At 50.8% G+C, this 1,065,434-nt stretch overlaps 385 protein-coding genes and 4 non-coding genes across 389 annotated transcripts; 192 read left to right on the top strand and 197 right to left on the bottom strand.

The window, feature by feature from the left end:
• Positions 1–931: 931 nt before the first annotated feature.
• PC9H_010239 (uncharacterized protein) lies at positions 932–2,127 on the top strand (the record flags this gene model as incomplete). The annotated part of the gene is made up of 5 exons (XM_036779733.1): positions 932–1,047; positions 1,102–1,202; positions 1,305–1,458; positions 1,554–1,806; positions 1,855–2,127. 5 exons carry the CDS (start codon positions 932–934, stop codon positions 2,125–2,127), a joined length of 897 nt encoding a protein of 298 aa, XP_036629122.1.
• Positions 2,128–2,765: 638 nt separating this feature from the next.
• Positions 2,766–3,232, top strand: PC9H_010238 (uncharacterized protein; the record flags this gene model as incomplete). Its single annotated transcript, XM_036779732.1, has 3 exons — positions 2,766–2,836; positions 2,883–2,979; positions 3,041–3,232. 3 exons carry the CDS (start codon positions 2,766–2,768, stop codon positions 3,230–3,232), a joined length of 360 nt encoding a protein of 119 aa, XP_036629121.1.
• A 577-nt stretch (positions 3,233–3,809) lies between these two features.
• PC9H_010237 (uncharacterized protein) lies at positions 3,810–7,270 on the bottom strand (the record flags this gene model as incomplete). Its single annotated transcript, XM_036779731.1, has 4 exons — positions 3,810–4,873; positions 4,921–6,511; positions 6,564–7,141; positions 7,192–7,270. The coding sequence occupies 4 exons, from the start codon at positions 7,268–7,270 to the stop codon at positions 3,810–3,812; spliced, it is 3,312 nt and encodes a 1,103-aa protein (XP_036629120.1).
• Positions 7,271–8,740: 1,470 nt separating this feature from the next.
• Positions 8,741–13,473, top strand: PC9H_010236 (uncharacterized protein; the record flags this gene model as incomplete). The annotated part of the gene is made up of 3 exons (XM_036779730.1): positions 8,741–9,716; positions 9,766–11,640; positions 11,696–13,473. The coding sequence occupies 3 exons, from the start codon at positions 8,741–8,743 to the stop codon at positions 13,471–13,473; spliced, it is 4,629 nt and encodes a 1,542-aa protein (XP_036629119.1).
• Positions 13,474–13,973: 500 nt separating this feature from the next.
• On the bottom strand, positions 13,974–14,713 carry PC9H_010235 (uncharacterized protein; the record flags this gene model as incomplete). Its single annotated transcript, XM_036779729.1, has 3 exons — positions 13,974–14,295; positions 14,348–14,552; positions 14,611–14,713. 3 exons carry the CDS (start codon positions 14,711–14,713, stop codon positions 13,974–13,976), a joined length of 630 nt encoding a protein of 209 aa, XP_036629118.1.
• An 816-nt stretch (positions 14,714–15,529) lies between these two features.
• Positions 15,530–16,109, bottom strand: PC9H_010234 (uncharacterized protein; the record flags this gene model as incomplete). The annotated part of the gene is made up of 2 exons (XM_036779728.1): positions 15,530–15,976; positions 16,032–16,109. 2 exons carry the CDS (start codon positions 16,107–16,109, stop codon positions 15,530–15,532), a joined length of 525 nt encoding a protein of 174 aa, XP_036629117.1.
• Positions 16,110–19,116: 3,007 nt separating this feature from the next.
• On the top strand, positions 19,117–22,354 carry PC9H_010233 (uncharacterized protein; the record flags this gene model as incomplete). Its single annotated transcript, XM_036779727.1, has 11 exons — positions 19,117–19,347; positions 19,404–19,531; positions 19,587–19,666; positions 19,718–19,770; positions 19,831–19,871; positions 19,920–20,087; positions 20,146–20,352; positions 20,411–20,623; positions 20,676–21,082; positions 21,136–21,393; positions 21,450–22,354. 11 exons carry the CDS (start codon positions 19,117–19,119, stop codon positions 22,352–22,354), a joined length of 2,691 nt encoding a protein of 896 aa, XP_036629116.1.
• Positions 22,355–22,868: 514 nt separating this feature from the next.
• PC9H_010232 (uncharacterized protein) lies at positions 22,869–23,601 on the bottom strand (the record flags this gene model as incomplete). The annotated part of the gene is made up of 3 exons (XM_036779726.1): positions 22,869–23,141; positions 23,190–23,398; positions 23,538–23,601. 3 exons carry the CDS (start codon positions 23,599–23,601, stop codon positions 22,869–22,871), a joined length of 546 nt encoding a protein of 181 aa, XP_036629115.1.
• An 831-nt stretch (positions 23,602–24,432) lies between these two features.
• Positions 24,433–25,471, top strand: PC9H_010231 (uncharacterized protein; the record flags this gene model as incomplete). Its single annotated transcript, XM_036779725.1, has 5 exons — positions 24,433–24,461; positions 24,546–24,740; positions 24,796–24,988; positions 25,049–25,159; positions 25,217–25,471. 5 exons carry the CDS (start codon positions 24,433–24,435, stop codon positions 25,469–25,471), a joined length of 783 nt encoding a protein of 260 aa, XP_036629114.1.
• Positions 25,472–25,540: 69 nt separating this feature from the next.
• PC9H_010230 (uncharacterized protein) lies at positions 25,541–26,128 on the bottom strand (the record flags this gene model as incomplete). The annotated part of the gene is made up of 1 exon (XM_036779724.1): positions 25,541–26,128. One exon carries the CDS (start codon positions 26,126–26,128, stop codon positions 25,541–25,543), a length of 588 nt encoding a protein of 195 aa, XP_036629113.1.
• Positions 26,129–26,732: 604 nt separating this feature from the next.
• PC9H_010229 (uncharacterized protein) lies at positions 26,733–27,072 on the top strand (the record flags this gene model as incomplete). Its single annotated transcript, XM_036779723.1, has 2 exons — positions 26,733–26,829; positions 26,876–27,072. The coding sequence occupies 2 exons, from the start codon at positions 26,733–26,735 to the stop codon at positions 27,070–27,072; spliced, it is 294 nt and encodes a 97-aa protein (XP_036629112.1).
• A 1,081-nt stretch (positions 27,073–28,153) lies between these two features.
• Positions 28,154–29,154, top strand: PC9H_010228 (uncharacterized protein; the record flags this gene model as incomplete). Its single annotated transcript, XM_036779722.1, has 4 exons — positions 28,154–28,418; positions 28,474–28,599; positions 28,660–28,781; positions 28,843–29,154. The coding sequence occupies 4 exons, from the start codon at positions 28,154–28,156 to the stop codon at positions 29,152–29,154; spliced, it is 825 nt and encodes a 274-aa protein (XP_036629111.1).
• Positions 29,155–29,732: 578 nt separating this feature from the next.
• Positions 29,733–30,832, top strand: PC9H_010227 (uncharacterized protein; the record flags this gene model as incomplete). The annotated part of the gene is made up of 4 exons (XM_036779721.1): positions 29,733–29,836; positions 29,894–29,964; positions 30,036–30,088; positions 30,524–30,832. 4 exons carry the CDS (start codon positions 29,733–29,735, stop codon positions 30,830–30,832), a joined length of 537 nt encoding a protein of 178 aa, XP_036629110.1.
• Positions 30,833–33,919: 3,087 nt separating this feature from the next.
• On the top strand, positions 33,920–35,234 carry PC9H_010226 (uncharacterized protein; the record flags this gene model as incomplete). Its single annotated transcript, XM_036779720.1, has 4 exons — positions 33,920–34,089; positions 34,305–34,415; positions 34,572–34,697; positions 34,811–35,234. The coding sequence occupies 4 exons, from the start codon at positions 33,920–33,922 to the stop codon at positions 35,232–35,234; spliced, it is 831 nt and encodes a 276-aa protein (XP_036629109.1).
• Positions 35,235–36,145: 911 nt separating this feature from the next.
• On the bottom strand, positions 36,146–37,833 carry PC9H_010225 (uncharacterized protein; the record flags this gene model as incomplete). The annotated part of the gene is made up of 2 exons (XM_036779719.1): positions 36,146–37,629; positions 37,827–37,833. 2 exons carry the CDS (start codon positions 37,831–37,833, stop codon positions 36,146–36,148), a joined length of 1,491 nt encoding a protein of 496 aa, XP_036629108.1.
• Positions 37,834–45,317: 7,484 nt separating this feature from the next.
• PC9H_010224 (uncharacterized protein) lies at positions 45,318–46,633 on the top strand (the record flags this gene model as incomplete). Its single annotated transcript, XM_036779718.1, has 2 exons — positions 45,318–46,283; positions 46,343–46,633. 2 exons carry the CDS (start codon positions 45,318–45,320, stop codon positions 46,631–46,633), a joined length of 1,257 nt encoding a protein of 418 aa, XP_036629107.1.
• A 5,032-nt stretch (positions 46,634–51,665) lies between these two features.
• On the bottom strand, positions 51,666–53,245 carry PC9H_010223 (uncharacterized protein; the record flags this gene model as incomplete). Its single annotated transcript, XM_036779717.1, has 8 exons — positions 51,666–51,703; positions 51,753–51,863; positions 51,920–51,956; positions 52,005–52,732; positions 52,790–52,818; positions 52,873–52,943; positions 52,989–53,163; positions 53,214–53,245. The coding sequence occupies 8 exons, from the start codon at positions 53,243–53,245 to the stop codon at positions 51,666–51,668; spliced, it is 1,221 nt and encodes a 406-aa protein (XP_036629106.1).
• Positions 53,246–61,552: 8,307 nt separating this feature from the next.
• PC9H_010222 (uncharacterized protein) lies at positions 61,553–62,619 on the bottom strand (the record flags this gene model as incomplete). The annotated part of the gene is made up of 2 exons (XM_036779716.1): positions 61,553–62,442; positions 62,499–62,619. The coding sequence occupies 2 exons, from the start codon at positions 62,617–62,619 to the stop codon at positions 61,553–61,555; spliced, it is 1,011 nt and encodes a 336-aa protein (XP_036629105.1).
• A 938-nt stretch (positions 62,620–63,557) lies between these two features.
• Positions 63,558–64,800, top strand: PC9H_010221 (uncharacterized protein; the record flags this gene model as incomplete). Its single annotated transcript, XM_036779715.1, has 7 exons — positions 63,558–63,677; positions 63,728–63,848; positions 63,905–64,052; positions 64,106–64,156; positions 64,211–64,455; positions 64,508–64,533; positions 64,588–64,800. 7 exons carry the CDS (start codon positions 63,558–63,560, stop codon positions 64,798–64,800), a joined length of 924 nt encoding a protein of 307 aa, XP_036629104.1.
• Positions 64,801–66,722: 1,922 nt separating this feature from the next.
• PC9H_010220 (uncharacterized protein) lies at positions 66,723–67,415 on the top strand (the record flags this gene model as incomplete). Its single annotated transcript, XM_036779714.1, has 3 exons — positions 66,723–66,738; positions 66,826–67,322; positions 67,371–67,415. The coding sequence occupies 3 exons, from the start codon at positions 66,723–66,725 to the stop codon at positions 67,413–67,415; spliced, it is 558 nt and encodes a 185-aa protein (XP_036629103.1).
• A 652-nt stretch (positions 67,416–68,067) lies between these two features.
• On the bottom strand, positions 68,068–69,030 carry PC9H_010219 (uncharacterized protein; the record flags this gene model as incomplete). Its single annotated transcript, XM_036779713.1, has 1 exon — positions 68,068–69,030. The coding sequence occupies one exon, from the start codon at positions 69,028–69,030 to the stop codon at positions 68,068–68,070; it is 963 nt and encodes a 320-aa protein (XP_036629102.1).
• A 377-nt stretch (positions 69,031–69,407) lies between these two features.
• On the top strand, positions 69,408–70,835 carry PC9H_010218 (uncharacterized protein; the record flags this gene model as incomplete). The annotated part of the gene is made up of 6 exons (XM_036779712.1): positions 69,408–69,415; positions 69,466–69,640; positions 69,688–69,758; positions 69,808–69,836; positions 69,898–70,742; positions 70,791–70,835. The coding sequence occupies 6 exons, from the start codon at positions 69,408–69,410 to the stop codon at positions 70,833–70,835; spliced, it is 1,173 nt and encodes a 390-aa protein (XP_036629101.1).
• Positions 70,836–71,440: 605 nt separating this feature from the next.
• PC9H_010217 (uncharacterized protein) lies at positions 71,441–75,202 on the top strand (the record flags this gene model as incomplete). The annotated part of the gene is made up of 6 exons (XM_036779711.1): positions 71,441–71,554; positions 71,608–72,273; positions 72,956–73,010; positions 73,065–73,136; positions 73,189–74,175; positions 74,229–75,202. 6 exons carry the CDS (start codon positions 71,441–71,443, stop codon positions 75,200–75,202), a joined length of 2,868 nt encoding a protein of 955 aa, XP_036629100.1.
• A 1,509-nt stretch (positions 75,203–76,711) lies between these two features.
• Positions 76,712–77,421, top strand: PC9H_010216 (uncharacterized protein; the record flags this gene model as incomplete). Its single annotated transcript, XM_036779710.1, has 2 exons — positions 76,712–77,044; positions 77,092–77,421. 2 exons carry the CDS (start codon positions 76,712–76,714, stop codon positions 77,419–77,421), a joined length of 663 nt encoding a protein of 220 aa, XP_036629099.1.
• Positions 77,422–78,775: 1,354 nt separating this feature from the next.
• Positions 78,776–79,370, top strand: PC9H_010215 (uncharacterized protein; the record flags this gene model as incomplete). Its single annotated transcript, XM_036779709.1, has 5 exons — positions 78,776–78,804; positions 78,856–79,030; positions 79,079–79,149; positions 79,202–79,230; positions 79,291–79,370. 5 exons carry the CDS (start codon positions 78,776–78,778, stop codon positions 79,368–79,370), a joined length of 384 nt encoding a protein of 127 aa, XP_036629098.1.
• A 706-nt stretch (positions 79,371–80,076) lies between these two features.
• Positions 80,077–81,556, top strand: PC9H_010214 (uncharacterized protein; the record flags this gene model as incomplete). Its single annotated transcript, XM_036779708.1, has 3 exons — positions 80,077–81,000; positions 81,055–81,101; positions 81,232–81,556. 3 exons carry the CDS (start codon positions 80,077–80,079, stop codon positions 81,554–81,556), a joined length of 1,296 nt encoding a protein of 431 aa, XP_036629097.1.
• A 354-nt stretch (positions 81,557–81,910) lies between these two features.
• Positions 81,911–83,925, bottom strand: PC9H_010213 (uncharacterized protein; the record flags this gene model as incomplete). The annotated part of the gene is made up of 3 exons (XM_036779707.1): positions 81,911–82,530; positions 82,588–83,490; positions 83,538–83,925. 3 exons carry the CDS (start codon positions 83,923–83,925, stop codon positions 81,911–81,913), a joined length of 1,911 nt encoding a protein of 636 aa, XP_036629096.1.
• A 3,607-nt stretch (positions 83,926–87,532) lies between these two features.
• On the bottom strand, positions 87,533–87,989 carry PC9H_010212 (uncharacterized protein; the record flags this gene model as incomplete). The annotated part of the gene is made up of 3 exons (XM_036779706.1): positions 87,533–87,685; positions 87,744–87,782; positions 87,834–87,989. 3 exons carry the CDS (start codon positions 87,987–87,989, stop codon positions 87,533–87,535), a joined length of 348 nt encoding a protein of 115 aa, XP_036629095.1.
• Positions 87,990–89,082: 1,093 nt separating this feature from the next.
• PC9H_010211 (uncharacterized protein) lies at positions 89,083–89,721 on the top strand (the record flags this gene model as incomplete). The annotated part of the gene is made up of 4 exons (XM_036779705.1): positions 89,083–89,121; positions 89,171–89,365; positions 89,418–89,479; positions 89,541–89,721. The coding sequence occupies 4 exons, from the start codon at positions 89,083–89,085 to the stop codon at positions 89,719–89,721; spliced, it is 477 nt and encodes a 158-aa protein (XP_036629094.1).
• A 1,338-nt stretch (positions 89,722–91,059) lies between these two features.
• PC9H_010210 (uncharacterized protein) lies at positions 91,060–94,275 on the top strand (the record flags this gene model as incomplete). The annotated part of the gene is made up of 13 exons (XM_036779704.1): positions 91,060–91,088; positions 91,140–91,314; positions 91,363–91,433; positions 91,486–91,514; positions 91,575–91,807; positions 91,856–92,130; positions 92,185–92,689; positions 92,738–93,427; positions 93,481–93,636; positions 93,682–93,756; positions 93,809–93,848; positions 93,902–94,113; positions 94,165–94,275. 13 exons carry the CDS (start codon positions 91,060–91,062, stop codon positions 94,273–94,275), a joined length of 2,601 nt encoding a protein of 866 aa, XP_036629093.1.
• A 782-nt stretch (positions 94,276–95,057) lies between these two features.
• On the top strand, positions 95,058–95,396 carry PC9H_010209 (uncharacterized protein; the record flags this gene model as incomplete). Its single annotated transcript, XM_036779703.1, has 2 exons — positions 95,058–95,109; positions 95,170–95,396. The coding sequence occupies 2 exons, from the start codon at positions 95,058–95,060 to the stop codon at positions 95,394–95,396; spliced, it is 279 nt and encodes a 92-aa protein (XP_036629092.1).
• A 502-nt stretch (positions 95,397–95,898) lies between these two features.
• On the top strand, positions 95,899–102,031 carry PC9H_010208 (uncharacterized protein; the record flags this gene model as incomplete). The annotated part of the gene is made up of 7 exons (XM_036779702.1): positions 95,899–95,962; positions 96,027–96,347; positions 96,404–99,369; positions 99,423–99,653; positions 99,705–100,055; positions 100,107–100,570; positions 101,125–102,031. The coding sequence occupies 7 exons, from the start codon at positions 95,899–95,901 to the stop codon at positions 102,029–102,031; spliced, it is 5,304 nt and encodes a 1,767-aa protein (XP_036629091.1).
• Positions 102,032–107,991: 5,960 nt separating this feature from the next.
• On the top strand, positions 107,992–108,768 carry PC9H_010207 (uncharacterized protein; the record flags this gene model as incomplete). The annotated part of the gene is made up of 1 exon (XM_036779701.1): positions 107,992–108,768. The coding sequence occupies one exon, from the start codon at positions 107,992–107,994 to the stop codon at positions 108,766–108,768; it is 777 nt and encodes a 258-aa protein (XP_036629090.1).
• A 92-nt stretch (positions 108,769–108,860) lies between these two features.
• Positions 108,861–109,550, top strand: PC9H_010206 (uncharacterized protein; the record flags this gene model as incomplete). The annotated part of the gene is made up of 1 exon (XM_036779700.1): positions 108,861–109,550. One exon carries the CDS (start codon positions 108,861–108,863, stop codon positions 109,548–109,550), a length of 690 nt encoding a protein of 229 aa, XP_036629089.1.
• Positions 109,551–109,717: 167 nt separating this feature from the next.
• On the bottom strand, positions 109,718–111,690 carry RAM1 (CAAX farnesyltransferase (FTase) subunit beta; the record flags this gene model as incomplete). Its single annotated transcript, XM_036779699.1, has 8 exons — positions 109,718–109,822; positions 109,904–110,007; positions 110,085–110,209; positions 110,259–110,346; positions 110,405–110,976; positions 111,036–111,119; positions 111,177–111,332; positions 111,386–111,690. The coding sequence occupies 8 exons, from the start codon at positions 111,688–111,690 to the stop codon at positions 109,718–109,720; spliced, it is 1,539 nt and encodes a 512-aa protein (XP_036629088.1).
• A 698-nt stretch (positions 111,691–112,388) lies between these two features.
• PC9H_010204 (uncharacterized protein) lies at positions 112,389–112,877 on the top strand (the record flags this gene model as incomplete). Its single annotated transcript, XM_036779698.1, has 1 exon — positions 112,389–112,877. The coding sequence occupies one exon, from the start codon at positions 112,389–112,391 to the stop codon at positions 112,875–112,877; it is 489 nt and encodes a 162-aa protein (XP_036629087.1).
• Positions 112,878–113,851: 974 nt separating this feature from the next.
• PC9H_010203 (uncharacterized protein) lies at positions 113,852–115,033 on the top strand (the record flags this gene model as incomplete). The annotated part of the gene is made up of 2 exons (XM_036779697.1): positions 113,852–114,652; positions 114,707–115,033. The coding sequence occupies 2 exons, from the start codon at positions 113,852–113,854 to the stop codon at positions 115,031–115,033; spliced, it is 1,128 nt and encodes a 375-aa protein (XP_036629086.1).
• A 1,087-nt stretch (positions 115,034–116,120) lies between these two features.
• On the top strand, positions 116,121–117,525 carry PC9H_010202 (uncharacterized protein; the record flags this gene model as incomplete). The annotated part of the gene is made up of 16 exons (XM_036779696.1): positions 116,121–116,164; positions 116,219–116,228; positions 116,284–116,301; positions 116,351–116,376; positions 116,433–116,458; positions 116,513–116,547; positions 116,605–116,629; positions 116,681–116,692; positions 116,749–116,764; positions 116,824–116,869; positions 116,924–117,024; positions 117,080–117,139; positions 117,192–117,219; positions 117,276–117,330; positions 117,384–117,408; positions 117,462–117,525. 16 exons carry the CDS (start codon positions 116,121–116,123, stop codon positions 117,523–117,525), a joined length of 591 nt encoding a protein of 196 aa, XP_036629085.1.
• Positions 117,526–119,012: 1,487 nt separating this feature from the next.
• On the bottom strand, positions 119,013–121,020 carry PC9H_010201 (uncharacterized protein; the record flags this gene model as incomplete). The annotated part of the gene is made up of 4 exons (XM_036779695.1): positions 119,013–119,267; positions 119,323–120,752; positions 120,802–120,897; positions 120,951–121,020. The coding sequence occupies 4 exons, from the start codon at positions 121,018–121,020 to the stop codon at positions 119,013–119,015; spliced, it is 1,851 nt and encodes a 616-aa protein (XP_036629084.1).
• Positions 121,021–124,096: 3,076 nt separating this feature from the next.
• Positions 124,097–125,526, top strand: PC9H_010200 (uncharacterized protein; the record flags this gene model as incomplete). The annotated part of the gene is made up of 3 exons (XM_036779694.1): positions 124,097–124,121; positions 124,188–124,368; positions 124,425–125,526. The coding sequence occupies 3 exons, from the start codon at positions 124,097–124,099 to the stop codon at positions 125,524–125,526; spliced, it is 1,308 nt and encodes a 435-aa protein (XP_036629083.1).
• Positions 125,527–126,134: 608 nt separating this feature from the next.
• On the bottom strand, positions 126,135–126,780 carry PC9H_010199 (uncharacterized protein; the record flags this gene model as incomplete). The annotated part of the gene is made up of 3 exons (XM_036779693.1): positions 126,135–126,254; positions 126,331–126,642; positions 126,712–126,780. The coding sequence occupies 3 exons, from the start codon at positions 126,778–126,780 to the stop codon at positions 126,135–126,137; spliced, it is 501 nt and encodes a 166-aa protein (XP_036629082.1).
• Positions 126,781–127,950: 1,170 nt separating this feature from the next.
• Positions 127,951–128,572, top strand: PC9H_010198 (uncharacterized protein; the record flags this gene model as incomplete). Its single annotated transcript, XM_036779692.1, has 2 exons — positions 127,951–128,049; positions 128,108–128,572. The coding sequence occupies 2 exons, from the start codon at positions 127,951–127,953 to the stop codon at positions 128,570–128,572; spliced, it is 564 nt and encodes a 187-aa protein (XP_036629081.1).
• A 694-nt stretch (positions 128,573–129,266) lies between these two features.
• On the top strand, positions 129,267–129,724 carry PC9H_010197 (uncharacterized protein; the record flags this gene model as incomplete). Its single annotated transcript, XM_036779691.1, has 2 exons — positions 129,267–129,396; positions 129,456–129,724. 2 exons carry the CDS (start codon positions 129,267–129,269, stop codon positions 129,722–129,724), a joined length of 399 nt encoding a protein of 132 aa, XP_036629080.1.
• Positions 129,725–131,926: 2,202 nt separating this feature from the next.
• PC9H_010196 (uncharacterized protein) lies at positions 131,927–133,770 on the top strand (the record flags this gene model as incomplete). The annotated part of the gene is made up of 20 exons (XM_036779690.1): positions 131,927–131,984; positions 132,038–132,056; positions 132,109–132,187; positions 132,236–132,249; positions 132,294–132,383; positions 132,437–132,446; positions 132,500–132,517; positions 132,565–132,590; positions 132,646–132,671; positions 132,731–132,765; positions 132,815–132,839; positions 132,891–132,918; positions 132,970–133,015; positions 133,065–133,165; positions 133,220–133,279; positions 133,332–133,359; positions 133,416–133,473; positions 133,535–133,559; positions 133,621–133,661; positions 133,712–133,770. The coding sequence occupies 20 exons, from the start codon at positions 131,927–131,929 to the stop codon at positions 133,768–133,770; spliced, it is 846 nt and encodes a 281-aa protein (XP_036629079.1).
• A 1,645-nt stretch (positions 133,771–135,415) lies between these two features.
• Positions 135,416–136,314, top strand: PC9H_010195 (uncharacterized protein; the record flags this gene model as incomplete). Its single annotated transcript, XM_036779689.1, has 9 exons — positions 135,416–135,445; positions 135,494–135,519; positions 135,578–135,689; positions 135,750–135,774; positions 135,837–135,848; positions 135,901–135,916; positions 135,972–136,017; positions 136,066–136,166; positions 136,221–136,314. 9 exons carry the CDS (start codon positions 135,416–135,418, stop codon positions 136,312–136,314), a joined length of 462 nt encoding a protein of 153 aa, XP_036629078.1.
• A 575-nt stretch (positions 136,315–136,889) lies between these two features.
• PC9H_010194 (uncharacterized protein) lies at positions 136,890–138,512 on the bottom strand (the record flags this gene model as incomplete). Its single annotated transcript, XM_036779688.1, has 8 exons — positions 136,890–137,052; positions 137,100–137,269; positions 137,320–137,454; positions 137,505–137,640; positions 137,690–137,843; positions 137,931–138,058; positions 138,117–138,314; positions 138,364–138,512. The coding sequence occupies 8 exons, from the start codon at positions 138,510–138,512 to the stop codon at positions 136,890–136,892; spliced, it is 1,233 nt and encodes a 410-aa protein (XP_036629077.1).
• A 454-nt stretch (positions 138,513–138,966) lies between these two features.
• PC9H_010193 (uncharacterized protein) lies at positions 138,967–139,601 on the top strand (the record flags this gene model as incomplete). The annotated part of the gene is made up of 3 exons (XM_036779687.1): positions 138,967–139,383; positions 139,435–139,471; positions 139,522–139,601. The coding sequence occupies 3 exons, from the start codon at positions 138,967–138,969 to the stop codon at positions 139,599–139,601; spliced, it is 534 nt and encodes a 177-aa protein (XP_036629076.1).
• Positions 139,602–140,193: 592 nt separating this feature from the next.
• PC9H_010192 (uncharacterized protein) lies at positions 140,194–142,375 on the top strand (the record flags this gene model as incomplete). Its single annotated transcript, XM_036779686.1, has 4 exons — positions 140,194–140,448; positions 140,509–141,609; positions 141,663–142,139; positions 142,193–142,375. 4 exons carry the CDS (start codon positions 140,194–140,196, stop codon positions 142,373–142,375), a joined length of 2,016 nt encoding a protein of 671 aa, XP_036629075.1.
• A 96-nt stretch (positions 142,376–142,471) lies between these two features.
• PC9H_010191 (uncharacterized protein) lies at positions 142,472–144,363 on the top strand (the record flags this gene model as incomplete). Its single annotated transcript, XM_036779685.1, has 5 exons — positions 142,472–142,513; positions 142,568–142,978; positions 143,032–143,346; positions 143,397–144,016; positions 144,072–144,363. 5 exons carry the CDS (start codon positions 142,472–142,474, stop codon positions 144,361–144,363), a joined length of 1,680 nt encoding a protein of 559 aa, XP_036629074.1.
• Positions 144,364–144,524: 161 nt separating this feature from the next.
• On the top strand, positions 144,525–145,049 carry PC9H_010190 (uncharacterized protein; the record flags this gene model as incomplete). Its single annotated transcript, XM_036779684.1, has 3 exons — positions 144,525–144,624; positions 144,674–144,721; positions 144,793–145,049. The coding sequence occupies 3 exons, from the start codon at positions 144,525–144,527 to the stop codon at positions 145,047–145,049; spliced, it is 405 nt and encodes a 134-aa protein (XP_036629073.1).
• A 1,130-nt stretch (positions 145,050–146,179) lies between these two features.
• PC9H_010189 (uncharacterized protein) lies at positions 146,180–146,730 on the top strand (the record flags this gene model as incomplete). The annotated part of the gene is made up of 3 exons (XM_036779683.1): positions 146,180–146,341; positions 146,393–146,573; positions 146,633–146,730. 3 exons carry the CDS (start codon positions 146,180–146,182, stop codon positions 146,728–146,730), a joined length of 441 nt encoding a protein of 146 aa, XP_036629072.1.
• Positions 146,731–146,880: 150 nt separating this feature from the next.
• PC9H_010188 (uncharacterized protein) lies at positions 146,881–147,476 on the bottom strand (the record flags this gene model as incomplete). Its single annotated transcript, XM_036779682.1, has 2 exons — positions 146,881–147,270; positions 147,330–147,476. 2 exons carry the CDS (start codon positions 147,474–147,476, stop codon positions 146,881–146,883), a joined length of 537 nt encoding a protein of 178 aa, XP_036629071.1.
• A 941-nt stretch (positions 147,477–148,417) lies between these two features.
• PC9H_010187 (uncharacterized protein) lies at positions 148,418–148,843 on the bottom strand (the record flags this gene model as incomplete). Its single annotated transcript, XM_036779681.1, has 1 exon — positions 148,418–148,843. One exon carries the CDS (start codon positions 148,841–148,843, stop codon positions 148,418–148,420), a length of 426 nt encoding a protein of 141 aa, XP_036629070.1.
• Positions 148,844–149,031: 188 nt separating this feature from the next.
• On the bottom strand, positions 149,032–150,729 carry PC9H_010186 (uncharacterized protein; the record flags this gene model as incomplete). Its single annotated transcript, XM_036779680.1, has 4 exons — positions 149,032–149,406; positions 149,468–150,267; positions 150,509–150,602; positions 150,667–150,729. 4 exons carry the CDS (start codon positions 150,727–150,729, stop codon positions 149,032–149,034), a joined length of 1,332 nt encoding a protein of 443 aa, XP_036629069.1.
• A 1,644-nt stretch (positions 150,730–152,373) lies between these two features.
• PC9H_010185 (uncharacterized protein) lies at positions 152,374–154,344 on the top strand (the record flags this gene model as incomplete). The annotated part of the gene is made up of 10 exons (XM_036779679.1): positions 152,374–152,646; positions 152,719–152,887; positions 152,971–153,107; positions 153,167–153,342; positions 153,399–153,447; positions 153,505–153,516; positions 153,596–153,706; positions 153,763–153,812; positions 153,866–154,128; positions 154,199–154,344. 10 exons carry the CDS (start codon positions 152,374–152,376, stop codon positions 154,342–154,344), a joined length of 1,386 nt encoding a protein of 461 aa, XP_036629068.1.
• Positions 154,345–154,982: 638 nt separating this feature from the next.
• On the bottom strand, positions 154,983–156,968 carry PC9H_010184 (uncharacterized protein; the record flags this gene model as incomplete). The annotated part of the gene is made up of 1 exon (XM_036779678.1): positions 154,983–156,968. The coding sequence occupies one exon, from the start codon at positions 156,966–156,968 to the stop codon at positions 154,983–154,985; it is 1,986 nt and encodes a 661-aa protein (XP_036629067.1).
• A 1,990-nt stretch (positions 156,969–158,958) lies between these two features.
• On the bottom strand, positions 158,959–162,900 carry PC9H_010183 (uncharacterized protein; the record flags this gene model as incomplete). Its single annotated transcript, XM_036779677.1, is given in 6 exon segments — positions 158,959–159,490; positions 159,502–160,726; positions 160,786–161,548; positions 161,600–161,893; positions 161,946–162,796; positions 162,849–162,900. The coding sequence occupies 6 exon segments, from the start codon at positions 162,898–162,900 to the stop codon at positions 158,959–158,961; spliced, it is 3,717 nt and encodes a 1,238-aa protein (XP_036629066.1).
• A 647-nt stretch (positions 162,901–163,547) lies between these two features.
• On the top strand, positions 163,548–165,216 carry PC9H_010182 (uncharacterized protein; the record flags this gene model as incomplete). Its single annotated transcript, XM_036779676.1, has 6 exons — positions 163,548–163,570; positions 163,621–163,655; positions 163,710–163,870; positions 163,922–163,973; positions 164,413–164,572; positions 164,895–165,216. 6 exons carry the CDS (start codon positions 163,548–163,550, stop codon positions 165,214–165,216), a joined length of 753 nt encoding a protein of 250 aa, XP_036629065.1.
• A 494-nt stretch (positions 165,217–165,710) lies between these two features.
• On the top strand, positions 165,711–167,964 carry PC9H_010181 (uncharacterized protein; the record flags this gene model as incomplete). Its single annotated transcript, XM_036779675.1, has 11 exons — positions 165,711–165,842; positions 165,895–166,002; positions 166,077–166,191; positions 166,257–166,324; positions 166,386–166,516; positions 166,569–166,780; positions 166,834–167,072; positions 167,151–167,286; positions 167,349–167,557; positions 167,609–167,789; positions 167,855–167,964. The coding sequence occupies 11 exons, from the start codon at positions 165,711–165,713 to the stop codon at positions 167,962–167,964; spliced, it is 1,641 nt and encodes a 546-aa protein (XP_036629064.1).
• Positions 167,965–168,903: 939 nt separating this feature from the next.
• On the top strand, positions 168,904–169,777 carry PC9H_010180 (uncharacterized protein; the record flags this gene model as incomplete). The annotated part of the gene is made up of 2 exons (XM_036779674.1): positions 168,904–169,242; positions 169,304–169,777. 2 exons carry the CDS (start codon positions 168,904–168,906, stop codon positions 169,775–169,777), a joined length of 813 nt encoding a protein of 270 aa, XP_036629063.1.
• A 240-nt stretch (positions 169,778–170,017) lies between these two features.
• On the bottom strand, positions 170,018–171,926 carry PC9H_010179 (uncharacterized protein; the record flags this gene model as incomplete). The annotated part of the gene is made up of 20 exons (XM_036779673.1): positions 170,018–170,177; positions 170,226–170,250; positions 170,304–170,361; positions 170,419–170,446; positions 170,499–170,558; positions 170,616–170,716; positions 170,769–170,814; positions 170,866–170,881; positions 170,931–170,942; positions 170,995–171,049; positions 171,081–171,115; positions 171,171–171,196; positions 171,251–171,276; positions 171,326–171,343; positions 171,392–171,401; positions 171,457–171,543; positions 171,605–171,618; positions 171,667–171,745; positions 171,804–171,822; positions 171,869–171,926. The coding sequence occupies 20 exons, from the start codon at positions 171,924–171,926 to the stop codon at positions 170,018–170,020; spliced, it is 933 nt and encodes a 310-aa protein (XP_036629062.1).
• Positions 171,927–172,969: 1,043 nt separating this feature from the next.
• PC9H_010178 (uncharacterized protein) lies at positions 172,970–173,924 on the top strand (the record flags this gene model as incomplete). Its single annotated transcript, XM_036779672.1, has 7 exons — positions 172,970–173,018; positions 173,077–173,186; positions 173,249–173,285; positions 173,343–173,362; positions 173,414–173,482; positions 173,539–173,737; positions 173,845–173,924. The coding sequence occupies 7 exons, from the start codon at positions 172,970–172,972 to the stop codon at positions 173,922–173,924; spliced, it is 564 nt and encodes a 187-aa protein (XP_036629061.1).
• Positions 173,925–174,313: 389 nt separating this feature from the next.
• On the bottom strand, positions 174,314–175,411 carry PC9H_010177 (uncharacterized protein; the record flags this gene model as incomplete). The annotated part of the gene is made up of 7 exons (XM_036779671.1): positions 174,314–174,457; positions 174,512–174,562; positions 174,648–174,794; positions 174,874–174,951; positions 175,013–175,200; positions 175,272–175,322; positions 175,375–175,411. 7 exons carry the CDS (start codon positions 175,409–175,411, stop codon positions 174,314–174,316), a joined length of 696 nt encoding a protein of 231 aa, XP_036629060.1.
• Positions 175,412–176,252: 841 nt separating this feature from the next.
• PC9H_010176 (uncharacterized protein) lies at positions 176,253–177,102 on the bottom strand (the record flags this gene model as incomplete). Its single annotated transcript, XM_036779670.1, has 3 exons — positions 176,253–176,303; positions 176,362–176,588; positions 176,865–177,102. 3 exons carry the CDS (start codon positions 177,100–177,102, stop codon positions 176,253–176,255), a joined length of 516 nt encoding a protein of 171 aa, XP_036629059.1.
• A 953-nt stretch (positions 177,103–178,055) lies between these two features.
• On the top strand, positions 178,056–178,535 carry PC9H_010175 (uncharacterized protein; the record flags this gene model as incomplete). Its single annotated transcript, XM_036779669.1, has 2 exons — positions 178,056–178,094; positions 178,155–178,535. The coding sequence occupies 2 exons, from the start codon at positions 178,056–178,058 to the stop codon at positions 178,533–178,535; spliced, it is 420 nt and encodes a 139-aa protein (XP_036629058.1).
• Positions 178,536–178,985: 450 nt separating this feature from the next.
• On the bottom strand, positions 178,986–180,088 carry PC9H_010174 (uncharacterized protein; the record flags this gene model as incomplete). Its single annotated transcript, XM_036779668.1, has 2 exons — positions 178,986–179,264; positions 179,321–180,088. The coding sequence occupies 2 exons, from the start codon at positions 180,086–180,088 to the stop codon at positions 178,986–178,988; spliced, it is 1,047 nt and encodes a 348-aa protein (XP_036629057.1).
• Positions 180,089–180,552: 464 nt separating this feature from the next.
• PC9H_010173 (uncharacterized protein) lies at positions 180,553–183,192 on the bottom strand (the record flags this gene model as incomplete). The annotated part of the gene is made up of 10 exons (XM_036779667.1): positions 180,553–180,688; positions 180,761–180,957; positions 181,025–181,998; positions 182,046–182,152; positions 182,231–182,319; positions 182,377–182,552; positions 182,612–182,697; positions 182,756–182,835; positions 182,898–183,092; positions 183,145–183,192. The coding sequence occupies 10 exons, from the start codon at positions 183,190–183,192 to the stop codon at positions 180,553–180,555; spliced, it is 2,088 nt and encodes a 695-aa protein (XP_036629056.1).
• A 125-nt stretch (positions 183,193–183,317) lies between these two features.
• PC9H_010172 (uncharacterized protein) lies at positions 183,318–184,944 on the top strand (the record flags this gene model as incomplete). The annotated part of the gene is made up of 6 exons (XM_036779666.1): positions 183,318–183,382; positions 183,452–183,530; positions 183,593–183,806; positions 183,877–184,189; positions 184,241–184,433; positions 184,492–184,944. The coding sequence occupies 6 exons, from the start codon at positions 183,318–183,320 to the stop codon at positions 184,942–184,944; spliced, it is 1,317 nt and encodes a 438-aa protein (XP_036629055.1).
• A 124-nt stretch (positions 184,945–185,068) lies between these two features.
• On the bottom strand, positions 185,069–187,208 carry PC9H_010171 (uncharacterized protein; the record flags this gene model as incomplete). The annotated part of the gene is made up of 9 exons (XM_036779665.1): positions 185,069–185,276; positions 185,329–185,420; positions 185,488–185,538; positions 185,594–185,707; positions 185,791–185,946; positions 186,002–186,275; positions 186,329–186,589; positions 186,655–186,898; positions 186,986–187,208. The coding sequence occupies 9 exons, from the start codon at positions 187,206–187,208 to the stop codon at positions 185,069–185,071; spliced, it is 1,623 nt and encodes a 540-aa protein (XP_036629054.1).
• A 3,055-nt stretch (positions 187,209–190,263) lies between these two features.
• Positions 190,264–190,940, bottom strand: PC9H_010170 (uncharacterized protein; the record flags this gene model as incomplete). Its single annotated transcript, XM_036779664.1, has 4 exons — positions 190,264–190,357; positions 190,406–190,685; positions 190,741–190,836; positions 190,889–190,940. The coding sequence occupies 4 exons, from the start codon at positions 190,938–190,940 to the stop codon at positions 190,264–190,266; spliced, it is 522 nt and encodes a 173-aa protein (XP_036629053.1).
• A 917-nt stretch (positions 190,941–191,857) lies between these two features.
• ACT1_2 (actin) lies at positions 191,858–193,352 on the top strand (the record flags this gene model as incomplete). The annotated part of the gene is made up of 8 exons (XM_036779663.1): positions 191,858–191,887; positions 191,945–191,981; positions 192,085–192,112; positions 192,167–192,235; positions 192,290–192,886; positions 192,938–193,009; positions 193,062–193,149; positions 193,170–193,352. The coding sequence occupies 8 exons, from the start codon at positions 191,858–191,860 to the stop codon at positions 193,350–193,352; spliced, it is 1,104 nt and encodes a 367-aa protein (XP_036629052.1).
• A 425-nt stretch (positions 193,353–193,777) lies between these two features.
• On the bottom strand, positions 193,778–194,275 carry PC9H_010168 (uncharacterized protein; the record flags this gene model as incomplete). The annotated part of the gene is made up of 3 exons (XM_036779662.1): positions 193,778–194,040; positions 194,094–194,168; positions 194,224–194,275. 3 exons carry the CDS (start codon positions 194,273–194,275, stop codon positions 193,778–193,780), a joined length of 390 nt encoding a protein of 129 aa, XP_036629051.1.
• Positions 194,276–195,205: 930 nt separating this feature from the next.
• Positions 195,206–196,117, bottom strand: PC9H_010167 (uncharacterized protein; the record flags this gene model as incomplete). The annotated part of the gene is made up of 2 exons (XM_036779661.1): positions 195,206–195,961; positions 196,022–196,117. 2 exons carry the CDS (start codon positions 196,115–196,117, stop codon positions 195,206–195,208), a joined length of 852 nt encoding a protein of 283 aa, XP_036629050.1.
• Positions 196,118–197,447: 1,330 nt separating this feature from the next.
• Positions 197,448–197,958, bottom strand: PC9H_010166 (uncharacterized protein; the record flags this gene model as incomplete). Its single annotated transcript, XM_036779660.1, has 3 exons — positions 197,448–197,564; positions 197,613–197,729; positions 197,788–197,958. 3 exons carry the CDS (start codon positions 197,956–197,958, stop codon positions 197,448–197,450), a joined length of 405 nt encoding a protein of 134 aa, XP_036629049.1.
• A 1,381-nt stretch (positions 197,959–199,339) lies between these two features.
• On the bottom strand, positions 199,340–199,975 carry PC9H_010165 (uncharacterized protein; the record flags this gene model as incomplete). Its single annotated transcript, XM_036779659.1, has 3 exons — positions 199,340–199,530; positions 199,693–199,800; positions 199,855–199,975. 3 exons carry the CDS (start codon positions 199,973–199,975, stop codon positions 199,340–199,342), a joined length of 420 nt encoding a protein of 139 aa, XP_036629048.1.
• A 1,940-nt stretch (positions 199,976–201,915) lies between these two features.
• On the top strand, positions 201,916–202,340 carry PC9H_010164 (uncharacterized protein; the record flags this gene model as incomplete). Its single annotated transcript, XM_036779658.1, has 2 exons — positions 201,916–202,028; positions 202,079–202,340. The coding sequence occupies 2 exons, from the start codon at positions 201,916–201,918 to the stop codon at positions 202,338–202,340; spliced, it is 375 nt and encodes a 124-aa protein (XP_036629047.1).
• A 73-nt stretch (positions 202,341–202,413) lies between these two features.
• Positions 202,414–206,340, bottom strand: PC9H_010163 (uncharacterized protein; the record flags this gene model as incomplete). Its single annotated transcript, XM_036779657.1, has 10 exons — positions 202,414–202,461; positions 202,517–202,756; positions 202,952–203,559; positions 203,808–203,935; positions 204,413–204,516; positions 204,708–204,764; positions 205,035–205,337; positions 205,387–205,558; positions 205,777–205,971; positions 206,150–206,340. The coding sequence occupies 10 exons, from the start codon at positions 206,338–206,340 to the stop codon at positions 202,414–202,416; spliced, it is 2,046 nt and encodes a 681-aa protein (XP_036629046.1).
• A 100-nt stretch (positions 206,341–206,440) lies between these two features.
• Positions 206,441–207,917, bottom strand: PC9H_010162 (uncharacterized protein; the record flags this gene model as incomplete). Its single annotated transcript, XM_036779656.1, has 2 exons — positions 206,441–206,970; positions 207,032–207,917. The coding sequence occupies 2 exons, from the start codon at positions 207,915–207,917 to the stop codon at positions 206,441–206,443; spliced, it is 1,416 nt and encodes a 471-aa protein (XP_036629045.1).
• Positions 207,918–208,138: 221 nt separating this feature from the next.
• PC9H_010161 (uncharacterized protein) lies at positions 208,139–209,912 on the bottom strand (the record flags this gene model as incomplete). The annotated part of the gene is made up of 4 exons (XM_036779655.1): positions 208,139–208,759; positions 208,812–208,835; positions 209,467–209,777; positions 209,834–209,912. The coding sequence occupies 4 exons, from the start codon at positions 209,910–209,912 to the stop codon at positions 208,139–208,141; spliced, it is 1,035 nt and encodes a 344-aa protein (XP_036629044.1).
• A 4,713-nt stretch (positions 209,913–214,625) lies between these two features.
• PC9H_010160 (uncharacterized protein) lies at positions 214,626–216,537 on the bottom strand (the record flags this gene model as incomplete). The annotated part of the gene is made up of 5 exons (XM_036779654.1): positions 214,626–214,679; positions 214,720–215,550; positions 215,605–215,948; positions 216,008–216,161; positions 216,211–216,537. The coding sequence occupies 5 exons, from the start codon at positions 216,535–216,537 to the stop codon at positions 214,626–214,628; spliced, it is 1,710 nt and encodes a 569-aa protein (XP_036629043.1).
• An 833-nt stretch (positions 216,538–217,370) lies between these two features.
• Positions 217,371–218,284, bottom strand: PC9H_010159 (uncharacterized protein; the record flags this gene model as incomplete). Its single annotated transcript, XM_036779653.1, has 4 exons — positions 217,371–217,773; positions 217,826–217,893; positions 217,945–217,998; positions 218,081–218,284. 4 exons carry the CDS (start codon positions 218,282–218,284, stop codon positions 217,371–217,373), a joined length of 729 nt encoding a protein of 242 aa, XP_036629042.1.
• Positions 218,285–218,736: 452 nt separating this feature from the next.
• Positions 218,737–219,889, top strand: FPR4_2 (peptidylprolyl isomerase fpr4; the record flags this gene model as incomplete). Its single annotated transcript, XM_036779652.1, has 6 exons — positions 218,737–218,753; positions 218,807–219,041; positions 219,098–219,212; positions 219,268–219,459; positions 219,666–219,755; positions 219,873–219,889. 6 exons carry the CDS (start codon positions 218,737–218,739, stop codon positions 219,887–219,889), a joined length of 666 nt encoding a protein of 221 aa, XP_036629041.1.
• A 618-nt stretch (positions 219,890–220,507) lies between these two features.
• Positions 220,508–220,999, bottom strand: PC9H_010157 (uncharacterized protein; the record flags this gene model as incomplete). The annotated part of the gene is made up of 1 exon (XM_036779651.1): positions 220,508–220,999. One exon carries the CDS (start codon positions 220,997–220,999, stop codon positions 220,508–220,510), a length of 492 nt encoding a protein of 163 aa, XP_036629040.1.
• A 594-nt stretch (positions 221,000–221,593) lies between these two features.
• Positions 221,594–222,368, top strand: PC9H_010156 (uncharacterized protein; the record flags this gene model as incomplete). The annotated part of the gene is made up of 4 exons (XM_036779650.1): positions 221,594–221,628; positions 221,682–221,824; positions 221,884–221,972; positions 222,021–222,368. The coding sequence occupies 4 exons, from the start codon at positions 221,594–221,596 to the stop codon at positions 222,366–222,368; spliced, it is 615 nt and encodes a 204-aa protein (XP_036629039.1).
• Positions 222,369–224,999: 2,631 nt separating this feature from the next.
• On the top strand, positions 225,000–226,694 carry PC9H_010155 (uncharacterized protein; the record flags this gene model as incomplete). The annotated part of the gene is made up of 2 exons (XM_036779649.1): positions 225,000–226,134; positions 226,192–226,694. The coding sequence occupies 2 exons, from the start codon at positions 225,000–225,002 to the stop codon at positions 226,692–226,694; spliced, it is 1,638 nt and encodes a 545-aa protein (XP_036629038.1).
• A 359-nt stretch (positions 226,695–227,053) lies between these two features.
• PC9H_010154 (uncharacterized protein) lies at positions 227,054–228,506 on the bottom strand (the record flags this gene model as incomplete). Its single annotated transcript, XM_036779648.1, has 6 exons — positions 227,054–227,305; positions 227,365–227,411; positions 227,465–227,715; positions 227,769–227,834; positions 227,891–228,144; positions 228,213–228,506. 6 exons carry the CDS (start codon positions 228,504–228,506, stop codon positions 227,054–227,056), a joined length of 1,164 nt encoding a protein of 387 aa, XP_036629037.1.
• Positions 228,507–230,625: 2,119 nt separating this feature from the next.
• On the bottom strand, positions 230,626–234,903 carry PC9H_010153 (uncharacterized protein; the record flags this gene model as incomplete). Its single annotated transcript, XM_036779647.1, has 8 exons — positions 230,626–231,057; positions 231,108–231,497; positions 231,553–232,200; positions 232,259–232,351; positions 232,404–232,469; positions 232,520–233,874; positions 234,324–234,386; positions 234,438–234,903. 8 exons carry the CDS (start codon positions 234,901–234,903, stop codon positions 230,626–230,628), a joined length of 3,513 nt encoding a protein of 1,170 aa, XP_036629036.1.
• Positions 234,904–236,056: 1,153 nt separating this feature from the next.
• Positions 236,057–237,117, top strand: PC9H_010152 (uncharacterized protein; the record flags this gene model as incomplete). The annotated part of the gene is made up of 6 exons (XM_036779646.1): positions 236,057–236,182; positions 236,240–236,347; positions 236,406–236,543; positions 236,595–236,741; positions 236,801–236,889; positions 236,946–237,117. 6 exons carry the CDS (start codon positions 236,057–236,059, stop codon positions 237,115–237,117), a joined length of 780 nt encoding a protein of 259 aa, XP_036629035.1.
• Positions 237,118–237,290: 173 nt separating this feature from the next.
• PC9H_010151 (uncharacterized protein) lies at positions 237,291–239,111 on the bottom strand (the record flags this gene model as incomplete). The annotated part of the gene is made up of 4 exons (XM_036779645.1): positions 237,291–238,131; positions 238,185–238,843; positions 238,901–238,926; positions 239,087–239,111. The coding sequence occupies 4 exons, from the start codon at positions 239,109–239,111 to the stop codon at positions 237,291–237,293; spliced, it is 1,551 nt and encodes a 516-aa protein (XP_036629034.1).
• Positions 239,112–243,232: 4,121 nt separating this feature from the next.
• PC9H_010150 (uncharacterized protein) lies at positions 243,233–244,443 on the bottom strand (the record flags this gene model as incomplete). The annotated part of the gene is made up of 7 exons (XM_036779644.1): positions 243,233–243,503; positions 243,560–243,619; positions 243,669–243,777; positions 243,827–243,974; positions 244,099–244,235; positions 244,282–244,363; positions 244,423–244,443. 7 exons carry the CDS (start codon positions 244,441–244,443, stop codon positions 243,233–243,235), a joined length of 828 nt encoding a protein of 275 aa, XP_036629033.1.
• Positions 244,444–244,819: 376 nt separating this feature from the next.
• PC9H_010149 (uncharacterized protein) lies at positions 244,820–245,478 on the top strand (the record flags this gene model as incomplete). Its single annotated transcript, XM_036779643.1, has 3 exons — positions 244,820–245,137; positions 245,190–245,282; positions 245,332–245,478. The coding sequence occupies 3 exons, from the start codon at positions 244,820–244,822 to the stop codon at positions 245,476–245,478; spliced, it is 558 nt and encodes a 185-aa protein (XP_036629032.1).
• A 6,451-nt stretch (positions 245,479–251,929) lies between these two features.
• PC9H_010148 (uncharacterized protein) lies at positions 251,930–260,405 on the top strand (the record flags this gene model as incomplete). The annotated part of the gene is made up of 2 exons (XM_036779642.1): positions 251,930–260,288; positions 260,350–260,405. The coding sequence occupies 2 exons, from the start codon at positions 251,930–251,932 to the stop codon at positions 260,403–260,405; spliced, it is 8,415 nt and encodes a 2,804-aa protein (XP_036629031.1).
• A 5,227-nt stretch (positions 260,406–265,632) lies between these two features.
• On the top strand, positions 265,633–266,251 carry PC9H_010147 (uncharacterized protein; the record flags this gene model as incomplete). The annotated part of the gene is made up of 2 exons (XM_036779641.1): positions 265,633–265,762; positions 265,821–266,251. 2 exons carry the CDS (start codon positions 265,633–265,635, stop codon positions 266,249–266,251), a joined length of 561 nt encoding a protein of 186 aa, XP_036629030.1.
• Positions 266,252–269,988: 3,737 nt separating this feature from the next.
• PC9H_010146 (uncharacterized protein) lies at positions 269,989–275,247 on the top strand (the record flags this gene model as incomplete). Its single annotated transcript, XM_036779640.1, has 10 exons — positions 269,989–270,157; positions 270,208–271,134; positions 271,426–272,258; positions 272,320–272,352; positions 272,401–272,601; positions 272,653–273,045; positions 273,103–273,557; positions 273,607–273,767; positions 274,234–274,630; positions 274,683–275,247. 10 exons carry the CDS (start codon positions 269,989–269,991, stop codon positions 275,245–275,247), a joined length of 4,134 nt encoding a protein of 1,377 aa, XP_036629029.1.
• A 3,437-nt stretch (positions 275,248–278,684) lies between these two features.
• Positions 278,685–279,174, bottom strand: PC9H_010145 (uncharacterized protein; the record flags this gene model as incomplete). Its single annotated transcript, XM_036779639.1, has 3 exons — positions 278,685–278,805; positions 278,868–279,012; positions 279,060–279,174. 3 exons carry the CDS (start codon positions 279,172–279,174, stop codon positions 278,685–278,687), a joined length of 381 nt encoding a protein of 126 aa, XP_036629028.1.
• A 952-nt stretch (positions 279,175–280,126) lies between these two features.
• PC9H_010144 (uncharacterized protein) lies at positions 280,127–280,690 on the bottom strand (the record flags this gene model as incomplete). The annotated part of the gene is made up of 1 exon (XM_036779638.1): positions 280,127–280,690. The coding sequence occupies one exon, from the start codon at positions 280,688–280,690 to the stop codon at positions 280,127–280,129; it is 564 nt and encodes a 187-aa protein (XP_036629027.1).
• Positions 280,691–281,272: 582 nt separating this feature from the next.
• Positions 281,273–281,754, top strand: PC9H_010143 (uncharacterized protein; the record flags this gene model as incomplete). The annotated part of the gene is made up of 2 exons (XM_036779637.1): positions 281,273–281,482; positions 281,533–281,754. 2 exons carry the CDS (start codon positions 281,273–281,275, stop codon positions 281,752–281,754), a joined length of 432 nt encoding a protein of 143 aa, XP_036629026.1.
• A 121-nt stretch (positions 281,755–281,875) lies between these two features.
• Positions 281,876–282,300, bottom strand: PC9H_010142 (uncharacterized protein; the record flags this gene model as incomplete). The annotated part of the gene is made up of 2 exons (XM_036779636.1): positions 281,876–282,137; positions 282,188–282,300. 2 exons carry the CDS (start codon positions 282,298–282,300, stop codon positions 281,876–281,878), a joined length of 375 nt encoding a protein of 124 aa, XP_036629025.1.
• A 238-nt stretch (positions 282,301–282,538) lies between these two features.
• PC9H_010141 (uncharacterized protein) lies at positions 282,539–283,018 on the bottom strand (the record flags this gene model as incomplete). The annotated part of the gene is made up of 1 exon (XM_036779635.1): positions 282,539–283,018. The coding sequence occupies one exon, from the start codon at positions 283,016–283,018 to the stop codon at positions 282,539–282,541; it is 480 nt and encodes a 159-aa protein (XP_036629024.1).
• Positions 283,019–283,976: 958 nt separating this feature from the next.
• On the bottom strand, positions 283,977–284,373 carry PC9H_010140 (uncharacterized protein; the record flags this gene model as incomplete). Its single annotated transcript, XM_036779634.1, has 3 exons — positions 283,977–284,042; positions 284,092–284,151; positions 284,206–284,373. 3 exons carry the CDS (start codon positions 284,371–284,373, stop codon positions 283,977–283,979), a joined length of 294 nt encoding a protein of 97 aa, XP_036629023.1.
• A 107-nt stretch (positions 284,374–284,480) lies between these two features.
• PC9H_010139 (uncharacterized protein) lies at positions 284,481–286,185 on the bottom strand (the record flags this gene model as incomplete). Its single annotated transcript, XM_036779633.1, has 8 exons — positions 284,481–284,859; positions 284,911–285,007; positions 285,058–285,316; positions 285,366–285,487; positions 285,544–285,796; positions 285,845–285,945; positions 285,998–286,055; positions 286,108–286,185. 8 exons carry the CDS (start codon positions 286,183–286,185, stop codon positions 284,481–284,483), a joined length of 1,347 nt encoding a protein of 448 aa, XP_036629022.1.
• A 507-nt stretch (positions 286,186–286,692) lies between these two features.
• PC9H_010138 (uncharacterized protein) lies at positions 286,693–288,753 on the bottom strand (the record flags this gene model as incomplete). The annotated part of the gene is made up of 4 exons (XM_036779632.1): positions 286,693–287,241; positions 287,295–287,535; positions 287,587–287,771; positions 287,824–288,753. The coding sequence occupies 4 exons, from the start codon at positions 288,751–288,753 to the stop codon at positions 286,693–286,695; spliced, it is 1,905 nt and encodes a 634-aa protein (XP_036629021.1).
• Positions 288,754–289,357: 604 nt separating this feature from the next.
• On the top strand, positions 289,358–290,393 carry PC9H_010137 (uncharacterized protein; the record flags this gene model as incomplete). Its single annotated transcript, XM_036779631.1, has 3 exons — positions 289,358–289,450; positions 289,508–289,695; positions 289,754–290,393. 3 exons carry the CDS (start codon positions 289,358–289,360, stop codon positions 290,391–290,393), a joined length of 921 nt encoding a protein of 306 aa, XP_036629020.1.
• A 1,419-nt stretch (positions 290,394–291,812) lies between these two features.
• Positions 291,813–292,848, bottom strand: PC9H_010136 (uncharacterized protein; the record flags this gene model as incomplete). Its single annotated transcript, XM_036779630.1, has 3 exons — positions 291,813–292,452; positions 292,511–292,698; positions 292,756–292,848. 3 exons carry the CDS (start codon positions 292,846–292,848, stop codon positions 291,813–291,815), a joined length of 921 nt encoding a protein of 306 aa, XP_036629019.1.
• Positions 292,849–293,452: 604 nt separating this feature from the next.
• PC9H_010135 (uncharacterized protein) lies at positions 293,453–295,513 on the top strand (the record flags this gene model as incomplete). Its single annotated transcript, XM_036779629.1, has 4 exons — positions 293,453–294,382; positions 294,435–294,619; positions 294,671–294,911; positions 294,965–295,513. 4 exons carry the CDS (start codon positions 293,453–293,455, stop codon positions 295,511–295,513), a joined length of 1,905 nt encoding a protein of 634 aa, XP_036629018.1.
• A 363-nt stretch (positions 295,514–295,876) lies between these two features.
• PC9H_010134 (uncharacterized protein) lies at positions 295,877–297,725 on the top strand (the record flags this gene model as incomplete). Its single annotated transcript, XM_036779628.1, has 9 exons — positions 295,877–295,916; positions 295,971–296,098; positions 296,151–296,208; positions 296,261–296,361; positions 296,536–296,662; positions 296,719–296,840; positions 296,890–297,148; positions 297,199–297,295; positions 297,347–297,725. 9 exons carry the CDS (start codon positions 295,877–295,879, stop codon positions 297,723–297,725), a joined length of 1,311 nt encoding a protein of 436 aa, XP_036629017.1.
• Positions 297,726–297,832: 107 nt separating this feature from the next.
• Positions 297,833–299,018, top strand: PC9H_010133 (uncharacterized protein; the record flags this gene model as incomplete). The annotated part of the gene is made up of 5 exons (XM_036779627.1): positions 297,833–298,000; positions 298,055–298,114; positions 298,164–298,503; positions 298,558–298,665; positions 298,828–299,018. 5 exons carry the CDS (start codon positions 297,833–297,835, stop codon positions 299,016–299,018), a joined length of 867 nt encoding a protein of 288 aa, XP_036629016.1.
• A 1,933-nt stretch (positions 299,019–300,951) lies between these two features.
• On the top strand, positions 300,952–301,988 carry PC9H_010132 (uncharacterized protein; the record flags this gene model as incomplete). Its single annotated transcript, XM_036779626.1, has 6 exons — positions 300,952–301,008; positions 301,060–301,091; positions 301,149–301,332; positions 301,391–301,693; positions 301,748–301,817; positions 301,873–301,988. The coding sequence occupies 6 exons, from the start codon at positions 300,952–300,954 to the stop codon at positions 301,986–301,988; spliced, it is 762 nt and encodes a 253-aa protein (XP_036629015.1).
• A 252-nt stretch (positions 301,989–302,240) lies between these two features.
• PC9H_010131 (uncharacterized protein) lies at positions 302,241–303,023 on the bottom strand (the record flags this gene model as incomplete). Its single annotated transcript, XM_036779625.1, has 2 exons — positions 302,241–302,864; positions 302,928–303,023. 2 exons carry the CDS (start codon positions 303,021–303,023, stop codon positions 302,241–302,243), a joined length of 720 nt encoding a protein of 239 aa, XP_036629014.1.
• A 1,034-nt stretch (positions 303,024–304,057) lies between these two features.
• On the top strand, positions 304,058–306,287 carry PC9H_010130 (uncharacterized protein; the record flags this gene model as incomplete). Its single annotated transcript, XM_036779624.1, has 7 exons — positions 304,058–304,315; positions 304,368–304,478; positions 304,529–304,660; positions 304,710–304,849; positions 304,900–305,860; positions 305,916–306,087; positions 306,160–306,287. The coding sequence occupies 7 exons, from the start codon at positions 304,058–304,060 to the stop codon at positions 306,285–306,287; spliced, it is 1,902 nt and encodes a 633-aa protein (XP_036629013.1).
• A 545-nt stretch (positions 306,288–306,832) lies between these two features.
• On the bottom strand, positions 306,833–309,677 carry PC9H_010129 (uncharacterized protein; the record flags this gene model as incomplete). The annotated part of the gene is made up of 7 exons (XM_036779623.1): positions 306,833–308,653; positions 308,709–308,942; positions 308,995–309,131; positions 309,193–309,323; positions 309,380–309,436; positions 309,489–309,551; positions 309,610–309,677. 7 exons carry the CDS (start codon positions 309,675–309,677, stop codon positions 306,833–306,835), a joined length of 2,511 nt encoding a protein of 836 aa, XP_036629012.1.
• Positions 309,678–310,785: 1,108 nt separating this feature from the next.
• PC9H_010128 (uncharacterized protein) lies at positions 310,786–313,547 on the bottom strand (the record flags this gene model as incomplete). Its single annotated transcript, XM_036779622.1, has 7 exons — positions 310,786–312,570; positions 312,626–312,859; positions 312,912–313,048; positions 313,098–313,228; positions 313,285–313,314; positions 313,370–313,423; positions 313,447–313,547. 7 exons carry the CDS (start codon positions 313,545–313,547, stop codon positions 310,786–310,788), a joined length of 2,472 nt encoding a protein of 823 aa, XP_036629011.1.
• A 351-nt stretch (positions 313,548–313,898) lies between these two features.
• On the bottom strand, positions 313,899–316,707 carry PC9H_010127 (uncharacterized protein; the record flags this gene model as incomplete). Its single annotated transcript, XM_036779621.1, has 3 exons — positions 313,899–315,697; positions 315,762–316,138; positions 316,190–316,707. 3 exons carry the CDS (start codon positions 316,705–316,707, stop codon positions 313,899–313,901), a joined length of 2,694 nt encoding a protein of 897 aa, XP_036629010.1.
• A 196-nt stretch (positions 316,708–316,903) lies between these two features.
• Positions 316,904–317,775, bottom strand: PC9H_010126 (uncharacterized protein; the record flags this gene model as incomplete). The annotated part of the gene is made up of 5 exons (XM_036779620.1): positions 316,904–317,116; positions 317,178–317,264; positions 317,317–317,459; positions 317,516–317,620; positions 317,682–317,775. The coding sequence occupies 5 exons, from the start codon at positions 317,773–317,775 to the stop codon at positions 316,904–316,906; spliced, it is 642 nt and encodes a 213-aa protein (XP_036629009.1).
• Positions 317,776–318,229: 454 nt separating this feature from the next.
• On the bottom strand, positions 318,230–319,096 carry YUH1_2 (ubiquitinyl hydrolase 1; the record flags this gene model as incomplete). Its single annotated transcript, XM_036779619.1, has 5 exons — positions 318,230–318,316; positions 318,366–318,679; positions 318,739–318,796; positions 318,848–318,895; positions 318,950–319,096. The coding sequence occupies 5 exons, from the start codon at positions 319,094–319,096 to the stop codon at positions 318,230–318,232; spliced, it is 654 nt and encodes a 217-aa protein (XP_036629008.1).
• Positions 319,097–320,242: 1,146 nt separating this feature from the next.
• On the bottom strand, positions 320,243–322,901 carry PC9H_010124 (uncharacterized protein; the record flags this gene model as incomplete). The annotated part of the gene is made up of 11 exons (XM_036779618.1): positions 320,243–320,298; positions 320,464–320,507; positions 320,560–320,602; positions 320,656–321,285; positions 321,343–321,502; positions 321,552–321,629; positions 321,684–321,749; positions 321,803–322,168; positions 322,240–322,574; positions 322,625–322,690; positions 322,739–322,901. 11 exons carry the CDS (start codon positions 322,899–322,901, stop codon positions 320,243–320,245), a joined length of 2,007 nt encoding a protein of 668 aa, XP_036629007.1.
• Positions 322,902–323,158: 257 nt separating this feature from the next.
• On the bottom strand, positions 323,159–325,002 carry PC9H_010123 (uncharacterized protein; the record flags this gene model as incomplete). Its single annotated transcript, XM_036779617.1, has 7 exons — positions 323,159–323,647; positions 323,709–323,877; positions 323,939–324,191; positions 324,268–324,539; positions 324,593–324,769; positions 324,818–324,932; positions 324,978–325,002. The coding sequence occupies 7 exons, from the start codon at positions 325,000–325,002 to the stop codon at positions 323,159–323,161; spliced, it is 1,500 nt and encodes a 499-aa protein (XP_036629006.1).
• A 1,228-nt stretch (positions 325,003–326,230) lies between these two features.
• On the bottom strand, positions 326,231–327,621 carry PC9H_010122 (uncharacterized protein; the record flags this gene model as incomplete). Its single annotated transcript, XM_036779616.1, has 4 exons — positions 326,231–326,381; positions 326,439–326,562; positions 327,243–327,363; positions 327,430–327,621. The coding sequence occupies 4 exons, from the start codon at positions 327,619–327,621 to the stop codon at positions 326,231–326,233; spliced, it is 588 nt and encodes a 195-aa protein (XP_036629005.1).
• Positions 327,622–328,075: 454 nt separating this feature from the next.
• Positions 328,076–331,269, top strand: PC9H_010121 (uncharacterized protein; the record flags this gene model as incomplete). Its single annotated transcript, XM_036779615.1, has 11 exons — positions 328,076–328,219; positions 328,920–329,240; positions 329,298–329,378; positions 329,433–329,513; positions 329,563–329,776; positions 329,833–329,941; positions 329,993–330,143; positions 330,192–330,357; positions 330,414–330,576; positions 330,628–330,777; positions 330,828–331,269. 11 exons carry the CDS (start codon positions 328,076–328,078, stop codon positions 331,267–331,269), a joined length of 2,022 nt encoding a protein of 673 aa, XP_036629004.1.
• Positions 331,270–332,616: 1,347 nt separating this feature from the next.
• Positions 332,617–335,378, bottom strand: PC9H_010120 (uncharacterized protein; the record flags this gene model as incomplete). The annotated part of the gene is made up of 7 exons (XM_036779614.1): positions 332,617–334,401; positions 334,457–334,690; positions 334,743–334,879; positions 334,929–335,059; positions 335,116–335,145; positions 335,201–335,254; positions 335,311–335,378. 7 exons carry the CDS (start codon positions 335,376–335,378, stop codon positions 332,617–332,619), a joined length of 2,439 nt encoding a protein of 812 aa, XP_036629003.1.
• Positions 335,379–335,729: 351 nt separating this feature from the next.
• Positions 335,730–338,538, bottom strand: PC9H_010119 (uncharacterized protein; the record flags this gene model as incomplete). The annotated part of the gene is made up of 3 exons (XM_036779613.1): positions 335,730–337,528; positions 337,593–337,969; positions 338,021–338,538. The coding sequence occupies 3 exons, from the start codon at positions 338,536–338,538 to the stop codon at positions 335,730–335,732; spliced, it is 2,694 nt and encodes an 897-aa protein (XP_036629002.1).
• A 196-nt stretch (positions 338,539–338,734) lies between these two features.
• On the bottom strand, positions 338,735–339,606 carry PC9H_010118 (uncharacterized protein; the record flags this gene model as incomplete). The annotated part of the gene is made up of 5 exons (XM_036779612.1): positions 338,735–338,947; positions 339,009–339,095; positions 339,148–339,290; positions 339,347–339,451; positions 339,513–339,606. 5 exons carry the CDS (start codon positions 339,604–339,606, stop codon positions 338,735–338,737), a joined length of 642 nt encoding a protein of 213 aa, XP_036629001.1.
• Positions 339,607–340,060: 454 nt separating this feature from the next.
• YUH1_1 (ubiquitinyl hydrolase 1) lies at positions 340,061–340,927 on the bottom strand (the record flags this gene model as incomplete). The annotated part of the gene is made up of 5 exons (XM_036779611.1): positions 340,061–340,147; positions 340,197–340,510; positions 340,570–340,627; positions 340,679–340,726; positions 340,781–340,927. The coding sequence occupies 5 exons, from the start codon at positions 340,925–340,927 to the stop codon at positions 340,061–340,063; spliced, it is 654 nt and encodes a 217-aa protein (XP_036629000.1).
• Positions 340,928–341,380: 453 nt separating this feature from the next.
• On the top strand, positions 341,381–343,088 carry ZPR1_2 (nucleolar zinc-finger protein; the record flags this gene model as incomplete). The annotated part of the gene is made up of 5 exons (XM_036779610.1): positions 341,381–341,530; positions 341,596–341,716; positions 341,768–342,555; positions 342,610–342,804; positions 342,855–343,088. 5 exons carry the CDS (start codon positions 341,381–341,383, stop codon positions 343,086–343,088), a joined length of 1,488 nt encoding a protein of 495 aa, XP_036628999.1.
• A 414-nt stretch (positions 343,089–343,502) lies between these two features.
• On the top strand, positions 343,503–344,240 carry PC9H_010115 (uncharacterized protein; the record flags this gene model as incomplete). Its single annotated transcript, XM_036779609.1, has 3 exons — positions 343,503–343,553; positions 343,609–343,710; positions 344,073–344,240. The coding sequence occupies 3 exons, from the start codon at positions 343,503–343,505 to the stop codon at positions 344,238–344,240; spliced, it is 321 nt and encodes a 106-aa protein (XP_036628998.1).
• A 2,142-nt stretch (positions 344,241–346,382) lies between these two features.
• On the top strand, positions 346,383–347,480 carry PC9H_010114 (uncharacterized protein; the record flags this gene model as incomplete). The annotated part of the gene is made up of 2 exons (XM_036779608.1): positions 346,383–346,478; positions 346,539–347,480. 2 exons carry the CDS (start codon positions 346,383–346,385, stop codon positions 347,478–347,480), a joined length of 1,038 nt encoding a protein of 345 aa, XP_036628997.1.
• Positions 347,481–348,417: 937 nt separating this feature from the next.
• Positions 348,418–351,120, bottom strand: PC9H_010113 (uncharacterized protein; the record flags this gene model as incomplete). Its single annotated transcript, XM_036779607.1, has 12 exons — positions 348,418–348,454; positions 348,509–348,687; positions 348,744–348,848; positions 348,907–348,962; positions 349,009–349,110; positions 349,160–349,205; positions 349,264–349,438; positions 349,494–349,525; positions 349,577–349,691; positions 350,376–350,475; positions 350,531–350,990; positions 351,043–351,120. The coding sequence occupies 12 exons, from the start codon at positions 351,118–351,120 to the stop codon at positions 348,418–348,420; spliced, it is 1,485 nt and encodes a 494-aa protein (XP_036628996.1).
• Positions 351,121–359,373: 8,253 nt separating this feature from the next.
• Positions 359,374–360,227, top strand: PC9H_010112 (uncharacterized protein; the record flags this gene model as incomplete). The annotated part of the gene is made up of 2 exons (XM_036779606.1): positions 359,374–359,482; positions 359,536–360,227. 2 exons carry the CDS (start codon positions 359,374–359,376, stop codon positions 360,225–360,227), a joined length of 801 nt encoding a protein of 266 aa, XP_036628995.1.
• Positions 360,228–368,732: 8,505 nt separating this feature from the next.
• Positions 368,733–370,954, bottom strand: PC9H_010111 (uncharacterized protein; the record flags this gene model as incomplete). Its single annotated transcript, XM_036779605.1, has 12 exons — positions 368,733–368,769; positions 368,823–369,053; positions 369,113–369,174; positions 369,233–369,288; positions 369,339–369,534; positions 369,592–369,775; positions 369,912–370,093; positions 370,146–370,183; positions 370,236–370,289; positions 370,351–370,454; positions 370,513–370,581; positions 370,632–370,954. The coding sequence occupies 12 exons, from the start codon at positions 370,952–370,954 to the stop codon at positions 368,733–368,735; spliced, it is 1,536 nt and encodes a 511-aa protein (XP_036628994.1).
• Positions 370,955–371,723: 769 nt separating this feature from the next.
• Positions 371,724–374,079, bottom strand: PC9H_010110 (uncharacterized protein; the record flags this gene model as incomplete). Its single annotated transcript, XM_036779604.1, is given in 14 exon segments — positions 371,724–371,760; positions 371,811–372,041; positions 372,093–372,151; positions 372,201–372,259; positions 372,320–372,515; positions 372,566–372,749; positions 372,810–372,841; positions 372,900–373,027; positions 373,077–373,131; positions 373,194–373,231; positions 373,290–373,498; positions 373,555–373,623; positions 373,677–374,010; positions 374,028–374,079. 14 exon segments carry the CDS (start codon positions 374,077–374,079, stop codon positions 371,724–371,726), a joined length of 1,683 nt encoding a protein of 560 aa, XP_036628993.1.
• Positions 374,080–375,612: 1,533 nt separating this feature from the next.
• PC9H_010109 (uncharacterized protein) lies at positions 375,613–377,894 on the bottom strand (the record flags this gene model as incomplete). Its single annotated transcript, XM_036779603.1, has 14 exons — positions 375,613–375,649; positions 375,711–375,941; positions 375,995–376,053; positions 376,105–376,160; positions 376,212–376,407; positions 376,458–376,641; positions 376,699–376,730; positions 376,795–376,922; positions 376,980–377,034; positions 377,082–377,119; positions 377,177–377,230; positions 377,288–377,391; positions 377,445–377,513; positions 377,560–377,894. The coding sequence occupies 14 exons, from the start codon at positions 377,892–377,894 to the stop codon at positions 375,613–375,615; spliced, it is 1,578 nt and encodes a 525-aa protein (XP_036628992.1).
• A 732-nt stretch (positions 377,895–378,626) lies between these two features.
• PC9H_010108 (uncharacterized protein) lies at positions 378,627–381,029 on the bottom strand (the record flags this gene model as incomplete). Its single annotated transcript, XM_036779602.1, has 14 exons — positions 378,627–378,663; positions 378,719–378,958; positions 379,047–379,105; positions 379,169–379,224; positions 379,280–379,475; positions 379,557–379,740; positions 379,805–379,836; positions 379,896–380,023; positions 380,097–380,151; positions 380,201–380,238; positions 380,297–380,350; positions 380,404–380,507; positions 380,564–380,635; positions 380,692–381,029. The coding sequence occupies 14 exons, from the start codon at positions 381,027–381,029 to the stop codon at positions 378,627–378,629; spliced, it is 1,593 nt and encodes a 530-aa protein (XP_036628991.1).
• A 3,020-nt stretch (positions 381,030–384,049) lies between these two features.
• Positions 384,050–388,518, top strand: PC9H_010107 (uncharacterized protein; the record flags this gene model as incomplete). The annotated part of the gene is made up of 11 exons (XM_036779601.1): positions 384,050–384,159; positions 384,219–384,291; positions 384,352–384,403; positions 384,655–384,686; positions 384,887–385,071; positions 385,236–385,473; positions 386,715–386,835; positions 387,646–387,776; positions 387,827–387,953; positions 388,010–388,088; positions 388,146–388,518. 11 exons carry the CDS (start codon positions 384,050–384,052, stop codon positions 388,516–388,518), a joined length of 1,521 nt encoding a protein of 506 aa, XP_036628990.1.
• A 2,298-nt stretch (positions 388,519–390,816) lies between these two features.
• Positions 390,817–391,284, bottom strand: PC9H_010106 (uncharacterized protein; the record flags this gene model as incomplete). The annotated part of the gene is made up of 3 exons (XM_036779600.1): positions 390,817–390,959; positions 391,017–391,142; positions 391,194–391,284. 3 exons carry the CDS (start codon positions 391,282–391,284, stop codon positions 390,817–390,819), a joined length of 360 nt encoding a protein of 119 aa, XP_036628989.1.
• Positions 391,285–392,129: 845 nt separating this feature from the next.
• PC9H_010105 (uncharacterized protein) lies at positions 392,130–392,948 on the top strand (the record flags this gene model as incomplete). Its single annotated transcript, XM_036779599.1, has 1 exon — positions 392,130–392,948. One exon carries the CDS (start codon positions 392,130–392,132, stop codon positions 392,946–392,948), a length of 819 nt encoding a protein of 272 aa, XP_036628988.1.
• Positions 392,949–393,088: 140 nt separating this feature from the next.
• Positions 393,089–394,058, bottom strand: PC9H_010104 (uncharacterized protein; the record flags this gene model as incomplete). The annotated part of the gene is made up of 2 exons (XM_036779598.1): positions 393,089–393,901; positions 393,969–394,058. The coding sequence occupies 2 exons, from the start codon at positions 394,056–394,058 to the stop codon at positions 393,089–393,091; spliced, it is 903 nt and encodes a 300-aa protein (XP_036628987.1).
• Positions 394,059–394,579: 521 nt separating this feature from the next.
• On the bottom strand, positions 394,580–395,420 carry CYN1 (Cyanate hydratase; the record flags this gene model as incomplete). Its single annotated transcript, XM_036779597.1, has 8 exons — positions 394,580–394,610; positions 394,662–394,753; positions 394,804–394,821; positions 394,883–394,912; positions 394,965–395,117; positions 395,167–395,240; positions 395,290–395,356; positions 395,406–395,420. The coding sequence occupies 8 exons, from the start codon at positions 395,418–395,420 to the stop codon at positions 394,580–394,582; spliced, it is 480 nt and encodes a 159-aa protein (XP_036628986.1).
• Positions 395,421–395,845: 425 nt separating this feature from the next.
• Positions 395,846–400,585, bottom strand: PC9H_010102 (uncharacterized protein; the record flags this gene model as incomplete). The annotated part of the gene is made up of 31 exons (XM_036779596.1): positions 395,846–396,048; positions 396,103–396,309; positions 396,367–396,509; positions 396,564–396,747; positions 396,808–397,004; positions 397,057–397,093; positions 397,157–397,325; positions 397,380–397,556; positions 397,945–398,056; positions 398,119–398,184; positions 398,239–398,339; positions 398,405–398,465; positions 398,520–398,566; positions 398,624–398,629; positions 398,680–398,731; positions 398,791–398,838; positions 398,908–398,996; positions 399,165–399,226; positions 399,272–399,336; positions 399,386–399,462; positions 399,511–399,531; positions 399,579–399,629; positions 399,681–399,800; positions 399,853–399,878; positions 399,928–399,939; positions 399,996–400,083; positions 400,139–400,234; positions 400,290–400,325; positions 400,379–400,447; positions 400,502–400,510; positions 400,556–400,585. 31 exons carry the CDS (start codon positions 400,583–400,585, stop codon positions 395,846–395,848), a joined length of 2,661 nt encoding a protein of 886 aa, XP_036628985.1.
• A 443-nt stretch (positions 400,586–401,028) lies between these two features.
• PC9H_010101 (uncharacterized protein) lies at positions 401,029–401,987 on the top strand (the record flags this gene model as incomplete). Its single annotated transcript, XM_036779595.1, has 3 exons — positions 401,029–401,449; positions 401,507–401,697; positions 401,748–401,987. The coding sequence occupies 3 exons, from the start codon at positions 401,029–401,031 to the stop codon at positions 401,985–401,987; spliced, it is 852 nt and encodes a 283-aa protein (XP_036628984.1).
• Positions 401,988–406,659: 4,672 nt separating this feature from the next.
• On the top strand, positions 406,660–408,496 carry PC9H_010100 (uncharacterized protein; the record flags this gene model as incomplete). The annotated part of the gene is made up of 7 exons (XM_036779594.1): positions 406,660–406,857; positions 406,916–407,111; positions 407,169–407,194; positions 407,252–407,325; positions 407,390–407,552; positions 407,661–408,265; positions 408,328–408,496. 7 exons carry the CDS (start codon positions 406,660–406,662, stop codon positions 408,494–408,496), a joined length of 1,431 nt encoding a protein of 476 aa, XP_036628983.1.
• A 1,783-nt stretch (positions 408,497–410,279) lies between these two features.
• On the bottom strand, positions 410,280–411,108 carry PC9H_010099 (uncharacterized protein; the record flags this gene model as incomplete). The annotated part of the gene is made up of 2 exons (XM_036779593.1): positions 410,280–410,983; positions 411,030–411,108. The coding sequence occupies 2 exons, from the start codon at positions 411,106–411,108 to the stop codon at positions 410,280–410,282; spliced, it is 783 nt and encodes a 260-aa protein (XP_036628982.1).
• A 212-nt stretch (positions 411,109–411,320) lies between these two features.
• On the top strand, positions 411,321–411,902 carry PC9H_010098 (uncharacterized protein; the record flags this gene model as incomplete). Its single annotated transcript, XM_036779592.1, has 2 exons — positions 411,321–411,337; positions 411,575–411,902. The coding sequence occupies 2 exons, from the start codon at positions 411,321–411,323 to the stop codon at positions 411,900–411,902; spliced, it is 345 nt and encodes a 114-aa protein (XP_036628981.1).
• A 2,307-nt stretch (positions 411,903–414,209) lies between these two features.
• PC9H_010097 (uncharacterized protein) lies at positions 414,210–415,140 on the bottom strand (the record flags this gene model as incomplete). The annotated part of the gene is made up of 3 exons (XM_036779591.1): positions 414,210–414,455; positions 414,507–414,544; positions 414,954–415,140. The coding sequence occupies 3 exons, from the start codon at positions 415,138–415,140 to the stop codon at positions 414,210–414,212; spliced, it is 471 nt and encodes a 156-aa protein (XP_036628980.1).
• A 1,110-nt stretch (positions 415,141–416,250) lies between these two features.
• PC9H_010096 (uncharacterized protein) lies at positions 416,251–416,841 on the top strand (the record flags this gene model as incomplete). The annotated part of the gene is made up of 3 exons (XM_036779590.1): positions 416,251–416,331; positions 416,383–416,400; positions 416,461–416,841. The coding sequence occupies 3 exons, from the start codon at positions 416,251–416,253 to the stop codon at positions 416,839–416,841; spliced, it is 480 nt and encodes a 159-aa protein (XP_036628979.1).
• A 461-nt stretch (positions 416,842–417,302) lies between these two features.
• On the bottom strand, positions 417,303–419,373 carry PC9H_010095 (uncharacterized protein; the record flags this gene model as incomplete). Its single annotated transcript, XM_036779589.1, has 7 exons — positions 417,303–417,649; positions 417,710–418,283; positions 418,446–418,608; positions 418,673–418,746; positions 418,826–418,851; positions 418,925–419,120; positions 419,176–419,373. 7 exons carry the CDS (start codon positions 419,371–419,373, stop codon positions 417,303–417,305), a joined length of 1,578 nt encoding a protein of 525 aa, XP_036628978.1.
• A 2,537-nt stretch (positions 419,374–421,910) lies between these two features.
• On the top strand, positions 421,911–423,036 carry PC9H_010094 (uncharacterized protein; the record flags this gene model as incomplete). The annotated part of the gene is made up of 2 exons (XM_036779588.1): positions 421,911–422,717; positions 422,770–423,036. The coding sequence occupies 2 exons, from the start codon at positions 421,911–421,913 to the stop codon at positions 423,034–423,036; spliced, it is 1,074 nt and encodes a 357-aa protein (XP_036628977.1).
• Positions 423,037–427,017: 3,981 nt separating this feature from the next.
• Positions 427,018–427,984, top strand: PC9H_010093 (uncharacterized protein; the record flags this gene model as incomplete). The annotated part of the gene is made up of 3 exons (XM_036779587.1): positions 427,018–427,447; positions 427,503–427,693; positions 427,745–427,984. The coding sequence occupies 3 exons, from the start codon at positions 427,018–427,020 to the stop codon at positions 427,982–427,984; spliced, it is 861 nt and encodes a 286-aa protein (XP_036628976.1).
• A 1,453-nt stretch (positions 427,985–429,437) lies between these two features.
• Positions 429,438–431,865, bottom strand: PC9H_010092 (uncharacterized protein; the record flags this gene model as incomplete). The annotated part of the gene is made up of 13 exons (XM_036779586.1): positions 429,438–429,474; positions 429,541–429,771; positions 429,853–429,911; positions 429,963–430,021; positions 430,082–430,277; positions 430,329–430,512; positions 430,578–430,609; positions 430,682–430,809; positions 430,873–430,927; positions 430,998–431,035; positions 431,100–431,153; positions 431,189–431,307; positions 431,507–431,865. 13 exons carry the CDS (start codon positions 431,863–431,865, stop codon positions 429,438–429,440), a joined length of 1,551 nt encoding a protein of 516 aa, XP_036628975.1.
• Positions 431,866–433,063: 1,198 nt separating this feature from the next.
• On the top strand, positions 433,064–435,314 carry PC9H_010091 (uncharacterized protein; the record flags this gene model as incomplete). The annotated part of the gene is made up of 4 exons (XM_036779585.1): positions 433,064–433,547; positions 433,601–433,700; positions 433,757–433,962; positions 434,875–435,314. 4 exons carry the CDS (start codon positions 433,064–433,066, stop codon positions 435,312–435,314), a joined length of 1,230 nt encoding a protein of 409 aa, XP_036628974.1.
• Positions 435,315–436,254: 940 nt separating this feature from the next.
• Positions 436,255–438,580, bottom strand: PC9H_010090 (uncharacterized protein; the record flags this gene model as incomplete). Its single annotated transcript, XM_036779584.1, has 14 exons — positions 436,255–436,291; positions 436,354–436,584; positions 436,638–436,696; positions 436,743–436,801; positions 436,860–437,055; positions 437,107–437,290; positions 437,350–437,381; positions 437,441–437,568; positions 437,640–437,694; positions 437,754–437,791; positions 437,852–437,905; positions 437,957–438,060; positions 438,120–438,188; positions 438,243–438,580. 14 exons carry the CDS (start codon positions 438,578–438,580, stop codon positions 436,255–436,257), a joined length of 1,584 nt encoding a protein of 527 aa, XP_036628973.1.
• Positions 438,581–439,984: 1,404 nt separating this feature from the next.
• On the top strand, positions 439,985–440,563 carry PC9H_010089 (uncharacterized protein; the record flags this gene model as incomplete). Its single annotated transcript, XM_036779583.1, has 2 exons — positions 439,985–440,152; positions 440,213–440,563. The coding sequence occupies 2 exons, from the start codon at positions 439,985–439,987 to the stop codon at positions 440,561–440,563; spliced, it is 519 nt and encodes a 172-aa protein (XP_036628972.1).
• Positions 440,564–440,837: 274 nt separating this feature from the next.
• Positions 440,838–441,973, bottom strand: PC9H_010088 (uncharacterized protein; the record flags this gene model as incomplete). The annotated part of the gene is made up of 2 exons (XM_036779582.1): positions 440,838–441,107; positions 441,161–441,973. The coding sequence occupies 2 exons, from the start codon at positions 441,971–441,973 to the stop codon at positions 440,838–440,840; spliced, it is 1,083 nt and encodes a 360-aa protein (XP_036628971.1).
• Positions 441,974–442,887: 914 nt separating this feature from the next.
• On the bottom strand, positions 442,888–443,846 carry PC9H_010087 (uncharacterized protein; the record flags this gene model as incomplete). Its single annotated transcript, XM_036779581.1, has 6 exons — positions 442,888–442,971; positions 443,024–443,169; positions 443,203–443,366; positions 443,495–443,620; positions 443,670–443,760; positions 443,810–443,846. 6 exons carry the CDS (start codon positions 443,844–443,846, stop codon positions 442,888–442,890), a joined length of 648 nt encoding a protein of 215 aa, XP_036628970.1.
• An 854-nt stretch (positions 443,847–444,700) lies between these two features.
• PC9H_010086 (uncharacterized protein) lies at positions 444,701–446,091 on the bottom strand (the record flags this gene model as incomplete). The annotated part of the gene is made up of 2 exons (XM_036779580.1): positions 444,701–445,759; positions 445,894–446,091. The coding sequence occupies 2 exons, from the start codon at positions 446,089–446,091 to the stop codon at positions 444,701–444,703; spliced, it is 1,257 nt and encodes a 418-aa protein (XP_036628969.1).
• A 665-nt stretch (positions 446,092–446,756) lies between these two features.
• Positions 446,757–447,254, top strand: PC9H_010085 (uncharacterized protein; the record flags this gene model as incomplete). Its single annotated transcript, XM_036779579.1, has 1 exon — positions 446,757–447,254. One exon carries the CDS (start codon positions 446,757–446,759, stop codon positions 447,252–447,254), a length of 498 nt encoding a protein of 165 aa, XP_036628968.1.
• Positions 447,255–447,314: 60 nt separating this feature from the next.
• Positions 447,315–448,141, top strand: PC9H_010084 (uncharacterized protein; the record flags this gene model as incomplete). Its single annotated transcript, XM_036779578.1, has 3 exons — positions 447,315–447,425; positions 447,461–447,593; positions 447,654–448,141. The coding sequence occupies 3 exons, from the start codon at positions 447,315–447,317 to the stop codon at positions 448,139–448,141; spliced, it is 732 nt and encodes a 243-aa protein (XP_036628967.1).
• Positions 448,142–448,929: 788 nt separating this feature from the next.
• PC9H_010083 (uncharacterized protein) lies at positions 448,930–449,448 on the bottom strand (the record flags this gene model as incomplete). Its single annotated transcript, XM_036779577.1, has 1 exon — positions 448,930–449,448. The coding sequence occupies one exon, from the start codon at positions 449,446–449,448 to the stop codon at positions 448,930–448,932; it is 519 nt and encodes a 172-aa protein (XP_036628966.1).
• Positions 449,449–449,680: 232 nt separating this feature from the next.
• On the top strand, positions 449,681–451,027 carry PC9H_010082 (uncharacterized protein; the record flags this gene model as incomplete). The annotated part of the gene is made up of 3 exons (XM_036779576.1): positions 449,681–450,083; positions 450,142–450,282; positions 450,339–451,027. 3 exons carry the CDS (start codon positions 449,681–449,683, stop codon positions 451,025–451,027), a joined length of 1,233 nt encoding a protein of 410 aa, XP_036628965.1.
• A 73-nt stretch (positions 451,028–451,100) lies between these two features.
• On the bottom strand, positions 451,101–454,476 carry PC9H_010081 (uncharacterized protein; the record flags this gene model as incomplete). The annotated part of the gene is made up of 7 exons (XM_036779575.1): positions 451,101–451,414; positions 451,469–451,878; positions 451,916–452,092; positions 452,162–452,502; positions 452,558–452,780; positions 452,837–452,885; positions 453,639–454,476. The coding sequence occupies 7 exons, from the start codon at positions 454,474–454,476 to the stop codon at positions 451,101–451,103; spliced, it is 2,352 nt and encodes a 783-aa protein (XP_036628964.1).
• Positions 454,477–456,832: 2,356 nt separating this feature from the next.
• Positions 456,833–457,351, top strand: PC9H_010080 (uncharacterized protein; the record flags this gene model as incomplete). Its single annotated transcript, XM_036779574.1, has 1 exon — positions 456,833–457,351. The coding sequence occupies one exon, from the start codon at positions 456,833–456,835 to the stop codon at positions 457,349–457,351; it is 519 nt and encodes a 172-aa protein (XP_036628963.1).
• A 4,951-nt stretch (positions 457,352–462,302) lies between these two features.
• On the bottom strand, positions 462,303–468,241 carry PC9H_010079 (uncharacterized protein; the record flags this gene model as incomplete). The annotated part of the gene is made up of 11 exons (XM_036779573.1): positions 462,303–462,403; positions 462,681–462,750; positions 462,812–463,250; positions 463,305–464,701; positions 464,771–465,041; positions 465,091–465,344; positions 465,691–465,785; positions 465,882–465,926; positions 466,224–467,249; positions 467,326–467,612; positions 467,700–468,241. 11 exons carry the CDS (start codon positions 468,239–468,241, stop codon positions 462,303–462,305), a joined length of 4,527 nt encoding a protein of 1,508 aa, XP_036628962.1.
• A 1,433-nt stretch (positions 468,242–469,674) lies between these two features.
• On the top strand, positions 469,675–471,021 carry PC9H_010078 (uncharacterized protein; the record flags this gene model as incomplete). The annotated part of the gene is made up of 3 exons (XM_036779572.1): positions 469,675–470,277; positions 470,344–470,455; positions 470,510–471,021. The coding sequence occupies 3 exons, from the start codon at positions 469,675–469,677 to the stop codon at positions 471,019–471,021; spliced, it is 1,227 nt and encodes a 408-aa protein (XP_036628961.1).
• A 527-nt stretch (positions 471,022–471,548) lies between these two features.
• Positions 471,549–474,553, bottom strand: URE1 (Urease; the record flags this gene model as incomplete). The annotated part of the gene is made up of 10 exons (XM_036779571.1): positions 471,549–471,881; positions 471,934–472,072; positions 472,131–472,539; positions 472,595–472,651; positions 472,703–473,231; positions 473,289–473,398; positions 473,453–473,486; positions 473,538–474,174; positions 474,227–474,450; positions 474,509–474,553. 10 exons carry the CDS (start codon positions 474,551–474,553, stop codon positions 471,549–471,551), a joined length of 2,517 nt encoding a protein of 838 aa, XP_036628960.1.
• A 439-nt stretch (positions 474,554–474,992) lies between these two features.
• On the top strand, positions 474,993–476,336 carry PC9H_010076 (uncharacterized protein; the record flags this gene model as incomplete). The annotated part of the gene is made up of 8 exons (XM_036779570.1): positions 474,993–475,147; positions 475,211–475,323; positions 475,370–475,504; positions 475,558–475,586; positions 475,656–475,891; positions 475,953–475,968; positions 476,024–476,198; positions 476,248–476,336. 8 exons carry the CDS (start codon positions 474,993–474,995, stop codon positions 476,334–476,336), a joined length of 948 nt encoding a protein of 315 aa, XP_036628959.1.
• A 713-nt stretch (positions 476,337–477,049) lies between these two features.
• On the top strand, positions 477,050–478,136 carry PC9H_010075 (uncharacterized protein; the record flags this gene model as incomplete). Its single annotated transcript, XM_036779569.1, has 6 exons — positions 477,050–477,201; positions 477,257–477,555; positions 477,624–477,784; positions 477,839–477,920; positions 477,987–478,027; positions 478,089–478,136. 6 exons carry the CDS (start codon positions 477,050–477,052, stop codon positions 478,134–478,136), a joined length of 783 nt encoding a protein of 260 aa, XP_036628958.1.
• A 222-nt stretch (positions 478,137–478,358) lies between these two features.
• PC9H_010074 (uncharacterized protein) lies at positions 478,359–479,387 on the top strand (the record flags this gene model as incomplete). The annotated part of the gene is made up of 3 exons (XM_036779568.1): positions 478,359–478,466; positions 478,516–478,797; positions 478,851–479,387. The coding sequence occupies 3 exons, from the start codon at positions 478,359–478,361 to the stop codon at positions 479,385–479,387; spliced, it is 927 nt and encodes a 308-aa protein (XP_036628957.1).
• Positions 479,388–479,582: 195 nt separating this feature from the next.
• PC9H_010073 (uncharacterized protein) lies at positions 479,583–481,162 on the bottom strand (the record flags this gene model as incomplete). The annotated part of the gene is made up of 2 exons (XM_036779567.1): positions 479,583–480,274; positions 480,328–481,162. 2 exons carry the CDS (start codon positions 481,160–481,162, stop codon positions 479,583–479,585), a joined length of 1,527 nt encoding a protein of 508 aa, XP_036628956.1.
• A 949-nt stretch (positions 481,163–482,111) lies between these two features.
• On the top strand, positions 482,112–483,583 carry PC9H_010072 (uncharacterized protein; the record flags this gene model as incomplete). Its single annotated transcript, XM_036779566.1, has 2 exons — positions 482,112–483,179; positions 483,233–483,583. 2 exons carry the CDS (start codon positions 482,112–482,114, stop codon positions 483,581–483,583), a joined length of 1,419 nt encoding a protein of 472 aa, XP_036628955.1.
• A 2,284-nt stretch (positions 483,584–485,867) lies between these two features.
• On the top strand, positions 485,868–486,738 carry PC9H_010071 (uncharacterized protein; the record flags this gene model as incomplete). Its single annotated transcript, XM_036779565.1, has 3 exons — positions 485,868–486,113; positions 486,179–486,576; positions 486,621–486,738. The coding sequence occupies 3 exons, from the start codon at positions 485,868–485,870 to the stop codon at positions 486,736–486,738; spliced, it is 762 nt and encodes a 253-aa protein (XP_036628954.1).
• Positions 486,739–498,457: 11,719 nt separating this feature from the next.
• PC9H_010070 (uncharacterized protein) lies at positions 498,458–499,625 on the bottom strand (the record flags this gene model as incomplete). The annotated part of the gene is made up of 2 exons (XM_036779564.1): positions 498,458–498,463; positions 498,531–499,625. The coding sequence occupies 2 exons, from the start codon at positions 499,623–499,625 to the stop codon at positions 498,458–498,460; spliced, it is 1,101 nt and encodes a 366-aa protein (XP_036628953.1).
• Positions 499,626–501,647: 2,022 nt separating this feature from the next.
• On the bottom strand, positions 501,648–503,030 carry PC9H_010069 (uncharacterized protein; the record flags this gene model as incomplete). The annotated part of the gene is made up of 7 exons (XM_036779563.1): positions 501,648–501,896; positions 501,951–502,253; positions 502,309–502,346; positions 502,399–502,429; positions 502,488–502,676; positions 502,723–502,785; positions 502,839–503,030. The coding sequence occupies 7 exons, from the start codon at positions 503,028–503,030 to the stop codon at positions 501,648–501,650; spliced, it is 1,065 nt and encodes a 354-aa protein (XP_036628952.1).
• A 1,157-nt stretch (positions 503,031–504,187) lies between these two features.
• Positions 504,188–507,040, top strand: PC9H_010068 (uncharacterized protein; the record flags this gene model as incomplete). Its single annotated transcript, XM_036779562.1, has 10 exons — positions 504,188–504,680; positions 504,732–504,813; positions 504,867–504,950; positions 505,029–505,134; positions 505,202–505,356; positions 505,409–505,544; positions 505,610–505,858; positions 505,945–506,150; positions 506,216–506,490; positions 506,577–507,040. 10 exons carry the CDS (start codon positions 504,188–504,190, stop codon positions 507,038–507,040), a joined length of 2,250 nt encoding a protein of 749 aa, XP_036628951.1.
• A 1,879-nt stretch (positions 507,041–508,919) lies between these two features.
• Positions 508,920–510,260, top strand: PC9H_010067 (uncharacterized protein; the record flags this gene model as incomplete). Its single annotated transcript, XM_036779561.1, has 7 exons — positions 508,920–509,079; positions 509,139–509,245; positions 509,307–509,476; positions 509,539–509,593; positions 509,644–509,673; positions 509,736–509,876; positions 509,934–510,260. 7 exons carry the CDS (start codon positions 508,920–508,922, stop codon positions 510,258–510,260), a joined length of 990 nt encoding a protein of 329 aa, XP_036628950.1.
• A 546-nt stretch (positions 510,261–510,806) lies between these two features.
• On the bottom strand, positions 510,807–514,761 carry PC9H_010066 (uncharacterized protein; the record flags this gene model as incomplete). Its single annotated transcript, XM_036779560.1, is given in 5 exon segments — positions 510,807–513,648; positions 513,704–513,797; positions 513,809–513,992; positions 514,042–514,520; positions 514,572–514,761. The coding sequence occupies 5 exon segments, from the start codon at positions 514,759–514,761 to the stop codon at positions 510,807–510,809; spliced, it is 3,789 nt and encodes a 1,262-aa protein (XP_036628949.1).
• Positions 514,762–517,595: 2,834 nt separating this feature from the next.
• Positions 517,596–518,357, bottom strand: PC9H_010065 (uncharacterized protein; the record flags this gene model as incomplete). Its single annotated transcript, XM_036779559.1, has 2 exons — positions 517,596–518,019; positions 518,083–518,357. 2 exons carry the CDS (start codon positions 518,355–518,357, stop codon positions 517,596–517,598), a joined length of 699 nt encoding a protein of 232 aa, XP_036628948.1.
• A 1,233-nt stretch (positions 518,358–519,590) lies between these two features.
• Positions 519,591–519,924, bottom strand: PC9H_010064 (uncharacterized protein; the record flags this gene model as incomplete). Its single annotated transcript, XM_036779558.1, has 2 exons — positions 519,591–519,686; positions 519,739–519,924. 2 exons carry the CDS (start codon positions 519,922–519,924, stop codon positions 519,591–519,593), a joined length of 282 nt encoding a protein of 93 aa, XP_036628947.1.
• A 194-nt stretch (positions 519,925–520,118) lies between these two features.
• PC9H_010063 (uncharacterized protein) lies at positions 520,119–523,894 on the top strand (the record flags this gene model as incomplete). Its single annotated transcript, XM_036779557.1, has 4 exons — positions 520,119–523,168; positions 523,218–523,518; positions 523,572–523,751; positions 523,802–523,894. The coding sequence occupies 4 exons, from the start codon at positions 520,119–520,121 to the stop codon at positions 523,892–523,894; spliced, it is 3,624 nt and encodes a 1,207-aa protein (XP_036628946.1).
• Positions 523,895–524,274: 380 nt separating this feature from the next.
• PC9H_010062 (uncharacterized protein) lies at positions 524,275–526,426 on the bottom strand (the record flags this gene model as incomplete). The annotated part of the gene is made up of 13 exons (XM_036779556.1): positions 524,275–524,317; positions 524,367–524,474; positions 524,542–524,602; positions 524,667–524,721; positions 524,790–524,922; positions 524,994–525,204; positions 525,258–525,474; positions 525,637–525,755; positions 525,802–525,872; positions 525,936–526,016; positions 526,071–526,185; positions 526,233–526,269; positions 526,316–526,426. 13 exons carry the CDS (start codon positions 526,424–526,426, stop codon positions 524,275–524,277), a joined length of 1,362 nt encoding a protein of 453 aa, XP_036628945.1.
• A 707-nt stretch (positions 526,427–527,133) lies between these two features.
• Positions 527,134–527,875, top strand: PC9H_010061 (uncharacterized protein; the record flags this gene model as incomplete). Its single annotated transcript, XM_036779555.1, has 2 exons — positions 527,134–527,548; positions 527,601–527,875. The coding sequence occupies 2 exons, from the start codon at positions 527,134–527,136 to the stop codon at positions 527,873–527,875; spliced, it is 690 nt and encodes a 229-aa protein (XP_036628944.1).
• Positions 527,876–528,736: 861 nt separating this feature from the next.
• EFT1_2 (Elongation factor 2) lies at positions 528,737–531,640 on the bottom strand (the record flags this gene model as incomplete). The annotated part of the gene is made up of 8 exons (XM_036779554.1): positions 528,737–528,778; positions 528,833–528,900; positions 528,973–529,200; positions 529,252–529,366; positions 529,421–529,867; positions 529,923–531,268; positions 531,329–531,529; positions 531,595–531,640. 8 exons carry the CDS (start codon positions 531,638–531,640, stop codon positions 528,737–528,739), a joined length of 2,493 nt encoding a protein of 830 aa, XP_036628943.1.
• A 927-nt stretch (positions 531,641–532,567) lies between these two features.
• On the bottom strand, positions 532,568–533,944 carry PC9H_010059 (uncharacterized protein; the record flags this gene model as incomplete). The annotated part of the gene is made up of 6 exons (XM_036779553.1): positions 532,568–532,724; positions 532,776–533,139; positions 533,195–533,494; positions 533,544–533,702; positions 533,755–533,777; positions 533,826–533,944. 6 exons carry the CDS (start codon positions 533,942–533,944, stop codon positions 532,568–532,570), a joined length of 1,122 nt encoding a protein of 373 aa, XP_036628942.1.
• Positions 533,945–534,489: 545 nt separating this feature from the next.
• Positions 534,490–535,868, top strand: PC9H_010058 (uncharacterized protein; the record flags this gene model as incomplete). Its single annotated transcript, XM_036779552.1, has 6 exons — positions 534,490–534,605; positions 534,656–534,678; positions 534,734–534,892; positions 534,942–535,253; positions 535,305–535,665; positions 535,715–535,868. The coding sequence occupies 6 exons, from the start codon at positions 534,490–534,492 to the stop codon at positions 535,866–535,868; spliced, it is 1,125 nt and encodes a 374-aa protein (XP_036628941.1).
• A 2,955-nt stretch (positions 535,869–538,823) lies between these two features.
• Positions 538,824–542,227, top strand: PHO91 (low-affinity phosphate transporter; the record flags this gene model as incomplete). The annotated part of the gene is made up of 14 exons (XM_036779551.1): positions 538,824–538,888; positions 538,949–539,394; positions 539,445–539,793; positions 539,849–539,873; positions 539,923–540,384; positions 540,432–540,565; positions 540,614–540,805; positions 540,859–540,898; positions 540,954–541,004; positions 541,060–541,461; positions 541,512–541,685; positions 541,736–541,908; positions 541,973–542,063; positions 542,117–542,227. 14 exons carry the CDS (start codon positions 538,824–538,826, stop codon positions 542,225–542,227), a joined length of 2,715 nt encoding a protein of 904 aa, XP_036628940.1.
• An 804-nt stretch (positions 542,228–543,031) lies between these two features.
• On the bottom strand, positions 543,032–545,063 carry PC9H_010056 (uncharacterized protein; the record flags this gene model as incomplete). The annotated part of the gene is made up of 9 exons (XM_036779550.1): positions 543,032–543,437; positions 543,509–544,276; positions 544,335–544,376; positions 544,426–544,448; positions 544,502–544,605; positions 544,658–544,675; positions 544,731–544,816; positions 544,871–544,986; positions 545,040–545,063. 9 exons carry the CDS (start codon positions 545,061–545,063, stop codon positions 543,032–543,034), a joined length of 1,587 nt encoding a protein of 528 aa, XP_036628939.1.
• A 1,224-nt stretch (positions 545,064–546,287) lies between these two features.
• PC9H_010055 (uncharacterized protein) lies at positions 546,288–547,873 on the bottom strand (the record flags this gene model as incomplete). The annotated part of the gene is made up of 3 exons (XM_036779549.1): positions 546,288–546,658; positions 546,715–547,443; positions 547,498–547,873. 3 exons carry the CDS (start codon positions 547,871–547,873, stop codon positions 546,288–546,290), a joined length of 1,476 nt encoding a protein of 491 aa, XP_036628938.1.
• A 1,981-nt stretch (positions 547,874–549,854) lies between these two features.
• Positions 549,855–551,229, bottom strand: RRD1 (Serine/threonine-protein phosphatase 2A activator 1; the record flags this gene model as incomplete). The annotated part of the gene is made up of 5 exons (XM_036779548.1): positions 549,855–550,145; positions 550,200–550,393; positions 550,447–550,795; positions 550,846–550,971; positions 551,026–551,229. 5 exons carry the CDS (start codon positions 551,227–551,229, stop codon positions 549,855–549,857), a joined length of 1,164 nt encoding a protein of 387 aa, XP_036628937.1.
• Positions 551,230–551,532: 303 nt separating this feature from the next.
• On the top strand, positions 551,533–554,522 carry KU70 (ATP-dependent DNA helicase II subunit 1; the record flags this gene model as incomplete). The annotated part of the gene is made up of 19 exons (XM_036779547.1): positions 551,533–551,595; positions 551,653–551,856; positions 551,903–552,023; positions 552,069–552,180; positions 552,229–552,337; positions 552,385–552,468; positions 552,518–552,702; positions 552,755–552,857; positions 552,920–553,042; positions 553,107–553,161; positions 553,229–553,317; positions 553,388–553,516; positions 553,582–553,690; positions 553,758–553,850; positions 553,910–554,016; positions 554,077–554,172; positions 554,233–554,292; positions 554,347–554,367; positions 554,436–554,522. 19 exons carry the CDS (start codon positions 551,533–551,535, stop codon positions 554,520–554,522), a joined length of 1,950 nt encoding a protein of 649 aa, XP_036628936.1.
• Positions 554,523–555,027: 505 nt separating this feature from the next.
• Positions 555,028–556,021, top strand: GRX4 (monothiol glutaredoxin grx4; the record flags this gene model as incomplete). Its single annotated transcript, XM_036779546.1, has 4 exons — positions 555,028–555,219; positions 555,352–555,426; positions 555,483–555,831; positions 555,894–556,021. 4 exons carry the CDS (start codon positions 555,028–555,030, stop codon positions 556,019–556,021), a joined length of 744 nt encoding a protein of 247 aa, XP_036628935.1.
• A 3,189-nt stretch (positions 556,022–559,210) lies between these two features.
• On the top strand, positions 559,211–560,020 carry PC9H_010051 (uncharacterized protein; the record flags this gene model as incomplete). The annotated part of the gene is made up of 1 exon (XM_036779545.1): positions 559,211–560,020. One exon carries the CDS (start codon positions 559,211–559,213, stop codon positions 560,018–560,020), a length of 810 nt encoding a protein of 269 aa, XP_036628934.1.
• Positions 560,021–560,820: 800 nt separating this feature from the next.
• Positions 560,821–563,257, bottom strand: PC9H_010050 (uncharacterized protein; the record flags this gene model as incomplete). The annotated part of the gene is made up of 13 exons (XM_036779544.1): positions 560,821–560,904; positions 560,967–561,319; positions 561,373–561,457; positions 561,513–561,757; positions 561,817–561,897; positions 561,950–562,033; positions 562,088–562,273; positions 562,327–562,503; positions 562,553–562,580; positions 562,637–562,743; positions 562,797–562,957; positions 563,044–563,095; positions 563,149–563,257. The coding sequence occupies 13 exons, from the start codon at positions 563,255–563,257 to the stop codon at positions 560,821–560,823; spliced, it is 1,752 nt and encodes a 583-aa protein (XP_036628933.1).
• Positions 563,258–564,897: 1,640 nt separating this feature from the next.
• Positions 564,898–565,828, top strand: PC9H_010049 (uncharacterized protein; the record flags this gene model as incomplete). Its single annotated transcript, XM_036779543.1, has 3 exons — positions 564,898–565,004; positions 565,070–565,210; positions 565,261–565,828. 3 exons carry the CDS (start codon positions 564,898–564,900, stop codon positions 565,826–565,828), a joined length of 816 nt encoding a protein of 271 aa, XP_036628932.1.
• Positions 565,829–568,043: 2,215 nt separating this feature from the next.
• On the top strand, positions 568,044–569,991 carry PC9H_010048 (uncharacterized protein; the record flags this gene model as incomplete). The annotated part of the gene is made up of 10 exons (XM_036779542.1): positions 568,044–568,298; positions 568,353–568,536; positions 568,601–568,839; positions 568,968–569,028; positions 569,079–569,227; positions 569,296–569,400; positions 569,458–569,554; positions 569,613–569,677; positions 569,734–569,855; positions 569,916–569,991. The coding sequence occupies 10 exons, from the start codon at positions 568,044–568,046 to the stop codon at positions 569,989–569,991; spliced, it is 1,353 nt and encodes a 450-aa protein (XP_036628931.1).
• Positions 569,992–570,205: 214 nt separating this feature from the next.
• Positions 570,206–570,964, bottom strand: PC9H_010047 (uncharacterized protein; the record flags this gene model as incomplete). The annotated part of the gene is made up of 2 exons (XM_036779541.1): positions 570,206–570,545; positions 570,594–570,964. 2 exons carry the CDS (start codon positions 570,962–570,964, stop codon positions 570,206–570,208), a joined length of 711 nt encoding a protein of 236 aa, XP_036628930.1.
• Positions 570,965–571,629: 665 nt separating this feature from the next.
• On the bottom strand, positions 571,630–572,636 carry PC9H_010046 (uncharacterized protein; the record flags this gene model as incomplete). Its single annotated transcript, XM_036779540.1, has 6 exons — positions 571,630–571,758; positions 571,816–571,927; positions 571,983–572,193; positions 572,252–572,291; positions 572,343–572,471; positions 572,517–572,636. The coding sequence occupies 6 exons, from the start codon at positions 572,634–572,636 to the stop codon at positions 571,630–571,632; spliced, it is 741 nt and encodes a 246-aa protein (XP_036628929.1).
• A 741-nt stretch (positions 572,637–573,377) lies between these two features.
• Positions 573,378–574,736, top strand: PC9H_010045 (uncharacterized protein; the record flags this gene model as incomplete). The annotated part of the gene is made up of 7 exons (XM_036779539.1): positions 573,378–573,588; positions 573,644–573,827; positions 573,889–574,092; positions 574,145–574,176; positions 574,233–574,549; positions 574,602–574,619; positions 574,674–574,736. 7 exons carry the CDS (start codon positions 573,378–573,380, stop codon positions 574,734–574,736), a joined length of 1,029 nt encoding a protein of 342 aa, XP_036628928.1.
• A 2,226-nt stretch (positions 574,737–576,962) lies between these two features.
• PC9H_010044 (uncharacterized protein) lies at positions 576,963–580,023 on the bottom strand (the record flags this gene model as incomplete). Its single annotated transcript, XM_036779538.1, has 2 exons — positions 576,963–578,856; positions 578,912–580,023. 2 exons carry the CDS (start codon positions 580,021–580,023, stop codon positions 576,963–576,965), a joined length of 3,006 nt encoding a protein of 1,001 aa, XP_036628927.1.
• A 1,833-nt stretch (positions 580,024–581,856) lies between these two features.
• PC9H_010043 (uncharacterized protein) lies at positions 581,857–583,398 on the bottom strand (the record flags this gene model as incomplete). Its single annotated transcript, XM_036779537.1, has 1 exon — positions 581,857–583,398. The coding sequence occupies one exon, from the start codon at positions 583,396–583,398 to the stop codon at positions 581,857–581,859; it is 1,542 nt and encodes a 513-aa protein (XP_036628926.1).
• Positions 583,399–583,641: 243 nt separating this feature from the next.
• Positions 583,642–584,783, top strand: PC9H_010042 (uncharacterized protein; the record flags this gene model as incomplete). Its single annotated transcript, XM_036779536.1, has 6 exons — positions 583,642–583,684; positions 583,733–583,847; positions 583,897–584,209; positions 584,264–584,438; positions 584,490–584,618; positions 584,674–584,783. The coding sequence occupies 6 exons, from the start codon at positions 583,642–583,644 to the stop codon at positions 584,781–584,783; spliced, it is 885 nt and encodes a 294-aa protein (XP_036628925.1).
• A 2,208-nt stretch (positions 584,784–586,991) lies between these two features.
• Positions 586,992–589,007, bottom strand: PC9H_010041 (uncharacterized protein; the record flags this gene model as incomplete). Its single annotated transcript, XM_036779535.1, has 8 exons — positions 586,992–587,646; positions 587,704–587,920; positions 587,981–588,079; positions 588,162–588,224; positions 588,282–588,457; positions 588,508–588,542; positions 588,594–588,664; positions 588,716–589,007. 8 exons carry the CDS (start codon positions 589,005–589,007, stop codon positions 586,992–586,994), a joined length of 1,608 nt encoding a protein of 535 aa, XP_036628924.1.
• Positions 589,008–590,998: 1,991 nt separating this feature from the next.
• PC9H_010040 (uncharacterized protein) lies at positions 590,999–591,559 on the bottom strand (the record flags this gene model as incomplete). The annotated part of the gene is made up of 1 exon (XM_036779534.1): positions 590,999–591,559. The coding sequence occupies one exon, from the start codon at positions 591,557–591,559 to the stop codon at positions 590,999–591,001; it is 561 nt and encodes a 186-aa protein (XP_036628923.1).
• Positions 591,560–596,117: 4,558 nt separating this feature from the next.
• PC9H_010039 (uncharacterized protein) lies at positions 596,118–597,059 on the bottom strand (the record flags this gene model as incomplete). The annotated part of the gene is made up of 1 exon (XM_036779533.1): positions 596,118–597,059. The coding sequence occupies one exon, from the start codon at positions 597,057–597,059 to the stop codon at positions 596,118–596,120; it is 942 nt and encodes a 313-aa protein (XP_036628922.1).
• Positions 597,060–603,124: 6,065 nt separating this feature from the next.
• On the top strand, positions 603,125–604,556 carry PC9H_010038 (uncharacterized protein; the record flags this gene model as incomplete). Its single annotated transcript, XM_036779532.1, has 2 exons — positions 603,125–603,144; positions 603,218–604,556. 2 exons carry the CDS (start codon positions 603,125–603,127, stop codon positions 604,554–604,556), a joined length of 1,359 nt encoding a protein of 452 aa, XP_036628921.1.
• Positions 604,557–604,911: 355 nt separating this feature from the next.
• PC9H_010037 (uncharacterized protein) lies at positions 604,912–606,828 on the bottom strand (the record flags this gene model as incomplete). The annotated part of the gene is made up of 7 exons (XM_036779531.1): positions 604,912–605,079; positions 605,140–605,257; positions 605,305–605,900; positions 605,957–606,130; positions 606,181–606,376; positions 606,436–606,636; positions 606,689–606,828. The coding sequence occupies 7 exons, from the start codon at positions 606,826–606,828 to the stop codon at positions 604,912–604,914; spliced, it is 1,593 nt and encodes a 530-aa protein (XP_036628920.1).
• Positions 606,829–607,627: 799 nt separating this feature from the next.
• Positions 607,628–609,671, bottom strand: PC9H_010036 (uncharacterized protein; the record flags this gene model as incomplete). The annotated part of the gene is made up of 7 exons (XM_036779530.1): positions 607,628–607,795; positions 607,859–607,979; positions 608,038–608,633; positions 608,684–608,857; positions 608,910–609,105; positions 609,162–609,362; positions 609,415–609,671. 7 exons carry the CDS (start codon positions 609,669–609,671, stop codon positions 607,628–607,630), a joined length of 1,713 nt encoding a protein of 570 aa, XP_036628919.1.
• Positions 609,672–612,668: 2,997 nt separating this feature from the next.
• PC9H_010035 (uncharacterized protein) lies at positions 612,669–613,526 on the top strand (the record flags this gene model as incomplete). The annotated part of the gene is made up of 2 exons (XM_036779529.1): positions 612,669–613,381; positions 613,436–613,526. The coding sequence occupies 2 exons, from the start codon at positions 612,669–612,671 to the stop codon at positions 613,524–613,526; spliced, it is 804 nt and encodes a 267-aa protein (XP_036628918.1).
• Positions 613,527–613,997: 471 nt separating this feature from the next.
• Positions 613,998–615,425, bottom strand: PC9H_010034 (uncharacterized protein; the record flags this gene model as incomplete). Its single annotated transcript, XM_036779528.1, has 1 exon — positions 613,998–615,425. One exon carries the CDS (start codon positions 615,423–615,425, stop codon positions 613,998–614,000), a length of 1,428 nt encoding a protein of 475 aa, XP_036628917.1.
• Positions 615,426–616,506: 1,081 nt separating this feature from the next.
• PC9H_010033 (uncharacterized protein) lies at positions 616,507–617,181 on the top strand (the record flags this gene model as incomplete). Its single annotated transcript, XM_036779527.1, has 1 exon — positions 616,507–617,181. One exon carries the CDS (start codon positions 616,507–616,509, stop codon positions 617,179–617,181), a length of 675 nt encoding a protein of 224 aa, XP_036628916.1.
• Positions 617,182–618,090: 909 nt separating this feature from the next.
• On the top strand, positions 618,091–619,477 carry PC9H_010032 (uncharacterized protein; the record flags this gene model as incomplete). Its single annotated transcript, XM_036779526.1, has 2 exons — positions 618,091–619,397; positions 619,450–619,477. The coding sequence occupies 2 exons, from the start codon at positions 618,091–618,093 to the stop codon at positions 619,475–619,477; spliced, it is 1,335 nt and encodes a 444-aa protein (XP_036628915.1).
• A 27-nt stretch (positions 619,478–619,504) lies between these two features.
• On the bottom strand, positions 619,505–621,319 carry PC9H_010031 (uncharacterized protein; the record flags this gene model as incomplete). The annotated part of the gene is made up of 2 exons (XM_036779525.1): positions 619,505–620,284; positions 620,339–621,319. The coding sequence occupies 2 exons, from the start codon at positions 621,317–621,319 to the stop codon at positions 619,505–619,507; spliced, it is 1,761 nt and encodes a 586-aa protein (XP_036628914.1).
• A 1,005-nt stretch (positions 621,320–622,324) lies between these two features.
• On the top strand, positions 622,325–623,067 carry PC9H_010030 (uncharacterized protein; the record flags this gene model as incomplete). The annotated part of the gene is made up of 4 exons (XM_036779524.1): positions 622,325–622,503; positions 622,563–622,633; positions 622,710–622,933; positions 623,017–623,067. 4 exons carry the CDS (start codon positions 622,325–622,327, stop codon positions 623,065–623,067), a joined length of 525 nt encoding a protein of 174 aa, XP_036628913.1.
• Positions 623,068–623,213: 146 nt separating this feature from the next.
• Positions 623,214–623,969, bottom strand: PC9H_010029 (uncharacterized protein; the record flags this gene model as incomplete). The annotated part of the gene is made up of 4 exons (XM_036779523.1): positions 623,214–623,367; positions 623,436–623,806; positions 623,861–623,871; positions 623,930–623,969. 4 exons carry the CDS (start codon positions 623,967–623,969, stop codon positions 623,214–623,216), a joined length of 576 nt encoding a protein of 191 aa, XP_036628912.1.
• A 1,617-nt stretch (positions 623,970–625,586) lies between these two features.
• PC9H_010028 (uncharacterized protein) lies at positions 625,587–626,409 on the bottom strand (the record flags this gene model as incomplete). Its single annotated transcript, XM_036779522.1, has 3 exons — positions 625,587–626,027; positions 626,062–626,268; positions 626,320–626,409. The coding sequence occupies 3 exons, from the start codon at positions 626,407–626,409 to the stop codon at positions 625,587–625,589; spliced, it is 738 nt and encodes a 245-aa protein (XP_036628911.1).
• A 1,512-nt stretch (positions 626,410–627,921) lies between these two features.
• Positions 627,922–628,586, bottom strand: PC9H_010027 (uncharacterized protein; the record flags this gene model as incomplete). Its single annotated transcript, XM_036779521.1, has 2 exons — positions 627,922–628,226; positions 628,277–628,586. 2 exons carry the CDS (start codon positions 628,584–628,586, stop codon positions 627,922–627,924), a joined length of 615 nt encoding a protein of 204 aa, XP_036628910.1.
• A 1,259-nt stretch (positions 628,587–629,845) lies between these two features.
• On the bottom strand, positions 629,846–631,616 carry PC9H_010026 (uncharacterized protein; the record flags this gene model as incomplete). Its single annotated transcript, XM_036779520.1, has 8 exons — positions 629,846–630,170; positions 630,225–630,322; positions 630,376–630,453; positions 630,503–630,850; positions 630,901–630,983; positions 631,037–631,211; positions 631,282–631,346; positions 631,394–631,616. The coding sequence occupies 8 exons, from the start codon at positions 631,614–631,616 to the stop codon at positions 629,846–629,848; spliced, it is 1,395 nt and encodes a 464-aa protein (XP_036628909.1).
• Positions 631,617–631,944: 328 nt separating this feature from the next.
• PC9H_010025 (uncharacterized protein) lies at positions 631,945–633,739 on the top strand (the record flags this gene model as incomplete). The annotated part of the gene is made up of 7 exons (XM_036779519.1): positions 631,945–632,121; positions 632,185–632,380; positions 632,444–632,469; positions 632,523–632,596; positions 632,654–632,813; positions 632,873–633,404; positions 633,495–633,739. 7 exons carry the CDS (start codon positions 631,945–631,947, stop codon positions 633,737–633,739), a joined length of 1,410 nt encoding a protein of 469 aa, XP_036628908.1.
• Positions 633,740–634,142: 403 nt separating this feature from the next.
• On the top strand, positions 634,143–634,786 carry PC9H_010024 (uncharacterized protein; the record flags this gene model as incomplete). Its single annotated transcript, XM_036779518.1, has 2 exons — positions 634,143–634,533; positions 634,587–634,786. 2 exons carry the CDS (start codon positions 634,143–634,145, stop codon positions 634,784–634,786), a joined length of 591 nt encoding a protein of 196 aa, XP_036628907.1.
• Positions 634,787–635,124: 338 nt separating this feature from the next.
• On the top strand, positions 635,125–635,940 carry PC9H_010023 (uncharacterized protein; the record flags this gene model as incomplete). Its single annotated transcript, XM_036779517.1, has 2 exons — positions 635,125–635,710; positions 635,765–635,940. 2 exons carry the CDS (start codon positions 635,125–635,127, stop codon positions 635,938–635,940), a joined length of 762 nt encoding a protein of 253 aa, XP_036628906.1.
• A 197-nt stretch (positions 635,941–636,137) lies between these two features.
• Positions 636,138–637,868, bottom strand: PC9H_010022 (uncharacterized protein; the record flags this gene model as incomplete). Its single annotated transcript, XM_036779516.1, has 9 exons — positions 636,138–636,331; positions 636,391–636,594; positions 636,650–636,792; positions 636,846–636,886; positions 636,941–637,083; positions 637,149–637,345; positions 637,394–637,430; positions 637,479–637,647; positions 637,698–637,868. 9 exons carry the CDS (start codon positions 637,866–637,868, stop codon positions 636,138–636,140), a joined length of 1,299 nt encoding a protein of 432 aa, XP_036628905.1.
• A 398-nt stretch (positions 637,869–638,266) lies between these two features.
• On the bottom strand, positions 638,267–639,382 carry ATG15_3 (putative lipase atg15; the record flags this gene model as incomplete). Its single annotated transcript, XM_036779515.1, has 4 exons — positions 638,267–638,540; positions 638,616–638,847; positions 638,898–638,952; positions 639,008–639,382. 4 exons carry the CDS (start codon positions 639,380–639,382, stop codon positions 638,267–638,269), a joined length of 936 nt encoding a protein of 311 aa, XP_036628904.1.
• Positions 639,383–640,336: 954 nt separating this feature from the next.
• PC9H_010020 (uncharacterized protein) lies at positions 640,337–642,544 on the bottom strand (the record flags this gene model as incomplete). Its single annotated transcript, XM_036779514.1, has 3 exons — positions 640,337–641,182; positions 641,233–642,171; positions 642,224–642,544. 3 exons carry the CDS (start codon positions 642,542–642,544, stop codon positions 640,337–640,339), a joined length of 2,106 nt encoding a protein of 701 aa, XP_036628903.1.
• A 1,208-nt stretch (positions 642,545–643,752) lies between these two features.
• On the top strand, positions 643,753–646,494 carry PC9H_010019 (uncharacterized protein; the record flags this gene model as incomplete). The annotated part of the gene is made up of 15 exons (XM_036779513.1): positions 643,753–643,802; positions 643,867–644,003; positions 644,074–644,166; positions 644,223–644,385; positions 644,442–644,755; positions 644,805–645,107; positions 645,168–645,392; positions 645,449–645,456; positions 645,524–645,537; positions 645,598–645,973; positions 646,038–646,103; positions 646,158–646,245; positions 646,298–646,339; positions 646,399–646,428; positions 646,487–646,494. 15 exons carry the CDS (start codon positions 643,753–643,755, stop codon positions 646,492–646,494), a joined length of 1,917 nt encoding a protein of 638 aa, XP_036628902.1.
• A 311-nt stretch (positions 646,495–646,805) lies between these two features.
• Positions 646,806–648,143, top strand: PC9H_010018 (uncharacterized protein; the record flags this gene model as incomplete). Its single annotated transcript, XM_036779512.1, has 1 exon — positions 646,806–648,143. The coding sequence occupies one exon, from the start codon at positions 646,806–646,808 to the stop codon at positions 648,141–648,143; it is 1,338 nt and encodes a 445-aa protein (XP_036628901.1).
• Positions 648,144–648,752: 609 nt separating this feature from the next.
• PC9H_010017 (uncharacterized protein) lies at positions 648,753–651,495 on the top strand (the record flags this gene model as incomplete). The annotated part of the gene is made up of 2 exons (XM_036779511.1): positions 648,753–649,217; positions 650,035–651,495. 2 exons carry the CDS (start codon positions 648,753–648,755, stop codon positions 651,493–651,495), a joined length of 1,926 nt encoding a protein of 641 aa, XP_036628900.1.
• A 497-nt stretch (positions 651,496–651,992) lies between these two features.
• Positions 651,993–654,209, bottom strand: PC9H_010016 (uncharacterized protein; the record flags this gene model as incomplete). Its single annotated transcript, XM_036779510.1, has 15 exons — positions 651,993–652,105; positions 652,154–652,225; positions 652,286–652,357; positions 652,420–652,540; positions 652,598–652,781; positions 652,843–652,911; positions 652,969–652,978; positions 653,034–653,165; positions 653,215–653,245; positions 653,299–653,353; positions 653,422–653,702; positions 653,759–653,825; positions 653,877–653,923; positions 653,977–654,043; positions 654,091–654,209. 15 exons carry the CDS (start codon positions 654,207–654,209, stop codon positions 651,993–651,995), a joined length of 1,440 nt encoding a protein of 479 aa, XP_036628899.1.
• Positions 654,210–654,676: 467 nt separating this feature from the next.
• Positions 654,677–654,907, top strand: PC9H_010015 (uncharacterized protein; the record flags this gene model as incomplete). The annotated part of the gene is made up of 1 exon (XM_036779509.1): positions 654,677–654,907. One exon carries the CDS (start codon positions 654,677–654,679, stop codon positions 654,905–654,907), a length of 231 nt encoding a protein of 76 aa, XP_036628898.1.
• Positions 654,908–655,014: 107 nt separating this feature from the next.
• Positions 655,015–656,598, top strand: PC9H_010014 (uncharacterized protein; the record flags this gene model as incomplete). Its single annotated transcript, XM_036779508.1, has 1 exon — positions 655,015–656,598. The coding sequence occupies one exon, from the start codon at positions 655,015–655,017 to the stop codon at positions 656,596–656,598; it is 1,584 nt and encodes a 527-aa protein (XP_036628897.1).
• A 749-nt stretch (positions 656,599–657,347) lies between these two features.
• Positions 657,348–658,968, bottom strand: PC9H_010013 (uncharacterized protein; the record flags this gene model as incomplete). Its single annotated transcript, XM_036779507.1, has 2 exons — positions 657,348–658,663; positions 658,722–658,968. 2 exons carry the CDS (start codon positions 658,966–658,968, stop codon positions 657,348–657,350), a joined length of 1,563 nt encoding a protein of 520 aa, XP_036628896.1.
• Positions 658,969–661,552: 2,584 nt separating this feature from the next.
• TSC13 (3-oxo-5a-steroid 4- dehydrogenase) lies at positions 661,553–662,955 on the top strand (the record flags this gene model as incomplete). Its single annotated transcript, XM_036779506.1, has 9 exons — positions 661,553–661,678; positions 661,730–661,897; positions 661,956–662,041; positions 662,091–662,147; positions 662,203–662,253; positions 662,306–662,331; positions 662,389–662,504; positions 662,558–662,732; positions 662,825–662,955. 9 exons carry the CDS (start codon positions 661,553–661,555, stop codon positions 662,953–662,955), a joined length of 936 nt encoding a protein of 311 aa, XP_036628895.1.
• Positions 662,956–663,419: 464 nt separating this feature from the next.
• On the top strand, positions 663,420–664,169 carry PC9H_010011 (uncharacterized protein; the record flags this gene model as incomplete). Its single annotated transcript, XM_036779505.1, has 4 exons — positions 663,420–663,562; positions 663,625–663,791; positions 663,853–664,065; positions 664,117–664,169. 4 exons carry the CDS (start codon positions 663,420–663,422, stop codon positions 664,167–664,169), a joined length of 576 nt encoding a protein of 191 aa, XP_036628894.1.
• A 322-nt stretch (positions 664,170–664,491) lies between these two features.
• On the bottom strand, positions 664,492–665,811 carry PC9H_010010 (uncharacterized protein; the record flags this gene model as incomplete). Its single annotated transcript, XM_036779504.1, has 2 exons — positions 664,492–664,638; positions 664,690–665,811. The coding sequence occupies 2 exons, from the start codon at positions 665,809–665,811 to the stop codon at positions 664,492–664,494; spliced, it is 1,269 nt and encodes a 422-aa protein (XP_036628893.1).
• Positions 665,812–666,608: 797 nt separating this feature from the next.
• PC9H_010009 (uncharacterized protein) lies at positions 666,609–667,984 on the top strand (the record flags this gene model as incomplete). Its single annotated transcript, XM_036779503.1, has 9 exons — positions 666,609–666,681; positions 666,739–666,868; positions 666,915–666,987; positions 667,042–667,166; positions 667,219–667,423; positions 667,472–667,659; positions 667,711–667,793; positions 667,852–667,864; positions 667,915–667,984. The coding sequence occupies 9 exons, from the start codon at positions 666,609–666,611 to the stop codon at positions 667,982–667,984; spliced, it is 960 nt and encodes a 319-aa protein (XP_036628892.1).
• A 182-nt stretch (positions 667,985–668,166) lies between these two features.
• Positions 668,167–669,714, top strand: PC9H_010008 (uncharacterized protein; the record flags this gene model as incomplete). The annotated part of the gene is made up of 6 exons (XM_036779502.1): positions 668,167–668,523; positions 668,585–668,780; positions 668,846–669,018; positions 669,078–669,278; positions 669,325–669,418; positions 669,476–669,714. The coding sequence occupies 6 exons, from the start codon at positions 668,167–668,169 to the stop codon at positions 669,712–669,714; spliced, it is 1,260 nt and encodes a 419-aa protein (XP_036628891.1).
• A 63-nt stretch (positions 669,715–669,777) lies between these two features.
• PC9H_010007 (uncharacterized protein) lies at positions 669,778–670,932 on the bottom strand (the record flags this gene model as incomplete). Its single annotated transcript, XM_036779501.1, has 1 exon — positions 669,778–670,932. One exon carries the CDS (start codon positions 670,930–670,932, stop codon positions 669,778–669,780), a length of 1,155 nt encoding a protein of 384 aa, XP_036628890.1.
• Positions 670,933–671,355: 423 nt separating this feature from the next.
• PC9H_010006 (uncharacterized protein) lies at positions 671,356–672,697 on the top strand (the record flags this gene model as incomplete). Its single annotated transcript, XM_036779500.1, has 7 exons — positions 671,356–671,442; positions 671,497–671,682; positions 671,745–671,847; positions 671,920–672,006; positions 672,059–672,185; positions 672,241–672,482; positions 672,552–672,697. The coding sequence occupies 7 exons, from the start codon at positions 671,356–671,358 to the stop codon at positions 672,695–672,697; spliced, it is 978 nt and encodes a 325-aa protein (XP_036628889.1).
• Positions 672,698–673,476: 779 nt separating this feature from the next.
• On the top strand, positions 673,477–675,254 carry PC9H_010005 (uncharacterized protein; the record flags this gene model as incomplete). Its single annotated transcript, XM_036779499.1, has 7 exons — positions 673,477–673,683; positions 673,732–673,835; positions 673,894–674,111; positions 674,161–674,218; positions 674,272–674,358; positions 674,407–674,578; positions 674,625–675,254. 7 exons carry the CDS (start codon positions 673,477–673,479, stop codon positions 675,252–675,254), a joined length of 1,476 nt encoding a protein of 491 aa, XP_036628888.1.
• A 174-nt stretch (positions 675,255–675,428) lies between these two features.
• PC9H_010004 (uncharacterized protein) lies at positions 675,429–677,200 on the top strand (the record flags this gene model as incomplete). The annotated part of the gene is made up of 7 exons (XM_036779498.1): positions 675,429–675,644; positions 675,704–675,807; positions 675,871–676,085; positions 676,144–676,201; positions 676,261–676,347; positions 676,401–676,566; positions 676,619–677,200. 7 exons carry the CDS (start codon positions 675,429–675,431, stop codon positions 677,198–677,200), a joined length of 1,428 nt encoding a protein of 475 aa, XP_036628887.1.
• A 198-nt stretch (positions 677,201–677,398) lies between these two features.
• Positions 677,399–677,873, bottom strand: PC9H_010003 (uncharacterized protein; the record flags this gene model as incomplete). The annotated part of the gene is made up of 3 exons (XM_036779497.1): positions 677,399–677,532; positions 677,597–677,663; positions 677,715–677,873. The coding sequence occupies 3 exons, from the start codon at positions 677,871–677,873 to the stop codon at positions 677,399–677,401; spliced, it is 360 nt and encodes a 119-aa protein (XP_036628886.1).
• Positions 677,874–679,217: 1,344 nt separating this feature from the next.
• Positions 679,218–680,498, top strand: PC9H_010002 (uncharacterized protein; the record flags this gene model as incomplete). Its single annotated transcript, XM_036779496.1, has 9 exons — positions 679,218–679,250; positions 679,304–679,340; positions 679,396–679,451; positions 679,507–679,524; positions 679,582–679,941; positions 679,998–680,069; positions 680,122–680,235; positions 680,298–680,412; positions 680,461–680,498. The coding sequence occupies 9 exons, from the start codon at positions 679,218–679,220 to the stop codon at positions 680,496–680,498; spliced, it is 843 nt and encodes a 280-aa protein (XP_036628885.1).
• A 2,887-nt stretch (positions 680,499–683,385) lies between these two features.
• PC9H_010001 (uncharacterized protein) lies at positions 683,386–685,722 on the top strand (the record flags this gene model as incomplete). The annotated part of the gene is made up of 7 exons (XM_036779495.1): positions 683,386–683,917; positions 683,975–684,060; positions 684,109–684,639; positions 684,695–684,907; positions 685,014–685,295; positions 685,392–685,484; positions 685,567–685,722. The coding sequence occupies 7 exons, from the start codon at positions 683,386–683,388 to the stop codon at positions 685,720–685,722; spliced, it is 1,893 nt and encodes a 630-aa protein (XP_036628884.1).
• Positions 685,723–686,796: 1,074 nt separating this feature from the next.
• On the top strand, positions 686,797–688,537 carry PC9H_010000 (uncharacterized protein; the record flags this gene model as incomplete). Its single annotated transcript, XM_036779494.1, has 5 exons — positions 686,797–687,007; positions 687,065–687,108; positions 687,172–687,348; positions 687,407–687,609; positions 687,667–688,537. The coding sequence occupies 5 exons, from the start codon at positions 686,797–686,799 to the stop codon at positions 688,535–688,537; spliced, it is 1,506 nt and encodes a 501-aa protein (XP_036628883.1).
• Positions 688,538–689,185: 648 nt separating this feature from the next.
• Positions 689,186–690,982, bottom strand: TFB2 (RNA polymerase II transcription factor B 52 kDa subunit; the record flags this gene model as incomplete). The annotated part of the gene is made up of 12 exons (XM_036779493.1): positions 689,186–689,361; positions 689,430–689,508; positions 689,577–689,624; positions 689,693–689,823; positions 689,873–690,020; positions 690,069–690,152; positions 690,210–690,278; positions 690,328–690,427; positions 690,477–690,583; positions 690,637–690,736; positions 690,785–690,901; positions 690,951–690,982. The coding sequence occupies 12 exons, from the start codon at positions 690,980–690,982 to the stop codon at positions 689,186–689,188; spliced, it is 1,191 nt and encodes a 396-aa protein (XP_036628882.1).
• Positions 690,983–691,383: 401 nt separating this feature from the next.
• PC9H_009998 (uncharacterized protein) lies at positions 691,384–692,612 on the top strand (the record flags this gene model as incomplete). The annotated part of the gene is made up of 9 exons (XM_036779492.1): positions 691,384–691,390; positions 691,448–691,512; positions 691,573–691,841; positions 691,894–691,924; positions 691,981–692,013; positions 692,092–692,126; positions 692,188–692,288; positions 692,376–692,461; positions 692,511–692,612. 9 exons carry the CDS (start codon positions 691,384–691,386, stop codon positions 692,610–692,612), a joined length of 729 nt encoding a protein of 242 aa, XP_036628881.1.
• A 1,511-nt stretch (positions 692,613–694,123) lies between these two features.
• PC9H_009997 (uncharacterized protein) lies at positions 694,124–695,285 on the bottom strand (the record flags this gene model as incomplete). The annotated part of the gene is made up of 4 exons (XM_036779491.1): positions 694,124–694,227; positions 694,279–694,510; positions 694,561–694,849; positions 694,900–695,285. 4 exons carry the CDS (start codon positions 695,283–695,285, stop codon positions 694,124–694,126), a joined length of 1,011 nt encoding a protein of 336 aa, XP_036628880.1.
• Positions 695,286–696,985: 1,700 nt separating this feature from the next.
• Positions 696,986–697,903, bottom strand: PC9H_009996 (uncharacterized protein; the record flags this gene model as incomplete). The annotated part of the gene is made up of 1 exon (XM_036779490.1): positions 696,986–697,903. One exon carries the CDS (start codon positions 697,901–697,903, stop codon positions 696,986–696,988), a length of 918 nt encoding a protein of 305 aa, XP_036628879.1.
• Positions 697,904–699,402: 1,499 nt separating this feature from the next.
• On the bottom strand, positions 699,403–700,129 carry PC9H_009995 (uncharacterized protein; the record flags this gene model as incomplete). Its single annotated transcript, XM_036779489.1, has 4 exons — positions 699,403–699,534; positions 699,595–699,701; positions 699,753–699,900; positions 699,950–700,129. The coding sequence occupies 4 exons, from the start codon at positions 700,127–700,129 to the stop codon at positions 699,403–699,405; spliced, it is 567 nt and encodes a 188-aa protein (XP_036628878.1).
• Positions 700,130–700,915: 786 nt separating this feature from the next.
• Positions 700,916–701,266, bottom strand: PC9H_009994 (uncharacterized protein; the record flags this gene model as incomplete). Its single annotated transcript, XM_036779488.1, has 2 exons — positions 700,916–701,175; positions 701,251–701,266. 2 exons carry the CDS (start codon positions 701,264–701,266, stop codon positions 700,916–700,918), a joined length of 276 nt encoding a protein of 91 aa, XP_036628877.1.
• Positions 701,267–712,096: 10,830 nt separating this feature from the next.
• Positions 712,097–714,147, top strand: PC9H_009993 (uncharacterized protein; the record flags this gene model as incomplete). The annotated part of the gene is made up of 20 exons (XM_036779487.1): positions 712,097–712,176; positions 712,236–712,314; positions 712,376–712,389; positions 712,455–712,553; positions 712,613–712,622; positions 712,681–712,698; positions 712,756–712,781; positions 712,835–712,860; positions 712,913–712,947; positions 713,005–713,029; positions 713,093–713,104; positions 713,168–713,183; positions 713,240–713,279; positions 713,333–713,433; positions 713,487–713,533; positions 713,591–713,603; positions 713,652–713,679; positions 713,738–713,795; positions 713,853–714,040; positions 714,106–714,147. The coding sequence occupies 20 exons, from the start codon at positions 712,097–712,099 to the stop codon at positions 714,145–714,147; spliced, it is 957 nt and encodes a 318-aa protein (XP_036628876.1).
• A 134-nt stretch (positions 714,148–714,281) lies between these two features.
• PC9H_009992 (uncharacterized protein) lies at positions 714,282–715,721 on the bottom strand (the record flags this gene model as incomplete). The annotated part of the gene is made up of 6 exons (XM_036779486.1): positions 714,282–714,624; positions 714,684–714,745; positions 714,808–714,901; positions 714,968–715,002; positions 715,122–715,248; positions 715,300–715,721. The coding sequence occupies 6 exons, from the start codon at positions 715,719–715,721 to the stop codon at positions 714,282–714,284; spliced, it is 1,083 nt and encodes a 360-aa protein (XP_036628875.1).
• Positions 715,722–716,764: 1,043 nt separating this feature from the next.
• PC9H_009991 (uncharacterized protein) lies at positions 716,765–718,103 on the bottom strand (the record flags this gene model as incomplete). The annotated part of the gene is made up of 7 exons (XM_036779485.1): positions 716,765–716,932; positions 716,998–717,179; positions 717,252–717,283; positions 717,356–717,497; positions 717,562–717,638; positions 717,701–717,776; positions 717,854–718,103. 7 exons carry the CDS (start codon positions 718,101–718,103, stop codon positions 716,765–716,767), a joined length of 927 nt encoding a protein of 308 aa, XP_036628874.1.
• A 1,086-nt stretch (positions 718,104–719,189) lies between these two features.
• On the top strand, positions 719,190–720,595 carry PC9H_009990 (uncharacterized protein; the record flags this gene model as incomplete). The annotated part of the gene is made up of 6 exons (XM_036779484.1): positions 719,190–719,508; positions 719,559–719,661; positions 719,720–719,777; positions 719,834–720,155; positions 720,210–720,376; positions 720,428–720,595. The coding sequence occupies 6 exons, from the start codon at positions 719,190–719,192 to the stop codon at positions 720,593–720,595; spliced, it is 1,137 nt and encodes a 378-aa protein (XP_036628873.1).
• Positions 720,596–721,530: 935 nt separating this feature from the next.
• Positions 721,531–723,472, top strand: PC9H_009989 (uncharacterized protein; the record flags this gene model as incomplete). Its single annotated transcript, XM_036779483.1, has 16 exons — positions 721,531–721,601; positions 721,652–721,738; positions 721,863–721,961; positions 722,087–722,104; positions 722,164–722,189; positions 722,246–722,271; positions 722,327–722,445; positions 722,507–722,518; positions 722,637–722,676; positions 722,730–722,830; positions 722,885–722,931; positions 722,982–722,994; positions 723,055–723,082; positions 723,138–723,162; positions 723,215–723,247; positions 723,306–723,472. The coding sequence occupies 16 exons, from the start codon at positions 721,531–721,533 to the stop codon at positions 723,470–723,472; spliced, it is 912 nt and encodes a 303-aa protein (XP_036628872.1).
• A 434-nt stretch (positions 723,473–723,906) lies between these two features.
• PC9H_009988 (uncharacterized protein) lies at positions 723,907–725,345 on the top strand (the record flags this gene model as incomplete). Its single annotated transcript, XM_036779482.1, has 11 exons — positions 723,907–723,931; positions 723,991–724,252; positions 724,306–724,339; positions 724,390–724,443; positions 724,494–724,547; positions 724,600–724,673; positions 724,744–724,802; positions 724,859–724,988; positions 725,039–725,112; positions 725,169–725,206; positions 725,262–725,345. 11 exons carry the CDS (start codon positions 723,907–723,909, stop codon positions 725,343–725,345), a joined length of 888 nt encoding a protein of 295 aa, XP_036628871.1.
• Positions 725,346–725,858: 513 nt separating this feature from the next.
• On the top strand, positions 725,859–727,306 carry PC9H_009987 (uncharacterized protein; the record flags this gene model as incomplete). Its single annotated transcript, XM_036779481.1, has 11 exons — positions 725,859–725,898; positions 725,966–726,236; positions 726,286–726,319; positions 726,383–726,451; positions 726,501–726,554; positions 726,618–726,676; positions 726,727–726,788; positions 726,839–726,965; positions 727,016–727,089; positions 727,142–727,179; positions 727,229–727,306. The coding sequence occupies 11 exons, from the start codon at positions 725,859–725,861 to the stop codon at positions 727,304–727,306; spliced, it is 906 nt and encodes a 301-aa protein (XP_036628870.1).
• A 2,168-nt stretch (positions 727,307–729,474) lies between these two features.
• On the top strand, positions 729,475–735,681 carry PC9H_009986 (uncharacterized protein; the record flags this gene model as incomplete). The annotated part of the gene is made up of 6 exons (XM_036779480.1): positions 729,475–730,113; positions 730,170–730,802; positions 730,863–731,193; positions 731,244–731,428; positions 731,485–732,719; positions 732,780–735,681. 6 exons carry the CDS (start codon positions 729,475–729,477, stop codon positions 735,679–735,681), a joined length of 5,925 nt encoding a protein of 1,974 aa, XP_036628869.1.
• Positions 735,682–737,194: 1,513 nt separating this feature from the next.
• On the bottom strand, positions 737,195–737,812 carry PC9H_009985 (uncharacterized protein; the record flags this gene model as incomplete). Its single annotated transcript, XM_036779479.1, has 4 exons — positions 737,195–737,252; positions 737,311–737,503; positions 737,569–737,700; positions 737,749–737,812. The coding sequence occupies 4 exons, from the start codon at positions 737,810–737,812 to the stop codon at positions 737,195–737,197; spliced, it is 447 nt and encodes a 148-aa protein (XP_036628868.1).
• Positions 737,813–738,564: 752 nt separating this feature from the next.
• On the bottom strand, positions 738,565–739,476 carry PC9H_009984 (uncharacterized protein; the record flags this gene model as incomplete). The annotated part of the gene is made up of 1 exon (XM_036779478.1): positions 738,565–739,476. The coding sequence occupies one exon, from the start codon at positions 739,474–739,476 to the stop codon at positions 738,565–738,567; it is 912 nt and encodes a 303-aa protein (XP_036628867.1).
• Positions 739,477–739,732: 256 nt separating this feature from the next.
• On the bottom strand, positions 739,733–740,575 carry PC9H_009983 (uncharacterized protein; the record flags this gene model as incomplete). The annotated part of the gene is made up of 5 exons (XM_036779477.1): positions 739,733–739,791; positions 739,841–740,056; positions 740,109–740,275; positions 740,325–740,339; positions 740,397–740,575. The coding sequence occupies 5 exons, from the start codon at positions 740,573–740,575 to the stop codon at positions 739,733–739,735; spliced, it is 636 nt and encodes a 211-aa protein (XP_036628866.1).
• Positions 740,576–740,825: 250 nt separating this feature from the next.
• On the bottom strand, positions 740,826–740,897 carry PC9H_009982. The gene has a single exon. It is a non-coding gene; the product is annotated as a tRNA-Asp (tRNA).
• An 84-nt stretch (positions 740,898–740,981) lies between these two features.
• On the bottom strand, positions 740,982–742,654 carry PC9H_009981 (uncharacterized protein; the record flags this gene model as incomplete). Its single annotated transcript, XM_036779476.1, has 2 exons — positions 740,982–742,339; positions 742,402–742,654. The coding sequence occupies 2 exons, from the start codon at positions 742,652–742,654 to the stop codon at positions 740,982–740,984; spliced, it is 1,611 nt and encodes a 536-aa protein (XP_036628865.1).
• A 769-nt stretch (positions 742,655–743,423) lies between these two features.
• PC9H_009980 (uncharacterized protein) lies at positions 743,424–746,293 on the bottom strand (the record flags this gene model as incomplete). Its single annotated transcript, XM_036779475.1, has 12 exons — positions 743,424–744,634; positions 744,695–744,850; positions 744,902–745,118; positions 745,177–745,203; positions 745,259–745,401; positions 745,459–745,587; positions 745,630–745,652; positions 745,735–745,779; positions 745,855–745,868; positions 745,931–746,037; positions 746,087–746,158; positions 746,218–746,293. 12 exons carry the CDS (start codon positions 746,291–746,293, stop codon positions 743,424–743,426), a joined length of 2,220 nt encoding a protein of 739 aa, XP_036628864.1.
• Positions 746,294–749,504: 3,211 nt separating this feature from the next.
• PC9H_009979 (uncharacterized protein) lies at positions 749,505–750,631 on the bottom strand (the record flags this gene model as incomplete). The annotated part of the gene is made up of 5 exons (XM_036779474.1): positions 749,505–750,019; positions 750,073–750,226; positions 750,289–750,410; positions 750,470–750,492; positions 750,543–750,631. The coding sequence occupies 5 exons, from the start codon at positions 750,629–750,631 to the stop codon at positions 749,505–749,507; spliced, it is 903 nt and encodes a 300-aa protein (XP_036628863.1).
• Positions 750,632–750,813: 182 nt separating this feature from the next.
• PC9H_009978 (uncharacterized protein) lies at positions 750,814–751,611 on the top strand (the record flags this gene model as incomplete). Its single annotated transcript, XM_036779473.1, has 4 exons — positions 750,814–751,074; positions 751,124–751,216; positions 751,273–751,362; positions 751,429–751,611. 4 exons carry the CDS (start codon positions 750,814–750,816, stop codon positions 751,609–751,611), a joined length of 627 nt encoding a protein of 208 aa, XP_036628862.1.
• Positions 751,612–751,860: 249 nt separating this feature from the next.
• On the bottom strand, positions 751,861–752,666 carry PC9H_009977 (uncharacterized protein; the record flags this gene model as incomplete). Its single annotated transcript, XM_036779472.1, has 3 exons — positions 751,861–752,212; positions 752,266–752,588; positions 752,640–752,666. The coding sequence occupies 3 exons, from the start codon at positions 752,664–752,666 to the stop codon at positions 751,861–751,863; spliced, it is 702 nt and encodes a 233-aa protein (XP_036628861.1).
• A 1,027-nt stretch (positions 752,667–753,693) lies between these two features.
• On the bottom strand, positions 753,694–755,026 carry PC9H_009976 (uncharacterized protein; the record flags this gene model as incomplete). The annotated part of the gene is made up of 6 exons (XM_036779471.1): positions 753,694–753,840; positions 753,901–754,422; positions 754,482–754,698; positions 754,762–754,778; positions 754,832–754,911; positions 754,963–755,026. 6 exons carry the CDS (start codon positions 755,024–755,026, stop codon positions 753,694–753,696), a joined length of 1,047 nt encoding a protein of 348 aa, XP_036628860.1.
• Positions 755,027–755,939: 913 nt separating this feature from the next.
• PC9H_009975 (uncharacterized protein) lies at positions 755,940–758,311 on the bottom strand (the record flags this gene model as incomplete). Its single annotated transcript, XM_036779470.1, has 6 exons — positions 755,940–755,961; positions 756,018–757,299; positions 757,356–757,453; positions 757,516–757,641; positions 757,693–758,039; positions 758,093–758,311. The coding sequence occupies 6 exons, from the start codon at positions 758,309–758,311 to the stop codon at positions 755,940–755,942; spliced, it is 2,094 nt and encodes a 697-aa protein (XP_036628859.1).
• Positions 758,312–758,505: 194 nt separating this feature from the next.
• Positions 758,506–759,444, top strand: PC9H_009974 (uncharacterized protein; the record flags this gene model as incomplete). The annotated part of the gene is made up of 3 exons (XM_036779469.1): positions 758,506–758,740; positions 758,795–759,260; positions 759,312–759,444. 3 exons carry the CDS (start codon positions 758,506–758,508, stop codon positions 759,442–759,444), a joined length of 834 nt encoding a protein of 277 aa, XP_036628858.1.
• A 372-nt stretch (positions 759,445–759,816) lies between these two features.
• On the bottom strand, positions 759,817–760,309 carry PC9H_009973 (uncharacterized protein; the record flags this gene model as incomplete). Its single annotated transcript, XM_036779468.1, has 4 exons — positions 759,817–759,946; positions 759,998–760,045; positions 760,094–760,159; positions 760,224–760,309. The coding sequence occupies 4 exons, from the start codon at positions 760,307–760,309 to the stop codon at positions 759,817–759,819; spliced, it is 330 nt and encodes a 109-aa protein (XP_036628857.1).
• Positions 760,310–761,659: 1,350 nt separating this feature from the next.
• Positions 761,660–764,888, top strand: PC9H_009972 (uncharacterized protein; the record flags this gene model as incomplete). The annotated part of the gene is made up of 8 exons (XM_036779467.1): positions 761,660–761,956; positions 762,010–762,222; positions 762,273–762,638; positions 762,692–762,885; positions 762,936–763,250; positions 763,303–763,700; positions 763,756–763,932; positions 764,059–764,888. 8 exons carry the CDS (start codon positions 761,660–761,662, stop codon positions 764,886–764,888), a joined length of 2,790 nt encoding a protein of 929 aa, XP_036628856.1.
• Positions 764,889–765,624: 736 nt separating this feature from the next.
• Positions 765,625–766,759, bottom strand: PC9H_009971 (uncharacterized protein; the record flags this gene model as incomplete). The annotated part of the gene is made up of 3 exons (XM_036779466.1): positions 765,625–766,016; positions 766,066–766,203; positions 766,255–766,759. The coding sequence occupies 3 exons, from the start codon at positions 766,757–766,759 to the stop codon at positions 765,625–765,627; spliced, it is 1,035 nt and encodes a 344-aa protein (XP_036628855.1).
• Positions 766,760–770,161: 3,402 nt separating this feature from the next.
• PC9H_009970 (uncharacterized protein) lies at positions 770,162–772,249 on the bottom strand (the record flags this gene model as incomplete). The annotated part of the gene is made up of 10 exons (XM_036779465.1): positions 770,162–770,666; positions 770,713–770,796; positions 770,845–770,885; positions 770,935–771,036; positions 771,089–771,122; positions 771,171–771,193; positions 771,248–771,490; positions 771,555–771,616; positions 771,676–771,766; positions 771,824–772,249. 10 exons carry the CDS (start codon positions 772,247–772,249, stop codon positions 770,162–770,164), a joined length of 1,611 nt encoding a protein of 536 aa, XP_036628854.1.
• A 324-nt stretch (positions 772,250–772,573) lies between these two features.
• On the top strand, positions 772,574–774,130 carry PC9H_009969 (uncharacterized protein; the record flags this gene model as incomplete). The annotated part of the gene is made up of 8 exons (XM_036779464.1): positions 772,574–772,603; positions 772,661–772,971; positions 773,001–773,038; positions 773,089–773,109; positions 773,168–773,208; positions 773,255–773,404; positions 773,464–773,815; positions 773,871–774,130. 8 exons carry the CDS (start codon positions 772,574–772,576, stop codon positions 774,128–774,130), a joined length of 1,203 nt encoding a protein of 400 aa, XP_036628853.1.
• Positions 774,131–774,643: 513 nt separating this feature from the next.
• On the bottom strand, positions 774,644–776,554 carry PC9H_009968 (uncharacterized protein; the record flags this gene model as incomplete). Its single annotated transcript, XM_036779463.1, has 6 exons — positions 774,644–774,977; positions 775,038–775,378; positions 775,434–775,702; positions 775,754–775,785; positions 775,844–776,278; positions 776,334–776,554. The coding sequence occupies 6 exons, from the start codon at positions 776,552–776,554 to the stop codon at positions 774,644–774,646; spliced, it is 1,632 nt and encodes a 543-aa protein (XP_036628852.1).
• Positions 776,555–777,431: 877 nt separating this feature from the next.
• PC9H_009967 (uncharacterized protein) lies at positions 777,432–778,739 on the bottom strand (the record flags this gene model as incomplete). Its single annotated transcript, XM_036779462.1, has 1 exon — positions 777,432–778,739. One exon carries the CDS (start codon positions 778,737–778,739, stop codon positions 777,432–777,434), a length of 1,308 nt encoding a protein of 435 aa, XP_036628851.1.
• Positions 778,740–779,025: 286 nt separating this feature from the next.
• PC9H_009966 (uncharacterized protein) lies at positions 779,026–781,471 on the bottom strand (the record flags this gene model as incomplete). The annotated part of the gene is made up of 17 exons (XM_036779461.1): positions 779,026–779,096; positions 779,155–779,166; positions 779,244–779,271; positions 779,334–779,454; positions 779,505–779,536; positions 779,584–779,722; positions 779,773–779,855; positions 779,908–780,072; positions 780,119–780,179; positions 780,228–780,487; positions 780,543–780,648; positions 780,703–780,755; positions 780,810–780,875; positions 780,928–781,130; positions 781,198–781,288; positions 781,348–781,368; positions 781,424–781,471. The coding sequence occupies 17 exons, from the start codon at positions 781,469–781,471 to the stop codon at positions 779,026–779,028; spliced, it is 1,560 nt and encodes a 519-aa protein (XP_036628850.1).
• Positions 781,472–781,944: 473 nt separating this feature from the next.
• Positions 781,945–785,991, bottom strand: PC9H_009965 (uncharacterized protein; the record flags this gene model as incomplete). Its single annotated transcript, XM_036779460.1, has 13 exons — positions 781,945–782,051; positions 782,108–782,678; positions 782,734–782,804; positions 782,856–782,919; positions 782,979–783,206; positions 783,256–783,580; positions 783,638–783,848; positions 783,904–784,001; positions 784,062–784,143; positions 784,202–784,902; positions 785,030–785,164; positions 785,230–785,564; positions 785,620–785,991. The coding sequence occupies 13 exons, from the start codon at positions 785,989–785,991 to the stop codon at positions 781,945–781,947; spliced, it is 3,300 nt and encodes a 1,099-aa protein (XP_036628849.1).
• A 2,772-nt stretch (positions 785,992–788,763) lies between these two features.
• Positions 788,764–789,732, top strand: PC9H_009964 (uncharacterized protein; the record flags this gene model as incomplete). The annotated part of the gene is made up of 2 exons (XM_036779459.1): positions 788,764–789,011; positions 789,063–789,732. 2 exons carry the CDS (start codon positions 788,764–788,766, stop codon positions 789,730–789,732), a joined length of 918 nt encoding a protein of 305 aa, XP_036628848.1.
• Positions 789,733–790,696: 964 nt separating this feature from the next.
• On the bottom strand, positions 790,697–791,396 carry PC9H_009963 (uncharacterized protein; the record flags this gene model as incomplete). Its single annotated transcript, XM_036779458.1, has 2 exons — positions 790,697–790,967; positions 791,059–791,396. 2 exons carry the CDS (start codon positions 791,394–791,396, stop codon positions 790,697–790,699), a joined length of 609 nt encoding a protein of 202 aa, XP_036628847.1.
• Positions 791,397–792,861: 1,465 nt separating this feature from the next.
• Positions 792,862–794,232, top strand: PC9H_009962 (uncharacterized protein; the record flags this gene model as incomplete). Its single annotated transcript, XM_036779457.1, has 1 exon — positions 792,862–794,232. One exon carries the CDS (start codon positions 792,862–792,864, stop codon positions 794,230–794,232), a length of 1,371 nt encoding a protein of 456 aa, XP_036628846.1.
• An 810-nt stretch (positions 794,233–795,042) lies between these two features.
• On the bottom strand, positions 795,043–796,907 carry PC9H_009961 (uncharacterized protein; the record flags this gene model as incomplete). The annotated part of the gene is made up of 9 exons (XM_036779456.1): positions 795,043–795,118; positions 795,174–795,791; positions 795,855–796,090; positions 796,149–796,234; positions 796,293–796,383; positions 796,431–796,445; positions 796,498–796,568; positions 796,621–796,675; positions 796,725–796,907. 9 exons carry the CDS (start codon positions 796,905–796,907, stop codon positions 795,043–795,045), a joined length of 1,431 nt encoding a protein of 476 aa, XP_036628845.1.
• A 223-nt stretch (positions 796,908–797,130) lies between these two features.
• Positions 797,131–800,428, top strand: PFK1 (6-phosphofructokinase, alpha subunit; the record flags this gene model as incomplete). Its single annotated transcript, XM_036779455.1, has 13 exons — positions 797,131–797,216; positions 797,274–797,395; positions 797,448–797,632; positions 797,684–797,873; positions 797,921–798,044; positions 798,095–798,317; positions 798,373–798,561; positions 798,610–798,735; positions 798,805–798,945; positions 798,999–799,021; positions 799,076–799,616; positions 799,677–799,807; positions 799,867–800,428. The coding sequence occupies 13 exons, from the start codon at positions 797,131–797,133 to the stop codon at positions 800,426–800,428; spliced, it is 2,643 nt and encodes an 880-aa protein (XP_036628844.1).
• Positions 800,429–800,900: 472 nt separating this feature from the next.
• Positions 800,901–802,033, bottom strand: PC9H_009959 (uncharacterized protein; the record flags this gene model as incomplete). Its single annotated transcript, XM_036779454.1, has 3 exons — positions 800,901–800,925; positions 800,982–801,661; positions 801,734–802,033. 3 exons carry the CDS (start codon positions 802,031–802,033, stop codon positions 800,901–800,903), a joined length of 1,005 nt encoding a protein of 334 aa, XP_036628843.1.
• A 2,280-nt stretch (positions 802,034–804,313) lies between these two features.
• On the top strand, positions 804,314–804,406 carry PC9H_009958. The gene has a single exon. It is a non-coding gene; the product is annotated as a tRNA-Ser (tRNA).
• A 214-nt stretch (positions 804,407–804,620) lies between these two features.
• On the top strand, positions 804,621–804,723 carry PC9H_009957. Its single transcript has one exon. It is a non-coding gene; the product is annotated as a tRNA-Ser (tRNA).
• A 207-nt stretch (positions 804,724–804,930) lies between these two features.
• PC9H_009956 (uncharacterized protein) lies at positions 804,931–805,819 on the bottom strand (the record flags this gene model as incomplete). The annotated part of the gene is made up of 3 exons (XM_036779453.1): positions 804,931–804,943; positions 805,010–805,069; positions 805,128–805,819. 3 exons carry the CDS (start codon positions 805,817–805,819, stop codon positions 804,931–804,933), a joined length of 765 nt encoding a protein of 254 aa, XP_036628842.1.
• Positions 805,820–806,038: 219 nt separating this feature from the next.
• Positions 806,039–808,403, top strand: PC9H_009955 (uncharacterized protein; the record flags this gene model as incomplete). The annotated part of the gene is made up of 8 exons (XM_036779452.1): positions 806,039–806,336; positions 806,387–806,451; positions 806,511–806,797; positions 806,859–807,169; positions 807,225–807,244; positions 807,295–807,344; positions 807,396–807,633; positions 807,687–808,403. The coding sequence occupies 8 exons, from the start codon at positions 806,039–806,041 to the stop codon at positions 808,401–808,403; spliced, it is 1,986 nt and encodes a 661-aa protein (XP_036628841.1).
• Positions 808,404–808,504: 101 nt separating this feature from the next.
• On the bottom strand, positions 808,505–810,802 carry PC9H_009954 (uncharacterized protein; the record flags this gene model as incomplete). The annotated part of the gene is made up of 7 exons (XM_036779451.1): positions 808,505–809,146; positions 809,210–809,459; positions 809,514–809,563; positions 809,671–810,022; positions 810,087–810,373; positions 810,426–810,490; positions 810,541–810,802. 7 exons carry the CDS (start codon positions 810,800–810,802, stop codon positions 808,505–808,507), a joined length of 1,908 nt encoding a protein of 635 aa, XP_036628840.1.
• Positions 810,803–811,280: 478 nt separating this feature from the next.
• CUL3 (Cullin-3) lies at positions 811,281–814,645 on the top strand (the record flags this gene model as incomplete). The annotated part of the gene is made up of 12 exons (XM_036779450.1): positions 811,281–811,328; positions 811,372–811,413; positions 811,520–811,882; positions 811,936–812,274; positions 812,331–812,837; positions 812,886–812,975; positions 813,027–813,305; positions 813,365–813,658; positions 813,718–813,978; positions 814,048–814,185; positions 814,242–814,289; positions 814,610–814,645. The coding sequence occupies 12 exons, from the start codon at positions 811,281–811,283 to the stop codon at positions 814,643–814,645; spliced, it is 2,445 nt and encodes an 814-aa protein (XP_036628839.1).
• Positions 814,646–814,918: 273 nt separating this feature from the next.
• On the bottom strand, positions 814,919–815,657 carry PC9H_009952 (uncharacterized protein; the record flags this gene model as incomplete). Its single annotated transcript, XM_036779449.1, has 3 exons — positions 814,919–815,237; positions 815,298–815,499; positions 815,561–815,657. The coding sequence occupies 3 exons, from the start codon at positions 815,655–815,657 to the stop codon at positions 814,919–814,921; spliced, it is 618 nt and encodes a 205-aa protein (XP_036628838.1).
• Positions 815,658–817,831: 2,174 nt separating this feature from the next.
• Positions 817,832–818,331, bottom strand: PC9H_009951 (uncharacterized protein; the record flags this gene model as incomplete). The annotated part of the gene is made up of 2 exons (XM_036779448.1): positions 817,832–817,949; positions 818,003–818,331. The coding sequence occupies 2 exons, from the start codon at positions 818,329–818,331 to the stop codon at positions 817,832–817,834; spliced, it is 447 nt and encodes a 148-aa protein (XP_036628837.1).
• Positions 818,332–818,378: 47 nt separating this feature from the next.
• PC9H_009950 (uncharacterized protein) lies at positions 818,379–819,497 on the bottom strand (the record flags this gene model as incomplete). The annotated part of the gene is made up of 2 exons (XM_036779447.1): positions 818,379–819,432; positions 819,481–819,497. 2 exons carry the CDS (start codon positions 819,495–819,497, stop codon positions 818,379–818,381), a joined length of 1,071 nt encoding a protein of 356 aa, XP_036628836.1.
• A 401-nt stretch (positions 819,498–819,898) lies between these two features.
• On the top strand, positions 819,899–822,195 carry PC9H_009949 (uncharacterized protein; the record flags this gene model as incomplete). Its single annotated transcript, XM_036779446.1, has 5 exons — positions 819,899–820,507; positions 820,557–820,934; positions 820,992–821,126; positions 821,176–822,006; positions 822,055–822,195. The coding sequence occupies 5 exons, from the start codon at positions 819,899–819,901 to the stop codon at positions 822,193–822,195; spliced, it is 2,094 nt and encodes a 697-aa protein (XP_036628835.1).
• A 614-nt stretch (positions 822,196–822,809) lies between these two features.
• PC9H_009948 (uncharacterized protein) lies at positions 822,810–825,387 on the top strand (the record flags this gene model as incomplete). Its single annotated transcript, XM_036779445.1, has 18 exons — positions 822,810–822,929; positions 822,995–823,129; positions 823,182–823,211; positions 823,267–823,395; positions 823,450–823,545; positions 823,607–823,645; positions 823,703–823,739; positions 823,785–823,909; positions 823,973–824,035; positions 824,085–824,153; positions 824,214–824,281; positions 824,339–824,381; positions 824,436–824,578; positions 824,663–824,711; positions 824,766–824,827; positions 824,882–825,088; positions 825,138–825,189; positions 825,247–825,387. The coding sequence occupies 18 exons, from the start codon at positions 822,810–822,812 to the stop codon at positions 825,385–825,387; spliced, it is 1,608 nt and encodes a 535-aa protein (XP_036628834.1).
• A 207-nt stretch (positions 825,388–825,594) lies between these two features.
• Positions 825,595–827,936, bottom strand: PC9H_009947 (uncharacterized protein; the record flags this gene model as incomplete). The annotated part of the gene is made up of 14 exons (XM_036779444.1): positions 825,595–825,803; positions 825,854–826,001; positions 826,057–826,178; positions 826,239–826,304; positions 826,359–826,552; positions 826,614–826,828; positions 826,885–826,927; positions 826,979–827,145; positions 827,203–827,273; positions 827,324–827,465; positions 827,521–827,558; positions 827,615–827,674; positions 827,728–827,808; positions 827,864–827,936. The coding sequence occupies 14 exons, from the start codon at positions 827,934–827,936 to the stop codon at positions 825,595–825,597; spliced, it is 1,629 nt and encodes a 542-aa protein (XP_036628833.1).
• Positions 827,937–829,561: 1,625 nt separating this feature from the next.
• PC9H_009946 (uncharacterized protein) lies at positions 829,562–833,188 on the bottom strand (the record flags this gene model as incomplete). The annotated part of the gene is made up of 15 exons (XM_036779443.1): positions 829,562–829,941; positions 829,992–830,140; positions 830,196–830,293; positions 830,358–830,488; positions 830,547–830,813; positions 830,877–830,948; positions 831,017–831,107; positions 831,172–831,474; positions 831,518–831,549; positions 831,600–831,723; positions 831,772–832,220; positions 832,274–832,466; positions 832,522–832,714; positions 832,768–832,823; positions 832,877–833,188. The coding sequence occupies 15 exons, from the start codon at positions 833,186–833,188 to the stop codon at positions 829,562–829,564; spliced, it is 2,850 nt and encodes a 949-aa protein (XP_036628832.1).
• A 412-nt stretch (positions 833,189–833,600) lies between these two features.
• On the bottom strand, positions 833,601–835,096 carry PC9H_009945 (uncharacterized protein; the record flags this gene model as incomplete). The annotated part of the gene is made up of 5 exons (XM_036779442.1): positions 833,601–833,858; positions 833,912–834,291; positions 834,345–834,419; positions 834,476–834,548; positions 834,608–835,096. 5 exons carry the CDS (start codon positions 835,094–835,096, stop codon positions 833,601–833,603), a joined length of 1,275 nt encoding a protein of 424 aa, XP_036628831.1.
• Positions 835,097–835,381: 285 nt separating this feature from the next.
• Positions 835,382–837,192, top strand: PC9H_009944 (uncharacterized protein; the record flags this gene model as incomplete). Its single annotated transcript, XM_036779441.1, has 11 exons — positions 835,382–835,512; positions 835,567–835,585; positions 835,713–835,845; positions 835,928–836,003; positions 836,065–836,161; positions 836,226–836,258; positions 836,314–836,362; positions 836,419–836,447; positions 836,510–836,722; positions 836,784–836,974; positions 837,051–837,192. The coding sequence occupies 11 exons, from the start codon at positions 835,382–835,384 to the stop codon at positions 837,190–837,192; spliced, it is 1,113 nt and encodes a 370-aa protein (XP_036628830.1).
• Positions 837,193–837,597: 405 nt separating this feature from the next.
• PC9H_009943 (uncharacterized protein) lies at positions 837,598–838,539 on the top strand (the record flags this gene model as incomplete). Its single annotated transcript, XM_036779440.1, has 1 exon — positions 837,598–838,539. The coding sequence occupies one exon, from the start codon at positions 837,598–837,600 to the stop codon at positions 838,537–838,539; it is 942 nt and encodes a 313-aa protein (XP_036628829.1).
• A 420-nt stretch (positions 838,540–838,959) lies between these two features.
• On the top strand, positions 838,960–840,028 carry PC9H_009942 (uncharacterized protein; the record flags this gene model as incomplete). Its single annotated transcript, XM_036779439.1, has 7 exons — positions 838,960–839,042; positions 839,103–839,155; positions 839,218–839,293; positions 839,364–839,467; positions 839,520–839,597; positions 839,660–839,870; positions 839,926–840,028. 7 exons carry the CDS (start codon positions 838,960–838,962, stop codon positions 840,026–840,028), a joined length of 708 nt encoding a protein of 235 aa, XP_036628828.1.
• A 1,005-nt stretch (positions 840,029–841,033) lies between these two features.
• On the bottom strand, positions 841,034–843,069 carry PC9H_009941 (uncharacterized protein; the record flags this gene model as incomplete). The annotated part of the gene is made up of 12 exons (XM_036779438.1): positions 841,034–841,289; positions 841,343–841,379; positions 841,437–841,561; positions 841,612–841,666; positions 841,720–841,768; positions 841,819–841,852; positions 841,903–841,979; positions 842,025–842,158; positions 842,217–842,315; positions 842,369–842,539; positions 842,593–842,801; positions 842,861–843,069. The coding sequence occupies 12 exons, from the start codon at positions 843,067–843,069 to the stop codon at positions 841,034–841,036; spliced, it is 1,455 nt and encodes a 484-aa protein (XP_036628827.1).
• Positions 843,070–843,634: 565 nt separating this feature from the next.
• RIM20 (pH-response regulator protein palA/rim20) lies at positions 843,635–846,567 on the bottom strand (the record flags this gene model as incomplete). Its single annotated transcript, XM_036779437.1, has 15 exons — positions 843,635–843,721; positions 843,773–843,907; positions 843,959–844,315; positions 844,365–844,580; positions 844,637–844,817; positions 844,872–844,953; positions 845,008–845,233; positions 845,290–845,398; positions 845,449–845,537; positions 845,599–845,673; positions 845,723–845,763; positions 845,810–845,975; positions 846,034–846,219; positions 846,276–846,321; positions 846,374–846,567. 15 exons carry the CDS (start codon positions 846,565–846,567, stop codon positions 843,635–843,637), a joined length of 2,190 nt encoding a protein of 729 aa, XP_036628826.1.
• A 451-nt stretch (positions 846,568–847,018) lies between these two features.
• On the top strand, positions 847,019–847,726 carry PC9H_009939 (uncharacterized protein; the record flags this gene model as incomplete). Its single annotated transcript, XM_036779436.1, has 4 exons — positions 847,019–847,342; positions 847,409–847,426; positions 847,482–847,562; positions 847,619–847,726. 4 exons carry the CDS (start codon positions 847,019–847,021, stop codon positions 847,724–847,726), a joined length of 531 nt encoding a protein of 176 aa, XP_036628825.1.
• A 3,128-nt stretch (positions 847,727–850,854) lies between these two features.
• GAP1_2 (glyceraldehyde-3-phosphate dehydrogenase 1) lies at positions 850,855–853,591 on the top strand (the record flags this gene model as incomplete). The annotated part of the gene is made up of 9 exons (XM_036779435.1): positions 850,855–851,014; positions 851,069–851,202; positions 851,250–851,930; positions 851,984–852,136; positions 852,185–852,340; positions 852,392–852,496; positions 852,545–853,257; positions 853,316–853,442; positions 853,496–853,591. The coding sequence occupies 9 exons, from the start codon at positions 850,855–850,857 to the stop codon at positions 853,589–853,591; spliced, it is 2,325 nt and encodes a 774-aa protein (XP_036628824.1).
• Positions 853,592–854,823: 1,232 nt separating this feature from the next.
• PC9H_009937 (uncharacterized protein) lies at positions 854,824–856,353 on the top strand (the record flags this gene model as incomplete). The annotated part of the gene is made up of 8 exons (XM_036779434.1): positions 854,824–854,863; positions 854,917–854,981; positions 855,041–855,172; positions 855,223–855,392; positions 855,448–855,949; positions 856,010–856,074; positions 856,125–856,252; positions 856,310–856,353. 8 exons carry the CDS (start codon positions 854,824–854,826, stop codon positions 856,351–856,353), a joined length of 1,146 nt encoding a protein of 381 aa, XP_036628823.1.
• A 1,899-nt stretch (positions 856,354–858,252) lies between these two features.
• On the bottom strand, positions 858,253–859,788 carry PC9H_009936 (uncharacterized protein; the record flags this gene model as incomplete). Its single annotated transcript, XM_036779433.1, has 1 exon — positions 858,253–859,788. One exon carries the CDS (start codon positions 859,786–859,788, stop codon positions 858,253–858,255), a length of 1,536 nt encoding a protein of 511 aa, XP_036628822.1.
• Positions 859,789–860,129: 341 nt separating this feature from the next.
• On the bottom strand, positions 860,130–860,938 carry PC9H_009935 (uncharacterized protein; the record flags this gene model as incomplete). Its single annotated transcript, XM_036779432.1, has 4 exons — positions 860,130–860,159; positions 860,207–860,613; positions 860,671–860,841; positions 860,902–860,938. 4 exons carry the CDS (start codon positions 860,936–860,938, stop codon positions 860,130–860,132), a joined length of 645 nt encoding a protein of 214 aa, XP_036628821.1.
• Positions 860,939–861,380: 442 nt separating this feature from the next.
• Positions 861,381–862,148, bottom strand: PC9H_009934 (uncharacterized protein; the record flags this gene model as incomplete). Its single annotated transcript, XM_036779431.1, has 3 exons — positions 861,381–861,778; positions 861,838–862,029; positions 862,082–862,148. The coding sequence occupies 3 exons, from the start codon at positions 862,146–862,148 to the stop codon at positions 861,381–861,383; spliced, it is 657 nt and encodes a 218-aa protein (XP_036628820.1).
• A 231-nt stretch (positions 862,149–862,379) lies between these two features.
• Positions 862,380–865,972, top strand: PC9H_009933 (uncharacterized protein; the record flags this gene model as incomplete). The annotated part of the gene is made up of 4 exons (XM_036779430.1): positions 862,380–862,738; positions 862,791–863,449; positions 863,502–863,563; positions 863,615–865,972. 4 exons carry the CDS (start codon positions 862,380–862,382, stop codon positions 865,970–865,972), a joined length of 3,438 nt encoding a protein of 1,145 aa, XP_036628819.1.
• Positions 865,973–868,005: 2,033 nt separating this feature from the next.
• On the top strand, positions 868,006–870,043 carry PC9H_009932 (uncharacterized protein; the record flags this gene model as incomplete). Its single annotated transcript, XM_036779429.1, has 7 exons — positions 868,006–868,523; positions 868,581–868,663; positions 868,717–868,864; positions 868,917–869,039; positions 869,094–869,648; positions 869,705–869,838; positions 869,898–870,043. The coding sequence occupies 7 exons, from the start codon at positions 868,006–868,008 to the stop codon at positions 870,041–870,043; spliced, it is 1,707 nt and encodes a 568-aa protein (XP_036628818.1).
• Positions 870,044–870,731: 688 nt separating this feature from the next.
• PC9H_009931 (uncharacterized protein) lies at positions 870,732–872,231 on the bottom strand (the record flags this gene model as incomplete). The annotated part of the gene is made up of 7 exons (XM_036779428.1): positions 870,732–871,154; positions 871,213–871,332; positions 871,405–871,637; positions 871,691–871,701; positions 871,762–871,790; positions 871,847–872,073; positions 872,141–872,231. 7 exons carry the CDS (start codon positions 872,229–872,231, stop codon positions 870,732–870,734), a joined length of 1,134 nt encoding a protein of 377 aa, XP_036628817.1.
• A 257-nt stretch (positions 872,232–872,488) lies between these two features.
• On the top strand, positions 872,489–874,147 carry SCJ1 (DnaJ- protein scj1; the record flags this gene model as incomplete). Its single annotated transcript, XM_036779427.1, has 10 exons — positions 872,489–872,573; positions 872,629–872,748; positions 872,804–872,829; positions 872,884–872,913; positions 872,967–873,039; positions 873,091–873,182; positions 873,242–873,670; positions 873,723–873,804; positions 873,872–873,994; positions 874,086–874,147. The coding sequence occupies 10 exons, from the start codon at positions 872,489–872,491 to the stop codon at positions 874,145–874,147; spliced, it is 1,122 nt and encodes a 373-aa protein (XP_036628816.1).
• A 972-nt stretch (positions 874,148–875,119) lies between these two features.
• On the top strand, positions 875,120–875,949 carry PC9H_009929 (uncharacterized protein; the record flags this gene model as incomplete). Its single annotated transcript, XM_036779426.1, has 2 exons — positions 875,120–875,261; positions 875,315–875,949. 2 exons carry the CDS (start codon positions 875,120–875,122, stop codon positions 875,947–875,949), a joined length of 777 nt encoding a protein of 258 aa, XP_036628815.1.
• A 928-nt stretch (positions 875,950–876,877) lies between these two features.
• Positions 876,878–880,284, top strand: PC9H_009928 (uncharacterized protein; the record flags this gene model as incomplete). The annotated part of the gene is made up of 16 exons (XM_036779425.1): positions 876,878–876,939; positions 877,002–877,102; positions 877,156–877,187; positions 877,238–877,457; positions 877,528–877,832; positions 877,892–877,968; positions 878,038–878,263; positions 878,329–878,469; positions 878,543–879,106; positions 879,167–879,241; positions 879,299–879,425; positions 879,477–879,685; positions 879,739–879,838; positions 879,893–879,928; positions 879,986–880,111; positions 880,169–880,284. 16 exons carry the CDS (start codon positions 876,878–876,880, stop codon positions 880,282–880,284), a joined length of 2,517 nt encoding a protein of 838 aa, XP_036628814.1.
• Positions 880,285–880,671: 387 nt separating this feature from the next.
• PC9H_009927 (uncharacterized protein) lies at positions 880,672–882,657 on the top strand (the record flags this gene model as incomplete). Its single annotated transcript, XM_036779424.1, has 2 exons — positions 880,672–881,038; positions 881,102–882,657. 2 exons carry the CDS (start codon positions 880,672–880,674, stop codon positions 882,655–882,657), a joined length of 1,923 nt encoding a protein of 640 aa, XP_036628813.1.
• Positions 882,658–883,070: 413 nt separating this feature from the next.
• On the bottom strand, positions 883,071–884,595 carry PC9H_009926 (uncharacterized protein; the record flags this gene model as incomplete). The annotated part of the gene is made up of 9 exons (XM_036779423.1): positions 883,071–883,243; positions 883,314–883,415; positions 883,486–883,551; positions 883,616–883,650; positions 883,710–883,804; positions 883,870–884,228; positions 884,285–884,344; positions 884,403–884,430; positions 884,482–884,595. The coding sequence occupies 9 exons, from the start codon at positions 884,593–884,595 to the stop codon at positions 883,071–883,073; spliced, it is 1,032 nt and encodes a 343-aa protein (XP_036628812.1).
• A 1,669-nt stretch (positions 884,596–886,264) lies between these two features.
• PC9H_009925 (uncharacterized protein) lies at positions 886,265–887,637 on the top strand (the record flags this gene model as incomplete). Its single annotated transcript, XM_036779422.1, has 4 exons — positions 886,265–886,447; positions 886,506–886,581; positions 886,632–886,774; positions 886,825–887,637. 4 exons carry the CDS (start codon positions 886,265–886,267, stop codon positions 887,635–887,637), a joined length of 1,215 nt encoding a protein of 404 aa, XP_036628811.1.
• A 1,083-nt stretch (positions 887,638–888,720) lies between these two features.
• PC9H_009924 (uncharacterized protein) lies at positions 888,721–890,217 on the top strand (the record flags this gene model as incomplete). Its single annotated transcript, XM_036779421.1, has 9 exons — positions 888,721–888,936; positions 889,015–889,102; positions 889,157–889,205; positions 889,256–889,325; positions 889,382–889,640; positions 889,703–889,762; positions 889,824–889,917; positions 889,968–890,123; positions 890,181–890,217. The coding sequence occupies 9 exons, from the start codon at positions 888,721–888,723 to the stop codon at positions 890,215–890,217; spliced, it is 1,029 nt and encodes a 342-aa protein (XP_036628810.1).
• Positions 890,218–890,489: 272 nt separating this feature from the next.
• On the top strand, positions 890,490–891,240 carry PC9H_009923 (uncharacterized protein; the record flags this gene model as incomplete). Its single annotated transcript, XM_036779420.1, has 5 exons — positions 890,490–890,611; positions 890,744–890,840; positions 890,904–890,948; positions 891,002–891,095; positions 891,170–891,240. The coding sequence occupies 5 exons, from the start codon at positions 890,490–890,492 to the stop codon at positions 891,238–891,240; spliced, it is 429 nt and encodes a 142-aa protein (XP_036628809.1).
• Positions 891,241–891,771: 531 nt separating this feature from the next.
• On the top strand, positions 891,772–893,395 carry PC9H_009922 (uncharacterized protein; the record flags this gene model as incomplete). The annotated part of the gene is made up of 3 exons (XM_036779419.1): positions 891,772–891,858; positions 891,922–892,605; positions 892,667–893,395. 3 exons carry the CDS (start codon positions 891,772–891,774, stop codon positions 893,393–893,395), a joined length of 1,500 nt encoding a protein of 499 aa, XP_036628808.1.
• Positions 893,396–893,639: 244 nt separating this feature from the next.
• On the bottom strand, positions 893,640–897,532 carry LOS1 (pre-tRNA nuclear export protein; the record flags this gene model as incomplete). The annotated part of the gene is made up of 13 exons (XM_036779418.1): positions 893,640–893,849; positions 893,910–894,166; positions 894,223–894,406; positions 894,466–894,618; positions 894,676–895,231; positions 895,289–895,544; positions 895,599–895,773; positions 895,876–896,040; positions 896,097–896,237; positions 896,291–896,613; positions 896,664–897,080; positions 897,137–897,240; positions 897,297–897,532. The coding sequence occupies 13 exons, from the start codon at positions 897,530–897,532 to the stop codon at positions 893,640–893,642; spliced, it is 3,177 nt and encodes a 1,058-aa protein (XP_036628807.1).
• Positions 897,533–897,802: 270 nt separating this feature from the next.
• On the top strand, positions 897,803–898,936 carry PC9H_009920 (uncharacterized protein; the record flags this gene model as incomplete). The annotated part of the gene is made up of 3 exons (XM_036779417.1): positions 897,803–898,645; positions 898,702–898,729; positions 898,791–898,936. 3 exons carry the CDS (start codon positions 897,803–897,805, stop codon positions 898,934–898,936), a joined length of 1,017 nt encoding a protein of 338 aa, XP_036628806.1.
• Positions 898,937–899,131: 195 nt separating this feature from the next.
• On the bottom strand, positions 899,132–900,952 carry EXG1_2 (exo-1,3-beta-glucanase; the record flags this gene model as incomplete). Its single annotated transcript, XM_036779416.1, has 7 exons — positions 899,132–899,230; positions 899,288–899,665; positions 899,725–899,838; positions 899,896–900,337; positions 900,391–900,569; positions 900,627–900,648; positions 900,708–900,952. The coding sequence occupies 7 exons, from the start codon at positions 900,950–900,952 to the stop codon at positions 899,132–899,134; spliced, it is 1,479 nt and encodes a 492-aa protein (XP_036628805.1).
• A 518-nt stretch (positions 900,953–901,470) lies between these two features.
• Positions 901,471–903,856, bottom strand: PC9H_009918 (uncharacterized protein; the record flags this gene model as incomplete). Its single annotated transcript, XM_036779415.1, has 3 exons — positions 901,471–902,503; positions 902,557–902,894; positions 902,945–903,856. The coding sequence occupies 3 exons, from the start codon at positions 903,854–903,856 to the stop codon at positions 901,471–901,473; spliced, it is 2,283 nt and encodes a 760-aa protein (XP_036628804.1).
• Positions 903,857–904,817: 961 nt separating this feature from the next.
• Positions 904,818–905,896, top strand: PC9H_009917 (uncharacterized protein; the record flags this gene model as incomplete). Its single annotated transcript, XM_036779414.1, has 6 exons — positions 904,818–904,888; positions 904,945–905,324; positions 905,379–905,542; positions 905,600–905,681; positions 905,743–905,801; positions 905,852–905,896. The coding sequence occupies 6 exons, from the start codon at positions 904,818–904,820 to the stop codon at positions 905,894–905,896; spliced, it is 801 nt and encodes a 266-aa protein (XP_036628803.1).
• Positions 905,897–906,345: 449 nt separating this feature from the next.
• On the top strand, positions 906,346–908,425 carry PC9H_009916 (uncharacterized protein; the record flags this gene model as incomplete). The annotated part of the gene is made up of 10 exons (XM_036779413.1): positions 906,346–906,486; positions 906,572–906,738; positions 906,798–907,035; positions 907,094–907,270; positions 907,326–907,388; positions 907,453–907,644; positions 907,696–907,726; positions 907,784–907,821; positions 907,877–908,104; positions 908,171–908,425. The coding sequence occupies 10 exons, from the start codon at positions 906,346–906,348 to the stop codon at positions 908,423–908,425; spliced, it is 1,530 nt and encodes a 509-aa protein (XP_036628802.1).
• Positions 908,426–909,363: 938 nt separating this feature from the next.
• PC9H_009915 (uncharacterized protein) lies at positions 909,364–909,990 on the top strand (the record flags this gene model as incomplete). The annotated part of the gene is made up of 2 exons (XM_036779412.1): positions 909,364–909,696; positions 909,760–909,990. The coding sequence occupies 2 exons, from the start codon at positions 909,364–909,366 to the stop codon at positions 909,988–909,990; spliced, it is 564 nt and encodes a 187-aa protein (XP_036628801.1).
• Positions 909,991–910,148: 158 nt separating this feature from the next.
• Positions 910,149–912,704, top strand: PC9H_009914 (uncharacterized protein; the record flags this gene model as incomplete). The annotated part of the gene is made up of 1 exon (XM_036779411.1): positions 910,149–912,704. The coding sequence occupies one exon, from the start codon at positions 910,149–910,151 to the stop codon at positions 912,702–912,704; it is 2,556 nt and encodes an 851-aa protein (XP_036628800.1).
• A 78-nt stretch (positions 912,705–912,782) lies between these two features.
• Positions 912,783–913,702, bottom strand: PC9H_009913 (uncharacterized protein; the record flags this gene model as incomplete). The annotated part of the gene is made up of 4 exons (XM_036779410.1): positions 912,783–912,807; positions 912,942–913,123; positions 913,184–913,467; positions 913,648–913,702. 4 exons carry the CDS (start codon positions 913,700–913,702, stop codon positions 912,783–912,785), a joined length of 546 nt encoding a protein of 181 aa, XP_036628799.1.
• Positions 913,703–914,337: 635 nt separating this feature from the next.
• On the bottom strand, positions 914,338–915,131 carry PC9H_009912 (uncharacterized protein; the record flags this gene model as incomplete). Its single annotated transcript, XM_036779409.1, is given in 4 exon segments — positions 914,338–914,384; positions 914,404–914,581; positions 914,640–914,969; positions 915,027–915,131. The coding sequence occupies 4 exon segments, from the start codon at positions 915,129–915,131 to the stop codon at positions 914,338–914,340; spliced, it is 660 nt and encodes a 219-aa protein (XP_036628798.1).
• A 707-nt stretch (positions 915,132–915,838) lies between these two features.
• On the bottom strand, positions 915,839–916,575 carry PC9H_009911 (uncharacterized protein; the record flags this gene model as incomplete). The annotated part of the gene is made up of 3 exons (XM_036779408.1): positions 915,839–916,075; positions 916,134–916,412; positions 916,471–916,575. 3 exons carry the CDS (start codon positions 916,573–916,575, stop codon positions 915,839–915,841), a joined length of 621 nt encoding a protein of 206 aa, XP_036628797.1.
• Positions 916,576–916,974: 399 nt separating this feature from the next.
• On the bottom strand, positions 916,975–917,766 carry PC9H_009910 (uncharacterized protein; the record flags this gene model as incomplete). Its single annotated transcript, XM_036779407.1, has 3 exons — positions 916,975–917,217; positions 917,279–917,605; positions 917,662–917,766. The coding sequence occupies 3 exons, from the start codon at positions 917,764–917,766 to the stop codon at positions 916,975–916,977; spliced, it is 675 nt and encodes a 224-aa protein (XP_036628796.1).
• Positions 917,767–918,480: 714 nt separating this feature from the next.
• Positions 918,481–920,463, bottom strand: PC9H_009909 (uncharacterized protein; the record flags this gene model as incomplete). Its single annotated transcript, XM_036779406.1, has 10 exons — positions 918,481–918,514; positions 918,568–918,646; positions 918,733–918,928; positions 918,987–919,057; positions 919,150–919,316; positions 919,385–919,519; positions 919,577–919,765; positions 919,822–919,918; positions 920,007–920,202; positions 920,269–920,463. 10 exons carry the CDS (start codon positions 920,461–920,463, stop codon positions 918,481–918,483), a joined length of 1,359 nt encoding a protein of 452 aa, XP_036628795.1.
• A 902-nt stretch (positions 920,464–921,365) lies between these two features.
• Positions 921,366–922,955, top strand: PC9H_009908 (uncharacterized protein; the record flags this gene model as incomplete). The annotated part of the gene is made up of 13 exons (XM_036779405.1): positions 921,366–921,393; positions 921,445–921,468; positions 921,530–921,586; positions 921,639–921,663; positions 921,714–921,761; positions 921,819–921,845; positions 921,902–921,936; positions 921,992–922,070; positions 922,123–922,233; positions 922,292–922,371; positions 922,439–922,641; positions 922,696–922,767; positions 922,821–922,955. 13 exons carry the CDS (start codon positions 921,366–921,368, stop codon positions 922,953–922,955), a joined length of 924 nt encoding a protein of 307 aa, XP_036628794.1.
• Positions 922,956–925,214: 2,259 nt separating this feature from the next.
• On the bottom strand, positions 925,215–926,489 carry PC9H_009907 (uncharacterized protein; the record flags this gene model as incomplete). Its single annotated transcript, XM_036779404.1, has 6 exons — positions 925,215–925,272; positions 925,342–925,610; positions 925,678–925,981; positions 926,039–926,173; positions 926,247–926,374; positions 926,430–926,489. 6 exons carry the CDS (start codon positions 926,487–926,489, stop codon positions 925,215–925,217), a joined length of 954 nt encoding a protein of 317 aa, XP_036628793.1.
• A 3,232-nt stretch (positions 926,490–929,721) lies between these two features.
• On the bottom strand, positions 929,722–931,590 carry PC9H_009906 (uncharacterized protein; the record flags this gene model as incomplete). The annotated part of the gene is made up of 4 exons (XM_036779403.1): positions 929,722–930,391; positions 930,456–930,535; positions 930,591–930,806; positions 930,856–931,590. The coding sequence occupies 4 exons, from the start codon at positions 931,588–931,590 to the stop codon at positions 929,722–929,724; spliced, it is 1,701 nt and encodes a 566-aa protein (XP_036628792.1).
• Positions 931,591–931,700: 110 nt separating this feature from the next.
• Positions 931,701–933,052, bottom strand: PC9H_009905 (uncharacterized protein; the record flags this gene model as incomplete). Its single annotated transcript, XM_036779402.1, has 2 exons — positions 931,701–932,966; positions 933,020–933,052. 2 exons carry the CDS (start codon positions 933,050–933,052, stop codon positions 931,701–931,703), a joined length of 1,299 nt encoding a protein of 432 aa, XP_036628791.1.
• A 636-nt stretch (positions 933,053–933,688) lies between these two features.
• On the top strand, positions 933,689–935,013 carry PC9H_009904 (uncharacterized protein; the record flags this gene model as incomplete). The annotated part of the gene is made up of 6 exons (XM_036779401.1): positions 933,689–933,739; positions 933,811–934,080; positions 934,187–934,293; positions 934,369–934,434; positions 934,488–934,564; positions 934,631–935,013. 6 exons carry the CDS (start codon positions 933,689–933,691, stop codon positions 935,011–935,013), a joined length of 954 nt encoding a protein of 317 aa, XP_036628790.1.
• Positions 935,014–936,213: 1,200 nt separating this feature from the next.
• VAM6 (Vacuolar morphogenesis protein 6) lies at positions 936,214–940,272 on the top strand (the record flags this gene model as incomplete). The annotated part of the gene is made up of 16 exons (XM_036779400.1): positions 936,214–936,286; positions 936,339–936,404; positions 936,456–936,575; positions 936,633–936,895; positions 936,948–937,233; positions 937,287–937,367; positions 937,419–938,357; positions 938,412–938,746; positions 938,804–938,874; positions 938,924–939,065; positions 939,125–939,332; positions 939,387–939,473; positions 939,526–939,628; positions 939,689–940,039; positions 940,094–940,150; positions 940,206–940,272. 16 exons carry the CDS (start codon positions 936,214–936,216, stop codon positions 940,270–940,272), a joined length of 3,249 nt encoding a protein of 1,082 aa, XP_036628789.1.
• Positions 940,273–940,459: 187 nt separating this feature from the next.
• Positions 940,460–943,547, bottom strand: PC9H_009902 (uncharacterized protein; the record flags this gene model as incomplete). The annotated part of the gene is made up of 8 exons (XM_036779399.1): positions 940,460–940,780; positions 940,838–940,909; positions 940,965–942,087; positions 942,147–942,751; positions 942,808–942,939; positions 942,992–943,032; positions 943,089–943,342; positions 943,396–943,547. The coding sequence occupies 8 exons, from the start codon at positions 943,545–943,547 to the stop codon at positions 940,460–940,462; spliced, it is 2,700 nt and encodes an 899-aa protein (XP_036628788.1).
• A 1,410-nt stretch (positions 943,548–944,957) lies between these two features.
• On the bottom strand, positions 944,958–947,316 carry MEX67 (nuclear mRNA export, poly(A)+RNA binding protein; the record flags this gene model as incomplete). Its single annotated transcript, XM_036779398.1, has 9 exons — positions 944,958–944,987; positions 945,056–945,187; positions 945,297–945,486; positions 945,546–945,612; positions 945,678–946,078; positions 946,130–946,324; positions 946,373–946,725; positions 946,798–947,013; positions 947,116–947,316. 9 exons carry the CDS (start codon positions 947,314–947,316, stop codon positions 944,958–944,960), a joined length of 1,785 nt encoding a protein of 594 aa, XP_036628787.1.
• A 211-nt stretch (positions 947,317–947,527) lies between these two features.
• On the top strand, positions 947,528–948,690 carry PC9H_009900 (uncharacterized protein; the record flags this gene model as incomplete). Its single annotated transcript, XM_036779397.1, has 2 exons — positions 947,528–948,262; positions 948,313–948,690. 2 exons carry the CDS (start codon positions 947,528–947,530, stop codon positions 948,688–948,690), a joined length of 1,113 nt encoding a protein of 370 aa, XP_036628786.1.
• Positions 948,691–948,823: 133 nt separating this feature from the next.
• Positions 948,824–951,363, bottom strand: PC9H_009899 (uncharacterized protein; the record flags this gene model as incomplete). The annotated part of the gene is made up of 24 exons (XM_036779396.1): positions 948,824–948,970; positions 949,031–949,080; positions 949,134–949,148; positions 949,205–949,214; positions 949,273–949,324; positions 949,372–949,402; positions 949,462–949,492; positions 949,556–949,588; positions 949,644–949,721; positions 949,772–949,798; positions 949,849–949,854; positions 949,912–949,990; positions 950,043–950,059; positions 950,114–950,394; positions 950,450–950,497; positions 950,549–950,585; positions 950,637–950,671; positions 950,736–950,846; positions 950,904–950,936; positions 950,990–951,011; positions 951,061–951,100; positions 951,152–951,171; positions 951,233–951,251; positions 951,305–951,363. The coding sequence occupies 24 exons, from the start codon at positions 951,361–951,363 to the stop codon at positions 948,824–948,826; spliced, it is 1,281 nt and encodes a 426-aa protein (XP_036628785.1).
• Positions 951,364–951,739: 376 nt separating this feature from the next.
• PC9H_009898 (uncharacterized protein) lies at positions 951,740–953,919 on the bottom strand (the record flags this gene model as incomplete). The annotated part of the gene is made up of 4 exons (XM_036779395.1): positions 951,740–953,257; positions 953,310–953,461; positions 953,510–953,835; positions 953,888–953,919. 4 exons carry the CDS (start codon positions 953,917–953,919, stop codon positions 951,740–951,742), a joined length of 2,028 nt encoding a protein of 675 aa, XP_036628784.1.
• A 386-nt stretch (positions 953,920–954,305) lies between these two features.
• Positions 954,306–956,677, top strand: PC9H_009897 (uncharacterized protein; the record flags this gene model as incomplete). Its single annotated transcript, XM_036779394.1, has 15 exons — positions 954,306–954,641; positions 954,694–954,753; positions 954,801–954,820; positions 954,872–954,903; positions 954,954–955,005; positions 955,062–955,089; positions 955,148–955,261; positions 955,309–955,326; positions 955,378–955,472; positions 955,533–955,656; positions 955,709–955,864; positions 955,911–956,256; positions 956,306–956,425; positions 956,480–956,557; positions 956,613–956,677. 15 exons carry the CDS (start codon positions 954,306–954,308, stop codon positions 956,675–956,677), a joined length of 1,644 nt encoding a protein of 547 aa, XP_036628783.1.
• Positions 956,678–957,051: 374 nt separating this feature from the next.
• Positions 957,052–959,458, top strand: PC9H_009896 (uncharacterized protein; the record flags this gene model as incomplete). Its single annotated transcript, XM_036779393.1, has 15 exons — positions 957,052–957,375; positions 957,431–957,490; positions 957,542–957,561; positions 957,616–957,647; positions 957,705–957,756; positions 957,811–957,838; positions 957,895–958,008; positions 958,076–958,093; positions 958,152–958,246; positions 958,296–958,416; positions 958,471–958,626; positions 958,682–959,027; positions 959,094–959,213; positions 959,265–959,342; positions 959,394–959,458. 15 exons carry the CDS (start codon positions 957,052–957,054, stop codon positions 959,456–959,458), a joined length of 1,629 nt encoding a protein of 542 aa, XP_036628782.1.
• A 679-nt stretch (positions 959,459–960,137) lies between these two features.
• Positions 960,138–961,196, top strand: PC9H_009895 (uncharacterized protein; the record flags this gene model as incomplete). The annotated part of the gene is made up of 2 exons (XM_036779392.1): positions 960,138–960,214; positions 960,266–961,196. The coding sequence occupies 2 exons, from the start codon at positions 960,138–960,140 to the stop codon at positions 961,194–961,196; spliced, it is 1,008 nt and encodes a 335-aa protein (XP_036628781.1).
• Positions 961,197–961,722: 526 nt separating this feature from the next.
• PC9H_009894 (uncharacterized protein) lies at positions 961,723–963,621 on the top strand (the record flags this gene model as incomplete). Its single annotated transcript, XM_036779391.1, has 9 exons — positions 961,723–961,881; positions 961,939–962,004; positions 962,057–962,211; positions 962,247–962,293; positions 962,347–962,371; positions 962,422–962,461; positions 962,517–963,249; positions 963,306–963,407; positions 963,470–963,621. 9 exons carry the CDS (start codon positions 961,723–961,725, stop codon positions 963,619–963,621), a joined length of 1,479 nt encoding a protein of 492 aa, XP_036628780.1.
• A 336-nt stretch (positions 963,622–963,957) lies between these two features.
• Positions 963,958–966,725, top strand: PC9H_009893 (uncharacterized protein; the record flags this gene model as incomplete). Its single annotated transcript, XM_036779390.1, has 5 exons — positions 963,958–964,263; positions 964,323–964,583; positions 964,639–965,422; positions 965,479–965,626; positions 965,684–966,725. 5 exons carry the CDS (start codon positions 963,958–963,960, stop codon positions 966,723–966,725), a joined length of 2,541 nt encoding a protein of 846 aa, XP_036628779.1.
• Positions 966,726–967,457: 732 nt separating this feature from the next.
• PC9H_009892 (uncharacterized protein) lies at positions 967,458–968,942 on the bottom strand (the record flags this gene model as incomplete). The annotated part of the gene is made up of 3 exons (XM_036779389.1): positions 967,458–967,575; positions 967,629–968,079; positions 968,135–968,942. The coding sequence occupies 3 exons, from the start codon at positions 968,940–968,942 to the stop codon at positions 967,458–967,460; spliced, it is 1,377 nt and encodes a 458-aa protein (XP_036628778.1).
• Positions 968,943–970,588: 1,646 nt separating this feature from the next.
• On the top strand, positions 970,589–972,789 carry PC9H_009891 (uncharacterized protein; the record flags this gene model as incomplete). The annotated part of the gene is made up of 5 exons (XM_036779388.1): positions 970,589–970,839; positions 970,939–971,242; positions 971,300–971,407; positions 971,457–972,199; positions 972,252–972,789. The coding sequence occupies 5 exons, from the start codon at positions 970,589–970,591 to the stop codon at positions 972,787–972,789; spliced, it is 1,944 nt and encodes a 647-aa protein (XP_036628777.1).
• Positions 972,790–973,251: 462 nt separating this feature from the next.
• ERG3 (c-5 sterol desaturase) lies at positions 973,252–974,491 on the top strand (the record flags this gene model as incomplete). The annotated part of the gene is made up of 5 exons (XM_036779387.1): positions 973,252–973,796; positions 973,848–973,948; positions 974,006–974,151; positions 974,209–974,313; positions 974,366–974,491. 5 exons carry the CDS (start codon positions 973,252–973,254, stop codon positions 974,489–974,491), a joined length of 1,023 nt encoding a protein of 340 aa, XP_036628776.1.
• Positions 974,492–974,763: 272 nt separating this feature from the next.
• PC9H_009889 (uncharacterized protein) lies at positions 974,764–978,675 on the top strand (the record flags this gene model as incomplete). Its single annotated transcript, XM_036779386.1, has 2 exons — positions 974,764–976,951; positions 977,006–978,675. The coding sequence occupies 2 exons, from the start codon at positions 974,764–974,766 to the stop codon at positions 978,673–978,675; spliced, it is 3,858 nt and encodes a 1,285-aa protein (XP_036628775.1).
• Positions 978,676–979,770: 1,095 nt separating this feature from the next.
• On the bottom strand, positions 979,771–980,484 carry PC9H_009888 (uncharacterized protein; the record flags this gene model as incomplete). The annotated part of the gene is made up of 4 exons (XM_036779385.1): positions 979,771–979,843; positions 979,898–980,047; positions 980,104–980,281; positions 980,331–980,484. The coding sequence occupies 4 exons, from the start codon at positions 980,482–980,484 to the stop codon at positions 979,771–979,773; spliced, it is 555 nt and encodes a 184-aa protein (XP_036628774.1).
• A 1,169-nt stretch (positions 980,485–981,653) lies between these two features.
• Positions 981,654–982,384, top strand: PC9H_009887 (uncharacterized protein; the record flags this gene model as incomplete). The annotated part of the gene is made up of 4 exons (XM_036779384.1): positions 981,654–981,813; positions 981,870–982,047; positions 982,103–982,252; positions 982,312–982,384. 4 exons carry the CDS (start codon positions 981,654–981,656, stop codon positions 982,382–982,384), a joined length of 561 nt encoding a protein of 186 aa, XP_036628773.1.
• A 1,314-nt stretch (positions 982,385–983,698) lies between these two features.
• PC9H_009886 (uncharacterized protein) lies at positions 983,699–984,901 on the top strand (the record flags this gene model as incomplete). The annotated part of the gene is made up of 7 exons (XM_036779383.1): positions 983,699–983,759; positions 983,814–984,046; positions 984,107–984,191; positions 984,243–984,477; positions 984,532–984,667; positions 984,726–984,802; positions 984,859–984,901. The coding sequence occupies 7 exons, from the start codon at positions 983,699–983,701 to the stop codon at positions 984,899–984,901; spliced, it is 870 nt and encodes a 289-aa protein (XP_036628772.1).
• A 568-nt stretch (positions 984,902–985,469) lies between these two features.
• PC9H_009885 (uncharacterized protein) lies at positions 985,470–987,210 on the top strand (the record flags this gene model as incomplete). Its single annotated transcript, XM_036779382.1, has 10 exons — positions 985,470–985,540; positions 985,602–985,642; positions 985,693–985,910; positions 985,966–986,043; positions 986,093–986,253; positions 986,311–986,529; positions 986,583–986,787; positions 986,837–986,892; positions 986,945–986,977; positions 987,036–987,210. The coding sequence occupies 10 exons, from the start codon at positions 985,470–985,472 to the stop codon at positions 987,208–987,210; spliced, it is 1,257 nt and encodes a 418-aa protein (XP_036628771.1).
• A 1,157-nt stretch (positions 987,211–988,367) lies between these two features.
• PC9H_009884 (uncharacterized protein) lies at positions 988,368–990,484 on the top strand (the record flags this gene model as incomplete). Its single annotated transcript, XM_036779381.1, has 6 exons — positions 988,368–988,392; positions 988,447–988,526; positions 988,585–989,065; positions 989,122–989,795; positions 989,848–989,940; positions 990,008–990,484. 6 exons carry the CDS (start codon positions 988,368–988,370, stop codon positions 990,482–990,484), a joined length of 1,830 nt encoding a protein of 609 aa, XP_036628770.1.
• Positions 990,485–991,119: 635 nt separating this feature from the next.
• Positions 991,120–992,591, top strand: PC9H_009883 (uncharacterized protein; the record flags this gene model as incomplete). Its single annotated transcript, XM_036779380.1, has 10 exons — positions 991,120–991,212; positions 991,255–991,332; positions 991,385–991,545; positions 991,608–991,826; positions 991,880–991,911; positions 991,971–991,985; positions 992,036–992,193; positions 992,245–992,300; positions 992,351–992,383; positions 992,447–992,591. 10 exons carry the CDS (start codon positions 991,120–991,122, stop codon positions 992,589–992,591), a joined length of 990 nt encoding a protein of 329 aa, XP_036628769.1.
• Positions 992,592–992,923: 332 nt separating this feature from the next.
• PC9H_009882 (uncharacterized protein) lies at positions 992,924–994,369 on the top strand (the record flags this gene model as incomplete). Its single annotated transcript, XM_036779379.1, has 3 exons — positions 992,924–993,689; positions 993,747–993,889; positions 993,944–994,369. 3 exons carry the CDS (start codon positions 992,924–992,926, stop codon positions 994,367–994,369), a joined length of 1,335 nt encoding a protein of 444 aa, XP_036628768.1.
• Positions 994,370–994,914: 545 nt separating this feature from the next.
• PC9H_009881 (uncharacterized protein) lies at positions 994,915–996,784 on the bottom strand (the record flags this gene model as incomplete). The annotated part of the gene is made up of 10 exons (XM_036779378.1): positions 994,915–995,349; positions 995,409–995,538; positions 995,596–995,717; positions 995,769–995,822; positions 995,882–995,948; positions 995,997–996,223; positions 996,278–996,360; positions 996,408–996,528; positions 996,578–996,715; positions 996,770–996,784. The coding sequence occupies 10 exons, from the start codon at positions 996,782–996,784 to the stop codon at positions 994,915–994,917; spliced, it is 1,392 nt and encodes a 463-aa protein (XP_036628767.1).
• Positions 996,785–997,195: 411 nt separating this feature from the next.
• GUP1 (glycerol transporter) lies at positions 997,196–999,459 on the bottom strand (the record flags this gene model as incomplete). Its single annotated transcript, XM_036779377.1, has 9 exons — positions 997,196–997,498; positions 997,613–997,787; positions 997,843–997,991; positions 998,045–998,242; positions 998,294–998,440; positions 998,493–998,609; positions 998,660–999,022; positions 999,077–999,144; positions 999,195–999,459. 9 exons carry the CDS (start codon positions 999,457–999,459, stop codon positions 997,196–997,198), a joined length of 1,785 nt encoding a protein of 594 aa, XP_036628766.1.
• A 279-nt stretch (positions 999,460–999,738) lies between these two features.
• Positions 999,739–1,000,802, top strand: CKB2 (casein kinase 2 regulatory subunit; the record flags this gene model as incomplete). Its single annotated transcript, XM_036779376.1, has 5 exons — positions 999,739–999,792; positions 999,885–1,000,032; positions 1,000,093–1,000,202; positions 1,000,256–1,000,710; positions 1,000,763–1,000,802. 5 exons carry the CDS (start codon positions 999,739–999,741, stop codon positions 1,000,800–1,000,802), a joined length of 807 nt encoding a protein of 268 aa, XP_036628765.1.
• Positions 1,000,803–1,000,996: 194 nt separating this feature from the next.
• Positions 1,000,997–1,002,195, top strand: PC9H_009878 (uncharacterized protein; the record flags this gene model as incomplete). Its single annotated transcript, XM_036779375.1, has 6 exons — positions 1,000,997–1,001,109; positions 1,001,173–1,001,285; positions 1,001,524–1,001,552; positions 1,001,609–1,001,850; positions 1,001,906–1,001,921; positions 1,001,980–1,002,195. 6 exons carry the CDS (start codon positions 1,000,997–1,000,999, stop codon positions 1,002,193–1,002,195), a joined length of 729 nt encoding a protein of 242 aa, XP_036628764.1.
• Positions 1,002,196–1,002,453: 258 nt separating this feature from the next.
• PC9H_009877 (uncharacterized protein) lies at positions 1,002,454–1,002,797 on the bottom strand (the record flags this gene model as incomplete). Its single annotated transcript, XM_036779374.1, has 2 exons — positions 1,002,454–1,002,590; positions 1,002,653–1,002,797. 2 exons carry the CDS (start codon positions 1,002,795–1,002,797, stop codon positions 1,002,454–1,002,456), a joined length of 282 nt encoding a protein of 93 aa, XP_036628763.1.
• Positions 1,002,798–1,003,467: 670 nt separating this feature from the next.
• PPE1 (carboxyl methyl esterase activity protein) lies at positions 1,003,468–1,005,006 on the top strand (the record flags this gene model as incomplete). The annotated part of the gene is made up of 8 exons (XM_036779373.1): positions 1,003,468–1,003,616; positions 1,003,686–1,003,969; positions 1,004,021–1,004,136; positions 1,004,186–1,004,291; positions 1,004,345–1,004,435; positions 1,004,495–1,004,637; positions 1,004,692–1,004,852; positions 1,004,914–1,005,006. The coding sequence occupies 8 exons, from the start codon at positions 1,003,468–1,003,470 to the stop codon at positions 1,005,004–1,005,006; spliced, it is 1,143 nt and encodes a 380-aa protein (XP_036628762.1).
• A 243-nt stretch (positions 1,005,007–1,005,249) lies between these two features.
• Positions 1,005,250–1,006,453, bottom strand: PC9H_009875 (uncharacterized protein; the record flags this gene model as incomplete). Its single annotated transcript, XM_036779372.1, has 6 exons — positions 1,005,250–1,005,326; positions 1,005,379–1,005,439; positions 1,005,490–1,005,574; positions 1,005,639–1,005,778; positions 1,005,834–1,005,927; positions 1,005,990–1,006,453. The coding sequence occupies 6 exons, from the start codon at positions 1,006,451–1,006,453 to the stop codon at positions 1,005,250–1,005,252; spliced, it is 921 nt and encodes a 306-aa protein (XP_036628761.1).
• A 2,174-nt stretch (positions 1,006,454–1,008,627) lies between these two features.
• On the top strand, positions 1,008,628–1,008,725 carry PC9H_009874. The gene has a single exon. It is a non-coding gene; the product is annotated as a tRNA-Pro (tRNA).
• A 146-nt stretch (positions 1,008,726–1,008,871) lies between these two features.
• On the bottom strand, positions 1,008,872–1,012,365 carry PC9H_009873 (uncharacterized protein; the record flags this gene model as incomplete). Its single annotated transcript, XM_036779371.1, has 11 exons — positions 1,008,872–1,009,168; positions 1,009,239–1,009,858; positions 1,009,907–1,010,179; positions 1,010,232–1,010,312; positions 1,010,370–1,010,524; positions 1,010,580–1,011,312; positions 1,011,394–1,011,745; positions 1,011,795–1,011,890; positions 1,011,938–1,012,045; positions 1,012,097–1,012,282; positions 1,012,336–1,012,365. The coding sequence occupies 11 exons, from the start codon at positions 1,012,363–1,012,365 to the stop codon at positions 1,008,872–1,008,874; spliced, it is 2,931 nt and encodes a 976-aa protein (XP_036628760.1).
• A 510-nt stretch (positions 1,012,366–1,012,875) lies between these two features.
• Positions 1,012,876–1,013,642, bottom strand: PC9H_009872 (uncharacterized protein; the record flags this gene model as incomplete). The annotated part of the gene is made up of 4 exons (XM_036779370.1): positions 1,012,876–1,013,037; positions 1,013,104–1,013,238; positions 1,013,297–1,013,545; positions 1,013,604–1,013,642. 4 exons carry the CDS (start codon positions 1,013,640–1,013,642, stop codon positions 1,012,876–1,012,878), a joined length of 585 nt encoding a protein of 194 aa, XP_036628759.1.
• Positions 1,013,643–1,014,392: 750 nt separating this feature from the next.
• PC9H_009871 (uncharacterized protein) lies at positions 1,014,393–1,014,669 on the bottom strand (the record flags this gene model as incomplete). The annotated part of the gene is made up of 3 exons (XM_036779369.1): positions 1,014,393–1,014,471; positions 1,014,527–1,014,609; positions 1,014,658–1,014,669. 3 exons carry the CDS (start codon positions 1,014,667–1,014,669, stop codon positions 1,014,393–1,014,395), a joined length of 174 nt encoding a protein of 57 aa, XP_036628758.1.
• Positions 1,014,670–1,016,199: 1,530 nt separating this feature from the next.
• PC9H_009870 (uncharacterized protein) lies at positions 1,016,200–1,016,598 on the bottom strand (the record flags this gene model as incomplete). Its single annotated transcript, XM_036779368.1, has 1 exon — positions 1,016,200–1,016,598. One exon carries the CDS (start codon positions 1,016,596–1,016,598, stop codon positions 1,016,200–1,016,202), a length of 399 nt encoding a protein of 132 aa, XP_036628757.1.
• Positions 1,016,599–1,017,688: 1,090 nt separating this feature from the next.
• PC9H_009869 (uncharacterized protein) lies at positions 1,017,689–1,018,512 on the bottom strand (the record flags this gene model as incomplete). The annotated part of the gene is made up of 4 exons (XM_036779367.1): positions 1,017,689–1,017,725; positions 1,017,792–1,017,936; positions 1,018,000–1,018,078; positions 1,018,129–1,018,512. 4 exons carry the CDS (start codon positions 1,018,510–1,018,512, stop codon positions 1,017,689–1,017,691), a joined length of 645 nt encoding a protein of 214 aa, XP_036628756.1.
• Positions 1,018,513–1,018,774: 262 nt separating this feature from the next.
• On the bottom strand, positions 1,018,775–1,019,369 carry PC9H_009868 (uncharacterized protein; the record flags this gene model as incomplete). Its single annotated transcript, XM_036779366.1, has 4 exons — positions 1,018,775–1,018,855; positions 1,018,911–1,019,006; positions 1,019,066–1,019,173; positions 1,019,247–1,019,369. The coding sequence occupies 4 exons, from the start codon at positions 1,019,367–1,019,369 to the stop codon at positions 1,018,775–1,018,777; spliced, it is 408 nt and encodes a 135-aa protein (XP_036628755.1).
• Positions 1,019,370–1,019,770: 401 nt separating this feature from the next.
• PC9H_009867 (uncharacterized protein) lies at positions 1,019,771–1,022,319 on the bottom strand (the record flags this gene model as incomplete). Its single annotated transcript, XM_036779365.1, has 7 exons — positions 1,019,771–1,020,352; positions 1,020,404–1,020,523; positions 1,020,574–1,021,237; positions 1,021,292–1,021,439; positions 1,021,498–1,021,615; positions 1,021,653–1,021,766; positions 1,021,819–1,022,319. 7 exons carry the CDS (start codon positions 1,022,317–1,022,319, stop codon positions 1,019,771–1,019,773), a joined length of 2,247 nt encoding a protein of 748 aa, XP_036628754.1.
• A 2,223-nt stretch (positions 1,022,320–1,024,542) lies between these two features.
• On the bottom strand, positions 1,024,543–1,026,601 carry PC9H_009866 (uncharacterized protein; the record flags this gene model as incomplete). Its single annotated transcript, XM_036779364.1, has 12 exons — positions 1,024,543–1,024,636; positions 1,024,693–1,024,836; positions 1,024,884–1,025,006; positions 1,025,058–1,025,139; positions 1,025,193–1,025,215; positions 1,025,265–1,025,431; positions 1,025,488–1,025,619; positions 1,025,670–1,025,785; positions 1,025,842–1,025,990; positions 1,026,043–1,026,231; positions 1,026,282–1,026,411; positions 1,026,463–1,026,601. The coding sequence occupies 12 exons, from the start codon at positions 1,026,599–1,026,601 to the stop codon at positions 1,024,543–1,024,545; spliced, it is 1,488 nt and encodes a 495-aa protein (XP_036628753.1).
• A 1,068-nt stretch (positions 1,026,602–1,027,669) lies between these two features.
• Positions 1,027,670–1,029,646, bottom strand: PC9H_009865 (uncharacterized protein; the record flags this gene model as incomplete). Its single annotated transcript, XM_036779363.1, has 11 exons — positions 1,027,670–1,027,817; positions 1,027,870–1,027,992; positions 1,028,043–1,028,124; positions 1,028,178–1,028,200; positions 1,028,249–1,028,415; positions 1,028,465–1,028,596; positions 1,028,648–1,028,763; positions 1,028,816–1,028,964; positions 1,029,017–1,029,205; positions 1,029,259–1,029,388; positions 1,029,439–1,029,646. The coding sequence occupies 11 exons, from the start codon at positions 1,029,644–1,029,646 to the stop codon at positions 1,027,670–1,027,672; spliced, it is 1,467 nt and encodes a 488-aa protein (XP_036628752.1).
• A 1,623-nt stretch (positions 1,029,647–1,031,269) lies between these two features.
• Positions 1,031,270–1,032,837, top strand: PC9H_009864 (uncharacterized protein; the record flags this gene model as incomplete). The annotated part of the gene is made up of 4 exons (XM_036779362.1): positions 1,031,270–1,032,172; positions 1,032,231–1,032,563; positions 1,032,633–1,032,649; positions 1,032,702–1,032,837. 4 exons carry the CDS (start codon positions 1,031,270–1,031,272, stop codon positions 1,032,835–1,032,837), a joined length of 1,389 nt encoding a protein of 462 aa, XP_036628751.1.
• A 696-nt stretch (positions 1,032,838–1,033,533) lies between these two features.
• On the top strand, positions 1,033,534–1,034,288 carry PC9H_009863 (uncharacterized protein; the record flags this gene model as incomplete). Its single annotated transcript, XM_036779361.1, has 4 exons — positions 1,033,534–1,033,803; positions 1,033,861–1,034,030; positions 1,034,097–1,034,160; positions 1,034,220–1,034,288. 4 exons carry the CDS (start codon positions 1,033,534–1,033,536, stop codon positions 1,034,286–1,034,288), a joined length of 573 nt encoding a protein of 190 aa, XP_036628750.1.
• A 296-nt stretch (positions 1,034,289–1,034,584) lies between these two features.
• Positions 1,034,585–1,036,012, top strand: PC9H_009862 (uncharacterized protein; the record flags this gene model as incomplete). Its single annotated transcript, XM_036779360.1, has 11 exons — positions 1,034,585–1,034,642; positions 1,034,691–1,034,785; positions 1,034,837–1,034,919; positions 1,034,993–1,035,072; positions 1,035,133–1,035,166; positions 1,035,223–1,035,372; positions 1,035,429–1,035,468; positions 1,035,527–1,035,581; positions 1,035,665–1,035,683; positions 1,035,744–1,035,915; positions 1,035,974–1,036,012. 11 exons carry the CDS (start codon positions 1,034,585–1,034,587, stop codon positions 1,036,010–1,036,012), a joined length of 825 nt encoding a protein of 274 aa, XP_036628749.1.
• A 280-nt stretch (positions 1,036,013–1,036,292) lies between these two features.
• Positions 1,036,293–1,037,957, bottom strand: PC9H_009861 (uncharacterized protein; the record flags this gene model as incomplete). The annotated part of the gene is made up of 5 exons (XM_036779359.1): positions 1,036,293–1,036,625; positions 1,036,886–1,037,044; positions 1,037,077–1,037,227; positions 1,037,571–1,037,765; positions 1,037,839–1,037,957. The coding sequence occupies 5 exons, from the start codon at positions 1,037,955–1,037,957 to the stop codon at positions 1,036,293–1,036,295; spliced, it is 957 nt and encodes a 318-aa protein (XP_036628748.1).
• Positions 1,037,958–1,039,500: 1,543 nt separating this feature from the next.
• On the top strand, positions 1,039,501–1,041,062 carry PC9H_009860 (uncharacterized protein; the record flags this gene model as incomplete). The annotated part of the gene is made up of 10 exons (XM_036779358.1): positions 1,039,501–1,039,546; positions 1,039,591–1,039,684; positions 1,039,740–1,039,763; positions 1,039,820–1,039,942; positions 1,040,007–1,040,117; positions 1,040,186–1,040,320; positions 1,040,401–1,040,622; positions 1,040,688–1,040,804; positions 1,040,862–1,040,972; positions 1,041,032–1,041,062. 10 exons carry the CDS (start codon positions 1,039,501–1,039,503, stop codon positions 1,041,060–1,041,062), a joined length of 1,014 nt encoding a protein of 337 aa, XP_036628747.1.
• A 381-nt stretch (positions 1,041,063–1,041,443) lies between these two features.
• On the bottom strand, positions 1,041,444–1,042,079 carry PC9H_009859 (uncharacterized protein; the record flags this gene model as incomplete). The annotated part of the gene is made up of 1 exon (XM_036779357.1): positions 1,041,444–1,042,079. One exon carries the CDS (start codon positions 1,042,077–1,042,079, stop codon positions 1,041,444–1,041,446), a length of 636 nt encoding a protein of 211 aa, XP_036628746.1.
• Positions 1,042,080–1,042,747: 668 nt separating this feature from the next.
• On the top strand, positions 1,042,748–1,044,356 carry PC9H_009858 (uncharacterized protein; the record flags this gene model as incomplete). Its single annotated transcript, XM_036779356.1, has 6 exons — positions 1,042,748–1,042,815; positions 1,042,869–1,043,129; positions 1,043,186–1,043,326; positions 1,043,376–1,043,762; positions 1,043,814–1,044,197; positions 1,044,248–1,044,356. 6 exons carry the CDS (start codon positions 1,042,748–1,042,750, stop codon positions 1,044,354–1,044,356), a joined length of 1,350 nt encoding a protein of 449 aa, XP_036628745.1.
• A 357-nt stretch (positions 1,044,357–1,044,713) lies between these two features.
• Positions 1,044,714–1,046,190, bottom strand: PC9H_009857 (uncharacterized protein; the record flags this gene model as incomplete). The annotated part of the gene is made up of 3 exons (XM_036779355.1): positions 1,044,714–1,044,850; positions 1,045,015–1,045,395; positions 1,045,452–1,046,190. 3 exons carry the CDS (start codon positions 1,046,188–1,046,190, stop codon positions 1,044,714–1,044,716), a joined length of 1,257 nt encoding a protein of 418 aa, XP_036628744.1.
• Positions 1,046,191–1,049,341: 3,151 nt separating this feature from the next.
• PC9H_009856 (uncharacterized protein) lies at positions 1,049,342–1,051,765 on the bottom strand (the record flags this gene model as incomplete). Its single annotated transcript, XM_036779354.1, has 19 exons — positions 1,049,342–1,049,455; positions 1,049,508–1,049,536; positions 1,049,589–1,049,648; positions 1,049,695–1,049,715; positions 1,049,776–1,049,852; positions 1,049,904–1,049,938; positions 1,050,047–1,050,243; positions 1,050,300–1,050,377; positions 1,050,436–1,050,469; positions 1,050,523–1,050,564; positions 1,050,621–1,050,710; positions 1,050,769–1,050,825; positions 1,050,876–1,050,893; positions 1,050,945–1,050,972; positions 1,051,023–1,051,065; positions 1,051,122–1,051,145; positions 1,051,200–1,051,273; positions 1,051,326–1,051,587; positions 1,051,696–1,051,765. 19 exons carry the CDS (start codon positions 1,051,763–1,051,765, stop codon positions 1,049,342–1,049,344), a joined length of 1,353 nt encoding a protein of 450 aa, XP_036628743.1.
• Positions 1,051,766–1,053,471: 1,706 nt separating this feature from the next.
• PC9H_009855 (uncharacterized protein) lies at positions 1,053,472–1,054,261 on the bottom strand (the record flags this gene model as incomplete). The annotated part of the gene is made up of 5 exons (XM_036779353.1): positions 1,053,472–1,053,682; positions 1,053,742–1,053,808; positions 1,053,863–1,053,901; positions 1,053,957–1,054,035; positions 1,054,115–1,054,261. 5 exons carry the CDS (start codon positions 1,054,259–1,054,261, stop codon positions 1,053,472–1,053,474), a joined length of 543 nt encoding a protein of 180 aa, XP_036628742.1.
• A 121-nt stretch (positions 1,054,262–1,054,382) lies between these two features.
• Positions 1,054,383–1,056,616, top strand: PC9H_009854 (uncharacterized protein; the record flags this gene model as incomplete). Its single annotated transcript, XM_036779352.1, has 12 exons — positions 1,054,383–1,054,541; positions 1,054,592–1,054,724; positions 1,054,786–1,054,911; positions 1,054,960–1,055,052; positions 1,055,103–1,055,272; positions 1,055,323–1,055,660; positions 1,055,732–1,055,798; positions 1,055,856–1,055,915; positions 1,055,968–1,056,110; positions 1,056,169–1,056,277; positions 1,056,331–1,056,353; positions 1,056,409–1,056,616. The coding sequence occupies 12 exons, from the start codon at positions 1,054,383–1,054,385 to the stop codon at positions 1,056,614–1,056,616; spliced, it is 1,629 nt and encodes a 542-aa protein (XP_036628741.1).
• A 181-nt stretch (positions 1,056,617–1,056,797) lies between these two features.
• Positions 1,056,798–1,057,557, bottom strand: PC9H_009853 (uncharacterized protein; the record flags this gene model as incomplete). The annotated part of the gene is made up of 3 exons (XM_036779351.1): positions 1,056,798–1,056,940; positions 1,057,018–1,057,051; positions 1,057,108–1,057,557. 3 exons carry the CDS (start codon positions 1,057,555–1,057,557, stop codon positions 1,056,798–1,056,800), a joined length of 627 nt encoding a protein of 208 aa, XP_036628740.1.
• Positions 1,057,558–1,057,782: 225 nt separating this feature from the next.
• On the top strand, positions 1,057,783–1,058,924 carry THG1 (tRNA-His guanylyltransferase; the record flags this gene model as incomplete). The annotated part of the gene is made up of 6 exons (XM_036779350.1): positions 1,057,783–1,057,886; positions 1,057,945–1,058,076; positions 1,058,129–1,058,343; positions 1,058,395–1,058,483; positions 1,058,534–1,058,647; positions 1,058,706–1,058,924. The coding sequence occupies 6 exons, from the start codon at positions 1,057,783–1,057,785 to the stop codon at positions 1,058,922–1,058,924; spliced, it is 873 nt and encodes a 290-aa protein (XP_036628739.1).
• A 2,489-nt stretch (positions 1,058,925–1,061,413) lies between these two features.
• CNFKH1_2 (forkhead box protein) lies at positions 1,061,414–1,063,244 on the top strand (the record flags this gene model as incomplete). Its single annotated transcript, XM_036779349.1, has 3 exons — positions 1,061,414–1,061,728; positions 1,061,788–1,062,384; positions 1,062,438–1,063,244. The coding sequence occupies 3 exons, from the start codon at positions 1,061,414–1,061,416 to the stop codon at positions 1,063,242–1,063,244; spliced, it is 1,719 nt and encodes a 572-aa protein (XP_036628738.1).
• Between the last annotated feature and the right edge of the window lie 2,190 nt (positions 1,063,245–1,065,434).

Raw genomic sequence — 1,065,434 nt, 5'->3', positions numbered from 1 at the left:
TGAACAGGCAGGCATACGTGCGCCGATGGATCCCATTAGCGAGCGATCTCGAGGGGTTAAGAATGTTCGCCGATGGGATCCATCGGCGAAAATATAGACAGGTAGTCAACTGTTCGCCGATGGATCCCATCTGCGAGTGCGCCGAAGGGCTGCAAAATAGTCACGGACAGTTCTATAGCGTAATATATGGGATCCTGGACAGTTTTAGAGTTTGGATTGCTGTTGCGACACTTCATGTCGAAACGGTACCCCGAGAAATAGTAAGGATTTCCGCGTTTTCCAGTCTGCCCGCTCACTATCAAAGCCCAGCCAATGCAAGCATTGGCTGAGGCTTTGATAGATAGGTATATAAATTTTCTCACCGTAGCCACACTGTGGCTACGAGTTTCTAAAACCGTCCCTGCCATTGGGTCGAGCCAGCGACGACGGACCCGGTCGCCGGGCGGCCGAGATTGAAACTCCGTCGCGGCCCACTCATTACTAAGTAAAATATCGTAGCCACACTGTGGCTACGAATTGCTAATTAAGGTTTCAAATGTATATTCAATTTTTCTACCGCTGAGCGTAGCCACAGTGTGGCTACGAGGTGCTAATATAATATTTCTAAGGTATATAAAATTTTCCCACCGTAGCCACAGTGTGGCTACGGATTTCTGACACCGTGTTACGGTTATCCCCACCATCTATCTTAGCCCGGCCAGTGCTAGCACTGGCCGGGCATAAGATAGATAGGAAGTGGCCCAAGCGGACACAACAGGGCTTCCCATATAGCCTTGGGGTATACCTAGAGATGGTAGGTTGTTGTGTCCGCTTGGGCCCACATCCTGCGACTTGGGCCCTGTTCCTCCTCGTACCGAAACAGTATTTGGGCTGTAGCATGAGGAGGAGGGCAGATATCTCCGTAGGAATTTGATCAGTATACTCTCCTAACATGCCCGGACATATTTCGTCACCTAACCCTGGGTCAGGGAGCGACGGTTGCTTTGCTACGCTCAGCGACATTCTCGACGAAGAAGGGGGTGTGGAGGGACGGCGGGACAAGAAAAGGTGGACGCGACAAGGTGATTCTCCATCAGAACACCCTAACGGAGATGTGTGAAGTTGTTGCGTCCACTTTGGAGGAGGTCGGCGGAATAAGCTGCCTATTCCGTCGGATAATATAGATAGGACAAGGGGTGCTTTCCCCAGAATATACATCGAAGGTAAGGCGATGCCCGGTCAATTACGCTGCAAATATACATCACATCCCTGAGTCTCTCGTTCTCACCGCGATCTATCGATTTCCCAACTGACTTGAAGCAAAGCCATCCGCATCCGCCTCAGATATCGTAAGGGCACACGGGAATACGAAGAGCGTCAATACATCAAAGAAACCTTCGCTCTCAAAGTGAACGATGCACCACGGGACACCGTTAGTTGGTCTTGGGGGGATTTGGACTGGTGCTTACAATCTCACATGTGCGTCTTTTATCATGGGGAGTGGTGCTCGCGAATGTGGTCCTCTGTATCTCTCTGCGCCCCAATCTGACACACAGCGGCTGTTGCTTTCACAGAGGACTCCGCACCGGCAGCAGAATTTCGCTTGAGACATGTTCAGATTCAGAGGTCTTGGCCGCAGTGTCCTTCGAGGATATCCACAAACTCGCCAACGATCTGCTGCGAGACGCGCCGTGGATGGCCAGCCCATTAACGGTAGATTTCCAGGAGCGACACGTCCTCGCAACGATCACTTTATCTTTCTCAGTCGAGCTTCAGGCGCCTCAGACTCCGACTTCCTTCCTCCCGTCAATGCCCGTTAACCTCGACGTGAGTACTAGTTTACGTTGATGAACCGATCTACTATCTGGATTTCAGAAAACGTTATCCTCGGAACCACCGACCGGGGTACATCGCATGGGATACGGTGGGGCGTATGGGGGATATGGGGGAGGATATGCAGGCTCTTCTTATGACGGAAGGCCTTCTGAGTATCCCGCCGGAATTGTTCCTTACGCATCGAACTCTCCTTACGACTTCGACTCGACACCTGCGAAAGGGACCCCCTACGACTTTTGCAATGCAGCACCTGTGGATACCGGGAAGATTCTCTATAGCGTCGTAGGGACCAAGCGGCCGAAGCCGCGATGATAGGTCAGCTGCATGTGCGAGCACGGTGTACGATAGACTTATTATAGGTACGTCAGTCTCATAACCATGTTCTCTCTCCATCCACGTCATACTGACACTTTGACAGTACCAGCGCATCAAGATATCTTCGTCGTTCAAATCCGTCGCAAGACCCACCCGCACGCGCGTAGCGGCCTCGATGGGGACCAACTGTTGTCCGCCTGGTCTCTCTGCCTTTCCAACTAGCGAAAGCCCCATGCACCTTCGTTCGTCGAACAAACACCACCCGTCGCGTGGTTCAAAGGGAGGAACTCACACGACGAGTGTCCCACCAATCTTGCATCGCAAATACAGACGACCATAGATACTGTAGCCGGCACCGTGCCTGCCAACTACAACGCTACACCGCCACCACTCAATATCCGACGTGCTGCCCAACGGAGTCAACTTGCATGTACGGGAGCCGCCGTCCGTATCGACAACGAATGTCGACGGTAGTGCGCTATAGCAAGTGACGCACGGGCATGCCTGATCAACGCGCGACGTGCTTCGTGCGCGCTGAGCTACGTGTGGTTGAAGGAGGGCGATCTGGCGCGACTTCCAGGTGCATAGACATCTCCTGTGCCTGCTCCTCGTTTGGCGTTATACCTAGACAGACTATGCGACAATACCTGGCTAAACGTTCAACCCATACCACCACCACCACCACCACCACCATCGCGAGAGATGGGTGCGTATCTTCACGCGCAACGCCCAGACTCACGTTACTCCGCCAGACGATATCGATTAAACTACCTACGCGTCTGCGAGACAGCCGTTATTGCCTCCTACATCTCGGTCGACAAGTCCCCACGTCTAATACCTCGCATCAATGTACGTGCCTCCAATCCCTCATCTTTGAGTTCCGACTAACTTGCTATGTCTTATTCTCTAGCTGCACCCTCGTCGGGTCATCACCCTCGTACCCCAGGACCTCGCCACGCGCTTACACATGGAAGACGTAGGGGTGATCGTCTTTCCGGTAAGGGTCTTGATGAAGATCTGCATGCTGCGACAGCCGAGTGTCAGTAAACCGAATACGAGTACGCCGGGATTGGCGGAAAACAAAGTGGCTCGCCTTGAGTAATGAGAACAGGCCTGTCGATGATGCTTCCGTGTATGCATTCCTTGTTTTCTTTTCCGCTTACTATCAACCCGTTCGTTGTGTAGGGACCCATACGAAGTTTCCAAGGCCCAAGACCTCGCCACTCGACTTCGCATTCACCATCACGATTATCCTTTGCCAATATGGTGAGAGGCATCAACGACGGAAAACTCAAGTTTATCGATTTTGCGGAGGCTGTGGATGCAAACGATTGCAATAAAAGCAGTGACCGCGATTATCACTGCGTTCCGGGGTAGATACACCTAGGCAATAAATAGACCGTAGTTTCATACTGATTTGTGACTGTATTCAGATTGGAAAATTCAGAACAGTTGGATTCAAACTACGATACTAGTGTTGATTGACAATGAAACGAGGACTATAATGCGGGGAACCATGAATGACAGAGGTAGCAGTAATGACCGGGAGAGAAGGGAAATATATGCCTAAATGGGTGACAGATGATAGTGGACGAAGGCAGGGCGGTCTACAGGGAAGGAAGGGGTAAGGAATTATACTAAGTGATGAAAAATCGCTCGGAAAGAATATGCAAGGGGCTTCATCCCATGACCATGTCCTGGTCAGCTTCCGTGGCCTGATAGTGCCTTCGAAGCTCGTCCAACGTGGGCCGTCGTGCTGTCGGCGATACCGTACCCGAAGTAGGGGTTGAATCGACCGTTGATGGTATGTTAAGTGTTTCAGAGGAGGGCCCGGTGAGACGTCGACGAGGGGAAGCCTGGGTGGGAGAAGTACTTGAAGGCGAATAAGGATCGGTACTTCCGCTAGCCTGCTGCTCAGCCATCTGAATACGAAGCTGCTCAAGCCGTCGCATCCTCATGGGGTTGTTCTGGGCAATCGTCATAGCGCGGCCTGGCGGGTGGGTGTACATGGCGAGGATCTCAGCGACTTCACGTGGATCGTAATCGTTATTTTGTCGCCGCGCCGCACGTTGTTCGGGAGTAGGCAGAGTGCCCAAGCCGCCATAGACGCTACGATAACTAGGTGGCGCCTGTATCTCATCGGCCCTCCGCGTACGGCCAGTCGTAGCGTTCATGGTTGTGGTTCCTGGTGCTGCGGCGAACATGGTTCTCAGTATGTTGCCGTTGGGGTCGACGTCCATCCCGTTGGGTCCGATATTTCTGCCCGCGCCGCCTACCCGTAACCCCGCAAACACGAGGGCGTCCTCCGTACGCTCATGCTGGCCTGGTAAGGATGGTCTAGCACGCGGCTCGAGTGCCATGACTCGTTGGCGTGTCCCAGCTCGAATCGTTCCTCCCGCCGTAACTGCGAGACCTTCCCCAGTGGTCCCAATGTCTCCTGTAGCCGTATCAGCCGCGTCGCCCATGATTGTGACGCGAACCGCACCAACACCCTCAGTGTCGGGTGTCGGCGTTATCCCAGGGGCTGCTGAAGCGACTCCCGCCGCCGCCGCCGCCACTGTGTTACGTGAACCCGAGTCGTGGGCGTGCACTGTTTCGTCGTCGCCGTCCTTAGCACTGCACCAAAATCGGTGCCCCTCACTCCACGCAGTGCTCTGGCATTCTTTTCCGCAGTATTTTGCCTTTCGACAGCGCCGACACTTTGCAAACTCCCGTGGATACGACTCCCAGCGACCGCAGAGCACTATGAAAACATGAGTTGTGGAAAGGTAGAGAGAGTACCGTACGCACTGTTGGCACATTGCCTGATGCCACCGCGACTTTCATCCTTCCTACACGCGTTTCGCATAATCACTCCGGCCCAGTATTGTATCTCTTGGGGCAATTTCGGTGGCGCGTTCGGTAAATCCGACTCGCTAGCGCTAGGTCGGAACGTAAAGCGCTCGACCAAGGAGAAGACGTTGGTTTGGCGGACGGGTTGGGGGTTGGGAGATGACGTGAACGCTTTGTAGGCCGAAGACGACGGAGAAGGTCCATTCGTAGTTGATGGGATGGGGTTGGTTGATGATGTTGTTGATGATGACGGCCCCGCAATCGAGGAGCCATAGACAGAGGCGTTCGCGCGTTCCTTCTCCTTTCCTCTTCCGAATGTACGCAGCAGAGTGTCTTTCATTGTAGCGGTGGGGGCTTTACCAGTAGCTCGAGAGGTGTCGGGCTCGCTCGCTTGTACACCTCCGGGGTAGCTCCGGCCAGGTAGCTGCGCGCTTGCCGGGTGGAAGGAGAGTCGAGGCTTGTAGAAAGCTTGCCTGACATGAGGGTACTTGCTGAGATATGCAAGTAATTGCAGGCTGAGGACGACATCTTCGTCCCGGTAGGGTCCCGAGTCGGTATCGCGATGATGATGGGAGGGGGAGGCCCGGGTGTTGAGGCTGACTGGCGTCGGTACGGTGGCAGTAAGTTGGGGAGGGAATGTTGACGGGTCGATCAAACGCCGACCGTCGGCAGCTACGCCTCGTCCGCGGGGCGTTTGACCTTGCGCACCACGGTGGTCGCCTGAAGGCACGGCCGGGAGATTGACCAATCCAGCGCGGGGGGTGATGTCTGGTCCATTGACGCCGGGTATCGAAAGCCGTCTCTCTGGCGCGCCCAACCCAAGATCAAGATCGACGCGACGGCCTCCTGTACCATCATCGATAGCACCTGGAGCACCTGGTGGCGCGCCCATAGCGAAGTCGTCGTTCTGATCCAATGATACGATTCCTTCCTCCACGCCTCCATCGCCTCCAACTGCGACTACGTCAACGCTTCCGCCAGCGTCGGTAATAATGATGGAGGTGGCTGGAGGATCATCAGATACGATGCCCACAGTGCGACGGGTTGGACGGGTGATCGAAACGGAAGGCCGACGCTCAGGCGAAGGGGAGGCGGAGGGCACTATGGCCTGGCGCAATCGTCGTCGACGATCCATGTTAATATCCCCATCGCGATCGGCGTCCAGGTCTCCCTCAGCGTCTCCGTCATCTTCCGTCTCTGTCTCTGGGCGCGACGTGTCCGAAGACGGAGTAGGCGAAGCACGAAGGTGCTCGACGAGACTTGGACGGGCTCGGATCGTGCGTTGACGCGTTGCAGTATGGGGAGGGGTGGGTTGGGCTGGCGCATCGTCCCATACTCTTCTTCCGATGACTGTGCCACTCCTTTCTCTTCCTGGAACGAGAACTGTCGTTGTGGGTGTCGTAGAGCCGATAGGGGTCGTATTCGCGGACGTATCAGTCGATGTGTCGGTATCGCTGTTAGATTGGGATTCCGATGTTCCTGGACGAGAGGCGGAGAGCTGAGAGTTGCTGTCGCGCGCGGTCGCTGTGTTATCCTCCATAGCCTCATCCTGCGGAAACGTTAAGGGTCACACGATACAGACAACCGAAGCGAAAACATACCTCAGGTTCTGCTGATCGTCCCTCCGCCTGCTGCTCCATTTGCTGCCGGATGAGAGCCCTATATAGCTCATCAACATCTTGACGCTGTCTCTGCTCGTTCTGCAACATCCGCCTTGCCTGACGCTGCTCCCTCGTCTCCCTGGGCATACCAGTGGCACTCGCGCTGGGCCCAACCGCAAATCCCTTGTTCGCAAGCCACGCCTCTAATATACACCCCACAACGTCCAATGTCCCCGCTTGAACGACACGACTTCTGATCGGCTCGCTGCCTCTCACGCCAATGTTGACCAGGCACTGGAAAGCGAGCGAGAATCTGTAGGCAGCGTGTTTATCGAAGGATGGCGGGTTGAGAGTGGGTACGAGTTTGTTCGGCCGTGCGGTGGGCGGGGAAAGTCCATACAGCATGGCGGGATTCTCTGGCGGCGGCGGGCATATGCAGAAGTCATGAAGGATGCGTACTAGGCGCTCGAGTCCACCGTCCATGGTCATAATTTCTCGGATTCTCGGAGAAGTCGATGTGAGGTATACCAGCTGCGTAAGCGAGTTGAAGAGCGGCAATGGCGAGGTTGTATCCAACGCTAAATCCAAACTATGTGAGCAATCGAGGCGTTGGGAGCACGCTACTCACCTCGCCTATCATAAAGTTGAGACGTTATACACACACAAGCCCTATTCTGCGCCGGAAAAGCGAAGTTTGATTCACGCATGGCGGGTGGGGTCTGCGGTCAAAATTCCAAGAAATGGGAAGGCGTTTGGGGTCGATTACAAGGCCGTAAGCGGTATATTCCAATCGTATATCGCCCGCGTAAATGATAGAGGAAACAGGAAAGAATCAAGGAAGGGGTCGCCTCTCGTCGTCGTCGTTGTTTTGGTGGCTGAGCAAGACCAAACCGGGCCCTTCACCCACTCTTTGCGCATGTTTGGATCCAAGGTCAAAGCGGGCGCTTCTGACTTGGTGCAATTGTCTCCTTCACTCACAAGCAAGCATCAATATCCGAATTTATCGCTGAGATCATTACAATCGACTTTCGTTGTCAGCTTTCCTGAAAATTCATATGTGAGCTCAGCCGGGCGTCAGTCCAAAGTCGACCCACCACCTCCGACTACCGAGCCTCGCCGCCTGAATCAGCTAGCGAATCATATCAGTCACTCGGATGATGCTATCAGTAAACCCAATAGCATGATCTAGTTCACGGGGCATCAGCACTACTGTGATGCAGAAGCGGCTGATACAGCTAATGCTGTATGGCGATGGCAGCATGAATGTTTGATGAATCACGACGAAGACCCCACAGATCGAGGAGCATGGATGATAAATGGGGCTCCCAGTCAATAGTTGAATGGCGGACCCCTCGTTCCTTACTACCGCCTCTTGGGGTTTACTCGTAAGCACAGTGGCGGTACCGCACTTACCGCGAGTCATCTAATCGTATACAGCACTAAGATTGAAACGAGAGGCACAAAAGACGCGCGTACTTGAAATGGAGGGATGGCGTACCATTGAATCAGCATGATTGTTCGCAACAGCACAAAGTCGTCCATTGCTCAATTTGCAGGAGGCAGAGTTGGTAACCGCATCGCGCGCAAGAGGGTAGATTGATAGACAGGCTACGCAAAGCCAGGCCGTTGATGCAACAGGTGGCCAACCTACCGCGACCCGGGATTCATGGGGCTGATAAAGTTTACTCGTGTGTAGTTCAACGCATGCTTCGAGGTCTGAATGCTGGTTTCAGAATAAACATACCTGAAATCAGAAGCTGGAGAAAGAGCACCAACTTGAGAAGCGCTGTGCCGCAGACATGTTCTGTGGCATATCGTGGTGACGACGAAGCCGGACGTATCATGTCTCTGAATTCAGGATTTATACTTCTACAACATAGCGTGAGGACTGAAATATTGACGACCGAAGCGAAGAATACATGAGTTCAACGAGAGACGGACTTGGGCATGCAGTTGAAAGGCAGCCCCTGTATACTTAGCGCCGGTATAACACGTGGGTCTTGTTCCTAATTGGGAAGTCGGACGCTCGAACCGAACGTCCGCCTGTTCGCCAAAGCAATCCTGACCGACGACTACCACGACCACTGACCACGACGTGCCACGGCGACAAAGCAACGCGCTCAACTTTCACTTAAATAACGAGCTCACGGCATGAACGACATCTCATCGGTAGCGATATGACTAGCCAAGGTATGCTTCTTTCATGGCTGTTCAGCGCCTTCCATTCAGGACGCGTTTTTCTTTCGTCACCAGCCCCCGAAGAGAACTGGGACGAGGATTTCGAATTCGCGGCCTCAGCAACGAAGAATCAACATAGAATGCCACGAAGAAACGATATCGACAACGATGGCTGCGCGCTTCCCCGCCAGTCGATAGCCAGCTCACATTTAACGGAAGATTGGGACGACCCCCAGCCTACACGACGTTCAATCGTATTTGAAGACAAGTTAAATATTGCAGGACCTTCAACTCCTACGAAACGACCAATCCCCCAGGGTCCGGAGACGGAAAATTGGGACGACGACTTTGATCTAGATGCCAACTCACCAGCCCGAAGGGGCTCACCCAGAAAGCCTCCCACGACGCCATCACGCACGCACCCGTTGGATGCAGGACCTCGACGGAAGACCCCCCGCCGACGGAATGCTCGCACGGAGAACTGGGATGATGACTTTGAGCTGGAGGATTCAGATGATGAGGACGCGGAGTTTGGGTTTCACGGCGATGAAGAAGATAGAACGGTCACTGCGCGTTCTCGCCGAACCGCGCCAACGAAGGCAGCACCGACTCCTCCCCCGCCTGTCCCCCCTCTTCCGAACCTCAGTATCAGCGCCCTAAACGCGAACTATCATATTTCAGGGACGGAACGCCCTTTCCCCAGGTCCCCCACTACCTCCGTGTTCTCCGTACCAGCGACGACGACATCGGGCCGCGACAGCGTTGCAGGGCACTCATATCATACGACGAATTCGCAAACACACCTTGCTCTTAGGCCGACCGTCAGTAGGACAAGCGCAGGGCGGAGTGGCGGGTTCAGCGGCCTACCCCCTAGTCCACCCATACACAAAGAACGTGAACGAAGGCGGCTGAGAAAGAAGAGTCGTCCACCGAGGCTGGAGGAAGGCGTATTCGAGTTAGTAGAGAGAGCAGAACGTGCGTGATCCCCTCTTATGTGCCATTCATAAGCTGACAACCCCTTCAGCGAATCCCAAACGATTCTCTGGGTCTAGCTCTAGCGCGCGTGCGAGCTTCGACTCACAGCGATCCTCCGATATAGATGCTAATGTTCGAGCGCGGCATGCAAGTCCACTTTCGGAGGTAGCCGCCGCTGATACAGCGGACAAGGAGAACGTGAAAGAGAACGGCAAGACAAAGACGCCTCTTTTGAGCAGGATCGGTTCGGTCGGGAAGAGGTGGGGCGTACGCAGAAAGAGAGCGAGCACAGCACCAAGCGATGTCGTTCTCAACGAAGACATCGGTGACATGGATGTCGACTTGACGCGTACCCCCCGCCCTCCAAGTTCTCTGTCGCAGACGATAACTCAGCCATTCGCGCTCCCCACCCAGGCCACGTCCTCCACGCAACCGATCGTGATTACCAACACTCCCGCCCACCAGCGCCATATTCCTTCCGAATCGTCGTCTCCTTCGCCAAAGCAAGGTCCCTCGTCCAGCTGGTTTTTTCGGACGCCTAGCAAAGAAACTAGTGGGACGGGGACGTCGTCGAGCTCCAATCCCAGCTTGACAGACGTCAGGGAACTGCGGGAGAAGAAGAGCACCGGGTTCTTCAGCACGGATGACGAGTTCGGGAGCAATGGGAGCGGCGGTATCGCCAACTTCCTCATGAACTCACCATCCAAACTTGTCAAGCGGAAGTCACTTGGATTTGTTCAGCTCCGACGGACGAAACTGGACGCGACCGACGTCGCATCTTCACCATCCCCGCCTTCGTCATTTGGCGCGTCTCCTCCAACGAGCAGATTTCGGTCCGCAACACCTTCGTCAAGTTCAGCCGCTCCATCGCCATCGCCATCTGCGACACCGAAGAAGAGCGCGCAGCAAGGACTTGGGGTAGGCATGGGCGCGCGGCCTACTTCTATGTATCCCCAATCAAGTCAGAGCTCTGGCCAAGGTCAACCGAGGCATGCTAGCTATGGTGGCGCTGAGGTCGCTAAATCGGCTGAGGCGGCTAGTCGGGGTGTCAGCACAAACAGTGGGAGGAATAACGGGAAGCAGAGAGAGAGGAGCCGGACGAGGAGCGCTTCTAGGTCCAAGGGGAAGGAAGCTGAGAGGACGGGAGAAGTGCCAAATGAGAAGGAGAAGGACGGTACTCGCGGGTTTATGGGAGGTATGCGCCGAATCAGTTTGGTCGGGAAGCATAAACGGTCGAAGAGCGCTGCTTCCCTTGCTCTTGTCGGCGAAAGCGGTGCCGCTGGCAGTGCGGGGGCGAGTGGAAGTGACGAGCCCTCTCTCCCTGACCTCCCGAAAGAGGCAGTGATGATGATGAACATGCACGCTTCGAGGGAAGGTAGCGATGGCACCGATGGCGATACCCACAAGACGCCTTCCAGACCAAACGTTCTTCTTCCACCGATCGAGCTTCAGCCACCCTCTCCACCGAGACACCGCAATTCTGACACGAAGGTGTCGACCTCGGCGCCCATTGGGAGCATAGCGAGTGGAATGGAAAGCCTTCTTACGCCGTCTTCCTCTCAATCCAGGTCGTCGCCGTTCACACCTCTGCCCACCATCTCCGGGTCCTCTTCTCCGTCACCCACATCGCCTTCATCGACCGTTCCCACTCCAACTTCACCCTCTCCGGTTCATTCTCCTAGCTCTACGACGCGTCGCTCTCCGGGATCTCCTGGACAAGTAGCTTCTTTAGGCCGTTCGACGGGTGTCAATATGGTTGTCAGTCCCGGGCCTACTGGTAGCATTGGCGTTGCCAGCGGCTCGAATAGCGTCCCAAGAAGGAACTCCCTTGGAGACCTCAAGATTCCCGCTCGTATCAGCCAAGCGCAGGTCAGTCTGAAGAGGGATTTGGGCATGGTCCGCGAGTTCGCCTCGAACATCGAACGTGAGTTTCACTCCTTTGGATTGTAGACCGCCTAAATATCTAAATATCCCTTCAGAGCTTAAGGACCTGCAAGCCGAGTATCATTCTCTAGTGGCCGAAGTGCAGAGTATCCTCGACGCACAAGCTCAAGCTTTCGCCCATCAACCCCCAGCCACTCAGTCTCGATCCATATCTCCCACCATTTTCCCTTTCGGCCGTCGCCATAGGTCAAACACCAACCCCTCGACCACCCCAGGCTCTGCTTCCCCCCATCACAATTATAAGCAACTTGCTTCTGCATTCTACACGCTTAATTCCAAGTACCGCATTACATGGGAGTGCGCCGAATTGCTCATGGAGCTTGCTGGTGGAACGCAACCTTCTACCGCCAGCGGGCCGACATCAAGCGCCTCGGCTCCTGTTGTTCCCGGCGTAGGAGCGACAGGATTGAAAAGTCGCGAACGTGCTATAACGCTAGCTGGAGATGAGTCCAAACCACCTACCCCTACTCCCGGTAGCGCCCCTCCGTCCAACCAGCATGGCCCTCCTCTCGCTAGTCCTACGAACATGGCTTGGCGCGCATCGACTGGGCGGCATGATCTCAGCCAACGCCAGCTTGTTTTGCTCAAGGAGATGCTTAACAACGCCGAATCATCCTTCGTCGGCGATGATGTTATCGCCGAGGAAGCAAGAGCTAGCTCGACGATGGTGAATAGGGATTGGAAATGGGGTGACGCCATGAACAGCACCGTCACCTTGCCGTCAGAAGAAACTTCCGCTTCGGCTGGCGCAAGCGTGGCGGCCAAGAAGAGGAGAAGCAGTCGCTTGGGGATGACCGGGTTAAGGGACCTTCTGCGCTCTTTGAAAAGGGGCCATACGGAGAGCATCATACCCCCACCCCTCCCAATCCCCTCTTCTACTTTGTCGCTCAGCACCGAAGAGTCATTAGACAGCCGAGACGGTCATCGCTACCCTCATCCGCACATCCCAAGTCATGGGCGGCGCCGAGCAAAGACCAGCACCGATCCCGATTCCATGCGGTCAGCCAAAGACGTACGCGCCACCTCCCCTTACGGTCATACGTCTCTTGTAGCAAAGTCATCACCAAGGCGGCCGTCACTTGCATCTATATTTCGCCTCGGACAGAAGCACAAGAATGCTGTCCCAAACGCCAATGCTTTATCCTCCACTGCGTCAAGCTCCAGTATGTCGGTTGACCACAGTGTAGAGAGCGGTGCAAGCGGGCGCATATCCAGGCAAGCTACTAGCGAGGGTGTTGGTGAAGAAGAAGATTGGGACCGACTAGACTCCGCTGAAGACCTCGACGACGTTGCCAAAGCTTTGGGTATACCAGCGGGCAGCGAGGCTTCTTCGACCGTTCGCGGTCGAGGTCGATCACCCTACTTCCAAGCTGATTCTCGGCCACCGTCGAATCCCGCCAGCCGACCTGTGACGCCGAAGCGAACCGCTAGCTCCTCGCAATCGTCTCTCGTTTGGGATGCATCGATGCCCCCTCGCTCGACTAAGTTGTCCAACGTCGAGGAGCATGCAGACGATACACCCACGGCTGAGCAACGAATTTATACGAAGTCGTCCAAAGGGAAATCAAGACCCGCCGCTAGCCCTTCTCGCCCTCCGTCTCGTTCCCAGAAGGTTGTATCAGGTATTCCGAAGTCAGGATCCGTGCGATCCATGCCTGTTCAGTCAGGCTTTGGCAACGGAGGGTTACCCGATTTCAAACTAGCGATGACGCCGGAGAATATCAAGCCATTGCTAGAGAATTCCAAAGAGGTATATTCGAGATTGACTGATTGTATTGCGGACATTAAAGGGTTACTGGCTAACGCAGTGTAGTATCTTTTTCAATTTTGTCGGACAGTTCGTTTTACTCTACATTTATCTTTCTGTCGTTGATAATTTCGTATCTCTTGTGCGCTTATGTGTTCTTCTATTTCTTTACATACAAGGCATCGTCGCAATCTTCTCTTCTCCCAAACTTGCATTGCATCACTTATTTAAATTCAATCTGTACAAGACCTCACAACTTGCTGTCGTTTGCTATTCCAAATCAATAAAGTACGATTTCTCTTGCTAGTTTGGCGTGGCCGTTTCTGTGACTTTCTTGAAGCAATTGATAGCTTGGTATGACTTCGATGACCTCAATGAAGATTTCCCTTGCGTCTGTGACATCGACCTTGGCAAAATATCAACAGGATAAATAATTAGACGGGTATACTACGCTCGTATTGGTTCAACAATTCTATCCACCATCCAGCAGTAGCCCAATGCTAAGACGCGGGTAGGGCATAATGAGCTCCAAGCGTCCATGAATTCAAGGACCGCACATACCAGAGTTAATGAACGGAGACAACAGCACCGCTGGCAGCGCGATGAGCGAGCTCAACAGTACTAGGCGACCTAAAATCGTCCCAGTTATGTCCACCAACAACCACCGTGTGGCTCCCAACATCCAGCCCCGAGAACCCGAAGTCATGGGTGGTGATGGACCCACTCTCATCAACAATATCGTTGAAATGGCTAACGATGTTCGAGTCGAAGCCAACTCGATGTCCGCTAATGCGGCGAAGATCGTGATCGAACAAACCGACGCTGGCATGGAACTGTTGGAAGACGATGATCTGGGTCTCGACTTCGCAGATCTGCTCAGTGATGATCCTATGAGGGAATGTCATGAGATTCCGAAGGGTTTCTAGAAGTTGGTAAGTACCGTTTGGCCATCTCTTGCAGGACAACTAGGCGCTGTTGGATTATCTCGATGGCTTGGGCGTGGCAAACGACGTGGCTCTCCTGTTCTACAACCTGGTTGAAGTGGACCGACCCATCGAAGTTGTCGACACCGTAGAAGTGATCAAAGTTGTCGAGGGAAGCATGTCCGCCCCAGTGGTTGAAAGATATCGCATTTCCGCGAGGGGCTAGAATGAACGATTTCAGTGAAGATATGGTTGTTGCAGTGCTTCAACACAGACGTACAGATTCTCTCAGTGGAACCGCTACCGTATAAGACTGGAGTCGACATGACCCCGATAAGCAGAGCAGAGAAGGTGATGAACTGAAGGACGACTTTGGTGAACATGTTGGTCTATAGGTTATATACGATTAGCGTAATAAGAATATACCGCCCATGGAGCCTCCGGCTTACTGTTTAATGGTAAAATGAATGCACTGATCGGTAGAATCGATGAAGAAAGAACGAATGAGGCAACCTGGCCAAGGAGAACGAAGGAAGAGAGCGAAAGAAGAAGATGAAGGTCGAAGTGATGACTTCTGCCGTCTAGAAAGGCTCATTTATACTCATATACGCGACACGGATCAGAGAGCCCCGGTGTGCCATGGGTGACCTATCATTGCGACCGTCTGCGCGCAATGTCTCTTTGATATTGATGCGCTCGCGTGTCATTCACGTCGAACGGTACAATGTCATCCAGTCCTAGACTATGGGGGGCCATGTGACTCTACATACAGCCGGCGCTGAAATGGTTGAGTAGCAGGACTACGCGGCACTGTCTAGGCGTCGTTGACTGCAGGCCGACGACCAGGAATTAGGAAGGAAACGAGGACGGGAGGGGACAGGCGCGCGTCACGATGATACTACGGCATGCTTAGCACTCGACTTTGCGAGTGAAGACACCGCGCCGTTATCGACAAAACTGCTAATTGACAGACAAAGTTGTCACCTTTGTCGGCAGATCGCCGACATGTCAGAGTTGGCGTGGTTTAAGACTGGCATAGATAAGGGCAGGGAGGTATCGGTTTCACAACCGGGGTGATATATTCTTTTCTAGTACGTTGTCACAGTAAATAGATTCCGAAGTTCGAGTAAAACTATGATGAGGTTAGACTTGGTTCGCTTTTAGGATCGAAGGCCGACAATACTCACAAAAATGGCGCTTTATCCAAGGATATACCCAGCAACGCCTTCGTCGGTGTACCCAGACTTGATAGCACTGTTCCTCTCCTCCCAGTTCGCAGTGTAAAAATGGTCCACATTGGCCGCGTTGAAGAGCCTGAACAGAGGCTGGCTTCCGCAGATCTGTGTAGGGAACACATATGCCGCAACGCCCTCCCTGGTATACCCATTCTTGGAGGCGCTGACGGCCTCCGCCTCACTGGTAGTGTAGAAGTGGTTTACGTGGGATGGGTTGTAGAGGCGGTAGAGAGGGATGGTAGAGACCTCTTGCGAAGCGTAGACGCGACCAGCGGTACCCTCTTGCTGGTACCCGAGGCCGATTGTGCTCTGCCATTCCGCTTGGTTGGTGGTGTAGAAGTGATTCACAGTCGCACCGTGGTATGCGCGATAGAGAGGTACTGCTGCGCGGGTGCGGGGGCAGGAGGGTTGCTGATTGGAGTGGGTCAGTGAGCATAGCGTACTCTAGGTGAAGAAGCGAACGTACCTCAGCAGTCTCGGCGGGGATGGCAGCAGCCTGCGTAGCGAGGAAGATGGAGGCGATGGTAGTGAAGGAGAACTTCATCGTGGATATAGAAAGTAAGTGGCTAGTAGGGAACTGCTTCGAGTCAGAACCAGAGGCCTGAGGAGCCTAGGATAGCTCACCATCGTTTATATAGCAGCGCAATCACAAGAGCGCATGCATGCGCCTTCGATTGAGAAGGTGAATAAGAATCAGTGCCGACGGGACACGGTATAGCTCGCTTGCTCCAGGAACAGTGGCTGAAAGAACGCGCACGCAGCATTCATCCACAAGACTGTTCCGGTCCTCGATCTTGCATACGCTGCCTCGATCTGGCGGTATCTACATCTGGTGCTGCATGGGTCGTTGATAGGGCTTATACAAGCGTATGAACTCCCATTCGAATACTTTGGCCTAACCACCGCCGATGAACCCTATCATAACTGTTGATTCCACTGTCAATCAAAGACATTGTAGGATTTGTACTACAACAGTCGAAGGTCAATATGAGCCATGTTCCACGCGCCCAAGAACGCACCTCGAGGCCTCACGATGCACCAGATGATCATCATACAAAGAGCCAGGGTTACCACAAGGTGACGATGCGGGAGTCACCGACTTAGCACGATGCCAACGGGAAGACGGGTCGATAAACGTCGACGAAATTCGGTAATTGAGCACGGTTCACCCGAATTCGAAGGGAATCCACGAGCTCAAGTTGGTTCCCGGCGTGGATGTGAAAACGGACACTTAAGGGCCATGCCGTCGTAACCCTCTTGTTCTATCCAGAAAGCGAGATATGGTAAGTTTCTCAGCAAGTACGAGTAGAAAACGCGCAATAGCCTGTTCAACGGTTCTGCAAGAGTGTACCTCTCGAGTAATTCCCTGTAAACGAGTCGGCAGGCACCACGGAGGGCTCGAGTTCGTGGCGCGGTCTCCCCTTTCCCACACTTACAAATATGATCCCACACTCAGAGGTTCCTCTACTTGACTGACTTGGGCCAGTCAGTCAACAGTCACACACTACATGTCCTCACTTATATCGCTGAAGGACGCCAAACTCATGGTCCACGCGACTCTTCCAATCCTCTGAATACGCATTGCTCGACTATAAACGATGTCAGCGTTGAGGACAAGCTACAGAGTTTGATTCATATTCGATTTGGGTGAGTTTGCCCATGCATACGCCATACGCGGACTTCAGAGCAAACACAGAGCTTCATAACGACAGTAACAAGGCTCGAGGGCAAGCAATCAAATAATCATCGTTCGCTGAAAACGAGTACTACATGGGGCAATTTCCAGATGGGAGGCAGGAGCGCAAGGTGAAGACAGAGGGTTGACCGCGAGGCCTGCCTTTTCCGGCATTAAATCTGAGGCTACAGGAGGGCGTCTATAAGATGCTGTGAGTTCATATGTTCACCGTTAGATGGAGCATGTAACGCCCAATGTTGACCCCATTCCGTCTAGACTACCTCCAGGCCTACGACGTCTTTGTTCCGGGTACTTCTTCACATATACGGAGAATCTTCGATGGCTCGACCTTGCCTTGAGTTTCCACATGTTTGCTCCGCATGCCTTACGTCTGTCTTCCACGAGGAGCGATTGCGCCTTCTTACTCAGCTCTTGTCGTGGACTCGGAATGTCCGGGCATATCGAAGCTATCAATTGCTCGCGACCTAAAAAATATACAGCCACCAACCTACATCGTTAAACGATTGATTAGACGAGGTGGAAAGGATGTACGACGCATGGGGAGGAGCGGTTCGGACTCGTCATATCCCACTAACAGGTGTCGCAAGCTGCCCTGGATTACGCTCCCGTCAGCGCCAGTGCTATCTCTCCTTGAGGTAGACAAAATACGGTCTCATCTCCCCACCTCCCCATATGCCGACTACAATATGAAGTTCTTAATCGTGCCTGTGACTTTTGGCGACCATCAAGAAGATTGTGCACGGACGCCGCGCGCTGGCTACGAAGCGAGGCCAGCTGGTTGACGTTGACGTAGTGGACCAGGGCTTTCGAGAAGACGACGCCTGCAGTTCCTGTTCGTGACCAGCTTGTGCGGCTATACGGGGAAGCTACGTCAACACGCATAACTCATATGCCTTTGGTGAATTATTTCTCTATCTTCAGCCGCTTTGACAGCGGTTTGACTATCTATATATATAGGTTGGTTTTCTTCTGTACCTGGCACGGAGGCGTCTATTTGTGATACACTCTTCGACAACATATAAAGCCCTTAATATATTGAAGTTTCCTAATCCCCACGCAGTGGTGCCGCTTCCTCTGGTCTAAACGAACTGGGACACTTGACATACACGCCATTTTGGGCGAATATTAAAACATACCGAAGTCAATACTCGGCGACTGCTTGGCGACATATCAATGAAAGAATCACGACAGTCCCAATAACAGAAACATGAAGGCTCTCAGTGTACGAAAGAGACGCTCATTTCTGACACATGATGCGGTCATTACTGGTTCTCAAAGTAGAGTAGGTTCCTGTTCAATGGCAGCCATGTTGTCCGCCTGCGCTGACGCGGCTGATTTATTTCACCACATCACCACACCCTCATCATCAGTTCACTCGTTAACCCTCCTTCGTGTCCAATGTGCCATCGTGTACACGGTGAGGAAAATCGATGGACAGACATTAAGAAGCTCGGCGGCGCTCATTAGGCCTTCTCTCAGCGCTGGAGGTAGAATGGAAGCCTGTTCATTGGTGTCAGGTCTATGTGCATGTAGGCAGCTCCCCTCGCGACTGGGTGTCTTCACCAACCCAATTTCACGACCTTGCCCAATATAGTCCTTTCATCTCATGTTGCTGTATACAGGGCTCCAAATTCGACGTGTCAGCGTCAAGATTCACCATATTGCCGCACCACGCCCATGCAATTAATCAGTTCGAAGCTTGAATGGCCGATGTTTCGGTTCTACTGATATCAAACTTGCCAGGAATAGAGTACGACAAAGCCTGCAGGTAGCTAGTAAGTCTTCGCGTGGCAGGTACATGAGGCACTTGTTAACGGTTATAAGAACTGCAGACGAACCACAGCCCCCCTTCGGCATGAATACCTCTCGCCCCCCTCAGTCGACAGCCCATTCGGTAATCGGGCTCATCGCTGGAGCCACGTCCGTTCTCAAACCACGTTCAAGTCGACACCAAGCAGACAGCAAAAAGGGCATTCAAGATCCTACCCCCGCTTCGGAGATTAAAGGCAAAGAAATATGCTGCCCATCCAACGGCAAAAATATATGTGTTAGTGCAGACGGCACTCTGGGCGAATTCGGAGAGAAGGTGAGCTACTACGTCATCGCCTTTTCGTACACACTTATCGCATTGTTCCACAACAGAATAGCAATGTCGTGGAGCTTCATAGCCGTATCATCAAGGACGAGAAACAGTTGACATACTACATCAGTGGTATAGGAACATATAGCGACTCGGACATCCGTCGTTGGTGGGATTCAGCAGTCGCAGCGTATGGCCCTTTATTTAGCATGAGCTAGCTCGATCTAATTTGTTCCATTGCCCAGGTCGTTTCAAAGAAATGTGTTGAAGGCTTATGAATGGCTTTGCAACAATTACGAACCGGGAGATAGGATATTTCTTTTCGGTGGGTCACTTGTCACCTGGAAAACCTTTTGAATGCTCACGCCCCTTCAAGGCTTTTCTCGCGGTGCATATCAAGTCCGCGTGATTGCAGGGATGATTGAACGAGTGCGTGCTGTGCAGCGTCCCACATGACGCAGTGAACTCATCTCTACATTCACTACATAGGTCGGTCTACTTTATAAAGGAAACAACAGTCAACTTCCGTCGTAAGTACACAAAGATCCACTGAGCCATTCTTTGACACATTACTACAGTGTGCTGAAGTTGTATATGAAGGCAATGGAGGAACCAGCAAGTCAGATTAGGGAAGACGATTTGGATCAAACTTCAACTGAGGGACTATCGGAAGTAGAAAAACAATGCAGAATATTCAAGAATGCCTTTTCACAACCCGGCGTCAAGGTCCATTTCGTAGGCGCGTGGTGAGGCTCTATTGATGTTTGCGAGTGGTTAGAGTCATCTACTTAATATAGTCAACAGGGACACAGTATCATCGGTAGGAATAAGAAGAGAACCATGCCTGCCTGAGACAACCAACGGGATGGGGCACGTCTGCCACTTTCGTCATGCGCTCGCTCTCGATGAGCGACGTGTGAGATTCTGGCCAGAACATGCAAGCAGTTCCGCTCATGCGTCTTCTGGTGGTGATGTAAAGGAGGTTTGGTTTGCGGGATGCCATTCTGATATGTCCGTGACATTTTTATCGTCATTGCATTATCATTTTATAATTAACTGCTCATTCTAGCGGTGGGTGGAGTACCTTGAATAAAGAGCTTGACAGCTTTGGGCCTGCTCTGCGGTGGATGACATACGAAGCAATGAACAATGGTCTTCGCATGCACCAGCATACAAAGGGATGGGCACCGTTGACTCCTTCCGTGTCACTGGTGGGTTTTTGGCACATCTTCGAATATCTTCCTTTGCACCGTCCCTCATATAAGCGTGGCACCTCGCGGCGGTAAGCAAAAATTGGGTCTGTATATTCATACGCAACACTCATTGCATGCCAGACTCCACAACGGTGCTCCTCGGCGGATCCTTGACGGGCAACGGATCCATAAATCTGTCTTCGAGGCCATGGGGATTGATACAGACGAGTTACTTTCTTCAAGCCTAGAAGTGACCAATTCTGCCGGTCCATCAGAAGAGACTGAAGCACCTACTGTCCCACAAGCATATAAACCGCTAGCACGCTTCTATGACGAGGAATCTCACACTTGGGATGATATCCGTCGTCTTGTCGAGGAAAGGCTAGAAGATGATCCTTTCGCATCCGCTGACTTTGCGGTGCGGCTGCTTAAAGGTGCAGCGGACTCAGATGACACAAGATTTGAAGCCGCTATTGGTGTTCTCAAGGGCCACGTTCTGTTCAGTCAGAGCCAAGCCATTGGAGGTCCAGGATCCGCATTCAGCGAGAGTAAGCGACACCAGAATGGCTGTCATTTGTTATAGATTCTTACAAGTTACCAGGACAGGGACTGAAACCTCTCGCTGAAGTGTCAGCAGATGTCTCCGACTTCCTGCTATTGACTCTGGAGAAAGAAGTCGGACGGAAGCAGAATAGGCGTGCTGAAGTTATCACAGTCCTTCTACTAGCGCTGGCAATTGTTCCTCCCAACCACAAGGCCCAACCGAATGTCTCTGTGTTCCGCAACATTGCTGCAGCTCTGCAGGACGACGGATCTTGGAAATCTACTTATCGGCAAGTTGTCCGACATCATGTCAATAGTGAGTTACCTCCCAAGCGTATATATATCGACGTACCTTATAATTCCCCTTTACAGAACCACTCGTCAAAGTAGCGGCAGGTCAACAGCGTTCGGTTGAGTATGTTGGCTTCTCAAGCCATAATGAAGATTTCGTCTTCACAGGTTCTTATGGGGCAATTGTGATCTGGGACTGCAAAACGCAACAACGCATAACCACATTGCGCTTTTCAAGTACCAATTGTCGGGATGTCAGATCAGTGGAAATTTCGGAAGATGGTTTGCGATGCGCAAGCGGGCATGCTGACGGATCTGTTCGATGGTGGAACATAGAAACTGGCGACTCCCTACTCAAACTGAAGCCCGAAGGAACCATTGACCGGGTACGCACGGTGACACTCTCATCTGACGGGACGAAAATCGCATCTGGCTCGGTTGGCGGGATAATTCGGATATGGGCTACAGAGACAGGCAAGGACCTTCACGGTCCTATGAAAGGTCATGGAGATTGGATCAATGAGGTGGTATTCTCCCCTGATGGGTCTCGCCTTGCCTCCGGCTCTGACGATCACACCATACGGCTTTGGGACACTAGCAACGGGAAGCAACTGAAAGTCATGGAGGGGCATACGCATGATGTCTGGTCGGTTGCATTCTCCCCCTCAGGGGACCAAATTATTTCGGGTTCATATGACAAGACGATCCGTATATGGGAAACAGAATCCGGGAAGATGACGAAGATGTTAGAAGGGCATACACAGTGGGTCTATTATGCAGCATTCTCGCCGACCCAGACCTTCGTTGCATCGGGTTCTGGAGACGGGACTGTTCGCGTGTGGGACCAAAGCACTGGAGAGACATTAGCTGTCTACAAGGCAGGGAATCCTGTCCGGTCTGTCGCTTTCTCCAGCGATGGAAAGAAGATCATTTCTGGTTGTGATAATGGAGACGTTCATATTTGGGACGCTGGTTTACTTATTTAGATTTCATGTTTATGTCTTACTCAAATTCACGGTGCCCAACGAGTACTTTAAAACTGATCTTGTTTACGCAAACGAAGTAGCCCCAAGCCAAGAATGCGCAATAGTAGGCACACCCCATTTCTATACCTAGAAGCCTCACCTCTCATCCACGCACGGCAAAGGCCATGTAGATCACCGGCCATTGATAGAACTACGGAACACCTGCGCAGGCGTTTCTGGGATATGGGAGCATACAATGCTTACGCACCAAGACGATGGTCTATGATAAGTCAAAGCACCGATGCCGCCATGACCAAGATCAGGAGTGTGCAGCCTTCGAGCGCAACAGAATCCATCAGGAGGTTGGCCTAGACTGTCAGCCTCAGCAATCAACGCGCTTCGATCATCGGTTGGTCGCTTGGTCGGTCGGTCAAGACTCACGACATGAGATGAAGCTCCCTCAGGATGATTCGTTGTAGTTGACGATCATATAATAGGTCTATCGTACACCGTGCTCGCACATCCAGCTGACCTATCATCGCGGCTTCGGCCGCTTGGTCCCTACAACGCTATAGAGAATCTTCCCAGTATCCACAGGTGCTGCATTGCAAAAGTCGTAGGGGGTCCCTTTCGCAGGTGTCGAGTCGAAGTCGTAAGGAGAGTTCGATGCGTAAGGAACAATTCCGGAGAGATACTCAGAAGGCCTTCCGTCATAAGAAGAGCCTGCATATCCTCCCCCATATCCCCCATACGCCCCACTGTATCCCACGCGATGTACCCCGGTCGGTGGTTCCGAGGATAACGTTCTCTGAAATCCAAATAGTAGATTGGTTCATCAACGTAAACTAGTACTCACGTCGAGGTTAAAGGGCATTGACGGGAGGAAGGAAGTCGGAGTCTGAGGCGCCTGAAGCTCGACTGAGAAGGATATAGTGATCGTTGCGAGGACGTGTTGCTCCTGGAAATCTACCGTTAATGGGCTGGACATCCACGGCGCGTCTCGCAGCAGATCGTTGGCGAGTTTGTGGATATCCTCGAAGGACACAGCGGCCAAGACCTCTGAATCTGAACATGTCTCAAGCGAAATTCTGCTCCCGGTGCGGAGTCGTCTGTGAAAGCAACAGCCGTCGTGTGTCAGATAGGGGCGCAGAGAGATACAGAGGACCATATTCGCGAGCGCCACTCCCCATGATAAAAGACGCACATGCGAGATCGTAAGCACCAGTCCAAATCCCCCCAAGACCAACTAACGGTGTCCCGTGGTGCATCGTTCACTTTGAGAGCGAAGGTTTCTTTGATGTGTTGATGCTCTTCGTATTCCCGTGTGCCCTTACGATGTCTGAGGCGGATGCGGATGGCTTTGCTTCAAGTCAGTTGGGAAATCGATAGATCGCGGTGAGAACGAACGGCTCAGGGATGTGATGTATATTTGCAGCGTAATTGACCGGGCATCGCCTTACCTTCGATGTATATTCTGGGGAAAGCACCCCTTGTCCTCTTGCTAAACATGGATGAGGATCGTGAAGTTCATCATAGATGCAAGTTTGCTACTCACTGAGTCGGATATCTATCATCTCCAGGGCCCACAGACATCGTCTTGGTGGGGGCTAGAGGTCAGGCAACAAATGCGAGCTATTTGGGAACGTAGTCCTGCGTCGACGGTCGGTCGCGAACAAGGAAAAGCTGTGCAGTTCACAGCATCAGCGTCAGTTCCGTCTGGGCGTCCACCTTATCGCCCGTCACCTTATCGCCCGTTGACAGTCGTGGACAGCGGTAGTCACGAAGGTCGTCCCCGTGGGCCCTGGACGAGTCTCGACGCTATTCGAGTGCTTGTAGTGTACTGAAGTTGGTCAGTTCATTGTCACCCGGTCGCCTAGAGAAGTACTGCGTGATTATTCAAGACACATAAGTTACGGTCGTAGAGTTGGTGGCGCGGGCGCTTAACGGGAGTAAAATCCGGTGTACAAATAGGCTTCCACACTGTTGTTGTTCTAGTCACCGTCCACCACGCGATATGGCAGGGCGCTGAACTGCCTTAAGTATCGGCCGTCGTGGAATATTTCCAACACTATGCACCCCCTCTTCTTGTACCACTAGCAATGTCGGAAACAGATTATCAGCGACATCGGTGAGTAGCTCGATTCCTCCTTGTTTCGTATGTTTCTCATTCAATTCTCTAGGATTTACGTTGAAGGTGATTGATCCAGAACAGATCTCGTGCAAGAGGCGAAGCAGCTGACACGACTCTGCCTGCAGCCATTCAAATACGGGTGAAATCTCCGCATCTTCACCACACCAACGATCAGACAAGATGGCTGTCTATCTCGTTCAAAGTCAACAATGAAATCAAGGAGGAGCGGATACACTGGATATGGGGGGATCTTGATTGGATATTTAAATCGCCTGTGTGAGTTTCACACCCGTACGCTATGCTGATGCCTCACCGAAATCGTCGATTACAGTGAACTTTGCTCGAGAAATAAGGCGTTGATCGAGATTAGACCAGGGCTCTCGTCGACGACCGACTCAGAGGTCTTCGCTGGGTTAACGTTCGAAGATATCATTGCGTTCGCAAGGAGTCGCGGGCACGCGATCGTAGACTTCCAACGAGACCATCAGCTCGCGTCAATCATCGTGCGGGTCAGAGTTTCTAATGTATGTAACATCTACATTTACCACCAATTTTAGTCAAGCGACATTTACTACTTGAACCAGACTCCTGAGCGATATGGATATGAAGATGCCCGACAAGATGTCAAGCGGAGGGACAGCCTAAAAGACCGGGTGTCGGGTTATCTCGAAAGGCCTTTCAGGCGTAGTGAAAGGGTGAGTTCTTCCACTCCATTACTCCAGAGTGACTGATATAACAGTTCGACACCATAGCACGAAGTGCCACAGGACTACTGGGTGGGAGCGACCCCCTACAGCACGCCGGCTATGCCGCCTTTCCCGACGGACTGGAGGGACCCGTCAGCGGTGTACCCTCCTGGCCCGGCCGCGCCTATGTATGAAATACCGCAGCCCTGGCAAGACCCAATGCGCCAAGTATCACCGCAAGCTTGGGCGGACCCCGAGCCGTCAGATACCGGGAAGATTGAGTATACGGTCGTGGGCACCCGCAGGCCGAAGCCTCATTGATTTGACTGGACACTCAATTCGGGAGTGCTTGTGATGAATGATTGCGTGCAGTTACGAGCGCTGTCGTATTTAGTGCTCAGTTTTCAATTGTATGGGTTCCATTTCGCGTCGTATCGCCCGCTCGACCCTAAGACGTCTGATCAAAGAGGACAGGCACCGATAAACCAGCCAAAACGAACACCTTGGTTGCAAAGTCACTCTTGGTTCGTCACCGCGATTATGGATGAAGCGTCTAAGTACGAGCGCGGCGTCGATCTGGGATGGTTCTTCTTCCGCCTGCGCTACGAGGACAGATCCAAACGCAGGAACTTCCAGAACCTGCGCTTGCTGCTTGTGTGGGGGATCTGCATCACGGGCAAGGAGAAGTGCACGGTCGCGGATATCTTTGAGGAATTGCCAGGATTGGAGTGTTTTGAGGCGATGAGGGATGATGTGACGTGCACGCGGGATGCGAGGGACGGGACAACTCGGGTAGTTCGGTGGAGGTGCCAGAAGAACGAGGCGTGGCGTCGTGATTGGGAGAAGGGTGTATCGACTGTAGATCCTGATTCGCCTCTTATTCCGTTCAGCTATTTTTAGTGCCAGTGAGTCCTTGAACCTCATCACTGTGCGCGTGTGCCTACCCATTGCATTGCCACTAGAACTGTTCAGGTCCATTATCTGGTGGCGGCGCTCCCTTCCGCATACGCTCTCAGCCCATGTTGACTACAATCTGCAAATGTGTTCGCGATTAAGCAAAGATTGCGGACTATATCGGGTACTATCGTATTTTCGTATGATATGATAATGTGTCGATATAACCTCTATCCGCGTGTTTGCCGTTGGGTATAGACGGATGATTGTACGTCCAAAATGATGTACTCTGTGCGCTCGAGACCCTTGCGCGCTGGAGGTATTTCGGACCCGGTGTTGTACAGAGTTGCCATTGGTGGTTTATGGCAGGGGTTGCGTGTTAGTCGAGTCGAAAGCACAGTGGACAAGTGCGAGAGGAGAGTGGAGCCGTCTCGGTGGCGTCGGTCTCTTCGTATACCGTAACCGTGTCTGCTTCCATCTGGGAATGTCTTCTCTAGCTCTCTAGCAAGTATCTGAACTGAGAAGTAAACGTGGTGCGCGTGAAAGTCTCGGAGTTGCTTCGGAGATTGTAATACCTGGGTTGGAGCCGACAACGAAAGCGCCCAGTTTACAGTGCCACCATGACGTCCACTCCAAAGACATCCCGACATGCTACAGCCGCTGCTTCCCTCAAACTCAAACCACCACCATGTCTCCAATAATCCCAGTTCGCTGCGTCGTCTTCCCGAGCGCCTTCATCAGGGCCTCATTTGCTCGATCCATGAGTTCTGGGGCTTCGTCAAAAAGTACGCATACATCCACCCAACTATGCTCATCATTGACGGTTCGTAGATCCACTAAAGCAGTCTAAGAACTCGGCCAAAGAAGCCCGAGAAAACTCGAACAATCCCATCGACGCCGCATCTCCACAACGCTTGGAAAAGCCGTCCAAAGATGCGACAGGGAACAAGGAAGGGATCGGTATGGTTGACCAGGTTGGGAGCCAGAGTTCGACGGCCAAGAAAAATCAGGGAAAGTCGTCAAAGTAGCGGAGGTTACTGGGATATTCAGCGGTCGACAGTGTTCATTGTGAGTGCCCGGATCGTGTGCAGAACCATAACGAAGTTGACGGTCTTTTCGATTCTAGTCTTTTTGTCCCCGTTTATATTAGTATACGAGAATCGACGTCCGTTGTTCCTGACAATGAATTTCGGAATGATATAGTTCTACAACGCGCCTCCCGAGTACCCATACTCTAGCGAAGGGGAGGCAAATTGTATATGCGCATCCTAATAGTGTGCATACATGAATGGTCCTTGGTTTCTCGACGGCGTCTCTACGTTTCATGAACTCCAACTTCAACAAGGTCCGCTTGGTGGAAGTCACAAAACTGGCACTAAAACGAGCTATATGCTGCCCGGGCGCATGTCTCCGTCAAGGAGGACATACGGAGTATCAACACGCTGCCTGGGCCATGGTACGTCCTCCGCAAATGAAGATTGCGGTACACGACACCTACCCTCAGATTCCTCAGATCAACAAGCTACGCGAACTATTCTATAGTGCTTTGTGGACAAACTTACTTAGAGCAAGAGCTCTCCAGGACGACATCTCGGCTTCGAGTACAGGGTTCATAGGGCCTATATGATGTAGCGACGGCGAAATAGAGTCAATAGAGTGCGTATTTGAGTCTCGTGCTTCTCATCCTAATTGCAGAACTTTGTCCCTCGTTGATCGTTCTCTCCTCTGGCCATGAAACAGGGTATTGTGTTTCCTGACGGAGCTGACCATTCGATTCTCAGCGGTCGTCCCTTCACGCTTTGATTCACGCCTGCGCTATCTTGGTCAAAGATTCTAGCACATACCCCTTGTCGTGCCGGCATGTTTGTGTATCCCATCTCACGAATGCTAAAGTGGCTATCGCAATGGGTGATGCCTGATTCATCGGAGCCACCAAATACCACGCATCCCCTAATAGCATGCTCCAAGGCCTCTCTTACCCGCGTTGTACTCAGCGTTGCTGACAAGGGAGCTTCGCGAATTCCCACAGGTGTCAGGCCCGCGAGACATCCCTCTTCCTGATTTCTTGGACGATCAAAACAACACAGATTAAGACGGATACGGCGAAAGATGTCGTACAGTAAGCTGGCCTCCAACGACGGACTGACCGTATTCGACGATCGTGTCGACATCGAGGATGGGGACTACCTTCAGGAACAGTTACTAGGCTTGGGGGAGCAGCATCGCCGCAGCCGCGACGAATACTGTTTTTCTCGACGGTGCACTCGAATCATCAATTCGCCCATAGTCCTTTGGTGTATCGTCCTCCTTCAGTTCGTCACTATCGGGGTACTCGTCTGGCGTATGGATTCACCTGAACAGAACAGTCTTTTCTGTATGTGCTTGTTCTCTCTACCTTATTCACATCCCAAGCTCAATGCCCCCGCTAGCTCCTGCGAATGAGGCTATTTCGTACAAGTACCACCGTTTCTTCAACGGCTTTGGACGCAATGTCTCCCCCTTCCAAGTCCCACCCTCGAAGGAACTCGACGACCTTTGGGAGGACCTTTACAACTGTACGTGAAACCACCATCCGCATCGATTTCTCAGCGATTTCACCCCGACTCTGATTCTAGTGGGTATATCACGCATCCCTACCTCCCAGGCCAAGCAGCTCCCAAATGCAACGGAGGCCATACCAGGGGACGAAGACAACTACATTGTCGAGCTCGACGTCTTCCATGAACTCCACTGCCTAGTGAGTACTCGATCCGCTATCGTAAATGGCTTTCTACCTACCGCCGCTTCGCCTTGTCTAGAATCGCATACGCAAAACGATTTATGCAGACCACTACCCCGACATGCGCCTTCCTCTCCCGGGAAACCAAGCCCATATGAGCCACTGCCTCGACTCGATCCGCCAGTCCCTCATGTGTTCGGCGGACGTCAGCCTTATCGTCTGGAAATGGGATGACGAGGCCGGGCAGTCGTTTCCCCGCGGCGATGTTGTCCATAGATGTCGCGACTTTGATAAGATCAAGGAGTGGGCGGCGGAAAGGCAGCTTATGGGTAACTTCAACGCGAGCGTGCATGTGGTGAATGAGTTGCCGTCGCCGCCATTGTTGTATTAGGTTACCCACCCTTGTTGACGATGATTCGTCCTTGGAAAATGATACCCTTGGGGAAACCTTGATATCCATATGGAGGAGCAGAGCTCGTCGGGTTTTTATCGCGTTGGTGCATCGATATCGACATCTATCATCGGCCAACCCTTCCGTGTTGTGTGCCATCGAGCAAGATATTTATAGCCTCTCGAGCAAAAGTGCCTATGACACGCGGTGAGTCCCCAAACATCACATATACTTGATATTACTCAGCTATCTGGCTAGCTTCATCAAACATAATCTATTCAATACCCCACGGCGAACAGATCACACGAGGACACTGTTCCCCGCTGTGTGGTTTCCTTTCCCCTTGAGAGTACATGGATAACAATGAATCTGCCTCGACCGCATGCTCACTCAGAGCCCCCTGGGGCTGCCGGCCCGGCTAGTCAACGCGCTGCTCGCCCAGCGTCTGATCCGAGTCGAGGAGCAAGGTGCGAGGAGCAAGCACGCACATATAAGTCGAGGGTGTCTATCCCCCAATCGTCAGTAGTACCCCGCCCTCGTTACACAGAAGCATCGTGCTCAGTGCTCAGATCTCAGAGATGCAGACCTCCCTCCTCGCCATAATCGCCTGTGTCGCTGCGGCCGCATACGCCCTCCCCCTCGACGCCGCCGCTGTCCAAGCGAAGCGGGACGGCGCGACTGTGTGCGTTTTACGTTTCATTGCGCTTGGGCGTCTTAGTTGTACTGGAGTGCTAACGAGGTCTGGCAGCGACGATATTAATATTTCGTGGTGTTTCCACCCCAACGTATGTGCTCGGGAAGCCAAGCAAGGTTGGTATGCGTGTGCTCGCCGCCGTCTTGCTGAGCTTGCTGATGGATGCGCCGCCTATAGAGTGATGTAGTTAGGGTCGACCCCGCCCGCGCGTTTTGGTACTTGATAGATCTACGGCGTATTGTCAGTAGTGTTTCATAACGATAGGATGTGGCGCGTATGTAATCGCGAGGAAATAAGAAATATATACCACGGCGACTGTAGCAGGTTCCCAACCTCAACTACGGAACAATAATCGGTGAACGTGTCTTTACCTTAGAGAGCTAATGCCCATCTAGCGGCTATCCCCTTCGAACTCCCAGATGCATCTTGAGACAACGATTCCCGGGTCGACTTCAACTGATGCATCCCTCACACAATTCTCTACGGTCCAAAAGTCTTAGCGAATACTATCACCCTCATGGAATGGGGATGTATTAGAGCCACCCACGTGGGCGGGATCCGTTCCTGTACGTATTGCTCAGGGTATGAGGGTATTGAGGGTACGATACCGGCACCTATCGAGTCCTTGTCGATTTCTCCTTTCAGTACGTTTACTTGAACTCACGAGCGCCCCAGACACGCGTCGGCTCTCGCCTTGTGCCTTTTGAGCGCGTCGGGCAGGCGCTGGGTGCTTGGTGCGTGGTGCACGGCGCGGACGACGAGGGGGCGCCGATGGCGGAGGTCGAGGTCTTGGCGAAGCCCGGAGTGGGCTTGGGAGCACGATCGAGTGCGCTGCTCGACGCTCGTGTAGCGGCGCGGAGGGCACCGGGGTCGGTGGTCGGTGATGAAGGCGCGGACCTCGTAGACGAGCTCGGCGGGGAGGTGCTTCTGGGCGAGCGCCGCATGCCTTATTCGGCGCGGGGAGATGGAGAGTCGGGGCTCTAGAGCGGCGATGCATGCGCTATAAGTGAGGCACGGGGAGGGCTGTTGTGCCCGGGGATGGGCGCAGGCATTGAGATGTTGAGAGCGCGAGTCGGTGGTTGTGCTTCGCGAAGATCGCAGCGAGGACGACAAACGAGCGACGTGAAGGAGATAAGACGCTGTTGCGGGCGGAAGGGCTGAGTACTGATGGCGTTATCGAGCACCACGTTTAGCCTGAGGGACTCTGAACGAAAAGTGAAAGAACGCACCCGGGTCCCATGCCGTTCGAGCAGTCGCTCAAGATCATCGATCAGGCCGAACGAGTCGAGACACCAGACACGAGACATCGTGCCAGGATTCCCGCATTAATTGCGCTCCCGACGACTATGCTCGCCGAGGCGCACGATCTGCAACTGCTGTCGTCGACGTGAAGCCCTCGCGGGTTGCCGCTGGCGTCGAGATCGGACACAATGTTGGTCCTTGGATCCATGACGCGTCGACGTATGCAGAGTGCTTTTTTGATGTTGCAAGGGCTACGATCATGGATTATGGCGCACAGGAGATCTATGACTGTGATCCCACTCAGCTACCGGATGCCACGATTCTAAGTACGATCTCAGTGCTGTTGGTGAAAGGGCTGAAAGGGTTGAAAGGTGACGCACCATGAGCCGAGAGCACACCGACGTCAGTTCGACTTGCTGCTCGTGTCCGTGGGGTTACACACGTCTTCGTTCACGCCGAAATTCATGCATTCCGCTCTGTAATGTTGGAGAATTCGAACATGATGGTGTTTAGCATCTAGCAGTTCAATTTGTGACATTGGTGTGACTTCGATCGTAAACAACTACCGTGACCTCATCCAACATTTTCAGGGGCCCTGTCTGTGAAGCTACAGGACGGGCGGAGACACCTTGGTGACTAGGGCACTCCGTCGATATCCTTCAAGTGAGTACTCAGACATCCACGACATCGGATCCTGCATTCATGCCGTCACCGCGATGATAGACCAAAGCTGTCGCCTGGTATGCGGCGAGTAACATTCGGTGCTTCGCGCTCTCCTCCTCGGTGACTCCTTCTCTTACACCCTCGACTCACCATCACCTCTTCACATCTTCACAGGAAACACGCCCGATATACCCCACGCCCTGCCTGGTCTTCGTGCCACCCGCTGCTTCGTTCGCCTTTGGCTTTGGGCTTCAGAATTAGAATTCAAGGATCGAAGGTCTCAAGATCTCAACTTGGGCCGTCAGCGGATTGACAACGACGAGATGGATCATAGTGCGTCGGGGTGCACTGCACTGACGGAGGATGTCCGCCGTCCGCCGTGGGCCAAGACGTGCGCGCACTCTTCCATTCCGTCTCTCCCCTCCCCGTATCCGTATCTGTATCCTCAGCTGCAGATGGAGTCGCAGCCGCAGCACCCGAGCATCCCAGAAGCATCGTATATCACATCACGCATACACGAACAGCACACCAACCGCGATAACTCCAAGCAACACGATCGCATTGCACCATCATCTACGGGAGGGCGTATGCACATAGCACATAGCACATAGACATTTCGTGCACTTCTATCCTATAGTCCTACATCTACGTCCCCGCGTCTCGCCCTCTCCTCCCGCCCACGCCCCTCCCCGCCCCACACGTGCCTACCGCCCGTCTCGTCTCGTCGACATCGCACCGTGCCCATTGGATTTGGCCTCTCATATCCACTATGCCCGCTGATCACGGTATACACACGCGGACCCTCCCTCCCTGCTCATAGAGACGAATATTCAGGCAGAGGATTCTTCCGTGCGGTGGGATGCGCCGAATTCCAAATGCTGGTCTGCGCGTATGCGATGGAGCGATGGACGATGAGACAGCCTCAAGTCGAGTGCGTCAGGGAAGTCCGGGAGGGCGGGACGCCGCGTGACGCCACTGGAGTCCATACAACAGCGAACGGTGAACAGCGAACGCAACTCGACCCTACCTGCCCCAACAACACCTCCCCTCGTCGTCCTACCCACCGACGTCAACAAACAACAAACAACAAACACCATGTTGCGCTGCGCTGCGCTGAATATCGCCGGTACGAGCGAGGACACGAGGGTGTGATGTTGGGGGTATCGGGGATTGGTTGACTGCGGGTGCGCTTGGAGGAGGGGAGTGTGGAGTGGGCCCATCCATCTCACACCGCACCGACGCCTTGCCGACGCCGCCGCGGCACAAGCCTAAACGCACACACCGCGTCCTCGCATCGATGTACGACCGCAATCGCCCATGCTTTTAGGACTTTGGACTTGGTGCGACATCGAGGGAGCGGAGCAGAACCTCGTCCGCAGCATCGCTGCAGTCCCGATATCCCAACCGGAACCGCCGCACCTATTCCTATCGTCCGCGTCAACTCTCGCCACCACAACGGCCAGCACAGCGCACCACTAGTTCAAAGTCTACAAATGCCTCGACGTGGGACGATCGGACATGGATACGGTATGGTACGCGCAGGACGGTTGGGCGCGGTGCGTGAAGTGGGAGCGCGCGGGTGGTTCTTGTTATGTGGGTAGGAGCGGGGAGTGGTGGGCCCAGGATTGGGAGGGTGGGAGGGTTGCGTGTTGAGTGTCGAGTGTCGAGTGTCGAGTGTAGATCCGACGGGCCGTCGTGCTTCTGCACGGTGACGAAGTGAGAACGTGCTGCTGCTGGTTTGAGTTGGGCTGGCGTGAAGTTGGGGATGGGGTCGGTTGTGCGTTAAGACCAACAAGTTGTCTGTTCGTATTCTTGTGTACTTTCATTTCTCATGTAGTCCCTTTCCATCTCCTCGTCGTGGTTTACAGATCGATAGAAGAGAGATGTATATGAGATATATGAGATTTGTTGATTAGACTGTACGGAGAGTTGCTGGAAATTTATGGGATAGACGTACGTCAGCTTTGAAATTTGACTGTTCGGGTTCTTCAGTCAAGCGTTTCATTAATTTGATTTGCACTCCTTTTGGTCCGAATGAACGATGCACGCACGCACGACACAAAGGCTAAAGTATGGTGCAACACTAACGCACTATGGCAAATCTTATCTCATATCTTATCAAATCAGCGTCAGCGTTTACCGTTGCTGTTGTGCTCTTGTTGTCCCATGTTTCTCCTGAATCCTGAAAAGGGCGTCGCCTCCGCCGATCAAGCACCCGTGTTTTCTTTGATTTCATTTTCATCTACCGTTATACGCTCGCTTGTCGCTCTTTTGCTCCTCCCCCCACAAAACTCCAAAAAAGCCAAAGAACGAGAAAAGATGTTCGCGAAAGTCTAGTGAGTGCTCGCTCTGCTATGAAACTCTCTTTGGAGGGCTTTGGTCGTCGAGGAGAGGCAAGAAGGAGCCGGCGAGGCGGTGTCGTCGCTGCGACGTTGAGTACTAGTCGTCGTCGCTGGTGACCCGGAGCCTCCTCCTCCCTCTCTCCCATCTTTTCTGAACTCACTCTCCACCGCTCCGTGTATCATCGCCGCTCACGACACCTTCTCTGCAGCACACTCACGCTCCTGGCCTCGCTCGTCGCCGCCCTCCAGATCGCCCCGCTCCGGGACGCGCGGTCGCAGGGTGCTGTAAGAGTCACCTGGACCAACGACGCTGACGATACGTGCGTCGCCCTTCTCTCCTCTTCCCTCTTCTCTTCTCTCTTCTCTCCTCTCTCCTCTCCTCTCCTCTCTTCTCTTCTCTTCTCTTCTCTCCTCTCTTCTCTTCTCTTCTCTTCTCAGCTACGTACGTAACGTAATCTGACCCCGCCCGCGTGCAGATCCCGCTTCGCCAGCTTCTCCGTCTTCCTCCACCACCCCTCCTTCCGCTCCGACTTCGCCATCCTCAACAACCAGCGCCCCGCCGACGGCGGCGCAGACGTCACCCTCCCCGTCGTCCCTGCGCAGTGCGTACCTCTCCCTCTCCCTCTTCTCTTTTCCTCTTCTCGCGGCTCTCCTCCTTACCCCTATTTTGCCTCACCTACCGTATTCGTATTCGTATTAACGCCACGCTTGACAGGGACGGCTACACCCTCCGCGCGACCGACGTCGGCAACATCAACAACGAGTTTGCGGTCTCCTCCCCCTTCTCCATCGGCCCCGAGGCGTCTTCCTCGTCCACCATCGCCTCGTCCACCTCCTCATCAGTATCTGGATCGGGGAGCAGCACGGGCACGGCGGCTGTGACGCTGAGTTCGGGGAGTGGGACGGTCCTCTCGGTCCCCCCGACCTCGGCGTTTGGCGTCACGGTCAGTTCGTCGCCGACTGCTTCGTCGCCCGCTGCCGGTGCGTCGAGCGGAAGTGGGAGTGGGAGCGGGACGAACACGGCTGCGCAAGGTGGGGCGACGAACTTTAATGGCGGGGAGAAGATGGGGATGGGGGTGAAGGGCTGGGCTATGGGGGCTGCTGTTATGGGCCTCGGGTGGGTCGTTGGGGGATACTAAGCCGTGGCCGTTGGGCTGCGATGGAAGGGGTGAATAGTACACGCAACACAACACCCAATCAAGCTCGGACGTCTGGATGCCCCGCCCCTTCCGTAGTTTCTTCCCTTCGTTGCATAATCGGTAATCGGTGGTTGATAAAGATGAATGGTGGTGTGGTGGTGTGGGTGGCTTTTTGGTTAGTTGGTTATTTTATATCGGACTATTATCTGTTCCTGTTTCTGTTTCTGTTTGTGTGTCGCTGGACACGTTGGTAAGTCGGAGTACGCAGGAGTAGGTGTACTTGTCCTGTCGCTACGGCTGCTCGAGAACTATTGGAACTATTGAACTGCGTACTTATAGGGTGTTGACTCTGTTGAAGAGGATTGTGTGGTGCTGGACGATGCGTGATGCGTGATGCGTGGTGATTTGTTTAAGCGATGGAACTTGGAAGGTGTAGGGGGAGAGGGAGTGGGAGTGGGAGTGGGAGTGGGAGTGTAGGTGAGCGCGGAGTTGGGTGGTTATGGTTAGAGTTTCCATCCTGGATGAAATTGCGGGCGCTTACTGGCCCACACGCCGACGTCTCGACACATTATACAAAAACTAGAAGGTTGAATCATTCAGAATCATTCAGAAACAACCCAAGACATGCATCATGGGATTGAAAATTCATAAACAATACGTGTATCATACTTTCTACATATCGGAACTCTAATCGCATATACATATTTTTGTTTTAGAAGATCGTAATAAATAGCGAGGAAGGAAGATGGCATAGGGAGCCTGCAAGGCGAAAAACACGGCCGATAGATAACTTGTTGATGCTACCAGAAAACGTCAGACTTCAGACTTCCAACTTCTCAATGTCTCACTGCCATCCCACCTCCACTCACCACTCACCACCCCTGCCCCCACCCACCCTCCTCTGGGTCGCTTCACTCATCTTCGTCGCTCGTCTCCACACTGCGCAGCCATCGAGGCATCCTCCACACCGGGCGGAAATACAGCGGCGGCGCCGGATCCACACGCGTCACCCCCGCCTCCCAGTCCTGGCACCACTCCTCCCTCACGCCCCCGCTCTCCTCGCATACATTGTACTCGTCGCTGCAGTAGCACCGCGCATGACACTTCCACTCGACGACCCGCGTCGAGCCGTCCCGCGCGAACCGTATCCACGTCTGGTCGTCCCGCATCGCCTCGAACTCCTCCAGCGCGCGCAACTCGGCGAATATCTCAACGACGGTGCCGCCGCCATCGCTCTCGTGCGGATGCTCGGTCCCGTTATGATTGGGGGTGAGGTACAGCCGGCGCACGCGCAGGAAGCGCAGGCCCTGCAGATGCGCACTGCGGCTGGTGCCGGTGACCTCGTCCACGGCGCGCAGCGCAGCGAGCAGGCGGCGGAGGTTGCGCCCTTTCAGCACGATGTCGAGGCGCTCGAGCTTCGGGAGGAGCCCCGCAAACGCGAGGTCGCGGTCATCGCGCGCAAGGACAGTGACGTTGCTGAGCGCGGGGGGCAGGCGGGGCGCGTCGCTGGGGAGTACGGGTGGCGGAATCAGGGGGATTATAAAAGGGCACGGCGGTGGCACGGTCACTCGCAGATGCGTGATCCCCCGTACGCCCTCCAGCCCCCTCAGCGCCTCGATGTTCACGGCCGCGATCTTCAGACGCCGGAGATTGGGGAAGGCGTCCGCGGGAAAGACCCCCGCGAGGCGGTTCCTGGCGCGATACTCGAAATAGTGGATGTTCTCCTGCGAGAGGAGCCAGTGCTCGAACTGCGTGTTGGGATGGGTGTAGTATTCATGCAGCCGCGCCTTGAGCCGGATGCTCGGCGGCGTGAACACCAGCGTCCTCAAACCCGCGAGCTGCTTGCGCATGCCAATATCACTGGGGCGCCACCGCGCGCGACACACAAATTCCGAGTGCGTGTCCGCCTCCAGCACGAGGGTGTGCATGTTCGTGAGCCCAGCGAGGAAGCGCTGCACGGGGAGATACGCGTCGCGCACGTCCGTCGGCGTGTCGTAGTATTCCTGAGGCCTGGCGATGTATTCCAGCGCGAGCGCAAGCGTCTGCACCTGCTCCCCGCGCGTGCGCCATGCCGAGCACTGCGCGTCCACTTGCGCCGTGAGCGTGCGGAGCAGCTGCCCCCCGACGTGCGGGCGCACGGATATGTGCTTCCAGAGCTTCGGGAGCATGAGCGCGTGGAACTGCCGCGAGACGCGGAGGATATTGCGCATGTCGTGGTATTCGGTGACGTGGGAGAGGATGTTGTCGAGAATTTCGACGGGGAGGCGGCTTCGGGGGAAGGTGGGGGAGCCGTTGTCGAGTCTGTCGCGTCCAGGGATGGGGGAAGGCATTTGGACCCCGAGTCGCGAGTGGATGTGGCTTGCCTGGTTGTCGTTGTGGTTGTGGTTGCAGGAATCTACAAAGACAATAGAAATGTGCGAAGAGGATGTTGATACTGGCAACTGTGGTTCGCCCGAGATATTCTCGTTGTAGTTGGTTCTGTGGTTGTGGTTCTGGCTCAGTTGCAGACGGACGGTGGTGGCAAGTGGAAGAACTGAAAGGTGGCAGAGCGGAGTATATACTTAGGTGGCCAAAAGATGTCGCTCAACGTACACACCATACTAGGAAACTCCCCAACAGAGGAGACAATGGGAGACAGGGTCGAGGAGTCGAGGACCTCCACGACCGGAACCAAACAGTCCACCCGATGCCCACAAACTACCCTTGTGAGCGTAATTGACAAGGAGAGATACCGTCTGTATCCACGCTCAGTACGTCGGAGCAAAGGTAGACGCATGTATATACATTCTCGGGCCGCCTACAGCGACATCGTTGGCTTGATGAACTTTCGCCGTTAGCTACGCTGCCTTGCAAGATCGAACTGAACCTCACCATACTATCCATACTATGATTCACGATGGATGCGAGACAATTCATGCCGAAGCGCTGCTAAGCCGGAGATAGGTCAATCAAATACCTACGACGCTGTCAATCCTCGGTACTCACCTCCTAGCCCATTTCACGCTATGCAGATATCGTTTCTTCGACTCTCTAAGACGAATGTCGGGTCACAATTCCCCCCATTCCGTTCGTAAGTCGCCAGCTTCCGATAGCATGCTTCCGGGTTCCCTGTCCTGAATCTCCATGTCGTCCTTTTGCCCCACAGTTCAACCCCGTCAATCAGTATGAGGTGTTCATCTTTAGTGGCTGGAGGGTCGGCATATATAATTTTCGTTCTGACCACAGCTACAGCTACGAGGAGGACTGACAAGCATCAGAGTCGAAATGCCGAGCCTCATGAACCCGTTACTCACGATACTGTAACTCACCTCCAGTCTGGCCGACAACCATCGATATCTTTCTGACATCAAGACGCGCGCGGTTATGACGACAATTGAGGCGCTGATACCTTTGCTGCGCGTTCTCTGGGAATACGACCCAAGACAAGCCCAAGAACAGCTTAGTGGAACAACCATCCGTGGAGGTTAATGGCGCTGGCATATTTTTCCTGTGAACGTATGATTAGTTAGGAAAGAATGATTCCTAGGTTGTGAGGAAGGAGGTCTTCATGGCCACGGACAAGGTGGTCTACGTTCAACGTTGTGCTCGGGAGTCGTTTGTGTCGGTCAAGCGTGAGAAATTGGGATAAACCGTCAACCCAACCACGGCGCCTACGCAAATACGTCCTGGATCATTGTTCCAACCTTCCAGCCACATGTGCCCTCGTGGTATCGGCGAGGAAGGAAAGGCGGAGACCCCTCAACATTGACGGCAACACGCCTTTCTGCTTCGAAATCACTTGATAGAAGATACAAGAAACAGTGCAATATGTACGTGAAGTACACCTATATATCCTCACTCTCTTTACTCATTCCCCGCGTTTCGCGTAGCTGATACGAGTCTGACCGCACCTCCAGTTGAAGAGGGGACTGGTTACTGGAATCGTCAATCGTGGTATATGTTTCTGATGACGAAGAGACCGGGAATGAACCGCTGGAATGGTACAGAGAACCTGGGGCGCGGCGCTATTCCGGGTGACTAGATAGTGATAGTGAGCGCTTGAGCGAGGGGCATGGATATTTTCAGACTTCCGAAGGAGGTTAAGGTTATCTGCTGGATCGAGATCGATTAGCGTCTCAGTTATATTTAACGTCAGGGCTCACCATTTCATCTTACACCACGTTAATCCTTCTCGCCTCTGCGTTGCGGGGTTGTCTCTAGTTTTACGGTCGAGTCGTACTGTCAATTCTTTTTTGTCTTCATTGAATCGGGCCAAACCCGGTGAAGGGAGCCGAATGAGTTAAAGCTCACGTCAACACATCAATGTCGATGAAGGATTGGCTGAAACCAACGGGCTGACGCTCCGTCGACGGCGTCAGTCATGTGATCGCGCGTCTCTTCTCACGCTTGCTAATTCCCTTCGGTCTTCTGATTTTCCTCTTCATTCCCAAGTGCTCCAGCCTCCTACTCGTTCCATGTCCTACGAATACGAGACGGATCACCTGGGATCCGACGATGTACGTATTCACTGATAAACCACCTTCGGATTCGACACTGTTAGCCCAATACTTAGCAGCTGCTTAGTTTGAGGCTTTCCTTGAGAAGACGAGATCTGATGATATTGGGAGTAGCCAACTTATGCGGGGCGTAGGTACGATCTATAGGGGACCCAGTCAAGGGGACGATGAAGAGGATATTATGGTCATCGAGGAGCACGCACACAGCAATGGTAGATCTTCTGCGCGGCCAGGCCCTTCAAAGCCACAAGCATCGACGCACGTCAGCACATTGAATCAGAAATATATACGGCATGATGCCGCTGCCTCGACTTCCAATTCCAAACAGAATGAGAGCTACCTCGATCGCCGGAAAGACCTACAAAAGCGCATTGCAGGCATTGAGTCGGAGATCCAGTCCTACGACGAGGAGCTGCGGAAGATCCAAGACGTGCGGGCGCTAAGGATGCTGGAGAAGGGGGAGTTGGAGAATCAGCTCGAGGCGCTGAGACAGCAGAATATCCTTGGAGTCGGTGGAAATCTTCAAGGTAAGTATTCATTCGTATTCTCTGAGCCCTAAGGTGGAGGGCCTTTCTCATTCAAGCCACGTTCTTCCTCGCGTCCATCAGGCAAGGGGAAGCAGCTGCTGAAGGGTGTACTCGACTATGGATCTGATGATTTCCAATGGGTGCCGCAGCTAAAGACGAAGTTGCAGAAAGTGTTCGGGATACAGAATTTCCGGTTATGCCAGCAAGGGTACGTCCCTCATCCATCCCTTTCTCGCTTGACAACAGCCCTTGAATGTAATGTCAATGATGACAGTGCCTGCAACGCGAATGTCGACGGCCGGGACGTTGTCTGTATCATGCCTACCGGCGGCGGCAAGTCGTTGACATACCAACTGCCCGCCCTCCTCATAACTGGGTGCACGATCGTAATCTCGCCGCTCATAGCGCTGATCATGGACCAGGTACATCATCTACGCGAAGCTGGTGGTGAGTCTCTACATCCGTTTGTGCTTCCGTGGCCGACTTTGAACCCAAACCATAGTCGAAGCGTCGATGCTGACAGGCGCGACCTCTAAAGACGAAACTAACACCATATACGCGCGACTTCGGGCTATGGCCGACGGCGAGGTTCCCAGCAGCAGAGAAATAAAGCTGCTCTACGTTACAGTGAGCTTCACTTTTCATTCGTTGCCACTTCTGGCAGGCTATGGTATACAAGTACGGGTCTAATCCCCGCATTCCGGCAGCCTGAACGCGTAGCCAAAGCAAAGCGATTTATGTCGATTTTGGATAAACTCTATGCCGGAGATAGACTTGGTGCGTTCCGTTTCTTACTGCCTCCCTGCACATGGCTTGCTATATCACTAAGATGCTCATGTATGTAGCACGGTTCGTAATTGACGAAGCACACTGCGTCTCGCAGATGGGGCACAGTTTCAGGTACGCGACCCTTCTTCTCCTTCTCCCTTTCCTTACCAACGAAGTCTACGACACGCAGACCTGACTACCGCAGCCTCCACGTCCTCAAGCAAATGTACCCTCGCGTACCTATTATGGCGCTCTCTGCCACCTGTCCGCCCAGGGTGCTCGAAGACGTGTTGAAGATATTGAAGATGAAACCTATTGTCGACGGACGAGGTGGGTCTCCTTACCTCCTTCTCTCCTTCCGTCGTCTTACTCCTTTGCTACCCCGCGCAGCCGCGCATATGAATGAAGGGACTGTGTACTTCACCGCACCGCTCTACCGGAAGAATCTGAACTACAAAGTCTTGTCCAAACCTTCGTCATCAGCGGGTGCCTTGAAAGTGATGGTCGAGTACATTCTTGCCGAGCATAAGGACGAATCTGGCATAGTTTATTGTTTAACAAAGAAGGTAGGTGCATCGTTGTTTGAGGCGACTTTCTTTTTTGTGCTTATTGCGATTCTTCTAGGACACGGAAGAGGTTGCAAAAGGCCTTTCGGAGAATGGGATCAAGAGCGGGGTATATCACGCCGACGTAGCTGATGTAGACAAAGAAGCGTTGCATCGACGCTGGAGGGACGGGAAAGTGAAGGTTGTTTGTGCGACTATCGGTAAGCTCCCTTCCGTGTCTTAGGCTCCTCATCTCGTACACACCGTCTGGATCCTAATCTGATGTCTTTTCGCAGCGTTTGGGCTTGGAATTGATAAGGGAGATGTCCGTTTTGTGTTGCACCATTCAGTATGTCCACCTCCGTTCTTCTTTATCCCTCATCGCAACTGACTGGACATTCCTATACTCTCCGGTTCGTAGATATCGGTACGCAGCTCTCTCTTCATCAGGCCTAGTACATATTCATACCTATATTTATTCGGTGTCTAGAAAACGTTGGAGGCTTACTATCAAGAATCTGGACGAGCGGGGAGAGATGGCAAGGATGCCGATTGCGTTATGTTCTACCGACCGCAAGATGCGATGAGGCTGAGTTCTATGGTTTGCACCGATGTGGATGGTCAGACGAAACGTAAGTTGTCCCTCTGGCACACCGAACACTACTGATTCTCATCGTTCGTAGTGTACAACATACTCCAATTTGCTCAAAGCATCACTGAATGTCGGAAGGTTATATTTGCAAAGTAAGTTTCTTCGCTAACTGGAGATCTCAGCACTGACTCCCTCCTAGATGTTTTTCTCACACGTCACAACTCTCGATGTCGTCCTGGGCGACAGAGGACAAAGACGCCCTCACTCCATGCGGACACTGTGACAATTGTGCGCGGGCAGAACGGGAAGACAGTTTCGAGCAGATGGACGTCACCGTGCAAGCATGGCAAATCTTGAAAGTCGTAGATGAGGTTGGCAGAAACGGTGGGAGGGTCACAATGAGCAATCTCGTTGACTTGGCCCGGGGCACTGGAAAGGCGACCTATGATATACAAGCTGGGGGGAAAAGACGAGGGAAAGGCAAGGGCAAGGAGCAAGGGGATATTGATTTGGGTGCCGTCGCTGATGGCAAGGTTGACCTGAGCAAAGAAGTAACTTCCCCTTTCCCCGTCTTCTCCAACCTCAAGAGCTGATGTAGACTTTCCTTTTCGTCAGCAAACCGAATATCTCATCATCGAGTTGTTGGTAACTGGATATCTAACCGAAGACTATCACAGCACAGCATATCAGACGAACGTGTACCTGAAGGCGGGGGCACGGGCGATTCGGTTGACGCGGATGACGAAAGAGCGGTTGGATACGCTGACGGTGGATCGGATTGTATGTTCGTTCGTTAAACACGCAGCGAAGCGAAGTCGGAAGTCGAAGGCGGGGAACGGGGATGGGAATGCCGAGGCGTCGACTTCTAAAGCGAAGGGAACGAGGGTTGGGAAGAGGAAACACTTAGATGAAGAGGAAGAGGGGGAAGACCTGGCCGGTCCTCTCATGGAAGTTGTTGAAGACGACTCATCGGAGGAAGACATCATTCAGCCGCCACCGCTACCGAAACGGAAGCCACCAGCTCCCCGCATTAAACCACCACGAGCAGCTTTAACTGTCATCCGTAGCGATGATGAAGATGAAGGCGGGGATAGCGCTGGTTGGAGTTACAGCATGCGACAACCTGACGAAGACTCGCCACCTGCGAAACGCCCAAGACGTGGGGCGGCAAAACCTATATAGTATGTCTTATAGGCGCTTTCATGTCGAAAGTTGTACTGAAAATTATCTAGTATTGTAGACGATATAGTTGAGCTGTCATCGGATTGAGAAGATTGGGCGCATGATCATGGACGTGTATTACATAGCAATTGCAACTCGGTGTACTGATAGAATCTACTTTGACTTCACAAAGGCAACAAGGCATGAAGACTGACACCGTAAATAGTTCTCGCTCTGCCGATGTCTTACAGAACGAAAGCCAGATCTATCAACGGACAGAACGCCTACCAGTGTTGCCAGGTAGGCCGCCTAGCCGGCCGATGGAGTTTACCCAACCTTAGGTTGCGCCCCTAGTGACCTTGTTTGCGTATGTTGGCATATCTGGGGTTGGAACCGCTCGATGCTTTGTAGGTGTCATTATTTCAAGGATCCGGCGCGCTCTTACTCAAACCTGATAGCCCAGCAATCCCCTCGATGGACGACAAAGTCAAACGATCCCGACCGCGCTTCCGCTACATACGAGATAATGTACGTCGTTTCCGAAGGGAAACTATGCCGCCATGCCAACTTGATTCCGTCAGTCAACAATTTGCTCGTGGTGGAGACCGCTCTGGTCGTCCTAGAGTGCCAAATCGGGTACATTTTCCATGGGAGGGAGCATCATACCCTCTGCTACCGTGTAGCCCGCCGATACCTCGTTTGTAAGCTACCTTCTGCTCGGACTTTTATAGCTCTGCAGACGCTGTAGTGCGGCGATGAAACCGTCAGTGTAATTTGTACGCGAAAATGGCCCTTCGAGCTCGAAGGCGACCAACGATACTTACTTCGAAACGTAAAAGTAGCACTATGAAATGGGGCTCGCGGAGCAGGATCTGCGAAGAGTGAGTAGTTTTCAGTTCGCGTGCCATTGGCGCTCATGTTCGATGCGAAGTGACGTACCGCAAGAGAATGGAACCAAGAAAACGAAACCCACATTCGGCAAAAACGTATATAAATCTGCTAAATCATGGATCTCTCAACAACGCGTCCCTTCCCGACTTCTGCTAGTACTCAATGGCGCTCGTTAATAATGACTCCTTCCTTCAGAAGAACGTACGTTGATTGCCCATCGCTCACACATGATCGTCGCTTTACTTGAAATTCCTAGAAACTGAAAGAGGTCCGTGTCAGTTTGCGAATATGACATGGCTGCCAAGGACATGTACGTATCGCTGCTTGCAGTTCCTTCAGCTTATCTACAACTCAATAACCTCGACATACAGGAATGCCCCTGGCTTCTCAATGCCAACAATTACTCCTACATTCGTACTTGGGGTGAACCTGAGAGTTCATGAATCACCTAGAGTCTTCTAGACTTCAATGTCTGATCTCGCCTTCCTGGCAGGCTTTTGGCGAAGCTGAGACTCTTGGCCAAGTTCAGACCGGTTTCCGACTGGCTCCTGCGACGTCGGTTCAGGCAGCCCTAGGCTCCTTTAGACTCTCACAATATGAATCGGAGGTGAAGTCCACGCATATTAAGTTCCCAAAGCCGTGAATGAGCATTCGCAGGGATAACGGGGGAGTCCCCATGGACAATTTTGTAGCGTTGGCCCGTTGGGGGCGAAGATGGCGGGAGGAGACAGCGTAAAGGGTAGGTGCAGAAACTAGGGTCATTAATCCCAACCAGGACAGATGTTAAATCCCGTTTTCATCGACAGATTGAATATCTCATTCGCTGAATGATATGTAGGGGGGCGTCTTCGTGATCAAGGTTGAGGCGTTCTGGCGGAACGGTTGGCTGCGTCGGCCTTGGTTCGACTTTTGTGCTCATGTGTTAACATGGCATCAGGATTCGAGTTGGAGTCCCGTTCCTCATCTGCACATTGCGCCGCTCGGAAACCAGAAGGTATCCACAGCGAACGAAAGAGCAGATTAGGCAGAACGGTGGCAAGAATACTTCACTCACGTGCTGTTGCCTAGTGCACCCTCGCGTTCGATACAACAGCCACAACATAATGTTCAACCACAATCCCCACAACGTCTTCGCCGTAATGCCGCTAGACAAGCTCGCTCCGGAAATTCTACTCTCTGTGGTTTCATTCTTACCGAGTAAAGATGCTCGTGTGCTTTCCCGCACCTGCCGCAAGCTCCATGCTATCTGCGAGATCCAGCTTTATGCCAGTGTCAACTTCGAACTGAAGGATTCCTCGGACTCATCTACGGACAAACGACTCGTCCGTTTCTTTGGGAGCCTGATGGCGAGGAAGGAGAGGTGCACCTACGTCCGAAACTTATCGCTTGATTTTGGCCGGACGTTCACTAGCAGGGATCATGCTTTGGTCTCTGCAATCGTCGAGGCCCTCCCTTGCCTCCACACTTTCATATTCAGTTATTCCAACGTCGACTTTTCCGACGATGATATCTTCAAGCTTCCTCAACTGACGAGGTCACGTCGCGCTATCGTCAAGTCTTCCTTGCGAACTCTGAAGGCCACTATCCTTTCTGGTCGCCAGAAACGTTCTCCTTCCCATAACACCATCGCTATGCGTCGCCCCTTTGAGGAACGATCCTCTCTATTAAACCTCACTTGGCTTAATAGAAACCTCTCCGAAGGCCCATTCTTTCTCTCCTTCGTCCGTTTACATTCCAATATTCGGTTCTTGCATCTCGAACACGCCACGAACTTCCCTAAAATGGACGCGAGCATTCTACCTAATTTAGAAAGTGTTAGAGCGTCTATCCGTGTTGTGCTCGCATTGCTCCCTGGAAGGAGGATTCAGAGGGTAAACACATGGATCTATACCGGGGTTGGCGACATGTGGGACGAATATTTGAACGATACAAGTGGTAATGTCTTCAGGGAAGATGGTCTTGATGCTATCAAGGTGTTTACGTGCCAGGATGTCGGCGATGGCGCCCCTGGAGGATTCCTGCCGTTTCTTATCGAAAAGATGAAGAATCTTGAAGTGTTAGACACAATGGTGAGTACTAAACGTCATCATGTGGCATCTCTGTGATTTAATTCTATGCCGTCTACCAGGGCGGTCTCCCAGTTGAAATCCCCACTCTCCGCAAAACGAAGGTCCAACTGCTACGACTCCATCACAGCGCCGATAGATCCCAAGCACTGAATCTCTTCCAAGCAGTCAAGACGCTCCAATGTATCGAGTGGTTGGCTATCAACATCGTTGATGATGGCGGTCCGGGTTTGTTGATTCTGTACACAGCGTCCAGATTGTATAGGAACGGAAAATGGACCCCGCATGTTCAGTGGAAGTGCGAGCCTGGGGATGAGTGGTTTTCGGATTGGAAGGATGTATTTTGGGAGTAATCGTGCGCGCAGGGCGGGCTAGAGCTCGGCCAGTTTTACAATCATCATTTATGTCCTGTGCTTCTAGACATGTTTTCATTTGTACTTATTCATAAGCATGACAACAACAGCTATCAATTACAATGGGTCATCGCAGACGTTCCTAACAGACATGGTTGCTTGTAGGTTCCACTTTCAATCGTCATGTCTAGTACCCAATTGCTGAATATTGAATCTCGGTTACGTAACATCATGAAGCACGCCGTGCACGGATTGATACTTTCACCCTGGGATCGATGAAAATAATATTCAAGTAAACGGATTATTATTTAATTACTTTCACTTACAATATTTTACACTGCCACATTCAATAATATGCCCGAAAGTAAGCTTAAAGTCCCAAAGACTTAACAAACTAATATCTGTAATCAATAGTTTTTTTTCTTATACTTACTTGTTGCTAACTTTTAGAATATTTTCGGGTGAAGTAATGAACGAGGCGAGGCTCAATACTTCAAGTAGAACTAGTAAAGTAGTAATGAATCAGTAATATATAAACAAAGAACCTTTCAATACTCCAAAATGCTAAGTAACGATAAAGTAACGATGAAGTATAAGTTATAAAAAGTACGAGGAAAGTATTAATCATGGATACTTTGTCAGAAAGTACACATAAAGTATCAATCATGGATACTTGGTCAGAAAGTACACATAAAGTATGAATCAGGCATACTGAGTGACGCGCCTCCGACCATCCCGTCTATACGTGAACTCGCAGTGGGATAGCACATGGAGGGTCGTGTCTGATATGCGCAGGAGATTAGCAAACGCAGGCGTAGCCGTAGACACGGGAACTTACCAGGCCGGGAGCGAGATGAGAGAGGCGCGTGGCAGTGGATCGTAGACGTGACACGTCTGAGGCGTCGTCTGAGGCGTCGTCTCCCGTCAGTTGCGAATGCGTGCACCAGACCCGCTGACACGCAACGCTGCCACACGCAACAAGGGCACACTCAAGACGCCGCGGCGCAACCCAGACGAACGGCTGTTACCATGAACGGAGGCGAGTTCCTGAATCGCGTTCGTCTGCCCTCCCTGACAGCCAATTCAACTTTCTGTTCGTGGGTTAGCGACAAATTCCGCGAAGCGCGAGGGTGAGGCATTCATATGGGCGTATTCCCAAGATAGCGCTTTGGTGAAATTCGATGTAGATGCGACGACAAACATGATAGAGAACACTGGAGACAAGTCAGCTGGAGTGTTTGGCAGCCAGGAAGGGGACTTACAAGTACACAAGACCGTATCGGGTAGATACAACAATGACGTTTGGACATGCAACTAGTGATATATGTCACTGGAGACGAATTAGCTGGAAAGACTTGGATTTCTGCAAGGGACTTACAAACACACAACAGCCGTCTCTGCTCGAATACACGCCCCAGTGCCAAAGATCGTATGACGCTGGAAAGTGTACTGATCGTCTACATAAACGTGCGCCGTCAAAACGCCCATTCCGCGACGGTAGCCTCGGATGGTGATGTGTTGGGACTCTGCGTCGTGCTCGCTCTGGTGGCGCGCGTTTCTGTGTACTGTTTAAGCACTGTAAGCGTTGAGATAGCGAAAAACTGCTCACACTATGATCCAACTATCCAGGCGTTTAACTGGGTATCAAAGAATATCCGACATTAACTGCATTATAACCTTGGAAATCAACCATCTCTTCACCACCTTGATCATCCGCCGTCGAGTGGCGTGTTTTGTCGAAAGCAGTTCACGTATAATGCGAAGTTCTGTCATATCGTAGTGGAGGACGTTCCGTTAACGATCGGTGGCTGTGCAGTCGTTCCTCATCCATCACTAGCGCCAATGCACGCTCACGATGATCAAAACGAACGGCGAACCAACGATGTCTCGTGGGCCTTTCGTCTTCGGCCGCGATTCCCTATTCGATCGGCCCCTCCCCCCAACAAAGCCACCGGAAATCGTAGAGGTTGACGCTGGGGTGGACACCGAACTGATGTTGAAGTTGATGTTGGTGAGTCGCTATACTGTTGCTCCTCCTCCTTCTACCACCTCGCCGCCACTAACGACACAAACACGCCTCCTCCTTTGCGTAGACGTTGACGAAGTATAGAATCGGGAACGTTGGGGGCGTCCGCGTTCTGGTTATGGATGATACTGTAAGATGGAGGAGTTGGTCGCATCATCTGGATGAGTACCGAGGCACCCTATCTGATCAATCGTCACCGTGGTCGCATCCCCTAGTGCCCCAGTTCCCCTCGCATAACCCTGAAGACGCGCGTCGAAGCGTCGTGGTTCAGCCTCCTATGGTCGCTCCCAAATTATTGCTTCGACAAGGCGTTACCGATGTCGACCAGTACTAAGCCTTTGAGATCAGTCAACATCGGTTTGGTTCTTGCTCAAGGAAGCTGGCGACCAGGCTCGGCAACTGAGCCGCCAGCGGCGGCATCAATTTCTATTACTTTGACCCCAACAAGTCTTAAAGTAAGCAACGCAGCGCTCATTCCCCTACATTGGTTCGCCTCCGTTCCCTTGATAGTAAGTCTACATTCCTGTAACCTACTTCACATGTCTATCAGAAACATGGCGACCCGCTTGAGGGGTAACTTTATGCACCTCATGTTGCGAGCAGCGCCGCTCACTGGACACGTCGGCGAACGCACCCCATCCGCTCGATATTCAAGCAGAACTTGCTAACGACAGTGCACTGGGCCATGATGTTCGGCGACTACGAACGATCCAGGATTTTCAGGCAAGCGGCCAACCAGGGAGAGACGGAACGTGCTGACCACGGCTTCAAAGCTCTATCAACATGACCTTGTAAGGGTTGTACCGATGTGCCCAAAGACTGCCTACCGACTCAAGCACCAAGCTACGCGTCAACAGCCTGCGCATCTTCTAGTTGTATGTGAGCACGAGCAACAAACGGGAGACGAGGATGGACCCACCTAACTGAAGAAGAGAATGTGAGGTTATGGAGAGCGGAGGAGGGAGTGCGCACAAGGTACATCAGCCGTATCCGCTTGCCGTATCCGCTTTGACTCGAGGAATTGGAACACAGCAGGATGGACCGGCCCACGAAAAACCGACGTCCTTCCCAACGCTCGAACAAGTGGTTATGGTCAGACGCAAAGGCGACTGACTGAGGTCAGCTGGGACCATGACGAGAGACTCGGTGTGCGCATCAATCCACGATCGCTATGACTGTGATAAAGGACACGAAGGTGAGAACCAGAGGATGGGAATGCTCAGAGCTCACCAAGACACCGACACATCCATCACGGCACGCCACGTCCACTGGCAAACGAGATCGGGGGAAAAGCAACCAGACTACGGCGGAACCAGCTTGCCCGGTCCAATGTCGAGTCGGTTCACGTTGGCAGGACGTGTGGAACGCGTCGATGTGGCGTGGCGTACGCATCTCGGGCGTGGTTTGAACGGCGGTGAGCGCTGGCGCTGGCAGTCATGGCGTGGAAACGGGAGATCAAAAGGATGTACATGACCCGCGTGCAGAGAGCGCAGGTACCTCCGCGGGCAAGCCGGCTCGAAATGAAAGGGCCCATTTACGGACGCCGCCCGTGCCAAGGAAAGGAGCGGAGGGTCCTCCCTTTGGGCGAACGGGCAAGGAGAGATTTAATCCAACAATGGATTGATCAAGGGAAAGACGTACATGAAAGCGCAGGCTGAAAGAGACGAGATCGACGTCCGAGCGAACGGTCACAATCAGAGCCACTGGTGTGCACGCGTCCAACTTTAAAAAGAGAGCGTTCGACACATCCCCCCAGCAATACTTTCTACGCCCACATCAACTCATCCATCGATGGCAGCTTGTCTAAAGAAGAGTTGTAAGAACGAAGATGAAGCAGTACGCCGATAACATTCATCATGTGCAATGCAACTAACCTTTAGCAGCTTCTCAGCGAGATGAAGAAAGCATTGACATGCGGAATATGCGATGAAATCATGGAAGGACCCTGCATGTGTGTAGCCTTGATTGTCGCATTTACATAACACTGACCACGATGTTTTAGGTTGCCGTGCGGGCACATTTTCTGCGAAGAATGTCTAGTGGCAAAGTTTCGCGAGAAAATCATCAACGTACTCTCCGGGATGGATATGCTCTACATTCTTGACCGGATTGGCGGCGACGCCAAAACATTTACCGCCTATACGGAGTTGAAGAAGAGCATGTATTGGGAAGAGGCAGACAAGGTCTTCTTGCAAACGTGTCCAGATTGCGGGCAAGAGGTCGGATCCTGCCCAGCACCAGTTTGGCCAATGCGCTTCATAATAGGGAGGTTGGGTTGGGAGAACCTCATCGAAAGACGTAAGGTAACCTTACCATGCTCTTTGGCCAGTCTCTTCGGTCCTTGTCACTACGAAGCTTAGCATGATTGTCGAACTGTAGCCTAGAAAATGGACGTCACTATCTATTCAAAAAAGTAGGGACAGCAAAAAAAGAAGGAAAAAAAATACCTTCGATAGTTTCCGAACAAGGATCGATGGTAAGACCCAACGACACGCAAGGATTACCGGAATCCAGCACGATACGATGGTCTCGAAGGACTACCAGAGTCCAACAAGTAGCGAGGGATACCAGATACCAGCGCGATATTCGAATACAGGCAAGAGAGTGGCAATGAGCTGGAGCTTGAGGAACAGTGGAACAAAGGAGAGGGATGAAAAGAGAGGGTGGGAAACCAGCATGAATTGTGAGTCAGCGGATATCATGGATCAACAAGTAACAAACATTAACACACAATTCGCTCCAAATTGGGCGGTTGATGCACTTCATCTCCATACTAAGGTAGAATTTGGATAGAATGTCATTGTACAAAGTTATGGGATACATATATCGCTGGGAATTGAACACGACAGCTCGACAACTCAGGCAGCGTGACTCACTGCTTTTGATCTGAAACGGCGACGGTCTCGCGCGGACTACAAGGACTGGAGTCGAGACTAGCTGAGATGGTTTATTACAAGGGTAGACTATGACAGAAATATTGCGAGACATGACAACGAGCACAGTAACTCATGCAGCACGACTCACTGCTGTTGATGCCCTGACCTCTGGCAACGGGCGTTAGGAAAATGGGCTCGGCAGGCGAAACAAACGTACTAAGCATCCAAACTTTCCGAGATCGTTTGCCTTTCGTCTCTAGCACACCCGAGGGAATGAAGAGTTTTCGCACACCTCCTCCCCTCATACCTTCCAAGTAACGGCTAACTCCTACGACTGAGGTTTGAGCGCGAGGGAAAAGCTAAGGAACGATATTAATTACACACCGAAAAGCGCTGCTTCGTCACCGATCTTCACCGTAGTCTATGCTCCACGGTAAAATGGGAGGGATTCGAAAAAGTCCCTACTTACAAGGGTTATGGCCTCGCGTCTGATAGTATACGTCCCGTCTTGGTTCTGAACCGAAAGAACGTATTGAACGTCGACCTCATCGCCGTGCTGGATGACAAGGCCAGTACCTTCTTGTTCGTCTTTGTGTGTGGGTGCGTCTGCGTGACCTTCTTTCGCCTGCTCTTTCTTGTGTCGTTTTGGAGATTCGGGGAGGTCTGCGTTGGCGACGGCCCTCTTCTTCGGATTAGGGGACTCCGGAATCGTCGTTGGAGGGTTGCTCGTTGGAGCCTTGGTTTGCGCTCGAGGGGTCTCTAGTTTGACGGTCGCCGCAAGCGTCTTGACAGGTGAACTCGTCGACTCTGCACGGTCGACCTTGGGTTTGCTCGTTGGAGCCTTCTTTCGTGTTTGGGAAGGTTGAACGGTCTCTAGCTTGACAGGCACGGCGAGCGTCTTGACAGGCGATGATGGCTTGCTTCGCATTGGCGTAGATTGCCCTCCGTGTGCAGGGACTTCGTCGTCCTCCTCTTCGGTTTCTTCGTCCTCCTCTTCGGTTTCTTCGTCCTCCTCTTCGGAAACTTCTTCAATCTCTTTGACTTCCTCTTCGTGAGATTCTTCGTCCTCCTCTTCAGAACACCCCTCTTCCTCATTCAATGGAGTTGTTTGAGTTGGGTCACTCAGCTCCCCCACACCTACATATTTCGGCCACTGACCAGGCCCTCCGCGGACGGCAGGCTCATCAGAGTCAACGACTTCAAGGGAATGAGACGCGTGTAGCAATTGGTGAGAGACGTTAGACATTCACATACCTAATTTACTGCCAGCAAAGCAAATGTCACTGGCGAGTCCGATCTCGATAAGATGACAGCTGTAGGAGTAACGGATGACTTACGCCGATCCCGAAATTGAGATGGTGTATTGGTTATAGGCAAAGAAAGGTAGATACACCTGAATGTGCTCTGTCTGGCGCTCATCAGTAGGTTGGGTAGACGATTGGGAAAGAATCACCTTGCCACCCTCGAGGGCACCAAAGTGGCAGACACACTTATTACCTGAGTCATCTGTATAGTGGACTTCTACATATGACCTCTCCGAAGCCTGGTCGCCGGCGAGCGCGACATGGGTGAGCAGCACAGACTCGTTAGCAAGCAAGTGGCTCCTGTTGCCGGAGTAAACTCTAGACCTAGAAATGATTAGGATGACGCATAAATTACCCAGATGAACAGGTTTCACCAAAGCGAGTCTTCGACGTAGCACACAGTCATTGTGGCGGATGGTAGGAGTGGAGGGATGGTGGTCGCACAAAGGACAAAGGGCCTGGTCATGCTGGGGGGAGGCATAGATTCACGTGATCATTATACAGGAGTTTAGGAGACTTCTATACTGTACACCCCTAAATAATATAGACATGTTGTGCTTGAACCATTATTGTTCACTTCAAAAATGACCAGAGATGTTTGTATCGTGGCAGAATCAGGATCCATGGCAAAGAACTGGTGATGCGACGAATCGATGTCGAAAACGAACCCTCCAAGCTTGACGAACCTATCGGTGTAGTGCATACCAGGAGGGTTCCGGTGATTCGCTGTAAAAAGGGACGGCGCGTGGGACTCGGTAAAATGCTGAGCAGTCGTGTTGTCGGCCAGGCCCCACATGGTTACTCTGCGCGGCGCACGGCCTACAGCAACCTGCAATTCCACCGTGCTTGCGTTTAGCGTTCGAGTGGCAACAAATGAACGCAATCTTCAGTGATACCGAAGGGAGCGGCATCTACATATGAGAATGCTGCATGGCAAACAACATCCTGAAGCCGTATAAGGACTTCTAGTGCGAAGCGCTTGTAGAACAACATCCCAGAAGTAGGGAATTGTCGGAAAGGGTCCAGGGAGGAGTGGTCGTCGCTCAATGGTGAGAATGGTGCGACGAGGAGGAAAGTATCAGTAATTTGTGATCCGTCACTTCTTCTGCGGGTGTGTTGAAGGATAGCTCGAATTTGACCGGCACACCTTCTTCGGGAGTCGTTGAAGATCATATGACAGTCCTTCTTAGAGCAAGAGAGAGGCCGATACACCCCATCAAGGCGCCTGACTCGTTGCATAGGGATGAAATTGTTAGGAATGTGACCACCGGCCATTTTTGAGTCAATTCTCGCTATACGCGCCTTCAGTAGCGTGTATACCGAGTCCTGGAGCAAGGCACTTCGCTTCGGCGCCACATCTCCTGGGTCTTGAGTGGACGGATCGTCAAAACCCAACTTGTCCTGCATGAAAGTTGATCGAATATCAGCGTCATGTTGAACAGACAAGGAGTTGATAAACGATTCGAGTTCAGGAGGCATTTGGGGAGCGGTTTGAAATAATGCCCGCAGCCGTTGCCCTTGCGTAAAGTGGCGAAATAGAGTGCCCTCAAGTTCACCTGAATTGAGTAGGAGTGATCGGTCACAAGTCCGTCGTAAAAGTGGAGTATTCGCACCAAATTTAGAATTGGTCATGATTTTTTGTATCATGCCATTAAACCGTTCAAACGCAAAGCAGCGCCACGAATGTACTGGTCCCCATCGCCTGAGATGTTCTCCAAAGTGAAGAGATATGTGCTGATTCGGTACAATCTTTATACCAGGGTAAAGAGAAAGGAGCGAGGTGAGGTAGGCGTGCATGTGAAACTCGTAGGCACGGACATCCGCGTTGGATAGCTCGCGAAATGAGGCAATCCTGACAGCTTGGACAAGATGCAGAAAATTTTTGAGCATGCGTCGTTCGTGAGTTGTAGCCGAACGCCCTGACCAGAGACGTGTCAGTGTGATAGGAAGGTTAACGGTGCAAAATGTCCTCCATTCGTCGGCTTTCAAGCGCCCTCCGGCTGCCTCTCCAGGCTGGTGTGGCCCTCTACCAACACAGGACGGAAGTAACAAGCGAGCCATATCTGCTTTAACCTCACTTAAGGTCTGCTTTCCTAGAACAGCGGTTTTCTTACGCTTGGTGAGGGCGGCGTCGCGGGGGTCTGGGACGATTAATAACTCCTTGGAATTGATTATACGCGCGCGTTTGCGCTGTGAAGAAATATCAGCCATACAGATCGGTTGCGCTATGGAGTCTACGCACGTCCTCCTGTATCCAATTGACCAGCGTTCCTAGATCGGCTTCGGCGAGGTCTTCGGGGGGGAGCTTGAGTATACCTCTGCAGATCTCCACAGCGACGCTGAGCTTCATATGGAAGCGCATGACTTCTCTAGATCCTTCTCTGTAAAGGCGTTGTGCTTCTGATTGGGGAGATAGTAGGCACTTCTTTTCCGTGGCGTCGGCCCACCCCATCTGAATGCGCTGGGGATCTGTTAACTTCTGGTCCCGAAAGATGAGAAATATACGAACATATGCCCTTAAGCTGGTGCTAAGAACGTCGATGGTGAGCTTCGTGTTATGAGGTAAACCAACTTCTCGACAGAGCTGGCTTAGAACGCTGAGGCCAAGTGCTTTTAGTGCGCTTTTGGGTCCTGTTCGCAAGAGGTGGCGACCTATGGCCATTTTCTCCTTGGAAGGAGGCTTGGCGAGGGGATCAAAAACGAGGCCAGCTCCATCCTTTGCAGATATGTCGAGACCCCAGACCTCACGGCAATGGCGTTGAAACAGCCCAAGATAGAAAGCATGCATGGAATCAACGACGACATGCTGAGAGGGATCCCAATAAGGCAGTCGAAAAAACTCGGACCATTGAACACCGTGCTTCTTGAGCAATTCGACTTGAAGCTTCTTCGTTGCAGCATCCCTCCATTGTCTCCCAAGCGTCTTCAAGGTCTCCCCGTCGTAGAAAGGCCAAGTATGATAATCCAAGTTCTGCATGTCGCTTGAACGGATGTTGCATTGTAGGCATGGCTTGCCACTAGTGTGCAATGAGGCTCCGGCTATTTGATGGGCCGCGGGCAAGTCACAAACGACTGGAACCATAGCGCAGCGAACGCGAACGCCTTGAGGGTGCAAGGGAGTTCTGCTTAAGAAGATGCCTTCGTTCCACAGAACGAGTAGGTCGTCGACGAGCGGAGAGAGGAAAGGGTTGATCTCTTCCTCGGAGGGCGAACTGGGACCAGGGATAACGCCTACGAAGAAAATGTTTTCGGGGTGAAAGCGAATGGAGCGCGGAAGGTTCAAGCATGCCATGTACATCCCTCCGACCTTGGCAACTTTACCCGCGGGGCGAGTGCATCCTGGATTGAGATTGTCGAAATTGAAACTGAAAACTAGGCGACGTTCGTTTGGTAGCTGCACCATGAAACGCCCGTCCCCTGATGGGCCATGAAGATCGCGAAGGATTGAACCGTCCCAAATGTCTTTCATCGTGGCGTCGGAATGGTGATTGCCAGCGAGAGGGAACTTGTCCAAGTGGGGTGCAATGTCGGACCTGCAGAACATCCAAGCTAGCCAATGCTTGAAATCTTGGTATAGGAATTCATGCTCCGGAAGGAATTTCTTCGTCTCGTCCTCCTGTTTCTGTTTTCGCATGTACGGCTCCTCAACATGCGCCCTCTCCCTCTCCCCCTTTCTCAGGGGGCAGTTACATTCTTTCGCGTCTGGGGTGGCGCGATACGTACATCTCTCCGGGAAAGTCGTTCCAGCGTTCCGATCGAAGGGGTAAATACAGTAACATTCAGAGCAGCAAGCGTATGATTTAGACGGAGGACTCAGGTATGGCATGGCGTTCATGACCGTACGGACATCTTTAGGGAGCTCCGTCGCCAATTTCATCAAATCCGGGTCCCCTCCCTTGGTGGCAGCGATCTTGACAATGCTCCGAACGCCTTTCAGAACATCCCCCACTTTCAACATGGAAAGCCCGCTGAGTAAGTGTAATGACGCAGCGAGCAAGAAAGTGATCATCAAAATGGGATTCCAGGCGAGTCGGGGGGAGAGGAGGACAGCTATGGTAAGGGGTCAAATGCTTGAAATATAGCCATCCGAGAAATAGACTTACATGTGTCAATAACATTCTTGAGCTTGTCTTGGTCCAGCTCATGTTGATGCTTCATCCAGCGCCGCTTCCAACCGTCAATGTCGATGAACGATCGCTCAATTGCACGAAGCACCAGAGTAGAACGTAGGCTCGACGCGTGAGTCTTTCGACGGAGAGGATGGTGCTGAACGAAATTCCGTACTTGAGGAAGCCACGTTTCATATTGGAGGAGGGGAGAGTTCTCAGGTGCCGATGGATCAAGCTCAAGTTGAGAAGGAGCATGTGACGGCGGAGCTGTGGCTTTGAAAACAGGGCGAAGACTGAGCGCAACATCGTTAATTTGTTCAACGCGGGTCTGAAAGGAGCGAAGCTGCGAACAATACGCTTCTAACTCCTCGTTGCAGTAGATTTTGGGCGCTTTAGCACGCCTAACATGTCGCGGTCGGTCGTCTTTCTTGTCCGTTTGAGCGCAGTTCTCGACAATCCCTGGGGCACAATCGACGGCCTGTTGCCAGCACACAGCAAGTCCCGATTCCATGACGGATAGTTGGTGTTTGGAGTACTGTGCATAAGCCAAATATCGTCCCCGAACGAGATCCGCGACGGTTCCAGGAACAATGGTTTCATGACTTTCGCAGTCCCAACATTTACAGAGGTACAGCTCGCCACAGATGGGCGCGGGGCGGTGAGGGAGGGGGTTGGATCGGATCGGTGGCATTGGGATGAACGTTCGATAATAGTCGAAACTGGCTGTCAGAGGGATACATATATACCGTGCGTGCGTGGACCATCGAATCAAAAAGCAAGCCACCCATGGACCAAGCCACTCTCAACTAAAGCGAAGGCTTTCTTCGAGGGTCAAAGGTTTCGGAGGTGAAAGGCTAAAGCGCATGGTCACCGAGTGAGATGCAACGTGTAGATCTCTACACGTTCAAAACAAACGGTATAAGGTAGTCGTCTTAACTGCGCTGATTCCGTCTCTTTGAGCACTTTCGAGATGGGAAGCGCCCGGTGGCAACAACGGGCCTCTTGCTTGTGACGCTTGTCCTCGCCATAACGTCTGTGGAAACATGAGGCAGACGAATGCGACCCTAGCAGTAAAGTTCGGTATGGGCGGACATTTGGCTTGCGGTAGCTGTCTCGTTAGTTGGTTTAAGAAGCAAAGTTCAAGGAACGTGCCATCCAGTTGTCCTTCATGCCGCCTAGTGGTGGATAAGAGACCGTGCGCAATGAAAAGCCTGACCAAGCTATATGCTTTGGCTAACAGCGGCGGTCCGAGGGGTACAAGAACGCGGAGCTTGACGAAACAGTGGGACTGCCTGTTTCCCGTGTTGAGTGAATGAACGAGCGCCGGAAGGAAGTAGAGACAATTTGTTGTACAGACAGTAAAACACTTGTTTGAATCTTCTATTCTGCTACAGGACGCGCGCAGACATCTAGCAGAAAAACTCAGTGAACAATGGATCATTTCGGGTTGCCGAGCACGCACCTTGAGCCATGTGCCATCCTTCGCGCATGTCAGCAGGATGTGCCGAAGGTCAAATGCGGGCTCCGTGGATTGGAAGAATGCAGCCTGACATTGCCTGCCGAACATCGAGTGGACTTGGGAGGATACCGGAAGCGAGGACCAGAGGACTGCCAGAGTCCACTTGATGGCGAGGGATATCAGAGAACAGTACAGCGATTCCAACGCCAGTGGACTGCCAGAGTCCAACCAGCTGCGAAGGTTACCAGAACCCAGCGCAAATACGGTTGCGTCGAAGTTTGCCAGGCGATGTGGGTTGACTGTGAGACGAAGTCTCGGACTGAAGTACAGTACTGACCACGTGATTGACCACGTGCCCGGCGCCAGGGGTCATCCATACATATTTGTTGTCTCAGTGAGCTTCTAGTATACGTGGACAGCCAATGATCTATACGATACGCGTGCGTTCGTGCCATCCATTGACTTGGGAAAGGACTCAATGACGAAATATTCAACGCACGTTGAGCACGACTGCTCAAGGCAATAGATACAACGTAGAATTGATGCAAAAGCAGTACATGTCGTGGATGATACAAGGTAGAAAAGGGAAACAATATAAGGTGACTTGGAAACAGCCTAAAGAGAGGGATCGGACTCGGTGGCCTCAATAAGAGACACCCCGGCCTCTGCCCCACCGTTAGCGGGTTCCTTCCGGGCCGTCTGAGGAAGAGACGGCTCGATGTTTACGGGCTGCGAGTCGGTGATAGGGATATTCTTCTTGGGCGTCCCATCAAGAGGCGGCTGGAGGTTCGCAGGCTGCGTGGCGCTGGTAGCAATCTCCTTCGGGGACACCACATTGAGAGACAGGTCGGATTTTGCGACCCTCGAGTTGCCAGGAGCTGGGCTGACAGCCAGTTCGCGCACATTCCATAGCTTAACTTCTATAAAGCGAGTCAGTCGCAGATAGTATCATCCATGGTATCAAACTCACTAATACGCAGTGTTGTATCCTTTGCAATCCCAGACAAAAAGGCGGCATTGGGCACGTGGGTTGGAGGAACGAAAATCAGGCGCTCTCCTCCTTTGGCCATCCCATCCAAATGGCCACTTAGCCCTATTATCGCTGAGCAAAGGTTGGTAGAATGAATGACGAGATACTAACCGTACAAAGCAAAATGGTCACCGATCGTGATACGCAGCTGGCAGTCCGGAATCAATATCAGGATAAGCAAGTGTGGGCGGGGACTCACTGGGGGCTTCTCGAAAGTGAGGGAGGCGAATTTCCTGAATGAACCCCCTTGCCAGACCTTCAAAACATAATAAACGTCTACTTTCGACCCGATCGTGATGGGGGCCCCGGTTCCTTTCACTCTATCCTCCGATTCGGGTACATTGAGACCCCCGGTATTTGCGATGCTCTCGGGGCGAGGGGTCGATGAATCCGCTAGCAAAACAGAGCCATCGGACTGGAGGCTCGTTGCCGTGTCGACGCGTTCCAGGTCAGGAGCGCCAGCCGCCTTAGTCTGCCTCCGTTTTGCGCCCTGACTCCTCAAAGGATGAGGTTCTTCTTCGTTCTTGCGCTTCTTCTGCTTCTGAGATGGCTTGGCTACGGCTGAGGATATGCTATTCGTCTCGCTAGTAGTGTCCGCAGCCTTTCGCTTCCTCGTTGCCTTATCAGAGTCGTTCGCTACCTTCCTGGTCGGCGCCTTGCGCCCCCTCCCGTCTTCCTCATCGTTGATTATGATGCTAGTTCTCCGGGCCTGTCGCGGAGGGTTTGCGCGGGCTCCAGCAGCCGCAGCAGGCCTGACAGGTGCAGGCTTCCTTTGTACATGGTCACCGACGCCATTGCCGCCATCAGCTACAAAATCATGCGTGAGTATAGAACAGAGCACGTTCACTCGTGCGAAGGAGTAGACACACCGGCAGGCATGGTGGTGATATTTGTCTTCTCTGGGGCGGAGTCACCAGCAGTGGTGGCAGTGGCAAGGACGGTGTCCACATCAGTGTCTAAAGTGACAACATGACAGGACAGGATCAGGGAAACAATACCAGGGAGACGCACCATAATGAAACCCAGAAACTGATACTGGACTAGAGGAATCAGGTCATCAGGTCAGCAAGGCCGCGGCAGGATATAGACGGCAGTGGCGTACTTGGGTCCGTCGTTAATGACACTGTAGGAGCCTTCAGCGCGGATTATATGTTTGAATCGGATTTGCTCGGTCTAAGAGACGGTGAGTTGGATGCAAGAACAAATGAAACAAAGGGGGCTGACCCTTCCTGGAGCCAGCCTTCCTAGCTCGAACGTTTGTAATACTCCCTCGTCATCATTGAACTGTAGAGAGAGGACGGAAATCTCTTTCCCCGAAGGTTGATCAGAATATTGTAGGGAAGTGATGTACCCGTCTTCTTCAAGGACGACGGGGGTCGTTGAATTGGCTTCGCTATAGCGAATCCTAGGTAGGAATGTTTCACATCAGTTGCATCGACAGACCAGGTCCAAAACGACGTGTACCAAAGTTTCTTGGTATTAGGCATGGAGAAAGTGTATCGGTGGCGCTGTGAGTTGGTGGAGGAAGGGTGATATGCTACCGGTTCCTTGCCTGATTAAATACACATTCAGCGAACAAAGCAGCTGTATAAAGACCTCTTGTGCCAGGTGGTCGAGGGCACACGCACGATTGATCGGAGGGCTCAAAACAATGGCCCCCTTGGACCCAAAATACTAAGTCCTCTGAACAACCGTCTTGACCAGCATGACCGCGGGTGCGCAAAGGTGTGCCGGGGGACCACAGCGAGAGCGTTGACCAGATGGATCCAGCGCGGACACCAGAACGCGAGGGTCACCAGAACCCAGCGCACCTATTTGAACGCCAATAGACTACCAGAGTCCAGCTGGCTGCGAGGGCTACCAGAACCCAGCACGAATGGTGTTTTCGTAAAGTTCGCCAGGTAGAACGCAATGATGAGATCGATCAACTTGAAAAGGAGCACGCAGTCATTGACACAAGCGCCCATCACGGGACTCACAGGGGTCAATAATACGACCTCGAGCCCCATGCATCCTCTTACGACGGTTCATGCATTCTTTTCAACAGCGAGTACACATGTATGTAGGTTGGCATAAATTTCTAGGGTTACGTATCTATCTGGTTTCAGTTCTACTTCAAAGGTCCTCCAGTGCGGTTGCCGAGGTAAGGATGGAAGCGACAGTCTGCATGTCGCGTTCTTCGTCGGAGTCAATTGTCTCACCAACTGCACTTCTCCCTTCCTCCAAGTCTCGACTTGCCAATTCATCGTCACCGTAATACACACTCCCTGAATCGCCTCCATGAGACCCCGAATCCCACTCGCGTTGGTCGTCCCTACCCCAGAGCTGGACGGGGAATTCGTATTCAACCTCGTCAAAGAGCCTTTCGTAGCTTGCGAGCGGGGATGCAAATTCGCATTCGATGTCGCTGAGGCCATCCCACAGCTCCTCGTAGCTTGCGAGCGACGACGCAAATTCGTATTCGTCATCGCTGAGGCCATCCCACATCTCTTCGTCTCTTGCGAGCGACGACGCAAACACGTCCCTTTCGCTTTGTTCCTCCCGGTCCCAGTGTGCTTCGTAGTGGGCGATCAACATCGAATCCCATTCGCTTTCGCTTTCGTCGCCTAGCGACTGCGCTTCGAAGAGTCCCGAACTCCATTCAGTCTCGCTGGTCGTCTCAGACGCGCTTTGACCATCCCATTGGGCATGGTAACTTGCAAGAAATCCCGCTTGCCGTTCGTCATCGCTGTCGCCGTCCCAGACATAGTCCTCTGAGCTTCCTGTTCCGCTGTGGTCCTCAAATCCCAGAGCCACAGGGACAGGGACCCCAAGGATAGAGTCTACGGTCGTGGAAGGGAAATGGATCGCGGGAAAAGGCGATGGAGAGGGGGATCCGAAAGGGATAATGTCGCCAGTGTCTGTGTCTCTGCCGAGCATGTGGTCAGGAGACCAACCGATAGCTTGCTGAGGTGTAGGTCGTCCTAAAGATTCGACGGCGGACATCGCTACCGACAAAGAGGTACCTGACAAGAAATACGAAGTTAGACAAAGACAAAGAGCAAGCTACTCGGCACATTACCTGGGTCTGAATCGTCGTGGTCTGAATCGTCGTGAGATACAGCAGATGTGACGTCCTCATCGCTGGTCATGACAACCTCTACAAATTCGTCGCCACCATCTTTCTTCTGTTTGCCATCCATAAGTAGCTGAGCACGTCTGAGGCGCCGTGATCCCTTCGGCTGACTGGGGTCAGGATGAGATGGTTTGGAATGAGATGATCTGCGTTTCGAGGCAATGGTCAGAAGTGTAAAGAAGAGAGCCACTTTGAGCCACCAGCGCGCATTGTCTTAAATACCAAAGCCACACCGACATGAGGCAATCCAACGAAAACGGGGTATGGAATTTACACGTGGCGACTCATCTTGCAGCAAAGCGCGACCGACGTCTAGGGCACGAGCGAGATCAAGACCGCGACTGGTAGGTGACGTGTGCCTCACAGAAGTGCACCGGGGGGTAAAAGAATAGGGCACGGGCGAGATCAGGACTTCAGCGATTCAGCTGGTATGTGACGGTGATATCTGGGAGCTTGAGTACGTCGAAGTGAGTTACCGGCCGAGAGTTGACTTTTGTCGAGGAGAAAACCGACAGCGGACTGCCAGAGTCCGACCGCCCAAATTGGTTTTCGAGATCCAGAGGACTGCCAGCGTCCAGCTAGCTGTGAGGATTACCAGGCGAACTAGTTTTTGAGGTGGGTCATCCAGAGAACTGCCAGATTCGAGCTAGCTGCGAGGGTATAGCAGGTATGTGATTCCGACAAAGTTGCGAAGGCGCTCGGGCTGACTCAGCAGCAAATGAAACTCACTGGGCTATCATCGGAGAAGCGGCTCACAAGATAGGCACGTGTTCCCCTATCTCCTATCTCTTTCACCCTTCCCGTTGGTTCATTCTGAGCCACTCCACTTCCTTCTTCGCGATGCTCCACTATGTTCTCAAACATGACAAGTATATGACTGAAAATATAGACTATTCGATGCCTCCCACAGGTCTGGCGTTTTCGACTGACGGCCGTCTTGTGGCAGTTTGCTGTGGAGATACAATCAGGGTGTTTGAATGTCATTCCGGCCATGAACTCTGCAGGATGCCCGTGGTCGGGGCTGAGGCTACGGCGGTTACTTGGGTGGCTCCTGGTCTCTTCGTCAGCGGATGGTCTACTGGGATCCTCATGGTTGCGAGGATCGATCGTCCTGACCCAAAAGATGTAAGGCTCCCTGCGGATGTAACGACAGTGTAGCCAACTTTATGTTCCAGTGGGCAAAGTTCTGGGAATTGCCGGTGCTCGAAGAAAAGGTCGCTATCCTGGCTCTCCATCACAATGGCTCCTTGCTCGCCATCTCAAGTACGACTTCTGTTTCTGTTTGGCTTGCGAAAGGTAAGAAACGAGAACGAGTTCGTTCGTAATGCACATAGCGCTCACCTGTGATTAAGATTCTAAATTCAAAGTCCTAAGCTTCTTCGCCGATGTCCCCGCGCCCAAATCGCATGGTAACGTCGCTGGCCCCGTTGAGATCACCTCGGTCTCATGGAAGGGCATGACAACGACCCTGGTCGTGTCTTACCTTCACCATGGCATTGTGTACGTCGTCTAGCTTCATCCAGCGATCCGTATGATTGAATCCTCTCCGCCAGCGGTTGGGATGTCAGCACCCAATCAATAGTTTTCGCCCACGCCATCGAGAAGTAGGTAATCTCCAACATAGTTTTTAAACTCGAACTGAAGCTTCTGGCGACAAGTGCGGGTGGCTCCCTTTCCCCGAACGGAGAACTGTTTGCAGCTTTCTCTCGTCAAGGCACTACTGTTTACGCACTTCCGCACGGACTACGGCAGCAAAGCTTCAATCGAGAGGATAGTTCCGGTGAGTGCGGCCCCGCAATATTCATTCATAATGGGTGGGCCTTGCTGGAAGGGCGTAGAGGGAGTGGCATCATCTGGGACCTTGAGACCTCAAGGCCGTTGGGACCAGATATATCACTAGAAGGTACGTTTGCATGGTATTCATTTTGCGTGCAAATCATGGAACGCCGTCTCAGAAGGAGAAAATGTTGTCTGCCTAGCGGTATGAACAATTCCCATCTCTCAGCGGTAGGCTACCTACTGACGTGTTCATTAGCAACACTACGACGAGGCAGGCGACGTATTTCTGATCGCGATCACAACTTCGTCGCAACGCCTCCAGATTTTCGAAACACATAGAATTGGGGAGACTGGTGATCATCCGAGCAAGCTAGTTCGTAGGCGTCATCATGACTTTTGCGTTCTGGCGGTGTTGTTCTCGCTGGGGGCCGCCGTAACACCTGCAATGTGTCGCATGTTCAGCGAATAGGGCAGCTGAGCCAAGAGTTGTCGAAATCCCAGGGACTTAGGAAAGACTCGCGAGATGAATAGATAAACGGAGACTTTAGCACGGCTGTTTCACAAGACTTGGCAAATGCATACAACATAGACTTAATGCAAAAAATCGGGAATACATTTCGTGGATGAAGAACAATGGGAGGAAATTTTGAAGCAGACTAACCAGAGGGCCGTCCAGACTTACGGACTGTGCACACCGCAAAGCTTGACTTCCATAAAGAGAGTCAGTCGTGGATAATACAATGCAAGGTATCAAACTCACTGATACGCAGTGTTGTATCATTTGAGCGTAATGGTCACCGGTGGTGATGCGCAGCCGGCAGTCCGGAAGGATAAGCAATTGTGGGCGGAGACTCACTGGGGGCTTCTCGGAAGTGATGAACGCGAATTTCATCGTGCCAGACCTTCGAAATATAATAAACGTCTACTATAGGTTATCGGTGGCGCTTTGAGTTGATGGAAAAAGGAGTGTGACGCTGGTGTTACTGATTAGTTGCCTGATTAAATACAACATTGAGAGAGCAGCCACATATGACGCTAGTGCGTTACGATGGTCACGAAGCTCAGGGAAAAAGGTCCGTTTGTTCCCGCCCAAAGCCAGGTGGTCAAGCCAGGTGGTAAGGGCAGAGCGCAATTGATTGGGATCGCAATCGTGGACCCGAAGGCCCAACGAAGGCCAACCTATTGACCAGTGGGACCACGGGAACTGAACCGATGCCGGGGAGCATCCCTTACACGAGCAGATGGATGATTCGGACACCAGCGTCCAGCTGCTGTGAGGGTTACCTGAACCCAGCGCAACTATTGCGTCGCCAGAGGACCTCCAGGGTCCAGCTAGCTGCGAGGGTTGCCAGAACCCATCCCGATGTCGCTGCGACCGAGGCAATGGTTGAGGTGAAGTCGGGATGAGTGGCGGCTTCAAGCGCCCATTTCCTCATCAACCAGTGTGACGAACCACGTGTCTTTCTCGGTCTCGTGCCTCCTTGTGCTCCTTGGTTCAACGCGCCTTGAACGCGATCGAGTGTACAATGGTTCATACACCAATACGTAGAATAGGTCGTCCTCGCGGCGTGCCTACAGACATCCAGCGGTTCGTGCAATGGTTCATACAATGGTTCGTGCAACCTTTGGCATGTGCGTACGCACATCCGGTGGTTCGTACAATGGTTCGTACAGACGGATATCCAGTGGCTTGTGCAAGGGTTCGTACTCCGATGTACAGTTGTACCCTCCGCGTGTGCGTACAGACCGCCAGTGGTTCGTACATTGGTTCGTACATGCAGACATCCAGTGGTTCGTGCAAGGGCTCGTGCAGCGTTTGTGGTTCGTACATTGGTTCATACAGGCAGACATCCAGTGGTTCGTGCAAGGGCTCGTGCGGCTGTTTGTACATTTACAAAGGTGTCGGGTGTGGCGAGCTTACTTTCCAATTAAGTCGACGTACCCTTGAATGTGTGCGCAATCACGTGGCAAGCCTCCTGTGTCAACAGAGGCACTCACCTCTTTGTTCAACAACTGCGTCACGGTCAATGTCGACTTTCAACGTTGGGAATTCGATGTGGTGACGCTTTCTTTTCCCATTATTTCTTCATCATCCTGCTGAAATTTCTTTAGGTCAAAAACCTTCATCGGCAACAGTACCAATGTTGTCCCAGAGCTTGCTCTTGTCCTCTCCCACGCGGCGTTTGTCGGTAAACCCCTGGGTCAGAGGTCGTCCATCGAAATTCATTACAGCGACCGTTGTGGAGATGAACGGGTGTTACACATCGCTGCTCTCTTAGCTGGTTCGGTGATATATTTATTGCCTCGTCTCCTCGACGCACGCTCACTCAGCATAGAGAGAACACATCGAGTTGAACTTGGCTTTAATCACTGACAACGGATGCGTCGTTTATGTACGGGGGTCCTCGTACGTTTTATGCCCTTCTTCGTGAGCACAATGATTTACTGGCCATGTGAAAGGACCGTCTGCCTTGCCGGTTTTAAGTGTCGTAAGTGTGCGACTACTCACGTTCCAGCGATTTCACCAACTACCAGGCCCTTCTCGGTATCGTAGTTGACGAGCATGACGACCAGCTTACTGGGCTGTGGTCAGGGTGTGGAGGTACCAGTCAGGTTGATGATTCTACTGCCACCCAAGAAGAACGCGCTGAGCCGACGACGAGTTCACCTGTCAAGACGCTTGCGGCGACCGTCAAACTAGAGACCCCTCGAGCGCAAACCAAGGCTCCAACGAGCAACCCTCCAACGACGATTCCGGAGTCCCCTAATCCGAAGAAGAGGGCCGTCGCCAACGCAGACCTCCCCGAATCTCCAAAACGACACAAGAAAGAGCAGGCGAAAGAAGGTCACGCAGACGCACCCACACACAAAGACGAACAAGAAGGTACTGGCCTTGTCATCCAGCACGGCGATGAGGTCGACGTTCAATACGTTCTTTCGGTTCAGAACCAAGACGGGACGTATACTATCAGACGCGAGGCCATAACCCTTGTAAGTAGGGACTTTTTCGAATCCCTCCCATTTTACCGTGGAGCATAGACTACGGTGAAGATTGGTGACGAAGCAGCGCTTTTCGGTGTGTAATTAATATCGTTCCTTAGCTTTTCCCTCGCGCTCAAACCTCAGTCGTAGGAGTTAGCCGTTACTTGGAAGGTATGAGGGGAGGAGGTGTGCGAAAACTCTTCATTCCCTCGGGTGTGCTAGAGACGAAAGGCAAACGATCTCGGAAAGTTTGGATGCTGAGTACGTTTGTTTCGCCTGCCGAGCCCATTTTCCTAACGCCCGTTGCCAGAGGTCAGGGCATCAACGGCGGTCCAGCGTACCATATCGCACTTATTCTCATCTCGTTGATGTACATGAATCGGACTTTTCGTTTGCCTATTATGTTGCCCTGTCCTTGCATGTCTTCCGTTTATCTCCTCTCTGCATAACATGAACATGCTTCGGCCACGCAGGCATCATTGTGTGACAACCCCCAGCACAACATGACTCCTGAGCTGCCTAGAGACTGCCTAGGTCGAGTGATTCTTTCATGTCGCGATGCATGCCTAAAGTTCACGTGGTTCAATTGTTCATAACATGAGCCAGAGACACTTTGGTACCATACAGAAACACAATAGAGTAGTCCAAGGGCTACCGAGTCGAAGAACGGTGAAAAATGAGCAATGACCTCTTACGCCGGCTAATCAGAAACCCCCCATTGCAATTCCACCTATCCCATCTGATATCATGCCACTCACGCGCTAGGACGAAGCCGCTCCCTCAAGGCCTTCAACTCTTCCTCAAGTACCTCCCGCTTTTGGAGTTCACTCTCATACCGGTCCTCCCACTTCTTCGCCTGCTTTTCCCATTCGGCCTTGGCTTCGGCGTGACGGCTCTCCCACTTCTCGATAAGATTCTCCTTCTCCCGCTTGTAGTCGGCCTTATCCTGTTTGAACACATCTGCCACTTCTTGCAACCTCTGCTCAAGTTTCGCCCATCCTGCCCTCTCCCTCTCCCACGAGTCTCTCTCCCTCTGCCACGACTCCTCTAAACCTTTCTTTGCGGCCAACAGATTCTGGGCCTGGGAGAGCTCTGCTTTGAGCTCTTTGATCTGTCCGCCGGTGTCGATGGCAAACGACGCGAAATTCTTGCTACTACTGAAAAAGTCTGACTTCCTAGACGACGAAAGCGATCGGGGGTGATGACTATGCGATGCCTGACGCGAACGGTCAGGAGAGCCTGTATCGGCAGATGTCTCGGAAGGCGCCTTTTTCAGATACCAAGCAGAGGCCGGAGAGCTTTCGACATTTTCAACAGCCTGCTTAATGATTACTGAAAGGTCGATATTATAGGATTTGAGCTCTGCGGTGAAATCGGCGTTGTCCTTTTCCAACATCCCTGCCAACGTAGACGCGATTTCGTCCCTAGCGTCGGCCGATTCAGAGGCTACCAACCTCTCGACTTGCTCGGTGAGCTCGGGCAAGCTCAGCTTCTTCTCCACTACAGCCAAAGCCGCCTGCGTGCGGACACCTCCCGCTTTGGTTGATCTGGATTCAGTCAATCGCTTCACGGTCGCCACAATCGCGCGGCTTGTCTCTAGGGATGCATCCGCCACCCGCGCTGAGGGAGGTGTAGCCGCATGTCGCCGTCGGGTAGGCTTGTCAATCAGTTCATCTTCTGCTGATGACGAGCAAAGAGAGCTAGTAGAATGCGCCATAGAGGATCTTCGCTTGCGGGCTTGTTTAGCTGAATTGCCGAAGAGATGGGGGTACTGATGCTGAAGAAAGAGGGGAGTCCGTCCAGTTAACGTAGGTTCCAGAATAGACAGTGTAGGAGATTCTGCGCGTGTAGGCCGCATTCCCAAGTCAGTATGATTATCGATATATGATAATCCGATCGTGAGTCACTTTGCGCTGAAGGATCTTGAAGGACGCTGGAACGTTTATGATCACAAGCACTGATGCTCACGTGTCGGCGTGCACCTACAGGCTGTTTATAAATAAATACAAAGCTTAATGAAGCGCTAGTTGGACTGGTTATCTCTTTGTACTCGACACCTTCCTCCTTCCTATGGACAACAGAAAAATCAAGAGTATGCTATGGTATGCAAGTTGCATTACTTTTGTGCGCCGTACTGTCATTGTTTCTTCAGGTCGCAAACCTTCGAAGCCCACTCCCTTACTCCACTCCCTCGAATGTCTTTGATGCTTACGCACGTCGCGTTCGCCGGCCCTCCTAGTGGTGCGAAGACGCGTGTAGACATACTCTATGAGGGGGCAAGACATGAAATGATCTGCTGCTCGATCGGCACATTGATTCGTGGATTTGTGAGCATAAGTCCTTTCCTTGCGGATATGCCACTGAAGGCAACTAGAAGGAGCAACTTTATATTCGTCTTCCGTTTATCTCCGATAAAGAATACATAGTAAACGTTCGAGGAGAATCGTGAGCTCAGCATTTATCAAGCATGCTGTCGTTTTGATGATTTTACCAGGGACATATGCCTGGCGGGTTACAATTTGTGTAGGTGTCCGACCGCTAGTGCTCACCGCTTTCGCTGACATGAAATCCTCCTTATTCTCAGTGGATCATCATCGCCCAGCATCGGACCTCTACGCTGAAACGCAGCTGTTCGGTGATTCAAGTCCTTCATCCAATCAGATGAAGAAAAGTCCTGTCAAACATGAGTTGGTTAAAGCAATGAGAGGCACTTCTCCGGTTGAAGAGGATGATATAACGCCCGAGATCGTGCTCAGTGGCGACGATACCAGGGTCGTGCCCTCTGCCCAGTGGACGAATTTCTTAGGTTGGCAGAAGGATCACGCTCAGAGGGTGACGTCCGAATATGAACAAGACGACGAAACTAGCCCTACAAGAAGCGAGATCGGACATCGCCGTACGACTTCACGAGGGCATTTCGAAACAGAAAAAAACCCTCCAGGGAGCAAAGTCAAAGTCAAGACTGAACAAGTGGAGCCGACGACGAGTTCGCCTGCCAAGACGCTCGCCGTGCCTATCAAGCTAGAGACCGTTCAACCTTCCCAAACACGAAAGAAGGCTCCAACGAGCAAACCCAAGGTCGACCGTGCAGAGTCGACGAGTTCACCTGTCAAGACGCTTGCGGCGACCGTCAAACTAGAGACCCCTCGAGCGCAAACCAAGGCTCCAACGAGCAACCCTCCAACGACGATTCCGGAGTCCCCTAATCCGAAGAAGAGGGCCGTCGCCAACGCAGACCTCCCCGAATCTCCAAAACGACACAAGAAAGAGCAGGCGAAAGAAGGTCACGCAGACGCACCCACACACAAAGACGAACAAGAAGGTACTGGCCTTGTCATCCAGCACGGCGATGAGGTCGACGTTCAATACGTTCTTTCGGTTCAGAACCAAGACGGGACGTATACTATCAGACGCGAGGCCATAACCCTTGTAAGTAGGGACTTTTTCGAATCCCTCCCATTTTACCGTGGAGCATAGACTACGGTGAAGATTGGTGACGAAGCAGCGCTTTTCGGTGTGTAATTAATATCGTTCCTTAGCTTTTCCCTTGCGCTCAAACCTCAGTCGTAGGAGTTAGCCGTTACTTGGAAGGTATGAGGGGAGGAGGTGTGCGAAAACTCTTCATTCCCTCGGGTGTGCTAGAGACGAAAGGCAAACGATCTCGGAAAGTTTGGATGCTGAGTACGTTTGTTTCGCCTGCCGAGCCCATTTTCCTAACGCCCGTTGCCAGAGGTCAGGGCATCAACAGCAGTGAGTCGTGCTGCATGAGTTACTGTGCTCGTTGTCATGTCTCGCAATATTTCTGTCATAGTCTACCCTTGTAATAAACCATCTCAGCTAGTCTCGACTCCAGTCCTTGTAGTCCGCGCGAGACCGTCGCCGTTTCAGATCCGTGACTGATTCTTGCTAGCTCAACGAGACTTGCGCTCGAAATTTTGACCCTGACTTCCAAGTCTGCCCGGCTCCTCCCCGAAGCTCGAGACGAGATTACATCTCAGCGCTCAGTACTTACTCAGTGCGCGACTCTCCTTGTATGACGGCACGTGTTGAGGGCACAAAGGATTGGCCACAACGAAAGGCCTGACCGTAACGGTCATCCGTCGACCATATTCTGTACCCCCGCATTCATGAAGAACCTTGACCAACCACCCGCGCAACATCCTGCCGCTGCCCAACTATCGAACCTCAAGGACGAATTGAATGTGGCCTCAAGGATTGCACGGAGAGCACAAGCCGATGTCGTGAGTGTGTGTGATGGCACTTGTGTAGCTCTGCTGCTTACTGTTCATGTCAGGACATCCAGAAAGCCTCAGTGAGAGTCATGCAGAAGACGAATGCTGAGATCTTATTGCGGCTGACTGCTTTCGAGAAGGCGGCCAGGTTTCTGCCGAAGCGACCGCCACAACCCAGGCGTCCCTTCTCCGCCACCGAAATGACGATTGAGGGGAGTCCTTCACAAAATTCCGACCCTGTTCCCATGTTCGAGTCTAGCTCGCCTTCCCCCATTTCTTCGCCACATTGCGATTTTGGTCCCCCTCTTGATGGTGACTCCGAGGATGAAGGCGCAGGCCCGATTCGAATTTCTGCTTCTACGCAGCTGATGTCAACACCCTTGCACGAACTCGAGAATCTTCCACTGTATGCCTCCCCCAACGTTGGCAGGTCAGCCCCGGTAGTACGTGCACAGTTAACGCACCACCCTCCAGCAGCCCAGTACGCGCGCCCTCACTCTACCGCCCAAGGTTCCCCAGTGGGCTACATAACTGTGCCTGAAAGTGATACGTTGGCCTGCGAGGAGCCCTCGTCGATCGCTGTCGACATTCCAGCTTTGAGCTCCAGATCCCCGTCATCCTTCCCGGTTGGTAGCAACCCACTCCTGCCCAGTGCCGATCCTCAAGACAAGCACCAGTCATTTCCATCGCTGCCGCCTTGCAACGAGCATCGCTCAATTCGTAACTCTGTACGTGCCCCGCCCGCAATACTGCAATGGCTCCACACTTGCATTCAATCTTATTCTACTGTGTTGTTGGCGGCTATTTTGCCGGCATGTTGTTACGTTCTAGTAGCCCTTTTCACGGCGTATATGACTGGAAAATTGATGCAGGCAGACGAATCCTATATCAACGAATTGCGCTTGGATGTCCTTGAAGATCTCAGGTAGCCTGTTTAGATACAAATCGGATAACTCGGGCTTGTCTTTATTACGAAAATTGGCTCCTATCCCCCTGAGATGAAAGGGTCCGTGCGCGGATCAGTTGGTCTCATCCGTCGCCTATTCCAGCTGATGTCAAAATCGTAGACACTGGTGCCCGGAAAACCGGACATCCAGCCACTTGCCATCTTGGGCAAATGACATAAGCAAACTTGAACTCCGCACGCGTCCAAGCACAACGCGCCGCACAATGTGCAACAACATTCTCTTGCTGTCATGGGGAATTACTGCTTCATTCACCCCGAGCAGAAGAAACTCATTGTTAAATTTCTGTGAATTTCCTAGAATTTCTACGACACTCTCGAGCCAAAGGCCAAGGCGGCAGTTTGACGATCGGAGGCTCGGCACTCCATGCCGAACGGCCCAAAATGGCAGGTGGCGGACGTCTGGTTTTTCGGGCAGTGTCTACGATTTTGACATCAGCTGTCAGTTCTCAGTCGTAACTGTCCCCGTACGCCCTAATAGCATCGAATCGATGGCGGATTGTACGTGTAATGGCATCCCGTTGTCCCATCCCTGCCACTTAACTGTTTCTCTAGCCTTAACACCCGAACTCCTTATCGAGTCTCCGTCGAGGCTAACGGCGTATAAAGATTGGGAAGTCGATAAACGTACGTGCATCTCCACCAGTGCAATTCCAAGTCCACTGAGTATCTGTTTCAGCGTACCAGGCATGGGATGGTATTGTCGGTGCCGTCATTCCTGGCCGTCGCCAGTTTATCACCTCCCCGAATGCCCCAGAGCTCTTCTCCCCGCCCGAACAAACTTCGCATGTGATTCTTCGCCAGGATGGGCGTTGGGGCCCAGACGATCCGTTTCAGTGCCCTCAGCTGTACCAGCAGCAATATTGTCACCATGCTTGCGTCTTGAAGCGCATCGACGATCCATTCGATCCTCGTTCGATAATGTGGTGGACGCCGAAGGAAGCTGATTTAAGCGCGGACCCAATTGTACCTCAGAGGTATAGTGTCAAATTCGTTCACCTTACCTCGTTCAAGTTATGTGTTTCGAGGCTAGTTGAAGAGTTCTCTAAGGACAAGGATAGCTTGAGAACGGAAGCGAACTCTCAATGGGTTAACATGCTTGTTAATCAGCTCCAGATCTGGGTTAACCGTCTTTCAACCTTCGCCACTATATTCCCGAACGTCCTTTTCCTAGTTGCTGAAGTTCAACGCCGCTGGCTCGACCTCCGTGCTTACATCGATTATATGGTCCTTGTCAAAAAGGAACTCTCGAAGCTTCGCCCACTCAGTACAAAGTTTCCGCCGTGCCATCCATTTATTGGCGCCATTACCTACAATCTTACGGTTGCTGAGGAGTTCGCCCAGACAGGCATCCCCGTGTGGCTTCTCAGAGACCTCTCCGAGTTCTCCCCAAATGTTCGCATCAAGTCCCTCGCCCCTTTGCAAGAGACAACCAAGTCTGTTGTCGTTCAGCCATTTCCAGGGATATCCCGTTCGCTTTTTGTCGGCCCCTCAGATAGCTGTCTGAAGCTCGACGCAATCTACAAATACAGTCGTCAGCACTTCTCCGCGGACGAATCTGGGCTTGCGCCTCAATCGCCTTTCGGACCAGTCGACGTCTCTATCTCTGAACGTCCGGCCAAGCGAGCTAAGATCCAGACAGCTCCCTCCGTATCCAGGTCTCGTCGTATGTGCCCACATAGAAGATACATTTACTATTGTTGACAATGATTCATGCAGCTTTACCGGCGCCAAACGACAAAGACATCGCCAAGTTTCACCCCACGGACCACCCATTTTGGCCCGCTATCCTTCCAGCATGGCGCGATGCCCTTGCAGCTGTCGATCATTCAAATTCTCGTGTTGTTGCCGAATGGACACCTGGTGACAGCGGATATCGCTTCCCCGATCCCCATCTCTTTGTCCCCCCAACCACCAGCATGGTCAATAAACGAATAAGCTCCTATTTCATCACGTGGCTGAACTATGAAGATGCCATACGCCTAGCCCAGTGCTCCCCTACTTCTTCTTCTCATACTACAACGCGGTGGCGTGAGCTCTTGTTGCTCTCCATGAAGGAAGCAGGCCTTTTATCATTCAAAGCAAATAGTGGCGCGGAAGGTCGCATGTCCGAGATGACTACCTTGCTTCACCAATGGATCGCCAAACACCATATCAAGATGGCCATCCCCGATGCTGCTTCTGCCAAAGTGCACGGCTACACCTTAACTTTTGATTCCCTCCCACCGGCCGATATCGCTTGCATGGTCGTATACGTACTTTGCGAGCTCAATTTCCGTAGCGAACTTCGCGCACTTGATGCGTATATGCATATTCCTCACGAATCACATCGCAAAGCCGCTGAACGTGACACATTACTTGGTTACTGCTTTCCAGGATGGCTTCCCGGCGTAGCTGGAGGGGACGTGCTGACCGTGTCTGCCGATGACGGGTCGACCGGGTTGTGTGCTCCGATCTTCGAGGATCGGAGACGTTATGTGTTGGCGCTAGCTCAACTCATGTCTTCATGGCGCGGCGCCCCTCCCACTATTCGGACACGTGTCCCGGGGCAATCCGCGACTTCCATATCTTTTGTTGATCCTGACCTAGAGCGCACTTGCGCAGTATTCTATTCACAGTCTTTCTTTGATCGCTTTGCCCGCGTGCCAACCGTTCCCCGCTATCTTGGCTCTCGTTTACTTCGTCAACAGTAGATCCCTTTGATGATAATTGCAGCATAGGTTCATAATACAATCAGCTTTTTTAGTGACTTTCGCTTTTGTCAAACCCCTTCTACGCCCAATAAACCTAATGTATGACCAGTGCCACTTACACGTTCGCGTTTAGAATGGTTATACATATTCAGAGCTTTTTCAACCTCACTTCATTCGGTTATGCGTGCTTCGATTCCTCACGACGTGCTTGTCTCGATCTTTCACTGGACAGACCGGTCGACATTAAGGGCATTATCACTCGCATCCACTGAATGTCTTACTATTGCCGACCCCTTGCTATACCAACGTGTCGAACTTCGTCGGCCGATATTCGTGGATAGGATCCTTTATAGCATCTGCGCTCGTGGTGGATATCGCGCTCGCTTTGTAACGCACTTGGTCATTATAGCAGACACTTGTTGGCCAGCATTGTCTTCAATCAGTGTGTTACTTGAAAGACTTAGAAATCTCCACTCGTTCGTGTTCTCGCATCCTGCGGTTCAAAACATATCACTCCGTGTTCCGCCTCCCCTACCCACCACATTGCGGAAACTTCAAGTGCCACATCTTGTACTACTGGATCGCCAGTCTGGAGTCGGCACCATCACCCATCTACGGATCGGTGATACGGCATATTGCCCTAATCGAAGCGCGCGGCGGTCATGTTCTCTATTTCAAAACATCGAAGTGCTGTCAAGTGGCTGTACCTTGCGGTCGATCGTCCGCTTCGCCCCGATAATGAAGAATCTTGATTGTTGGGAACTCAATGGGGATGGTTTGGCCCTTGACGGGGTGAATTCCAGCCGACAAGTGATTCTTGCCATCGCATCTACTCGTGTGCGGTGTCTTCGATTTATCCGTCGCAGTTACGCCTGCGAGCGAAGTTTCTTAGTGGACTTATTTCACTCCATCCCCCACCTCGAATGTATCGAATTTATGCACAGATCGACAGGTCATGGCAACAGGTTTTATAGGGAAGCAATGAGCAAGGCAGTGTCGGTGAAATGGTTGTGCGAGGATGGTCAGTGGTGGCAACATGACTGGGAAAAAGATGTTGTAATTGTCCAACGCAGATGACGTGTTTCACATTATTACGCTTGCCTCCTTTCTCCCTGGCGTCCGCATCCGCATGGTATCAACCCAGCCTCGCTTCGCTTCGACCTTGAACAAAAGGTGAGGCATGGCGAAACATAAGCCAACGAAATGGGGACATAGTGTTTATAATACGGTTAATAATACAGTTAATAGTGATAACACAGACGGCAGGAAGACGTTTGACAGTCATCTACTGTTTCAAAGAATACCAGGGGTGACTTCGGGCTTGCTTAGAAAGAGACACTTGCCCAGGATAGAGAGCACGACAGGCGGAAAGCTCGCAGCTGACCAGACTCCCTCCTAGGGCCACTTGTCGGATCTTTAAACTGCAACGTGACATACTCCGGACAGCAAGTTAGCGCTTTAAGCTTGAGAGCTTTAGCACCCAGTGGCCTTCTTTCATTCTCGTCCACCATGCCGCCCTACCGAACTGTCGTTCAACGTCGCTATGCAGTATCGCTGCCGAGTGCACCAGTGCATTCTGTAACTGTATTAACACTCATCCCCTCAGGCTTTATCACGGCACCAAGGTACTCATCATGCACCAGTGCAACTCCCCCATCAAGTGGACAATCCACGACAACAACCAAACCCACCGCGCCCACCACGCCTGTCTCTGATTGCCTCAAAGTGCAGGTCGACGAGGAGGGTTACGAGCCAAAGGCGCAATTGACACCCACCCATTCCCTCGATGCCACCGATCCAGTTGGTCCGGTTCCTAGCGACCCAGCTTCGGAGAACAGATCCGTGAGTGTCGCCGCTCTGTTCTGAAACCTGCTTATTCACGAGACTAGGCATATTTTGAGCGTAGACATCATTCGAAGTGTCCTGACGTCGTGACGGTTTGGTTTGCATCATGTGGTGCCCTACCACTCCCTCACCCACCTGATACATTCCACTCTGAGGCATCGCCCGAAGAATACGACCTCTTTGTCCATACCTTTGGGACGGAGACCGATATGTGGATCTGGGTCGAAGGTTGGAAACCGGTGCAACAAGGTTTCTCTACATTCATTAATGGTAGGCTTCGCTACTTGACCGTGAGCAAAGGGAAACCTAGCTGGGTTAAGAAAGAGACATATGATCGCTCGCTGTCAAAAAGGAAAGGGAAATGTGACGGATAGGTATATTTAGATAGATTCATACTGTTTACATGTTTGCGAGCATTCGTTGTCTGTCGAGATTTGAATTCAAGGCGCCACCGGAAAGCGAGCTAGCCCCTTAGCCCATAGGAGGTATTCCAGGAGCATTTTATGCCGAATTAATTGGAATCTTCGTATGTCAAGTAAGCTCGCCACACCCGACACCTTTGTAAATGTACAAACAGCCGCACGAAACGCTGCACGAGCCCTTGCACGAACCACTGGATGTCTGCCTGTATGAACCAATGTACGAACCACAAACGCTGCACGAGCCCTTGCACGAACCACTGGATGTCTGCATGTACGAACCAATGTACGAACCACTGGCGGTCTGTACGCACACGCGGAGGGTACAACTGTACATCGGAGTACGAACCCTTGCACAAGCCACTGGATATCCGTCTGTACGAACCATTGTACGAACCACCGGATGTGCGTACGCACATGCCAAAGGTTGCACGAACCATTGTATGAACCATTGCACGAACCGCTGGATGTCTGTAGGCACGCCGCGAGGACGACCTATTCTACGTATTGGTGTATGAACCATTGTACACTCGATCGCGTTCAAGGCGCGTTGAACCAAGGAGCACAAGGAGGCACGAGACCGAGAAAGACACGTGGTTCGTCACACTGGTTGATGAGGAAATGGGCGCTTGAAGCCGCCACTCATCCCGACTTCACCTCAACCATTGCCTCGGTCGCAGCGACATCGGGATGGGTTCTGGCAACCCTCGCAGCTAGCTGGACCCTGGAGGTCCTCTGGCGACGCAATAGTTGCGCTGGGCTCAGGTAACCCTCGCAGCCGGCTGGACTCGGGGGTGTCGTTGTCCCTTCTCGCCTTGCCTCGACGCTATTCATCCGACATTGCCTCCCCAGTAGCGGCGACACCGGAGTAGTCTTTAGTTACCCTATCAGTTAGCCAGACGCCTCGGGCGTTGGAACCGTGGGTTCTAGTAACCCTTGCCACATGCTCTTATCGTCTCGACGCCGTTCATATCGAAATGACCTCCACTACGTTGCACATATGTGTCGTTTCGCCACGGAGACTTTGAAGCCTCGACGAACGAGCCCTCGCTGACACCTGGTCTCTGTTACTCGTCGGGTGCCCGCTCTCCTAGGATCTCGTTCGGCAAAACCCACCGGACCTCACTTCGACAGAGAATCCAGTCATTTTTATTCTTTGCGTAGCTGCGCGGGCGTGTTCGGCAGTCCATACCGAACTTTACTGCTAGAGTCGCATTCGTCTGCCTCATGTTTGCTCACGTGGCCCGAATTGCTCATGTATAAAGCGCGTCCCTCTTTGTCCTTTGTTTCTGTTCCCTCAACTTCTCGAATGGCTTCCTTCGTTAGAAACTCGATTTGGTGAGTTTCTTCCTCTTCTCCCATGCCCCGGGCTGTTCTAAACGTAACTAGGGCCAGAGTGTGCCCTGGCGATCTTGTATACGACATAGAATTTGAGTCTTTGTTGCTCACTCATATCGCATTTTCGGGGAAACTGCTTTCCGCAAGCTCGTCCGTCACCATTCATTTCGTAGCAGATTCTGGCGAGAAACGTATTTGGGATGTTGGCACCCTCTTAGCTCACGAGGTATTTCGTCATGCTCCTCGGCCTAATCTACGTGCTGACGATCCACAGAGAGAGCACATCGAAGTGTACTTCCCTTTCTTTAGCAATAAGGTATATTCCGTTCATGTTCAAGGACCTTCGTAAGTGTTCCCTCACTGCCATACACGACGTGTCTTTGATCTTTCAAAACAGTGACATTTGTCTCGCTGGTGTAAACCTCAGTAAGTGTGCGGTCCTATTGACGTTCTGACTGCATTTCCTGACAACTGTCGATTCCCCAGATGTTGGGACCAGCGAGTCGACCAGATACTGTGTAAGGTGTGGGGGCGACCCCCCTCCAGCACCCCTTCGAGCATTGTGACCAAGGAGGTCTCAACGGTCCCACAAGAGGCGACTGCGGCGCGGAAAAGAGTTGGGAAGAAGAGAGCTATCACCGTCGCGGCACGCGTTCCATCCTTGAGAAAGCTCAAAGCTGGGAAGGCGGGATGGCCACTCGACTTCCCTTTGTTTTACTAGTGTAGCGGCTTAAGCGTTTTGTTCCGTACTTTCCCCCCGCTTGAATAACGACATGTCCATTTATATTGCTCGGCGACGCGCCGCGACGTGCGTCACTTTATCACCGGGCTGTGTTTACCTCTCGAATCGGCGGGACTTCGGCCTCGCATAACTTCATCGGTCCTTTACCAAGTGGCTCGTCTGCGCCAGCTTGCAATGCTGTGACACCCTCCGCCACGAACACGAGGCGTCCTTTGTCCCCACCTGCTTTATAAGACCTTGGGCACTTGAATCCCACTTCTACCTACCCCCGCTTCGAGATGGTGCGACTCACCATCGTTTCAAAATGTGCCAGCCGTCACCATCAATTCCCTCGTTTTCAAAGACGGCTTTCTGTCGCCCGCAATGTTCATCCGACCAATCGAGCTTTTGTCTTACGCCTGTTCTCTCGCATCTTTGAACATCAAGACAATGACATGCTAGTGGCGGGGAGGCTTCTTCTCGCCACGAGCATTCTACGCCGACCGCTTTCTTCCCGCCCTTCGGAGGTCACTTATTGTAGGCTGTTCGCGATGCGGTTGACGAAACATATACCCGCCCTCATTGCCATGACCAAGCAGCTCATCAGCTCATGCTACGCCAGCCATCTTTCACCAATTCATACCTTCTCCCCTAATCAACCCAGCCATGCTCTAGTCTCATCCTCGCAACGTCGGTTCCAGACTGCGATGGACTTCATCAACACCTTTCTATCCCAAGGATGCGTTGATCCTACTAGTGGAAAGGCCGACATCACCCTTTGCATCACCAGTCGAGCGCGGACCGTCCGCTCGTTCCTACCCCTCGCGGTCGATGTATGGGAATGTCATACCTTCAACAATCACCTCCACGAAGTCCAAATTGTCGGCCTGATCGACGCGATCCTTAGCTATACTTCCTCCGACTCGCAGCGGGTACCCCAGCGTCTATCCAACTGCGCCTGGATAGCGCTGAAGAATCTTCTTCCTTCTTCTTCGAATGTAGACTACACTACAAGCAGTTTCGTTTTCAAGTTGGTCGAGCTGATTCGACGTGCCTTTGTCTCGACTCCCCTCCCACAGTCTTCTAGCTTTTCACGCTACAAGAACATGCGGCTTATGATGCATACGATGGTGTTCTGTTACTCTGCGCAACTAGATCGTGGCTACTCCAATTCTGGGTTCCGAAGTTGCCTCGATATCCTCATGTTATGCACGCGTGGTCGAAGGCAAGGGATGAAGAATCTTCTTTCGCTCATTGATGAAGGCATAGGAGCCAATCAGGATGATACGCTCTCCCCGCTGGATATACTTCTGTTTGAAGTTGTGACGCAGTGCACGCGTCTTCCTTTTTTACGTGTTGCCTTAGAAGTCGTCTCCTCATCGGACTATCGTAGCGCTCGTGTCGTTGACATTGCGAGGCAATGTGTACTGCACACCTTCATCGCAAAGGAGCTAGTGAACCCCAGATGCAATACTGTGAGTGAACCCTATCTCTGGACTTACGATCCCGCTGACTTAATGAAAGTGCAGGGCATTGTCACGTCGCAACAACAAGTCGTTATGGCTTTGCGGAGCATGTTCGTCAGTATATTACTGCTCGCACGAGTGTCAACGTCGCGATTGGGAACAACACCATCGACATTGCCAAGTTACTCGAGATGTATACATGCTGACGACCCCCGACCTCTCCCCCCACGTTTTACCCAGAGATGATCGCGAACATATCATGCGTTTCGCCGCATTCCTCCTCCGCTTACACCACGATGAGTTGATGGCTGATTGGGCTGGATTCACGGCGCACTCGTCCTTGCGTGTCGACATCGATTTCCGCGGGTGCCCCGCACGCGCACGGGGCTGCTTTCAAGCGTCTTCCTATTTCCCAGACCGTATCGTTGTCCATGTTATCGTCCCAACGATATGCAAGAAGCTTGAACTCACATTTGCTGTTGATCTCCCCAGCAATGTCACCGCGCGCAGGCTTTCAGCTCTCATTCGCGACTTCGAAAGCACTCGCCTTCAACTATTGTCATGACCAGCGATCAAATTACTGCTTGAACTACCGATTGCACGTACAAGCGACTATGTAAAGATTTGTACGGACCTTTGTTAGGTTTAGTCGTGTGGCCGCTCAGTCCCCTTATATTGATGCTAATAAATATCTTTCGACTGGCTTTCGCTAATGCCGTCGTTGCGTATTATCTAGTCAAGGGCCCGCTTTACAATACTACAAGCGCTGGTAGATAAGCGGACCACATTGAAGAGACGAGACGAAAGGTATGCTTGATGACAACATAAAGTTCAATGTGGTACTCAAATCTGGTAATCACGTGAAGGCTATGTGTGGTGCTAAAGTTCCGTAACTATGTAGGGCTACTCAGTCATGATCCTAAAGCCGATGCGAGGTTTTTTTCTTCTTTGAGGGTGGAGGGGGCATATTCTCATCTTGAAGCGAAGTGCTAGCTTGTTTGTGGGACTTTCGAGGATGGCTGATGAGATGAGATGGATGAGGGGTGTTGATTAGAGGCAGAAGCTGGCGGGACACGGAGGCACTTGAAAATGCGGAATGGCTCTCGGACCCCTCCTCGTCGAGTTCGTCAAACCCCTCGTCATCGATTTCATCGGACCCTCCGTTATTGGGTTCATCGGACACCCCATCATCCGTAGAGTCGTCACTGACAATGAATGTTCCAGAAGTCTTGGCCTTTGGGCGAGCCGCAAGGATTTTCTGCAACAAGGCCCTCATCTCTTCGGAATTTCCGTGTAGGTGAGACACTCCCTTGGATCCACCACTCCGTCTCATCAACAACGCATCCATTTGTGTGTCAGACTCAGCGGGGGCTTCGTATGTGCCAAGCAATTCTTCATTCATTTCGATGCGTCTCGGGGGGCCGTTGCGGTTCTGCCACATCCGAGTCTCTGTGATGAAGAGTTGCTTAGCATTTGGATGAAGAGAGTCAGGGTGGGGAGGCGCGCAAACAAAGACGGGTTTGCGACCGCTGCGCATGACTGAATGCAATTGTCAGAATTCAATTGCATAAAGTTGGTAGATATGACAAAGCTTACGATCGGCGGCTGCGGGTTCAAGCTTATGAAAGGAGACTCCAAGGGATGTATCACTTGGAAGGCAACGTATCCAAGATGTGCATAAATTCGTAGGCAGACCATGCAGTCCGCGATACCCAGTTTTTAGCGTTTCCTGACCGGGAAATGGGACCTCGTCAGGAATATTCAGCATTTGATAGCCTTGCTGAAATAGCGTATAGCGCATGGTGTGCCAAGGAAACTGTGAAGCAGGGAAAACGAGTCCCGCCAAGGTTGCTCGCTCGGCCAAGCGTGTGCGGATTGTATCTCGTTTAACGGCGACTGTGGCTCGAATGGCTCGATTGAGTTCCTGTTTGTTGCTCCAACAGCAGCCGCTTGACAGGTTGCTGCGGGAGGATGTTGAATCCACTGTCTCCGCTTCATATTCATGTGACGCAGCGTATGTGCTGGCCCACTCTGAATAGAGTTCTTGTGGAGTTGATCCGGAGGATGACTGAAGGCTTGCTAAGACTTGGTTGAGGACAGAGATTGCAGTGTTTGGGGACTCCAAGAGTGATGTTTGCGAGGTCAAAAGGTCGGATATGGTGGAATTCAGCAACTTTGGCTCATGTTGGACTTCATGGGAGGGAGTCACGGATGCTTGGTTCACGTATTCGCTGACAGGTGTTTGGGGAGATCTGGGTTGAGACCCGCTATCATTTGCGGCAAGAAATGTTCGGGGTGTTGGACTGGTGGAATGAAGTCTGCGACTAATGGCATCAGGGCTACGGGGAAGGTCATTATGGGCAACTGGAGAATCCTTGGCCGTCTGCCGCATAGGGGTAGTATTTGTGGACGCGAACGGATAGCCATCGTCGCCAACATAGTCGTGCGTTAGCGTGACAGCTTCGCCATCACTTCGAAGACTGCCATGGGAAGTGGGTGCTGAGAAGTAGTTAGCATTGACATAGACAATGTGAGGCAGAACTGACGAGGATTAGGTGCTGATTTTGTCTTGTCATGAACATTGGAGGGGGCTGCCTTGGACGTAGAGTGATGATGCATACGAGCCAAAGCTTCTTGTCTATGTTGGCGAATGGAAAGAGCGGGTCTATGTCTATTGGATTTCGTCTTCTTGGCTTTGCGTCGGGCACTCGCAGCCTCTCTCAATCGCAGAAGTAGTCTCTGATGAGCTTCGCCCTTGCTAGACTGCTGTTTCGAAGCATTTTCAAGTACGGTGTGGTTTGAGCGACGCGTTCGCGGCCGTTGCTTAGTTTTGGTCTTCTGAGGCGATTGCTGTTGTTGCGAGTCTGGTTCGCTTTCAAGTTCATCATACTCGTCGCAGGAGCTAGTGGTGGGAGTTGTTGGAGTCGGAGACATCGTTGTGATGCTAGGGTGTATATTGGTGAGACGGATTGGACCTGTGGACAGGAGTCAGGGGAGGAGTCAGGCTTGAGCCAACTGGGAGCTTGGGCTAAACCCGTCAGGATTCATTCGGAGATTGAATGAGTAGTCCGATGCGCTTGTCACATTGCACTTCCACCTGGTGAGTCCCGTGATGGGCGCTTGTGTCAATGACTGCGTGCTCCTTTTCAAGTTGATCGATCTCATCATTGCGTTCTACCTGGCGAACTTTACGAAAACACCATTCGTGCTGGGTTCTGGTAGCCCTCGCAGCCAGCTGGACTCTGGTAGTCTATTGGCGTTCAAATAGGTGCGCTGGGTTCTGGTGACCCTCGCGTTCTGGTGTCCGCGCTGGATCCATCTGGTCAACGCTCTCGCTGTGGTCCCCCGGCACACCTTTGCGCACCCGCGGTCATGCTGGTCAAGACGGTTGTTCAGAGGACTTAGTATTTTGGGTCCAAGGGGGCCATTGTTTTGAGCCCTCCGATCAATCGTGCGTGTGCCCTCGACCACCTGGCACAAGAGGTCTTTATACAGCTGCTTTGTTCGCTGAATGTGTATTTAATCAGGCAAGGAACCGGTAGCATATCACCCTTCCTCCACCAACTCACAGCGCCACCGATACACTTTCTCCATGCCTAATACCAAGAAACTTTGGTACACGTCGTTTTGGACCTGGTCTGTCGATGCAACTGATGTGAAACATTCCTACCTAGGATTCGCTATAGCGAAGCCAATTCAACGACCCCCGTCGTCCTTGAAGAAGACGGGTACATCACTTCCCTACAATATTCTGATCAACCTTCGGGGAAAGAGATTTCCGTCCTCTCTCTACAGTTCAATGATGACGAGGGAGTATTACAAACGTTCGAGCTAGGAAGGCTGGCTCCAGGAAGGGTCAGCCCCCTTTGTTTCATTTGTTCTTGCATCCAACTCACCGTCTCTTAGACCGAGCAAATCCGATTCAAACATATAATCCGCGCTGAAGGCTCCTACAGTGTCATTAACGACGGACCCAAGTACGCCACTGCCGTCTATATCCTGCCGCGGCCTTGCTGACCTGATGACCTGATTCCTCTAGTCCAGTATCAGTTTCTGGGTTTCATTATGGTGCGTCTCCCTGGTATTGTTTCCCTGATCCTGTCCTGTCATGTTGTCACTTTAGACACTGATGTGGACACCGTCCTTGCCACTGCCACCACTGCTGGTGACTCCGCCCCAGAGAAGACAAATATCACCACCATGCCTGCCGGTGTGTCTACTCCTTCGCACGAGTGAACGTGCTCTGTTCTATACTCACGCATGATTTTGTAGCTGATGGCGGCAATGGCGTCGGTGACCATGTACAAAGGAAGCCTGCACCTGTCAGGCCTGCTGCGGCTGCTGGAGCCCGCGCAAACCCTCCGCGACAGGCCCGGAGAACTAGCATCATAATCAACGATGAGGAAGACGGGAGGGGGCGCAAGGCGCCGACCAGGAAGGTAGCGAACGACTCTGATAAGGCAACGAGGAAGCGAAAGGCTGCGGACACTACTAGCGAGACGAATAGCATATCCTCAGCCGTAGCCAAGCCATCTCAGAAGCAGAAGAAGCGCAAGAACGAAGAAGAACCTCATCCTTTGAGGAGTCAGGGCGCAAAACGGAGGCAGACTAAGGCGGCTGGCGCTCCTGACCTGGAACGCGTCGACACGGCAACGAGCCTCCAGTCCGATGGCTCTGTTTTGCTAGCGGATTCATCGACCCCTCGCCCCGAGAGCATCGCAAATACCGGGGGTCTCAATGTACCCGAATCGGAGGATAGAGTGAAAGGAACCGGGGCCCCCATCACGATCGGGTCGAAAGTAGACGTTTATTATGTTTTGAAGGTCTGGCAAGGGGGTTCATTCAGGAAATTCGCCTCCCTCACTTTCGAGAAGCCCCCAGTGAGTCCCCGCCCACACTTGCTTATCCTGATATTGATTCCGGACTGCCAGCTGCGTATCACGATCGGTGACCATTTTGCTTTGTACGGTTAGTATCTCGTCATTCATTCTACCAACCTTTGCTCAGCGATAATAGGGCTAAGTGGCCATTTGGATGGGATGGCCAAAGGAGGAGAGCGCCTGATTTTCGTTCCTCCAACCCACGTGCCCAATGCCGCCTTTTTGTCTGGGATTGCAAAGGATACAACACTGCGTATTAGTGAGTTTGATACCATGGATGATACTATCTGCGACTGACTCGCTTTATAGAAGTTAAGCTATGGAATGTGCGCGAACTGGCTGTCAGCCCAGCTCCTGGCAACTTGAGGGTCGCAAAATCCGACCTGTCTCTCAATGTGGTGTCCCCGAAGGAGATTGCTACCAGCGCCACGCAGCCTGCGAACCTCCAGCCGCCTCTTGATGGGACGCCCAAGAAGAATATCCCTATCACCGACTCGCAGCCCGTAAACATCGAGCCGTCTCTTCCTCAGACGGCCCGGAAGGAACCCGCTAACGGTGGGGCAGAGGCCGGGGTGTCTCTTATTGAGGCCACCGAGTCCGATCCCTCTCTTTAGGCTGTTTCCAAGTCACCTTATATTGTTTCCCTTTTCTACCTTGTATCATCCACGACATGTACTGCTTTTGCATCAATTCTACGTTGTATCTATTGCCTTGAGCAGTCGTGCTCAACGTGCGTTGAATATTTCGTCATTGAGTCCTTTCCCAAGTCAATGGATGGCACGAACGCACGCGTATCGTATAGATCATTGGCTGTCCACGTATACTAGAAGCTCACTGAGACAACAAATATGTATGGATGACCCCTGGCGCCGGGCACGTGGTCAATCACGTGGTCAGTACTGTACTTCAGTCCGAGACTTCGTCTCACAGTCAACCCACATCGCCTGGCAAACTTCGACGCAACCGTATTTGCGCTGGGTTCTGGTAACCTTCGCAGCTGGTTGGACTCTGGCAGTCCACTGGCGTTGGAATCGCTGTACTGTTCTCTGATATCCCTCGCCATCAAGTGGACTCTGGCAGTCCTCTGGTCCTCGCTTCCGGTATCCTCCCAAGTCCACTCGATGTTCGGCAGGCAATGTCAGGCTGCATTCTTCCAATCCACGGAGCCCGCATTTGACCTTCGGCACATCCTGCTGACATGCGCGAAGGATGGCACATGGCTCAAGGTGCGTGCTCGGCAACCCGAAATGATCCATTGTTCACTGAGTTTTTCTGCTAGATGTCTGCGCGCGTCCTGTAGCAGAATAGAAGATTCAAACAAGTGTTTTACTGTCTGTACAACAAATTGTCTCTACTTCCTTCCGGCGCTCGTTCATTCACTCAACACGGGAAACAGGCAGTCCCACTGTTTCGTCAAGCTCCGCGTTCTTGTACCCCTCGGACCGCCGCTGTTAGCCAAAGCATATAGCTTGGTCAGGCTTTTCATTGCGCACGGTCTCTTATCCACCACTAGGCGGCATGAAGGACAACTGGATGGCACGTTCCTTGAACTTTGCTTCTTAAACCAACTAACGAGACAGCTACCGCAAGCCAAATGTCCGCATCCGACTCTGTATGTATTGCATCAGTGAAACGGTCTATGATTGTAGCGCGGACGGTACTTACAAGTGTGGATTTCGGACAGGCTTGCGACAAATCGGACATTCCAGTTCCGACTTCAAATCCCTTAAAATCTCTTTGATCTTCGCAGCATCCTGCTGAGTCGTCGTGTCCCCACTTTCCTGTCGGTTGTCGGGTTTCTTGACGTGCTTTCCCTTTGAGAACTACAGTATGAGCGTGTCATAAACCTTCTTATTCAGCTATCGGGCTCACTTTTTTTGGCCTAGCTTGCGCAGCGGGAGCGCGAACGATCTGTGATATGCATGAAGTGAAGCTGACCTGTGCTCAGTGACAAAGGCGTACCCTCTGGAGCCTTTCTGCCTCTTTGTTTGGGACTCCCGTGCGATGTCGAAACCGATAGGGAGAACAGCGACGGTCGTCCTTTTCCGATGGTTGCTTATTGCGCGAGCGCAAGTTGTACGAGTGTGGGATCAAGAGGGCCATATTGGAGGATGCCATGGTCAAGAGGCGGATCTGTACATGGCTCGTTCCCCTATTTATATGGCCTTTGAGGTATTAAGCGCCGTTCTTCCTTTATATCATAACGAAAGAGAGGCGCGTCTTCTTCATTCCTTCCTCATTCCTTATCCTCCGAACGTTGAATTCTTCCGAAGATGGTCGTTGTTGTAATATGGTGAGTATCACCCGCATTTGGTGGTCGTTTCCTGATTCCCAAGGTCTCAGTTTCAGGCATCCCTCGATGACTATCACGGTCTCGCTGTTCCTGGAGGAAGCTCTACAACTCAGTCCCCAAGTCGATGTCGCTCAATTGTATTATCGGCAATGTTAGCCGCATTCTTACCACTGGTTTCCTCAAACTGATCGCGACTAGATGTCCCCGTAAACAGAGGTGATCTTCTCAATCGCTCCGCCACCTCCCGACGTCACCCGACTGAACTCGTCAACCTTTGGTTGACTGGCGGCTTTCTAGGAGCAGTAGGAGCAGTAGTTGTCTTCCTCTCCCGACGTCACCCAACTGAATTTATCAACCCTTGGTTGGCTGGGGGACTTCTAGGAGCAGTAGCAGCAGTAGGAGCAGTGGTTTCCTGTCTCTTCCTCTCGTTCAAGTAGCAGATGTTGCTCTATATGTTCCATCCATTCCATCCACTTGTTGCTCACTTGCGTCCATCCCAGAAACCACGTGTTCGTGATAATATTTTCAAGGTCGCGGCTAAATCCACTCTTTGTGCTGCTCTCCATTAAAGATCTTAATTGGCACGGATGTTGGAGACCATGGTCAAACATTCACTAATGCACCCTCTAGCTTTCCATCCGTACCAGCGACCTCTTGCATCATCGACTGGCAGGCCCGATGCGCAAGAAGAGGAAGTGGTCACAAATTTCTCCTTAGTAGGGACACTGTCTCCTGCCCGAACTCGTATCCGTCGTCGGCCTCGCAAAGCTGATATTTCAAACGAGACCGACTCGGAGGAGGAGGGCTCTGGACATCAACTTTGCGACAGTTGGACAACGATCAGCACATGGAGCCTCCTGCTTTTGTCAAACTCCAACCTCCATCACCGCGAAGCCTCCGGCCCTTCAGCTCGACAGTATGGCGCAAGGAGCCTCTGCTGGGCAAGCGCAAAAGAGCGTGAGTACCGTAGATTGATTGTTTGACCGTTGTTCACTGTTGGCGTCAGCTCGTAAACGGTGGCGACGGGGAGGTCCTTCGGCTCAAAGAGCAAGTCGCAAGGCTCGAGACTATCAGGGATACGGTAAGCCCTTCCGTCGATGTATCCGTCCTTCACGTCTCATTAGAAGGTGCAGATGAGCTCGAGACTCTCGGAAAGGGTGATGTGCCGGATCTGTCTTGGACCGATGAAGTTGCCTGTTGTGTGAGTATAAATACTTCTCTCATCGCTGTGCCCCCCATGAACGTTCCTATAGATTGCCCTGTGGCCATACATATTGCTCTTTGTGCCTCAATATCGCATTCCGAAGCAGGATGCGTACGGAATTGGAAACAAGCCGCTACGAGTTTCTCCTCCCCGATGTTCCATCTGTCCCTAGCACTATTGAGGAGGCTCAAGCACTAAGGGACCTTCTAGAGGAGAACCTGTATGAAGACGACCTTGTTCCCCTACTTTTCCAACACCCTTGTCCGACTTGCCGAGCACGTTCAGCATCCTCCAGAGGATTACTTCGCGAAGGATTTAGTGGAATGGTTCAATGGAGAAGTCGAGCCCTGTAACTCTGCCGCTCAAATGTGTGTGGAGGAATTAGATCCACTATTGTTCGATGGTCTGTTCTTGGACTTGTAGTTTGTAAGTATCAGATATCTCCTTAGGAGGCATTCTAGGAGCATTTTATGTCGAATTAATTGGAATCTTCGTATGTCAAGCTCGCCACACCCGACACCTTTGTAAATGTACAAACAGCCGCACGAAACGCTGCACGAGCCCTTGCACGAACCACTGGATGTCTGCCTGTACGAACCAATGTACGAACCACAAACGCTGCACGAGCCCTTGCACGAACCACTGGATGTCTGCATGTACGAACCAATGTACGAACCACTGGCGGTCTGTACGCACACGCGGAGGGTACAACTGTACATCGGAGTACGAACCCTTGCACAAGCCACTGGATATCCGTCTGTACGAACCATTGTACGAACCACCGGATGTGCGTACGCACATGCCAAAGGTTGCACGAACCATTGTATGAACCATTGCACGAACCGCTGGATGTCTGTAGGCACGCCGCGAGGACGACCTATTCTACGTATTGGTGTATGAACCATTGTACACTCGATCGCGTTCAAGGCGCGTTGAACCAAGGAGCACAAGGAGGCACGAGACCGAGAAAGACACGTGGTTCGTCACACTGGTTGATGAGGAAATGGGCGCTTGAAGCCGCCACTCATCCCGACTTCACCTCAACCATTGCCTCGGTCGCAGCGACATCGGGATGGGTTCTGGCAACCCTCGCAGCTAGCTGGACCCTGGAGGTCCTCTGGCGACGCAATAGTTGCGCTGGGTTCAGGTAACCCTCGCAGCCGGCTGGACTCGGGGGTGTCGTTGTCCCTTCTCGCCTTGCCTCGACGCTATTCATCCGACATTGCCTCCCCAGTAGCGGCGACACCGGAGTAGTCTTTAGTTACCCTATCAGTTAGCCAGACGCCTCGGGCGTTGGAACCGTGGGTTCTAGTAACCCTTGCCACATGCTCTTATCGTCTCGACGCCGTTCATATCGAAATGACCTCCACTACGTTGCACATATGTGTCGTTTCGCCACGGAGACTTTGAAGCCTCGACGAACGAGCCCTCGCTGACACCTGGTCTCTGTTACTCGTCGGGTGCCCGCTCTCCTAGGATCTCGTTCGGCAAAACCCACCGGACCTCACTTCGACAGAGAATCCAGTCATTTTTATTCTTTGCGTAGCTGCGCGGGCGTGTTCGGCAGTCCATACCGAACTTTACTGCTAGAGTCGCATTCGTCTGCCTCATGTTTGCTCACGTGGCCCGAATTGCTCATGTATAAAGCGCGTCCCTCTTTGTCCTTTGTTTCTGTTCCCTCAACTTCTCGAATGGCTTCCTTCGTTAGAAACTCGATTTGGTGAGTTTCTTCCTCTTCTCCCATGCCCCGGGCTGTTCTAAACGTAACTAGGGCCAGAGTGTGCCCTGGCGATCTTGTATACGACATAGAATTTGAGTCTTTGTTGCTCACTCATATCGCATTTTCGGGGAAACTGCTTTCCGCAAGCTCGTCCGTCACCATTCATTTCGTAGCAGATTCTGGCGAGAAACGTATTTGGGATGTTGGCACCCTCTTAGCTCACGAGGTATTTCGTCATGCTCCTCGGCCTAATCTACGTGCTGACGATCCACAGAGAGAGCACATCGAAGTGTACTTCCCTTTCTTTAGCAATAAGGTATATTCCGTTCATGTTCAAGGACCTTCGTAAGTGTTCCCTCACTGCCATACACGACGTGTCTTTGATCTTTCAAAACAGTGACATTTGTCTCGCTGGTGTAAACCTCAGTAAGTGTGCGGTCCTACATACGTTCAAGCTGCGTTTTCTGACACCCATCCACTTCCTAGATGTCACGTCGAGTGACATTATCAGACACTGTGAACGATGCGGGGGTTCGTGTGACCCCCATCCAGTACCCACTTCGAGCATCGTCGTGCCTGCCTCTCGTCGTGTCGTCAGATGTCTGTGGTTCTCTGTGGCCTGTCGAGAACCGCGTATAGTCGACGTTGAGACACAGCGACCGACATCCGAAACGCACAACGTTGATTGTCTGGCAACGGAGGATTGGGTTCGGCCTCAGGTATGACCATATTGCGTAAAATGAACATCGGCTAAGAGGCAATGTCAGAAATGGTACGGCGTTGTCCACGATGCAACAGAGAATCGTATAGTTGTCGCGGTCGATGCAGTGGCTTCGAAGGCGTGTGCTCACAAGACCATGTATACATGTATCTTTCGCCGACCACATGAGCGCAACGGGGCTCTCAACACGGCCGTGATGCAGTATCTTCCTCCTTCCGAAGCATGGTACGACAATATGCTTGTGGTGGCTCAAAAAGAGGAAGGCGGATTACTGGACATGAACCATGACATGCAGGTCGAATTTTTGCTGGCTTTCACGAGGTAAGTGACTGGCACAGCTATGAAGAACGAATTTTTGGTTTGACGATGTTGCAGGGCGATGTCAAAGATAACAATAAACAGCTCATTTCCTGTCGAAGCACCAGTGACTCCTTGCGTCCACGTACGCATTCCTTCTGTGACAAGCGCAACTGACCACAAGGGCGATTCTCGCTTGCCCATTGAGCTCTGGGAAAAGGTGTTGGCCGAGGCGCCGATGGCAACTTGGATGGCTGCTATCAAAGGGAAGGGTTTATTGCGGCGTGCTGTCCATCAACTGCTGCACCGTCAGGTGGTTTCCGGGCTTTCGAAGTTCTGGCCTACGGAGGCCCTGCCACGTCTCTTCCAAGCCTTGTCGGACGCCAAAGGGTTGATATTCGGAGACGTGCCCTTCAACATTCTTTTCGGGCAAGCGCTAACAGTCGATCGTCTGGATATCGCCGTACCCTTGGCTTCCTTCCGCGAGGTACACGCGCTCATCTTGCTATTCGGTTACGATCTCGAGACGCGAATTGAGGGGGGAGACGGTTGCGAGAAAGGATGGGTCTTCAAACATCAAAACGTACGGATAGTGTCTTTTGCCTGCTCGCAACGCTAAACCTTCGGCTAGGACGCGGTTTATATACAACTGTACGAGAGCTGGGGTCGCAGCTCTCTGAATGTGCCGCTTCACTCGCGACGTACTTCGTCTATGACTTTCTTAACCAACTCTTCCATTTATAGCTTCTACACGCCCTGGTCGGAAGCAGGCATCATAGGAGCAGGCAGACAATCATTCTCGATTCCACGGACCACCTCCTTGCGCAGAAGTCTCGATGGCGACATCTTAGGAGAATGCTGCGGCGTTTATTGTTCCAGGAAACCTCGATCGACGGCATCCGGTATCGGCGTCGATGTGGTGACTTGGGGAGGGTTAGATTTGAAACAGGATCCATGTCGTTGTGAAAAAAATATGTTCGCCCGGCCGATGGCGTGGATTCTGTCCTTACTGGGTGAATGTCGCAACGTCGACTGCGGTTTCTACAACTCCATTGTCGATCCTTCTCCACCAATGAGCCTCCCCACCGGTACTCTGGAGCAGCTCCTCGTGAAGGCCGAACATCTTTTGTCGCATATCCCCTTGATGCGACTGGTGGCTTATGCAGAGCCGGGCCTTCACTTTGACAGAAAGGACCCAAATTTGAGGGCCAGTTGCATATACGTGAATCCGATTGGAACATCGTGGCGCGCTAACTACGTTGGGCGGATCCTACCCGCAGCAATGGGTTCTAAACATAGCGCCCGGGGGGATGATATGACCGTAAGTGGTCATGAACAAAAGTCACGCTCAGGCTGATCGTCGTCTACGAATAGCGGCTCCCCGTGCGAAAGGGGAAAAAAATCAAGGACATGCTCGTCCTGGGACCTCCAGGCGACGAAGCTCCATTCTTGAATACCATGTATTCACACCAGATTCAAACTCTCGAGGGCCTGGTACAATCGCTTTGCCGGAGCTCAGGTCTCATCCCCGTGCGTGGCCCTGTCCGAGATAAACTCCGTCCTGATACGTTGCAGAGTCAGACTGGCCGATATCCCTTCCCTGGGACCAATACAGACCTATTGCACGTCAGGATGCCTAGCAAATATGAGGTACGACGCAGGTGTATTCCAAAACGCCGTCCTCACAGTCTACGGGATTCAGGAACTACCTTTCTTTGCACCGCCTGCTTCACCTTCAAACTGTGAGTATCATGCCTCTGTACCTTGACTTGAGTTACGAAGCGAGCGAATGCAGCGGCGACAGTATACACCGGATACGAACGGTCGTTGTTGCCCGACTTCAAAAGCGAAGACTTTGATGATGGCGAGAGAATGCTGGTTCAACTGCCAATATACGACGCGAAGAGACGGCTCGTACGACCCTGGGAGCAGTACGATGCGTTGAGGCCTGGGACTATCGTGCTGGTGACCGCAGAGTTGCAAGCACATGTAAACGGCCCGTGCGTGGTAAGTCTTGGATGGCGTACATCACTTGGTCTCCACTAAACGGTGTCGCAGACTTGGCTATTCGCTATGAACTACCTGCAAATTTTGGTGCCAGCAGATATGCTAAGAGAGCAATACGTTCAAGACTTTCCTTCGCGGGAGAAGCCAAGCGGCGGAGTGTGATAAGAGGTCTTGCTTACAGGCTTTTGTACCTACATGTCGGATCTGTAATTCACCAGGGTGTTCTGACTGCCATCTAGGCAGTGCCCCTATCTCTACTGTTGCCACATCTCTTGCATGGATAGACAGACCGCCCCTACCTCTTCTCTTGCTGCAACTCTTTCTACTTGAACGCCTCCCAGCACTTCCTTCGACGTTCGGGGTTTACCAGCGCACTCATCTGACCATGGATATATGTAGGAGGGAAGGATTACGCGCCATGCAAGTTTAAGTGGGTGATCAGCGAGTGAGCCCTTGCACGAACCATTGCATGAACCATTGCACGAACCGCTGGATGTCTGTAGGCACGCCGCGAGGACGACCTATTCTACGTATTGGTGTATGAACCATTGTACACTCGATCGCGTTCAAGGCGCGTTGAACCAAGGAGCACAAGGAGGCACGAGACCGAGAAAGACACGTGGTTCATCACACGGTTGATGAGGAAATGGGCGCTTGAAGCCGCCACTCATCCCGACTTCACCTCAACCATTGCCTCGGTCGCAGCGACATCGGGATGGGTTCTGGCAACCCTCGCAGCTAGCTGGACCCTGGAGGTCCTCTGGCGACGCAATAGTTGCGCTGGGTTCAGGTAACCCTCGCAGCCGGCTGGACTCGGGGGTGTCGTTGTCCCTTCTCGCCTTGCCTCGACGCTATTCATCCGACATTGCCTTGATTCCCCAGTAGCGGCGACACCGTTCATGTTCAAGGACCTTCGTCAGTGTTCCCTCACTGCCATACACGACATGTCTTTGATCTTTCAAAACAGTGACATTTGTCTTGCTGGTGTAAACCTCAGTAAGTGTGCGGTCCTATTGACGTTCTGACTGCATTTCCTGACAACTGTCGATTCCCCAGATGTTGGGACCAGCGAGTCGACCAGATACTGTGTAAGGTGTGGGGGCGACCCCCCTCCAGTACCCTCTTCGAGCATTGTGACCAAGGAGGTTTCCTCAACGCTCCCACAAGAGGCGACTGCGGCGCGGCAGAGAGCTGGGAAGAAGACAGCTATCACCGGCGCGGCACGCGTTCCATCCTTGAGAAACCTCAAATCCGCGAAGGCCGGATCGGGGTCCACGCCTTGAGATGGCCAATCGACTTCCCTTTGTTTTACTAGTGTAGCGGCCTAAACGTTTTGTTCCGTACTCTCCCTCCCTTGTAACACGACATGTCCATTTATATTGCTTGACGACGCGCCGCGACGTGCGACAATTTATCGCCCGGATGTGTTTACCTCTCGAATCGGCGGGACTTCTATGTTCTCATTACTACGGTGCTCATCTCCCCAGTGGCTCGCCTGCCCCAGTTTGCAATGCTTTGACACCCATTTTCTCAGCCACGTGCACGAGGTGCCCTTTGTGCCAATCTCCGTGGCTCGAACTTGCTCTCCCTTCTGCAATCCTTTCTGTGTCATTCCCCATGGTTTCGTGCCGCCGATCCCGCCCCAAGCCAGCGCATTCACGTTGCAGCTCAACCTCAAAAGTGAGGCCCAACTTACGAAGATCCATCCGCTCTTTGCCTGCGAAATCGTCTGGTAAATCGTCCGGTAAAGGAGAGGTCGATGTCGATGGAGGTCATGATGTCTCTATGTCAAGTGGCGATGAAGACCAGGAGGTTGGAAGTGACATGGCAGTCGACGACTGGGACTCCGGTATTATGTGTCTTTCTCAGCCATACTTTCGTGTGCCTAACCTAGAATTTGAACCTCTTCAAAGGATCCCTTGTTCCGCCATCGCGATTTGCTCCTCTTCTTCCCCATCCTGCTTTGGCCCCGTTCAATTCTCACGCTCTTCATGGCGACCTCATTCGCAATCCCGCCATGAATGACAGACACACCTTTGTATCCGCCAATGAAGCCGGCTCAGACGTTACTGCGATAGGCACTCCGCTGGCTCTTCGGGATAACCAGCACGTTCATCATACCTTCCCTGAGATGTCACCCACCTGCCTTTTAGCGGCAGTATCAACGACACCAGTAGCTGAAGGCATGACCCCAAGAGACGACTTGGTATTGAGCCCAAATCTGTTATCGCGAGGTAATTTTTGTCAATACCTTCTTTTGGAGAAAACTTCATCATGATCACGTTTACAGATGAAGGGGTACCACCGTCGTCGTATCTCAAAAGCAGCACGCCGGATGCCTCTGACAAGTTTGTGCTGGAATCTCAACACATCGGACACGCGCGGAATACTTCCAACGGTAGAGTTACTAAAGATCCAACGCCAACGAGGGTGACAGTAGTTGTTGGTTCAGCCTCCCGGAAGCCGTACAGCATTGAGGGAAACGATACGGCCATGGTAAGGGATGAGTGGAAGGAGGAAACTAGCGGCAGGAGCTCAGAGGAGGACGACCCAACGCCCGGCGACTGTCTAGTAACTTACCAGACGGGGTGGGACGGCGAGAGTAATGAGGGCGATCACGACTCTGCCTCAGTCAACGATCCCATCAATCAGGAGTGGCGCAGTGACAGTGGCAGCGACGGTGCTGTTGACGACAGCAGGAAATCGTGGGGCAGCGAGAGTGTGGAGGGTGATCACAACCCTTCCTCGGTCAACGATCCCATCAATCAGGAGTGGCGCAGTGACAGTGGCAGTGAGGGCGAGGAAGAGGTGAAGGTGGAACAGGAGATGGATCAGGACGACCCATTGTCTACCATCGCTGCCGTAGTCGCCGAGGATGGGTGGAACGAGGAGAGCGACGAAGGGAGCTCCGAGGAGGAGGATCGCATGCTTGGCGACGGTGCTGCTGACGACAGCAGGAAATCGTGGGGCAGCGAGAGTGTGGAGGGCGATGACAAGCCACCTTCCAACCATGACCCCGTCCACAGGGAGTGGCGTGATGACAGTGGCAGTGAGGGCGAGGAAGAGGTGAAGGTGGAACAGGAGATGGATCAGGACGACCCAATGTCCAGCACTGCCAGTGTTGCGGCGGGGGATCAGTGGAACGAGGAGAGCGACGAAGGGAGCTCCGAGGAGGAGGATCGCATGCTTGGCGACGATGCTGCTGACGACAGCAAGAAATCGTGGGGCAGCGAGAGTGTGGAGGGCGATCACAACCCTTCCTCGGCCAACGATCCCATCAATCAGGAGTGGCGTGGTGACAGTGGCAGTGAGGGCGAGGAAGAGGTGAAGGTGGAACAAGTGATGGATCAGGACGACCCAATGTCTACCATCGCTGCTGTAGTTGTAGTCGCCGAGGATGGGTGGAACGAGGAGGATCGCGAGAGGATCGCGCGGCAGGGCGATCCCGTGCTCGGAGACGGTGGTGTTGCGGAGGTGGAGGAGGGAGAGCAAGTGGGACAGGACGATCCAATGTCCACCATTGCTGCTATCATCGCCGAGGAGGATCACGACGCCGTTACGACGGTGGAAGAAGCGGAGCAGGGAACCCATGAGGAGCAAGACCCCCCAATGTCCAGCATCGCCAGTGGCAGTGAGGGCGAGGAAGCGGTGAAGGTGGAGAAGGAGATGGATCAGGACGACCCAATGTCCAGCACTGCCAGTGTTGCGGCGGGGGATCGGTGGAACGAGGAGAAGAACGACGAAGGGAGCTCCGAGGAGGAGGATCGCATGCTCAGCGACGGTGCTGCTGACGACAGCAAGAAATCGTGGGGCAGCGAGAGTGTGGAGGGCGATGACAAGCCACCTTCCAACCATGACCCCGTCCACGGGGAGTGGCGTGATGATAGTCATGGGGAGGATGACAAGGGCGACGTAGGCGAGCTAGTGTCCCCATATTATGATCACCCCGCGCGGGTCAACAACAGCGAAATAGAATGGCAAGCCCAGTCGCAGGCTATGCCTACCATCGACATGCTTATGGGGTACGGACAGGACAATGGGCTGGAATCATTTGCTGACGACGAACGGGACACTGTCAGTGAAGTTGGCTCCCTCGGATTCGGTGTGACTAAACCGCTCGCGATCCAGGCTCACTCCTCCATCAGTTCCTCCGTCCGCCGCCGTTCTCAGCTATACACTAACCCCCAGGAGCAAAATGACGACATGAATAACCCTCCTGCTCCTAACTTCGACAGGTCACCTAGTCGTCCAATCCTCGTTGAACAAAGTCACGCAAGGGTTCTTCTTTGGAGAAATGATGTACCCCCACGCATTGAAACATCTTCTGTCCTCGGGAGAGACAGGAGTGTCGGTACCATCGGGAATGATGGAGGTGGAGCAATTGGACACCGTTACAACAACCCTGAGCCTACGCCGTCTGCACTAAATCGAGCTTCTACGCCCCTCTTCCTCAACAGTCCTTCCGAATGTCACAGCTATCAAATATCTACAATATCTACAACCCGTCGCAACACTTCCCGAATTCCATCACCTTGGGACCATCGTAGCCCAGAGCCTTCTGCACATGGACCAGCCGGCTTTCAGAACGCCCGTAGTCCGTCACCTTGGGACCATCGTAGCCCAAAGCCTTCTGCACATGGACCAGCCGGCTTTCAGAACGCCCGTAGTCCGTCACCTTGGGACCATCGTAGCCCAGAGCCTTCTGCACATGGACCAGCCGGCTTTCAGAACGCCCGTAGTCCGTCACCTTGGGACCATCGTAGCCCAAAGCCTTCTGCACATGGACCAGCCGGCTTTCAGAACGCCCGAAGTCCGTCACCTTGGGACCATCGTAGCCCAGAGCCTTCTGCACATGGACCAGCTGGCTTTCAGAACGCCCGTAGTCCGTCACCTTGGGACCATCGTAGCCCAAAGCCTTCTGCACATGGACCAGCCGGCTTTCAGAACGCCCGTAGTCCGTCACCTTGGGACCATCGTAGCCCAGAGCCTTCTGCACATGGACCAGCCGGCTTTCAGAACGCCCGAAGTCCGTCACCTTGGGATCATCGTAGTCACCCCGAACCGTCCCTAGCACCTTGGGGGACGTCCAGAGCTCAGAGTCGTGAACACACTTCTCACAGCGATCAGTCGCCTTTCGACAATGGATTTGATCGGGGCTTCTGGGGACACCATCCTACCCCAGGCTCCTTCTCTGAGGATAATGCCCACGCGACTTCCATGCATGGCGACACTGAGAGTGACGGTGGCAATGAAAAGGTATTAATAAGTCTCCAGATTAATATTGGACCAACTTCTCATTTTGTTGACAGCCTTATCCTAACAACGGGAAACATCCCAAGCGTGACAAGAGTCAACGTCCCTATCCCGGCGAAGAGGAACGTCAGAAGCATGGCAAGCATCACCGTCGACGTCGGAAACACTGTGTCCACTGTGCTCCTCCCAATACCGACGACGGAATGTCTGACTCAGACGAAGCTTCCGGACCTCCTCAGCGCACTTACAATGTCCGACATCTTGACCCAAAAGGTCTTGTATTGAAGGTTGTTGTCTTAATCTCACTACATTGCTGTCGTAGCTCATACAATCGTTAGTCCGAAATCAGAATCCACTGCGATCGTACCTTAATGGAGCGTAGTCTGAAAATAGCCACTGAGGACATGATTCGCAGCTTCACGCTCAAGCCGTATGGCCCGATTCGTCCCACAGTCGCCAATTTCGCAATGGACGCTCGCCCTCAGAAGGGCATAACTACTGCTTGGAACAAACGCCTCATCGAGGTGTTCGTGCAAGACTTCATGGAACAACCCCAGTACACTTGTAAGGACCCTGCAAAGATCGAACACCATTTCAAGCAGCATCTGTACCAACTCAAGCAACGCGCGGCAAAGCTTCCGACGCCCGAAGCTGCCAAAGCCAAGAGTCGCGAAAACAGGCGGCGCGCAGTTAGTGCTCTGATATTCCTTCGCTGTGAAAGACTGACCCTTTGCTTTCAGCTACGAGAGCGTCGCGTCAAGGCGTGTAGGAACTACTCTCGACAAGATCCCACCCTGCATCGTTTTCTCGATTTGTTGGGTAGGCTACCCTATTATGCCATGAGTGGAGATGAGACGGACGCCGATGCTAGCACATCAATCGGGATTGGGAAGACTATCGATGGGTATTCAATAACCAATCTACCTTGGCGCTCTTCAGACCCAGAAGTAACCCATTGGTTCCGGACATTCGATCTACTTCACCTCTCTACACGATACATGATGACCGGCAACCCGACACCCGGCGAATGGCCACGAGTAAGACTGCCGTCATCACGTATCGAAAAACACAAGGCAGAGCCACCTCTTGGGCTTCCAGAGAACTTCTACGGCTCAGCTTTTCTTCAAAGCCTCCATCCAATGGAAAGACAGCGCCTGAAGGTCCAAACATCCATGGACCTCTCTTTTTCTAGAGAAATTGAAACGTGAGTATTTGTACTTGAGTGCACAAACAGATGCTCACCCGCCCGCTCCTTAGTCTCGCGGCTCGATATGCACATATTCGTACGAGACATGATCGACCCCTTGATGTTTGATCACACCAGTATACTAAGACCCGCACTAATCTACGTATCATATATACGACACCGGCTGGAACCGTGATTGCCTCTGCACAAGTGTCCCTCGTCTCGCATCCGACCCAGACTCTATCTGTAACATTCGTACCCTAAGCCCTTTTGTAATAGCACATTTTCATACCAACATCATGACCTCTCTTTGTCTATTCGCTCAATCACTAGATGGCCTTGAGTCTGGAAACTCAACAGGTCACGCGATCACGAGGGTCTGGAGATTCTCAGAGGATTCAGTAGGCGCCGCTCTTTTGTTCTGCTCGCTTTCATGCGCTTGGTCCATCCTATCATTTCACTCATGCAGGTACGTGCACCACGACTACGACATTTAAACGTTCAAATTCACCTTCAGTCAGCGCCACTTTACCCGCAATGTCACACCACGATTTTCCCTACTCTTCCCATAGATTTCGTTTCGCGTCTAACGCAGAGTACGCAATTTCTCCGCCTGCTCTCAGACGAGGTGCCTGGCTCAAGCGTCCTGTGGTTGCATTCACGTTGGGCATCTTGACAGCCTTACTCGGGAAGCAGTCCGTTGTCCATGCCTCAACTATCATCGATGCATACCTTACACCACATATTTCCTCTGGCCAAATGCCCATAGACGCCACATTCGCTGTCCTTACTTCTATCACTGACCGCCTACTCGCGAATGCTACACCCGCCTCCGTCCCTCCTCGCAACCTTGCTCTATTTGGTGGCGGCGCTCGAGTTAACTCTCTTCTCACTTCTGCTACCTACAATCCTCACGCACATGGTTCAGTAGGCCCACTACGGAGAGGCCTTCGCTGGGTTCGAGACACGATGCTCGGTGTCGAATTTTCTCGACTGCACATGAGTCGTCCCAGGGATGCTCTCAGCGAGAATATGGAACTTGGAAGGTGTTGGGAATTCGAGGGTCCCACGGGTCACATAGCCATTGAATTGCCAGAGGTCGTCACCATAACCGACGCCAGTGTGGCTTACATCCCTGCTCCCCTCCTCTCGCAGGTTGCTGTAGGCCGTGCGCCGCGCAGAGTAACCATGTGGGGCCTGGCCGACAACACGACTGCTCAGCATTTTACCGAGTCCCACGCGCCGTCCCTTTTTACAGCGAATCACCGGAACCCTCCTGGTATGCACTACACCGATAGGTTCGTCAAGCTTGGAGGGTTCGTTTTCGACATCGATTCGTCGCATCACCAGTTCTTTGCCATGGATCCTGATTCTGCCACGATACAAACATCTCTGGTCATTTTTGAAGTGAATAATAATCACGGTTCAAGCACAACATGTCTATATTATTTAGGGGTGTACGGTATAGAAGTCTCCTAAACTCCTGTATAATGATCATGTGAATCTATGCCTCCCCCCAGCATGACCAGGCTGTCGTGTTCAATTCCCAGCGATATATGTATCCCATAACTTTGTACAACGACATTCTATCCAAATTCTACCTTAGTATGGAGATGAAGTGCATCAACCGCCCAATTTGGAGCGAATTGTGTGTTAATGTTTGTTACTTGTTGATCCATGATATCCGCTGACTCACAATTCATGCTGGTTTCCCACCCTCTCTTTTCATCCCTCTCCTTTGTTCCACTGTTCCTCAAGCTCCAGCTCATTGCCACTCTCTTGCCTGTATTCGAATATCGCGCTGGTATCTGGTATCCCTCGCTACTTGTTGGACTCTGGTAGTCCTTCGAGACCATCGTATCGTGCTGGATTCTGGTAATCCTTGCGTGTCGTTGGGTCTTACCATCGATCCTTGTTCGGAAACTATCGAAGGTATTTTTTTTCCTTCTTTTTTTGCTGTCCCTACTTTTTTGAATAGATAGTGACGTCCATTTTCTAGGCTACAGTTCGACAATCATGCTAAGCTTCGTAGTGACAAGGACCGAAGAGACTGGCCAAAGAGCATGGTAAGGTTACCTTACGTCTTTCGATGAGGTTCTCCCAACCCAACCTCCCTATTATGAAGCGCATTGGCCAAACTGGTGCTGGGCAGGATCCGACCTCTTGCCCGCAATCTGGACACGTTTGCAAGAAGACCTTGTCTGCCTCTTCCCAATACATGCTCTTCTTCAACTCCGTATAGGCGGTAAATGTTTTGGCGTCGCCGCCAATCCGGTCAAGAATGTAGAGCATATCCATCCCGGAGAGTACGTTGATGATTTTCTCGCGAAACTTTGCCACTAGACATTCTTCGCAGAAAATGTGCCCGCACGGCAACCTAAAACATCGTGGTCAGTGTTATGTAAATGCGACAATCAAGGCTACACACATGCAGGGTCCTTCCATGATTTCATCGCATATTCCGCATGTCAATGCTTTCTTCATCTCGCTGAGAAGCTGCTAAAGGTTAGTTGCATTGCACATGATGAATGTTATCGGCGTACTGCTTCATCTTCGTTCTTACAACTCTTCTTTAGACAAGCTGCCATCGATGGATGAGTTGATGTGGGCGTAGAAAGTATTGCTGGGGGGATGTGTCGAACGCTCTCTTTTTAAAGTTGGACGCGTGCACACCAGTGGCTCTGATTGTGACCGTTCGCTCGGACGTCGATCTCGTCTCTTTCAGCCTGCGCTTTCATGTACGTCTTTCCCTTGATCAATCCATTGTTGGATTAAATCTCTCCTTGCCCGTTCGCCCAAAGGGAGGACCCTCCACTCCTTTCCTTGGCACGGGCGGCGTCCGTAAATGGGCCCTTTCATTTCGAGCCGGCTTGCCCGCGGAGGTACCTGCGCTCTCTGCACGCGGGTCATGTACATCCTTTTGATCTCCCGTTTCCACGCCATGACTGCCAGCGCCAGCGCTCACCGCCGTTCAAACCACGCCCGAGATGCGTACGCCACGCCACATCGACGCGTTCCACACGTCCTGCCAACGTGAACCGACTCGACATTGGACCGGGCAAGCTGGTTCCGCCGTAGTCTGGTTGCTTTTCCCCCGATCTCGTTTGCCAGTGGACGTGGCGTGCCGTGATGGATGTGTCGGTGTCTTGGTGAGCTCTGAGCATTCCCATCCTCTGGTTCTCACCTTCGTGTCCTTTATCACAGTCATAGCGATCGTGGATTGATGCGCACACCGAGTCTCTCGTCATGGTCCCAGCTGACCTCAGTCAGTCGCCTTTGCGTCTGACCATAACCACTTGTTCGAGCGTTGGGAAGGACGTCGGTTTTTCGTGGGCCGGTCCATCCTGCTGTGTTCCAATTCCTCGAGTCAAAGCGGATACGGCAAGCGGATACGGCTGATGTACCTTGTGCGCACTCCCTCCTCCGCTCTCCATAACCTCACATTCTCTTCTTCAGTTAGGTGGGTCCATCCTCGTCTCCCGTTTGTTGCTCGTGCTCACATACAACTAGAAGATGCGCAGGCTGTTGACGCGTAGCTTGGTGCTTGAGTCGGTAGGCAGTCTTTGGGCACATCGGTACAACCCTTACAAGGTCATGTTGATAGAGCTTTGAAGCCGTGGTCAGCACGTTCCGTCTCTCCCTGGTTGGCCGCTTGCCTGAAAATCCTGGATCGTTCGTAGTCGCCGAACATCATGGCCCAGTGCACTGTCGTTAGCAAGTTCTGCTTGAATATCGAGCGGATGGGGTGCGTTCGCCGACGTGTCCAGTGAGCGGCGCTGCTCGCAACATGAGGTGCATAAAGTTACCCCTCAAGCGGGTCGCCATGTTTCTGATAGACATGTGAAGTAGGTTACAGGAATGTAGACTTACTATCAAGGGAACGGAGGCGAACCAATGTAGGGGAATGAGCGCTGCGTTGCTTACTTTAAGACTTGTTGGGGTCAAAGTAATAGAAATTGATGCCGCCGCTGGCGGCTCAGTTGCCGAGCCTGGTCGCCAGCTTCCTTGAGCAAGAACCAAACCGATGTTGACTGATCTCAAAGGCTTAGTACTGGTCGACATCGGTAACGCCTTGTCGAAGCAATAATTTGGGAGCGACCATAGGAGGCTGAACCACGACGCTTTGACGCGCGTCTTCAGGGTTATGCGAGGGGAACTGGGGCACTAGGGGATGCGACCACGGTGACGATTGATCAGATAGGGTGCCTCGGTACTCATCCAGATGATGCGACCAACTCCTCCATCTTACAGTATCATCCATAACCAGAACGCGGACGCCCCCAACGTTCCCGATTCTATACTTCGTCAACGTCTACGCAAAGGAGGAGGCGTGTTTGTGTCGTTAGTGGCGGCGAGGTGGTAGAAGGAGGAGGAGCAACAGTATAGCGACTCACCAACATCAACTTCAACATCAGTTCGGTGTCCACCCCAGCGTCAACCTCTACGATTTCCGGTGGCTTTGTTGGGGGGAGGGGCCGATCGAATAGGGAATCGCGGCCGAAGACGAAAGGCCCACGAGACATCGTTGGTTCGCCGTTCGTTTTGATCATCGTGAGCGTGCATTGGCGCTAGTGATGGATGAGGAACGACTGCACAGCCACCGATCGTTAACGGAACGTCCTCCACTACGATATGACAGAACTTCGCATTATACGTGAACTGCTTTCGACAAAACACGCCACTCGACGGCGGATGATCAAGGTGGTGAAGAGATGGTTGATTTCCAAGGTTATAATGCAGTTAATGTCGGATATTCTTTGATACCCAGTTAAACGCCTGGATAGTTGGATCATAGTGTGAGCAGTTTTTCGCTATCTCAACGCTTACAGTGCTTAAACAGTACACAGAAACGCGCGCCACCAGAGCGAGCACGACGCAGAGTCCCAACACATCACCATCCGAGGCTACCGTCGCGGAATGGGCGTTTTGACGGCGCACGTTTATGTAGACGATCAGTACACTTTCCAGCGTCATACGATCTTTGGCACTGGGGCGTGTATTCGAGCAGAGACGGCTGTTGTGTGTTTGTAAGTCCCTTGCAGAAATCCAAGTCTTTCCAGCTAATTCGTCTCCAGTGACATATATCACTAGTTGCATGTCCAAACGTCATTGTTGTATCTACCCGATACGGTCTTGTGTACTTGTAAGTCCCCTTCCTGGCTGCCAAACACTCCAGCTGACTTGTCTCCAGTGTTCTCTATCATGTTTGTCGTCGCATCTACATCGAATTTCACCAAAGCGCTATCTTGGGAATACGCCCATATGAATGCCTCACCCTCGCGCTTCGCGGAATTTGTCGCTAACCCACGAACAGAAAGTTGAATTGGCTGTCAGGGAGGGCAGACGAACGCGATTCAGGAACTCGCCTCCGTTCATGGTAACAGCCGTTCGTCTGGGTTGCGCCGCGGCGTCTTGAGTGTGCCCTTGTTGCGTGTGGCAGCGTTGCGTGTCAGCGGGTCTGGTGCACGCATTCGCAACTGACGGGAGACGACGCCTCAGACGACGCCTCAGACGTGTCACGTCTACGATCCACTGCCACGCGCCTCTCTCATCTCGCTCCCGGCCTGGTAAGTTCCCGTGTCTACGGCTACGCCTGCGTTTGCTAATCTCCTGCGCATATCAGACACGACCCTCCATGTGCTATCCCACTGCGAGTTCACGTATAGACGGGATGGTCGGAGGCGCGTCACTCAGTATGCCTGATTCATACTTTATGTGTACTTTCTGACCAAGTATCCATGATTGATACTTTATGTGTACTTTCTGACAAAGTATCCATGATTAATACTTTCCTCGTACTTTTTATAACTTATACTTCATCGTTACTTTATCGTTACTTAGCATTTTGGAGTATTGAAAGGTTCTTTGTTTATATATTACTGATTCATTACTACTTTACTAGTTCTACTTGAAGTATTGAGCCTCGCCTCGTTCATTACTTCACCCGAAAATATTCTAAAAGTTAGCAACAAGTAAGTATAAGAAAAAAAACTATTGATTACAGATATTAGTTTGTTAAGTCTTTGGGACTTTAAGCTTACTTTCGGGCATATTATTGAATGTGGCAGTGTAAAATATTGTAAGTGAAAGTAATTAAATAATAATCCGTTTACTTGAATATTATTTTCATCGATCCCAGGGTGAAAGTATCAATCCGTGCACGGCGTGAAGGCCGGCGAACAAGATCAAGTCCTCCAAGCTGTCAGCTATGGACCTGACGTGAGTACAATGATTATGACCTTCGGGGCTGATGGTCAAAGAGTTGCGGCATGTTATCCTAGGTCGTCGTAGATGATTGGGACCAATCCAGGTCTAACCGCAGGCAGATCTGTATGACCTTCACCGTAGGTAAGAGTGAATCAGGACTGTTCAGGGTAGTTCATGTGCTCAAGGTGGGTTCGCACTGAATTTTGTCTGATAACGACCGTCATAGATCTGGCTTTCCAAAACTGTCAACTGATTCTAAACAGAACACCATTAACAAGATATTTCTACATGAATGATGTGTTCTTGCCTCTAGTCCCCCATTCCAGTAAAATTGATGGAAAGCGTGCGTCACGAGGGGTAAATATCAGCGGTGATCATTATGAATGCGATATGTCCTTCTATTCCACACAAAGTCAATGGCCTCTTGTCAGTTTGTCCTACCGTTCTGCCTTGTCCTCGCTCATTGATTGCGATAGATAGCGATAACTACTTTTGCTCACTCGTCAATGCTCTGATCATGAGATCATTATCTAGAGATCATTATCACGATCTGTCAAACGACGGCGTAGCTGATTCGGTCGGTTAAGACTCCACACACAGCTTAGTGGTCGCCGAGGCTACACGAGCTGCCACCTGCTCTGTTGCGAGCGCTTCTGAGTCGTAGTATTTGCTCGGCGACCGGTACAGCTTGCTTTTCCATACGTCCAAGTTTGTGGAAGACTCAACGCTTACTCGCATCCGCGACGCCGAACTCAAGATGTCTAGCAACTACTTGAACCCGACGAACAATGATGCGTGGGCCCGGCCAGGTCAATCCGTGGCCCCAGTCGAGGAATTCCAGTGGAGACTTGCTCGGAGGCTTGCAACATCACTAACGTGGCACGACAAAATAAACGGATGTCTAGGGACACAAAAAACTGCGATACAGGTGGCACAAACCTTAACTGAAGAGTGGGTGGTACATTTCTGCAATTTTAGAGCCGCTTATTCGGTATGTCATAGATGGATCGTTGGCCAGGTCGTAGAAGCTTGGGAGTGGAAAGATGAAGTATGTTATACCCTGTATATCCAGCATGTCCGCTGATTGTGTCGGATGGACTCATCAATCCCGCAGTGAACTCCAACGCTTCGAATCCCATCCAATCCACTAATGTTGCTTTAGGTATCACAGCGGAATACGCATCTACGTTGATCAGTGTCCTATTCACCTCTTCGATCGAGAATTGAGGCGAATGATTTCCCGAGATACCCTCGCTTTGCACATTGAAGCCCTGCTCAAGAAGCCCAAGCAGTTGTGGAAGCATGTACTCGCCTCGCCTACGCGTCAGTTGCTCGATGCACTTTATCACAACGACTCTATCTTCGATCCCCGTGCGTCGAAAATTGACGAGTTTCTCGAGATAGACGACGAAAACACCAGCTGCATTCCTCAGTTGCAATGGGCGCCGTATATCAATATGTCGGGCAGGTTTGCAGAGTGGCTCCGAGGTTTGGTAGACAAGCTCTTCAACCTCTCCGAGCATGCTTTTCAAGTAGTGGTTCAAACTTTGGGGCGATACGCTATTCTTTCGCATCGGTGGGACTCGGACGATCAGGAGCTCACTTTTGAATGTATGGAGGACTTCGGTCACGAAGCATTGAGCATCCCGGAGCGCCGGGGATATGCAAAGTTCCGAGGCTTTTGCGATGCGGCTGCGTTCCACGGATGTCGATACGTTTGGATCGACAGCGGATGCATCAATCGAGGGGATAAAGCCGAACTTGATGTGTCTATATCCTCGATGTATCAGTGGTACAGCAAGGCATATGTCACCATCATATACTTGTCGGAGACCGTAGAGGCCGACCACGACATATTCTATTATCCGTTCCAAGATCCATGGTGGAGAAGGGGATGGACACTGCAGGAATTTGTAGCTTCGACGAGGAAGAGGTATTATTATAGGAACTGGAAGGCGATTGACGATCAGGATTGGGATTATGATGCACGGCTTTTCGAAGACCAGTAGGTTAGCTGCCAGAGACGATTGTGGCAAGACTGATGGTGATGATAAATAGAGACGGTGAACATGGGGGTTTCCTGACCCGCGTCTTCCAGTCGATGCAGAGCCGACAGACGCTGCCAGAAGATATGGCATATTGTCTCCACTCCCTACTCAACATCCGTCCGCCCATATGCTACGGAGAGGGATTCGAACGTGCCTTCTATCGACTTCAAACCGAATATGTCACGGGAGGATACCCGATGTCCGGATATCCCAGAGGTGTAGCTCCTGGCCAGTTCTCGAGAAGCCGTCTATTTCGATGGAGCGGCAAGCGATCCAGCTGGAACTCGATGTTCGCCTCTGACTTCAAAGCGTTTAATGTCAAACAAGCACAGCTGAAGTATCATAACTTGAGGGGTAGATTCAACGCCGTGCCGACCATCTCCGTGTCCACACACAACGACCGCGATATCTTGTTGGTTGAGATGTACGTATATCCCATGCGTTATGACGCCATAGACAAAGCGTTTCGTGTCAACGGCGATACAAAGATAGACGTTCTCTCGGACGACGGGATCGAGAAAGATGTAGGGTCAACTGGATGTGTGCTGGGGTTGATGAGGGAGGACCGTCGGTATGTCTTCGGGGTTATACTCCGAAGGATATCGGATGATGGATGCCCTCTTTATGAGCGTGTTGGGATCATGGGATCTGGGACAGGGACGAGCAAGGAATGGGGCGAGCGCGATGTATTGTCGGTGCTTTGGCGAGACTCCTCGGAACTCCAGTTGGTTCATGTCGCGTAAGCCGGAGGGTACTAGCTCGCCCTTGATAATCGATAATCGCTTGTTTCATGTTTATGTTGAAAGCCTCATTGTGATTCAGCGTATAATACATACAGCGGGAAATAAACAACCCCATTCTTCCGTAGTCGCGGCATAAAATACAGCCCCTCCCCTTCCCCGGCTTCCCGTCACGTTGAGGACCGAACGCGCGGCGGCACCGTCTGCCCGTAAAAGTGAGACATGATAGCCTCGCTATGCGTTATCGTAAGGTTGAACACCGGGTGGGTGGCATTCTAAAATCCAGCGGTTCAGTCGAGATTATTGCTTATTGCCCTTATTCTAGAGCAGGGGTGGAGACAAGGAATTCGGCGTACCACTCTGTTTGCTTCGCCTCCAAGGATCTTAGAGGCGCTCTCGTCCTCTGTCCACGAGAGCGAGTTGAGGAATGTCTCCTTGCGAATCTTCCCTGGGAGCGTATCTGCGAAACAAACACCGCCGACATGACAGTCAAATAGTTAGATTCCCAACTTTCGGTTGATGGGGCGTAGTACGTACCGTCGGGCGAAGGCGCTTTCCACGCCTCTTGTAACTGTTCACGGCGCTCGACGGACGGGAACATGCGGTGTTGAGCAGAGGATAGACCGGAGAGGCAGTACATCGTGTGGTAGGCGTCCGCGTTCCTACATCCACATCAGACAAAAGATGTCACAAAGCGAGAGGGAAGCTTGCTTGGGAGGCTTGTCGCGTAGACCGCCCGTCGGATGTTGACCGGCGTAGAGGATGTATTCTTGAAGCGCTTCGCGGTTGAAGAAAGAGTCTGCAACGAATAAGCGTCAATACTGTAGCAAAGTATGTATAGAGTGAAAAAGACGGACCATCCACATCGTCCCATTCGTGTTCATTTTCACCATCCTTCCCCTCTTCCCCAGGCTCCGTATCACGTCCAGAGGCCCTGGAGTCTTCCCCGTCCCCTGGTACAGGTCCGATAACACTGGCGCCGACACCCAGCGCCTCGAGAAGGCTAAAAGCGCCGCCAACCCACCACGAATAGCAGCCATCTACGAGCTTGTTCGTCCGCCCTCTGAACCCTCCGATCTCTGCGGCGGACCCTTGCATCTGAACGAGCCAGCGTAGGAGGGACTTCACGTTGATTTGCGGGCGATCGCGAGAGATACCGCGGGGCGAGAGATCCAAAAACGGCTGCAACATCACCCACGAGGCCAAAGCGCAGAACGTGTATCCACCGTGTGCTTCGCCGAGCGGGGGTCTGGGGGAGGAGAGGAGAGACTTGGGTGTGTATGGCTCGGAGGAATAGTATGGTTGAGAGGCGGAAGAGAAGCCGCCTTCGTAAGTTTGGCAAGAGGCGATGAAGGATGCGGTCCCTTCAACTAGCTCGGGTGTGATGATATCGAGGAGCGTCGCGGTTACGAGGAGGCAATAAATGCCACTGTTTGCGTGTGCAGATCAATATGATGGACATGGAAATGAGATCGCATATGAACGCACCGGACGTCGACCTCTGCGTGATGTGCCACAAGGAACGATCCGTCTGGTTGCTTGAGCGACATGAAGAATTGGTACATCTTCTTCCTAGTTCGGGAGCCACGTTGATTCTACTTGTCGAGGCGCTTGACATAACGGACGTACCGATCTATCTGATCCCACCCGCCTTTCTCTCCTTGCCCTCCAGCTATCGACAAGGCGCAGACCGATGCGTATGATGCGAGAAGATGGGCAGCTTGTCCTGGACCACCTCCGAACCCGCCATCGGGGTGCTGCCAGGTCAAAATAGTGTCGATCGCCCTTGAATGAACGATGGTATAGGGGTACTATGTACGATCGAGAACAGCGCGCACCTTTGCTTATTCCCCGGATCTAGTCCAACCTGCAGCACACTGAAGCTCTGCAACGTCCAGAACATCAGCCATGGCTGGCTCGCGTCCTGGCTTGTGTATTTGGCAGGAAAGCCTTGGATGAAGTTGCGGGCGAGGAATTGGACATGGGCGCTTTTGTTGAGTTTGGCAGGTAGTTGGGCGGTCTCGGCTTGAACTTGAGTTGGGATGTGGTCGAGAAGGACTGCTTCTGTCTCTGCTTGCAGACGTGATGTAGAAGTTGGGAATGCGTCGTCTGGCGCCGGACGTGGGGGGCGAGAGTTGGCCATCGATGATGGTGGTCAGGAGCAAGAGATGCCGAGAACAATAGAAGGGTGTTCAGTCCAAAAATGAAGGTGAGACCTAATGTCACTTTGGTGCTTGGCATCTATTCCATCGTGAACGCTGGACCCGCTGCACTCAAGAATCCCGGCTGGTACAGTCCCCTGTCTGGTACACCCGTCGCGCGAAGCCCAGGGAATGCTCCGCCAAAGGCCAGCACACTAGGCACAGAACCGCGTCTTGCACACTTGGTATACTAGAGAGGCATTCTCTCCTCTTCGTGTTCGCGATATGGACATTCTTTCATCACGGTGTGTTCTCAGACAGTGCAATAAGCAATGCCTTCAGTGTCGCCCGGCGGCCTTCAAGGATTGTGTCGGGGAAAATGGCAAGGACGGAGGGGTCCATTGATTGCAGCCAATTTGCACATTTGCGAAGAGGGAGGCGAGGAAGGCGCAATTTCTGAGGAAAACACAAGAGGAGGAGTGCGGTGGAAGACGCGACGCGTCGTGTCAGTTTGTTTATGTTTGGGCTAAGTTCATCAAACAGACTACCCAGTTCACTTCTTTACCCGGATCGCGCGTCCCCATCTTCTTGCGGGTACGATAACAGAATCCCTTGATAATCGAATCAGGCGTCTCGTGCAGAGGATTACACTGTCACCCTCCAGCTTCATGGGGGACAGATATCGGGACGTCACATCTGGATGTCGGAGGGAGGACATAAAACATCACCCTACAAATTCGAAGAAGACTTCATGTTCGTTGAGAATATCACCACGGACTATGCGAGCGTCACTCAATTCATCGAGTGTCAACCCTTAGTCGAGCACTCGACTCTTAGTCTTTGGTTCGCGGAGCCTCTGCACGTCCGCCGTGAAAGTCTTCGGAACTTGCGCATCCTCGATGTTTCTCTCCACTCTGCGTCAATCATCGCACTAGGACGGCATATCACACATCTGAAGATTAATTCCAACGCCCACAACATGAATAATGCGACCCACTGGGCAAACCTACTAGATCTTGACTCGGCAGCACTTCGAGCCGTGGTGGGGCTTTCGCTACAGACTTCATCGAGTTTACCAGCTGGCAAAGTTGGTTGCCCGCATGTCGAACCTAGAACTATTGCAACTGGCTGCCTCTGTGAGTCCTACGCGATGCTCGTAAAACTCGGTGCTGCGAAGGGGTTTGACTAACGATGATGAAGCTTGGAGAAAAGGCTATCAACAGACTCAGGGGACTTCATCTTCAGCATGATCCCTTCCGTTTGTGTTACCAGTCAAAGGACCGCGCAGGAATGCCGACGCCGCAGTCACCCCGGGGGCGCTGGATCTGCAACCGTCTCTTTCCTCATTACCTCCTTACCTGACACGAGCAGGGCCCTCGATTCCGCTGCTTGCAACTCAACGCCATGTATCTGATGGGTGGCCCACAAGCGAAGGACACCAGCCTTAGATTCAAGAAATTTGATATATGTCGTCGTTCAATGTGACGGAGGCGTACACTGTAAACGCTGGTGCTCCCGCGAGATAGCTCTAGGTCCCTCAAGAGAAGTTTGAACGCAGTGCGGAAACACCGGAATGCGAGGGCGATGGTGACGGAAGTTCACTACCTTTCCCGACAGCCGACTCACGCAGTGGTCGTCTGTGCGACTATCTATAAGGCATGTGAGTGGTACATCAATACACCAGAGAACTGACATTCAAATTGCTACAGAACTTGCCATCAATACAAGAATCAGTATAGCTCATACGATTGCCTTCGTTCTCTTTTCAGCCCGCATCGTGAGGAATCGTATGCGATACGATGTCGGAGTGTGTGCGTCTCTCTCTTTCTCTCTCTCTCTCTCTGTGTATGTGTGTGTGTGCTGCACCGACATGCTTGCTAACTACTGGTAGAGTGTTTTCCGCAGAGACGACGCTGCACGCGTACTACCTGTTTCATCGGAATCGACACGAATGGTAAACACCACATAAAGGGCTCCTTCGTGCGCGGTCGTGCCCCCGCTCTGTAGGTAGAATATTCCACATTGCGCTCAACCCAAGCACAATGGACAAGGTGGCAAAAAGACGGTCACGTGGAAGTATTTGTTGGACCTTCATTCGTAAATCCTTTCAATGCCACTCCCTCCACGACCACAATCATCCACAACTCCTCCTCGCATTCAATAATGGGCAATCTCTTGAAGGCACCTCCGGAGGTCTTGTCCCGTATCGCAAGATACTTGCCCACCCAAGCGGACTGCCTGGCACTTTCTCTGACCTCTCGTGAACTTCAAGTCGCGGGTGAAACTCAATTTTACCGCAATGTCACGTTCAATTTGAAAGATATTTCCTCAGACGAGCGCCGTCTGGAGGCATTTGTCCGGTGTCTAATGACGCGCCAGGACAGGTGCAGCTGGGTGCAATCCCTATCTGTCACCCTCTCCAATCGCTCCCTCACGCGCATGGAACACAAAATTCTCGCCATTGTCATAAACATCCTTCCATCCCTCCGCAGCTTCAAATATATCGACTACTCAGCCAACAATTCTGTCTACCATACCGCGATTGACTTTCATCCACCCCGCCGCCCTTTGCAGGCGGAGACATCGCTCCGACAGTTTACCTGCCTCAACGCAAATATTCTTGACCAAGAGCCCTTTCTCGCTTTCCTCCATTTCCACCATGGATTGCAACACCTCGAGTTCAGCGAGGACGCGTTAAATGTGCCACATTTAGGCAAAGGAATATTACCAAATTTGGAAACTCTTCGAGCACCCGTCGATGTTATCCTCCGTTTGCTTCCTGGGAGGCATATCAAACGAATCAAGACGACTATCAGCCAAGATATGGCACCCATCTGGGTGCATACTCCCCGCGCAGCCTTTGATACCACCAGAGTATTCTCATCTAGTGTTTGTGGCGATGCTGAAGAGTTGCTGGAATCCCTCGTTCTGCGGATGAGCAATCTGGAGTTCTTAGAGATAGAGGTATTTTCTTTTTTCTGTGACATCTAAACCCCCACGCTTATGCGCAAAATATAGGATGAAACCTGCATCTCACTCTCGATTCTACGGTGTACCAAAATCAAGTTTCTCCGACTTCGCAACCTGTGGGGAGAGTTTTCCGCGCGGGTAGTCTTCAACCGCGTGCCAGCTCTGGAGTGCATCGAACTACAACATACTGTCGAGCTATCTGCTGGTGTCATCTCTCTGCGGTGGTGCAGGGATGTAGAAAAACCCTACATCGTCTCGTGGGATTGTAAGGTGAAGGAAGAATGGCTACGCGACTGGAGGAAGGATTTGTTCGTCAGGCATGATATGTGCCATGATGATGATGTCCCCGTATTCGACGACGACGAAGTTTTGTGATACATTTACTGATGCCCGACGTCTCGGACTTGCTGTCCAATCTCCATTGTGTTCTTCATTGTGTACTTATGCCTCTCTTCAATAACAACCATGTAAATAGTCTATGTGCGTCGGAGGTTATCAGTAGGCTTACTACGTTCAAGAACGAAACACTGTTGGGATGACCCAGCTCTGAAGCCTAGCTGTCCAGAGAAGGCTTTGCGGGTGGTATGCTCTCTGATTCGGGGTTGAGGGAATGATGTGTGTTGCCCGAATACCTTACGTCGCGTGTCTTACCCCCTATCCCTAACGACGCGTGAAATGGACGAGCTGTGTGAGAAAACCACGGACCGTAATGATCGTATGTATACGTTGCCAAACTGTTGTCCTCACGGCCAGCCGGTGCGCTAAGCAAGAAGATATTCAACTTCTGATCGCGTCGAACGACTGAATTGAACTCCCACCATGAGGTAAGTGCCTTGACTACGCCGTAGCAACCCTCCGGGGGACGATTCGCCAGACTTCATTAAAAATTCAAGCGGGGCGACATCGGAATCCATGCGCACTGCCTGGTAGCTAACGAAACACCATAAAGCATGCCTTTTTTTGCACACAAGAGAGCACCTTCCACAGCTAGAAGATTGAAATGCCCAACGCGTTGACAATGAGTATTTTCGCGAGATTCTCCAACGCTGTATCTCCGGTACTGCTAGGTATGTGATGTCCAAATTCATGATTACGGAGAATAATGATCTTTCCTCTGCTTCACAGGAGCCTTCGGGTCTTTTCCGTCAGTTCCGAGTGTCCTTGAAGGCATCACGCTAAACTGATCCTCCCACTCGAACTATTGTTTAGGCTGTTTGGAGTGACGATTGCACAAACAATTTGGTATTTTCGCCGATATCCTGAAGACTCGACGACGTTGAAATACTTTGTGAGTGCCGTAATAAAAAGGCATTATCACTCAGAGTTCCGAGCTTACGATGAACGTTAGATCGCCTCCCTTTTGTTCGCGTGTGGTCATTCGAGTCGATAGAACGATGCTCACGATGCTTTGTATCTTAGGTTCATCGACGCGATCCAGACGTTCGGGACGGCTGAAGCGTCTATGACCCTATTCCTTCGCCACAAGATTAGCCTGGAATATCCCTTGTGAGTCTTATTAGCCGAGAGTATCTTGAGTAAGTTAATCACTTTGCGCACTAGAGGTATTTTGGTACGTTTCTCTCGTGTACGAAACCACCGATGATGTACCGGTGCCCCCGTTCCAGCTTCACCTCTATTTCACGGTACGTACTCCATGCCTTGACTCAACCTCTTGTCTGATATACTCCATAGACTGCGTCCGTGGCGATCGTACAAGGGTATGCTGCCTATTGCAGAATCCCTTTGCCAATGAACGACTAGCTTGGTTTTTTAGGATATACACATATCGAGTGTGGATTAGTGAGTAGTTCGTTCCTTGTTTTCAAGGCCATAGAGCTCTTCTACTCCTTTCAGTGAGCGAAAAGAATCGACTACTGCTATGCACGTTGGTGAGTTCGTCATTGCTTTCGCACTTATTTAACATAATTGTTACCCTCACGGTCTAGATACTTCTGATGACTTGTCAACTGGGTGCGTATTTATGTTCGTCTCATACAGAATCACTAGTGACTCGGCTTCCAGTGGCTGGAATAGGTATTAACACAACTTGCCTCGTCTTTCTTGACCACTAACCCACTACTTGTTTACAGCTTTTGATATCCTTCAGTATGATCCCATATTTCGTTGGTTGATCCGCTGATCTCTCATCATTTTTCCCGAAATAGAGAAGTCCATGGGGATGCTGGTCATCTCCACATACGTGTAAATGATGTGAGCTGTCATTCCGCTCTCCGCCTTCTGTTTTGGTCGCTTAACACGATCCAGATATTTGGTGCATTATCTATGGGGAGCAGGATGGCGTGCGACATTCTGATCTCCATATCCCTTGTGTATTACTTAAACCAATGGCGTTCTGAGGTCAGAAGGTACGCCTCAGTATGGTGTCCATTTGATCGCCGAAGTCAACAGTTTCATCCTAAGGACCGAGAATGTAATTGACAGAATCATTGTCTACGTCGTCGGCGTCGGCGTAGTTACCAGGTACGCAACCAAGGCTTCACCTGTTGTCTCCCGAATTCTGACCCCTTGGCAGTGCTTTCTCTGCATTGGTATTCATCACGGTCCGCTCGCCCCCGCCCCACCCCTCTTTCGCTCTAACTTTCATCTTAGTGGCTAGCCCTACCCCACCAATTTCTTTTCATGCTGTTCTACAGCATTCTCAGCAAACGCCAGTAACCCCCCTCTGCTCCTAACTCATGACTCAATCCGCTGACATACATTACAGTATACGTCAACTCACTCCTTGTCACGTATGTATATCAATCTTTACTCCATCGCCGAGTGTTGATCTCAACGCTACTAGATTAAATGCGAGAGCTAGTCTCCGAAATAAGAACAACGAGTCGGAATACGAAGAATTCGAATAAATTCATGATCAAGTTGACCTTGATTCCAGAAGCGCATTCGACAAGCAGCGCATTAGTGTTGATGTGTGTACCTTATCCACAGCTTCTGTACCGTTCTGCCACAGGCTATTTGTGCTCGACCGGGAAAGCTATATTGATTATTTGGTATCATGGCACCAACAACACTCGTCTCGCTGAAAGCTTGCTTCGAACCGGTGGAACGTCACGACGCTGTTTCTGCCCCTTCAGCGTAAAGGTTGCTAAAACGCTAGGATTGCGGAGATATTCGAGTCATAGGCCCTGGTGAAGGAGTACCCGCCGCTATCCAACGTACCAAAACTGACGATTTATAGAAAGGCTGCACAGGAACACTCCTACTTGGCCGAATCACGTCAAGACGTCTGATAGGTCAAGACTTCAGTTGAACAATGAGAGGAAAGGCGGCGGTGCGTCGCTTCGCATCGCGACAAGGAACCACTGATTGCCTTCCGATCTGGGGGGTATACCGATAGTCACCAGTGACATTGCCTTCAACTGCGCAAACAAGCGGCAGACGCTTGAATTATACATGGTTGTCCGAATAACGCGGGGAAGAAGGGAGCAAGAACTGAGGCTATTAAAGATACCATGGGACAAGTTCAATCATAAGCACTCGCCATGTCCCTAAGGCCTAAAAGTCCGCCCGTCATGGTGATCGCATCACATTGAAGGCAGACTGTTGCCCTCGAGGCCAGTTGCGGAGCAAGGCGCACATATTTCTGATTCCGTTGAGCCTTTGAGGTACCGCTTAATAAACCTCTATGATTGCGCACTGTGTTGCCTTGTACGCATCGTAGCAACAGAACCGAGAATGTAATTGACCAAATCATTGTCTACGTTGTTGGCGTCGGCGTAGTCACTAGGTACGCGGCTCGGGCTTAGCACTGCAAACCGAGTAGTATTGACCTCTTGGCAGTGTCTTCTCTTCGTCAATATTCATCACAGTCTGCTCACCTCCATTCCCATTTCTCCTTCGCTCTAACCTCTATCTTAGTGGCTAGCCCTGCCCCATCAATTTCTTTTCATGGTGTTCTTCAGCATCCACAGCAAATGTTAGTGCTACTCCCTCCATTCTTAACTCACGACTCAAATATGTGCATCTACAGTGCATGTCAAGTCATTCCTAGTCACGTACGTATTGCCATTCATCACCATTACGTGGTTCTAATACCAGAGCCAGTTCAAACGCTCGAAGTGGGCCAAGAAACAAGGACAACTCCAGGTCGGAATATGAAGATCTTGAATTAATCCATACAACAAAGTTGAGTTGATCTTGACTTTGGACAGCGACATCTTACGATGGAATCCGGAACATTGTCACGAGGAAACATCGTAATGAAAAACAGAGTAGAAGTAATAGCACGAGTACACAATTAAGAGACCTGGAAAAACTACTAACACGAATGAAGGACACATACCAAAGGATGCCGGAAATAAACGGAACAAGAGTACAGACGTCGACGAGCTAATCACTCAGTTGCCTCCCATCTCAGATTTTGGGGTTCAAGTACAGCGGCCACTTCGGGTGTTTGATCCAGAAGGGAGAACAGACTCCTCGAGGTGAAAACAGCCGTGGCCAATTGCCCAAGGTCTTGCATACGGTCGATGGCGCTGATACATGCTTTATGGAACTGTTCCCTTTCCGCCTGGAGCCATACCTGATGGTGCAGTTCTACGTGGCAAACACTCGCTCCAACCCTCAACGATTCGATGGAAGGAAGAACCTGATAAAAGGGACATATTTAGTAGGCGCCTGGGTGGACGGGGTTACAACCATACCTGATTGCCGTCAAGGATCTGAGGATGCGGGCCATCAGTGACCGTGATGACGAGCGTGTTGAGGTGCTTGAATGTCGAACGTATGTCCTGATAGAGTTCTTCCGTCGGACGGTGAACGCGTAGTTCGAGGTGCTCCAAGTTACGCCATTCCTCCGCAGATAATTGTATTGCTTCTCGGATCTCTGCAACGTCGCAACCGCCGTCAGCTTCGTTGCCATATAGATTGAGGCGCTTCAAGTGCTTTGCGGCAGCGTAGTGCTTAACAGCGCTGATGGGCCCGTGAAACGATTGAAGCGCAGGTAGGAAAGAAGAAGGGATGATAGGGAGATCGTTGGCCGCGTTGGGCAGTATACGGAGGTCTTGGACGCGTGTGAGGCAGGACATCAACCCGCACCATTCGATATACATCCCTGGAGGAAAGGAGATGCTGAGCTGCCGCACGAATGTCAACCGCTTCCCAAACGATAGGTTCGACAGGAAAACACGACAGACGTGCAAGGGTTCCAGGCGAAGAGTCCGAACATCTTCCCAATTTACCGCGCCCAACCAAGGCTTTGGGTTGTCAGTTTCTGCCCATTTATGAGTGAACGCCAAGGCCTTCGCAGTGATGCGCCCGTTAATCAACTGCGCGTCGAAATGGGTGGTACACCCCTCCAGCGAGATCAACTCCCAATGGCGCCTCTGAAAAGTCCTGATAACGGACTCGTCGACTAGCGTGGCGTGGCAGAATACACTCTCGAGTTTCGGGAAGACCCGGAATGATTCTTCGATGGCAGTTTTGTTTTTTGGGGAGCCGAAGATGTACAGGTCCTCAACAGCTGTTGGATGATGCGTGCGCGCGAACGAAACACGGTCTTCCATCTCTCTTTCGTTCTGCCAAGCAAGGAGTGTTGTCTGCGTCTCTTCGGCGCAGGGAAATGGCGGGGCACCATTGCTTGGAGGTGTGGGGGTAGCCCGATAATCGAGCAACATCTGCGACGGCTTTGATTGTAAACGGGGCTCCTTGGGCGTGGACTCTATCCCAGTCGAGGGGGGAGCTCTTGAATGAGGCGAGCGGGAACGCGAGCGGGATGAGGGTTTGGAGGGACGATTTGGCACACTCTCGTTCCACGTGAACTGGGCGATGGAAGGCTCGAGAGTTGGGATGTCCTCTGTGAGGGGCAACTCGCGAGCATCCAGATAGGGAGTCGAATCTTGTATGGTCGTTAACGCCGTCTGATATGAGGAAGCAGAACTTGCTGGCGAGGGGGGACGAAGCGGGGGATCTGTGCAGGAATGACCAACGGGACATATTTGCGGGATACCAACCAAAGTCTGCCACTGATCGCTACCTTTTCTCCTGCCCGTGTTTGCCTTGCTATTGCTGGTGACGAAGCTTGCTCCAATACTATGGGCAGATACGGCGCGCGGTCTGATGTCAGGCTGTGATACTGGATGAAAGGTGTAAGAATTTGATCCAGAGTTGACGGACGTGCTCACCAGATAGTAGAGTCGGAGGAGGCTTTCTTCGCGGAGAGAGGTGGGGGCACGCTTGGCTCAGCCCCGGTGAACCTGCTTCGCGCAGTCCGTTATAATCTATGCGTTAAAGTTCAAGATCGTAATATGTGACGCACGGGTGGACGACATACGGGATACAGAGGCCTTAATCTGCTCTGCGGGGCTGGACTTGGACAATGGGGTCTTGTATGATTGTACCATCTTGGATTATACAGAGAAATGGAATCAGCTAGCCACGGCGAACACGGTTAATGCGACGTCGTTGCCCAATGATAGCACATACCAACGCAAGTCCAAGAATGCTATATAACCGGTATACGCAGGGGTTGAAGTCGGGTCTGAAGCCGGCGGTGCGGTTGAAAGTAGAATTGGATGCGGTATGAAGTGCTACGAAGAAAGAGAGCTCGATTAAGCAATCATAAAGGTCATTATGCGATGCAGCGCTTACCGAGGTAATTCAAAGATCAAGCTCGCTGAACGCGTTTGGGAGGCTAAACCGTCGAGGATAGCTGGTGATGGTGTTCGTGTTGTGATGGTAGTGAATGAAGGAGAGCATCGCAGCATCCATTCTTTTATACGACTTGAGCGAGCAAAGCGCTGTGGCATCTCCAGTGGCCTTTGAACGCGTCGCGTACTTGCCTTGATGGATGTCTGCCTTTGAATTTTTGCGAATTCCGATTGGTTCGTTCGCGTTCACAGCGCGTTGTTGTCTAGTGTTTGGAAGGCGTGGCTTCATCTTTTCAACCCTTGGGTCTTGCTGTGTCGAACATTGCAAGGTCGAGTCCAAACAAAGGAAGGGCTAAACGATATATCGTGTTGTCGAAGGTTGGACGAAGTGGAAGAGAGGAATAAAGCATAGCAAGAGCGTAGTCTATGGTAATAAAGCATGAGCGGCCCTGGATATCCTTTGGACAAAGGAAGCACTTACTAGTTTTGGCATAAGGCCACGGTGAGTCGACTGTCGGGGTACGCATATGAAAAGCAACAGACAAGACTTGAATGAGCCTCGACTCTGCGGGAGAGCAAAGAGTTACAGGACGGCATGCATAATTACGACTTCAGGGTGGTGATTTCGACTACATTCAATGCTGCATGTTCCCTGTGGCCCGGCCGCCTAGAAATGGAGAACTCCTGGGCATTTGGTGGGCTCCTGGCGAAAATCGAAGCAGTCATATACATCTAAATACCCCGAGTCAGCGACTTGTAGCGAAATCGCGAACGAGTGCAAACCTTGTCTAGGGAATGATATAATTTGGTGACGACAGCACTCCCGGTAGCAAATCAAGGGCTTGGTCAATAGCACGACATACGCGTCGCAACCAGTCCCTCAGATTTTATTTTGAATCGTTCGTAGAGATTTGATATGTCCTTGAAACACAGGTCAATGATAGATGAGCAATCTCCATCACATTTCCAGGGCGCGCCATTATTGCAGTAACTTGGGACATTGTGCAGAAAACGGAAGTGGTGACTGCGTTCAACTTGCGACCGTCAGTCCGTTATGGGTCCGCGGTCACGTGGCGGACCTGATCTGTGGCTCAGATTCCTTTCCAACTCGAATGTTTTACTACGGCTGTGCATCACGCTGCGCAAGCAGCATCAACGCCAATGGCCCTCTCAGTTGAGACCTCTAGTATATCTTGGCGATTGGTGACGAAAGGAAAGTAAGGTATGAGACTGCTCGGACGCTAGGCGCACCTTGATTGTTGCAGTGTGCCGACTCTCTTTGGTTCGCTGAGGTCGGGGGCAGGTCTGGCTACAGTGACGGTGGATGGGTCTCGACAAGCGCTACATCAGGCAGTAATGGGGCCCCAGGAAGGCCTATAGTACAAGCGTAAGTACTAATCTATTCGGAAACGCGAAGGGCGTAAACGCTGACGATTCCTTTCTCCGCTTCACGAAATTGACCGCCGCGTAATTGTATGCTTCAGAATTCAAAGCCTAGAACAAGTACTTTATGTTTATGGGCCGACAGAATCAAGAGTGCCGGTCTGATCTAGGCCAGCAAAAGCACAAATGTCTCCGTTGCGCAGTGGCGTTCGAGTTCTGGTGAAATCTATCAAACATCTCAGCGGAAGAAAGTAGAACGTGCGAAGCCATTTGCAGACTGGCCTTGTTTGAGAACCAATTGTAGACAAATATTTTCCTTGAATACCGACCGGGTGCCACCAGCAGTTTTCTTCAGCTGGGATTGATGAGTACGCCGTACAAACTGGCAAACACTGAAAGTTATGCGCACCCCTTGATGCAACAACCTTCTCCTTCGCTTCATTGCGCTGTATCATCAATGCATCGCCATTGAACTCTGTGATTCAAGCGGACACCCGAGTTTACGCACATCCCTAGCCGTAGGACCAAGACAGGTTGCGCTCCGTCGTCGTCGGCAGCGGTGTGGAGCTGCTACAACCTTGAGCATATCCATGAGAAATGATCCAATGCATCTATCGCTGGTGTATCAGGCGATGGTGCATGTCTCCGGTATTTTTAGCTCGAGTTTCTGGGACCGGACTCTCGAGGGAATTTCCAAAGATAGATCATAGACACTGTGCGATTCCGGAGATATAGGCACCGCATCAGAGAACAAGAACGCAAAGTGACGCCACTTGGTCAGATGGTGCCCGTTCATTTTTTGCGGAGAATGAGAGTCCGCGAGCCCGGAGGCAGTTCTATCAACGCAGGGAGTCAGCGCAAGTCGGAAGAACATCGTCAGGCGAACCGTAAGCTGCCTCAACCCCATGTAGTTTTCAACTCCATCGAGTTCCATCAGGAGGTCATGGGAGCGCCTGATCCCGAGAATCTGCGGATCTTCACTCCGCTGGCTGCTGTTGGCAACGCTGGAAGCATACTGTAGGATCTTGACAACAGAGCTGTTTGTCGCAACAAATCAACACTGATGCAGATGCTTGACGAACAGCACTGCCGCTGTACCATCATCCGTATCGCGCCCAATTACAATCAGAATGCCAATACTCCGGAGTTTTTCTTCCCATTCTGAGCTATGCCCTGTGAAAACCCAGGCCGAAGCGAGCGAGAAGGCAAATTCAGCGGGGGCGATGAGAGGACAATCGAAGACGAATGCCGCAAATAAAGGCCTTTATGTCGGCTTCCAGGTGAAAATGGCAGAATTCCAAGGCAGCCATCTGACCATGGACGTTTGAGAAAGACGTCGATCATCGCTAAGGCGAGGCCACAGCATGATTAGTCAGCAGCATGTGAGAGGTACCTTACCTTTCGTTTGGGCGTTTGAGTTCAAATCTCCACTCGATCCACAACCACCATGTCCACCTCATCCTCGCCAAATTGTGAGTACTCATCGTTGTAGACGGCGTGCTTGCCTCAAATTCTGATGAAAATGTTGCTTTTAACAGCGAACTCACCCTCAACGACTCTAGTGTCGCCAATGGAACTCAGACACATGACTTCGAATCCCAATGTTCACGGTCAAAGCAGCCATAAAGCTTCGAACCGCCATTCTCAGCTTCTCCAAGCGTCTACAGGAAGATTGGGCTCGAAGTCGCCCGTCTCGATACCGTCGTCGCCAACCTCAGTGTACGTACGCCTTTTCTCCCACTTTCTGCCGTGTTCTCATCAAAGGATGCCACCAGACATTCGTCCTCATCGGCAATATTCGAGCGTGATATTGAACCCATTCCTTGTCCTTCACCGCCTCATGCCCACCATCCCCCAAACCCTCATCGGATCCCGCGTTCAAAAACTACGGAGACAATAGAACAGTCCGTGCCTTCCGTGCTCGATGCTGCGGCCTCGATCCTAGCATCGTCATCACCTGACGATGAAGACCAGATATCGGTCGTGGCGCCAGCAACGAACAGAGATACCATGCGAAGCAGCGGGTTTGCCAGCCCAATTGGAAGCTTCAGATCAAGAAGTCCGAGCCCGATAGGCAGTCCCGGGAATCGCGCGAGTCTCCTCCTCAGTCTTCCTCAAGTCAACCCGCATTCCCCGTCCGTTGTTGTACCGTTGTCAGCGGCCGCGCAGACCGCCAGCCCGGCCTTATCGACTGCCACATCTCCACAACAAAGCAGCCCAATCGCTGTGCCAAGGCCACTCATTCAAACTCAATTACCATCCAACCAAAGCACCACCCCTGCAATTGTCACACCGACGTCAGCGTACTTTTCAACATCATCATCAGTGGACACTACCGAGTCTTCTCCGACAACTACCACCCGTGAGCACCCAGGCCAAGCGTTGCCGACGCAATCGCCATCCGGATCTCCCCCTACTCACCCCATCACGCACTCGCCACAGCGACGTTCGCCGTCGACCAGTTCTATCCTGCAATCGAATGGGGCTGCTAACTCTCCCACCTCATTCGCATCTTCTCACCCTCCGTCGCCGACGCACAAGGCAAACAAGCGCTTGTCCTTTATGTCATACTCGGACCTACTCTCGTCCACTCCAGCACTTGCCTTCCCTCTTTCAGCCTTGACCACTTCCGCTTCGTCGGTGGAGCCTCCCCCTCATATCCCCTCTGTGTCTGGATTCACTCAGACAGCGAGCGCAGCAGCAAGCTTGAGGGACTTTGCTCTCGGCCCGGGCGGCGGTAACGTTAGAGACAGAGATAGCATCGCGCTGCTGGATGATGTTGGTGGGGAGTGGGAACGCGAAGGCATGGGTCAAGGGTTGGAGGAACGGCTGGAGGCACTTATGTCTCTCCAGCAAAGCCCGATCGGTGCAACGTAAACATTTTCCCTAAATTTATCAACTTCAATGCTTCTTTTACCATCTCCCCTCCCCTTTGACTCCTTTCGTCCCCGTTGTTACCGCCAGCAACACTATATCTACAGATTCCTCCAAGGATACAATCGAACTATTTACTCGTATGCTCTTTTACTTTTGGTGATCTTGGACCTACCTTATCTATTCCGTTAATTTCCTGGGCTTCTTTACTTGAATCTTGCGACATGCTTGCTCTGTCCACACCGGCTTGCTCCTTCCCCTCCCTCCCTCCGTCTCCCGTTTTTCTCACTTTATCTTGGTATTTCATGCTTTCCCAGAGGACCGGAAGTTGCTTCTGCTGTTATAACCATCAGACATCCAAACATACAGACCCTCCCGGATCCCCATAACAAACATCCAGTATTCCATTCAATATTCAGTAACGAGGATCTTATCACGATGGCGAGGCTGCAGATTCTTTTGTCAATTATGTATGATTCCGATTCCCGCTTTTCGTGTATACCACATGTCTGCATACCTGCTTTACTTATGATCTTCATTATTGCAATAACGTGTTGCGTAGGAATCAGAGCCGCTGTGTTGAAGCGCAAGGATATGATCGTGAAGAGTATTTAGGCTATTATTAAGTTGGGTGAAGTGATACCGTCGCCTCGAACCTGACCTGGGTTAGTTTGCTTCTCCTCGATTTGTGGGGCGTAGGTATTCTTCATGAGAAGCCCGCGATCAAGCCTCTGCACAAAGTAGATTAGCTGTGATATCCGAGTAAAAGCTAGGGTTTTGAACTAACTTTCAAGGACGAGGACGAACGCCTCCTCCAATGGGCGGTGGGTTAACAATAACCCCGCCTCCGATAGGAGGGGGATTGACGACAGCTCCACCTCCAATTGGAGTGGGTGGTTGGATGGTAGCGCCTCCCCCGATGGGCGGTGGATTGACGCTTGCTCCGCCTCCAATGGGAGTAGGGGGTTGAATGGTAGCGCCTCCTCCAATGGGCGGGTTAACGCTAGCTCCGCCTCCGATAGGTGGAGGGTTGACGATGACCCCGCCCCCAATAGGCGGTGGGTTGACTCTAATTGGCGGCTGAGCGACGACAGCACCTCCTCCGATAGGTGGGTGAATCTAGAAAATCGATAGCGACATATCAGCCATGAAAATACCTCGTCAGTTCAGTATGGTCGAGGGACATACCTTCGCAGGGAGAGCTGCGACCTGGGAGATAGCCACGAGCGAAATGAGCAGCGAAACGAAGAACTTCATCTTGACTCAGTCCACAGCGGTCGGTTCGACTACGCGTCAAAGACAAGAGACGCAGGTGAGTATTTAAGCCCTGGTTTTATGAATGCCGCAATGGGGCTACACCATGGTGCTGATTGCCTACGAGCACATATGTTTTTCAAGTTTGGTTATTCGAAAGGCTCGGAGGTCATTCCTCGAGCAAACACGGTGCTCGGTCGCCCTCGCGTCTTCCAGGCTTTGGATGATGTCGAAGCTGGCACCCCGGAGAAACTCGTGCTCTGCAATGTAGAACCCGAGTACGACGATTAGCATTGCAATCCAGGCGCGAACCAGATGCGCGAACTGGGGAGGTTCCCTAAGGCCTCTGATTCCCCGCTTACAGTTGAAGCACGCTGACGCTGACGCATCTGCTTCCCGTCTCAGTGTACGACGAGAAGAACATCATTTTGAGATCGGTCAACAAAACACACGTCGGTTTTTTGCGTGCCTGTTTTCGCCGCAAATCAATAGTGGGAGATCCACCCGTGTGCGAGGCACTCGGGTCGAACGTGGCCTAAAAAAGAGCTCGACAGCGAAATCATCGACGGCGGTTTCGCCTGTCACGGTGTTGCCAGGCTGCTCTAGTGGGAGGGAAGTGTTTGCGTTGGCTTGGCACGAATACGGCGGCAAACAACCAACATGGTTCTCACTTACACCATGCTGCAGAGGGTCGGCCCATGACCGGTGATATGGCCCATTAACCAGCACTCGAGTCTCGCCCGAGCGTGCATATGGCCCGAAAATCACGTTTGAATAAAGAAATTCGTGGAAGGTCTACCCCCAAAGTGCTAGTCGGAGAAAACATTCAGATCGACGACTCGACATTCAAGCAAGCTTGCGGGTATGCATCTAGGATTGTTTGTTATGAATAGTTTCATTAAATCGTTACATTTTCATTAGCTACGTGTCGTCTATGGACTTAGCGTTGGTCTGTCGGTCTGTCGAATAGCTGGGCGGATGGCCTCCACCACACCGAATCGAGTAGTACTGCACATGCAGAAAGCAGGATTGCAGATCCACCTTATGGTGTTACTCTAATCCGGTGAGTCAAGGAGTTGTGCTTATGGAGGGCTGTCCTGACTTTGATATAAGATCGCTAGCCCAAAATAACCCGAGTGCGACTCGGAGATTTGTCTCATTGCTAAAGCGGCCATGAAGATCTCTGTCGGATTGTTCGCCTCTGCGTTGTTTGTTGTGCAAGTAGCTTGCGCACCTGCAGAAGGCAATAATGCTACGAATGTAGATAATTCGGTTTGTCTACCGAGTCCTCCTTGCTCTTCCTTGCTGACGTTCCGTCAAACTCTTTTAGGACAAAATCCCCGTCCCATGCCCCGATGAACGTCGATCGGTCCACTTGCTGCGCGGGTACAGTCCTTCTGCTAGCGATAACTTCTACACCACCGACGCCAGCGAGATGGCCAACGCCATCAACAATTTCGGCTACATAGACCAAGGCTATGCTGCACGAATCTACCCTAACCAAGAGCGATATACATCCCCCATCTACCGTCTCTGGAACTCTCATATCGGAGACCACTTCTACACCACCAACAGGGACGAAGTGGACGATTATATTCGGCGCCACTATACCTATGAGAATACGCCGGGTTTCATTTTCTCAACTCAAATCTGCAAAAGCGTCCCTATGTATCGCCTGCACAATGTTCAGCAAACCGATCACTTCTATACGACTTCGGCGAAGGACCGCTTTTATTACGTTCAGAATTTGGGATATCAGTACGAGGGAATAATTGGATATGTCTTGCCTGTATAAGAGTTTGAGAGTACGTGCTCTCTTCGTCCACTGTTTTCTTTCTAATGACTGCTCCTAGCCGGTAATCTTAAGCCAAGATATGAAACTCGTATGTATACCGACAATATTGGACCGATCGTTATGATCACCGAGATACGCATCCCGAAAATCCATTGAACCTTGGTACAACACTTTGTTCTATATTTTTGTCGCTTCCGTGAAGCTGAGCCTACTGTACAAGTTGTGGTTGCCGCTGATCTTCGTGGTTTACAGATATTGCCCATGAAGTGCTTTTGACTTGGTTTTGGCACACGTTGTGAAGGCGTTTTCCCTCCGCCTCGCGTTGATGGGGTGGTCTCCTAGCCACAACCACTAGCCTGCTCTCCCTTCACCCCTTCACAGACTCCGCCCGGACGCCGAGTTCCTCCAGGAATGCCTGAATTTAGTCTCCCTTGTATTAATACTTTGGGCGGCTAACAGCTAGCACCCAGTAGTCGGCCGCTGCTCTTTGATGGCTTTCTCTCTACTCTTTGCCCGTCTATGCCACACTCGCCGCTATTCATGTCCCAAATTCACCCTCGCTGAGGCCACCGCGCGATGGATAAGAAGAGGGAAGCGCAAGTGAGTCCCCCAACCCTCTCAGCCTTCACCGTACACCTCGACAGTGTCGAAGTAATTACCTATTCACCCAACTATCCCCAGCTCAACGTGAAGGATGTCCTACCCTTCTTACCCCCCGTTTGCCAGCACGTCTACCCCCTTTGGAGTCTACATCACGTATACTCGTCGACCCTCCCCCAAGAATAGGATCCTTGCCGCTCAGCACGTCTGGGAAGCGACATCGAGTGAGTTGCTCAACGACCTGGGGCTTCATAGTAACACTAGATTGCCCCCGTTTTGCTAGACAATGTTGTTATCGCTACCTTGATCGTGGACGACAGTGTGGTTCGCGCCAGCAACAAGGGGACGGGAGCGGTCGTGGACTGCAAGTTTGTCCTCTACTATCTGCAGCAGTCCACGGAGCAGCGAATCACCATACGCTTCTCGAAGCAAGTTTGCAAATTGACCGGCCTCAATATCGAGCGGATTGTGGAGCGTAACGCGGGTACTGGGGAAGTGCTTCGTGTTGTGACCAAGAGATACGTTCGCAAGCTCCTTCGCTTCGCGCTCTGACTGAACGCGTCGAATGTCATCGCCATCCCTGTTGCATGTACTACTACCAGATCCCCTTAAACAGTCTTTTCCCCTGATGTTTGTCGCGAAAGAAATCGAGAATATATGACCAGTGTTGATAAAATGGATCCGCTTCCACCCGGGCGCAAGACTCTGACCGATTTATCTCAAGCTCAAGCCTAGGGCCTTGGTGGATATCGTCTTCAGCCAGTCAGAAACGCCCCTGACCATCCCCTGGCGCTCGACAGAGCCCTCCCTCATAAGCCTCATTAATCATTGCTCAAACTAAAACACCATTATGTATTACTCTCAACTCCTCCACAATCCTTGCATGTCAGGTCCCTTTCTAGTGCGACGTAGTCAGCCTTAAACCACGCCCCACGTACGAATCAACGGGCCAAGTGTTTGCGCCCGCCCGATGCGGTTCATGCCAGTGATCGTTTTCTCTAATTCGAGCGACTAGCTAGGGGCCGTACCACGTCACTTTATTGGCCATGCCTGCTACCACAACCATTCTGTCGAACGTTCTGTCTGCGGATATTTGCTCGAGCGCACATATAACTGGAAAGCCGGTACCAATTCCCGTGGCGTTTGGGGGATTGTTCTAATTTCTTCCAATCGACGCCATCCAAGCAAGTTCGCCGGTATGTGATCACATCGTGGTAAACTCAATATTGAAGCCAGTCTAGTTAACTGCTTGTCCTTGCTTGTCACGCAACGATCAATCCTCCGGTCCCTTATCTCTCAAAGATTCCAAATTACATGCATACATTTGAGCACCTGCCATGTGGGTAATCTACTCCATCTCCCCGTCCAGATCCAAGGGAGTGGCTGCCTACATCTACATTAGTGAGCTGCGACGGTGTTCAAGCCGTTCCTTTTGGGACTTACTCGGCATGGAGGGTTGCACCTTTCCCAATGGGAATGTGGGGCTCTACGGTCGCGCCTTGCCCCAATGGGGGGCGGTGGGGTGCTCTATCGTTGCACCTTCTCCAATGGGAGGACTGTAGGCTGCACCTTCACCATCAGGCGTGTTCCAGAAGGTTGATAGCATTCATGGCTCGAAACACGACCTAGGCACTCTAGAGAGTGCACCTTAGACGGGGTCAAAATGCTCATGTAGACGGAAGTTGGGGGGGAGTTGTATTCTTGACGGTCGGTTGGTACATCTTTCATACTTGTAATGGAAGCAAGTCATCACACAACCATGCTGTCTGGACTCGATCCTATTGATAAGCACTCGCTCGGGCGTATATATGGCTACAGATTCACGTTGAGTAGAATAGCTCCTCCGAAGTTTATCTTGTGGTATCTCATGGCACCAGAACTCACGCGGTAGGTGTCTATCCCTTACGTTCTTGAGTTTCGTCCCCATAAAAAATTGGGTATCTTGGCGAACGATTAAAATGGATGTCTCCTGTCCCGCCCTGACCCCTAAGCGTAGTCCTTTTTACCACGGATCACGTTTCTTCGAACCCGACGTTCGCGGTGTTTTCCCGCGCGGGACATACGACGGCCTCTAACGGAGTATGACATTCTTCTCTGCTTCGGTGATTCCACATCAACGGCTTCCCTCCAACCAACTAACAACTGTCCCCATACACACGCCCTGATCAAGGCCTTTCCCACTAATGTCGTCCATTCGCATCACTTGGGAGGCACGCAGAGAGCTCACGCTATTGTCCTTTGGGCCGAATCTTGTAAGATATGGTGATGCAGAGACGAAGACACGGACTTACCGAACACGCGGCCAACGATTGCTACATTTTACTTCATCGAAGTGGACCACTGATATACATCAGACTATAACTACGGGGACTCGATCCGCTTGTATCAAGCACAAAGATTACCGGCGCTGAGAATCTTTGCCAAGTTATATATCCCTTTGCCTTGTTGGAGCTCGGTCTGCTCAAACGGTTGCCAACTGGATACGAAACCCGAACAGTATTTGTATGTATCAGCTAACATGAGTTGCGCTATATGGAATACAGCTTCTTGTCATGCCCGAATAACGAGTACGAGAATTGGTCATGAAGCTCTGGAGATGCATCCAGAACCCCTCAATCACCGACGTAACCTGGTATCGTGCTTAAAGTTCCTGAACATCACAGATCCCATCAGCGCCATATGACCGCTCTTCTCGACACAGTCGTTTATATAACTTCACGCGAAACTAGCCGAACACGTTGCCACTCTTCGTCCATGTCTACTCCACCACCCCCGTTGGTATTCGCCCAGACGCTCTTCCCGCTGTTGTTAGGTGCATTCTCGCAGTTTCGTTTGCTGATAGAGCCTCATATCTTTATTCACTAGGCTCTGCTTTGGCATGCCCGTGCGCTAACAACTTGCCGTGTCGACTGACGGAGGTTGAATTCTATTCTTAGACTGTACGGTGTCGCACTTGCGCAAGCCATATCATACTTTCGCAATTATCTTCGCGACCCGACGTTCGTGAAGTATTCTGTAAGCACCGACCCTGAAGGCTCTACACTGAGCTTATCCGCCTTTTAGGTTGCTTTGTTGCTGTCAGTTCAACAACTCTCATTTGATGCATCATCTAAAATGGCAGCAGCTTGATCGACGGCGCCCACACATTCAGCCTAGCGGACGCGATCGTAGTCTGGTATCTTCGAGCTGCGCCTAGCACCCAGTACCCTCCGTGAGTTCCATGTGGCCGTCCACTGTCCACTCTGTTGATGCAGCCCCTTGAAGCGGCCTCCCTGTAAGCTCCCAAAGACTCGAGCAGAATCCAGGCTCACTTCTTTCTCGCTACAGATAAGCCTGTTCTTCTCAGTAAGATCTTTCTTTCTTTGCGCTCGCAGTTGATCTAAACATCACAGTATGTGACCACTGGTTTTGTCCAGAGGTGAGACTTCGACGTGGCCATTCTATTGCTGCGTTTCTCACGCCGAACTATCCAGCGCATTCACCTTGCGGGTATGGATATGTGAGCCGTGCCTCCAATAACATGGGTGGCAGATCCTTCAATATTGACTTGAAAACTAGTGAGCGGCAAGAATTGGTTGGTCACCTCTATTCTGGTGAGCACTCTAATGTTCTGAAATTGCCAGCGGCTTACTCCGACTATAGGCATTCTTTGTCGTAGCTCAGCTTGGTACGTGATGAATCCCCGTCATATGGCATGCGGATGACGAGCCTGACCTAGTCGGCGGATTGGGGATGGCGGCGAGCCAGTACGTATGGCGCTTGAACCTCGCCGGCGTTGGTTGACCCTTCATATCTAGACAAATCAATGGAGAAGTCTCCAGCGTCCTTGACGTCAACAGCAAGGTGAATATCAATTACGCTCGCCGAGACTTGTGCTTCATCTACGCCATAGGCATTTGGATCCTTGGAGTTAATCAGTGCGATGATATGCGACATCATGATCTCCTCCTCGCTCGTGTACTTCCTCCACAAAAATCGGTCCGGAATCAAAACGTACGCTTGAAATCCTTGTGCTTAGATGAAGCTAAACTTGTTGTTTCATCCTAGAACCGAGAGTCTGATCGACAAGTTGATCATTTACTTCATCGGCATCGGCACCCTCTCTAGGTAAGGCATTGGTTTGTGGTCTACGAATGGTCAATTTGTGATGGTTCTACAGCGTTTTCGCACTGCTCAACATGGTTACGGTGAGTAAAATTTTCCTCGATCGGGGCATGAACTCACGCATACATTCTGTTTTAAGTGGTGGGCAATGCCTGACAAACTTGTTTTCACAACATTCCACAGCATTATCAGCAAACGTTAGTCGTTCCTCCGACAGCCTTCCCTTCTCAAACTCACCTTCCGACACATCTATCTCAGTCTACGTCAACTCGTTGCTCGTCACGTATGTACTCAATCTTGCCAGCGGTGATACACCGCTGATGGATCTTTAGCCTTAACTCTAGGAACCAGCTTCGTCACAACCTCGGCAAGGTTCGGGGAGTTGGTATGTGCTCGTTGCTGTCTCGTGTCCCCGTATCTCATCACTAGCTGTAGATTATACTCACACAGACGATTCTATTGCTCTATCGACATTCGCAGCGGGTGTAAATTAAGAGGGGCATGTACTAAGTATAGGTGTAACAACAGTCCTTGGGTTAGGCGCGTGATTATCCGGGAGAGCCTCGCATCTATTCTCATCGACTTAGAAGTTGCAAGGTCGTACTATCGGTTTGCCCTCAGACTCGCACAGTTTATGCCACGGAGCCTTTTTGGCACCTAGGCTGATTGTGGCTTGATCCGCTCCTTCAGAATGTCAGGATTAGGGGGAGATCAAGAACATCATCATTCGGCACCGCCGCCCTTTGTGCTGTCACTGATATCATTCAGGCCGATCAGGTCGATGCCCAAACCGCCTGAATATGGACACATGCTTTGCCGCACTGGTACAACAATAACCTACAAGAATTAGTCTATGAAGAAATGGAACGCGGGTGTTCCAGCCTAATGGCGCGCTGTTGTACGTGGTTGTCCTCGGCTAATGAACCAACTCAACGGGACGCTGATGTTATGCACTAATCAGAAACTCACAGACCTTGCTTCGGAGCACCTGGATTCCGTTGCTCCAAATACTTCGAGACGTCGAAATAGGCGCTCGGACTGCGCCGCCTCACTGCTTTCCCAAACATAGGTGAGAAAATCGTCCGGAATTTGGACAAATCTTCTGTGATATCAGCCGCATCCCTCATCTTTAAGTGGAAGAAGCCTCAGTCCTTGGGAGCGTAGCATTTTTGTGATCTTCACGACTCACTTCCTCTCATCCTCTCCCCAGTGTCGCGGGTCTGACGTTTCGGTATGCAGGATAGTATTCATGCAAGTCAGCCCATTTTCCAGCTCCACATGTGTTACTGCCCGTCATTGCAGTGCTGAGTCGTCTGTGTGAACTAGGCGCAGGGAAAATGGAAGCTCGCCAGAAGCCATCAACGGCAACAAAATGCAGATATGCAGCCACCACCTGAGCATGAATAGAAGAGCTGTCATGGAGTTTGATAGCAGGATTGCCGGCCATATAATAGCTCGTCCACCTGAGGAAAGTATATACACCTCTGCTTCATCCACTGTCGATCCTGCCTTGTTACGACCACTACACGATGGCGGCGCCCGTACAATTGCCCATATATTCGGTGTTCGCTGAATTAGTCGCACCCTTGGTGATTGGTATGAGAGGTTATTCGTGGTGTTAATATTCACGACCTTGCTGATCCCGGTTCTAGGTACTATGATAGCCTGTCCGTGAGTACCCCTACCCCTCTCATCTTGCTCTGCCGCTCCTTGAGCGCGAATTTGCCCATCATCTGACGTTCTACCCTTAGGTTATTTGGCGTGACCGTGGCCCAAGCCATATGGTATTTTCGCAACTATCCGAATGACCCTAAGCTTCTCAAATACTGGGTGAGTTTGCCACCTCGGAAGGCCGAGATTTACCTGACTCTCGTGGATCGATGAGATCGCAGCCGTGGTGTATGTCAATTACATTTCCAATGACATATCGCTGAGGGAGATGTTGCAGGGTTATCGACGGCGTGCAGACGTTCAGTGTTGTGGAAGCTACGAGGGTCGTATACTTGCGAGGGCGACTGAGCTTGGATTATTCCAAGTAAGTCTTCGATCTCCATCCAGCGAGACCCAGTGATCGAGGCTGGATCGCGCAGCGGAATCATAGTGAGTACGATTGACTTCCCTTCGAAGTCCAAAACTAACATGGAGTTCAAGCTAGACCTCTACGTCTCCGTAAGGTCTCGTCTCCTTTCTATGACCCACTGTTCATTCCTCTCCTAGTGCATAACTGTTACCATGGTTCAACTGTGCGCTGTGCTCCTCGTTGCGGTGGCGTAATGATCGCTAATATTACACTTTCCTTAGTGCGTATGCTTATAGGGTGTGGATAAGTGATGCGAACCATTTATCCTCTAGACTGCACGCTGAGATTCCATCCCCAGTTAGCGGCAAGAACCGACTTGTCACGTCAACCCTGGTGCGCCTCTTTCGATTATACGATTGCACGATCGCGTCTCGTTCTAAATATCGTGCCTAGGCATTTTTAACTTTCTCTCAATTCAGTAAGCTTGCCATTTCAGTCAACTACGGTTACTGTGGACTTTCATAACCTACGAATCATCAGCATCATGCATAGGTATGATCTTAGCCTCCCGCTGCGCTCGTTTTGCTTACTGTTGTATCTGAAGGCATGTCCATTCTACAGTAAGCCCAGAAGCATCGCTTATAGATCCGCCACGTTGAATCTCGTGCTGCTCAGGCAGATCAATGGCGACGTATCCCTCCTGCACAGCGTTATGAGCAACGTATGTTCGAAGCTGTGATGTGTCGCTCGCCTAACCCTGGAGTAATAGGCATTTGGAACGGCCGAATTCGGTAGCACTGTCGCCTGCGACCTTCTGATATCTGCCTCCATGGCTTACTACCTCAACAAAAGACGCTCGGGAATCCGAAGGTCAGAGTAGTCTGGCGCTTGGCGCACAACTCAGATGTTGACAACCGCGTATAGGACAGAGAATTTGGTGGATAGATTGATCGTCTACGTGATTGGCATTCATCAGCAAATCAGTGAACCACCGGCAAGGGTTTATCGACCCTTATAAACGCCATAAACCGTCGAAAGACTTACCGAAGCCAACATGCCGCCCATTTTTGCAACACAAGTTATAAGGGATGTCGCCGGCTTGCAAGAGGCGGTTCCGCGTGACGGACTCCGTCCTTACGGCCAGTTTCGAGCACGCTGGTGGTTTGTGCCACCATCTTGCTTGTGTTCAGCGCGACGTACTAGATCCTTATGGCAGGTTTCGGACACGCTGGTGGTTTGTGCCACCGTCTCGCTGGCAGTACAAGTGCAACATCATACTGATGATTGCTTATATATATGGTCAAATACCCGCATCACGTCGAGGTGTAAACGGCGCGAGAGTATCATAATAAGGACTTACAACAGATGTGTCCACTAGAACAGGAAGTTGCGGCACTTCATGTTGATGTTGAATGTGCACCGTGAGGTGTACTCAACAGTTGTGCACTCAGCCTTGTGAGGGTATAACAAGGCATATCAAATTGGTCAAGAATACGGTACAAAATCAGCGGGATATAGGCTAGTTATAAGATGGACTTTATAATAGACAGTAGGAGATGATAAGTATGTTGGGACTTGGGAAAGGCAATATGTCTAGGTAGCTGGTTGAGCAGTGAGACGAGCGCGTTTGGCTGCACGTTGCGCCTTCAGACGATCAAGCGCAGATTCTTCACCGGGGTTATCGTCGTCGGAGCTGTTGCCGCTGCCGCTGTGAGTAGGGCCCGAGTCGGCACCTGCGCGAGAACCCCAAAGCTCACTGCATTAAACTTCAGTCAATGGCATGTCAAAAAAAGGCGCACTCACTAATTCCAATACCCGATGATTTCCGCCATCCCTTCCTCGTCGTCCTCGAGCGCAGACAGCACTGAACGATAGAAAGCATGATAATCGAATGCAGCACTCCTCTTGTTGGAGCTCTTGTTGCTGCTATCCTTCCGGCCCCACTCGGGCTCCGAAGTGAGCGCGAATCGCACCTAAATACTGAGTACTTAGTGTCTAGCTTGTGGGCATCAGTTATACGTACCTGGACAACGATGTAAGCAATGATGCGGGGGTTGACGGTGGTAATGCCGGCCAAGGCAGCGTTGCCTCGACGACGAGTGGAGAAGCCAGGTCGAGAGACGGCGCAGCTGCGTCCAATGAGAATACATTTGGCTGCCTGGTGTTGTCCTTAGCCTGGATGATGAAAGGGAGAAATATGAAACTCACACGTATGAGGAGATGTCCACGAAACACGCCTTCGAAGAGGTCCTCAGGGTTGTAGGCCTGGTCGTGGGGGTACAGGAACCTCGGAAGGTCTTTGGGTGAGACAATAAGAGCACCATCCTCGTAGGCCTTGAAAGTCCTAATAACTGGCGAGTGAGTGTATATCAACAATGGAAGGAGGTTCGTACTCGTTGGTTGCGGGCTTGTCAATAGGGCACAAGAGAGTAGCGGTGATAGGGTGGCGCCAGCCTCGGTCGTTCTTGTTACCGGTGGATGAAATGGGGGGATCCAGTGTCTGCTTCGTGTCGAAAAGAATGAAACTTGGAAGTCGGTCCTTGAGTGCTGCACAATCGTCGGAGCGTACAGCTTCAATGCCCCTCCCGATCTAAGAAACCATGAGAGCGGATTGAAGAAGGGAGGTGAATGCACCAACATGGCGACAAAGTTCGTGCCGATAGGCAAGGCTTTGAGCAAGGCTGAGCATTGTCTTGCGGAAGTCGGGCATGACACGGCAGCAGGTGCTCCAGTCTTCGAGCATGTAATCCTTGTTTGTCTTTCTAAAGCAGTTCGTGTGCCATCAGACGACACCTTCGTGGGATCAAGCGAGGGACATACTCAGCATCCTCCTCCATGGCATCGTCCATATCAGAATCCACCTCGGAGCGAATACCGACATCAACAACTCGGTCTAGGACTTGGAAGAAATCAATTAGTCGTGCCACATATCGACCATACGACTGATAGGAGGTTTGATGGTTGTCGACGTCTGGTGCGTCCACATTATCATTCTCCTTGTTAGCATTCTTGCCTCGCCTGGATGATATGTGAGTGAATATGATCAGATGGACCAACACGAGCGTACCGTCGCTTGCGCGACTCAAGGGCAAGTTGATCTGCCACAAGTTTCTCGGTGTTGGCAGTGGAAGTAGGGGCCCGAGGTGAAGCACCGTTGCCAGTCCGACTGGTAGCCGCATGAGGAGTGGGCTGAGGGAGGTTCCGGGGAGGGATCATTGATGTCAAAGCGAAAGAGATAGTGGGGGGAGTACTGGACTCAATCAAAGTAACATGAACATGATATAGTCTGGGGTCACATGTTCGTTATCTAACAATCAACAAACCGTTGCAAGCCGTTGCGTGCCTTCAAACTTGAACATTTCAACTTGTCACCGTCCTATTCCCTAGGAATCCCTGTAGGTGAACCCTACCCCTCGGCCGGCACATCCTCACCAAAGACAACGGTGTGCACGGCTCCGACCTTGGAGCTATGCATATGTGTTGGGTACTTGTCTTCGGTGGTCTTGGTTCCCTCACGCACAATACAAACTTGTTTCTTTTACCGACTCACTCAACACTTCATCGATTCATGAAACCCTGAGGTCATGCTGGCAAAATACCGGCCTCCGGAGCCCCTTGATGGTGAGTTGAACCGTCTTTCCTCACACTCCCACAAAGGTGATATTGGTCAATGTCCCCCACAGCAGAAGAACGTGGCTGTCAGCTCAACTGCGACGATGATGAAGGCTACACGGCCGACATTGGTACACCCCCAAATCATGGCAACTTGGCCCTGGACCCCAGTAGTCCTGATGGTCCCATCTCCACTCCCGAAGCAGCAAAATTGCTCATGGATTTCCTTTTCCCCGAACCTCTCGAATTCCCGCTACTTCTTCCTGACGCCCCACGCTTTCCCACACGGACAGCTGCTCACGCCCTAGCAGCACAATACAAAGGCAAACCACTCAACATTTGGGAGGCTGTCCACATAGCGAATCAACAGATGGATGATGAAGTGGTGGAGGGATCAGTGTCTGGGGAGAGTGTGTTGGTTGAGGGCTCGCAGCTCCAGCGTGCTAGGTTGGATAGGCAACCGTGTAATTTGCTGGTACGCATTACTGTCTTCATTCTCTGTATGCCGCTCAATGGACATCAACAGTCTGATCCCGCTCCTCTTGCGAGCCCAAGAATCCCTCGTGCAGCACATGAACTCCTCCGCCGTCACCGTATTCATCATGCTACCAAGATAGGGGTGCATATTCAGCACCTCAAGCATCTTGTCGCAAGTCTCCTCCGAAGACAACACCAGCTTCCAACACCTCATAAGGGTTCTCTCCTGGGGAACGAGATCCGTATAATCAGTAAACGTTGCCGCCGACTCCTCAGGCAGCAACATCGGCTACTTGATTTATCACGTACAAACAGTTGAATGTCGATACATTGTGTGTATATTATGTACAATGCCAGCGCTCAGCCATGGGTTGCGTGGAAAACTCCCTTTTTCTTCCCCCACTACATTGTCAGTACCCTGGCCACGGCTCAGCCTCCACAGCGGGAGCTACTGAGTCGCAGCCAGGTGAAAGCATCAGTCATTTTCAGAAGTTAACACCTATGTTGACTGCGAGTAATCTGGACGCTCGGCCTCTGCAGTGGGAGCACCCGTCGTAACCAGGTGAAAGCATGCAGCCTGGGCTATCTTCGCTTCATACACTCTTCTCTCAGCTTTCAGGTGTGTCGCTTAAGCTGTCTAATAAAGTTTTGCTGACATGCTACCCCAGGCCGACCAATTGCCAATTTTCTGACTCCTGAGAGCCAGGTCCAGCACCGTTATCTTCCGTCATTGCTATCACTATCTTGCTCGTGCCACTTGAGCCTGAAGCTAATGCGCTGGCCTTGGGTCTTTGTCATTTTTTTGGCAATGGTCTATGTGTGCCAACATTGTCAATTCCGAGCTGAAACAAAGCGCAACCTCAACATCCATACCACCAAAGGATGTACGGCACATGCAACTGAGGACGGGAGCTTTGCCAATGCACTCGAACGAGCCAAAGCCAAGAGACACCGTAAACGTGAGCGGGAGAGAGAAGCCAAACGCCAACGACTTGATGGCCCAGCAACTGCTGTTGAAGGTGACGAAGTGTGGGAGGACATTGACGGTAGTGACCCTATTGTGGTAAGTGACCTCTTGCTCTATACTATGATTCATCTACAAAATCTGAGAACTTCTATGTAGGACGAAGTAGCTTCACACACACCAGTCGAGCTACAACCATTGGGCCGCACCCACCGGGCGAAGCGCCCGACCTGGAAGGTTTTACAAGACCAACGGCCCACCATGGTGCCACCCATTCCATCCCAGCTGGGACTTGACAATGCACCAGATGCTGGTGCACCTACAGCATCACCGCCACCTGAGCGAATGCCTCACCGTATCTGGAATCCATTCCGCTCAGCTACCAATATGTTTGGCCTCTTTCGTGAATACATGGACCAGCCAACGCACGACCCAATCTCCCTTTCCCCGACTGACCAACCTGCCGGCCCACAAGACAAAGTACTCCATGAAATAGACACCGCCAACCTTCCTCCGTCTCTTCTGAACAATCTTCCCCTATACTATCCGTTTAGCAATTCAACAGCCTTTGGCTTTTTGCATTGGAAGTGGACTGGCGCAAACTCAAAGTCAGACATAGAAACAGCAAAACTCACCTCTTTTCTCCGCTCGGACGATTTCAATCAGTCAGACATGAAAGCTTTCAAGATAGCTACTGAGACTCGGCGCATCGACCGTTACATTAATGGAGATTTGGACGATGGCTTGCTTGGCCCTCGTTCAATCCTTCCCCACCGTGGGGAATGGAAAGAATCCCCAGTGACCATTACCATTCCGGATGGCAAAGAGCACGAGAAAATGGAGCATCTCCCAAAGTTTGAAGTGCTTGGCCTTCACCATCGCTCGCTCACAGACATCATTCGCAATACGTTATCAGATACCGATAAAAGCCGGTACTTTCACTACGTTCCTTTCAAGCACCATTTCCAGCCTCCCGCTGTTAACGGTATTGAGCCACCGCCTACACGGGTTTACGATGAGATTTATACTTCAGACGCCATGATTGACGCACACAAAGCCCTTCAACTGCAACCACCTGAGCCAAACTGCACGTTGGAACGAGTCATTGCAGCTGTTATGTTATATTCTGACTCCACTCACCTCGCTTCCTTTGGCACTGCGTCTGCCTGGCCAATCTACATGTCATTTGGAAATGAATCCAAGTATGTTCGCTGTAAGCCCCGAACGGGGTCTTGTCATCATCTGGCCTATATACCAAAGGTAAGCTGCAATCCGTCCCGCCATTATTCACTAGATCAATAATCCCTTCATAGCTCCCAGATACCTTCTACGAATTTGTTACGAACACAACAGGGGAGGGGCCTACAACTGATTTACTCACCCATGCTCGGCGAGAGCTCATGCATGCAGTTTGGCATCATATACTCGATGAAGACTTCAAGCAAGCATATGAGCACGGCATTGTCGTGCTATGCCCTGATGGAGTCCATCGGCGGTTCTACCCCCGTATATTCACTTACTCGGCCGATTATCCTGAGAAGGTCCTCCTCACCACCATTCGCAATCTTGGTGCATGCCCCTGCCCTCGTTGCCTTGTGCCCAAAGCCAAAATTCCCGAGCTTGGGACACAACGAGACGATGCTCGCAGATCCAAGTTAGCCCGAGTCGACGATGTCCATCGGCGTGGAAGGATCATGCAAGTCCGTGACTGGATTTATTTAACAGGCCGCGCAATCAAGAGCAAGGCAGTTGAACTAGTTATAGGTGTACGGTCAGAGGTTCCCACCACTGTACGTTGAGCCTATCTGCAGTATGACAATACCATGACTGACATACCCAATAGAATGCCTTCTCTGAACGCCTATCGGAGCTTGGCTTTGCATTCCACGACATGTTTGTCCCTGATCTCTTGCATGAGGTCGAACTGGGCACATGGAAAGCTCTATTTACACATCTCGTACGCATACTTGTCGCTCACGGTGGCACTGCCGTTCAGCAGCTCAATGACAGGCAAGTATGTTCCTAATGCTTTCTTGCACGTTCTAACTGATCCTTTAGTTACCGGAGTGTTCCCACATTTGGTCGCTCAACAATACGGCGGTTTCATAACAATGCCTCCTCCATGAAAAAGCTTGCAGCACGGGACTTCGAAGACCTACTTCAGGTAAGTCAGCTAATGTCCATTGGCCAATTGGCACATACTGATGTATTACCTCAGTGTGCCATGCCTGTTTTCGAAGGCATATTGGACGAGCCCCATGACAATTATATCCAGAAACTGCTTTTTACTGTGGCCGAATGGCACGCCCTGGCGAAATTACGGATGCACACTGAAGACACTCTTGCATCACTAACACGAGCAACAAAGGATCTTGGACGGCAATTACGATCTTTTGCAACGACAACTTGCATGGCTTTCGATACCAAAGAGCTACCCAAGGAGGAGGCTGCACGTGGCCGCCGCCAAAGCCAAAAGAAGAACACTAGTGCCTCTACAACGGCCCAGCCAGCTGCTCAAGGTCCAAAGGTTAAGCGGTTCAATATGGCAACATACAAACATCACTCTCTCGGCGACTATGTGCCATCGATCCGTCGATTTGGAACCACTGACTCATATTCCACCCAGCCGGTGAGTTTATAATCTGGTGCATGGTCTGCCTGACTGAGCTTGCCACGCCATAGGGCGAGCTACAACATCGACGATTGAAGGTCTTTTATGTTCGAACCAGTAAAAACAAGGCACTGCGGCAGATGACGAAGCACGAAGCACATGAACGAGTGGTCCGCACTGTCTTTACAAGGGTCCGCACCGTTCAACGCCTGCAACAAGTAATTACTAGACAGGGCAAACCTCAGCCCAGCCAGAGCGAGTTGCTGGGAGTAGAAGCGAAGCCCTACCACCTGGCCAAACAACACCATCACATCTCAACCTCAATCAACTCAACCAGGAACATATACGATCTCATTGGCGAGCATCCTGAAGACCCTGCATTTCATGTATGTCCTCACTTTAGGCTATTTCACTCCGTACTGACCATTTAACATAGCTCTTCATTCCCAAACTCAAAAAGCACCTTCTTTCGCGCCTTTTGCATCCAAACGAGTGGATCGAAAATGAAGACTTCAGCCGAGAGGAGTGGAATGAAGTTCAGATCCTTGGCGACCGTCTTTATGTCCACAAAACCTTACGTGTCAACTATACAACCTATGATGTTCACGGCGCTCAGGATTCCATCAACTCAAGATCACATCCCGACGTGATGACTCTCAAGCAACAAGACCACGCACAGCATCCATTCGATTATGCGAGGGTTATTGGCATTTTTCATGTTCGAGTGCAACATGAAACTCTTTCCCCAGATATGCAGGAACTCGATGTTCTTTGGGTACGAAACTTCCATGTTGATACTACCTATTGCAGCGGGTTGAAGCAGAAGCGCCTCACAAGGCTGGCATTTGTTTCTGGTGCTGAGGCGTTTGGCTTTCTGAGTCCAGACGAAGTCATACGAGGGAGCCATGTTATTCCCGCATTCGCATATGGGCCAACAAGAGATCTACTTGGACCGACACTAGCGCGCCAATGCTTCAGCAGCGATATTCTTGACAAGGCGTTCGTTTGGCCAGAAGAACGGGAAGAGGACGACTACTGTTACTACTATGTGAACTTGTCAGTTTGCCTCTCCTTTCTAGAATCATTTCATTGATGACGCATTGTTTCACAGTTTTGTTGACCGAGACATGTACATGCGTTACCACGGTGGTGGGATTGGGCACTACAAGGTTGAGGTAACAGACATTGCCGACGTAGAAGGACCGCAAGATGCAGACCATGAAGAGGAGATCGTGGCAGATATCCCAGCGGATTCTGGATCTGATAGCGATGGAGATGATGAAGAGTGTGGATCTGAGACCTCTGCACCAGCGTCGGATACTGAGGGCGATGATACAGACAGTGATGTAGATGGTGATCGAGCGCAGCTTGAAGAGAACATACTGGGCTACGATCAACTATAGGCCGGCCGGCTGAGATGATTATGATATATGGGACCCTACGACTATTGTATATATCAAATTTTATTGGGATATAAAATCTACGCTACGAACATACCACTCTGCTCAGAACCTATAACCTACCTATCCCCCCTTCACATCGCCACATCCTACTGCCAATCACCATGCCACGTAGCAATGAACTCAAGGCTATTAACGCCATTTTGAATGCGCTTGATGCTCGCCTAGAGGTGGTTGAAGTTAAGCAGCGGGAGATGCTCCTTCGTTAGTGTCTCCAAGCAGGAGATCATAGCAGCCACTAATCTTTCCACAGGTATTGACACAATGCTCATTGAAACGTCGCTTCATGACATGGGTGTGTGTGAGTGTTGACTTGGATTCAATTGGCATGGTTTTGACATGGTTTTGACGCATCCTCAACGCATCTCATAGCCCCAGAACAAATTGAGGCTGTCACCGATTTCTCTGAATGGCTCAAGAGGAAGGTGGAGCGACAGGATACACGAAAGGTGCGGGATGCGATGAAGGATGCCCACAAGCATTTGTGCACCCTAGACTACGAACTGGTGGCCCTCATTGCAGACGACATACTCAAAATTGTTCACTATGGGGTGTGGAAGAGTGAAGGACGAACAAAGTACTTTGAGCTGTTCCATGAGGGCGAGGACGACGATGAGATTCCATTCTAATGCATACACTGTTAGACTATTACTATGTTTGTGCAGCCTTTTTGTTATTAGTCACGATGATCAGCGGTTGATAGCATCAAAAACATTATGACTGAGTTAGACTAGTGCTGATCTTCCACTTATCAATGCTGGCACAGGACATTGAAAAGGCGGCATCCATTTCACATCACCCGCAAGCACGTAGCACATATGATGAGGGTGATTGGGTGCTCACAAGGCCTCAGACATCCGGTTAAAGGTTCAGCAAGGATGCCCTGACAATGGTATTTCATTGATATGAGTCTTAGGTACACAGTAAGGATGCTGCACGGATAAGATAGAGAGCGATCAATGTCCTGCCAGGGCTTTGATCTGTCAACATTGATCACTGATCACAAACCCTGCACATACGGATAAGCGCCACCAGCTACAATAACGGTTTCACGGATTTGCTGATGTTGGACTACTTACAAGGTAAATCTGCTCGTATGTATTCTGCAGACTCCACAAACTCATCATATCATTTTACTGCAGTATCTTCGCTATCATTGTCTTCGTAACGGTGAGATCGATCCATAAATCGTTTTTACATGCTCTTAGCCTCCTTGCTGCAGTGGGTCGCCCTGCCGAAACAGCTCATATTCCTCACCTTCTACAGTATAATCAGTAAACGTACGTCATCTCGTCGATGTGGCATGCCCTGCACTCATTTACCACCTCTCAAACAAGTCTACGTTAATTCCCTTTTGGTAACGTAAGTGCTGCATCCCACGATGATCAGGAGGAGGAGTAACCCTTGGACTCCAGGTTGAATGCTAGAAGCGGTTTCAGACCCAAGAACAACTCTGGTAATCGTGATTTGAGCCTCACTGTTTCCCTTCGACTGACGGTTGATTTAGTGTCTGAGTCGATAGGCATGTCAGTTTTGAATACCGGAGCTTCGTCGTCGACAGCCTAGAAGACGCCTTTGAGACATCTCACGGCGCAAGTATGTATATTGCATGTATTACGCCAGAAGCCACGGACTGTAAAAGCGCTGTACATTTATAATACTTCGGGGACTTGTTGCCGATAGCCGGACCATGTACTTATAACACTCGGCGTTCACAATCTAATGTCGCCTTTCCTTCACGCAATCGTGCAACCTTATAATGTCGCCAACGTCATCGGCTGTGCGCCGCGGTAGTTGTCTTTGCAAGAAAGTCCGATTCGAAATGCGTGGCCAGCCGAAGACGTATCTGGTCTGCCACTGTCTTAACTGTCAGAAGAGCAGTGGTTCGGCGTTTATGGCGAATGCATTCTTCTTGCCCAAGGTGAGCTTCCACTAGAGACACTTAACAGATATGGGACTCAAAGCGCTCTAGGATGTTGTGATCACGCAAGGCAAGGACCATATCAAGACTTACGCGGACAGCAATACGAAGAGCGGACAACCGCTTATTCGGTCTTTCTGCGGCGAATGTGGATCGTCACTGTTCCTAAGGAACGTCACCATAGATCTCACCATCGTCAACACTGGAAGCATTGACGATAAACTTGAAACTGGTTAGTCGATCCACCATACTTGCGTCGGTGCCATGATATTGACCGTGAACATTTATAAGACGCCAGTATCAAAGTACCCAAACGCGAGCTCTTTGTCGAAGACAAACGGCCGTGGCTATCAGTCGAGACGAATGGTGGTACAAAAGCGCGTTTATAATTCGTGATAGCGAATCTATTGATTAACTAAGCTCACAAGAAAACGCACAAAGTTTGGGAGAATTGACGACGTTGAGTCATTGAGTTAGGTTACAGGAGGAACAACCTCATCTTCTATCTCGCTCGATCCTCTTTTTGACCTGTGACAGACCTACGACAGTAAGTCGCCCTGATATCCCATTCGAGGATCGCTGGGCTCGAAGGGGACAACTGCATAATCTTCTATCCAGTCGGTCCACCACTCGTACAAGTCATCCTTTGACACCTGTGGTCGAAGGGCGCGGAGCTTCACAGGTCGCGCCGACCCCTTGATAAAGCAGCAATACTCGCAGTAATCTGTCGGAGCAGGGCTAAGTAGGAAACTGACGTGGGTAAGTGATGGAAGGGTATTGAAGATATTGGCCACATCGCCGTAATCCCAAGGATGACTCTGGAATGCTTCCGACTCGAGAAGGACTTGATTCGGGAAGAAACGCAGGTGACGGAGCTTCGTGGCACCTTTTAGCGCACCGGCTCGAGAGAGCGTTCTGGGTATTGGAGACTAAGACAAAACAACTGTGAATACAGGGAAGGGAATCCTATACAACACGACGGGCTTACACGGGAGGTATCTATTTCCAAGCACTCTAATCTTGGCATCCGCGCAACTGCTGCCGACACCTCACGTAAAGGAGAGCTTCGGATTACACAAACGACCACATTAAGGAAGCTAGCAGCGTCGAATTCCATGAGACCCCCTCTTAGCATCAAGTGCGTGACCTGGTTTGCTTCGCGAAACCGCTTTGCCACGTCGATCGTTGAGGTGCGAAGGACGCGGAGTCTAGGAAAAATTGGGAGGGATGGACATGATTCAACGGCCAGGGTCGGAAGGAGTAGGCGTTCTAGGGATTTCTGGGTAGAAAGGAACCATTCCAGCCCAAGGCTGCTTGGCTGCACGTCTGGCGTATACCACGCAAAGGTTTTGAGCGCAAACGGAGGAGATGAGCACCGTGACCGAGGACCTGTAAAGAAGGTTCGAAGGTCCAATAGTCCTACAGTTGAGGACAGTCAAAGTCCGCAAATTGCGTAGCGCTCGAACGGGATTTTTTGGGGACAAACTAACGCCAGATTCAGACTCAGGATAGCTGAAAACGTCTGAAAAAGCACCTCCGAAGTTTTTCCCACGAGAATCTGTCTGCGCCAATATTTTGGAGCAAAAAATTCAAATTGTGTGTACCTCTGTGGGCCTTTTCGGGATGACAGGCGCCCAAGACTGGGCATGCAACCCAATTCTTACGATCCCCAATTGGAAGTTGCGTCGAAATATCGCTAGCCTTTGTTTTGGAACTATCCCAAAAGCGCCTCAAGCCATAAATTCTCACACCGATGGCGTTTTCTCTCACGCTCCTGATTTTCCCATCACGAAGCGCCCAGAAATATGAATATTTTTTCTCAGGAACGGCTCGATAGAAGTCCAAGATTTTGACGGGATCAACATGAGCTAATCAAAAGGAGTCGATTGGCATATTTTTCATAATTTTATCTAATATATTCGGCTTACGCCAAAATTTTGAGGGTATTTTCCAGTAATTCGCCTTTTCTGGGCAATCGGCTCGTCAGAATTGGACAAGCACGGTATCATTCGAAAGGGTTTTCAAGCCGGAATGTATTCCGCGCAAGTCCGGAGCACAATAAAAAAACTTTTTATTTTAGCGGACTTTGACTGTCCTCAACTGTATAGCTTCCATCCACCATGCAAAGTGAACCTGCAGGTCTTCGAGACTTGGAGTGGACTGTAAGATCGATTGGAATAGCGCGTACTGCGTTCCTCGAAAGGCAACACCGGGAAGATAGATACGTTTGACATAACGGGCGCAAACTCCACTTCCGGCGGTGATACCGCACAAAAAGCTGTTGGCCATAGCCGAGATATCAGCGTCGGAACGTCCTTCGGCTTGACCCCAACCGCCATACTCTTGCCGGAATGGAACAAGGAAAGAGACGTCGGAGTAAAGGAACGGTTCAGCCAGAAGACGAAAGGCGTGCGATACAAGAAGAAGGTTCGCAAGGGAACCCTTGTCCACAACGTATGTCGTAACGATACGTGCGATTTCAACAGGAATCGCGATAACCATGATGTGCGGTAGGTGTTTGTGATGAAATCTGTTGCCAAGATAGAAATTGGCACAGGCGCTTAGGGATGTCGGGATGCAAATCGTGCCGCCAGTAATATATTCTTACTCTCGTTCTAACTACATCAGTTATTGCCCGACGGCACATATGAAGTTGGAGTGCGAGGGGGGGGGACTACGCTCAACTTGCATTAAGAGCGCCAGCACGCCGCATGACTATCACTGAGATCAAATGGGACGATCGTACAATCTTTGACCCAGTCAAGCCACCATTCCGCGTGCGGCGTCACCGCAGGGCGCAGTGAGCGTAGCTTTACCGGCAGCGGTTCTCCCCTTGTGAAGCAACAATACTCCGTAAAGTTTACCAGGGAGGTGAGTGGGAAACTGATGTAGAAGAGTGATGGGAGTTTATCGAACGCCCTAACGACTCTACCCCAAGGCCCATCATTGGGCGGGCCCGGTCTTCTAACCCAGCCAGCCTCTTCTTGCGTGCTGGAGAGGCGCAGATGCCGGAGTTTGGTTCCCTTGAATATATCGATTTGAGAAAGCGTCTCGAAGATCGGTGACTGAATCAGTACATACTCATTGATAAGTAAGGTACAATGGCATGTTAAACGGAGAACTTACATTACCGGGGTCTATCTCTAGACACTCCAGGTTCGGCATTCGTGCGGCCACAGCAGCGAGCTTGCGAAACTCGGAAATCCGGGTGATGCAGACCACAATCGAGCTGAGGGCCACATCGTTGAGGCACTCGAGGTCGTCCAGTTTTGCACGTATGTGTGTGATTTGGTTCGTTTCGAATACGGTGCTGGCGACGTCTAACGTGAAAGTATCAATTACGCAAAGTCTAGGAAGAGCAGGGATTTTGAGGAAGGCCGGAACCACTAGGCGTTCAAGCGATATTTGGGATGCAAGGAACCATTCTAAGCCCTGTTTGTTGAGTTTAACTCCGCCATAACATACTAGGCTTTTGAGCATGAACGGAGGTGGTGAGCTCAGCCCCTGCGGGTCCGTAAAGAAGGCACGAAGATTCAAGGGGTGCAGCACATTCACGAGCTGGGACGATCGGTGAAATTGAAGGTCTTCAAGATTCGGAAGCGACTTCAAGATGCGTTGGAATAATGGGTATTGTTCTCTTCCGAAGGCGGTCCCAGGAAGGAGGATTCGCTTGACATGAAGGGCACGACCGCCACTGCCCGCAGTGATGCAGCATAGAAAACTGCGTGCTGTCGCAGATAGACCACCCTTTGCGCCGCTCAATCGCAAACCTGGGGGCACCGAGAAAGACGGGAGGAATGAGACACTGGCATAGAGGCGCGGTTCAGCGATGCGTTGGAAAGCGTGTGATGTGAGCAGGAGATTGAGCAGGGTGATTTTGTCGTCTTCGACGTGACTTGTAATGATATCTGCGATTTCCACAGGAACTGTGGAGGCCATGATGGGAGTTCCGTCGAAAATGATGGAAGCGCGGGAGCGCGTAGACTGATCAAGCAGCCGGTCTGATCGCGCGCGCCTAGCAAAGGGATACGGCGCGAAGCGTCGCTGGCAAGCCACCACGGCGAGGTGCATCCCTTGCAGCCTAGAAGACGCGATGATCCTAGAATGGCGTTGCTACTGCATGCATTTGATGCTCCGTGTGCGTAAGTCTAGCAAGACACGGCCAACCTGGTTGGAAATAGGGCTTCTCCAAGAGAATGGGACAAAGATCTGAGGCGAGAAGTGGGTCCTCAGGTGCGGGTAGAACCTTGAAGAGTTGCGTCTTTCGGGCGTCGTAAATGCGACAAGCCAATGTCCTAGATATGGACTTTAAGGGAAAGACTTACCAGAAAATATACTGTCGGGTCATTGCCAGAAATCAAGCATTTGGCAAGGATGGTCAAGGACATGGTGGTTGAGTGTTGAGAACATCGTAATTCCCGTTCTGTGAAGGAGTCCGAACCCGGTGAACCGACGATCAACTCCACGTGGCACACCCAACTCTATCAACGAGCGGCGGGTACAGCAACAAACTACGTTTGACCAGGCGAATAAACTAGCCATCTGGTGGGTGCGATGTGCTTTTTCCTGGAATTTTTATGTACTGATGGAGGAGGAAACGGCCTCATGTTTTTTCATTTTTTTCCCCATAGAGTATCCATGATCAAAGAGAAATTGGCCCTGGGATTGCTGGTAAGTACAAGCTTGATCAATCGCGATTGTACTGCCAAATGTACTTGACATCTCACTCGAACCTGGGGGCGACGTGCTGGACAGCTTCATGTAGACAACTTGTAACACTGAAGCAACCTCCGGTGTCCGTACCATTGCTCTAAATTGCGAAGTTATATCTCATCTCATGTATCCTAGGTTTGAGCAGCCTATCGTCCTTTCCCTGCGCGAATGTCTCAAGTTCAATTTGCCTCAACGAGGGACTCGGTACAAACCGTGATTATGCATGATTATGGAACATCGAGGACCATCGTGTCGTAGCAATGACGCCTAAAAATGGATCCGCAGTCTCGGGGAATGATCAGGTTCAACCCCCCCTCGATCCCTCCAACTATGGAGGCTTTGAGGTTTCAGCTAGCCAGACGGTGAAGATCGCCGCGATACATCCCATGGGTGCTGCTACCTACCGTTTGGAATGACGTCTCGACAAATAACGCAACCGAGCGACCTGTCTTAGCTCGCATTAACGGTGAAAATTGGCGTCTCGCCTTGCACGGCGTGCATCTCACAAGGCCTACACGCACCTCCCTCATACGCACTGCGCAGCTCGTTGGCGCTTTCTTCCAACCACCATCCCCATTAATGATGCTGGCTGGAGAGGCCTAGCTCGCAGTGTGTACGCTTTCCCGCGTCGAGGGCTTTTTTCTACCCGCCTGGCGTTCGTAAGCGACAGCGAGTCGCGGGTCGCGATGTGGTCGCGATTCGAAAACACTGAGTCGACGACGGGAAACGCACCTGGATACGAGGATACGAACCAAACGCACTCCTTATCTCTCTGCACAAGCGGCAGGCTCCGTGTCTCGCATCCCTGGTTCGGAGTATCTCCTCATAACTGTTTGATATTGATATTGACCAACATTCAAAGGCACCGGCCGCCTGTACGATGAACCCGTCTTTGAGCCTTTCATTGTTTCTTGTCCAGGATTCAGTAGGTGTTCTTATATTTCGCCTAGGGTCCTCCTTGTCAGTAAACTAGTAATGGAAAAATACAACTGCCTTCCTACCGACTGTGGTGTATGCGGGCAGCCGAGTGCAGGCCGAGTGCTCAGTCATATAAAGAAAGAGACCCTTAGTGGCTGTGCTCCAATCATTTCCGTTCTTGCGAGCCCACTTGCTGGCTGCCTGAACAACCGTGTAGCCGTGGAACATATTACGGTATCCATGTGATCTCGACAGTTTCTCGCTGAGTAAGTGACTGAGCTGCTTTACGCTGTTGGTGCGTGCATCCGGGAGACCTCGAGATATAAGGCAATCCTCGCCGACGTCTCATTAAAAGAAAACCATCCATCTAATTCCCTTCCCGCTCTGCTGCATCTGCTTCGATGTCAACAACAACTCCTAGATTAGGAAAGACCGGGTCTATGGTCTCGGAGGCAACAGCAGACATGTCGGAACAGCCAACACCTGCATCCAACAAACCGTTTTCGGCACAGTTCACAGACAAAGATACCAGGACTTCAGCAGCTCGAAGCATATACCTTAAAGTGATGATCGGCTCTTCATTTGCCATCTCACTCGCTATTTTTGGGGTGTTCTCGATATACTGGGGTTCTTTGTGGAAGACACCGGTGAGGCAGTTGCATGGCTGGGTCGTGGTAAGTGCTACTTATACCCAAAGTATATATAGAATATGTTTTTATGTTGATGTGCTTTGATCGTCGTTCTAGGATTTCGACGGCGGGGAGATTGGTCAAGCCGTGTTGCAGGGGATCCAAAACATACCAGCTGCTGCGACCAAGGTCCATTGGGAGGTACACCCTGCCGGCGAGTTTCCGAATGGGGCGGCGGATGTATCTGCTGCTGTGCTCGAAGAACATTGTTGGGTGGCTATTTCTAGTGAGTGTCCGTACTTGATCAGATCTCCCCATGGATCGTAGGTATATATATATATAGACAGAGCTAACACTCTTTGTCGTCAGTCAACTCAGGGAGCTCCGATGCCCTCACCTCGGCTTTGGCGAACGCGAACGCATCGTATGCCGGGTCGAGTGCGATCACTGTATTCGCAGAGGAAGCGCGGAATGAAAATGCATTCCGAGGGTTCATCCGTCCGAGCGTGCGTCTCATTCTTCTTGAGATAAGTATGCCTACTGAGATTACCTCGATTGATTTTAGGTCGATGCTGCGCTCCAAACGATCAGCAAACAATACGCTATTAGATTTGCTCAACAACTTGCCTCCGCTTCTTCTTCATCCGTAAATCTGACCTCTGTACTCGCCAACGCCCCGCAAGTTATAACGGAACCGCTATCGTACACCATCGCCAATCTGCGGCCTTTTGATGTTCCTGTGTACGATTTCACTATATCCCAAATATGCGGATGTTCGGCTGATCTGAGTGTCATAGAGCGACTGCAGCTGTTTTCGTCGGACTTATCTACATGACTATCCTTGCAGTGAGTCTCTTCCTCGACCCCATAATCATTCTCCAATTACTGACCACATTCCTGCAGTTCTTCATAGTGGTGCGTACCGCGGGGTGCTGGGCCCTCTTTCTATTGCGGTATGAATGGCTCACTAATCTTCGTCTTTGTTGTTTTGCAGATGACCGCCAGTGCTGCTCGACAGATGTCCGGCCTGGAAAACATGCTTACCTACGGCTCCCTGGTCCGAGTCCGTATCGCCACGACATTTATGATATACTTCATCCTATCCGTAAGTCCCTTTCCCTGTCTCCAGAGGCTCGATAACTCACCTCATGCATCTAACAGCTGTTCTACTCTCTCCTCAGCATGGCGTTCGACCTTCCTTTCGACAGAAAGTATGTATCCCACTCGTTCTCTCCACCACGATACTAACCCCCCTCTCTCCAAGATTCGGCAACTCCGGTTTCCTTGTCTTCTGGATGCTCAACCTCTTTGGCATGCTCGCACTTGGCCTGGCTCTCGAATCCCTCATAACCCTCCTCACTCCCCGCTTCATCCCCTTCTTCCTCCTCATCTGGATCATCACTAACGTCTCGGTTGCCCTGTTCCCTCTGGACGTTCTCCCAGGCATCTTCCGGTATGGGTATGCGTGGCCCTTTTATAATATCTCGAGGGCACAGAGGGCGATTGTATTCGGGACGAAGAATGATGGTGAGCCCCCTGTCTCTTCTTTTGGGTGAACGCGGTTGCTGATCATCTCATCGGTTCTTCTCTGTTATAGTGGGGCTGAATTTCGGCGTTCTCATCGTATGGGTTACGATCTCGTGCATCACGCTGCCGTTCTTCCAGTGGCTCGTCAGGCGCTCCGATATCAAAGCCCAAAAGACGAAGGAGCGGCTCGAGGAGAAGGTGGAAGAGATGCCGTAGATGTTGGAGTGGGGACACCAATATCATATAAGCAACCGATAACACAACCGACATCACCGATATCGTTCGAATCTGCCCACATGGACACGTCCAACTTACCCCTCTCCCGGGCACTCCCCGAGCACTCAGACGTCTGACAGCTAATGATCAGCAGCTAATAAACCTACACACATGCACGAATGCAACCTATTGGTATCTAGCGATGCCCTCACTATGTATACGACTCTTCCGATACGATGACGACGACGTCTGGACGACTTTCTTTACCTAACTACTTACTTACATAGACATTTCGCATCCTTCGCATTCCGGTACATCATATGATAAATCTACTTGCATACCTGACCTGCATTTGGTACTAGCTACATAGTTTCTTCCCTTCGCATTTGCATTTGCATCCACCCTCGCTTGTACATACTTTAGATTACTTTTGACGTTAAACAACGCACACCAATGGACTCCGTGTATATCTACGCCTTAACCCCAAAATTGACTGTTCCTTGCAATGAATAAATTTAATTGAATATGATGTGTTGTATGTCTATCTGTTTGCCGTGCGTGTGTCCGTCCTGACGGGTATCGTATAAAGTTATAAGAACCACCTAATGACCGCCTCACACTCTCATACCATGTACCGTCTACCAGAGATTCTCATCTCCAGGTAGGAGCGACATAACGACCGGCTCCGTACACGTCCTATTATTCGGCGAAGACAGTCCAATCCTCCTCGCTTTAAACGTGTTGGCCGGGTGCGTCTCCGGGCCCTTATCAGTCTGCGATCTGACCATCTTCCTGCGCCTATCGAACGTTGATCCGAATCCCATCCCACCGGTGAACGCCAAGTCCGAAGGCGATCGCTGTGATGGCGATTGCGATTGGGTGGGTTTACCTCCCCCCGATGGGTCCGATGCGGAGGTGGGATCGGCCAATGGCAGCAAAGGCAAGAATCTATCGGGGAACAGACGCGAAGCGAGCGCGTTGGGCTGATAGGACAGCGAATTCGGGTTTATGTTGATGCTGGTAACGCCGTTAACGCCATGAGCAGGACTATTGGGTGTGAGCAGCTCGATCTGAACGGAGGGGCGTGCGGATTTGAGGTTTTGGATGGAGGATGAGGGGATGGGAGGGTATGGGTATGGGGAGGAGAGTTTCAGGGTTTTGAGGTTCGGGCAGATGAAGTGTCGTGGCGTCGGTGTGGAGGTGGTGTTGAGGGGGTGAGTGGGTGAATTGGCGTTGCCAGAGGCGTTGCTGATACTTCTGTCAGGTGTCTCGCCTTCCGCCGCGCCCGTACGAGCCGCGATGTCTTCCTCGAGTGAAGGCATATGGCTGCTGGCATCCGCAAGGAGATGCAACAATCCCACATGTTCATCACCATCCGTGTTCCCCGCCGAAAGGACTTCCAGACTCTCCATCCTCGAAAAGCACCACTGCCACACCGGGATCTCGTCGCCATCGGCGTCCCAGCCTCGATCTCCATGGTCTCCATGAGCATGATGATCAACGACATGCGTGAACATGCATGCGTTGGTGAGGCTGAGGGATGTTATGTTGATCCTGCCGTGCGAGGTAGCGAGTGCGCTGCGGATAAGGAGGCCACGGAGCGTTGCGCCGAGGTGGTGGGCAGGGTTTTTGCCATCTAGGTCATCCAGAGTGAGGGCTGTGAGCGATGGTAGCACGAGGGCATTGAGAAGGAGAGGGAGGTGATTGCCACGGAGCGAGAGGTGGGTGACAAGAGGGAGGGAGAAGATACGAGGAAGGGCCGTGACGGCGCGGTCCTCGTTGGCATCGTCATCTGATGATGTGGTAGCTGTTTTGTGAATAGGACTTGTAGTGATGTCGTCTGGCTCTGATATTCGACAATCGATGTGTATGTCTACGAGAGAGGGATTGGCGTGGAGACAGCGCAGGATGTCTGATGCGTTGATAGGGGTTGCTCTCAGCGGGCGCACAATTGTCAAGCTTTCAAGCGTGCTGAAGGAAACGGGGGAAGGAAAGGAGTGGTTTGTTAGCTTGAGAGAGCGCAGGCTGGAGAGGGCCGGGAGCGGGAGGATATGTGGAGGGGGCGCTGCGACATGCGGCCGCGACAACGACGGGGTCAACGGGGCATCTGGGAACACGTTGATGTTCAGCCGCCGCAGAGAAGAACAGTGCAGCGACGGCGGGTACAGAAAGTGGAGAAACTTGTGGGCAACGTCCTCCGAGGACGTCCGGATTGATAAGGCTTGGATTTGCGGAGTATTCGCTTGAATGACATTGATGCACGGAATTCGTGAGAAATAGGCGTTGTGATCGTCAGCCGTCGCTAGCTGTGGTTCCGCCTCGACACCGTTCAGCACGACGTACAGGCTCAATGGACAGTTGCGGGCCATGGCAAACCACAACGCTGCTTTGCTGGCTCCCTTCTCCCTGGCGGCGTTTCGGCCCCGCTCGTTCGGGGACTGCCGAACAGATATACGCAGACGAGTCCACACCGGCGGGGTTCGCTGGACGACGTCGCGGAAGGATGTGCAGACTGCTGAGAGAACAACAGGAGCGTCGGGACAGAATGCCGTACAATGCCCAAATATCTCGCCAAGCAGCTCAGGGGGGATCCGGGTTATAGGCGCATTCGCGTTTACGTCCATTGGCTCGCTGGCTTGAAGTGGCCCACACCGTAATAGCGAAGGGTATTAGTTGGTTGTACGTTGGAGAAGGCGGCAACGCATAATAATTTCGAAAAACTTTATGAGTGGTCTTGGGGGTTGTTGAGCCATGTTGACTTTAGGGAATCCTTGCGGAAAACGATCGCTCGAGTCCAGTACGGCCTGGACACTGCTCCGGCAATGATCTCGCATGGATTTCGCATAAAATCATCTCTGCCCGGTAACCGACGACGTGCTTCGCAGCCAATAATCATGGGATACGTACCAGGCGTGCTCTTGAAACCCTCACTTGAGCTGCACCACAAATGTTCTGTCAAGATGCTGAGCTGCAGAATTCAATTAAAGACAAGGGGACAAGCTGCTTGGGAGGAGCCTGTCTGTTCTCGGCAGGCTACCACGACTCCTATGCATGTCCTGAACAAGGCAATTCGTCGCCCAAGGTCTCTTGGTTATTGGCTGCGCTCCTTCACGTGCAATAAGCTCTGCAAGCGGCAGGCGCAAGCTCAAGAGCCTATTATCAGCGCAGAATCTACGGAGCTCCGTACATCCAATCAGCCATTGACGTGGAGATTGAACGCAATCACGAACTCACTGATCTTCCAGAATGAACCGGCGATGGAATCGGACTCGCAGGGCGCTTGAAGTCGAACTTATTATAGGAGCTACACTAGGAGATCGACACTGCTATTGTCAACTGCCTGTTGGCTAGGATTCAAGAAATATATTCTATAACTCGCTCGAAAACAAGGTCAGACTACATCGAGAGCATTGAATATTGAAATATTGATGGCTTATTCAACTCCAGTAGGCTCCTATCTCTTAAGTTTGGGAACTTCTCACCATGTTCCGTCCATGATGCGACCTAATACATACGATGCCCGGCGTGATGAGGCCCAGGAAGGATTCAGACGGCAGAGTTCAGATGAAAAAATTGGCATTGAGGTTGCCCGGTTGATACACTCGATGTGCTAACGGACCCGCTCTCGAAGCGTAATCTATATTCACTTCTAGACAACTATTTATACGAAATTTGTGATTCACGTAAGACTGATCTTCTCGTGGAAGCATTGTCCGCGCGTGGGGGCCAGTCATTCAGTTCATTCAGTGAAGAATCCTCGAGCGCCGAGTATAGTCCATAGAATAAGCGTAAGGCCGATATATATATAATACTACAGATATGGAAAGAAGCCAGATACAAAATATAGATACTAACTAACTACTAGCGGGTCCTACGTAGGGAGAAGCGTCGGAAACGCTGATTTATTTATACAGGAAACGGAAATGAAATAGAGTGCGGATGGTGAGATTGAGAGTTGTTAGCAGTAAGTAATAGAAAGATTAATTGAACAGCAGTGGGAATAAGTCATTCGTCGACAACATTGATCGGAATAGAAATAGAGATAACAGGAGATTGAAGGTCGAGCGGGAGGAGAGAGGAGGAAATAAAGATGAGGTAGGAGCAGGAGGGATGAGGAGAAGGAGAAGGATTCCCGTTCGTTTGAACGGGCGTTTAGACGTATTGCGTTGAGGTAACCAACCGTTGACTGGAGGAACCAGGAAACGGGTGAGAAGCCATTGCTCATGGGATATGAGAGGTCATCAGAAAGGCTTTCCTTCCAGCCATTTCGTAACGTCTCCATGTCTTCTGCGGATTTGCGGATTGTATATTTGCATCAGTGGGCGCCGGAAGTGAAGGTGGGAGAAGGTGATGTGGGAGGCGAGACGGGGTTTCTCAATTTCTCGCGCGCACACAGTCGCCTGCGACCCGTACGAATGGGATCCCAGGAGTCAGGCTGGAGTATCGATTATCCCAGCCCTAAATTCTTCTTCTTTCTCTTCTCTTCTATCATCTCACATACCATCTCCCATCGTCGCGTCGCCCACCTCCCAATTCATGCTGTTCTCCCACCGCAGTAGCATTGACGGGCTACGAGTAGCAGAACCTGTCGAATGCGCCTCACGCAATCACACTTCACGATTCATGTCTTTTATCTTCCGAGCGCATACTCGACCCCGACCTCATACGATGCAGAAACGTCCCCGCCCTGCTTTTCGTAGGACTTTGCACGGGATGGGGAGGGGGTGAAGACGGCTGGGCCGGAGGACTACCACTACTACCACCTCCACTACCGCCACTCATCCCAGCAGCAGCGAATTGTTGCGCGGCACTCGAGTTCGGATTCGAAGACAGGTTAGCGTTCGCAGTCGTCGTGACGGACAACCTGGGTCGATGGCCCTTCCCTCCCGATGTCGGTGGACTGAGCATGCTACCAGTACCCCTTAAGCTCCCTTTATTGGGCGGGCTTTCGGGCGGGGACCCCGGTTCTCCGTTGCTAGGACAGGCACGCTGGGAGGGCGTCATGAGGCCGGCGGTGCTGGCTCTGCGCTGCGACTTGCTGTGACTATCAGGAGAGGGTGGGTGAGATGAACTCGACCCGCTTTGCGGTGGGGTCTTCACGCGAAACGGAACAGAGGTCATGTGAGCAATGAACCGCTCGCTGATCCTGTGGGGAACGTCGTCGTCTTGGGTGTGGGCGTGAAAGATGGGCCAGCATTGGGTGAGCCGAGTACGAAGGGTGTCGCTGTGGTCTGACCAGTGCCTATCATGCTAATTTTATCAGGTTCGAGTGGGTAGGCAGAAATAGGTGTCGCAGAGGAGGGCTGATCGACCGGGGAGAAGCTCATAGAACGGTGTCGCTGGGAGTTGTTGGGGAGAGATTCTGATGAGGATGGCGAGGAGAGTGATGGATGCGGTGGCGGTTGCGGGTTTGATTGATGTTGCGCTTGAGGTGTGATGGGGTTCAAATTAGGTGTTGCAGGGACTAGGGGTGGCGCGAGGGACACAACGACGGCAGTGGGCTCCAGCGCCCGACGGCCTTCTTGATACAACCGAAGAGCTTGAGCCTGCGTCTGCGGTATCTCGTTCGAATTAACGCTGTTGCGATAAGGAGACTGATGCCACCCTCCAGACACCAAGGGCAGATTCAACGTCGTGTCGCTCCTATTGTGCATTGCTAGATAGCGCTGATTCTCCCTGTGCAGCCGCCGTACTTGGGCTTGTCGATGAAGATCCGCCATCCATCCTTGCCACTCAGCTTCGCTATTGTATCCATCGCTTTCATCACTCTCGTGGAGCCCAAAATCGCTTTCGTCTGATGAGACACCACCGCTCACATCGGACGCGTACGGATCTGCAGGCTCTCTGACCGAGGGCGTAGGCGTCAACGTCGAGTGCGTGGACTTGACGCTCTTCCTGCTCGACGCCTTGCCCTTCCGCTGCTTCGACCCCGAGCCCTTTGACTTTCCCGAGGACCGCGTGCTGTGCATCTCTGCCTTCATCGAGTCGTTTTCATCCGTCAGTGTGCGCCCCCAGAGCATCCACCCCATCGCGCGCCCGACGTCCCCCATCCCAGCCTTCTGTGCCTTAACGGCGATGTCGACGCGCCACTCTGGGTACGGCAGCGCGCCGAAGGTGTTAGTGGCGATAGAGTACTGCGAGTCGCGCCGGAAGCTCTTGCCACGCGAGGATGCGGCTGTGTGGGAGAAGGTCGTGGAGCCGATCAGGGAGATTTGGGACGAAGCAGGCGAGTCTGGATGGTGAGCGTAGACGCGACTTGCTACCGTTGGACTTGGGAGAGGTGAACTAGAAGCCGACGTCAACGAGGACAGCCCAGGCACGAACGTAGACTCGATAGGATCGGGCGCGAGTCGGTGGAAGATGCGGAGAAGACTGTTGAACGCTAGGTAACGATCCGTATTGGCTGAACTACAGATGTTTAGATTCGAGAGGGCCACTCACCATCATCATTCACAGCGTCCATCACGATCCATTCGCCGCGCCCTCCTCCCGTTCCCACTCGCCGACTCGACGTCGGTACGGTGGCAGACTGGGATCTCGCTGACGAGACAACACTAGGGCTGGGTTTGAACGAGATGCTCGAGTCCATCGTCCGGAGGTCCGTCGTTCTCGTTTCAATCGAACGCAGATCCGCGCTCCGTGCGTCCGTTAGGGATTCCGTAGTAGTAGTCTCGTTCCATGCCTCTTTGTCCTCTTCGCCAGTCCCGCTTTCAGCGCCAGTCCCAGGCCCCGTCCCATCCCCGGATGCGTTTCCCGCCGCCTCTCCATCATTTCCCCGGCCGTGCCCCTCCGACACGTATCTATACCCCACCTTGTACCCGTACCCGCCTTTGCTTCTCCATGGCCCCCGCCGCCCGTACTCCGACTCGTCACTCTCTTCTTCGCTGCCGCTCGTCCGAGCGAACACTGGGGACGATAACACTGTTTCGTGATCGCCGTCTTCCTGCCTTGCGTCGCCGCGCGAGGGTGGGGGATTATGTAGATTGTGGCTAACGACGGTGCTTTCGGCAGAGCCAGAAGACGGACCGGCTTTGCTTTTGTCTTTGTCTCCATCCTCTGGCTCGGGGTCAGCCCGCCCTTTCCCTTTCACGTCCTTCTTTTGCTTCTTCTTGTCCAGCTTCCAGGAAGACATCGTAAACATGTTGTTGAGGTTACTTTTAGACGAGCTTTCCGTGAGGCCTTTCGAGGACGACGGCTTGCTGCTCTAGATCCATCACGTCAGCGCAATAGGTATACAAGCTGTCGGGTTACTTACCCCTTTCAGATTCGACGACGAAGGGAAGCTGCTCCGCAGGTGAAGCTTCTTGCGTCCAGTGGCCTTCGATTGCGAACCTGCAGTGATTGTGGTTACGGTGGTGGACGTCGTAGGCGTTGTCGCGGACTCTGGGCGTTTGGATGGCTCCGCGGGAGGCGGCACCTTGGGAGGCATGCGGAATTTGACGCAAATCACCCGGTTTTCATGTGAGGTCGGAACGAGATTCTTCAGATGGTCGGCGTTGTTGATCGACATGAGGCTCACAAGCTCGAGCTCCTGAGCGGGTTCGATGGCCTACACACATTCGTCTGAACGGCGCAAACAGAAGCGAGGCTGCCACACTCACCTTCGGATCCTTGAATACCAGCAGCACTCCCGCCTTGATCACAATCCAGCGGTCACGCCACTCCAGCGCCGTCTTCGTTTTCCGCTCGCGCTGCCCCCGCACCCTCGGCAGATCGTCTCGGTAATGCCGGTCTTCATGCTTCGTTGGCCCAGGATCGTCTCTCCACACGACGCGCAGCACTTTGATGGGGCCCTCCCAGTACGGGCGTATGTAGTCTCTGAGGATATGGCGGGGGAGGTTGACGATCACGTTTGCGCGGTGGATCTCTAGTAGTTCATACGGCCGTATGTCGTACATCGAGATAGTAAAATCGTCTTCGAGGATCTGTCCTGTAGAGAACCGAATTAACGTGTATTGTGAGGCTGAATTGCTGGAATCGCGCGGATCGGCGTGCGCTGAGGAATAAGATGGAGATGGTCTGTGAAACGCCGGGTGGGGCGAGGAACGGGCCCCGTCAGAGCGTAGCGACCCGGTCTGCGGTGCAGGCAGCGTCTTCCCGCCAATCCTCCCGCCTGAGGGGATATCCCCTTCGCTCAACCATTCCCTGTCCATGCCCTCGGTCCCCTCCGCCGCCTTCGGATCGTCTTCATCGTCGCTGAGCTCACCCTTGGGGTGGGGATCCAGCGGCTGCGCAAATGTGATGGGGGACATGGGTCGGTGGTTCGGGTCGGGCGCAAAGACGATGGGCGATGAGGGTCGTGGCCGGGGATGTCTTGAGGACATCATGGGTGTCGATGGGCGCGAAGTGGACCCAGCAAGCGAGGGAATGCATTTCCCGAGCAACCAGCCTTTCACATCCTTGATTGTCCATCCCTGGTCGACGTGAGTGACCAGCCATTGGTCAAAAGGAACTAAAGGAACATTCAAAGCGTCGAGCAAGGGCACGAATGCGAGACGACGTACTGAAGCGACATGCGACCGGGCTGAGGGGATTTGAACTGGCGTTGTCCGCCATTATCGCCAGACTTCAGCACGCAGCCAGAAGACGTTTATTGTCGCCTCCACCACATCCAGGACCCTGGGGGTGCAATTCAGGACTCCGGCCAAAAAATATCTGATTTCTGCTGGAATTTCGTGGGACTTTGATTTAGGCTACCCCTATCGCCCCTATCAAGCACAGTACCCACTCCGGGGTTTTGCGCCTGGACACCACTCTACGCAGCCCACCAGCGGTGCAACCGCCGCTACCGTTCATGAACTTCGCTTTTTCACTCCAACATCACCACATGCTCATCACCACATGGTTAGCTAGACAATTCTTGATAATCAAAGCCAGAACGTTCGTTATTTCCTTGATTCTATGTCGTACTCCACAGCTTCTATACTGTATTTATAGCAACTTCTCCCCGTGGCCGTTGATAGAAGGCCATAAATTGGGCGCCAGGACATAGAGAAGCATCTGATCTTTTCTAACCTTTCTGCTCGTGTTTCAGTCATATATAACTCATCCAATCAAGGCAACAAGATGGCACCTATGTTCGTACATGTCAACTGTCGAGTGGGGTGAAAAAAGAGACGCTGTCGTTGCAAAGCTATAAGAGGCGGATACTTATCAGGCGAGTCGCTATCAAGCCCCGGAACTCAAGCTTCGCATCAGGCACGATGGCCAGCAAAGCCGCAACCCAGTACACAGTTTTTCTCATCCATCATAACGAAGCGCTCACCCTTGGTGCAGTTATCTCCAATTTGACATACAGTGGTCTAGTCTTGGTGCGTATTGTTTATGCAATTAATATTCAGACGCTCATTTCGTATCCAACTTAGCGCTCCTCTTCTACGACTATGCCCTTACCTTCCCTTTGGAAGTGAAGTATATCTGGGGGTCGAAAGGTCGCGCGTCGACCGTTCTGTATATCTTCTGTCGATATGCGTTAGTTGCGAATGTCCTCTACTTACTGGCTATAGCCAATCGACTCAAACAAGGGGTACGTTTCTTACAATGACCATCTTTAACGATGTTTCAATATCCGTTGCAGTCTGTTCTTTTCTTCGGTTCTCCCGATGGTTTGACTGAACCTCCACATCCTCGTTAGTTGCGATACGTGGTACAAGATCATCGGCGCGCTGAGCGTCCTCGGGAGAGCAGCCGTTATCCGTAGGAATCTTTCCCCGCCTTAGGATGTCACGCACTGATCCCAAAACACGGACTCCAGTCACTTTTACGGGTCGAATTTACGCCATATACGCAAGAAATAAATATGTCCTTGTTTATCTCAGTTTTCTCGGGCTAGTTTGCATTGCATTAGACATCGTAAGCACCAGATCATGGAGCGCCTGCGATCCAAAATTGATTGATTCCGTGCGCAGACCCACGTTCCTGGTCTTCGCTGCGTTGGCTCATCTAGTATTCCACTGTACGTCTCGTGGACCTCTTTCTTACGTTGTCACTCACTATATACTCCCCGTACAGCGGTAAGTTCGCGCTTCTCAAGGTGTGGACTACCTAACCTGACTGCGCAAATTGAAGCTCCTCTCCTTCTTTCAATCCTGATGATTGTTTTTGAGTTCTCCGCCGCGGTTTTGACCGTCATCCGTTGCTTGGTGGCGTTCAAAGCGGCTGGGGGGAGGAAGAATCAGTCCAAGGGACTCATGAACCTAATCTTCGAACAAGGCGTCCTATACTTTAGGTGCGTGGGTTCGATTGACACCATCACACTGGCGGCTGATCACAGTTTAACCTTGATAAGTATCGTTACTATCATCACCATGGCGGCGTTAATACTCAATGTGGTCAGTTGATCCAGCCCAGCAATCTTCGTTTTAGCTGATTTGCCGCCGTATATTCAGAAAGCACCTGTACGTTGTTCCAAGTACTACATCTGACGTCCCTGATTTATTTCGGCGGCAGGCTGGGTTCCTGCAGCGATTACTAAATGCATACCTACTGCCGTGAGATATCTTCTTTACTGCCCTTACCCAAGTCAAAGTTTGCCTAACCAGTGTATATAGACTCTCGGGCTTACTCACTGCACGGTTCTTACTGCACATCCGAGTTTACGAGGATAAACAAGAAGCCAGAGCCTTGGGTGCTGCAGCGAGGAGTCAAGTCCACGCTTCGAGCACGTTGGCAAGCTTCCGTGCTGCTGCTGGCGACATGGTTTCGGGTCTCGTCAGCCAGTTTGGTGATGACCCCGTTGAGACGGTTCAGCGCGGAACGGTGGCGGGCGAATCCAGGTCATCGGCGATGTCTGGAGGCGCAGGGTTGAGTGGTGATGTTCCCTTAGTTGAGCCACAGTCTGGACATGCCTGTGGTTCCTCGAACGCGGCATGAACTGACCGAATATTGCAACCGCGTCCGGGATACGACTTACATGCTCCCCTCAGGTCCATCGTGTCATATATCTGCAGATGTACATGGGCTGTTTCTAATCTAATCAGATAGGTCAGATGGTCAGATCGAAGCTCAATGATCGAAGCCCCTGTACGTACTACCTGGGTCTCGCCTCCATGTTCTTCGTCAGCAGAAGTGGGCCCGCTGGGCTTCGACGGCGTCAAAATTGCCTCGCAGAACCGCACACTACTAAAGGATCTTTGGGAAAACCAGCGGTGAGGTCTCCTGTGGAAAATGCCAGCTTTAGCGGCGATGCACCGGACGTGCGATCATGCATCCCTCTGGCGTAAACCCTTTTCCAGAATCACTTGCGAGTTATCGTGTCCGTGCCACGGACGAAAGTCTAAATGTGGGGCGAGGAAGCCGTGCACTTAAATATCCACTCAGCTGAAGCAGGAACCACCTTTCTGCACTCCTCCATCGTCGCTTCCCCCATGTCCACGGAATATGATTCTGGCGATGAAAAGCAGGTCCAGGTCGCGAGTGCGCCCCTCAGCTCCCCGACGCCGAGCACCATACGATCTATAGTCATCATCGCGACCAGTACAATGGCTATGATAGTAAACGTGAGTCTCCGATCCAATTTTCCGTGGCTTTCCGTATAATGTACGGATACAGACGTCGAACGCTACATCTGCGTCCATTGCGCTACCGACGATAGGCCGGGAGCTGGGGATACCTGAGAATCAGTTACAGTGGATAGTGTCTGCCTATTCTCTAACGTCTGTAAGCCATCGCTTCACGATAGAAATTCGTCAGCCAATCAGTGTTTGACATCGGTGTTTTACCGTTTTACTCAGGGTTGCCTTTTACTCTTCTTCGGACGATTAGCCGATCTTCATGGTCGAAAGAAGGCTTTCATCGTTGGTATGATATGGCTGGCTGCCTTCACGCTCGGGTGTGCCTTCACAAACGGTAAGCACGCGATCGTATACGTCCGGCACTACCGCCCTCCTTACCCTTCTGGATTCTCTATGCAGATGCCCTAACTCTAGACATACTGAGAGCGTTCCAAGGTGTAGGAGCGGCAGCGATAATCCCTGCATCTGTACGTACGTTTCGCCGAGGTTTCGTCTCGTATATTTTTGTTCCTGAGAAAACCCTGCCAGATCGGCATCCTCGCTCATTCATTTCCCCCTTCACGAACCCGATCCATCGCATTCGCCACGTTCGCTGCTGGTGCCCCCGTCGGCGCTGCCTTTGGGATGGCAATCGGCGGTGCCCTCACACAACTAACAGCGTAAGAATGGTACATTAACTCAATGTAACCATGCAAACAACCAACTTTCTAGCAAAACCTGGCGGTCGACATTCTATCTCTCAACGGGTTTGACGGTGCTTTGCTTAATTCTAGGACTTGTTGCTATAGATAGAGACCAGCCTTCAACCGAGCAAGATAAACGCGTGGATTGGCTTGGTGCGCTGCTGGTCACAGCCGGTCTCGTTCTTATCGTCTTTGTTCTCGGACAAGGCGAGATCGCTCCGCACGCGTGGAGTACACCATGTACGTTCTCGCTTATCTCGAGGTCCTCAACCTATTCATCAGTCGCATTCCAGATATAATCGTCCTACTCATACTGGGAGTGTGTATGGTAGTGTTGTTCGTCTTCTGGCAACACTACCTCGAAAAAGTGCAAGCATCGGACACCAAATCCACAGGACCGTATGCCTTCCTCACGCCGCCGCCACTCATGAAAGTCTCTTTATGGTATCGCGCCAATGGACGCTTTGCCGCCATTATGGCAATCGCCTTCCTTACCTGGTGCTGCTTCTTAGGATCTAATTTCTGGATTCAGGTGAGAGATCTACGTTCGGCAAATCGCTTGCCGCTTTGGGACTCGAACTACTTAGAAACTAAATACTACGCCATGCAGCTCTACTACCAGGAATACCTTCATCTCACGCCAGTCTTGACTATGGTCAGGATGCTTCCAATGTTTATCACAGGTGTCCTGTGTAACATAGCCGTTGCCCTCGTCGTCAATCGCCTCTCAGTCATCTACCTTCTTGGTAAGCATACCCCATTCGCGTACTCGATTAGCTAACTCGCATTGCAACCATTTGCTCTACAGGCGGCGGGACGATATTGACGGCCGCTGGAGCTGTTCTCTTCGCAGTTATCATCCCCTCATCTCCGTACTGGGCGTTTGGTTTCCCGGCGGCCATTATCTCCGTCTTTGGCGCCGATTTCACCTTCTCAGCCGGTTCGCTCTTCGTAGCACGCGTCGCCCTACCCCACGAGCAAAGTGTCGCTGGTGCCTTGTTCACTACGATGACACAGGTTAGTCAACTCTGATAATCTATATTCAGAACGTCGCTGAAGGGTTTATAGTTGGGCACGGCGGTTGGCGTTACCGTCACAACCGTAGTGTTTGATAAGATCGCTCAGAGGGAGACTCGCCAGGTCTCATTCCTCCCTCCTCGTCCCAGTGCGCCAGCCCAAAATCAAGTTGCCGATCTACTGCCTGCCTACCAAGCAGCTCAATGGACAGCCTTTGCTTTCGGAATTCTAGGTCAGTAGCCCTTTGTCTACGGTTCGGCCCGCAGAAGTTCAATCTCTAATGAAATCTCTTCGCAGCTGCTGTGACGGCACTCGCATTCTTTCGTGGATTCGGGATTGTGGGACACCGGAAGGAAGACGAAGATGATAAAACCGTCACTAGTAGTGGTAAACATCCAGAAGTATGAGACCTACTTATCGATGATAATGTCAATAATCCTAATTTACTACGAAACCAAACATGTTATACCAGGCATCTATACATAGAAATCGTTTGGACGTGATCCACGGAAATCGCTTAGGGAATGCGCATTCGAGCTTCTACCTAGACGATTACAAGGCTGCACCCTTCGAACGCAATAACCCTCGACTGGGGTATCAGAGTGAATTGTCCTCATAGCCCCGTCTGTCCTTAGTAGAAAGGGCGAAAGTGGTTTGATTGTCATCGAATAGATGGAAGCCGGGCGCCCCAGAATCTGTCGCGTAACCCTTCCCATAGATATCAACGTTGTTCATTTCCCTACCCCATGTACAAGGTCTGTACTCTAGTACGCCGTACCTCAAGGTTAAGAATTCACTCTCACGATTCGTCTCTGAAACCAAGCGGCCCGGGTTCCCACACATTTGGTGCTTGGATGCCTGCTTTCTTCTTTGCACACTATCCTCATCATGGTCACCGCAATCCCTGTTGAAATTGCACGGATGATTGTTGGATATGTAGAAGACAAGAAGTCTTTACTCAATCTCTCTCTCATATCTCATGCTTTTCGTCGTCTCACCGAACCGTACCTCTACTCGGATGTTTCTTTCCTTGCCCCTCACAAAGGACGCTCGGACGCGGATTTGTTGGCTGTGTCCAACAGTTTTCTGCTGAGAATAACCTCAGGTGAAGGCCACTGCGCGCATCACGTCAAACGAATTCGTCTACCCGCGGTCGCCTTTCAAGGGGAACAATGCTCGTCGTTCCAGACGATCCTGAAGTCCATCCCAAATCTTGAAGATCTGCAGGTTTACTCGTCGTGGTGTGTGGAAAGCGAGAATACCTTGAATTTCCGAACCTTCTTCAACGATTAGACGGTCCACGACCTATCCCATTCACGCTTAAAGCTTTCGCATGGTACCCACATATGATGCCACTAGACAGCGCCGGGTTGGAATGGTTCCTCGCCTGCCAGCAATCACTCGAACTCCTACTCATCGCATCCTTTACCCTCGAGTCATCATTCCGGATCCCGGCTCTTCCCAGACTACGAGTACTCGATGCTCCAATAAGCTGCGCAAAAAGGTTACTCGAAACACACCGAGTCACACACGTGAAACTGCTAGGGGAAGAGTTCTTGCACCTCGATAGCGCAGCCCTCCGTGATGTGGTAGTTTGTGTAACCCGAATCACGGCGTTACATGAACTCTCAGCGGCGATTATACGCATGCGAAAATTAGAGTGCTTGGAAATGGACACCTCCTGTGTATGCCCCCCATTTAGCATGGCATTCCTCTTTACTTATCAGCAGGTATACCGTATTTCAGTCATCAATACCCAACACACACTCTCAAATCAATGCGTTCAAATGCGCCGTCAAGCTGCGCCATCTGCGTTTCTTCCCAAATCAAGCCATTCCTCAGTCAGGTTTCAAAGAATGGTTCGAGGAGGATCCTTGGAATTATGACGATGTTTGCGATGCCTTCGATAGCCTCCCGCAACTTGTCCACATCAGTTTCCGCATGCGTTCTACGACTTTCCTCGAGTATTGTTGCTTTACCAGGGGGGAGCAGCACCCGGTTAAGCTTCGCTCTCTTCGACCAGGGGTCTCAAGGGAATACACCGAATGGTGGACCAACTGGATAAAAGATTATGTGGTCGTCCCCTTTGAACCTGATGATATACGTATGGGGTATCAAGGTGATTGGCTTGGAGTCGGAGGGCGGGTTCTCAACAACCAGTCTCAGGAGGATCAAATCGAGGCGGTAGAAGGATCCTCATCCGAAGGATCCTCCCCGTAGTCCTACCTCAAGACCTTACCTCTACTGTCTGATTGCATAGAAGACTATGCCCTCCAAAAACGGCGGCCCTCGGACGGACGGTGCACCTGAGGCCTTTTATACATACAAAAATATTAGTGAATCATCTCTAGTTGTTCGACGCGCTCTCACTCTCTTCACTAACACGGCGATGTGCAAGTGGCGGCACAAAGAGGAGAGAGTCGAGAGCTCGAAATCCATATGAACTGCAAGTGCAACTCGTCATCCCACTGCCACGAATGTCGACAGTACGATGGCACCGTCGTCCTTTGTCGCGTCTATATGATCATGCTCGTAAGGTAGGAAGCGTGATGCGGCAAGGTGCTTACCGACTTCCGTTTCGTTGGCAAGATTGTGGCGAAATTGTTGCCGAGAGTTAAGTCTAGGGATAGATGAGTAACATCGTAGCCACCTTACGTCGGCTACATACGTGACGAGTAGTGAATTGACGTAGACTGAGGGTAAAGGAATGAGGATGAGGAGGGGAAGTCGGACAGCGAGGACGTACGTTTACTGATGACGCTGTGGAATATCACGAAAATGACATTCTTGGGCATTGCCACCCACTTCAAGCGACATACGGGACATTGGCTAATGTCTGAACCCAGAATGAATTTACGCACTGTGACCAGGTTAATCAGAGCGAAGACACTGTAAATCTATCAGAGACCGAAGACGAGTGTGATACTGTCATATTTGTTACCTAGAAAGCGTGCTAATACCGATGAAGTAGACGATCAACTTGTCGATCATAGCATCGGACCTATAGCATCATGATTCATGAGCCGAATTTGTTCGCACCGATCTAGAACAAGCATACGTCTTTATCCCAGATCGATTCTTATGGAGGGAATAAACGAGAGTGACAGATATCATGATGTCACATATCATCGCACTCGCTAACTCCAAGTTTCCGAAGATCTACTCCTTGATCAGGACATGGAATATTAGAGGAGATGGAACTCTTGGTTACGGTGCTGTTAGAGTCGTGGAGTCCGTTGATTGAACCACTGGTTCTCCTGGATATGAGGTATGAGAAAGAGTTGCATCAGGTCGGCCGTTGCACGTACATATTCACTGCCATGCCTACACTGAATTAGGAGATTGAGGATATGAAGGAGAAGGGTGTCCGAACCTAGCCCGCCGACTGAACAGAGGAAGTATCATCAACCGGTCTATGGTGGAACTTCATCACATACCAAGTTGACAGAGAACAAGGACCGCCTTGGGGCCCGAAACCAGGTAAGGACTCTGCTAGAAGTAAATACATCCGCGAAGCACGCACAAGAATTGAGGGGATCAGCCACTGTTTCCTGTACACTGCGAAATGTTGGGATTCGAGTCATCTGCAAGACTACTGGTAGGCATGGCTCACTGATCCACACCCTCAAGGTGAATGCACTAAGTCGACTAGGTGAATCGTGTTTATGAATCGGTCAATCAGAAAGCCCTCACCTCTGGACGAAGGAAGTCGTCACATACTACGGGAGACTCAAAATAACGGGCTGCGAAGGTAGGGAAGAAGCTTACAGAGAAAAAGGTAGAAATCTAGGACGGTGTGAGACGGTGCACATTTCATGGTGAGCTGGGACATACAATCATTCCTCTTGAACGAGCAGCGTTAGTATGGAATACAGTAGTTGAAGTTGCATGACGCTCACGCTGGATATTGAGGGTTTGGGACGGCTCGAAGATACCAAACTAAGGCTGCATTCGCCAAGCTGAAGGTGTGAGCGCTGTCGATCAAGCTGCGGTAAATTAAAACCTCGTTAGGGAGTGGAGTGCGTATCGTGGATCCCTTCGACTAACAGCAACAATGCAATCTAGGGACTTATAAGCATATTATAGGCTCCATGAGGGGGAGTACTTACGGAGTACTTCACGAACTTGCGGTCGCAAGGATAATTACGGTAGTATGAGATACCTTGTGCGACTGCAATACCGTAGAGGCTATAAATTTGACCACAGGTCTGATGGTTGTGGCCGGGGCAAAGGCATGGTAGCGTACGGGCATGCTAAAATAGAACCTAGTAAAAGCGTTAGTCTGCCTGCAGTATGAATGGGGCGGCTTACCTATCAGCAGTGGGGCGATTGCCTGAGCGAATGCTGACGGAGATGGTGGGGAAGACATGGTGAGGATATTTTGCCGCAGGCTAAGCATGCGCCCATATATATCTGGGAAAGGTGGTCCAACTGATGGAACCTGAAGGCCTGATGTCTGAATTCGGCATCCCATACGGCACTCCTGATACCGTTCCAATTCCTGAGTACTTCTTACTGCTTAGAAGATCTTCGTTGATGGTGCTGCCCTAAGGTAGTCGACCCAAGTCGAAGTATCCGGCGTGTCTGTCAGCGACATGTATCAAATAACTCTGAATTTACGGCAAGCCTAGGAATGATTGAAAATGAAAAAAAGGGCAAACGGCACCTACGCTGCGGGAGCTGTGGAGCTTTTGATTGGACCGGCGCTGATGGGGCTTGCTTGAGAGAATCAAGTCAAAATCGGTAGACGGCGAAGATCAACTACGCTCATGGAGAAAGCCTCCGACTCAGACGTGAGTACGTGGACATGATTGATGATTGATGAAGGGGGGGGCGCTGACGACCCACAAACCGCTGAAGGTGAGAAGTTCGGGGGCATGCCTTTACAGGTTGCTCCAGCCCCGGGGACACAAGGTCTCTAGTCGAGCACGTTTCTTAACAGTCAACAGGCCATGTCCGACGTCTTTCGAATAATCATGTCTAAAGGGATAATCATCCCATACTTGAAATGGATAAATGGATGCATCAGTACAGCAACTATATAGTATTAAGACCGAGCCTTACAGTCACCACGAGCACCTCTTGCAACGCAACCCGGCGCAACAGAACACGAAATACTCACCGGTGTGCATCAGATATTCAGACTGTATTGCGCACCCGGAGTCTAAGAAAGTTATCGGGCTCTAGCTTTGGAAGAAATACAGTCACTTTACGAACACATGCGGCCACAGTGGCAGACTGCAGTGGTTGGGCAGGGGAACGAACACTGCGAGCGGAAATTAAGCGCTGGAAGGTCGTGGGAATGTACATAGGTGACCACGTAGGTTCAGCTTGGAAACAAGTGTTTTCTCAACTCCCTCGCTCTCCACCACCACCACCACTTGATCCTCCTTCTCCTTTCCCGTCGCTACCATGAACTCCGGCGTACAGAATCTGGTGATCTCCCTCGGAGCCATGCAAGGTACGTCACTTTCTGCAGATTCCGACTGAATGCCGGCGTATTGAAAATAAGCACTCAGTGGCGCGCAAAATTCCATTCGACGACCCAGAGGTCCTGACTTACGTTCGAATTGGCTATGTTGTCTCCCAGATCATCATACTGGGTGTCTACTACTACATTACCCTCGTCGTGAGTGGAACTTTAGCGGTTTTGCTGAGATATGGAGTTGAACCCTTGGGTCACGTCACCAGATCAAGAAAAAGAACGACCAGACAGTATTGAAATATGGTCAGTGGGGATTCGCGAAAAATGAATGATTATGAACTCATCGTATTTTGCTTTTAGTTGATGCGCCCAACGCGATGGTTGGTTTTCACTGATTAACAGCACCTCGACTTGACTGAACCGTGATGCAGACACAGGAACCTGGTGCTTTGGTGACGACGACAGTGAAGGACTATGACCTGGCGGAGACATCAAAACTGGTAAGCTAGCTATCTGTCAGAACCGCAAAGGTCTCAGCCTTCACCGTTTCCGACAGATCCGTAGCGCGTACATGGGAATCGCGATGATGGGCTTCCTCCACGGCTACCTAAAGTTCACCCAGCCATTGTTCATTCAAGCCCTAATGGGACTGAAGAACCTCTACGACGCGAAGCCCGTGGCTCTGCACCTTCTCGGAAAGCCCGCTGAGGGCGACCTCAAGCGACCATTCAAGAGCCCCCCTGGCATGTTCGGCAGTGAGTATTCATTCTTTTTCATCGTCCTACGTTCCACTAATCGCACGTGTATTTCCATCGTCTTTCCTCATATCGTGTGCTGCGTGATTCTGTCATGGTCGAATCAGTGGCAACCCCTGCTCCTGCAACTGACGCCGCAGCTATTGCTGAGGCCGAGAAGCGTGTCGGTTCGAAGAAGGAGGAGTAATCACCCTTTACACGTTGTTAGATTTACATCTTTTGGGAGTAATTTATGTCCCCGTGGCGCGAGGGATTTCGATAATACGCTGCTGGCCCTGTCTGTTGGAAGCATGTCTGCAGTGCGCAGTCCACATGGCATGAGGAAGCGAGTCTTCTCGTCGTCATGGACACCCTACATTGATTTACTTCTTGGTACTTACATCTTGAATGAGGTAGGCTGTGGGTTTCGTGACCCATGTGACGAATGAAGTCGAGCCCACCATAGCTATGATGAATAAGAACTTGCAGGAAGACACATCAAGATCAACATAACAAGGCAGTCTGTCTCATTGGTGGACTACAGGTTACAAGTGATACAAGTGAGGATTTCGTGGGGGCGAGCCTAGGACGAGGGGGTTAGGCCATGTAGCTTGTTCCTGCGTCGGTTCTGGGCGGCGCGGGGTTGACCATTATCCACATAGAGGCTTTATCATTCCCCTTCACCCCCAAGAACTCCTTCTGACCTCTGTCGATGAATCCGAGATGCTCAAATAGTTGCTTCTGACTGTTGTATCAATACAAGGGGGGTCATGCAGGCTACTACAGGTCACTCACATTTATAACGTTTGTTGCTTCGGCGAGGGAATCGTAGCCATGTTTCTGCGCCTGTTCAACGTATGGGTTCAGTTGGCCTTTTCTCCAGAGACTGGGGAGAAGGACACCCGGGAGGTAGAGATAGTGTCGGACAAACCTTCTCAAGCACGGCCCGGATCATTCTTGTCGCTAACTGCTGAGACGGATGGTTAGGAGCGATGCCGATGAGCTGTAGGTGATAGGATCTTAGTCGTTTACTGGGACCCAGCTCTTGGTCGATAGCGCCGTGGTACTCGGGTAGAAACTAGTCGGCGATCGTCAGTCAATACTGAGGCTAGGCGGAGAAGGGGCAGAGGGGCGGGTGGGATGAAGCTGCGATTTACCTTGTCGTTCCACCATGTCTGCAGCTCGTCGTCAAACTGGGCGAGAAGCGGAACGAGGACCCTCTCCGCTGTGCCTCGCTAGAAAGGATGAGCCGATGAGCCGATGAGTTTGTCGACAAGACGCAAGCAACTCTGCGACCCAAACGACGACCAACCTGTGACAGAATTCTGAGCCGGGGCCAAACCACACAGCGCCTCCAACGATTGTGCCGTTCGCATCTTCAGCGACGTGAATTTCGCCTTCTATCATCCCTGCCACCAATACAGCGTTGACGAAGGGGACGACGAGCTCAGGATCGCGGCCGATAGTCATCTTGATGAAGCCGTCTAAGCATCGCGTTAGCCATGAGGGAGGAGACATGGAGAGGAGCTCGGAAAGGCGGTGGGAAGCTTCCTACCATCTTTGAGAGCCGTTGAGATAGCTTTGGATGTCGCTACCAGCTCAAGCTCTGTTCAGGCCATTAGATATAGGATAAAAACATAAAAGAGAGGATAGAATACCGGTAGGGTCGCTGAGGTGGCGGATAGAGTAGCTCATGAGTGAGTAAGGGTGGATGTAGAAGATAAACGGGCAAACCCAGCGTAGGAGCCTGTACTGAATATATCATATCTAGACATGACGGGGATTAAATACCCTCCTGGGCGAGCTCCAGCCGCCTAAAACGAACAGCCATCTGAAAGAGGAATATACGCCTGATAAAAGCACCGTTGAAGACGGTATTGCGGACAGCGGGGGGTCGTGTGGAATCCTGGATATCATGGTGAAAGAAAATCCATTCAATATTCTAAAAGAAAATGAAGAAACATCTCCCGCAGCTTGGAAATAGTGGAATGTCCATGCGCATCACGAACGTCAGAGGAAGCATCGCTAATGAGAATGTTTGGTGAGCATGTGCCACAGTTGCCGCGAAAATATATGAGATAATTGGGATGATGAAGAGCATGCCAGCGATCGGTCATCATACAGCATATCATCCGTTCAAGGCGTAAGAGGAGAGATGCACACAAAAGGATGACAGAGAAGCCCGAAATAATGCAGAAGAAGATAAAGACACATGCATAGATTGATGGGGGAAAGTGAATGACCCCACACCTTGCTTTGATACTGGGGCTGGTGAGAAACCGAACCGCGTAGATTAATGCCGAGCGTCGCTTGGTAGAACGGAACCGACCATTAAGCCCTAACACAGAGGGTTCCATCGTGAATACAGCTTAGAAGTTTCTGATCACAAGTCAAACAGACGAGACGACAGAACATTCTGACCGTTTAGCGATGAGACAGCAGGACGACAGAAGCTCGACCAGAAGGACTTGCACCGAGTGAATAGCAACCTGAAATAATCACGCTGCGCATTGATCTAAAGGGTTTATAATAGCATCTAATCCAAGTTGTACCCGACAAGACTTCGTCGGCCAATAATCTCCCCAACCTAGAACGCAAGTCATATGAAAAGAACGTTCCAATACGAGGATGACTAAATGACCCACTTTGAAGATCGTATAGGCCTCTGCTGCATAGATTCCCACCCGCGCAATCTCCCCATTGCTTGCAATAGTCCGCCAGTAAGCCGGGCTCGATGCACGCGACCAAAGTGTTGAGTAAGCGCTTTTGAGGGTGGCGGTGGATGTGGGAGGTCGCAAGCCTTCGGCATGGTAAACTTGCTTCACAAGTTCCCGTGCGACAGAGAAGTTGTAAACGAGCGGCTGTTTATACGCTGAAGAAACCGGCAATCAGTATCGTGAATGAAAAATGACGGAATTGCCGGGCTGCACACGTTGACCATAACGGCGAAAGGAGGAATGGCTAGCGGTGTGCGTAGCGTCAAGTGCCGATATCGCGTTTCCTCCGCTGCTTGACAGAAACCATATCCTTATTTCTAGCCGCACAGAGGTAACAGTACGCCCGCCACACTAATGCAATCCTCTTAAATCCTTCCATATTTCTGACGCGGCCTTCCAAGGTGGTCTACAGTGGAAATGAAACTACTCACAACCAAGCATCTGACCGGCTTTCGCAGTGACTGGCTCCAAGAACGTCTTGGTCGACTCCCAGAGCTTTTCCGCATTCTTTTGAGCGCTGCTCAGCGCGTCTTGAGCCTTCTTTTGAGCAGCATCGGCTCCAGCATTGGAGGATGAAAATCGGGCGCCGTGAATGTTCGCAGCTCGCGAACGAGTGACTGGGCGCGAGACAAGCTGCCTCAATGTGCCTGCGGAGAATGTTGACCGCATGTTGTCGTTGGAGAAAGAGTGAAACGAATGCACTCTGCAGATGAGCTCTGGCGAAAGTTGGCGGGACCGTGGGAATACTGACCAATTCCGCATGTCCCCGCCCCAAGTAATCTTATCTTATCAGGCACCATCTTATTGTCTGAACCACCATGAGGATACCTGTAGAAATCGCGCAAATGATCATAGGTCATGTCGACGGGCAAAGCTCTCTGAAAAATCTCCTCCTTGTTTCACAATCATCTCGCTCTCTCATCGAACCCCATCTCTACGCTGATGTCTCTTTTCTTCGACACCTACCCTTGCGCGACGATGAATGGGATCGACTTGATCTTGGTCACTCAGCTCAGGACGAAGATCCATCTCTGCAGTGCCCTAAATCTGTACTGTCGGTGGGGAAAAGTTTTCTTCTCAGCCTCACGACTGACGGCGGGCGTCGTGCCCGGTATGTCAAACGAATATCCCTACCATCCAATGTCTTTCAAGGCGAACAATATTCGATTTTTCAAGCTATATTGCCATCGCTTCCATCCCTTCAAGATATCGTCGTCCATACGTCTTGGACCTCAAATTGGATCAATCATCTGGACCTTCGTCACTTCTTCGACGGTTCACGGCCCTCGTTTTCACTCAGAAGCTTCGCTTGGCTCACGGGGAATGTGCAGTTGTATGTCGATGGTTTAGGATGGCTCCTCTCGGGCCAGACTTCACTCGAATATTTATCTTTATATCCATCATCCACAAGATCTACCTCATCGCCCGTAGCGGGTCTTGATCTCGCGTCTTTTCCAAGGCTTCGTGTGATTCGCGCCCCGTCCTTTCCCAGACTCTTCAAAATCACAACCAAGCAAGATCTACCCACACATCTACACACAAATTGCGAACACCTACAATACATAAGCGACGCTCTCCGAAATGTAATAGTCCTTGTCACCCGTAAATCCCTGGTGTTTCGAATGGCTGAGGTCGCCGCGCCGAACTTGGAGTATTTGGAGGTCGACACCTTTTGTGTATGTCGACAAGCTTCCGTGATTCCTCTACTAATAGTCCCTCAGTCGTCCTTATACGGCGTACTTCATGAGGTGCCCGAGCTCCAAAGGTACAGCAAGCTCCGCCTCCTGCGCATTTTCCTTGACTTTTCCACCGAATATTGGCGTAGGGTGGGGCTTGGAGCCGAGACTTGGGGCGACGATGATGTGGCCTTCGCGTTCAATTCTCTCCCCTCTCTTGAGTACATCGACATCCGCATACCGTCTACGCCAATGCCTTCAGAGTATTACCGCTTCAAGAGAGGAGCAGCGCCAGAGAAGATTCGCTCGGCCTTACCCGTAGCGAGGTACCATGACGAATGGTGGCATGATTGGGAGAAAGACTGCAGTATCGTCTCTTTTGACCCCACCGATCATCGAGCGGGATACCGGGGTGACTCCTTCTAAGTTTTAGGTAAGTTAAGTTTAATGGTTTAGTTTTGCAGCTCAATCGCTGATTTCCCAGGATGGGTTAGGGAATCATGCTTCCCTACGAGCGTGGATCTGTCTACAGAATGGTCGAGTCAATGTCACTGTACGATGCGGCTGGGAACAATCAGCGCAGTGGGTGGAGACGGGAGACATCTATGTCATCGATTGCGTGCTTTAGATCCTACCAGGAAGTAATTGCAAGGTCAAACAGAGGGCTACAGAAGGTTGAGTTACTCGTGACAGTCGTGTGAATTTGGTTGGAAACAGCATTGAGTCGACGACTCTGACTGCCACTGGTTAACACCTCATGTAAGGTTTCGATGCGTGTGTACAAGTTGAACCTTGAGCATTCGTTTCCGATGCCTTCTGGGCCTGATGCTCGTAAAATGCGTATGAAGTAAAGTGAGATTATGTCATTGTGCAATTTCAAAGTTGACAAGCCTGGCCGTGTAGCCACCATTCGTCAAAAGCGGAGGCACCAACATCAACTTTAACAGGGAAAGACTTTCCAGCAGTATAACGACTGTATTCGGACGGATATGACCTCTTCAAATCGATGGATCGAAGAAATCGGTTCTCCTCGTACAGCTGATCCACAAAATTACTGTGGTTACCACCTGGCTTAAATCCGGACAGGCGTAGGTACTGGATAGGCATAGTGGCGAGCGCTTCGGTGATGGGTAGAAAGTCTTCCAGAATGCCAACCTACGCGGCCGGGTTTCGAGTCAATATATGAGACAATCAATAGGGGGAAGACTCACACTGCGTAGCATCAACCAAACACACCGAACGTTAGAGACAAGGGGCGCCAGCTTAAGCAGATCATCTGCCACACAGTGCAGTGATCGAAGGTTATCGAAGGCTTCGTGAGTTTCTGCATCATCCGTCTTGATCGTAACGTCGAAGACAGGCGTGTTCAAGAGTAGATGGGAGACCTTTCTACCCGACATGACGGAGACCGCAAATACCAGCGGTGCCTGTAAGACACGTAGACGCGGCAATGCCGATGGGGCAAGAGAGATGGCCGAGTCAACGGACGATAGCGAAAGGTACTCTAGCGATGGTTGAGCTTCTAGGAAGTGGGCGAAAGCCTCGACGTCTTGTACATTATTAGAACATGCGAAGTGGGTGAGAGAAAAGGGATAAGTCGTAGGGGCGAGCGACGGGAAGGCAACAAATGGTTCCCAATGATAGAGTAAGTTCAGCCGTTTCAGATTGCGCAGGCGGGCCAATATAGTGTCGAGAGCGGCGGTCTTTCGATTGCCAAGCGACACCGAATTCACCGTAATGGAAGTGGTGAGCGATTGAACGTACGACGATAACCTATCGCTCTCCCCAGTGATCCTCAGATAAAACCCCTGCAAACGACGCAGGTCGTGTGTCGTCGCCACGAGGTCCCTATAGAGAAGGGGTTCGGCAAGTGCCTTGAATGCCCGGGATACGAGCAGAAGAGGGAATAGCGCCTCTTTGCCATCGACCAGCTCGAGTATCATCTGGAAAAGCTCAGGAGGGAGAGGAGGCGATTCCATGGTGGTGGTGCACTGATAAGCCGCTTTCCGTCGCTAGACCTCCGTTATCCCGTTATAAGCGTGCGGACTTTTCCATTCGCCATGTCGCCATCAATTGATACGTAAGGCTGTGCTAACCATCTGGCCGATCCACTTCATCTGCCTGCGCGAAATACAAGGACAAGTACCCGGGGCAGGAGAGGAAGGACTATAGAGGACACAAAGAAGGTTGACGTTCTATACTTAAACTTAAGCGCTGAGAGAAGTGTTATAGTCAGGGGGCATTCCTACCATGGCCACCTACCTGTCATGTATGGCCAGAATCCGAAGCTTCACTTCCATGGTACCGACCGCTGAGCTTTCGAGACAGCCGTAAACGCTGAGTCGGCGAGGAATAGACCCAAATCACTGTATTCTTTCTTATTCTTATTTTGTACTCGATTGTGGTGTAACATCGACAAGAAACTACCGACGGACAGATGTTGTCAAGCAGTGGGCTCGGAGGTGCAGGTACTGAATGCCTCCTGGGAAAGCGTGTGCATAACAATCGCGTCCTTGGGGCGTATCTCATCATACTGTGTCACGACATCAACACCAACAACTGATGAAGCAGTTCCATGCCTATTAGCGAAGGCGACAATCAGTACTTACTCTTCTTAACAATCCGTATATCAGCGTTGATAGATTACTTACTTCGTTTGGAGATGCTCTATAACCAACTCTTTCTGCACGAATTGAGGGAAGAAGTGCGTGCATCGATTGCATGTATACAAAAACGTCTTCGCTAACGCTACCGAGTCCTCGCGTTGTTTGACGGCAGTAGAATCCGAGGGAGAAAGAATATAGAAGTTGGGATGGCCGTGAGTGGTAGCTTCGATGAAGTGATGGACCTAGATAATGGAGTAGAAACGAAGGGAGCGAACGTCAAGCGCCGCAATAAAAAAACAGCGCACTTACGCATTCACGCCAAGTCATAGCCGCTCCCGCTGTGTGCTCACGGCAATCCATACACTGAATCCTCGCATCGACCCGATCCAAATCCTTTGGTTGCGCCGTCTCCACTCTAAGAGCCGGCTCCCCACCCAAGCCTGTATTGATCAATGCGATAAGTGCCCTAACGGCCCCAGAGCCCCTCGAGCTCCATTGAAGCCCGCTACGAAGGAGACCGTCGCCATCACGGCGCAATACAGGCACAACATCCGCCCAAGATATACACACCCTCCTTGACTTTGACGACCTCGGGGTCGGGATCAACGTTGCGACTGACCTTGAAGACGAGGGAGGGCGGGAAATGGGAAATGGGAGTGTGGGGGAGGATGGCGAGGACGGCGAGGACGAAAGAGACGTGGAGGGTGGAGGAAGCTCTAAGACCGTGGTAGCAAGATCGAGGTCTTCGAGCTGTATCTCAGCTCGAGGCGGTGTATCCTTTTTGAGCTCGTCTACAGAGCGTGGGGTCTTCCCCGTCTCCCTGTCGTCGTCCTTTGTCGATACTTGGTTCTCATTCTCCCCATGCTCTTCTTTCGCATGGTTTTGATTCTTTGCCTCCTCGTTAACACCGGCACGTAAGACCTTTAACAACCTCTGCCGCCTCCTCAATCCCCAGCCCTCGATCTCGCTCCTCATCCTCTCTCTCAGCTTCAAATGGGCAAACTTGGGATGGTCGATATCAAACTCCTCCTTCCCCATCTCTCCACTGCCGCCGTCAATGAATTTATCATTGATCAACTCCTTAAAAACGCCCACCCCCATAACGTACTCTGCACCAGGTAACGCCGCCCACTGTTCAGCAGGCAGCTCTTTCGCGATGGAAAGGTACAACCTGGCGATAGCGCTACGCCGAGAAATGATTATCTCGGCGCGCTCGCGCTCGAGACGCCGGGATTTCGCGAATGCGAGGGTCTGAGTGATCCGGGGGAGGAGTGCAGACCAATCTGAAACGAGGTTAGATGCAGGGGGCAAAGAGGGGGAAGAGGCTGACCTGCGTCGGTGAACTGCTTCTTGGGTGTGGCCAATGCTACAAGCTTCAGGGCGACGCTCTGCACATCGCGTGGGTCGTACCCAGCATCAAGACATCGCGACCTTATACTGGCAACGAACCCTTCCCATCAGCACCGTGCAGATGCACGCATTGTCACGAGAAAGGAGAGGAGGGCCGTGACTCACAGTTTCGCAAACATCAGTTTCTGTTCAACTTTATCGGCGGCATTCTTGCGCGACAATTCGTTTATCCAGGGCTGCATATCCGCTGCTTTCTGAACACCAATGAATAAGTACTAGACCACGTGCACGGGTTGTCTCCTCGAACCGACCTTCGAAACGAGGAGTACGAGTGCTTTCCTCTCCTCAATAAACTTCCCAAGTGTGTCCTTTGTCTCTACGTCATCCCCGGCGATATTCGCCTTGAATTGTTCAAAGCTGCGTTTAATTTCCTCCCAGTCTGCCTTCCAGTATATACGGACGGTTGGGCCTGAGCCACTACCATAATCTGCGTAGAAATGGCGCGGTTATCAAGGAGCTCGCGAGGCAAGAGAGGCAAGGGAATACGTTTGCTGGTATAGTTGAACACCATATCCCGTAGTGGACTTTGAGGTCCTTTGTCCTTGGCTATCGGCTCCCTAGATATCACGATGCTGGGTACAACAACATTTCCACGTGAGCATCCGGGGGAAGAAACAGGATAGAACATACTTGTGCGGTTTATCCAAGCAGTCTTGACATATCCTCCGCATTAAGCAGAAATTCGGTAATGTGTCTCCCTTTCCACAGCTCTATACATAGCCCCTCCCTTCAATCAAATTCACGCAAACAGCAATTGAATAGTAGTGCTCACTTCGCAGATGAGCGCTCCGAAGAGCAAGTCCGCCCATTTGAGGTAGGGAAATCCATTCGGGTGTTGAGGAGCGTTCTCCGCGCGAAGAAGCTTGATCCACACGGTGTTGGCTTCAGGACTCGACAGGAAAACATGGAATTCAGGGAGTGCGGCGGAAAGCTCGACGGCGTCTCGTGGTGAGAGCCATTGGAGCGTCTATTAAAGTCAATATTCAGCGCAGGCGTGTAAGTGGCGATGGCGGTTGTACCTGATACAAAATGTCGATAGGAAGCTCAAGGAGGCGGCGAAGGGGCATCGTCGCCGTGGTTGGTAGAGGGTACGCGACGTGCGCGTGACTGTGACATAGAAGTCACCTCGTGGCCGAGAGTGCTGAGCGAGCGCGCCACTGTTCTGAAATTTTGGAAGATTTCGCTCGTTCTCATGCTTTCGACCTCAACTGCCACAACCGAAGACAAGGCTAACGGCATTCTCGCAGTGTGCGGGCTGTAAGTCTGATCACTCATTCACCAAAAGAGCCACAAATAACGCAAGCAGCTCATCCATATTTATTCCAGATGCAGGAGACAATTCGCGAAATATACGTGTCCTTCGTGCAATGTGCCGTACTGTTCGTTGACCTGTTTTCGATCTGACGTGCGTCGTGTCTTCGTGGGCTGTCTGCGCCGCATTGATCCCACTTATCTGCGTGTTTGCAGTCCCATGGCCAATGCTCCGAAGGTTTTTACCGGAAGGAGGTGGAGACAGACATCCAATCGGAGCCTTCGAAGACGGCTGAAGAGAGGCGCAGGATGATGGATTTGTTGAAGAAGTTCGAGGAGGATAGTTTGAAGCAGGACGATGGGGATGGGGACGATAGTGATGGAGATGGGAGCGACGACGAGACGAACGAATTATCAAAACGTCTGCGTGGTGTTGATCTCGGCGAGTCGCTCTACTTCTTGCTTTCGTTTGTGTTCTCAAAGGGGGGATTCTTTCTTAGATTCGACATTGCCGGACGATCTATGGACGCTCCTCACACCCTCGCAACAACAGAAATTCCTGAAGGCACTCCAAGACCCCTCGAGCGAACTCGCACAACAACTCCTCGCGAGTGAGCAGATCGAGAAGGATACGGTCTTACCTTGGTGGAACGACCACAATCATGGCTTTCTTGAACCCGACGGAGAACACGAGACTGAACTCAAGGATTCGCCTCGGTACGGAAAGGACCCACGCCCGATGCCAATTCCTACGCGTCTGGTTACACCAGTCGAGGGCGGGCCTTCGTTGGTATACAACATCGTAGCTGTCCTGTAAGCTTGTTTCCACTCATATCAAAGCCTACATTAACATCCCGATCATAGCATCACTTATGCCTACACAACCCGCTGCTTCGCCGTATCTCCACTCTCCTCCATCTCGCCCCACTCTCCCGATGTCCTCGAGGCGCAACGGACAATCGCACGGGTAACACCGTTCCTTGTTGAAAGGCGGGCAACTGCGGTGTTCGGGAGCGTGGGGGAGGTGGTGACGGACATTTGGGCAAGGCTTGGGCAGGTATGCTACTCATATCCTTCCCTCGTGAACGGAAACCAAACTAGACCTCTCCTATCAGGGTAATAATGATAATAACGAAGCCATGAGTGTGTTCCTGGGGGACGCGGCGGAGCTTCTGCGGCCTCTGCCCGTCGTGCCATTGCCACCCTTGCCATTGTTATCTTCTCCTCAAGACCCGGACCCGGACCCCTCATACGATTACAACGCGCACCCACACCGCCGGTCTGTTCTCGCGCTGTCAGACCTGTACCATCTATATTCCTTTCCATCTTCCACTCTACGCGGACCCACGAAAGTGAACCCAACAACGCAGAAGCTCGTCTTCTACGGCGCCCGAATGCTCGTGCTGCCCTCCCATGTGCTGTCCATAGTTGCGCAGGAGTTACTGGCATATATCGAGCTGATGAAGAGGGAGCGCTCCGTGCAAGCGTCTGAGTCCGCTTCGGGGGGTACCTCGACGGTAGTTAGGGTGGGGGCGGGAAGTAGCAAACCTTTGGTTGAGGAACTTTAGCATTTCGCGCCGCCCAAAGTACTACGTAAGAACCTAGTCCATTCGCGAGTCTACACCTATCTAAGGTCGTCTCCTACCAGTAAACAATCATCGCATACCTCCCTCTCCGCCCCAGGATGAGATATCAGAGACCCAGCACGTCCTTCACGCGGTCATCCCTCGGAACCATCCTGATCCTGAACGGCACAGGGGAGCGCCCGGACAAGCCGTCGTACTCTTTGAGGTCGATGGGCTCGCCGGGGATCTCGTGCATGCGGAAGGCCCAGAGGATGCGGGAGATGCAGAGGAAAATCTCGCGCTCTGCGACCCACATTCCGGGGCATATGCGGCGGCTGGACGGAGATGTGAGTTGCGTAGATCAATGCAGGAGAAGGAGAAACGTACCCGGCGCCGAACATCCAGTGGTCGCGTTCGTAGGGGTTTGCGAGGTTTGCCGACTCGGATGAGAGGGTCGAGTCTTTGATGTAGCGCTCCGGCTGCAAACGAACGTTGACATCGTCAATCGATGGCGGCGTATTATTTGGGTCTTTGATTGGGACTTACGTTGAAGATGTGGTGATCTGTGTGCCGGCTGGGGTCGTGATGCATCGTGTACTGCACAGCCAGGCGTAAGCCCCTCGGTACGAGTGAACGAAGCGCAAGTACTTACTGAGTTGATGATGACGACGGAGTCTTTGGGAATAAACTGCCCCCGGTACGTGAAGTCTTGCATACTGAAGTGGGGAGCCCCCAGCCAGAATGGGTTATGCACCCGCTCGATTTCCTGCGCACAGCGCAAAGACGAAAGTAGGATCGCGTTAGCTCAACTCTACGAGGTGAAGAAGTAGGGGTGGAAGGTGAGTGTACCTTTATGATAGCGTGGATGTAGGGCAAATTCTTCTCGTCTTCGAGAGTGGGCAATCGATCCCTGCCTACGACGCGGTCCAACTCTTCGTGAGCCTTCGCCTGTATTTCGGGGTATGTAGGTATCAGGGCGGAGAACCACTGTATGATCGATCCGGTCTATCCAGTCATCGTCAGAACCTCCACCCTTATCCCCACAGGATATTTAACGTACCGTCTCAACGCCCCCAACCATGAACGCCGAACACAGGATCGATATATCCTTGTGATCCAGCTTCTCTTCCTCCCTCGCCTCCAGAATCGCTTTGGCGAAGCACTCGGGGACTCGCTCGCCCGATTTCATGCGTTCTTCGAACTCGAGGGCCATGCCACCGTAGGTCTCGACGAGGGCGCGGTGGAGCTTCTTTCCTCGCGAGGTCATGCGGTTGGGCAGCTTTTGGAGAAGGGGGATGAAGTCGACGAGGTTCGAGACAGGGCCCGTGCAGTTCCTATATCCCCACTGTTTAGTAAGGTTACAAAGTAATATCACAGAAAAACGAACATAAATTCGCGCGAGAGCTTGAGGGCATGTGCCACTAAGGGGTGGTTTATCGAGTCCGTACGATCCCCGTATACGATGGACATCATATTGTTGAGCGAGCATCGACCAGCATGGGGTTGAGGGTTGATCGGCGCTGCCCCGGCCTGACCGTGGCGATACAGCTCCTTCAGTAACTCGGTCGCCTCGAAATCCAAGGTATGATTGTAGCCGTCTACCGCTCTCTGTACCAGGAAAGCTGAGGCAATCCTACGGTGTTTTCTCCTTCACATCGACGTAGGTCAGTCATAATTGCTTGTCCCTTTAGACCGCCTAGACATATCACTCACCAACATTCATTGTATGGGGTATCGGTGATGCCCCTCCCCTCAAAGATAGTCTGCGACTTGATGAACATATTCTTTCTGGATGAGAAGATAGCCCCATTTGTCACGATGAGATCTTTGACGATCTGTGGGTCAGAGATGATGACGAAGAGCTGATTTCCCAGCCAGAAGGAGTAGAGCGGTCCGAACTTCTTCGCCCAGTAGTCGAGCGTTAACTCGGGGTAGTGCGTGAGGAATGGGAAGGATCCTGTACGTGTGAGGATGCGAGGATGAGAATGATGAAGCGATATAGAGGCGGCCAAGGATATGTGTATTTAATTAGCGTTGTGCTTACCTAGGATGGGCAACCCGATTGGGCCTGGAGGTATGGAGTAGCCGTGTTTGTCGACGAGGCGGGAAGGGAATACCCACTCCCTAAAGTGGTAGAGAAGGAATGCTATGGCTGAGAGCGATGCAGATAGGACGGCTAGTTGGGTATTGGATGCATTTTGGTGAACAATTCCGAGGGCGAGACGTTGAGCCGAGAATGAAGAGTTCGAGGTGGACATGAAATCCATACTCGAAAAGGGTTCTGGAGAAAAAGGTGCTTCAATTCGAAGCACGAAAGCGCACTTGCGTGACTCTCTTATAGACGCAGCATTAGTATAGAAGAAATGGGGATCCTGTCGACACTAATTCATCGGCCACGTCCCATCTTCTACTGATGGGAAAATCAAGATGAACGTTAGCTGTGAGTGGAAGAATAAGATCCAAAAGGCGAGAGAAACTTGACCCGCTAGTCGCGCGGGAGCCAAGAATCCAGTGATGAGTATATCGTCCGTGTGGGTTTCTCTACGAGGTGCTAAGGCATTCAGCGGCTTAAAATTAGATCATAGAACTTCGCACCTAAACTATGTCACGCGTGCTTTGGTCCGAGCTTGTCTTTGTCCTTACAGTCCGAGTACCATGCATCAACGGCGCGCGCATAGGGGAGAGAGATCCGGGGAAAGGACGGCATTCGGGAAAATGCGTGTACGCGCGCGCGTAACAAACATATCTCGGTGGCTCTCTCTCGAAGTACATATGATCATGAGGAGCGGCCAGAGATGACACCGCAGGTTCTACGCAGAACACGTCCAACAATGCTATGTTTACGCTTGAGACCTTTGTCGTCTACCGATATCCAACGCTTAGCATGAACAGCTTCTATAAACCAATGATCAATGATGGATTTTGAATTGCCTTATGCGGCGCAAATCTCAAGACCTAGCGGGAGTTACCGGTCAGATATGTACCGCTTGCAAGATAATTAGAGTCGCTTCTGGAAACGGTAGACCGACGGTAAAAGGAGTCACAAATCGACGCTGGAGGCGGAGGTCTTTATGAAAACCCAGGCGCCCACTAAAGGGCTTCCTGTGTACGTTAGAATGGATAGAAAGTTAAAACGGATGATGTGATTGCATAACTATGCCCTCTCACACCATTGCTTCTGACTCTCCCTCGAGGTTTCATTGAGGCCGGCCTCGAGCGCTGACTTAGGTTCTTAGGCTGCCTATTTACGTGCCGGAGCCAGCTGATCAAACGCACAAATGATGTATGATGCATGACATACTGATTGGAACATCTGTTAATCTCTTGCGAGTATCCACACCGATTCGGAGGCCTCCAAAAGGATGCGAGGTCTACTTATTGTTTCAAGATTGTCTTGTGGTCGTTCGTCCTACTTATGGGGTATTATTGCGAACAGAACGAAACTTTACGGCCATCCCGGCTTCTCAGTGGTCCAGGTGGTACATACATAGCTCGCCTGCGAAACACTTAATTCCAGCCTTCGAGGCGGAACGCCATGGTCCTTCTTTGGGCATATTTAGAGAGAACATATGAGCAGCTATTCTTACAACTCACTCCGTGTGTGCGAATGCGAGCAGGCCTTGTGAATGTGATTTGTGCCGTGGGAGGATGATTTGAGTGTTCTGGGAGTTAAGGTGTTCAACGTTGATGTCCGGGAAGCCGACGACTAAAAGAACACCATCGCGTGCCTCTCCGTGCATAGAATGATTGAAAAGCGGTACTTTATTTCCTTCTTGATTAATTTGATGAAGGCATCGAATCATCAAGGATTTAGAAAAGCAAGGTCCTGGGAATGACGGAAACACTGCCAGCCGATTTTCGTAAGTTCGCTAGAAATAGAAACCTCAGTAAACGTAGACATGGCATCACCATGACAAGCGGTTGCGTGCACCGAGTGCCATTCATCTGCAATTTATTACTCTTCCGTAACGATGGTTCCAGACAAACACGCGAACGGGAGAAGTTCGTCCAGAATGGAATCGTAGAGCGTGTGTATCGTAGGAGTAGAGCTTTTCCGGAGCTCTCGGTCTTGCGTCGTACTTAAGGAGGCATTCGAGTTCACAAAGGGAGTGGGGTTCCAAACGAAAGCGACGAGTGGAGAGATCAATGTTTGAGGTCCTCTCGACGAGGATATCAACGGTGATAGTGATCTAGAGGAAGGTTGATGGAGAGGTTGATTTCGGACCTTCGGCGCTTCGTCGGAGATACCTCGACTCGTATGTAGATTATCTGTTCAACGAAGGTGTATGTAGCCTCAGTTGAGATCTTCTTCAGGCATTGTGAAGCATCCCCGTATTGATTGCAGAAAGCGGCACTAAGGTAAGATTCAGTGAGAAGACGAAACGAACGGGCCGCACGAAGATTGCCCAGAGCAACGGCGACAGCCTCAATGTGTCCAGGAAGATTCGAGCAGTCCCTGAAGGTAATTTGAGTGCCATGACAAGGGAGGTGATGAAGAGGCTCCAGTGATGAGGGTGGGTGAGTATCGGCGCCCGAAACTAAAGAACGTCGCGAGAACCTGATGGTATCAACCAGCCGGTCAGATCGCGAGAGCTTTCGTATAAGAGCAACCTAGCGGCGTTAACTGAAAGCTGTATCAAGAGGTACTGCACCCCAAACTTCTACGATAAAGTCTCCCAGCGCGAAGAGGAACAATCCTGCCCCTTGAGTTCGGGCGTCCGGTGGTTCAACGTTCAGGCGTCAGCGGATTGTTCGATGAGAAGTGAAAAAGTCGACCGCAGTAAACAGAGAACCTTGGCGGCGGAATCCCATCCCTCGGTTGCCGACCGGGGATGACCCGAATTACAACAAAAACAACAAAAACGGAGGGTCGTCGAGCACGCCCTGATAAAAATAAAATCCAGGAGCGTCGCCTAGAAGTGTTATACAAGTTGACAACGAACAATCGACCACTCGTGTAAGCGAAACCACGCTACCTCCAGCAGAGTAAGAACTCACGTTCGTGTCATCATTGGCAGCGCTAGCCCCGCGACGCTATGCGGAAGGGTCTAGGTTGCCTCACCCTGTGGGCGCGTATTTTCAGTCAGTGTGACGGGCTATCGTTGAGGGCATCTAGCTCTTGCCAATTATGATGCTGGAGCAAACGTTCGCCATAGATCCTGAAAAATAACAAAAGAGTACGGTGATCCGAGTCTGTACTTGCGTCGCTTGAGTCAAACAAGAATGAAGATGGTTTGATTATGTAAGACGGCGGGGGCGGGACAACCACCTTTGGCAAATGCGACATTAGGGCAGGCTCCTGGAAGCCCGAGCGACCGGCGCTTAACGTTTAACGCTAACGCGTGCTCCAACCTCCGCCGATGCTCCGCGATCCTTGCTCTTGCGCACGGGCTCCACATTGTCAACCACATCCAAACTGAGTACCGCGTATTTCAGTGATAAAGGAGTTTACAAATCTACAAACGCGTCCGTCAAATGCTGTCGCGCGTCGAAACTACTGTCCAAACTGCTCTTTCCATACGGGTTCAATGGATCTATGTCCCGACGTGTGTCTTTGTCGACGCCCTGCTTGGCATCTGCCAACCCCGACTTGAGACTGGTGCCGTTCAAAGATTGATCAATTAATCCACCGAAGGGCTGGCTTTCTGTGATAACTGGGTTACTATTGGTGTTGCTGTCGGGGTTAGCTCTTGGGACTCTGTCTGACCAGACGTTTGCGCTGCCATAACCGCCGGATGATGTGGCTATACGTGACGCGTAAAGTTAGAAATTGCGGCATGTTCTAGGTACGTGGCTCACTGTCGTTTCCTGGAGGATAATTTCCGACTGCTGGCGCAGGTTTGCTAGTTCCATCGTGTTCGTTTCCGCTTTTTGAACCTGATTGTCTGCTCGCGACTACGGCGAAATCGAATAAGGACTTGTCGACCAGATATAATTGAGTCCTTACCGTTACCGACTGCCAGTGCGCCAGCGTCCTTGTTTCCATATTCGCTGCTCATGATGGTTCTGCTTTCTTCCAGGACAATGGTGGTTATTATATGCGACCGCCTACTACATTGACGTCAGGCCCCCCTTCTGCCATAGGGGTGGCGGAACTTCGGCCCCTTAGCGAGGTGAAGGCGGGTGAAGGCTCGATTGAGGGGCACACCGGTGGCGCCGCGTGCTCACCTCGCACAGATTGGACAAACAACGATGAGTTGGGCTCGAGTGTATGGCGATCACCATCGATCACAACCCCCCGCTGCGAGGGCCGCCTCAGCAACCAAGTAGATTACTGACCAGTGAACTGACGGCCGAAGTCCTACTAAGTCTGGGTTCGAAAAGGGGATTTAGTGTTGCTTCCGAATACAATCATAAGCGGGTTCAGAGTTTGTCGAGGTTGCTCATCGTACTCCCGTCTGGGGAGTTTACCCATGTTTTCCTTCACTGTTCGTCTTTATCGTTCCACTCTTTCCCCTCCCATATGAGGCCATTTTTCTTTGTGTATGCTGCGCTTTCGGTGCTGCCCAGCGACTATGGCGTAAGGATCGACTGCGCCGTCACCCTCAAGCATGGACATTGAGCCCTTTGCTTCGCGAATTGTCTTGGCCTCAGCGGGCGTCAGCTGAAAAGCTGGAAAGAAGCGGTCAAGCAACTCCGCTGACAATAATTATACCACGTAGTGCGTAGATTTCGGGTTTTCTTACTCATTCTCCGATTCACGTAGCTGAGCGCCTAATGTAGACAGGTGGAGCCGCAGCACACCTTCGAGACATATTCATAGTAACGAAGCTATATGTTGTCTTCTGCGCCGGCCACTGCGGAGCCCGTTTGGATGACTTGGAGACTCCTTATTTAATCCGCTGAATTTGCGTATACCTTGTTCACCCACGAAAACTTCACCGACACTCTACACTCACTCGATCAAACCTAAAACATGTCTGTCGAGGACGATATCGCTGCCTTGGTGAGTACTAGGCTACACATGTTGCGGCGGAAATTCTGACCGTCACCTATTTCTCAGGTTATTGATAATGGATCTGGAATGTGCAAGGCTGGCTGTGAGTGAACTTCACATCGTACTTCACCTGACTTCTCATCTCTCTTGCAGTCGCCGGTAAGTCTCTTAGCATGCAGCAAAGCAATGAAGCTGAACCGCTGTAGGCGACGATGCTCCTCGCGCTGTTTTCCCGTAAGCTGTCGCCGATCCTTCCACAACAAACTTGTAGACTGACGGTTCCCTCAGCTCGATTGTGGGTCGCCCGCGCCAGCAGGGTGTGATGGTTGGAATGGGCCAGAAGGACTCCTACGTCGGGTATGTCTATCATGTCCCTCCGTTACATTATTCAATTCCAACTCGAGTACGCAGCGACGAAGCCCAATCCAAGCGTGGTATCCTCACTTTGAAGTACCCCATCGAGCACGGCATCGTCACCAACTGGGACGACATGGAGAAAATCTGGCACCACACGTTCTACAACGAGCTTCGCGTCGCGCCTGAGGAACATCCGGTTCTGCTCACCGAGGCGCCTCTGAACCCCAAGGCAAACCGAGAGAAGATGACCCAGACCATGTTCGAGACTTTCAATGTTCCCGCTTTCTACGTGTCCATCCAAGCTGTTCTCTCCCTCTATGCCTCTGGTCGCACGACTGGTATCGTTTTGGACTCTGGCGACGGTGTTACCCACACTGTCCCCATCTATGAAGGCTTCAATCTTCCCCATGCTATTCTCCGTCTTGACCTTGCTGGCCGTGATCTTACCGACTACTTGATCAAGAATCTCATGGAGAGAGGGTATCCGTTCACCACCACGGCAGAGCGGGAAATTGTGAGGGATATCAAAGAGAAGCTTTGCTATGTTGCTTTGGACTTTGAGCAGGAGCTTCAGACCGCCGCTCAGTCGTCGGCCCTGGAGAAGAGCTACGAACTTCCGGACGGACAGACCATCACCGTCGGCAGCGAACGGTAAGCACTTGCACCATTTGTGTTGTGTTGTGCCTCTCGTCGTCTTGCTAGATTCCGGGCACCCGAAGCTCTCTTCCAACCCGCCATGCTTGGTATTGAAGGAGCTGGCGCTCACGAAACAGCGTAGGGTTATTGCACTCTCCTTTGCCGCCTTCGTCTAATCTCTCATGTGCAGCTACAACTCCATCATGAAATGCGACCTCGATGTCCGTCGCGATCTCTTCGGCAACATCGTTCTCTCCGCGGCACCACCATGTTCCCAGGTATCGCTGATCGCATGCAGAAGGAATTGAACGCGCTTGCACCGTCAAGCATGAAGGTGAAGATTGTGGCCCCGCCTGAGAGGAAGTACTCCGTCTGGATCGGTGGCTCGATCCTGGCCTCTCTCAGCACGTTCCAGAATCTCTGGTGCTCAAAGCAGGAATACGACGAATCTGGCCCTGCAATCGTTCACCGCAGTGCGTAGATTCCGTCAGTTGCTGATATGTTAATCTCCTGACACGCGGATTGGTTGTCGTTGCAGAGTGCTTCTGAGTTGATCTGGATGGATAGGACGTTTAGGCGTGCTCAACAGGTAGATGAATAGTATCTTTGCTTAGGATCAGTCATACATGACTCTAATATTTCTGAATTCTTGCTGCGATGGGGAACAATATTATATGTGTGACCTCATTCTTGTTCTCCAGATATGTACAACGGAGACTTCACCGTACGCTACGTTGCATGGATAGTCAGCTACAGATACCGTGGCAGACCTGAGTCAGACGATCCTTCGGCTGTTCGAGGACACCACAGTTAGAGTCGCATTTTCTCCCCACAATATCTTGACCGTATCTACTGAGGAGGTAGAACGTAACCAGCAACCTCCACAAACGCGTCCGTCAACTGCTGTCAAGCATTGGAACTACTGTCCAAACTGCTCTTTCCGTACGGGTTCAACGAATCTATATCCCGACGTGTGTCTTCGTCGACGCCCTGCTTGGCGTCTGCCAACCCCGACTTAAGGCTGGTGCCGTTCAAAGATTGATCAATCAATCCACCGGAAGGCTGGCTTTCTGTGATGGTTGACTTGCTATCGACGGCGCTGTCAGGGTCGCCTTTTTGAACTCGGTCCGACCAAACGTTGGCGCTGCCATAACCGCCGCTCGATGTGGCTATTCGTGGGGCGTAGGTAAGAAACTGCGGCCTGGCTAGACGATTTCCTCACTGTCGTTTTCAGGAGGATAATTTCCTTTACTATTTCTACCAAGGTCGTCCCCTGAACCTGGTTCTCTGCTTGCGACTACGGTGGTATCTAATAAGGACTTGCTATTGTGCCGAGATAATCAAGTACTCACCGTTACCGACGGCGGGCGCGGCGGCTTCCTTATTTATGTATTCGTTGCTCATGATGGTTCTACCTTCTAGGATAATGGGATGAGTGGTTATTATATACGACCACCCACTCCATTGACGTCAGGTCCTCCTATCTACGATAGGGGTAGCGGAACTCGTACTCTCACCTGGGAAGATAGCAACGACTCTGCGCTTCCGACGCTACCCAGCGACTATGGTGTAAGGATCGACTGCGCTGTCACCCTCGCCTTGAGGCCTTTACTTCCCAGATTGTTTTGGCGTCAGCGGGCCTCAGCCACAAAGAAATGGACCATCAGAATCAGAACTTGAATTTGGCAAGGAAGTCGGAGTAAATACGTGAAAGTTCTCATGAACTGGGAGAATTATTAAAAGGCTTCTAAAGAGATAACAAAGGAGGGCCTCCTCGGGCGCAGTGATTCATTGGGCACACTGTCGTTGTCAGTGAGCGAAGGCTTCTCCGGTTGTTATGGACCGTGTCAAGGGGCCTCCCGACTCGTCCGCACAGGGGCGTGGGAGCGCGGGCGGAGCGCGGGAGCGCGGACGCGCGGACGAGCGGAGCACACGGGACTTGGCTTCAGCTTTAATGCTGCGCCCTCCTAGCCCTGCGGTGTCCCGATTTCGGAGAGAGCAAGGTGAGAGGCGGGCTCCGCGGAGGAGCCCGCAGCGAAGACTTAGAAGGACAAGTGACGAAGAAGGAACTAAGATTCAGAGTGAGGAATACATGTCTACTAGTGCTACTATAAGTACTAACTAACACATGTATGTAGTGAGGCTTAGTATGTAAGTACACATGTAGGTGAAACATGTAACAAGTGAATCCAAGTGCTGCGCACCATGCATAGGCCGCGAGGGCGGAGCCTGAGGGGCTCCGAGGGTCCGAGGGTCCGAAAGGGGCGTAGGGGGGAACCCCTAAGGGGGCGTGAGGACTGGTATATGACACCGGTAAGGTGTATGAACCGTACCTTAGTGAGGGGGAAGGACGTAGCCAGCAACTCCCTCATTCATATACCCAAGTTTAGACGCAGCGTTGTTCGCCTCGCTCTTCGAAATCGTGTAGAAGTGGTCCGTTGCTGAAGGGCTGTAGAGCCTGTACAAGGGTACACTCCCGCAGATCTGCTTCTTATAGATGTAGGCGGCGATGCCTTCGCTCTTGTATCCTAGCGCCTTCGCTGCGTTGTCCCTCTCCCCAGCCGAAGTCGTGTAGAAATGATCGCCTGCAGAGGGACTGAACAAGCGGTAGAGAGGGATCGTACCCGCCTCCTTGGTGTTGTACACCTTTGCCGCATGACCTTCCTTCGTGTACCCCAGGTGGGAGACGGCATTGGTCATCTCGTTGCCGTTGGTGGTGTAGAAGTGGTCGGTCGCGCCGCCGCTGTAGGCGCGTTGGAGGAAGGTGGCCTTGTGGACAGCAGAGCAATCGTCTTTCGGCGGAGGGGGTGTGTGCGTCGTTGCAGGCGGGGTGTGTGTCGTCTGGGTGCTCGCGGGAGGGACATAGGTGGTAGGAGGGCTAGGTGGAGTGTACGTGTTGACCGGTGGGACATAAGTCTCGACTGGTGGAACATATGTGATGGAAGGAGAGGCAGGAGGGACGTATGTTTGGACCGGTGGAACGTAGGTGTTGGCAGGGGGTACGTAAGTGTTGGCTGGAGGGACATATGTGCTCGACGGAGGGCTCGGTGGGATATACGTCTCAGGCTGCGTCGGAGCAGAGTAATGGCGCTAGAAACGATTTCTAGCATCAGCGCATTGCCTAGAAGAGTAGAAAGCGACGTCAATTACCTCGATGAGCTGGCCGTCGGCATTGATCCCGGTGGGAAGAGCGAGCGATTGGGTCGCGTATACGATTGCGAAGACGAAAGAGGCGGAGAACTTCATGGTCAATAGGATATTAAAGGCTGGTTAGGCTGGTACTGGTATTCGTAGTGGTCGTGATGGGAGAAACGTTGGACTCGTAAGATGCTGATCTATGTCGTAGAATACGAACTGCTTTTATACTTGAGCTAGGGGATTATTGCATATTTTTAGCCGCGACCTCAAGCTGCGTAGTATTGACCGTGATTCGAAGTTTAGAATACCATCGCCCGGCAATGCGATCAATAGCATGACTGACATGGCGCTGTCGCTATCGCCGTCACGGTCGGTCAGAGTCTTCATTCCATATAAAAACATGTTACCTACCACTCAGTACGTACTTGTAGTCGCAGGTTGACAGTTTCGTCATGTCGCTCGACATCCCATCACCATAGGCGCCATAACAGTCTTCTATTGATGAATGAATCAGCCTCTATGTGATTCGCGGATCACAGAGCGCTGCGTCGGTTCCAATACATCTGCATCGAGAGTGACATGTGACAGCAATTTTTATTTTTTTATTTTTTATGTCTGCATTTATATACCGCAACAAGTATGCTAAAGCTACTAAGATGCGGTGTGGGTTGAGTACAACGAATTAACGCTGCAGGGGGTTGTTTCGAGTAGGGTTGGTCAAAATGGGGCTGGGCCGTGTTTGGGGTAGTTCCCGGTGTTATGCAGGGACTTTGAGCAGGATGATGGTTGGTCGGGTGGTGTTTAACATAAGGCATAGCCATAGAGAGAGAAGTTTTAAGTCATTCCAGGACTGGAGGGCGTGGCTACATCCACTTTAAGCTCCTTTACCAAGGGAGCACCGACAGTGGCTGGCACTGGGAAGTTTCCAGTCTTTCCAGGACTCAGAGGGCGTGAACACTCATTTAAGCTCCTTAAAGAAGGAGCACCCTCTGGCAGGAACCGTGCTGCCTTCCCTCGTCGTCGTAGTGCAAGAATGGCTGTAGAAGCCTGTACGTGGCTGACGACGGGCCTCGAGAACTGGAAATCAACTGTGGGAAACCCAGAGATGGTGATGGTTCGAGTTCAAGAGCGGTTTTTTGACATGTGACAGCAATGTCCCAGCCCGTCTGATTCCGCAAGCGCGACTACGCCCGTCACATCACGTCCCAACAACCTGAGTATTACGATTGAAGAGACCATCTCGAGAGGCAGGAATAAGGGAAAGTGAGGGTTGACCAATACCTCCTTGTTTCAAAATATGCGCTGGCGAGTCCCTGGCATTGAAATGAAATGATACAACACGCTTCCGGCAATGCAAACTGCACATCATGTAAATGTAACCCGTGGTAGAATAAAGACAACGAAGAGCGAAATAGAAAAGCTGATATCATATAAGCGTCTAGCTCACTTGCACAAAAACTTTACTTCCAAATCGTCCTACTGCGCGCACTCGCTTCACATACATCTCCAGGACCATACTGCAAGCTTCGATGTTTGAAAGGCCCGGATGTGCGTCCTTGGTAGCAGGTCAGCAAGCACGACATGATAAAATAAGAGGACATACTCGGATTGCAAAGAATACCGTTGTCACGATATTGCACAGGAAGTCGTACATTGACATCGTCTTCCCGTGGCACATCAATGCCACAGCCTTGAAGATGATGGGAGAACCCATGCTCAACTACACAATGCAGCGAGTGTTAAGAAGGCATCGTACGTGACAGAGAAAGCTAACGTACCCTGAAACAATAGACACCAACGTCGCAATTGGGGAATATGGTTTTGGATTCAGGATCGCCGAGGAGACAACGTCCCAACATGATTTGCTCGAAAGGGATTGGTAAACGGGGAATTTGGGGGTCTGCGGCTGCTACGAGTCCCCCGTATGTCGCAGGGATAAGGGGAGCCATGCTAAACGTGCGCTGAGCTGGGCCTGCGGCGAAGGCCTGCCAGGAAGGACAATGTCAGATATTAAAGTCTCCATTTTTCATCGACTCTCAGATTCACTCCAAGTACGGATGCAGGAGTACTTGTGTGCGTCAAGAAGCTGTGGGCATTGCTGCGCGTTGAGGAGAGTTTTAGATAAGGTGACGGAAAGGCAAAGAAGGATGCAAGGGTACGCAAACTTCCTACCACTGGCCACGAAGGGGTGACTAATTTGTCCCCGCACAGTAAGTATTGTCTTTGATGTATCACCCACTTAAGTTAGCACTTTCTTCTAAATATTTAGATTATAAAGATTGGAAATATATATTAGAACTACAAAATTTAAATCCAATAACTACTTCTTACTTAGATATAGCTAATAACATAAACCAGCTGTCCTCAAACGACGACAAGCGAACAGAAAGAAATCATCAAAACTATGATCTGCTGCCGTTATGTCCAGTCGACAAATAGCCTGTCATGTTACTTTGTGATTCGACGGTACAACAAAATATAAAATATGAACTTGTACTTACACCGGGAGAGCTTCGCGAAAGTGGGCTTTGGTCCAGTGGCGCGTGTCAATGGTAACCTGCCCTAATGTCGCCCGAAATGGTCGCGCGCCCCGTTGAACCACTCACCACCACTGAGAGCGTTGACCGCATAGAATCGGCTCTGCACGCAGTGTAAGAATACTGACTTCGATTTTAGCTAGTGGTTTTCATCAAGGTGAGTTACATGCTTCGATCACACACGTCGGTGACTATGACGTTCAAAGTGTCCAAATATTAGTGCCGAACAATTGAATCTCCGGACTTTGTTCTTTATCCGAACATTTTCATTAAGTTGTTCCAACATTCTATTAAGCACTTTGAATACTCTGTATTTTCATCTTGAACATTTGTTTAGTTACCTGAACATTTCTTTCAATTGCCCGAACATTTTGTTTCAGTTGCCGAACACTTCGCAAATGAGGCTTGGCAAGAATATTGACCGTGGGAAGGTACTGTACTGACCGTGGAAAAACAGGAGCTTACTGTGTGACTTAGACCCTGACATGCCCAATAATTCAACGAAGTCCAATGTAAGTCCTGAGGTGTCTGCTTGATGGCTCATTCTTCGCTACTTGTGCAAGATTCATACAATCTACAGTGAAGCAAAGTGTATTAATGGGTTATAAACAGACAACTAATATATGTAAGTATCTACAGTCGAATATTAACCATTGTTGTATGCCTGTATTGAACAAAGAGTCGAGGGAAAGAAAAGTAGGGGTATAAACGAGTGACTTGTAATAGGTAATGAGTGTGGGTATGTGATTTATATAACTGAAGAACGATAGAGAAAAAGACAATGATAATTCAATCAGAAGTCAATGAATGTAGATGACGACCAAGGGTTGACCTTCAAGATAGGATCATCACTGAATGAGGACCGAACTCCGAGGACCTTGGATGCAGTCGGAGCATCCTCGTCAAGCTCTTGGTCAGTGTCAGTAAGATCAATCGTTGCTGGCTTTGCTGCAAGTGGCCTTAGGTATCGTGTTTCGGCTGGTTCTATGAATCAAACAAATGAAGTTAGCTTTCGAAACAATTAAGATGGTTGATCTCACCTTCCCCTTACGAGCTCTCTTTACCGAAGGACCAGAATACTCTCCATCAGAGACTCCTTAGACTTCGTCAATATAACTTCGTATCCTTGGTTGAAATATGACTTACGATCATGAACAGCTTCATCGTCACCATGCCTGAGGTTGATCCCAAGTTCACTGGCATTGGCTTCTTCCCACTCTTTGATAATAGCACTGGGGATAGGATCAACAGTAGCTGTAGTACCGAGTCAATCTAGCATGTATCTTATCAACAAATGTTGATACTCACTGATATATAAAATATTTTCAGGTAGGGATTTCTTCTTCGACCCAATATAAGCATAAAGATCTTCACCCTTAGGCAGAATCGTTCGCAGTGGCCGAAGCTCCTTGTAGTACTGAATGCACATGAGAACTGCAGGCCTAGATGATTCAGGAAGCGATGCTAAGTAGCTGTAGAACTCAGGGAGTATGCTGGCAAGATTCTCCTGGATTTCGTCTTCTGAAGCAGATATGCTGAACTGAAAACCAGTTTGGAGGTTACGAGCTAAGAGTTGCTTAGGGTGGAGTTCAAGATCATATCGGGTAGGAGGCACAGCGTGCAAGATGGGATAATGTAGCACTTACTATGTAATTACTACGTGGAAACTATCCCTGATAATAAATCCATATTGCTATTTACATTAGACAAAGAATAGATAATGTAACACATATATATTCTCACAATCAGTATGCGAGCATAATGCTAAACAAAGGCAATCCTTATCTTGAGAATATCTAATCCCAGGTCAGCATAATTACTCCGTAATGATTGAATATTAATTGGGTATTGGGCGTGTAAGTAAGCAAACAATATAAGTCATTGTTTACCCAATATTGAGCGTCTATTGCCGCTTTCATTACGCAGTCAATACTCTTTGTAGTGTTTGGGAATTGATTGAATAATGTATACACTATTCATTTTGTAGTTATTGCATATCCCCTTTGTTAATTTGCATTCATTATATTATCTCGGAGATCAAGTATTTATTAGAGATTCAATCAGCTATGTATTTTATAATTTAGACAACATTACCCCGCCACTATCTGGCATAATAGTTGATTATTATGCCTTATCAGAGAATCCCATAATGTACGGGGTATTGATCTTATACTTTCCGGTGCAGATATGTCACAATTATACGATCATTATTCAAACATAATATGCAAGAAATACGCTATAAAAATATGCAAGTAATATGTGATAGCAATATGTGAGTAGTATGCTATAATAATACACGAGATATACTTGAATAGTTGGGCAGAAGATATGACAATAATAGTTGAGAAATAATTCTCCGGGGAGCCACTGAGTGGCGACCGGGTGGGGCGCAACGTGGCTTATACCCATATAAGGACATAAATTAAGATACCTTCCAAATTAAGGCATAGGTCGGTGAGATCGCGTTCACCCTCCAAAATGCTTCATACTTTGAAGACTTCTTATGCACATTTTTTACTGAGTCATGAATTCCTCAGGGCCCTATATACTGATATAGTACTATGTATGTATCCCTCCCCAGTGTCCCAGCGATCCCAATGGCGCCCATGCTGGTAGAGCAAAGTCCCCTTAGCAGTGTTCCTGGTGTTCCTAGTGCAGCACTTGCCATGTCAGTGCCGCTCGTGACCCTCGTGATGCCGCTGCCCCTCCTGATACCAGCGTTTCTCCTGATGCCAGTGACCTTTGTGATGCCACTGCCGCTCGTGACGCTCTTGATACCGCTCGTGGATCGTGACGCTCTTGATACTAGTGCCGCCAGTGATGTCGGTGACTTCTGTGACGCCAGTGACGCTCCTGACGTTCCTGATATCAGTGCCGCTCGTGACCCTCGTGATGCCAGTGCCGCCAGTGATGCCAGTGCCGCCAGTGACTTCAGTGACTTCAGTGACTTCAGTGATGCCAGTGCCGCCAGTGCCGCCAGTGACGCCAGTGATCCCAGTGATGCCAGTGATCTTTGTGCCGCCAGTGATCCCAGTGCCGCCAATGACGCCCCCGATTCCAGTGACCCCAGCGTTTCAGTGCTATCAATCGTTATTTGCCTACGTCCTAATTTGGGTATAGGTCGCAATTGATTGATGGATCCTCGCTCCAACTTAGTTTGGGGAAGTGATGGCTTTCACAAATCCAACTGTATCTATTCCTCTAAACGTACACTCTCTACCCAGACATTGGTTTGGCTTGCTCATATAATATCTGTATAATATCTGTATGACTTCGTTTGTCCCTGCGATAACCATTTCCTCCTCACTATCACCATCACCATCGCCACCACTAACAACTTCAACCACTTTAACACATCATCCAGTCAAGATGCGCGCTTGGTACTCCCCTGGTATCCCACTCCCTGATGCTCGTCTCGCGTTTGAGACGGCGCTGGTCCGCCATTTCGAGATTCTGTATGCTATGGACAACGTCGTCGTCGTGTACGTGTCCCAAGCATATAGATCAATGTCCTAATTAATCCTCTACCCAGTGACGCATCTACCTCGCCGTTTGGAACACTTTCGGCGACAATATACGGATTCGAAGGTCCCAATGGCGGTGCTTTGGAGGTAGCTATCACGTTAGACGACAAGGGCGGGGAGGACGACGAGGGAGACGACGAGGGAGACGACGAGGTCTGTCGACGGGGCTTCACACACCGGGTGCAACAATTCGATCCATTGCCCTACGAAGAGCTGGATCCACTCCGCGTTTTCTGCGCCTACCTACTCTGCTTTTGGGCGCTGCTGTAGAGGAGATAGATGTCTTCGTCTACTCAGCATGTCACACCGTGGACTCAGTATTGGGGAGGAGTCAGTGACCAATCTATCCTACAAATAAGCACCGCATCTGGACACCTGTAATCATTCGTGGCTGCACCCTTCAGCATTCAACTTTGATTATTCGCGCGCCGTGAATGAGAGCGTACCAAGGCCGCGACTCTCTCGCCTTCGCTGTGCACCTGGAACCCGCTGACAGTCCACCCATGCTTCCCCTCAACGTCTCCCAACTCGGGAACGCCCATCTGAATCTTCACCAACCTCTCTCCAGAATACATCTCCTCATACAGCACCGCAACCTCCCGGGCTGTCAACTTCTGACTGAGGGGCATCGACAGCGTCGAGATAATCCCGCTGAACCAGGGCGCGACCATAGGCACGAACACCAACTTCATTCTATCGAGAGCGTCGACGCCTCGGTCGGGAAGCAAGGAGCGTTGAGAGATGATGCCCGGCTTCGCGCTCGTGTATGTGGTCGGTAAGTGCGTCGCCCGGAAGACAACACGTCCGGCCCTGCTCGAACCTACGATCCACGCTCAGATCCACAACAACGCTGCCCTCTCCGGCCTTGCGCTCCTTCGCACCACGATCTCAACGAACGGCTTGTACGCGCCGTTCGGCAGCGCCACCGCCCACGCATCTAGCTCCTCCCCTTTCTCCATCTCCGCGACATCATAGCTAGGCATAGCCTTTCTCGCCAGAGTCGAACACTTCTTCACGCCGCCGAGCCCAACATCCTTCCTTGGAGGTGCAGCAGGGCCGACAGGGAGGTACGACCTATCAATCCGCCCCTTCGTCTCGAACCCCTTGATGATCCGCTCGACCTCCGGTATATCCTGCACCCTGTACCAGAATAGACGACTCTTGCCGACGCGTGTGAGGCTCCCGTCCGCGCGCTCAAAGTGCCAGGCGCGGTTTTCGTCGTCAGCTTTTACGCACTCCAGAAGAGGTGGCGGCGGTTCAGCACGCCTGTGCGGCTCGCGAGCAGTCGTGTCATCACGGGGACCTCGCCTTCGGGCCGCGACACCATGGCGACGACGTCCAATGGGATCGTCACCGTATACAGTGTACGGGGTGTTCTTCAGGTCGTGGAGCACACCTGTAACGCTCTGCACTCCGGCGAGCACGTCGGGATCGCGGTCATGTACACTTGATAGCGCGTGCAACTTGGAGGATGGCGACGAGAGGATGCCTGTATGATTGGGACGGAGGGAAGGGTATGCAAGACAATGAGAGATTCGTCAGTCTGGGCAGCGCTGATTCATGATCCATCGTATTCGTCGTGTCGTGCATCTTTCATTTCGACCAGGTACCATGGTGGTGGGACATGGCGTTCTCTTCATCCAATATGGCAGCAATCACGAAGGTATCGAGGGTTCTCGGCAATCGATCTGAAGCAAGGGCGATTCGCGCGCGAGGGCCGAAGTTCAAACATCGTACCTCCCCTCTGTCTGTACCACAGAACTCCCAGCCGGAATCGATCCGCGCCTTCTGGAGCGACGATGCTGAGATGACGGACCGGCCTTACCATTCCACTCCGTTTGCTCATGGGCTCGGATTCGGGGTCCCTGCACTCGCATCATTAAAGTTCGCGTCATTGAGGATGAACGGAACGACGACAGAAGGAATCATACGTACGCGATCTCCAAATTTCCCCATCCCTCTGAGGGTGCCTCGTCATTTTCGATTTCGCGCCCCTTTCTTTTCATTTTGATCCCTCTTCTTTCCTCTTCTCCGCATCGAGGTTGGAGGATGTAGCCGATTTTGGGTGCTGAGGGACAGCGCGGCGCCGTATCCTCGTGGACGTGAAAGAAGGCGCAGGGGCGATAGCTGGAACGTAAACGACCCGCTTTGTGCCTCGCTGGGCCTGGGGAGTCCTCTCTTCTTAGTTCCCATCCTCCACCCTTGTCCCCCATCCTTGCGACCTAGCCATCCTCTCAGCCATATCTTTGTTCGGGTTTGCGATGGCGGTTCGTTCGTTTCGTCTCGCCATGGCTGTGGACTTGATGCGCACCGGCGGTACTTCCACAGCGAGACGAACACACCGGCTGCGGAACTTCCTGGTCGTAAGTCTTTCGCGGATGATGTAGACAGGCTGAACAAGCTCGCACGGGCGATCGAGGGCGATCGGCGTTGCCCAATCCGCGCGCTACTCTTGGTTTCATTTCGTTTATTTTCATTATCCTTCGTTTGATTTCTGTCTTCTCGTGAGCTTTTAGAGACTCGCGGCATTGAAGTCCCTTCGTGTACGACGAGTACGGCTGGAACGGTTCGCGTAGCCAATGTGGCGAGGTTATCGCCCCTCGCTTTCCGTTTTCCGTTTCCTGCTTCCCTTCGTACCTGCTTCACGAGGGAATGCGCGCCGTTATCTCGCGCAACACCGCGGCCGCTCGCATCCTAAGCATCTCGCCTGCACGTGTCATCTGCACGCAGAGAGTCGAGACCTCTAGGTTTTTGCCCAAATTTAGGTATAGGCTATTACATGTCGCAAGCATAATTAAGTAGGATCATACATTCATTCAAGTAGTATCGACTAAGTACATGTTTCAGAAACAACAATGGCGGGAAACGGGAAAGAGACAAATCGAAGAATACTAGGCTGAATAGATATCAGAGCCTCCCAACTTGGGACGATCCTTGCACAAATACACCTCTTTCCTTCTGAACCTTGCGGTAAACCCAATCCGGCTCGTTTGATGGGTTGATTGACAATGTCCTCTCTCCATCAAAGACACGAGTATCACCCTCCAAGATGGCTTCCCAACCATTAGCAGCGGTGTAGATCCACATGTTGAACTGCTTATCTGCCACACGATTGATACAAAGGTCGTTGACCTGTAGGCGCGTGTCCTTGGATATGCTTTGGGGTGGCTGGCGAAGAGGTTCCTCGGAGTCGATGGGCCACCAGCGGGTCCAATACTCGACACCCTTGAACTTGCGCCTCAGAAGCGTGTAACGAGAGGGATAGGGCTGAGGTAGGAATCAGCACTCATCGATCACATGAGATGAATGTACTTACTCTAGCGCTTTCGCGTGCCTTCTTGCCTTGGGAGGCTTTACCAGACCCTGCTACCGACTTCTCGATCCCTTGAAATTCCACTGCAGGAGGACCGCTAGGAGTGGTCTTCTGGGCATTCTTCGCCTTTCTCCCACTGGGAGTCGAATTTCGTACACTCTTTGCCTTTCCCCCGCTGCGGGCAGTCGAAGGATGCAGGGTTGTCAATGAATCGCTTCGCTGAACAGAGATGCGAGAACTTCGTCGAGTCGGAGGTCGAACGATCTTGGGAGGCGTTGTGGGAGGTGTTTCAGGTACTGGAGTCAAACTCTCTGAGAGGCGGAATAGGTCTGGTCCTCTGAAGTATCATTGGTTGTCAGCGGCCCCGCATCTCGTTGGGTATAACAGACTTACGCCAACCCACTCCAATCCACTTCTACCCTAGCTTCATCCTTAACTATAGGAGCCATAGACTCGGTGCGGTCAGCGGGGATCCATGGAACCGTAAGGACAGTCGGAGACCCGTCCGTCGAGAAGGGAACTGCGATGAAATAAGCCATGGCTACCAAATTTGATTGCTGGAAAGTGGGGACGTTGAACGCGGGGATGCTGAATGCTGATTGAAACAGGTGAGTTGATCTTTAAGTAGCGAACTAAATCGACAAAGGCCAAGGCTCAGCATATCGGCATAAAGGTAGGGAAGTACAAAGCAGGTTTGTTGGACGACGGTCTTGCCATGGGCGGTCATGTGGTAATAAGGTCCAACAAACGCGTTTAACGTCCTGACCTGACCTTGGTCGTTGCCCAATAGGTGCGAGCCGTAGCCGGAGAGCGGGGACGCATTGGAAGGCCTCCAGCGATGTCAATGACGCTTGTGATGCTCGTGATGTCAGTGACGCTTGTGATGCCAGTGACACTCCTGATGCTCCTGATATTAGTGATGCCAGTGCCAGTGTAGTCCGGGCGCATTCGTCCCATATCTATACGTAGTAAATGGACTCCGGACAATCGGGCCACAGGTTCAGCAGTGATACATTGTATTAATACGACAACATTTCAAGCATTGAGAAACTATGCTCTAGCCCCTTTGGCTTCGAAGTTTCATATGAAAGGTGTCATCTTCCCCATCAATCGAATCGTCTTCCCCCTCAGACGAAGTCTGCAAACGAGAGCGAGCCTTTCCTTTGCCTTTCTTCATCGTCTTCTCTTCCTCAGACTGACTGACTTGTGCCTTCCTCTGACCTCTGCGTTTGCGCTTGTGATTCTGAGTATCATGCTTCGGGGAAGCATTAGAGTCGACGGATGCAACGCCGTGGGATGGTTTAGAACTTGATGGGGTGCAAAGAGGTACTCTGTGAGGCTGCTGCCGTCGCCCACGCCCACTTGTTGACTTCGGCTTTATTGCGATGAATGGGGCGCTAGGCCCATGAGGATCATCGTCAGAGGGTATAAAGTCAGAATCGCTCATGGCGTTAGACAAGCGTGATTCACCACAGCGATCAATCCAGATCCTATCGCTGGCAACGAACAGGTGCCTTGCGCGGGAGTGCCTAGAATGAAGATGTGGTGGGTTGCAGACAATTACTGGGACTTTCCCTGCTTTCATGCCTACCACGCGGAACACTGAGCGAACGGTTCGACGCCGATAGGACTCTGGAGTAGTGCTTACCATGGCTGTCCGTTTCCTTCATTCTACGAAAAACTATACCTTGGTTGGTATTGTCCGGGAGATGTTTCAGGTACAAAGTCAAGAACCTGGTTGGCAGCCCAGAGATACCTCGAGCAGTGAAGCCCGGTAAAGGGCAACAGTCCGGAATACCGGTGATTTGGATGGCTTTCGTCGCACAGAGGGCGGGTATATCATTCCAGGGTAAAGAGCCATTCGATGCAAGGGGGACCATTGGACGCAAACGTCGAAGGAAACGCTGTCGAATCTCTGTCAATTTCTGCTCTCTCGAGAGGGCGAGAAGAGAAGCGAGTTTGGTCTGATCCCACCATGCCCTTGGAGAGGATGCTTGTTTGGGAGGAGAAAATGGGATGGATGACACCTCCTCAACTGGATCGTGACCAGAAGCCCTTTGAAAGGGCACCGGCGAAGTAGAACTGTAAATCGGGGTTGGGGGTGTGGGCGAATGATTGAATAAACCGATGGGGAGAGCACGCCGAGCACCGCAGTCGGATGCCTTGGAACTTGGCGTCGAGCGAGTATTTGGAATAATAGAATTGGTCGAGGTGAAGGCATGAGCGTTGCTCGTAAAACCAAAAGGGCTCGATGCGTCATCAACATTGGAGGTCGCGGACAAAACAGCATTTGAAGCGGCGTGATTAGGCGCGGAGGTAGAATCATTGACAAAAGGTAAGGCAACAGAATTGAAGGACATAGCGGTACGAGTGTTGGATGCAGTTGGATAAGTTGTGGAGACGCTGTTGAGGGGAGAGAAATATCGTACAGGCGAGTCGTAAGGAGTTGCAGCAGCTTGTGGAGACATGGATTTCTTGACAAGACGTGCCGAACACGGATCGGGCGAGGCATCAGGATTGAAAAGGGAAGCCATGGGAGTATCGAAGGCATCTTGATTGAAAGGGGCTGCGGGCTTGCAGCGAGAACTTTTCAATGCACTGTTTTGTCGATCCCGGCTCTCCGAGCGGCGGGTTGAGCGAGCCCTCCTCCGATGCTCACCTTTTGGGCTTGACCGAGATGTTGTTAAGTCATTTGATCTTGAACGCGTTCTGCTCGAGCGGGCCCTACTCCTTTGGTGCCTACTTGTCGAGCGACTCAAGTCCGAACGCCGTCTTCTCGAGCGATCCCGCCTCCTTCGGCGTCTACTTGTTGGGCGACTTGATTTCGAGCGAACCCTCCTCCGATACCTGCTTCTCCTTGTTGAACAGCCTGACTCCGCGCAACTGCTCCTTGAGGGATCCCTACTCCTGCTAGCTGAGTAGCTTGAACTCCCCGAGCGAGCCCTGCCACCCTTTCTCCAATGCTTGCTCGTTCGGCAGCTTGAGATCGACCTCGATCTATTGCAGCTTGAGATCGACCTCGATCTATTGCAGCTTGAGCTCCTCCTCCTATCCCTGCCTCTTGAGTCATAATGGCCACGAGAATGCTGAGAACGATGATGCGGAATATGAGAACGATGATGCGGAATATGAGAACGATGACGCGAGCGATGAGAATGACGACGCGAGCGATGAGAATGACGATGTGAGCGATGAGCACGATGATGCAAGCAATGCAAGTAACAAGAAGAAGAAAAATCCGATTGCGGAACATAAGAATGCGGAGAATGTGTACGGTGAGATCCAGAAGGTCGCGGGTAAGTAAAGGAAGGAGTGGTATTAGATTCCGGCTGACGATGTCGAAGATGATGGGCGGTGCCGCCCTCAACCAGGTATTCTTGTGGAGGGTAAGTACAATGTTACACGATGATGGAAAGCAGGCGACTTACCTTGAGGATCGCGCGGCCTGAAACCTGTCATTTGGGGGGGTCTCTCGTCCGTAGCACAGAGAGGAACGAGTGCATCTTATAAAGAAGGGCCATTCGATGATATGCCTTGTGAGGGTTCCGGTATAACAAGTGTCTGACTTCTTGGGGTGATCACCATATTCAGTGCTTAGTACTCAGTGACAACCATGAGGCACTTTCGAAGCGCCCCACTTGAGTCGGTCTTTCGGCGAGAAGAGTCCAGAAGAGTCCGGCAAACGTTGGGTTCCATTCCAACAAACATGAGTCCGCGCCCTTAACTCTTCGAAGGGGTATTCACGACAATGCGGCACTTTCGAAGTACTGAGAATGTTTCGGCTGAAGTCATCAATGCGTCATTGCTCACTTCCATAAACGTCAACGCCCCCAAAATGCGGGAGCCTCAAATTTATGTAAAGCCTTCAGGCCTCAGGCCGAAGATGGCGTCGGAAGCCAGGTCAACGGCAGCGCAAAGATAGTAGCAAGATGCGCGCTTTACAAAACTAGGTGACATCAACGTAGTAACTGGTAACAAACTTAGACATGAAGGATAAATTTGGGCGTCGAAAATTTGGGTTTGGGAAACTGGTAGTTTCTACTCAAACGATGGCTAGACGTACGTTCCGAAAGTGGTAGTTACCCAGCCGATAGCACGCTTCGTGAGTTCCGGAATCACGTACTCGACGTCTGGTCCCATCATCAATCTTCCCATGATGACTGTCCCCGCGCAAACCAAGGTCGAGACGCAAATCGAGGTGCTGAATATGAAGGCAAACCGGAGAACAATTTCGTCGTCGTCGTCACTTTTAGTATCCCTGTCCCTGTCCGTCGCAGCGTCCCTGTCCGTCGCAGCGTCACTGTCATTGTGTTGGTCGTACTCCACTGAGTGAGCATGCACCGTATCTTCATCATCAGATTGATCGCGAGCAGCTCGCAATTGCGACCAGTAATCTAGACAGATATTGATGAGCACCAACACCGGGGACGGGGAACTTCTGAAGACATACCGTCATTGTCTTCCTGGTTGCTGTTATACCCTTGGTCCCCGACCCAAGCTGCAGGAGCGAGCCAGTCAGTGCCAGACATCAGGACGAACAGAGAGCGGGTAGACGATAGAGAGTCGGTTGCGGTACTGTGGAATGGAGTAGTGTGTTGTGGGCGAGGGCGATTGTATATGCAACTAGCTCTGTGATGGAATGAATGCCAACGGGTGAGTCTCTTTTATAGCAGGCTCATGCCAACAAAGCACCTCCTCGACAAAGGGCCCTCTTTGACTTGTTAACAAAGGGCTGCTAGATGCTTCTCAATGGAATGCACACGCAGCAAGGGTGATCAGACGCACGAAAGGCGCTAGACTATACCCAAATTTAGTTATAAGCCTGAACGACATTCGAAATGCGGGTCATACACTCAGTTATATTGGTAGTCGGTATTGTGTCCTATTTACGACGCAGGGGTAAAACGAATACACATTCGCCGTCGATTCCCTCTACACTCCTGACAATAGATGCAAAATGGCAGACGATATTCTCCGCAGGGATAAGACATCGTTGGGTCCCGGTATGATATAGTTTCGCCCCAAAGTCTTTGAAATGACGAGCATGATCGTGAACCTTTTCGTGGGGGGATAACTTCAAGAATTCATCAACGAGGAGGAAAATTGATATCTGGACGTTGTCTGGAGAATAGGTGAATATCTCCCTTATTCGCCCGGCGCATATCACTTTACAGCCGAGCTGAGCCGAAGTAAAGATGATCTGGCTATTACCTGGTGCGCGTCTGGATGGCTGAAATGCTTGACCGAACCGCTGTATCTTGTTCTGTCGTATTATCTTCCCTACGATCCGCTCCTTGAACAGATCCCTCAGATACGCGAAGACCTCGACTGGGGGCTGGATTGCTTTCTCGCTAGACCAAGGTACGTTTACCACGAAAGCGTCTACGGAGGTTCAACGATCCTGAAGGAGAGTTCCCCGAATATCGACGTTGAACTTCTTCTCATAGATCCCAAGGATGGGAAGAAGGCCAGGCGGGAGTATGGAAGGGGCGTTTAAGAGAAGTACCCGGAGTTTCTGTGCCATGCAAAATTTGCTTGACAAAGTCTTCTCTAGTTTACCTGGTAATTATTGGTAAGAAGATGAGATCCCTCTGGAAGATCAAACACCTGCTCTTACCGAAGATCTGATTACTGAGTAGGTTCTGTATTAATCCGTTGTATCTCTCGAAAGCAAAACAGCGCCAAGCATGAGATGGTCCCCAGCGTCGCAAGTGGTCCCCATAATGCAGAGCGCGATGTTGGTTTGGGATAATGGTTGTGCCGGGGTAGAGGCTTAGCAGCGTGACGAGGTAGTTCTTCATATGCTCTTCATAACAACTGATATGTTTATCTTTCAGCTCTCTCCTGGATGCAAGCTCGACGGCAGTGACAAGATGCATGAAATTTGTGAGGACTTCGTACTGCCGGTCGGATTTGCTGACACCGCCCCATAGTCGGATCACAGTGATAGGGAGGTGCACCAAGCAAAAGACACGCCATTCATCGGCCTTCATTTTGCCCCATTTTGCTTCACCAGGGTGCGACGGGCCAGCGTTCATCCAAGACGGTAGAATTGTCCGTCGCATGTCACTGCGAACCTCGCGCAGAACATTTTGGCCCAGCACGCGCGTACCTTTCTCGGGTTTGGGGTCCTCTGGCCTGGCCGATGCCTTTACTGTAGGTGGTTGGGCGGCTCTGTCCGAGGTTACGGTGGAGCTAACCAACCGGTTCGCGGGCTTAGGCTTGACCACCTTTTGCGAATCGTCGATTACTCCGTCTTTGGAGCGCTGCGGTAGAACTTCATGAGAAATCGCAGCAATTAAAAACCACGACCACGCACAATATCTTGCAGTTCCTCCCTCAGGGATTGCAGAGCCCGTTTCTCAATTCGAAACTTCTCAGTAAGAGCAGCCAATGGCGTATCTCTGTAGAGCCGGAAGCGAAGCAACGCTATGATCATTTTCTTGTTGTAAGAATGCATGATGGAAGTCTTGTTGGCAGTATGGTAGATTTGCTGGAGTTCATCAACCGAGTCCGCGTCCGTATGCGCCTCGCCCTGGCCGATAGGAGTATGGGCCGATGTGATAGAATTAGACAGCACCGCCGAAGTCACTTCTGGATGTTCCAAGTGCTGACCCACGGAGGTTGACGAGGTAGACAATGGAACACTCGAAACGTCTTTGTGGCTGTTTTGGGAGCGCTACGAGTTGTTCGGTTCGTTAGTACATGTGCGTCAATATAGATGAAGGAGGTCAGACCCAGGTAAGCAAAGATTCATATAAACGCTTGTGAGTGAGTCTGAGGGCGAAGCGGAGGCCGAGTTCCTTGCAGAGTTCACTTATCACGTTGACGCGGAGAGCTTGCAAATCCTTGTCACTGCCAGTATTTAGAACTTGCCTAGCTACGACCATCTCCTCTTCAGAAGGAGCCTTCTTGTGCTTATCAAACGTGATGCCTTCTCCATCCGCAAATTTGACATCCATGCCCCAGACTTTCCGGCAGTGTCGATGTAGGAGACCAAGATAAAAACAGTGCATTGAATCAATGACGACGAACTTCGTGGGATCCCAGTAAGGGAGGCGAAGGAGTTCAGACCACCGAATATGGGATTTAGAATATAGGTGTTCCTGAGTGATTTCGTCCATGGCGTCACGCCAAGACTCGGCAAGATACATGTGGTGTCGTCTATCTCTGCTGACAAACGACTGAGGGTCCACATTCTCCATATCTTCCAGAGTATGAAGGCAGTCATGACAGTCATGGCTAGACTGGTAGGCTCCAAAGCCAGAAACCTGGCATGCTGCGGGAAGGTCGCAAACCACAGGCACCAGAGCTATCCGAACCAAAACGCCTTGGGGGTGGTTACAAGCTCGGGTATAAAAGACGCCTGACTTCCAAAACTCCAGCAAGTTGTCGACAAGCGGTCGAAGGACATGGTTTATTTGGTGCATTGAAGGTTCGCCTGGCCCAGGAACTATTCCAGCGAGGAATATATTCTCCGTTTCATGTCGAAGCGAGGGAGGAAGGTTGAGGAGCGCCATATACATACCCCCAACTTGGACGACTTTCTTGGCAGCCTTGTTGCCGTAAGGATTAAAGGCGTCCTGGTTGAAACTAAAGACAAACCGAAGTTCGCCGTCAATTGGCCTAACAAACGGCTTTCCGTCGTCGTAGTACAGATTACGGAGGATGTTGCCATCCCATATGTCTTGCATTATCGTTGGATCTGCACCATGACCTGCATCCAGAGGGTCTTGTGATAGATATTCTGCGATATCTGGCCGCGATAACATCCATCCAATCCAATGCCGCAAGTCGTTGTATATGAATTCGCGGGTGGACGTCGAAGACTCTGTATGCTCTCGAAGTCGAGCACCACACTGCGCGCTCCCTGGTGTACCTTGATAGGTGCATCGCTCTGGATATGAAGGTTTCTTCGGATCAAGCTTCGGATCAACAAAGTAGGTGCAATAACATCGTGGACAGCATATGTATGCGTGGGTTGGTTGTTGCAGGTGGATGGTATTGAGGACGGTTCGCACATCTGAGGGGATGTCAGAATCTTCTTCATTGGCCGGGGGGGCTCGAAGAGAAAGGATGTGTTTCATTGAACCCAAGAGGAAGTTTGAGATCCTCATTGAAACCCCCGCAAAGAGATAGACGATCAGAACGATCATATACGTAGCCAGCGTGACTGGCTCTACTGAAAGGTAGGGACGTCTGAAATGCTCAGCTACAAACCAACAAGGTCAGTGCAAATGTAGCGCACAAAAAGTTGGAACTAACATGCATCAACAACGTCGCAGTCCGCACAAATCGACCTCTGCTGCGCAAGTTCTTTTTGAGTTTCCACAAGTCGATCGTATGCATGGAGTTGTGCATCTATGAGGTGCATGATCGTCTCCGCGAGCAAGCGAAGATGGGTGCTATCTTTTTGGTGGAGTAGCCCATTGCCCATCACATGTGTGCGGACTTGTGTCAGCCAGGTGTGCTGTATGTAAAATTCTTCGTTGGCAGCCGCAGAGTCATCCAGCTCGCAGCCAGTGCTAGTGCTAACGAAAAGAGGGGGGTTGTTTTCCGCATGTGCCTCCAATCCCTTGATAGGGTCCCAATCCAAGCGAATCTTGTAGCCACGGAGAAGTCTGATATAGTCTTCAGTGGGCGTCGCAGCTGGAATCTGGGCAGATGAGTCGAGCGGCGAGCCATCGTGAGGCGAGTCGGGCTCTGCTGGGAGTTCGAAGCTTCCCGCCGGTGTTGACAATCCTGAAGTTGTTGATTCCTTCGGAGAGGCGATCTCAGCTTCCACGGCCCGCAATTGATGAATGGCGAATTGGGACTGTTTTAGATAGATACCCTTGATGCGAAGTCCGGTTTTTGGGTCCGTACTAGTCGTGTCATAGCACTCTCGGCATTGGCAAAGCTTACGAAGGGCGGGAAGTGCAGGCATGGCGTTGATTTGAACTGAAGAAATGAATTCATCATGATAATGTGTGACAATTGTCACATGGATTATACCCATAATAAGGTCTAAGATTAATTCGTGACCGTCACGACGCCACTTGTTGCTGCCGATGAACCTCGATGTTAATATTCATCAGTCGATATTAGACGGATGCTCAATCATTACAATTGATGCGTATCCTGGCATAAGTACTTCGTGAATACAGAGAACGCCAGTATCTTCTTTCAACCCCTTCCTCCCTTCGTTGCCTTTGGATCCTGGGCGCATCGATTGGGACGCTTTCGATCAGGCCCATAGCAGTCTACCTGCTGACAGACTCTACAAGGGACAGGGCATTTTCGTCGAGAGCTAACTCCTGGACAATCTGATTTCTGGCATTTAACGCATGAACGAACTTTACGTTCAACGACTTGACCGGAATGAGATCTCATAACGAAGGCCATTGGCGCTATGCTTGGGCCTGCGTGTGCGAGAGGCTGGCTTGTGGATGAACCGGCTTCAACCAGTGTCTGGTTTGTGGTTTCAACGCGTCTCCAAGTTGCCGGTACCAGTACGGGCCTTCGTTTCGGTGGCTTGGATACGGGGGTGGGCAGGGGGGGCATCGGCGCCAAAGGGTTCGCATTGATCGCATTAAAGTCAATATCCATCGCATCGGGGGGGTTGGCGGGGGGATCGGCCCTGGATGGAAGGTTCAAAAGATTCATCCCGAGTGAGGCTTCAGTGTCAGCAGCCAGCTCGTTAGGAAGCGGAGCAGGCATGGAGGGCAGCGCAGGTGTTGGAGGATTCGCGTTGGTTCCATGTGTGGAGTCAATGTCCATCGCATCGGGAGGGTTGGCGAAGGGATTGGAACTGGGTGGATGCGTCAAAAATGGCGTCAGCGGGACGTTGGGTGATTCACTACGCTCCACCATCGCAATGTGGGGGATTTTTGGTGATCCAAGAGGAGTCAAAGGGCTGGGCGTAGAGGGGGGGGATTCGGGAGAAGGGGTCAAAGGGCTGGAGCCTCCGTCAATGTGTACGGGGTCAAGAATACAATGTAATCTTGAAAGGCCGATCCACGCATGAAGAAGGAGGTTCTTGAACTCCAGCACGTCCGGCCTCCTTTCTTCTGGCGGGAAATCTTGGTCCATCATCCTTAGTTGCTCGGAAATATCCCCGCATCGGGCAATGCTATGGTGAGATAGGAAATCAACAGCAATCTTAGCGCAAGGGCTAAGATTTAACACCTATAAGCTTCACGTTGGCCAATCTTCATGGTTGCATATATACACACGGCTTACCTGGTGGGCACAGCCAGTTGGAATGAGGACAGCTTGGTTTCCTCTCTGAGTAAACACGTAGGGGTGGACGTCATATTTTTGCGCAAGATCTTTAAGGTCGTCCGGGGCCAGATACGTATGTTGAGCATGTATGTGGTTGATCTGTTCGTCTGGATACTTCTTTGCTAGAAACTTGCGAAGCTTGTCCGCGTCAGATGCTGCGAATATATGCCACACTGCCGCCGAGTCAGCTCGTAGAGGAAGCATAATGTTTATGGCATCGCAGAGATCCATATGTAACCGAGTTGTTCCATGATTAGTAGAAGGATCAGTATTGTTTGCTGTAGCGATATATGCCTTCGGACCTAACAATGTCGTTGAGACCATTGCAATAGCCATAATTGTATAAGAAACATATACAGACCAAGATCGGGTGTTATCAAGTAGTTTGAAGGGAAGTAATTCGTAATATTGGCGGGCCCTTCAAAGCTCGTCACGGCGGGACAGGGGAGTGCGAATTGGAAGCTACGACACAAGGTAGGGAATGCTGATGCAAATGTTGCTTGCGGGGGATAATCCTGGTGGAAGTCAGCCTCAAACAGACCTATATTGGGATGTCATCGATACCTTGAGCTTCAATGGAGGTTTGCCAGCTTCTTCGGGGAGGAGGAGACTCGAGATAAAGTGTTGAATAGTAGACGCATGCTTCTGACCTGTCTCGCAGTCCTCCAGAGTACAAGCACTGTCACCAAACAATGCTGATAGACGCTGCAATGTCCATCCTTCCAGTGTGCCGGATGCAGGACAGTCGATCAGCAATGGAGTACCCGCAGAGCACGCTGTATAAAACTCTTTATATTCCGGGGTTTGTTCAACAGTTTGAGGTAAAGGATCTTGAGCCAGCGCGTCGCCCAGGTCTGAGATAAGAGATCGAAGGTCGTCTGTGTGAAGCATCGAGAAAACACGTAAGGGGGACGTCGAGCAGCATGTCGGGCTATTAGGTGCACACGAGATGCAAATCTCAGCTCCGCAATCAATGCACATATACCCTACCACGCAGAGGGCCCATTGGCATGTGTCTGTGTGTATCGTTAGAATGTTATCCGTAAAAATAGGATTAGTCCATTGACCACATAACAATTTCCAGTCGTGAGGTTTTCTCCGTAGCAGTAATTGATCTCCAGCACGCGCGGCGTGCTCTAATTCAAGAGAAATAATGGGCAAAAGGCTTCGCGCGACATCGACCTGGAGCCTATGTAATTCGGCCGACGAGAGTTGAGGTCGAAACGCGCAATGATAATGAAAGTTTGAGAAGTTCGCAGAGGTCTTCATCCCATCGAGTTCCGTTAGGATAGGACCTGTCGTTGTGATTCGACGAAAATCTAACGAGAAACTGAGAAAGCGAGATGAGGGCATCGCAGAGACTAACGGATGAATCTACAATCTTGAAGTTGTCCCGCTTTGCAATCCCTACATATTTTGAAACAACTAGAGATGCGACCTAGCCGCCTCCATTGTGCTGCGAACTTTGTACACGGGAGGTCTTGGGTCGTCCATCGTGAAGCGATCGTAGGAGCCATCCTGGGTGAAACGTTTCAATAGGCGCTCAGCAAACTCTCGGTTTACTACCTTATTTGGTATTAAGCCAACTGATCAAATCACGACGAAAGTGCTGTGGACATGATAAACATGCTTAATAGAATGTTTAACCGAGATAATCGCATTACAGCATAAGCCACACTTGGATTGGGAACATACAATACATTGTAAATAAATATTTCAAACGGTCAGACAGTAGTAAGATCAATGACTTCAGGTGCGTATTGGGCAGGCGGGAAAAGTCCTGCAAATATAGAGGTACTGCTAGCAGACGTGGGTTCTCCATCGACGGGAGAGACAAGATGTGGTTGAATGTTCGCTCGGAAGCAACCCACAACAGCCTTGACAATATCTACTTCTTGGGGCTTGGAGACAATGACAGCCCGACAAGCGGGGCATGAATAAGTAAAAACGTCTTTTGCGACATCCAAGGGAAGGCCACGACGCAGTGCGCTCGCTTCTGCATCCGTTGCAGGAGCAGGTCGCTGGCGATCCGGGGGAAGACCTTCATATGTGCCTAGCTTCTGGCAAAACTCGGAGCGGTACCAGTGGGAGAGGCACGACGCGCAGAACGAATGACCGCAATGGTTGCTGTGGAAGATAGTTAGGAAGAAAAGTCTAGATTGCGTTGCATGTAACATACGTGAATGGCTTAGGCATATGATCTTTGCATATGGAACAACGCAGATGTTCAAGAAGAACGCCAGTTACCTAGTGATATGAGTGAGGGGACCATGCTGATCAATGCAGGGAGGTGCTCACAGTGTCAAGACGCGAGGACAAATCTTGAGCATGCGCTTCGGAAAGGGCAATCCGCTGAATGTCAAGTCAAAGCCGCAAAAGAAAGAGAGGAAGAAAGGAAGGGACGTATGTTCTCATACGAAGACACGACAGCTACCAGCTCTGTTAACGCCGCCTGTGCTGGTTTCGACGCGATAGTGGCATAAGCAGGCAATGCATTCTGGGAAGGAGGCATCCCAGGACCTTGGGCTTCAGCTTCAGCCGCCAAAGTAGGGACAACATCTACGGCTGAGGTGGCGCCCGAAGAGGGTGCTACGTCATCTTGTCTAGTACGGAGCGACGGGCGCGCGAACGCTTCCATGATGGGTGGGAGATCAGAGCAGGTGCTCGAAATGCTAGCGAGGCTTAGTCGACGGGAGAGTGACCTTGAACGCGCTCTCTGCAACTCGGGCTGAGCTGAGTGTCGTCCTGAACGTCGTGTAGCATAGGAATTGTAGTAGGGATGGACTCGCGATCGGAAGGACATTGTTCAAGTGGCGTATTGGGGGTACTGAGGTTTGGACTTGGAAGGCATCGAACCTCATCGTCACTGTACTTGAGCATTTCGGATGAAAGAAGCTATTGAAGCGCACAAAGTTGTTTGTTCAGTTCGGTTTCGGTTTCAGTCCGCGTATTTGTTGTTCAGCCTAGCGCCAAACACTTCGTTCTTACCAAACCAACCGATCACCATACATAGGGCCTTTGTGCTAGTCATTCCTTCTGCTGGGGATCTTTCCTATCTATCAACTACCCTTTACTGTGGAAATCATCGCCATGTATATCGGCCTCTGGTAATGTTCCCTTTCCCTTTCTGCGAAATTGGACTTCCTCAAGATGTCTCTAGGGTTCTTAACCTGAAGCCGGGGGCACCATCGACGATTCAACCTCGCCATTTCGTCCACGTATCCAACGCTGCGGTTGACTACTCTGGTGATTGTGCCGATAATTCTGCCGAAAGTCCAAAGGGGAGAACTACCGTCAAACTCGTGGCGGAGATCATGGAATGGGATGATGCTTCGAAGGCGAAAGCGCCGCCTGGTGACATGGTGATCACGTTGGGCTCGTTCAGTCCAGGCCAGGTATGCAGTGAGGTTTATTGTACACACTCACCGCTCGCACTCACAGACATGATCAGGTGGAACATCTCGCGCTCGATATCTTTCTTGAACGTGGCAAATCCTATCAATTCGAGGCTGTTGGTTGCAACGAAATCTCCCTCTCGGGTAACATTATTGGTGACGCCCAATTTAGTATGTCTTTTCTCCAGAGCTCGACACGTCCACCCAAACTGACATCCCCGTGCAGACCCCCCGTCGGTGACGAGGCAAGGTATCAAGCGTCGAATGAGTCCGGAGCAAGACAACGACACCCAAGCATCTACACTGAGAAAGGCGCCGAAGGTGGATACAGCACGAAATGTCCCTACCCCTCGAGATATTGGGAATGTCAAAGTCGTGGACTGGAAACCGGGGTATGCAGGGCCCATCGTAGAAAAAGGTCAAAGTATATTACATCCTCAAAAACAAAAATGGCGCTGTAGTTGAGAGCTGCACTAGTAGTCCACCTGTGAGTCCTCCAAAATCTCCGCATTGTTTGACTGACTTGGACTTGCTTGAAGTTTGAATTCCGAGCGGGAGTTCAATGTAGGATACGTGGTTGGTTTCGCCTTTGGTGTCAATTCTGGTCTTTTAATCGATGTCTAGGATTATCTGATGGTGTTATTGGTATGCGAGAGGCTGGTGAACGGGAAATTATGGTCCCGGAAGATGAGATCTGTGGACCAACGTCTATTGGTGTGTACCTCTGTCAGCTGTTAATCCACATTCATCTCACCGTTGTATGAAATAGAGGTCCGACTGCTCAGTGCGACTTAATCTGCAGTCTACTATTTCCCTCTATATCTTGTACAGTATTTCGCCATGAGTGATATATGTATTATATGTATCACCTTGGGTATGGAATCTGGGACAATGTAACGAAGTAAAAACTGGGAGAAATCAAGATAGACCGTAGTCCACCAACTATTTCCTTCTATCTTGTACAGTATTTCGCCATGAGCGATATATGTAGTATATGTATCATCTTGGGTATGGAATCCAAAGCAGCGTAACAGAGCAAAAACTTGGAGAGAATCAAGATGACAAGGGAACAAGGAAGCGAGACACAGCAACTGAGATGAAGGGGTCAATGTGGACAGGAAAGCGACACAGCAATTGAGATGAAGGTTGATGTATACAGATGATTCCGTTTGTTATGCAAAAAAAAGAGCCTGACAATAATCTCAGTCGTTCAATTACTATCAGAAGCGGTAATTCATACACACACCTTACTCATCAACGTCGCAGATTGCCAAACAATCGACTGAGACGCTGATACAGGGTCTTGGTGAGGCTGGGCTCCTCGCGATGATGAGGTTTCTCCTTGGATGGACAGCGCAAGGGTGAGCCTTGCGCAATTGAATCTCGTCGTGTTGGAGATGTCAAGACACTGGAATCATAAGGGATAGGCGCATTATTGGAACGTCATGAGTTGCTTCCGGGAAATCTTACCCCAGGCGTGAAATGGCTGAGTCTCCAACAACAGTATCATAAGCCTCCTTAAGGACTTGATATTTCTGTGCAACTTCCTGGAGCTCCTTCATTAATGCTGGATATGCCGCCAATTGACTGTATTGGGCGCTAGATCGAAGTGTGGTAATGAGACCAATGAGGGCCTGTGCAAAAAGGGTATCGATGCGACGAGCTTCAATACTCTGAGCTATGATGGTTATAATTGGGCTGAACGGATCATTCGGGTCGTCCTCAACAAAATGAGGGACTCCAACCAATAAGGGACGTCCGTGGGGAAGGGGAAGAGAGGTGAAAAGAGGTGATTCCGAATCAAAGTCGAATTGATTTTCACTTCTAAGTTGAGCTATGTTTGAGGCGTCCCCATAGTCAGCGGGAAGGCCATTTGCAAAAATGCTGGATGTGATGCTACTTGTGAATAGCGTAGGGGGCCTCGGAGCTGGGGACGTGGTGTCGGTAAAAACAGACATGGAGAATTGCATGCAATGTGGAATTCCGAACAAAACGACATTTCAGCACATCATGTGACCTCAAGGACTATAGATAAATTTGGGCATAAGCGCAGCGATCCAAGTTTGGGCATAGGCGCAGCGATCCAAGTTTGGGCATAGGCGCAGCGATCCAAGTTTGGACATAGGTGCAGTGACGGCCTTAGACCTCAACGTCAATGTTTAATGTTGCGACGCTCAAATTATGGCACCTGCAACAAAGGAGCAGGTGATAACAAATGAAGTAACGCTGAGCACATATACTCCTGGCCAGGGATTCGTCACAGCATATTACTTCGTTACATCCCTCATTCTTTCGATGTCGATGCCCTATCCAATCGAGTTTCAGCAATGTCGATCTACATCCCCACCACCGAACTTTGAGAGCTACTCAATTATGGCGGCGACAAATTACAATCCGATCCTCGATTCTGCCTTGATGCGACGGAAACAAAGAAGTAAGGCGAGATGGCCTTCCTTTGTTGGGGTAAGCGCTCGACATCCTTTATATAACTCCAGTTCTGTAATTCCAGGCTGTCTACCTTGCCACACATTCTACCCGACAATCTAACAAATATGCACAGATTCCCCCAGTTTGCAGAATTCTTTGGGTGCGTTGTCTGGGGTGGTTTGAAAGATGAACTCATTGTACTTTGTTCCTCAGCCATCCCAGTCGACCTTTGCCACCTACCGTATGCTTTGCGACTTCGTTGGCAACCATCTCTGTGGAAGCAAGCATCGAATTGCTAGAGCTTCACTCCCAGGTGGACGCCAAGATCATGATCGCGGAATGGAGCCCTGGCCAATGTGAGGGAGCCTCTTCCCCTTGTCCACCGCAATATGCTCAATCCTGAGGCAATTTCTAGTCATCATGTTAGTTGGTACAGCTCGTCATAATGACCCGCTGTACTCGATGAACCTGGATAACTGTGCGGAGCGCTTGGCTTTCAATGAGGTATGTCACCAGGTGGCCTTATCCTAATTGCTTCTCATTGTGCTTTAGGATGACCTCTCCGTCCAAGCAACCTGCGGACTCGAAGCCTACGAGGCGACATCGGATCACGTTGGGTCCTTCAACGTTCCCAAAAGTATCACTTATCGTCTCAAGTTCAAGAGTGCTCTCATGTTTCTCATGTTCCGCTACTACGCCTGCCTGCATATGTTAGAACCTTGTCCGATCTTGATGGGTGATGTCTCTGACACAATCACCGGTTTCTTCCGCATCGACCAGTTCCTTGAATATCCTCCTCTCCCGCGTACTTTCAGCATCACTCCGCCCTACTGGGTTCTTTTTCTCGCCTTTGTTTTCGGAGCTATCATTGGGTTTCTGTACCTTGCCTACCTTGCTTAATTCCGGGGATTTCCTAATTCTTTTCATCAAATTCACACTAGGTCGAAAGGTCAAATATCAGTACTTAGGTTATTATCACTAATTGATTTCAACCATTGCTCAAGTACTTGAATATGGATTATAACTTGAATTGCATATCATATCCTAAATTTGGAAACAAGCCCGACGGCGAGAAAACGTCAAAGGACATATCTGCAGCACGCGTGCAGCCTAGTTGACAGCGGTGATATATCCTAACCTAATTCTGTGTGCTTGTATGCACCGTGGCAACCTGCCGTATTTGCAGGCTCTCCTGGTCCTTGAGGACGAGCCATGCAACCCCCAACAACCTGAGCTGTAGCCCCTCCTATGCGCTGTGTCAGCCGTACTACGCTGTATCACCTTGTATCACCTGTTCGCTGCGGCGAGAGCGATCAAAGGGATAGTAGATCGTAAATGGCCGAGGGGAGTTGTTGACGATAAGAATGAAAAACACCGGAATGCGTTGAAGACGTAGATTCCAAAATCGTGATGGCACAATTTACTGCGGGATCCCAGCGCGGGGACTGGGTAAAGCTAGGCAGTGCTGACAATGTCAAAAGCGTAGAGGAGAGCGTGAATCTAATAAGAGTCAGATAGTGCGTGTTCCTCTCCACATGATAGCGATAGCAATGTTGATTAGTGTCGTCACTTCTGTTCTGCGTCCCTTCAAACTTCAGCTTCAGCATTGCGCCGCGTGGACCAAGGACGATGGGGCGAGGTGTAGAGAGTAGAAGATTTGCGAGCGCTAGGCGGGTCCCCCGACGCGAAAGGCGAAGTTGAATGTCCAGTCTTGCGAAGGCCCCGTCGGCCCATCGTCCCCGGGGATCCGAACATCCGAGGGTCACAGAATCCCACAAGAGGGGAGTTTCGTTGCATCGCTGCATCGGCGGGACCCTTTCTTCTTTCCGACAAGGCTGGGCAGGTGAGGTTCCCAATCCTTCTTCTGTATTTCATCTTTCTGGATTTTCCTTTTCTCGTCCGCCTGGCCCAGCCCCGATGGTGTGTTTTTCTAGTGGATTATCAGACCGGCGATGATGGCGAGGCGTGTCATCGCTGCGCTGCAACTTACACCCCAGAAATGCAATGTGAAAGAGGTCGACCCACTTGACATTTAGCACGAGACGGCAGCTTCATTCTTGGGGCCTGAACGTTTGAACTTCGATGACTCGAGGGCCCCAGGCTATGCAGAGATGGCACTGGGCAGTGCGGAGGGAGTGGGTGTGTCGTTCGGGAGCGAGGGGCTTCAAAGGGGCTCGGGGCTTCGAAAGGGGTACGGACATAGCCGGATCCGGACCACTCTGGCTCGCAGTCAAAAGGCACCAGACTGACCTACCAAGGAGCAGATCAGTCTTGCTATCCAGTACGTGTACGACGGCGCTGACTCAAACATCCCCAGCGCTGGAACGACAAGCGAAGCGAAATGCGACCTCTGCGCCTTCAGGACAAATATCGCACTTTATCTCATCATTCATGCCTGGCGGCACGAGCCAGCTTCGAAACGGGCCGCATAGGCCGCATTTGGGGGACAGATAAGCGCCCCAACTCGTGTTTGCAAGAATGGAATCCGCAACTAAATATAACTCGCAACGCCGAAATTCTGTAAGGAAACCTCAGTTGTATAAACTGGGTTTGTTCTCGGCGGTTTGTATCTCTGCTTGGTCCCAAACTTTCACCAGCAGCATGCAGACTACGCCGCTAGATGGTCATGATGATGATAGTAAGTGCTCTCCATGATTTCCAGCTCTGTACTGACACTCGGGCGAAGACAGTGCCACCTTGGGACACTCCCGGCGGTCCTATTCACCGCAAGAACCTACTCCCATTGGTTTCCCAACGCAACCAATATACTCCCCTCAGGCCCATTCTCGTTCTCATCCCAACCGTTCTCATCCCAACCGTTCTCATCGCACGGCGATCTCCAATTCATATGTGTCTCGTCGATCTCATCATCACAGACGACGCGACCAAGATAGGAGGACGGGTGATTCGAAGAGTAGGGCTCGTTCTATTACCTCAAGTCGCGCAGCCAGTAAACCTCGACCGTTCAGCCGGAGTTTGAGCCCAGCCCACTCCGGGAAGAGGAAGAGGAAAGTACGGGGGAGGAGCCCAAGGGGTAGGCCTCGGTCGAGGAGCTTGACCCCAGTCTACTCAGGGCATCGCTATCAGAACAAGAATCGTCGAAGGAGCTCGAGGCATAGGTATCGATCCATTAGCGGAAGTTCGAGCCCAATCTACTCGGGGAAACGCTACAGGAAGATAGCTAGTGGTTTGAGGGTCAGGGACCATTCATTCAGCAGGAGATCATTGACAATGAGCTCAAGCCGCTCAGCGAGTAGGGGCTACTCAAAGAATCGAAGTTTGAGCTCAACACGTTCACCGAGCGAACGCCCACGGTCAAGAAACGGACCTCCTGAAACACAAAACCCTCATCTTGGCATAGGTCACCATCTTCGCTCCGACCAAGTCACCGCAACAGCAACTCCTCTCAGCCTAAGCATGCCAGTTGCCAGCTGTTCCAAGGCCGCCCTTTTTACTCCATCACCACATAATTCCCCTACACCAAGTTACATCAATGTCACTCATCATAGGACTCCTCTCAGCGATCTAAGAATGTCTGTTGTAGGCCGTTCTAACTCTGCTGCTTCGTCTCTTCCTGCTCCGTCGCTACACAATATCCCTGCACCAGATACAATCGCTCCGATTTTGACTTCTATCGACTCTTATATTCGAGTTAACTCAGCACTGAAAGAAAATGTCCCCCCCCACACTTTTGATGAAAACGAACACCTCTGTTCTCCCAGCATAAACCACGCAGAACCTAATGACGCCCCCTCGAAGTCTCGCCAGCCCTCACTACCGAAAGAGTCTACTTCCGATCATCCGCTGAATACCGTCGATTCACCGACCAATCTCTTCACCCCCGCCCCATCGTCCGATGGGGCCGACACAGCAAATACTCTTTGCCTGACTTCTCGCCATGGCTCGGTGCGTGCAGCGCTGTCAAACTTGAACGGCTCACCTGGATCAAGTACCAGTCACGCAGAACCTACCTATGCCGCGTCGGCGCCTCGCCATCTCCAAGGATCTACTCCCGATAATTCTACCGCAGATCTCGTCACTCTCTCCACACCGCTCAATCGGGCTGGCTCTCTTCGTTTGAACGCTTCACCACGGCCTGCAAGCCAGTCAATCTTAGCTCGCTCACTAAGATCAAGTACTCCCGACGCTTCCGGAACAAGCCATGCGGAGCTCAGCCATGCGTCTCCAAAACCAAGTCGTCGTAGCTTGTCCACTGATCTCTTCACATCCACCCCGCCACCCAATCAGGCCGCTTTAACCAGCCTGGATGGGTCCAATCATCGTATCATTGAGACATCATCCAATGCACTAGTCTCCACATCGAAGCGTTGGGGTCGGCATCGGGCCGAGTTGGAAACACTCCTTGCTCTCAAACGAGCTGATAAAGTCCAAGAAGTTCGCAAGCGGCTTTTACGGCGCATACACCCGATGATCCCCCTCGTACAACACAATGCCTTACCGTGGAACGACCTGCCCATTTTATGCTTGGCGAAGGCTGTCCAAATCAGCGGCATTCCGGACTGTTGCCCCCTACCAGGTTTCTGTTCTTCTCCTCGAGGTATCTCTGGTGTACCCACCCGGTTCTTGTCGTTGTTCCTGAAACATCTCCCCGATGACATTTCCCAGGGGATAGTTTTGCGTAGAATGTCAGCAGAAGAAAGTGACGGTAAGTATTGCTCACATCGGCCTAGTGATGTCTTTAACACAGTTTTTCTGCAAATAGCCATGAAGGCTGGCAAGGTGCCAGTGATTGTTTGCAATCCACCGCACCCTCAATCAAGGCACACTCGCGCAAAGCAACTCTTCATCGCCAACAACCGAATGTGGATTGATCGATGTGGTGAACCACGACGACCCTCCAGCCACGCTGACGACTCCGACTTTGCACCATCGGACGATGACCCCCATGACAATTCCACGCCATCTACATCAGTAAACTCCAATGTAATACATGGGCGACCCCGTCGACCTCGTCGACCTCGTCAAAGGCCCAGTACACCCACGCCCACGCCCAGTGTTTCTCCTAGCCCATCTTATTCGGACAACGATGATGCCGAATCCGTCTCGTCATCTATCTGTAACAAGAGCAAGGGCAAGGGTAAAGCTCGTGCCCACTCCCGAGCACGGTCTGATGAAGAAGGTGCTCATTCGCGACAACAGTCTGACGAAGAGGAGGAACATAGATCGTCCAAAAGATCTCGGATGAAACTTCGGGATCGAAAGTAGGAATACATCTGTACAGCGATATGAGTAGATATGAGTAGCAAAGTTGCGTTCAGATTAGAAATACAAGGTTAGTCAAGAGTCATTTCATAATGTACTCACGTCTGATTGTCGGAAATCGCCTCATTATGGGAAAGCGCTCAGTCGCGGGCAAAGGACCATGACTATAAATGGATATAGGACGATTTGCTTCTTACAAGCGTCACTGACATCACAAGCGTCACTGACATCACAAGCGTCACTGGCATCACTGGCGGCATCGGTGGTACTAGAATCACTGCTGTCACTGAGGTGATTGGTGGCGGCAGAGCTGATCATAGGAAGCATTGTGGGGAGTATATGTAATTAATACATGACTTTAACTAGAAGTTAAAAAATTTGATGACCTCATATGAACGTAGCCTATCCGCCGCGGCCATAATTGCACCTACAATACACAATACAGGAAGGATCCAGTACACGAAAGACGGGTTAGAAGGGCCTCTGCCCGCACTAGCCGCAGCAGCAGCATTGATTGGGCGACCACGATAGATCAGCAGAGCAGCTGGTTTGGTGACAACGGCAAGTCTGAATGGTCGAATTGCTGCGTCTCCACTATCAGAAGCCGTGTTGCACTGCATGTTGTAGAAAGCGGTAAGCAAGAAACCAATGAGAGGGGTTTAGGCACACTGACAGCTAAAGCCTCTACGAGCGCGTTTGACAAGTCGGGATGTAGCTCATCTATCACATAATTCTGAGCTAGGATTGTCAACGACACTCTATTTGCGGCATACCATCAAATTGAATGCTGAGTACACGTTGTTGGCTTGATAGATGCCAGATGGCTACCACCTTTGGCCCGCCGCCTACGATGTGCGCTCCGGCATGGATAAATTGGGCAGGGAATTGTCCCCCGTTAATGATGTGGGCATCGAGTCGTAGGGCGGCGCAAAGTGTACCGTTATCGAGATCATAGACGTCAAACCCAGATTGGTTGTTAGGGATGACTACTTTCGTCCTGTCCTGGGAGATGGATGCAGCAGCTCTAGTTGACTCATGATCGAGATATACGGTGATCCGAAGGCAAAGATGACTTACATTGGTGCGTTGTGGGCAATGGATTTGGCGCTTGATACCACGCCTCCGTTATTGATGGTATATTCCCTAAGTGGTAGCAGAACAAATTATTCACTGCGGGAATGATAAACAAGACAACCTACTGCATTCCATGGGAGCGGTATGTGGCAACGACTTTTTCCTCGCCCAAGAAGTGGAGAGAAGTGACGTCCACAGGAGATTCAAGGACCATACCTCCGAGCCTGGGTTTCGGAAGGGTATTCTGATGCCCCCAGACTACATGTACAGCGTCGGGATCTTGTTTCTGCCATAGAGAGACATGGCTTCCACCGCCGAGGGCTAACTGGCTGCCGTCTGGGGAAATGGCAAGATATGAGATGGATATCCTCCCACCATCCTCACCCCGGACTATTTGACCGCATCCTTCGAATGCCTGCGAGAATTAAAAATACAATGAATATCGACAACAAAGAGATTGGAACGAACCCGAGTTTCTTGGATGACATGGCATTGAGTTAGATAACCATCCGCCCTCCCTGCTAGCAATGCATGCTCGCCATACCAAGCGAGACACAGACATGCGCCGCGACCAGGAGATATGTAGGAGAGCTTGCCTGCGGCCATGTCCCATATCATAACATTCGTGCCAATAGCAGCAGCAATGTACAAATCGGTGGGAGAGAATGCGATACACGTGATGGTGTCAGCTTGGGTGAAGCCAGTATTGATTTCGAGCTCGAGCTCGTAAGTGAGAGACATTGTGATGGGAGATGTCGCTCGATGCCAGCTGGATAGAAATAAGTACTGACGGCCTCAAGGCTACCCTTTGTCCTCTTTACATAAGCCTCGCACAGGATTATATCTATATAAGGACATAGTCTCGACGTGCTGTTGTGCTGCAGTAACTGCTGAGTCCGAGTCTTCCTCTTCCTCTCCCTCTCCTCGTAAATTTTGGCTGACACAAATGAATTCGAGGCTATGGTAGTTCCTCAACCTTCGACCTCCATTGACAGACACTCTACTGACCAACAACAGGGCCCTCCAGCTGGCTCCGAGGACACAAAGGCATATCGAGCCCCATTACCCCATCGAAATCACAAATGCGGCTCTTCTAGACAAATTGAAGAGTAACACAGGCCGAGCCGTAGTCCGTGTTCATACAGACGTCAGCCATGAACTTGTTCTTGTCTCCTTAGTTGGTGGGAGGGTACGTGTCGGGGTATTTTCATGAAATCTCTGATTCGTGTCTGACCCTCTGTAGAATGAGCAGGCCAGACTGAATTTTCGTATGGAAGCAAATCAACAGTATACCTTCGAGGTTGTTGGAGATAAGTAAGGATATATTCCGTTGTGTTTATTGAGGTCCTGATTTCCGACTCTCAGTGATGTATGCCTTGCCGGACGTATCTTAGGTATCACCTTCCATTCATGATGTGGGCGGTTCATAGACTTAGTCCCCCCAGATGTCATCGATAAGCAGCCACAACGATCAAACAACGGTAACGAGGCATTAACGTCTTCGGACATTACTTCTGGTATCTCATTCCATTCGCGATTTTGAATTGCTCATAATAGACGTCCTGTAGTCCTCGATAGTGCAGAGATGCATGTGAAGTCCCGCTCAGGCGAGAAAGCACGACATAGGCGCGATAGCGTCGAAACATCTTCAAGTATTGCAAGCTTCTTTTCTTCGGCACCTTCGACTTATTTGGCCCTTCCCTCTCCATCCATCGCATCGACCGTGGAAACTAGCCGTGGAGCTGGAGAGATGATCAGTTTCAAAGAAGTCAATGCCTTTGACTATGCGGTTGGTACCGGGAAAGCAGCCGCGGAAGGGGACAAAGTTGCCGTTTATTTTCAAGGTATTATTGCCGAGTCACAGGAATTCTATATCAGATATACACCTGAGTTTCATTCCTCGCCTGTACGTGGTTTGCTTGCTTGTCGACGAAGAACTAATACTAGATTGCAGTATGAATTTGTGGTCGGCTCTGGGTCTGTCCTTCGAGGCGCTGTCATGAACCATGTCTGTAGACATGGTAAATGAGTATATTCAGCATTGTACTCCCTCAAGCAATTCTCTCTCCATTTCCCCAAGCTCCTATTTCCCCTATACCCCTATTTCTCCTAAAACTCTTCCTTCTCAAAAACTCTACACTTCGTACAGCGGCCCGTTTTCACCTAGGGAAAAGAAGAGATTGAAAATGTTGCCGTACTTTCTATATGTTTTCGCCTCGTAGATTTGACCTGTATTTAATGTGTTAGAATATCAGAGAAATATGGGGTTTTATCTGTGTGCTCACCGTCAAAAAGGGTCTACTTCTGGTCAATGTTTTGCTGTGCGCCAAACTTGGAGAAAAGGAACCCTTTTCATTTGCTTACTCCTGAGTGAAAGGGGCCTCTCCTCTCCAGGGTTTTCTCCTCATCAACAGCGTAAGTTTCCTAATAACTTTTCAAGCTACACTAATGTATAATTATTACTCTGTCATAGCATAAATAAAACCTTGAGTTCTCTCTATCTTATCATCGGTGAGGAATTGATTGTTTTGTAATATATTTTCACCCATATAGAACTTATTCTTTTCTTTTGTCTTTTCTTCTGGTAAAAACGTAGCGAGTCGCTGAGTGAGACGTTGAGTGAGTCACTCAGCGTCTCGCTGACACGTCGCCTACCGCCTCACCCACTTGGCCGCATATGTGACTGACCACGCTTCCAGTGCGCACTTTCGTGACTGGCGACACGCCCTCGCTGAGGTGGTGAGTACTCACACCTTACATTCCAACATATTAAAATTAACCTGTGATTAATGTAGCGAAGAGAAGGTGGTACAGGTAGCAGAGGCATAGGCATGGGGAGCAAACCAAGCTGAATATGTAGCTAGTCGTCCTCATTGATGAGCGGTAAAGGGACCTCTGCGAGAGTGGCAAGGCCAGCAAGTTGCGATCGCGAAAGTGAGTTGTACCAGATTGGGTTATACCAATTTCTCGGGAGACCAGCAACTGGTTTGTGTTTGCTGACTGGACCGCCGAGATGGCGTCGCCTACTCCGAGGTGGAGCACCAGCTCTAGCATTCCCATAGCAATTCACAACTTGGCGATGACGGTCGATGACTTGAAGAAGGCGGATAACCTCGGGTGAACGCCAGTCCTTATGGATGATCGAAACGGAGGTGTTGTCGTCAGGGTCGCTTTCGTCTGAGCTCATGCCAAGAAGCCCAAGGCCTCTGACCATGTCGTGGAGCAACATCCAGACAGCGCTCTCACCTGCTTGAAGGTTGCTTTCAATGATCCTCATACGATTATCGTAGAGCTATCAAGGCAGTCAGCAACCATTCAAATGTCAGTGGTATTACGACTCACTGTTCCTCGCCTACTTGCACGCCGTGAACGGCCACGCGCAGCCTGAAGGAGGGCTTCTCCACCATCTGCATACGTAGAATTGCGCGAGATGTAGATGTGAAGGGTTTTGAGCCGAGACGCAAAGTGGTCCTTCACTTCATCTACGTCGAATTCACCCTCCTCACGGCAGAATTCCTCTGCAAACTGGATAGCAAGTTCATGGTTCCATTCATGATTGAGGTGCCGCCAGAAAGGACGGAGGGGATGAAGAGGTGGCGGGTTGTGGTCCCCTTCTTCCCAAGTCGCTACCTCTTCTGCGGATGCGGCAACTTCATGTCGGTCGATGGCGTTAGTGATCTCAGAGTCTTGCTCTATGTGAAGCATGTTGCGCATCTTGATTCGAACCAGATTCTAAATGTGTTGTGGTTAAAGCATGCTGATCGGTGAGTCACCGTAATTTACATACCATCATACGAGTCCTGCCTGGGTCCCGTGTCTTTGGTTCATGTGTCTGTGAGTATCCACTTGCCCTTGACGCTTTAGGCGGTAGAGTGTTGTTGCTTCGCGTTAGATTTTCTGCCAAACCTGTTACCATATTTCCCAGGGCATGCATGAGCCTGTTCTCCAGTGCAGACATTGCAGTTTCAAGATTGAGCGGTTGGGGCTCTGTTCCCTGCTGTGGTGCGGTGGGTGGGCGACCTGTAGTTGGTGTTGCCCCTCCACTAGGTCCAGAGGGTGTAGCTTGACGCGAACCGGGTGTTGGTGTCGATTGGTGGGAGGAAAGAGGTGTGTTGGCTCCAGAATGACTGCCTGCAAGGGTGAATGATGGGGGGGCAGCCGTTCGAGGGCGAGCAGTGTCTGAAGTCAGGTTTGTTCCATTGGCGGGCATACGCATTGCTGGTGTTCCAGATGGGGACGATGCAATGGTAGGGCGTGAGCTTGGACCAGGCGAAGCATTGCGGGTTGAGTTGAAGCCTAGGGACTGCGTAGCAGCAGTGGAGCGAATATTAGATACTGGCATCTGTATGTTGAACGCTCGTGGCGAGGAGAATCCCATTCCATTGCGTGATGTTGCCACTGGTGGGTAAAGGCGGCGATTCGCAAAAGAATGAACCTGATACAGAGTCACTGTCAGGTTCCGTTGTAAAGGCAGAGGCCGGGAAGGTACATACGTTCAGAACTTCACGTTCACGCTGCTTCCCATGTCTCCTCCCAGATGTGGGGGAGCTCGTACCATTCGTGTTGACACCATTTGTAGCTGTAGTCTGAAAATAATCATTAGATAGCGGGGGGATTGAGACGACTGGTGATAAATACCTGTTGAAGCGACTGGTAGTGGGTGCGGAGGTCACGCAGCTCCTCGCGCAATGCATTGTGTTCAGCCTAGGATGTCTTTGTCAGGATGCCAGGTTGGAAATTGGTTTGAATCGTACCTGAACCCCTTGCTCATGGGCTGCCTTCCAAGCATTGAAGTTAACTTCTGCATCTCGCTGAGCGTCTGATATTGCAGTTTCAAGGGCCCGAGCCATATCCACAGTGCTTGTGGGGGTTTGATGCCGAGCAGTTTCCAATTCCTGGTACTGTGCAATCTGTCGCTCAGCGTCTACAAGGTTCTGGCGTGCCTCCTGGAGTTCCTGCTGTACTTCATTTAGGCGAGTCTCAGCATCTTGCCCGTCCTTTTCATGCTGAGCCTGCATAGCGGATATACGAGCTTGAAGGTCTTCCAGGACATCCTGTTGAACTTTGAGTTGTGCTTGAAACTCCTGAGTTACTTCTGCTTCGTGCTGGGCGTCCTGGTGGCGGGCATTCTCCAAATCAGTGAGTCGCTTCTGCCAGTCATCTTCAAGTATGTGTCGGTCCCGCGAGGTTGAGTCTTGCAATGAATCGTAACGCTGTTTAGCCTCCTCCAAATCATGAAGATGTTGCTGCTGTAGGTTCAATAGCCGGTGTTCTAGGTCTTCAATATGCTGACGGTGAGAGTTGTCTAGAGCACTTGTTGAGCTCTGATTGCGGCACTGATCTTCAAGTTGGCGGCGTTGGTCTTGGGCATCAGATCCAAGTTTGGCATAAGCTTTCTCCAGTTCTCGGATTCGATCGTTCAATTCCCCCACAACACGCTCATGATCCTCCCTATGCGCCTGCTCCCAACGTTGCGACGCAGCCTCCATTTGGTCCCTATGTAGATCTTCAAGTGCGCGGCGCTGGGATTGGGCATCGGATCCAAGCTTGGTGTACGCATTCTCCAGCTCCCTGATGCGATTGTGCAGGTTTGACACCACTCCTTCATGATCCTCGTGACACTTTTCTTCGTCAACCTTCCACCGTTGAGATGCACTGCTGAATCTCTTTTCCAACTCCTGATATCTTTCGGATGCTTCAGCCTCGACGCGCTGCAATTGTTGATTGAGCCTTTCGATAGTTCGAAGATGTTGCTCGCTGACGGACGCCTCATGTGATTGCTGGTTAGTCGCCACATTGATAGCTCGCTGAAGCTCTTCTAGGTCGCTGTCGTATCTCTCCTTGAGTTCCCGGTACTGTACGTCTGCGGCCTCTGCATCATCCTGCTTTGCTTGCTCAAGGGCATGCAGGCGCGACTGCAGATCAAGAAGATCCTGTGAGGGTGCGTGGGAGGACTGTGCTTGTTGATGGCGAAGGTCGGTGAGCTGTTTGTCTTTGAATGAGAGAAGATTGCGTAGGTTGGTTTCACGCAGCAGGGCCTCCGCATGAGATGAGCTGTGGGCCTGCTCAGACTTCTGCGACTCAACATGCGCCTTCCTCAGTTCTGAAACTTCAAGCCGCAAGGATGACTCCGAGTCAGCACGAGCAGGCCGAACCCCCCTAGCCCGTGAGCCTCTCTTATGTTTTGCCTTTGAGGACGATGCTGAGGCTCCATCAGCCACGCCGTCACTCATAGCCATCGAAGAGAAGTCTGGCTGGGACTGCGAGGTCTCCAGGCGAGTACGCCTTCGCTTTTTGACATCAAGATTGCCGTCGCCTGTGGAGCGTTGGCGCTTTAAGCCAGAAATGGGAGGCGGGGAATATGTCAAGCCTGGGTATCTTGGGGTGGGTGCAAGTATCGGAGCGCTGTGAGCCCCAGAGTTGGTTTGTTGGAGCTGAATAGTATATATGTCGGGTGGGAGCTGGGGGTGGAATGTAGAGCTAAAAGGAGCAGCGAAGTTGGAGGCTGAATAAACATTTATGAGCAAAGGCGTAGGTCATGATAGGTATTAGACCTACCTGATAGATTAGTGGGTGGATTAAGTGCACTAGAAGTATTATGCACTGGCATGAACGTGGGATCTGATGGTAGCTGTCAATAGAGTGATTCGGCGTAAGAGATTTGAAACATACTTGAGTTAAGGTGGGGGTCACGAGAAGCAAGGGTGCCAAGGGGGGCATAGGTAGGGAGAAAGTTGTCCGTAGAAAGGTTGAATGAGCCTGAGAAGGGTGGAAAGTCGTTCCTAAGGTCAAAGGTCGAAGGCATAGGTGCAGCAGAGGGATTTAACATGGCGGGATTAATTGTTGCAGTGGGTATATAGGTTGAAGACGGCATAGGTGACATGTTGAAGAAGGATTGGGATGGAGTAGGAGTATTGAGCGGATGGGATGGGGGAGGAGGGCCCATGACTGCCTCCAACATGGGAGAAGTATCCATTGGCGTGCATGTTTGATAAGAGTGCATGCTGACGTCGGCTGAAGAACGGCGACTGATGGGTGGGATGGTAGGTGTAGGTGTAGCGGAATCAGAACGATAAGACATGTCGTCTGCGAAATTGCTGGCCGCGTCAGTGTATGAGCCTGAGGTAGACTCGGACATGGCGGAGACAGAGTTGCGGGGTGAGGTGCGCATTGTATGTGAAAGATATAGCAAAGAATGCTGGAGGTAGCTTAACACAGAGAAAGCTGAGATTGTGGGCATCGAAGACAGGCCTTTAAATATTACAGTCGCTGAGGCTAGTCGCCAACAGCGCCTGACAGTACAAAGCATATTTTTGCGTACGAGAGAGACCCTGGAAGAACGATGACGTTTCGACAGTACTGAAAGGCATCAAAGGCGTTGAGGAACTGACTGGCCCCAGTGATGCAGCATGTAGCGGTTCGATGACACATTAGGGTGGGCGAAGAAAGCAGCCATGGCTTAGCCTCCAGGGATAAGCAAGGGATAAGTGTCGAAATGCAGGGATGGCAGATCAATGGAGTTCGGCGACTCCAGAGTCCAGCAAGGCGCGACGCAGCATGCACATAGGGCTGTATCTCTCCGAGTGGCACAGTGTGCAGAGTTCCATTTCTTCCTGTGGCGCAATGCTCAGTCAATTAACATCAAATCTGAATTCAAGACGTCCAGGTAATTGTGCGTACCCAGGGCTCGTCTCAGTAGCAATGGCAAGGTAGGGGGGGTAGACGTGTAACATAGTGGTTAGCGCACATCACGGATTCGGCAAGTCCATTCTTGGCGATCTCAGCGATTGAGGAACAAAGAACTTCATTTGAACTTTGTGATCTCGATCTGCATGAGCGATCTTTGTGAGTCTACATCTTACTTCGCTACGGCCAATACCCACTCCACCAAATATGGCAGTGGCTGAAAGGCATCAGTGATCGACGGCGGAATCGCATTGCTCCTGCCCGTACAAGCCGGAGCCTGAATTGTAAGTCCCTCTGGAGCGGTTGCATGCCACGAGTGAGCGGCTGAAAGCAGCTCTTTGACAAGACTGCACAGGGCACCACTCGTACACCCACATTGTTGAACACGCCTTGGTGTAACCCTGACATTGAGGCAAACTTAACGTTTCATGCCGCAGCGTATTGGTGGCTGAAGGAGCATCAAGTACGTGAACCATCCCTTTATGACGAAATTCCAAGCTCACCTCCTTGAATGCTATATATACGGTGTTCAACTCGTTCCAAAAGCACTGTCGACACCTGTCTTCTACCATCTCATCCAATTCCCCTGCTTTAACACATTCTCCATGAATGATACCACCAACGACCGCGATGAATCTGTCCAGGCCACTTTACGAGGCTTCGGAGCCGGTGAGGATGCTTATGCCGCCGAACTTGGTCAACTTGCTGGCCAACTGAAGGCTGCAAAGGCTGTGAGCAAATTCATCCAGTTCTTATCGTGTGCAGACACCAACTAACCTCTTCCTTAGTCTAGTGATTGGACCTTGTCTTGCCTTATAGAGCAGGCCGAGGCGGCTCTAATTGCCCATCAAGCTACTGTGACTGATGCCCAGAATCGCGAAGAAGGCCATCGTACTGTAAGTTGACTTTTTTTCTCTACGCATACATGACCTCTTGATGGTTTGTGTTCGTCAGGAACTTCGATCCTTGAAGGAGAAACTCGATTGCCTCGAAGGCGATTCTAGCCGCCATTTTGATGACATGAAGGCCACAATCAATGAGCTCCGGTTGACCAACGGTCATTTACAGAACTCGTACCGCTCGCTCCTTAAGGTGAGGATTGCAGCATGCCATCCCAAATACTCCAGATTGACTGCCAAATAGATGCACACCACTATGCGTGTCGAGCATCAAAGCCTGACGAGGATCAACCAAGGTATCCAGTCTGACTGCGACCGCCTCAGAGCCAACTGCAATGAGCTGCAAGCTACCTGCTCTGTGCTTGAGAACCTCCGCGATGGCTTGGCCCTGGTATGTCCTTGTCCTTTTGAACATGGATTACTCCTACATTTGTATCTGATGTCTCTCAGGAAACAGAACAAAAACGGGGTGTAATTGAAGCCCTCGCAGAGTTCGCTCGGTGTGTCGTATGCACCTCATTCATGACCCGCCCATGCGTGTAAGTTCCTCTGAACATAGTCGGTTCTGAGCAATTCTTATCACGCCTTGATGCAGGGTCGAGTGTGGTCATGTCTTTTGCTCCGCTTGCGTCGAGACTTGGTTCGACACCCGCGCCACCTGTCCTCTGTGCCGAGGGGCCATGACTGAAGGCCGACCCATTCTTGGGTTCTCCGAGATCATCTCAAAGATGGTTACTGCCCATACCGAGTATCGAGACAGCCTTTGAAGCTCCAGACTTGTAGTGTTCATGGCTGAATGCTTTTCCTATGATACTATTCTTGTACACAGATCGTTCTAATGGTAATGAATGAGATGAATGGGATGTAAGATGTAATCGAAACAAACTAAGATCAAATAAAGTCCAAAGAGAATTGTAAAAGCCCAGTCCCCTAGCCAGTCCTATATGTCACGAAGTACTTCGTACATGGCGAGCCCTCTCTCCCAGCCATCTAATCTATCTTCCATGGCAGCGCAGTAGCTGGCAGGGTCCGCCTTTTGGAAATCCAACTGAGTCCTGCAGCCGTTATCTACCCAGCGAAAAATTCCACCGGCGCAATATTGAGTGAAAGATGCTCGCTCTTCTTTGACGCCGACAGCAATATTGGAGTGAAGAATGGTGGACGAGGGGATAAGAGCGGTAGAGTTAGGAGGAAACTCCACAACCACCCTGGCATCCCACAGAATTAGATGACCCCCTTCGGTGGGATTGAAGCAACCAAGGGCGGTGATGCTGCACCAGCCGTACCCAAGGTTGAGCGAGTCCCTGTGCGGAATGGTCTGTACCCTAGGCCCAAAGTTGAATGTTGCGCAAGGGAAGACCGATTTGGAGAAGTTTCTTCGTATGTGGGGAAGTGCGTCGTACATTTTTTCGACGTGGGTCCTGTAGTGATTGTACAGCTTAGGAGCCCACATTTGAAATGCGGAGTCCCCATAAGCAGCTACCCGCTGGACGGCAGGGTTGTTTAGTAGGCGTTGAAGCCCAGGGGCCTGGGGGCTAGTCTCTCCAGCTATGAGCCTCATGGGTTGTCTTTGGCCGTTTCCATAGGATACCCCCACAGCCAGTGCTGGAAAGTTGCCGCGGCGATGGACCGTATCAGTCTCTTTCAGGTGGAATCCACGCAATTCGGCCTGCATTGAGCTGTACATGGCTTGGCAGTCATGCTCAAAGGATGGGTCCTTGGGCCTCCCGGCGAGCACTGCAAATATACGCCCACCAGAATCTACTAGTGGCCGAGGAGTGCTAGAGGTGCCTATCAATTAGGAGGCTTTCTGGCATATGATACATGCACGCACCGTCCATCCCATTGCACCAGGCTAAACCCATTTTCTAACAGTCCCTGAGCCGTCCAGTTTTGGGCTGAATCCTTGACGCTGCTGCGGGCAATTTTGGCAGCGTACCCATCCCTCAAAGCCGGGAGCCTATTGCTACAGAGAGTTGTTGCCTGACGGCGGGAGGATGCTGCAGCCTCGGCCCTTTTCTTTGCAGAGGACGAGCGGACCCCTTCCCCGTAGGCCTTCATCCTGGCCATCCTCCTTTTATAAGCCTTATAGCGCTGCTTCTCAGGCACTAGTTCGGCAGAGGGCCTGAGACGGCCCAAACCTGGGTCGTCATTCTTTGGGTCCAGGCTGTCGTTTATTGGGGCGTCGTCCAAAGCCATGGGCAGGGCAATGGGTTGTAGGATTTTGCAGGGCGTGTCCGGCCCCAAGATTTCATGGGGCACGCTTGGTAAGGCTTTGGATGGGTGGTCGAACGCCGCAACTTCATGGAATGTGCTAGTTTCCTGGGTTTCGTGAGGTGCGTCAAGTTTCGAGTTGCTGCAAGGCGTAAGCTGTTGTGAGGGTTGAGGCCTCTCATCATATTCCATGGGGATGCAGGTGCTCTCAGAGTTTTTGAGGAGGGAGGCGAAATCTAGAGGCATCTTGTAGGGGCTGAACTCCTTCCCGGAGCGAAGCTACGAGGTTCGAGTAATCAGCGCACTGCAATGGAGTTGGCAGGTGGGCAATCTCACCTTGCGCTGTGCGGAACGCGCTGTATCTAAGTGTATGAGGAGTCAGCATGGAAAAAAGGGTAGGCGCGTGCTGCCGTCGCGTCCCACCAACGCGCATCGCCCTCTAGCCCCAGGGGTGAGGCAAACAGGGAGGGGCTTGTAGGCAGGACATGACCGGCGTCGCTACAGATTGCGGAAGCTACTCACCGTCTCGACTCAACGTCCCCTGCATGGTGTAGGACAGATTTGAATGTGGGTGTGAGTGGTGGTGTGGGTGTGAGCGGTGGTGTGAGTAGCGGTGTGGCCGCTTTTTGTAGCTTGTTGATTTCACAGTGGATCATGTGATCGTTTGATTCACATGACGATCTCGCATCGCCGCCAGCTTGGTGTTTGAAATCCCAGCGAAAAGTCCGTCGCATCCCCTTTGCATTCCACGCCCCCCGCCATCATGTATGCCACGTTGCACACCGCAGGACATGGTATGCCCTTAGGGCCGCCGGCATTTGCCCCGTTACTCACGCGCCCATTAAAGCAGCACTACCTGCAGGTGCTGGCATCAAGGAGACAATAAAGGGAGACGGCTCAGAATGGTATGAAGGAGAGGCAATGCTCTCAGTTCACTCTCAGGTCAGTCACGACAAGGGATGCGGCGGTCACGCCCTCACGAACGGTTCACTCAAAACTCAGGATGGCCTCAATTGCTGCAAGGCTACAACGGGGACTGTTAACGACGGGCTTGACGACTAGGGCAAAAACGAGCAGAGTCGCCACTAAATTAGTAGGGATGTGCGCTCAGTGGCAATGTAAGACGGGTGGTGTCATTTTCAATGTCATTTATTTTGTGAAATCTGTGAATGACGAGCAAACAATCAGTCAACAAGAATGGCAAGCAAGGCAGGGTGACTTACTCGTTAACTACTACACAGTGTCAGTTGGAACAACAACACAATCATTTGCAGTTATGGCCGTGGCCATCTACTATAGAACGCCGAGTCGTGTCGAACGGAGCGGGATTAGTGAGCGCAAGCGAGTGGGTTTAGCGACGAAAGGAGTGCTGTAGGTAGGCGAAGGGAGTTGAGAGGTGACCGAGGCCTGAGATTGTATCAAATCTCCCCGGTATATAGCATCCGTATTCTGTACACGAATCCACGCGTCGATACGCCTGAAGCCTGACGCTTGAGATTCCCTGCGTGTGTATTGCATCCGCGCCCGCGTCCACGTCCGGTTAATGTGTCCGTTTGTATAACCGGTATAACCTGCGTGTGTTTAAAAGTAGGACGTACGACCCCTCGAATTAAGCGGGCGTATTTCGGGATTTTTCGAAGTGTAGGATGGGTAGGATGGGAGTGGAAGGGTAGAGGCGTCCGTGTATTTGCGGGAGACAGCACAGCATTCGGAGTGAGGATATAGGGCGATGGACGCGCCAAATCCCAAACGCCTGATCCCAAAACCAATCACTTGATAGGAAGTGCGGCCCTCGAGCGTGCGGGGGTAGGTGGGTAAGATGTGAGTGGTTATCGCGCGTGACGCGTGGTGAGAATAGTCGAATTTAATTCAATTCAATGGAATCGCGTCCAAGCGCGTCGTCCGTGTTGTAGCCGTGTGTAAGATTCGGGAAGTAGAGCGTGGGCATGGAAGTAGAGCGTGGAGGAAGAGAGGCGGAAGGGTAGACGATACCGGGAAGGCAGGCGGAAGAAGCAAGGCGGGGGCAAGTCAACCGAACGAAATGAAAGAGAAGGAAATGAAGTAAAATAGACGAGTACCATCCTGAGGGACAGGAATGGACAACATGAATCCCAGTGGATCCGCAGCATGTAATTCTATACGACGCGCCAGGCATTGCCATGGGTCATCAGCTTGAGTCCACCATCGATGGCCCTATGGATGCAATGGTCAGACGGGTTGCGGACATGGAGATTAAAACTCACCTCCAAAGGTCGAGTCGCACTATCGAAAACGTCATCTAGACGATCCATAACGAATTCGACGCGTTCATCAAAGCTGGCCTTGTCGAATTGGCGAGGTGAATTTTCAGCCACCGAAGCCCACGCTCACCCAGCGGCTTAGCCTCGGAGTACTTGAGGAGGCCACGAGACAGGTCATCTCCGATATGATTGAGATGGGGAGAGATGGGGTAGGCACGGCCACGGAAATCAAGATTATGGGGTCGTTCAGGCTCAACGTCACCGGAGGCATCTTCCCTAGACGAAGGCCGGAGTTCCACACGGCGAGGACGGCGTCAAACACGGGCCTATTTATTATCCATGGAGTAGAGCCGAGGACGTCCAGACCAGCGTACACGAGCTCAGCGTTGCCTAGCTGAGATGCATGCTTGCGGTATGCGAGCCGTTCAACGGAGTCCTTAAAACGCGTAGATGATTGAGGACTCACCGAGTGATTCAGGGACACTGACGCGTGCTCCAGAACTCCCTGCCATCTGGTATCGTATCGCGTGCACAGTCCAAGATATTCCCAGAAATTGAGAGAGGCCGCGCGGACTTGACTCGACTGGAGTGATTCCACGTTCCCAAACGCGTCCACAGGCTTGGATCTCGAAACGAAGACGGGAAGACGGTGCCGTGGATCCAGAGACGAGAGAGAATAGGCCGCGGGATCCCAGTTCGATTGAGAGCGATGGGTGCATGGGCGATAACACGGCCAGCGAAAAGGTACGCCATGAGTTAAAAAGACCCTATATCAGCCCGTATCCATAACCAGAACCAGAACCATAAACAGACCCACGAACCACGAACGCGCGCACATCTACAAATCAAACCCGAGAAGAAAATCAGCCACAACATACACAACACGAACGAATAAACAAATGATGAATGATGCATAAAACGATAACGAGGTACGTACTCTCCTTCATCCTCTCGTCGTCGGAGCCGTCGTTGTTGGTTGGTTGGTTGGTTGGTTAGTGCGTTGGTGTTGACGACGGTTGGGGAGGTAAGTTGTGTTAAACATGTTTATTATTGATCTACCTACTTATCGTGTTACATCTTTCTAGCATGCGTTGTACACGACGATAACCGGCCTATTCCCTACGTGTCGCGCGCGAGGTCACTGTCCTCGTCGCATGGACTGCGTGTTCAGTTCGTTCGTCCATACCTACCATCGTGGCAACCGTAGCCCGCGTCGTCGTTACCTGATGAATCCACAAGGTAAGTAAGCAATTAAAATACTTATTCACAAGCCGTCTAACTTACCTCTCGGCAGTTACTTCGCCAACCATCTAGCATCCAACGGCTCGTCGACTTCTGGTAACATGGGTACGTCTTCGTTCATTTTTTCGTTTCATTTCCTATCCCCCCCTTCTCTGCGTTTCGTCGTTCTTGTTTCGTCGTTGACGCTGGTGTTATTGCTCGCATTGGTTCTCGTTGTTCGAGTTCCCTTTCTTTCGCCTCTTCGTTTTGCTTCCCACCTACCGTCATCACCGTCGTCGTCTTCTTCCTATACTCGCTTGAATTATCAACTGACTGCCTCGTATTTCTAGCGCATCGTGGATGTATGTTGGAGTCGATTCGCATGTCTGGAAAAGCTGACGCTCAAGATCCCAGTTGGACGGCCTCAGGACGATGTGCGAGGATCCTAGCGAAGCACAGACGTTGAAGGCGGCGATGGCACGGTCTCAGGACGATCTCAGCAAAGGCCTGAGTCATGGATGCAATGGCGCATGAAGGAGATATTTGGCCATCGTCGTTTACGAAGGCAACGCGGTAGTTCATGTTGTGTAGCTGAGTTAAATGAAGACCGTATATATTGATGTCAATTATGCCTGCGCGAGACGAAGCATTTGGAATGAAGATACACTACACATGACGTGAGAGCACAAGTGAATGGATTATACCCAACGACCAACACGATCACCGAGCTCCTTGAAGTGTGAGGTCGCGCCTTCGTAAACCTTGAAACCTTGGTTTTAGGTAGAAGCCATATTATCAGTAGGATGTCGTACCTCAGATGCGTGAATCATCCAGGATGGGTGTGTGATGTATAATGCAAGTAACAACACCATTGTACGAGCGTCGAAGAGATAAGTAAAGCTTGAGGAGAGGCCCATTGTAGCTCTCGTAGGAGGTGCCTGTGTGGACTAAAATATGTGTCCAGCAAATACTAGATCCCGGGGGATTCGACAACGCACCTTCTTCCACAGAAGAACAGAACCTGTCGACGGGGAACCTGGCGCAGTCGATGCGCTTGCTATGAAATGGCCTTGTGCAGCGCGGTGATACTAGAACTGCTGAGTTCCCACTGACAGGTTCAAGATGAGTGCACTTACCGTGATTGACTGAATGGAAGCCATCCCATCTAGGTGCTTCAGGCTTAGTACTCTGGGAGAAGAGAAAGCAATTACATACTTCGATTGTGTTGAAGCTCCTCAATGCAGGCACCAGTTTCCGCGTTGAACACATATATTTTACCATGGAGACTGCCACAGATAACGAACTCATCGTTATCGCCTGCAAACACCCCTTGCTTAATCTTGTGTCGAGTACCCTTGTCCGGAATGGCGAATTGTCGTGTGAGTGTGTCTTCGGGAAATGCATAAAGCTCGAAGTTGTTTGTTGATAAGTTGTTTACCAACAACTTGGTGGAGTCGCGGGAGAGAGTCGCATGTCCGCTAAGATGCATCGGTGAGTGGTACACAAGTGAGGGTAAAGGTATATTTGAACATACATGGCACCCAAGAGCTTCTTACGCCATTGAATAATTCCGGTTGCCACACTCAAGCAAACCCTACCAATAATCAATCAGTAGCTAGTAGGAGACAACTAAGCGAACCTACATCTCGCCACTCTGCAACAAGAAAGCGACGACCTTATCGTCACCAAAGAAAGCAAGGTCCTTGGGCATTGCGTTTAAAGAAGGCACTTGCCATAGAAGCTGTGCGTTACCTGGAGGGAGTTAGTAGTCGCTAGTTAGAATAGAATACGATGGACTCACTTGAGCTCGTGAGGGTGTAGGCTTTGATGACACCAAACTGACTTGCAGCGATCAGTCGCTGATGGTGTTTGTCGTATGCCATGCTTTCGACGGGATGATCAAACGCAAAAGCGGCAGTGGTAGAGAGTGCAGTGGTGGATAGCATGCCCTGGCAATTTCAAGGTAAATAAGTAGCACACAACGCCTATCAAGTGACTCACCGTCTCCTTTGAAAATGGAATGACACTGATACTCCCTCAGGCAGAGCCAATGCACAAAGCCAGAGAACCGACGCCATGTACGGGTGCGGGAAGATGAGCCCAGATGAGAGACGTTATTTGACCCCATTTCTCCTGGGGGTGTCGGATTGTCTGGATGCATAGTGCGGAGGACTTGGACATGTCCCACACTCGCACACACTCGTCGTTACCTAGCATAGGTTAGAAAGTACTGAGGAAATAATGGCGGCGACTTACTTCCTGTGATGAGAAACTGGCCGCCTTCGGAGAAGAGCAGGCCGTGAGTTGGGCTCTTGCATGCCTTGAGTTCTTTGAGCGGCTGAGTGTCAAAGATCTTCAATTATGTGCAGAGAGAGAATAAGGACACGTCGAGCGTACTTTGCGTCCGAATATGTGCATACTGTACAGTCAAAGTGGGGAATATGGAGTTGGTGATTAAGGATAGCAGTGAGTAGCGACTTGCAACCCTCACTGTCACACGGAATATAAAGAATATCGGAACAAAGCAACATGAGGATGTTGATGATGTCATCGACCTGGTGAACAACACGTTTATGCACTTGCGGTCAATGGTAGTGCTTTGTTACGATGAACTGCGTGACTATCGCGCCAAGCCAATGGTGGTGAGTCGGCATCCTGAATATTGGAACAAAGGGCATTAACAGTAAGTTTGACATTTAAACAAGCGAGAAACGGCTACCTTCAGCTCTGATCATCAGTCATTGGGATGCCTTCAGCCTACGTGACTACTCCTCGCCCCATCCTCTCATCTGACATGTCCTTTACGCTTGCCCGCTCACCTGTTCCTGTGATCTCCGCACAGATGGAGTTTACCCGCGACATCTTGGAGGCATGGAAGGAGGAGAACAACGGGGGGCAGAGGAAGAATCAACGACCCCGACGTGATGCGAGTGGCAGCGGCAGCAATATTGAGACCTCGTCCAATGATGGCACTAATGACCGTGGTGCCCAAGGCAAGATCCCAAAGCCTATCGGAGAGCCTGGACGACGCCCTGAGACCGGCGGCTTCCCTTTGAAGGAACGACTCCTGAAAGTTGAGATGTGGGAAGAGGAGACATACGATGACATCCTTGTACGTAGATTTGTTACCTTTATTCTCGGGTCCATGCTCACCACTATCTCAGAACGCCGTCCGTAAGGCGTCTCAGGTTGCTCTGAACCTGTCAGTCAGTTTCAAGTTCCAGGATAAAACCAAGGTTGACATGATATGTGCGAAGGTAAGTCGGCAATGTCATCCACTCTGCAGCTAATCCGTCCCCGTACTAGATGGCTCGCAAGTGGAACTTCCTAGACGAGTATGATGGCCACTGGCCTGTGAAAAGCATGCTTAAGGCGTATCTCAAGTACACATCTGAGCGTGCTCGCAAGGATAACAAGGACGCTGCAGAGGAGTTGGAGAGGGATGTTGAATAATCTACTCATGCCTATCCCAAATTTGTCTCATGTACTCATACTTGCAATGAATTCACGCTGATATGTTCACGCCAATACACAAACTGACTGTCCACCGAATTTTTATTCATCCATAGCATAGGTCAAGTTGTATATGAAGCATCACTGAACATGATTTGCACTGAGTAGTATCAGGTGTCGTTGTCGATATCCATCATTTCGTTGTCCTCATTACTGTCATCTGCAGCAGGTAGTAAAAGGACCTGAAGGCGATGAGTGAGGAAAGCACGCAGGATTGATACGGTTGACCCTTACATGGTTCAATGAAACAACGACTGAGATCTCTCTCTCGTCCCATGGGATTTCACACATCGCCGCGTGACTCTGAATGGCGGATGAGTGCAGAAGCTCGGGTGAAGTGCTGGCAGCAGATTCAACCATCCTGGCACGAACATGGGGCCAGTCAGCAAAGGGGTCCTTTGGAATGGCGGCCTTATTGTACCGGCGCACAACAATCCATGCCTCGTCAATTTGCTGACCTTCAGTCTTGATGATGTTCTCTATTCTAGCAGGGAATTCGCAGCCATGTTGATCACAGAGTAAGACAGTGCTGTTGCCCTTATGTTTTGCAAAGGTGGTATATCGCAAGCCGTCAATGGTTAAACTACCGATGAAGTCGACTTTGTAGGGAGGATTGGGGTCAGGAAGCTGTCCAAAGAGGCGCCGAAGTTCAGGGGAAAGTGCCTTAGCGTGTCGACTGAGCGCGTGGCTAGGCCCAGCCTGAATTCCAGTTCCGTCAGACATCAAGGTCCCCCGTGTGCCAGTTGAAATCAGGGTCCCAAAGATCTCGGCGCAGTATTGGATAGTTTGCGACGATGCATCGACAGACTTGAGGAACAATGCTGTAAGATTGTTGCGGCGGTGCCAGGTCCTCCCAATGGTGAGTTCGTATTCCCCTAGAAAATTGAGACCAAATCACCATAACGAGCAAGGATCAGGCTCACCCTCTTTGTAATTGGTAGAAATCCGCTGGAGCTTGCCAATAACTCTCTCCATGGGAAATGTCCACCAACCGTGAACCGGCCCATAGAGTAAAAGATACTCAGCAAGGTGCATAGATTGATGGTGGTTAGGATGGCAGACGTATTCTGGAAATATGCCTTTAAGCCCTTCGTAATAGGCTGTCATATGGTGCAGGTACTCGTCGGCGTGTGATTGGGAAGTCTTGCGAGATGTGGCAATATTGACAGCTGAAATAAGTGATAGCGTGAGGGACAAGAGTTTCGTGTATTGCTTTCTTGTTTGAGGTGATTGTGATGCATCGGAACGCTTTGCCCAAAGCCGTGTCAATGTGATGGGATAGTAGACAGTTGCTGCCGTTCGCCATTGGTCTGCCTTTAGCTTACCCGTATGGTCCCCAAGGTTGTATGGAACGGTTGTAAGCCACGACGGTGTTGTGGTATTCTTTACGTCCCTCCACAGTTCCTCCATCTCCCTTTTAGACATGACATTGCCATGATCTAGTCTGCGAATATCCACTGAGTCGTCGTTGTCCCCATCAGAATCTTCATCGTCGTGATTATTTGCTTCGTTGATAGCTTCATTTCGACTCTGACGCTACATCGTAGAATTAAAGGGTGTACCAAAGACAGGGCAACCCTACTCACCCAGGCGACTAATAACACTGAATAATTCGCGCGACTTGCCTTCTTTGGATGTGGTCCAGATGGGAATGAAAGTTTCAGCGCCTGGCACACATACTTTAGGGCAGCAAGGTGGTAGCCTGCGTAATGATCCTGCCACCACTCCGTTGGGTGAGCACTCATTGGGCGTTGGAGCATCCTCAGCAACTTCTCTACACTGGCCCTTTCGGTTTCTTTTGTGGGAAGAGGATTCAAGTCACTTGGTTCGATGGGATGGGGCAGTATACCCTCCAACTGTTCCTGAGAGTGGTCGTTCTTGGACTTCGCATTGTAGCCAAGGATATTCGTAAAATGTTCCTTGAGGAGTCCTAAGAATAGATTGTGCATGGAGTCGATGACGATGAAGCGGGTGGGGTCAAAGTAAGGGAGTCTTAGAAGGTTGCTGTATCGAACTCCAGACTGATCAAACAAGCTCTGGGCTGTAGAGTTGTCAGGCGCGGAGTGAAACGCTTCTGCCTGAGCACGACATTGATAATTTTCGCGCCGCTGCCAACTAGCAAGATTCCAGCATCCGAAGGCATGTTGGGGCATGATGCAGTCGCAGGACGGACATACGGTGGCGTCGAGATCAACATCCAAAGATGGCGGAACGGACCCAGGAAGTTGGCATAAACAGACGGCGCAGTAGAAGGTGTGAGTACAAGCAGCAAAACCACCAAACTTGCGAGCAGCAGGCAAGTCGCGTACGACACAGATAAGCGCGCACATGACACACCTGCCGTGTGGGTGGTTGAAGGTCCGAGAGAATCGAACGCCGATATCCCAGAATAAGAGGAAGACATTGATCAGGGGGGTTAAGTACGGGTTAACCACTAACTTGACCTCCGTAGGGCCAGGCATGATGCTGAAGACAAAGACGTTTTCGGGACGGTGTTTCAAATGAGGAGGCAGATTTTGGCAGACCAGCATCATTACCCCACACGAAATGTGCTTACCGCCAAGTTTGTTGGAAAGGGGATTAAACCAGTCACCACAAAGTGAGAATACGTATCGTCCTTCACCATCGCCATCGCCGAAATGGCGGCCGTCCGGTCCATGGAAGTTCCGGAGAGTTTCAGCTTGAAATATGCTGATGACGTCCTTGCTGGTGGGATTGGACATATGATTCCAGGCATCGTCCATTACCGTTTCATAACCTGGTCGAGACAGGAGGCTCGAAAGCCAATCCTTGAAGTCAAATACTATATATGGCTTGATGGGGACCCATACAACTCTCTTTGCAATCCGTCGCTCCCGACAAAGAGTTTCACCACACTGAGCCCCGGTTTGCTTGTTGGAAATGGCAGTGCATGATGGGGGGTAGATGTCTGATCCCCCGGCTCTATCCGGTGCATACGTCTGGTGGCAGCTCTTCGATGGACATACAGCGTAGATTGTTTCCTTGGCGTCGAGTTGAAAGGTTTGCCGGACGGTTCGAATGTCTCTTGGCCAGCTGCCTGTGAGCATTTCCCTCAGCACGCCAGGAAGTTGTTCGATGGATTCCACAAGAGCCAGAAAGCACGTTTGAATGATGTAGTGGATCATCCAAAGCAAAAACTGACAGCCCTTATGGGATAGGCCGACGGACACATTGCATACAAGCGCGATAAACATCCATAGCTGGAGAATGGGATCGAGTGTCCCGAACTTGCTAGCGAAGTGATGATCTAGATGCACCATTAATACCAATGTAGTTTAGATCACTTGTCTTACCTGTGTTATAATACCCCGGGTCCTCTGCGCGACGAACATTCTCCTCCTCCCTCTCAAGTTGAGCTCGCTTCAATATTTTTTCGCTGCGCGCTAATGCCGCAACAAACTGTTTCATATCGTGGTCCGTTTCATTGTGGAGAACTTGAACAGCAATGAATTGTCGTATACGTTTCCCCGATAGTCGTAAGTTAGCCTCCAGCTCAGCTCCCCGAGATTTCAGTTTCCGCAAAGTCGAAAAGGCTTTCTCAATCGCCTGCTTGTCGTGGGGAACTCGCTCCATAAGATTGTCCAGCATTCGGTGCTCTCTAGCGATTTCATCTTGAATGGTCCCAATCACTGTGAGTTTACGGGACAGCGCCTGGGCACGCGCTGATGTGGGTGGGGGGTGAGCAGGCTGCGTGTGGTCAGAACTCAGTTGCAGTAGCGAGTCGTCCCTAGCACGAAGTATGGAACGAGCTCGGGTAACTGTTGCTCGGCGAGTTTCCTTGCGGTTATGTTTCAACCATGTTCATCGATCAACCAAATAACCAGCCTCGTTGGTCCCAGGGACGGTAAGCTTGATGCATATGGAACAATGGCAGACCCGGCTGACCATCCTAGCCTTGATTGAGGTTAGAGAACTCGACGATTTGACGATGTTGAAATACTCACTGGTCTTCGGTCTGATGAACATCAGATTGGCGCCTGAGCTCAATCAGTGTTAGACGTCAGTGACAAACAAACAAGTGAGTCACGTCACCCGAGTCCTATGTTCCCGAGCACAATTACGATTGTTCTCGCCTGTAGGGTTCTTGTTGAACGTTGATGGCCAGCGTTATCCGTCACCTGCATAAAGCCTTCAGCGCCACCGTTGCGACGAAATCAAATGTATACATATCCTATCTCGCCTCATCGGCCTGGCGCGCCTACCATTATAAAGCCACAGAACGAGGAATCTGACGCACCTCTCTCACGTGTAACGCGTCTTGATGATCCATTGCAGCAGGCGGAAGTTGAGAGGGAGTTGGGGTATGCCACGGGCTCAAGTTTTGAACCGTTGCAGGTGAGTCAGACAACATTGTAAATATGTGGTAGACAACTTACTCGCTGTGATGGACAGCGCGCGCGGACCATTCAAGTCCATTTGACAACCACAAATTCCCGAGCCTCGGCACGCAGACCACGAAAGACGCCGCCCTTCGGAGTCGCTGTCTCGTTGTTGTCAACGTCGTGCACGTATTCGAGTTGCCGTCGACAAGTTGGAGGATATACGACGTCCTGTACACTCACCGTCTCAGTGAGGACGTGTCGCCAGTCACCACCTCAGCGAGGGCGTGTCGCCAGTCACGAAAGTGCGCACTGGAAGCGTGGTCAGTCACATATGCGGCCAAGTGGGTGAGGCGGTAGGCGACGTGTCAGCGAGACGCTGAGTGACTCGCTCAACGTCTCACTCAGCGACTCGCTACGTTTTTACCAGAAGAAAAGACAAAAGAAAAGAATAAGTTCTATATGGGTGAAAATATATTACAAAACAATCAATTCCTCACCGATGATAAGATAGAGAGAACTCAAGGTTTTATTTATGCTATGACAGAGTAATAATTATACATTAGTGTAGCTTGAAAAGTTATTAGGAAACTTACGCTGTTGATGAGGAGAAAACCCTGGAGAGGAGAGGCCCCTTTCACTCAGGAGTAAGCAAATGAAAAGGGTTCCTTTTCTCCAAGTTTGGCGCACAGCAAAACATTGACCAGAAGTAGACCCTTTTTGACGGTGAGCACACAGATAAAACCCCATATTTCTCTGATATTCTAACACATTAAATACAGGTCAAATCTACGAGGCGAAAACATATAGAAAGTACGGCAACATTTTCAATCTCTTCTTTTCCCTAGGTGAAAACGGGCCGCTGTACGAAGTGCTACCATCCCCCAAACATTTCAGCATCTCTTACAAAAAAAATACATAATTGCTGTTACCCTTTCCCTTGAGGCTTCTTACAAAAGCACCAAGTTTCCCTCTCCATTCCTGAAAACTTCCTCACTCCTAAATTTTCCCTTCCATTCTAAATTTTCCCCTCCATTCTAAAATCTCCCTGCTGAGTCACCAAGACACAATAGCATGGCTGGTATCCATATGATTTCCTTTGTTCCAGCTTACTACTCCCATTTTATTGGAGCCCATTTTTCCAAACTTGTCCTTTTACATTCATAACTTAAAATTTTAGAATGCAAACTAAATTCTTCCCCTTCTTTTATTTTGTTTCAGAATGCAACTCTGCATTCCTCCTCACCATTTATGACTCAGTCCTTACATTACATAGCCATGCAAGACTAGTATATAAAGCCTTGTATTATGTAGAATAAGACAAGTTTTTACCCCCCCTAAGAAAGGTTCACCTAAGATCTGCAAGGATTTAGGAACTGATCTAGTGCTGCCTAGAGGTTCTTAACACCAGTAAAATCTAAGGTGAGTAAGTCAAATCATCAATTTAAAACTCAAAAGCAGTATTACCTTGTTTTCCTGTTTTTCAAATACCTACCTATTTCTTTATACTTTCACAACTTTGACAAGAAACCCCTAAAAACCTCGAAACCCCTTTTCCAACCAAATAAAATAAATACTTACAATTCTCCCTGTTTCTTCATAAAACTTATAAAACCCCTCTCTTTCTCTCTCTTCCTTTTGGAACCAATATTCCATACAGAATATCTGTGTTGCTTGAAAATCTTGTATTTCTCTTGCACACTTGCCCCTTTTACATACTAGAATCTCTGTTTGTGATTGCTAACCTCTTTAGTTAACAAACTTCACCCCAAAATACAAAACTAGACTATACCTCACCGTTATCTGCGTATACGTCATCTCTACCCACCAAATATAAACAAATACGTACCTTCTCCTGCGACGACCCCTATCGGTGAAACAAATACAAAGAAACACTCCTAGAACAACCGGGCCAACACTCGATCTTCTATCAAGGAACCAGTGAACCCAGACACCTACTTACAAAAAGGGTGTGACATAGATTTGGTGACCACCGCAGGACTCTTTTTCTTTCAAGTTTCACCGATATTGTTCTCGCCAAAACCAGTCACATGTCTTCCACCATTTCCTTTCCTGAATCCTTATCACCTCCTTTATCTCAATCTCCTACCTCTTTGACCGCACAAACCACACCAGAACTCCACATGCCTGCCCTTGGTCCAGACCCAGCTGTACCTAATCAGGCTAACATCCCGACCCTACCTCTTCCTCGAAATCGTGATACAGAGGACGAAACCTCTCTCGCCTATCGCACATATCGCTACGCTCCTGAAATGATGCCTATGATTGGTGAAAGAGGAGCTCCACCCCTATTCAAAGGAAGTCACGAGAAAATCACCTCTTTCCTGAAAAAGTACAATGCCCTTTGTACACGATACTCCATCACACGCTCAGCAGACAAATGTGAACGGGTCCTGGATTATTGTAGTGACAAGGTGTCAGTGCTTGTGGAAGCACTCCCAGGGTTTCGGCAAAGCTCCTGGAGTCTCCTTCAGGCTGAAATGGAGAAACATTTTGATGCCGACCGCAAGGAGAAACGCAACACTACCAGTAAATTAGCCAAGCATACCAACTATTGGAGCTCCAAGAAAATCAAGTCGCTTACCAAGTGGAAACAATATGAGCGGAAGTTCATATCCAAATCTGGATGGCTACGCAAAACCGATAAAATCACGGAAGAATTAGAGGCTACCTATTTTTGGCTTGGAATCCACCCAGACGCCCGGCAAAAGATAGAAAACAGACTATTGGCACGACATCCTCGTATTTCTGTCAAAAAGGCATTCCCCATGGCACTGGTTTCAGAAATAGCACAAGAAATCTTTGAACGAGACCGATTCGAGTACAACCTCATTGATGTTGGATCAGACTCGGAGAATTCCTCGGATTCAGATTCAGACTCAGAATCATCAGATGACTCAGAGGATGAAAAACGAACCCGTGCAAAGATCAAGGCACTTAAAGCTCGGAAATCAGCGAAATCGAAATCCAAGAAATCCAAAACTCACGATCTTGACTCCGATCCAGTAACAGAAAACCTACAGTCCCCGAAAGAGTACAGTAGTCGGAAATCCAAAACTATTCCGCCGGAGGACAAGGTCGAAGGACTAATCAAGAAAATGTCCCAGATGAGCTTAGACGATCCGGAATATAGTACCACCTACTATAGGGCCTTCTGCCTTGATGAACGAATTACCAAAATCTGTCCTCCCCCCAATGTAGGACAACGCCAGCCAGTGGGGAATATGGGTCCCCCTCGAAATAGATTCCCTCCACCAATTCCACCAAGAGTCAATTCATCAACCTTACCACCCACCTCATCTTCCAATCCCACACCTACATCATCTCCTCCTGCTCCAAACATGACTCCACGACCACCTATGACTTGTTACGGATGTGGAGAACAAGGTCATGGAATTGCTAGGTGTGCACCTGTAGCGGATCTCATCAACAGAAGAGTAGTTGTCAGAACCCCAGAAGGTCGAATCACTTGGCCTAATGGAGCTCTAATATACCGAGAACAAGGAGAATATCTAGTCCAATCAGTTCAACGAATCACCTCTCAATCCACTCCAGTAACTTCAAATTTCGTTATGTCCACAAACCCCGATTGTTATATTTCGGCAACTGGCAAAATATATGAAATCGAAGACGATTCAGCCTCAGAAGAGGAGGAAGAAGAAAACGAGATACTTGCAGTAGAACGAAATTCCAAGACTGTCACCATGAACCGCAAAGATCTAGAACGAGGTGCTGTAAAATCTAGGCCTGTACTCAATGAGGATACAGGAAGACGTACCCGATCAAAGGGTCCTGTACCAGACCCAAAACCCAGTTCATCTGCGCCACGATCTCGCCCGAACCCGGTTGTTCCAGTCATCCCTACAATACCTGACCAAACCCCTATTGATGCAAGAGTTCGCCAAGAATTTACCGTGGAAGATGTTACTATGACGGACGAACTTCCTAAATCCGCCCGCAAACCAGCTCCAGAAACCAAACCATTACCGTCAGACCCCACCAAGCCAAACAAGGCCCCAATATCGCGCCAATCTGAGATTCTCCCCGATCCTGAATTAGACGCAATACTGGAACGAGCACTTGCTTTAACTCTTCCAATCACGCTAGGAGAATACTTTGGGATCTCTAAGCAAGCTAGAGAACATCTAGCCAAAATGTTTAAAGGAAAAACTATGAAGATAGCCAACGAACATAGCTCACCTTCGCCGGTCGCAATGGTGGAATCTGAGTCAGCTCCTCAAACCCTTCAAGTTCAACTAGACGAGGAAAATTATGATCGGGCATCACTTATCGTTGTTCCTATGCGGTTTGGAAACGAGGTTATCCAGGCGGTTATCGATTCCGGTTCACAACTCAACATCATTCATGCCGATACATTCAAGAAATCCATTCACCTACCCGTGGACACTAATCGAATCATTAAAATGAATGATGCCAATGGAGGAACTGGAGAATTGAGGGGCTATGTGCAGAATGTCCACCTCACTTGTGGAAGTGTCGAAACGGTGGCCAACCTCTATCTTGGTGAAAAGGCACCTTTTAAGCTTCTACTTGGGCGACCATGGCAGCGTGCAAACCGTGTTTCTATTGAAGAACGAAATGAGGGGACCTACTTGATCTTCCGCCCGAAGAACGAAACGACCTGCTACGAGCTTTTGGTTCTTCAGTCAGTTTTGCGCCCCGATCAAATGCTACAAGGTATCCTGTGCAAAGAAAACTCAATGCTTGCATCTATGATGATTCACGTACCACCTACCCCTACTACCAGCAAAATCGAGGAACTAGAGAATGACACCCCATCATTTCTAGACCAGCAACCTACGGCAGACTCAACACCCCCACCAGCTGCAATAAAGGAATGTATCCATGTACCAAGAGATAGTATCCTTCGTACCAACAACCCCTACTGTAAGGAATGTTGGCCTTACAATTTTCTTACTGCCTCAACAAAAAGAAGAATTACCTACGAAGATACTCCAATAGACATTCAGCAACAGGCCAATAGAGAAAATTACCTGAAACACAGTGAACAAATCCTCAGGGAAGTAATGGAGCTCAGTTTTCCAAGTGTGCCCCCTAGCCTCAAAATATGGCCAAGCGTTCCCTACTCAGCTCATCGAGAAAAGGTTATCATGACCAATTTCTCACCCGCAGGCCCACCGAATCAAGGACCTTCCAAAAACTCTCTTACCGTAACACTAAATCCCGATACCATCAAACCCAAAGAAATTTGGTCAAACGAGATAATGGATGAACAATCTGTTCAAACATACGTTGGATGGTGTAACGAGAAATCTCCGCCAGCTTCTTCCGTTATGCAAAAAGGACTGTATTCCAACAATAAAGCAATGTGGTACGAGGACCAAAGGGAACCACCGGAATTTCGGCAGGAAATAAGTGATTGCACCACTTTTCATCGCTCAAACAGCAGTAATAGAAACTCACCTCCTTCGGAATCCGATCTCAAAAATCTAAATGAAGAACTCCTCCTTCAGCTAGACGAACTACTTCAAATCTCCAAAGAAAATCAACAAACTACCGAGACGTTTAGAAATGAACTTCCCTCACCTCCAGCCACATCTATCCAACATTCCAACCTCTTACCTCCGTTCATAACCGATATTCCATGGAACGACCCCCAAACTATAAGCCAATTCCCTGCCTTGACTATGAAGCCCACTACCTTTTACGCAAAATATGCACCCAAAGGACTAGACGAAGAAATTCAGAACCTAAATTCTTCCAACATCTTACCTGGAGAAGATCCGGGACTATCCACTCTACCCTTCGATTGGGGAAATGAACCCTTGAATGCAGAATTGGAAGCAAGACTAGCCGATATAGCTAAGACAAAAGAAAAATTGGAATCGGTTGAATGGCGGAACAAACGCCGGAACCCATACTCTTCAGGAATGAATCCCCAACATAACCAGACCTCCAAGTCAGGACTTTTCGATAGCTATGATAAGGCCTCCAAGCGACGAAAGAGCAACAAAGGAAAAACCCCTGAGGGGATTATTCGACCATTATGGACAGAGTCACTCAGGAGAAGAGAACAACATTTTTGGAATAACTCACAAGGACCACACCCTCCTCAAAGCCCAAATAATGGTACAGAGAACCCACCGAGCAGTACCACACCCTCTAGTGATTCTTCGGAATTCATCCATGAACTATCTGATGAAAATGATGCATTAAACACCATAGGCGAGGAAGTGGAGAAATTCTTACTCAAAATGCGGCAAAATCGGAGCCAAGATGAAAGAAACTATCGGAAAGGCTATGCGGAAGAAGGGTCAGAGACATCTTCTATTAGAAATGCTTCATCATCCAATAGTTCTCACTCACCCACGAAGGACAATGCTCCAGAAATCCAAGGGACCTTGGAATATCACCTGGCGGCCAGTTCAGACAACACAGACCTTTCAAACTCCCATCCCCACATCACGGAAACTTTCTCAAAAGACAAAGCGGTCACACGTAAAGACCATCGGGAACTAACAGCATCTGGTACAAGTAATTCTAACAACTACATGGGAGGCACAGTAAACTACGGCAGGACTAAAACGAACGGCGGAGGAACATCTTGGACTAATCTAACAAAAGATGACCCAGTAATCAGTAATAATCCTAGCAACCCTGAGGATTCAGGAAACTTACGCATCGAGGGAAGGATACTAGTCGAACGTCCCAGTAAGGATGGACCGACAAAGGGCGAAGATGAGGAAGCACGTAACGACGAATTTACGACAGTTGGGAATATGGTCCAAGAAGTGGGCAAAATGCCAGCGGCTGGAAGCGCGGCACAAGGAATATGCGAGATGCGAGATGAATGGAAAACGATTCAGGAGAAGAAGAGGGACGAGAACCTGATAAGGCGAGCATTTGCAAGTGGCGTTAGCCCCAGAGACGTTGTACGAGGACTCACACAAACTCACATTGAGAGATGTGTCCACTACGAGATCGACGAAGACTTGCAACGTGCGAGAGTAACGACTGTGGGAGACGACGGAGGAACAAGAAGAGCTTCGATGGGAGAGATAGAGTGCGAGTATGAGATCGAGCATACGCGAACGAAAAAGGGAAGCACTACAGGCAGTTATGGTCAGAACGAGCGAAACGAAATGTCTGACAGCGCACCAAAGAATACAACGTGTTCCAACGAGAAAGCGAGTAACGTTGACCAAGGAGACGTGGAAGCTGTGCGCCATAACGTTCAGAACGGGTTCGAACATAATGAAACTCGAAGGGACTCACCAATGAGAGGAAGCAACGACGAGGCGGGGCAAATTGAGTCGGGAAGAAATAGACGGCGAGGAGAAGATAATAGAGAAATAGGCAAGGGAGTCGAGTTTGCTATTGCGTCAGCACAGCGCGCCGGAAGCGATGGAACGAAAAGGGACAAGTATGGCGAAGACCTGGGCCAAGGAATGATGCAAGGGAGCATGAAGAACGAGTGCTGTGTCGACGATAAGGTGATAACCAAGAATGCGCGCCCTGCTGAGAACGTTATGGAGAATGATAAGCAAGAAATGGAAAGTGACGCACCTGAGGGGCTGAAACGCCGCCACTACACTCCACCACGGTCCTTCCAGAATGACGAATGCGATGTCGAGCGTGACTGGCTTATTGTCGAGAGTCAATGTGGTGCGAACGAAAGGGCGAATAACGACGGAGAGCGAAGTCGAACAGGAACAAGGAATGAAGGGCGAATGCGGTTGTTGCCCCCAGAACGAATGCAAGAAAGGGTCTCCACGACGGAGACGGATAGCCGTTGGAGTACAGATAGTGGCGACGACGATTTGAGAGTGCAGGCCACGAAAACGAGGATTGTCAACAATGAAGTGGAAGTGAGAAGACAAGGTGCGGCGCCAAAGTTAGCGCCAAACGAAGCCCGCACTTGGACGCTTCTCGTCGAACTTGACGATGTCCTACTATGCAATCTACGGTCTCCCAATACGAACTGTACCGAAAACAATAAGCACGCCGTCGAAATCAGATGCGACTCACGCGGTACGATAAGGAATGAATGCGTACGAAAAGGAAACGAATGTGTAAGAAACCAGGAAAGAATGTGTGACTCACAAGGAACTACCTGTTCTGGGAACGTTCCTGGAACGTTAGCGACCAAATCGAACGGTGCAAAAATGAATCTTGGGTTGGGAGACCCAGGGGACGAGCAACGAAGACTCGGAGATCTCGATCGAATCCGCTACGAAGAATACTTCCTAGAAAGAAACATAAGAGGTATAAAAGGTTGTGCAGCCGATACTGACGAATCCTCATCCCAGAAAACGCATCCCAGCGCTCCTCTGAGACCTCAGACTTCGTACAACCAGCAAACCCAGCCTCACAGCAATCTAACAAATCCAACAATGTCTACCAGTACTCTCAGCTCTAACGCCGTTAACAACAAAGACTACGACGAAGTGAAGGAATTACTCGCTAAGTTACCTATTAGCGTTCGCGTTTCTGAAGCAATCAAGGTGCTCCATGAATCCGGTAAACCCCCCACCGTTCGCGTCGACAAAATCACGCAGCCCCAGATTGCGTTACCCATGACGCTTGCCGCCGCATCGCCTGGTGAAGAAACCACCGTCGAAAATCGAATTCGACGCTACGCAGCAATCCAACAAGCGTCGACTGACGACCAAGCTCACCAAGTTGTCGGGGTAATGACGTCTGCCAATTTCATCGAGCACCAAGAATATCAGTTACCCAACGGAAAGGTGTGCGTCTTCCTTGCTACAGACGTTCATATGTCTCGTCGCAGCACCGCCGATCCCAAGGAAGTCCAATGCAACTATGGACACGCCTACATCGTTCTTTCGCAGCCAAACGAACCCGAGAAACCCCAGCCTGAAGCTGCGCTTGCGCTATCCGATACAGTAACCCATAGTGCGGCGATTCACTCTTGTCCCTCCGATTTCTTACACCAAATGGTAGGAATTGAAGGACCAGAAACTCCCCTTTTACAGAACGACGGAGTCAATCGACGAGAAGATACCCCCAGGCCTACTATTTCGCGGGGACTTATGCAGCCTCCCTCCAATCCATATCGCCAACCTCCTACTTATCGTGACGTCGCCGCGCAATTCCCTTCCCCACCACCAGACACGCCTCTTGCGCGCAAGGTTAAAGGCAAAGTTACGTTCCGCTCCTCCTTTCGAAACAACGACTCAACTCCCAACGCTATCCAACCAACTCAAGACCCCAGAGAACGTCCCCGTAACCGTTCCCCCACTCCCTTTCCTCACGTTAGACCGCCCTCTGCACGCTCCAACTTCCCACCCAGCTCACGCCGCCACCAACACTCACTCATACCTGTCAATGATACCATGTTTAACGACACTATTGGCGTACCTATTCCCAGTGTCGCTGCTCAACGACATATTCTTGAGGAAATTAACCAAGGACGCATTCGTGACGCCGCCGCACAGTTTCTTGAGTCTACCACTAGGAATCAAGTCGCCGACGGGGCTGGAACTGAAACCAAGTCAGCGGAAACTCAGGGAAGCCCCATGAGCCAAGACGTCCCTATTTCCGATTCTATTGCTTCGACTCCTACCCTAGATATCCAAACCAAGTCGCCAATCATTATTGAACAAACTGAAGCGCCTCCCTCGCTTATCTTTTCGACTCAAACGGCTAATAATTCTCCGAATCTATCGTCCATGGAGCTCCAGTATCCTCACGACGAAATTGAAGTGCCAGCCACTCCTACCCCATCTGCAGATAATAATGGTACGCCGACCGAAGATATTGCCATGACATCCCTACCTCTTCCTAATCATCACTCGTCCACCTCATCCACCTCGTCCCCTCACTCCACTGATTCAATTATGGCACAAGGGCGACCATCTCCAGAATCTAGCCTGGAAGAAAACACGGTCAAAACGGTAAATGTGCCTGAAACCCCAAAGGGTAAAGCAGGGCATACCAAGAGTTCCAACACTATTATTATCCCTCCCAGATATGCCAAGAAGCCATGGAAATTCAATGGTCCTCCCACAGCACCTGCCAAGTTGCAAAACACACTTGCTAGACGCACCAGATCGAAATCTAAGAAGAGCCCTTCTTCGCCACCCCCTCCTTCGACCATCACCCAGCCTCTTAGCTCCCTCACATCCCGCCCATTTCGTCTATATCACAACGAAGAAGAAGCAGTCATGGTTTTCGACTCTGATGATGAAAATGCCGAAATCTTTCGAAACGGCTTTTTGATTGATGATGGTCAGGGTAACCTCTCTATTCAGGTTCCTTATAGTGAAGAGGCACGAAACCTCATGGCCACCTTACAATCTGAGGACGTGAGAAAAGAAGAAATCGAAAATGTCTCACCAGAGGAACCGGGACCATCTACTCAAACTACCAGGACAACTCGTAACAGTATGTCTAACCCCACATCCTTTCCACTCATGCATTATACTTCTACTTCGCCCTCCTCCAGTGAGGAAACGCAAGGCCAAAGCCAACAAGAAGGCCACTCAAGAAAGCTCTACTTAACCGCTTCCAACAACCCTCAACATCCTAGACATCAATCTTACATACACATGCAAACCAATTTCCCCTTCTTACCTATGCAAACCTCTATCCTTCCAAATCTGCCAGTTACCTATGCAAGTTTACCTCGCCTAGTTATCAGTTCTGCCCCTTTAGACACCAGGCTTTATTCCGAAACCAGTTTCGACTCATCGAACGAGGCCTATAACAAAATTCCTAGAAATCGTACTACCGCGTATATCAGCCCCCACTCTTCACCACATATACACATTCCCTTTTGGCAGACCTCAGGACCAGTGCGCCATGCTCCTGAGCAATTAACTTCACCAATAGTGCCATACGCCTGTAACATCTATGCCAATCTAGAGGATATCCTACCTCGTGAACCGTACTTCGAAATACGACATGATCTTACGGATGACTGGGGATTCAGTGATCGACACTCCACTTTGCTTATGATAGAAGGCATGACAATTCCCGCTCCCATTGACGCTATCCCATCTGCCTTACCACCTCACGGTCACCCCTGTTTAAATGCGGCAGGAAAACGATTTGTACCCTCCACAATATCGTACTTCAACTTTGATCCAGGAGCCTACCTAAATGAAGGATTCGTTAATCACCTTATTCCCGTCCATGATCCTAGATTTGGAAAATGGAATCAGGACGGAGATATAGCTCTAGGAAAACTGGCGCTCACTTGTAAGGAATTCGCATTTCGCGAACGCATTGGATCAGCAATGTGGAGTCGGTCAACTCCCACAGATGAAGAAATCAACACTCTAGAAATGGTGAAGATTCTTGAAGACCAATCTTTTCCTCCTTTCGACTATCTCCAAAACCACTACCTAGAGGATGGAAGGATTCTTGTCATGCAGTGGGACAAAGAAAGAATACCCACGCATTTATGTCACTCTCCTGAAACCTACGCCTTGGCAACCAACTTCTTCATCAAAGAATATCCCAACCCATGGGTATCATCAAATCTGACAATCCGTTCGAACCCATGGAACCCAAAAATAACCTCGCTCCGTCACCTCCGGTTTCTATATATATCTTTTCTGCGAAACATCACCCGATATGTCCTTAAACCTGGATTTCGATCATTTGTCCTGGATTCTCCCCTTCTCCATGATAGCACACGACACTATTTTATTCATCACTGCTACATATTCCGGTTTCTTACCACAACAAAACCTCTTGTTGCTCAAGGATTTACACATACATGTGTGCATTCCCCAGAACCTTCCTACTGTGGACAGACTGTTCAGTGTCTTATTACAACAAAACGCAACCCCTTACTTCAGCCGGAAGAAGATGAATACTTGGCTCAGATCGCAAAAGTGTGTGAAGCAATGGGACGTGGGTGCGTTGCAAACGCCGCCCGCACTATTCGAGCGATCCCTATATCAATGCATCTCAGCGCCCAAATCCTATTCTATGGAGACTATTTGGACCCAAGAACTATGTATGATGGAAATGGATTTCGGCGTCCCATCTCGTGGCGTTCTCCAATATAGACAGAACAGTCACCCTCCACCTCCTTCAACAATCTCTATGTCCTTCCCCTACCTCTCTCTCTTACCAGGGCAAATCATAATACATCTACTTACCTTATCGACACTGTCCACTAATAAAAAAGCAAACAAGAAGACTATAATCAGTGACACCTCCCCACTTCCTTTTCTCCTACCGCTGGATTCACCAATATCCCCTGTAACAAACCCCTGTGTGGAAGGATGGTCGAACTATGCCACAATAAACGGCACTACGGAAATAGAAGAATCCTATGAAAAACCACCCATAGACTCTCTCTATGTCGAAGACTCCCATTATGAAGAACTAAATCGGATCTCCTCCCTTCTTACCAATGTTGACTGGAATGACGAAACCATACTTATTCCCACACCAGAAGAGAGTGCCTATGGATTCCAGTTCAAAGCATATGGGGCATACAAACCAGTGGCACAAAAGATACGCCCAGTAGCAGGAGTTTGTCCAGAAGATATTAAAGTTACTCGCTCAATGCCAGAAGATCCTCTCTCCTCACTACCTTCCTTATTCCCGCACCCTCCGGAATTTGTTCCTACCCAGAAACTCACTCAGGAGAGAATGGACTCTATGGAAGTTAATAAAGATAATTTCCTCCTCCCTGAAGAGGAAAAACTCTTCAAGCATATTTTGCGACTTAATGAAGAGTCGCTAGCGTTCGAAGAAAATGACCGTGGAACCCTGCGTTCGGACTACTTCTCCGATTACATCATGCCAACCATCCCTCATACTCCCTGGGAATTTAGAAATATCCCCATACCACCCGGAATCCGAGAACAAGTTATTGAAATGCTAAGAAATAAAATCGAAGCAGGGGTTTATGAACCCTGCCAATCTTCATATCGAGGACGATGGTTCTGTGTATTGAAGAAAAATGGAGCCCTTCGGATTGTCCATGACTTACAACCTCTCAATGCTGTATCAATTCGAGACGCTGGGCTACTTCCCATTATCGATGACTTCGTTGAACCATATGCCGGATGTCAATGCATTACGACTCATGACCTGTATTGGGGATTTGACGCCCGGATTGTGGATCCAATATCCCGAGATATGACCGCATTCTGGAGTCCACTTGGATTATTACGGCTTACAGCATTACCCATGGGATATACCAATTCTCCAACAGAATTTCAAAAATGTATGATTCATATCCTGCAAGATGAAATTCCGCATGTTGCCAATATCTTTGTGGACGATCTCCCAATTAAGGGTCCAAAAACTCAGTACTTGGATAAAAATGGAAAACCAGAAACCATACCTGGAAACTCCGGGATTCGTAGATTCATATGGGAACATGCAATTGATGTTCACCGCGTCATGCATCGTGTCAAATGTGCAGGTGCTACATTCTCTGCAAAGAAAGCCCAAATATGCCGAGAAAAGGCCGTCATTGTTGGACAAACTTGTAGTGCGGAAGGAAGAAGCCCAGATGAAGACCGAGTGGCAAAAATCCTGAATTGGCCTATCCTCACCAATCCCAAAGAAGTTCGAGGATTTCTAGGATTATGTGGAACTGTGCGAATATGGATAGCAAATTACTCCCAGCTCGCAAGACCCCTAACCGAACTTGTTCATAAAGGAGCAGAGTTCATATGGGATGATCGTCGACAAAAGGCCTTTGATACATTAAAACTTCAAGTCTCATCTGCCCCAGCATTACGACCTATAGATTATCGCTCTAAAAACCCTATCATCCTCTCTGTCGATACGAGCCTTATCGCAGTAGGATTCATCTTATCTCAAATGGATGAAAATAGCAAACGACGTCCAGCTCGTTATGGATCCCTCCCAATGAATGACGTTCAATCCCGATACTCCCAGTCAAAGCTAGAGCTGTACGGACTGTACAGGGCCTTAAGACATTGGCGCATATACCTTATTGGAGCACATAAGCTGGTCGTTGAAGTGGATGCACAATACATCAAGGGAATGTTAAAGGAACCCGACCTCCAACCAAGTAATGCTATGAACCGCTGGATACAGGGGATTCTGATGTTTGACTTTGAACTCGTTCATGTCCCTGGTACCAATTTCAAAGGACCCGATGGACTGTCAAGGAGGAAACATTTACCAGAAGAATATGTCGAGGAGGATGATACATGGCTAGACGATATCTCCTTATTCATCCATCTCATTTCACCACCCTATGCTCCACCCAATACCCAAAACTACAAAGTATTTGCACTCCCCTCTACCAATAAATCGGCCAAAGTCACTCAGTTATTGGAAGCAATTCAGGAGTACCTCACCACTAAAATTATGCCACGCGGTTATAAGAAACAGGATCGGCATCGGTTTCTCGGACAAGCTAGAAGATACATACTTCATGAAGGACGTCTATATCTTCGAAATCCTGGCAAAATGCCCCAACTCGTAGTCCTCTCCCCAAGCAGACGTTTGTCTATCCTTAAACAAGCACACGAAAATCTAGGACATAAAGGAGAACTATCTGTGTTAAAGCTTCTCCGATTTCGTTTCTATTGGCCCAGACTCAAAGAAGATGTACACTATCATATCTCTTCTTGTCATGACTGCCAGATTCGGAATACTGCTCAAATGCAGATGCCTTACGAAATTTCTGCGCCAGTCCGAATCTTCCAGAAAGTCTATTTGGATGTCATGGCCATGCGACCTGCATCCGGAGGATATGAATGGATAGCAGCAGCCAAGGATGATCTTACAGGCGTATCTGAAGCAAGGCCTATACGAAACAATGACTCAAATAGTCTTTCTCAATTCCTTTGGGACAACCTGTATTGCCGCTATGGTGCTCCTGAGCACATCGTAACCGATAATGGATCCGAAGTAAGAGGAGCCTTCTCTGCCCTTACTCAAAGACTCAACATCCCACAAATCAAAATCACTGCATACAATAAACATGCTAATGGAGTCGTTGAAAGGGGACACTATATTCTCAGGGAAGCAATAGTTCGGTCATGCAAAAAGAGTGCTATAGGCCTTCCACTGAATTGGCATAAGATGGTCGGCCTTGCTGTATTTGCAGACCGAGTTACCGTCAGTTCCGTAACTGGATACAGCCCCTATTACCTCTTATATGGAACACAACCTGCCCTACCCTTTGATTATACCGAAGCAAGTTTCCTTGTCACCGGATTTGCCTCAGGAATGTCAACAGCAGCCTTAATCGCTCTCCGAATGAGACAATTAGAGAAACGCGAAGAAGATCTATTAGCAGCAGCTGAAACCTTAAAGAAAGCACGATGCACTTCTCGGGATCAGTTTATGCGGCGGTTCCACCATCGTATTCAACGGAAAACCTTTGACCCTGGAGATCTAGTCCTGGTAAGGCACAGCCAGATCCAAGAATCGGTTTCCATGATCAAAACATCACCTCGGTACCTTGGACCCTATGAAGTAGTTAAACGAACCAAGAAAGGAAACTATGTTCTAAAAGAACTTGATGGATCGCTTCTTCGAGATCCAATTGCTGCCTTTCGAGTAATCGGGTATCTCTCTAGAGACGACCCTGAACTGGCCCCAGAAAGTATGTTGGACCCTTCTGATGAACCAGGCGGAGCCGAACAACCGCTAGATATCGACACAGATGTGGAAATGGACGTCCCTTGAAGCTTATCAAGCAATTCACCAAGTCCCCGCCTTTTCTTTCTCACCGCCATTTTTCTGCCCCCTACCACTGTCTCTCGTTGAAAACAAGATGTCGCACTACCGAAGCACCCCTATCTCTCTTCCATCGATCCCTTCCCCTCCCATCGCTATTCATGTAGAAGAAGTGAAAGAGATTGAAATCTCCGATTTGATGGGCATCCCTGATGCGGGAAGATACAGTTCGCCATCACAACGTTCCCGCAAAAATACCCATGATTAAAAGGCTAATAACCATAGTTCATGACTTCGACGACCATATCGAGGAACTCATGGAGAAACTCGACCCTCTTCCCCCTTTTCCAAGCCCCTCCCTACTCCATTCCGTCGACCTTTCCCTCCTACAAACTGCGACTATTCGGTTTGCTCTTCTGCCTGGAACACTTGTGGCAGAACAGCTCCTTGAATTAAGGGGCGCGGTAATCAACCTAAACGGATGGATGGTCCTTGACCCCCATCATCTCGCACTCGCACATAAAATAGTAGGATTTCGAGGACGATATATTCAACTCAGGTTGGAGATCTTTCCCAATGGGAAACCACGGCGATTCCCTCTGGCAAGGGAAATGTGGATAGACGCCAAGAGCGTCAAATTGGGATGGAAAGATCGGATCCGCGTGGTTTTGGCCAAATGTCGTGAACCGCATTTCAACTTCGTCGCCAAATATTGAATCATACTTACGTCTACCTTCGTTCCTTCGTGCATTCCTCATCATCATTTACCTCATACCCATTACCTTACCACTCTTTATACGCACTTGCTCGTCTCCATTTCGTAACGCTCATATCTCACTCTCCTTCATCAATCGTACAAACGAAAGAAATCGTCTTGGCCAGTAACCGTATTTTCTGCCAGAAGACCAGAAATTGCTTGATGGAGTACTCAACCGAGGACGGTTGATATTTAACGCCGCCCGCAGATGTCATGAACCATGTCTGTAGACATGGTAAATGAGTATATTCAGCATTGTACTCCCTCAAGCAATTCTCTCTCCATTTCCCCAAGCTCCTATTTCCCCTATACCCCTATTTCTCCTAAAACTCTTCCATCTCAAAAACTCTACCATCCCCCAAACATTTCAGCATCTCTTACAAAAAAATTACATAATTGCTGTTACCCTTTCCCTTGAGGCTTCTTACAAAAGCACCAAGTTTCCCTCTCCATTCCTGAAAACTTCCTCACTCCTAAATTTTCCCTTCCATTCTAAATTTTCCCTTCCATTCTAAAATCTCCCTGCTGAGTCACCAAGACACAATAGCATGGCTGGTATCCATATGATTTCCTTTGTTCCAGCTTACTACTCCCATTTTATTGGAGCCCATTTTTCCAAACTTGTCCTTTTACATTCATAACTTAAAATTTTAGAATGCAAACTAAATTCTTCCCCTTCTTTTATTTTGTTTCAGAATGCAACTCTGCATTCCTCCTCACCATTTATGACTCAGTCCTTACATTACATAGCCATGCAAGACTAGTATATAAAGCCTTGTATTATGTAGAATAAGACAAGTTTTTACCCCCCCTAAGAAAGGTTCACCTAAGATCTGCAAGGATTTAGGAACTGATCTAGTGCTGCCTAGAGGTTCTTAACACCAGTAAAATCTAAGGTGAGTAAGTCAAATCATCAATTTAAAACTCAAAAGCAGTATTACCTTGTTTTCCTGTTTTTCAAATACCTACCTATTTCTTTATACTTTCACAACTTTGACAAGAAACCCCTAAAAACCTCGAAACCCCTTTTCCAACCAAATAAAATAAATACTTACAATTCTCCCTGTTTCTTCATAAAACTTATAAAACCCCTCTCTTTCTCTCTCTTCCTTTTGGAACCAATATTCCATACAGAATATCTGTGTTGCTTGAAAATCTTGTATTTCTCTTGCACACTTGCCCCTTTTACATACTAGAATCTCTGTTTGTGATTGCTAACCTCTTTAGTTAACAAACTTCACCCCAAAATACAAAACTAGACTATACCTCACCGTTATCTGCGTATACGTCATCTCTACCCACCAAATATAAACAAATACGTACCTTCTCCTGCGACGACCCCTATCGGTGAAACAAATACAAAGAAACACTCCTAGAACAACCGGGCCAACACTCGATCTTCTATCAAGGAACCAGTGAACCCAGACACCTACTTACAAAAAGGGTGTGACAGCGCGTGTACCATGCATTAAACCTCATCTGAATACTGATAGTAGAGCAGGCTGGAACAAAGGAATAATCAGCATGCGAGAAGGTGGACTACGTCAGATTAACATACCATACAGGTACGCGTATGGTAGCAAGGGACATGAAGGTCTCAAAATCCCTGCGAAGGCAAATATAGTCATTTGTATGTCCACCAGCGACCTCAAGGATCATTCACTAACCAAAGTCTAGGCTGCCAACTTATGAGGGTCTATTCACAAGCTAAACTCCATTGATGCATTAGATTGGTGTTGCTATAGCTATATGTTCATGGCAACTAAATACACATCACTCCATATTTACTCCATGAACCCCGACGTAGTACAAGCATGTTGTCGGCGCACCATAATTCGAAAGAACTTCAACAACTACAGTTTGAACTGGTAGATCTACAGAGCTTGCCTGATATTGACGGCGGGGAGAGGAAGTGGAATCATAGTGCAACGAAGCTAATTCAATGAAGCGATCGGTAGGCCGAATGTAAGAAGGAAGATGGCCGGTTGAGCTGAATATGAAGGGGGAGCGTGATTCACCGCCATGCCAATCATTTACAAGCCCCCAGAGGGTAATGTCCTTTGGACTCCGATGGCTATCAGCTGATGACAGCAGGCTGGTCGCGACATGGTCGACACTAAAGTTGGACACCTTCACAGGTTCAGAAAGCTGGATGCCAAGATAGCCATGCGCACTGGCGAACTCCCAACAATCACCGATGCGGACATTGTCTTCGAGAGCGACATATGGAAGATTCACGCGTCCCTCCATACAGTCAAAGCCGGCGAGAGAGGTAAGGGCCCGAGTGAACATGCTTGGCATCGAGAGACCATGGGTGGCAACAGTTAGGTCGGGAATGACACTTGCACCTCCTGCATGCAGGGCAAAATTACGGAGAGGGGGGCCTTCGGAGGGAACCGTTTGAATTTGTTCATCTAGGGCTTGTGTAAGGGGACACTCCTATTTTCTCCTTTTCCCCTGTCCCGTCCCCTTCCTCCTTGTTCCTTTCCCTTTTCTTTCATTCCCTTTCCTTTCCCTTCGCCTCCTTACCTTCCCGCTTCCCTTCCGTTCACTCCCTTCGCATCCGAGCCCCGTCCGGTGACTCCGAAGTCTTCCCGCGCTTCGGACTCGCCTCGGACTCGCTCGGACGCTTCGGATACACTCGGACTCGTAGATACACTTCGGGGCTCGTCCGGGCTACCTCCATCTTCCTTTCCCACTTCGTTATTCCTTGTCCCCACTCCCCCAGGTCGCTGGCACGGCTCCCGTACATTCCCCTTCCACTTCATTATCACATGCCCCCTCGTACCTTGTGATATTCGTTCGTACCTGTGGCTGGTGTACTGTACAGTTACCCTTCATTCCTCCCACGCTACTACAGTATATACTTCGCTTCTTAGCATGGAGAATCCCCATCCTGTTCTCTTTGGATTCTCCCTCTGCTAGGTGAGCAGCTCTCTCATGTATTGTAGTTAGTCTTATTCATTTCTTTGGATTCTCCCTCTGCTAGGCTTGCACTGTGCGGCCATCTTGAGGTTGCCCTTACAGCTTGTCTGACCATGCCCGAAATGAGCGACCGAGTGTGCAGAGGCGAGCTGAGAGAGGCAGCAAGCAATGGGGAGAGGGCGTGACATATGTTTAGACGGCAAAGAGCTACCGTGTACTTGTCGCAAAAGTATCGCGTGGAGTGACAGAGTGCGAAGGGAAGAAGGCCAATCCGTGATGACTTGACAAAGAGAGCGATTCCTGCGACAATGACCAGCATCAACATGGTTCCGATAGCCGGCGCAAATGGTCCAAAGATCAAAACATCGGAACACTGATGAATTAGATGCGACGTTCAGCATTCTCGGAAGTCCATGTCCAAGATATGCCACTCACTTGTTTGTGAACCTCGGATGTGCGTGAAGGCAAAGTTATTATTCCATTAACGCAGTCGTTTCGGAGGCTCCGCTTTGCAGGATTGGGAGGTCTCATAGCGGAGGATACAGGTTACGTGCGCGTATGGGCAGGTACGACAACTTGCAGAAAGTTAAGAAAGTTACTCGAGTCAAGGGAGAAATTGAACGCTGGATTACTTACGTAATACTCAGTGCAACCACAGCGGCTCAAGCAATGAAAGTCGTTTGTAGCTGAACCATTCATAAGCTCATAAAGCAGAGGTGAGTACTAGTCCGTAGTAAATCCCCCTCTTTTCAACATCACTCCTTAACATTTATGGCAAACCTTCCGCAGACACCGTTCAGCTTCAGAGCTGGGACTCCCGGGGGCGGCTACACGCTTTGGCCAGGAGTCAAGCGTCGTGATAACGATGGTGATTCGAGGTTGGACGTAGAATCGCGGGACAGCTTCATCAGAGTCAATGGTGCCTTGCCACCCACTAAATGTATGTCGTGTTTTATCCCACTGCGACAGGGTCTCATATTTCATTGGTAGATCATCGGGTTGCAAAAGAGATACCACCCAAGAGGCCTCGAAGGACTCGCCGGAGAAATTCGTCCCCAGAAAATTCCAATGCCAATTCAACACATACGCCCCTGGTCCCATCCGACCTCAACCCACCAGATTTCGCTTCGAATGGCAATCCCTTCCTTGACCCTGGACCGCAACTTCCTCCACCACCTTCGGACGATATTGACCAATTTCTCAGACTCCGTGATGGCAACGATTTCATGTTCGTCGATGATAAACCTAGTGGTACTCCCCACGACAATGAGGTTGGCTACAACCCGTGGGGCGGTACAAGGGAAAATAGCCCAGTTGACTATGCCTCGTGGGGCGGCTTAAGCGATTCTATGCATGCATATGTACCAAGCCCTGGTCAGGGGGACGAAATGACTGTCGATTCTGCCGAATGCACTGAATGGGATGGTATACGTGGTGCGAACGGCGGTAATCACCAAAAGCTGCCAGAAAATACGTCGCATACGTTAACTGAAACCGACCCCTCCATTGAAGCTCGATTGGAAGGCGCTGCCCGTACTGGGCGTGGCAGTCCAGTCAATGCGACCCCGCAGATAGCTCCTACCACCAACGTTGGGGAACAGTCCTCTAATCCTCCGATCGCCCCCAATCCACCAGACCTTCGCGACAAAGAACACATCACTGCTGCTGATTCAGGCACAGAAGGGGCCAGCCTGCTTCCCAATGGGAGTCCCAGTGTTCATCTGCCGCCCGGGATACCACAGCAAGCTAGGGAACCAGTTTGCCTTGAAGACGCTGGCCGTGCTGGACATGGCAGCCCAGTCAACCTGATGTCACAGAAATCCCTTACCGCAAACGTTGGAGAACATTCCCCCACCCCTCCAATTGATTCCAATCCACCACACCATCATGACGACGCGAACCCAGCGATCGGCGTAGGTTCCAACGCAGAATGGGACGGCCTTCGTCGGAATTCCAGCGGTACTCCCAGCGTTCAGGTGCCGCCTCTCAATCCACCGGACCATCATTACGACGTGAACCGCAATAAGAGTGCAGCCATGGTCGTAGACTCCAACGCAGAATGGGGCGGCCTCAATCGGAATCCCAGCGGCACTCTCAACGTTCAAGTGCCGCCTGAGACAATGCAGCGAGTTGACCCTCCATCTCACCCTCCACTTGATCCCAATCCACCACACCATCATGGTGACGCGAACCCAGCGATCGGCGTAGGTTCCAACGCAGTTTGGGGCGGCCTTCATCTGAATCCCAGCGGTACTCCCAGCGTTCAGGTGCCGCCTCTCAATCCACCGGACCGTCATTACGACGTGAACCACAATAAGAGTGCAGCCATGGTCGTAGACTCCAACGCAGAATGGGGCGGCCTTCATCGGAATCCCAGCGGTACTCACAGCGTTCCGCTGCCGCCTGAAGACGCCGTCGATGCGACTGCTGGCTGGAAAAGAGTCACGAAGCAAGTTCGGTTTGCGGACCCTGGCCGTCGCGGCCACGACAGTCCCGCCGTCAAACCAAGTGGGTGGAAAGGGTACACCACTAACGTTTGGAGTCAACTGTCTACTTTCCCTCCCGATTCCAATCCACTCAACGAACATCGTACAAACATGGTCGTTGACTCCGACACAGGACGGGGTGGACTACAACCCCATGGAGGCTTGCCTACTCCTCCCTCAACCAAATCTATCCCCCCCACCACTGAACGGGGTGGCCTACCACCGCGTGCTCAACAATTGACCTCCGGTCGTTCCCATCAGCGGAGGAGGAATGTTGAAGTTGAAGAGGTTAGTGATAGCGACGACGGTAACCTCCATCGTGGCCGACGCGACAATCGTGCTGCCAATCTCGACATGCAATGGGATGGACTGCGAGGGTCGTATGACGGCTTATCAACTCCCGAAAATGGTCGCGTCAGCGGTATCCACCATCGCCGCGTTACCAAGAACACCCCAGTTGAAGACGCTCGCGATAGCGATAACGGAAGCGACATGTCTCTCGAAGACTCTCAACGTAGAACTACCCCCAGGAGCGAGACAGCCGCCAATGATTTGGTATGCGATCTCCCCTCTATGAACTTTGAAACTTCATCAATGTTGGCCTGTCTTTTCGTAGGATTACGTCTACCACAGACTTATGCAAACACCTGTAAGTCACTAGACGTTTGTTGTGCACCACATCTTAAAGGTTCCGCAGGACACACCAGCAACATATCAAGACTTAGGTCGGGTGATAGCACTCACCAAACAGCTACCCACGCCCTCGCCAAGTCCACGACGTCGCGGGCAACGCCAGTCTGGTCCCAAGGGCGGACATTCAGACCAAGGAAACGACTCCGACGAAGAAGACTTATGCTTTGACCCACGCCGCAAATCCTCCTTTCTCAACCGTTTACATGTAAGCTAATGATTTGCTCTGAAACCTCTATGATTTCTGAACTGGTAACAGGATGATATGCGTGATTATTGCGATATCACGCTTCTAAACTTAGCAGAACGACCAATCGCAGTGCCAACCCCGCGACAAATCGACGATTTTGCTAACAACAAGCAAGATGGTCCAAGGCTTGAAGCTTTTTGCTTGGACCTCGATACTACCCGCTGGAGGTCTTCTCTCTGGAATAAAGCGGCAAGTGTACTTGTTGCAGAGGAATTCATCAAGGAGGATGAATACGAATGCAAGAACAAGAAGCTTGTCCGCAAGGCCTTCATGACTCATCTTGCCCAGCTTCGCAACCGCTTTCTAGCTAGTGCCCACGCGGCATTACCTCCTGATGAAGCCACTACCCTGGAGCTTGCCAGAGCGGCCAAAAAACTGCGACAAGAGAATCGACGTCGAGCAGTGAGTAATTTTGATCTCTTTTTTGCGCCCCCGATGTTGAAATATTGTCACCTTCAGCTTCGTCAACGCCGCAGTGACGCTATCAAGAAAATGCAGTTCAAACTTCCGGCCGGAGAACAATTGGAAAAATTGACGCTGTTCGAGGGCATCATTCAGCGCATGTCTCATGAGGCGATGAGCGGGGATGAATCCGACAACGATATGGGTGTATACGCCGTGAAAATTCCGCCTTGGCGTTCAAAAGACCCGAAAGTTACGAAATGGTTTTCCACACTCGACGGCCTCTACCTTTCCACCCGGTTCACTACAGCTGACAAACCCAAGAGCGGTCCGTTTCCACACAAGAGAGTGAGGACTGCGAGAGCAAGAGTTGACCACGAAGCCTCGCCTCCTAAAGGACTTCCCCGGAACTTTTATGACGAAGGGTACCTCCTGACACTCGATGAGCAAGAAAGGGAGCAGCTGGTGATTCGGAATGAAGTCGATCTGAGGTTCCCGCCAAACCTAGAATAGTAAGTCTTTGGCACAAACTCACAGGCATGGTGCTCAACTTTACTTCAGCAAAGCGGCTAGATTTGTCGTCGTCCATAGCGCCCATCGAACACCACTACCCCGAAACCACCCTTCGCTCCCGCCAAACCCCAACGTCTCCATGCCAAATTCCAACGACTCCAACCAAAGTCACCATGCTTCAGGTTCCAGGCAACACTATCGACGAAGAAGTTAGCTACAACCTAGTGTCGCTCTGTAGGAAGTATTTATCCTATATACAAATATAGTCGTAGTCCAACAACAAGCCACGTGGAGAATCACTAGCACTTGTTTAGCCATATATAGTCATAGTTTATTTGCTGCGACCCGCGAGCATGGGCCCACAAGCATGTGCGTCTCTGAGACTTGACCATCAACGTTCAACGGTCAATGCATTATGGTCAAGTTTGAGCCACTCAGGTCTATATACTCTCATATAAAAGCAACCGCATCGCACCACACCAAGCTCACACATCACCATGTTACACAGCGCCGCCACGTCATTTCTCTCATTCTGTTACATCACCCTCGAGTGGGTGTCACAAACCTCTGTATTTCCCGGGACAACCACCCTATCCTGCATCCTGTACTCTGGAACTACGCTCTTCCCCCGCCAGAAAAGCCAGTTTCTTGCCGCAATTCTGATCTTGATTGTAGGCCTCTTTTTCCTTGCTTCGGGGTCCGTGGCCAGCCTTTTCCTTCTGTCTTCCCTCTCCTCGCCATTTTGCAGCCACGGCCGCTTTCTCTCCGCCACCACCCTTTGTAATACTATATCCAGTTCAACAGACGCATTCATCAGGCTGTCGGGATTGTCAAAGGAGCTGGAGCAGCATTCGACACAATTCCAAGGATACGCCTCCCAGGCAGCACCGTTAATCAATAACTTGACCGATGTCTACATAGAGACGAGGAAGATCCTGCTCCTTGTCGATGCCAGCCAGCTTCCTTCGAAGGAAATGATATCAACTTTGCTCCTCCACAACTCGAATGACATCATGCAATTGACAAAGAATCTCGAAGAGCTCCGGGTTGTGATACAGGGTGGATCTGATCAGTGAGCTATTTATGTATTAAACTGAAACATCGGGGCTGAACAGATCCCATAGGATCAAGTCCCTTGACAGATATGTTGCAAGAAGCGCGAGCCCCCTCGCGAAGTGGATAGGATCCGATTCAGCCTTCTGCACTCTAGCTGTTGCCGCCATAAGCACTCGTGTGTGTGTGGCTACACCACCTGCTTCCACCGTTCTTGAAGACATCGTCTCTGCATTCCATTCGCTGTCCACACGCGTCGCATCAGCATCACTATCACTTCTGTCTATTCTCCTGCGCATCGACACAAGGTTGCTTGACATAGGCAAACTTCTCAACAATGACGGGGGTTCTCGCCGTCAAAGCTACGAGACACTTTTAGCTCGCCTCTGGAGTTTCTTGGGAGGCAATAGGAGCGAGTTAGCAAGTCTCTTAGCTGATCTGGACACAATCCATCAGGCAAGGATCTATGTTCTGGCCGCGACACGTTTCAATTTTGATACCCTTCAAGCAGTTGAACGGATGCGCAATCGAGCCAATGGGGGCAGTATCGGAAACAATATCGAGGGGCTGAATACAGCCGTAGAGATTCTGCAGAATTCAGGCCTCCTTATTTCTGAATCACGCCTTGTAATGTAACATGTACATATATCATATTATTATCAGAGAACTCAAATTTGACATTCTACATTGTGCTGCCAATCCGTCTTCCACTCCTCTCCGGGATTGCACAACCACCACACCCTAACACCCTTGCCGCCACTCCCTCTATATAGACGCCAGCAGGTAACCTCGGACGGGTTTCGTGCACATAGTTCAATACATTGAAGACTGGGTATTGCTGCAAATAGGCGATGCGAAAAGTCTTCTGAGCATGCCCAACTTCCGCGGACAAACCGAAGGCACTCAATGCGTGTCAATAGAAGGGCCGCGACTGTTTCTGGACGATTGGTTTTATCAAGGGGTTGCAAGTCCCCACGCAGCTCCCAGCAAGTTATGTTGGGCATTAAGGGTGCATAGCGTACAATTGCCCGTTCAACAAATGGTGTTGAGATTGAACGCACGCCCTTGAATAATGACTTCGACCAGTAGAGTTCCCGGCGAGAACAGGTCATCCCTTCTACTCGCAAGGCAGCAAGCTGTAGGGCAGGAGACAACCTCGACGCGATGCGAGTGATCTCAAAACAAAAGGAATTGACATCTCCCAAATGAAAGGAGAGAATATTGGGGCAGGCCTGGAGGATAAAGGCGAGAGAATCGTGGAACAGCGAATGGTCGTTGACGAAGATGGAGAGATGCTGTACGTATTGTCTTCTGTGCACACCTGCGTGACGCATGCTACCGAGGAACGATGCGACTGGGCACGGCAGCCTCTGTTTTGATGATCGAAGTTTGACGCAGCGATAAAGAAGGGGTTCTGCAATGCATTTAAACGCGGTGGACACGAAGAGGAGAGTATGCCATGTCTGAGCGTCCGCTTCCTGGAAGATGGACATGAGGAGTTCAGTTGCGAGTGGAGGTGCCATTCAAGAATCAAGCAAGGAAAACACTTCTTAATGAACCCAGTCCATATATTTCTCTGTTTAGTGATATAAAGGACAAAGAATTGTCGATTATCGAGCGCTCGGGTCTGTTGTGTGCACGATGCCATTGTGATTGACTCGATCTCCACGAACGATCATGCTTGATTCCAATACGTAGAATACGAGATTGAGGTAGTTCTAGCCCGGTTCGCAAATGTGTCTTCAAGTTTTAAGATCATTGGTGCACAGTAAAGCCTCCTATCAATCGACACGTTATTTTCCTATATCCTAATTTGGGTATAGGACACAGTACTTTGAATTCTCGCTTCAGCTTGCCACAGCGGAGTTTGGATGTCTTTGAGCCACTCCATTCAGTTATATTCAAGGATATTATATGTGTTTCGAAAACCGTTCAACAAACCCGTTCCATGCACCAGCGTACATGCCAAGCCTGCAACGGACGTCACGTCGGGAGTGCATCACAGAGCAGCAACAAGATTGGCAGCGTCAATGCGAGATCGATTTCGCGTCCAACCCCCGTTCGCCCAGGCAAACAAAAGGGTCTCCCAGCTGTGAGGTCCCCAGTTATCCTCTCAGAGACTCTACCCCCATCCTTGTCCACGAATTTGGGTGACAGCTTCGCAACTGCACAAACCCTTCCGGCCACGCTCTTCAATGAATCAATGGAGCCCACCACCCCGTTGCTGACAAACATCGTTCTTCCTTGCTCATCTTCGCCTATCCTCGTCCAACCCTTTCATTTACCTGTTTCAATCCCTATCTTGTCCACCACATCGCTAGACAATCTGCCTTGCAATGTCGCGATCTGTGAAGACAGCATCACTGAAGAACCCTCAGACACGATCTTGCCTTGCGTTGACAATGGGATCGCTTTTGAGGACTACCTTTTTCCAGAGCTCGAGATACCATCCCCCACCAACACGAACCATCCTGACATCAGTGGGCCTCATGTTTCCTCAGAGACGAATTCGGAGGCAGCAACCGATTCCCCTGTTATCTCGAGAAGCTTTGGTTATCGCTTGCTTGGTAACTACTTTCAAGTCCCTTGACCTATCGTTCACTAAACAAATGTGATTGTACTAGTTGTTTATTGCTTGACGGCCGTTCTATTTGCATCAATCTTGTATTTGAGCTATGCCACAAGCCAACACAGCGAATGCCCATCTAATAACCGTCGCGCACGCATGTTATATAGGGCTGCCCGTTCGCGCTCGCGCTTCCGGCCTCGAAAGTAGGCTTGTATCATACTTAATCGCTATCGAGTACATTTGTATGATGTCTGTGTTGTGTATATACTGGAACTTTCAATCATCGCGGTGGACAAACCAATGGCTACATAGGAGCAATGATCTATGACTTATGCCCAAATCCGGGTATCAGTCGAACAACTGGTTATGACGCGGAGACGCGGAGCCTGGTATTGAGCCGCAGATACCGTGCCTCGTTGCATTGCCCAGTCTTGTCCCCCGGGAACACGTCGGGGATGTGCGCGATGGGGATGGCCTGCTGAACCGTCAGCAGCCCTCTTGGACTCAAGTACTCCGTGCCCAGCTTCTCATTCTTACCATCTTTAGCTTGGGGAGATCCTTCCCATCACACGGTCGGTAACTCATAAGACGAAGTGCAACAAATTGAATGGGATGTCTTCCTAGCTATCTAATCGCCGCAGATTCGATTGCCCTCCCTTTCTTTTTCTTCATCAGTCTGTCGCATCTCTCAAACTTAACGCCTGCCAAAAATATCTGTGGAAGGCGACGCTCGCTCGAGCAACGGCGACGGGGCTTTGGCGAACCAGACGCAAGAAAGATGATGTCGTCGTCGCGCCAATTTTACCTTCCCGCCATGGCTTCGCACAGCGATTCTAGATAAAACTTCTGTTGGGTCGAATGGGTCAATGCTCGAGGGCGTTCGCCACGGATCTGGAACCTGAAGGCGGACATAGACACACAGGAGATCTCTCGGGGCTTTGATTTGGCTGGGAGACTGCCCATCGAGCCGATTCATCATATCATTGCCCATCTTGACGATCGTAGTCGGGCTCATATCTTGCGCACAGTCTCTCTGAATCATTGCCAGGACGACTTTCATCGATGTCTGTCTTTCCTCTACTTACTCGACAGCACCACATCTCTACCAAAATATCCGTAATCTCCACATATTATTGAAAGGCATCCCCTCAACCTCTTTACATTGGATTCCAGATTGCACTAGCCGCTTTACGAACGTCAGTGAACTACACCTTGACGCCGACTTGATCTCGGGACCGATATTTGGCGTATTATCTGACTTCGGTATTATGTCCCTTCTTCCCACCCTACGCCTGAAACATTGACGAACCGAAGCATTAGCAGAAGGATTTAATATTCGAATACTATCTCCGTGTATCATCGGTGTATTCGTCGTAGGTACCAGTGCAGAAGTCGTTGTGAGTCGAACCTTCCCTTCAAAGCGAGGATTCCAAAGGAACATTCTCCTAGGAGACAATGCGTACAAAGTGGACAGCGGCCGCATCATGAGGAAGAGTCGAGGTGATCAGTCGCTCTCGACCATGGAAATGGCACCGCATTGTTCGCAGAAGCTCCACATAGTTCGTTGGCCGTTAAGTCCGGGAGCACAGGCGACGCGAAGTTTAGGTATTTGCGAGCAGTTGGATCTGCGACAATTGGGGGTAATTAAGTCGCGCTCTATCGTAGCCTTTGCAGCGGGACGACCTACCCATGATGAACGAAAGACTTGGACGGTTGAATAAGGCCAACGGCGGGAAGAGAAGGGGATTGAGCGGGTGTGTAAGGATATTGGTGGGGGGATGGAGCTTGTTCAGAAGGTGATGAGGGATAAAGGTCAAACGTCGGATAAGGGGCTGGTTTCATTAGATAGATGGTGTTACGTATGCTAGCGCAAACTCACCGGAGTTGTCAAGAGGAGAGTCGGATGCGTTCGAAGAGTAGGAACTGGTGGTAGATGAGAGACGTGTATGGTGGGCGTCAACACACATTGCGTCGTCCGACATAGAAACGTCCATGTCTGGTTCGTAATTAGGGAAGGGGACCAGCTTCAACTGCTTTGCGTTCTAGTGGGAAGTGACATGAGCAAGTGTAGTGTGGTCAAATATGAGCAACAGATAGGCGCCGAAACTCAATGTTCAACCATGATCACTGCATCCGCCATTCCCGTTGCGATCACTGAGCTGATCATCGCATCTGTTCGTGTTCGTGCTCGTATTCGCCGTCGCTTCGCTCACTGACTACGCACTCATTCAAATTCCAGGGACTAATGTACTTTGGGTCTCCGGACTGCGGCTGCTTTGACAACTGCTCCCCTCCTACTACGCCTTGCGATGCCTTGGCTCGACCTTTGCCCCCCAAAGCCTAGTCGCACACGCCATACCAATTTACGTTTCGACATATTGGGCGAACTAACCCCAGAATGTCTCAACCTGTCCGTCTTTGAGTCCAGAATGGGCCCTCGTGCGACGATTGTATCATGCGGTAAGCGACCTATTAGCCCTGACACCGCGATGCGCTGACATATAAGAGGTGGCCCAACACGTAGTTTCGACTACCAATACGAACCACAGTTTCCCGGACCAGCGACATTAGCGAGGTACATCCCCCTTCACACCAACAACCACCCTCGTGCTCACAAACCTTCTCTGCGGTTTCAGTCTCAATGGGTGTACAGCTTTCCTTCTACGTCCACCTCTTCGAGGTATTTACTGACGTCCGACCATGCAGTCATACGTCGGCGACTACGTCTTCATCAAGAGCCTGTCCGAGCACAAGTTCCAAGCCTTAGTCTCGAGCTACACCAAGGGCAAAGACGACTGGTACACCCTTGGCGACTTGTGGTGCCCCGAGGACGACAGGTGGTCGCGCTTGGGTGGGAGGTGATCGCCATTAGGAACGCGGATGACACGCAACGCGTGGGGTACTATGAGTGCATTAGGGGGGCGACGATCTATATTACCGTCAAGGCTATCGACAATATCGAGGTCGAGCGCGTGACGGATCCCGACGCTCCTCCCCATGAGTAGCGTGGTATCTTTCGTTGAACTCGGACCAAGGTTTAGGAAATGAGGCGAGAATTAATGGCAACCGCGCATTCCGAGCACGTGCCACCAATTCCGACCTCCGAGTCGCCTCGCTCATCTCCCCCTCTCTACTCCCGCCGTCAGCCTTGTACGCCCCATCCCTCCCGTATTCGATCTCGACATCCCCGACGCCCTTTACCGTAACATACACCGTAACCCGCTTGATATAGATGTGAGCACCCATGCGCCATGTATCCTTGCCGTCTGTGCAAACAAGAACATCCCACCCCCGGCGATTCCAGCGGCCCTCTCCGAACGAGCTGCGCAGGGTGAACCACGCGTTGTTTCCGCCCTGGTAGCTCGAGACGAAGGCGCGGAACACGCTGCTCGCCGTCGACCTGATGAGGACACACTCCCCGACGTCCGGCTGCGAGTAGCACGCGCTGTAATGCCATTCGGGAACCATCGCTACCGCGTCTGAGCCCCACGGATCGCATTCGAGGCACATGGCCAACGACGGTAAGACGAATTGCAGGGCAGCGCATATCGACGGCGACGGCGACTGGATACTGTACCAAACGAGTACAGACTTGGCGAAAGGTTAGGGGGCGTGCTCGTTTAGCGTATCGTCTTGCATGAATCCCCGTACACGAGTTAAGCCTGTGAGCGCACCCGATGCTTCATTACGATGAAGGATACCGAATTCGGCCATTCGAACAGGGAGTTCTTTATAGCTGGGATCCCTCGAATTGAAGATAAGACAGTGCCCAGGGCAGTTCATGGGTTTCAACCCCCATTTCTCCTTCTCGACAGGCGGCCCTCTCGCGGGACCCACTGGACCTCGTCCAGCTACGGCAGATGGGCGGTGTGTTCCAGATGGAGGGGCACCGCTGGCCGCACCTCCCTGCTGACGCGCGTCCGAGCCACGATGATGGAGGTGATAGACCGCTGCAGATCGACTTTGTGTCGCATGCGCCGCTTCCGCCGATAGCGCTCGAGGAGATGGTCGCGCGTGCCGTACGCGTCGTCCCGCCGCGGGAAACGTATATGCTGCTGGTCGAGATGGAGTGCTGGCGGGGTGCCACCTCAGATGGCTAGTGGTGCTGGCGATGATCATTCGAGCGTCGCCGCTAGTGTTGCTTCCAGTGTTGCGGAAACCTCCAGTGAGGCCGATTGGCTGATGGCTGCGATTGCGGAAGGCGAAGGCGAAGGGGAACATACTCGGGCAGCCACGGAGATAGAGGGCGAACCTGATCACGGCGACGACGGGGATGACGACGAGTACGGAGAACATCTTCATGTCAGCCAGATCGTGGAAGCGGATCCCATGATGACCAGATTTCAGACAAGCCGCCCGCCGGCAAATTGTTGCAGGCCGCTTCTGCGGAGCCTACGCTTTTGGATATTCCGGACGACGGAGAGGCCTCCCAGGAGAGCTCCACTGTGATCAACGGAGGCGACTCACTGCAGGATGCGCAACCAGAACATATACCAGAGCCACCTCCCTCGCCCGCATCCAACACTCTTCCGGCTTCTAATTCGGCAGATGACGCGTGCAGGCGAGATGCTTAGGATGCGAGAGTCGTTTTTGAAAGAATAGAAGAGGATTATTTGTAGCGTAGATTGGTCACTGACTCCTCCCCAATACTGAGTCCACAGTATGACATGCTGAGTAGACGAAGCCTTCTATCCTCTACAGCAGCACCCAAAAGCAGAGTAGGTAGGCGCAGAAAACGCGGAGTGGATCCAGCTCTTCGTAGGGCAATGGATCGAATTGTTGCACCCGGTGTGTGAAGCCCCGTCGACAGACCTCGTCGTCTCCCTCGTCGTCTCCCTCGTCGTCCTCCCCGCCCTTGTCGTCTAACGTGATAGCTACCTCCAAAGCACCGCCATTGGGACCTTCGAATCCGTATATTGTCGCCGAAAGTGTTCCAAACGGCGAGGTAGATGCGTCACTGGGTAGAGGATTAATTAGGACATTGATCTATATGCTTGGGACACGTACACGACGACGACGTTGTCCATAGCATACTGAATCTCGAAATGGCGGACCAGCGCCGTCTCAAACGCGAGACGAGCATCAGGGAGTGGGATACCAGGGGAGTACCAAGCGCGCATCTTGACTGGATGATGTGTTAAAGTGGTTGAAGTTGTTAGTGGTGGCAATGGTGATGGTGATAGTGAGGAGGAAATGGTTATCGCAGGGACAAACGAAGTCATACAGATATTATACAGATATTATATGAGCAAGCCAAACCAATGTCTGGGTAGAGAGTGTACGTTTAGAGGAATAGATACAGTTGGATTTGTGAAAGCCATCACTTCCCCAAACTAAGTTGGAGCGAGGATCCATCAATCAATTGCGACCTATACCCAAATTAGGACGTAGGCAAATAACGATTGATAGCACTGAAACGCTGGGGTCACTGGAATCGGGGGCGTCATTGGCGGCACTGGGATCACTGGCGGCACAAAGATCACTGGCATCACTGGGATCACTGGCGTCACTGGCGGCACTGGCATCACTGGCGGCACTGGCATCACGAGGGTCACGAGCGGCACTGATATCAGGAACGTCAGGAGCGTCACTGGCGTCACAGAAGTCACCGACATCACTGGCGGCACTAGTATCAAGAGCGTCACGATCCACGAGCGGTATCAAGAGCGTCACGAGCGGCAGTGGCATCACAAAGGTCACTGGCATCAGGAGAAACGCTGGTATCAGGAGGGGCAGCGGCATCACGAGGGTCACGAGCGGCACTGACATGGCAAGTGCTGCACTAGGAACACCAGGAACACTGCTAAGGGGACTTTGCTCTACCAGCATGGGCGCCATTGGGATCGCTGGGACACTGGGGAGGGATACATACATAGTACTATATCAGTATATAGGGCCCTGAGGAATTCATGACTCAGTAAAAAATGTGCATAAGAAGTCTTCAAAGTATGAAGCATTTTGGAGGGTGAACGCGATCTCACCGACCTATGCCTTAATTTGGAAGGTATCTTAATTTATGTCCTTATATGGGTATAAGCCACGTTGCGCCCCACCCGGTCGCCACTCAGTGGCTCCCCGGAGAATTATTTCTCAACTATTATTGTCATATCTTCTGCCCAACTATTCAAGTATATCTCGTGTATTATTATAGCATACTACTCACATATTGCTATCACATATTACTTGCATATTTTTATAGCGTATTTCTTGCATATTATGTTTGAATAATGATCGTATAATTGTGACATATCTGCACCGGAAAGTATAAGATCAATACCCCGTACATTATGGGATTCTCTGATAAGGCATAATAATCAACTATTATGCCAGATAGTGGCGGGGTAATGTTGTCTAAATTATAAAATACATAGCTGATTGAATCTCTAATAAATACTTGATCTCCGAGATAATATAATGAATGCAAATTAACAAAGGGGATACGCAATAACTACAAAATGAATAGTGTATACATTATTCAATCAATTCCCAAACACTACAAAGAGTATTGACTGCGTAATGAAAGCGGCAATAGACGCTCAATATTGGGTAAACAATGACTTATATTGTTTGCTTACTTACACGCCCAATACCCAATTAATATTCAATCATTACGGAGTAATTATGCTGACCTGGGATTAGATATTCTCAAGATAAGGATTGCCTTTGTTTAGCATTATGCTCGCATACTGATTGTGAGAATATATATGTGTTACATTATCTATTCTTTGTCTAATGTAAATAGCAATATGGATTTATTATCAGGGATAGTTTCCACGTAGTAATTACATAGTAAGTGCTACATTATCCCATCTTGCACGCTGTGAGGAGAGGGTTTTACAAGGCCAGAGATGACATCGCCATTCTACAGGAGTAAAAGTTAGACAATGTGCATGGTATACCGAGCTACATACCATGGTAACTCCATGGGGATTGACATAGATATATCCAACATCAACAGTTGAGGCTCCTCGCTTAGTAGTAGCAATGATTAATCTTTTATACAATCAACAAGTAAGCGAACTCACCTTTCGCTTTGAAGCTTTTGAGGCTGAGAGTAACCCTTTATTCGCCTCATTATGAGCCTGCTTTACGATAGAAGTTGTCTTGCGACTGTTAGATGCTTGAGAGCTAGCCCCTGCAGGAGTGACCATTCGCTGGAGGATTTGGACAACAGCAGAAGAGGACGATGTCATTTTTAATAAGAGTAGAGTTTTTTTAGAGAATTGAAAAGAGAGAAGGAAACAAAGAGTGACTGAGAAACGATTTGAACATATGACAAACATGTACAAATTATCTACTCCTATTCATCAGTTTCAGTTGCCCCTGCCCCACTCCCACTCTCGACAAGACCTAGGATTTCATCTCCACCGTAACAGGTACCACTGAGAAAAGGTACCTTACCCATGGAAGTGAGTGTACGATAGACATCGCAAACCTTGGAAGAAAAAGTAATGGCGATCCCAGAGTTTTCTGCACCGTACGACCGTGTAGTTCCATGTGCGTTGTTGGGATTCCAGATGACAAGACTGGCAGATGCAGCACGTACTGCAACCCGCAAGCCAACATCGACAAAACTGCTGCCTGCAGATTTGTCGGCAGAGTCATCAACATTGTCAACATTGCGGTTGACAATCCAAGACGCAGCCCAAGGGCAATATGAAGCGTCTCGGTGCACTGGACTGTGAAGTAATCAGAATCATAAAGAAACAGCATAGTGAAATATAACTCACGCAGAATACCCACAGGAAATATATGCCTCCGGAGGTGCCCGGGAGCATGTAGGAAACATATAGTCCTTATCTCCCAGACATAGACGGAAGCCGGTACCTATAAAATCAGGCATTAGAAGAGGTCACATATAAGCAAATAGATGTCACCTGGCCCAACATTCTGGGTAGCAAGATGAGGCAATTCCTCTTCCTCAACATACTTCACCATTGCATCAGTCACCTCGGTTGGGGCGTATGCACTCAGAATAGACCAAAAGATGCTAACAGCACCAATAGCATCAGTATCGTGAATCTTCATGTCTTTGTTGGACAAATTCTTGACGAAAGACTTGGCCCATCCTAGGACACGGGCGTGGCGGGGGCCAAGGTTCATGCCAATCTGAGTCAAATTGCCCTCATGGTAGGGCTATCAAAGAATCAGACCAAATCAGTCATATAAGTGATGATAAACTTACACGGACATCCCGTCTGGCCCAGCATGCATAGTCAATGACAGCATTGAGCCATTTATAGAGGTCTGCAGTCAACTCGCTGCCTTCCCCAATGCCATGGAAGACAACGAGTTCAAGCTTAGGGCCTTCACGCCGACATGGTATTAGTATTTTCTCATTGTAAATGAAGTTAATGACTCACATTCACGTGTACCAGACAGGAATATGACATTCTCTGCCGGAGCAACGGTATAAAAGCCCATTTCCTCATCAACAACCGCTTCCCCTGTGCCCTCCATGCCACGGATGTCTGACATCCAGGTACGGACCTTGATACATGGGGTAGCATCACGGGTGCGCCATACAATACGCACAGAAGTGTCACCTGCATCGTACCTGGAGATATAATCAGCAACACTCAAGGGGGCTCTACCCCTGATCCCCAGATCGTAAATCTACACAGCTCAATACATAGACATGTTAGGAAGCAGAATGGTACATACCAGATGTCTTTTCTCCTGATGAGTAGCCTTCCCATCAAGTGCTGCCTGCAGCAACTTAGCTTCCCTGTTGATCTTCTTCAAGTGAAGACAGATCTGGTGCCCTACTGAGAGTCAGCACCAACAGGAAGGACAAGCTTGGTCTGAATAACATACCTATTGTTTCAGGGCCAAATACCTCACCCTTTAACCCCTTCCTGATGATGTCCTCCACCTACAGCCTGATTAACCACTATTTTCTGGCAACAAGAGTAGGTAGAGCTCACCACATTGAACCCCTTCATGTTGTCCTTGAATGCACCTAGACAATCCTGCAGCAGTTTCGTCTTATCACACAAATCCATGGGGGTGAGATGAAGGAACTGATCCTCCATTGATAAGAGTATCTGACGAACTACAATCATATAGTCAGCTAGATGAAACATCTAGAGACAGACAAAATGCCTACACTGGTCAGTGTCTTGCTTATTGGCATATTTCCTAGGCATTTTGATGTGTGATACGATGATAGATGAGTGTTGGAGCTAGAGGTAGTAGCTGCTGGCTGACGAAGACATGTGACTCATATTTGGGTGATATATTTTAAATATGATGAAGAATATTTATTGTCAGTATAGCTGAGTTGGTGTATCTCTTTACTCTGAATAAGGTCGGACTGCTCACTACGAAGCTCTGTTCAATTCCTGCTAGTTGCAGTTTAATTGCACCTGTAATGATCATGTGATTCATGCCCCTAAAGCACCAGGTAAGTAATGCACAATCTTTCTTATCATTAGCTTGAGGATTTTGTTTTTTTTTCCTCTTCGCAGTATTAGTCTGTAGATCTATTTCATTCTAGCCAAAGCCATTGTTTAGGCTTCACCCATGTATAGCATTGTCTGCATTGTATGTAATCCCTGCACCCAAAATTCAGCCCTGGGCCTCCAGATAGCATCAGGCAATGCCACAAAAATGTCCTTTTTACCCCGCTTCCCAACCCTCAGGTTTTCATATCCTGGATATTCACTGCTCCACTCTTCAGGACATATTCCAAAGCCCTGAGGGAGGAAGCGATTCTGATGGATAGTGGCCAAGGTTTCAGCAAATACTGCACCACCATTTTCTGTAAAAGGAGACACTGCTTTCGGTGCTGCCACTATCTTGGGGAGGAAATTTGCAGCATATTCAGCACCTAGAGTCTCCTCAAATGCACCCCATGTATGCTGTTCTTCATCATCAGATCCATCAGTCTCTATATCTGTCTCCTCATCACCGTCATGCTGTAGGTGGTTGTTCTGGACAGGATCTGATGGGGTCTCAGCTGAGTTGACGCCATATGCTGCAGTGATCTCCTCTGGTGGAATGTTGTCACAGTCATCATGGTACTCCCCATGCTGTAGACGACCAGTCAAATGCAAATCCTACATATAAATAAGTTTGCTACCTCACAGACAGTTCAATAGTGGTGACATACATTAGGTGAATTGTCATGTCCTCTCCCCCCTATTGGATGTGCATTCCATGTTGCTTGAAATGATTGGCAATCTGTGTTGATATCGTTCAAGAACAGAACATGGATGAGCCATAGATGGTGGGGATTATGACGGTCGAGCTGATGCTGGTCTTCTAGCCGCTGGAAAAATGCCCGCCATTGTTGTCCAAATTGGGTACCTATTTCTACCCACAAACACTCTACACGTGTATTGCGGGTTGAACTAAAACCACTTGATTAGTAAACATGAGCAGAGGTAATGATGTCGACATACGGTCCCCAGATAAATGAGCCACGGTTTGCACCCTTGGTAAGAATCATATAAACAGCAATGCCCTTATTCTCCCGTCCACGGTCTCCACGTACACGCGAAGGTTGTCCATGATTTTCAACTGCTTCCAGGAATACACTTAGGGCAGTATCGGCACGATTGTTATCACTGGCACGTAAGCCTGTAATCTAAATGTAGGTGTTAGTTCAATAGAGCAGTTTATAAGTTCTGGTACTTCACCATACGGCTATAACCATCTACCACACCGAAGATGACAATTCCCCAATGGATGAGCTTGTGATGGCCATCGATATGCCAGAGGGCATTTGGACGGGAAACTTCATAGACGCGGCGCTTGATCACTGTCTGTTGCTTTACTTTCTGCCCTAAACCACTAGCCCGTTGGAGTGCCTCCGAAATGCGGGTTTTTTGAATACGGAGTCCTTGGTGGGATAGAAATCCTTGCAGGTAACGCAGGCCAGATGTTGGTCGGACCTCGCGGGATTTCTGTACAATGGTGTCAAGCTCGCCATTAGTAAGCTTGTCAAACTCATGGTGGATGTTGTGTTCTTTAAGTTGAGTATAGAGTGTTTGTCGGCTAACATTCAGGAGACGGGCGAGTTTTGCAATAGATATTTTGCGACCACCTTCCAGAGCATTGTGCAAGAAGTCGGGATCAATAACCTTCCGTGGGCGTCCACATGCACCACTGGAAACAATGGATACTGGCTGTGGTACCACAACATTGGTGTCCTCACTATATAGTATTGTTAGCATGAAGTCTTGAGATAGAAGTGAAAGACTAAACTGGTTGACTGCTGTAGTATGAGCTCTGTCAAGTTGGGCGATCAGGAACCCAACAGATGAGGTGATGGAATGTAGCCATTCCAGTGGAATACCCTCCTGCATTGCATGTTCTTCCATAGCAAGCAAAATTGGAACACCATCTTCTATTAGCCTCTCTGAGTGGAATCGTAGACGATTAGCTTCAGCCTCTTGACCAAGCAGTTTGTGAGCAGCAAGGTATATGAACTCGATGCGATTGAAAGCATCATACACCCCTGGGGACCAGGAGGCCTGAGTAGGGTGGGGGGGGAGAGGTGGCAACGACATGATGTTTTCTGTAGATCCAGAGATGAGAACTTGTAAAATAGACAGCTGAGCAGACATACTTGTGATGTAGGCGAGTTAAAATACTCTTGATCGGTTGATGAGCGATACTGAGCTCTTGAACATAGCTGCTTAAATATATTATAAGTATCCTAAACTAGTTCAATAGTTCAACAACTGGAATGGCATTAGATAGATATGACAGGCTCCCTGGGCTGCTATCGCCCTGTTTTTCTAGGTCTGGCCAATTGAATAGATGCTATGAGTACACTAAATAAGCACAGCAGACTTCATACCATCCACTTTAGCTCCAGAATCAATTAAGCCCGGCCTAAGCATACTCACTATTCTCCTAGTCAAATCACTAAGTACTTCAGGAGCTCTGTCATACTTAATCCGTACGATCACCATGCCCTAAACATACTCACTATTCCCCTAGTCAGATCACTAAGGACCTCAGGAGCTCTGTCATACTTAGTTCGTATGATCGCCATGCTTTGATAGCCTAGTTTACACCGACAATAAATACAACTGCAAATTTACCACTGATACCCACAACCCAAGAAGCCACTCACAAATGACTGAGGTCTGTCATTGCACTCCCTTTTTGTTCTCATGCTAATCAACTTGTCTATGGCAGAATCTTACATCGCTTACCACCAGCATGAGTCTTTCCACCGACCAGGATCATAGCTCTTCTAGTTCTGTTGCTGATCTAAATGTTATCAATCTGGAAAAGTCGGTTGTTTGGTGTAGGGTATTGAGCTTTACTTTTTATCTGCTTTTGAGATCGTTCTCATGGACATCACTCTAGGGAAACGATAACGAAAATAGCAAAACACCAGTTCATGTTATGCTGCTGGCGAAACACTCGACTGTTCTGATGAACATGTTCACCCTTCCTCAAACGAATGACCCTAATCCAGAGGGAGGGGCTGATAATCCCATTGTTATGCCTGTCCCATGGGAGCAACTCGAGAATATGCTTGAATGGATATTTCAGTATGTGCCTCACTAAATAACATCACTCATGAAGGCCTAATCACTCTGTTTGATACAGTTTGTGGGATAAGTCCAAGCTGAAATCTGATCGGGCATTGTGTGAGAAGAAGTACACTATGCTGCTTGCAACAAGTCGCCTATTTGATATGCCTCGGGCTGCTGACGATGCAATCGAGGCATTGGGAAACCTATATCTCCCCTCTTCCCGATCCCTGCGACTTGCGAGGCAGTATACAGTGACTGCATGGCTCAAACCTGCCATTCAATACCTTCTCGAGCACCGAACACTGCAAGATCTGACGAGCGAAGAAGCCAATGAGATTGGCATAGGACTGTACTCTATCATAGCTCGTGCCAAGGAAGCCTGGCAAACTTACCGACTCAGTGTGGCTTATCAACCAGTCAATCTCGACTTTTCTGACGACGAACGATGGGAGGATGAAGGGGGCTGTGACAATCACTCAGAGTGTACAGCAGCATGGGTACCATGGTGGTGGAGGTATATTGCTCGGAAGATTATCTATCCTGATGATCCTCTTGACCTGCACGAAATACGAACAATTGTCACCGAAGCAAAGATCCCTGGAATGGCACCCAACGGCAAAGCTGCCCTCCTCCGAAGGCTTCTATTTACCGAATGGGATCATATCTTGAATCATGCTGTGGAGAGGGCGACTAGACTGATTGAAGAGCTATAGAACATTATATGTATAGTGTGTAGAGGCCTAGCTAATGACAATCCTTGTACTTCGTAGATGAACACAAAGGGGCTCATATAGGGGCATGATCAATCTCCTGCTCGGATTTCATGTATGACCATGGATAGTACTTATTACTCTCACGGTCAGATTAAGTCCTTCTCACGGTCAGATTGAAGCCTTCCCACGGTCAGAAGCCCTTAAAGCATCCAATACACCAGATCAGCGAAGATATGTGTTATAGGCGCATCCAAGGACCCCCTTAGGGGCTACTAGGGGCGCACCCACGTGCGTTTTCTGACTATGGGCTCGGGCCGCGCATATACGCGGCCATGCAGACTTCCCAGATTACGGACTAAGTACATACTCGAGCACATTGTAGTTACTACGACCGAACTCATTACTGTTTCGTGAACGCGCGGACGCCGCGTGTTCCTTAGTATATAGTCCTGTATCATACATACAGCTACCTTAGTTTGAATATTAGTTCCTTCTCCGCACTCGCACCTTGCCCCTCTAGTGGGTTCCCCCCCCATCGCACCCCTTCGCCTCCGCCCGTACCCTCGGTACCCGCGTAGGACTCCTCCCGGAAATACAGGGCACGCAAGAGTGTGGGAGGCGCAGCCAGTAGCTGAAGCCAAGCCCGTACGTGTTAAGAGCTTTATTCTACATATTGTTAAGAGCCACACTCGCAGGGGGGCTCGGGATACGCGGACCTGCGGGTGCGCGGTTCCACGTAGACGCGTGGGGGAAACGGGGGAAACGAGGACGTACGGGCTTGGCTTCAGCTACTGGCTGCGCCTCCCACACTCTTGCGTGCCCTGTATTTCCGGGAGGAGTCCTACGCGGGTACCGAGGGTACGGGCGGAGGCGAAGGGGTGCGATGGGGGGGGAACCCACTAGAGGGGCAAGGTGCGAGTGCGGAGAAGGAACTAATATTCAAACTAAGGTAGCTGTATGTATGATACAGGACTATATACTAAGGAACACGCGGCGTCCGCGCGTTCACGAAACAGTAATGAGTTCGGTCGTAGTAACTACAATGTGCTCGAGTATGTACTTAGTCCGTAATCTGGGAAGTCTGCATGGCCGCGTATATGCGCGGCCCGAGCCCATAGTCAGAAAACGCACGTGGGTGCGCCCCTAGTAGCCCCTAAGGGGGTCCTTGGATGCGCCTATAACACATATCTTCGCTGATCTGGTGTATTGGATGCTTTAAGGGCTTCTGACCGTGGGAAGGCTTCAATCTGACCGTGAGAAGGACTTAATCTGACCGTGAGAGTAATAAGTACTATCCATGGTCATACATGAAATCCGAGCAGGAGATTGATCATGCCCCTATATGAGCCCCTTTGTGTTCATCTACGAAGTACAAGGATTGTCATTAGCTAGGCCTCTACACACTATACATATAATGTTCTATAGCTCTTCAATCAGTCTAGTCGCCCTCTCCACAGCATGATTCAAGATATGATCCCATTCGGTAAATAGAAGCCTTCGGAGGAGGGCAGCTTTGCCGTTGGGTGCCATTCCAGGGATCTTTGCTTCGGTGACAATTGTTCGTATTTCGTGCAGGTCAAGAGGATCATCAGGATAGATAATCTTCCGAGCAATATACCTCCACCACCATGGTACCCATGCTGCTGTACACTCTGAGTGATTGTCACAGCCCCCTTCATCCTCCCATCGTTCGTCGTCAGAAAAGTCGAGATTGACTGGTTGATAAGCCACACTGAGTCGGTAAGTTTGCCAGGCTTCCTTGGCACGAGCTATGATAGAGTACAGTCCTATGCCAATCTCATTGGCTTCTTCGCTCGTCAGATCTTGCAGTGTTCGGTGCTCGAGAAGGTATTGAATGGCAGGTTTGAGCCATGCAGTCACTGTATACTGCCTCGCAAGTCGCAGGGATCGGGAAGAGGGGAGATATAGGTTTCCCAATGCCTCGATTGCATCGTCAGCAGCCCGAGGCATATCAAATAGGCGACTTGTTGCAAGCAGCATAGTGTACTTCTTCTCACACAATGCCCGATCAGATTTCAGCTTGGACTTATCCCACAAACTGTATCAAACAGAGTGATTAGGCCTTCATGAGTGATGTTATTTAGTGAGGCACATACTGAAATATCCATTCAAGCATATTCTCGAGTTGCTCCCATGGGACAGGCATAACAATGGGATTATCAGCCCCTCCCTCTGGATTAGGGTCATTCGTTTGAGGAAGGGTGAACATGTTCATCAGAACAGTCGAGTGTTTCGCCAGCAGCATAACATGAACTGGTGTTTTGCTATTTTCGTTATCGTTTCCCTAGAGTGATGTCCATGAGAACGATCTCAAAAGCAGATAAAAAGTAAAGCTCAATACCCTACACCAAACAACCGACTTTTCCAGATTGATAACATTTAGATCAGCAACAGAACTAGAAGAGCTATGATCCTGGTCGGTGGAAAGACTCATGCTGGTGGTAAGCGATGTAAGATTCTGCCATAGACAAGTTGATTAGCATGAGAACAAAAAGGGAGTGCAATGACAGACCTCAGTCATTTGTGAGTGGCTTCTTGGGTTGTGGGTATCAGTGGTAAATTTGCAGTTGTATTTATTGTCGGTGTAAACTAGGCTATCAAAGCATGGCGATCATACGAACTAAGTATGACAGAGCTCCTGAGGTCCTTAGTGATCTGACTAGGGGAATAGTGAGTATGTTTAGGGCATGGTGATCGTACGGATTAAGTATGACAGAGCTCCTGAAGTACTTAGTGATTTGACTAGGAGAATAGTGAGTATGCTTAGGCCGGGCTTAATTGATTCTGGAGCTAAAGTGGATGGTATGAAGTCTGCTGTGCTTATTTAGTGTACTCATAGCATCTATTCAATTGGCCAGACCTAGAAAAACAGGGCGATAGCAGCCCAGGGAGCCTGTCATATCTATCTAATGCCATTCCAGTTGTTGAACTATTGAACTAGTTTAGGATACTTATAATATATTTAAGCAGCTATGTTCAAGAGCTCAGTATCGCTCATCAACCGATCAAGAGTATTTTAACTCGCCTACATCACAAGTATGTCTGCTCAGCTGTCTATTTTACAAGTTCTCATCTCTGGATCTACAGAAAACATCATGTCGTTGCCACCTCTCCCCCCCCACCCTACTCAGGCCTCCTGGTCCCCAGGGGTGTATGATGCTTTCAATCGCATCGAGTTCATATACCTTGCTGCTCACAAACTGCTTGGTCAAGAGGCTGAAGCTAATCGTCTACGATTCCACTCAGAGAGGCTAATAGAAGATGGTGTTCCAATTTTGCTTGCTATGGAAGAACATGCAATGCAGGAGGGTATTCCACTGGAATGGCTACATTCCATCACCTCATCTGTTGGGTTCCTGATCGCCCAACTTGACAGAGCTCATACTACAGCAGTCAACCAGTTTAGTCTTTCACTTCTATCTCAAGACTTCATGCTAACAATACTATATAGTGAGGACACCAATGTTGTGGTACCACAGCCAGTATCCATTGTTTCCAGTGGTGCATGTGGACGCCCACGGAAGGTTATTGATCCCGACTTCTTGCACAATGCTCTGGAAGGTGGTCGCAAAATATCTATTGCAAAACTCGCCCGTCTCCTGAATGTTAGCCGACAAACACTCTATACTCAACTTAAAGAACACAACATCCACCATGAGTTTGACAAGCTTACTAATGGCGAGCTTGACACCATTGTACAGAAATCCCGCGAGGTCCGACCAACATCTGGCCTGCGTTACCTGCAAGGATTTCTATCCCACCAAGGACTCCGTATTCAAAAAACCCGCATTTCGGAGGCACTCCAACGGGCTAGTGGTTTAGGGCAGAAAGTAAAGCAACAGACAGTGATCAAGCGCCGCGTCTATGAAGTTTCCCGTCCAAATGCCCTCTGGCATATCGATGGCCATCACAAGCTCATCCATTGGGGAATTGTCATCTTCGGTGTGGTAGATGGTTATAGCCGTATGGTGAAGTACCAGAACTTATAAACTGCTCTATTGAACTAACACCTACATTTAGATTACAGGCTTACGTGCCAGTGATAACAATCGTGCCGATACTGCCCTAAGTGTATTCCTGGAAGCAGTTGAAAATCATGGACAACCTTCGCGTGTACGTGGAGACCGTGGACGGGAGAATAAGGGCATTGCTGTTTATATGATTCTTACCAAGGGTGCAAACCGTGGCTCATTTATCTGGGGACCGTATGTCGACATCATTACCTCTGCTCATGTTTACTAATCAAGTGGTTTTAGTTCAACCCGCAATACACGTGTAGAGTGTTTGTGGGTAGAAATAGGTACCCAATTTGGACAACAATGGCGGGCATTTTTCCAGCGGCTAGAAGACCAGCATCAGCTCGACCGTCATAATCCCCACCATCTATGGCTCATCCATGTTCTGTTCTTGAACGATATCAACACAGATTGCCAATCATTTCAAGCAACATGGAATGCACATCCAATAGGGGGGAGAGGACATGACAATTCACCTAATGTATGTCACCACTATTGAACTGTCTGTGAGGTAGCAAACTTATTTATATGTAGGATTTGCATTTGACTGGTCGTCTACAGCATGGGGAGTACCATGATGACTGTGACAACATTCCACCAGAGGAGATCACTGCAGCATATGGCGTCAACTCAGCTGAGACCCCATCAGATCCTGTCCAGAACAACCACCTACAGCATGACGGTGATGAGGAGACAGATATAGAGACTGATGGATCTGATGATGAAGAACAGCATACATGGGGTGCATTTGAGGAGACTCTAGGTGCTGAATATGCTGCAAATTTCCTCCCCAAGATAGTGGCAGCACCGAAAGCAGTGTCTCCTTTTACAGAAAATGGTGGTGCAGTATTTGCTGAAACCTTGGCCACTATCCATCAGAATCGCTTCCTCCCTCAGGGCTTTGGAATATGTCCTGAAGAGTGGAGCAGTGAATATCCAGGATATGAAAACCTGAGGGTTGGGAAGCGGGGTAAAAAGGACATTTTTGTGGCATTGCCTGATGCTATCTGGAGGCCCAGGGCTGAATTTTGGGTGCAGGGATTACATACAATGCAGACAATGCTATACATGGGTGAAGCCTAAACAATGGCTTTGGCTAGAATGAAATAGATCTACAGACTAATACTGCGAAGAGGAAAAAAAAACAAAATCCTCAAGCTAATGATAAGAAAGATTGTGCATTACTTACCTGGTGCTTTAGGGGCATGAATCACATGATCATTACAGGTGCAATTAAACTGCAACTAGCAGGAATTGAACAGAGCTTCGTAGTGAGCAGTCCGACCTTATTCAGAGTAAAGAGATACACCAACTCAGCTATACTGACAATAAATATTCTTCATCATATTTAAAATATATCACCCAAATATGAGTCACATGTCTTCGTCAGCCAGCAGCTACTACCTCTAGCTCCAACACTCATCTATCATCGTATCACACATCAAAATGCCTAGGAAATATGCCAATAAGCAAGACACTGACCAGTGTAGGCATTTTGTCTGTCTCTAGATGTTTCATCTAGCTGACTATATGATTGTAGTTCGTCAGATACTCTTATCAATGGAGGATCAGTTCCTTCATCTCACCCCCATGGATTTGTGTGATAAGACGAAACTGCTGCAGGATTGTCTAGGTGCATTCAAGGACAACATGAAGGGGTTCAATGTGGTGAGCTCTACCTACTCTTGTTGCCAGAAAATAGTGGTTAATCAGGCTGTAGGTGGAGGACATCATCAGGAAGGGGTTAAAGGGTGAGGTATTTGGCCCTGAAACAATAGGTATGTTATTCAGACCAAGCTTGTCCTTCCTGTTGGTGCTGACTCTCAGTAGGGCACCAGATCTGTCTTCACTTGAAGAAGATCAACAGGGAAGCTAAGTTGCTGCAGGCAGCACTTGATGGGAAGGCTACTCATCAGGAGAAAAGACATCTGGTATGTACCATTCTGCTTCCTAACATGTCTATGTATTGAGCTGTGTAGATTTACGATCTGGGGATCAGGGGTAGAGCCCCCTTGAGTGTTGCTGATTATATCTCCAGGTACGATGCAGGTGACACTTCTGTGCGTATTGTATGGCGCACCCGTGATGCTACCCCATGTATCAAGGTCCGTACCTGGATGTCAGACATCCGTGGCATGGAGGGCACAGGGGAAGCGGTTGTTGATGAGGAAATGGGCTTTTATACCGTTGCTCCGGCAGAGAATGTCATATTCCTGTCTGGTACACGTGAATGTGAGTCATTAACTTCATTTACAATGAGAAAATACTAATACCATGTCGGCGTGAAGGCCCTAAGCTTGAACTCGTTGTCTTCCATGGCATTGGGGAAGGCAGCGAGTTGACTGCAGACCTCTATAAATGGCTCAATGCTGTCATTGACTATGCATGCTGGGCCAGACGGGATGTCCGTGTAAGTTTATCATCACTTATATGACTGATTTGGTCTGATTCTTTGATAGCCCTACCATGAGGGCAATTTGACTCAGATTGGCATGAACCTTGGCCCCCGCCACGCCCGTGTCCTAGGATGGGCCAAGTCTTTCGTCAAGAATTTGTCCAACAAAGACATGAAGATTCACGATACTGATGCTATTGGTGCTGTTAGCATCTTTTGGTCTATTCTGAGTGCATACGCCCCAACCGAGGTGACTGATGCAATGGTGAAGTATGTTGAGGAAGAGGAATTGCCTCATCTTGCTACCCAGAATGTTGGGCCAGGTGACATCTATTTGCTTATATGTGACCTCTTCTAATGCCTGATTTTATAGGTACCGGCTTCCGTCTATGTCTGGGAGATAAGGACTATATGTTTCCTACATGCTCCCGGGCACCTCCGGAGGCATATATTTCCTGTGGGTATTCTGCGTGAGTTATATTTCACTATGCTGTTTCTTTATGATTCTGATTACTTCACAGTCCAGTGCACCGAGACGCTTCATATTGCCCTTGGGCTGCGTCTTGGATTGTCAACCGCAATGTTGACAATGTTGATGACTCTGCCGACAAATCTGCAGGCAGCAGTTTTGTCGATGTTGGCTTGCGGGTTGCAGTACGTGCTGCATCTGCCAGTCTTGTCATCTGGAATCCCAACAACGCACATGGAACTACACGGTCGTACGGTGCAGAAAACTCTGGGATCGCCATTACTTTTTCTTCCAAGGTTTGCGATGTCTATCGTACACTCACTTCCATGGGTAAGGTACCTTTTCTCAGTGGTACCTGTTACGGTGGAGATGAAATCCTAGGTCTTGTCGAGAGTGGGAGTGGGGCAGGGGCAACTGAAACTGATGAATAGGAGTAGATAATTTGTACATGTTTGTCATATGTTCAAATCGTTTCTCAGTCACTCTTTGTTTCCTTCTCTCTTTTCAATTCTCTAAAAAAACTCTACTCTTATTAAAAATGACATCGTCCTCTTCTGCTGTTGTCCAAATCCTCCAGCGAATGGTCACTCCTGCAGGGGCTAGCTCTCAAGCATCTAACAGTCGCAAGACAACTTCTATCGTAAAGCAGGCTCATAATGAGGCGAATAAAGGGTTACTCTCAGCCTCAAAAGCTTCAAAGCGAAAGGTGAGTTCGCTTACTTGTTGATTGTATAAAAGATTAATCATTGCTACTACTAAGCGAGGAGCCTCAACTGTTGATGTTGGATATATCTATGTCAATCCCCATGGAGTTACCATGGTATGTAGCTCGGTATACCATGCACATTGTCTAACTTTTACTCCTGTAGAATGGCGATGTCATCTCTGGCCTTGTAAAACCCTCTCCTCCTACCCGATATGATCTTGAACTCCACCCTAAGCAACTCTTAGCTCGTAACCTCCAAACTGGTTTTCAGTTCAGCATATCTGCTTCAGAAGACGAAATCCAGGAGAATCTTGCCAGCATACTCCCTGAGTTCTACAGCTACTTAGCATCGCTTCCTGAATCATCTAGGCCTGCAGTTCTCATGTGCATTCAGTACTACAAGGAGCTTCGGCCACTGCGAACGATTCTGCCTAAGGGTGAAGATCTTTATGCTTATATTGGGTCGAAGAAGAAATCCCTACCTGAAAATATTTTATATATCAGTGAGTATCAACATTTGTTGATAAGATACATGCTAGATTGACTCGGTACTACAGCTACTGTTGATCCTATCCCCAGTGCTATTATCAAAGAGTGGGAAGAAGCCAATGCCAGTGAACTTGGGATCAACCTCAGGCATGGTGACGATGAAGCTGTTCATGATCGTAAGTCATATTTCAACCAAGGATACGAAGTTATATTGACGAAGTCTAAGGAGTCTCTGATGGAGAGTATTCTGGTCCTTCGGTAAAGAGAGCTCGTAAGGGGAAGGTGAGATCAACCATCTTAATTGTTTCGAAAGCTAACTTCATTTGTTTGATTCATAGAACCAGCCGAAACACGATACCTAAGGCCACTTGCAGCAAAGCCAGCAACGATTGATCTTACTGACACTGACCAAGAGCTTGACGAGGATGCTCCGACTGCATCCAAGGTCCTCGGAGTTCGGTCCTCATTCAGTGATGATCCTATCTTGAAGGTCAACCCTTGGTCGTCATCTACATTCATTGACTTCTGATTGAATTATCATTGTCTTTTTCTCTATCGTTCTTCAGTTATATAAATCACATACCCACACTCATTACCTATTACAAGTCACTCGTTTATACCCCTACTTTTCTTTCCCTCGACTCTTTGTTCAATACAGGCATACAACAATGGTTAATATTCGACTGTAGATACTTACATATATTAGTTGTCTGTTTATAACCCATTAATACACTTTGCTTCACTGTAGATTGTATGAATCTTGCACAAGTAGCGAAGAATGAGCCATCAAGCAGACACCTCAGGACTTACATTGGACTTCGTTGAATTATTGGGCATGTCAGGGTCTAAGTCACACAGTAAGCTCCTGTTTTTCCACGGTCAGTACAGTACCTTCCCACGGTCAATATTCTTGCCAAGCCTCATTTGCGAAGTGTTCGGCAACTGAAACAAAATGTTCGGGCAATTGAAAGAAATGTTCAGGTAACTAAACAAATGTTCAAGATGAAAATACAGAGTATTCAAAGTGCTTAATAGAATGTTGGAACAACTTAATGAAAATGTTCGGATAAAGAACAAAGTCCGGAGATTCAATTGTTCGGCACTAATATTTGGACACTTTGAACGTCATATGGAAGCGAGAAAAATTTAGAGAGGGAAATGGTCGGTCGGACACTAGCTTGAGAACTCACATCGGTGGCGATTGAAGTTCCTGTGGAGCTGAGCGCCGAATGAATGGCTTGCGCATTTCCATGCTATTATTTTACGACCTACGCCATTTTATCACAATTTCTTCCCAAGATCAGCAAGTTTGGAGGTGACCTGATAAGTGCTAGGTATGTTCGAACGATGAACTCCAGGTGCCGGTTTTTGTGTTACAACACGTCGTCGCTCGGAACGGAAGGACCAGTCCACCCCTCTTCAGAGCAGTATGACGTTCAAAGTGTCCAAATAATACTTCCGAACAAATACAATCTCCGAACATTTGCCCGAACATTTCTGAACTTGCCGAACATTTTCTATAAGTTGCCTGAACATTTTGTGTCACTTGCTCGAACATTTCTTAACTTACTGAACATTTTCTGTGCTTTGCCCGAACATTTTGGTTACTTGCCCGAACATTTTTCTTAATGGACCCTGACAGGCCCAAAGGGATTTGTGACTGTGGGAATACCTGTACTTGACTGTGGGAATATTGCGTACTGACTTTGCTATTGCTGACCGTGGGAATTAAGACAAATGCGCAAGCTTCGGTCGCAGACCTTCTATTCTCTGTACCAATGGAACTAGATAAGATGTGTATTGATGCTGGAGGACTTTATAGCGCTAATATGAGCTGAGCTCTATATATTCCAGCCTTATCACACCCTTGTCATTGACCTTGCATACATAGATCTCTAGTGTTAGTGCTGTACTAACTGAGCTGAGTACTGCGAGTACTACTAGTTATTACTCTATCAAGTTTGCACCTCTGTGTACAGCCAAGGACTCACTGGGAACTGCGAAGACTCTACTACAAGATATGCATAAAGGGGATAAAGGGGGCTGCCTAGGGGGCGCTAATTTACGGAGATAAGATTGACGATCGGGATTAGATAAAGGATTCATCGCCGAAGATTAGATTAAGGATTAATGATGATTGATTTAATAGGTCTCAGGGTTTCTCAGGAGTATCTCACGGTCAGAAACAAGAACTCACACAGTCATTAACTTATATTCCCACGGTCAATAATGACCACCAGCGCCCGAGCATGAAATGTTTGGTATAGAAAGAATGTTCGGGCAAGTAACCAAAATGTTCGGGCAAAACACAGAAAATATTCGGTAAGTTAAGAAATGTTCGGCCAAGTGACACAAAATGCTCGGGCAACTTATAGAAAATGTTCGGCAAGTTCAGAAATGTTCGGGCAAATGTTATTTGTTCGGAAGTATTATTTGGACACTTTGAACATCATAGAGCAGCCATGTCCAGTTCATCTTTCCTACCTTCTCAACACCCTTTCAATGGAGCTGTTCCAGAGGTTTGACACATAGTTCCGTACACATTGTACCCATTCTGACATCGTCATAAGAGTATTTTCAACCAGGTTGTCTCCCAAGCTGGGTAAGATCGATAGTCATTATCTCCCGTATTTGTGGCCGAGCTCACGGATCTCAATAGATGTAATGGTTACCCAGACATTATGCAATGCCTGAGGGCAGCCAATATTGTGCAGCTACAAACCGCCAACAACAGAGTAAATCGGGCTGGGTTCTTCGGGACGTTCGCAACCGTGCCGGTGATTGAAGGAGAATTTATCACTGAACGACCCACCCAGGCGCTGAGGCGGAGGAGACTCAATGGAGTATGTGACAAGTCTCCTTGCCTTTGGCTTGCAGCTTCATTGTAATTCATTTTCTCAGAGAGCGCTCCTGACTATGACCAACACCTGCGAAGGCAACGACTTCGTGGATCAAAGAACGGCCGGGACTGTCACGGCGGCAGACTATACTCTCCGTCTGTTCCCTTACATTGGGATCGCAAATGCTGCCAATGCAGCACGACTGTATGCTGGGGTTGGAGCGCCCATTGACCAAGCATGGGGGAGGGTTGATCCTCGTAACGATTTGTTCACGGTGTTGATTTACGATGCTCATTTACATGAAGCCATTTTCATCTGTCCCACCTACTTCATGCTGAATGCCTTCCCTGGAACCTCGTATAAGGTAAGTCGATCTTTCACTCTGACCAAGCGCAGTCACTTCTCACTGCTCGCGTAGGGAGAATTTGCTGTCAACAATGCGTTACATGGTTGGGATATAACCTCCTACTTCCCTAGGGGAGATGCAAGTGAGTGACTTGTATTCAAACCTTAGTACACAGTTAACGAGCATCCAAATGATAGCTTTTGGGCGCGTGTTAGCCACCTTACGGCTCAGTAGTGTTACGAGCGGGATGATTGCTTGCCTTCGTAGACCCCTAGCTCCTGTTCATTTCATCAAGCACCTTCGAAATATTTGAACGGTCCTTCACTATATTTGTTTCTACATCTGGAATTCCCAAACTCTGATGTCGGGTTCACTCTCTTCTCAATGGTTTGACAGTGACATGCGTACAATTACTGATCTGTTATTCTGAATAGATTGAGCCTCAGTACAGGCATAACGTCGGTTTACGCCACTGCCTCGACAAACACACCTGGCTCTTTTGCGACTTTCTGCCATCATCAGTCAGCGACACCCTCTCAGTCGGTCCGAAAACTTCGAGCGTACCTCACTGAAGGGGGAGAACGTAACCGGCGATGCCCTGGTCAGCGTAACCGCGACCTGGTACATCATTGTCGACCTCGCCCTGGTGTATCGTGTAAAAGTGGTCGATGTCCTCCGCGCTATACAGCCTATACAGCGGGATGCTCCCGCAGATCTGCGTCGTGTAGATATACGCTGCAATCCCTTGGCTCGTATATCCGTGCGCTGCCACGGCGTTGTCTCTCTGCGCGGTGGACGTCGTGTAAAAGTGATCCTTCGCGGAGGCGTTGTACAGGCGGTAGAGCGGGACCGTCCCTGCCTCCTGTGTAGTGTACACCCTCCCCATGTGTGGGCCCTCCACATAGCCGTTGTTGGCGACAGCACTGGCCATCTGTGTGGCGTTGGCAGTGTAGTAGAGATCCTTCACATTCTTGTTGTAGGCGCGTAGGAGGAACGTAGCCTTGGGAATAGCGGTGCAGTCGTTCTGGGGAGGAGAGGTGGTGGGAGTAGTCACGGGTGGGGTCCCTGTAGTCGGAGTGCTTGAAGTGAGGGGAGTGCTTGAAGTGAGGGCGGTGCTCGAGGAGGTGGGTGGCGCGATAGTATATGTAGTCGAGCCTGAGGTGCAGGTGCACACAGGGTCATATTGGCGCTGTAATAGTGTATGATAGACGTGAGTGGTATATCATGGACGCCGGAATGCAGTGGAATTCACTTTGACTAGCACATCATCTGTGTTGGTTCCAGTGGGGGGTACGAGAGCGTAGGTAGTATAAGTGACTGTGAAGATGAGGAGTGCTGAGAACTTCATAATGGTGGATATTTGCGGTAGAATCCGGGCTTACTCTGTTCTGTGCTTCTACTATATAAGATTCTTTTATATATCTTGCGGGTGTCTCTGCAGCCTAGGTTCGAAGCATAAAAATGAAGCCTATTAGATCAGTAGCATGTTATGTTACTATGGGCTCTAGATGCTAGCAGGTCTGTCCATACTACTTGCAGCGGTAAGCATTGCTATGTATTGACATCTCTGAATGCATCACGACTCAAGAAGTCTTTCTCGACTTCAATGCAGAGTGACTGGGATAAAAATACGGCTGTATGGCGCTTGTTCTGCTGAAGAACCAACTTTGTGTAGTATAGTGTCTAAATTACATACAGTTTGACATGGACGAGTCACCGGGGTTGCGTAAGCCCCTGTGGATAGTGTCTAGGAGTGGGATTCTAGTTGTATTCTAGCGCAACCCAGCAGACGATGGTAATTACAGCACTGGGTCCTGAAGCGTTTATGGCTCGAGCCAATACAAACCTATTCCTACTGTACGTCCTACTGGCTCTACGCGCATCGGGAATTTAATATTGCGCAGGTCACATGACCGCGTCAGACCTATAAGTACGTTGGCGAGACTTCTCTCCCTCTTGCTTCCTTTCCCCCCACAACGCGCCTGCCCAAGTTTATCTTGTGAAATTTAATGGAACGTAGCCTTGTGGATTTTTCATGGACTCAATCTCTGCTCATCGTTGACATGCCGATCCCCTGGCTAGTCCCTAGCTCTGAATCAGGAGACCACCACTTAGGGGGTATTAACTTGACCAGTAGGAATATTGTGATATATGCACCAGTTTTTCGGTGAATTATACTCTCTTTACCTCCTCTATTTTCATTTTACTCAATTTTAGTTCCAGGTCGTATTAGTCCTTGCGCTAACAGTAAATGTCATTGTGACTGTGAGAAAACAATTTTCCACGATCGATATTCTTTTTGACTCCGCGACTTCCGTAAATCGGCTCAACTACGTCAGAACTCCATTACCATTGCAAGGTCCGCTCGCCGACGAACATAAAATGAGCAGTGTGCAGCCCCGCTTCTACTCCCAACAACCCCATTCTCGTCGCTCCGTCTCCACAATGAATCAAGAAACCATATCGCTCTCTCGCGCAACCTCAGTCTCACGTGCTTCCAAGCAAGGCTCGACGGTCTCACGAAACCAGTCGCTGATCAAGAAGAACGTCGCGCCCCACGACCTTCGCCCTTCTGACATCCTCATCGAGCGATTTGTTGCATGGAAGGCCATCGTCAAGCAGCTAATCGCATACTTCGAGGTGCGCTCTCTGCAAAGGCGGGATGATAGGAAGCTGACCCCGACGCTTACAGGGAATCGCTGACATCCACAACAACACGGCCCGAGAACTCATCAAGCTCGGGGCAGTCATCCAAGTACCTTTCAGGGCGGGAAACCAGTTCTTGGGCGAAGGCGGGTTACAGGTGTGCGCCCAGCGATTATCAAATTGCTCAGGCTCAACGTCTATCTATAGGATGTGTACTACAACATACGCGACAAAACACGTTCCATAGCAGATCAGCATGCCAACTTGGGCAGAACCATCGATAGTTCCATTGTTCAGCATCTCCAGAAGCTCCGAGCAGAGATTAAGGCTCATGTCAAGGTGCGCACAATCTTTCACATTTAGGCGAGCAATCGTTCATTCTGTGCAGAATGTCCAAAACGACACTGGCAAATTGGCTACAAGCGTTGCAAGGGAGCGTGAACTATCCACGAAGCTCGTCGCCGAGCTCGCCAACTCCATCTCCTCCTACAAGAACAGTCCGCTCCAAGTTACTAGTAAGACCGATCCGTGAGTCCATGTTCAGTTCGTTCCTATTGTCAAACCTAAATCGATGACAGATACGTATCCAATCAAGCCGTTGTCCGCCAACTACAGAAGCAAGTCCACGAGGAAAACCTCCTCCAGAAGTCTATCATCATTATGCAGCAAAATTCCGCTCATTTCGAAGAGGGTATCGTTCGAGCTCTACAATCCGCCTGGCAAACATACGATGAGTGGCAAGGCCGAATGACGTCACAAATCGCCGACATCCACACCCGCTTGTCCGAGAACTTTGGTTCGCTAGCTCCTGATCGAGAGTGGATCAGCTTCAGCGCCCGCTCGGACCACTTGCTTGACCCCGAGACACCTCTTCGAAACCCAGATACGATCGTGTACCCGTGCAAAGATGACCCCATCATCATTCCCGTTCACACTGGCATCCTCGAACGCAAGAAGCGCTACACACGCACGTACCGGGAGTCGTTCTATGTGCTTACGGCTGCTGGCTTCCTCCACGAGTACGGTTCCTCGGATCCCGCGACACACGCTGGACAGTCGCCCATCTTCTCCTTATTCCTGCCTGCCTGCACGCTTGGCCCGCCTTCGAGCTCTGGCGCCAAGTCCCACAAATTCCACATCGAGGGCAGGAAGGACGGCATGGGAGCCATCAAGACGGGCTCTTTGCGCGAGAAGATGCACATCGGGAGTCGCAGCGCATATGCGTGGAGTTTCAGGGCCCGCAGCCGCGAGGACATGATGGAGTGGTGGAACGACATCCGCATGCTTTGTGCGAGATATTTGGTCGCGAGCGAGACCATTGAACGAAGTGGACCGATTGCGGCAGCTGTAAGGGCCGCTGGGTATATCAGCGAGGAGGAAGATGACGACGATGAAGGTAGTAGCGTCGAAGAGGAGGAGGATGGCGCACAGCATGACGACGATGATATATATGCGGACGCTGATGGTGCCGACATGCCCCCTTCGTATTCGCACCCAGTGAAGGGACAAGCCATTGAGATGGGCCCCAACGGCTATGCGGTGAGTGATATTGAGTTCGTGTAAGGTGATCAATGCTTACCACCATACACTTTAGCTCGAGAAAAAGGTCAAGACACCCCCTCGCGCGACTTCTGAAGACGGGGGAGAGGGCGCCGATCTGACTCGGCGGGTCAGCAAGCGGCAGCAGGAGAAAGCTCCCGAAGGCCGCCCTCCGCACACGAATGGCGACTCGAGCGCTCCTGCTGCAGACAGAGTAGTTACAAATGGTAGGTAGAGACGTTTTGCACAGAATCCAATCTCATCTTATTTTATACCCTTTCTCAATGCTTTTTGGATAGATAACGCCTCTCATCACGAAGATGCGCTGCCAGAGGCGGTTGGAGGCGACTACGCGCATGCAGACGACGCTGCCAATGAAGCGGGACCTGCGCCTGTTGAGAGCAAGTTTCAAGCACGTCTAGAATGACCACATTTGTTGAGATACTTCATTTTCACATGGTTTCGCCCTCTCCCCTTGGTTTTATTTCTATTTCCTTCGCCTATTACGATGTATACGTATATGCAGATGTCATTCTCGGACTCGAAGTGGACATAAATGACAATAATTTCATGCCCCTCCAGCTGCCGTCACGGATATCTGAAGGCAAGACTGTCGCTATGGCGCTCGCATTCATTGAGCACAAGTAGCATGATCGCAGAATGAACAATAGGATTTGTAGTCCAAGAAGGCGCCATGATCTACAGACAAGGGCGTAGCGCATGTTGTGGCTAGCGCACTCCTGTCGACAGGCATACATCAGGATTTCAGAAACAATTTCGGGAGGAAGCCTGAACAAGATTGATGGTCAGGAGAACTCTGGAAAACGTTGAGCGCCGAGTGGGCAAGTCTCCTGACTGAAGTACTGACTCCTGAGTCGGATGTACTTCAATGCTGTCTATGTCCAGCGAACGATAACCGAAACCCTTGATTAGTTGTACATACATTGCATGTTCCTACATAGTGAATAAATATTAACCACGGTCAGCTTGTTCCACAACCTCGCAATGGTAACTACGGCGAACCACTGTTGCCTCAATTGGCAAAGCTGCAAGTTGCGATTGCAGGGATTTGTCCATTTTGTCCATCTCTACCACATTGACCAGCCGTGACAAACTCCCCAACAGCGATTCCAACGTGCGCTCCGGAAGAATCAGTTCGCCAGTCGTTCGATCTTCATGGGTAATATACTGGATGCATACGAGCAATAGCTGATGCATGAACTCGTCTCTCCTCTGGATGTTGCCCACTTGGGTTATATTCACTGGGTTTGCGGAGGACAGGAGCACGCAAAGGCCGCCGAGCGCACCGCTGATTTGGGAGAGGATATCTCGGTGCTCTGCGCTGACGGCGAGCTCGATGAGGTTGCCCTTCGCCAGATCCAAGAACCTGATCACGAATGTGAAGACGCTGTCCGACCACAGAGTTGGCTCCACTACTTCAAGTGAGCTCCACCTCTTCTGGATAGTGGACGCCATTTGCATAGTGAAGGATGCGCTGACGTCGATATTGGCGGGGAAGTCAAGGGATGCGCTGATGTGGTTCACGAGCCAGCATAGCCGGAATAACGACCGATACATCTGCCTATGCTCGTCAATCGAAACGAGTTTTAGCACCTCCTTGAGGACGTGGGTGGAGAATAGCTGGATTTTGAGTGACGATGAGATTTTGGTGCATATCCAGCTCATCATCCCTTGGAAGATATGAGGATGGATATCCTGCGATATGGCCAGACCGATCGCCAATATCTGGCACTCGGAAAAGTCCAAGGCATGGGCACCGAATACTTCGTCCAGGCGCTCGTTGATGAACTCTGGGTCATGGGAATTGAAGAATTCCAGGCCGAAGACGTCCGTCAATATCTTCAGGGCGTGGAATGATACGACTTCGATGATCCACTGGTGGTCCGGATGTACTTGGTGTTTGTACGCTGTGATGCTCAAGAGGGCGAGCAGTGGACTTTTGTCAAGGTCCCAGTCCGAGAAGTCCGTCTGAATGATACTCCTAGCCAATTTGGCGACCACGATGACGAAGGGGAACTTCACGAGCTGGTCGAAATTACCGGGCGGGAGGTTGGTCCTGACGTGGTACTTCTCGACCGCTAGAACGGCACTGAGCACCTGGACCCTGACACCGATAGATACGCTGGTAATTCCTGAGATGTCTCGCTTCGCCAGCACGTTGAGGACATTCAACTGGCATTGAAGGGACGCCTCGAAGGAGAGCAGATGTAGCACCGTGTTAACCTCTTTCTCATCCCACGACCATTGAGATTTCAGCAAAGAATTCAACGGACCGACCGCATGAGTAAGAGTCTCGTCATCATGAGTGTCCTGGATGAGCTCATGGAAAGCATTCAGATTGTCTTGACTCAAAGAAGGCACGGACGGCTGGTCGCCAGCTTTCCATGTCTCGCGCAATCTGAGGAGGGTCCTGATTCCGCTTTGAAATGGGGAGGTGGTGGGGTAGCATATTCCGTGGTAGACGGTGAAGAGTACTGTCAGGGCGGTCAACGATATTGCCGCGCCACCGATGATGAAAGCGCTGTCCAGGTATTGAGATTGTTCGTCCAATTTGATGGATATCGACGTGACGTAGTCAAGTAAACCCAGCGCAAAAATGAACACGGGCAACGTGAGGGTCATGGGTAGCGTCTCTAAGAATGGGCCCAGAGATGTTTGGGCACCTTTCCATCTGCGGTGTATATCGGTCAGGCGGCTAATCGCGTCTCCGTCTGGTCGGGTAAGTCTCGTCAAGTAACTGCGACCCACCACGGCCAACGCGGCAGTACAAAGCTACATTCGTTCCTAGAAAGTGAGTACTTGCTTGCAGATGGAGGACAAGACTTACCGCGAAAATCAACGAGGCAAAGCAATAAATATTGAGGCGGATATCTTCCGGTTCCGGCTCAAATTCCTTAGGCTCAGTCAAGGGAAGGGGCTGTGATGCATTCATTCTGCTCATAGACACGATGATTTCTGTGAGGTTTGCAAGTAATACATTAGTTCTGTCCGCCGGGTCGGGTTTCAAGTTTCCGATGGCTTCCACCAAAAAAGATGTGACGATAGCAGAGAATAAACCAATCTGATTGAAGAATCTAGTGAGTAACGCATTCCAGTAATCAGCGACCACGTACAAAGATAAGTAATGTATCGAGGCCACCACGCCATCTGTCAATGGTGGGGCTCATCTTCTTCAACGTCGATCGGAGAAGTGGGTTCCACGCTGAAGCGCTGCGAACGGGAACCGATGGCGCTGTCGTTCTCGAGGCATCTAATTATCCTTCAGCCATCTCCTGGCCACGAGGATACGCGTGAAACTTTGAGTCTCTCACCTTCGTTGTCCTGTCGCGCGTTGATTTCGCTCAATAGCCTAATCTGCTCCTTCGTGTGCTCATCCTGCTTGCTTTGCCAGTCGACCAGTTGCCGTATCAGCTCCGTTTGTTTTTCAAACAGCATGAGCACCCTAAAATGCCATTTTCTTGCTCAATTCTTCTAGTGAACCTGCTTTTTTGCACTCACTGATCATCAATCAGATTTGAAGGTCGGACACTTGCAGACCCAATACTGTCAAGCCGCCTACGAATTCGTGAGCTTACGTGGTTGCGCAGTGGGCAGAAAAAACACGTACGAAGAATAGAGCGTATCATCATTGTCGTCTGCATCGAGTGGTTTGCTGAAGACACGGGACCGACTGTCACGATCGCATCAGTGACTCCCGATCGCCAAGACGCCGAGAAAATGGGTTCAACTTGTCCTCATCGTCAACACTCTTGCTCGTTGAAATCGACTTCAGCACGGGTCGGGGTGGTGTCGACATAGTGGGAGAAAAGGAACGGTGCAGTCACTGACCCGGAAGACCAAGACATATACGTATATAATATGCTGTGCGCGGGTAATTTTCGTGAGTTGGACACGTCGTCTGTATAAGGAGAAAACTTCGCAGCGAACCTGGTTCCAACAATAACGATGGGAAAGCTATGTATACTGTTATACCTACAAAAACAATATATTATAAGCTAGTGGTAGATCATGGCATTCGTAAGTAAGTAGTCGTGAGCATGATAGTTCGTGAACGGAAGCACAACTAATTCAACGATGTTCAGAGACGACACGGGTAGAACCATATATAAGGAAAGAGACTAGTAAAGATGAGGGTGCTGTCAAATTAGATGTCACCGCCTCATGCCGACACCATGTCCAAGTCGATAACCGACGGGATTCAAAACAACTCGGAGAACAACGGCAGCGTCAGGTTGATGTTCTTAGAAAAATCAACCAGTAGTCTGCAGGGCCTGGATTAGTGGGGTTATGGACGGAAAGGGGAATGGACGAGGTGGACATACCCAGTGGCCAGTGCGTACGGACGGCGGCAGAAAGGGCGGGATGTTGCATTCAAGGCAGGGTATGTATGGGTAGGATCGAGGTGCCCGCCTATGTTAACTGTTGGAAGATAGCGCCTCGGTGAACGGACGTTTGGGCCCGATCGCGAGGCTCTCTACGTGAGGAAAGAGGCTGGCCTGGATGCTGCGGGTTTCGAGATACTTCTTATAGAAGTGAATAAATCTGGATTTGCCTCGATGGCGCTGACGAAACGCAAGAGGGATGGTTGTCCTAGGGTGCGCCATACTCTATGGACAAGGGCGTAGCTCACCCTGAGGCTAGCGCACTCCTGTCGACAGGCATACATCAGGATCTCAGAAACAATTTGGGAGGAAGCTTGAACGTGGCTTGTGGTCAGGACAAGCCTGGGCCTTGAGCAGCAGGGAAGTCTCCTGACTGAAGTGCCGATTCCTGAGTCGGATGTGCGTCCTTAGGCTTGCCGTCTACAGCCATAACCGAACACCCTTGGTCGTTGCCCATATATTGCATGTTCCTATATAATGAATTAGCTTTAGACGCGGCCAGGTTGTTTCATAACCTCACAATCAATTACGGCGAACCACTGGTGCCTCCAAGGGCAGAACTGCAAGTTGTACTCGCAGCGATTCGTCTATTTCTTCCATCTTCACCATTTTGACCAAGCGTGATAGACTCGCCAACAGTGATTCCAGCGTACGCTCCGGAAGAATCGGTTCGCCAGTCGTTCGATCTTCATGGGTAATATACTGGATGCATACACGCAACAGCTGATGCGTAAACTCGACTCTCCTCTGACGGTTATCTGTTTCAGTTATTGTCACTGGATTCACGGATGAAAGAAGCACGCAAAGGCCTCCTAACGCGGCACTGATTTGGGAGATGATGTCTCGGTGCTCTTCGCTGGTAGCGAGCTCCGCGAGGTTGCCTTCAGCCAGATCCAAAAATCTGATCACGGATGTGAAGACGCTGTCCGACCACAGAGTCGGCTTGACTACTTCGAGCGAGCACCATCTCTTCTGGATGGTGTAAGCCATTTGCATGGTAAAGGATGCGTTGACGCCGATATTGGCCGGGAAGAAGAGGGATTCGCTGATGTAGTTTACGAACCAGCATAGCCGGAATAGGGGCCGATACATCTGCTTATTCTCATCGATCGAAACGAGGTTGAGAACTTCTGTGAGGACGTGGATAGAAAATAGTTGGACTTCGGATGACGATGTGATTTTGGTGCATATCCAACCCATCATCCCTTGGAAAACATGGGGTTGGATATCCTGGGAAATGGCAAGACCAACCGCCAACATCTGGCACTCGGAGAAATCCATGGCATGGGCACCGAAGACCTCGTCCATTCGTTCGTTGACGAATTGTGGGTCATGGGAATTGAAGAATTCCGGATCGAAGACATCCGCCAATATCTTCAGCGCGTGGAATGATACGACTTCTACGATCCATTGGTGATCTGGATGTACATGATATTTGTAAGCGGTGACACTCAAGAGTGCGAGGAGCGGGCTCTTGTCAAGGTCCCAGTTGGAGAAATTGGCTTGTACGATGCTTCTGGCCAGTTTGGCTACCACGGTCACGAAAGGGAACTTCACGAGTTGGTCTAAATTGCCAGGCGGGAGGTTGGTACTGACGTGGTATTTCTCGACCGCCAGAACAGCACTGAGGACCTGTACCCTGACGCCGATAGGTACGCTGGTAATTCCTGATATGTCTCGCTTCGCCAGCACGTTGAGAACGTTCATTTGGCACTGAAGAGACGCCTCAAAGGAGAGGAGATGGAGGACAGTGTTAACCTCTTTCTCATCCCAAGACCATTGCGATTTGAGCAGGGAATTCAATGGTCCGACTGCATGAGTCAGAGTCTCGTCATCATGAATGTCCTGGATGAGTTCGTGGAAAGCATTCAGATTGTCCTGACTCAAACAGGGTGAGGGCGGCTGATCGTCAGCTTTCCACGTCTCGCGCAATCTGAGGAGGGTCCTGATTCCGCTTTGGAATGGGGAGGTCGCAGGATGGCAAATCCCATGGTAGACGGTGAAGAGTACCATCAAGGCTGTCAACGATATTGCTGCGCCGCCGATGATGAAAGCGCTGTCCAGGTATTGGCCTCGTTCGTCCAATTTGATGGATATTGATGTAATGTAGTCAACCAAACCCAGTGCAAAGATGAACACGGGCAACGTGAGAGTCATGGGCAAAGTCTCTAAGAATGGGCCCAGAGATGTTTGGGCACCTTTCCATCTGCGGTGTATATCGGTCAGGCGGCTAATCGCGTCTCCGTCTGGTCGGGTCAGTCTCGTCAAATAATCGCGCCCCACCACGGCCAATGCGGCAGTACAAAGCTACATTTGTTCCCAGAAAGTAAGAATTTGCTTTCGGATGAAGAAGTGGACTTACCGCGAAAATCAAAGACACGAAGCAATAAATATTGAGGCGTATATCTTCCGGTTCCGGCTCGAATCCCTCTGGCTCAATCAAGTGAAGGGGCTCTGATACATTTATTCTGCCCATAGACACGATGATCTCCGTGAGGTTTGCAAGTAAAGCATTAGTCTTGTCCGCCGGATCGGGTTTCAGGTTTCCGATAGCTTCGATCAGAAAAGAGGTGACGATGGCAGAGAATAAACCGATCTGAGTAAAGAATTTAGTAAATAACGGGTTTCCGACATTGGGAACCACGCACAAAGATAAGTAACGTATCGAGGCCACCGCGCCATCTGTCAATAGTGGGACTCATCTTCTTCAACGTCGATCGGAGAAGTGGGTTCCACGCTGAAGCGCTGCGAACGGGAACCGATGGTGCTGCCGTTCGTGAGGCACCTTAGCATCCTTAAGCTCGCGAAGATACATGTGGAATTGAATTTCTCACCTTCAATATCCTGTCGCGCGTTAATTTCACTTAAGAGCTTAATCTGTTCCTTTGTGTGCTCGTCCTGCTTGCTTTGCCACTCGACTAGTTGCCCTATCAATTCCGTCTGCTTTTCAAACAGCATGAGCACTCTACATCCCCATTTTCTTGGTCAATTCTTCTGATAAACCTCAAAAAGCATACTCACTGATCATCGATCAGGTTTGACGGTCGGACACTAGAACCAATGCTGTCAAGTCGCCATGATGTGGTCTCCAAGGAAAGACACTTACGAAGAGTAGAGCGTATCATCATTGTCGTCCACATCAAGTTGTTTGCTGAAGAGACTGTTATGATCATCAGTCACTACCGATCGCCAAGATGTGAAGAAAATGGATTGAACTTGTCCTCATCGTCCGCACTCTTACTCGTTGAAATGGGGTTCAATATGGGGCGCGGTGGTGTCGACATGGTGGGGGAGAAAGGAACGGTGCAGTTAGCAACACAGAAGACGAGAAGATATACGTATACTGTACCATATGCTGTGCGCGTGTAAAGTTCGTTAAGTGGACACGTCGAAACCACAGCGAACCTATGTGATGCGGACAATAACGATGGAAAGCTATACTGCTATACCTACACAGGTAATATAATATATCATAAGCTAGGGGTAGATCATGAAGTTCATCAATAGTCGTGAGCATGACAGTTCGTGAATGGTCAGCAAAAATAATTCAACGATATTCAGAGAGGACGGGGGAGAACCATATATAAGGAAAGAAACCAGTAAAGATGAGGATGTTGTCAAATTTCGATTAGATCTCACCGCCTCACGCCAACACCAAGTCCAAGTCGATAACCAACGCGCTTCAAAACAACTCGGAGAACAACGGCAGCGACACCTAGTCCAACGAGGAAGACGTATGGGGGCAGTGCACGGATAGTGGCAGGATTGCTCCAAGGAGGGAATTGGCGGGGATGGCCTTCCCCATTTTCGGAGCTGTCATCACTTGTCCCGGATCCCGAGTACAATGGCACCGGGGATAACGCCAACCAGTCTTTCCAGCGATTAGATGATGTCGAGGGAGCTCCCGGTGCGGAAGGGGATGCAGTGGCAGATTGGAACCCCTTTTGGGCTTCGCCCAGTTCAACGTCATCTTTGCCAACGCCAACAGCTGTCGGCGAGCGAGACGACGACGGCGTGTCAGGCGAGACAGTTTGTGGCCGGAATACGCGTCCCAGGACGGACTGGGGGACCAAGTTCATGAAGAGACCCAAGTTAAAGCCGGCGCCGAACGTCTGGGCGGGTTTCTGGGATTTGTTCCTGGTCATGGCGGAAATTGGGTCCTTGGTCACGGACGTCTCAGATTGTCGTCTTCGTTCTTCCGCATCTTCCAGAGCCTCCACCCTCTTCTCAGCCTCGCCTAGGCGTGTCTTGTACGACTCAACCAAGGCTAGCGCGTCTGCAAGCTCAGTCTGCAGGGTTTGCTCCCGTTCAGCGCAAGCCGCCTTCTCGGCTGCGTATTCCCGGGCTTCACTCTCCTTCTCCGTAATGCGCTCCTGCAACTCTTCTAGCGCTCTAGATTTATCAAGCAACAACTCCTCCAACGCCGCTCGTTTCGACGCCTCCTCGGCCTCGTTCGAATCCACTGTGGGCGCGTCTGCGCCATCAGGCTCGGTGGATTCAACGACGGAATCCTCCTCCTTAGAAATCCCAAAGATTTCCGAGATACCTGCCCTCTTCGTCTGCCCACTACTTCTTCGACTCATACTAACTCTCCCGCTCCCACTACTCAGGCCACTGCCGCCGCTCACTCTTATTCGCTTACTCGCTTTCCCGCTTCCTGCTTCGCTAGGTGCCTTCGTCCACCCGTCGCTGTTCCCGAAGCTCCCATTCTGGCCCTCCAATGCACCGTCGTCGGTAGTGCTAAGGAGAGAATCGACACTGCCCGTCAGCAGGGAGACTCCATCGCCGTCGACAGCATTCCAGGACGCGCCGAGGCCGCGGAGGGAGCCATGTTGCGGTTTCGGCGCGTGAATGTGGGAGTTGGGTAGGGCTGGTAACTGTCGCGAGCCGGTGGACTGTGAGGGGAGTGTTTGAGCAGCGGGAAGAAATACCACGGGAGATCCAGAAGCAGGGGGATGGGGAAGCGGCCTCCCTTTCAAACTATCCACACTAGAGATTGATCGTTCAACTGGAGTCTCTGAAGTTGTAGGAAGATGTTTCATGGTGATGATAGCAGTACCATTCCCGTCGAGCTCCCAAGCATGGACCCCGCCGCTGGATTTCTCTACTTCTATTTGGGCAAGGAGTTCTTCCATGGGTAGTTCTTCGTCTGCCTGAGCAACGCGCTCGAATCTCGGAGCCTGCGGACTTGGCTCTCCAGATCCGCCGCCTTCATCACCGCCCTCAGTAGCGGTGTCATATTGTCCGCCTTCAGTAGCAGTGTCGTAGGTATCAGCATCGGATTGAAGGGGTTCGGATACTTGGTGGGAAGGTGGTAGGAACTGCGGGGGTTGAGTATGATAGATAGCTGTGCCTGTTTGGTGAGGGCGTAGGGTAGGATGCACTGGATCCTCCGAACCGCTGACACTACTTTCACTTCCGCTTCGAGTACGACCTAACCAGCCTCCAAAATCGTTCAGATTACCGTTAAAAGAGTAATAGTAATGACTGAGACTTACCCGTGGATTCGTCAACGCTGCCACTCCTCTCGAAAGTTTCAACCATCCCTTTGACACGGCCATTCTTCAGTTTCCCTACGCTAACACGACCTTTTCGCGCGCGCTTGACCGGTGTAACGTCGTCCAAGGGGTGTTTGGCATTGGATTGAAAGGTCGTATCGAAAAAGTCGTTGTCCGAATAAGATCTATCGATGTCCAGAGATGAGGTAGAAGAAGCGGAGTCATACTGGGCGTGTTCCCCGAAAGGAGTATCATTACTGGAAGGCCCGTTGAAGTCGTTGCTGCCAAACCCCCAAATGCGGCCCTTCAGAACATTTTGCCTAAGAGTACGCGATGCCGCAAAGAGAGCAGTCGACCACAACTTGTTGATGCCATAGCTAGGCAAATATCAACGCTCAAGTCCAGCCGTTCCGAGCAGCATCACGTACTCGTTCAGATCCTGCTCATTAAACCTCAGAAATTCCTTCCCAGTGATTTTTGAGGTCTTGACGAAAGCCGCGATGTCGCGCGCGACAGGGGCCGGCAATTGCAACGATTCCCCCGAGCGAACGCGTAAAGCAGTGGCGAGATATGTCGCCAGCTGCGACGGTGTCCATAGTTTGGGGTTTGCGGGTAGATCAACGTCGAAAGAAGGCGAATGTCCGTGTCCTGAGGTGTACAATTGCTTCGTCGGCGATGGTGACGGCGGCACTGGTAATGGTCTCGGAGACTCCCCAGTTAGACTTCTCGAGTATCTGTGACCACTTCCATGAGAATATCCATATTGCCTCTGACTTGGCCGACTCCTTGTGGGACTTGGGCTGGGACTGGGGATGTAATTGTGAATTGGCCTTGCGCTTTGCGATGATGAGTTGGAGCGAGAAAGGAGCGCGGTAGATGTAGTTTTGATAGCATAAGGGTGCGGGTTTGGCTTCAAGGCCTCTTTGTCCTTGGACAGGTTGGCCATCGCTCGCCGTGAACTCGCTGTCGAGAACGGCGACTGTCAGTGACAGGACGTGAACTTACAAATCTAGCGCCGTGTTGGTGGGCCGGTAGGTCCGGCGACCTCAGTTCTGTCCGGCTGCGCTCTCGTAGCACCTGAAAATTATATGTCGTAGTTATATATGTTCGCTCCTACAACTACAAATATGGAACTCTTCAAGTTATGGTGACAAGGCGTCATAGGCCGACAGCAGATCAGCAGAAACACCAATTATTCTATACAATTCTTTGCGTTTCGCTTTCACTGTTGTTGGCATTGCTGCGGCTGCAACACCATAGGACGAAAGATATTGAGTGAGTTGAGCTGATTGCAGCTTGGCGATGTCGGTAGCACGTCGCAAGTAAACGTAGGGTGGCTGGGTATCGACCTGGTACTACAAATTCGATACTGTCAGCAGGTACTGAGGGCGCATATTTATTATAAGTAGCATTTACGGTTTGATGGGACGGAAGCTTGCCGTCGGTAAAGGGTATAAGCTCGTACTCAATCCAAGTACCATCACCTCGAGTGCCATTCAGTGCCTGTTGGAGACAGTCAAAATCTATCCTTGATCCAAAGCTTTCGAAAGGGTACCTTCAAGGCAATAACCTCCACATTATTGATCTTCTTCTCAAGATTATCTATCTTCTCCTCTATGTGATTGAAACGATGGTTGATATTTGTTTCCATTTGCTCTAGTCTCTGCAAGATCTGGGCGAGGGTGGCAGCATCAGATCCTAAGTCATTCAGAATCAGGGCTGACACATTGATAGTGAGGTGGAGGCAAACTCACTAGGTATGCCTTCAAAAGGAACAAAATTTGCCAACTGTATAGCACGCGCTTCCGCCCTATCAGCCTCTTCCGCTGTGACATGTTTGGGGTCTTCCACCGGGCGTCCTAAGCGCCACAGACATGTAAACAATTGGGCAAGGTTGCAGTGATTAGTGGCACATCATACTTGTATATGCTTGTAGAACGCCAGCATGCGACTTTGCCTGCCGGTAGTTTGTAAGATCCGCGAGAGGTTCGACAATGATTGGGGCTTCATCCATTCTTGAAGGTGGTTGGAGTGCTCGAGTCTAAACTCAGCGAGACGCGTTATTTGGCCGTGTTTATGATTACTGAATTGCTGGATTATTATTATTATTATTATTATTTTGGTGAGCGTTTTACTTAGACGGGAGTCCAAGTTGCCTTTCGAGACCGTCGTTGGCCCGCTAGAGTGCCAATCTGTCGATCGGCCGTTTAAGTTGCTGGATTATCGATTATTTGTAGAGAATATCCGAGTCAAGCATTTCATATCAGGTTATCGATTTATCTCGATTTCAATTGTGACTGAGTACTGATAAGTCATGAATATGAGATAGCAATATTACCCTCAACTGACATAAACCTCTCACTGGGAGTAGATATATTGCACGGTTCTACACGGGAGGACTATTGTTGGATATGTTATGCTAGCACACTGTGTCATTCATGGCGTAGTACATAGTTCCAATCGTTGCCTCATGCCGGGGGGCCCAGTGCAAGAATGCTGAATTGCACACTCGACGAAGACGAGATGTAATTTTCTCTGATATACCTCGCAGCGTCCTACAATCATTCAGTCTCGTCTTTACTAGACATTTAGAACAAGACTCACGGCGAGGAAATCATTGCAAGGGCCTCTATCCAAGGGACCGCTCCTCGTCCCATCAAGTTCGATCAGTCGCATTCCGGTGGCCTTCGTATCCTTCACCGCATCATCAGCAGCTGCCGCCTCAGCCACACCCTGCCCAGTGCTCGCCTTCTCCCGTAGATCAGGCTCCGGCGCCGCGACGAACGCCGCGAAGTGCAGGTCCGTGTTCATCACCTCGTCAGTGACGGCCGACTGCCCTTGCGACGCGGTGTCCGCGTGGATGTGGCTGAACAGGGTCGTAGTTTCGAGGAGATGCGCGCGCTCGTCAGGTGTTATGTCTGCGTGCACGAAAGCTCATGAGGAATGGCGCTGCACATCGTGAAGCGCAGCAACTCACTCTGGCACTGCTCGACGAATTGGTACAAAGCACTGTGGGGCGCGAAAGTCACGTCGCTCTGGCGGGGGCGTCAGCGATCGCGGTCAACGAGAAGGAATAGACCACCGACGTTCATCAGGGAATGCAACAGCGCCATCGTTCCGCAAGCATTTCTGATCTAGGCCGAAAACCAATCAGCCTCGGTAACTGATAGGGTTCTCGCAGCACGTACTGTCTGTTTGATCCATATCACAGTAGGATCAACAGGAACCCCACCGCCCTCATTCTTCAGCTTCTCGTCCTCCGCTTGATGCTTCTCCTTTATTTGCCCAGAGAGGGGGAATATAAGGATGAGAGCCTTAGTGGGCTGTGGGACCATAGCTAGAAGCTTCCATGTCGTCAGGCTTCGCGGTTCTATCATACAATGCGTAAGTCAGAGTATCTACCTCTTCGTCCAAGCCATACACGTCCCCAAAACAGGCTTGCGACGTGACAAGTCCGGCCCTCTTGGCCCACTGGATACGAGGTAGTGAGCATCAGTAACTGAGTCGATGCTGCGACTTACCGTGTTGAATACCTAAACAGCGCAACGAAAGTTGATTACCCGAGCTCCTGGATCGCGCAAGCGGCCACCAGACTTTACCTCAGGGTTGCATTCAAGAGGAATCCATTTCCCGGCAGAAGTCATATTTCAATGTCGTCCACACAGTAGATGATGGTCGAGCCCAAGGGCAAGACTGATCTGCTCTCCACCGGCTTGAAAAGTCCGAGTTGTTTGTTCCTTGGCACAAGGCCCCCAAGCACTGCAGATAGACGCGCGCTTTGCTAAGTAGGTACAAACATGTACAAAGATCTAGTGCTCAAATCATCGCACAAGTTGGTGCTCTATGAGAGGGGATGGACCAGCAAGGTCAAAGAATGGCACAGGCAGTCTGTAATAATAATGAATAGACTCACCAAGCAGAGAAAGTGAATACATGGCCCCTGTAGGTGACCAAAGCCAAAGTCACTGGCTGGTATGTATAGCACAGAGTGCGCGCTTACATGAAGCAAATATACACAAACATTGTGCACGCTCAGTCGAAAGACTCTGTAGCCACGATGGGGTGGACCAATAGCACTAGTATATATAATGTAAGGAGTGTAATGCTGTTAAGTAGCTGGATGAACCCAAAAAAATAAACCCGCAGTGTCTTGTTCACAATGAGAGTCAGACCTTGCTTCATACTGAGCAGGAACCTCGAAGCGCCAGCCAGACAAACATGGACAAACATCAAACTCCGCACTGTGGATTGACTATAGAGCATGGAATTCCAGCAACAGGATGGACCATGAAGCCTCCAGCAGTGCTGAATGTGTGTTACATACATATATACAGCAGATTGGCATCATCAAACCGAATCCGCTGGCACTACTGATCAAAGTAAGTCGCACCCACCCACCATTCCAGCTAAGTGACTGTGACATGGTGTGACTGTAGTAAAGGTCCTTGGTTTTGTTCGTTCATTCAAAGGCAATTCTGTTATCATTTGTAGCTAGGATTTGTAGCTAAGGAGTAGGTCTTTTGGTATCGTATTTTAGCTATACATAGTTAAGCTATGTTATCTGGTGAATCAACAGATCCTACAAAGAGAGGCTGCTTACTATGGGACTCAGAGTCGGAGGAAGGAAGCGACAGGGAGCATAATTTATACCACTTGCAAAAATAGTTGCAGGTATGTAGTGTTTTGAAGTTTGTAAACGCACTGGGCAGGTTGCCAGATGCAAAGATCTGTCCTTTGGTAATACTGCTGTTCGAGTTTCAGCTACTTGCTGAGAAGCAAGAAAGATGGAGCCACTCACGGATCGGTTGTGATTTGAGGATCAGTGAGAAGAGTATCACCACCTGAGGGGCATGTTAACGAACAATAGTACCTCCTTGATCGCCAATATGCTTACCTTGAAGATCAGAAATGAAAACAGACTCCGTCTTGAAATACTGAACATGCTGAGCAAAGGCGAGGAACTTTGCTCGCCGTTCCTGATCCTGATTCTCCATTGGAAGAAGCTCCGGGCTGTCGTTGTTGATGTACTTGATGAACTTCCCATTGATGACCTCCTCGATGAGATAAGACTTCTTGACTCCATCCACCTCGTTAGAATTCGCCAGCGCTGCATGAACGAAGCGCATCTGGGGGATGTTGAAAGGTGCCTTCTCATTGAACTTGATGAAGTCGTAGACCAGGTCCAATAATGCAGAGGCCCAAACCAGGCAAGCGATCTCCTTGTCTAGAATTTCGCTCTGCTTGGCGCCAGAGTAGTAAGCAAGCTTGCCATCAGGCTTCTCGTAGAATGCTTGCTTGATGCAGACATATGACGATGTGGTAGGAAAAATGGGGGTGCTAACGTGTCCGAAGCGAGCACTCTTGAACGTGCCACGGAAAGCCTCTCCCTTTGGATTGACAAAGATGCTCACTCGCTTAGGGGTGACATTCTTCTCCAATTGGACGATGCTTGGAGTACTGATCAAGTCCTTCCAGCTTGTGCGAGGCGCAACAAAGACGATGCATGGCATCTCCTCGGTGTTGTCTAAACATGTAGCAGTAAGGAACAAAACATGGAATATAGAAATTGAGGAGCACATACACTTTGAACGAGCACTTCCCCGTGTTCCCGATTCCTGTGCGCGCAGTGCTGCACGAACGGTCTTGATGTCAGGCGACTCCTGACCACGCTGAGGAATCTTGCGTGGTGGAGTAGATGGTTGATCCTCTGGTTGGTCTTCATCGTCATCAGAAGATGATGGCTGTGGGACGAAGCATTAGTTATAGCATAACATGATATTCAATTCTTACAATAGTGACTGGGTTATGCTTTGTCCCTTCATCTCGATTGAGCACTCGCTTACTGATCATAGTCCCAGGTGCCTGCTGCTGAACAAGAGCGTAAGCTTAAGCACTCTCGAAATTACTAGCAACAGGGCTTACCGCAGACATGGGGGGTTTATGGCTTGATGATCGATAGCTGTCTTGGGTGGTCTTGGTTCCGAAGGGCTGCAACGATTCATCATCAACACCGATACAATCATAGAGGGATCAAGACCAACCTTGACTATCACTGGTGGGTGATGAGAGCTTTCCTCATCTTCTTTTTCGGCTGCTTGCTCAGCTATAGTGTCGCGGTAATTGAGAATCTCGATGTAAATGTGGTGTGGGATTGAAACGAAGATGTGTAATCCCTTTTTGGGATTAAACTTTCCTTTTGCATTTGTGAACTGGCTGCGAAAAGGTGCCGGCATACCCACGATAGGGACAAGTTCGTGCCAGTCAGCATCACGAAGACCAAGGCTGCTGAAGGAAATGGGATAATCGTGGGACCATTTGCAGTAAGACTCCCAGATGGCTATGATTGCCATGCTTTTCAAGTCATCGACTCCAATGTCTGGCGAAACATGCTGGAGGTCCCGAGGCTCCTATTGAGATGGCCGCCGATTTAGAAGATTTAGAGAGGGTGAAACATATGTATGGATGGCTCTCTACTCACAGAGATGGGTTTCAGACCGTTCTTTTTGTCTGGTATCCAAGTAGCCAAGCGGACGCTCACAGTGATCTTGCCTGTGCCACCATGTGCATATGCCAGCTTTGCAAAGTGAGCCCGAAGTTCGTTGAACTTTGTGTGTGCTTGCTGATATCCAACAAATTGGGGAAACGAATCGGAATTGATCCTCGGGAAAGGTAGCATCGAGCCAGCATTGATACTGGCAGGCGTGAGGACTTGCGGTCGTGGAAGCGGAGGTGGTCCCATAGAGGAGCTAGGGGTGTGGATGTCCCAAAGTGAATGAAAAGGCCGCCCCACTGCTTGGACCTTGAGCTTGGAATCTAAGATGACTTAGAGGCAGTTATGGAAATATAGTGACTCGTTTACATACCTCCATGCTGGCCCTTAGCGACCTGTTGCGCAATATCCTGCAACTCAGCAGCACTCAGTGTTTTATCTGGGGATTAATTCAGTCAATGCCATCCGTTCAATAGCAGGGACTCACTGCTATTGTTCGCTTTTACAGAATAGTAGAGCTTGCAAACAAGACAAAGTCGCTGGCCTGTTCCTCTGACTCGACCAACGACATACTGAAGTTCTTCCTTCTTAAAACTGACATTGCATCGGTCACAAATTGCATGGGGGTTGAGTTCGGTGAAGTCGGCCATAATAGAATTGTTGAGTTGAAGATACTGATTTTCTTGTGCCAAGTGCTTGAGGCTGACTAATTTCAAAACTATACAGTTGTACGATCGGGAACATTACAGTTATCGTTTGGCTAGTAGCTGTCATAGCATATCGTACACTACTGTTGCTAAAAGGCAAGCTCATCATCGCTAGAGCCATCACTATTGGAAGGAGTAAAATCAGCATGAAATGAAGCGTTGGAATATTCCGAAGCTATACTGTGACTGCTTGCACTCGTTCAACTGTTTGACCCCTGTTTTGACCCCTTAGTTTTGCCCTTCTGCGCTGTAGTTAATTTTGCTGCCGCCTCTGCGATACTAGGAGGGATGATTGGCTTTGAGAGGCCTCCAATATACAGAAAGCCCTCTGGCAGCTCTCCCACCATGTCGTCTCCCGCTCGAAGTTCCTTTAGTCCAGGCAACAATGGCACAATGTTCTCTGGCAGAGGGTTCTCTGGATCGGGAGGAGCGACATGCTTTGAAGCGTCGAATGCGGTAAGGACAGAGGCAATTGGATGGGACAGGGGGGTAGGTGTGTTGCAAAATTCCCAGAGCATGGTCTTGTATACATCCCAGAACGATGCGGAGGTGACTGGAGGATTACCTAGCTTTGTGTAAAGCTCGTGCGCACGGGCGGCAAATATCGGCGGAACCAGCTCATGTACTTCATGCCCAGGAGGAGCATGATCCTGCTCAGCTCGGTCGACTAAATCAGGGCTTACAGGTATCTGTGATAACTATGAGAACGGCAACAGAAGCAACAGAAACCTGGCGCAGACTGTAACTCACCTTGAAGTCAAGCGCACCAAAGGACTCTGGTTTCGAGTAGACCATCTCCGGTACCCCATGTGGTAGCACCTTGTTCTTATCCGCACGAGGTGCATTGAAGTTGCGCATGACTATCCAAGAATCAAGCTCAGCTTGAAGCCATGGGATAGCGAGCCAGCGAAACAGTAAGCTGAAGATGGCATCAGGACATAAAAGGGCCTGTAGGCAACACGAAGATGGGGTGACTATACCTCTCCAATGGATCAGTAGCCTTGTACCAGCCTTGATTCACTCCCTTGTCTAGGGTGTTCTCAAATCCTGGGGTCCAATCGTGTCGAAGCAATGACCACACGATCTCAGCTTTGATGTTTTGTTTTTTATGCATCCATCGATGCTGCATTGTATCCGCAAGCGAAGGATCCATTGAGTGGCGCATGACGGTCTGTGCATTAGCAACACCGTAGTTCTCGGTGCCAGGATCACTCTGGGTCACCAGCGGAATGGCTATGGTAGAGAGAGTAGAGAGAGAGCGAGGTAAGGTAAGTGATCGTCCTTGCATCCTTGGATGGGAAGTACATACCACCAAGCTTGCGAACAGCATCAATGTACCAGCTGCATACAACCCTTGGGTTCCGGTTATTCCACCAGATCTTGATCCAAATTATGTAGCCACTGAATACATCAACACAAGCATGCAGCCATAGACCAAAACGCCCCCATTTGTCATGTTGATCCTGAGACCAGGTGTCGTTCACGCCAGCTGCCCAATAACACTTACGAACAAGCCGACGAGCCTTGCGTTGCTCAACAGCCTCAGGCTCAGTCTGTTTGAGAAATTTGGCAATCAGGGGCCTAAGATACTGCAGATTAGCGAGTTCCAGGAGCAAACACTCATAGCATAGCACCTTGGTACAAACATGCCGTAGTCAGTGTGCAACGACTTTCGAATGTTCTCAATCCCACGTGTAGGGAAGCGTGCACGAATCTCTTCGATTTGCCTATTGATGGAATCCAAACTATGCTTTTGCTGCCTCGTACTCAGCAGCCCCAAAGATTTTCGGACACGCTTCACAGAGGCGACACTACAAAAGGGTGAGTAATTATACGACATCAGCAGATCAAAAACACACCTGAGACCATACTTATCCTGGTCGTAGTGATCCTTCATCTCCTTTGCGATCTCTTTGTCATTCAGACGACACCGATAAAAGTAGGTGATATATTCTTGAATTTCATCGATAGGTGCTGAATCTTCCATCAGAAGGGAGAAAAAATAAAGGAAGGGCTTACGGATTGGCTTGTATTGATTCGGCATAGTGGATGTAGCCAATATAGAGTGGAGGAGATGCACCGATCTCTATTCTGAAGGATTCAGGGGAAAGCTCCTATTCATACCAGGAGATTCTGTTAACTTCCACCACTGCGGGATCTCATGAGCAGTTGCGATTAGTGGGAAGCTCAAGATACTAGGGCGCGGTTCGCGTCGTGCAAGGCCGATGCACTCAAACGGCGCAATATCATTGCGCAATAGGAGGCCAGTGGACACTCTCGCATGCACAGCATGCACAGACAAAATACTATTGCGTCGCGACACTTACAGTGGGGAACTTGTCTTTTCATGGCGTCTAGCAGGCGGGGGAGATTCTATGGTGGTGGTGCTACCGTAATTACGACAGGCAACGGCTGCAACACAGCTGAATCACTAATCTATCCGATTTGAGGTGGTGTGGGAGAAGGAAGGGGCACGGCGAAGATCGTTGGCGGTGTTTGGTATACTCACCCCATTTCCGACGGGCGTAGGAGTGTTTTCGGCTAGACGTTCAAAGTCCAGAACACTGGAGGTAGATCCAATAAGGGGAATTGACCGGATTACTCACGGGCTACTGCCCATCGCCGTTGGTGTTGATGGGAAAAGATGAAGAACAAGATCTACGGTGCGCCTGCGATGGGACACGTGAGCGTGGTTGTATACCGTACCTTTCGAGGCGGCAACTGGGCGAAGCCCGTCTTTTGTTCTCAACGATCGTGCTCCGACGCCCAGGCACGGCTCTTGACATGCTCGGTGTTCAGCAAGATGTGGGAGGTTGCGCTGCTAGGATGGTTGTGACTGAGTCGATCAGTTCGAGGCTGTTGTAGATAGACCAGTATATCAGTGTGGAAGAAGCAGATAGTGCCCGAAGAAAGATACTCATGAGGTTACTCATAACGACTACAGCGGCCCCGAAGACCAAGCAGTAGGAACATCGAGTTGACGGCCGGATGAAAAGGCTAGCGAGAGCCACCCTTGGTGTTGCTTGTCAACGGGGTGGCAATGGGAGAAGGCCGCGGCGAGGAAGAAGTGGCGTAGGCGCCGATACGCTGGAAAGGAAACAATCGTTGAGGGAGGAGGGGGAGGAAAGAATGAAACTTGCACCCTCTCCTGCGATTCATCGTAATGTACTAGTGACAGTCATTCGCATGACTCCAGAGCCAGCACGCGTACGCTGAATTGACGATCTAGGCGTCGCAATCCAAGCGCAAGTCGGCGCTGTGTGAGTTTCTCGTTATTGTTCCTGTTTCGCAAGTAGTCTGGAAGTTATCTTGCTTGCCCACTCCATGTCGTCTTGTCGAAGTTCACACCATCCTAGATGCATTGCCGACCCTGGCAACAATGTGTATCGACGATTGCGTTGCATTGCCATTGGTTGCGTATGCCTAATAGTTCTAGCGTCAGCTTCAACAAAATCTAGATTGAATTAATGAAGGGCGTACCTGCGCCGTGTTGCTATCCCTGGTTCGGGAACAACGAGAAGGGCCAGATGGGGATCGTGCGCGTGTAGACAAATGGCGTCTGGATTAACTGAATCGGCGTTACATCGCCATTCGTCGAACTCGCCTAATAGTTTCGGCGTTAGCGTTAGTAAAAGTAAAGTCTAATTTGAATAAATGAAACCTGTACCTGCATCATGTGGCCGCGATTCGGCAATCCCTGGTGACTCGGGAACGACAAAAATGGGGACAGATGGGGATTGCGCGCGTGCAGACGAGATGAGTCTGGATCAACTGAACCGCTGCGAGTCCTCGTAGTTGTCGATGAATTATCCCATGGCCAAGAGGTCTTTCTTTCGTTCGCATTCATTCATTCGCAAGTGTGAGTGGTATCGCCCAGTTCCGCGCAGAGCTCTCTGTATGTGTCCCTTCGTAGTGTGTTGCGACATGGAAACTTCAACGCTGAAATGTGTCGGTTACATCGGATAGTCTGTAAAATCGGTGAGTCAGCCTCTCGTAAACGTGTCTCCATGCACGCACTGGTGTCAGTAATCGAACAAGACTCACCCTGTATTCATTTCCCCGATCCCCATTCAGATCTTCATGGTCCGCGATGCTCGTTGTCCTTTATGGATTCCAGGGCCGACAATCTCGAACACCGTATGTGGTCTAGTAACCGGCTCTCGGTGTAAGAGCTTCCGTAGTGGGGGCAGTCGGGCGTCATGACTTGGTGTGCCCCGGCAAGCTAGGGTGGCCTCATGCAGTCTTGGCGCGTTAGAGACAACGCTGTACTAATGTTCTACTCACGAGCCTGTTCGCGTCCGCGCACGCTGTGAGTCGCTGCACAATCTTGCACGTAAGTGAATGCAGGGTGCACGTAGTCAGACACGTTGTACCCAGGTTTGTCGTTGTCGACGATGTCAACTAACTAGACCCAAATATGAGTGAGTGAGTGAATAAGCGCAAGGACACTGAGACGTCGGATGCCGAGAACCTTGCCGTCATCGTGCGAATGCTCCAGCCAAGTCCGTCGTACCCTCAGCGGCAATGCAAACCCAGCGTGGCCTTCGTAGCTCGTCCTCTCGAGCTCACGATCCTCCATCGCAGTCCGGCCGTTTGACCATCTAGATCGGCCAGTGTACCTGCCCTCGTTGTGCTCCAGCTTTGCGGCTCGTTGGTAAGCCATGATGTCGCTGCTATTCCCATATCTTCCATAGACACTGACTTGCCTCCATTGCCTCCATGTCGTCATGGGGTACAGTGCACGCGCGCACAGGTGCAGATCGGCGAGGCGCGGGATGGAGGGATGGGAACGGGGAAGTGGAAGCAGACAAGCGGGGGAGCGAAGACGAGGAAGAGACGCACCGTCACCGCGAGGGTTCTGCTCGCTACGGAGCCTAGGAGGAGGGTAAGCGATGGTTGTGGATGAAGATGAAGGAATGGGAGCGGGAGCGAATGTGAGGGAGGGGCACGAATGCGAAACAAAAGACAATGAAACGGATGCTCACTCATGTATGTACAACGGCCAGCGCAGGTACAGACAGCGACGGTGATACATTGGCAGGCGCACGCTGCACGACGACTAAGGCCTAAGGAGTGGTATGAGTATTAATGGAGACCGCGAGCAACGTACGTCGAAGATGGAGGATCGCGCACGCGAAGCGGCCCTACAGCGCGCCACCTTCATCGTTGAGACCATCGAATGGGTGGCTACGGGATTCGAGTCAGTTCAGTTCAATCCCACGGTTGAACACGGGCTGACACACCTTTACAGTACACTGCAGGTAAGTTGTGCTGTGGTGCGACGTTGCGGGGCCACAAAGGCACCGGGTGACAAATGGAGGACCAGCCGGCTCGCGTCGTTCGCATTTCCGCTGGGATTTCAAGACGTGTCTGGAGCTCCTCAACTGCTACTTGGTGAGTATCTGGTGTGTGTGTGTTCCTGTCCCTGTCGTTAATTGTCGCGATAGATGTGCCATTTTCATCAACATACACCTCTCCGCGCGTGTCACTGGACTCACGAATTTGATCCAGGACTAGGCAATCGTTCTCTGATTCCAGCCGTTCATGACCATCAAACTTGAGCACATGAGTGCGGCCTTTGGGTGGACAGTTGAGGAAGTCGAGCAACATGTGGTGGCAAAGTAAGAAGTAAGTGGTTTGTGACAATTTGTCACAAATAGTGACAAGACTTATTGGGCCTTGGCACGCTTGTAGAAACTATTGCGGGTTCGGTTTTTCTGTAGTTTCATAGTGTATAAGGACATAGAATACACAGTCAACTATATCTGAGCACTCACGGTCCATGCGAGGCCATAAATTCACTGACTCTGGGATGTGGGCCCAGTATTTGGTGTTGCTTGGCGGGCGCTTCACGTCAACGTTAATGTCGTGTCATGTCGCGTCGCGTCTCTTGTCCTCGCCTCAGTCCAGTCCAAAATGCCCGAGATTCGCGAGTGCATTGCTCACCACATCCACTTTCAGCATGTCTTCTCAAAACTGACCGCTGAAAATACCAATTTCAGGCTATTAAACCTTTGGGCCGACGCCAAAGATGGGAAAGAAGGAAAACCCTCCGATGAGGAGAGAAAGTACCATGCCACTGATGGCAAGGTCATGTGTCTCAACAGCTCATGCAGCATCAAGAGAGGTACGAATGGGAGGCAGACGCCTATATGGCCTCCCCAATGCAAGCCCAAAGGAAAGGGTGTCATGCCTGAGGTGGTTCTATCTTCCTTGGAGCTGAAGGGAGCGCAGGGAACTGCCAGAACAATACACCTGGACTTCGGTGTGCTATGGATCTCTGTGAGTACCCTATACACTTCGGAGATTTTCCATACAGCTAACAAACTACTTGTCTAGATTGCCTACCTAACACATATGTCGCTTCAATTCTATACGAAGAACATGTGGTACAACTCCGTACTGACTGTCCCAAAAAAAGTACCACATATTTACCGTTGAAGCATGATTGTTACTGATGGGGTTCCACTCTAGCTTCGTGGTTTCCGAGTTGGCCTGGCCTTTGAGTTTGAAGCTCATACCTTAGCATTTGTTACATTAGACAACGTCTTCCAGGTACGCTCTTGAGTTACTGCATTAGAGACATTAGCTAACATAAATACAGCCCAACTGGGCAGTCTCTTGTGACAAGCTACCTCCCACACCGTCAGATGTCTATGCTGACTTCCACGGATTTCTTTGTGGAGTGAGCAGTTTTGTCGAGGGCATTCTGGACTCACGAAAAGCTAGCCTGGCCGCTGATTGCATGCGCACTTCAACGACCAGGGTGTTCTTTGGCATGGGGGTTTACACTCTTTGCGAGGTATTCTTTATGGCTGGTAGGTTACTTTCTCCCCTCTTCGTCCTCCAAACGCTCACTGCGATGAGCACCTAGGGATTCCCATCCACATTTCAATACAAGAATTCTGCCAAAGTCCGTCTCGAGTGGCCCGACTCTGTCTGGCACTATGGGAGTACACAAGAAAGTCCCATGATAATCTGTGGTATGTTCAATTGGATATCTTGATGATTTTACTGACATATTATATCCACAGGTCGGATGTTTTGAAGCCTGCAATGGTGGACAACATCTTGGCACCCACCAGAAGGCAGAGGGAGCAGTATAGCGACTGGCTGATGGTATATGGGAAGACAAGGACTCTTGTACCCCGTCGCATGGCAGAGTTGATCGTCAAGCATGAAACAGTAAGCATGTACTCCAAAGTTGTCAGCGATCTGCTCACCTATTGTTAGAATGATGTAAACGGAGAGGGTGATATCTTCGAGCCTGGATATCTCAATATCGCTCTTCGAAAGCACCCCTACCTGGGGTCTCTTGTTTTCGGAGAGAGTGCGTGGACTCGCCTCGGTGGGTCAGTGGGTGGGGGTGATCCCTTGTCTTCTCTTTTTTCAAAGCGCAGTATGTGACGATAGATTTCTTTTTCCTTTTACCTTGAATCCTAAACGTTGAGCTAGATATGCTTGATGCCAAATCCCATATTAACCCGGAGTACTATGAGAGCATTGTTCCTTACGACTTCATGGACAAGACTCGGCCGCGAAAGCAAATCTACTTGTACTATCAAGTGCATAAGACTTGTGGGAAGCAGCTCTGGACAATAACCAAGATTCCCTCCTCGTGCGCTCATTTATTATATACTCTCCCACTTAACTAACTGTCCCTTTCTAGTCATGCTGAGACCTTCGATCTCATTACTGGGATGGAACGAGAGACCCGTCTCTTTTCCAACATTGTTAAAAAGTCAGCAAGTGTTGCTATTGGGCCTCTAGAGTATTGTGGAAATGGTCGCATAATGATGACGACACATCAGAAGAAGAGGTAAGTCTCCTCACAAATTCATATGTTGAAGAGTACTGAAATAGATACAGAGTATTTGTTGTCCAAGGGGACCCTTCGCTATCCGACACTGATTTCAAAAGATACATCCGAGGCATCTATCGGATCAAGAACCACCTCGATGAACCAGGCCAACCAAAAACAGGAATGTCCAGGGAGCACCAGACAGAACTCAATAAATGGATTACTTCATTGGAAGTCGTTCGCCGTTGTGGACTCTCTGGCCCGGAACGCGACATGGAGGAGACTGAAGATACTTTCAAAGGCTCAGATGAAGCTACCAATGATGACGATGATGAGCAGACGGTAGGACCTTCCTCTGATGATACCCTTGTTGGCAATGAAGACGATCAACCACCAATGAAGAAGCGGAGGCTCAGTACAGATGCTCGGCTGTCCTTGACATTGGGAAAAGAGAATATCATTCCAGCACTCTTTGGCATACGGGTGACTAGACGTAGCAAGAAGCCTTAGACCTCATATATAGCTTTTGATTGACCTTGGTAGTATCAAGTAGTACACTTATATTTGAATACTATTGATGATTGAGACGCATATGAAAGGTACCTGGGGTCTCCCTCAAGGAGATTCGTTCACAACCCTGTTGTTTGTGGCGGACCACTCTGGTTCGCAGCGAAACGGCGCAAGACTGATCTGCCAAGGAGCAGATCAGTCTTGCTTTCCATAAGCACGGGTCGGGGTGGTGTCGACATAGTGGGAGAAAAGGAACGGTGCAGTCACTGACCCGGAAGACCAAGACATATACGTATATAATATGCTGTGCGCGGGTAATTTTCGTGAGTTGGACACGTCGTCTGTATAAGGAGAAAACTTCGCAGCGAACCTGGTTCCAACAATAACGATGGGAAAGCTATGTATACTGTTATACCTACAAAAACAATATATTATAAGCTAGTGGTAGATCATGGCATTCGTAAGTAAGTAGTCGTGAGCATGATAGTTCGTGAACGGAAGCACAACTAATTCAACGATGTTCAGAGACGACACGGGTAGAACCATATATAAGGAAAGAGACTAGTAAAGATGAGGGTGCTGTCAAATTAGATGTCACCGCCTCATGCCGACACCATGTCCAAGTCGATAACCGACGGGATTCAAAACAACTCGGAGAACAACGGCAGCGTCAGGTTGATGTTCTTAGAAAAATCAACCAGTAGTCTGCAGGGCCTGGATTAGTGGGGTTATGGACGGAAAGGGGAATGGACGAGGTGGACATACCCAGTGGCCAGTGCGTACGGACGGCGGCAGAAAGGGCGGGATGTTGCATTCAAGGCAGGGTATGTATGGGTAGGATCGAGGTGCCCGCCTATGTTAACTGTTGGAAGATAGCGCCTCGGTGAACGGACGTTTGGGCCCGATCGCGAGGCTCTCTACGTGAGGAAAGAGGCTGGCCTGGATGCTGCGGGTTTCGAGATACTTCTTATAGAAGTGAATAAATCTGGATTTGCCTCGATGGCGCTGACGAAACGCAAGAGGGATGGTTGTCCTAGGGTGCGCCATACTCTATGGACAAGGGCGTAGCTCACCCTGAGGCTAGCGCACTCCTGTCGACAGGCATACATCAGGATCTCAGAAACAATTTGGGAGGAAGCTTGAACGTGGCTTGTGGTCAGGACAAGCCTGGGCCTTGAGCAGCAGGGAAGTCTCCTGACTGAAGTGCCGATTCCTGAGTCGGATGTGCGTCCTTAGGCTTGCCGTCTACAGCCATAACCGAACACCCTTGGTCGTTGCCCATATATTGCATGTTCCTATATAATGAATTAGCTTTAGACGCGGCCAGGTTGTTTCATAACCTCACAATCAATTACGGCGAACCACTGGTGCCTCCAAGGGCAGAACTGCAAGTTGTACTCGCAGCGATTCGTCTATTTCTTCCATCTTCACCATTTTGACCAAGCGTGATAGACTCGCCAACAGTGATTCCAGCGTACGCTCCGGAAGAATCGGTTCGCCAGTCGTTCGATCTTCATGGGTAATATACTGGATGCATACACGCAACAGCTGATGCGTAAACTCGACTCTCCTCTGACGGTTATCTGTTTCAGTTATTGTCACTGGATTCACGGATGAAAGAAGCACGCAAAGGCCTCCTAACGCGGCACTGATTTGGGAGATGATGTCTCGGTGCTCTTCGCTGGTAGCGAGCTCCGCGAGGTTGCCTTCAGCCAGATCCAAAAATCTGATCACGGATGTGAAGACGCTGTCCGACCACAGAGTCGGCTTGACTACTTCGAGCGAGCACCATCTCTTCTGGATGGTGTAAGCCATTTGCATGGTAAAGGATGCGTTGACGCCGATATTGGCCGGGAAGAAGAGGGATTCGCTGATGTAGTTTACGAACCAGCATAGCCGGAATAGGGGCCGATACATCTGCTTATTCTCATCGATCGAAACGAGGTTGAGAACTTCTGTGAGGACGTGGATAGAAAATAGTTGGACTTCGGATGACGATGTGATTTTGGTGCATATCCAACCCATCATCCCTTGGAAAACATGGGGTTGGATATCCTGGGAAATGGCAAGACCAACCGCCAACATCTGGCACTCGGAGAAATCCATGGCATGGGCACCGAAGACCTCGTCCATTCGTTCGTTGACGAATTGTGGGTCATGGGAATTGAAGAATTCCGGATCGAAGACATCCGCCAATATCTTCAGCGCGTGGAATGATACGACTTCTACGATCCATTGGTGATCTGGATGTACATGATATTTGTAAGCGGTGACACTCAAGAGTGCGAGGAGCGGGCTCTTGTCAAGGTCCCAGTTGGAGAAATTGGCTTGTACGATGCTTCTGGCCAGTTTGGCTACCACGGTCACGAAAGGGAACTTCACGAGTTGGTCTAAATTGCCAGGCGGGAGGTTGGTACTGACGTGGTATTTCTCGACCGCCAGAACAGCACTGAGGACCTGTACCCTGACGCCGATAGGTACGCTGGTAATTCCTGATATGTCTCGCTTCGCCAGCACGTTGAGAACGTTCATTTGGCACTGAAGAGACGCCTCAAAGGAGAGGAGATGGAGGACAGTGTTAACCTCTTTCTCATCCCAAGACCATTGCGATTTGAGCAGGGAATTCAATGGTCCGACTGCATGAGTCAGAGTCTCGTCATCATGAATGTCCTGGATGAGTTCGTGGAAAGCATTCAGATTGTCCTGACTCAAACAGGGTGAGGGCGGCTGATCGTCAGCTTTCCACGTCTCGCGCAATCTGAGGAGGGTCCTGATTCCGCTTTGGAATGGGGAGGTCGCAGGATGGCAAATCCCATGGTAGACGGTGAAGAGTACCATCAAGGCTGTCAACGATATTGCTGCGCCGCCGATGATGAAAGCGCTGTCCAGGTATTGGCCTCGTTCGTCCAATTTGATGGATATTGATGTAATGTAGTCAACCAAACCCAGTGCAAAGATGAACACGGGCAACGTGAGAGTCATGGGCAAAGTCTCTAAGAATGGGCCCAGAGATGTTTGGGCACCTTTCCATCTGCGGTGTATATCGGTCAGGCGGCTAATCGCGTCTCCGTCTGGTCGGGTCAGTCTCGTCAAATAATCGCGCCCCACCACGGCCAATGCGGCAGTACAAAGCTACATTTGTTCCCAGAAAGTAAGAATTTGCTTTCGGATGAAGAAGTGGACTTACCGCGAAAATCAAAGACACGAAGCAATAAATATTGAGGCGTATATCTTCCGGTTCCGGCTCGAATCCCTCTGGCTCAATCAAGTGAAGGGGCTCTGATACATTTATTCTGCCCATAGACACGATGATCTCCGTGAGGTTTGCAAGTAAAGCATTAGTCTTGTCCGCCGGATCGGGTTTCAGGTTTCCGATAGCTTCGATCAGAAAAGAGGTGACGATGGCAGAGAATAAACCGATCTGAGTAAAGAATTTAGTAAATAACGGGTTTCCGACATTGGGAACCACGCACAAAGATAAGTAACGTATCGAGGCCACCGCGCCATCTGTCAATAGTGGGACTCATCTTCTTCAACGTCGATCGGAGAAGTGGGTTCCACGCTGAAGCGCTGCGAACGGGAACCGATGGTGCTGCCGTTCGTGAGGCACCTTAGCATCCTTAAGCTCGCGAAGATACATGTGGAATTGAATTTCTCACCTTCAATATCCTGTCGCGCGTTAATTTCACTTAAGAGCTTAATCTGTTCCTTTGTGTGCTCGTCCTGCTTGCTTTGCCACTCGACTAGTTGCCCTATCAATTCCGTCTGCTTTTCAAACAGCATGAGCACTCTACATCCCCATTTTCTTGGTCAATTCTTCTGATAAACCTCAAAAAGCATACTCACTGATCATCGATCAGGTTTGACGGTCGGACACTAGAACCAATGCTGTCAAGTCGCCATGATGTGGTCTCCAAGGAAAGACACTTACGAAGAGTAGAGCGTATCATCATTGTCGTCCACATCAAGTTGTTTGCTGAAGAGACTGTTATGATCATCAGTCACTACCGATCGCCAAGATGTGAAGAAAATGGATTGAACTTGTCCTCATCGTCCGCACTCTTACTCGTTGAAATGGGGTTCAATATGGGGCGCGGTGGTGTCGACATGGTGGGGGAGAAAGGAACGGTGCAGTTAGCAACACAGAAGACGAGAAGATATACGTATACTGTACCATATGCTGTGCGCGTGTAAAGTTCGTTAAGTGGACACGTCGAAACCACAGCGAACCTATGTGATGCGGACAATAACGATGGAAAGCTATACTGCTATACCTACACAGGTAATATAATATATCATAAGCTAGGGGTAGATCATGAAGTTCATCAATAGTCGTGAGCATGACAGTTCGTGAATGGTCAGCAAAAATAATTCAACGATATTCAGAGAGGACGGGGGAGAACCATATATAAGGAAAGAAACCAGTAAAGATGAGGATGTTGTCAAATTTCGATTAGATCTCACCGCCTCACGCCAACACCAAGTCCAAGTCGATAACCAACGCGCTTCAAAACAACTCGGAGAACAACGGCAGCGACACCTAGTCCAACGAGGAAGACGTATGGGGGCAGTGCACGGATAGTGGCAGGATTGCTCCAAGGAGGGAATTGGCGGGGATGGCCTTCCCCATTTTCGGAGCTGTCATCACTTGTCCCGGATCCCGAGTACAATGGCACCGGGGATAACGCCAACCAGTCTTTCCAGCGATTAGATGATGTCGAGGGAGCTCCCGGTGCGGAAGGGGATGCAGTGGCAGATTGGAACCCCTTTTGGGCTTCGCCCAGTTCAACGTCATCTTTGCCAACGCCAACAGCTGTCGGCGAGCGAGACGACGACGGCGTGTCAGGCGAGACAGTTTGTGGCCGGAATACGCGTCCCAGGACGGACTGGGGGACCAAGTTCATGAAGAGACCCAAGTTAAAGCCGGCGCCGAACGTCTGGGCGGGTTTCTGGGATTTGTTCCTGGTCATGGCGGAAATTGGGTCCTTGGTCACGGACGTCTCAGATTGTCGTCTTCGTTCTTCCGCATCTTCCAGAGCCTCCACCCTCTTCTCAGCCTCGCCTAGGCGTGTCTTGTACGACTCAACCAAGGCTAGCGCGTCTGCAAGCTCAGTCTGCAGGGTTTGCTCCCGTTCAGCGCAAGCCGCCTTCTCGGCTGCGTATTCCCGGGCTTCACTCTCCTTCTCCGTAATGCGCTCCTGCAACTCTTCTAGCGCTCTAGATTTATCAAGCAACAACTCCTCCAACGCCGCTCGTTTCGACGCCTCCTCGGCCTCGTTCGAATCCACTGTGGGCGCGTCTGCGCCATCAGGCTCGGTGGATTCAACGACGGAATCCTCCTCCTTAGAAATCCCAAAGATTTCCGAGATACCTGCCCTCTTCGTCTGCCCACTACTTCTTCGACTCATACTAACTCTCCCGCTCCCACTACTCAGGCCACTGCCGCCGCTCACTCTTATTCGCTTACTCGCTTTCCCGCTTCCTGCTTCGCTAGGTGCCTTCGTCCACCCGTCGCTGTTCCCGAAGCTCCCATTCTGGCCCTCCAATGCACCGTCGTCGGTAGTGCTAAGGAGAGAATCGACACTGCCCGTCAGCAGGGAGACTCCATCGCCGTCGACAGCATTCCAGGACGCGCCGAGGCCGCGGAGGGAGCCATGTTGCGGTTTCGGCGCGTGAATGTGGGAGTTGGGTAGGGCTGGTAACTGTCGCGAGCCGGTGGACTGTGAGGGGAGTGTTTGAGCAGCGGGAAGAAATACCACGGGAGATCCAGAAGCAGGGGGATGGGGAAGCGGCCTCCCTTTCAAACTATCCACACTAGAGATTGATCGTTCAACTGGAGTCTCTGAAGTTGTAGGAAGATGTTTCATGGTGATGATAGCAGTACCATTCCCGTCGAGCTCCCAAGCATGGACCCCGCCGCTGGATTTCTCTACTTCTATTTGGGCAAGGAGTTCTTCCATGGGTAGTTCTTCGTCTGCCTGAGCAACGCGCTCGAATCTCGGAGCCTGCGGACTTGGCTCTCCAGATCCGCCGCCTTCATCACCGCCCTCAGTAGCGGTGTCATATTGTCCGCCTTCAGTAGCAGTGTCGTAGGTATCAGCATCGGATTGAAGGGGTTCGGATACTTGGTGGGAAGGTGGTAGGAACTGCGGGGGTTGAGTATGATAGATAGCTGTGCCTGTTTGGTGAGGGCGTAGGGTAGGATGCACTGGATCCTCCGAACCGCTGACACTACTTTCACTTCCGCTTCGAGTACGACCTAACCAGCCTCCAAAATCGTTCAGATTACCGTTAAAAGAGTAATAGTAATGACTGAGACTTACCCGTGGATTCGTCAACGCTGCCACTCCTCTCGAAAGTTTCAACCATCCCTTTGACACGGCCATTCTTCAGTTTCCCTACGCTAACACGACCTTTTCGCGCGCGCTTGACCGGTGTAACGTCGTCCAAGGGGTGTTTGGCATTGGATTGAAAGGTCGTATCGAAAAAGTCGTTGTCCGAATAAGATCTATCGATGTCCAGAGATGAGGTAGAAGAAGCGGAGTCATACTGGGCGTGTTCCCCGAAAGGAGTATCATTACTGGAAGGCCCGTTGAAGTCGTTGCTGCCAAACCCCCAAATGCGGCCCTTCAGAACATTTTGCCTAAGAGTACGCGATGCCGCAAAGAGAGCAGTCGACCACAACTTGTTGATGCCATAGCTAGGCAAATATCAACGCTCAAGTCCAGCCGTTCCGAGCAGCATCACGTACTCGTTCAGATCCTGCTCATTAAACCTCAGAAATTCCTTCCCAGTGATTTTTGAGGTCTTGACGAAAGCCGCGATGTCGCGCGCGACAGGGGCCGGCAATTGCAACGATTCCCCCGAGCGAACGCGTAAAGCAGTGGCGAGATATGTCGCCAGCTGCGACGGTGTCCATAGTTTGGGGTTTGCGGGTAGATCAACGTCGAAAGAAGGCGAATGTCCGTGTCCTGAGGTGTACAATTGCTTCGTCGGCGATGGTGACGGCGGCACTGGTAATGGTCTCGGAGACTCCCCAGTTAGACTTCTCGAGTATCTGTGACCACTTCCATGAGAATATCCATATTGCCTCTGACTTGGCCGACTCCTTGTGGGACTTGGGCTGGGACTGGGGATGTAATTGTGAATTGGCCTTGCGCTTTGCGATGATGAGTTGGAGCGAGAAAGGAGCGCGGTAGATGTAGTTTTGATAGCATAAGGGTGCGGGTTTGGCTTCAAGGCCTCTTTGTCCTTGGACAGGTTGGCCATCGCTCGCCGTGAACTCGCTGTCGAGAACGGCGACTGTCAGTGACAGGACGTGAACTTACAAATCTAGCGCCGTGTTGGTGGGCCGGTAGGTCCGGCGACCTCAGTTCTGTCCGGCTGCGCTCTCGTAGCACCTGAAAATTATATGTCGTAGTTATATATGTTCGCTCCTACAACTACAAATATGGAACTCTTCAAGTTATGGTGACAAGGCGTCATAGGCCGACAGCAGATCAGCAGAAACACCAATTATTCTATACAATTCTTTGCGTTTCGCTTTCACTGTTGTTGGCATTGCTGCGGCTGCAACACCATAGGACGAAAGATATTGAGTGAGTTGAGCTGATTGCAGCTTGGCGATGTCGGTAGCACGTCGCAAGTAAACGTAGGGTGGCTGGGTATCGACCTGGTACTACAAATTCGATACTGTCAGCAGGTACTGAGGGCGCATATTTATTATAAGTAGCATTTACGGTTTGATGGGACGGAAGCTTGCCGTCGGTAAAGGGTATAAGCTCGTACTCAATCCAAGTACCATCACCTCGAGTGCCATTCAGTGCCTGTTGGAGACAGTCAAAATCTATCCTTGATCCAAAGCTTTCGAAAGGGTACCTTCAAGGCAATAACCTCCACATTATTGATCTTCTTCTCAAGATTATCTATCTTCTCCTCTATGTGATTGAAACGATGGTTGATATTTGTTTCCATTTGCTCTAGTCTCTGCAAGATCTGGGCGAGGGTGGCAGCATCAGATCCTAAGTCATTCAGAATCAGGGCTGACACATTGATAGTGAGGTGGAGGCAAACTCACTAGGTATGCCTTCAAAAGGAACAAAATTTGCCAACTGTATAGCACGCGCTTCCGCCCTATCAGCCTCTTCCGCTGTGACATGTTTGGGGTCTTCCACCGGGCGTCCTAAGCGCCACAGACATGTAAACAATTGGGCAAGGTTGCAGTGATTAGTGGCACATCATACTTGTATATGCTTGTAGAACGCCAGCATGCGACTTTGCCTGCCGGTAGTTTGTAAGATCCGCGAGAGGTTCGACAATGATTGGGGCTTCATCCATTCTTGAAGGTGGTTGGAGTGCTCGAGTCTAAACTCAGCGAGACGCGTTATTTGGCCGTGTTTATGATTACTGAATTGCTGGATTATTATTATTATTATTATTATTTTGGTGAGCGTTTTACTTAGACGGGAGTCCAAGTTGCCTTTCGAGACCGTCGTTGGCCCGCTAGAGTGCCAATCTGTCGATCGGCCGTTTAAGTTGCTGGATTATCGATTATTTGTAGAGAATATCCGAGTCAAGCATTTCATATCAGGTTATCGATTTATCTCGATTTCAATTGTGACTGAGTACTGATAAGTCATGAATATGAGATAGCAATATTACCCTCAACTGACATAAACCTCTCACTGGGAGTAGATATATTGCACGGTTCTACACGGGAGGACTATTGTTGGATATGTTATGCTAGCACACTGTGTCATTCATGGCGTAGTACATAGTTCCAATCGTTGCCTCATGCCGGGGGGCCCAGTGCAAGAATGCTGAATTGCACACTCGACGAAGACGAGATGTAATTTTCTCTGATATACCTCGCAGCGTCCTACAATCATTCAGTCTCGTCTTTACTAGACATTTAGAACAAGACTCACGGCGAGGAAATCATTGCAAGGGCCTCTATCCAAGGGACCGCTCCTCGTCCCATCAAGTTCGATCAGTCGCATTCCGGTGGCCTTCGTATCCTTCACCGCATCATCAGCAGCTGCCGCCTCAGCCACACCCTGCCCAGTGCTCGCCTTCTCCCGTAGATCAGGCTCCGGCGCCGCGACGAACGCCGCGAAGTGCAGGTCCGTGTTCATCACCTCGTCAGTGACGGCCGACTGCCCTTGCGACGCGGTGTCCGCGTGGATGTGGCTGAACAGGGTCGTAGTTTCGAGGAGATGCGCGCGCTCGTCAGGTGTTATGTCTGCGTGCACGAAAGCTCATGAGGAATGGCGCTGCACATCGTGAAGCGCAGCAACTCACTCTGGCACTGCTCGACGAATTGGTACAAAGCACTGTGGGGCGCGAAAGTCACGTCGCTCTGGCGGGGGCGTCAGCGATCGCGGTCAACGAGAAGGAATAGACCACCGACGTTCATCAGGGAATGCAACAGCGCCATCGTTCCGCAAGCATTTCTGATCTAGGCCGAAAACCAATCAGCCTCGGTAACTGATAGGGTTCTCGCAGCACGTACTGTCTGTTTGATCCATATCACAGTAGGATCAACAGGAACCCCACCGCCCTCATTCTTCAGCTTCTCGTCCTCCGCTTGATGCTTCTCCTTTATTTGCCCAGAGAGGGGGAATATAAGGATGAGAGCCTTAGTGGGCTGTGGGACCATAGCTAGAAGCTTCCATGTCGTCAGGCTTCGCGGTTCTATCATACAATGCGTAAGTCAGAGTATCTACCTCTTCGTCCAAGCCATACACGTCCCCAAAACAGGCTTGCGACGTGACAAGTCCGGCCCTCTTGGCCCACTGGATACGAGGTAGTGAGCATCAGTAACTGAGTCGATGCTGCGACTTACCGTGTTGAATACCTAAACAGCGCAACGAAAGTTGATTACCCGAGCTCCTGGATCGCGCAAGCGGCCACCAGACTTTACCTCAGGGTTGCATTCAAGAGGAATCCATTTCCCGGCAGAAGTCATATTTCAATGTCGTCCACACAGTAGATGATGGTCGAGCCCAAGGTGAGCCCCAAAATGCTGTTGCAGTGGAGAACACCACAGAAATCGATCATTTAGATAAGATCATCTTTGCCCCTAAATCGATCATTTTTCCTCCTCACCTCCATGTCCCAGAGCAATTTCTTCCCATCCATCGGCGCAGTTGCTGAGAAAGCCGATAATGCACCAGAGAATGTGCAGGCAAAGCCGGACAAAGAGTCGGATGCTACGCCAGCACGGGAGATTGAGTCGCTTTGTATGAAATGTGGAGAGCAAGTGCGTTTTTGTAGTGATAGTGTTGTTAAGTGATATGGCTTACTGATTCGAAGGAGCACTAGTAGGGTATCACTCGTATGCTCCTTACGTCGATACCGTACTTTCGAGAAGTCATCGTTATGTCGTTCCGATGCGAACATTGCGGGGCGACGAACAACGAAGTGCAGTCTGCAGGGGAAATCAGGCGTATGCTAATATTCTCATATTATGAACGGCTCAATATTAACGTGATCATAGCTGAGGGAATATCATATACCGTCCGTGTCCTCGCCCGTCCGGACTTGAATCGCCAGATCGTTCGTTCAGCGACTTGCGACATTGCTATCCCTGAATACCAGCTCACGTTACCCGCATCGTCTCGAGGACAGCTTACCACCGTCGAGGGCCTCATCCGAGACGTCGTTGCCGATCTCAGCCTCGACCAACCCGTCCGGAAATACCAAGACCCCGAAAGCTACGCCAAAATCCAGGCGCTGATCGCCCAGCTCAAGGAAATCCTAGCGGATGAGGAGAACGATGACGACGACGATAAGGATGGGGAGAAGCCGGGAGTCGTAGTGCTCAGACATGCCGCTGACAAGGACAATATTCCTATGCCGCCATTCACGATCAAGCTCGACGATCCGTCTGGGAACTCGTTCATCGAGTTCGTTGGGAGTATGGCTGATCCGAAGTGGACTATGAAGACCTACCCTCGAACGCTCCAGCAGAATATTGATTTGGGCTTGGTAGCGGATGAGGGGAAAGAACCGAGCAAGGAGGTGGAAACGATTGGCGGGGACGGGGTGAATGAAGAGATATTCGTTTTCCATGGGACGTGCTCGAGTTGCGGGCACCCGTTGGATACCATGATGAAGAAGGTCAACATACCCTACTTCAAGGACATTATAATCATGTCCACGAACTGCGACCGGTGCGGGTACCGAGACAACGAGGTCAAGTCTGGCTCAGCAATCTCCGAGCAGGGCAAGCGGATAACGTTGAAAGTTGAGGATAAGGAGGATCTCAGCCGAGATATCCTCAAGGTTGGTCCTTTGCTCCATAACACATAATATCTTTCTCATACCTTGGTACACTAGAGCGAAACAGCAGGCTTGACAATCCCCGAGATCGACCTGGTGCTGTCACATGGAACTCTGGGTGGACGATTTACGACGCTGGAGGGTATATTGGAACAAGTGTACGAGGAATTATCAGAGAAGGTGTTCGCGGGGGACTCGAAGGATGCAAAAGACGGCAACTCCTTCGAAGACTTCCTGAAGAACCTCAAAGAGGTATGTTACTTATCGTTCCCTTCCATCGAGTCATAATCAACCGGCCACAGGTCAAGAACGCCGAGCGACCGTTTACGCTGATCCTCGACGACCCTCTCGCCAACTCATACGTGCAGAACTTGTACGCGCCCGACCCAGACCCAAATATGGAAGTCGAGATGTACGACCGCACGTTTGAGCAGAACGAAGAACTAGGGTTGAATGATATCAAAGTCGAGGGGTATGACAACGACGTCGAGGCTGCAGGGGAGCGGAAAGCAGAGGAGGAAGTCGTAAAGCCATAGATCTGTATTATTTTTTATTCCATATTTTCTCCGATGCCCGCAAGCTGTTGCGCTGATTGAGGCCCCTGGGCAGGTTGGACCCGTAGTCACGTGTCCTTGCATTTGCTTCCGCGGGCAGGGGCTCGCCACTTTCAGGCTGTTCCTTTCCTCCAGGATTTGATGTCCATGGATCTCTTCAGACGGTTCTCTGCAAGACCAACGCCCGTTAAAACTAATCATGCACAGGCGCACACGGACACCAAACCGCTTCCAGCGCCCGCAAGGAACACCCAGCCCCAGCCGCGATATAAATTCTCTCCTTTCTCAGGAAGATCTATGTCGCAAGGCTTGTGGTGAGTACTCAAGCTCGCTACCCTGCGAAGCTTATATTAAGGGCCCGATATTGCACGATTGCATAGGTGCGCCCAAGATTTCATGTTAGGAGTGGGGATGGTCATCATCCAACCTGAGACAGAAAAAGTAGTGGTATGATAATCCCCCCAAGCGCATAGGATGTTTCGCTAACGCTGAGATACTACAGCTATGCTACGATTCTAGGCGGAAACACTATTTCTTCCCGAAAGGAAGGAAGGATGCAGGAGAGGCGATGGAAACAGCCGTCTTGCGCGAGGCTTATGAGGAGGTTTGTTCAGTCACATTGGAGGGCTATTGCTGTTACTGATATACAGCGTCGCAAGTCAGGTTTTCGCGCGACCTTCCTACCACTTTACACCCCATCGCATGCTCCCATACCCCCGCAGGACCTTGACATAGCATGGTCAGACAATCCAATTAAATCTTCGGAGCCATTCTTCGTCTCTACAAAGACATATAATCCACCCTCTAGTCTCAATCCCTTCACAAAGTACGAAGTTGACACCTCCCGGGTGTACTTCATCCATTGGTACGTCGGCCAAATACCAGCTAACGCTGTGCGTGATCAACTTTCTCTGCAAATTGAAGTTCAACAATAAACAATTGCTTGTTGTGTGCGCTAATAAATAGGTTAGAGAGGAGGGAACAGGGATGCCCGACGAGCAGAGCTATACCTCCCATTTGTTCTCATTCGAAGAAGCTTTCCAAAAACTCGACGTGGATTCGCAGAAAATTCTCAGATATGCCTGGTTTCTATTTCAGGAAACCACACAGTATGATAAGATGTTCGTTCAGTAGCTCACTCCATGCCCTGCAATTATTTGTCCTGTATTGATAGCCACTGTTGTCTGTAAATTATTCAATCCACATGACGTTTTACTAGTAGCGACCCGATAGCAGGCAGTATATTGAAGACTTACGCACCGCTGAATTTTGGCAAAGGCGGGAACCAGAGTGAGAGAGGTGAGCAGGAGGATTTACTTTGCCGTTCGCGGGCGAGGTCCGAATGTCGTGGGGGTCAACACAGAAGACAGTGACCAAAGGCCCTCATATCCAATGCACGGTAGTCTCACGTAGAATGCACGTCGAACGCAACTGTAAGCTAACATCCACTCACCGCGATTTCGCCTTTCAGGAGGGCGTCGTTGTCACCGCCCTTGTCGCATTCGTCGATCGTGTCCTGAGGATGCGAGGCGCCTCCCATGGCCCGGCGCGTACTAGTAGCGGGCGCGTTGAACGGTGTCATTTTAGCCTACGCATGCATCGCCGTTTGACCTTACCTTGGAGGGAGAATTGATCCGGCGTGTCAGTAGTAGTCAGTGGACGGTTGCGCAAGGGTAGCGTAAGCAGGATGTTCCAGGGTGTTGGGTGGGGCCTATCGTTGGGTAGTATGGATAACGCCACGCTGACAGTGTCGCGATAGATAATTTGTGCTCTCCGCGACCCCCACAGGACTTCAAGCCTCGACTTCAAGGTCTCAAGATTAACGCGCCAGTCACAAGACCTCAGGACGACAGTGAAGACAAGAGGACAGGGATAGGGGGGGAGGGGAGGAAGGGGAGGATGAGGAAGAGAGGGACGGGCCCCGGATATCAGGTGCGTTGTGCTCCTTTCCGTGGACGACGGTGTTGACAGTATTCTGGAGGGCAGGCTATTGCCTCGTTATCAACCTCAACAAGGCCTCAAGGCCTCAAGACTAGCCACAGCCTCAAGCGAAGGCCCGCCCAGTTCTACTTTTGTCGCATGTCGCTTGCTGCCATGTATATTCTTGTAACATAGATTTACTGCTTGCGTATCGTCCGGGGCTTTGTAGTGCTATTCAAGTCGGGGAAAAGGACACTATTCGTGAGCCTAGCCTATCAAAGATTGCGTTCATGCAATGGTCCTAAGCTTGATGAAACTCATCTCTTCTGCTGCCCTGAAAACATAGCAATCAGCTTCGAGTTGGGGAGACGACGGGTGACTGTCGCTGACTTTTGATGGACACATTTATCAGTCTTCTTCCTGCTGCACAGTCGTAGAGCAGTAATTCGGTGTGATAATGAGACAAATAGTCCACCTTCAATGGAAAAGGCTCACCGACTGTCATCCTCTCGTTGTTGCCCAGTCGAGAGGTTGACCGCCATGAGCGCCGGGGCACTTGAAGTTGGATTATGTAAGGTGGCGGGGTTCCAGATTTGGGCAAGGTCGGCATCAGGGAGGCGCTCTACAGCAATTTCTGCAAGTTGATCTCCTCAGCTTGGATTGACGAATGCGCCCGGAAAATAAACTGTAGCATCACGACGCGTATATAGGTTGGTCACGTTGCACAATGCGGTTCACTTCCCAAACGACTCAGACCTTGGGCTTGAGTCCCCCGTTAGGTGCGTGGCCGACGTTCGTCTCTAGGACCAAGCCCTCCTTTTCCCCTTCTAGCGATACCATCTTCCCCGCTGTCGCCTTTTTTCGCTGTCTATCAGTAACTGCGACGAGCGAGCGTGGGTGATTGCGACGAAAGCTTCCATTTCAGATACCCGTACAATGCATCATGAACGAGAATAGTCGCGCAATGCACGGAATCAAATGTTTACGATTTCTGGTGTCGATGGATCGAAGCCAATGGTGCGGCGCCAATCCAGTAGCACTCGTTCTTCAACCGGAATTCGAAGCTGATGGGATGTCGAGCAACAGGACGGGATGTCAATCTGCAACTGCAAATACTGATAGAATCGCGGTCATCCCCTAGAATGAATAGTCTAACAACGGCGTGTCAAGTATCGATTCAACTTCTACTACTACGAATCACAACGATGGCCTAACCTGTGCTCCACGCTGGAGACTCTAGTATAAAACTGGCTTGTCGAACTCTTAGGTAGACCAACATTCTACGTCTTCAACGTCTCTTCTACCTCAACGAATCACGACTTATACGCATTCTAACCTAATTAACGATTATCAACCATGAAATTCTCCGCTATTTTCATCTTCACGATTGCTTACGCGACCCAAGTTCTCGCTCTTCCTACTGGAATCGACGCGGATGGCCAACTTGTCGAGGTAACATCCATATTGATCCGATTTCCTTGTTTATTGTCTCATGATGTCGGATTTCTCTAGCGTCATTATTCTGAGGCTCCATCAAAGCACGAGACAAAGCACCCCAAGCCTTACAAGACCCATCATGTGTACCACCATCCCGTGAAGAGCACTCACGCACCTCATGTCCCCCCCGCGCACACTTATGTGCCCCCTGCGCACACTTACGTTTCTCCTGCTCACACTTACGTCCCTCCTGCTCATACGTATGATTCACCATCAAATACCTACGTTCCACCCCCCAACACCCATGTCCCGCCTGCTAACACCTACACCCCTCCCGCCCATACGTATATCCCGCCGAGTCCCCCTGCAAACACACACATCCCGCCATCTCACACATACCTCCCCCCCGCTGACACATATGTCCCTCCTGCTCACACATACATCCCGCCGGCCCCCACATATACTCCACCTAGTCCAAGCACCTACGTTCCTCCCAAAAGCACTCACGCCACGTACACTCCTCCTGGCCCTACCCACGTGCCTCCTCCTCCTCCCAAAGACGACTGCTCTGCTGTATACAAGGCGACGTTCCTTCAGCGCGCCTACAGCGGCGGCGCAACCGACCACTTCTACACCACCAACGCCAACGAGATGACCAACGCCGTTTCCCACCTAGGCTATACGAAGGAAGCGCATGCGGCGAAGGTGTACAATGCGGAGGAGGCGGGTACAATTCCCCTCTACCGCCTGTTCAGCCCCTCTGCGGGGGATCATTTCTACACGATTTCGGCTGGGGAGAGGGACAACGCAGCGAAGGCGCTTGGGTACAAGAGCGAAGGTGTCGCGGCGTACATCTACCCGAACCAGATCTGCGGGAGTGTTCCCTTGTACAGACTCTACAGCCCATCGGCCGCGGACCACTTCTACACAATTTCGAAGAGCGAGGCTAATAACGCTGCTTCCAAGCTCGGATACGCGAATGAAGGAGTCGCTGGATACGTTCTTCCCCCTCACTAAGGTTTGGCCTATCTCATCTCCCGCGGGCACCCGCTCAACCAATGCTTTCAGCGCGTCGCCGATAGTTATAGTTTGCAGACCCCCTGACTTACACTTAGGATCCTTTTAATGATTTGCCTCCAGATTGCCGTTTGGATGTGATATCCCACGTACTTGATTTTTCACCGTTCGTTTTGCGCTTGAATTTGACACCAGCGATAACGTTGATTACGCTAGAATCGTTTTCTTGTACAGCGCCTTCCCACTTTGTTCGTACTTTATATGATTTCATGTTTTGACTAGTAGATGCGGGCGGCTCGGCAACTTCAGCAACATGCCTTTGAAGCTCGAGGTCCCTTCAAGTTGACAACGTTGACAGCTGAAGCAAGCATTACTGACGCCAAACGCCTGAAACCCGCCTCGAGTGCCATTCCTTCCGTACGTTTATGAAGGCCGGGAGTGTGGGAGTGTCCCCTTCTACATTCTCTTCAGCACTTCTGCGTCAGACCACTTCTACACGACTTTGGAGATGGAAGCTGGATAAGGATATTTGATATATTCTCCTGTTATGATGAGGCGGCTTTCGCGGGCGGCGACTTCCTTCACAAAGAATTCTGCACCTCGCGCCGATTTCGTTTGCCTTGTGAACCAATGGATTTGGATTACTACGCACCAGACACTTTACATCACCGACCACTCACTGGGATACGGATTAAAATTGTTAGGATGATTTATAGCATGTATATCACTGGATTTCACCGATATCGTCCTTTCGCTTGCGTCGACTTGGTTGGTCTACGATCGAACTCGCAATGATGTGCAGGAAGTTCAAGACTCGCTGACGGCTACAAGTGCTCATGGTGACATCGGAATCGGGATAAATTAGACGCGAGTACAAAAACAAGAAACGAGTTTAGAGAAGAAACTTCAACTCTTCGGGGATTGTACGGGTATACGATCACTGCGCCGTGAACTCGCTGATGGACTCCCAAAAACTATATGGATGCATAAGGTGAGATGATGGGGATGTCCTCGGGATCTCGACTTACGCGCATCTCTCCAGAAGAGCGGGGTCAGTCGTCTCCGGGCGTATGACCAGCTGGCCGTCCTCGGTCCGGTTGAACAACATCTCCGTATTCGTTGGCGCGTAGGGCTCCCAGGGTGGAGTGATGTTGTTTTCGTCATATTTGATGTTCGGGTCGAAATGGAGGGCAAAGTCTAAGAATGACTGCGAGAACGAGGTAATGAACTCGGTGTTGTTGAATAATCTGGGACCGAGGCTACATTCGTAACGCTTGAATTGTCTCCGCCGCCGGTAATGGTGATGAGTGGATCGAAGTAGAATGGCAAGTCATCCTCGTGGTATGACGGCGGTATGGCAAATATCCCCTATAAGCGAGACGTGCCATCAGCAAGGATGACTGATTGCGTCAGACATGCTACCCACCCTGTAAGCACCTGGAGAGGCTCGCAACAAGTGATATGAAGGACAAACAAAGATAGCTAACGGCTGGCCTCAGTGCGATTCAGTACGTGGACTGGCACTCACATTCGCCCATGATCAGATTCGCCTGTTCAGCCGGGGATCCTAAATTGGCGTACAAACTTGCGATGACAACGCTCTGTGCCGGCGTGATACCAGGGAAGAGCTCTAGTGAGTATTGAGAGGATTTACCCGATGCCGCGGTAGTCTGATTCACGAAAAAGGGCCCCTTCATTGGCGTTAGATATTGCGAGAAGAGCACGCTGCAAGTGTTCAAAATCAGTACTGGCGTTAGCAATGAAAGAGACAAGATCCATTGACCCTTCCCGAACGGAGAACCTCAGTTGGACGCCGCCTAATAAATTCCCCGTCGATGACTAGGACAGTGGTCCAAGTACCAAAGAAGCCGCCGTGGACAATCTGGGCATTAACAGGTTGGAGGATAGACGAGTTAGTAGCCCTCAGACAGGCAAGAGTATCGGCCGCGGTATTGCAGCTACCCGAAAATGCATTAATACCATGCGACGAGCTTTATATTGATGTGGTCTCACCCGGTTCCAGTCAATACGGACGAGTAAATCGACTAGAAATGCCCTTAGTAACGCGAGGAAAGAACATTAGGGGGAAGACAAACCTCTGGGACTGTGTCGTTGTAAAGGTACTGGGAAGGAAGGAATGTCGAACTTGTGATTCCTGCCTTAAACAGAGGGGGACATTGTGGTGGGGGCGTCGTAGCATTCAGAACTCCGCTGGTGCGAGCGACAAGAGGCTGAGGTGCCTGCCAATGGGGCGTGCGCGATCATGTAGAAACAAGAACCCACTGACAATTCCGACTCTACATCACTTAGCATCCCGCAGAGATCAAGTCAGTCGCATCCAGCATTGGCATGGCAAGCAGCGGGCCCAAAGCGTAGGGAGAAAACCTAAATAGTTGTATTGTCATAAGATCACCCCAGCGATGTCCGGCTGCCGAGAAGAGGGCAAACTGACAGTACAAAGCATCGTGCTTACACGTCAAACTTGGGAGAAAGGTGCAACTGGTAACAAGGACAAAAGTAGGTTCAGGCCTGTCGGACTGCTGGGAGGGGCGGTTGGTTGGCGCCGACTTTTTGGGGTGTATCCAACTGTTGAGCGTTGAGCCTTAAACGATACGCTTTCGGACAAGGAGGACGAGGACTCACATCTACGCGAACGGTTGGTTGTTTGACGGGCGTAGAGCAAGAGAGTCGCTCGAATGCCGTGAAGGTTGCCGCATTGTAGAAGAGAAACCAAGCTTGAAGGAAGGGGCAAGGAGGGGTCGTGTCTTCCGCATTTATGATTTATGTGTGCAAGATGAAAGTTGGACGGAAACGACACAGCGTTACTCTAATATGAGTACAGAGAATGACGATAGAAAACATAGACATAGTGTAGGAGGCAAGAGTTAATTTCACGCTGAGATGTGAATGTCCTTTAACTTCTCCAAGGCGGCATCTCGCGCGTTCATTCGGGCTGCCCACTCTCTAGCTTCGCTGGGAGAAAGGACGCGAGGAACTGTTCGATAAGTATTGAGCCAAAGACAAACGTGGCAAATATGTAGTACACGCACGCTTTTGCTTCCACCGCCAGTGGATGGGGTCTAAATGCCACTGGGGTGGTTCACCGTTAAAGAATCTCTCTGCAATTTTGTCAATTGCGCCGGGTTGAGGACGAAGGATACCAATTCTATTGTCGCCGACACAGAGCGCTAGATGTATGGTGCCGTCTGGTCGTAGAACGTCTGCGACTTCGAGACACTCATGGAGCTCCTCCGGGATATTGAAGTCTTGAATAATACCATCGACTATGCAGAAGATTGACTCCCACAGAGGCACGCCCTTGCCGTCTGGTTCCGAATATTGGATATATGCAGGAAACTCTTTTATAAGAAGTTCCAGTAGCTTGTCTTCGCCGACAGCCCACCCAAGATGGAACATCGGAGGTAGAAAATGGGGGTCCCGAGAACCGAGCAGACAGGGATGTATGTCCCTGATGGATATTGGTGTCTTCTTGCAGAGCTGCTTTTCATCCTAGACGAGATCGGTGAGAAGGGGCAAAGGAAGTGGGAAGACAGAACATTACCCCCTGCTGGTATGTTGTGCCATTGGGCGGGGAGAAAGGGAAAGACTTTGGTACGAGCATAACTGGTCGTTTATGCATGTCGATGGTCGTGGTTAATGTCGAGGGACTTGTAATGTATTTAACGGTTTTCAAATTTCAACATCCACGTGATCAACTAATAGCTATTGTTCGAAGTCCCCATTCTTCCCCAGCGCCAGGCTCCTAGAACCAGAGCGACTCGTATCGCTCGAATGAGCTCATTCGGTTTTTAATACGACTACACGTGGGAAAAGACAAACAAGGACAAAGAGTAGCTAAGAGCTCAAACTCGCGATAGAGCGGCTGGCAAGACTGTCATAGACGCCGGAGTTAGTCGGTGACAGGGTGGTCACAAAGGGTTTTGATTGATTTGCAGATAAGTAGTAGATGGGAATGACCTAACTAATTGGGATAGTGATCGGGCTTAACAAGGCTATAGGCTACTAAGAGTACGTGGTAAGTATGGAGTGCTTAGTGTAACGGTATCGCGTCACGAGGTGAAGTATTTTGCACTGCTGAGGTCGTGAGTTCGATTTTCGAAGAGGTCACTTTTTGCTCTGACCGTTTTTGAAAGATCCTGACTGAGACATACACACACTAACTGAAGGTCAGCCATTGGCAAGCTAAATTCATTAATGAGATGCGCAGAGACACTTAAAAAAGCGCACAACAAAAAGTGACCTCTTCGAAAATCGAACTCACGACCTCAGCAGTGCAAAATACTTCACCTCGTGACGCGATACCGTTACACTAAGCACTCCATACTTACCATGTACTCTTAGTAGCCTATAGCCTTGTTAAGCCCGATCACTATCCCAATTAGTTAGGTCATTCCCATCTACTACTTATCTGCAAATCAATCAAAACCCTTTGTGACCACCCTGTCACCGACTAACTCCGGCGTCTATGACAGTCTTGCCAGCCGCTCTATCGCGAGTTTGAGCTCTTAGCTACTCTTTGTCCTTGTTTGTCTTTTCCCACGTGTAGTCGTATTAAAAACCGAATGAGCTCATTCGAGCGATACGAGTCGCTCTGGTTCTAGGAGCCTGCCCCAGCGCCATTGTTCTTATGTTTTCTGGATAACGCAGGCTACTATTGTTCCGGCTGTCGTCGCATTGATCATTCGTTCATTATTCGAAATGGGGGCTGTATAAGGCCCGCCCCATTGTCATTTTTAATTGAATGAATATAAAAGCGGAACCTGGGGACACCGCAACGGTAAACTCTAGCATGGCTGCATCCCCGCCCCTTCAACTTTCATTCAATCTGGGTAGCAAGTGGCCCAAGGATGTTCAGATCAACAATGAAGACCATGTTGAGACGAAGCTCGTGATGTACAATCAACTTAGCCTGCAAACACGCGAGGCTCCTTGGTATGGCCTTTTGGTTGGGACGATAATGCCCCATCTGCGTGCCATCTACTCGAGCGCATCTGGCAATGTCAAACTTGACACGTATCCGCAATACGAACTCCACTATGCCACAGATTATACTCCTGACGACCTTGATAAGATACGGGATCCCTGTAAGGGGACACTCCTATTTTCTCCTTTTCCCCCTGTCCCGTCCCCTTCCTCCTTGTTCCTTTCCCTTTTCTTTCATTCCCTTTCCTTTCCCTTCGCCCCCTTACCTTCCCGCTTCCCTTCCGTTCACTCCCTCCGCATCCGAGCCCCGTCCGGTGACTCCGAAGTCTTCCCGCGCTTCGGACTCGCCTCGGACTCGCTCGGACGCTTCGGATACGCTCGGACTCGTAGATACACTTCGGGGCTCGTCCGGGCTACCTCCATCTTCCTTTCCCACTTCGTTATTCCTTGTCCCCACTCCCCCAGGTCGCTGGCACGGCTCCTGTACATTCCCCTTCCACTTCATTATCACATGCCCCCTCGTACCTTGTGATATTCGTTCGTACCTGTGGCTGGTGTACTGTACAGTTACCCTTCATTCCTCCCACGCTACTACAGTATATACTTCGCTTCCTAGCATGGAGAATCCCCATCCTGTTCTCTTTGGATTCTCCCTCTGCTAGGTGAGCAGCTCTCTCATGTATTGTAGTTAGTCTTATTCATTTCTTTGGATTCTCCCTCTGCTAGGTTTGCACTGTGCGGCCATCTTGAGGTTGCCCTTACAGCAGAACAGGATCTCCCATCCTGGCACCAGAGCCCTACGGAAAACGTCCTGCGCCACTCCGGACTCGTTCCCGACGTCTCTCCGGTTTTGCGGACATTCCGGACGCTCTCCTGCTACTCCCACCCACCTCTGAGGACCCAAGGAACTCTATCCCTCGCTCCCCTGACGACTCCGAAATGCCGGGCGCTTCCAGCCAGATCCCGCCATCCGAGCCAGTCGCTTCAGGATCGGACTCCGAGACTTTGCAGACCTTGTGGGCTCAGACGTACGAACACCAAACCCAAATCAGCTCCATCCACGATACACTCGCCCAGATCGAAGGGCTCCTCTTAACACCCCGTCCGACTAATCCGAAAACGACTCCGGACTCCGAGCCGAGGGGCACCGAAGCCTCCCAGCACGCCCCGAGTCGATCCGAAATCACCCCGCGTTCCCGTTTGAAGCCCGCCTCTCCCCCGATCTTCGACGGAAACCGCAAGGATGGTCGCGCATTCTACAACGCGTGCTCCATCTACTTCCAGCTCTGTCCGGACCACTTTCCGACCGAGCAGGCCAAAATCCTCTGGTGTCTCTCCTTCTTCCAGAAGGATCGCGCCAAGGAGTACGCGGACATGGTGCTCCGGAGTCCGAAGGATCCGTACTTCGAATCCTGGGCCGCCTTTGCGACCGAATTCCGGACTCGCTTCCTTCCGGATCGGGAACGCGAAGCCGCCATGCTCAAACTGGAGTCCACCCGGTACCACCAAGGGCGTCGGACTTTCCAGGAATACCTCGACGAGTTCCGGGACCTTGTAGACCAGTCCGGATACTCCGAGGGCTCCAACATCACGATGAAGTTCCGCCGCGGATTGGACTCCATCATCCAGAGCCGCGTTGCCGAGTCCGCAGACTGTCCGGACGAGGATGACTTCGAAGGATGGTACAAGGCAGCGCAGCGGGTTGCTGACAACCGCGCCGCCAACCAGTCTTTCCACTTCGGTGTGCACTCCGGAAACTCCAGACACTCCGGATCTCTCGTCCGACCAACAGCCAACTCCGGAGTCGCTCGCACTCCTGCGGGTGTACTTCCCACGCCTCGGACTCAGCTCCCGCCTCTGCAACCCCGCTTCCAACCTCTGCCTCCTCCGAAGGCTCTCTCACCCGGCGTCCCCATGGACGTCGACCACACCCGCTCCCGACCCGCCGCTTCGCAGCTCTGCTACCGATGCGGCAAACCCGGTCACATGTCCCGGGAGTGCCCACTCCGGTACGACGTCCGGTTCATGACCACCGAGGAGCGGATGTCCGCCATCGAAGATCTCCTGACCGCGGCCGATGTTGTAGAAAGTGCGGGGACCTCGGAAGGAATAGACGATGAGGGAACGGCCCCGGTTGAGGAATCGGACACGGCGGATTTTGTCCGGACCAACGAGTGACCAGTGCGACCTCGTTGGTAAATAACCGATTTGCTTGTCTTAGCGTAGACGAAATAGACGATTCCAATCACTCCGATGATTCGTCCAACGCTAAGCAAACGACTCCGGTTACAATCCGCACAATCCGAAGGTTTCGCCCGCAGTGGGAACGGCGGCTACCCAGTAGCTATAAGATCTCCGCGCTGCCCGGCAAGCTTTCGCTAGATATACCCGTTGAAGTGCAGAGCACGGATACACAACACCGATGCACCCTGCAGGCCCTGGTGGACTGCGGAGCCACCGGAGTCTTTATGCATCCGCGCTTTGCGGATGCTCATGGTTTCACCCGGCGCAAGCTGTCCGCTCTGATCCCGGTCTTCAATGTCGACGGATCACCAAACGAAAATGGGTCCATCTCCGAAGTCGTGGACCTTGTACTCCGGTTCAAGGATCACACGGAACGGATGCTGTTCGCGGTCACTAACATCGGACGGCAGGACATCATCCTCGGATACACCTGGCTTCGGAAGCACAACCCCGAGATCGACTGGCAGACGAAGGAGGTGACCATGAGCCGCTGTCCGTCCGGATGCGATACCTGTCGGAAGGAGTTCCGCCATGACAAGCTGACCCGACGCAAGGAGTCCGTACGACTCCGGGAGTGTCGTACGGGTCCGATGCCAATGGTCGAGGAACTGCACTCGGACGATCTTCCACAGCTTCAGGACTGCGAGGACGACGATGAGGACGATGAGGCCACAACTCCGGACGACTCTGGACTTGAGAAGGGCGACCGTATCTTCGCAGCCATTCCTCCTCCGACTCCGGAGTACCTTCGGAGTCTTCGGGAAGAGCACGTCCGAGCTTCGGAAACGGTCTCGCAACGCCTCGCATTGGCTTTCCAGCGCAACAAGCCCCACGATCCTCGGAACAGCGCAGTCCCGGACTTCCTCCGAGAATTCGAGGACGTCTTCGCGAAGGAGTCCTTTGATGAACTGCCCATGCCGCGTCCGTGGGATCACGCCATTGAGCTAGTGGACGGAGCGGAACCGACCTCTACCAAGTGCTACCCGCTGTCCCCCGCGGAGCAGAAACAGCTGGACGAGTTTCTGGAAGAAAACCTCCGGACTGGTCGGATCCGCCCCAGCAAGTCGCCCATGGCTGCCCCGGTGTTCTTTGTTAAGAAGAAGGATGGATCGCTCCGCTTGGTCCAGGACTACCGGAAGCTCAACAGCATGACGGTCAAGAATCGGTACCCGCTCCCGCTCATCTCGGACTTGGTGGATAAACTCCGGAACGCTCGCTACTTCTCCAAGCTCGACGTCCGGTGGGGTTTCAACAACGTCCGGATCAAGGAGGGCGACGAGTGGAAGGCCGCGTTCCGGACTACGCGCGGACTCTTCGAGCCGTTGGTAATGTTCTTCGGACTGACGAATAGCCCGTCTACCTTCCAGACCATGATGAACGACTTGTTCCGGGAGCTCATTACGGAAGGTGTGGTTATTATCTATCTGGACGACATCCTGATCTACACCAAAACGCGCGAAGAGCATCGTCGGGTTCTCAAGCGGGTCCTGGAGATCCTCCAGCGGAACAAGCTCTTCCTCCGAGCAGACAAGTGCGAATTCGAGCAGACCAAGGTGGAGTATCTCGGAGTCGTCATCTCCGAGGGTAAGATCGAGATGGATCCGGTGAAGGTTTCCGGAGTCGCGGACTGGCCGACCCCTCGGACTCGGACTGAACTCCAATCCTTCCTCGGGTTCGTCAATTTCTACCGCCGCTTCATCAAGGACTACTCGCATATCGCTCGGCCTCTCTTCGACCTCACTTGCGCAAAGGAATGGCAGTGGAACGACTCCGCTCAGTCCGCGTTTCTTCGGATCAAGGAGCTGATCACTTCGGAGCCCGTTCTGGTCTTTCCGAAGGAGGATCGGCCGTACCGGGTTGAAGCGGACTCGTCGGATTACGCTACGGGTGCGGTCTTGTCGCAGCTGGATCCGGATGATGGTAAATGGCATCCTGTCGCATTCTACTCTAAAAGTCTACAGGCTGCGGAGCGGAACTATGAAATACACGACAAGGAGATGCTTTCAATCATCCGGGCACTCGAAGAATGGCGGCACTACCTGGAAGGCGCAGAGACTCCGTTTGAGATCTGGACGGACCACAAGAACCTGGAGTACTTCATCAAGGCCCAGAAACTCAATCGTCGTCAGGCCCGCTGGTCGCTATACCTCTCCCGCTTTGACTTCACTCTCCAGCATCGTCCGGGTCGGACAATGGGTAAGCCGGATGCTCTCTCGCGCCGCTCGGATCACTTGGATGGTAAGGATGACAACAAGGATGTGGTTTTACTTAAGCCGTCTTACTTTGCCGTCCGTGCCACGGGTGTCACTCTTGAAGGGGAGGAGAAGGATATCCTCACGGCTATCCGGACTGGAGTGCGGAATGCGAAGTTTGAAGACGCAGTGGCAAAGGCGGCAGAGGAGTTGAAGAAGGCCCAGGGCAGTCGCAAGACAGTCCGGAGCGCGGAATGGTCTCAATCGGACGGACTCCTGATGTTCCGGGGTAAGATCTACGTTCCGGACTCACCGGACTTGCGTCGGACTATTGTAGCCCAGCACCACGACACTAAGGTCGCAGGACACGCCGGCAGATGGAAGACCCTCGAGCTCGTTTCGCGCAGCTACTGGTGGCCCAACATGTCCCGGTACGTCGGATCCTACACCCGCCATTGCGACCTTTGTCTCCGGACGAAGGCCCAAAGGCATCCGCCCATGGGTGAACTCCATCCGCTTCCCATTCCGGATGAATGCTGGGATCGTCTGAGTGTTGACTTCATCGTCGAGCTTCCGGAGTCCGATGGATTTGATGCTGTCATGAACGTGGTCGACTCCGTAAGCAAACGCGCCCACTTCATTCCGACTCACACCACAGTGTCCGCCCTCGGATCCGCGAACCTGTACCTGCAGAACGTCTGGAAGCTGCACGGACTCCCTCGGTCTGTTGTGTCCGACCGGGGTCCGCAATTCGTCGCAGAGTTCACCCGAGAAGTCTACCGGATGCTCGGAATCAAGCTGGCTGCCTCCACTGCGTACCACCCTCAGTCCGACGGACAGACGGAACGGACCAACCAGGAACTCGAGTCCTATCTCCGGATCTTCGTCGGAGAGCGTCAGGATGACTGGGCTCGCCTCCTACCTATGGCGGAGTTTGCGTACAACAACCGGGTCCACGCGTCCACTCAGCAGTCGCCCTTCCTCCTGGATACTGGCCGTCATCCTCGCCTCGGGTTCGAACCTCACCAACCACCATCTCGGATGGAGTCCGCAAACGAGTTCGTAGACCGGATGAAGTCCGCAGTTGATGAAGCTCAGTCTGCATTGGTCAAGGCTCAGGACGACATGAAGCGTTACTATGATCAGCGTCGGACTCCTGCTCCGGAGTACCATCCGGGTGACAAGGTCTGGCTGGACTCGTCGGACATCAACCTTGCCCGACCCTCTCGGAAACTCGGACATGCACGACTCGGTCCTTACAAGGTCGTCCGGAAGGTTGGCAAGGCAGCGTACCGACTCCAGCTCCCTCCGGGCTTATCCCGTCTCCATCCCGTCTTCCCCGTGGTCAAACTCTCCCCCTTCGTTCCGGACCCCATCCCGGGTAGACGCCCTGTCGCTCCGCCACCTCCGCAGCTCGTTGACGGAGAAGAGGAGCATGAGGTAGAAGAGGTCCGGAATAGCAGACGATTCGGTCGGGTCCTGAAGTATCTGGTGCGCTGGCGAGGCTATGGTATCGAGCACGACTCCTGGGAGCCCGCGAGCAACCTCCAGCATGCTGCCCGGAAGGTCAAGGACTTCCATGATCGTCATCCGGATGCAGTACGCGTACTCCGGACGAGTCCGGTGAGTCCGACGACTGCTCTACCTCTCCGGATGACTCCTGCAGCACTGGACCAGTCCTGGGAGCGTTGGCGTAGTCGGAAGGCTCCGGGCTCCGCGCAGTCATATTTCGACATCTTCTCGCAGCAGTCCGGGGTCTCCGGGTTGGTGAATTCATGGCGCGGCAGGCAGGAATCTTCGCGTCGGGTCGCCGCAACCTTGAAGGGGGGGTGATGTAAGGGGACACTCCTATTTTCTCCTTTTCCCCCTGTCCCGTCCCCTTCCTCCTTGTTCCTTTCCCTTTTCTTTCATTCCCTTTCCTTTCCCTTCGCCCCCTTACCTTCCCGCTTCCCTTCCGTTCACTCCCTCCGCATCCGAGCCCCGTCCGGTGACTCCGAAGTCTTCCCGCGCTTCGGACTCGCCTCGGACTCGCTCGGACGCTTCGGATACGCTCGGACTCGTAGATACACTTCGGGGCTCGTCCGGGCTACCTCCATCTTCCTTTCCCACTTCGTTATTCCTTGTCCCCACTCCCCCAGGTCGCTGGCACGGCTCCTGTACATTCCCCTTCCACTTCATTATCACATGCCCCCTCGTACCTTGTGATATTCGTTCGTACCTGTGGCTGGTGTACTGTACAGTTACCCTTCATTCCTCCCACGCTACTACAGTATATACTTCGCTTCCTAGCATGGAGAATCCCCATCCTGTTCTCTTTGGATTCTCCCTCTGCTAGGTGAGCAGCTCTCTCATGTATTGTAGTTAGTCTTATTCATTTCTTTGGATTCTCCCTCTGCTAGGTTTGCACTGTGCGGCCATCTTGAGGTTGCCCTTACAATCCCAGCTGGACTCCAGGCCACGAAAAGCATGAAAGAGTAAGTTCTACCAGTTCAATTCCAGATTGGCATAAACTCATGGTCATAACTCGTACACAGGCCCTCGATACTCCCGAGGTCCAAGGCCAATTCTCTGCCGAAGGCAAGGGTAAAACATCGGCCGAGGTGGATCGTCTCTTAGACCATGGTGGGTGTTGTTCCGCCCCATCATAATTGTGACCTCATTCCTGCCTTATGTAGGACTCGACGGTCCCAAGTGGGGCAGTTCTGAGGTTGGGGGGACGCGCTCTCAAACGAAAGCTGCCAAGGCCGCAGCAAATGCCAATGTCGATCATAAGAACGCTGAGAGTATTTCCACCTCGACAGCTTCAACCGCTCCCGAAGACATCTCTGTGCACACGATACGCGTAACGGATGCCATGTTTCTGATTCGCATGCCACTGGCCTTGTATCAAACATTCTTTCCTGATGCCAACATTGTTCCTCGTTTCCCTGCGATCGCATTCGAACTCAAAGTCCCCAAGGCTCGAAGTCTCGAGGACGGCGAAACGGATCACATGATAACGAAAACGAATGCTACTAGCACTATCAAATTTGCCATGCCTCAGATTGTACAACAAGCTCAGTTCATTTTCCATATGTGGTCCACTCTTCAAGTCTTCTGGATCGTAGGTGCCTGTGGGCGTTGGGTACGGTTCCACAGATTCAAGAGGACCACAACTCCCCCCATCGATCCAACTAAAATATGTCACCAAGAGTACTACACACCATCCCCTACCCCAGCTACGTCAATCCCTTGGATATCAGCTACGATACCGATTATCGAGGAAGATGGAGAGTACTCAGATGAGTTCAAGGCTCTCTTCAAAAAAGCTATCCAAGACACAATGGGCGAGTACAGTACCTTTATCTCTTCTTTAATCACCGAGTAATAGCATTCTCCCGCCATTACGAAAAATATCCCGTACTATTTTTTTTGCTCAACCCTTGTACCATCAACTTTGTATGCTAGATTTTAGCCATTTGCGTGATACACCCTCTTCACATGAGCTGGCAAAACGGCTCAGACATACTTAAGGACCAGGTCCATCCAGCTCGTTTGGGATAACTGTATTTCGTTGTCGCCATGAGCTCTCTCGTTCGGCGGCTGGCTCACGGACCGTGAACGAATGGGACCTGGGTATGAAACACAGCCAAGCTCCTGAAAAGGAGAAACCCCTGTAAGGGAGCTGAACTCAAGCCAGGGAAGAGAGATGGAGGCTCGAAAGTGGAGGTATGAGTATCGGCCATGTGGAGATGCGACGAGAGGTTAAGAATCCTGTCCTTAGGAGTGTCGATGTAGAGATGGTAGGTGTTGCTACACCAATGCTGAATCTTATGATCAAAGAAACCAGCTGCAGCTGCTGCAGACACTGCGCCTTGCCTAAAGCTATGGCTGGAGAATCCATTTGGTTGGAATCCAGTGTTGAGGAGCGCGAGGCGGAGATGAGTGATGAATCGTGAGCATGTGAGCAGGGATTGATCAGAGGTGGAGAACAGGGGGGAGGTTAAGTGCGAGGGGATTAATTGTGAAGAGGTGTAAGAAAGCGGAGACAGGCAGGTAGAGGGTTTTGAAACCTAACGAGTCCTCAGTCAGTGTACAAAGCAAACTAGTTGTATTGTTATGAGCCACACTCGCAGGGGGGGGCTCGGGATACGCGGACCCGCGGGTGCGCGGTTCCACGTAGACGCGTGGGGGAAACGGGGGAAACAAGGACGTACGGGCTTGGCTTCAGCTACTGGCTGCGCCTCCCACACTCTTGTGTGCCCTGTATTTCCGGGAGGAGTCCTACGCGGGTACCGAGGGTACGGGCGGAGGCGAAGGGGTGCGACGGGGGGGGAACCCACTAGAGGGGCGAGGTGCGAGTGCGGAGAAGGAACTAATATTCGAACTAAGGTAGCTGTATGTACGATACAGGACTATATACTAAGGAACACGCGGCGTCCGCGCGTTCACGAAACAGTAATGAGTTCGGTCGTAGTAACTACAATGTGCTCGAGTATGTACTTAGTCCGTAATCCGGGAAGTCCGCATGGCCGCGTATATGCGCGGCCCGAGCCCATAGTCAGAAAGCGCATGTGGGTGCGCCCCTAGTAGCCCCTAAGGGGGTCCTTGGATGCGCCTATAACATGTATATTCAGTACCTAACGAGTCCTGTAGACCAATGTTAGTCATGGTACGTGCTAAACAAGAACCCGGGTCTCACCTCAGTCAGCGTATGAAGCAAACTGAGTGAGAACCCTGGTCTGGTAAGTCCCAGGATGTAACGGCCTGATTACGTAACCACTGCCACAGAGCTCGAATCTCCAACAGAGGGGGAATTAGGAACAGCAGAAATATAAATATGACCCCTTTATGGAAGGGGTCAGTCTTAGATGCTGGGAGTGTAAGAATAACATGATTAGGGTTGTTGATGGAAGGCGTGAACCTGACTGAGGATCGGGTGATGTGAACATTAGGGTTGAAAGAGTTTGATTTGTTGACCATTATTGAAACTAACATTCCCAGACTCAGTCAGCGTGAAGAGCAAACTATATATTGCGATATATGTACCTAACGTTCCCAGACTGTGGATGAACGTTAGCCATAATACACGTATGAACGGGATCCTGGTCTCACCTCAGTCAGTGTGAAGAGCAAACTGAGGGAGACGAGGGCGCGAGCCATCCCGGGGCAAATGCCCCGGATTATCTAAGCACGTCGCGGAGTCCGAATCTCCAACAACCATGAATTCTCCGCAACAGAGGAAGCCTGTGTAGGCGAGTTTTGCAGCTGCTACAACCACTATTTCAGTACCAGGTTCCCTAGGTGCTTCAGGGGTTCCAGGAAAGATATTCAATTTAAAGAGCTTTATGCAGTCCTCCAAGCCATTCTTCATTGAGGGCACCTCTGGCAGCACTCCCACATACACTTTCATGTTGACAATCAGGCTGTTGTTGTGGCTCTATCTGACCACACAAATCAGTCCCCTCACCTCGTCAAGCTGCTGCGCTCAATACTCATGCTTGCCACCATCCTCTGATTTTCCTTTTCCTCTTCCTGGCTTTCTTCCGCTGACAATGCAATTGCTGATGCTGCCTCTTGTTTCCAATATACTCACTTATTCATGCTCACTCACCATCTTGACAAGAAGCCTTACTCAGTCAATGTAAGGGCAACCTCAAGATGGCCGCACAGCGCAGACCTAGCAGAGGGAGAATCCAAAGATATGAATAATGCTACCTACAATACATGAGAGAATACGCACCTAGCAGAGGGAGAATCCAAAGAGAACAAGATAAGGATCCTCCATGCTAGGGTGCGAAGTATACACTGTAGAAGCGTGGGAGAAGAGTGAAAGAACTGTATAGTACACCCGCCACAAGTCCGATGAATATCACAAGGTACGAACGGGAGCATGTGATAATAAGTGGAGGGGAATATACAGGAGCCGTGCCAGCGACCTGGGGGAGTGGGGACAAGGAATAACGAAGTGGGAAAGGAAGATGGAGGTAGCCCGGACGAGCCCCGAAGTGTATCTACGAGTCCGAGCGTATCCGAAGCGTCCGAGCGAGTCCGAGGCGAGTCCGAAGCGCGGGAAGACTTCGGAGTCACCGGACGGGGCTCGGATGCGAAGGGAGTGAACGGAAGGGAAGCGGGAAGGTAAGGGGGCGAAGGGAAAGGAAAGGGAATGAAAGAAAAGGGAAAGGAACAAGGAGGAAGGGGACGGGACAGGGGAAAAGGAGAAAATAGGAGTGTCCCCTTACAGACGGGACATTCCCTTCCCGCACTTGGTTTAAACATTGGCTGTTCAATGTCATTGGTTGCGAGTTTGGCGGCCATTCTTTGCAAGTGGGGGGTGTGACATGGTGTGCCAGCCTTGGCCTCTCAGAGGATGTCATCCAAGCCATTGACAGATGGTCTTCAGATGCCTGGAAGATTTATATCCGCGACAACCCAGCAGTTCATGCCGAACTCCAGCTTGCATCATCGTGTTCAAGACTCCGCCCTTAACCTACGCTCATAGCGAAATCTTGCTTCTCGTCTTCTTTTACCTCCACCGTCCCCGCAACAACACCCATATGCATCTTAGCCCTGCACTCATTTCATCCACAAATTCATTTTGGCGGCTGCAAAAATCAGCCGCCGTTTATGCTAATCAATATCACTTTGAGAAGTTGAGCTTGACAAGGTGTTTGTCTTTTTTCACACAGTAAGTTGGATGAAACACTGCGGAGCTTAACTCGCAATACGACGTGTGTTGGTTCTAGAAGCTGAAGGAGTACCCAAAGGGTACGACACTCAAGAGAAGAGGAACCAGAGATAAGAGGACCAAAATGTGGTATTTGAGAACATAGATGGAGGTGTACAGGAAAGAAGAAGTAAGTATCTATGATGTCAGGGTCGCGTATAAATAGTGGAGGGGAAATCACATGATTTGGAATCAGGGGTTTAGGAGCAGGTAAGCATTGAGCTTACACTCAACCTCCCTCTGAAGGAACAGGCACCCGCGTCTTTGAAGTAAGCAACTGAAGGTGAGGTGCATTCGGGAGGTGGAGGTGGGTCAGGGTGTTTCGCAAGCCACCTGTCGAGGGCTTCGAGGTCTTCGACCTCTGAACGAGGAAGCCAACGATCTTCTTCAGCGCTGCAGCCACGGTATCGCACCAAATACTTTGAACTTACAGGAGCCTGGTGGAAAACTAACATCATCACTCAGTAAGCAAACTATGTTGTGATATGTACCTAATGTCGTCACTATAGGCAAACATTAGCATTTCTACACATGTAGCAAATTCTTGGTCTCACCTCAGTAAGCGTAAGAAGCAAACTGAGGGAGACATGAGCATGGACCATCTTGGGAGAAGAGCCCCGGAATTCCCATGATTACCTAAGCACTGCTGCGGAGATCGAAAAAAGGAATCGCGGCGAACGTTTATGAGGGTCCGGATTGTCAGGATAACCCCTTCTACAATCAGTGCCCCTGCGTCAGACCGCTTCTACACGACGTCGAGGCGGAGGCGGGCACATCGGGCGTAACGAGGACGAGTTTCGTGCCATCATCTTTCTCAAAACCCAAACGTCCCCCCAATTACGTTTGTTAGTCAATAGTGATGTGCTAGGCCAGGCTCAAAGCCCGGAGCCTTGCCATACCTGGCCTAAGTTGAGCCCAGCCCAGCCAGGCCATGTGTAAGGCTTTTGCAGGCTGCAGGCTCGGCTTGTGAACTCGAAAGCCCGAAGCCTGAGGCTGGTGACCGGGCCCTGAAATTTCACGCGGAGACTTCCGAGCAACTGTACAGCCAGCCCACTGGCTCAGTTCTGCCCTTTTCGAGCTCGATGATTCTGGAAGTACATCTCCGAGTATGGCGCCAGATACAGTCTCTCGTACCAAGCGAGTTAGTGCCCCCTCGGCGAGGGTTATTGATCCAGACAACATCGGCGAGAAGCAATTATCCTCTCATAGAGCTGCGCAAGCTGAAGCTATTCTTCGTGCCGAAGCTGAAGCTGCTCTCCGTGCCCAAGAAGCTAATCAAGAATGGGCTTCCCACACCGGTTCATCTCCAGCCGCAACCGATCCTTCCCATGAAGAAGCTAGGATGGAGATAGAGAGAGTCGCCAATAGCAACCGTGAGTAAAACTCACCTTTGCGCCGCCCTCTTTCTTACTCCTCCATATCCAGGCCCGCTTTCACCAGTCCCTGCATCTCGTCGCAAGCGCAAACCAATTGTAGAGGACTCCGACTCTGACTCGCAGGATGGCACTCAGCCATCATCATCTCAAAAGCGAGCAAGGACAGCTGAAAGTCAAGGTGATTGTAGCACATTCACTTTAACAGCAAATCATTGCTCATTCATACCACGGTGTAGATACCACGCTGCCTGCAACGAATCAACTCGACGAAGATGGTTTTCTGAAAGACATTAACATACAGGCCATCGACAACGATACCATGTCAAATAAACGCCGGGAAGATACAAGCCGTGATCTAAATGAATTCTTTGCAGAGGCGTTTGAAGTGAGTGCCCCAGAAGGCAAGAGAAAACGGCGAAGATGTTTGAAGTGCCCACGGTGAGCCGTTCGAAAGAATCTGTCGTATTTACTAACCCTTGTTGAATGCAGAAGGCAGGGTGAAGAGCGACCGAGCTTTGTGGCAGATGTCAGTACGTTACGACGACACATTGAGTCAGCGCATCGAGTATGTATTTCGATTGTTTCTCCACTTGATGATCTGACTACCCTCTCTCAATAAGGAACCCTACATGGCTTGGTGTAAAGCCAACAAGTTCGAGCCGAAGCTTCCGAAATACCGTGCCCAACTTAGAGAAAAACAGACCACCAGTCAACAGAAAACGTTGGACCCGCACCTCAAAGAAATTCCAACACGTCTACCCCCGTACACCGACCAGGTATATCACGAAGCAGCCATCCATTGGCTTGTGGAGAACGACTTGGTAAGTTCCTTATTCATGATTTGACGCAGTTTATTATCAAATATGTACTGTTGTAGCCTATCCAAGCTCTCGAACACCCTTCCTTCCGCAACATGATCAACACGGCTGCACGGGCAACAAACGGTGTGAAACATCTGACGCGCAAGATGACACGGAACCAGATAATGGTCACGTTCAAGCGAGCACTCACGAAAATACGCGAACGAGTCAATGTCAGCCTTTTTTACTCACTTGGGCATGACATACTCATTGATGTCATTTGTACAGAGTGAGATGGTGCAAGGCCGTGTGAGCTTAACATGCGACTGTTGGCAGGCGTCAAACATTGACGCCTACTTTGCGGTAACGGCCCATTGGATTGAAGAAGAGCGACCAGGTGTGTGGAAGATGGGAATGGCCCTGATTGGTTTCACCCAGCTCAACAACTCGCACAACGGCCAACGTCTCGGCCACGCACTATACAAGATTATTGAACGGGTGCATATTCAGCACAAGGTCAGTCTTTGGCCATAGCGATCTGTCTCCTCACACTACAAGTTGGCTTACAGGTCGGACATATGACCTGCGATAATGCTTCAAACAACGACACTATGCTTGAGCACTTCGAGGAGCGCATGCACCGGGATGGACATAGATTTGATCGGAAACAACAGCACATACGGTACATGTCGGCTATCTTTCTGTAGTGGAATAACAGCTAACGTAGATGCTAGGTGTATCGCTCATGTGGTTAACCTCGCAACCCAGCTTCTTTTGAGCACATACAGCAAATCAAAGTACTACGACCCCACCAACCCAAATCAGGATCTGAATGTTGACGCTGAGGACCCTGATGAACCTCAGCATCGTGATGAAATCGGATTGGTTAGAACGATCTCAATCAAGGTACGTATATCTGAATGTTCAAATATATAAGTCTATTACTCATATGCCCTTTCTCGCTGTGATATACAGGAGAGATCGTCGTCGAAGCGCAAGGAGATCTTTGTTGACATCCAACGCAACCGGCCCGCACACCCAAGATACACCCAACCTGTCCATCTCAAGAATGACATGCCTGTTCGGTGGTCCTCTACATATTTTATGCTTGATCGTGCAGAGTCACTAAAAGAGGTATAGCAGTCTTTCCCTCGCCACCAATATTCCTATACTAATGATGATCGGTGTTAGGTTGTTGATGCCTTTATGCGGCGCCTCATGAGTGAAGAAAAGTCCCGCGTGAAGCGAGCGAAACTTGATGCACTGATTCTTACTAGTGCAGAGTGGGCGCAAGTCCAGTCTTGTGTTAGCTTGCTCGCTGTAAGCTCAAAACTATTCCACTTTGTGTCCTTCTCTCATCATCGTGATTATCAGCACTCTGATCGCGCTCAACAAGCCTTTTCATCGGAGAACGGCCCATCGCTTCACCTTGTACTGCCTGCCCTCGAGGCACTTCACAAGGCATGGACGGCACGGTCGGATCCAGCCATCTGGCCCAAGTATGCAAGATTTCTGCCTGCACTTGAAGCGGCGCTGGCCAAGATTGCGGAATACTACCAGTATACTGAAGAATCGGACGCGTATACTGTTGTAATGTGTAAGTCTAACTACATATAGTGTAGATCTGTTACTAACATCGCTCGATTTAGTCCTTGATCCGTTCTCGAAGGGCAGGCATATCGAGAAACACTGGGGCAAGTCGCTTTACAAGGAGGCACTCAAACGTCTAGAGGACTTGGTAATTATTCTTACAGCTTTATGATCTTGGCTCTCCATATCTAATAACGAAATTTGCAGTATCGCGAACGCTACGAGGAACTCTACGGCGATGAATCACAGAATTACACAACTGGACCACGTCAGCACCATTCTTCGGAGGGCCGCAAGCTCAGCAGGCTTTTTCGAGAGCTTTCTGATGACGAAGACGATGAAGATGCTCTACAGCGTCCTGCCCAATTATCCGACCCTTTGAAGCCATATTTACCGGGCTTCAACGAGTATATCCAATCACCGAATGAGAAGCGCTGTGGCCTCTCCATGATAGATTGGTGGGGGGTGAGTTTGCATCCCTCCTTTGCCATTACAGTCACTCATTATGGATATCCAGATCAACGCCAACAGGATGCGGGTATGGGCATCTCTAGCCCGCGATTATCTCCCAATCATGGCTTCCTCGGTGTCGAGCGAACGGGCCTTCTCTTCCGCCGGTATCACCATTACAAAACGGCGCAATCGTCTCAAGGGTGACATCGTCGAAGCCCTCCAAGTTCTTAAGGCCATCTATCGGCGAAACATCGTGTTTGCTGATGGATCCTTGGATGACGATGATGAGCTGGAGGAGACTGAGCAGCAAGGTAACTCAGATAATGATAACAGACGGGCTATCTTATTTGCGGATGAGGACGATGGAGAGTATACTGAGCCTGACGACGAAGATGATAGTGAGATTACTATACAATCAATAGATCCATAATTTCTGGTATACTGTACTGTTTACTGCCTACGATAAATGATAAGCCCGGGCCTGAGCCTGAGCCTGAGCCCTGCCCTCGCAAAGCCTTACTATCAGGCTGGGCTCACATTTCCACTAGGCCTTGGCCCACTATTACCTGGCCCAAGCCCGAGGCTTTTGAGCCTAGCCCGGCCCGCACATCACTATTAGTCAATAGTCAATGCATCTTCCATTCGCTTGCGTTGACTTGGATGGCGATTCGCCCTACCATCTTCATGATGCCACGTTTAAGGATGCATAGTAGCTCGTTGCAACGAGCAAAATGATCAGTGACCCTGGCATTCACGCTCGTGAAGTCCGTGAAGTCGCAATGCGCAGGGAATTCAGTCCGTTTATGCGACGCTCACTGGCGGCTATAAAGACTCATCATGACATCGGTTCTGAGTCGATCGCTAGGGGATAAATTAGATATGCCTACAAAAACAAGGGGGACTTGTTTAGGAAAGAAACCTCGACTCTTCGCACTGGGTGTTTAGGATCACTGCGCTGTGAACTTGCTGATGGACTCCCAGAAGCTATAGGGTGCATGAGGTGAGATGATGGAGATGTCCTCGGGATCTCGACTTACGCGCATCGCTCCAGAAGAGCGGGGTCAGTCGTCTCCGGGCGTATGACCAGCTGGCCGTCCTCGGTCCGGTTGAACAACATCTCCGTATTCGTTGGCGCGTAGGGCTCCCAGGGTGGAGTGATGTTGTTTTCGTCATATTTGATGTTCGGATCGAAATGGAGGACGAAATCTAAGAATGACTGCGAGAACGAGGTAATGAACTCGGTGTTGTTGAATAATCTGGGACCCAGGCTAGATTTGGAACGCTTGAGTTGTGATCGACGGGAATGGTGATGAGTGGATCGACTCACCCAGTGGGGAAGTAGAATGGCAAATCGTCCGCGTGGTATGACGGAGGTATGGCAAATATCCCCTACAAGCGAGACGTGCCATCAGCCAGGATGACTGATTGCGTCAGACACGCTACCCACCCTGTAAGCACCTGGAAAGGCTCGCAACAAGTAATATGAAGGACAAACGAAGATGGCTAACGGCTGCCATCAGTTCGATTCAGTACGTGGACTAGCACTGACTTACATTCGCCCATGATCAGATTCGCCTGTTCAGTCGGGGATCCTAAATTGCCGTACAAACTTGCGATGGCAACGCTCTGTGCCGGCGTGATACCAGGGAAGAGCTCTAGTGAGTATTGAGAGGAGTTACCCGATGCCGCGGTAGTCTGATTTACGAAAAGGGCCCCTTCGTTGGCGTTAGATATTGCGAGAAGAGCACGCTGCAAGTATTCAAAATCAGGACTGGCGTTGGCAATGAAAGAGACAACTGTACGAACTCCATTGACCCTTCCCGAACGGAGGACCTCAGTTGGACGCCGCCGAATGAATTCCCCGTCGATGACTGGGACAGTGGTCCAAGTGCCAAAGAAGCCGTCGTGGACAATCTGGGCATTAACAGTTTGGAGGATAGACGAGTTTGTAGCCCTCAAACAGGCAAGAGTATCGGCCGCGGAATTGCAGCTACGAGAAAATGCATTAATATGCGACGAGCTTTATATTGATGTGGTCTCACCCGGTTCCAGTCAGTACGGACGAGTAAATCGACTAGAAATGCCCTTAGTAACGCGAGGAAAGAAGATTAGGGGGGAAGACAAACCTCTGAACTGTATCGTTGTAAAGGTACTGGGAAGGAAGGAATGTCGAACTTGTGATTCCTGCCTCAAACAGAGGAGGACGTGTTTGCCCATCCCGAGAAACCATGTGCTGTAGTACTGAACCGGCACCCGCCGACTCCCCCCATATAACGACATGATTTGGATCGCCACCGAACTTTGTGATCTGCAAAAGGGGTCGAAATAGCTCTATGCCATATCGAGAACAGACGACATACATGTTTTTGTACCCATTGAAGGGCGTACTCTTGATCAACTAAAATACCCTGTGAGATCGTTCACAAGGACATAGGTGAAGGAAGACTTACGTAGTCCTGCGTTCAAGGCTCCATTCTCTTTGACTCGCGATCCGGGTAGAAAGCCTACGGGGTACACAACTCAGAAAGCGGGTTTAGAAAGCGGAAGGAATCACTAAAGACGCACCGAATATGCCGAGTCGATATTGAATGACAACGACCACAACCCCATTGTCTGCCTCTGTCACCAGATCCGCTCCGTTGTATGCCGCACCATTGCCAATTGTGAAGCTATCAGCAATGTTAGTGTTGGGAGCTCATAGCCTAAATACAGAGCCGAGATACACACCCTCCACCATGAATCCATACTATAACTGGCAACTTTTTACGCGGGACGGTGGGTCCTGGGAAGTGCACACTTATAATACGTCAGTGAGGGTAATTCTTTCAGCAATCACAACGACATACTTCAGAAATAGGCAATCTTCGTTCCCACCGGGAGGAAGCAATGGAAGCGAAGGGGAACTATTGATCTGTGGAACTGCTTGGGGACATTGTGGTGGGGGCGTCGTAGCATTCAGAACTCCGCGGTTGCGAGCGACAAGAGGGGGTTGAGGTGGTCGCCAGCGCAGTTCCTGGGTAGGAGGTGCGGCATATCGGATTGACAGGAAGGTAGTCACATTTGTCGATGCGTTGGTAGCGCCTCGGTATTCGGCATACCCTAGGTCGACGACCTTATCCCAACTTTGAGCGGCCGCAAGGGCAGCGCAAAAAGCCAGTAAGATGAGCATAGTAACCCTCAGCAATTCCGGAAGTCGAGTCTGAGCCCAGGAGATTGTATGGGTTCCAGCGAACGACTATGGCCACCGCTTCATGTATTTATTGGCGCGGCCTACGAATTCCGTGCGGAGCAATCAGAGAAGCGGGGTTAATCAGTCAAAGAGCCAAGATCGTCCGCAAGCAGATATGTCGTTCATCATCATACTCGTCTCCCGGATGGTCGTGAGGCAGCATGCTCGTCGGGCACAAATACGGTCTGCAAGTGGGTTTGCACCTCCACGCAGGGGCTCTCTCACATGGACAATCATCAAGTGCACGGGAAAACGGGGTAAAGAACTCCAAAGCTAGAATAGAACGACTCACCTTCCTACGCCTGCCTGCCAATGGGGTGCGCGCGATCATGTTCAGGCGTAGAAACAAGAACCCACTGACAATTCCGACTTAAGCGGATCTACATCACTTAGCATTTCGCAGAGGTCAAGTCAGTCGCGTCCAGGATTGGCATGCCCTATGCCAAGCAGCGGGCCCAAAGCGTAGGGAGAAAACCTGAATAGTTGTGTTGTCATGAGATCACCCCAGCGATGTCCGGCTGCCAAGAAGAGGGCAAACTGACAGGACAAAGTATCGTGCTTACACGTCAAACTTGGTAGAGATTTCAAGAAAGGTACAAGTGGTAACAAGGACAAGAGTAGGTTCAGGCCTGTCGGACTGCTTGTGCCGTGGGACTGCCCAAGAGGAGCTAGGGGTCTGCGGAGGCAAATCGTATCTTGTTCACATTTTTTACTGAGCGGTGAGCCGGCCAACACTCTCCCAGAAGCTGAAATGATGTTAAATCACGAGAAATCAAGTGTGTTCTAAGATACTTACGCGCATCGCTGCAAGAGTGTGCTTGACGTCGTGATGGCTCGAATATCCGACGCTCCTCCCACTGTGCGATTAAACAGCATTTCGGCATTCCCTATGAGGTGCCTTGACCACTGTGGCGTGATGTTAGTGCTATCAATTTTGCGGTTTGGGTCTAGTGCTGTAGCGAAGTCCATGAATGCTCCAGAGAAGGCAGTGATGAAAGTCGGGTTGTTGAACGCTGGAGGTCCAGAGCTGGGGGAGGACTGTGTAAGGATAATCACGACCAAGTTGTAAGAGAGTTACCTAGTGAAGTAGAAGGCTACATCCTCTCCATGACTGCCATTCGGAACGGCGAATTCTCCCTAGAGGATGGTTCAGGAGATACTACGTCAGAGCAATCACGAAACTTACCTTGAAAGAGGTCCCGGGGAAGGCATTCAGCATGAAGTATGTAGGACAAATGAAGATAGCTTCACAAAGGTATTATCTGTGAGTGACAGATTATTTAGCAAGGTCGTACGAAGACTAACATTCTCCCATAATTGCGTTCGCTTGATCAATAGGGGCTCCGACCCCGGAGTACAATCTTGCTACGGTGGCGGCATTCACAGCCCCAATGCTAGGGAACAGGCGGAGAGCATAGTCTGCCGCCGTGACTGTAGCCGCCGTACTTTGATCCACAAAGCTGTTTCCCTCGTGTGTGTTGGTCACAGCAAGGAGCGCTCTCTGGGAGAAGCGATTAAAAGAGACCGCAAGGAAAAGTTGGAAAGGCCTACACCATTAACTCTTCTCTGACGAAGCGCCTGGGTGGGTCGTTGAGTGATGAATTCGCCATCGACTACCGGAACGGCTACGAATGTTCCGAAGAAGCCAGCCCGATTTACGTTTACGTTGGCAGCTTGCAGTATCGAAACATTTGCTGCTCTCAGACAAGACAAGGTATCTGCGGAGCCACCACATCTACCAAGTTTTGTTAGCTTAACGGGGCATCATACGCGAGACCATGACCTTGCATCATACCCTGTTTGCGAGACAACCTGGCTAAAGATGCTCTATTGCAGGGAGGGGCAGTCAGAAAGGATATAAAGGACAAGGAACTACGAGCCGAACCTCTGGAACAGCCCCATCGAAGGGGTGTTGAGAAGGTAAGAAAGACGAACTTGACATCGCTGCTCTGAACAGTGGAGGGCTGGTCCTTCCATCCCGAGCTACGACATGCTGCAACACAGATCCGGCACCTGAGTGACCATCAGGCTATATAAAGCACATATGTCATTCAATACTTACCCGCTGACTCCCCCCATATGGTGACTCGATCGGGATCACCTCCAAATTTACTGATCTACACCATAAGGGGCAAGAAAGTTAGAAGGTGAACAGTGAAGGTCATAGAAGTAAACTCACATGCTGTTGCACCCATTTCAATGCGAATTCTTGGTCGACTTGACCCGACGTACGAGGTCAGCGATTCGGAGCATATGGAGGAAGGATTGTGCTCACGCAACCCGGCATTCAGCGCACCGTTGGCCTTGACCTGCGAGCCGGACAAGAAGCCTGCCAACGGATGGTCAACGCATGTTGAAGAGTAAAAGGTGACGTCCATACCAAATATGCCAAGACGATATTGGATGATGACAGTAACAACACCATTCTTAGCCTCGCTGATTAGATCACCTCCGTTGAACGAACCTGCGCCTCCAGCGACATAACTGCGGACTAAGAGTCAAAAACATCCTAAGAGCATAGATTTCGCAGGCCGACTCACCCGCCACCGTGAATCCAAAAGACTACGGGGAGTGGGCGCGCGGGGACAGTACTCCCTGGGAAGAACACGCTACCGTACATCAGGCCTGACTGTCATATTGAGGAGGTGAAACCGTGACGTACTTCAGGAACAGGCAGTCCTCAGGATCCTGTGTCGCTCTGCTGCTCAGAGAAGACGTTGGGTTGGGGTTTGTGGGTGAGTTCCCGGAGCCTGCCTGAAGGCACTGTTGTGGCTGAGTAGTAGCCTGTTGCACGCCCTCAAGAACCGGAGGGTTTTGAGGCGCCCGGAAGCGCAAGCCGCCAACGGGCGCGGCAGCGTATCGAATGCCTGAGTAACTAGAGATGTTGGTTGCAGCGTTGACGGTTCCCCGATATCTTGCATTGCCGACATCAATGATTGGAGCCGGTGCTTGGGCGAATGCCACGGATGAAAAGGCGAGAAGAAGAGGGAAAGTGCCTGGGGCCGGTACGCACCAGCGAACACGGAGATGTTGTTCAACCGGACCGAGGACGGCCAGCTAGTCATACGCCCGGAGACGACTGACCCGGCACTTCTGGAGAGATGCGCGTAAGTCGAAATCCCGAGGACATCTCCATCATCTCACCTCATGCATCCTTATAGCTTCTGGGAGTCTATCAGCAAGTTCACAGCGCAGTGATCCTATACCCGTCTAAACCCCGAGTGCGAAGAGTCGAGGTTTCTTTCCTAAACAAGTCCCCTTGTTTTTGTAGGCCTATCTAATTTATCCCCTAGCGATCGACTCCGAACCGATGTCATGATGAGTCTTTGTAGCCGCCATTGAGCGTCACATAAACGGACCGAACTCCCTGCGCATTGCGAGTTCACGGAGTTCACGAGCGCGGAGTCACTGATCACTGTACTCGTTGCAACGAACTACTATCCATCCTTAACTGTGGCGTCGTGCAGATGGTAGGGCGAATCGCCATCCAAGTCAACGCAAGCAAAGGGAAGATGCATTGACTATTGACAAACAAACGTAATTGGCGGGAGGTTTTGATTTTGAGAAGGAAGATGGCACGAAACTCGTCCTCGTTATGCGGGGAGGACGTATCCAACAATTCTCTCAAACAAATATCCCGATGCGCCCGCCTCCGCCTCCGACATGTAGAAGCGGTCTGATGCAGGGGCACTGAATAGCATGTAGAAGGGGTTGGTCTCACAATCCGGACCCTCATAAACGTTCGCCGCGATTCCTTCGTCCTTACTATACCCATGGATATTCATGGCAGTGTCCCATCCTTCGACTGAAGTCGTGCAGTAGTGATCACTGACTCGTTCGCGGAACAAACGGTAGAGTAGGATCGTCGACTTCCGCGACGTGTAGACCTTTCCTGCGTTGACCTCCTGCTTGTACCGGCTCGGGTCCACTGCCCCTGACATCCCCCCTAGAGTCGGTGGTGCAGAAATGATTTATCGTACTGTGGGTGCTGGAAGATGTCATGCCTCCATATTTAGGAGATAATCAGACAAATCTCTGAGTATATCTGGTACGTGCTCTCTTCTACCCCTTGTTTCAACTAGGTTCAACGCGACTCACGCACGTGGGGGACCGATTTGGATAATCGTAGTCTTATCAGTGACCCCACCCAAGATCCCGAGTAGTAAGCGCTTGCTCAGGGATGGTCCCTTGGCACCAATTGAGATGCCGTCAGGGAATCCGCGGCACTCTGGCACGGCCAGGCGATGATATGTAGCACCTGGCCCCGTCTACCTCTACTCAACCGCGGGCGAGCTCACGCTCTCAGCTGCGGTAGGTCATGCGATGGCAGCCTTCCACGGCGAGGGCGGGGTGCCATGTTATGTTCAGCCCTCAAATAGCGTCGGATCACGGTATTCGGCCAAGTATGTATAAGGTGGGGTGTCCTCGGTCCGGTGAAAATAGGTCGATGCGAGACGCTCCCATGGTGCATGTGTACGTAGCTTGCGAGGTTTCACGCTGGGAATATGCTGGTGAATTGACATGTTTCTTTCGTACCACGACGGGATACAAAACGTAGGGAGTTACGATCTCTGTTTATGGAAAGCACAACGACGAGATTATTGAGCCGTCAGCTCGCTCACACCCTGCCAAAAGCTACGGATACACTGAGATCAGACACTGAAGGTGGTATTTAGCAAAGAGGTTGAATGCTTACGCGCATCGCTCCAGAAGCTCTACATCTGTACTCCCCGAGTGTATATTGAGCTGCCCTTCCTCAGTACGGTTGAATATCATTTCCGAATCAAATGGTGAATAGCGATTCCAATGCGGAGTCAAGTTTCTCCCGTTTACTTTAACGTTGGGGTCAAGGTTGAGGACAAAGTCTAAGAAGGATTGGGTGAACGACGTCGAAAAGTCAGGGTCATCGAATGGTCTAGGAGAAAAGCTAGGGGGCGATCATCTTGTAGTCATTGCAACGCTAGTAGGCGATTAGCGCACCTCGGGAAATAGTGGGGTAGGTCGTCCCCATGTAATGCAGGCGGAACAGCGTACTCTCCCTATAGTACATCAGTAACTCTGAGATCTAGGGGGATATTCAATACGTTTACCTTGAATGATCCGGGGAAGGCCTCCAATAGGACGTATGTTGGGCATATGAAGATAGCTATATGGATCCAGTTAGATCGGGTCTAGGAATCACCTAAATAGTGCCCACCTTCGCCCATAATTCTATTGGCTTGTTCAATCGGTGTTCCCACCCCCGCGTACAAACGGGCAACCTTCGAACGTTGCGCTAGAGTTAGACGGGGGAAGAGATCGTGCGAGAATTGTAGAGTTTCTACTGTGCTTGCAGTGGTCTGATCCACAAAAATATCTCCTTCGTTGACATTTGAGACGGAGAGAAGCGCATGCTGCGGAGAGTCGGCATCAATGGGTGTCGTAAAACGGATACAGCACCTACCCCGTTCACGTGTCCTTTTTGTAAGACCTCGGTAGGTCGCTCCTTGATGAATTCTCCATCTACAACGGGGACGAGGGGAAATGTCCCGAAGAATCCACTGCGACAGGCCGCCACATTAGCTGCTTGCAAGGTGGTCGTATTTGCGCCGCGTAAGCAAGCGAGAGTGTCGCCAGCAGTCGCACACCTATAGGTGATATCAACGATAAGCGTCTCAGAAGCGGAACCACGTCGCAGAGCTCACCCAGCGTTAGACACGACCGAGGAATATATAGTCTAGTATGCCAACACTGTTGAGACAACCACGAAAGCCACGAGAGAAAAACCAGCGAAGACAAACCTCTGGAATTGGGTCGTCGAAGTGATACTGGGATGGTAAGAAAGTGGAACTTGTCATCGCCGCCCTGAACAAGGGAGGGTTCGTTGCGCCGTTTCGAGCAACTATGTGTTGTAGCACCGATCCAGCACCTGCGTAAACAGAGCATTCGGTGCCATAGAACGATGCCTCGTGGAGTCAAAGCCCACCTGCTGATACTCCCCATATAGTGACCTGCCCGGGATCGCCGCCAAACCTGTCGATCTGCAACAGCGGTGAGCTCGAACGCTGTCGGTAGGATGGGAACTTACATTTGATTGGATCCATTGAAGAGCGAACTCTTGGTCCACTAGGTCGCAATTATCAGACAGCTTCAACGTACACCGACAATAGGAAGGTTACACACGCAGGCCAGCGTTCAAGGCACCGTTTTCTCTGATCTTTGTGCTAGACAGGAAGCCTGAAAAATGAATCTTCAGAGACAAAGACTAGAAACTGAACGCTTTCGATGACATACCGAATATTCCAAGGCGATATTGGATGGAGACAACGATGACTGCATCGTTTGATTCACGTATCAACTTCGTTCCGTCATACGACGAAGCGTTACCCAACGAGTACCTGAGAGTTTGTAAGGGATATACTTCGAACTGACCACATGGTATATGACTCACCCTCCACCATGAATCCACGCGATGACTGGTAGCTTCTTGTTTCTTGGGCGATCTCGAGGTATGAAAACACTGCATGGACTATCAGATTAGTCCTTATAAGACACTCTGGACTTACTTCAGAAACAGGCAGTCTTCGGTGCCCATCGAACTACCAGAAAGTGGAAACGTGTCAGGAACTGTTGTATTTGGCAACGCTTGTGGACACTGCGGGGGTGGGGTTCTCGCGCTCTGTACGCCAGGGAACGTTGAGGGCGGCTGAGGGGCCCGCCACCGTAAATCTTGTGTAGGCGCGGCTGCATAGCGGATCCCCAGGTACGAAGTCACATTGGCGACATCGTCTATAGTACCTTGATATTTAGCGTAACCCAGATCAACCACGGAACTCTTCCGCTGAGCAACGGCGAGTTGAAAACAGAGCGTTGCCAGAAGCAATGTCGAGCCCTTCAGCATCTCTCCGGATAAGGGGGTCGAAAGAAGACGGATGCGAAAACCACGTCCAATGTGGGATGCCTTTTAAGCGTAGGGGTCACATCCTAGGGCGCAAGCGGATCGCTCGAATAAGCCAGCCACGCCATCTAGGTTGGGGTGTCCCGCGCCGTAGTTCTTTCCAGCCAATGGACGCGACAAGGACGCGTAATCCGAGCCATATCACCGCCCGTCATGGCACTTGTGAAACTTACGTACGTATCCCAAGACATTTAGGTAGACTAGCGCATTAGTGTTAGGCGTCGCATTCCCATGCAAGTAGCCCCCTCGAGGGGCATATGCGCTCTTGCAGCATTGTTCCTGGCCGCCGGTCGTATTCGTCACGTAGGGGTGCATGCCGTCCGCCGAATGCGGTTGAAACGTTGAGCGTTGATCACTAACGCGAGTTGGGGTGACAGTCTTCAGCTTCCTTCCCCATGGGGCCTCTGACTTTTGGTTGGCAATCAGTCATCGTACCCCATGGAACGAAAGCGCGCTCACGTTGATATCGATGCATAACTCGAGTATTCAGATGAAGTGGCTCTTATAGATGGGGAATCTCGAACAGGTTTGGATAAAGGAGGGGTCTTTAAGTTTCTGTGGCCGCGTAGACAGGAACGGTGGTTTCATCGCAGCAGCTTTTTTTTATTTCAAAGCAGCAGAAAGCGTAAGGGGTGTTAATACTTATCACTATGTCGTACACAGTCCCATTCGCATTCACTGAGCCGTCAGGTCGCTCACACTCTCCCAGAACCTGTTGATGATTCAATATGTTTACTCCCCAAAAAGAACAAGAAAGTAGCACGTACGCGCAGCGTTCCAAAAGCCCCGCGCCCGTGCTTGCTGGGCGGATATCAAGTTCCTCCCCGTCAGTGCGGTTGAACACCATTTCAAACTTGGAGGAGGAGGTGTATCGGTTCCACCGCGGAGTCAAGTTGCCGTCGTCGAACTTGGCGTTGGGGTCCGAGTTGGGACTGAGAGCGAAGTCCAGGAAGGATTGCGTGAACGAAGATGTGAAGGCTGGGTCATCGAAGAATCTTGGAGCGAAGCTAGGTAACGGGCGTGCAGGATCATCAATATCCATTGGTTTAATCCTCGGTGGAAGGGATCCTTGGCTGATGGATCCAGGAAACGTACCTTGGGAAATATTGGGATATGTCGGATCCATGGAATGCAGGCAGGACCGCGTATTCCCCCTACGAATCCAACGTTTAGTTACTGGATTCAGGGGAGGTTGCGGCTGTTGTGATTATGCCCACCTTGAATGACTGGCGGAACGCCTGAGAGAACCAAATCGTAGGGCATTGGAAGAGTGCTGGTTGAACAAATCATCGTGAGATCATGCAGACTGTTTGATTCTGGCGGCTCACTATCGCCCATAATGCTATCAGCCTGTCGAATCGGCGCACCCAGTCCCGAGTACAAACGCACGACCTCCGTGACCTGCGCTTCATTGAGGCGGGGATAAAGATCGCGCACGAACTGTGCGGCAGTCACGGTATCGGCCTGGCTCTGGTCGACGAAAATGTCCCCTTCGTTGGTGTTTGAGATGGCAAGGAGCGCATTCTACAGTTGTCGAGTCAAACAGTCAGCGCTTATGTACGGTAGGAGCCTCAAAGGGCACTAATGATTGATCCGAGTACGCACCCCGTTGACGCGTCGTTGGCGCAGAGCTTCCGATGGTCTCTGCGTAATGAACTCGCCGTCTACGACCGGAACGACAACGGATGTGCCGAAAAATCCACTGCGACATGCCTTGTCATTAGCAGCTTGCAAAATGGACGTATTCGAAGCCCGTAAGCAAGTAAGAGGATCGGTTGCATCGGTACACCTATACCAAGCACACAATATGAGTTCACTCGATGATCGATGTCGTCGGTAGGTGAAAACCTTACCCAGCGGTAGACACAACGGTGGAATAGATGCCCTAACATCCCCGGTGTAAGTGTAAGATCGAAAGGGACGGAATAGAAGAAAAAGACGGACCTCTGGGACGGGATCATCGAAGTGATGCTGCGAAGGTAGATAGGTCGAACTTGACATGGCTGCTCTGAACAGAGGGGGGTTTGTTTGCCCATTGTGAGCAATTACTTGCTGTAGCACGGAGCCACCGCCTGGAGAGCGCATTCAGAAACAGATACCAACGGCTACTACGCTAAATGGGTGGAGGGAAAGGCAGATGCTGACCTGCTGATTGTCCCCATATGGTGACTTGCTTGGGGTCGCCGCCGAACTTGTTGATCTACGGTGAAGGTGAGTTAGAGTATATGGGGGTCAAAAGCGCGACATACATGCTGCTGAACCCATTTCAAGGCAAGTTCTTGGTCCACTAGTATCACCACATTTAGAAATTTTCGACGGGTACACACAAGTACCCTGGGACTCACGCAAACCAGCATTCAGATCTCCATTCTCTTTGAGCTTTTTGCCAGCCATGAAGCCTATCACGACACGAGATCAGGGGATTGCCATGGGCGTCGATACGAAAACATACCGAATATGCCAAGGCGGTACTGAATAGCGACCACGATGACACCGTCGTTAGATTCTCGTACTAAATTAGTCCCATCAAACGTTGCGGCGCTGCTTATGATGTAGCTAAAGACGCGCACATAAGGGCATGATTACTGCCAAGGAAGCTGCAAGGAACTCACCCGCCGCCATGGATCCACACGATAACAGGTAGCTTCTTTCTTTTTGGTGGCAGTTTCCGTGGCGCAAACACGCTGACCACGCCCTCGTCTCAGTTCACTGCACTCAAGGAACAGAAGTGCAGACGTACCTCAAAAACAAGCAATCTTCGGATACATTGGTTAGATCAGGTGGCGGTATACCGCCGGGAATCGAGATGTTTATGAACCCTTGTGGACATAGTGGGGGTACAATCGTCGCGTTCTGTACGCTAGGCAACGTTTTGGCAGGTTGTGGTGCGCGCCAGCGCAAATCTTCTACTGGTGGCTGGGCGAATCGAATTCCAAGGTACGAAGTCACGCTGGTGGTGTCGTTGATGCTACCTCGGTATCGTGCATAACCCAGGTCGACTATAGGTTCAGTCGTCTGAGCAGCAGGCGTGAAGCTTGAGAGGGCTGCGAGGAGCAGCGAAGGAATCCACATTAACATGATGGATTGGGGATGAGAGAGATGTTTGTGGATGGTACTGTACAACTTTCAAGGTCTCTATGGCCTTTATAACTGCTCGTCCATCGGTGTCGATCAACATAGGAAAAGCGGCCATGGATACTAGTAGTTCGGTTCCGAGCATAGGACAGAGTCCTATGACTAGTACTTGGATTTGACTCAATGCCCGTCGGTTGCGCTTGCTAGATGAGTATATCTGATGTGCTTCCGGGAGCAAATCAGGACCGGCCATCATGGAGTTCCAGAGGCACATTGTTTGTTACTCCACGAATTCGTCTCGGACCGTTTCTAGCAAAGCCTTGGGTCCAAGGAGCAGCTTCTGTAGGAAACGTAAGTGTCATGAGTTCAGACGGTAGCCCAGGTCCGAGTGGTGCCAGGCAGTGTGCTCGAACTTCTTGTCTCTGGTCACTTGATTTGGAGCTCCTTCTAGAGATTTTCCAGTCTCTCACAAATGAAAGCCGTGAAAGCGTTCCGCACAGAACTTTTGGAAGTCGCAAAGGAACCAAAACCTGTCGATTTGAAGAGGAGCGCGGCTGGAAAGTGGCTTGAAAATGCGACAGCAGCGAGAGTACCCCTAACTCAACCTTCCCACAGCTCCTGAAATTTTGTTCTCTTGCTCCGATACACTCGTGTCTGACTCTACATACGGACGGTTCCTGAGATTCTTACGAGCACAGCGGAACGGCAGGTGGACCGCTCAGAGAACCCCGGTGCATGCGGCGCATGTTTATGTTATTTCTTACGAAAGGTCGAAGGCCAAAGTTTGAGGATAAAATAGGATGGACGTCCTTCCATTTGCTTTCAGGCATCGGATTGAAAACAAGGTGAGTGAAATATACAATGTACGCCAGGGCCTCTTACTGAAGCGCGTATAATAGCTTTCGGTGGAGCTACTCTACATATCGACTAGAACCTCCGCATATATGCTCGATTTGCTATGAGTACCGTCCCAGGTGGCACGGTGGTCGCACCGCTACTCTCAATGATCACTTCTTCACATTGATCCCGAAACACCACGCGTGAACATCAAAAAGTTACTTACGCCCATCGCTATCTTCCAGGCATTCCGGGAGGCTCGGGTATCGATGTGCAATTCCATGAACTTATGGACATGAAGAGAAGTAGGCGGCGACCTTCCTTGGTGGTACTCTGGAGTCTGAGACGATCAAAAAAGGCATGTGCGGTACCACTGCTGTGGGATATCATATACGGGACCACTTAATACGATGGCCGGGGGTTGGGATGATAACGCGATAGATAACGGTCGGTTAGTGGTTCATCCACTGGCAGCGAACTTCTTCTATAGTTTCTCTCAACAGAACAATTCGTCAAACTGCAAGGAATATTCGGCTCCTTTTCATATTACCGCCACCAACCATATACAGATTACGATAGGCACTCGCGCGAGTTAACATACTACCTAGACATGCGATGCGGTAAGCGTTCGTCATTCATAAAGACAAGTCCACTACCTCAGTCTTAGGGCTAACAGAATGAAGGTCGATTGTCAGACTATTCGCACACCCACCCCATTTATCCGGCCTTCGGGTCAACGTAGCACCCTTATCCCAAGGCTCAGAGCCTCGACCGTCCCCAAGTCTATGAAATGGATCATACAAATTCGAACCATGAACTGTCACATACGCGCAGTGTCCATCTGCACGCTTGTCGTTAATATATCCCCCAACCCTATCTGGTATGTACGTGATTTGTACGCTTACATCCCCATGCAGTGCGATTAAAGTTCCCCAAATGCTCCACCAGTAATGTTGATCTTCATATTCATTCATGGTCCATATTTACGTTGGCATGCGCTGCTTAGCGATATACTTTAACGCGCCATCTCCCGTCTCAATTATAGGAAGTCAGAATTCTTTCATCTGGACAAGCGAGACGTGGGGAGGAGAATAAGCGGACCAATGGGCGGTATGTAGGTGAGATGCGGTGGTAGCCTCGAGGCATGTCCACGTTGCTGTGATGGAATTCAATTGGTCGTCCGTAGCCTCAAAACCTCGAGCTAGGTGGCGCACGCAGCGGGAGATGCACACATAGTAAGTGGGTCACCTACATAGCGCCGTTTGTCATCGCTTCCCGATACTCTGTTTTGTAGATGTCCAGCGCCCCTTGCGTGCCCCTTCCTCTCCAGACACATCCACTGCAGCTCGTCAAATTTGTCGGAAACTCAGAACTAGCTCTTCTAGCCAGGCAAGGCAAAGAATACCCGACGGAAGAAGTCTCTGAAGACTCCACTTAACTTCCTTCAGAGTCACCTTGGCTACCAAATTGACTTATACTTCCGGCCCTCTCCTCGAAGTGCACGTGTCTGTCAAAGAAGGTGGATAATGCACTGTGTCAGGTGTGCAATGTGCCTTGGTACATGTAAGTAACACTCTTGTTCGCTTTCCTATCTCCTCTTGAAGGGTCTACGCTTGAAAAGTTGAGGCGAACGGTGAGCTCAGTCGTACCGGAATGCCGGGCCTTTTTTTCGAGCAAGTGATCATTCCACGCTCTCATATGTTCGAGATTCATTCGAGTTTTTTCTCAATTCGGAATGTCGAAGCCCATTTGTCGAACGCAGGCTGGCAGCATCACGCCGAGTCGACTGGGATCATATCAGAAGAACGCGGCGTATTGCATTCTCTCAGGAAGACTACACAATCCGGAAGTCGCTCACGCGTCAGGCCTCCAACGTTTCGAATTCAACTGCAGGCTTCTCGACTTTCAGTCCTCCCGGGCAGACGGGCTCGCCTATCTGTTGCGAAGTTCGTAGCGCGCGTGGCTTTGGAAGTCTGTAATCAAATCGACACGTAAGCTCAGGACATGCCACGGTGAGAGTAAAAATAGCGGATTGCTTGATTCGTTAGCTCCGGAGTCCCCCTATTCATATACCTTTATTATATATCTTTCCCGGCGTATCCCCTCATCGCGTTAAAACCATCACCACCACTGCCATCATCCCCCTCCCCCGCCTTCTGCGTCTACCTGCCTTGGCGCCAACGCTGATGGCACAATCCGACTCATCTTCTTCGCGGTGGGTGTACACATGTATCTCCGTGTGGTTCGCTATCACTGCACCAATAATGATCATGGACGCGCTCTACTGCCTGCTTCGGTGCGTCGCGTCGCCATCCATTCGACTTCCTGTCACTCAAATCGTGCTCACTGGATCAGACCTCGGACAATGATTGGGGGTGATCTTCATTGGGCCTTTGGGCTGTACGAGGTGTACCAGGAAGTTGATTATGTACGTTCCTCGCTTGTTTTCATCTCGGCTAAGGTAGGTTGACGTTCGTTATGTCTCTAGGTGTACGGAGTAAAGGCGTTCGAAAATGGAGAAGGGTTCGCTGACGCTGCAGGTGAGTTCCACGCCTCTTTCCCCCCACGTACACGCCGTAGACTGCGGAGGGTGCGCACGTATCCTCGTGTATCAGTCGTAGGCGTCGGGCCACTCTCACCCCCGTTACGCCCGAGGTCTCTACTCTCCCGAACAGATCACCGCTCCTTCCTCCACCGCACTCACAAATCGCGAAATCTTAATACTGACTTACTCGGCTCTTTTCCCTTCCCCTCCCTTCCTCTTCCTCTGCCTATCCAAACCGGTATACAGCAATTCTTAATTTGCTCGAGATATTCGCCAATGTAAGCAACCCATCACACGCCCTCCCGTCTATTCAATTGGCTGATTGATGAATTCTTGATTCCCGCCTCGGCTTTCGCCCATACGCTCACATCGGTGATTGATTTCGATATTGATATTGAATATTGATGTATTGCACCATGCTGTCTCCCGCATTCCCCGTCACATTTCTGCGCCTTACGAAATTTTCTCGACGTTCCAGCTCCTCTACCTCCTTACGACCCATGTTCTCCCCCATCCATGTTCTCCCCTTCTGGGCTACTCCAGCGCCCTCATGACCCTCTCAAAAACAATCCTCTATGTCACCCAAGAGTACTTCTGCGGCTGGTGCGCAACAGGCCATAACACGCTGTTGAAAGCAGCCTTCTTCTGGTACATGCCAAATTGGTGAGCTCGCCTGACGGGGGATTCCTTTCCCCGAGGGATTCTGGAGGCTGATTGAACCTGGAACGTGTTGTTTTTTTCCTCTTTAATGCTTATGCGGTCGCGCGTCCTTAACGCCATTCGTGGAAACCTTCGCACAACGACACTTCGAACTTACGGACGGGCAGCGTGTGGATACTCCTCTCTTCCCTCACAATCTATGTGCTCGGAAGAGACATCATCTCCTCATTGCGCGTAACCTCCCCTTCCACCTCCATATCGAGCCCATCATCTCGTACACCTGGCGCTAGTAACCACGAAGCGAAACTAAAACTGAACTCCGAGACGGCAAGTCAAACTCAGAGTCAGAGTTGGGTGGGAGCGAGTAGCGGTGCAGGGGGAGGTAGTGCAGGGAAGACGCTGAAGGTGCATTGATTGGGGGCACGTTGGGTTGGGGCTTCATCGCGCTGTGGTTGGCGTAGGGGCGCTTGGGACGTCGGTGCCTTGCGTCCTTGACAGTGGTGTTAGAAATTGGAGGGGGATGGTGAGGTGCGGTCGGTGTATTAGAGGTGCGGTCTGTGGTCGTTGTAATAGAGCTCGGTGGCTACATCTGAGTTGTCACTTTCCTCTTCTTTCGAGTCCGCGAGACAACCGAAGGCGCGCGATCTATCGGTTGCGCGTGAATGGCTTTGTTGCTCCCTCTGGATGCGAACTTTCTTTGTCTAACCGACCATCGCTGACATGTCTAGGGCCACCTTTCCTTTCAACATGACAACGCGCGAAGGGTTTCACGTCGTCAGGTATATTGATTCATCCGCCTTCACAATCACCACTGAAATGTTAGCAACGTAGGAGTGGTCTTTCAAAGATAGTGCAACGCCTGGCTTACTATGCAAGCTTTGCTACCGAGAGTCAACACGCTGAATCCAGCCAAAGATGGTAAACCTGCTATTAGCCAACGCGAAGTTTGGAAGAAGTTCTCTGAATCTCTCGATAGGCGCGCGTACGGGCGCATCTGCATCTCATTCATAACTCACACACAGATGCCTGAGTTCTATGTCCTGATCCATCGCCCATCCCACCAGCCCTGATCCTGCACAGCTCACTGCTATCGCGGGCTCACGGCCCCTTGAGCTTAGAAAGAATTCGTAAGGAAGTCGAATCGATGCCGTATGCTGTTGGCCATCATCGATGGTGTCATTTACCGCAGCTTTCGTGTGAACGACACCCGAAGTTCCACTTCGTTTGTCAGTTGGTCGTCAGCATTTATATCACCCTCGTACGTAAGTATACAACGCATATCCCACAGCGCTTATAAAACGCGTGAGGTACCGACTCGCTTAGCATCTGCGTTTCCTCTAATTCGTCGGTCGAATGCACTTTCCTGGATTCGTTCTCCGCCCTGCGCCGTCGTGTCAGCCCAAGCGCCAGCTCCTGTCATCGATGTAGGCAATGCTAAGTATCAGGGTTCGTCGATCCCAAAGCCAACATCTCCGTCTGCTTGGGAATCCGATACGCCGCTGCCCCTCTCGGGGAACTACGATGGCAAGCACCTCAGAGCCCGCCGATTTTCCCTGATAACCAGAGTGCAGTGACTCAGCCACCTGAATGCCCTCAAGCATCCTGCGGAAAGTCTACGGGTGAGATGGTTCACGTCTTACTCGTAGCTCGGAGTTGACGTCGCCATCATCGCCTTCGGCGCTGCTGAGTACGACGGGCGGGATCTCATCAATGGAGCCGGTAAAGAAGTCGTTGCTGTTGTCATCCAATACCGTCTGGGCGTGTTCGGTACGTGTGTGACTAGCTCGGGATTGCAAGACCCACCGGCCTCTGTTCAGAGCGGCGTGTCTCACAGCTACAATCGTATTTACACTCACATGTCCACGCTTTGTTGCTTGTCGCACATCTACAGCTCTCCGCCACTTACTTGCAACAACACGGCTTTCGGGACGTCCTTCGCGCAATTGTTCATCAACGCTGCCCGGTTTACGGACCCGAACTACAAGTTTGTCAAGAGCAATATTACGTCGCCATGGCCGAGGTTCCATCTAAGAAATACAGAGATGTTCAGCAGAACTGAGGGTAGACAGCTGGATATTCGTCCCATCGGGACTGATAACAAACTCCTTCAAAGATGCGCGTATGTGTCTCTTATGTACTCTATGCTATCTCTTTAATCCTCCTTCAACTTCTGTGTATAGATTCTGGGAGAGTGTTAGCCATCTCACCTCTCAGTAGTTCCTTCGAAAGTCGGAGGGTAAATGGAATGATTATCTATATGTCCATATTAACGCGACTTTTCGCAAAACATGTTTATTGTATTGGGTCTACGTTGGCTCAATCTACAGTCAATCAATCAATTGATTAATCAAATTTCTGCGATTTACAAGGCTATCCCGGATGAGAGAAGGACATACTAATAGGAGAACTCCTAATCCTTTCTCACGTGCAATCCCTCCATTCGTGACGTCACGCGTATTCTGGAACAGTGGGGCCTCCAGAGGTCGACAGAACTTGTCCTCAACTGCCACCACCACCACCACTGCCGCCACCACCAACAACAATAACAATAACAACATCAACAATTCTGACTTTCAGGCGAGATGACCAGCGCGCTTCTGGGCAAAGCAGGAAAGAAGCTCTTCGAGAAGCATCTGGAGCAGTATGCCCCTGCAGACCCGAAATATGAGTTCTACGTCGACGAGCACGGCAAGCAGAAGCGTAGAAAGGTGCGTTTTGTGAATTGCTGGCGGGGTTAGCTCATTGTATGCCGCAACAGAGAGAACTACCGCCAGGACTCTCTGTGCGGGATGCCAAGATCCTCAAGTCAGTGAAGAATCGAGCGAGTCGGCTCGACAGAGGGTTCAACCTCTGCGGATTCCGATTCGGATACACATTCTTCATCGGTGCGAAATGCCTTACAATTATCGCAATAAGCTAATCTCTAATCACGACTCCACAGGCCTCGTGCCCGTTGTGGGAGACGTCACGAACATCGGGCTGAACTATTTCCTGGTTGTCCGAAAAGCGAAACAGGCAGAGTGAGTCCTCGGCTCCATGACGCGGTCTTTTAAACTCACCGACGTCACCGTTCCCAGCCTGCCGGATTGGCTGGTTCGGCGGATGCTGTTTAACAACGCGCTCTCCGGGGCGATCAGCTTCATCCCGTTCGTGGGGGACGTCCTGCTCGCGATCGTGAAAGCGAACTCGCGCAATGCGGCGCTGCTGGAGGAGTTCCTGCGTGTGCGGGGCGAGGAGTTCATCGCGATCCGGGTGGAGGGCGGAGACCCGGATAAGATCCAGAAAGAGGCGGCGAAAGCGGCGAGGAAGAAGGGGAAGGAGGGCAAGAAGGGGAAGGACGCAGGGCGGTCGGAGGAGATCGCCCCCGGGGTTACGAAGCACGACGCGGCGCAGGTGCAGCCGGGCGCAGGGCGCGTGCAGGGCGAGACGATCGGGGGAAATGGTCATTAGCCTGCCGCATCACCGACTCCTTCATGGCGCTGACGTCCCGCGTGTGTTTGTTTTTATTTTTCTCGCACAGGGCTGGCACCTGCGCCTGCTAGTGCGGCGAGCACGCCTGCCAGCAGCGGCGCGAACTCGAAGTCGGCATCATCCAGGTCGGTTGGGAAGAAGGGGTTTGGGTTTACGTGGGGGAGGAAGCAGGGCGCGGCGGAGGGGCGGCCGGGTTTGTCTGCGAATAGGGATAGTCGATTCTTCGAGGACATTGAGGCTTGAGTATCATCTACTGCGTATCGGATTTTTTGTATTCATGGACGGGCTTCGCCCTTTGTGTTTTTGTTTTTGTTTTCGTAGCTGGCGATCATTTCTTCCTTTGTATTGGAATATCGAAACTTTCAACTGGCACGCTTGCTCAAGTATGTATTTCCGTTCGCTCGCCTATCTACATACGCATATGTCTTTACTCGGGCGTAGCTATATGTACCTCTTAATTATCCAAACAATCCAATCGGACAGCGATTCGGACTCCTGCTCGATTCCCGCCTTCAAATTTCAAATTTTCAAATGCTCTGAGCTGCTCTGAGTTCATGCATTCGCTGCAATACGGGCTATTACTATTATCACAATTTACTAGTACGGGCAGCACCCCTTCGTTGCCAGTTGGCTCATGGGCGCTCCCTGCGACGTTTGCTCCACATGCCAGATTCTACCGTGAAATGGCTATGCCTCAGGCCCGGATTCAAGAACTGGCGGCTCTTTACGACAGCGAGATCAAGTCTCGATGCACTCCTGTATCAGTATGCATTATGTCGGTTGGGCAAATGCGCAATGCCGCCACGAGGATTCAGGCTTCCTGCGCAGATTTTGCCAGTGGCGCAGACTTTTGTTGGATTTTTGGCGTCGTGGCGGACAGATTTGGTGGGGAGGCTCTTATGGGTTATCGTCCGTTCCTGTGGTTGATGGCTGGCAGTTACGACTTACATAGGTCTGCAGCAGCTGGCGCAGCGCCGCTCTGAACGACTCAGCCTACGTTGTGGACTGACCTCATTGTCACTCATCATTCATGTGCACCCAGGCTCAGAGTGGAGTCGCGAAGCTTTAGCACGGTCTAAAGTACTTAGCTCCGCTCAACGTTACACGTCCGGCAGTTCGACGCCCTCATTCGTGCAGCCTTGCTCGAATCTCCCGAGCGACTCAAGACTTTGACAATATAGACGGCGGCGACGTGGCTTACCCTTACGGCATCGCCGAACTGACAAAGCCGACCCCCGCCCCGGAGCACGTCCACATCGTTGCAGCCCGGGCAGAGTTCAGATTTCCTTCCGATTTCTTGGGCGTAGTCCGTGAGGTACTCAGAGACCCTGATGTTGCCGGAAGAAGCAAGTTGGTTGCCTAACATGACGAGTTTGGAATGTCGTGGTTCCCGCGACAGCGACTTGGCTTTGTCCCTTGACCTCCCTACGACTGGAGTTGGGGTGGGATGGTGGGATATAGCAAACAGGATAGAAGTCGCATTTAAGCCCGCGTGCCGCTTCTTCGACTTGTATCGTGATAGCACAAATACGGCATACCTACGGCAAACGGATGAGAGGTCAGAGGTTTGCAAGCCTTTCCACTCCGCTGGGGTCTTATATTCAAGTACTTCCGTCGCCCGACTTGTCGAGCTTTATGAAACCCCTTCCCCGCTGCGTCCTCCGTCTGTATGTCGTCTGTGCGACCGATACTGCATACCGCTCCTCGCAGACACCGGGCCTCACAAATTACGACACTATCGAAGAACTCCGGCTTAGATTCAGAAGCCCATTGCGCCGCTTTCTTGAACTACCAGCGGACGACGTAAATGCAATCCCTTTTCGATTCCCGAGTCTTCGCCTCCTCCGTACACAAGACACCAATTTCACCCTCAATCCTGAGCTGATTCCCCAGCCGAAACAGTGGCTCGAACGACGGGTAACTAACTCGAAGATAGGCGACCTTGTCTTCGAGGGCTGTAAGCTTTCGGCGGAGGACGTTAAATCTCTTGAGGGAGTGCTGCTCGTTTGCGTCCGTGCCCTATTGAAATCCTTGATTCGGTGCATGAGCGACACGAGCCTTACCCCGTTCTCTGCCCAGTCGTACGTATCACCTCGTCCTCCGTCCTTCTGAACGGCTATCGTGCTGTTGGCTTTCCGTATATCTGACTCACCCTTCGAATGTCCTCAAACCCCTCGTGAGCAGCAGGTAAGACTTAGTAAAATATGTACGCCGTACGAATACAAACAGTGTATATTCAAATTGGGGCAAGTACGTCGAACAGACGCACGCGTCCGACTAAACATACTCCCAAGTGACTTCTGCCGTACCAGCATCAAGAGGCGCAATCATCTTGAACGCGCCCGGTGAAAGGTCGAGCGCGAATCTTGAGCATCCTTCGCAGCGGTCTACAATGGTGGCGTCGACTGCCCGCCCTTGGTCTGCGGCGAATTTTTACCTCAATGGCTTGGCGCGAACGAGCGGCACTGACGACTCACGGTGAATGACAATATGTTTAAAGCAGTGGTTGCTGCGAGAGAACTCTTCGGAGGACAGCGCGACGACATGGTCTTCGTCGTTACTGTGAGCTCCGCAAGCCCCCATCCCGGTGTGGTACCAGGTTGCTGACCCGGGGTCAGCGGGGTGCTTTCGGTGGCCAGCGTGATTCGACATACCTTGTCCTTGGTTCGCTGCGGCCGCCCAACGAGGAAACACCACAGAAAGCGAAAATACGGTAACCAAAGCGAAGCGACACGCTGAGAACATCTTGATTTCGAATTTGGTAATGGCGGGGTGTAGTCTTGTGTGATAGATTGTGTGGTCGGTGGGTGCTAATGGCGGCGAGAACGAGCGGCGGTGTAACGAATGTGGTGGCGATGGTTAGTTGGGGCGAGGCGGACGCGTAGTCTGTGGGGTGAAGGAGAAAGTGAAGAACCAATTTATGTGCGTGGCTGACGGGGTGGCTGGACCGATGCAGGCGCGAATTTGATCGGTGAACATTGGCGATCTCGGCAAATTTTTATGTTGTCCGGCGATAGATTTGGAAATATTTTCGTTCCTCGGCTTGAACGAGCCTTGGGTAGCAGTATCCAGTCTTGGAAGGCAGAATTCATGATTTACCGCCGTGTGTTTTTCCGTGCATAAGTTACATACACGGGCGTACAAGTAACTAGTCCTTTCGGAACTCCCGAGTCGGAAGTACTGGGACAAGAGTACCGATGTACATAGGTTTGTAAGATGGTGATAAATCATATTATTGTCAGCCAGTTCGTATCGAGGTGCACAGTTGAGGCCGAGCAAGCCCAACACCCCTAGCCCCTCTCTCAGACTGTCAGCCCTAGGAAAGCAACGCCATATAGGTTGCCCCGCGGCGCTTCATCTCTTTCATTCCAACCACCATTACCTGCATAGATCCAGAAAATGCAAGTTGCTGCTTCTCCCATCGTTTTCGGCCATGCGGGCATGGTATTCTCCTCGTCCCTTTCTGCATCGAGTTCCACGTTGTCTTCCAGCAGCGCTCCGTCGATATTTGACTCGCGGAGTTCACACTCGAGCTCGCAGACGGATTACTCCCCTGTCCTAGAGGGGCCCAAGATGCCTCGTGGAGACGCATGAAATACTCGCACAACTACGAAACTCAGGAAGCGCCTTCGTATTTCGACCTGGATCTAGAACAACCAACTCCACGAAGCTACACCTTCAATTTCGTTCAACCCGTAATTTCTGATCCTGGGTACGAGGCTGGCAGCGAAGGACCAGCTGGTGGCGCTCCGCTCAGAGAAAGGCTGACCAAGAGGAGACCAACGGAATCTATCAAGGAACTGGGACTGGCATCTTTACGACACGCAGAGGGCGAAGGGGACTGTAACTGCCAAAACGTTTCACCCAAGGAAAGCTCGAACTCTTTGTTGGGACTCGGGCTCGGAATGCCTCCTATGGTTCTTCAGGATGAACCTCGCATCGCTTCACACCCCGCGACCGTACCATCTTCCGCTCGTCCCGGACTGCAACGCTCTTCGACCTCCAAACTTCGCCTCTCATATCTCGCAGGGAAAATACAGTCTCTGGCCATTTCTCCGCTTGTTAACAAACTACACAAAGCTGGTCTTGGTAGTCCGAAGTCGCCCCAAACACGCCAATCGCCCCCGACGGCTCCGTTAAGCCCTCAAGTTTCGGATTCGCTGACGGCTGCGTTGAGCCGACCTCCATGGACGGGCTGTTGGTCTGATTCCGCTCCGAGTATTGACGATATACCAAAGCCACAGCTACGGGCGACTCAACTCGACGATATCCCATCGCCGCTGCTCAGCCCCTTGCAGCTCTCTCCTACGATGGCTCTGGATGCAAAACCGAATACAGGGACTCCGGTCGGGCATGATACCTGCATGACGGTGGAGCGTTTTTTGGATTACTATTCTGGCTCGATATAGTTTTTGTAGCACGCAATCAATATAATGATCCGTTTCTCAGTCAATAAAGGAACGTCATTAGCTATTACAATGGCGAGAAAAGAGTATTGTACATAGGTGCCTCGAGCTCGTGAAGAGCATTGTTCGTGAACTACTAAAAATCATGACGCCCGCGAAACAGACGACCGAAGCTTCTTACTCGTTCGAGTTTGCGAATCAACAATTCTTTTTCTCTTCCCTGTCTCTGTGGTCGCCGCAGTACTGCCACCAGCGGAAGGGAGGGAATCTGCTGAACGACGCTGAGTTTCCATTGTACTGGCTTCCTGACGAGGCGATGGATCGACTGGCGAAATTGCAGAATGGGGGCGGGCGTAATGATTCTGTGGAATGGCAATTGGGCCATGCGGCGCTATTCGTTGGAGACCATGTTGGGGTACGTCTGGACGTGGTCTACGCGCCTGATGATCTACCCCTATTTCAGCTCCTGATCTGACACCACCACTTCGTGCAATTGAAGAGCCAGCTGGCGACAATCGCGTCGTTGGAGACTCTAGCTTGGGGCTTGGCTGGACAGACGCAATTCGAGACATTGAACTAGTGTTGGAGACCCCATGAGTCGGCGCTGCGTACGTTCTTTGTCGTTGGAAAGCGGACAGATGGTCGCCAGCAAGCTCCTCCTCCAGAGACATAGCGAGAAGTCCCGGATTTGGAAGTATTGTTGAGGGACGCGGGTGCGCCATCGGATTCGGACGGCGTACCCGTTGTATGGTTGCGACAGCACGAGCCATTTTCTGTCCATGACTTGGGTGAAAGCCTGGGAGACTGCACAACGGCCGCGGGGGAAGGTCATCCAGAAAGAATAGGGCAAACCGCGGGTTCGAGCTCCAGTAGGGGTCATATCGTTTGTAATACGTGGTAAACATCTCAGCAGAACCGGGAGTCACCCGGAGGCCTAAGAGCGCTTGAACCTGATCCTAAGGGAACCAGTCACGATTACATCAATTATATTGCCCTGGAACATCTCATCAAATTCTGACTGACCCACAGATCGCATCCATTTGCCTGTTGTTGGTTCCTGCTCGGAGGTTCTGCTGCAATTCGCAAGTGCTGTGTTCGTTGTGACTGAGACATCGATTTTGAGGCTTGAAGTCGACTGGAGTGGCACTGAAAGTAACAGATGGTTGGGAGGTTATGGTGGTGGTTCGGCAGTGAAAGAGATCTTCGAGTGGAGAACATGATATTTATATGAGGGCAAGTTGTTGTGGCTCGAGCATGAACGCAGTGCATTGTTCTTAGATGCCAAATTAGGACACATGCTAATGTGGCCAAGTTCGACCCTTGAGCTTGGGCCCCTTGCCACAATAAGAATACCTGTTGCCTTGTTCCAGAGGAAGGATGACAGTAATACGAAGAGGACAGGATGTGGATGATTGCTGTCATCTTCGTAACTGGGAGTATTGCAGCTCACTGGACTGTAACACGGGCCGCGAGGGGCACTAGCGAAGAGTACACCAACAAATGTACGTACTCTTGAAACACTGTTGCCCCGACCGTACGAGGTGACAATTTGAGTTTATATTTCGTACACTAGGGTTAAGGTGACTGATACGACTCTGATTGCGCATAGGCAGACCGTGGAAGTCTCTAGTATATCACCACTTCGCGTATGACAAGAACTTCCCACTATCGGGGAATGAGCGAGATTTGCTATTGCCAAAGACATACGTGACTTACTCGAACGTCAGGACGACCCGATCACCTTTTGGATCAGGCTTCCGGTCAACGTTGATCTTGCAATCAATCATGGACATAATTCCATCGCCGAACTATAGCACAGAGTTGGTCAGTCTTCGCTATCCAGGATGATGTGACGCACCTTTTCATGAATCACAGCCTAGAATGAAACCTTGCGATTAGAGAAGCCACGTTGTAGGGGCGCACTGGTTGATGCTTACTTTGATGGCGTGTCCGTAAACCAAGACGCCCTACGATAACAAGTCAAATTCGCCAGCACGGTGCCATCTGCTGCAGCCGCACCTCGTACAAACGATAGATAACAGGATCTGTAGGAGGGATGGGTCCGAGCCCACGATTGGGCCACCAGTGGTCTCCTAGGTCTTGAACTAATTCCGCCGTATTGACGCCGACTACTTCTGCGACCTTCTTGAGTTCATCTGGAGTGAATTTGGCCTGCAAGAAGTAAGCACGGAGAGCGGAGGAGTTGCTAGAAAATAACAACCTGCCCATAGAAGGCGGAAGCGACCCATATCTCGTCCTTACCAAGCTCCTTCGCGATTTGGTCAAAGGTCAGGCCTAGACATGGCTCGGCTCTCAAAGAATCTCCATCCAACAGGCAATTCACCTTTACGAGCTTTGCCCTCGAATAGTTGGGCAATAATAGGTGGAAGATTCGCAGTTGTAGGGACTTGCTGTATGGTTTATCAGTGCCGCTCCAGGGGAAACTTATGAAGACCTCACCACGCCTGATGACATTGTTGTAGATGATGGGACCCCACTTCAACGGAGCTTTATCTAGTCTCACCGCCCACGCTGAGCATGAACTCTCCATTAATCCTTCACGTGTCCTTAGAATCAGTGAGAAACCGCGTTCGGCTTGGAATATATCCGCCCAATGCGCATGTGTAGATTGTGCGTAGATGATAGATTTTTCGCAGCGTCAGTCAGCTGTTGTCGCCTGACCTCCTTTAGTTAAACCGGCGAAGCATCTCCGGGCCTTTCAAGTCCTGGGTTATGCAGTCAGAGAGCGGCACCCCCAAGTAAGGGATATACCTACAATATGTTAGGGGCCCCACCGCGAAGCAATCAATCAGAACTTCCCTGCCACGAGGACGTTGGTCGTAAAGGGCAACTTTCTTTACCATGAATTACAGGGTTCCTTCATCATGCGCAAAGCTATCTTACATCACCTCTACTGGAGCGCCCATAGCCCTTCTTCCTAAAGGATTCACCACATCCTCAGGCCTCCCGACCCCTACGAAACCGATTTCGTCCTGGCCTTTGGGGAAGTCGGCCGGCCGTTTACCTTTCACGAAGTCATCAAATTGTCCCTTGACATAAGCCTCGTTCTGCGGCGTTGATGGTACGGCTGGTATATACATCACTAAATAAATGATAGGTGAGGATAATTCCATCGATAATAGAGCATAGAACGTACCTGCAGAATCTTCCTGACCGGTATGCTCTTCTTCCACGGAATGAATCACATCGCAATGCCAGAAGACCATATCTCCTGGCTTCACTGCTGGTACGGAAGTCATCGTTTGATCGAGTCTGAGATGTGGATGGAGTGCAGGGGTAGGGCGAGGCCCAGCGAATCCACCATCCCTAGGGAAGATACCAGGAAATTCCGGCGTAGAGATATCTAACAAGGTCGTTCAACGGGCATGCGGGGCAACGAAAGAAGTCGGAATATATCTACCGAACGCCCAGTTTTGGGGGTCAAGCAAGGCTTGGGGATCCTCGGTGACCCGCGGGCGGAAGAAAGGGCGAAGGATTAAGTACGCGTTGGATATCAGCACATCGGGAAAGACCTTGAGGGTTCCCTGGGTTGGTGCGGTTTCGCTGGAAAACCTTTAGTAAAGTCTGAATCAAATTGACAAAAAAAAGAGTAAGAACCTTAACGCAAGCCACCCTTGAAAGGTTCTAAATACAGTGGATTGATTCGGGCGCCCATAAAGAGACGAACGCGCGTTAAGGCGACCTTCTAAGTCATACGGATCGTGTGCACGCCAGTTCCCAGACAGTATATCGGTAAAACATGTTCTGAACTGCTCGTCTTGCCATCGTTCAATTGCGCCCCCTTAACGCACCAAAGTCATAAGCGGAATCGTAATCAGTCACGTTGTAAATGTAGACATACCATCAACATGGGGAGGGTGTACATCCCAGCGAATACCTGGGCGGCGGATACGGAAGCGGTCGGCGTAGGATAGTGGGGTCGAAAGGTCGACTCCCTCTGGGGTTCGTCCAGATTTAATATGATACAGGTTGTTCGCCCAAACTTGTGCCGCTAGCATGTTAGGATGCGACCTCGCGAGAACCTGGGACTTCGTCCAACTTCATTTAATCAGTTCGCAGGTACACAGGGTTTAAGACGGTTGGGATTTACAAGAGCTGGAAAAATTGCTTGTTGTCAGGAGGAACGCCTTTAGAAAATTCAACAAAGGTCGTGAACTTTGTGGCAACGAAAAGGATACAAATACACTAACCCTCAACATCTGGATTCGACTTGATGAACTCCTCCAATGCATCCTTCCACCCTCTCGCCTCTGCATCATCTACAACGTCTCTAATCACCACGCACCCCTTCCGCTTGATGCTCTCTATTTCGGACGATGTCAGCGAATCCAATTGGCTAAAATTTACTTGGGCTATGCTCTGCCATAATAACACATCATTTAAAAAACGTACGTCTATACTTGAAGCACGCACCTCGGACCCCCCTTCTGCGATACTCTTCGTAACCTCCTCCAACGCAACTAGAATCTCATTCCATGCTTTGGTAGCCCGCTGCTCGAAGTCAGGATACGAACTGGCGATTTCCTGCTTCAAATCCACGAATCGCGGGGGCATACCGCCATTCAAACCGGTCTCCATGATCCTGAATCGCTGGGAAGCTGTCAGTCAAGGCGAATTCTCATCCCTTATATACCTGCGCACGGGAACCGCTGGACCGAGAACTCGGCGTACCTCCCTGGCGAGATAAGGCATCTATTTTTGCATTGTCACTCTGAATCCCTCGGGCAACCGCCTGCAGCAGCTGACACCGTGTCGTCAAAGGATGAGAAGAAGGAAAGCGCTGAGAGTATGGGGTAAGTTGATCCGAGGTCCTTCCGACTGATAGGGGTTCGAAGGAATGTGCGTGAGTATTAAAAACGTGTCCAAGATCCATGTAAGTAGTAACTAGAGCTCTAAGATAGCGGAGATGAGAAGCAAGAAAAGACCGTGCGTTGGATGGGGTGTTATGAGGCTTCTTCCTCCTCTTCCTCGAAGTCACCAACTTCTTCGTCTTCGTCAACGCTAGCTTCTTGATACTGCAAAGGTAAACGATGTGAGATGTTGCACGACCAAAGGAGGAGAATGTGATGCTTGCCTGCTGGTATTCGGCACTGATCATCAGGGAGCAGAATCAGTAAAGCGGTTCAATGTGACGGAAACTGAAGGGACGCACATAAGATCCTGGACGTTACTCTCGGCTTCCGTAAACTCCATCGTATCCATGCCCTCGCCCGTATACCTAGATAGACGATAATAAGCACCAAATTACTTGACCCATCGTAGAGAGAGGTACCAATGGAGGAAAGCACCGCGCTTGTACATTGCGGAAAAGCCTGTGAGCGTGCGCTTGAAGAGTTCTTGGATGGAAGTCGAGTTGATCAGCGCAGTAGCGGCCTAAACATAGCCGCGTAAACAATAAATCCGACCCTCATAGTGGAATGTGACTGCTTCAAGCTTACTTGCGTTTGGCCTACAGGTGGGACGGAGCACAGAGAGACCGACACATTATCCGGAATCCATCTGCAACGGTGACTCAGTAGGTCCTGCGAAACGGGGAGGGTAACAGCAACTTACTCGACGAATTGCGCAGAGTTCTTGGTTTGTAGATCACGTATAGCAACCTGCGGAAATCAAACGGTCCAGACGAAGCAAGCGGGTGAAACTATTAAGGCACGTACGTCCACCTGCGAATATGGTTAGTACGAAACTTCCAAACAGGTGTTAAAGGACGTACATCTCGGGAGCCGTTCTTGCCGCGGAAGATCGTAGCAGCCGTTAGATAGCGACTAATCATGGTAAGATCACATCACATCGTACTCTCTCAATCAATTCGATATCGACCTACCCATAGCGAGGATCACAGGCAACCAGCAAATTGCGTCGGTCGAAAAGTCTACAAGCAGAGCACGCGTCAGTATCACCCTCACTGCAGCCAAAACGCCCGGTGAGAATGTGTACGCACTGCTGCACCAGCTCAGGAACGGACGACTTCTGGAACTGCTTGGCCTTCGGGTCGTACAGGGGCGCGTAGCTCGGCATGAGGAAGTGCAGCTAAAAAAGCCAAAAAGAAATCTGTTGAAGATGATGAAAGCCCAGAGAGAGTTATTGACAGTAAACTGACGCGCGGAAAGGGGATCAGGTTCATGCCCAGTTTACGGAGATCGCTGGGTACGGCGGATGAGGTGGGTGAAGAGGAGATAAAGACGAAAGCGGACATACCCGTTCAGCTGCCCGGGGAAGCGCAGACTCGTGCTGACCCCGCACATCACCCGCGCGATAATCTGTGGGGGAGTGAGACGCGGAGCTCCTGTCACAGTACGACGAACTGACTCCGTTCAGATCCGGGAACGTTGGAGCCTTGACTTTGAGCGTGCGCATTGAGATGTCATATCTGAGAGCAGGTGAGTCATCGGCGCGGGGGAGGAGGGCGTTGCACATACAGTGCTTCGTTGTCGATGCAGAACGTGAGATCACCGCTATCGACCAGTTGGTGGATCGAGAGCAGCGCGTTGTAGGGCTGCAAATGCCGTGAAGACACAATGGTATTGGGAGTATATCAACTTACTTCGACAACAGTCTCTGAGACCTTTGAGACGGGTGAGTAAGTCTAAGTTTCGGCCATGATCACCATACCTTGGGAGACGGTAATATCGAGAATGTGGCAAGCATTCGGTCGGGGTACTCCTAATACCAGAGATCAGTGCATCGATGCCGCAGAGGCATGTGGTGACAAACTTCACGCAGTTTCGAGAGCAGCAGCGACCCGAGCCCCGCCCCCGTTCCACCTCCTAACGAGTGCAGTAATTGAAATCCCTGGAGAGATTCGCAGTTCTCCGCCTGTTGCCTAACAATTTCCTGCGAGCGCCGCCGTTAATTAACTGGTCGCTTGTCGAGGTATTGATCATACCAAAATAGAATCCACAAGCTCAGCACCTGTGCAATGCGTCAGCGGGTTAACAGGACTGGGTCGTGCTTGACTAACCTTCAGTGTAGACTAATTGCACACGTGAATGAGACACGAGTAGTTTCAGAGACACGAAGTCGGCTCACATCCCTTTGCCCAATTATTGCCTGCTCCGACTTCGCCTGTCAAGAACGTGTTCGGGCGGAACAGGTGCCCCAAAGGTCCCCCTAGAATCTACAGAGCCGCTGTGAGCCCCCTCGACATTACTGACGCGGTATGACCGACATACCCTATTACATACGCCTGCCTCGAGGTCGACTTGCACACTTCGCGGCACGTATTTTGAGTGACCGTCGGGATTGACCTCGGTGAAGTAGACCCCAGCCTGTAAATCTATTGTTGCAGCGAATCGATTGAACGCAGCCATGGCACCAACTCACCCTCTCGATCTGCTGGGGATCAGATCCTACATACAGCTGAGACAGGTCAATTAACCTCAAGCGCGAGTTCAAGAAGGTTCAAATTTTACTCCGGACTTATCAAGACCATGCTCCGCCAGGAGCATCTCCCAGAAGCTTTCCCCAACTTGATTCCCGGCCTAACAACGAGTTGTTGATCAATTGATACAAGAGATAGATTCTGTCAAAGTTACCTGGCCGGCCTACGGAGACGTTAAGCAAGAACAAAGCAGATAGGGTGAACATACCTGGATATTGATGATCTCGCGTGACAGCATGGAGGTTCGGGAGAACAAAAGCACTTAGGAAAAGAACAAGCCTTGAAGCGATTCTGAACAAGCGCCAAACTTTTGTTGGTGCAGAATGATCGTGCGAACTCGTTTGGCGCCCGATACATAAAGCCCCTGACCGAAGACCCTGAAACTGAGGAATTTCTTTATTAGTGCAACTGCCATCGTAACCAGAGTTAGTCATGATTCGCCAGCACTCCAGGGTGTGCGGTTGAACGTCGAGGATTCACGTAGCAGGGATGATCTAATACTGAGAGATGGGTAATGATCTCTTAACCGACTCTCGCAATGTTATCAAGCGGTCACTAGTGGTGACTCCGCATCACAACGAACAATGTCATCCGCTGCGCCTAAGGCCTGATAAAAGCGGCGTTCTTACATGAATAGCACCAGACACTCATACTCTTCCTTTTCCCGACAATTCAACTACAATGGCTATTTTCGTAACAGGCGGAGGCGGAAAGACCTCCAAGGCCGTAGCTTCGCAGCTCAAGGACGCCAGTATCCCCTTCGTTGTTGGATCGACTCGCGGGGTGCAGGCATCCTCGCAGGGCATTGACGCCGTCAAGTTCGATTGGACTGACGAATCAACCTACCCCATCCCATTCGAGCACGAGTTCTCCAATGGCGAGAAAATCACCGCCGTCTACATCGTGGCTGGTCCCGTGGCAGATCCAAGCCCTGCCATCAACTCCTTCGTGGACTATGCCATGAAGGAGCACGGCGTGAAGCGGTTTGTATTGTGTGGAGGAGAGACATTGAAGAAAGGAGGTCCCTTCGTTGGTACCGTGTGGTCGCACTTGGAGGAGGTCGGCGCAGAGTATTTGGTACTTCTGCCTACTTGGTTCCTCGGTAAGTGTTATCGTTCACCACGTCTATCGTGTTAGGAAATTTATTCGTGTCCCGCAGAGAATTATTTGGACTGGTTCTACCTCCCCCTCAAGGACGAGAACAAAATCTACACATGCGCCGGGGATGCGACTATGGCTTTCGTTAGCTCGGAAGATATTGCGGCTTTGGCTATCAAAGGACTCACCTCCGAGAAACCATTCAACTGCGATTTCACGGTCCACGGCCCAGAACTGGTAACCCACGATCAGGTATGTCCGATTCGTGTCCAATCAAACTGCCCCCTGACAATAGTATTTAGCTGGCAGAGAAATTCAGTAAAGTCCTTGGGAGGAAGATCGAGCACGTGAGGGTTACTCAGGAGAAAAGAGCGTCGATGCTGGCGGAAGCTGGGTTTCCCGCCGCGTTCGCGCAGTTTATCGCGCATTTGGAGGCCAATGTATGGAATAAAGAAGTGGATGAAGCCACCGCGCGGGTTACTGGGAAGAAGTTGTTGACTTGTGATGAGTTCATCGCAAAGCATAAGGCCGCTTGGTTGTAGATACCAGATAAACGGAGAGTTTATGATCACATGGACATATTTACAGCTTTGTTCAGTTGAAACCACCGTGCATTGCACACCGACGAAACCCGAAGACCCACGTACAAATTGCGATAATCAGACCAAAATATTGAATACCATTGCATCATTTCCCTCTTTCTCTCAACAGTCGATATCATATCCACCATCCCACCTTTGATGGACCTCTAGATCAGGTTTGTCTGCAAATTGATCCACCACGCTGGTTAGCATGCCGCCAGCCACAGCCCGAAACGTCGCTATTGATCCAATCGTCGTGAAGGCGACTCTGCTCGGCGCGTGATCAATTTGTGTATTACTATCGTTCACAAGGAACTGCTGCTTCTCTTCCCAAGCACGAATGTGAAGCAAGAAGCGCGCGACTAGGAGGCAGGAGAGTCTGCGTGGGTTCAGGGACAATTAGCCAGACGAGCTGGTGTGAAATGGGAGTACGAACGGAAGTGTGAATGCGTTGAGCATTCGTTGGATGAAGCCCGCCTGAAAATGGGTATATAAACTGTCGACTGATGGTGAGGAACAACATCTCACGGGTGCTTCCTAAGGACACCACAGTGAGTAATGGGCATGATTGAATCACAAAGCGAACGGGGACGTACTACATTTAGTACAACTGTTGCGGTAGTGAAGATTGAGATGATACTATAGCTATCCATCAGAAAGCGTCGGGTTCCGAGGATGACAACCACGCGCACCTGAAATACAACACATCTGAATCCCACAGTATTCCGTTATGATCAGGGAAGTAGCGGTAAATGGAAGATGAATGGCTACCTTGCTCGAGGACGACGGCGATGAGCCTTCGACGACTTTCCCTTTTCCCCAAGGGCCCATATTGTTTCGTCTGGATCATGTGGGCAATGGTTAGGATCGCGGCGGAGGATTCGAAGACAACGACTAAGATATGGAGTAAAAGGTGCGCTAAGAGACCCTGTTGAGATCCTGTAACGTCTGCGTGGGGAGCAACGGCCTACTGCTAAGGGATAGTTGGTTGATTAGACAAACTCCAAGTATTCAGAGGTTACTACTTACATGGCAACACCCGTATCCCCATCACAGGTGTTCGTTGGAATATGGGCCTTTGAAAAAAGCGGATCATCATCAGCTGCGAACGGAAACGAAGTGAGGTGCGCACGATATCAAGACCGACACAAACAGCCCCAAGCGTGCCTAGGTATACGAGGACGCAACGACGCAGGGCATAGCCATGTAGTGCGTACAGAGCGGCGGTTCTTCCAGTGAGCGTAACTACAATAACCCCCTTGTTAGTTGAACCTTCATGTACTTCGCGACGTAGAGGGTGCATACCGATCACAGCCGCTCTACCCAGCACACTCAGCGCGCTGATGATTTTGTACCAAGTGTCGCAGCTAATTTTGACAAAGTTCGAAGTTACCGTTAACGGTGAGAAGTTGATGATTCCAAAAATGCTGACTATGAAGGTATTTGTCAGATCGATACATCATATCAAAGTGTGAGTGACACGGAAGACCAATGATGTGGGGGTGGGGAAGGAAATGTAAGGACGTTGTGCGTACCCCTTGTTCCAGTTTGCCTGCGCTGGCAAGGAGGAAGAGAACGTTACCCAGAAGGGCGTACCGACAGGAGATATAGAGGAAGGTAGATAAGCAGAGTTTCCGCCCCCATACGTGTTTGATTTCCAGTGGTAGCGTCAACGCGTAATCGTAGTAGATCAGGGCTAGAAGCGAGAGTTTAGTGTCAAACATTTCTCTCAGATTTATTGAGTGGTGATCACCGATGCTAGCATAAGAAATGCTGAATCCGAGGTCCCTGCGTAGTACAAGTGAGTACCGTCATATGATATGTACGGGACAGTGTCCGACGCGTACATGGCAATTGTCGTGAGACCTGCAATAAACGTAGGGTCTCTTCTCTGAAGTCAACGACGGGGGGAGAGCATGAGGGCGAGGGGAGGCAGATAGATAATAGGAGCAACTTTATATGACATTCGTTGCATTATACTGTTATCTATCACGATGATGCTTGCATGGGATGATCGATAGATCTTTCATATATTGCATCAGGAGAACACGGGAACCGTCGTGTCTATAACGTTCGGTGCCTCGGGCTGAAGTGCGGTCTAGGTGTGGCTCTGCGACTCTAAAAAGATGTTTCGGAAAAAGGAGCCTTAACAGAAGTACTGAGAGCATAGTGCCACCAATATCGCATCGCCTCAGAGAATAACCTGTGTGTTGTCTTCAAGGTCAGCTATTCATGCTATTTATAACCGTGTAGTACCTGGAACTCTGATATTCGGTTGATCACTATGTAAGATACCTTGTGAAAGGCGGTAAACAAGCCGTGGATATGCCAGGAGGAATGTCACTGAACCTTTGACCCATTGACGGTTATGCGCTGCTATGCAAACATCAACGCGTACTTTATCGGTGAGTGCAGAGTGTATTGAATCATAAACTTGGACCGCAAAGCTACTAGGAGCGAATCAAAAATCTGATCGCGAGAAGTTAATATCGTAGATGGATCCAGCCTAGAAGGGAACGAACGAACCCTAGTTTCACTACATCGGCTACCATGGGCCAATATGAGCGCTGATGCGGGAGTCGCATTGAACTCAACAACATCTCTGCGATCCTACAAGAAAAGTTGGGGTTGATGATTGTTGGAGAGAGGGCGGAGGTTTCAGGTCGACGGGGAAATTGCGGAATATGAGGCATCAGGCGCAATGAGGAGAGGAAGCGAAATGGAAGGTCGAACGATATCATGAGGCAGAGGCATTGAAATGGATGATACGCATTAAATGTTGGGAGATGGATGTACGCTTCGACACCGAACAGGGGCCTCCTTAAGGAGGTCAGGGGCTCCTGAACTAAGAAGAGTTTGCTCTCTGGAGTATTGGCGGACTACTTATCCTCTGAAGGACGCTCTAGCGCTCCATCCAGAGCATTTATCCTGGCCCTCTCTCCGTCTCCAAGTCCGCCCCAGACTTTGGTAACATCCTCGCGTCACCAATAACACAATGCTCCTTGAAAACTAGGTTACACCAGCCGGACAACTCCACACCTCCACTCCTCCAGAGCAATGCTCGTCATTACAATAACAATCAAGCATTTGCATCAAACCGCGAATAAGGAAGACGAGAAGGAAGGAGACATGGAGCGCATGATGGATGAGGCTATCAACCGTAAGCGTTGCGAGAGTAGACGGGGTAGGGGATGTGGATCCAAGGGTCGCACATATAGAGCCTGGCCAAACGCGAGAGAGTAAGGGACAAAGTCAATCACCAATCCCGAATGCAGACCCCGAGAAGGACTCACCCGAAGACATATACATTGTGTGAAAAAATGCCAAAAGAACTAGCACCAAACACAAACGACTGCGTCAACCTCGCCTCTGACGCTTATGCCTGGCTCCCCCACAACCACGTACACCGCGAACGTGCCTACCAGGCCCGAGAATCCGAATTGATACACTGCCTAGGTGCCGAAGCGACTGGAAGAAACCATTGAAGATGCTGAAGATGCATACGGTGACGCCCATGGTGTACGGAGGGAGAGCGAGGCCGTACAGGGACGTGGGCGTTGAGAAGAAGAGGGGATTTACTTCCGCAGGAATGGTCAGCGCAGGAATGGTCAGCGAATGCGAGGAAGGCGAGATTGATGAGAAAGGAGCGGGTTGAGGAGCGCTTTGGTTGAGTATGAAACGGAGGCTGTGGTGGAGGAGGGGGGCAGAGACGGCGGAAGGAGTCCGTTATAGGAGTGGGGAGAATTCTGACGCTGTATCATTGGACGCTTGTTAACGCTATAACGTTACTTAAGGCCTGAGGCATTGTAGGGACGTAGAATTGGCTCGGATGTTCCCGTTTGTCGCTCCGTGGATAGTTCTGCTCACGCTATCATAGAGAGCGCGAGAACTACGAGCCCAATCAACGAGACAAGTTACAACCTATTCAATCCGAGAGACGACCCCAATATACCGTAAGGCATTCTGTGGTGAAAAGTACGGAGTCCAGATGTATTCCTATTTTTGTGTCTCCCGATAAGGTGGAAATGCAAGAAATGAGTGTCCAGACGACTCGATAGCGCCAGCGTTTCCGTCTCATCACCGCCTGTTATCTCGGATTCGTGTACCGCGGTTGACGAACGAGAGGAGAATTGACGAGGAGAGTGTTTCAGCCCTTGGAGAAGGCATGCGATGAACTGGTGGAACAAAGGAGAGTGTTCAGTCGTCCGTGGACCACCTTCGAGGGTTATTCTGAGGACTCACGGAGGTGCTATCCAAAATGCTGATTTCGGCGCACCCGCTATCCAATCTCTCCACTCGGCCAAGGGGTTAACGTTTGAACTCCCATCGGCTTGACTCCTCAGCCTTGTAAACTCCTTCGAGAGATGCACTGCGGGTTAGAATGGGTTTAAAATGTGGCCATGCGGTCCGTACTGCGCAATGCCACCCTCAGACACGAAAACACATCGAGGCCCTGCGAAATTTCGTTGCGAGCTGCGAGAGGTGCATGGGCATCTAGGAGGTTTAGGTAAAGAATCAATTGATCGCAGTTCGCACTTCTCCGATCAACACGATCACGCACTTGATTCCGGACCGCCATGGTCGATAAAACCACAGCATCTGCGGGCACTTCCTCCTCGTCTTCCTCCCCAGAATGCCTCTTGAAGACAGTGTGGTCCACGGGCTGCCCAAAACCCCCTTGCCTCTTCGCCAGCTATTCATCGTATCTCTCCTCCAAGGCGCCGAACCGCTGACTTCGTCGATTATCTTCCCGTTCGTCAACCAGGCCGTACGCGAATCTGGCATTACGGGCGGCGACGAGACCAAGACGGGGTATTATGCCGGTGCTATCGTGAGTTGGGTGTATCCTTTCCTCACCTTTTGCGTTCTCATTCATCGCGAAATACTAGGAATCTGTATTCTTTGTCGCAGAATGTCTGACGGTCGTCTATTGGGGCCGTCTCTCAGATCGAATCGGTCGCAAGCCAGTGATGCTGATCGGCCTCGTGGGTCTGGCGATCTCCATGATCACATTCGGGCTCTCGAAGTCGTACTGGGTTCTGTTCCTTAGTAGATTCATACAAGGAATGTCGAACGGGAACATGGGTGCGTCCGCTGCATCGTACTCGACTACCCCTGGATTGTGATACTTTATGCACTAAGGCATGGCGAAGAACATCATCGCAGAGGTTTGTATTCATTCTCTTTCCCTCGCTCTCACCAATGAGTCGAATACACGGGAATAGATCACGGACGAAAGCAACATAGCCGACGCGTTCGCGTGTCTCCCTTTGATCTGGTCCATCGGGGGAACAGTCGGGTATGTTCAATACTCGAATTTCTTCGCATTGTGCATTGTAATAAGAATGCTAATGCTGTCACAGCCCAATCATCGGAGGCACCCTCTCTAACCCCGCGACATCCTACCCGTCTTCCGTCTTCGCGACCTGGCCTCTCTTCATCAAGCACCCGTACTTGCTGCCGTGCATGGTCGCCGCCATATACAGCTTGCTCAGCTTGACTGTCGGCTTGCTTTGGTTGCATGAGGTCGGTTTGTGTTTCGTGCAGTTTCAGCGTCCAGCGCCGATCGAAGCACCCGCTGATCTCGCTCTCATTGTACAGTCCCACCCCGGACTCGTATCGCGCGAAAAGCAGCTTTCTGGGGATGACTTCGAGTCTTCTGTTTACACAACGCGCGCAGGCGCTGCAATGCCGCACGACGCGCTAGTCACATCCGCTGACGCACCCTCAGAGTCGACGCCTCTCCTACCACCATCCCCGTCCTCCACCACCGTCTCGCTCCCCTCCTCCCTCTCTTCCTCCTCCACCACACTCTCCCACTCCCCCAGAACCCTCCTCAGCACCCCCCCGATCCGCTTCTCCCTCATCAACCTCGCATTCCTCGCCTTCGCCGACCAATCCTGCCAAGTAATCCTCCCCCTCGTCTTCTCGACCCCCACCTCCCTCTATGGCCTCGCACTCCGTCCATACGCTATCGGGGTGACACTCGGTGTCTTCGGTGTCCTCAATGGGCTCATACAGGTCTACGCCCTCGGGTGGCTGACGAGCCGCTTCGGCAGCACGAAGGTGTACCAGTGGGGTTTCGCGGGCCTGCTCGGTGCGTTCTCGATGTACGTCGCGGTCGGGGAGGCCGTCAGACTCAGAGGAGAGGTCGATACGCTCGTCTGGGCACTGGTGGTCGTGCTCCTCGCGTTCTTCTCGCAATACTATATGGCTTGGGGTACGTCCCTGATTCCGGCGTCCATTTAATTGCCGATTTGCCGATGTGTTTTGTACTCTTACTCACTGTTCGCGCGACCAGGATCTATATACCCGATCCTCGTATCTGCGTCCCCCGCCCCCTCGGCCCTCGCGACGCTCACAGCCCTCGGCCAGATCGCCACATCCACCACGCGCGCCGTCGCGCCCGCGTTCGCGTCCTCCCTGTTCGCATTCTCGATGCAGATGCGCGAGTACTATCGAGGCGATGAACACACCCCAAGTGGTGGTGGTGGTGGTGGTGGTAGTGGTGGTGGAAACGTGGGGGTGGGGGGATGGATTGCCGGGAATCTGGTGTACTGGGCGCTGCTGGCAGTCGTGTGCACGGGGATGTGGGTGTCTGGGAAGTTGCCTGGGTCGCGGGCGCTGGCGCCGCTGGGGGACTAAGGGGTCCTCGGTGGGGGATGTTCGCGCAGGGGGGTGTTATCCGGGGAGTGTGTTCTGGGACGAGTGACGTAGATAGGTGTTTTGTATACATGGATTTCAAGATGGGGTGAAATGGTCATGAGGTCATGAGGTGGATGTTGAACGTTGATGTCGAGGCTATTTCGTGGGTTTTTCCTGTGCTTGATCTTGATCCTCTTGCAGGTTACTAACACCGATCCGCGCAGAACACAGAACATACCGTTCTTCCCAAGTTGCTTAGAAGATGGGAGGTGCGAATTAGTGGTCGCGACGAGAAAGGAGTAGAAGTGGAAGTGGAAGCGAAACCTTTATCTGGAGCAACCAGCGACGCGAATGGCCGCGGCGAAGGCTTTGTTTGTAACGACGTATAGAAGAACGACAGAATCGAGGATATGGCACGAAGCCTCACCTGCTAAGTACGATTGCCACCTTATCGAGAGAATATGATCATGAATATGAGAGCACAGTGGTGCGTAGCGAGATGGGGTGGATAGCGAGATGGGGTGGAATCCCCACTAGGCGTTCTTTTGTTTTGCGTTTTTCGGTGCCTCTGGAGTCTGGATGGATGGCTGGATGGGGCAGGTCTCCAGCTCGAGCGGCCCCCGCGCTCCCTACAAATCCCCTAGGCCTTTCAAGAATCATCGATCAACGGTGGTCGTGGTCAGAGTGTTCCGGGTGTGCGAGGGCGAGGGCGAGGGCGAGGTAAGTTAAAGCAATACGACACCTGCGAACCCTGACTACGTTGGACATACATTTCAACTGATAATTATAATCAATAATCAATGTTGGTTGGTATTAGGTATACCGAAATCTTTCCCTTTCCCTTTCCCTTTCCCGTGCCCTGCCCTGCCCTGCCCTGCCCTACCCGATGGTATTCCATATTCCATACGAAGCGGGTGTATACGTACGACATGTCCTATCTTATGTCTTATGTCTTATGTCTTGTTGCTTCAATCGCCCCACGCCCATGCTCACCTATCCCGGATTCCCGTCTAGGATGAAAAATGAAAAACAACTCAACTTTGCAAGGAGACACCGATCTCGCTCTGGGACATACATCCCTGCCTATTCGGTTCTCGAGATTCCCACTTCAGTTTCCCGGATGTGTTTTATGTTCCAAAGAATAGCGCAAGCGCGAGGGCGGGGTTCCCAGATCTCTAGGTCGATTTTGTGGGTGGAATGTAGGAGTGTGAGTCTGGGTAGGAATGTACGGATATGGATATGGATATGGATACGGATATGGATATGGATAGGATACATAGATGCTATGGTGCTGTGCCTCGAGGGACTCCAGGAAAACGGAAAACGCAAAACGGAAGACGCGAAAACGCGAAATATGTAGATCCAATTCGGATTCCAGCGGCTGCCCGTCAGCGCTGAAGCAATGTGCTGCGCGGCGTCACACGTACCGCATCTACCGCATCCTCCTCCTCCCCCTCCTCCTTCTCCTCCTCCTCCTCATCATCATCCTCCACCACCACCTCATCATCCACCACCTCTCCCTCCTCCCGCAAAAAGGAAAAAGGAAAACGCGAAATATGTAGAACTTCCAATTCCAATCCCAGCGGCTGCCCGGCGCGGTCGACCGCTCTACATCACCACCTCCTCCTCCTCCTCCTCCTCCTCCCCCTCCTCCTCACCATCCTCCCCCTCATCCTCCTCATCCTCCTCCTCCTCCACACCGAGCTTGCTAGGCTTCCCGGGTTCGGAATCGCTGCCCTGGAACGTATCGGAGTCGCTGATATTAATATGGAGGACGTGGGCAGCGCTGCACCCCGTGGACGCTGTGGACGCGCTGGACAATGTGGACGCGCTCGACGCGCTGGACGTGCAGCTCCCCGGGCTCACGTCGGAGTACTCCGCCGCTCCGCTATCGTCATCCTCACCGCCATCGTTGATGTTGGCGTCATTGTTGGTGTTGGTGTCATCGTCGTTGTTGGTGTGCGCAGTTTTACCACCCCGTCGCGTATCCCCTCCCCCTCCCGCTGCCCGCCCCCTCTGCGCTGTGGAGTGGATGCGCGTTGGGGTGTGGATGCGCCGTGGGGCGTGGATGTGGGGAGCAATCCGAGGCTCCAGCGGTGCGTCTTGCTGAGCAGGCCCGGCGGGACGGGCGGCTCGTCGCCGTCGGAGTCGGCGAGGAGGGCGGAGGCGGTGGGCGAGAGCGGGTGTGGGTGTGAGTGGGGGTGTTGGTGGGGGAGTTGGTGTTGGTGCTGGTGTTGGGTCTGGTAGCCCGAATGTGTGTTCGAAATCGAAATCGAAATCGAGTGGGCGTGGTGGTGGTGGTTTTGGTGCCGCTGGGTGTGAGCATGGGGATGCGGGGTGGTATTAGAGCGTTGGTACTGGTGTTGGTGCTGATGCTGCGAGTGCGTGCTCGTGTGCGTGTTCGAATGGTGGTGAGAATGGGACTGCGAGTGAGCATGGGGATGGGGAGGGGGAGGGGAGGTGCGCGTATGCGTATGCGTATGCGTATGGGAGGACTTCGCGGGTGCAAAAGGGAGGGTGCGCGGCGGTGATTGGGTTATGAGATGGTTTGAGTGAGGGTGGGGTGCGCGGGGTGCGTGGGGTGCGTGGGGGTGCGCGGTGTGGGGGACGTGGACGGGGATGGGGATGGGGTGCGTAGCATGGCGCGATATGACGGGGCCGCGCGGGTGCGGGTGCTGCTGGAGTGGATGGTGTGGATGGTGTTGATGCTGATGTTGATGTTGATGTTGATGGACACGAGCTGGCGACGGCGCCGCGGATGACCCGCACAACGGCGGAGTCGACTCCGATGACGAGCCTGACGACGAGGAATGCGACAATATTAATCCCGGGGTGGCGAGCCTGCCACCGCCACCGCCACTCCCACCGCCACTGCTCTCGCTTGTATTATTATACTCATACAGGCCCGGGAGCGGGGGCGTGTCGGGGAAGGGGTACTCGAAGCGCGGGATGTCGGTGTCGAGGGCGAAGGGCGTGCCGACGATGGTGGCGGAGGGGGAGTGCAGTGTGAGGCTGGCGAGGCCGGGCATGGGGATGGGGCTCGAGGGTGCCGGTGAAAGGTCGAGCGGCGGGGACGGGGAGGCGGGCTGGATAGTGGTGATTAGCTGGTGTTATGGATACGTGGACGGGAGGGGGGGTTGGCAGGAGGCAGGAGATCTGGGGTACGAGGGGTACGAGGAGGACGGGAGGGGGACGTACTGGGGTAGTGGGAGCCGTGCTGCGACAGGATGAAGGTTTTGCAGGCTCTGGGAGGATGACGCGCATAGCGATGGTGGTGGCACGATCGAGCCGCTCCACATTTGCTTTATCATTCTCTTTTGCTTCCGATCTCCCATCATCGTATACATCACTCGTGCTGCGGCTCATCTCTTATGCGATTATACGCGGATGGAGGAATGAGAGAGCAAGGAGGAGGAGGGAGGAGGAAGTGAAGGGAAAGATGGGAAGAGGTGGTGGATGTAAATCGTGGCTCTGGGAAATATGGCAGAAGATCGAGGAAGTGGAAGAAAAGAAGCCTGTGGAATGTTCAGCTCGTCTCGGATCCGAGTTTGGTAAGCACTCTCCCGGAACATATTGCTTATCATCACTTTTACGTTCGTTGACTGACACCTTTGAGTTATACTAGAGCACCTTGCCGTCGCTACATTTGCGCTACATTTGCGGTGACTCCACTTTCCGCGTACGACCGCACTCTCATCCGCACAAACGTGTAGCGCTGTAGCGCTCAACACTGTACCAAGAGGACCTTTCCATTTGCCCAACATGATCGCGGCCCTCGTCTCCCACCCGTGCGTGCACACATTTACGAACCTTCGCTCCTGTTGATCCCTGGTATCCTTGAGGAGCGGGTTATGCCCTCTACTGTCTGTCTCCCACTCACTACGCCCTCCTTGCATCTCACTCGCTGCTACACGCTCCACTGCGTTACGACTCCACGCCTACGAGCGTCGAAAACCGAATTTCGCCCCGCCCGTTTATGCAAGCTACGAATCAACTTCCTCAAGAGTTCGTCGAGAAGCTTTCTTGGAATCCTCGCACTGGGAAGTTGGTAAGCACCCCCTCGGAGCACGTAATTTTTCTCGACGAAAGCCGTGTAGTCAGGCGTCTAGACACGCAGGAGCCGAACCCAACGAGCGAAATATCTGTCTTTCCTCTTCTCGTAACATCGCATCCCACCACGCCCATCCAACGAGTCCGCACATTCGGAAACACTCCCACTTATATAATATATGATATATGTATGCACATATCGTAAGTATTAACTATTGTCTGCGCCTCGCATCTCTACTCTACGGGCGGATTGACCATGTGCCGAGTCCAGTCTCCCAAGTAGTTCCAACTTCCGTACGAGACCATCGACCATTGACCATCGACCCTAACAACGACTAGAGAATAGACAAACGGTTACCAAGTCGTTGCATGCGAAAACTCGAAACGTGGACGCGATCGAGAGCAGTGAGCAGTGAGCACTGATGCTGCGGACGCCGGAAACCCATCAGGCTAACCGCGTTCCTTGCTCCACGCCCCTTGTCCCTTGTCCTTTGGTGCGTCTGGTCCATCGGCAACGATTTCTTGGAGTATTTATATTAACTACGACGATGGGTGGTTGCGAAAAGATAGGGTTCGCCGTACCGGGACCATAGGCGCCCGGAGTTTTGGACGTCCGAGTCAACGACCTGTTATGGTTATGCTGATACCGCAATCTTTCCCGTTCTCTCCGCCCAATGGTCCAAAATATGAAGCGGGTGTACGGCACGTCTTTTCTTCGATTGCCCCATGCTCACTGCTCACCTCTCGTCTAGGATGAAAAAAGCAACTCTGCAAGAAGACACCGATCCCGCTCTGGACATACACCATACACCCCTGCCTGCTCGGTTCTCGAGCCCCCACTTCCTGCCCCCGATGTTTCACCTCGGGAGGGCTGTCGGCGAAGACGAAGACGAACTGCTCGAACTTGTCAAAAACAAAATAACAAAAAGGAATTTCCGGTTTCCCGAACTCGTGTTGTATTCTTATATCCTGAATGAAGAATGAAGAATGAAGAATGAAGAATGAAGAATGAAGAATGAAGAAGACCGCACGGGCGCGCCGATTTGTATTTGTATTTGTATTTGGGAGGCGATCTTCGGTATCATGTATGCATCGACGGTGTTATTGAGGAGTTCAAGATTCGATATCGCCGAGGAGCTGCACTGCACGGGTGTGTCCGGGTCTCGGAGGTCCTGCGGCGCGACGGCGGCATGCATCTATGATCTAGCGTTATGCGTTATGCGTTATGCGGAGGCACCAACAGGATTGGCTGGCGTCCTCCGTCCTCCGACCTCAACCCGGCGCGATCGGGCAGATTGCGGAGAGATTCTTCAATCTTCAATCTTCAACGGTGAACAACCTCAATCCTCAATGGCATTTGGACCCGTGGACCCGTGGTACGGGCAGTGGAGGCATAAGCGTGCGTATATTGTATATTGTATATTGTATATCATATTCGCCGATCATTGTCATTGTGTGTCTTTAGCTTTAGCTTTAGCTGAATCTGCGTCATGATGGTGGGACAGTTCCTCGCGTCCTTTCCCCAGCGAAGCTGGAGAGTGGGCGGTTAGAATGAAGGCGCGAGGAGCTGCCTTGGAGAAGGTGAAGGACGTTCGTATACATATCCCACATGCCAGCATGATCCCCGTCCCACGCTATGTCCGTCCTTTCTCCGCGAATGTACGAAATCTCAGCGGATACACGTCGTTGAGCGTTGAGTAGGCGGCCGCTTTGAACGTTAGTAGGATTTTTATTCTGTGCGCGCCTTAGACCCTGTCAGAGGGATTAAATCACGGTTAGGCGTACCGGATATGTGTCTTTGATTTTGATTTCACCGGCGGGTTCTAGGATTATTTGTCAGTTACGGGTCGTCAATGGGTCAATGGGCGAGAGAATCGTGCCAATCGCGACAGGTCCTCCTCCAGCTAGAACGATATCATTCGCGTCCTTGATAAAATCCTCTTTCGAACACCTTCGACAAATGGTAGGACACCATCCCTTGTAACTTGTTTCGGGAAACGCCAATAGCCCTTGAACGATGCGTCCCGTTGCAAGCACCAAGTATCGAACGCGATGGTCTTGCCATTCTCCAGAGTGGCGCGCTGCCTCCTTTTTAGTCGCCCTTTGGATCTTTGGATGGTAGCGACCTTTCCTTCGACGACAAATGTGCCAGTCCCGTCGACGAAGAGCTTGTTGTGTGATACGAGGGTGGAGAGTGGTCTCTTGCAAGTTGTCCCGATCCGAGTCACGAACCGGAGAGAGACTCAGACGGGCGGAATGAGTCAATGACTTGGAATGGTCGTGGGTTGACGAGGAAAATGTTATGGGTGGGCGCGGTGATCTTCGCCGACACTGTACGAGCGAGGGTGATGCCAGCGGCGCCGCCACCAACGATGATCATGTTATTGCAGTCATCGGATTTCTTCAAGTTGTGAGACATTTTGGTGGTATTGGTATGCCGTACTGAGGTTGTTTTCATACGCCCGCAATAAGTCTGTAGAGGAGAGTTTCTGCGAACGATGGTCTGTCAGCGTGTTGTCGCCGTCGAGGGTGCCGGGCTTGTGCGTCTTCCTTATGCTCTTGATCCTCTCCAGACTACTAATAACAATCCATACAGAACATAGCCTCCCGGCTCTGCTTGGGCCCATCGCTTAGCAGATGGGAGCTGGAGAGTATGGTATTAGTGATCATATCAGGATGGAAAGATTTGGGACAACGCGACTCGGATGACGAGCCTTTACATTCTGATAACGATGTGCGGGAGTATGGTCGAATCGATGTCGCGATAGGTAGCTTCGACTGCTACGATTGCTAGATTTTCTATCGAGAGAATACTTATGAGAGTCTCCCGCCTTCTCCCCTCGCTTTCACTCCCAATTGTCTACCACAATGGCACTGATACGGAAGATTGCCGACACCGAGAGGCACAAGATGCGTCGGCCTCATTCTCATTGAGCCGCGAATTACTCTAGCCTTACAACTCGCGTTCGAGTAGTAGCGAGGGCAGGACTGAGGCAAGCACCAATCTATTTTTGTGTGCTATTGGGTCCAGTCTCCCGCGATGCTATTATAGAATATGCGCCTGTGTTCATTCGTCTCGTTTAGGAGCAACCGTGCTTGATCTGTCCTTGGTCAACGCTCTGCGTGTAACGAGATAGACGACTAGACTTAGGAAAGACGATCAGTGAGTGCTTCTCTGTCTGCTTCCATATGTGCCGAAAGGTCTTAGGCCTGCCATATTCCACGCTGGCCTTCAGAGTGTACGGCCTCGCATCTCCGTAGAGGTGGTGGGAGCCGACAAAGGGACTGTGGCCCAATGAGAGTAACTGAACTCAAGCAACGAGGTCCTCGGGCTCCCCTCTAGTGAGTGCAACCTTCTTGGGACCTATTTGCAAAGAGGTCGTTCTTATCGGCTCCTACTTAACCAGGCGGCCCGCCCAGTACCTAAATCTGGAGTCGTTGAAACATATAAAAGGCGAGAAATATGGTGCTGGGATTCAGTATCCTCACCTTGTGAAGGGATAAAGGCAGTGCTTTCTGACTCTGCAAGATGCGCCTCTTGCACAAGCTCGCATTTCTTGTAGCCGTCGTCGCCGTGGCGGTCAACGGCAACCCAGTCACTCAGCCCGAGGTAATGCAGTTTGACAACGTTGTGAACTACAAGACGCTTACATAGTTGTAGGCATCTGTGGCCGACGAGGTGAGCAAACACTGCAAACACCGCCAGGAAAGTGACTGACGAACTTCTGCCCACCTCTAGACTGGCCACATAGTCCCCAAGATCATAAGCATCAAGGAGCTGAGGAATTGGATTCGCACGACCAAGGGCGAGTTCAAGTTCATTGGGGAGAAGTTCGATCTCGAAGACAACCCCCTCGCAAGTCGCGACACCGAGTTCACAACAGTCACATTCTGCAGCAATCGTGACGGAGGGGACTGCAACCCTCCTTGCACCACTTTCTCGGGCTCCAACGCCTGCTTAAGCACACCGAACACCAACTGTCTTGTGGCGACAACGGATGTCCTGTTTTGTGGCAGCCCTGGGTGCGGCGGAATTTGCAACTCGTTCAACTCCTGTGGGACGAGACTCAACAACAACTTCTGCTTCACTCCGAGTACGCAGTCGATTCGTGTGCCTTGAAAGGTTGGAGCTGGGCTGTAGCGGGTGGCGGAGGGAAGGAATGAAATATAGGGACGAACGGGGAGTCGGGCCTGAAATAATGTACTTGTATCATTGATTTGTTAGGTCTCTTTAGTGATAGGAGCGTTCGTGAACTACTTGTTTTCTGTCGTGATTGGTCGTTTGACGAAGCCAGGTCTCAAGCAGTGAATGCCGCGCGTTCACCGAGTATCCACGACGTGTTACGAAGAGGTGATGGCATTGCCCCAATTTCTTTTCCTTTCCGCACAGAGACCTATCGAGGGGTGTCAAATGGGAACATGCGTAGCAGCGTACGTCCATCAAGTTTTTTTTTACTATCTCGTGGATTGGCGTGTTGAAATTTCCGTGTTGCGAGTATCTACAACATGGAGTGCGTAGCGCTGATACAGGGAGTTACAAAATCTAGCCCTCTTACTTGTGTATTTCTCAACATTGGGCCTTCACTTGTTCCCCGCGTAATGCCTCTGGTCCGGCAACTTCCTCGATGTCCAAATCCCTAGTCCAACGACGCCCAGAAGCACAAAGTACACCAAATTACCTGCCCCCCAGCCCGCCCATCCAATCCACTCACCATCATCACACCCGGTATCCCCACCTTCACTAGGATCGCAGCGGTGATTATGGGTACGATAATACTCGCGCATCTGCATCGAGAACGCAAAGAGCGACGATGCAAAAGAGGGTGCCACGGAACGCATGGTGGACGTTGCCATCTGACCAAGGGCCGTTATAGTTGCGAGCGTCGACGGTGTAGGCGATGTCGCTATGAGGATCGGGTAGATACACCCTGGAAGGAAATTTACGTCAGGCGCCGGAAACCAAACTAAAGGAGATGCGAAGAACTCACCCCATGCCATGGAGTATTGCGCCATAGATGTCAGAAGTATCACAATCAAACCCCACACTACTCGATCCACCTCACCTCTGATCCGCACGCCGTCCCCGATCGCAACATACCCCAGAAAGACTCCGGTCAATCCCACACCAAATGCGAAACGGTGCACTGCCTTGAAGCCAAACCTCCTCGTCAGCAACGGCAGAACGAGTATTTGGTAAAGGCCGTTGAGGAGGCCGAAAACGCCCAGAGTGACCCCAATCGTATACGGAGGGAAGGCGAGTCCGTAGAGGGACATTGGAGTGGAAAAGGACAGCGGGAGGATGACCTGGGTGGATTGGTCGGCGAAGGCAAGAAAGGCGAGGTTGATGAGTGAAAAGAGAATCGAAGGGGTGTAGAGAAGGGTCTTGATTGAATACGAGGGGGAGGAGGGGTGCGAAGAGGAGGAAGAGGAAGGGGCGAGAGAAGAAGAGGAAGGAGAAGAGGTTAGAAGAGGAGTCGACTCTGATGGCAGTACGGAGTGCGTCGTCGAGCCGTCCTTGATCGACTGAGCAAGCTTTTCGCGCGATATGATATCAGGGTGGGTCTATATGTAAGAAAGGTTAGCATTTCACTGTAACGAAGCATGATATACAAGCGAGACGGAGAAACGGGGAGGATTGACAGGGCCAGCGATAAACCGATCGTCGAGTGAAATCATGCACAACTGGCCAAATCACCTCACGACACTGCAAATCAACAAGCTCACCTCATCCAACCAAAACCAGCCGATAGCTAAACAAGTCAAGCTATATCCGGCGGCCACCATACACGGGAGTAAATACGGATTGTTCACGAAGAGCGGCCAGGAGGCAAAGATGGAGGAGGGGTAAGTGGATGATGGGTTGGACAGGGTACCGCCAATGATTGGGCTATAGGGTGGATGGGCGAAGTGTTAGTGCGCTAAAATCGAAAGCAGGGGATATTGGAACGTACCCAACCGTCCCCCCAACTGACCAGATCAGAGGCATCCACGCGAAAGCATCAGCTATATTTGTTTCGTCTGTGATCTGGTGTACATTTGTTAAGTTTGAAATTTGCGATACAGGCGGGGAACTCGGACTCGGGGAGTGGGAAGCTATAACTAACCTCAGCCATGATATTCTTCGTCATTCCTAGAGTCGCGCCCCAGAAGAATCAATCAGTTATTAGCTTCTGATGCGAGAAGTGAGGAGACACGATACGCACCCATGTTTCCGTTCGACATCCCTTGAATGAATCTACTAATCAGGAGAAGCCAGTATGATTTTGAGAGCCCGAATGTAATCATAGAGGTAGCGAGGCCTACAAGGCCTATTAACATGACTGGTTTGCGACCGATGCGGTCCGAGAGACGACCCCAATGAACGACTGTCAGGCATTCTGCAATGAAGAATATGGATTCCTGATCTCCGTGACTACATGAGAACTTGCAATCCTGAACGCAATGTCTGACTCACGATGGCTCCAGCATAGTAGCCTGTTTTGGTCTCATCACCACCCGTGATGCCAGATTCGCGTACCGCCTGGTTGACGAACGGGAAGATAATTGAAGATGTGAGCGGCTCAGAGCCTTGGAGAAGGGATACGATGAATAATTGGCGGTACGGAAGGGGGGTTTTGCCTGTTCTGGGTGGACCATCTTCGAGGGCGGGCATGGTAAATGATGGTGAAGAAGGAAGAGGAAGAATGCCATCTTCCAGAAGACACTCAGATTATAAGGACGCGACTGAACCTGAATAGTTATAAGCGTTTGGATATATTCGTTGATGAACATTTGTCTTGCATCCATGTGGTCGCGGGTGAATACCGCTGAGATCGGCTGATCAATCACTCATTTTGCACTCATTGAATCATTGTGCATCTAGGGTTGTCGCTACTGCAAGTTGCTGGCAGGTCAATCACATCCGAACATATTCTCACACCGCTGACTAGACCTGATTCTCAGCGTTCCTCGGATGCACATGAAGAACGTTTGTATGTGCGTTACGCACCTTGATCGCGTCAAGGTTGATCGGGTATTGATGGCTAGCGGCGATGTAGGGGAAGCAGTTCATCAAAGAAATTTGGGAGTGATGTGTATCTGACCATTTGAGGAGAGGTCCTCAATGGCGGTTATAGGAGACGCGGAGACGTGGTCACAAACTTGTCCGGGAGGTAGGCCACATTTGACGTGGGGGGAGATGTGACGCGCCGAATGTTTGAGCTCTAGTTCAGGAGAGAAAAACATGAACTTCTTTGCCGCTGCGTAGGCTACTTACAGTAGAACTCACTTCGCACACCGTGTTGCATAAGCGCTCCACTCCGGGGTGATCGTCTTGCTACCAATGCGTAACAGTCGAGGCTATCTCGGAGACATGCTAATCATAGCTCTTGTGCATCATGATGCCTTGCGCCGCCCGGAGCGTTGAGGAGGCGAAAAGATAGAAACTGACCGAGGAGCGAAATAGAGAAGTGGTTCGACTTGAAGTCCAACTGAATGTAAGGACGTCCGGGATTTGGTGCTAGCGGCCTTCTACATGACTTTTGCTTCAGGTACGCTGCACACCTGGGGTGCTGGAAATTGGCCGAGGAAAAATAGAAGGTAGACTCTGAGTGGGATAAGAGAAAGTTGTGACTGTGAGAAAGGGTGTACACCGGCATCACGGCTAGGGTCTTGCTCACTCAGGATGCGACCGAGACACAACTTGCGATCCTCGTTAATGCTGCTTCATGATACAGAAAGATTCTCTTCGAGGGCGACGCACGCTGCGCAGACCCTATGCCGCTACGTCGGAATTGAAAGACTTTGACCATGTGTCTGGACTGTTCACTGTTGGCGTCCTGGAAGCAGACGACAAAGCAAATGATGGGAAGGCCGCAACGGCGACGAGGGGGCGAATTGCGCCAGAACTATGTGCGTAGCTTATGCCTTAACCTCAAGTGCGTATGCTGAAGTCTCTTGTGACAAGCCCTTCAGAGATCGAGCCGGCAAAGAGTCGACTGCCAGGCGAGTCAGCAGTCAAGCGACTCAAGCCTAGGACGCGAAGGGTCTGGAAGCGTTGGTAGTATTCATACGGCGGGATCACATCCGCTCCCCTTGGTTTTACCCGTTTCCTGATCTCCATCGACGCTTCATCAGCTGATAGCGAAGCGAGCTTGGTGGCATAGACACTGTTTGTGGTGTTCAAGCAATCTGCTGCTTCCCGACCCAGTAGAAAGTCAGGTCGGCCCCAAGGAGAGTGTACCACCCCGTACGGCACACGGCGAAGGCCTCTGCGAAAGTCTCAATAAATCTTCGCTGGTAAATGGAGGAAAAAATACGAGCTTTCTGCCGAGTATGCCTCCCCATGGTAGAACTTGGAGCCAAATTTTCCCCGAAGCGTCGAAGGAGCGTAGGCGATGCTTGCCAGTACCACACATTTCGATGGAAACACACCACCGTTGGACATGACAGGGAAACTTTGGCTTATGATGTTATTACAGCCGCACGAATTCAGCATAGTAGAGATATACCATGGTTCTTCGTAGCCGTTCGACCACAAGGGAAAGGGACCGGCTGTCTGGACTTACGCTTCGGTGCCGTGGTAGACGACGCGACTCCTTGTACTAACAGTTCTGGTTGGGGAACACGCTTCATCAGATAGGCGCTGGCCAAACCTTCAGTTCTGCTAGACAATAATGAGAGTAAGCCGGATAATCATAGGCCGAAAGGGTTCTGATACTTTACCTCGTCTCCCATTCGTTTCGCTGATACAAAGTATTGCAGAATTCTCGACTATGGTCTTTACGTTTCGCAATTTACAATGTAAGTATATGTTCCCTCAGACGAGCGGCTTGTACTTACTCAGGTTGCGGCTGACTCCTTGCAGAGCATCGTGTAGTGACGAACGGAATGAATTCATCAAGGATGGCTCGAACTCATCGAGGGGTGTAAGTATCCGTTCCCTCAGAGGAAGTGGTAGATGCTCACTCTCAAAGTGTATTATAGCGTGTCGGTATAATACGCACGACCTTAACAGATGGTGGGTGCTAGCAATGAACGAGAATCGACGGTGGCTAAACGAGATGTAAATGTTGAGTGGCATCACGTGAGTCTGTGCAGTGCACTTCGCTGCATTTCGCTGCACTTCACTCTTTAAGTCAGTCGCTAACAACGAAAATCACCTCTAGGTCGCAGAAGAGGGGAAAGCGCATCATTTTACCGTCTCCAGAAATGGCACGGTTACTCAAGACGCCTCCCGAGGTCTTGCTCCGCATTGCGGAGTATTTGCCCAAGCAACGCGACTGCTTAGCGCTGTCCCTAGTCTCGCGCAACTTGCGTGGCGTGGGCGAACAATGCCTCTACTCCGATGTCGTGCTTCGCCTGAAGCGCGATGCAGCTACGGACAATCAAGTAGAATCATTCTACCACGCTATCGCGGCAAACAAGGACAGACGCGACTGGGTTCGCAGCTTGTCTGTTATTGTCCTCGGGCGCAACTTTACGTTGAGGGAGCGCAAGCTGATCTCTCGAATAATGCGCATGCTCCCTCGCTTGGTTAACTTCACTTTCGAGTACCCCTTCGCGGATGCATTCAACGGCAATCCTTTCAACCTACGCCCTCATCTCAACCATGCCATGCCACCCGCGTCATCTCTTCGCAGATTCACGTGGCTCAATGCGGAAATACTCGACGCGACTTCATTCAGATCGTTCCTTGCCTACCATTGCAACATCACACATCTTGCGTTCAACGAAGACCGCTTCGTGGTACCCAAAATAGGTCGTAATTTATTGCCAAATTTGGAAAGTCTTCAAGCGCCCATCAACACGATCCTACGGATGCTCCCCAGACGACGAATCCAGCGGATCAGAACAACGATTAATCTTAGAACACAACCGGGCTGGCAGACGATGAAATACAGGGAGCTCCGAAACATTCGGGTCCTGTCGTACGCTGTCTACGGGGGTGCCAAAGCTCTTGAACTGTTCGAATCCCTTGTTCGACAGATGGTCAACTTGGAGTTCGTCGAAGTACAGGTAAATGATCGCCCGCATTGGCCTCTCACTTCCATCCTCACGTATCTTGTAGGATGAATCGGCTATTAGGCCCTCGACCCTGAGAAACACGAAAGTCAGATTCCTCCGCGTGCGTAATGTACGTGAAGAGTTCCTCGTCAAGTCGTTTTTCGATAGACTGCCGTCGTTGGAGTGCATCGATATTCAATCTATTAATCTACCGGGGCGGGTGTCTCAGAGGTTCCAAAGAGACTGCGGACCACCTCGCACCATCACATGGGGCTGCAGGCCCAACGAGGAATGGCTCCATGATTGGAGGGACGGGGTGACTGAACTTTGATTGTATATTCGCGGTAAGATCTGTAGTACTATTGCGTGTTCTTCGCATTTATCACTCATAGTTGTAATATTTCAAATGCAATATATTTCCTTGTGACGTTGTGTGCTTACTAGGGCTCCAGCTTTCGGACATTATATATCAGAACCCTCCTCCCAGTCTTACCACCATTGAGACACTGATGACTCGGGGACTCTACGTCTGACTGCCGTTGTCGTCCTAAAGAAAACATCATACATATAATAGTGAGAGCTTGATACGGTAGTAAATCCGGTGTAGATGCTGATACAGGAAAGGCTTGGTACAGCTGTGAATGCATTTGCAATACGGTGGTGGGAACTTGAGGCGCCGAGTCCATATAAGCGTAAATGGCGAAGCCTCTGTGGTTTGAGGACGATAATACCATGGACTAATTCGGAAGCTGAATTCTTCAATCAAATCATGTCAGTAACATATTTACATTGCTAGAGACGTCGGGACCCACATAATAAAGTAGGGGCGAATCCAACTCCAAGCGCTCCAAAGTCGGCATGCGCGACAATACCGAAGATGACAGATACTCAACACGAACGTTACGTGCAACGAGGACCACTATATTTTTAAGAGCTCCTGTATCGAGAGCTTCCCAGGCAGCGTCATTGGCAGCCGCACTCCCTTCGATTTTCAGGTGCGTGATGTGTCGCCCGAATAGGATGCTTGGTGCAATCGTTATATAGACATGGAGCACCCTCAGATGCTCCAAGCTACTCTGGCGGATTAGAGTTAAAGGCTTGAACACCCAGGGAGTGTGCAAATGCTCGAGAAAGGGCTGATCATCAATAAACTGAGTGAATAGCTCAGGGCTCAGGAACTCCTGCTCAGCGAACCATGACAGGCGCAGGAGAGAGGCAGGAATAGGTGAGAAGTTAAGGAATCCGTGGAGGTCTTCGGCGCTTTCAACACGTAGATGCCGTAGATTTGGGAGATGTTGGAGAATTGATCTAAAGCACGACTCATAGGCGTGCTCCATGAAGGCAATGGCAGGTAGATCGAGTCGCTGTACGTGCCGTCCGCAACGGCCATTAGTGAGTGCGGTTATTGTTCGCAGAAAGCACATCCCTGCTGCTAACAGAAAGTCGTCTGATAGAAAATGACTCGGTGGATGTGAGTCGAGTTCGAAGGATACATCGGCGTACAAGAGTGGTTCGGCGATTGCGTGAAACTGGTGGGACACAAAGAGAAGAGTGTAGAGAGACTGGTGGTCCAATAGCAGCGCGAATACGAATTCAATGATTTCAACAGGTAATGGCGGCATCTGGCATTGCGTGTGACAGGTTAGCGAAATTCAGGGAGAACCCTAGATTTCTGTGTTATACTCACGTTGCCTTCGCCACAAAGAATTTATTCACTCGCTTCCTAGGTAAGATGGGTATGACAATCTGCAGGTTCGTTCTGGGGACGGTGAAGCGCCTTACGGTGACTTGCTTGGTGGGAACAGCCTAAGCCACGTAAGCCCCGCAGGCGGATTGATGGGCAACATCCCCTGACTCCTGTTCGGTCCCCAGACCATGTTCCAGGAAGTAAAAGTAGGGCAGGGTGAAACTGGTCTACATTTTCCCCAAGCCCGAGCGTGATTGGTCTGGTACAAGTTGACGTGTGAGGGGAGCACTCTAGACGGTGCTGAGGATTGCAATATTAAGCTGCAAGCAAGGCTAATCATCCTTTGAACCACGAGGTCAGATGAAATTGGAATTGGATTCGTTTCGATGGTGTGAGCCTACCTTATCCCTACAACACAATATCGGAACATGGAGCTTGATCTCAACGAATCATGCATCATGTAGCCTCGGGGTGGTTGAGCCCCGTTGAGTTCTGGTCCTGGTCGACCTGTTGCAGAAGCCGATAAGTGTGAATGAGTGCTGATTTGCTGAATGGACGCCTGCTAGCGCACTCATTCACATTCCTCCAGAAGCTGGTGAATTCCACACAGTCAGAAATATTCAGCGAAGAGGGTGATCACGTACGCATGTCGCTCCAGAAGTCCTGTATTGGGACTCAAGACACTGCATTCAGTGTTGCAGAGGAGAAACAACATGGAGAGTTGGCTGTCCTACCTTGTGATACTCCCGTATGCCTTGGGCCACTTTTCTCCTTTGCACAGCCTACCACCCTCTGTACTGGGTCACAAACAACTTCGACGGGTTAAAGCCTGTGGCAACTATGGGTGTCCTTATTAGACAAAAATAAAATTCATTCTCAGCCACAACCAAAGCGGAGACGCACCTTACCACAGCCCTTAGGTGTCGTCGAACAGCGTCGACATAAACACGATCAGCAGCGGCTTCCTGCCTATCTTCCACATCCACGTGCGTGACCGACCGACGCAGCTGCACTGAGCATAGCGAGGGTTTCTGAAAGGAGGACTTTTTCGTTGTTCCAATGCTCTCCCCGGAACCCGCTACCGTATGGAACCTGACTTTCTCGTTGCTGTTGGCGATGTCGAGGTCAAGCTGATGGAAGAAAGAGGATGGAATCGATCTGGGACCATTGGCGTTTCGATGAGTAGAGCGAGGCCAAGTCGGGCTAAGGTTGCTCAGGGATGGCTTGGTGATCCACCACCGTAGACGTGGCCCGAACCGAGCTCTTCCCCGAATCAATTTGTCACCCTCTCACCATTTCAAAGTACATACTGGAGGTTCTCAGACAGCCGGTCACGGAACGAACTCTTCGTCAAATTATAACCTGAGCCAAACTAGTAGTTTGTTCTTGGCATCCGTCCAGTTTGAGACGAATTGAAGAGAATCTCGAAAAGGAAGAAGAGATGGCGATTAGGTCAGTTAGTCTGTAATCCCCCTCGGCTCTAACTCATCACTGGCACGCGCAGGTCTTGGCCCCATCTCGGTTGCAAGCAAACTACGGTACGGTCGTCGGTATGTGTGCACCGAACTATGCACTATCCTCGCAACGTCATTCCTGAAGCTTGAAGCCTGAGCTTTGGAGGTTCCTATTTTTCAAAATTCACACATCGGTTGAGAGCTCTAACCGACGAACGCGGCAGGCGAGGGATTGCAATCAACAGAACTCATGTCGCGCCTCCGAATTGTGCCGCCGACTCGGTAAGTCTCCTCCATGAAGTTCCTGACCTTTCACTACACTGTGGTTTGCCTACCCTTCTCGCTGCATGTGTGTTCCTGGAGTCGCTTTCGCGAGACAACACTGTCATTTATCTAACACGTCAATGATCGTGAGCAGTGCCTGGACTAGCGGTCTTCGCATCACCGAGTCAGCGCGTCTTCGACCCCGACTGGGATATCGCCCGACTGGGACCGCGACAATCTGAGGCAGAGCGTCGATTGGGTGAGTATCTCGCAGCGTATATGGTCGGGGCAATCGCTTGAGGCCCCGAAGACATTTGAAACGATATCGATCTTCTTTGTTTGACCGCGACTTGGTCTCGGATAGCTCGCCACCGTCCCTGTTCAAGCCTCTGGTTTGAATGTCATCTCAAAATCCTTTCGCAATCTACTTCTGGCTTACGACAAGAACAGACATCGCCACATCCCAGCGTCCTTGTCCATACTTTGTCCGCCCTGAGCGCTCGCCTACCCCCTCCCTGAACGCCAGCTCTTCACCACGCCTACATATACGTGTACATCTTTGCATGAACCGCGCTATATAATCGTCCGTGCAACCTCGCACATATCAAACCTCGCGTTGGTCATAGGCTGAAAACATATCAAGTCGTGCGCTCTCCATCGGATCATCCAAGTTGAATCACGTAAAGGGCGCGACAAGATGGGTCATCAATGTGGGGTTTCTTTCGACTTGGTAGATGTCGATACTCACGATTTTACAAAGCAAGCCTGGCAACGACGTCCAGGACACACGTACGTACGGTAAAACAGTTGAATCCGCCGCCCAGTCTATGGCATAAAAGCAGCGGTCGCAAACTATGTGTCTGGCACGCACACATACTCCCTTCCTTCGCCAACAATCAACCTTCTCATGGCTATTCTTGTAACGGGCGGAGGCGGCATGACCTCCAAGGCCGTAGCTTCGCAGCTCAAGGACGCCGGTATCCCCTTCGTTGTGGGATCTACCCGCGGCACCAGTGCATCCTCCCCGGGGATTGACGCCGTCAAGTTCGACTGGACCGACGAATCGACCTTCCCCATTCCCTTCCAGCACGAGTTCCCCGACGGCGAGAAGATCACAGCGGTCTACATCGTCCCTGGCCCCGTCCACTCTGCAGACCCAAACTCGGCTATCAACGCATTCGTGGATTACGCGATGAAGGCGCATGGCGTGAAGCGGTTCGTGCTGTGCGGCGGGGTGGTGCTGAAGAAAGGAGGCCCCTGGCATCTCGACGCTGTCTGGTCGCACTTCAAGGAAGTCGGCGCAGAGTATATGGTGCTTAGACCTACTTGGTTCCTCGGTAAGTTCCTCGAGTTTATCTTTACTTGCGAGGTCGGGTTATGCGTGTCCTGCAGAGAATTATTTGGACTGGTTCTTGCTCCCCCTTAAGAACGAGAATAAAATCTATACGTGTGCTGGGGACGCGACTATAGCTTTTATTAGCGCAGAGGATATTGCAGCTTTGGCGATCAGAGGTCTCACCTCCGAGAAACCATTCAACTGCGATTTCACCGTCCACGGTCCGGAATTAGTGACGCACGACCAGGTACATGGATGTCTCTCGGTTTCGACCCGCCTGACAGTGCTGCTTATCTAGCTGGCCGAGACATTCAGCAAGATTCTCGGGAGGAAGATCGAGCACGTTAAGCTCACCGAGGAGAAAAGAGCGGCAATCCTGACAGAGGCTGGGTTCCCTCCTACGTTCGCAAAGTTCGGCGCGTATTTGGAGGCGAACATATGGGACACGGAGATTGACGATGCGACAGCGAGGGCCGCTGGGAAGAAGCTGATGACATGCGACGAGTTCATCGAGAAGCATAAGTCGGTTTGGTTATAAGTGTCCTAGACAGAGTCAGCGCGAAATCAGATCCGTTGTTATTCGTACCCATTGTCATACTTTCAGAGGCTTGTTCACCTTGGGTAATGGCTCACCGTTGCCATTGCAACACTAGGCGTCCAGACGCATCACGGGCACATCTATGTCTTTCCTGACAAACTGCGACGCGAAACCTTTGATCGCGTGGTTCACCTGAAGTTCGGAGCAGACATATACAGCGCATGCGTCTAAGAGCCAGAGCCAACTGCTAACTTAGAAAGGTACTCAACAAGTCCCCTCCGCAGCTTAATTTACAGCTTGGACTGGGACCTGTAGCTTAAGGACGCAAGTGGTGTGCAGGAGTTCAAATTGGAGGTAGACGCATGTCATTTGGGCTAGAGATCCGATGACTGAGTTATAAGGAGGATGGTACCAGGTAACCTAGCATGTTGAGCAATGGCGGATACGGGGCACGATTGATCGGAGTCCTTGGGCTTGGTTCGCTTTGAATGTAAAACTCACCTTTGCGCGTATCCTCTACTTCGTCTGTTTCGCCCCTCGCCGCATTAAGACATTGTGACCACTGCAAACAGTTTTCCATGGACCAAAAGGCGAGCTTAGCAGAGCGCGTCGAGTCTCTGGTAGCATAGGCTGTCATATGCTTGCCGACGAAGATCAGCAGCCCACGGTGGATCGCACTTGAAACCGGCTCGAGCTCCTCGCAATCAAGGCGAAGTGCGGCCAAAAAAATGAAGCCGTCGCAACCGTGAGTTTGATTGTGTACGGTACGGTGGCCGTGCTCTTCTCCTTGATCGTGCAGAAGTGCAGCGAGAGAAGGTATCTGGGACGGGTGTTGAACGTCGGGGTCGAGGTCGTGTCCAAGATTTTGGGTTGGGCGCTTGCACACCTCTCTTTTCTGGTCCCCTCCAAGCTCCAAGCTCCCTCATTTCTCTGAACAAATGGACTTTGTTGCTTCAACAGGCGTCATGAGGGCCTGTTCTCCCCAGTATATTGGCACGACGCGTCGAGCGGGCAAGAGCTTGAGAAGACTAGCGTTCTGGGTGACTTGGGTGAGGGTCTTGATCGCGTACAAAACCAGCTGACGAAAAGCATAACTCAAACCAAGTACCCTGACGCAACGGGGCTATAACTTTGGGTGCGGACCTGGCTACCCTCCTTTATCATGTTATCAGTGTTTTTTGCTGTTTCTGGTTTCAGACACTTTGTGTTCTATTCTGTCCGCATATAATTTTCCATCCCCTTGCATCCCACGGCGTGCCCCCCGATATCCCTGTTGCGTAGGAAGAGCGCCTGTTTGGATTGAATCGGAACGCTAGCATGCCCATTCTCGCAGAGAACAAGGGTCCTTCCGCAATGGAATAGCAGTGGCATCGATGTGATTCACGAGGCAAGTTCGACATTGACATAAATGATACAGAGTAGCTACTCAAATCCCATCAGTTTGTCTGTCGTTCTACTGGGCGGTGAGGTGGGCGACGCTCTCCCAGAACCTGTTGCAGCATTAGCGATTCAGATCAGATGCCACACAACAGCAAAACGCAAAAAAAAACACGCACGCGCATCTCTGCAAAAGCGGCGGCGGCGTCGCGATGGCGCGGATATCGGGGCGGCCGTCCGACGTGCGATTGAACAGCATCTCACTGTGCGCTACGCAGTGCGGCGCCCACAGCGGCGTGATGCTCCTGCTGTCGATTCTGCGATTCGGGTCGAGCGACGTCGCGAAGTCCATGAAGGCCCCTGCGAAGGAGATGATGAATGGCGTGTTGTTGAATGTCGGGCTCCTGACGCTATCAGGGGCAAGGACGGGGGGGTGTTTGCGCATTGTGTAAGTCCAAGCCCAAGCACAGGTGAATGAGGGGCGAGATTACCTGGGGAAGTAGAAGGCGACGTCCTCTCCGTGGCTTCCATTGGGGACAGCGAATTCTCCCTAGATAAACAGTCAATACGGCTGCACCTCCACAAAACAAAACTCCATTACCTTGTACGAGGCTGCGGGGAAGGCATTCAGCATGAAGTAGCTTGGGCACACGAAGATAGCTTGACGGATCCCATTCCGTAAGTAGTATAGCTTTGAGGGAAATCGAAACGAAGACTAACATTCCCCCATGATCGCATTCGCCTGGTCGATGGGCGCGCCGACCGGGGCGTACAGTCGTGCGGCGGCGGCGGCATTTGCGGTGCCGAGGTCCGGGAACAGGCGCAGAGCATAGTCGGCCGCCGTGACCGTACCAGCGGTACTTTGATTCACAAAACCATTGCCTTCGTGTGTGTTGGTCACAGCGAGGAGTGCTTCCTACGAACGATCATCAAAAGGGTGCGGGGGGCCACGGGACACGAAACTTACACCATTAACTCGCCTCTGGCGGAGTGCCACGGTTGGACGTTGGGTGATGAAGTCGCCGTCGACCACCGGCACGGTCACGAGCGTCCCGTAGAAGCCTGCGCGGTTCACCTGCACGTTGGCGGCTTGCAGTCTTGAGACATCGGCTGCACGCAGACACGCCAGCGCGTCGGCGGCGCCACCACACCTACCAGGAATCGTTATCGACATTCTAACGACGCATCATACGGGAGAGCAGACACCGAAGCGTACCCGGTTTGCGATACAACCTGGCTGAAGATGCGCTGGGACAGAGAACAGCGGGAAGCGTGTCAGGAAAGGTATGATGAGCAACGAGTTATAGTTATAGGGCGAACCTCTGGGACGGCCCCGTCGAAGGGATGCTGCGAAGGCAGGAAGGACGAACTCGAGATAGCGGCCCTGAACAGCGGGGGGCGTGTGCGCCCGTTCCGCGCAACGACATGCTGCAGCACAGACCCGGCACCTGCGCGACCATCAGCCGTCAGCCATCAGCGTCAATGCCGCGAGTATGGCACCCGATACCCACCTGCGGACTCGCCCCATATAGTGACGCGCTGGGGATCGCCGCCGAATTTGCTGATCTGCGGGCAGCGGCATATGCGATGATGAAGTCAGAAGAGGGCATGCATCGGGGTTCATGCGTATGCGTACATGTTGCTGCACCCACTTCAATGCGAATTCCTGGTCGACTTCACGCAGCTGAAGTCAGCTCTGAGGTTGACGTGGGGGCATGGCAGCGCTTGCCGTACTTACGCAAACCGGCGTTCAGCGCGCCATCGGCCTTGACTCGCGCGCCGGCCAAAAATCCTGTCACGAACGCTCAGCACACGTCACAGGCGCACGATGGTGCGCGTTACCGAATATGCCGAGGCGATACTGGATGGTGACAACCACGACCCCGTTCTTGGCCCGGACGATGAGATCACCGCCGTCGTACGACGCTGCGCCCCCGCCTATGTATCTGAGAATCATGATCATCATGATTAGCGTCAACACTATTTGTACGCCGTAAACACAGCTCATAAGCGTAGCTCGCACCCGCCGCCATGGATCCAGACAACCACAGGGAGGAGGCGCGGCGGGACCGCACTGCCGGGAAAATACACGCTGCGCCTATCAGGTCTAATTCGTGGGCGAGTGAGGGGAGGCATGCCACGTACTTCAAGAACAGGCAGTCCTCCTGGTCTGGCTGCACGGCTCTCGCGCGCAGCGGGGACTCCGGGTTGGGATTGGTAGGCAATTCCCCGAAGGGGGCCTGCAGGCACCGCGGTGGCGCCGTAGCCGCGCGCTGCACGCCGGGCAGCGCGGGGGGGCTCTGCGGCGCCCGGAAGCGCAGGCCGCCGACGGGCGCGGCGGCGTAGCGGATGCCGAGGTACGTGGAGATGTTGGTTTGGGGGCTGACGGTGCCCTGGTACTGCGCGTTCCCGACATCGACGACCGGGGCTTGGGCGGGGGCTTGGGCCGCGGCGCAGGAGAGCAGTGCGAGAACGAGGACGAGGAGGGGCAGTGCGGCGCGCATTCGGGGCGGGAAGGAGGTGGACTCGGGTTCGAATGAATTGTGCTGTGTATTTATAGTTATGGGGTTCAGCGGGATGTCGAGTAGGCGATGGGGAATATGCACGAGAAGGAGCGTGAAGGGAGGCAGGTACGGGTGGCTGGATCGTGCATGTAGACCCGGCGTGGTTGCACGCTGTAGAGTTCTAGCCCTGTCGACCTGTATCAGAAGCTGATGAGCGCTGGGTGCTGAACGTTCGCCTGCTGCTAGCAGCGCTACAGCGCACTCACGCTCGTTCCCCGAAAGCCGTAGAAGTCCACGGCGCCAAAAACATCCCGCGCCAGAAGCCCGTATCGATATTCGGTGTTCGATGCATGGATGCCGGGCACCGAGTGCTGAGCGCTTGAGCGCTTGAGCTACAGCGCGTTTGGACTTGCACCGTCTAGTGTATCCGAAAGGGGCGTAGGGGGGGCCCCTAAGGGGCGAGAGGACTGGTCTATGACAGTCTTGAATAAATGAGATTCACATATGTATCTCAAAGCCCTTCACAAACTGATTTCTCTGTACTACATCTAGCATCCATGCACAACAAAGTCACAGGCCTGAAGTTTGTTATATGTTGATGCTTACCACTATTCTTTCTGCAATTGCCTACACCACAGCTTACAGCTTATACTGGGCCTACAGTTTCCATCTGTTACTGTACTATTCCAATCCAGTGTTCAGTAAAATGTAACACCTGAAAACATTCAACATTAGATTCAATTTCTTTCACATTTTTCAGATTTTTTGATTTTCAAAAGTGGCTAAAATTTACAAATTAGTGAACACTTGATCGGAATAGTACAGTATCTCCTTCTTCAGTGCAGACATCATCTGCATCTCCTACCTCACTCAATGGCTATCTATTTAAGTGAGTACTATTTATGAATCAATAGGACCCGTACAGGCCATGCATTGCAGTGGCTACAGCCCCAAGTTTAGTTATGTAGAGTCAAGAATTTTGCTGGAGCTCGAGAACCTAACAATGCGGACGCGGCCAGGTGGAAATAACGTTCGAGCGGTTTGCCTGATTGTTTGTCTACCCTTTTGATCTGTGGTGTAGCCTGAATGAGTAGCGACAGCCTTTCGATTCTGTGGAGAGTGCACCGAAGCATATGTGCACGTGGCGGGCGGACCCTGACGCTACTGGAGGAGTTTTGGCCGTAGTGAAGCGACCGTGATGGCTGCCACTGCCAGCGCCGTCAATGTCAGCGAACGAACACCTCTCCTCCTCATACGCCCATCCTCCTCCTCCTCCTCCTCTTCAAGTTCTTCCTCCTCCTCTTCAAGTTCCTCCTCCCCGACCCTACCGCCCCTTCAATGGTCCCAGATCTACATAATCCTCCTCCTCCAGCTCTGCGAGCCCCTCACCTCCCAGTCCATCTACCCCTACATCAACCAGCTCATCCGCGACCTCGGCGTCACCCGCGGCGACGAGCACAAAGTCGGCTTCTACGCCGGCCTCGTCGAGTCGCTCTTCTTCCTCACAGAGGCTTCAACCGTCCTGTACTGGTCCCGCGTATCCGATAGGATAGGCAGGAAGCCTGTGCTGCTCGTTGGCCTCGCGGGCTTGAGTGTCTCGACGCTGGGGTTCGGGATGGCGCGCACGTTTGCGGGGATCGTGGTGAGTCGATGTATATGCGGCATGTTGAACGGCAATATCGGTGGGCTCCCAACCTTCTTCTCCGCTCCTTCAATGACGAGATCTGTGCCGTAGGAGTCATGAAGAGCGTCATGGGCGAGCTCACGACCCCCGCCAACCGCGCAGAGGGCTTCGCGCTCATGCCCGTCGTGTGGAGTGCCGGGGCGACGTTGGGGTGAGTGCCGGGGTGCCTACTTCCAATCCTGCATCTGCATATCTGATGTTCCCCAGGCCCCTCATCGGCGGCGGCCTCTCCAAGCCCTACGACCGCATCCCCCTCCCCTTCTTCCGCACACACTTCTGGCGCGACCACCCGTACTTCCTGCCCTGCGCAGCCGTCGCCCTCTGCGTCGCAGCCGCATGGGGCGTCACGGCGCTGTTTTTTAAAGAGGTGCGTACGTGTGTTGTGAGACTTTGTCTACGCGCGTTCGTTATGAGTAGCTTCTAATCTCAAGTTTCATGGTTTTCATTCACATTTTCGTTTACGCGTATAAAGTGTGCTTGCTCACCCTATGGTGTAGACGCTCGACCCCCGCGCGCCGCGTTCCTCTTCATCTTCAACCTCCTCCTCAGCGTCTACAACTCCAGCTCCTTCAACTTCAACCACCTCCCCGTCTTTTTCAGCTTCGTCTACACACCATGGAAATGAACAAAGAGGAAAAAGAAGACAAAGTGTAGAAAGTGGAAACGGAGTAAGAACACAAAGCGAACAAAGACCCCCAACGCCCCTCTCCGCGCTCCTCACGCAGCGCCGCACGCTCGTACCCATAGCGAACTACACCCTCCTCGCATTCCTCTCCATCTCCATCAACGCCCTCCAGCCGCTCTTCCTCTCCACACCCTCCTCTATCCCCCCTCGCTCCCCCTCCTTCTCCCCCTCCTCCTCTCCATCCTCTCCGTTATCCTCCTCCTCCTCCTCCTCCTCCTCCTCCTCCTCCTCCTTCCCCTCCCCAAAACTGGGCATCCCCGGCCTCGGCCTCCCACCTCCCACCATCGGCCTCATACTCGGCCTCTTCGGCATCCTCAACGGCCTCTTCCAAGCGTGCTTCTTCCCGCGCATCGTTGCGCGGTTCGGGGCGAAGCGCGTGTTTAGGGCGGGCGTGGGCGCGGCGGGGTGTGTCGGTGCGGCGTTTGCGGGCGTGGGGCTGGTCGGGGGGATGGGCGGAAGGGAAGGGGGCGGGGGTTTTGGGTGGGCGGTGTGGGCCCTGGTGGGCGTGCAGCTCGCGCTCTGTGTGCTCGTCGATATGGCGTACGGTGCGTCTCCTTCCCCCTCTTTCTCTTTCTCCCCCTCCCCCCTTCGTAACCGAACTCACCTCAACACGCGTTCTCACGTTATACACACATCACAGGCTGCGTATTCATGTTCATAACCGCCGCTGCGCCCCCGCACGCACTGGGCGCGACGAATGGGCTCGCGCAGACGGCTGTGTCGGTCGCGCGGGCGGTGGGGCCCGTGACGGCGACGTCGCTGTTCAGCGTGTCGTTGGGGTGGAGATATCAGTATGAGTATAAGCACGCTCGTGCTCGTGGGGTGTCGGGGTTGTATGGTTGCTGTGAGGGGGGCGGGGGCGGTGTTGAGGAATGGGGTGCGTGGGTGGTGGGGATGCTAGGCGCGAATATGGTGTATGTGTTTGTTGTGGTGCTGTCGGGCGTGGCGGTGTGGGTCGGTGGGATGCTGCCGGATACGCTGGATGAGGCGCCTGATGGGGAGGACGGTGTGTGTGGAGTAGGAGGAGTAGGAGTAGGGGAGGGAGAAGAGGAAGAGGGGGGTAAGGGCGAGGAGGCGTGATTTAACGAGTTACGCTGCTTGGATTTAGAGATTGATTTAGAGGGGAAGTTATGAGAGTTATTTGGAGGTTATGAGCATCATTGGGAGATTATGAATGCCTTCCACGAAACTGCATTCGCGCTGCAGGGGCCCGACGGAGAGAGTGGCGACGTTGGCGGATTCTTGGGTCTTGAGCTTGAGCTTGGAGCTTTGAAGTTCGGCGCGTTCACGCGTTCAAACGTTCGTGGTTTAGAGGCTGGCACGGATATGGATGATGAATATTGGATATTGGATATTGGATATTGGATGTTGTACGCGTTCGTTGTTGGGGGATGTATGTACAAGATGCGAAAAGGAGCATGCAGCATGCATGGGATGCGAACAAGACGGAAAGTACGCTGATATACGGCAGACGATGAGACGACGAGACGGGGCGGGTACAAGAGTGGAAGCCGGGATGTACAACCTTGACGAGCACATGAGGGACCAAGAAACGGAGATACACATACACGCAAAGAGGGTATGGCGGGGGCACGCCTAGGCCGAGGGCGGTCACGGTTCGCGGAAGTGCGGGAGGATGGAAAGTTGCAACAGAGCAGCAGAAGATATATATATATTAGCGGGCTTAGGGCAACGAGACACGGCGCCATGCAAACGCGACATAGGATCTTGATGGGTTTGGTCAATGGTAAGGTCGGGGAGCGGGCCGAGCGCTGAAACGGACCACTTGAAGACGGAGATGATAGCATGAGACGTCACTGGACGTTCCCCTGCGCGCAGCACAACATCTTAGGTTGGGTTCTTCCGCAATGGAATAGCGGTGACATTGACGCGGAGACATGGGCCAGTGAATACATACCCTGCACCCTGGTGTATCTCTTCTTCGTCTGACAGTCTTACTCGACTATTGACACAGATGACATAGACTGGTTAACATTCAATTCGTAGTCTGTTCGCCGTTCTACTGGGCGGTGAGATGGCCAACACTCTCCCAGAAACTGGTGCAGTATTATTGAGCGACTCAGAGACGAGAAGCAAAACCAAAAATCAAAACACGCACGCGCATCTCTGCAAAAGCGCCGCTGAGGTCGTGATGGCACGAATGCCGGGGCGCCCGTTTGCAGTGCGATTGAACAGCATTTCACTGTGTTCTACGAGATACTTCGACCACAATGGAGTGATGTTTCCGTTGTCAATTTTCTCGTTTGGGTCTAGCGATGTCGCAAAGTCCACGAAAGCGCCCGCAAAGGAGATGACGAATGGCAGATTTTTGAATGCTGGAGTCCTGCCGCTATAAGGAGAGGTGTGTAAGTCCCATCACAGCCGAATGCGGACCGAGATTACCTGGGGAAGTAGAAGGCGATGTCTTCTGCATGGCTGCCATTGGGGACAGCGAATTCGCCCTAGATAAACAATCAATATGGCTGCACCTCGACAAAACTCCATTACCTTAAACGAGGCTGCGGGAAAGGCATCCAGCATGAAGTAGCTTGGGCATACGAAGATAGCTTTACGGAATGATACCCGTAAGTAAGGGCTTTGAGGGAAATCGTAACGAAGCCTAACATTCCCCCATGATTGCATTCACCTGATTGATAGGTGAGCCAAAAGGGGCGTACAGTCTTGCTGCAGCGGCGGCATTCGCGGTCCCAAGGTCCGGGAACAGGCGGAGAGCATAGTTGGCTGCCTTGACTGTGGCAGCTGTACTTGGATTCACAAAAGCATTGCCTTCGTGTGTGTTGGTCATAGCAAGGAGTGCTTCCTATGAACAATCATCAAAAGGGTGCAAAAGGCTACGGGACACGAATCCTACACCATTAACTCGCCTCTGGCGGAGTGCCACAGTCGGACGTTGGGTGATGAAATCGCCGTCGACCACCGGCACGGTCACGAACGTCCCGAAGAAGCCCGCGCGGTTCACCTGCGTGTTGGCGGCTTGCAGTTTCGAGACATTGGCTGTACGCAGACATGACAAAGCGTCTGGGGCGCCACCGCACCTACCAGGAATCGTTATTCTAATGGCAAATCATATGGGAGACCAGACACCGAGGCATACCCGGCTTGCGATACAACCTGGCTAAAGATGCGCTAGAACAGCGAGAAGCGTGTCAGAAAAGGTATAATGAGCAACGGATTATAGGCCAAACCTCTGGGACGGCTCCATCGAAGGGATGTTGAGAAGGTAAGAAAGATGAACTTGAGATAGCTGCCCTGAACAGCGGGGGATTTGTGCTCCCGTTTCGAGCGACAACATGCTGCAACACAGAACCGGCGCCTGGGAGAGTATTAGTCGTCAGCCGTCAGCCATCAGCCGTCCATCCCGCGAGTATGACACCCGATACCCACCTGCGGACTCGCCCCATATAGTGACACGATCAGGATCGCCTCCGAATTTGCTGATCTGCGGCATATGGGATAACGACATCAGAACGAGGATCATAAGTTGAGGAGCATGGCTACATGTTGTTGCACCCATTTCAATGCGAACTCTTGGTCGACTTTACGCATGTACGAAGTTAGCTCTGAGGTGGAGGCATGGTAACGATTGCTGTACTTACGTAGACCGGCATTCAGCGCGCCATTGGCCTTGACTTTGGAGCCGGCCAAAAAGCCTGTCATGAACGGTCAGCACATATTGTGAAGGACAAGATAATCCCCATTACCGAATATACCAAGGCGATACTGGATAACGACCACCACGACACTATTCTTGGCCCTGATGATGAGATCGCCTCCGTTGAATGATGATGCGCTCCCCGCTACATATCTGGGAATTATCAGAGTCAACATGATATTCCGTAAACATGTCATAATATTAGGTCTCACCCGTCGCCATGAATCCAAACAATGACTGGAAGCCGGCACGTCGGAATTGTACTGCCTGGAAAATGCACGCTACCGTCTATCAGATCTAATTCTTGGGCAAGTGAGGGGAGGCATACCACGTACTTCAAGAACAGGCAGTCCTCGTGAGCTTGTACAGCCCTCGCGCTAAGCGACGACTTTGGGTTAGGATTAGTAGGCGATCTCCCCGAAGAGGCTTGAAGGCATAGTGGAGGTTTAGTAGTTGCTTGTTGCACTCCAGCTAGAGCGGGAGGGCTCTGAGGCGCCCGGAACCGTAAATCACCAACGGGTGCGGCAGCGTAGCGAATGCCAAAGTAAGTAGAGATGTTGTTTTTGGCATTGACGGTTCCTTGATACTGTGCATTGCCAACATCGACGACTGGCGCGGGTGCTTGGGCCACAGCCAAGGAAAGCAAAGCAAGGAGGGGGAGAGTGGCACGCATTCGGGTCACTAGAGAGGTGGACTCTGGCTCAAACAAATTGCCTCTGCGTATTTATGGCTTTCAATAAAATGCCGAGCAATTGATAGCGAATATTCACGAGAACGAGCCCGAAGGGAGGCAGCTAAGAATATACGGATCATCCACCGTGTAGACTCGGGGTGGCTGATCCCCGTAGAGTTCTAGTCCTGGCCAACCTATGTCAGAAGCTGATGGTCGCCGCCTGCTAGCGCACTCACTTGTTCCTCTGGAAGTTGAAGGATTCCATAAAGTCGATAATATCCGGGGAAGGTGTGTCGCCCCAGAATACCAGAAGTCCGGTATTGGTACCCGTTGCATGAAGTTCGGGTAAGTGTTTAACTTCCACCGTTTCCGAGCCTACTGAGAGAATGCCAAATGTTGCACTAGAATATTCAGAGCGAGTCAGGAGAGAAGCGTAGGATGGTGGAGTTCTGGAAATGGAACTGAGTCGTTGAGGTGGCAGAGAAGCAGACCTTGTCGCTGCTGTCCCGAGTAAGGAAGGGACACGCGATTTCGAGCGATATCACTGGTTGATCGCGGGTCCAATCACCTATGCCTCGGTGTGCAGAGACTTCCCTGGGGTCGCCACCACACTTTCTAATCTGCAAAGTGACGAAGTCCCCACAGCGAAGTGTTAAATAGTAGAAAGTGGCCGCAAGATGCACCAATGTTTGATGTCAACAAAGTACCATGTCCCCTCGCTCCCATATCTAACTTGAAGAAAGCCGTCCAAACAAATTCCAGTTCCTGCTACGGCTATGAGTGCAGAAACGTACCGCATGTAACTGCGGCTTGGAGGCGCGTCGACCGACGACGATCCTTGGAGTCGGCTCGACTGGGGAAGTATAGCTGAGATTCGTGGCTCGCCTTGCAGAAGTCATGTGCGTATCGTTATTGACAGAGCGCGTCAACCCAAAACTGTCGGTGTTGGCTAGGTACAATGAACTTCGGTGTCTTGTTTGGCAATGATGTACACTGACGCGTCGGCGTTTGACGCCCAATCGAAAGGCCTGACATTTTGAAAACGAGAGCAGCAAGGATCTCGCCGTCGCGATATCCATGTTGAATTTGTGTTGGACAGAGTTTCCCACAACCCAATTGTTGCTCCGGTTGTACTCCGCGTCGTCCGCCTACCGCAAAAGCCAATTCCCTGTTCCTAGTAGTAACCTTGAGGCCGATCGTCGACTTTTGTCCCCAACTTTCTCCCAAATAGGCGAGTTTGTCAAGTAAATCTGGAATATTTCCCCGGATCCCAGAGGCGGATGCTTGAACGAGCCTGCAAAGTCTCTTGTTTCCCGCCAATACGCTTTGGTCCCCACTATAAATACCTTCCTCCACTTCGAACTTTGCCAGAAGCGTTCTTTACCACCAACCACTACCACCACGATGTTCTCTCAGCTCATAGTCGCCCTCGCCCTTTCAAGTTTCTCTCTCGCATACAACATCACCTCGCCGGGCGATTCCCATAACTGGACGGAGCGTGGACCCCAGCCCGCCACATGGGAACGCGCGAGCACCGACCCGGAGACCGTCACCGTCGTGCTCACCAACAAGGTAAGCCCGCGAATCGCCATGGACACTCCGCTCGCTAACACGCCTGACGAACTTTCGCAGAACAGCAGCGTCATGGCCGAGAACCAAGTCATCGCCACCTCTCTTGACGGCAAGACCGGAAAGGCGGAGCTCAACCCGCCTAAAGGCAAGTGGCCCGCAGGCGAGGGATTCATCCTCAACTTCTGCCAGAAAGGGCACACTACCGATGCGATCCTCGCGCAGTCGAAGGAATTTTCTATCATCGGAGTCGGCAGCGAGGGAGTTGACTCTTTGCCAAGCACTTTACCGCAGACGCAGAACTTGGATACCCCGCCGCAGGTTGCGAAATCCAATGGCGCGATGGCTGCCTTTGAGGCGACGAAGGACGGCTTGATGGGATTATTGGGATTCCTAGCGTTGATGGCCGTGTAGGGTGTATGTAGTCGATTTCGCGTGGATATGCGTCTCCGTTCTTGTCTCTTGGATTTTGTCAATGGTCATACCCGGTCTCACTTTCTCAGCTTATATCCCATCTGCGATGCTTCGAGGATGTTCAGTTGCAATTGGACTCCGAGCTTGGTGGTTAGAGACGTCTCATTGCGGGAAGTTCATGACAGCGTCCTAGTATTACAAGCTGAGGGGTAGATCCTGACACAATGGATACGAAGAATACAAAGTAGGGACATTAAAGTTACATTGTCCACGACTATACAATCACAACATCCCTCCAATCATGGAGCCACTCCTCGTTGGGCTTGCACTCCCACAATATGGTGCGAGACCGTCTGCCATCTCCGTAGAACCTCTCAGAAACGCGTTTCATGGGAGGTTTACCGTTGAACTGAATCTCGATGCATTGCAACGAAGGCAGTTCATCAAAGAACCACTCGATGAGGAACTCGTTGCGCAGATTACGCAGACGGAGGAACTTAATATCGGTGTTCTTGAGTGTCGAAGGCGTGATCACCGTCTCGTCCTACACAAACATGTGAGGCTACGACGGCGAGACTCATCTAAGCAGCCAATTACCTGTACATCGAGGAATTCCAGGTTGACCATTCTTCGAATCAGAGATTCGAGCAAACCCAGGGCCACGGCATCGTCGTTCCTGTGGATGGTCGGCGAGAAGACTCTGATGCTTTCAAAGTGTTTTTCTCTCATTGTATTCCAGTACGGGGGCGTGTTACGATTGATGACCGTTTTGATTCGCTGGACTCGTCGTTTGGGGAGCATCCGCAGGACAGCGTCGATGGGCGCGCGAAGACTTTCCAAATTAGGCAATACTTGACTGTCCATTTGTGGCACGTCGAACGCGTCTTCGTCGAATGCAAGATACTTGATGTTGGTGTGGTAGCGAAGGAAAGTCATAAACGCGCTTTCATCGAGTATTTCCGCGTGAAGCCACGTGAATGTGCGAAGGGACGACGCGAGTGGCGAGGAGTAGCTGAAGCAGCGTCGGAGGTTGAAGGGGTTCCCGTCGACGAAATCCACGGCTGGGTACTCGAAGCTGAAGTTGAGGAGTCGAGGGAGCATGCGGATAATGCGGTGGATTAGCTTGCGCTCCCTCGATGTGAAGGTACGCCCAAGGGCGATGACGGACAAGCTGCGAACCCAGTCGTGTCTGACTTTGTTTGCCTGGATGGCATGGTGGAACAATTCTACTAAATTGTCCGTGGCTGCATCGCGCTTGAGGCGAAGCACAATATTAGCGTAGAGGGATTTCTCGCCAACACCACGCAATTTGCGTGAAACCAGAGACAGCGCCAGACAGTCGCGTTGTTTGGGCAAATACCCCGCGATGCGGAGTAAGACCTCGGGAGGCGTCTTGAGTAACTGTCCCATTGCTAGAGGCAAACACACGGATTTGCGAGATTCACTCTCGAGCTCTCCTGAGGTTATTTGGGTGGTAAGTTGAGGGCGAAGGACTTGCAGCGAAGTGAGTGGAACAAATGCCACCACGTGATGCCACCCATAGATTCACCGTTAGGGCTGCATATGTTTCGCCGCTGTTACCTTCGCCGCTCGACAGTAGTCGAAAGGGTAGGTGAATATCGACCATTCGTCCGAGGGAACTGATTTCCCATTTCTCAGAATGTTTTGAGAGGGCTCGGTAGACCTCTTGAGCCACCCGCATCGAGTAAATGGGACTGCATGGAGACTGCGCGAGACCATCGAGTGGTAGACACGTCCCCTACTTTCTGTTCGTCACATCGCCAGGGCCTTCTGCGAGGAATCGGACGCGACAAGTGAGTATGCCCTCTTCATCTGACGGGACGCGTGCTCACATAAGGAGGTCCTGGGATTGTGCATTAGGGTCGTCTCTTCGACGTCGCAGGGCTGGGCTTGGTGCGTCACGCTGGCCTTCCACGATGTGCCGCTAGAACTGACCGCACTGTAAAAGGATGCCATCCGACGTATTGAGAGAGGTTGGCCTGGCACTATCGTTATGGCAGCGACGATATGCTCCACGAAGAGCTCGAGTTTCTATCCTCGTATTCCAACGAAGACTTGCTAGGACTCGCACAGAGGCTTTCACCAAGCCTCGCTGTAGGGAATTTCAGATTCCCTCGGGGAGTCGACATGTTCTCCGTAAACATTACAAGCAACGTGAGGGACGAGGATCAGAAGCGATTGCCACGAGCCGGAGCAGACAAATGTGCGGACAAATTTTTTGGGATGGCACGCGGTCAGTCTGTCGACGGAACTGATGTCTTCGCTGAACAGAGAGCTCGGAATATCCGATAGGTTGGTCATGCTCACGCTGCACTACACTTGACAGGGCCAACTTCTTCACCGCGACTCTCCGACGAGTGAAGGACTACCGTAACCATCGCAATGTTCTTGAGCAACTTCAGTAAAGGTCTTCCATAAAAAGGCGAGCTATGTACGCACCTCGTCCTTGGCGCAATCCCTGTCCGAATACTGCCGCTGTTTTCTTGCCAGCGTTGCGTCGTCTGCTTCGAGGGTGAAAGCATGGCCCAAGAACAAGCCATAAGTCCAGTGCGCCTGGAATGTTTCAAGTTGAGTATCGATGTCCACTGATCGGGAGTGGAACCATCAGCGTCAGACACGTGTGCAGCGCGTCGTGGCGTCTCTGGGGATCGGGTAGCGCTCCTCTGGCTCCGGCCAGCCATAGACGACGAGGCGGGCGAGGTCGGGACACTCGATGAGGTGCGGGGTTGCGAATATCGGCTCGAGATGAGTGTAGAGCTTTAGGGTTCGAAGGGCGTCCAACCTGTTAGATTTTGGCAATCTTGGTAGTACAGGGGTATAGGGGGTACATGTGACCATGTACTTGAGATCAAACGCAATACAAACTTAGTTCATTCGAATATCGCGCGACCGTCGGCAGCTTATTTCAACACAACCGTGTATGTACCGGGGATCCTCGGTGCCTTGGGCTCCAAGTCCCTCTTGACGACACTGTCGGGCGAGCGGTCGAATTTTACGTCTGAGAGTCTCAACTCCTCGAGGGTGGGCGGGAGCAAGCTGGGAAGGGTCATAGACACCAACAAATTTCCACCCTTCGATGTATCACTTGCGAAGCTGAGGCGCGGCAAACACAGCCAAGGACGCTGCGGGCAGCGGAGCATCGGGACAAGACATGAGTAATAAGCCGTAGCCGGCGCCTGTGCAAGTTGGTCAGTCCGAAGTCGCGCGAAACACGCTGGAAACCACTCTGCTTCGGAGACGATGGCGTTTGCTGCGCATCCATTGAAGGTGAGCGTGTGGATGTACTGAGGTGGGGGGGGGGCTTCGAAAGTGTAGGAAAGAGAGCCGGTGAAGGACAGCATAGTGGCATCCTGTGACTGTGTGGAACATGTGCGGTCGACACAAGGTGTTCCGGGTGCGAGAGGCCAGAGCGCTAGCATTATATTTAAGAGGCGAACGGCCAAAGTCACGATGCTGAGAGTGGGTAAGGAATCCCCCTGGGCGCGAGATCAGTACCCCCACGCTAGAGTTGAGGGGGAGAAGAGACCAGCCGAATCGCTGGAAACACATCCAGGCTACTGGGGCTACCTGAGGACTCGCAGATATTCGGGATCCTCATCCTCATCCTCACCCTCATCTCGTCGGCATCTTTCAATATCACTTCAGCAATGGCACCATAATTAGCAATATAATTCGTGTATTTATAGAGCTAGAAACTGTGCTGATTTTGTTGGTGAACACCGAGGTGATGGTGTGGGGAGGGGATGTGCGTACATAGGTGTGTGGTGTGTGCCGATGAGTAAATAGGAATGGAGTGCTAGTCAACAGAGCGAAGCATATATGGCCGTGGAGATGGAGAGTTAGTGCGAGAAGGAAAAGAACGATGAAGAGACGGCGATAGTGATGTATGGATATGGATACACGGATGCTGTGGTAAATCGGGACGTGACACGTGAAGGGATCCAGGAGAAAAAAGGAAAACAACGCGATGCGCGTACATGGGATGCGTGTATGGTCTCAGTACTGTGCATGGGAGGATGGCCCAAACAAGAAAGCGAAAGGAGAGGGGAGCGAAGAGAGAGAGAGAAACCCGAAATAAGGACGCGAAATAAAACTTCCAGCGGCTGCCCAACCGCTCTACATCACCAATGTGCTGCGCGTCGTCACATCCACCGCATCTACCGCCACAGTATCCTTCTCCTCCTCCTTCTCCTCCTCCTCGAGTTTGCTGGGTTCGATATCGCTGCCTTGGAGCGTGTCCGAGTCACTGATATGGAGGGCATGGAGAGAATCGCTGGCGGCGCTACAGGAGCTCGACTCGGATGTGCAGCTACCAGGGCTGACGTCGAAGTACTCTGCCGTCCCGTCATTGTTGTTGTGCGCATTTTTATCGCCCCGTCGCGTATGGTCGACCGTGGCGCTCCGTCTCTGCTCCCCCTCCCGTTGCCCGCCCCCTCCTCTGCGTTGGGGGGTGGATAGTAATCCCAGGCTCCAGCGGTGTCTCTTCTTCAGCAGGCCCGGCGGCACGGGGGGCTCTTCCCTGTCGGAGTCGGCGAGGAGGGCAGAGGCGTTGGGCGAGAGCGGATGATGCTGGGTCTGGTGGCTCGAATGTGTGTTCGAATTCGAGTGGGCGTGGTGGTGCCGCTGGGGGTGAGCATGGGGATGCGAGGAGTTTGTAGATGTAGAAGTGAGGGCGAGAGGGAACGCGCTGCCCGGGGGCGATTGGCTGATGAGGTGATTTGGGTGAGGGTGGGGGATGTGGGTGATATGGACGGGATGCGTAGCATGGCGCGATGGGATGTGGACGTGCTGATGGGCGTTTGTCTGATGATGGTGCGGATCATGCTGGTAGTGCGAAGAAGTTGGATGTGATGGCGACGGCGCCGCGGATGACCCGCACGATGTCGACGTCGAATCCGATGACGAGCCCGACGACGAGGAATGGGGCAGCGCTGGGATGGCGAGCCTGCCACTGCCACTGCTCTCGCTTGTGTTGTTGTACTCGTATAGGCCCGGAATGGGCGTGTCGGGGAAGGGGTACTCGAATCGCGGGATGTCGGTGTCGAGGGTGAAGGGGGTCCCGACGATGGTGGCAGAGGGAGAGTGCAGGGTTAGGTTGGGGAGACCGGGCATCGGGATCGATGTCGCCATGGGGGCGTCTGGAGGCGGGGATGTGGGCGGGGACGAGGAGGAGGCCTAGGGAGCGGGGATCAATGAGTGTTATACTTACGAGAACGGGAGAAGAGGGAAGGTTGGAGCGCGGAGGGAGGTTGCCAGGCGGCAGGGAGATCTGGAGGAGGAGGAGTACGAGGAGGAGGGGGAAGACGTACTGGGGTTGTGGGAGTCGTGCTGCGGCAGGCTGAAGGTTTTGCAGGGATGACGCTGCCCGAGCGCATAGCGATGCGGGTGGTATGATCGAGATGCTCCACATTTGCTTTATCATTCGCCGCTTGTTCTGCATCTTTTACTTCCGATCCCTCATCATCAAACGCATCACTTTCTGCACTCGTGCTGCTGGCGCGGCTCATATCTTCTGCGATTACACGAGGATCGAGGAGGAGAGGAAGGTGGCTGCTCTCACGTCCTCATCCGCACACGACACACGCACGACTTGGGAACTCTGGGAGAAGATCGAGGAACTTTGGAGGAAGGGAAAGAAGAAAAAGAAGGTGGTGGAATGTTCACCTCGTCTCGGACTCGGAGTTTTGTAAGCACCCTCCCGGAACATGTAACTTTTTTTCTGTTTGCCTTTGCACGACTAACAGTGATAACAAAGGAGCCGTCGTACGGTAGTTCAAGGAAAGAACGAAAGAATGGGGATCTTTGTCGTCAGTTACGTTCGACCTTCATGGATGGTGGCTATTTGAAGGTTCAAGGCGACGCCCTTCGGGTACTTTGAGAAGACAAATGTATCAACTTCGAAGGACATGTACCTGCTGGGGGCGTGGTTTCAAGCATGCACGCATTGATACGAGGTTTGTGATTATTAAACGCCTTCGTTACATCGTATACGTATACTTACTAGCGAACTACTAGAAGGCCCACCACACGGCTGCATACTTCCGTAGAACTCAACGGGACTCCGAGCAAAGGCCGAAGGGATCACGACATTCGTTGCATCTCGCAGATGCAACGTCCTCGTCCAACTCGTAATCCGTGCAGATACAACTGCAACTACACCTTCTCTGAGAAGATGACGTACTGCGAACGCGAGGAAGAGGGCAGGAAGCTTTCGTGTTCTGTGGGGGTAAAAGCCAACAATGTCTACCATAGTAGGTACCCGATATCCGTCGTTTGTTCCCCCACCGAACTGGCCACCAAGATCATCGCCATCATTGAGGACGGGCACCACTCGAAGCATCACCAACGTGGACAATCTCCTCTTGCTGATATCGCTCTGGTCTCGCACACTTGGAACGCTGTGTGCAGACTGCACATGTTCAACACGGTCACCTTATACAGCGACACCGTCCACTCTCGACTGTCCTTCATACACTTCCAGGCCCCCCATCTCAGCCAGTACATACGCGAGCTGTACTTCCAGCCCTCGGCAGCAGAGCGCATTGCGTCCAAAGCCGAGTGGTTCCCAGCGTGTTTCGCACAGTTCGACAACTTGGACAAGATACGCTTTGAGAATTGCTGCAAAGGCCCGCTTCCCGCAGCGTCTCTGGCTGCATTTGCCGCGCCCTAGCGGCTCCGCAAGATGGATATTTATGGGTGGAAATTTGCTGGTGTGTATGCTTTTCTCAGCATGTTGCCGCCCACCCTTGAGGAACTACGACTCCACGAAGTTAAGTTCGACTCCTCGCAGCGCAACGCCGCTAGGAGGGATCTGGAGCTCAAGGCACCGAAGGTCCCTGGGGTGCGGTTCGAACCATAGAGCTCCACCGTGGGCAGCATTCGATCCTCGCAACCCCGCACCTCATCGAGTGTCCCAACCTCGCTCGCCTCTTCGTTATCTGCTCCTCTACAGCCCAGGCGCAACTGCCGCCGTGGATCCCCTCCAGCCTTCCGGAGCTCGTGTTGTCCGGTATGCCCCCATTCTACCGCCAGTTTACAAAATACTAATCCTCCTGTTCTGCTTGTTTAGTTGGCCGTGGCGGCATCATTCCAGATCTTGGTACGGACCTCCAGCCGTCGTCGGTGACAATCTACGCTTCATGTGATCGCCGCTCCGAATACCTCCATCGCTCCACCTGCGCCAGGGATTGCATCGACAGCCTCCCTTATCCTCACGCTATACAGACACTTACAATCCACATCAAGCTCGAACACTTCTGGGATCCTCTCGAGGAATCCTTCCCATCACTTTCAAACTACGAGATGCTCTCGCAGCTTGTCTGCCACCTCCGGGAAAGCGAGCAAGGAAGCTGCTTGCAGTCAATTGTCCTAGTCATAAGGATATCAACGTCTCCGATTCCAGGGAAAAGACCGTATGATGGCCACCAAACGCGGGAGTTGGCTAAGCTGGAGAAGGGGCTCGCACGGCTGGTAGAAGAAAATGTCCTCGATGCGGACCTCACCCTGGAGTCTGAAGATTCTGAACCATACATGCGTTGTAAGATACGTAGGGCGTGATTCACGGAGACATGCTCTTCTGTGTCCGCCATCCAACATGTTTCTATTCTCTATACCATGCATCTACTATGTACCATATCCCCCCCCCGTAACACTGACTCATTGACGGCTCGTCATAATGATTGCCAGAGTAGCCGATTAGCCACTAAACATATAGTGCACGACATATTGCTTTTGATACTGCTGCTCAAAATCTATGAGCCACTGTCAACTTCCAGACGGTGGGTGTCGATAGGTGTCGATCAATCAGAGAGGATCTGGCAACCCCTGACGCCCCCGTACCCCTGGTATGCGGCGCTCAACTCTACGGGAGGTGCAGAACTCGCATTCAATTACCGCTAGTGTTACCTACAGAGCTGCTCATGAAGATCATCGAGATCCTTGAGGGCGGGTGCCGCCCAATGCGAGAGGTCCCCGTCACCTGTATTCTAAGAATCATGTCCCCGATGCGAAGCGAGGCGGGTCATGTATGTTTACAACTGGCCTTTCTTCCGGGTCCACGGGCGGAGCGTGGTGCTAAGATGTATCTTGAATGCTGGCACCAGTGATGCGGCCAAGCACCAAGGTTCCGCTTGGAGAATGGCGCTTCCGAAATCGTCAAGCTCAGCGACTCACTGGGGGCGGTACAGGACAATGCGAATGATATTTGTAGTACAGGATATAGCAAGAACATGAGGGCAGGGCAACAGTCAACGGGACAACGCATCACAACCTATAGCAAAAGATGAGGGTCAGCGCGCGATGCAAGAGTGGAGTTGAAAGTGAGAACTCACGAGTTGAATCTTGACCTAGCCTGTGCACACTACAGTGTACCAGTCCGGCTCTTGGTCGCCCAATCCCAAATACTCCCTCAGCTCCCGCATCTGCGAGAGCGTCACATAGATCTCTCCATCCGTCCTGTTGCGCATGTGCCCCAGGACAACGCAAGGCATGGAGGATTCATCCGTGTCTACGAGCACGGTGTCGCGCCAGCGGAGACCCATGTGGGGGAAGTGCTGCTGGCAGTGCGCATTGGAGAAATGCTGCCCTACGTCGGTCAGAAAGTCGTCAAGATCACCAGTGAACTGATCCAGGAAGGCTTGCGGCAGCACTTTGAGCCCGATGTTGCGAGTGCTCTCCTCGGTGAGGATTAGCCCGAAAACGCGCCTGGGAATGGGTGGTTGGGAGCGAGGTTTTCGACGGCGAGGACGCGTCGGTTTTTGGTGAAGTTCCTCGGCTGCGTTCGCAGGTGGCAAATCGAAATGGACGCTTTTCGAGGTTGGCGACAAGGTGTGGGACATCGTCCCTGCGGATTGGTTGGAAGACATCGGAGACGAGTGAGAGTTGGAGGCTGTGGTATTTATGTTCTTGCCATTGCTTACATAAGCTGTGTTGGCGCCGCCTGAGGCCTACTATTGTTCTTCGAGCGGCGAGGCATATTGTTCTCCCAAAGCATTGTTCTTTAGATGCATTGTTGTATGGTAGGACGGTGGAACGGTATCATATAAAAGCTCCCTCTTCTCTCTCTCCCATAGATTAAACCAGACAAACTGTATCACAATGTCAGAGCACATCTCTGTTCCTTTTCTCCCTCCATTTGCTACATTCAATGTTGTTCGGCACGCAATATCGATCGCTCACTCGAAAAGGTTCAATCGGCGCAACATCGAGTCTCCTTGGTACCCGGCGTTTATGTATACTCTCATGCGTCTGCTAGAGTTCGAAATCGTGGACGACCGTGCGGGTAGTGGATTGGAGCATGTACTCTATGTGCAATCACACTGCGATGTTTCCATCACAAGAGACCTTTGGGCACAACACAGCATCGCCAAGCGTGTCCTATCTTCCGAATTTGATGATGTCATGAGCGAACCTGATGATGCTCATGAGTCGGACGATGACAGTGACGGTGACCACAGCGGCGACTACATTTCTTTTGATGACATGAACCACAAGGTAGACGGTAAGTGCCAACCTAATATTTGAGTGTCTAACAGGCTGACAGTTTATGCAACCAAAAGAAGGGGCAGCTGCGGAAGGGGTCACGTTGCGCCCGTTGCCTGCACCTCAACCCACAGTTGATCGGACTGCTGTGGAGGATAGGTTTTGGGGAATCTACACGTTAGACAGGGAACGCAAAGGTCAGGCTAAAACTGATGCAGGTACGATATCAGTCCTAGCCCCAGTTGCAAATCGTCCTCAGAGTTACCCCTCCCAGATAACATGGACTTTGAGCGTTCCTTTTCCTCAGACTCTTCCGGTCAGACAGAGCCTGATAAAGGAGGCATCCATACAATCCCTGATACCTCAGTCGCACATACTATCGCCAAAGGGCTCCGTCGTGATGGACATTCAAAAATGATTCACCAATGCATCATCTTAATCCAGGAAGACAAACCGGCGCCACCTAGAACAGCCTCCCCAGTCAAGGTCAGCCGAGCGATGTACCGCCATTTTTCTGTAGCCTATCAGCAACTCGCATTATATATTGCGGTGTACTTCGAGAAAGAACCTGCCGCCAAATCAGTACTTGCGATCGCTTCTACCGGACCCTACTGGCGCTGGATGAAAGTCCAGCCAGACCAAGTTCCATCTTTGGCATTCATGAATAAATATGGGCACAGAATGCTAGACAAGCAGGTTGTTGACCCAGACGACATTGCGGATTCAATCTTACTCTCCAATTTCATCAAACTTTTCAAAGCTACCGAGTTTTACGAACTCGGCAAAGCCCCGTCGGATACGGCTCTGAATAAACTTCGAGCTGACAAGATTGTCCCCCTCCTGCGGGCGTGCTCAGGGTTCAAGCCTAGTAGATCTCAACCTCTTCCCCCCGATAATATCCCCCAACCCATCCATTCTGCTGAAGAAGACACAGATGAAGGAATGGATCTAGATTATGATTAGTAAATGTGTAAATGCACTTCGGTATTCACACCAACGATGTATGTGTAGATCGTGTAAATGTCGCATCATTGGTCTATTTGAATTTGAATGTTGTTTGAATGAGTTCTGTCATTGAAACCTGGGCTGCACAATTACCAGTGGAATAGTACTTGCGTACGAAGGACATGAATGGGCTGAAAGTGCCAACGGTGGTGTTAGTGGCGGATCCGCGTTTGATAACGCGGCGAATGCGATCTCCTTGGAGGTTCAGGTTGGACTTGTCGAGCTCGTCGGCGGTGAGCATGCCGCTGAGGGGAAGTATACCGTCGTCGGGGTACGTGAATTTGGATGAGACGTCGGTGCGATCGTATATCAAGTTCTCGAGCTTCGAAGGAGTGCACTCAGGACCTACAAGGGGTAGATTCAGACCAGGACACTCGACGAAGAGGATTAGCATCGCACCAAGGCTCAAAACGTTGCTGACCATATGCTTGAACTTTTCCTTATACAGCTCGATGACACAGAAGTCACGAGTATAGTGGTGCGGAGTAGCGCCAGCGCCGAGGGAGGGAGCCCAGGCGACGAATCCAATGACCTGGTCTCGGCGTTTGCCCCACCTCGTCTTAATTTCGACGAAGTTTTTGACCTTGTTGATCTTGGAGCGCGTCTTGATGAGCTCGGCCTCGTTCTCTTCCAGCGTAGTCTGCGACTCTTCGACGTTGGTTCCAGTTTCAACTCTTCCTTTAAACGTGTGCACTTTCTCGAGAGATGTGGCCAAGTCGATGAGCGTGCCAATTAGTACCTGAATAGAGATCAGATAATTTGTGTACGCAGACGCGCCCATGACAACGACCTCTTTCTTGGGTCCGGTGCTTGAGAGCTGGGGTTAGCGAAGACTCTGACGCTCACAATGGCTGATGAAATGTACCAGAGTACTTATAGTCTTCGTTGTAGCTGCCGTTGAGCGAGAACACGTTGTGGCGAGCGGAAATCGCGTAGAGCTTTCTGCCGACGCGAAAATATGGGCCAAGCGTGCCCTGCATGGTCTTAAGGCCAGCGATGGGAAGACTGAGAGGAACGGATACGCTGTCAATCACGTCCATGAGGGGATCAATATCCTCAGCGGGCGCAAAAAGAGTTGGCTAATGGCCGTACAAGAACTTGGCGACCGTCTCTCGGAACGCGATGTCGATGTTTCCGGCCTGAAGCTCGTCAAGGAAGGCACAAATTTCTTTGGCTGACTCGTGTGCAGCGGCGGCGGGGAGAGTATCAGGCAATACGCCGATCCAGATGGTAGGATTCGTGAAGTGACGGATGCCATACTCAACGGGCTTGATGGGAGGAATGGCGTCGTAATCGACTTCTACCTCGTCCTCGCCGCCTTCTTCTTGAAGTTCTTCCTCGATCTCCCGGTCCAGCTCCTTGTCGAGCCAGGTGAACCGGACGAAATCGACAGACGTGACTTTGATCTTTCTTTCGTTGAGCAACTCGACAACCTCGGAGGCCCGCACATCAAGAAATTGCTGCGTAAAACGAGAGAAGGCGACACACCTTATCGCGAACCCTGCCCCACTGGCGATCCTTGCTAAACTCGTGGTCGTTGGGGACAGCGATCGCTTTCATGAGAAGCCTGTACGCCTCGGGGCCTGAGGGCTCCTCGAAGGTGTCGGAAGAAGGCCTGTAGATGAGCTTGGGCCCGCGATCTTTTGGACCGACGCCAGCATAGTAGAGGCGCGCCTCGGCGGGAGACACTTCGTAAGGGGCGGCCTTGGAGCTGGAGTAGGAGTCGGAGTCGTACTCACAGTCGCTCTCGTTAGGGGGTTGTCGAACTCAGGGGTATTCGCAAAATCCAGGTTCCGCTCGACAAGAGCCTCGTCCACTAAGTAAAGGGTATGAGGAAATCTAGATTAATATATACGAAGAGCAACAAAACGTGGAATACTTGCTGTTGGGTGGCGGAGACATACCGTGACAACGTGGAGGTGAGTCTGATTGAATTTGATAGTTTGAAATCGAGACTCGGGCAAAGAGGCTGTAAGGTGTAAGGCCTTACGGACTGATTTTTAGTACTTGCACACTGGAGAATCCAGTAGGAATCCTCTTTATTGTTTATCCATTACGATGAGAACGAGAACGGTGTCTCATGCCTGTTCCTGTAGCTCCGGAGCTATACAGTATCCAAAAATCCGCGAAAAAAGGGAAGAGTAGCATGGAATGGAGAACGAAAGAGGGGCAGGGTGCCGAAAACGAAGTACACAATTACAACAACAACAAAGTGAAGTACAAATGCAAGAGACAATACAATGATGGTTTGGACAATTAGACGAATGCGCGTGCAATATTAGCTAGCTATTAGTAACGAGGGGCGAAATATGGTCATATGAACGGGTGGGGGCGGGAACAACTGATTGGCGACGGTTGGCAGTTGGCGGTGCGGGCTTCGCAGTTGGCTTCGAAAGCGGACGAGCCCGTTCTGGCAATTAATAACTTTAGTCGCCGTGGGGGTGGCCTTCGAGACTCGAGTTGGTGGCCGACATGATTAGATCGTGTTGCATATGACGGTCGCAGTCGCACGATAGGGCGGCTCACGCCATATTACAATCCCCATCATCCGCATCCATGGTCCACATACTCCTCTGGACAATCCTCTCCAACTCCCTTGTCGCTTGAAACACCCCAACGGCCCTTTTCGCGCCGACCATCAATATCCGCCTCCCCTCCTCGCTCTCCCGCATGCAATGCCGAATCGCGAGTTTATACAGATTCATCCCCCCGTTTCTCGACTTGGATTTCGACTTCGGGGGGCTGTGCGGGGAGAGCTGTAGAGGGTATTTGGAGTTGGGGGCGAAGGAGAGCGGGGATGTGCGAATTGGTGTGCGTTGCGCGAGTCGGAGGTTGGTATAGTAGTCTTCCTCTCCGTCCCTTGCAGAGTCGGAATCCAGATCGGAATCGGAGGAGTCCGAGTCGCTGTGGACTTCCTCGACTGTCACTGTCACCGTCACTTGATCTCTCTTCTGCTCTTTCGATTTGGATGTGTAGGTGGTGGGTTTGCCGGCCTTCGCCGCGTAAGGCTGGACGGCCCGCGAGGGTCCTTTCGAGCTTGGGGGAAGGGGGAACACCAACCCGATGGAAAGCTCAATGCCAACTGTCCGCGTCCGCGCGCCTCGTCTCTCCCCTAGCCCTTTCATCTCCTCGGCTGCGCTGGATGCCGACGTCGACGAAGCCGCAGTCGTGCGTGTCGCCGTAGCGCAACTCCGACTCACGGATCCAATGCTCGCGCACGTCTTCGCGGATTTCGGCGATCTGCTCCGGTACGAGAGGGAAGAGGCGAGAGGCGGGGGCGGACGTTTGCGAGTTGGGCACGGAGAGGGCGGGTATGTTGTGAAGGTGGATGAGGAGGCGGGGCAAGGCGAATGAGAGAGTGGATAGGTTGAGGTATAAGAGTGGGAGGGGAATAAGACCATGGTCATTGTTGCTATCGGACGTCTCGACGTCTGCTATGTATCCCGTATGTCGTGTCCCGTGTCCGATGTCGGGGAGTTTGAGCAACGCCAATGTCAAGGGGGACCGGGAGTGAGGGGCGTGCGTCTGACGGATGAAGGTGATGGAAAAGAAGGGCCACTGAGTCCGGGACCAAAGGCGTACTTATACGTTTCCCTCTGGCCATCATCATATTATGATCATCACCTGAATGTTGTAGAAATGCATACGATCACTGATGAATGATCCAAGCTTCATCATTGAATACGGAATGGCGATCAGATCACCCGCTATTATCGTCGTTTTGGTTTATCGTCCATCGGTTATTGTGGCGGTTTCAGATGATGATGGTTTTTGTTGGCGTTGAAAGGCGTGGCTGTGCGACTGTAACAACGCTTTATCACACAGGGGTAAGTTCCCAAATCGGGAGGTCTACAATAAAGGAGGACAAGGAATTAGAAAAGAATAAACAAATGCGAAGATCGAGAAGAATAAGAACGCACTTGGAGCTACCGCTAGCCCGTATTACTAGCCTCAGAGGGAGAGCTCTAGCGTATTAATGGGCGGCTAGAACAAAGAATAAAGTGAAAACAGAACAAGGAAACCTCCGAAGTTCTGCTGCGTCGATCACTTTCGATCACAACGTTCATACTAAGGCACATATAGGCTACATAAGAGCCCTTCCCTAGCCCTCGCCTTGTTGTCTGATAACGGCGTCAGCGGTGTTCCTGATGAGACAGGAAAAGGGTGTTTGAGGACGGACAGAGGGTTTTCATTTTGTAAGAAAATCGCTCGGCGTCGAAGTTTCAACACAAGTTTTGCGGAGGTATTCGTTTGGAGGAGGTACTTGTTGGCATTTGTGGCTGGGGTTGTCGCCCATAATACCCCTGACTCCAGAAACGGGCGTGCAGACGTATGTAGGGGCGTTTGAACCCGCTACAGGTACAGGCCAACGCTAGCCAAGTAAGAGGGAAGTAGTTAGCTGGTGGTGGCGTTGGCAAGTGGCGAGGTGTCAAATTAGTCGTCCTGCTGCCGAACTGGTGTAGCTTCGCAAATCTGCGAACGATGCTATATAAGTCGCGAATCCATCATGAAACGAAAACATATGAATGTCTTCATAACTTTGGCTTCCATGGTCATGATGTATTGATGATCTATCAAAGCGGTATGTCATAAGACTCGAAGTCGATGAGAGGCGTATCCATGGTCTTCTATATTAAGACCTACCACTGTTCTATCAACGCTTGGTAATTGAAATCACCAGTGAGCGCATGATAGCCAGATACCAAGGTACATCAATGCTATAGATCACAGCGCTATATACCGCCGCCGGAGAGCAGCGACGTTGATGCGATCTGATCGATTCGAGGTACGCCTCGAAAGTGTCGGTGACAGGGAGAGATAGGTAGAAGAGCTGTTACGGCTGAGAGCTGCGGGAGAGATGATAAAGGTCGACGTCGAAGTTTTCGCTCTTGTTTCAATACAAGTTTGAGAGAAGTATTCATTCTGAGATAATGACTTGTTAACATTTGTGCCTGAGGATGTCGCCCATAAACATCCCTGACTCCAGAAACGAACTCACCTATAGGTTTGACAGCTTAGACCAAACTATAGATCCCCCTCAGTACCTAGCCCCTCCATTTCATAGCCTTCTACCGTACGGTGATTACGCACGGCTTCGGGGCGTTTGAAGGCCGTGACTGTTGGAGTCTATGGAATTGTGAGAAACGAAGGCCGCGACAGGGTAGGATCACCGCATCGGTTTAGCGGCGGGGTCGGGTATGCATTCGCAGTGTGTCCACGTTCGGTCGACTGTCGACGTAGAGTCCAACTACCAAAGCATGAATTATCTTCCGGTGGAAAGCGTGTTCGTCCGTGCTTGCTCTCGGTGGTGTCGCTGTCAAAGTTTGAACGGTTGATCCCGCTAATCGAGCGTCTCCACGTCCCCCTCCAGCATCCGTACCTTTCATGATCTGAGTCGTGAGTGTAACCACTCCATCCTATAAAATTATTATTATGCTTCGAGCGTCACGCGCAGAATGATGGAACTCACCTTTTACCGCCTTGAGGGCCCTCGGTTTGGTTTCGCCAAAATTCAAAGCAATTTGGGACTTCCACGCATGGGGCGGCCCATCAATCGTTGGCGGCATCCTTCATCCATGTTTTATTTCAGGTTGTAAGAAAGAATAGAACAACGTGGGAACCGTCGAGACACCATATTGAACGACATCAAGTGAACACCGAAGAAACGAAGATAATAGGCGCTGGTATATTGAGTTTACTCTTCTTTCCCTGTTATCAAGCCGCTTGAAGACCCAGAGCCTCCAACTCTCCCACTCGTCCCCCATGTCATCCAACCAATCCGCAGAAACAATGTCCGACACCTTGTCGCCAAACTCGAAAAGCGTCCATTTCGATTTGCCACCTGCGAACGCAGCCGAGGAACTTCACCAAAAACCGACGCGTCCTCGCCGTCGAAAACATCGCTCGCAACCACCCATTCCCAGGCGCGTTTTCGGGCTAATCCTCACCGAGGAGAGCATTCGCAACATAGCGCTCAAAGTGCTGCCGCAAGCCTTGCTGGATCAGTTCACTGGTGATCTTGACGCCTGTCTGACCCACGTAGGGCAGCATTTCTCCAATGCGCACTGCCAGCAGCACTTCCCCCACATGGGTCTCCGCTGGCGCGACACCGTGCTCGTAGACACGGATGAATCCTCCATGCCTTGCGTTGTCCTGGGACACATGCGCAACAGGACGGATGGAGAGATCTATGTGACGCTCTCGCAGATGCGGGAGCTGAGGGAGTATTTGGGATTGGGCGACCAAGAGCCGGACTGGTACACTGTAGTGTGCACAGGCTAGGTCAAGCCGTAGGCTCTCGAAGTGAGTTCTCGCTTTCAACTTCACTCTCGCATCGTGCACTGATCCTCATCTTTGACTATAGGTCGTGATGCGTTGCCTCGTTGCCACGGCGTTTGAACCCGCTACAGGTACAACGCTAGCCAAGTAAGAGGGAAGTAGTTAGCTGGTGGTGGCGTTGGCAAGTGGTGAGGTGTCAAATTAGTCGTCCTGCTGCCGAACTGGTGTAGCTTCGCAAATCTGCGAACGATGCCATATAAGTCGCGAATCCATCATGAAACGAAAGCATATGAATGTCTTCATACCTTTGGCTTCCATGACCGTGATGCATTGATGACCCATCAGTGTACATTGATGGGTCATAAGACTCGAAGTCGATGAGAGGCGTATCCATGGTCTTCTATATCAAGACCCACCACTCTTCTATCAACGCTTGGCAATTGGCAATTGAACCGTCAGTTCTCCATCATTGAGAGCGCATGATAGCAGGACCCTTGATAATACAGCCGAAGGCCTGATCCCAAGGTCAGCCAAAGTGTACTCTTCAATTCGCCCCAATGTGTACGAAATGGATCAGCCCTAGCTAAGAAATATGTAAATATGTACGATTTTCGGAGGAGGCCCTTCGGGCCTCCCGAAGTGTATAAATTTCGGCTCAGGCCTCTCTAAATTGTCTCGGAAATGTACGAAAACCGGCTCAGGCCTCCTCAGGACCGTCGAAATGTACGAAATTTGATCCAGGCCTCTTCAGAAAGCCTCGGGACTGTTCCGGGTGAACAAAACACGTCCCAGCGAGCCCTAGAACGCGCTAATGGCGCCTCGTATGCACAGAAGAGACTGGCATATATACACAAAAGTTGCAAACCTGGAACTAGTGGCGGATCACAAGGAAGGAATTGGACCCCTCTTTCGTGATAAAGCCATGACTTTCGTCAACTTCGCCTTTGAGTCCACTTGGTCCAAGTATTTATACAGCTTTTGGCCGTCCTCCGGTAGCTCCACTAGATCGTCTCGTGCAGCAGACACTTGGGGCTGTAGCCACTGCAATGCATGGCCTGTACGGGTCCTATTGATCTATAATAGTACTTGGTAAAATAGATAGTCATTGAATCATTGAAGTTAGGATAGAAGATGGATGTTATAGGTGCATCCAAGGAACCCCTTAGGGGCTACTAGGGGCGCATCCACGTGCGCTCCTGGCTATGGGCTCAGGCCGCGTATACACGCGGCCACACGGACTTCTTGGATTACGGACTAAGTACATATTCGAGCACACTGTAGTTACTACGACCGGACTCATTGCTGTTTTGTGAACGCGCGGACACCGCGTGTTTCCCAGTATATATTCCTGTACTGTACATACAGTTACCTTAGTTCGAATATTAGTTCTTTCCGCACTTGCATCCTCGCCTCTCTATTGAGGTTCCCCCGTTGCATCCCTTCGCCTCTGCCCGTACCCTCGGTACCCGCATAGGACTCCTCCTAGAAATATAGGGCACACAAGAGTGTGGGAGGCGCAGCCAGTAGCTGAAGCCAAGCCCGTACGTCCTCGCTCCCCTCGTTTCCCCTCCGCGTGTCTACGTGGAACTGCGCACCCGTGGGCCCGCGTATCCCTAAGCCCCTGTGAGTGTGGCTCTTAACAATGGAGATGAGATCCACATTGTAAAAGAAGATAACAGATGGAAACTGTGGAGTAGACAGTAGCAGAATGAATAGTGGTGAGCATCAACAAATAACAAACTTCCGACCTGTGACTTTGTCTTACATAGACTCATTCAATGATAGATATAGTACAGAAAAACCAGATTGTGAGAGGCCTATTTTGAGTATTATTGCTGTTTACAAAACAGTTGGCACTGGCACCCTTTTGTAGAAAAATGCACACTTGGGTGTGCACATCTTCGGTGAATGATAACTTTGGAACACGGGCTTATGAGCCTTACATCTACATATATTGCTTGTATATACCGTTGCTGGAGTCCCCCAACAGTTTCCAGGCAGACTTCTATGATCTGATTTTTGGGTGATTTTTTCTATCTTCTTACTACCACTGAACTACAATGGTGATACATACTCTGAATGGGTTTGAACAAAACTGCAGCAAAGCATCAACCCAGCAGCACAAGAAACTCTGGAGTACTGTAAGGGCAACCTCAAGATGGCCGCACAGTGCAAGCCTAGCAGAGGGAGAATCCAAAGTAATGAATAAGACTAACTACAATACATGAGAGAGCTGCTCACCTAGCAGAGGGAGAATCCAAAGAGAACAGGATAAGGATTCTCCATGCTAGGAAGCGAAGTATATACTGTAGTAGCGTGGGAGGAATGAAGGGTAACTGTACAGTACACCAGCCACAAGTCCGAACGAATATCACAAGGTACGAGGGGGCATGTGATAATGAAGTGGAAGGGGAATGTACAGGAGTCGTGCCGGCGACCTGGGGAAGCGGGAACAAGGAATAACAAAGTGGGAGAGGAGGACAGAGGTAGCCCGGATGAGCCCCGAAGTGTATCTACAAGTCTGAGCGAGTCCGAAGCGTCTGAGCGAGTCCGAAGTGTCTGAGCGAGTCCGAAGTGCGGGAAGACTTTGGAGTCACCGGACAAAGCTCGGATGCGAAAGGAGTGAGTGGAAAGGAAGTGGAAAGGAAAGGGGACAAAGGGGATGTATGTAAGAGTCCGTGGGATGAAGGAAGGGAGAAAGGAATGAGGAGGAAGGGAGGGGGACAGGGGAATAGGAGAAAATAGGAGTGTCCCCTTACAAGTACACAATGAACAATCTGTAGCTTGCAACCAGTGTAGCGGACAATTGAGTTGATGTCTAGAGGCATTCCCATGCTGAGAATGGCCCAACATAGGTCAGTTGACATAAGGGAACTGCAGGCCATGGAGTACATAGGTATAGAGAGAGAAAGAGCCTTAGCTCAAGGCTTGCACATTACTTGATTCCCACATGTTCTCTGATGTTCATAAAAACTCTGGGAGGCTCTAGTGACTGTTATGGGCACGATCAGGAAGCTCCTTAGGGGCTACTAGGGGCATGATCACATGATACAAGATTAGGACTTTTGGTCTGCATGTATGCGTGGATACTCAGACTTTTGTACTAGTTACATACTAATACATATACTTATACTGTTACCAGACTCATGTAGGTTTCATGGGCATACAGATACCACGTGCCCTTCAGTATTTAGTTTGTACAAGTAGCTAGTTTCTACTCATAGCTACTCGTACCTCAGTCTGAATATTAGTTTGTTCTTACCCTCTTTGCATCCCTCAACTACTTTGTTGTAGTCTCTCTCTCTTCTATCCTCACCTATTGAAATACAGGGCATGCAAGAGTGTGGGAGGCGCAGTAGTAGCTGAAGCCAAGCCTGTACGTACTCGGTCCTTATTTCCTCTTCCTCACAGGCCGCGTACCTGCGGCGAACATGAGGCCCTCATACTCACAAGGACAGCCCTTAACAGTGACAAGATATACAAGCAATATATATAAGTTCGTGTGGTTGATGTTTACCCATTCTGTTTGCTCAGTAACACTTTCCCCTATTCCCTTGTTTTCTGACTATCTTAAAGATGTTCTGCTATGTATACAGCTTATTTATCATGAGTCGTGACACTGAAGGAAGTGAGTTAATCTGTAAATGTCTATGCCATACTCCCTTGTGTATCACTACAATGATTTAATGGATGTCACATCTGGACTTGGCTATCTGAAGTCTGCTACTTGAGTGTTCTAATGAAGCAATAGTGTTTTTATTGCACCCTAACCATGACTTGTGTGTTAGGGCAACACTAATCCAAAGGACTAACATGGCTCCTACAAGAATACTAAAGAAAAAAAATACAGAAGATAGCTTAGTTGACTTTAGATATCACACTAGAATTAGCAGAATCCCAAGAGAATGAGCTGGCATTCCCTGGAATTTTACTAGTCTTTAAATACTGTAATACATGTGGTACCCTATGTACTGCAGACATGTGTTACTGGTGAGGTTATTACTAAGGATATCAGAATAATGATTAGTAAGAGGACATGACATCCACATTTAGATATGATAGTGAGAAGAGATGATCTTTGGAATAAACTGGACCATAACATTGAGGGCATTTAGAGTCTGATGGCCCCTTTGTTCCCTATTCCATAATTATCCCTTTGCCCCCCTACTAATTCCAATTAAGTCACTGTCCTGATCTCCATGACATCTATCTATCTGAAAGATCCATACTTAATTAATTAGCAGACATGTAAAAGTGTACCACACCCTTTTACTTATAGCCCTGTAGCTCACTTTGCTACTGTGATATTTTTTCTTGTCCTTACAGACATGAGATCATTCTGTTACTCTTATAATAGTAGCAGCTAAGATGTGTCAACTCAATACTAAATGTATAATCCTACAGTTTACATGCTACATTTGTTGATATTTTACTTCAGTGTTTTGATGATTTGCTTGATTTGAGTACTTGAAGCCTATTTGTTGAAGTATATTATGCAGAATGAGGAAAGACATGATACCTTTATGGCCACCCTTGACATAATCTGGCAGCATTGATAGTCCAGAGTTCAGTCTGGTAGTCCCTATTCCCTATTACCTATCCATCCCCTGTTCCCCTGGGTGACCCTGAAGTGAGTGCTCATTTCTGATTATGTACATTAATCTTGATACCATAACAATTTGGGCCATTCTATTCTAATAATATAGATTTAATAGATTTAAAGATATAGACAAATAAGATGACAAGATGAAGTAAAAAGGGAGAAGAGAAGTGCAATAAACATGGAAGACAATGAATTGGTGCCAATGTCAATTCAATCCCCCAGCGCTAATTTAATTCCAACTTAAAGTTTGATGAGATCCAAATTTCCCGATCACCGGCATCCGGCTATCACAATAGCCACCCTCTTTCCGTAGCGCCCAAGCGTCCCAACTAAAGGTAAGAACGGATCCTTTCATTTCATTCCAGGACCCGTAACAGGAGACGGCACTCGGCACAAGAAGGCCACTGATGGCAAGAACACGTATTGCTTGGTAAGGAATCGGGCTGTTGCGTCTGGGATATTGTGGAATTGTCGTGCACGAGAGTATTGATAGACTTGAAGGCCGATGTATGACAGTGCAGCAATATTTGTGGTTGTCGTTTGCGATGCGTGCCGCGCGTTTTTACCGCCAGTTTTGGAATAAAGTACAACAACTAATGGAACGACGGTCATGATAGTCGAGACGGATCAGAACATTGAACACACCTCGGCCTAACATTACGGACCGCTCCACAAAGACAAGTCCGTAGTCGTTCAACGAGAGACATATATCACCTGAGATCCCTGCACCTTTGACATGAAGTAAAGAGGCACCGGCGAACCCGGCAGCGGAGAATAATCGTAGGCGAAGCTGGGCGTTCTAATGGTACACGAGAACGTGAGTATATTGTGTTGGGAGTTTAGGAGGGCGGAACACGTACTTTCCGTGTCACCGATTCCGCAGCAAGGGCAGCGTTCGAAGCATTCCCGCTTATGGGATTTTCACCTTGGTTTTCTATGCGTTTTGCACGCCCAAGGCCAGTCGTCACACCACGGAGTTGGTCCTCTTTGAGTGCTGCATAGAATTGTCGTGTGAGTTGTGAATACATGCTTTCAGAGCGGAGCGAAGCCTGGTGCTGATTGTCGCCCTCGCGCCCTGTGCGAGTCGCCCTAATTGCATGTTCGGTTTGATGAAGGCGGCGTAGATTGATCAGATCCGAGAAGTCAAGGTCATCAAGGGTTTGGGAACCTTGTCCGAGAGGCTTGGTCGGTTCTGAGGGGAGACAAAGGCCGGGCAAAGCGGTGGCTGCACGGATGTTGGCTGACTCCTGCATAAGAGACACTTCAACGTCTTCCGGATCAGGCTCAGGTAATGATTGACTGCGATAACAAGATCAGTAACCGTAGTCGGATGTTTTCTACTGAGGTACTCACACTGCAATGAAATCATTAATGGCAAGCGCAACTCCTGTACATGAAAGAGACATCAGGTGGTCATCTTCTACATTGCTGCGTGATACTGGGTGGTTGTCCTCAATGGCTATGACCTTTTGGAATTCCTCTGCATCGCAAATACTGTCTTCTTCATCAGACGACACTTCCTCCTCATCTACAAACCAGGAATTGATAGTTGGGAGATGACACGAGCGTGGCTGATGGGAATCTGGTAAGCCATGGAGCATAGATGATCGGATTCCTAGAAGGTGGATTAAAGTGTCGGCTTCAAAGGCAGCCTCGCGTGCTGCGGCCTCGATATCGTGGTTTGATGGCATAATCGTCAGGTTGAGCAAGTCGATGCCACTTGAATCGAAGTACGTGTGGCAATACCCATTAGCCGTCTTGTTGGCTCCTGTGACCTTTGCAGTGAACACAGCCTCTCGCATCTTCACACCGAGTTTGGGTATCATGTGAAGGAAGTCAAGCAAAGTAAAATCCTTGACAATAGCTCGCGCCTCAGCAAATGTGTGTTCGCATGCTTCGGTAGAGTGAAGCCAGGGAAGGAGGGGCACAATCCCATCAACACGATCACGATAAACGATGATGAGACCGATAATGCCTTCGACAATGATGTTTGCGATGTCGACCGCTTCACGAGAAAGGAAATGTTGAGCCTGCCTGTAGCCTGTTGCACCGAGGTATGCCTTCCACGAATTAATGAAATACCGGGCTCGGAGGGCCATCTTGATTCGTTCTATGTGTGAGATATTCCGATTCTGATAGGCATCAACTAGCTCGCCGAAGACAAAAAGATAGATGATGATGCCGGTATATTCAGGATTCTGAGCGTGAACGATGAATTCGAGAGTTGCGGCTGAGAAGAGACGTGCTGCGGCACTATCATCTTGCCGATCTAATTTTTCAACATCACGATGATAGAGTGGTGAATTGGGAGTGAATGCGATCGTGCGGATGAAGTGGTAGGCGGCAACATAGTTCCCCAATGTTAACAGTCGAGCTCCCGAGAAAAGGTTATTTCGGAATGTCTTCAGACTGTGCTTTGAGTCCTGAACCATGACAATTGGTTGCCCTTGATAAATTGGAATGGTGACCGTCACTGGGTCTGCTATGTTGTCGTTCTGAATAGTATAGCTTATAGCGGCGTTGCTATCCTTGCACTCCGTGATTAGCTTGTGTTGCACTGCACGCTCGACTTCGGTTCCATCACATGCATATGAGACCACCTGTATTTCGTTTTCAACCAGTCCATCGAGGATTTTCTTCAGGTATAGATATAGGTCGTCTGCGGACAAATCTGTCGGTATCCCAAGGCATGCAAAAACAATCCCGGGCGTGACTTTGGGAAGTGGAATAATGATGGACCAAAGGCGAAGCTAGTAATATTGGTTCAGTATCGCCTGTGCTACGAAGGGATTGATGGCCGAGTTGAGACGACTACTTACTTTATCAGCTTTGATTATTGCTGGGTCGGCCATCATTTTCTTGATTTCTTCTTGATTAGTGACACGCATTGGACCATCAGTAGAGCCAACAAGATAGTACGAGTCTTCATCAGCATTCCAGTACAGCCGTAACGATGAAAGTAGCTTCGTGTCATCACAACTTAGCCCAACAGGTCCACTGTAATCCAAATCCAATAGTTGCTTTTTAAGCCGATGGAAGGTCTCATCGCATATCTTCATGGGAAATCGTGGTTGCCGAGATTCCTTTTGTCTAAACACAGTTAGTAGGCTGCTAAGGAATGTTTATGGGATGAACAAACCTGAAACTACGATCTGTTCTACCAGGAAGGTGACGGAGCAGCGACTGGTACGCTCGGGGGCTATGAATGTTGATAATATGGCAGAATTCATCCCAAGCAGGGGCATATCGAAAGTTCTGCAGGCCGACTTCACGAGAAGATCGGTCAATCTTCATAACCATTGCTTCGACAAGGCCTGTGAAAACAGAGAAGTCCTGGTACTGCCCTGCCAGTACACCCTCAGCAAACCGGATATATGGTGTATTTTTAGCGTCCTGGAAGTCAAGTCTCAGTATCGTAGAAATATAGTTCCAGGTCATGAATTCAGCCACTTACGGATGTGGCTACAATATTCTGAAGGCCAATTGAACGTGCATAAATCTCACCTAACTCTTTATTACGGTAGCAATGGTTGACAAAAATACAGTGCTTTTCGTCGGGCATGGGAATTTGTATCGCATTCTTGAATGCCTTGTTGGATGATAGTGCACTACACCGTAGGCAGGCGACCGCGCGATCTCGAGAATGAACCTGTACCTCTTTCTTGCAGTCAGTTGCAAAGACACGCTGGGATGAATGATCATTTCGCCACTGATGTTCATGCTGTTGCATGGTGCGAACCTCCTCCTTCCGTTTTTTGCTTAGTTTCGAGAAGTCTTTCCCGAACTTTTCTTGAGCGATAACAGTTACCGAGCGTGCCCCTCCTCCTAAGGCAGCTGTACGATGAAGATAATGTGGAATGTCCTCCAAGTCCTTCACCGTAACTCCTGGACATGGCAAGGAACTGATCTTCGGACCGTTTCTGAGCTTACGCTCCATACGTGTCTGGGCAAGCATGAATAGGGTAGGTGTTCTTGCTGCAGCTGTGGTTCGAGTATTATGATGGCAAGTATTCAAGTGTTTCGTCCATCGGGCCACCGTATAGGGAAGTTGCATCAGTATGTTACGGCCACAGACAGAGTGGCGTACACAACGGGGGTTGGAGATATGAAACTCTGCTTCGGGATCTTGAGACAATATTTTCTTCTGCCATTTTCTGTACTTCGCGGCGTCCACATTTGAAAGAGCAAAACTACATGTTTTGAGATGGTCGTTCCAACGTGATATGTTGTAGAGGTGACTCATGGTCAATGTCTTGTTACAGCAGGAATGACGTGCAAGCAAGTGATTCTTCTCGTCAATCTCAACATGTGGGTCGTCCTTCATGAGACGCTGCATCCATTTCTCATGATCTTCGTAGTCGTCACGGGATGGTGTTGACTCGCTAGGTGCAAGAGTCCGCTTTGTCTTCTTTGGCCGCCGCTTAGCAAGAGGCTGGGATTTTGAGGCATTTTCGTCTGAACCATCACTATCACTGTGCAATCTCTTGATTCTTTGAATGCCTGCGATTGGCTTGAAGAACGATAGCAGTGATCGTGCTTTAGCTCTTTTGGGACTATGCTGACCAAGCTTCACCGGAGAACCTCCCCCGAATGTTCCCTTGTCCTCATCCTCGCTACTTCGACCATTGCTCAAGTCGAGTTCTGATACGGACATGCCTTCAGTTTCTGCGGGAACATCTGCCGGTGAAGCAAACTGTCCATCATCGAACCATCCCAACTCCACTGAATGGGGCCTATCGATGCTCATGTTATCGTCAACCCCAGCAAATCCCCATGTTCCATCGTCACCACCGTTGTTGTGGCTGTTTTCTTCGTCGTGCCTGCTTTCTTCCTCATATGTGCTAGCTTCATATCCACTCTCGTCGCTCTTGTTGGTGCAGGTATTAAAATCTGCAGGTGGGCCTTCAACATGTGTGCTGGGTTCTGCGACGAATGATGCCAAATCCGAGAAGTTGTGGTCACCGATTGCGATAGCAATTTCCTGGTCCACGGTGAAGGAGCGGGTTGTTGGAGGGTGATAGTTCCATGCATTGTTGGTGAGGCTCGACTCATCTTTCTCAATATGTTGACAGAACCGACGGAACCACAGAATACGCTCTCGTACACCACGGCTCTGAGTCCACAGAGTATCTCCAATGATCGCATGAGCAAGTGTATTGAATGTCGCAATTCCACATGAAACCGTGTCGCTCTGGACTCCATGTCGCATGCCGCCTTTCGCTTCTCTAAAAGTTCCCTTCCCAAGATGCTTAGTCCAACGTCTAAGGGCAGCAATAAAGGCCTTGGGCACGGGAGATCCTACATTTGCAAGAGAGTCCCCTGAAAACACGATGAGTACTCATTCCAAACCTATATAACTTTGACTGTAGCTTACCATATCCAAAAGTCCTCGTTTTGAAATCAATGAACCCCGCGATCCAATGGTTTCCATTGACATGCAAAGGAAAGTAAAGTTTGTCCAGTTTTTTCTTGTCAATCTCCCGCTCGTATCGACAGAGCAGTGGGGTATGTTGCTTCGAGTATGACTTCTTGAACTCGATGGCACTGATCAGATCGTTGGCGAAGGCAACAGGCGCAACAAGTGTCTTTGAGGGTTGGGCGATTCGCAAGGCAAGTTCCTCGGCCGCCATATCCATGTGGTCTGTACTGAACCATTTGTAGCTGAAGAGGAATGGTAGTATCGCTGTCGAGACTGAACGTCGAAGGTATGGTAGGGGAACATTGTGTCCTATTTCATCCAGCTCGCACATTACACCTGTTATCACAGCGCAGGTAAGTGGGTCCGCTCGTCTTTCTTCATCTTTCAACCACTCGATTCCGGCCTTCCACGCCTTTTGCTTCTCAACGATCTTTTCCAAGGCCTTCCAGAATGACAATGCGTATAGCGGGAAGCGGTCCACTCCATCGTTATATCGAGGGTCTACAATTGAGTTTGCGCCATTCAGCCATGCCTTTCCAGTTTGCTCCTCAATCCTCTGGAGCGTCTTCTTCGAGGGTACAGGCCGGTCCATTAGGCAGAGGATTCCAGTCGAAGGCAAGTCTTTGCTAAACCATGCTGAAGCCTTCTCCGTCCCAATGATATCGTGCTGATCTGGAAGTGGAACAAGGGTAAACTGCCTAACACACAGCTGGGGCTGGGGCAATAGTTCTTGCACGTCGTTGGGGATGGCGAGAGCATCAGCTTGTGCCTTTTGGAAAGTTGGGGGTGGGTCGTCAGGATAAAGAGGACCATGCTTCCGACACCAGTGTTTGCAACTGAACGCAGGATTTGTTTCCTGCACGTTGGACATATACTTGGTAGCACCGTGTAGTGTTTCGGGTTAAATTTTGAACTGACTTTTTACATTGTCTACCGAAAAAGACTATTAGACTATAAGTATATTAGGTAACAAGTGCGATGGCTACAGACATTGCAGGTATAAGTAACAACTCTTCGTGTATCGACATAGAGTACAACTTATGAGATTCTTAAGACTTGGCACAAGTAGCAAGTACGACGAATATAATTGACACGGAGCTCAACCTTAGGGCTCGGCGCATGGTGTACGAATTTGGATCAGCCCTGGGGCAGAGACCTCCCGGATGTATGAAAATCGGACCAGGGATTGGTCCCATTTTTGTCTCCAAAGTGTATGAAACGCCTCAGGCCGGCGGCCTTCGGCCGCCTGCAAGTGTACTATTTGGGATCAGGGCTTTGGCTGTATTATCAAGGGTCCTATGATAGCCAGATATCAAGGTACATCAATGCTATAGATCACAGCGCTATATACCGCCGCCGGGTAACAGTAACGCTGATGCGATCTGATCGATTCGAGGTACACCTCGAAATGTCCTGAAGAGTCGGTGACAGGGAGAGATAGGGAGAAGAGGGGGGATCTGCTGAGAGCTACGGGAGGGATAAGGAGGCAAGGGTGATCGTAAATGTCGACGCCGGAGTTTTTGCTCTTGTTTCAACGGTCAAGTGGTGGAGAAGTATTTGCTTCGAGGTAATGGGTTGTCGACATTTGTGCCTGCTTACCTGTAAGCATCCCTGACTCCAGAAACGACCACACGCCTGTAGACTTGCCAACTTCAAAGACGCAACTAGCTCTGTACAAAATATCCTTCCCAATACCTGGATATCATTCCTATACCCCATCACGGTGTTCCATCTCATAGCCTCCTAAGCGTTTGGAAAGGGCAAATGTGACTGTTTAAAATATGGAAATTGAGAAACGAGGGCCACGGGCGGGTAGACCCCGTATGCAGAGCTCGCGCGCAGCTATGTATGCATTTACATACCGTTCGAGTTGAAACTCCTTTGCTGAGTACAGGACCTGAGTCTTCAATGGAATCACCGCAGTCTGCGGGGAATAGAACCGCTATGATGCTTTGAACATTACGCGCAGAATGATGCCTTGGAGGCCCTTGGTTGGCTTCGGTTGCTCACCAGAATTTCTAGAGGATCGACTGTCACCGTACTCGGAGGCCGGTTTACGAACCTAGCCAAAATCCAGGCAAACCACTTTGCTACGTAGTATGGGGCGGAGCAGTTGTTGGCTGCATCGTTTTGTTCCCGTTGGGGTCAGACTGAGAATGGTCCGACAAGTGAATATGGGCTTTCCAGACGACGAACCTCTAGAGCAACCAGGGATAGGGGCGATAATAGGCGCTGGTATTTGGTCTTCAAAGTCTCTCCCATTTGACTGACTTTTCACTGGGCATCAAGTACTCAACGCCAACAATGGCAGGTACTGAAAAAGCCAGCATCCAGTCGGGACCACTCCCCGTTGAACTGATCACGGAGATCATTGCCCTTGTTGCGGGCGGACTTTACACGAAGTTTGATCAACTCAACCCTTATGTACTCAAAACTCTTGCAGCCGCCTCTCTGGTGTCTCGCACTTGGAACACCATATGCCGCTCACACATACTTCACACCCTCCCCGTCCTCAACTTTCACTTCAACTACGAACGGCTCCGCTTCCTCCACTTCGACGCTCCCCATCTCTGCACATTTATACGTAAAGTCCTCCTCGGGCGTGACGATTTTTGCACCACTGCAGGGTGGTTTCCAGCGTTTGCAGCGCGGTTAACAAACCTGCGTGAACTAGTGCTCGACAATCCTGCTTCTCCCGGGAACGGTGGAATGGTCCCAGAATCACTTCCTGCGTGTCTGTTTACCGCCCCTCGCCTTCGCAAGTTAGTTTTCCGTTACTGGAACTCCGCTGTAGATGGCTCGGACGTCCTCAGCGTGCTCTCTGCCACCATCGAGGAGCTGTCGTTCGAGAATATGAACGGCCACAACTTATCAGATCTGGCGGTACAGTCGCAATCGACCGTCAGCGTACGTTTGGAAGCCCTTCGAAGCCTAGAGTTCAAGTATACATCCCATCTGATGCTCGGGAGCCAGAACCCCATCGAGTGTCCTAATCTCCAACGCTTCACCTTCTGGACTTCTTCCAAACACCCATGGACTTTGCCGCCATGGGTTCCTACCAGTTTTTCGGAGCTCACTTTGCACGGTAAGCCCCCCGAACCACACTGATCGTTGGTTCATTCTCATCCTTTTCGTCCAGCTAGAATGAGCCGCCGAGCCCTGCCTGACTTTGGCACGGCTATAAGACCCTCGGTAGTGACAATACACCTACTGGGCACCAGTGACTCGTACTTCGACTTCTTCTACTGGATCCAGCACTGTATCAGGTCCCTTCCATCTCCAGGATCTGTCAAGACGCTCAACATCCACATTATCAACAACCTCGACTATGATTATGGCCTGAAGGCCATGGTCGGGCTGTACCCCGATTTGGAAGACTACGAAATGTTCTCTCGGTTCCTGCACCGACTTTGGGCCTGCGAGGGAGGGAGCCTGAAGGCCATTGCATTGGACATCAGGCCGCAGACGGAACACTGCAAGGACGATATGCAGGTCTCTAAGGAACGGCGGCTGGCGGAGTTGGCGAAGTTAAAGAAGGGGTTCGCACCATTGTTGGAAGCACATGTCCTTAATGTGGACTATATCATAGAGCGGCCTGAATTTGATACGTCCATACAGGTCATGCGTTGTAGCATACATACACGGGTATGACACCCCACCCCTCGTCTTCACAAGCGCGCCTGGGCTACATGGAATCGTGTCTCGACGACATTGGAAAAACAAGCTCAAGGCCCCACCTCCCCTCTTCGCTCGGAAGGCTTCCCCAATTGCTTGTGGCGGTACCTCTGAACGTTGAGCCAGCTACAATGAGGTGCGTTCTGGTGAAGGCGAGGACTCACTTTGGCCCTCTGTGGACTCGAGTGACATAGTAGACAGTTTGGCTTCGAAGAGGCTAGTGCCGTCCCCGGCGCCCAGACCTTGCACGCTCGCAATTGCCTCAGTTGGTTACGCTGCAGCTTGCAGTGATTACCGCCGGGCGACAAGTAGTATACCGCTCCAATTAATGTCGAGTTCCATTTATCTGAAATGACCTCCAGTTGCACTTGCTTCGTCGTCTTCATCTACCCCATGGTAAGATCATGCTTGCTCCATGTCTGACCGTTGCTTGGTGACAGAAACGGGAGTGATAATACACAAGAAACGGTACATAACGTCTAAATTCCCCACCTATATATGCCCTAAAACAAATTATACACCTTCGTCAACGGTAACTTTGTGGCAGGTGCCACATCTGCCAACACCCCGTCCGCGCGCACTTCATACGACTCAGGATCAACCTTCATCTGCGGCGTTGCGTCGTTCCACTTCATGTCCTTCTTGCTTATCGCACGGCAATTGCGTACTGCCTCAAAGCGTTCCGAGAGGCCGTACGATGTGACTGTACCAGAGGTTATGGAGATCTGGGAAACGAAGGCGACGGAATTGAGTGCCGCAGAGGCGGGGTACGATCCCCACATTGGCTTAGCATAGAAGGGTTGTACTGAAGGGATAGATGCGTTCGCGTCGCCCATCTGTAGTAGCAATTCAGAGTGCGTTGGGGCATGAGCTGTAGGGAGGGATTACCTGGGCATACACAATAACACCAGACTTGAGCACCATTTCGGGCTTCGAGCCGAAGGATTCTGGTTTCCAAAGGACGAGATCGGCCAGAGTTCCGACAGAGACCTGTCCAACGGCGTGACTTATGCCATGCGTAATAGCCCTGCGCGACGAGAGAGGCATGAGAACATGATGAAGTATTGAATTTCACAGACACCCACGGATTGATAGTATACTTCGCAATATACCTCTTCACCCGCCCATTATCCACGCCGTCCACATCTCCCAGCTCCTCAAGCGGACCTCTCATTTCCCTCATCTTGCTAGCCGTCCTCCACGTCCGGCTGATGACCTCACCCACGCGTCCCATAGCCTGCGAATCCGAGCTAATCATTGATATAGCTCCCGTATCGTGCAATACGTCCTCTGCGGCCACCGTCTCGGCGCGGATACGCGATTCAGCGAAGGCAAGGTCTTCGGGGATATTTTTGTCGAGGTGATGACATACCATGAGCATGTCGAGGTGTTCGTCGAGGGTGTTCGTCGCGTAGGGTCGGGTCGGGTTGGTTGATGAGGGGAGGACGTTATCAAGACCGCAGACGACAATGATGTCTGGAGCGTGTCCGCCGCCTGAGAAACATCGCCATGAGAAAGTGGTCAGGCAATGAAAGTTCAAAGACCTTACCCGCTCCTTCCGTATGATACGTATGAATAGTCCGCCCACCAAAGGCCGCAATAGTACCTTCGTCGGCTCAATAAGCCCAATGAAAAACAAGAAAGGAATTACACCCACTCTCCACAAAGCCACTCTCGTTGAGCGTATCTGTATGTATATTAACCTGCACGTCAAACTTATCCCCCACATCCAAACACCTCTCAATCGCTGCCGGCGTCGAGCCCCAATCTTCATGCAACTTGAGCCCCAGGGCACCGGCGCGCACGATTTCCTCCATGGCGGTCGCTTCCGCATCGTTTCCTTTCCCAGTGAACCCGAAGTTCATGGGCATACCGTCGGTCGCAGCGAGCATGTGCTTCATGTAGAAGGGGCTCGAGGTACACGTCGTGGCGTTTGTACCAGCACTGGGACCGGTGCCGCCGCCGACCATGGTGGTGGTACCAGATGCTAGTGCTTCGGTGACTTGTTGCGGGCAGATGTAGTGGACGTGGACGTCTACAGCGCCTGCTGTGACGATGAGCTTTTCGCCTGCAATCACTTCGGTGGAGGAACCAATGACGAGGGAAGGATGGACGCCGGCCATGACGTCTGGGTTCCCCGCTTTGCCTATACCGACAATGATTCCGCTTCGGACTCCAATGTCTGCCTACACCAACACGAGATGAGATATAAAGGGCGTGAATGCGAGACCAACAAGGATTACCTTGTAAATCCCGGACCAGTCGACGATGAGGCAATTCGTGATGACGAGGTCGAGCGTAGAGGAAGAAGAACGGTTCGTAGCTTGGCCCATACCCTCGCGAATGGTTTTACCTACATCGGGATGGTAGTTAATGGGGGCCCATGCACATTATTCCGAATACTAACCTCCACCGAACTTGACTTCATCGCCATACACCGTCTACGCCTTGACGTCAGGAACAGCCAGTATAGCGCGAACGTAGCAGCGTACCTCGTCACGTTCGACTTCTATCCACAGCGCCGTATCTCCTAGGCGTACTCTATCTCCAGTCGTCGGTCCATACATCGAGATATACGCTTCCCTGCTCATATCAGTCGCCATCGCCACCTCCATTGCTCCAGGCTCAGGCACATGTCCAAAGCCCTTCTGCACCAATCCCAAAATGACGTCCTCCCTCCTCGCGAAATCCACAGACCCACTCGCCAACCGATTACCTCCTGATATGATTTTGTTCCCTGCAATAGCGCACAGCGTCACCGTCTTCGTGTCGCCGGGCTCGAACCGCACCGCCGTCCCCGCGGGAACATCTAACCTCTTGCCGAGAGCTTTCTCGCGGTCGAATTGGAGGGCAGCGTTGGTTTCGATGAAGTGGTAATGAGAGCCGACTTGGATGGGACGGTCGCTGTCGTTGGTTACGCGGAGGCGAATGCGTTCTCTGCCTTCATTGATGAGGACACGCTCCTTCTTGGCGATGATGGCACCAGGCATCTTGGCTGGCGCGTATTCCTCGGGGTCTATTTCTGGGAACTTTTCGTCTGCCGGGATAGGTAGGAAGGACCCATACAGCGCGTTTTCGAGGTTACCCGACTCTGTGCAGATGGGGTCGTGGACAGTCACAAGAAAAACACTATAGATGAATGAAGCTAGAGTTCGAAGAAGAGTATATGACTTCTACGCACCCATCAGGAAACGACCCCTCGACTTGTATTTCATGCAGCAAACTTGGGACACTGGGCAGAACATGCCGACGACCAAGCATTTGCTTTCCGTGGTGCATCAACTCTGCCACGGAATGCTCCCCATCTCGTATTCTTTCCTGCAGCTGGGACGCAATGAGCGCAACCGCCTCAGTCTGGTTCAACCGCAGGCCCCTGGCCAGCCGCTTCTGTGCAAGGAATCCCGCCTAGCGCGCGCAGTCAGTTCTGCCGTCACACGACAAGTTGAACGGATGATTTTCTCACCTGGTGAAGGAGGAGCTTCGCTTCTTCCCTCGGTAAAAGGTGCATTGCGGATGCTGGTGGGGAGAACCAGGAAAAGCTGGGGTAATGGCATCTGGATTCTGAGAGGGGTAAAGTGCACGCATGTTGCGGTAGGAGATAAGATAAGAAAACATGAGACTTCGGCCATCCGCCATCGTCGTGGACCCTGCCAATCAAAATGCCGCCTCCTCAATTATCCGCAAAAGCCCCGTCGCTGGTCAATTACCCCACACCATCTGGCTCGCGACGGAAGACAAAAGCTTTGACAGAAGAATGCACTTAGTGCTGGCTCAGAAGGACCTTCACACCGTTCCTGAACCAAAAGCGTTCACCTGACCTCTTTGTCTCCACGTTCTCTCCCACCGGTGGCCGTACGATTCGCACGAACCATCAAATATGGTCCATGGATGATTGACAGTCTGAGAGCCATTGTTGGTGATATTCGCGGCAAGGAAATTGAAGGTAGATGGATCTCAACCAACCCAAATTTCACCGTGAATCGGTGAGGATACCATCGAAGACGCCTGGATGGGACCTGGATGCTTGGGTATACACGCCTACGACTTCGAGCTTAACCTCTGGAGGAAGAACGAGGAGGAGAACAATTCCAGTGATTGTGATGTACGTTCTTCAAGTTCCCGTATAGCCCTGCCAGCTTCAACACTTACTTCCTCATATGAACAGGGCTCACGGCCTAGGCTGTACGAAATCCCTCGGATTATCCTCCTATGCCGAAGCCTTCACGACAGCTGGCTACGCGTGTGTCGCGTTCGATTACAGGAGATGGGGGGATTCTGGTCAGTCTCGTTCCTCTGTGCCGGTCCAATACCTAATAGCCCGCAGATGGGGCACCGCGGCACTGCACGTACTTCCAAGACCAGATGGAGGACTACGCGTCTGTTGTCAAGTATTGCAGGCAACACGATGATTTCGGGTTCGATCCGCAGAGGGTCATTTTGTGGGGTTATAGTTTCTCTGGTGAGTATTAGTGCTCCCTTGCAATGCTGAAACGATCTCGAGATGCGATATAGGTGGCCACGTTCTTTCTTTGTCCGCTGATGTGCGTCCCCCCTTTCCCCTCCCTCTTTACCGCCTCTGACTCCCGACTACCCGCGCTTCCCTCGTTTAGCCCACGCTCAACATCTACGCGACAATCGCCCAAGCACCATACACCGGCCGCGCCTACAACCTCTCCCCGACCCTCCTCTGCCTCAAACGCACTCTCCTCGCCCTAGGGGACATCATCCTGACGACATTGACATCGAACCCCGTGTATATCCGCACCGCGGCAGAGCCGACAGAAGTAGGTGCCGTGATAGCGCCAGGATCTGCGGACGGGTTCCGGCGGCTGCCTGGTGCTGACAGGTTCGTATGTTTCGTGGATCTGCTGGGGCAGTGTGACTGACCTCGTTTAACTTCCGTGCAGGCATTTCCCGAATCAGGTACGTTGTTTCCCGCCTAACACCTATCTACGTACTGAACGCGGGTTCCCCACAGATAAACGCGTCGATATACCTCTCCGCGCCCTCGCATCAACCGCACCAACTCGTGCCCGCGATCCAAACCCCCGTCTTGTTCATCGCAGCGCAGCACGATCGTATCTGTCCTGCTGCCAAAATCGTAGAAACAAGCAAAAGGGCACTGAAGGCGAAGGTGGTGGAGATCCCTGGAGGTGAGTCGGTTGAACTCGTATCCGAAGCGCAAGCCTTTCACGATGCTAGATCACCTCGACATGTTCGAAGGAGGGCACGCGTTTGAGGCGTGTCGCGAGGCGCAGTTGAAGTTTTTGGCGCAGTATGTGCCCCTTTAGCTCTTCCAGATTCGATACCCGCCAGTCATTCGAATAACCGTGACCATTTGGATATGTAATACTCATCTTACTCGTCTATGATTCATGGATCTGTTGTTCGTGCATAGCGGTGGATTCAATTCCTCGCCCATGCTAGTTACTCACTCTTCATGGGACCTCAGGCCCCCTGGAGGTCTAACACCCCGATACTTTTGTGTCCTTTTCCTCGCCATCCCACAGTCGGCATCCCCTTCATGCTCGACAAAGGGAGTGCCGCGTTTTATTCGCCAAGACGGCCTTTTGACGGGCAAAAAAATGCGGAACTTTACGTGCGACTTACAACGGTTTATACACAATTAATCCAGATGAGGTATTCTATGTTCCAGAACATTTATTCACGCGAGGTACGTCCCACTCGTTCGCCTTCCAGCCGAAAATCGAAGGGAGATGATGATATGGCAGCTATGTTTTTGGTTAGGTGTGCGCCTCTTCGCTACCCGTCGTAGACTGTACGAAGCACCACCGCAAGGGATAATCGGCTCAGTTTGCTTCTTCGCATCCGTTCGTATCGTACGTGGGATCGTGGGCGTACTAGCAGCTATGGACTCCCAGAGAACGTCAGCCCATATCCAGGCTCCCAGTATATAAAGGCCATAACTTGTCTAGACCCAGACATCGATATTCCTCTTTGCCTTCCCCGCTCACTCGTAGTCGAACTATCACCCGTCTCTACGATGGCCAACGCAGAAATCATCGACCTGATCCATCGCTTATACACTAAGTGTCGTGAGCAGGAACGAACGATAGCATCTGCCCCATTCGAGAGCAGCCCACGGGAATACGTCAATCAGCTCTCTCCGCCGCCAGGTGTGATGCATTGCAATCGGTGAGTTAGCCCGTTACTTATGTGGTATTGGGTCGTCGACATTTTTCTTACACAGCAAGACTGTGACCCTCTTCGAAGACGAGTCGTTCGTCAGCCAACTTTTGTTGCCCCTGCAAACACTGACGTGGAAAGTCGACTTGTATACCTATGTCACTGGCGCCCTGCCGAATGATCCAGACTTCGAGGGAAACGGGGGTTCGGTGATGATTGTCATGGTCCATTCTGGTCTCATGTCATTCACTATCGCCCCCGGTGGTGGTTCTCTTCATCGCATAAACGCCCCCACTTCTGTGGAACCGCAAGTACAACTACCTCCGTCAGGTAGTGGTATTCAGAACGGGGAGTATTGGAATTGTGAGCGATGTCATATATCTCGATATTCAACCCAGTAATTCAACATTCAGTACTGACTTGGCAATCAGATACAATTGCGTACCAGGAGTTGATGCATCTATACAACAACGGGGGTAATAGCACGATCGAGTTCAATGCTTTATACAAGGAAGATTTCTCGCGATTGCGTCATAAGCAAAGTGGGATTGTAACGTCCAACGGCGTTGAATTCGGCTCTTCCTTTACCGAGGTGAGCCGTTGGTGTAACGCGACCCCTCGATGCGACTGCTGATCCTCTCTATAGCCGTCCAGTATTCCTCGGTACAACCTCTCTGGTGTTTCTGTATTCCGAACCACAAATCCAAGCGCATTTCCGCTGACATTCTGTAAGTCCACCCACCTTGCACGTTGTATCGCAACCGATCTTACGATGCATGTCATTTTCGCAACAGCCTTCGATGCGTACGCTTTCTTAGATCTATCGTGGTTGAAAGTGCGTCTAAGAACCTTTTCTTGGTACTCGATTTCTGACTGGGTGCATTCTCCCCTACTAGCTTGAGTGCTTGAAGACGAAGCAGATTACGGTAGATTTGGCTATATAGGCTACCTTTCCTACGCAGGGTCAGCCGGCTCTAGCGACGGGGAGAGATCGATGGCAATACAAATAAACTACGTGGATGTGTGCTTGAGCGATCATCCAGCCACTCATCTACGTTCGCTCACCCGAGCACATGGGAATTGATTCTCATCAGATCGATAAAGAATCTATCGTTCTATAATACCCGTAACCATAGTCTTAAGCTTTATCCCCATCTACATCATCAATGTCTGCACCTCCACAAGGATTCTACGTTCCCGCAGTCCTATTCTTCGACGAAGCCGAGGAATTTGACTTCGCATCAATCAAAGCCCATATCTTGCGCTTGGCCGAAGTAAGGATCGATCACCCTTCATGACATACACCATTCATCTTCGTTCCAGGGTGGCGTGACTGGCATATTGGTGCAAGGCAGTAATGGAGAGGCGCAACACTTGTCTCACGAAGAACGTAAAGAAGCTATTCGATTCACGCGTGAAACGCTCGACAGCAATGGCTTTCAAAACGTCCTGGTTATTGCTGGCACCGGAGCCCAGTCGACGCGGGAGACGAAGAAACTATGTGTAGATGCCAAAGAGGCAGGCGCGACGCATGTGCTCGTCCTCACTCCTTCCACTTGGCCGCCGCAAATGTCACCGGAGAACATCCTAAGATTCCACAGAGAGGTGAGGAGTCTGGCAATCATAACATCTGCCTTATTCACGGGGCAACTCCGAAGGTGGCCGATGCATCACCAATCCCGACGATGGTATACAACTTCCCCGTCGTCACAGCGGGCCAAGACCTCGACTCCGACATAATTGCGACGCTCGCGCAGCACCCAAACATCGTCGGGACCAAGCTGTCGTGCGGCAATATTGGCAAGCTGCACAGACTCGCCTCGACGTTCCCGGCGTCAGAGTTCGCCGTTTTTGCGGGGAGATCGGATTTGTTCCTCCAAGGATTGATGTCTAGGAGTGCGGGCACTATCGCAGCATCGGTGAACCTATTTCCCAAAGTCCACCGGGAGATATACAAGCTATTCCGAGAAGGAAGGATAGCCGAAGCGATGGAGCTTCAAGCGCAGCTTGGGCACGCCGACTGGGCGGTCGGGAGGATCGGTGGAATCGGTGGGATAAAGGCTATAGCTCAGAAGCATTTTGGTTACGGAGGGAAATGGGTCAGAGGGCCATTGAAACACGTTGAGTATGATGCATTGACAGGGAAGCACGTCCAGAAAATCGAAGAGATGATCAAGTTAGAAAAGTCTTTGTAGTATAAATTGATTGTACTTTAACCGTCACTGTGATACTTCGAAATTTGAAGTCGTGTCGCAGAACTCAGAGCTCATAAGCTTCACCGCCATGTGTCGAGAGCACGAATCACTACTGAGTCAGGGAAGGAGTGTAATTGAAGAAGGTTGCGCTTGGTGACAGTGCAGAATCCCTTGCAGTGTCATTCATTAATACAGTCACATCGTACGTATACTGCAATGCATGAGCACTTTGTGACCACCACCACCACTCCAAATCGACAGTCGCTCCAGGGTGAACTCCACATTGAGCATATTGTCTTTCAGCAACTCTGGAAACCCCTTCTCCAATTTCGCCGTCTCTCGCGCTTCATCGACGTGCAATTCGTTGTCATCAGGTGGTTCCTTTTCACCCCAGACCCCTTCGTCGTCACTCGAACCATCATTTCCAGTTGAGAAATCGTCATCACTTGACCCATATTCCGTTAGCCCACCATCTTCCGCTGGTGTGCCTTCTTCGGTCGACTCATCATCTGGGAGCCATTCTCGGACACTGGCTGGTTTATCATCGATCGAGTCTTCGTCGCCTTCTAATTCCATTTTGATATTCAAGAAGATCGCCTTCAATTTTCCACCTTTGCAGCTTCGCAACTGTTGCAAATATTGAGACAGCGCTTCGTAATCAGATAGTTTAGGGTATAGCCTGTTTCGGCTATCGTTCTCATAATTCGAGATGTCGATTGTGAGGGCCTGGATAAGGTGAGGAGATGGAAGGCGATCTATGCAAGCCCTGATCCGGGGAAGGAAAGCGCCGTACGGGGGAGGGGGACCCTCATGACCCCATATACCGATTTTTACATCGGAGGGTTGTATAGATGCGCCGAAGTGTGGAATGTGACTATAAAGATTAGCTGAACAAGTAAGCTAAGCATGCTGCAACTATGGCTCTATTTCAGGGACATACTTTCGAGGCTAAGCTCCCATAAACTAGCAGGAATCCACTGGGGCAAATCCCAGCGGCTCTCCAATTCAGACCATCCGACGGAAAAGCGCCTGAGGTTAGGGCACTCGATGAAAGTCTTGAGATTGAGCAGTGGGAGGAATATATAGATCAACTCCATGCTTCGGAGATTCTCCAAACGTCTGCCAGTGGATGACGGTGTATTCGCATTCGAATCCGGAGCAACGGTGTTGTTGGGAAACGCATGGGGTGACCGTGCTTGTGGTGGTGGACCGAGTCTTTTGAGTACCAACTCTTCTACGGTGTCGGGAAGCATGCCGACGAGGTCGGAGCCATCCTCAGCAAAGTACCAACCACATAAAACCAGCCTACGCAGGTAAGGGGCAGCGAGCATAGGCTTCATCCCCACAGGGGCAACATAGGGTTCATTGATAGTCTCCGCACCATGAAGGCGCAATTCTCGTAGGTTCTTCATCTGCCTGAAACAATCTGATAACCAATCATCGTTGGTGCAGCGACCATCCCACTTGAGTTTGAGTTTATGGATATGACCACTGAGGTGGGGAGCTTCGAAGTGAAGGAAGGAGAGTTGTGCGCCAGGGTCACCGGGGGCGGTGATTTTAATCGTACGGAAAATGTACGCGGAACAGATGGTGTTCCATGTACGAGACACCAGAGAGGCTGCAGCAAGAGTCGAAAATATTAATGGTTCGCGCTGGGTGGCCAAAGAGTCACGGTATCCATCCGCAACGATATCAATGATCGCGGCAATGAGTTCAACGGCAAGTAGTTCGTGTCTAGGCTGGATTGCAAGATACTCGAGTTTAGTACATGACATTGGGAGCAGGGAAAGAAGAGTACTGTCAAGTTGAGTCAGTGGAAGACCCCAAAATATCAGCGCCCGTTATCTTCGGAATTCGTTCAGTCAGCGAGCGCTAATCTTCACCCAAACTTGATGTCGTTCAACGTCGTTGGAAAGCCCACGTTGTTTTGTCGTTCCCTGTAATCTGGATGAAGGATGCCGCCAACGATTGATGGGCCACCCCATGCGTGGAAGGCTCGATTAGCGAGACCAACGGGGCTGAACAGCGAAACGACCTCGAGCAACTCCAAGAACAAACACCCTTTGCATTGGAAGCTGGTAGTCCGAAGACTGGAAGCGACTCAATTTATGTTCTTGGTACTTGTACACTCCTTGATTCTCCGTTGACGACAGTTGACTGAACGCGAACCCACTGGCACAAATGCATCCAACCCACCAGGTGTGTGCCGTTCTGCTATACTTAGTTGTCAATGAGTTATATATATGCCAGTTTGTCTGCTGCAGGACCGCTATAATGAGACATCAACTACGCCTTGACTGTGCCCATGCATCGCGGCACGCGGCAACCATCACGCGCCGTGGTGTCGCGCGCAATGGTGGTGAGGGTGGATGACTTCTTGTTAGTGTGAAATGGTTGGTGAGTTTTCACGAAGATAACACCATGTAACATTCTCACTCACCGCGGGGATCTCGCTGCGACACCGTTCTGGCAGATGCGGCCGAGTCTGCCTCCGTATCCTCAAAATGCGTGCAATCTAGCTGCATCACACATCAGGGGCATTGCTGGCCCCAATTCAACGGTCGAATATTTCATCGCTGTTTACTACTTGTCAAGTCGTATGTAAGTCGTTGGATTAGAAAACTCGAACTGTGGACTTGATTATCATAGGCGCCCAGAGTTGGAACCACCCTTCGTGACGAGTTGCCACTCACACAAACACAAACACTCTTTAGTTGTTCCCCAATGGAACCCAAATACCATCGCCTCCAGCCCAAAACCAAACAAATCCCCGTCGAACTGATTGCCAACATTATTCGTATCGTTGCGGATGGTAACTCGCAGTCTAATCGACCCCACTTTTGGACATTCTCGACTCTTGCTGCCGGCTCTCTAGTGTCTCGCACTTGGAACTTCCGAGTCCTTCGCTCTCAACTTACCACCCAAACAACCACCACAGAGCGCGAGAGTAAACTTTTCAAATTTGGGCTATCTCTTGCAATGGCACAATTACTCAAGACGCCTCCCGAGGTCTCGCTCCGCATCGCGGGGTATTTACCCAAACAACGTGACTGTCTGGCGCTGTCTCTGGTTGCGCGCAACCTGCGTGGTCTCGGCGAACAGGCCCTTTACTCTAATATCGTGCTTCGCCTGAAACACGATGCGGCGACGGACAACATAGTAGAATTATTCTACCATGCCATCAAGGCAAACCAAGGTAGACGCGACTGGGTTCGCAGCTTGTCTGTCATCGCCCTCAGGCATACCTTCACCTCGAGGGAACGCAAGCTAATTCACCGCATACTTTGCATGCTTCCTCGACTCATCAACTTCAGCTTCGAATACCCACCCGTGGATGTCGTTGACGGAAACCCCTTCGACCTTCGACGCTGCTTCAGCTACTCCGCGCCACTCAAGTCGTCCCTTCGCACATTCACATGGCTTCACGCAGAAATCCTCGATGAGAGGGCATTCAAGTCCTTCCTTAGCTACCACAGCAACATTAAGTATCTCGCGTTCGACGAAGACGCGTTCGACGTGCCGAAAATAGGTAGTCAAGCTTTGCCTAATTTGGAAAGTCTCCGGGCGCCCATCGACGCTGTCCTGCGGATGCTCCCCAAACGACGAGTCCAGCGCATCAAAACGGTCATCAATCGCAACACGCCTCCAGACTGGAAGCTGATGCGAGACAAACACTTCGAGAGCATCAGAGTCTTCTCGGCGACCATCCACAGGAATGACGATGTCATGGCCCAAGCTTTGCTCGATTCTCTGATTCGAAGAATGGTGAATTTGGAATTCCTTGATGTACAGGTAATTGGCTGCTTATACCAGTCTCGCTGCTGTAGCTCCACATGTTTGTGAAGGATGAGACGGCGATCGTCTCCCTGACCCTCAAGAACACGAAGATCAAATTCCTACGCCTGCGTAATCTGCGCAACGAGCTCCTCATCGAGTGGTTCTTCGACGAACTGCCCTTACTGGAGTGCATCGAGGTTAAATTCCACAGGAATTCTCCCATGAACAGGTTTTCAGAGAGGTTCTACGGAGATGGTAGGCGGTCTCGTACCATATTGTGGGAGTGCATGCCCAACGAGGAGTGGCTCCATGATTGGAGGGATGTTGTGATCATCCACCCCTACACTAATATTCCTCAGAGTCACATTGAAGATCCCTATCTACTACAACGAAGCATGACTTCTGCGCAACTTCTCTAGCCAATGGTCAATGTCAGGCCTTCTACGGAAGTTTCTCGTAGATGGGAGTACCAATGCCGAATCCTGCCAGCCTCACATCGCGATATATCCCTGACTCACTCAGTGCAAGAGTCTAGCGCCTGGGACGACACTAGCTCTTCGAAGTCAAATTCGTCTACTTCCGTCACACTCGAGGTCCTCGATTTCACTACGACACCTTCTCTTAACTAGTCAGTAGGTTCGCGTCGTACTTTATCGACCTCTAAGACCAACACAAATATGAATCTCAGCTCTTCCCTCATCTTCGCTTCCTGCTACCTCCTTTGCTTCTGAACCGAAGAATCCACGCCAATTTATCATCCGATGATTCGTTTTTGGATAAGTATCCACTACTTTGTTCTCCGTTGCTGACCGAACGCGGAATCTCTGTGGCAAGACTCAAAGGCCATTGATACTCGGCTCAACCTATTTCTTCGCTTCCACCGATTTCAGCTATGGGATCATGGGTGCACTAGCTGTGGTGAGGACGTCAAAATACACATGGGCTCTCCGCCTATATAAGCCCGTGTCGCAAACAAGGACTCAACCAGACTCAGTCCCTCCCTCAGTCAATATTTTCCCTTCTACGATTCTGTCACCGCTACAATGGGCGACGCAGAAACTCTGAATTTGATTCACAATTTATATGAGAAGTGTCGTGAACATCAACAGAAGATTCAATCTACGCCCTTCGAGGCGAGTCCATGGGAATATATCAATTAACTCTCTGGTGTTTCTATTTTCCGTGCTACGGACCTAAGTGTGTTTCCACTTACATTCTGTGAGTTCAGGAAACCCAAGCGCCCCCTTCACATACGCTTACATCGTGTACGCAGCATTCGACGCGTACGCGTTTATGGAATTCATGTCATTGAAGGTACGTGCACTGCGCCCTTTCGTATGAAAATCTGGATTTCTGACTTACGGAATTAACTAGTTCGACTGCTTGAAAACGAAGCAGGTTACGATAGAATTAGATAAATAGGTTCTGTATTCCATTGACTCAAAGGGCACAAGAGCGGTCAGAAAGAAATGTGCCTCTTCCTACCTTGGCCTACCCGAGTCGTTTGTCGTGATTGAAACTGCCATCACGGCGGCTCGTCACGGTCGCGTCGCGATCGCGTGACGTGGTGGCAGGCTATAAATTACTGATTACGAGACCGGAATGGAATGGAGGCTCGTTAGTATGAAGTTGGGACAGGGTCCAACGAGGAGCTAGGAACAGCGATCTCATTGGTTCGGCCGGGATTTCTCAGCCCGCTATTGGCTGTCTGGATGCTTGTCTTTATTTGCTCGAAAAAAAGCTCTTTCTCTTCTGATTGGCTGGAGTGAGCGCCTAACATCGCCAGACTTTTTGCGACAAGGGCACTACAAGTAAGTGGTCATGTGAGCCCTCTTGATAGCCCCTGATAACAAAGGACATAAAGAGGGCACCCAAACTAACCAGGGGCCGAATGAGGCCAACCGTAGGTTGGGCGATGAGGCCCAATTTGCAATGCAGCACTTAGAACAGCTTGAGAGAGAGTAATTAGTGTGGGGATGGCCTACAATAGTTGCCAACATCTCTTATGCAGTGCAAGATGCCACAAAACAAGGTATGAAGCATCAAAGTTCAGATAGTTGCAATTGGGAATTCTGAACATGACCCAAATACATGTGGCCCAAGTGTTGAGTATGCCCCAGTCTTCAACGGTCTCGTACATGCCATGCTTCTAGCATCGGCCCTCAAGCCCAAGTCATCTGATCGCTTACAAGGCTGGGTGGATAGATTTATTTATCCACGGTCTATTGGGTGAGGCATGTGCTCCTCCTTTCTCCCCTTTCTCCTATCACTTCCCTTTGTCCTTTGTGCGTTATAGTATATAGTCTCGCGCTTATAGTATATTTCCCTCGTCTCTCTATCTCACTTCTACGCTCGATAGGTATGCCTTACATATAGTAGCATCGTCTCTCTATCTCACTTCTATGCTCAATAGCTTCGAGCACATTTTCTCCGTGCAAGCGTGCCCCTGGCTCCCACCGCTTCCAAGCTACGCGCAGTGCCACACCTGCAAGACGCCAACGGCAGATTCCTCCCAAGAAGCAGAGAAGAACCCATGGTCGAGCCTCCGCTCCCATCGCCTGAGAACTCACCACAAATGGCACCCACTGATATTCCCACAACATCAACTCCTTCTTCTCCACCCGCTCAGCAGCAGCCTCAAGGCACTGACATCGCAATGGCGATGTCCAACTTCGGCAGGACAATGACAAACTCATTGGAGAAATGTCCGAAAAGATGGACAACAACTTTGGGCAGCTTCTAGGTGCGCTTCGCGCTCTCGCTCAGCCACCTTCGATGCTGTCTGTTCAACAAGCGCCACCCACCTCAACCTCTACCCCACCGCTTCCTGCACCAAGCGCGTCGCCGCCCCCAACGCAGCCTTTCATGAACCCCGCCTTTGTTCATACGCCCCCTAACGCCATGGACGCCCCCCCTTTATTCCCCCTGCGACCTCTAACCCAGCAGCTGGTACGTCCTCCATTCTCACATGCTTCCCCAAAATCGAATCCTCGATTCTGCTATTGGTAATAAAGCATGAGTTACGGCCACAGCAGCTGCACAAGCTGATCACGTCCACCAATGTTAAACAACTCAACCCCAACTCCCTCTTCATGACCACAGACGGGCTGCAAATTGCCGAAGCCTCTCTCTCACGCAAGCTGCCGTCGTTCGCGCTATTCATTCGCGCCCTCACCGTTTATCTGGATATCCTCACCAACCACATAGCCCTCACAACCAACAACTCAGCCATGGTCTGCCACATAGCACATGGAGGTTTTTTCTACCTGAAGATGCTGAACTACTATAGTTCCATCTACTCGTACAAAGCAATTCTCGACTTCCACATGGTATTCCACGCCAAACGCCTCCGGGAGATGGAACAGGGTAACTACTCGGGATGGGGCAAGATTGACTCTGACGCAGTAGCCGAGTTCCTCCAAGGCTCGATCACAGTCGCTCAACTAGCAGCTTCAGGGTCTGGGACATCATCCAAATCCAAATCGAGATCGGGCACCTCCCGTCAGGAAGAAGTTTGCAAGAACTTCAACAACGGCAAATGTGCTTCCCCCTGTCGTCACAACCGCCTCCATAAATGCAGCTCGTGCAATTTGGATGCCCATGGCCGCTCCACTTGCTCAACAAAACAAGCTTGAGGCCCCGGCAGGATGGGGAGCATTCCTCCCTTGTCTCCACCCCGTCCTGGCCCCAAGGACGACATCACTAAAACCAAACCTCATTTCACTATGTCATCACATACTTTAGCACCAATCCCGGCTACGTTGTACGCTACTTGTATTCCACATTTTAATAAATTCCGCCCCAGCGCCTTAACCCCTACTTGTCCTAATTCCGACCCTCGGTGCAACCGAGCCCCTGAGCAGATCGCCCCTGGCACTGCTAAAGTCAGCTCTACACTGGTACACGGAGCATGTGACCATTTCCTAGCAGACTATCCTGATAGAGACTTCGTCAACAGCATTCTTCACATCATAGATTATGGAGTGTCGATTGGCTACTCCGGTGATTACAAGAATCAGACTTGCTCAAACCTGATATCCGCCCTGGAGCATCCCGACGTGATCAGAGCCGACATCGAAGCACTTGCGTCCGACGGGCGCATTCGAGGCCCTTTCCGCACACCGCCACATCCTTCCTTCCACACCTCCCCACTCGGCACGGTATCACGGAAGCGCAAACCAAACAAGTTTCGCGTTATCAACCACCTCTCATGGCCTCGTGGCTCTTCGATCAACAACGGCATCCCTGACTCCGAGGTGAGTATTATCTACGAGATGATCTCATATGCGATTGACGCAATCCGATCGTCGGGCCCTGGCTCACTCCTCGCCAAGCTCGACCTCAAAGATGCATTCCGTCATATCCCAATCTCCGCTTGCGATTGCTATCTCATCGGTTGCTCCTGGGAAGGCGAACTCTACTATTACATGGTTCTCATATTCGGGCTTCGCTCAGCACCATACATAATATACCTGCACAAATCAGGCATTATCTGGATTATTTCCTTAGCATTTTCCCCCCCTCCACTTCCCCAACCCTCGCTAACGAAGCCATTGAATGGGTACAAGGTCTTGGTACAATGCTCGGCTTAACCTTTCAGCCCGAGAAAACGGTATGGCCCACCACCTCACTCAAGTTCCTCAGGATCGAGCTGGACACCATTGCCATGGAAGCCCGTCTTCCTGACGATAAACTTGTCTACCTTCGTGACCTCCTTACGGCGTGGAGCATCAAGAAATCATGCCATCTGACAGAACTCCAAGAGCTCACTTGTAAGGGCAACCTCAAGATAGCCGCACAGTGCAAGCCTAGCAGAGGGAGAATCCAAAGAGAACAGGATAAGGATTCTCCATGCTAGGAAGCGAAGTATATACTGTAGTAGCGTGGGAGGAATGAAGGGTAACTGTACAGTACACCAGCCACAGGTACAAACGAATATCACAAGGTACAAGGGGGCATGTGATAATGAAGTGGAAGGGGAATGTACAGGAGTCGTGCCAGCGACCTGGGGAAGTGGGGACAAGGAGTAATGAAGTGGGAAAGGAGGATAGAGGTAGCCCGGACGAGCCCCGAAGTGTATCTACGAGTCCGAGCGAGTCCGAAGCGTCCGAGCGAGTCCGAGGCGAGTCCGAAGTGCGGGAAGACTTTGGAGTCACCGGACAGGGCTCGGATGCGAAGGGAGTGAACGGAAGGGAAGCGGAAAGGTAAGGGGACAAAAGGAAAGGAAAGGGGATGAAGGAAAGGGGAAAGGAACAAGGAGGAAGGGGGCGGGACAGGGGGAATAGGAGAAAATAGGAGTGTCCCCTTACATCACTGGGTTCTTATTCTTCGCATCACAAGTAATCCCCTACTCCTGCGCTTTCCTACGCCGCCTAATTGACTTCTCCAAAACATTCTCCTCCCCATTCACTGTGTGACACATCTCTAACTATGCATGACGAGATATCCACTGGTGGACGTGTTACGCGTTCACTTGGAACGGCGTCTCCTTTATTGACAAGGAGCCGTCAGGGCTAATTGACGTATTCACGGACGCAAGTGGCACAAAGGGGCTAGGGGAGTTTGGGGCAATAAATGGTTCTCCTCTCGTGTCCCTCGCCGACATTGCGCCGCCTTGATTAACTTCAAAGAACTTTACGCCGTGATGAAATCCATCCTCTGCTGGGGCCACTTGTGGTCTGGACAACATGTAGTCTTCCACGTTGACAACACCAATGTTCATGCAGCCCTCAATGATCATACTACCAGGTCTCCCCCCTTGGCTTTGCTGCTGCGGCTCGTACTCATGCTTGCCGCCTCCCTAACACCCTATCACCCTCGATATTCTGCAACAAATTGTTGACTTCAATCCTGGACACTCTATCCCTGACCTCACATTCTGTGCTGCCGCTGTCATACCAGAACATAGGTTCGGTATAAAGACATTAGGAACTAGGATGAACCCCTGAACCCCTAGGAGCGAAGCCCCTAGGATATTATCCATTGTTGGGTTATTGTTCTATCTTTCCATTGACGTTTGTTCGTCATGGAAATTCACCATAGAAACCAATAGTTATGGATTCTATTGTTCTACATCTTCTATTGTTGATATGGAAACCACTTATAATGGTATCCACTGTCTCTCCATTATTCCACTGTATACCCTTATTTACTCTATTGTTCTAATAGGCCTTTGTTCTTAAAGACCATTGTCCTACCTCTATTATACTACTGTGTACTATTATTTGTCCTATTATTCCTGTAGGTCTTTGTTTCTTAAAGACCATTGTTCCCCGTATTTATTTGTATTTACCTCACCATTCTTACCATTGTTCTTAGGTACAAATAGTTTAGGTATAAAAGGGAGCTAGTCTCTCTGCCAATAAATATACAAGTTATCACCCACATTCTAGCTCTTGAGTTTGGCTGTATCTGAAACGAGTAGGATACCAGCATTACCGTTTGTAGAGACCTGAAAAGTAAGTACGGTCTATTTCTTTTGCTAAGTCTGCACCGAAACGAGTAGGTGACAGTAACGCACTAACAGCTAAGTCTGCACTGAAAACGAGTAGGTGTCAGTAACACTATTTTGACAGTTTGACTATCCCGAAACGAGTAGGGAAAACCTTTACAAGTCCAGATCTGAAACGAGTAGGATTCTGGCATACTAACTTCAGTTTATTAGCTATCTAGTTCATTCCATAGGTTTATTATATAGACCTATAACCCCGTATATACTTGCTACTTATCATACAAGTAGATACACCACCACACCCCTATCTACTTAGGAGTAGTATTGTTGATTGACATACTATTTCTAATAACCGACCTCACCCTATCCATACCCTTCTGAGAGTATTTCCTCTATTCCAATAATTCCGAAATCAACGAACGACCAGGTGCAACTCGACGCTGTAGTCCACGACCATCTGGGCACTAATTCATTAACCTGGCTTAGTGTGACACCGCCACTCTCGCCTTCGCTGGTTTCTTGCGCTGTGGAGAATTCACACTTAACAGCAATGCCAAATTCGACCCTAGCGTGCACCTCACGCGAGGATCTGTTGTATTCAAGCCATCATTTGAGAACCCTGAGTTTCTCATCCTCACGCTCCCCTCCTCCAAAACTGATCCTTTCAGAAAAGGAGTCCCTATTTTCGTCGCAGCCGCCCCTGGCTCTATCACCTGTCCAGTGTCAGCCCTCAAAGCTCTTATCCAACACGACCCTCGCTCCCCTGACGAACCCCTGTTCTCCCATTATTTCGAAGGACCTCTCACCCACCAAGTATTCATTGGCACACTCCACACCCGTCTTCTCACAGTTGGCTACGATGTGAAAGCTTTCTCTGGCCACAGCTTTCGTAGGGGTGCCGCCACTGCAGCAGCAGCAGCCGGTCTCGCCGACCATGAAATCCAACAATTAGGTCACTGGCGAAGCAACACATATAAACTTTACATTGACACTCCTTGCGAGCGACTCATCAATTTATCCTTCCGCCTTCATTGGGCCTCCCTTCCTACTCAGCATTTCAAGCCTCCGGCTCTTCGCTTCCCTCCTTCCATGGCTTGAGCTCGGCCCTTTGGGCTTGGCTTCCCCTTGGATGCCGACCCCTGTCTGGTTCGGTACTCCTTCGGGTAGCTTTCTCATTGGGCTCTGGCACCGCGCCTTGTCCTGGTTCCCAGTCCCACTGGCGCTCCCTGGTCCTGGCACGTGTCCCGAGCAAGAGATCACTGGCGTCATCTGATCGCTTACAAGGCCTACCCCCCATTCATTTCTCTTCCTCCTACAGTTGAGGACAGTCAAACACCGCAAAAATGCTAGCACATGAACCAGATTTTTTGGAGGCAAACCGTATCCAGATTCAGACTCAGGATGGTCAAAAGCGTCAGAAAAACCAACTCCGAGGTTTTTCCCACGAGAATTTGGCGGCACCAATATTTTTGGCCCAAAAAATCGAATTGTGTGTACCTCTGTGGGCCTTTCAGATGCCGACTAACTACCCCTAGTAGCCCCTAGTGCAATAAGATTGACTCAAGTGCCATCATCGCCGATCGTGAGACTGAGTGATGTTGCCTCTGCTTTCGCACCACCCACTCTGCTGCCCTCCCTGTCAAACCAAGCCAATATGCACTCATAAATCGCCAAGAACGATTGATGAACTGACGGATTACCTCCGCAGGACAACCATCAAGACAACGGATTGCCGCTTGCTTTGCTTCTTCAAAAGTCTTCTTGTCCGCCTCACGATATCGGTATTTGCACCATCCCCAGTACTTGAAATAATGATAGAGTGAATAACTGTATGCAATAATTGAATAACACCCACCATTTCTATTGGATTGAGTTCACAGTGAAATTTAGGCAAGAAAATACAGTAATGCCCCACATCTGTGATCAATGTCTTGACCATTGATGGCTGATTCTTGAAGTCGTCCTGCTGACTGAGCAACCGAGCCATGCAGCAGTCCTGGTTCTCAAATGGACAGACAGGGGAGCACTTGGCACGAGGCTTTGTGACGTTAAACCCTCGCTCTTCCAAGACCGACTTCAACCCCTTAGGAGATCCGTTCGGCAGTGTCATCTTTTGAGGCTTTCCTCGGAACCGTGAATCTGGATTTGACGTTGGGATCATTGTGTCTTGTTGATGTCTTTGCTTCCCACCATCACTCTTATTCATGTCAAATGCTTTCAAAGCATTGGCTGGAAGGGATGCATGAGCGGAGGACTGATCGAAGATGAATAGTGCGTGTTTGTCTTAGGAGCCACACTTGCAGGGGGGCTCAGGATATGCGGACCCGCGGGTGCGCAGTTCCACGTAGATGCCTGGGGGAAATGAGGGGAGCGAGGACGTACAGGCTTGGCTTCAGCTACTGGCTGCGCCTCCCACACTCTTGCGTGCCCTGTATTTCCGGGAGGAGTCCTACATGGGTACCGAGGGTACGGGCGGAGGCAAAGGGATGCGACGGAGGGAAACCTCAATAGAGAGGCGAGGGTGCGGGTGAGGAAAGGAACTAATATTTGAACTAAGGTAACTGTATGTATAGTACAGAAATATATACTGGGGAACACGCGGCGTCCGCGCGTTCACGAAACAGCAATGAGTCCGGTCGTAATAACTACAGTGTGCTCGAATATGTACTTAGTCCGTAATCCAAGAAGTCCGTGTGGCCGCGTGTATGCGCGGCCCGAGCCCATAGTCAGGAACGCACGTGGATGCGCCCCTAGTAGCCCCTAAAGGGTTCCTTGGATGCGCCTATAACAGTTTGCCAGAATGTGCTTTCTCAAAGATTGTAATGGCAGTCTTCAATTGCTCAAGGAGCTGTTTTGTATCCCACCATGCATCTCCATTGGAGCTAGGAAATATGATTTTCCGTGCATCGTGTGTGATCGTGCCGTGTTCATCAATAACCACAAGCCGCCCAGTTTCTGGATTGATGAAGTCAGATACATGGATTAACCTGCCCCTTCCTTTCTTGCGAAGCGGCTGTTCACCAGGTTGTAACCTGAAGTATTATTATTAGTTATTGCAAGTGATTGCCCGTGAGATTAAACCAACCACACTTGGTTTGTCTGATCATTTGCATGGAAGCATGATTCATCGTGGAATAAGGGAATTATCTCTTCTTCTCCCTCTGCAAGTGTTGGTTCCACTCGCCTCAACTCAGGCCCCTCGTAATGGACCATGCGCGCTTCGTATTTGGCCATTTGCGGAAGAAAGACCGCATTTCTGTATTGGACAACATCAACATGCTCATGCCCATCCATATGCACTCCTTTCTTCACCAGTGTGTGACACCATCCCAACTTCTGAAGCCAATGAGCGCCAGCACAGTTACTGAGAGGTTTCTTAGTATTGATCCTGAGCTCGGGGAAGATTGTGTTGTTGACATGCTTGCTGAGTACTTGGGGTGTTACTTTGCCAGTAGGCACATTTCTGAGGAAGGATTGAACGCGAGATCGCACAGCGGGATCATGAAGCCAAGAGTGGCACATGCACACTCCACCTCGCTGTTCCTTTGGAAGTTGTTCAAAGTTCTGGTAATGTCATGCCAAGTCTTGAACACGACAAGCGAACCAATTGCCAGTCTTTTCATGCCATAGACGTGCAATCTCAAGGCTGGCTTGGATGTGAGAGGTCCCCTTGATGCGCAAAGTGGCAAAGTTGGCCAGGATCATTAGCTGATTCAGCAGCATCTTTCACATCTAACAGTTGGGATTTTGGGGTCGTTTGCATGGTGAGAAAATTGTATTCATCGAGGCGAGTCTGTCCAATCCAAGCTTTACGATAATGTTGCTGACTGCAAACCGATTGGCGCGAGACATCAGGGCCTGTAACGTACTCGTGAGGACGCTCTGCTCAAAATACAATGGTGAATAAATGAGATCTCTACACATTTTAATCTTCTCGCACCTTTCGCTGTCCTTACTGGCTGTCTTAACCGCGGTGGCAGCCACTCCCCATCAGCAGCATCAGCTTCCTCTGCCATATCTGCTAATTTCCTTGCCAGTTCCTCATCAGCCATCCTATCAAGTTCAGTTTCTTCATCAATGTCTGACTGGTCCCATGCATCGTCCTCCTGCTCCCAGCTCACCCTAACACTATCAAAAATGACCTGGAGGCCATCGGATTCCGATACGAGCTCAGGAATAATTTTCCGGCCTTCCTGATCAGATGCTGCGGGACTGGGTGACACCGACGCAGAGTCAGACTGGTTTCAAAGGCCAATGATATTCTGCTTCACTCATTTCGGTGGGCGGCCCCGTCGCTTCATGTTATTCAAAGGAACGGGCTGTACATTGTGGCGCAGCACACAATTATCAGTTTATCATGTATCTCCGACACCATGAATCACAAACTTAAACATTTTTTCCCTCAACAATGGCTCAATGGATCCTTACAATCTTTCGGATCCATGATCTACTAATTGAAAGGAAGTGTTTGGCGATTTTTCTGTGATTTTATCAATTGTTTTTGACTTGCGCCAAAATTTTGCGCTACTTTTTCATTAATTGGCTTATTTAGGAAGAACAGCTCGTCAGATTCTCTTGAGCCCGGTATCATTCTAACACATTTCCAAGCTGCTACACATCCCACGCAAGTCCGGGGGTGAATTAAATACTCTCATTTTTTAGCGGTGTTTGACTGTCCTCAACTGTACCTAAATTCTTGGAAAATCAGCGTTGAATCTACCGTAATCTGGTCTCGTGAGTGAGTACAAGCAGCGAAGAGGCTGAGCAAACCTAAAGAAATTTAACTTAGACTTTGTCTTTGTTCTTTGTGAATTCCACCAGGATGCCGCCACTGCCTGTGGAACTCGTTCGGCTGGTGATTGCACTGATCAAAGTCTCAGACCGTCGCACCCTCCATACACTACTATTCGTCTCCCACCAGTTTCACCTAATTGTTGAACCCATCTTCTATGCCAGGGTATCCTTCCTTTCATGCCGGGACAAGTTCCTCCTACCAAGGGAATGTGTTTTCTGTATACAATAACCGCGGCTACTGGAGGACGCTGCGGACTTCATGTGCAACAGCTTGCTTTACCCGCCCAGGCCTTTTAGCCTTGGTTCTACCGGCCTGTCTTCAGGCCAATGCTTCAGCACCTTCCATTCTTGCAGCATCTATGCATTGATGAAGATGGACTTGAGACCATTGTGCCCACAGTAGACCTCCACAATCTTGTCAAATTCTCTCCCACCCCATTTTTTCTTAGATGCCTCTCGTGGCTTTCCTACGGTCTGTCACTGGATGCTGAAAAATCCTCCCAATTCATCGATGATCAACCCTTGCTAGAACAATTATTTATCCCAAATCTCCACATACCTTCCGTGCGAAGCAGCGCGCAACCTATTGGAATTCGCCGAAGTAGCTTAGATTGCCTCAGGGTGCTCCACATTTCTATCTGGATGGCACTGAGCTTCTTCATTGGGAGGCTGTAAGGGCAACCTCAAGATGGCCGACAGCGCAGGCCTAGCAGAGGGAGAATCCAAAGATAATGAATAAGGCTAACTACAATACATGAGAGGGCTGCTCACCTAGCAGAGGGAGAATCCAAAGAGAACAGGATAAGGATTCTCCATGCTAGGAAGCGAAGTATATACTGTAGTAGCGTGAGAGGAATGCAGGATAACTGTACAGTACACCAGCCACAAGTCCGAACAAATACCACAAGGTACAAGGAAACATGTGATAATGAAGTGGAGGGTAAATGCACAGGAGTCGTGCCAGCGACTTGGGGAAGTAAGGGCGAAGAGTAATGAAGTGGGGGAAAAGGATAGAGGTAACCCGGACGAGCCCCGAAGAGTATAGATGAGTCCGAGCGAGTCCGAAGTGTCCGAGACGAGTCCGAGCGAGTCCGAAGTGTCCGGAGTGCGGGAAGACTCCGGAGTCACCGGACGCGGCTCGGATGCGAAAGGAGTGGGTGGAAAGGAAGTGGAAAGGAAAGGGAGCGAAAAGGAACGAAGGGGAATGAAGGGAATGTAGGTAAGAGTCCATGGAATGAAGGAAAGGAGAGAAAATAGGAGTGTCCCCTTACAGAGGCACATCACACACTTGAAAATAGACTCCGCCGCGGATGTCAGCTATTCCACTTGGCAAGTGTTGGACACAGATGCACTTTGCAGTGTAGTGGTTTGCGTCTTGGAATGCATTCAGTTTGAATGTTTCACCACGTCCCTCACTTCATGCCTAACTTTGAGAGCTTACAATTGTCCCCTCTGTATGTGAGCGGTTTGAAATTTCAGACATTGAATGCACTGTCATTTAGCCCAAGGCGCCTACAGTAATGATGTTGTGCCAAAGCCCCGAGATACAGTGACTCAAAAAACCCTTTCTATGTTGGTCACTTTTGCACAAAACACTAAATAACAGGGGAACTACTGAAAATGGTAGCTCAGAGTCAGTGTAGCGTTTGTAGTGCCCCTTCTCAGCTAAGTGACAAATCTTGAGTCAAGTCAATCGGATAAGTCTAGAATATTCTACAGAATTTCTAATCAAGGAATGCATTGAAAGGGTTTTTTGAGTGTGGTTTCTGAATGCCTTTTTCCTGGCTATTACTCATCATAAAGTCTCAGTATCGTCAGGATGACACATATGATGTCATCTACTAGTTATCCAGGCACAACCTGCACTATATATAAGCTTTGTCAGTTGTTCATCTTCCCTACAACAATGAAGTCCATTCCCAACTCCCTTTGCACCGATATCACCTCTGCCCTTCTTAATACCAGCCATTCTCAGGCCAAGATTGCTCTCAAGTTGGGTTGTAGTGCAGCTACTGTCTCTAGGGTAGCTCGCCAGGTAATCCCTAACAAGGAAAACCTGGTGGGTGGACGTCCTAAGAAGCTCACTATGGCTGATGAGAAGGCAATCATCAGCCAAATCAACTCTGGAAAAGCTGAGAATGCTGTTCAGGTCACCAGAAACTTGAACAAAGTTCTCAGTTACCCTGTCTCCACACAAACTGTGTGCAATGTCCTCAAGAAAAACAATATGAAGGCTGTGGTGAAGAAGAAAAAACCCTTTCTATCGGTCAAACATCAGAAAGCATGTCTTGCTTGGGCTTTGAAGTACAGGGATTGGACAGTGAAGGACTTCAAGATGGTATTGTGGTCAGATGAAACTAAAATCAACAGATTTGGGTCAGATGGTAGGAAATGGGTGTGGAAACAGAAGGGGGCACCTTTGCAGGATCGGGAGGTTGAAGGAACTGTCAAGCATGGGGGTGGAAATATTATGGTCTGGGGGGTGATGGAATGGAATGGGGTGGGGAGAATGGCTGAGGTTGAGGGGAGGATGGATGCCCAGCAATATGTGGACATTCTAGCTGATGGTCTCCTTCCCACCATTGAGGAGTGCAACATTCCTGCAGAGGATGTGATCTTTCAGCAGGATAACAACCCCAAGCACACCTCAAAATTGGCACAGAAGTGGTTTGAGGATCAAGGGATTGTGGTCATGGACTGGCCTGCCCAGTCTCCTGATATTAATCCCATTGAACACCTCTGGGAGCACATCAAACGCCAACTCAACACCTACAGTACACCATCTAGAGGAGTACATGAATTATGGGAGAGGGTTGCAGAGGTATGGGATGGGATTGATGTGGAGGTATGCCAGAACCTTATATCAAGCCTTCTCAAGAGGATTGAGGCCGTTATCAAGGCCAAAGGGGGGAATACCAAGTATTAGATAGTACACTCAAAAAACCCTTTCAATGCATTCCTTGATTAGAAATTCTGTAGAATATTCTAGACTTATCCGATTGACTTGAATCAAGATTTGTCACTTAGCTGAGAAGGGGCACTACAAACGCTACACTGACTCTGAGCTACCATTTTCAGTAGTTCCCCCGTTATTTAGTGTTTTGTGCAAAAGTGACCAACATAGAAAGGGTTTTTTGAGTCACTGTAGGAATAACGAAGTGTCGGCACCTACAGTTCACTGACCCATAGCATCATGATGGTCGTGCCCAGAACACTTTGAGTGAAGGGGTCGCAATCGCATTTGTAGCTATGCCAAGCCTCTGCTGCATCAGCTTAGATACCGGGTATGTCACAGACTCGACCTCTAACTTCTTTCCTAAGTACAACTTCTTCTTTGGAACAACAACGCCAGTCAGACTACAAGCCCGAGACTTCCTGCCGCCCCAATGGTGGCAAGACTGGGAGGAGGGCTTCGATCCAGTCGCTGGTAGTGAGGAGCTCGCATCCATGTCCACATTGTCGCACATGAGCCCAGAACAGTTTCTCATATTTAACTCGCCATCTTAGTGCTACGAGTAGAAGCACGGACAGTGCATAAAGCTTTATCTACAGCCAGCCGAATATTCATGTTCCACAACCATCTTCCAGTCGTGGAGCCATTCCTCGTTGCGCTTACAGTTCCACAAGACGACACGCGGTCGTCTCCCCTCGATACCACCTTGCAGAGACTCAACCGATTGGCAGCTTTGAGTTGGGCTGAATCTCAATGCACTCTAGCGTTGGAACAACGGTGAAAAATTGCCAGAGGGAAAAGGATCCCCGTAGTTTACGCAGCTGGAGAAATTTGATGTTCGTGAAATACAGTGTCATGCTTGTAATCACCGTTTCATCCTATAGTAAAGGGTGCCTTATTGTCAGGTTCCTCGTATCATAACTGGGAACGAGGCACCTGCCTGTATTTGTTATAGGCGCATCCAGGAGGCCCCTTAGGGCTACAACGGGCATTTCCGGCCACGGACCCGGGCCGCGCACACACGCAGCTACACGGACATGTCACGGACTATGGACTTGTACATATTCAAGCATGCTGTACTTATTCCTACCAAACTCATTGCTGTTTTGTGAACGTGCAGACGCCGTGTATTCCCCAGTATATATTCCTGTACTGTACATACACTTACCTTAGTTTGAATATTAGTTCCTTTCCGCACTTGCACCCTCGCCTCTCTATTGAGGTCCCCCCATCGCATCCCCTCGCCTCCGCCCATACCCTCGGTACCCGCATAGGACTCCCTCTGGAAATACAGGGCACGCAAGAGTGTGGGAGGCGCAGCCAGTAGCTGAAGCCAAGCCTGTATGTCCTTGCTCCCCTCGTTCCCCTCCGCGCCTCTACATGGAACTGTGGTCCCGTGGGTGCGTGTATCCTGAGCCCCCATGAGTGTGGCTCTTAACAGTATTTCGAGGAACTCAAGGCAACCCAACTGTTGAACAAGGGATTCGTGTATTTCTACACCCTCGTCGCCTCCAAAGACAGTTGAAGAGAAAATTTGAATCTTCTCCATATCCAGGAAACTCATACCCATCCATGTGAGGGGTGTGTTATCACTGATGGCCGTCTTGACACACTGAATTTGTCTGCCAGGAAGCAGCTGGAGGACAGTCGCAATAGGCATGCGAAGGACTTCTATATTAGGCAATATCTTGATGCCTATTTTTGGTATCTCGAAGTTGAATTCCAGGTGCTGTAGGCTGCGGTGGAAGCAAAGGAAGGACACAAAAGTTTCATTGAGAGTATCAAGGTTGCGCCATACGAAGCGACGGAGCGAAGATTCCGGTGACATGGAACAGACTTTGAGGAGAGGTCGGAGGTCAATTGCTTTGACATTGCGCGCGGTAGAGGAGTACTCAAGCTTGAGATTGCGCGCGGTAGAGGAGTACTCAAGCTTGAGATTGTCCAGACAAGAGAGCAGGTGCATTATAGCAGTAAGTCTCTCAAGCTCCCTTGGTGTGGGGGGATGCACAAGAGTGACGGAGAGACTGTGAACCCACTCGCATCTCGGTTCGAACAAGGTTAAGCAATGGTATAACATCTCTACCCAGTTATCTGCAGCCGCATCGTGCTTTGAGCGAAGTGTTACATTGGAGTAGAGCTGTTGTTCTCCGGTGACTTGAAGTTTGCAGCAAGTTAGGGACAGCGCCAGGCAATCCGATGGCTTGGTCAAATAACCAGCGACGTTTAGCAAGAGCTTGGGTGGTAACTTGAGCAACGTCAGCATTGTTCGTAAACAGTATCTTCCTGTGGTTTGAGTTGCCTTGTGTGTGGTAGTGGAATAAGTGGCAGTAGAGATGCGAAGTGCAATCAACATCATCCAGTGACACAACTATAGCTCATCTTGCCACCATCACATTTTGGGGTACTCCAGAGTAGGACTCTGGTGCGCACAGATATATCTGCTTGAAAAGGTCCTGAAATTGTACAAGTCAGCTCAAGCGAAGTATTCAGCCCAATAATAGTACCAACTTAATCACCAGGTCTAGCACTCCAGCCTTAAAGTTTAGTACTCTCTTCTACTAGTGCTAGTATCATTGTTATACTCTATAGAGGCTGATCTACAAGCCCACAGCCGTCAGTGCTCCTCCTGCATGGCACATTTCACCTAACAGTATTTACCGATGTCCAATATAAGACAAGATTTACTGAAGTTCAGAACACGTCTATGTCCCCCTGAAGCTCATTCTGCACATTGTGTAGTACCGTTGCTGTATTCAAGCACTCACTGAATCCTGAAGAGTAATCCTGCAGACAGTTCAGATGGGTATTGGATATACCGTTGACATTCCGAGTCTTCATGGCACGGCGGTACGATGAGGGTCTTTACTCCTGCCAAATGTTGTCCACAGCTGTTTTCAGTATATTTGACAATGCATAAAGGCAGTCACAACCTGAGTACAGTGTAACAATCACAAATCTGGTGGTGATAGATTACATATGAGCTTTCAAGTTCTTTGATACTCCTTGAGTCGAGGACCTCCCTACGTATTATCGTTGGTTGAGTACTTGTTTAAATTGAACAAGTCCAAGTACCTACGGCCGTGGATTTGAAAATGGATATCTGAATCTCCAAGTTGACTGAGTTGAATTATGACTTGGTCTGCTGTTGGCCGGAAATCGTGGTCCGCGTGCCAGCAGCTTTCCATCAACTTCCATATATTTGCAGAAACCATTGAAGACTTTCGTGGTCAGAAATGTTCTGGTGCTGATTGAACTGTAGCATACCAAAGCTCGCGCTCGTTGGATGCCACAAGGGCAAATGGAACTTCGTTGGAAACCATCTGTCAAAATGTCTTCAACTTGTACTGGACATGATTTTCCCGCCAGTGATTAGGGAAATTACCTGATATGTGACGCAACCGAATGCATATATGTCAGTACCGAATGTCTCTACATGTCTCCAATTGTGCAGTTGATTGATGAATAGGTAGTACCAGAGACAAGGGTCGGCCCATCGGAAATTCTTGACGTACACTTCCCGAAGATCTGACTGTGTAGCATATCGGTAGAGAAGCGGAGCTAACTCAGAGTTGCACAATTTGATGTTCCCAGCTTTGTCAATACAGATGGACTCCTTGGATAACAGGTAAATGGATGATGCATCTTCAGAAGATAGCACGTACTCCTGTAAGTCCCCCATGTACAATAGACATATGTAGAATGGACTGTTATGCATTGGGTTAACGGACGAGCAGTGACACAGGATAGGCAGTGTCACTACGAGCACTTACAATGAGACAGGCCGCTAGCTATGTCCCGAAGCTAGATGGGGTGTGAATTAGTTGTTACGAATTACATGACCATACAGATTACGCACATGAGCTAACCTTTGGGACACCAGGCCTGCTCGCGATGTTTTCAGATAGGAGAGCAAGCAACTAGACATGGGGGTTGTTACAACGCCCAACATACCACCCACTTCTGTGGTGGCGAGGTAAGGGTGTATATTCTGGTGTTGCCCTCCCCCAATATTTCGGATCGCCTAGGAGTTAAATTGATGCCTAGATTGATGACAGAGTGATGGGATTTCAAACCTTGAGAGTGGCATCCCTATGTGTTTCTGGTAAGCGACAAAAGACTTTGACAACGCACTAAAGGGACCGCGAGTAAGTTTAGAGGTTGAAGTTGAAGACACGATAGCTGGAGCTTTTGAACGTACGGCATTCCCTTTATCTATCTTTGCTGGCGACCACGTCTCCACGATTCCACTTGCTATAGTCACGGCTGGGCCAAGGACAATGTCCGTTCAATGAGGTAGCACGGGAAACTTGGAGGCATAGTTTCTAATCTCCGGATTCTGCAGGTTCTGCATAATCGCTAATAAGGAGGGTCGGTTGAACGGCTGTGTTTCCCAGCACGCGCACAGGAGCATCCATTGGTCATCTGTGAGAATCATTGAGTCTTCGCGTTGAAAAGGGGGTTCACCGCGGTCTAGGCGATGCACTATCTGCGCAGGATGTCTGAGATCGTGATGGGGCATTGTTCCAGTCAGCGTCTAAGTAGCAGCATGAATTGAATCAATAGGAAGGCAGAGAGGAAGCATAAGTACCTGAAGAATAACACCGCCGAAAGCATATATGTCGCTGGAAAATGTTTTGCGGTGAGTACTATCATTGCCGAGGTGATAGAGTTCGGGAGCCATGAAGCAAGGATTTCCTTTTATTTCCGAAGATTCGGAGCGAGACACTGTGGTTTCAGCGTCAAGGGATACCTCAAACTTCAGAGCTGGCTTGACGGAGAAGATGTCGTCAGGACTGCTTGTAGGTGATGAGGCTTGGGCGAGGGGAACAAAGGCGGAGAGACCAAAGTCGCTCAAACGTGCATCCCCATTATCATCAATGAGGATGTTGGACTGGATGAAATCGAAATCGGTACGGTGTCGTAAGTGAATGGAAGAATATACATACACATGACAAATCGCCGTGCACTATTGAGCGGGAGTGTACTATACGAGCGCATCAGCGTGGGTTCACTGTGATGTGAAAAGTGACACCTACCGTAAGCGAGTCCTGAACAAATCTGGCGGAGCTGTATGCAGTAGTCCGTTAGCAATTGGAGTCAACTATTCCTGAATGATCAAACTCACGATGTGATATCGGTCAGCTAGCCTCCATGACTTGCCTGCACCGTTGAGATAATTATGCAGGGTTCCATTCTCCATCCATGGGCATACCATGGATGGATAACGACCAAAGTCTAGAGAAAAGCCAAGGAGGGGTAACACTCGTGGGTGATCGGATAATGTGTACCAGATCGCCAATTCCCGTTGTGATCCCTATATTTATTGAGACCGCAGTTAGTGTTGAGATATGAGTCCTAACCTTGAGACCCTTCAACTCATTGTCGTCGACAAGACGAGCCATGCGAAGGACTTTGACAGCAACCTATAGCCGGGTGGTCAGACTTGAATGCCGCTTATTTCACTGATTTCACTCACAACTTGCCCCATTGTTTGACTCTGGGAACTGTTCAAGAGACATGACCATATATCAGCAAAACCACCTTCGGCCGCAGGATATTGCCCTTGTCGTTGTATATGATCTGTAAGATCCTGCAATGACGAGCGACCGTTATTCTCCCTCCCTCCTTCCTCACCTTCGTCAGAATCCGGAGCCTCTGTCGCTGTCATTTGTTCCTCTCTTCTTTTCTGCTTCTTTTCCCCTTTCCTCTGTCTTTTCTCTTCTCTCTCTCGCCTCTTTTCTGCGTTTTCCCGTTTTTTCCTTTTCTTTTCCACTAATTGTTCCTCCTCCTCCCTCTCTTGTAAGGATTTCCATGAGGCAAATGTCCGCATCGGGTATCCTCTTCCTCTTGAATACATCGAGTGAGGCCCCGTCACTAAGTACACAGGACCCATGGTTAAGTGCCACTTGGATGTTGTCGATGATGACTGTGGGGCAGCGCAGTGTGAGAGCAGCGTATGAACTAGATTAACGCCGTATAACTGGCGACAGCTGTGACCATAATTAGAAGACGAGGTATAATGCACCCGCGTCTACATTCTACCAAATGGCTGACGCTGTGAGGCTGTGTAGATTCGCGATAACTAGGGATCAAAATCAAACAGCTCAAGAGCTACGCTTGTATATCAGCAGGTAAGACACTGTTGTTTATTGATCAGTATACAAGAGCCTCGGCCAGGACAAACCCAAAGCCGTCAACATCTTGCTACGGCGTCTGGTATGTTGAGAGGTGTAATACTCTGATACGGCTACTGGATGCTTTCGAAAATAGTGAAGCCGCAGGCCAGAGCTAAGAGGAAGCACACCAGGTAACACACGGCCATGTAGAAGCTACATGAAGGGGACAATCTACCCTCTTGCTCGTCGTCCGAATCTCCAGGAAACTAGTTAGTCCACGAGTGCATGTCAGAAAGATATGAAAGGGTGCGCGTGTTATTTGAGTGGTCGGTGAGGTCGGTGAGGTGAACCGTGAGGGCGAGGGTCTTCTAGGGTAGACTGGCGGTCGAGTCTATGTAGTAGACCGGCAGACTGTAGGCGTAACGAGAATCTGAGATGGGGGAGGCCCCGGTGCAAAGCTGGAAGCGCTCCGGGTCTAAGACGGAGGCCGTTGCAAAGAAGATGCATTGGGCGTCGATTGGATAGAGAAGTAATCGAAAACATCTCTTCTGGCCAAGTACCCCGTCGTCGTCTGTGAAATTAGTTAAATTCGCGAATAAATTGATAACTCGCTACTCAAACCATTACCCGGTTTCATCGATTAATGAATTATCTTCTATGTGCAGGGGGTTTGGGAGTGAGCAAGTGAACAAGGCCAATCCAGCACAACATGTTTTGCACGAGTGAAAAAGCCAATGGGCGCCAAATAGCGTTACCTCTTCGAGACATGCCTAGCAGACCGGCATCCCTAAATCTTGATGTTCAAGACGAGGAAAGGGATATTGGCGATGCTCTGTTGTCGTCGGCGAGCATCCCGAGCAGTAGCAGGACTTTTGTCGGGTTTCAGAACGGCAAGACGCCGCGTACAACGAGCTTGACACCAGCACACGCTTCCTCTCCCAACGTCTCGACACGCAGGACACCGAGTCCTGATATGACGCGCCCTCAAGGTCTCAAGATATCAGGGCCATCCCTTCCTGCATCCTTGTCGCGTTCTATTTCACTGCCTCGTCGCGTATCCGAACGATCTACCGCAGATATCAGCGAAATCGAACACGGGCACGATCCCCAACCTGGTTTTCCGAAGCTGAACGTGCTTCCAATTGGTCTTGATTCTGCTGCGGTGAACAGAGTACAGCGGTGGGTTACTGGAATTGCAGTAGGTAAGTATTCTCTCGTCCTTCTCTTAGTTTCGGCTCATCAATGGGACCAAGTGGATTTCGACATCGATCAAGGACCAGTGGTGTGTGCTGTCTATCCGTCGATGGCTTTGACCACATCGGATGTATCTAATATGTATGGTTCTTTTCCCTTCACGCCTCAACGTTGATACAGCAGTCCTCGTTCAGAGCCTTTTCATCTTTTCCCGATTCTCCTCAGTTTGAGGAAGGAAGTCAGATGCATAGTTTCCGGCTTCGCCTCACGCACTCAACGTACTCAACCCCGACCTCATCCCCTCGAATTCTATCTTCTTCTACTTCGTCTTTATCTACCCCCATGACGATACCCAGCTCAGCAATTATACCAGACTACCCAACTTCGCAGCCACTATTCATCAACGGATTCTCTTATTTTACTCAATGCAAGGACCCGAGCAGTAGGAGGGGATACAGGCAGGTGTGTACGTATCGTGCGCTCGTCTTCGATGGCGTAGCAAACTGATCGATGCTCCTCGGACTATCAGCAAGCCCTTGTGCTTCTCACCCTTCATAGCTACCCTGCTTTGTTTTCCCTCGTACTATCTCTCCTAGGGCCTACACACTCCCGAGACGGCGGCGGCGGCGCTGGATCAACGGACATCGGAGCGCTGAAACACGCGTTCTCGAACTGGGAAAACTGGTATGTAGGCTCTCGGGAAAGAAATCCTTAGTAATCTGTTGCGCTGCTACAGGCCTGATCATATCCCCGGTGAAAGCGTCGTTCTGACGTTTCTCGATACCGAAATCAATGTTGATGTTCCGCATGGTGTCGATGAGCAACTCTTCTGGTCGAACCCTGCCGCCGCTCAGGGATCGTCGCGTATCTACGTACGTCTCCGCCACAGTGAATGCTCAGCTTCGTTGCTCTTCGGGCTTATGAGCACAACCAATAGATTCCAGCGTCAGCGCCGCCAGTCCACCTCCCTTCTATGGCCGCATTAAACGGTGGCACGCTCGGCTCACAGACTCCTTGTATCCCCCATCTGCTAAACGCCATTCCACTATTCGCCGCCTCTTCCCTTCTCCCGAATTTGTGGGCGATATGGGAAAACCTCGTCTTATGTGAACCTATCCTGGTCTGCGGGGACTCGCCTGCCCTGGTCAGTAGTGTTATTTGGTGGATTGTGGAGCTGGGTAGAGGGGTGAGTCTCGGCTTCCGCTCTTCCGCCGTGCTCGGTTGACCGTTGAACCTGTCTATCACATCATGGAATCCCGGTGGTGGCGGTAGCTCCCTCTTTCCCATTCGCATGACATCCGTCCCTATATGACTATAAACGACACAGACTGTTCAGCGCTGATTAACGCCAAGCGTCCGGGCAAGGCAGGCCTGGTTCTCGGTGTTACAAACCCTTGGTTAGAGAAACAATGCATGCACTGGGGATGCGCCATCAGTTTGAGAGGATCTGCCTTCGGCTGTCAAACCCCTGTTATTGGGTAAGTGGTATGATTGAAAGGGATGTCCGAATGGGATATGGTTGACGGTTAATCCACTGCTGTAGGTCCCAGGGGCATAATACGCCTATCGTGGATAGCCCCATAGGCACTCCCTCTTCTGTTGGGTCACCCATCACTTTTCAGTCAGGCTTGAAGTCAACACCAGCGTCTTCATCGAAGGCAAGGTTCATGTTTGGTATAGGCTCTGGCTCGGACCCGGCTAACGGGGGATTCGGATCGCATGGGTGGAAGAGCCGTTCCTACAAGCGTTATATTTCCAAGGACCGATCGCTTCTAAAGAAGCTAGAAGATGCATGGAAAGGTGGCAACGAGCGTGAACGTAAGTACACTTCTCTCGAAAACATACGGATGTGCTTGTATTTCTACGTCCCTGTACTCCATTTGACTTGACTTACTTGCCCACAGAGGTCGAAGCGACGCTGTTGCTTGCGCAGCACTTCAACGCACGTACCCGTGAATTATTGCTTCCACTCACGCGGTACCTGAACACCCTTATACCATCCCCAGCAGAGTTAGCAGCGTCTTCTCGCCTGCGAGGAAGTCCGCACCAAACGCCCACATTCACGCCCTCCATGGCTTCGTTGGTTACGCCGCTAGAATCACAATCGCCAGCGTCTTCTAGGTCTTCTCTCGGAACATCCATTTCAGCCGCCGCACCACGTCTCAAGCCATTCTCCCGCACAGCGTTCTTTGCCTCGCTGAAGGACCACGGATGTCCGCTACCCTTCCGATCGGCTAAGCAGCGGATACAGTTCTATGAGCGATGGCTCAAGTGCAAGGCTTTCGGCATATGGCTTGCGAAGCAAGAAGAGATCGTACGGTCCGTCTTGCAGAAAGAAAAAGAAGGTGGATACGGTTCGGCTCCTTGATTGTCAGAATATCATCATTATCAACCACCGCGACGACTCGCGTGAAATCTTCTCCCAAGGAGGATGATAATCAAGCTCGGTCGATATTGGGAGGCGTTCGGAATAGGTACAAGGCAACGTGTGTGCGTAGAAGATACCCATGTTCCCAGCTCGGACTCCCAGTTATCGGGCGGCGCAGGCACTACATGTCATAATCGAAGGTGACTAACCTTGCCGCAAATACTTCCGCTGCCGCGTCTGCATAACAAGCGCTCAGCGGTTCTTCCATTACAGGATGCTGCTGATATCACTCATCTGCTTAGCAAGTCGAACGCTGATGTGTGGTGCATTCTGACTCCACACGTGTGCCCAATCTACCCCATGAGACTCTATGCAGATCTCATCTTACACTGTGTCAAGAGTAATTGAGATCCCGGGGTAATCACGGTGACGATAACTTGAAGATGAATTGATCGTAGAGGTAGAGCCCATTACAGGGATGATTCATAGAGTGGTAATTTGCTCTGACTTGTAGGGCATATCGGTATTCGTCAAATCACCTTTAAGATGACGATGCATTCGAGCAGGGAGAGGACCGGGGCTCCGAGGTGAAGGGTATTGCCAAGCGAAGGCCAGAAGCTGACGATGGGGCTACACGGCTATGCTATGGGCCTGGGCGGGGAGTTGTGAGTAGCCTGCAATCGGATAATGGGTGAGTGCTGCCTAAGGAGCGCCTGCAGCTACAGCAGGAAGGTCAGCGGTTTGGAACGGAAGAGGCATTGCCCTTGATGGTGGCGATCAACGAGCGAATTGTGAACGACCATGAGGCAGTTCCTGGAACCGGATGGCAAGATGCCGACATATCATCTTATAGAGTATTCCATGCAGAGTCGCGAGTAGCGGCGAAAGGCAACAAGGAGTACGCGGGGGAACAGGTGCTCTTTGGAAACTTAGCGATTGAAAGTTCTAACTGATTTTGGTAAATTTCAAACCTCATGGTACGGTCTTGTATGTTTTTCAGCATTGACCTACATGGACCCCCTTACGTGAGTGTGGCCTTTGAAGGGTCAGACACCCACAGAGAGGATAGGATTGCCGTGGAGTGTCCGCGTAGCGTCGTAAGTATCATCAGCAGAGGGAACTTCCTTAATTCAATATTGTTGTCTTTCAAGTGTTTCTCAACCGTATTCAACGTGAGCTTGGGCCACAAATCGCAAGCATGATCTATACAGCCTATTGGAACAAGGCCTGCCCGATTTTGATTCGATCTACTCGGCAAAACCTACAGGGTCGCCCTAGATATGTACAATGAGTGCCGTAAGTTTTGATAAGTAGATCGATGAGAAGTACCCACAGTATGTACATTGTTCCTGGTCTTGCAGCCGATAACTGAAAACTTGGAGGACTGTTCAGGATTGTCGTGGTTGCATGTTGGGATAAGAGCCATCACGTGCAAACGAAAACTTGAAACTCATCGACCGTGCGGTTTTTTGGCCTTGGAGTTAACCATGTCGCGTGCATCTGCGACCAACAGAGAAGCAATCAAAATCACGCAAACAGAAGAAACGGTTGCCACTGACATTTGGCGTACTGCACTCACAAATACCTCGGCGTAAGGATCGGGTTCAAATAAGGGTTGTTGCCTGATCTGATGTTTGCCTTAATGCAGATAATGAGGTCGCGCGCTCAGCGTGGCGTGGGGTTAACGATATCATTATGCCTCGAGGAGCTCTGGGTACTGGATCCTTGGTTCAAGGTTGACTTTTCAGTACAAGGTCACATGAAAGGTTCCTTTGGGTATCTGGATGCGATCGGCGGTGGCTGCTAATAGCTACCCTAGCATCATGATTCCGGTATAAAGAGTTTCTCTGAAACTGCTGATCCTTCAGTTCATTCCACTATGGTCGTCGACGTCGGTTCAGAGGCCTCTCACAACGCTACATTCAAGACCACCGGTCTCTCTTTCATTGCTCTGCCCAGCAAGGAGGAGGTGCAGGCATGCTGGGAGCTCTGCCGGCTACACAACAACATCGGCTTTTGGGTGGTCTATATTCCAACTGGTACGTCTGCCTTTTCTGCTCCCTTGCAAATCGGGCTGATGGATTCTCTCCAAATATAGCGTGGTCGATAGCCATGGCCTATCATGCACAAGAACATCTTTCGATAGTTGACGCACTTGTGAGAGCTGCCATCTACGTACCGCTTTGCTTCGGCGTGAAATCCCTTGTAAGTGGTTGACCTCCGTTGATCAGACATGCCCGTGACTAACAGATACTGTGGCTACTAGATCATGACTATTGACGACATCCTGGACTACGATATTGATGGAATGGTGGAGCGAACGAAAGGCCGACCACTTCCTCGCGGTTCGATCTCGCTTCAACGTGCATGGCTCTTCTTTGCCATCCAGACAGTCATCGGCATTCGTTCGGCCTTCTACTTCCTGAGTACAACTTCGTATGCACACATTCTAATTTGTCAGCGGTTCGAAATTCTTACGCCTCCGAATTCGATTCCAGCCTACACGTTTCAATGTTCGCATGGCCCCTGTATATTATCTATCCGACGTGTAAAGTGAGTTCTCGTGTTCAATCCGTCCCTGTCAATGTGCCTAATCAAAATAGCGCTGGATGGGACTGGCGCCTATCCCCTTGGTGAGTACTAAGCACCTTCCAGCTCATTGGTTGTAAATCCAACCTCATGGTCACCATCGCAGGGTCTAATGTTTAACGTCGGGATATTCATGGGTTGGGGCGACCTGAGCATCAACGGCTCGTTACCTTGGCACATCCTGGTTCCGATATATATCGGTACCTGCATGTGGACCTTCACATACGAAACTGTGTATCAGCATCAAGTCAGCTGCCATCCCACACTGTCTGTGTTTTTCCACTGATACGAAGTTTTTTTCCAGGACAAGATTGATGATGTCAAGATTGGTATCAATTCACCGGCTCTCTTCTGCGGGACTTACACCATCCCCATATGCACTGCTACCGCCATCGGATTCTTTGGGCTCCTCTCCTACGGCGCCTTCTTAAACGGTCAAGGCGCACCGGTCTATATCGCCATTGCCATCACTTCGTACCTCCTATTAAATCGACTCCTCCAAACAGACATTGACCGCCCTGAGGACTGTAAAAGTCTGTTCTTGGGAACTGTTGCTATCGGTCAAATAGTCCTCGGCGGATTCATCATCGACGCCATTTCGCACAGACTGTTACACGGGATCCCGTTATAAATGTAAATGTATCTCATTAATGTCCCCCGAACGCTTTGTAATGTCCTCTTCCTGTATGTACATCGCCTAATGTATAATGTGGTATCTTCCGGAGCTTAATTGATCCCTCACGACAATGTTTGACTACAATGTGTGTACCTACGATGAATAATGTTTCGCGACTTATCTCAAATGTCTAAATCCTCCGTGTCACTTCCTACTGAGATCGCGCCACCAACAAGCCACATTACCGGATGCTACGTATGTAATTTCGACAAGGAGTAATGAGCTCAGGATACATCCCGGTGTTATTCAGCTGAAGTGAGTTCAAAAGTAGATAAAATTTGGCATTACTGTCATTACAAGGCGTGAAATCGATACAACGGTCAGGTGGTATGTGTGAGTAACTACAGTCTCCGAAGATGGCCTTACGATACAACAAGAGGAGAAACAAGAAGATGGAGACAAACGTGTGCAAGTGTTAAGGGATATAAATAATTGAGGTATGGGAACCAGAACGAACAATGCATATGCACCAAGAGCGGAAGGCATGTAATGTCGTATATATTACGTTGACTGACCTTGATATTTACGGATTAAATCTCTAAGACGCGCCTGACCAAACGCAAGGTCGGTCTTTGTACCTGAAGGAGCCCGAGCGGGAAGACCCTGGTGTTGGGCGCTGACCCGGGGGGCATTTGTTTCGAACAGGGTCGGGGGTGGCTTGATTGGGGTCTTGGCTTTCGTCACAGGCCGTGCGAGCGACGCGGTTGACGATAGCACGGGTATGGCAAGAGAGGACGAAACCATTGCCGGGACAGACGAAGACTTTGTGACGTGCTTGGCCTTGTTATCAACTGTGGAATCAGTACGCGCGGCCGCTGTGCTCCCATCGCTACTTGCAGCGGAGGATGGGGACTTTTTCCTTGCGGCTGAGAGCAGCAACGGAGGTTTCGAGGCGATCAATGGAGGGGCACGGGCAGCGGGCTTCTTGGTGACGAATGGAGGAGGAATAACCTTCTTAGGCTTCGGTGCGACTACTGGCTTATCAGGTGGTGGACTATCGGCCTTCTTGAAGGCACCAGCCGCCCAAATGGCCGCCACAGCGGTAACTTTGCCGCCACGACCTCCTCTAGCAGAACGGACGTCGTACTTGACTTCCGGATCCAAAGGCTGTGGAGGATAGACCGGGAGTCTGTGTGCTGAATTGCTTGATGTAAGGCTGGGCGGGTTGGGGTAATGCGCATGGATTGTTAGACGGTGCTTCATGGTTACACCGTCCTTCACCGAAGAGGCTGACGGTGGGGAGACGTCTTTGTCTGTGCGTATCGACTGCATAGCCATAGGGGGATTTGCACGTAGTGCGAACGGCTTGGATTTCAGAGCGTCGTCCCCTTTGCTGGACCACAAGTTAGCTATCCCCTCTGCTTCTTCGGCTGCTGGGTTTACGACGGGGCCACCGCGACCTGTAGCATAGCGTCGGAACGTATCTCGCTTGAATGTACCGATCGGAACGAAGCCTGAGGACCGTGGGTTCGGCACAGAAGATACATCATCCGGTGGTTGTGATTCCTGTGCGTTCCCTTCGGTCGCCTCTTCCTTCGTAATAGCAACAGGAGGAGCAACATCTTGTTTGACAAGCACCTCGCCGCTATCAAAGGGCCCAGAGCTCTGGTCGCCATCAAGTGGTGTACCGTCTGTGGGCGATTGCTCCGGGGGTGTAGTAGGTTCGATGGCGCCCAACCAGGCTGCCACCCTTCCCTTCGCTGCCTTCCTCTTATTTGATTCTGTATTGCGGACTTTCTTCTTTCCGCCATCCCTCGTCCTGCCGGAATCGCTCTTCGCTTTGGTTGATCCCGAACCACGACCTCGTGCACCTCCCTCTGGTCCCCTGTTGGTATCCCCGTCCCTATCCCTATCATCACCAGAAAGGCTCGACTTAGCCGCTTTATGTGTCCTATCATCCCAATCGTCGTGATCTAACCCGAGATCCCCTCCAAGATCCCCACCGTGATCAGCTAACGTCAGACTAGATATTGCGGAATCATTCAGCGGCTCAGCCTTTGTATTCGCCGGCGGAATGGTAATGGGTAGCACCGTCCGAACATCAGGTCTAGCGTTGGATTCAATCTTCCGCGTTCCCACTGCAGCGAGGAGCCGTCGTTCCAAAGCGTCCAGTCCACTCTCACTCTCATTTGGCCCGCTCAAGCTGAGAAGGCCGTGATTTGACTTCGGGCGTGCGTTAGGATGCACCGCAGTCAGCGTCGGGGTGGGAGGTGTCTGTTCAGATGGCACTGGATCCGGAGGCGAAAGGGTGTCAGGCACAGGAGCCACGAATAATTGATCAACAGGTGGGCGAGAGGCGGAGAGTGGTGAGAAGAATGAGTGCTTCTTCAAACTACGAGCCGGAGGCGTTGGGAGAGTTTTATTCGCAACGTTGAGATCAGAGGAAGGAGCGTGAAGCGAGTCTAGTTCTGCCGTAGCCAGCTTGGGAATGTCCGACGAAGGGTCTTCATTCACGGCTTCTGCCATCTTCTCCAACGCCTCCACCCTCTCGCTCCGACTGACCGAGTTCTTTGTAATTGGATCAATGCTAAATGAATGCTTTGGAGAGAGAAGAGGTCGGGGAGAATACACGACCTTGGACACGTCGGGTGGAGAAAGTGAGGGCGCATGTGTATCAGTAGCAGGCGGCGGAGGAAGGTTAGCCAGTGTTTGCATCTGGGGTTGCCGTTGGGGAATTGGTACTGATACCGGGGGCACCTCGGGAATGATGTTTTCGACGATAGCAGATGGTGGAAGGGGGAAACGATGGGATGTCGGTGAAACTGAACGATTTCGCGAAGATAACCTGAGATGTTGAGTAATCCTGGATGCTCGTTCGCCCTTGCCTTCCTCAGGGCCAGCATAATGTTCCGCGCTATTATCGAGCGGGTGGAGGACGGGATTCTGATCAGATGTTACGGGGAGACCAGAGGTGACAACCTGTGAAGCCATTCGTGCGCCAGCACTGGACGGCCTTGTAGGAATGACGTATGGCACGTGGAGAGGAGCAGGTGAGGCAACCATATAAGGAGGCATAGCCGATCCAGTAACCGGGTAAAAGGGAGGAGGGTAGTGATTGTAAGCTTGGTTGTAACTTGCCGGGGGTGCGGGGGGAGGCAACCACACATGACCTTGTTCGATGTAAGCTGGAATGGGGGGTGACATGGGCAGCTGAACTGGGTAGCCATAAGGTGTGTGAGGGTCGACGTAGGGGGCTTGGGGTGGCACGTTAGACGGCACGAAAGGTGGTTGCTCAGGGGGGGTGTACGTGTATGGATTACCGGGATACGGTGTGGGATCAGGCAATGCAGGTAGGGCAGCGGAGTGCGCCACAGTAACGGGAATGTCTAGGTTGATGTCCTTACTGTTAGACCAATGGTTGAGGCAAATTCATTGCGGTATTAGAGTATGAGTCACACCTTCCTAGGCCCATATTAAGCTTCACCCCGACGATGCAACGGACTTCGAAGAGGGCCTCGGACGTCCGTCCATCGTCGTCCTCTCTTGAGCCTCCTTTGACAGACTTTGCGGACTTGGGAACGTCAAACACAAGACTGGCTCGCCTTCAGCGCCCGGTGGTATGATGTATTCCTGACCACGGTACGGTATCACAGCGAGCGTATCAGAGAGCTGCAACGGTGGCTTCTCACCAGGAGCAGCGCCGAGCAACAGCAGATGTCTCGAAAGCGTGATCGTTAACCCTGTGTTCTGTCAAATAATTGAGCTGAGACGACACAAAGGATTGAGGTAAACGGACCTTCTTGCTGGAGTGGTTTTTCACCTGAAGCTCTACGCAACCACTTTCTCCTGATATCAGGACGCCACCGACCACCCTTCCTTGCACGAATATCTTTCCATTCTCTCCTACCACTACCCCTTCCGGTTCAGACCTCCCAAAATCCTGTTCAAAACTCTCCACCACGTCAAGCTCCTTCTTGTCGATCACAAGTGTCTTCTCGCCTTTCCACGCTACCTGCACACTTGCCTTCGCCTCGTACTTCACCCGTGCAATGCCTGACCCAAAGCTAATCGAAGCCGGCGAGCTGGAGGGTAAGGGGATACGAAATAAGAAGGTGGTGAGTCCTCGCCGGGCCTGATGATAGTGTGGGGGCAACGGTGGGTCCCCTGGAAGCGGGTGCGCTTGCACTGCATTCGAAGGTGGAAGACCAGGGCCTTGGAAAAGCCGGCGCGATCGCAGGAACGTTGACGTCGCAGAGTGATCCCGAGATGTAAGTTCTGGGCCAACGTTATGAATATTATAGCAAGAAATTGGAAACATAATCATACCTTGAACTGCAGTAAGCTCAACCATCATAGTGCCGATTCCAAGGCCTTTATCTGCTCGACACTCCATCTCCATCTTCCCGCTCACGTACCCTCCAGCAACATAAAGAGGATTGCCCATGGTCAGTGTGACTTTAACTTTCGAGTGGTGAGGGGAGGCATTCATCGCCTCCGGCCTCGTTTGCCGTTCCATGTTGGTAGACCTTCAACGTCGTTGATGATAACGAGAAATGTTGACCAGATCGCGCAGGACGTCGACTTATGGACGATTCATGGTTACGCGAAGCCAGTCTTCGAGAGCGCCCCAGCCTTCCCAATTCGTTCATGTCACTGTATTTGGCAGGTCATTCTCACAGTAGGCGCCATGTAGCGCCATTGCTCCTCTTTTACTATTAGTACAGTTGAGGACAGTCAAAGTCCGCTAAAATAAAAAGTTTTTTTATTGTGCTCCGGACTTGCGCGGAATACATTCCGGCTTGAAAACCCTTTCGAATGATACCGTGCTTGTCCAATTCTGACGAGCCGATCGCCCAGAAAAGGCGAATTACTGGAAAATACCCTCAAATTTTTGGCGTAAGCCGAATATATTAGATAAAATCATGAAAAATATGCCAATCGACTCCTTTTGATTAGCTCATGTTGATCCCGTCAAAATCTTGGACTTCTATCGAGCCGTTCCTGAGAAAAAATATTCATATTTCTGGGCGCTTCGTGATGGGAAAACCAGGAACGTGAGAGAAAACGCCGTCGGTGTGAGAATTTATGGCTTGAGGCGCTTTTGGGATAGTTCCAAAACAAAGGCTAGCGATATTTCGACGCAACTTCCAATCGGGGATCGTAAGAATTGGGCTGCATGCCCAGTCTTGGGCGCCTGTCATCCCGAAAAGGCCCACAGAGGTACACACAATTTGAATTTTTTGCTCCAAAATATTGGCGCAGACAGATTCTCGTGGGAAAAACTTCGGAGGTGCTTTTTCAGACGTTTTCAGCTATCCTGAGTCTGAATCTGGCGTTAGTTTGTCCCCAAAAAATCCCCTTCGAGCGCTACGCAATTTGCGGACTTTGACTGTCCTCAACTGTAGTAGACAGGGCTTGTACAGGGGCTTGTCGTTTTACTCCCCAAGAAGCTGTATACCATTGGCTGTGGCCGGTAATATCTACGAGGGTATGGAAGGATGGATCTACAACGCCTATAGATTACCGACAGCCGTGGGGGGTCTCACATAGCATTTTCAACCTAGCTTCAGGATACCGAACTCACGATACTCGACTCTCCAAAGTCAGGTGTGAACTCTCCATGTGCATTATCTGCCCGCGCAGAACATATTGCATAACATACGGGAAACTCTTTCTCGCGAACATTCCATCATATTCTCAAGCAGGCTGTGTATCATTCTTGATGCGGGGAAGCCCAGTCGAAACAGATGACCTGTTGTGTTTCTCATGTAGATGTATACCTCTTCTGTTCAGGAAGGCAACTCACAGGCAGGGTCCAGATACTGAGATAACTGTAACTCAAGGACTGAGCGTGGAATCCTGATGCCCCTCCTCGCCGAATATCAAGGATTCAGAACGCAATCTTTTTCAGCTCCTGGATGTGATGACCGCGAAGCGACGGCTGCGCACGCCTGATTCCCAAACTAATGATGACCCTCGCGGATAGAAGTACACAGTGTAACTAGAACAGTAATCATTATATTGGCCCCATGAAGTATGTAACGTTTGGTGAGCTATAGTAAGTACTGGATGGACCTGAAACACTCCCTATGTGAGATTTACCGCAGCTTCTCAGATTAACGTCTCGGTGCTGGTGTGGTTCTCCTACTGGCAAGATCATAATCTAATCCTGGTACGGGTCCGGGCTCAGAAGCAGGTTCATGAATATTTGAATTGTTGAAGACCTGTCACCTAACCCGGTCTAAGTGGAGACTTCGGAAGCGCTGAGTCGCATCAAGGACACCAACAGAAATCTTTCAGCTCTCGTAAGGCCAACCTGAGATAAATTTTACAGCATCATATTTGACACGGTGGTAAATCAAGATGTCCTTTTATTAAGTTAATTCTCTGAGTAGACGGAGGATGTGCGGAACCGACATCCCGCTAGGCAAATCACGCCATGACCGACTGACCAACTCCTATCGTCGTGCCTTGCAACCCCGGGGGCCCTCGACATCGACATCCTCATGGTGCTGTCTCCTTCAAACACAGTGGCACAAATTGCTAAAATTTGCGGTGTACATATGTCGAATCCTCCGAACACCTCGGGTACGCTCGTCGGTCGTCTGATCCGCTGTCACCCTCAAATGCCTTAATTGGGAACGGTCCAAGGGCGACAATGGCGCCATAGTCTGATGCGCAGGAGACAGCCACCTTCAGCCACCCGCTCGCCCTGTCGACGCGGCCTCTAAGTCGGATGCCTAAAAGAACAAACGATTATTCCCCGCTCCGGAATACTTGCCGACTCGCTGGTCCTGAAATGTCCTTTTACTTCCCATCAAAATCGAGAGCCGCCGAGGTGCTTTGTGCAGGGTCTCTGAGTGACTTGTGTTGTTCGTACCCTGTACAACACTCAGCCACTACCTGGCGACCATATGGACGCCAACACCACAACGTCGCAGTGGTGTCGCCAAGAGACAAGGTGTAATGTAATTTTGATTTTTTGAGCGTTGTACCTGCGATACTGTACAGCTTACAGTGCGAACGTACGGCAAATGGAATGGTCCGATAGTATGTGGACTCAGAGCTGAAGGCCGTACCTACATACGGGCGCCGTTGGTGCAGAGTCTTTACCAGAGTAACAAATAATCAAAGAGAAGGTACGCATTCATCGTGTAGATAGTATACATTGCCAGAGACACTCTAATAAGGAATTAAATATGCGATACCTAATATGCATGCGACTCGTATGTTTCCATAATTTATACGAAAAGTGGATGAGACGATTACGATTACAAAGAACCCAAGGAACAGTAAAATGAGCCCATGCTCCATGAACTGAGCCGCCGACCAGTTTCCGTCACTTTCCGATCAAGCGGCTACATCTCCTTGCAGCAAGTCGATATGAAATTGTCGCCAGTCCAGCTGCGCCGGGTCGATCTCATCAGCTTCTTCGACCTGTTCTAACTCCTCCCCAGCTTTCTGTGTGAAGATTGGGGTGGTTTCATCAAGCATCCATGCCCAGTCGTATTTCTCCTGGGCCGGCGGTGGATATTGTAAGGAAGAACGTCGAGATCGAGGTGGTAAAGGCATGGTTTGGACAGATGTCGGCCGTTCTCTGCGTGGGAGATGGAGCAGTGAACTGCTTTTCGATGAGGTGGAGAATGATATGAAGGATTCGCGATTGGGAGTTGATACCGGAGTGTCGGTATCAGAGAAGTCGATGAACACAGACTTAGTATCTGGTGACGAGGCGAAAGGATCAAGAGGGTGTAATTTTGGGCTCGTTTCCAATCTGAGTTGATTGATTGATAGTTGATATGGGCGGCGGGCGAAAGAATAGATGCTTGTTACTCACAGTTTTGAAGAAACAATAGGGCCACCTTCCGTAATCCACACTACGTCGGTTATTTCTGTAGCCTGCTCGTGGCGCAGCCCAGAAGACGTTTGGGGCCTTGAGCTAGATGACGTTGATCTTCGTGGAGAACGAGGCTCCATTGGGAATGATGCAGACATTCGGTTGATCATCTTCCCAGGAAATGACAGAAGCGATGAGCGTCGAGACCTCGGCGACGCCGTAGGTGGCGAGTTCGTAGTAGCCTGCGAGTTGGAGGTCGATGCTGTGGATGACATGGTGAAGTGGAAAGAAGAATGATGCCGATGCTTCCGGATATAAGGTGGGGCGCTGGACGTGGACTTTGAACTCTGCGACGCGCTCGGCTGACTAGCCGGCTGGGAGGAAGATGAAGTGTCGTCGAAAGGTTTCAGACCTGAGCCAGTGGGAAAGGCGAACATAGAAGTGGGTCTATTACGGGTTGGCTGTTTGATGGAGAACAGCCCAGAAGAGAAGAAGTTGGAATACAAGCCTTGGGTCTTCATCGTCGCGGAGGGAGTGGAGAATACGCAGGAAGCGAGTGGCACAGATATGAGGACGTGCCAGGTATGCAGGATTAAGCCGGTGGGTAAGACAACCTTATATATAAAGGAGATGATCAGATCAAGATGCGGGAGCAAAGGCTGCATGGGGACCCTGAAATGCAGGAACAAAGCGAATTGGAGGCTGTGATAGCTGTCGTTTATACCTAGATTGATCACAGGGGCCAGTCAGTTCGGTTATCCGCCCGCACTAAGCTGTCCAACGTGTCTTGATAATTTGACAATCATGTTTGAAATCACCTCAGGCAGACAATAGGTCGGCGGAAGTCGATACTCTGATCGGGGCAACCAGCGCTACTCGTCGCTGGCCACATGCATCTCTCCCAGGGAACTGAGGTGTTACCAATCCATCAAGTGGGATATTGGAGTGATGTCATTGCCTCATCCAAGTGATGTTCTTCAGACAATGATTGACCGCATTACCCGCAGGTATCGATGCGGACGCGTGATGCCTATCCCAAAACGCGGTTATGAGCGAGATATGATTCGATAGCGAACTTACTGCGACACTACCAACTCATCACTGATCAGGAAGGCGTGCGAGATAAGGAGGCTGCATTTCTCCGTTTATTTGCCGACGAATGGTGACCAGCATCGTTGCCATGCCCCCAAGCACTTCCATAACATAACCACTCGTAGAAACCAATGCCCAGTAGCTCGTCGTCGTTCCCGGCGGCCGACACACCGGGCACGAGGCACACAAAACTGAGATGAGCGGGGCGGTTGTCATTGAAATCTGCCACATATTCCCAGAGCACCCTAGAGCACCATCGATCCAGACTAGACAGGATGCACTGCATCGGAGGTGTAAATAATAGTTTCAGATTGCATTATTGACCCATGTAGAATGATCTACCCGGCATTGATGCTCATCAACATTGAACCGAGACTAGTCGAGAACCGTAAACTTGCCTCGGTATGGTGGTTGGTTCATAAACGTTTGGCGTCCTGGGCTTGATTGCTTGCCTGCGCCAGTCGATTCTTTTGCTGCTCCGCGATTATGCGGCGCTGATTGAAGTACTCAATCTTCCGCAGTCAATTTTAGCATGGATTATTGGAACAAACAGAAGCCACAAACCCAGCTCTTCGCGCAGTTCGCCTCATAGTTGTCGTTTTCGCCCTTGCAGGCCTTTCCTTCGTCGCCTGCCTTGAGGACACCTGCCCGGTCCAGACACGCGAAGTAGGAATCTCTTGCCTCCCAGCACTTCTGTCGGTCTTGTCGAGTTGGGGCAGCGTCCGCCACCTTCGACGAGCTAGAACCCATGATGGAGGAAAAGTTGAACGTGACGGTCGCGTGGCGGGAGAACGCGCCGTTGTGTGCCGCTGCGCCATTTGTTACACGGTCAGAGTGGGATTCTCACAGTCAGAAATGAGAGATTTACGTTTCCATAACTTTAAACTTGATTGCTCCTCCTCATCCCCACTATCGTTCATCAGGCATGAAACTTGGCGGAGACAATGTCCAACCACACGAAGACGCCAGTTCACCTCCATCCCCTCTCCTCTGAAGATACTGGCACCACCAGCAGCGGACGAAGTCGACGCACACCTCGGAGTTTGGACACCGAACCCGGGAAACCTACGAATAATTACTTCACTTTGAAAACGCAACTGGAGCAGGAGAATGCTGGTGACAAGGCTGGCTGGGATGGCAGCGTGCGAGGATATGGAAAGCGGTCGAAGAGGACATCGCTGGATGCCAGCTCTGTTGGTAAGCGATCGTCGACCTCCCTGGCGGCTATGTGGGACAAGTCTTCCGCCCCTTCGTTCGCCGTGGGCGCTTTCGAGGACCCAGAAGACGACAACGATACTCTGGAAGGTTTACTGCACGTCCAATCGGTTCCATTGGAGTCTCAAATCCTCAATACAAGGTGGCACCAGTATCCGGACAGTGCCATACACGCTGCAATATCGGATATCAACTCTAATTCAAACGAAGGAGATCCATATCATACGACTATACGCGTCCTTTCATCAGCCGTTTCGAAATTGACGGAGGTTCGAAGGGATCTGGAGACGGCGAAACGCGTTCTTGAAGAGAAGGAGGTCGCACGACGATATAGGACTGATGAACTGGTCAGGGAACTGCAACCGTCTGAACGGGAGATCGCGCGACGCGTCATTCAGTCTATATTCACTGACGACGATGAAGTGCGACATCACGTTCGACGTCAGGCAAGCTCTGTAGTAAGTGAAATCGTGAATCAACCCTCGAGACTAACTGATGGTACCAAGTCATTGAAGAATACATTGTCCGAAGCCTTGGAGGACGATTATCATTTCCAGGCCACCGACGCCGTCACGCCTGTTCCCACCTCACCGGCACCCGTCTCTAACGACGTGTCGCCCCCTGAAGAGGAGCCCGACATCGCCAGTCTTCTCACTCCGGGTACTACGCCTTCTGAACCAGCTTCCGAACCCGAGGTCCCAACCATTGTACCGAACAGACCGGGTAGACCTGATCGCCCAGGCATCGGAGATTGGATGGGTACCTGGTGGGCGAAAGGCAAACCACGGAACGACAAGACCAAGGAAGCATCTGCCACATCTGGGGTGCGTAGTAACAACCGTCGCAAATCCGCGAAGAGCGTCTTCGGGACGATCGGTATTTCCATCCTCAACCCCGTGAACGTCCCCAGCAATGGGAAGAAGTCGAAGGAACCTGAGGTCCCTCCTCTCCCTAAGCCAGACGTGCCCGTTCCATCTGATGTCGCCTCTGAAGTTGAATCCAAGATGTCGAGCGGATCCGTCATTTCGTCACCTGTCCACACCACCTTCGCGTTACCAGCTGCACCCCAACTGACTACTATGTTAGAAGACCCCATGTTTTCTGCTCTTCCTCCCCCAAGCACAGAGGCCAGCACCGAACTTCCAGGACCTCTTGTGCAAGGTTCTTCGCTACGCGCGATAGCGAACGCAACTCGTGTCATGACTTCAGACGCTGCTAGCATCCTTGCCGATCAAGGTCGCGAAACGGGCCCCTTAATCGCACGACTAGCCTTCGAGTTAGTCCAGAACGCCCGTGACGGAGGTGTTGTCTTCAGGGATAAGCCGAAGGAGAAGAAGGAGAAGGGTAAAGTGGAGAGGGCGGATACGTTCGACTCGCCCGTAGCAACTCTCAGCTCTGCACACGGTGCTGATGTCGCTTTGAGCCTAAGCAAGGCGCTTGCGAGTGCACCGGCTGAACGCGGCAAATCGAGGAGCAGCTCGCTTCTCCCTGTGTCTCCTCCGTTCGCTTCTCCATTGTTTGGTTCGTTCATGCCTCAACCTTCGCGGAAACCACTGGCTAGCGGGACTCGAACGAATGGTCCCAGCCAAGGCCCTTCTATAAGCAATGGCAAACCCGACGTTGGTTCACCGAACGTAGTTTCTACGGCTCCGAAAGCGGCATCCGTACCATTGGAATCCATCATCCCTGCCATGTCCAAACCACCAACGCAATATCTTTCTCGTGAATACACTTCACTCACCTCGCGTGACTTCCATTTCACTATCCCTCTCCCTCAAACCGCCTCCAGATTTAGTGTCTACAACAATGACCATACTCAAACCCCTCTTACCGACCGTTACGGGTTCATGTATGACGTTTCCCAGTACGACTTGCTCCTTCTCATTCGCGCTAAGGAATGTGGAAATACTGCTCCAGCATGCTTAACAGGCGTCAAGATAGCTGATAGAGAGGAAGACAATAGTTGGTCTGACAACGAGGATGATGATGTTAAGGACGAGATTGATGTTGTCAAGGACAATTGTACGTGCGATCTTGACCATGATGGGCGGAGTGCGCATAGCGTCGGTGCTGGTTCACATGGGTCGCCTGCGGAAGAGTCGAATGCAACTAGCCTCAAATCCAGATCGTCGTCAAAGAGCAGAAAACGCTCGTCCACTGTAGCATCTTCCGCGCCTCAGTCGTCAACATACACCTCCCTGTCCTCTATTCTTTCTATTACCTCTGAAACGCCAAGACACGCCTGTGCGCACACGATTAGAAAGCTGCTCGACGAGCTGACTGAGATACACGATCAGCAACAAGCATCGCAGAGGAAGGAGTGGGATGCTTTTGTCAAGCAACGTAGCAAGATGAAGAATCAGGGGAGCAAGTCTCATGGGATAACTTCCCCTTCGATTCCTTCTGGCGCAGCCGCTATCCTTGGCTTGGGGACTGATGTTGCAGAGGACGAGTTGGCCCATACGGATGGCCTCATTGGCTTTGCGCAGTTGGGATTATCCTCAAATCGAGATGAGAGGAGGGGGTTTGACCGGCTCGTCCGATGCGGTATACCTCTTGTATATCGTTCGAAGGTTTGGTTGGAATGTAGCGGAGGGTTGGAAATGAAGGAACCAGGGCTGTTTAGGGATTACCTCGCCGAAGCTGAGGCTGAGGGCCCCAAAGGCGTGGATGGGGATATCGAGAAAGACGTTGGACGGACGATGCCGTTGAACGTATTTTTCGGAGGGGATGGCGCTGGGGTAGACAAGCTGCGTCGCGTTCTCACTGCTTATAGCCGGTACGTGGAAATTCAGCAATTTTATGAAATGGAGCTTATATTTCCTCAGCCGCAATCCCTCCGTAGGCTATTGTCAAGGCATGAACCTAGTAGCTTCCACTCTCCTCCTCGTCCATGCTGACGAGGAAGAGGCATTTTGGGTCCTTTCAGCGATCATTGAGAAGCTGTTACCGCAGGACTTCTTTTCTCCTTCCCTCCTTCCTTCGCGCGCCTGCCCCCTTGTGCTACTTGACTATGTTCAAGAATTGGCCCCAAAGTTATATTCGCACCTTAATGAGCTTGGCGTAGATTTACCGGCAATATGCTTCTCTTGGTTCCTCTCTCTTTTCACCGATTGTCTCCCTGTCGAGGTATGTACTCGTTTCCAGCGTCATGACGCTGGGCTTAACTTGTCCTGTTCCAGACATTATTCCGTGTTTGGGACGTATTCTTGATGGACGGGCTTGACGTGCTGTTTCGAATTGCTCTCGCCATTCTTCGGAACAACGAGCAAGAGCTCCTGCGATGCGACTCTATCCCCGCCGTATACGTGGCATTGGAGAATCTGCCAACTCGAATGTGGGAACCAGACCGCCTACTACAGGTACGCATAGCGTCCAAGTCATTGCCATTTGGCTCAATAACGTTACACAGCTCGAGGTCGACTTGCGCTTATCCATCACTCACAACGACTTGGCCGCTAAACGAGAACTTCATGTCACGACCCTTCAAATGCTCATGTCGTAATTCCAATGTAGAACTCATAAGAACTTAGCAACACTGTAGATTGAATAACTGTAATCTAGCTACAATACCTCAAGGTAATCGAATGGACGCATCTTGCCCTCGAATTAATGCGAACCTCAATTCATGGGCAAGACGAAAGTCCAGCATTGCATAATCAATCGCGTGGTGGTCAAACTCCTTGAGTGCACCTGCAGCTGCTCGTCGTAATCAGTGGTTCAGTCCAATGCCTCATAGCCTACTTTCCGTAACCTTGCAGCCCTGAGTATATTGTATCTCAAGTTGAAGGCAGCCAACGCTCGGTGAGGTTGTTGTTCATTGCTGCACTACATGGTTTACGCACGTACGAATGAATTCAACGCGGCGCCGTAGGGACAACATGGCTATGCTCTGACTGCATCCTCGCTATCCTTGTTGGTACGGGTCCTGGGGAGACATGAGAAATACCTATAGGTCTATAAAAAAGAGTGCTTACAAAGTCTCTTTCTTTGTATAATCCGTAACACGTAGATATATCATAGGCAATAGAAGCATCAATCCAACAACAAGGAGAACCCAAGTCGAAATGAAGATCTCCATGAACCTATGCGCGATGCGTCGAATGGTTAGTTTATATTTGTTTTCAACAACATTTGCGAAGGGTTTCTTACGGCCGTTTTACACCATCTGCGCGCCAGACACCAGCAGCACCAGCAGATTGCAGAGACTTGTCTGATCGGATTTTTTCATGCTCAGAGCGAGGCGAGTCATCACGGCCCAACTCGAAAACACTCACAGAATCCAGTGACATACGCGAGCTTCGCAGGATCATTCGACAATGCCCCCATCATCTAAAACGCGTCGCCTCGAAGTCAAACCCCTGTCCGTATCTCACAGAAATCAAATCAAATGCACTCACCCAGTAAGCGGAGGTCTGCCACATAGCATCCAGGACGCCGCAGAAGATGTATAACCAGATGCGGCTCGCAAACCCGTGGTCGTGGATGTCCATTTTGACGGCGTCTGGGGGCAGGGATTGGCGGGTATAGTTCCTAGTGCTTTCCGTTCATAATGGCATTATATACGCTGGCGGGGGAGGGGGTGATGACGGTTCCCGACAGACCTTTGGTAGAAGTACGCCCATATGTGCACGACGAAGACCAGAGCGAAGAGGGTTCCCCAACCCAGAAACGCGCGGACACGTCGGCGCAGACCGTGGCCGTCGAGCAGGGCACCCATAAGAAGCGATCCGACAATTTGAGCCATCCAGTACACGAGGTTGTTGAGCGACCGCGCGCGGATGTTGAATACAGTGCCGTTGTACTCGTTGAATTCTGTATATCCATTAGTCAGGGACATACGATGAGGCGGTGACAAGCCGACATACGCCATGTGTAGAACCAGTTGCTTGCGAAGAACATGGGGAAGAGGAGGAGGATCATCGGGTCGTCGCGCAGTGTTAGCCACAGACCGACGACGCCAGCCTTCCAAGACGCATGCCGAGGAGAAGTGACTTTCGTGCCGTCAGTACGAATCATATTGTCCGGGTTTGCCATCAATAGCGGGATGAGGACGCCAATGAGGGTGAGGACAAGAAATCCAATCTACAGGTACGCTGAATTGAAGGTACTCATGCAAGGTTACGAAGGCTCCTACATATGTACCATTGCCAACTGGCGGAGAAAACTTCAGCAATTAGTGTTGTGGGACTTTTGAAGGCACTCGCCAGAGTTCGATTCAGAGTGGAAGTTTTGACCTAACGAGACCGAGGCTCCGACAACACCTCCTAGGTTGAATATGGTCCAGAAAACTCCGATATAACGGCCTTTCTGACTTTCGGTCGGGTACGCCAACATGAGCGAGCCTTGAGCGGTCCATAGCAAGCCTATTACCGTCAAACAATGTTGATAATCAATGAAATGCGAGCGAACCTGCACATATGCCCAAGATGGCACCAGAGGCAACAACGAAACCACCTGCATTCGGATGGATATTGATGGCTCTGAAATTGTCTGGGGGTTACATTCGGCACGTCCAAAGTGAATGAAGGGTGGCTTAAACATACAGAAATGAACCGATGTACAGTGCGTAGCCCGTGCTCCCGATGAGCAAAGTCAGCTTGGACCCCAGTACATTGTTGACGGAACTATGCGATAGCTAGGGATACGTAGATATGCTGAATCAAAGATCTTGCACGTACCCCGCAAAGAAGGCCGCAAACGCGAATGTAGCGTAGTGGGCTGCATTGGCGTTGGCACTTATCGTACTATCGCCTTGGCCTCCGGCACCCAAACCGTTCAAAGCATTGAATAAGCCTACATAACACTTAGGAACTCCGCGATGAGAAAAACAGAGGTCGTACCGGGGCACATGAAACATACGAAGCCGAGTAGAGAGACCTATCTACTATAAAAATTGCAGGGTGTTCGAGATGAGACATCTGACCTGCGTCAAGGGGCGATAATACATCTCTTTCAAGCCTTCACGGCGCTCGGAAAATACATCTTCGGATATCTCGACGTTTACCGTCAACTCCGTCTCTTTCTCGTTGGACATTGCTCGTAATATGGCTGGGGGAAGATGTAGAGACAATCGTGGCCGCGAAAGAGGAGATTGTGGCAGATAAGTGGCAATCGACGAATCGTAGACTAAATATAAGCCTCCCGTACGAAAAAGCACGGAAGTATCGCACGGGTGGTTTTGCAGCGCCGTAAGTTAGACGGATGAGCCCATCATGTGCTGAGGTAGCTAAATCATGTCCTGGGAGGTTAGTAAACATAGATAAGACCTCACGAGATTCCTGCGAGAGTAGGATGCATATGGTATTGTATCGCCGGTCTATCAGAGTTCTGGGGGAAGAAGGAAGGAGGCGGTTCCGCGGGGCCTCCTGGTCCTTTCTTAACTAGCTTGCTGGAGATACCAACTTTATATTTGAGTAATCTCGCCTTCATTGCAGTGTACTCGAATGCCAAGTGTCGCCTTCGTCCATGTCTTCGCGGATTATATCTACAACTTGCACTCAATTGAGCATGAGGAGTACGCACAGAAATGAAGGTGAGAACTCACATACTGGCTATCACAACAACCCAAGTGACTGGACTCAATGAGAATCTAATCTCGCGAAAATCGGGGCGGATAGTTGGGAAAGTTGAAAGTTCGGGTTGAGGATATTGGGAAATTGTGACCGTGCGAGTCAGTCAGTATGACTGTGTGAATTTCCCTGAAGTTAACAATGCGCCACCGTCGAGCCAGTCTTCACTGAAATGTTCACTATTTCATCGACTCTTCATCCCAATTCCGGGTTTCACACTTCCTCAAGATCTGTCGTCCGCATATCCAGCGCTACAGAACTTCATCACTGCTCCCTTAACCTCCATTTCGTGCTGCCACCTCTCATTTTTGTCGACTTGTACGAACTACAGCAACGGAATGCTTCTTATTCGTTCGTGCACCATGGCATCAACAATCTTGAACTGCCAGTAGCAGCTCTACCCAGAGAGGATTCTGAAATACTTCTCAACGTTCATTATCCTAGAGCGCCCAGTGGAATAGTCACAGTGGAAGTCGACGTACCGTTGCACGCTCGATACGGAGAGCCAGCCGTGGAGGGGGAAAGCCCATTTGTTATCGCAACTGTACCGAAGCCCGGGGGATTCATTGCTTGCTCAAGGGACACCCGTCAGTTCTTTTTCTTACTTTCGAAGCAGCGCATACTGAGGGAACATCATAGATGCACCCGTTTCTAGCGATAATCTCCCAAAGATGAGCCCGCAGTTCACCGCTTTGTATGACTTAGAAGCTTCGACATTCGTCAAATTAACTCCTGCTGCCTCCCCTTCCGACACGGTCGACACTCTCCGCATTCCTGTTGGGTCGATCTCTCACCTTGCTGTCGTTGAACTAGGAACTGCATTTTGCATCGTTGCGTCGTTCTTTTATCTGCTACACGCCATGCTGTCGACGTATCGAACCTTGAATGCATCACGACACGCTAAAACAGAATAGCAGTCTCGCCTTCTTGATTCGATGCAAACTATTCGTCTACGATAACGAATCGTGAATGGAACGGACTGTAACTATTTCGGCCCGAATACATATCTCCATAGCGCTACTTGCGAGGTGGTCATGTAACCCTTACAACCCATGGCGCACTCGCGTCTGTGCCGAGATGGGGTTGCTTTCGTTGTATCTCGTATGCATCACACGGGTGATTGAATTTGCTGTTGAGCGGAATTCACACCTCTTTTACCCAATGGTGATTACCGTCAGGCAATGAAGCTTGAAGGGCCACTTATCGCGACGATGGGATTTCTAGTATGGAGAAGGCCCCGTTGCGACGTAGGGTTGTAATCGTGAAGCTGGGCGCATGGTAGACGTTTATAGATTGATGAACAAGATGATGAACGTAGAGAAGGGCTGCATTTGTTGTTACATGCTGTAAGGAATCAAAATCGCGGAAGGCTAAACTATTCAACTGTCGTTGATCGTGTTCCACGAGTATTGGGGTCACCGTCTCCAGAAATAACTTACTGGTATGCATTCGTTTTAAGAGGTATGTAATGAGCGTTGATCTCAACCCCGCGTGGTTCGGGAGGCTTGATATGCAGCATCCCACCGACGGGATCGCATCACACTGGCACATCGTAAATGAGGAAACATTTTTCCAGATCTATATACAACACTGGTTGCAATTCAGTTTTGCAGGAAATGATAGTTACGGAGTGAACTCACCATGCATAGTATGAGCCGAACGATGAGAGACAATATAAAGTACCTGGGTCCAGGTCTACCTGTAGACCCCATCGAATGATATGACCATAAGTATCGTGACGAAGGTTCGGTATCGGCATCTGGGAAACCAATGGCCTAGAGCTTGTCGTAGTAGGTATCGAGGGAGGGAATCTCCGGCTTTGAAGAAATACATATATGTTAGTGTCAGACATCATACGATAAATGACAAACCTTGAGGCCCTTGCGAACTCGAATCTTGGTTACGATCTCCTCGACGCGACTGCCCTTGTCGAGTGGAGCTGTTATAACAATGTACCAGTGAGAAAGCGCTATGAGATTGTGATGACCACAATATGTGGCAAGAGACTTACATTCAGACATGACTTCCCAGTGATCCAAGACGTTCTGAGCGAATGCCTGTCCTGCAGTGTGTGAACGAAGCTCTCCGTTGAAGCCAAATGATTCTGCCACAGGGAGATATGCCTTGACGGTGAACATAGGTGTCCCAGCGCGCTGTTCTTCGCTGAACACCTGTCCACGGCGTTTACTCAAGCAACTGTAGACGCCGCCAATGGCGGCCTCGGGGCATTGAATTTCCACTTGGGAAAAGTTAGACCCAAACTGCGACGGGGACATGGTGGATAACATACCCATGTAGATAGGTTCTTGTAGACCGGGGTTAGCGAGCAAGCAAGCAGCGTAGCAGACACGTCGGAAGGTAGGCATGATTTGTCCTCCGCCACGATGGATAGCATCGGCATGGAGCTATTCGCAGCAACGTTTATTACGCGACACGGGAATAGAGAAATGTTCTCATACCGTAACGTCCATAATATTGAACCGAACTCCGCGCATGCTTTCCTCGCAGCAGACACCGTCCTTAGTAGCCCACTGAAGACCCGCAATACACGAGTCCTTGATCTCGTTGAGATACTGCACGCCCTTCGTAACATCCACGAGTAAGTTGGGACCTGTGGTTGCCGGGCCGAAGCACCAGATCTTGCGAGCATCAGTGACGTCCCAACCGTACTCATCGGCGAGGATGCGAGCGCGGGCCTTGAAGTCATCTCGAGGATTGACTTTGCCTTCTTCAATAGCGTTCGTTAGTTCCTCACCAAGGGGCATGGCCTTCATGTAGATGCGATTGTGCTTGTTCTGCGATTTGGAAAGAGCGACAATGGAAGATTCTGTCTTTACCGTCTCGCGGTACGGGACGATTGGAGCAGAAACCTTAAGGGGCACGCCGGCGTGGTCTTCCTCCAAATCCTAGAACATGGGCATGATTAATCGAGTAGGTCCCCCAATCGCCTACAAAACGGACCTTCAGACAGATCTCCAAATGCAATTCGCCGGCACCAGCGACGATATGTTCACCAGTTTCGGATATCCAGGCTTGTACGCAAGGATCCGATTTCGAAAGCCGTTTAAGACCCTCGACCAATTTGGGAAGGTCTATTGCATTCTTAACTTCGACGGCGACCTGCACCACGGGCGACACCGAGAACTTCATCACCTTCAAATTGTGAGCGGCCTCCGAGGTAGTGATGGTACCACTCTTCAACAAGAATTGGTCAATGCCGACGAGACCGACGATGTTACCAGCAGGGCAAGAGTCGATGGGCTCCACATTTTTTCCCATCATGAGGACAGTGCGCTGAATAGACTTGAGGAATAGGTCTGTCTTCCCACCTGGCACGTAGTTGGGTCCCTGGATGCGAACGTTGAGACCGGCGCGTACGGTACCGGAGAAGACACGACCAAAGGCATAGAATCGGCCTTTGTCCAATGCCGGGACCATTTTCGAGACGTAGAGCATAAGAGGGCCCTTGGGGTCGCAGTCGCGAATGCCCACAGCACATTCGTCATCCATGGGGCCTTCGTAGAGGGTCTCTACACGGTACCGTTGGGCGGTAACAGGCGAGGGGAGGTTGATGACTATCATCTCCGAGAGCGCGTCGCCCGCGGGCAAGAACTTGCGCATAATGCTTTTCAACAGAGGTTTACCGTCAAGCTCGCGCTCCTTCGCGGATAACTTGATGTCGAGCTTTTCCAGCATTTGATCAATTAAACTCGTCTTCAAATGGATCGTTGCGTCGAAGATGCTGAAGATGGGGTCAAGGACGAACATGTTGAAGGCACGCTCGAGGGGTTTCCCATCTCCATCGGTAGGCTTTGTGGTCCACTTGCGGGTGGTTGGGTTAAAAAAGTTGTCACCCCAAAGTTTGGACAACATCTTCTCCTTGTCGACGCCGAACTTTTTCGCATATCGCGCAGCGAATTGCCGAAGAGTAAAGGCCCATCCTTGGATACCAGCACCAAAGGCAACGGTACCTTTGTCAGGGTAAACTTGAGCATCTCCGAGAGCAGCCTCGTTGTAGGTCGAGATGATAACATTAACGGACTCGATGGTGCGTTGAAATGATTGGTATAAATCTTCCTTGGTAACTTGGAGCTCGAGGAGGGCCCGATCGACTTTATTGATGACTACGACGGGCTTTATCCGCTCAGTAAGGGCTTGTCGAAGTACGGTCTCCGTTTGAGTACAAACGCCTTCAACAGTGTCGACAACGACGAGAGCTCCGTCAGTTACACGGAGAGCAGCGGTGACCTCGGACGAGAAGTCGACATGACCAGGTGAATCGATTAGATTGATTAAGAAACCGTTGCCTGTAAGCGAAGGAACCGTCAGAAAATAGGGGAACCCATCCTGTATAGCAGGCCATCCACCTTCAGTTTTCTGTTTGACTGCGTATAACTCGTCTTTGTCCACCTCGAAGTACATTGAGACTGCTGTCGACTTTATGGTGATACCACGCTCCTTCTCGTCTTCCCTGGTGTCCATCCATCGCTTGTCACCGGCATCACTAGCGGCAATAATACCAGCCTTTGAGACCAGGGAATCGGTGAGTGTCGACTTTCCATGGTCAACTAGGAACAGGTAGTCAGGACTCAGCGCATTGAACCTCAATTGATCGAGAAATAGCCCCACTTACCATGAGCTATGACGCTCATATTACGGATGTTAGTGGGCTTATCCATGAGGGCCCGAATCTGCTCTGACGAATGCGAAGAGGAGGGTCACCACATGCACGGGCGTATATTGCGGAATAATCACCTATTGTGAAGTTGCTGTCGTTGGTGGTTTAGAAAGATACATATATCCTAAGACAAGGAAAGGACCTACACCATGGGTTCTGTGCTTTGAGACGGTTCGTTTCTGTTGTTTGAAAGGTTCCAAATTCTGGCTTAAGCTACTGCATCTCCTTTCTCTTAAAACTGGAATTTCACGGTTCCGAGGAAGGTATTCGAGGGTAAATGTCGACTCATTGACCAGCTCACCTGAGCTATGGTTCGGTACCGATCGAGTCTTGATAAACCTAGAACACAGTTGGTGCCGTCAGTTGAAAGGCCGATGAGTCAGTCCAAGGCTGGAATGACTCGAGTCGTCTTAATTTAGATTCAAGACGCTCCTGGCGAGGAAAGCAATGACTACCTGCCCCGAATTGTCAGTGTTTGCTGATGCTTGTCAAGGCCGCGGACTCGGAAGTTCTGTGGAGGACACGCCTTTGAAGCAGCGTTATCTAGTAGCAGAACGCAAAGTAAAGAAGCTGTCTTATTAGAATCATCTAATAATCGTTTCTCATCGCGCACCTTGAACCCCCCCCCCCACTGTCTCCTAATGATTTGGCATGTTGTGATACACGAGCCCACATTCAAAACTTCGGTATCACCTATCTTACATGACTACCCCAGTCGTCAGAGCAGCCGGAGGTCTACAAGATTAAGAAAATTGATTCCAATGTTGATCTAGATATACGGTCAGCGTACGCCGAATACGGGATAAATTATCCGAAATCCAACAAAGTGGGGTATCTATTATACCCAAATTATACCATTAGTATGTGGGGCATCGAGACAACTCGCCACGCACCTGTATTGTCTCCCCGTACCTAGCGGTCTATCAATCTACATAATGATGCACGATTTCTCCTTTTTCAAGCGCTTTTTCTCTTTCTTCCTCTCTTCAAACTCGTGTTGTTCTTGCCAACGCCTGTCGTGCTGGGCTCTAAGTTCACGATATTGGTGCTCTTCCTCTTGTTGCAACTGTATCGCTAGTTGTTTGCTAGAGGTTCTATTAGTCAACTGCATGATGGCTGTATGGAACGTTACTAACTCTGCTTGTGCCTGAGGGTCTGCTAGGTATTCTGCAGCCATGAGCGCTTGCTCCGCAGTCTGACCCATTACATCCCCTCCTGCCGGGTTGGCCGGATTGAAGTCTGCATCGACATACGAGGTAGAGACCCCTTCTACATCGTCCATTCGTTGCCAAACCACCGTAGGTTCGTGGAGGAACGCATGGTCGGTGATCAAACTGTACAGAGCGTTGTCACGCCCTATAGGTTTATACACAACGGAAAGGTGGGAGCTACGAAACAGTGCGACCAGTTTGCCGGGTTCTATTATTCGGGAAAGTTCGAATAGGCCGGTGTACGTCAGCTGCGACCAGCTGGCGTCAAGAAAATGGCGAACGAGTATAGCTGGCGAGGACAATACGATGAGTTTCATGCATCGTGCGCGATGGCAGAAACTCACCATCTTCAACTTTTGTTCGGTCTTCAGCGTCCAGAGGACTAGTCGGGCTAGACGGACCGGTAGTTGCGTCCGTACCCAGAAGCTGGCCTTTGGTGATGTGGTCCGCCGTAGCGACCAAATCGACAGCAGAGTCGTAGTCCTCCACTTTCGTGACTGCCGGGGCCTCGGGACTGTGGGGATCCACCAGCCAGCCGTGTACAAGATCGATTCCTGCGTGCTTGAAGAGGTCCAGTTCTCCGCCTTTCCCTCCTGGTCTGAACAATGTGGGACCCGTGAATAATGGATTGAGGTCCATGCCCTCTAGACATTGATAAGTATGCAGGGGTAGATACTGACGGCGTACACTCACTTTGGGTATATGGCAGGGCGGATAATGCAGCAGATATGTCCATATCGGCAGAGCAAGTAAGGAGATACTCTCCAACCAACTGAGAGAGAAATTCATAAGAAGCCGTTTCGCGATCCGGCGGCAGTATTTCAATCTGGCCGCGCAGTATGAGGATATTGCCTGAATAAACGATGAGGTTCGGTATGGGATGAATTAAAGGCGTCGAGCCTACAGATAGCAATGAAGGAACATGGCCTGTGTTACATGAACATCTACATGTACGAGTGGCTGAAGCCCACTGACCCGTTGAAGTTCTGGGTTATGATTTTGCACCGGCGGCCACCATATGTTATTTGCTTGAGGTACCAAACCTCTGCTTGACTTGAGTGGACCGTTGGTGCATCTACAGGTGAGCCCGACATCGTTTAAACAGCGGTTCCGTTCGGCGCGTGATAGAAGAAGTCAAAGGTGGTGGCGATGTAAGTGCAGGTTTCCATTTTCGGAATGCCTCTATTTCAAGTTGACCATCACGCGGACGATTCACGACGTTCTTTTTTCTGACTTGTTCTGTTTGTGGTTGGCAATGCTCCCGTCGCATCAAAATGTGCATCTCTGTCTTCTGTGATCCCTTCTTCTGGCAGTTGCGAACACAAAACGCCGGCGTTGAAATAGAGCACACCAACGGCCCCCAAGTCACAAACGTATTCTACCAGAGGCCGTGTACTGTTGTCGTCGCTCCCCTCACTGGCCAGGCCCCGGGTGAACAAAGTCTCGCCGCACGAGGCAACGAGGTTCCTCCGTTGACAAAATACTTGAGTCCTGGAGTCGCACCGATGCTAATGCTACCGAATGATCATCACGTCTAACGCATCAACACATCAACTCTGACCGTGAGACGAGCGGCTTCAAGCGACTATCAACGCGGTTAGTTTTTCCAAGTCAAACGGCGTTGCACCCCCATTGACCAATGCCAAGTCAAGTGCTCCCCCCAACGGTGCAATCTAGTCGCGCTGAAGTTTGGGATCTCAAAGAGATAACTTTCCGATATGGTTCTCGTCGAATCATAACTCAAAACTCGAATGGGTTAGTAGCCTGCCAATGCTTCATGTGGAAAGTCGTCCTCAACGACGTAGCCCATGCTCGTTCATTGCTATTTGTAGGTTCAAATAGGGTTCCCTTGCTGCTTTATCTCAAGATAACGGGCATGACAGGCAACATCCTAATCCTCCGAGGCCAAATCGAAATATTGCCCCCAAATCGCGAAAAAGTGTCCTACGAATATCTATCCCAGTTACTTGGAGAGGATCTCCTTTCGGTCTCCGGCGATGTTGACATCTCTGCTGCCTTGTCGGCTATGCCTTCTACCCAAAGTGTGTTTACTCTGACCATGAACATTATTTCTCGCTTATCAAAGGTCAGGGGGGATGGACCTCAACCCACTATTCACTGGGCCTACTTTGTTCAGGCCAAGCAGTCATGGTGGGGAGCTAGAGCTCTTCAAACTCGCAAAAATCAAGCTCGTGCATGGCTGGCTCGTAGATCCACAGAGTCCCGAGGCACCAGCGGTCATGAAAGTAGAAAACTACGATTCCGCCGTCGATCTAGTCGCCGCGGCGGACCACATCACCAAGGGGCGGTTGGTGGTAAGCCGCAACCACGCTCCAGTTGCCAGTTCGTCGAAAGCCGACAACAGCACGTTGAGTGACGAGGATCGGGCCAAAGTAGAAGACGGTGAGTCATCAAGAGTAACTTTCCGTGTTATCGTTCTCACGTCACGTCGAGCCATTCTTATCGGCCGGTTCTTGGAGACGACACGGACGGAATTAACATATCACGGTTTGTTCGAACTAGCAAGAATCATAGAGCCTGGGCAGCTAGTGGCGCTGTACCGTAGCTCTCACTTGTCTGTCCTGTACAAACCCCCAAACGACGACGCGTTGTATAGCCTAGTCACGGACCACTCGTTTCTTCGTGAACCGACCGTGGTCTGGAGACGCATGGATGACGTGGACGTGGCATTCGCGCCCTACGTTGACGCTGACTTCAAGCCATCAAGCCCAGCCGGAGGGGATGTGATAGGTCAGACCGCAGAGGAAGTCTTCCTCGCTACACAGTATCTATCGGATCCTCAAGCTCAAGTCGAGTATGTCGCCTCATTTGCTCGCATAGTAACGAACTAACGAACCCACTAGTAACGAGCTCGCGATGCAATTGCAATTCGAAGAAGATCACACATTTCGCGAGCGGAGAACTATGTACTACAAACGTCAGCAGGAGCGACGCCAATATGCGGAGAAGAAGGCTGCTAAGGCTCTGAAGAAGGGCAAAACGTGCATCATCATGTAGCTTATGTACGCCAACCCAAAGCTTCAGGCCAAGGTTTTGGTGCGTACCCTCTTCCATACACATTTCTTCGTGCCCTAACTTGAACGCGATAGAGATTCTATTTGATTGAGCAATTATGGCACTATCGCTTTGTATTTATTTTGGATATAGGGATTCTTATATGGGTGCCATGCTTCCTTCGTTGGCTCCGAATCCGCAGATATTCCTGACAGCTTCGTCAGGACAATAAGAGGATTCCCCTAGCCGCACGTTTTTACAGGTATTGGCCACACCCGGACCTCCCGGTGTCCACCACAAGGCATATGGGCCAAAGCCATATAGCGCACGCTTGTATAACCTTCGTCATGAATCCGCTGAACAATAAACTCGTCTGGAGAGTGGCCCGGGCGGCCGCCAGCGTGCCTTCGACATATTGTGTCCCGCTGGTATCAATGGCTTCCTCAGCAGGCACTAAGGTACGCAATAGGCGTACTTTGTTGACATCGTTGCTAAGTTAGGCTATGTTTTCAGCTTAGCAGCAAGCATTCTGACACTCAAGACCACCACCATGGTGGAATTATGTCCCACAGGCACGGTCGGTTGCTTTGCCGCGTAATTGTATACTCTGAGCGCGCTGTCCATGAGGGCGCTCGACATCCATTCTGTTCCTCCATAACATCAACTCGTTCGAGACGGCAGCTTATTGAAGTCCCGGCCGGTTTGTGCCTTCGGGTTACTTACCGATATCGAGGCTAAAGAACTCATTGCATCGGTGGACTCAAATTAGCAGGCATGGTGCTTTGCTGTGTGTCCGAGACCGAGGAAGTCTTTTTGTGCACTAGTCGGGGAGTATGCGGGGTTTCTTATTGTTAACAGCGAGTTAAATTCACAGGTCTGTCTTGGGTCCCCCAAGCTCGACCTTACTCTTATTGTCTCTTCCGTCGGGCCTAGCTTCCTTTTTGGGAAGCCGGTTGAACAAACTACAACTCCGATCGACGATGAACAATTGAGAATTGCAGCTCATGCGCTCGGTAGCGAATGTACAACAAGGATGCATTGGATAACGTTGGGGCGTATAAATGGCATGCGTAAGTTTTCAGTCAGTCCCCAGGTTCACATCGTGCAACTTGAGCGACCTTCTCCAGTCCTCTGCTTTCGAGTCTCCCCTCTCTCAACTTGAAACATCCTCTGTTCATATAACTGCTACGCTGCAATGGACTCCTTCGCATCGATCGTCGCCTTCTTCACTGCCGCCTCTACGGAGGACTCTGCCCCCTCCCTACCACCTGCTGATGAGGAAAAGAACGGAAACGGTGGAGGAGCGTACTGTGTAATCGCCTGAGTGAATTTCAGATGTACCAATATCTCTTTCATCAGTATGTCACCTTTCTGCCACCTCTCCGATCAAACTCTGACGGGCGATTGTCTTACTCTAGCATCATCACAGCGCCAACCAACCATCATATCAACAGAGTAACAGCGCTCTGTCCATCAATCACTATATCTGCCAGCGGATATTCTACATGCGATACCCCCTAGTGCCACGCCTCTTGCAGCACGTTGCTGCTGGGCTCACACCTTCATTGACATTCCGCGACTCACACAACAAGTACAAGTACCCTTCGTTCACTATATTCGTCACTACATTCGATTTTTGTATTACTCTTTGGGATGGATCTGGGATACCTCAGGGAGTTTGGGACTCTGTAGCTCTTAAATCTGCGGAACATTGTATAACCATCACCAAGCCATTATTCCATCATTTTATCTGATTATCGTCGAGACCATACCGAGATAGACATGCAGGGTTCCGGTCTCAGCCGCACCATTCGCGCTGTCAAATTCCATTTACAGCTTGGATCCCATAGGATGTTGTACGCCTCGCGAAGATGGTAGCGCCGAAAAACTTTTCTTCACCTGGACTCCATTCTGTATTGACCCAAATTCCGCTCTAATTCCTTAGATCCTCTGCGTTTCACGGCGTAATCAACGCGTCCATCAAAGGTCTGAGTGAGCGTGGGCACCGGTGGTCCTGGAACGTACATATATCAAGCGTGGACGAAGTCCGGTTAGCCTGGAGATCCAAAGATCCTATCCCGTCGAGGCGACGGTCCGTTGCCTCGAAGGCTCGAAGGCTCGAAGGAGAACATGAGGAGCTCGCACTATCAGAAGCTCCGTCCCCTGCTCATGCGAATGTCGAAACCGTGACATTATCTTCGTATCCCTCGGCCCCCGGTCGAGGATTCCCAGAACTCTTTTTACTCCCGTCACCCCTTTTCTGACCCCGTATATTATTGGTACTGATTCCTGAAGTTCGAAGCCTCGAGAACTCAGCAGGAATATCCCTAGTGTCTACTTATCTACTTCCACAAATAACCGAACCCTCTCCCTTGGTGAGGTGATATATTGCTAATGATATTTTTACAGCCCAATGTCTATAGTTCCAACCGCTTGATTCTTTCATCAGTGCAATCCTGAGAGTCTTGAACGGCGTGAACAGTCAGCCGATTCGATGGCCGTTCTTCAAGTTGATGATTCAGCCTCGTTGTCGAGCATTCTAAATGAAAGCGTCATCCTGTGCTGCGCTTAGTTATCTGCGTGAGCGCAATGTGCTACGGGTCGCAGTTCTCAAACGTCAACATTGTTCAGGAGATTGAGGAAACTGAAGGCGCTCGAGCTTTGACTGGCGCCACAATGCGCTGGATCCTGCACTCAGCCCAATAAGGCAACTCTTAACTTGACAACAGTCACTCTGCAATACGGTTTTCGTTTGGTAACCCCTTCGGCTTCTAGTAGAGCCAGACCAAATCTCGCGAACAAATAACCTCGCCCTGCTTCATCTAACATTAAGAACCACGGACGAATCCATTCCACTAAGGCCACTCGGTCGTTCAAGCTCTCACAATTTTGAAGCCAGGCTAGCTATGAAATTCAGGTGAATGAACGTTGTATTCCGAGAGTTTGGAAGGCGTTCTGATGACATGTGGAAGTTCGTCGTTGAAGTTCAATGCCGTCGCTGAGTGGTGGGAGGACTACATAGCGTGCGTATTTGCCGAATGCCTGTGACGCTTGCTTCTCATCAGACAGGGTGTATTGTGTAGGTACGACGCACTGAAGAAGTTAATATACCAGCTGGAGAAGAAGAAACACAACTTGGATTCTCAGTATCATGACATTGAATCTAACGAGCACTCGGCGCTGATTTCGCAAGACATTGACGACACGGATGTCCTATTCAAGCCAGCACTTGACGGGGAGCTTCAGAAAATCGTTTTCTTTTACGGACAACAAGAGAAGGATCTTCTCCAGGAGGTGTCTGAGCTGGAGAAGATGGTCGAGCAGCAGGAATTGGCTGGTTTGGCTGGCCATCCTTATCTTGAAGAGGTTGGGGACGATGATGAAGAAGAGGACGATGACGACGACGAACATTTTGACCCACAAAGTCCTATACATAGTCGGGACCCAACTGGCTCTACATCTCGAAGGAGACGGCGGAGGAGGACGTTAAGCTCAGCTGGGTTTGGTCGAGTACCGGAATTGCATGGAAGTATGGTATATTCATTGCGTGTCACGATGAACGTGCTCAATGAGTTACAGGATCCTCAAGTGAGAATCCTCAGAACCGGCACAGTATTTCCTCAGGCAGCGAAGAAGCGAATGACCTCGAAGCGAGTATCGTTTCGCTCCGTCCACCGGAGGTCACAAGCAAGTCCCCCGTGTCAACGGTGCGAAGGCTCGCGCGTAAATTACCATTCATGGGAGATAGTATGTTGAAGGATAGCATCGCATCTCTCGGTCCCGAGAATATATGGACATCACAATCGAACTACGCATACGACACCCGGCTATTGTACAAGCGCAGAATCACGACGCAATACATCGCATTGACTTCACTCAAAGCATACGTCGAGGTGAACTATTCTGGCTTTCGCAAGATCTTAAAAAAGTAGGGTCAAGTTTTCTAACCTTGGTCGAGTTCTATTGACCCCGAGCGGCTCCAGATACGATAAGGTCACAGACAGCAACGTCAGTGTGCCCTTTCAGTCTTCCGTTTTGGAACTCATTGAAGGGCTAGCTCAAAGACCGCTATTTGCACGAAGTTGTGGAGCGTGCGCTCCCTTTCACGCAAGCCTCGAAGGACAGATTGAATGATGCCATATCCCGACTGCTTGACCTCTACGCCAAATGCGTTACACAAGGTGACAAGACGATTGCTAAGCAACAGCTCAGGTTACATCAACGCGAGAACATTGCCTGGGAACGTGATACGGTATGGCGACAAATGATCGGGCGTGAACGACGAGGAGAGTTAGATGGCGAACCCAAAGGCATTGGGTCTGTCCTTCTGCAAGAATCGGACGCGGTCCTCGCTGTCCCCACGCCCGTGGGAAGAATTAGGATAAAGCGAAAGCACATATACGCTGCTATCGCAGTGGCCGTATTTGTTATCCTTCTCAATGTCCAGACCGTTGAGGGTTCCGAAGCTAACAAGTGCTTCGCAATACTCATGTTTAGCACCGTTTTATGGGCAACGGAAGTACGTAATTATTTTCTGCCGCAAGAATACTTCTAAATGTATTACAGGCTATCCCACTCTTCGTTACATCGATGTTTATTCCGCTGTTGATGGTGTGTCTGCGCGTAATACGGAGCGCAGAGTGTATCAACTCCTCGGAGTCTCCGGACTGCTCTCCTTTGACACCGCAAGCTGCAACCAAGTAAGCTGTGAGGATACCCGTCTACTCGGTAGCTCACATCGTCGGTAGATTCGTATTTGGATCCATGTTCTCCCCGACCATCATGCTCCTGATCGGTGGCTTCACGATATCTTCGGCATTAAGCAAGACGAATATCGACCGAATACTCGTTACTCGCGTGCTTAGCCTTGCTGGTTCTCGTCCAAGTACTGTCATATTAGCTTTTATGGGGGTCTCTTGTTTCGCAAGCATGTGGATTAGGTTCGTCATGGGGTGCAAAAACGGTTGTTTGATACGCTCAATCTCTCGCTTAGTAACGTCGCCGCTCCGACACTTTGCTTTACCCTGATTCGAGTAAGTCCTCTCGGATCCTCATATGCAAGTCTCGATTCACGCGACTTTCGTTAAGCCGATCCTTCGGACATTACCTCCCAAAGCATCGTTCGGACCCTGTCTAATTGTATGCAAGTCTCTCTATCAGCCGACACCCGAGGAGTATTAATTATATCTTGTAGCTGGCGATAGCGCTCGCAGCGAATATAGGAGGTCAGAGTTCACCGATCTCTTCGCCGCAGAATATAATCGCTCTGGAACACATGAACCCACCCCTTGATTGGGGTAGCTGGTTTGCGGTCGCTATTCCAGTGTCAGCCGTATCAATTCTTTTGATCTGGTTATTGCTGTTGGCTTCGTATCGACCTGCCCGATCTCCCGACGGCGAAGGTGAGATTGAGATCAGGACGGTACGGCCCACGAAGGAGCCTTTCACCTGGAAACAAATATGGGTATCTTTTGTTTGCTTGGTCACCATCTTTTTATGGTGCATAGCCCACTCAATAGAAGATGTTGTCGGAGACATGGGGGTCATAGCCATCATTCCCATTGTCGCATTTTTCTCCACCGGCGTCCTGAAGAAGGTGAGTGGTAGCCTGCATAGTGCTCGAACCTTGACTTAAAGCCAACCCAGGATGACTTTGAACAATTCATGTGGACGATAGTGTTCCTTGCTATGGGTGGTATTGCCCTTGGCAAGGGAGTTGAATCTAGTGGACTGCTTGGGGTCATGGATACACATATCCGCGATCTCGTTGAGGGCCTCGGGATCTACACCGTGGTCATGGTTCTCACCCCGATTGTGCTAGTGGGTCTCCTATATCTGTCTATTTGTTTACCGTTGACGTCTCTCAATAGGTGGTCTCTACATTCATCAGCCATACGATAGCAAGCGTGCTACTTGTGCCTATAGCCCAAGAGGTTGGCAAAAATCTTGATGGCAACCACGCAAATCTGCTCGTCTTCATCACCGGCCTGATCTGCTCAGCCGGCATGGGCATGCCAGTGTCTGGATTCCCCAATCAGACAGCGTGAGTGGTTACATGTTGGACATAAGGGGGAGCATGGACTAATTGTTGCCACGTTTGCCCGCAGTGCCACCCAGGAGAACGAACTAGGAGAGTTGTATTTATCAAATACCGATTTCCTAAAGAATGGTGTTCCAGCCAGCATAATCGCCGCTTTCGTAAGTGGCACCCCCTTTGTTCGCCTACTGGGTGAGACTGAACGTTTTCGAAGGTGGTCTCTACCGTTGGCTACCTTCTAATGGGCCTGATTGGGTCAGTTTTACGTCTAGATTATAAAAAGGGCCTGACTCATTTTGACCGTTTAGATTATGAGTCCGGGTGATGGCCTCGTTGAAAAGTGTTGTCTCCCCACATGCGAATACAAAGGTCCCAGGGGCATATCTTTTTGACAATCCGTTCACCATGAGGATCCCTAAGTCGTCAAGGGTAGGAATGAGTTTATGTTTCTCTTCGCCGTCAGCGGCACCGCTCGACTAAGCTTCATTGCAAACATTCCCAGACGAGGCGTAGAAGCCCCGTCAGAGATCCGTTTTTTCAATGCACCGCACCTGACGATTTTTTGCCAGCACATAAGGTCCCAAAGTAAGCCTAGGGTCTTCATAGGGGAAGACCGTTGGATGTAGCCTACCGTGCAAACAGGCGGCGAATCGTCCGATACCTCCTTACCATCTTAGGTATTTGAGTTCACATTGCCCTCAGGAGTCCATCAGTGCCAGCTTAACACCTTGGTGTGACAGCTGGATTTCGTGGATTCCAGGTGGGTTCGATCAGTTTCCTTCGACCTCGTGTTCCTTTGTATTATTTCCCACTCCAGCAATTATGAGCATAATATATTACAGAAGGATCAAGACAGCATTTTCATGCGAACAAGAAAAGAATTGTCCTAATATAAATAAAAGATGTCGGAGCAAATATGTAGTGCCTACAATAAGAAAATGCACTGAGAGCTTGGTATTGGGACCAAGTGCATCACATGGACATGATGCATGATGCGTCAACGGCCAAAGTCATATCGAATGGTAGGCTCAGAATTATTAGATGTATTCCTGACCAGACCAAGCGAGGGGTAACCGGCGTCGACGGACGTGCGGAACCGCGGGCCACGAAGACAGCAGATGATTACAGGTCAGTTGAGGATATTTGACCAAGTTCGACTAGCATACGGAATAGGCTGTGATCCAGATAAGGCAGAGGGATGCTCATGGTCATTTGCAGGAGGGACGGCCACCCGCAAGTGGACATCTGACTTCCGATGAGCATCTACGGATCTGTCACAAGGCATACCGTAATCTCGAGAAGACGAGGCTGAGAGAGGCGTCGATGGGGAAGGTGAGATTGGGGAAGCTTCGTAGGTAGGACTGTTGCTGTATGAGTTGTGCGACCCATCGCTCAGCCTTCTGCTTGACTGAGAAGAATGTAGCTCGGATGATAAATGGTATCGTCGTTGTACAGTCGTTTCGCCGAACGACTGAGGGACACTTCCGCTGTCAGATCTTCGCATTGGCTGGGGAGACGGAGCTTCGAAGACAGGTCTATGGGTTCAACCAGATGTACAAGGCAATGAGACGGATGCTAAAGCATCTTGTGTAACCCGCCAACTCACTTATAAGGAGGCGCGGACAAAGATCGATGCCTTCCCCATGACGAGTCCTGAGATGATGGTTTTATGTCCTGAGAGTCGTCCTCCATAAGTCTTCGTAGGACCGCCGCCGAATCATGAGCATGGACTCCACGAAGGTCCTCCAACGCCGATATTGGAGGGAGGGAATATGATGCACCACTGGCAGAATCGCCATATCCATGATGTCGGATGGGTGGGAGTGTAATCCGTTCGCCAGGGGGTGGATTATCCTCAACCATACGCTGGTCATCCCGCAGTGACAAGGCAGGGATATCCAAGTGCAGGGTACTTCTACCAGAGCTTGACGGCCGGCGGCTCAAATGAGACGTCGAGCTCGTACCTGGGTATGGAGAGTATCGGCTATAATTACGGTCTTTCGATGGCGTGTTGTCGCCGTTAGTCGAAGGAGATGGCGGCCCCGGCGCCTCATAGTACTCGGGCTGTACACCCCGGTACGAAGAAGGTCCTTCACTCCGGTTGTGAGGATCTGATGGTCTCCGAGACAAGGAGTGCATCGCCATCGCTGTGTGAGGGTATTGCTGTTGGTGCTGTGGCTGAAGAGGGATGCCGTGGCTAGGCCCAGTGGTCGGCGTCACGACCGTCCAGTTGCTCTGAGATTCCCGAGGGAGTGTGGCGGGCGCGGTTGCAGAATTATTGACCCGGCGTGTGCGCCGACGACCAGTTCCAGAGGCCACAACTTGACCGTACCCAGGCTGGTCGGGTGAGAGGCAAGTAGTCGGAAACGTAGGTCTGTACGATATTTACTTGACGGTCAGAACCACCCATAGCGTGTTAAGGCAATACTTACCCAAATAATGGTATCAGATCGTCGCGGATGGTCCAAGCAACGCTGAAGACTATGTTGAGACGAGTTTGTTAGGTAAGAGAAAGCAACTTACCGGCGTGCTAAACGTAGTGCTACCTAGACTCTACAGCATTAGTATCGTATATGTGATTTGCCATGAAGCATCCTACCTCGTAAGGCATCCATGTTCCCTGTATTTTCAGGTAACCGCCACGTACTCGTCGAATATGATTTGCTAAGTCCGGCTGTGAGTCAATCATCTTGACTATATCGGCTGCATGAAGTATCAGTCCCCCAGAATGTCTGGATGTCGGACGCAGGTATACCTTTCGAATTTCCGAGAGCTGACGAGGTTCCGTGAGCCGGGGGGTCATAGCGGCAGATAAGACAGGAACTTGCCTTTCCATATCCCGGTCCAGAGGACGTATCCATCGTCAATGTCCATCATAATCCATTGCCCGTTGAGAGGGTACTCATAGACCGGACTGTCATTCAGCGTGAGCCAAACCTTTGTATGTCCGGACCAGAAACAAACTAACATATAGCCTCGCGGGTCATTGCTAGTGATATAGCGGCCTTTGGTCACTTGATGGCTGGGGCTTGCGTATGGTCTGAACCTCGGCCCAACCGAAGCGACGGTGGGTTGCATAGATTCCTTGAAGAAAAGGCTTCAGCGGCAAAGCAACGAAAGCCGCCAGAAAGACTTACTTGTCCGACAGAACTCGAGGCCATTAACACGGAGATAGTATTAAATTCAAGGCGCAGTCAATTATGCTGTGGTCAACGAGTTACTATAGTATATCCGGAGGAAGAGTGGCGGTGCTTGGTGACACCGACGGACGGAACGACAAAGGGAACAGAGAGTGAAGATTGAAGATTGAGGAGTATGTTCTGGAGGACTTGATGGTGACAGCCAACAGTTGTTCGTTCTCCGATAACCTCACAACGAAATAAACTGCATAAAAGGTGCAAAACCCCGAAAAGGTGGTGCACGCGTAAACAAGCAGCCATGGCACCCTGCAAAAGGAAAGCAGATATTCCAACGCTCGAAACGGTGGCAGCCTCGGCCCCGGCAAAGATTGGTAGAGATTTCCAGAATTAGTACCTCCTTCCAAACCTCAGTGAGATCTCATCTACTTTCGCGGAGATTTTATTTCTGTCCTAGTGCACTTGTCCATTCCTGGAGGTTAACCTCTCCGCTTCGGCCGCTAGGTCAGGCCCCGGTCCTAAAATTGAGAGATCAATCAGACCGTTGGGAAACAAAGGAGACTTCGATTTCATTGCTCTTAACAACCTCTTCCCCCCTTCAATCTTACTTTTAATGTTTAGCGCAGGGTGTCTTACGCGGACTCCGCTCGATTGTCCTTGGAGGGTATGCCCTGTTATGCCCGGAAAATCAAATCAAGCGGGAGCCTTTACCTTATTTGTCGTTCTTTCAACTTGCTTTTTTGCTATTACGGCAACTCAATGCCTTCGGGTCGCATCTAAATAGACAAAGCTATCAGTCATCCGGTCGACTCCACTCAGGAATTCCTAGGCGTGGCAAGTACACACCCAAATATGCACCGCAAAACAAATATCAGGACACGAACCTCGTCGGCTAGGAGACCTAATCCGAACAAGTCCTCGATCATGACGAATATCTCAAGTTCCTGAAAAGCTTGGGATCCTCGATCGTAACTGGACGTCACGAGTCGAAGTGACCCTGAGAACGTGTCCGAGACTCGCAGCTACTCACGCTCCAAATGTAGACATCTGTCGAACTGACCAGTCGGCGGGCCGCCTAAGAAGTCGGTACCGAAAGTCTGGTGAGAACCCGCGCGCACTCCACGCGGTGATGAACTTTATGTTTTTCGTGAGGCACGCAGAATTGCGCGGTCGCCTGCCGTCTTTCTAGATGGGAAGTAGAAATGACATAAATCATAGATCAGAAAAACTAATATCGTTCCGCCGCTGTCAAAGTCCGTGACCCTCAGCCGCGAAGCCAGCTAGGGCGCCCCACACCTCTTTAGACACTCCCACGCTTCCCGTCGTATAGATAACGTTGCTAACCTCGAAGCCATTGAACTGGCTCGCAGCGCATATGGTGTACGCTCCCATGTTGTGGAAGCCTAGCCAATCCCCGACTTGGAGTGCGCCGGGTAGCTTTGTCGATGGACAGACGCAATCAATGGAGTCGCACGTCGGTCCCCAAACGCTGCTGGTCTGCAAGGGCTCCGATGATGGGACATGGAAGGAGCCATTGAGCGACAACACATATGGATGCACCACTTGGTGGTCGAACAGAATGCAATTGAAAGCTCCGTACACGCCGTCATTGATGTAGTCTGCATTGAATAAACATTAGATGCGAATGGAATATGCGATCAGATGGGCAACTGACACATGACCATTGGATGATCGGAGGTTGGCTTTTCCGACGCAACCTCGGTCGGAGGAACCCTACGCGCTATGATATTTGCGGCAAGGCTGAACGCCTTGGAAACGTAAAACCTCCCTGGCTCTGCAATGACACGTATGCCATGTCGATCAGGGAAGTATTGATGAATAGCGTCGCTCAGAAAGGTTGCTGCGCGTTCGAAAGAAGAGTCTTCGAATCCTCCACCAACGTCCAAGAGATTCAACTCATATCCAACTTGTTGGGCCATGTCGAAGACGGCGCGAGCACGCATGATGGCGTCGGTATAGACAGAAGGATCGTAGCATCCGCTGCCGACGTGGAAACTCACGCCAACTACGTCGAGGCGAAGATCGCGCGCTTTGGCCAAAAGGCTCGGAACAACTTCAAGCGCAGCGCCAAATTTGATGTTAAAGGCGCACAAGCTCTTTGAATCGTCGGCTAAGATGCGGACGACTAGCTTGGCGCCCGGATGGGCGCGAGAAATTTTGTAGAGTTCGTCCATGTTATCAAACGTCATTAAGTCGACGCCCACTTTTCCGGCGTTTCGAATGAAAGAGGTCGCCTTGCATGGATTAGCAAATATGATCCTTGAAGGGTCGACGCCACCCAAGCTGAGAACTTGGCTGATTTCTCCGTTGGAAGCGCAGTCAAACCCAGCTCCAAGAGCCGCGAGGAGACGAAGGACATAAGGATCAGGGTTGCATTTGATAGCTAGAATGAACTACGTTAGTAAGGAGAGTGGGCGCAGTGCTGTAACTACTTCACCATAGAAAGGCTGAATATCGGGTAGGCATTTGACCCAACGTTGGTGTTGTCGGTAGATTTGCCCAAGATCGGCAACAAAGAAGGCTCGCTCGGCGTCAGGTACGTGATCTGCGCTCATCTGTTGGGCTTTCATAACGCCATTTCGAAGGTGAACATCCGGATGTCCGGTGAAAAGCGGTGGTAAGTCGGGGAAAAGAACTTTTGGGTCGTCGTCTTCGGCAGAGCCGGAATCGTCGTGTTTGAAATAGGTAGATGGAGGTAAGATATCATTAACGGTGTCGTTCCCCTTGCACGAATATTTTTGTTCGCTAAACGAATCAGTAGAGAAGGAGAAGTCGACAGGCGAGAAGGCGGGTAGGATTTCCACTGGTGACATTCGATCAGCCGGGTCAGGGGATGAGCGACGTGTACCAAGGCTGTGTTCAACGACTAAGATGAGTCAACGAGACCGTACTCATTTGTGGACCTTACTCACGAGTCTATGTCGGTTGGAAGCGATATAATTCTAAAGTGGCGAGGATAGAGACGAAGATTCGAGATAATGTAGATGCGATGGATATGAATTCGTGAACCCGAATTACCGAGCCTGAACCGCCACGGTCAGTGACGAGCCGGGCGGAAGGACGGCAACGATGAGGTGTCTATCAGTTAGTGGGGGTTCCTCGCTCCCTGTTCAGCGAGGAAAAAGCTTGAAGGGCGAATGTAAGAGCAATGAGATCGACGAAGACGAGAGGACGGTTCTGCAAACTGCGACTGATTCTAGTCCTGTCAGGGAGGTTCACCTACAAAAGCATCAGTGACCGAACTCGAAAGGGGGATTTCAGGATCCAAACCTCGAACAGAAGACCACCTATAGCAAATTCCACGATTAATGCTAAACAAGCAGAGAAATGTTGTGAAGCTCACTCGATGGTCAGCAAACGAAGATCTTCGTTTCTTTGTTCGGCAGAAATTGTGGCGTACTGGGCCTCTGATGTCGCGCAGGTCCTGACGACGACAGAGGGTGTCCGTTGAGGGAGGTTTTGGATTCTCTGAAAAGCTGTTAGGTGCTTGAATTGGCGGTGTACCCTTGAAAGTTGAAAAGCTGATGATCGATGGCAAATTTCCGGCAGACCCCGCCACCCACGTCAGAGCGCCTAACGAGCGCTTAATGTCTGTGCAACACTTGCCCTCGAACATTCCGAATCTGACTTCTCAGACAGAAAATGGAATTGTACGCAGGAGGCGCTTGGACGGCGTAATTTCTGCCTCTCTATAGCCTAGTGGCTAGATCCATTCTATCCATCGTATCGTAAAGGCTTGCTTTAATGGCTTCAGCTTTTCTCACAAGTGTACTGTAGAAGGGAACTCCATTGGCACTCTCGCATCTCTCAATCTCCGAGTAGTCTCCTCGCGGTTCCCACTACACTATGAGTGTTCTTCACCTTGCTGATTGCTCACCCAAACCTCTGGGCAGTGAATCGCGATTGATTATGCTTGGCTGTGGATCTCTGCGTCCATTTCGAATCCAAGTATGTCTTAACCTCGAAGCCGCTTAGCTTCGATCCATTTGTTCCTTATTCAAAGAGCTTACTCGAGGGCGTGGAGTCGGGGGGCGTTCCGGGCCCTTGTTGCTGAGGGGCCGGTCTATTGGGGTGGACGTTTCTCGACAACGACCCTGTTGTCGAGGCTTGTATACATCCTATTGATGGTTAGGTATTCACACGACACCTATTTATTTTTACCCTCAATGCTCTCGATATAAGTCACCGGACCTATCGGAACATACATCATTGATCGTCTTGATATCATCCAATGCCGGTCAAGTGGTGACACCCCACAAGCCTTGATAGGTTATACAGAACGGGCTGAACTGTTCTACTCGAGGTTAGCGTCTTCTCGAGGACGTTCGACGCCCAGCTCGCAATCGTGATCCGCCGGAGGAGCCTTATCTCAACCAGCCACATATAACCCAACCCTCTGCGCGAACTTCTAGAGCGAATTGCATTGCGACAAGGCACCACTCAATAGACGGATACCTGCATTCTACCGACGGGGGAAAAAATTCCGAGCATTGCTTGTCGACGTGTAGACCTTTTTGCGACATATGTATAGACAGCGCGGGAAGCATCAATTTAGATGAATTCTTTTGTTGTCTTGCCACGGAAATGGGAATCAGGGACTCGAAGCGCCTTCGAATTCGCGCGAGCTCTCGGGATCACCTGTTACGCAATCAGAACATCAACCTTGCTACTTACCATTCTTGCCCTTTTGTTTTGCCCCGTGTTACGTGGTGTTCTGACGAGTCTGTCGCGTTTATCGACATGAGGAGATATCATTGGCGATACATGAAAATTACACGGTCGCATATGTCAAGTCTAAGGTGGGGCCCCGAAATGTGTGCTAGGTGTCGATCGAGCGGCTCTATTGCGGGGGTCATCAGATCCAACACTTGAGGCAGAGTCCACACCTCCACTGGAACCACGAGGAGTGGGAGTCGACCACCACCCAGTCGGCATTGGTGCACTGAGTAGTTCAGCTGCCGGAGATAACCACGGCGCCCTGGTGCTGTTGTTTGGGACCATGGCTGAAGGAGGTATGGCGTCCCATTCAAGGATTCCGCCCAAGGGGATATGCTGTACGACGACGCGTTTCGCGAGAACCTCGGCCTGAGAAACGTTATGATTTAATGGTAACAAATCGATAGGCAACGGTTGGCCTACCTCGTACATCTTGAACAGCCCTGAATTGACCTTTCTCCAGTTCGGCACGCCCGTTGCAATGGCATAAAGCTGGGAAGAATGTTCGTGGAAAGGTCCTCGCTTAACCTCATGGATGCGCATGATGGACATAAAATATAAATTGGTGGCTGGTAACGGGGGATGCAGAACTGCGGCAACGGGTATTTCATTCTGATCTAAGGGCGCCCGGGTTAATGCACAAGAATAACAAGTAACGGAGGGATTTAACCTCGGAGTTGACCACTCCCGAAAATATAGCCGAGGAAGGATGAATCATCCAGTCCCCAGACTCCGTGGCTGCCCGCCGGCTCCAGGCGATAGACATCTTGGAGTCGCCAGCAGAGTTGTAAATACCGGACGAAGACACGAAGCACGAGGTCTTTTTCTTCGTCCATTGTAGGTTGGAAGAATCGTAGTAAAGTCAGGCAGCAGAGAAAGAGGGCAAAGGATGCTTCATGACCAGTCCCGTAGTCCATTCGAGTGAAGGAACCAAATGAAGCCAGGAGGTAGGGCTTCAAATGGGGTATTGCCGCTGCGTAGTCGCTGGGTAACAAGGTACCTAACACATCGTCGGCTTCCTATGGGACAAATTGACTTTGACATCTGTCCCGTGGAACACAGTACGGACCTCTTCGAGTCGCTTTCCCCACTTGCGAAAGGCAAGGTTACCAAACCTTTGGGGGCTATCGAGAGGCGGAATATCGTCTATCCAGCGATCCAGGCGATCCAAAGCGCCAATTGTGCCCAGGATAGCCTATAAACGGCTTCAGAACTAGGACAAAAATCCAGAGGCTACGAAATGACGTGCCGAACTTTGCGTTGGATTCGCCAGAGGAAGGAATTGGCCGACGACGGCCTCAGTCAAACGGTGTAAAAATAAAGAATAGTCTTGATAGCTTCTAGTTGTACGCCAGACTTCGACATCAGAGTCAAAGCGGATCTTCTGCGCCGGTTTTGGCATCCCTTTGAGAGAAGCTACATCGACGCGACGAAGAGCAGGTTGGGATTCCATATTGTGCTAGCGTGGGGAGGATTGGTGCTAGCTTGAAAGTATGTTCAAATGGAAGCCTTCGAGTGATCCACCTCCGAGGGATTGATTACTTTCCAATGTTGATATAGTCTCAAAGACATGCAAATACCGTCTCCTTGGATGCGCGTTGCCTCCTTGTATGGATTCTGGTACTAAGAAGCAAAACGGGAAACACTGGCACGTGAGAGGCCGACATAGTGCCGCCATCCTCACGTGCCTTGCGGAGATGTAAGACGCGTTCCAAAGGATTCTGACTCGTCGCGTCCAAGTCCAATACGAGCCACAATGCCACCTTACGATGATTGGAATCGAATCGACGACGAGGAAGACGATGAACTACAAGATGATGTACGTATCATCTCTCCCCACCAGCGAACGAGTCTCTGACATAGTTCTGAATTCAAGTATCTCGAGGCCAAACGCGACGTGATCCTCTTCTGCATTGATTGCTCCGAGTCAATGTTTGCACAAAGGGATGACCCCCGCTACGAGCCGGGTGAGGTCAAGACATGTCACTTGCAAACAGCTCTCGAAGCCGCGGTCGAAATTCAGAAGAAGAAAGTCATTGTCGGTCCAAATGATTCCGTTGGGATATTGCTATTCAATACGGTGAGCTATCCCATGCGCACGTCTTGCATCGCTAAATTGTGACTAGACAAGGAAAACTGAGGTGAAGCGGTCGGACACTACGGAAATCAAGAGGCACACGTACATTTACCAGCCACTCGAGCAAATCAGTGCTCCTAAAATACAAGAAGTGATGCAGCTTTTGGATGGTTGGTACTCTGTCGATCACGCGCTCATATGCTGATGTCATGCAGCTACCAGGGAGAACCCAGACGAATTGCGGGAGGCGTTTCCTCCATTGACTGGCAAGAAGGTCCCAATGGGAGATGTCTTCACGAGCTGCAACTGGGTCTTGCGTGACGGGTAGTCCTACCTTCCCGTGCATTTGAATATTCGGACTCACATAGCTCCTAGTGCTCCTAAAACAGCGTCCAAGCGCATCTTCCTCATTACAGATGACGACGATCCGCACTCTGGCGCCGGAAGCGAACAACTTCTCAGATCTGCTAAAACAACACTGGATGTACGTACATAGTCACAACGACCTGTTTTCGACCTCATTTACCTTAGGACCTCGTACAAACCGGAGTGACAGTCGAACCGTTCTTCATCAGTACCGACGAACGGTCGTTTGATGTGGCCAAATTTTATTCAGTGAGCATCGTTTGTGTCGGCTTCATTGATAGTAATCCTTGTGCTACAGCAAGTGCTCCCAAACGGCACAACTAACGGTGACGAAAATGAAGAATCGTCGACATTGCCTGAGTCCATTTCCATCACCCGCATCGATGACCTGCTCGCCCAAATGCGGTTCCATGAGGTGCCCAAACGCGCTTTGTTTAGCATCCCATTCGAACTTGCGCCGGGGTTCACGATAGGTGTAAAAGGGTGAGAATTGCTTGCGTTTTTGCAGCATGCTGTTTGTAAATGCGACATATAGGTACGGTTTAGTGACGGAGCAGAAGAAGGGCAGCTACAAGTATTTCGTCGATCTAGGCGATAGAATGGAGTTGGTGAACTCGACGACCCGATACGTCGACGAGGTCTGTTGTCTCTCGACGCGCCCAAATGACCGACCGTTCCAATCCCTGTCTTATATTCTTAGGGTACTGAGACGGAGATGGATAAGTCCAAGATCGTTTATGGAATGTCGATCGGTGCGACCATAGCAGATGACGACGACGATATAAGTGGTATTGGGACCAGAGCAGTTCAAGCTGGCAAGCGGGTACGCTTACCACTTTCAATTCCATCTCACTGTAACTATGCAACTAATCGCGCGCCACCCACAGCCGTTCTACACGGCCGAGGAAATCCGTTCGTTCAGGACATTGGGACTGGAACCAAGTGCGTTCGGTTTCGGCTCGCCCTCTTGCAGTAGATAATCACCTGGTACCTGGCTCCTTGCTTTCAGAGATAAGGCTCCTGGGGTTCAAAGATCGTGAAACGCTGCTATTCGAGGATAACATCAAGCACTCCAACTTCATATATCCCGACGAACTCGTGCGTTCTTTGCCTGGCCCCCATTCGAGCAACGAAATGATATGAGCTCCTCTACACGATATGATACCAGATATACGCAGGAAGCAAAAGAACCTTCAGTGCGCTCATCAAAAGCATGGTTTCAAAGAATAAAATCGGACTGGTGCTCACGCTTACGCGCCGGAACGCCACACCGACCTTTTGTGCACTTCTACCCCAAGTATATATCTCTCGTTGTCATTTTCGTGGACACGTACTGATGTTGATTGTTGATTGTGGGCGTAGGAAGAAAAGGAAGACGATGCAGGCTGGACAGACCCCCCTGGTTTCCACTTGGTCCCCCTGCCCTTTGCCGACGATATTCGCGCGGCTCCTATTGAAGAAGCTTGTAGAGGTACGCTCTGAACACTTTATGGATTCAGACGCCATTCAATAATTGGGCTTGGCTTAACTTCGCGTAGCATCCGACGAACTGAAGGATCTCGCAAAGGCATGGGTCGAAAAGCTTGCTGTCAAGAACGGCGCGTATCCGCCCGATTCGTATCCCAATCCAGGTAATCGCATTATCGCTCCCCTATTACTGACACTACCAAGCTGACGATTTCGCGTGCAGCGCTTGCGTACCACAACGCGCAACTACAAGCCAGCGCTTTCCGCGAGGAATTCGACGCGGAGTCGTTCGAGGACTTGACCGAACCGAAGGTGGATGTTATGCATAGGGTGGGCTCGTTTCCTTGCTTCTTTCAAGGTCCTTGTGATGTACAACGTATATTTGTGTAGCGGGCGGGAAAGCTCATAGTAGCGTGGAAGGAAGCACTACTCGAAGACGACTCTGCTTCAATGGTGCCTGCTACGACGGGATCGAAGAGGAAGGCGGTAAGTCATCGAATATGGTTCCTTCCTTTCAACTTGGTATTCAGGGATACAAATATGAAGGATGTCAACGTCGCTGAGGCTGAAATTCGGAGCAAATGGGAGTCTGGGACGTTATCCAAGGTTCGGCTGTCGTTTATTCTTTCAAGTTTGCTAACATCGACTATCGCAACGTAGCTACGAGTTGACCAGCTCAAGGTATGCACCCCCTTCGTGTGTTTGTTTTATGTATGACAATTGAATATTGACGGGCGACTCAATTTCAGGAATTCTTGAAGAGCAAAAGTCTTGCCGTTTCAGGCAAGAAGGACGACCTCATACAACGTGTCTCTGAGTGGATGGAATCTCACTAGTCTCAACGTCGGGCTCTTACTCTTGTGGCGGTGCCTACTTCCTTGTTTACTTCTCGGTTCACCATTCATTAAGTATGGCGGACGCCACTAGATACACGCAAGCCGCGGAGGGTTAAGATCACATTTCATTTTATATATACTGAATTAGCTATCCCAGACGGTTACTTTCCCGTCATACCTTTCCCTTCGTGTACGTATACCATGGACCTAGTTACCAGCGTGTCAGGTCTGATGCAGATGCCTTGTCAGGTCCATATGTCCGATGTGCGCCGCTCCATGAGGTCCAATTTTTTCTTTAGCTATAGCTAGCAACCACATGGCCATGCGCTATGTAACATCTAATATTGGGACTTTCTGTGAGAGTCGAAACTTGTTGTCTGACAGGGGTGTTTCCATATTCGGTCAATACTTTGTTATCTTATCCGATAAGAAAGTATTGCGCGATGTCTCCTCATCTCACCCATTCCTGACTCTCACTTACTTCAGTCTTTTACTTCATACAACCATGTCAACGGAACCTTCTCCCGCCAATTTCAAAGTCGTCGAATCCCCGTCACAATTTCAAGAACTACTCTCCGCAGATCTTAACCGCGTATCGCTGATAAATTTCTGGGCACCATGGGCGGAGCCTTGTCATCAAATGAATGAAGTGGTTTTGGAGTTGGCAAAAAAGTACTCGCAACTGTTGGTATTGCAGGTGAGAGTTGAGCGACACGGAAGGAGTGCTATGCTCCCAGGGAGGCGCATTTGCGCCGTAGGGGAACGGATGTACCCCCCCCCCACGTAGTCCGCTGAATTTGGCTGAACAACGGCTGACATATCTACTCAGGTCGAGGCAGAAGAACAATCTGATATTGCCGAATCCTTCGACATCGAGGCCGTTCCTGCGTTCATCATCCTCCGGGTAAGCATCTCCGTTTCCGGCTCGGGTATATTACAAACTGACGTTCGTGCGTGCAGGGACATACATTGCTCGCTCGAGTGTCCGGTGCCGATGCAGCAGGCCTCACAACTTCCATCGCCACACACCTGCGCTCTGGCCCAACAATCAACCCGACATCCAAAACCGATCAACAGCCGCAAGCCCCCTCCGCCCGCTCTCAACTCAACGAAAAGATCGAGACAGAGGAAGAACTTAATGAACGCTTGAGAAACTTGATGACCTCGAACAAAGTCATGTTGTTTATGAAGGGATCTCCGGACGCACCGAGGTGTGGATTCTCGAGGAAGATAGTCGAGCTGCTGAGGGAACAGGGAGTGCCCGACTTCGGCCACTTTGATATCTTGGAGGACGAAAATGTTAGAAGCGGTGAGTTATCTATTCATATCCTATCGTTTCTACTTCTTTGGGTTGCTCATTCGTTCATGTAGGCCTCAAAAAGTTGAATGAGTGGCCGACGTTCCCGCAGCTGATAATAAACGGCGAGTTTGTGGGAGGATTGGATATCGTGAAGGAGATGGTGGAGAACGGGGAGTTTGCGGAAACACTTGCAAGCTGAGGGTGCCTAATTCGGCTGTTCACTATTCAATATCCAGTGCTTTGAGATGCAGAATCCGCGTGTAATATGTAACGATAAGTGTTGTACTTCGTCTTCAATATTGCTTACACTACTTTTGGCAATTGCGCGTTCTGCAGACATGTTGAAATGTTACCAACGAACTTCCAAGCGTCAGCATGGTTCCATCTTTTTCTAACTTTGCTGTCCCTTTGGTTCCCCCGCGGTATATAAGAATTTCCTTGGCCCATCGTCATATAAGTGCACCACGAATAACATCGACAACGAAGTATCTTCCGGTTATTCTCTATGTTGATTGTTTCTTTCTAGGCCGCTCTGAGTTCAGGAATGCTTTCCGGGATCGATATCAAGTTGGGGGCACTCCATAGTACCTTGCTTTTCATACCACTTCTCCAGAAGTGGGAGTATGTCTCTGGTTATGTGAACAGCGTGAATATCCTCTTGCGTATGTCTAGGAATCGTGACTGACGATGACAACGCGTATGTTGCGTAGAAAATTCCCTTTACCCATCGAAGAGTGTCGTGGTGTTGAACCACGCTGAGTCTTGCTCGCTTGGGGTGGTCGCTGGACGATCTCTGGTAGTTGCCCCGCATCTGAAGGGTATAATACAAAGCCATAAACGACGTGAGGTGAATTCACATCGCAGCGTTATACATGGCAATAAGCAACTTGACAATGGCGCCAAGCGTCCACTGCCGGTCGGTCTTGCGCTTCATCTTGAGGTCCTGTGGAGGTCGACACGGAGAGCACGATTTCCCTGCTCTCTGTCAGCATCTCACGCCCCATACGAATTAACTGGGGAACCCGATAGCCCCCCCTCACACACACACACGCACAGGCCATTTGCGGACATTACCCTCGCACAAACTCCGTCCGACTGCTATAGACATGCTGAACGAAGCCTCCCCAGGGGTGGTGGGGGTAAGGCCAAACACGTAGGCCAAAAGTATCGGGCGGTCACCGGTCACTACTCATACGCGCCTGTCGGTACGCAAGAGCCTCATCGTATCCTGAGGATACAATAGGCGAACCGACGAAGGTAGTAACAACTGCGCCCTCTTGGAAGCAAGGTAACGATCAGCCACTCGTTCTACGACAGCGCCTGTGAGCGCCTTACTGCAAATAAACTCACAGGGTGCTTACCTGCACGAAAGCTTATGCGACTATCCGTGTCCTACAACGGCGTCCGACAACTAGGTGAGATGGACCTCAATTTCACGTCTTTCCGAGAAAAAATTTGTAAGTCCAGTTGCACCTTGTCGCACTGCTCTGAGCTCCTATCAAGCTCCTAGGGACGCCCTCACGTGATGCGAATTCTTGATCCCCTCCTGACCGTTCTCTATTATCTCAGTTCGGCACTCACTCTCAACCACAACCTCGCGACATCTGCGTGAGCCCATCTCATTCCACAGATCTGATCTTGACTCCAAAACTGTCTACAATCCACTCGTAACTACAGCTTTCACGGTTCCATTCTTCTATTAGCATATAACTTAACAAGGTTCGCACACAGTAGCTGTTGGTTTCGTCGCGCCAAGTATTTGCGATAACCGCAACGCATCCACCAAGAGCCTATGTGCGAACGATGTGCTTTTCGAACCCTAATGTTGTACCGCAACGCGAAAGGGCGCGTCAATAAGATGCGTAATGCATTGATAGTATTTGCAAGTAAGCGATGTAGTCCATACGATACTTTCACGATACTTTCAGATGGGCATCACCGAATGGAAGCTTGAAGGTGCGTCTACAGACGATGGGACGCATATATGCGGCAATGTCACGATGCCAACCTCTCTTTCACTTGCGGAACCCACCGAACGCTAGCGAGTGTTGCGCCTGATTCGTGTTCCTATTCAAATGGCCACCGTCCTCCCTGTCCCTCGATAATGGCCCCGCCCAACGCCTATCTTCCTTAAGTCTTGGGCGCCTCACCACAGACGCCGTTTCAAACGGATGACGATGTGGTGAAGTCACTACGTAGCCATCAGTGCGGCCCGCGATTAAACAAGGTTATATGTCAAAAGCCTATTTATCAATATATAAGGTTGCAGTGGCACATAGCGTGGGCGGCTGGTATGCCCTTTCTCCAAATTTTCGGTTTTTTGTCGCCTACCGGATGCTTCTGACCGGTAGCTGCTGACTAGCGCTGACTACTACTTGCCATACAGATGTTCTCCGATAGGGATATCCAAACGCCATGGCCTACCATTTATCCAATGCACTCATGTCGCAGTAATCCCGCAAAGAGCACATGGGGCTGCAACAGCTCATCAGCAAATGCCCCGAAATACATGGCTAAGTGTGCGCAAAGATCGGACAAACAACCTTCCGTATACTTGATGCCTGCTGCCTGCTGCGAAGAGTAATAATCCCGACATTTCGGACTATCGGAGCTGGTTACGACTGGCGCGCAGCTCGTGCATCCATGAAGCATGAACCTCCACATTGTAGCGTCCACCCCACTCGTAGCGAGGTCGTGTATGTCACATGAGACTTTTGGTACGTCCACGATGGCGCCAACCTTCGCTAATACTCCTAAGCCTTTCCTCCCTGTCCGGCACTGGAGATCGTCCCTTCCAAGTGTTCGCAAGTTGAAGAGCAAGAACCTGCGAACGCAAGCGGATCAAGCAATTGAATATCCTTCAGGAAATAGATGGACCAGACGGTCCGTCATGAGGCCTTGAGGAGGAAGTTAGTTAGCCGGATGATTCGCATCAGCAACCTAGCTCGAAACAGCTCTCAGTAACCACATTAATGGTTCACTCGAGCCCAATTCGTCAAACGATGCTTCACCACCACCTCGATGTCTTCCTCCGTGCCCATGCCATCGTTCCGTGACATGGAACTGACGGCGCGCCTCAAGGCAAGCTAAAACTCTGATCATCGGCGAAAGTAACAGCGCGTGGACTTCATCAGAGAATCCGCTACCATATAGTAATATACATCACAATACATATATAAGTAGATTCCTCCGTTATCTCGTTCCTTTCTCCTCCCATCTTCGCTGTATTCAACCCCTACCCAAGGGTAAGGCACTTGGCCTCGACAAGCCGTGTTCAATTTCCCAGGCCCTCGCGTGCCTGCGCTCCTGGTCCACCCAACTTATCCAGCAACGCAACCGGAACCGCCAGTCGTCTCCTCGATTGCATGCAACTTGTCAATCCAACATCATGTCTCCATCCGTTGTATCGCCGATTTCAGCGTTGCCCGTGCGCCCTACGCCGTCAACATCCTCGCGTCCAATTCTCAGCGGGATCAATACCATGAACGGAGCGATTGCCGTTAATGGGGACTCTGCGGCTGGCGGTGGTGTAAATGGGGTCGTCAACGGCACGATAAGCTCGATACCTGGTGGTTCTCGTTCAGTTCCTCACTCCCCTCTAATACCTTACTCACCTCATCCTCTTAAAACGCCACAAATCGCAACCCAGCACGTCCTCCTCCTTCTTGATGTCCAAGCCGGGTTGCTATCTTCTCCGCCACTGGGCGTTCCCTCGTCCTCTGCCCTCCGTCACAACATCTCTCTCATTCTGCACCACGCCCGCGCTGCTTCGCCGCCCCCTCTAATAATACACGTCCGCAACTGCGGAGACCCAGGCGATCCGGACGACCCCGTCTCGCCGGGGTTCGGACTCGTCTTCCCACCCCTCCCTCACGAGCCAGTCATCGATAAACGGAAGAACAACGCATTCGCTGGGACGGAGCTTGGTTCGCTGATCAGGCACGATGCAGAGCTGGTGGTAGTCGGTTTGCAGAGCGATTTCTGCGTGAGGGCAACGTGCTGGGCGGCTCTGGGGAGGGGAAATGAAGTTCTTCTGATCAAGGAGGCTCATGGGACGTACAACAGGATCGAGGCGTGGTACGGAGGGAGCGTGACGCCGGCGCATAGGATTGAGGCTGAGGTCGAGACGGAGCTGGAGGATGCGGGCGTGGTATTATTGGATATGAAGGATCTAAAGGAACTCTTCACAGGCCGTTAGTTTCGACTTTCTTGGTCCTCTATCGGTATCAACTTCCATCCCCTTCCGCTGGATTCGCTGGATTCTCCTTTCTAGAGTCTGGTTAGCCTTCAGGCAGAAAAGTATTTCTTGATCAGTCTCTTGCTTTCCGACTTCATCATCTCTCCTTCCTGCAATGTTTAGATGACCACGCACCAGCATCACCGCCGTACTTTTTCCGTTTTACGTCCATCGGCATTTACACTCAGTATTTACTCTATTATCCACATCCACATCCAGCTACAAACACGGATCGTCGCTGCTTGCATTTAACGTTAAATAAGTTCGCCGACTCTTGGTTATTGCTTCATGGCTAGAAGCTTCCATCACTCTCATGTATCTTTACTCCACCACGTTCCCTCCCTAATTCCCAGGTGCCTCGAGGCTCGCGTCCCCAATTGTTGATGTCGATGACTTATTGCTCTCCGTTGTACGTGTTATCCTGCTCGCCAGATCATGTTGTATGTAAAGATGCATATGTACCTTCTTTATTTATATAGCGGTTGCCTAAACAAAGCCCTCTTTACCACAACGCGCATCGACTTCTTCCCTTCCGGAAATCTGATACGTACTGTTGGTTCTCTGGATATCTCGCGGGAGAAGAGCGTATCTCTTCTTCGAACCTTGGGAACAACTAACGTAGAACTCGAGGGGGGCACACGATGCTGGGTAGGATACATCGAGGACCCATTCTGGGAATCATATTGAATTGAAACTGTACACTTGAAATGAATACACGAAGCAGAGGTATTCGAATTATCGCAAGCTGCGCACGATGTTTACTACTGATCAGCCTTAATAAGGTCAGCTCCTCGTTCGCCTACAAGGTATATCGGCCCTTGGGTATGTGCGTTTGGCGCGAAGGGCTGTATACGCGAATTAGCATTCCCTTCCATCGTTGCTAGCGACCAGGAAAGGGGAAACTCACCAAAATAGACCCATCGACGATTCTGAGGCCATCCACACCTTTGACTTTGAGATCGGGATCTACGACGCCCCAAGAAGCTCCGCGTGGGGACATGCTGGCCGTTCCAACTGGGTGGAAAATCGTGTTGGCGTTGTCTCGAATGTACGACTCGATAGCAGCATCGTTCGTCGGGTCTCTCAAACGAGGGTCAAATGGGCGAATAACGAAGTCCGCCCATGCTTGACCAGAGAGGAAACGAAGGTTGGATTTGACGGCTTGGATCATGGTGAAGATGTCGAATTCCGTGGAGAGATACTGTGGATTGATAAGCGGCTTGTCGAATGGGTTGGATGTAGCAAGCTTGATGTCCCCACCTAGAATAAAAAGCTTTAGGACGAGCGAAATGATCAAGGATGAGTACACTCACGAGCTACAGGAGAAATCAACGCGTTTGTTACGCTCATAAAGCTGCCAGTGTCAGGGCGAGGGATGGCAGGATGGAACCATTGGTTCTACCCAACAATAAGCCATCAGGTACAAGAGCGAGAATACAAACCATAGACATACGGAAAAGATGGTCTCCCAATGAGCAGAGTTGGGGCCCGCAGCTGGGTCTGGGAAGGTTTGGAAGATGCTTGAATTCGATGGCAACCTCAGCCAGGCCAAGTGGTTAGCAATGAGCGCGGTGAGAGGGCCGGTCCTGGAGTTTGTCCACTGATCTAAATCAGCGTTGAACTCGGACGAGTCTCTGAAGATGTTATCGAATGTCTGGTTGCTGTTGACGAAGAAGGTAGCGGGAAGGAGCAAATGGTCTGTGGAGATGATGTCAGTACGCACGCGAACCTATGGCTTCTCAGGCGCTTCCACTCACCGGACAGGTTTCGACCTACGCTAGGGTTGTTAACGATGGTATCGATACCAACGGATGATAGGTCATTCTCGTCGCCGATGCCTAGTTGAGATATGATGAGTCCGAGCTTCTCGCGCTCCTGCATCTGACCAACCTGATAGTTGCAGGAGAATGGGGGTGCCAACGGATCCCGCCGAAAGAACGACTTCTTTCTTAGCGCAAACGGTCGTTGTTGGTGCTGGTCAAAAAAGTGTTAAAGATATCCACATCCGAGGCAGCAATCGATACTGACCTCCTTCTTGCTCTGCGTACTCCACACATCGGAACGCAGGTAGGCCATTTGTAGTACCGCTGTTGACGAGCTTAGTTACTTGGGCATTAATCAACACGCTGAGATTGGGCCGTGACTGGGCGGGCCGTAGGTACGCAGTCGAAGAGCTGCTACGTTGGCCGTTGCCAACTGTTGCGATGGACCAACCTGAACAAAATATCGTTAGACACGCAGCCAAAGCGTTTAGAAAGGGTGCCTACTGATTCCAAGAGGATGACCTGTTCCCATGTCGGGGTTGAAGAAGAACTCCTCGCTTTGTTCTTGAGTAGTGGCCAAGACACGGTCGTCGAGAGGAGTCGGGAAACCCGGTAAGCTGATAGAAACCGAGCCGTTAGTACCGTGTACAGCTGGGATAAATTCGCCAGAGGTATTATGGTCTAGTGCTCAAAGTTAGACAAAGATGAGGGTCGTCTATAGCTTGCTCACTGTCGGCGGGAGGCACGACCATTTCATTCTGAAAGGATTGAGATTAGTATGTAGGATGGGATGTGAGATATTGGGAATGAATACCTTCCTGACGAACTGCTGCATATTGTCCCAGTTCCATCCTTCATCGCCAGTGACAGCCGCATAGCGATCAAAGTCCTCTATCGATCCGCGCATCATGACCATGTAGTCTATCAGTGTAGGATAAGCACAGTTTCTGAGTCACTTTGTGAATTCTACGCACGAACGGAGCTAGATCCTCCTAGCATACGGCCACGAGGATACGCAATTGATCGTCCATTGTACCCAGCCTGGGCTGTCGTCGTGTAATTCCAGTCGAAGATAGAGTTAGGAACGAGCCCGGGCGCGAGAAGCGGAGCCTCTGCCCCCAATACGTTCTCATCTCTGGGAGCAATATAGCCGTTAGCACGGTCGACGTCGCCACACGATGAACATCCTTACGATACACCCGCCTCGAGGCCAAGACGGACACGTTAGGATCCTCTGTTAGTCGTGCGGCGACGACATTTCCCGCATTTCCCGCTAGCAATAAAGGATTAAAATGAGGTCGAAACGACTAGAAGAAAGTGGGGTACCCCCGACGACGATGTAATCAAAATCAGCGGTTGGGAGGTTAGCGGCCGCCAGCGACGGCAGAGCCAGGCAACCGAGCAGGAGAAGTTGACGAAGTGTACCAAACGACATTTCCTAGGGATAGTACTGACGAATGTACTGACGAAAACAGGTGGTTTAGCGAGCTATATAAGTACTTTAGCCGTTGTCCGAAGGAGTAAAGCGCGACCCACAAGCACCCGGTAATCACCAAACTCTTCAGTGTCACATCAACGTCGCCCATCGCCAAAAGGCGTATGAAAGACGGGCTACCACCGACGGTGAGAACATGGAATTGAATGACGAGGCTATGGGATCTGGGCCGTCGACGTAATGGGCGGTGGAAGCATGTTGAGTGTCATTGAACGATTCTCGTGTCCCTGACGAAATTTAGACCGGGCCAGCGTGCCTACCGATGGCTTGACTTGACATCCCGGCGGTGGTACGCTTTAGTCGAGGTTGCGTCCTGTGGTGGGATCCTAGGAGCATTCGGAGCAACCCAGATATATGGACTGGATTTGCACCAGACAGGGTATGCGTGCGATGCCCACCTGTGACTTTTCGCAGATTTTCGCAGCCGTCGCATCAGATGCACTCCTCTTGGGGGTAATTTTCTATTCAACACATTGGAATGATCGAGTTGAAACCACTTACAACGGCTTTGCAGCGCGATGCGCAGCGAGGGCGAAGGCCGAGTCTTGCTAACCGCCACTGAAGATTTTCATAGAAACGGTACGGGTACGGAGAAGACATCCGAGGGCAATGGTCGAGAAGATGATAGGCTGACAGAGTTAACAGAAGCGCTGCTCTAGGTAGAAACATTGACGGAACAAGTCTTCAACACCTATTGATAGCCATCCATCGGTCGGGCAAGAAATGCAGCGGGTGCTCCGGTGCCTGCAGAAGCGCACTGAGAAAGCAGTCGCCGTCGAAGAAGGGTTCAGGTAACATCGCACGAGCCGTAAGCTTAAGGGCCCTGCGCCCAAAACAATCTGCGATTGCGCCGACAATAAGATCATTTATTGGGGGACTTTCGCTGAATTACTTGCTGCGACCTGCCAATAGCGTCAAACCAGGTCAGTGGATTCCTCCAAGCCACTGAGCCTCGAAATACCAAGAATGTTCTGGAGATTTCTTTCTCGACCCCCATACTCATCTCTCATCTAATTTCTCGACGTAGGGTGCAATCGTTCATGGTGCATAGGCCGGTAAGAACCGGGGAAGCAACACGCGAAATTTGACCTGTCAACTTTTCGAAGGTGAAGATGGCATTGCGCGAAGAACGCGGGCAACTACAAACCTGAAGCGTTGGGTACCTTGGTCGAGCCTGGAGGCCAGCTGAGCTCGATGTTGGTATGTCTTTGGCGTGCTACCGTCGTCTTGGCGGAGTCATGGTCATGACTTGACTTTAAATGAGTAAGCCGTTCGTGGGTACGCGTGAGCGTCGGTACACCTTTTTAGGAAATGCGCCTCCGCTGCTAACCGAAACCACCTTGATAACGAATTATCAAGCACACCATGGCTTGCTCATGCCCACCACTTACAGGAATTACCTTCTCATCGTCGCCTTTCTCCCTGCATATATATACGTCGGATCCTACTTCCTCACTTCTTCAGCAGCGTTCAGCAGTTTCCAGCATCCTTACCTCCCTCAGTACTACAGTAACGTGGCGTCCAAGATAAATCATCTCTTATCGAAATCACCCAAAGCCGCGGTCAGCTACAGTCGCACCATGTCGAGCAACCTTGCACCTATCAAGTTTGTCCCTCGAAGGAGCGGTGAGCGTGGTCACGCAGATCACGGATGGCTGAAGACCTTCCACACATTTTCATTTGCCATGTAAGTCTACCTTTCGGGATGGATAGGGACTTCTAAGTGCTTCTGACACGGCTACTCTACAATAGGTACCAGAGCAACGAACACAGCCAGTTCGGCTCACTCCGTGTCATCAACGAAGATCGCGTTGCTCCAGGAACAGGCTTCGGGACACACAGTCATAGAGAATTCGAAATCTTTTCCTACATTGTTGCAGGCGAACTAGAGCAGTAAGTATTGCGTCTCTCACCACGTGTCGCAAAGTCTCACGAATGAACAGCAAAGATTCGATGGGAAACACCGAGATCCTTAAGCGGGGCGATATCCAGCTCACGTCCGCTGGCAAAGGCATCTCCCACAGCGAAAAGGCACATGGGCCCAAAGAGGTCCATTTCCTGCAAATATGGAGCCTCCCTAGCATCAGGGGTCTTACGCCCAAGTACTTCACTCGGCACTTCTCTGACGAGGAAAAGAAAGATGCGTTCGTGCGTGTAGTTGCACCAGTTGATGCAGAAGGGGTAATCGCATCGCGCGAGGGCGCGGGTCCCGCACCTGTCCAATCTCCTCTCACACTCTTCGCCACGCTGCTCTCGCCCTCCAAATCTGTCACCCATACCTTCGAGCGCCGTAAAAGCTACATCCACGTCGTTCAGACGTCGGGATACCAGCCACCTCACACTAACACCGGCGGAGCAGTTAAGATCTTAGAGGGAGGGACTAAAGGCGGAGAAGAGGTTGTTCTGAGGGAAGGTGACGGGGCGTACATGCTGGGCGAGAGCGGGAAGGAATTGGTCATCGAGAACCTTGGCGACAAGGTCGCTGAGATATTGTTATTCGACTTGGAGTGATTGGACGGAACCTTATACATATAATATAATGGAATAATCACTCAAACAATGTACCACTTGACTCTTCTATCAGCACTTGCTCTATGCTTCCCAAAGAGCGAAACGGCGTCGTAGACTCCAAATTGGACGGCGGGTCTACGGTACGAAGAATATTCATGTCGTCGATTTATCTATTGCATATCCCAGCCTGCACTATAGAACCCATGCTCGAAGTGAGCATGTGACATATTTTGATGTTTGCTCAACCTCTACAGCAACTGCCTATGCAATGCACTGAACAGGGTGATTGTGAATGTACATTTGAACACGGAGTTTCTTTGTAGCGTGCCACCTTGTATCCTGTTGATCCTTCGTAATTCCAAGCTTCTGTTGCATACCGCGACTAGCTCATTCCTCCAAGTATGTTGAGACCTCGCGATTTTGCGACCGGGCTGTAAAAGCTTGTCAGTGGGTTACCAGTGGGCGACCATGTCCTTTCAGCGCTTTAGCGCTTTAGCGCCCACCGATCGCTTGTCAACTTGAACCGTACTTACTAGATCCCAGATTCAACCCAATTCCCACCACCATCTCATGCAGCCACTGCAGTTTACGCTGTTACAACGATTACTTACAGAATCCTGCTTGAGAGCAGTCGTCGAGAGTAGTAAGCCGGCGTATCAATCGTTTCAACTGCTTACTAGTAGAAGTTAGTGCAACTAAAGCAATGGGACCAGGGACATGCAGCATTTGGCAAGGGACAATGCGCGTTGATTGGCGACCTAGAATGCGACTCCGGGTATCGCCAAACTGCTGCGTGCTCTCCACGATATGGTATTCCCAGTATCGACCCAGACTCGAGCATGAAGACGAAGTCAGACTCCCATTTGCGGCCTTGCCGCTTGCGGACTTAATAAGTAACGAATGTCTCCCGAGCTCAGTCCATGGCGATAACGACCGGGAGCCTGGCACTCGTACACCCTATTTAAACAGTTTCCATCAGCAAGGTTGAGCTCTCAAGATCTCATGTATGAATAGTGACGGTAAGGACGAACGTTTGACAAGCGGACCACTGCGGGATTCTTTCAATTTCAATGCTGATAGAATCAGTGATGCGGAGCTGTCAGTATGGCTACAGAGGCGAGGCGCGTGTTCATCTTTCTAAACATACAACAATAACATGAAATGCCAGCTAATCAACCTTGCCCCTAGGAATTGGAACTTGCCTGGATGTCTTCTACGGTTGACGCTCAGTGTCAGTCGACGATTCGCGCGTTTGTATCAGACTTACGCGAAGTCGCACATGGTATAGGGTTGAAATCGGCATAATGCGGGGCTCAAGATTTTCGTCGTGTTCTATTCTTGGTGTTTCCTCCACCTCTGAAAAGACATTGTCATCAATCAAGTCGGCCAGAAGCGGCGAGCCCGCATCTGTGCGAATAGAAGGCCCCAGGCGATACATGATTCCCGAGCGACTGATTACTTATAATCGTTCGCTAGCCGACTTGATCGACTCTCAAACACGATTCCATGCTGGCCGCCAAAATTCCCGCCAAAATTCCCAAGGCCATGGATCAGGAGCACATACTTTCAGCGAAGCTGTGAAGGCGGCCGGCCATACATGGGTGAGTTCTTGTCCGCGAATCAACTGACCGCCCGAGCTGCGAGGACGTATCTCTTCGAGCGCCCATATCGCTTCCGATGTGGGCTAAGGATAGGCATAGTCGAAGGATTCGCGTTTGTTCTATGGTGTGCCTAGACTACAGCAAGTTTTCGTCTTCTGCCGTGGTATAATCTTGAGTGCTCATCACTCAATTCACTTGGTAAGGTGTTATTTCGGTATCGAGCGCGTCGCCATCGGCTCTCATACATAGCTGATGGAGGGAGTAGTCTCCTGGTGAGTACCCTGGGTCTGGCAGTGTAATCATAGCATGCAGCTGAGGTTATGATAGGTGATTCTCGGGTCAATCGCATCCAAAGGGCCGTTAACACCATCAATTGAGAAGCACTGCAGTGATGGGCGAACCTCTTCTCACTTGTCTCACGACTCCTCCGCTGCAGCATGATAAACAGTCTCAATAGAAGGCGGCCGATAGAAGTCTTCACGATATCTTGAGTTATTTGATCAAATCCAGATTGGTACTCTCGACTCGAGCAGAATAAAAGCTCGACGGCAATCCAGCTCGTACCACCCCAAGCTCGCTCTCAATCTCGCTTTCATACATACACCCAGCCAGCCATGACTACTCTGAGTCCTTCTGAAGGAAAGGCGCAAATACGTGCCCTCCTAAACCTGATCAACACTTCTGCGGAGCAGGCCATCGCTGAATACGATAAACAAGGATGCGACATTCCGTCTCTGACCAGCGGCAAGGCTCATCCTATGGATGATCGACTCCCGTCTCTAGAACTCAAGAACACCCTCCGTATACTTGAGGGTGCATGCGCGCAGCTCTGCGTGACGCTGGCCCCACCCGCACACACGATGCTGAACGTATGTGGAGAGGTCCTCGTAGTGATTAGTTACTCGACCTGACTCGCCGAACAGTATAGCATGGACGTTCTTGTACCTTCTTGCATCAGCACTGTTATCCAAGCGGGCATTGCGCCCCTCTTGGCCAAGCATCCCAAGGGCCTTCATATCGATGTCCTCTCGAAGGAAACTGGTATCCACCCTCAAAAGCTCGCCACAATACTGCGTCTCCTAATCCTCAACTACTGCTTCCAGGAAGGTGAGTTGAGCACCCTCAAAGTGTGGAATACCGTAGCTGAATTGTTTGTTCGCAAATGACACAGTGGAATCAAACGTCTTCGCGAACAATCGTCTTTCCTTGACGCTGTTACCGGAGACGTCTGTTGTCGATATTCTTGACCTGAAGACTGGTGAAATGCATCGCAAGGCAACATTGTGGGTGTACGATGCACTCGTCGATCCCGACTTTGGACCGACGTACGACGGGAACAAGTCCCCCCTCGTGTACGCATTGAGGAGAGAAGGCTTCGATGGCTCGCTTTATGACTACCTTCAAACACAAGTAAGTTGCTCACAGCGAGGTCAAATACGTTGGCGCTGATTCGCACTTCTCCGTGTATTAGCCAGGGGCTGTTGCGGTAAGGTGCTTCTAATCTTGAAGTTCAGCCGCACTGAATGCCATTCTATTAGCGCTTCGCCCGGGCAATGCTCGGATTTTCGGTATCAAGAGGTTTGATGAACCTGCTTAACGGTATGTGGTGAATTCAAACCCCTCTCAGCTCTCTATCTCACACCAAACAGTCTTCCCATGGCAGGAACTTGCACCGGGAAGCACTGTATGCGACTTGGGCGGTGGAAACGGCAACACTTCAATAGAGATAGCGAAGAAATTCCCACATCTCAAAGTCCACTTGCAGGATCTCCCTGATACTATCGAAGAAGCAAAGGTGGTACGTATAGTTATCGTGCTCTCCCGTCGTGATCTTTAATATGTTGATGACGCGAATCTTCGAATTAGTTCTGGAAAGAGGAATATCCTGATGCTATCAAGGACAGCCGAGTCGCATTTACGCCCATAGACTTCTTCAAGCAAGCGCCTGTCCCTGACCAAGACATCTACTATGTTTGTTGTGCCACTTTCTCCACAACATTGTCTAACTCACCAGTGTTTGTTTTCTAGATCAGCCAAATTGTGCACAACTGGGGAGACGAAGACTGCATCACACTATTGAAAAACATTCGCAGTGCCATGTCCCCAAAGAGTCGCCTACTTATCAGTAGGTTCTTCTATTCGTAGCTGTTCGCATAGCTTCTGATGGACCAATGCCGCGTTAGATGATTACCTTGCCTCACATCTCGATGAGACTTCTATCGCCAACCAACACCCTTCTCTCCCAAGAGTGCGTAACATCTATCTAATTTTGTCATGCAGAATGCCGAAGTATCCACATAACAGGCGCCATACCCGCTGAGCCCTGGATTCGGCCGTGGTATGGCTCGAACATACACTGGCGACTACACTATGCTTGTCGTATGCAACTCAAGAGAACGGTCTCTCGAGGATTTCATCGAACTCTGGTAACCATTTCCTTCCGTTGATACCCTTCATGGATCTAGCTTAAAATATGTCTCTTACAGCTCTGCTGCTGATCTGAAGTTCGTCAGAGTGTGGGATTTGGCCGAAACTAGTGTCACAGAATTCGTACCAGCGTAAGGCGCTACCAACGTTTCTTTGGCTTTTGTACAAACCATGTATGATGGATAGATGTAGAATGATATGTGGCTTCTCGGTCATATTTATGCACCACCGCAGAACGGTTGTATAGTCAATCACATTGGCCCACATATAATGAATGAACTACTGAACTAAAGCTTAATTAGCTTGCACTCAGAGTAGGATTGTCAGATCTTTGCTACTAGGTATCAACTTATACACGGTTAGAATACAGGGCGCCGGTATAATGCCTGGATAACACATCAGAGGCATCAGGCACGAAGATTTGACTAGCTTCGTCCATGATATCGTAACATATAGTCTCGTACTCCCTAGAGGCGATGTTAAGGTTATCTTGCTTGAAACGTAGGTAGGATGTATCTTGAAGAAGGGCGATAGCCCACAACAGCTCTGCAATTCTTGCGTTCAAGAGTGTATCCAGACATGCGCTACTTGTGCGAGCAATTGCGCAGAAGAGCGGGACAAAATAACATATGACTATCTGGCGAAGTCGATGGCGATCCACGGCTAGGGGTATAATGATGGGGTCTTGACTGTGGTAAGCAATGAAACACAGCCCCACGCATAGCAAGCTCACTGACATAGGAATAGTGCTTTGTAGGTCGAGAGGCGCTGAGAGGAAGGATCTGGTGAACGATAAGATCACGTTGTTATCAGGAGGGCGGAATTTAGCTAAGCCGAAGCAAGCCTTTTGAGCAGCTTTTTGGGTGTCCAGATTGAGATCACCATCTAGATAGAAGTAAAGCAGGATGTCGAGCATACCCGCCTCTAGGAAGATAAAACAACTCTCCGTACTTTGGCGGGCGGCAGCGAGGAGTAGGTCAATAATGGATAGAGCGAGTTCGTCTGAATCCTGGCGTCCATCTTCCATAATTTCTACTAGGAAAATCTTAATATCAACCACGGGCCATTTAATCAGAGCCTGCAGGAGATCCTTCGTCTGCCTCGACATGATTTACGGGAGAAGCAAGTTGAGAGCGCGCCGTCTAATCGCCAGAAGATATCCTACGCAGGGACTGTGTTCATCGTGTAAGTAGAAGGCCTTTGACCGAGAAAGGAAATTACCGTGATAGCTCAAGTAGGGTGTAGTACGTTGCTCCGATATTGCTGATATGGTCGCGATGAGGGAATTTCCGGCTTACGACGAGAAATTCGATGTACTCTGCATATTGGATAGCACGCTAGAACTTTAGCACTTGTCGTTCCTATTCCGACGGTACTCGTAGACATGAGTGTGGAGATGGTGCCTCTATGGGAATGGATGCTTGAGGAGTCATCCGTGCTACGCTACGGGTCGCAAAGGAGAGTAGGGAGAGCGAGGAGTGTAGATCTAGAATGGTTCTCAAGCGCTGTATGCTACAAGCTCTGCGAGGTGTGTTCCTATTGCGAGAAACGAGTATACGAGTTAATATAAACGATAGTGAATCCCAATGCCTCGCTCACCTGCCGTTGGAATAGGTCCTAGGACAAGCTGTTAGAGCGTCTAACATTGCCTCTGTCCCTTTATGCTTTGCTGATACCATCATCGACCCTCACGTGGGTAGAAGAAAGTGGGCGATAACTTCAATCATTTCACTCGGTTAAGCACGATTTAGGACATCGAATTGTCTATCAGTATTACACATCTAAGAAATCAGGTTCTTCCTCGATAAGCAAGTCGAGTAACTTGAAGAACGAGGCAGCGGGAAACCCAACGATGTTATGGTAGTCACCCTCGACCTTGCGGACCAACAACCCCCCAAGGCCCTTGACACTCGTAGCGTTAGTGCACGACAACTCGAAACAGGCAGTGAGGTAGTTTACCTGGATTGCGAATCCCCCAGCTCGATCGAGTCCTTCTCCACTGTCAGCGTACGCCTTGAGGATGTGTTTAGGGCTGTCAGCGAAGTACACGAGCGATCGCTCGTCGATAGACCTTTTGGTTACACAACACATCAAGAGAGTTTATACGCCTGAGCACTGCTACTTACTTCAATGCATAGCCAGGTGCAGTCAAAATTGGGTACACAACGGTGACCCCAGTGACCACCTCGCAGACTCCCCCGTTGAGGTCTAGTAGCATCCGTAGATTGTCATCTTTGGACGAAGGTTTCTCTAGAAGCTCCTGATTTATTTGTGGAAGGTCGGACCAAGAAGTCTGCGAGGTCGACGGTAGCGCATGCGTCAACACCACCGTATCCGCTGTCGTAAACGGTCAAACGGCTGATGAAACTTGTGATTTGCCAGTGGGTCTACTCACCACCGATAACAAGATCTGGCGCATTTTCAGGATCCTCGCGCTGTGCCGTAGATCAGACAACCAGTTGTTGTTCAGAAGGGTGCCCACTCACCACAAGCCGTTCGTATACATCTACCGCTTTGTATGTTGCTGTGGAAACAGGATATTCGTGTATATCCTCAAAGGAACTTATCGGCAAGTCCTCCTTGAATTTGGAGGGCACAATATCTGGCGCTAGACCCTAGTTGATGAATACGCGTATAGATACGACGATGAGGCTGCTCACGAATGTCTGCAATATCTCTTTTCTTCTTGGACTACTTGAAGCCAGAACCACTCTTTTCCCTGACAGTTTTGTGATGGCCGGGATCTTCAGAGCGTGGTTGAGTATATGTTTCTCGGGCATGATAACGCAAGTCTCCGTTAGAGTTGTTGAACGTATTTGGTAGGACGGGTTTCCTCAGCCACTGATCATGTGACCTTTCGTCCGACTCCTGAGCACTCCTGAGCAACTCCTGAGCCCCACTAGTACGTTCAAGCCCCTTCAGCTTGGATATGTGGCCGATAAAGGGGTCGATGTAGCGTATAGCATGAGCTTAACGAGCATCGGCTCAAAGTATTATCGGGGCCGGCGGGCATCTTCACATTGAGTTACCTACCTTACCTCCAAGGCAGCTCGAGAACCCCGATATGGGGTCAACGATTAGCCTGAGGGGCCGTGTCAACAATAGCTTGCCCTTGAGTAAGTATAGAGGTTGATTGTGATCTTGGGCCCGTGTGGCCCACTCCTCAGATATCACTCATCTTGATCGCAGGGCTTTCAATAAACCAGAAAAGCGAAGCAATTATGCCGTAACAGCCTCGAGGACAAATCGAAGTTATCATTTGACCAAGATCTCTTTGAATAGGGCATCGTACATACTTTGAACAATCAAGAGACACGCTCACTCGCGCGCTGAGGGATGTTCAGCACCGCTGAGTTTAAGATAGCCGGCTGGTGGGCATATGTTGAATGACCCACCCGATGAAAGGGAAGTACGAGAAGGAAATACTCATTGCCGTGGGGTGCCGTTGTCCTTCTAGAAGATTTATACCACATCTATAAATCGCAAAGCTGTTTCGTCCATGCAAGTGTTATCCCACCACCATGGTCCAGTTCTCCGTCCTGGATTTTATCAAATCACAGTGGACACCAGTGCCCCCTGCACCGAAGGCCGACCTTCATGGGCAGACAGTTGTTGTCGTTGGGGCAAACACAGGCATCGGTTTTGAAGCAGCGACACATTTCGCTAGAATGGGACCAGGAAGACTGATCCTTGCGTGCAGAAGTTTGGAAAGAGGCTCCGTTGCATTGGCCAGTCAGTCAATTTCTTTCTCGGTGTGGTCGAGACTGATTTATGTTTACCTTGGTAGAGTTGGAGGCATCTACTGGCTGCAAGACAGCCGAGCTGTGGCTCCTGGACCTTAGCAGCTTCGAGTCCGTGAGGGGATTCGCGGATCGAATTGAGCAGGAAGTCCAGCGACTCGACATCTTGATTGCCAATGCAGCCGTCGTGCCAAATCAATTCGAGGAAACGAAAGATCACTGGGAAACCTCGTCAGTTTATCGCGAGCAGCGAGGACAGTATTGAATGCGTAAACTCACGTCGATATTACAGTGTTCAAGTAAATCACATCTCTCCGGCACTGCTCATCATTCTTCTGATGCCCAAGATGTTCGCGTCGTTGGATGAGTCGCCAAGGCCGCCCAGAATCGTCGTCGTATCTAGTTCACTCCACCACTACGCCAAAATACCCGACAACGTATTCGAATCTTCCACACCTCTTCAGGTACTTTCAGACAAGGATTTGGGCCCCCCGTTGTAAGCTTTACTTAAATCACCGATTCCGTTCTTCCCGTCTAACTTACAGTAGCGAAGCGATGCCGAGATACTACTTAGCCAAGCGTACGCAAGCCAATGTCGCAGCGAGTGACCGAAGAGTGACTGACCGCGCTGAACAGTGTTCAACGTCTTCCTTACCCTCTCCTTGACTGATCACATCCCTTGTTTAACCACCGTCGCCGTAAACCCAGGGTTCTGTTACTCAGATCTGCGTCGTGACACACGAACACTCGTCATTCGGACACTTGAACGGGTGCTGGCCTTCACCGCCGAAGAAGGGAGCCGCCAGATCGTCTGGGCGGCGTTGAACTCTAGAGCGGCGCCGGGAGAGAAAGTGGATTGCATGAAAGGCGCTTTTGTGAGCTACATGTCGGTGGGTGAACCTAGCGATTTTGTGCTCAGCGATGAAGGTGCTGCATTTCGCGAGAAACTCTGGGTACGTTCTTTCGGCCAAGTACATGAGGGTTGCTGATGAACTCCGTGAGCAGCACGAGACGTTGGAGATAGTCAGTAAGTTGGACGCCAGGGTCGGGCCGATATGTGACAAATACTTCGTGTAGATAGTTGTGGTGCCGCCTGATCTGGGACCGTTCAAACGCAGTACTTGGGTCAGCGGCGAATAGCCACGCAATTGAGTATCTCACCCAATAAGCAATCATTTCCCTCCAGAGGGAGCGCTTCGACACCCAGAAATATTTTGTAATGCATACCTGGATAAGAGTAATGCCTGCGTCGAGCTTGTCCCAAACTAAGTAAGTAGTTGACCACCAACCTGCCCACGCTTAACTTTTCAAGTTCCGACTCTGTCCCGACTACCACCATCTGTTCAGAATGCTTGTCCTCTGAAACTGGGTACCATCAACGATGTTGAACAATTGGTTGGAGGGCATCTCGCATACCCCAAGCATTGATGTGGTTAAGGAACTTGGGTTTCGCGGCCATCTCTCGTCTTCCCCCTGAAGTCCTTGTATTCGAGCAACTTGCCTTCTGCGAGGATAGCCCAAGCGATAATACTCATGCGCGTACCCTGGCCCACCTCGCTTGCATGCCTCCCAAGTCTGCACCGCTTGAAGGGAAATGGCTTTTGGCCTACCGAAAACCTGGAGAACCGTTTACACAAATCCCTCAAAGCGCTGGCTGGAAGAGATGCAGCGATGCTTTGGGTCCTACCCACTTTTTCTTCAGACGCGGGCAGGGTCTCGCAGCAGACTCAGATGCTAGCCAGTTGTTGCTGAGAGTCCTACACATCGGGTCCAAGCCATTGTTCTATTTGGCGGCGTTCTCCCAATGGACTTTGTCTTCAGTGCATCTCTTTCCCAATTCCTATAACTATCGCTGGCCACGGAAGTCGTTGCTCGTCAAACACCCACGCTGGAAGTGTGTTATGTCTGCGGTCTATCTCTCGGATCCCACTATCATCGTCACGCGCCCACGCCGGTGCTTGAGCTTGAGCGCCTTACAAACACTCATACTGTATATATGTACCAATTCGCCACCGTGGATGTCCCCCGTGCCAACCTTAACCCGTTTACCTAACCTACGGTACATCGATCTAGCAGGCCCCTTGGACTTCCAAGACGTGATCTCAAAGGAAACGGACCTAGAATTGAACTTCCTCACCAGGGCATCTCGAGAGCAGTCCTGTAACCTGCAACTTCATCGCGGGTTGAAGCGAATCTCGACACCCCAGCTTGAGTACATGAATTCGGAGTTCTTGGCGCGTGCTAGTAGCGATAGTCGGTGCCCAACGTAGATGGAACCACGATCGCTTTTTGCGTATCAGTGTATTCCTCACGCGACACCGATGCCGTGGCCGTAGTCACAGCCGCGATAAATTTCGATGTTCGCGCTGGCAAGGGGTGCCGCTGCGAAAATCCTCTCCCTGCTCCCAGTGGGGCAACCCGAATCCATGCATATTGACTGTTCCAAGTCCAGTAGCACGCTTTTCAAGCCTCTTGTCGACTGACGCCCTAGCATTCGTACCAGAGCTCCACTTCGACTTCCTCCATCCGGCTTCTGGATGGGTACGCCTCAGACGGGTGCGAAGTCCAAGTCGTCGGGAGCTCTTCCTACTTCCCACTACCCAGTTTGAAAAGAATAACATTAATCCGATTGTCTCGAACCAAGAAGGTGAAGATGTTCCCCGCATTGCAGACACTTTTTGCACAACCGAAGCAAACTCTGCCCGATAGGAGTGCTGAAGTTGGGAACCAAGATCCCAGTGCTGAACAAGGACTTGGATAAACAGTCCCAGTCGAGATAACGGATGGCCGTTCGTCTATCTTTCTCTGTCTTGGCTTTACATGGGCTCACTGGCATGTACATTGGCGAATCCTGATAGATGTCGCGTATCTTAGCTTGGCAGTATAGAGGGACACACCTGACAAAACCTCACTTCACCGTAAGACACTAGCCTCCAGGAAAGTTTTCGATATCCAAAATATTTTGCATTGCTAGATAGTGAGTAAAATACATGCAGGAATCGACGTACACAGCAGTTATACAACGGGTAACACGGTACACTATATAGATATGTTTGCATCTAATTTCACAGAGCATGGCGGGAAAACGAGAAATGCATGTAAACAGGTATGAGGGAGGGGGGATTAGGATACTGATACTGAGGAGAAAGAAACGAACGAAATGCTTTAGTAAATGAATCCGATGATAAGTCACAACCACTGTCCACGCATCTCAGGAGCCTAGGGAAAAGATACCGGGAGGGGGGAGGGGAGTCGCGGAGTCGAGGGGTGTGTGTTTGCGATTCGGCCGGGGTCGCTCATTTGGAGTTTGAAGGGACCAAGGGCCCGGATTAATGAATGTCGATGATCAGTGATACACTTATACTCTCATCCCAATGCGAAAGTCAACGTGCTGGTGGATTCTCCAGCTGTATCCGGAGTCCTGTTATCCTGGGTTTGCTGTTGTTGCTGTTGCTGTTGTTGAGGTGGCAATTGTTCGCCAGACCCCAGCCCAGGGAACGGCATCCCACCCATCCCACCACCGCTACCCATATTCATCCCACCACCCCCATTAAATACTCCCATCCCACCCATGGTCGCGCCGACAGCCATCCCAATGCCCATCCCGACACCCAAACCCATGCCAAACATTCCCATGCCCATGCCCAACCCCATGTTCACGCCCATATTCATCCCGTTCATAGAGCTGACGTCGGCAGGCATGCCCACTCCACCGTTCACAAGATTCATCCCTTCGCCATTGCGGCTGAAGTTCAGATCCAGTCCACTCTGAAAGGGGGCAGGCGAGCTTGACGGAACAGGCGGCACAAACAAGTTATTCTGGTTCAAGCCGTTGATAGAGTTATTGGCGGGGGGAAACACCGAAGTTGGTGAAAGTAGCGTGGGTGACGGCGAGGGCGAAGTGGAGAAGGAGGGTGGGGGCGACACGGTGGGGGTTGGCGGGAAGGACATCGACAGGTGTTGTGGGACACCGGTATCGAGACCAATATCCATACTATCCTGTCTCGGCGCACCCATAGCAGGCGCATTCCCCATGTCCAGACTACGCAAGAACTCATTCCAGCTCTTCGGATCTTCGAATGGCGGGCTTGCGTGGACGCCCATCCCAGGGCCCATACCCATTGCAATGCTGAGCGCGCCGGGCATGCCGTCCATCCTATCCATCTCTTCCCCCAGCCTGCCTTTCCCCTTCATACTCAACGGGCTCCACGAGTTTGCCCACTCTGCCCTCCGCCGCCTGTCAACCGGCGTCCCTCTTCCAATCCACCCAGGCCTCCTCCGTGCTCGCCCTGCGCCTCTCTCACCTGAGGCTCCGGAAGACAACGGCTCGTCCTCTCCGCCCCAGTCGTCGATATCCATGCTCCTCAACAAACCCACACGGATAGAACTCAGACGCGGAGGCGGAAATGGTAGGTGTAATGCTGTAGGCGACGACGGGAACGAAGTGAAGGATGGGGAGAGCGACGGCTGCGCGGGGGACGGAGTAGATGGGAAGGTAAGGTCGGATTCTTTTGGTGGCGGTGTCGTGATCGGGATTGGAGTAGGAAGCTGAGGGATCGCAATGGTCGTCGAAGGCTCCGGGTATGATTGTGAAGAGAATGAAGGGGGTGACATAACTGCATCGCTAGACGTCACGACGTCCAGCTGCGACTGAACCGTGTTGGCGGGCAACATATCCATCGAAGGCGGTACGGCCGACGAATCAAGGGCAGATGGCTTCGCCTCTGGGACATCCGGTCTCACTGCGTCTAGATCCAGTGTCTGTATATTCAACTTTCTCTCCCCACCACCTGCCTCCTCCGTCTTTACAGCCTGGGCATCTCTCTCAACCAGCTCCCACTTCAGCTCATTCTCGCTACAATCCCCGCTTTCTACCTGAGCACACTCCCCTTCGTCATCCTCGTCGCTATCGTCGCTGTCCTCGTCGTCCTCATCCTCAAACCCATAGCCCAGCATATACGCTAACCCGTCATCTCCAAACGCGCCATTGCCGCCCCACTTCCCACCAGCAACAGCGCCGTTCGCAAGCTCCTTCTGCGACCGAGCTTCATTCTGCGTCGCGCCTTTGACAGCGCTATCGTATTGGGAATCGTCCTTCCTCGTGATAGCGCTCCCCAGAATGTTGTCCTCCTCGCTCCGCTTTCTCCGATGGCCATTGATGCTCGTATTGACAGCATCAAACCCGCCATGCGTAGCGTAATAGTCGTTGGCCTGCTGCGCGACGACGGCTCTGATCGTATCTGGCGTATATCGACGTTGGCTGGACCATCAACCGCTGGTCAGCGGCGATCAGTGGCAAATGAGGGAACACTCACATCTCCCAAACTCGCCACGAGCAGGCTACCTTCCACACCCCATCGCCTTTCTCTATCTTCGGTTGCTGGGGAGCACACGAACTGCTGCAACCACTGCAGTCATACCCATCATTGTACCCTCTTGGGTCTCCACCATCACGATTATGAGAATAATCATCGTAATATGAGCCACCTTCCATACTCTCACTGGCGTCCATTTCGAACCCATACCCGACACTCGAGGCTGACCCAGGCGTCGTATTCGAGTCAGAGCGGTAGATATTTGTATTTTCGTCATTGCCAGTGTCCTCATACAGCATTTCGCCGTTATTAGAACACGGTTCGGGTTGCCCGACGTGTTCCTCCAACACAATGACTCGCGGGGGCTCGACGTGTGGGATGATCTCCGTATCGTCAAACTTGAGTTCCTGCAGTCTCGAAGGCGGCGACGTAGACGATCGGCTGCGTAGTTGCGGTGGTGGTGTAGGCTGGATGGAAGGGGTAGTTGCTGCAGAAGTTTGGCACTCGGACGACATAGGCGACACCGTGGGGGAAGGTGTTGAGGGTGTGTTCTCGAGGGTTGTATTCGAGGGTTCGCATTCCATACACACATCGTTGTTGGTAGACATCTCGACGTCGGTTGATCGCGGGATCGGGGTATCTACATCCATGTTGTCATCTCCTATAGGAGATGTCGGAGGGGTTGACAGCGGAGACGGAGGCGCAGACGAAAGAGGGGAGAGAGGGGACATGAGATGCATTGAGAGGCTCGGCTTCAGCCGTGGACTTGAAGGCGGGCTCGACGCAGATGAAACCGGTGGAGCGAGTCCCATCTCCCTCCTCCGGCTTGCGCTCCTCGTAGCCATCCCCAGTCCGAGAGGTCGAGGCTCGCCGAGCACCACGGGTGTGCTATTTTCTGATCGTCGAGGTCGTCTGCCGCCGGTTGCTGGAGTACGTGGAGACAGCTCCAAAGGTATCCACTCCGTGAGCTTCTCCTTGCCTTTCCGTTTCACAGACATTGGGGTGGGGGGAACGGTGGTCGCTTCTGATTTTGGAGTCCCCTTCTTCTTCCCCTTCCTGACGCTGGCCTTTCCGGCAGCAGGATCTGCGGGTGTCGTCCTTCGCAGTTTCATGCTCGATGGAGAAGGGGACGTGCGCTGTCGCTTCGTCGCTCGTGTCGACCGAGGCGTGAGCAGCTGGTGCTTCGAGGTGCACTGCGATGGCGTCTCAGCACTCGATGCCGGAAACTGACTCGGCCGACGCTGCCGTTTACGAGCGCCGACATCGGGGGTGGTAGGGGGTGTCGCCAATGAAGAGGACGAGGACGCCACGGATGATGATGATGATGAAGGGGTGGCATCAACGAGTATAGACTGTCGTTTCCTCACCTGAATCGAAAATGCCGCCACGTCCGGATGGCGGGGGTGTATCCTCGGAGACCTCCTCAGGCTTGGCGACGACGGTAGACTCGGCATAGAGAGCGACGGACTCGGCGGGGAGGAAACGACCATGCCGACTGCCATCTGTAGCTTCTGATTCCGGCCGAGTTGTAGGATAATCGATGAATTTGAAATTCTGCAATTAGTATAGTAGGTGGACAGGGATGAGCCAGGTGTCGGCGGCCGAATCAATGGATAATGTGTCGGCTGGCGTTGAGGCGGGGTCGGCGGGAACGCGCCTGCGAAATGATACGCTTACAGAACGACGGCGAGAGAAGGGGATGTTTTTGGTGATTTTCTCACGCCTATACCGTTCTACAGCTTCTTATGACAGTAAACTCAGTCACGTGCGCCCCACAACAACCGTAAATTGTGCACCGCCGGTTGATGCGTTGATGGTTCATCGTGGAGGGGACGAGAAGGGGACGAGGAGGAGAGAAACATGAAGCCGACCGGAGTTGTGGACAGCTATGTATACTTCCAGATGCCATACCAGGCCCTACCTGATGACAATCTGCGGAAATGCTGAAACTTTGTGGCGGCGGTATCTGTAAATGCAGAACCATCGATCCCCGGCAATCTAAAGGCAATAATCATGCGACAGCATACGACACGAATAGCCTGAGATAGATCGAGTGTCTTCTTGCTCACACCAATGCTGAAAACGGGTAGGTTTATGGCATACGCTCACACTAATGCCAAAGTCCGAATACCACGTCAACGTTAACGCTGATCATTGAAAGTTACTTCTTGATTCACGGAAGCCTGTACAGCTAGAGTCTTCGAAGCGATGACTACGTGCCCAAGCCAGACCTCCAAGATCATTCAGGGGGATACTCGATCAGAAGGCTGCTTTAGATTCTAGAATAGAATCAGCGGTGATAACAGGGCAATGTGCTGCCTGAGATCCCAGGGCATACTGTGAAAAACGACACTAGCCTATCGCCGTACACGGCCAGCCAGGTTGTCTCATCTTGTTGAGGTCCGCTAGGACATCAAGACACTGGTGAGTCCTTGCATCAGTATAGGTACCTCGTGAGTGCAAGTAGGATCGTCTGTCAAAGTGCGTTGCTTGAAAGGCCGAGTGGAAGACAAAGTCTTGCAGATGAGGCTATTCTCATCCATTGTGCTTGACACTTTCGCTACTTTACTTATGTATACGTATTATAGATCCATAGTGGATGCGTAATATCTGAAAGTGAGTCGGTAGTGACGAAAATGTGGTGGATATGTCGATTTCAGGTGCTGGCATCGGAAGATGTGAGAGGAAAATAATCGAAAGCAGAGCTTCTTTCCACGCCGGGAATGTGTATTTTGCGTGGGTGGTGACAGAGAGTGCAAAGATGGTTCGAGGAACGATGCCAAAATAATCATATGGAATCTTGACAGATGTCGCAACTTGCTGTCGGGTGCTTAGGGGGTGCACAAAGCGGCTGAATACTCACAGTCGGCGCACCAGGTTTGGAATGTTGCCTGGCTGCGTAATCCTAGGTGAATTATCGAAAAGTATATTCGCTAGTGGAACCTTCACCGACGATTCAGTGGGCCACCAGAGAAGAGATGTGATTGAGACATACCGAACTGGAACTCCAGGTCCACCAACTTCGCTAGAGCTTCCTTCTCCTTCGGGGTCAACTCGACGTTAACCAGCTTGAGGTGCTCTATCGGGGCATTAATGTGCTTCCGGGCTTGCAGCATCCGCCGGAATCTGGGTAGCATTCTGCTCTTGTACTTGATTCCCAACTCAGGAATGAGGACAATGCGTCGCAGGGCTGGTAGGGACAAGAAGGGGGTCGGGACGTTGGGTGTGTCGCCGAGAACAAGAAGTGCATCGTTGAGGGCGGATACATGAAGTTCATCGACACTGACCAAAGGGCGACATAGTCCTTTGATGTATTCAGACGATACCGCGCCACAGGTTAAGGATAGGACTCTGGGTTGGCTAGACGGAAGGTGGACGCATAAGTCTAAAATATGTCTGAGGTCCCCTCGGTGACCGAATTCGATGTCAAGTTCGAAAGGGGGAGACGCCACACTGACTTTCAACGTGGCGTTATATTGTATGCCCTCGACCCCGACTATGAGCTTCGCTAACCATGGTGAAGTGGAAGCAGGGGGAAGCACTGCAAACACTGGCGCAATATTCGCGACGAGCGGGCCTGCGCCGACAGCGCAATCACAAATTTGGACGGTCGTCAAACTGGGCATGACCATGTTGTTGAAAACCGAGAGGTTGGAGGCGTGCATCGTAGTCAGTCGGAAGTGCGTTAAATGAGGAAGATGGACGACGAGGTTGGATGGCGTGGTGTCCGCGATGAGGACATGAGACAAATAAAGGCTGCGCAGTTTGGGCGTACGTTGTAGGACGACTAGCAGGCGCTGTACTGATAAAAACATGGCCGCGTCCATATGGAAAAGGCCAAAATGGATGACGAGTTCCTGCAGTTGGCTGAAGGGGGAATCAAAGTCTACTGAACAATTGAAAAGGTGGAGGACTTCGATGTTACATCTAGTGGCTTTATGTCCCAGGTGGTATGTCTTTCCGCTGACGCTCGGACTTGGAAATAGACATATAGATAGCATGGTAAGGAGTGGAGTGGGCGAATCGAGTAGACGAGTGACGTGCTCGTGGTCCTGTTCCGTACCGACGTTGACATCAATTTCCTTCAACCGCTCAGTGTATGGGGGCGCCAGGAGAGCCGCGGTCATTTGCAAGGAGTTATGCATATTCCCTCGCTGGATTATCAACGGTGCAGACCTCGAGCGTTTCAGCAGGAGATTCATCCAGCGTTCCGAGAAATCATTGCAAATCACTCCCCAGATGCGAGGAGTATTAAGGGCTATGTTCCTCCAAGAGCGACATACTTGAGATGCCGCACAGCAGGCATGGTAGTTTCTTGACGAATGCGGCGAACGAAGCAAAGAAAGATGCTCGAAGATCAGGGACAGAATCTCGGGAGGAAGATTTGAAATGGCGAGAAAGCGGTCATTCCTGAGGCCCTTCAGCCTCAATAGTTCGCCTTCCATTCGGCTGATTTCTTCCTCGACGTCGTTTAGTGTTTGGAGCATGCCGGACGGCGCGTGCGGCCACAATGACGGTTTGATGGCAGTGGCTTCGAACTTCGTCCGAGCCACCGCTCCGTCATGGGCGCTTATTGCTCATTGTCGGACGAATGAGCGCCTTCGTCCTGCCACCAGCTCCAAACTGGAACCAATTCTAATTCCAAGAGTTGACCTCAGTCAAACGCTATTGTATCGAATCCAAGCTCCATTCGTTATGCAGATCAAGGTTTTATCCATTTGACGGTCAACATGCGGTTCAGGACGTCCATTAGCAGCCCCCAGACCTTTTTTCGTGCGTACATCTTCTCAAGGGTAGGCGAAGTCTTACCAGGGAATCTAGGAATCATTCAAGCAATTGAGAAATTACAGAAGAAATGCATAATCAAATTCTCAGACACGGAGATGCGAGTTATCTGCAACAACGACGCCAATGAAGGCGGTATCCAAGTCTGGTCGTATGTGGTTCCATATCCCCCTTACGTTGTGGCTGACGATGACGCCCAGAGTGATCAAAGTAGACTCTGTATTTACCAATTATCGGATCCAATCCAACGCCAACAATGAAATCACGGTGCTGCTGAACGCCGAAGCACTACTATCCGCGTTGAAATCAGCTTCTACTACAGCAGAGACAGCGGATGGCGACGATGTAGTATTGAAACTCGCGAAAAAGAACGATCAAGCAGTCCTGTGTTTTGAGATCAATGGTACAACGCGATTGGGCAAGTCAATGCGTGTCTCACATGATGTGAAGATAGAGGTGATGAAGCCTACCGATGTTGCGTCGCTTAAAGAGCCTATGTGTCCTGACCCCGACGTAAGCATCTCACTATGTCGTCTATCATGCATATTCTAATCAACGTTTGTTCAGGTTCATATCTTATTGCCTCCTTTACAAAAACTGAGGACGGTCGTTGAACGCCTGAAACCTATGTCCGACGTGCTTGCCGTTAGCGCCAGCCACAGCGGATCATTAAAGCTTTCGATCAGCACCGACTCGGTCAAACTGGACACAGAATGGAGGAATTGTACGATTCCGAAAATGAGTATGTGCTGTACAGTGTGGCGTTCTTCATATACTCAGCACATTTATACAGCTCGCGAGCCCACAGACAGGGACGATGAAAACGACCACGACCCGGGGAAACATTTCCCTGTACTTGTGTCTACACGCAGCTTTTTGAAATTCCTGAATAGCCACGTTGTGTCCACTACGACCATTGCGTGTAAGTCGCAGTCCAATGTAGAGTCATAAGCTAACTTCGCTCTCCATTCTATTAGGTATCTGTCAACGTCACTGTATGATCCTTTATGTGTATGTTGGTGATTATGCCGATGCTGGAGGCGTACTGACTTTTTATATACCTGCAATCATTGATGGCGATGATTGAACCTCATACGATAATATGTATACCCTATGTATACCCGCATACCCTTGCTCCACTAATCCAAGCCAGGAACCGTCCATGAAGGAGGCTATGTTATCAACAAACCGCTTGATCTACATGCTGTAGCTTCTCGCCATTGTGCTCAGTTTGTATAAGTGATATATTGGATTTTGCAGTGCCAAGTATGCACGCCACCAGGTATCAAATATTGATTCTATAAGACTTGTACAGCTCTTCATTTCCCACCGCTGCATCAATTCTTCGTTTGATCTCTGAATTCGTATAAGTGTAGAGCGACAACCTGCCCTCTTCCCCATTCAAATCTTCCCCTGGTCACTCTTACCCTACAATGTACACGCAAGGGCATCCCGAGACCAAGAGGCGGATAGTTGCAAAGGTGAGCATGACCTGATTCGTTCACGTGCTATACGTGTCTATCATAGACCGCAGCTAACCACTCGTTCCTTTCGTAGATACATGAAAGTTTTACCACTCCGAGTCGAAAGACCGTGTCGCCTTGTATCTCTCCCTCGAGGAAATGCATAGGTTGTGTAGCGAAAGCCATCTTCCCCCCATTCAACCTGAATAGCCTTCGATCCATGCGACCAACACCGAACATACGTAACAATCCTCTTTGGACAACACCGGCGACTCCGTATATACCACAACCTCAACTTGACCTATTTGAGAGGCCCTTGAAGTGAGTCTAACACAAAGCAGATGGACTCTAAATTGAGCGAATATTTTAGGCGATGTAGCTCTGTCTTGGGAATCGCAACGAGCAAACCAGGCCAAGCGATTGAAATCAAAATCAAAGTACATACACAGATTTCAACGACTGAAGAGCCCTAAAATTACACTCTATGTAACATTACATTCTGTAAACTACTTTATTGTACTTTTAGCTTGTACTTTCCGCAGAATGCTTAGGGAGGCTCAGGCAGTCTTTGGTTTCGCTATTGACCTCTTTCCGAGGCGGTGGTTGGGTTGACCTGCGTAGATGCATTGATGAGCATTTATTGTTTCTCGCAAAAAGGGATATCCTGTCCCCTGAACGTAAAGCCGTGTCTCACAACGGTGGGTTCCATGAATACGCGAAAGCATCTATGAGTCTACAGGGTGCATGCATGGGGACACCCACAATCGATGCGGGGTATACAATGCAGGTGGGTATACTTAGAAACATATTCCATACACCCTAGCACGCTATGAGGGATGCACTCTAGCGAGTGAAATTTCCGCTTCAACATCTTGCTAATCCTGCTTCTAGTTTTGGATCGGGATTATATATGCCGGATTACCTTGAAGGAAGGGAGCAGTTGCATTGGTCCCATTTTCATCGAGGTTTGTCTCTGCGGTGGCTACCACAAACCCTGTGCTCACCCACTCGGTATATCAATCTGTGAACAGCATCCATGAGCAAAACCGGCGGGTGGCCTAACTTTCGACGAATTCACAAACAGGAGTTCGGCAACAAGAGGTTCTTCATCTCTGGTTCGCCAAACCCCACGCCAGGACTGAGTCCTGACGTCGTTGCGAAGTTAACACCCAACTCCGTCGATTTCATCGTCCGCCAGGGAATCAACGCCGTCTACACATGGAATACATGGCCCCTCCTCTATGGCGAGCTGCAGCTTTTCGTGCCCAAGAATATCGAGTACGTTTGGGATTCGGCACCACCTGCGTTCGGTCCCAAGCTAGATCATTTGGAAAAGTTGTGGAAGTTCTTTCGTGCACACCACACCATGCTGCTCGTGGTCGCGGACGGTGACAATTGGCGTACGGACATAGCGATAATTGCCTTGCAATTGGGGTGTTCAGGTGGAGTCAATCCTCCCGAATATACCTGGAGGCACAAGGGGGTACATGACAATCAGAATTTTGAGCTCCTGAAGAAGTGGAAGAAACAAGTACGCGCCAATCTAAGGGGTGCTTGAGGATCACAGAGCTTTACAGTAGTTATTCAGAATTGAGTTACGTGTAATATCTAGCGTCTGCCCCCATTCGCTGCGCCGTTCGTCTTAGGAGCACTCCCAGACACCGAATTTGCTCCGGCTCTGTATTGCATAGATGACCTGGGAGCTCGTAGGATCACTCGCAGTCCCTCGATGAATTGCCTTGTCCCACTATACTTTACACAATGTCGTCTACGCTATTTGCGTACGCCATGTCTTCCTATAGACATAGAGTACATCGAAACTCCGAGCGAACTTAATCATCTTTCTTCGGGCCTGCCTTCGGAGGTGGGGGCGATGGCCCGCCATTATGGTGGGGGAACCCATTGCCGTTGCCGTTCGTTGCATTCGGCGTTGAGGGGAAGCCATACGAGCTGACCGGAGTTGGAGCCAGACGACCTGGCGCGGACCCGTTGCTCGGCGAGCGTGAGACGGGGGGCGGGCCAAAGGTACCGGGCGTGGCCGGCGTTCTGGGTGGCTGGGAGGCAGTGTGGTACATTGGCGACGACGGCGGCGGTCCGTACGAACTCGAAGGGAACCCTAAGCCAACAGAACTGTGGGGTGCGGGAGACATGGGTGGCCCCGTCATGGCGGGGGAGTTGAGGTACGGAGAACCGGCAACGTTTGGCGAACCAAACGCTGCAGACATGGGCGTCCCAGCGTAGGAAGAGTACGGCGAGCCCTCCACCGTCCATCCGTTACCCTGTCTAACGACTTTGCCTAAGCTAGTGTTGCGCGCACGTAACTGCGCGCCTCCCCACTTGCTGCGCAAACCCGCTTTTACCCCGGATGCCTCGGCCGCGACAAGGCCGGGGGATTGATCAGCGCCGGAGACTACTTCAACCGCGCGCGTAGTGATACGAATCGCGTAGCCCATGCAGACGAATACACCGCCTAATACGCCTACACATCTGGGAAACGGATCAAGTTGTCAGCCAAACCAAGGAAACCGCGGCCATTATGCTAACCTTATGATAAGCTGCAGGAAAGTAGTAGTTTTTTGATGGATGGTTATTGCGAGAGGATCCAAATCAAATTTGAAGAATATTCCGGGGGTCCCGACGTTATGTTGCAGGACACGAGTATAATGAGTGACGCTGTATTGGTTTGTGTGGAGAGGGGCAGTTCGCGGGGCAATGTACGTCGTTGGAACAACGTGCAAGAAGTATTGGTATGCAACGAAAGCTACATTCACCCGGCACGGTTACCAAAGGCGAGAGACAACTACAAGCTGGCTTGACTCACGATCATGGGTGACCTCATATGTCATGTCCAGTGGTTGCGTGATGTCCGGGAAGAACGGTCCAAACGAGAACTCCGTAATGATATGTGATAAATTCATCACTATAGCATGGCAAGTCTGAATTAGCGCATATGCGGAACGATGGCACGCGGAACAATGAATCCCAAGCATTTGCGGACGTACAGCTGTGATCGACATGCTCATAACTTGCGTACCCGTGTCCCAGGGTGGTAATATGCAGGTTAGCTGATATGGATCGGCGTGAGTCTATGGGTGTGGTGTAGTGGCTGCAACCATGCTCACCAGTCACTTTCTTCACTGACAATGAACCCCATATGCGGCACGCGCCGCCATCCGCCTGGTGGTTGAACGTCTTGCGAAATCCGCCGGACGAGCGGCGCAATACAGTGTCGAATAGCCCTCGTGAAGTACGGGACTGAGAGACTGCTTGTTGGGCTGAAAGCGCGGTGGTATGCTCCCTGCGAAGGTAGATCAGCGACAGCTTGCATTCACAAGGAGTATAGCGTACTGCAGCGTCGTAGCTTGTCCAATATCAAACAGTGTCTATTACTTCCGTCAAAAGAGCGTCTTTGTGGCGAGGTGCAGGGTACTCACGCCGTCTCGACGGAAGGCACCACTGAGGAACAGCCTATCCCCTACTGCGTCTCGCAGATCGACACTCATGTCTAGGTGATTAAGCTTGTGGAATGCGATAAAAAGGCCGTGTGACTACTCACATTTACATGGCATATTCACCAGGAGATCCACGTTCACATCCATGAAGCTCGCCTTGTCACTATCGACGTTGAACCGATATTCTGGCCAGCCCCATATGAATTCTCCGATGTCGTTGAGCATGAGTAACCAGGCCATTAGTCCAATGAGAAGGGTCATGAATCCTCGAGATTCAGACCGGGCCTTGTAAGTCGAAGGTAGTTTTGGGAAGGCATCGAACTGGGCGATGGGTGCAGGGACTGCGGCGTCGAGTTTGTCGAGAATCGAGGTTTCTGACTCCATTACCATCGACATTGACGAGCCAAGCTGCGTCGCTTGGTCAAGAAGGCGACTAGCAGGACGTGGAGGAGGAAAGAGAAGTATATGTTGCCAGCTCAGTATGTCGACGTGTTCACAAACCCCGAGAGTTCGCCGTCTCACGTGACACCACGGAGTTTCTTCCGAGGACCGAGACTCGGAATCCACGCGACCAGCTGCTGTCGACGTGTTTTCCTCCTCTAATGTAATCGACATTGCCATTCACGTATCTCAATATTCAACTTTCAAGAGTGCCGTCGCACACATACATAGGAGTATACAGTAACTCCCAATCCCCTTTGTCTTTTCGGGCCACGCTCAGATCATAGATATACCCCGTTCCGCCAATCGCTAGCAAACATGTGAGTAGGCCCGTATAGAAACGAGACTAAAGAGACGTTATCGAGTACCTCAACTTGCACTATTTGTCGAAGTACTTCTAACGCGTTGTTGGGAAGCTCTAGGCCGCCTCCCAACTTGAGCACTCCAACGGGTGTACTTGTTTGCGACTCTGCAAGGTTTCCCGCAGAAGCGGGCGACAGGTTCTCCATCTCTGCAGCGTCTCTTTGGTGTTTAACAGGGCACGGCTGCATTATGTATATTCTCTTTAAACTGGGAAAAGGGGGGGTCTCTATTGATCGAGTCTCACCCATCTGAGGCGGGTCACTGGAATTCAGAAGGAGGGGGACGGAAGCAGGGCAATCGTAACGGATCTCGGACACACACGTCAGGGCATCGATGATGGGCCTGAACAGAGTACCACCCAAGTCAGAGTAGTTGGAGCACTCCATCTGCACGAACTCTGGTTGCCCTACTGGAAGCAGCGACAAGATGCGAGTGGCAGTGTGGCGCCCCTCTCCAGCATCAACACTAAACTGTATTTAGGCCTTTACCTTGGACGCGGCATCGCGGGCAGAAGACGTCGATATATGCAACGCGATGTTAGCCACTCGTCCGTGCGGTACCCTCGACTGGATGAACGGGAAAATCGGATGGACACACTGAAAATTGGTTTCAAGACACGAGGAAAGCTCAAGACACTTCTGATATTCCCATGGCACCACATAGTTCAAGCTCGCGCATGCTGGGCAGACGCTCCAGAAGTGACAATGGAAGTACAGGTGGCGGTGTATCAACTTGCAAGGCGGGGAAGCACGGACGTGTGAGGCTGAGGGCGCAGTTCGTGACAGAAAGCATGCGAAGACGGGGAGCACTTCCGGTAAATTTATATACATGGTTATAACCAAGGATAGTTAGGGACTCAAGAATTGGGAGAGGTGCCCCAACGACGAATTGGGCAGCCTTGTCGTTCGCCCACAGATCAATGGTTTTGGTACGATGAGTTCGATCGCTCAACAGCGCAAAGCTAGCATTCGTGTCACTCCGAAGGCCTACTCCACGCCTGAAGACAAACGTGCAAGATCCTAAGTGTCGGTGCATTTCTTCCAGCCAGCGTCTTGAGGAATTTGTGTAAACAATGCTCCAGATTCTCGGCAGACCCAAGGCTATGTCCCGCCAGGCGGTACAGACTTGAGAGACACGCAAGCAGGGATGAGTAGGAGTCCCTTTGAGCTATCCAGGCAGAAGGCCAGCCGCTCAATACGAGGGCGAGGAATTCTGGGGGGAGTCGACAGGCAGCGATGAAACGCGCGTTCTTTGATCGCTTTAACTGGATGTGTGTGGTGTGCTTTTAATGGTTTCTTCGATCTCTTCGACGGTATTCAGAGCGTCCAGCGCGACTGGGCCCATCATCGTGGTGGTGGTGGTGGTGGTGGTGGTGATGATGATGGTGTGGTGAGTAAAGAACGAAGGTTATAGCAACAATTTGATAACAAGGATTTCGGATTTCAAGGAACAGTCACGTGAGCGAGATACTTCTTAGTTCGAGTACGCATATACAACAGCCAGGTTCTCCCGAGTGGAATCCTCCGTCCAAGTAGTTACAATCAAGTCATATACCAATACTTCTTCCATCAATAGCACCGTGCTCAATCCTCCTCCTTCTCTTCATCGCCATCGTCATCACCCGCCGCGTCAGCGATCACTTTCTTCTTCCATTTCCTCAGGAGGTCTCTATCCGACTCCTTTATGCCCATTACTTTCCATTGCGACTCGGGCGGATTCTTCCCTTTCGTAAGTCCCAGCTGTAATACAGCAGTTGCTATGGGCTTGCGCCAATCGTCGGCCTTCGCGAACGTGAGGAGTGTCTTCTTATGTGCAAGGAAGAACTTGTAGAACGGCTCAAACATTTCGTACCTGAGGCCGTTTTTGAGTTTATCGATTGAGATGTCGCCTGGGTCATAGTCGATGTCGGGTTTGAAGAGCTGCAGCTCATTATACTTGATAGCGTAGTTGTTCCAACTGTAGACGCCGTCGATGCCCTTGCTCCTGAGGAAATCGACGTTGTCCTTCGTTAGGTGTGAGTCGTACTCGGGGTCAGTTACCCCGGAAGAGCCAGGTGAACCAGCGATGAAGAACTTTTTGTTCTTCTTGGCGAATATCGGCCTGTCGATTCGTTGGAAGTAAGGCCATTGACCGATTGTACTCATATTGTTTCACTGAGCGGACAATTAGTTCATGAGGATGCTGAAAGCATGGCGACAATACGAACCTCGAAATAGTGGGATAAAATGGAATGAGGCCTTACTCGATTGCGAAGTGGCATATATACCGTTTCATGATCCCTTTACGTAAATTTAGCAGCAATATGTTGACAGCGTGCTGAGATGGCTGTACTGTATGAGTCGTAGGCACTCAGCCTGAGTTGGCAAAGAACAAGATTGTAACTACATTCGGGTTCTTGTGTGGAGCTATGCCTACGTTGATGGTGGACATCTCGTCCGGTGTAATGGCGTTGCCGGTTGAAGGTTCCTACATGTATCACGTCCATCAGATGTTCACTATTTTGGCCTACATCGCACACCAACTATGTTTTACTTGCCAATTGCTAACCTGACTGGAACTGCAACCGAGCGAATCATTAGGTTCCAAGGACATCATGGTACCACACGACCGTGCATACCTGACTGATCAACTGCTGCTTTGATTGACGTGTTTTCTTCCACCGGACGTTTGCATAGAGGTAGTACAATAACAGACTGATGCGCTGAATGCTTGGCGCCATCAGGCCTCGGGTTTTCGCGCGAATGTATATTGACCTCCGGGTTCAAACGTTCATCCTGGTCAAATCCTGGTAAGTCCCGCGCTTAGAATGACGCGAGTTTCGGCGTGTGGTGACAAATGTCTCCTAGGACTCATCCTGAGGAAATTCGGAGTCAACACTCGTTCTCGACGCCGCCATAAATCACTTCTTCTTTTTGCTAGCAAGGGTGTTGGAACGATAGTGATTATAATATAGTGCACGATCACGTCGACGTGCGGAGGAAGAGACAATATCGGGAGTTCAAGTTGGATGACTACATTATGTAATACTATCCAGACGTAGCTTGATCGACAAAGTGGCGATGCCCTTTCGAATTCTGTCTGTCTTCCTTGGAGTAATTCACAGATGGACGAAATACTGAAGCCCTTTGCTTCTGATATCCTTCGGGATACCCCGCTGCCCAATCCACAAAGAATAATCGTGACGACTGGCGCTGACCCACTAAAACTGACTTTTGTTGCTCCATCCAGCTCGTTTGGGATAACGAAGAATGTATTTCGTTGTCGCCACGAGCTCTCTCGTTCGGCGGCTGGCTCACGGACCGGGAACGAATGGAACCCGGATGTGAAACGCAGCCGAACTCCTGAAAAGGAGAAACCCCTGTAAGGGGGGCCGAACTCAAGCCGGCCTAGGCGAAGTAGGAAGTACGTAGACGTAGGTTAATCTATGTAGTAGATGATGTAGTAGGGTACGCGATATGGGTGGGTGAAATGAAAGAGAAGACGCTCGAAATGCTATCGAGCGTGAACGTAAGAAGATGAAGGAAAAAGTAAACTAGAATGAGTTTACCTATCGAGCGTGAACGTAAGAAGATGGGGGATATTCAAGGGAATATGGTACATATATATACGGATGCGAGACAAAGGCGCAAGGCTGAAAGGGAGGAATAGGAGATAGGGGATTCACGTGCACTCTCAGATGGACCGTGGATAAAATACTTCTATCCTCTCATCCATCCAGCTCGTTTGGGATAACGAAGAATGTATTTCGTTGTCGCCACGAGCTCTCTCGTTCGGCGGCTGGCTCACGGACCGGGAACGAATGGAACCCGGATGTGAAACGCAGCCGAACTCCTGAAAAGGAGAAACCCCTGTAAGGGGGGCCGAACTCAAGCCAGGGAAGGAGTGAAGTGGAGAGACGGAGGCTCGAAAGCGGAGGTATGAGTATCGGCCATGTGGAGACGCGACGAGAGGTTAAGAATCCTGTCCTTGGGAGTGTCGATGTAGAGACGGTAGGCGTCGCTACGCCAACGTCCCAACTGCTGAATCTCATGATCGAGGAAACCAGCTGCAGCTGCTGCAGATGCTGCGCCTCGCCTGAAGCTATGGCCGGAGAATCCGTGAGGTTGGAATCCAGCGTCAAGGAGCGCAAGGCGGAGACGAGCGATGAATCGTGAGCGTGTGAGCGGGGACTGATCAGAGGTGGAGAACAGGGGGGAGTTAAGTGGGAGGGGATTAATTGTGAAGAGGTGTAATAAAGCGGAGACGGGGCAGGTAGAGGGGGAATTAGGGACAGCAGAAATATAAATAGTGACCCCTTTACGGAATGGGTCAGTTTTAGATGCTGGGAGTGTAAGAATAAGATGATCAGGGTTGTCGATGGAAGGCATGAACCTGACTGAAGATCGGGTGATGTGAACGTTAGGGTCAAAAGAGTTTGACTTGTCAACGGTGAACTCTCCGCAACGGAGGAAACCCGCGTAGGCGAGTTTTGCGGCTGTTATGAATACAATATCGTCGAATGAACTGTACATGAGGGATGTGAGTTTCAAGAGAATAGGGAAAGTGATAGGAAGTTTGGGACGACGCTCGCGCTCGCCGTGATACCGTTTGATGCCTCTGATGAGGCGTTGAACGATAGGGGCTTCACATATGGCAAAGGGGGCGTCCGCCTCAAGATGGAGGGAACGAACGGCGGTGAGATAGGATTTAATGGTCTTTGGTTGAAGACCCCGTGATCCCAGGTGGGCGATCCACTCCATGATGCAGCGTTGAGAGGCTGGGAGGTAGGACCCGTCACTGTTGACCAGGCTGGGGCGCTCTCTGACGAAGTTGATGAACGACTTTTGACCAGTGCCGTAAGTGGACCTGGTGCTGGACGCGAGACCGTGCCAGAGGTAGAACGCGACAAGCCTTGAGTGCTGAGGATGCGCTTGGTACCAAGAGTCCGGAGGTTGACTGAGTAAGGCTTCTTGTCGAGATGGGGGGCGAGCGTGAATAAGCGAGCATATTGGAAACGAGAGGCAGCGTCAGCAATTGCATTGTCAGCGGAAGAAAGCCAGGAAGAGGAGAAAGAAAATTGGAGGACGGCGGCAAGCATGAGTATCAAGCGCAGCAGTTTCACGAGGTGAGGGGACCGATTTGTGTGGTCAGATAGAGCCGCGACGACAGCCTGATTGTCGACATGGAAGTGTACGTGGGAGTGCTGCCAGAGGTGCCCCCAACGAAGGATGGCTTGGAGGACTGCGTAAAGCTCTTTGAATTGAATATCTCTCTTGGAACCCCTGAAGCGCCTAGGAACCCTGGTACTGAACCAGTGGTTGTTGTAAGCGCCCCCTAGCCCCTTAGTACCGCTAGCGTCGGTGAACACATTGTGGTGAGCTCTGGGTGGATCAATAAGTGTTACGCCGTTCCAGGACGAGGCGTAGGTTGACCACCAGCGTATGTCGCTGCGAGCGTAGCGGGGGATGAAGCGTCGGGAGTGGGGGGTGGCGAACCGTGTGGAGAATCTAATGAGTTGCCGGATAAATGCGCGAGAGTAAGGGATGACCTGCGACGCGAAGTGTAGGAATCCAGTGAGTTCCTGTAGCTCATGCAGGTTGCATGAGGATTTGGTTAGCCAGGAAGCGAGCAGCTCGTTGAGATAAACGAGTTTGTCATCCGGAAGGCGTGCCTCCATTGCGACTGTATCGAGCTCGATCCCCAAGAATTCCAGACGAGTTGTTGGCCAGACAGTCTTCTCAGGTTGGAAGGTGAGCCCCAGCGAATTCCCTAGTGTTTGCATCCAAGCGACGGCGTTGTTGGCAAGGGATAGGGGGGTATCAGGAGCGAAGATAGGAAGGAAGTCATCCAAGTAGTGCTTCAGTTCCGCTGGTATGTGGCGCTGGATTATCCAATGGAGGGCTTCGGCGAACAGATTAAAGATGTATGGGGCTGATTTGAGTCCGAAAATCAGAACCATGTATTCGTAGAAGGCTCCATCCCAGAAGCAGCCTATTAGATGATAGTCGGCGACCCGGAGTGGGATATGGCGGAAAGCGTCTTTGAGATCGAGTTTCGCGAGCAGGGAATGGCGTCCGAGGCGACGAATGGTGCTTATTGCCTGGGATACGGCTTCGTAGACGATGTGGCCCTCGCTATCTGGGATGCCGTCATTGACTGAGTCGCCAGGGGGCCAGGAGAGGTGGTTGATCACCCTGAATTTGTTGGGGTAACGCTTGCGCGTGACTGTGCCGAGAGGCGACGCGCGAAACGCTTGATGAGGAGGTGAGGTGAGGGGACCATGGATCCGACCGTTGGATTGAAGGACACGCATGTCCTTGTCGATGACTTCCGGATGCTCGATGGCCGTCTTTAGGTTGCGACAGGTTTGCGGTTTATCGTTCCCAGTAAATCCTATGGCAGCACCAAATTGTATTATGTGTAGTAAGGCTCGTACAAACTCGATATCGGGGTAGTCTGCTAAGTAATGTGCCCATTGAGATAGAACGAGAGTCGATCTGACTGGTAGGCAATCGAGGGAGCGGAGCGACGCACGATTGCATCGGGGGTCTGTGTTGGGGCGAGCAGGTGGAATGGTATTAGGAGGGAAAAGGGATAAGGGTACGTTGATTAGGGGCTGTGCTGATGAAGTGGGAACAAAGGGAGGGGGGGGGAGAGCGGCTCATCCTGTAGGCGAGGACGAGGGGAGGATGCTGGGTGTGATGCCCTCGTCCTGCCGTTCTTTCAAGTGCTAGGCGGTGGCTGGGTGCAAGTGGACTTGCCGTGCGCTGTGGAGCCGCAGACTGCGCACTTGTGGAGACGACCCGATTTGCAAGGTGTGGTTGAGCATGCGCCGTTATTGAACCGGTTGCAGACCTGATTAGACACGTCGCGGGTCGTCGTTGCGGAGGGTGTAGACTTGGATTTGGATGACGTAGCCGAGCCGGACTTTACTTCTTGGAAAATGTTCGATCGGTGAAGCTGGCCAACTAGCGCCCGATCCTCGTCAGCCCATAAGGAGTAATCTCCACGGAGCATCTCCCTGATACGGCGAGAGTGGTGAGCGATGTGGTATGTGAGGATGGCTGGGTAGGTGAAATAGCGAGAATACTCGTGAAGGAGGTTGGTGTAACCTTGGGTGGACACTGCAACATCGATTACGGCCTGAATACTGCCCGTCGTCCCTATGTATCTGTATAGGATTTGAAAGTAGATGCCTAATGCTCGCATGAAGGTGGAGAAATCAGGGAGATCCTTTATGGGAGCCGTATCCGTAGCGCGTAAAGCGCCGTCCTCAAGTGCGTAAGTTGTCGTGGTAGCTTTTGCGGTGATGCTGGGGATCAGCTTGCCCAACTGCTGCGGCTTGAACTCATGCTTGCCGATTGATGCCACAATTGCGGCGTCGACGTCGGGGAAGAAGTCAGGAATGGATAACGTACCGATAGAGGAGTTAGACGTGGGAGGGGGAACATAGGAGAGTAAGGGGGGCGGGCCCTGAGAGTTTGAGACAACGGGGGCGACTGGGACTGGTTGGACAGGAGGGGCAGGGGGAGGCTGAGGAGGAGTATTCGCTGCGGTACGAAGTAAGTCCAGAATCTCTCTCACACTCGACTCGAGTCCTACTACCCGTTGCTCCAAGGGACCGTCGTTTGTGTCAACTGGAGTGGCACGACCCTCACCCGGCATGTTTGGTTCTATGGGGGACAAAGGTTGATGGAATGATATTATTGGAGTATGTGCTGGTGATGAAAGCGGGGTGGTTGAAGAACGTGAAGTCGTATCTAAGGACGGTGACGAGATGAAGCGGCCGTTGGCGTCGCGAGGGCGAGCGGGGGCGCGAGGTCTCCTCGGAGGCGTCCTGAAATGAAAGAGAAGACGCTCGAAATGCTATCGAGCGTGAACGTAAGAAGATGAAGGAAAAAGTAAACTAGAATGAGTTTACCTATCGAGCGTGAACGTAAGAAGATGGGGGATATTCAAGGGAATATGGTACATATATATACGGATGCGAGACAAAGGCGCAAGGCTGAAAGGGAGGAATAGGAGATAGGGGATTCACGTGCACTCTCAGATGGACCGTGGATAAAATACTTCTATCCTCTCATCCATCCAGCTCGTTTGGGATAACGAAGAATGTATTTCGTTGTCGCCACGAGCTCTCTCGTTCGGCGGCTGGCTCACGGACCGGGAACGAATGGAACCCGGATGTGAAACGCAGCCGAACTCCTGAAAAGGAGAAACCCCTGTAAGGGGGGCCGAACTCAAGCCAGGGAAGGAGTGAAGTGGAGAGACGGAGGCTCGAAAGCGGAGGTATGAGTATCGGCCATGTGGAGACGCGACGAGAGGTTAAGAATCCTGTCCTTGGGAGTGTCGATGTAGAGACGGTAGGCGTCGCTACGCCAACGTCCCAACTGCTGAATCTCATGATCGAGGAAACCAGCTGCAGCTGCTGCAGATGCTGCGCCTCGCCTGAAGCTATGGCCGGAGAATCCGTGAGGTTGGAATCCAGCGTCAAGGAGCGCAAGGCGGAGACGAGCGATGAATCGTGAGCGTGTGAGCGGGGACTGATCAGAGGTGGAGAACAGGGGGGAGTTAAGTGGGAGGGGATTAATTGTGAAGAGGTGTAATAAAGCGGAGACGGGGCAGGTAGAGGGGGAATTAGGGACAGCAGAAATATAAATAGTGACCCCTTTACGGAATGGGTCAGTTTTAGATGCTGGGAGTGTAAGAATAAGATGATCAGGGTTGTCGATGGAAGGCATGAACCTGACTGAAGATCGGGTGATGTGAACGTTAGGGTCAAAAGAGTTTGACTTGTCAACGGTGAACTCTCCGCAACGGAGGAAACCCGCGTAGGCGAGTTTTGCGGCTGTTATGAATACAATATCGTCGAATGAACTGTACATGAGGGATGTGAGTTTCAAGAGAATAGGGAAAGTGATAGGAAGTTTGGGACGACGCTCGCGCTCGCCGTGATACCGTTTGATGCCTCTGATGAGGCGTTGAACGATAGGGGCTTCACATATGGCAAAGGGGGCGTCCGCCTCAAGATGGAGGGAACGAACGGCGGTGAGATAGGATTTAATGGTCTTTGGTTGAAGACCCCGTGATCCCAGGTGGGCGATCCACTCCATGATGCAGCGTTGAGAGGCTGGGAGGTAGGACCCGTCACTGTTGACCAGGCTGGGGCGCTCTCTGACGAAGTTGATGAACGACTTTTGACCAGTGCCGTAAGTGGACCTGGTGCTGGACGCGAGACCGTGCCAGAGGTAGAACGCGACAAGCCTTGAGTGCTGAGGATGCGCTTGGTACCAAGAGTCCGGAGGTTGACTGAGTAAGGCTTCTTGTCGAGATGGGGGGCGAGCGTGAATAAGCGAGCATATTGGAAACGAGAGGCAGCGTCAGCAATTGCATTGTCAGCGGAAGAAAGCCAGGAAGAGGAGAAAGAAAATTGGAGGACGGCGGCAAGCATGAGTATCAAGCGCAGCAGTTTCACGAGGTGAGGGGACCGATTTGTGTGGTCAGATAGAGCCGCGACGACAGCCTGATTGTCGACATGGAAGTGTACGTGGGAGTGCTGCCAGAGGTGCCCCCAACGAAGGATGGCTTGGAGGACTGCGTAAAGCTCTTTGAATTGAATATCTCTCTTGGAACCCCTGAAGCGCCTAGGAACCCTGGTACTGAACCAGTGGTTGTTGTAAGCGCCCCCTAGCCCCTTAGTACCGCTAGCGTCGGTGAACACATTGTGGTGAGCTCTGGGTGGATCAATAAGTGTTACGCCGTTCCAGGACGAGGCGTAGGTTGACCACCAGCGTATGTCGCTGCGAGCGTAGCGGGGGATGAAGCGTCGGGAGTGGGGGGTGGCGAACCGTGTGGAGAATCTAATGAGTTGCCGGATAAATGCGCGAGAGTAAGGGATGACCTGCGACGCGAAGTGTAGGAATCCAGTGAGTTCCTGTAGCTCATGCAGGTTGCATGAGGATTTGGTTAGCCAGGAAGCGAGCAGCTCGTTGAGATAAACGAGTTTGTCATCCGGAAGGCGTGCCTCCATTGCGACTGTATCGAGCTCGATCCCCAAGAATTCCAGACGAGTTGTTGGCCAGACAGTCTTCTCAGGTTGGAAGGTGAGCCCCAGCGAATTCCCTAGTGTTTGCATCCAAGCGACGGCGTTGTTGGCAAGGGATAGGGGGGTATCAGGAGCGAAGATAGGAAGGAAGTCATCCAAGTAGTGCTTCAGTTCCGCTGGTATGTGGCGCTGGATTATCCAATGGAGGGCTTCGGCGAACAGATTAAAGATGTATGGGGCTGATTTGAGTCCGAAAATCAGAACCATGTATTCGTAGAAGGCTCCATCCCAGAAGCAGCCTATTAGATGATAGTCGGCGACCCGGAGTGGGATATGGCGGAAAGCGTCTTTGAGATCGAGTTTCGCGAGCAGGGAATGGCGTCCGAGGCGACGAATGGTGCTTATTGCCTGGGATACGGCTTCGTAGACGATGTGGCCCTCGCTATCTGGGATGCCGTCATTGACTGAGTCGCCAGGGGGCCAGGAGAGGTGGTTGATCACCCTGAATTTGTTGGGGTAACGCTTGCGCGTGACTGTGCCGAGAGGCGACGCGCGAAACGCTTGATGAGGAGGTGAGGTGAGGGGACCATGGATCCGACCGTTGGATTGAAGGACACGCATGTCCTTGTCGATGACTTCCGGATGCTCGATGGCCGTCTTTAGGTTGCGACAGGTTTGCGGTTTATCGTTCCCAGTAAATCCTATGGCAGCACCAAATTGTATTATGTGTAGTAAGGCTCGTACAAACTCGATATCGGGGTAGTCTGCTAAGTAATGTGCCCATTGAGATAGAACGAGAGTCGATCTGACTGGTAGGCAATCGAGGGAGCGGAGCGACGCACGATTGCATCGGGGGTCTGTGTTGGGGCGAGCAGGTGGAATGGTATTAGGAGGGAAAAGGGATAAGGGTACGTTGATTAGGGGCTGTGCTGATGAAGTGGGAACAAAGGGAGGGGGGGGGAGAGCGGCTCATCCTGTAGGCGAGGACGAGGGGAGGATGCTGGGTGTGATGCCCTCGTCCTGCCGTTCTTTCAAGTGCTAGGCGGTGGCTGGGTGCAAGTGGACTTGCCGTGCGCTGTGGAGCCGCAGACTGCGCACTTGTGGAGACGACCCGATTTGCAAGGTGTGGTTGAGCATGCGCCGTTATTGAACCGGTTGCAGACCTGATTAGACACGTCGCGGGTCGTCGTTGCGGAGGGTGTAGACTTGGATTTGGATGACGTAGCCGAGCCGGACTTTACTTCTTGGAAAATGTTCGATCGGTGAAGCTGGCCAACTAGCGCCCGATCCTCGTCAGCCCATAAGGAGTAATCTCCACGGAGCATCTCCCTGATACGGCGAGAGTGGTGAGCGATGTGGTATGTGAGGATGGCTGGGTAGGTGAAATAGCGAGAATACTCGTGAAGGAGGTTGGTGTAACCTTGGGTGGACACTGCAACATCGATTACGGCCTGAATACTGCCCGTCGTCCCTATGTATCTGTATAGGATTTGAAAGTAGATGCCTAATGCTCGCATGAAGGTGGAGAAATCAGGGAGATCCTTTATGGGAGCCGTATCCGTAGCGCGTAAAGCGCCGTCCTCAAGTGCGTAAGTTGTCGTGGTAGCTTTTGCGGTGATGCTGGGGATCAGCTTGCCCAACTGCTGCGGCTTGAACTCATGCTTGCCGATTGATGCCACAATTGCGGCGTCGACGTCGGGGAAGAAGTCAGGAATGGATAACGTACCGATAGAGGAGTTAGACGTGGGAGGGGGAACATAGGAGAGTAAGGGGGGCGGGCCCTGAGAGTTTGAGACAACGGGGGCGACTGGGACTGGTTGGACAGGAGGGGCAGGGGGAGGCTGAGGAGGAGTATTCGCTGCGGTACGAAGTAAGTCCAGAATCTCTCTCACACTCGACTCGAGTCCTACTACCCGTTGCTCCAAGGGACCGTCGTTTGTGTCAACTGGAGTGGCACGACCCTCACCCGGCATGTTTGGTTCTATGGGGGACAAAGGTTGATGGAATGATATTATTGGAGTATGTGCTGGTGATGAAAGCGGGGTGGTTGAAGAACGTGAAGTCGTATCTAAGGACGGTGACGAGATGAAGCGGCCGTTGGCGTCGCGAGGGCGAGCGGGGGCGCGAGGTCTCCTCGGAGGCGTCCTGAAATGAAAGAGAAGACGCTCGAAATGCTATCGAGCGTGAACGTAAGAAGATGAAGGAAAAAGTAAACTAGAATGAGTTTACCTATCGAGCGTGAACGTAAGAAGATGGGGGATATTCAAGGGAATATGGTACATATATATACGGATGCGAGACAAAGGCGCAAGGCTGAAAGGGAGGAATAGGAGATAGGGGATTCACGTGCACTCTCAGATGGACCGTGGATAAAATACTTCTATCCTCTCACTTTTGCGGGGCTTCGAGCGCTCCAAAAGCTAGGTCCATACCCTTTTGCCAGTTTTCACCACTGTGGCCCCAAAAGCCCAGCAAAAACGGTCAAAAAGCTGAAAGTGACTTGTATTCTTGCATGATACATCTCAGGTCTGGCGAGGCAGATTTGGTCGCCACTATTGAATTTCTTGTGGTATATCACCCAACAAGAGGGAGTACTCAAGTTGCGCGGCGCCGTACCGTCACGAGACATGGACCTAAAATTTCTCCAAGCACGGGTCAAAGCGAGACACTTGACAACATCGGTAGGTCTTCTTCCCTTTTTATTGTACCTTCCGTTGTCTGATGTAGACACGCTCCAGAATCATTATAACCAATCCGCCATAACTCGGGAGTTTTTGGCAGCGCTGAGAGAGACCTATTGGTCCGACATGAACTACCTTTGGGCTCGAGTTTTCTGCACCCGAGCTTATTATTTGAGCTTGGCTGTGCGATGCCGTGACGAGTCTGTTTAGACTTATACATGTAAAGGCCGGTTAAGCGCGCGCCCAGCATCGGCCTTCTCTTTTTAATGGAGCCTTCACCGATGCATCTGCGTAAAGCGTGTAACACCCCGCCCAGTGTTGAAATTCACACCAAGCATTTTACCGAAGGCCTGAGGACAGGATGAAAACCATTAAAATACACCGACTTCCAGTGGGATGAAGCTGCGTAGTTCGCCTGCCTTGCGTCGACTTTGCACATAGTGTCGTTTAAAGCCCATGGTATTATGTAAAGGGACTCCATTTACATAAATCGTCGGCCACGATCTCTCAAGGGTTAAAGGTGAGCGCCTTCGCAAGTTTAATGGTATTCCAGAACTTACCTGCCAGAAGTTTCATTCTGCAGAGCATCGCAACGAAGAAACCTGGCCAGCAAGATCCCCTGATGGCCGACTTTCTAGTCACCACTACCTATGTATTGCGCTTGAGGTGTGGACGTGACGTCGGCTGATCTGCGGTCGCAACGTGTTGCACAACATACGGATATCATTGTACGAGTTACACCACCGCCACTTGCATGCTTCTTCCGTTCAATTCAAGCTCGCGATCCGCTTCCTCACTTTCTGATTCTACCTCCTGGGATACGTAACTCCCGAGCACTCCGTGGGGGCGGCGACTTTACGGTGCGTATTGCCTCGATTATTCTACCTTTTGCGCCGCAACCTTCTTCATCCCTCGAGAAACCCCCAAGCAAGGTGCCCTCTTTTCTCTACCCCGTCCTTGTCTCCCTAATCGCTTGTGGTGCAGACATTTCTTTCCCGGCTATCATGCATATGGCGGATGACACGTAAGTGCCTCTCGCTGTGCGGAAATTGCACAAGGATTCCCCCCGATAGCGTTGACTAACACCATGTGAAAAGCCCTCGACCTTACAATTCCGTCGAAATCCAAAGCGCAATAACTGCAGCTCAAGACAGAGCCGCTACCGTACCGCTTGATAATTACGACGCCGTCACAGTGTCTGAGGACACCCGTCTGCTATTCGCACCTAGCGAACATGACTCTGCGGTGGACATTCTGCCATTTAAACGGTCTTCTATGATATTGGACTTTGTGGCACAGCCTGTGGCCGACACGACAGACGAAGCCACACCCAAACCAAGTATCGATATCCCGACGTTTGAATTCTCCGACTTCAGCGCTGATCTAACGTTGTCACCTACATCGTCGACCACCCCGTCCCTATCATCTGACCCCCCGCGTCCTGATTCACCCTCTTCGACATCGAACGCTATTCCATCCACAGGTGCTTCTGCTACCACGCCTGAGCGAACATCCAAGGAACTCCCTTCGACCCAATTATCTCCGGTCAAGGCTGCGACATTGATGAGAAGCTCTTGGCCCCTCATCAAGTATGTGGGACGAGGTACCCCCATCGACCGAACTCGAAGAAGTCAATGGGGAGGGTCAATTGACTACGATAACGTTGGCGAAGACGGCGTGTTATACTCGACGACCGTTCGCTCGTCCTCTCTCGATTCTGCTGCCCAATCATCTACGCGCTCGGTTTCTCCGGAGTGGAATCTAGTCTCGGTCACATCATCTCAGCGCTCTCAGAATTTGCCTCCCCTGCAATTAATGATGGGGGAAGAAGTAGAAGCTCGCGGGCCACTAACAGATCATCTGGGGATTTCTGACCGCTTAGAAGCAAAGCCTAAGGAATGGTCTGATTTCATGCAGGGGCTGCTCGAGTCCACTGCGGCGGCCTCGGCTTCATCAGAAATCGACTTGTCACAATTGCAAGCCTCTACTAGTAGTCTCATGATTGAAGAAACGCCAGCGGGGGCAGATATAGGTGAAACCTCGCCCGATGAACAGGATGCTAGGGATGCGACAGAAACTCCAACGGCGCGACCATCTGAGGAAGGGACCGACGACGAACTCAAGATGGATCTGGGATCAACTACGGCGCTGGATCTAAGCCTGAGCGTAGGCCCCAATACAAATCACTTCCCCGTTCCCGAGTATGCGTCAGGTCGAATGTCACCGTCCGTTTATTCCACAGCACCTCCAACTCCTTGCGCCTCCCGCCCCGCATCCTCTATCAGCCGCCATTCTTCCTGTTCTTCGTCATCCAGCACCAATACAGCAATGTCTCGTTATTCTCATCGACCCGGGCCACCCTGGTGGAGAAAGTTCCTCAGCAGAGTCGAACAACTCCGGAAACTTCGACGGATGTTACGCTCGCTCAAACACTAGTCAAGGAACGCGGACATTTTTTTGCCATCTTGTTGCTCCAATGCATCACTTCACTCTGGCTTTTGGTTTGGTCGATGCCGTATACCATTTTCGTGCTTAATATCCATCTCAAAACAATTTTGGCTGAGTATCTTGACTTTGTATCGCTCCCTGACATTGTTCCTTTGTATCCACATTTGCATTCCACACATATCGCTGCTTGAAACCATCTTGCTGGCTACCACGCTCCTTATTATATCGCCCAACACACACGTCCATAGCACTCGTTCATCTATTGACTTTCTTACCCATAATGTATATACTTAGGATTCTATCATGACGTTCAATAACGACTTTTACGACTGGACAGATTAGTTTATGCAGGACAGAGTCGACCATCCGGAGCCGTTTTCCATCGGTCGCCCCCGACTGCTATCGCACCAAAGAGTAGTTGATCTGGGTCCCACTTATCCTTAATTTCGAGGAGTCTTGCATAATTGACGCCGTAGAATGCTGTTTTGAAATCTGGCTCAAATGGATCGCCCTGAGGTGTTAGTGGAGATGGTGATTAGGACGGCGAAGCATGGAGGATTAGAGCACGTACCTCATTCAGATACGCACCGCTTTTCGGTGCTAATGCACGTAGCGCGGCATCGTAGGCATGGGTAATTTTATTCTCTTGCTGTACCGCGACGCTCAAGGGTGCACGATCGATCCATGGGCTGAAGCTGAGTGAGCAACAGGACAATGTATGAAGAAGATGACATACAGTGTCGGGTAGAATGTGCGCTCGGCTTCTCTCCATGCAGGGAGCACTGCGTTCTTCGGGTTTCCGCCTCTTTCCTTGGTTGGGCTCACAGCAATATCGAAGATGACGGCGTCGTCTTCAACCATTGTCCTCACCACGGATTTAAGCTTGGCCAAGGAAGCTTTAGATTCCCAAAGTGAACGAGGTAGGAGTCTGCCGCCAAATTGCATTACCCCGACAGCGAACGATTCCGGGGGGAACAGCCCTTCGTGAGCGGCAAAGAACCCAGGGTATTCGGCGATGGTGAGGTTGTGCGGGATTCCGAGGGAATTGAGTTTGTTCACCAAAGGTTGGATGTGCTCCTTGACACCAGCAGCAGTGCTGTTGGGAAGGAAAAGAGGAGCCATTTGGAACGACCCTTCTGAATAGAACGAATACGATACTCCTCCTGCGTCTGTTGTTGTAGGGGTGCTCTCCTGGTAGAAGTCGACTGCTTCCCACCATTTTGCAAGTGATACGGTAGGTCCAGCGTTGAAGCTCAGTAGAGCTCCAGCACATGGCATATCCGGGAACGCCTTCACTGTCAACGACCAGAGGATGCCATAAGTGCCACCCCCCTGATGTGGTCAGCAGTCAACATTGCTTTAGATTGACGTGAATTGGGAATACCCACACCACCGCTCATCGCCCAGAATAGGTCCTCATTTTGAGTAGGAGACGCTGTGACGAACTTTCCAGTGGTGGTAATAACCTCCATGGAGAGCAGTTGGTCGGCCCCCATCCCGAATTTGGAACCCATTGGACTGTGTCCGCCTCCTTGTATATATCCCCCCGCCCATCCAACGGTCTGTCGAAATATGAGCGTTGTTAGTACATGAGATTTGCCATTGAACATACTGGGCATGCTCCAGCGACTACAATTTTCCCTCTAGCATCGGCTTCCTGGTATATCTGCAACCCGGAGACACCTGCTTGGGCTTTAACTGCAACGCCCTTGTATGTGCTAGAGACAAAATGATCGATCCATTGGGTTTCTTTGAGGTGGAATGTCCAAATCGACAGGCCACCGGCACCCGTTGACCTTCCGAAATAACTGCATAATTGCCTATGTTCAGTACATGACAGTAGTAGGACCCGCTTGAATATACTGACTCGTGACCAGTATTACGGACGACAAAGCGAATATTATGCTTCTTTGCGAATTTGAGAGTGCTAATGACGTGTGCCGGTGTGGAGACGTTGACTGCGTACTGAACGTAAGTCCCGATGATGCATTGCGAATCCGGCCCAGAGAAAGGGTCACAGCTCTGATTCGCCCAGAGTGAGACTTGAGTAGAGGATGAACTTAATTCGCTATTGTGGACATATTGAGATATGTAAGGTACATTGGTAAAAACGGACATACTGAAAGGAAGAGTTGTGCCAATTCGCTTGAATTATGCTGCATTCGTCTTCTGAGAAAGAGGCGCCGTTATGACAGGGTGTACCGATGGGCACAGTGCGGATCAATCTCCCATCCACAGAGGCATTAAAGACGTCCCACATTCTAGGCGATGGCCAATCTCGGTCACCCGGAAACGTCTTACATCGACGCAGGGTTGCCAATGCGGTTGGCAAGAAGATAAGTAGACATAGGGCGTAGTGCATGGCTATAACCACGCGGAGTAACTTGCGTGGACTGGCCGTCCTTTTCAATAGTCAAGTTTGATGTAAATCATTTCTTTTCTCTCCGGTCTGGACACCTGTAGTAGGAGACGTTCCCAAGGAATGAATGAACACCCGGTCTGAGCTTGATGCGCTCTGTCTTCAAATTTTGATATTGATGGATGGCTCACAGGCAGACCCGGTAAAGCGACTATCCGAGGGATCGCTGTTTGTTTAGCATGACTTGTATTTGAAGCGTGTAAGTGGACTTACTAAGTGGATTAATCAATGAGGCAAATAGACGTTGTCAAAACGCCGAATCTAGCACCAACATACTCAGAGTCATTCTCATGCCCGTACCCAGTGGAGTATGGTACTTGTTCATCCGGAGTTGAAGCCAAACTAGGAATTAAAGGCACGGAAACGTCGTCAGTCTCTGCAACTGATGGACTGTTGTCAATGTAGTGTTATAGAGTCCAAAGGATGAAGCCGTACCATGTGGCCCTACGCCAGCATTCGTACCCACACAATGAGCCATCCTCAGGCTTGCTGAACGCCGCGGGGGGTTCACTCAAGTTACAGACCGAAAACAATTATGTTCATCCCAATTAATCGATGTCCTATACAATGTAGACTAAAGAAAAGGACCATGCGCACAAGTTTTGACATAAATGTGGTATAACACGTAGACAGACGTACTTTATGCTCTGCACAGTCGGCCATCGGGCTGCTGTACCCATCTATCACCGCCTACAGCGGTTGATCCAAACAGTAGTTGGTCAGGATCAAACTTGTCTTTAATTGCAAGGAGCTTATTGTAATTAGGCCCATAGAATGCCTCCTTGAAGTTGGGTTCGAACGGATCAGCCTGTCACACCAACTGTTATTCATATGGATGACAAAGTTGAAAGCAGAGACCGGTTGATCGCACCTCGTTCAGATAGGCTCCACTACCTGGTGTGAGTTTGCGAAGTTGTTCATCAAAGTTGTGGGTGATGGTATCCAGTTGATTAGCGACGGTGGTTGCGAAGTTCGCGGTGTCGTCCCATGGTCTGCTCAAGCATGGTCAGGAACACTGTGACAGTGAACACAGCGCCAGGAGGTACGCACAAGTTAGGGTTAAACGTTCTCTCTGCTGCGCGCCATGCGGGCAGGACGGCGTTTTTTGGGTTTCCAGCGACTGCTAGAGTCGGCCTTATGGCAATGTCGAAAGCCAGGGCGCCGGCGTCCACGATGTTCCTAATAGAATCTTGGAGCGGCGCAAGTTTCTGGGGGCTGTCCCACAATGACCGAGGCAGCAATCGCCCTCCGAACAATTGCGTGGAAACGCCAAACAAAGCGCTGGGGAAGAGCGCTGTGTACGCAGGGAGGTACCCTGGGAAGTTGTCAATGGAAACGTTGTGGGGGATTCCGAGTTGAACGAGTTTATCAAGGAATGGTTGGACGAGCTTTCGTGCTTGATCTTTGTTCCCGCCTGGCAGGAAGAGAGGCGAGAGATTAAACGTATCCCCCGAGTAAAAGGCGTATGAAACAGCACCGGCAGCTGTGTAATTGGGAGTCTGAGCTGTGTAGAAATTGATACCTTCCCACCAAAGGTCCCTCGTCACGTTGGGACCTACAGCGAAGCTGACCGAAGCTCCCGAAACCTCCTCATCGGGGAAGACTTTGACTGTCGCACTCCAGACGATACCGTAGGTGCCTCCACCCTGGGCGGGAATCAGACACAGAACAACGGATGAACAGACGAACAACCTACCCCACCGCTGATGGCCCAGTAAAGGTCGGAGTTTTGGGTGGGTGATGCGGTTAAGAATTGGCCTGTTGTAGTGATCACTTCAAACTCAAGCGTGTTATCGGCCGCCAGACCGTGTTTCGAACTCAAGGCCGAATGGCCACCTCCTTGAATGTATCCACCAGCGAACCCAACAGTCTAGATGAGGAAATGTCAGCAAAGCACCCACGAAGAAGTGTGAATAACGAACTGGGCAAGCGCCGGCGACTACAGCGAAACCACGAGCATCGGCTTCTTCATAGAGTTGAATTACTGAAACACCAGCGGCTACCTTGACCGCAGGCCCACAGTAGCCTGCGCTCTTGAAATGCGGGATCCACTCAGTTTTCTTCATGTTTCCCGTCCAAATGGCAAGACCTCCAGCTCCGGTAGACTTCCCCATGTAGCTAAGATATTTTGGTCAATTAATATCGGCACGTTGCAAGCAATTACTATGGCTTACTCGTGGCCAGTGTTCCGAAGCACGAACCGAATGTCGTGCTGCTTGGCAAAAGTGAGGGTTTTCTTGATGTGGTCCTGGGTAGACACGTTGACGGTGTATTGGACGTAGTTGCCAATGATACATCGAGAGTCTGGGGGACTAAAAGGGTCACAGCTCTTATTCGCCCACAGGGAGTCTTGAATCGATGACGGGCTTAGTTCACTATAATGCAGAAACTCAGCAAGGAAGAAATGCGAAAACGTTGAAGACTGACTGGAAAGCAGGGTCATGCCAATTGGCTTTGATGATGTCACATTCGGTTGCATTGAAGTTCGGATTGTGGCAGGGGGAACCAATGGGTACAGTGCGGATCAAGCGACCGTCGACAGAAGCGTTAAAAGCGTGCCACGTTGCGGGGGATGGCCAGTCAGGATCTCCGGGGAAAGTCTTGCAGGCCTTCGGGGCCGGGGGGCGCGTTTGGAAAGAAGGCGCAATGCCCAGCGAGAGCAGCAAGAGGGCGATAGCTAGCATCTCGAGGTCGTCTTGGTCGTTGGTGCGTCGTGAAAGGTATTGACAGTGAACATCGAGGCTTTTAAAAGACGCTGGGACAGGGCGTGTACATCACATTTAGTATGGGACAGAAGTTCCCATGTCGAAGCCTGGCTATTAATAGCGCTGCACATGGTGTTGGCGACGTTTTGTAGTCCCTGTGTCGGATATGGCCAACGTTTTGCTGCCCGCCATCCCCCTTGGAGCCTGCACTTCCAGCCAGCAGCGTCGCAGGCCGATCAAGGCCATCAATACCACTTGTCGAGACTCGATCGAGACTACGGAAATGCCGGTGTATATTTACACTGAGCACACTGGGGAGACATGGTGTGATCACGGTTGCTCCATCATCAATGCATCAAAGAGAAGTTGATTATACGCCTGACCCCATTTACCCCCTGACAGTTTCTGGGAGGCACACTAGCTATGCCGAGAAGGCGGATGCTAAATGCAGAATTGTGCATCCAGTGAAACTAGAAGAGGGGGTGGACCATGCGTACCTGCTATGGAGACTGGTCACGACTAGGTTACATCAGAAGCAAGGCCATTCACGTTTAGGGTTGGAAGGCCAGGAACCTTGAAAAATCGACTGTACGACTAGTAGCACAATACGTGCCCACTGGCGGAAACCCATGGGACCTGAGACAAAAGTGCTTGAGAAAGGTTTGCTATCTGTGTGGCGTTGGAATGGGAGCGCCGATGTCGTTGATGTAGCCAGTCGCAGAGCACATGCGTTGAGATGGGTCTGCGCAAGACGTCTATCCGAACCAGCGGATGTTGCCTGTGCCAAAATAAGCGTCAAAGGTAGCGGTTTACTTTTGTCTCCATGGGATAAACCCCGACGGTCAGCGCTGTGCTCAACAGGGGCATTGCGTAAACCACAAACGCACCCAATGTCTGTCGTACTGGCATGCCGTCCAGGACTCCGAAGAACATGTCAAGATATAACAAATGATCTCAACGGGCTCACAAGGTGATCATCGTGGAAGCCGAAGCGGTGAAACTGGCGGTTACTGACAGAATTGAGTCGGAAGGAAGCATGTTTGAAGCAGTGCATCGACGAACAGAGAAGATCCATGGTTTCGGAAGCTGGGAGGAGGTGTGATAGGATAGCCCAAAACCATGAAAGTGCTCACAGGCCTTTGCTCTGGCGTTCACGCCGACCTTCTTCAATCTCTGATCGGGATGGCAAAGAGAGGCCGAGGGAGATACGTCAATAGCGACCTATAGTAACGCAGCATCCTGGTTTCTGACAGATTGTTGAGCGATTTTGAGTAACCAGTGGGAAGACAAGTAGCGGGAGTCACCATGGCGGGGTCACATGTATGCATGCAGATTTGATGCCTGTCGTGTACACGTCTTGTCGTGAATAACAGGGGCACAACTATTGCGTAGGAACGATGAGAAATTCTCCGGACGCGTCAGTCTCTCAAAAGGGCTAATTTTCGGCGATGACCCTCATGACTTGTGCGGAGTACACAGTTCGGTCAAAACCATAGCCAAACAGCCACGAAGCTCACGGCATAATGGGCGTAGCTATCCTAAGACAAAAATTCAAAAGTTGAAGTCGATACGAATACTGATACATACATCAAGGGTGGATCACTGATAGAATTATGTTTCGCTCCGTGTCTTCGCGCGATTCCTCAGAAGAATGTCCTAGCGACCCAAAGGATCCTTCCTGAGTAAAGTAGCTAAATATTGTTCGCAGTGGTATTCAAGTATCCGTCAATTAAACGACGTGTACGAATTGTCACGAGCGCACCTGTAGCAGGCATGTAACGCCGTCTCCCAAATCGCTCCTCTCATCTACGCTAAGACCAATTTCCCCACTATCTTCGATGTCAAGATTGGCGCCAGACACAGCAAGATGATGCTCCTCCACGGCATAACCAACGCCGTTTCTTGCACCACCACTGCCTGCCGGAGGATAGGTAGATAGAGTTGATGAGGAAGTTTGGGTGCTTGTCGTGCATCCGGGATTGGGTTTTGTCCTGTTGGCCTGGCTTCGGGGCTGGCTGCCGGTTTAGTGGCTTTGGGAAGAGCTGCAGAGAAGGCCCTCTGTGCGCATGTTGGGGTATATGGGAGGTGTCCAGGCACTCGAAGCGCGTTGAACAGAAATATGATATCGTTAGAATGAAGTTCTTCCATAGACGCCGTGTCACTCTTGGAAAGAGGGTTAGAAAGGGAATAACTGGGGACAAAATTATTAGGATATTCGCAGCTTCCGAATTCGCGCCCTCGACATGGAGTTCTTCGAACTTAGCGGCTCTAAACGCCAGGACATAAGGCCGTGTGTGATATTAGACTCCATGGAACGGAGGAGCCGGGAATTGGTGAATTTTGCTTGATCGCGATTCAGTCATAAAGTCCAACCACTTCTGTGAACACTGCCCGTACAGTATTCCCCAGATCGACGACATATTCAATATGAGGGTTCCTCCACGAGCAGCCGACATATGAGATCTGAAAATGAGGGCTAGGACTTCCAATGGGAGTCGCGACGTCGCAGAGTATTGTGAATTGCGCAGTTTCCTCAAAGATCGTAGCATTTCTCGATGACCTTGTCGAAGAGTTCTGCGTTGTTCATCTCGATTGGTCCAGCGATGGGTTGGTGGTGGGTCCTGGTGAATATTTGAATGGTAATGGTCAACGTTAACTTCAAACTCTGGCGGGATAGGGCGGGATGCGAAACCCGTCGCGAAGGTCACGTGAGAATATTCCGGCCAGGAGCGGGGAGCCCACAGGGGCTCATCTTGTACTACGTGTCTGAGAAATGGTCCATTCAATAAATCCAAGGTAAGTCCTTCCGACCGGGGCTGAGTCTCAGGGCTTCTCCTGCTGCGTATGAGTGCTCAGGATAGATTATTTCACGCTATCAGATTTGTGTTGATTTGATGGGGTACTTAGTGCCAGCCTCACCATTGCACGTGACTCACCCATCTTGAACACTACCTTCCACCTTCACGCACTGTGTTCATGGCATCCCGACTATCCTCCAGCGGTGGGCTCGTCGAGGATCCATTACCCGTACCGACCACTAGCAGAAACCTGAGGCCTCGTTCGCAAGGCCGCGCCAGCGCCGCTTCAGCCTCTCGATCTCCTAGTACCGTTTCGCCCGAGCCACTCATCGTAAACGTCGACAAAGGGAAAGGAAAGATGCGTGAAACCAGCGAGTTCTCCGACTACCGCCCCGCGAAAAAGGTCAAGCTCTCCCCCGAGAAGGGGGAGGGGAAAGGGAAGGCGAGGATGATAGACGTGGAGATTGTTGATTCAGAGGAGGAGGTCGACCAGCTAACCATGTCGCAGAAGGAGCACGAGCACGATGCCGATGTAGGAGGCGCAACAGATTCGTGGGCAGGCTCCTCGACGGAGGTTCACAGCCTCCGTTCGCCCGCTACTTCGCCAGTAGTTTCGAGCCCCAGCCTCGCGAAGCTCTTACATCCAACAAACCAGTCACCGCCGCCTCCGCATGCGCATCGCAAGCGGAAACGACCGTCCGAACCGCAACCGCCGCCATTAGACCAAAGCTCACTGCTCACCGCGTATACATGTCCCATCTGCTTCTCGTCGCCGACCAATGCTACTCTGACACCGTGCGGCCACATCATGTGTGGCTCGTGCCTATTTGCTGCTGTAAAAGCCGGTCTGCAGCGGCACGCCACTATGATGATTGGCGAAGGACAACCATCGTATGTTCCCTCTCTATATCTGACGGAATCGTACATGCTCATTCTTAAACGCAGATGCCCTGTCTGTCGAGCACCCATCCCTGGCTGGGATGGCCGCGGCGGGGGTGTTATAGGGTTGAAGGTTCGCGCAATCATAAGCGTGTAGAATATGTACTCGATTAAACGGACCCACACGACACGGTGGCTGTATCTTATTTCACGAATTTTCGCCGTTGAGTCACTGAGTGAAATGTCGTCTTTGCCCGTAAACAGCGTCACCACGTCAAGCTTGCCGGAGTGCTTACCTCGATGTTGCCTCAATGCTCCGGAATTTCGCCGTTCACAGCAACCATTGTCCAAGACTCGGAGCTGCATCCGCTTCACTGGCAACCAGGCTATTCGGCTTCCATGCAAGAAAAGATGTAGGGAATATGTTGGCCGACAGCGGCGACACTACGAAGCAACAGGGAGAACACGATAACATGCCTATCTGTGAGACCAAAGGACAGCAAATTATCAGGTGTATACTACAAGTCCGAGAGCAAAGGAAAGCCAATTACGGGATGTATACTACAAGTCCGAGAACAATATCAGAGCAAGGAGACAGCAAGTGCGCAAAGCAGGTACAGTACACAATCTAATCAAACGACAAAGCATTGAAACCAAGGAAATCGATCTGCCCCGCCAGATCAGCGTAGCTCACATCGACGTTCACGCCAGCCTTGCGCAGGGTGGTGAAATCGGCCGGCTGACGGTCAACGCCTCTGTCCACCGTCGCCTTGAGATTCCGCAAGTTGGATACGGTCCTGTCAGCACTTCCCAGGCGCGAGGCGACCATGTCGAGTAAGTGCGAATCACCAGCGACACACTTGGCGACCTCGAGGTCCGTGAGGCTGGGGAGTGGGACGGGCTGATGCGGTGTCGGGGTTGCGGCGAGTGTGTCGAGGATGGGGGCAGAAATGGAGGGGCTTTGGAGGGTGAGGTGGGTGATGGATTGAAGAGAAGGCAGACGGAGCCATTGCACAATGTGGTCATCCACTGCCTCGGGATCGGAAAGGGTGAAGGACAAGAGGTTGCACTCTGAACGACGAAGGAACGCGTCTATAATGGTCGGTTCGATGGGTGCCATGGAGAACGATATATTGGTGAGTGCTATGTTCTGCAGTGCCGGACAGCACAGGCGTTCGTACAAGGCATTTGGGGCGTCATCGCTAGTTATTGAGAGCGTCTTGAGGTCCGCTAAGACGACGACCCAAGAGACGCCTTCCTCTTCATAGGGCGGCGGAGTAATAGGGGTGTCCACTACCTTTTTGAGGTTCAGCGACACCAGGCCTGGGCAGCGGGGCAGGAGTTCTAGGATACAGTCGCCTGTCATTGGACAATCCAGGGAGAGGCTAGTGAGCCGAGCCCACGGGATTCCTTCTGGGAAGCGCCACATGTATGCCTTGAAGTCCAGGGATGTCAGCAGAGTCATGCCCCCCGAAGCCGGGAGACGGTCGAGGAAGGCGTCGATCCGAGGCAAGTCCGTCGAGATCTTGAGGTGCTTGCAGCGCCCGATATCGCGCAACACGGACTTCAGTATCGCGTCCAGCAGCGTCGTCTCTTGATTCGGGTCGATATCCAGCGTCAGCGGCTGCATGTGAGGATCTCCGCGTGTGCGCGAGCGGCTGAGATACGCCTGGAGTCGATCCGAAGTGTGTTCGGTCACGCGCCGCACGACGATGTTCGTCCAGAATTCGGAGGTCTGCAGGATGATTTCGCGCCACCTTCGGCAAACGTGGCTCAGCACAATCGCCGACGCGTCCTTGGGCAAGGCTGACTCTGCGCAGTAGATGTCGAAGATTGCGCAGAGGAGCTCGTTTGGGAGGCGGTGTACGGGCTTGAGACACGAGGGGTGGATGTACGTTCCGGGGTTGTTTAGTTTTCCGCTCGTGTTGAGGCATCGTCTTGTGGGGATAGGCCTCTTGGGTACGCGCGCGTAGGCAGAGGGAGGGATGATAGGTTTCCTGATCTCAGCGAGAGTCAATTTGAAGCCAGCGATGAGAGACACCGCCTCTAGGACCATGGGCACAAAGAACTGAAGCAAAAAGCGAAGAGTCAGATGGGTATTATGATGAACTGAGGTAACGTAAAACGCACCGCCTTTCCAAAAAATCCAATTGTTCGCCGAGGCGGTGGGACCTACACACCATGGGACCACTACGTTATGTACCGCAAATAATCCAGTCGTGGTATGTCACTTGTCAGATGTACCGCTTGCTACCAACGAGCAACTTCAAGAGGCAACCTTGTTCTCAGTACAAGTACCGAGTAGTCCTTGTATTCCATTGGGCGGCTGTTCAGCCCGTTTCCATGTTGCCTTCCAGAACTTGACCAACGTCCCTGTACTGTGCACAAGCACATTGTCGAGGAAGAGTCTGGAAGAGTGAGAGTAAGAGCTAGCAACGTCAACCGAACCCCTGAATATCGTCTTTCGGAAGTCCCGAGTCGACTCGGACAAGAACTTCAACAAGCCTACTGTCAGCCGGTAACGGTGAGTGCATCAAGTATTGTATAGCACGCGCACTTCAGCTTCTCTTGCATCGCCATTCAGCAGGACTCTCACTCTCAGGCCTATAGTACCTGGTACCAATTTACAGATTTCCCGACGATATCCTACGCGAAGTATTTTCCTGTTTCGCTGGGGACTCTCAGACATTCGTCCCAGTCATAGTCAGTCACGTCTGTCGACATTGGAGGACGATTGCTCTGCAGTTACCATCCCTTTGGAATCACATCTTCATACGGCTTCATCATCATTCTCTTACCAAGGCCGCAGCATATTTCCAGCGATCAGGGCCGTCTCTAATTGCACTGAAGATTTTGGATGACGAAAAACAAGGAAAATGATCCTCACTGAGATGCACCACATTCATTGTTATCACGACCAGCTAGAGAGCGTCGCGCTCTTCCTTCGTAATGACATGGCTACGTTGCTCCCTCATTTCTCCGGATGCCAATTCATCTCCTTGTTATCTTTATATCTGCGATGCCCCCTGGAATATGACGCCAGCAGCATGATCAATGTGTTCCGTCAAGGTTCAAACATAATGAGCCTCGTCTATTCTTCTCGTACTGCATCAATTGTCTCACCCTGGCCATCATCAATGGACCTCGATCTCAAGACCGCTACTCCTATCGATCCGATTTGTGATATACTGTCGCAATGCTCAGAGCTTCGGGTTGTGAGGATGCGCATCGATGACTCAAACAGATCCTCTGCCAGTACTCTCGTCAAGTTATTGAAACTTGCGCACCTCGAAGTGTCCTCCGATCCTGCAGCTATTTCCAGTCGGCTTGAAGCGCCATTACTCCAGAAGCTTCATCTACAACAATACTTGTATTGTGACATACCCAGGGGGTATAATGCATTGGACAGGTTCTTGGTTCGATCACAATGCAATCTGAAATATCTGGAGCTCGCAGACAAGTCGATCAGTGACAATAGTCTCATCCAGTATCTTCGTCTACCAAGTCTACGGCCGTTGATATCCCTGAAGATTAGAGAGCCAACCCTGTCGAAACGAGCTTTACGCTGCTTCGCAGCGCCGTCTAGAGGACGCGAGGACGCGTACGGTGTCCTTCCTCTCCTGGAATCGTTTACCTCGAGCAAATGTGCTTTACCTGCCGGCGCCCTCCCGGAAGTCTTCGCATCTCGCTCGCCTCAGTTGAGATACACGCCTCAGAAGTCGTTGACGCTGAAATTGCCCACAACGAATCATGCCGACGCAGCATATCTAGACTCGCTCGCGGCGACGGGGACGAGCGTATGTTTAACGTAGCAGGACATGGACACTAAGGAAACACCCGTGTTGGACGATTATCTGGCACGATCCCAACAACCTCGTAATTGGTTACATCGCTTTCCCAAGAAGCTTTATCTTATACCTTCGCCTTCCCAGTGTACGATCCGTGAACCTACGCATTATCCAGGCAACCCAGTCGCAGGGAGTTCTTCGCGTCCTTCCTCGCGGCTAGAGCCCGGAGACACTAGTCATTGAAGTACTGTGGAGTAAACAACCCCAAGAGTCGTACCATCGACACCGCGTACCTAGAGATCGCTAACTAACAAACTACAACCGGAACAAAAGCTGAAGTGCAGTCCTTTTATTGGCGATACTGAATCCATCTCGATACCTTTGAGTTTCGACTTCAAAGTGTAGCTACGCGTTCTCGTGCAGTTTATCCCTGAATGCATTATGCCGTATGAAGGGATACGTGTTATTCGTTTGTGGCCGTACTTACGCGCTATCAATGGTGTGGGCGCTTGTTTCATTCCTTGTACTCCCATCATGAGAATTTTGGACTTCAACGTCAACCATATAGAGTACAAGGCCGATATCGAAACGAGGTAGTGCGTAGCCGCACTACCCCAACGTGCGATATACAAGACAATCCGTATTTGGAGAAAACGCATGATCACGGTCGCCAACTCGCTGCACAACGTATCTAACCAGGCCATCACCTGCAGAGCGATGTGATATACAAGACGATCCACCTTTGGCAATACAAACAGTCGCTAGTCCGATTTGACACGTTGTACCCTTCGTTGAAGTCCAGGTGTATAAAGAATGTAACAGACGAGCGCAATTCTCAACTGAACTGCAATCAACAACCAAACGGTGAGTAGTGCTTCGCGATGGATTGACAGTGGATTGACTTCGGGGGGTAGTTTCGAAATGATCACTACTATGGGCTATTCCTCTACTTTTGGCTCGTCCTCCATTGGCTTTGGATCCCCCCTCAAGCTGCAGTCCTCTTTGTTTGTGACTTCGAGGCGACCGTCCATACCACTCTCGCCTACTCTTCTCCCCTTGGTCTCCTTCTCTTCTCACCAGAAAAGTGTGGAAGGCAAGCCGAGCGTTGCTTGCACACCCGCACTTGTCCACCAGCTTCCCGTCGAAATTTTGTGCGACATCTTCACGTACTGTCACGCCAACGCCTCCGGCGAAGAATGCGGGCCTAAAGTCACGATAAGCCACGTATGTCGACGGTGGAGGACCATAGTCCTGTGCATGCCCATGCTCTGGACGCGTATCTCCCTCAAGCATAGCACCAAGGGCTCGATAGAAAGGGTAGCGGCGTACCTTCGAAGATCTGGGTCCTGTACCATTTCGGTGTCGATTCTCGCCCTTCATCTATCTGAAGACTCCGTCCCCAGTAATCTATGGGCGCTTCTGCACGAGCATCTCAACCGACTAGACTCCCTGAAACTGGAACTCAGGGGTAGCTTGCGGAAGCCAGTAGAGCATCTGGCTGGATGCCAATACCCACTGCTCAAGGACCTGGACTTGCGGTTGCAATCATGTCCGGGTGGCGAAGTGGACGCCCTTTTCAAGGCCTTCCAGGGTGCTCCCCTCTCGTCGCTTGTTTGGCGAGGGGAAGAGTCGATCCCGAAGAATGCACCATGGTCAATGTTGACGAAGGTCGTGATCACTGGGTCTTATACTTTGGGCGACATATCCACTCTACTCAGCCAATGCCATGCCGCCCAAGAATTCTCCGTAGATACCATCTCCGGCGACGGTGTAGTCCCCGCTGCTATCACAAGTCTGCCGTCACTCCGGACATTGTCGGTATATACCTTTGTCAACATCTCTCGGCTTCTCGAGAACTTGCATCTTCCTGCCCTTGATAAGGTCTCTATCCACAACCTCTTACGACCCGGTGTCGGACGGGGATGGCGTTCTTTGGAAAGCCTCTTGCGTCGCTCTGAATGTACGTTGACCAAAATGGTTGTATGGGACAAGTCCCTCGACGATGACCAATTCATACAACTGCTTCGCATTCCTGGCCTGCAGAAGCTTTCCGACTTGCAAATCCTCCACCCCTCTATATCCAACGACGTCTTGCGCGTTCTGTCTTCTGATACGGCTGGATCTTGTATCTTACCTGATCTTGCTGTCCTCAACCTCACAAGCTGTCATTCGGACGACGGCGTACTCAAGCAGGTCCTGGCGCCGCGTTTCAAAACAGAAGCCAGTACAAAGCCGCTAGAGTTACGTGTAGGATTTAAAGGTCCTCATGGAATAGACGACGCCTTCCTACAGTCGCTACACGCCTCAGGACAGCATATAGAATGGTATCATAGACATAGTTGATTTTTTACTGATTAATCATCATTTTCCCTTCCGATATGAGTTCTCTGCAGCGTTCGACTAAAGCACTCTCTACTTCGGCCGTCATGGGGCAGTTTACGTTCACGTGCCCCAATCTATCCCATCGAACATTGTAGGCATCGGGTGTCGCAGCCTCGCGTATTTTCAAATTGAGCCGATTGAGATTGGGGGTATTGATCAACTCGAAGAAGGCCTCCAGGTCAACCATCGACTCGAGATTGAGTGAGGATAACCTGCTAAGAACGGTGTACTTGCTGAAATCCACCGAGAAAGTAGCGTTTGGAGCTAGTATGCATGTGACATTGAGCTCCTCGACGCATGGGGTTCGGGAAAGCATTTCGATCAGATCGTCGAGTGGGAGAGGGTATACTAAGGTGAGGCGAGTTAGCTGGCCAATGTCCATCCTTCCATGGCGCCACCATGGGACGAGTGGAGGGATATTCTTCAGTGCCTGTAGCATAGCGTGGCTGATGCCTGTGCTGGCGTCTTGGTGCTGCATGAAGGGGAGCCGTACGGCGATCTCGTTTGGGGAGATAGAGCAGGATTGGAGGACACAGAGTAGATCGTTGAGGACATTTCCAGCGTAGGCGACCTCCTCGCATCCTGACGCAACTTCGATGTCGATTTTTGCTAATGGGAGACAAGCGTTTACTATCTCGCGTTGAATTTCATCGATGGCTTGGACATCAAAAGCAGAGTCCGCTGGTGAGGGTCCATTAATGATGACGGTGAAGTCCTGGCCAGAGAGAATATGGTTGAGGGAGGTCTGCGAAAGTTATGTTAGTCGAACCGGCATGTACATCAGCAGGGGACGGCATACTTCAGCAGGAAGCCCTATGATTGTTGTAGCTTGAGCAGGAGGGCCGAGTTCTAAGGGGTCAATGTCTTGAATGTCTTCGATATGTGGAGAAGGTAACTCCTTCATTCGTGTCCCATACGGCCCTTCTATTGTATATTCAATAGCCTCGCTTCCACTGAACCTCAGGGCATTCGTCCGGAGTTCATAGGGTATAGTACTGCTATTCGCCTGGCCGTCGACCGTATACTCAGTGGGCGAGCTTCCGCCGAACACCTGGGCATTGGTATATTCGTATCCATAGGGCGTAAGGTCCTCGTCATTCTCGTTGTCGTTGATATTCGTATTTGTGTTCGTGAAAATGTCGGTAGTAGGTGTCGTCAATGATATCGTCGTATCAATCGTAGAGGAGCAGAAGTGATCATTATGGGGTATAGAATCTTGAGAATAAAATGACATCGGGGAAATCATGTTTGAGGGGTATAGCGGGGAAGGCGATACAGGGGAGGGCAGGGGGGATATGGGGGATAACGATTGGGCGCCAGCATTGTTGTTCATGTCGGAGCCGTTGGGGATCCTGAGCCCGGGCAGGAACCTCTGTGCCCATAGCGGGTTCCCGCTCACTTGAGAGGTAGACCGAGCATCGAAGTCTTCGGGGTCTTGTCGTTGAGATCCAGCATCAGAATCAGAATCAGAGTGGTTTTGCAACGATGGTGTGGAAGCGGGAGACGAGGGTGGGGGCGGGGATGGGGAGCGCTGGTACCACGTTTCAATTTCCAGAGGTGATAAAGGTGCTAGTACGGGTGGTAATCCAGCTGTGTTGTGCGCGCCGTCCTCGATTGCGGGAGCTAGGGGGGTGTGCCGACGGAATTTTGCAGTGGTCTTTCGTACTTTCGTTCGCATACGGCGGAAAGGTTGTACCACTGTGCTATGTCCCATGGCCACGGCAGCGGCTGGTAACCGAAGAAAGTAGCTCTTGGACCGTGCAGCAGTTTTAGAGAACATATTCGTCTAGCATACACCCATTAGCTTCGTCCATCCCACAAAAGTCGGGGAAACGTACCGTAAGTCTCGACTTTAAGGTATGTCAATAGATTAGGCAGTAGAGTAGACGTTACACCAATGTAGTAACGCGATTAGGTTTTGATGAGGGGACGTTTGGCCAGCCAATCTATGAGGACGAGTTCCCGTGTTCGTGAGGCGACTAGAGTATGTGCTTGCTTCTTCATTCTCCCAGCCCAACAGGTTTAAGTACGACTCAGCAGACACAATTACCGTGCCATAGCGCCTACGCAAGGAAACGTGCAATTGTGCTGTGCGCCCACAAACGACGACACTGACAAGGCCGGATGAGAGAAGCGAGACCGTCCGCGAATTAACTAGAGCAGCGCCATTGATCCATAACGACCGTCTGCCTTGTAATCATGCGGAGCTGCCTTGCTGCACTTAGCGACGCGAACTGGGTTATTGTGAGGAAATGCCCGTCGTTCCTGTTGGAAAATCCAATTGTTGAGAACTGAATCTGGTGAGAGCTAGAGAACAAAAGGCAATTGGTTCCGTGGGCCGATGTTTGGTCTACAAGTCATTGGCACGAAGGAAACACAAATACCACTCTTCCCGCCGCCGACGCGCTATCCCGATGATTCTGCAGATCATTAATCCAAGCTCATTGGCGCCCCGCCCGCCCCGCCCACCGATTTTCCCTCGTCTCAAACACTCATAGTAACTCCAGCATCTGCCCCAGACGACAAAATAGGTTGGACCCGGGTATCGAATCCAGAGGGTGGCCCACTTATATCCCCGTCGATCATGGATTCTTCGAAGAGCGCACGCCATCTCCTCATGGGCACTAACCTCGGGTGTAGCTTACGAACCATCAATGAACCTATATATCACCCTCGAACATCGTTGACCACCTTTTCCCGGTCCCCTTCTGCCAAGTCCCCAAACCCCAATCACTAAAACCCGCGCTTGCACCAGAGACCCACTCACATTCCCCGTATACCAAACATGCGTTTCGCCGCAACTTTACTCTCTGTACTTGCTGCCGCTGGCCTGGCTGCATCCCAACCAGGCCCCCTCCGTACCCCAAGAAGGATCGACGTCGACTATGTTACGAAGATCTTCAAAAACTTGGAATCGACCAACACAAGCATGCGATTCATGGACTATGTCGACGACAATGTCCAGTGCGTCCTTTACATATGGCAGTGGCAATATTGATTGAGACGAGGTTTGTTTCATGAAGGTGGACGGTAGCCAACCCCGATCCCAACTTTAAATCCTTCTCGCTCGCTGGGCTGTACACTTCGAAGCAAGGTACGAAACCATTCAACCGTGCTTCCCGCGTTCTCCTAGTGCTCCAATGCTCACGAGGGTGATGTTGCGGACTTAGACTTCATCGTCCGGGCAGAAGGTCCCGTTGGCGCCGCACTAGCCACCCCCCTTACCACCGAGGTCATCTCGGAGCCCATAGTCATGGGCAACCGCGCCATCGTCGAGATGCGGTCGAGAGACGCTGGTGGAGTCAACCTCCCCCGCGGTAAGAACGGCATGCTCTACGACAACCGCTACGCTTGGCTCGTCAAGTTCGACGTGTCCACTGGCTTGATCATTGAGGTGAGCCCCGAATTTCCCTTCTTTCCCCTGTCATTGCTCTCTCGAGGTTGGAAATTGAAAGTGTACTGACGAGAAGAATGCAGACGCATACCTACATGGATACCGCCATGCTGGCGAAGCTGTTGGATTATTAGGTAGTTGTACGGTGATGTTCGGTAGCGGCACAGTGAATTCATATCACGAATGCTTTAGTTTTTATCTCGAACTTTGGAACAGCAAGACCATATTGAAAACAGGTATTTATTCACAAGTAGATACCTATCGTAGACACAGAAGGTTCTCAGGTACTTTTGGCGTGGCCCTTCACCATACTAACCACCGACGACCACCATCGCCTATATTCCGATCCCCATCCCGCAAGGTGGACCGTCTTCCTCGCGAACGAAGGATCGGCCATCCAGCCTTGAGTTTTCCTTTTGAACCTGAAATGATTGCTGCACAATGAATCAGTAAATGGCACGTTGCGGACTGATACTGCGAGCCTAAACGGAGCCCAACGTACGTGAGGCACCACCACAAGATACTCTCCTTAGAGAAGAACACCTCCGCAGGGCGCTCTGCGCACCCAGGACTGCACGGCTCGCGCAGCCTCAGCAAACGCAAGAATGTCCTCCACATCACGCGAGGGAAATACAGCAGAAGCGGGGGGTCCATCCATATTACATTGTTTGCCTCCCCCGTAACGAAGCCCGCACCCATACTGGTGTAGTTCCCATCGACGATCCAGCCTCCCGGAGAGCTATCTAGCGCCTCGCGGATTCGCTGGCAGAACTCTTCGTTGGTGGATCGCGTCCATCCTGGTTTCCAGAACAGTGAGTCGAGGGGAATGTGAGGAAGCCCGAGGAGGCTGCTGAGTTCTTTCCCGAGGGTACTCTGCGGTCCACCTCATATTTAGGACTATGGGCGGCGCAGGTCGAGAAAGCCTACCTTGCCAGAGCCTGGAACCGGATTATAAAGAGTCAAATTCACGGTCAGAACGCGTAAATAAGTCGCTACCGACCACTGTTTCCAATAATGTGGACTCTGTATACGCCATCTGCGTCAGCGATCAATGGTGGCCTGGCTTCACTTTGGGGCATTGTAGTCGCTAGGAATCAAGCGTGAATTAGGTTCGCGCAATTAAGACGCACTTATGGGAGGCATAGCATCACACCGTAGCTCGGACTGACTCGATGGACGCGTAGGCGCCCAACCTCCTACCCTCCCGGAAGCGAAAGAATTCCCTCGCGTGTCATTTCCGACCGTGTCGGCAGTACTTATTTGGTGGAAGACTGATGTACTAAACATAGCTATTGAGGAGCTCGGTACGGAGATCTCTGTCCGTCTTGTGAATGTAGTTTGCCTTCCCCTAACTCGTAGCAAAGGAGACCCAGGAGGTGGCAAGCTCAAGTCCTAAGCAAGACGGACGGGGGCACTTGCGTGGGTTGAGCTCGACATTCACCTAGCATGTGTATGTTACTGAGTTTGCATACCCAGATGGCATGATATCAATACAGAAAAATTCAACTACTTCACGGCCTTCTTCAACAGCTGTCAACATGCAAAACACGGCAGCTTCTGCCTCATCTCTCGCGAGAATCAAACGTCTGTACGCCCGTCCCCGCTGCAACAAGTGATTCCAGGTCAGATGTATCGGCCATATGGCTCTCTGGGATGTCCACTCCCAAGTACCTCAATGCGGAGTATCCGGGATGGGTAGGGCGAGACGCAAAGATATCTCCTATGGTGGGGAAGCAGACTCTTCGTGTAGAGGGGACTGCAGGAGGTTTGCTGTCTGCGATAAGGACTATGTTGGAAGGGCGGAGTCCCATGGTCGTGGAGGCAGCCCCCTCTAAAAGCCCCTGGAAGACTACACAAAGCTTACCGAAACCATCTAACCACCTGGCGGGTAGTCCGCTATAAGCGAGCTCGAGAGGGCATTGAGAACAAGGAGTTGTGAGAAATAGAAAGCCAGGGAGAGACAGATTAGAATTTGAGGGTGAAGGGAGCTCACCCATGCTGAGATAATTATGCACCATCGGTCAAGACGTTGGATTGTGGCCCAGGACGCTGGGGAGGTGGTGCCTATTGGAAGAGTAAAGAGTGCCACAGCCTCGACAGAAATATAGGGCCTAGCAAATCCAGACCTTTCTTGAAGGGCTCACCAGAAAGAAAGAAGGCGAAAGGAGTGCAAGGAGTGAAAGGAGAAGGGACGAATCCCTTCAACATACGCTAAAGGACAGGCTGCGAGCTCAACGTGAGAGGTGGGGATTTGGGCATGAATGTGAGCACAAATCGGTTTCGGCGTCAAAAAGTAAAATTGTTGAAGGCGAACGAAGTAAGACGCCGAATGAGATACAGGCGAAGTATCTACATCGATCACTATGAGTCCAATCCAGAGTCTAAGAGAGAAAGGCACAAGAAGTTGTAAAAAATATAAATGGTGCCAGTCATGAAGAAGCGTAAAATCCCAGTCCGTCAAAAAGGCGTAATCCGGTCAGGAGTGAAGTCATGAATAAAGTAGGAACATTAAAAAGTCGTAATGTGTCTAAAAGGTTGTTGGTTTGCGTCGATAGCCTGTAGGTGGTGTGGGAGTTGGTAAGCATTGTTTCTAGTTTCTAGGAAGAAAAAGGGTACGGCGTCTCACCTATTATAATGTCCACCATTGGACAATTTAGTGGGGAGGGAGAACGAATCCGGCAACACCTTCTCTCGTGTACCCATTGTGAGCAGCGGTCGCAGCCTCCGACTCGGAGATGGTGTAGAAGTGGTTCTTTCCATGTTCATTGTACAATCTGTGAAGAGGGACGCTACCGCAGATCTGAGTTGCGAAGATGTGGGCTGCAACACCCTCGTCCTTGTAGCCTAGCTTGTGGATGGCATTGTCGCGCTCATATGAAGACGTAGTGTAGAAATGGTCGTTGGCGTGCCCATTGAACACACGGTGAAGGGGTATGGTGTTCACTTCTGGGTGGGTATACACCTTCGCGGCATGGGACTCCTTCTTGAAGCTCAGTTTCGAAACAGCGTTGTTCATCTCCTCGACATTGGTGGTGTAGAAGTGATCCATGCCATGGCTCTTGAACCCTCGGAGGAGGAACACCGATTTAGAAGGCTCAGGACATTGGTTGGACCGGGGGAGGAGGAACGTGGGTCGTTGCGGGCGGGGGAGGAGGGGGGACGTGGGTGCTAGCTGGGGGTGGGACGTAAGAGGTGACAGGGGGTGGGACAGTGCTCGTAGCGGGAGGAGGGACAGAGCTCGTCGCAGGCGGAATCGTATTAAGGACGGGAATTGACGTGGGGGGGCAACCACAACCTTCGGTAACAGTCGTGGTTACGACCTTGGGTTTGGTACGCTGTTGTTCTATTTAACGACCTGGATTACAAACATGCAATCGTGATCCTACCTTGTATAGCTGCCCTTCGTATCCTGTAGGAAGGGCGATGGATTGGGAAACGCAAAGCACAGCTGCGATGATGGCGAATGAAAACTTCATAATAGACGTCGTTTAGCGAAGAAGATAATGACAAGTCGCGTAACGGATAAAACTCGTGAACCGGGTCGTAAAGGACTGGGAAGAAAAGAAAAGAGAAAGTCGTGTTGTGAGGAAAAGAGAGGGATTATGCACCCCTTATATACAGCTTAGGCTTATCCATATCATCACATGGGATAACCTGGAGATCGACCTCAAGTCGTTCCAGTCGCTAGAGACATCGCCAATGCATGCAAACGTCGAGGAACCGACAGGTCCTCAATTAACCCTTGACCACCAGGGGTCCCAATGTCGCGATTGCTACGGCTCAGTCAGCCGCAAGCGCGTGAGTCGTCAAGGTCGCATTTGCAGCTGAAAGCAGTCTGGGGGCAGGAAACGTCGGTTTGTGAGTGCCGCCAGCTTAAAAGTCAACCGGGTACATAACAGACCTGCAAAAATTCTACAGGGCACGGGAAGCTCAGAAATAAGAACATTGACGAACCGTTGTGTCGTCCGCGAATCGCATTGATTGCTTCGCGTCAATCACGCTGACATGTTCAATTGCCTCGCCTATCCACATGCCACAGGTTCTAGAGGATAGGAAGCATGACAAAAAAGATCGGTAGAACGTCTTGTAAGCTCTGTTTGCAACGGCTCGATGACAGTCGTTGCGACGAGAAAGCCATATGATTCCCTCGGCGGACGTTCATTGAGGGTGACAACGTCGATCTTCAGGTTACCGAACCCGTCCATTGTTGTGGCCCAAGGAGCCTTGTTAGCTCAGTTGCGCGTTCGCTCAACGGGGCCATCAGGAACGCGTCGATGTGGTTTGAGGTGAACGTGAACCTACTCGGCAGTCCCACGTAGGCGCTGGGGCGTTTACAGACAGGGGCCGTGAAACGATCGCGGAAGGTTTTGCCTTATGTTTCCTATGTACGCTGCACTCATAATCCTGGACGCAATATAGTGGGGTATGGTACCGTCCAAGAGTCGCTGGTGGTCCGCTACATTTGCGTCGATATCTATATAAGAAATCGCCTGTTCTTGTTCATTCTTCCGAAAATGTGGTTCGCGGAGTCTTAAACTTCGAAGGTTACTTCCCCTTGTACTTAGCATTTCCCTTTGGTGACCTTGTTCCTTGTAGGTACAATATTGGAATAGATAAATAACCGTCCGTTGAGATTACGAACTCTTTTGCCTGCCCTACGACCCCTCAATAGCCTTCCACGGACTCTCATCATGCAGCTTGAAGTTGGGATTGGTGATTTCGATCAGAATCGACGGTGCGTGTGTATGGCTACAAAAGAGATATATACTGAATGTAAAATCTAGAAGAATGGGCCTCGTCAAAATATATGTATAAAGAAGCTTAAATATCAACGCTTGAGGCTTGAGGTCGCAGGGGTTTTGTGGTACGGGAGAGGCTTGCCACGCCTTTGGCAGGTTAATCGTGAGTGGCATCTGTCTTGCGCATGGAAATCGTTGAGGGAAATATAGGAATTGCGCACTCATATAGACGTACACACGAAGAGATTTTCAATGATAAAGACATTGTTGCGGGCCCGTCGGTGGCAGCGCCCGATGGCATATCGAACACACGCGCTTATGGATATATCTTCGGCCTAATTCTCGGAGCAAGCCATTGTCAAAGGTGCGTATTTCGAATACTTGGACATTTTGTGGGAAGCCTTCTTCTATCCTGCTTGATACGCGTAGCTGTCGGCCTTGGCTCAACGACTGCATCATCGACTCCAGGACGAAATCCGCATCCCAGGACAAAAGAGGTTCGGGGTCGAAGAACAGCCGCGCGTCCAATTCGACATGTCCGAGGATAACTTCCCCTACTCGCGTATTGTGAGCAGGATACGGTCAACGCAAGTTAGTTGCTTACCAGAATATAACTGCCATACGAATGGTGCCCAGCTCGTCCCGTTCGTCACGTTGGGCAAGCCACGGAACACCAGCGTTGCTTGGTGGTTATGCCGACGAACGTCATCCAGCCATCTGATGGTCTCCGTCATGGTGAAGTGTCCGAATGGGAATGCGCGTGGAAGAGGATCATTACTGTATTGAGCGGCACCAATGTGTAGCTGTGTCCGTCGGGCTTCTCTTTCCTGAGCTATCCAATGACATGCGAGTTCCCTGTACATTGTGACATCTCGTCTGAACTGGGGGTCGTTGTCGTTGTGCATATCCTTCATGAACGACGTCTGAATGAGAATGTGAGGGAGGGCGGGGTGTGTGTCGGGTTTGAATGGTATAATGAAGGAAGATAGGCATGAAGAAGTTGAATTAGTACTACCTGGGTCGGTCAAAGCGAGTGGTGTCGAAGTGGTAGACGATCCGCGGGCTGTGATCCCAAATTGGGATTGTTCAGCTTCCTCAGAATCGGTGGCTCGCCATAGTAGATAATAAACAGTGGATCGCAGAGGTGATGCGCACGAAATCCTGCGGCGGATCCGTAATGTGAATGTTCGGTGTGGCAGGTGTGGTAGGATTACAGCTGCAGCGGGGGGTCATCGCACTCACTACTCCCCTGCTCAAATCACCCGGTCATATACTGGCGTGGCCCTCATCGCCAGCAATAGATGACTTGGTTCGCCGCGTGCTGAGATTCCATAACAAGACACCGCGGCTGGTAAAAACGAGAGAATGGAGATACCTAGTTGCTCCTGCTCCGCCATGGGCACCCTGATAGGATCACCTCGTACTTGAACTATCTGGAATAGGCAAAGCGCCGTGAGAGATAGGGGGAAGAGGCATCGGGTGATACGCGTGGTTGACGGGTTCGGAATGTGACAGGCCGAAGAGGTGGGATCACACTTGAGATGCAGCAGTATTGAATTAGAAAATAGAAAATGGTGAGGCCCACCTATATTGTCTATGTTTAGGTCTCCGTCTGAAGCAAGCTGTATATCATCACGTCGATCAAACGATCTAGGGGCTACCTGTTCCGGCTGCAAGCTGTTAGCGCTTAGCACTGGTAAGCTATTAAAAACCGCGTAGGCGGGTCAAAGTTTCCTTCGAACAATGCAGATGTGGGGACTGGGTTTCAGGAAGTCGGTTCTTCCATCAGAGCAGATCTTTGCCCGGATAAATCAAGTATTCCTAACGGAGAGATCAACAGATGCTCTATATGACGAGGAATCATCCACTGACCTCGTGTGTCATGCTAGCAGGATGTTGGACCCACACTGGCTCATCACCAACCGGCGGCATCGCCATAGAGGCCGGGATATACAGCTGAAATAGCAGGGTGATTCATGGCGGTGTAGACGAGTAAGATGCCAGCATTTGTGTGCGATAGGGGCTGGCGTTAAAGATGCCCGTAGCCCATGGTCTTCACACCACGGTTTCGGCACTGACAATACAATGACGGCAAACAGGATGTGGATTCGGCTAACAAATATCAGTACAATAGTTATTTCTTTCCTTTAAGTCCCTGATACAGCGGATTGTTTCAACCTTCCAAAACTTCCTTCACGGCCGATTCGAATATCTGGCACCCTTTCTGGAGGTCTGCCTCGGTGATATTCAATGGCGGTATGAACCGGATGGTCTCGTAGACGCTCGTCGTGAGGAGTAGCATCCCCTTTTCGAGGCATTTCGCAGTTATCTTCGCGGCAACTTTCTCTGGCGCCTTCTCATTCCTCGCGACATCGTGTTTTGATACCGTCGGAGATGCGAACTCCATGGCGATCATGAGTCCTTTGCCGCGTACATCGAGGATGAACTCGGGGTATTTTGCTTTGACGCCATTGAGGAACGAGACTAGCTGGGGGGATCTAGTTGTGGGAAAGTTACTCATTTACGGCGGTGTTCGAGAGGAGGGAACGTACCTAGCTCTGACATTCTCTAGAGTCTGTTCCTCGTGCATAGCATCAGCTACAGCGCAAGCAGCTGCGCAAGACACCGCGTTCCCAGCGTATGTGCCGCCCTGTTTCAACATCGTTACACGGATCCTATGTAATAAATTGGGTATCCACTGACCATTGAACCGGGGAGGAGCTTGTCGGTCCATTGCTTTTGAGTTACGATACCGCTGAGAGGGAAGCCGTTTGCGAGACCCTGAGGGATATAAATTCGCGATTAGAATGGAAACATCCACAGCACACACCTTTGCAATAACAAGAATGTCGGGTCTCACCCCCGCGTCTTGAATGGCAAAGAATCCACTTCCGGCCGTACGTCCAAATCCACTTTGAACCTCGTCGATAATCAGCATTATACCGTGTTTGTCGCATATCGCTCTGAGTCCCTGCAGATATTCAGCCGGAGCGGGCACATATCCGCCCTCGCCGATGACAGGTTCAATCAGAATAGCAGCTGTGTCTTTCGGGTGTGTTTGCTGAGAAAGAAGCAGGTCAAGTTGGTATAAGGCATCTCGCGTCAGCTCCGAGGTCGGAGTTGAGGGGTGGACATTGTAATGATGCCAGTAAGGGAACGGCGTGGTGAATACGCCCGGCTGAAGGGTTATTCTGTTATTGTATGTGGGCCTCAGCAGGGGGTACTGACCATCAGGGGCATGGTTCCTTGAGAGTAAATTGTCTTGCTCTTGGTGACAGCCATGGCACCGTATGTCCTGCCATGGTATGCGCCTATCACAGCCAGAGTTAGTGGCGTTGTAGCAAAAATGATATCACATACTGGCCTTGCATTGCTATGATATTTTGGCGTCCAGTGAAGGTTCTAGCCATCTTGAGAGCTGCTTCCACGGCTTCGGAGCCGGAATTCCAGAAAAAGAACGAGTCGAGAGACGGATGCGGCATGATTGGGAGTAGTTTTTGGATGAGGCGTAAATATGGTTCATGGAACGCAATGCTACACTAAACAATCAAAAGACTCTTGTCAGAATACATCAATGATGATGGAGCCATCAAACGGCGCTCATCGTACTTGAGCATGTACTATTGACATGCATTGATCTGCCGCTGCCTTGCTGATCTTGGGGTGACAATGTCCTGTATTTGAGTCAGCACTGGCACTGCCAAGATATCGTTTAGTATACCCAAATTCGCTACGCCGATACCACATGTGAAGTCAAGGAGTCGGCGCCCATCGTCCATGAAGACGTACGAGCCCTCTCCCTTCTTCATGATTCCTTTCACAAGCCGACCCAACCCTTTGGTGACATGTCTTTCGCCAATGTCGAGGAGCTCAGCGCTGCTCGCGGAGGTAGCAACACCGCGCGTTAGAATTCGGCCTTGAGCCCGTATCGCGTTCCTCAGCATGGTGATCCTCAGCAACGTCTACGGCCAGAGTCGGCCTGATGATCGTGGTGGTGGTGGTGTGCGAAGAAAGGTCGATGTCTCCTGGAACGTCATTTGTCATTTGAACGTGCAGAACCCGGTTCGGAATCCGAACTTGTTTGCTTTTCTTCTCATAATTCCCGTAATAGCTCCTAGCCTGCTTCTCATCCTCGATGCGAGGAGAAGCCCCATTTATGCGACTAGAAGTCCCGCATGAGTCATGGCGTGCCATGGGCAGGGCTTGAGAACCTCAAATATTTCGCCATCTCCAGCTTTTGGACATTCATCGGTTCCCCCTAGCAAAGTCAAGATGTCGACCACGACACGCACGCCGTTGCCAAAGCTTCAGTTGGCCATTCTCATGTTGATGCAGGGAGCAGAACCAATCTGCAACTCTGTTATATTCCCATTCGTAAACCAGTTCGTGCGCGAGACGGGTGTGACTAACGGTGATGAACGAAAAACGGGATACTACGCTGGGATCGTGGTGAGTATATTCAACGTGGTGATATGTATGGTGACTGATTGTAGTCGATATCCTGCATTCCAGGAATCCATCTTTTTCGTGGCGGAATGCGTCACTGTGCTCTGGTGGGGACGAATTTCCGATCGAATAGGACGGCGACCCATCCTGTTGTTGGGTATGCTTGGCCTCTCGCTTTCGATGTTCAGCTTTGGACTGTCGTCAAAATATCTGACGATCGTCGTGAGCCGCTGTGCTCAAGGAGCATTCAACGGCAATGTCGGTATGCAATGCACCTTCTGCCTCTCTAACTGTACCCCGATGCTCGTTATTCATCATCGCATAGGTGTCGGTAAAAATTCCATTATAGAGGTATGTCTGTAGGTCGCTATACAAGAGGGATGCCTTACAAGCGCTCACGCCAGATCACGGACAAAACCAATGTTGCGGACGCGTTCGCCATATACCCAGTTGTATGGGCAACGGGCTCAACTCTAGGGTGGGTGATACCCTTCCTTACATCCGTGTCATAATCTGACTTGCGGCGTGTCTACAGTCCGATCATTGGAGGCACTCTTGCACGCCCTGCCGTCCAATGGCCGGACTTGTTTGGGAAGATACCTTTTTTTCAAAAATACCCGTATTTCCTTCCGTGCGCAATACCCGGTCTCTACGCTATTTTCGTATACATCTTCGGAAGCATATTCCTAAAGGAGGTCAGTAGCTTATAGCTTGTCCGTAGCCACGTACTTATTACTTGCATCTTCTCGTACAGACCTTGCCCTCCAAGACAATTCGTCGTCGATCGAGTGATCCCATAGAATCGGCGACCCTCCTTGACTCGGACTGTCACTACACTAGCTATGGCACGAACGAAGGTCCAGAGACTACCGCTCGTGACGAGGAGATTGAGTTCAAATCTCCTCCCGTATCCTCGATTCTCTTCTTACGCCCAATCCTCGTATCCCTCACCACCCACGCCTTCCTTTCTTTCGTCGATCAGTCCCACCAAGTCCTCCTTCCGCTGATGTACTCCACCTCGATCCCTCTCGGGGGGCTGGGCTTCGAGCCCGCTCGCATAGGAGCCATCATGGGCATATGGGGAACCTGCAATGGTATCTTCCAGTGGTTGTTCTTCGCTAAGCTGATACGCAAATACGGTCCGCGAACGATGTTCCGGGTGTCGTTCTCGTGTTACTTCGTTTGTATCGGGGCATACCCCGCTATGAGCTACCTGACGAAGCAAGCAGGCGGAATGGTAGACGGTAAGGTATACGCCGTTATGCTGGTGCAATTTATGTGCTATAGTCAATCGTTTATGGTGTATGGTGAGTGATAGATAAATGACACCTTCAGTATGATCGGAAATCTTTGATTCATTTCGCTTCGTCACATAGGTTGCAATAATTTATTTATTATAGACGCCGTCCCTTCTCCAGCCGCTCTCGCCACAACAAACGGCCTAGCTCAGATTGTTTCCTCAATTATGCGCTCGCTAGGGCCCGGGTTCACGGCGTCTATGTTCTCGCTCTCACTGGAGCGCCAGTTGGCTGGCGGATATATGGTATACTGGATTCTTTGGGTAGTCATTATTTTGGGTATCTATGCCTCCTCGAAATTGCCTATGCACGTGAAGGGGTGATATATGTAGATATATATTTTGGCCAATATCAGGGTTCTTTGTGGCTGGCCGTTTAGTGTTCAGCATTCGTTGGTCCATGGGGGCGAACCTTCGCTCGCAACGACCCCTTGAGAATAGGAGCTATCACAGGAGGCTGTTTGATCCAGTCGAAACAAACGCTCAAACTTTCTTCACGTATAACATATCATTCTTCTCAGCCTTTTGGGCTCTTACGAGTCCTCCGAGTAGCATTTGAAGCTCAACGAAGACTGGTTTTGATTGGTGCTTGTATCTGGTCGCGATTTGTTTTCTCACGCCCGATTTCCCCGCAAGTCGCCCAGTGCTAAATAACTCACCAGGCACTGACAGTAAGTCTGACACTCTCATTTCCAGTTGATATCTTAACCAGGACGGATTTCTAGCGATGGCAACAGCCGCATCGGAAGTTGAAGTCGAAGTCATCGACTTGACTGGCCTTTCATCGGATTCGTCGGGCTCGGAGGATGAGGGAGTCACCAACGAGGAACTTTCGGGGCAGGAAGACGACGAAGATGGCGAAGAGCTTGACATGGACGACACGACGCGAAAGGCCTTACATATCGCGATCGCAACAGCCCCGTCTCCTCGACTGCGTCAGGTAGTGGCATTACTAGTCGACAGCAGCCCAGATTTCGAACTGGCGGCGGCGAAACACTTAGTAACGCGTAAAGGACGCGCACAGAAATCTATTCCACGCTATGACCTATGCGCGAATTGCCTAGAGGAGTATGACACGCGAGCGGAGAGGATGGACGAAGAGTGTATATTTCATCCAGGTGAGGGAGGCAATCCCCCTTGCGACTCTTCCCGAGCTGAACTTCGTGATCAGGCGAGTTGGAATGCAATGAAGCAGCGTTTGTAGATTGGGACGAAGATGTCCACGGTCCGATGGACACGGAGGACAATCAACGAGAGTACCCCGAGAACTTCAACTGGACATGTTGCGAAGCAGACGGTACAAGTCCTGGCTGTTTGAAGGGCCACCATACCAACGAGAGCCCCAATAAACGTAGAAGATTATCACCTTGACAGTTCTTCTGGCAAGAGGACCCCGAACGGCAGAAATCCTCTGCAAATAGCGTTCTGCTTATCTTGTTGCGCCAATTTTCCACCCCAATGCGACCATTCTAGACTTGTTCCCTTTTCGTTTGTCAGACCCTATCCATCCACGAGGGCCACGCGTGGTTTTCCCGCTCCAGCCACAACCACCTCACTTCCTGTTCAAAGCGAAATGGCCACAACGGAGTTGTGGCCATTATGCAAAGTAAACTCCGCCACACGCCCGTGTATAAAGCAAGCAGCACAGTGGTCTTTTCCATCTACCTTTACCTTCTCATCCCCACCGTTCGCGACACAGGTTTCTAAAGATGCATCGCGCATTCCTTCGTGTGCCCGACCCACTGCAGAGTGACTACTATGAGTCTGACGGAGGCCTTTCCTCAAACACATCGAGTCCTTACCCTCCCAACACCCCGGCTTCCATGACATTCATACCCCCCGTCGCGCCATCCCATCGAGTACCTCGCCCTCGGACCCTCAAGAAGTCTCGGAGCCTCAAGTCCATGAAGTCCGTTGAACAGAACTTGCGTGCAGTATTCGTCGATCTCGTGCAAAACAGCATGTCTTTACACGATGCTGGCATTTCTACTCCTGGCATATCCCTGTCCTCGATTGGAGCACCCCAGGACTTTCGCGTACTTGAACGACAGGGCTCGGCGATGGACGTATCGGTGCCCCGCAGTCGAACTCCCAGCATTTCCCGTGCTCTTTCGCCGTTCCGGAAACTCTTTCGGCCGCCTTCCGCCTTGGATCGTCCCTCCAAACTACCGGCAGTTCAAAGCAAGACAAAGTACGCGACTTGCACTCGATGTGGCTCGGGCTTCAAGAAATATGTTTACAATGCCGATGAAGACATCATTTTATACAACGAAGAAGAGTGTCATTTCCATCCAGGTAAGTCCAACATTCTGCATCTATTTACTAGTGCGGGTGCTCAGACATATACAGGGCGTATAGAGGAGTGGTTGTTCGACCAACGATGCTTTGTGGGAAACGTCTCCGCAGCTAACCGAACTGCTTATTTCTGGAGCTGTTGCACAGAAGACCCTCAGGCCCCTGGTTGCTGCCGCAAGTCTCGCCATCGAGGCGAGGACGATCCCACCGACGTGCTCCCTGCCACTTGATCGCCGAGGAAACCCCTGGACAGCTTTGCGTATTGTTATATATTTATTGACTGTAATTTTATACATATGTTATCTTCAGTACGCTCTTCCTCGAGTCGCAATGTCCCGTGTCCCCGGGTCATTGTGAGAATATCTGGTTTACGCATGAAATGAACAGAAGGGGTCGAAAGATATTGCGTTGCTCGTGATCAAGTCGGCTACACTGGGATTGCCATTGCCCTGCGTCCACTTGAACCAACTATATCCTCAGGAGTGCCGATACCGATAAACCGTCGTTCAGAAGGCCCCTGCGGAAAGTCTGACGGACGTATTCCCTCGAGGAAGCGCTCGTATTGCGCCTTCACGTAGGCTTCGTTCCTAGGTGTAGTGGGAACAGCGGGAATATACATAACTAGCAGTCGAGTCAACACACAATGAAACAAACGTGCCCGTTTAATGAATTTACGTTACCTGCAGAATCTTGTGTTCCTTCGTGTTCCACTTCCACAGCATGGATGACATCACAATGCCAAAACACGGCATCTCCAGGCTTGACAGCTGGGGCAGATGTTAAGGTCTGCTCAAGCCTTAAGTGAGGGTGAGCCTTAGTAGTTGGCCTCTGGTAATATCCGCCGTCGAGGTCGATGATTCCAGGAAACTCAGGAGACTCGACATCTGTATACGACGGCGATGAGGATGCAATGAAGAGGCATGAAGATAACCATCATACCATAAATCCAGTTCTTTGTGTCCCAAATGTCCGGGGAATCAACCGGTATGAGTGGCCGGAAGAAGGGACGAAGCATGGTGTAAGCATTGGCTACTTTGACATTGGGGAACATCTTGATAGTGCCTTCCCTCGGCCCAGTGTCACTGGTGAAAACAGATCTAAGTACGCAGAAATGGAGGACATGATGGTACGCTACCTCATAGAGAGCCAGCCTTGAAATGTTCTAAACACGCTACACTACATCGGATTCAATGCGATTTCAATTAGAGTGAACGTCAAGTGGACACATACTTGGTTGGGTCGGTTATAAAGTGATGTCATGGCCTCCAAACGACCGTCAAGATCGTAAGGATCATGGGAGCGCCAATCACCGGACAGGATGTCCTTGAAACATACTCTCATATTTGGCTCCTCCCAACGTTCGAGCGTAGCTCCTGCGCGGAGCGGTAATGAAATCATATATCAAGCTACACCATGGAAATTGGAGATATCAACTTACCATCAACATGGGGCGGAAGGGCACTAGGCCAACGACCTGGCGGACGAATACGTACGCGGTCGGCGTAGGTTAGCGGTGCCGACATGTCAACACCGCCGATATTCTGGCCCGACTTGGAGTGGAAAAGGCTGTTGAACCAGGTGCTGGCCGCAAGCATGTTGGGATGCGACCTGGCCGCCAATTGCGGCTTAGTCCAACTGGGCTAGAATCAACAACATATGGAATCAAATGATTTCCTCACTTACTATAACTCGTAGAAGATGGGATTGTTAGGAGGATGAACTTTGTCCATGGATGAGATACGTAGAAAACTTTGAACACCGTGCATACCTTCAACGCCTGGGTTGATTTTGACGAAATATTTCAAATCGTCCTTCCACTTGTTGGCCTCGCCATCGTCAACGAGATCGCGGAGGACTACGCATCCTTTCGCCCGCACTTCTTCGACACGTTCCGGGTCAAGGTCAGCTAGGTCCGAGAACCTGATCTCGGGTATATACTGTGTGGGGGAATTAGCGACAAAGAGTTGAACGCTGGATTTACCCTGACCGAGGATCCCTGGGAGGCTATCGCTTTCGTGACTTCGTCTAATTCTGCGATGATTTCAGCCCATGCCTTGGTGATCTGCTCCTCGAACGCAGAGTGCGAAGCAGCGATGTCTTTCTTGATGGCGATAAAGCGAGGATCGGACGCAGGGACATCTTTGATAATGGTGGACATTGACACGGTCTTGTACAGAAACCAAGGCGTCGTGTGCTGTTCATTTAGCCTCATTAAATACTACTTGAATGATCTGGGGCTCGGATAATCCTCGGTCGCAAACAAGTCTACTGACCGAAACACATTACTCGAGATGGCTCACCTGTGGACATTTAATCCCTTTCTCGTATCCTTTCCCTAAACCCATGCCGGGGGCAAAGACATACAACTTACTGCCAGGGTAAAGCCCAGTTTCGCGGACATTGAAAAGTAAGTCGTTTATCCGAAGTTTATCCTGAGGATCGTACCTTGGCTAAAACTGAACATGAACCACCCTCCTGGCGAAGGTATACGGTGTGTGGAATCGAAAGGAGCCTTGCAATAATTTCATTAATAATTAATGGTCCCCACCTGTATACTTAATGACAACCACGCGAGAAGGCAGAATCCTCTTCCACAAATTCCCAATCGAAGCAGTCTATGCAATCTTCGTCCACTGTTGGCTCAGGGACCTCTCTATACTTCGTTGGCTCCTTGCCCGCCCCTCCATCGCTGGCGTTGCTATGCTTCTCTCTCCACCAGTCGGTACCCAGCAATCTCTCGATGATCACAAGGATCCCATGCGTGCGTGAGTCGGCGCTCCATCCAAGGTCAGTAATGGTATCATATTTGACTATATTTCCCATATGGCATCTAAATGGGTTCAATAACAACGTCATACTCAGTAAGAAAATACATCTTGAAGACGGGGGCTGAGATGTCACTTACTTAGACTCCATGGCGTACCCGCCAATAGCGCAAAGAGACCTCACGCCGTTGCATGTGCCCATAGCGATAGGGTCAGCGGTATGAAATACGTGGGTGATGTGTTGTACTGAGGGTGGGGTGGGGAGATGGAGCCTAGTAGCGGCAAGCTTCTCAGGTGGGGCTTCGAATGTGACCACTGGTGCACCGAATGTATTGCCGATGAGGGAAGCTAGAGACCCTCCAAGAGAATGGCCTAAGAGATTCGTAAGTTTCATACGTAGTGCGCAGAGGAAGCAAACGAACCGATCATCCAGATGTTGGCGTCAGGATACATGTAGGTGACGTTATTGTAGAGGTTCTAATCCTGTGCTCAGTAATGAGGAATAGAGGGGAGATTGAGAAGGATAACTCACAATTCCAACCGAGTAAAACAAGCTGTCGTCTGCGAGCGAGCGCTCTAGACAATTCTGGCCGCACTTGTACCCTCCCTGATGACATCCGCACACTGGAGACCACGTCGGCCCGACTTTTGCGCAGCAGCACGAAAACAACAAGTTATCGTTCAGTTTGTCCTTCGCAACCGTCGGTCCCCCACCTCCAACCATCCACCCAGCACTCGTGCCCTTCACCGAAACCACCACGGTCGAATTGTCTTCGGAAACAAAGATGTGTCCACGGAATCCATCTGCGTCGGGTTCCCAGCCAAAAGGATGGGTATTGTTGTCGGGGTATCCGGGAAGAGGATACCAGTCAGTAGCGTTGGGGTTGGTATACGCGTTGGAGGACATCTTGGCGAGGAGGAGAAGAGTCTCCCGGTCGGATGTGTCGGGTGACGGAGTCAACGCTGATGTCCAGGAAAGCCCAACTGCGTTACGCCGCTTACGAGCGTCCTGAAAGTCCTGCATCGAAGAGGGCTTGTATATCGTTAACGGCTTGGTGCGCAACCCCGGATAGTAGAGTCCGGAGTCGGAGGCAAATGAAGGCGTCGCTGGCGCGTCGGTGAACACGATTCGAGAGTCATTGTGTGTCGCATGTGCGTGACGAAGTCGAAATACGAGTCCTTTGGACTCCGGGACAACTTCTGGCTGTTCCTTGGTATTGGAATTGAAAGGCAGGGTGGATAGGAGGAGGTGAATTAATGCGCTTGGTAAATCGAATAACATAACGTGAACGTCTGGGCATTTAGAATGAGCCTATCCTACAGGAAATCGAGGTCCAAGTGTGATACTCACCGAAGTCTATGAAGTTATCATGAAATGAGGAGGAAAAGAGGAACAGGCCGCTTCAAGGTGGCCACTGGCCATATGGCGCGCCGCATAATTATCTAATAATTCGACTTATCAATCCTTTCACGCATTCCCACACTCGTTTAATCAGTGATGTATTATTGAAGACAATATGTAAGACAATAAGTGCCAAAACAGAGAGAGGTTGAAGTATTCCAGGTCCAACGCCTTATCCGCTCCTCGTTCCCTCGTTGTCGCCCCATCGGGGACGAATACACGAAGGTACACTGCACGCATTTCTAACTCTCTTATCTCCTTTATTTATTTTTATGTAATTACCTCCTCTGAATATAAGCCGAGTTCCCACCAACTTTTCTGCCTCGGTCGTAAAATCGGATGGAGACAATGGTATAAAATACAACAATAATATAATCACAGCTGTGATAATAATTCAAAGAAAACATCTCGCTTCCTGGTGTACAAGAAATCTGCAAAGCCCACCCTCGTAACAACGAATCAACTCCATGCCTCCGCGCACCGTTTATCTGGCCGTCTGCTGTTTCGCCCTTTGCAGTCCAGCTTCCCGCAATCCTGGCACGGATTCAGGCAGAAACTCCTCCCACCCTTGCCTTTGCAGTCCTGTGAACCACATTTACAGCAATGGCGCGGAGCTCGCTTCGATACTGGCTCCAATCCCGGCGTGGTTGTGCCGCCACTGGGACCAACGCTAGCAGAACCATTGCCGTTGACCCCGTCAGGTTGTTGATGATTCTGGATGAACGCGGTATAAGGTCGTTTCAGTGGATTCGCTCCGATCGTCATAAGGTTAGTAGTCGATGTCTGGGGTTGTGCCTGGGGTGGCTGCGACGGCGACGCTTGAGCCTGGGATTGTTGAGACTGCGTATGGAGGGTGCTCGTCGATTGCGTAGACGCGCCATTGGGAGAGTGTGAGTGAGCGTGTGGATGAGACAATATGTTGTTGGCTGCTGCTGCCGTGAAGTATTCGTATTGGGCGTAAGCAAGGGGAAAAGAAGAGAACCCAGTGTTGGGAATAAATCCATAGGGCTGAATCTGAGTAGGCGGCATGGTGTTTGGTGCGTTGACAGGCGGAGGGGATTTGGTCGTTATTGGTGTGAGGGAGGTAGCGGGGGGAGATACGGTAGTAGAGGGTGTAGTGAGTGTGTTTACGGGAGTGAGCGTGGGGGCTGGAGTGAGTGTAGGGGCTGGAGTGGTGATCGTGGGGGCCGGAGTAGGAGTCGAGTTCATAGTTCGCTCCGGTTCGAGAGTCGCATTGGTTTTGACGGGAGTAGCAGCAACGATTGCTGCGTTGGCCCGCCACGCATCTGCATACGTCTCGTCCAACTACAGATATAATCAGCATTTGAATGCAGATAGGAAAAGGGGAGACATACAGCAGATTTATCGACCTCAGGTGGTTGCTCTACCATCATAATGTCAGTAGAATTCACTACCTCCTCTTCAACATGCTCCGCTTCAGCATCCTCTTCTTCCTCTTCCCGCTGCGGTGTCTCATCAGCTATGCCGGCCTGAATAGATCGGATAAGCCTAATGATAGTGTCCTTCGGCAACCCTAGTTTCATAGCGCCCTTCACCATATTCCACAACGCTGTCGAAACACCCATGTCCTTCCAGCTCCATATGAGTGGCCCGCTCCCGGAGTCGTTCTCTCCCTGTAATAGACGCGCCGGAAATTCATCCTTCAGCTTCGCGGGAAGGGATCGAAGGATGGAAGGATCTGTCGATGCGAATTTACGACCGTCACTGTTGGTAGCTGCGACACACGGTACGCTCTTGCAGACGTATTCGCAGCCAATAATGAAAAAGGGCTTGTCGAGGTCATAGACTTTTATCGGGCCGGAGCGGATCCGACCTTTGTTTAGCAGTGGGTATGAACAGATTGGACACGATATGCCATTGAACACAAGGGGCTGTGGGTCCCAATATAGGAATCGATGCTCAGGTGGAGTGCGTGCCGTGGATGCTGACGCAGTCAAAGAGAAATAAGCAGGCGACGATGGCAGCCAAAATGTTTTGAGGATTGAGTAAAGAGACGGGATGGATTGAGAGCCTTTTGCTTGAGGAGATGAAAGAGAGACAAGGTTGGACTTGAAGGCTTCTTCGACGCTGGGACCGACCGTTGAAATTGGGTTTGGTGCGGATAAAGAAGAAAGGAGGTTTTGGAGAAATGCGTTCGGCTTGGTTCGCGATAACTCTGCCCAGTCGTCGGCCTCAAGAGTGTGCTCGACCGCAAAGGTTGCCGCCCGCTTTGAAGTCGACTGTTGTTGGTCGTCGACAGCGTCGGTGCTGACATTGCGCCATTGAGTGAAACCCTGGCATTGTGGTTGAGGTCGCCTTCGAGGCTGCCGTGATAATGTGACGTACCTGAGGTGCACTTATCGGCTCGACAGTTCCGTCCCCCGACGACCTTCTCGACCTTCGTATGACCCCAAGCGAGCCTGCTGGCAGCCCGTCCTTCCTCGGACGACCCACCGGTCTCTTCACTTTGGGCTCGTCTGTGGTCAAGAAATGTTTCTTTCCGCTGCCTTTCGGTCGGCCTGGCTTGCGTTTGGGCGGAGTGACGGTCTCGCCCGTGGCAGGATCAAGCGTCGAGGTGTGTTGTTGCGGTGAGTCGGTTACCATGCTCGGCTGCCCCCCTCCGTTGAGTCCATTGGTGTGGGTGGGAGCCGCGAATGCCTGCGGCATCGTGGACACTGCACCTTCCATTGACCTGCAACAAAATGAGGATATTCAATAATCAATTCACTCATCGAATTTCGGGCCACGGGTGAAGATGAATCAGGTTGTGAATCGATTGAGGAGGATAGGGAGTAGGGATGGTGATAAGTCTCAAAGACTGACTTGGGATTTTGAGATTCGCTACGAATTGCAAACTGCCAACCTTGGGTTTGCAGACGGGATTATTGTCAGCTTTTGTATTTTCGCGGGATCTGAGGCGTGGAGGCGTTTTCCGTAAATGATAAGGTCGTAGCAGGATAAACAGATATCACTTACCGCCATTGCTGACTTAGCATTTATTTAGTCGGAGTCTAAATCTTATATATCGGTCAACAATTTTTTCGAGTCGGCCTCTGTCGCTCTTCCATCAACGCCAACGATCTCAGTGAGTCTCTTCCCGCTTTGCTTGTCTATTTCTTCCAAGTACAGGTAACTTTCAACGTGATGATTCCAACCGAAGCAATTAGGAAGTGCCGTCTGAACCATGTTGTCCTTTTGGACTCCATGTAAATGTCGTATCTCGGTTCCCTGATTTAATTTTCTCCTTGATAATACTGCTTTGCCTTTGAACCAGAACTAACCCGCCTTCTGCAGATCCCAGGCGTCCTTGCTCGCGATTCCGTACACGTTCACATAGCTAGGACTTAGATTACCATTGCCAATGGACGTATATTTATCCTCCTGCAATCCGATGTGATTTGATGTTGCATCCCCATGGATTCTGGTTGCGATGCAGTGGCAGCCGGTGAGTTTTGGGGCCTCTGTCGGAAACCATGCACGGTCCCAAATTTCATGGCAGCAACCGTGTCAAATTATTTCTTCATTGTAAGATCAGACACACGAACGTTCACCGGATAGACTTCGCGATTTACCACCTATTCATAGCCGTTCAGAGACCGTATACCGGTTCCTCTTGACGCGCTTCTCTTCGCAGTGTCGAGTCTCGGCTCTGGCAATGACATAGAGATAGCTTGAGAGCGGTATCGAACGGGATATGTGTGAGTGTGAGGCGTCTACAGTAATGGTTATTGCGGTGTAAACTCGGACCGCGATCAGATAAAACTCCCCTGTATATTGTAAGCAATCAACTTAGCAACTCCCCGCACTATCGCAAATTCTCCAATCCTTCTCCCAAACCCTCACCCAGACCTCCAGAACCAGACTCATACGCCAGGATGGCTGGAGCACAAAGCGACTTCCCCATTGATCTCAAGAAGTTCAAGTCGTGAGTCCCTTTATCTCCAGCCGTGGGGACTGTGCGCTGAACGGCGGCGATGGGACTGTTACAGGTTGACGCTCGATCCGTCCGTACCGACTTTGACGGCAGAGCAGAAGGCAGATTTGCAGGCAAACATCACGCTATTGAGGGATGCGATTGTGTTGTTCACTGCTACAGGGGCTGCCAGGGGCGTTAGCGGACACACGGGTACGTTAGCGAGTCCTAGTTGTGGGTTGCGCGCGAGGGGATAACTGACATTGCTTGCGGTTGATAATAGGCGGCGCTTTTGATACCGTTCCCGAAGTCTGTATCCTGTTGGCCTTGTTCAACTTCTCAGATAAATTCTACCCCACCGTTTTCGATGAAGCTGGTACGGGCGAACCTCCTACCTTATGATTAGGCCGCCGCTTACCTTTGCGTGAACAGGACATCGTGTCGCGACGCAGTACATCCTTGCCGCGCTAGATGGATCGCTTCCAGCGGAACACCTCCTCCACTATCGCGAAGCTAACTCTAAACTCCCCGGCCACCCGGAACTCGGCTTAACTCCGGGCGTCAAGTTCTCCTCTGGGCGTCTTGGACATATGTGGTACGTACCATCTCGCTGCATCATGATGTGTACGTATACCGATATGCGTATTTTAGGCCCATGGTCAACGGTGTTGCCCTTGCACACAAGGACAAGACCGTATTCTGCTTGGGATCGGACGGCTCGCAGCAAGAGGGTAACGACGCTGAGGCTGCTCGCCTCGCAGTCGCACAGAAGCTCAATGTCAAGCTGCTCATCGACGATAACGACGTGACTATCGCGGGCCATCCGTCGGAGTACCTCAAAGGCTACGACGTCTCAAAGACACTCGCTGGACACGGCCTGAAAGTCATCACCGTCGAAGGCGAAGACATCGACTCACTCTGGGGAGGTATCGCTGAAATACTCAGCCATGACGGCCCAGCAGCTGGTACGCGTTCCCTTCCCCCTCCCAGAATCTGTACTCATATAGATGTTAGTTATCTCCAAGCGTCTCATGGCTCCAGGAATCGCCGACATCCAGGGCAGCTCCCATGGCCACGACGTCATCCCAGTCAAGTCTGCTATCAGCTACCTCGCCAGCCGTGGCTACCCAGACTCCATGGCTGGAGGTATCCTCAACAACATCAAAGCCACCCCATCACCCATCATTTACACCGGCTCTACAAAGGAAGTAGGCGCGAACCGTGTGGTATTCGGTGAAGCCGTCAACTTGGTGCTCGATAAGCTGGGGAAAGAGGAGGCCGCGAAGAAGGTCATGGTCATTGACACCGATCTTGAAGGTGCGGTGACATCGCTGGAATAGTCGTTACTGACATAGATTGATCGTTGCTTTACCCCAGGTTCCACCGGGTTGAAGGTGATTCACCAGAAACACCCAGAGGTTTTCGTTCCTTCTGGGATCATGGAACGCGGAAACTTCTCCGCCGCCGCCGGCTTCGGCTTCGACGCAGACAAATTCGGCGTGTTCTCGACATTCTCTGCTTTCCTGGAGATGGTCATTTCCGAGGTTACCATGGCACGGCTGAACAACTGCAATGTCCTCTCGCATTTCTCACATTCCGGTGGTAAGTCAATGTTCTCGGTGTGTTCAATTCGTGATGATACTCACTGTCGCTTGCAGTTGATGAGGTTTGTAGATTTAATTATCCATACTCCTTTTATGTCTGAACACACTTCTTTTCTAATGTGCGTTTAGATGGCGGACAACACGTATGTGATGATAATCTTGTAAACTAAAGCTGGTCGAATACTCACCGACGTCGCCTTTAGCTGCCACTTCGGGATCAACTCCTTCTTCGCCGACAATGGTCTCTCCGATGTCCAATCGTGGCTATATTTCCCCGCTGACGCCAGCCAAATGATCGCGGTTATCCAGCGCGTCTTCTTTGAGCGCGGAATCCGCTTCGTGTTCTCCACCCGTTCCAAAGTCCCTTGGATCCTCAAGGAAGACGGCACGCGTTTCTTCGAAGGGAATTACCAGTTCGTTCCGGGTAAGGACGAGGTCATCGCAGAAGGCACCGCTGGATACGTGGTGTCGTTCGGAGAGATGTTGTATAGGAGTTGGGACGCGGTTCTGCGGTGCAGGAAGGAGGGCTTGGACGTTGGGTTGATCAACAAGCCCACCTTGAACATCGTGGATGAGGAGGTGCGTCGAACTTTTCCACCCATGCTACGTGCCGCTCCAGTTCTCATTGAGTGCCATCGTGAAGATCATCAAGAAGGTTGGGAGTTCACCTTTCGTCCTTATCGTCGAATCGTTCAACCAAAATACTGGTGTAAGTAGCGTTGTGGCTCTTAGTTGTTCCTACGCTGACGGGGTTATTTCTTAGCTCGGTTCTAAATACGGTACTTGGCTGCTGGAACGCCAATTGACTCCAAAATACAAGTATATGGGTACCACGAAGGAGGGCTGTGGAGGTATGTATATCTGATCTCTTACTCACGCCTTGTTACTCATATAACTTTCCAGGTCTTTGGGAGCAAATTCCTCATCAAGGCCTTGATCCTGAGTGTGAGCACCGCGTATCTGGTCCAATCAATGATTTATTGACCTTTGTACCTCTCACATAGCTATCCGCCGTGAAATCAAGAAACTCGCAGGTCCGCAGAAATAATTACTCCAAGACGGTGATGATGTTGACGAAGCGGTTGCTAGGAGTGAACTGAAAGAGGGAGACCGAAATGTATTTTATATCAGTTGCAATAGTAACGAGCGGTAGAATATATTAAAGCGATAGATATGTCCTCTTGCCTTGGGACATGGTACGTACTCTAGGGGACCCCTATGAAGCAGAGCTTATCACGGGCGGTGGACCCTGTGACACGGTTGTTCGAATTCGAGCATCTCAGGGACTCCAACGTCGGACTCGGGATCGACGTCAAGCACGTTAGGCACTCGACGACGGAACGCTTCAACTGTCACTATTCGACGTCTCTACTTAAAGTGCTATGAACAACAGCCCACAGGACCATGCACCATGCTGTTAGCTTCCCCACAGTGCGTACTAGCCGTTCGTTTTCGCGCAGGCGGCGAGAGTAACCGTTGCCGCACCTCCAGATATGTTCGCCAGAAACGCTACACGCTCGCAGAGCAGTCTCTCAAGAACGCCTTCAAGCACTCTGAATCGGTGCAGCCCGCTGCACGGGAGTTGCAGATTCGTGCGTTGAAACAAGCGACCGAAATGCTCACCTCCCGCGCTCGGGACGCCCAAGAACGCATCGACACGCTACGGAGTAGGCTGTCCGACCGCCAGGTGGACCCAAGCGTGTACGCAGCTTTGCAGCAGGAGCGGTGGAAGGAAGAGAAACGACAAGCGATCATTCAGGAGGAAGTCGTGGTATTGCAGAAGCAGTTACAGTCGCTTGCGACGAGTGCCACTTCCACGACCCCCACCGTTGAAGAGCGACGGCTGGCCAACCTTGCCCGCTTCCTGCAGACCTCAGCCTCGCCTCGCAGCACGTACTCACGGAAGCGCATGTCGATACAGAGTCCGGTGGCACCACGCCTACGCCCACTGTCGCTCTCCACGAATAGGCCGCATTCGGCGGACGAGCTCTCCAGGACGCGGACCGAGAAGCCTGCCGTCCCCATACAACCGTCCGGTAGCAAGCGATTTCTCAGCCCTATCTTGCCTAGCAAATCAAGCCCATCCTTACGATCTCCCTCGCTCTCCTCTTCGTCAACGAGCCATGAATCATCCCCTCAAACTGTCAACACTGATTTCTCGCCAAGGACGCCGTGGTTCTCTCACGACAGTGCTACTGGAGGAACGGTCACAATCTTTAGGGACAGTGTACAAGTATATACGGAATCCGATCAAGTCATACCTGAAGACCTGCACGTAGACATGCCCGATTACGCTCGTAACTTGATCGAAGAATTCGATACCTGTGTCACACCTCGCGACCTTCCTCTTTCATCACCCCTTCCCCCACCGTCACGAATCCCTAGTGCACCTTCATCATCGGAAGGACCTTCTACACCCCTTGTGTCGCCCCAGCTAGGCACAGCACAAACGCCTCTATCCTCACCAAACTCGTCCACGCCTAACACACCTTCACGCCTGCGCAAAAAACTGTCGCGCCGTAGTTCACTCTTCTCTATCCACGAGGCCATCTCATCTCGCATAAACTTCGTTGGCGACCACCTCACTTCATCCTTCTCTCACAAACCCTCGTTGTCAAGCCTACGCTCACCGCAGCCTAGTGTTCTAGAAACAGTAGGGGAAGTCGATGATACAGCGAGCACAAATGCAACGACCGTCACCCGAGTGTCCTTTGCCTCCAGAATAAAGCGAAAGGTCCTGCGTCCATAGTTTTATTCCAGTTCAGAAGTTCGCATCCATCTTTCTCCATCCTTATCCTTCGCATGATTTCTTGAAGTTTGTTATGAATGCCCATCTCATATCTTGGACTTTTATGGAAATAATTTCCGACCTTCGTTCATGCGACGGACTCAAAGCATTCTTGGTTGTACATATCCCATAGACAACGTGTATATCGATATCATCTACTACTAGCATCTTGAATCCGACTACTGTTTCTTGGCGTCGTTCATTTACACAATATGTAGTGTAACTCGCGTGGCGTTGACACTTGGTTGTCCTGCCACCGCGCACATGTTGGTTGGGTTCATGCGTAGTCAAAGCACGGACTAACTTCCCATTGTCCTGCGCCTTTCTGTACTGTGGCTGTCTGGCCGTGAGGTGCACTGTATAGCAGGACCCATTGTTGCATCGCCACTCGCAGTCCTACATACCACCTCAATCCACATTAGTGTCAATGGCCTACCCCCACAGCTCTGACCACCATCGATGGCATTCGTATATAAATTGTGTTCTGCTCCCCTTGAACAGCTCCTCACTGAAAGTAATCCGCAGATTCCCTGATACCTCCCCCGCCCACAACCCGTATCAAACTTGGCAATGCCGACTCTCGCGTTCGCGAGCCCACAGCGCTGGACCTTGAAGCCTGACTTTCCTGGGGACGTCAAGCCGCTAGTCGGACCATACGTTTCTGAAGGGGATCTTCCACTGCTCGCGGCTCAGCTAGAGTTCCATGGCTATGCACCCACGTCCTCTGCTGCTCGCTCTACCGTGTCGTCAGCGCCCACCCGAGATGCTTTGTATAATGCTCTCCCAGACTCGCCCACGTCTGTGATGGTAGCGCCGACTACGAGCATCGGGGCCTTGCGAGGAGTCTTACCGTTGCTCAAGCGTGCACCTACATGGGTCGAAGATGGTCATTGGGTCTTCCACTTTTTGGACCCATGCCCAAAGCGAAGTGATAAAAGTCCTACTATGCCCTCACCAGCTGGACTGGCGACCGCGACCAATCCGTTCGGCGAGGCCCCCACCACTGTGCCCCATTCGCTGACTAGGTCCAGTCTCGTAAATCGCACTCCACGCAGCCTCAAAGCACCACACAATTCTCCCAGATATAATCCATTAACTCGACCCCGTTCTCACAATGGATCACAACGAAAGCGACGCCCGCTACATCAGTGTCCTCACGAGAATTGCATTCATCAGACCTCCAGCCTGTCTGCTATGTCGGTGCATTTGAAGTCTGAGATCCATAACGGCACAACATACGCTTGCCCTGGGTGTGGTATTATGTATATGATGGCGACGAGCCTCAAGACGCACGTCAAACTATGTCGTACTTCCACTAGCACCTAGTAGGAGCACAGCAGACATAGTTGTATCAATATCCTATAGATAGATATGTAGATATATAGGTGTAGGACATATATACGAATTGTTGGCGAATATACGTTGAATTCGTTGCTGGATAAAGAATGTTCAACATTATTGTTCAATATCCGCTGTAACCCTTTCCGAGCTCAGGCAACGTCTTGGTTTATTTTGTCGAGAGCGGTGTCGATGTGGAAGTGGAGTCCTCGGATGAAGCGGGCCCTTGTTTGTCTCTGTGACTCTCCCCGTGCTTTCCTTTCAAGTACAGCGTAGCACATCGAATCATAACCATGTCAAGGTTAAAACCAATATCCATCTGAAACTAGGCGACCCAGGCGACCCACAACCGCGATGGTCTGTTGTCAGCTTGAGGCTCTTCACTTAGGACCGCATACCGCCGCTGCAAGAATAAGGGGGTACTTTCCTATTCGACAGTTCATCGAACACCCATAATATGACCATCACGCCCAAGTGAGTTTCTCTAATAATAGTATGAACTATTTCTGAGCAGTTCCCCAGCTTCTTGAACATTGGTTCTGATGCCTTGCAGCGGATCATACAATGTCTCGATGGGACGGAGCTAATCAAGCTAGCAATGCTCTCGAGAGAGACGCACGACTTTCTCCTGCCTCTTTATTTGCAGCGATGCAACATCACTTCCACCGCCCCCAATGACTTCTCCACCGTGGATACGCTGTCTCTCAACAACGACGCTGCAACAGAGGAGGCGTTCAGATTGATCAGGATGTCACCACAGATCGCTGGCGTAAAGCATCTGCACTGCAAATTCCACTTCCCAGAGTCCGTCCTTCATTGGGAGTTCCGCAACTTATACAGCGTTGTCACCAAGCTACGCCATATCGAATCCATCACGCTCGATTTCTCCCTGGTTCCGGACAGTCTTGCGGTTCATGGTGTGCCACGCTTGCACTCCATGCGGGGGTGGCGGGCTGCATTCGGGGTGCTCATGAAGGCCATGCTGGCGTCGTCCCCTCGTCAACTCAATGTTCACGATAGGACGCACTTCCTGTGGTTCGTCGAAATCGACGAAGTAGCAACTACTACTCTCCAATCGAAGTTGCATCACGCCCTGGTAGGGCCGACACCTATCCAACGTGAGGTGGCTGAGATCCTTGGACTTGAGAACGACAAGTCTTCTCTATGGACCCGCCTTTTTACCGCTGTCAACTCAGAGAACCCCTCAGAAGACGTGTCGCCTCTGGAAAGAGCGATCGGTCGAGTCGATCTCGCTTCATTGACCGACATTTGTTTGGACTTCGATTTAACACCGCACGAGTGGGAGATAATTGGACAGTATATCACCTTGCCTTCCCTCTCCAAATTCTCCGTAGGGGCCGATTCGTCGAGCGCCTTCGATTTTCTCCTTCAATTCCTAGGCCGACATCGCAAAATCACGTCGTTGCACGTATCCGAAGCCACCGTAAACCAATTGAAGACTTATCATATCCAAACCCCGTTCCTTCCCCTCCTCACCAGTCTCCACGCCCCCATCGACGTATTCTACATTTTCTTCCCGTCGGGGAAATCCAACCCAGTTTCTAATCCTACAGATGCTGAGATGCGTGTCTCCCTTCGCGGTCCATCGGATTGGTCGACCGTCTCCCGGAAATTGAACGCACTGCCGCAACTCCTCAAGCAGAGCCCGATAACCCTGCGGCTTCTACTGTGCACCAAGTCCTGGATAACTTCACCCCCATACATTCCAATCCAGACACCAATAATCAGTGCGCTGGTTATCGAAGCGTTGGAACAGCCTTTCGATATCTCCCAGTGCAAATTGCTGGATTGGCTCTCACAATTCCCCCATCTAAGGCAATTGCGCATGTTGGGAATAGGTGAGGCCGAGCACGAGATGGAGTGTAGTTTCGCTCGATCCGTAGCTATGCGTCGTGAGGGTTTCCAGTCAGTGGAATTTGACGGGAGGATGTACTCTGATCCTGTAAATCTTTAGACTACGGTAATGCATCATTTTATTACCTTGTTTGCTTTTGACGGCGAACAGTGGTTAGTGCGTTGAGCACCTAATTCAAGAGCTGCAGGGCTACAGGGGCGCCGAGAAAGTAGAGTACTTCTCATGGACGTTGATGTTGCGCGATTGGAAGCAGTCTAACCTTGCGACGACCTTTTGGGACCTAGAGAGAATGAGATCAATAACAATATGTTCGACCATGTGAGCTCATCAAGTTTATCGCAGAATCGCAGACAACCCAAGGCACAGTGAACATATGTCATTTTCGACTTACATACTTGGCCAAGACTCTAGATATGACAGAAAGGGAGCGAGCGTCTAGCGCGTTCCATGTAAATATCAAGCAAATACATGAGTTATCAAATGCTAGTGAGATGGTGCGAATTGTTGTTGAATTGTGAATATACATTGAATTCGTTTTTGGATTTTGATGTACAAAGAATGTTCAACATTATCGTTGTTCAATATCCGCTATAACCTCAATTTCCCTTTCCGAGCTCAGGCAACCCAGCGGCCTTCAAGTCTTGGTTTATTTCGTCGAGATGATTGATGAAATTTCCCTTCAGATTATCCCACATCTTGGGCTCGTGTTCTACGTATGTTGAGTCTCGAGTTGTACGCCTGGATAAAATGAACCAACCGTGCAGTTTCCCAGTCTTCTTGATTGCCCAGTCAGTCAAGGTCAACATCATGCTGGACTCCATCATGAACGCTAAGCCGGGAAGATTCCTGAGTTACACAGGGGATAGGGGTAAGGGAATGGGTGTCTCACCGAGGGTGCCCTCGTGGATTCGCATGGGTTTCAGTTCCATTTCTGAGGCCATCTTGAACTCATCATAAGATACTGATTACAGCATTGCGGTTTGTCAGGCATTTGGTGGGAGTAGATGGATATAAAGTACTGACCACCGTGTGGACAGAACCCTGTCTCGTAGCTGGCACCTCCAGGAGAGAAAGAGTCGCTACGACCTCCATATCCGCCATAAATCAGACCCATGAATTCCGTAGCCGAATTACGGTGATAATACTGTGAGATAAGTATGTTGAGTACATGGCAATTAATCGACAAGCTTGGAAAACTCACCGGCGGCCGGAAGGTTTCAGAAGCGACATCCCATCTCCCGCTAAAGATCAAGAAGTCCGCGAGGGGGATACCAGGTGCCTTCGATTTTGCTGTTAGGACACAGAAGATCGAGGGGTCGATGTGGTCCTTGGAAATACTGCCGACGTGAATAAACTTCTCCATCGCATACTTATAAGGGACGTAACTACACACAGAAATAAGTCAGTGGTAAATTAGATTACATTCGTCCGGTATAGGGCACTCACTTCCCATGCCAGGCGACTACATCGAAGGGCGTGTGTTCCTGCTTGCTCACAAATAGCTTCCCGGACAGCCTAGAAATAGATGAGAACACAATCGATGTCGGCAAGTACACTCGCGCGAGCACGCACTTGTAAACAACTATAAAGACGGAGGTTACCACATTTGTCGTTTCTGTTGGGCACGTTCCACTCACTTTCCCATGGAGACTGATCGATGTCAAAGCTTGCCACTGGTGTCTCGAAATCGCGTGGGTTAGCTAGACCGTGTCCGCCCAAAGGCCCAAGGTCGGGAAGCTGATAATGGGAACCAAAGATCTCCTGGATATCTATAAACATGTTAACGGAGTCCAGAGTGTAGATGATCGTGCGTCATACATCCACGAGAAGGCCCATCGGGAAGGACAACCTGGGAAATGCTTAATTAACGGGGAAAGAGCTCATCATATGGTAGATAAGTACCTTGAACTTCATTCCACGTTGGATGACGACAAGCTCGCCGGGCCGTACCATCATCCTATTCAAGTCGTGTGTTTAGTAAAAAATAGTCATAGTGTTTGCAACCGGGGAGATTAAAGGACCTACTTCCCAAATTCAGTCTGTATATCCAGCCGACCTTGCTGCGGAAGAATCAACATATCACCATCATTGTTACAGAACGCCTTGCTCTGCATCGACTCATTTGCCAAATAGATGTGGATGGCAAGGCCTTCTCTCAGAGTGGGATCGCCATTGCCGGCTAAGGTCCTCAAGCCCGCAATAAAGTCCGCCCTCTCGTTGTCTGAGGGCAAACTGAAAGGATACCACGCAAGTTGGGTTGGGCTAACGTGGACTTTGGGGTTCAGAGAGAGAAAGCAAGCCTCGAGCTACGGGCGGCCCGGTAAGCTGTAGGGCGCCGAAAATGAGATCACCTGTTGCTTACATCTGGGTTGTCAGGAAGGGCGGTGAACCCTTGGTGGGCCACAGACGGCCTTATCCGGTATAGAAACCTGCAGCAAGAAAGGATTAGTGCCATGATGCGCTCTCTTGGGCGCACTCACGCGTTCAGATTTTCGTGCCGTGGAGCAATGAAGGGTGACCCAGTCATCTGAGTGCAGAAATAAGCCAAGAGAACACCTCGAAATATAGGCCGATGCGAACCCCTTCTTGATAGAGGTCATATTTATTCTTCTGGGGCATGTCCTGGCCTTGAGGCAAAGTTCCTGGACTGCTACTAGTTAGTAGTGAATATATAACGACGCGTCAACAGCTCACATCGCCTCTGTAGCAAACCTGTTGCCGAACCCCACTTGATAAGTGTACGGGTCGTTTGCGGTGGGCAAGACATTGAAGGCGCCTTGTGCCGTAGCACCAGTCGTGGTTGCAGTAGTCATGATGAATTGTGAGGTGGAAAGTGAGTGCACCACCTAGTGGACTGGTCTCGCATTTATGCGCCCCGCTTCAAGGGGCTTGGGTTTTCTGATTTGCCGTTTACGCAGATTTCGTATGACATGCAGCCTGTATTGGTGAGATTCCTGGGATAAATTCGCCCATTTCGGCGGTTTGTATCAGTCTTGGTGCTGAGGAGGGTACTACCACAACGTGGATCCGAAGATAACTGCTAATCTTTGACTAATCTCACGGTTAGTGTGGAGATGGCGGCCGCCGTCGGTATCAGATCAGTTATAACACAGGAAAGAAATAATTGTTTCTGTCAGGAAATAGAAGCAGAAATTATGGTCAGGGGCGATGAAAGGGGTGAAGGCAATTAGACGCCCACTGTCCTTGACTTCTTCACGGAACACGACTACTACCACTGCAAACTACACCCGCCCATTACAACTACTTGACAACTACCGCCATGGCCGCCACAGAAATATTTCAAACCATCGCCAAGATATGGCTCGCATTCGTGGGATTTATATGTTCCCTCTTTTCAAAATCAAGCAAGCATGAAGATGATGCCAAACCTCCGATTCTACCTTTGACGGCGAACAAGCCAGTCGCGAACCATGGTGCTCCAGAACTTGCGCGTATGCATATGCATATTGAAGAAGCTGCAAGTGCGTATTCGCCTGCATGGTTGTCATAGTATTGAGTCTGACACAGTTTAAAGGCTTCGTGGCGGCTGGAATGATGCCGTATTACGAAGATGGCACAGAACGTTTTATTCGCGATATACCTATTCCACAGTCTCCTATGGACTACCATTCTACTCCCTATGCTGGCTCTCTGAATCCACTCTCGAAATCGGCCATCACAAGTCTATATACGTCCTTCGCTGCCACAAAGTCTGATTTGTCTACCCCCCAGTCGTTCGGTGCATCTAAGGATACGCGTCCCGGTATAACCCAAGCTGATTGCGGACCGGCTACTCTACTTGACCGTTCGGCCCAAATGCAAGAAATTGTCTTGGACCTGAAGCACGCTACTTTGGTTAATTTCGACAATTGGGTTTTCCGGGACTCTGAAGACGTCGATGCTGGCCTTAAAGAATCTAAGGAAGGAACGCCTTGCGCTGGTACTTCAAGCTGCGAAACATCTCTGGCTGATAACGAGTCGACGGAAGCTATTGAACCACGCCCTTCCACGGATAAACTCAAAAAATGTTCTGATTCAGTCTCACGGGATGTTATCGTTGATTTCGCCTGCCTCCCGACATATCCAATCAGTGCTCTTTCTGCTTCTTCGACTTGCGCATTTTCCGACATCCCTCCGTCTGGTGATAACTCTGCTGGAGCCGAATGTGTGCCACTGCCGATAGCAAATACTGCTAGTTGCCATTGGACATCTGACATACCACTCTCGCCTGAACAACAACGTAAAGGCCGGATCAGCCTTACACCGTATCCCGAGGGAATGAGTATGACGATAGACTTTGGCTCGCCGGAATTAGCTAATTTGACAGCTACCCTCGAGGCTATCAAACGCTTAGACGACCCACCTACTGGAATTGACCAGCTCAGCGACGACTCTCCAATGGCTATGGAAATCCTCAGCAACACTATCGTAGTTCGAGTGGAGGAGCCGCTTGCCGTCGATCCCTCTTCGATGGCAGCAGAAGCTAACGGTGATAAAATTCATTTCGAAGCTCTCCCGCCTGTATCGGTGTTCCTACAGGCTATCCCGACTCCCGACCCCGATTCAACCTGGATAGCTGATCATCGGCCTGGAAAAGAAAATGATGCAACTCCTACACCTGATGTTCCCCGAGACAAAATCCCTGCAGAAGATAAAGCGAAGCGCAAACCCCTCTCGACTGTAGCCATTGGTAGCACCGCAGACAAAGCTGATATCCGAGACAGAGATCGATACCGTGGCGCTGCATATTCAAGAGTGCTTCCAAAACCTTGCCTTAGTGCTTCCTCGTCGATGACTTCCGTCGCCCTGGCTACTGTTCCTCAATTAACGTCTTCGCCCATCCTCCAGAATTCTGGGACTCCTCCCCTACTCTCAGGTACCTGTATTCTGCCCACGAGCTCGACCGCAAGCCAGGGTCAATCCAAGCCTTCGGAAAATCGAGTGGTCCGCAATACGACGGGAACTCCGCGTGGTGTCTCCTTTGACTCCAAGGACATTAATGTTCGGCAGGATGATGGAACCGTTTGTTCTAATGGGAAGGCCAGAAGGCGGAAATCAATCTTACAATGCTCGATGCCCGATTCAAATGTGAAGCATGGCGTCCGCGTAGCGAAGGGGAATCTACATGAAAAGTCGAAGTCTTTATCGAAATCAACAGGATGTCAAGTCAAAGCGTCGACGTCGGGCGGGCTGGTGAATTGATTTACCAAGGTCATTTTGTAACTTACTATGTTGGAATCACGTAAATATACTTCAGTTGGGCCACCAGTGAACACAAACACTTCTAAAGTTGCAGGTTGGACCGCGACGATAATATCATTCCGAGTCATCGACATTTTCCTTCCCTGATACAGGAGGAAGCTTCAGGACAGCCCTAGAGCGAACGAAAACCGCTCGCCTCTCCATCGGGGGATGGTCCAATGCTCGGCGCTCGGCGCAGTCTCGACCAAGAATGTGACGAAGGGTAGAACAACCGTCAAAACAGTCGTGACTCGAGGGAGATTGAGCGCAATAAGCGTCCCGACAAGGGTTGCGAGGGTTGCGAGCGCTGCGTATGTCCTTCTCCCGTTCGTTATTGTTTGCCGGAGAATTGCATATTAACGTATTAGCAGCGTCACTGGTAGACTTACCAAAGCAAGTACTGGTCCTCGTTGCTCCTGCCGTCGTTTTCCTGTATGCTGCCCAGGATGGGGGAACGTGATCAACAGCATAACCTTGGAGCAACGTGATCAGTTCAACAACCACAAGAGGGTGGAGTTGTTGAGCACCAACTATACGCTTGGTATACGCTATGTATACGGGTATCCCAGGGGTATTGTGCACTAGCACCGGGGCTTGCCCTGCAATTTACAATTAATACAATAATTATTTGTAATGCAGTATAATGTCTGCTAGGATGCCATAAAGGTTGAGGGCGGAAGCACGTCCGAGCATGCAGGGTAAATAACCCATTACCTCGATCGTCGGATAGTCACAAAACTCCTCAAGCTCCTGAACCCACGTCCGACCTTCTTCATCTGCTCTGCAACCCCGTCCACACCTATTTTCCCAACATCCTTTCCCATCTCTTTAATCTTGCTGAGATCTACCGCGAATCTCTCTCCAAACTCGTTCTTATGGCCCTGCATACTGTTCTCAAGCCCCGGTTCCCTGTCGCTCATATGCAAGCTCGAAGGAGATCCAGGTGCAGATTCTCTCTTTCCTCTCCATACGCGGCTCAGCGCAAATCGGTCTTTCCTGGATCGCGCTGCCATCGAGGCGTGGCGAAGTGAAGCTTCTAGGGGATCCTCGACATCGTTGCGGGATAACTCTCTTGATTCTCGGTACCCTGCACTCGACGTTGGTCTTGGACCAATAGCTACCTCGGGATTTCCGAATACCCCACTTCCCAGGCCTAACCCCATACCACTGAAACCCATTCCGGTCCGGTGGATGTATGGCTCTGATGTAGCGTAAGATTGGGCATAAACAGGTGGCAGGGCACTAGGAGGTGTAAGAGACGAGAATAAATATTCTTCGTCATCTAGGACGTCGATGTCGAGGAACGACTTCGTCTTGGGATGGGCATGGTTGTGATAAGATGAAGGAGCGGGGGAAGATGCACGAGACGCAGGGTAACTAGTCGAGAGATACGCCGCAGAGGATCCAGGACGGGGTGAAACACCTCGAGAACTGGGCCGAGAGTCGTATGTCGTGCGAACAGGAGAAGAGGGCTGAGAGAAACTCGCGCCTACGTTCATATTAGGTCGAATAGCACTGTAGTACGGGCGTCCGGGGTTGCCTATTCGGATAGACGAAGCAGGTTGAGACTTCGATCGACCATGCGCGGGGCGTTCTCCTCGATCCCGCTGTCCCTCGTCAGCCTTTGTCTCTTCGTCGTGGCTTGCTCGTCGTGGCTCAGCTCGTTCAGGTTCGGGAACGCGAAGACATTCCCTCTTACGATCTACCAGCGTCCTCGCGCGAACTGGGAGACCTCCGATCGAATGGGCCTTGCCACTAGGAGTAATTTCATTGCTATCATCTGACAAGTCCAAGAACTGCAATCCATAGTTCGTAGGAGGAGGAGCAGATGCACGGTCCCTGCCGCGGCGTCCGGTGTTCGTAGGGAAGGTGGCATTGATTGTTTTGTCAGGCAGTATTTCGGAAGCCGTCGTAGCCTCGTGTCGATGGATGGATGTTGACACCGTTGGGAATGGCATACCTGCGATGGAAGCATTGGTGTCAGGTGTATCGGGGAGAACATGAACTTCGGGAAGCGGGGAGGAGGCTGAAAATGGAGAACTAGTTCATGAGAATGATATTTATAAGAATACATGGTCACCCACCATCTCGCTCTGCCGTGTCCGCTATCTCATTCACCTCGATGGCCTGATCCACAGGGACATCTGGTGACATGTCCATAAAGCTACTACCGTCCGCGGAGAGCCTGGTGGCTTCATTCTGATTTATACTGTCTTTACGGTGATGCGCAGGGTCATTGCAATGGAGCTCGGGCATTGCTACAGTGATCCTGCTGTTGTCGTCATGGGTATCCTCGTCGTGGCTGCAGTCGTGAGAAATGTAAGAATGCATATTAGAGGGAGCGATATTATGAGGGAATGTGGATGGGATGTTGGGTGTGCCTGGTATCGTTGGAAGGGATATCAATGATGATGCAGATGTAGGTGTAGAAGGGGATGTAGATCCAGTCGTTGATATTGATTCTATGCGAATTCGTGATGGGGTATAATGTAGACGCAGCGCGGACTGAGTATATGGGTCGTTACAGGCTTGCGGGCTAATCGACGGCCGGCCTACGGAAGACGGTCTTGGTGGGAGGATTATTCGAACGCTTGATGCTCGTAGAGAGGTATTCGAGTGGCGGCCACCGTTAGTAGCGAGGTAGTCTGAAGGCAAGCGTCAGTTGAGTATAGCGTTACGAGGGGATTAGGGCCGAATTCGGAAATCCTAGAGGGAAACGGAATCCAACGACCGTCGCTGTTCGCGACGACGACGCCAGGCGAAGGTGGGGGAAAGGCGAGAAGGAAGAAGAGAAACTAACGCAGAGTTACATATGTATGTGACACGAGATTGTATGATGCAGGGCTGCAGAACACGAGCTATCGCCCTCAACGATGTTCCCGGAGGATGGGAGGCCATGGGGATAACGTAACGAAATCATACAGATATGTACGGCATACGTAACGGAGGCGAAGAGGAGCAATATGTCGGAGACATACCGATTTAGGGTTTGACATGCCACCATCGCGCAAAGGAGGGTTCGCAGTCTGCTTGGAAGTTGTTGTTGTCTTGGTAACACATATTGGCTGTCCTGATGTTGAGGGTACTAATGAGGGTAGGGGAGAGGCGACACCGCCACTCCGGAGCTCAGCCACCGTTTCGATATCATCACATCCAGCGGATGATACACTTCGTTCCGACCTTAGGGAAGGGAGTAGGCTGGTGGTAGTACTTGTAGTAGGTTCAGATCGCCTCCTGTACGGACTCGGCGTGATCGGATGATGCCAGAACACCTTCGGTGGGGCACTGATCTTGCGGCTACGCCTACGAGAGGACACGCTGCTCTCATGCGTCGACTTGTTTGAATAATAGAGCCGCTCCGACTGAGCCCATTCGGCTTTAGCTTCAACTGAGGTCCAGCAGCACCAAAGACACATGTCAAGAAGAAGATTCGAAAAGCCGCATCTGAGACAGGTGAACATGGGCCGGGGAGGGCGATCGACGAGAGCTGAGGCAAAATGAGGGGAAGGTACGAGCATGGGTAGAGATGTCGACCTTTGTAAATGCTGGCGGCAATACGGATGAGACATTATTATACCTCAACACACCAAACGCCAGCGAGACAAAGCTCACCGGTTTCTTGTGTTTCCATTCTCGACGAAGCATTCGTGGTATATTGTCCAGCATCGTCGCTCCATCAGACATGAATCCAAACTCCGGCAGGCTCATTGTGTGATCGTTCTAGTCGTGAATCGTCGCTGGTATATAAGTATAAGACGTTGGGGGGCGTAAGGTGTCGTGAAAGGTCCGTCTGCAACAAACGACCAGGTTGAATTGGTGGTTGCCGGCCTTGTATGCCCAGGGTATACGGCACAGATGGATGTCACCCTCAATCCGAAGGGAAAGAAAGGGATAGGCGTGGGGATGCTCTAGCTCGAGCGCGAGCTTTATAAGAGGTGGCATGTTCTGGGGGCACAATTGTACTGCCAGCATCCACGGGAACCGTGCAGCATGTCCAACTCGTGGTGTCCAACTCGTGGTGCACTATCATTAGCCGTGAAAGCGCGCCGAGTCCGCTCATGCATCATGGGTTGTGCTGCGTCGATTACATGGATTACAGATGGCTTCGTTGATGGCTGATAACGTTCGCCAGGCTTATCATGTTATCATCCCTGAACTAGGTGAATGTCTGGCGCCTAAGTATGTTAGTCGACTTATAAGTGTGAAGAGAGCCACACTGAATTCCACGCACACGTATATGGCTTCCACGTTAAGACTTGTCGACCAACTGCAATTGTGAGGCTTCGTGTCCGACAGTCACAGAATCGAAAGAAACAATGATCGCGAAACTCCGCGACACTATTGCCAGTGGGACAACTTGTAGAGTTGTATATCCACATTAACGCCTGGATCACAATAAGATTGCCAGACCGCCAACGGTGCTTTCAACCTCCAGATGTGATCGTAGACGTTGTAGGAAGGTAACCATAGTCATTGCAACGTCCACACCCTTCTATCCGAATTTTATGAACGTTCACGCATATTTGTGATATCCTCAGATTCCAGGTGAAATCCTCCTTTCGTGTGCGTCGGACTTCAGCGCTCCCGCTGCTAATTACACAAACCTATTTTCTCTGTCACCCTCGCTCTCTGTGTCAGTTTTACTAGACGAATACCATTTCGCCTTGAAGGATCGCACTCATGAACTATTTCATGGCTGGTTTTGAACTAAGTATTTAGGAACAAAGAAACAATTTGCACCACAGGCCAAGCTGTGAATGTTGTTGGGAGCACGCGAAAAAAAGCCGATATGGGCTGATTTGTCAGCCGTTGACGGCCTTCGCAAACTCTCTAATTCAAGTTTGAATTTGAAGCTTGTAGCTCCCGCTTATCCTCAGAACTGAGAACTTACGGCGCTGGATTGCACGCAACCGCCATGACTCTGACCGTTACCATTTCCTCAGCCTCCAAGTCAGCTGTGGCACTGGAATTCCCGGGGAAATCTGCTTCAGAAGTCACCATACGCGACGTCAAAGTTGCATTGGCCTCGAAAGTGAAGAAAGTGCGAAACTAACCTTATCTATCCGTTTGTGTCACTAACAGTGATTTTCAGCTGTATGTTGAACGCCAGAAGTTATCGCAGGAAGGGGACAAAAAAGCACTCGATGACGGCTTGAAGTTGACCGAGGTTGGATTTGACGCGAGAACTGAGCAGTGCCGGCTCTCGGTGAAGGATCTGGGCCCTCAGATACAATGGAGGACGGTCTTCATTGTAGAATACGTGAGTAGGGCTGGTATATATTTTCATGGGCGACAATTGACGCGTCATTTCGATGTAGCTGGGACCGATTCTCATACATCCTCTCATATACTATCTTCCGAGGGTCTTTTACGGAAGTGAGGTCCAGCATAGCGCTGTGCAAAGGTGAGTACGGACGTGTTGACGCCCCTCCCCATGGCTCATATCTTCACAGTTATGTATTTGCTTTTGTCGTACTGCATTTCCTCAAGCGAGAGCTTGAGACCCTCTTGTGAGTGGTTCGTGGTCTATCACAACATACGCTGCTAACTTGTCAATCATGCAAGCGTGCACCGGTTCTCGCACGCAACAATGCCCGCAAAAAACATCTTCAAGAAGTACGCCGCACCCTTCTTGTAACGATCGGCTGCTCACAGTTCTCCATCGTAGCTCTGCGCACTACCATATCTTCAGCGGTAAGCATCTTTCCTGGCGTAATGTGACTAGCAATTGACGCGTCGTGCATTCCTAAGGTTTGCTTTTGGCATATGACATCTATCGCCCCAAATACGCGTCAGCCTCCAATTTCATCGTAAACACGTATAGAAACAACCCACAGTTTCTCAACGCCTGCGCCGCTGTGTGGCTGGTGGGTCTTCATCGCGGGTCATGTTGCTTGCCTGGCTCACCATCGCTGCCTAGTTCGCCGAACTGTCGAACCTCTCGACGCATCTGACCCTGCGCAGTCTTCGACCTGCAGGAACAGGAAAACGCGGGATCCCTTACGGGTACGGGTTTGGTCTCGTGTCGTGCCCGAATTATTTGTTCGAAACCGTCGGATGGTTGGTCATTTGCGTTATGACGAACAGCATCGCGGGTAAGCATTAACCGTCAACTCCGATGTTTCCAGCCGCATGCTCACGCTCATGTTCACCCCAATGCGTGCCCTCCCGCTGGCGACTTCCGTAGCCTGGCTGTTCTTCGTCATTTCCACAGGTCAGATGGCGATTTGGGCTGCCAAAAAGCACCGTAATTACAAGAAAGAGTTTGGGAAGGATTATCCGAGAGGTAGAAAAGCCATGATTCCGTTCATCTTCTGATAGTGCGGCGGAAAGCCCTTGATGATAATAATTCAGTGCTTTGATCCTATTGGTGGACCGACTTTTAAGCGCCCTAAACCCGACGCGTCTGCCAGATTCTAGGCCCCGACCACTAGACTCGCGGGCTGACATGCCCACCATCGTCGACACTAGTCTCTGCCAAGGTCATGTGGAACCTTGTTGAACCTGTTCGTGGGTGGGGCTCGAAGTGGTCAGCCAACGGTCAGCCCCATCGCAGGGCGGATCATGACATTTGTTCGGAACGCTCTGCCCTTATGTTCTAGGCGACTATCGAGGTATAAAACCTGCCCGTCAAAAGGCGGCTGAGTATCATTCACAACCCAACCACATCTACATACCACATCACCCCGACCCCTATTCCGTGTTCAGTCGCTGAACTCGGATTGCACATTCCGTTGAGACTCGTATCACATACCGCTTAACGACCTCACGACCTACACGCTATGATTACTTCACGAATATTGCTGCTCTGCCTGTCGGCAGTCAGCGTCCTCGCTTCGCCCCTAGTCCTTGAGACTAGAGACCCGGCCGTCGACAACATCGTCTACGTGACCGATGCTACTTCACACTGCATGATAATGCCAAGGTATGCAACCCGCCTTTACGGGATCTGCGAGTTCGCTGCTGACGCGCGATTTTCTTCGCTAGGGACCCCCATACCAATATTGGTGACTCTGAGCATCCCGGAGGCATGAAGACATACTGCTCGCCAGCAGGGCGATACTCCTCGAAACAGGGGCAGCTGCCTCCAGATTTCTGGAGCAACGTTGCTTTCAAGACGGGCTACAACGCCAAAGGCAAACGATACGCCCAATGTACGTGCCTACTTTCCTGCGATTCACAATGATGGTTTCTAAATGACGTCCACATTCGTAGTGACCGGATGCATTCGTCCAGAAAAGCTATCGCGCTTGAACCCCAGCGACGGCGGAGGACAATACGATTCCTCTGGTGGAGCTGGGGGTCTTGGGAACCCGCAAGGTTCAGTCTGCTTAGGATACAAGCACTACGTCGAGCTCGTCGAACCGGCAGACAAGCGTGCTTGCATCAAGTGCTGCGACGATCCGGCTGATTGCCCTCTTAATAAAGGTCAGCCCCATTGCCTCGCGAGTAGAGGTTGCGTTACTGACATTTTCGTAGATACTCAAGGGTGTCCAGCCGTAATCAAGGGCAACTATTTCAACTGCGGTTAAATCGCAGTGACGACTCGTGATGCCTATTCGTTCAATCTTCAAGCAACAACAGACTTTTGTATACCACTTTGCACAACTCACGGACACACAATAATTCGAGTAATATCAGCAATGTAATGCCGATCGTAATGTACACTATTGTTTAACGACATTGGCAAAATGGTCCATTGTTCCTGAAAGGCGGTAAGCGATTATGAAGGGTTGGACGATAATTCTAAAAGTCCAATTCTAAGAAGTGCAGAGTCCGTGTCGTAAGTACAAGGAGAAGTTCTTGGACTCTCCATCTCAGAAGTTTCCAAACGAACCGACTTTGCGCTGCGATTTAATCAAGTAGGTTGGGACTAGGGTGGGAGTTCAAAAGAACTGAGAACTGAGCTCGAAGGGAGCTGATGAACGTCGTCATCATGTGAGATGCGCAACGTGTGAAGACGAGGGGGTGTAGGGGTCGCTTCCCGTCTTCGAAGACATCCTGCCCCCGATCGGATCAGTATATGTATAGCAGGTATCGCTGTCGACCTACCTCCGACGCCTCGCAAGATCCGGTCGCGATTGATATATCAGAGAGGCCGGGAAGCAGAAGGCTCTTTGCCAATCGCAGAATGCCCGGACTCCAATGATGAAAAACAAACTCGAGGGAGCATAAGTTAGGGTACGCCGCCGGGAGGGCTTCTAAGACGGCGAACTGAGCTGGAGACAAGGGATCGGTGAGCTGCAGATGGCTCAGCTCCCGTCTAGGTAACTTAGAGAATAAGCTAGTTGGTCCGCTGAAGGATCTAAGGTTTGGAAGGATATCGTTGGGCACTAGGAAGTTGGGGAGCTTGTTGACGATGCTTAAGTGGGTGATGGATGCGGTATCTTGCATGAACTGTATAAGAGGCGCGACGTATACCAAATAGAGGTCGTCTGGGTCCTCAGGAAGCGAAGCCTCGATCGGCATGATAATCTTGACGGATTGGAGGCTGGGTGATAAGGAGAAGGGATGTTGATCATATGGGGAGTGGTGTACGAGGAACGCGGCCGCCTCTAGAGTCCAGTCAACTTCGAGCGAACGCAGTTCAGGAGCTGTAGATAAGAACAGTGGCGAGAGGTGATCAAAACGCATGTCCGGACGACCTTCGGAGCGCAGACCACGCAGCACGAGTTCTTGAATGTGGAGGCCGAAGAAGAGGTGGCGAGTTGATATCGGGAGACGAGGAAGCACGCAGTCTTCTATATGGAGGCGCAGAAGATGTGGGACATTGAGTATTGCGAGGTACACTTCCTCGGGGATAGCTGATGTGAATAACACGACTGATGAGAGGTTCGTGAAGGTAGAGATGCGGTGAGCGATGCTGGAAATCGTAGGACTAGTTATGGTGGATGTAGTTTTCGCTTCCCCTTCTTCCAGGAACAAGCGGGGCGGAGTAAGGGGTCTGTAATTAGCTATGGTGAGGCTGCGTGGTATAGTGAACAGCTGGGATTTGAAATCGCGAGATTCCAGCAGCTGCCATGCCATAAGGTTCTGTTCCAAGCGTCTAGTGTTCTGCCACTTGATATGCTCGTAAAGTTGCCCGAGACCAGCAGAAAAGAGACGTCGACATGTCTGCATGACGTGTAGTATATCGGAGGGTTCCTGCACATATGCTAGCACGCTCTCCCACATCTCGGTCGGAAGATCCACACAGGGCATCTCTCAAGTCTAGAAGACACGCCGGTTAGTGGAGGCTACGGCAGGCGATGACGGAGAGAACATACCTCGACAATGAGAGGGATTCAGAAAGTTGGACGATATAGGGTATTAGCGGAGGCTCTTATAGCAGCCGTTTTATTCCTATAACGTAACTCACTACACGCTGAATTGCCAAGGGTATTGACATCGCTTCCGCAGGCATAGGTAAAGGCAAATTAAAGATGGCGCTTTCGTTGCGTTTCTAGCAGCTGCTCAAGGTAAAGGGCATCGATTACGATTTGGTGTTCGAGCTTCTACTGGTCCACGCCATAACATGCGGCGCTGTCCTTGAGGTGGAAAGGGGGGACGATGCAAGCGGTGTGATCCTGGGCTGGTCGTTGGACGCACACTGTCCCGGGCCTTTCCCCTATTACAACGGGAACGGAGGAATCCAAATACAGCGGCACCCTTATTGCTGGGCATTTGAAAGGCTTTCGACGGTGACAGGGACACCAGGCAACTTCATCAAAGGCACCCAAGCAATGAGACCTCGGAGATTCGGACCAGTGACATAGAAGAGGCCCCCAAAACGAAATAAATGCGACGAGGCAACCGGACGATGAGGGAACGTGGGCGAGCTCGCGCGCAGACACGAGGCAGGGAACAACAGCAGGATGCGCTGCAAATGACAAAATATGAGGTACAAGGAAGAGAAAGGGCTAAATAAATAAGCGCCGACGCGACACGCGCCCTTGAACTCTGTGTTCAACAGGCTCGTGACGAACTTCATGATGATCCCGTCTCGGTCGTTCCTTTCCTCGTCTTGGAAACTCAAGGCATGTTACGCGACGATACGTAGAAGAGGTTTGTATTCCGAACAATGTCATTTTGAGCCAGCAGGCTAATGTGAAATCTGGCTAGCTTTCGCTTCAAGTTCCACAATCACGCCGGTCGACCTTGAATTTGACCTTCACGCCCCCTCAGGATCTTCTACACACTCGAATACCCGAAAGGACGTCGGGGATCCCCTCGTTATACTGCATGGTTTGTTGTACGTCTCCCCCAGTGGCGTACCTCGCATGTACTCACTGCGTCAGTGGATCCAAGCGTAATTGGAAGTCACTTGCGAAGGCGTTTAGCAGAGAGTTGCATAGACCGGTGTACACTCTGGTACGTTATGCAGAAAGTCCTTTGCCCAATGCTTCTATTGACCACCCTCTTCAGGACCTTCGGAACCAAGGCTCGTCGCCTCACGTCCCCGGAATGACCTACTTACATATGGCGGCCGACGTCCTTCACTTCTGCGAGACGCACAAACTCAAACACGTATCTCTGATGGGCCACTCTATGTGCGCCCAGATGTATCCGCTGGTAACTACTCTTAGTAATGCATCTCTGTAGGGGAGGAAAAGTGGCTATGGCATTCGCACTCAACCCTGCACTTCCGACGTCCCTTCTTTCGAACTTAATCGTGGTGGACATAGCCCCTTCCATCGGCAGCATCTCGGACGAATTCATGGGATACATAGACGCGATGCGGGCCATCGAAGCTGAGGGATTCAAGACGAGAAAAGAAGCCGACGCGTTGCTACAGAAATGGGAGAAGGTTCGATTCCACGTCCTTCTGCTCCCTCTTCGTTAATCTCCACCGAAGGACCCCTCTATTCGCGCGTTCTTACTGACAAACTTCATTCCGGGCACGACACATTCCCCGCACGGTAAATTCCAAGTCCCGTTAGGCACGCTTGCAAATGCCATCCCAGAAATTGGCTCATTTCCATACAAACTCGGCGAACGTACTTGGGAAGGCAATACTCTCTTTATTAAAGGGCAGAAGAGCAAGTTGCGTTATTCCTCGCGATTCTGCCAACGTGACATTGACCCTTCTACCAGGTACATTAATCGTCATAATATCCATACATTGCACGATTACTTCCCGAATATGGAGCTGGAGAAGCTGGATACCGGACATTGGGGTGAGTGACCCCGAATTACACCCCTCTTCGATGGCTCGCTTATGAAGGTACGATACAGTTCACGCGGAGGAGTAAGTCCCTTGCCGTTTTCTGACTGTTTCCAGCTTACCTCTTGATTCAGCCCACATAATTTCCGAATCCTTGTAGCAAATTTCTTGAATAAACACTCCAAAGAGTATCATACATCGTAACCTTTACACGTAACTTTTGCGTAACTAGTGGAACCTCCCGGTCGATACTCAGAATAGAATGCCATGAACGCTTGAACACTGACTCAGTCGTGACAGATACTTCCAAAATCATGCCTGTCCGGATTTGAATCTCCGCTCCACTTGCTCTCAACTACTACGTCAAGTTGACGACTTTTCAGGTTATGTTGGAAGCAAGTCCATGGACACCGCCAGAGTATAACTTCTCTGCCCCGACGATCAAAGCATCGCACACCCCTTATCATGATCCCTCCGACTTTGCTCGTCAAGCCAGGTGGTGTGCCGATGGCTCGTGTATCCTTACGAACACAGAAAGTGGTCGCTTCCAACTCCTCCCCTCAGAAAAATTGCATCAGGCTGAAAGAGCGTCGAAGCTCGACATACAAACGTTTCCACAAGCATCGCCGATCGTCGAATTCGCGTGGTTTCCATCCGCTTCGATGCTCAATCCCGCTACATTCTGTTTCGCTGCTTCCGTACGCGATTGTCCTGTCAAACTCCTCCATGGGACGGATGGACGTGTACGTACAGCTCAAAACAACTAAGTTAATTGAGTTGGGCGTGACTGATCTATGTAGCTAGCTACGTGCTTCATACCCAATCGTAGATCACCGTGAACGGTTCATCGCGCCCCACAGCTTGGCGTTCACTCCGACTATGAGTAGTCTGTACTGTGGATTCGAAGATGCGATAGAGATATTCGATCTCAGCATGCCCGGTCATCCCGGTACACGCCTGCAAACTTCTCCTTCAAAGAAGAGCAAGGACGGAATAAAAGGTTTGTTGACGGATATGCAGTTCTGTACATGGCTGATTTATTGCATTTTACTGCTGACATTGAAGGAATCGTCTCTGCGTTGGCGTTCACTCCATATTCACCCGAAGGAAGCTGGTTCGCAGCTGGGTCTCTCTCGCAGTCGGCGTACAATATCTGCCTATACGATCAATCGCAAGGCGACGTTCCTTTGCTATACCTTGGGGCCGGCTCCAAGTCCGTTCGAGCAGGCGTGATGCAGGTACTTCTCTTTCCTCGTAAACGTCGGTCTACATATGCTGAATACTAATAATAATATAGCTAGCGTTCAATAACGCCAAACCGCACCTTCTATACGCCTCCTTCCGACGTCACTCGCAGATCTACGTATGGGATCTTCGTGGAGGCGTCGATGAGCCAATATGTACCCTCAAGCCTCCAGAAGATATGTCACCACGGACGAACCAAAAGCTGAAATTCGACCTTGATGCCTCAGGAAAATGGCTGGCTTCTGGAGGCCCAGTGAGTGGAACCTTCCGAAATTAGTTCGTTAAGTTAATCTGCTTAGGATGGCCGAATATCCGTATGGGATCTGGACGAAACGGCTTCTCAGTCGGATTCAGGGATTCTGAATGCCGCACATACATTCCAAGCTCACGAAGGTATGTCCCTCCTTCTCGAAATAGGTACTTTAATCGTCACTCACGATACCTGGTAAGACTCCATCGGATCTGTAGCCTTTCATCCGCTTGACTCGTTGCTTCTGAGCGTCTCTGGATCACGCCACTTTGACTCTACGGTCGATTCGGACTCTGGCAGTGATTCAGAGGTTTCATCTGATGCAGATGGAAGCGTAAATCCAGAGCTACGACTAACAACAAGACGGGTTTCCGCGAGAGGGAGCAAGACTCGCCCGCTGTCCAATGACAACTCGATGAAGTTATGGAGCCTAAAATAGTCGTCCCTCATGCATAACTACAGTATATGTAGTACGTCCTATTGACTTTCTTCGGACCTTCTATCACCTTCGTCCCCCAACGTCCTTCATCGCCGATCGCTGTGCTGCTGGCGAGATCGATGATAAGTTGTTGTGCCTGGCAGTACATGTAGCGCCACCATGCGCCTCAGAGCTGCATACCGAGCATTGGTGGATGCGGTTGCGGTGGCAAGGGGAAGTGCATTTGCCGTCTTGGAACTTTCGGCACACCTCCTTGTTTAGATTCGCTGCAGACTTGAATCTGTCCTTGGACGACGATATTTTGCCGGTGACAGTTATTGCAGAGACATTGGTAGCGATTCGGACCGATGGTAGGAGGATCTCCGCTACTAAGTCGCTGTCGATTCGCGACCAGCCTGAGTAATCGCCGTCTTGCATCTCGAATAATCGCTTTGCGTGGAAAATCATGTGGAATTGGAGGACTGTTTCGTATGCGTAGGTTCCAATGTAGTGATAGAGGTTCTTGACGTAGCAAAAAACACCATGAGTGAGATAGCCGAGCATGTCAATATTGCTGGTGGATATGCGGACGTGCGCGGACAGTATATCAAAGTAAACCATGAGAGCCTTCATGAAAGCCGTGAAGGTGGGGAGTTCCCGAAGAATAGACGGTTCCTCGGCGTGAAAACCTTTCGAGGGTGTGTAGACGAGAGAGGTCGGGTAGATATGCTTGTTGGTAGTCGTGATGAGCTTATACAGCTGCTGTGGCCGTAGTTCATGTTTTACCACGGACTGTATGATAGACGACTCTATTCCCGGGAAACACTGAAGGATAGACTTCGTATTGGTTTGGAGAGGGGGAACAAAGGGGTAATTCCCTTGGGCGAGAGGGGGAGCTTGTATAGCTTGCATGGCGGGGACCTGGATAGCGGGGATAGAAGTGGTGGCGAGTGGGGGTATGAGCAACGACGTCTCTGGGTTGGTGGGAGTTGGATAAGTTTCGCGGCCGTCTGAGGAAGGTAGATTGTCCCCGCGTTTGCACGCAACAATGAGTTTCGCGAGGTTATCGTCAATCCTGTCAATAATTTGACCTGTCATTTGATCCATTGAGTCTACAATTGCCTTGCTGACTCCCTTGGAGATTTCTTCAGCGAGACCCTTTGGGAATGGTAACGCGCCACCGGCGGGTTGTGGCAAGAGGTTTGATGAGACGCCAGTAGGAATGTGAGCTGGTGGCATTATTTTAGGAGTGGTGGTGGCGGCGAGTGTCCCCAGTGAATATCTTTCAACAGAACAACGAAGGACAGAATTCGATGCCTATGGAGCGTAATTGTAAGATAGAGATCCGGTAGAATAAGTGGCCACTAACCTAGAGGTGGTGGTACTGAGGTAGAAAGGCGTGGGTGGAATCATGAGGAAAATCCTAAAGTATATGTTACGACGCACAAAGGGCTCGACAAAGAGCACAAGGAAGGAGACTTGGATAGGGGAGACAGGGGGACACGTGCTTCAACAACTTCCCCTTCTGGTGCCAACGTCGAACGTCGAGTTGTCAACCCATTCCTTGAACCTTCACGCCGACGAGTTGAGCCCTGGACAGTGTCTATGTGTAAGTCCTGAACTCACGCGCTCAGAATTAAGTCTGATAGCTGTACCGAAGGAATGCCTATCTGCATCAGTTGCACTACCCAGACCCCATACCTTTACACGGTCTACGAATCAGCAAACAACCTACGGCTCGAAGAATGTGTTCGTGTCTCGAATCTCTAACCCGCCCGATGCTCAACTACTCTCTTAAAACAGAGTAGCTGCCACGCGTTTGCGGACCCCTACGTTGAACATGACAATTTGGTTCTATTTATCGACTTAATTCTACTGAAGCGCGGTGTCTATCGTCACCTGCTGTTCAATAGAGGGACAGAACCTCGGAGATCAGGATCTGAGAACAAAGGGAAGGAGAGGGAGGATGCTGGGTACAATCGCGAAAAGGTGAGCTGCTTCATCAGAGTCCCGACTAGGCTGGTTGACCTAAACCAGTGATTTATCACTAGAAGCGCTGGCTTCTTGTCATGCGGCTTGGTTCCGCGCTTGTGATCTTGGATGCATGTGAGCTCGGGGTTAGCTCTTGCAATCCACACCGCCTGACCTACTATAGTCATACGCTGGGCACATATCAGTACGACTTGGTCAGCTACTGACACACTGCGACTAAGGACTTCCTGACAGGACCGAGAGGACCGGCTGACGACTCCCCTCCATGGAATCACGACGATGGAGTCGCATTCCTACGGGTGCTGCTCGGGTGCTTAGCAGGTAGGGGAATTGCTTCATCCACAGATTCGTTACCATACTCATCTTTCCAAAGAGACTGCCATATTTCATGGTGGCATAATCTTTGCCTGCCATATAATGCTCTCCATTCAGCGTTTCTTGTCTTCCAGGGGATACGGCGTCGCATCTAGCGCCTCGCCGGGTATCAGATCCGAGTTTCGGTAAGAGTAATCCAATCTTGAGGATATTCTTGGGTTTTTGACACCCACGACGCAGCCTTTCCCTGATACCTCTATCTCTATTCTATTCGTCTCTGACCAAGTTATTTCTTCTGTTTTTACTCTCAATCTGGCGTCCTGCAACGGCACCAATTCGACCATCAGAACACATTCTGGAACGATGGGACAAGAAGGCGTACATCGCGCATGCCCTTCAGCTTCTTGATGATGATAAAATTGACCGTGAGTGGGTCGTACGGAATGTCCTAGGAGGAATGTCTGCGGGATTTGCCCTTCGCGGTTCGTTCGTTTCTCCTGCTTTTCTTCATTTGCTTCGGTTCGAATGTTAATGACTGTATCTCCTCTTAGTTATTCTTGATTCCCATCCGTTACTGAGCATGCTCGTCATTTTGGTGGGTTGGATGGCTAAAACTGGGATGGCTCGAGTTGTCAGTTCGTGGGTAGGCGGTGACGAACGAACGGGAGAGGCTTGGCTCGCATACAGTATTCCTTGATGTTACCCATTCGGTCTAGCATCTTGCAATGTGGGAGGACGACAATGCAATAACTTTAATAACGCTGGTAAGTCGGTCGGACTTGTGGCAGCGGTAATTGAGTAGATTTCATAGAACTTGCTTTCTTCTCTCGCGTACCCCACGTTGTATCGCGAAGATACTTTGCTATAATTGTATTCCTCTGCGCCACCATAAGCAACATCCCCCTTTAGTGTTGCGATTCCAGTCCTTCACACCACGACCATGCTTCGAGCCGTCGGCAGATATGTGCTTCTTGAGGTTAATTTTTTCGTATTTCAACTGCCCTGCCGCCGGCCCAAGAGCTTAACTACAATGCACAACATGTGGAGATAATGTGTTGGAACGACGCATCGTACACTCCCACATCACATCAAGCTTCGAGGTACAATCAAGTGGGCCGGCATGCTCACGATGAACAACGCCAAATCTTAACTTTGATGAAGAAGTGCGATATCGTAGCATGGGTAAAATATCGAGGGATTGCGCAATACTGAGGGAGCAGAACAGTCCTCCTGGCGACATCCGAAGGTTGCGAATGTCGCAGGAGTGAAGCGAGAATGGACCCCTATACACTCGGTGCCCCCTAAATTGAAATCAGGAGTCTTAACTCCAGGAGTGCAAGACTCAGTGCATCAGGGACTCCGCGGCAAGACGGTTACGCGGCAAAGCCAACACCATGCCGCTGCTGCAGCGCGCAAGATTGTTCTTTGCTCATCCACCATCTCAGCGCCATTTCTTGAATATAGTAGCCAGCAAATATGGAACCGCAAAGGATACATCTCCTAGTGTTGATCCATGGGATGTGGGGAAACCCCAGTCACCTTGCAGAGCTTATGCGAGTCGTTCAGGAGAAGAAGGATCCCAACGATGAGGGCGTGATTCTCCATGCTATATCTGCTGAGACGAATCGCGATGGGTCTACCTACGACGGCATCGATTGGGGTGGCGAGCGTGTCGCGGAGGAGGTGAATCTCGTGAATCTGAATTCTGTAATTGTACTAAAGGGACCCTAGATCACCGCAGAAATCGCCAAGTTAGAAGCCGAATCGAAGAAAGTAACTCATTTCTCGATTACCGGGTACAGCCTCGGGGGGCTTCTGTCTCGTTATGTGATAGGGTTGGTAATTTGTGGTTTATTGACGGATCTGCGGTGCTCAGTGTATATCTCTCTGCAGAATTCTTCACCAGCGCGGGTTCTTCGAGCATATCCAACCAGTCAACTTCAATACTATTGCGACGCCTCATATCGGCATTCCTCGATATCCATCTTTCTTGTCGTCTGTACTCTCAAAGTTGGGCTCGAAACTCCTGTCTCGCACCGGCGAACAATTTTACTGTGTGGATCAATGGTCTACCAATGGTAGACCTCTTCTCGATGTTATGGCCGATCCAGGTTAGTGATTGCTTACTTGTCTGGCATATTAGAGCTTGAATTCGCGCAGAGCAGATATTCTATAAAGCACTCTCCAAATTTCAACACCTTCGCATCTACGCTAATGCGTAAGTCGTTAGTACAATCTCAAGGCTGCACGCTCACACTGCTGGTCAATAAGGGTGAATGACATTACGGTGCCCTATGTCACAGGGGCCATCGAGCTAGAAGACCCGTTCGCTGATCTCGCCGCCAGCGGCGTACACTTGTAAGTAACAAATCTATGTAGAACTTCGTCGATTGACTCTCGCCTCAGGGAAATCGATCATGATTACCCGCCTCTCATTAAGTATTACTCCGTGCCATCCGTAGCCCCAGGCCCGGTCGCGAAGCCTCGCGTCTTCTCCTCTGAATGGTTCCACAGCGAGAAAGAGAAAAAGCGTCCCATTTTGCCGCCTCATCTGATGCCTAGATTTCCACTGAACCTAGTAAGGCATCTGTACCTATATCCATGCCATTCTCACTCTTGTTTAGCTATTATACTCCTTCCTGCCGCTATTGATCCCCGTGGGCATCTCCCTGGCTATCATCCGCCTCAGCCTTGATTCCCGATCATCCCGGGCGAGGATCAGGCTGCTCGAGGAAAGTGCCAAATCGGAGAAGACTGAACGTCAAAAGCTCATCCACATCATCGCTCAACTAGAGCAAGAAGTGGAAGGCGCCGTCGTCGATATTATTGACGATACTGCGGCCATGTCTCTAGACACGCCTCTGCCCGATAACTGCGGCGAATCTGGCCGGAACACACCCAGCGAGCAGGCGTCCGAAGAAGACGAGGTCTTGCGTGCCGCTATCACATCCCACCTGGCTGCAACTGGGGATACGACAACCCAAGTGCCTGTTCCGCCCCCTGCACGCAAATCCAAGTCACGTCGTTGCTGCTCGAAGCACTCTGACAAACCTTCCGGGCAACCCGACTTGACACCTCTGCAACGGACGATGGTTTCAAATCTCAATAAACTCCCGATTGTCAAGGTACTCGCCTATTTCGAGGGCACGCGGAACGCGCATGGTGTTATCATCTGTCGTGATGTCGACCGCTTCGAAGTCATGCGTGCCGGAGCTCATGTTGTCAGACATTGGGCCGACTCACTCGTTTTGTAGGGATGTCGATTGGACTATATCTCTTTCAACTGTCAGTAGACCATAGAGCGCTAATACATTGTTGATGTACCGGACTGGCGATATAACCGATGACGAGGACACCCGGCATCAATGTGTGCTGCGGGTAGCAGCAATATATAAATCGCAACCCAATGTGCCTCAAAGGTTCGCTCAATGTCCACATCCTTTCTGCCCGTACACCTTCTAGTGCTTATCCATGGCATGTGGGGTCATCCTTCGCATCTTCATCAATTGGTCCGCCGTATGGAGCACAAACATCCTTTTTCGGCTACCAACGGTACCAGGCTTTGGGTTCTCAACGCGCGAACTAATTCTGAAGAGTTGACCTACGATGGCATTGATTGGGGAGGAGAGCGCGTCGTGGAGGAGGTCCAGTCGTTTCTTTAGCCTCGTTTGGGCGAAATGTCTTACCATAGAAGCATTCGTAGATTGATGCAGAAGTGAGGGATATAACGGCTGGAGGAGGGCGTGTTACACGTTTATCTGTAACAGGATACAGTCTGGGCGGACTTATTGCACGTTATGTTGTTGGGTGGGTGTCGCCAAGCTGCTTGAGCTTTCATACCGGACTTACGGACTCCTCTTCCCACCAAAGCATCCTCCATCAGCGGGGCTTTTTCCACGACGTAGAACCAATAAACTTCAACACCATCGCTACCCCTCATATAGGCATGCCTCGATATGCATCACTATTATCAGCCCTGATGGCTGCATGCGCAAAACATCTTTCCAGAACGGGGGAGCAATTGTTTTGTTTGGACACATGGTCTACTACGGGGAGATCGCTTCTGGATGTTATGGCCGACCCTGGTAAGCACAATCTTTACGCGTTTCCGGAGATAATGGAGGTAAAGCACGCACCTGTAAGACCATATATTCTACAAAGCACTAGCGTCTTTCCGACACGTCCGAATATATGCCAATGCGTGAGTGCAACTCCACCATGGTCTCCAAGTTAGTATCTGACACTTGCCCGAAAACATAGCGTCAACGACGTCACCGTACCATATGTCACAGGAGCTATAGAACTGCAAGACCCATTCGCGGATACGGCTAGCAGTGGAGTTCAGATGTCAGTGCCAGTACACGTCCGTGAGGTTGCCGTTCTGATTGTGTTGGGATCAGCGAACTAGACGAAAGTTATCCACCAATAATCAGCAAGTACACTCTTCCGCCGAATCCTGTGAAACCGCCCACATTATCCAGGGATTGGTTTCGGAGGTTCAGCCCATCCTCGAAAGGCCTGTTTCTCCCATTGCAGAACATAAAGCTTCCGCTCCACAAAAAAATTGTTAGCCCCTCAGTCGATCTCCAATCTGCCCGTGCTGATCAAGCACTTACAGGCTTTGTACACCTTGCTTCCTGTGCTCCTGGCGCTCGGTGTTTCTTTTGCGCTCCGCAGATTCAAGAGAGATTCCAAGACATCGAGATCAAGGCTAAGAGACCTCGAGTCGGATGCCTCCAGGAGTCGAAGGCTCGTATACATATTTGAGCAACTGGAGCATCGGGCGGAAGATGTTGTCATAGACGTTCTGGAAGGTGTCAGGCAGTCGGGCTCTGATGGAGTAGTCTCATCTGCAGTACCCCCACAAGGGGTAGAAACTAGCCAAAACACGACAATCAACGGAGTATCAGAGCTCACCAGTAGCAACACAGCGCTAGCTGCCCACTCAGCTGTGTCGCCATCTCTACCTTTACCTGACCGGCCTCAACTCCGACGCACAATAGACCAGCCCAAGCTAACCGACGTGCAAAGACGCATGGTAGAACAACTGAATAGGTTGCCCCTCATCAAAACCCTGGCCTATTTCCACGAGGCACGGAACGCTCATGCGCTCATTGTATGTCGAGACGCGGATTACTTCCCCGAAATGAGGGCTGGAAAAAATGTCGTAAAATATTGGTCAAATGTGTTCGTGGTGTAGTCCATATAATACTATCACCGCAGGGTGTACCCAATAACATAGATGTATCTGAAATAAGTGATGCTAAAAGGAATAGCATGTCCTGTCTTCAAATCAATCAGAGAGGGAGCCGAGATGGGGCAAAACGCACCATTTGGGTATTATTCCGTATAATAAAGTATCTCGCAACGTATAACATATCCTCAGCTCATTAGGCATTCATGATCCCGTGTCGTTCCTTCTGAGCGTTCCGCCAGGGGCGGGAGATGGGGACTGAGGTACACTCATATCGGCGTTAATAATATCTTGAATCGCTGCCTCCAGGTTGTCAACGCGAGACGACATCTGTGTCACTGCAACGCGAACCCAAAGGGTGAGCTTCGAGAAGAGGGCACCCAAGTATTCTGACACACGCACTTCGGTCAATCATCTGGGAAGACATGTCATTGAATTTAGTTTCTAGCTGCTCCAGAAGTGTTTCGACCTTTCACGTAACGTTCAGTTGCATGGTTGAATGGAAACGAACAAGGCGTACGAATGCCGTGAGTTCATGGGGACTCGAGATGTCTGAAGGTCGTAGGGCAGCAGAAGCCGACGAATTCGATTTCGATTGACCAGGAGTTTTCTGATTGTCGCCATCCAGAGGCCTACTAGGCGTTGGAGGCGCGACGTTGAGCGGGAGGGCGGGTGGCATATTGTAAGTGGTTCCTCGGGCGCCTATCTTCCTGGCTGACGCCTCAAAGAAGGACAAATAACCCCTGGCTCCTAGCTGGTACTCCTAAGATCTGATTGGAGACGAAGAATGCCCGCCGTACTGGCCCATGTGGAGCTGACATCGGACAATCCCATCCCCGGAGATGTTGGCTAGAAGTGCCCTTGGTATGTAGTTATTACGAAATACCAGAAACAGAACCCAAAGTCGACATGAACTGTCAATACTGTTAGGGCTATAGAATCATGAATTGACACATAGATGCCGCAATCCTCGCTGACTTCCGTTTCAAATGTCATGAAAAAAGAGGAGTTCTATCCGGCTGCACTCCATCGTGCGACTGATTGTATCATGATATGATTATTTTCTTCGGTGGTAGCATAGATGGAGAGTGATGGATTCATTTAGCCAGGAACCCGAGAACGCCGAAGCAAGAGCACGAGGTAGAGTGCTCTCACTAGTGGCTCGCTGGAATATGACACCACAGTCTTACTCGGAGGGCTATCGCGAAACCAGGTTCAAGAGGGCAACTACCACGGAACTTGGCGAAACACGACGGAGATAGATGTACAATGTGACCTCTATGTGTAGAGACTGGAGACAGGGCGGCGTGTTCGTAGTTTTTTATATAGCAGGTACCGGGAAGAGTAGTGGCAGAGCTGAAATTTGAACCGGTCGTCGAACCAACAATGCCTTCAAACTGACACGACATGATACGTAGGACTGAGCCAGTAACGTCTCTGTCTTCAAATGTCAAGCCGTAGCATCCCAAAGTCGGTGATCTGCAGAATACATTCAGGATCATTGCCCCTGTCAGATGGAAGCTACGAACGCGAAGGGAAGCCCATCCACGAAACGTGTTCAGTGTTTTTCAGTGCGCTAGTGCCACTCAGTTTCCCTTGTACCCCAGACCGGCCGCGACTCAGAAGCACGACACAGCTCCGGAGTTTTCATGTCTAAAATCAACTTGAGACATATGGTCTAGCAAATTTTGATTTCCCATAATTGGCGTGGAAGCTGGTGGAACATCACTGTGAGTACTTTACCATCCTTTGGGGCTAACTGGGCCGTAGAAGCCGTTGCAAACAATGTCTCAAACTCAATCCGGAGGACGACAGCCAGCCAGATTCCAGGTTTCTGGAGTTGTCGTAGCTTTGTTGGGTTGACATTGTGCAAATGGGCCTCTGGAAGTCACAGTTCCACTGAAATGAAGTGAAGCAGGAGGTAAAGACGATTTGCTGAGCGTGAGAACGTCTTGTTTAGCCATGGTAGCAACAGCCACTGGCAGGGTCGGCGGCTCTCCTCCTGTCAACGACCGATAAGAATATGTCTGGGTTGAAACTCGAATCCAAACGAAAGGTATAGTTCTTTTGCTGCGCGCAAGCTTATCGAAAGCTTAATCGACTCCTCAGCTGCATGACGGGAATGAAATCCCTGTTCTGGGCTTTGGTGAGTGCTCCAAACATCGACTGACTTTAGTGGTGAACGAACCGCACCGGCACAGGTACGTATGAGCTTGACGGGAAGGATGCCTATAACTGCGTCCTTTGGGCTCTTGAGGTAAATACTCGGTCCTTAAATCCGTCATGATATGTGCATAACGAGGTTATTCAAGGCAGGCTACCGTCATGTGGTAGGCAGACCTCCTTGCCACCGTCTGTTCTAGAACTCAAAACGTCACAATGGACAGGACTCTGCGGATTGGTACGACAACGAGTCGGAATGCGGGCGAGCTATTCTCGACTACTGCGGTTCTACCGGGATCCCGCGTGCCGAAATATTCTATACAACTAAGCTCAAGATGAACAACGGATACGAGAAGACCGTGGCTGCTATCCAAAGATCTCTGGACCGGTGTGGCCTTGGCTACATCGATCTTTACCTTATCCACGGTCCGCTTGGAGGCCCACAGGCTCGCCTTGATAGCTGGCGAGCTATTTGTGATGCCCAGAAAGAAGGAAAGCTAAAAAGCGTGGGCGTCAGCTGCTTCGGAGTGAGGCATCTCAAGGAACTTGAAGACTCGAATCTTCCTCTCCCAGCCATCAACCAGGTATGTTTTACCCGGGTATTTCAAATTCGCGCCATGCGTTAATGTGGACCATTCAGATAGACTTGCATCCATTTATGACACGTGTGGACGTCGTGGCATATTGCAATGAGCACGACATTGCACTAGAGGTAAACCCCCTGTATTCAGTTGCTAGTTGCTTCCTGCTCACCGGATATGGAGGCCTGGGCTCCTCTTGTTCGTGGCTTCCGCTTCGATCATCCGAGCATAGCCGCTCTCGCGGACAAACATAAGAAGACGCCCGCCCAAATTTTGCTACGCTACTCATTGCAGAAGGCACGTAGTATTCATATATTATACATGGGACGTACATTAACTGTGTGGCATGCGCACTGTAGGGGTTCATTCCGCTCCCTAAATCATCTACTAAAGGTCGTATTGCCGCGAATACTCGGCTGTTCGATTTCGAGCTATCCACAGAAGAATTGTCCCAATTGGACAGTTTGGACGAAAGTGAGTGATGCTCCACAGTCATATTCAGTCAATTAATTGGCACCGCAGAGCTAGTCACTGATTGGGATCCGTCGGAGTGCCCGTAAGGGGCGTATCAAATATCGATATACCCTATATCTGTCTCATTACTGGAAGGATGGAACATATTGCATATATATGGAGTATCTATCACAGCGTTAAACCGGCCTATGGTATGATGACCTTCGGAACAACGAACCTGAAGCACGGAATGAACCTCGGGCTGAGCCTAATCCCTTGCCCTATCAATTTCGTCGAAGGTGATCGAACAAATGTCTTCCAGCACCCATCTATTCTCCGTGTGTCTATCTCTCAGCGTGATGTCATTCGTTCCTTGATCTTCAAACAAACTCGCATCGATTGCATCCCGGACCGCCGCCATAACCTCGTATGTTCGCATCTTTGAGCTTAATTATTTCATCTGCCCAGCCGCCGGCTGTTTAACGTATAGGCAAGCCGACGCGGTGGTACTCCTTCACACATCCTACAGTTCGATCGTTCCGAGTTTCTTTGGCAGCTCCTACGTGACGGCATTTGCTTAGCTGGCATACAGGCTCATGCTTCAGGCCACGACAATGCCAGCTGGTGATAAGTCGTGCAATTCTCCGTGCTGTTCATTTGCACAAACAATGATTCCGCGCAAAGCCCAAGGTTCGGCGCAGCGGGGGTATTCAGCCTAGATCTCCATGAGTTTTGCCAGGAAGTTGAACCTCAGCACTAATTCCGGAACACGCCAATCTGCTGGTTCCTCCAGTCTTGCTGGGCGCATTCGCGGAACAGAAACCGGAGGTTATCAAAGTTAATCATGATCTTTAATCGGAATACCGTCATAAATCATGTCCAGACTGTGTCACTTCGCCCGGCGCCGTGGTGTATTGTGGACAACTGTAGCTGACGAATAACATGAAGTGTTGGCTGACCTTTTCTATCTATCATCGATGAGACTTTGACCGGATCTGCGTCCGCAATTGTCCAAATGTTTGGTCATGCCTCAACTCAGTGCCACAGCAGAGACTGGGCCCCCGCTGAGTCTTCGAGTTTCAATGTCGGACCTCCACGTGACCATGATGTAATTTACTTCCCACTACGCCTAATCACGATCTACAATCCTTCACTCATGGTCAGAGACTCTGCCCCCATAGTTCGCGTTATAGAAGATAATTCGACCACCACGAGCCATTCATACAATGCAAGTAACTCTACCGCCATCTTTTCCGCCGCTTACGAAGACTGACTCGCTTAAAGCCTTCTTCAGCGCGATCCGTTGCCTCATTTCCCAGAGTTAATCGAGCACTCCTCCATCTGCTCATTCTATGCTTGCTCTATTTCGTAGTCGAGCTGAGCCGCGGAGACCGAGGGGACGGAATAGAAAATGCTCACCGACCCTTTTCCAACAGAACATCTAAGTGGCGCAAATATCAGCACGGTGACCTAAGATGAGGCGAAATGAACGTCACTTGAAGAGAGCTGAGGTCCGGATGAGGTAGACTTGAAAAATATCTCGTGCACGCCGGAGTCTGCCTGCGGACATGCACCAGGTGTGACTTTCGACGGGAGAACGCAACCGCGTACATGTAGCTTCTCCTCGCTAGCTAGCTTGGGTCATAATATCCGAGCAGGGTCATGCGGTACTCAGGCGGTTTCAAGCAATAAGACCGCTTCATATCCTGCGGTTGTCCAATAGGCATAACGAATATACAGAGAATTTCAGTATATGGTCAACATGGGTATCTGATAACGACAGTTTGTAGCCTCACCTTCTCTTCGCATCGTTATAGCAATTGCAAGGACACCTTATCTGGGTCTCGTGCTGTACAATCGAGAGCAGAGAAGGGGTCATTCTTGAGGCCCCTGTGCGCCCTTCTATGACATCTTGATGGTGGGATGAGGCGAAAATTGCAAGACGACGAACGTGTGTTATCGTATTGCGCCCATGGGAGTCTTGATCCTCGGGTCATGAAGGTCTATACATAGCGCCTCGGTTCTTGGAGTAGGAATATGACCCTGTCCTTCCTTGGGCTGCAGTGATCGGCAGCTATGAAGCCCTCGCCCCACTTCGCCGTGTACGACTGTAGGTGGCTTACGGCTTAGATGGAGAGCTGAAGGCTGTGAACTCCGCTTGGTGAGCATTAGCGCTGAGAGAGACGTAACTTCCGCCGGCAGTGATGATAGGCGTGCGAGGGTCGTTTCGGTGAGAACTCACAAACGGGGATAAAGAGCGGGCCTTGGTCCAGGTGATGGCACACCTTGGTATACCGCGCACGTCGCGCAGTTCACCGTCAAGTCTCGACTTCGGCAACGGTGGCAGGTGGAGTCTCGGCGAAATATAGAGAAATTTTGCTAGTTGCTCTTGGATGCCGCCACGCCTGGGAGCACGAGCTCCAACGATGCGGCAAATGATCACGCGACGGATTGTTCTAACGCGGGGAAGTGATGAGCCCACAAAATTTACGTTAACATTCTCACAGCTGGTCCATTGCCTGGACGTCCGGCAGACATTCGTGAGCAGTAGAAGTCGTCTCGGGATGAATTCGGTACAGGGGCCAGCGGAGAACATTGGTTTCTGTCGGGTAATTTGCATGCAGCAATTCCATCAGCACTCTTCTAGCGGGTCGCTGAGCGAAGAACGCGAACAAATGAACGGGGAACGCCGCACGGCACTGGGGCCGGCATCAGCGGAGGATCATTCGGTGCCTGAAAACGCCTGCTTGAGAATGAAAATGTTGACGTTCCGCAAGCGAGTGCAACGGAAGTGTCCGTTGCAGGGCCCGTCATATGTGGTCAGCATTTCCATATCCGCCGCCATATGCTCTCTCACCCTTCAATAATTTCAATGGTCGAAGCGACGGCGATCACGCATTTCCAAATCTTCCCCGCTCCGATGTACCTATGTCCTAGCTCGTTGCTTCTATATATTCCACCACCACCTATGTCGGCCTCCTCGTCTTCACCCCCATGGCTGCCCGGAATCCACTCTCCAAATTCGAACAGGTAGCGCCCGAAATCATTGAGCACATCGCGCTCTACGCCGTGGCGTCAAAACCGCTCGGGCCCCCTTCAGAACTGGGCATTCTTTGTCTTGTATCTCGCAGGCTGTACAGCGTGCTCAGATTCAAGAATAACGCGCATATATATGCGTCTACGTTCAATATCAAGTTCGACCGCTCTGCTCTACTTCGCCGTTTTTCGGAACGATGGCGTACGACACGTTGCCTTACTTCCGAGCTCAAGAAGCGCTTCATAGCGTTAAAGCGGATCCGCAGTAGGCAATACAATCGCGATGATCTTTGGACCGCGTACTTGATGATGCTGGAAAACGATGGAAAGAATGGGGGTCAGCTTGTAATATGGGCGGGTGTAGAGGAATTCCTACAGGGAGCGCTAGCTTCACGGATCACTTGGCAACCAGACGCACCATCCATGTGGTATACGGAGATGGAGGGAACATCCCTAATTGCATGGTTATTGTGGCTGACTGCCAGTCGAGGTGCGTGATCCCCGCTGTCTTGAATGTAAGACAGGGTTCGTTACCTGAACACTTCAGATGGAGTGAGGAGGGAAGGACTGTCGATGCAGTTAACCATCGGTAACATATTGCGCCCATTCATCGTGGGTGGCTATAAAGTACGCGTCGCATCTACATTTGGAACAAGCTCAATTAATATTACCCTGACTTAGCACCCTGCCATATTTGCGCCCGATTCGCGCTTTCACCTCCCCCTTTGTCCACATTCAGTTTTCCCTTCCGACTTTCGCAACGCGCCATCACCTCTAACGAGGAAGATCACGCATTACGGTCACGATCTTGAGCTTGCTGTGCCGATGATAACGACTGCAGCGACACTTGGAACGGTTCTGCGCAATGAAATACGTCAAGATTCGCAGGATTTGCCTGATGATGTGAGTTCATTACCCCGCAATCGAGAAGAAGCGAACACGATGGGTCACAGAGGCGCAACCCTCGAAGATGTCTTGGAATTCCACAACGAAAATCGGATCCGTGTGCCAGAGAGACTGCCTTCCCTTTCGGATGTACAGCAGTATTTCGCTGAAGACGAGGAAGATGAAGAGGAGGGAACTAGTCAGCAACACGACGAAGATTGGAGTAGACTTGCAGCATGCTACGATCCCTGGTTGGAGGATCCGCCATTAAGGGGCCTTGTGTATTCCCCAGGTGCTATATGTGGCTCTTGGGCCGGTAGGATTCTGGTGCGTAGCAGATTCTGACTATGAATATGCCCTTCTGATATACACTTCACCTCAGCAACCTGGCTTCAGCTCGTACCTCGATCTCCTCAACGACTCTTCACGCAGCACACTCCATGTTCCCATATATCAACAGCCAATGTACTTACATCTTCAGGAACATCACTGCCTTCATCCTAACGACCCTCTACCAATATCAATCGATGACACGAGCTTCGATGATATTCTACACGCGTGGTTACCGCGAGGACTTGACCTCAGACGCTTGGAGGTAAGTTTCCCTCATAAGGCGTCCTCCTTTCATTCCGCTCTGGTTTGGGCAGATTGTAAAGATAGAGGTTTATCTGCAGCTAATCTCCCTTTATCATGGCTTGCAGGATCACATAGAAGTGTACAACCCAGCATCAGAAAGCTACATCCGATACGAGACATACGAACCCCATGGTCAGGCGCACTATTCCCAGACGACATCCGAGAGTTTGGTACAGGGCTGTCGCACCAATAACGACCGCGTTGGTGCAGCTATATTGGACCGCGGGACGAATACGGCTGCTCTAGCCGATTCCCTGGAATCCTCTCATGTTGACAATGACCAGGAATATGAAGATACGGTCTCGCACCGATGCAGTGGAATCGCTGACATCCTGATCACGGGCGAGGTTAGTTCTGGAACAATTCTATAAATTTGCGGCTGATGGACGCGATCTCTTCCTCATTCACACACGTGTTCCATTGGTGACCCACGCGCATCGCAGACTGGGGAACGCCACGGGGCTGCCTGGGGACATTACTCCATTGTTGGACGAGTCAGGCCTTGGGACGGTTTAGTCGTGTTGCTCCGTACGCCTGTAAGTGAGACCGCAGAAGCTGCGTTTACCTTGTCCTTCCCCATCATCGGGAATCGAATGCCTGATATCCCCGAAATTCCAGGTCGACTCGACACAAGCTCATTCTGGCCAATGGGTGTTCAAAGGATACATACACGACCAGAACCTTGTTGGTCGTTGGCGGGAAACTTCCACACGGGTAGATCGAATTGGATATGAAGGCTCCTTCGTGCTGGCCAAAACCCAGGAATCGCAATGAATACTACATTGTGCTTGATAATTAAGAAGGTGTAGCGGGGTTTTACGTCTGTTGGTCTCCACCTGATTACGTTCCGTCGAGCTATCCTTTTTGGCCTTTACCTTCTTTGACGACATATTTCTATTACTCTCGTATTTCAACGTGTAATTTTGGCAACACGGGCGAGTTTGATGAATGGGTGCACCTAGAGATCGTCGATGGCCTTCCATGTTTTTCATAAGATCCGAGCTTCTTAGTGATGGCGCTGCAACTCACGCCGGCTTGCCTGCTGGCAGAACGACGTATCGGACCTGTAAGACGAGCCAAGCGGAAGGGGAAAGATAGACGGAACTCGGTTCGCTGTGTTTGAAAAAAGCTGTGAAAACAAAGTCCTGAACCACACTGTTTACCGCTCCAGCACACGAACCCAAGAAGGGCCTGTCCAAGAACGCTGATGCCCCAATTCCCCAAGAACTGCCTAGCACCAGGGGACGGAAATCGAGCGCTATGCTGGATTTGTACAAGAGCCCTGGAAATGGGAACTGGGATGGAAAGCTCGACGCCATTTACATCCCCAATACTCCATCTAGATTGGCATGAGGGGTGGTGTTGAAAATCAGAGAAGAGCGGACGTGCCGGATGGACGGGCCACGCCGTTCTCATCAAAGATGGCAAGGGGCTTGACTGACTGGCGGATTCCTGGTTCCTTGCAGACCTCACGGTAGCCGCATTTTGATTACGGAAATTCAACGAGGTGGTGTTGAGCGAGCCCGCAATGTTCTTGGATTTCCATTGCAGAGGTGACTTGTGGCGTCCGTGTCAAGTAAGGACGAGCTTCGGGTAACGTTATTCCCAAGTAAAGGCTATCTGATCCCGGCCTGGCCCAGTTGGCTGAGCAAAGCTTGAATCTGGAAACGTGAATCCCTGATTCTGCGCGAAGTCGGCTCACGACGCTATCTTCAATTATTTCTGCGATTATTGAGGGCACGGGAGCACAGCTGCATCATAAAGGAAGGGAGCCGCATCCCTGGTCCCATACTTTCAAACTCTCCAACAACCTCAAGCTCAGGCGTACCAACCACTCTGCCACTGCTCATGACCTCAAACGCCAACTCTGCAGACGTCCCAGCGTTTATTGGCTTTGTTGACTCAACCTACCATGCCCTGCGTCTCATCAACGCCGCCCGTCAGGGCCTCATTCCACGAATCACTCGCCGCCTCAACGACAGCGAGCGCAGGACCATGATCAAGAGCGGCGCTGTCTTCGTCTTCAGCGTCGAGGAAAGCGGGATCAAAAGGTGGACTGGTACGTTTGCCCTCGCTGGCGCGCCGCGGTACTGCCACTCAACCTTTCATTTGCCAGACGGTTTGCTGTGGTCCCCATCCCGCATTGTCGGAAATTTCTTGGTGAGCCTCATCAACTGTATTTGACTACCGAGAGGCTGTCTAACGATCTCGGCAACCTTCCAGGTTTACAGGGAGATAAACGAACGGAGCAGCAGTCGCGTAGGTAACAAGAGGGCATACCACAGTCCAGAGGCCCCATCCCGGGGTATTGGGGGCCAGTCCGAATTGGGGGCGGGACACAAGACCTCAACCTCAACAACCGACCAGGGGACGTTCAAACCTAATGGATTGATCAAGAAGGTCAGTGATATCTTGCACACCACCTGCTTGAATGCCAACGGAATTGCGACATTCGCAGACCATCACCGTAACCGTCGAGGGCTCCGATCTCCACCTCATCTCGTATTACACGTCTGAAGACATCCGTCTCGGCCGTCTCAGAAAGCCAGACAGTCGCGCAGACATCGCCACCCTCCCCATGCCGCCTCACATCTTCCGTTTGACGAATTTCCGTACGCCCCCAAAGGTGGAGATTGGGCCGGACGGCAAAGCGAGACTAGTGTATGTCCTTCTGTTCACCCTTCGTTGCGAGATGCTCACCGCCTCTGCAATAAACAGAAGCGATGGAGACAATAACGAAAGCGTGGAATGTAAAGTCGAGGAGCAGACGTACAATGTCGGCCATTCCCCGCCTTGGTCTCCATCTCAGAGCTCCCCCGTCGAGAGCTCGTATCCGCCGCGCAATTCGCTCTATCCTCCATCATCTGAGTATCCCGCTCGCCATGGCGCGACCGACAGGTGGGGAACCAGCATCGATAGCCTCCGATTGCCGGGACCCGTCGTTCTGGGTTGGCCACTCCCCAATCCTATACAGGACCCTCGTCGGGAGAGCTCAACATCAACTGACTCCAGCTCCTGGTCCCCTCTAAACTCGTCATCTAGCCGCCAGTGGGAAGGTAACGGTTACGAATCGAATAACAGCAGCGCCGCCGATGGTCTATTCCTCGATCGTCCTCGAATGCGATCAGGCAGTGCCTTTGGAGGGATGGTGTCCTCTCGAGGTAGCGGGGACGATCACGGGAGATCGTACAGCACGTATGCTTCAGGCGGAACAAACCTAGGCCGTAGTCACAACCACTACTCTTCCTCTTCACACGCCGCTACACCACGGATGTCTTCGTCGTGGATGCCGAATTCGTCGAGGGATAGCACGCGCACTCCCATCCCTCACTCTGCCTCATCATCGTCTTTCGACTCCTCCCCTCCCCCACCTCCCCCTCCCTCGCACTTCTCTCCTCACGGCTATCACCCCCATGCGGCATCCCATAGCTACGGGTCCAGTTGGTCTCCTGCGGACGCCTCTACCCTCGATCTTCCCCTCCCCTCGCAGACCTTCTCACCTAGCCTCCATTCTTACGACCAGTATGGCAGTGGTTCCGGAACTCTGCCCAGCCCCGAGGAGTACACCACGAAGGTCGAAGAACTCTAAAAGGATTGAAGCAAAATCGGTATCGATTGCCCTTTCTTGATTCGCTTGGTTAAAGGCCTTCTAACGGTTCTACGTGCACATACCCACATAAATATGGACACTCACCTTATTCACATTATCCACGGCAACAATTTTGTGCATATCTAACATATCATCCGTAACGACTACTTGATGCCATATCTAACGACGTCGCTCGTTTATGATCTACGCTGTATTGTATTTAGAAATACGGTCTTCATGAATGCTTTGAGGGAGCATCCGTCAGAATACTGCAGAGCGAGTGTTACCAAAATAGATCCACTTGACAGAAAACTCTCACCCGGTAAGTTCGGGCTTTTGACAAAAGTGTATCACAACCCCGTATCCACAAGCACCCTCTCTTCCGAAACAAACCCCCGATTTCCAGAAATAGGCACCTTAAGTACGCTGTGTCCACGACCTCCCTGTCAGCCTCTCCATGGACTGAACACTTTTGTGGGCGTTTCAATGTTTTACCGCACGGTGGACTTTTACAGCGAATATAGATTTAATTTCCATACAGGCAACCAACACTACGGAATCACACACGCTGGGCATGCATCGAGCCGACAGGCAGTCCACGTTAGTATTCCACCGGGTACACAGAAGGGACAATGATGGCGTGCACACCTATCCCGTGGCGCCCGTCCTCCGTTCAATGAAGCCCCTGATATTGGCATGTCCGTCCAAACTGCCAAAGAAACAGCGCTTGGCCGTGTTCTCCCATAGAACAGTGTTGAGCTGTTTGGCGTAATTTAAGACTAGTTCGTAGTCGGCTTGTGATGCAAATGCTGTATACAGGTAGCCTGGCATTTTGAAATGCGTAAATCGAGGGATTTTAGAGGGATTTTAAGTAATTGAAGAAAAGGGGTACCTTCTTGTGATTTCAGGCGGTTCTTCTCCAATTCCCAGAGGCGTATTTGGTCTTGTACAGTCACAGGGAGAAGCGGATTCTAATCAGAAGGCAGGGGCAATTAGTGATCATCAACGGTATGCGGTAATGGCGAAGAAAGAAATCCACATTCTTTCGCATTTGAGGGTGGGCATGAGTGGACAAGTAGCTGATAATCTGCGCAAATGCCACGGTAAAATCACCGTCAGAATTTATGCAATGCGTTGATGGCGGATTGACTAAACCTGGTCAGAAGAGATTCCACTTTGTAGCGCCTTCTTCACGCTGTCTCGGGTAATTGTACCAACCACGAGATTGGGGAAGCGGTACTTGAGAGTCACGAATAGATTGAGCACCGCGGTTTGAAGAGGGTTATCTGGAATCATCATCAATATTGGCATACAGGCATGCGACTATGGCTGTACCGGTATAAGCATACAACCGATAGTTCGTCTCAAGGATGATGAATCCTTCAGCGGGACCAGAGCTTGTGGTTGTCGAAGTCGGCAGCGGAGGGGATGAAGAAGTTAGAGTTGTTGCAAGGCGAGTAGGGTTGAATCGCCGTGAATTAGGCTATCTTCCAGGTCAGAACCGGCTAGACATGGACATCCGTCTGCTTGCCTTACGCTGCCAAATCAAGCCGTAATCGCGGAGGTCTTCTAGCATCGCCTTTTGGGTCTCACTTAGGTGTTCCGTCGAGTATTCCTTGAATCGATATAGTTCAGCTCGGATATTAAAATAAAGAAGAGATGTAGGTTATACCCTTCCTAGTTCCATGGTTGACAACATGAACAAGAAGCTGAGGACTTCTACCAAGTCCATTTGACGCTCCTAGAGGAAAGCATTTAGATGGCGACCGACCAAACGGGCATGGGCGTACTTCGGCCATGTGCAAATACTGGAGCAAGAGATTCCACAGTTGTTCGTGTGGGGAGTAAAGTAGGAACTGGAATCCGAACGAGGTTATCTGTAACGCCCCACTAGGCAAATTTAACTAACTACGTTAGAAAAAAGTGAATACATGCGCACTGTATGTTTGCCATTAAGCCACTGCGTTGAAGAAGATAGAGGACGCCCTGCGAAGGTTTGGATGGATATTGGCCGGAGCCAGATGAAACCATATAATGGAGAATGGTCTGATGACAGGGTGAGTCGGCAACATGTCAGCAATCCAACAATGTTCACATGCCTCCCAACGTTCCAGCGCGTACGAGTCTAAAGCACCCAGGTCGAGAGCAGGTCGTTTATCGTCTTTCTCTACCGGTACACCGAAGCTTCCGCTAGTCCCGCTGGAAGAACTGTCAACTATATCGCGAAACAACAATAACATGACATACCCTCCGGTGATAGCATGTCTGAAGCTCGTCTTGAATGTAGAGTTCAACGCCAGCTTCACCGTGGAGCTGGGGAGTATGTGTAGGTTTCCCAAATTTACGACCGCAGCATCATATAGTCTGTAGATAGCAATGAAGTGTATTCTTCGTAGACCACGCCGAGACCTACTTTTTACCGTCGCGAGCAACCCATGCAGCCATCGTGGCCACCGGAATCGCTGATTCAAGCCACAAAAGGTTCATGACTAGCTGCCTTTCCAAAGGCGCCAACAATCTGTATTCATTCCATGGTAAACAACACGAACGCGACGGGCTTCAGGAACAGATTGACCGAAATATAGCGAGGCATGATGATGGCTTCTGATAAAGACGCGTCAAAGTGTTCTGCGATTGAGACTGTAGGAATGGGATCAAAGCGTGTTGGGTAGGGAGACTTGTACTCGGGTCGGGGACGACTGCTGCAGGCATGGGATGAGCGGGATCGTGGGAACAACATAAGTGGGATTCCTTTTACGGCGATCTAAACGCGTCAGTGCTCACTCTGCCACGAACCACAGAATTGAGTTTATAGAATGTCTTCGTTAACCGTTCATTATGCCGCCATGAACAGTATGTAACCATGGACTAGACCTCGCTTTCACCCACCGTTATCTCGAATTTTCACAGAGCAATATCAACTTCTGAAGTCACTCCTCAGTGACCAGCCAGAAATTATTGACTCAATCGATGCGGTAAGCCGATGGTTATATACGCGTCTTACAGCTCGTTAATCTAAATATCTCTGCTGATAGGATGGTCGGACGCCCTTACACTGGGCAGCCTCGTCCGGGGCGACGGATATAGTCCGATACTTGCTTGATCGAAAGGCTGATGTGGATAAGCTCGATTCAAGCGGTTGGACCGCGCTACATATAGCCGGTACACTCATCCTGGCTTCTTATTTCTTAAATGACTACCTGACGACAATACTAGTCAGTGCTGGCCACGAGGAAATCGTTCGAGAACTCGTCGGTGCTGGGGCAGATGTCCAGCGCATAAATGACAAAGGGCTCACACCGCTGTACGTATCCAGCTAGTCCGTACGGCGGAAATATGAAATCGATGGATTTCAGGCACTACGCAGCGTCGAAATCACGCATCGAGGTCTGGATGTCCTTTTCATGCTACGAATCTATTCTGATGACTGCCTTGCTCGGTAGATCGGACGTTTCTTAATTTCAAGAGGTGCAGATGTACGTCCTAGAACTCGCTGTTTGGAGCATTACAAGCATGCTGTACTTTAAGTTATTCATTAATTGCCCCGCGAACAGGTCAATGCGAAGGACAAGGCCAATCAGCACCCTCTGTGTGTCATGTTTGCTACCTATGGGATGTAGGCCGTCCTTCTCATGATGTACATTGCCCAGTCACCGTGCGGCAACCACCGGCTCAGTCGGATTCATCAAGCTTCTGCTTGAGTCTGCGAAACCCCCCGCCAAAGTCCGGCTGAACACTGCTGATCGAATTGGTACGGTTCCTTCTCTTAATTTGGGTCGTCTACGGTTATTATGAGAATTGAATTTTTGCCAACATCACCGCACTTCTTTTCATCCAGGAAACACGCCGTTGCATTTAGCTATGGAATCTGGACATGCTGAGGCCGCGGTGTTGCTCATTAATGCAGGAGCAGATCGAGACAGAGTTAGTGGCTTCTCTCCCATTCTCCATCGCCGTTCTAACATTCTAGAAGACCAACCAAGACGGCCTCACTCCGGAGCAAGTAGACGGGGTGGGAGAGATAGAACAGAGGCAAGTTAGAAGATACGTCGCCGAGCATTGCGGTCAGCCGTAAGGTTAAATGACTACACATGATAGCAATCTGTGCCTTCACATCGGAATGGTCTTTTTTCTGCCCATGCGTGGAGGAAAGGTTGACGACGATCCATGAGCATGCCTCCACAGCATTGCGACAACTCGTTTCTGCAGTCTGCAGTAGGACGGCCAACGTTTATGGGAAGCTTCGACGCTATCTCCCTGTCAGATCCTAGGCGTGTTTCGGTAGCCAGGATAACTAATCAAGCCAACTCCTCTGTGATCTCTTTGGTCGCATTCTCTCCGAACAGGCCATTCGTCAATGAACCAGACGAGTAAGTGGCGTCAAAGATAGGACAGGCTATCGACTCGAGCCTGGTTCTATTACCTTTGTAGGTCTAACCTCATGCCGGCATGCGACCGCAGTTGTAGGATATCCGTGAGCAGTGTTCTTTAGGGGGACGTCCTCACTTGGATTGACCTCCTTAATTGCGTCCGCTAGTTCCAGGGACTCCTTCTCTCCTTCCGGCGGTAGGACCCTGACATGCCTCCTCCCATGGAACTGGTAAAGCAACAGGATTGTCTAAGCCTTCGCCCCGGTTTTTCTCCCCCTCCACATGCAAACTTGGGCATGGGACGAGCGGGAGAAGACGATCTTATTGGTAGGCGTTACTCTGAGCCATTTTTTCCCACTCGATTACACGGCCGTGTTCTTGTGAAACCATAGAGCGATGTTGTTGTAGCCACCGAAACAATCTGGCCTCCCCAGCGCGAAACCGGGTACTGCAACATCGCTAGGCTCTGCGACGTTGGAATATTCTCGTGTTTATCCTACGCTGTTGTTGACCGTCAGCCATGGTGACAGGGTGACGGGGAAAGTCTGATCCCCAGGCGATGATCCTCGCCACCCATGCCAGGTAGAGAGGTCATTTATCATAACCTTATGGAGTCGTGTCCTGAGTAGCAACTTTCCCCAGACTTTCACTCTACTAGATTATATGACGATTCGACGGCCGAGGGGAAAGAGTCAATAAATTGATTTGTGCCACCACAAGTCTAACGAAACTAGCAATGTGCAATAAGGTTGGTAAGACTGACACCTATGGAATAAGCACAAGTGATCAGAGGGAGGCATCGACGCCCCGATGATCGATTGATTGCATCCCTTGATTTTTTTATGGGGGAGTAATCTCAACGGCATTATTGCGTAGCATTATATCATTGCTACCCCACAAGTGTGATGGGAATATTATCTAGGGCTCTACTACTTTAAGTATGTATAAGACAACAGGAGTGCAGAAAACACGGAACCGGCGTGTACAAACTAGAGGATAATTACGAGTGAGTGTATCTATACTTCTGTAGATTAAGACGCTTGATTATGGGAATTTAGTCTGAATAGGTTGCTGCTGTGGCGTGCTTAAGGCTGATATTCTTATAAACCAGTCAGTTAGATACTTTGTCGCTGTGGTTGAGAACCAAGGACTGACCATGAAATGTTGAGATACTATCCAAGAAGTATTTGATCAGGGGTTTGTGGACACGTGTCGTTCATGATGAAACTTTTGGAAGGAGCTTGACTATGCGCTGTTGCTTGACTTCAAGACCGGAGGTACCAAAGTAGCGCTCAGAATCGAAAGACCAATGCAGAGAACCTATGTGTGGTTGGTAAGTAAGATGGCTTTTCTAAACTTGCAATGACATACCGACGATCCAGTTTTGGAGTCCTTCGACATAAACTGCCACGTCCCGATCAATTTCGGGACCCCATGTTGGGAGGTTCTTGCGATCGGTTTCGAACCTCTGGATGCTTGATTTGCATAGAGCTCCGACATATTCCACTGCTTCTTGGAGATTCAGGTCACGTTGGTGCATAATGACCGGAATCATGTTGTGTGTATCTCCTCTCGATTGCTCGACGTTGTAAGAGAACAAATCCTGTCGCTTGGTAAGTACGTTTCTCTTGTTTCAGGTGAATTAGGGCCTACGTTTGACCATGTCACTAGGTCATTCGTCGCTTCTTCCATGGAGCGAATCAACGGATGCTCAGCTACCTCATCAGGAAGGTCGATTCGAGAGGCGTATTCAATAAGGGCGAAGCAAGGTTTACAGCCACTCGTATCTCGACGAATGGTGATGTAAGACTCGAAGTCAGGAATGACATCCTTCTCGCGATCAGCCGCTTGAACGGCAACAGCCTTGAAAAAGAGATCCATAGTGTGAATGAAGCGTTCTGTACACCCAGGGCCGCCGGTTTCGATAAATCGGCTGAAGAATCTAGCAAGAAAATCAATCATCACGACTGGGAAGTTAATTCTTTGACTTACGACTTCGTCATAATACCCGCGCGCTTATCCGTCTCGAAATTTAGCGGGTCGCGCATCGCACCAATACAGCAGTCATGCATTCCACGGGTTCCCTCTACATCGAATTCATCGAGCCAATCATCGAGGTTGAACAAATAGTTCATGAAGTCCACGCATACGCGGAGGTGAAATGCGTCGGCGTCGGGATAACAAGCTGCCGTCAACTCGCCTGCCTTGAGCCCAAGAAAAGCACGGCGTTTGCGCTCGCTGTGATTCGCCATGTCGAGTAGCCACTGTTCCGAGACGCGCGCCACTTCTTCACAGTTGTCGTTGACGCGCAGAGGATAGGTGCAGTCGGAAACGAGGTCAGGAAGTATGAAGTGATCTGGAGAGATTAACGTCGACATGGTGATAATAAGCTAAAGAGGAATTAAGGAATACAAGCTCGAGATTCCAGAATGGAGGGAGACGTTGGCCTTCTTATACTGACGCGACGGGCCCACCTAAATGGGTCTGAAAAAGACGAGCGAGAAAACCGCTGCTAGTGAAAAGAATTACCTGTCGATTGCATTGAACCCGCACAGATCTGTACGGAGATCTGTGCTTCGAGAGGGGACCCTGTTGACAGCGTATGTAACACGCCATAGGAGGGCGTTCTGGCTGACTCCCGGGCAAGTTTTCCACTCTTCAAGTGGAGGCCAACGCTGGTAAATATGCACTTGAATCGAGAGAATCTTCATCTTTGCAGTTCGATAGGCAAGGCCAGCGCGTATTGCATGAGACGATGGAAGTCACCTTCGACCTTGCTGCAGCGTGGCAGAACCATGATATCTGAGCCTATCTCGGCTAAAAGCCCAAAAGTTACGTTTAACCATGAACGCCGTGATCGTGAAACAGATCACCTTGGAAGGCGCCCGCGACTTTGGAGGACCCGCCACCAGCGGCCCTGCCAGACAACTGCTTTCGTAAACAATGTCACCACACGTTCTGCCCGAATTCTGCTTGCATATAGCTCGCACTGTTGGTCTATACCATCTGATCGACGCGTCTGTACGCGACGCAGACGCGAGCAATGCGGCGGCCTTCGTTGTTCGGTGATTGAAAGCGTCGAAATCCACGTCTGGCTTGGCCTTCCGGTCCGACTCGGCGAGTCAATTTCTGTCAATTTGGTAAGGCATATGATTAATTTACGGAGTAAAGCATTCACATTTAGAGCGCGGTGCGTTCGCGGTATCAGTACACGCTGTCGCTGTGAGTCACCGGGTTTACCCATAAGTATATATGTTCGGCGCAAAATTACAGCGTTCGCGTCTCTTCGCGTCGGTGGTATCCACATTAAGATCAATGTTGGGGTAGACCCCAACAGTACCCATGGTGCGATGTGGTGATTTCGAATGACGAGAAACATGAATTGTGGCATGTAGGGCAGCAAACGGTGGGTTTTGCGGGTAGACCACCGTTCCCATCGCAGGAATCCCAACCTCAGAGTAAGAGTATCAACCGGGATTAGGAAGGCGTCGATGTAGCACTACCCTTCTGCGAGAGTCCAGTTGATGTCGGGAGAGCTTTGTTCGGAAGAAGCATCAGGCGAAATGAAGCCCGACTGTGAGCAAGTTTGGCTGATCTTCGGTACCTTCGTATCATGATGAGCCCCAGACGAGTTGAAGATTAGGCTGCTAATCGCCGGCGCCGCAATTTTGGACGTTCGGTTGAATCCTGGTCTGTTCTGAGATTGGAGTCGGAATAAACAAACTGCTGGCCAAACTGTACGGTCTGTAGCACAAACCGTGGCGGCGGCAGATCATCCGAAGGCCCGACGCCCAGCGCCTATCTAAGTTAGCGAGTAAGGGACACCGTGCATATATTCAATGGCAGCTTGCTAAGGAAACAGCCTATGGACAACTTCGTTAGAGAATAAATGATTGCGAGCAATATGTTCAAGGACATGCAAATATGTAAGGGGGAGAGTAGACCAAAATGAGCGTGGAGTTGAGTAGATGCTAACAGAGCTTGAGAACGAGGCGAAATAAATACAAACGAGCGAGCAGTAAGAAAATGGGCGGAGATTATGAGACCGGGAGCGAGAGGAAAGTGTGTTTCAAAGGTCCTAGTTGCCTGCTGAAGGTAGGCCGCACGACTGCATATGCTTACGAAGAATAGATTCCGTTTTGAAGTCTTTGGAGCACCTATGGCAGGCAAGATCGGCCTCCTTAATCTTAGTTAAACTTGCTTTCACTGGCGAGCTACGTCGGGAGGTCGATTTAGTGGACCGCCTGGCAGGGATAACGGGGTCGTAGCGAGGCTTGGGAGGACGGCGATCTCGAGCTGGATAACGGCGACCCTCGGCAGGATCGGCGATTGAAGGTCCTGCGGTGAGGTCGTCGTGTGTAGAAGTCGCTGTGGCTGGCTGGTGCGTGGCATCCATTGACGGCCTACGTGCCGGGACTTGTGCGATCTCCAGGGTGGCATGACGAAGAGGGGTGGGCGCGCGTGAAGCAGCAGCGATTTGAGTAAGGGACGCTTCTCTTGACAGCGAAGTTCCTCGCTGAGGGAGATAGCCGTCCGCGTCCGAAACCACCATGGGGTTGTAAGGATACGCTTGTCTCGGTGTACTCTCCCTGGAAAAGACAGACGAAGCCCTCCGTTCCCTGAAGTCGCACCAGTCAAATTCGCCTTCTTCGTCCTGATTTGCGTGAAGATACTGAAAGATCCAGTGACCTCTGCTGATATATTGGCCCAGACGCTGAGGTTGTTGGGCGCGTTGAGAGAGAGGCAGCCGGCCATTCAAGAAATCAGAAAACGATGCACGAGAGCTACTGAAGCTCGAGAGCGCCCGGCTATCAGAAGCTGGAGGAAACCCTTGTATGCCGTTGCGCTCGAAGTTGGCGACAAGACCCGGGAGATCCTCTGCGGTGAAATTCTTCAACGGTACATAGAGACGCCTGATGCTCGTTGGCGCGGAAGCCTTGAGAGTCCACGTCCTTTTGGTGACGCAGAACGATGAGTCGCGCACAAGGTCCGACATTTTGCGCTGAAGGTTTGATGTTGGGGGTGATGAACACCAGTTTGATTCATCGACATTTATTATATATGTTGACCCGAACATAGTGCCACACAGGCGATGCGACGAGATGGCCACATTAATTGGCCACACATTCTTTGCGGGGCTAGAATGACCACAAATAGGGGGCGATGATAGGCAGCAATTTCTCTTGTCCTAGGATAAGGCGTGAACTAGAACTTCAGTGGTATCCCATTAGCACGAGAGCCTGTATGTGCCAAATTGATTCGTGCGAGCAGTTGGAGCTCTCCGATGGCCGAGGGATGTACCGAAAACTTGAAGGCCTGAACGCGGGCAGCTGAAGTTTGTGTGTTTGTGCCAAATTTCGAGGACAATAGGTCGGAGACGCGACAACTCGGCAGCACAGGGTCAGTGGCCATTCCGTATCCGCCTAGTATTGGCCACCCTAATTGGCCATCTTCGGTACCCTGTCCAAGAGTCTCTGGCATACTCGTAGGATGAGCTGAAGTTTTCGCCCGTTCCTACTTCCCCATGTAGCAGAAATCACTTCAAGTTCCCCACTTGGTCGTGCCGTGGATCCCGATATGGCTAGGAGCACCAAGCGACAGAAAGTAGCTGTAGCAGATTGATAACTGGACAAGGGGATGTTGAGAAAATGCCCGGGCGGGAATGTGCTGATTTTCCTTCAGCATTGGTCCCAAAGCGGAAAATTCAAAATGGCCCGAAACGAACTTTGGACCAGACTCTCTTGTGTTTCGTCAAAAATTCCACGAGTACATACTATCACGTGTACTGTAGTGCAAACACACATAGATATGCAAAACCAATTTTAAGTTGTTGTAGATTCCATGTCCTATGCTCGGACATGAAGTATGTTTGAGAAATAGACTTCATTGAGCTACTGTAAAAATCTCAAGGCATTTGAGAAGTTGCAAGCCCATTTCCGCGGGCAAAATGTGACGTGCAAATAGTCATTTCAAATTTGACTTGAATGCTGTGGAAGTAATAACAATCCCACAGACTTCTGATTTTTTTCTTAGCTAGTATAGTAGCGCTAGAGTCTGAATCTAGAGTCCCTTGCACTCGTACCTACTGGTTCATGCACAGGAAAACCAGCAACATTTTGCGTGACAAAGAAGCTCCTATTTGCCCCTTGTTTTGCAGATCCATGTGTTGCCGAGCGAGCGGCCGAATGCATATGGCGGCACACGGCTGCGCTGCTGGGTCTGAATGACGCGTGCTCAGTATTTTACCTAAGTCAGTCAGTATCACCGAAAGGTTCCCTGTAGTCGCGATTAGTCAGTTTCGGTAAGCTCTAAGTAAAAAAAACAGCACTTGCCTTTTGGAGTATCTTGCGGAATCTCTAAGCAAAGTTTCATGTATTTTTAAGTCAGTTCAGGGTACTCATCGGTCGCTCAAAAATCTGACTGAGGTTGACTGTGTGCGACAAACACATGATATATTATGTAAAGAACGAGTAGACAACAAGTAATCGACGAAGTTCATTTCATGGCGGCGTCGGCGAAGGCTGCAAACATGGACTCGCCGACCTGCTTCGCAAGCGCCTTCTCATGGTCACTGGTTTCCAAGCTATCTAGCGTACTCATAGCACCTTCAAGAAGCTGCCGGAGTTCCTGTACATAGTTAGCTGTAATTAAATTAAATGCTAAAAGACATGTCAATTAAGCACTCACTCGCAGCGTCTGACTTCTGGATTCCTTCTTGCGTCGTGCACATAAGATGCCGTCAGCGTGGACGATAAGTGTTTGTGCGTCTCTTGCTTGTATGAGGCCTCCCGCGGCTTAACAATTCATTAGCTAGCGTATAAATGAAGCCAAAGGATTTTTCTTACCAATTACTTTCTTCACGCCGTCAGGGGAGGAGATGCGAATCGTAGCGGGGTTCTGGAGAAAAAGGCTGTCCGCGTAATAACCTTCTTCATACATTCCGATGTCGATCACTGTCCGTACACAAGTGGCGCCAAGGACGGTCGCCGTGGGCTACGGATATCAGTAAATATGTACCAGAGTCAGGTACGGATGTACTCACAACACCTTCTTTGAGTATTACGACAGAGAACGATGCGTTATACTCCTTCTTGATTGTGACTTCGCCGTACACGTTGACCGACGGAATGCCCAACCAGGTTGAGTCCCGGTCTGGGCGCCCTCGGACGTTGGAAGCGGCAGCGTTGGTGAGAAATATGAGTTCATGCGTAGCAGGGGCCATGGCGGGAAGGAAAGACCGGGTGAGGCAATGGTAGATCTGCTGTATAAGTACTCACCTGTAGAATCAGGTGAGGTCAGCTGTAGATAGCATGGCGTAGGACGTACATCGGTGCTCCAGCTAACGAGTAGAACATGTGTCGTTTGACGCGAGCGAGTGTGTTTGAAGAGCGCGAGTTTTTTGAAGCGAGCAAGCGTGTGTGTTTGAATTCTGAAGCGAGCGTGTACGGCAAGTAAGCGAACGTACGGCAAGTAAGCGAACAAGGTGGGGAACATCACGTGTACACAGTAACGAAGTCCTCGTTCTGATAGTGGAGGCTTTGAACAGGAGGAAAGGTGTCTGGATTTGATGGATACGTAGTTAGATAGCGCTATGTGAATGAAGTCCCTAACACGATGCACTCAATAAACCATGCCCTGATCTACCTTGAGTAAACTTTGAAGCAAGGATCTAAGAGGCCAGGAAAGCTCGCTGCAGGTGGCAATGGCACCATCGGCGGGAGGGGAGGGATGGGATGGGAGACCTTCTTTCCGAGAAGTTGAATCTTGAAGGTACTCGTAGTCGGTGTCGTGATCAAGGTGGCTGGCGGAAATAACTCTGCTCTGGGTTTCAGGTTAACGAAAAATCCCTTCACCAAGGGCTTCCTGTCATACTAGCTCGGGGGTTTTCGATCGAATGGCCTCGAGGTAACAGAGGGCGGTCTGTAGCACGCAGACAGACGTCCGCGATCGCTTGAGAACCTCGTGGACAAACCCGTTGATTGGCACCAAGCCATGCTGAGTGTTGGCGCTAGCAGAAGTGTCGGTGATACGGTTGTCGTCTGATTTCTGAGACGTCGGAGGAGGAGTCGAGGGGTAGAGGGGGTTTGCGAGTGGAGGGGGATATGGGGGATGGAAGTTGGACGTTGCGGCGACATGTGTCGCGAAGTAGTGTCGATGGCGTCTGAAGCGGGGGCGGGGTTGGGGGTACGGTCGCTCTGGAGGACGTCAGGAAGACAGAAGGGATATCTTGGGGGTGCCATATGTCGGACAATGCCTTTACGGCTTGGTCTGATGGGGAATAGTTAAGATATCCGACCGCTGTGTCAGACGGTGAGACTCTTACCAACAAGGCTTAGAGCGTACTGCTGTTTGTTTGCATCGCGTGACTGATGCTCTTTTAAGCTGTGGGATAGGGAAGGGGTGGCGTGGCGTGGGTCGTTGGGAGTGTTGACAGATGGAGGGCTTGATACAGAGGAAGCAGGGGTATTTAAATAAGAGGACGACGGGGAACGGCAAGAGACATTCAATGATGATGATGAGGCGTTTGAAGAAGAGGAGGAGGAAAGGGCAGAATAAGGCTGCCACCTGACTCGAGTCCATGTTGCAGGGGGGGCCCGGTGGGCGAATGAGGTTGTTACGGCGTACATTCGATATTTGAGAGAGTTGAGATTGTAGTAGAAGGCCGAGAAAAGAAAAGGAGCTGGGATTATAGGAATGGCGATTGTGGTGAGGCAAACGTAAGGACGGGGGTTTTCAGGCTGATAACGAATGGAATGCGAATTCCTTCATTTCGACGGCTGTAAGTCGAGGCTTAGTTTTCGGGACGTTGAAGAAGGAGTCGGGAGGGGAGTTTGCGTGGGGTTGGGGAGTGGGGGAGGGAAGTTGGACATTGGTACTACACGCAAAACTATTTCGATGGCGTTCGGACCGGGGGACCAGGGATCAGTCGCTCGCTGGTATTCTGAGGGAATTGACAGGTGGAATGATGGGTCGGAACTGCCAGAAACGTTCAACAGCTTTGATGATCAGGCGATAGATGAAGATCATGATGGCAAGGAGACAGCCTTGAGTCCTTGTTGCTGGAGGGCTGTTACAGCGTGATTTGGAGAGAGAAATCGCTAGTTTGAGGAGTTGGAGAAGGATTGCGCTCACAAGGGGTGGATGTAAGTTGGACAGTGATATGTACACAGAGTAACTTCGATTGCGTTGTTGTCTCCCGTGAATCGCCGTGTGAATGGGGTCTTTTGAGGCGTATGATACTAAGGCAGGGGTCATGGACACGAGAAGCATTCGTGCGATTTCGAAGGCTTCAACTTGAGGCAAAGGTGAGAATAGCCAATGAGCATTAGACGACGCGGGAAGTAAAGTAGGGCGCCGCGGGAAGTAAAGTAAGGCGCCTATCTATGCGTGAGATGACAACAATATGTGTTGAACGGTGCGTGTTCTTTCCATTATCATCAAGTCACTCTTCCACTCGTACCGCCATGTATTGCTGTTGCTCGAACTGCTACGGGTTCAGCAAGAGAGCCCGCGTGAGGAGAACAATACAAGCACATCTCAGGCAAGACAGAGAATTGCTTCAGAAATATTCGCATCATCCAACAACCCTTCAATTCATTCAACGTTGTATCGAGGCAAATGAGGAGCTGCTTGCGGGATCAAAACAGCGCGGTGGGTGATACTTTTGATTGCGTGCGCAGTCATTAAATAATTGATTTTTTGTTAGTTGTGCAAAATACAAATGACGATGGTATACATTGATAGCTTATCAGTTTGGTATTATAACTTACTGTATGCTACTGTAGCCATGGATGTGGATGACACCGGCGGTCCTGTGTCCTTTCTGGGTAAGCAGATGAGGCCGAATCCTTCGCACAATATACTGACCCACAGGATAGATACGACAGTAGGTGAGTATCACCGGTTATCACTGTTGTATCTTCTGCCAGTGGTGATACATTTTTCTTGAAATGAGTTTCTCACATTTCTTTCTAGATGACGACGGCAAGAATCAGTCAGATCAGGGTGAGTATATCACTATGTTACCTTGTTTATTGATTCTAATCTACATCTACTATATTATTAGAGAAACCAGAGGTTCTAAATGGCATTGACGTCACCAATACCTCAATGCCATTTCTTGATCAAGTAAGTGTCGGCGTCTGGTTGACAGTTATTATCATCCCCTAACTAGTCTGTTACTTATACAGATAGAGACCGAGGAACTTCCAGCTGAACTGGATCCCTACTACCAGGACTCAGAGAAATTTGATCAATGGCAGCCGCACGACCTGCCTTCTGATGATGATGATTTTGCATCTTCCGATGAAAGTGTGCTCTCATCGCCAGATTATCCTGCATCTGCAGATGATTATGACTCAGCCCATAGTGCTGCTACGGATGATAATTCTGGCTCACCGTCTGCAAATGATGCCAATTCAGACTGGGACTTTGAAGATAGAGACAATAATTATGAATTTGAAGTTGAGGCACAGTTCCCACTTCCTGAGTCCCAACAGGCTCTCCGCGAAAAAATTTTGAATGGCTATAAGCCTGAGCCCGAGCCTCCTGAAGTTGGTCTACGCCCAATTGCATTGACCAAACTTCAGAATTATAGCCTTAGTCATTGGGTGGTGTTTCAACAAACAAACACCACTAGACGTGCTCATGAAAGATACTCTGAGTTATTCTCAGCCCGAGAAGATGAGCCAATAATGAGTATTGAGCGGTGCCGCAGACTGGCTCAAAAACTCACAAACTTTATGCCAAAATACATTTCAATATGCCCTGGAAAATGTATAGCATTTACAGGGGATCACAAAGACAAACATGTTTGTGACTTCCTGCGTAAACCAAAAAAGGGGGCTCCTGTTGCCTGTGGCAGAGATCGATATCTGCCTGGTACTGAGAAGCCAGCAGCACAGTTTATGGTTTTACCAATAGCTCCCATCATCCAGGCGATGTTTGCCAATAAAGAACAATCAAGACTGTTGCGCTATAGAGACAATCTTGTCAAAGCTGCCATTAAACTATTCAATGAGGGGGCAAAAGTGAAATACTCAGATTATGCCAATAGCAAAACGCACATGGATCATATCAGAAAATTAGGACTCTTCCAAGATGAATGTGATATGCTTTACATCATGTCAATTGATGGGGCTATGCTCACACTCAAGAAACAATCTGATTGCTGGTTTCTTATTTTGATTCTCCTTAACTTGCCACCTGAGATACGGTATCTTGCTGAGAATGTCATAACTGTCTTTGCAACACTGGGCCCAGAGCCTCCAGGAAATCTGAGCACATTTATGTATCCTGTCATAGAGGAACTACTGCAAATGGGTGAAGGTATTTGGATCTGGGATGCCATTAGGTCATCTTATATCATGCACCGTGCAGGTGTTGCTGGTCAAAGTGCAGATCAGCCTGGTCAAAATAAAGACAATGGCCATCTTGGGATCAATTCTCTTCATGGAAATTTCTTCAACTTGAAGTTGACTGGAATGAGATCTGATGTTAAGGGCTGCAAGCGCATCTACTGGTGTATTACTGTACCAGAGGGAGCAAAAAAGTTCAACCCAGGCAGGCCTGATTATGATCTTAATAATCTGCCAGAGTTTACACAACAGGAGTATTGGAATGTGATTACCCAACTTGAATCTGCAAGGACTGAGAAGGAGAGGAAGCTTATTACAGAAAAATATGGAATTGTTAGACTTCCGTTGTTGGCAGCATTCAAAACGTTTGCTTGGCCAAATTTCTTCTTCTCCGATCCATTCCATCTGTTGTATGAGAACAATATGGCCAACTTCTGGGATTTGTGGACTTCAATTACAGGCCCTGATGAAATTCCACATCTATCGACTGCTAGAGCAGAATTATTTGGACAGCGTGTCACAAGGGCCATGGCCACAATACCATCTTCATTCACAGGACCTGTTCGTGACCCACATCTCAAAAGAAATACTCAATACAAGATGTTTGAATGGAAGGCTTTGTGCCATTGGCTTACAATTCCTATTCTCATCGAACTTGAAATGCCCCTGGCTGTCATTTACAATTTCGCACGTTTTGTCCGGATAGTGAATTTTGCTATGGAGATCACTGGAAGAACTGAAGATGATCTGGAAATGATCCGCACCGAAATTGTCAAATTCTTGCATGAGTTTCAGGAAATATATGTTGGTGTTGACTCTACAAAGGCATCAAGAATGCGCCTTTCCATGTTTCACCTACTGTATATACCAGATCACATTCGCTGGAATGGTTCTTATCGTATTGGCTCTCAGGGGACCCTTGAAAGACACATTGGTGTTCTGGAACGAAAAATCAGGTCCAGAAAGGAGCCATTTGTGAACTTGGCCAATAAGATCTATGAAGAACAGTTAGTTAAAAATCTTCTATTCTATTACCCATCTCTTCATATGTCTCCTGAGCCTGCAAAACCAAGGGTGCCAGTAGGCAAAGCTCCTATCAAGAGAAAGGAGAGAAATGATCCATTCTCATCATTTGTCCAACATTTAAAGGCAATTTGTCAATGGTTGAACATACCCTACAATGGAGATGCAGATTGGCTGGAGAGGTTTGGAAAAGTGCCTCTGCAGAGTGGTGATTACCTGCGCAGCCGTCTTAATGAATCAAAGATTGGGAGGAAAGTTACTCGATCATCCAGATACTTTGAGGTGAGTTGCTGATTTATGCATAACATGTTCAGGATTAACATAAGTTGTAGGCCTACAAGCATGGTGCCACTAGGACAGAATTGGTGTTTGGAGAAGCACTGGCCTTCTATCAAGATACAGACCGAAACTCTTTGCTTGTGGTTTATCACCCTTTCATCAACTTGGATGGCCTTCCATTTGATGGTGTTTCAATATGGGGAGAGCAAAGTGATCAAATAGTTGTACAAGAGGTGCGGTCAATAATCAACCTGATTGGGATATCCCATGGAAAGGAAGGCCGGATATATATTCACAGAAAACACTCAGCAATGACTGTATATGATGGAGCACTGTAGTTATAGGAAGAAATGTAATTATCGCAAGTGTAGCTTGCAATTAAAGGAGAAACTGCTCAACAAGATCGTCGGTGTCTGACTATATGTGTGCCGGCTTTTCTCAAGGCCTGCGAGTTGTGCAGAGATTGCTTTCCAAGGTCCTCATTCTTGAATTGGAATATAGATGAATAAGGTGCCAGCGGCACCTGTCTAGTACGGTAAGCAAAAGCAAGGCAGAAGGAGCCTGTGTTGTCCCCTGTACCCCTGTATGATCTTGTGACCGCTGTGTGATGTTGTGACCCGCGCGCCAGTTTCGGCTTCGTTTGTTGGTCTCTTACGCTTCGCGCCATCGACATGTCTACTTACCGTTTTGACCAGCAATCCCAGTGTTCGTCTTCGACGCCGAGCGAGTACTCTGCAGCACCTTCTACTCATACTCAGCCCCGTGGCCTTCCTGCCTACGACTGGCATGACTCGCAGTTGAATCGCCGTGCTCCCACTTTCCAGGACGCCCCGCGGGATGCCATCCAGATGGACCATGGTTTACAACCACCTCCGCGCCATGCTGTCCCCACTGGCTATCTCGACCCTCGCCCCCGAGTTCCTGGGCAGCTCCAAGAACCCACCACGAGGGATTTTCGTGACGCACGCTCCAGCACTGACGCTCTGCCTCCAACCAATCGACCATACACCCCACGTCCCTTCCATGAAGACAAATACCCACCTCGTCCCCCAGCCCCAGCCGCCCCCGCCGGATATTACGGACAGCCTGAAGAAATCACGCATGTCCAGCCACCTATGGCTTATGCTTGGCGCGCACAGGATGATTTCCGCCAGCCGCCTAGGCACAGTCGCGACAGAGACGATTACGAGGTCTTGCGAATGGAACTATACGCATTGAAGGAGACCGTCTACTATATTCAGAGAGAAATGGCTGAAATGCGTCTCAGCAGCTTCGACGCGTCCCTCCGGTAAGCTGGAGACCATTTACTTAGATTGTAGCTAATAACCTTGATTTAGACTACGCTCGTCTACCCCTTCTCTAGCCCCCAGCGACTCCATCTCACGCGTCAATGGAGAAACTGACAGCGAGGAGTTCCAGGCAGCATACCGACGCTACCAACGGGAGGCGGCTCCCTCTCAAAAGCCAGCACATTTACCGGACTCCGTGCTTTGGACTTTCAAAGGGGCCCAAGCCGTAGGCCCCGACGCCGGTTTCTCTACATCGAACCCCTACCGCCCTTCGTTTGGCAAAGCACTTCGGGATTCCAACGGAAACCCCCTCGACTCCGCGCTCGTTTCGATCATCAAACGCACTGCCTTGAATCTCGCCGGACGCATTGTTGCCCTTCACCCAATCAAGCATCAGGCAAATAAGAACCAGCCTCGCGATTACTACCGAACGAAATGTCCCCACCTCTGGTACGGCGCCATCATCCTGCTTGAAGAGCAGCACGGGGATGTGGCCATCTGCTCTGCCCATTGGAAGGCAGACCACTTGCTTGGTCAGGCCATGGTACGAATCAAGGGCCCCCCGAGGGAGGCCAAGCGAGCCCGCTCGGCCAAGATTGCTGGGAGCGATAGCGACGGCTCTGTCAACGATGGAAAGCATGCGCAGCAGAATGCACCCGCCACGCCTCAGAAGTCTAAGCGAACCGCGAACGAGGTTACGCCATTACATCCCGGACCCTCAAAGCGAAATCGTACCGGTAATTCCTGTTAAAATATCATTGTATCTTCATACTAACGCCGATTCACAGGGTTTGCCTCCCCAAAGGCTGTAGAACATAGGCAAGCAGCAAAGGCATCATCGAAGCTGCCCCCCGCCTCGCCGACAAAGCAAACCCGACCTCAAAGCCTCCACTCTCCCCTTCGCAACATGTCTCCATCATCATCGAACCGGCCTTTATCAGACGTATCTACCCAAGAAGCTCCAAAGTCCCTTCCGCCTCCGTCTGTAGTATCTACTTCATCCCTTCCTCTGTCGTCTACAGCACCCGCCCCACCCACTTCTCAGGTGTCCTTTGTAACCAAGTCTCTCGCTGCTGTGAAAGTCAACGATAATTGTAAGTTGCCTCGTTTACTTCACGCAACCTTTAGCTAATTTTTGAATAGATGAAAACCTTCGCCGTAGGTCGATTGCCCTTGCATTCGACCTTTGCTAACTTCCCTTTAAGGAACACTCCAAAGTCCCGAGCTCCGGCTTGCCGAGGCCGTCGTTACTACTGGGTTGGAGCTTCTCGATGCAATGGAACATGCCCCAACACACGGAGGCCAAGGTTTTCCGTCGAGCGAGGCCAAAGCGTTGTTGGCGCGCGTGAAAACCGCTGATCCCAATTGCGTTGACAACGAGGACGATCTATATGAAAGCTGGGGGCATTGGCAATGGACGTCAGGGTCTCTCACCATTGGCACCGTCATCACATCCTGGTCCGCAGTGGGCAATACTGACATGGCACGTCAACTGATCGCCGCGGCATTGGCTACCAGCAAGGCCGCTCGGCTGTTGTGCCTCGACCATACTCCGAAGCCTACGAGTTACTTGAATGATATGTACATCGATCGACTTTTATCAACGCTCTCCGATGTGTGGAAACGATCTGGGGGGGTAAGTTATATTCTCCTACTCTAACGTTGTATGTTAATTTCTTTACAGCCGTCTTTCAAGGGCAAGGCTCGAGTAATAGAACGTCCAGCAGTATCAGCCACGTTGCCCCCTGCGCCGCCAGCCGCTTCACCGACAGAGGAACAAAGCGTGGGCCTCGCCATAGCAGATGGCCTCGATAATTCTGGAAATGCGGACCCAATGGCCGACGGCAACCTTGACGACCCTTTCGCGCTCCCAGACGATGATACGACAGCGCTGCAATCGAAGCTAAGAGTAAGTGGTGTCACATCGTGTGTGGGTATACCTCTAATACCTTGGCTACAGTCTCTTCATGTACCCGAGCTCCGGACAATTGCTGCCAAGAAGCAGATCCCCGGTGTAAGACATATGAATAAGGAAACATGTAGGTCATTGGGATCTCCGTTGAACATCTAACTTATTTGATACAGGTGCATCCGCCCTCGCGGCTCTCCCACCCACTATGCGTCCCACTCTGGATGAGCTCGAAGACGTTATCGCGAAGGTATTCCACTCGCAACGGCTCTTTATTTATATTAATATGCTACTCTTAACAGCGTGCCTGTGTCAAGAAGATAAAGGCTCCTGGGGCAAAATCTGCCAAATTGGGCAGCTCTGCTGCAGCGGAATCCACAAACAATCTGTCGCAAACCCCTCGCGCCTCTCGCATTATCGTAAATGCCGGCGAATTTGCTTCCTAATTATATCTCGCCACCATCGATTCCAGCAGTATGAACTGATGTGGCCGCGTACGCCGTATTTTTACTATTTTTTCACTTTTTCTGACTCATATAGATATATTTTAACTTTTTGCGACCTTTCTTGACTTGAGATGTCACTTTTTTTTTACCTTTTATGACTTTTCTGTACGCATTTTTAGACTGTTGGACGACTTCTTATGACCTGTTAGAGACAAGAAACATGACTTCATTTGACTTACAATGACTGTGGGAACTGTGAAGTGACCTATTCTCTGACCATTCATGACCTAAGTTGACCGAGTTGTGACTTCAAAAGACTTCGCATAGACTTATTGTACAACTAATCTTGACTGTGTGAAGTATCATAAACAGAATCAAAATGACAAATCTCAGACTTAAACAGACGTAGTAGGACTGTGATAGACTAGTATTGACAGCGGAAACGATGCTCGGCAGACCTTGGATGACTTCTTCATGGCATAAATGGACTTACATTGACTGAAGTGACGGATCCTTGCCCTACTTATTTTGACCTCTTGTGACTTTCCACGACCCTTTACTCGACTTGCAATGACTGATACTGACCGTGAGACTACTTACTAGGACTTGCAAAGACTCGACCCTTTGACCGTACCTGACCGTGTAACGATTAACCCTGACTATTACTGACCGTGCGACAGTGCCAACAGCAGGTCAATTGTGTTGACTTATCTGTACTGACCTTAGACGCCAGCTGACTAGATTTGACCGTATTTCTCAGATACGCGAGGGGGACCCACAAAATCGATTTCCAGTCTATTCACAGTCAAATTTTCGGCCTAAGTCCAGCAAAGTCCGCCCAAGTCCGCCAAAGTCAGTATTTTCTGACTGTGATAAAATACTGAGCGTGACACACTGTGACGAAAAGTTTGCAAATCTATGTTTTTGGGTACTTGTCGTACCGGCATCGTCATTGCTCTACTACTCGGAAAGGGATTCACTCAAAAAGTTGATAGGTATTTAGACAAGATGAGCGACAACCTCTCGTAGCATGCCGGGAGTTGTAGGGACATCCAATCTGGAGCACCAGGTTGAATTGTCCAAAATTTTGCAAATCTGTCTAAGTGATAGTATTGGTATGGTCGGAAGGGGTTAGTGAATGTCACTCAGATCTCCGAGTCAAGCACGGAATCACACGACTACACCCCCATCATTCGTGCAATGTTGGAGGCCGAGAGAGGTAGCATTGCAAACAAGTCCTCACAGAAACGGAAGATGGACATCGACACTGATGGTCAGATGATTGTAATGTTTCACCAGACGCTAGCTCAGAAATGATACTTCATACAGATAGTGATGGCAATGCCAACGACGACGCTGATAATGATGGTCAAGGTGATACTACCCATGAACGACCGGGGAAATCAATTACAATCTCAAAGACATCAATTTCACAGAAACGACCGCGCTGGGTAGATAGTGAGTCTCGCTTATCAGAGTTGAACTCTGTAGACCATTTTCACCATGCCTTCTAGACAGTGATGTCGAGAGTATGTATTGAAAGTCCATGTGGCCGTAATGGTAAACCTGCTTCATTAGTCAAGGATCAATTTCTATCGGAGCAGCAAGCGACTCGCAAGTACATCATCCACTGTAAGCAACCTTTGTTAAAATCTACTCTATTCCTATTCACCATTCTTCTTAGTGCAGAATAAGTTTCAAACAGAGAAACACAACCATGCTGAGACTCGTCGAGCTTGTATGTTGCATTCTGTCTTTTCTATCTTCCTTGCACTCACATCGTTGATGAATTCAAACAATCAAGAGAGCATGCTGATCAAAATCTGAGGAACAAAATCGTTGACATCGAGGCAAAAAATCAGCGATTGCGTACAGAGAAAGATGCAACAGAAAAATCAATCAGCGACCTTCTTAGGCAAATAATACACTTAACAGCATACAATAATCGTAGTAAGTCGCCGCTCAATCAATTTAAATGAACATCACATATACTTAACCAATGTCCGCAGTCAACACTCATCTTAGTGCCATGATAGACCTCCGTACGGCCTCCATGGGCTGTACCAATGATGCATCAGGCTCAGGCGTTAATGATTTTGATTCTTTATATTGATTTACCACATCCCTGACACCTGTTGTTGTCTGTTCCGTTTTATTTATTCACACTGCATCGACCCTCATCTGCTGAACGTCAAACCCCATATCCAGTAAGATATACGATAGTACGAGCTTAAGGGGGCACGTGCGCTAGAATCACCACAGTCAACCATCACCATCATGTTCGACTCGTACTAGCTGATTGACCCACTCGACAATCGACGTCTTGGAACTTACATACGGCACCACGAATAAAGCCTATCTTCACCAAACCCGATCATCCCCACTCACGCTGACGCTGATACTCCGCGACGTTTAGCCGGCGAGTCCAACCCAGCCAGCAACTTGTCTTATCGGAAACGATGTGAAAGTATGGACGGCTGCGAAACGACCGGGGCGTATGCACGGATGCTGGCCTATCATTGGAACTCGTTCCCATGTCAGATGACATTCCCGTTTTGGTGAGGGTTCTCAGTGTCGCTCATGTCTGGGAGTGTACATACGTTGTGGCAGTAGACATGAGCGCTGACCCAGCGGTGGCAAAGAAGGCATGCCAGCATTTCTGATACCGCCTTTTACGGTGTCATCAAACCCAGTCTGAATGATTGCCCTTGGCAAAGACAAGTGACTGGAGGGAGCATCTAAGTTTAACTCTCTCTCTCAGCTACACCTTCCCCGGTCATTGCACTCGGCCCGAGCTGTGTTAAGGGAAATGAAGAGGTTACGCTGTCAAGTTATATAACGTCCATGGCACTGTGAGAGCGTGGACGACAACCCCAGACCCCTTCCATGGCATCCTCCCCTCCGTCGGACCTAGGGTTGGATAGCAAGCTCGGCGCCGCCTTTCTAGGCAACACTGCTGCAGCAATGTATGTGCTTACTCATAACTTCGCTCTCAAGACGCGCCATGGAATATTTGAACGAACAGATTCTACGGAATAACGAGCGTCCAGACGTATATATTTTTCAGAAGTAGCGAAAAGGATAGACGGACTTTCAAGGCTCTCGTACGTGCACATCTGTCTACTGAACGGGGGACATATCCAATACTCATTCTCTTGCAACTAGATTTTCTTTCTATGGTAAGCCCCGGAGCAGTTTAAGGTCGCTGGGTTAGGTCGATTAATTGGGCTAACTATCACCCAAGGACCCTTGACACACTCCATCTCGCGCTCGTCACGCACGCTCTTTATTTCTACATGATAACCAATTTCGCCAATCCTGAAGCTGTGGTGGTGCCTTCGTGGTAAGTTCAGCCGCCTTTGAACCATTTTAGAACCAGGAGTGACACCATCCCAAATCTAGGAGTATTCTGGTACGCACATTGCGAGCACCCGCTCCATCGCCTGTCTGACCTCGTACTTGATTGCTAGGCACAAGTCTATGTCACTGTAAGTGATCCGATTGAAATTTTCGACAAGTCATGCGATCCCGAGCAACATTTATAGTGCATCAGTGATCTGATTGTCCGCGGGTGGGTCTCATCTAATCCGAGTTGCACTAAGATGGTAATTCACCGTTGCTCAGAGTCTTTGCCCGCCGAGTATGGCTCTGTAAGTCCACTCGACTCAGCACTTGTCCAAATAATCTCATGCTCCTTACCAGTAAGCGGGAAGAAGTACTTCGTAGTCATCCTGATCGTGAGTTACTCCTTTCTTTCGCGAGGACATCGGGATTGACGGCAGTATATTGTGAAGGCCGTATTTTCTCTACTTACGGCAAGTAAGCTATTCCCTCTTTGTTGTTCGCTACTTCCCTGCCCTAACAACGACGCGTTACGCCTAGTCGTTGGTTTTGGTAAGTCCTCAAACATGAACGAGCTTCAAGTTGAGTTAACGAACTGGCCCGCCTTGACTCCAGTCTTTGCATCCAAAGCGTAAGCTCCCCCCCCCCTTCATAAGTATTGGTCATTGATCTTGCGGTCTGTGTCAGATTCGAACTGGGATCGTTCCTAGCATTTCAGTCAATATCGGTATGTGTTGTGTGACGATAGCGTCCCCCTCACTGACGGGTATTGACTTGCAGTGGATGATGTACACTGCTTTGTCTTCGGGCGTTGCAGCTGACGTCGTAATCGCCGTCTCGCTTGTCATTTCCCTTCTGAGATCTCGCACTGGATTCAAGAGGTATACCTTCCCCCGCAATGCGTTTTTCGTGTCGAATTCAACTATCGCCTCAGAACGGACTCGCTCGTAAACACACTGATGCTTTACACGATTAACACAGGTACGCGTGCATATTCCCTCGTCTGATCTTTGGTCCCTCTAATTGCGTGGGATCTAGGACTCTTCACGACGTTCGTGCCTGTCTCAGAATCTCTCTGTATACTAACTTGTATCGCCAGTTTATGCACCGGCCTGTGTTTCATCACCGTAGGTTTCGAAGAACTTTAAAACAGGAGATATTGACAACGAAGATCCTCGCCTTTAGTACGCTATTTGGCCGGCAGAACTCATCTTCATGGGCTTTTATTTCTGCCTATCGGCACGTAAGTAACTGCATCACCGTATTGCCATGTCCCTGACACCGCCGTTTCACTCAATAGTATACCTCAACGCGCTCCTAGCAACTTTGAATGCGCGGAGCTCACTTCGCGACAAGCAACACGGAGTATCCACCGTACCTTTAGAGTTGAACACGTGGAATACCGGTAGTGTTGTATCCAAGTATCCATCCCACATCGTTCCTTCGCACGACGAGAACTCTCGTCATACTAGCAATTTGCCGCGCCAGGTAAGTATTGCCCTTTATCCGCCTCCAACGTGCAATCGGATGAGCCTTCTTACTTTTTTCAGCAGCTGATAATCACCGTGGACCAGAAGATTGAGACCACTCGTTGACTGATTAGACTGGCATCTCGCCAAGGACGTATACTGGTCGAAGTCAGATGAATGTAATTTATGAATGATATGATGTATATTTGTTGCGGAATGTGGATATTACCACGGATTTAGATATCATTCCGATTCGAGAATCAGACTGGGCACCTGTTGCTCTCCTTCCCCCTTGCGAACCCTGCCTCTTCGCTGATTTCCGCCACCCCGAGTCCGTGCTCGCTCAACGCAGGGGCGACATTCGGAGTAAGCAAAGACGATGAACCCACGGAGGCCTTTTCCGTGCACGGAGTCTTGCCATCGTCGGATCCATCCGTGTTGGAATCCGTGGTAGTGGGCTGTAAGCTTAAGGGACCCCGTGGGCGCGAGCACTGTTGTTCGCTCAGTCTCGGCGACTTGTCAACAAACGTCGCCGTAGGATCTTCAACTAGCTTCGGTTGGTCATCGGTAACCTCATCAACGACTAAAACCCAGTAACGATAGCTAAAGAAGTAAGGTATTCAGGACCTGATATGGGTCGCACAAGGATAGTGGGGCCTTACTGCTTAAGAAGACCGTAAAACGCCGAGCCCAGCAGGGAGCCTAGGAACGGGCCAAGCCAATACTAGACGGAGCGACGGCAAATGAGGATCTCGGTGAGACTTATCCGTGACAGAGGAAACTCACCACCCAATGGTGCGAGTCAGGGAATCCCGTAACGACCGCCGGTCCAAAGGACCTTGCAGTATTCATTGCCGCACCGGTGTAATACACGGCAAAACTGATTGATACAACTACAATTAGCACACAAGCAGTGTGGTGTCGAAGGATGGAAGATGATACGCACAGGTGGCCGGAGAATAGGGTCAACCCAATTCCGATCTGGGGGTGCCAAGAGTGTCAGATAGAGGGCAACACAGAAAGTTCGGGTTGAGTTCGGCTCCATCGCAGAATCGCAAGATGAAAGGGGCAGGATGATTGGGAAACGAAAGATGACTTACCGGCGCGAAAGGGGTAGCCTGATGCTTCTCTGCTGCTAACATCAGCACAGAGACTACTAAGGCGGCAGTGATGAACATTTCGATGAAAACGCCTTGGGCGGGCGATGTTCTGGGCCCGAGAGCCGTGCTGAAAGCAGTCAGTTAAATTTGTCACATTTACAACGGTAATTATACTCACTTCACCCTTAAACGCCCTTCCGTCAAGCCTCGCACCACCGCCGCGGCTGCGATGGCTCCCGCCAACTGTGCGATGCAATACATGGCACACCGCACTGGTCGGATCGCGCCCACCAACATCAATGAAAGAGATACGTTGGGATTAAACAACCCGCCGGTGATTCTAAAGAATAACCATGCTGAGACAAGGAGAGAGAAGCCCATAGATGTGGAGATGTATAGGTAGCGTTGGGTGTCCGATGCCATTGGAGGGAGATTTTCGGTCATCGCTGCTGAGGTGTCTGGGTCGGAGAGGGACTGGGCTGCTTGAATTCCGCCTAAACCCAGCAAGAGGAAGACAAATGTCCCCACAAATTCCAGAAAGGAGGCATGGAAATCGTTTCTAAGTGTCGAGAAATGCGAGGAGGTGTGGAGGCGCATCATTGATAGCACGTCTCTGCGTCGCCGAAAGCGTTAAGATCGTTGATAGTATGTAGTTGAACTGGGTAGTTGTGACAGTACAAGCACAAAGACAACACTGAGGAGAGCCTCCTCAGTATTTATAGAGACTCGTTTTATAAGAAGCGGGGACGGCGGATCCTGCTTCCGATGTCACGAGTCCCAAAGTGTTTTCGGACAGGCAGAGCTGGTAGAGTGGCACCCCAAATTTTCACAACTGAAATGAGAAGACAAGACAAGACGAAATATCCAGCATTCAAGCTCGAGAGTGGGTTTCCAGTTACGTGGTAGCGCTATCCAAGTACGAGAAGAAAAGCCTGATCTAAGTGTCGCTGCCATGGGTACGCCTAGTTCGTCGCCTTTGAGTGGCTCGTATGTAATCCAAAGACTGCGTGTAGACATCATAAGACATGTGTCGCCGTGAAATTTGGTTGCTCAGGTGGTCGTAACTGCTCCAACTGGTCTCAGATTTTGACCAGCTTCTCCGAGTATAATTTGAGGGCTTTGGAGACTGCCATGAGAGTATAAGACAAAAGCTAGAGCTTCGTGAGTGTGTTGAGATTCGAGTCTGCGTTCAAAGTACTCGGGCCGATCATCAGAGGCTTTGCGGTGGCGAAACCACCATTTGGCGGAGGAAATGTAGTCGTTGAGGTCGGGAGAACCAGCCTGAGTGTTGGTGCCGTACCGCGTCGCGGTGCAAAATGGTATTTTCGCCAGTGACTGAGTGACAGTAAGTAGCAAGCTTTGGCGGCCCGGTTGGGCGCTTAGGTGACGACCTCCAGGAATCAATTAATCAACTACAGGTGCATGAGATACTGGGATCGTCTGACGTGCGCTACATCATATGCATTCGATTAACAAAGATGAGAGTAATGTACACTGTGTGTTGAGCCCATTCCGTCATTTCATTAATGCAACAATCCGCGCGCAAGAGAATCCTAGCCCATGTACACTTTGTCCTTGAGTACAGCTTGAGAACATCTGTGTATCCACCATGGAGACGAAGGGAGACGAAGATAGAGTCTAGCTCAGTCGAGACCAGAGGAAGAGGGAGTTGCTGGTTTCAGAACTCGGCGCGTTGGTTGCGTAGGGGAAGGACCACCAAACATCGACGCGAGCATGTCGCCAAGAGGATTAGCTGCCTGCGAGCGCGGCTGGGGAATGGCAAAGTAAAGTGTTCCCAGCTCGCTCAGGGACTAGAACCGGATTAGTGTTAGGATCAAGACGAGCGACATGCATAGCTAAATAAAATGAAACGCACCCTCCGAACCTCAGGCAGAGCCAAAATTCCGCCTTTACTCTGATACGTACCGCATAACCGCACCCACGCCTCCCGCATGGCCTTGTTCTTGTCGCCTTGCGCGCGCTGACAAGTCAGAACAGCGATTTGTGCAAAATTCAGAACAGGTTCGGTGGTGAGTATGACTTCACTCGACGGCTTAACTGGGATCGGAGATGCAGACGGGAGATGTACGGATGAGGGAAGAAGGGAAACGAAATGTGTAATAAATGTACGCGCTGCAAGGATGTTGCCATTAAGAAGGTATCTAGCGGGAACGAATAATAAGGTGGATCATTATCAGGACGATGAATTGAAGCGTTTGGAAAACAGGACATACGGTATTACGGCCCTCAACGCGAAAGGTCCATAGGATCCCCCCGTTGATGTCGCCCATTGGTAGAACATCTCTGCTAATAACCGTGCACTGTCCCTCTTGCCTGAAGTCAGGAAGTGAGGCTCCGCGGTGGCAAATGATCCTTCTACAGACATTCGTAGTCATTAGCGGTGTGAGAGGTACTATCGTCGAAGAGATTCAAAATGCACCTTTGAACATCAATTCGCCCACATAATGGTGCAGATCGGGATCACCAGCAGGACATGCGCCATGCTTCGCCGACCACCTTAAATATGCGGAAAATCAGTATTGATTATGCGCTATTCACGATGGGATGAAATCGCGTACGCTATCGTTTTATCTATGATTGTCTTTCTCCAGCTACCAGCGGAACCGGTCAAGGCGATCAGTTGGGTCAATCTACCTGTCCATGAATCAGGTACACATTTCACCGGACCGACCGTCAGTAATCGATACCCCCACCAGAAACATCGAGCTCACCTTTAGATTCGTCTGTGACTCCCTGTCCCGAAGTTTCATAGACATCGAGCAGGAAACCAGCGAGATCGACACCGCTCCCGGTTTGCCCTGCCTTCAGGAGCTCTCGAGCGCTTTGAAAGAGTACATCAATGGCAGTCGCGTATTGCCCTGATTTATTGTATCGTGCAGCGAACGTGCGGGCTTTCTGGTGAGCCTCGTAAGGTGATTTGGATATCAGAGGTAAGATGGCGTTGAGAGCTCTTTCAGACATGGCGTTGCGTGTAGTAGAGATGCGTTACTTGGATTAACGTGTTTCGATATATTCTGACCGTGGGAATATCAGCTGCGTAGGGTCTGTTACCAGGCTTGAATCCAAAATTCCATCTTCGCTTTGTCTCTGATCATCAAGAGGTATTTCAACCCAAGCTGGCAAATGCAGGTAGCTGGATGCGAATACTAAACCTGGAACGCAAGCTTGACAAGAAACGCAAGCCTTCTACCTTCAACTCCGCCGCGACGTTCATTCTGCGCGACGGTAGACTCAGACTCTGGCGCTGCTTGCGTGCTGATGGCTGCCTCGCATACGCGCCTCGTAGTTTTTGCTCTTCGCCATCTCGTCGCCGATGTTTCACCCCCAAAAATTGGCGGTGGGGCACTTGCTACTGATCGGGATCCTGTACAAGTCGCTTCGGACCTGATGTTCGTCTTTGGTGAGTAAAAATCATGACTGTCATTATTTATATCTAGACATAGCCTACATTCAGATGCCCCCCTCATCTCGGACAGAGAAATGTACAACCTGAACTGTGCATGGAATCCAGGAAATGCATTCTGCGTCATTCATTCGTTAGGCGCCCAATTTTATTCTCGAACAAGTTGAACCTTTGAGCTTTAGCGCTTTAGCCAAGGGCTATTGCAGAATCTTTCAAGTTCAAATATTCAGGGCGTATTATGATTCCCCGTTAGGAAGGATATAACCAGCGGCTAGTATTCCAGCGGCAGACTTGCTCACGTCTCCGGGAAATCGACCATTCCACCAGTCACCAAGACCTATTATCACTCAACTGCCAGCGCATCCGTCGCGATGAGGACATCAGTCGTTACAAGGATTCACTTTAGTTTCCAACTAGTCTACCTCGGCATCTGCTGGCCACCCGGCTTTCAAGGCGGCAATCTTCCCTTCCGCTTGTTCTCCATGGCTCTCGCATACTGCCCACCGCATTCGCTGGCCAGCGCATATAAAGAAATAGTGCATTCCTTAGCCTCGAGAGAGGGCTCTTCTTCACCCTACTCCTCTCATCCGGCTCTAATTTCAAAAGGCGACTAGAAACGAGTAGCTCCCCGACTAGAACAGGCGATGCTTGTCATAGCTGGTATACTCATCTACACTATCATCGCGTTTGGCATCAGAGTTCCTAGAGCCAATGATTCGGCACCGCCCACAGCAGAAGAAGCTGATCTTTCTCCACCGATCGCTACGAGCGACAACTCAACTTCGACGTGGAACGGGACCGTTACGACAGGGCGAAATGCCGCGACTGATATGTCGTCGCGAGGGTGTTTTCCCTCTCTTGGTTTTACGATGCCACAAACCGTCCCTCCTTCCACAAATGGCTGGTGGTGTAACCTCAACACAGAATACGCGTTCATGGGATTTAGTTATGATGTCACAGCGTGTAAGTCCTTCATTTTCATCAATTTAAAGCCTTGCCGACACATTCCACAGGTCAAAGTCTTTCCCAGATGCGGAGGGAGTTCCAAGATGTGCGGAAAACGTTCAATGGGCGTTATATCCGAATTTATGGTGCCTGTGATCGAACCGGGTTCTAGTGCGTACCTGGCTATAGCCTGCTCCCTTGATCCTGACTCTAATGCTTCAATTTCAAGCGACGACGTTATCCAGGCAGCTTGGGATGCTGGCGTGGGCGTGTACGCTCTGATTTGGGTAACATCCTTCCCTTTGGCGTTCCCTCTTCCTTCTCATCCATCTATCTCCCATAGTTCGGTTTCGACGGGTCGGACATCTACAAGACTCGTCGCGATACACTCTTTTCCATCCTTCACTCTAACCCACTAGCTCCCTATGTCATCCGTGCTCTCCAATTCGGCTCTGAACCCCTCTTTGATTATGTACTTACGCCCTCTCAGCTTGCTACTGAGGTACGTCAAGCAAAAGAGAAGTTGAAAGGATTGGGCATTCCGGTCGTAGTCAGCGAGATGGCGTACGGTTACCAAGCCCATACGGGTTCACAGGTGGTGCTTGATGCGCAGGATTATTTGGCGGTACATATGTTGCCCTACTTCTCTCAGCAGGCCTCTACTGGTACGTGTTTTGTTGAGAATAATCATTGGTTGCTCACGGAAAGGTGGTTTGAAGCTAGTCAAGCATGGCCAATCGTGGAGAATGATTTGAATTGGTTCATAAACAATGGTGGTGGAAAGAAAATAGTGCTTACTCAGAATGGGTGGCCATCAATGAATTACTCGGGGGTCGAAGCAAACAGTCCTCATGCAGTTTCTGATGTAGCGAACGAACGGGCACGTGTAGAGCAGCTCTAGCTTCCCCTCCTCACTAACGTTCTTAAACTCTCGCAGGATTACGCGCTTCTCCTTGACGATCACTGTACAGACCTCAAACAAGTATCGCCTGGTGGTGTAGGCTGGTTCTGGCACATTTACTCGGATTCGCAGCTTCCGGGATATGGCGTATACAACACCAAAGGAACGCCAAAATTCGAGTTTCGACCACGGACGGAGTGTTGACCGTCCTTCGTATGATTCTTGTCTGGGCTGCTGTTCTATCCTTTCGCGCTTCGTGATTTGGTTGTATACCCTAACTCCTTTTGGCTTCGATGATTTCGCTCGGGCTATTCCCCTTCCTTCCCCGACGTCTTCCTCCGATTATGTACGACCCAAAATTGCTATCGCTCTGCTGTCCGTCATCGTTATACATACCCGTTTGTTCGTATACCATGGACCTATATTTCTTCCCCTCGCGTCCTTACTCTGAGACCGTTGGATCATAGTAGGTAGAATTATCACAGAAGGTAAGCTGTCCGAATCTTTTCTTAGGGACAACCAGAAGTAATGGCACGACAGATATAGAACTAACAAGAACCGCCAACTTACGGGGCGGGGCCGATGAATATCAATCGCCGCTGCGTCTCCGCGAACAATTCCCCTCAAGCACGCGGCATCATGCAAGCGGCCGGGGTTCCCACCTTACCCGACGGGTTTATTCCGCGTGCCACAATATTCCCAGTGGTGATACTTGGTGATATGGTGAGCCTTTTCACATTTGCCATCGCGACAGTCGACACCAAGCGCATATTGACAGATGGGCCGAACTGGCAACTTCCAGCCACAATCTAACACCTCAATATCAGTATTAGAGCCAGCTTGCGTGTCCATGATCTTGCGCTCGTCACATTGTATACCTCCTCCGATGAAGCATATGGTAGACAAGCTCCTCGTTTCACCGAAACATATCCTTGATGAGCAACTCTCACGCCCCAAGGTTTGGAACTCTATCGCCACGCGCCCTCGTCTTCCCGTCTTCCCCAAACGCGTGTCCATGGTGTTGGTGAGATTATGAAACTAAGGATGAGAGCCACCATCTTCTTACCGCAACCCTCGTCTCCTCCCCTCAAACCCCCCTCTCCGCTGATTGACTTTGCCTCCATTCGCCCTCATGAGTGATGGCTGATCTACCCTTCAGTGTTGATAGGACAGTCGGCGCGGCATTTCTGGGAAACATTGCAGCTGGGGTGTATGGAGCTTTGTCCTCGCCATGGCGGTGTTGGGTTGACGTTTTGCTAGATTCTACGGGATTACGAGTCTCCAGACGTATATGTACTACAAGAGAAATTTCCAGGACCTTCCTTCATTCAAACTTTTGGTGCGTCAGTCTGATGTTGATACGACGAGTGGCAACAATCGATCTAACGCGTCTCTTTACTAGATTTTCATGCTCTGGTGAGTCAGCCCCAGTCTAAGTGATACCCTTGCAGCCGGCCAATGAGCTTCCAAGGATACTCGATGGGCTCCATCTAGCTATGACAACGCACGGAATGTATTGGTATCTGGTGACGAACTTTATGAACCCTTCAGCGGTCGAGATTCCTGCTTGGTAAGCTTGCCATACTGCTTGTCTTCTCCTTCAAAGGAGCTGAGACGAAGCTTAAATGAAAGGAGCCTCCTAGTACGACCTGCGCGCATACATCTAATATTTATACTGACATGAAGGTGTTGTAGGTTCAAGTCTACGTTACGGTGCGATTATATCCGAGGAAGTGAATGCTGATGTGTAGCTGTGCTAAATAATCGTCTAGTGTCTCAGTGACTTCATCGTCAGATGGTGATTTTTTGTTGTAAATCGAGCCAGTGCTTAAACTAAAATATTCCGCGGTGTAGCATCTTTACGAGAAGAGTATGGTTGCGTGAGCTGCCTGAGTATCTCCCCATTTCGCTCACTGACTTGGGGTCATTGACTAGTTAGCAACTGCAGCAAACTTCTTGTGGCTGTCATCGTGGGTTTTCGTCATCATTCTCCGTGCGTCTGCCGAGCTGATCAACAGTTCACTTCCAGGGGGTAGCATCTCTCTATGTAATAGGTATGTTCTATCATTAGCCCGTTGCTACGTCCCCAGAGATCTGATTCGATGCTCTGTGCAGGCAGCGGGATAGGTTAGTGCTGACGTATTTCAAATGCCGTTCTCTCACCTCATTGGGCGCAAAAGCATTCGCTTCGAGGGGGTAAGGTCGAAATGTTCTCTTGCCTGAGTAATTACTGAGCCGTTGGTAGATTCCTTGCGGGCTCGTTCTTACTGCTCCTTCGCGATTCTGTGAGCAGTAGTCGTAACAGGAATAACATGACATCTGACCCCATACGTCGTAGTGGCTCCTGTATTCGGCACTCGGATCAGCTGTCTTTGCGGATGTCTTCATTGCCGCCACGCTATGCTTTTTTCTCAGCACGCGAAGAACTGGTTTCAAGAGGTATGTGTTTTTAGCTTCTATCTGTGTCATCAATATTTCTCAACAATATTACAGCACTGATAATCTCGTTAACACTATGATGGTGTATAGCATCAACACTGGTGAGCCTTTAACGGGCTCCTTGATCAATGTTGATATTTTCGCTATTCAGGCCTTCTGACTTCGTGAGTACTCTCATACGAAGCAATCACAAGGATGATCCTCATTTCATTTGGCTCGAGTAGTGTCTGCGCTATGGCATGTTTCATAACGGTGAGTTACCATCGCTCTTCTTCAACCGGAAGGTTACTCAGCCTCTAGTGTCCAGTACGCTATTTGGCCCCAGGACTTCGGTACGAGTTCGCATCAATCTACACTCCAACCATCTGACGAACCCGTCCGTAGTGTTTATAGGCATATATTTCACACTCTCTAAACGTCTGTTGACCGTCTCCACGTTCCATTCGCCGCCGAGGTTAATTTGTCCCTACTACAGTATACCTCAACTCATTACTAGCCACTCTCAACGCGAGAACCTTAATGAGGGAACACGATCACCGGATTTCGACTAATCCCGAAGGCGTTTCATTCAAGTTTGTTCCCCCAATGGACTGCACCGCGGTCATAGATTCAGCCAGGTCACGGGTGAGTATTGAGTTCTGATGAATCAACGCAACACTCAAGAAGGCTAGATATCTGCTACGGCGGAACCCCCCATACCCCTTTGATGGTATCTAGTCCTGCTTGATATCAACTATATGCATAACTAGTCGGAAGTCTCTCCTCCCTAAATGAGATCCAGCGACCGCCCATGGCACTTGATCCTTCGATCACTCATCATTGCGGCACAGTTGACATCTACGAACGAGGCTCATGTGGCCAATAGGGTTGCTTTGTGATTAATGATGTACGCATCGCCCCATGCCAGCGTTTAGGGTGATGCACCATTGCGTTGGGACTAGTGTAGTAGGGACCGTGATATCATGTCGTTGATGTACTATGCAAGGCTGGGAACCCTGGTTCGTTGCTGGGTGAATATAATTCGGCCCATCTAATTGATTTAGCCCCCCTCCCTTTTCAATCTCGGGTCGAACGCGATGGCGGGCCAGCAGATTCCTCGAGGTAAGTATCTTGGACAATTTACAGGCACAAGCGACCTAACTGATGACATTTTGAAGCAGGGGGCCACGATGGCTTGCATCGCGAGCTCATCACGGCTTACAACGTTGTTTTGATTGTGGGACTGGTTCTCAATGTTCTTGTTGTCTCTGTTGCGTACGTTTCGCGCGGGGTCCAGAGGTGCCGCTCTTGGTACATGTTTATGATATCGTGGATCATCCTTTCCCTTTCGTTCCTCTTTCTCTTGGGTCAGCAAACAGGGCCCCAGCCGATATTTGGGATCTGTCTGGCCCAGGCCGTATTGGTTTATGCAGCTCCACCCCTGTAGGTGCTGTCAAGTTGCTATAGTTAGCTATACCTTACCATGTCTTGCACAGAACAGCATTCTCTACCCTCATTCTTGTCGTTAATGTGAGTCACGATTCGCGCGCCTATGCTGCCTCCCCCTCATTTGGCCCTAGCTCTATTTCGGTCTTTCTGGTGGATGTACCAAACCGAGGTTCTTGTTGTTACTAGTAAGTAACCCTCGCGCGTCCTTCCAGTGAGCTCGCTAATAACTTCCTAGTCAATGCTTCTGCCGCCCGTGGTCTATTTGTCGGTTCTAGCAGAGGCAACCGTGGTACGCTTCAAGAACGCACCCTAAGGCGCATTGGCTTGACAACGATAGTAAGATAGGGCTTATGAACCGCCTAAAAGTGAAGAGGGATCGTACGGGAATGTATTGCCATATTAAACTTGCAACACCGTGAGTGATAGGCAATTCATTCTATTTTGTTGCAAATGCCCGTACTGAACTTTCATATCAATCTTTGAAGGGCGATCGTCACTTTTGCAGTGATTGGGCTTTCTGTTATCCTTATGGTCGGTTTCATAGGTGTGTACACAACTGAGCCCTGCTGTCGCATCACGGCTTACGGTCGGATGTTTAAGTTGCGACAGGACTCATGGTACGCAAAAAGTCGGCCTCGTTCGTCGGCCAGAAGGTACCAGCGTCGGCAATCCCCCTCGGGATCATTATTCGCATTGGAGTCTTTACTATCGCTCCAATATCCGTCCTTGTGTGAGCATCTGTCACCTGTGTATCAGTCAAGTGGTTGATGAGCTCTGTAGCCTCGAAGCGCTTGTTATGCTGCAGTCTAAAAGTGTGATGGCCATGAGCATCACTGCTATCATGTACGCCGTTCGTGAGTCGTTCTATAATTAACGAGACGTTACACCTGGTTGATGAAAATATCGGTAGTTCCGCTCTTGGCTGCATTAACATTTGGGACCCAAGCAGTGGGTGGCTATGTCTCGACCTAATTCTAGTAGCTCTGATTACTAGCCATTCTAGGACATTCTACGTGGGATGGTCTTCTGGAGGAGCAGTACCGAAGTCGATGAAGGGATGCCGGTGATACGTCATCCCACTGTATAACTATAACCGTGATATTCAACACATATACCATATGGCCCGCTATTTTTTGGAGCGTTTTTGAGATATCAGTTTAATTCCCATTTCTTTGCAGTGAAGCTAGAGCTTGAAGCTTGAAGACTGAGTCCCCTGTACCCCTAATTATCGTCGTTTTACCACGCAAACGGGACCGAGACGTACTTGCCTTTGACTCGGATTGTGTTTTTGGCACTATCAAATGGTGGCAGGTTTCCGTCAACAAGGCTCAGATCACTCGCGCCGTCTAATCTTGGGTCTCCATGATGACGGACCCTGTGTAAAGTAGTTGCAGCCTCCTTGTCGGCCGGCTACCATCATAAGTGTTGCTGATAGATGTGCTAGTGGACAATCCCCTCTCAGCAAGGCAGTGGCGGTATCTGCTGTGGGCTACCTATAAGAAGTTTAGCCTGAATATGCTTGACTGGTAACCTGCAGTGGCGGGTGAGTGTCTGCAGCCTTGACCCCTCGACCTCTAGATTCCTGCGTGGATCGCAGACCATGCGCTGTGACCACGGAACAGGGCGGGATCCCAGAAAATGTGCGTTAAAACGCTCTATGGTGTGCGCAGGATTCCCGGCAGCGTACTACTACTTATTCTGACACAGGCATCGACACCGGCTCAGATCTTTCTCAACCACAGCTTATTTGGGTTTTCGACGCACTTCTCAGCGCTGGCGCCCTTCAACTCGTCATTATATTCCTCACAGCACTCTTGTCAAAGCGGGTTCGGCGAGTTGTGACCTGGTACATGTTCATATTTGCGTGGATCATCCATTCGCTTTCTTTCCTCTTCATCGCCGGTAGGCAAGTTGGGAGTCCTCCAACAATAGGAATATGCCTCGTTGGATCTGCTCTGATATACGCTTCCCCTCCCCTGTAAGTACTGGCGCACTCCCTCGAGATCAACCGCTTAGAAACATAACAGCACCGGCTTCTCTACCCTCATTCTTGTGCTTCAGGTATCACGATGACCACAAACCTAGCAACGCAGACAAGTTCTAACGCCCATAATTATCTTGTAGCTGTATCTCAACGTCAGTTTCGGCAGATCAATGGAGAAGCGCAAACAGATCGAGGAGTACTTCCATATCGTCAGTCCATTTCTCTATTTTATACCGGGGGCTCATCACCATCTACCAGATGTTAATTTTGCCGCTTATGATGTTCGTAGTTGTAGTCGTTGGTGTTATAGCAGTAAGCCAAAGTGATCGAATTTCCGAAGCCGCGGAGTCCCATACTTTGTAGCTTGCTTCCCAGGAACCTAAGCAGATAACAAGGGACAAAAGCGGGATGATCTGCCATCTGGACGACCCAGGGTCCGTGATGTGAGTAAACCACCGTCCCCGGTTCCTTCACTCAATTTTAGCAGCGTTGTTTGGAACACCGTGATATTGACGTTATGTGTTGCCCTCGTTCTGTTGGCTGGAGGTTCGCAAATTTATGGTCCGTACGAGCATTGTTGTCAACCGTAAACTCAGGCTCGACCATCCGAATCCTTTGGCGACGACGGAAGGCGATGAGGAATATGCATGACTTCGACCCCATCACGAAAGGTTTGGTATGTCGTCTGGCGTTGTTCAATATTGCTCCATGTATGGTATTGATGTAAGGTATCCCAACTACTTCGCGGCGTTGATCGCTAACCGACATCCTAGATACGAGGTTGTGTTGATCCCCTTTAGCGACAATGGCATCAAGGTCACATTCTGCCATATCGCCTATGCAAGTCGTACGTATCGCGTTATCTAAAGTGCTATCAGCGATATACTGACAATACGCAGTGCCAAACCTTGCGGCATGGACATTCGGCAGTCAATCAGTGAGTCCTTCGATTTTCGGTATTCCCATTCATTAACAAACCGGTGTAGGACATTATGCGAGTCTGGATGTTCTGGAAGAAAGATAAACCTGATCTTATGTCGAGAAAACCAGAAGCCTTTCGTTAACTCTTACTGGATAATTTCGGCGATTGCGTCGAACCGCGAACTATGTTATTTTTAAAATCTTTTAACGCCTGGACATCTTGGAATCTGTAGAGCAGTTCCATGTATAAGTTTGATTGACCTGCCCATGGGACTGTATATGTAGAGTACGTACGAGAGTATTATACTGTGTATCACTAAAACTATATAGGGAGCCCCTGGGAAAGACTCTGAAAGCCCAGGCGCTGCAAATAGACGCCCTCGGGCAACTCCTCCAGGGACCAGCAAGTCGCATCGTCTCAAGAGCTTCAAAAACTGTCCCCGTCTCTTCGTGTGAATCGAGTACGGTTGGAGTGTCAGGCGCTGTGCGGAGCTCGTCCATCCGAACTGGTTCTCCCTCTTGTTCGTTGTACTCAATGAACTTGAAGTACGACGAAGTCGCGCACACGATGACTGACGTCTACCCAGGGTCTAAGGTACATCAATAGCGGAATGGCTGTCCATCAAGTACGCGAGTACTCGATTTCTTGAACCCGCGCATCTTACAAGGTGGAGTTTGGTTGCCTGCAATGTATTACCCGGTGTTTCTCACAACCGTTAATACCTTCTATAGGTTATACCAAAGGGGAGTGTACTATTGTCAAGTATATGGGGATGCAATATCTTCTTGTGCATTTTACTATCGTTGAACAATCGGAGGCTGGGCCTCACGCGGGAGGATAAACCAGTTCCCAAAACCAGGGTACGGACCATTTCGAATAAACGGATAGTCTCGAGTCATATCTCGGCTTACCAACTTCCACCCCGATGCAAAGGCCGATGTTAGTGGAGACCTTGGAATCAGATAGCTGACCATGGGCGGGACTCCTGGAACCTTGTAAGTAAATGGCGTTTCCGAATGGGATGGACAAATTCACTTTCGAGTTCATTGTTCAGTGGGCTTTGGGGCTAGACAATCAAGGGTTGCGCCCGCCACATCTCCCGACGACTGTCTGATTTATATGGGCGTCCTAAATGACTATCCACCCTGATCACCGAGCTCGGGATTTAGAGGCCCATCAGTGCAGCATGCGCTGAAAATGATACTATATCATATCCCAATGATGCGAACGGTGTTGTTGATCTCGCAGTTTGTGAGGCGGTACCGTACGTGTTAAGCCGCTCGTTCTATATATTTCGGAGAACTTCATACCGCCGAATAACGTCACTTGCGAGGAGATTCGGCGTACCCGCCCGTCTTTGTGATGTCCGACTTCTTCTGTAGTAGCGTACACTGCAGATCTGTCTCTCGGACTATGACTATGGAGCATGTTTCCATTCGACAGATCGTGGTCAAAATGTATATTGCCGCTTACAGAATGCCCAATGATTGAGTAGCTTACCGAATTCGATATTATTCGCAAAGGCCGCAGCGGGCATCTGTATTATGTTTGGTTGTGCGTAGCCTATGGTGTGGGTGCTATATTTGTTCGTATAACCGGCGATGCAATAGACTTGCCTGGTAGGGTAGTAAATGGCAATCGAAGAGGGGCAGAAGAGGGGTGTGACAAGGTCACCCCCATGTTCAGTCGCGTGAGAAACTACAGTTTCTGTATTTCATTCCGCTGCTGTACTTGTTGCATTCGTCCAGAGAACTGCAGTTTGGTGGCCGCATGTAGTTGCCAACAAATATTGCAGGTAAGAATGGTTATCGAATCACAACTGTCTGTGAGTTCAATGTCGCAACCCGGGAACCTCGAGACCTCCAAAGGCCGTTCTCCGGAGAACTTGGTGGATTGATGCGCAACCATGATTTGGCTTCCGTTGGTGTCGACTGTGATTCTTCTGCGGCTCCTTCAAGCGTACCATCTACCGGAGATACAGTGGTTCGTTTTGCAAATGGTTCTGCAGTCGAATCTGGCAACTGGAATTGAGGACATCCTGGCAGAGTACTGATCGTTCGTTTCAGATCGCCGAATTACCTCCCTCCCACCTACAACCCAACCCAGACGGACAGAGCCTGGTTCGCCTCGTATCCCGAGCGTGTCCTAGGTCCACATCTGGTCACCGAGATTGCCTACGAACATGTGGGTAACCGAAATAGTTTTATAAACCTGATCATTTCGACCCGGGGAATCCATATCTTCCCTGGTGCAGTGCAGCTAACACTGTAACTCCTTCCCTTCCACTTTGAAATACTCTGACGCTCTATAATGTCTCCCGCTGTCGCTATATTGGACGTCCCAGTGTTCGCTGGACAAGGCACCACGGCTGCAAACTCTCCTCAAACTCGCCAGCAAGCTCTTAAAGATGCCGCGTCGCCCGCAGGCTCACTCCTGTTGAGCTCGTGCTTCGAAACATTCCATAACGAGCTGTCTACCCTTACCACTGAAGAACTGGCATCGGTAGACATCACTCTGTCTGAATTCGCCAACAAGAACGCGTTATTAGAAGTCCCCTCGGACAAATATCTCAACAACTCCCTCATCACTGGACCAACCTTGTTCCTGATCCAATCCCTCCGTTACCTTGCTTTCGTCGAAGCCTCTGGGTTGGAAAATGACTCCTTGACGCCGTTCAGTGACGTCCTCAAGGGTAACCTTGAGCACGGCTTGGGTGTGTTCGGTTTCTCGTCCGGAATTTTGCCTGCCGTTGTGGTCGGCTCAGCCCTTTCCACTATCACATATATCTCCCGCGCGGTCGAAGCATATCGCCTGGCTCTTTGGATTGGCGTTCGCACACAAATCTATCGTGCTAAACATGCGGCCAACGACCCAAGCTCGCCGTGGAGCTTGGTCTTCTTGGGGATCAGCAAGGAGACCACGGAGGAAGCCATCCTCGAGTTCGCTAAGGTACTCACATTTACTGAACTCTTCGCCGTGATCTTTCTCACTCGTTATGTATCAAGGATAACGAAGGCGCTTCCCTTTTCGTCACCGCAGTCATGGATGATAAATGCGTGACAGTCTCTGGACACCCCGATACTCTTGCTGCCTTCGCAAGCAGTCTAACTACGGGGGCTGTTGTCCACAAGACCTCGGTCGATACGTTGTATCATTCGCCCGAGCATATTAACGGCGTTCGTCAAGAAGTTCTTGACGATGTCGTTCGCCGAAGCATCAAATTCCCCGACTATTCTGATATCATTGTCCCTGTCCGCTCCACGTTTACCGGGGATGCTCTGGACAAAAAGGTCACTGATGGAACGCTGGTCGATGCTGTTTTGGATATGGTCCTTACTCAGCCAGTCAATTGGGACTTGGTCGTTGACGGGCTTGTCAAGTCTGCCCCTGTCGGTATCCCTCTACGCCTCCTGAATGTTGGCCCAGGGACCGGGTTGACTCGCAGTATGGAAAGGTCCTTCTCGAAGGATGTTGTTTCGTCCTTGGACCTTACATCTGTTCACAACGAGGCAACTGGCGAGGCAAAGTCTAAGCAAGAGCCTATTGCTATCGTAGGCATGGCTGTTAACATGCCTGGAGCTCGAGATGCCTCCAAACTGTGGGAACTCCTCGAGAAAGGTATCAACACCATATCCGAGGTAGGCATATTGTACACTTCAACAGTGTCCTGCCTGAATACTCACATGTCCGTTTCCTAGGTGCCGGAGCATCGTTTCAAAGTGTCCGACTACAATAACCCGAAGGACGCCAACGCGAAGCGACGGATGGCGGCTCACACTGGGAACTTCATTGATGGGGTCGATGAGTTTGATAACAAGTTCTTCAAGATCTCTCCCCGTGAGGCCAAGAGCATGGACCCACAGCAACGTGTGCTTCTCCATACAGCGTACGAAGCATTGGAAAACTCGGGTTACGTGCCTGGGGCGACACCTACTTTTGATCCCGAAACATTCGGTTGTTACATTGGGGTCGCGACTCACGACTACCTCCAAAATCTTCGTGACGACATCGATGTCTACTACAGTACCGGTATGTGATCCTCTAGCCAAATTTAGCGTCGCTAACAATATCCATCATAGGTACGTTGAAGGCTTTCCTAAGCGGCCGAATTTCGTATGCTATGCAATTGAGTGGTCCGTCTATCGTCCTTGATACCGCTTGCTCTTCTTCGGCTGTCGCCGTGTACCAAGGCTGTCGCGCGCTCATGAATGGCGACTGCAACGCCGCAATGGTCGGAGGCGTCAACGTCATTGCCAGTCCAGACGTAAGTTGTTATGTCAATATATACCATCTGCGCGCTCACGTCAGGTATTCTTAAAGATGATGATCGGTTTGGACCGCGGTCATTTCTTGAGCCCTACCGGCCAATGCAAAGCGTTCGATGCCTCAGCAGATGGCTATTCTCGAAGTGAAGGCTGTGGAATCTTCGTCCTCAAGCGCCTTTCCGATGCCGTCGCTGAGAACGACAACATCCTAGGAGTCATCCGCGGGGTTGAAGTCAATCAAAGTGGCTTAGCCCACTCCATCACTCATCCGCATGCCCCTACACAGGCGACTCTATTCAAACGTCTCTTGGCTAACACTGGCACCGATCCAAGGTCCGTCAACGTCGTTGAGGCCCATGGCACCGGTACCCAAGCCGGTGATCCCAACGAACTTGAGAGCATCCGAAGCATTTTCGCTATCGATCGGTCGGCTTCCAACCCCCTCCACATTACCTCCGTCAAAGCGAACATAGGGCACTTGGAAGCAGCATCAGGAGCCGCGGGTCTGGCGAAATTACTTCTGATGCTTCGACACCGAACAATTCCCAAACAAATCTCGCTGAAGAACCTCAACCCTCGCATCGCCAATCTAGAGAGCGATCATACGATCATCGACAGAGAGCACGCGTTCTGGAACCCTTCGCATGAGGGTACACCCAGGGTTGCGCTTTTAAACAACTTCGGTGCTGCAGGCTCTAACACCGCCACACTCCTGGAAGAGCACCTCGCTCCCGAGCCGCTACCCCATCCGGAGGGCCTGAGCTTCCCATTCGGCTTATCCGCGAAGACGGAATCTGCTCTCGAGGAGTTACGGTCTCGCTATGTGACTTGGCTTGAAGGCCCCGAAAGCGATGCTGCGCGCTTCGGAGACATCGCGTATACCATGACCGCTCGCAGACAAATTTACTCTCATCGGATGGCCGTACAGGCTAGCTCCAGAGCTGAGCTTATCGAGAAGTTGAGCAAGGTTTCTCCCGTCGAAGTTCGCGAAGACGCTGCCCAAGTCGTATTCGTCTTCTCGGGCCAGGGTGGCCAGTACGTTGGCATGGGCCAGGCCCTCTACAAGACATCCCCCTTGTTCAAGAAGACGGTAGACGAGTGCGAATCGATCCTTACATCGGCCGGGTTCACCGGGGTCTTGCCGATCATCAACCCGGGGCCAGAGGGAAGCGGTTTGACCCAGCTAGAGGAGTTCGAGGCCAACCAAGCAGCTATCTTCGCCTTGGAGTATGCATTAGCCAAGGTTTGGATATCGTGGGGTTTGAAACCAGTGGCTGTTGTTGGACACAGGTACGCCGTCACTCGTATCATTATTCAGTTAATTGATCGTTAATGATCCTCAATGAACAGTCTGGGTGAATATGCTGCCCTTGTGACCGCCAATGTGCTTTCCCTCAAAGGGGCACTGATGATCATCGCTTCTCGGGTCCGCCTCATGCTACAGAAATGCGCTGTTGAAACGACTGGCATGATTGCCATCAACGCGGGTCCGGCCGTCGTCAACGAGGTACTCGCGTCTTCTCCATCATTCTCCGGACTCTCTGTCGCCTGTCTCAACAGTGCAACGGACTGCGTGGTATCCGGGCCATTGGAAGAATTGAAAGCTTTGAAGGCCCTCCTTGATGCGGAAGTGCATTGCAAGAATGTGCTCCTATCAGTACCGTTCGGCTACCACAGCCCTGCCATGGCGCCCCTGCTGGACGACCTTGTTTTAGTTGCGGGACGCGCAACGATACGCCCTCCTACGCTGCCTGTGATCTCCAACGTCCACGGAGAAGTTGTGTTGCCAGGAGATGCATCTGTGTTCAACCCTGAGTACTTTGCTCGCCACTGCGCAGAGCCTGTGCAGTTCGAAAAGGGAATCAACTCGTTCACGTCGCTGCCCGAGTACACCAAGGTTGATGCATGGATTGAGATTGGTCCTCATACCACCACGCTGCCAATGTTGAAGTGCATAGCGTCCGTTCCGAAGGATTCCTTGCTCCTTGGCTCGTTGCGCAAGAACCAAGACCCGTGGAACACCTTGGCCAACAGTCTCGCGCAACTCTACCAGTCCAATGTCACTTTGACCTGGCGCGAAGTCTTCTCTCACCTTCCTTCCGTTCGTTGCATCGACTTGCCTCTGTACCCTCTTGCTCGTAACAAGTTCTGGGTTGCATACAAAGAGAGGGATGCTCCTGCTCCTTCGCAGACCGTCGTTGTTCAGGCAGCACCTCAGGCGGACAACCTCATTTCGGAGTTCTCCATGCTGAACGCATGGGCGCAATACCCCAGCCTCAGCAATGGCAATGTAGCCATCTTCGAGACACCGATAAGCCAGCTCGCGGACCGCATCAAGGGCCACAGTGTTGGCGGCATGCCGCTTTGCCCTGCGTCAGTTTACCTGGAGCAAGTCCTGGCCGGGTTGCAGCTCGCCATGCGCCATCTCAACCAACCATACGGCAAAAATCACCCCATTCTCCGCCACATCGAGTTTGCCAAGCCCCTGGTGTACGACCCGGATGTCGCTCGTGTAGTGATCGCCAGCATCACCCTCAATGATGGCCTAGGTTCCTTCACTGTCAGCTCCCGCGCCGGTTCAGACGTTTCTGTCCACGTACACGGAGAATACAGGTTCCAACCGATCTCAGAAACGACCACCAAGTTCTCGCATAGTCTTCCTGTCATCCAGAGGCAGATGAACGCGGTCTTGGAGCCCAAGAACGGGGAGTACCCCGAAGTCTTCAATACGCGTACGGCGTATGAGGTCATCTTCCCCCGCGTCGTCGACTACGCCAAAGAGTACCACACCATGCGTTCCCTCACCGTCGACCCGAGCGGCATGGAGGGCTACGCGGACGTCAAGCTACCCGCGAACTACCATCGCGGCCAGTACGTCGCCCACCCCGTCTTCGTGGACACGCTCCTGCACGTCGCTGGCTTCGTCGCGAACATGCAGGGCGGCATCAACGACGCGTACATCTGCAGCGAGGTCGGGACGGTGAAGATCCTCACGGACCTCGTGGACAACGACGCGGCGTATGCGGTGTACTGCAACAACGCGTGGCTTGCGGACGAGGGCGTGATGCTGACGGAGGCGTATGCGGTTAAGGTTGGGGAGCCAAAGCGGATCGTGGCGCATCTGAAGGGCATGGCGTTCCGTCGCGTCCGGCTTAACTCGTTGAAGAAGGGTCTCGCGATGGCGGCCGGCAAAGCACCCTCTCCACACACTGCCAGATCTCAAGCCCAGCCCAGATCCCAACCAGCCCCTACCCCGGTTCGTTCAGCAGCAGCACCCGCTCCCGCCGCTAGCGTCCCCGTCATCGACATCCAGAGCATTGTTCTCAAGTTGGTCTCCGAGACGTGTGACATCAGCACTGCGAGCCTGGATGTGAACACGGATCTGACGTCGCTTGGTGTCGACTCGCTGATGTCTATCGAGATATTTGGCAAGCTCGAGAGCGCCTTCCCCTCTGCAGTCTTAGACGCTTCTGCACTCTCCCACTGCACCACCGTCACCGAGATCGTTACCGAGGTGTCCAAGGCTGTTCCAGCCGGATCGAGCAATGGCAGCAGCGGCAATGCCTCCCCCGTCTTAGCACCAGCCCCCGCCCCACAACACCAACATTCCGCCCCACCTGCTCCCGCCCTCCCTGCAGTCGACATCCAAAGCGAAGTCCTCAAAATTGTCTCAGAGACGTGCGACATCAGCCTCTCCACCCTCGGCGTGGACACCGACCTCAACGCGCTCGGCGTCGACTCCCTCATGTCCATCGAGATCTTCGGCAAACTCGAGGCTCTGTTCCCGCACGTCGAGCTCAACGCCGAAGCACTGTCGCACTGCTCGAGCGTCGCTGATATCGTGCGCGAAATCTCCGCCTCCCTATCAGCAGCATCAGCAACCTCCCCGTCCGCGCCAACTGTCGCGCCCTCACAAACCGCGTACGAATCGAGCGTCCCCTCGTCCCCCGCCACTCTAGCGGTTGACGTCCCGACGAAGCTGTCGGAGCCCCCGCGCATGACCATCAACAGCGCGGGCAGCGGCCCAGACATCAAGCAGCTCCTCGCCTCCGTGCTCGACGTCAGCGTCCGCGAGATCCGGGACGACGTCGACTTCGAGTCGCTCGGCCTCGACTCGCTCACGTCCATCGAGGCGATCGCGGCGATCAAGACGGAGTTCGGGCTCGATGTGCCGGGCGACTTCTTCGTGCAGTGCTCGACTGCGAAGGCAGTGGAGCGGTATATCGCGGGCGAGCTGAGGGCGAGGGCTTGAGTTGGTGCTAATTTTATTGTATTGTTCGTTACGTGATTCGATTGTTCAGTTTTATTTTGATTCTCCCTGTCTCGCATTCTGCATTCCAACTGTCCTTGGATATTCTCGGTACATACTCTAATGGTTTCCTAGACTCTCAGAAGTACTTCACAAGCACGCATGTATTGTATTTCATAGACCAAATTTATGGCATTTGCATTCGTCCATTCTTATGTGGCCTCCTTGGCCGTATGCAGTTGTGTGCGGCGTGTAGCGTGCATAGACTTTCAACTTGTGATCTTGACGAGAAGGTTGGGTTCGATAATCCTTAAAATTTACAATGTATGCGTCAATTCAGAGCTGCTGGTTTTCTGGCTCCTGGATTTATAGCTTGGCTCCCGACCAGTGACACGACGTTGAATCGATATTCACTGACTTAGGACCCGCCCATGCGACGGGCTGTCGCATTGACCCACAACCCCACAGTCGTTCGGAAGCCTAAGCCTTGCAGTAAACATGTGCATTGCGCTGTGCACCTCTCTTAGCTTTTAGGTGGCTACATTAATTAGAGCAAGCAACCTCGTGTTTGGACGACGACTTCGTCATAGCAAAGGGCGGTACTAGGCCCTAGGTCGGTCCGTCCATGGAACTCCTAAAGAGGAGATTTCGGTGATTTCCTCTTCGAGCGACAATCGTCCAATTAGAGTAAGTAGAGGCTGAGTTGACAGTTGCCAAGAGGGTCTTCCAAATATTCGATGCACTTCAAAGTTCAAGCCAATCCTGTTATCTCAAGCATCTTGAATCTAGTTACCTCCATCGTTATCGAACAGGGGAAATGAAGGCGTGGTTTGCAGGCTACGGTATTTTCGACTTTTGCTGACTTCGTGGTGGGCTCACGGTATAAGTCCCAAAGCGCAGGCAGAGGTCGAGTGTGTATCTGGGGAGATGGGGGCCTCACAAGGCAGGAAGGAGAGCCTGGTGGGGAATCTGCAGATTGCGCGGAAGATGAGGGGACGGCAGATGTCCCACGCATGGCATACGAGCGAGCACGTAGTGAGGACCGAGAGAGAGCAAGTATGGATCATTGGCGCTATGGTATCAGTGTATTCTTCGTAAAGTGAGAGATAGTCATAGTCGACTATCTGAAAGACAAGTTCGAGCGGAAGCATGATGAGTAGGCGCTGGGAGAAAGCTCGGCGTTGGCTCGGCGTGTGCCAACAGTCGACAGCAGGGTTTGACATGTATGTTCAACGTACTGCTACTAGATCCATCAATAAGCTTATTCCAGGCTTCTTGCCAGTGTTACTGCTGGCGTTGTGTGCGCGGGGGGCCGTTTCGAACCTGTTTAGCAAACCAGCGACGCCCTAGGACGCGACGGACTATAAGTGGTCTGTCGCGGTCACGTGGCCAGACTCGATCATACCAGATCACACAGAGACACTGGCAGGGCCGCGGGTTACTCACAAGAGGGTTCAAAGATATCCATACCTGCACTCTTAAAAACGCGCCGATATAGTTATAGTGATAAATAAGCCTAGGCTGCATCATTACCTCCATCTTCCTCTTTTCCAGGCTCCTTCCTCTCAACATCTCTGTCACCAAACCAAAATCAGGTCACCGCCGGCGCAGAATGAATAAGCAGCCAGGAACCGGACAATGCGCCTGCACCTTACCGCAAGCTGCCCGCTCGCCGGCTGCAGACACTCCACATACCACTCGAAGGCCTCGCACCGCCGCCCGGAGAGATCGGTGGCGTTGTCGCCGTCGAGGTTGTGGTAGACTCCGTCCTCGTCCTCGGGGTTGAGCTGGCTCGGATAATTGGCCCTGTCCATGCACCCGGTGACTGCATATGAGATTATCACACCTGGTCAGATAATACACAAGAAGAGAAGAGAGTATGAAGCGTACATTGCACGATATCCTCCGCCCCGCTCGTTGGTCGGCTGAGTTCCGGCGTGGCCTTCAGGAAGTCCTTGTCAAACTGGTATTCGGCGTCCGTCTCGTTGCGGTAAGAGTAGAAAACACAAGCCCGTCGGGTATCTACTTGCTCTCATCAGTCCTGGCCCCATGCCTTAGGGTGTAAGATACCAAGGTGTAAGGCACCAAGAAAGCAACAGCACCCAGTCAGCCCAACCGCAAATCGCCATGACATGAGTGGATATGATGAATGCAAGTACATACCCAGGAATAAAGGCGTTTGTGTTAGATCAACAAGTTAGACGACGCGTACATGTATTCCATTCTCTCGGGGTTGATATAGATGGACTTCGTACCCAGAACCTGGCGTTGGACGAGATCCAGGGCGCTGCTAGGATATAGAGGCAGTGAATCATCTGTACGGGGATTAGGGCGGGCGGGTATGTAGCTTAGGCGATGGTGATAGTCGGGAAGAAAAGGAGATGTTGGGGCGTTCGACGAAGAATGCGGGCTTATATACCTTTTCGCAGATCCCATTTTATGACAAGTAGGACAAGTATGACAAGGTTAGTTGGACCAAGTTGGACAGAGGCCCGAGTCTGTTGCGTTTGTCGTCGACGTAAATCGAAGTCATCGCCTATCTGTTAGGTCGCCCAGCAGCGTGTCACACACGAACGCCCAGCACTACCGCGGTGAGCAATCTCGCGTAGGACGTGGGTGACCTAGAGAGCGTAGAAGATGACTTGGACCGTAGAACGAAAGAGGTGAATAGTCCAGCTCGCCATCGCATATCTGCGATTCTGCGATTCAGCGTTTCTCGACCTGGTAACTCGCTTCCTTGCTCTAACAAGCATGTATCGCACTCCAACAGACAATCTCACATTCAGCACCGCGCGTATACTTATCTATTCCTACGAGTCATCGAACTCGAGCTCGATCTAGGGCAGATGGTTGGATAGACGTGTGAGCGCCCAATCTCCGCATTTGTCAGAAGTGAACCCGACTCGCCTTCTCGAGAGCGTCCTCAACGACAGGTGCCAACAGCTCCTTCGCAAAGCGGCTCAGGTTCTGGTGCGCCGTCGGTCCGCACACTATACACCGCCCCGCGAGCTTTAGGCTGTGCGCAAGCGTCTCCTCCTCGTAAACGACCAACGGCGACGGCCTCATCCGCAGCCTCTCCCTTACATGGTTCATATAGTCCCCAATCCACTTCCTCGTCGATATACCGCCCCAATACACCCCCGAGCAGCACGGCGAGTTGCAAGTCCCCTGCACAAAGAGCCTCGAAAAGTCCCAGGTATCGGTCGGCAGCCAGTCGGCTTTGCACACAAGCTCAGAAGCAGTGATCGAGCATTTCTGGTGATAGACCAGAAACCGATGATACGCCAGGGCGGGGAGATTCTGCAATCCTTGTGTGCCTAATGTGAGCATAGGGTACCGCAGACTTATCTTCGCAGCTAGTTTCGCTTCATCGGCGAGCCCAAGTTTGCAGGAAGCCGAGTAGATAAGAAGTGGGTTTTCTGCGATTACTGAGGGAGACATTATGATGCGTTTGACACGAGATGTAGGTCCGTCCATGTCGTATTTGATGGTGGCGCTGAGTAAATCCAAGGCGAGCTTTGTGTCGTCTAAAAGTGGCTCATCTACGGGGTAGCAGAATCTGAGAAGCTTGTCCAAAACACTGCTAGATTCTTCCATGTCGACGCTATTCTCCTCCGCTTCTTCAGAATCCCGCCGGCGTGGAAGAGAGAACATGTCACTGAAGAACGGGGAGGCGAGCGACAGCACAAGTTTGTGGACATGAAATTCTAATCCGTCTGACGAGCGTAAGATCACGTCCGTCGACTCCGTTTTCTTGTCGAATGGTGACATTGGGAGCTGCGCTGTTTCCTGACTCATGATGGGCAGTTGTGAGTGGCTGTTACGAGAGTGTTGCGTGTTAAGTACGTTGCTGAGCTCGCGCGACCCTTGGACAATCACATGACCAGTGGGGAGGTGGCTCTTCCAAAGTCTTTAGTCGAGGATCAAAGTAGCTCACGAAAAAAGTGCAAAAATTGGCATGAAGAAAATTCGACTCAGATTCTCGAGGGTCACAAAGACATCCATATTCCCCAAACGACCTAGTAGTGTAAGTATAAGAAAGTGTGAACCAAATCTACGTTCTGGCTTCGGAACAGGTGCCATAGGAGCCGCTGAGGACATCGCTGCATTTCTCTGCCACCAAGTTAGCTAGAGAGCATATGTCGACGTGAAAGGGACTTACGGCTGCCGCTAGGAGTTGGACAATCTTCCTTGTCGTTACAGCACCTCAGGATAAACTGCCTGTTCCTTGGCTGGACACATTCTACAAAGTGCGTGTAGCCCTCGCATCGACTTCTTTGAAGGTCCTCGGCTTGGTCCCCGGGCGTGTCATGGTAGAAGCCGCCCTTGTCGCTAGGGTTGAGTTGGGGAGCTTTGCCTAAGTTGATGCACCCGGCGACTGCAGATTGACAAGTTAGAAAATATCAAAGCAGAGAAAGGGCCGGGCTGACGCTGCACGAATCCTGCGCCGTTCTTTCCGCCCTCTTTGCTGGTCGCTGACGTGCTGAAGAAGTCTTGCGCAAGTGTCTCTTGGCCGTTCGTTGTGTTACCGTGGGAATACCAAACACGAGGGGAGTGGCCGAAGGTCTTGCTAGTGTCAATGTCCGTATCGTCCGACCTGACGTAGAATGGTCAGCCAAGTAGCCATACGCGTAGAATACACGTACTCGGGCAGCTGTATACTAGATGTGGCGTGATTAATCCAGGCATGGCACATCAGCAACGGCAAAGATACGTACGCGAATTGTTCCTTGTTTGTGACGTTAAGAGACACAACTCGTTCGCCAAATACGTTTCGATTGACGAGATGGACGGCTGTCGTGTCGGTTCCGTTTTGAGGACCTGGAGCTGCAGCGACAGCGCCCAAGGCGGTGTGGAATAGAGAGAGTGAGGCTAGGATATAGAGATAGTTGATCATCTTGGTATCCGGTGATTAGGACGGGTATGTAAGGTAGGCGATTGTGTTGGTCGGGGAGAGAGAGAGATGGGGGTGTTGGGCGACGAGGGATGGGATTATATACATCTGAGCGGAACTCAACTTTGATTCAAGAGCAGTTGGACCAGTCTGACTGGCGCACCGAAAAGGATGAGCTCAATGCGCGGACTGAACTTGAGACCAAAGTAATGACGTCGTGGTCGCGTGATTACGTGAGTAAAAAGACTCGGAACTCTCTGTCTGGGAGTCGAACCCAGCTTTCGCGCGTGACAGGCGCGTGTACTAACCGATATACTAACAGAGACTTGCTGGGGACGTGATACACGTGCAATATAGCATTACTAGCACACGATACCAATGCCAGTACATACAGATACATATTCAACAATTACGCAAAGACAGCAACTACCCCTCTTCCCGGTTTCGTTACTTTGCCTCCGCGCCCAACAGAGTCCTTTTCCGGTTCCCATCCTCCATCACCACTTCGCACGCTTGCGTGCGTCTGTTCACACCCAGCAACCGGACACGGCCATTCAAATGTCTGCTTCTTCCCCCGCCGTGAACGCCTCGTGTTCGCCTTCGATCCGCCACGTCGTGCCGAGGTGCCAAGAGGTGCAGCAAGAGGTGCGTGTAGTGGCCGGTTGCGCAGGGGGTAATTCGATGCTTGCAAGAAGGTGTCATAATCATTCGTCCCAGGTCCAAGGAGGTGGAGAGCTCGATGTCTTAACGGATAACGAGGTGCTGGTATAAGATCGTCGTCGTACCCATCGGCGCTCTCACTTCCTCCATCGCTGCCAGGTTCATCTTCCAGGTCCGCCGCCTTCGCTTTGCCCTTGTTCTTGCCCGAGGCAGAAGGAACGACGGTATCTGAAGAGGGAACGCCAGGTGTGCTGATATTGTCCAAGCACTCGCCATCAATAAGGTGCCCGCACCGAAGAGCCCATATACGACGCTTCCGCTCCTCCACCGGGCCTTTGGAAGATGTATGGCTATTCAGCAACAAAGGTTTCGAACAGCAAGCGCATACAAGAAGCGTCTTCATCTGCTTATTTTGTGTGTCGCATCGCACGCTGGAGGATGGACCTGCTTCTGTGTCCTCATCTGTTAAAACAATGGGATTCTCCGAAGATGTTACGGGGAAAGACGTGGACGGTCTGTCGGAAACCGCATCATCGGAGGCAAAGTCAAACGTGAACCCCGCCTCAGGTTTGGAGGAGTGTGTGTAGTGCGGAGAGTAATCAATCTCCTTACGGGCTTCGGGGGCGTCGAGGACATGCATCAACATGTTCCACTCCGAGAAGAAGGGCGGCTCCATTATATCGTGATCGTCCAGGCGATCGAATGCCGAGTAGAAATGTCGAGTGCGAGCAGGCCTTTGCACCCGAGGGCCGCGCCTAACTCGACGCTCTGGTGATTCTCTCTGATTGCGCAGCTGTAGAATCGCGCCGCCGAATCCCATGACAGGTACGTGGTGCGAAGGCTCTGCGCCCCGGATAGGGACGATAATTGAATTGCGAGCTGGACCATTAGAGTTTGTTCGTCGAGTGGACGGACCGCCTTGCATGTGGGCTTCGAATTCAAACGGTCGGGAAGACGGACGGATGAGGCCGTCCGGATGGGGAGGAGGCCGATGCCGCATCGGAACGAAGCTTTGGTGACCGGCGAGACGCCGGGGAATGGGTGGCACAGGCGGAATGTCGTTGCGCTGGGGCGGCGGGGGCAACGACCTCAGGCGTGAGTGGGACGCTACATTCCCACAAACATTATGAGCACCAGTGAGGCCTATTCCCTAATAGAGCATTACTCACCTCCTGTCTGAGAAGCACTGGTGGACGCGACTATCTGCGGCTCGTCCTCATCGCTGTCGAGGAGGGAGATAGTTTCAATATGTTCTTGAGGCGTTTGTATGCGCCTCCGCTGGAGGGGCCGTTGCAAGGCTGCAATTTCTTCATCGTCAAGCTCATCAACATCGATGACTTCAATGGAATCATGCGGGCGGCGGCGCTGCAAGATGGGTCCCTCACGCAATGCAGGAAAGAGACCCTCGAATATGGTGGCCATGGCGGAAGACGTTGGAACGTCGTCGATGTTGCGGTAGAGTTGGTGGAGGTGGCTTCGAGGTTGACAAAAGGCAGACCAAACAAGGACAATGTGCGAAGTGGGGCTTCGCCGCCTCGGCTTGGCAAAGGGCAACAGCAATCAATCACGTTACCTTGTTCCTGTCCGACGCTATCTAGGGGCTAGGAGCGCCAGTGAAATACCTTTTCTTCTTTCAGCAATCCTGGAACGGCCCACTACGTCCTCGTACATCGATCACGAAGTCAGTACGGGATTCGCGCCCGAAAACCATGGTATTATTGGGGAAGAGTTACGGAGATCAGATGTCCCCAAGTTCAAGCGCTCGAAACTCTCATTCCACGCGCGGGTAGGATATGTATAAGACTTCAAATTTTCAAGAGACTACGGCTCCAAGTATAGTCAACACGGGACTATGTAGAAGACAAAGGAGTACCACAAATAAGTAGTGGGGGGAGGCGCCGGCTATAATAGAAATTGTAGGACACCAACTCCAGTAGACTAGCTCTGAATATGCGGGCGTACGTAGGAAGAGCATCGGCGCCAGGTTTGCGAAAGCAACGCATCACTGGGAGGCGAAGGGGTGAGGGAGAGGAGACAGATATGCAGAGGAATCGACAGCGATAGAGATGAGACGTATATACATAGCGCATCTAGCACGACGAACAGAAGAAAATAGGAATACAATGGACTTTCATGACAGGTCGTGAACAGAACAGAGCGAGGGGGAAAGCAAAAAAAAACCGGAAGCTGCTCAGAGGGCTTGCATCCGAGACTGCGCGAACCGGCGTCGACCAGCGGAAAGGTCATGGGAGAAAGGTCGCCTGGCGTGCCCGTGAACGGCCTTGCTGAAGTCGCGCTTAACGTATTGATTGAACTGCTTGCCCAGGCCCGAAGAGTCGCGGACTTTGCACTTGACACCGTTCTTGTAGGATATCTTGTACGAGTTCGAACCGTTGGCTGGGGCAGCAGACGAAGCAGCGGGCGCGGGTGCGAGGATGACAGTAGGAGCAGGTGAGGCGGGGGTAGTGGTAGGCGAGGAAGGTTCGGAATCGTCACAATCTTCAGCATCGCCGTTATCGTCGGTCTTGGCCGGGGATGAAGAAGCTGAAGGCTTGGGAGCGGGAGAGGGCTTATCATCATCATCACAATCCTCATCATCGGCGCCGCTATCTGAAGATGAAGGGGCTGAAGTAGGTTTGGACACGGGAGATGAAGAAGCGGGAGTCGAGGGCTCCTCATCGTCACAATCCTCATCGTCAGCGTCGCCATTGGTGCTGGCTGGGGAAGAGGTAGCTGGGGTAGGTACGGAGGAAGGGGAAGAGTCGGGAGAAGAAGGCTCGTCCTCGTCACAATCCTCGTCATCGCCGTCTTCATCGCCGGCATCCGGTGATGTGGTAGATGGAGCGGCCGTAGGTTTGGGTGCGGGCGCGGCGGACGAAGAACCAGAAGGAGCAGCAGGTTCGTCGTCGTCATCTTCATCGCAATCTTCGTCATCGTCGCCGTCTTGATTATCATTAGCTGGGGATGGGGTCGACGAAGTGGGTGCAGGAGCAGGGGTTGAGGATGCAGAACCGGTGACTGCTGGAGATGTCGCGCCGCCGCTGGAGCTTGGGATAGCAATGAAAGTATTCCCGGCATCGGGAGACGTTGGAACGGGCGCGGCACTCGAAGCGGCGGCCGGAGTGGACGAAGCGGGCTTCACAACAATCGGGGACGAAGCGGGCGCAACGCTAGATGAGGCGGCGGAGGTACTGGCGGCTGCAGTAGATGAAGTCCGGACACCAGCGTCTCCATTTGAGCCAGGAGTCACAACCTGACCTCTCGGGGCTGGGTTGTTGGCATCTGTGTAAACCCTGACGGGCGCAAGGAGTGCTGGCCTTGAGGTCTCGGGGAACATCGTGGCGGTCTTCCCAGCGGGCTGCACGGGGTTGTTACCGGGGAGTTTGGTGAGCATGCCCGTAGCTGAAGCCAAAAAAGTTAGTGACTCCGCTGGATGAGGTTCGACCGTCAGATTTGACTTACTGGTTTCGTCAACGGTAGGAGTGATGTAGCACTTCTTGTCCTTGGTGAGGGTGAAAATCCCTTTGTCGTTACAGCACTTAGGATCACCGTAAATGTTGCAGTTGCATCCATCGACAGCTTTCTGGAGAACACCAGCATCCCAACCGTTGATGAAATCTACAAGAAACCATCAGGGCGACTCGATGTGAAATAGACAATGGTAATTACCAGCGTGGTATCCGTAGCCAGTGGGGTCGCCATGTGAGAACACAAGAGGCTGATCCTTGTTCATGGCCTGATCACGCGGGTACTTGTTGGTATCCCAATATACTTCAATGAAGATACGGGGAAGCGTGATAGGGAACTTAGGATCCTTGCATCCACCCGTATCAGGACCATTAGCTTGGAAAGCGACGTGCGACTTGTGGTCCGGAGAATCAGTGTTCTGGAGGGAGCATCAACATCGCATTTTATACGGTTGAAGAGCTAAATCCGTCCCATACCTTGCCATCCCAGCAGTTGGGAAAGTTCTGTCATATAATTAAATTAATATAGCGTTTCATGAAGGTAGCAAGCGTTACTCACGATCTGTGCGCGGACACCGGATGGGCAAACCTTATTCGGGAGTTCGCTATGCCTCGTGGTTTGACCATTGAAGTCAAGGCAAAGGAAAGTAACGGCCTGTTGCGCAAAGCTATTACTGTCGTAAGTGCGGAGCAGAGGGCTGCCTAAAAAGACAGGCGTTATTATATATGGCTTGGCTTATCATCTGCAATTCAACTTACCACTAAGCATCCGGAACTGATATCGAATCGCGAGGTTAACATCCTTCCAGAAGTACGGGAACGCGAATGTTAGACTCACGTCATCGGGAAATGCCGTCGTAGTACCAGGCTTATCGTCGAACAAGTAATCTAATGATTGCCATGAGACATGTCAGTCTTGTTCACGCACACCAACAGCGAAGAAAAACGCACAACTATCATACGGAAATTAGAACGCGAGGACAGATCAAACATGTTTTAATAGGTGCTGTGATGAGGCTGATGAATGGAACTCACATCACGGCGCCACCCGTCAAGCTAGAGAAGTTGCCATTGGCCCATCTAAAAAACAAGGCACAGGTGAGACAAACAAGTTTCGTACACGGGACAAATAGTGAAACCGAAAAAAATACGCACTGGAAGTAAAGATGCTGAACGTTACAGAAGGATTCGTCAGTGTCAAGCTCCATTGTGGACAGAATGGATAACGTACGGGGAACCAGTAATTGGACTTGTCTTCTGCAATGGGGATTGACGTGCATTGACTCTGGCGAAGCTTGGCGGTGTCGGTGGTCATCGCAAAGTTGCTTCCACCAAGAACTAGATGCATATTTGGTAACCGTCAACACGCCGTAGACTGATAGCTCACCTGAGTGGACATGCGAAGAAATGGTGCCGGGGTTGACGATGGGATCAAGCCGTTCAGTAGTAATGAAGTTCTCTACAAATAAACTATATCAGCCAAAGTTTCTGCCTACCGTCGGCCGCAGCTGAACTCACCGATTCCCATTAGCCAGTACGCATTGGCTACGGATGCTGCAGTTACGAGAGTGAGGAATGTCGTTACGGGTGACATTGTGGGTGAGGGAAGAGGGAGTGTCGGACGAAGGAAGGTGAGAGTCCTTGCCAATGTGAGGCCACGGCGTGGACGTTATATAACGACGAGGAAAGGAAGAAAATGAAAGGAAGGAAAGAAGTGCTGAACTCAATCCAACCGCGCATGCAGCATTAATCTCTCCGATTGCTGTTTGGCTATGTGTACGTCGAGTGTTAGGCGCCCAGCGCCTAGCCGATTTAGGAAGGCAGTGGTGCCTTAATTGTTTTGTTTCCCTGGCGACCTCCATATTTAGGCAGTTTTGTATCATCAAAATGCACTTCCTTCTCGCAAAAAAACATCGCCGAACTAGAAAATTAGCACATCGCCGAGTAAAAGAACCATCCATGGGAAGTATGAGTATCACGCCGTTCTGATAGTGAACGAAGCCCACTGCGAAGCTTAACTGTATTGTGCCGATGAATTGATTCTGACAGTTTCACCAGCGCCGAGAGCGATTGCTTCAACCCTGGCGTTTTGCTTCAAGAGTCAACGTATCAGGTGCGCAGCGGCGTCCAACGTCTAACTCGAATGGATTCGTGTCTTCATCCACGGATGTCTGATCTGTCTCACATTTCGAACGTTACGATAGAATCATCGCAAAGATGCTCAACCTCTCATGACCGAAGGAAATTGCATAACGTTCCATTGTTTCCATTCGCTGCTTAGACCGTATACATACCTGGTGTACGGCACCGGCTTCTATCATCCTATTGAAAGCTAGAGCTTATGGGGTCGCTATTTGGAGACCTATTCAATGCTCCAGCATCCAGCATCCAAAAAGGATTGACAAGTCACATAAATGTAAGTTTCCACTCCCTAATCGGCTTTCATCGTATATGAATCCATAGTCAACTAGCAAACGACATTGGAGCTATGGCGCTTACGCTCAATAGGCTACTACCAGTACCGCCTCGCTTTCTCATTCCACCGGTGGTCGAAGCCTTCGAGAACATATGGCGGTGGCGCTATCAGTTTTACGCCGATCGAAAGATTCGATCACAAGGGGCGCGCACGGGTTCAAACGTTCATCTACTACTTACTGTGGAGCAGCTTACAGCTTAGTATACCAGACATCCGAGGACTCCTTTGCTAGCCCCTCTGATCAGCCTACAGGAACCCATATTGTCCAATGCGGTCACCACGATTTTACCTAGAAGCCTTCGTCAATCATTCCCATCCATCGCGACTAGAGTACAAACGACTCGCCTCGAGGCCATTGACTGTGAAACCATGCTCCGGCACTCATTTACTCGCTACTTTTCGATCGTCCACACCTTAGCGGCATCCGTTTTCAAGCACCGCGAAAGGAGCCCATTCCTTCTCGCTTAACGTTGACATCACGGATGCTGATATACCTCAGTGCCGCCGGGACGGATGATGGTTTCATGGACCAACGAGTAATGGGGTTTTGGAGGCTGCCTTGATTGCACAAGACAAGAAGGTTGCCTGCAATAAGTGGCAATAGCTCTTCTGATGCAGTTTCGCTAATGGCATTAGTACTTCATGATTGAATGAGCTTTCAAATACGGTTGAACTGTTTCCAGCCACACCGAAACCCAAGGAAGCCTATCCAGGAATACAAGCAGCTGAGGAGCGCCGGCCAGGCTCAGTCCATGTCCCGGCGAAGCTCAAATAAACATCTACATGCGTTGAAGGAATACTTCTTCATAGGAGGGGCTTATATTAGATCCTCCATCCGCACGCCCCTAACTGGCCGTGCACAACGGACGTACATCTGGCGGATTTAGGAATGGATAACCTTCTCGGACTCGGAGCATCATTGCGCAGACAATGACCGTCGAACCACTACTAATAGCTTCGATGCCTGAACAACCGCGATGGTTGTCAATTCCATTGATGAAGTCAGGGCGACTCGAAATGGATGAACATTAAGTTCTCGGGGCCTCCCATGACCACTTCTGGAGGCTATCCTGGCCTGAAATCCTTTGATCGAATTCAAGCTCAGAGTACTAGTATGTACTGACTCGATCGAAGTGGTTAGGCATGGGGGATATCCAGAAGCTTTGGATTGGGCGCCTGTCCATGCGCACGAAGTCCAGAGGCAACTTGAATCGAACTGTGCTATTGGACCAGAGCTTGTGTGGGCGATAGATCCTACGGTCACTGCTTCTGGCCGGTATACCTTCGCTTCCATGCTCCAGCCTTTGAAGTACTGCACCAACGTGAACAGGACGAGATTGATCCAGAAGCCACTGATGAAAACGATAATGGGAGAAGTATAGATGAGATAAGATAGAAGGCGACCACCGATCAGCATGATCAAAAAGAGTCGGAGCGTACACCGGTAACTGTTGGGTTCGACGGAGTCCAGTCCAAGTAATCGTCTGGGTCATGACCACGGTGGAGGGGATATGGAGTTCTTTGGTGTGGAGGGCGGAAGTGTTGTAGGGGCCAATGCTTCGACGCACATCCTGTGGCGTACATACTCGAACGTAGAATGCATGCGCTTGAGTTAGCACAGAGTAATCGCAACCGGAATGAGCAACCCACCTACTGATGTCCACTATTGATGTCAATAGGGAGAAATTTCATGAGGATGATGATCAAGGTGCCCAAAGGAGGACTCGAGGAGATGGAGTTCGGTGTTCAATGAAATTCACCCGCGGCTATCCCTTCAATTTTCCTCCCCTTCGAATGAGTGGGTCACGCCTCCAGCAACCTACGGGGCAATGTCGTTAACAATCTTTGCATAACAATTGATGAGAGGCAGGAGAATGTCGGCATCCCTGATGTGCATATCCACTGCTGTGGAGAACCCTATCACGCTGGTACTGGATTCGGAGATGCTAAGCTCACGATTGAGGAGGACATCGAAGCGCTCTCGCGTTCGCATTTCTGCCTTTTACCTGGACGGACACGTCGAGATGAGTGCTTGATTTCGATAACGGACTCTGGTGACTGTAGAAGTTAAAACCAGGCATCACGTGGCCAAACGGAACGGAGGAATGAATTTCGGAAATTCAGAGTCAAGAAATGCCAACTGTGGGATAATAACAAAAGTGTGCAGTCACCCTTACGAGTATAGCACTGGCATACCAGTAAGAGATAAACAAAATATGTATGAGAAGGCGTGTGCTGTACTTTGGACATGATCCAACCCCTTTAGCGAGAAGTGGAGAAATATCCTGACCCCAAGCAAGCAAACTGATGTGCCATACATAATTACTTGTTACTCATTCTGGGTCTTCAACGCAGCCTCCCACATCCTTCTAATGGCTCCCCAATATCTCGCAGGATCGGTCCGAGCATGAGCAACATGCGGGCTATCTTCATACATCTCAACTCGAGTATCCAGCCCAGCCTTCGCGCTCAGCTTCGCCGTTGCATCAACGTGCTCCCACGGCACTAACTCATCCGTCTTCGAGAACACATACAATCTAGGCGTACGCGCGTCCATCCACGGTAGAATGTTCGGTTTCACAAAGTTGTCGGTTATTACCTGAAAGGGTGATCGGTGGCCTAGCAACTTCCCTCTGACGTAGAGTGAAAAATAGAAGATATGGATGAAGACGAGCGCCAAATACTTGAGAATGGGGTTCTTGACGAATCCGCTGAACGCGCGTTTTGTAGTGGTGAAGTTGCCTCCGGGGGATGAGTCTATGATCATGGCAGAGATGTGGCGGACCGGGGTGCATCCCATAACTGATAATAGCTTTGCCAGTGCTACGACGTTGAGAGATCCGCCTTCGAACAGAGAGTCAGCGTGTACTATAGTTTATGACAATTCTAGACTGTACCATTAGAAAATGAGTGAAGCAAGATCCGTGGTGTCGATAGGGGAGATAAAGTAACAGGTAGTGGTGGATCTATGAGAGTAGATGGACGCCCGTTGGTAAACTTGATGCACCCTAGCGTGTTTAAACAAGCCACCAGCGGCATTATCTTCGAGGCCTGGCCCGAAGTCAACCCAAAGTGAGTGTTTCGATTACAAGGCTATAGCGCGTGCCACTCACGATTGTCCGTTCAGAACTCCAAAAGAAATTGTGATACGAGCGCAATAGGAATATGGTCGCGTTCGGATACCTCTCCCTATACACTTTCGTGTATTTTTCTATATGCGCTAGGTTGGCGCCGACTTTCAATGGGTTCTTATCCTCAGCTATATTGAAATTGCGGCGAACGTGGCCCACTTACGCCAACCGCAAACGATGATAACACTCCGAAAGAGTTCAGGTTCAGCGTATCCAAAAGACAATAATCTACTCACTTGGGATCTTCTCCGCCCTCGACCTCAGTCAGTCCTTCCCCAAAGGAAACTAGAACGCCAGGTGAAATGGTTGTAAAGCCTTGCTGCATTGTGGGTGAAGGGAAATAACCTGTTGAAGTTCACTGGGATTAAGCGGGGGTTTCCATTCCCCAGATTTCTTTCGCCAGCTTGTGGCGAATTGCACAACGACTCTTGGGGAGCCGGTACCACCGACGGCTCTGAGACCCTGAAGCTAAAGAGTGGCAGTGCTGAGCGCCAATTTCTTTCCTTCATGCTTCGAGTTCTCCAGGGAGCCATCGCACCATTTGCATGTAACCAGACTCCCCATCCTTGGCGATGTCTCAGAAATGGGTTTGCAACTAGCACGGGAGTATTTTCACCAGCTCTCAAGAATCCCCCACGGTTGGAAAATTTGGTAACTACTCAGGACGCCTCTGAAGCACGCGAATGGGTTGCCCAGTTCAAGGGCCAGCAGGTACCTAAGAATGTTGTCGAACTGAGCTTTTCGCGAAGTTCTGGGCCTGGCGGTCAAGTGAGCAGATAAGTTTATACGGCGGATCGAAGTTCATGATATTCTGCAGAATGTGAACAAAGTGAACACTAAAGTTACGCTTAGATGCCCCCTGAACTCGGCTTGGATTCCTATGTGGGCACACGCTGCCTTACGCAAATTGGTATACTTACTTAGATCTGACTCTGGATAGCATCCTCTGATTGTTGAATTCTACAGCCGACATATGTCTCATCGTCCCAATCCTTGCTCATTACATCTACGTCGTCCCGCTCACAAGCACAGAACATCGATGATTGTCTTGCAAAAGTAGCTAACTATAAATTCGGAATGCTACTAAATCTCACTAATGACATCCTCCTTCATATACACTAGCTTCATTCACTGGTTTTATCAGCCTCTATTGCCCCAATTCGAAATGAGCCCTCGGCAGAGCAGAAGCAACGCGTCGCCAGCTTAGAGCGAGCGGAAAATGCGAAACGAAGGAAAGAAAAGACATATCGAAGCGACGTCAAGAAGGGACGAGCGAGCGGTAGACGAGCAAGTAACTGGGACTAGGCAACAGTTCGGCAAAATATCAACCGCTCTCACCCATTATCGCCCGCAGTTAAGTACGACCTTGATTAAGGTCTACACGAAAACCCATTGTGAATACATTTCTTAGGTCGCAGGTTAGTGAATATCATTCGCTCACACGTGTGCAGTCATCATTCACACATAAATTCTTCACTCCCTACAGGCTACTGTAAATACTATCGGACATGCCCAACATCTGCAGCTTTCAAGCTCCTAAGAAATATCACGCTCTTAATTGACTAGCTCCCATCCTGGCTTCTTCGGCGCGTTGTCGGCAATGTTGCCATATACTACACCGCCGTCGGTATCGACGAAGCGGCCAGTACCCAAGTCTTCGAACTCGAAGGTCCAATCGCCATTGCCTCCTCCAGTGAGGTTTCCCTGGCTGTCGATCTGAATAGGCTTATCTTGTCCCCACGCCCACAAAGTCACAGCGTCGGAGCGAATCATAACCGTTTTCTCTGGCACATTCTTTGTGACCACGCGGAACATGGTACGCCTGGTGTGGGACGCGACCACTCTGCCTCTGCTAGGGTCGTAGAACCAGTACGTGGAGGGGTCAACCTTGGAGCGGACGTAGAACCTATGGTCGTGGTCATTTACCACTAATACCAGCCAAATCGGCAAAGCTCTTACCAGTCTCCGCTAATGAGGTCAGTTGCACCCTGGTCGGGGATGATGTCTATTCCTCGTGCAGTGCTTTCGTTCTCAGTCATAACGAACGCTCGGCCGCGGAAGGGCTGTGCAATCTCGTTGAGGCGTGCATCGCTGAAGAAGTTGAGGATGTTGAAAACCGCAACGTTGTGGTTATAGAACTGGGGGTTGACGCGTTTGATGTCGGCGAGCAGGTTGGCATTTGCTCCTGCTAACTTTGCTCCCGAGACGGCGCGCCACCATTCGTCAGCCGTGGCGGCGTCGCAAAAGATCATGACCATGCGCCAAGTGACGTCGGTGCTGACCTGGGGGATGAGGTGAGCATACCGTTTATACCAGAAACAAGGAGTCCTGACCTGAGAGAAATAAGCGTAGAAAGGCATGATGCTGAAGAGTGAACTTGTTGTGCTTGAGTTCTAGTAGTTGGGGCTACTGAGGTAGGTGTGGTATGAAAAGAGCAGACTTTATACCTTTCGTCCTCCAAGACCCTTCGCCGTTTTGAGATTCTCCCTCTTCTCTTCGCTTGATGGCTACAGTCCTTTGGTGAGTAAGCCCCTCTTCCTCCTTGCTATCATTCCTAACAATTCTCTCCGTCGGGACGTGGTTGTTTCCAGTGGCACTTTGACACATTGTGGCACCTCCTCGAACGTTCTAATGTCTGCACGGGGGCCAATTTGTGCTCAATGAGGCATATTCGAGCCCCAATTCTTTCTTTCTGATCATTGTTGTCCACGAATTTCAATGCCAGACGCGAACAAGAACACAAGCGATGTCGCCGACTTTGCAAGATGACCTCTCAAGCCCCTCGCGGACCCATCGATCTTCCTGCTTGGTCGGCGTCGGCACTCACATTAACGAATACCTAGTGGAACGAGCACCTGAGAGGCTACTTGCCCTGGCTCTAACATCGTCCCCGTCGATTTTACCTTATGTTCGCGCTGCAATGACAAAAGTCTGAGGATGACGCCGTCACATGTGCACCACTGGGCATCTCCGAAAGAATCCAACCATTGAGTAACCTTCGTAGATCATAAAACCTGTCATGATTCTCCCTCGCTTCAAGACTCTGTACAGCCTGTCCAACGCCCCCGCTCGAGGGACATAAACAACGTGTCATGGGGCCAAGCCGGCCGACAAACATACTTACAACATCGGAAGTAAATTAAGTCCGTGCTTTCAGTTGCCGCGCCAAATATAAAACTGCTCTACTTCCGCTCATTGGTTATTTGTTATGTGAACCCGACGGAATGTCGTACGTTGCAGGCTTAGGGAGGGAAACTCCGACCTCTGGTGAGGAAGGATCCATTTGCGTGGGGCTACTGCGTTGAATGGGGAATCATAGAATAGTAGATCAAGATACCATACGGGGGATGACAGTGGTGATTGGCAGACTCATTTTGCGCAGGTGTCTCAACTGGAGCAACTGCACTGGAAACCAAGGTACCGCCTTTCTCCCATTCCGCAGTACCTTCTTTCCTCCCTTTCCTCTGCATCGAGGTCAATCTCCGTTCTATCATCATCCTCAGCGCCCCATGATTCGAAGGGGTTGCTTGCCATCTAGAGCGGCGGAGCTTAGTGAGTCATACGAAAATCACGTCGGAGAGCAAGAACACCCACATGCATGACCTTCGCTAGAATCCTCTTGCCGCTGGTCGAATCCTTTTCGCATTTGGATATCACTTCTTCGAGCACCCATTGCCGCAGCACGAATCTTGGATTCGTCGCCTTGGCCGCTTTCTCCCGGCTGACATCGTAGTCGAACTCGGTCTCCTCTCCATGTGGCACCCATTCTTCCCTTTCACTCTCAATACGCGTCGAATACACCTCCAGCCACTTGAGCCAATCACTCGTCGCTTGACCGTGGTCCATTATCTGAGCCTCTGGGGTTAGCGCTAGCAGATCTGTTATGAACGCTTGCAGAGGAGGAAGGCCGGTGTGACTCGACGGTGGTTGGTTGTTGGTTGCGTCGACCGCCTTATTCGCCGCATCCGAAGACCCCAAGCCCAGCATTGAGGGGCGGAAGAAACATAGCTTACGGAAGGTCGAGTGGAAGTCAAGCCTATGGTCCTGCATTATCTTCAATAAAGGTTTGAATAATTGGCTGTCATCTCGGGGAGTCCCTCTACGAAGAGCGAGGCGCTATAAGGATGGAAAATGGAATCAGAGACGGTTGTAGCTACACCTGGGGAGAGGGGTACCTTGCGCATTAACTGGGAATATTCTTGCGACGTGGTTTCTTGCATAACCCTCTCCATTTCATTTTTAACTGCGTCTACAGCGTTCTCGCGCCATTCGTTGATCTTGTCGGAGGATACTCCATCGGCCCAACCTGCTGCGACAGCTTTACCGCCGAGTTCCATCTCAGCACCTATCAGAGGGGCCAGCGCGTTGAGCAAGGCACGCAATGCGTAGATTCTGCAAAGGGAACGCGGTCAGATACGAGTTAAATATCAACCCACTTCCGAAGTCTTGACATACATCATATTTGGTTGGTACTGGGTCCACTCATTAATCCGGGAGTCTTGGACAAAAAAATACTGCGACCCACCATGTATGCGTATCTCCCAGATTCGTCCGTATGATTGCAGATATGAAACGGGTTGAAAACATCCATGAAGGCATATGGACCTGTGTTCCTCTTCAGTGGGAGGAGCACTGAAAAAAGTAGTAAACACTAACCATAGTCAATCGTTAGCCCTAAGATAGAGACGCTGCAGGCGTAGAGGCTTGTCTGATAGATCATTACCTTGTAATCACCGGGGCACCGTGATATATCAATCCCACTAGTTCTCGTCCCATTTTCCCACTGTGGGGTGATACATCATGTCAAAGTTGCACGTGAAGCACGCCTGACCCTACACGTGAGGGCAGCGCGCCAGCGTCCGCCCCATGGTAGGTGTTGGGTGGAGGGAAGCGCCCTTTCCCCCCCAATGCGGCTGGGCGTCGCCATACCCGTTGGGGCTATTCCTGTCCACGCGAGCATCGCGTGTGGTGAAGCCGTTCCAAATCTAGGCGAAATCTAGCGATGGAGAGGGTCTTCTGCGTGAGATAGATTCATCTACATCCACCAAATCTGACTGGGTGAAAAACATGGAAAAAGACATATCATGTAGCGGATGCACCAGCCTTGGATACATGCAGGGCAGCTCGTTTCGTCCCGCCCTATCTGCTAGCACTGCTAGACACCCAATAAGATGTATTTCCATTCTGTAAAAGCGGTTATGTCAGGGATAAAACATACCACTATCATATCTGATCACTCGTTTAGTCATTCACGGTGGGTCCTGTTCTATCTGTGATTCAAACGTCCGACTCACGGTACTTCCGTAGTGAGAATTTCGTCATGAAAAATAACATACGGTAAAACACAGGACTTCGGAAGATATTACGCGACATTGGGCGCTACGGACTTGGGAGAATTTGCATGAACATTGAAGCAGTGATGTATCACATCGGCGGGCGCTACGGGCTTTGAGCATTTTTGCGTGCAGTGATGTATCACTTTTTAAGCTCTCACGTTCAGCCGTGGTTCATGTGTAATACATATGACATGCAGCAGGTATATTATCACATGGAGTAACAGACAACAAGCGTAACAGACAACCTATACAACAACACGACAGAAGACTGAGCGCAGATATACTGGTAGGAATCAGTTAACGGCGTGGGCGAGGGCGACTAAGTAAAGAGAAGTATTAGCGAGCTCTGAATCAGGATATCATAAAATAACATACCGGTTCTCCTTTATCTTTGGGGGGATCTTGTCTGTGAGTGCTTCTATCTCAGTGCGCGTCTGGGTCTTGCGAAGGCGCTTAGTAGATACAATGAGTGCGGGCTCGAGACCGTCGTTCCTGGGCCGCTTTTGACTGGCACGAGCCTTGGTGCTGATGAGCGGGACAGTAGGTGTGTCGTTGGCGTCGTTGGCGACAGGGAGCGTGTCGGGCTTGTCGTGGGCGACAGCAAAGGGGGGATTGTTGTTGGCGAGGGCGTCGTTGACGACAGCGAGGGGGGGATTGTCGTTGGCGTCATTGGCGACAGGGAGCTCGTCGGGCTCGTCGTGGGCGACAGCGAAGGGGGGATTGTCGTTTGCGTCGTTGGCGACAGGGAGCTCGTCGGGCTCGTCGTGGGCAACAGCGAAGGGGGGATTGTCGTTTGCGTCGTGGGCAACAGCGAAGGGGGGATTGTTGTTGGCAAGGGCGTCGTTGGCGACAGGGAGCTCGTCGGGCTCGTCGTGGGCAACAGCGAAGGGGGGATTGTTGTTGGCAAGGGCGTCGTTGGCGACAGTGAGGGGGGGATTGTCGTTGACAGTCCCAGTCTGTTTTTTACTGACGCGAGCCTTGGTACTGGCTTTTCGGTTGCCCCGAGCCTTGGCACCGGCTTTTCGACTGGCAGGAGCCTGGATACCCGCCACAGGGACAGTAGGGGGGCCGTTGGGCGCAGGGGGTGGAACAATGGGTGTGTTCGTAATGGGTGTGTTCGATACAATGAGAGTGTCGGTATTGAGACCGTTGGCAATGGGAGCATCTGGGACCACCCCAGGTGCGATAGAACCGTTAGTGCTGAACGAGTATGGAAAGCTGGCTAGAGGAAGGAGGAAACTGGGGAGTGGCGCAGCCAGCTCCTCAGTAAGGGAGGGGTACCCGATGAATCCCGCATCGGTTCTAGTGTCCATGGTGTTGAGTGCAGCCGCTACGTTGAACCCATCCCACAAGGTAGGGTCAGCTGTGTCGCTCACATCGCCGTATTCAGTGGGGAACACCATGGGATCAATGGGGAACGGAACTGTCGGGGGTCCAGGCATGGGGTTTACTTGAGCGACATCGACGGCTGCGACCACATTGGCACCGAACTCTCTTTGAGTCGGCTTGACGGTAGGGCGAACATTTACGAGCGGGGTTGTTGCAGGGGGCACAAGAACTGGGCTTGGGCTGGGGGCCGGGCTTTCGGGAGATGGGGTCCCATTCGACCCGGACGTGGTGGCCTTGTTTAGAGCTCGTTCCTCACAGTCTTTGGGTGCTAATGAACATCCTCATTAGTCAACTTTGGTGGATGAAGCACGCATTGCTACTTACTGTAGCAAGTCTGTAGGAAGCGCTTGAAGGCGGGTACATGAGCCCGCATGAAATTGGGGTCGTACTGCGAATGTGTGAGTCCAAGTATATTCCTGCCACTATGAAAGCTTCAAACAAGATAGTGTCAGTTAGAGTATATACCCAATACAAATGGACTTACGCTACGGTGCTGATTTGGCCTGCGTTCTTGGGATCCGGTCCGCCCGCCAGGAGGACAAACGACCAACCGCTTGCAGCAACTTGTTCCTCAAAGATGTCAAAGTTTGCTGAAATGGAATCGATCCCGCTATAGAAGATGTTAGTAAAGGTATGTGATCACCAAAGATGGTGTACGCACACATTGTAGCTCTGAGGAGTGGGAGCCTGGCGCTCTGCGGTGTGTTTTCTCTTTGCAGCACTCTCTGCCAGCAGCTTGGCGTGCTCCTCCACAATCTGCTCCTGGATGTGCGGTGGCTCCAAACGAAAAGCCTTGTCAAGCTCAGAGCGAATGAGCTTCAAACGCACCGTTTCCGGGGGGTTTTTCTCATTGAAGATGGTGGCTACTTTAGAGGCGACCCGAGTGTTGTAGTACTGCTCAGAGTAGAGCTCGAGAAGCTGTGGAGCGCGTGTTCTTTTTGCTGACTTCACTTTTTTCGACACTTTGGCTTTTCGGACCGCATGATTACGGAACCAGGTTTTGATATACTGGGACAATTGTCAGGGTCGATGTATGCCTAAACTCGGAAATCTTCACTCACCTGCTGTCTTTCATCGATTGCGTCAGTGAGTGCCTTTTTTCGCTCGCCCTCTTCCATGATGCCCGCGTCTTCATCCTCCGGCCAAAGCTTGAGCCAGGCTTGGAACGTACTTGCCCAAAACTTCGCCCACGCTCCTGTTTTCTTGACCTCGAGGTAGTCATTCACGAGGTTCTCGAGGAATGCCTTTTGGTCTGCGCTCACTTTCTCTGGTGGGGCCATTGAGACAGCGAGCTTGCAGCTAGTCCCTTTCTGAGTGAGCAAAAGCTTCTTTGCACACGATGTATCACCCACCCATTTTTTAAGCTTTGCAGGCCTCAGCGCACCATTGGTCGATACATCAGCGTGCTTTCTATATAAGCCGGCATTCTGTCTACCTTTCTCAGCGTCCACTCTCCATTTGCATATGTACAAACATGCAAACCACTGTTGGTGACCTCATCAACCACTTGTCTCAACTAGACCTGTCCACGGTCATGGTTCTACCTCCTAGTCTCTCCGCACTCGTTGCTGGCACGACCACTCCCATTCCCGCCCCTGCCGCAGCTCCTGCTGCCGTTGTTGCTCCTGCTGTGCCACCAGTTGCAACGACGGCAGCCACGCAAGGACCAGGCGTTCCGTCTCCAACGGTTGGAACCTTACCAATTACAGGTCAGTCTAAGTACTAGCAAATTCCATGATATATCACTTACTGTAGTTTCATAGCATTTGCCGCAGTCTTCCGGTGCCCAACCTGCGACGCCGTTCATTTCATGACCCCGATCAACAATCCCCCAGTCTCAACCTCGCCCCCACACACCACAGCCTCTCCCGCTCCGGCGGTTGTTCCAGCGCCGCCCAGCACTCCTGCCCCGGCGGCCCGAAGCACTACAGTCTCTCCCGCTCCGGCGGTTGTTCCAGCGCCGCCCAGCACTCCTGCCCCGGCGTCCCGAAGCACTACGGTCTCTCCCGCTCCGGTGGTTGTCCCAGCGCCCCCCAGCACTCCCACTCCCACTCCTGCCATTCCGTTGCTTCCCAGCACTCCCTCTTTTCCTTTGATGAGCGCGGCCACCAGCTCAAACTTTGGCACGCCACCAAGCACCCCTGGCCACGCATTGTCCTCGACTGCAGGCAACAATGGTCGTTGGTACGCCGTTACTTATGGTCGACAGATCGGGGTGTTCAGGGACTGGTACGTCTCCCATGCCTCAGCAGTGTACTATGAACTGACAAAGCTATCTAGGTATGGCATCGTTGAGCCCCTCGTCGCGAACGTGCCTCATTGGAAGTGCAGGGGCTTCAGTACTCTAGCCGCTGCTACTGCCCACTTCAATGAACGCGTCAATGCCGGAGCTGCTGGGATCTATGTTGACTAGACACTGCCATACCCTTCACATTTATTTACTCGCTTTCCATACCTCTTGTACCACCCGGACTTTAATGAATCACATTGCGTCGAAATCACATTGCGTCAAATTCTCTGAGCTACAGTGCCACACCTAATAAGCAATGGATTGGTACATTAACTGACGGCCGCGTTGCATCTCGATTATCTCCGCTTTCCCAAACGAGGAATAGCATTCAAGCTCCTCAAGACACTTCAGAACCTGTTCCACCACCTTGCCTATATCCTGCACGACCTTGAGTTCTTTGCCGACGCCGGCTAATTGTAGTATTTCCTTGTGACACCTCTCCAATTTGGTATGTATCTCCCTTATCTCAAGGAGCTCGTTGGTGAATATCTCGGTTCAATAGTTGTTAGTATACTGCTTGTAGAGTAAATCAAAGTAGCGTCGTGGTGTAGCTTTGATGAATGAGTCGAAACGCTCTGCCATGTCGGCCCCGAGGGACACCCAGCCCTTGATATTTGTAGGGTCGCTTGCCTGATTGTCAGAATTAGACCTCAGGGGGATAGATTAATCTACTTACCCTGATGTCTTTTTCTTGTCCACTGTCGCACCTGGCAGTACCGAAGTTCTGTTACATGTTAGCCACCGATTGGGGAAGGAGTAGGCAATGGCTGACTTCGAGATCTCGGCACGATAACGGGCATTGCTGTTTTGGTGGCTAGGCGCCAGTGCTGCCTTCCGTCTGACCAAAAACAAAGAACATTTGTTGTGAAACTCAATCGCCAGAAAATAGGGCTGCGGCTTACTTATAATAGCTGCGTAAACTCTTGGCGCGATTGGCTTTGGCTTTATCTTCAGCCGTCTTGTAGATGCGAGGCCGACCGCGACCCATGACTATAGTTGATGGTTGAGTTTAAGGTGTGGAACGCCAACCTTCGAAGAGTGCCCTTTGACCTTTAATCCAAAATTTGACCTTTATTCAAGGAGCGGGATCAAGCAGCATTGGCTGAAAACTAATCAAGGGGTCTTGTGTACAATGCTTAACTGACACTAATCATCCACTAATATCCACATATAATCAGGCATGGCTCACTACAGTGCAATTTCATGTCTTCCCCCCTATAAGTGTATCATCACGTGAACATGGTTCAAAGCTCTGTCGGAGCTCAATCGAGCTCAATCTCTTGTACTCGGGACTTTTTTTGGACATCCCTGACTCCAGGCTAACCCTGACTCGGTGAGTAAACTATATCCTGACGGAGCTCGGCTAATTATATTAGGTTACCGATATCGACAATTGCCATGAGTGTTAGTATTAGTGGCGGCATTAACTTAGGAGAAAGCCACCAGGTGGCTGCATTCGTTCAATCGGTATTGCCATATTACTTGCAAGCGAAGGTGAACAAGCAAGAACCTCAGTTCCTCAAGGCAGCCCATCGCCTTCTCTTTGACCGCTTTCCCATTTCACGCAAAGGGATAGCCCCTGTAGCCTTTGGCTCGGCGGTGAGCAGGGCCAAGAGGGTGTGTTCTCCCGTTTTTATGCTTCACACAAGGCTAACCAAACGGTAGAGCTTCAATAAGCCGCTTCAGATGTCGTCACTCTTCTACTCGGGGCTCACTCCAGTGTACTGGGATCAAGTCTGGATGGAATATATGACTATCTCAGCTGATAGGCAACGCCGGGTACACCAGTTTTTCTTGCAAATTGCCCAAAATTGATGGGAACGAAGCGACAGGAATGGGGTTCTATCGGCGGCGTGCCTCGACACCACCAGTATATGATAGCATTTGCCCAAAATTGACGGGAACGAAGCAACAGGAATGGGGTTCTATTCGGCGGCGTGCCTCGACACCACCAGTATATGATAGCATTTGCCATTCATTAATTTTGCTATCCATATGTGGGCTACAAAATAATAACTTTGTTGCATGACTTTACTACTCAGTCGGTTGTTATCGTGAGAAGGAACCACCAAAACATCAGTTGATACTTTCTGACCATGAGAATCAAAATCAATTAGACCTTGGTGTGACCATTGACTTAGTATCTTCTCCCGTCCCGCTATTAACTGTTTATGAATGAATGGGTCGTGTAACAGCTTCTCTCCTGCAGACTGAGTATGTTCTCCCATCCCGCTATTAACCGTGTATGAATTAAATGCACCTTTTCTACCAGGTCGTGCATGCAGCTTCTCTACGATGCCGCATATAAGGGAGTCGAGATGAAGGTAAGCACTATCCAATGACTACGCGCCGCCATCGTAAACGCTCCAGAGTTCAGGTTGAATATTATACAGACTGGCCGACAGACAATCCCCCTCTACCCACACCAGCAAATATCCATCATCACGTTGACTATGTGTCCGGAACCAATGGCTACAAAGCGACTCGCTCAACCTATGTAGTTCCATCATCGCCACCAAAGCCGATCACTGTCAGCGAAGCCAATGAATCGGCGATCTCGATCCTGGATCTACCTGTTACCGATACACTGATGGAAATTGAGGAAGCCAACACAATTCGCAGGCGGTTAGCGGGGGTACTCGTATTTCTTTTCTGATATTGGACTATTTGATGCTGACTGGTAATTAGGACGCTCCATTGTTGACTTGGATGAAAGAAAGGGATGCCTATGTCCGCGAGTTTCTGCGCCTTGAAGCACCCGCCGAACGGCCCAGCACCTGCCCGGGTTGTGAAACGCCAACAGATATCTCATATCGTTGCCCCCAGTGCTTTGACGAGCGTTTGTTTTGCCAACCATGTATTGTCAATCGCCACTCAGCACACCCGTTTCACCAGGTTGAAGTGCGCCCTGCCAGATTAAGTTCTTGACACGTGTACTAATGCTGTCTCAGTTTTGGAACTCGTCTTTCTTTGAACGGTGTACTCTTCAGTCCCTCGGCCTTCGTGTACAATTGGGGCACCCTACCGGTCAACGGTGTTTTAAGCCTGCACCATCGTATGGTGATACGTTCATCGTCATAACATCGCACGGCCTCGTACCGATTAGCTTAGACTTTTGTGATTGCACAAGAGTAGACCGTGACATTCAGCTACTTGAAGCACGTTTATTCCCAGCTACTGTCTTGAATCCACGCACGGCCGCTACTTTCGAAGTCTTGCGACTGTTCCAGTTGCTCACATTCAGCTCCAAGGTCTCGGGGTATGAATTCTACCAGTCGCTAGCCAGGCTCACAAACAATCTCGGCGAGCAAGTTACGGTAACTTCTCCCAGTGTCATAACTTGATATCATTTGCTGAGCTGTCAACATAGGACCGGTACAGTGCATTCATGCGAATTGTGCGGGAATGGCGCCATGTGCGGCTAATGAAGCGATCTGGGCGTGGGCACGAAGCTTCAGGCATAGGCGGCACGAGGGAAGGCGAATGTGCCGTTCTTTGTCCAGCATGTCCTCACCCTGGAAAGAACCTCCCTTCGGATTGGGAGAAGGCTGAGAAGCAGAAGCAGTAAGTGGTTCGTTGTCAAAGCCTGATAGACACTGACTTCTCTTGTCAAGGTGGATTTATGCGCTATTCCTGGCAATCGACGCTAACTTCCGTTTGAAACGATTGTCTGCATCGAGTGATGCCCGCGATCCAAGTCTTAACCAGGGAAGCGCCTACTTCGTCGAAGAAGTCAAATATAAGGAATTCCTCAATACACACCGTGCTGACATAGAAGAAGCGAGCACCTGCAACAACTACGACGCCGTTAAGTCGGCTAGTATCCGAGGGGGCAAGGGGACAACTGCGAGTGGTGTGGGTACAATTGAATGTAGCAGGCATGATATGAAGTGTCCAGTTTCAGTTGGGGATCTGCAGAAAGGTGAACGGTACGTTATTCATTCATCTAATTCATAACCAGACTCTAATGTTGCGGCGTAGATACGACAATATGGACTACTTGTATTTCTCTAGCATCAGAAACCACTCCCCCGCAACATTAGTCGTCTCATATGACATTGCTTGTCAATGGTCGCGAAACTTACTACGGCGATCAGATTCCTACCCCGATGATCTTGCACACCCACATTTGAAGGCCCTCAATGTTAGATATCTTGTACCCAAATTTCACCTCTACGCTCATCGAACCCACTGTCAAATTAACTATTCCTTCAACCTTACTCCTGGGGTCGGACGAACTGACGGCGAATCACCTGAGCGAGGCTGGGCTGCTATGAACCCGGTGGCCAGCAGCACGAAGGAAATGGGACCAGGATCCCGACGTGATACCTTGGATGATCATTTCGGGGACTACAACTGGCGGAAGGTCATAGTGTTGCGTATGTTTCATCACTTGAAGCGATCACGGATAAAGTTTGACAAACACTGAGATAGACCACACAATGCTTAAAAAGGTCAAAGAAGCTGTTGACATGCGTTCTGAGCATGTTGGGCAGTTCCTCGCTCTCAGCGACTCATTACCGGTGGCAACAATAGTGATGTTTACCTCCCTGATACATGCTTGGGAATCTGGTACATCAGAAAACAACCCTTACCAAGCAACAGTCGAAGGTAAGCAAACTCAGTGATATACCAGTGTTGATGATATATCAGCATCGCTGCGCTATATGAATATGCTTGCGATCATGATATATCACGTCACTTCTAATTAACTGATATATCACCTTATGCTCTTAGCCGTATCTGCCGCCAAGGTTCGACTTCAATTAGCCCAAGAAGACGCCAGTTTGACTACCATCGGCGAAGGTTTGCTGACCAGCGAGACCGTCAGTCCGAGTGTCCTGCTTGCGCAAGGCCTCGATATTGAAGAACACCAAGCACGTTTGCGGGAAGACATCAAGGCACTTCCTTCAAGTCTCACTGAATCCCAAGCAACTCAGATCACAGATCGCAAGACACGCTTAATGCGTCGCATCACCGCCTGGCAAGCAGCTCAAGAACTCCTTATCCCCGGCCTGGGCCTGTATAGACGTCGTATCAATGGAGCTTCCATTGAACCTACATCACCAGAAGACATTGATCTCATGCTTCCTTCCAACCTTCCCCCCGACACATGTAGTGACTCGAAATTCTACGACTACGAGTGGCGCCTACGCACTGGGCAAGCTCATGACAACCTTGCTGAACTCCGGCGTCAGCTCCTCATCATCAGCTCAATGTACCAGTCAAAGGACAGATTCGTTCGCGGCCAGCAGCATAATACAAGAAGTGCCACTCTCATTAAGAACATCCAGGCGCGGCTCGCTTTTGCTAAAGGCAGATACCGTGCCAACCGCTTGGCGCTTCTCAAGCTGAGTGATATTCTGAAGAAGACAGGATGGGCAGCTACACTACTGCCTTTGGAGGATTCTGACGTCCGAAGTCTCCGAGCAGGTGACGACGCTAGTAGCTCAGAGGGTCGCCGAACTCTCTCATGGATATGGATGGTACAGCGAACAAGCGAGCAGGAGATGTCGGAAACAATGAGCGAAGGTTTCTCAGTTTCCATTTCCGTTATGTGGTATTGATGGGAACATATTATATTCTAGCGCTGCGTATAGAATGGTGTAAATCAAGGGCGCGAGCACATAGGTGGCAAGAGGAGTGTATACTCCTTTGGGAGGAGATGTGTCGCATTATCCAGTTTCATAATTGGCAGGCAGAAATCTGGAATAAACGCGCTGAGCAAGCGGAGCCCCAGAGCGGTTCTCATGCCTACGCCATGCGACAGAAGCACGCGCGACAAACACTGTCCGCAACTTGCACCCAAACTTGGAGGAACGTTGACGTGTACATGAAAATGGGAGAGGGGGCAGTGTTGGCCGGTGAGCCACTGATTGAGGCAAGCATTAGTCGCGACGAGAGCAGAACGGAACAAGGAGCTGAGAGGGAACACCGAGTATAGGAATACAATCTACTGCTACGTGCTTTTATGACACGATCGGACAATTGACAGATACTGCCAGATTGCAAGCCGATTTCTACCATACAGGGGCTGAGGCACAACCTGGATATAAAGGGTAACAGAGGCGGTGTCGTGCCCAACAATGAGGACGATATTACTCGAGACGAGCGGACGATGGCATTTAGGAGTAATCACATGAGTAATGCACATGACCACCACATGACCTGATATATCAGGCCATACGCTTCCAGTTAGCGGTGTTGATATATCACGCTTGCCCTCTGATTACCGTATATGATGTATCACCTGTACTGCTACAGGTGGACGCTGATGATAACTTCAGCGCAAGGAGGAGCATTCTAATCTAGAGCGTACTTGTCTGTATTAATCACACCATGCATGAACCCGTATGCCTGCCACCCCGCGACCATTCTCGCATTCCGTTTCGCCACTTCCATTATTAGCCGTTCGCCCCAAGCCTCGCCTGGTTCCCCACCCAACTTCAGCACCCGTGTTGACACCCACTCACCAAGCTTTCGCAGGCCGTCCCAATGGGGTTCTTGTTGGCCGCCGCCAAAAAAGAACATATTAGCGGGACCGTTGAAGGCTTCGAACGAGCCGATGCGAATGAAGGAAGGTGCTACGCGTGTGACAACACTAGCATATTCCATGCGCTCCCTGGCCACTTGTACTTCAGGGAGTGACACGATGCTCAGGGCTCGGCTGGTTGGGATGCCTAATGCTTGCATTGCTACGGGAGTTGGTCAACACCAGCACAAATCTTACAAATAGTAGTCTACCTTCAGAGCAAAGGTACTCTCGAATTGATGATCGAAGGACAGCAAGCCCGTCTGCCGTTCTTGAGAACGGAGTGCGTCCAGCACCTTTCAATTGCAGTTCAAAAATGATATCAGGATCGGATGGATGGGGTGTCGCCACTTTAACTACAATCAGACGGAGTGGAGACAGGATGGGAACGTAGACTCAACAAATTGAGATCGCTCTCCCGTCTCCAAGCTGCCCAGCCCAAGATCCAAACTGATGCCCGCTGTAGCGTAGAGACCAAGGTGCAAATGTATTGTCTGTACCCAGAACGGCGTAACCACTTAGGACATCAACCAATTCCCGCCGCACGGCCACGATATCCTCTGAGCTTGAAGGAGTAGGAGCGCCTTCGTCGTCAGGTGTCGCCAAGCACGGTACACCCAGCGTCGCAAAGGCGTCTCCAACGTCCAACGCGGGTACACAGTCCTTGAGCGCATTTTCAGATAACCCAAGCAATTCCCTACGTGTCTCTCTATTCTCCGGGTAATAGACCTTCATTGCGCCATTCCCGACTGTGTTTCGCACAACTTTGGCCTCTCTTGCACTTAACCACTGCTCGATGTATGCAGCTTTGTCTTGAACAGGTTCGGGAGTGTTTGGAGGCTCTATCTCGAAGGGAAATGGAACCGTGAACGGAGAGACATACGAGAAATGAACCTCTGGGGCCATGAGCCGGGCCCTCCGCTGAATACTATGGTGCGGTTCACCTAGAGCCCTCCAATTTGGTGCAACCGAAATAGGGACTCCAAATCTGGCTCAAATTACTATCCCTTTTGCCAAACAGCTCCTTTTGATATGGGGATTAATCTCATCAGACAGATTTTTCTTAAGTTCAAAATTGGGGGACTTATTCTTTACGACCAAGATTGAATTGGCACTCTCACGTGAGGTGTCCCAATATGGTAATATATTCCAAATTAAGTAATGATAAGATAAGATATGTGTCTATGTGTCGAACGCGGCCGCCACTTGGTTGGGAATGCGGCGGTGGGATGTGTACTTTGTGGAACTGAACTCGCGAACTTTGAATTGAGCTTCCTTTGCACCCAAGCCTTCTCTGTATGCATCCATCCATCTCTGCATTCGGTGCTCCCATTTGCGGATGGTGGAAATTTCGACGGCAGCAAGTGCCTTTGGCATATTCTCCTTTAGTGTGTCAAAGGTATAATCACAATGATCGGCCAAGTAGCGCTTGACTGCACCCCAGAAGAATTCAATGAAGTTCAGTTCACAGTGAAATTTCGGAAGAAAGATACACTCGTGACCTGCAGCCTCAATGACTTCTTGCACAAGTGACCGCTGCTCCTTGAAATCAGGCTGATTTCCAAGTAAGCGACGCGCACAGCAATCTGTCACGCCAACCTCGCATGTACTCTTGCACTGCATAACCAGTCCTTTGTTGGGCCAAAGACCACGCTCCAAAAGAACCTGCTTGATGCCTTTGGGTTGGTCCGGGTAATCTGGATGATCAGATGGAAAGATCATCTTCTGTGATGTTCGAATACCATCCTGAATATACCACCCATCACGCAGACAAGCCTGTTTCCCGCCCGGGCGCATATTCATGCGGCTTGTAAGCAGAGCATCAGCGGCGTAAGCTGAATGCCCCTGAGAGTTGTCAACGAGAATAAGTGCTTTGTATCCTGCACCATGATATTTCTCAAACGCCGGAATGATTCGTTCAACAAGCTATGGACACCATGAGAAATCAGTCATGTGGCACCACAATCCAATGTGGGCGTACCTGCTTCACAAATAGCTCGCCATTCCAGTAACCATCATAATTCTTTCCATATTCAAGTGTTTGGCTGGCTTCAGGAAGCCAACCGTACGTCGAGCATATCACATCACTCTGATGAAGTCCACGACCCACACCTTTCTTCTTCAGTGGTTGCTCCTGATCATACACCCAACTGGCACCCTTCGAGTTGTTGGATTGTGCTGTCATCTCGTCATGTGCAAGCATCACTAATCGTGTCTCGACAAAGTTGTCTGGTGCTTTATCAACCTCTTTCTGCACGTCACCAACTGTAAACTCCACCAATCGCCGCCGGTATTCTGCCATTCGTGGAAGGAACTCATTCTGGCGGTAATCCACAACATCGGGCCGCTCATGCCCATCATAATACAGCCCTTTCTTGTGTGCCGTGTACCGGAAGCCTTCCTTTCGAAGCCATCTCCGTGCAGTACTGACTGAGATTCCCTTTCCCACTTTCAGATGAAGACACGGCAGTAATTCAGTATCCATGTATTTCTTCAACCCCCAAGGCATCTCCTGATCAACGATATGATGAACATATTTCTCGGCGGCATCTGGAAGAAGCTTGTTCTTGCTGAAAGCCACAAGCTTGGCTGGATCCATAGCCCACTTGTTTGTACGGACAAACGAGCGAAGTTCGGCGCAGATCGCAGGGTCCGACAACAGTGAGAAGGATTTGCGATGGCAGCCACGTCGTGAGGTGGGTCGTGTCCGATTTTCGATCCAATGCTTTGCCCACATGCGAACCAGCCTGCCTCCCCACCCTCCAGAGAACCCATGAGACTCAGATGCACGACTTCCCGCATCCATTTTCCCCCTTCCATTGTGAACCACCATGTGCAGGTAGCTTCGAATCGCACGCATACGCATGGCTTCCAAACCCGAGTTCCCAGCATGAAACTCAGTCTTCTTCGACTTCAGCACCTTTTCAATATCCTTCAAAGCGCTGAACACCTTCTTCCTTCGCTCTCCATGTGCTTCCGATCTGGCAACACGAAACGGCACATCCAACTTGCGCCGCTTCAATGGAGGAGGCGCAGCAATCCGGAAATCCTGGCTTGATGATGCGGGCAAATTTCCCTGCGATGAAGCATTCATGGCAGCCGTAAATGCCAGTGGGTGAACTTCAGGTGTGTCGCACTCATCATCAGCGAGATCATCGGGTTCATTGTCTGATAGATATCCACAGAAAATCCCCCCATTGCTGTGAACGTCCTCAGCTGAATTGTCCATTGGCAGGGAATGAGTGGCAGGAGTCGTGGGCGGCTTGCCAAAATACGAGCGCATGAGGTTGGCACTGGGTCTTTTGGATAGCATTACTGTGAGTGACTTGTCTGCACTGCCAGAGTTCGACGTACTCACCCTTTGCGTGTTACGGCGTCTTCGTCTTCTTTTTCTCGAGCCTTCTGTGCATGCCGTTGTTTCGTCCGTTTTGAATGCCCATTGTATCCGAGCCCACGGTTCCTCTCAGCACTGCTCCAGACCTCAACATTCCCAGCGGACTGCATAATAATTGCAAGTGGAAGTGGCATTCCCTTCCGCTTCATCTCTTCCTCGATACTGGCCACCAATTCTTCACCATCAAGGTCCGAAAACCCTTCAGCGTCAGTATCAAAGCCCATGGGTTCTTCATCAGACGATGGAACATGGTTGACGCTCCCATCCCAGCAGCACATGTCCACATCAGGCTCGGTGTCTGAAGCGCTGCCGGAGTCTTCAACAGTCGGTTTTGTTTGATTTCGTGTAACCTTTGCCTCGCGCATCCGCGCCGCCGCTGCGATAGCTGAATTCTTCTTGCGTGCCATGAGTGCTGGATGTTCGAATGCTGAACAAGCTGGCTCAACTGATTATTGATATGTCTAATAGTTGTTTGATATATTACAATATATGATATATTTTTGTGTGGTTTCCGTGTCCCTGCCTAAGGTACCATTTTTTTTGCGCAGCCGGCTTCGCCGGCCAACCGTTCGCCGACCAATTTGGCGTTTGCACCAAATTGGAGGCCATTAGGTGAACTGCACCATAGGCTTATTGACGAGAACATCGCTCCGAAAGGCGGCAACAGACGGGGTTGCCTGGTCCGGGGTCAAATTCTGGGTCAATATATGTGTCGCGGGCGGCAGAGGCAGCGCAGAAATTGGAGCTTTAGCCTGAGTCGACATGATCCTGATCCCGGTCGTGGTGGCAGGACGAAACATGCATCGCAGACTCCAACTGCTGAGTGAGCAGGTCATGCACCATGGGAGTTGGGGGGAGAAATTTGGCGCCGTGACCAAGTCAAACAGACACAGGGGAGAGCAGGGGAGAGGCTACTACAACGTAACTAGAACCGCTTCTGAAGCAGGCACGACTATTTTCCCTCCGTTTATCCTCTCCTCTCGCAAACTGCCTTTAGCCAGACCACTCTCAAACGTTTGACCAGCCCAAACCGTCACATTAGCATCCTTAATATCCGCACCAGGCGCCTGCAATCTGCGAACCATCACAGGGCCTCTAGCAAACGCTGAGATGTCGAATGTAGTGGAGGGGCGCTGTTCTGTCTGAGTGTGGTTGAATATCTGCATATTTATCAGGGCGAGCTTGGCAGGCGACTTTGTTGTAGAGGGTAGACTCTCGTCCCAGAATCCATACGCGACCAACTGCCCCGCGGACGAATCACCACCACCAGTGGTGATTGTGGATCCATTTGCCTGTCTTCCGGGGTATATGTTTGCAATACGCATGGCCTTTGAGTGACCTAGTGCCTCTGCTACGAATAGATAGGACGCGTAAGAAGGGAATACCTTCACCGGTCCATTTTGGTTTTCGACGGGATACCTATGCTTGTTTGAGCCAAAAATCCTTCAGTACCGTCGATACCTACCATAAATCGTAGAAAGAAAGTCCTCCGTGGTTGAGCTGCACGCTGCTTTGCAGTGCTAGCGGACCTCCCTGATGAATAAACATCCTAGATACTAATTAATTATAAATTGGGTCTATATTTATTAATACGCACCTTGAGACATTGAGGGAAGCTGCATAGAGTGTCGTATCGAGCTGTAAAGCATAAAAGGCGCTGAAGTAGGGGGTACATACGATTACCTACCAGCCAAAGTGCTTGCCCAAATGTATTGCTGACACCATCCCTTCCAGAGCAAGAGACAGAGTTGTATTCGCCTAAGATGTACTTCAGCAAGACCGATTGCCACTGCCATTGCCTTACCGATAACGAAGGAATCTGGCCCTAGTTGCTCTCGTACGGCATGAATACGAGGCTGCCACAGATCAAGGTACCTTTGGAAATATGGGAATTATACAATCAGAAAGTAGAAAGTCGCGTACATTCCAAGCCGAGTATGATTGACCTTCAGAATACAACGATGAGAAATTGACCCTCGGCTCGATGTTCATGTTCTTACCAAGTTCGGCAGTGTGGCCACTGCGATGCGCGGCGGGTCACATACACTGTATTGATACGTGTGCTCGCTGCAGGACATCACAGTGTTTCCGGCGTTCGCGCCTGCGGCTAGCGCACTGACGCAATCTAGCTGAGAGTTGGCAGTGGGCGTATTAAAGGGGAATAGTGGATCCTCAGCCGTAGCCGCGATTTGGAACATCGGTGCAGATAAGCCCAACGCATTTGTGATGTTTCGGGACCAAGTCTAAAAAAAAAGCAGATGTCAACCTCAGCAGAAGTCATAATTTGGCTATAGATCAGATACCAACCGCCCAGATATTAGTGTAATTTTGCGGTGTGAACCGAAGATAGTGGTCAGGTTCGTTTCCGACTGGCCGAGCCACCGAAATATCAGTCACGGGAGGATGAAATGTTCACGCGACGCCTCACTTTCGAAGCCAAGAAGCTGGCTAGCTGGCAGACCTTCCACAGTGGACCTGGCCACCTCAAGCGCGCCTTCGAAGTCGAGGTCTTGGAGGTCCTGGAGTAGAAAGTCATCAGTATCACCAAAAAAGGCGAGATAAAAATGCTGAGTTACTAGGTTCATGACTATCTTTGTTCCTTCTGGTAGAAGCTTCACAGAGTCCCAGAACAAAGGCCCAATAGTCGTATTTTGCAAAGCCCCACTTTTGTCGATCGCGTTAAACAGAGGGGTATCCAGTAAAGACGCATTCCAGTAAGTAGAATCCGCGGTTATGCCCCCAATGCGGATTTCTGCAGGAACTCCAGTGCGAGCCTTCAAGTTATCCAAGAGATTGCGAGTGAGTGTATTCGGTTCAGTGGTATTCCCTACGAATTCGACAAAGAAAGCCGTTTCTATGCTGAAACTAGCCAGAGCTGGGCTGAGCCTATGCGACGCCGTCGCTGGAAGCGTCGAAGGTCCGTTTAGCTTGAGAACTGGCAGATTTGCTGCCCTTCCATTAAGCAGGAAGAAGGCAGATAGTGGGATCAACAGGGCAAACATGGCTAGCGTTGAAAGGTGTATGTGGTTTTCATTTCGAAGTATATATACGCATAACAATCGACCGGGCCGTCTCTGACGACTACAGGCATATTGTGTCGTTCTGTCGAAGCGTCTTCTGGGAAATTTGGAGGAAGTTGAGTGGTCGTACACGCGATGCAGCGGTCACCAGAGTCAGAGCCTTCTGAGAAGGCTGGTTAACCGAACGGGGGACGCCTCGTGATCCATGCCAGGCTCGGGCGACGGAATTGAGTTTACCGAACAAGGTCAATATAGTCTGAGCCATGAAATTCAGGGGACCTAGACATCTTGTGCAACGACGGCGACATGGCGCTGGCTGGACTCAAAGTGGTCGAAGTAGGTGCTCCCCTTCATTCTGCGGGATCAACTTGTGAATTTGACCCCGTTCGTTAGTTTGCAGGCCTCGCACCCGGTCCATTTGCGGGTTTGATCTTGGCGGACAATGGCGCGTCGGTTACTCGCGTCGACAAACCCTCTACTTCGTCCCCAGACATACTGTGCCGAGGGAAACGCTCGATCGCAATCAGTCCGAAGGTCCCAAGCGGCTTAGAGACTCTGAGAAAGCTGATCATAGCCTCCGATGTTCTGATTGAACCATTCAGGCCGGGGGTCATGGAAAGGTTAGGGTTGGGCCCAGAGGTGTTTCTCGGCGACGGAAATAAGCCAGGTTTGAATGAGAAACTGATTTATGCTCGTATCGTCGGGTGAGTACTTTGATGTTCTGAGGTGGTAGGCTGATCGTCGACAAATACGCCAGCTTTCCACGGACAGGTGCGTTTGATAATAACACGAATATATCCTCTTTAGTTGAGCTACGTCAGGTCCACATAAGAATATGGCCGGTACGTCTCCTTTGTGTGCGGTAGTTGGATCTGGGACCAAAGTTTGATGTCTCGCAAGGCCATGATATAAACTACCTTGCCCTCAGCGGCGTCCTCTCCGTGAGTTACGCTGGTCATCATTTTAACCTCACTTACGCTGGTAAAGATGCTTCCTGGCCCACCGGACAAGCCCAGCTTCCCCGGCAATATTTTGGCTGATTTCGCCGGAGGGGGTCTCATAGGCGCGCTGGGCATAATGCTTGCAATTCAAGAACTTGCGAAGACAGGGAAGGGCAAGGTGGTCAACATTGACATGGTATCTACTATCATTCCAACCGATTCACATACATGTATCAATTCTCTCCGCGGATATAGGTCTCAGGCGTGCGATACATTTCGTCTTTCCCATTACTCGCCGCCATGGACCCCTCTGACTCTACGTTTGGCAAAGCGCGCGGAACGAATGTTTTAGATGGGGGCGCTCCATTCTATAATGTATACACCTGCAAGGACGGCCGATGGATGTCGGTGGGATGCATTGAACCGCAGTTCTTCGTAATCTTCCTCTCGAAATTCCTCCAGGCATTGCCCGTCGGGTTTGCACTTGACGGATGGCGGCCCGAACTAGATATCCAAGGAGACAGATCACAATGGGATAAACTCAAAGCCTTCTTAGAGAAAGGCTTCATGACTGATACAAGGGATTATTGGGCAAAGGTCTATGAAGGTCCGTTCTCTGCGTGAGCCTATCATAGTACACTCAAGTTGATCCTCGTCTGCAGGATCCGATGCCTGTACATTGCCCGTCCTCTCTCGTGAGGAAGCAGCAGACCTCGACGCTTCACATTCCCCCGTCCCCGTTCCTCATCCACTTCTGAAGGCGCCCACGACAGCTCTACCAAATCCCGAGACTATACAGCCGGGATCACATACTCATGAAATTCTTTCGGAACTAGGGCTCAATGAAAAGGAAATCGTCCAGCTCGCCGCTGATGGTGCTTTGGGGGACGACATCAAGTTCCCCGTTCGTACAAAACTGTGAACGACGTTCATTGAGGGCTACATTCCGATTGTGTCTTTGCCCATCATCCTAACATGACTTAAAATGTATATTACCTTTGCCCTTTTCGTGTATAATATGTGGTCTTGAAGCTCCTCGTCGTCGGTGTTTAGATTCCATCCTGGCAAGCAATGCAGCACCGTAAGTCTTCGCTACGAGCTTCAGCCCCCAGCGACATCACTTCCATTATGCCTACTGCTAACGCGCCACGGTGGACTCGTTTTACCTCTAGATTATCAACCTATGTAGCTTGATGCGCTGTGCTACCTTCCAATAATTGCGTGTAATAGTATACAATATGATAATGATGCAGTCGACGACAGACATTATGCATTACAGCCAATTTAAGAGCTAACGAATGATAAAAATATGAGTAACTATGCAAATAGGATATTTAGATACCAAATGATGGGCCAGTTTAATAATTAGTATTTAAAAATAAATAGAAGTGGAGTGAGGTGAAGTGATAAATAACCTGACGTCCTTAACTTAATTTTAAAGTCCAGCTTTGACACCGAATATGCGATCTAGTTCGTCCTTGTATAGGTCTTCTACCAACTTGCGACGAATGTTGCCCTTTGTGGCTGTACGCGGCAACTGACGCGGGGCGACCACAACGATCATCTTCGTAGACGTGATCCGTTCGTGAAGATACCGCCTCACGTGGAAAGCACGCGTCTTGCGAATGATGGTCTTCTTCAATTTCTCCTCATCCATGCCGTCGGTCGCTGGTTCAACAAACAGGACTGGTGATGGCCTCCCGGACCCAACGACGATGCAGTCCCCAACAAGGTCGCCGCACATCGCGCGAACATTGTCTTCGATTGCTCTATCAGTTGATTCGTCAATGATCATTATAATGAGATATCAATAAACCAAAGCGGCGTACTTGGTGTCGCAACGGAGGCTGTTTTCTGATTTGATCCAATCATCGTTCCTACCACGAGAGATGTAGAGACCGGGCGACACTTCATTGAACAGATCACCGGTGTGGAAATGGCCATCAGCTTGGCACAGCGAAGCTGCGGGGCAGTCCTCCGAGTCGGCAAAAATGACAAGCTCGAGCATCCGTGTACTGGATGAATGGTTCGTCTCGGACGATGTAGCTTCGCCTTCGATGGGCACAAATCCGTACGATGTCTTTTCTAAGGGTCGGAGGAGCCAAGGTGTTGGATGGCCACGCCCTACAGATAGCAGCATCGCTCCACATTCTGTGTTCCCAAAAACGTTCTGACGCCCGAACAGTTTAGGGATAGTAAACTGTGGTAACATGAAAATCACTCACCCTTAAGTTAAGATTGTTTTGGTAGGCCCAAGCCTCTTCGTCGCGGTTTAGAGGAAGACCCGTGTATAAGATTTCGTCGAGCTGTGCCAGAAGGGATAAGAGCTTGGGATCCCGTCTAGAGTTCTTGAGATGAATGGTGAGATACGTCGCGAACTGATTCAGACGGTTGAGACCGCAACGAGTGATCATGTCCACCAATTCCTCTGATGGAAACGCAAGCACAGTCGGTTGTACGACGCACGCGTTGTGTTGAAAGTACCCGAGGAAAGCTGTTGATCAATTAGAATAAGATATCGTCGTTCAATTCCATGCCCACGTACCAAAGTTCTGCGCGATGTGACACATACTCCCACTAAAGGTGATGCAATTGCTGAGCTTTTGCCGTGAAACACGTAGAGTTGGGCACTTACCCCCAAGTGAAAACATCCGCCGAAGGACGTGAACTTCTCGGTGCAAAGACCTGCTTCGCCTTGCTGGCCATACTGCGAAGCCACTTCTGATTACAGTGAACCAGCTTGGGGCTACCCGATGTAGAGCCGCTGGTATGGAAGATGAACACGGTGTCATCGAGAGCGACCTCTGGAATGAGACATGGCTCCCACGATTCGGGGTCGAGGTCGAATTGAAGCTTTGATAAGTGAACTGCAGTATGAGCGGGAACCGGGCTGTTGCTTGGGGTCGCGGCTAAGGCCTGATCAACTATGAGCGCCTTAGCGCCGGCCTTCATCAGAAGCTCGTATATGATTGACGGTTCCGGGAGACGAAGACTGAATAGTTGGGGAATATATCCCGCTTTCGAGACGCCATAAATATGAACAACGTCCATGTAGGTCATCCCACCGAACCTGGAATTCGTTCATCAAATTTACTATCCCACCGAGAGGCAAAGCATCGACGTACCACAAGCCGACGATCGACCGTTTGCAAACTCCGTCTTTGAGCAACTCTTGAGACCAGTAGGCGGCGGCTTTGTCAACATCACTTTGGAACTGCTGGTAAGTGATCGTATACCACTCCGAGACCCCGTCGTCCGTGACACTCATGATCGGGACCTTGAAAGCAGGTGCATCTGGATGCAGGGCAACGTTGCTAGATAATAAATCAAGATGACTGGGAAGCATGGGTAAGATGAAGAGGGTGGAATAGATGAGTAGGTGAGGAGACATTCGATTCACATCCTGGAGGCCTATTATATTGCGGAACGAGCGGAGGCAATGAAGGTGAGTCATGCCAACTGCAAGTTACCATCTCATACAAGTTGCAATTCCCGTGCCGGGGAGACGCGGTAATAGATGACACACGTACATTTTTTGTTCCTAGATGGGACAGTCTACAGCTCCAGGATATCTGGAGATGGGCGCAATCGGGTGTCCAAACATGCTTAATTGTAAGCTGATGTCAAGAGGCGGAATTCAGCCTTGTATGCAGATGGGGCTCAACTAAACTGAAAAAGATCCATCATCAGACGTGGGCGGTGCGGCATCAACCCAGAGCTGATGGCACGGGAGACTTTGGGACTCGCCTGTCGGGGAAAAATTCTCGAGTCGCAGGTAATGATGCGGGATCCAAGGCCCTTTCTTCAACGTTGCATACGAGGGCTAAGTATCGAAATGTAGACATCTCGTAGACACCCACTGCAGTGCGTTGAGGCATTCTGCAGTAACATCTCAGCATCCATAAAGTGTTTCACATCCATCGTTGTGTGGATGTTGAGGTGAGAAAAATTGGTCGCCTGGGTCAGCCAGTGAGTGGATTGCCTTGTCAATATTGAATCGGTGCAAGTCGGAATGGTGGCAAACACCAAAGCAACGGATCAAGGATATTCATTAGACCTGTGTTCGTCGGAATGTGGCTGAAGCAAGAACGAAGGGTTTCGGAAGCCTACATCTTTGAAAATAAACTTGCATCAACAACATACAGGGGGATCAGGTGAGGTACAGGGAGGTTTGTCAGTATTCTCTACGACATCAAAGCTCAAACTCATCAGGCAGTGACGAGTCATGATGGAAGCGGAAACGCGGGATCGACATTGACGTCCGCGTCCGAAATATGATCGAGATCGTCGGCATCCAGTAACCATCCGTCGCGCGAGTAGTACTGATTGTAGAGCCGAATATAGTCACGTCGGATTTCCAGCGCAGAGACTCCAGTAGGACAGGCAACGGCGTGAGAGGTCTTGGTCACCAACGAACTCGGACTATACTCTATATGGAAGCACGCAATGGTAAACAAGACGAAGATCAATGGGAGCCGTCCCCTACCATCGTTTATCGGAGAAATGCAGTCGCATGAGCACAACGAACAGGTGAACGGTGGTACGCCAGAGGCGGTAACCCCTTGGTTACAGATGCGAAGCGAAGTAGAATCGAGAGAAGCGGAGTCTTCAGTAGACACCACTCCTATGGTGTTGTTTTCAGGTGTGCTCCATTCGCCCGAACGACCAGGTTTTGAAGCGCAGTTGGTTAGCCCTAATGTCGCCTTGTTGAACAATTGGGCACGGGAGTGACTAGCAGCCGAATCCAGAGCATCGGGAGAGGCGAGATCCTCACGAGACACCGCATGCATGTTATTATCGTCGAAAATACTCCATTCTCCTGTGTCGCTCAAGTCTACAGCATTGTCGTCCAGTTGTAGTTTCATGTTTCGGGCAGATAGTTGACGGGTCCGAGTAGCGGGGGGATCCAGTGCTCTAGGAAGGACCACTTGTATGCTACTGTCCTCGAAAGCATTCCATTCGACCGAGCCGCCGAAGTTCGAAGCATAGTCGTCCAGCCGTAATTTTATGTTGTTGACAGAACCAGACTCAGGCACGGGCGAACACGCTGTATCCGAGGAGGCGTAGTCCAGCATTCCAGAGTCTGAAGAAGCCAACTCGAGCGAAAGGTCCACAAATGCCCGATTCCGAGCGCATACAACATCCAGGGCAACGTCCACAGACTCCTCCGAGCGCAGTCGCGGAGGATTTGCGTCTCCTCTAGGTTCAGTAGTAACTCCTTCAACCAGCGGAATACTTTGATCCACTGCCTCCTCTTTCAGGTTTACGTGATCTTCTGGTATTTCAGGCGGTTCGCCTATCGGAAGTTCGTATTCTTCATTCCTTGGTATTTTGATCCTCAAACGTTTCGCTTCGCGTTTCCGATTATACCACCAAGAATTGACCCGGGCCGGTGAAATTTTTCGCGCCAGACTCCAAGCCCTGCGAGATGCGGGCGACGGGATGCGTGGGTCGGCGGGCCAGATGGCCTTCAATTCATCGAGGTGGATCTTCGAGATAGGGCGGAACTCGAGGACCTTGGATTTTGGCATTGTGATTTGGGAAGGAGATCAAAAGGCCGGGCACGGCAAGGTTAGTGAGCGCTTATCGCCCCTGGAGCCCCTGACGCGCTACCCTGGTCTCCTCAGTTCTGCATCCTCCAGGACAATCGTGGACATGGCCATGACCAGCAGTTCCGGACTCAAATAATATCAGTGTTCACCTAAGCGCATCACTCGATCTTTACGAAGGGCCACTAACGCGCAGAGAAATAGATCATACAGTAGGGTATCTTCTACCGACGAAAGCATATACATCCATACTGGCGTATCTATTGATTCAAAGCCTCGCGTCTTCAGGCATTCCGCGTAGCGCCTGTCTGACCCCCAGATCTCGAAGAACATCTTCAGCTAAAGGGAGAACCAACTCAGCGTCAGATCCAAGTTAACCGTAAGGTGAAACACTTACCTCCACCAAGCACTGAATTACAGCAGCAGCAGCAGCAGGAACAACCACACTCAGCGATGGCAGATGACGGGAGCAAGAACAACACTTACGGGCATCAAAGGCGATGGTGCGGTGATACTACAAGGAAAGCACCACGCGTCAGCCTGGAACGCATACTTACAACGTCGTCCATCACATACATGCTCGATGAACCGCCCCATGCCAGTCCTTGTAATCCCGCGGCCACCGAATATTTGGACCGCATCTCGAGCTGTTTCCTGCCCACATGCTGTAGAGTAACTTTTCAGGAAAGCAATTTGCCTTCGTGATCCGTGTCAGAGACATATATCCGTTGATGAACAGGAACTCACCCGGCGAGCTTGCTAGCTTGTTGCTTATACGACTGAAAGACAATCAATACAAGGGATGAGTGATTCACGGGTTACTCACCATGTTACACATCTGATATGTTATACTTTCTAGCCAATGCTGAACACTTTCCGTTCGTTGGATCATGGCCGCAAGTTTACTCCTGATCACTGCTTGAGAATTCAACGGCTTGCCGAATGCCTTCCGTTGAGATGTCCATCTACACCTCTAAGCGAATATCCGGTAGAACAAGCGCAGGGTATCACTCACTTGAGGCATTCCTCGACAATGCTGCGTTGACTACGGGCTGATGAACAGCACATCACCCAGCGTTCATGATTAAAGTTGGACAACTGAAACAGATGAATCAAGATCAACGCCAAGCAGACGTGTCGGGCCACTAACGATGACGAATATGCCACCGCCGACTTCACCAAGTGTGTTCTCCACTGGAACTCGGACATTGTCAAAGGTGATGTACGCAGTTCCGGCCGTCGTCGAGTAACTGGTCTTGATCTGCTTGGTCTCCACGCCCGGACCGCGCGGGATCAAAAGGACCGTCAGACCATCCTATAATGACGTGAGTATATGCCCGGAGGAATTCTTCAAACCTTACCTCTGTCCGAACACCGGTGGTGAAATAGTCCGCGAAAGTACCGTTAGTGATCCATTTCTTGCTGCCTGGGACCGGACTGAATCAACCTTTCACCTTAGTAGAATAGCACTTACCATTCACAATCCACTCCTTGCCATCTTCGCTAAGGACGGCAGTAGTGCGCAACCCCATTACGTCGCTGCCTGCTTGTGCCTCAGAGATGGCAAGGCATATGAACTTCTTCCCAGCTAATACGTCAGGAATGACTTCAGCCTTAAGCTTATCACTGCCGAAGTTGAGAATCGGTGGAAGACCAATGACTTTGCCTCCAAGGATGCCATCGCCATATCCTCTAGCCCCACAGCGGGCGAGCTCCTGGGTGATGATAAGCTGATAAATAGAGCTTCAGTCAAATCAAGGTAAGGCGCAAAGACATTCGGTGTACCTCATGGAAGTAGTCAAACTCCTCTGGCTGGACCAGACCGTCCATGAGCTTCAGGCCCTTCAAGTGTTTCCCCGGTCCCATGCGCATGGCATGTAGATTGACCTCCCTGTTAAGGTAGCTATCAGCGTCACTAAACTCGCTGATCGAGAACGCCACATACGCCATCTTGTCCAAAACAGCCTGAGAGGGTCGTTTTCCGTCCTCCTCCCTCGCCTAGATACAATATGGGCACAGGTTGCAGGAAGGAGCTGGGAGGAATCAACATACCTGGGCATCTTCCCAGACATACTGGTCGAAAAATCTACGAACAACTTTCTGGAACTCTCTGTGATTCTTTAGGGTAGTTAGAAATGCGGAATGCGAGGAATTCCCGGGTCAGGTATACCTTGCTGAAGTACGGGGAATGGTAACCCTCCGTTAACCATGTGGGCTCGGCGTAGGGAACAGTGCTGAGCTCTCCGGCTACCCGTCCATGGTAGATACTTTCTTCGCCTTCAATAGTACCGATTATCAGTCGCTGATACTGCGGCTTCTCGAGAACTTCATATCTGTGCAGCCCAAAGAAGGCCTCTGTGGCATCCTGACCAGCTTTACGACACATGCATGAGAAGCGTCAGCTACTTGAATATCACGCCAGTTCCACGGTACCACGCACCAACTTCGGGATCGAAGAACACCGAGGCGCCTCCAGGATGGAGATTTTTGAACCTCGAGATATCGTATACCTTCGCATCAATGATTATCCACTACATTCAATGGTTTAGTTTAACTGTGTTCACCCGCACTGATGTGGATTCGAACTCACCAAGTCTCCCTCTACGGTATGCTGCTTGTTTATCAATATGCCGAGCGCTACGACAATGAGTTGCACACCGGCGCACCTTGGCGACTTCTTCTCTTGAAAACGTTTTGAGCTGCTTGTTGGCCATGGTTCAAGTCAAGTATAAGTTGGGAATCAAAGGTGGCTGATTGGCACTGGGATATACGATCCTGTCTCGCATGTGATAGTCGCCCACTCCGAGATCACCACATGCACTCCGGTCCAGGGTGTACCCAAAAACACTTCGCACGTGGCCGCTCCCTGCACATGGTATTCCGAGGCAACATCGTATGTACGTAGAATACAATCGTAAAAAAGACAAGACAACCCAAAACAAATAGGCGAGGTACTTACTTCAGTATTCAGAAAAGATGACCATCGAGCAATCTCTCTAGGCAATCAATTTCTACGAGTAAATTTATTGTTGGAACTCTACAGATACAAAAGGCCACTATAGGCTGGCGTCATATGAGATGAGATGAGACGGCGATAGCAAGGTAATCGAGATATTGGACAAAGGGGCGGCGACAAAGCAAACAGAGAAACGGAGACAGAAAATATGTTATACAAGGTTGGAGTAGATCACTGACGTCGTTGGCTATGATTTTCGTACATTGTCGGATTGGACGTTTGGGCGCCATTCATATGCATAGTTGTGGCTTGAGAAAATTGAGTTAACCAGCTATAACCTGTAGAATAGCACGCCCTTTAGCAATGTACTGTGTTGTATATGACAGTCACGTACCGGGATCGGCGATGCTCTGCCAAACACTAGGATCTGTGAGAGCTTGAATACCCTGTACGATGTCGTTGTCATATGGCAGAACAGGCTGCAAGTATTCCTGAATGTTCATAGTCACGCCGACAGCGTCTTGTGCGGAAATATTGGATTGCCCGGCCGGGAAGTTCCCAATGAAGGGGTCGATAGCTCCACCTTGAGGAGCAAACCTGTCGAACGACATAGCAAGTTGGGTTGGCGGAGGGGAAAGCGTGTAAGAGCCTGTCGAAGGTGAGGGATAGCTAGTCAGGGTCGAGGACTGTAGATCCAGAGCACGGTCGGGTTCGGGCGTCATGCTCGCGGACTTGCTACGGTGGGACGACTTCTGGCGAGGCATAGGACTCGTGCCCGAGGTGTCCACTTTAGCCATAGGTGAGTTGAGGAGGTTCTTGAGGAAGCGGGCGTATAGCTTAGGACCATGACGATCATCAAGTGCAACTTCAGGTCCGCCGAAGAGCTCGATGACGTTCATGACGTGTCGCCTTATATCGAGTCTTTGTTGGAGTGAAAGGTAGGTGGCAAACTTAGGTTGAAGGAGCTAGTGTTCCGTTGTGAGACAGTGATGAAGAGCAATTTTCAGAGGGAGCTAATACCTTGACGAGGAAGGCCGCAGCGAATGTGACGAACACACTTTGAGCCTCAGGTCCATGACGAAGGAATTTCCCTGAAGGCTAAGAGTGAGCGTGCGACAAGGGGGAAAGATTGGTGGACTAACGCTGATTAGGACGACCGATGTTGTCGACGACGGTAGTTACTACGTCTGTGGCAGCGGTAAGGCACTGTTGTAGCAAGGGTCAAACTCAAAACAATCGTCAACCCAGTCATCATCCACACTCACGCGTGTGAGGAAAGGATTCTCGTCCATACCGGCTTTGCCAAAGGCGTGTTGGAAAGCATAAGACAGAGCTACCATTCGTGCATAGCTGTATGCAAGCTTCAACAGGCCCGTTCGGAAGCAGAACTGCTCATCCGACATGTCCATCTGATCGAGTACGTTGAACCACTTCGAACCAAGCCGCTGTAGTTCCTCGTCGGTAGCCGTCGCATGGCGCTCGAAGTCGACATCCTAAACTCTCCATTGACAAAGACCCGACGGTAAAAAGGAGGGAACTCACCTTGTTTAAGCCAGTAGGATGGTTTGGATCGCTGTATATTTTAGCCGTAAATGCAGCCATAACCCGAAGCTCAGCGTTGTAGCCACAAATATGAATGTCGAATTTGTCCATATTGTAAGGGGAACTTCGCCACCAATCTTCAGAGTGATTCGCCACATAGTCGGTGTTTGGGATGATCGCAGCCTTCCCGTACTGCGAACCCGTCGATCGGTCGAGGTTGAAACAATTCAACCACACACGCGTACGGTTGAGCATCTCCCGAGCGTGAGCTTCGTTTTGAGGTTTAGCAGAACTAGGGTGATGCAGATTCAAGTCGACAGCAAACCTAAATGCCGTGGTGTGTCAACAACAACACCAAAACTGGGCCCTTTGAAATACTAACCTGATGGCTAGCCCGAGGTATAACCATCCACGGTCTTCTTCCCAGCGGCGTGCTGGTACAGGATACAAACTCAGAAGGATGTAAGCTTGTACAGCCTCGATGTTCTTGGGACCACTGATCAAAGCTGTCCCGGCGGCAAGTTGGGCATAATGCATAATGTCACTGTAGAGTCCTGGCCGCTCTGTGTAGAATCGAGAAGCAATCGCACAAACTTACAACGGAGAGGTGAGATGAGATGTTAACCTGCTATAGATGACAACACTCACTGACGGTGAAGAGGAATGGACTACGGGCGCATGTGGTAGCGGCCGTGTATAAGACTGGATCAAGCAGCGACACAGACAGGTTCATGCGGTCATAGTAGCTAGTTTGGCATCAAACATCAATATTTCACTCGCCTAATAGGTAAAACAAATGGGCCTACATCTTGAACAGTTGCTCTGCCTCAGGAAGGGTGATGATACCGCGGGTGAGAATATGAGGAAACTGCTGCTGAGAGGACAAACCTAACAATAGTTCAGCTCAGCTTCGAAAGGGATAGAAGGCATGAAATGAAAAGCTGACGTTTGAAGAAATCAGGGTTGGCAACACCAACTTCAGGCTTGCTCCCTTCGTTAGTTTCCGTTTCCGGTAGGGCTTTCTTCAGCATCGTAGCAAAGATACCGAATGGGCTCTGGGCCGGGGGTCTTGAAACCAAGTCTTCCGATTCTTTACGTTTGCCGTTTAGACTCGTGCCCGACAGTTGGTGGCGGATTTTGCGACCATCCGCTGGAGGCTGGGCTTCTCCGTCGTTCTGTACAGAAATGACATATGCTTCTGGCATTTCTTCGTCGCCTTCTTCTGCGTCAACGTATTCATAATCATCGCTGTCGCTGCCAGTATCTTCGTAATCTTCTTCGACAACAAGACGCTTTGGAACGGCGCCCAAGAAGCCATCGAATTGCAGTAAGGTGTCCCGCGCTTTGGCTATCCAATCAGCAACCGCTTTGGTTGTCTCTGGGGTACCCTCGTGCGTTTTCCCGTTGATATCTGAGAAATAGGACGATTGTGCTGATGTAGGGGACAGAACAGGGGAATGAAGATCTGCGCCTGTCGTCGAAGGGACAGTACTACCAGACGGATAAGTCGACGCTCCGATGGAAGCAGGCGATGGTTGATTCTGCTGAGCGGTGGTGCCTTGCGAGCTCATGGCTTCGAGTTGAGCCATAAGTTTATGGATCTCATCTGCTTGGTCACGGATTTGATTCAGGAGGTGCTCCCGTTTGCTATAATGGTAAGTAGGACGTAAGTAAAGTGTTGGTGATGAGTGGCGGCGAAGTTGAGAACCATGAGTAAGATAGACAGATCTACGATGAGAGAGAGGTGGAAGACAATTTGAGAGTAGAAACTTACGGTGGCGTCCTTCGTTTCTTCCTGCCCGGGACAACGCAGTCGTGTCCACCGTTCAAGCACCTTTTGCATGGGTCTGTGTCCGTACGAAATTCACACCTGACCTTGAGCCCCTTGCAACGTGCACATGCTCCTGGGCTGCGAAGCAAATCCAATGCACCAGATCAGGCAACCGTCTTGCAAAAGCTGCGGGTATAACTTACGGTTTCGCCTTCGACTCCTTGCTGTCGTTATTGCCACTATCGTCGTCGTGATCATCACCTCTTGCGTCCTCGGTGTGGTCAGAACGTGGACGTTTGGAGATTCCCGGGCCAGGCGCAGGGTCGTGTGGCGGGTAATAAGTGCTTTGTTGACCATGCGTGAATCCGCTTGGAGGCGGCGAGGTTGGAAACGTCTCCTGCATCGGTAGAGGGGATGTGGCCAAGTAAGTGGCAGGAGCCGCATCTACTGGGTGCAAAGCAGACGGGGCTAGTGGTCCTGGGCGACTTTGACTGTCATATTCGTAAGATGGGTTACTGCTGTGATAGGGCCGCGGTGGCTGAAAGATGCAATTGTCATTTCCTATGACAACGCAGATTGTTCAGAATACCCACGTTAAATGATGCACCAGCATTTTGTACTTGCTCGCTGGAAATGGGTCCGAAGAACGTCGGTACGCCGAAATTGGAGCTACCAAAGCTAGGTACTCTCTGCTGCGGTGGCTGGGGTGCATTTTGATTGAAGTTGTTCAAGGGCGGGGAGAAAGCGGGAACAGACTGCTGTTGATGGTGATGGTGCTGCTGTTGCGAATACTGATACGAAGCGCCGTACATGCCTGTAGACTGTGATGCTTGGCCTTGGTTGTCAGCAGCCGCAGAGTCGCCACTGTAGTCCAATTCGTGCTCTAGCTGAAGTTGCGAATGATGAGTGTAGGAAGGATGAGCTTGGCTTTGCCATGAGCTAGGCCCGGCGTATCCGTTGGACATGATTACGGCAGGGATCCTCCAAGTCGATAGTATAAATTCAGAGCTTGTCGGTGACCTCTGTGGGGTCGCCGTGTTCCTGGGAGTGGTGCAAGCTTGTCGAGAGAGCGATGAGACCTGGGCGCCACGGACTGCAAGGATCAAGAGATATCAGCGTCGAAATGCTGGGAACGAGCTCAGGACTAGGATCCAAGGTTTTTAACGAAGCTGATGACCACGCACGCACGCTATCGAATGCAAGCCTTATGCTTCAGAAGGAGGCAAACTTCTCCTTGATGGGTAGATGCCACAAAGGGATGGAAGAACCCCTGGACGCCGGTAGCTTGTTGGCGCTTGGACCAGGGAAGTTCGTCGCTGTGGCCGGCGTCGTGGACGGTGTGTCGGTCACTGCTGGTGGTGGTTGTGGTCACAGCAGTAGAGGCCGATAATTGAATCAGAATCCGGTGATCGCGTTGGCCCTTATACTCCTGGCCCTTCCTGGCACCGGGACATGATCTACATTCCAATGCTGTGCACACCCACGTGGGATAGGGGCTCGTCCCGATCATCCCAGCACCCTCGAATTTCCCTCCTCCTTCGTGGTGGTAAGTCCAGAAGCGCTCCCAGTGGTCCTGCAGGTCGTTTCATCCTAGTAACTGTTCATTTATTTTATTTTCTTCATTTTACTGACTTTATTTCACTTATTCACGTCGGTGGCCTGATCCCTCGGCACCTTTTCACTCAACAGCCGACCCACCGTGCATGTTCCCCCGATGTCAGAAAATGAGACAATGCTATGCGATACGAGACTCGAGATGTAATATGTCCTCGCAGCTTGCTTCTCCGGCATAGCAACGAGCAACGCCATCCTAAACCCCATGCTTCATCCTCTGTTCGTGTTTAAGCTACAACTTTGCTGTTGACATGTCCTCACGTTCGGGTACGGACCCCATAATGCTAGGAACCAGGGGACTAGAGGGGACTAGGTTATAATACTTGATTGCCGCGGCCATGTCCACCGCACAACAACAAGCACTACCGCCATCGCTATGTATGGCTAGCATCCAACTTTCGAATCCTTCACACTCAGGCTCGAGGAAAAGGCTGGAACACAGCGGCCCCGATGGCTTACTTCCGAATTTCGACGGCTGATACAACGCGCAATCTCCGCAAGCTGAGCAATGAGTCAATCGCTCGCTTATCGGATGGCAACGCCTGGTGCTTGCCAATCCTATGAAATGTAACACGCAAAAGCCAGAAGGGTAAAAGGCCGCTCCTTCCTCTCTGCATTTCTACGATCTGGGCGTACCGCTCAGCGCTGGGGTCGCCAATGCGACGCTGGTCAAATTGCTGTGAGACATAGTATGTCATAGATCCATCATATCACACTCTCACATTGTTGATTCTTTACAAACTTCATTGGTTCATCAGCACACTGCATGGATAATCTCAATACCATCGGTGCCGGATCAATCATACAAGACAACACGCTTGGACTTGCCGGTCATATCTGATTGGACCAGTGCAATGGGACTCGGCGAGCTCCTACTCGGATGGGTTCCACCCAAGCTACAAGATTTCTCAAGGTATATCTTCCGCCACCGTCAGGATAGCCGTGTTGTCATCTATCCATTTCCAGGCAGATTGTCTGCGTTCATACCGCTACTAAAACGCCGTAATCTTTGGACTCACTATGGCGACACGCATAAACTTAAACCTTGCTTGCTTGAAGCTTTTTAAGGTGACATGAATGTCGGGACACCCCCTACCCCCTTCGTTGATTCGATCTTGACTCAGAACAACCGTCATCCGATGTCGTTCACCGACTCCCATCGATCTTTTCCAGGCCACTTTACAAGTTCTCAGATATTCGCCGTGTTCAACCGCCGCGAAGGTCCATCGAGTCGCCGAAGTGACCTGTCAAGTCGCTTGTTCGTAGCACCCCGCTCCGAGTCATCGGTGCTAATTAGAGGAGATATACACCTATCATCAAGGGTCAGCACAACCACTATTGCACAAGGCGCGCAGCGAGGGCTCGGAGGACGACCTGCGAAGGCATACGGCGCGCCCTCAATCTCGCCATGCCGGTTCTCAACAACCTCTTCCGGACTCTCCGAGTTCGGGTCTCTTTGACTAATTGATAGGCACAGGTGACCCAGGCACGGATAACCGAGGACTCTGGAATTCCTTGATAAACAAATAGCATGTCCGTGATATCCCCTCCGTCACTATCCACCTATTATTCATCGGTGGTCCTGGAGACTTTGAACGAGGGCAGATGTCGGTACTTCAAGCAATATTTACTCTGTCCGAGTCTACGTACATATTCCGTAGATCACCTGAAGTGCCTGATCCGAGTCGAGGGAGTAAGTGATCGGTCGCCAAATTTTCCTTATCAGAGAAACCACCAGGAGCCTTGCATCAAGTTCATATTTGCGGTAGCAATACCGTATGAACTTGGTTACGGCCAGGATTATTGGTTCCTCGGTTCCCTTCTCTCTTCTCTTCTTTTCGTTGCTCGACTCTGAGGCTCTGACCAACTAGCTTTTTCCAGTCCAAAGTTTCTTTGCATCTGGACAGAGCATCGGTCTCTGCAACATCCCCAGCTCAGGCGACTCACCACAGTCCCAAAATCCGACTCCCGCATCGGATTCCACGTTCTTTCCACTGTAACATTCCTTGTATACCTACTTTCCCTCGTTTAGCAGAAAATTCCCCGGGTTATCTCCAAAACCACTCGTCAGACCGACATCCCCAATCCCCCAATTTATACGAACCAGGCACTCCGAACGAACGATGCCCGCATTCGTAACCATCTCCATCCGCAAGCGGTCGTACGAGAATACATCATTCAGCCCCCTCTCCATCGTTGGCTTGATTCTAGCTGGCTTGGTCCTTTTGACAGTTGTCGTGGCGGTAGCCGTGCGTTTTGTGCGAAGGCGCAACATTGCCAAACGGGAGAGCAGGATAGGTGCAGCATTCCTCGATGTAAAGGGTCTGATGGTCGAAGAAATGACGACGAAGACTTGTTCAGAAAAAGAGATGTGCGTATTCTTCTATCTTATCGCTGCCATGTCACTGATTCGTGTTTTTAGTTCGCCATTTTCGCGATCGTATTTGACCCAGTCGATCATTCTCCCCTCGAAAGCCTATACCAGATCATCACCGACGAGTCCCCAGCCATATCCGTCTGATTTACATGTACCCTTACCCACAGCACACCACTGTGGCCCCTTCGGTTTCGCACTCGACGCGCGTGGCGCGCGCCGTGGTTCGCGTTCTTCCTTCTTCAGCACCAACTCTGTAGGATCTGGGTTCCGTTTCTCCATGACGTCTCTCTTCTCCACCGGCGACGCCAATTCCAATCCCAACCGCGCTTCTACGATGCCCCCTATACCCACCGACACGCGCAAAGTCCACCAGCCCTTCAATGACCCCGTTTTACCCGATGAACTCCAAATCCCCCATCCCGGCGAACGTTTGACTATCCTCCATTCGTACGATGACGGATGGTGCGCGGTAGGGAGAAAACAGTTTCCTGGTTTCACTGGGACACGTAAGTCGGTGTTTGGTGGGCGGGATGCGAAGGGAGGGGATATGTATCCTGAATTGGAAGTGGGCGTCGTTCCCGCGTGGTGCTTTATGAAACCAGTGCAAGGAGTAAGAGTTCTGAGGCCTGTCAGGGGATCTAGCCTTGCCATGGTCGATGCGAAACAACATGACGGAGATCGGGATGGTGTTATGTCCTGGTCGCACTTCTCCTAAACACGTTCCCCCCTCCCCCTCCCCCTCTCTCAAGGCACGCTCGCGCCACATACCCCTTCGATTACGCTGCTCATGTGCTATACGGTATACCCTGGTCGTACCGGCTACGCGCTTCGTTCGTTGGTTTCGAAAACCTGCCTTTCTACATGTACGGCTCGACGCCAGTCACACCACCCTGCTTCCCGTTCGTCTTGGTTGCGTGTATTCCTCCTCTGCTAGCTTCGTATCTCCCCTCTATCTGCTTCTTTGATATTGATATCCTTGCGCAGCCCTTTGCGAATTGGCCCAGTCGCTGTTCACTTGTCTGCCAAGTTCTCCCTCACCCGTTCATTTCGACTTCCTAAGCCTAACATTTGTCAATGATGTAGATAAGTATTTTGCCTGCAGCAGATTGCATTTTTGTATCATTACACCGACATCCCTCAATTGTCCTGAAATATATACTTCTGATTGCCGTGTGCTCAGATATTATATATGGGCGTTCAAACGTTCACGCGTTGATGCGTTCAGCGCTCAAGCTAAGGTCAATATGCTTCATCTGATATCAGCATATTTACTTGTCGGCGCGGAAAGTGTATGTAAAGTACACCGTTGTTGTTCTGGACATCACCCCAGCATGTACTAACAGAGGAAGTAAGTAAAGAGCAGTAGTACAGTAAATTTATACCAGTGAATTAATGCAGCTTGGGTGCTATGTGGACTGGAAGTAGTCCACGCAAAATGGTGGGGTATACTGAAACTATAACGGTACAGTCTAATTGTGGCAAAAGGATGTTGTACACGGTGGTCCTCTTGAGTCGGAATGCAACCGATGAGTACTTATTACTCCGAAACAAATGAATAGGGATGAGAGTGCGCGGGCTGAGATAGGCGGATTGATATGTTCAATCAAATCAAATCAGGAACAGATGGGGAACGCCTGGGATAGTCGTGTCGAACAACCGATGAATCCGGAGCGCGGTGTTTATGGGGGGCTCAGCGTAGACCGTGAATCGCTCGGCAGACGAGGATAATCAGAACCTCTGATGAAAGCGAATGGAGGGGGGGCAGAGGAGGAGGAAGAGTCGCTAGGAGTGCTACCACTAGCAGTACTAGTGATGATGGAATTCGGCGTGAACGGGTTTATTGATGATTTCGCGAACGCCGGGCTTTTCGGGCTGGGCGGCGTGGAACGTGTGGGAGCTTTAACTGGGAATATGACATTCGGTGTGATATTGTGGCGCGAGAACGGTGTTCTGTACGCCATGGAAACATACGTTAGCATGCGGGGAAGGGGGGCCATAGCTACAGCACGGGGAGGGAGGTCGATGATAATGGTATACTCACGGAGAGAGCCCGCCCTGCTGCTGCACGTAGTCATCGTATACAGCGTACATCTCCTTCTCGTGCTCAAATCCAACGTGTTGCATAGAGTCCCTGTCTATGTTCGAGGATGGGGGGTCGCGTGTAGCATTGGTTTGTGCTCGGTGAATGCGGGACAGAATGAGAGAGCGACGAGAGCCTGAGGCTCGCCGGTTGGCGTTGCGCCTGCGAAGATAGCATCCCCCAAGGCCAGTGATGATGACAAGAAGAATGAAGCATCCGACTGTGACGCCCGTGATAGATGTTGAATCGAGGGAAGGCTCAGAGTTGGTTGAACGTGCGCATGTAGTGCAGGCGGGCATGATGAAAGTACACGGAAGCGGCTAGCGCTGGTGTATTCACAGTGACAGTAGTGGATCGAGTTGTGGGGAAGGTGACAGGGAGGGCAGAAAGTGTCTGTTCCGCGTGAGGCGTTGTGTATATGTAACGAATGACAGAAACGAGTGCGGTTGGGCGGTATCCTGAAACGCTGATCCTATGATACCGGGTATGAGACAGAGGACGCCGAGAACACTGTGGATCGGAAGAGGGGGGATTGGGAGAGATGCTGCCTGATATCTGGGCAGTCATCCCTTTAATAAGGGAGGTCATCGGGTCTGGTGGTCAATATCGTGCTTGCAACTTGCAGGGTCCTGGTAGCTTAGCGGCGCCCAGTGATCAGTGGGATCGCATTTGGAACTTTTCTAGCCTAAAGTAGTTTGTGTAGTTGGTGCTGCCCTGTGGCACTGGTTGAATGAATTGTCATCCTGCGGCGACAAGTGCGTAGCGGGAAAGCTTACCACCAAGCGTCATCTTGTTCTTAAACGACAATGTACCCGACGCTAAATTCGAGTAGAAATAGCCTAGCGAATCGGTCTTCTGCTTCAGATACCCCCCCTTCGCATGGTGGATTTTTCACAAGATTTTGGATCACTGCTCGCGAAACACGCGACGCGCACACGAGCAAAGGCGAAACTCCGCAACATCGAGTCCGAGTTTATTCCTAGTCTTGCGGAACACCGGATCCGCTGCTGCCCCCTTGATTATATGTTGATATGTTCAGGCGCTGTCCTCGTCAAGCGCGCGATTTACAGGGTACCGATGTATTTTCCCACAGAATATATGGGCTGATGAGAGAACATCAAACTCATGACCAGACCGGACCGCACTCAGTATTGGTAAGTCTAGGCAAAGTCAAGGCTTCAAAAGTGATGAGTGGTCGGGCGCCAATAACGAATCACTAAAGCTCACATCCGTTGTGATGAGTATGTGATTGCAGATTGTTGCAACTGTAACAGGCCAAAATATCAAGTGATAGCCAGAGGGTGACATGGTATGTGATACAGACCAGAACGATGATACGAACAATATTCTCTGCTACCGAATATGGGTCTAAAAAGTCCGCCGGCAAGTTGCGGTGTCCTGAAATGGCAGGTGAATTCACAGCGCCTAGCAACGGCGAAGGCTTCAAGCTCACGTCCCACCGTCACCACCACCACTCTCTCGCCCTTCTCCTCGTCGTACCGGACGGCGGCACCCCCTTCTTCGACGAAAACCGTTTGTCGATGCTGCAATACTCTGTGTCCTTACTCTAGATCTTTCTTTGTGCGTCAAGTGCCCATTTGAAACCGAAACGCTCTCATCTGATCTCCCTTTTTCTTCACTCGTGGTGTTCCGACGGGCCCACACAGTTTCGAAACTCCCAGCTCACATAGCCTCGACACACTCGTCCTCCAAATACTGTCTTTACAGACCCTGTCACTCTTTCGACCCCCTCGAATTCGTTCAATGGTTGGCCTTCACCGAAAGCCTTTCAAGCGACAGGAACCTAATCCTTTCGCAACGCCAACGCTATCTGGGATTGGGGGCTCCGTTGTAGCTGAGACCTCGGATGTACCTGACGGGGGGCTCGCTGTCAACTCCGAACTGGCTGACGCACCACGAACGGGTTCCCCAAACTTCACGGTCTCCACAAGCAATCTACCATCAACCCCGACATCCTCATCGCCAGCCCTCCCTAGTTCAACAGAAGCTCCAACCACAGAAAGCGCCGTCGCTTCCAAGAGCTCCGGCATCTCGACCACCACAGTGGTGGGCGCATGTGTGGGCGCTTTCGCCGGTGCAGTCTTTCTCATTTGCATCGGTCTCTGGCTGTACCGGCGCTCTACGCAAGCTCTCAAAGCTCGTGCCCGCGCACCACTCACATCTATCTCGCGAAATGCACGCCACGATCGCTCCGACTCTCATCGTGGTGACCCATGGAACAAACTAGAAAGTGGCGATGAAGATAAGTGGGCGGGGATGCAAACAAGTGAGGTGGGCCACAGGAATGTGGAGGAGAAAGGCACTCAGGAGAGCGTGGGTCCCATGGAGAAGCTCACTATGTTCAAGACTCGCTCGCCCAGCGTCCGAACAGCTGTTACGACGAAGTCGAATTTGGACCTTCCTCTACCGATATTCGATCGCATGCATGCGCATCCATTCAACCCTTACGGAGGCCCGCCTTCTCTCCCTGGTTCAGTTGGTAGCAAGCCCCACCTCGGCTCTGTTGACACCGGAGGGTCCATTAGTTGGAGTTCAGAGCAAGACGGTGCATACTTCAGTCTACGCTCCGATAACTTTGACATCAACACTGCCCGTGCCATATCGCCTTCCGCTGCTCGACCGACGCCGCCCACGACTACTACATCCTCTCTTCATCAGTGGGAGTCAGCTGAAGTCGTCACTTACTCTGATCCATTCGATGACGAGCAGAGTGAATCGCGGAAAAGCATACATAACCCCTTCTTCAGCGCTCAGGAATTCGATGAAGCTAAGTCGAAGGCAGTCGCAAAGGCCGCGAAGGGCAAAGAGAAAGTTGCCGCGAGGGATGACCACTCAAGTGACTCCGCTTCCACAACTTCTTCACCCCTTGCACCCAAACATGCTGCAAATGACTCACAGAGCGATAACGAGCGCGCGATATTATCCATCATAGCAGCCCTCGAAAATGGCTCACCCTCGCTGACACCTGAGCCGAATAGTCGGGTGTTGTCAACACTGAGCACAGGGACAGGCTACTCTGGGATTGACGGCTATTCCGTATCTGCCTATGGACAGACTGAAGAGGATGTCACCCAGGCATTCCCATTACCTCCACACGCTAAGGGAAGCAATTGATTCCTTCCCCCGGTCTTCGCCTTTCGCCGTCATACCCCACCACTGTATCCCTCTGCCCCGCCCCTGTACATCCGTACTCTCCCTCGTTTTCACTCGTCCTTACACCGCTGCTCCTCAGCTTCCCCTCTACTGACCTAGTGTCTCATGTACGCTGCTGATCTACTGCCCATATCGCTTTTACCCCTTGCTTTCGCAATATTTATCCAGGTGCTAATGCGCCATTGCCTTCTCCAACCGCCCGCGGCTTCTATCCTTCTGTCTTCCTGTCACATCCTCTACGCAGCAACCCACTACCCCACATCCCCCAACCGTGCATCAGACACAGAAATCACTCATCCTCCTGGCGATGGTGCTAGCACCCTGGTTTCCCCTCTCTCTGCTCCTGCCAAGTGCAAACGCACGAACAATCTCGTTGTTGTCCATGACTCGCTTCTTAGTTAAACCTGCCATGCGATACACACTGACCCTCCATTTACCATTATTAATTACCCTTCTTATCCAATTATCGTGCGGTTTCATTTATCTGTTCATTTATTGTTATACTGTGCATATTTAAGATTTCTGTTCAACACCTACGCCTTTGGAATGCACACACTCTAGCACTTTTTCTTTTCCCCTTCCGATGCAAAGTGATGCTTATTCTCGCCCCGGCAACGTTCGTTCAAAGTGTCTCATTTCCTACCTCCTGTAATAATCAAAAACTTGCATCAATCATCTATGCCTGACTGAAGCAAGCGAAGTAGGTAATATCGCCGCGATGTACATTGCATATGACAAGAATCCAGCCCTCCAAAACCCTAAACGGTATGATCAAGAGATAGCAGGTCCTGACCCGCCTTGGAGGGATCCGCAAGCAGAACATGAGAGATGCAATGGCTCGTTTAACCTAGTTGATACTTTTTAGACAGCTTCAGGTTTCAGAGGGACAGTGGAGTACTCACAATGTGCATACCGTACACGCCCACTGCTTTGATTCGCGCGCAGTTACGCGCAGTGGCGTTGAAGGCGCATCGGAACCTAGCTTCCGGGTTGTAGCAATAGTCTTCCCTTTCCCGAGCACTCGCTGTCCCGCCTTGGACGGGCCCATACCTAGAGCCTCTTTCTTGCGCGACTCGGTCTCTATCTTAACGATATTTCCCTTCTTGAGTTTTGTATGCGATTCGACAGATGCGGTGGAGGTATGAATTGGGTTCAAAATAAGTGTCGATGGTCCTGGCGCTGGAGAGGCGTCCGAGGTGTCTTCATCAATAACTATGGGTTCCGTGTTCTTGCTCTTTGCCTTTCCTGAGGGGTGGTCTTTCTTAATGTCGCTGCTTGGAAACACGAAATCTCCAACATCGATGCCTTCTTCCTTTAGTGTCTTCAGATCCGTGCCTTCTTCTGATTGTTTTAGTGTCTGCAAGCGCTCTGCATCGGTTTCTGGCACGACCTCCTCCCCGTCTTCGTCGTCTCCATCCGAATCGCCGCCAGAACGGCTCTCAGACGCTTGTTGTTGCTGCCGTTGCAATGCCTGGATTCTACGCTCTGCAGCTAAGGCTCTTTCCTCGCGCGCCCGTTTGCTAAGAGTTATAACTAAAATGAGATCTGTGTGTGGGTATGAGGTAGACCAAAATAAGGCATACCTAGCAGCTTTCTTTCCGAAACCACCACCCTCGACGTCCCGAGGATCAGAAGCATCCACGAGGGCATGCCCTTCACCGCCAAACTCCCCAGTCACTCTCGCACCAGCTTTGCGTTTCTTGGCAGTTTGTCGACCAGTGTGGACCGTCGGTACTGCATTGTAGGCCGTTTTGCGGGGTCCGGCGTTGCGTCGGCGACGTAGAGCCGTTGGTCGTCGCCTTGAGTGTGCACCACCACACTAAGTATAGGAGTGCATTTCAATGAGATTGGCGTGGAGAAAGGATGAGGATACGAACCATATATTCTGGTAGTTCCCCCGCATCCAATCCAAGGCCACCAACTCTGGCAGAATCTGCTAGACGCGTCCCTGATGACCAGTAGCCTGTTGAGAAGTGCATGCGTCATGACTTCGTCTTGTGGACTATCCATCAGGTCCTTACCATCGCCGTAATACCCTTTCAGTTGGAGAGCTCTCACTTCGGCGTTCAATCGACGCCACAGTGCTTGGAAAGCTGGACTGTGGTTCATATGCTGGGTGCAATGAAGTTGGGGAATCCCCGGCTTTGGAGAGCACATACCTTTATATGCGCGAGCTATTGGAGAAAGGTCAGAATATAGTCGCCAGACATCGAGAACGAAACGAACTTCATGGCAAAATGTGCTCATTAACCAGGACACTGGCTGGAACGCGCCGTCAGCACCGCGAAGGACCAGTTCTACGTAGAAACTCTCAGTAGCTTTCCTGAAGCACCCAAACAGAGACCTTACCCACAGTTTCGCCATTGTTCCAGTTCCTCCCACCAAAGACTTTGTTGAATTCGTACTGTATAGAGTCGGCGCATGCACAATGCTGCCAACTTATATACACCCACCTCTTCAAGACTATTGATCTCAAAGCCGTGACTTTTCATTACCGGGCGCACTTGAGCAGCCAAAGCGCGTAAGAGCTGCCTCGCGCTCTCTTGCTCCTCGCGGTCAATTGCCGGCAGTGCTGAGATGAAATTGACGTGTGGATTTGGATTTGATTCACGCTCATTCAGTCTATGGTGAACCATGCTAGGATCCGTGGGTTGGTCGTTCCAGGACGTCTCTGACGATGTGCAGGTGGGAGCCGAGACGGGGATGCGCAGGAACCAGTGGCGCGTCCAATAGAGCAGCCCCTGTCCCCGCTTCCAGCCACTGGGCGGCCAAGCTCTTCAGATAAGTATCACCCAGATTCCTTCCTCCCTATCGCCGACCTCTCTGCCATACCCCCGAGCTTGCTCACCGCCGAGAATAATGAAGATCGCGATCCTCACCTCTGGAGGTGACAGCGCCGGCATGAACGCCGTCGTGCGTTCCGTCGTGAAGGCTGCAATCCTCAAGTAATTGCATATCAACCATGGTGCGGCGATTGCCAATAACTTTTGTGGTTGATATAGGGAATGCGAGACTTGGATCGTGCGTGAAGGCTACGAAGGTCTCGTTCGAGGGAACACGGAGTACGCTGAAGCCCGGAAGGCAGGCTCCGTAGAAGACGCAAGATTGCCCGCCGGCTCGAAAGGTTAGATCTACGACGCGTATCTTTGGTTCAACTTCCAACTTGGAGGCTACAGAGATTGCCCCCGCCCACTATAAGATACAGCCCACGGATCCCTACTTCCTTCATAACCTCCGTTTCGGCGATGGGCCACTTCTCAAAGATGGGACGGGAGATTACGGCTCTAGTGGTAAACGGACACTCAAGGGAAGATACATTGTGAGAGTTGGATGGGACGATGTCAGGGCCTGGTTTGCAGAGGTTCGTTCGGTTGGCAAGCATTCTACCACTGTGCTAAATTCCAACGAATAGGGAGGTACTCTCATTGGCACCGCACGTTCAGCTGCCTTCCGGACGCGCGAAGGCCGCCTGAAGGCCGCGCGTAATCTTATTCTTGAAGGGATTGATGCTCTAGTCGTTTGTGGGGGTGACGGTTCACTCACCGGTGCTGATGTCTTCCGCGCAGAATGGCCTGGGTTGTTGACAGAGCTCAAGGCCACTGGTAGGAACTTCGTTGACCACCAAGTGCCTCCTCTGATGCTCTTACAGGTCTCATAAACGATGAACAGATCGAAAAGCATGCTCACCTCAGGATCGTTGGTCTTGTTGGATCCATTGACAATGATATGTCGCTCACCGACCTTACCATTGGCGCACCGACGGCTTTACACCGGTAGCTGGGTCAGTTTACCATGACGCACATATATTAATTATCGTCGCCAGAATTTGCGAGGCCATCGATAACATTAACTCCACCGCCTTCTCTCATTCTCGTGCATTTGTGCTTGAAGTCATGGGTCGCCACTGCGGGTGGCTCGCGCTTCTCGCAGGTGTTGCTGGCGGTGCCGACTTCATCTTTATCCCCGAATCTCCTCCGCCCGCCTCCGACAAGAATGGAGGCGGCGGGGGAGGTTGGGAAGACGGAATGTGCGATGCCATCCACAAGGTAAGCGAAACCACAACACCCCTCCGCCTAATCCCTCACCAAAATCCCGCGTTAGCATCGTAAGATCGGGAAACGCAAGACCATAGTGATCGTCGCTGAAGGAGCTCACGATGCAGACCTCCAACCGATTCGCGCGGAGTATGTCAAGGAGGTTCTAACTGAGCGCTTAGGACTTGATACGAGAGTAACACAATTGGGTCACACTCAGAGAGGCGGTCGCCCATGCGCATTCGACAGGATCATGGTTAGTACTTGCATCTCTACTCAGGTCGCGTTCAATATCCGTCAATAGCCTACGCTTCAAGGGGTAGAGGCAGTGGACGCCTTGTTGGAGTCCACACCTGATACGCCCTCCTACATGATCGGCATTCAAGAGAACAAGATTACTCGCGTTCCTCTGATGGAGGCGGTTGCAATGGTAAGCATCTCAATTCTACTCCGCCTGTTCGTGCTGCCGCCTATTCATACCGATTGAACATCCCGAAAGACTAAAGCAGTAGCTGAAGCAATCACGAATCGAGATTTCAAGAAAGCAATGTCTCTGAGAGATCCGGAATTTATCGAGAGTCTCGAAGGCTTCTATTCAACTTCTGAATTGAAGGTTAGCGAGCGGCTTCCTTCACACACGGTACGTCTGAACCCGCCACAACGACGCCCAGTTGACGAAGTCGCACATATTAGTTCATGAGAGTCGGAATAATGCAGTAGGTTGATTTGCGTGTTGAGTTTAGCTTGCCCTGATCACACATGCATCGTAGCATGGGAGCACCAGCGGGTGGGATCAATGCTGCCACCCGTGCGGCAGTGCGTTATTGCCTTCGTCACGGGCATACACCCCTTGGTATTCACAACGGCTTCCGTGGCCTTCTGGATGACAACATCCAACCCCTTGGTTGGTTGGAAGTCGATACCTGGATGGCTCGAGGTGGCTCTGAGCTCGGGACCAACCGCACACTTCCCTCCGTCGATATCGGCTGCGTAGCCTCTAAATTCCAGGCCCACAAACTATCCGGGCTCCTCCTAATCGGCGGGTTTGAAGCGTTCGCTGCTCTCCTAGAGTTGGAAGAAGGGAGAAAACACTACCCCTCCTTTAGAATCCCTATGGTTCATCTGCCGGCCACTATCAGCAATAACGTCCCGATGACTGATTACAGTCTTGGAAGCGACACGAGTCTAAACGCGCTCGTGGATGCTTGTGATGCGATCAAGCAAAGTGCAAGTGCGAGCAGGAACCGTGTGTTCGTCGTAGAGACGCAGGGAGGTATGTGCGGATATCTCGCTACGATGGGTGCGTTGGCGGTGAGTAGTTTGATGCCATCCACAATTCGAGGCCGTTTAATGAGAATATTCGAACCTAAGACCGGTGCCTGCTTGGTATACACCCCAGAAGATGGGATGAACCTAGATACTCTGCGACGCGACGTCAGATTCTTGAAGACCCGCTACGCGTTGGACGTCAAAGGCAAGAGTGAAGGACGTCTAGTTATCAGGTACGGCATATGTTTCCTCCTGAAGTAAATGTGCACATCTTAAAGGGCACGTTCTACAGGAGCGAGCAGGCCTCTTCGGTATACACGACTGAGTTCATAACCAAGATGCTGAAGGAAGAAGGAGGCTCATTGTTTGACTCGCGTTCTGCCTCTCTTGGTCATACCCTTCAAGGTGGTATCCCATCACCGATTGACCGCGCTCGTGCCGTCCGTCTATCCTTGAAGTGTATGTCCTTCCTCGAGCGCCAGAACGAAGCCCTCCAAGCACAATCCACCTCTTCTTCTCATGGACTCACGGACGTCAACGATAACTCAGGCACCACCAACTACGGCGAAGGCACAGGTCAGGATACCGAAATCGGGTACAACAGTACTCGTCACTGGCATGCGCCCCCTGAGTCAGCGGCGGTGATCACCATTCAGAGTAGTTCTATCAAGTGGGTTCCCGTAAGGGAGATGGTTGAACATGCGGATATGAAGCACAGGAGAGGGAAGAAGGCGTGGTGGATCGACAGCGGGGTTAAGGATCTCGTGGAGTCATTGGTCGGCAGGCCGCAGCTAGTTGGACTCAAAATCCCTGGGGTGAGTGCCGGAGCTGCGGCGGATGATATTAAGGCATGATTTTCATGTCGAGGAAGCGTAGCGCAACTGGAGGTGTAAGGTATCGGGGGAACAAGAAACTAAAGCCTGAATAGACTGTAAAATTGTGTATAGAAACATGCTTGTAGATTGTAGATAGTCATGTTGAGGCGGTACCCAACGACGCGTTCACCATACATTGCAAAAAGCCTTGGGTACAACTATCAAACAAGTTTCGGTGGGAACTTCTGGCCACCGTTTGTCGTATATGATATATCGTCGCTGCATCATCTAGTAGCAGAAAGAGAAAATTAAACATTCCCAGAACAATAGAACAATAAAATGGAGGTATTTATTTACTCGTACAAACCTAAATAAATCATGAATAGTTGCGACTACAAGGCAAGGCAATAGATATACTAACGCAGGCGCAAAACAAAAGGATAGAAGGTACGGAAAACATGAGTGTGACAGATTCGAGGGCGAGGGAAACGGCATAGAATGGGGCGGCATCCTAGAAGAAATTGGGGAGGAAAGTACTGTGGGGTTGGGAGTCATGATACGCCTTAAACTCGGAACAAGAAAAGGGACGTACACAGCGCCAAACCCAACTGCAAATGCAGCCATACCCCACGCGAAGCTCTTCTGCTGAGGCTCAAGCCTAAACCCGGATACCCGGCGATTCGTGACAATCGCTCGCTCGGTGACTTCTGACTCTGCTTTGGGCTCCTTGAATTCGAATTTAAGCTCTTCATCCTCGCGCGAGCGCTTCAACGGTTGGGCAGTTTCCTTGGGAGACTCCCCTTCTTCATCGCTAGACTCATCGTCCTCGTCCTTAACTCTGTCTTCATCCATAGCGTCCTCCAGGGTAGAGGCTTGCGCGGCGTCACGTTGAGCTTTCATATCTGCGATCATCTGTTTTTGTGACGCGATATCCTCATCGTGTAGTTCCGTCATGGCGATTGCAGTAGTAGCACCATCGCCATCTTCGTCAACTGCAGTTTCATCCGAACCACCTGGGGTTACAACAGGCTCTACGCGGGTGGCCTTCTTCGGTGTCTTCATGCTGGTGAGGGGGACCGGTATTGAAGATGGTTTAGGCGCTGGGCTGCGAGTGCGACCAGAACGTCGAACTTGGCGAGGTGTTTCAGGCGGGGGAGACGAGACAGGTACGGGGGATGATTCCTTTCGTCGCTTAGCAGCAGGAAGGGTGGCCTTCGAGGGACTCGGGAAGGCGGCTCGAGATGGAGGTTTGATAGACGACGTGGAGGATGGCTTAATAGAGATTGTTTGAGGAAAACTCACGGGTACAAGGATTGTTGGGTGAGTTTAACAGAGAACACTCACAGGTTGTTTTGCCAAATTCACAGTGATGGGCCCCTTGTTGCCACCGCCTCCTCCACTCCTGCGATAGTTACCATTGGGGTCAGGCTTCGCCTCGATGACGTTGGCGATCATATCGCTAATTCTGTAATCGCGGGCGATTTCTTTGGCGAGCTCCGGATCGACCCAAGTACCAGCGAGCCGTGAGATGGTAGGGTCCTTCTGCGTACCGTTATTTCCTGAAAGGTCATAATTCTCCTTGATCCAAGCCGTCTCGCGTTTCTCATCCTCTTCCGACGCAGTGGGAAAAGCTGCTCGGAACATGGTAGTGAGGCTGACCGCGCCAGTGTCGTATCGTCGAAGGATGAAGGCATGACCAGATGACTGTGGCGGGACAATTTATGCCGAAAATTGGTGCCGTTTCATACCAGAGCGAACAAGCGTAGATACGTACCGTTGGAGTGGAGATTTTCAACCGTCCCACCTAATGTTCATTCCCGTGATTAGGCCGGTTGTAGTTGCATATATGGCGGACATACCAGTATATCATTACCTTGGCAGCTCAGGATCTGGTACTTTACATCCGGTACGCCTGTATTCACTGCGGTCGGTGTATGGAAAAGCGTGATTTGTGTTCAGGGAAATCGAGGCCACAATGTGGATTTCGACGAGACAGTGGTGTACTGCAGTCAGCGCCTGTGATCATGGAATCAAAATGCACGCACAGAGAGCCTGGATGTAAGGGTTCGCGTGCTGAGTGGGTAGAGGTGGTCGTGTCATGACAAGGGACGGCAGCGTGGAATTGGGCAAAGACGCGGTTCAGGGGAGAGAAGGGGTCCGGCGCAAAGACTCGGTGGTGGAGGAAACGAGGGTGTTTGTTTGGCTCTTGTCGCGACAGCCAAGTAAACATTCTCACGCCACGCGTCAATCAACAATGCGTGCTCGGAGCACTCAACATTTCAAATTATTCAGGACGCTTCATAGGACATCGACCAGGGCCCAGCAGGTGTAAACATCAGAGGAAATGCGTATATTACGCTTCGTGAGCGAAACCTTTTCTACGGCTGAACCTTCAGACTTGGACTCAAAGCTCAACAGGAGTTACCGACATTGTACCTTGATTGTACCGAAGTTGCCTATATAACACATGAACTACGATGAACCGTAGAGCGGGTACCACCATCTGGAATTTTAGTAAAGTGACCCGCTTCATGCGACGCCCTAATTTCGAGCGGTACATATGTACGCACGCGCCTAGGCCTTGAAAGGCTTGAACATTTGAACGCTTGAACGTTTAAATCGTGCGGAGACTTACGATGACACCTTTTCAAAGGATGAGTGGCTTACGACTTGTTCCTGCATGGAAGAGACATGTTCAATAAGCTAGTGAGTGCTACCAGTTCATGAGCTAGATGCAAGTCAGGTTAAACGTTGAACACAGGTCAAGATATTCATATAGCTGGAAATCATTGCGTAAAGTAGCACACATTTTCAACGCCCATTGCAAAAGAATACCTGGACAGCTCGAATAAATGGGGGATGTCGCTTTAAGACATCTTTGTCTCATCAGGGGTAAATGAAATTCAGTCAACTATGGTAAAAAGTATGCTTACGGTCGTCGTCTCTCTGCACACCTCGAGCACATAAACGGGTCCTTTCGACGGCCGACCAATCCCCCCCAATCCTGACATACGGGGGGCGTACGAGCTTGAAGTGGGTAACCACTTCGCGGATTCTTGTTTCTCATGAACGATAACTAGATCATCCCGCAGGTCGATCTTGTCATTACCGGATTAGCGCCGTCAAAGAGCTCAAGAGCCTACGTGCTCACCATAAATCTAAGGTACTATCGTCGAAGAAGCATCAGCAGCACTGCTGCACCAACCATCCCAACCGTCAGTGTCACCCCATTCACCGAGAATACTGATGCCGTCTCGTCTGTGGAGGGCGTTTAGTGCGTACACGGCCAAACCGATCGAATATAACCGACATGAAGTAGATGAATTCCTATTGTGGCGACCACCTGCAAACCCATCGTTGATGTTTCCGCTGTAGCTGTCTCCGCAGTATGTGATGTTGAAGTTCGTGATATTTACGGTCGTCGCCGCTTTGTGGCTATTCGGCTCGGACGCGCACGACAATGAAGACTCAAGAGAGGTCGAGGCTTGAAGGCAGGCTAGCTCTGAAGTCGGTTGATACCTTTTTGACATGGATATTGGTTAGAGGCGAGTGATCTCAACACACCTCTGGCTTTTAAACCTTCTTATATTCAAGCGTAGACCTTAGGCCTTGTTGCGCCGAGGGCTGTGCAACGATGGCACCCGACTTAGTAAAGGAAATGACCTAGAAAGAAAGCGGTTCAGCCAGGCTTCAAAACTGGCTTGACTCGTCGGCTTCAATCAGTCAAGCCGAGTTGGCGGCAACACCACCTGATACTAGGGGCCCCAAGCACCCCATTCAAGCCAGATTCAATGATGGAAGATGGAGATACCTACAGCCGGCCCGTGGGCGCTCCATGGGCGTTTACTCTCCGATCTCGATGGCTCTCGAGTCCGCAGAGGGTTCTCCTCCTTCTATAGGCTTACAGGCAGCCACGGTCGTGCAGCTGTGATGGCCGAGTCGTTAAGGCGAGTGATTTGAATTCAGTTCATCATCACTTGGTGTTTCACCGCGTAGGTTCAAATCCTGCTCGCAGCGAACTTTTTGTACTTGTGGCACAGGTTCGCAGGGAAGTGCAAGAGTGCTCGCAGCGGCGAGCGTTTTGTTTTCTAATTGCTGCTTTTTGTAGTTAATGAAGGGTTTAAGATTGACCTGCTCATGAGGGGGCGGTGTGAATTTAAATTCGGCGAGACGTCTCGCCACGATGGAGCCCTCCCCCTCAACAACACGCCAGATCGAGCGCTTACAGCTTGCTGTGATGGCCGAGTCGTTAAGGCGAGTGATTCGAACGCTGAAAGAGTGTTGAGAATATCACTTGGTGTTTCACCGCGTAGGTTCAAATCCTACTCGCAGCGATGGTATTTTTGCTCATTTGCTCAGTCTCCCTCTGGTTGATTATGAGGGCACAGTGTGCAAGCCCGTCCATGAGGAACTCGTAACAACAATGATGAGATCGATATCGCGCTTGGGTGTGTTCAAGAAATGGGCAATACATTTATTATTTCACCCGGCTACTCCTTCTACGCGAAATCTGGACTTGTTCACTACACAGATCTCCTCGTTTAACGCCAGCATCTGTGGTAACGGTGAAGATGTCGCATTGTCAGTACAAGCAGATGGGGAGTGAATGTCAAGACGCACAGAATTTCGTACTGAGATACCGCAATCTCAGCACCACCGAAGGAAACATTGGCGCCATTCCTGTGGCACAAAGGCATTCAGACTGAGATGGAGCGAGAGACCCATGAGGAGGACTCACAAGTGTTCACCGGTCTTCCCTGGTACTTTTACTCCATTCACATCCCCCAGGGCGTGATACAACTTCTCTCCTCCTTCCTCGTACCCTCCTTCAACGGGCGACCTGCCTGGAGGAATCCGCCCGTGGCTAGAGGGAACCCATTCCATCGACGCACCATCGAAGGGAAGTAGGTCGTATCGTCCATGATGCCCGAATTCGGCACCGCCGTAGGGTACTGCTACGTAGGGCTGGAGATGCGGACCGATCTTGCAAGGGTGCACGGATCCGTCCATAATGGCCGACCCGATGAAGATGGGCGAGCCATCGAGGTCGTGGGCGACCGCTGGACCGGCTTGAGCTGGTGGAGGGAAGGCGTTGTCGGTGGTCAGAGGCACTCGATATCCCGATGGGGGATGCGACGATGGTGCGCGCGGTAAAGGAGGCGGGTACGCTGGCGGGGGGCCTTGTTCATAGTCCATGATCTGGCTGGTATGCAGGCGGGCCTGTCTGTTATCGATGTCTGCGGTGCTTGAGTGCCCGTAATTTGCTGCCTGAGCCGATTGCTTGTCCTTCTTCTTGTCCTTATCCTTCTTGTCCTTATCCTTTTTGTCCTTCTTCTCCTTTTTATGGGAATCTTTGCCACCATGATCGCTGTCAGAGCCGCTTGATGAGTCGGACGAGTCAACACTCTTGCGGCGGTTGTGGGGCGACATTGTGCTGAATAGAGCGCTGGTATTTGTCTGGATACTACTTATGGCAAACCCAACGGCCGCAGCGAAAGCTGTTAAGTGTACTGCCCACGAGCCCCCTGAATGAGCCCCTATGTACGCAGTCACGACTGATCGGCCTGACTCGCGGCATCGGTGCCGTGTCGTGGTCAGTGCAAGTCCCATCATATAAAAGGACGGCGACAACGGTGCGGATCCCACACAATGCGGACTCGAGGTGGTGCCCCACGATATGCAAATTACCCCCACGTCGCCCCATCCTCCGCCCAAGTGTCTCAGACAGCAGCTCAGACAATCGAGAATGCTGGTCCACTAGGCAAACTACTCTCCCTCCTCATCAAATTCCTTGGCCTGGGATCGGTGCTTTCGTCGCTGCTGCCTGGCCTTGGAGGGAACCAGCTATCGACGCAAATTTCGGGCAGTCTCAAGTTGTTCATGATCGGTACTATGGTGGAGTCGGGGAGGCGGTTCTGGCAGTGGGTGTTCACGCGATTCAACCCTAGTACGTGTCATTCTTGAGTTCGCGTCAAAGTTTCTCTAATTGCTTTCCAGAGTTCTCGATTACGGCGCGTTTCTCGGAGGGGGATCCAATTCACGAGTGGATAGTCTTATTTCTGGTGAGTCACACGGGCGCTAATATGCATTCATTCGCTCACCGTGCTTCGTGCCTTCGCAGACTGATAGAAAAGTATGGCATCGTTCGCGAGACTACTTCGTTAGATACAAGGCTTCTACCCGTAAGTGGGGCGTCACTGTCGGTGCTCCGTCACAGCAACCGCCGGAGGACAAGACGGCGGCCCATCTTGAAGAAGGCATCGAGTACGTTCCCAGCTTCGATACCCCCCAAATTTTTCGCTGGAATGGCTACTGGCTTGAGGTTATGAAGGACACTCCAAAACTCCAATCCACGCCCCAAGTTTGGACAACCCCGAGACCTGGCTCCGTTGCTGGTCTCTGTTTAAAGTATGTTTTCCCTCTCGGCACTAATCCTGGTTGCGTTCACTGACTGCTCTTCCTTCGACAGTATGTATACCCTAAAACAAGATGCTTTGCGGGATTTTATCTCCGAGGCCAAGGAACACTACATCGAGACCAGCAAGCAAAAAGTCATCGTTCGCTCCATGGGCGGTGATGGTGGGAGTCGCATGGACATCTGGAATAGAGTACAAAGCAAAACATACCGCCCGCTTGAATCCATCATTCTCCCAGATGGCGTACTTGACACCATAATTAATGACGCGCGCGATTTTATCGCTTCAGAAGACTGGTATGTTCGTGCGGGCATTCCGTATCGAAGAGGCTATCTCTTCTACGGCCCCCCTGGAACGGGTAAAAGTCGGTATCATTCCTTATGCCCCTTCTGTAGACCTCGCTGACTGTCTTTGCGTAGGTTCGACCGTTTATGCACTGGTATCTCGCACTTTATACGTGCGATAGGCTTCCCAACTAACCCTTCTTAGGCAGGTGAACTTGGACTGGAGATATATACGCTGTCTCTTTCGAACGACAGGTACGGCATCTTCATTCCGACGTGTATAGCCCACTCACGCATTGATTCCAGCATCAACGATAACAGTCTTCGCACCTCAGTGGAGCGTATCCCCAAACGCGGTATTCTGCTCATTGAAGATATTGACTGCGCGTTTCCCTCGCGCGAGGATGAGGAGGAGCGTGCTCTGGGCAACGCATTCCCCTACGGAAATCCCAATCCGCCAAAGCGTTCGGCGGTCACTATGTCTGGCCTGCTGAACGTTCTTGACGGTGTTGACAGTGAGGAGGGTAAGATCTTCATGGCAACCGTAAGTCATTCTACCCATGCTCTCTGATGACTTGCCCATCATCTTGTGTGCAGACCAACTACGTAGATAGATTGGACGCCGCCTTGATGCGCCCAGGTAGGATCGATATGAAGATCCAATACGACCTGGCAAGTCAGAGACAAGCAGCAGCCCTCTTCAACCGCTTCTTCACCTCCCCCGATGAAGCCCACGCGCCCCCGGGCCTCCCATACACAGGCACCGGCCACCACCCCCTCGCCGACGAATTCGCCGCTGCCGTCCCGCCAGAGTTCACCATCGCCGAGCTCCAAGGCTACCTCCTCTCCTGCAAGACCCGCCCCGAAGCAGCCGTCGCGGGGATCTCCGCGTGGGTTGCTGCAGAGCGCGCGGAGAGGGCAGCTAGGGAGAAGCGGGAACGCGAGCGGCTGTTAAAGCTGGCCGAGGCCAAGAAAACGAGAGAGGCTGCTGCTGTCGGCGCATTCGGCCAACAACATCCGTATAGCTTGTCGCGCGGGGCCTTCGGGCAGCCCGCTAGGCAAATGGGCTATATGGCAGCTCCCCAGCGTGCTAGCGGGCTGGTTCGTGAAGAAACGGCCCCTCAGCCTCCACAACCTACTGATGCAGATAAAGGTAAAGGTAAAGAGACTGCGGAGGGTAGCCAGCCAGGTACGTCCACTGAGAGTGCCCCAGCCAGCTCTGAGTCGGCGGAAGCCAAAGAAGCAGATAAGGGAGGTAAACCTGCAACCCCTGCTCCGTTGGCTTCCTCCGTGACCACCGAAAAGAGTGAATAGACTACTGTACACAATGTGTGTCATAACGTGTTACTCGTGCGGTTTGTTTGATATAAATACTAGATACCAATGGAAATACAGGGATCGTCGGAGGCCTGCTCTTAATCAGAGCTGCAATCCGACTTCGTGTCTGTGGAGGGCGTCTCTGCGGTAATCAACTGGACGCCGTTTGTCAGCGCCTTGGGCTCCGTTGTTGTGCTGGCGTCTACTTTCAATGGTGTCGTGGTCGTTGTGTTCGTAGTTGTGGTAGCGTCCTTGGCTTCCTCCTCTTTCTTCTTCGTCTGGGCGGCATTGATGCGCAGAGCTGACAATCCAACCGCATTCGCAAGCGTGCGTTGTGCCATTGCCTCCTGGGCTTTCTGTCTCGCTTCAGCCAGCAATGCCTTCCTCTTCTTTTCCCTCTCCTCTCTGGCAATGCGCTCCTCCCGTTCCTTCACTATCCACTCAGATATGCCGTCTAATGCCACCTGCGGCCGCCGCTTACAAGCAAGCAGATAGCCTTGCAGCTCTGCGACTGTCAATTCGTCTTCAGGAATATGGGACGCGAACTCGTCTGCGAGTTCGTGATGAGGGGGCGGTTCGTGAGGGTTTTTGTCATGAGACCCTCGTACAGCATCCGGAGCAACGAAGAAGCGGTTGAAGAGGGCTACGGCCTGCTCTTTGTTCGCAAGTTTATACTCTATCTTCATGTCTATCCGGCCTGGTCGTATTAACGCACCGTCGAGCCTGTCGACGTAATTCGTCTTGTTCCCCAAACACATGCATGAAAGGGCATTCCTCACACATCAAGGGCATATCGAGCTCACCGTTGCCATGAATATCTTCCCGCTGTCGCTGTTGACACCATCTAGAACATTTAGAAGCCCTGACATTGTGACGGAGGTTCGTGGTGGTGGAGGCACCCCCGGCCTAGGCGGGAGCGTCACAGCCATCGGGTTCGCCAGCAGTTCGTCCTCGTCTTCGCGAGATGGGAATGCACAGTCGATATCCTCGATCAGCAGAATTCCCCGCTTTGGGATGCGGTCTGCAGCACTTTGCAAGGACGCATCATTTAGGCTACGATTGCAAACAATTAGCTGCTGATCTGACGGAGTAGCATCGCCTACTTACCCATTTGTCGAGAGAGATAGCGTGTATAGCTCAAGCCCAAGTGCCCCTGCCTGCAGACAATCAAACCGCAAGTCCGTATGCTCAGGGTCGGACTCACCAAGGCATACACTGTTGAAGCTGTTGAAGCAAAGTCAAGGGTCAGCGCCGCCAACAACACAAACAAGCATCCAAGGATCTCACTTTTCCCAGTCCCAGGTGGACCGTAGAACAGGTATCCGCGGCGGTACGGAATGCCGGCTTGGGTATACCATTCCTCTGAGCTGATGAAGTCACGCGCGTCTGCGATAATAGAGTCGAGGACACCCTTTGGAAGAACGATTGAATCAAGTGGCCGATAAGGCTTGATCTTGATACCAGTCCAAGCTTGAGTTCCGGGGGCGGGGGGTCCATATCCTACCGAGGTGCTGCCTAGGGTTCGAACAATCACCCGTTGTTTGCTCTTTGCGACGTAATATTGCTTTGCTTCGCGAATGAGTTGCCTGAGAGCACTTTGCTTGAGGGTATACATGCTGTAACGACCCTTTACATACAGCTATTAGATGTATCGATGCGGGGAGGACGTACTTGAGACACACAGAACCGATGGTTCGCGGCGCAGTCGTTCCCGGAGCTGGGGGAGCGAGCCGGGGCATATCTTTTATCACCTCCACCCAATATCCGTTCCAGCGGAAAAGTTGTGGTGCACCATAGTTGGGAAGAAAGTTGACACTTTCCTCTAGCTCCTCGAGCTCCTTGGCTTCAGCATCTGAATTAGGCGGCTCTGGGGGCTTCTCGATGTCAACGGTGACTCCCCATTGCGTGTTCGACGTCTTGTACCTGATCGTGTAGTCTCGCGAATGATGCCAGACCTTCTTCTCAGCCTATGGAGCAGGAGGACTGAGAAAAAAGTGGTGGAACTGGCGGAGGACTGACTAGGAATATTGTGATCCACTCATAGATAGGATCGCCTTCGGGAAATATGGCAGTAATATATAGCTCTGTGTAGCTCGTCAGCAGGCCTAATTCGTTCCCGTGCCATTGTGCTTACTAGGTTTGAACCGTCTGAAAACCCACTGCCAAAACCTTCTCCCTGATTCGATGCTTGTACCAAGAAGAAACAGCTTGATGCTATTTGAGATCTGCTCAGATGAGAACGCCCCTCCTAGACCAGGCAACAGCGATTGTAATATGGATCCTAGCCCCAGGAACTTGGCCGCGTTGACGAGCAAGCCATTGATGCCGCGATTCGAGTTTAAGAATGGGACACTGATTGGGAAGGTGGGGAGACCTGCTGGCCCGAGGACTGACATGGATGCGCAAACGGTGCATTTGCAAAACTAAGTACAGCATTTATACCGATTCCGAGGCAAAGGTAGGCGCTTCGCTGAATTCATCTTAGGATGGGACCTGGGCGATTGTTCGGGTATCAAGTACATTGTTCAATCCACGTTTTGATTGACGCCGGCCTGTTGTTAACATAACATTGGCGATGCCAGTGAACACACGACTAAATTACTCTTCTCAGCTGCATCGTGGCCAAGCTCTCATAATACACGGGGTTTAGGCCAAGGATGCTTTTCGTGAAATGTTCGTATTCTAGTAGCCCTGTGAGTGTAATATCGAGTGTAATTGTCACCAATAGGCGCACCTCAGAGGTCCTGCCATCAAGACTCTATACAAGCCTCTCGAGCCTCTGCAGAGCTATTATTTTGATGTGAGCGGTCTGAGTGCTTCAGGCCTCGTGGGAGATTAGCGCTCAGAGTGCTCCCACCAAAGACTCGTGACTCGATGCTTGTCCTTAGCCTTGGAGAGCTTGACATTCCACAACGATGGCAAGTACAGTTGTCTGCTGCAAGATGGCTTCTCATTTATCGCTCAGTCTTATTCAGCCGGACGCAGCATCAAGTCAAGAACCAAGATCGTATGTTCCCCAGCTATATTCTAATATGGCCGATGCTCACTGCGCGCACGTAGAAACCAGCTACCAAGGTACTTACTGACTCATCGCATATGCGCATCTCGCTCAGTCGCGGATCCAGCACGGACCTGACGTATCTGTGGATCAAACTTGGAACACGCTGGCGGTGAACCTGAAAGAAGTCCTGAACAACAATGCTCGGCATCTTTCATTTGAGGAGAACCATCGGTATGCGTATAAGCTGGTGTTGTGGAAACAGGGAGAAATGCTGTATAAAGGAACCACAAATCTCATAGTCGAGAATCTGAACAGGCTCGCGCAGGAGGACTTGTATCCGGTCTTTCCTACAGGCGCAAGCAGTGAACCTACACAACAAAGCCACGAAGCCGAGTTGCTGCTCAAGGCATTGCGGAAAGTCTGGGATGAACACAAAAGCAATGTCGTAAAGCTGTCTCAACTCTTGAACTATATGGTACGCTCGCGCCTTCGGTATGCCAGATTCTACGAGGTCACTCTAAGCTCTAGGATCGTGTCTACACAACCGCCGAAGGCGTCCCCAAGATACAAGAAGCCGGACGCCAACTCTTCCTTAAACACATCCTTCAGCCTCCGAACGCCATACACAGTCATGTCATTGACGCTGTGCTAAAGCAGATACGGCTTGAACGGGAAGGCTATGTCATAAACCGATCGGCCGTGAAAGAATGTGTGGATGTCTTCATAGGTCTCGATACAGGTGACCATGGAATGTCTGTCTACGAACGTGATCTCAAGCCACGCATCCTTTCTGAAAGCGACGCTTTCTACAAGAATGAAGGGATGATACTCTTGCAGACTTGCGACGCGCCTGAATACCTTCGCCGAGTAAGGTCTAGTCTACGACTGACTCCACATACTGATTTGTGCGTTGCTCATTGCAGGTAGAAGCTCGCTTCATCTCAGAGGAGGAACGAACACATCACTACCTTTCGCCTCAAACACACCCACCACTACGCCAACTCCTCCAAGACCACCTACTCACCGCTAACCTTGTGGAGGTTATCTCTATGTCGGGCTCAGGCTTTGACTCGATGATCGACACACACAAATACGATGATCTCTCACGGATGTATCGACTCTTCATAATGGTACCCTCTGGTATAGCGTGCATGAAAAAGGCTTTGAAGGACTCAGTTGTTCGTCGTGGTCAAGAGATTAATCGAACTACATCTGAGCCTACGGCCCAGGAAGTGGATCAAGACGAACCATCTACGGAGGCGACCGCTAAAGGGAAGGGAAAGGCCAAAGCCCGGCCAACCGCCGTCTCCCAAACACTTACCTTGGCGCTGAAATGGGTTCAAGACGTACTTGATCTCAAGGACCAGTTTGATCAGCTATGGCGACAGTCGCTGCAAAGTGACAGGACTCTGGAAAGCGCTCTGAATGATGTTCGTCCAATTTCACTTGTGGCGGCCTACTCATCATTGTCTATCTAGGCTTTCGAGACCTTCGTCAATCAACACGAGCGATGCTCCGAGTTCATTTCACTGTTCATCGACGATCACCTTAAACGAGGTTTGAAAGGGGTGAGACGCGTTCTCTTCACATCTCTGCTCAGTTTCTGAGCGTCTGTGCAGAAAACGGATAGCGAGATCGATTCGATTTTAGACAAAACCATTACTGTTTTCCGATTTGTTCTGGAGAAAGACGTCTTCGAACGGTATTACAAGAGCCATCTCGCCAAACGCTTACTGCACGGGCGTTCGGTCTCCGACGACGCCGAGCGGGGTATGCTCGCCAAACTCAAGGTCGAATGCGGGTACCAGTTTACTCACAAATTGGAGGGCATGTTCCATGATATGAAGATATCAGACGACACCATGTCTTCCTATAGAACGTATCTAGAGAACACAACGGTGGGAATCTCCTACTCATTCCTCCATGTTATTGTAATTCTTATGTTCGCCGTCTATAGCCTCCCGACATACCGATCTCGGTCACTGTAATGACATCGAGTGTGTGGCCTATGAGTCTCGCCCCCACACCATGCAATCTCCCATCTGGGCTGCTCTCGAGTTGCAAGTCTTTCGAGAAATTCTACCTCAATCGCCACTCTGGCCGTCGCCTCACTTGGCAGCCCACATTAGGAAACGCCGACGTAAAGGTTGCGTTCAAGTCGCGGACACATGAATTGAACGTTTCCACGTTCGCACTCGTTATCCTTCTTTTGTTCGAGGATTTACCCGCCAGTGATTTCCTCACATATTCTGTGAGTTAGCCGCGCACATTTCCTAAGGAAGGTCTCTTATTTCCCATGCTACGATGTAGGACATACAAGAGGCCACTGCCATATCAGACTCCGAACTACAACGGCATCTACAAACACTCGCATGCGCCAAGTATAAGATCCTCAAGAAGCACCCGCCAGGGCGTGATGTCGCGAAGGACGATTCATTCTCATTCAACGAGGACTTCTCTGCACCTCTCCAGAAGATCAAGATCAGCACCGTCGCTTCCAAAGTAGAGACTTCGGAAGAAAGGAAGGAGACCCAGAGTCACCTGGAAGAAGAGCGCAAGTATCAAATGGAGGTTAGTCTCATGAGAAATTCTGATGGACATGGATCTTCTATACGGACACTCATCATTCTTATCTCTAAGGCCTGCATCGTCCGTATTATGAAGGACAGGAAACACATGACACATAATGATTTGGTACATGAAGTGACTCGTCAGTTAGCGGGCCGATTTGTACCCAATCCGCTGGATATCAAAAAGCGCATCGAAGGGTTGATAGAGGTTCGCCGTCATCAGTGGTTACTACGCCGTGATCGTAACTCACGTCCCACGTACAGAAAGAATACCTGGAGCGCTGTGATGATCGTAAATCATACAACTACATGGTCAGTGGGCGCACGCTGTCTGAACTTGTCTTGCAGTTGCTAACGTCGCTGATCTCCCAGGCTTAAATTTCCTCAGTATGCATTTCAACAATTATCATCGTGTACTATGTATCATCGGAGATGTGTATTTTCTATCTGCCAAGGCTGACGATATCGTCGATTTGCAATGGCATTGTCATGTGCACGATGAGAGGGAGCTTTAGTCCAAGCCTTCCTGCACCGTTGGTGGGCATCCCCTGGTTACTTCTTGGTTGAACCCTTTACCCAAGGTTCTGTTCCTACATGCTTCTCGTGACTACGAGTGTGAGATATTAATGTAGTATGGGTCTACTGCATTCCGAAATGGCCGAGGGTGATAGTCCCTAAGTAACCTACGATGGCTTGCATACCAGCATGAATGACTTGAAGCAAACTATTCCCCGACTCGGATGACATGGTGCCAAGACCTGACTTAAATGGAGACGCAAGTGTTTTATGGCGAAACTTTCGTCGCGCACCAGGGTAATTCGATTAAGGAACTATTAGCGTCTACACCAAATGTACTCTCAAGTCCGTGTAAGATACCCATAGAGTCCTCGTGAAAAAAGCAACATATCTACATCAACCGCGTAAGAACAAGTCTGTGCACTTTAATCGGAGCTGCTGGCATCAGACGCAGCAGAGAAAGCAGCTTCAACAGAGGATCGGGACGACGAGTCGTTCCAGTTGGAGCCGCTCGGGACGATGGTTCTGCTGCCAACGTCCTTGCCGGAGAAGCCGAAGTCGTCGGTGCTGATGGAACCATCAGAGCCAACGATGTTGCCGAAGTGGCTGACAATGTTGGAGTCGTAGCCAACTTGGTGGCCAGAGTTGCGGCGGAGGTCGCCACTGAAGTGTCCCAAGCTGGCGTGGAACTGCTGGAAGACGATGGTCTGCGTCTCAACCTCGCAGATCTGCTCGGTGATGATCCTGGAAGTAAGATAAGTAGTGAGTACGCATGGCGCAGTATCGTTGGAGAGCTTTGCTTACCTCTTGGCCATCTCTTGGAGGATGACGAGGCGCTGTTGGATGATCTCGATCTGCTGAGTGCGGCAGACAACTTGTTGCTCTTGAATGACAACTTGCTTGAACGCGGCGAAGTTGTCAAAGTTGTCCGAGCCGTAGAAGTTATCGAAGTTGTTCAAGGAGGAGATTCCACGCCAGTTGTTGAAGGAGTGGGAGGTACGGGCGACTAAATTAAATTAGATGCGTTAGAGGCACATCCTTCGCTCCAATGGGCTGTGAATACATACCCAGGTCATCGCTGGTGTCCCGAGCAGCGATGGGAGATGACCAAGCACCAGTGGCGGCCAAAGCAGTGACAAAGACGGCGGCGAATTTGGCGAACATGATGATGTAAATAAAATCAAAAGGATTGGGAAGTATCTAAAAGCCAATGTTAGTCATATCGCTCTTGCCAGTAGTTGGTACGTTGAGGCTGACCTGCTTGAAAGTGTAAATGGAAAGAACCCTGGGCTCTGAAAGTTTAGAAAGAAAGGATTGAAGGCAACCTGGCCAGGAAGCGAAAGCTAAGAAAGAATGGGAAGTGAAGAACGAAGTGAGGAATTGAAGCTGCGAGCCATGTAGCTTTTATACACTTGGGAGGCCAGTCAGCGAATATCAGCGTATGGAAACCGGTGCTAGGGATGGCATCCAGCGCCCCCTCCCATGCTCGCACTTCCTGATGGGAAGCAATGGTGCTGAACCAGAACAAGGGAGAGACGACCTTGCTCACTGCCTTCTACTTTCCCATAGGCGACTCAAGCGGCTCTATTTTTAGGCGAGTATGTTGCAACTGTTCGGCCTGTCCAATGGGAGGCTCGCATGGGCGTACTTGACAACCGCGTTGATGTCGTCCGTATTCGAGGTAGCCAAATGTCGCCTGAATGAATTCTCCTTGGGAGGCGGATCTATCCAGCAATCCATTCCTTCGGAACCATGATGTCGTTCTCCGTGTTCTCTTGCGAAAGCGTTCACATTATCACGCCAAGTGAAACATCTTCATTTCTCGAAGTTAGTTTTGGCGAAAGACCATGATGGCATGACATTAGTAAATCGTACCGATGGGACTGAGCAAACCTTGACCGAAGAAGCCAGGATGATAATTGTAGCGTTGAATAAAGCCTCTTGAGAACACGAAGACTGCGAAGCTGTCATACTTGAGATCATACGTACGCATCTATCGATATCGGATTGGTCATGCGAGGATAAGTATGAGGAGGAACGTTACTGGCGCCACGGTGGTGCGCGCATCAAAGTGCTCAAGTGGCGCCGAGCTGATTGGGCGTCGAATGTCGAATCGGGACATCTCACAAAAAAGTGTTTTGATCCAACAGGTGTTCACATAGCCATGTAGAACATGATGTGGTTCACCCCAGAGAACACGACCTAAGGTGATGTCGACGTCGACGCCGAAGAAGTTGCGCCAAGTATTTTCCTTGATTCTGATGAGCGGGTTGACCATTGACGAACAGTAAGATATCGATGGAAATTAAACATGAGGCCTGCATCGGTCTTCTCGTGGGTGGGGGACGTGGGATATTCGTAAGTTATAGCCGCTAGATGTGACTGTTAGGAGTGTTAGCTCTCCTGAACTATGTTGCCGTCTGAACGGCACATACGAGGGAACGAGTAGATTGAATTGCATCCATCACATTAGATTGGTTCCAGGCTGACAGTGTGTTGGTAGTTGATATGGGAATTGGGAAGGGATATCAAGGACCATTGACTCGGATTCGGCGAGGCGCCCTCTGCCACGCACTCATTGATGGCAATCAAGGACAGTCAGACACTAAAGTCAATGAACCATCAATACATCAGCAGAAGTTAGAGTATGTCAGTCCTCGAGCGGCGCTCCTGGCATACGCCAAATTAGCTTGTCAGCCGCAAAGTTGAGTAAACCCAGAGGGGATTTACATCCTCCGAGTACCACCGCAGCCAACGTTGCGCTGAAAGATGGTATCGATAATCATCGGCAACGTCGGTGATGCGCTGATAGAAGCAGACGCTGGAACCCCATGTTCCTGGTAAACCAGCCAGGAAGGCATGGTAACCACTGAGGATTGGGATTTGGAATATTGGCCGAGACGACTCGGTGCCGTTGTGGCGGGGCTGCGCCACTTGTCCTCGTGCCCTTTGAGAAGGAATTGAGCTTTCTGTGAAGAGCAAGTCCCTGAAGCTTGGCGGGCTTTTCGGGCGGGCTTCATATCAATCCCATGGGATGGTCTGATGGCAGACTGGTCTAGTCACTCGAGTTTTGCATTGACATCGCTCGCCGTAACCACCATGGTGCTCGCGAGACCACTGATTGGTGGTGGCATTACGGTGCACAAAGCGGAACAAAAAAAGATGCGAACTTGGGAGTAAGGTGACCTGTGGATCGTGGTCGGCGAGTAGTTGGATATACATAAGACGCTATATTGTGATGCAACGCAGTAGGGATCGATCGGAGCGCGCTATCCGGTGGTTACGAGAAATGAAAGGTCATTCGTGGCTGGGTAATCTTCTGCCTCGGGAGTGTACTATTAGCCGTTACGCAAGGATAACGTGCGAGAACCCGCATGCTGGTACGATTGTGGATGTACCGTTGCCGGCATAACTGAGTGTTCGTGTTCGTCTGGACTTGGGTCTGGTATTATCTCCCTACGCAGGTACATCAGCAAAGGCGACACCGGACAGCGTGTCCTGAACCTTACCCTTCAACTGACACGCTATGCAGACGTTTTGGATGCTGCGTATACACCGCATGCGCAAATTTTGCGTTAGTGGACCATAGAGTGTACTCGAGCCTATCACGAGAGCGAATAGACAGACGTTCCAAATGATTGAAGCTAGAGATCCATGGAACCAGGTCGTAGCTCTTGGCAGCCACGCCCAGGGTGCAAAGTCGGAGTTCTTTGATCTGCATGGCGGAGAGGATGGTACAAGGCAGCTTCGGGAAGAGATTACGCTGGAGTTCGCTTAAATCCAGAGTGATAGATTTGCCGTCGAGTCGGTGGGCCACACGATTCAGTCGACGAGCCATGCTTTCCCAGTCTGGTGATGGAGGAAGGTTGAGCTCTTCAGAAACCTCTACGGTTTCCAGTTGGTCGGAAACTTGGCAGTGCTATGGGGTCCAAAGAAAACCAGGGCAACGTCTAAAGATGCTTTCAAGGTCCTCAAATGCGGAAGAAAGGTGTCGGGAATGATATAGGGTCGGTAAGCATATGTTTCTTCCGCGTTTGCGTTCGTGAGGCAAAATGTCGATATTGTAGGGTGTCGCTCCAGGAATCGTAGGGTCGCTATAAAGCCCATTTGGGATCTCATGTCTAGATCGAGGGAAGTAAGGGAAGGGAGTGTAAAGCGATTCGTCAATATCCCCCATCCTTCTTGTCTGATATTGGCGCCCAACTGAAGACTCGTTATGGATTCGAGCGATATCGACGACGTCGAGAGAGGTGCATGAGGCCGGATTGCCGCAGGAAGTACGCGATCCAACAAAGAGCGCTCGCTGATCGTAACGGGGCGCTGCCCATGTCGTAAGCCTGTCCAGGAGACTAAATTTCTCCAAACCCCGATTCGAAGTTGGTCTTTGGTGTCGACTCCGTAGGGGCCGTCCAAAAGGCCGTCCGGGGGATAGAGCACTGAGAGCGACGAAGGCGACTTGTCGAGAACTGTCTGCATGAATGTCCTAAAAGCGCAGCGCCACTCCTGTAGTGTTTTCAGTCGGCCGACGTGATGACTGATAAGACGGTTTGGTATAGCAGCAAAATTGAGTTCGATCTTCTCCACGTGCCGGAGCTTCAGAAGAACGGTGTATACGTTGCGTATCTCCCAAAGAAACTGATGCTCCGGAAAGCTGAAGACGCAATGCGGATGCTTGACTTTGGTGACCACAGGCGATGTTCTGATAGCTCGGAATGCATCTTCAGTCAGAGCCATTTTGTCTCTATTAAAGCTCAGATAATCCACGGTCGTTAAATCATCCGAGTAATTCAGGTTGCATCGCCGGAAGTAGTACGGTAGGAGGAACGTATGGGCCTGGCGAGAAAGCAAGCCAACTCGTAGCAGGTGCAGAGAGTCCAGGTGCTGGAAAATGTTCTCGAGGATCTCAATGCTGAAGTCGAAGAGTTTGCTGGTCTGCGTCCTTTCTCAAAGTCACTTCGGAGAGCAAAATACCGATGGTCTGACTCACATTGGTGATTCCGACATTATGGCAACGATGAGGAGCACTGCCAAGTCTTTCTCCGGCGCCTATGGGCTTAAAGAGCAGGAGGGATCTCAATACTACAAAGGCAACAAGGCTGAAGCCAGCAGCTATTTGTCTGGTTTCAACCCAAGAGCGCAAAAATTTGACATCTGAATTACTGTATATCAGTTCTCTCGTACTTCCGGGCTTTTTGCGTTCCATTAGGGTGCTCCTATCCTCTCGGTCACGTTACCGTGTAGCAGGGAATTCATTCTTCACCTCGAGGCTTGCCGGAATAATGTCGAATTCGCCTTAACCACCTATGCCTATTTTTTGTTTTTGTTTGTAAGTGCTCGATATAGATGTCAGTGAGCGATAACGACCTCTCTGACTTTCCTCAGCGAATCTCATCACGTAAACTCCAATGTCAAAGAAGACGCCTCTAGCAAGACCGCCTCCACGCCCATCATCCACTGCGGGATTTGTTGACACGATGGCGGCTTCGCAACAGGCACATATTGACCAACTGGTCCAGCAAAACCGAACACTCCAGCATGGCGTGAAGAAACTACACGAAGAGCTTGCCGCCGAACAAAAGCGGGGTCAACAGGTCGTCCAGAAGATTCAGGAACAGTGGCACGTAGAACGGCTCCAGTGGCAGGAAGGTTGCGATACCCTACAAGCATGTCACAAGCTTGAATACCTCCGACTTACGATGGATCTAGAGAAGGAGCAGGACAGTGTTTTGAAGGAACGGAATCGAACGAGGTTGGAGAAAGTTGCTCGGCTTCAGAGGGATTTCAAGATAACGATGTTTCAGGCGAGGGAGAACGAGCTGGAGAGGCAGGTGGAAGATCTCACCATGGAGCTGCAGAGTTTGACTGCTTCGAAGGAGAATGACATGGCCGAGAAGGAGAGTTCACGTGCGGCAGCGTTAAAGAAGATCAAGGCTGAGTATGCGGAATATGTTGCTCAAGCACAGGCAGACGCTGCGGGGTACGCTGAGATCGAAGAGGAAAGGGATCGGCTACAAGTGAGTCCCGATATTCTTGTCATTCTGAATACAGGCCTCATTATCTCAGGAAGAGCTGGGAAAGTTGCGGGAGGAGCACGCGCGGCTCAAGGTTTCATCCGATTCATCATCAACTCGACTGGAACGCGCTACCTTACAACTCGAAGGATCCAAGTCGACTATCGCCGCTTTGCAGCAGAAGAACGATGAATTGGTCCGGAATGTAGCCGATCTCCAGCATCAGCTAGGCAAGTGGCAAACCCTAGACGTGAAGGGGGTCGAGGAGATTGAAATTGAGCGGAAAAAGAGAGTGGAATCAGAGACACGCCTAATGCAACTACAAGGGCGGTTAGATCAGATGGAAAAGAAGGAGGCAGAGCTCTCGGGTCTTTTGGAGAAGGAGAAGAGGCGGACAGAGAAAGCGAAGGAAGCCGCCCTTGAATGGAAGGTCAGTCTGACCCCCCAAGCTTTTGTATGACCGCTAAACTCGCCCGCTGGCCATCAGGCTGCAGCTGAAGGATACGAAGGCGACTTGATGACTTTTGAGGGTCAGATAGCTCAGCTTCAGAACGAAATAACACAACTCCAGACAGATCTGGAAACTGAGCGGGCTATATCGCGGCCAGCACGAGCCAGAAGAGTGAGTGAACCATACCTACTACATCTACTGGGATACTGATGCGGCCTAGCATACGGCGAAAGAGGCGGTTCAAGACAGTGATGATGAAGAGATCGAGGTTAGTCCGCGCCAAAAGCCCACTTCAAGAGTCAAGAGACCGCCCAATTCGAAACCCAAGCAGAAACCCCCATCGACTACTAAGGGAGGTCGACGCGCCGCTTCCCCTGCTGTAGACGTTGTGGAAGCTGGTCCGTCCAATAGTCAACATGAAGAGGATGAACCTTCGTCAGGCGCTTCTGCTGATGAAGTAGAAGAGATCATGGAGCTACCCGCTACTCCTTCGCCCGTTGCAGCTACGAAACGCAAAGGGAAGGCGAAGACAAACGACGTGCCCCCGGCAAATGACACCGTGAAGAAGCCAGGACGGGGCAAGGCTAAGGCTAAAGCCAAAGCCGATGTGAATGATGTAAGCGACATCGAGGGTGAGGAGGATCCTCCGCAAGCTGCAAAGAGGTCGAAGGGGAAACAGAAAGTGGCTGAACAGGATAGCGAAGTCGAAGTTGTTGACGCGCCTCAGGCCAAACCCGCCAAAGGCAAGTCGAGGGCTGCCGCTTCTAAACCTGCCACACAGACACGGACGCGAAAGAGGAAGGTATCACCGGAGTCGAGCATCGAGAACGATGTCGAGGAGGTCGAAGCCAAGGATACGAAGCAGAAACGGGGCGGGAGGGCGGGGAGCGTAGCCCCTAGTACCGCTGCGAAGCCCGGTAAAAACAAGAAGCGGACACCATCTCCAGTACCAGATGATCTACCGCCTCAAGAGGCTCAGCCGAAGAAGAAAAGGAAGATCAACCTATTTCCCGCTGCGCAAACAGGCTCATCGTTCGATTTCATAGGAAATGTGAGTCTTATCTGAGGCGTCCAATCATGTATTGATGATATCTTTCAGGGTTTGGGTGGTGGTCTGGGCATACCTACTGAACTATCGCCTATCAAAGACACGCAGGCGATTCCCAGTCGGTCGGTCAGTGGTATTGGCAGTAGTTTCCTTCAATCTCGACTAGTTGCATCGATCACTAGGAGACGGTGACGCAATTCTAGGATACCTTGTCCGCTTCGCACTACTGTGATTTGGCACCGCTCTTCTGATATATCCATATGCTTCCAATAATTGACTAACGCTTGCGTATGATATATGAAAATTGGATATCGAAGGTTCAGACGTTTGCTCGTTTCCGTCACGTTCTCCGATCAGGCAATCCAAATGCTGGCTGATGTCAAATACATTGGGGAACGTATTGGGTAGATACATTCGATATCGTGCACTATAGACTGTCGCCACATCATGAAACTCTTCACATCGTAGGAAACCGTGTTCAGAGCGATTAAAGAGGCTGTCAATCCTAGTCACCAACGTTACAAGAAGTTGCACTCGAGCCCATGTCCCAAATGTTAAGCAGAACGCCAACGAAAGGCCTGGAGAGTGCGGTGGTGGAGGATGTTGAAGCTGTTCGGTGCGAAAATTTGACCTCTTATCCAATGCGGAGTACTTCGGAGTTGGTTCGGGGTCCCGATATTGAGTCGAGTTCCAGGTCCGCGAATTGTGCACTAACGGCTATACCGTCCACAGTATCAGTGGAAACCATACTTCACGCACGAACAAAGTCCCGCAACAGAGAACGAAAGGGGCTCCCCCAGGCAACGATGAACTTCTTCGCAGAGCTTAAGAATCTCTTCCTATCGCCATTCAAATTCAAATCATACCCCTCAGCGTTCCCGAGGATGCGGCTAGGACCCGACGATAACCTAGATAATGCACTCATGGCACGCTTTTCTCTGTCAACAATCTATAACGCGAAGATTAAATTAAAGCTTGTTTGCTCTTATAGATGCAATTCTTTACTTGGGATACGAAGCATTCTGAAATGAGCTGGTGGAAGCACTTCGAAGCTGAGATACCAATGCTTGCGAAGATGGGTGTCACTCAAGTATGGTTGCCTCCCCCAAACAAGGCTAGTCAGAAGGTTGTATATCTTCGGACACCTATTGCACATTGAGCCTAACCATTTGTCACAGGAAGGGCGCGGATACGACGCGTATGACTTGGTCAGTTTCTTCGTTCTCCTACAAACCTGCGCTCTCAATTTTGTATGTTTGCCAGTGGGACTTGGGTGAATTTCATCAAAAGGGTACAGTGGGCACTCGATGGGGAACACGGGAGGAACTCCTGCTTGCCTGCAGCTTTGCTAAGCAGCATGGTGTCGATATTCTCATTGACGCCGTCCTCAACGTAAGTGATGAGCGTTGTTCACTGACGTGAGAAACCGCCGACATCTCCTTGTAGCACAAGCTCGGTGCAGACGAAGTCGAGACTTTCCTAGCTGTTCCATGTAATCCGAACAATCGTCTGAAAGAAGAAGGACACGCAAGGGAAATCCAAGTCAGTCAGTCGGTCTTCTGTCGGGTGTCTCACGGATCAGGTTTGACAGCGCAATTTTTAGGGCTGGACGAAATTCAATTACACTGCCAGAGCCGGAAAGGTAACGATACTGATTGAGTCTCTCCAATGTCGAATCTCACTGCCATCCTTGTCCTAGTATAGCGATTTTCGTTGGAATCAAGATCATTTCACAGGTAATTTCAGTACTTAATAATTTCTCCTTAACTTTATTTTTCAAGGCCTCGACTGGGATCACAAAACGCGTACCCATGGTATATACCGGATCACTGGACCTGGTCATAAGGGTTGGTCAAAACACGTTGACTCTGAGCTGGGGAACTACGACTATCTACTCGGGATCGACGTCTGTCCATTCAAGTCTACACTATAAGTGCAGCACTAATTCTACCTTTTCGCTTTCCTCAAGATTGATTTTAGGCATCCTGATGTACGAGAAGACATGCTCAACTGGGGACCTTGGGTATTGGAAGTATGATTGGCTCCTTACTTCGTTTGCCCGCTCGTACTAATATCTTTAGACTACAGGTGCCAGCGGTTTCCGTTTGGACGCCATAAAACATACGGACCAGCGGTTTCTCTTGGAATTTGTACGGCGTTTCCGTTTGATGATGTGCATATATCTACATGGACGGCATTCATCCATTTAGCTCAAAACTGCTCGAAGTCGCACTGATATGCCCCGGATGTTCTCCGTTGCCGAGTATTGGTCCGGAGAGTAGGTCACCTACGGGGTTTTGCCACCATACATAACCAATAGCTTACATCAGCGTAGCTTGAAGAGGATTCTACCCTGGATACGTGCATTTGAAGGCGAAGTATATTATCATTCCCTCCCGTCTCCTGAGCGTGTGTTGATGATTCATTCATAGACTGCATTCTTTGATGTCCCTTTGCATATGAACTTCTATCAGGCCAGCAGAAAGCGGGCTCGATACGATCTGAGGACTATCTTTAACGACACAATTGTCAAGATCAAGCCCAACGACGCTGTGACATTCGTGGATAACCATGAGTAGGCTGATTTCCTCCCATCTCTTGTGCCTACAGTCATCTCGTTTCTTAGCACGGTAAGGCCTGGCACGGTGTGAGACGAAAGACTCATCATCACGACTCATCAGGTGGAGGGTCAAACGCTTGAGAGTTGGGTAGGTCAGCAAATCGAGTCGATAGCCCTGGTTAATTGATCCTGTTTCCTATAGGTGGACATACACTTCAAGATACAGGCCTACGCCCTAATTCTTCTCCGACCTGGCGGGCATCCGTAGGTGATCCCTCGCCGCGTGACTATGAATCTAACAGGCAATAATGGTGCTAGATGCGTCTTCTATGGCGACCTCTACCCAAACACAGAATGCTACCACGAAGCGACGGCCCGGAATCTGAAGTTACTCGCGGAAGCGCGGAAGCTCTGGGCGTACGGCCTCTGTAAAGACTACTTCTTGGAGCCGAACTGCATTGGGTTTGTGCGGACGGGAGATGCCCGGCATCAAGGCTGCGTTGTGCTTGTGAGCAACAGGACTGAGTAAGGGATTTACTCTCGGCAGCGGAATGATATCTGATCAGGCGTGGAGCGTCCGCAGTTCAGACAACTTCGTCCACAGCCTACGCATGAACGTCGGTCCGGTGAGTAGTTGACGGCAATTTGTAGGCGAAATACCATTTCTTACGGGCCTTCAACAGGAAAATGCTGGATCGGCATACAGAAGCTACATGACACAGGGTGGAAGGGTAGAAGTGGACAAGGATGGTTGGGGTATTTTTACCTGTTTCCCCGAAGCCGTGCAAGTATGGGTACGGGAAGCCGATGATCAGGTGGTGTAAGATTCCAGAGCATTCAACGGTTTGCTTGCCTTGTGTCTAATTCCTGTAGCGTAAAGTACATCCAAATTGGGCTTTTACATTTAACCCTACATACAACAGCTAGCAGCTAGCAACTAGTAATGAATAAAAAATCCTAACATAAAAATACAAACCATTGTCAATTTTCAAGGCTAAGGGGTAAGTAAGAGTTTTTGGTAGAACGTTAAATCATATAGCAACAGCCATGCTTGAATGTGACGAGGAACTTCGTGGTCTGAGCTCATGTTGCTCTCCTTGAGCTTCTTCATGTTTTGAGTGTTGTTGAAGGAAATTCCGCTGGCCCATTGTCATCGTTGCGGCTTCGCCGCCCATGAGAACCAAATCCTGCTGCTGCTGGTCCCCATCGAAGAGTGCTGCAGTTTCCTCCAGCGTACGCCCTGATGGCCCATTAGCTACTGCCGAGCGAAGAAAGAACACAGGGAAGTACCTTTCGTTTCAACGACGCACATAACAACGAAGATAAGCTCGAACAAGAGCCATCCAACGTATACTAAGTAATACCACCATCCGAGCGCTCGAATTGCTACTGGATTGACGAATTGATTGAAAGCGGATGTCAAATAGACCGTCAAGTTCTGACGCGCCCGTCAGGACCTTATGAACAACACAGAGAAACAACAGAGAACATACCATGACAGCGAACCCTCTTGCACGAATTTTATACGGCAGAATTTCCAGGGTATACGCAACGAGCATAGGCGTGTAGGCAATGTCGTAGAAAAGATAGAAAATAAAAATGAGAGGAATTGTTGCTTTTTGGAACCGAGTTGTCAGTAACATGGCATTTGCAGGAAATAATGTAGACGCCTTACCTTTTGCAGCAGCAGTGTTGTTTAATTCGCTGAAAAGCGCCGTGGTCAATGTCCACATCGAGAAAGCTGGAAACCGTCCCGTAAGTCTAGGAACTCGACCAATAGTGGAAGCTACCTCACTTATAAGCATCCCAGCATTCGATGCAATAAAGAGTGTGCGACGGCCGACCCAGTCAACGAGCATGGCTGCCGTGATAGCGATGAAGAAGTTGAATACTTGCAAGCCTCCGTTGATTGCCGCTTTGGTGCGTGTACTGGAAATGCCGACACCTTCAAGGACTAGGTTGATGTAATACGACACCAGACCGTTACCACTAAGACGTGATAGTATCAGGCAACTAGGTATGCGCCATTGAACCCTGGAGAGACACCCACCTCCATTGAGAAAATAGAGCGATCGCGACGATGATGCGTAGGCGCTTTCGATTCCCAGGAGTTGAAACCAAGCTATACCAGCTGGTGCTCTTGTTGATTTCTTCTTCCATCCGCAAGGCATGCCTTATCTGAGCGATCTCAAACACAACAAGCGGGTCGCGTTCGTCGCCACCGTTGGCATGATACTTCGCCAATGTACGGGCAGCTTGTCCCTCCTGTAAGATCACCTGCTTAGTAGATAGTCATGGCGACACGAGGACGGAGCACATACTAAGCCTTTAGATACAAGGAATCGAGGACTCTCTGGGAGGAGCCTATACCCTTCTTTTAGTGGCGACACGAGTTAGCGCAATAACTGAACCTACCAAATGAGAATGACCTGGAGCAATGGCGCAGCAGCCTGAATAAGGGTCGGTACACGCCATGACCACATACTCCCGCTCGCTTGATCATAGGAAGCGAAACACGACCAAGCGGAAACGATACTTCCAAGATACCAACTCGAATTGTATATCGAGGTGATCTTTCCTCGCTAAAATAACAGCCGATAAACAACCGCATATACCTAACGGGGGAAATAGTGGCGTACCTGTGTTGGATATGCCAGTTCGATGAGGAGCAGCGGCGCGGCGTTAAGTGAGAACGTTAACCCTACTCCGACTGTACTAATCATAAGGGGGCGAATGAGGGGTATGACAGGAGACACTGACTCATTACGCGTGAACCGATGAACATTTGGACGTTGGTAGAAGCGCATTGAAGGGCGACGCCAGCAAGCATGATCACTGAGCCGATGAAGAGAGCTGCCCGCCGACCCAGATTATCCGAAGCCAGTGGTGTTAGTGGCAAGCCCTTGATAGCCGTGTCGATAAGCCAAGGGGTGAAATCTAGGGCAGAGTAATCCTACCAGTAAACCACCGATGCTCTGCGCTGAATTAATTAATCCTGGATGATTATGTCGATCAGCTCTGATTCTGAGGGAATATTGCATGAGGAAGTACCCAAGGCGATCCCTGTCGGATGCTTGAAATATTCCTGCCAGTCGGGGATGATTTGGAGACCTTGAGTGGAATCGTAAGTTGTGCTCCTCCAGCCAAATGGATAAATAGCGTACCGTTGACCATTGAGGAATCCAAACCGTTGACAGCTGATGTCATCAGAGGGATGCATAGACAGAGATTAAGCATGAGAATGCCTGTATTACGCACGTCTTAAGAGGGGACACGAGCTACTGCATGTAACTTGCTCACCGTGATTCCGCCACCATGGCCCTCTATGTATGAAATCCACAATCGTCCATTCCGGCAACTGCCTTGGTGCCATATCTTACTATCCAGCCAGTTTATGAACCAATGTCAGAGGGGAGGGGAGGGAGTGTGGCTAGTCCAGAACGAAAGAGACACCGTAGCCCCACGATACGGAAAGCGGAGGAAAGATTGAGTGAGGTGGGGAAATCAAGAAATCTCCCACTCCGTGTAATGCTGGCTTCATATACCGCACGCGAGTACGAGATCTGAGCGTAAGTGTGATTTATTGCCTCCGCATCCTAGTGACTTGACCGTAAGAAGAAGGATCCAAAAGGAAGCACAAGGGTAGAAATGCGGGGTAACGAGGAATAAGCAATGGCATACGGTCCCTGGGGCCTGGTGGACGAGGAGACTCACGAGGGAAATTGATCAATATCGATCCGTTCATGGGGAGTTAAACACCCAAATAGGCCTACACTACACGGTTTCCGTAGGGCGGTCGATCGGCATCCATACCTTCTGGGATTTGAAGTTGGTAGATGCGGGGAAAGGCCGGAACCGAAACTGAGATTGGGAAGTTTTTAGAGTGCAGTCGTTGTGATTGCGCATCACTAGGATGGAGGTCTGATGCGAAGATGGTGACGTTTTTCATGAGAAACATATCGTCAAGTGAGGACGCCGGTGAGTAAAACATTGGCGAGAGTGTAGGCAGCTGCAGGTGAACGATTGAAGGGTAGGAGTGGTCGGCGAAACTTCGCATGCCACTGACGACAAAATTCGGAGAAATACCCTTGGGACAATTCACCGCGGAGGTCTTGTGAGACAAAAAATTGTCGTCGCCTACTCTCCAAAGGTAAAGTCTCCTTGAGTGGCGAACGTCGTAGCTATAGGCGATGCAAAAACTTACCGGGGAAAGGAACATACTCTTAATGAAGTATGAACCCTCTCCGCAACTTCGCGATGGAAATACATACATCGGCAGTGGTAGACAATCATGGAAGATCCCGTAGTCAAACCTGCCTGGTTTCCTGACGAGAGTGTCGGACAATAAAGTTGAAGCCTGAGATGTCCGATTAAACGGATTTCCCTTCGCGCTAGAAGCACGAAATACGCAGACGTGAGACCGAAAAGGCGAGATTAGGCGTGTGTTTGCACTGATCGCCGGTGGTAGTATTGCAGGAGGTTGCTTGTTTGATGCTCGAATGGTGCCCATGTACCCATGCCAGTAATGGCTGAACCGTCGTGGTGGGTCGACCATGTGTGGCTTGCGTGGGACCGTCGCTCGTGGATCGCGCCGTTCGCAATGCGCTGGATGAGCAGAGGTACCACTGGTACCGTGCCTAGCTAGGCCGCCAAAATATCACCGAAGTAAGGCGGCTTTCTGCGTTGCACTCTCGCCAACGTGATCTTCTTCCTGAGCCAACCGACCTTCAACTTTACCTCCCCAGACGCGGGTGCAATACCACCGGCAACCTACCGGACTCCAGTCCTCTTCCAAGAGAATCAGGTACCAGCGGTAGGGGGGGAGAAAGAGCGTATCGATCCCATTTTCCTTTTCCGACGAACGAGTCATTCAAAAAGGAGCTGTTCACCCAATCTCGAACGAATGTATACAACTCACAAAAAGCTACAAAAGATACAGTAATAATGATAGTTACTCGTCCAGCCTCCGGCATACACTATATTCACTATATAAACCATCTACATATCCCATTCATCCCACATACCGGGTTGGCTGGATGCGGACGCGGGGGTGGCGACGGAACTTTGGATCGCCACCGTCGGCTCCAACGCAACGACTTTCTCCTTAGAATTTGTATCATCCTTGCCGTTCTTCATCGCTACCAAGGTAACATCTTCGAATTCGCCCTGCAAGGGGCCGCTATAAAGTAAGCGGATATCATTCCCTTCGATGACTTGCACAAGGCGCGCCGACTCGATTTCGCGGACTTCGATAAACGACGCTGAGAAGAGCAGGATATGGGGTCCGCGGTGGGCATATGACGCAGCCTGCGTTTCCCACTTGATGTACCCGGACTTCCTTTGAGGGACTCCGTGTTTCGAGATGTAGCATCCCAAAGCTACAATGAACGCGTTGGCCGAAGATGGGTAGGCTAGTGGAAGTACTTACTATCATAAATCACCAGCAACTCCCGATCGTTGCTTCTTACCAATCCCAGTGGTTTCGCGTCCAAAGTATGTTCCTTCAGATCAGCCATAGGGGGATTCTGTGATGAAGATGAGAAGTCTGGAACAAGGCTGGCATATGACTTGGCGACGCTGGCGGTAGAATGAAGTGAGAAATTCAATATTGTACCATGGGGAGTACACCAACTTCGTAGGATTCACGATCACTATGGAGTCAGTAGTACAAACGCCGATTGTCTTGACGAGCACCGTTACATCGTGAGCATCCTTGGGTATAGAGCCAGGCTACGGATCCAACGGTTAGAACTATCAGCTTCAGTAGTAATGTTTGGAGGGGAAGGGTGCAAACCTCGCCCAACGGCCGAAAGGACATCGAGGAGCCACTGCGCTTAGGTACAATGGCAGTTGAGCCAACGTCCATTGCTTCAAGTACGTTGAGGCCAACGGAGAGGCTCAAAGTCTTTCTGGAAGCGTATATCACTGAAAGAAATTAGTGATATACGCACGATGGAGCTACAACAGCTTATGAGAGCCGCACCTAGCATCCGGCGCTCAACCTGTGCATGTTTAAAGAACAGTACATTCCCCGTGCCAGCACCAGAATCACCGCCGGCTATACGCTCCAAGGAAGCATCTAGCGCTTGTTTAGATGCTTCCCCCAGAGCAAAGCGGGCCAGTAGATCCAGCGAATACGACACCAAGGATGTGTCATAATGAACCAGGAATTTATTGAAATCCTTCCCGTCCATCGATTGTATTGCCGCCATGGAAATCGGGTTGTTGCAGCTGAGTACTTTGCGGAACGCTGAAATAATGGTCGGTACACATGTGGTTGTGATAGTAATGAAGTAGAAACCTTCATATTGACCTTCGTCTCCCTTCGGAGACAGATAAATTCCTGTGATGCATCCCACGGCAATGAATTTTCTCCTGCCGCTGACTGGAATGCAGTGTGGTCAGTCGCAGAATACGAAAGGAGCATCATATACTCGCCAAATGGTACAGCACATATTATTCTTCCTGATATTTCGGATGATGCAGGGGTACTTGTTATGAAACTTCGGAAGAAACGATCGTTCATTGTCTTTTGGAGGAACCACTAGTAAACGATGATCAGATACCTTGCTTGCTCTGCACACGGCGATCTGGCAAGGGACACGTACCATGGAGGCCTCGTCCCGCACTCGATTTACAGCCAGGGTATCAAGCAAAGCATTGTGCCACTTCTGCCGCAGAGCTTCGCTTGTGACATAGAAGGTATATCGGCGAGTAGATCGACTAGAAGCATGGTATACAGTAAACGGGTATAATGCGACGTCAACGCGTCTGAGGCTATCGAGGATACCACCCGTATCTTCAGCTTTTTCTCTGCGGGTCTCTGGTGGACCCGAGAAAGACGCGAGACGCAGGTATGAAAGATGTATAGGCTTGGACGGCTGAGTCAACAGTCGGGTCGAAAAAGTTGGCTGACGGAAGACTGACTCTGGAAACGGCAACCCGTTTGATGACTCCGCCACGTTTTTCTTCTTGGTTGATCAAGACTGAGGGCACTGTAACGAAGGCTTGGCATTCGGAGAGTAATGACACGCACGATAGTTATCTAGCAGAGCTAGGTTTTGGTCTAACCAGGTCGAAAAGCCCGCGTCAGAGCGGCCTCGGCGAGCTACCATGCTCTCGTAAACGAGAGTCCGGTTATCATCATACAAATCCATGTTCTAAACCAATAAGGCCAGAGCGCTGTGCAGCAAACGGGAATAACTTACTAATATTTCACCGGGTCGCAAGACCATGTTCTCACACAAGGCCCAAAACTTGACCTTCGCCTCCGCAGCCTCTATTCCCGGCTGAGTCTCCTTCACGCAATCACCTATGATCCCGAGGATGATTGGGAGTGTTTGCAGGTCTGGGTGATCTTCATAATCGCCCTTCTCCGTCAACTTCAATATCTGGCCGAGGAGAAGGTTTAATCGGGGCAGGCGAGTGACTGGGCGGGATAAGAAGGTGACGAGATCGCGCTTACGGATGCGAGATAGGTGAGTGGGTGAAAGTTTCTGGAGACTGGAGATGGATGAAGACGTGGCGGAGGTGACGGCGTGAATAAAAGTCGCGTATGACTTGTTCTTTTTGAGCTCTCGACGATGCCGGGATTCAGCGATAGGGTAGTGTTTGATATATGTGATATATGAGTCCCGAAAGCCGGGGTTCAAAATTGCTGAAAAATAGGTGATGAACAAGGTATAAGGACAGGGATAACAGAGGGATCACCTTCGAGAATCACGTCTGCTATGCTTTGAATGAGGGGGTGTTGGTCTCTTTGACGAGCGAAGAGAGCTGCTAGCATACGTTGGTGGTGATCGATGATGTTGTTGCCATTATAGAACACCTCTGAAATAAAAGATTCCAGTGACCCGCCCTCTATTATGGGCGGATCGGCCGCTCTTAATCCATGGATGAATATCTACGGAAACTCTGGATGAGTCGGGGTACGACGTCTTGGACGAATCAACACGGACTGCTTGTACGGCCACCAGATCGGCGACATAGTCAGCTTCGCTCTTGATCACCTCGAAAATCACGGATTGCCTTTGGACTTCTTCCTTTCCCAATGCTTCTCTGGCTTCATCTGGGACCAGTTTGTGCCATTCCTGGTCCTTATCCTGGAGCTTCCCTTTCTGGAAATTGAGCAAGTTTTCTTCAGAGTCTAACCTAGGCACCTGCGTCAACATGGCTGCACATAACGAAGCAGACGCGAGGCTCACGATAGTTTGGAGAGCTCTTTAGACAAGTCTTCAGCTTCACCATCCGTGGCAGATGACTAAGTACGATGTTCAGCTGTATTACCTTGTCTTACAACCAGTCTCATAATACCTCAGCAGCAGTGTAGTAATGTTCATCTTCGTCGTGATCTGCGTGATAGGACGAAGCGTGCGACGCGATTGACACCATTGAAGGTTCCTTCCTCAATTGAGGTGCGCCTGCCCGTTGGCCTGACAGGTCACTTCTGCTGCGAGAATGCCTCATCGTCTGCGTGGGAGGTGTAAGTGACGCACTGCTAGAGGTCGAACGGTACATCTGCGGCTCAGGAAACGCCATCCGTGTGCTCGTCCCGGTGACGGGTCCCGCTCCTACAACTCCACTCTCAAACATGCTAGTCGCGCGACTAAGTCCGCCGTCCGCCATTGGCCGAAAGTCATATCCGGTGCTAGTATTTGGACGGTTGCTAGTCCTCGAGTTCGAAGCTCTTGGTGTGTCTGGTGAGTTTGTTACTACATCGTCCCATGGGTTCGTTAGACGTTGGCTCATGCCATGGCTTGTAGTAGCCCTTGTGCCGTGTGAGGGTGGCGACAATTCGAATGCCCAAGGGCTCTCTGGGACGGGAAACGCAGGGCCGCTCGGGTTCTGAGGGGGGCGTGCACCGTATGGAATGTCGACTTGAGGCCTGCGCCGGTCGTGCTCAGGCTGTTCATGAGGGCGCATTATGAGAAGGACAGCTCTGAAATTGCTCGACGCGTTATCTAATCTCAGAAGTAAGTTACAGGGGTTAGGAGGCAGAAAATAGTAGTTAAAGGTGAATATGCTATATACGCCGTGCTCAATCCGTCTGCATCGCTCCACCTCCTTCTTCGAAGTTCTCTGCTGCAAATACGAAGCACATCCCATCATCTCCTGCCGATATGACTGTGCCATTGACACCCAAGGCTGCAGCCAAGACAGAGGCCTGATGGCCAACATGTTCGCATAGCTGCGTACTTGTCCGCGCATCCCACGTCTTCAAATTTCTGTCTGCGGATGCGGTCACTACGTAGTAGCTTTTCGGGGCGGCAAGCGGTAAGATCGCAGTCACCGTTTCCTTAGGGGACGGTAATCAGAACACAGGATGCACGCAGTCAAAACGCAACTTACTTCATGTTTGAGTGTCCCTCGCAACCGCCAGGTGTTTGAATCCCATATACAAGCCTTGCCATCAGTCCCACCCGTAATCAGCACCAGCGGCCCATTGGATGTCCCGGACAAGTCAACAAACGCTATTGACTCAACGCTATCAGCTTCTGAATGGCCAGTCAAAGTCGCAACGACGTCGCCCTTCACAAGACTGACGATGCGAGTAAGCCCGTTGGACCCGCCGACAACGACGATAGTTGACGAAGGGTTGATGGCGATGCTAGTCACCTCTCCGACGCTGAACTTCCCTTCACTGCTCAGTCGTTTGAAAACTGGAGTGTCTGATCGAGGGTCCCAATATATAAGATCGCCACCAGCACAAGCGGTGATAATTCGTTTTCCTAGTTATAGTGTTAGACATAGTAGGCTGACGTCGGTGTTGTGTGAGTCGTACCATCTGGCGTAAATTCGCCGCATTGTACAGGACCACTGTGGCCCGAAAGCACTTGCATAGTGTTTCCTGACGGCACTGCAAAGACGAGGCACGTAAGTCAAGCACCTATGTGAGAATTAGGATGCACGTACGCTGCCATAGCCAGACGGTGGCATCTTGCGACCCAGCAAGCAATACATTCCCCTTCGGGTGCCATCTCAGGAACTACAAAGCGAAGGAATTTCTTTTGACAACAAGTTGCAAGAATACATAATCGTACTGACCATAACCTCATCTGGTCCTTGAAGCTCCGTCAGAAACTCCCATGTCTTCCAATGCTCCTTGCCTACTCTTCGCCATATTCTCACTTTGCCGTCCATACCGCCAGTGGAAAGCATCTCCCCGTCGTGGCTGAATGCGATGGACGTGACACTGTCGGTGTGTCCGGTCAATTTGGCGACCAGTTCGCCGTTCGAAGTGTTCCAGATGTACCCTAAATCGTCTTCTCCACCAGTAGCTGCAAGAGGCTGTGTCGGATGCGCCGCTACGCAAAAGACGGAGCCATTGTGCGACGCAAAGTGTTGTATGCAATTTGTGCCGTAGTCTATAGTTGAGCTTCCTGGTAGGTCACCAACTTCGTCGTCTTCGTCATCCTCGTCCATGGGTCTGTCCTCTGTGTCTGGTACTTCGGCGAGGACCTCATCTGCTTCGATATATTGCTCCTCCTCGTCGAAATCGTTGTTATCGTCCGGCTGATTTGGATTTGAGGCCATGAGTTCCGAGGAGAGTGTGTACTGCTAGCCCCCGCTTCGCGTCCGAGGTTTATACTGGCGACGTCCAAGGTGGATCACCAAGCAGCTGAGTAACTCGAGTACGGTGATTGATGCTCATCGATGATTTGTGATCGCATCGCAAAATATTTCCGTTATCGTTTGGGCGCCTATCTTATCTGCAGAAATAAGCGGGCTTACATCATCCAAGAACTTACACGTAGTGAGTTAGGACTCGGAGCGTGACCGACGCCAGAATTTCCTTACACTTTCTTCCATACCATCATAATGCGAGCGACAATTCCTTTCTTCGTCGCCGGGCTCTGGGCTGCAGCCGCAGCAGCTTCTAATGTAATTGACCTCACCCCCGCGAACTTCGACGAGGTCGTTGGACAGGGCAAGCCAGCATTGGTTGAGTTGTACGTTCTTCATTTACTTTAGTAATCGCGTATACTAAGGTAACACCAACGCAGCTTCGCACCATGGTGGTATGTATATCTTGACAGCCATGCATACTAGTGGACTGACGCTATTCGATAATACCAGCGGACACTGCAAGGCACGCCTTTATGCGTTCATTCTACGTTTAAGAGAAATTCTGACCGGGAATATTCAATAGAACCTCGCGCCAGTCTACGAGCAGCTGGGGGATGCCTTCGCACACGCAAAAGACAAGGTCGTCATCGCCAAAGTCGATGCGGACGGCGAGGGAAAGCCTCTGGGCCAAAAGTACGGTGTTACGGGTTTCCCAAGTACGTGTGACAGAAACCCGCGAAGCGCCAGTATTTCTCATCGGCTTTTGTTCTCCCACCTACTCCTCGCGTCGCTTGATAGCTTTGAAGTGGTTCAAGGCAGATGGGACGCACGAGCCGTATGAATCCGGACGTGATTTGGATTCATTAGCCGCGTTGTGAGTGTAGAGTTTTATGGGATGGGCGTGGGTACTCGGGCTGATGACTTGTTCCGTCTAGCATCACCCAGAACTCTGGTGTGAAGTCGAACATCAAACCTCCCCCGCCTCCCGAGACTCTCATCCTCGATTACCACACTTTCGATGAAGTTGCCCTTGTGAGTTAGGCGTAGCGCCAACGAAGGCACCGTGTTCAGCTTCTGACTGCTCTGCAACTTCTAGGACAAGTCCAAGAACGTACTAGTTACCTTCACGGTCGGTGTTCTGTGTGGTGGCAAACGTAGTACTAGCTCATTTTGCTTCCGCACAGGCGCCATGGTGTGGACATTGCAAGAACTTGAAGCCAGTATACGAGAAAGGTAAGCAAATTCTGTTATTTTTAGCCGTGATCACCTGGATTCATAACGAACCCCAGTTGCAAGCGCCTTCAAGCCAGAATCCAACGTAAGTTCGCTCGGTATCGGCTTGGTCGGATGATGGATCCACTGCTCACGGAATCCTTCTAGTGCGTCGTAGCCAACATTGACGCCGACGATAAGAAGAACAAGGATATCGCGCGGAGGTACGAGGTATCTGGCTACCCGACTATTAAATTCTTCCCCGCCGGCTCGGACCAAGCTGAAGACTACGAGGGAGGCCGCAGCGAGGCAGACTTCGTGCAGTTCCTCAATGAGAAGTGCGGAACACAGCGTGCCGTCGGCGGAGGGCTCTCCGATGATGTGAGTGCTGCAGATTCCAGCGTCTACATCAACAGCATTGCTGACATCGTTTTGCCTGCAGGCTGGCCGTTTGGCGCAACTCGACGATCTAGCCCACAGATTCTTCGTCGCGGCAGCTGATGTCCGCGGTTCTATCTTGCAAGAAGCCACTCACATCGCTGCTACACTTGGAGACGCGTCTAAGCACTACCTGCGCGTCATGGAGAAGGTCGTCAATGGATCCGAAGCCTATATCGAGAAGGAATCCAAGCGGTGAGCGTCTACTTTTTTTTTCTCCGTCTACACGAGGTCGTACTCATGCTCGCGCCCTACAATCTCCGCAACCCAGTCTCGCATCTATCCTCGCGAAACGCACCATGTCCCAGGCAAAGCTCGACGAGATCAAGATCAAGGCCAACATCCTCCGCGCGTTCGTCGATAAGAAAGTGGAGGAGACAGAGAGTGTTGCCCGCGATACTGCTGAGCTGTGATCGTACTTACTACGTGTCTTCTTTCAATTGATGTTATAATCGTCTCCGGTGCGGACGGGTGCAAGAGCCGTGGTATATACACGTTCACAGACGCAGGTCATAGCCTGCCTCGTGTTTGAGATCGTTGACAGGGAATTCGCAAACATTCTCGTGATCGTCCTCACCGCACAAAGCAGCCTCACTCATATATAAGATGAGGCTAAGAGATCCGTCCCCCTCTTGATTGTCATCTTGGTGCTCCCTCTTCCAATAATAACGCCAACACTTTTGTTATCGCAGTTGCTGGCGAGTGGCTTGTATTATATCGCCCTGGAGCCTATCCTCTCGTATCTTTCCCATCGGTGGGTATACACATGTCGCTCCATTCTTGCTCGCTTTCACACTCTTCTCCACCCTCAAGATAAAATGTCATCTATATCGTACACCGACGATGAACCTGTAATACCGAACTCATTATATGAACTCCGGCCTTGTCGATATCGAACGACGAAAGAGGCCTGGAAACACCTCTCAGAACGCGATCTACATAAGGCCGCGGCTCCATCCGCCGTCCGCATAATATCCTGGAACGTCGACTACGCAGAGGACGACTGCATCCCCCGCCTCGAAACAGCGCTCGAGTACCTGCGATGCGACATCTTTCACTGCGAATCCGGCAAAGCCCCGGAGCCCTGCTGCATCCTCCTGCAAGAAGTCAACATTGAGGCCTTCGCCACGATACTCCACGACGACTGGGTCAAGAACCACTTCATCGTCACCCCTTCGACGACACGCAAATGGCCGGAGGACGCATACTATGGGAACGTGACGCTCGTCTCGCGGAAGGTGCCTGTGGTGTTTGCTGGGATCTTGGAGTTTGGGTGCTCGGGCATGCAGCGGACGGCAGTGATCGTTGATGTGCGGATGAGAGTATTGGAGTCGGAGGGGCAGGATGTGCTTGTCCGCGTGGTTAACACGCACCTGGAGTCTTTGCCCTCGGGTACGATGGCTCGGCCCAGACAACTCAACATCATATCAAAGCTCCTAACGGAGGACAAATTGCATAGCGGGATAGTTTGCGGCGATATGAATGCAATCATGCCAGAAGACAAACGACTCCCTCAGCAGAACGGACTGCGAGATGCATGGCGGAAAGGGGATGAGGACGAGAGCGGATTCACCTGGGGTTATCAGGGGAAGGATGTAGGAAAATTTCCGCCCGGACGGCTTGATAAAGTCTTGTTCGTGCCTCGCCGAGGGCTAAAAGTGGACGAGCCAGCAAAAATCGGCGTCGGTGTGCAAACACAGGAGGGCAAATTCGCCAGCGATCACTATGGCCTAGTCACCACGGTCCGCGTTCTTCGATGAGCTCGCATTTCGTATTTTTTTCTTTTTTTTCGGGACTCGCGTGCTGTACCTGTATGTTCTGGATTGTTCTGTTCGATCATTTATGATAGCAAATCACCTCAGACTGTGCCCTGGGACACGCGAGATAACGAGAATGCCGTCAGTGAGAGGCGGCGGCGCGTTGGCGGGATGTCGGCGTTGCGCTCGACGACGAGCGCAAAAGTACAGCACAGCGTATATACGCGGTGATGACGGCCAGAATCAAGGGCGAAGTGCTGCGCGTGCCGCAAGCCAAGCGGGAATGCTCAGGTATTTGTCCTTGTTTACGACAAGGAAGAATCAGGCTCCCAAATAAATAGCGCGGCCTCGCAACGATTCCTCTTGTTGCTCTCTTTTGCTTCCCACTCACAAACAGGCCTTTCCCGCCCCCTCCCGTCCAAGATGAAGTTCACAGTCGTCGCGACATCTCTGTTCTGTGCCGTTCTCGCCCTTGCGCAGACCCCTGGGTTCACAATCAACACTCCGTATGCCCAGTTTTTCCTCCGAGGAGCAAAATGCGGCGACTGATATTGATCCATGCGCAGTACGAACCCTGTACAATGCCAGCCTTTGCTCATCTCTTGGGTTGGTGGCCAAGGTATGCTGCTCATCGTTGCAGGCGGAAATGACTTTTGCTGACGCGCGACTTTTTACGTCTAGGACCCTTCTTCTTGGTAAGCAATCGTCGTTACGGAAGCGCGGCTTTCTCTCTGATCAATTTTGCGCTTCGTTTTTGGTACACTTCAGTCGTAAGTTATACAAGGGTTCGCTTGTTTCGTATGTCAGCTCATTGGTGTTGATGATAGTGTACACAATGGTGACGACCCTTCGGGCCCCGCCATTGCTGACCTTGGCGAGCAGCCTGCTGGCGCAACGTCATTCTCCTGGCAACGCGTGACTTTCCAAGCCAGTACGTCGGCTATGTTCACGTGTATCCTCGATTTCCCGCTAACACGGTATAGATACCCGTCTTGGTTTCTCACTCCGTGACCAGACCGGTGCCACCGCGCAATCCGCAGCAGTCACTGTCCAAGCTGGTCGTGAGTATCAACGCTTATTTCCCTCTTGCGGGCATTTCTTAACTGCCGTACTTGCATCTTAGCCGATAACAGCTGCTTGAACGGCGGTTCCTCGAGCTCTGGCTCTGATTCCGCTTCCGGTACAACCAGCACTTCCGCTGCCGCCCCTGGCACGACCTCTTCGGCCCCTGCCGCTCCTACCACAACCGCTCCTGGAGCCTCTTCCACAACCGCTGCGGTTACTTCGGGAGCAAGTACTTCGGTTCCACGAACAAGCTCTGTCACTAGCTCCGGGTGCGTCGATATTTGCTTCCACTAGTCCCTGATAACTGACTTCCTCCATTAACAGCACGGCCGCGCCCGCCCAGACAAGTAACGCTGCGTCTGCCCAAGTTGCGCAGATTGGCGCTGCTGGCCTTGTCGGCGCTGCCCTCGTCGCCATCCTTGCTTAAGGAAGCAAAAATTCGTGCTTGATCGTCGGGCGCTTGATGGCATGGTTCACGCTCGTTGCAGTCTTTTCTCGTTACCTAAAGGACAACTGTTCTGAGAGACCGTAATACTTGTTTAATCGGACACCCCAACCCTAGGTATCCTTTCTCCCTCTCAACCCTCCGCCTTACCTACTATCTACGAACTTGGTACTTGCTTTTGTTACGGACTTTTCACGATCATGGTGTGCTCTTTTTAATCGACGCCTTTTTACGTAGAGTGGATGTTGTGAACTGAGCGCATGCTGTTTTGCATCTGTAGAAGTCTCCCCGCCCTCGAGCTTCCAAGTTTGTTTATACCCGAAGTGTTGTTTCGATGTTGTACGCTCCTTGAAAATCTACTGGTCTCCGTATCTGACACCTCCATGCCATATTGTGTGCGTCCTTGATGACAACTTTCGTGAATTGAAAGCTCCAGTTGCATGATCTGTTGACATAATTTGTCAAGCTTATTTCCCCACTTTCGACGCTGCTGCCTCGTTCCAGAATGTTGGTTGCTAGCTCATAATCCAAATCCCGAAATTCGAATCTTCAGTGAAATCTCTTCACCATACCTTAACTAGCTCGAATCGGGTCGAAAGCAACTTTCTGTATAGGGAACACAGGACTACTTTCCAGCTAGATGATTACTCCAATCCATAAGAAATGTCTTTATGTACGGAATGCTGATAAGATATACATCAATATTTACTATATGTACTATCACTAGAACGAAGTCCATCTACAGAACTAACCGTGTGCACGACAGTGCGAATACCAAAAATATGGCGAAGGTATCAATATGTGGGCGGGACGCAGCATTCCATCCTGGCGGGAGAGCCAGAGTTACTGTTGGCTCCTCGAGGGTCTTTGTGGAAGTTGTTAGCAAGCCCTGGGCGTTCGTCAAAATCAATGTCTGTAACGCCGGTTTCGGAGAAATTGTCGGTATAGCGGATGCGTTGACGCCATTTGGACCGCCTAAGACCGGTCTTAGTAGGTGCTTGTCGCCAGACCGGAGGATACGATGCCGCCATTCGAGGTTGGGACTGAGGCGTTGAATGCGTAGGGAGGGGTGGTAAAGGTTGGCGTGGGGAGGGGGAAGTTGGGAAGGGTGGTGGCAACGGTGGAGATACCAGAGATGAATTCGAATACAGAGGAGACGGCATCTATGGGCGACGGCGCAGCAGTTTGGTTGCGGAGGGAATAGAAGCCAATCATCGGGGGTTCCTTGCGGTTGATACCGTAGCTTGTGTAGGCGTAAGTTCAGAAACGATGACGAGGGATGGTAAGAGATGTTACCTGAAGATCGAGTACACACTGCGTAGGAAGCTGGCACCTGATGATTATAATAGTCAGTAAAAGGGTGTAACGAGGAGAATTAGGTGTCCTGTACCGATTTGCCAGTCGATGCCATCTGAGCTGAGGGGCGCCGCCATTGGCCAACTCAGGCAAAGATTCGGGTTGCCAGCGGCGGGACCGATGATATACTCATAGGGTTGTAGATCATAACTCACACCGCTGTAAACAGACCTTAGATACGCCTGTGAGGCTTTGGGGGATGCACGCACCCGAAGGTAAAGGATATCGGTACAGAAGTGTCACACGGGATGGCCCATTGTCCAGCTAGAAGGCCTCGTTAGTTTCATAACCCAGTTCTGTATGGAGAGCAAGCATACAAGTGTCAACAAGCCGGGCTCCATCAATCAATGAGAAAAGGCGGGAGACCTGGGGATTGATGAGGGAACAAGAATGGATGACTCTACTCTGGTACTTACATCTTGGAAAGGTCCATATAGCCCGGGCGTTCCGCTGTGAAGGGGTAAGTGGATAAAGGAAGTGATGATGAAGGCGATACGTACATGTCAATCAAGGCAATAGACATATTGTTTGTGACATTGGTATATGTCGGCATCGGTGCCAACCGAGTATGGTTTACCTGCAACGCGTTAAGTGGGCCAACTCAGTATGTCATTAACCTTACAGAGAATCCGCCCAAAGGGATAGCCCATTGGAGATAAGAAGATACATTACTTTCGGAGGCGAACGGGGCAAATTGAACAACTGGGTTCCATGAAATGTTGGCTGGCTGCATTACAACGGAAGCATCGATAGCCCCTAAGCTCAAGAGAATGAATATTTCGTAACTTCTTTGAGCAAAAGAGGGGATTATCACCGAGCGAGATTGTGCCGGAGGTATTTCTGGTAAGATGAAGTCCGAATAGAGGGTATTCCAAGAGGCCTCGTTGGGCGAGGTTTACCAAGAACGGAGTAGCTGTCGTCGTTGTCAGGAGGGCCTCTCAGTTGGAATAAGTAACATTCACTGACAGTTTGTGACGGTTTGATTTACACTAGAGAGGCGGGGGAAACCCAGTCCAAGTAATCCAGTCGTTCTATCCGTAAGAGTGACGTTGGAATCGGTAATGATCCCCATCGTCTGGTCCGGGATTGTTAAATTGGCTATAGTCACCCTCTCGCGAGCAATGAAGCCGTTGGAAGCTAGGTGGATGAAGCTGAGCCAAACTCAAGAAGCCGCCATCCACAAAACGTACATGTCCCGTCTGCGTAGCTAGCATTGAAAGAAGTTTGATTTCCATTGACGGCTGCGAACGAAGGGCTCTCGTACGAGAGAGGGTACCGCGGGATAGCATTGCAAGTCTCCGTTGTGCATGCAGAAGATGCAAGCCAAAGATCTGACGAAGCCGTGTCCAAAGCCACCCTGAAATTCATCCCGCCGACCTCGATAATCGAATAATACGATCTAAAGAAGGCCTCATGAGCTAAACCCTGGCATCCTCGCAGACAGAGACGCGAACTGACTGTCCGTCGCTTGCCAGAATAGCAGACGTTATTCCAATGTTCGTTTCGTTCAAAGCTCGCTTCTGTATTCGAGGGGATGACCCTGGAATAGCTGGCAGCGAGATGTGCTGCGCGGAAGGGACTACAAGCCGCGTCGGTACTGTGCCATTAACTTGCAGCGGGGAAGCCAGGAAAGCCACTAGCAGAAGTAATAACGCCTGGGGCAACATGTTGTTTGAGTTCGGGATTATTTTGCAGGTTGCGGCATAGGCAGCGGCGAGAAACGAGTGTTGGCTTCAAAGATGCTGGACCATGAGAGAAAGTAACAAGTATTATAAGCGTTGTTAGGCGCCCGCCGCCCATGAAATATAGACTCTCCCTTGGCAACAGCCTTAGTTAGGGGCTGTCCATAGGTAATCGTTTCGCCTCCATCGTCAAACATTCACGACACGATCATAGAGGAGCTGGGCGACGTAGATGCATACATTCGCGATGAGACAAATTAAGGCTCCCTTACTGATAACATTCCTGGTACTACCCTCGTTCAGATCCGCTTGGAGGAGACGGCATTACATATGTTTCCCACTCATCAGAGTCAAGTGACGGCAAGCCGAGTGATGATTTCGAGGCTGGCCTTCGGTGCGTGGCCCGAGTTGTTGGCTTTGGGGAAGGTGGAGCCTTACCAGGCCTCTTTACTTCCTCCAGTGACATGGCTTGCATTGCCTGAGATAAAGAACTTGCGCAGCAAATTTAGTCGTCACGAGTGTTCCATTCAAACCAAGAATAAACTGAAGCTTACTGGATTTCTTGTTTGCGTTGTGTACGCCACTGTTTGCATGCTTCTTTAAATTGGAGAAGAATGCTCGCAAGGTCGTTGTAGAACTGTGATTGTGATGCTTAACACACGTGTTGTGATCAGAGGCGAACACTGACTTGATAGCCCTCTTCCAGATTCCGCTTAATCTCCTTGTACTTGTGATACGATAGGTCTAGTGACTGTAGCGCAGCTTCGCGCTCTCTGACCGAGGGGTCCTCCTTACGAGACTGGACGAAGACTTCGTTGCGGGCCTATGTGCCATGATGAGAACGATGCAGGGGTTAATGGTGTAAACCACTCACTCGAATCTCATCAAGAAGGTCGACCTGCTTCCTTTCGGATTCTTCTACCTCCATAACATACCCGTCATACTTTGCCAACTCTTCGTCTGACTGATCCTCAAACATCGCAGGTTTCATGTCAGCCCACTTGACAAAGCCGGCTGACACTCTGACGACGCGACTTCGAATCACTTCCTCGTCTGCTTCTGCTACATTCTGGGCTTGTTCGATGATGCGTGCTCGCGAGCGCTTGAGGCGTTCGATATCATCTAGGAGAGCACGTAATTTGCGGGCATTGACTTGGGTAGGCGGACTAGCGGCGCTTAGGCGCCCTGTGGCCTTGATGGTAGATGACGGCACAGCAGCCTCAAGATCGGCCTATCGAGACCGTCAATGGTGTTTGCAAGTGCCGGAAGATAAGACCCACCTGGTCCCAGGTAAGCTCAACAATGTTCTGTTCCCAATCATCCCACTTCTCACGGACAAACTCGTCGCTCTTCGCTGCTTCCTCGAGAATATTCCTGTACCTGCTGGCTTTCTCGACGAGAACTGCATTGGCTTCATGTGAAGGAGGTCTAGGGAGTGGGCGCTCTTTCCGAAGAGCTTCGTCTTCAGACGCCTCCTCGTCCAAGATATCTAACGCCTAGGCACCAACATTTCATCACGAAGATGTAGCAATTTGGCAGACGTAGAAAATACCTCATTCAATATATCCATATCCTGCTTCGCTAACCTTTGCACATCCTCGATGGATGCATTGATCGTTGCAGGGCCGTTCGCTAACCGAACTTCCTCGGCTTTCTTCAAGAGACTGGGGGGTAAGCCTATCGGACGTTCCAGCGCCTCGAGCGAGGCAGGCAGATTGAGTTCACGCAGTGTCCTGCCTCATGCTGTCAGGGACCATAACGAAAGAGTATGGGAGAACGACCCGTACTGCGATATCAACTCATCTAGATCACGCGTAGCACTTATTATCCTCTCTTCTATCAGGTTCTGCTTTCTGTCGTTATAAATATCTAAGCGCAATGTGAAGCATGGTCTCGCTAGGTGAAAGGGAAGGCTAGACGTACTGATAGCTTCTCGTGCCGCCCAGGCAAGGAGGTCCTTGAAGAGAACCTGATCATCAGAAATAAGGGTGTGTATTTGCGTAAGTCCGGTCGGCGGCTCGATCTTCGGAATGAGTGAAGCAATGACGATCTCGGGCAAGGCTGAGTGCGCTGGCACATCTTGATGATAGATGAGGTCGTTATCGCGCTCCGCTCTGGCGATGTCTTTGGCAACGTTGTCCAACAGAGACTATGTCATGGTATTGAATTATCACACAAGGTCTGCAACGGTGTGTTTATACCAACTTTAGTGTCTTGCACGACAGTCTGAACGACGCCACCTCTTCGCGCTCGATCGTAAGCCGTCTTTGCGTGTAACTGGGCTAAAGTTAGGCGCGCCAGTTCGACGCCGTACCTGTGACACAAGTTAGGTCTTGATACGGGTATCAATCAGCGTGCGCTAACTTGTTGCCCTCATTCTCATCAATACTCTTTCTATATTGTGCCACCGCGTAGAAATGGGATCTCTTGGCCTCGAGGTGGGGAAGCCAATGCTGTTTGTGTTGGCACTAGTTAAGCGCCCACTACAGCATTGCGAGAGAAACGGACTCGCACCGAAGGGAATGAGCCCTTTGTCTCAGGAGACGCATGGGCTATGACGTCTGCGGCCGCTGAGTATTCAGAAGCTGTCTTTTGACATGTTAGTCTCCAAGGACTGATGACATTGCATGGTTACTACCTTCTGTGCGAGTCGAGCCACAAGACCGTTCTTCACGCTAGCTTGACGAGAGTGAGTACGGGCGGGTCAACGGTTACTAAGTCATACCTAGTTTGGCGTTCTGCCAGCCGCATTCCTCGGCCTGTGCCTTCATTAGGTATTCCAAGGATTTTAGAAAGTCCTCCGATAAATCAGCAGGGACTTCGTCATCTGGGAGAAAGTGGAGGCTCGGGAGGGCCTTCGTGATCATATAATGCAGTGTCCCTGCAGCATTCTGACACAGCGCAAGTGTGTCAGTTTCACTCACAAAACAAACATGAGATCTAACTGACCCTATAGTTCAAGACGGCACGCTTGATACCTTCTTGATTGGACCGATCTTCCGCGGCCGCGAGTTGCGAGTGTAAAGCAACGATATTGAACAGTACGCATACCCTTTCGAACGCGAGATTATTCAAGGTTATAGGCAACGCATTCCGAGAGGCGAACGCATGGGCATATGGTATCGCGAGGTTGATCTAAAAGGTGCTTGAATTCTGATGAGAATGGTACACTTATTCCGCGATGAACTTACATCCGTTGGGAGCTTTGCCAGAATGCACACTAGCTGTGCGTGATACCTACAAGATGCCTTATTCGCACTTACTGAGGAAGTTTGCAAAGGGGACCGACCTAAGCGCAGCGTCAACCCGATCCATGTGTATCCCGCCATCAACATAGTCTCTTCGCAATTTCTGCCACCGCTCGATGTCGTCCTTGAACTGATTTGGATGTGCGGCGCAATGCTGCTGTATGTAGTCCCTGACGGGCGTCTGGATGTCGACTTCATATGATTTCTTGAGCGGGATTGTGAGGAGATTGGCCATTTTCTGCGCTCAGCTCAGTCCGCGCGTATCTACGCGACGGTGTGCAGAACTGGCGATGGTGTGGCGGAAAGGTCGTCGACTTGTTCTTGGTGAAAGGCGCAAGGCGCCGGCGAACGCCGAGCCCCTATCGCAGTCCCTGAGCATCTCTTACTGGACAAGCCTTGTCTTCCGGTCGAAGAAGCTTCTGAAGCATTATCTAGTGCGCTGTGTGAGGACCCAGTCCTCCTCGTGCATCTACGCGTATCATCCCGCTTCTCACCAGGGAAACGGCTACAGCAGGAGTGAGAACTGTGACCGCCCAAGTCCACTTATCGCCGTCCCTCCGATGTGAATTGGGGAGCCTGTGAGCAATATTAGAAGCCGAACTGCGCAACGGCTTTCATGATCATCAGCAACGAGGCACTCTTAAAGTTGAAGAGCGTCCCATGAAACGGATGGGGAGTCTACGATTATGATCGGCAATCTAGGTTCCTATCTGCAGCACTGCACTTCGCTGATCTTATGGCGCAAGTCACCTTCTACCGAAAATGGGTATCTTGTCATGTCAGCTGTGCATAAATACTCCTCAAGTCGTTCGTCGATCAGTAATTCCTTCTTCCTCACCACCACCATGTCTGCGTATCCAAGGAAGGCCGATTACCCGACACCTGAGATGTTTCCAGGCGCCCATTTCCCCCCGCCATACCATCCTGAAGGGCCCGAAAAGCCCCAGATGCCCGAGAGACCGTCGCGGTACCCGGAACAGAGGTACAAAGATAACTACAAAGATAACTATGTGAGTTGTTCCTTTGTCTCGCTCGGGTACTCCAAACTTACGCTTTCATCCTTCTTCGAGAAACAGCCGCGATCAGCGAAGATTGTCAGCGTTTCTGGCTGCCACATAGGCAATTGCATGCGTTAACTATGTATTTCAGAACCACAAGGTGGAGGTCTGCATACGTGCGGACGTCTGGGTGATTGGGTTTGTAGTTGGAGCCGTTCACCTGTTGGATAGGGTAAACCAATGATTCATGGCTTCTTTCCCGCACGTTGACGCATGCCGTGCTCGCAGATAACGGGTCGTGGAGGATACCATGTACGATATATCCAGCCTGCGTCCGGCGAATGGACGACAGACGCATTCCCCTACGAGAAAGTCCGAGCCGCTGACCGCGATTGAACCAGAACCAGCATTGTATACTATACACACGCACAGCATATTGCACATCCATGCCCACAGCCTTTGTTTCAACACTTCTAATTTATCCACGAGCGCTCATTGCACCGAACTCTTCGTGATCGTATCGCGGAATACGGGTGAACGGAAGCCTGTCATATGCCTGATCATGGGATGCGCCTTACCCCAGGCGTGCGAGCGCTTCCCAGTGACATGTCGTCGTACGACGCTATCATTCCCCGGACGCCTGAAGAGGTAAGGTATGCATAACAGCCGCGAAGACTGTCAACCTCCACCAATCGCCGCTTCATGACTCCGGTGATCTTCAATTTTTCTCTTGGGCATTTGAACGTGGATGGAACAGCTATTGAAGGGCAAAGATAACATCATTTAGAGCCCCGCGAACAGCAAGTCATCTATAACATTTGCTGTCAACGGCAACGTTGCAGGTCCATTTAATTTACAACCTTGCACGCAGGTAGGTTCGCTTAGCCGTGTGTGCCGTCGCTCGGCCTTAGCCCCGGGGCCTGAGACACGCTGGCAATGCATACAATATTTAGAAGCAACCCAGCGGAATGGAACCAACATGCATACCTTTCATCACGGTGCTTTGATATTGCTCTTTGGCTAATGCCGCTTGAGGGGGCTCTCTGCCCATTGTAAATGTAAGTTCCACGATATCAGAGGATCATCTCAGTCCTATTGGTAGCTGGTTACGTTGCCTTTCGAACAAGGTGGCCCTCACTTTTGCCCTTATGGAGGATTCTTCTCGTTAGAGGCGTTAGGTAAAAAGGAGATGGTTCCTTGCACATGAGAAGGTCAATTATGCCTGAACTTTAAACACATTACTTGTATAAATGGTAATTCACCCGTGTAAGGAATGTTGACGAGCTTGCTACGTAGGTCGGGAATACATTGTACTTTCTGAGGGCGAGTGGAGGAGGGTGACTCCTCTTGGCGTATGTGTGCAACATTCTGCTGAATTTCATGTTGCTATTATCTGAGCTCACCCCGTTTGCATGCCCATTCAATGACCATAGCAGCATCGCGTACTTGATCTGAGTGATATTTTTGAGCAGGCACTTATCTCCACCGTACGAAGTCCTCAAAGACGACCTAATTGCTGTACCTCTCAACCTACTTCATTTTGTACTTTCTTTCCTCCTGAGCTAAGTCTGCTTAATGCTCACGCATGCTGGACATGAATTTACAGCCGGGAGGACTTCTCGTTGTGCGTCGTGCACTCTAGCATGCTGATGGCTCACTTATATTCTTCCCTACTCGCCATCGCAGGAGGGTAGATCCTAGATAAGATTGGAAGGTTTCGGAATCTTGCTCCCTATTTGGAGAGGGGGATTGAGGGGCTAGGCTAGGGGATGTTTACTCATCTGTGTGGCGCCGACTAACACGGAAAACTAGCTATTTTTTGGCGGTTGACCATTCTTGTCGCCGAGTGTTCAATTTTCCTAGGTGTATGAGAGATACAAAAGTTTCGCAAAGAGTAATATCAAGTACCTCAAACGACCTATGGGTAAGCGGTAGCCTCAAAAACGATGTCGCAATAAACATCGATTAGATAAAGATCATCGTCCTCACAACAGTGTATTTTGCCACAATGAATTGGATACTCTCTCAGGGGGCTCACGGGTAGTTGTCGGGCTACCTACATGCAAAGTGGAGGAGCTGACAATCACACGTAACTGCAACTGCAGCTGTAACTGGACCTTTTTTTGATGTGCCATGGTGGTCGTCTCCCAGACGCACAGGTTCTCTCTTGATGATTTGCGGAGAAGATGTCGTTGAAGGTGTATCGATGTATTGGCTTCAGAGGTTGCGCTATTGCTGAGCCATCAGGGTCTTGAACTCCAGCACTTCAGCGCACGCACACCCTCAGCCATTTCGTTGAAGTCCATCAATGTACTTAGGAGGTTCAGGGACAATGCATTGTCTGTCCTTCAGGAATGAACCTCAGCCGCTCGCCAGCGATTTACGTACATCCCATTGATGATCCCTACGGGGAGCCTATGTCCTTCAACTGGGCAAACCTGAAGCACTGGAACCACAGAGCAGGTATGTGTGTCCCCCAGATATCGACAATGTCAGTCTCAGGATCCCCGTGGCTCTAATACATGGAGGGCTGACGCGAGATATGACTTCCTGCAGTCCATTGCTTGGGCCTTCTGTATCGTCCATGACTTGGGCTACTTCAATCAACACGACAAAGTGGCCCTTGTCAACAACCCGATCCACGTTGATATCTCCTCTCGCGTCGTCGATCTTCCAGCAGTCCCCCTGCCAAACACTGACCCACGGGTAATTGCTGCAAACGTGATCAAGATCATCAAGTACTTAACTTAGATTTGAGAGGAAACACGAGAAACAGAGCTATTGATTTCAGCGCGGGTGATAATTGTATAGGTATAAGACAAAAGAGAGAGGAAGGGAATTCCTAGCGAGTTAAGCACGTCTTTCGACATAATTCTCGACTGCTCTCGCCTCGTACTTAGATTCATTGGTCGCCTCGTGAGGATGAAACAAATATTGCCCGATGAGGGCTTGGGACCGAGATCACCACACAAGCACAAAACAGATGCACGAAGGCGCCGCTTAGTATCGAGCTTTTAATAGCAACGTAGATGCTAGCCAAATGCGTAGATATCTCGAGACGGGATAGTTGATGCCACAAAAATAGCTGATTTGTCGTAATCTCCCTTCTAACGCTCGGTGATGCTGTCGTCGTCGGGGTGACTTTGTGAGAACGGCGTTGTATCCATCAGCTCTACTAGTATGTTGGTATCCATTCAGCGCTCGACACTGCATATCGCATATCGCTGTACGAAGAACCCAAGTTCATTGGACCGAGCCTCAGCCCACTCCTATCAGCCAGCACAGGGGCTGTGAGAAATTGGGCCATAGGCCGAGATGCCGGCGCTAGTTTTGCACAGACATGGAAATTGTGGTATCCATTGCTCTCTTACTTGGACTCCCTTGATACCCACTCCCCGACCGTCGTTTTCCTTGCCAGGGCTCCGGCTTTTCGCTTTTGCCAGGCTGCAAGCGCTGGTGCTGCTTCTCGCCTTCAATTATACTTCGTGGTTCCCAGAAATCCTTGTTTAAATCCCTTCCAAGCCATGTCAGCGATCACCATGTCTTACCCTGATCAACCGGGCTCGCCCTCTGGGCTGTCAACGCGCCGTTTGACGAACAGGAATACCAACAGGTACTCTGTTACGGCTCTGTTTAGTATGGTTGCAGAGCAGGATGTGGAAGTAGAGGATGATCTCGCACGAGGTACGTTCGCACACGAGCATCGGTGCGATTCTGGTGCAATAACGTGAATCCCAGCGCAGAAACGCCTGAGGGACCTCAAGGGCAAGATATCTGCCCAGTCAAAGAAGAACTTCGTTTTGGAGCGTGATGTACGATACCTTGACTCGAGAATCGCGCTGTTGATTCAGAACCGAATGGCATTGGATGAGGTGGGTAGATAACAGGTGAATGAAGATAACATAATGACGTTCAACAGCAAAGAGAAGTCGAAAGAACTCTTGAAGAGGTTGATCCCACAGAAGGACACTATCCTGACGACAGGAAGCTACAGCAATACTCGAATCTCTTCTTCCTCCTGCAATCTGAACCACGACACGTCGCCGCCCTTTGCCGCCTAGTCAGCCTTTCCGAAATAGACACCCTCCTCCAAACAGTTATGTTCACACTCTACGGAAACCAGTATGAAAGCAGGGAAGAACATCTTCTCCTAACCATGTTCCAGTCCGTACTCTCCGCCCAATTCGAAACCGCGACAGAATTTGGCTCCCTACTTCGCGCGAATACACCAGTATCTCGAATGATGACAACGTATACCCGTCGTGGCCCAGGCCAGAGTTATCTCAAGAGCGTTCTCGCCGAACGCATCAACAGCTTGATTGAACACAAGGATCTCAATTTGGAGATTAACCCGGTCAAAGTGTACGAACAGATGGTAAACCAGATCGAAGAGGACACCGGCTCTCTACCACCGAATCTTCCACGAGGGGTCGCTCCAGAAGTCGCAGCCGAGAATCCAGACGTTCAAGCTATCATAGCTCCCCGCTTGACGATGTTGATGGAGATTGCAAACAGTTTCCTGTTAACAATCATCGAGAGCATGGAAAGTGTACCGTATGGGATACGGTGGATATGTAAACAGATCCGCAGTCTGACACGGGTACGCTACCTTCTTGTCTTCCCGTACTCTGTTAACGCTTTCCACTCCCTCAGAGAAAGTACCCAGAGGCCACGGACTACGCTATTTGCTCCCTTATCGGTGGCTTCTTCTTCCTTCGCTTCATCAACCCTGCCATCGTCACCCCACAAGCGTATATGTTAGTTGATGGCGTTCCAGCGAAACATCCCCGCCGAACGTTAACTTTGGTAAACTATTTGCCCCATCTCAACGCCCCGTATCTGACGCCAGTTTAGATAGCGAAGATGCTTCAGAACTTGGCTAACAAGCCTTCATATGCGAAGGAGGCCTACATGATCACACTCAATCCGTTTGTTGAGAATAACAAAGCACGAATTAACCAATTCCTCAACAACCTTTGCGAAGTTGGTGATTTCTATGAGACCTTGGAGGTACGTGCACACGATTCATCCGGTCCGGGACTGACTAGACAGTCTCCTTAGATGGATCAATACATGGCTTTGTCCAAGAAAGATTTGGTAATTCACATCACCATGAACGAGTTGTACAACACACATTCCCTAATATTGCAACATATCGAGACTTTGGTGGGTGCCTCTGAGCTTTGGTGTGACAAACACTGATTTATCGCGTAGTCCCCAAATGACAAACATCACCTAAGGATTCTAACCGATGAATTAGGGCCGGCGCCTCCTCAAGTTCCTCGCAAAGAAAACAGGACGATCGAGCTCAATCTTTACAGTCGCTGGGAGACGCCGGTACATGATCTACAGTCCGCACTTCTAGACAACATATCATCAAACGACATGTTGTACATGGAAGCCAAGTCGATATTCGTGCAGCTTATTCGCTCCCTTCCCAATATTGGCAAAGGACCGTACAACCTGGCGTCAATCGCAGAACGTGCAGCAACGACGAAGGATAGTACGCTGGTCCGCAAGGGAATCAAGGTCAAGGAGATGCTCCGCGAATTGGAAGAGCAAAGAATCATAGACCGTTCCGATGGATATCGCTTGATGCAAGAGGAGGTTGGCGCGGAGCTCGTGCATCTGGGTAACTTGCGGGAGAAGGTGCTCTTGGAAACGAAGTCCCTCGAGGCCGTCTACAAGACCATTTGTGACCATAATAACTATCTGCGGTCGCAGCTAGAGCAGTATAAGGCCTACCTGCAGAACGTCAGACTTACGGCGACAAAGGACAAAGGCAGTACGACCGGCGTCGGTGTTGTCACAGTGGGTGGGAAGGAGAAGAAACCAACCAAAGCTGTTGTACTGGGCCCATATAGGTTCACGCATGCGCAACTCGAGAAGGAGGGTATCATTGTTGAAAGTAATGTCCCTGATAATCGGTAAGATCCCCCTCGTCAGCGGGGAACTTGCTTTCGTTAATACGTTAATGATTATCAGGCGGCCCAATATATATTTCAACATTACATCACCTTCACCAGGTACATTCATCATTGCCCTCCATTACAAAGGTCGCGAGAAAGCCATCTTGGAAATGGATCTCAAGATCGATGACCTTTTGGAAAAGGTGTGTTTAATCGCCTTATGTGACATTACGGAATGATGAATTCGGACCAACAGCAAAAAGACAACAAGCATTTGCTGGACCTGGAATATGTACAGTTGAACGTGCCTAAGGTGCTTGGCCTACTCAAGAAGGTATTCGTAAAGCGGTAATATGGCTATCGACCCCTGTTGTATCTTCTAGCAACAATCCCGCTTTGTTCTGTTTTATTATCTTCCAGCTATTTTATTCAATTGGCGCTACCCATGTTACATCCTCCCTCCCTTCACGATTCCTTTTTTATTCACTACGTACCCTCTTTGAGTTTGGGTGTGGACTGGAATTCACCCCGCACGATTATGACCCAATCGTTACCCCCTTCCTTGTTGGTTCTGACACGTGCTATTTTTCCTCCAGCATCACTATGTATCACCCCACTGTAGTTACTGTTTACGAAGATCTAATGTTTCGCTATTGTAACGGATCACCACTTCTATGTCATCTCTTTCCGATCATACTTTAGGCCTGCAAGCTTTATTCTTAGATAACCCTCGTTCCTGCCAATTTGTCTCGCAGGTTCCACCATCCATAGACCAGGTATTTATCCAGGACTTCTTCTGACGCGCCGCGGCCTCAGCAACTCATGCGCATCTCGGAGACGCTACTTCCTCGGTTGGGATTGTGCTTATATGACGGTATGTATGCCTTACGCGACTGTGCCGCAGTCTATTGATACAATCTACAGGCTACTGCGCTCAAGTGATTCAGAGGTCTCAATACATGTGCAATGGCAACAGTTGTCATCGTCGGATTCTCATAAGGCTTACCAAGTGGTCACCTCAGAGATCACTCACTAACAAATACAAAACATGTGCGCCGTTACTCATTTCCTACAGCGGCACAAAGTACGCTCCTGATACAGGACTACCATCACTTGCCATTTTCTGGAGTCACCAAGGAAACACCCACAGAACTCCGTTCGTCAGTGTAGCTGATGCGAACTCGATGATACAACCGTTCACACCGAGGATTCTGAGTGGCATGGCAGTACTACTCGATGATTATGATCGATCGATCACAGTTACTTCCGAGTCCACGTTTCAGAGAGAGTGGATGGGAGAGTGGATGGGAGAGTATATAAGTTCCTGTGAGCCATCGCTTCTCCAGCATTCCCCTTCTCTCCTTCAGTGCTTCATATTATTCTTCTTGAGCAGAGCTCTGTTGCTTTTATTTCGTTCATCGATTCGTCTCTCTTTCCCATAAATCAATCACTTAATCTCGAATCCATTCAAGCTACATAATGAAGTTGTCAATTTCTTCCGTATTCCTTTCCCTTTCCCTGGTTTCCGTCTCTGCTCGGCCTCTTTATTCAAGACAAACAGGCAGCACGGCCAATAAGAAACAAATGGGAAACGCCTCCGGTGTCGCTGCGGGCGCGGCATACTGTAAGTGCGCTACAAATATACCATAAGATATTTACTGATCAAACGCCGAACAGTCATCACCAACGAGCCCGATGGAAACTTCATAGTCGCAGCCGACATTGGCGGCGACGGCAAACTCGTAAGCTACATGACGTTGGGTCAGCGGAGGCCCCTCTGATGGGATTTTGATGCATATAGACCCTTCGAAGAGCCATCGGTACCGGTGGACAGGGCGAACATGGTATCACTGATCCCAATGGGCCTGATGCCCTCTTTACTCAAGGTGCTATCAAAGCCTCATCAGTGGCCAATATGCTTGCAACTGTCAACGTGCGTTCATTTCCTTTGGGACTCTATTCTTGAGATTAACCCGCTTTTAGCCTGGTTCCAATACCTTGTCTTTGTTTGCGATCAACCCCAATGATCCGACCAACTTGCAAATGGTCGGGAAGCCCGTTGGCAGTGGAGGCGAGTTCCCCGTCTCTGTGGCATTCAACAAAGATGGATCTCAGCTCTGCGCCCTCAATGGCGGCGCAATCAACGGTGTAAAGTATGTCCGCCTTACTACTTATCCTCCCCAACCCAGCTAATTCTGTCGACCCCAGCTGCTTTATTGTGGACAAGCAAAAGGGCCTCGTCTCGATGGCCAACACCAACCGAGCGTTGAAACTAAACCAGACGACGCCTGCTACGGGTCCTGCAGGTTCAGTGAGCCATATCGTGTTCTCAGAAGACGGCAAAACCCTCGTCGCTTCCGTCAAGGGCGTTCCCCCAACACCAGGGTTTCTCGCTGCATGGGCTGTACAGCAGGACGGTTCTCTATCCACCGACTTCCAAAAGATTGCGCCAGCCGATGGTGGCTTGTTACCCTTCTCTATGACAGTCATCCCCGGAAAGAATGCCATCCTCGCTACGGACGCTGGCCTAGGGTTCGACATCTTTGACTTTGGTGGTCAGGCCAATTCTGCTGTCAAGATTGACGGCCAGTCAGCGACGTGTTGGTCGAGCTTTAGCAAGAAGACCGGGAACTTCTACCTCACCGACATTGGGACCTCCGTCGTCACCGAAGTCAACGTCGACGACAACCTCAAGGGTACCATTGTAAAGGTTCGCAATCCAATCACAAAAAGCTTGCGTTCAGAGAAGCTAACCGTGTTCACAACACAGCAATATGCGCAAGGACAAGGCACGGCAACAATTGACAATGACATTGTCACAGTTGGAAATAACGAGTCAGTGGCTTCGCAAGTTATAGACATTCTGATGCTAACCCTTCAACCAGTTTCATGTATGTGCTCGCAGCAAACGCTACGACCATAGACGTTCTGGCCCTCAATGCACCAGGCCAAGCCCAAACTATCCAGAAGTTAGGAGTTGCTCAGACAGCCCAGCGAGCTAATCTTAAGCTGAGTAAGTGAAACTCGCAGAACTTGCCGGAGTCCATGCTTACCAATGAATCTTCCGTAGGCGGGTTCAATGTACAAGGAATGGCCACGTTCGTCCGACAGTAAAGTTATGATTGATCCTGTGGCTACGTTATTTATTTTGATACCCAAACATTGTAGCTCTAGAGATTATGGAGTTGTATCGTTAGTACTCGAGAGACGGCTTTTTTTTCTTTTTTGCGCGCAAATGGATACCTGAGTATTATACCAATTAAATATCTGCGAGACGCAACCCAGTTGATGACCAGTCCTACCCTAACTGATGTCAAGTACATCTATGTCATGCTCGTGTGTATTCTCGCCTTCCAGATGCGTATGGTAAGGGGTCAGCGATATTTTATTGTGATACTGGTCAAGGCTGCTGTCCCATATGATTGTCTGATTGACACTGAGGTTTGCAGGGCCTTCGTCAGATGTATATGTATCAGTGGAACTCTGAAGGCTTGAAGGTCGGACTTAGGACGTGCTGCTGAGTTCTTTTTTCTGTACAGTACGAGTCACCATCGTTCGTTGGGTGGCGCGAAGCACCAACCTGTATCCATCTGGCTTAGGTCTGGAAGTGTTCCAGCGAGGTTAATCCCAGGTTTGGCACTCAAGTGAGTTGCAATATAGTAGTAGATCACAGACCGGTGGAGTTGGGAGCCAAATAGGTTGATATCATCCAATAGGAAGTGTCCTCTGGGCCAGAGTCGAGTACGTCTTTACAACAGATATGACACGGATGCCACAGCTGTACCGATATACGACCGTGTTCCACCTAATACGGAGATGGCAGAGTTAGTTGCAGGCGGAGGTTGGCGACGCGGTAGCGCTCGAGTCATCGACCGTCACTGTGAACGAAGGCGCAATGGTCCGTAGTGGCGGTCGTGGTACACTCCCCAAAGAGTTCAAGTTTGCAAACACCATCTTTGCCGGTCCCCTGAGCGCATCCGCTGCTCACTGCGAGTGGAGGGTCCCACCCCTTCCACGCTGAAGGCAGCATTGGCCTTGTTCATTGTTCCGTGGGCTACGACGGTTGCTGGAATATAGGCGTCAATACAATTCATTTAACACGAAAGGCGACATACTAGTCACGGTTCAATCGCCAGTGGGCAGTGCGGCAGCAACTTCATATGTAGTACCGTCGCTGCCAACGCCGAGGGGCCTGACCGATATGATGGATCCCGTTGGGCGCGTTAGGTCCCCTGTTCCAGCGGCTACATCGAAGACGGTGGAAGTCGCCGCAGAAGCTAAATGGCGAACTAGCCTTTTGACGGAGTTCGAGAGACGGCTGCGACGTACCACCCAGTGCAAGGAGAAGAGGAGGGAAGATTAACATACTGTTCAACAGCTTTGTAAGAACCTGAAAAAGAAAAATCAGGAAGCAAGGAAGGTGAAGAAGGGAACTGAAGTTCCGTGTTGCATTGAGAAGTTCATATGCTGTACGCGCCGTGCCCTTAACCCGCGACCGGAGAGCAAGAATCGTACTGTGAGCGGGTACTAGAGTGGCTTGCGTAGTATCCTGATATTTGTATTTCCGGGGAAGGAATGGTGGCGAGCTGGGCTACCCATGTTTCTAGCTTGATAGAGAACTCTAACTTACGAAAAATACAAATTGATGGCATTGCATATTGAGTATCCGATCAGAGTTAGAGACTCAATTCACTTCCTTGTAGTTTCCATCAAGCACCATCAAGAGGATTCAACGAGGGCAGAAGGTACAACAGAAAAATGCTGAAAGATCCTTGGTGACGAGGGTTACGCCATTACTTCGCTCGGATCTCTCTCTTCGTTCGATGTCAAGATTCAAAAGTACCATACCCAGCCGAGTGATGTTCTTGGTGCAGCTCCTTCACTAGACGACACGATTCAATTCAATTATTGAAGCGAGGTCGGGTGATCTGTTGGTTGTATTGGGAGCTACCACAAAGACCAGATGCACAATAACTGCAAGGCTCGTGTCGAACACCCTGCGGTCCAAGGGTTTCAACAAGAGCTAACGTGGACTACCTCCCTAAGAGACTCAATATCCTCGTCCGAAAGTTTGCAGTCCTCGAAGGCAAGATTGTCGATTTTAGAAACGACCGCTCGCCGTTCAAGCCATCGTTTTAGATGGGAAGTCAGTTGGGGCTTCGAGGTGAAATCGAGGCCTTCTATACGGATGAGGCGAAGAGACGGATAAGGTATCGCATTTACATCGTCCGCCGGTAATGCAAGGAAACAAGACACTAAGAGGCGATTTGTGAGAAGGAGTTCTTCAATAGTATTGCAATCGGTGAGCCCGAGCGCCTGCGCAGGAATGTATTCATAGTATGATCGACGGATCGAGTAAGTACGGGGGACACAGCGGGGGAGGAGTTTCATGAAGCGTTGCAAATCGGAGGGATCGAAATTCTTGAGTGATAGGACGGGAGTGGAGGCACCAGTGGAGTTGAGGACCTTGTATATTTCTAGTCCCGCATCGGTCCGCTGTACCATTGAAGGATTGATGCCATGATAGCACGTTTCAAAGAAGTGGCACACATATTTGATGAATGTGGTTGTCTTAGTACTGCTGTGTGGCCAGTAGGTGCATATTCTGTGGATGTCGTCCGCACGAAGATGGTTGAAGATTTTGGCCAAATTCGGTTCGCCACCAAACCAAGCGGTGATGTCGTGCAAGTGATGAAGGTCGACCGGTGTAGACCGAGTGGAGGGGGCAGGATCGAAGTTATTGGGAGGAGAGAGGGAGAGGCGCTCCAGCAACGGCATGTTCTCTAGCATTGTGAGGAGGACATCCATGCTAACAGGCCGCGCTTTCCCCGTTGATGCATCCGTGCCGTCCCAACCCACACCTAGTTGAAGAGACGTCACGTGCGAAAACCAGGTCGCCTCGAGACACAGCATCCCTTGACATTCCAAGCTCGTCAAGTTTGCCAACCAACTCGCGTCTGCAGGCAAGCTCGCGCAGGATTTCACATAGTGTAGTCGTGGTGCACACCCACCAAGGAAGTCGGAGGGAAATGTTACTTCTGCTGCATTTACAGTGAGAGCCTCCAAGAAAGGGGTCGGTTTGTTGAGCAGGGCGAGGAATGAACTATTGGATTCAACCTCCAAGGCCTTGAGCCGCTCTGGGGCTGCGTTCATGTCTTCTATAAGGAATCGAAATCGGCGCCTTGAGTCCATACTATAGCCGCCGACCCGCACGCGCAACGTCGCTGCTTTGGACCTAGCGAAAACTTCCCGGACCCACTTGAGATGGACATTGGTGAAATCGGTCCACAGGCTAGGTTCGTCCAATGCGACGTTGCGCCAGCTGCTGCAAACGTACGTGATGGCCACCCACGATAATGGATAGTCAGAGACGCCCCTAGCACTGTATACCACGATGCCAAAGATCTGGGCCAAAATCTCCGGGGGCAGCTTCCTCGTAGCACTGCAGTCGGCATTGCGCTTTTTACGCAAACGAAGTATCTCGGCGAAGTGCGCATCAATTTCGCTATCGTAAATAGCTGCGAGTTCTTGATGCTGAGGCGTTGCCATGTCAGAGCACTCCAGAGTCACTGATCGGATTCGAACTTCTGTGAGCGCTAAGCGCTAGAAAGTGCTGTGAACCACATGATACAGGAGGGTGAAAGGCCTGACACTAAGGAAACATCGCTACAGCTTGATCAACATTGTAACCATCGAAAAGCTAGAGAGGCCACCAAGTCTTGGCTGACAGGGTATACTCAATAATAACTGGTTTTTTTTTCGGTAGGTGGTCGAACTCTTCGATCATGAACAGAAGCGAGAATCACTACCAGAATGGCCCATAGCAATCAATTTAGTCGTATCGAGGTAGATAACGGAATAGGGTAGGGCAGAAACAAAGCTGGTCAATGCTAATCTACAACATCAGCATGAAGTGGCAGCTAGCAGGCGTCTTAGAACATATATAACACGGATACTGCCGCCACACCGAGATACAAATGTGTTCGATCAACGTGGGGGAGGCAGCGTTGGAAGCGGAGGGGGAGGCAGAAGCACCATCGCTTGTGGGTGAAGCGGAGGCACCTGATTCGGAGGCTGCGCTACCTGCAGGTGAGCTGCGATCTGCGCCACCAGCACTAGTAGGCGAAGGCAAGCTGGGAGCGGCGTCGCTGGTGCTGGTGGGTAAAGCAGGGGCACTCGAGTCGTCCACCGTCACTGTAAACAGGGGAACGAGGGTCCCCGTGTATGTGACCGATGCTGTGGTGGACTCGTTAGAGATGTCGACATCGCAAACGCCCTCTTGGGAATCCCCCCATTGACATGCCGCCTTAATTTCAACTCCCGCTTGCGGATTGGCAACGCCCGAAATGCCAGATTTGTCGGCCACAATGGTTTCTGGGTGATATAGACGTCAGCGATAATTCCATCTGAAACGAGAAGATAGCGGTATACGTTGGATTATGGGACCGCCGGTAGGCCCTGCTTGGGCGATTTCATACGTGGTCCCGTCAGGGCCAACACCGAGGGGCTTGAAGGATACAATGGACGCAGTTTGCTGACCCACTGCTGGTAGTACATCTGATGGCAATGCGACATCAAAAACGGTGAAAGTTGCAGCAGAGACTAAGTAAACGTCAAACATATCAGTCGTTGGTCGTGGCCCAAAAGGTATCTGTGACATACCTCTTAGTGCCAGAATGAGAGGAAGTAGATAGAACATGCTGTACAACAGCCGAGGAGCAAGAAAGGATATTTGAAGTAGGACACAAGTAGACTGAAGTTTCTGCGTCGTACTGAGAGGCTTAAATACTGTACGCTCCATGTTGTCAACAAGCCGTTGCCTAAGTACGATACAGATTAAGGGCCGAACGACAACTGGGCGGCGTGGTGCGTAGAGGGCGATGTGTGTTATCGTGACGGGTAGAGCCACCAGTGTGGCACTAAAGGCTCGGGGTGGGTAGAAGCGGGCTTAAGCACCAAAATACGATCATGCTTGCCGAGGCAACGAAGACGACAGCATCTTGAGGTTTATTAAACTACACCGGGAAGAGCCTTCACTTGAAGCAACTATCAAAAGAGGAGAATAAATATGATGCAAGGCCAGTGAAGGTGGCCTATCGGGCATAACATTGAAACGGGGAAGATAAAGCACCCAAAAGGGCTCAAAGGAGGTACTGTGCAAAAGCAGAGATAAAGATACCGCAAATGGTACCCATGTGGAGGGCGAGCATGGTCCGACGTCCAACAGTGGTGTTTGCTTCCCTTGGGAGAGTGGTGGAAGGGGGTGTAATTGTCGTTTGGTCGGGTCGGGTCGTCGTCCCGGCCCTCTCCGGCAATGTAGTAATGCTAGATCCGCCGTCCACAGTCAACGTATAAATGGGCACGACAAGCCCTGTAACCGTCGTTGTCTGCGTAGAGGCCAAACCAGGTGCAAATGCTTCAGCGATGCATACACCCTGGCCGCTCTCATCCCAGGTACAGTTGGACGTGACTCCAAACGGGAGGCTTGTCTGCGGACTGAGCGAGTTGAAATTCTTGGTTGCATCAGCTACGAGGGTCGCTACGGAGGCAAATCCAATCATCAAACCGTTCCCTCTCAAATGGGACAATAACGCCCACCATGAAGAGTTACGGCGGGCATAGCAACGGTCTGAGTTGTGGTAGGGTCCGATAATACTCGGGCGGTGGCTACCTCAAAGTAGTCATATGTCGTGGCTCCGTCGACGCCGACACCTAGGGCGCTCAAGGATATGAATTGCGGGGGTTCGCCTGTCGGCCGCACATCGAATACAGTGAACGTGGCAGCGCTAGCTATAGTATACGATTCAGTGACAATCCGTATTCATGAAGCCAGGAAACTCACCACATACTACTAGTATAGTGGGAAGTAGCGTAGCGTAGATGCTAAAGATCGTCGAGGTCCAAACCATGGCGTCCTACAAAAACACGACTTCATGGCCAATGTCTGCTTTTATGTTCTTTCTTGAAACTGTGTGGCCCAGCGCCGGGAACCCACAAGGTGCAGCCCATCACTGAACGAATGGGCGCCATCATAATAACTAACGTCAAGGCAAGAACGAGACTTTTCCACGATCACGAAAGTTCGAACACGACCCTATTGCACGCGACCACATGATCGCCTCTCCCATTAACCTCATTCTATGGATACGCGACTGGCTCAAGAACGATCTGCCTATCAGAAGCGGATCGAGACGGCCTTGGATGAGGATGAAGACCCGCTTGCGGTCTATTACGACTTCGTCCAATGGATCATGAAGAATGAACCGGATACTAAGACCTCGGGATTACTTCCCGTGCTCGAGCAGGCGACGCGGAAATTCAGGAACGATGTCGCCTACAAGACAGATCTACGATATCTAAAACTCTGGATACTATACGCGAAGAACATAGAGAAGGGAACGCCTGCTGCCGTGTATGGCTTTCTACTGAAGAATGACATCGGGAGCACTTACTCAGTACTATACGAGGAGTTTGCCGGGGTACTGGAGCGAGAAGGAAGGTGAGTAGACTTCATATAATACCATGCAAGTCATGTCGAGGGATTTGACCAGGATCTCGGAGGCGGACGTTATCTATCGCAAGGGAATCAAACAACAGGCCAGGCCAGTAGAGAAGTTGAAGACCCGGTATCGCGACTTCAAGGCACGGTGTCCAGCACCATCCACTTCTGCCGGACCTCAATCCCCCAAACAAAGTGCCCCAGGTCAAAGCGCATCTTCGCCGGATGCGCATAAGCTTGTAACTCCAGGGCCAGGACAGCGGCGAGAGAAATTGCAGTTCTCGTTATCTCTACTCCTTACAGGAGACGGCATAGAGTATAGCATTCAAGAAGCCAGGGCGCGGTCGATGGGGCTACTTGGGAAGAAATGGGGGCCACCAGAGCAGCTTTCCAGGTCCACTTCTTCCACCTCTTCCATGTCTCTGTCACACGATTCATCCGACTCCGACGACGGCGGCAAATCTACGGCCAGGAAGTACGCGACACGACGAAGTCTTGGTTTAGGTCTGAGCGTGCCCGAACCAACAGTGACGATCAATACCAAGGAAGCATTAGCGGACGTCTTTGGGATGTACAATTCTCCGGATAAAACAGTCACCACGACATTTCTTCGTCCCGGCGGCAAATACGCCCCCGTCAAGAGGTTTGACATGTCTGCATCTTTGAACGCAGAGCCCAAACGAGATCCTGCATTAAGTACCTCCACAGGTGGTAAGCCGTTGATGAGTGGGTTTCTGTTGGTCTGTTTTTGATCCATCAGCAGGGTTCCGTCCATTTATTGATGAAAACGCGATGCGGAAAGAGAATGCGACACCGGGCCCCAAGGTAACAAATGTCATGAATGCGTACAGTATTTTTTGCCTAACGATCTCTCAGCTCAAACCTTACGTGGATCCCGAGATGGCTAGAACACCATTTACGAATCAGGCCGCCAAACCCCCTCTTACAACCCCTCGATTCGCTCTCGCTCCGAAGGAATACGCAACACCTAGTCCCCTCGATCGCACCGAGAATAACGAGAATGCTCTGGGCACAGGTATCAAGGCCACCAGACTCGCTTCTGTCAAAGAATCCGAAGAAACCTTTGCTCGCGTATTCACTCCGGCCGCGTCAGGCCGGGCCCAGGCTGCCCAACAAGAAAGGACACCGGCCCCAGCGTTCAAGCCTTTCGTAGACGACGACGCACGCACACCCTTCAAGGTATTTAGTCGCCCAGAACAAGGAGAGAATGCCTACCGACGCGAAAACGTCTTTTCAACGGCAAAGCCGTTCACACCGTTCTCCGACAAGCCGACTTTCACTCCCTTCAAAGATCGAGATGATGCTAAGTCTTCCTTTACCCCATTCCGAGACAAACCCTCCGAGAGAGAACCGGAGAGGTTGGAACCGTTTGCAGAAGTCGCTGAGGAGCAAGAGGAGCAAGAGCAAGAAGAAATGTCTTCTGAGTCTACTGACGACGACGAATATGGGGAGGTTATGGAGGAGGATCAACCGCTTCCATCACCTTCAACGGGCACATCTTCCTCTGGAATGGAGGACTGGCAGGAATCTCAAGGGCAAGCGGAGTATGCTGAAGGAGAAGGGGAATACTTCGAGGGCAACGATTACGATGACTTTAATGAGCCAGAAGCCCCCCTTGGAGGGCGATTCGGTGCATTTAATGTGATGACGCCCATTACAGAGCGAACATTTGAATACACGACAACTCGATCAGTCTTCGCTACTCCAAGTGATCGCAACCATTCATCGGGTCGACATGCAGAGGATTACGACGCGGTCGGAGAAGCAGAACGCCTTGCTGAAGAAGTGCGTGCGGAAGACATAACGGATCGCATGAGACTTGGTACTGTCCTAGAAGCTGAGAACCAGCGCCACCGACAGCTAGATGAAGAGGTCAACGCATTAGAAGAAAGGACGGGGAAACTCAACCTTCTTGATACACTCACCAAGACCTCGAAGTTTAAACCACCCAATCCTTGCAATGCGTTCGATCCGCCGATCATGTCGACATTACTTACCCTCGTTACTTCGGACGCCCATTTCTACGATCTTAGCAACTACGAGTCAAATACGCTCGACGACCTTCAGAGGTTCGCTAAGAAATCTCGGAAGACGAGCGGAAGTTCCAGTCATGGCGGGCATCTTGACATGGGTGACAGCTATCCCGTGGCTCTGGGTGAAACGCAGTTTGATGTGTCGGAGAAGCTCGGGGAGGGAGGGTTTGGTGCTGTTTTCAGGGCTAAGGAGAGGAAGGGTGACGGTGACGACGACGACGACGACGACGACTTCTGCGAGGACGAAGATGAAGGCAGCTCGTCTGCGGTAGCCATCAAGATAGTTAAACCACGGAACCTCTGGGAGTACCACGTACTACGCAGACTACACACTTCGCTGCCCCAATCGCTCCGCCGTTCAATAATCCTGCCACAAGCACTCTACGCCTTCCGTGACGAGAGTTTCTTGGTCTTGGAACTGTGCCCTCAAGGAAGTTTACTAAGCATTGTTAACAACGCCGTTGCAGCGGGCGTATCGCAACAGGGCGGCTGTTTGGACGAACTGCTGGTCATGTTCTTCGCTGTTGAGTTAGTGCGTCTCATCGAAGGGCTGCATCGAGCGGGGTTCATCCACGGCGACCTTAAAATCGATAATTGCCTTCTTCGATTGGAAGATGTCCCTGGGGGTGCCCCTGCTTGGGAAAGCCTCTACCAACCAAACGGCAGTGGGGGTTGGAAGTGCAAGGGGATCAAGCTCATCGATTTCGGGCGCACGATAGACACCAAGCTTTTCCCTTCAGGTCAGCAATTCATCGCTGAGTGGCCCGCTGACGAGCGGGATTGCCGAGAAATTCGGGAGGACCAGCCGTGGACGTACCAAACCGATTACTACGGCTTAGCTGGGATCATATATTGCATGCTATTCGGCAAATACATGCAGAGCACTTTCATTGGTCTGGCCGATAGCCCAAACCCGTCGCATCCTGGACCAAGATACCGTGTACTGACTCCCTTCAAACGTTATTGGCAATCCGGGCTTTGGAACAAGCTGTTTGATATACTGTTGAACCCTTCATTGCTCCGGAGGGGTGGCCACTTGCCTGTTTGCGACGAGGTGGCTGAAGTTAGGCAAGACATGGAAGCCTGGCTCCAGAAGAACTGCAACCGGACGAGCAATACCCTCAAAGGGTTGCTCAAGAAGGTCGAGCTGTCGGTGTTGAGGGCGTCAACCCGAAACTAGCCTCTAGTGCTTATTAATACATAGTGGTAAATTTTGTATTTAATGATGTTGTACTTATAAGTAGCTCACTTACTCATTCAGGCGGATGTAGTACCCTTGTACAATGGGAAAGATAAAGCATTCGAGCCCTTGAGCGTTGACTACCCGACGATTGTAGAAAGTCGTAGATAGACGGCGACGAGTCTAGTACCTACTTCCCGGTCGCTACGAGTATTATCCCGTTATATCATATACCCAGCGCCCTCGCTACGGGGAGCCGAGTCGGGGCTAGACAAAAGCGGAAGGACCGGAACTATGGGATCATGTGACCTCAAAGGCGGCAGGGCGGCAACGTCGGGAATTCCAAAACAAGCACCCGAAGCTTCGAGAACCCTGTTGCCTGCCGACTAGCGGGCTGTATCAGCAACACCGACGGCAGCACTGGAGCGCTCCGAAAACGAAGGAGGAGCTAAGTACACGCGGAACTCGATCGCAGTCTATTGAATACACTGAATGATTCCCGGCGGGTGATGGCGTCCTATGCAGTACTTCATTAGTTTCAAGTTTCAGAGTAGCGCACACGTAAGGAGAGACTTGGCTTTGGAAGCGTAAAATTAATGAAGAGGCCCCCTTCATGTACCCCGCGTGTTACATAGATCAATTCACCGTTCCGAAGATGTTCTTGAATGCAACATGCATGTCAAACAAGGTTGCAACATACATCGCACTTTCGCGACACCAGATCACCGTTGTGGTTTGCCTTCTGCGAGTCACATGATATATATCGCCGCACTACGTGCAGTGATCAAGTCGTGTTTGGGTGCAACCCCGGACACCGTCCCCTCATAGGCTTGAGTTTCTAGTCGTGATATCGCATCATCTATCGAAAGATGGCATTTTTTTGTTACAATGCTGTCATTTCATACAGCCCAGCCCAGTACCTGCCTACCGCAAGCATGCTGATTACTACGTTCCTGTCGCTAGTCGAGATCCAATAACTGTGAAGATGTAAAATGCAAGAACAGAAGCCCCCCATGCGTTCTCAGTGCTTGATCAAGACTCAGCGCTGCGCATCAAGTGTTGCCGGCGGCATCTCGGTGACCTGTACGGTTCTAAGTGATGAGGGGATGTCACGCAGTCAAAGTGAATTAACCAAGACCATTATGCAGGGACAGTCTACTGTTGCGCGGTGCACGCGCACCCTGAACCTGAAATTGTCCATACTTTCCCGGACCGAGATCTGTTTCAACAGTGACGAACCAATGATAGAGCAGCGGGCAGGTGCGAAAGGCGTTTAATAAGCGATGTTTGAGAACGAAGGCTTGCCTGCACAGGTTGCACAGTGTGGAAAGTGGGCGGGAGAGTGTCCTGCCAAGACTTCAATTGGTGGTGGAGCAAGTAGGAAGTAAGTGCGGAGTTAGACCGGAAGATCGTGGGAATTCAACCGAGAGTCGCGCGCAGAACACGCGACGCGGAAGGACACGATCCATTTCTTTCCCTGACCACGACATCAACAATCGTGAAAAGGACTCGAAGCATCGTTTCGGCAAATTCACATCATCATTCTAGCTTGGGAACATGCTTTCTGGGCGATATCAACGCAGGGGGCGCTGTCATCGGGTCGGAAACCACAGGATAAGGAGTTCTAAGATTAGGCCATAAACATGAAGCGAAATTCCTCCAAGCGGCCGTTCTCGGATTGGTTGATGTTGAGGGCACCGGTATCGATGTCGCTTGATATCACTATCCCGAAGCCTGATCGCCCACACCATGCCGCGTTATCTTTAGCCCGTGCGCTGCACGTACCCTATCACGGTTCAAGACGATAGGCAGGACATGGTGCCGACGCCAAAGGACGCCATAAACTTAAACCTCACAATCGAGCTCTGCAGAGATCACCCTTGCCGCTTCTGCATGGCCGCAACGCTATAAAAAGGCGACAAACGAGACATTTCATTTCTGCAAATTCCTTCGGCTCTTTGTCTGCTCCCCCTTCCTCCCCCTTCCTCCTCTCTCTGCTGGGTGTTGCGACGCGCAACTGTATCACACCGCCTATGTCCTCCTCGGAAGACTCCTACGGGCCCGAAACGGTGCCCCCTAGCGCCCAACTATCCCGATCACCAACTCTGCGTGATGAACCCCAGTTCCCTTCATCTCACGACCCAAACCGCGCAGATCTTTCTTACCCAGAGCAGACAACCGAGGTCGAAAAATTTGGTGTCTCCGGAGAGTATCGTCAGACCTCTCCGACTGGTCTTGTTCCTGCACCCTTCGATGTCATCAAGGGGATAGCAGAGCAACACACCTCCCCTGTATCGCCTTCTAGCTCATCCTTAGAGAAAGGTCAAACCTCTATCCAATTAGTAGTATGGAAAGAGAATGACCCCGAAGATCCTCGTAATTGGTCGAAGGGGTACCGATGGTACCTCACCACCTTATTCGCTGGATCTGTCCTTGCCGTTGCATTCGGTAGCTCTGTCATTACCGGCGACTTTAAAGATATAGAAGAAGAGTTCCAAATCTCGGAAGTGGTCGCTGCTCTAACCGTTAGTTTAATGGTTGTTGGATTTGGGTAAGCATCAATTCAGTTACGAAGATGGCATGTCAATACTGATGTCTTGTACACTAGTCTGGGTCCTCTCGTTTTTGGTCCCCTCTCCGAACTTTTTGGTCGGCGTCCACTATGGATAGCACCTATGTTCCTCTACGTCAGTAAGTGTTTTTCTGTACAGGAATGCTGGAGTTCGTGTTGACAGATGATCTAGTATTTAACATTCCCGTGGCTCTTGCTAAAAACTTGGGAACACTTCTCGTTTCCAGGTTCCTTTGCGGTCTTTTTGCCAGTGCTCCATTGACATTGGCTGGCGGTGCTATCTCCGATATTTGGGATAACGATGAGCGAGGTCTCGCTATGTAAGGTTCACCAATAGCTACTTTTCGCACTATGCTAACCTTCTTTTTTCAGCGCTCTCTTTGCTGCTGCGCCTTATGGTGGACCTGTCCTTGGCCCACTCGTTGGTGGCTTTATTGGGGACAGTATTGGATGGCGTTGGATCATCTGGGTCAACATGATCTTCGCTGGTGTTGTGTGAGTGTCTTGGGTATTTTTATTCGTAGTAACGGTGCTAAATGTGTCTTTCAGCCTTCTCTTCCTCCTGACGGTGCCGGAGACGTTCGCGCCTGTCTTGCTACGCAAGCGAGCCCAAAGGCTTCGTCAGAAAGAGGGCAACAGCAACATATACACTCAACAGGAGCTTTCTCGCCCACCATTCAGTGAACTCCTCATCGACACGCTCGTTCGTCCATTCACAATGCTCGTCACAGAGCCTATCCTTCTCCTTATGTCGCTATACATCTCCGTCATCTACGGTCTCCTTTACGGTTTCTTCTTCTCCTTCCCCGTCATCTTTGGCGAAGGATGGGGATTTAGCGATAGCAAAGTGGGCCTAACATTCATATCCGTCCTGATTGGAGTCGCATTCGCGCTGCTCGTTACACCGCAACTCGAGAAAACATATGTGCGACGCCTGAGAGAACGAGGTGGCAAACCTTTGCCTGAGGATCGATTGGTTGGCATGATGATCGGCGCTCCATTCCCTGTAGTCGCACTGTTCATGATGGGCTGGACTTCGCCGCCATACGTCGCGCCTCACGGCGGCAACTGGGTGGGACTCTGTGTCTCGGGTGTTCTTTTCGGGTAAGCTTTAGACAATCTAACGTGCCTTGTCGGAACTAATCGTCCTATCTTTGCAGATTCGGCATGGTTATCATATACTTCTCTGCCAACGCGTACTTGATCGACAGTTTCCCGTCTTATGTTGCTTCCGTACTTGCAAGCAAGACTGTTGTTCGGAGTGGTATGGGTGCCGCTATCCCCCTTTTCATTGGTGAGTAACCCAGTGGCCATCCACGGCTTGACGCAAAGACTAAAGTGCGCTTTCTGTAGTGCCAATGTACCATAACCTCGGTAATGGTTGGGCAGCTTCTGTCTTCGCATTCATCTCCCTGGCAGTCATGCCTATCCCATTTTTGTTCTACCGATATGGTGGTATCATCCGAGGAAAGTCAAAGCGTGCCGCTGCCGACTTGTAGTTCTCCCCCTCCGAACCTTATCTCTTCCCGCCCCACGATATCTTACGACCGCAACACTCCCCGCACTCTCACGATGCTTTGATATATGATTGTTTTCGTTGGGCTAGTCCGCTTTCTGAATAATTATTTTTCTTTTTCTGGTATTTGGATAATCGGCCACCATTACATTTTCCACTATGGTGACCGCCAAATACACGCTGGTCGTCAAGACAGCGATTCCTAGATGAACTTGACGGGTAAACGACCACTAATTATTCCTCCTTGGACATTTGTACTTATACCTTCTAGACACATTACAATACAAAATATCCCTTCTTCATCGTAACACGTTGGCTCCACCTCCAGGCTTCAACCTTAAGCATCAAAGGTGACTGCTGGTATGTCTACTTTGGTCCAGAGTTGGCATCTACTAGGGCACCCACGGCGTAGATGTGTTCGTTTCAAAGGCTAGCCTTCAAACGTTGCCTTCGCGGAGGAGGGCAGGAGCCTAACAGCGCACCTTGAACGGCATCAGCGACCAGGGAGGACTGCATACGTTCGTGCCACCACTCCGTTTAAAAGCGTTTGATTATGTATACCAACACAATTGTAACTTGCAGCTGTCCATGCTATCAATCCCACCTTCGGACGAAGACTGTCAGTATATGTCGAGAATGAGGCAGCTTCGGCTATCATGCTCACCTGTCAACTAAGCTCCCTGCGATGCCTCCCATTCCTTCCACCAGTCCGGCTTTTCACGATTCTCTGCTTCTCTCGTGTGCCCCTGCTGTATGAACGATCTATTCTTACGGATGTCCGAGACGTCCCATTCGCGTATCCACGGCTGGTCCCAGAATCTCTGGGCATCTTCACCATCAACGGCGGGGATGTCAGACACTTCTGCCAACTTCGCTGCGGCTCCGGGCTGCGTTATCAAACCGTCCAACCATTTGGCGACCTTAACTTGGAAGTTGGGGAAGGATGATTGATAAGAAGCGGTGATAGACGTGTCGGAATCGTAGTCTGAAGGGGCAAACGTCCGTTCAGTGAAATCGCGGAAAGAGACGACTTCGTCGCGTGCAATTATGTCGGGTAGATTAGGAGGGTAGACGGGGCAGACAGAAAGACGGCCCTAATATAGTAAACTGGTCAGAATCATAGGTAGATTAGAACAGCATTGCCCCACATACTTCAGGTACGTGTGCTTCCAGAAGGACTTGCAGAGTGGATCCAGGGTTAAAGGTTGACAGCGGTTCTTTCAGCTCGTACTGCGCGAGGTAGAGAGGGAACAGGACGGGATAGGCTGCTAACTATATACATGGAACGATAGGTTGAATATCAAGGTACACGCGGAAGAACGTCGGGTGTGAGTATACACGCACCAAATTCGGTTTCAAAGAAGATGGGCTGAAGCACATGTCCTGATCTATGAGCCCTTTGTCTTCGGGTAGTAGACGCGCTAAGTTGAGAGCCGATGTCGGGGATATGGAGTATGGGATGCATGCTATCTCTTCGCCATGTAATTTCGCCAGTTCTGGCGTGAAAGGGAGAGTTCGCAACTTCTCCAAATTCGGGGCGTTGAGGGAGAGACGACAAATTGGTTCGAATGGAAATCCTGCGACCGTCTTGGTGAACTCCAGTCAACCTAGATGAATCCGACAAGCGTACCAGGTAGATATCTTCATTGTCAAACTCTGGTCAATATATCCGTTTGCAGGACCAAGATTTGGCAGACGTACGATCGTGATAAATCGACCGCTGCCGTACTCTATCATTGAGCACTCCTCAATACAAGCATGTTATGGGGCAAACACGAGAACCTACCTTCCCTGCCGGTCCCATGTACTTCAACCAGGTCGAGCCCTGGATCTCTGCATCTATAAACCAGCATGGGAAGTATAGTGGTTGTATTCGGATTGGCTGCAGCGGTTCGATGGCGCCTGGAATGAGCCGAGCGAAAAGATCACGCAGGGGCGCAGTAAACGTGAACAGCGACGCGTATGGGGCAATTTGCTGTATCGCCTGGTGCTTTGCTACTGCAAAAGGTAGAGCTGTGTGACGGATTTCGATGTCCAGGTCGTCAGAAACGATGGCGACTGGGCACAAGAGTGAAACCACCTCGAACTTTGGACGAGTATCCCTTTGTTGCGCCAGATATGAACCTTTTAAACGGGCTGGGCGCTGAGATTTTATGATTTCGCAGCAACATCAGTGCAGAGCGCAGAAATCGAATTTTAGAGCGAGTCGTCGAATTCCAGGAAATTTATGAGCTGCAGTATATTGTGCACATTACTCCGGTCGATCGCGCAACGTCCATGGACTTGAATGGGCCATGCTCCTGGTCACGTGCGTGATTATACGTGTCCTGCTTTCGTGTCACTGCAGCGGACACCTTATTCATTCCTTCAAGTCCAGCCAACACCATCCCATTCATTTATGCTCTCGTCCAGCTCATAGTATTCTGCAATGATCTCTTCAATACAAATTCTGGCATTTCTGTTTATCCTGGTCACTCTCGCGGCTGCAGCGGACCTATACAAAGTTCTAGATGGTGAGTTCGACGCGTATATTTATCCATCAGGTGCTCACCACAGTTGAATATCCAGTGGATAGGTCTGCGTCGGAACAGGACATTAAAAAGGCGTACAAGCGACTGAGTCGCAGATACCATCCTGATAAGAACAAGGACCCAGGAGCGGAGGACAAGTTTGTCGAGATTGCGCATGGTACGAGGGGACAACCTTACCGCGCTCTACACATGATGATTAAACCAGGATATAGCATATGAGGTCTTGTCTGACTCTGAGGTCAGTCCACTGCCCTATATACTATATCGAAACCCTGATTGACAGCGTCCGTAGAAACGACAAATCTATGACCGCTACGGAGAGGTTGGAAATTGCAGTCTATGCCTAGTAAATTGTTCCTAACACTGGAGCTACAGGAGGGATTGAAGGCACATGAGGACGGCCACCAGGCGTCCAACCCCTTCGACATGTTCTCGAACTTCTTCGGTCGTAAGTAGCTCCCGTGATGAGCACATGGAGTTTGCTCAAATAACCGTACAGAACGTTCTCAGCAACAGACGCGGAGGGGCCCAACCTCGATGACGGAGTTTGAGGTACAGCTATCCGACATATACACTGGCGCAAATATCGACGTGCGTGCTTACCAGTGAAATTATTGACACGCCTCTGATACTCCCTTCGTTTGTCACAGTTTATGATCAAGAAGCAAATACTGTGCGATCATTGTCGTGGCTCAGGTGCCGCCTCTGACGGCGATATCCATACTTGCTCAGGTTGCGGTGGCTCTGGCATGAAAATCGTAAAGCAACAGATTTTCCCTGGCATGTTCGCCCAAACGCAGACTACATGTAATGAATGTAGTGGGAGGGGGAAAGTCATCAAGAAGGTCTGCCCGCATTGTGGCGGGTCGAAAGTCGTGGATCATACTGCGCATTATACGCTCGAGGTCGAGCCCGGCATGCCTGAGGGACACCAAGTGGTGTTCGAGGGTGAAGGAGATGAGAGCCCTGATTGGGAAGCTGGAGATGTGGTCTTGAGAGTGAGAAGCCGGAAGGACAGGGGAGGGTGGAGACGGAAAGAGACCAGTCTGTATTGGAAGGAAACCATTGGCATTGACGAGGTACTTGCGTTGGGACAATATCAGTCAGGGATCTCACTGACATCACTACTAGGCCTTGCTTGGATTTGATCGCAATCTCACACATTTAGACGGACATGTAGTCAGACTAAGACGTACAGGTGTTACTCAACCTGGTGCGTCGCTATTTGGAGGTCTTCTCTTCAACTCGGCGTACTAAGATGCTGTTGTTTCGATCTTCAGGGTTCGTACAAAAGATTGAAGAGGAAGGAATGCCGATCCATGAACATAGAGGCTCCTTCGGTGACCTTTTTGTGGAGTACAATGTTGTGCTACCTATGGAATTGTCTCCCAAGACAAAAAGAAGTACGTTTGTTTCCCCTTCCCTCTCTCCTTCCCTCCCTTGTGACGCCGCTTTTCGCTTTTTGACCATGATCTGACCCGAGTCCGCTTGTAGAACTAATGGAAGCGTTCGTTGGCATGGAGGGCTCGTCTCATCCTTCCGGTGACGAACTATAGTATACACTGTCACTCATTGTACATCTAGATATCTCTGGTTCACTTAATAGACCTCTTGGATCTATGCCGCTGTGCACACAGCTTCGGCCAATGGCCGAGAATTCTATCAGCCCTCCTCCCGGCTAGTTGCAAAGCGAGTGCGTCTCATGTATTGAGCATCAAAATGTTGAGTACGGCGATCTGAGGCTTGTTGTGCGGCTTGGCGCACTAACGAGGCTTGTGAGTCATTTTGATTTTACGGCTGTTTGATTAGCGAGCTCCTACACATTGCAGGAAACACCTCAAAGACTAGTAATGGACCTGATAGACTGTGGCGTGCCAAACTATGTTGAAACTTTCCCCGAACACCTCGTAGTCCATATGATGTAGCGGCAAGCCGCTTTCGACACCAATATGGCCACAGAATGTTCTCCATACGACAGCCACACCCTCGTTGGCACCTGTGTGGATGAATGTACCTTGGTGCTATCGCTGGTAGCCCCTATCCATGGAATTTCTCCCCTAATTGGCCCCTATGCTCTCAGCAAGCATCAAAGCATCAAGTTTGAGCGTAGCTGCAGCACTGAGGTGATGCCGCTGGTAGTCATGATACTGTCGTTACAGATCACAACTGAGTAGTAAGTCTGCTGACCTCCGCTCTCGAGTTCTTACTCACATAGTGCACCTATAGAGTCGCTATTAGTGGGATCATGCTTAGCTCTGCTAATGGTTTCGCCAAGATGTCCTAGACTTCAACGATCACGATTCAGCTCCCAAGTGGTTATTGATGATCCATAATGATGGGGACGACGTTGTGGTATTTATTCAAAACGTGCGGGGTTGCTTTTCGGCTGTAAGCCATCCCCTCAGTTTAGCTACTCCCTCGTCAATACAGACCATATTAAACCATGCTGCATGTCCACAGGGTGCAAGGCTGCAACTTCCCAAAACCCCACCCCTGCCCGTACTATTGTATTAGTACCCAACATATACATGACAATAATCGAGGTGGACGACGGGGATGCTCGAATCATGTACTCCTACGGCTGGAGCCGAGGTGGCTCGCCCCCCGACCTTAATCATACCATCAGCTACACTAGCACACAAGGTGCACAGTTCACATTCGTATTTCTCGGTATGTCAGACAGCGGCTCTTGCCCAACAGGTCCTATTGACCAATTTCCACAGGAACCTCCGTCAGGGTCTTCGGCACGTTGGCTGCAACCACTTTCCCGAATACCTCGTATAGCATAGATAGCGGCGAGCCTGTCCTGTTCTTCGGGGAGCCTCCTGCTCAAATGCAATATCGCCGAAATTTCTTTTCTTCGCCCGATCTCAAATACGGAACCCACACCCTCGTCGGCACTTGTGTCGATGAAGGTGGGTTGGTGTACCTTGACTATTTGGAAGTCGAGACTCCCGCGCTATTAATCACTTCGGGTTCTGCAAGTTCACAGCCCTTACCCTCTTTACCCACAAAATCGCAATCGAGTCTGTCAGGGCTCTCAAGTACCGATTCGCCAACTTCGGGGTCGCCAACTGGCCTTATAGTGTCGACCATTTCGCCACTCTCATCCGTTATAATAACATACTGGGGGTCTCAGCCCTCGGAGGTGTCAGCGGCATCCCCCTCGATATTCAAATCGAAGCCGACTCCATCAGCCGCTGCTATCATTGGCGGTGTTGTTGGAGGATTCGCTCTGGCAGTGATTACCCGGGTTCTGTATCTACGCTACCGCCGTTGGAAAAGTAGAAAATTAGTAGCCCTGATACCTCGCCGACAGTCATTTTCTTCGTTGACTTCGTTGGCGGGGTCAGCCTGACGACAGATGTACATATACTTTGTAGATGGGTTACCGGAGAGGCTTTTATTGCGTCGGTGTATCGGCCCCCAGACGTGGCTTTCGTGCACAGTCGTCGGTGCGTTAATTTGGCTCCCCTAGTCGGGCCCTATGCTTGATGTGAGACACCCCTGAGGTAATGAACACTTCATTTTTCTGCAATCAATCACTGCGAGTCTCGAGTGCTGTAATGCAAAGTTTCATGATCTACTTCCGGCGATGGTTACTTGCTGTCAAGTCGTCCGAGATTGATGTCACAGCATAACATGTAAAAAGTGATTTGCCCGATAGACGACTTTGGCGGTGCAACTGCAAACGGAATTATTTTGAGATTTCATGGGAGAGTCCGACGAAGTTGATTCGAGGAATTCGCAATGAGCGCCTTGAGGCTAAACCATCAAAGTGAGACCCCACGCGTACGCTATCGCATTAAAGTCTATCACACGTTGTAGCTGGATATTTAGCCGACTTCATAGTCTAAGCCATGCAATTTTACAGAGAGCTCACGACCGTAGAATATCATTATCGCAGATCTAGAACGCGAAGGCAGGACAATGAACATGAGCGGTTGTTTGGTCGAGTGGCTGGTGGCAAATAAGCTAGGTGTCAAGGGTCCTTGGTATGAGATTCCCGCGACTTGGCAACCCCGTTGTGTCCTAACTAACTTACAGTGCAGCCTTCGCCTTTCCCCCAATTCATTCTGCCGCCTTCTCTCTGAGACTCACGCAGTCCATTGGCGCACGGACCCCTCAAGCGACGACGACGACGACGAGACGACCACAGCCAGCATCCTCGGCGGAATCTCTTCATTTCTCTGCGACCAGCTCGCTATCCTCTAACTTTTAGTCTCGTTTATATTTCTTTTCTATTTCTTCAACTTCACGTTATATTTTGACCGACGACCTCCTCGATGGCGACTACTGTACGGCAGCCGAAGCCCACAAGGAAGGGAGGACCGTCAGACGCCTCTCGGTATGCGCCTTGCTCGTTGTCTGGAACAGACTTATCGTTCTGACATGGCGATACGCATTTAGCCGCACCCCGGCCTGGTCGACAGGTGCGAGGGCTTCCCCTACGTTCACTCCCCCAGCAAATTTCAATCGCCCTACGCGCACGGTGACACCATCAAGCCAAGGTGCGCCTTGAAACAACCCTAGACCGGGATATTTTGGACTGATGGAATTGTAGACCGAATTCTTCAGAACCTTGCCGGATTGACCGTATGCTTTTCCTTGGAAGTATTGTCGTGTCAGGCCTAACTTATCGGCAGGGTACCACGATTACTCTCGCTACTAGGACTGGTCAGCGATACGAAGGCGTTATTGGGTCCACGGGCGGCGAAGGCGACACTACCGGTGTAACATTGAAGGACGTGAAGGAGTTAACGAACCCTGGTGCACCCCTCAAGGACACTCTTTTTATCGCATCTACTAACATTGACACCTGGACGTCTGGACCGGCCGATTCTAAACCGACGACTAACGGAGATTGTATGTGGCTTCTTCTTGTGGTATAGGGTTTTGGGTGACGCTCTCCGTGCTTTTGGTGATGTTTTGATAGCTTTTAAGACCGACGTTGACATCAGCCAGAAAAGCCAGACTATGAAGCACCGGGAGCTGCAAGCATGGAAACCTTCGGCTGATGTTCCTGAACCTAGTGTAAACTTCCAAGTGGGCAACGGCGACGATCGTACGTTTGGTGTTGGCTCAAATGGTGGCTGGGATCAATTTGCTGTCAACGAGCAACTTTATGGTGTAAAGACCCAATTTGATGAGGAGCTATACACGACCAAGCTTGATCGGTCTGCAGCCGATTTCAAGGAGAGAGAACGGAAGGCCCAGCGTATTGCAAATGAGATCCTGGGGGTACGGGCCTTTGATATCCTCACAGCAAGTCTTATTCTCATGCCTTATTGTTCACATAGGGTTCTACCAGCAATCCCCACGTCGCGGAGGAGAGGAATCAAATTGTTGATGATAGCGGTGCTAACGAGGAAGATAAGTATGTGATCCCGTAATCTATGTATGCGTCGTGATCTTGTGTTGGTTAACGACAAGCTATTTTGTCTAGATACAGTACCGTTGTCCGCGGACGAGACGCCTACGTTCCTCCAGGCGCCAGGAAGCCGGGAGTGACCTCGCCTCCCATTAGCAATGCGGCAAAAACTGCAGCTGAGATTCCAAAGGTTTCCATCAATGGTCCGGACGGTTCTTCACTGCCTTCGCAGCAGGAGCAATCCAGCACTCCCTCCAACTCTTCGAAAGCCCCATCCCCCGCGCCTTCTAACTCGACCAAGGTTTGTCTTTATCCGTCTGGTATATTGTGTGGCGCCATTGCTGATACAAGGTATATATACAACAGCCTCCTGCTGACCCACTCCCAGCATTCCGCGACTTTGTCACGAACGAGAAACAACGCCTGACCCAGAAGAGACAAGCCCTTGTTAAGAACGAAATGGACAAGCGTATGGCAGACCTCGTCAAGTTTAGTCAGAACTTCAAGGTATGTGGTCACTTTGACGCATTCGCGACTATATATTGACAGGCCGGCTATCTGACGTGTACTCTGTCATTAGCTGAATAAACCTATCCCTGACGATCTTGTGCCAATTCTAGCCAAGGATGAAGAGAAGCAGAAGGCCATCCGGGAGAAGGCATCAAAAGATGCTGCTTCAGCGCAAGCTCGGTCTATTGGTTCAGTGTCGGCTGCTGGTCCCGCGCCTGGTGCCCGTGCTCCGACTCAGTCTTCGAAAGCGTTTGAAGCCCGTAAAGCCGCTGCACCATCGACTGGTGTTGCAGCCAAGACTACGACTGGCGCTCCGGCCGCAGCCCCCTCTGCGAACCAGAAACCTTTGACAGCCTCGGCGAAGCCAAACGGCGCGACTGAGACCAATGCTGGGAAGAAAACGTCAAGCATGTTTATCCAAGCGATACCTCCTTTCAAAGGCAGCAAAGCTCGTGCGCCTGCGACCGCCTCCGTCGCACAACCAAACGGTAGCTCTCAACAGCAAGCTGCCGCTCAAGCAAGTTCTGCCGCGCAGCCACAGTCTGCTGTCCCATTGTCGCCAACTAGCGCCAATCGACTTAACGTTGGTGCTTCACCTTTCCGACCAAATCCCATGGCATCAGCGTTCAAACCCGTGAGTCACTTTGCCTACGCCTATCTCATATCTGTATGTTTACTGTGGGTTGTGGGTTAGGGTGCTCCTTCCAGTAATGGTGCCTCGAACGGCTCCGCGTCTTCCGTATCACCTAAACAATCCAAGGCTGAAACCGTGAGTCAGCCGCTATCGCAATCTCTCCGTGTTATGATGACACGCTCCCTTCTTCAGACCACCGCCCCTTCGACTCCCAACCCCTTCTTTGGACCGCGCATCATCAAGAAAAATACACCTGTGCATGTAAAGGATGATTTCAACCCTTTCAAGCACAACAAAGTTGCGGAAGCCACTAGTGTCGGTGCGTACCTACCTGCATTTCATTTCGCAGGCTTGCTCACCAAATGATCAGCTGCGCTCTGGCCCTACAATGGCAAGCGATACATGCAAATGTTCCCTCCACCTCAACACCCCCCTCAGCAGCATTCACCGCATATGGGACCTCCCGGACCCCCTCCCATGGCACCCCCGACGTACGAAGAAGACTCCGCTGCCCAAGCCGCCGCTCGTAATCAACAACAGCAGCAATACATTTACTACCCACCATATGGTTATCCCCCCGTACGCTCAAACGTCCAAATCCAATGCACTTAGCTTGATATGTTCTTCCTCAGATGATGCCTGGCATGGTTCCTCCTGGTCCCCCAGGTGCTTACGTGCCCAATCCTTTCATGCAACCGATGCCCTATCCTCCTGGAATGCCTCCCCCAGGAGGTGAGTTCCCAATTTCGTCAATTCCTAGTTGACTGCTTGATAGCCTTTCTATAGCCATGTATGCCTCCCCGTCAATGGGTCAGATGCCGCGTAAGTCACGATCTTCGATCTCTGTAAGAGTTGCTGATCGACGCCTAGCCCCTCAAGCCTACATGCAACCGCCTCCCCCAGGAACATATCCGCTACCCAACGGTGCTGGCCCGCGCCCATCGATGCCGCCAACACCTATTCCAGGACATGCCCACCCCGGATACTATCAGCAAAGCCCTCAACGTACGGATATGTCATTTGATCCATATCATGGGAAGATGTTTATGCATATGCCCACAGTGCAGCACGCAGTGCCCTACCAAATGATGATGCCACCACCCGGCGGGCCTAATATGCCTCCTCATCAATACGACCAGGGCCCGGCACCACCTGTGCAAATGGGTGGACATGCGTAGGTGGCTTGTAGGTTTCACTGCTGTTGCTGTTCTTGGTTGCTTTCGGGTACTACGTAGTTCTTTGCACGTCGATGGCTTTGTTGGGGGCCTGAGCTCGGGTTCCTTTACGGAAATCCCATTCCTGTTGTCTTGCGTCGATTGTATTCTGGGATCCATCACAGGTGCTGGGGGTGCCGCTGTGTCATTGTACCTACTAGTACTTCCTGTTCTTCATTGTTGTGTGTGGATTCTATAATGCCAAAGGCCAAGTTCTGGATACAATCAGCGATCTTTGTATGTAATATCCCAATCAGGTATTTATGTGTCATTTGGGCCCAAGCCGTTGATTCTGTTCCCACTGGCATCGGGCGCGTCGACGTTCTCCCCTCCTTCTCTTCCTACCATTTTATGCCAGGACGCGTCAGGATGCTCGGCGACGCGGACGTACTCGGGCTCAACTGCCTCATTGCTGGCGACGGGCTCAACAACGTCTTCCATGTTCGAGTGGGCAAACGGTGCACAGTCGCGGAGTTGAGGGCGATTGTCTGCAGAGATGCGGCCGTGCGGGCTCGATTCCCAGATATTGGCATAGAGGGAATCGTCTTGTGGAAGGTGTACGACGTACCACAGATCCTGCTTCCCCCTCAAGGCTCGAGGACCAACAGGAGTCGTTTTGGGGAAGCCAGCGAACCTCTGTTACTTGCCGACATCTTCCGGGACTCGCCCGTACATGATTGCTTGCACGTACTGGTGCAGCGGCTACGGCAACTCGACGGTAAGAGCCTTGAGAGTCGAGGATTTTTGGCACCATGGATTATTCGGCTGACGCTTTGACCAGCTCATTCTAGCCCGCAGGAGACTAACGATGCGCTCAGGCGTCCGTCACCAAGCGGAACACCATACCCCGGCCCTGGTTGGGGAGACGGTGGCTACTCTGCGCCCATCGGTCGGCCATCTGCACTTGCTCTGAATTCGGACCCGTGGTCGGGGCCGCCCGCGCTTCGCAGTGCTCCTGTGGGGCACCTACAGCAACGCTCGGCGAACATCTCGCCAAACTCACTAGCGTACAGTAAAGCAGTCGGTGGCCAGACATCTCATATGGCTAGTGTATGGGGAATTGATGGTGCGGACCCGTCAAGTACACAGGTACAGCATGCCGGATCATTTACACCCAGTTCCACATTTCCTTCGTGGGGCCTATCTTTAAGTGCACCGCGATCAGCAGCATCGTCGCCAGGAAGGACTGCGTCTTCTACACATCAGGAGCATCTGGAGAAAGCCATATTTGAACTTGTCGATGAAGACGCCCACGATACATCAGACAGTCAAATGCAAATGCACTCTCCTACGCCAGTTGACCGTATCAAACCTTATAATCGAGGCAGCCAGGCATTCAATTCCCCTCCCATTACTACCAATCTCCACGCCTCCCTCACGTCTAGCCCACAGTCCTTACCCGTTCTAACGTACAATAATACCCCTCCGATTTCGCCGTTACGCAGTACCCCGTCATGCGGCAGTGCCTCCCCCGTGAGCGATACGGTGACTTCTTCGCCGTTCCTCAGCATCTGGAGCCTCCCTTCCGACATCACGAGCCATACCTCCCTCATAGCGTATTTAAGACGCCTTAAGTCCATTGCCCGTTTCCATCTCATCAATATGTTTCGCACGCGCCCGGCTGGACAGCAAGTCTTCTGGCTAGAATTCGCTAGTGCCAACGAAGCCGTGCAAGTGCGCGATTTCTTGGTGGTCAAGAAGGCGTCTACCGGCGAGCTAGTGGAATGCCCGCTTGTTTCGGAAGAAGAATACCTCGCCGCGTCAGAGATGGCAGGAGAAGCAGACAAGTGGCCGAATCCCCATGGATTGACCAACATTCCTGCCCGCCCTACTGCATCGGTTATCCCACGTCCCCCGCACGTCATGAATAATGCCCAAGGGCTTCCTGTCATGTCACAGATGCAGTTTCAGAAGCACCCACCGCAGCGGCCAACACAGGATGTCTCCGCACTTGCGACTCGGACGCGCAGTCTAGACCAACAAACAGCCCACAGCATCCCCACCTTCCATAGCCCGGAGAGAACCTCTGGGACCTACTCCACTATACCAGTACGATCTATACCATCGCCATCGCCATCAGCACTACCTCATCGATTGGAAACGCTACCCGAGGATGCTGAAGCCTCGGAATCCGAGACGGATGAGACGGATGAGCTCTGTGAAGCTCAGGCTAGTCCTACAAACCTTCAGAGCAAGACCCCCCTCATCGGTGCCAAATCCCTGTCTTCCCTCGAAGACAATCACACCACCCCCACACGACCTCAGCAGCTGCCACGAATCGGACGAGTCCAACGCAGCGTCTCTGTGCCCACCATTCTCTCTGCTCGATTGGCTTGAAATGTAACTAATGTAATCTTTCCCGTATCCCTGCTCTTAGTCTTCTACACTACGCTCTCAAGGAATCACCCGTTATCCGATATAATTCTCATATTCTCATCTAGACCCGTCGACGTTGATAACTGTTTCTATCTCATGATCCCATTTCCTCCCCCTGACATCTACTCTAATAACCCCTGGTACATTATCTGCCTTCCGAATATCGTGATACTTACTCTGCTTATTGTATTGTCTGCTAATTCTATATTCTGCATTTTTGTTGGCAGTGAAACAGCGTGGACTGTCGAGGCGACTAAGCGCCATGCAGCCACTCATGAACCCAATTTATATTTCTCCAAATTCTCTAAATTGAGGCCTATGATAAATATCTTATTATAACCACTAGCAAATAATGCGCATTTCAGCGACAACTTTTATACACGCTGAGTGTGTTCGAGCGCTTCGATGTGAGGCTTGCCGGCGCCTGACCCATTTGTGTACGAAGATTTACCATCGGAATGGGAATGGTTCTCAGCTTCTGGCTCCTCACCTTGTCGGCGGTGGTGCTTGTGGACGGCGAGGAATTCAAGCGTTGCTCGGGGAAGCACTATGAAATTTTAGCATCAATCAGCTAAGTTTTCTCATGCCAGTGATCTCCGAGTCTTGAAATGCATTACCTCGGTCTGAATCCATTAACATTGTCTCGTAGGTGAACGCCGCGAGCAAAGTTGCTGGTATGCTCGTCAGGGCAGCAATAGCTGCGTACGCTCCACCGCTCGCTGGATTGCATGGAAGAACACGGTCAATTTTGTGCCCGTGGCCGACGACCATCACTGAATCACCCCTCACCTTTGGTGCCGTAAAGCGACATTGCAGCGAATCTCCCACCCAGATCCCTGGCAGCATTTGCGGCGACTGCGGAGGTGTCATGTCAGACAGCAAGAAACACAAACGACTGAAACGCTGGTCGATTACGCACGTCCTGGTGTGGCGAATCCCCAAATAGCCATCGCGCTGTGGTTCGGGACAAATTAACCTGGATCCAAAGTTTCTAGGTGTTTCGATAAACTCACTATGCAAAGCTAATGACCCATGGAGCTGCTTGTGGAGGTACCAGGGCATTCGTCGGGTCAAGGCACGCCCATATCGCCAAAGCAAGGACGAAATCCTACATTCCACACGGGTGTCAAGATCAATGTGGCAACGGCGTACCGTATTATGGGGATAGCTCACCGTTACGAACTCATTAACGAAAGTCAACCCCAAATGTGCGCCAGGAGGTGCGTACAGGGCCAAGATCCCTCCGGTACCCATGGCGGTAAATTGCACCTCCTCCAACCTACCTGCCGCAGTGAGCGCTGCCTCCGCTGCCAGGATCATATCTCTCCATTGCGCGTATACCAGCAGACATGCAATGTAACCCCCGAGGATCTGGAACACGATGTATCTCGCGGCCTTGAGTGGGGGGAATCCCCTGAAGACCACCTGCGTTATCGAGACACATGGGTTGAAGTGGCCCCCCGATGTTGCACTGCATATTCCGAGCGCCAGGAGGATGCCAAATGCATACGCAAAGCCGATACCCAACACCGCTGAGATGAAATCTTGGTTAGCCGACGGGGATTACCCCACATGAACTGAAACCCACAGCCGACATTCTCAAGCCCCAGGATATTCCCCACAACAAATGCTGCCGTTGCGCCAACGCCTATTCAGTGTCCACATGGTCAGCGTTCGATCAGGTCACCGTCTATTTCTACTCGTACCAGCCCAGGTATAGAGAAACACCCCCAACTATCTGCTTGTTAGACATACTGGACCTCTCGACAAATAGATGTGACTTACAGCCTCTGCAAAGCATTCGACGAACCAATGAACTTCTCTGGAATGTCTCGTTCGTTCCCAAGACTTGAAGAAACCTCTCCGTGGCAGAACATCTCCACTGTACACAATATTCATCGTTGTGGGGCTTGACATATTTGCTGGCACAGATATCGCGGTTATCCAGTGATAGCGAGGACGGGAGGTTGCGAAGCCCGAGGGACGTACGTGGGATGGACTATTCCTGCCCAACTGATCCAGTGACATCGGTCTGGCTTGCTTTTATAGAGGTACGAGGTATCCTCGCGACCTATAGATCTTGGTTTCATGCCCACTCTTGCCTGATTGAGGCATTTCATTCCATGGTAGGCGCGTAGCTCCATGTCACATTGGCCTATTGCACGCGGAAAAGAACGTTCTGACTTATGGGGCATCTTGGGTTCAAAACGATCACAGAAGGAGGTATACAAAAGGAACGATCAAATAGTATGGTGCGAGGTTACTTCGCCGCTATCTTATATACCTTAAATTATCCATTCACAAAGCAAAGGTAGTGTATGCTTCGTCTGGGCCGTATTGTACCTCAGTGGAGTCGCCCTGCATCGCAGTCGATTCGATGTTGAGCGCCATCGGCGGTGGACGAAGAGCTTGTTTGTGTATATGTCTGGAGGCCAAGCCCATTGCCCTTATCCGAATGCTGCGCCCGGAAACAGTGGGTGTCCTTGCTGTTCAGGCGTGTGCCAGCGGCTCACGGCGAGACCCTCGTTCTTCCGTTCCGCATGCGTTGGATGTCGGGTGATGATATTACCATGGGACGAACGCTCGCTGTATGATAGGATCTACGGAAGTACAACTATCTTTGGCAACCATTCTCGCCGGGTCTTCTGACAGACATATCACCGCACGTCGATATTCCATGTCCGAAACACCAGTTACTGTCCCGTTGTTCTGAGTGACGATCCGCACGATGGGAGAGCAAGCACGTTTTTATCTTGGCGTGATCAAGCATCTGGCTGTGTAAGGTATGTTCAAGGTACGTTGGTGCTTCCGGGACGTAAATATACTACAGAAGCGCCCAGAAGTTGTAGGGTTCCATTGAAAAGAAGTAGCCAGAGTTGACTGTGGCGTCGTCTGCTATCACTATTCATGAAGAGTGAAGATAAGTAAGTAATGTCGCTATGCGCCGTGATGCATTATCGTATTCCTGTCCCAAGTACAACATCAATATCTACGTGACAAACTTCGAATTCAAACCAGTTGGCATAAATCAGACACCGAGTGTCTAACATTGGAATACTCGAAATCTAGCTATGGTAGATGTCGCGATGTCGCGCGGTCCCGGCATAGCTATTCTCGGTACTTGAACACGTCCATCATACATTCGTACATTTATCCGATTCGTCACCACTGATGTGGACTCGGATGCACGGCGTCACCGATAACGGCACAAGGTGTTCTTTCTGGAACATGAGACTCTGATAATTGAAAAGCCAGCAATCATTCACCGTTCTCTGATGCACAATGCGGCTGGTTATCAGTGCTCCGTTTGTTCCTAGTCCCTTTCTTCCTTGTCAAGCAAATGTGGATAACATAGCAAGCGTAGACAGCATCTGTCCTATATCGAAGCTGGACCATCCTTCCGATGATAGCTGGGTCTACTGTCATACCCCGTAAGAAATGTGCTTCGCTGTGCATAAAGCAGAATATAGATGAGATTATGATAAAGTGTCGAGATCTCACGTGCTCTCATAGACTGTCACGAGACCGGCTGAGGTTGTCGCGTTTGGCGATCTGCAAAGTTGCCACCATGTCCAACTCGCAATTGGAAGACACGCTGGACTCACGATCAACGCGCAGTCTGAATATTGCTGCTCGCGTGAACGCTGTCTGCCCCCATAAAGATCGCTGCCTTCTCCAAAACCTTGGCCCAGAGAGCGGCATTCAGTACGCTCACGTAGTTCCTAGAGCTCTTGCCCAAGATGATGAACTTGTGAATATTATCGATCTTGCTTGTCTCTCCTGTGAATATCTCACTAGGTGCACAACAGATGAACAAGCTGGAGTGGTACTGGGGAATGGCACGCCGCACAATTGATTTGGACACCTGTTACAATATGTTTCCATGTAGGTGCTCATCGCGTGTTACATTTCAAGCTCTGAACGACTTATCCCAGGCGGTGCCCAGTTTCACATTTCACACGATGCACTCAGATGGGGCCTGTTGCCTTCCGACGATATAGTAGCGCAATATCACGATTCCCTTACCAGAGTCCACTCCGAGTTTTATGCTGAGCGAACTAATTTCCCAAATATTCCTGTATGTTGTCCCCTACGTGGGTAATCTTCCCTGTCTGACCCAATACCTAGGATGGCAATTTCTCCTATCGATTTCTTCCTCTCCGTGATATGGAGCTCGTCCCTATCATTCGCCTGCGCATGCCCACACCGGGAAACTCCCTGGGACCCTCTGATACTGTCACGCACTACTTCCCTTTCGACACAATGCCCATCTTGACCTCCCACATTCACCCCAAGTTCGCCATCTTCGAGCTTGGACGTCAAATTGCAGCCTTCCCCATGGATGTAAAGATCAAGCTTATTAACACTACCCCAATTCTATGCTCTATTCTCGACATATTTAGGGCCTGGAGTGAGAGTCCTCCGGCTGGATTTCTGGCAGACACAGCGTTCAACCCACATCCTGACGACGACGACGACGAAGATGAGGACTGCAGTGATGCTGGGACCATTCCACAACGAGAATTAGCTCCCCTAAAAAAGTCACCCCAACCCGGTAAGACTGGGGTCCGCACCCTCCGCGTACTACGCGACCGTGTTGGCCTCCGCGATCGCACCCTGCGTGTGAAGGAGTGGGTTGACAAGACGCAGCTGGCACTCAAGACTCATCCCTCGCCCCCTTCTTCGCTCCAACTTTCCGACAGTCCTTTACAGTCTCGCAACACCGACATCACGGCTACATCACCATGTCTGGCAAATGACTATCCTGCGGGTTTGGGGAGCAATGTCCCAGTTGATTTGCCCGACGCTGAGGTATTGTTTGAGATTGGACAGAAACGACTCCTGGACGGGGAGGACCCTGCTTCCAAGAAGCAAAAGACGTTAGTGGACGAAGGCGTTCCAGCTAACTGCAAAATCGTAGACACCCCAAAAAATAAGTGAAAGGTCGTCGGCATACCAAACGTGGAAATTTTGTGTCTCCGAGGCGACGCAGTTCTCGACACAACCAACGTCCATACCATCTGGCCAGCCTCCCTATGACCGACTGTCTACTCGCAATCTCGAACCTTGCAGCGTCGGCGAACACCTGGCGAATGTGTGGACCACCAAGTCTGCGTGCGGCAAGCGGCCATCACGAAACTACTATCTTGGTCTTGGTATGCTGACTCATACATCATGCAAACATCTCATTTTTTCCGGGGAATGTCTACGATCTTGCAGTTAGCTGGAAGGAAATGTGTATTGGTAGTAACAGGCATGGGTTCATAGACGGCATGATATAGTAACGGCAGAATACCGGAACGTAACTCTTTCGCATCCACTTACTCCAACGCCAGTTACTGCTGTGTAAGGAATGTTCAAGGTACGGTGTTTCCGGGACGTAAATAGTGTCTGGGACTTGGGCTCCACTAGTGCTCTTGATGTCACTACGTATATTCCTGGCAAAATATGATATCAATATCGACGAGATCTATGGATGTATCAAGCCCTGAGGTCCAATCCAGCAATGGTATATGTCGCGACGTTCGCGGAACCGGTATATACTTAGCTCTTTGGTTCGTCCATCATAAATCTGTAAGTTTCGTCTTTGATGTGAAAATTGCTTACGTCTAGTATAAATGTGGGTCGTAGTCCCTCGTTAGATTCAAAGGAGGTAGACAGAACAGCAAGCTGTTGGTACCTGCTGGTCTGATGATTTCTGGTCACTGCAATCGTCTCAAGGAGTTGCTACAATATTGTAGACGAAACCTTCATACATTCTTGTTTCTGTCTCGGACGTGGCTACCCCCAACATAGGGGACAGGAGATATCCCCTATCTGAGACCGGCACCGGGGTCAACGTTGCCGACGGCTATGATCTCCTGTGCAGGTCGAAGCTCACCAAGTTGCAGAAATCAGAAAACGCAAATCGGCTTCAATGAAGGACCGACCCCGAATTGATCACCAACCTATAAGTCCATCTGCTCCGCACTGTTTTCACCAATCCCCCCTCCCACTCGAACCACCACCACCACCACCACCACAATGTCAACGCCGTCTCAGTACAAGCGAATCGTATTGAACGAGCGACCAGTTGGGGACATAGAACCGAATACGTTCCGCAAAGAGACACCGTCGTTTGACTTGAAGCCAGGAAATAGCGAGGCTTTGGTTAAGGTGACATGGCTCTCGCTGGACCCCGCGATGAGGGGATACCTTCGCGACGCAAGAAGTTATCTACCACCAGTGAAAATCGGCGAGGTGAGTACAGCGTTTCCGCCTTTATTGGAGGCGCGTCGGTGAAGGCGGGAGCTTGTGAGCTGATGGACAGAATTACAGACTATGCGTGCGATGGGCTTGGGCGTTGTCGTGCAAGCTGGGTCGAATAGCAAGTTCAAAGTCGGAGATAATGTCTCTGGGGCATTCGGTAGATACAACGTTCCACGGCACTGCTCGCAGCATAACTGACGGTATATGTCAGGTTGGACCGAATTTGCTGTCATGAAGGACAAGGACTTGACGCCGCTCAAGTAAGTTGATCTTTGTCTGATAGACGATTGAAGACTGACACTACGAGCAGACTTTACCCTGGAATACAACTGTTGGATTACCTGAACACGCTAGGCTCCTCTGGTCTTACTGCGTACTTCGTACGTTCGGTCTATTCACACGAAATAGCACCTAGCTTACCGCCCAATCATTTCAGGGTCTTAAAGATATTGGCAAGCTCAAGGCTGGAGAAACCTTGCTCGTTTCTGGAGCAGCAGGCTCTGTCGGTGCCATCGTTTGCCAACTTGGGAAGCAGATGGGCGCAAAAGTCTACGCCATCGCTGGTACACCGGAGAAGTGCGACTGGTTGGTGAAGGAACTCGGGGTTGACGGGGCTTTCAATTACAAGAGCCCCAAGTTCAGAGAAGAATTGAAGTCGATGGGATACTTGGATGTCTTCTTTGACAACGTCGGTGGTAAGCCCAGGATCAAAAATCACTCCCCAAATATGTCAAATGAAGCGATTTCCCGATTGTAGGAGACATTTTGGATATTGCTCTGACCCGCTTGAACCAAGGCGCACGTATTGTTCTTTGCGGTAAATATTTCTCGCGTGCTTTCCCGGAACTTTCGTCTGACAATGCTCTGTCTCATCACAGGTGCGATTTCAGCGTACAATGCCGCAAAGCCCAAAGGCATCTCAAACTATCTCACCCTCATCTCTCAACGCGCCACCATCCAAGGATTCATTGTGTAAGTTTCCGTCTTGCATATGCGAAATCGTTATGTTTACGCCGATGCAGCTTTGATTACGCAAAACGATATCCTGAAGCTATTGCCGAGTTATCAAAAGGGCTTGCCAACGGGTCGATCAAGCGAAAATTCCACATAGTGGAAGGCATCGAGCAGGCTCCTGTTGCCCTCCCCATGCTTTTCAGCGGTGGCAATACGGGGAAATTGTGCGTGTTGCTATTCAACCGCTCATGCTCACGCTAACGATCTCTCTCCTCGCACAGGGTGGTCAAAGTTGCTGATGAATCTGCCAAGCTATAAAAATAAACACCTACTGGACTGAACCCTGCCATATAATCTGTTATAGTGTAGGATACGCGTAGTGTATGATTTGTATTGTATCATGGAAATTCAAAATAATCGCGGAAGATATTATGACCCCAGCCCCAGCATCATGATGCACGTGAATTCAGTGATCGTGAGCGTGTGGTCCGGCGCACCCCAACCACTCGAAGACTCTGGCGGTCACCGTCTCTTCAACCGTGACCACCACGACAAGCTTCCACCTGGGGAGCCAGTGACTCAGCACCGCCATGGCATCCCATCATACGATGCAGCAACTCAAATTCATCATTCCCGGAGCGGCGGGGGCTTACTTCCTCGGGATTGTGCATGAACTCAGGATACTGCTCGACGAGCCGAGCGGTTGGGCACGGTGAGTCTCCCACGTAGCTCGTATTCATGTGGATGAGGCCTGCCAGGATGACACAGGCCTCGTTCTTCGTTCTTCACTTGTACCGGCGCACGACACGTCGATGCGGAGGCTGACTCTTGTTCGGATACGCAGGACGACGGCGCTCACGACAATAGGCCTCGGATTCACGACTGTCTTGCTCTTTGTGTATATTCTGATGCTCCCTTTGATAAGGGGTGTCATGCCCGACGTGCGTCTTCTATATTTGCATTCGAATTCCCGTAATAATCAATCAAACGACTACTGTTGACAGTATCGGTCATGGCGGCAGTCTGGTGTATTATCGAAAGTAATACCGGTAAGCACATTGCCATTACCAGCGCCCTGCGTAGACCGAAGGCGTACCATCAGGTCCTCACGACATCGATTGTCCTGGGTTGGCTATTGCTTGTATACACTTTTGGATACTATACGAGTCTCGGATATTTCAAGGGCGTGATTGGAGGTAAGCCAAACTTCCTCCTACAACCCACTGCGGAGTTTGGCTAATCAACTCACGTCGTTGTGCGTGCTTTCCAGCTTCGTGTCTATACGCACTGGTGTTCGGTTTTCTTGGGCTCATCCCAGCTCCAAAAGTCCATAGGAATTAGGACCCTTGGTCAGGCGCATGTGCAACGATATCTTGGTTCTATCTAATATTGGACAACAAAACATATTGTATACTCCGCAATTCTGAGCGTAATTCAGCAGGTTGGGCGTGGCTAGTCGCGCCTCGCGGTCTCTTGTCTGTTAAGTAGTTGGGCCTCATTCTTCTGGTCTTTAATGCTACGTCAAGAATAGAGCAGCCCTCCGGGTCAATGTACTATGAGGAAAACTTGTGTTGTGACCATCTTAATTTCATGGCCAGAAGCGTCGCGGCCCTCCCGGATGTTCATATGCTTTCGCAAGTACTGTAGACATTAGATAAGTACAGGGCTGGGTCTGTGATTCCGACAGGCGCCCGTACTAGGCACGTGACAGAATCGCTACCTCTCCTCCTCGTACTTAACGACCGAATTCTAAACGCACTCTCACATCCCGAGGATCGGGGTTCCCCCACTACTGCGCCACGACACTCATATAATATAACTCATCGTTCTTGGGGCACGGTTCCCAGTCATATCGAACGCCGACGGAAGAGGATGTCGTCGTTGCTGCATCTGTCCGAAGACATCCTGCTGGAAATATGCCGTCACATATCCCCCATTGATCTCCTTTCCTTGAAACAAGTGATTTGATTTCACCAAAGGCCCGTCGCTGTGTCGCTACTGATTGTGTATTGCGATCCCCAGACTGGTCGCGCCCTGTACGCGTTCGGATGTACAGACTACGTCTGGCACCAACTCCAAGTGGATCTACCCCTTGACATCCCACCATTCATTGATTCCAAGGCTCTGCCTGCATCGCGTCTCCAGCCTCTTATCACTCACGCCCTCCGACTTGACCATAACTGGCGGCAGCAGTGGTCACAGGTCAAACGCACAGCGAAGATCGATCACGGAGACATACTCTCTCATATGCAGCTTTTAGATTGCTCGCAATGGCTGTTCACGATGGCTAGGTCGCATCGGTCCAAAGCCCACATATCACTTTGGTCGCTGCACGATATGACATCCGTACACCGCGTCGTCCATTTCGAGATCCCCTGCATCTTCAAAACATACGCGGGAATGCAACGGAACAACAAAGAAATTATTTTCGCAGTGATCGTCAGACTGCACGACTCGGAATTCATGAGTATCTATTCGGTCCAGCTCGACGACGATGCGTTAATCGCGCCGAAACTCATTCCTCCAAGATTGATACATACAATTGAGCAACAACCTCACCTGGGAATATTTACTGATCTCCACGTTCATGCACACTATGTCGTTGCCAAATTGTTCAAGCTGACAGGCCGTACTATACCACATACATCCTTCCTCTTAATAAACACTCGGACTGGCGTCATAGTCGCCGCGTATATGAAAGACCTGGTACGTTGAGACACCCCTACATTTATCGATACGCTCACATCCCACCCCCCCATATATATAGCATCTCTCTAATGTCCAGATCCGGCTATTCGACGAGCACGTCGTCGTGACTGGTGTTAAGGCAGACATGGCACTGATAAATCGTGTCTACCGCCTCCCCGACATCATCACATCCCCCTTCCTCTCCACTACATCCCCTCCATTCCAGCAAATAATAACAATCGATGACTTCGGGCTCCCCGTACTCGTGTTCGACCCCTTACCCATCAAGAGCGACGCTGAGTACCACACTAGCGACGATATATCTAAATCAGGAGGGCTAATGGTATTATGCGTGGACCCCTCTATCGATTCCCCGAGGCATTCTGGGGAGTTCGTAGCACGATGCCTTCTACCTCCCAACATAAAAACTTCCCCCTCTCATACTTGCCCATCTCCATCCCCGTCTCCATCCTTATCCAACAGCACTCCTCGTCTCCCCACCACCCCAATCCGCAAATATCCAATAACCACATCCCCGCATTCCCTTCCCGAAGAAATGTGCATAGGCACGTCTGGGTACCGTGCCGTCTGGGTCGAGCGCTCATGGGAAACCGACGAATTTAAGTTCATGAAACTGACCTTACCGTGCAGCCCCGAGGAAAGACCTGTTGTGGGCCCCCTCTTCCCCCCTCACACAGCCCTCCCCTTTCGCGTCCAATCATGTCAATCCCTTGCATTCGACGATGCCGCAGGCCGATTATGTGTAGGCCTACACAGCGGCGAAATATATCTTTTTGATTTCGTCTAGATTCTAGACTATGGACCAAAACGCATAATGCATACGTCTTTCGTCTATTACTTATATCATTTCAGGGCACGTTGGGGTCATATAGTAGGGCGTAAAGGGAATATACGTACGTCGATTGCGTTGAAATAGTCGATGAGGATGGGTAGGGTACGAATGTGTAAGGGATAACAGTGCATGCAGTGAAACTAATTAAGAATGTCATAGAATGGATCCAGCAGCGAACACTAATAGGTAGGAAAAATGCTTAGGCTTGAGGTCTAGAAGAACGAACGAATTCTGCGAAATATTTCCTGAATGCCTTGCCATCCCAATCGCGTAGCTTCGTAGCAAACTCGACGGCGAGTTGCGATGGTAGATTTTGGCCTGGGAGGAAAACGGTAGCAAAATATTCATAGGCTTCCGTACCCCGTGTCTTCCCAACAACCTGGAGGAAACTGGCGATTTCGTGAAGAACCTAATGGTAATCATATACGTTCAGTCTGTGTCATACGATGATGATGATGATAAGACAAACCGTGAACATCTGCCCATCTTTGATGTTGTAATCCGGTTTGAACAGAACGCTAAAAGCAGTTGGCACCAGCCGTTCGTAGATAAACCGTTCGAATCCGGGGATAGCGTCATTTTCGCCAGGCCCGCCGGTAGGCTGTCCCCAGACAGCCACACATCGACCGAAGAATGTCAGGGCGGTCTTCTGGCTACTCGGATCTGACAGATCTTCGATCTCTCGAAGGACGGTCTCCAAGAGCGGCTCAAACGTTGCCTTATTCCCTGAACACACACACGTAAGATACGTGACAAAGATGAGGATCTGTAATGTTACTCACGTTCTGATGTGAAGACGCTATGCAGCTTAGATGCCATGATGCTATTCAATAGCGAGAGGTAGGCCCTCTTTGTATCCACCCGTGTCACTAGATCGTCCGTTCCACCGACTGGCTGGGCGAGGATAGACGATATATGAGAGCTCAGCGGTCCCAAAAGTTCATCTAGGACGCCTAGCATATCTCGCTGTAAATTCGAATACAATTCAGCGTTCCGTGGGATGTTGCGGTCTCAGAGTTGCGTACCTGCAGCTTATGGATCAGCAAACCTATAAAGGTCATGAAATCAGCCAGTTCCGAGGGTTCGAACCGATTGAGCAAGTTGGCCATCAATGGTGGGATGTATCGCGTGACGCTAGGTCCTGCGGTAGCAAGGATTCGAGCGAATGCGAACCGTGACTATAAATCTGTCCATGAGAAAATAATAACATTGTATCGGACCACAAGATAACGCACAGCATCCCGGACGACCTTGTAGACATTCATGGCCTCTAAGCAGACGATAATCGCCTGGGCAATCTGCTGGAGTACTTCAAGGGGAGGGAGCACATGTCCTGGTTGGACGGGGGAAGGGAAATCTGGGAAGCCTTTTGCGATATTTCCAAGTGCCATGATGATGTGATGGACGCGTAATATTGCTGTAGGCTCCATGGACGAGGTAGAAGCTTGTAGATTGGTAGACAATTCGTCTAGAAGCGGTTTCGCGACGGAAAGTAACAGAGCCGATTGCTCTTCGGGGGACTTGAGAAGGGAACATAGCACACCAACAGTCTCGAAGAGATATATCTGTGAGTCGAATCGACTTGGTGTGCTTAAGGCTTCCGTGAGAATGTCCTTCGTGGTGTCTTCGTCTATCTCTGGGAGTTCCACTTCAATTTGTAAGAGATCCCGTATTCCTTCAACCAGGTTCACTGCGACGGACGAGGGGAAATCAGTCTTATTTTCTTTGATGAACCGGTAGAAGAGGTAGAAAGCCCGCGATCGGACTGTCGAATCTTGGCTATGCAAGCCTCTGAGGAAAGATGCATCAGAAATTCAATCCCAACTCAGTCGGAGTCGTTGGCATTACCGAGTATCAACCATGACTTCGAGGGTGGGCATGATGCAGTCTTTCCGGACCTTGAAGAAGTCGCTATATCGAGTGACGGCCTCGAAGAACTGCATGACGACGGCGCGATGTGGATACGAGGAGATGCCGGATTGAACGAGACTAAGAAGCATCTCGCCGTGAGCAGTCAGAGGAAACTCTGAGTAGTCCACGTCTTTCCGCATCGTCTTGTCAATACTTGGAGCTTGACAGAAGGCCGCTCGGCCTTTACCTCCTGCTGCGAAGAAAGAAGATTAAGCAAACTGGAAGTTGAATGGGGTCGTATGCCTACATTTGTTGATCTCCCCGAAGATATAAACAAGGTAAATCGCTAACTCGGCGTCGTTCCACTTCACCGCAACGCCATTGCGATACCCTGCCAACGTATTGAGGGCAAGTGTTCGCACGGCCTCTGTCACCAAATCTTGATCAATGACCAGCACGCCATCCATAAAGCTTCGTAATTCCTGCACGGCACAAAGACCACAAACATGTATGGTCATCATCCGCTCTATCATGATGCGAGATCCAAAAGGAAGTAAAGAGGATGGGCAGGATTAGGATCTTACCTTGCGAAGACCTTCGAAGGCCGCGACGTCATCGTCATCAGGGTCATCCATGTCGGTATCTTCTTCCCATTTCATTTTCTCTAAAATGACATTCAGCAGCGAGACCAAGAAGGTCCGTTTTGAGTCCTCGATGGGCTCGGATGACATTTTGCGACTACGTTTGTACTATTATGGTGGCACATTGAGGAACAACCCTGGAATATCAAAGACACACCACTCACGCTTGACAACACAGTATGAAGGAGAGTGAATATGGTGGAGGAGGTGTCGTCATATTCGTCGGCCATGAAGCGAAGCATGACGGGCAGTATCTGGTTCAGGTACTGCGTAGCTTCGGTCCGGATCGCCTGATCTGAACAATCCTGTCATAATAGAGTCAACGACGAATCTATCGGGGATTAAACGAATTGCGCACATCGATGAGCTTGTGTAGCTCTAAGCCGTAGATGTTCAGCAATTTCCCCAAAGCTTCGCGGTACGACTCTTCCCCTTCGTCCGTGTTCGAGCCCCGTTGAATTTGTTGATTGCGGGTTTTTGATTCCAGCGCGTCAATGACTTGACCCAGCGAGAGGACCTTTATTAGTTGAAGTTTGTCACTTGGCTCTTTTAGTCCTTTCGCCACAATCCGGAGGAGAGCCACTGATGTAGCAAGACGAATAGGTAACGACGGGTCGGCAAGGAGAGTAAATAGTAATGGGACAGTTGTTGGTGTGACTGTGAGATTAATATCAATCCAACCTTTGTATACCGGTCAGCAAAGAGTGACGAAGAGGAAAGCGACAGCATACCGACGTAGGAGCCAAACGTTCGAATCCCCCAGTCTACAACCTCTATGACATCTCCAAGCTCGCGTGAGGAATCTCCAGCCTCCCGTAAAGCCGACATTCTCTCCACGCCGTCAGCAATTATAGTCAGTACGGCTTCATTGATCTGCGAAGCGTCCCTCTCCCGAACGGCGTCCCTCACCTGGCCATCTCGAGTATGACGTTGTGTAGAGAACGTCCGTGCGGCCTTGATCATTTGATCGGCTACCTCGCCTGATATTTCGAGAACCAGGTGGAAGAACAGCAGCGAAACGTGTCTGTTGAATTTGGATGCATCCTGTCGGATGAGTGCGAATATGTCGGCGAAGAAGGTTGGCCATTGATCAATGTAGGTGCAGAGGAAGAAGAGGGTTAGCGTATGTGAGAATTTGTTGCGTAGGACTTTTACGGGGAGGTGTTATTGGTGGAACGGGGAAGGATAATACGAGAGAACTTACACGAAGCGTTAGCCTCTGCGCTGCCAAACACGTATTCCGATTGTATGTATGTCAGGAATCCTTGCCGCAGCGTTTGGAAAGCTTCATCGTCGAGTGGCTCAAATCTAGTAACAGAACCATTGAGTCGTCCCCCAATCCATCGGGCCACACGACAACTTACCGATTGTCGAGAAATTCTTCCAGAAGTCGCAGCGCCCAGAATCGTGCTTGTGGTGAATATCTTCTCGAGCCATCGGGTGTGGCATCAGCGAAGATCGACAATGCGAGTCGCCATGTATTGTTGGCGTTTTGTTGTACGGTTGTGAGATAATACAATGCTTCTTGGTGAAGCGCCACCTGGGCAGGATCTGCAGCAATTGCGATGGCCTGCGCAACACGTTCAGTCTCCTGCTCCATTGGAATGAAAAGGACGCGTCTGGCGTAGCGGTGGTTCAGCTCCAAGAAGTCGTCTGCGAGCGATCACGAATCACGATGACTTGAAAGGCTCGCTTGGTCTAAAGGAGATAAGATAAGATGCAATTGATCGGCGCTTATCTACAGCTGCGCCCGCTCCTCAGCCTCCGTCACCGCGCCAGAAGAACAACAGCTGCACCGCTGCAACAGTCGCCACAGCTCTTCTCAAGGGATAAATACAGGTGAATTCCAAGGCACGGAATATACGACAATATGTACGGCTACGCCCCCAAAAGCCCCCACATCACAAACAACCCCTTCGTCTCCGATCCCTCCAATGCTCAGGGCAGATATCCAGACATTTCAGTGCCAAGTCCCCCGGCGAACGGCCAGTTTACTTCGTGGATACAACCCGGACAGAATAATTACCAGACGCCACAGCTTCAACCTACATATCAACCGCAGCAGCAGCCTCTACAGCAGTTCGCCACAGGCTATGGCCCTAGCTTGCCAGGAGGAGGATCAGGTTTCCTGAGCCCGATACAACCACAGCCGACATCGCAGCCATTCCAACCGTCGAGCACGTTCGGGAGGCAACTTACAGCTCAGGTCAATGGGAGCAGTTACGGCTATTTGAGCGGGCAGCCCACGGGAGTGCCGCAGCAGCAGTACGCACCGGCTCAACAACAGCTGAATAGTCCAACCTACATCGCACAATTTGATCCATATTCTTCGCTGGGACAACTGGAGAACATAGGGAAGCCTCAGAATCGGCCTTCTGCTGTTGCGATTACGTCGCCGCAGCCATCTCAGGCTGGTCAGAATACCGGTTCGCAGATCCTCAGTCCGACAACAACATCCCCGATGTCGATTGGTCCTAACGGACAACTTCATCCGCGGGAATATATTCGTACGCACAAAGCGGAACTTGAGGCATGGGATGCATATGCCTGGAAACAGGTCATCGGGGCGTTCGAGGCTTTGAAAGATGCTTGGGAGAAGAGGAAGAAAGAAGTGGAGGCACGGGCGATGCAGCTGCGAAATCAACTACAGATTGGTGGTGGTGGGTACTATAGCGGGGATCAGATACAACAAGAGAGCTCTAGGTTACAAGGAGTACGTTATCATATGCATGGAGTATGCGCGTCGCGCTGACATGGCCTTCGCTCTAGCTGTACAAGGAAGCGGATTCATTGTTCGGTGCGTACTGCTGATAATCTTCCGCGAAAGCCATTGCTTACCACCAGCGATCCTTCGTTAGGCACCGTCGCTGCATCAACGTTCCAGATGCAGGAAGCCTACACTGGCTACCATCAGTCAGGAGACGCAGCTAGCAAGCGGCGCGTCCGAGAAAGTGTGAACTACGCCCTACAAGGGCTTCCGGACTGGCCCTCCCAGTCCTTCTAATACCATCATCTATCGAAAAGAATCGGAAATTCTCTCTCTTTGGTAAAGTCAACAAATATAGGTTGTCCCCGGGTCCCCGGATATCACACAAGTTGTCAAATCGTTGTACGCTTTGATTCTTGTTGTAGCCCATAATAAATAATTGTAGCATCCAGCGCACAGACCGTAATACACATACGAGCGTCTGTCCAAAGATCACGAACATAAATTAGGGTACATCCTGTCAGTGGGGTCTTTCGGAATCCATCCACCCTCGAGGCCTTTTTGGTAGCTCCACTCATCTGCTTGTTCTGCCTATTGGCATCCAAACTTCGTTCAGCTTCCGGGGTACATCCAAAATATGTCACATACCTTCCACGTCCAGAACATCCACCCCTGTATACTCTCCCCAATCTCTACTTGCACCTCGAAGTATCTATGACCGATCCATATGATGAGCCCATGGGTCCTTAGCGACATTACAAGCGACCACGAAATCTGTGCGCACCTTCTCAGGAAAGTCTTGTACTTGTCTGACCAACCCTCCCAACTCCCTGTCATGTTGCTGCACGTTCCAAAGGTACGCAAGTCCGAAGGATCTGGATTAAACGACCCGTCCCAGCGGGCCCCATTACCCCGTCCATTGAGCCATTTCGCGCAGTCAGTCGGCGCATTGGACCATTCGCCGATGATGGTCCATAGATTCGATGACGCGAAGGTGGAAAGTGTGTTCACATGTGTGCAAGCAAACTATGGAAGCCCGGCATGGTCAGATATGATGGAAGGAAGGCAAAGACCCTGAAGCTGACCTCGACATGCTCGTCCCAGGTTCGTGCCAACTCAGGCTTGCTGAAGATTTGGTATTCGTGGAAGTCCATGAGGACACCGTGACCTTGTGGAGGCGTCAAGAAGTTCTGCCAGTTCTTAGGGTATCAAGTTTCAGTATCTCTTTCGCTCGACTTTATCGCAAACGAACTTACTCCGACCCCCATAAACGCATCCCCGATCATCACTCCAATATCCTCCCCCGCAGCATCTCTCACAGCGCTGTATCCGTTCAACCAGAAATCCCGGATGACGGCAGCAACACTTGGCATAAACCCTCCAGGTTCATTCAGCAACTCCATGACATCTATCATCCCTCCAGCATTCTTTGCTATGAACCTCAGCACTTCGACTGTGCGATTGACATTGGAAGAGACCGCCCATTGCGGATTTCCTGTACGTTGCCCGGAGTTATCGTAACCGTTTTGCGACCCGGGGGCTCCATGGAGGTCAACGATCACATGAACATTGTGTTTCCGCCCCCAATTGAGGGCACGGAGAAGGTATGGCCATGCACCCGGGATATATGGTGCGACGGAAGTTGTGTATTGAGTGTCAGATTCCGTGAGAGGAACTGACCAGTATCCGAGAGGGATGCTGCATATAAATGTTATTATTTAGCCTTTCTATTTATATTATAGATTCTTCACCGAACGTGGTTGAGACCAGCAGCCTTGATGGCTTTGAAATCATCCTCGGTTATCCACGTCTCCCAGTGGTCCTTGAGCATATCGAGGGCGACGTCACGATCGACCAGCTGTCCGAGGGTGAATTCGTCTACGACATTGGTGTTGTTCGTCCTCTCAAAGAAACTGGGCGTTATCCATGGCTACAGAAGGAAGCAGTTTCAATGGATCGCGGTCAAGAGGCATTGTACGTGACATACTTCAAGCACTAGCCAGCCTCCCCTAGCGAAAATAGAACTGAGTTTGACTTCGGAAGCATCCAGAGCAATATTCACACTCACAAATTCACACCCCGTATGGTGTCCTTGCCATAGTTGAACGGAACCCATTCCTGAGTGGAGGTCCCGTTGCCCGAGTCCGCATTCGGTGGCGCAGTGGTAGTGCCATTCCCTGGTAGGGGTGCGGGCGACGGGATGCTAGGGTCATCTAACACGTTGTTCACCTTCAATCGGCATTGCGACGCTGCGACTCGTAGGTGGTCCAACGAAAGAAGCAGCACCAGGGAAATCGACCGCAACGACAACATCCAGGGTGCAAATTTAGACTTGAGTGTGTTCACAGATGATGGAGAAGAAGCAAGTTACTGTGGATGAGCATTGCATCAATGCAGATTCATATTAAGCACTCTCACCGAGGATACCACGAGGCATGGGGCCGCTTTGCTTATGCGATGGGCACGCGTCTCAAGCTACACAATAATTACAATGCAACTCTTTTTGAAAGTACTTCTTGCGAAAGTCTGATCGTTCAAAGAGGTAAACGAACGTCGCTGGAAATCAGCGGGAATGGATCTGCGAAAAACGAAACCTGATGGACCATTGGGACCAGGGAGGATCGCCGGTCCGGGCAACCCTAGTACACCTAACCCTAGTCTGAGGTTCCCTTTCCTCGCCATACTCTAGCGACACTCCCCAAACTCAAGACCAACAGTACTATACGTTAAACATACATATTTCATTGACATCGATTACATACATCTTGTATCCAGAATAATAGCATTTCAATTATTGATCGAAGGAGAAAGAAGAAAAAATAAAGTCCTCATTAAACCGAGGTCGCTCTCTTCAAGCCTCTCGCCTTACGCTTACGCTGCTTTGTCCTATCAGCTATGTCTTTCACTATCTTCTCGTGAGATGCCGCGTGCGCCTTCGCCACCGCCTTAAGCGAGTTTGAGTGTTTCGACAGTTCCTTGACAATCCTCCCCGTTGTCCCTTCGTGAGCCTTCCAACATGCCTGTATGGGTTCCGACTTCGCCCAGGACTCGCGCAGCTGAGAAGCTCTCTTCTTCGCCCTGCTCGCTCTCTCTTTCAACCGCTCGCCTGCATAGGACACGAATCGATCTCCTATATCCTTCAACTCTCTTGCCTTCATCTTTGCACGTTTGTTGCGGTAGTTCAGCTGTTCCCTGAGGACCGACGCCTTGCCCTTGGACTTCTTCACTAAAACGGAAGTCTGGTCGCCTATGGCCTGGAGTAGCGCATCCAACGCATCCATCAACTCCTTCACATCCTGACTGACGGCTTGAACGACGGCCCTCGCAGCATCTCCGTAGATAGTAGCTAACGTCGTCGCCAGCCGGATGCTGAGAGCCGAAGGCGAAGAAGCAACCGTTGTGGTCACAAATTTGGCGGCTGAAGGAGCTACACTAGGCTGAGATGGGCCAGGAAGCGGTGTAACCACCGCAAGAGCCGAAGTCGACGCAACGGGCGCGATTGCCGAAGAGGGACGGACCATCACCTCAGCAGCATCGCGGATCGCAATACCAGTGGTGGAAGACTGGCTGCACTTTCCCGCAGGCTTGAAGAGTTTGCTGGTAGTAGCGACCCGGCGGACAGACAAAGAAGTAGATGCTGGATGGACGACTGCGACCGCAAAGTCTTTGATGGGAGACGAGATGATAGCAGTACTGTGATTGGTGGCGATAGCTCGAGTTACGCCTACAGGACTATTCGTAGTCTGGATAGTAAGATGCCCAGTTGGTCGGACTACCAAGTGGGTAGGAATAGTCGGTGTCGGCGCCGAAGTGCGAAATACAGAGTGTACGATGACACCCAATATCAAAGATAGGATCGTGATTCTACCCCACACGAATGATAAGTAGTCAATGTCCACATGTAGCAGCGGACTTACAATGCCACAGAAAAGCCACTCGATAGAGGTTTCTTAACCAACTGCTGTAACGCAAGATAGACTTGTCGTGGTTCGGCATCATGAATATCATCGCTGTCGAACAGGATGCTACTATTCTTCCCTTTGAGCCGAAGGACTTTACTGGTGGGGATATCCAATAAATCCCAATTATCCTGTGCAGCTCGGCGGGCAAGTTCGCCTGATCCAACCGGATCTGTCAAGGACGGGAACGGAACAAAAACTGGGAGATAAAGAGTGTGCCTTGAAAGCTCAGGCGGAATAAGAGACGGAAGATAAACGATAGCTAAAGAGGGATGATGTCCGCTAAATGTAGTCGGCTACGAAAATCTGGATTTAATACTCTTGATAATGAGAAGAAACAACCTACGCTTGTGACGTCGCCCGTGAGGTCGTGTACGCGAATCCAGCTGGTATGCTCATACTTGTCGCCAGTGAACTCTTCGACGGGGAACCATCTGCTAGCACGGTCGTCTTTATAAGCCAGGGAGATCCAGCTACCGCCGGCGGCAATCTTCTGCAACAGAGTCTCGACGAAGGACAGTTTGATATCGGAGGAATTGCCGTAAAGAACAATTTCGAACTTGGTGTTGTTTAGCCTGTCGAGTATAGACTGTGTACTGGTGACCACTTCTGGACGGCCGATGATTTGTTTCTCCGAGAGAGTGGGTTGTACCGCTTCTTCTGACTCCGCAACGATATCGGGTTTAGCGTCGGTAACCGCACGAGAGTCCTCTTCTTCGAGGACGTCTCCGTAGGACCGCACGAGTTCGTCGCGCGAACTAGTAAGGGGATCTGGGAACGAAAGTCTTAGATCGTTGAACGAATTGTGGGCAGTGCTTGTCGAGGCGTGGAGTGCGCTAGAACTTGTACGAGACGCACTAAGTGTGCTAACCATACTTTGATCGAGGGCTGCCTTGACTCGTAGGTCTTCGTCGTCTTCCTGTCCCCTGTCAACACTAGCCTCTTCCACTGGCGCCGCAAGTTCTCCGTCGATGGGCGCTGCAAGGACTCCAAGGACTGAGGGTGTCTGGATACGACCTGCATCATCCACAAATCCCTCCCAAGCATCTACTTCGCCATCGCGAGAGCTCCCCAAGCTCATGGAGGATCTACGGGACAGTGGCATCGAGCTCAGCTCGTCGTCGCGATCGAGATCGCTCTCCGAGTCATCGTTGTCCGTGGAAGAGCCAGTGTTGCTTGATATTTCAAGCCAGTCAGAATCAGAGAGGTTATCGACCTCTGAATTCGAGGAAGAATGTGTGTAGGGTGAGGAGTCCATGTGTGGTAGAGGGCAAGAAGCGACAGGGGCCTTTATAGCGGTACCGGCACGGGAGGGACGTCGGACTTTCAATATTGTATCTTATCTGACCAATTTCCTAGTTCGTTGCCCCATGTGTGATCTTCACCAAGATCGACGGTGGTTTGCATCAAGTGCTACTTGCTCTCGTACTGGTTCTAAAATATTGAACCCATGTTGCTCAATATCCAGCTTGAACTTGGTCTCTGCAGGGGCGCATCCAGGCGTATTCCGCCAGAACTGCGTGGTCATATGGACACGCCTCAATGTCGTGTTGGCCACGCCTCGTGATGGTCTCAGCGTTTGATGCGAGTCACTTGAAGTGATGTCGGCATTTGTTGCGATATACCATCAATGACTTACCTTGTGAACATGTAAGTACAATTATACATAATTGAGACGGTGCTGATATGGTGTCACTCTAGGATACATAATGCTCTTCTAGGATTTTCGGGCTTCAGGAATGTGACGCCGCTGTGCACTGTTACCGGTCGGGCATACCAAAGCCCGCTAGTTCTTATCCTCCTCTGTGCAATTCTCAGCATCCCTATTTCCGTTTAATTTCTCAGCGTTTGCATACCACTTATCAAATACCAAGCGAGTAGGTGCAGTGTTTGGAATCTCCATCCAACTGGCTGCTGAATCACATTTGTCGGCTTCACAGAATCGGTAATCCATTTTGACCACCTATGGAATCCCCTTCTTCGGCCTATCGTACCAGCCGCTGCCAGAGGAACCTCTTACCCATCATGGATCCCCACGATCGACGAAATATCGGAAGGTTGACATCCGACTGGTGCTGAGGGATAGAGACAGATTTTGAATGTCCACACGGTTCCGGTCCTTAACTCGCTCGAAAATCTTATAAAAGCGACGAGATGAAGCTGCTTGATCCCAATCCTCAACGCTCGACAGCTTTCCTTCCTGTTCAACTCCTTGCAAGATGTCGTCCTTCGAGCCACGCGATCTTCAATTAGCCCTGCGTCCTCCCGCTGACACTAGTTTCTTCTATCAGTAAATCCGTCTCCCCCCACAGTGCCATCATACCTTGAGCTCATGCCTTCCTCCAGTGATGCCTTCAACGTGATGAACAACGTATCGCAGAACTGGAAAGACTACGATACCGGAAAGATAAAACTGGGAGATACGATTAGATGGAATGTTGAAATCTATATGTATGGCACGGGCGCACCGGTATTCGTCGACGGCGACACAGGCGCTTCTGTGGTCAACCCCAAGTTCAAGGAAGACGGAGGGGAGATTATCATTCTAATCACGCACTCTGGAACCATCACCCTCGCCGACGTACAAGGTCATCAAATCGAATACTTTAATACCGTATACGGCCCGCGAAAGCCCGGGGATACTTTCGATGTCTCTATTGGCGTTGACGTCCAAGGACAGTACCCGGAGACAGGCAACTATGTCAAAGAAGGATCTGACTACAGATGTGAGTCCCCTAATCATAGTCGTATTGTTCCGATGGCTGACAGTCCGAATCCAGATACCATCTCGTATGAGCAAAAGATGCCTATGTTCAAGAACAATGGCCACGAGGTCTTTGACTTCGCGGCCCAGTACAAAGACATATATACCTTAAGCAAGGCACAGCAGTCAGCAGAGCTCCATAACACATACCTCAAGTCTGGCCTTCGACTAGATGGAAACGTGGGTTCGGCTCTCTTACTGGCTTGACAACTTCCCTCATCGACAAGATCAATTTAGCATACTATCGGCGTGTCTTATCCGATACATGGCTTGTCTGCCTTCCGCGTAAGCAATCTCGACGTATTTCCTTTTGATATCAGTGGGTCCAATCCGCACGATCAAGTGTCATGATTATTTTGACTGATGCTGCGCCCTTGTAGCGTTCGTGCATGGCATACATGGAAGTTACGAGCATAACCATGAGGAGAGGTACATGAGTGTGAGTACCCCTTTGAGATGTCGCCTTGCAAATTCTAACATGACCTTTAGGGAGTTCCCGTGAACTACAAAGTTGATTTAAACTCCCTAAAATAATAAATCACGAAGCACATGTCTTGGCTAAGCCGACTGATTCGTCCATCTCTAGATATAATTCCAATATTCTCCTACGGTTCTCAGATAGCATCTCTTCTTTTTGCGAATACCGAGGGTTGTCGGACTTCATGCTACGTTTGTATATGATTTGCTACTCCTTGCCGTTCTTATGACCCCCCTCCCCCCGGTACGCCCGCCAGTCATGACATTAACGAAAGGTGAGCATAAGAAGGTCGCCATGATTCCGCAGTGATATCGTGAGTTCGGGATACTGTCCACTAAATGCTGTTGCTGTTGCAATGCTTTCGTCAAACTGCCCACCACTAGAACTATGTGAGATCTCGAGATCTTGTCGAGATCAGTGATTTAGTGATTGGCCTCTACTTCATTCCCAACTAGTAACCGTCTACGGCGTTAGGCTGTGCCATCATGAGAACTTGCCGGAAACGATGTCGCCCGTCCACCATGAATGGCTCCAGAGGCAAATTGGAACTATCCACGAGTCAATCATTCAAGATGACCGTATACTGGCACAACCGTTCATGGAGAATGCAGCTCATAAAGGGATCGCGTTTCTCAAGTCGCTTCAGGTGAGAACTAGGCTGATTCCTCGCTGCTCCTTATCCAACATAAAATCTTCATCTTCATCATGAATGACTCTGTCCGTTTTGCAAGACTCTAGACCTTCCTTCGGGGGAGGCCGATCCTGTCACGCAGGAACTCTTGAAGATCGGGGCAGTCTTCGTGGAGACGTTAGTACTGTTATGGGGCGCCTTGAAGCGACATGAAGTCGAGGGTTCCGATGCGCCGGAATACTCAGAGACATGCAAGATCTTGATAGAGTCCGTGGCGTAAATGTTTGTCTAATGGGCGTTTTTGCTGACTTCGGAGGAATATATAGGGATCTTGCCGTCGTGGTAGAGGAGGCTAGTAGACATTCTGGATTGCGGATGCAAGACCCAGCATGGCTTGCAGTTCATATGCAGTTCTCCGCTCTCCATGAGCGACTGTGCGGGTACAAAAAGAAGGCTGAAGCTCTGCTTGCGCAAAATCTCACTGTGCGTGAAACGTACGTACGTGGAAGGCGAGCCGAACGATTGCTGGAACACGGATCGAGTCGAGCACCCAGCCCAACCATGGTAAGCAGTTTAAATTTGGCACGAATTTTCATCAATTCATCTCCAATGGATTTTCCAGCCACTGCCTCAGATACCAAGCCAGACTGTGAGGTCTGAGCTGGACCAGGGACTTCGCCTCATTCATGACTTGACTGGACGTATCAAGCTTCTAGGATCCCATCTTTATCCTGTTGCGTGCGGTGGGTTCGCAGACATCTGGGCTGGCGAATGGAATGGGCCTTCGGGTCAATGCAAGGTCAGTCAGTCTTCACAGGTGCTTGCATGAAGCTTTACATGTCTGACCAAACCAGGTGGCCATCAAAGTCCCCCGTTTCCACACGCAGAGTGCCTCTACCCGTAGCAAGCAACAGAAAGTCAGTGATCATCTCGGCTTGTATATAACTCCTCCCGATTGAGGCCACTAACCCAATGTTGTAGCGGCTTCGTCGAGAACTTTCAATTTGGCAGAAGCTTAGACATCGCCATATTCTCGAGTTGCTCGGGACGACAACAGACATTGGACCGCCATCATCCGTCGGCATGGTGTGTCTCTGGGCTGCGAAGGGAAATCTAAATAACTATATGACAAATTTCAAAGACACCATGAAGCTCTCTGAACGCTATCGAATTGTACGTATCTCCATCCTCCTCTATTTGTGTAGGGTAGTTAATCATCATCAGCTAGATGAAGTGGCGTCCGGCCTTTCATATCGTTCGTACTGCTTTTCCTCTCATCCTATCTCACGGGATTAATAACCTTCTTTGCCAGTTCACTCGTCCTCTGTGATACATGGAGATCTGACGGGGGTAAGTGTCTCACCACCTCAACCCGCCCCCCTCAATGACCAGCGTGATCCGGCAGTCGAATGTCCTGCTAGATGAATCAGCAAAATCATGTATATGTGATTTTGGCCTATCCACTCTTATCGCCGAGGTTCAAGACACCTCGTCCAACTCATGCGTCACAGGGGCCGTTCGATGGACAGCACCTGAATTATACAAAGTAGGCGATCCCGACCAAGACGGGGCGGCAGCACCCAGACCCACTGTGTATAGCGACATCTTCTCGTACGGAAGGGTCATGCTCCAGGTACTTGTATTTACCTCCTCTTGTATACCTGGAATCCTATATTCACTGATGTATCGAATCTCGTAGACATTGTCGGGAGAAATACCTTACCACTATCTGAGAACGGATGGCCAAGTATTTTTTGAATTATATCGGAATTCATTTCCGCGACGCCCTTTCCAGCCTTGGGTCACCGATGCACATTGGGACTTGATGAAGGAATGTTGGATAGGAGTTCCGGAGGAGAGGCCGACGCTGGTGCGCATCCAGGACTTTGTACGGACATATTATGAGCTTCTCATATCCGTACCTTCTATCAATGACATAATTGACGGCGAGTGACCACGCATGACGGTGCAGGGAAGCATCAACGAGTATGTCCAGCCCTCGTATTCTCATGAAGGAGCGTTATTTGTAGGTTAATCTAAAAGGTGTCGGAGTGCTGGAATGGAGAATTCAATACGAAAGAACTGGCAGAATGTGACTCATATTTATCCCTCGAGAGTGCTTAATGCAACGATGTGGTACACCTTGCCTCCTGGGATAGAATGCTAGTTTTTGCGCCTCTACTCTTGGACGGGCACTCAAGTACACACACGTGCTTATCCAGTAGTCCAAGCTGATGGGAAAATCAACTTCGCTACTAAGTGAAGTACCCAGGTCGTACTCATGTTGCCGTGCTATGGTGGCTGCAGTCATTCGGTGACAATCGCGACGATAGGGGCCCCTAAATCGCTTCGAACTTAAGCAACATGCTGCTTGCAGCATGCCGTCGCCCACGAAGACGTCTCCAGCTATTCCCCCCTCCCATGTTACTGATACAAGGCTGCCCCCACTACTGGAGACATATTGTCTGGGTGTTTGTTACCATTCTCCGTTGCCTGTTTTCAAAAAACGGCTAATCAACGAACCAGGGCCCATCGACCACTCTCTCGAAAGGCGAAGCTAGTTGGTCAAGGGAACAGACCTCAAGCTCCTTTGTCCAGGCTCATTTGCAGTACAAAGGCCAGATTTCAAGCTGGCTATATTAGTGTTTCTGGTTGCGGGTCCTTCGAAGGCTCGTATCCCCATAAAATACCCCAAGAAACAGCGACTAAGTACATAAACGTTTAGGTTGTCGAGGAGCTAGCTATGGCCCCTCAACGCCCCGGGGACCTTCCAATTGCTACCCCAAACTAGCCGCCAGCGGCACTTACGCCTACGGTACTGGCTGTAAATTCCTGCACACCAAGTCGGTGTCCAAAAGTACTGTAAGCCTCGCACTGGCTCGACGGCCGCCCATGTCTCATGTCGTCTCCAAGCCCCCTGTAGCCCCCCACACAGCAAAGGGACACACAAATGAGTCAAAGAAAGAGCGACGCGCCTCGAATTTCCCTGCCTTCTTCGCCAATTATCCTGAGTTCCAGTACAACCCGGCAAAATCTGCCATCCTCGAATTCAACCGACTTTGCAAATCTTGGCGAAAGAAGGCACACCAAGACTTTAAAGACGCGATGGTGAAGGAGTTCAATGATATCTATGGGACCGACGAAAGCAATATCGATTCTTGGCGCAAGATATGTATCGTTTTGGACATAGATCCCTTGCCTGACACTGTTCAGGAAGCGAGAGATGTAAGTCGGGAGCCCGGGTCGCCATATGCTCTAGCAAGTTTTATCTTATCGTCGCGATTTCAGGCAATTTTGTCGAAGCATATCAATCTCGTTGACCTCACCGAAAATCCTAGGGGCCGTGTCCGCATTTTTGATTCACTTAAAGCCCTCAGCACGTACACCAAACGCACAGAAAAGTATTTCCCAAAGAAAAATGCGTACGCAGGGGGACTTCTGAAGTACCTGCTTCGGGAGATTCATTCCAAGTACGCAGGACATAGGAAACCTGGTGATCGCCGTCGCCACCACCAGTAGCAATTCGTTGGTATCTAGTAGCATCGTGACTTGCTATGCCCCTGTACTGAACCCTTTTATAATTCTCACGATCACATAATTCATCCCACACTCACATTTTGAATGCTCTTCATCTGGTTTTGTTTCCAACTTCCATCCACGAAAATCGAAAATCGACGATGGGGATGGATGGCGATGAAGACTCGCTGTTCGGGTCGCCGCCACCCGAAGCTGCACCAGCGATACCAAGAGGTAGGTCGCCGTCACCCCTCTTAGCTCTTCCAGGCGTATCTACAGCTTCTCCCAGTCATTTGCCATCAACATCAGCACCCATCGCAGGACCACACCCTCAAGCGTCCGCAACATGCTCTGCTGCCCCTCAACTCACAAATCAGGTAGTGGTTCACGATGGCCCACAATCTCGGCGCCCCGCTGCAGCTTCATCGCGCTCGCGTATGACTCGAAAACGGCGGACAACAACAAAAAAGACATCTGGCGCGTCGTCTACGCGTACGCCCACTCCACAAATACAAGTGCCTGGACCGTCTACGCAGCTGCCGAGGAACTTTTTGCGGAATCAGTCTGCTTTACTCGGTCTTGCTGGCCTCGTGGGGCGAGTCAAGCCCTCAGCACTTGCGCTGGATCGTGGTACCACGAGAGATCTGCCTATAATCATCGATTCATCTGCAGTGCCTCCAGTACCACCTACAGAGCAGACGGGCTCTGCTGGTACTCCTCATCCTCAGCCCTTCACTGTTTCAGAGCTTCCTAGGTTGACCGACGAAGAGATTGTCGCTGCTCTGGTCGACGAACCGGAGATATTTCCGCTGCTGGAGAACATTCTTAAGCTGCATGCCAATTCGTCGAGCACTACGCGGAATCCTCCTCCACCGCCTCCTCCTCCTCCTGCGCCTGGTCCGCCTGTCAGAGTCCTCCCTTCGCCCCCATCACCAGGCCCACGCCCGCGGAAACGACGCAAATTGAAATACGTACCTGCAGGCGCCGTTGATTGGGACGTTCCTTACCCGTTCGCGCAAGGTGAGGGGCCTGAGATGTACTACGCTACATGGGAGCACACGCGGGGACGACGGCTAGTGCAAGAATTCGTGGAATTGGTAAAGAAGGCCACAGAATCGGCTGCGAAGAAGAAACTTATGAAGGAGCTGGGACAGGGCAATTTGGTGTATTACAGACCTGGCGGCAGAGATGACGGCCCACGGTCGATTGACGGACAAATCCAGACGGACCGTTGTACTCCGGCGTCGTCGATACCTTCGTGTCTGGGCAGCCCTGCACAGTCGTCGCACCTGTTCGATTTCTCGGATATATCTAATGCCCCTCCGATAGACGACGCCGCGTCCTTCTCCAATAACTTCGATCAGGGCTTCCTCGACAACTGGATATCGATGCTGGACGCGTTTCCTGATGTTCGTGACGGCGCTTATGAGACCACCACCGCAGCCCCTGGGGACTTGAACATGAATTTCGACGCCGTAGATTTTGGATTGGAATTCGATGGGCTAGGAGAGCTTGGTGGTGAGGATTTTTTCCTGTGCGCTCAGACATGCCGTGAACTATTTGCTTTAGATGGCTTCAACGCGTCTGGATTGACGGTCGATCGACCGATCCAATCGAACACGCCGATGTTCAGCCACAATCCGCCTCCCGATTCAGCTATCGACCCTCAACTGTGGGCATTGTCGATGCCGATGGACGTTGATCCTGTCCTCCCTTATCCGATCTCGACTTCGACGACGTCTGCGTTGCTCCAACATGATCATAATCACGGTAATACCACATCACAACAAGCCACCAGTAGTAACAGTGCTCTGGCGTTGGACCGCCCGCTCACGCCGTCCCTTAGCATCACATCCCTCGCCTCACCCCACTTGTCACAGTCGTCCTTTCGAGACACGCCAGAGGTTGTTACGCCCTCTGCGAGCGTCGTGGGCTTTGGCGATATGCCTAGTGTTGGATTCGGCGGGTCGGTGGCAGGATCTATGCGTCACGAAGGCGAACTCGATGAAGAGGAGTGCAGGCGTGCTAATAGCGGGAAGGGGAAGGGGAAGCAGAGAGCCATCGATCTCGATATGGATGTCGATGTTGATTTCGAACGTATGGTTGGACAAGGCATCTTTAACGCTACCGACGTCCCAGATGGCTTTGGAATCCCCCCATCATCTACCAACGTCACTCAGCAGGCCATGCCAACAAAACTTAATCCATTAACTTCGAATGTTATGCTTCCGTCGACGACGTTACCAGCACCCTTTCCAAGCGCTAATGCCAATTCTCAATCACCTTTACCAGACAACGTGCGTTGCTTCCGAGGTGGACAGACACCTCCCTTTACTCCAGGTACTACCCCTACTCCTACGGCTCTCCCACAGCCAGTAATACCACCTCCTACATCCTCGTCCTCTAATCGCCCCCCTCGTCGGACGCGTAAGCAGCCTAATCGCACGAGGTCCGCGCCGTCTACTTCAACACAAACGATTCATACTTCGCTACGGACGACAACGTCAACACCATTGCCTCCACTGCCGCCGCCAGTACGCAGGACTGCGCAAAAGAAACAGGAGATTCTGCAGCAAGTGAGGGAAAGGCTAATGCTGCTAAAGGCAGAGTATGAACGTGCGAAGGTCGAGTATTGGGAGTGCGGGCTGGAACATGCGTGTATGGTGCAGATGGGGAAGGAGCTGAGGAAGAATATGAAACCTGCTGCTGGGACGTGAAGGCGCTGACAAGTAGTCACACTAATTTAATGTTTTCGTCATATCGTCCATGTATAATGTACACGTTGCATCACATATTTACTTTGCTATCCTAGCGTGTATACTTGTAAGATCATTGATCCACTACGAAGATACGACTACATGATTTCACCGGTCTGTATAGTACTCATGGGTTGCTGGCGGCCTCTGCGGCGGCCCTGGCGGCGGCCCCTACCAGGCCTCCTATTTCCCTTGTACTTGTGAAGAATCTCACGAAGCAAGTACTTCAACAGTCCGCCCGCGTAGGCATTTTCCTTCGGGAAAAACTTCTTCGTGACAATCGTATACTGTCGCAGCTCTTCAACGGAGCCAAAGCTGTGGACACGACCCGCAGGATTGTCGACGAGATCGATGAGGTTGATGTATCTCGTCAAGACTTTCTACATAGTCATCTCAAAGATGAGCGCGCCAAGCAGATTGTGGTGGCTCCCGGTACTTACATCTCTCGCTTCTTCGAGGGTATCAGGCAGAGGATCGAGACCCACAACGACACATATCTTGTGCCAGGAGTTGATGTCGTTCTCGTCTGTCCCATAGATATCGTTGAACTCCTTCACCAGCGCATCTTTGAACGCCTCACGTGCTTCCTCTCTGTCAGGATTATATCCGCCCCAACCCATGAATCGGCAAAGCCTATAGAATTCTGGAATTGCAGAATTTTCTGGGTTGTAGTCGAATCCGGCATAGTTGGCGAAGAACGCGGAGAAATTTGTCCATGGGGTCACTGATGCTGATGGTGCGGGCGTACGCTTTTTCTTCGATCTCCTTCGATGTCTAGCGGCTGGGTGTGGAGCAGCCTGAGGCTGGGAGATAACATGATGACCTAGCGATCTCAGAGCTGGAAGAACACTTACAGGACCTTGGGTCGTTGCCCCTTGGATGTGCTGGAATCTGCACCTAGCACCGTAAATGCAGGTGCCGGCGGCGGCGAACTGGCGGCAAACTTGGAGGTTAGGCATTGGTATTGTTGGGATACAGACGGGCCATCCGCAGTACCCCAAGCCTTTATATACTGAGCGTTAGGTCGTGTGACGGGAAGTTCGAAGTGCACGCCTTGAGGACCCGCGATACAAATATAGCGAACTGAAACCTTGCATTGCCTGCTTGTCCTTTCTTTGCGAACGGGCATATCTAAGAGCACCTCTGGCATTAATACAACATATTGTACCGGGCCTTGGCTTTTCTGTGAGTGAAGTGGTGCACCTGAGTCGTTCGTTCGTTGAATCCTTTCCGAGGTATGCAGAGAAAATAAATCAGGAGTGGCAACGACCATTCAAGTCCTGTTTGAAAGGCGGAAGTATACATGCTTGCAGTTGTCCCAGTACCGGAGCAAACATGGCACGGATGCGCTTGAGGACGATCGGAAGAATCAAGATGGATTTGTGGAAGGTGGAAAGACTCAGCGCCTCAGGGGTTCCCTGTCCGCCAGAGGGCTGTTTAGAATCAATGTCATTAAGTGAAAGATAGGAACCCATAAGATAAGAAACGTTATCTTAATGTAGCATTTGGCGAGTAAATGAGGAGGAATACATTTTAGAAATGTAGTGACGGTAACTCGGTAAGTAGTACAGAGAGGACGTGAACGCTCCGAGGGTCATTTACCTGAAGCGGCGACGGCGGCTTCCAAAATCGCTGGGCCTTCTGTTTCCTTTATACGTACCATGAATCTCCCGGAGCAGATACTTCAGCAGCCCCCCTGCATACGCATTCTCGGCGGGGAAGTATTTCCCTTCGTCAACGGTGTACTCGCGGAGATCTTCAAGGGATTCAAAACTGGTAACATGGCCCCCAGGATTGTCTACGAGGTCGACGATATTGATGTGCTTCGACAAGACTTCCTAGAATTGTGACGGTGAGATATGAGCTTTATTCAGAGTAAGTAATCCCCCGACTTACATCTCTCGCTTCCTGAAGAGTGTCAGGCAAGGGGTCTATGTCCAAAACTGTACATATCTTGTGCCAAGAGTCGATATCGTTCTCGTCCGTCCCATAGATGTCATTAAACTCCTGAACTAACGCATCTTTGAAGGCTTGGTGTGCTTCCTTTCGGTCGGGATCCTCTCGATCCCAACCACAGAAATCACAAAGCCGGTAGAACTCGAGAATGGCCGAATTTCCTGGGTCGTAGTCGAACCCAGGGTAGTCATCGAAGAAAACGGTGAACTGCGTCGTTTTTGAACGCCGTTTCTTGTGTTTCTTTCGCCGTCCTGTGGAGGAAAGTATGGCCTGAGGGTGGGAGGCAACGTGAGAATCAGTTGATCACTCAGATAGCAGAGTTCTTACAGAGTTTGGGGCCACCGACCCTCGGACGTGCTGAAACTTACAACTTCCGCCATAGGTGCAAGTACCGGTGGCAGCGAATTGGCGGCAGACTTGGAAAGAGGGCATTGATGGGACGAAGGGACATAAACAATTCCCCGCGACAATCCATGCTTTTATATACTCAAACGCTGGGCCGTGTGACGGGAAGTTCGAGATGCATGCCTATGAGGACCCACAAACAATCCAATAATAGCCAGCTTAAAGCTTATGACCAGTCGTCCTTTGGTTTCAAAGGGCCTAGGCAAAGATACTTGACTCCTTAAGTATGAGTATGTCCCCTTTGGTGTTATGCGGCCTTTTCTTTGAAAGGATCAGTATGTCCTTGTTCGTTGAGCCTCTGCCATCTCTCCAGAGAGGCTGGGCGGGGTGTGGGAGATATCAGAATCTTGCTTTCAAAACGGCGAGAATTGGTGAATATGTAGGTTGCTAAGACGTATTTGCTGGAGGCGTGAACTTGACTGTAAAATTCGACCTCAGCGCCTTAAAGGGCCCCTATCCTCCTCATGAGTACGACTTGTGCTCTCTAGAGGCTAGATACATTAGAAGGCGTCGAAGTTGAGGCATTAAATCAAAGAGAACAGATGCTGAGCCCTGTAAATCGGTCAAACGATCGTGTGAGGTGAAAGTCATTCAGAGAAGTACTCTGCGGCATGCTGTACATTGCCTTGTTGTATAAATGAATTACGATGGTGTTGACTGTCTGAGCTTTGTGATGGAGGTCCAGAATACTTGTACAGGCTCTAAATGTCAACAAACTAAGCGACATCTTATTACTATGGGTTACGGCGGCGCCGGCGGTTACCACCGGGTCTCCTATTTCCTTGGTATTCGGAATGAATCTCCCGAAGCAAGTACTTCAGCAGACCCCCTGCGTATGCATTTCCCCTGGGGAAATATTTGCCTGTGGCTATTGTATACGTGCGCAACCCTTCGAGTGAATCATAAACGCGAACACGCCCCGTAGGATGGTCAACGAGGTCGACGAGATTAATGTGCTTTGACAAGACTGCCTAAAATCGCGCCAATGAGTGTCAGTTTGATTCAGAGCCTGTAATGACCGTGACTTACATCTCGCGCTTTCCGCAGAGTATCAGGCAAGGGGTCTATGTTCACAACGGTACATATCTTGTGCCAGGAATTGATATCCTTTTCGTCCGTCCCGTAGATATCGTTAAACTCCTTGACCAAAGCATCTTTGAAGGCTTTATGCGCCCTCTCTCGCTCAGGATCATCCCGATCCCAGTGATTGAAATCACAAAGCCGGTAAAATTCGAGGATGGCAGAGTTTCCTGGGTTGTATCGGAACCCGGCGTAGTTGGCGAAGAAGGTAGAAAAATTCGCGCCTGTCTGAGACAGCCTCACAGCCTCAGAATCGAGTGCTATTTCAGGTAGTAGGAACACTCACAGGGTTGCGGACCTCTGGCCTGTCAATGTGCTGGAATTGACACCCAGCACCATAGGTACAGGTGCCACTGTTGGCGAACTGGGGGCAGACTCCGAGGCCAGACATCGACGGGGCAGACGACCATTTCGTAACATCCTAGACCTTTATATACTTAGACCGTGGGACAGCAAGTTCGTGGTGCACGCGCCTTGAGGACCCACCATCACCAATACAGATATAGCCAACTTGACCTTGACCTCTTCACCTCTGCTCCTCAACGGAGCCTGAACAAGGAAATTTGACTCGGAGGCCTTGAGATACACCCTTTAACTTGTCTTGCTTTTCTCGTGAAAGCGCGAAGGCTTGTTTAACTCAGCGCCTCAGGGGTCCCCTGGCCCCTTGAGCACGGTTCGGTGACTTTTGCGACGATTAAAACCACACCAGTAGAAAGCATCAGGATCAATGTCATTATGTAGATAAGTAGCAGAAGTAAGGAGAAGTAGTGCAGGAAATTATATAATAATCTTATTGTTGCTGACGGCGACGGCGACCTCGGAACCCGCTAGGTCTCCTTCTTCCTTTATAGGTACCGTGAATCTCCCGAAGTAGATACTTCAACAGCCCACCTGCGTACGCATTTTCGGCAGGGAAATACTTCCCTTCGTCGACGGTGTACTCGCGCAGTGCTTCAAGGGATGCGAAGCTGGCGACATGACCCGAAGGATTGTCGACGAGGTCAACGATATTGATATGCTTCGACAAGACTCCCTAAAACCATGACAATGATTATAAGCCTTCCTCAGAGTACATATCAGTGGCTTCGGCTTACATCTCTCGCCTCCTTAAGAGTATCGGGCAAGGGGTGTATGTCCAAGACGGTGCATATCTTGTGCCAAGAGTCGATATCGTTCTCGTCCGTCCCATAGATCCCGTTGAACTCTTTGACCAATGCATCCTTGAAGATTTGGAATGCTTTCGTTCGTTCAGGATCCTTCCGTTCCCAACCCTTGGAATCGCAAAGCCGGTAAAATTCACGGATGGAAGAATTTCCTGGGTCGTAGTCAAATTCAGGGTAGTCGTCGAAGAAAGTGGTGAATTGCGACGAAGTAATTGTACGCTGCTTTTTGGCTTTCTTTCGCGGCGGGCTCGAAGCGGGCTGAAGTGGGAGACATCGTGGAAACTGGCCCGTTGTTCAGATAGTAGGGTGCTTACCGAGCTTGGTGTCGCCGACTCTCGAATGTGCTGGAATTTACATTTACCACCGTAGGTGCAAGCACCGGTGTCAGCGAATTGGTGGCAAGCTTGGAAATTGGACATTGCTGGGGTTCAGACGATACTATCCCAACAGACAAAGCCTTTAAATAGTCGCGCGGTGGGCCGGAAGTTCGAGATGCGCCCCTTTGAGGGCCTGTAAATTATTACATAAATTTACCACCATGACCTGGCCTTCACCAGTCGACCTTTGTCTTGGGATAGAGCGTCGACAAAGAAATGCAAGGTAGTCTATATACCAACCAGCTTCTTCTTGGAAGAGTTGGTACAACTTTGTTTAGCGAGCCCCGTCTTCCCGGTAGAAAGCAGCTGGTACTAGGGGAAATGGCGAACGTACAAAGCCTTTTCTTCCAAGGGCCTGCAGCATGCTTGCCGTCACACTGGCAGTGGTCACCCTTCAGCTTATGTTTCCTCCGTCGATATTAGGGGCCCCCTGTTATGGCGGGCCGCTCAACGACAACGAGCCTGATATCTGAACCAAGTCAAGACAGTCAAGGATAGCACGAAGCGACAGTGCATATGGGATTGCTATACAAATGGCGTCATACCCATGGTCGGTGGCACTTGGGCAATAGGCTTCACGAGGCGGTTGTGCCTTCACGGTAGGCAGTACCGCCCAAACCTAACAGGAACCAGCAAACTTTGAGTTTAAGCACGCCAGAATGTTTATTGTATGTTCCATAAGTAGTACAAGTGCGAGCATAATGGAGGTCGAGAGTCTAGTTAATATGAAGTCTTGAAGGATGCCCGTGACCGACCTCACAGCTCTACCTCCGTGATGGAAGCCCAACCCCTTGTGACAAAGATGTCAGACAAGTGAAGGTGTCAAAAAAGGGGACATCGCACCTAGTAGCATGAATCTTCTTAACCTTCAAACCACCGAGCTTCACCATTTCCTCAAGTTGGGGTTTAGTGCGTTCGAATGCTGTATGATGCATCATCAGCCACTGCCACCACCGTAAACTCCGCCGCGAACGCGTGTCTCGCGGGAAGGGATAAAGGTCTGCTTACAGTTGCAAAGAGCGGTGAGGGAGACATTGATCTGGTGCTGGATGCGACTGGCATCGCCGAAGTCCACAGGGACGAACGCAGGAGGAGGCACGGGAGAGTACGTTTCGCCCAGTTGAGCCAGAGAATCTGTCAAGGCAGGACCGGTGGGGGAGGTATACCCGGCTTGGATAATGGTATCAATGATCAGAAGTCGGCTCTATATGCACCATATCAGCCACATGGCCGTGTCATGTCCAAAAGGATTTTGAACACACATCTGCGTTCAAGACGTCGCGAATTTGTTTAAGCATCTCCGCGCCTTTCTCAGTTGACCAATCGTGAAGGACTTCATACGAAGATAAGAAAGCGAAGAGCATGCATCATCAGTAAGTCCATCGGGACCGATTGTATCGGCTGTCCAGGTAAACAAGTACACACCTCGTTGCATGACGAAGACATACTTGCCCTTACGCTTTTGCGGCTTGAAGAAATCTTGCGCCTCAAACGTAACACGATCGGACAGGCCCTGAGCTGCAATGAAAGATTCGGCGGCCTCGCGTGTCTCAGGGAGATCTTGAACAATGAAGCGCTTGATTTGAGGGTACCTTTCATGAAAGAAGTTGCACCAGTAAGTCGGCTGTGAGGAGCCAAGAACTTCCCCAATGGAACGTACTTCTTGGCGAGAGAACAGCAGAGTGTTCCTTGTCCGCCACCGACATCAACAATGGCATCCTTGCCTTCAGCGATAGCCACCCAGGGGAAGTCAGCGGCGACACCGGGGTCGGACGTGGGGCCTACGGCACCCAAGCTGGCAAATGGTTATACGTCAGTTGATGGCTTCGCTATTGATAAGGAGGGGACGTACGCAAGGCCAAATTTAACAGGTTCTTCGGGATCCTTCGTAAGCCAGCCGTCAGCCCCAAAGAAAGAAACCTCGGTGTTGTACTGAAGGTTGAACGCGGTATGGAACGGGTCATCTTTCTTTCGGTACTCTGGATCAGGGTGGTTGATAGCGTTAGGGAACGATACGCTGATCTTGTTGAAGAGCTCGTTCCTAGAAGTTGGCGAACATGTCAGCAATGCGAGCCATTGGGGCGGTGTTTGGCCTACATGTAGGTAGCAAGATGGTATCCGGGCAAATTCTTTACGATGACGTTGCTTTGTCTGTTGTTCGCGAAATAGCCAGGCTTAGACTCGCGGAACCACCCTTGAGTCATAATGAGGCGCAAGACGCGTTCTTTTCAAAGACAGTCTTCAGGATTTGTTCAACTTATAAAGTCACTGGGAATGCGTACCGATTTTCAAGCCATCGACTCCAGTCTTCTCAGCAATTTCTGCGACTGATAACCCAACTTCGGGATCAGGCGCGCTGGCGAGGATGCCTGCGAGGTCAATATCGGCTGCAAGTCGAACACAGGCAGCTTCCATGGTCATCCATGATGTTGCGGCGATGGTATCGTGGGGCGAGGCAATCAGAGTTTTGATCAAACCCTACGAAGGTGGGGGAGAGGTTAAGTCCATGTCCATCAGGGTTGAAAGCTTTGTGGGCGGGCTTACCAAACTCGCCAGAGCAGCTCGGCGTGCCTCATACATAGCCGGTGTGGGCAAGTAAGTGATATCATCGATAGGATGGGGTTTGGACGTCGTCAAAGATGGTTCTGGGAGCTTCTGAGCAGCAAGCTCTGCCTTGAACGTGTCGATGGCGGCGTTGAGAGTGTTCTGGAGACTAGTAAGCTCAGAGATCGTTGACATCGTAGCACTTCTGGGGTGGTTGGTGACAAGACGGTATCTTGCAGCTCCTTAAATTCTTTCGGAGTTGTTATCATGGCAGCCTAGTGAGAGGATAGCTTTGTGGGTCCGATCCGTTCTGATGTAGATGCGCCGCGTGATGAGCAAATACCAGAAAAGCAGTATTTTTCCATGAGAAGGGCGCGCCGTAGAAGGATTCCATTTCGCTTCTTGGCAAGCGAAGCCAGGGCCTATGGTCAATCTGCTCGTTGCGCTCATGGTCCAGGGTTGCGTGACCGCGTACGTTTTCGTGGATCGATCACCCGTATATTTGGTTCCGCAAAGGCGAGATTTGTTCTCAGCGGAAAAATTTGTAGATTCCAGGCAAGGAAAATACTCTGGATGTCATGTCTCTAAGAAACTGTATTCCAGGGTGCTGGGTGAAACATAGGCTAAGAATGTGACCCTCTTCAAGGTTGTATGCCTGTACGTACAACTTAGTGAAGGTGGTGCGTTGGATCGGCGTGCAATTGCACTGTATAGTACTTTGCGTTTGTGGTGGATTATCACCGTTTTAGACGCTTCTTCCACTTTTTTGACCATGGCGGTCGATAAACGCGCCACAGCGATGAAGGGCAGGAAGGAAGCGTGTAAGGAACCGAAGTGAGGAACGACAGCAGATCTGAACTTGTGACGGGTGACGTGACGAAGTCCGAAAATGGTGGACCAGGATCGAGGTCAGCCACAGGAATCGTAGGTCCAAAGTTCTATATTGATCAGGACGGGGACTTCATGAATTGCTTCCCTTACCGCCAGCGACCCTTGCGGCACAGATTTGGCGCTACCGGCATAAATACCAGCATTTGGTCTCTGCATCCAACACTGTCACCTCTCTGTCCCAACCCCATCCTGTACCAGTGAACGCCATGGCCGGCCCCTTCGACCTCATAATTGGTGCGTCGCGTTTCATGCACGGTGTCTACATTGGCTAATAGCTTACGAAAGGCGTCCTGCTCATCGGACTGTTTTGTGAGCACGCTTTTACGGATTTTTCCTTGTCGGCTAGAAATGTCTGACATTTGCGGCCTAGTCAACACCTATCTTTATGGGCTTGTGACCTATCAGTTCATCGTGTACAGCAACACGAGTAAGTTTGGCTCGCTGCGTGTCTTTAATCGATGCTCATATCTCGCTTCTAGAGTTCAGTGACCCTCAATGGATCAAGTAAGTCAAGTCAGGGAGCTCCGCACACGCCTAAACTAAGTGGACAATAGGATCATGGTGGGCGTATTGTTCGTGATTGATACGATCCACACTGCGGTGTAAGCTCCATCTTGACAAAATCTTACGTTCGACGCGGGCACTAATTTGGTCTCCAGTGGTATCTACATGGCATGGGATATGTGGTACGTGCCTACGCGACTCCTTGGTTGGTTTACGCGATTGAGAAAGGATAACCTAGCGTCACGAACTATGGCAATCCTGCGTCCCTTCTTCGTTCGTAATCATTCTGCCTCCTCATTTCCAAACGCTCATGACTTCCCCTCCATAGTCGTCAGCTGGGCGATCCCCTTCACTGCATGTGCGACGTCGGTGGTGGCGATCATCTCGCAATTCTTCCTTGGTCATCGGTACCAGTCCTTTCTTTGCTTCTAATGGTACTCGCATGCTCATTGCTTTCAGTGCCTTCCTTCTCACCAAGAGCTACATCCTTGCCACCGCCATCGGAATTCTCAGTATCTTGGGCTTCATCTTCGGCATGATAGCCGGTATCAAGTCTGGTATCGCTGGCGAGTAAGTTCGAACACCCTCTGCTACTCGCAAAATCGCCTCTGAACCTTGCGGTGAATAGAGTCTCAAAGTTCGGTCCTCTCAAGCCCTATGTCATTTGCTGGCTCGGATTCCAAACAGCCGCCGACTTGTTGATCACTGGTGAGCTTAACCTTATTCTACATCGCATCAGAACCCTCAACTAACGTTAACTCGCCGAATCCCATAGCTTCACTGTCATTTGTCCTCTCCCAGTCGAAGACAGGCTTCCGTCGTACCGATACCATCATCAACCGCCTCATCCGTGGTGCCGTCCAGACCGGGCTCTTTGTCGCCATCTTCGCCCTCGCCGACTTGTTCTCCTTCGTTCTCCACGGTGACACCAACTTTTACGCCATGTTCGCCTACCCCATCGGCCGTATCTACACGAACGTAAGCCCCTCCATCCCCGCCGTCGATCCTGCGCGCTAACCCCGAATCACACAGACTTTGTTGGACACGCTGAATGCCCGTGCGGATTTGAAGAACATGACCAACACAATTGACATGGACTCCGAGGTGCGTCCACATTAGTTATCTGAGGCTACCGGGCGCTGATTGCTCGGTTGCAGAGTAACGCAAATGCCTTCCGCATGAACAACAGCCACACGCTGCACTCGGTGCAAATACAAAAGGAAGTCATCTCCGACACCCACTTCGACGGAACGGATAGCGTCTTCCAGTCGTCCAAGGGGGCCGCAGTGTAAATACACCTCACTACCGTTGAGAGTCTATTTATCTCGCCCGGGCCACTCATTCGCTAGATCCTTCCTTTCGTTTTCGCAATCTTTTGTCATTTGTCAATCATATGTACATATATCACTGGGGGTTCGTCATTGCTACAGAGGGAAAGGAGTTCCGTTCCGAGTCGTAGTTATTTAGAGATTAGAGCTGAGGGTGAATAACAGATTCCCTGTCGCAGAGTATCGCATTGCTACGATGAAGTCCAGGATGGGAAAACTTGATACTGATGCTGATGCATTGATGCCGATTGTATTGTGGTGACGATCAAGGATCGCTACTCCACCATCGCTATGACTGTCAGCAAGCAAGCTAGGACCCTGACTGATCTTCTGATCATTTTTCTGCCAAGCGCTGGCAAGAACAAGTTGTTCTGGAATCTGGTCCGTGGAAGAGATGATCCTGCATGGACACTAGTCGCAATGTGGATGTGCATAAGGACGACGCACAGCCAGTATACGGCCCCACCAGTCCACCAAGACCTAGAGGTACCTGAGCAGTAATCTGCAGCAATGAGGCCTGAGGTTCCTAGCTGTAAGACCCTGCATGTATGATGCACCGGTCAACGAAGTGGAAGCAAAAACATCCCTGCGTGACCGCGCTTCCCATACACCTCCGGCCCATGCTTGATGGAATCTATCATCCGTCTTCCATCACGCCGCGTAAAAATGACCATCCTCCCTTCACTTCACTACTGGGTGATCGTCGAGTCCTGAGGAAGATTCAGGACACGCGCACACGTACTAGCATGTTATGGAGTCGGCAATGCACAATGAGATACACATATTACGGTATCGGTGGACGTCGAGGCCCACGCAGGTACTTGTACGCCAACGTGTGGGTGGGGGAAAATATTATACGAGCGCATCCCATGCCCATGCGGCTAGTGCGTAACGACACAGAGCCTGGGGAGACCTGGGGAGCAACAAAATGGATTTAGGGAGGTTGAAGACCAGGGCAACCAGGTTCGGGTAAGGAGGTGGGCGCATACAGTCTCCGTAAATCCCAGCCGCAGTATGTTAGTCCCACCGGCATCAGTGGAGTGCATCGATTGAAGTGAGAAGAAAATTGACTGAGCACCAAGCGCGATGAGGAGCGGCGGCCGGACATGAATTAATCGAGGCTGAGCTAAGGTACCCGTAGGGTGTCGTGTGAGGGGAGCCCCGACGAATATTCGAATATATTGTGACTAGTGTTGGACTGGTGTAAGTACTATCCTCGGCTCGTGTGTGATGCTGGCGTCGGGCATCGGGAACCGTCGTGCCGAAGGTGGCTTGGTCCAGAATCCGATTCGGTGCTAGATGTGCTCGTGAATACCGGACAATGTCGTTCGCTGAATGCCGCCATGTAGCTACAGTATGGAATGATGCGTGAAATTTGCTTGAATGCTGCTGAAATCTGGAATCATCCTTCACCTCGTAGGATAGATCCATCAGTCAAATTAAAAAAAGGAAGCCGGTCCTCGAATCTCAATCCAGAAGCCGGCGACCGCGTCGTCGAACGACCAAATTCAAGAGGCAAATTTTTGTCTCCATCTGGGGGGATGATAGTCCGACTCATCGCTCCTCCTCAGGACCTAGCGTTCTTGGTGTAGAGGTTCGTAAGCCTTATTGTTGCGATGCTCACGTCCCACGATGTGTCACAGCCAGGCTGCTCTGTAGGCGGACACACCCACGCCCACCATATCTGTAAAAGGGTTTCAAAGTGCAGAGTTGTGGGTGTTCTATCACACAAGTGTCGAATGGTGGGTTCCGTGAACGGAACGTGGGGGATTGGATCGAACGTGTAGGCGCGATACCTATGTGGGCGTTCCCGCAAAGATTGCTGGTAGCATTTGGGCCGTTCCGCAAATTGGAGTCTGGAGAGCACTGAGATTCGCCCAACAGCTCTCATCGAATGTATATGCCGACAACTCCAAGGTGGACAGCATAAGCGACGATTCCAGTCGCAGTCTCGAGCTCGAAGGCCATCTAAAAGTATAACGCCAGCGATCAGTCGTCGAAACGGAATAGGCACATGACAACGTACCAGAACGCGACAACTTCACCGCAATGACACTCTGTCTGGGAACCCCACCACCGTCGCGTGCAAGGCAAAAAGGCAAGAAACGAGTCATTATGTATACAGTAAAGGTTACAACTTACAACATTCTTGGTTTACTTACGATGTACAGTGAGAACTCATGGAGCTTTGGGTATTATTTCTTCGGCCGGTATACTCAAGGTTCACGAACCCACCCATTGTCCGGCATTGACATGGATAGTCTGCCCTGTGATATAATTCCTGAGCGAAAGTACCCGACAATTAGCGTCGCGTGATCGTATAGTGCACATCGTCAAGAACACCACTCACCCATCTGGACCAGCCAAAAGCACATACGTACCGCCCAACTCAACCGGCTGACCCGCACGTCCATGCAAGGGCATCTTACCCAGCTCCCAGCCCTCCATCTGCTCCGCCGGCCTGGACGCAGGCTGGAGCGGTGTGTAAAACGGCCCCGGCGCAACCGAGTTGACGCGAATGCCTTTCGGCGCGAGCTGCTTCGCGAGTGCGCGAGTGAAGGCGGCGATGGCGCCCTTGGTAGAGGAATAGTCGATCAAGGACGGCGAACCAGCGAAGCCCTAGCAGGAAGTCAGTGGCTCGTCTCGTCGATGACTTCCGTGAAAAAATTGGAAGCTATGAACGTACCGTTACGGAGGTCGTGTTGATGATCGCGGCGCCCCGCTTCATGTGCGGCACAGCAAATTTGGCCATCGCGATCATGCTGACGATGTTGCGGCGGAAAATGCTCTCTACCTGGTCCAGAGGTAGGTCGGCGATGTCGGGGACCATAACCTGGTGACTCGCGTTATTCACGAGTATATCTACGCGCCCGAATGCCTTGATATGGGAATCGACGACGGATTGCGCGGAGGTGGGGTCGTCGAAGTCGGCTGTGACGAGGTTGGCTTGACGCCCGGCCTCGCGAACCAAGCGGGCTGTTTCGTCGGCACTGGGAAGTGCATATATGTCAGCGGTAGAAAGCATGAAATACGTCGGTGGGACTCACTCAGATTGTTCTTCCTTGAGATAGTGGATCGTGACATCTGCACCTTCACGTGCGAAGAAGATCGCCACCGAACGGCCAATGCCCGAGTCACCACCGGTGATAATGGCGTTCTTGCCCTCAAGCTTGCCAGAGCCTCTATATATGCGCGCATACAACGAGGAAATTAAGCAAATTAAGCAAAGAGGTTGTATACAGGAAATCCACGCGCCTGTACTCCCAAAGGAACGGCTTGCCATTCTCGTCCCACTTCTCGAGCCTCGTATGTTCGGCCAAAGGCTCCATGTTCTTGTCTGAGCCAACACCATCTTGCGTAAATTTTTCGATAAAGGACGCGGGCTGGATGGTAGGTGTTAGTTACGGTCGTGAATCAAGAACAAGCGAGGCTACGCGCATCGTATGCAGTGATGATATCGTTCTCTTTACGAAGCTTTTGGGCTTTCTCGGACGACATTCTTACTGAAATTGGACTCCTTGGCGGGACACGATATGGGGCAGAAAGGGAACGAAGGGATTGAAGAAAGAGCGGACAACGGAGAGCATGCATTATATACTCTGGGGCGGAAGCAGCATATAGCTATAACCCATCCGTTTCGTCATCGGTAGACAAAGGACCTAGCGTAAGTGACGCAAACGCAGACTCATGTGGAGTTGTCTTCGAAGCAAGTCCAAATTAGCGCCCAGTAGCATGGCCAGCAGAGTGAACGACTCCTAGATGACAGCGGCGAAATGGATGCCTGTGGTTTGGAATTCGAGGAGTTCTGAAATGCAGGCGATAGATGTCAATGTGCCACAGCCAAGGAACGGTGCCATCGAAAAGAATATCTGGCAGAGCTCCAAGCCACACACACCGTCTACGACGAAAGAAGAATCAATCATCACAAGAACAAGTCTAAAGATCATTGAACGCATCGGCAGTGCAACTAGAGAGCAAGAAACCAATAAGCCAATTCTATTTGCCAAGACTCACAACTCTACCAATTGGCGAGTCGCGTGCAACAGCAAAAAGAGAAGGGTTAAAGGAATCCCCTGACAACACAAGCCAGTAGTGCAGCAGCAAGGTCATCGCAGCCCCCGTGTTGCAAGCAGAGCACAGAGACTAGGGGCGGCAAAAATAAGATAACCAATGAATGGGGGCGGTGCCCCCATAATAGTGGTTAAACTATTAAGAACAGATACTACACTTGATCTAAGCCAAAAGGCCAGAGTGGTAAGGATTCTGGATGTCGGAGCCCCGTATTTAAGGGGGGGGAAGTGGCACAGACCACGGCGTGATTTTGGGTGGTACGAGGAGGTTTAGCGGGGAAAGATAGGAGTTAGGCGCCGATCTTCGATCACGATCGACTAGATGTCAACGTCCATAAATTGAGATAATCCTGAGCACTAGCAGCTGAAGTGCTGGATATCCTGGATGGTTGAGGGCACAGGTCCGCCCGAAGCTGACACCTACCGACCGACACCTGCGAGCGGAAGAATCACTCTATTTGATGGACATAGGCTGGCCGCGGCCACTCTTGTTACATACATCCTAACTTCGATCCGCTGAAGAGAATATCCATGCGTCGGCCCTGAAGTCAAGGCGTATATGTACCTCCAGCACGCGTTCCTGTTTCTCCGCTCCTCCAATCTTGAAGGTTGGAGAGTCGCTCAACCCCGAGCGGTCTGTGAGATGGTCGTGCCGTGCGTACCCCTCCACATTCTGCTCGATCCTTATGCGCTGACGACGAGCGTGTTTCCCGACTTTATTAGATCTCTAGATGACTGTGTTCGTTGTTTTAATCAGGCGGGGCCGATGCGACGAACCTTTCGGTATTGTCGTACCGGCTTTGTTAACGTATGTTTACCCCTCGCCACTTGTCAGCTTTCCCTTTACTGACCTCCCTGACATTCAGGTCCTACCCGAACTGTCTGTGGTTGTTACCCGGAACGGTCGAGTGGATTGTGACGGTTCAGCAGCTTAGCCAACCCTTTGCATGTTCCCTTACGTTCGTCCTCGAGATTCCTCGGGTTACAGACGTAGGCAAACACCAAACGAGTCCTTCGTTGGTTGACCGATTTACATAAAAAATTAAATATCCCAGACCACTGTGAACACGTAGAGTGCTTTGTCAATGATATATTCGACCATTCCATAGCAATCTTTGAGGACGTGAGAGTTGCAGCTTATACGCTTGACGAGATGATGCTCTGTCCTTGTTCTAGGAAGTATCCACTGACAAAGGGGTGTATGCTGTCCAACAACCCGCTACGTGAGGAGGGAGATTCAATTTCGTAACGTGCAATTAATGCAGACACAGTAGATTTAGAATGCACTTAACAATCAAATCGGCATACATAGTCGCTGTATGTGGTACATACCCTATCAGTCTTGGTCCGGTAAGTGGATTACGCTTTGTTGACTCTCCTATCTACGCCGGCCCTGAAGTCAAGCAGTATATATGCATCCCGCGCCACGCTCCGCTTTCTTCACTCTTCCCATCCCTCTAGGGTGCGAAGGTCGCTCGGCGAAGCTCTTGGAAGTGGGTGTACCGTGCGTATCCGCCTCCATATGCTACTCAGTGCTTGTGTGCTGACGGACACCCTGTTTCCCGACTTGATCAGATCTCCAAGGGCTACGCAATCGCTGTTCTAACATGGCGGGACCGACGCTACAAGCTCTTTAGCATTGTGGTATCGGCTTCGTTGGCGTAAGTCCTATCCCTCTTCTGCCCTCCCTTTACTCATAGTCTCTGCTATCCCACAATCAGGATGTCGTCTACAGCTGATGGCGTCGATTGACGCTCTGCCCTCAGGCGTTGCATTGGAAAGTCGCGCTGCTTCGGCGGCTGCGATGAAGAAGTGCGTTCGCACTGTGGGACGAGCGGATCCAAAAAATCAAATACTCCAGGCCATTGCGAATCTGTAGAATTTTGACAATAATATTCGACCATTCGCACTATACAGTCGGACGTGGTGATAATGAGATCTAAGTGAGGTGAGGGCTGCGGCAGCATTTGGTTGCAAGAGACTTCCAAGAAGTTCTGGAGTGCGAGTTTGCAACTGACTAGATAGACATGCTGAGATAGAAGACAAAATGTGGAGATAATACCTCGAATAGCGAGACAGGTGTATGGCGAGTCTCGCGGATTCGTTTCAAACCCACAGTGGTTTGGACGATATCTTTATCTATCCGTCTATCTGGCCTTGTCCTGTACGTCGTGCCTGACTCCACGTAACTGGGGTGACTGGGAGCGGGGACGTATGGGGGGTCGGCCCAGGGGCATTGTCGGGAGTTGGTACACTTGCTACGCAGGGAAGTCAAGGTATCCAGGCGTCGCGCCTGTGAGTAACGTTCTTTGGGATCGGCATAGCCGGGGGCATGGTTGAGTGCGGTCGCAGTCCTTTACTCCAACTCTGGGATTATCGGACAGATCACGGTCGTAGGTAGGGTTTAACGGGCGCAGCTGAGGTTTGGCGAAGAGAATTCTGATTCCTCTGAGGTGTTATTAAATTAAGTCTTGACTGATGATTCTCGAATTGATAGATAGGTGCTCTGATAGATACTGCAGCTACGACTTCTATACACCGTCCGAAGAAATCTGGAATACGTTGAATGTTATGCCGTTGCACGCAGGATTCAAACGCGTAGTCAGAACTATATATATATATATATATATCAGGCGAGGTATAGTACACACAATAATCATTCAATTCACCCCAAATTCTGCTCCCATCCCGCGGGCCATCCTCTGTCTAATATCCGGCGAGATATGCATCGGCATGCCGCCACCGGGAGGCATACCTACCATCCCCATCCCACCACCCATGCCGCCATGCATGCCTGGGTGCTGCTGCATCGGATTCACACCCGGCACCCCAGGATGAACGCCGACCTGGTCCATCCCTACAGCACCCATGCCCGCACCCATGCCCATGCCCATGCCACGCATAGGCGACGGCACGTCATGTTGCTGATGCTGGTTGTAGAACTGGCCCGCCTGAACAGGGTTGAAGGGCCCAACACCACCGGGAGGCGGCCCAGAAGCATACTGTTGCTGCTGCGGTTGCTGGCGCATCGGGCTTGGGCCCGCAGGAGACATCCCCACACCGACGCCGTACGGAGGGTACGCCTGTACGCCGGGGTGTCGCTGGTGCTGAGGGGTACCCACGACACCGCCATCGTGCGGCATCCCATGAGGATGCTGAGGCGCAAATTCTCGGCCTCCCGGGTCCCCTCGCATTGGTTGAGGTGTCCCCCGTCCGACGGGTTTATGTGATTCGTGGGGTTTGGGAGTCTCGTCTTCGGTGAGTTTCTTGACAGCTTCGAGAATTGGTGTCGGGTCGTAGTAAAGATCTGAGCCGTCGTCTACGAGGAATCTATGAAGAACCCGTTGATTTAAGGATATTCTGCCCAAGGTAAGCTGTATATGAACGAACGTACTGCTGTGTACCGATATCCCACTGAGGCCCTCTTTGCGCTCGAGCTGTTATAAGCATTGAGTTCCATTCAGATGCGCTTTCCTTCGACAATCCCACTTCAGAATCACACGAACCAGTCCAGAGAGAAGAGACATACGACAGCCTGTGCGAGAGCCACTGAATCATGTGTTGGTTGATATGTGTCGGCAACGATAGCTTCGGCTTTGGCTACTGCTTTGACCTGTGCACCGAGTTTCGCGCCTAGTCGTTGAGCGTTGTGTCGTGGAACTCTGACTTTGACAGTGCCGACTGGACGACCAGGAGCCATGATGGACTTGAACAAGAATTCCAGTATGGGCGCCAACATGATATGCTACCATACAACTCTAATTTCAACGATCGCGCGCGATGAGTTTCGTTACATGATCTCGAACTCCGTTCTCCCAGTCGTCCCAGCAGACGGCGAGCAGCGCGCTATGCCGCCCCTTCCCGCCGCCCCTCTCAGCCGGGACGACGATCCCCTCCTTCTCCTCCTGCAGACAAAAACTCCATCGCATCGCCGCCGCCTCGACCTTCATCCCCATTCTCTCCGCACTCCGCACTGACGCCGCGTTGCTCGTATTCGCCGTCCACTGCACGCGCCTCCAGCCCAGCCCGCCTTGCGCAGGCACCTCCAGGATATACCGCATCGCCGCCCCGATGGCGTGCGTCGACACATGCGTGCGCTGGTACTCAGGCAATACGATCACCGGCCCCAGCTCCACCGATCTCCTCATGGTCGACATCCCGAGGTACCCAATCACGCCGGCGATGCAGTCCTTCTCCTCCGCCCCCTGCTCGAGCTTGAGCTTGTCGATGATGGTGAGAAGGAGGTAGTCCGGGCTCGCTTGGAAGGGCCCCACGACATTCACCAGGAAATCATCGAGCTTGGTGAAATGGAAGGGGATGAAGCGCATCGTCTCGGGGGTTTTGGTCGCGGCGGCGTAGAAGGGGACGGCATGGACGGAGGGGATGAAGGGGACGAGCTTGATTTTTGGGGTTTGCAGAATGTCGAGGTTGAGGGGGTATGCGAAGTTGATGTCGTATGGTTCGTCTGTGGGTTCTGTGCTCACCGGTGCTGGCGGCGGGGTGGGCTTGTATAGGTTCGTGAAACTCATTCTGGGGATCCTAGTTGTCGCTCAAACGTTTTTATACGCGATGGTGACTCATTGCCGTGCAGTGCACATGATGGTCCGACTTCTTAGGGATTCATATTTAACTAGCATATTTAACTCGGCCTACAAACTATGGCACCGTTCTCTGCGTACAAACCAGTGAGATACAGCCTCCCGCTCCTCGCATCCCTCAACGCAGTACTCGATGTAGAGAACCCAGTGCCATTGCTCTGGAACAACGTCTCGACTTCATAGCTCATCACAGCCGGGGCTTTCAGACTCGCGGATATGGGTGCCTGGGTGTCGTATTCCGATCGTAGTACCGATGATGATCGCGGGACGACTGCTACCGTCCAGCTTGGAGCTACCTCAGTCTTGTTGGCTGCAACACTGACTATGGAGGGGAAGTGAGGATGGCCAGTCACAATGAGAACACCAGAATCGTCGAATGCTATGTTGTCAGGTGTGAACGGCACGGGCACTGAATCAATGCGCTTGATGGTATTATCCTTGGGTTCGCGTTGGTAGAAGTAGACCTCGCCCAATGTAGTGGAAGCAACGGCGACTGTTGATCCGTCGGGGGAAAGAGCGATGCCGTTGGCGAAGGGAATTCCAAGGGCGGCGACGGTATGTGAAAAGATGGGTTCACCTGATGGATCGAGAGGGTTGGGGATGAGTGCGACATGGGCAACCCAGCCCAACGGAAGGGCGAGGATGGATTCCGTGATTGGCAGAAACTTGCCCACCCACGCGAGGCGCCGCGTGAAGAAGTGATCGTTTGTCACGTAGAAGGAGGTGGGCGATGTGAGGGCGATGGAGTTTGGGGATACAAAGTATGGCGTGGACAAGGTGCGCAGGTAGAGGGCGATAGTTGGGTTCGAGGGGTCGACGGAGAAGTGCTCGATGGTAGTGCGTTGGCGGGCGTGGTTGACTACGAAGAGGTTGGACGTGTTCCCGGCGTGGGATGGAGAAATTTCGAGCCCGAGGGGGTGGAAGTCGTGCCCTTCCGGGTAGTTTTGGAATACCATTCGGACTGGAGTTGCGTCCTCTTGCCCCTCCTTCGACGTGAGCGTATTCAGCCAAAGCGAGCCCCTCGGTTCGGGGTCGCGCAAGGGTCCCATGACGGTGTTCCATGCCTTGCGGTTGGCGTCGCAGCTCAGGATGAGATGCCTCGTCTGCAAGCTGCCCTGGCCATTCCAGACGTCCCAGAATGTTTCGTCTTCGCAATATTTGAGGTCGTTGAACGCCGGGTCGTCCGCTGGTGCTATCGGCGAACAACTCGTTGCAAAGTCTCCAGAGGCATAGTAGCCCAAAGGAAACGCGGATTTGGTGAGGATACTGTGTCTGGCGACTCGTCCGCTGCGCCAGATGAAGACTCCCTATAGCGAAATTGTGTCAGTGGTCGGGCAATGGGAAGGACGTGTCGACGCACCAGCACAGCTGTTCCCAGCGCTAGCCAACGCATTGTGGTTTGTGGTAAACAGGTGAATTGACTTTTGCTCACGCGTGATGCATCAGGGAAGCGGCTCCCTGTAGCTCGCCCTTCGAACCGCCCGGTTCGCCGATGTAGTCTCTTTCATATAAAGTCAAGTGCGGTGCTTGGCTCGTCGGCAGGCTGCCTGGTCGACGATCATCTTCTAGTGAGATGGCGAGGGCAACGAGGAGAACGACGCCGGCGGCCCCGAGGCCGATCTGCTGACGAATGGGGCGCTAGAATGCCAAACACGCGACAACAGGAAGGCGGCCTATATAAGCATTTGTTGGTCCTGGGGGTGTTCCTGTTCTTCCCCCGCAACTACGCCCCCTCCCCGCCTCGTTGTAGCCGTACACTAGCAAAAGGCTTTAAATCCTGTATCAGCCCCCTTGTATCAGTAATTTCCTCATGTAAGACCACCTCTCCTCACTGCCCCAAGCGCTGACGCGTAGAGCGCGTCTGTCGTCGATGTTCCTCGTTTTACGCTGTTCTTAACTCCTTTGTTCGTCGTTTACTCAAATCCACGTTTTGTGCTTCTTCCCCAATTCTTCAGAAAAGCAAAGCGCAAGGCTTGACCATTTCAGAGACCTACAGTTGACCTCCTCCTGACACGCACAATCAACAAACATGCCAGAAGACGACTTTGACATCTACGGAGAGGAGGAGTGGAAGCAAGAGGTGCGTATTGACTGTATATATGCGCTTGGATATTATACTGACCGTTTGTTCGTGCTGGGTGGACTCTACAGCAAGCAGAACAGGCCAACGAGCCTGTGCAATCGCTGACAACCTCGGCCGAACCCAACGTTGGCGATAAGCGACCAAGGGACGACGACTCAGCCGACCACGGCGCGACCCCCGCCCCTGCTTCAAGGAGCAGCAGCGCGTCACAATCCAACCCCGCGAGCCATAATGGCACCACCCCCTTCAACACCAACGCACAGGCCATAGGAATGGCCGCGCAGATGCAGAGCGGAACTGCTGACTATGATGCCCTGTATATCGGAGACTTGCAATGGGTCCGTTTATCTTGTCGCCTAGTCCACATGTGTTGTGTTTCCTTTCGTCTTGTCTTAGAAGAGTCCTGTATTTCTTACCAACGTTTATTTTTTGTTTGCTTTGCAGTGGACGACCGATGAAGATCTGCGGCAAGTTGCGCTCAACGTGGGCGTCACGATTGACCACAAGGACATCACGTTTTCTGAGCACAAAGTTAACGGCAAGAGTAAAGGGTAAGGATCACTTTGGGTTGCTGGATCCACGCCAAGGCTCTGAGATACGCTCTCCTAATCATCTCCTTCGCTTAGGATCGCCTATGTTGAATGCGGAGATCCACAATCTGCACAGAAGCTGAAGGCATGGTTCGACAACAAGTATGTGGAACGACGGTTCCGTCGGTAAACACTGATGGCTGACGTCTACGCAGTGATTTCCAGAATAGAAGGGCGAATGCTACGCTAACCAATGCGGCGCAAGGCAACCCCTTCCGCACATTACCCAAAGGTGCGTTATCTACCTCCAAGATATCTGCGTTCGGCTTGTCTCATATATTCTCTTTCGTCGATGTAGAACCTCCTCCACGCGACGGCCGGGTTCAGCAACACACAGGTATGCCAGCCCAGTCTGGCCGCGGTGGGGGTAACTTCCGGGGTGGGCATAACCAGATTCCAAATAACAACATGAATATGATGGGTGGGATGCGGGGCGGGGGCATGATGGGCGGGGGTATGATGCGGGGCGGGATGATGAACGGTATGGGCATGGGTGGCGTGGGGATGATGGGTGGCATGGGCATGGGAGGTATGGGCATGGGCGGGATGAATGCAATGGGTGGCTTTGCCGGAGGGAGGGGGATGATGGGGCAAGGCCGGGGAATGGGCATGGGGCGGGGCGGAGGTATGATGGGCGGAATGGGCATGGGAGGTATGGGGAGTATGGGCTCGGGCTTTTAACTTCTTTGACTTCAGCCTCTTTGCATTCTATCATTTTCCCATTTCGAGTGTTGCCTAATTTCCTTCCAACGCATTACAAACTTCAACTCGTTCTTCTGCTCGTCCATGGTTCTCTCAGCGTAGTATATGCAGTGACCTTTTTTCCCTTCGTACTTATATACACATTTCTCCTGTTGTGTGTGTTCTGTGTACTTTCAACAACAATATTAGGATTGGGAATACTCGCTGCAGGCTAGTTTGTGTCCCATTCGCGTCATCGAGCCCCGCTCGCCGTGAAGAACTGAAGATGTGCACCGAAAAGGTCAAGTTCCTGGAGGTAGATCTTATCATACTTCATTTACCGCATCGCAGCCGTGGTCTGTACGCAGCCCTCAACACTGGCGGAGATGTCAGCGAGGCCAGTCGATCATGATCGAAGATCGGCGCCTAACTCCTATCTTTCCCCGCTGCGCCTCCTCGTACCACCCAAAATCACGTCGTGGTCTGTGCCACTTCCCCTCCCTTAAAAGCGACGCTCCGACATCCAGAATCCCACCACTCTGGCCTTTTGGCTTAGATCAAGTGTAGTATCTGTTCTTAATAGTTTAACCACTATTATGGGGGCACCGCCCCCATTCATTGGTTATCTTATTTTTGCCGCCCCTAGTCCCTGTGCTCTGCTTGCAACACGGGGGCTGCGATGACCTTGCTGCTGCACTACTGGCTTGTGTCGTCAGGGGATTCCTTTAACCCTTCTCTTTTTGCTATTGCACGCGACTCGCCAATTGGTAGAGTTGTGGGTCTTGGCAAATAGAATTGGTTTATTGGATTACCCACTTTGTTTCATTATCTTCTTTGCACTATTGGGGTATCTTCACAAGCCAAAGTATCTTGTTGTCTTCACGTTGGCACGGCGTACTGCTTTGGCGGCGTATGGTTGTATTCATCAAGTTATATGTGTTCATAGTTGTACACCATTTTCTGGAACCATTTTCAATGACTGCAAGCTACATTGGGATTGAGCTACTTTGCACAAAAGTGATACGCGAAATTGTCGAAGTGGATCTTTTCAGCGGCCCTATGCAACACGTGATCACATCGCGTTGGCCAGGAGGCGGAAGCAGTCCATCTCGATCATGTTCACCGAGGTCGCAGGTCGGCGACTACGCACTTCGACGTGAATTCCGCTGAGACTGCATCTCTCACCACAACTATCACGACATGGCCCCGTTTACGACACCCGTGCCCATGATACAGGGCCTCAAAGAGCGTGTCGACTCCGTAACTGTACAAGGTCTGGCACGACGATTGCAGATGCCTGGATATTGCTCACGTTGGTGGACTAGGGGATCGGATATACATTGGGACGTCCATTGGAAGCCTGCATGTGTACTCTTTCGACGAGTCGACCAGTGAGTGGGAATTTCGTTGATTTCTATGTGCTATGTAACATATATGCACAGTTCAGGGTGCAGCCGGCGATGTCTCGACGAGTCTGGTTGAAGTGAAGAAGGGGTTGACGCGCAGATCCATTGACCAGCTTGGCTTTGTCAAGGATGTTAATTCTCTCGTTGTTCTCTCTGGTGAGTGCAGTTGCATGCCAAGGTTAGAAAACGCTTTCTCATAGGTCGTATTGGCAGACATGGCTGTGTCACTGCTGCCCGTACCATCACTATCGCCTCCGACACCTCTCGTGAAAGCGAAGGCAGCGTTTTCATTCGCCATCCATTCGTCGGTGGAACATTCGGTGCCGGCAGGTGCGGAGTCTCCAACTGGCGCAGACTTCAGCTCGGCGCACCTTAAGACGAAGACGATACCCGTCATGGTCACGCAGCTGATCGTCGGGTGTAGGAGGAAACTGGTCATGTACTCTTGGAGGGACGGGGAGGCACAGGAGGTCAAGGTGCGTATTTTGCCTACCCCAATGACATCCATTTCGCTAGACAATACTTTAGGAAGCCCCGCTCCCTCATTCTCCCCGTGTAATCGCTTTCCTAAACTCAGAGACGTTGTCCTTCGCTTACTCCCCTACTGAACACGCCATATTCTCCATCCCCACGCTCACAGCAACCGATATAACACACATTCCCAACCCCACCGCTAGTACCGTGGTCGCTGCCACCGGTCTAGGGATGAGTGCGCTCACTGGCTTGACTGGATACATGACTCTGGGTCTAGGTGCAAAGCCGAAGCCTCTGACAGTGGCTCTGGGCAATGACGAAGCCCTTATTGTCAAAGATAGTCAGTATTTTCCCTGCTTGGTCGCAGTAAATCCATTAAATGCGCGGATGTAGATGAGGGAATCATAGTCGGTGCGGATTCCAAACCGTCACGACCTTCGAGTCTTCTCTGGCCTGCCCCTCCTGACGACATTAGTAAATTCTTCTCGTCAAATCTCATACGGTAGATATTGAATATTTATCTAGCGTTCATCAAGCCATATATTCTGTCCGTTCTTCCGGCAGGTACTGTTGCGGACCCTCGTTCGTCGCCGGCTGCTACATCCACGAGCACTACCACGACTCTACAAATATACTCCTCCCTCTCCCTTACTCCCACTCAATCTCTATCCTTCCCCTTCGTTCCATCAGACACTTCGACCACGTCCGTTGCCCCGGCGACCAGTGTACCACAACCTAATGCCACAGTAAGGCTACTGACTTCCTTGCAACCGTCCAAGGCCCCTGTTTTCTTTGTAACCACACCTGTCGACCGAGCTGCAGCGACTGCCGAGGGGAGCACGCTATGGGGCTTGACCATGAGGCCTTGGGCAGAGCAGGTCGACGAGATGGTGTTAGCAGGGCAGTATCGAGATGCCCTTGGCTTACTGAAGAATGTAGACGATGCTTTGCTTCCTGACAAGGTGCGCACTTTACGTCTACATTTTTTAATTCTACAGCATTCATGTACTACGCAGCCTAAACGCATCACTCTGATCCGTGCTTTGGATGCAGTTACGCTGTTCCGAGAGGGCAAATACGACGCCGCCATAGACACATTCGCAGAGTTGAACATCAACCCCGCCAAAGTGGTAGCGTTATTCCCAGAAAGCGTGGCTGGGAGGTTAGCAGTACCCGAGGAGGGCTGGATACAGTTGTTTGGCGGCCCGCCTCGAGTCGACGACGCGTCTTCGGTCAAGTCTCGGGATTCCTCTAAACAGGCGAAGGGCTCACCGGTGGTCAGTGATGAAGATAAGGACCCCGATATGAGCAATGCTGCCAAGGATCTGCTCGATCGAGTTGCAATCCCCTCTTCCGGGAGCATAAGAGGGAGGTTGAGGACAGGCCTAGGGGCGTTCATGCCACAAAGTGCCAAAGATGACGACACGGCGTCCATCAATAGTAAACCCCGGGCTAGCGTGAATGGTGAAGCCCCATGCTCAAATGGTGTCCCCACCCACTAACACCGTCCATTTCCAGATGATTTCCGCCGCTCTGTGGAGACACTTGTTCGCTACCTCTCTGATCACCGTCCCAAAGTTACCGCTGCGCTGGAAAGTGTAGGCATTACGCCTGCTAACCAGTCGCATGATACGCCCAGGCTATCGGAGGTTCTGGTCGAGGAGCTGTACGCTCTCCCTAACGCGCCGCTGTCAGCCTTGACTCCAGAACAGCTCCTTCGCTTCGCGCAGATAGTCGACACGGCGCTGTTTAAGAGTTACATCGTGATTCGACCGGGCTTGTTAGGTCCCTTGTGTCGCGTGCCTAACTGGTGTGAAGTGGATGAGGTTGAAGAGGAATTACGCGCGCGAGGGGTAGGTGTTTACCCGTTCTTTTCTTCTTTGTTTCGTATGGTGTCTGACGAGCATCAGAAATTTAGGGAGTTGATAGATTTATTCCACGGTAAGAAGATGCATGCGAAGGCATTAGCATTACTGCGACAGTACGTTATCACACTCTGTTTAGGCGATGTGCGACTGATCGCTGCCTAGGCTCAGTGAGAACGAGGAAGATATGCAGGACAAGCTCGGCCCCTCTATCACGTATCTGCAGAAATTGGGGCCGGAGCACATCGAACATGTCTTCGCTGCTTCACGCTGGATATTTGAACAGGATCGGGACCTCGCCTTCGACGTCAGTTTCCTCGGATTTTCTTCTTTCTATTCACCGTTAAGTACCACGTTTACTCATAGATCTTCACCTCTGAGGATGTGGAGCTGCCCCGCAAAGATGTTGCAGACCATCTGGAAAAGATTGATCCTTTAGTCTGCATACGCTTCATCGAGTATCTGATTGAAGAACGCGAAGAAGAGTCGCATCAATTCCACGACCGCCTAGCGGAGTTGTATCTTAGGACGACTTTGATAGCGAAGAAGCGGCAGGACACTAGTACGCTTTCCTGTCGTCTATGTTGTACGACAAATCCCAATGTTGTTCTGATTTTAGGGCTGCAAGACGAAATGTATTCAAAGCTCCTGCACTTCATCGACACCACCGATCATTTCCGGATAGACTGGTTTTACGGCGTGATCTCATCAGAGGGTAGGCCTTCGCGGGACTTTTTTCAGTGTAGATCATGCTCATGTTCCGCTAGACCTATACGAGGCCCGCGCCATACTCCTTGGCAGGATGGGACGCCATGATCAGGCCCTGGGACTTTATGTCTATCAGTTACACGATTATATCAAAGCAGAGGAGTACGTACGCCCTTCAAGTCCGAGTTTGCTTAGCTCGGTTCTCACAGTATATATTTCCAGGTATTGCAAGCGTGTGTATAAACCAGGCTCGGAAACGGATGGCGTTTTCCTCACACTACTCCGCATTTATCTTCGCCCAACGGCGCAGCTGAGCAGGGAGCACGACTTGTTGCAGCCAGCCCTAGACCTCATCGCACGGCAGAGCCCGCGTTTGGACGCGGCGGAGACTCTGCAGCTTCTCCCCCCCTTGGTGACGGCACAGGACGTTGGGAGGTTCCTGAAGGATACGCTTCGCGCACCCGTTTTCGACACTCAAGTTGTTCGAAATATCAGCAAGGCTCGGAATGATCATTTGTCCAGGCAACTGATGCATCTGCAGTCAAAGAGAGTCAAGGTTACCGACAGTAGAATGTAGGTTTCGACGACGGTGCTATTCTCATCACATTAACGTACCATTCATTCCAGATGTCCTCAATGCCATAAACGCATTGGAAACAGTGTTATTGCAGTCCACCTTCCTCGGTGAGTGTTCACCATTACTTACCCCTTGTTTCTGGTCTCCTTAACGGCGCAACAGGGGAGAAGTCACTCACTACCAATGTCGTGATGCATTCTCCAAGAAGATATCGGCATTGAGACGGTGATACTCTGGTTTATTCTGCGACTATTACCCTATCTGCTTTATTAATTTGTACATTTTGGGTTTGGAAATCTGCGTGCAATGTTCAATGAATGTCTATGGTGTCTTACAAATGACTACTTAATCTACTTTTCACAGCTTGATACATACAGATAATGTTACATCTAATAATGACAGTTCGCGTCCATTGTTCACAAGTAAGTCCTTCGCTTGACACTAGCTACTGCTTCCTTCACCAGGGGGAGCCATGCAGTAACCTTGCTGATCTCGTCTATGGAGCCGCCAAGGCTAGCTTCTATTTTTCGAAGTAGTAGTCTGCGGATAGCGCGTACGTCTTCGTCGTCGTTTTCGGTCAAAGTTGCCGCTAGTGACACACAGGAGGAATTGGGAGATGAAAGACAGGATGGCGGCGTGGGTGCCGTAAGATAAGAGGAAGAATTTGAATGAACGTAATTTGGGGAGTGTCCTGCCAGAGATAACGCTTGTAATGCGTCGACAGCGGTTTGGCGTTTCTGCAAAAGGATAATATGGTTAAGAGTGTGTGGGAGGGACGCTATAATGGCACATACTTTGATTGCTCTGTCAATCACCCGCGCGGTCCTATTGATAGAATGGTTGGCAGCAGTCAGGAACTGCTCGGCCTATTAATGAAGATAGTGAGCTTCAAATATATTCCAGGGGCAGGGGATTACTTACCGCTAGGAGAATCTCCTCGATCTGATGTAGGTCCTTTCTTGACGCGTCAAGAACGACATGAGACATACGTAAGGGCGTATTGCGCGAATGTATATGTCCATCTTCGTCTGTGGCCGACTCTGAGGTAACTCTAGGAGTCAGCTGACAAGCTTTCGTGTCGATTGTCAATTGTTGCTTGAAGGGAGGACGAGACACTTTAATTGTTTCGATGTCTTTCTTCTTGAACCAATGTTTCCATGCCCGCTTGAAGATGTTTGCGGTCTTCTCCTCGGTACAATGAGACTTGACAGCAGCAATGGAAGATGGGTCCCACACTTGACTCCCAATGATAGCTTCTTCCTCGTCTACCAAAGTAGCCAATCGAACAGAAGGCACAGTGGGCGAGCCGGACAAGGAGCGAAAGAATGAAGGCGAGCGTTGCTGACTCTCTTTTGTCGCAGATCGGATGAGATCAAGGCAAGCGTTTTGGATAGCAATGGAACACGCATCCACGGGCTTGCCGGTAGTTGACATGGGAGAACATTGCCCAGACGTTTGCGGAGACGACAGCGTAGTGGAGACAACTTGCACATGTTCTCCGTCTTCAGACGCAACGGCAGTGGCCTGAGAGTCTTGGGAATCGCGGAAACGGCCACCGAGGACGTGAATAGGCTGTAGACCCTGCTGTGCGAGTTCGCCGTCTACAGAACCACTGACTTTATCAAGCATAGCGCCGATACGAGCCACCACAATTCGAGCTTCATATAAGTCTTTCATAGCGTCATCCGCTCGGCCACGATAATTCTGAAGGATAACTTGACCGAGGGCCTGGGACTCGGCAAGAGCCTCGGAGAGGGCAGAGACGCTGCTGGCATCGGGAGCATGCTGCAAGGTGGGGCAGGTAAATCGTAAATGCGCGATCAGCTTGTGCGAAGATAGGGCAATATCATCATCCGCAACCAGGAGCTCATTGTCGCGGACCGAGGACCTCTCATTCGAGAACGAAACGATCGAGGTGAGAGATGCCGTCGGCCGAAGCGCGCGAACTGTGCGGTTTGAAAGGGATGAAACGGACCGCAGCCTGTCACAGTCGTCCCCAAAAGCTACACGGAACTCCGGTTTGGCAACTTCTAATGCCGTCAGCCTAATAATTCGTGTGAGCATAAGAAACTTGAGGAAACACAGTATTTGGTTAGTACTTACCCACGAGAGTTCCTAAACTCGCGAATGCTGCCGGTCGTGTCGCATTCCAAGAAGCCCATTAAGATGTCGATGCATGAGCCATGCTCCGCAGCAATGTGGATGCAAGTTTCGTCATTCTTATCGCGTGCTGAAAGAGGGGCCTGGAGATCACGGATGAGGTGAATAGTGAATTGGTAAAGAGTAAGGGAAGGGTCCGGGTCTTCTTCTGAGAGGCCGGCAAAGTGGGCGAGACAGTGGAGGGGGGTGTAGTGCTCCTTTGTCGTGAATAGGGAGACGTCGGCGCCTGCGCAATAGAGAGAATCGAGGACGGCAATCGACAATCGCTCGGCTGCTGCACAACGATGGATGGGGCTCCATCCTTCCCGGTCAGGATAGTTCACGAAAGGAGGTGTTGAAAGAGAGGGAGATAATGGGAACAGTAAAGCTTGTACAGATGATGCGTCTGATGCAGATATACATTGAACAAGAGAATGTGTGAGTTGCAAGAGGGAGTCCTTGGTAGAAATGACAGATGGTGATGATTGCTGAGAACAAGAGGAGAGAAATGGTTCGCTTAGTGAGAGCAGATGATCGGAGGCGGATAGTAGACGTGAACGACCGGGGTGCTATTGTACATGTTAGGATGAGGGATCATTTGCAAGAGGCTATAACGTCTACTTACGCGACTCTCTCTTAGCCTATGTTGGCGAAGGGCTAGTTCACATTGCCAGAGCGTTGAGGGGTGAGAGAGGGAGAACTGAACGGACGTGCGGTGATTTTTGTCACGGAAATCTGGTCTAGCGCCATGAGAGAGCTAGTCAACGGAATAAGCATGGCGCTACGAGGGATATACAGCACGAGCTTACAAGAATTCGCGTCACCTCCTGGTTGCCGTCTCGTGCAGCGTCTGAAGGAACGTTTGTCAGGCAAAGAATCTATACCAAGGAGCGTGCCAGTGCTTACACATGAGAGGAGTAGCGGCGTGCGAGTCCATGCCGTTGACGGAAACTGTCTCTCGACTGCCTTCGAGTAGACATTCTACCGCCTGAGGCGAGTTAAGCCACGAGGCCATACCTAGAGGGGTCACGCCGTTGAACGCGCTCTGCGGGGCATTGAGAGTGTATAGCGACACGTCGGGATGTTCGATGATTGTCTGAATGACCTTCATACGCCCGAGCGTCACAAAAGACGCGTCAGACGCGTCGACTTCTTGCCAACTGAGGGCGTATTTGAATTAGTGAGGGTTAATGGACTTGGATATGTCACACACCTTTCACCAGCGACAGCGCACATCAGCACTGTACGGCACAAGTCGTCGAGCGCGTTGATATTAGCCCCCATTTCAAGAGCCTTATGAAAGCCATCTGCGTCGCCCCGTAATGCAGCTTCGTGCAGTCCAAAGGAGTGTTGATGATGGTCCATCGTCGATATCGTCGAGAGATGTGATACGAGGGAGGGTACTAGAGATGTTCTACAGGAGAGATACAAGTGTGGGGAAAGAAGGTTCAGGTTATAAGGCCAGGAAATAGGAAGCTAGAAGAGTCGTGTGTGATCGGGTGGTGATTTCGCGGAATTTGATATGTTTTCTTTTGAGGTGATTTCGAATTCGTCGTGTGAGAGGAGGGATATTGTTCGTCGTATACAGTGAGCGCTCCCTCGAGCATTAATGTACTCGAATCCTCGTGCGGGGCGGTACGGAAAAATACTGCAACGAGGCATCAGAAGTGAGAATGCCAGCCTCCCTGAATAAATTCTGGTGCAGGTGCGTTCAAATTGAATATCCCCGGCTCGTAAAGGCGCCTCTGCGATGAGGCAGCCCTAGGCCTCATGCCGGGAATCCGCCCCAACAGGTAAATCCCCGTCCAGATGCACGGATAATTATTCTCGAAAGCGGTGAGAATTTGGAATTTCCTGTAATATTATGTTATTCTGTGTCCTGTTTCTGGTAGAATAATGGAACAAACCATTAAGAAGCATCGGTGTTTGGTGCCAGTCTCTGTATACAAATACCAACCACGTGGCTCGCAAATTTAAAATAATACCTTGTGTTCAGAATTCTGAGGGCGCTCAGGTCTTCTTGCGAAAGGTCCATTCGGCTTGACGCATATGGTCACTTCGAAGGAGCCTACGAACGCAAACATAGAAGGTAGAAGAACCTTCCGGATCCCATTCCGTTACCCTCGTATGGATGCTGTCCGATTCGACTCTGAGATATTATGCCATGTGCGTGAAGCAGCTAACTTAGCGTCGAAGCAAGAAATTATCTCAATATGATGCACTTAGACCTAGTACTTAGTTGTCAGAGTTTGACAGAATCCATGGAGGAAACTTGTGCGCTATGGGACTGAACACGCACGCGGGATCCGCCATCCAGGACATTATCACCGGAGGATACACAAAAGTGCACCGCCGCATCGCCTCGAGGACGTCGGAGAGACTGTGACTGGACGAAGTAGCAATATCACACAAGGGTGCCCTGCAAGCAAATTTCACCGTACGATTGTTCGACCGATGAGGCTATACGCTGTGCGACACCGACGGAGAGTGCCCATTTGGCCCCACCAAGCAGTTCCTATACCTCCGATTCTACAGCTCGCCGACTCACTGACTGCCGTGACAACGTAATAATATTGTGTCTGATGAATAAAGAAAATAATTGTAGTGATTGCATTGTTGGTTGTGTTATGATGATGAGGGGTGCTCGGTGACCAGCGCGTTGATAGTACATTGTACGACTGTGTCGAATAACTATGTGGGCTGCTATACTAAAGAATGAGAAGATAATAAGAAAGTAGAACGCGACGAATCGTTGTAGAGTTAGACGCGGGCGTATTACAGGAATGCCTCCCTGCCGAGCGTACCCTTCCAAAATCACCGCAAATTAGATCCATGTTTCTAAAATTCGGAGCCAAACCCAAAAAACTACTCACCTTGACCTCGTTGAAATTAGCCACCGCCCTCTCAATATCCCAACCATTCCCAGTCAAGCAATCCACCGCGAACTTGACGTTCAGCGAAGTCCGCTGACACACTTGCAGCGCGAGAGGCTGTTGGAACTCCGGCTGTTGATTGAGACACGGTACAAGTGACATGGACGAGAGATCACACAACATGACATTGAACGTAAGCAACAAGATAGCGTATATGGAAATCTGAAGGAGAGTGACGTACAATCGTCTGAAGCAAGGCAAGTTGGTCTGGTGGAAGTGTCAACGCTGGCTGTTGACCGGCTGGCGTAGACCCCTTTGGGTCGCTAGCTTGCACCTTCATCGGCCCAGGCTTCCAAGCATCACATGTCGAATAGTGCCGGACGATCCATTGGTCGGACAGTATAACAACATCCCAACCGTGGGTCTTTGCACTACAGTCCAAAAGACAATAAGTACGTGGAGGAGCATCATCAAGATACCGAATACTTACGCCGAGCCTTCTGGTGCTGGAGCAAGGATAAATGACCGATCGAAGGACCGAATTCCATCCACTCCGACTAGAGCAAACGCATGATGTTAACTTATCAAGTCCAACGAGACAAACTAGCCAAATATAACGAACCTTCGACGAATTCGCCGTGGACAACTAACAATAACCCTATAGAGTCTCCGTGTGGAACGGGGAACGAATCTACACAGAACTTCTCTGGAGGTCCACCAATGTCATGTTTTGTGCCAGGAAGAGCTATCATCGATTTAACGGCGGCTTCCCCACCGAAGTGGAGGCTGTTGTACTGTTTGTCTAGTACGAACCCTCGGCTTAGATTGCGAGAACCTCCTTCCCCGCCCTGTATCCACGGTTTCCAGTCCAATTTTCGTTGGTTTGGCAGGTCGCGAGACGTGTGTAAGCCAGCTATACGCGCCCGTTGAGGAATTGACGTGTTGATTGAGTACGAGAATGTCGAAGAGGAATGATATGCATTGACGAGGGTACCTCGTTGATTATCGAAAGTTGTAAAGAAACTAGAGCGAGGTTAAGGCACAATGAACGCCCCGTCGGAGATGGATACTCACCGCATGAGAAAGTTGCTGACCATGGCGCCGTCGACGCCGGTGATAAACGATGGTTGCATCTCAACAGGGAAGGTAGTGGAAGACGGTTTCGGAACCACAGTGTTGGCCATAGATGGTTGTGGAACGTCAAAGCCTATTTGTGTGACAGGTTCGGAATCGAGAATCTCCAGCGAGGGGAATCGCCGTGTCATTTCACTGGGGCAGCGATTAGTATCAACCCGCCAAATATAGAGAACGACTCACGTCCTGTATCGGTCTAACTGCCCTAGCTTCACCTCCTCCTCGCGCACAGGATTGCCAACCAATATCAACTCGCGTAGGTACTCCAACCGCCCTTTCTTTGACGTGATAGAGTCTAGGTCTTTGGGCGTCCTTATCTTGTTATTCGCTAACGACAGATTGGCCAACCGTGGAAGGTATCGGGGCATAGCTGCCAGCATTCCGCCGGTTATGTAGTTGTTGGCGAGAGATATTGTTTGCACTTCCGGTTTCAGCTGCGAGGCCATCTTAAAGATGACTGCGGCATCCCTAACGGAACCGCCCGAGCCAGGTGGTGAAAGATGATGCTTCTTCAGTAACTCGTCCTCTCCCATAGACTGTGAAGAATGTCAGTAACCATACATTATACCATACTTGCAGGCCTAGCCAAACATCTGGCTGGTGTTCACCTCGAGGTTGAGGAACCGAGCTTCGGGATTCCATCTTTTCTTCACGAACTCCCTCCAAGTCTCCAGAACATTCGTCTGAGTGCGATGCACGATAGTCGCCTTGATGGGTCGTGAATCAGCAGATGATGATGATACAGCGTTACGTCGGAGACGGCCAGCAATGGTGGGTCTGTCGGCTGCTCCACGTATCGATATCGGATTCGATCTTGCAGGGTGCTGCTCGGAATTGATGTGTAAGTCAATTGTCGATGGTACCGAGGAGGGCAACGGTAATGGTGTGCAATGAAGCCCTGCCTACGCGGAAGGAGGAATAATTACCGTGCGGCTGCTCGATGGCTGCTCCTTCAATGAATCCACAAGTCGAGGTCTGTGCGAGCGTATCTTTGATATACCCTTTCGTCCTCCAGGTTTGTCCGTTGCGTCTTTCATTCGTGCGTCGCGATCAATGAGGCCTGCGCTCCGCAATGCGCTGGAGGCAACTACTGTAGCGCCAGGCGCCGCTGCGACTGTCGAGAACATCGCCGAGTACGGGCTTTGTGGTGGTTGCAAGCGAGAACGAGGGCGCTGTTGTGCCACAGGTCGCTGTGGTGGTCGGGTTCAAGAGCTTTGTTTTGCGCTGTGACCTGAGTGGCGACAACAGCAGGAAGGTGACTCAGACATTCTCACGGTCCCGAGCACAGCCACTGCGTCCCGTATCGGTCCACTGACTCTTCCAGGCTCTTCCGCAACCATGTATGAACTACCGCCAGAGCTCATCTTCCTCATCCTCCGCGAACTGAGAGGCTACAGGGGGGCCCTTGAAAAATGCTCGCTTGTGTGCAGCGCTTGGCGTGAAATCTGCATTCCCTTCCTCTTTCACGATCTACGTCTCTTCGACAGTCCATCGCGGATACGCGCATACCGCCTTCTGATGTTTCATGCACCTCACCTTCGCCCCCATGTCCAAAAGTTAACGTTATTATCGCCATCTATGGTGATGGGGGAAGCTGATTCCAAATCCGACGAGGAAAGGGAACTACTTCTATCACTCATCGAAGCCCTCCCGAAGCTGAACACTCTACATTCTGACGTGTACTCCTGGACTGACGATTGGTGCCTACGAATCCCCCGATGCTCATCGATCACTGCCTTGCACATTTGGGACCCCTATGCATTGACCGCCAACACCCCACCTTGGCTGCTGAAGCTTCTACGGGAGACCGCCGACACACTTCGCTCCTTAAGCCTAGGCGGTTTATTCTTCAAACAAGTCTCTCTCGAAGGCGCAGTGGATGGGCGAGTCGCATTACCATACCCTATGAACGCTCTGGAGGCCCTTCGTATTCAAACCTGCTACAACCTTCCCTTTCATCCCGAAGTCATCACAATGCCGAATTTGCAGGTTTTAGAGTGTCGGAAGCATCGTCAAATGGCATTCTGCGAGTCGTTGCCGGCGTCTTTGAAGACATTAGTGGTGGATACGGCTGTAGGTTCATACCCAGATCGAGAAGGACTAGCTGAACCGCACACTTTTAGTTCTCAGGTGGACTTCCTATCAGTGCGGAAAACGTCTGTCTCATTGGGGAACGAATGAATAATCCGTCCGCCTTACTCGCACTGAGCTCATTGCATAGCCCGACGAAGATCAAGCACCTCGAATTGTTCCTTAGCAGGTGGATACAAATCACCCCGCACTATGTTCCCATATCCTCTGAGGTTCTCGATTTTGTCCTCGATCTCTGCCAAAACGGTTCTCTTCAAGAGTTTATCGTCACCTTTAGTGAAGGCGATCCTCGTGAATCGATGGAGCTTGACGACAAGCTTTCCAAGCTAGAAAGCCTCGGTGTACTGAACCTCAGGATAGGGCTCCCTTCACAGCTGCTGCCTGCGGGTTCCCACTCCTACTATATTTAGCTTCAAAGAAATGGTTGTGATTTTAACATTTGTACAGCTTGCGTATCGCTTATAAAACGTTGTATCATTGTCGAAATTATATTTCCGGACCGATTACAGTACCCCATCGCTTCGAATCGCACATTGACCAAGGTCATGTTTTGTGAGACCCTCGTCCTTGGGAAGGATGTCCTATGCTTTCGTCAGCAAAGATGTTAAGCACTTGCATGGGGAAAGCCGTAATTACAAAGTCAAAAATGCCAGTCGGAATTGCGAGAGTGACACAAGCATTTGGCGAATCCTGTGAGAGAAATATAGGATGGTTGGCATATTGGCAAAGTCAACGAAAGTTAGAGCTTACAACCACAGCGCCGACGTGACTTTCAACGGGGGCGGCGGATAAAAGGAGATCTAAAACACAAACCTGAGTAAACCAAGAGTCGCTGACGTGAGGGATGACTTACAAGCCTGCTCGCGGGCTTCGAAGTGTCGACGTCAACAAGCTTTGAGATCACAGAACCGGCATAAGACTTACTATAGCCCAGCTAAGGAAAGTAGACAGCGATCAGCGGCTACGATATCCCTCTCAATCCTCGGGCTCACCTTCTGCAGGTATGCGATGGCGTTCAGGGCTGCTTGCTTATACGCCACAGTACTGTGCCAAAGTTCAGAGGACTTCATGGAGAAGAGGGGGGTACATACGCATCCATGTTGTATTGTTTTCCGTCGCCGTCTTTCAGTACAGTTCAGATAGTCCAGTCGGAATAGGAGTGAAAGGTTGGAAATACGCACGAAGGTCCACGCTGATACCCTCAAAGATGAGCTGCATTGAAGGCCGAATTGGATTAGTACGGAGCTTATGGTGTCTAAGAGGCTGCATTCTGACCTTGGAGGAGTATAGAGGGTCAATGGGAGATGGCTGTTTAATGCGTTAACCAAACAGGTAATGCACAAAGACTTGCAGGCATGCTCACCAGGAAGATGGGTTGCTTGAGTGCGAACTTCTCCACTCCACCCTTGATAATGCTGGTGCTGAAGGTGATTACTCCAGCCTATGGGATGTGAGCGATTGCCCCATGCCCGAACCAGGCATTAGACGCACCATCTCTATGGCACCACAGAAACTCAGCTGAGATAAACAATTAGTAGTTGACTAGTGTGAGCGTGATAAAGCATCACCTCTCCCTAAAGCCAACCAACTGTTAGTTGCTTCGAGAAGAAGATAAACGGAGAAGCTCGTACATCGCCCTGGGAGAAATGTAGATCGCCAACTGACAGATTTGCACCCTTGACGAAAACAGGGAAGTAACAACGAGAGCCCCTGTCCCCCTGGTAAACACAGGGTCACTTGTTGAGGGTGGAAACAGCGTTACCTGGAGAGGTTTTTAATCTATAACACATAATTAGGGCTATTCGTTGACGGGGGTAAAATGATGAGACTTACATCACAGTTACCACCGTGCTCGCGTCCTGGGACAGTTCGTGCACCTTCTTCCCCGATCTTCTTCAGCACGGCAGAGTCGAGGTCCTGACCGACATATGTGCCAGTAGGATTGGGAGCATAAGCTACGGGAGGAACAGAGTTCGCGTGCTCAGCGATCAAACCGCACTCTCGCTCGTTCCATGTTGCCAACAATTCGGCGGAGGGTGCGGTTCCGATGAGACCAGGGTGCGAAACGCCTGCGAAGCGAACGCCAGGAATATGGCGAGAGGTGGCGTATACACCTGGTAGGTAGGGGTGTGTTAAATTTGAGGAGACGATCATAACGTTGGTTCGTACCTTTGAAGTCCCAGATGGCCTTGCACGCACGACTGTTGAATTCCTTTGCTACAAAACTATTAGAATTGTACCATAGCAATCCAGATTTAGAAGCCATACCAAACAAGCCACCGCCGTTCTCAAGTTCGAAAATGCCCTTCGTGGAATGTGTTAGACACTGCGTAAGTTTTCATAAAGGTTGACGTACTGTATATCCCCAAGGCATCTTGTCAAAAGGTCCGACTGCGAGGTGTTTATGCTCATCGGTACAGTTATTGCAAATCTTAGAGAACGGAAGGGATAATACCATCAAGGATATCCACTACCAAGCAATCGCCAGGTTCGGCGCCTTCAACAGCGATGGGTCCGGAGAGGTTGTGGATCTTTGTTAAATCCACATTCTTGATATCATCGCTGTCTATGAGAAGGCTCAGCACTGGGGAAAGTCCTAAAGCGCGGAGAGACTTCAACGCACTATCGTTATTCCCGATCTGAGCCCCTGTCCAGTCTGCATCGCGATCTCCTAAGCTGCCCCTGGCAAGCAAACGACGGCATGCTCACCGACACATTCCACTTTGAACACCTAGAAGGTGGTTAGGTCTAAGATATATGGTCAATGAACGCCTACGTACCTCTCCCGGCTTTACGGTCGCGTATGGGGGAATATCGGGACTAGAAATAATGTAAGTAATTCGTCTCGGCTACAAGCTGTATCACACTCACTGCCAACGATTATGAATGCCCTACGCCATGCCAACCTACGATGAGCGCAGGGTATAATAAAACACTGTGGGAAATGGTCACCTTCTGCTGGTCAGCAGGACTATCGTGATGTTAACTTTTGGCGCTGGTCAAGATTGCAACTCGAGGACATACATAAAGGGGTCGACTTTAACGACAGTCTTGTGCGCGACAGAATTAGCTTGAGTAGCCATGATGAACGAAGATGAGAGCTTCTTTCTCTTCGACGACAGCTTCAATATTAATACTTCACAGCTTCAATAGAGGTGAAATTGATAAGCTGGGAGCGCATGGCAAAGGCACGCGCCAACGTTGATAGTGAGAAAGATATAGCGGAGGTATGCAAATTATGGAAATAAATGCCGATTTAGATAGGGTTGAAGTTTACACGCCTATCTGAGGAGTAGGGCGCCCTATCGGCCGCGGTTAAACTCACCTTCAAGTACTCGTCCATGTGACACGCGCTGAAAGGAAATGGCTGGGTAATTTTGATAGCATTCTCGGGATGGCAGGAGCATCAAACACGATTGTACACACAAGTGCTGAATCATGGCGGTTGTCAACTAGACGTCAGTCAGATTCCTCACCCTCGTCCGAGAATAAGCAAGGTCCTATGTAAACACCTTCGTCCTTTCGCAATAGCAGTAATGCATCGAGGGGAGAACGTGGATCAGACAAGTTACGGTTGGTCATAGCAGTTGAAGTTTTGATCTGTGCAACGGAAGCAGCATTGTGAGAGAGGTACGGTTGATCGACCGTCTCATTGTCAACTTCATCTGGGAAATCGAGTTCATCATCGGAGTCAACTGAGCATTCTACGTTGTCAGATGGATTGATGCGTGATTGGCGGGCAGAGCGGCTGGTTATAGCAGTTTGTTTAGCATGGATGGGAGGATTAGAGTCTTCGTTGTATGGATCTACTCCAGGTATGTCGGTTATCGCTTCTCCATCCAAGTCAGGGCCAGCAGGGACATCGAAGAATATGTGTTCACGGTGGTCTCCGACGGGCGATGAGGGGTTTGCTTTATTCAGAGACTGAAGTTGCAATGGGGAGTAAGCACCATCGAGGGCCAAACGCGTAGAGTATTGGCCAATGTCTTCACTGAGAGGCAGAGGAGAGGCAGCATCGATAACTGAGAGGACATGTTGCAAGGGGCTGTCGCCAGCATAGATTCGATTAGGGCATACAGCAGGGCTATGGAAGGCAGTTTCAAGCAAAGAGTCGTGGGAAGAGGAATCAGTTGCATCGAATTCGTTCTTGTTCGACTGGGGGGAGGCATGGCGTAAAGCGAAGTTGGGAGAAAGATTCCAAGAAGCAGAGGATATGTGATGCAATGGCGACGAGAGAGGAGAATTGCTATCTCCATGGTGGGAAGAGACCTCAAGGATTTCAGAGCCCGAGATATAACCAGCTTGACCGTCAGAATGAGGAGGCTTGATGGAGTCTACGAAGAATCGTACTGGTCGGTGGCTTCGCTTAGACGAACTAGACATATTGGATGCTCGATCGCTCGCAAAAACGTTGAGGGATATCAACGAAGTAGAAGATTCTTGCCGCGGTGGAGAGTCGGAAGAGAGGTAGTGTCGAGAACTCTCGCCTGACTTAGACATATTATGCCGTTCATCATTCGGAATAGTGGCGCCAGTCCGCGTATTGCTGGTATGTTCGTGAAGAGAGTTCAAGCTGAGGCGAGAAGCCACAGGATCCTCATAGCTAGTGCTTCTGCGAGGAAATGAAGACGGCTTGAAATCGAGCAATATGTCCAGAGCCTGCCATGGATCATCTTGATAGAGCAGATTTTCAACGGAGATCGCATCCTTGCGGACATCGTACGATCTTGTCCTAAACTCTGGCGAGCCAGGCTGACGGAGACCAAGTGACGAGGGGCTGGAGGTCAACGCAAGGTCCGACGAGGGGATGGATGAGTCTGGGAGAGAAGAGCCCGATTGGGTGTCAACCCGGTGTTGATTGGGTAATGGTGGTCGCAAACAACGCGGAGAACTAACGTCATGTTCATGGTGTGTTTTGCGGAGAACTTGTCCTTCTGGGGAACGCGAATGTCTGTCAGCTGGAGGGTAGAGCAGATGCTACGGTATTCGCGTGAGTGTGGAGAGTGAAATGAAGCCAATTTTAGGAGACCTGTCGTTTGTTATTGTCTCGACTTCCAACATCCAAGTCCGTTCGCCTTCTCTTCGCGCCGCTTGCAGACATTTGTATGGGTACCCGTGGTAGGAGTCCAGCCAAGTCTGGCATTTTGAGTACTCTGTCCAACGCAGCCCTAATGAACATTGCTTTACAGTGATGTCAGCCATGGGTGAGAAATTGAGTGGGATACACACGATCGGTTTCATCTAGAGCATCAAGCACTTTGGACCGTTTGTTGCTACTTCCACTAGCCTCTAGTATAAGACGTGAGACAGGCGGCTTCACTGGTGTTGGTCCTGGAACAAATCCATAGTCCTCTTCTGAACAAGCGGAGTTCCGCCGTCTTCGTTTAGCATGGTGCAGATCTATTTCTGAAGGCGCTGTTCCAGTACCCTGTGCTGTTCCAACGGCTGTTGAAAGCATGGCCTTTGGCAGAGATCCCAGTCCCAAACGTTGCCGTCCAAAGAAGTCCTTCTGTGCTCGAAGAACGGGATTTTTAGAACGAGCCTTGACGGCGTTCCTATGTCAAGGGATAGTGTGAAGAACAGAAGTCCAGAGAATTCATTACTGACCTTTTACCACCCATGTAGTTGGCCCCCGCCATCCTATTCGTACTTGTGTGCGGATGTGGTTGGCAGTCAAGCCGTATTCAAATTGGGCAGAGTGTGCAGGGTCATAAGCTGATCACGTGTCTCGAGGAACGTCGCGACGACGAGTCCCCGACGCGCCATCACTATCAGCTCCCTCTTATTTCCTGAAACGACAAGTTTGGCGCCCCGTGCTGCAGCGAGCGGAACGATCGTTTCTGGCGCAAGTGGCTCTGGTGGGAACTCTTGGAGAGCTGATCAAGAGTTGGCGGTCACAAGATGATATTCTCGACTTCTTTGATATTTCTGCCGGTACCCGACTAGCAGCGAGTTCATGACTGGGAATGGCGGAGCACCGCGAGGAGTATAAATGAGGAGCCTTGCCGCATTGCGAAGCTTGCGGATGATGCTGTCTGCGATGTGTTCCTTCGCTGTGTCTTGTCTCTTAGGTCTGGGATTCGCATCGCTTGTTACCAGCCAAAGTCCCCCGACGACCGGGTTGGACATTGCATTGAGGACGGGCACCTTCCGTGGAGCCAGGACGGACAACATCACAGACAAATGGCTCGGCATTCCTTACGCCCAAGCCCCGGAAGGAGCGTTGCGCTTCAAAGCGCCTCGTCCGATATCCAAGCGATCTAATGCTTTACGTGATGCCTCGAAATTTGGAAATGTATGCCCTCAGCCTGCCTCCGGTAACTTGGGCGCGCCAGTTGCGGAAGATTGTCTCTTTCTGAACGTGAGTCAAACAAATTATATTCTCCCACTCGAAGTGTTGATCCCTGGATTAGGTTTGGAGACCTCAAGGTGCGAATAGTCGTAGCAAACTCCCAGTGTTGGTCTGGATCCATGTGTGTTCTCATTTCTCGTATACTTGTTCCCGCCTCATCCATTTCAGGGTGGATCGTTTGCAACTGGGTAATCCTCTACAACTCTCACCATTGGCTTCGAGACTGACTCACTTCTTAGAGCATCGTCAAGCTCTAATTTTGACCCCACTCGTAATTATATCCTTCCTCTTCGCCTTCTTAAATCACTGACTCGACTGAAGGTATCATCCAACATAGTGTCCAAATCGAAAAGCCCATTGCGTTCGCCTCCGTGTATGTCTAGTCAATGGCTCCAACACACAAGTACTTATACCTTCTGGCACTTACAGGAATTACCGCCTGAACACGTTCGGCTTCGTGAGTTTGTTATGTGACCGAGATTTCATTGCATCGCTTTTGTCTAAAGGCGCGATAGTTAGCAGGCACGGATGTACCCCCAGAAGACTTGAATGCTGGGCTTCTGGATCAGCGCCTTGCACTTGCATTCTTGCAAGCTAACATTGCTGCGTTTGGCGGGGATCCAGCGAAGGTAAGCTCATCGTCACAGAACTCAGCATAAAGTTGACATGATGCTAGGTCACTATCTGGGGACAGGTATCCATATCATTGCTCGAAACTTCCAAACTCGCTGAATGTGTTGCGCAGTCTGCTGGAGCCGGAAGCGTTCAGACGCACGTCTTGTTCCCTCCCAGCGAACCATTGTTCCGTGCAGTCATCGCTAATTCAGCCACTGGCCCCATGCAAGTCAACACAAATATAAGATACGTAAGATTGCTTCTAATCCCCCATTTCATCTGTAGCAAGAACGCGCCTCCACCAAGTACATATAGTTTACCAGGAAAGCCCTTCACACGGTTGCTCGCTGCTACAGGTTGCTCTACTGGCAGGGGAGCAGTCGCGTGTCTCCAGAAGGTACCGACTAATGTGCGTCTTGCGTTTTTTGACTCGCGTCTTACCGTCGCTGACTCGCAACCAGGTTCTATTCAATATAAGCAATAGTATGGTCAGGTCCACGTTGAATGACCAACTCTGGGAACCTACAGTCCATCCTCAAAGTTTCCTCAATCAAAGACCGTCCCAGCGGGTGCTAAGCGGTCGCTTCCTCCACGTCCCGTATTTGAGTGGAACAAATGTACGTGCTCGGATAGTCAACTGAGCTGAGTATCTTATTGTTCTAGGTGAACGAGGGAGCTACGTTCACCGGTAGCGTACGCAATCTCAATCTAACAGGGGAAGCTCAAGACGCTGCCTTCGACAATCTCATCGACCATCTGGTGATAGACAATAGCAGTCTTACCGGGGACGTCTTCGACGGTATCCACGCACTTTTCCGGGAAAACGACCCCACACTCGGAGCACCGTTCAACACTGGGGACTCCTTGTTCGACCGAGCGGAAGCATGGTACACTGCTCAGAACTACATCGGCCCAAGACGTTTGTTCTTCGAGGCTGGGTCATCTCGTCAACCTATGTTTGCCTACTACTTCCGGGAGTTTATTCCAGGAAACGACCCTTCTTTAGGCGGTAAGTCGTTCCGGCGTTCCATAGGACGACACTAATGGTTAATGTTAAGTCTTCCATGCATCTGAGCTACCGCTCTTGTTCGGACCAATTCCAACACCCGTCGAAACCGATTTCGCAAACCAAATGCTAACATTTTATATTAACTTCATTCATGATCTCAATCCCGGGGGTGCGCATCTTTTGGTTTCTTTTCTTCGTATGTTCCAGATTGACGCCTTCCTAGCTTCTTGGCCGCGTTACAGTGCTAACGAAAGACGAGTGATGCAGCTCCTACGAGGAAATGTCACCCTCATACCGGACGGTGCGTAGCTATGTAGGCTCCACATATGCTGTTGACAGTGACTCTACGCGTTTAGATTGGGACACGGATAAGTCTGACTTCGTCAGTTTGCCGAGAGTGTTAGCCGAATTTCAGAAATGAGCACACGGCCCGCCGCGGTATAGCGGATGTTTGTGAGTGTTCATTTTTATCCACTTTGTAGGGCATTGAACTATAAGTACTTCAGTTCCGGATGGTCAGGTCCTCGTTCATAAAAATATCGTTTTATTCTGGTCACTCGAACGCTTCCTATTTCGAGAAGAATGTATCTCGTTCTCCTTTACACTTCTGATCCTACTGCGGTTTATGGGAGCAAACGTCAGTTCGTGAGAGACGCGATCACGAGAACAGGCACTGCGCGATTGTCAATTCGCCAGAACGCTGTTTACCGCATGGCGAATAGATATGAAGAAGCCGGTGGGAGTTCGTGCGTATATATAAGCAAATTACGATGCGGGAAACTACCTTAGGCCATCATGTTGTTCTCTACAGCATCCTTTCAGGCATCGTATATCCTTGGACTTATCGCAACGGCATCACACCTTGCTGGTGCGCAGACGATAGACGTAAGGCTACGGACAGGGACCTTTCGCGGTATCAGGACAGCAAATGAAACAGAAAAATGGCTAGGAATTCCCTTCGCCCAACCACCTCTAGGAAATTTGCGCTTCAAAGCTCCACGGCCAATCACTGCCACGTCTACTGCCGTTCGAGACGCGTCTCAATTCGGAAACGCATGCCCCCAAGTTCCTTCTCAGAGCCTGGGAGCACCAGTCGGCGAGGACTGCCTTGTTCTGAACGTATGTTTGCCGCACATTAATTCTTGATCTACCTATATCAACGGAATACGACTAGATATGGCGCCCCGAAGGCACTACCAGTGCCAGCAAACTCCCAATATTGGTCTGGTTCTATGTGAGTGTATCATGGTCGACCCCCGTTTTTTTTCTCATTGTTTGTTTGTAGGGTGGAGCTTACACAAACGGGTATTAGAGGATTGATTATGTTCTAGTAGGCTTCTCAACACCTCTTTCTTCTAGCGCAGCTTCCAATGCCGCATATGATCCAACCCGTAGCTTGATTATTCCGATTTAATTCTGATTCACCTTTGATATGACTCTATCTTTAGGAATCATCCAGCGCAGCGTCGCAATGGGAAAGCCCATTATGTTCGCATCAGTGTAAGTGTTTGCCAAGTCTTCCTTTTCGACATTCTAACTAAAGAGACATCGTAGCAATTACCGCCTCAATACGTTCGGCTTCGTAAGTCCACATTCTTATGAGTCTCTTGTATGTGACTTGTTGAAGCCATAGTTTAGCTAGCTAGCTCGAGCGTAGCCCCAGAAGACCTGAATGCAGGGCTTCTTGATCAGCGACTTGCTCTAACGTTCCTGCAAGATAATATTGCTGCTTTCGGTGGTGATCCAAGCAAGGTCTGGTCTGGTCTTTGTAGTTTACAACGCTGGGTGTCAACGTTGACAGCCAAACTTTTCGTCCTAGGTCACTATTTGGGGTCAGGTAGGCCTCAGGGAGTAATTGCTATAAATCTAGCTCACGAGGGAATCGCTTCGCACAGTCCGCTGGGGCTGGTAGTGTCGAAGCGCATGTACTCTTTCCTCCCCGTAGGAAATTGTTCCGAGCGGCCATGGCTGACTCCTCGACCGGACCATTGTTTGTTTTTCATGTCGTATCAGTAGGCAAGTAACTCACATACACACAGCAAGAACGACCCACCACCAAGTACATATGACAAACCTGGGAAGCCCTTCACCCGCCTACTAGCTGCCACTGGCTGCAGTTTTCGGGGCGCAGTAGCTTGTTTACAGCAAGTCCCCTTCGAGGTGAGTGACAACATTACTACTTACTTCTCTACATTTACTCACCTACGTGTTTAGAACCTGTTGAATATCAGCAATTCCATGATCAGGTCGACACTTAATAGTCAATTGTGGCAACCAACGATTCATCCCGCGAGTTTCATTAACGAGAGGCCATCTCAACGTGTGTTGAGAGGCAACTTCGCCCACATTCCTTACTTAGCTGGAACCAACGTGAGTCACCGACCCTGGCCCCGAATACATTCTTATTCACGTACGCGCAAAATAGATAAATGAAGGAACCACATTCAGCCAAAGTGTACGCAACTTACGTGTCCCCGCAGAGGAAGAGGACGCTGCCTTCGATAACGTCATTGACCTTCTGGCGATCGACAACAGCACATACACATCGGAAGTCTTTGACGGCATCCACAGCCACTTCCCGGCCGATGATTCCTCCCTCGGGGCGCCATTCAATACCGGAGACTCTCTTTTTGACAGAGCCGAGTCTTGGTACACAGTCCAGAACTACCTGGGACCAAGGCGGCTTTTCTTCGAGAACGCAGCATCTCGTCAACCGATGTTTGCTTACTACTTCAAGGAGTTCATCCCCGGCAACAATCCCGACTTGGGGGGTACGTGCTCACAGAATCCTCTTTACTATTTTTACGCGTGGTGCTAACGTTTGATCATTGGTGCAGTGTTTCACGCCTCAGAGCTTCCGTTACTATTCGGTCCCATCCCGAATGCTGTGGAAACTGATTTTGCTAATCAAATGCTGGGCTTCTACATCAGTTTCGTCCACGATTTGAATCCTGGAGGTAACTATCTTTAACTGTCGTTGTTTTATGCTTCCGCTAAAAGGTGGACAGTCCAATGGCCTCAATATACTAAAGCTGGAAAACAAGTTCTGCAACTCATGCGCGGAAACATTACTGCAATTCCTGATGGTGTGTCCACTAGATGCTTTATAGTACCTGCATCATTAAGCCGAACTATAGACTTTGACGTTGACAAGACGGATTTCGTGAATTCGGCGAGGGTTTTGGCCGAATTTCAGAAGTAAAAATATACATCGTAATTGATTCTCAATGCCTGTCTTTCTCATTCGTACATGACAAATTTAGTGAAGCTCGACATGGGCTGACAACAACAACGGGCTGGATGCCACTGGCACGTGGTTCCCGCCAGTAATAATGCTCTCACAGTCACTGAACTACCCCATGTCGGGCAATAGGGCATGGAGCGTTTGTTTCAAGTCTCCACTAATACCATCAGCAATCCAAGCGACAGACCGCAGCATTGCGTTGAAATAGCAGAAACACCTACGAAATCAGGATACCAGGCGATAAGGCATCCTGAAATAACCTGAAACGCTCTTTGTATGGGACGAGCCCTTCGCGTTGCTGTTCGAGATTTGTATACCCCCATTGCATGGCGGGCGATGTTCTGAAGCACCATTTCCATACGAACTTGGAGGCCATCAACCGGGTGGTGTGGCTCAGAGATGGTTGCCGTAACGCGCAACCCGTTTGAGGCACTATGCACCCAAAGGTATATAAACCCCCTCTATCCCTTCTGTAAACCTCAGCAGTGCTCACCCATCTTCGGCGCCGGTTGCCTTAGATCTCGTCCTCAGTGAACTTTGAAGCTTCGACTTTGTTTCGCACATCCCCACGACTGAACCCCGGCTTTCTTAACCCTTCGTCGTCGAATCATCTCCTACTTCATCCTTCACCGTGACAATGATGTTCAAATCCGCCTCTGTCATCGCAGTTCTCGCCGCCGTTGGTACTTTGTCAGCTTACGGCGCGCCTATCGGGTATGCATTCATCTTGTTCGGGCTTGTCTACATACTGATTAATTGACTTAGATATTCGGAGCGTACATCGGGACGCGCTATCGCCATAAATCGCGATGTCCATCAGACAGTCGCACCGATAGCAATAAACCGAGACATTTCTTCTAGTGAGATTGCTCGCAGAATTGTCAACGTTACTTCAACGGACGAGCCGCATCCCCCACCAAATGAGAAAAGGACTGGGCCACCGGGCCCTCCGGGCCCGCCTGGTGTGCGCCCACAGTCTCCTGAGCACTACCGAAATATGCAGAAGAAAGGGGGTCCTAAAGGGGGTCCTAAAGGGATGCCGAAGGATGGTCCTCCTCCCTCTGGGATGGATGGCCAGAGCCCCCCGCCCCCAGACTTCCCGCCTCCGCCTCAGAATGTCGATGGTCCGCCTGGCACCACCCCGCCTGGGTTCTGCCCGTGTGCCCCGTCGTTGCAGCCCGATGGGAACAGCCCAGTGACTACGCCGGGAGGGGATCAAGATAAACCCGGCGATCTGCCACCGCCCCCACCTCCACCACCTGTCAACCCCCCAATTGGCGCTCCCTCAGACGACAACGAATCAAATCCCACTGACGATGCGCCCAACGGTGATGGTTCCGCCGATGGCAAAGGCCCCGGGGATGTGCCTCCCCCGGAATCCAAGCCTGATGGTGTCAAGCCACCGGGAGCACCTTCTCCTACCGATGCCTGCGATGACGATGCCCCTACCTCGACCCCAGGTGACTCCAAGAAGAGGCGATTTCATACACGTGGAGACCAAGTCCCTACGACTGGAAATTTGGGAAAGACATTAGGCAAAGATCTCCTCGAGCTAAACCCCGACGATGGTGTACTGGCAAAGGCACCAGAGCCCACGCAGCGTACAAACGAGAGCCGTGATGATTGGAAACGTATACCACCCAAGTTCATACGCCGACATGTTCCCCCGTCGGTCCTGAACTCTTACTGGTCATGATATGTCCAATGTTTTGTACCAGTATTTATATGGCTTATACAATCACTCGCGGATTTAATATTGACTGCTTCAACTTACCCCTTTCTCGGAGTATCTGTCGGCCTTGAGCTTGATTTCCGTGTCGGGCCCTCATTCCGAAATATCGTCTGATCACTCTTGCATGGCGACAACATCGAAGATACCCAATTTAAGCTTGTCAGGTCGGACTAGCCTGTGAATGCCCGACTGGGAACAAACTCAAGGATGAGGAGTATCGCAGTTCTTCCGTTGGACGCGTTCCCAGTCAATCGCACACCTGAAACCCACTGCATGGCCCGTAGCGTCGACCGTCGAGTGCGCACCGGACTTCGACCTATGAATAATAGGTATGCGAATCACCTAATCAATCAATGAAGTCAGTGCTTGCTAGTAGACGTTCTGATTTAATCTCGGTAATCGCTTGATCTCGCTTCCAACGGGAATATATAATAGGACAAGGGGGAGGGGGTAAGCAAGTTCGAAATTATCTTCCTCTTCACGAACAGTCATGACCCAAGCCCAGTGCGACGAGGAGACCCCCTTGCTGCAAATTGAGCAAGGCAAGAGCCCGCGGAGTCCCCTTCCCTGGTTCCAGTTTTCCCTGGTGCTGTTCCTCCAGCTCGCCGAGCCGTTGACGTCCCAAGTCATATACCCATTTGCGCCCCAGGTCAGTGGACAGTGAACGTCTATCAGCTTCGACTTTTGATGCTAAGCTGTGATGTAGCTCATAAGAGATATCGGCGTTACGAATGGCGACGAGGCTAAGGTTGGATATTATGTAGGAATGATGGTGAGTCATTCCCCTCGGACATGGAATCCATGGCTCAATGAAATAATCTCAGCAATCTGTATTCTTTGTCGCACAAGCGTTCACTGTACTCCACTGGAGTAGTCTCTCCGATCGCATTGGTCGCAAACCTGTGATCCTCACAGGCTTGTTTGGAATATCACTTTCGATGTATTGCTTCGGTCTATCGAGTACATTCGTCGGACTGTTGTTCAGGCAAGTCACAAGTGTATTTTACGTGCTAGGCACTCGTACTCACGTTTCCTTAGTCGAGGTTTATGTGGGGCATTGAGTAAGAACACATCTATTTACGTTGGGATAATGCTAATTCTGCCTGCCCTTCAGATGGAAACATTGGTGTCATAAAAAGGTAGTTACGCAGCCCTTTATGCTGTGTGCGCGAGGCTAACAATCCTGTAGTATGATGGTGGAAATGACAGACTCCACGAATATTTCGCTGGTAGAGATTTCAGTCGTTTCGGGCAGGGCAGGTTCTCACCGTCTAATACCAATAGGCTTATGCTTACTTCCCTATCGCATGGTCGACTGGGGCGACGTTGGGTCCTATGATCGGTGGTTCCTTCTCCCATCCAGTGGAACGCTTCCCAGAACTCTTCGGAGCATCTGAATTTCTCAAAAGCCACCCTTACTTCCTTCCTTGTGCAGTTCCTGCAACGTTTGCTGTCGTTGCATGGCTAGTGACCCTCTTCCTCCTGAAGGAAACGGTCGCCGCCCCGACTCCTATTTCACATCTCCTTCCGTTTCGCAAACGAAGTCAAGCTGCCATCGATGCAAAGAAGAGCGTTCTGATTTCTGGGGATAACTCGGAAACAGAACCAGAACCAGACAAACCGACCTTCGCTTCGCTACTCACGCGTCGGGTTGTCGTTGCCTCCGCGAACTATGCGTGCCTCTCGCTCGTCGACATTGCGTTCCGCGCTATCCAGCCGCTGTTCTACTCAACCCCTGTTGAAATGGGTGGCCTGGGTTTGCCTCCACAGATCATAGGCAACATCCTCTCCGTCTTTGGCATCCTCAATGGTGTTATCCAGGTGTTCTTCTTCGCTTACATTAACGACCGATGGGGCTCAAAGCGCGTTTTCCTCGTTGGCCTCGCTTCTGCCATCCCTCTATTCTTATCATTCCCATTACTCAATGTCCTGGCAAGATCCCAAGGCACCAGTCTTCTTGTATGGGCTGTCGTTGGGATGCAGATAACCATATCTGTCTTCATGAGCATGTCATACGGTGTGCACCTTGTGCTATTACATAGTCTGGAGGATGAGCTTATGTTTGGGATACAGGCGCTATTTTCATCTACATCTCAGCTTCTGCACCTAGCCGATCTATGCTTGGAGCCACGAACGGACTTGCGCAAACGACGGTCAGCATCATGCGAGCCATTGGTGCGTCCCCTCCATCATTATTGGCTTTTCATCATTATGACATGGCTTATCAATGAATGTAGGCCCGGCCACTGCCAACTCCTTGTTCTCGCTGTCGATAGAAAAGCAGTATCTCGGGGGATGGATGGTGTACTATTCGCTTCTTTGCGTTGTTGGGACGTCGATCTTTGTGGGTTCATTGCTGCCGAGGCAGATCTGGACGATGCCTTCATGAGGAGCGTCCTCTTCGTTATGATATACACGAACCTGCGACGCTTGTTACCCAAAATATCTGAATTGTTGTACTTCGACCTCAATGCTAGACACGCTGCAACTAATTTGTTCGATAATTTGGTGGTTGACTCGAAGTTGTAATTTGGACCCACACTGACTCGTACCACCATCACCACTCTTGGCACCCAATGAATTTGTTCGAGTCAGACTCACTCCTTCGTCTGAACACTAGAAAAAGGCCGTGGGCTCCACCAATATTCAGGTCATCTCATCATTAACGCGCTGTGGAATCCGGCGGGGTTTCATCAGATTATCGCAATTTGCATCGCTTCGAACTATGGCGGCTGCAAAATTCTCGCCTGAGGACTCGGCTTTGGTTTCTTCGCTGATCGCGCTCTCGGGGCGGTCTCCAAAGCTCGTGAAATGGTCGGACTACCCAGCACCCGCGGACCCCAGCATCACGGTGAGGAGCTGGAAGATGAATGAGTTCAAGTACTACGACGTTCCGAGCCCGTTTCCGACACTTGCAAGGGGGCTGTACAGCCAGAAGTTGGGGAGTGGGGACGGGGGCGAGCAACGACATCGGATTGTTGCCCGAGGATACGATAAATTCTTCAACATCGGTGAAGTTCCTTGGACAACGGTGCGCGACGCGTCGGTCGTGAACCTTGATTGCGAACTGACAGTATTTCCTTTCGCCAGTGGCCATCGCTTGAAGCACATACGGTCGCGCCGTACACGCTCACGCTCAAATCGAACGGCTGCATCATTTTCATCGCTGCGTTGACCCCTACGCAAGTTGTAGTCACATCTAAGCACTCACTGGGGCCGGTGGAAGGCGTGACATACAGCCATGCACAAATGGGAGAGGTTTGGTTACACAAGTATCTTAAAGAGAAAGGCAGAACGGAGGAGGAATTCGCTAAAGTTCTGTGGGAGAAGAATTGGACGGCGATCCTCGAGGTGCGTTTATACCTCCTTGGCGCGGGGATACCAGTAGTGCTGAAGATCTAAACAGCTATGCGACGACTCGTTCGAGGAACATGTGCTCCCCTATCCACCCCATCTCACTGGCCTCCACCTTCACGGCTTAAATAAAGCGTCTGCTAGTTTCGACACAGAAGATCAGGCTGTAGTTGATGCCTTCGCAACAGAGTGGGGATTCATTCGTACACACTCCATCGTACTGCCTACCATCACCGCCGTCCGCGAGTTCACTGCCGAGGTAGGTCAAACGGGCAAGTGGGAGGGCGAAGCAGTCGAAGGTTTCGTCGTTCGCTGTCGTGTCGGCCAACCTCCCACCGAGGGCATGGGGAGTTCTGACAGAGACAAACTCGAACGCGTGCCCTACTCCCCCGGCTCTTCATTCTTCTTCAAGATCAAATTCGACGAACCCTACTTGATGTATCGCGACTGGAGGGAAATCACAAAGATGATGATCACTACCTTGACGAAAGCCACGAAGAACAATACGGGGATTAGCTTCAAGTCCCCGACGAAGGACATTCTGGCGAAGCTGCCAAAGACGAAGATGAAGAGGCCAGAGACTCAGAGGTATGCTGCGTGGGTATGCCAGGAGTTGAAGCAGGAGTTGAAGGAGAACGACGGGAAACTTGGGCCTAAGTTTGGGACATACACCAAGGGGAAGGGGATCATTGCGACGAGGGAAAGGTTTCTGGCTATCCTTGAGGCGAATGGCGGTACACTGGAGACGGTCGATGGTACCAGCTCGGGCGAGCAGGTTGAGGGCCCAAAAACATTTGGCAAGACTATTATAGTACCTATTGCTATCCCCGGTTGCGGTAAGTCATTGTTTTGTCATCGCGCAATACACATTGGCTCAAATGGTTATGAATAGGTAAAACCGCTGTCTCTGTCGCATTGGCGCATATTTTCGGTTTCGGGCACACACAGTCAGACGATATCACAGTGAAGAAGGCAGCACCCGCATTCGTAAGAAGCGTCAAAACCCTCCTCGAGACGCACAATATTGTTATTGCCGATAAGTACGTCGACGAGACTGCTTAACGGTTCGATATTTGACCATATCGAAAATGTTGTAGGAACAATCACCTTAGTCAACACCGTACAGCCCTCCGGGATGCCACGAAGTCATTCTCCCCTCCAGTCCGATTGCTCGTTCTAAATTGGAATCATGTACTCTTCCCTACACCAACTTCTTCCAATCCCAACCCACTGTCCTGGCCAGCAATTCACCGCCTTGCGTCCGAACGCATCGTTAGCCGGGGCACGAACCACCAGTCCCTTCTCGCAGACGACACTCCCTCTCGGGGACACGAGGGTGTAGTCTGGAAGTTCATGAAGGAGGCCGAGGATCTCACGGAGGGCGAATACGACGTCGTCGTGGATATGGACCTCCAGGAAAGCTTGGAGGAGTCGGTTGAGAGGGCCGTTAACGCTCTGTGTAAAGAACTCGCTTTGGAGCCACCGAGCAAGGTGCTCGTAATGGAAGGTGTGGCCAAGGCGAAGGGGTACGTTCCAACGAAGAAGGCCGATGAGGGGAAAGAGAAAAAGAAGAAAGATGTCCGGTATTTTGCTGTCTTTCCCGAAATGGATCTGTCCTCCGTGATAGACAAACACCTGGAGGGCGAATCGACGAACAAATTCTGGGAGGGGTTGAAGGCGAAGGAGAGAGTGACCAAACGGCCCCACGTTACGATAACCCACAACCGGTCTCTGCCAGCCGAACAGGACATATGGGACGCCTGCAAAAAGGTCGATGGTTTGGGAGTTCAAGACACACCTCTCTTCTGGGTCCGATTCAGCGACTTGCTCTGGGACGGGCGTGTCATGGCGCTTGTGGTGGACGACTTTGGTGTGCACGAAGGCGGTGCGGAGCAGGCGAAGAATTTCCGTGAACATCTGCCGGATGAGATTCGGACGCGGCTTCATGTTACTGTTGGGACTCTCAGTGACGAGGTGCCCCCCGTGGAGGGGATGGAGTTGGTGAAGGCATGGCGGCGGGGAGATGCAAAGAGTGCTGGACCCGGGAACGGTGCTATCCAGCGGCTGAGCTTGGTGGATGGAAGAGGCGGGGGTCAAGGTTTGGTCGTGGTGGGCAGGCTTCGTGGCGCATTCAACTAGGCGTTGGACAGGGAAGGGAAAGATTGATCTACTAACCTCAATTCATACAGAGAACGAGTATTGTACAACCCCATACCAGCTTCCTAACAATCATAATATTTATTCATCGTAGAAAGTACCTGCACTAAAAACCACTCAACAATATCTCATCTTCAAATTATTCATTTGTAAGGACATTTGAGCAAGTATTGTGGTAAGGTATATGAGTCGACGAGAGAACCAGCGAACAGTGTATGGTAATTACGCGCTTCAGCTGCCACAAAGTTTAGCTTTCACTCTTAGCCGTATTCTAAAGTATCCGATTATCGATGCAAGTGCTTGAGTGCTTAATATACAATGTACAATGGATCTTAAACTAGCTAGCAGAATATGAATATGTAGTTGAGATTGCGATTGCGACATTACTCGAGTAGCGAGTCCAGGAGGTGGGGTAATGCGTGTAGTAGGTGCTGTGCAGACGAAGCGGAAGCGGGAGACAAGTTGACGTGACGACAGTATACAGAATCCAGATCAATGTAATAAGACAACATGTTACTATGGTATGGCAATATGTGATAGATAACGCAGATGCAGATGCGACGGATGCGACGAGGTGCGAGTGCGAGGAATAAAAAGTGACGAGTGCGGACAGTCCCTAGCGGTAGTACTGTACCTCTAGGTGTATCGGGCCTTCTTCCAGAATATCGAAATGAGACAAACGATTGTTGGATGTAGATATTTGACGTTGGATCTTCAGCGCCGCTTTTCTCGCATGAGGGCCTCCTTCTGACGGCGGCGGCGCTCCTTCTCCTCCTGCTCCCGCTTCTCCATCTGCAGCGCGATCAAATCCTCCTTCTTCGCCACCCGCGTACTACAATCTCGTCAGCAAACAACACGAAGTCACCCCCTATACAGTGTACACACCTATACTTCTCCTCCTTCTCGAGATCGCTCGCGCCGGCTTCCATATCGTCGTCGCTGTCAACGGTTTTGTCGACGTACTCCTGTCTAGATTTCCCGAATAATGCCCAAATTTCATCCCGGAACCCGCCTGCGCCCCCGCCAGGTGGCGTGGCGCGTTTCTTGGGCGGCGGGGGAGACTCGGACATACTGAGTGAGCGCGGGCGTTTCTTCGTGGGGATGGGTCGAGATCCCGAGGAATTGCCATTGGAGTGGTGCGAAACGGCAGATGATTTAGACGACCTTACGGGCCCTAACCCAGAGCCCGATTTCGAGGGAGCAGACCTGGACGACGACGCTTTGTCTAAACTTGACGCGCGCGAGGTGGAGTTTGAAGGTCGTGCGGTGGACCTTGGTGTGGTGGAGGGCAGTGGTTTCGATGGTACTTGCGTTCGGGCAACGGCTGCAGTCCCTTCTACCATAGGCTGTAAAGGACCCGTCATCATAATGCACAATGGTGTTGTACTCACGAGCAGTGGGCGTGTTCGTTCCAGAGCCAGGCGCTGACCTCGGCACATCCTTCTTCTTGCCACTCGAGAACCAGTCATTGAACCCTTTAGCGCTCTCGCCGTCCAGTACTTTGGCTTCCTTAGCCTTCGCCCTGTCTTGCAGAATTTCATCGATAGTTCGAGTATCTCGTTTGTTCACATTCAGTCGAGTCAACGTGTTCGGCATCGCAGTCAGACGCTCGCGCACGGTCTTACCCGGCGATTGCTGTAGGGCATCCGACGACGAGACGGATGCTGTGACATCGACAGCACCACCCGGCAGTCGTCGACCAGTCTTGCCGTACCCACCAGCTGCCGGCGTCCGTCGCTGCGGGGCGAATTGCCGCTTCCACTCTGCGTCTTGTTTGCGCTGACGCTTCTCTTCCCTCGTCAAGAACGACGGTCCTTCGTCCTCGTCCTCGAGTGGCACCCTCGTCTTGCGCACGTCCTCGCGCGCCTGTGTATGGGACGACGACGAAGGCCACTTCGATGCAGGCTTCTTCCCCAGCAGGTGGTTCCGCTGCTCCTCCTCTCGTCGCTGCCGTGCCTGCTCGATGGCCTGTTTCTCCTGCTCCTTGCGCTTCTGCCGCTCCTGCTCCCGCTTCTCGTCCTCAAAGTGCTTCTGGCGTAGCTTGATCTCCAGCTCGCGCTCCTTCCGCTCTCGCTCCTCCTGCTGCCGCTTCTTCAGGTCCTCCTTGCGTTTGCGTTCCTCCAGCGCAGCTTGAACGGCGCTCTGTGATTCCTTCGTCTGGACCTCCGCCATGCGCATGAGCTCTGCGAAGGGGGGCATCGTGGAGGTCTATTGACAAGCCAAATGAGTGAAATAGGTGGTGTGAGTGGCAACGCAGATGGACGTTCGAGTACAAGCGGCTGGAGTCAACGTCTGCCCACAGCAATCTTTGTTTGGTCTTGTTGTACAAAGACGACCACGGAATCAAAGGCGTAACGTCTTAGACGCCAACTATCACAACCCTTGGTTGCGCAAGGGTGCTGCTTATAAGTTATTCTGACAGTCTTTCTTAAAACCTAACAGTAGAATCTCGAAGTATGCGGTAGGACAACGTAATCTGGCGGTGAATTCCAATAGTACCCAGCCCCCAAGCACAGGAAATAGGACCGAAGCGCCGGTTTCATTGGTGTTTACATAACAAGCGGTTGATTAGTACGTCCAAGTTCATTGTACTTTGTGGTTTCTCCCCCACTCAAAGTGTTGAAATAAGCTGACGAGGGTCGTGCGATATCCGAGTGATCAAGTAGTGTACTGCGTTTGACCGGGACTCCAGCAAACACATGAAGAAATAATACATGCGCGCGAAGCGATACTACATTAGTCACGTGTACCCCTATAACCCCTGTACCGCCTAGATTGCCAGAATCCATCATTGAGGACATTCGAGTCAAGGTCCTTCGACTTTGCTAGCTTCGGTCTCTCGCACCCAGCACTTCTGGGTTTCCAGAGCTCATCGGACTGACCAAACAGAGTGAGATGCTCCCACATTCCTACGACAGGCATATTGACTCGCTGACCCCTCAGATGCAGCAGGAAATCGGCACTACAGTATCCCTTCGGTTGACACCACAGGTCCCTTCGTAGCAGAAGCCCTGGCCAGCAATCCTGTCTTGGAGGACTAAGTTGGATGGAGTCCGCGCGAGTTCCATCCTTCCCCGATCCCGTACTTGAACTCCCGAGCCACCGCAGTAATGCTTCACACAAGGTTCGTTTGTTTGCTGCACGATTCGTCTGAGAAGGCAAGTGCATGTCACGGTGGCTTGATAGTAGTTTGCAACAGAGTTATCTACATCAAGGTACCATTTTTGGTATTACTCACATAGACTGATGGAGCCTATATCCTAGCTTTTGACGTATAAAAAATGGATAATACCACGATGAAATCGAGCAGGGCACTTCCAAGGCGGCGAGGGCGGATACTTCGACCAGAAGTGAACTTGAAGCTTGTTAAACTTCTTAAACATCGGCTTGTGACGGATGCGTGACGCCGGAGTATGAAATAAAATAATGAAAGGGCTGTGTTGATTCACCAACATTCTCACGATTAGGAATTGCTCTAGTCACCGTCGAACACAACGAACGAGCCTTGCTTCCTCTCACAGACCCGTCGACGACGCCAGAGTGTTTCCGTGTACCGTAACTGCAAAGTGACGGACCCCAGCACTTCTAGTGCAGCTAAAAGGTGTGTGCGTAAATTTTGGTCCAATGATGAATAATAAATATCTTTTATCGGACTTTTCAGGTTCACAACTAACCTCCTGAACCGATATATTTCTGAATATGTGTCTAGGTTGGCAGCGGTGGGTATATAGCGACCTTGCTTTTGTGCGGCAGCCTGTGAGTACTTGAGAACCCGACGTGTTGCTTGCGTGTGCCGGCGATGTCGAGTGTGAGTGCGTGCGCCATCATTTACAGACGTTGGCAGAATGGACAACCCCCAACATTATCAACCCTTGTCGCATGCATTGATCCAGCCGACCCCCGCGCAGCAGATATACCCAGCGAATGGGTCGTATCACAGAAGCAGTGTTGCGGCAACGGCGGGCCATGTGGCGGGCACGCACCACCGCGAGGAGGAAGAGGAGGATGACGACGAGGACGAGGGCATGGTCGAAGACCACCTCCAGCAACGCGATGACAATCCCAGCCATAATTCCCCAAAACCCAAAGCATCAGGGTGTGTATTACCGTCCCCCCGTCGTCCCCCTTTACGATACTCCACTTCCGTATGGTATTCAAGTACTGATCGTTATGTTATGTGCTGCACTTGAAGTAGTCAACCATCGCGTGGGCATGCGTCGTCGTCGCAACAACAACTATCACAGCAAGAAACTGAGAAGCGTCGGCCAGGCCGTCCAAAAGGATCCAAGAACCGCAAAATCCGATCAACTTCGGGACCAACTCCTACACAACCCGGCTCGTCCTCGACACAGGTGCAGACGCTAAGTGCGAACTCGTCGACGGCGACCGCACCGCCGCAACTACCGGAAGTCAATGCACAGAATCAGCAGTACTACGAGTTCCAGTGGAGAGTGCTGAACCTGTGCGCCGAGTTCTATGGCGCCGCGGAGGAACTGGTGGTCAGCGATATTGTCAAAGATAAATTGAGCCGTTGGTTGATTTGTTGTGATCCTTAGAAAGGAACGCCCCCACTCGTCGTAGCACAATGCTACCAGATGGGTCCCGGGAGCAAGGTCGATCCCTTGGTTATGCTCAATGACGCGAAGCGCGTCTGCGATACGCTGGTAGGCATGAAATAGACGTTGTCTGAGATTCGCTGACGAAGGGCTGCAGCTAGCTAACCCATCGCGGCTAATCTCAAGCCCGCCACCACCAATGTACACTGTCATCCCCACCCTTTATCCGCCGCAGCCTATGCCAACTAACGCCTCTGCTGGACCCTCTAGTACTCCCGCTACCAACGGTGCACCGCCAGCTACCTCCCCTCCCACTGTCATCACCAACCCTCAATCTTTTGTCGTGTCTCTCGGCGCACAAGGCGCGTACCCACATTCTCCATACGCGCCCATATATGGCAGCCAATATGCCCCGTACTACCCGTACTCTTACCCACCGGGCACGGCGTATTTTTCCGCCCCTCCACAGCAGCCTGTCGCACCAGGTAATCCGGCCCCGACAACGAGCTCGCCTATACAGGTGCAGCCCCAACCGCCAGCGCAAGCACCACAAACACCCGCGCAACCGCAACCGCAACCACCCCAGCATCAGCCATCTCAGCCACCTCAGCCTCAATCGCAGCCACAGCATCAACCGCAGCAGCAATCGCAATCGCAATCACAGCAACCGAGCCAGTCTACGACACCTTCAGCAACGACCCCGACGATGACGTCGACTACCCCTTCGGGCATTTCGAACCCGACGATGATTACAGGCGTAGGTCCTGGCATGCAGGGGTCGTGGTCCGACGAAGAAGTGGACAGACTGCGGAGACTTGCGGAGGATAGCAAGAGTTACAATAGCGCGGGGGAAATTGACTGGGATTGGCTTTGTCGCCAATGGGGGCATGGCCGAACACGGTGAGTATCTGGGGGTGTTGCATCAAACCTAGAAATTCATGTTGCGCTGCAGACATCAAATACTCATAAAAGCGACGAGTCTCGGCCTGAAAGAGAGCACAGGTCGGGGCGTCAAGCGTCGGCGGGATACGGAAGCAGCGATGGAAGTCTCGTCGTCGTCTATACCCACAACGCCCCATACGGCAAATGCGAACATTCCTAGCAACATCCCCGGTCCCGATATCGCTGCTGCCTCGGCGTCGCCTGCCATGAGTCACGCGACCACTACGCCTACCGCGTCTCCCGCCATGCAAAATCAACCTCGCCCAGTTGCTCCTCCATCCAAGCTCCATAACTCATCCTCTCATTCGAAGTACTCTGCGACGACGAGTCCGTCGCTGCCATACCCCATGCCGCACGTTGCCTCGAGCAACGCGCCGGTGATCTCAACCGCACCCGGTGCGGTGGATAGCCAGCAGAGGATGAGCTACTATCGGCAGCAGAGGACGGGCAGCGAGCCGAAGCATTCTGCTCAGAGCGAGATGCCGCCGTCAAAACATCCGTTCATGTACCAACCCCCTTCCGGCTCGTCGAGGATGAAGGACAAGTAATGGTTGGTTGTTGTACGCCTACTAACCCCCGATGTTGTATTTGTGTTCGATCTATAGACGGTGTGCATGATGATACCCAGCTCGTTCGACTTTTGTATGTGCCCTCTAGCTATCCTAATTATTATTCGCTCTCGGCTACCTATCTTCTTGTAATGTTTCGACTTGGACGCTCGTGCTATTCTATCATCATTTTGTACTGCTACCACTAGAGGGAGCCAGACCCCACCAGACCCGCGTAGTATTCAATGTCTGCCCACCTTCAAAGTGTCACGCTTCGGCCCACTGACAAAATAATCTTATCACACGATCACGTGCCTCAGCTGCAAAAATCCAAATGGCATGATAATTCCCTTTGCCAACACTATATAAAGTGCAGGAGGCCGGCAGCTGTCCAGGAAGTCCCCGTCGCTGCCGCCGTCGTTAAGGATCCCGCCGCCCCCGCCCCCCATTCGAAGCGCACTCATGGATCTCATTCTCGAAGTTTGCGACCACCTATTTCTCGATCGGGTATGGGCGTCCCTCGTTCCCGTGTCCGCATTCGCTTCGAGCGCGCATACCTTCCAAACGTTGAACAGCTCGACAATTCTACCAGCCGTTGGGTCGTCGTCGACATGGACGCATTTCGTCTCGAAACTGCCGCACCCCCCGCTCCCTCTTGAAGAAATGGAAACAGTGTATGCCTCAGCACCGCTGGTGTCCGCATGGCCGCGCGACTACGTCCCCCGGCAGATACTCTCAATTCTTACCTTGACGTATATCGGAATACACGTCCTGTACTTCCTGTTCGCATGGCTATCCTACCGATTTATTTTCAATCATGAAATGATGAAGCACCCGCGTTTTCTGAAGAATCAAGTCAAGCTCGAAATACGGGCGAGCTTGAAGGCGTTCCCTGGCATGATCCTGTTGACGCTACCGTGGTTTCAAGGGGAAGTTATGGGGTACTCGAGGCTGTACGATAATGTGGAGGAGTATGGGTGGGGATTTTTGATTGCGAGCGTTCCATTGTGAGAGCTTAGGTTAAACGCTGTTGGGCTGTACTGATGGATTGCTTCCAGATATCTCCTCTTCACGGATTATCTGATCTACTGGATCCACCGTGGTCTTCATGCCCCTTTCGTGTACAAGCATGTTCACAAGCCCCACCACAAATGGCTGAGTGCGTCCCATTCTTTCTCCTGCTGAAACCCTCAAAGCTAATAGTGTACTCGATTAGTCCCCACGCCCTTCGCATCCCACGCGTTCCATCCACTTGACGGGTATTTACAGTCCATCCCTTACCACCTGTATATCTACCTCTTCCCCCTGCACCGCATTCTACACTTGGTCCTGTTTGTCCTCGTCAACATCTGGTCCATCTTTGTGAGTTCTGCTTTCCATATTTTACTCCGGATGTTCTGACCGAGTACGGCATGGTAGATCCATGATTCCGACATGATTACAGGGCATGCCCTGGAGAAGATCATAAACGGACCGGCGCACCATACACTGCATCATTTGTACTTCACCGTGAACTACGGCCAGGTGAGTTCTCGCGCTTGCTAAGTTAATGCGGCGATCCTAACAGGTTTCCTAGTACTTCACATGGGCTGATCGATGGTCTGGGTCGTATCGCCAGCCAGAGTCTTCGCTCGACCCACTCCTCGAAGTTAAGGCGCTGAATGCTGCTAAAGAGAAGGAAGCCCTTGGGAAAGCCCAGTGATAATCTCAACATGCTCACCTATTATTGTTATTGGGGGCGGATTTATGAAAAGGAAATGTACCTAGCTACTAATGCGACTGCTGTACTGCTGCACCAGCCCTACCTAGACGATTACTTTATCACGGAAATAAATATTGAACATACTTCATATGTGCAGGTTCCAGCAAGTTCCCGAGCGAGCCAGTGCTTATGGCTTGTTTGGTTCTGCTTGGCAGAAGATGACAGAAGACATTCCCCTTGACGCTTGCATCTGCGCTTCAACCACTTCCATCATGGATTCCTCTGATTCGCAACGCGGTGCAGAAGGCGCTCAACAGCCCACGACGATGGATGCGGGCAACGCACCCTCGACTGACGTTGGCACAATACCCCCTCCCAGCGAGCATCCCGATTCCAGACGCGACGCTATAGCGGTCGAGTTGCCGACTGTGGTCGACTTGAATGCGGCGAATATCCAAACTAGTAACGTAAATGCGACGCTTGAACGGCAGTCTGCACCGAGCTCCCTGCCAATGGCACACACCAGCGATGCCAACATGTCGGAGCCTAATCAAGGCCAACAGCCATCGTCGACGGGCAACGATAGTAGCATCAACGCAGACGACGGAATGGTGTTGGATAGCATGGAGGCCAGCAGTATCGACCCAGAAATGCCCCCTCTAGAACCTCTGCCCGCTCTATCTTCCAGCCTTACCCCAAACAGCGATGTTTCGACCCCACCAGTGTCAGGTACCTCGACTCCACAAAGAGCAAATAGACGACCGCGGGTAGAGGATGATGAGGATGCGGATAGAGACCGTAGGCACCCTTCGCAAAGAACTGGTAATGCACAAATCGCCCTCTCGTTGAACTCGGAAACCACTAATGGCCTCACGCTCGTGTTCCGTCATCCCTCATTGATAACTATGTCGGGCCATACACACATTATTGTAGGAGGACCTCAAATGCAAACACACTTCGGCGGCGTGCCTTTCACTCTCTTCGGCCATCACCATAACCTTCGCACTGGCACAGATAATAATAGCAGCGGGAACAGTAATCCTCAATCTATCCCAGGCTCTGATACTGCAGCGCCTACTGACTGGTTCTCACTGGCTGCCAATAGTCCCAATGGCGTCGCAATAACGTTCGATTTACTCCGTGGCGGCCCTCCTGTCGTGCGCCCTCTTGATGCTAATAACCGACCCGCACCCCAGGATCACGACCATGCTCATACACATCACGATCATCCCACACCGCCTTCTGCCGACCAGAGAGATACCTCCGGGCAGGCAAACGGTGGAAATACTAATGCGACTGCCAATCCTGCACCCCCGTCAGCGCCGCGACCCAATCTTCGGGACTCCTTCGCTCAAACCCAAGAGTTACTCAGACAGGTGAGGGCGATGACAGATGTCCTTACGACAGCGCTCGGTGCATTGGAAGGGGCCAGCGGCGAAGACAGGAGAAGGGGTAGGATGGTTGTACGAGGGCTAGAAGAAGTGCCGGAAGGCTTGGCTCAGAGAATGGATGCCTTGAAGACGCAAGGGGATGAGAGCGGTATGGGGGGATGTGCGATATGTTGGGACAGTCTTTTGGAGGATGCCGGCTTTGGTGCAGAGGCTGATCCTCAGGCAACGGCGCCCTTCGAAGCGGCACAAACTACAACTCCGAACCAAGGAGGGGCTGCGGCCACGTCCGGTGGAAGTGGCAGTCAAGCTGAGATTCCTCAACAGCCCGCTGGATCCTCGACGACGTCAGCCCCCCCTACTCCACTGACAACGACCGTACCTGAGGCAGATGAGGAACCATTACCAAAGATTGTTGTTCTACCATGTTCGCATGCCTTCCACGCATCTTGCTTGGTACCTTGGTTCTCGAAACCCATGAGAACGACGTGCCCTACTTGCCGATTCAACATCGACCCAGAGGGAATCATCTGGGGAATTGGACGAAGAGCAAGAGAACCAGCGGAAGGCGCTGCAGGGCCCGGCGGCATTGGCTTAGGAAACTTGGGGGGTATGGCGGGCATGCCATTTGGACCGTTCGCCCTTCCGCCTGGCTTCGTGCAAACTATGACAACAGATCAGGCAGGTGCTCCTCATGGCGCCCCACCCCCTCCAGCAGCCGGCCGCCCGCCATTGATGCTGAGTGTTAACGGAACTCAAGTGCCACTAGTGCTAGTAGATGGCGGTAATGGCCCAAATGCTAACGCAGGAGCTCAGAGGCGGTCGCAGTCCGTACCAAGGCGGCGTACCCAATCCCTTCCGCGTGAAGGCGCCCCCCAGTCTGCCACTACAGATAATATAGACGCACCTGCCGATAACAATGCGACTGCCAATGCCTGGGCACGGGGCCGAGGACTTCCTCAACTTCCACCAGGCGCTTCCAGAACTGTATACCACGCCCATCTCCCGATAGGCGGTGTCGACGTCGTATTTGATGTCATCCCTGTAGATGTTGGACGCGTCCCGGGACTAAGTCAGTTATCGCTAGCCATTGCTTGAGACGACTTACTAACAAACAATCTTGCAGATCCTCAACAACCACCGAGCGGTCAACCAGCAACTAACGAGCCTGCTGGTGACAACGCTCCTGGCCCTGAAGCACACGAGCACAATCATGTACATCATCATCATGTCCACACGCAGCATTTCCATCTCGACAATCATGTCATAGACATGGATTTCGGTGCTCCCGACGACTTCGCCATGGATTTGGATCTTGACTTGAGCAACATGGCCCAACAAGATACGCAAGATGCAGCATTCTTTGAAGCACTTAGAAATAGAGCATCGGATGGCGTTCTATCAAATACTCCGGCAAATGCCCCGCAGGCTAATCCCCAACCTGCTGCAGCAGTCAATAATATCAACACCGACAGTATACCACCCCAGGAACCGCAGCCAGCACCGCGTGCCCATCGCCGCCACCCTCGCGGCATGGGCATGGGTTTCCTACAGCAGTTATTTGGCAACCTGCTGCCAACGAGCAATCCTACTGTCCCCAATGCCTCCAATGCCACGAACGCAGGAGGTACGTCCCCGGCACCAGCTCCTGCCACTACAAATGCAAGCGCCGCTCCTCAAACCAGTCGAGCGTCGTCGGACCAACGGCAGTCCAATGGTAACAGTCCTCGCGGCTCGCTAGGCGATGTGATCATGCGCACGCTTGGAACAATGGCAAACCATGTTATGCCCGGCACGCCCACCAACTTAGCCACGCCAGGAGAGAACCAAGGGACATCCTCGATGCCACCTTCAGGTGCTAACATTCCCAATGAACTCCCTCCCCCACAGGTACAGCCCCAGGACGCCGAACAAGCTGCTGCGAATGGCTTGCCAGCTGGAGTACCAGCTCAGCTTGCGCAGGCGTTTGCCCCAGCTCCGAATAATCCAGGTGCCAACTCCGGTGATGCTCAGCGGCCACGAACGACAATTGACGAATTCGTCCAACGGTACGAGGCGTTACTTGGACCGCTCCCCCCTCTTCCCAGCTTCGAGGAAATGGCCAGAGAATACCAACCGCTCTTGGCCCGATTCGCACACCAGGGACAACCCCAAGCAGAAGCTCAGCCCACCTCCATTCCATCAGCAAACCCTCCAGGAACTACTGCAACGAACGCCCAAGCTGCGAACCCAACGCCATTTAGGTCCCTTGTTGACCTCTTCGGGATCCCTCCTGCTCAACCAGCGGCTGATGGTACCACCCAGCCAGCTGGTACTCAACGAGACCCTAATAGTCCCCCTAACATCCTCGATGGGTTCCCTTTGTTGGCAGGACTCCGTTCAAGGGCTGCTGGTCAACGCCCCTCCCTTCGTGAGACGAGGAAGTGGTCACCACCGCCGGCCCCTGGCGCGACCCTCCGTCAACGGGTAGAAAAGAAGGAAAAGGAAGCTGGCCTGCGTTGTGACGATGTCAGCTGTGGTGTAGGACCCTCAGACGAGGACCCTGTTGTGACGAAGACGATGAGCCAGTTGTCCATCCATTACCTTCCCGACCATCTACCCGCGACCGAAGTTGGCAGCAAAGTCTGCGAACACACCTTTCATCCTTCCTGTTTAGTCAGCGCAGAACGGATCGCTTCTCAAGGGCAGGATGAGCATGTGGAAGGTGATGAAGTAGCAGTTATATGTCCGATTTGCCGTCATGCTGGAGCCATATCAAAGGCGGACTGGGATCAAGGCGCGGCAGTCGTCTTGTAGTTTGTCCTTTCACATAATTGTACTTGTACTTCACGTTTAACTTGTTTCTTTTGTTACTCTTTTGCTACTCCCTGATTCCATACGGTATTACAAGTACACTATTTCAAGTACTCCAGATTCAGTCCCATTACTATCATGTGTTTCGCTGTGTTTTGCATACTATCGTTCCCATAGAACTTAAGATTTTATTCCAGACGCCTTTGTGGGAATATACCTCATCCCGTTTGCTCCGGGCTTGACATACATAAGAGATACATCTTTGGTCATTGAAAATCTACCCTGCAGACGGTTTGGCAAATCTGTGTGAAGTATGTACTTTCTAAGATCATATAAAGGGATCTATGGCAATGGATTGAACACAGGTATATACAGGTATTAAGCTCGAGGTGGTCCACAGAGGTTAACGAATGGAGGCAGATTGTAGGGGGGAGGTGGGTATTAACCACGGATAGATTATCTGTATGAGCTACTGATAGGTTTACATTGTAGAAATAAGAGGGAACCTATAAAGAAATGCAACACCATGTTTACTTCATTACTCCTTTCCTTTTATGTACATTCCCTTTCCGCTTTAGTATTAGCGCCTAGTATCAAGGCGCTCCCTATACCGGCTTCGAACCACAAGTATCCTGAGGTATGCAATCCATCGCTACACCGGTTATAATCTCGCATACTACTGTAGAGCCCTCGCTAGGTCGTCCGTTCTACAGAACCAACAGCCGGAATCTAGGAGATGGGCCATATTGGAGGGGCCCCCCATAATGTTGCAAGCGAAATCTGTGAAAGTTAACAGAGGCGCAGAATGTTCAACGAGGATGGGGTCCTTGTTTTACATAGTACGGTAGGAATATATGTACTTTGTGATCTTAGAGAAAAAAGATTAGCTCGAAGCATGAATACTTTAACTCCCTTGCTTCCAGTGTAGCGACATCCATTGTGAGCCACTAAGAATGCCTGGTGACAAAAGCGCGGGCTTTTGGGTCAAACCCCCAAAAGGAAGACAGCAGCGTACTTTACAATCCAACAATCTCCACGCCACGCAGGAGAAACCGTTAGAATAAATTAATGTACTGTAAAACAAGTATATCCAGCCTTCTACGCAAAACCGAGAGCACTACGAGTCTGAGTCAACCCGTCTAGCGTTAGGAATTGCTGCGCATCAAGCATCCTGTGTTCATGAACAGTTAGTTGATCAAAAACAAACAGATGCTTGACAACGTACAATGTGTTGACAAATCCTATCGCGCCGGGTAAGGTTCTGTTGAAAGCCTGCACGGAGGCAGCTATCGCAGGATCCAGGGCTGTCATCATTGATGACAGTGTAGTCAATTCAGGAATTTGACCGAGGCCTGAAAGACCACTGGCGACCTGTCTTTGTAAAAAGACCGTTGATTAAATATCAACAGAATCACGGTTTCGGAAACTTACTGTAGTCCATCCGCGTAGAAGACACTGATTTCGTCGTTGGTAGGGGAGTCAGTAGTCGACCCACTGCTGATGGGAGTTTGGGTGAAATCGCTGGTGGATGTTTGAAAGGCCGTAACCAATTGGGTAATTTGCGCTCCAATGGTGGCATCCGTAGCCCGCTCTTGGGCCTGGAGAGTAACTGCCGTCCAGGTCAGCAGGTGTTGAGGGTTAGGTACGGACAAACGCACGGATATTCGGAATTATGATGTGAATACTCTCGTCTAGACTGTCAACGACTTGCTCAATCTGAGCGTTGGTGTTGGTCGTCTGCCGTACTTCCAGCGGCTTGGCAAGGGCGGTGACCGCGACGAGTGCGAACAGAATGGGACGAGAGGCGAACATGATGGATGGGTACCTTAGCTGACTGGAGCTACGCAGCGTATGAAATCAGCCAAGCCTCGAAATATAAGGCCAAGCCCTGGGATTATAGTATTTTACCACATGGACGCAAAAGAATAGACACCTCCATCATCATTCATTGCTTGATGTCGTTCACGTCGCGTCTCGGCCGGCCATTGTATCCCACCCACGACATAACCAATCAAGGCCGCTGCGATTGAAGGCCAGGGTGGGAAACAGGGAAACAGCTTTACTGCTTAAGGACAGAGCCCCACATAACGTCGACCGAGTCTCATGGTCGTGGCAGTGAGCCAGAGTCGCGAGCGGGAGATAGTGAAAGAGACGCGTGATGCGTGTCACCCGGAGTGTCGCAGATACGGGCGGGCGTGTTATTTTTGTACATCCACCTCTCATTAAGCTTGCATCACTAACATTGTTCCCATCGATGTGACTCCGAGAAGATCTAGTTCTAGCCGAGGAAAAGGGACAGCACGCGTACCGTGTCGAGTGTCTGTTGCCTCGAAAGGTCTATCTGGGACAAGAAGCCTTCAGTTCTGGTCCACCTGAATGCTTAGTCTACTCATCGAGTCATTTGAACGTTAGGTAGAACTCCAACGCCGTGTGATCCAACTGTCCGGGGCTTGATGCTTATTCTCACCGCCGTCCTCCGTATTACGCGATACTCGGACTGCGTCGCACGATCGCTAGATTCCACGACTACGCGTCAATTCCGCCTGGGTCAATCAGCAACTCTATTTCACCAACCTTCCCACCGTCAACGCTGTTCCACGAGGTCTCCAAGTTCCGTACTCACCTAATACGCAATGACAACGCCGTTATTTCAATGGAGTAGCCATCAGAAATACCCATGCCTACTGCCATTTGTGTATCTGGCTGTTTATATTGTGTTACCAATATCGTCGGTGCCGGTGATTGATCTATGTTGGGATGATGGTAAGTGACAATGGTGGCCAATTGACGTACGCAAAAGTCTTGGCCGTCGCGCCCTATGCAATAACTCCCTTCGTGAATGGTCTTGGCTAGCAGACGACCCATGTGCCTTGTTTCGTCAAGTTCTGAGGACAATCATTGCCCCGAGGCGGTATAAAAGTGAGTCGTTTTTGCGGGTTTGTATCTCCAGCTTGCCGATCTCCTCGAATAGCATCGCAGACATGTTCTTCCGACCTTCACTCCTCGTCTCTGTCGCTGCCCTTCTGGTTTCGGTCGTCGCCTCACCCTTGCACCCAAGGCAGTCATCGAACACGAATCCAGCCATCTACCAGGCCATCTCTGTTCTGTCCCGACAGATTCATGTTAATATCCCGGAGCTAAGTAAGTGGTAGCCTACCTTGCATTACGAAGCCAACTGACCAGACGGTTGTGGGCAGATACGCTACAAGCTTCGGGGGGTGCCACTGATCTGACAGTTAGAAACGAACTCAATGAACTCACCGACGCTTTCACCCTCGCGGCAGCCACCATTACGAACACGGCTGTCAGTAGCGGCGACACGACGAATTTCCCGACGAACGACGACATCAGTATCACATACGCCGTAGCCCTTCAGTAAGTCCACCCGCGTGCGTAATGTTGCCAAAGTGACTCATGTGGTGTATTACAGACTGGTTGCTAGCACTGCTGCTGGATTGAAACAAGTCAATTCATTAACGACGTATACCACGATGATGTCCGACCTTGACCCAGCTATTGCTGCTTTGCACGTTGCTTTGAATCGGACGCTTCCCAATTCGATTAACCTCGTCCGTGTAATGTACGTTCTCCATCGTATCGGTCTTGGTCGCCCGAATGATTAATCTCCCTCGCTTCTAGGATGCTCGATGCCCAGCAATTCTTGACACAAGCAGGACTTACGCAGTCTCGTGCTTCTCTCGGATTTGCATGATTTAGAGTTTCTGCTATGTCATAGGATACAAAGAAGAGAATCAATTGCTTATTATACCCAAGTGTCCAGCGCACTTCGGCGATCGAAGGCGCGTCTCGCAGTGATCAATCGTCTCTCCTCCTGCCTGGGAGGACAGTTGCATTCCTGTGTTCTTCGGCATTAAGATGGCGCATTCGTTGAATCTTCTTGTATCTTGTCTCGTTGTTCCAATGCTGCCACGAAAGGCGAGCCATAACGCGAAATTGGATGCGGAAGACGCTTCTGAGCCTAAAAGTATGGCCTGGGTTACCTCGTTACTATACATTCTTTTGGACTGATCTGCGCAAGCCCTGACATGCCTTTTGGTATGGTGAACTCTAGAAGACAAGGGGTTAGAGTGTGCTCAGTGAACGTGGCACAGAACCTTTGTTCATCGTCGATGCAGGATGTTGCCTGTAAATCCTTGGGAGAATCCGTGCTTCTACGGCAAAAACAGGTATAGTGGGATGTACGGGTGCTCTTCTCCGGCCTTCGCCAAGCAGCGGGCCTCACAGGCTCCATAGGAATTGTGTACTCGGGAATTCGAGAAGCCAGTAATTCCCCCTGCCTGTGACAAGGTTCTTTTCCCAATATATGCACCCGCAGCGAACTGGTTCAAATTGCCGAAGCGGCGCATCACAACATGGGACGCGAGACCTCGCCGAATCCGACTATGCATAAAGTGGCATATACGAAGATACATCCACTGTACGTTAGCCTCAACGTGAAGGTGATTTGTATTGTACGCACCATGGCGCCGCTGCATCCACCGCCATGCTTCTTCTTGAGTGCTTCAGCGTTCACATTACAGAGGTTCTCTATGTGATTCCAACCTAATATGACTGAGGCGATGTCAAACCAGAAAGCGGTCAACCGCGATTTGATGACTATTTGAAGTTTGACGCGGACCCTGCACTCTACGAAGAATTGGATTTGATTTGTGTCTGGGAGCTCAAACACCGCTCATTTTTCTTGGGCACGGAGACCTTAGGTCACGATATGGAGATGATGGCGGTCAAGAAGAGAACCCTAAATTTGGGTCACGGGCGAGTCGTTCGGGTCGGAGCGCTTGTGTGCCACCACAGCGGTCCACTTGCGTCCACTGTCGCCCATCTCACCCCCTTGGGATTCTCCTTCAAATTGGCTTCATCTGCGGTCGTCGCCCAGCGCATCCGGGATGGGAACCTTGAAACAATCCCTGCGTAACCCCGCTCGTTATTAATGTACCATATTCTCTGGAAATGCTGCCCTTGATCCCCCCGCATTTCTGTGAACATTGCCCACGTCGAAACTCTCATGCCAGGCGTATTCTCGAAGCTACTCCCGGTCATTGGTAGTGCATATGGAGCTCAAATACGTACGTTTAATCTCTGTTACACGTCTTGCAAGTCAACTGACGGTATCCTCGCAGTGTTCGCGTCAATATTCGTCCCTCAGCACAACGACAAATTCTACGATCTCTGTGGTTCTGTGGGCTACCTATCGACCATAGGAATGTCACTGTATTTTCCGGCGTTGAAGGCGAAATATCTGGAAGGCACCCTGGCATCATTGCCCTCGATCTTGTCATTTGCACCTAGGCAAGTGTTGATAAGTGCTGCGCTGGGCCTATGGACGGCGCGGTTAGGGACATATCTTGCTTCAGTAAGTTCAAGAACGTCTTGGCGATGATTCCGGTGTTTCCACATATCAATTGGTATTTAGAGAGCTATCCAAGCCGGCGGCGACTCTCGGTTTGATGAGATAAAGATGCACCCAAGAAGATTCAGTTTCTATTGGGTTGCCCAAGGCGAGTTGCGGTGGCCTAGTCTCAAGCACAACTCCTTATTGAGATTCACAGCCACTTGGATCCTTCTCGTTGGATTGCCAGTCTACCTGTGCAACATTGCGCCGGTTGGTATTCATCCACCTCTAGGCACACGGGATTACGCCGCGATTGGTCTATTCGCCGGATCGTTCATCTTCGAGGTTGTGGCGGACATGCAGAAGCACTACTGGCGCAAAGCCAAAGATGCCAAGCAGCATGACGAGAAGTTCCTAACCTCTGGCCTTTGGGGCATCAGTAGACATCCGAAGTAAGTCTGCTTCCCCCCAAAGCATATCACGTCGTTTCTGATGCTCGAGAACAGCTACGTCGGTGAGATAGGCGTACAGACTGCCATATGGCTGCTTTCCACGTCTTCCCTTCAAGTGGCGTACTATCCACGGGGCATGGTCGCCCTAGCCATGGCAAGCCCTCTGTTCACATATTACATCCTCCGAAAGGTCGGTACTTCCTTTACGTCTCAACCGTTAGCCTACCTGCTCATCCATGCGCGTTTAGCTTTCGGGGGTGCCTCCTTTGGAAAGACAGGGGGATAAACGCTTTGGTTCTGACCCCAAGTGGCAAGATTACAAGCGGTACGTCGTAGTACACTGGGCGGTCCCCTTCATTGCTCACACTAATCCATGCCTAGAACCGTTCCGGTCTTCTGGCCTTGGGGAGGATACCAGGCATAACGGATCCCAATCATAATAACTTCGTCACTAGAGTCTTCACTGAATGCTATTCCAGTTCAATCAACCAGGGCTACGATTCTATGAGACAGTTGTGACATTATCCCATCATATATCAACCCATATCATATGTAAACGCGACCCATGCAGTGTCCTTGGTGTGTGTGTGACCAGATCTAAAAATACCTAATGCTCGCTCTAGATGACTAGCGTTCAAGCTTCAAGCATAGGTCATTTGAGGTCGCTTACTAGCTTCCTACATTCTTGGTGCCGAGAACGGGATCGGTCGCTGCATACTGGCGCGTATTGTCCGACATGCTCAACGCGATATCCGCTTCACAGAGGTCACCGGCCGCTTTCGAAGCGAGACATCATCCTATATCCTCACCGGTCAAATCTCTCCGTTTCTCGTCAAGCTCCATGTGCCTGACAAACTGATCACGCGCGTATAAAAGAAACAACATTTCGAGGTGAAAGTTTCGTTGAGGTTATTTCCTCTTCTTCGTTCTTCCAGCTAAAAGCCCACATTCCTTACAACCCCACATTCGTTCCACTATAATCGATTTCAGTAATGGAGTCCTTCTTTCTCTCTTTGGGCCTCGCGGCCTTGCTTTTGTCGGGTGCAGCAGCTCAGAAACCTGCGTGCGTACCTTTGCGGTTACTGGAGCTAGATTATAACACTGAAATCCCCAACGTCCCGCAGTTACCTCGGCGCTTTGCTCATAGAGCCCGGAGTCAACAACGGTACGTTCTCGCTTCTTGCATTCCCCTGTACCTACTCATCCGCTTCGTAGGCAAGTGCTTGACTGCCGCGTCCAATAACGATGGAGCCGTCGTCACCATTCAAGGCTGCACTGGTGCCGATGCACAAAAGTGGACCTTCGACGGCGGTTCTGTCAAAGTATTTGGGAACAAATGTCTTGATGTTACGGACGGTAGCACGGCCGATGGTGTCAAGCTGCAAATCTGGACCTGCAACGTTCCGAATGCGAACCAGCAATTCTTCTATACGGTAAAGCACATGAGGCGGCTTCGAGGTTTGGTCGGTCACTCACAATGTGATCCAGAGCGATTACCACCTCGCTTGGACCGACCATGGCAAATGCATGGATCTCACAGACGGCAACCAAAGCGATGGGAATCGAGTGCGTCGCTCGTGGCTATCATGTGCCTCCTCTCACAGTTGTTTGCCAGATCCAACTCTGGGCGTGCAGCGGCGCGAACCCAAACCAAGTGTGGAACACGGGATACATGGCGAATGCCCTTCCCCAAACCTCTGAGAGCGGCCAAAGCGGCACGAACAACTGTGGCACCGGAAGTTCTCAAACATCCCAGTGCCAAACCGCTTGGATTAAGTGAGTACTTGAACTACCATCGTTGTCTTTCTCCATGAATTAATCACTCTTCTCCAGCGACGTGGATGATTTCTGCCTGTGGGCCCCACCCAACCCAGGCAGTACCATTGGTGACACAGAGCGCGAAGAGGTTGCTTGGTGTACGAAATCCGGCCGAGGAGCTCGTACAATGCCCGCTGGCACGTTGACAGGCGTCCACTTCGTGAAGACTCCGGACTACGTGCAAGTGACAGGTGTAGGAGACTTCACCAAAATCAACATTAGACGCGGCGATCAGTAAGTTCCCCGAGCTGCACATCATTCTAACAATTGTGACTTGGCGTCTGTAGAGGTGGAGAATTGGACCCGCACGGCGCTGACGGTAATGGCAACCCTATCGGTGGCTTGGTCTTCGGCAACACGTTCGGTGCAGCTAGGCAGTATCATGAATGGACATCGTTCATTTCCGACACTGAGTTCTGCTTCCGTGCATGCATAGGCCCCAACGCTGCCCGGAATTGTCAGCACATCTACGATGTCATGGGTTGCTTCTGGGTAATTCTATGACACTCTTTGTAGTATCAATACTAACCAATATGATTAGAACATGCCCGCCAATTACGATGCCGGCACTTTCGAATCTTGTGATGCTGATGATGAGTACGCAAGAAATGCCATTCCTTCGTCAGGACGATATTGACTTGAATCACAGTTTGCCTATGGGTGTTTACGGTACATCAACATGGTAAGCGAACGTACCTTGCTATGTATTACGCGCTGGGCTTGATCATGACACACTTTAGGTTCCAAGGTGTCAATCCGACACCACCAGCCCATCCAGCCGCTTCCTCTTCTAATTGCCGCACAATCCCGACTGTTACCGCCTCCCCAGCGAGACGCCGTAGGGACAACGGTGCCTTCGAACGCGAGTTCTCAGGTCGCGATGCCTTTGGAGTCTTTCCCACCCCAGCTCCCTAAATTCGCAACAGATGTCAAGTGACATAGCACACATGGGGTTTCTGTACAACATAGAATACTCATGCATGATGAAGTAGCACCCGTCGTTTAGTTTTATTAATACACACAGCTTGAGTTCTCCGGAGCTATATATGAGCGCCTTTATATCCCGTGCCCTTACTTGAACTTGAACTACCTATTAGTCCAGTTCAGAGCCTTAAGCATGTCTAAGATCTCTGCAAGTTTTTCATGCCAATGTTTGATATCCTCAGCGGCCCAAGTGATGGATGAGACTCCATGGCAGCATGCCCCGATAATGACTGAGGTGCGTAGAAGTCCCGTGGTGCGGCTAATCATCGTCAAGAATTCTGACTCGGGCTTAGAAATGTTCAGCTTCCGGCGTAAACAAATGAAAATGGCGGACGCCTATCATTATGAAACTTGCTGTAATACAATAAAACTATGGAGCAGTATGCGGGTGATAGAAGTTGTAAGCTAGGATAGTTGCAGTCGTCGCGTCGCGTCAGTCGTCAGGCCTTCAGAACCAGGGGTTGGACGCGTCGACGGAATTCGACCTTTATCGCTATTGTCCGTGCCAACATGCCCACCGCACAGCTTTTTTTGTAGCTCGCATTCCAACTGGCCGATCTTGTAGAAACTTGGTGGAATGTTTTATATTGACAATATCCACGCGACACATTTGAACGATGCCGCCAGCTCGCTGAACTGCAATTTGCACCCAAATGCAAAGAACTATTTTGCTACCTGCGTCGCGAGGATATAGACGACGAAGGGACCCTAAGTTTTTTACCAAGGTTGATAGTATCTGTGCTCACTTCAACTGATTTTTCGGCGATTTGTGGGACAGAGCATGGGCGGCAAAGAAAGATTTTGCATTAGGGGGTCCACTTTGGTGGCGCAGGAATAGTATGCGGGTCCGGTTTGGAGAGTAGACTGTCACATGATCTACTAATTTGGCTCCGCAGTCTGAATCTTGACTCCTCCTAGGGGAGGGGGGGTTAAAACGTTACCGTTTTAACGCTCTCTTTCGAGTACGATATTTTCAATCGTTATCCTCGAAACGACAAGACTGGCCCGCCAGGCTACCTCTTAAGGACACCGACACTTTGGCCCTCGTTGCAAACTCTAATAACCTCACACACACACATATATCGGTCATGCCCTACACCATGAATATATCAGGTATATAAGTCCCGTAACCCGATAACACCAGGCTAATTAACGGTCTTCATCCAGCTAGCGACTATCCCATCAAATCTGTAAAGGTCTACAAATCAAAGGCTGAAATTGTTCGCAGATTCAAATTGGAGCTCAAGGTAAACCGATGTTAGTTATGGGACTGCTTCTGCGACTAACATAAACCAATGTTTGTAGTCAGACCAGAATAAGATTGAGATCGTAAATCTCCCCAGCGACGTTGTCAGAGACTCGGTCAGAGTCAGTGGCTTAGCGAACGCTCGTCTTTATGACGTTGTGTGTACGATCAGAACCTCTCGCGACGCTGAAGATACGGTCCTTGAATCCATACGTCTCCTTCAGGTAAAGAAGGTCGAATTAGAGGGCCAGAAGAATGTCAGGCAGGCGGAAGCCGACCTCTTGGTCAGCTGGGCTAAGGGCGTGACCGCGGAGCACGTTGCGTATGGCGACATGCCCGCCTTTCTACAGAATTTTGTATCACAGGGCAAAGACAATCTCGAGGCCGTGACCAACATCAGCGAGGAGATTATTACCATCGACCGTCAGATCCAGCGTCTTAAGGATGAGAAAGAACTGAGGAAGGGGTCAACGAACGCCAAGGTTGTGGTGGTCATCGGCGCCCAGGGGCAGCAATCTGTGTCGTTTGATCTGACATACGGTAGGTCTCCGATTTCTTGCCAGTGGTGATCTATACACCTAACGCTCTTTGGCTAGCTGTAACAAATGCTTCATGGTCGCCGACCTACGAGCTTCATGCATCAATGGAGGTCGGGCAACCCACCACTCTCCATTACCGTGCACAAGTCACTCAAAGCACTGGAGAGGACTGGGTAGATGCTCCTCTAACTTTGAGCGTCACAGGAACTGGCGGTATATCTCATACAATTCCAACCTTGCTTCCGTTGAAAATCAGGCCTGCCTTTAAGCCAGTCGGAGGCAATCAGTTCAGTGCCCCGCCTCCATTCGGCCTTAGTATGGCGCAATCCAACGCGCCTCAGCCTGCAGTATTTGGTCAATCATCAAACCTATTCGGCACGCCTGCAGCGCCTCAAGCCCCGAGCGCTGGATTATTCGGTTCGGCGGCGCACCCAACCCAAGCGTTCGGCGCGTCTGGGGGGAGGGACAAAGCCGTACCCGCTTCACGTTCTGAAGCGGAACTTCAAGAATATGTCGATATCAACCCATTCGGGGACGACATACCCAGCGAACCATCGAAACCAACGACGGTCGCCTCAGAGTCTCCATTATCGATATCCTTCGCTATCGAAGGGCAAACCACTATCCCCACTGATGGACTGAAACATCAAGTGCCCATTGCCATCTTACCTGTCGGCGTGGAGTTTTCGCACATCGCGGTACCTCGTATAAGACCAGCTGTATACATCCAGGTCAGTGGCGTTCTTCTCCGTCTGACTGTACGTTCTCTCATCTTGAGATTAGTGTCGCGTTACAAACACTTCTGAATACCGCTGGCTCGCTGGAAATGTGAGCGTGATATTAGAAGGAAACCATGTCTCTAGTGTGTACATTCAAGTAAGCAGCACTTTCACCATGATTCGAATGATTCGAGAACGTGGATTCTGAATGTTTTGCTATTCAGGGAGTTAGTGTTGGAAAATCCTTTGACTGCACGTTAGGAGTCGATTCGGCCATGAAAGTGAACTACGAAAAGAAGAGCGTCGTCTCCAAAACGGCAGAAAGATCCTTCGCCGAACAGATCAGCATCGCAACCTGCACTACCAAAGTTACCATTTCGAACAGTCATAAATACGATGTCCCTAGACTTCTTGTTCGAGAGTGCCTCCCACTATCTTCACCCGATCAAGAGGTCAAGGTCGTTTTGAAATCGCCTGCCGAGCTAGCAGACGCAAAAGACAAGGAAGAGGTCGAGGTCCGGGATGGTCTCAAGGTGATGTGGTCTCCAGTCGTGGATGGGAAAGGAGGTGAGAAAGATGGCATGTTCGAGTGGCGTTCCTCCGTCAAGGCGGGCGGAGAGATTATCTTGGACGCAAATTGGGAGGTCAGGACTCCGAATGGGAAATGGGTGGAATACTCCGATCCCCAATGGGCCCAGTAATTCAGATTCTACGGATAATATTGCAGGTTGCCGCCATCGGTCGGATTCGCTTTGTAGCTAGTACAATCAAATGACACAGGATGGACATTATGAGTCTTAGCGAGAGGGAGTTGGACCTTAACCGTATTGCCCCAACACCCGGAGCGCTTCGGCTCAACCACAACGTGGAGGGCCTGCAAGTATATATGGCAGCGTGCTGACCCATGCAGGTCAGTCTCCACCCTCTGAAGATCTGCCAAACTTCTGAGATATTTCTTGCGGTATGCCAGTGGTAGTGGGTAGTTTGAGTAGAGTATTGTTGACTCTGTCGGTCCTTGTGTTGTCAGTCACTGGGCAAACCCCTGCGTGTGTACACTCTCCACTACTGCCACGCGGATAATTGACTCACAAGCCGCCTTGCTAGTTACCAGGGATCGCTCCTTCTGAGACCAGGGAACAACAATGGTCAGTGGTCACTTCTGGGGCGTTAGGCCATGGTCGTTAATCCATCTCGACACTTGCAGGACAGTGTCTTACCGCCACATCGAACGTAGATGCCGCGCCTGTTGTCATTCAACCATGCATTGGCGGCGACAGTCAATCTTGGGTCTTTAATGGCGGATCAGTGACAATTTTCGGTGGTACTAAATGTCTCGATGCCCCCGGTGGAAACACAGCGGACGGAGCACAAATGCAAATATGGACCTGCCAACCTAACAATCCAAATCAGCAGTGGTCTTACACTGCAAGTACTTCCCGTCTTCGATGCCTGTAGCTAATGTCGAACATAGTTCGATTACCGCCTTGCCTGGACGAATCAAGGAAAATGTCTTGACCTTCCTGGGGGGATCTCTAGCGACGATACACGTGTACGTTCTCGCTTGCTTTACTTCCCGATTCAGCCACAGAACGGACCACCAGATTCAAACATGGGAGTGTCAAGACGGCAACCCGAACCAGGTGTGGAACACTGGCTACTTGTCGTCTGCGCTACCTGAGAAATCGGAAATCGGCCAAAGTGGCATCAATAACTGCGGTGCAAGTAACAGCCAGGATTCGCAGTGTCAGACTGCTTGGATCAAGTACGTTTCCGAGATCATTTGACTTGTTATGGGACTGCTAACCTCTGGGTTGTCGATCGAAGTGATGTAGACGATTTTTGCTTATTCGCACCTCCTTCTCCGGACTCTGTCATCGGCGACACTGAACGTATCGAGGTGTCGTGGTGCACAAAGGCAGGCCGGGGGACTCGACTAATACCAGATGGAACGCTTCAAGGAGTACATTTTGTGAAGACCCAGGATTACGTTCAAATAACTGGAACGGGGGACTTCACTAGAATCAATATCAGAGGCGGAGACGCGTACGTGGTGTTTCAGGGATATATTCGAGCTAGTCCTTACGCGATCAAACTAGCGGGGGTGAGCTTGATCCTCATGGTGCAGATGGTGCGTCTTCGCCATGCGCTACAGCATGCTTCAATTATTATTAACATGCTATATGACAGGCAACGGAAACCCTGGTGAGTTCTGCCGTCTGATTTGAGGAGGCTTTGGTCTGATCCTCCCTAAGTTGGAGGCCTCGTCTTTGGGAACTCTTTCGGCCAAGCTCTGCAATACCACGAGTGGACCCTTTTTATTTCTTCTAGCGAGTTTTGCTTCCGCGCCTGTGTAGGTCCAAACGCCGCGAGGAATTGCCAGCACATTTACGACGTTATGGGATGCTTCTGGGTCCGTGATCCTTCTCCATCATACTTTCTCCGACTTACAGTCTTGGTGTAGAACATGCCTGGGAACTACGATTCAGGTGTATTTGAGTCTTGTCAAGGTGACAATACGTAAGTATTTAGAAGCGCTCGCTTTACGCATTTGTTTACATGATGGTCAGAGAACCCATGGGCGTATATGGGACGTCAACCTGGTGTGTTTATTTTTTGTTGTGCATCGAAGGGATGCTAAACGTTAAACCGCCTGGCTTCCTTAGGTTCCAAGGAGTTGACCCGACACCTGGACCACACACCGCGGGGCCTTCGTCGAGTTGCCGCACTATCCCAACTGTCAGTGTCACCAACCTAAGGCGCCGCTTAGATAGTGTAGTTGAGAGGCGAAAAGTCCGTTTCCATCCCTGATTTGCTTCGCAGTCTGCAGCATGTAGATAATTGGACTTGTATTTTTAGGAGTTTTAAGGAGGGAGATGTAGATAAGATTAGATTTCAATATCATGCTCCGTCTCCGGCTATTAGGCTCAGAATTATCCTGCTCCTGCCAGTACCACACTCTGCTGCATCTACGCCCGTTCATCTGGTCCCCACCGTGTTGTTTCTTTCGTGGACGACTGGGACGATCAATCCGAGCAGAATCACATCGTAAAGCCTACAAAACCCGTTCTATACCCACATATATTATTGGCACGTAACGGTGCCCTTGATGCCCATTCCCTCATATCAAGTAACCTGGTAGAATGTCTGCACTAGATGCAAAACTTGCCGCAGCTCTCTCATCTCGAGAGCAACGCCAAATTCGACGAAGACTTCCCGATCCAACTTCCTCTTCCGACTCATCCAGCTTGATCGACTTCAGCACGAATGACTATCTCTCCTTTTCCTCATCGCCCATGCTACGTGATCGCTTCCTATCTGTGCTCTCCGAGGCTCCAGATATACTCGGTTCCGGAGGCTCTAGGCTCCTGGTGAATGGCCAAGCCCACAATCAGCTTGAAGCACGTCTAGCGCACTTCTTTGGCTCCCCGACGGCATTACTCTTCAATTCGGGATTCGATGCCAACGCGGGGTTCTTTGCTTGCATTCCACAGCAGGGGGATGTCGTGGTGTACGATGAATATATCCATGCATCGGTGCATGACGGTGTGCGTGCGTCGCGTGCCAAAAACGCGCAATTCTCCTTCAGTCATAACTGTATCATTTCCCTGCGAAAGCTCCTGCTTAGACTCATAGATGAGCGGCCGAGTTTAGTAGATGGTACATGCAGCTTATTCCTAGCCGTGGAAAGCCTGTACAGTATGGACGGAACGTTCGCACCTCTGGCCGAGATCGTAGAACTGTTTGACCAGTATTTCCCGAGGGGAAACGCTCATCTCGTCGTCGATGAGGCTCACGCGACTGGAATCTACGGTCCACAAGGCAGAGGCAGAGTTGCACAGCTGGGGTTGGAAGACAAAGTGCTGGCCCGTCTGCACACTTTCGGCAAGGCGTTAGCAGCTACAGGCGGTATGATGTCTATCCTTGTGGTCCTTTTATGAACCTGACGGCTGTATCCTTGTATAGCTGTATTGCTCACGAACATTCTTATCCGGGACTATCTCCTAAACTATGCACGCCCCTTGATCTATACCACGTCGTTGAGCAACGCCAATATAATCGCGGCTAGCTGTTCGTTCGATATGTTGGAAAATGGTCTCGCACATAAGGTAACCAATCACCATCGTCTTTGAACCGCTCACTTACGTTGTTCTTCGGTGTAGCTTGCTAACGATCTCTTCGGCCTCGTTGCTCACTTCCATGAAATACTTCGCCCTCGCCTAGCTTCTATCCCCCAGGACTTACTCGCCCTCCCGTTCCATCTTCAGCATCCCCTTCAGGGTAATTCGTCTGGATTACTTTCGCCCATCATTCCCATTATGACCTCCCAACCCCGCCCTCTCTCTGCTTACCTACTAAACCTGGGCATGAATGCCCGTCCAATTACGTGGCCAACCGTCCCTAAAGGCAAGGACCGTGTTCGGGTCTGCCTGCATGCAGGCAACACACGGCAGGATGTTGAGATGCTAGCCGAAGGCATGCTAAATTGGGCAGAAAGCGTTCTACTAGAAGCCAAACAAAAAAGGAAGGCGAAACTTCGCCATCAAGTTAACGGTGCATTTACCGTTCTCCTAGAATCTAAACTCTGATATAGAGTTTATGTAAAATAACAATGTACGTGGCTCGAGTAGCAGGCGACGCTCGCGGGCGCGATTTAATTAAAAGCATAGATCTCGGTAGATGAACGGCGGATTGGCTCGGATTGGGCATATGTTAAGCCCTTGGGGGGGCCTAGGGCGGTTGACGGCGGCTACGATAAGTCAGTTAGGAGCTCTTCCGGTACCTGCGGCTTCGCGGTCAGGGCACTAGCACTGTTATTCGGTCCCTGTGTAGCGCCGGAGAGGAGTGCAGGTTCGTGCGCGGCGCATATGGGAACATAAACCTCCACTTTTTCTGGAATGCGCTAGGGGAAAGGCGGAAGTTTATGTGCAACATTCCATCTTGTAAACTCAGGGATACCACACTCGGGGAACGGGGCTGGCATGTTGCACAGTCAGTCGCACAAGACAAGAGTCATGAATATGCCAGGATATCTATATGATGATGGGTATACTACAATCCGAGAATGGGGTGCAAAGCGTAGATAAAGCTAGAGAACATGAGATGAAGAAATAACAACGATTGCAGCGTTCGTTCATGAGGTGTTCGTGAAAAGGGAAATGTTGACGATCTCGGTCGCTTCTACCCCTTTGGCCCTCTCGCGAAGACGTCCCCATTGCACCCACCAGTTATCGGCCTCATCTTCAGCGTCATACCCGAAAACCTCCTTAATTTCAGCCCATTCTGGAGTTTCTTCCGAATCGTCGGAGGCCTGGAGCGCGTTCAATCCAGCATCTCTTTTCGCCCGCATTGACTGGTCCCTTCCTTGCTGGAATTCGCCAGGTGGCAGTGTCATATACTGCACGATGCCGCACTCGTTCATTATCACTGACGAGCATCGTTGTTGCCTGAGCTCTTCAAACGCCCAGAGGAAGCTCCCTATCTGATCTTCTGAGCGAAGATGGGAAAACAGTTTCGCGAGGACTGCGCCATCCTCGATCGCCAACGCACAGTCCTGTATCGACCCTGGCTGCATGCAAAGATAACGGTTTAGTTCCGGAAGCAGAAATCAAGCGACGAAACGCTAACCGGAATCGGGTGGGCAGCCTGCCCGAGCAACACCATTCGGCCGCTCTCGTGAACCCAGTCCTCCACCGTAGTAAATTCTGCGACAGGTATGCAGCGTGCGGTTTTAGCTAATTGTCCAAGTCGACGTAATCTATGTCGGGAGATCAATCACCATGTCCTTTCTGCCAGGTTGAATGTAGTGACCTACCGAGGTTCGCATTGATCCAGCACGGACCGTAGGCCTTGTATAGGCGTCTGCGTCCGCCAGTCGCTTTCGCATCCATTGACAGGACCGTAGACGTACATAGCAAAGTCTGGATCACTTCCTCCCTACAGTGACCGTTTAGTCGACGTCAGTACAGACAATTGTGCACTGCTTACAGTAGGAAAACCGAGCACAGCATGTCCATTGCCAAACCAAGAAAACATGGTAACCTTCAGATGTTAGTCAGAATCGCGGCCCAGACTAGTCGAGTTCTATGCAAAACCCTTACAAGGTCTTCCTTCCAGATGGTTGTTAACTCAGGGTCATTGACTATAACTGCCTTAGGCACAGTCGTGCTAGACAAAAATGTAGCGATAGTCAACGATAGCAGCGAACAGACATACCTATACATATTTAGTGGTGCGGCTACTGGCGGTTCTATATCCATCACAGACTGCGAGATGCCGCCCATTCCGTCGGCCCCAATGATAACGTCGGCCGTCACAGTGTCGCCAGAGGCCAAAGTGACAGTGCGCCTGTCGGGATCGATGGAGACTACAGGGCAGCCTAAGCGAACTTTGGCACCAGAGGCGATGGCATTGTCGTAAAGCAGATTTCGCATATCGGCATGCTGCCACGCGAAGGTTAAATATGGACGAGAAAAACACGCAGAAATAAAACGTACATGGGCAAAAATGAACTCTCCCCGCGTTTCCCGGAAAACTTCCTCATCCCAGATATGTTTACCAAGTAGTTCGCCAGTGTCGCCTGATGTTATAAGTAAAGGAAAGAAATCAGAGATTGAGGTGACGCACACAGACATAGATCAATCGCCATAGATTTAATTGCTATCTTTCGTAGCTCGTCTTTGAGCCCCCAATGGAAGAGGATCTTCGATAAGTTTGGTGGCATTCGGATGCCACCTGCATCGGAATTCTTGCTTTTCCGTCAGTACGTCGACCGGTTCCGTAAAATGAGGACTTACTGTCATCAAGGCCCTTTCCTGTTCCAAGACAGTCACTTGGTGACCAACCCGACGCAATGCGATGGCGCAGGCGAGGCCCGACATGCCTCCTCCGACGATCAGAAAGCGGATGGCAAGCTCCGTCTGTTTCGGTGACTTCTACCAATACGCGGTTTGTTAAATTTGCTTGGGGAAAATTGGAAGACGACGTACCGGATGGATAGTCATGGTGGGAGGGTGTTTTCTGACTGAGACACCAAGTGGAACACTATTTCAGTAGCTTGTTGTCCGCCGTCCCTTAAAGGGCCCATCCAAGCAACTGACGCCTGAGTACATAATATGCCCATTGTAATGGAAGGATCCCCTGTCCGAAGTCGATCAGATTCACGAATGATCAGCCGATCAGTCGACCGTTAATGGTTAGTTCGTCGGAGTCGTCGCCTGTGAGGAGTCGTCTCGCCAACCACCTGAGGTGTTTGTTTCAAATTGGGATGAAGTATGCAACTCTGTCTGCACGGGCGCGCAGGCTAGTCAACATATATTAGACACGCGCACACACAAACCCTAGCATCTACGATAGATTCCATGCCGCATTTCTTCTTCACTTTATTTCACGAAGGCAGCTTCGTTATCGAACGTCTAATCCAGTAGACAATTAGAACTTACCGGTACTCGAACATAAGGTGGGCCGCGACAAACATGCAGAACACGGAAAGCACCAAAAATCTTGTGCCTGCCAGAAGTCGAAGTGTGAATTTTGTGACGACATGCAGTGGCTTCTAGGTATGACTCGCCTTCGATGCTTCCAGTAAGTCTCTGTAGGAAGAACTGGACGCCATCGGTTCCAATAACGAATCCAACAAGGTTGGCTGCCATCATCATCATCATGTTGCCCACAGCTCCAAGCGCGCATACATGCCGATACCACCAGCGTTGATCATACTGGGAAAAAGCGTGAGTGATATGAACGTGGGACACTCGCCAGATGAATTCATTTGACGAGTGAAAGAGGGCGGGGCAAGGCCGGGGTCGGAAGGCTGAGAAAAATGGACTCACTTTGGAGGCTGGAAGCACAGAACTAGCCAACAATTCCGGAATAATGAACAAGCTAACCAGCCACCCCCATGCCAACAAGCGAAAGGTGAGATCGTGCCATAAGGCTACGAATGTAAAGACGAGAACGCTATTCAAAACCACGCTTTTCGCTCCCCCCATGGGTATGTAAATATATCTTGGAACATACGTCAGATAGAGTGATAAGGTTAGTCAGGGTACAAAAGCTTCACCTGATGATCCACAGGTTATAGCTACGGTGCCAACTTCTCCAAAAGCCAAATGTAGAATAGTTGTTCGCCATACAACGCACCATGTTCTCTGGCGGATCGATATTATCCAAGAGCGCCCAAAGACGAAAGAATCGCCAAGGTATCAGCAGCTACGCGAGAGTTTCGTAAGTGAAAGGTTGAGAATATGGAACAAAATAGTGACCTTCAGCCAGACAATGACGAGATTCCAGAAGCCTATCATACTGATTTCGGCCGGTGTATCCCCTCCCCAAGCCTTCTTGTTCTTGATGGCGACTACATACATGAAATGCAAGATAAATTCCATAGTCAGGAGGGACGCCAGGAATCTCAGCAGATAGCCTAATGTGTACCGCCATGTGACGGACATCGGTTTGCGATGCTAGAAGCTTGTTAAAAACATCCTCCCAGTCGACGCAAAAGAGTGGCTCACCTGCCAGACATAGTCGTTGAACGTCATAATTGGGCCAGCGATATACAACGGCGAATATATGGCGTAAGATAGGTAGTTGATAAACGAATACATTTCCAAAGAATGGACCGTGGATACACGGGTCTTTTCGTTCAGATTGGAGTCTATCTTTACTAATGATATAACCTTCCAAATAGAAATCCATGAACTGAAAACCTACATTGAGTTTTCCGGGGTGCTTGCACGCCCAATGATAGTCCATGCCGAAGGAGACTAACCTCAACATAGTGATATTGAAGCTAATGTACCATCTGGGATATAGGCCGTCCCATTCATCCTAAACGCGATGAGAGGTATGTGTGAATCAGTGGATCGAGTTAAACCTACCAGGAACGAGAGAGCCGGGACGATATCGCCAAAGACGTATCCATGGTATCTGTCGTTGGCGAGCAAAATGGCTCCGTTGAAGGTCCAGATTAGCCACGGAGCCAGTTTCGACGGACCACAGCATTTCGCAATAGCAAAATTTATGGTCAGTATTAGCAATATCTTAAGTATGCTGCTTCCATGCAAAGCAAGAAGCATTAGGATGGAAAATGCGAGGTTGAACGGGATTAAATGGGTAGAATCCGGTTTAGAGGTTCCAGCGACGCGAACGTAGAGAGATTTGAGGGTAAGATAAATTAATGCTGCTGCTGAAAGCGATGGTATATTGGTACGAAACGAACGGTATTGGTCGTCGCTATTGTCCTACGCGTGTCTGCATTAGCGGGATCCGTAGATTCGCTCTCAGGGATGACGCACCACTTTGCGCCCAAACATCCATCCCTTGGAAAGACGGGGTGCATAGAGAGGATAATTAGGGTGCGTAGCTGAGTCCATTAGCGACAAGAAGGTCTGGTCAAGTAACTCAGAAACATACAGCTGCTGAGTGTCATCGGTATCCAGAACATTATGGGTATCACTATGCATGCTATCGTGGCATAACATTTGAATTCGACCGTCTTCCACCGAGGGGGAGAGTGTTTCCTGTCAGTCCTTGTGTCCGGCCGTCGAGACGAAGGTATATCCACGGTAAGGCCAACGATCCCCATATTTTTGTGGTCCTGGTGCTCAAAGTAATTGAGGGAGTGTGGTTGCGGCAAGAACGACTCCAATTCCACTTCGGGGGTGACACCAGAGGTCATACCAGAGCGATAAGGTGTCCACAGTCGGCGCAAGTCCCAGAAACCAGCCAAGCAGTTTGTAGAAGAAGAGTTGAGTGCGGGGATGGTAGTAACGCGAAGGGACAAGTCACGCTGAGCGAGTTTGTCACACGCGACCCTCGCCGCGCCACAAGGAATCCTTGCGTCTCTCTTCGTCGGTTGTCTCGCCGCCATCCCGCCTCAAGCTCACTGCCACCAGTCGGTTGCTTGTATTCCTTTCGGCTGCAAAATCTGACTCTAACACCGCCTGATTAGTGGACGATGTCTCGACGGGCTCAGATTCTGATTACTCCAGGTGAGTTCATCTTCCGGGCTGTTCAAGGACTGTAGATTTATGTGATTTATTAGCTCGGTAAGGTCCCCTTTTCATTGCACGTTGAGAATGATGCTCATGCTCTCCTACGAAGTGGATTTCTTGGTTTCTTTCCTCGAAGGGGAACGAGTACTTTTGCGAGGTCGATGAAGATTTCATTCTCGATCGATTCAACCTGACGGGTTTGAACAACGAAGTGCAAAACTATTCCCAAGCACTAGACTTGATAACGGACAATCTAGGTGCGCAAGACCATGTGTTACACCCCAATATCGGTTCCTCATTGCTACTTCATTGGATAGATGATGAAATCCAAGACGAGCTCCGCGGGACTCTCGATGTCCAGGCTAGAGTACTTTACGGACTTATCCATTCAAGATGGATTGTCACAGCTAGAGGACTAACAAAAATGGTACGTCTACACGGCTAGTTACGTTCGACCAGATTATCTTACAAGACGCTCAGATTGACAAATACAAGCGCGCGGAGTTCGGCCGTTGTCCTCGTGTACTGTGTCAACTGCAGGCCCTCCTCCCTGTAGGGCTCACCGACATACCTTACGAGAAATCTGTCAAGCTTTACTGCGGACGTTGCGAGGATCTGTATTCACCTAAATCATCGCGTCACGGATCGATTGACGGTGCCTACTTCGGCACGACATTCCCTCACCTCCTGTTCCTCGTGTATCCGACCCTCATACCCCCAAAGAGCGGCGCCATGGATCCCGCCCCAAGTTCACGGGACGGGGATAGCCGAAGAACCCGAAGAACGAGAGAGGAGCCCGAACAAGAGGGCGGAGGCGAGATGCTCAGCACTGCGGGTATCGCATTAAAAGCAGAACGATATCGACCCAAGATCTACGGGTTCCAGCTGCACGAAATCGCGAAATTACAGCGGTGGCAGGAGGCAGTTCGAGATCGGTGTGTTCTACTTCTTATCCCACTTGACTGTGAATTGATTGTCTTCGCACAGGCAAATTGCTCGGCTTGAGGAACTAGAAGAACGGCTGTAATGTCCTGTATCCCACCTTGATGGTTTTCTGTACGGGCGTATTTATTTTAATCCATTGATTGCATCCTATCCAACCCCTGATCCTGAGCAGAAACATCAAAATTGTGGTTAAGCTCGTTGCTTTCCTAGGTAAAAAGGCGGGTGCTGTCAGTTCTGGCATAAATAGCTCAACAGCATTGGTGGGAAGACTTTGAAATGCCTTTACAACGAACGACCGTCAAGATTCCCTCCGCTACGCCGGGGTGGCACCTTGATGCCTGGAAATATCTCCCCCAAGGCTTTAAGACACCTCATCCAATAATCATCTTGTCAGCAGCCAGCACGGCTCTCGTACTCCCCTGCAGATTTCATTGACGCTCGGAATATGATAGGGCTCATGGATTCACTGGTACCAAAGAAATGAACCTGGCACCGTATGCAGAGGCTTTCGCATCTGCGGGCTACGCTTGCATTGTCTTTGACTATCGCCGTTGGGGGACATCAGGTGCGTTTCCGTCTATATTCCCCGCAACCCGCCGATTACCCCCATTTGAAGGCGGAACACCGAGAAACTTGGTGAACGTTGCTGAGCAGTTGGAAGACTTTCGCACCGTCATCAAGTACGTCAGATCACAAAACCAATACGATCCCAACAAAATAGTTTTGTGGGGGACCAGTCTTTCAGGTGAGTCTCTCCGCCGGACTATTATTTGGAGAAATAGTCCTGATTGATGGATTTGCAGGAGGGCACGTCATCACTCTTGCGAGCGATGTAAGCCATATGAGGTTATAAGCTTCCGTCCGATGTTGATGATGACGATGAAATAGATATCGCTCAACATTGCGGCAGCAGTCGCACAATGTCCATTCACTGGGGCAGCCTGCAAGGTCCCTTTCGGGCCTGGAATGGTGATGACGCTGTGCGCTGCCGTGTATGACTGGTTCCGCCAGATGTTGGGGCTGGCGCCCTACTACATACCTGCTACTGGGCCACCAGGAACAGTTGGTGCGTTGACGTATGAACATTGCTTTGACCGAATCAGCGAAACCTTCCCTTCCAATGCACAAAGGTGCGTGTCAGGAGTGCTGGACGATGATGCGACGAACTTAAACACACGATTGTAGTCAGAGGAACAACCAGGTAAAATTTATATCGGCTTCCGTAGCCGTTTATTGTCCTGAAGGGATCGCTCCTGTAGGTTTCGGGGGCGTCTGTCTTTGCACTCAGGTCTTATGATCCATCCTCTCGGGCCTCGGAGATTCGCTGCCCGCTACTCATGGTTGTCGCCCAGAATGATAACATCTGCGACTCTTCCAGCACTCTCAAGGTCGCTCAATTGGCTCAAGGGAGTATCAAGATCTCTATCCCCACCGGTGTGACATCTGAGCACGTCTACCCTACAATGAAATTCTAATATCATCTTAGCGGGTCATTTTGATCTCTACAGTGGTCAGCCACACTACGGGGCTTCCCTTCGTGCCCAGATGGATTTTATCCAAGATAATGTTCCTGTGTAGTTCTGCTTACAGAAGAAGCATGCGTTTCGAAGCCTGAAATAGATGCATCATTCGTGGCTGTTGGTCCATATATCAAGACTATAAACACTCCGAAACTTAGAGGCGATACTGCAACTACCCTACCCTCCGCGTGTACTACAGAGACAAGGGCAGGTCTACCAGTATCCAGGGTTAATCGTGCCCATATACTCGTTCGCACCTACACCGCGCAGCTGGCCACCATAGGCAGCAGCATACGCGTTGTAGTAAGCATATGCGTAAGCAGGGTTATACTGGGCAGCGGGCTGCTGGGCTAGAGAGATTTACGACATAAAGTAAGGTGACGGATGAAAAATTGCTGTGAAATGGACGCACGATGGGATACGTGTTGGTTTGGTTTGGGCTTTGCATGAGGAGGTTTGGGCTTTGAAGCAGGATGCTGAGGGCGCGCTGGAGGATGGTGCGTCGATGTAGACGATGAGGATGGCGGCCACGATGAGTTGCTGCCTTGTGAGTGCATGTTGGTGTGAGGTTACAGGATACCAGAGCTGCGCCTTATATACTTGAGCTGAGATGTGCCATGAGACTGACGGACGGACGGACATGCGATGGAAGGTAGGCTGGTGTTAGCCTCGTGTCCAGCATGTTGACAAATGAATTAATTACTGTCCTTGGCTTGCTTGAACTGTGCGTTGATTGATGGTCCTTTGCCCAGCCCTCCGAGCCCTCCGAGCCTTAGGCAAGCCCTATCCTTGCTCCGTTAACGCTGGAAACACAACGCTCCATTAGTGCGCTGCGAAGACGTTTTGACGTGGACACTCTTCAGGACCACCCCCCACACCTGTATCCAGACAGCCGTGGGGTGGCTTGGATGGTCTATCCATCACATACTCTGATCCCCTCATTGGCTCCTCCTCCCCGAATCCCCATTCTTGAATCTTCATTGATGCTTCAACCCATTGATTAATAACGTGCAACACGAGTGAACGTACGAACACGCGATCTGGCACTTTCAGCAACATTCGACCATATTCTATTCACTGCGAAACATCAAATATGGCCAATTCCGACATGTTCTGTTGCCAGTGCGTGTTAGTAGAGACAATGAAGCGCACGCGCCTCAAAGCTTGGAAGTAAATACAGGCGCTTATTTAATCTCCTTGTCAGTGACTTTGCCTCAGTGACCATCAATGTCGAATTTGTATCGCTCAGCAATGAGTGCTCGTCTTGCCAAGCTTCCTCCAGATCTACCACAGACAAGTGACGACGGCGAGGAGGAAGAAGAGGAACTCGACTCAGTCGGAGCGTTGCCAGGCAGTGGTCTGGGTCCTCCAGCAATGCAAGTCTTAGCCTGATCAGCAAAGCATTTCGGAATATACTCATATGGGAGTCATATTCTTGTACTAAGGCCCGCACGACATCCCCGTACGAAACCCAAACGAGAACCGAACCCTGCCTTTGCGCCCATTTCTGCTGAAGGCCTCTTCGATAGCGCTGCTCAAGTCCAGGTAGAAGCCAGGGGGCTCGACGTTCGAGTGTATTATACACCGCCGAAATTCGCCGATGGGACTGTCATGGTTTGCCACCACGGCGCTGGGTACTCCGGCCTCAGTTTTGCGTGTTTCGCAAAAGAAATAGCGGATATGACCAGAGGAGAGTGTGGTGTCCTCGCATTTGATGCAAGGCGACATGGTAAGTAGTTCCATGTGTCTCAACGGTTTCTCATATCTAGCGTCTTGTTAGGGAAGACGACTGCTTCGTCCGATGACGAGAATCTCTCAATCGATGTTCTCGTCGACGATCTCTATGAACTCGTTCGGACTACGTTCCAGACACCCAAAGACGCGCCTACCCTTGTAGTGAGTATTTGAAAGGAGACTCTGGGAACCTTCCATTCATGATCCAAAGTTGATTGGACATAGCATGGGAGGCTCGGTCATAACGAGAGCGTGTCCAAAGTTACAGGACGGGGGCTACCGAGTGACTGGCGTCACAGTCATAGACGTTGTAGAGGGTGTGTGATAATATCTTCGCCTTCTAATTATCAACTCATTGACATTGTCCTAGGTTCCGCTATTGATGCTCTTCCTCACATGCACAGTCTTCTTAACGCACGTCCGGATGGCTTTGATTCTTTAGAGGAAGCCATTGAATGGCAGTGAGCTATCTCCCTCTATTATATTTGTGCCACAGCGGCCAATGATACATCGTCGTAAGCGTGACAACAAATACCATCCGCAATGTACGCTCGGCCAGGATATCCATCCCCTCGATCTTCAAAGCATCAGAGCCGAAATCGCCCCTCGTTCCTGCATATGTGTGGAGGACGCCTTTGCGATCTACCGCACCTTACTGGACCAGTGCGCACTGTGATTTTCGTGGCTTGATTCTATCTTGACTGATCACACATCCAGGCTGGTTCAAAGGTTTATCTTCCACTTTCCTGGCTGCTCGAACGGCAAGATTGCTGGTTTTGGCTGGGCACGATCGCCTTGACAAGGAATTGATGATTGGCCAGATGCAAGGCAAGTTCCAACTGATGGTTATTCCGGGTGTCGGCCATATGGTCCAGGAAGTATGTTCACTGCACATAGTTTGGCTATCGCCTGTTTACAAATCCTACTCTCATTTGCCAGGATGATCCAACTCGGCTTGCCGAGATCGTGGTGGAATTTTGGAGGCGGAACGAGCGCGTTGTCGCTGGAGTGAAGAGAGTAGGCGAGAACTGAGGGTATAATTAATGATGGTATGGGTAATGGAACAATAAAGGGATGTGTACGATCGCCATATAGACGTTCGAAAGGCTAATGAGTGTCAAGTATGCCATACACAGGCAAGGCAAGCGATGAAAAATACAACGTAGGTAAAGAGATACATAGGATACTAGTTTTGGTGTTGATTATCGGTACTTTTTCGAGGAGGCTAATGATACAGATACAGTAAAATATCGGTCAAGGAGAGGTTTCGTAGCATTAGTCCTCGAAGCACGATTTGAGGCGCTGGGTCTCCGCGACAGAATGGAAAATGTTTCGCCGACGATTCTGCGCCACTGTATCAACAAACTTTAGGAAGAGTCATGAGACGTTATGTTGCAGACTTACAGGCACCGGCGTCCTCCATACAATTTACCGAGTGCAGTCCCGCTATAGCTGCTTCGAGTTGCTAATCACAGGATGAGAAGGTATATCGGAACGGCTATGATTATAGCCTACCTCAGCAGTCTCATCATAGACGGCGTTGTTATGGAAGAAGCGCGCCCATGCGAGTAGTTCATCTTCAGAGACTGAAGAACGCACTCTACGGCAGTAAAGACACGTCATAAGAAACTTGGGATGACGAGCAAGGGAGTATGAACACTCACACATGGGCAGCGAAGCGAATTCCTAAGCGAACAGCTTCGTTGGAGGTCTTGCGGTTGACAAAAAGGTGCTTGAGTGCCGCGACGATGAGGTTATCTGCCTTGCGCGTCGAAGGCTGTGGTGACGACTTCGTATACGACTCCTATAATAGGCTGGATTGGGACGGGCAAGAACCTAAGAAAAGTATTTCAACTTACAACGGAGCGGCGAAGACATTCGGCTTCATAGCAGTAACGCTTGGCCAAGGATTCACTTGTGGAGCCAATAATGCTCTTCATATGGAAGTCGAGCCTGAATCAAAAGAAACGCGTGCTCAGTCAAGAGTTTACGCGGATATAGAGGGGTGGCCATACGTGACAAACGTCTTGCGGAGGTTGATGATAATTTCTTCATCGAAGAGCATCCAATTGCTGAGTAGGAGATCAAGGTGGAGGATGGCTTGGTTCCAGTGTTTTCGCGCAGACTTCATCCAAGCTTTGGTCACTTCAGGTGAATATGAGGAACAGGATGAATTCGAGGAATTGGAGGATGATGAGAGTGTGGACATTTCAGAATTAGCGGTGGAGGGGCGTCTGGGTTTCTTGGCCTGAGGTGAAACGGGAGGTGGGGAGAGGGAATATCGCTCGAAGGTTTTTGAAGCTGGCGGAACGCGGGACGCGTTGGCACGTTGAGGGAGGATTGGTGGCGTAGACGAGAGTCGGAAGGATGTGAACTGGCCGGGACTCCGAGGAGAGGGAGATCCCACACCAGTGGGAGTTAGGATGTACAATTCTGATGTTCTCAGAGAGGGCGCCATGAAGGGTCCAATAGCCGACATGTTAGGAAGTAGGGTTATTACAGTGAGTGGGGAGATGAGTGCGAGCCTTGACGTTGATACCCGAGAACCTAGCGGCGACGAAGAAGTTGGTCTGGCGAGCAGCTCAACTCAAAGTCTTGGTTTATATCTGAGTGAGTGACACGCAGGACCCTTTCCCCCAGGTTTCCCCATAAGCGGTGCGGGGAATGATCGGAGACTCGCCAGAGCACCACTCCAGCAAGGAGGAAATAGTCTGCGACTTAGGAAAACGCCCGAATAATCCCCAATCATTTAAGCTCGTCAAACAGGGTGTCCACGATTCGGAGTTTCTGGCAGGCTTTGGTTCGGAAAATGTCAGGCTACCCAAATGAACGCCATTTTTACCATGGAGGGCGCAGTACCTAGGATCGCTGGCCGCGATGGGACATCGAGGACGATTGATGGGAGGTTGTTCCCAAAAAGAGATTGCCGCCGAGGTGGCAAGGCCAAGCTCTCTGGCATATTTCGACTGGTTCACTATATGGGTAGTCGGTGAACTAATAATGTTCTCCGCACTGCGTAACTCACTGGGGACTTCACTGGAAGCTTTCTGGAACATTGATCTGATTAGTTGATTTCGCGTAAACACTACATATTGACCAAACCGAGGAAAGACCGTATGTTTGAAAACCGACTTGGAATATTGTGTGAGTCATGAACATTGTAGAGACACTGGGTTTATGTCTGATATGTCTGATAAGTAGATGCGTTCCTTCAAGAAGGTTGATCGGACGCTGAACTAAGGTTGTTTGTGTCGCAAATATGCCCCTAACTACTACTCCTAACGCCTCAAGAAATCGAATAGATTCTTCCTCAAGCGAGATGGGACCAGGAGAGTTGGCCACAGTCTCCTCTGTGAGACCGTACATATAGAGCTGTTATTAGCTCTCCTATGTGGTATGCAGTATGTGGCCCAGTCGAGGGCCCAAGCGTGGGCTGTGGCGAAGTTGTGGCAATATCGCATGTGGCTCACGCACATAAATAACGTTCTGTTCTTCCTTCCATTCTTGAATTTCAACTATCACCTCAGCTCTGACTTGAATCATGCCTTTTGTAGTAAGCTTTCCCACTTACATCGTCCTTCTGCATCCTCTCATCAGTAACTATCTGGCGTCAGACGTCAAATACCACAGGTGAAAATAACAAGAACACTTCTTCGATACAGCTAATGAGTGGGCCAATAACTCTCGGGCCGCTCCGAATTGCAAAGGTGAACCTTGTTCTACGCTTTATGGGGCGCCCATCATACCTAGCTATATTTGCAGTGCCAAGCAATGGAAGGAGCACAGTGCATGTGTTCCCACATTGAAGCACCGCAACTGCATGAAAGCTTGAGCGAAGTAAGTGATCTTTCCAATTTTTGAACCGTTGCTTATTATCGTGGGTGAAGATATGGGCGAATTTATGCTTGGATGATCCACATCCGAGTATGTGGCACCGGAAATGCAAGTTAGAGGACTTATCTCCACCCCGGGGGCGTTATATGATCACTTTCAATTCTCAGTTCCCGCCGGACCGGGACTATGGAAGTGCGATTGGCGTCTCAGTGACTCAGCTGATCCTTGGGCGCATTACCATAGTGGATCCAGACGCCCGGCCAATACCTGCAAGCAATGCGGACACAATCAAAGTCATAATAGTGGTAAGTGGCCTTGGTGATCTAAGCCAATAAGATGCTAACCTCGTGGGTTGAAACGTACCAGTGGAAAGACCAACAGGCGAAATTGGCTACAATTCGTGTCAGATGTCCACACGGAGAGATCTCAAGGTGGTATCTCGCATATGAGGTGTGCTGTCGAGTGGCACAATACTTCTGCTCTGTGAGTACTACTGTACGCAGCTCGCGTACATCGTTTGCTGACTGATGGATGCGAATAGCCACAATTTCCCGGACAACTGCAATTGTGGTCTTTCTTGCAGAACCTACGTTTGATTAGTCTGGTCAGGCAAGGGGACACATATAGAGCCCACATTGCAGCCGTAGACATTTCGAATATGTAATAGATACTTGTAACTGTACTCATGCTTACTTTCGTACCAAGTATTGGTGTCTCCTGAACCATATCAGGGGTGTCACGCGTGATATAGTGGACATTTTCTGGATTCTGGTGCTAGTATCGCCCGATGTGGCCTTCTAATGAGCAAGAATTCTCATCGGCCTGATGGTCTAGTAGTATGATTCCTTGTTAGGGCGTTGTTGCGAAAGCGACTTGCAATATCGAGGAGGTCCCGGGTTCAATTCCCGGTCAGGCCCGTCGCATATCTTTTTCGTATGGAGAAATTTTGTCGTCTCGTCGCGACGTCTCAGCCCAATGGTATCAGTTTCTCCACGGGAATCAAGTTTACAAGGTATATCACGGTGCTCTACATGTTAACTATATATATATCTACCTCTCAAAATCAAAATCCGGCTTTCCTCCGTGTCGGCCTCCTGCCACCGACTCTAGACTTGCCCTTACTCTCAACATCAGCATCCACTGTATCGCCTAAAAGATCCATCAAACGCTGTCTTTCTTCGCGCTGTTTGGGATCCTCGTACTTTATGCCGACAATTTCGTCGCGCACGGAACCTTGACTAGTATCTTCGTTCATGTCGTCGGAGGCATGTCGATGATTCAGGTTATAGGGTCCGAAGGGGTCAACGGTCGTCCCGGGTGTATTAGCGACACGTATTTCTGAAGTCTGCCTTGCCTGTCCCTAATGAAATAAGAGAAATATATTGAGCCCTTGAACAATTGAGGATGGGGAATGCTCGCGAGAAAGTTACCTTTGATCTCTGCGGCCTTGCTCTTTTGGCCCGCGTGCCAGCGGCTCCGCTGGTACCCGCCTGTACAGTAGGATCCTCGTCGCTTTCCCTCCGCTTCCCCAGTAAGCTTGTCAGGCTTTTCTGCAGGGCTATCGCGGCTTCTGCGGACATCTTTGTAGGCGACGGAATGTGTCTCCCTTGGGATCCTTTGGAAGGCGACGATGGCACCGTCTGTCGGCCACCATCAACGTCACCGGGGAGCTTCATAGGGGAAGGTGAACTCGAGGAGGGAATACGGAGGTTATCTCGTTGGTCATCATCCTGGAATGGATTACTTCGATGTAAAGGATCCGGCGCAACGTGGAGAGGGGCGTAGGGCTGAGAAGGGGATAGAGAGGGGTGCTCTGGGGAATGACCAAGAGCGTCTGGTGAAGGAGCATGATCCTTGGGAGAAATTACATCCGACGAAGCCCCCGACAACGTATTCTTCGTTGGCGCAACATGTAACCTTTTCGTAGTTTCAGCATCCAGGAGTCCATTCGGAACTCCAAAGGCAGATTTTGGAACAACTTCCGAAGCTTGAGAGGGTACAGCAATGGCGAATTCCGGGGTAGCCAGAGTCGATTCATCTTGTGTCCCACCTAACCGAGCGTCAACAACAGCCATCGTCTTCGGAAATTATCACCTACTGTTGGTGATATCGACAATGGGAGACTCGATTGCCTTTCCTTTCCCTTTGTTTGTTTTGCCTGGATCAAGAACCGCCTCTTGAATCGCACCGCCTGGACCTACTCGGAAGCCAGAGACAGGAATAATCTTCCCCGTCTTCGCTATACCTTCAAGCCATCCCATATTGACTACGGGGATGCCCCACTCTTTCGCCTTCTCGAATTTAGCGCCTGTACCCGCCGGACATAGTAGGTGCGTCGACCGCCGGGAAAAATTGGGCGAAATTAAGATACCTAAGTAAACCGTAAATCAACCCAGGACGTTTCCTTCAAAGCATCAACATACCGAGTGCCTTGGCCAGCCGTTTTACACAGCATACTTCGCTCTGATCCAAACCAGAAAGGCTTACAACGATCTTGCCTACGCCTTATGCAATGATCGTGGTGAACTGAACGCAGATGACGAAAATAGATAACTACTTACCAGGTATGGACCGTCGAAGCTCCAAGGGAGCAAACGTGATATTCTCGGATGGTGAGATGATGCGCTCCTCGAACATACACCGTTCGAGCCAGCATTCCGTCCGATATTTCTGTCGTTCTGTCTGGGATGCTTCGTCGTGATAATACTTGCTTCCACTAAGGAACACATATGTCTACCAAGGGACGCAATAGATTAAACGAGGACACTCACCTGACGAGCCTGACTAAAATGTAATCGACTTCGACATTGGCGGCGGCCTTTTCTCCAACCAGCCGTCCACCTTGACTCTCGATGGCCTCACGGACGCTGGAACAGCTGGCCTCTCCGAGAGCACGGAAAATCTTGCCCGAATATAGCAACCCAGGCACTGCAGGTGCTCGCTCGGACTCTGACATCTCAATGTCGCCGGCATCAGGCATGGGAGCCAGCGGCTCGAAAGGGCCGCTGTGCTCCTCCAGCGCACCGATCTCAGGAGACGGGCTTCGCGACGACGGTGGAGCCCTATGGGGAGAAGACGACGGACCGGGCTCTCCAGGACCCTCAACGACGCCATTACGCGGGCCATCCTTACCGAAAGAAGCTCCTTTCGATAGCGCAAGCGCAGGTATCGTCTTCGTACGTCTGAACCCCTGCGAAGCAGGTTCGGCGAATGAGTTGGCACGTCGGAATTTGTCTATGACGCTCTTCCTCTGACCGTTCTGAGAAGGAGACTCCGGCTCCGCGCCAATGTGAGCCATGATACTTCGGACTTTCGTCGGGCTCCTGGCCAACTTTCCGCCCGGACTAATTTCATAGCCACGAACTTTCAGCAAGCTCTCCCAAAGTTGAAGTGTCACTGCTGGAAGTACTTTCACTGAGGCCGCCTCTTCGGGATCTTGTTCATCACCATGGGGCTTTGGTGCAATGATTGAAGATGAATCTGCTAGTGATGAGGGGATCGAGTCTTCAAAAACTGTAGTGGGTTCTACGAGAGAAAAGAGGAGATGAGTCTTGAAGGGTATATCTACGTGAGTGTAGTACATACGTGCAGTAATTGTCTTGCGTTCAGGTCGAGGCCTCCGCACCTGGTACTTGTCTTCGTCAAACCTGCCGCCAAACTCTAAAGAGTCCCAAAACCACTCCTCCCAGACCAGAAGAATGGGAGGTTTTGCCTCGCCAGTTGAGTTGAACTTCTCAGCATATCGCATCTTGTCCGTCTCCTCCTCCCCTGAGCAAAGCAGATGCGTAACGCGCACAGGTCTCTCGAGATTTTTGACATACGTCCCACCATGTTCAGTGACGAGTCTGTGGATCTGGGTACGCCTAGTGATATCGGTGATGCCTGAGGGGCATAGAACAATGTCCGAGAACACGGGCAGTCTGTGTTTATTCGTCATCTGAGAGCAAAGGTCAAATGGCTGAGCACTCAAAAGAAGTGAGACTCACCTCTGCCACATCTACGTCGTCGCCGCGCAGCCAGACCTGAAAGCACTCTGTTATCCACGACGGCTGTAGGATCGGAATCTTGCGTTCTACGGCACACTAGCCACTGGAATGAGACAAGCGGGATTGAGTTGAAGCTGACGTACCATATATTTTGCTCCGCCGTGGCCGACAGCAACAAGATGGGTAACCCTGTCCGTAAACGCAGACATTGCAAGAGCGCCAAGTTCCACGGCTTGTTTGAATAGCGTCGGCTGCACGCCCGCCCGTCAGTCGTTTGGTACCTAGTAGCTCGAGCCGCGCACCTTGTCAGCGATTCCCGTGGCACACACAACCACGCCGCGCAGCGGTCTCGGAGTGTAGTCGTTGTAGTTGTCGTCACTTCCGAACTGGCTCTCGTCTACCAAGCATACGCTTTCGTCCGCGCGCAGGGCGTTCTTCCGTGAATTGGATGGCGACTGCTGTGCGGGCCGCAGCTTGACATTGGGGACCTGTGAACGCGTTAATGAGCACCCACAGAGTACGTCGTCTACAGAACTTGCACCTTCGCGGATTTGTTGCTGCGCCGCCGCATCTACGTTGTGGACGTTGTTCACGACTTGTTATGGTCAGACAGTTCCCTGCATCAGTTGTTGGGCTTCCATCACGTGATCACATGAGGGCAGGGCAAAACGCGTCAAACTCAGAATTGACCTTCACTGCAACGAACAGTGACCAAACACAACAGGTTTTCACCCAAGGTCAACAGTGTTAGAGACAAAGTCAGGCGGGCCGCTGGCCTCTCCCTTCAGCTTGACACGGACGGCTCTAGTGAGCGTACTAATAGAACTATTATTCAATCTCTCCGTTTTGTTGTCGATCATCATTCAAGTTGATGACCAGCCTAACTTTCAATGATACAGATGCAGAGTTGGTGCAGAATACAGTGATACGTAGTTGATAGACAGTCAAAGGCAGAATTAAGAGAAGAGTAAATAGGACGGGAAGGGAAAGTAAATGTAAATACGATGATGAAGGAAACAAGGAAAAGGTCACAAGTTGGACTGGACTGCGTCCGGAAAGATACGTAGGATAGCAAAGCGAATCAAAGAATTTCATAGTGAATCCTGAAGGCACGCGTATCAGGCTCGTCGAGGTTATCGAGGTCAAGAAGACCGAGAATACGGATCTTGCGTAGGATATCGAAGGCACGGAGGAACTGGGCGGGCTTGTTGATGTTCTCAGTATCGGGACCAAGGCATCGGAACTTAGAGTAGGTTTCGATTGCTCTGTCAGCTAACGGTTGGGGGAAATATAGCCTGGCGATACTCACGCGCCACAAGTGGTTCAAAACGGCCCAGGCAGCCGCGTGCGCGAGCGCCCATAGGGGCAATGTGTTCCCCTCGTAAGATCTAACTGGGAATCGCACGATGTCGAAGGAATTGGGAAGCATCTCAATGCCCCATGCCTAACAATCGCGCGTTCGTATCAGGTGAATAGCGAGCATATTTGGATCGAACACATACGCCGACGTTGAGAGTGAACCAAGGCAATTGGCATTTGGTCAATGGACGTGCCTCTGGGTCAATGAGGTTCGCACGTCCCAAGAGGACATCGATAAGAGCGACACCAGGAAGCCCTGCATTGTTTAGCGAATCAAAGGATACGAAATGCTGACCTTGTCTAAATGGATCATAAACCATACTGTTGAATACTGCTGCGTGCTCTTCGTCGACGCTAGGGTACTCCACGAGGTCTTGATCATGAGAGAATAACTGTGCCGATAGCAGATCAGTACGCGCACGAACGGCGTAGATTGTGGGGGACTCACACGCTGTATGTGCTCTCTAAAGCGCTCTTCACTGCACGCATAGGATGCCCCAGTTCTCACCCTCTTAAACCCTAGTCAGTCAATGGTAACCGAAGGATTCGAGAGACTGCCATGCCTGGTACGTTCCGGCCCTTGGGATTTGGGTAGGTTCAAAGCTGTCATCAAACGGGAGAAAAGCATCATCAGGTACAATTCTGCGACGAAAAAAAACTATGGTTCCATAACTGTAAACTTCATATGCAGTTTGCTAGTTCATGATCAGCTTCTCGAGCGCGTCTCGTGGTTGAGCCACTCACCATTTTATCGGTGCTAGTGAGTTTGTTGGTGGAGCTCTGGGTGGAAGGATATGGGAACAGGAAGAGGGAAGAGAAACCAAAGGGCTTTTATATATTGCACGAACCTCTTCGACTAGTGTCATATTTGGTTGTATGGCCTTTGCATGAAGCAGCCGAAAGAAAGACAAAGCGCGCAGCCACATAGGTGCTGTGTCTACGCTGGCCTTGAAAGAAAGCAACACTGGTGACTATGTTACCAAGCGATAGACAAATCAGCGCTCAGGGTCAAGGAAGAAAGGGATGGCCCAACGTACCGCCCGTGCTACAATCAAAGAAAGGAAGTGAGTAGAAGGTTCAACAATGGCTCATGATGAATGGAGTGTGCAGCAAGGGCAGGGGTCCTGGAGGAACGAAGTCTATAACAATACGCAAAGTGACAAATAAAAACACAACTAAGTTTTAGTATAGAAATATCGATATATCAAGTCCAAGAAGAGACGCAGGGGGATGCAGATATCAATGAGCAGCAGGAATTGTAACCTTTTCTTCAGTTACGTATCCTAATTGAACATTCCAATTGATTCTGTCAGTACTCCTACGTAGTAGGGGTCAGTCAACTCCTTGGCAAAGGGGGGCATCAGGGGGCGTACCACAAACAGAGAAGGCGCAAGCGACTGAAGGTTTCGGGCAGACCGAGATCACCAAACTTACTCGCTTCGGAGGGCTTATGAGTCTAATTAGAGTGAGCGTGGAATTCATCAGGATGAAAGCAGAAACTCACAGTGAAAAGCATCATGCAATGTACCGCCACTAGAAAAGCTAATGTTCGCCTAGTGATGAAACTGCCATGGAAATTCTGGTGGTCGACCCCGCATTGGCAGTGCACTAGAATACGGTGTTCTTGCATGGGGTAGCCTGGCCACTAAGATTACGAAATATGTTTAGAACTTGTTGGACATTCGTTAGCGCAGATGCGGGCCCTCACATTGATGATCAGATTGATGTAATTGCGATATGTTGGTCGTATGGGATGATCGTGTTGACCTTTCATGTACCCTCTGCCAAACAGCATCTGTAAGAGCGATATCCCCGAATGGTAACTTCCAGAGAAGTTGACAGTGTCAATATGGTCACGGCGCTTCGGAATCCGATCGTAATGCAGTACTCGCATCCAATGATCTCGATCGTGCTTTGGGAAAGTTCGTGTCCTTTTTTCCGCGTTCTGAACAATCGAAGTCGGGGGTAGTTGGGCTCAGCATGGCACGCGGACAGGAAGAATGGGAGATAAGCACCTTGAGACGTGTCATGTACGCGTCTATCCAATGTGATATCCCACTGATACAGTAGTCATCGCCACACTGCATGCAAATCAGGATGAATAGGTGGTTCAAGAAACCGGAAGGCTATCGTACCGGGATTTTGCTGACTGGCAAGGGGTTTAGTAGAAGGTCCTCGAAATACTCTTGCTGCGAGCGACGTTCGGAAGCTCGCTTCGCCGGAAGCATTGACCCGAGAATACTCAGGAAAGAAGGCTAACAATAACGCTGAGGATCAATTTGTGTAAGTGATTCTCCCAGACTCACGCCTGAAGATCGTTTTCGCTTCGAAGATGTTGTTGAGCTACCATCCTGCATGATACTGCGTTGACATTGGCACCAAAGAGTCATGGAAAACGTCTGCGTACCTTTGCGTTGGAAGAGCAGCTCGACTCAGAAGAGTTGCTCGGTGTTATGCACAGCTGTTGCTGCTAGCAAGGAAACGTTGGAAAACGAGCACACACTAATATAGATAAGACAAACCTCTACCGCGGCCATCAATCTGGAGGGGATGGGGGCTGAAGAAGGGAAAGGAAGATAGAGGAGGGGATTGGAGAAGGGAGGAGGGAGAAGTGTGAGGAGAAAAGGGCACAGCGCGCGTCCGACAATATATAGCCGGTGTGGCCACAATGAAGGCTTGTGGCTTGTGGCCTTTACGAAACGATGGCATTATCTATTGGAGGAAATTTGCACCTTTCATAACTCTTCATGCACGTGTGTCCCTGTTCAAGTCTAATCAACGCCTTGCAGGGCGGATCAGGCCAAACATGTTGTCGTGAAATTTGCTTCCGTCTGACGTTGTTGATATACATCACCGGCAACCGCCTTATTACTTATACGACAACGAGGCGCTAGCTGACAAACGGTGGCCAAGACCCAGATGTGTGCGTGAGCAAACAAAGTATTCGAATATGCCCTAGGTAGAACCATCCAGACATCATCTACGGCAATGATATCAACCCGAGAATTCAAAGAAAAGCCATTCCCAAGGGGGCTGAACATACCACTTAAGCAATGAGGGGTTCATTCCGTCTGTTCCCGACGACCTGATATCCCCTTGGCGGCCTTCTATCCCTCGTCTGCTGCTCTTTCGTCTTCACCAGCTCTGTCGGAACGTTTTCCACATCTATAAGTTCTTTCACGGCCAATAGTTTTCCTGCGACTTCCGGTCCATGGGGATGGTACACCGTTTGGTGGCGTCTATGGATTCCGAGAGACACCAGTGTCCCCTTGATTCGGTCGCCGAGCCCGATGGCTGAACGACGCAGGGTGATTTTGAAATGCGTCGTTGGCGGTGAAGAGCTTGTCGAGGGTGGTTCAATTTGTGCAGCAGAAGACATGGACCGGCTGGCGTGAGATTGAGCTAGCCGTAGCTGGGGCAACCTCTTGAAAGCGAGGGCTTGCATCGTCGTCGATGTGATGAGACGTGCGACAAGTTGGTGAAAGAAACGCGTTTGTAAATTTCTCCCACGCATCAGACATCGACTGTCCCCAGCGCTACTTCTCACGTCGTTGAGTCAAACTCTCCAACTACGCAGAAGAGTCATACACTTGTCATCGCGGAACGCTTCTCAAGACGACCTTGAAGGGCCCAAAATCTCAGTGGGGTGTTCTATGTATTGACTGACTACGGTTCGCCACTGTAGGAATGCGGTCTTGAAGGGTTCTGGCACTGGTCTTTCTCTGGAACTCCAAAACGCTGGGGGATGTCCATCCCCCCGGAATCCGTTACGATGGGCGGTGTGTTAGTTTTACTCGCACTCACTAGCAACAAACTCAAGACAAAGGGAACAACCATTATCGCAATTACTCTTTCTCTGAAACTTAGAGGTCTCGGGCACGGACGAACAATGATAAACAGAAACGTGCATCGTCCGGCCTCCGTCGTGTCCCTGATTTCGCCGCTTTCCCGTTGGTTTCTCTCGGCGTCGTTTCGATACCCTTGTGTACGCCTAGCGAACGGACCCCAGCGCAGAGCGTTCACGATTGACTGATGTATGCATCGAGTGTCTACGCGGCGTCCCCGTTCTTCGTGTCGATTACAGGGATCATACACTCGGGGCATATGTATGTCCTGCTCCGTCTGGCGACTGGGTGCACTGCAATGAGTAGAACACCAACGCCTCACAGGTCGCCACTCGCATTGCCCCCTCCCCAAGGTTCGCGGCGGTTGCAAGTACTGCCCATCTCCCTCACTCATCCTTCATACAACACGATCCAATACGTGTCGTCTCGATGTGGTCAATCTGAGCTTGCAATAGTGCTGACTCGCGTTTACGATGTTCTAGCATTAGACATGTCCTGGTGTCCGTCTATGAGCGCCGGGCCACCATCGAGTTTGAAGGTCGTGGGTGAGGCCACGGCTACTGTTCCAACTGCTGAATATTCCTTTGTTGACTATGTATTTGCCGTAGGTCGAGACTTGGTTCGTGTTACACGCAATCCAACTCGTCTAAGACAACACTATAGAAACACCGTAAAATACGCTAACCCATTTCAAAGTCGAGCAAGACTGTATCCACATTTAACACTCCTGAAACAAGGGTAGTGAGGCGCCACTCTACATATATATTCAAACCCGAAATCAAAACGTGCATACTTCTGTCGCGATTCGTCGTCTGGGACACTCATACGTATCTCGTGCTCGAATCGCCCCACGCGACGGAGAGCCGGGTCCAACAAATCAGGTCTGTTCGTTGCGCTCATGACGATCACGGACTTATCCGAGGACATATCTGGGATACCTTCATCCGTGCAATTCAGAAACAGCGCCAACATCCGCTGTTCCCTTTCGCGCTGCCACGCACTTTCTGTATCGGAACGGGACTCGGGTTTTGGGGTTATAGCCTCTAGTTCATCGACAAAAAGCAAACACGGCGCCGTTAACTGTCGAAGTTGGGACAAGTCATGGCTAGCACATAAAAAGTAAGACTTACCTTGGCTTCTTCAAACGCTAGTTTCAGAAGCCCCTCGGGGTCTTCCGAGGCGCTGGAGACGAGCCAACGTGCGGACATGTTCATCAAGGGGATACCGAGCTCCTGCGCAATTCTTTGTAGATGGGAAGTTGGATGCATAGCGGCGACTCCGGGTGAATACGCACCGCGGCCAAGGCATTCACCAGCAACGTCTTCCCATACCCCGGCGGCCCATGCAGCAAGACACCCCTCGGCGGCTGCACGCCCGTATGCGCATGCAATTCCGGGTGACGCAGTGGCATCACTACGAGCCCCAGCATTTTCTTCATCGCGGATGGCTCGACCGCGCCGAGATCTAAGAGTCTCGCGAGAGGGAGGGTGCGGTCGTTTATATGGGGATTGCATTTGTTGTGCCGTGTCTTCCGAATGTAATTGCTCAAGTATTGTCGCCAGGCCTCCAGCTTCAGGCCTCCAGACCTTGTACTTATCTTCATCGCACCTCCTCCCGCACCAACAGAATGGGAGGCCGTGCTTCGCCAGTGGGATAGGCTTTCTCGGCATATCGCATCTTGTCAGTCTCTTCGTCACCCACCCACAGGAGATGTGTTACGTGCGTCTGGAGGCTTGCTACGTATGTGCCGCCGTGTGCAGTGACTAGGCCGCGGATCTAAGCGCGGCGGGCAGCGTCGATCCCCGTGGGGCATAGAACAACGTCCTCGAACGTAGGTAGGCGATGTTTACGCGTCATCTGATTGTAAAACGAAAGGTCAATTGAGAGGCACGGAAGGAGAAATGAAGCTCACCTCTGCCACATCCACGGCGTCCCCGCGCATCCAGAGTTGATAGCACTCCATTATCCACGACGGCCGGACGACCGGGTTCCCGCGCCCAACGGCGCACTGGCAATCGAGCGACACCGCATGAGTGCGGGAGTCCACCAATGCACGAACAAGCATACCATGTACTTTGGCCCGCCATGGGCGTCTGCGATGAGACGGGTGACTCTGGCAGTGAACGGCGCCACAGTACAGGCGCCAAGTTCGGTGGCTTGTTCAAATAAAGCCCCCTACACGATGACTGGTGGGTCAGTCGACCAAACTCGTAACGAGACTCCACAAAGTCGAAGTCATATCTCGTACCTTATCAGTAGTGCTAAGGCCCGTAGCGCTCAGAACGACGCCACGGAGTGGTCTGGGAGTGAGGTTGCGAGAGGCATATCCGCTGTCGCCGCAGTGCACTGTTGATGAAAGGTGTTCGTGCATTGGTCGGTCTGCGACGATGGCTGAGAGGGGCTATAACACACATTGGGAACCCTCATCTGAGTGCGCGGTCTAGAGTTGTGAATGTAATTCGTGAACTCCGAGGACCGACAGTGAACGGTGGTCACCTTAAGCTTTGCAAAGTGCAATGCAAGGCTAAATTGTCGCGCCTGGGCACGTGATCGTGTTCTTCCATTACTCCTAGCACCCCTAGATGAGAACTCACCACAAGATAAATATGGACGAAAAAATAGATCAACTCAGAGCACCGCGGTGCAGAGAATGCTATGATGGTTACTTCATTCATTGCCACAAGGCTCACATTGACGCTGATATCCACTGGACTTAACTATCTCTACGGTCAATAACGTTAGATTACGCCTAAGATGACAAGTAGTATACTTTTAGCTGGCGACACCTAAATCACCGGTAGACCGACTGGACCGAACAGGCAGACCCGCGAACTTGTTCTTCAACGCGATATATCTCTTCCTTTGGTCGATGCTCACGCTGGGTCCTATTTTACCTAGAGCTTGTGAGAAGTCGTCGGTACCAACGATGATCCCTCCAGCAGAGGCTCCGTGTCCTTCATCATCCATCCTATCCAAAGATCCAAGTGTGCGCTTCAACGCGCTCACACCAGCTTCTCGTACTAACGAGGCTAAATCTGCACCGCTATATCCGTCGCAACGCTCTCTCGCTAACGACTCGACCTCGTCCATCGTTTGCTGCTTCGCCTGGTCCGTCCGCGCCTGACCAACAATGCCTAACGGCACCGTCCTTAGAAGGGTACGAATAATTTCGGTCCGTTCAGCATCGGTGGGCAGGTCGACGTAGAGCAACTTGTCAAGACGGCCAGGTCGAACCATTGCAGGATCAATCATGTCCGGGCGATTCGTTGCGGCGATGACATATACGCTCTTTCGGGCATCGAGGCCGTCTAGTTCAGTGAGAAGTGTGTTCACTACGCGGGCCGAAGACTCGGACTAAGGAAGACTTCAGGCGCGGCGGCTGAAAGGAGAGGGGGACGGGCTCACAAGACTATCGTCACGACGCGGGACTAGTGCATCCAATTCGTCGAAGAATATCACGCATGGCGACGACGCCCTCGCACGAGAGAAAACTTGTCTCACTGCTCGCTCACTTTCTCCAACGTACTGTTTTGGGGGTCAATGGAATGCAGATCTTGCTCATGTTCGAGACTTACTTTGTTCAGTAGTTCCGGGCCTTTGACACTGATAAAGTTGGCGCGACTTTCATTAGCCACGGCTTTTGCTAAGAGCGTCTTGCCACAACCAGGCGGGCCCCACAGTAGTACCCCACAAGGAGTAGTGATGCCAACCATCCTGAAGACCTCCGGCCGTTTGATAGGCTGCACGATAGCCATGTGAAGCTCTTCTCTAATACTGTGAAGTGCACCAATATCATCCCATGTGACATCAGGGACCGTCGCAAATCCTTCGCGTTTCGAAGAGGGCTGGATTTCGGTGAGGGCGTGCTGGAAATCAGAGGAAGTGATGGTCAGAGGGAGCAACTGGGCATCTGTCAATGGCGATGGGTGAGTTGTGAGGAAATGCGCCAGTGAAGTACCGGGGAGCATGGACAGTAGAGAAGCAAACGGGGCAGGGACTGGAGATGAATCGGGCGGGTTCAGCGAATCAACGGCCATTGAGATATCGCCATCCTCCGGGGGTGGTAGTACTAGAGTACCTTCGGACAATTCTTTGAATATTCGCTTGACAGCGATGATACCTGCGGCGCCAGTAAGAGCTGAGAGATCAGCGCCAACATAACCAGGCGTCGCTTTTGCTAGGCTTTTGAAGTCGAAGGAACCCTCCATGCGGAGCCTAGCGCAAAGAACTCGTAGAATCCTGTCGGGCAAAGTTAATTCCCAATTCCTTGATACGGCATGGCAAAACACCCACTTCTCTCGAGCTTCTTCATCTGGGACACCCATACTTATCTCATGATCGAATCGCCCCGCGCGACGGAGGGCCGGATCCAATGAATCGGGTCTATTCGTCGCCCCCATGACGATGACGGGCTTGTTCTCGGTTTTGTCCCAAGACATATCTAAGTAAGATCATGACTACTGGGACAGCGGTGACGATGAGGCAGAATAGCTGCGTACCGTCCATGCAAGTTAGAAACTGTGCGACTATCCGTCGCTCCATTTCGCGTTGAGCACTTTCGCGTTTTGGAGTTATGGCATCAATTTCGTCAATGAAAAGCAGACAAGGGGCTACGCGCTTTCGGATATCTCAGTATATCCTGAAGAGCGGATACTGCAGGACTTGCCTTAGCTTCCTCAAATGTATCTCTTAAAGCCTTTTCAGACTCTCCCGACATTCCAGATACGATCGACGGTGCAGATATATTTATAAAGGGGATACCAAGCTCCTACATGAAGTTGTGAGACAAGGAAATCATAGCTATCCCGGGGAGTACGAACCCCAGCCATGGCATGCGCAAGTAAGGTTTTTCCACATCCCGGTGGTCCGTGAAGCAAAACACCTCTCGGAGGCTGAACGCCCGTATGTAGATACACTTCTGGGTGACACAATGGCATCGCTACGAGCTCCAGCATTTTCTCTATACATGACTCGACGCCCCCCAGGTCTGAGAGTCTTGCGAGAGGTGGGCTGCGATCCTTTGGGTCAGAAGTCGCGGTTTTGCTGCGTTTGTTGCTTTCCACCGCTGTCCGCGAAGATCGTATTTTCCGCTTCACCGAGGATGCAGGGGGAGGTGATACTGGAGGCTCTACGGTTGACGGTGTGACGCTGACTTCCTGCGCTTGGGTCACCGCCTCTTCACTAGCAGGGGTCTCAACAGGAGTTGGAGTTGCTGAGCCCGATTGAGCTGGCGAATTGAGATTTAACTTGGCACGTCGGTGATTTGACCATAGACTTTGCATCGATTTGTTGAGTGCATTTGAGGCAACGGGTACTTCCATCGTTCACCGTCGCTGGGCATGTTGACCACGAAGTTTTTCTGTGGGATAAGGGTTCGCACGGGTTTCAAGAGGGTTCACACGGGCATCGATACATGACTTAGCAAAAGCGTATGACCTAGCATATATTTATTACCTATTGCCTTCTCCTACATTTCAGCTCTTCGAATTGCATCTTCCACCAGTGAAGCGTCGAGAAAATGGTGGCGATGTCGATCCAGAGGCTGTCATATGGTAGGTGTCTTCCGGGACAGTAGGTGAAGCACGAACTGCACTATACATTACGGTGGCAACGTCCCACAAATCTTGATGCTCTTGCTGTGATAAATCACGGCCGTTAAATCTTCTAAACATGTTGCTGAGAAATGAAGGTCTCCCCGTCCCCTCCGCCTAAGAACGATTCAGGACACGAGAATGCAACGCTTTTTGCTAGGTACGCTTGTTGTACCATTTTGTCTAGCACAGACTCAAACGGAACACAGGATTTTCTCCGCCTCGGTGGCCGCTTTCGGGCCATGTTCATATGATGGAAACCACGGGGGGAGATATTGTACTGTCAGTGGGGAATAATTCGTCAGACTCCGATATCCCGTCAAGAGGAAAGCATTTCCATACGTATAGGGAAAAGATCTACAGCTGTCCCTCCTGGCACTCCTACTCCACTTATAGACTCCTGGCTTATGTTCACTAGCTTGACGTACTCATCGTCGTCTGACAGGATTTGATGGCCGTAAGTCACTCATATGATGATTGAGGCAGAAAAGCTACAAAAGGCTTAGTAAATATGGCAGGTGGTCGTGGTCTCGACGAGTCAATGCATGTTCGTACTCGCCATTGCTTTCCAAAGGGACCCCTACCAGGAGGCGCCCGTTCTCCAACTGCATCGGCTGATACTGTTTGGAAGCTCCCGTCACAGGTGAGAGTGTACTAGTTTCCCGTGCCTCCTGAAATGATCACCGTACGGGAGGAAGGTCAACATGGTATTCCATCCTAACCTATTAACATGGAATCGTGATGAATCAGACGAGGACCAGGGAGAGAAGTGAAGGCAATATTGCAGGGTCCAGATAATCATGGCAGGCCGAACACTTTACAATGCGCTCCGCTTCTCATGAAGATTATATGCCGCCTCGGCCTCCTTACTACTTAGAACAACTATGTGTCAGCGAGTTCTGCGGCGGGCCAGACGGTAGTGGAAACGGCCGTCTTCGACTAGCCCTCTCGTATATCGTCGAGAACCGGAGGCACATCGTCACTAAGCCCAAAGCCCGGAGAACAAGAGTAGCGAGGGCCATGTGTCACAACAATTTGGTGAAAGCAATTGCTTTCGCCGACGAGTTACTGCCTTAAGTTGAACCTTTCTTCCGCGAACCTATATTAACCTGTCATTATCCCACAGAGTCCGCGAGGACGGGAAGATTTCAGTTGAGAAGTTGATGGAGATATACCGCTCCATGTATCGTGTCAGTTGATCTCGTCTTGAGTCAACATTAGAAATCCCAGTATCTACCTTCGTGCCCATCGTCTTCTTGACATCGTAAATTCGCAATGCCATCAGCTGGAGCTCGCTGGAACCGGCATGCCGATGGAACGAAATCAACCATGTGAGTGAAAGGCCGAGTGAATCGAAGGCCCTCAAGGCCATGCAACTGCATAAAAGGAGGTAAGTCCCAACTTAGAATATTCGGCGACCCTCACTTACTGTCGTGGATTACTGAATACAACAGCCTTCTGTGATAGTTCCTGGAGCTGATTGGATAGAATGTTGGTTGGATTGGGGTCTCAACACCAAACGGGGCCGCCCAAACACCAGGTGAGGTGGGCGATAATAACATGGGGAACATGTCGCCTTTGTTGACCGAAGGTAACCGAGAGCCATCACTCGAAGTGCCTGAGCAAGCTTGAAGTCGAGCTCACCGAAAAGGGCCCTGAGAATACTGTTTTGCCTGCCGTCGTTCCGAGCGAGCTCGACCACGCTTCTCAAGTAGCAATCCAGGAAGCTGCCGTTAGAACATAAAATGCAAACAATACCGGATATGGTACTTGATAGGTATGCTTCGCAGGAGTGGTTCTTGTCGTTGATGTGGGTTCATGAGATTCCTTTTTTGAATTCAAGGTATGTCAGTACAGGCATAGTAGTTATCCTCGAAGCTGCATAACAGGACGGGGAAAATGTTGCTTAAACATGACCCAACGAAGCCACATTTCATCAGAGCTTCTGACAGTTCAGCTCGCCTGGATATTTCTAATAGCATCTTTCACCAGCTGCATTGCAGTCTCTGATCGAGGCGATATGTCACATGGAAGTGGCTTCGGATGGCTATGAGAGTTACAGATGAGTAGGCAGGCAGGCAACGCAGAGACTAGCAAACGTACTTCGTAATGTTTGACCCAAATTCAAGTTGTAATTCAACGTCGTGCCCGTCCTTGTCCTTCTTGCGAGAGATGTGGAGTGTCGAGAAAATGGTGGCGATGGCGATCCAGAGGCTGGCATATGCTAGGTGCCTCCCAGGGCATATTCTATATCAAATCAGACGAGTATATAACAATTGTGTTGGGTTCGGTACCTTCTTCCGAAGCCAAAAGCGAATGTGAAGGGTGACTCGCCCCCGCCACCGTCTGACTTCGGCATGAATCGTGATGGATTGAAAGTCGTAGGGTCCACATAGTCTTCGTCAAGTGACATGGCCCTTTGAATACATCAGTCCAGATATTGAGAGCAGGGAAGCCCAAGATCGCACAATACGTTGGGGAATACAAGCGAGCCTTTTGGTATGAACATGCCTTTATAAATATCGTCCTGTACGGAGCGATGTACTATGCCTGCGTTCCTTACAGATGGCAGTGACGTTCACATTTCTTGTCTCATCACTCACCTAAAGGGAAAATAGGGTTCCACCTAAAACCCGTCAGGAACCATGTTGAAGACTTTGATTGATAATACCTACCGTAATATCTCCCGGACTACGCACTCGATGTATGGCAAGGAGGCGCGATCTTCGAATGTTGGAAGTCTCTCATTTCCAACTACTCGATCAATCTCCTCTTGAGCTAGCCTTTGGCACTCAGGGTTCACCACCATGGCCATGAAAAATATTCCGAGGACAGAAGTGGTCTATTCGCGCGAAGTTGAGTATGCTCGCGAACATCAAACAAAATGGAGAGACGGACAGTTTCGGCACCTGCGCCGTACATTATAGCAGTAACGTCCCTCAGGTCTTGACGCTCTTGCTGGGATAGTGCACGGCCATTAAACTTTTCAAGCATGCTGCTCAGGAACGAAGGCTTTGCCGTCCCCTCCGCCTGGAAAGAATACTTCAGTGCAAAGTTGCTGCAACGCACGCATGCCACACCATTTGATGTAGGACAGAATTGAACGGAACAGTATGGACTTTCTCCGTCTCAGGTCGCCACTTTCGAGCCATGGTCGCATAATGTGTGCCAGGAAACCATGAGGGGAGATATTGTACTGGAGGGCAATTTGTTAGGCACCGAGATCCCATTAGGTCGAAGGCATACACATACGTATAGGGAAAAGGTCTACAGGCGTTCCTCCTGGTACTCCTACTTCACTTGCAGATTCTTGAATCGTATTCGCTAGCGCAAGATACTCGTCATCGTCCGACAGAATTTGATGACCGTACGTCACCCGCATGATTATCGACGTGGAAAAGCTGGAAAAGGCTCAGATATGGACAGATGATGGTGTCGAAATCCGAAGCGTACCGGGTCAGTGCATGTTCGTACTCACTGTTACTCTCCAAAAGCCCCCCTGCCAAGAGGTGTGCGTTCTCCAATTGCATTGGCTGGTACTGTTTGCAAGCTCCCGACATCAAGTGAGAGTGCACTAGTTTCCTATGCCTCCTGAAATGATCGCCGTAAGGGAGGAAGGTCAACGTAGTACTCCATCCTAATCTGTGAGCATGAAATAAATCAGCCGGGAACCTGCGAGCGGAGGAACCTACAGGCCCCAAACAATCATATCTGGTCGATCACTATACAGGGCACTCCTCTTATCAAGAAGATCGTACGCCGCCTCTTTGCTATTCAAAACAATTATGTGTCGCCCCAAGAGGTTGAGATATATAACTTCGCCTAGTCCATCACGATTAATCAAGTGTATAGCTAGGAACGAGTTGCGCTTACCATACTTCTTCGCCCATTCAAGGTAGGTGACTTCTGCATGAGCAGGCGGTACTTTTCTCAAGTGGCCGATGATAGGGTCAGCAGGTGGACCAGGCGGTAATGGAAACGGCCACTTTCGACTGGATCTCTTGTATATCATAGAGAAGAGGAAGTACGTCGTCGCCCAGCCAAAGGCCCGAAGAACGAAAGTGGTGAAGGACATGTCACGGCACCTTAGTGAAAGCGAATCCTTTCGACGGGCTAGTTAAGCTCCCGCGAGTTGGTATCAATGACTAACTATCCCACACAGTCCACGAGGGTGGTGGAGATGCTGACGGATATGCTGTTCCACGTATCATGCCAATCCGATCATCTGCCTTTGCGCCCAAGGTATCCTGGTCATCAGATGGGACGGGGGGCCGATCGAATGGAATCACCCAGATTAGTGAATGGAAACAGGGAACACATATGATTCAGGTTCATGCAACTGCCAAAAAGTGGTAGTTAGTTTCAACCTAGAAAATTCGACGACAACTCGCCTACGATTGTGGGTTGGCGAATACGAAAGCCATGATAGTTCCTGGAGCTAACGAAATGGAATGTTAACTGTATTGGTGGCTGAATTCCTGCCAACGCCACCAAAGGCCGGGGTGCCTACTCATTCAGACCGTTCTGCATGGGTTAAGGTGGCGATCACAACATGCAGACCATGTCGCCCTTGTGCCGAAACCCGTCACTCAGTGTTTGAGCAAGTCGAGCTCTCCGAAATGGGGCCTGAGAAAATGATCGTGACGATCTCCGTGGACGAGCAATCTCGCTTCTCCGGCAGTAAATCAGGAAGCTGGCACCGGACCAAGGATCGCAAACGTTACTGGATGTGGTGCTTGGTATGTACGCTCCGCAGCTATGTTCTTGACGTTGGTTGATGAGCCAACAAGTCATTTCTTCTACAGCTTTAATTCAAGGCGCGTCAATACAGGTTTGGTGGTCAGACTTGGGGTTGCATAATACTTAGGACCGGGGAAATGATGCTTAAACGTAGCACGTCTTATCTTGGCCCCGGCCCCAAATCGCCGAAGACACCTCAGTTCGTCTGAATGCTGCGAATAGCAGTTTGCACCAAGTGCGCCACGGTCTCGGAGCGGGGCAAAATGTTGCACGGAACAGGTTTCGGATGGCTGTGGAATCGCTGCTGAATGGACATATAGGGGACGTCGGAACAGCGAACCTACTTGGTTATACCCGATGCGAACTCGAGATGGAAGGGGATATCATTCCCTTCCTTGTCCTTCTTGCGAGTGATGTTGAGCGTCGATAGAATGGTAGCCACAGCGATCCAAACACTGGCATACGCTAAGTGTCTCCCAGGACATATCCTTGGAGGCAGCACGAGATTAGTAAGAGCAGGCCTCGAAAGCTGTACAATACCTTCTTCCGAAACCAAAGGCAGAGGGAAAAGGCGGCTCGCCGCCCCCGCCATCTAACTTGGGCATGAATCTGGACGGGTTGAAAGCAGTAGGGTCGGAATAGTTTTCATCGAGTGACATCGCCCTTTTGAAACGTATAAGCAAGAGGGCAATGAGAGAACGATGAGTGCTTACAGTACGTTCGGATAGATGAGCGAGCCTTTTGGTATGAACATACCCTTATAAACATCGTCCTCGATTGAGCGGTGCATCAAGCCTTGCATTCTCATGAATCGTAGCGGCCGTCTATGACTGCACTTCGTGACATACCTAGAGGGATAATGGGGTTCCATCTGAACAGATGTCAGAAGTTTACGCTCCAAAGTAAATCGATAGCCTACCGAAATAGCTCCTGCACTAGGCACTCAACATATACCAATGAGGCACGATCTTCGAATGTCGGAAGTCTGTCCTTCCCAACTACCCGATCGATCTCGTCTTGCGCCAACTTCTGGCACTCTGGATTCTCCAGCATGGCCATGAAAAATAGGCCAAGAATTGCGGAAGTCTGTTTGCTTCAATGAAGCAGTAAGTCACCAAACGGGGAAGGTACTGACAGTTCCTGCTCCAGCACTGTACATAACGGCGGCAGCATCCTTCAAGTCTTCTCGCTCTTCGTCGGATAACGTACGCCCATTGAATCGCCCAAGCATGTTACTGAGGAATGAGGGTTTTGATGTTCCCTCCGCCTAAATGGCGAGTAAGTACCATGGCTTACTATGGAGTACTCTACCCTGTACCATTTGTGTGACCACATATTCGAAAGGAATGTTCCTGAATCTTTGGACATGGTTCTGCCATTTGCGGGCTACGTAAGCGTAGTGCGTGCCGGGGAACCACGAGGGAAGATATTGAACTGGGAAATACTGGTTAGCACCGACGCCATAACAAACTTGTATCGGACGTACGTATAGGGAAATAATCGATGGGTGTCCCGCCTGGCACTCCACTTTCCTCCCCCGACGCTTGGGCATTAGCTGCTAACACGACATATTCATCGCCATCAGACGAAATCTGGTGACCATAAGTTATCCGCATGATGATAGCAGTAGAAAAGCTAGAAAGCCGATGGTTTTAATTGACTGCAGCCAACGCGATCAGAAACGTACTGGGTTAGCGCATGTGCATACTCGCCCTTAGCCTCCATAAGGTGGCCTACGAGAAGGTGTGCATTCTCCAACTGCATTGGCTTATACTGGGTGCAGGCTTTCGCCGACAAGTGCGAGTTCATCAGCTTTCTTTGCCTCCTGAAACGGTCGCCATAATGGAGGAAGGTCAGTGCGTTTCCCCATCCCATTCTAGGAAACGTGGATGAGACAATGGCAGGATAAAGCGCAAGCAAAAGAATTACATGTCCCAGACAATCATATCAGGCCTATCGCTGTGCAAGGCGCCTCGCTTCTCGAGAAGTTCGTACGCCGCCTCTCTACTATTCAGAACTACCACATGCCGGGCCAAGATGTTCAGGTAAGTCACTTCACCTATATCCATATTTTATAAGGGGAAGTCATGGAGTATGAAGGGCACTTACCGTATTTCTTTGCCCATTCGACAAAGGTGTGCTCCGCATGTACCAGCGGTATTTTCCTCAGGTGGCCGATGAGGGGATCAGCAGGAGGGCTAGGAGGAAGGGGGAACGGGAACGGCTGTTTGCGACTGAGTTTGTTGTATATCGTTGTAAAGAGCAGGTATGTCGCTAGCAAGCCCAGGGCCTCAGTAAAAGCAAGTACGAGGGTCATTTCACAGAGCTTTAGTGAATGTAGGTCCTCCCGGGTTGGGGTCACTTAAATACTGCAGGCCTTGGACGAATTGTCAATGAAAACTGACTTATAAATATGTACCGTATCGTTAGTGGAACGATCATGAGATGGGTGCCGTTAGCAGGTTTGCGCTTGGGAAACGGGTAAACACATCCTGCGCTGCAACAGTCACATCAAGCAATGAAAGACTCTTTGAACGAAACGCATAGGATGATACGTTCGAGGTCGAGAGAAAGTTTAATGACTAGCTTCTATCGTGAACCCCATCTTGGTGCTCATTGTCTAAAGTTCGGTGTCACTGCAAGGCAAGTACGGATGGATGATTGGTTGGGTGGAGTAATGCATCTCTTGACTCACCAGCTGTTGATCGTGTGTTGTATGAACCTTTCTTGGCCAATGGTATGGAGCCGATTGCGATAGCGAAGATAGAATCTGGGTGTTACGGACGAAGGGTGGCGAGATGCACTAGCTTGGCTGAATCGTTACACATGGGACTGACGTGCGTGGAATCTAGTGATTCATAGGACTGGGTAGCCCGCGGGTAGCCCTTCCAAACGGCGAAGAGGACACTGCGATGTGGACTCTTGGGCGTGTCATGGGCACTGCCGCGCGCCAGCTTTGTATTCTTCATACCGCTTACTCTCCGTGGTGCGCTTCTCCAATATGTCTATACAAGGCAGAGCTGCATGGCTGCACTCTGGCACTACCACAAGACGCGTCGATTCGATGTTGATACGACGAGAAGGCTGAGGCCCACGCCCGGGGATTTCAAGCTTCGAATGGACCCGAGTTCAGGGTATTGGACGACGGTACTTTCAGAGCTCTACCTACAGTTTTCGTTCAGCTGTAGAGGCGATTCAGGTCAAAGTCATTGGATCTCTCACCTGAGAGCTAGACGCATGGTTACGAGACCGTAATGGAATGGAGGCTCGTTAGTATGAAGTGCTCTGAAACTTTGGGACAGGGTCCAACAAGGAGCTAGGAACAGCGATCTCATTGGTTCGGCCAGGATTTCTCAGCCCGCTATTGGCTGTCTGGATGTTTGTCTTTATTTGCTCCAAAAAAGCTCTTTCTCTTCTGATTGGCTGGAGTGAGCGCCAGACTTCGCTGCAAGTAAGTGGTCATGTGAGCCCCCTTGATACCCCCTGATAGGGCATAAAGAGGGCACCCAAAACTAACCAGGGGCCGAATGAGGCCAACCGTAGGTTGGGCGATGAGGCCCAACCTGCAAAGCAGCACTTAGAACAGCTTGAGAGAGAGTAATTAGTGTGGGAATGGCCTACAATAGTTGCCAACATCCCTTATGCAGTGCAAGATGCAACAAAACAAGGTATGAAGCACCAAAGTTCAGATAGTTGCAATTGGGGATTCTGAACATGACCCAGATACATGTGGCCCAAGTGTTTAGTATGCACCAGTCTTCAACGGTCTCGTACATGCCGTGCTCCTAGCATCGGCCTTCAAGCCCAAGTTGAGTTTTAAGTTGCGTGTCGTACCGAATTTGGGTTCATAGTTGAGCTTTCCCACGGTAAGAAAGAATAGGATTCTATCGGTCACGACCCTGAATCTTTGTTTCTTACCACCACCTTGCTTGCGATCATCATGAGTGCGCGACAGCAATTCTTCCCTAGGCCCGCATCCCGGGCAACACATGTCAACAACGACGAGAATAACTCAGCCCCATCGAAGCAATTCCAGCCTGACCCTACGAATCCTTTGAATCAAAAGTCCTCGGCTACGGGCTCGTCCACCGGCAGTAGCATACCGAATCCGCAAACGAAGCATCATAACCCGGAGCCAAAGCAACTGAATCTTTCTAGTCTCAGAAAGCCACGTCTCGGTCTCTCCTCTGCCAACGGATCGGCCCAAGGCGCGCAGAATCAAGATATGGGTAGTCCACAGATTAACGAACGCGGCCAAAATCCGACCGGTTTCAAGGCTCGGGGCTCTTTAAAACAGCAGATAAATATCGCTTCTCCTACCCCACATCCTCTCAGGGATGTCTCGCAGCTCCTGGCTACATCTTCGCCGAATGGGACCTTCGGTGTAAATACCTCGTTCTCGGAATCTAGCTTCAGGATGCCTGTTTTACCGCCTGCTGCAACGGACGCTATTCCCGCTAGCTTTCAGGCCAATTCCGGGAAGGCTATATCTCAAGATGCCGCGCATACATCTACGCAATTTTCTGCCGAGGCCAGCTTTACCTCCCCTACTTCCTCTCTGGATATACCAAACCCACGCGGCGGAGATATGCTTATCGACGAACTTTCTGAATCTACGAATGACCATAGCGCATTCAATCTCAGCCTCCCCTTTGGTGACTATAGTGGGCCCCAGCGCGTCCTACTTGAAGAAGACGGACTCCAAGATTCTGCACGACTTCCGGATTCGAGAAAAGGTTCAATGAGGAAACAGAAACCCACTACCAAGCGTTCTAGAGCTGATTTTGAAGATTCCGTGCGTGAAGGGGTTTCGCATGGCCGGGCCAAACATCTTAGACCAGAGGTAAAACTTCCTTCTACTTCTGTCTATTTTTGCTCTGAATAGGCTTGGCTACTGATAGCAAGCATATACGCATGAGAGAGAATCACTTGAGCGCGATGATCTCCACGAACAGTACCACCCCGTGGCATCGACACCAGCGCAAAGTGGAAACGCACCCCTCCCCAGGATGAACACCCTGGACAAACTCCTCGGACTCGATGTTGATCAGTACATCGAAAGTCACTTAGAGAAGTACGAAGAAGCAAGAGAGAAGTGGAAAACGTGCTCCATGGATGAATGGACTGCGGGGGCTGACGGTATGGTTATGAGTATTACGGAACTCACGACACCCTTACCAGAACATCATCATTTCATAGAACTCACGCATAGGTTTGGGCAGGTTCTTGACTTTGTATGCCTATTCATTCTATTTCAAGTCTATTCGACAATGACTCACCCTTCTATCTTGCAACGCACTTAGGTCAAAGACCACATGACGTTTGTCCTATTTCCTAGTTCCCTTCCCTCCTTACTTATCTATTCTCGATAGCACGAAGATGAAGCTTTTCGCAACGATGAACCAAAAGATTGACGAGCATAATACTGTTTTAGATGAACGCAGCAAGTCCCTGGTGCTTGCAAAGGATCAGCTAGTCAAAGATAGCGGGACGGTGCTTGGGCGGTGAATATTGCGCTGTGGCTTGTTTAGATCACCTACCAGACGGAAGAGTCAACTTCGCTACTTTCTACCTTCAAACTTTGGCTTGCGCTTACATTGACTCAGTGTTTGTATAGTATTAATTCATCCATAATCAGCTTCCCTACTCGGTGAATTATCGTTCAACTCATTTTACCCCGTAGCTCCCGCAGAAAATTGCGTCGATGGTGCTCGAGAAAGCCAGATCCCGGGTTTCCCCCGACATTTTGGCTAAATGTTGCTTTGAAAGGCATGTGCGGAAAGAACACCATAGCATTCCGCTCTCGTCTGTTGTTATTCACCACAGGGGCTTCGAACCTTCGCGACGAGGGATGATGCACATGTTTTCCGCCACAACTGTGCAATGTCGGGATCGACGGTTCCGTTTCATCGACATCTAACCCTCCCCCTCCCGCAGTCAACTTATAGCGAAACGTCCGTTACTTTTCAGAGGGCTACTCGGTCAATCCCTTTCGTCGGATATATTGCTGTTCATATATCACAGTTCCCCGCAGTCGGTCACTTGGACATATGTATAAATACACAGTTAACGCGTCTCTCGATTCCTCATCGTGCTGGTTCACGTTCACCAATCCCCTCGACTTCGGTGACCTGGTGTCTACTGGATTCCCTTCCTCTCATATCTTCCTGTTCACGTCACATTCCGACCCGTCACGACCTCACGATGCTGGCACGAATCCCATCCCTCGTCGCGCTCACCATCATTCTTCTATCATATGCGACTTCAACTATCTCCGTCGCGGTCGTTCGGCGGCATCACGCAGAGGACGGCGTTGATGCGTTTACTCCCGCCGAACTAGTACATCCTCGAACTGATGACGAGAGCCACTTGGTTGTACTCGAAGGGCGCCGCAATGCTCTGGCAAGAGTCGCCGTCAACGGAATCAAGGCTATAATACGCAAAGTACAGCGCACACTGGACGAAGACAAGGACGTACGTTTCCTTCCCGCATCCCCATTACAGCACTCGGGTCTGAGACTTGGACTCTAGGCCCGTGGAAAGTTTACATACAACCTTGTTTCGGAGATGCAACAGCAGTACCCTGGATTCAATTGGGTTGTCTGCCATACGAAGCACGAGACCAAGTTCGATGGAGAGAAAGGGAAAGAGTGGGATCACAGACACCAGGAGTTTGATATCAAACTCGGTGGCACTGTCGGGTCAGTCTCCTTCGTTCAAGACGCAACCCAAAGGACAGTATTTCTGACCACGTCTGTGACCTATAGATTTGAGATTTATAACCTGAAATCTGGGGAGTTCATTCGCCAGGGAGACGGTGGATTCCTTAATGTAAGCTTCCCCGACTATGCACCAGTTATGAGAGAAGGTTGACCGAGCGCTCGTTCTAGTGGGCATATATTGGCAATGTCGCTAGCAAGAGTGGAGATGGCAAGGTCATCAAGTTTTTGAGCCCTTGAATTAGATCGAAGGTTATTCCGGACATATGCAGTCGCTGCAGAATGCATCTCTCGTCTCCATCTCCTGCATACCTTTTTTAGGAAGGCTGAGCCTGATTTCAGGATACACCCACGGTAAGAAGACTATTCTCACAGTCACAACGGATCTTGTTCGCTTCAGCACCAAATGAACACTCTGTCAGTGTTCCGGCCGTTCGTGCCAAAGAATCAAATAAGGACGGCGTAGAGATTTAGAGAATGCACTTTAAACTTTGACCACCACCTTCTCATTTTTCTAACTTCTGATTACCACGACAATGGCTCTCCCCCGCGAAGACGAGGAACAGCTAACACAGCGAACGTCGATATCCCCAGGTACGTATACCAGCGCTCGAATACCACCCATTCTCATCGCAGTGCCAGTTCTTTATGACAACCTCGTGCACTACTTCAAATACGCGTCGTGTGCCTACGTCCCAGTCTGCCCGCGTCCAAACGGCCGACATCTAGTCCTTCCAGTGAGGGTGATCAGTTCGCGCGTGATTCACCCTGGTCACCGATAAAACCAGTTTACGAACCCAGTGACCGATGTTCAAGGCTACGTCGCTAGAGATAACGAGAAGAAAGAACTGGTCGTAGCTTTGCGAGGAAGGTATGCAAAGCCGAAGCGTGTTTCATAGCACTGTGGGCGTGCTGACCTGTGGCGCGTCGATTACATGGGGTAGTTTGTCTCTAACAGATTTCTTGATGGACGGACAGCTCGTCCTTGTACCCTTTATCTCGCCGGGCATCAAGACTACGCCTGGTGCATTCGAGCTCTCCGCGCACCGGTCTTCATTTCGCTGATCATACCTTGTGCATCTAGATGACATTCGCGTACACAGCGGATTCCTCACTTGGTTCGTACGCGTCAAATTGTTAATTTAGCACCGAATTTCACACCTAAATTCATTAGCTGGAATTCAGTAGCCTACGAAGTGATTGAAATCATAAAACACGAACTCGGATCGTACCCCGACTTTTCTATCACCGTGACCGGGCACTCCCTCGGCGGTGCACTCTCGGACCTTGCTGCTGTCACGCTGAAGGCGAAGTTCCCCGACGCGTACGTCTAGAAACCGTATTTTTATGATTCACAAATACTAACAACAAACATGTTAGACCACTGAACGCGTTTTCATATGGAGCACCGAGGACTGGGGTACGTTTGCCTTTCCTCAGCACAAACAAAATCACAACTCAAACGCACGTCCGGGAAGAATCAAGCCTGGGCTGAATTTATCAACAAGAGCTTTGGCAGTTGCATGCATCGAGGTACATATCCCCTCACCCGCTACCTGCTTAACTCCTAATCACACCCTCCTAATCACACCCTAACTTCCTGGTGACGCAAAAAGTGGTACATACCAGCGACGGGTACGTCTCCGACCGCCTATTCTCAACCATCACAACATCCCTAACAATAATCATACTCAGAGTACCCACGATGATTCCTAAGGAGCTAGGCTATCGCCATCACGGCATAGAATACTGGCAACACACCGATCCCCCTTCAGCGGAATCAACAACGCAGTGCTCCGCTGACGGCGAGGATCCCACCTGCTCCGCGTCGATACCTACCATGGGCATCAATCCAGCGCACGTTTGGGTAAATTTCTCTAACTCTGGTCGTTCCTTATTTCGATAACCTTGCTGTGTTCCTGCAGTATTTCGGGATCATGGCGGCGACGCCGTTTTGTTACTGAAGCCCTTCGAACATCGGTGTTTATCCGCGGCTGTTTGAAGGCGAACAGTAGTATACTTAGTTAAGGAGAAAACTCGCCAGGCGTGTTGGCGGCTTGATAGGGGAGCATCGGGCGAGTGCTTAAGAAGTTAGGTGTTCTTGAAACCCATTTTACCGCTGTAGGGATATTGCAGTTGCTGCTTGAATACATGGGAGTGACCTAGTGTACATGATAGATTAGATAGGCTTGCAAGTCTACTGATCCCACCTCAACTTCGACATCTTAAATATTCCAACGGGAATCAAGTTTGCGTCGACAAGCTCCAGGCTTCCGAACATCTGCACCAACTCTTCGCCGTACAGGCAAGGGCGTAGTGAGTGTAGTAGTCGTTGCTATGAGTTGTCTGCAATGCTTGAAGGACGGGAGGCAAGGTGATATTGCGGGGATCAGGAACGCGCAGCATCTCTAACCAGAGTTCCTGCCAATGCTCGAGGAGCGTCTCCCTATATTGAACATACTCCTTGAAAGGCAAGAACTCGTCTGGTGCGCCTTGCTGGAACGTCTTTGATGTTCGCCCCAAGTCCCAGTTTTCTTGCAGTTCTCTGTCCCTCACTGCCATATGCTTGACAAACAACTGCGCAGGAAGCGAGTTTTCATGGTCCTCCGAGCCGCTCAACACACGGCCATGTCTGCAGAGCGTAAGCCTCGATCATGGGGTTGCGGAACTCGAGGCATCCTTCATTGATAGGGAAGTAGAATGTGGGTAATAAATAGTTCTCTTTGGATTCTCGCCAAGGTGTCGATGATGTCGTTGATAAGTGGTTGCCTGGAGCATGCCGCGGGGGGGGGACCGCCAAAATTCCTCTGGAAGAAAGCCATGTATCTGTTGAATACATTGACCCATCCAAAGATGGGCTTGGTGGCGGCGAGATGGCGTTGCAACTCAATGATGTGCGGCGTGACGCCTTCGTCGTGGAGACGATAAAGGTATAGTCCGTTGGCGCGCTGGTTGACTGCAAAGTCGATACCGAAAAGGACGACTTCGCCAAGCAACTGGGAAATGGAGGTGTACCGCGTTCACGCACACGAACGACGCTAGTGGGGTCTTGGGGGAAATGGATGGGCGCGCGGTGGAAGGATTTGAGGAACTTCAACCATGAATGGGAAACGCCAAAGTATTCAAGGGTAGCCAACATGGAGTTATGGGGGAGTGATGGGCCGAACCATTCAAAGTCGCTCCGAACAACAGTGTGTGATTTGTGTACAGCAGGATTGAGGAGGCAGTCATTCATCATGAGATATATGAGGCGTTGTTTAATCTGTGCAGTTTGAGTGTTTCGCTTCCAGATACTTCGGCATCCCCTTCGTCGTCATATTGCCGTCGTGGTGTGCTACTGGTAAGTTGAGTGAGGGAAAATTCAAGACCCGGGAACTCTCCAAGCTGCATTGGAAGGTTTCTGCGCTGGAATCAATGAATTGTCGGCGATATTCAAGGTCTTTGCGAGGGATGAAGGGGATAGATGGGTTCCAGACCGAAGAGGATAGAACGGACCGAAAGGCGTCTTTGGAAGCAATTTACCACTTGATGCCAACGTATTCGAGAGAAAGGATACCGTCTGCAGGCCAGGACCATGACTCCAAGTCATCCAAACGCATCGTCAACACGCTCGCCAGTTCCTCGAGAACAATACTGCTGGCAGCTATCTCCTTCAGCGTCGCGCGCTTCCATTGATTCATCAAGTCCGACGAGAGTACCGATCGGATTGTCCATGACCTATTCATCTGCAGTGATTCGCTCGTGCTGCTGGAGTTGAACAGATGCTGATCTGGTTTGGTCTCTAACGGACTTGAGTACTGCCTTGCCTGCGTCGCTCGAGAATAGGCCATCCAGGTACGTGTTGTAAGCGGCCATATCAATCGTGTCGGGCTCGAAGATGATGCCCTGAAGACGCTCCATTTGCTCCATCGTTTCCTTCCTCCCCTGGCTCGCAGGCCCCTCTTGAGCTACCGGTGAGCTCGGGGTCGAGGAAGCCAGCTCGCCGGGAATCCCGGTGACCGAGTCCCCGCTCGGAGTCCATTCATTGGTCTGGCAATGTCGTCGGATTTATGCGTCACCACAGGAGGGGTGTTAGCCAGGACGGCTAGTTGAAACCATTGAATTTCTGCTTTCATGATTTAGCTGAATGAGTCCCCTCTTCTCGACAGCGACTTCGCATTTCTGATATCCGTAGAACACGAGACCGTGCTATCTCTAATGGCGTCGCCCGAGTCGGACGGTCATCTAATCCAGCTTCTACATTGAATTTTCTTCACTGTCAAGTACTCCAGTCTTCCATGTTGGCAACCTCTCTGTTCACGTTCGCGGCTCGACGGCCTCGATAGTATAATGGCGTACACGCCTCACGCTGTACCTATCAACACAAAATGAGTACATCGTGCCATCAGGAAGTCATGCCACAAAACGAACTGCTCTAGGTGCCTCTGGCAGCCAGGTTGAGGACATTGTGATGGTCGTCCTAACCCGCGTCCAATCAAGCCCAGGTGCTCTGCTGATTATGACCGGTCTTGGTAGGGCGTCGAATTATGTCTGCGCTGATTCCAAAGCGTAAGTGAAGGAATCGGGCGCGATGTGTGGGGGAAGCCCCAGCCTTCGCTGAGTCCTCACTGCCCTCTCCCCTCAGTCTCCTCTCGTCCTACGTTGCTGCGCTTCTCTAACCGATTGATATTACAACATGCCGGGATACCTTTCATCTCGGCCCATACATTCTTAGGCGCACAGTTCCCGTAGTATTGGTCTGCCAGGCTCCGAGATAGGATTCTGTGGCCTTCTTAATCCGCAGAAGATGTTCCCGCTGGCCTCCCGACCTCATCGAAGACCGTGTTCGACAGGCCAGCATCCGTCCAATGACAATACTCCGCGGAGCGTCGGGTTCATGATCGGCTACTTCGTTTTCGCAATAGACGTATCGATGCCGACAGCTTGGAATAGGGACTTAAAAGGCTGTCCGAATCAGCGAATTTCTGGTGTTAGACTGCGTAATGAATGTTTGGTCACCGACAGCCCTGTGAAAGCAAGAACGTGACCGTGCCACGACGCGAGCTCAGACTCAGCGAGCTCGAGTCGGATTTCATTCAAATCCTCGAACAGGAGCGATGGGGAGCTTTTTTGAAATGTTCATACTGATACTGACCATCCCCTCTTCAGACAGACGACCGTTTCTATCTGACCTGAAACTTCCCCTGAGCATCTCCGAAACCGCAATTTTGGGAGTTTGGGTTCGAGCTTTGTTTGAGGGGACGCGATCCCTGAATCCCATCTTTGTGTGGTGCAGATTCCATGCTCACCGCTCCTACCCGACGAGGACCATGCAGCCTCTGTGGTGCGCCCCATGCCAAGGCATGCAACAAGTCCGGCGATGGCGGTACTTGTGCAGCGTGCACGCTAAGGGCTACAACGTTTCAACGACGGTGTTACTGGCGGAATCGCAGTATATAACATCGCGACTATAATGCATTGTTCTCCAGCTGAGCTCACATATTCGACTTCTGGTGCCGGTCATCGAAGTTATTACTACTCTGCAAATATGGTTCAATCAAAGGCCGTCATTCTGGCCGCCGTCCTTGTACCGCAGTGGTCGCAGTCCCTTCTAACGGAGAAACCAATCAAGTGACGCAAAGTGATGAAGCAAACTTGTATGTTTAGATGTTTGCGGCTGCAAAGACAACCACTGACAGTATTCTTCGCTAGGATTGAGGCCCGGGAGCCCACGGTGTAAGCCATCACCCGCCTGGGTCCACCTGGTCTCCTAACTTCTTTTCTGCCTCTAGTCCTCCTCCCAGCGGTTTCCAGTTCCACTGGGGAGGTGGTTATAGACCTCAAGTTATGGCTGGACTCGTGCGAGAGGTCGATGATAGCGATGAAGCACCTTCCAGACGTATGTTCATCCCTCCGTACGTCTCCTTTAATCAATCGCCCCCACTCGATACGCCGTTTGACATCTCTGACTCTTTACAGAGGTGGTCCTATCAGAGTCCAACGCTGGGGCCCGGCACCGAGCGTAGTCGGTCAGAGAAGAGAACCTGATGGATATCGTGATCAAGAACTGGAAGCTCGGGAGCCTATGAGGTACGAATCACTCGTTTAATCGATCCATCGACTGTTTCAAATCATCACTTAACTGACGGCGTAATTAGTATCAGTGATATGCCACCCGTGGGCTGGATGTCTCCATGGTGGAACGGTAAACCTGTAGGATCAGGACCCCTCCAAAAGCCAGGCCAAAAACGCGGAGACGACGACGACGGACTCGAAGCGAGAGAGCCGATACCGTTAGTATTTCCAGTCTTGCTCTCTCATCTTGAGTATACATACGATGATATTGACATCCACTCTCACCATTTTTCGGCAGCCCTCGGCCCTTCGGGCATCGGTACACCGATGTTCGGTACGGCGGCATGAACAGGTTTCACGTAATCAGACCAGCCCCAATTGCTGCCAGGAATTCTGATGACGGGGATCTCGAAGCGAGAGAACGCTACTCCAATGGTCGGTACGACACCACCAAAGGGCCGCTTCCAGCGTATATACCTCCCAATGTTAGGGAGTTCATCGAAGCGAGAGGCATGCCCTTGTATGTTGCCTTTCTTTACAACCTCGATCTGAACATGATTAAAGCAATATCTAACTCATGGATAGCGAGGGCTTCAGGAATGGACCTCCTGTGGGCTGGGCGTCTCCATGGTGGAAAGGAAAGCCTGTAGGCATGGCCAGAGACATCCAAGAAGAGGAACTTGAAGCAAGGGAGCCTATTATGTGGGTTCTTCCGTATTTATATTGACATGATGGACCTTTGACCAGCCACTCCTGTAGGATGAACCCCGATGCTCCACGACCGCCAGCTGGATGGAAATCTCCTTGGTTTCACGCACGCCCCGTGGGTGATTTGAGGCTGAGAGAGGTTGACGACGACGAACTTGAAACGTGAGTGTTATATCAAATTGTCGTTCGTTGCGGTTCTTGGGCTTATGTCGAACGCTTAGACGGGACTACGATATGGATGAATTAGACTAAGTAGTCTGAGGCTTGATGCTGCCTTTGTGTCATGACCTGCACCTGTCGTAGTAATAGATGTATTGAATCCTTCGGGATGAGGCGGCTTAGCACAGAAGATTCACTATCCGCAGAATTGACCGCTGATGCACGATGTTTCGTCGAAATTGGCTTCCAATGAAGTATAGTAGAGAGCAATGAAATGTTTGCCTTTACAATCTATGAACTGATTGCACACGGGGCTTTATTGTATCGCGGCGTAATCTATACCGATGTCATAACGCGGCATGACCACGGCCTCTGAAGCAGGGTATACCCAAGCCTTCCTGCAATCACGATGCATGGTGATGAACATCTTTTCGTACTTCGACAATGGGTTTCTTTTTTATGTTTTATTCCAGTTTATCGGTGGCTCTTCCCTTTTCCTTTGACAACTGTAAACCCATCCTCGTCGATCTCCGGCGAGGATTTCCGTTGTGGCTTGCCAGCATCGCGATCTATGAGTTTCGGGGGCTCGTCGTGTGTATGATCATGCTCTCCGTCGCACTCGCAGTCATCCTCGCTGTCGTCCTCGTCGTCTTCCCAATCTTCGTCGTCGTCGCTTCCAGGGGCTTGCTGCACAACAGGAGCTTTCCCTTTCACGCGCTCCGCCTCTTCTTCTAACTTCAACACCAACTTCAACCCATCCCCTGCGTCGCCACCGCCGCACACCTTCTCCCACAGCCTAACTAAATCTTTGCCGACCTCCTCTGCGCTTCCATCCTCCATAATCAACTCGAATTCATCCGCCATGATCTGCATCAACATCTCCTCGAAGTACGTCCAGTCTGACTTGGTTTTCTGAGAGATGGAGGTATCCTCGAATGTGTCTACGATGACGGAGGCGACCCAAGTGCGTTTTTCGGTGGACTGTGGGCCACCCCACGAATTGGAGACGGCGAGCTGAAGAGCCGGCCATGTCGAAAGCCGGGCGATTACCCCGCGGGCGAGGAGGATGGAGGTTGGCGTTGGCGGCGAAGGTGATGAATCTGATTGCATTTTGCTGAAGGGTTGAACTCAAGATTTAGTAGCGGTATGTTTACGATCGAAAATTTGATCGACTCTGATCGAGCTTACATGATACGTGGGAATAACATACGCTTTGCAGACGAGTTGAACTTGAATCGCAACGGTCGCTGGCGCTGCTGCGACTCGCACCATGGAGTCTCGAAGCAGGTTTGGGGTTGAACGGCTGAAAGCCGCCGCGACCATCATTAACTTTTGATTGAGGACTAAAATGGTCCATTCATAGTACCACGCACTAGCTTTGATGGTTGACCGTTTCATACTTCCAGCCGCGACTGGTCATGCTGGCATTGGCAGGCCAACTCCCTGGAGGTCAGCGCCTACTCCTTTCATTTCACTATTTGTGGGTGCTAACGCATGGATATACTCCAGCTAATTATAACTCTTCAAAGTGTTTAGTATCCTTCCGATCAGCATGCAGTGGGGGAGCCGTTTCATGGCCAGATGTACCCATTAACGTACAAATGGGTCACTAGGCGCTATGCTAGATGGTATATAAGTCTTTGCAAAGGCTGGATTATCCCTCAGCTGAGCTCTCCATCTCAACGGTGCTGGTCATCGTAGAGTAACTCATTGATCGTCCCATCCCACTCCAACTTCCTTCCGTAACTCTCTACCGTAGTAAGCTTCGTCTTCCCAATATGGTCTACGCGAAATCTCTCTTGGTCGCGGCCGCACTAACCGCCACTGTTTCTGTCAATGCGGCTGGGTACGTACTTTTGTGTAGGAACTTAGAATCCCATTGACGTCCTTTTATTTCAGACATCACGGTGGCCGTCCGTCTCACCACATAGACCATGCCCCGGGGTACCCAGGTCAGCGGTTCAGAGGTGGCCCTCATAGGCAAGGCGGCCCTCCCCACCGCCAGGTTCAGCGGATCGCCAGGGAAGAGCTCGTTGAACTCGACGACCGTTCACTCCTCGATCAAGTGCCTAACATCCACCACGGTCCAGTTATGTTTACCCACCCAAGATTCACAAGAGATGCAGACGAAGCAGAACTCGACGCAAGAGAGCCAATGATGTAAGAACTCTGATGAACTCAACTGTTCGTTACTGACATCGGACGGCGTTACCAAGACTCCCTGGACCATGGGATCAGCGACGCTTCCCCGTGGACCATAACCGTCACCATCATGCTACGCCACACCCACATGGAAGCCCCATGCTCATAGCTAGAGATGTTGACCATGACATCGAAGCCCGCGGTGGAAAGAAATCGTATGCCTCAAACTTTCTGGTCGTAATGATGGCTAACCTTCGCATGTAGTGGCAAGCACCATGGCAAGCACCGCCACGGCAAGAAGCGTCCTCACGGTCACGGCCACGGTCGTCCCAAGCAGCACCGTCCTCACGGCCCCAGGCCTCACAAGCGTCCGCAGGGGAGACCTCATAACAACGGTCCCAAAGGTCCCAAAGTACCAAAGACGCCTCAAGCGTCTCCGCCTCCAACCCAGCAGACCCCCGCTCCGGGCGCGCCAACGGGTCCTGACCTGGTTGATTCGCAGAACCCTGTGGAGGCCGTACCACCCACGGCTCCAGACGCTCCTGGATCCACGGGAGGCGCCCCGCCACCAGCATCCCAGCCGAGCCAAGACCTTAAGACGCGAACGATAGTTGACGAAGAGGACATTCAAGTTCGCGCTGTAAAGAAACCGTAATTCATGTCTACTATGCTTGTGGCTTGCTGTCTGACGTTCTACTTTAGCAATGGATCCCAAGGTCGTGGCAGGAAGCGTCCTCAACCTCATGGCCGCCCCGGCCCTCACGGTCGTCCTGGCCCTCGTCCTCATGGTCGTCCTCATCCTCATGGCCGTCCTAACCCCCACGGCCGTCCCAATCCTCATGGCCCCTTCCCGCCCCGTCCCCATATGCCCGTTATCGGGCGTCCAAAAGGACCCAAAGGGCCAAATGGTCCAAACAAGCCGACAATTTTGCCTCCTAAGCTTCCAACTCCACCGGTCGCTCAACCAGACGTGCCGGGACTAGTGGTTGATGCCCCTCCTGATACGCAGATCACACCACCTATTGCACCGGCCGAACCTGGCGCACCTGCAGGTGCGCCTCAAACCCTTAAGGCCCGGATAGTCGTGTAAGTGAATTCATCTCTTGTGGCTTCAAATAAACTTACCTGGAACGCAGCCCACCCTGGTACTTCCAAGAAGGAGGACGCCCATTCGGCGGTCCATATCGTCCTCCCAGACCCGAAACTAGGTTCCGACGTGATTACGAGTTAGACGAGCTCGACTAAACACGAATTATCTACACGGTCAACTTGGGTAGTTGAGGGAACATGGTGGGGAAAGATGTCTAGAGTTAAAACTGTATGAACTCTGTACAGGGCCTGCCTCAGCGCCAATACAACCTCATCATGAACGGTCGAGCCTTTCTCGAATGTCTTCTCCCAGAAAGTCGCGATATATTGTAACACTGAGGTACAAGAGCACTGAGCAGCTCGACTCTCGGTTGACAACGTGACCTCAGCGTGTGGGGCCTCACACAGTGCAGCGATTCCTACAATTCGTCCTGGCTTTTCACCCAGCGCGTACCAGTGACCCCGGCACGTTGAACCAGGGTGAATAACTCAACTTTCCGGCTCGTGATCAACTTATCTCAACGTCACCACTTTTTGCGTTTTAAGGATGAACGATCTAGCAGCAGTGGAAGCGGAGCACGGATGCCATACCACAAACATCAAGAACATCAAGTCAGTGTAGAATTGTCCCTTCAAAGGCATGCAGTTCGCTATAGAAGGCAAATGAAGCAACACATATATCATATTTCGAGTCCAACTTTCTGCCCTCCAGCAAGCACATCAAGTCAACACTTAGCTACCACCTAGTCTCTTGTTCTATTCGCAAGAGAGTCCTTAGTTGTGCCTTTCGACATTGTGAAAGAAACATACTCACCTGCGTCGCTTGCCTTGAGTATTCCCGAACTCCCGAATCGCGGTAACCACGAGTTTGGTGGGGATGGATTGATGAATACGGCTTTCAACGACCCATGCGTATGGATATCAAGGAGCACCGCATCGAGGAGCTTCCATGACGGAGATTCTCTAAAGGCTTCGGTTTCGAGTTTGATGTTGATCGTTTTGATTACATCAGGGTTTGGGATTTGCTCCAGACATCGCATCACGCATGACAATGCAGTGTCCAAGGGATTGTCATTGTCAAATGTGGGATACCGCATAGCGATGCCAAGGGAGCGGACGCCGGGCAAGCACCACGCATCGGAGAAGAACCCTGGAGGAACGAGTGGTGCTGCGTAAGGATTGTCCTGCGACGGATCTGTTTGGAGGTTTTCATGAGTGGGTCTGTGTCGAAGTAATATTAATGGGACTCACCAAGGCTCAAGGAGAGCTCAAACGTCGTGACAGTGGACATCGATGAACGTGGCAAGATGTTGATGAGATAGGGAAGAGAGGTGATGTTGGACTCCCATGACAGAAACTTCAAGCTTGGGGTCACCAACCTGTACGAGGAAGTAGGGGAAGAGGCGGCGACGGAGGCGAGGGCTAGGTTGCTAAGCTGTGGAAAGCTGATTTCAGGGGCTTCGTCTGGGTCGATCGTAGTAATATCAACGGTATTGTATAGATTTTGCAATCTAAGGGTCTCCAAGGTAGTTGAGCACGAACGCAGAAGGTCCCCAAGTGCATCCGGGTCTTCCGGGAAACGAAACCAAGTTAATCGCAGGCATTTTAATGGCTTAGATCTAACGAGTTGTCGAAATGACTCGGTGAGCTCGCTGGGTAAAGAAGTCCACTGAACCCGGGGCTGCCCCATGAACAATAGATCCTCGGTGTTTGGGAAAATGGTTGGCAATCGGGACATGACAGAGGCGATCTCTGGAGAGCGCCGATAGATGACAGAGAGTGTTCGAACATATGGTGCGAGGTGTGGTGATTGCTCGAAGAATTCGATCTTGGCACGTCCTTCCTCAGAAGAGGCGAATGTCACTTGGTTGTAGAGGAGTTCCCTTGTAAATGGAAGCCAGGCGCGGTCGACCAGCGAGCACGCGCGAAGGGAGGAACTGTCTCCAACATAGGCGATGATTTGGCCGACGATTTCTAACGGCACTTGCATGACGGGTTGAAAATAAAAGGATCGCACCTGCTGCGGCCTGCCTTTATAGCATGTATGATTGTGGAGAAGGCGATGCACATCCGAACAACGACTGAAACAGCTTCTATTCACAAACAGTATCAAACAGACAATCGATTTCAGCAGTACGCTATCCCTGTGGTCGAAGAATCAGATTGCATGCCCAAGAAACAGCGGATAAACGAAGGAATCAGGCTTGAAGTATATAATCAACATGGCACAAGGCTCAGCAACAGCTTCTAGTTGATAATTTGTATATATTGATTCATCATGGAAAGGACATGGATTATTGAGAACATCGTTCAACGTACCTGGTAGGTCCGCATCCCGGAGGTCATCTAACGATGATAGTCAGCAAGCAAGTCGAACACAACAAGGGAAGCAAGATCAGATGGGGGTGCCCGAATAAATGAGCTGTGGCGGGCATTTTCGGCAGCAGTAGTACGAAGACCGTCGTGATAAAACATCATGCAAAGAAGACAGAGAATTGCACTCACTCGGAGAATTATACATATGGAGTGAATCAAAAGCCAACTTCACAGGTAGTAGTCTGGCACCTGCCAAAAAAAGAAATGAGCGAATGTTCGAAATCATCATGGCGGACATAAGATCAGGGTAAATAAATACAGCCTTGGATTTGTCGTCAAAGAAGTCGAGTTGCGGTCGACAAGCTCAGGCGGTAACTCCATTGATTCATCATTCAACAATCAGAAACCAAGTACTCACCAGTAGCATCATCCGTTTAGTATCCATCGGCGGTAGAAGAATCTAAGAAAAATAACCGGTCAGCAAGACTATCCGTGGTCGAAGGAGAATAGATGAGAAAAGCGACTGTCAGTGGATTGACAGATATATTAAAAGCATCGTGCCATGGGCACTCAGATACTCTAGTTTGAATGTAATGGTTCATCACAGAAGAGAAGAAAATAATTGTAGTTAATGAACGGATGGCTCACCTATCATGCCCTCCACATGGATTCAGCGTCGCATCACGTTCGAAAGGGTATCAGTCCTAATAAAAGAGGTTGGTTAGCATTTTGAGCGCAGTAAATGACACATATGAACCGATCAGTGTAACTATGACAAAAAAGATGACCCATAGTGCCGCATTGACACTCGCAAAATAATTGAAGTGTCATCACTTCGCAGGAAAGAGAAAAGAACTTACCACTGCTACAGAAAATAGAAACGATGCCCCATGGTTGCGAACAATGTTGGTCAAGAACAAGAGTGTGCTGACCTCAAAAATTTCGCACTTTAATCAGCCCGTGGGAGCTTTAGGGCAGGTTATGGTTCAGTCACGTGGTCGTTAGTTCAGACAAGCCGCCAAGTATAGCGCCAAGACCGACTTTCGATTTACTTCCGACTTCAACTTAATGACTTCTGACTGGTGCGAAGCCGCTGGATGCATCGTAATCGTCTCTTTGGCGCTGTCTCAAGTACTGTGCTAAGGCCTGCGCTTTTTCATTCGAGGGTCTTTGCTGGACGAAAAGCCTCAGAATCGTTCGCTCTGCGCCAGACGCAGATTCAACGATGAGAATCGCCGTGACAGCCGTGCTGTTGAATAATGATGAACTTTATCAGGCGCGGCATATACAAGGCCTATTAATGCCGCATGTATGTCAGCTCGCATTGCTGAGGGTCTCTACAGCTGCAGGCGCTCATTGGTTACACTCTCAGGTTGAACACCCCAGTCAAGCGACCTCGAATCCATGACTCTGCTCTTTTGATTTTGCGATCTCAAGATCTATATTGCTACGAAGCCGGACCCCAGAAAGGCCGCTCCACGCTCTCGTAGGCCAGCAATGAAATCTGGAGCGAACGCCGACTACGGACCTTACGAACCAAGCCGCACCACCGGCAATTAAGGCTGGTTCATGGCTACTCATGGATGGGTTTATTGGACACTACTTACTTCGTGGCCCTCTGCTTCCTCGACGCAATCGATCTAATCGCCCTTAAGCTCGATCGAAGATCTTGGGTCATTCAGATTACAACGAACTCTAGATCAAGTGGCACCCGTCACCAACAATTCCCCGTATGTCCCTTTACAAAAATACCGGCTGACCTATCTATCTATCACCCGATGCTTCTACAAAGATCATGCCGAAAACGACGCGTTGGATGCATAGTTCCTCCTTCATCTCCTTCGTATGGTAAATATATCACCGATCTCGCTACTACGATTGGATTACCTTGTCCTTGTGCCAGCGTACTCTTGATTGTGGTGCCTTTGGTCGGAAATCCTTGCCGAAGGTTCTGTAAACATTCGTCAACACGAGTCGTATATGTAGCTCCTTTCCGATACCTTGCTGGCCTCCAACAGCTATTCATCCAGTTATTCCTCCTCTTACAGACCGCCTCGATGTTGATATCAGTACGCACGCATTGTCTCGGCGGCTTGATATCACTGGGCTGTCGAGCGCTTCGTCCCGCCTACAAGGCAAGCCACACTTCATCTACTTGCGTGCCTGCCTGTCAGGCAGTCGACTCCCACTACGCATTTCCATGACACCGGCGCAAGGACTATTCGCCTCGAGCGTCTGACGTCCAGCAAGTCTGGCAAGTCGTGCTCATCCTGCCCTGCGGCCGACTACACTCGTCAGCGTCGTGGGGATGCATGCAAAATACGACGTAGTCAACATCCATTACTGTGGTCGTAGGCAACGGATTCGCATCCGCAAAGGCTGAGTTTCAGTGGAATATATCCCAGCTGATGTTCTCAACGAGCACGAACCTTGGCGGAATATCAAACTTCAACAGACTCCGTCGCATACCTGCGAAAGGATGAGACGCAGCATGAATACTATCTTACATCAAGGATGCACTAAAAATACATCGGGACGACGTACTAAAAATACAAGGGTTGTTCGTCACTATTTTGGCGAACCATCATCTACAAACACGCGGCGGCGGTCAACCCCCTCAGGCCCACGTTCTTCGGCATTTCTTTCGCAAATACGGCAATGCCCCCATCCTGACATGCATGTGGCTCCATGGCCTCAAGCTCTTATCAAATGTACAGTGAGGCACAAGATAGAATAATCAAAGGTGCGTAAGATATATATACAAGCTGGGAATAGATACATGATCATCTGACTGCGTCTTTTCGTTAACTCATTTCTAAGATTCCTCATGCACCAGCGCCGTTCATAACGGTGGGTTTCGTCTTCTGCAAGTGGCTGATGGTCTCATCAGACAAACCAAGATGAGCCTTAACCAAGTCCGGAGGAGTGAGGGCGAGCCACTGGTAGAGGGTTTCAGTGAGAATTTATCGGATCATGCAGACTGTCACTGACCTGGTTCAAGCTGATATCCTCGAATCGGTCTGAAATAAAAGGTTAGCCGAGATGCAGACTCGGAACGGGGCATGAATTTACCAGAGCGGAATATCTCAAGGAAGCGGACCGTAGTGTTGCCGACATTCTCGACGTAATGGCCTGCAAGACTGTTAGTAGGGCTAGGCTTGCAGTGCGACCTGCTTACCCATGGTAGCAGGGACGTATCCTGAAAGGGCAAAAATCAGTCGCCTTATCATTTATTTATCCTGGGTGCAACGAGACTAACCGATGTCACCGGGCTGGTAGTTGAACGTTCTAGCGGTACCCTGGGATGCGAAGATAGTCACGCGGGCCTCGCCCTCGCTTGAAGTACGTGAGTCTCTGGGACAAACTATGCGAAGGCGGGAGACCTACATGAAGAAACTCCATTCATCTTGGGTCGGGTGCCACTAAGGACGGATGAGCGACGGAAAGGCGTCTACTGCTATGTTTACTTACGTGGAGCTCACTACGAGGTTTGAATGAGTCAAGATGTCGTCACCAAAGAAGGGTAAGACTGACCGAATAGCACCAGGCTCGACAGTGACCTCAGCCATAGCAATAGTCTTCGAGACCTTGAACGTAGACGAGTCGACTACCTTGACGGTTCCGCCGGCCAGTTGGGTAGCATTGACCTTCGAGAGGGCAAACGAGAATGGGTCCGGGACGCTGCCTTGTGGGCTCGTAGGTGCCAAGGCATCGTCTGGAGGTGGGGCTATTGTCGTTGGTTGAGCTACTACCTGGTGTGAATACGCGAGACGGCGATCTTACCACTCGGGAAGATGTACAATTCTTGCGCCGGAATGTGCGCGAAGGACGTAATGGGCTCTTGGAAGTTTCGTGATATCACTGGTAGACATCAAAGCCGTAAGATAAGACACCATAGAGAAAATAGCAACACTCTCACCTTCGGCGGGGACATGTGCAAGCCAGTCCGTTAGCTAGCATGAGAACAATAAGGGGTGTGACTGATGATTGCAAGGATAGATATTACCAGGAAGGTCGAATCTTCACTAAAGTTCCCATCATCAAAGACCTGGTCGGTATTTTTGATCAGTTGCCTTTATTTTTAGATGGAGCTCCGTCGCTCACAAGAATAAATTCAGAGCCTTCGGGGTCGTCAGCCGTGGCCTGGAGTGAATGCGGGATGCCGGGAGGGAAGTACCAGAGGTCACCAGCTTGCTTGAATTGACATGAGTCGTGATAGTATGATACAGTGGGATTCCAACAAGGGACGTACCACTGTAGATATGAAGTTGCGCCCCTGCGGGTCTACTGCGGTAACTTGCGTTGATCCCTGGCAATCGGGGTCAGAATAAGAGGAGACTGTGTTACATACGATCTTACTTTCAAGACATAGGCCCACTTTCATTCTATTAGTTTCAGTGATAACGTCGAGTAAGTTTATTTACTAACCTCGGCGGTTTTGTGCCAATGCAGCTCTCTAGAAAAAATATTAGTTTCAAGTCCCAGCACATTGTTGGTCAAATGTACCGAATGGCGCCCGCTTCCAAACGCATGTTGACGCTGGCCATTTCTAGAAAAAGGATGCATCAACATAGAGTCGTGCGTGCAAACTATGAAAATATTCACGAGTAGCAATGGGCATCACACCGACTGTGAAATGCAAGATGAGGTGAAAACTGCATACAAGGGCAAACGACGACTGACTGTTCTCTTGACGAGCCCACCCGCCAGTTTGGAGGCGATTGTGACTCATACTGAAGGGCCACTTCGCATTGGGCCTAGTGGATGGATCAGAGCACCGCCTGAAATATGTAATAGATTTCGGCTTACATGCTTCCAGAATCGGTAGAGGGAGGTGCGAAGAAGTCAGGGTTCTGTTGGGCGATTTCATTGTTCGTGGGTCCTAAGAGTGGAGCTCCAAGGGTCCCGCGCTCGGGCTGCCATTGGTCGTTGGCCTCGTCTCCAACAGGCCACACGGGGAGATTGGGATCTAAATCGATGAAGGGGACTGTTGCAGTGGCGTCAACGGCAGACGATGTCGGTGTAGCGCCGGAATCGGATGACAGGACAACGCTCGAAACAGGGCTAACAGCTACCGACGAAACAGCAGACGCGATGGCGGAGGAGGCCGAAACCGCGGCGGAGGAAGCTGAAACTGCAACAGAAGAGGCTGGAGCAGGTGCAGATGCAACCGACGAACTTGGGGCAGGAGCTCCGAGGACGCCTGAAGCCAAGAATACGGAGCAGAGGCAAAAAGTAATGCTGATCATCGTAGAAGACTAGAGGGGCTTTGTCCACTGGTGAGAGTAGGATGCGGGATGCCCTTTTTATAGATGGAGGATGCCTTCGGGTAACTCATAGGTATGAAGTGTTGCAATGTAGCAATGTGGTCACGAGAATCCACGCTTTACTTGGTCCGCCGAACCGACGTATAGAAGCTTCGAAATCGGAGAAACGGCATATGGTAGAATCGCATCTACGAATACGGAAACATGATACCTTGGAGGCATAGTCAAGTATGCTGCGGGTGGTGTAGGAAGAGTCATCCGACTTGTCGCTACTGATGAACCTTGTGGAGACATGGTGTATCGGAGAAGAACGGTGCAATAGCTTGCAAAAACAGACAATACAAAGTTGCTCCCGAAACATGGCGAATCGTGGCGGAATGAAAGGCCGTGGCAAGCACCTGACAAGTGATCCTGGTGATCCCATGAGGGCATCGCAGCATTCTTTGCATACTCGGACGGATAACAGGATATGCCCTTTGAGGAGGACAGTTTGTTAGCGCGCCACCAAAAATAAAATCGTCAGTATGGGGAAGAGTCCATAGATATCGAGAAGCACGCACATCCCCTGCCGATGCTGATGACACGGCATGCAAGTCGCGGCCGACTCTAACAATAGATAGGTGACCGCAATTGAATTCGACCAGGTTGGTTCGTTCAGGTTCGCATAATACGTGTGTTGGACAAGTATGGCACTGTCAGTGCCTATCTACGTCCTTCGACCTGGCAGTTCTTCTTCTCAAGAACATGCCGAGATTAAGGAACCATGCTGAACTCCAGCGGCGCCGTAGATGAGAGGCAGTGGCTTGTCCTCTTCTTCTACCCAAGCAATTTCAGCGGGATGTCGCCGATTTCCATGACTTGCGGAGCTTCGTCGCAGCGCAGTGACGTCCGAGCTGGCAACAACATCGAATCAAATCTACATCAGAATTCCGCCAGCTCATGTTAGATCCATTAGGGCGTCAATGAGAAGCTGGAGCCCTCATAGATTGCATGAGTCATACATCATGGGTACCTTTGGCTAAAAGCAATGGGTATTATTCACATCAGCGAAAAGGCAGAGAGGTTTGCTTATGGAGAAAATTGAGCATGTACATACCTTTAAATGTCTGCGGGAAGCATTGCCTCGATTTTTGTTGTGGGAGTGCTGGGGAGGGAGGCTACAAGCGCCGGCCTCGATTCGCCGCTTGAATAGCCATTCCGTTCAGTCCTAATGAGGAGATCAGATCGTTCTATCCTGACAGGAACCGGTCGGCAGATTTTTGGACAGATGGGACTTGGGCGATGTATAAATACATCCATCTAATAAAGGGCAGTTCCAATAATAGCAAACCGGAAACGTACAGTAGCACCATGCCGATAGGCAAAGTCGTGCACTCTGACCAATAGCGCCGCGACGATTGGCCAACTTCAACCGTAAATATGATGCTGCCACGCGGGGCAAAGTTTTCCTTTGCGTAGTTTCTGCGAGATGAGCGTGGTGGACTCCACAAAGTCCTAAGAATATCGCATATTTGTGAATTATTACCGGGTAAGAGATGCGTGCCCTCGGACAACATAAAGCCGACAAATTGCTTCCTGCTCATTGGTTGGAATATTGTCGATGCAATGAACTAAATATGAGACATTCGGTTGGCAGGGCACAGTGAGATTGCCAGCAGGATGGTGGAACATACCTGATTCTCTTCTCTTCAACAGGGCATAACACGCACACATCTACGTCGTTCCAACAACTCGATAAGCTGGCTAACATTCACAAACCAGCTAAACCCTTTCACGGAACCCTTACCCCCCTGAACAACAGGATACTTCATCCGACGGACAAGGGATTTGTAAGGTAGGCCTTGAAGATGGAGGTGAAGATGTTGAACAGAATTGAAAGGCGGTATGTGGAACCCCAGTCTGGGTTTCTGTTTAGAACCCCTCATTACCACATGGGTCGGAGAGAACACCGAGCTTACTTGCGCTGATGAGGCGGCACATCTAGACTATCAAGAATGTTATGCCCGATTCTCTCCATTGACTTCACTGTAAAGAAGTCGAGTCAGACAGCGCCCGGCGGAAAAACACTATCGCCTTCACCCAAGTCTACATCAGCTGTGCTGAGACTCTGAACACTGTCTGCGCACAGTAAATATGAGATATGGCATAGCTCCTCAAGTGGCGCGATGCATACCAATATGCGTTTTTGTGATCAATTGGATGTGGTGTACTGACGATGGATTGCGGTCGCGGAATGCAACAAAAATATCGTCCTTGAGAGATCACGCCATCCGGTTCATCATCATCAGTATGTTTTGGGTAACAGAAAGTGATGAGTCTGATGCCACATACCTCATGAACAATGTCGAATCCCGGACTAACGGAGACATCACAGAACCTACATGACTCCTTTATCTTGGTCCCTTTGGTCGGTTTCTGGGTGTGATCTCTTGATCTCACAACATGGTGCAAGCGCTGCAGCGAGGTGAACATGAACATGAACGAACCGGGTGGGAAATCAGACCAACGCCGTCAACAAGCGCAAGCAAAGTGCTACACGTGATCAATCGCGATACGTTGGTGGCGCTTAACTAGGCCTTGTTCCTAGTACTTCACGGTTATGGTGGGAGAGGTAAAATCAGAATGTCCTCACATCTCCAGCATTGTAGGCGACACAGGTCCGAATTCCCAGATCCAAGCTATTGAAACATACAAGACTGCTATCACTTGGAACTTGGAGCGTGCACACAAGGTCACTGAATCTGCCAAACGTCGAAAGGTCAGCCTGGGCACTGCGACCTGAGATACCACAAATTAAATCAATAATAGATCGCCGTCCCTACATGTGGTACTTGCGAGCTGTCGCTTCCACGACCGTTCGTGTGCTTGCATTGTTCGTTTACGGGATGCTGGTTCGGCGGTCATATCACGGCGCATCTCGCAGAAACTGGACACCTCTTATGTTAGTCCTGGGTCATCGTAGACCAATTGGGAGGCACCATGACTTAATTCTCTATCAATAGGTGCAGACGCGAAGACTGGGGCGGTGTTTTGTTCTGCTTGCAACAACTTCGTCTATGATCCGAGGCTGGATGCTATACATGTCTCGACTACAGTGAGTGTAGCTGAGCGACAAGCAAAATATCAAGGTAATACTCTGTTTACCCATTGTGGTTAGCTACTTACATCTCGTGAAGTTGCCAAAAAGCTTCGAGAGCCATACCGATCGTGGATACCAGATGCAAAGGATGCAGCCGCGTTGGCAAACGCGGAACCCATTTCGTGTCAAGGTAGATGATTTGTTCCTTCTGAACCTTGCTTTTTTACCTACCTATCACAGGACGACGAGGCCTTCTAAACCTCGGCCAAACATGTTTCCTTAACGCCGTCCTTCAGTGTTTCGCGCACAATCCCCTGCTGCGAAACTTCTTTCTGAGCGATAAACATAATTGGAAGCTGTGTAAAGCAAAGAACTGTACCTGCTGTGAGATGGACAAGTTCTTTACAGAGGTAGGTTCCCACAGCTCAACAGGAAAGCTGTTAGGGCCAATTGTTTTTAGATTCACTCAACAGACACGACTCCTTACGGCCCTACAAGTTTCCTGGCGACGACGTGGCGGACCTCACCTGAGCTGGCCGGTTACGCTCAGCGTGATGCCCATGAATTCTTCATTTCGGCCCTCAACCAGATTCACTCTACTTCTCGTGGCTCAACGAATGTCTCCTGCAACTGCATCATCCACTCAACTTTTGCAGGACAACTGCAGAGCGACGTGAGATGTGAGCGGTGTGGCAACGTTACAAGTACGATCGACCCAATGCTTGATATCAGCTTGGAGTTGAAGCGTAAAGGCAACGAGACTATTGCGGACAATACACTGGCTGCTTGCCTCCGGAGGTAAATTATAGTTTTCGCAGATGATCGTTCTTCCTGGGCGCCACACCCGAGATTGACCGCGAATTTGCTAGATATACGCAACCAGAGAAGCTGGGACCCAAAGAATACAGTTGCGACAAATGCGGAAAGGCCGGCCAGGTATGTGCTCTTCAGGTGGTTCACCCGTTCGATCATGAGACTTGATCAATAGTCTAGGAAGCAAGCAAAAGGATGAGCATACGGAAGCTCCCCCCTGTCCTGAGTTTCCAGCTCAAAGTGCGCATATGGCTGCTCAGCATGACGTGTCAAACTAATTTTAAGCTGATAGCGGTTTGAACACAAGTCAACTGACAAGACCTCGGCCCGCAAGATTGATACACCCATTAAGTTCACTGCGACGCTTAACATGGCTCCCTACACCACAGTCACAATGACAGAGAAGGAGAAGGAGAACCATACCCCATTGGTTTCGTGAGTGAATAATTAAATCTCCTTATAAACGATCAGAAAGCCATTTAACGGCTTCCAGTTCCGCCGGACCTGATATTATGTACGATTACGACCTGTTTGCTGTCATCAATCACGAAGGCCAGATAGATAACGGGCATTACACGAGCTACGCTCGATACTTGGACGAGGTGCGGCATTGATTGGATTTCATTTGGGGCGATGCATTTATTTTTGGATGCAGTGGTACCGGTTCGACGATGATAAGTAAGGAATCTCCCTCGTAGCCCGCACTGTTCTCATGCTCTCCACATTACCCCAGAGTTACCGCCTCAAGCTTAGGTGCCTGCCTAAACTCAGCCGCTTACATGTGTTTCTACGTGAAGAGACATCTTGATTATAAGCCCTTCACCATCCCTACATACGTTCTATCAAGAGAAACAGAGGCCGTTAAAGAGAAACAGATGGAAATGGAGAAAGAAGCCGCAAGAATGAAGGAGGTGGAAGACGCACTACTGGCGACAGTATGATACATGGCTTTCAGAAATTACACGTTCACTCGAAGAAGAGGGGGGATGTTTGGATACACTTCGGAATAGCTAGAGAAACATGAAGACAGAAGATTAATACTACACCAGAAAGACAATCAAGATGGTCCGAATGCGAAATATAGGTAAGCGAAAATGATAGAAAATCCGTCCGGGCAATCATCTAGGGAATGATATCGTTTAACTCTCCCTCCTCCACTCTAATTTCAACAACTTCGACCTCGTATTCATTCAAAGCGGAGTAGGTGGAGGATGCGGAGGTGGAGATAAACCCCGTGGCATTAGGTGGAGAAGTAGAGGCAACGTCTAGAGGTTTCAATGATGAAAGACAATGGGAGATGTAGATTAGTGATTGGAGTATTGAAGCAAGGGGGAAGACTGACATCGGTCCTTGATGTAGGGTGGAATGAAGAGGTCCTGAGCAATAAGGGTGATCAATCAGACACGAGAGATCGTCGCAGCACAGTGCTTACTTGGTTCCAAACGAAGCCCTGGCTCTTCTGAATAGTCAAGATAGGACGCAGCGTGATTACCTGCTGACGCTGTCTCTTGGGGTGGTGGTGCCTTCGAACGGGAGAACATTCGGCATTGACTGCACGCTGCTTTCCTTTGGCATCCTTCTGCGCTACGGCCAGCTTTCTCGCAACCTCATCCCCTTCCTCGTCCATGTCCATACTGTCGATGTCATGGCCTGCATCGTCCCGGCGCACCGTCTGACTTTGGTCCTCTTCCGAGTCACTACTGTGGTCCACAGCGACGCCTCGCCCGTAGTCTTCCTCATCCTCGGAACAAGACTCCGAAGCACTGTCGCTGTACCCATCCTCCTCGTATGGAATCTGCTCATAGCAGGCCCACGTGGGGGGCGAGGATGCTCGGCCGATGGTGCGACGGCGGGGGTGATACAAGGACGCCGTGTTGTTCATTGTGCTACTAGATAGTGTCAGACTTTGGAAGATGCTTGGGGCTCAGAGTCGCGACCAGGTCGATGGTGGTGGTTTGAGGTCAAGAAGCGATGGCACTGCTCTTCGTGGAGGAGGTGAGGACTGTGACAGTGTGATGGTGACTCATACTCCCGATTAGGGTTCCTTGCTGCGGGATCGATGTCAAAATCAAATCGATAATTTCGACAAGTCAAACACCAGGCAGTCATGGCAGGCAGTAAATATGCCTATGTCAGGAATTTCGAGCTTCCAGACCCTCTTCTGCCTGGTACCTTTCTCGTCTTTCGATTAGACGGCCATTCTTTCCATCGGTACGGTCCACGTTGCTTGAATACTACCGCGCCGACATCCAAGTGAATTCTGAACTAGATTTTCGACAGAGCACCAATTTACGAAGCCAAATGATGTGCAAGCACTCATGCTCATGGACCACGCTGCTCGGGATGTCATGGAAGAATACAAAGACATCGTACTTGCGTTCGGCGAGTCAGATGAATACAGGTCTGATGGCACCCCTATCCTCAGTCAAGTACAATTTCCAACCCAATACCAGCTTCCTACTCCGCAAATCGACATCGTTATACAACCGTAGGGAAAGCAAAATATGTAGCACGTTAACCTCCTACTTCACCTCGTGCTATGTCTTCCACTGGAAGGAATATTTCCCCGATTCGCCGCTGCTTTATCCGCCTTCGTTCGACGGTCGAATAGTACTTTATCCAAGTTCGCGCGAGATCCGCGACTATTTCTCCTGGAGACAGGCTGACAGTGTGTACCGTCGCCATCTTAACTTCGATCCGACGGCTCATATATTATCAGCTCACATCAACAACCTGTATAACACCATATTCTGGGCCCTTGTCCAGCAAGGCGGTAAGACTACAACTGATGCCCACGCCGCCCTCCGCGTTCGTTGACTCTACTGTGCTACGGAATGAAAGAACTGACATCCAGCCAGGGCACCGTATCCAGCCAGAAGCACGAGATGCTATTTAAATCCTTCGGTGTCAACTACAATGAAATCGATGCTAGATTCCGGAAGGGCAGCATCCTGGTTCGCGACATCGAAGATGTAAGCATCTGCCGGGCGGCCCTGTCTCTATGTCGAGAAGCTGACATGCTCGCCCCAGGAACCCGCCCCACCTGAGCTTCCGGAGCCCACACCAGCTTCCTCGACGGCTGGCGATCAAAGCATTTCGGAATCTACATCGGCAGCCGAGGCATCGCATAAACCACTCAAACAGAAAAAGAACAAGGCACAACCGAAGGCGAAGACGAAGATCAATCTCCTGCATTGTGATATCATCAAGGACGAATTCTGGGATGCTCGCCCACATCTTCTCGAGTAATCGCGATCTAAATATGTATGTACGTGCCCAGCAGCCGAGGTATGTTTGTACGGTGTAGATCCATCTATGTTTGATCATGGGGGGTATTATTATTTCCGTACAGCACCGTGTGCCGATTTCCTTCGAACAGACCGCCAATCCAGACCGCCTCGAGCTATAATAATTTCCGGACAGTTCAATTGATTAGCACGGCACGCGAGATCAGGCAGCTGTGAACATGGTCTTTGCTGTATCTTGCGGCGTTAGTGATCTAAGTCCGCAAGGATGGTGCTCCGTCGTATGATCGCGGAGACGTTCATGCTGTTCCCCTGATTTGCCGTCTTGCCAAGAACGGATGGTTGTGCTCGGAAAGAGATGTATATTCGCACAGGCCCCCACAGAGAGAGAAGTACGTGGATACGTGTGGTGATGGATTGCAACCGCGAAATATGGTGGCTGAGAACGCTGAGCCAAGCGCTGGATTGAAGGCAGGCAGACACGCTTCCGTGTCTAAGAATGAGATGTACTTCATTGTTAGAGGACCGATGTAGCCCACTGTGGTGCGCCAAGCCAACCTAGATTACTTCTGACGATATGCTAATGATATCTTCCAGTCGTTGTCTAGGACGGCACTTATCTTGCTTCGCTTAAGAACCTGTACTTCGCTGGAGGCGATGCTCTTCTAAGGTTTAAATTCGCAGACATCGGGCGTTTCCTGCGGAAACTTTCCGTTACCTTGGGTGCCAAGCCAATGTTTACGTGGGTGAAAGCGAACTGCCATCTCGGAGCGGAGGAGAGCCATATATGACACGAGGAGCGTAAGATAAGTATGCCGGAGAACCCATTGGAATAGTCTTGTGTGGATCTCTGATACTATCTCGATGTAGATGGACTCGGTTTGTCTGACTTAGACCACTGACAGAGTAATAGGCGTTTTCGACCCCGCGAAGCCCATCTAGGTGAGTAGATATAAGGAGACGCGCATACGTAGGGGGCGGTCGAACTGAGTTAATACAACGAACCGCCGGCTCTTCTCGTATAGTAGTCGTGTAATCAGAGTGTGTATTGTTGTTTCTCGAAGTGAATGGTCAATCTACCATGGCTAGTTACTAGTTATCCTGCGCGCGGGTGTGAAGTGACGGTGGCACTCCCCGTGAATGTGGCGCGTGAATTACGATGCTGTTGAGCCGCGGAAAAGTTGGTGCCAGCTCATGAAATGCCAAGAACCTGCCTGGTATGCTCTTTGGAAGTGGGAAGTAAGTTGAAGCACGTGTGAGCTCGCCTTGGCGTGTCAACGACCCGAGCCCGCGGATTGAAGAACCCGACTGCGAAGAGCAGCTTTGGTAGGGGAGTACTCTTGTGATCCACGTAGTTTCCTGTAGTATCATGTCAACAGACCGCCAATACTCGAACCTAAGCCGTGACAAAGAACAACGGCCAAGCTAACTCCATTCGGCAGTGCCCAGGCATCCAAGAAAGGAAATTTGCGACGTCTGTGGGCGCGACCATCATTCCAGTCAACCGGCCCACCGGTCACCTGTCATCATATTGATTCTAGTGACCCCTCTCCATGGGATCATCATCATTGTGGGTGCACCAAACTATATACTCGAGGCCTTGAGGGTCCAAGTATAGAGATTTACTCGTCAGATTGCCCCAACGACCAGGTACAACCGATTCGTTGCCTCACCTGCCGCCGGGAGGCCCAAAATACACGAGGGCGACTCAAGATAGCAAAGGGCGCGTCGGCGTGTCGGCTTTGATGCGTCGGCTAGCCAAAATAGTGAAACGCGGAAACCTGCACCCGTACCAATCGTCGAAATTGCCTGGTTCGGGCGACTAGGATCAACAACGGCTAATGAAGTGAGAGAATTGCCATATAAGGCAGTTTCTGTGAAGCCCAAATTCCCAAGGGCTCGATCTCTCCCCTCAGAAGAGTTCCCACGGTAGGTTTCCCACAAGGGACCTGCATCTGAAGCAATCGAGCAGTTGGATTGGTTTTGAACATGGACGACCAATCCACAAAAATTACCAGCTATAGGAATTTTGAGCGGTGACTGCGCGCAAACAGTCACAACCTTTGCAATGCAGATAAAAGACGACCAGCTGCTGGTGTTGTCCCCACAAGGACCTCCATCAAAGGTTGCCAACATCCCCCATCGTCCCCTCTAACTTCCAAGACCACTTCTCCAGCGACAATCCTCCAGGAAACCAACGCCTTTTTGGCCAGTCACATATCGTCACACTTGCCATATTGCACAATCAGTTCTTCCCGTGAGCCTTCTTTTGACCGGTGTCATTCCCACATGCTAATTGAAGGCTTGATTACCCTCGATCTACGATAACTGAAACCGACTTGTATACGCCGATGCACTTATTCTGCACCTCTCCCGATCGTCCGCAACGGCGCCCCTGTGCCACTCGGAAACTAAACCTAACACGTTTACCGATGCCATGCATTTTATCATTGCGTAATATTTTCTTTTGCCTTTCACCATGCTCAGTCCGCCATGATGTCTGAAATGTACCAGAATTTCGGTCTGCCGTCCATACACTCGCTCACTCTGGCTCGCGACAACGCGTACGGCGTCCCCCGCCTCCACCATCGATCTTCCGAGGGATCGGAACCGGATTCCCCAACTGGAGGCGGTGGCTCATATACTGCTCAACCCGGTCGAAGTGTCCAGCACGTCCCGGACAGACCACTGTCGCAGACCACTCAACCGTCGTTTGTGGATTTCGATTCGCCATACATCCCCCCAAGGCCTTTCTCTCAATCACCCAGGGAGCAGCTGGGTGCCGATTATTTTGCAACGGCCCCTCCGGTATGTCTGCCTTCCATTTTCAGCTTACTTCGTGATCTGAATCTCATTTCTTAATAAAGTATCCTCCGCAAGATGGTTACAACTCAGCGAGATACTCTTACAACCAGAGCTCATCGCAAGACTTGACCAGGGCCTTCGACCCTCGCCGCGTAGGGCAACCCAGCGGTTCAGGGGATCAGAACCGCACTGGGTTAGAGTATTCCCAGTGGCGCCAAGGCCAAGGACAGGCCCGGACCCATCCCCCCATTTATCCCGGAGATGGCACAACCTTCTATGAAGGCCATACAGCATCAACGTCTCAGTCGGCCCATCGCTCGGCCACACTGCCTCCACTCCCACCACACACTGGCGTTTTCGATGCCCAACACTCTGATATATTACCGATGACATACCCTCATGGTAACCTAGAGTCGCGTTATCCTGATGCTGGCGATTATCTCCGTTCTCAGCTAAACATCGGGCCTGGCGAGCCTGTCAATCTTTGGTCCTTACCCGACCCCCCTGCTGGCCAGAAGCCTCCTCAGCCCCTACCTGTCTTGATCAAACTTGCGATTTACGGAAACCCCAGGAAAAGACTCACTCTTCAGGAGATTTACGCGGCTTTGGAACAACGATTTGAATGGTTCAGGGAGCACAAGTCCGAGAGCGCATGGAAGGTATGCCAGCACACTTTTGACGTGTGCCAAAAATTCAATGAGTGCCTGTATAGAACTCCATCCGTCACAATCTTTCTTTGAACAAGGTCTTCCGCAATACGGCACGCCCAATCACGGAACCAGGCAAGGGCAGTTACTGGGAACTCGATATCTCACAAGGTGAAGGGTACAAGCGAGAACGTAAACGCCGAAAGAAGACCGCGTCAAGTAACCAATCCACCGCTGAAGACGATGAAGGTTCAGACGAGAACGACGATGGTTCCACTAGTCCCCCAGCTACGCAAACAGACTTGAATGTAGACCCTCAACTTCGCAACGAGGGACACAGCGTCGATGGCATGAGATTACGATCAAACTCCCGAAGAACGTCACCGTATCTTTCATCATCCCCTCCGGCTCGGCAGCCTACTCTCGACGCTGGATCCTTCCATCCCCACTCGGGCTCGCCGTCGCCCGCAGGTTCCAATGCTAGTATCCCAAGTACAACAACTGGCCCATTCGCGGCGCCCCAACCACGTTTCGGCCAGTCTTCCTTTGGTCAGTCATCCGTTCACCCAAGTTTCGGACAAAGCTCGTTCGGGCACAGAGCTACCTACCCTCCGGGATACCCTCAGCAACCGACATCCACCCAATCGACCCCTCCCGTATTCGGACTTCCTTCGATGGCCGGGATGTACCCGCCGCCTGCGCCAACATCCGCGCCACCCAGTGTGTTTTGGCACGGAGGGTCTGAGCAGTTCTCTAACTTCGCGCCTGGTTCGGCGATGGGTTCAACACAAGCACAGGGGCATCGTCTAGACCGGTCGAACCCTCCTCCATTCATGCCTCAGATGGGCGGTCAGGGGAACAAGGGCGCGTAATGGTTTTCTTATCTCACCAGGGAATATGGGTTGCTTTCAAGACGCTTATGAAGCTTATGAACGATCACTTCGCTATCTATACATACATGTTTTGTCTTCCTTGTTATGTCTCAGTCGCAATGTTTGCTATCTTTTGCTCTCTCTAGCTTTTTGGTCGTGGACGGAATCATATAAATGTATTAAAGTATTGCATGCTTGTCATTTACATACCATTGTCCTACCATATACATTGCAGTTCGCATTCTCCTTTGTCAGTGTGGAACGTGTATGTCAAGATACCCCATCCTCAGGCTAAACATGAATACATGTATATTATTTACAAATTGACCACTACAGTAGATGTCAGGTTGAGTACGGACCAATCCGCCGAATGCACTTAGACTTTGGCAGATCCCAGTCGTCTTCGTCGATAATATTAGCATCAGTGGCATGAAGCCTAATGGGACGCAGATGCGGATGTCGACGATTAACAGGGAGAGAGAATGGCCACGTAGGGAGGTAGCACATTTCCTACATCAAGTATGAGTCGCAATAAAATCGCAACTCTTTGCGAAGATAGCTACCTCGGCGTTGCACTCGGGATCGCATCGCATCCAAACGCTCCAATCTAGCCACGACATAAGCGCTGTTAGCTTCATCTCCCATGTGCAAGTGCCCGTTGGACTTTCGAGAGTTTGGGATGTTCTCTGGGCGATCGAGCCTTATTGGGGCCCAAGGATACCCCTTCGCCCCACATCGTCGTTACTGTCCTACAAATTTCGCGTTCTGTTCCCCGGATAGAAGACAGAATGGTTCGTTCCGAAAGCGTGAACTTTCCGTCACCGGTAAGACTAGGCCCAGAAGTCGAGCACGCCTGATAGACTCCTTCGAGCCAGGTAAGGTTGGAGCCACCGGATTCTGGATGGTCGATGGGAGGAACTGAAGACGCGAGCAAGTAAGGCCGCAGCATGGTTCTCTGTTGGACTTGGGCCGCTGTCGCTCGGTCAAGAGGTTTGGATATAGTGGATGAGGAAGTTGTCTGAAGGATGTATCGTATCGGAGGAGGTCCAATCTTCCTACGAACCTATCTAACACTGCTCTGATCAAAGACGCCCAGTCCACCTGTGCCCTACTTTGAAAGTCGTCTGCTAAGGGTCGGTAAGCCGATGCATGACGGCGCGAACATCTGGTTGGCTGATCCCCTGTAACTGATGCTGCCATCGCTACCGGGAACGTCGTTTCTTCACGGGGGAAGGGGCCAGCGATGTGTCATAGAACGAGACTAATCGTGAAATGTCTAATTTGATGCGCGTGTCCCCCGCATAACGAGCGTGCCACGCGCCAGCATTGAGAACTTCAAAGGCTCTGGAGCTCAGTGGATATCCTGGAAGAGGAGGGCGGCGGTCGCTATTGTATCAGGTCGAAAGTTGAAGAAATGAAGACCTCCGAACTCCTTCAGTGAAGTTACAGAGCATAACTTCGCTACAATGTACGCCCATCCTCAAAGGTGTCAACGCGTAACATGGCGATACTCACAAGTCCGTTTCCATCCTGAGGTGAAAAACATTGGCAATGAAGGCGAAGGCTTCGGGAAAAGGTCTACCTGACGAAGCCGTCCAGATCGAAAGTCTTTCCCCACCGGCAAAGCTGATCTATCCTCTCTCGTTCATTAAAGGTCCACTCCGGCTTAGTCTCCCCCCAGAGCAAGATATCTTGGCTGTCCAGGGGCCCTCCTTCCAACTTGGCAGCACTGCTCCCGTCGAAGTACAATATTGAGAGGGCGAGCAGCCTCCAAGGTTAGGTGTCAGCATGGGTTGTGGTCGGTCGCAACCCAGTCAGGCGAAGATGGGATTTGGTTATCGGGCCTGCTATAATAAGGCGAGGTTCCAGTTGCAATGGTACCAGGGACTATGTTATGAAAGTCGCGTGTTTAATATCACAGATCATCCGCAGATTTGCGAACCTCAAATCCTCTCACCATTTCGATAACGAGTATTTGGTCAATGTTGGAGAGGTGAGGCGACACCCTCAAATAGGGCACTTGTGAAGCAACGATGATTGAGACGATCGAAGGCAGACATAGTAGTAGTGAGTGCAAGTGAATTCATGGGAAGAGGTTTGCATTTAGCGCTCAACCGAAAGTACTTGATAGAACAGGCACGATGGGATGCGCATGCAATACAGTCTTTATCTTCGTTTTGTTGTTCGCTT

The sequence above is a fragment of the Pleurotus ostreatus genome, assembly GCF_014466165.1.
Source record: "Pleurotus ostreatus strain PC9 chromosome Unknown scaffold_7, whole genome shotgun sequence".
Taxonomy (NCBI): domain Eukaryota; kingdom Fungi; phylum Basidiomycota; class Agaricomycetes; order Agaricales; family Pleurotaceae; genus Pleurotus; species Pleurotus ostreatus.
This window is presented reverse-complemented; position numbering and strand designations above follow the sequence as displayed.